Source organism: Bos indicus, chromosome 19 (assembly GCF_029378745.1).
Source record: "Bos indicus isolate NIAB-ARS_2022 breed Sahiwal x Tharparkar chromosome 19, NIAB-ARS_B.indTharparkar_mat_pri_1.0, whole genome shotgun sequence".
NCBI classification, from domain to species: Eukaryota; Metazoa; Chordata; class Mammalia; order Artiodactyla; family Bovidae; genus Bos; species Bos indicus.
In genome coordinates, this window is record NC_091778.1 from 1,702,812 (window position 1) to 2,856,244 (window position 1,153,433).

The 1,153,433-nt window shown below is 38.7% G+C and overlaps 1 protein-coding gene, 1 non-coding gene and 1 pseudogene across 3 annotated transcripts; 1 reads left to right on the top strand and 2 right to left on the bottom strand.

The window, feature by feature from the left end:
* Positions 1–58,694: 58,694 nt before the first annotated feature.
* Positions 58,695–58,801, bottom strand: LOC139177800 (U6 spliceosomal RNA). Its single transcript, XR_011562269.1, has one exon. It is a non-coding gene; the product is annotated as a U6 spliceosomal RNA (small nuclear RNA).
* Positions 58,802–68,937: 10,136 nt separating this feature from the next.
* On the bottom strand, positions 68,938–921,157 carry CA10 (carbonic anhydrase 10). Of its 2 annotated transcripts, XM_070772473.1 has the most exons (10): positions 920,574–921,157; positions 919,057–919,682; positions 783,675–783,749; positions 570,438–570,580; positions 220,449–220,634; positions 96,564–96,659; positions 81,378–81,450; positions 74,818–74,972; positions 72,085–72,259; positions 68,938–70,245 (listed from the first exon to the last, which is right to left on the bottom strand). In XM_070772473.1, the coding sequence occupies exons 2-10, from the start codon at positions 919,115–919,117 to the stop codon at positions 70,223–70,225; spliced, it is 987 nt and encodes a 328-aa protein (XP_070628574.1). In that variant the 5' UTR covers positions 919,118–919,682; positions 920,574–921,157; the 3' UTR covers positions 68,938–70,222. The 2 variants fall into 2 exon arrangements, with proteins under 2 accessions (XP_070628574.1, XP_070628575.1); XM_070772474.1 differs by lacking the exons at positions 220,449–220,634; positions 920,574–921,157 and having other exon boundaries at positions 919,057–920,299.
* On the top strand, positions 92,631–93,375 carry LOC139177745 (EEF1A lysine methyltransferase 1 pseudogene; annotated as a pseudogene).
* Positions 921,158–1,153,433: the final 232,276 nt, after the last annotated feature.

Genomic DNA, 1,153,433 nt, shown 5'->3' on the forward strand with positions numbered 1-1,153,433 from the left:
TTCAATACTTTTTCCACCTGATGCAAAGAGCTGACTCATTGGAAAAGACCTTGATGCTGGGAAAGACTGAAGTCAGAAGGAGAAGAGAGAGATAGAGGATGAGATGGTTGGATAGCATCACTAATTCAATGGACATGAACTTGCACAAACTCCAGGATATAGTGAGCTACACGGATGCCCGGTGTGCTTCAGTCCATAGGGTCACAGAGTCGGATGCTACTTGGCAATTGAACAACAACATGGTAGTTCTATTTTTCTTAAAACCTCCATAGCTTTTCCCTCACTGGCTGTACCAATTTACACTCTCACCAACAGTACATAAGAGTTCCCTTTTCTCTATTGGTGGCTTAGATGGTAAAGAGTTCACTTGCAATGCAGAAGACCCACGTTCGATCCCTGGATTGGGGATATCCCCTGGAGAAGGGAATGGCCACCCATTCCAGTATTCTTACCTGGGAAATCTCATGGACAGAGGAGCCTGGTAGACTACTGTCCATGGGGTCACAAAAGAGTAGGACACGACGGAGTGCCTAACACTTTCACTTTTTCACTTTTCTCTACATCCTCACCAACATTTGTTCTTTTTGATGACAGCCATTCTGACAGGTGTTGAGAAGACTCTTGAAAGTCCCTTCTAAATTGAGAATCAATTCTAAAGGAAATCAATGCTAAATATTTATGGGAAGGACTGATGCTGAAGCTGAAGCTCCAACACTTTGGCCGCTTGATGTGAAAAACTAACTCATTGAAACAGACCCTGATGCTTGAAAAGATTGAGGGCAGGAGGAGAAGGGGACGACACAGGATGAGATGGTTGGATGGCATCATCTACTCCACTGACATGAGTTTGAGCAAGCTCCAGTAGCTGGGGATGGACAGGGAGGCCTGGCATGCTGCAGTCCTTGGGGTTGCAAATAGTTGGACACCACTGTGTAACTGAACTGAACCGAACTGATTCTGACAGCTGTGAGGTGAAATCTCATTGCAGTTTTGATTTGCACTTCTCTGATGATTAACAATGTTGAGCATCTTTTTATGTGCCTGTTGGCCATCTGTATGGAAAAATACCTGTTCAAAGATAGATTTGGGAAAACATCTATTTAAAACTTCTCCCATTTTAAAAAATCAGATTTTTAAATTTCTATGAACTTTAATATAAATGTATATTAATCCATTATCAGTCATATCATTTGTAAATGTTTTCTTCCATTCAGTAGGTTCTCTTTTCACTTTATTAATGGTTTCCTTTGATGTGCAAAAGCTTTCAAGCCCCATTTTTAAAATTGGAGACTACTTGCTTTATAATGTTGTGCTAGTTTCTACTGTGCAGCAAAGTGAATATGTATATAAGTATTTCCTCCCTCTTGGATCTCCCTCCTACCCCACCCTCTCTCCCACCCAACTGGGTCACCTCAGAGTACTGAACTGAACTCCCTGTATTATACAGTATGTTCCTACTAGCTGTCTATTTAACACATGGTAGTGTCTATATGTCAGTCCCACTTCATCCTACTTCCCTTCTCCTCCCATGTCCACATGCCCATTCTCTGTTTCAGTGCCTAATCCTGCTCTGTATACAGAGTACAGGAATTCAGAAAGATAAAATCAATATTGTATATTAATGCATGTATATGAAATCTTCAAAATGATACAGATGAGCCTATTTTTATTTTTAATGTGTTTTAATTTGTTTTTTTTTTAATTCATTTCATTTGCTCTAAGAGAGATTGAAACTATATTTTCAAACTATATCAAAAAGAATTTTTGCTTATGTTTTCTTCTAGAAGTTTTATGATTTCCAGTTTTACATTTATTCCTTTGATCCATTTAGAGTTTATTTTTGTATATGGTTAAAGAATGGACTAATTTCATTTGATTGTGTGCAGCAGTCCTTTTTTTTTTTTTTTTTTTTTTCAGCACCACTTATTGAAGAGACTATTCCTCTTTGGTATTCTTGCCACCTTTGTCATAAATTAATTGACTATAGTGTTTAGGCTTATTTCTGGGCTCTCTATTCTGTTCCATTGCTCAGTATGTCTGTTTCTGTACCTGTTCCATATTGCTTTGATTACTGCAGTTTTGAAGGGAAGCCCAAGAATACTGGAGTGCGTAGCCTATCCCTTCTCCAGAGAATCTTCCTGATCAAGGAATTGAACTGGGTTCTCCTGGATTGCAGGCAGATTCCTTATCAACTGAGTTATCAGGGAAGCCCTATCTGAAAGCAAGGAGTGTTATTTATCCAGTTATTTTCTCTCTAGAGATTGTTTTGGCCATTTGAGGTGTTTTGTGCTTCCACACAAACTTTAAAATTATTTGTTCTCATTCAATGAAAGATGCCACAGGAATTTTTATAGGGATTGCCTTGAATCTGTAGATTACCTTGGATAGTACAGTCATTTTAACAATACTCTCTCAATCCATTAATTAGTGTCTTTTAGTTTTCTGAGTACAGGTCTTTTACCTCCTTAGGTAAATTATTCCTAGATGTTTCATTTTTATTTTTTGATGTGCTTGTAAAGACATTGTTTCCTTAATTTTTCATTCTGATAATTCATTGATAATTTATAGATTTCTATACATTAATTTTGTATCTTGCAAATTTACCAAATTCAATGACAAGCTCTGGTAGTTTTCTGGTGGCATCTTTAGGATTTTCTATATATAGTATCATGTCATGTGGAAATGGTGATAGTTTCACATCTTCCTTTCCAATTTATGCTATTTTTATTTCTTTTTCTTATCTGATGCTGTGACTAAGATTTCCAATGCTGTGTTGAACAAAAATGGTGAGCAATGGGCATGCATGTCTTGTTTCTGACTTTAGATAAAATGTTTTCAGTTTTCCATCATTGAGATGTTAGCTGTGAGCTTACATATGGTCTTTATTATGTTGAGCTTCTTCTATACCCTCTTTCTGGAGAATTTTTGTCATAAATGGATGTTAAATTTTTCAAAAGCTTTCTTTGCATCTATTGAGATTTTCATATGATTTATTCTTCAGTTTGCTAATGTGATGTATCACATTGATTAATTTGTAAATACTGATCTATTCTTGAATCCCTGGGATAAATCCCACTTGATCATAATGTATGATCCCTTTGATGTATTGCTGAATTCAATTTGCTATATTTTGTTGAGGATGTTAGCATGTATGTTAATCAGATACTGACTTTTTTTTTCTTGTTTTGGTATTAGAATGACACAGGATTCATAGAATGAGTTCAGGAGCATTCCTTCCTCTGTGATTTTTTGGGGTACTTTGAGAAGGATAGGTGCTAAGTCTTCTCTAAAAGTTTGGTAGAATTTACCTGTGAAACCATCTGGTCCTGTGCTTTTGATTGTTGAGAATTTTTTAAATTATAGCTCAAACTTCACTACTGGTGATAAGTCTGTTAATAATTTCTATTTCTTCCTTCAGCCTTGGGAAATTGTACATTTGTAAGAATTTGTTAATTTCTTCTTTTAGTGGCTTATAGTTGATTTTAGTAATCACTTACGATCTTTGCATTTCTTTGATGTTGGTTGTAACTTCTTTTTCAGTTCTGATTTTATTTATTTACACCCTTCTTGAGGTCTTTAATGTACTGGAACCTGGTGGTCCAGAGTTGACAATAAGAAAGTAAAAGAGAGAGAAAAAGGCTGATATTCCTTGGTTTACTCAGAAAACCAATGAAGCCCTTTGACACAGGGCTTGCACTGCTACACGTAGGCACCAGGTGCCCTCTCGAGGGTCTTAGAAGCCCAGGCAAGAAAGTGAGCTCAGTGGGCTTCTGCGCTCCCAAGAATTAGCCTGAGAGGGAGAGAGAGAAAGAAAAACATGGGGACCAAGCTCTGATGGAGCAAAGGTGTTTTATTCAACATAGTGCAGAAGCCCAGGCAAGAAAGTGAGCTCAGTGGGCTTCTGCGCTCCCAAGAATTAGCCTGAGAGGGAGAGAGAGAAAGAAAGACATGGGGACCAAGCTCTGATGGAGCAAAGGTGTTTTATTCAACATAGTGCAGGTATATATATATTGTCTGACAAGGTAGCTATTTTCAGCAAAGATAAAAATCAAAAGTCCACACTTACAAATTATCAAGAAAACATAAGGCCATCCATATCAAAGAGAGAGTGTTGTAAATAATCATTTTTACCATATGGTTCATAAAAAGGAAGAGGGTCATAAATAGTTACTTATCACCACATGGAAAAACTAAGAAATGGATGCATTCTTCAGCCCCGGGAATAGTTTGCTACTCTACTTAATTCCTGAATATTCAGGAATTAATAAAGGATAGAGGATTCATGACAGATCCAAAACAGCACAGAGGAAGCCTCCTGTTAAATGCTTCCTGACACACCCTTCCACCTTTTTCTTGTTGAGTCAGGCTAAATGTTTATCATTTTTATTTATATATCCAAATAATTAGCTCTTATTTTTATTGATGTTCTCTAACTTTTTAGTTTCTATTTAATTTATTTATGTTCTGATCCTTATCATTTCTTTCCTTCTACTAACTTTAGGTTTTATTTTTTTGCTTCCAGTTTCTTTAGGAGTAAATTTAGATGTTTATTTGAAACTTTTGTTTCCTGAGATAAGCTTGTACCATTATAAACTTCCTTCTTAGAACTGCTTTTTCTGCATTTCACAGATTTTGGACCTTTGCATTTTTGTTTTCATTTGTCCTCAGAATTTTTTTATTTCCTTTTTTAAACTTTTTTTAACTAATGCATTGCTTGTTTAGAAGTATATTGTTTAGTTTCCATGTGCTTGTGATTTTTTTGCAGTTCTTTCCTTATAGTTAATTTTTACTCATATGGTTGTGGTTGTAAATGATTTCAATTTTCTTAAATTTACTGAGATTCATTTTGTGGCCTAGCATGTTATCTCAGCTGGAAAATATTTCATGTGCTGTTGGAAAGAGTGTGCATTTAGTTGTTTTGGGGGTGGAATTCTCTCTATATATCTAATAAGTTTAACTGACTTAATGTATTGCTTAAGGTCAGTGCTTCCATATTGATTTTCTGTGTGGATGATATATCTATTGATGTAAGTTGGGTGTTAAATTATCCTGAAATTATTGTATTCCTGTTAATTTCTACCTTTATGTCTGCAAATTAATATTTCTTTATATTTAGGTGATCCTGTGTTGGATACATATAAATGAACTACTTTTATATCTTCTTCTTGGATTGATTCCTTGATATCCTTCTTAGTCTCTGTTACAAGGCCTATTTGGAGGGGAGTTTCAGGATGGCAAAGGAGTAAGAGAATATGGAATATATCTCTCTCCATGGATGCATCAGGAATACATCTGCAGATACAACAATTCTCACAGAACACTGGCTGAGCACTAGCAGAAAGTCTTGGTCACTGGAAAGGAATATAAAGATCCCTGCATAAATGGGTAGGATGAAACATAGAAGGGAGAAGCAGGAGGAAAGGAAGCAGTACATGATCTGGACCCCTGGGATGAGGAAATAAAACAGGGGAGAGATCCCCACACCTAGGGAAACCCCTTCACTGATAGGGGAATTGGTTGGTACAGAAGAGAAGCATTTGCAGCTATCAGAGGAGGGTGAAGTGGCTGATCTGAGACAGATAGAACAGAGTGATAACTGCACAAATCCAATGGCCCTGCATGCCCATACTGGGATGGTGTTCACTGGTTCATATGGGGGCTGGGAGGTGGAGTGTGGATATTAGAGAGAAAATTCAGGGTGAGGACTGCTGTTGGTTTTGGGGAGATAGCCTGAGAGGATGGGAGGGAAGAAATCCCAAATAGAGAAAGTCTATGGAGCAAAACCAGACTGCCAAGGAAGCAGAGTGCCACTGCTTAGTCACTCAGTTGGTGGAGCTGCCACTGTAGCCTCTCTCTCCTCACAAACCAGTGCCCACCATTGATCAATAGAAAAAGCATAGTCAGGACCTGCCCTTTCATACCTGCCACCAGGTGCTGGAAAAAGCATGGCCAGTGCTGGCCCTTTTGTGCCTGCCGCTGGGCCCAGAAGAGGCTCCCAATAGCCATATCCCTTGGGATTATGTCTGCCAGCTTCACTGTGCACCTGGCACTGCTGGGTTCCCAACAGTCTAACTCTGGCAGAAGTGGACTTTGAGAGGAAGCACAACTAGGAGTTGGATCAAATCAGAGACTGAGCTGTCCCCACAGTGGCCACAGCAAGTCGGGAGACCAGTCTAGAGGTACGAAAGGGTTCCCTTGGGAGGTGGAGGTTGGCTGTGGCTCATTATGGAGGCAAGGATACTGACAGCTAAGACTCAAGGAGAACATTATTATTACAACTATTTTGCTGTGTTTCCATTTTTTATGTTGTTGGTTCTGTTTTGTTTTGTTTTTTTTCTATGTCATTGCTGTTGTTTTTATTATTTAGCCTTTGGGGATTTGTTTTTTTAATATTTAAAAGTGTTTTTATACTTTTCTGTTGTTTTGTGGGTTTTGTTTGTTTCTTTTATGTTTTAATTTATTTTTGAAGTGGAGGATAATTACTTTACAATGTTGCATTGGTTTCTGCTGTAAAATGTAAATCAGCCATAATCATATATATGTGCCCTCCCTCTTGAGCTGCCTTCCTACCTCCTATCCCATCCCTCTAGGTCATCACAGAGCACCAGGCTGCACTCCTTGTGTTTGCAGCTGTTCCCACTAGCTATCTATTTTACACATGATAGTGTATATATGCCAATATTACTTTATCAATTCTTCCTACCCTTTCTTTTCCCTACTGTGTCCACAAATCTGTTCTCTACATCTGTGTCTCCAGTCTTTCCCTGCAAATAGGTCCATCAGCACTATTTTTTTTCCAAATTACATACATATGCATTAATATAGGGTATTCATTTTCCTGACTTCCCTCTGTAACGTGGGCTCTAGGTTCATCCACCTCACTACAATGGACTCAAATTCATTCTACGGTTGAGTAATATTCCATTGTGTGTGTGTACCACATTGTCTTTATCCATTCATATGTCAACGAATATTTAGGTTGATTCCATGTCCTGGATATTGCAAATATGTGCTGCTATGAACATTGGGGCACATGTGTCTTTTTGAATTGTGATTTTCTCAGGTTATATCCCCCCTGAAGGAAAAAATGGCAACCTACTCAAGTATTCTTTCCAGAATAATCCCATGGACAGAGAAGCCTGGTGGACTAGTCTTTGGGGTCACAAAAAGTTGGACACAACTGAGCACTCGTGCAGAGTATGTGCCCAGTAGTAGGACTGCTGAGTCATAGGGTAGTTCTATTCTTAGTTTCTTAAGGACTCTCCATACTGTTCTCCATAGTGACTGTATCAATTTATACTCCCACCAACAGAGCAGGAGTGTTCCCTTTTTGCCACATCCTCTCAACCAGATATTGCTTGTAGATTTTTTTTTTTTTTTTTTGGTGGTGGCCATTCTGATTGGTGTGAGGTAATGTATCACTGTAGTTTTGATGTGCATTTCTCTAATAATGAGCAGTGTTGAGTTTCCTTTCATGTGCTTAATGGCCATCTGTATGTCTGTTTTGAAAAAAATGCCTGTTTACTTCTTCTACTCATTTTCTGATTGTTTTTTATTTTATTATGAGTTGTATGAGCTGCATATATATTTTGGAAATGAATCCTTTGTCAATTGCTTCACTTGTAATTTTTTTTTTCCCCATTCTGTGTGCTGTGTGCTTAGTCATTCACATGTCTGAGTCTTTGTGACCCCATGGACTGTAGCCCACCAGGCTCCTCTGTTCATGGGGATTCTCCAGGCAAGAATACTAGGGTGGGTTGCCATGCCCTCCTTCAGGGGATCTTCCCAACCTGGAGATCCAACCCAAATCTCTTGCATTACAAGTGGATTCTTTACCATTTGAACCACAAGGAAAGTCGATTCTGAAAGTTCTCTTTTCATCTTGCCTTAGTTTCCTTTGCTGTGCAAAAGCTTTTAGGTTTCATTAGTTCCCATTTGTTTATTTTTGTTTTATTTCCATCATTCTAGAAGGTGTGTCATAGAGGATCTTGCTGTGATTTATGTCATCAAAGTGTGTACTGCCTATGTTTTACTCTGAAAGCTTTATATTTTCTGGCCTTACATTTAATTATTTAATCCATTTTGAGTTTATTTTTGTGAATGGCATTAGAAGTACGCTCATTTCATTCTTTTACACATAGCTGTCCAGTTTTCCCAACACTTCTTAGTGAAGAGGCTGTCTCTTCTCTCCATTGTGTATTCTTCCTTCTTTTATTTAAAAAAAATAAAAAAAAGGTGTTCATAGATGCATAAGATTGTCTCTGGGCTTTCTATTTCTTCCATTGGTCTATATTTCTGTTTTTTGAAAGTTCCATACTGTCTTGATGACTTAGCTTTGTATTATGGTCTGAAGTCAGGAAGACAGATTTCTCCAGCACTGGAGAAATTTTTCCCTTTCTCAAGGCTGATTTGGTTATTCCGGGTTAGAGGGACTGGTTCCTGTGCTCTGGTGAGTAGAACTGGATACTGCCTCCTTGAAAGGCAGTGCTGCATCCAGTGGTATGTTTTGGAGTATATGTGAGTATGGTGTGGCTCTGGGCAGCCTGTCTGCTAATGGGTAGAGTTCTGTTCCTATTTTGCTATTTGTTTGTCATGAAGTGCCTGGCACTGGAGCTTGTGGACCTTTGGGTGGGGCCACGTGTTAGTGTTGAGATGAAAGAAGTTAGAAAATCCATCATTGATTAATAATCCATGGCTTTAGGAGTTATTTGGTGGTCTAACCTCCTGGACTAATCTTTTTCACTTTGGTGCCTCAGATCTGACCACTGACTGGAGTACCAAGACTCCATAAGCCACATGGCATAAAATAGAAAGCGAAATAACACAATAGATTAAAAAAGTATGAAACAAACATACAAACAAAAAAGAATGAACAGACAAAACCCCAAGACAAATCATAAAAGCAAGACTAAACAGACAAGAGTACACAAAGAAACTCAAACACATTCACAGAAAGAAAAGAAAGGCAGTAAAATAATAATATAAAAAATAAAATAATAATAATAAAAAGAAGAGCCAAGAAAAGAGAGCAATCAAATCAATAAACAAATCCATAAAATGAAAACACACACTGAAAAGTTGACTGGCAAAAATTTTAAAAATTGGAATAAAATGCAATATAGTGAAAAAGTACTGTAGAAATAACAATAATATAAAATAAATTTATTTAATATTAAAAATATTAATAAAAGAATTTGGAAAAAGAAATGGTAAATAACAATAAAAATTAAAGTAACAATAAAAAACAAAACAAAACAAAAATTATATATATATATATATAGTATTTTTTCTTTTTTGTTTTGTTCTATTTTTTTTTAAGCTCGTCTTTTTTTTTTTTTTTAAACTTTACAATATTGTATTGGTTCTGCCATATTTTGAAATGAATCCACCACAGGCATACATGTGTTCCCCATCCTGAATCCTCCTCCCTCCTCCCTCCCCATACCATCCCTCTGGGTCGTCCCAGTGTACCAGCCCCAAGCATCCAGTATCGTGCATCGAACCTGGACTGGCGACTCGTTTCATATATGATATTATACATATTTCAATGCCATTCTCCCAAATCATCTCACCCTCTCCCTCTCCCACAGAGTCCAAAAGACTATTCTATACATCAGTGTCTCTTTTGCTGTCTCGTATACAGGGTTATTGTTACCATCTTTCTAAATTCCATATATATGCGTTAGTATACTATATTGGTATTGTTTTTTCTGGCTTTGTTTTTTATTGTTACTTTAATTTTTATTTTTATTTACCATTTCTTTTTCCAAATTATTTTATTAATATTTTAATATTAAATAAATTTATTTTGTCTTATTATTGTTATTTCTACAGTACTTTTTCATTATATTGCATTTTATTCCTTTTTTTTTCCTTTTTTAACAGTCAACTTTTCAGTGTGTGTTTTCATTTTATATTGAAAAGCAGAGACATTACTTTGCCAACAAAGGTCCATCTAGTCAAGGCTATGGTTTTTCCAGTGTTCATGTATGGATGTGAGAGTTGGACTGTGAAGAAAGCTGAGCACCGAAGGATTGATGCCTTTGAACTGTGGTGTTGGAGAAGACTCTTGAGAGTCCCTTGGACTGCAAGGAGACCCAACCAGTCCATTCTGAAGGTCAGCCCTGGGATTTCTTTGGAAGGAATGATGCTAAAGATGAAACTGCAGTACTTTGGCCACCCCATGCAAAGAGTTGACTCATTGGAAAAGACTCTGATGCTGGGAGGGATTAGGGGCAGGAGGAGAAGGGGACGACAGAGGATGAGATGGCTGGATGGCATCACTGACTCGATGGACGTGAGTCTGAGTGAACTCCGGGAGTTGGTGATGGACAGGGAGGCCTGGCGTGCTGCAATTCATGGGATCTCAAAGAGTCAGACACGACTGAGTAACTGAACTGAACTGAACTGAAATACATATACATACATATATATATATATATATATATATATATATATATACACACACACACACACACCCAATTGAATGCAGAGTTCCAAAACTTATCAAAAAGAGATAAGAAATTCTTAAGAGATAAGAAATTCTTAAGTGAATAGTGTAGAGAAATAGGGGAAAACAATACAATGGGAAAGACTTGTGATCTCTTCAAGAAAATTAGAGATACTAAAGGAACATATCCTGCAAAGATGGGTACAATAAAGGACAGAAATGGTAAGAACCTGAGAGAAGTAGAAAAGATTGAGAAGAGGTGGCAAGAATATACAGAATAATTGTACAAAAACGTCTTAATGACCGTGATAAGCACAATGCCGTGGTCATTCACCTAGAGCCAGACATCCTGAAGTGCAAAGTCAAGTGGGCCTTAGGAAGCATGACTATGAATAAAGCTAGCGGAGTTGATAGAATCCCAGCTGAGCTACTTCAAATTCTAAAAGATGAATTTAGAAAACTCAGCAGTGGAGACAGGACTGGAAAAATGTCTGTTTTTATTCCATTCCCAAGGAAGGGAAGAGCCAAAGTGTGCTCAAACTACCAAACAATGATGCTCATTCCACATGCTAGCGTGACTATCCTCAAAATTATTCAAGCTAGGCTTCAGAAGTACATGAACAAAGACCTTCCAGATGTACAAGCTAGATTCAGAAAAAGCAAAGGGAACAGAGATCAAATTGCCAACATCCATTGGATTACAGAAAAAACAAAAGAGTTCCAGAAAAACATCTTCTTCTGGTTCACTGACCACACTAAAATCTTTGAGTATGTGGATCACAACAACCTGCGGAAAAGTCTTAAAGAGTTGGGAATACCAGACCACCTTACCTGCCTCCTGGGAAACCAGTATTCAGGTCAAGAAGCAACAGTTAGAACCACACATTGGAAAATGAATTGGTTCAAAATTGGGAAAGGTGTACATCAAGGTTGTATATTGTCACCCTGCTTATTTAACTTACATGCAGAGTACATCATGAAAAATGCCAGGCTGGATGAATCACAAGCTAGAATCAAGATTTCCAGGAGAAATCAGATATACAGGTAATACCACCCTAATGGGAAAAAGTGAAGAGGAACTAAAGAGCCTCTTGATAGAGGTGAAAGAGGAGAGTGAAAAAGTTTCCTTAAAACTCAGCATTCAATACAGGAAGATCATGGCATCCAGTGCTGTCACTTCATGGAAAATAGATGTGGAAAAAATGATAACAAGAATCTGCCTGCAGTGTGAGAGACCTGGATTCAATCTCTGGGTTGGGAAGATCCCCTGGAGAAGGGAACGGCTATCCATTCCAGTATTCTGGCCTGGAGAATTCCATGGACTGTATAGTCCATGGAGTCACAGAGAGTCAGACACGACTGAGTGGCTTTCACTTTCAACAAACTTTATTTTCTTGGGCTTTAAAATCACTGCAGGTGGTGACAGCTGCCATGAAATTAAAAGACACTTGCTCCTTGGAGGAAAAGCTATGACAAACCTGTTTTTGTTCACTTGCTCAGACATATCTGACTGTTTGAAACCCCATGGACTTCAGCATGCTAGGCTTCCATGTCTTTCACCATCTTCTGGAGTTTATTCAAACTCATGTCCATTGAATCAGTGATGCCATCCAACCATCTCTTCCTCTGTCTTCCCCTTCTCTTGCCTTCAATCTTTCTTAATGAGAGAGTTAACTTAGGCAGGTTGATAAGGAGTCCAAGCCTAAGGCCCCTTTAAGTAAACATTCTTTCACATTTTTTTGCCTTAGACAATAGGCTTCATAGGCAGCAGTATCTCTTGTTCAATGACATAAGGACATGCTGGTTTTGTTTTGCTGTGTTTTGTTTTGAGCTTTGGATGTATGGTATGGGAGAAGTATTGGTGCGTCAGCATCAGTCCTTCCAATGAATATCCAGGGTTAATTTGCTTTAGAATTGATTGATTTGATCTCCTTGCTGTCCAAGGGTCTCTTAAGAGTCTTCTCGAGCACCAGTTTGAAAGTATCAATTCGGTGTTCAGTCTTCTTTATGGTCCAACTCTTACATCCATACATGACTACTGGAAAAACCATAGCCTTGACTAGACAGACCTTTGTTGGTGAAATAATGTCTCTGCTTTTTAATATCTTGTCTAAGTTGGTCATAACTTTGCTTCCAGGGAGTAAACATCTTTTAATTTCATGGCTGCAGTCACCACCTGCAGTGATTTTTGAAGCCCAGGAAAATAAAGTCTACCACTGTTTCCCCATATATTTCCCATGAAGTGATGGGACCAGATGCCATGATCTTAGTTTTCTGAATCTTGAGCTTTAAGCCAACATTTTAACTCCCTTTTCACTTTCATCAAGAGGCTCTTTAGTTCTTTGCTATCTGCCATAAGGGTGGTGTCATCTGCATATCTAAATTTATTGATATTTCTCCTAGCAATCTTGATTCCAGCTTGTGCTTCATCCAGCCCAAGGTTTCTCATGATGTACTTTGCATATAAGTTAAATAAGCAGGGTGACAATATACAGCCTTGACGTACCCCTTTCCCTATTTGGAACCAGTCTGCTGTCCCATGTCCAGTTCTAACTGTTGCTTCCTGGTCTGCATACATATTTCTCAAGAGGCAGATCAGCTGGTCTGGTGTCCCCATCTCTTAAAGAAATTTCCAGTTTGTGGTGATCCACATAGTCCAAGGCTTTGGCATAGTCAATAAAGCAGAAATAGATGTTTTCCTGGAATTCTCTTGCTTTTTTGATGATCCAGTGGATGTTGGCAATTTGATCTCTGGTTCTTCTGGCTTTCCTAAAACCAGCTTGAACATAGGTTCATGTATTTTTGAAGCCTGGCTTGGAGACTGTTGAGGGTTACTTTACTAGCATGTGAGATGAGTGCAATCATGCAGCAGTTTGAGCATTATTTGGCATTGCCTTTCTTTGGGATTGGAATGAAAACTAACCTTTTCCAGTCCTGTGGACACTGCTGAGTTTTCCAAATTTGCTGTTGTATTGAGTGTAGCACTTCCACAGCATCATCTTTTAGGATTTGGGATAGCTCAACTGGAATTCCACCACCTCCACTAGCTTTGTTCATAGTGATTCTTCCTATTTCTGGGTTTGTTATAGCGTTTTTCCAAGGAGCAAACTTTTTTTTTTTATTATTTTATGACTACAGTCACTGTCTGCAGTGATTTTGGAGCCAAGAAAATAAAGTATGTCCCTTGATAAATGTATACAGCATATTAAAAAGCAGAGATTAACTTTGCTGACAGAGGTCCATATAGTGAAATCTATGGTTTTTCCATTCAGCAGGTATGGAAATGACAGTTGGACCATAAAGAAGTCTGGGCGCAAAAGAACTGATACTTTTGGTTTGTGGTGCTTGAGAGGATTCTTGAGTGTCCCTTGGACTCCAAGGAGATCAATCCAGTAAATTCTAAAGGAAATCAACCCTGAATGTTCATTGGAAGCACTGATGCTGAGGCTGAAGCTCCTATTCTTTGGCCACTTGATGGAAAGAGCTGACTTATTGGAAAAGGCCCTAATGTTGGGATAGATTGAGGGCAAGAGGAGAAGGGGATGACAGAGGATGAGATGGTTGGATCACACCACTGGTTCAATGGGCATGAGTTTGAGCAAACTCTGAGAGGTAGTGAAGGACAAGGAAGCCAGGCATGCTGCATTCTGAGGGATGGTAAAGAGTGAACATGACTTAGCAACTGAGCAGTGAACACAGAGATAGAGAGAGAAAACAGTAGTATATATAATATTTGCCTGTGGCATCAGTTATCAGTTTTTTCAGCACACAGTGAATTCTAGTCCATCCACTTTGTCCAGATGAGTTCCAATATTTCTAGGAAGATCTCTGGGCCTGCTGTAGGCACTGTGGGCTTAACTCAGACACAGGTTTGGCCTTACTTCATCTTGTACTTTTTTCCAGAGTTCACAATTGCCCCCAAAGTCCACAACTTAAAGCCATTTGTGATGATTTTAACCCCTCTCCTGCTGTGAAAGTGTAAGTTGCTCGGTCATGCCCGACTCTTTGTGACCACATGGCTATACAGTCCATGGAATTATCCAGGCAAGAATACTGGAGTGGATAGCCTTTCCCCTCCCCAGGGGATCTTCCCAATGCAGGAATCAAATCCAGGTCTCCTGCATTGCAGGTGGATGCTTTACCAGCTGAGCCACAAGAGAAGTCCAAGAATACTGGAGTGGGTAGCCTATCCCTTCTCCAGTGCATCTTACTGACCCAGGAGTTGAACTGGGATCTCTTGCATTGCAGGTAGATTCTTTACCAATTGTGCTATCAGGGAAGCCTCCTGATGATGTAATAACAAGTTCTTTTCCTTTTCTTTTTGCCACACAACCTCTGGTGCTCAGCTTTGGTGTTGTCTTCGCCTCTGTGTGTAAGCTGCCCTCTGGTATCTGTGCCTTGGTCACATAAGAGGGAATAAACGTAGAAGCTGTGTAGAACTAAATTTTTCAATCAGGCTAGGAAAAAGGAGGGACAGAGAAGACATAATTGTGATGGGTGGGATGTGCCTGCACTGGCAGAGGCCTGTGAGAACCTGCTATAGCCTTAGGCAATTCCTGTGCTCTCCCAGGGAAACTGGCCCCTAGTTGTGTGTCTCTAGGCAGTGTCAGGCTGCACAGGCTCCTGGAAAGCTGCGGTCAGTAACCTGCACCTGCTCACAGCTTGGCAATACCTACAGTGGTATTCATGTACACCTATGGGATTACAGCCTGCAGCCTCATCTCACCTTCTACCTCTGATACTTACACCAGATTTGGCAGTGGCTAGCCAGCCTGTCCATCTCCAAGTTGCAGTCTACAGGCTTGTCTCATCCCTTATCTCTAGCACTTCTGAAGGTGGCGTCCTCTGGTCTGTGAGTGTGCAGTTAGAGAGTCCCCATGACAATAACTTCTTGCCTTTCTGACAGTCCCAGGCTTTTTTTTCTGGACTCCCTCAGCTGCCTTGTACTAACCTCTTCAGAATATCTTCCCAGTAGTCAGTTCCTGTATTCTGACACTTGAAACTTGAGCCTCAGCCCCCAGCCCCATTCCCCAAGGCAGGTGTGCAGACAAGCATCTCAGGTTGAGAAATGCTGATTGGCACCAATCTTTGTTCTGAATTTTCTCTGCTTTGCCTTCCATGCCCCTATTGTTGTGCTTCCCTCTGAGGTTTCAAAGTTTCTCTTTCTTCCCACCCATAAAGGTGTTTCTAATTGGTGGAAGATTTTTCCTCCTTCAAGCTCCCTCCTCAAGGTGCTGCAGGTCCCATCCCAATTCCTTTGTCTCCTTTTTTCCTCATTTATTTTGTCCTACCCCATTACATGAAGACTGCTGCTGCTGCTGCTGCTAAGTCGCTTCAGTCGTGTCTGACTCTGTGCGACCCATAGACGGAAGCCCACCAGATTCCCCTGTGCCTGGGACTCTCCAGGCAAGAACACTGGAGTGGGTTGCCATTTCCTTCTCCAATGCATGAAAGTGAAAAGTGAAAGGGAAGTCGTTCAGTCTTGTCCAACTCTTTGCAACCCCATAAACTGCAGCCTACCAGGCTCCTCCGTCCATGGAATTTTCCAGGCAAGAGTACTGGAGTGGGGTGCCATTGCCTTCCCAACATGAAGACTGGCTTGCCTTTATCAAAGTTTGAGGTCTTCTGCCAGTATTCAGTAGGTGTTCTGTACAAGTTGTTCCACATGAAGATGTACTTTTGATGTATTTTTGGGGAGGAAGGTGATCTTGATGACTTAATTCTCCACCATCTTCTCTTCTGTGTTTTCTCCCTTTTTTAAAAAAGAAAAAAAAAAATTAATTTGTCTGTTTGTTTTCTTTGCTTTGCTTTATTTTTCAATTGGTACTCTGCTCTGCTTTTGTGTTTTTTGTTAGTTTTGTTATTAATTGTTGGATTTGGCTTTTGGGTTCTTTTGTCTGGTTGTTTTCATTTTTTTGCTTTCTTTGGTTATTTTGTTTCTTTTGTGTGAATGTGTATGTTATATTGTTGTTTTTTTTTAATTTGCTTTTACCATTTCTCTGAGGTTTTGCCTTTATTATTCTTTTCTTTATCCCCTTTATTTCCATAACAAGCAGCTTTCAGGATCTTGGTTTCCCAATTGGAAGTTGGGCCAGAGCCTCTAGAGTGAGCACCAAGTCCAAGACACTGGACCATGATAAAATTCCTGGCCCTAGGGAATATTAATTGGCTAGAGGTATCACAGAGCCCTCCATCTGAATCCCAGATCTGATCCCATCCAACTGCCTACACTGCAGCACTGCCAAACAATAAGAAAGACAGAAACACAAACCCAACCATCAGCAGATGGGCTGCTCAATGTTATACTAAGTTCACATGAACCCCAAAACATATTACCTGAAATAGACCTGTGCATTAGAAGTAAAAGAGTCAAATGTACCCACCAGAATGCAGCTTTCCTGCCTACCACAAAGGCTACATGAACCATTGGACCAAACTCAACCACTGGGGGCAGAGAACAGAAACAAAAGGACCTATGACCCTGAAGCCTGGGGGGAAAAATACCTCAAACACAGTAATACAGACAAAATAAGAAGACAGAGAAATAATTTTCAGATGAAGGAGCTAAGTAAAAATCCACAAAACCAAACAAATGAAAAGAAAATAGTCAATCTACCTGAAAAGTAATTCAGAGTAATGAGAGTAAAGATGATCCAAAATCTCAGAAATAAAATGAAGAAAATGCAAGATGTTTAATAAGGACATAAAATAACTAAAGAACCAACAGTGATGAACAAAACAGTGACTGAAATTAAAAATACACTGGAAGGAATCAATACTAGAATAACTGAGTAACTATCAATATCAAATATCTGTTATTATGGATAGGTGTCCCAGAAGAAAAAGAGAAAGTAAAAGGGTCTGAGGAAATATTTGAAGAGATTATCTTAGAAAAATTCCCTAACATGGGAAAGGAAATAATCAATCAGAGTCAATAAGTTCAGGGAGTCCCATACAGGATACCCAAAGGGAAACCTGCTAAGAAACATTTTAATCAAACAAAAAAGAATTAAATGCAATGAAAAAAATATTAAAAGTACAAAGGGAAAAGCAACAAATAATATAGAAGGGAATGTCCATAAAGTTATCAGCTGATCTATCAGGAAACTCTCCAGGCCAGTAGTTAGTGCCAGGATATATTTAAAATAATGAAAGGGGAAAACCTATAACCAAGATTGTTCTGTGCAGCAAAGCTCTCATTCAGTTTCAATGGAGAGACCAAATCTTTACAAACAAAAGTTAAGAGAATTCAGCACCAAAAACCAGTTTTGAATAAAGTTCTAAAGGAACTTCTCTAATCAGGAAACACACGAGAAGAAAAAGACCTACAATAACAAATTCAAAACAATTAAGAAAATGGTAATAGAAACATACATATCAACAAATATCATAAGTGTAAATGGATTAAATGTTCCAACCAAAAGACAAAGCTAACTGAATGGATACAAAAATAATACCCTATATATGCTGTCTACATGAGACCAGCTTCAGACCTAGAGATACATACAGACTGAAAGTGAGCAGATTTCCATTCAAATGGAAATCAAATGATAGCTGCAATGGTGATACTCATATGAGAGAAAGCAGACTTTTAAATAAAGATTGTTACAAGAAACAAGGAAAGACACTACATAACAATCAAGAGTTTAATTTGAGAAGAAAATATAGCAGTTTTTTATGCATTCAACATAGGAGTACCCCAATATATAAGGCAAATGCTGCTGCTGCTGCTGCTGCTAGGTTGCTTCAGTCATGTCCCACTCTGTGCGACCCCATAGATGGCAGCCCACCAGGCTCTCCCGTCCCTGGGATTCTCCAGGCAAAAACACTGAAATAGGTTGCCATTTCCTTCTCCAGTGCATGAAAGTGAAAAGTAAAAGGGAAGTCGTTCAGTCTTGTCTGACTCCTAGCGACCCCACGGACTGCAGCCTACCAGGTTCCTCCATCCATGGGATTTTCCAGGCAAGAGAACAGCCATAAAAGAAGAAATCAACAGTAATAAAATAATAGTGGTTTAGTCACTAAGTCATGTCCGATTCTTGCAACCCCATGGACTGTAGCCAGCCAAGCTCTTCTGTCCATGGGATTCTCCTAGCAAGAATACTGGAGTGGATTGCTATTTCCTTCTCCAGGGGATCTTCTTGAACCAGGAATTGAACTTGGGTCTCCTGCATTGCAGGCAGATTTTTTACCGACTGAGTTACAAAGGAAGCCCAACATAATAATAGTGGCAGATTTTAGTAGACCATATACATCAATGGTGACATCATCTAGACAGAAAATTAATAAGGAAACACAAGTCTTAAGTGAAACAAATGACCAAGTAAACTTAACTGATATTTATAGGACATTTCATCCAAAAGCACCAGAAAACACTTAATTCTCAAATGCAACCAGAACATTCTCCAAGATAGATCACATCTTGGGTCACAAATCAAGCCTCAGTTAAAGAAAATTGAAAGTGTATCAAGGTTCTTTTCTGACCACAGCACTATGAGATTAGCTATCAATTACAGAAAGAAAAAAAAAAACTTTAAATACACAAACACAAGGAGGCTAAACAATATACTACTAAATCAGCAAGAGATAACTTAAATAATCAAAGAAATAAAAAAAAAATGACCAAGAAAACACTACAACCCAAAACCTATGGAATGCAGCAAAAGCAGTGCTAAGAGCAGTTTATAGTAATACAAGCCTATAGTGATACAAGTCTTGTCAAGAAACAAGACAAACCTCAAATAAACAATCTAACTGTAAAGCAACTAGACAAACAAGTAAAAAACTCCAGTTTGTAGAATGAACGAAAACATAAAGATCAGAGCAATACAAAGGATAATAAGAGACTACTACGAGCAACTATATGCCAATAAAATGGACAAACTGGAAAAATGGACATATTGTTATAAAAGTAAACCTATCAAGATTGAACAGGGAACAATAGAGAATATAAACAGACCAATCACAAGAGCTGGAATTAAATTTGTGATTTAAAAATCTTCCAACAAACAAAATCCTGGGGCCATATGGCTTTGAAGACAAATTGTATCAAACATTTAGAAAAGAATTAACATCTATCTTTCCCAAACTTTTTCAAAAAAACTGCAGAGAGAAACACTCCCAAACTAATTCTATGAGGTCACCATCACCCTGATACAAAAACAAAGTGTACCACAAAGAAATAAAATTACAGGCCAATGTCACTGATGAACATAGACACAAAAGACCTCAAAGAAATACTAGCCAAAAGAATCTAATAACTGATTAAAGGTTTCATACAGCATGATCAAATGGGGTTTATCCCAGGAAAACAATAATTCATCAATATATGGAAATCAACCAAGGTAATAAACCATATTAAGAAACTGAAGGATAAAAACCACATCATCATCTCATTAGATGCAGAAAAACTTTTGACAAAATTGCACATACATTTATGATAAAAAATGGGCATAGAGGGAACCTACCTCAATATAATAAAGGCCATATTTGATAAACCCACAGCAAACAAGGTGAAATGGTGGGAAAATGGGTATTTCCTCTAGGATCAGAAGCTTGCTTCAAGACAAGGGTGATGACTCTCTCTGCTATTATTCAACCTGGTTTTGAAGTTCTAGTCATGGCAATCACAGAAGAAAAAGGAAAAAAAAAAAAAAAAACCAAATCGGAAAAGAAGTAAAAATGGTTATTCTTTGGAGATGACATGATAGCATACATAGAAAATCCTAAAGAAGCCACCAAAAAAAAAAAAACTACTAGAGCTAATCAATGAATTTATTAAAGTCATATGATACCATATTAATATGTGGAAATGTCTTGTATTCCTAGCCTCTAACAATGAAAAATCAAAAGGAGAAACAATCTCATTTACCTTTGTAGCAAACTGAATAAACCTACTTAGGAATAAACCTCCCTAAGGAAGCAAAAGACCTGTAAGCAGACAACTGTAAGACACTGATAAAAGAAATTAAAGACAATACAAACAAACTGAGAGATGTACTATGTTCTTTTTTTCCAGTAGTCATGTATGGATGTGAGAGTTGGACTATAAAGAAAGCTGAGCACTGAAGAATTGATGCTTTTGAACTGTGCTGTTGGAGAAGACTGTTGAGAGTCCCTTGGACTGTGAGGAGATCCACCCAGTCCATCCTAAAGGAGATCAGTCCTGGGTGTTCATTGGAAGAACTGATGTTGAAGCTGAAACTCCAATACTTTGGTCAACTGATGTGAAGAGCTGACTCACTTGAAAAGATACTGATGCTGGGAAAGATTGAGGGCAGGAGGAGAAGGGGATGACGGTGGATGAGATGGTTGGATGGCATCACCAACTCAATGGACATGCGTTTGGGTGAACTCTGAGAGTTGGTGATGGACAGGGAAGCCTGGCGTGCTGCTGTTCATGGGGTCACAAAGAGCTGGACACGACTGAGTGACTGAATTGAACTGAGCTATGTTCTTTGATGGGAACAATCAATATTGTGAAAATGACTATACTACCCAAAGTAAACTACAGATTCCATGCAATCCCTATCAAATTACAAATGATATTTTTCACAGAATTAGAACAAAGAGTCATACATTTTTGTGGAAACACAGTAGACCCCCAAACAACCCAAGAAATCTTAAGAAAGAAAAACAGGTGGAGAAATCATGGTCCTTGACTTCAGACTAATAGTACAAAGCTACCACCACCTATACACTGTGCTACAAAGCTACATCCACCTCCTAGAGTAATGAAAATAAAAACAAAAATAAACAATTAGCACTTAATTAACCTTAAAAATTTTTGCACAGCAAAGGAAACCATAAATAAGATGACAAGACAAATCATAGAATGGGAGAAAATAATTGCAAATGAAAAATCTGACAAAAGATTAATCTCCAAATATACAAGTTGTTTATGCAGCTCAATATCAAAAAACAAAGAACAGTTTCAAGAAACTGGGTCAAAGACTTAAACAGACATGTCTTCAAAGAAGATATACAGATGGCCAGCAAACACATGGAAAGATGCTTAACATCACTAATTATTAGAGAAACACAAGTCAACAAAGATATTACCTCATACCAGTCAAAATGGCCATCATTAAAAGTCTATAAACAAGAAATTTTAGAAAGGATGTGGTGTAAAGGGAACCTTCTTAATTGGTTGGTGGTAATGTTAATTGATATACCCAATATGGAGAACAGTATACAGATTCCTTAAAAAAAATAAAAATAGAACTACCATATGACCCAGCAATACCATCCTGCAAACATATCCAGAGAAATCCATAATTCAAAAAGATGCATGTACCTCAATGTTCACTATAGCACTATTTACAATAATCGGAACATGGAAGCAATTTATATGTCTATTGTCAAATAAATGGATAAAGAAGATATGGTAGATATAAACAATGGAATTTTATTCAGCCATAAAAAGGAATGAAATTGAAGCATTTGTAGTAATGTGGGTGAACCTATACTGACTCCCCATAGGTCTCAGTGGTAAAGAATCCACCTGCCAATAAAAGAGACATGGGCTTGGTCTCTGGGTCAGGAAGATCTCCTGGAGGGGGAAATGGCAAACCACTCCAATATTCTTGCCTGGAGGAGCCGTGGGATCCTCAGTCCACGGGGTCACAAAGAATCGGATACAAGTGAGCAATTGACTATATACAGCACAGCACAGATTAAGCAAGCTGGAGTCTGTTATACATAGTGAAGCAAGTCAGAAGGAGAAAAAAAAAATATTGTGTGTGTGTGTGTGTGTGTGTGTGTGTGTATATATATATATATAAAATCTAGAAAAATGGTACTGATTTACTTATTTGCAGGGCAGGGATAGAGATGCAGACAGAGAATGGACTTATGCACACAAAGGAGAAATGAGACGGTGAGACAAATTGAGAGAGTAGTATTGACATATACACACTTCCATGTACAAAATAGATACCTAATAGGAAACTGCCATATAGCACAGGGAGCTCATCTCGGTACTCTATGATGACCTAGAAGAGCAGGAAGGAGGCTCAAGAGCAAGAGGATATATGTATATAGCAGACTCACTTTGTTGTACAGCTGAAACTAACACAACACAGTAAAGCAGTTATACTCCAATAAAAATTTAAAAACAACTATAATGTCTATTTTGTCTGATGTAAGTATTGCTACCCTGGCTTCCTTTTTATTTTCATTTGCATAGAGTATCTTTTTTTTAATCCTCTCACTTTCAGTCTGTATATGTCACTTTCAGTCTGTGTGTGTCTTTAGATGTGATGTGAGTCTATATATGCAGTATATATATGGGTCTTGTTATAGTATCCATTCAGCTCTTCTATGTCTTTTGATGGGAACATTTAGTCCTATTACTTTTAAAGTAATTTGAATAAATATATTCTTATTGCAATTTTCTTAATTGTTTTTTGACTTGTTTTGATAGTTTGTATTTTTTTTTGTTCCTTTTTTTTCCTTTTGTTCTCATCCCTTATGATTTGATAATTGTCTTTAATGTTATGTTTAAATTCCTTTCTCTTTTCTGTGTATTTATTACAGATTTTTAGTTTATGGCTACCATGAGGTTTATATGTGTCAATCTCCTTCTACATATGTATGTGCTTGTTTTAAATTGCTGATCTCTTCTTCTTTGTATATCTCTTAACTTCTTATTGTGGATATAGATGGCTTCACTACTTTTGTCTTTCAACCTTCCTAATAGTTATGTGTGTGTGGGTAATTTACTACCTTTACTGTGTATTTGCCTTTATTGATGAGCATTTTCCTTTCTTAATTCTCATGTTTTTAATTGCAGCATTTTCTTTTTCTCTTAGAAAAGCCCTTTATTGTATAGCTGGTTTGATACTGAGCTTTTAACTTTTACTTGTCTGTAAAACTTTTAGCTTCTCAATCAAGTCTGAATGTGAGCCTTGCTATGTAGAGTATTCTTGGTTGTCAGTTCAGTTCAGCTCAGTCACTCAGTCTTGTCTGACTCTTTGCAACCTCATGGACTGCAGCACTCCAGGCCTCCCCGTCCATCACCAACTCCCGGAGTTCACTCAAACTCATGTCCACTGAGTCAGTAATGCCATCCAACTATTTCATCCTCTGTCTTCTGCTTCTCCTCCTGCTTTCAATCTTTCCCAGCATCAGGATTTTTTCAAATGAGTCAGCACTTAGCATCAGTTGACCAAAGTATTGTAGTTTCAGCTTCAACATCAGTCCTTCCAATGAACACGCAGGACTGACCTCCTTTAGGATGGACTGGTTGGATCTCCTTGCAGTCCAAGGGACTCTCAACAGTCTTCTCCAACAGCACAGTTCAAAAGCATCAATTTTTCAGCACTCAGCATTCTTTATAGTCCAACTCTCATATCAGTACATGACTACTGGATAAACCATAGCTTTGACTAGATGGACCCTTGTTGGGAAAGTAAAGTCTCTGCTTTTTAATATGCTGTCTAGTTTGGTCATAGCTTTTCTTCCAAGGAGCAAGTGTCTTTTAGTTTCATGGCTGCAGTCACCATCTGCAGTGATTTTGGAGCCCAAGAAAATAAAGTCTGTCACTGTTGTCATTGTTCCCCCATCTACTTGCAGGAAGTGATGGGACCAGATGCCATGATCAGTTTTCTGAATATTGAGTTTTAAGCCAGTATTTTCACTCTCCTCTTTCACCTTCTTCAAGAGACTCTTTAGTTCATCTTTGCTTTCTGTCATAAGGGTGGTATCATCTGCATATCTGAGATATGCAGATTAGGCTTAGACACCCTGAATTTGACCCCCAGCTCAGACATCAACTGTTTTGCTTTAGATGTATTAATTAATCCTTCCTATCTTAAGGCTGTTCAGTCATAAAAATTAGGATGATATCACTTTATAAGGGTGATTGTGTGAAAATTAGATGACTGTATATCAAGTGCTCATCCCATATGTGCTAACTGCAGCTTGTTTTACTATTTTAATTACTCTAGCTCCAATATTCAAGGACTCTATGTACCTAGAATTCTTCTGGTATTTTTAGCTTAGGTTATTCAGAGACATAATCTGATAGCTTCTAGGATATATTTTGTCTGAGAAAAAATAAACACTTTGAGTGAATTACAAATATGAACTCATGTTACGTGGACAGATAGAGAAGCTTTAGGGACAGTGTCCTAAATGATTTGGAGAACTTTGCTTTCTAAAATATCCAACATGTGCCCTGCTCTTCAGCACATTTTCCCAGGCAGACGGTACCCCCATGCATCCTTCCCTCTTGTACCCTTCCTTAGCCTCAGCAGGGCTACTTAGTTCCTCCTATCCATCACCTTGGCCAAGGATCCTATCTTAGGCATTCTTTGCAGAGGCCTCTATCAGAGGGTCCCTAGTCTAGCCTTTGGGGCCACAGGAAACACAAACTTGGCAGGCCTCGTGTAGGGCATAGCTATAAGAGTTCAGGTAGCATCATGTTCCTCAAGTGTATGAAACTGAGTCTGGTCTTTTGGGACCTGGAGAATGATGAGGAACTGTTGGCCAAGTTGGGAGACTACTGTGTAAGTGTTGAGCATGTGACTCCGACGTCAAGATGCCTAGATATGCATCCTGACTCACCACTTATTAGCTATAAGACAAGCAAGTATTGGTTGCTAATATGTTAAATGGAGATTGCAATTATACCTATGAAACAGGAATACACTGAGGACTAACTATGCTATTTCCTTCCTCTAAGATGCAGCTTGATTTCCAGCAACTGCCAAGGGATTGTTGCATTTGCTCTCTCTCCAGAAAGGCATCCCCTTCATACCAATATGTGTGCACATGATTCCAGAGGCTTCTCTCAGGCCTGAAGTGTACATGATGGTTTCACTGAATGAATGAATATATTTGGTTGGATTTCTGAATTGTTTCTCTTAACATTCACTCTACTGTTATTTGATTCATTCCACATTAATTTGACATCTACTGTGTGCCAGGCATTCTGCTTGGTGCTTGGATTACAAATAAGACATTGCACTTGCCTTCAAAGAGGTGCTCATCTAGTGGGTGATGCTTGTCTAGACAGGAAAACAATTCTAGTACAGTGCAAAATGTTTGTCATATATGGAGAGGGGCAGAGGGCTCAGATGAGAAAGTGAGGGGGGTTTTATGGGGAAAAGTGGTATACTTAAAAGTAGTTTTTAATAAGTAAATGAGAGTTGGACAAGTTGGAGAAAGATATTCCAAGCAGAGAGAAAAGTATATACCACATCTTGGAATACATTTGACCCTTGACAAAATCTTTACTCTTCTGCAGTCAAAAATTCACCTGTAACTTTAGAGTTGGCCCATCCCTGGATTCAACAAATCATGGATCACACAATATGTAGTATTAACTGCTGAAAAGGCCCCACTTAAAAGTGGACCTGCTGCAGTTGAAATCCATGGGTCAACTGTATGGTGATTTGTTCAAAACCTTACAAGTAAATAATTGTGGACAGGAGCAGGGGTGAAAGGGAGAGGATCTAGCATACTGGGGTGAGGAGAGAAGTAGGTCAGATATTGAAAGGCCTCATGGACCAGATCAGTGGCCTAAATTTCATCTTTATTCTAGAGACAGTGAAGGACCTTTAAGGGTGAAAACTGGGAGTGGTGAGTCAGATGTAAGAAATGTGAGGGGTGAGGGAGGTGAGGCTATACTGGGCTGCAGGGAAGCCTTTAGTGACTTCTTCAACAAATTAACTGTTAGTTGGCAGTCAGAAGTCCAGAGTGTAAAGTATTGTTGTTTCCCTCTCCTTTCCTTTTTTTTGGCATTCTTTCCTATTTTTTGGACGAAACTATAAGAAAATGTCATTACACTCTGAAGAATGTTTTGCCCAGGGCAGAATTGGACATCAGGCTTCATCTTCTACACAGTGTCAGGTTGCTGTATGGAATGAATTCTTGGTGGGAATAGACATTTAAAAGTCCCAACCGTTTCATCAAAACCCCATAACTTCAGGACTATATTCTGTCAGGGGGTGTTTTTCCACTTCCCAGGTCCCATTAATTGCTCCCTGCACTGTGCTCCCTTGGCATTGTGTTCAGTCCTCTGGTTACAGCCTACTTCTATTGCAGGAAATGGGAATTCATTTGTCTTCCTTGTCAGAATCCTAACCCCTCTGTTAGCACACTCAGGAGCTCATATAACCTTATGGCATCCACTGCACTTTTAGAGTTGCATGCACAGTAGATGCTTAATTAAGGTTATTGTTTCAAATCTGAGTTTTCAAACATTTTTCCTTTATTTTATAGGTGAGGAATTTAAAAGGGAGGGAGCAAGAAAGGGACAGTGGAAGGAAAGTGACATATTATCAAGGCTCCACTTTCACTATGTTCCATTTACATTGCTCACTGAATCCACATGACAGGGATAGTATCACTTTAGTTTTACAGATAAGCAAAAAATGAAGTTTAGAGAAACTGAGAAACCTGCCTACTTTTGTGAAACAAATTATTGATGCAAATAGGTCTAAAACTTAGAGTTCTTTCTAGAGCATCCAAAGCCTCCTGTGCATAACTGCAGTGAAGGTCTCTTGTGTTTGGTCGTTCAGTCTTAGCGTCCAGATATGATTCCTTCAGCCTCTGGGGCTTTGATGGGAAACTACCAAGTATTTAGATCAGATGGACTCAGCAGACAGTATAAATGTTTTTCCAAAGGAACGTGGTGGAGACTGGCATTGTGGATGAGTAAACATGGGGAAAGGGGAGGGAGAGCTGCCCTTGGACACCTGTAGCTACAGGAAAGGGCTGACCACTGCAGCTGTGGCATTCAACAGAGCATCCAGACACTGTAGGCTGACTGCCCAAGAGAAAGTGTGATGGGAATAAATACTTCCACCTCGCTTTTTTCCCATCCTCCATTCTCCTGCCTGTGACAAGGTCTCATTGATGGACTAAAATGAAAGTGAGAGAGCCAGGGAATCTGCTAAGTGTGCACATGTGGGCCAGAGAGCAGTGTGAAGAAGAGAGGAGAATGGATCTGAAAAAGCAAGAGGAGACTTGATAGCACCCTGGGGAGTGAGGAACTTTTCTCTTGGGATGTGTGTATGCAGAGGTTCCAGGACACTGGTGTCTGAAGTCCTGTCCTTCCACTTCCACTCCTGTACTCCCATGAGGAGGAAAATCTTTGTTGTTATTATTGTTGGTCAATATTTTCCCTACAAACTGTCTTTCACATATTTGAATTTGTTTTAGTCTCCATTTTCCTAAAGGCCATAATGGCAAAAAAAAGTTGGGTTACCAAAAAAGGAAACATATCTGAAATAGTTTTAAATACAGATGGTCCCCAACTTATGATGGTTTGATTTAGAATTTTTAACTTTATGATGGATCAGCAGTGGTGCATTGAGGGGAAAATATACTTTGGAATTTAAAATTTTGCTCTTTACCTGGCTAGTGACGTGAAGGCCAACACTATTCTGTGATGCTGTATGGGGCAGCAGCTGCAGCTCCCAGTCAGCTACATGGTCAAACAACTGATACACTCACAACCATTGTGTACCAAGATAACCATTCTGTTTCTCACTTTCAGTATAGCATTCAATAAATTATGTGAGATATTTAACACTTTACTATAAAATAGGCTCTGATTAGATAATTTTTGCCCAACTGTAGGTTAATGGAATTGTCCTTAGAATGTTAAGGTAGACTGGGCTAAGTTGTGATGTTTGGTGGATTGGGTATACTAAATGTATTTTCAGCTTTTGATATTTTCAGTCTACAGTGGATTTATCAGCACATAACCCCATCATAAGTCAAGGACGATCTGTACGTTCTTTCTGTATTGGCATCCCTAATAAGTGCTTGTGTTCCTGCAAAGATTTTGCCTCTCATCAATACCTATCTCCTTGTGAGGTGAGTCAAGTCTCCATCCCAGGACTTGCACAGGTAGTACTGAGTGGGATCCTCACCTCCTGACCAGAAGGCTCAGCTTTCTCCCAGGACATGCCTCATTTGGACTAAGAACAGACAAACTTTTTAGGATCAGGGTGAGCCCTGGATAGGCTCATTGTAACAGGATACTGAGCTGTTGATGTTTCTTAAGTCAACAGGTGGAGTGGGATAGCAATCCTCCCTGCAGTGCCTTCCAGGTTGTGTTAGGGGAAACCAAATGCAGATCAAACAGTCTCCATGCTCCTCTGGTCACACAGAAGACTGTTTCCATTTTCCTTGCAGTTCAAATGGACCATATGACTGGGTTCTAGACAATAAGATGTGGGGAAACATTAAGTACAGTGCTTCCAAAATGGCCTGAGTAAAAGGAACCTGGATCTCTGAGTCATGTACTGCTTGGAGGAGAGCTACCAAGAAACACTGATGTTGGCACTGAACTGTGATGCAAAATCTATATAAAGTTAAACACCTAAGATTTGATTGCTATAGCAGCCAGCTTTAATTGACCTTACTAATATGTCCTCCTCCTCTTAGTCATTGGTTAGATACTCCCTTGCCTATACCTAGTGATTATGTCTAAGATATGTACTTAATATGATCTGAACTATTCAGAGGGAAAATGTTTACTAGTATGTGTGGAGAGATACCACATCTGTTCTGGGGTTCCTCTCTTAGGAAAAGATGAAAAGGATATTGGACAGGATTTTTACATGCTAGGCATCTTCACATGTGTTAGTTTACTTTGTCTTCTCAAAATCATGAGACTTAGATATCAATTATTATTCACTACCTCTTTTTTGCATAAGAAGTCACTGTGGCTCAAAAAAATTAAATAGCTCTTATCTAAAAAATTTTAAAAATTATTTTAAAAATTAATTTTTTTTTATTTAAAAAAATTAAATAGCTCTGTAGTTGGGGAGCCATGATTGGGAAGGACAGAAGTGACCCTCATATAAAACAGTATGAAACTTTCAAAATGGTTTATGAGGAAAAACAAGGTGATATGAAGAAAGGCATCATCTGATGATGCAGTGAGGATCTGTTAGTGAGCTGCTGTGCAAGTTCAGAAAGTTTTACCAACCATATGTGCTCTCAGTGAAAAGAAATTAAAAAAAAAATGATACTCCACTGTCTTAGATTAGAAAAGTGAAGGTTGTAGAGGGAAGTGCCATGACCAGATCATCTGGCCAGTAAGACAAAGCACTGGGGTCTGAATGCATGCAGAAAGTCCATATTCTTTTTATCCTATTGATAATTGAAGTTCTCTTAGAAAGTGGCCAGATGGTAAAGTGTCTGCAGCAATGGGGGATACCTGAGTTCGATCCCTGAATCGGAAAGATCCCCTGGAGAAAAAAATGGCAACCCACTCCAGTATTCGTGCCTGAAAAATTCCATGGACAGAGGAGCCTGGTAGGCTACAGTCCATGAGGTTGCAAAGAGTCAGACACGACTAAGCGACTTCACTTTCACTTTAGAAAGTGGCCAATCTGTAATCATAACTTCCAAAACGGTTCCTGCTCAATTTCCTAAGTAGCCTAGCATGAGGTCACATTTCTACATTAAGGGAACCAAGTTTGGGGGTTGGGTATGTACCTTTGATACATGGAGGAGCTGGCATGTAAAGAGTTCCTAGTTTTGACAAATTTCTTCACTCGAATCAAGACTTACCTTCACATTGCTTCTAATATTTTTCATTATAGATGTAGAATCGTCAATGACAAGCAGTGACCTTGAATTTTTCAGAAACAAAAATTGGAGCATGTTTTCAAAAGGTATCTATTTTATAAAACATGCTGAATGGAAGCTCAATTAGCTACATATCTTTCTTTGATCTCAAACATGAACTGAAGTGTGGGATTTTATGGGGAGGGGGATGGGGTAGGGAAGTAGTGCTAGTTATTTCTTGAGGCTTCTAGTGCCCAGGGTCATCAGATTTCTCCTCTTCTCAAATTTTACTCTCTTATTATACTTTCCTTAGTGTCATCAATTCTCTTCATTTCTGGATTTTCTGGGAGGTTTTGTTTTTTTGCCATTTGAGTGAGGGCTGAGCTATCAAATTCCTGGAATTGGTCCAGTTCTACTACTTTCTCCCAAGCACTGACCAATTTCCTCTTGAAAAGGTTTATTTGTTTATTTTTCCATCCTCTGCTTCAGCTTGGGTGTTTTATAGATCCTTTGTTATTTCCACGCTTTAGGACATTTCAAGAAGGAGTCTGGGTTCTCTTTGATGCTGGGCTTCTCACTATACTTGATTTGGCCCTTTTTCATGCAAGCTACTCTTCTGAATAATTCTATGGAAAGAGTACAGAAGATGGCCTCAAAGCTATAAAAGTGTTTTAATTCATTGGTAGCAAAGCACTTTATCTGAGTTCCAATGACTTCTGTCCATCCCTGAGTGGGAAAGAAAATTGGAAACAGCATGTCTAAGTTTACCATTCTTGGTTCAAACCACTTTAGTGCTGGGAGAATAAACTCATTTCTCTTTGCCTGAAGGATGGTAACAGGCTTGGGGAAGTGTTGCTAGATGTCTGCAGTAGTGATCTCCTCAGTGTCAGGAAACCCTGTGTGTGGAGTAATTCTGAAGTTTCAGGGTCGGAATATGAAAGAATGTAGTGTTCAGAAGTCTGAGGGACCAAGGTTTGAATTCTGGCTCTCTGGCACTTACTAAAAGTAGGTTACTGGGCAACTTTGAACCACCTTTGGCTCATTCATTGTGCTTAGGGACAATACATATTTTTATTACAAATGACTGTTGGAGGACTGGATAAGATAATGCTAGAAAAGTGCTTAGCACAATGCCTGCTGCTGCTGCTGCTAAGTTGCTTCAGTCGTGTCCGACTCTGTGTAACTCCATAGACGGCAGCCCACTAGGCTCCTCTGTCCCTGGGATTCTCCAGGAAAGAATACTGGAGTGGGTTGCCATTGCCTTCTCCAATACATGAAGATGAAAAGTGAAAGTGAAGTCACTCAGTCGTGCCCTACTCTTAGAGACCCCATGGACTGCAGCTTACCACACTCCTCTGTCCATGGGATTTTCCAGGCAAGAGTACTGGAGTGAGTGGCCATTGCCTTCTCACAATGCCTAGAACATGGGAAATATTTGATGACTAGCAGACATTACTATTCATTACATTTCCCATCAACCAAGTGATGTCACAAAGTTGGGTTTAAATAAGCCAGTGGTGCACAAGTCAGAGACTGAATATGTATTTCATACCTCTCTATAATTTCAACCCTTCCATCCAAGCAGGTGCCTCCCTCACTAGCTTTTTCCCCATCCTTAGATTTGGTTACTAATTATGGTTTTTTCCAAACTGAACTGAAATTCACATAACATAAAGTTAACCATTTAAAACTATACAATCCGTTTCCATTTAGTATTCACAATATACTATCTCCACTGTAAGGTAGAGTTCGGGCTGAGGCAGAAAAGAAGGAGAGACAACCTCAATGGAGGTAGATTACCTTTATTCAGGCAAGGAGGGGTAACAGTGAACCTAAGGACTAGGCTGAGCATGAGAGGGATCAGGGAGGCTTCATATTTAAAGGGAGGTTTGTGGAAATGATAAGGGAAATATTAGTCAGGGAGGACGTTCTGGGTATTCTTTAGTTGAGATAGCATTTGTAGTTGAACAGGGGGTTGGAGGTTTGGGGCAGGGAATGATAAGTCCTGGGCAGATGTAGGTGGTGGGAGGTTTCTAGGCAGGGGGTGATAAGTCCCAGGTAGATGTAACAAACCCAGAGCATCAAGGTGGGACTTAAAGTTCCGTTTTGTTTTCTCCGAAGTTAGATGATTCAGCAAGAGCCTTTGAGACCATTGTTTTCTTTTCTAGGCCCAAGGACTCCTTCATTCATCACCTCTATCTAGTTACAAAGCCTTTTGATCACCTGGAAAGAATACCTTACCTGTTAAACAATTGCTTCCTATTTGTCCGAGCCTCAGCCCCTGATAATCTGTCTATGGATTAATTTAATCTGGATATTTGTATTCTGTCTATGGATTTACTTAATCTGGACACTTTCTATAGTGTCCAGAAATCATATAATGTGTAACTTTTGTGTAACTTTTTTCACTTAGCATACTTTTTTTTAAGGTTCATTCACAGGGTAGCATATAGCTACCTTCCTTGATAGGAAGGTAGCTATATGATAGCATATAGCTATCATTCCTTTTGATAAATAATATTCTAATATTCCATTGTACAGATATACCACGTTCTCTTTATTCATTCATTCACTGATGGACAATTGGTCTATATCTGCCTTTTAGCAATTGTAAATGGTATTGCTATGAACATGTGTGTACATGTTTGAATTTCTGTTTTCAATTATTTGCATTATAAATTGGTTACTTATTTTAACTCATCTCTGCTGGTGTTTCTTACTTGTAGGTTGTCTGAAAGGTATCATGACAGAGCAGTAAGAAATGAGGGCTCTGGTACCAGGCTCTCTCCTTTGTTACTTACTAGTTGAGCAATACTGGGCAAGGGGCTTGACCTCTCTATATCTGTTTTCTTGGTAGAATGGAATTTATAGCATTTTCTACTTTATAGGAGGATTGTGATGATTAAATGGGTTGATACACATAGCCTGTGTTTTAATGAACATTAGCAATCACTGTCACCCTCTCCTTCAGTAACACCTTCCCACTATACTTCCTTCCTGGAATTTCCGTTTTAAACCCCATTTGTTTCAGGGTCTCTCATCTACTTCCTAGAGCAGCCAAGCAGCAGCCAAGCTGAAGTTTCTTCTTGGCTAGGGTAGTTGAAATTCTGAGCTCTCCCTTTAACACAGGGAGTCTTGGGACCCTGGAGGACCAGGATCTCTGAAAGTAGAAGCTTTAGAAGAACTGGAATATGAGCCTATTCCTACCTGACCAATAGAAATCCAAATCTGATGCTGCTTTCCTCCTCTCTTTCACAGACCCCCTGGATCTAAGGCCCAGATCTCTTACTGCTATCTACTTTCCAGGGGAGGGGCTCTGTCTAAAAACTGCCAATTGACTCATGTGTCCCCTTCTTGTCATATTTTTGCTCAAGACATACAACAAACCCATCTATAACTTTGTGAGGTAGGTAGCTCTTTCCCATTCTATTTCTGTGCATTTGCTTACAAAGGAAATTTATTTCTTTCTTCCTTTAATAAATGAGGGATCTTAGACTGGAAGGCATAAGATAATTGCCAGTGTCATTGATGAGCAAATTGTAAGACTCAGATTTGGACATGTTAGCAAGACCCAAGAGTACCTGTTCCCTATGGTTTGCACACTGCCATTCACTCTGACCTCCTGAACACAAACGCAGTTGACTTTTCCATGGCCTATTTTCATCTGATCTGTACTAAGTAAGTGAAGTCTCATTATGCCTTGAGTACCAGCCAGACTTCTTCTAGTCCCACATCTTAGACCCAGCTGTTCTACTTATCTGGAACACCATTCTCCTGCCTCCCACTATTCCAATACTGCCACCTGGCAGATCCAATTCAAATTTCCTTCACTAAAGCTCTCCATTGAGCTTTTCAATTAAACTGTTGTTCCTCATTTTTTATTATCTCTTATAATTCTTTAAGTTGCTTCCCTCAGGGCCTCAGCTAGCGTAAACACTGTCTTTGTGAGAATTACCTTTTCATTCATTCTCTCAACTGGGCACTTATGTGCAGTGTACAGGCTATAAAAACACATTTGGCCAAAACACCTGCTTATCTGACAGCTTCAAAAATAATCGTCTTCTGAGTGTAATGCATGCCTAAGTCATGTAGATTGCAAGAGCTACATACACATTCTATAAAGCCTCTTGGGGGCAGGAGCTACATCTTATCTTTCAGTTTTCTCCATCATGCTAGGCCTAGAGCCAGCTGTATAACTGGTGTTAGGACATTAGTATCCAGTCAGTCTAGGGACTTAGGCAAGTGTCAGCACTTGGTTCTTAAGGGACCCAGTAGAGCTCCTGTAGGTTAGATCTGACTGACATCCACAGGTGACCTCAAGGTTTTGGTTCCATTTAAGTCACAATGGCCATTTCACTGCCGGGAAATGGACTATTTCCTGCCATATAGGTAAACAAGAATGTCACAGTCATCAGCAACCCCAACCTTCTAAATGTGAATTCCTGAGCCCTAAGGGCACTCAGGAAAGAGAACACTTGTAATCTAACAGCTATCAGATTGCAGCCACTCCTTATTGTGAGCCCAAAGGAGCTCAGGATGTGAAAAGCACAGGATACTGGCCCCAGGATAGCTGAGATGCATATGAAAGGAATGATTTCAGTGAGTCTTGACTCTTGCTTCCCCCTATACATAGAAAATTGTTACATTCCTTAACTTGGGATATCTGGTGTCTTTTAATTAACAATAATTTTCTGATGCTCAGACTACCTGCTCTTTGTTACAAAACTTCCACATAACACGACTTTTCCCCCCATCTGCTCAGAGGAGTTCTCTCTGGGTTGTTGTCTCTCAGGCTTGAAGCCTGAAAGTGAAAGTTGCTCAGTCGTGTTGAACTCTTTGTGACCCCATGGTCTATACAGTTTATGGAATTCTCCATGCCAGAATACTGGAGTGAGTAGACTTTCCCTTCTCCAGGGGATCTTTCCAATCCAGGGATCAAACCCAGATATCCCTCATTGCAAGTGGATTCTTCCTTTGAGCTATTAGGGAAGCTCAAGTCCTAAAAATTCCTACTAAAAAAAAAAAAAAAAAAAAACTCTCAACTTTTAGGTTGTGAATTTTTTGTCAATGGTTTTGATGACCATAAGGGGGCCAGAACAGATTCCTTTCTTCTGCCTGAACTCTATAACGGTTGAGAGCCTTGGTACAAGCAGATGTCCCTTTTGCCCATCCATCTCCTCAGGGAGTCCAGACGAATTTGAGTTTCTCCTGATTCTGGGATCTCCCATTATTGGTTGATGATCTTAAGTTTTATTCGGTGGGGGAAGAGGTTATCCTTGAAACTTGGTTTCAGGAAGAGGTACCGGGATTACTCAGCTTAGACATTGAGTAGGTTATCCTCAGTTGAACAACTGGGAAGATTTTGCTCAGTTTAGGCACTGAGCAGGTGATCTTCAATGTAAAAGGCACTGGGAAGATTTTCCTTGGCCAGGTTATCCTCAGTGAAAAAGGAACTGGGAAAACTCAGTTTGGATGCTATATAGTTGGTTATCCTCAGTTTACGGACTGGGAGGATTTTGTTCAGTTAAATACTGAGCAAGGAGGGACTGAGTTATTGGGGGAAGACAAGTTTGTTGTTTTTCCTAGAATTGGCTACCTTAATAGAGTTTGTCTAAATAAAACTGAAATTTTATTAGAGCTTCTGAGCTCCAACAAAGGGACTCTCTCCTCTGGGCCAGCAATGACTTTCTCAGATTGAAGGAGGAAACAAAACAGGCTCTATCTTGAAAGCAGGACTCCATCTTGGGCCGGACTATGGACTTTGAGCTCAGTATCTATGGAAACGACATACCAGGAAATGACATTTCCAGGAAATCTATGGAAAACCAGGCCCTCAGAAGGAAGACCCCCAGGGCTCTCCATCGCCTAAAAGAATACCCTAATTATATGTGTACATTCTATTATGCTTATTGGGTATGACCACAAGCCTATTGATAATTGTCCACTGTTAACTACCTAGTCTTAAGGCTTATGAATCACGGGTTAACTTTGATTGTATCTTTCTTTTTCCTTTTGTTCAGACTGCTGCTGCTGCTGCTAAGTCACTTCAGTCGTGTCTGACTCTGTGTGACCCCATAGACAGAAGCCCACCAGACTCCCCCATCCCTGGGATTCTCCAGGCAAGAACAGTGGAGTGGGTTGCCATTTCCTTCTCCAATGCATGAAAGTGAAAAGTGAAAGGGAAGTCGCTCGGTCACGTCTGACTCTTAGCGACCTCATGGACTGCAGCCCACCAGGCTCCTCCGCCCATGGGATTTTCCAGTACTAGAGGCAAGAGTACTGGAGTGGGGTGCCATTGCCTAGTTTCAGGGAATTTGGGGGAGGCAGGTTTGGACATGAATGCTTAGGGTATATAAGGTTTTCACAAAAACTGGTCGGGGTCCGTGGCTAAGAGGAGACTCTGCCTTGTGCCCACTGGTGTAATAAACTGCACTCCACTATCTGCATTGTCCTTCTGAGTGAGTTTGTTTCCCAGAATGCGTGGCTAGAACATTTGGTGCATTGGCAGGGTAACTCCTCACTTTGAGGTGATAAGTCCCATTTGGGACTACTCTGGGGTCTTGTGGCTTGAATCTTCTAGAGGAGGGAAGGTGCCTTACCCTTTTGGAAGGATTCTGCTTCTCAACGCCTGGACCTTTCACGTTAGCAGGTAGTGGACGGCAGCAGGGGAACTGAGTGCTTAGTTGAGGAGGAACCCACCTAGCAGGGTGTAAGAGGGGGCCTGATCACACCCCTGGGATGGACTAGAAGGAGCAGGGACCCACTAGAGCCTGGAATAGGCAGGCAGCAATTGCTTGGTACACAGGTTGATGACCGTGTTAGGGCTTAGGAAGGAAATTTGTGAAGGTCATTTAGGAGGTGTGTCCACGCCATCTCAGGGAAAATTATTACCAAGCAATTACCAGGGTATTTTTAGGAAATACCAGGGTATTTTAGGAAACTGGTCCTTGTATGCTTGTATTCTGCTCTTCCCCAGGAGGTATCCCGTCTGCTGTGAAGTCCTTGACCCCCTTGGAATTGTCAGGCTAGAAGGAGGGGGATGCATAAGTGAGTATGAATTGGCTTTTCCGGAGACAGCCTGGGACATGGGATATTTAACCCATCTGTGTTTCCATCCACACCTGATTAACCCCACCAAGGCAGAATGGACATTAAGGGAGAAATAGTCTTGGACCACGTGGTGTTCTGGTTTGGCCATGCTGAGCGGCAGGTGGAGACATGTCGATCCCCTTTCTCCCTGCCCCTCCCCAATACTGGGTGATGATGCGCCCACCCCCCAGTGCTCCACCAGGACCTGAGGCCACCTTAATGCCCGATCCAGGGCCAGTGAAGTTCCTGCAGCAGCTTCTGCTCCTCCACCAGCTCTCCCAGGGGTCGTAGAGCCGCCACCTCAGCAGGCTCTGATCCCAGTGACAGAAGCCTCTGGCCAACACTTCCAGGTTCCAACTCCAGCTGAACTGCCCAAGCTATACCCACCTCTCCTGGTGAGTACTGACAGGAAGGGGAGGGAGGCGTTAGAATTAAGCAGAGACTGTGTTCTGCCAGAGAGCTGGAGGGAATGAAAGAGAACAGACAAGAGATTTACAATGCTAGCTGCTGCTCTGGGCAAGTTTATCTCAGGCCCTCCGGAAAACCTCCTCTGCCCCAGGGACAGGACAGTCCTTCAACCGGTCCTAACGGAAGCCCTGGGCCCCGTTACAGCCAAACCAGTGTACCTTGTGCCGAGGTTTTGGCCCCTGAATAAATGAATGCCCTAAGGCAAGGAAGGAAGAGGAAGCTCCCGCAGTTGTGGGGCTTGCTGACTTGGAAATTAAATAGGGCTGCCAGGGCTCAGAGATATTAGATCCCCAAGAGCCCATGGTAACCTTAAAAGTGGGGGACCAAACATTCTTGAGTTCCCAGTACCCCTGTTGGGAAGAGACTTGCTTTCCAAACTAGGAGCACAAGTGACTTTCTCTCCTGAGGAAAGGCCCACCTTCCAGATGGACACTATAACTTATTTGCTCTCTCTCTCAATACCCCCCAAGATGAGTGGTGGTTGCATGAGTCTCCGAAGGAAGAACCGGGTGGGCCAGAAGAGCATGAGAGAGAGCTAACTCAGTCATTGCCTGAGGTCTGGGCAGAAGACAACTCACCGTCCCCGCCCCGCCCAGGCTGGCTAAATAGAGGCCTGGGCCAGCATACTACCCCCATTTCAATAGATTGAAACAAGAGGGCATTCTGTTAGAGTGCCAGTTGGCTTGGAATATGCCAATCCTGCCAGTCAAAAAGGAAGGAGGACAGGACTATAGGCCTGTATAAGATCTCAGTCAATCAGGCTACTGTGACTTTACAACCCACTGTTCCAAACCCCTATACCTTACTTAGCTTCCTCCTGCAGACGACTAAAGTTTATACTTGCCTAAATCTCAAGGATGCCTTCTGCATATGCCTTGCCCCAGCGTCACAGCCCATCTTTGCCTTTCAATGGGAAGATCCAGTCGGGGGCACCAAACAACAGCTCATCTGGACTCCTCCACAAGGGTTTAAGAATTCCCCAACCATCTTTGGGAAAGCCTTGGCTTCTGACCTGGACTCATTCCAGCCAGAAAAAGTACAGATGTTGGCTCCTACAATATGTGGATGACCTGCTGCTGGCTGCTGAGACCAAGAAAAAATGCTGGAAAGGGGCAAAAACACTGTTCCAGCTGCTGATAGAAGCAGGTTACTGGGTGTCAAAGAAGAAGGCACAGATCTGCAAGGAGGAGGTAAGCCATCTGGGGTTTGTTTTAAAGAAGGGCACAAGGTTCCAGATCCTAATTGGGTCCTATATACTGATGGCACTAGCCTGATAAAACAAGGACAACTGCTGTCAGGTTAGCCAAAGCAGAAGGGGCCATCAAGACTGAAAAGAGATGGTGGAAATTGCCAAGTGGCAAATTATTGGTACCAGAAGAGCTGGCACACACTCTGGTAAGCCAAACACACCAAGCGACCCACCTAGGCCATGCAGCCTGCTCACAGGTTAATGCTGCCTCTCAGCACAGACAAAACCCTCCGGATATTCAGCTGAAAGGCACACTGCCCTTTGAACACCTGGAAGTGGACTTCACTGAAATGAAACCTCACTGACACTACCATTACCTGCTGATCATGGTATGTTCATTCTCAGGATGGGTAGAAGCTTTCCCTACCTGGACTGAAAGAGCATCAGAAGTAACCCAGTGCCTTCTTAGGGAAATAGTTCCCAGATTTGGATTTCCTACCAGCATTAGATCAGACAATGGTCTGGCTTTTGTAGCTGATTTAGTACAACAAGTAAGCAAAACTTTAAACATCAAATGGAAACTGCACACTGCATATAGGCCCAGAGTTCTGAGACGGTGAAATAAATCAACCAGACACTCAAAGAGACTCTCCAAGTGGATCATAGAGCCTGACTGCTCCTGGGTGGACTTGCTTCGGATGGCTCTGCTCAGACTCAGGATGACCCCATGGTCCCAAGGCTATTCTCCATACGAAAGTGTGTATGGGAGCCTCCTTCACATAATAAAACAGGTTTCAGCAAATTTTCTTCAGGTAGGGGGGTATAGGATTTCACAGCAGATAGAACTGGGTAAGATAATAAATCCGTTAACTAAGTTTGTACAAGAAAGGATGCCATTCCCCCTTGGGGAACAGATTCATAAATTTACGCTTGGTGACCAAGTATGTATTAAAGATTGGAAACATGATTTACTAGCCCCTTGGGGGAAGGACCCTTATATTATTCTAACTACCCCTACTGCAGTTAAAGTTGCAGGTATTGCCCTTTGGATCCATCATACGAGGGTGAAGACAGCATACCACACAGACCCAGAAAACGTTGAGTAGACTGCACAGAGGGACCCTGTACCCCAAGAAACTAAGACCATCCTTAAAAAGAAGGAAAAAAAGATCCAGGATGAGCCCCTTCAGGATGAAATCGCATGATCAGCTACTGCTGCTTGACCTCACCAACATGCACATTCCTATGCCAACTTCCACAATATCTCCAACTGTTGGGTATGTGGGGCTATGTCTCTGTCTATAATGGATAGACTTCCCTGGTGGCTGTCACCGCTCCACCAAGGAGATTTTAAACCACTCTGCTCTTTTCTGGGACACAGTCATAATCTCTCCCTGCTCCTTTGATGTAAGCCAACCTACATTCAATAGACTTGTGTCATGGGGTTACATATTATGTAAACACCAGTCTCATAAAAGTAACAGAAGTGGTAATTCAAAATAGAATGATTTTGGACATGTTCACAGTTGCCCAAAGAGGGACTTGTGCTATAATTAAAGTTGAATGTTGTGTATATATTCTTGATTTATCTGACAATGTATCAGCTGCTTTAGATGTCATGAAAAACCAGGTAAAAGCAATGTCAAATAAAAACATTCCTTTCTGTACTTTGGTACTATCTTGGGTGAAGGGTGATCGGTGGAAAACTATATTTACCATTGTTATAGTTGCCTTGATAGTTCTGTTTTGTGGATCCTGCATTTAGCAATGTATTATGAACTTTGTAAACCAAAGGTTGGTGTCGTTCTCCCAGATTGGTGGTTGGAGAGCCAGGTTGCAATATGTCCTTATGAATGATGCTCATACTGAAAGGTTGTTGTTGAATGAAAACATGCCGGGATTCTTGGCCCCCAGAGGAGAAGAATCAATCCAAGGCCAGAGATGAGGCTTGGTTGCTCAGAGCTTTTGTGTAATAAAGTTTTATTAAAGTATAAAGGAGATAGAGAAAGCTTCTGACATAGGCATCAGAAGGGGGCTGAAGGAGTACCCCCCTGCTGGTCTTCAGCTGGATGTTATGTAGACACTAGCAGTCTGTTAATGAAAGAAAGGAATGTCTTAAAACTCAGAATGGCACCAAGCTCCTCACCCATAAGATGCATTTTGGGATAATCTTGGCACCAAATGGTTCATACTGGGCCATAAAATGATTAACTTGAATCTTGTCGAAGGACAGATTACCATACAAATAGTTTTGTTTACATAGATTAGGGGAACAATATCTGAGTATAACATACTGGTTTGTCAAGTCGGTTCTGAGCCATTAGGGGAATCTGACTTGAAGACAGAGTTTGGGGTAAATGTATAGTACATTAGCATGGCTTAAGACAAACATTTCCATAAGAAAACTGCATTGGTTATCTCAAGGTTTGAGAATAATTAACTTCAGGTGAAACCAGGTGTCATTATGGCAACACAGTATTTTAAGAGAGACTTCTTTTTAAATTTGTATAGAGAAGAAAAAAATATCGCTAGTTTGTTTCCTCCTGCCACTTAAGAGGGATAAAAATGTCTGGCACTTGCAGGCTATTTCCTCCATTTGGAGACCCCTGGCCTTCCTGCCTGTTACCCTCCCAATACTATGAGTTAAGAGCATCAAGAGAGGGGAATGAAGGAGGAAACAGAACAGGCTCTATCTTGAAAGCAGGACTCCATCTTGGGCCCAGCTGTGGACTTTGAGCTATATGCCCAGTATCTATGGAAATGACATACGACTGTGGACTTTAAGCTATATGCCCAGTGTCTATGGAAACGACATACCAACTGGAAAACCAGAGCCATGGAAGAAAGACCCCCAGGTCTCTCCATCACCTAAAAGAATACCCTAATTATCTGTGTAACCAAATAGAATCATACATTCTATTATGATTATTGGGATATGACCACAAACCTATTGATAATTGTCCACTGTTAACTACCTAGGCTTAAGGCCTATGAATCACGGGTTAACTTTGATTGTACCTTTCTTTTTCCTTTTGTTCAGACTAGTTTCAGGGAAATTTGGGGAAGTGGGTCTGGGCACATACACTTGGGATATATAAGGTTTTCACAAAAACTGGTCGGGGTCCTTGGCTAAGAGGAGACTCTGCCGTGGGCCCACTGGTGTAATAAACTGCACTCCATTATCTGCATTGTCCTTCTGAGTGAATTTGTTTCCCGGAGCTCGTGGCTACAACAAGGTGACTGAGAAACTTGCAGGAGTGAAAGAGGCAGCATCTCATGATTCAAAATTGTCCCTATAGGATGTTAACCACAAATTGGCACTTGCCATGGGTGGCTTACCATCTAAACCTCTGCAAGGATTAAATCATGTGCTGCTGCACCTGCTGGCTTCCAATACCCCTGAAGGAGCTCAGGATGGAGAGAAGAAATGAGGCACTCTGTGCTCCGGGAGAACTGTCAGGACAGATCTATAGATAGTTAGATATTCTAACGAGCTGATTTTATGAGCCCAATTCTTGTACCTCCTCAAATCTAGAAAAGCACTAAAATATTTCATGGTGGTTACTGTTTCTCATGACTTTACAAAACCAGCAGAAACTTTCTAAAAAATAAATGTACTTGATTGCATGTACTCCCACTTTACCAAAATTGCATATATTTCCCTTTCCCCCTACTGCAGGGGTTAATAGACAGCCGCCTGTTGCTCTGGCTAAGCCATGAGAAGAACATGGGAATAGAATAAAAGTGAAATATAACAGTTAAGTATAATCTAAACAAAAAGTACATCAGGCTGATTAGTTGGGGTCATCATGCCCTGCTGATCTGAAGAGGAACATAGTGTGGACCTTGGAAGGCTGGGTTGGTGCAAGTTCAGAACGCTGCTTGTGCAGGCACTGATTGTTCTTCCGATGTTCATGCGAGAATTGCTGCCTCTGGCTGTTGGGTGATGCTGATGGTACTAGGAGATAATATAAAAAAACACAGAAGAACATTAACTCTGGGACATGACTGGGGCATGAGAACTTTATGCTATCTAAAAATCCAGATACTTTCTACATACCAAGAGCTCAAAAAAAAAAAAAAAAAAAATGATGTGGAATCGGTCAGCAGGGCTCTTGGTCCTAGAGGTCTTGGGTCCCCCTGTCCCATATTTAAAACTAATTCTGTCTCCAGTTTCCTTTTTCCAAACTGTGCATCGACCACTTTTGATCCCTACCTGCTGCACTAGCCACAGCACCCTACATCTTTGGAAAAGTTTCTCAGAGCTATCTTAGGTGCTGTCTCTGAGGCTGCAGGCTTCATATTGCCCTTGATGAAACTTAACTCACAGCTCTAACATTGTGCCTTTTTTTTTCTTTTTTTAAGTCACCAAGGCAAACCCACTTATATAATTAACAAACTGTTCAACTGGGGACGTTTATAAGAATTGGCCATTCTGCAATCTGAACACCCATGGATGTCTTATGCTCCACTGGGAGACCCAGGACACATAAGAAAAGGCTAAAACAACTCTGGGGCAAAACCAGAGAAGCTAAACTCCCAAGCAGCACACACTGGCTCACCACAACTGTCACTAGCAATTTTATCTCAACAAACTGACTTCAAAATTGGAAATAAAGGTTTCAAAATAAAAGAAAAAGGAACAACAGATTGCCAATAACCCAGCTGAATAAATGTATATACAAAATGTGAAAATATTTACTTAATTGGAATTTAAAGTAAATTTTGAAATAAAATTGAGGAAGCTCTTTCATTGTCTGTTGGAAGATCCACCAGAGAAGGGATAAGCTACCCACACCAGTGTTCTTTTTTTTTTTTTTTAGAGATATGCCTGATATCAGTTAGACTTCACTGCATCCCAGGGCAGCCCTCCCATCACCTCAGCTTTGCCTAGACTAACTGGAGGGCTATGGATTATTAATATTTCCCTCTCTCAAAAATCCAGTAATGTTTTTTAGGGCAGTGGTTCCTAAGGTAACTGTAAATCAAAAGACTGAAAGTTTTCTTTTTGCTTTTTTTTTCTTTTTTTTATTTTATTTTTTTATTTTTTTTTTACTTTTTTTTTACCCTCCTCCCTCCTCCCTCCCCATACCATCCCTCTGGGTCGTCCCAGTACACCAGCCCCAAGCATCCAGCATCGTGCATTGAACCTGGACTGGCATCTCGTTTCATACATGACATTTCACATGTTTCAATGCCAACACACCAGTGTTCTTAGGCTTCCCTTGTGGCTCAGCTGGTAAAAAATCTGCCTGCAATGTGGGAGACCTGTGTTCCATCCCTACGTTGGGACGATCCCCTGGAGATACCCACTCCAGTATTCTGGCCTGAAGAATTCCATGGACTATATAGTCCATGGAGTTGCAAAGAGTCCAACACAACTGAGCGACTGTCACTTTCTTTTTCATTGTCTATGTAGCTGAGTTATATTAAGGTTATAAGCTGGCTTAGTATATTTTTAGACTTTAAACAAATGCATTCTAGAGGGAAATTTGCATTTCTTTGTGTCTTTGAGATGTAGATACTCTACCTGATCTTCCTAGGACATTCTGTGTTTGTATATTTTGTTTGTTCATTTTTTTGAAAACTTGGCCTTTGCCATACTATTTTTGAGACAAACTCAGTGAATTTAGGTTACATACTCTTCCAATCTCTTATGGGTAGGCCTCTCATGTCTTATATTAAATATATATATTTAATGTCATTATTATATATATTTTCAGTTCAGTTCAGTCGCTCAGTCATGTGACACCATGGGCTGCAGCACACCAGGCCTCCCTGTCCATCACTCTCAAGTTAATTCAGGGAGCTCATCTCTTTTGCAGTAGAGGGTCTCCTTTCTATGCATGATGTCTTATTGGATTCCTGTCTACATTTGGTGGGGGAAACATCTTCAGTTTTGGTGGGGGCTCCATCTTGGGAAGTTAGCCCAAGTTCATGTCTATTGCACTGGTAATGCCATCCAGCCCTCTCATCCTCTGATGCCATCTTCTCTGCCCTCATCTGCCTTCCCAGCATCAAGGGCTTTTCCATTAAGTTGGCTGTTCTCATCAGATGACTGAAATACTGGAGCTTCAGCTTCAGCATCAATCCTTCCAATGAGTATTCAGAGTTGATTTCCCTGAAGATTGACTGTTTTGACCTCCTTGCTGTCCAGGGGACTCTGAGGAGTCATCTCTAGCACCACAGTTTGAAGGCATAAATTATTTGATGTTCTGCCTTCTTTATGGTCCAGCTCTCACAACCATACATGACCACTGGGAAGACCATAGATTGACTATATGGACCTTTGTTAGCAGAGTAATGCCTCTGATTTTCAGCACACTGTCTAGGTTTGTCATAGCTTTCCTGACAAGAAGCAATCTTCTGATTTCAAGGCTGTAGTCACAACCTGCAGTGATTTTAGAGCCCAAGAAGAGGAAATCTGTCACTGCTTCCAAATTTTTCCCTTCTATTTTCCAGGAAGTAATGGGGCCAGATGCCATGACCTATTTTTAATATTTAGCTATAAGCCAACTCTTTCACTCTCCTCCTTCACTCTCATTAAGAGGCTCTTTAGTTCCTCTTCGCTTTCTGTCATTAGAGAGAATAAAAACCCCACAACTGATCTGATCTGATCTCATCTGTTTAATCCTTGGCAACAGTTCACTTCAGTTCAGTCACTCAGTCGTGTCCGACTCTTTGCGACCCCATGAATCACAGCACGCCAGGCCTCCCTGTCTATCACCAACTCCTGGAGTTCACTCAGACTCACGTCCATCGAGTCAGTGATGCCATCCAACCATCTCATCCTCTGCCGTCCCCTTCTCCTCCTGCCCCCAATCCCTCCCAGCAACAGAGTCTTTTCCAATGAGTTAACTCTTTGCATGAGGTGGCCAAAGTACTGCAGTTTCAGCTTTAGCATCATTCCTTCCAAAGAAATCCCAGGGCTGATCTCCTTCAGAATGGACTGGTTGGATCTCCTTGCAGTCCAAGGGACTTTCAAGAGTCTTCTCCAACACCACAGTTCAAAAGCATCAATTCTTCGGCGCTCAGCCTTCTTCACAGTCCAACTCTCACAGCCATACATGACCACTGGAAAAACCATAGCCTTGACTAGATGGACTTTTGTTGGCAAAGTAATGTCTTTGATTTTCAATATGCTGCTTATCAGGTAAGGATAATTTGAGGTAAGAATTGCATAGTTAAGGGAAAGAACTTGAGACAATAATGTTGCAATTGGGAGGTGTTCTGAATATGGCTTGTGATGTCCTTGGGTTTCTTACAGTTCAAAGTAAGTTCAACTTCTCATTGCTGCAGTGATATGTCTGAGAAAGTAGCTACCTGACTCCATCTCTGAATACCTCAATTGTGATTACTCAATTATAATTTAAGCTTGTCATAACTATATAAAATAAAGTCAAGAACTACTTGGCAGAATTGCTACAAGCATGATAAAATTATATATATATATATATATATACACACACACACATATACATATACATATACATATATATTATATATTTTGGAGAAGGCAATGGCAACCCACTCAAGTGTTCTTGCCTGGAGGATCCCAGGGATGGGGGAGCCTGGTGGGCTGCCGTCTGTGGGGTCACACAGAGTCGGACACAAATGAAGTGACTTAGCAATATATATATATATATATATATATATATATATATATATATATATTTCTAAAACTCAGCATTGTGCCTGGTATACACATGTTACAAAGAAGGACCTCAGCAATTATAAGTTGAAAATAATCAAAGATTATCCTCCCTTCCATAGGGAAAGTCTATATATCAACAAACATTTTTAAGTATCCTTTATTTGCTAAGCATTGTAATATGAAATTAAAAGATGCTTACTCCTTGGAAGAAAAGTTATGACCAGCCTAGATAGCATATTGAAAAGCAGAGACATTACTTTGCCAACAAAGGTCCATCTAGTCAAGGCTATGGTTTTTCCAGTGGTCATGTATGGATGTGAGTATTGGACTGTGAAGAAAGCTAAGCGCTGAAGAATTGATGCTTTTGAACTGTGGTGTTGGAGAAGACTCTTGAGAGTCCCTTGGACTGCAAGGAGACACAACCAGTCCATTCTGAACGAGATCAGCCCTGGGTGTTCTTTGGAAGGAATGATGCTAAAGCTGAAACTGCAGTACTTTGGCCACCTCATGCGAAGAGTTGACTCCTTGGGAAAGACTCTGATGCTGGGAGGGATAGGGGGCACGAGGAGAAGGGGATGACAGAGGATGAGATGGCTGGATGGCATCACTGACTCGATGGACGTGAGTCTCAGTGAACTCTGGGAGTTGATTATGGACAGGGAGGCCTGGCATGCTGTGATTCATGGGGTCACAAAGAGTCCGACACGACTGAGTGACTGAACCGAACTAACTGATAATGTGATGTCTGCCTCTTTTTTCTTCCTGTATATATGACAACAATAGAGATGACTGAAGAGAATCTATTTGTTCAGGAGATTTAAAATTGGTAAATACAGGTAAGAAAACAAAGAAACCAATGGATTCCATATATAACGTTCATATATTTTTATATGTATCTACATTTATAATATAAACCCAAGTGTAGTAAATGTTAACTGGAGATAAAATCAATATGTTGTTCAAGCTCAGAGAAAGGAAGAAGTAATTTTCCTTGAGGGTAACAGGGAAGCCTGGAGTGGATTTGTGTTGTTTTTTTTTTAAATATGTTGCATTTCCACAGGTGAGGAAGAACTGGAAAAAAGCATTCTAAGCTGAGGGATGATATAACTGAGACTGAGAGTTTGAGATATGAGTTTGCAAATCTCTGCTAAAAGTTCATCAAGGGAGGCTTTGCCTGCTTTGTCAAAGGATTTGAATCTTCAACCTGAAAACAACTGGTTATCAATGGAAATTTGTGTCCTGGGACATATGCTCCATTTAAGATTTTGGTTCACTGATTCTAGTGACAGGATGGGAGTGTGTTGGAAATCTCTGGTTAGGATATGACTCCCCATCTCTTCCTCCTCACCTTGGCCCATGACCAAAGCCTCAGATATCTTATGAAGATCAGCTCAGGAAATGTCCTTGGGTTCTGCATCCCAGTCTGCATTTCAGTTACAGTATAGAGGTTTTGTCCTCTCGCATTGCATCTGGAGTCTATTTCTTTACCAATCAATTTGGAGTGCTGCCCTTTGGATGATCTGCTTAGTTTTCCATTTCATTATCTCCCCTAGAAAGTATCTCAGGTCATTATCCATACCCTCACCATTCTAGCCTAAATTTCATACACCTTCTCCTCAGTGTGGACTCAAATTTCATTTATTTGATAGAAAAGGCAGGGTAGTTTTTGCTCTTGGCCCAGGACCTTTCACTTTTCTGGAGACTGGAGGCAAAGGACATATTGGATAGCTATTACTATAGTCTGGCCTAAACTAATGAAGGCAGAGCTAGGGCTTGTCACAGGGCTTCTGTGCTGGAGAAGGGAGCACTGTGTGGAAGAGACACTATGACAGTGGAAGTGACAGGTTGTAGTTTGCATGTGACTTTTAATTATGGACCCAGTTTAAGTTTTCAAACTTTTGGTTTCCTGACTCATAGCTTCTTTTCATTTGTTCGTAGTATTCTGAAGTCTTGGAAATATTACAATTTGAGTAATCAGGAATGGTGACTTGGGGTGGGCTTTGGAAGATTGTAACCAAGTTATTATTTAAAATACTACTGCTTCTTTTATTTAAAAGAGTTCAGTTCAGTCGCTCAGTCGTGTCCAACTCTGCAACCCCATGAATGGCAGCATGCCAGGAGATATGTTATTCAAATTCTAGACTTGTTGATTGGGAAGGATAAGGCTGCTGGGGAACATTCTGAACATTCAGAATCATGGGGGTTAGAATATGATTCTGAAAAGGAAAGCCTTGCTAGCTAACACTGGCCTCTAGGCTCCCATGAACCCACCTTACAGGAGAGCACACTTCTTAGCAAGTCCTTCAGACAAGAATGTGGTTCCCAACTTTGCAGCATGTTGGAATCATCTGGAGAACTTTATAAAACTCTGACACCTTCAGATATTCCGATACTGATATCACTGGAATACAGGTTGGCCATTGAAATTTTTAAAACATACCAGGAGAATCTAATGAATAGCAAAGTTTGAGAGGAGTTAGTGGGTGGATATTTGATTTACAGTGCTTTTCACGCTTAAGCGTGCATCAGAGTTACCTGCAGAGTTTGCTCAAATACAAATGACTAGGCCCCACTTTCTGAGTGTCAGAGTTCTGGAGTGCTGTCTAAGAATTTGTATTTCTATCCAGTTTTCCAGTAATGCTGATGATCGTGCTATCAGTTGCTTAAGTTCTGCTTATGAAGTCATGCTGTTTAAGAGCTATGTGACCCTGAGAATGTCCCCAATCTTTATGAAGTAGTTTCTGCATTTCAGTTCAGTTGAGTCACTCAGTCATGTCTGACTCTTTGTGACCCCATGGACTGTAGCACGCCAGGCTTCCCTGTCCATCACCAACTCCTAGAGCTTGCTAAAACTCATGTCCATCGATTTGGTGATGCCATCCAATGATCTCATCTTCTGTCATCCCCTTCACCTTCTACCCTCAATCTCTCCCTGCATCAGGATCTGTTTCAGTGAGTCAGTTCTTCATATCAGGTGGCCAAAGTATTGAAGCTTCACTTCAGCATTAGTCCTTTCAATGAATATTCAGGACTGATTTCCTTTAGAATTGATTGGTTGGATCTCCTTGCAATTCAAGGGACTCTCAAGAGTCTTCTCAAACACCAAATTCAAAAGCATCAATTCTTAGGTGCTTAGTTTTCTTTATGGTCTAACACTCACATCCATATATGACTACTGGAAAAACTCAGTTTTGACTACACGGACCTTTGTCAGCAATGTCACTGCTTTTTAATATACTGTCTACTCTGGTCATAACTTTTCTTCCAAGGAGCAAGTGTCTTTTAATTTCATGACTGCAGTCACTACCTGCAGCGATTTTGGAGCCCAAGAAAATAGTTTCTCGTTGTTTCTATTGTTTCCCTATCTATTTGCCATGAAATGATGGGACTGGATGCCATGATCTTGGGTTTTTGAATGTTGAGCTTTAAGCCAGCTTTCTCACTTTCCTCTTTCACTTTCATCAAGAAGCTCTTTAGTTCCTCTTCACTTTACGCCATAAGGGTGGTATCATCTGCATATCTGAGATTATTAATATTTCTCCCTGCAATCTTGATTCCAGCTTGTGTTTCATACAGCCTGGCATTTCACATGATGTACTCTGCGAATAAGTTAAATAAGCAGGGTGACAATATACAGTCTTGATGTACTCCTTTCCCAAATTGGGACCAGCTTGTTTTTCCATGTCCGATTCTAACTGTGGCTTCTTGACCTGAATACAGGTATCTCAGAAGGAGATAAGGTGGTATGGTTTTCCCACCTCTTTAAGAATTTTCCGGGGGGCAGTCCTAGGATGGCAGAGGAATAGAACAGGGAGACCACTTTCTCCCCCACAAATTCATGAAAAGAACATTTGAATGCTGAGTAAATTCCACAAAACAACTTCTGAATGCTGGAAGAGGACATCAGGCACCCAGAAAAGCAGCCCATTGTCTTCAAAAGGAGGTAGCAAAAAATATAAAAGATTAAAAGAGAGACAAAATAGGTAGGGACTGAGATCCGTCATGGGAAGGGAGTCTTAAAAGAGAGAGAAGTTTCCAAACACCAGGAAACACTCTCACTGGCGAGTTTGCAGCGAGCCTTGGAACCTCAGAGGGCAACATAACCTGGAGGAAAAATAAATTAATTAAGCCCACAGATTATGTGCTCAGCGGTAACTCCCACCAGAGAAGCAGTCCCCATCTGCCACTAGCAAGCAGGGGGCTGGGCACGGAGGCGTGGGCTACATTGCTTAGAGTAAGGACACGGCCTGAATGTCCCAAGGGCAATCTGAGAGAACGAACTTGAGATAGCAAACCAGATTGTGGGATAGCTATACAATCTCAAAAAACAAGAGAATAACCTCTGTTCATTTCTAAGGCAAACCATTCAATATCACAGTAATTCAAGCCTATGCCCCAACCAGTAATGCTGAAGAAGCTGATGTTGAATGGTTCTATGAAGACTTACAAGATCTTTTAGAACTAACACCCAAAAAACGATGTCCTTTTCATTATAGGGGACCGGAATGCAAAAGTAGGAAGTCAAGAAACACCTGAGGTAACAGGCAAATTTGGCCTTCAAGTACAGAATGAAGCAGGGAAAAGGCTAATAGAGTTTTGCCAAGAGAATGCACTGGTCATAGCAAACACCCTCTTCCAACAGCACAAGAGAAGACTCTACACATGGACATCACCAGGTGGTCAACACCAAAATCAGATTGATTATATTCTTTGCAGCCAAAGATGGAGACGCTCTATACAGTCAGCAAAAACAAGACCAGGAGCTGACTGTGGCTCAGATCATGAGCTCCTTATTGCTAAACTGAGATTTAAATTGAAGAAAGTAGGGAAAACCACTAGACAATTAATGTATGACCTAAATCAAATATCTTATGATTATACAGTAAAAGTGAGAAATAGATGTAAAGGATTAGATCTGATAGAGTGCCTGATGAACTATGGTGGGAGATTTGTGACATTGCAGAGGAGACGGGGATCAAGACTATCCCCATGGAAAAGAAATGCAAAAAAGCAAAATGGCTGTCTGAGGAGGCCTTACAAATAGCTGTGAAAAGAAGAGAAGGGAAAAGCAAAGGAGAAAAGGAAAAATACAAGCATCTGAATGCAGAGTTCCAAAACATAGCAAGAAGAGATAAGAAAGCCTTCTTCAGTGATCAATGTAAAGAAATAGAGGAAAACAACAGAATGGGAAAGACTAGAGATCTCTTAAAAAAGTTAGAGACACCAACGGAATATTTCATGCAAAGATGGTCTTGATAAAGGGCAGAAATTGTATGGAGCAATGGCACCCCACTCCAGTACTTTTGCCTGGAAAATCCCATGGACGGAGGAGCTTGGTAGGCTGCAGTCCATGGGGTCACTAAGAGTCGGACATGACTGAGCAACTTCACTTTCACTTTTCACTTTCATGCATTGAAGTAGGAAATGGCAACCCACTTCAGTGTTCTTACCTCTAGAATCCCAGGGACAGGGGAGCCTCGTGGGCTGCTGTCTATGGGGTCACACAGAGTTGGACACGACTGAAGCAACTTAGCAGTAGCAGCAGCAACAGAAGCAGAAGATATTAAGAAGAGATGGCAAGAATACACAGAAGAACTGTACAAAAAAGAGCTTCGTCATGTCTGACTCCTTGCAACGCCATGAACTGTAGCCTATCAGGGTCCTCTGTTCATGGGATTCTCCAGGCAAGAATACTGGAATGGGTTGCCATTTCCTCAGACAACACAGAAATACAAAGGATCATAAGAGACTACTATATGCAATTATATGCCAATAAAATGGACAACTTGGAAGAAATGGACAAATTTTCTTAGAAAAGTACAACTTTCCAAAAATGAACCAGGAAGAAATAGAAAATCTTAACAGACCCATCACAAGCACAAAAATTGAAACTGCAATCAGAAATATCCCAACAAACAAAAGCCCAGGTCCAGACAACTTCACAGCTGAATTCTATCAAAAATTTAGAGAAGAGCTAACACTTATCCTACTCAAACTCTTCCAGAAAATTGCAGAGGAAGGTAAACTTCCAAACTCATTCTATGAGGCCACCATCACCCTAATACCAAAACCTGACAAAGATGCCACAAAAAAAGAGAAAACTACAGGCCAATATCACTGATGAACATAGGTGCAAAAATCCTTAACAAAATTCTAGCAATCAGAATCCAACAACACATTAAAAAGATCATACACCATGACCAAATGGGCTTTATCCCAGGGATGCAAAGATTCTTCAACATTTGCAAATCAATCAATGTGATACACCACATTAACAAATTGAAAAATAAAAGCGATATGATTATCTCAATAGATGCAGAGAAAGCCTTTGACAAAATTCAACATCCGTTTATGATAAAAACTCTCCAGAAAGCAGGAATAGAAGGAACATACCTCAACATAATAAAAGCTATATATGACAAGTCCACAGCAAACATTTTCCTCAATGGTGAAAAATTGAAAGCATTTCCCCTAAAGTCAGGAACAAGACAAGGGTGCCCACTTTCACCACTACTATTCAACATAGTTTTGGAAGTTTTGGCCACAGCAATCAGAACAGAAAAAGAAATAAAAGGAATCCATATTGGAAAGAAGAAGTAAAACTCTCACTGTTTGCAGATGACATGATCCTCTACATAGGAAACCCTAAAGACTCCACCAGAAAATTACTAGAGCTAATCAATGAATATAGTAAAATTGCAGGATATAAAACCAACACACAGAAACCCCTTGCATTCCTATACACTTATGAGAAAATAGAAAGAGAAATTAAGGAAACAATTCCATTCACCATTGCAATGAAAAGAATAAAATACTTAGGAATATATCTACCTAAAGAAACTAAAGACCTATATATAGAAAACTATAAACCACTGGTGAAAGAAATCAAAGAGGACACTAATAGATGGAGAAATATACCATGTTCATGGATCAGCAGAATCAATATAGTGAAAATGAGTTAGCTATTTTATTGGCATCAAATTGCTGATAGTAATCTCTTATGATCCTTTGTATTTCTGTGTTGTCTGTTGTGTTCTCTCCATTTTCACTTCTAATTTTATTGATTTGATTTTTCTCCCTTTGTTTCTTGATGAGTGTGGCTAATGGTTTGTCAATTTTATCCTCTCAAAGATTCAGCTTTTGGCTTTGTTGATTTTTGCTATGGTCTCTTTTGTTTCTTTTGCATTTATTTCTGCCCAAATTTTTAAGATTTCTTTCCTTCTACTAACACTGGGGTTCTTCATTTCTTCTTTTTTTAGTTGATTTAGATCTAGAGTTAGGTTATTTATTTGACTTTTTTCTTGTTTCTTGAGGTATGCCTGTATTGCTATGAACCTTCCCCTTAGCACTGCTTTACAGTGTCCCACAGGTTTAGGTTTGCTATTTTTCATTTTCATTTGTTTCTATGCATATTTTGATTTTTTTTTTTATTTCTTCTGTGGTTTATTGGTTATTCAGCAGAGTGTTGTTCAGCCTCCATATGTTGGAATTTTTAACAGTTTTTCTCCTGTAATTGAGATCTAATCTTACTGCATTGTGGCCAGAAAAGATGCTTGGAATGATTTCAATTCTTTTGAATTTACCAAGGCTATATTTATGGCCCAGGATGTGATCTATCCTGGAAAAGGTTTTGTGTGTGCTTGAGAAAAAGGTGAAATTCATTTTTTGGGGGGTGAAATGTCCTATAGATATCAATTAGGTCTAACTGGTCTATTGTATCATTTAAAGTTTGTGTTTCATTGTTAATTTTCTGTTTAGTTGATCTATCCATAGGTGTGAGTGGGGTATTAAAGTCTCCCACTATTGATGTGTTATTGTTAATTTCCCCTTTCATACTTGTTAGCATTTGTCTTACATATTGTGGTGCTCCTATGTTGGGTGTGTATATATTTATAATTGTTATATCTTCTTCTTGGATTGATCCTTTGATCATTATATAGTGTGCTTCTTTGTCTCTTTTCATAGCCTTTGTTTTAAAGTCTATTTTATCTGATATGAGTATTGCTACTCCTGCTTATTTTTGGTCTCTATTTGTGTGGAATATCTTTTTCCAGCCCTTCACTTTCAGTCTGTATGTGTCCCTTTTTTCTAGGTGGGTCTCTAGTAGACAACATATATAGGGGTCTTGTTTTTGTATCCATTCAGGCAGTCTTTGTCTTTTGGTTGAGGCGTTCAACCCATTTACATTTAAGATAATTATTGATAAGTATGATCCCGTTGCCATTTACTTTATTGTTTTGGGTTCAAGTTTAAACACGCTTTCTGTGTTTCCTGTCTAGAGAAGATCCTTTAGCATTTGTTGGAGAGCTGGTTTGGTGATGCTGAATTCTCTCAGCTTTTGCTTGTCTGTAAAGCTTTTGATTTCTCCTTCATATTTGAATGAGATCCTTGCTGGGTACAATAATCTGGGCTGTTGTTTATTTATTTATTTTTTTCCATCACTTTAAGTATGTCCTGCCATTCCCTCCTGGCATGAAGAGTTTCTATTGAAAGTTGCTGCCTTTAATATTTGTTCTTTGTGTTTGATCTTTGTTATTTTGATTAATATTTGTCTTGGGGTGTTTCACCTTGGGTTTATCCTGTTTGGGACTCTCTGGGTTTCTTGGACTTGGGTGATGATTTCCTTCCCCATTTTAGGGAAGTTTTCAACTATTATCTCCTCAAGTATTTTCTCATGGTCTTTCTTTTTGTCTTCTTCTTCCGGAACTCCTATGATTCGAATGTTAGAGTGTTTAACATTGTCCCAGAGGTCTCCGAGATTGTCCTCATTTCTTTTAATTTGTTTTTCTTTTTTCATCTCTGATTGATTTATTTCTACCATTCTATCCTCTACCTCACTTATCCTATCTTCTGCCTCTGTTATTCTACTGTTGTTTTCCTCCAGAGTGTTTTTGATCTCATTTATTGCATTATTCATTATATATTGACCCTTTTTTATTTCTTCTAGGTCCTTGTTAAACCTTTCTTGCATCTTCTCAATCCTTGTCTCCAGGCTATTATCTGTAGCTCTATTTTGTTTTCAAGATTTTGGATCATTTTCACTATTATTATTTGGAATTCTTTATCAGGTAGATTCTCTATCTCCTCTCTTTTATTTGGTTTGGTGGGCATTTATCCTGTTCCTTTACCTGCTGGGTATTCCTCTGCCTCTTCATCTTGGTTATATTGCTGTGTTTGGGGTGTCCTTTCTGTATTCTGGCAGTTTGTGGAGTTCTCTTTATTGTGGAGTTTCCTCACTGTGGGTTGGGTTGAACAGGTGGCTTGTCAAGGTTTCCTGGTTAGGGAAGTTTGTGCCGAAGTTCTGGTGGGTGGAACTGGATTTCTTCTCTCTGGAGTGCAATGAAGTGTCCAGTAATGAGTTATGAGATGTCAATGGGTTTGGAGTGACTTTGGGCAGCCTGTATATTGAAGCTCAGGGCTTCCTCTGTTGCTGGAGAATTTATGTGGTATGTCTTGCTTTGGAACTTGTTGGCCCTTGGGTGGTGCTTGGTTTCAGTGTAGGTATGAAGGTGTTTGATGAGCTCCTATCAATTAATGTTCCATGGAGTCAGGAGTTCTCCGGTGTTCTCAGGATTTGGAGTTAAGCCTCCTGCCTCTGGTTTTCAGTCTTATTCTTACAGTAGCCTCAAGACTTCTCCATCTATGCATTGCTGATGATAAAACATATACTTTAACAAAGTAGACTTTGTTGCTAACCAAGACTTCTTGGGATTCTGGATGGTAAACATCTGCCTGAGAAGGTGTGCCAGTTGTACACCCAGAAAATGGAGCAGCAGGGATAGGGGAGGTGATAAGTTGCAGTGACCTATCTACTAGGTCACTAGTAGATAACATCTATAGGTTAAAGATGAATAGTTCTCCACAGTGAGGGACACCCAGAGAGGTTCACAGAGTTACATGAAGAAGAGAAGAGAGAGGAGGGAGATAGAGGTGACCAGGATGAGACAAGAGGGAATCAAAAGGGGAGAGAGCAAGCTAGCCAGTAATCACTTCCTTATGTGCGCTCCACAGTCTGGACCACTCAGAGATGTTCACAGAGTTAGTTATACAGAGAAGAGAAGAGGGAGGAAGGAGACAGAGGTGTTCAGGAAGATAAATGGGGGAATCAAAAGGAGAGAGACAGATCCAGCCAGTAATCAGTTCCTTAAGTGTTCTCCATAGTCTGGAACACACAAAGAGATTCACAGAGTTGGGTAGAGAAGAGAAGGGGGAGGGAGAAGATAGAGGCGACCTGGTGGAGAAAAAGGAGAGTCCAAAGAGGGAGAGAGCAGTCAAGCCAGTAATTTCGCTCCAAAGTAAAAATGGGTACTGAAGATTGGGTTCTTAAAGATACAAAATTGATAACAAATACCAAAAAGCAAAGATTAAAAATCTAGAGTAGAGTTTGCAGTCTCAAAAATACAATATTAAAGAAAAAAAGGTCACAAAAATTATAATATATATATATATATATATATATATATATATATATATGAAGTTTGCTTTAAAAAATAGGGTCTCTCTCTCTCTCTTTTTTTTTTTTTTTTTGCAAAGTAATAGGAGATTATGAGAATGAGAATTAAAGGAGTAATAGAGGACTTAAAAAAATTTTTTTTTAAATTAAAGTATGATAATAGTAAAAATATATCTAGGACTTTCTCTGGTGTTGTGGACAGTGTGGGGTCAGTTCATTTTCAGATAGTTCTTTGATCCGGCTTATAATTCTCAAGATCTATAGACCCCTTCTTATATAGTTGGTGCTAACTATAGGGTTTTAATCTATTGCACCTGTCACTTCCAACGCGGTTCCCTGTTTTAGCTTCTTCTGTTTGCTGGTCTCTTCCGTGTCTAATTTCCACCCTGCCACAAGGGGGCGGTGGTGGATACTTTTTAGGCTCACTTGATCAGTCGTGCTGTGGGGAGGGAGGGACGCTGCCAACAAATAACACTGGCGTGTGCTCACAGTGTCTTGGCACACTGGGTTTGCCCCCGCTTATGGCGTGTGTGCTTTCCCTGTCTACACTGCTTAGACTCTAGGTTGCTCTGCAGGGAACTGTCTGAGGCCAGCCCTGGGTTGTATGCACTTCCCATGTCTAAGCTGCTTAGGTTCAGGTATTCGGGTACTCCTCAGAGGTGCAGACTTGGTTGGCCCTGCGTTTTGTGCCCTTCCAGGTCCAAGCAGCTCAGGTGACCAGGTCCTTGGTGAGCATGGTCATTGCGACTTATCACCTCCCCCATCCCTGCTGCTCCATTTTCTGGGTGTACAACTGGCACACCTTCTCAGGCAGATGTTTACCACCCAGAATCCCAAGAAGTCTTGGATAGCAACAAAGTCTACTTGCAGTTTGGTAGATGATGCCTTTCTGGGGCCGTGATTGCCCCCTTCCGGCTCTGGCTGCATTCGCCTACCTGTCTCTGGAGGGGGATGGGCCAGTCCACAGCCAGCTAGCTCTGCTCAGTCGTTTGTTCTGTGAGCGGGCCTGGAGGTGTCTTATGTTAGGGCTTTTTGCGGAGTAGCTATCCCACAGTCTGATTTGCTATCTCAAGTTAGTTCCCTCAGATTGTCCTTGGGGAATTCTGGCCCAGTCCTTACTCTAAGCAATGCAGCCCTCACTTCCCTGCCTAGCCCCTGCTTGCTAGTAGCGGATGTGGGCATCTGCACTGCTCTCCGCTGGGAGTTACTGTTGGGCATGTAATCTGTGGGTTTTAATTATTTAATTATTTTTCCTCTGGGCTATGTTCTCCTTTGTGGTTCCAAGGCTTGCCATAGACTTGCCAGTGAGAGTGTTTCCTGGTGTTTGGAAACCTCTCTTTTGTAAGACTCCCTTCCCAGGACAGATCTCCATCCCTACATCTTTTGTCTTTCTTTTTATCTTTTATATTTTTCCTACCTCCTTTTGAAAACAATGGGCTACTTTTCTGGATGCCTGATGTCCTCTGCCAGCATTCAGAAGTTGTTTTGTGGAATTTACTCAGCGTTCAAATGTTCTTTTGATGAATTTGTGGGGGATAAAATAGTCTCCCTGTCCTATTCCTCCACCGTCTTCTGTAGTTTTCTTTTTTTGTGGCATCTTTGTCTGGTTGAAATTAGGGTGATGTTGGCCTTATAGAAGGAGTTTTGAAGTTTACCTTCCTCTGGAATTTTCTGGAAAACTTTGAGTAGAATAGGTGTTAGCTCTTTGCTAAATTTTTGGTAGAATTTACCTGTGAAGCCATGTGGCCCTGGGTTTATGTTTGTCGGAAGATTTTTTTACTACCATTTCGATTTCTGTGCTTGTGATGGGTCTGTTAAGATGTTCTATTTCTTCCTGGTTCCGTTTTTTTTTTTTTTTTTTTATATGGAACGCTTGACAAATTTGCGTGTCATCCTTGCGCAGGGGCCATGCTAATCTTCTCTGTATCATTCCAATTTTAGTATATGTGCTGCCGAAGCGAGCACCCTGGTTCAGTTTTGAACCAGGAAGCTTATACTTTTCTAAGAAATTCTCCATTTTTCCAAGTTGTCCATTTTATTGGCATATAATTGCTGTTATAGTTTTCTAAGAATTTGTCCATGTCTTCCAAGTTGTCCATTTCTTCCAGGTTGTCAATTTTATTGGCATATGATTGCTCATAGTAGTCTTTTATGATCTTTTGTATTTCTGTGTTGTCTATTGTGATTTCTCATTCTCATTTCTAATTTTATTGATTTGACTCCTCTCCTTTTTTTTTTTTTTTTTTCCTTGATGAATCTGGCTAACAGTTTGACTGTTTATCTTCTCAAAGAACCAGTTTTTAGTTTTGTTGATCTTTGCTTTGTTTCCTCCTCTTTTTTTTTTTTTTTCCATTTATTTCTGCTCTGGTGTTAATGATTACTTGCCTTCTACTAACTTTGGAGTTCTTTTGTTCTTCTTTTTCTAGTTGCTGTAGGTGTAAACTTAGGTTGTTTATTTGATGTTTCTCTTGTTTCCTGAGGTAGGCTTGTATTGCTATGAAGCTCATTCTTTGCCCTGCTTTTACTGAATCCCATATGTTTGGGGTTTTTGTGTTTTCATTTCCATTTGTTTCTATCCCTTGAGGCTCAGACAGTATATTTACCATCTGCCTGCAATATGAGAGACCTGGGTTCAATCCCTGAGTTGGGCAGATCCCCTGGAGAAGGGAATGGCAACACACTTCAGTATTCTGGCCTGAAGAATTCCATGGACAGAGGAGCCTGGCAGGCCCCAGTCCTTGAGGGTCACAAAGAGTCAGACATGACTGAGAATCTTTCACTCGCTCACTCACTCACACATATTTTGATTTCCTTTTTGATTTCTTCCGTGTGTTGTTTAGCCTCCATATGCTTGAGTTTTTAATAGCTATTTTCCCCTGTAGTTGAAAACATGCTTGAATTGATGTTGATTTTTAAAAATTTACCAAGTCTATATCTGTGGCCCAGGATGTGATCTATCCTGGAGAATGTTCCATGAGCACTTGAGAAATAGGTGAAATTTATTGTTTGGGGGGTGAAATGTCCTATAGATATCAATTAGGTCTAACTGGTCCATTGTATCATTTAAAGCTGTGTTTCCTTGCTAATTTTCTGTTTGGTAGATCTGTCCATAGGTGTGAGTGAGATATTAAAGTCCCCCACTATTATTGTGTGTTAGTGTTAATTTTCCTTTTCACACCTGTTAGCATTTGCCTTATGTATTGAGGTGCTCTTATGTTGGATACATATATATTTATAATTGTTATATCTTCTTCTTGACTTGATCCTATGATCATTATGTAGTGTTCTTCTTTGTCTCTTACCATGGTCTTTATTTCAAAGTCTATTTTATCTGATATGAGTATTGCTACTCCTGCTCTCTTTTGGTCTTCATTTGCATGAAATATGTTTTTCCAGCCCCTCACTTTCAGTCTGTATGTGTCCCTAAGGTTTCAGGTGGGTCTCTTGTAGACAGCATATATAGGGGTCTTATTTTTGTATCCATTTGGCCAGTCTTTGTCTTTTGGTTGGGGCATTTAACCCATTTAAATTTAAGGCAATTATTCATAAGTATGATCCCATTACCATTTACTTTTTCATTTTTGGTTTATTTTATAAACCTTTTCTGTGTTTCCTGTCTAGAGAAAATACTTTAGCATTCGTTGAGGAGCTGGTTTGGTGGTGCTGAATTCTCTCAGCTTTTGCTTGTCTATAAAGCTTTTGATTTCTCCCTCATGTGAATGAGATCCTTGCTGGGTAGAGTAATCTTGGTTGTAGTTTTTTTCTCTTCCATCACTTTATTCATGTCCTGCCATTCCCTTCAGGACTGAAGAGTTTTTATTGAAAGATCAGCTTTTATCTTTATAGGAATCCCATTGTATTTATTTATTGCTTTTCCCTTGCTGCTCTTAATATTTTCTCTTTGTGTTTAATTTTTTTAAGTTTGATTAATATGTGCCTTGGGTTGTTTCACCTTGGATTTATCCTATTCAGGATTCTCTGTGATTCTTGCACTTAGGTGGCTATTTCTTTTCCCATTTTAGGGAAGTTTTTAACTATTACCTCTTACACTATTTTCTCATGCCTTTTCTTTTTGTCTGCTTCTTCTATGACACCTATGATTCAAATGTCAGAGTGTTCAACATTGTCCCAGAGATCTCTGAAGTTGTCCCCATTTCTTTTAATTCTTTTTATGTTTTTCCTCTCTGCTTCATTTATTTCCATCATTCTATCTTCCACCTCATTTATCCTCTCTTCTGCCTCAGTTATTCTACTGTTGGTTCCCTCCAAAGTGCTTTTAATTGGTTATTACATTGTTCATTCTCTTTATTTCTTCTATGTCCTTGTTAAACATTTCTTACATTTTCTCAATCCTTATCTCTAGTCTATTTATCTGTAACTCCATTTGTTTTCAAGATTTTAGATAATTTTTTTAAATTTTATTTTATTTTTAAACTTTACATAATTGTATTTGTTTTGCCAAATATCAAAATGAATCCATCACAGGTATACATGTGCTCCCCATCCTGAACCCTCCTCCCTCCTCCCTCCCCATACCATCCCTCTGGGTCGTCCCAGTGCACTAGCCCCAAGCATCCAGTATTGTGCATTGAACCTGGACTGGCATCTCATTTCATACATGATATTTTACATGTTTTAATGCCATTCTCCCAAATCTTCCCACCTTCTCCCTCTCCCACAGAGTCCATAAGACTGTTCCATACATCAGTGTCTCTTTTGCTGTCTCATACACTGGGTTATTGTTATCATCTTTCTAAATTCCATATATATGCGTTAGTATACTGTATTGGCGTTTTTCCTTCTGGCTTACTTCACTCTGTATAACAGGCTCCAGTTTCATCCACCTCATTAGAACTGATTCAAATGTATTCTTTTTAGTGGCTGAGTAATACTCCATTGTGTATATGTACCACAGCTTTCTTATCCATTCATCTGCTGATGGACATCTAGGAGGTACCATTTCACACCAGTCAGAATGGCTGTGATCCAAAAGTCTACAAATAATAAATGTTGGAGATGGTGTGGAGAAAAGGGAACCCTCTTACACTGTTGGTGGGAATGCAAACTAGTACAGCCACTATGGAGATCAGTGTGGAGATTCCTTAAAAAACTGGAAATAGAACTGCCTTATGATCCAGCAATCCCACTGCTGGGCATACACACTGAGGAAACCAGAAGGGAAAGAGACAAGTGTACCCCAATGTTCATCGCAGCACTGTTTATAATAGCCAGGACATGGAAGCAACCTAGATAATTTTTACTATCATTATTCTGAATTATTTTCCAGGTAGACTCCCTATTTCCTCCTCTGTTGTTTGGTTTGGAGGGTTTTTTTCATGTTTTTTAACCTGCTGAATATTTCTCTTCCTTTTCATTTTGTTTAGATTGCTGTGTTTGTGGTGTGTTTTCTGCAGGCTGGAAGTTCGGGCTTACTCTTAATTGTGGAGTCTGTTCCCTGTGGATGGAGTTGGACTAGTGAACTTGTCAAGATTTCCTGGTTGCGGGAGCTTTCATCTGTATTCTGGTGGGTGGACCTGTATCTCTTCTCTCTGAAGTGCAGTGAAGTGTCCAGTAGTGAGTTCTGGGGTGTCTATAGGTTTGGCACAGCTTTGGGCAGCCTGTCTTTTAATGTTCAAAGTTGTGTTCCTGTTTTGCTGGAGAATTAGCATGGCGTGTCTTCCACTGGAACTTATTGGCTCTTGAGTGGAGCCTGGTTTCAATGCTGGTATGGAGACTCTTGGGTGTACGCTTGTCTATTAATGTTCCCTTGAGCTAGGATTTCCCTGATCTTCTAAAGTTCTGGAGTTAAGCCTCCTGTCTCTGGCTTTTGGTACTTTCCTTACAGTAGCCTCAAGACTTCTCCATCCATATAGCACAGAATATAAAAACACTAGGTTAATTGTGAAAGAATTCTCCACAGCTAGCAGCACCCAGAGAGATTCACAGCGTTATATTTAGAAGAGAAGAGGGAGGAAAGAGATAGAGGTGACCTGGAAGAGAAAAGGGAAAGTCAAAAGGTCAGAGTAATCAAGCCAGTAACCAAATCCCTAAGTGAAAATGGATACTGAATATTAGATTCTTAAAGGCACAAAATTTATAACAAATACCAAAAAGCAAAGATTAAAAATCTATAATAGATGTTAAAATCTCAAAAATGCAATATAAAAAATACAAAACAAAATCGATCACAAAAATAAAAAAATATGTATATGGAATTGTTTTTAATAGTATTTTTGAAAGGTAGGTTATAAAAATGAAAGTTAATGGAGGAATAAAGAACTCATTAAAATTAAAAAGTAATAATAGTAAAAATATATCTGGAAATTTCTCTAGATCTGTTGTGCCCAGTGTGGGGTCAGTTCAGTGACACACAGTCCCTTATTCGTGTTACTACTTGTTCTCAAGGTCTATGGTTGCCCCTCAAATGCACAATCTCAGCATTAACTGAAGGATTTTAATCTCTTGTACCTGTCACTTCCAGAGCAGTTCCCCCATCTTTGTTTATTTTGGCTTCCTCTGTTTTCAGGTCTCTTCAGTGTCTAATTTCCACCCGGACACAATGGGGCAAATGTGGCCATTCATTTAAGATCACTCATTCAGTTGTGCTGTGGGGGAGAGACACTACAAACAAATATCACTGGCATGTGTGAGGAATGCTCACCATGCATGGGCCACACTGGGTTTACCACAGACCAAGGTGGCATGTACTTCCCAGGTCCACACTTCTCAGGCTCCAGGGTGCTCTGAAAGTACACAGTGTCATGTGGACCCTGAATTTCATGCACTCTCCAGGTCTGTGCTGCTCAGGTTCTCAGGTGCTTGGTAAGGGCGCAAACCCTGAAGGGCTGTGTGTTTTGTGCCCTTCACAGGTCCAAGCACCTCAGGCAACCAGGTGCTAGGTGAGTATTATCCCAGGTAAAGCTTGCATTTTATGATCTCCCTGGTCCCAACTGCTTGGTTTCCCAGGTGTGCCATGTGTCTCCTCTAGGGAGCTGATCTCAGGCTGTGACACTCCTGGCAATGTGAACCGTCCAGGATCCCAGAGGGACATGGTTAGCAACTGGGAACCTGCTGACAATTTAGTGGTAGATGTAGTCTCTGGGGATGAGATTGCAGCAGCCCCTTGCCTTGTGGCTCTGGCTGTTGAACACCTGCCTCTCTGCCATTGAGGAGGGAGGGTCCTATATGGCAGTGGGCTTATACTCCTTTGGTATCACTCAATCCTTTGTTCCATTTGCAGCAGAAGTTTTGTTTGTTTGTTTGGTCTTTCTGGCATCCCATGGTTTGGATTGCTATCTCACATTAGCTCCCTCAGATTGTCCTCAGGGCATTCAATCCAAGTTCTTACTCTAAGGGCCAATGACACAGCCCATGCCTCCCTGCCCAGCTCCCACTCACTGCTGGCAGACACGAGCATCTGTGACACTTCTCTGCTAGTAGTTGCAGTTAGGAACATAGTCTTTGGTGTTTTTTTCTTTCTTTCTCCCAGTTATGTTGCCCTCTGAGATTTCAAAGCTCCCCAGAGACACGCCTATGACAGGGTTTCCTACTGTGTGGGAACTTCTCCTCCTTCACAACTCCCTATTCAGGACGGGTCTCCATACCTAAATTTGTCTCTGTTTTCATATATAATATTTTGCCCTACCTCCTTTCAAAGGGATTGGGTTGCCTTTCTGGTGTCCTCTAGCAGTGCTCAGAAGTTGTTTTGTGGGTGTTGCTCAGCATTCAAATGATCTTTTGATGAATTTGTGGGGGAGAAAGTGGTCTCCCAGTCCTAATCCTCTGCCTTTTATAAAGCCAGATTGAACATCTGGAAGTTCTTAAATCACATACTATTGAAGTCTATCTTGGAGAATTCTGAGCATTACTCAGCTAACATATGAGATAAGTGCAACTGAACAGTTGTTTGAACATTCTCTGGCATTGCCTTTCTTTGGGATTGGAACAAAAACTGACCTTTTCCAGTCCTGTGGCCACTGCTGAGTTTTCCATATTTTCTGGCATATTGAGTGCAGCACTTTCACAGCATTATCTTTTAGGACTTGAAGTAGCTCAGCTGGAATTCCATCACCTCTACTAGCTTTGCTAATAGTGATGCTTCCTAAGGCCCACTTGACTTCACATTCCAAGATGTCTGGCTTTAGGTGAGTGATCACATCATCATGGTTATTTGGGTCATTAAGATCTTTTGTGTATAGTTCTTCCATGTATTCTTGTCATCTCTTCTTAATATCTTCTGCTTATATTAGGTTCATACCATTATGTCCTTTATTGTGCCCATCTTTGAAAGAAACGTTCCCTTGGTATCTCTAATTTTCTTGAAGAGATCTTTAGTCTTTCCCATTCTATTGTTTTTCTATATTTCTTTGCACTGATCACTGAGGAAGGCTTTCTTAACTCTGCTTGCTATTCTTTGGAACTCTGCATACAGATGGATTTATCTTTCCTTTTTCCTTTGTCTTTAATGTCTCTTCTTTTCTCAGCTATATGTAAGGCCTCCTCAGACAACCATTTTCCATTTTTGCATTTCTTTTTCTTGGGAGTGGTTTTTATCACCACTTCCTGTGCAATGTCATGAACTTCCATCCACAATTCTTCAGGCACTTTGTCTATCACATCTAGTTCCTTGAATATATTTGTCATTTCCACTGTATAATCATTAAGGGGTTTGATTTAGGTTGTACCTGAATGGTCTAGTGGTTTTCCCTACTTTCTTCAATTTAAGTCTGGATTTGTCAATAAGGAGTTCATGATCTGAGCCACAGTCAGATCCTAGTCTTATTTTTACTGACTGTATAAAGCTTCTCCATTTTTGACTGCAAAGAATATAATCAATCTGATTTCAGTATTGATCATCTGGTGACGTCCATGTGTACAGTCATGTCTTCTGTTATTGGAAGAGGGTGTTTGCTATAACCAGTGCATTGTCTTGGCAACACTCTGTTAGCCTTTGACCTGCTTCATTTTGTACTCCTAGCCAAATTTGCCTGTTACTCCAGATATCTATTGATCTTTGCATTCCAGTCCCCTATGATGAAGAGGACATCATTTTTTTTTTTTATGTTAGTTGTAGAAGGTCTTGTAGGTCATCACAGAATCATTCAACTTCAGCTTCTTTAGCATTAGTAGTTGGGACATAGCCCTGGATTACTGTGTTATTGAATGGTTTGCTTTGAAATGAACAGAAATAATTCTGGCGTCTTTCAGACTGCAATCTAGTGCTGCATTTTGGACTCTTGTTGACTATGAGTGCTAGTCCATTTATTCTAAGGGATTCTTAGTCACAGTAGTAGATACAATGGTCATTTGAATTAAATTCCCCTATTTCAGTCCATTTTAGATCGCTGATTCCTAAAATGTTGATGTTCACTCTTGTCATCTCCTGTTTGACCATTTCCAATTTGCCTTGATTCATGGACCTAACATTCCAGGCTCCTATGTAATATTGTTCTTTCAGCATTGGACTTTACTTCCATCACCAGTCACATTCACACGGATCACAGCTTTGTCTAGCTCAATGAAACTATGAGCCATGACATGTAGGGCCACCCAAGACAGACAGGTCATGGTGGAGAGTTCTGACAAAACATGGTCCACTGGAGAAGGGAATGGAAAACCACTTCAGTATTTTTGCTTTGAGAACCCCATGAACAGTATGAAAAGTTTCTGCATTTGCAAAGTAACAATGGTGATTACCTTGCAGATTGCTGTGTGAAATGAGATGATATTTTTAAATTGCTAAGCATTAAGATTTAACCCACAGGAAATGTGTGATCCATGGTAGATTTTATTAATATGTTTCCTTGGCTGGGTCTTGGTAGTTCTTGACTTATGGTCAATTGTGCTAACTGGTGAATGATGGGAATGTGAGTTTCTGCTTCTAGCAATCCTTCTCTTAGGCTTTCTGGAACAAAAGAACTGGGATACTTTTGTGAACTATCACAGTTCCCCAGTTTTCACGTTCCAGAGAGCCTAAAACTGCTCTGGGGTCCTGTAGGGTGAATAAGGACTCCCCTAAAGGTGTTTTCATGTTAATTGATTTTCCTCAATCAGACATTTTAGCGTGGTGCAGGTGGCTATGGACCATGCCTGAGGACTGAACTCCTGTCCAAACACCAAATGACCGTTACATTTCAAAACATATTGTGCAGTGAGTTGTGGTTGTTCTGACATCACCATGGAAACCAAACTGCTACTGACGGAAGTGGGAACAAGTCCTTAAATGGTCTTGGAAACTGCAAAAAATGTTCTTGAGAGGGGAACTGTGGATCTCCACACTAACAATTATTTTTCTCCTACATTTTGCCCAGAGTTCTCTTCTGTGTATATTTACCTCCCTCTGCTATTTGTTAAGGAGGGAATTGGGTTTCAACATTTATTTTCCTGAAGTGTTTAATTATCTTCCTCAGAAGGAGTGAAGGTGAAAATGTTAGTTGCTCAGTTGTGTCCAACTTCTGAGGTGAAAGGAATGTCCCTGTAAGCCTGTGGCTTACTGGGAAAAACCAGCTGGCCTTCACACCCGAAGAGCACAGCAGCATCACTGCCTGACCTTCCTAAGCACCATGGACTGAAAATGAAAAATGCATTTTTATTCCTTGATGACTTTATCAAGCCAACTGTCGGGGGCTTTTGGTGCTTTTTAAAATTCTTCATCTTTTTCAGTTTTTAAAGTGGTATAAATCTAGCTAATCTTTATTACTTCTATCTGGTTTGAAGGCAAAGTACTCCAATTTTCATTTTATAGTTTGGAAAATCCAGTGAGTGGGAGAAAGGGCATTTTTGGATGGGCTTAAGATGTGGGAGACAGGCTAGTTCACTCCATTTTGAGTTCTGTTTGGCCAGAGTGAAACTCTGCTTGTGCCAAGGGACCCCCAAGGGATGACAACCTGATTTCCCTTTTTCCTCTTTGTACTGATAACTGAATAAGAGACAAGAGTGAAGGAATAATAGAAAGTCTGTGAGAGATCACTGTATCCAAATCACTTATGTACAAGAACATTCTTCCAGGGAGGGCAGTTGACTTGTTCAAAGTCACAGAAGATGCTGGTAACAGAACAAGGCCTAGAAACTCAGCCTCTTATCTTCCTTTCTCACTGATACTCTTTCCTTTTTGCCCCAACAGATTATATGTACTTACCTATGTGCTGAATGCTGGGTATCTATTGCTGTCATTTGGTATTAACTTGGTGTCCTTTTGTGATTGGTGCTAACCCCTCCCTGGGGAAAGTATGGTACAGAAAAACCTATAATTGGTAGGCCACACACATGCTCTATAGGCACTATTTATATAACAATCATTGCAGGTATTTTATGAGTTGCTTTAATCAGCTATGTAGCATTTAAGGCCTCTTAATTCATAGAAGCAATTATTGGGATCTCCAATTAACAGATCAGAGAAGTAGCAACCTGCCTAGGATCACACATAGCAAGTAGGCAAATGGTACACTAAAGATTTGAAGTTAGGCCTGGCTGATACAATATATCACTCCTTTTCATTGCAGTTTAAAGAATATTTTGACTCAGAGGGAAGGCAGCAAGCCATACAGAGAAAGACTACCATTTGCCCACCCTAAATATTTTCAGGAAGATCTGGTTTTATGCAAAAAGTGATGCTTAGATATAGGGTCACATGCCATCATGGTTAAATCCATCATCATTTTGGTGTAAAATGTTTAAAAAATCCAATTAAGTGTATTATTTTAAATATGAAATATATGACAGATTTTTTTTTTTTTCCCTCATCAATGAACCTAGCTACCTGGCTGAAGTTTTTGACATATTTGTAAATGTTCCCATGTACACAGACTATGCATGCTTGTGTTTTCCCACTTTCTGGAGGCTATAACAGAAATAAGAGATGAAAGTTATTTTTAATTTGGCCTCTGGATGAACATCCAAGTCTTCCTTTCCAGCAGCTAAACCTATATGCTTTCTCAACAGGGTATTAATTATCTGGCTCTAGGAATATAAACAGATGGGCTGTTCTGGCAGCTTCAGCTGCCCTGCTGGCCATAATACAATTGCTTGTGGACCCAGCAGGACTCAGAGGCTTCAGCAAAGAACGTTGTCCTCTTCAATAAACTCAGACAGGGGTACTGAGCAACTTGTTAAACACATTTATTGATTTCTTGACAGTAACCAAACACAGTGAGTGACCATTATAAACAAGAAAAGAAAGGCATTCATTTGTACTTTGTGAGATCCAGTTGCACCTGGAGAGAAAAGACACCCCTTACCCAAGAATTTACAAGGCAAAGTGCATTCCTTCAAGGGGGCATCATTGGCATGGGGGTAGAAGTTTTGAAATGCAGGAAATCTGTTGCCTGCTATCTCAGGATGAAGCTCACCTCCTATGCATGATCAAGCCATGGAGTGGAATTAAAATTATGCTTAGCTTATCAAATGCATTCCTGATTGCCACAAATTCAGTAAAAAAACTGTCTGCAAATTAATAAAACATAGATGAAGGAACAAGTAAAAGCAAGAATGCAGTTGTATGAAGACAGAGCTTAGCCTGTAAGGAAGGAGAATAGATCAAAGCAAGAAAAATGAAATTAACTTGTTAAACACATTTATTGAGCTTTTAACAATAACCAAACACAATGTATGACCTTTGGAAAACAAGAAACAGCAATGGATCAATCTGAACTTGGCAAATCCTAGTATAGATATATGACAAAAAGGAGCAATAATTCAATTTTTTAATAGTCTGTGGTGAAATATATATATATATATATATATATACACACACACACACACACACACACATACACAATGTGTATCTCTTCAATATCTGTCCTTTTTCTTTTTGAGTTGCTGAGTAAATGGAAGAATCATAATCTAGAAATGCATCGTTGGCTAACTTTATCCTGGCTCACCTGTTACCAGCACCCTTAAAGGATCTTAGGACACTATCCAAGATCATTTGATGCAAAGAACAAAGTCCACTTGATGCTGTCAGAGCTGTGTTTTCTCCTCTCTCTCAGAAGAATTTTGTATGTACAAAGACTGAAAAGTCTCATTGGGTAGATTTACTTGTTCCAGAAAACAGTATCAAAATTGTACTCAGGTTAGTTGGTTATTTTCTTCTAAAACCTTTAATGAATGAGGCTTTTGTTTCTGAAACTTAACTTCCCATCTTGGGTGCTGTGTGAGTGTGTTTGTATGTAGATATATTTGCATGTGTGTGTGTTTATGAGTGTGTGTAAGAGATGTACTCCTCTGCCAAGGTTTTGCAGACACTTTTCATGAAGGAAGGGCCAATCCAAAGAGTGAATGAAGCTTGAAGGAGGGAAGGAGAGAGAAGAAAGAAGAGGGACATTTCAGGTTACATCAATTCACAGTCGTAGCATTTCACTGAGGTGGAATTCTTCTTGGCTTGGTTCCCTACTTGAGGAGCCATTCATTTACTGGAAAGAGAGAGAAAGAAAGAAATAAAACAAAATGAACGACACAAAACAAGGCATAATTGGATGAATTTGCACACGGGTTGGGCAGTTTACTCCAAAGGGGAAGGGACAGTTTTTAAATGTCTGCTTACTTGTATGTATCCCAACTATCCTCTCCACCTTCTTATGAGCCTCTGAGCCTGAGATATCTAATAGTATTGTCATTAGCTACATGTGGCTGATATATATCTAAATTAATTAAAACTATTGGTTGCATTGTCATACTAGCCACACTTCAAATGTTCAATAGCCACATGTGGCCAGTAGCTACCATATTGGTCAATGCAGACACAGAACATTTCCATTGTGTCAAGAAGCTATAGCGGATGGTGTTGCTTTAGACCAGAGGTGGGCAAATGACAGCCTGCAAATGAAATCCAGCTGTGAACTGATTTTGTGAATATAGTTTTATTAGAACACAGTCACACCCATTTATTTACATATTGTCTGTGGCTGCTTTCACATTACATCAGAGTACAGCAGAGCACAAAATCTATATTTCTCATCTGGCCCTTTGCAGAAAATGTTAGCTGATCCAACTCTTAGACTATAAGTTCTGTAGGGATAAGGTCATATCTTCATCACCTAGCTAACTGCCTGGCACATAAGTGAAAGTCAAAGTCAAAGTTGCTCAGTCGTGTCCGACTCTTTGCTATCCCATGGACTGTGTAGCCCATGGAATTCTCTAGGCCAGAATACTGGTGAATATTTGTCATTCCCTTCTCCAGGGGATTTTCCCAACCCAGGGATCAAGCCCAGGTCTCCCATATTGCAGGCAGATTCTTTACCAGCTGAGCCACCAGGGAAGCCTAGCACATAATAGGTACATAATAAATAGATGTTGAATAAAGGGAAGGCTCAATGAATGAATTAGTTGAGTATTTCTGGATGGAAGGAAACAGAAATTATAGTTTTAGTACTCTGGGTATGTCTGAAAGAGAGAGAAAATTAAAGAAATTTGGGGGAATTTCGAGTGATACGGTGGAGGCTAGTAGTGGTAGTTGCTTCTAAAAGTTGTATGGTAACATCCACAGTCCCCATATTCAAGTAACATATTATCAGTACAAAAGACTTCCCTATCCAGCCTCTCATTTTCTCCTCACAACAAATCATGATGTAGCTGGTATAAAGACTGTCATGGGAGCCAGGGCTAGAGAGGTAAATGATTTGACTTATTAGTGTCAGAACCAGGCCTGGAACTCTGATGTCCTATCTCCTGGTTGAAGACATCTCCATGACTAATCTCCACTTTCCTTTCCATATTGGGGTTTTACAAAAATGTTCAATAGGTACTTAGTGTGTAGAAAGGAAGAGAGTGGGTTGGATGTGAGTTACAGAAGGTGGGAGGCACCCTGAATACCCTCTTTAGTAGGAATTCTAATCACTTCTAGACACAAAGCACTGGAAAAAGATGTGTTCAGACACATATCTCATTGGGCCCTAACCACCTGGTATGTAGAGTTATTTGCTCACCTTCTAGGGGAAAAGGAATCTATTTGTATATAACTAAAAGTTTCAGTGCTTCTAGTTGTCCTATTTAACACATAACTTTAGGGAAATCAGCTTCTCTGGGTTCTTCTGTAAAATGGTGATAAAAATGCTATCTTGTCTGTACTAGACAAGGTTTAAAGATTTGATCTGTGTTTCTGATTATGACATAAAAACTTTTTCAATAGAAAAGCACCATGAAAATATCATTTACAATCATGATTCCTATTAAGAGAGATAGTTCAAAGCCTTTCAGAGTAGGTTTAAGTAAGAAGACTAGAGTGACTTGTGTCTACTGCCCTCTGAACCCACCTCTATACTGAAGCTTCTGGGCCCGGTTGTTTGGACAGTCCTTCCCCTGTAAACTGAAGTTGATGTTGGTGCGGATGCAGCGGTTGTTGAGTGACTGGACAGGCCTGAAATTGTCACTCATGCTCAGAAAGATCTGAGATGGTTGATTCTGGCTGAGCAGGCGTAAGGAATGCATCTGAGGGGAGAGAAACAACTGTGAGATCCACCCATCCTCTTACATGTAGTACGGAAGAAGTAAGACTACATAGACCATGGCCAGCCTGGGTAGTGCCAGCTGTGTGGGAAAGTGTACTTGAACCTTCCACAGACCCTGATCCATGGGTTCAGTGGGTACAACCCACTGATGCCTCCATGCTTGGAGAGAGCCTTACTTTTAGCTCACTTGTTCCTGGTATGCCTCTGGACAAGTCAGTGATTATTTTCTGTCCTATGACACATCGTCAAAGGAGAAAACCCAAATGGGTATTCTCCAGAGACTCTTCTCACTCTCAGACACTGAAGCTGAGTAATTAAGGGAATTATTTTCTGATATGAGTATTATCAAAACTATAGTGACTGGTACAGGAGTCAAAGCTAAACTAAGTTGGATTAATTATTTTTCTGTGACTATCAGGACCAAGAGCTGGATTAAAATGCTTTCAGCCATGTTCCACCCAGGACTGTGAAACTAAAGAAAACTCTCTAGCATAGAGGAGGATGAACCATGGTGCAGGAGGTAGCAGGAGAGTGCAGAGTGAAAGGGCTTCTGCAGTTTTGATTCCAGTGAATTCTTGACATCAATTTCTGATCTTAAATTCCATAAGATGACCCAGGATGTCATGAATAAATCCTTTTTCTAAGTTCAAGTTATCCCAAAGGGTTTGCTTGTCACTAAAATATCCCAATAAATAGAGATAGCATCAAGCACTTCAAATTGTTCAAAGAGTTGTCAGGTTGTGAGTACATGTCCTATAAAAGAGTTTGGTTTTGCTTCCTTTGCTTGTGTTTCCTCTGAGCTTTTATAGACCCTCACAACCACAGGATAGACTAATGTAATTTACCCCCTCATTATAAAGAAGAGAATTCACTTCACAGAAGTGGGGCCACAGGCTTAGAAGTACATAATGATCCATTAACAAAGCTGATCTCAGAAGCCAGGTTTCCTGATTCCCATCCAGTTCTGAGAAATGCTAGCTAGCCCAACAAGGAATATTGTGGGAAGCTCTAAAAAATCCTACATTCAAATATACTTATGAAATGCTACACATCATATTGCCTCCTCTTGGAGATAGACATATATTACCATTCTAAAAACCCTAAGAAGTCTCCCAGCAATGAAACTAATTTGGCTCTTTTTAGGTACAGTTTTTTCAAACATATTCAACAATATCATCCATTTTGCTCATCTGCTTTTTGAATGCTAGAGTTGGTAGAGCACACTTTGGGAATTAACCCTTATTCCTTTCTCACTCAGGCAGGTAGGGCACATCTATAATTATTTCAAGTTCAGTCTTTCCAGATACTAATTCCTTAAACATAGGTGTGATGAGCTGAATTGTCTACCCCACAGATGCAAATGTTAGAGCCCTAACCCTCAGTACCTCAGAATATGACCTGATTGGGAAATAGGGTCCTTATGCTATTCAATCACTCAGTTGTATTCAACTATTCACAACCCTATAGACTGCAGCACACCAGACTTCTCTGTCCTTTACCATCTCTCAGAGACTGCTCAAATTCATGTCCATTGAGTTGGTGATGCCATTCAACCATCTCATCCTCTGTCGTCCCCTTCTCCTGCCTTCAATCTTTCCCAGCATCAGGGTCTGTTCCAATGAGTCAGTTCTTTGCATCAGGTGGCCAAAGTATTGGAGCTTCAGCTTCAGCATCAGTCCTTCTAATAAATATTCAGGATTGATTTCCTTTAGGATTGACTGGTTTGATCTCCTCGCAGTAAAAGGGACTCTCAAGAGTCTTCTTAAACACCACAGTCAAAAGCATCAATTATTCGACACTCAGCCTTCTTTATGGTCCAACTCTCACATCCATGCTGACTGCTGGAAAAACCATAGCTTTGACTATATGGTCCTTTGTCAGCAAAGTAATATCTCTGCTTTTTAATATGCTGTCTAGATTTGCCATAGCTTTTCTCCCAAGGAGCAAACATCTTTTAATTTCACAGGTGCAGTCACCATCTACAGTGATTTTGAAGCCCAAGAATATAAAGTCTTTCACTGTTTCCCCATGAAGTGATGGGATGGGATGCTATGATCTTTGTTTTTTGAATTTTGAGGATCATTATAGATGTAATTAAATGAGGTTATTGAAGTGGGCCCTAATCTAATATGACTAATTGGGGTAGACCCTAATCCTGTTTGACTGATGTTCTTATTAAGGGGGATTTGGACAAAGAGACACAGACATTGGGAGAATCCATGTAAAGATAAAGGGAGATTGAGGTGATGCTTCTATAAGCTAAGGAATACCAAAGCTTTTCAGAAAATTGCCAGAAACCAGGGGATAAGTATAGACCAAACTCTTCCTTACTTCATCTGAAGGAAATGTCTCTGCAGACAGCATGACCTTGGACTTAGAGCTTCCAGAACTGTGAGGTAATATGTTTCAGTTTAAGCCATCAAATTTGTGGTATTTTGTTAAAGCAGTCGAAGCAAATAATTACAATAAGCACTCCAAAAACCCAGCCAGTCTTCACATCATCTTCCCCACTAGCTAAAAGACCACAGAGAAACTCACCTGCATCCTGGTTATATAGACAGGTTTGTTCATTATTATCCAGTTTGCCGTCTCATAGCAGGGTGGGATAGTCATGGACCCATCATAAGTAATGAAACTAGAGGTCTCTGGATATAGTTCCTCTATATTAAGTCCTTGTAGTAAATATGCATCATCTGAAGAATAAAATAAGACTTAAGAATTAGGACTCTTGAGAAAGTGTTGGTTATTACTGATAACATTTTTTTTTTTTTTTTGTCCTTTTCAGATTCCAGTAGACTGTCAGGATAGGCTGCAGGAACAAACAGTCCCCCAAATATAATCATTTTAAATAAAAAGTATGTTTATTTTTCGCTCTAGTACTAGTCATGGCAATATGTAGCCACCAAAATGTTTTAGGCAGAGGAATGGCATGATAAGATTTGCACTTAATGATGCTTCCTCTGATGGTGTCTTGTCCATACAATATGAAGTTGAATGTAATGAGTAAGAAAAGGATGCATTCAGCACATCCTTATTAAAGGTTATTGTAATTTGTTTAACCAAGCTTGCACTTTGACCATATTGGGTACTTTAGCGTGCTGCTATTATTGTATTTTATTTTATTAAGGGTGATGGGGAGGAGGGACTGAAGGAGACTGCAGAATGAGGGCATTACAGGCATGGTTCTAGAGTAAAGAAAAAAAAATTAAGGTTTTTCTGAAACTATAATCAGCCTCTGTGTTGCATACACATTTGAGGACAGGGGTTGGGTGTGTGTGTGTGTGTGTGTGTGTGTGTGTGTGTGTGTTGGGGTAGAAAGGGAAGGCCAGAATCAAGAGGCTATGTTTATGGATTTAACCCATGTAGAAGAGTAACAATCTGCTTCCAAAACACTGTTATGCTGATATCCCAGATTCTGCTGCTGTGTAGATTTTCTTTGAAAGACTTTCCAAAGTCAGCCTGAAATTAATTTAGGCTATTTTTTTTTCCATTGTCAGTCTGGTTTAGTGAGAGTGTGCTATAAGATTTGGTCAGACATATGAAATCCAAACTTTCAAAGAAAGTAGAAGCTCACTAGACTATTACCATGCATTGGATGGATCCCACACAGAAGCTCTAGTTCATTTAAGTAAACAAGCTATGTTGCTTAAGTGCCCTGTGTTGCATTCACCTTGAAGATAATTGTATTTAGTATTATATTGACCTTTCTCTCACCTCCCAAGAAGCTAGATTTGACCAAAGCATACCTAGGGATAATAGAGAAACACATGTTATTAAGCACCTTGTTTATATCAGTCTTTCTCCAGGCACCGGACTCACTACCTTATTTAACTCTCATCTCAACTCTCTCAATATCAGTATTAGTATCCTCATTTTATTGATGAGGAAATTACCTCAAAGAGGTTAAGAAACTTGCCGAAGTTATACAGTAAAGATATGGTAGAGCTAGGTGCCGAGGTCTGCTTAGTTCTATATCTCTTCACCAGAACATATAGAGTCCTATAAGTATAATGTAGCAGTATAGTCCTATATAGTATAGCATTTACTAGTATATTGGCTTCCAAAATTCACAGTCTTTTTGGCAATATTCTTCTGTTTCCTCCTTTTATGGATTACTGGCATTGATTTTCTCAACTGGCTCAACAGAATGATTTTGCACAATTCCTTTTTTCTCCCTAGTCATCTAATTTATGTTCAAATCAAGCAAATGGACAGTGTGACTACTGGCTGCCATTTTGTGGTGATTTTACCCCATGATTCCATGCTAACTCCTCCCTCTTTACACCTCTTGAACCAGTTGATGAGACAGATATGCAAAAGCCTCTTCCAGGGTAGAATTTTTTTTTTTTTAATTTTATTTTTAAACTTTACATAATTGTATTAGTTTTGACAAATATAAAAATGAATCCACCACAGGTATACATGTGTTCCCCATCCTGAACCCTCCTCCCTCCTCCCTCCCCATACCATCCCTCTGGGTCGTCCCAGTGCACCAGCCCCAAGCATCCAGTATCGTGGATCGAACCTGGACTGGCAACTCGTTTCTTACATGATATTTTACATGTTACAATGTCATTCTCCCAAATCTTCCCACCCTCTCCCTCTCCCACAGAGTCCATAAGACTGTTCTATACATCAGTGTCTCTTTTGCTGTCTCGTACACAGGGTTATTGTTATCATCTTTCTAAATTCCATATATATGCGTTAGAATACTGTATTTATGTTTTTCCTTCTGGCTTACTTCACTCTGTATAATAGGCTCCAGTTTCATCCACCTCATTAGAACTGATTCAAATGTATTCTTTTTAATGGCTGAGTAATACTCCATTGTGCAGGGTAGAATTTAAAAACTATCTTTAGAAATGATTCACAATGTTAGATCATGGGGATATGAGCTGTTCTTTAAAAAATGGGGATATCAACATGAATCCGCCACAGGTGTACACGAGTTCACCATCCTGAAACTCCCTCCCACCTCCCTCCCTGTACCATCCCTCTGGGTCATCCCAGTGCACCAGCCCCAAGCATCTTGTATCCTGCATGGAACCTGGACTGGCGATTTGTTTCATATATGATATTATACATGTTTCAATGCCATTCTCCCAAATCATCCCACCCTCACCCTCTCCCACAGAGTCCAAAAACCAATACAATATTGTAAAGTAATTAGCCTCCAATTAAAATAAATAAATTTATATTTTTAAAAAAGCAAAAAAAAAAAAAAAAAAAAAGAGGATATGTTTCTCTCTTCTCTATTTATTCTCTGCCATGATCTCACCCAGGTTTAAATGCTATCTGGATCCAAGTGACTTCCACATTTATATCTGTAGTTATCTCTCCTGAAATCCACACTCATATATACAGCTGCCTACTCTATACTTCTTCTTTGAGGCCCATCTCAAGCTTAACATATTTGAAATTTCCGATTCCCTTCTCACCCATGAATATGCTTTATCCAAGCAAATGGAGTGATCCTTTTGTCAGGAGATCACATCACTCTCTGCTCAGAGTCTTAGATTGACTTTTCATTATGAAACATCCCCAAAGGAAGGACTAATGGGGAAGATTGACCCCATTTAGCATTAATCTCTATGTCTCCTCTGGTTTCAGTATGTACCCAATAATGGTGATGCCACTGTCTTCCTTTGAATGACAATGATTTCACCAGTAGTCCCATGCCAAAGGAGAAGCAGGAGTTGCAGGGAGCCTAGGATGCTATGAGCCTGAAATTTCAAATTACCCACAAGTTCTGTGCTTAGTTTATGACCCTTCCAAAGTGGAAACATTGGCAAAAGCAAAAAAAGAATTATCTTCAGACTGAACTAAATTTGGGATTAAGAGAAGAAGATGAAAAGCTTCATGTAATGTGAGAGTATTAGCGATACAACTAGTTTTAAGATCTCAGAGTTAAGCTTTCCTTGCCCATTAGGGAGGAAGACAATAGGACAGAAAGAGCCTACGAACATCCCTGGGACGACCTATGCTAAAATCCTTGCTATCCCACTATGGATGAGTAAACTATTGTTCAGGAAATGTTCATCCCCTTCCCAGACCCAAATCCATGGGAGCATTTTGATGTTGGGCTTGGCCGTGTGACTTGCTTTGAACAATGAACAGTGGATAGAAGTGACAGTGTGTGAGTTTCAAGACTAGACCTTAAACAACATCATGCATTTCTGATCCCCAACATGAGAAGTACTTGATCCTAGACAAAAGAAAGCCATGTTATCTGACCTTATCTGACCTGCAGATTTACTGAGTCACCAACCAACCCACAGATGCAGCAGTGAGAAATCAATGCCTATTGTTGAATGCTTGTTCATTACGCAGAATTTGCTGACTAATAGAGCCACTCACTAAATGTGTATCATTGACAGAGGGCTTCACTTCTCAGAGCTTTGCTTTCCTCATCCGTAAACTGGGATAGCTATTAATACCTATTTTGGGAATAGGACTATGTAAGCACCAGGTGAGATGCTGCATGTGAAGCTCTAGCAGAGAGCCTGGAGTGTGGAAAATACTTAGCTAGCATTACTTCCATGTTCCTGATGCTGATGCAGTTAGCAGAGTGTGTACACATATGAGTGAGTGTGGCAGATTGAAGCTACACTGGAGTCTAATTCTGGGTAGCAGCAGAAGAATGGGTTGGTTGTGGGGGTGGTCAGGGGCCAAGGTCAGGTGTTCCTAAGTATTGTGGTTGGATAGTAGCTGGGGGGATTCATTTTTTTTCTTGCTTGCTTAAAAGAATGAAAGCAGAGGACTCTGGTAGGTGCCCCTGAGCAGGAGGTATTGTCTACGAGAGTTCATGGGAAAATGCCAGCATAACCTGGTGTCTCCTGCAAAGACCCTGGAGGGACTTCTCAGGCTTATGTTTCCCACCCACTGGCTATGTTCTCAGGCATGACTCCTGTTTCAGAAACTTCCTTGTTGCTCCCTTGTTTGGACAAATTTCCACAGGCTGGCTGCCTCTAGGTGATTAGCTAGAAAGAAGAGTGTTGGCACTTTCCTGCTGAGAAAATTCATCCCTTTCAGCCACATGTCCTAGGCATTGCAGTGTCTGGGTTATTCTCACTTGTCCATGCAGAGGAAGAGCTGATGAAGGCAAATTTCCTGCCTTTGAACTTTTCAGAGTCCTTTAAGTCCTCTCCTTGCATTTGTGTATGCTGTTTGGAATGTCCTTCACTCTCTCCTTCCCTCCTTCTTTCCTTCCTTTCCCTCTCCTTCTTTCTCTCCCTCCCTTCTTCCCTCCCTCCCCTTTCCTCTCCCTTCTTTCCTCTATTCCTCCCTCCCTTTCTTCCCTTATTTCTTTCCTCACAATGGTTGTTCATATATTTAGTACTTATTTGAATAGCAATCCCTATTTAAAAATCTGCCATGAATTTTAGGAAGATTTTCTATGATCCCAAGAGTTCCGTTCCTATTTTTAATACATTGTGCTTATTACACAAATCTTTAAGAAACACCATTATATGTTTGTCTCCCTGACTAAAGAGTGAGAGACTCATCGTTCACGTGAAAGGCCACCTTCCCATAGAGCAAACCCGTATGACTGGTTTTATCTTTGGAAGCAGCCACATCACTTAACATTAATCAGCCTAGAGCTGTGAGGTGGGGTGGGGGGCAAAGTTTGACTAATGGTTGACTGCAGCTGGCAATCTCTTAGATGGTGTGTTGGGCTTTAAAATGTAATTTGATGGCTTTTCATGGTCTCTAAACTGCAAGTTCAAGATATTTGAAAGCATTTTATTTAATTTTATGCTCTTTTAGCAAAAAAGTTAAAAAACTAATAATCTTTATGAGCAGTTATAAAATGTATTTGCAACCCAACACAGAAATGTCTCCCTTTGCTAAGCAATCTGAGTTTGAGCTTAAAGAACTCTATGGGTACTTATGAGGAAGACTGGGATGGTTTTGGAGATAATTCTTCTGGCTGATTCTCCAGGTTTCCCAGAATTCCCAAACTTCATAGGGGAGTGTTCTGTGTGGAGGGCTGGTGTCTGGCCCATCTTTATATCCCAAGAGCTTCACTTGGTGCTGTCATGTGGCAGGCATGAAAGAAATAGAAATACTTGCTGAATTGATGAGTAATTGAAAAAGAGAAGGATTCTCCACACTTCCTCCAGCAGTCCTAGGTGAGATCTGTAAGGCATTCATTTTGTCTTTCCACATCACCATCCATAGCAGTGTTCTACACCAAGTGAGGACATGCCAAAGGGATGTGGGGTGTCAGAATGTTTGTGTACTGATTTTTACTTTTGCAAAAATCAGATTTAAAATCCTAGATTTAGAAGGACCTTAGAAACTGAATTTCAACTTCTTTACAAAGGAGGGAACAAAGTGAGGAAGCTCTTTGCTTAAGGACAAAATCCCACTTTCTTGCTCACTTCTAATTAGTTAAACTTTTTCCTGTTATTTTCTTTAATCCCTTTATGTGTACTATTTCCATAACTTTCACCAAGTCCTGCAACCTCTAAGATTGCTACAGAAGATAGTGGCATCCTTTCCACTCTACTCTTTTCAACTTTGCACCATTACCTCTTTTCTGCTTACAGATTCAGGGAATTATACACTCTAGAAACCCAAGGAAATTGGGCAGAATTCTATAGCTCATTGTGTCACACATGGAAATGAAGAAAAATGCCACCTTGTCTAACCTGAAAGGGAGACCCAGTGACACAGAGGGGGAGATGTGGTCCAGCTGAGGGCCTTGGAATGTGTTGAAGTTGGATCAAACCACCTGGTGAATGCTTTCTCAATCACATAATTGGCAAAGCCCTAAATGTGGCCAGCTGATATGTTGGAGTCTGTCAGCTAGTAGGATCTCCCAGCTCATTACCAATCCATAGGATAATGATGACCATCATCATAATAACCATTATTGCTTTAGACAGGCATGGATGAAAAAGGCACTCTGGGGGTTTCTGCTTGAAATGAGTTGTTTCTTAGCCAATCCTGACTCTCCAGAGTGATTTTCTACAGAATTGAATGATCATGAAGCTGAAAGAGGCCCTTGGAGATCATTAGTTCTGGCTTTCTGCCTTCAAACAGGACTAACCTTTAGAGAATAGTTGCTATATAGAAAATTCAGCCAAACTTACTTTTATATGTTATTCTTGTGATAGTATCTCTGTTGAGCATTCGATTAAGAAATGGGTTTGATGAATCAGAAACCTAGGGGGGAAAAGAAAATATTAGTAAAAGGTAGGCAGAAGTTAACTTCGGTGGAAAAGGAGAAAAGGTGAGGAAAAACATATTGTGCACACATAGACATGGGAGAACTAGTCATTCTTAGGGAAGCATTTCAGGGTAGGTGAAAATGAGAGTATGGAGGAAGGATGGGAGGTAAAGATAGAGAGGCAGGGGATAGCTCATGCCAGGTTTTGAATGTCATATTAGGGCATTTAAAGTTTATTTTCTAGGAATAGGGAACCATCAGAGGATTTTAAGTAGAGTAGGGAGTGACATATTAGGAAGGGGATAGTTATCCAAGTACAAAGAGAAACAGAAAGAGTGCCAAGAGTATTTGTGCTGATGCAACCCATGAAAGGAGAGTCAAAAACAGATTGTCCTGTTAGGTAAGGAACCTGCCATGTCCTTTAATTGAGTGTCTTGGGTCCCTGGTACCTGGTGAGTCTGGGCAGAGCTAACATTAGGACTAGACCCTTTTGAGCTGATTGAAAATAATTGAAAATTTTCCAAAATGCACACAGACAATTTGTGGACTTTAGCGTGTTGACTATGTGGGTGAGAGGATAAAATATGTACTTGGTATATATGCACTTAAATTGGAAGTTAATGGTGTGTGACTGAGAAGCAATCATAGCTAAATCTCTGCTCCCTGTGGTTATAGGAAAGGTGGGGGACTAGGAGGAGACAGAGATAAGTGAAACCTACAGATAAACAAATCTTTTATTTTAACAAACAATTCCAACCCTTTTATGACTCAGAGTTTGGTTGGTTGACATCTCAAGGGTTCAGCTGACCTAGATATGGGGCTTCTCAATTTCTGTTACTGCTTACCTTGCAGGGAATTGGGAAGGGGAGGTAGAAAGATCAGAAGGAGGGGAAGAGTGCCAGAGGCTTTGTTCATGTCATTTCTAGGTATCAGTGCCCAGAAAAGTCTGGCCTGTGTCCCATGCATAATCAGTTTGGGAATGAGTGAATGGCAAGTCACAGCTTGGATGATTCACTGTGGAGCATCTTGGAGTTGATTATGTTGGACAAAGATAGAAATGCTGTAGCTTATTTTGAGATCCAGCCTGAAAGTTTCAGGTTTGCTCAGGGAAAGACTGGAAGCATCCCTAAGAGCCAAACTGTCCTGAGAAGATGCAGGAGCTAGGGACAATCTTTTTACTGATCTCAGGATCTGGGGCATAAGTTCCTCTCAGTAACCCACAGGGCAACAATCAGGACCTGTGTCAGTAATCTAAGTGGAATGAGTGCTTCTACAGAAGCCTGTGAAACATTTCATTAGTTTTCAGTTAGAAGGCTCAGTTCTGGCAAATCAATCACCCTGTAAGCTGTAATGTGCCCACATTGCCAGGATGACATTCACTGACTCAGAAACTTTGAGCAAAGTGAGGAAATGTCAGTGGCCGAGGCTGAGGCACTCACCAAAGGTCAAGAGCTGTTGGGCAGTCCATGTTGGTCATGAGAGTTACTCACAGAAGGCCTAGATTTGGGAAATTTACAGGAGATGTGAGCCCTTGGATATGCATTGCCTAATACTGTGAAATGCCTTCAGGCTGCATAAGAGTAAGTATGTCCCAGGTTGAACACAACAAGAAGTTATCAATGTCATAACTGGGGCTGGTTGAGGGATATAGATATTTGTCCTATGTTTGTGGGCAGCAAGGGAATGTAGGGGGAAAATTTTTAATGTTGTTTTCTCTTTTCTCCCTTCCAGCTCTATGTGAACAAGGTCATCAGTGTCAATATTAAAGTCAAGCAAGACCTGGGATCCTTTCCTGAATGTACTATTATGAGCTACATGAACGAGGATGTAATGTCAAAAATTATTTGTACCATTTTCCTCATTTTCCTTAGGGACACTGATGTCCACTCCACAGGTTTATTATTAGGGTTAAATGATAAAATATGTATGTAAAGTACATGTCTCAGTGCCTTGCATTTAGTAATCTACTATTTATTATAACAGGGTCTGTGATGATGCCAAGAGGTATAGAACAGGGATTGGAAGGATCTGTCTGTACCAAGACCAATTCCTTTGGGAAGTTTTATTGGGGATTAAGAAAGCCTAAAATCATACTTACCTGATCAAAAGCCCTTTTCTATATTTGCCAGTGACAAGCTAAATGAGGTGGGATTGGAGGTCAGTGGCAGCAGTATATCCAGGGTTCAGCTCTCCTGGGACCACAAAAAGGCTTAATCTGACCCAGGTGAGGGAGAGGAAGTTAGGAGGCTGCGTGACCAGACAGAGCAAAGTGACTGTTGTAAAAGATGATGCTCATGAGGAAGGAGAGGGAGTGGTGTCTGGGGCTGCCCCTGTGCCCATTCTGTGTGATGATAATGTCTTCATGAGAGCTGTGTTAAAACTCCCTAGTGCCAAATGCTGAATTTCTATTGACTGTCATTAGATTCGAAGTTCTGACTGGGGCACTTCCTCTAATGGTTTGGCTAAAAATTCCCAAGGAGCTACACAATGACTGCCAACTTTTAGAACTGCCACACTGTAACACTCCCCCCCCTTTTTTGGAGGGAAGACAGTTTTTTTTTAAGAAGTTAGAAATATTTATTGTTTAAAACAAATATTAAAACAGCAAAAGCTAATTGATGTAAAAACTGGTATCTGAAAGCGGGTGTTGCCCATTTTAGGTTTTGTTTTCATAATAATTTGTACATACTTAATATTGGCTTTGAATTCAGGCTATAGATGGAGGTTGGAAAATAATGAGGCAACTGTTAGTAGAGACTGAAAAAAATGGTGAACCAAGTTATGACATAGAACATTTGGCAAAATTTTCATCTATAGGAACTTGTACAGAAGACCCTTTGTAATACCTCTAAAAGTTCTAAGCTAAATATGAGTCCTCAGCAAGACAAATAGGCTGTTAATAATCCTAAGGACATTATTTTTTTCCCTACAGGAATTTGCTGCAACCAGAGTAGAGAAAGCCCTGTCCTGGGGGGTGGGGGGGAATTGGATGCAATTCATTACTTCAGAAGCAGTGAATTTTAGGATGTATATAGAGTAGATATGCATCAGATTCATAGAAAATTCATCAAGTTTTAAAGTCCATTATACCAATAAAATAACTACCTGCTTGGACAAAAAGAATTGCAATAGTTAAAATAGAAGTAAGATTTCTGGACTTCTAACATTCTATGGATAGAAATCAGAATGAGAATAACAGATATTTCTTACCCAAAGAGGTGAAAACCCTACAGGAAGAGCTGAGGTATTCAGAAGATTGTGAACAAGTTAATTATCTCAGGGAGCAGAAATGAAATTTAATCAAGGAACATCCCCAGCCCAAGAGTAGGAGAACATTTTTAAAATTAATTTTTATTGGAGTATATCTGTTTTATAATATTGTGTTAGTTTCTACTGTATAGAAAAGTGAAGTAGCTATACATATGCATATATCCCCTCTTTTTTGGATTTCTTTCCCATTTAGGTCAAGAAGCAAGAGTTAGAACTGGACATGGAACAACAGACTGGTTCCAAATAGGAAAAGGAGTTTGTCAAGGCTGTATATTGTCACCCTGCTTATTTAACTTATACGCAGAGTACATCATGAGAAACGCTGGACTGGAAGAAACACAAACTGGAATCAAGATTGCCGGGAGAAATATCAATAACCTCAGATATGCAGATGACACCACCCTTATGGCAGAAAGTGAAGAGGAACTCAAAAGCCTCTTGATGAAAGTGAAAGAGGAGAGTGAAAAAGCTGGCTTAAAGCTCAACATTCAGAAAGTGAAGATCACGGCATCTGGTCCCACCACTTCATGGGAAATAGATGGGGAAACAGTGGAAATAGTGTCAGACTTTATTTTTCTGGGCTCCAAAATCACTACAGATGGTGACTGCAGCCATGAAATTAAAAGACGCTTACTCCTTGGAAGGAAAGTTATGACCAACCTAGATAGCATATTCAAAAGCAGAGACATTACTTTGCCAACAAAAGTTCGTCTAGTCAAGGCTATGGTTTTTCCTGTGGTCATGTATGGATGTGAGAGTTGGACTGTGAAGAAGGCTGAGCGCCGAAGAATTGATGCTTTTGAACTGTGGTGTTGGAGAAGACTCTTGAGAGTCCCTTGGACTGCAAGGAGATCCAACCAGTCCATTCTGAAGGAGATCAGCCCTGGGATTTCTTTGGAAGGAATGATGCTAAAGCTGAAACTCCAGTACTTTGGCCACCTCATTGAAGAGTTGACTTATTGGAAAAGACTCTGATGCTGGGAGGGATTGGGGGCAAGAGGAGAAGGGGACGACAGAGGATGAGATGGTTGGATGGCATCACTGAATCGATGGACGTGAGTCTCAGTGAACTCCGGGAGTTGGTGATGGACAGGGAGGCCTGGCGTGCTGCAATTCATGGGGTAGCAAAGAGTCGGACACGACTGAGCGACTGATCTGATCTGACCCCATTTAGGTCACAACAGAGCACTCACTAAGTAACATTCCCTGAGCTACACAGTAGGTCCTCATTAGTTATCTATTTTATATATAGTAACAATGGTGTTATATGTCAATTCCAATTTCTCAAATCACCCAACCCCTCCTTCTCACCTTGGTGTCCATATATTTGTATACTATATCTGTGTCTCTATTTCTGTTTTGCAAATAAGATCATGTATACCATTTTTCTAGATACCACATATATGTGTTAATACATGATATTTGGTTTTTCTCTTTCCGTCTTACTGTACTCTGTATGATAGTTTCTAGGTCCATTATCTAGGTCAACTATTTAGGTATGATAGTCTCTACAAATGACCCAGTATTGTTCCTTTTAATGGCTAAGTAATATCCCATTGTGTGTGTGTGTGTGTGTATATATATATATATATATATATATATGTATCTCATATATTCTTTATCTATTCCTCTGTTGATGGATATTTAGATTGATTTCATGCCATGGCTATTGTAAATAGTGTTACAATGAACATTGGGGTGCATGTGTCCTTTTGAATTATGGCTTTGGGTATAAGAACAGTAGTAGTGTTGCTGGGTCATACGGTAGTTTTATTTTTAGTTTTTTTAAGGAACCTCCATATGGTTTTCCATTGTGGCTGTATCAATTTACATTCACACCAACAGCAAAAGGGTTTACTTTTCTCCACACTCTCTCCAGCATTTATTGTTTGTATAATTTAAAAAAATTATTTTTAATTGGAGGATAATTGCTTTACAATTTTTTGTAGATTTTTTTAATGACAGGCTAGCTGGTGTGAGGTGATACATCATTTTAGTTTTGATTTACATTTCTCTAGGAATTAGTGATGTTAAGCATCTTTTCATGGCTTTGTGGGCCATCTGTATGTATTTTTTGGATAAATATCTGTTTAGGTCTTCAGACCAATTTTTAATTGAGTGTTTTTACATTGAATGTATAAATTATATTTTAGAGATTAATCTTTTGTCAGTTGTTCCATTTGCAAATATTTTCTCCAATTCTGAGAGTTGCCTTTTCATCTTGTTTATGGTTTCCTTTGCTATGCAAAAGCTTTTAAGTTTAATTAGGTCCCATTTGTTAATTTTTGTTTTATTTTTATTACTCTAGGAGGTGGCTCAAAAAAGATCATCCTGCAATTTATGTCATAGACTATTCTGCCTATGTTTTCCTCTAAGAATTTATATTATCCTACCTTACCTTTAGGTCTTTAAATCATTTTGAGTTTATTTTTGTACATGGTGTTAGAGTGTTCTGATTTTATTATTTCACATGTACCTGTCCAGTTTTCCTGGCACCATTTCTTAAGAGGTTATCTTTTCTCCATTGTATACTTCTGTCTCGTTTGTCAAAGATAAGGTGTGTGACAAGGTCCATAGGTGTGTGAGTTTATCTCTGGTTTTCTTATACTCTTCTATTGATCTGCATTTCTGTTTTTTTATGCCAGTACCATACTGTCTTGATGACTGTACCTTTGTCTATAATCTGAAGTCAGGGAGCCTGATTGCCCATCTTTTTTTTTTTCCTCAACATTGATTTGGCTTTTCAGGACCTTTTGTATTTCTATACAAATTGTATAGTTTTCTGTTCTAAGTTCTGTGAAAAATGCCATCAGTGATTTGATGGAGTTTCATTGAATCTGTAGATTGCTTTGGGTAATATAGTCATTTTCACAATATTGATTCTTTGAATCCGAGGATATGACCTATCTTTCTACTTGTTTGTGTCATCTTTGATTTTTTTTTAATCTTATTTTATAGTTTTCTGCATAGAGATCTTCTGCCTCCTTCAGTTCAGTTGCTCAGTCGTGTCCGACTCTTAGTGACCCCATGAATTGCAGCACACCAGGCCTCATTGTCCATCACCAACTCCCGGAGTTCACTCAGACTCATGTCCATCAAGTCAGTGATGCCATCCAGCTATCTCATCCTCTGTCATCCCCTTCTCCTCCTACTCCCAATCCCTCCCAGCATCAGAGTATTTTCCAATAAGTCAACTCTTCGCATGAGGTAGCCAATCAGCTTTAGCATCATGTCTTCCAAAGAAATCCCAGGGCTGATCTCCTTCAGAATGGACTGCTTGTTATTTCTGCTCTGACCTTATAACTTTTTTTCCTCCTAACTTTTTCTTTCTCTAGTTGCTTTAGTTGTAAGGTTAAGTTGTATATTTGAGATCATTCTTTTTTTTTTTTTTTTCCCCTTAAGGAAAAAGTGAGATCATTCTTGAATCTTCAGAATGGACTGCTTGGATCTCCTTGCAGTCCAAGGGACTCTCAAGAGTCTTCTCCAACACCACAGTTCAAAAGCATCAATTCTTCAGCGCTCAGCTTTCTTCACAGTACAACTCTCACATCCATACATGACCACTGGAAAAACCATAGCCTTGACTAGACGAACCTTTGTTGGCAAAGTAATGTCTCTGCTTTTCAATATGCTATCTAGGTTGGTTATAACTTTTCTTCCAAGGAGTAAGCATCTTTTAATTTCATGGCTGCAGTTATCATCTGTAGTGATTTTGGAGCCCAAAAATATAAAGTCTGACACTGTTTCCACTGTTTCCCCATCTATTTGCCAGGAAGTGATGGGACCAGATGCCATGATCTTAGTATTCTGAATGTTTAGCTTTAAGCCAACCTTTTCACTCTCCTCTTTCACCTTCATCAAGAGGCTTTTTAGTTCCTCTTCACTTTCTGCCATAAGGGTGGTATCATCTGCATATCTGAGGTTATTGATATTTCTCCCAGCAATCTTGATTCCAGCTTGTGCTTCTTCCAGCCCAGCATTTCTCATGATGTACTCTGTATATCAGTTAAATAAGCAGGGTGACAATATACAGCCTTGACGTACTCCTTTTCCTATTTGCAACCAGTCTGGTTTATCCCTAGGTATTTTACTATTTTTGTTGCAATGGTAAATGAGATTATTTTCTTGATTTATCTTTCTGATGGTCCATTGTTGGCATATAGGGGTTCAGATTTCTGTGTATTAATTCTGTCTCTTGTGACTTTACGAAATTCATTGATTAGCTCTAGAAGTTTTCTGGTGGCATCTTTAGGTTTTCTATCAATAGTATCATGTAATCTGCAAACAATGACAGTTTTACTTTTTTTTTTTTTCAATCTGGATTCCTTTTATTTCTTTTTCTTCTCTGATTGCTGTGACTAGTATACTTCCAAGATTATGTTGAATAATAATGGTGAGAGAGGACAATCCCTTGTCTGGTTCCTGATCTTAGAGGAAATGCTTTCAAATTTTCACCATTGAGGAGTTTGTTTGCAGGAGCTTTGTCATATATAGCCTTTATTGTGTTGAAGTATGTTCCCTCTATATCCATTTTATGCAGACATTTTTTTTTTAATCCTAAATGGGTGTTGAATTTTGCCAAAAGTTTTTTTTTCTGCATCTACTGAGATGATCACGTGGCATATGGTTTTTATTTTACAGTTTGTTAATATGTTTTAGCACATTGATCAATTTGCATATACTGATGAATCCTTACATGCCTTGGATAAACCCTGTTTGATCATGATGTATAATTCTCTTAATGTATTGTTGGATTCCGATTTCTAGTATTTTGTTGAGGAATAGCACATCTATATTTATTGGCAATATTGGGCTGTTTTTTGGCATATCTTTGTCTGGTTTTGGTATCAGGGTGATAGTGGCCTTGTAGAATGAGTGTGGGAGTGTTCCTCTCTCTGTAATATTTTTGGAAAAGTTTGAGAACAATAGGTACTAGCTCATTTCTAAGTGCTTGATAGGATTTATCTGTGAAGCCATCTGGTTCTGGACTTTTGTCTATTGAAAGATTTTTAATCCGAGTTTCATTTTTATTACTTGTGATTGGTCTGTTAATATTTTCTGATTCTTTCTGGTCCAACCTTGGGAGGTTTTCCCTTTTTTGAAATTTGTTAATTTCTTCCAGATTTCCCATTTTATTGGCATATAGTTGTTTGTAGTACTCCCTTATGATCTTTTATATTTCTGCAGTGTCAGTTATATTAATTTGATTGAATTTTATTTAATAATCTCTCCTTTTTCATTTATAATTTTATTGATTTGAGTCTCTTCCCTTTTTTTTCCCCTTGGGGAATCTGGCTGAGGTTGATCAATTTATTAAAAAAAAATCTTCTCAAACAATGAACTTTTAGTTTCATTGATATTTGCTATTGTTTTCTTAATTTCTATTTCATTTATTTCTGCTCTGACCTTATAACTTTTTTTCTCCTACTAACTTTTTCTTCTTTCTCTAGTTGCTTTAGTTGTAAGGTTAAGTTGTATATTTGAGATTATTCTTGAATCTTGAGGTAGGATTGCATTTCTATTAACTTCCCTCTTAGAATTGCTTTTGCTGCATCATATAGGTTTCAGGTTTTTGTGTTTTCATTGTCATTTATTTCTAAGTATTTTTAAATTTCTCTTTGATTTCCCCAGTAATCTTTTGGCTACTTCAGATCAGATCAGATCAGTCGCTCAGTCATGTCCGACTCTTTGAGACCCCATGAATCGCAGCACACCAGGCCTCCCTGTCCATCACCAACTCCCGGAGTTCACTCAGATTCACATCCATCGAGTCAGTGATGCCATCCAGCCATCTCATCCTCTGTCGTCCCCTTTAGTAGCATAGTATTTAGTCTCCATGTGTTTGTGGTTTTTACTGTTTTTTTTCCCCCCCCCTGTAATTGAATCCTAATTTTATAGTGCTGTAGCTGGAAAAGATACTTTATGCAATTTCAATATTCTTAAATTTACCAAGACTTGAAGGAGATCAGCCCTGAGATTTCTTTGGAAGGAATGATGCTAAAGTTGAAACTCCAGTACTTTGGCCACCTCATGTGAAGAGTTGACTCATTGGAAAAGACTCTGATACTGGGACGGATTGGGGGCAGGAGGAGAAGGGGACGACGGAGGATGTGATGGCTGGATGGAATCGCTGACTCGATGGATGTGAGTCTGAGTGAACTCTGGGAGTTGGTGATGGACAGGGAGGCCTGGCGTGCTGCAATTCATGGGGTCGCAAAGAGTTGGACACGACTGAGAGACTGAACTGAACTGGACTGTTTTGTTACTTAATATATGACCTATCCTGGAGAAAGTTTTGTGTGCACTTGAGAAAAAAAAAAAGTGTATTCTGCTGCTTTTACATGTAATGTCCTAAAAATATCGATTAAGTCTCTGTTTTAATGTGTCATTTAAGGTCTTTGTTTTCTTTTTAAATTTTTTGTCTGGATGATCAGTCCATTGGTATGCTTGGGATGTTAAAGTACCCCACTATTATTGTGTTATTATTGATTTCCCTTTTTATGGCTGTTAGCATTTGCTTTATGTATTAAGGTGATCCTATATTAGGTGCATAAATAGTTACAGGTGTTATATCTTCTTCTTGGGTTGATCTCATGATCATTATGTAGTGTCCTTCCTTGTCTCTTGTAACAGTTGTTAAAGTCTTTTTTTTTTTTTTTCTGATATGACTATTGGTATTCCCCCTCTCTTTTTATTTACATTTGCATGGAATATATTTTTTCTTCTCCTTATTTTCTGTCTGTATGTGTCCCTATGTCTGAGGTAGACTTCTTGTGGACAGTACATATGAACTCTTTTTAGAATCCATTCAGCAATCTGTGTCTTTTTGCTGACACATTTAATCCTCTTACATTTAAGGTAATTATCAGTATATATGTTTCTCTTGCCATTTACTTAATTGTGTTTGGTTTGTTTTTTTTTAGTTCTTTTTTCTTTTCTTGTGTTTAGCATCTAGAGAAGTTTTTTTCAGCAATTTTTATAAAGCTAGTTTGTTAGTACTGAATTCTCTCAGCTTTTGCTTATCTGTGAAGCTTTTGATTTCTCTTTTGAATATTAATGAGATCCTTGCTAGATAGAGTAATTTTGGTTGTAGGTTTCCCCCTTTCATTACTTTAAATATATCCTGTCACTCCCTTCTGGGTTGCAGAGTTTCTGCTGAAACATTAACTGATACCTTAGGACTCCCTGATATGTTATTTCTTGTTTTTCCCTTGCTGCTTTTATTATTTTTCTTTTAATTTTTGTTAGTTTAGTATATGTCTTGGTGTGTTTCTTCTTGGGTTGTACCCTGTATGAGATTCTCTTTGCTTCCCAGACTTGGGCGACTATTTCTTTTCCCATGTTAGGGAAATTTTCAACTATAAATCTTTTGAAATATTTTCTAGGACATTTTCTCTATCTCTTTTTCTTCTGAGACCCCTATTACTTGTATGTTATTGTGTTTAGTGTTGTTACAGAGGTCTCTGAGGCAGTCTTCATTTCTTTTCATTCTTTTTTCTGTATTCTGATTTGCAGAAGTTATTTCCACCTTTCTATCTTGTCACTTATCCTTTCTTCTGCCTCAGTTATTCTGCTATTGATTCCTTCAGAGAAGGCAATGGCACCCCACTCCAGTACTCTTGCCTGGAAAATCCCATGGAAGGAGGAGCCTGGAAGGTGCAGTCCATGGGGTCGCTGAGGGCCGGACACAACTGAGCGACTTTACTTTGACTTTTCACTTTCCAGCATTGGAGAAGGAAATGGCAACCCACTCCAGTATTCTTGTCTGGAGAATCCCAGGGATGGGGGAGCCTGGTGTGCTGCTGTCTATGGGGTTGCACAGAGTCTGACATGACTGAAGCGACTTATCAGCAGCAGCCGTGATTCCTTCTAGTGTGCACGTGCAGACGCAGCTGGCTGCCCGACCAGGCCCCAGGCTACGGAGCATGCGTGGAGTCAAGCAGCAAGTGGAGTGAGGAGCTTGCCCCTACTCTTCTCGTCCGCATCTCCCGACACAGTCAGGGTGTGAAATGAGTGATTGTGAAGACGAGGCCCCCTGCTCCCAGCTTTCTTCATACACCCTTGCAGCTCTGCAGGAATTTTATGCTGAGCAGCAGCAGCACCACTCTCACCTCCGTGGTGATGACAAGTACAACATCGGGATAATAGAAGAGAACTGGCGGGTGAGCCAGTTCTGGTACAGCCCGGAGACGGCCCTGTACCTTGCTGAGGACGGCTTGGCAGCTGCCGGGGAGGGTGGCAGAATAGCGTGTGTGAGCGCCCCCAGCGTCTACCAGAAGCTGAGAGAGCGGCACAGAGACGATGTCTTCCTCTGCATATTTGAGTACAACCGGAGGTTTGCCGTATACGGAAAGGACTTTGTCTACTATGACTACAAGAACCCTGTGGACTTACCCGAGAGGATCACCACACACAGCTTTGCCATCGTCGTGGCAGATCACCCCTATCACTTGGAGGAATGTCTTAGGAAAATGTCAGAAACCATCAAGCTCCTGACCCGGGGAAAGATTCTGCTGTGCACAGGTGCTGTCGTGGAGGCGGTGGCAGCAAAGCTGCTTGGAGTGAAGATGTGCAAGTTTATTCCAGAACACACTCACCCTGGGAAACGAGTTTCACTGTTTCGTGAATTACGACTCCAGGCTGGACCGTGATCTGTCAGTGCAGCTCCCAGTGCAGGAAGGACCCAAGTGACATTTCCTTTCTGAAAAACTACCACCTCCTCGTCCTCATTTTCGAGGTTAAGGCATTATGATTTCCTTAGGATGTCCCTGGACCGCAGGGTGCTTTTGCCGACTTGAGTCTGTGGAATTAATATCTGGAGGAACTTTTAGACCCCATCTAGTGGAGAAGGCAATGACACCCCACTCCAGTACTCTTGCCTGGAAAAATCCCATGGATGGAGGAGCCTGGTAGGCTGCAGTCCATGGGGTTGCTAAGAGTCAGACAGGACCGAGAGACTTCACTTTCACTTTTCACTTTCATGCATTGGAGAAGGAAATGGCAACCAACTCCAGTGTTCTTGCCTGGAGAATCCCTGGGACAGGGCAGCATGGTGGGCTGCCCTCTATGGGGTCGCACAGAGTTGGACACAACTGAAGCAACTTAGCAGCAGCAGCAGCAGTGTTTTCAATTCCAGTTATTGTGTTGTTCATTACTGTTTTTTCTTTAGTTCATCTAAGTCTTTGTTAAACACTTCATCCATGTTCTGTGCATGCCTCCAAGTTTATTTCTGTGAGTTGGATCATCTTTACTATCACTACTCTGAATTATTTTTCAGACAGATTGCCTATTTCCTCTTCATTTATTTGATCTTACATTTTTACTAGCTTCGCCATATTTATTATTCTTCTCATTGTATTTAACCTACTGTCTTTGAAGTTTTCTTTCTGCAGGTTGTAGGACCATTGCTCCTGTTGCTTATGGTATCTGCCGCCAGCAGATGAGGTTGACCCAATGGCTTGTGTAGGTTTCCTGTTGGAAAGGACTGGTGCCTGTGCTCTGGTGGGTAGAGCTGAGTCTCATCCCTCCAATGGGCAGGCCCACATCATGTAGTGTGTTTTGGTATATCTGTGTGCTTAGCACTTTAGACAGCCTGTCTGCTAATAGGTGGGTTTGTGTTCAAGTTATGATTGTTTTTTAGTGTGACGTATTAAGTATCTTGGAGTCAAGGTAGAGACTTTCTGTTGAGATCTTGCCAATTAATATTCCCCAGGTCTCAGAATTCTCTGGGATTTCCCAGGTGGTGCAGTGGTAAAGAATATGCTTGATAACAGCATTGACTCAATGGGCGTGAATTTGAGCAAAGTCTACGAGATAATGAAACGCAGAGGAGCCTGGGGTGTTGCAGCCCATGGGGTTGCAAAGAGCCAGACGTGATTTAGTGACTGAACATCAACAAGGAATTCTCCAGTGGTCCAATGTCCTGGCCTTGGCACTCCCACTTCAGAGGCTCAGGCCTAAACCCTGGTTAGGGAACCATGATCTTGCAAGCCACACAGTGCAATGAAAAAAGGGTCAGGAAAGAAAATAAACAAACAAAACCCAAGACAAATGGCAAAGACAAAAACAAAGAATGATAGTTTTTAAAAAAGGAAAACAAACGAAGAAACAAAACCCAAGATAGATGGTAAAAGAAAAATGAAACAAAGAAAAATAAAAACTAAAACACACACACACATACAAAAAAAGAAACAAAAACAATGAAAATAAAAAAAAAAAAACAGAAAGCAACCAGACAAATAAAAGAACCTAAAAACAAAATCAGAACAATTAAAAACAAAACTAAGAAAAATAAGAAAGAAAACCAAAGTAGAATACAAACTAAAAATAAAGTAAAATAAATGTTAAAAACAAAACAAGGAAAGAACACAAAACAATGGAAAGGTAAAGTAAAAATAGAAAAATACAAATTGCATTAAAAATAATGAAAGCAGCAACAGAACATATAAACAGCAATAAGAATATTTTCCTGGTGTCTCATTTGTCAGTGTTTTTACCCCCACTATGATCCCCAGCCAAATTCTGCTTTCCCTAGTATTCTCTAGGTAGGCTTCTGGACTTGCTATGGACAAGGTGTGGGCAGCTCAGACTCTGAGCTGGCCCAACCATAATATGTACTTGACCCCATTGACTGGTCTCAGTTGTGGGAAAATTCATTGTCCATTCATATATTCCACAGATGCACAGTTTATCAAGATGATCATGGGGATTTAACTTGTGGCTTGTGCAATTACATGAGAAGATTTTCATTCCTCTTCCTTAGTCACTCTATTCTTGGGCTTTAGCTAAGGCCTTAGCCCCACCTCTGCATGTGGGCCTCCCACAGAGGTCTGCTCCTGAGGCTTCCCCAAAGCAATTAGATCTGACCTGGTGAGGACAGGGCATGGAGGTGGCCTGGCTGCTGGGTCACAGGAGCCCTGGCAAATACAGATGTATGGGGGATCAGTGGCTGCAAGAGATATAGTCCAGCCAGTGAGAAAGTACACAGGGAAGCCAATGGCCAGGAGTTCAAGAGATCCAGCTATAGTGGTAGCCTTTCCCATAATCCACTGGCTATAGTGAAAGGATCAGTCCTGTTGGTGACCTTTCCTAGCGCCTGATGACAGGTGCTTCTTCTTCTTCTTCTTCTTTTTTTTTTTTTTTTTTTAATTTGCAAACCTGTTTCACCCAACAATGGTCAAAAGGTTGTGTAATTTTTTAACAACTTAAACTTTTATTTGTTGGAAGTTTGTTGTTGATGATGACTATAAGGAGATGTGGAGCTACCCTAGAATGTCATAAAGCCAGCATTGGTGAATTTTCTTAATTATTCACAGGGATGTTTACATGAGAGAGGTAAACTGGGAGGGAAAGATGATACTCAGAGCAATTCCTGAAAGCTGGAGGGAACTGTTTAGTGCAGTGCCTGGAGGGAAGGGACATCTCACATTTTCTTTTTATTCCTTTTTCCAAGGGTCATCTGATTGACAGCCCTTTAATCCTGTTGGGTATCAGTGAGAAACCATCTCCCCTTCTATTTATTCCTTCTGATTCTTCTGCATGAGTGGAACCTAGAACCTGCCCCTGGATCCAGCATCATTTTTCTCTGTAGGATAGAAGCTACCTGGATCCTCAGGCCCCAGTGCTCTAAACTCATTGTTTTTGCATCTCACTGAAAGAGTCTTTATTTTTCATAAACCTCATGGACATAAATATTGGACATAGATATTTCGCTTTGGTAATATCTATGCAGCTTGGGTTATTTTGCTATTTTTCTAAGATTCAATAGGACTATAAACTGATATTCTGATTGGGATGGAAATGGTAAGAAGAGAAGAATGAAGGAATGCAACACACTTACTTTAATAAATATAGAAACTACCACCAATCCGTTTGGGCTCTTTGCAGCTTCTGTGACATTGGTATATAGCTCGTGGTTATAGTGGATGAGCTGCACCTGGAAGAAGGAAAAAGCAATAATGCAATAATGAGAACAAAATGTAACATTAAAAGATATGAGGCACCCCATAGCCACCCTACATAAGGCTAAACTATAAAGTAAATTGTAAACAAAAAAAAAATTGGAAAGATAGTTCTATAATTGAGATTTCAGGGATATGGCATGTGTCATAAAATACATGCACATGCACACACACATACAAAAATACCCATACATATTTGCAGTTATTTTCTGGTAACAATCATGGCTTTAATAAGATCAGTGCCCATCTGGCTCTGGCTTCAATTAAAGGGTATGTAAAGTTACATTCCCTTGTTAGAAGCAGAATTGCCCCACAGAGGTGGGCCAGCTTTCCAGGATGCACCTACAGTTGCCAAGTAAATATTCCTCATGGCCATGGGCAAGAAGAGAATTGCTAAATCCTTTCAGTCAAGTGACTTTGGAGGAGACTGGCTAACCTGCAAGATGAAGTGCTCCTAAGGGAGAGGAAGTTGATGGCTTAGGTTTCTGATGCATCAGCCTGCCCAGGTTATCTGTGCCAGACTTAACTTGTTCCTTATTGAATGAAGATCAGTAATATGCCTGTTGAGCCTTTATGCATTCATTTCAGGCTGTGGTTTTAAAATATGTTTTAACAGTATGGTGGTATAATTTTGTAAATTTTGTAATAAACTAAACGATAGAGAAATTGAAACAAAAGCCCCCCCCCATCTTTCTAATTGTAGTCCAAGCAATATAATTATTAAGAGTTTACTACATATCCTTCCAGATATTTTTGTGTTTATAACTCACACACACACACTCACAGAGAGAGAGTTTAAAAAATATTAAATGAGTAAATTACCAGAAACATACAACCTACCAATATTGCATCAAGAGAACATAGAAACATGAACAAATGAGTACAAATAAAGTGATTGAAGTAGCAATCAAAACCCTCTCAGCTAAAAAAATCCCTGGACCAGATGGCTTTGTGGGTGAGTTCCACCAATCTTTCAAATAGAATGCATATCAATCCTTCTTAAACTCTTCAAAAACACAGAAGAAGAAAGAACATTTCCAAATTCATTTTATTAGGCCAGAGTCATCCTGACACAAAGCCAGACAAAGACACTGCAAGAAAACAACTAAAAAGGCCAATATCTCTAACAGAACAATGCACTTCCCAGGTGGCACGCTAGTGGTAAAGAACCTGCCTGACAATGCAGGAGACATACGAGATGAGATGAAGGTTAGATCCCTGGTTCTGGAAGATCCCCTGGAGGACGGCATGGCAAACCACAATGTAACAGAACTGAGGACCCTGAGATAAATCCTCACACTTATGGTCAATTGATCTTCAACAAGGGTGTCAAGAACACATAATGATACAGGATAGACTATTTAGTAAATTATTTTGGGAAAACTAGCTATTACATGCAGAATAATGAAATTGGACTCTGCTTCATACCACATATAGAAGTCAACTAAAAGTGGATTAAAGACTTATGTATTAGACCTGAAGCTGTAAAACTAGTAGATGAAAGAAAACATAGGAAAAGGTTTTTTGACATTGGTCTTAGCAATGTTTTTTTGATTATGACAGCAAGAAGCACAGGCAATAAGCAAAAATAGAAAAGTGGAATTGTGTCAAACTAGAAAGCTTCTGCAAAGTAAAATGTGCGTGTGCTCAGTCACTCAGTCATGTCTGATTCCTTGTAACCCATGGACTGTAGCCCTGCCAGGTTCCTCTGCCCATGGAATTTTCCATTTCCTACAATTTGCATTTATTGCCATTTCCTACTCCAGGGGATTTTCCCGAGCCAGGGATCTAATCTGAATCATTTGCATCTCCTACATTACCAGGTGGATACTTTATCACAACAGCCACCTAAGAAGGTCAAAGGAAGCAAACAAAACAGTAAAAGGGCAACCTACAGAAAAGGAGAAAATATGTGCAAACCAAGTATCTTTTAAGGATTAATATCCAAAATAAACAGGTAGCTCATACAACTCAACAGCAAAAACAAAAACAGAAACCTGATTTAAAAAATGCACAAATAATTTAAATTGACGTTTATCAAAACAAAACACACAAATGTCCAATAGGTACATGAAAAAGTGCACAATATCACAAATCATTGATGAAATACAAATCAAACCCATGATGCGATACAACCTGACACTTGTTATCAGTCAGTTCAGTTCAGTTCAGTTGCTCAGTCCTGTCCGACTCTTTGTGACCCCATGAATCACAGCACACCAGGCCTCCCTGTCCATCACCAACACTCGGAGTGCACTCAGACTCACATCCATTGAATGGGTGATGCCATTCAGCCATCTCATCCTCTGTCATCCCCTTCTCCTCTTGCCCCCAATCCCTCCCAGCATCAGAGTCTTTTCCAATAAGTCAACTCTTTAATGAGGTGGTCAAAGTACTGGAGTTTCAGCTTCAGCATCATTCCCTCCAAAGAACACCCAGAGCTGATCTCCTTTAGAATGGACTGGTTGGATCTCCTTGCAGTCCAAGGGACTCTCAAGAGTCTTCTCCAACACCACTGTTCAAAAGCATCAATTTGGTGCTCAGTTTTCTTCACAGTCCTACTCTCACATCCATACATGACCACTGGAAAAACCATAGCCTCGACTAGACGGACCTCTGTTGGCAAAGTAATATCTCTGCTTTTCAATATGCTATCTAGGTTGGTCATAACTTTTCTTCCAAGAAGTAAGCGTCTTTTAATTTCATGGTTGCAATCACCATCTGCAGTGATTTTGGAGCCCAATAAAATATAAAGTCTGACACTATTTCCGCTGTTTCCCCATCTATTTCCCATGAAGTGATGGGACCAGATGCCATGATCTTCATTTTCTGAATGTTGAGCTTTAAGCCAACTTTTTCACTCTCCTCTTTCACATTCATCAAGAGGCTTTTTAGTTCCTCTTCACTTTCTGCCATAAGGGTGGTGTCATCTGCATATCTGAGGTTACTGATATTTCTCCTGGCAATCTTGATTCCAGTTTGTGACTCTTCCAGACCAGCATTTCTCATGATGTACTCTGCATATAAGTTAAATAAGCAGGGTGACAATTACAGCCTTGATGTACTCCTTTTCCTATTTGGAACCAGTCTGTTGTACCATGTCCAGTTCTTATTGTTGCTTCCTGACCTGCATATAGGTTTCTCAAGAGGAAGGTCAGGTGGTCATATAATGGCTATTAAAAAAAAAAAAAAAAAAAGACAAGGGATAACAAGTGTTGATGATGATGTGGAGAAAAGGGGACACCTGCACACTGTTGGTAGAAGTGTAAACTGGTGCTGCCACAATGGAAAACAGTGTAGAAGTTCCTCAGAAAATGAAAAAGAGAACTACTACATGATCCAGCAACACCACTCTGCATATATGTCTTAAAGAAATAAGATCTAACTCTTAAAGAGGTATCTGCATTCCCATGTTCATTGTGTCATTATTCACAATAGCTAAAATATGTAAGCAACATGAGTGTCCACAGATGGATGAATGGATAAGGCAAATGTGATACATGCCCCTCCCTCCCTAGACACCTGAAGATTATTCAATAATAATAGTGACTGAAATCCTATTATTTGTGACAACACCAATCAACTAGATGAGTCAAAAGTACATTTTGCTATGTGAAATATGCCAGAAACAGAAAGACATATACTTAATAAACTCACTCATATGTAGAAAATAAAGTAGTAAAACTCATAAAAAGAGAGTTTAGAATAAATGATCCAAAATCTTGAAAACAAAATGGAGTTACAGCTAAAGATCCTGGAGACAAGAATTGAGAAGATGCAAGAAATGTTTAAGAAGGACCTAGAAGAAATAAAAAAGAGTCAATCAATAATGAATAATGCAATAAATGAGGTCAAAAACACTCTGGAGGGAACCAAGAGTCGAATAACAGAGGCAGAAGATAGGATAAGTGAGGTAGAAGTTAGAATGGTAGAAATAAATGAAGCAGAGAGGAAAAAGAAAAAAAGAACTAAAAGAAATGAGGACAATGCAGAGGCCTTTGGGACAATGTTCAACACCCCAACATTTGAATCATAGGAGTCCCAGAAGAAGACAGAAAGAAAGGCCATGAAAAAATACTTGATGAAATAATAGTTGAAAACTTCCTTAAAATGGGGAAGGAAATAGTCACCCAACTCCAAGAAATCCAGAGAGTCCCAAACAGGATAAACTCAATTCAAAACATACCAAGACACATATTAACCAAATTAAGAAAGATCAAACACAAAGAAAAAATTTAAAAGCAGCAAGGGAAAAACAACAAATAACACACAAGGGGATTCTCATAAGGATAACAGCTGAACTTTCAATAGAAACTCTTCAGTCCAGAAGGAAATAGCAAGACATACTTAGTGATGAAAGAGAAAAACCTACAACCAAGATTACTATACCCAGCAAGGATCTTATTCAAATATGAAGGAGAAATCAAAAGTTTACAAACAAGCAAAAGCTGAGAGAATTCAGCATCACCAAATCAGCTCTTCAACAAATGCTAAAGGATATTCTCTAGACAGAAAACACAGAAAGGGTGTATAAAGTTGAAGCCAAAACAACAAAGTAAATGGCAACAGGATCATACTTATCAATAATTACCTTAAACGTAAATGGGTTGAATGCCTCAACCAAAAGACAAAGAGTGCCTGAAAGGATACAAAAACAAGACCCTTGTATATGCTATCTACAAGAGAACACTTCAAAACAATGGACACAAACAGAATGAAAGTGAAGGGCTGGAAAAGATATTTCACAAAAATGGAGACCAAAAGAAAGCAGGAATAGCAATACTCATATCACATAAGAAGAGACAAAGAAGGACACTACACAATGATCAAAGGATCAATACAAGAATAAGATATAACAATTATAGATATATATGCACCAAACATAGGAGCCCCATAATATGTAAGGCAAGTGCTAGCAAGTATGAAAGGGGAAATTAACAATAACAGAATAATAGTGGGAGACCTGCATACCCCACTCACACCTATGGATAGATCAACTAAACAGAAAATTAACAAGGAAACACAAATTTTAAATGATACAATGGACCAGTTAGACCTAATTGATATATATAGGACATTTCACCTCAAAATAATGAATTTCACCTTTTTCTCAAGGGCACGTGGAATTTCTCCAAGATAGATCACATCCTGGGCCATAAATCTAGCCTTGGAAATCTTTTCTGACCACAATGCAGTAAAATTAGATGTCAATTACAGGAGAAAAACTGTTAAAATTTTCAACATATGGAAGCTAAAAAACATGCTTCTGAATCACCAACAAATTACAGAAGAAATCAAAAAAGAAATCAAAATATGCATAAAAATGAATGAAAATGAAAACACAACAACCCAAAAGCTATGGGACACTGTAAAAGCAGTGCTAAGGGGAAGATTCATAGCAATACAGGCTTACTTCAAGGAACAAGAAAAAAGTCAAATAAATAACTTAATTCTACACCTAAAGCAAGTAGAAAAAGAAGAAATGAAGCACCCGAGGGTTAGTAGAAGGAAAGAAATCTTAAAAATCAGAGCAGAAATAAATGAAAAACAAACAAAGAGACCACAGCAAAAAAAAAAAACAAAAACAAAAACAAAAACAAAAACGCAAAGCTAGAAGCTGGTTCTTTGAGAAGATAAATAAAATTGACAAATCATTAGCCAGACTCATCAAGAAACAAAGGAAGACTAATCAAATCAGCAACATTAGAAATGAAAATGGGGAAATCAAACAGACAACCCAGAAATAAAAAGGATCATAGGAGACTACTGTCAGCAACTATCAGCCAATAAAATGGACAACTTGGAAGAAATGGACAAATGCTTAGAAAAGTATGACTTTCCAAAACTGAACCAGGAGGAAATAGAAAATCTTACCAGACCCATCACAAGCATGGAAATTTAAACTGTAATCAGAAATCTTCCAGCAAACAAAAGCCCAAAGGCAATGGCACCCCACTCCATTACTCTTGCTGGAAAATCCCATGGAAGGAGGAGCCTGGAAGGCTTCAGTCCATGGGGTCGCTGAGGGTCGGACACAACAGCGACTTCACTTTCACTTTTCACTTTCATGCATTGGAGAAGGAAATGGCAACTCACTCCACTGTCCTTGCCTGGAGAATCCCAGGGACGGGGGAGCCTGGTGGGCTACCATCTATGGGAATCGCACGGAGTCGGACACGACTGAAGCGACTTAGCAGCAGCAGATGGCTTCACAGCTGAATTCTACCAAAAATTTAGAGAAGAGCTAACATCTATCCTACTCAAACTCTTACAGAAAATTGCAGAGGAAGGTAAACTTTCAAACTCATTCTATGAGGCCACCATCACCTTAATTCCAAAACCAGACAAAGATGCCACAAAAAAAGAAAACTACAGGCCAATATCACTGATGAACATAGATGCAAAAATCCTTAAAAAAAATTCTAGCCAACAGAATCCAACAACATATTAAAAAGATCATACATCATCACCAAGTGGGCTTTATCCCAGGGATGCAAGGATTCTTCAATATCCACAAATCAATCAATGTAATACACCACATTAACAAATTGAAAGATAAAACCTTATGATTATCTCAATAAATGCAGAGAAAGCCTTTGACAAAATTCAACATCCATTTATGATAAAATCTCCCAGAAAGTTAGAATAGAAGGAACATACCTCAAAATAGTAAAAGCTATATATGGCAAACCCACAGCAAACATTATCCTCAATGGTGAAAAATTGAAAGCATTTCCCCTAAAGTCAGGAACAAGACAAGGGTGCCCACTCTCACCATTACTATTCAACATAGTTTTGGAAGTTTTAGCCACAGCAATCAGAGGAGAAAAAGAAATAAAGGGAATCCAGATTGGAAAAGTATAAATAAAATGCTCACTGTTTGCAGATGACATGATCTTCTACATAGAAAACCCTAAAGACTCCACCAGAAAATTACTAGAGCTAATCAATGAATACAGTAAAGTTTCAGGATATAAAATTAACACACAGGAATTCCTTGCATTCCTACACACTAACAATGAGAAAACAGAAAGAGAAATTAAGGAAACAATTCCATTCACCATTGCAATGGAAAGAATAAAATATTTAGGAATATATCTACCTAAAGAAACAGAAGACCTATATATAAAAAACTATAAAACACTGATGAAAGAAATAAAAAGGACACAAATAGATGGAGAAATATACCATGTTCATGGATTGGAAGAATCAATATAGTGAAAAAGAGTATACTACCCAAAGCAAAGTATAGATTCAATGCAATCAATCCCTATCAAGCTACAAATGGTATTTTTCAGATAACTGGAACAAATAATTTCACAATTTGTATGGAAATACAAAAAGAAACTCCAATAGCCAAAGCAATCTTGAGAAAGAAGAATGGAACTGGAGGAATCAACCTGCCTGACTTCAGGCTCTACTACAAAGCCACAGTCATCAAGACAGTATGGTACTGGCACAAAGACAGAAATTTAGATCAATGGAACAAAATAGAAAGCCCAGAGATAAATCCACACACCTATGGACATCTTATCTTTGAAAAAGGAGGCAAGAATATACAATGGAGAAAAGACAATCTTGTTAAAGAGATTTCTTTAACAAGTGGTGCTGAGAAAACTGGTCAACCACTTGTAAAGGAATGAAACTAAAGCACTTTCTAACACCATACACAAAAATAAACTCTAAATGGATTAAAGATCTAAACATAAGATGAGAAACTATAAAACTCCTAGAGGAAAACATAGGCAAAACACTCTCCAACATAAATCACAGCAGGATCCTCTATGACCCACCTCCCAGAGTAATGGAAATAAAAGCAAAAATAAACAAATGGGACCTAACTAAACTTAAAAACTTTTTCACAACGAAGGAAACTTTAAGCAAGGTTAAAAGACAGCCTTCAGAATGGGAGAAAAGTATAGCAAAGGAAGTAACTGACAAAGAATTAATCTCAAAAATATACAAGCAACTCTTGCAGCTCTATTCCAGAAAAATAAACTACCCAATCAAAAAATAGGCCAAGGCACTAAACAGACATTTCCCCAAGAAGACATACAGATAGCTAACAAACACATGAAAAGATGTTCAACGTTCCTCATTATCAGAGAAATGAAAATCAAAACCACAATGAGGTACCATCTAATGCTGGTCAGAATGGCTACTATCCAAAAGTCTACAAACAATAAATGTTAGAGAGGTTGTGGAGAAAAGGGAACCCTCTTACACTGTTGATGGGAATGCAAACTAGTACAACCACTATGGAAAACAGTGTGGATATTCCTTAAAAAACTGGAAATAGAACTGCCATATGACCCAGCAATCCCAATGCTGGGCATACACACTGAGGAAACCTGAATTGAAAGAGACAGATGTACCCCAGTGGTCATTGCAGCACTGTTTATAATAGCCAGGACATGGAAGCAACCTAGATGTCCATCTGCAGATGAATGGATAAGAAAGCTGTGGTAGGTGTACACAATGAAATATTATTCAGCCATTAAAAATAATACATTTGAATCAGTTTTAATGAGGTGGATGAAACTGGAGCCTATTATTCAGAGTGAAGTAAGTCAGAAAGAAAAATACCAATATAGTATACTAACGCATATATATGGAATTTAGAAAGATGGTAACAATAACCCTGTGTACGAGACAGCAAAAGACATACTGATGTATAGAACTGTCTTTTGGACTCTGTGGGAGGTGGGGAGTGTGGATGACTTGAGAGAAGAGCATTGAAACATGTATATTATCATATGTGAAACAGATCACCAGTCCAGGTTCGATGCATGAGACAGGGTGCTCAGGGCTGGTGCACTGGGATGACCGAGAGGGATGGGATGGGTGGGTTGTGGATAGGGGGTTCAGGATTGGTAACACATGTACACCCATGGCTGATTCATGTCAATGTATGGCAGAAACCACTACAGTATTGTAAAATAATTAGCCTCTAATTAAAATAAATAAATTTAAAAAATTGGTGGTTGTCAGGGGTTGAGTGGAAAGGGAAATGAGATTATTGTACTCTTGTACAAAGTTTCAGTCATGAAAGTGAATGACTTCTGGAGCTCTGAAGCACCAGAATGGTGGTGATAACTAACAATATTTTATTGTACACTTGGGATTTTCTGAAAGTATAGATTCTAAGTTAAATCTTATCACACATACTCACACACTGGTAACTATGTTGGGGTGATGGATAGGTTATTTAGTTTGATTCTGGTGGTCTTTCACAATGTATACATGTATCAAAATATCAAAGTGTACACCTTAAATGTGTACAATTTTTATACATCAAATATATATCAATAAAAATAAAAAGTGAAAGAAAAACAGTGGAAATGGAAAAAACTGGAATAATACTCAGCCATAAAAAGGAACACATTTGAGTCTGTTCTAAGCAGGTGGATGAACTTAGAGCCTATTATACAGAGTGAAGTAAATCAGAAAGAGAAAGATAAATACCGTATTCTAATGCATATATACAGAATATAGAAAAATGTTACTGAATAATTTATTTAAACGGAAGCAATGGAGAAAGCAGACATAGAGAATAGACTTATGGACATGGAGAGAGAGGAGGAGACGGTGAGATGCATTTTAAAAACTAAAAAAAGAAAAAGGACTTCTGAAAACAGGTAAAGAGTTAGTCCAGATCAAAGTCCTTTTTGGAAAGTTGGTGTAGGATGATCCTGGGAGGGGCTTTTTAGGATGATGTCTCATTGGCACCCCACTCCAGTACTCTTGCCTGGAAAATCCCATGGATGGAGGAGCCTGGTGAGCTGCAGTCCATGGGGTAGCGAAGAGCTGGACACGACTGAGCAACTTCACTTTCACTTTTCACTTTCACTTTTCACTTTCATGCACTGGAGAAGGAAACGGCAACCCACTCCAGTGTTCTTGCCTGGAGAATCCCAGGGACGGGGTAGCCTGGTGGGCTGCTGTCTATGGGGTCACACAGAGTCGGACACGACTGAAGCAACTTAGCAGCAGTAGCAGCAGCATTGTCAGAGTATTAATGGACTTAATGATAATTCTAGTATTGAATTAAAATCCTATGATGATGTCAGGTGTTGTTAGGGCTTGGAGGAGCTCTTGTAATGGATCAGGGACTAGGATTTACTCTGTGATGTGCAGGGATTTGCTGGGTCATTGTCTGTGATCATGTAAGTAGAGACTTACAGGAATTCCCCTACATATGAACCTTGAAGTAGTTAAGTTTCAAAGGTGCGAATATGCATTCCTTGTCCAATCATATAAGTTAGTTCATGTCTTATGTACATTGTCACATACATGCCTCCTATTTGTGTATTTCACTGTACAGTACTGTATAGTGTTCAGTAGTACAGTATCTTTATTTCAAGTTCAAGATGTCCCAGAGCAAGAGGGTAGATAGAATTGAATCCAGCAAGGAACCAGAACCTGTGCTATCATCATCAGATGTAAGTGAAATCACAGTTTGCCATCCATCTCCTATTGCTGATGATCCTTCAGTTCTACCATTTTCCACCTCCTCTCCCTCCTCTAGTCAGTCTGTAACTCTTCTTGCCTGTTGACTCAATGCCAGCCCCTGTATGCAAGCAGTTGCACTGTATTAAAAGATTAAAAATGTTTTCTTTATTTTTTTATATATTATTTGTATAAAACGTCCTATAATCTATCATAGAACCAATTGTGTAAAAAGAAAAGAAAATAAACAATGGACAACGGAAATTGAATCATTTGTAAGTAATTATGAACTTGATTTTTAAAACTTTTTTAAAAATTTAAAATGTTGGTAGATATCTTGCTAAGTCCATGTAAATGAATCTACCTAAATCTTTCTAATAGTTGTAGAATTCTCCATCATATAAATGCATTGCAACACGTTTACCATCCTTTCAATAGTTTTCAGGTCATTTCCATTTTTTGTCTCTTGTAAATAATGTCACAACAAGATTAGCATACATCCTTCTATAATGATATAAGCATTTTCCACAGGTTGATGTGAGTATATAACCAGTTAAGTTCAGTCACTCAGTCATGTTTGACTTTCTGTGACCCCATGGGCTGAAGCAAGCCAAGCTTCCCTGTCCATCACCAACTTCTGGAGTTTGCTCAGACTCATGTCCATCAGGGCAGTGATGCCATAGAACCATCTCATTCTCCGTCATCCCGTTCTCCTCCTGCCTTCAGTCTTTCCCAGAATCAAGGTCTTTTCCAATGAATCAGTTATTTGCATCAGGTGGCCAGAGTATTGAAACTTCAGCTTCATCATCAGTCCTTCCAATGAATATTCAGTATTGACCAGTTTGATCTCCTTGCAGTCCAAGGGACTCTCAAGAGTCTTCTCCAGCACCACAGTTCAAAAGCATCAGTATTTCAGTGTTCAGCTTTCTTTATGGTCAACTCTTACATCCATACATGACTACTGGAAAAAACAGAGCTTTGACTAGATGGACCTTTGTCAGCAAAGTAATGTCTCTGCTTTTTAATATGCTGTCTAGGTTTGTCATAGCTTTTCTTCCAAGGAGAAAGTGTCTTAATTTTGTGGCTGCAATCACAATCTGCAATGATTTTAGAGCCCCCAAAATAAAATCTCTCAATTTTTTCTACCGTTTCCCCCTTCTATTTACCATGAAGTGATGGAACCAGATGCCATGACCTTAGTTTTTTGAATGTTGAGTGTTTTTTTTTTTTTTTTCCACTCTCCTTTTTCACTTTCATCAAGATGCTCTTTAGTTTTTCTTCACTTTCTGCCATAAGGGTGGTGTCATCTGCATATCTGAGGTTATTGCTATTTCTCCCGACAATCTTGATTCCAGCTTGTGCTTCTCACAAGCCAAGCATTTCTAATGATGTACTCTGCATATAAGTTAAATAAGCAGGGTGACAGTATACAGCCTTGATGTATTCCTTTCTCAATTTGGAGCCAGTTTGTTTTTCCATGTCTGGTTCTAGCTGTTGCTTCTTTACCTGCATACAGATATCTCCGGAGGCAGGTAAGGTGGTGTGGTATTCCCATCTCTTGAAGAATTTTCCACAGTTTGTTGTGATCTGCACAGTCAAAGTTTTGGTATAGTCAATAAAGCAGGAGTAGATGTTTTTCTGGAACTGTCTTGCTTTTTCAGTGATCCAATGTCAAGAATACTGAAGTGGTTTGCCATTCCTTTCTCCAGTGGACGACATTTATTCAGAACTCTACACCATCTTGGGTGGCCCTACAGGGGGCCACTCATTGTTTCATTGAGTTAGACAAGGTGGTGGTCCATGTGATCAGTTTAGTTTTCTGTGATTGTGGTTTTCATTCTGTCTGCCCTCTGATGAATAAGGATAAGATGCTTATGGAATCTTCCTGATTGGAGAGACTGACTGTGGGGAAAGCTGGGTCTTTTTCTGATGGGCTGGACCATGCCCAGTGAATCTTTAATCCAAATTTCTTTTGACGGACGTGGCTGTGTTCCTTCCCTATTGTTTGGCGTGAGGCCAAACTGTCCACCCAAAACTCCACTGGAGACTCCTGAACACTCACAGGCAAGTCTGACTTAGTCTCTTATGGGGACACTGCTCTCTTCTTCTGGTTCCTGGTGCACACAAAGTTTCATTTATGCCATCCAAGAGTCTGTTTCCTCATTCCTGTGGAAGTTCTGCAATTAAATCTCACTGGCCTCCAAAGTCCAATTTGCTGCATGTTCTCAGTCCTTTTGCCAGATTCCCAGATTGGGAAATCTACTGTGGGTCTTAGAACTTTCTTAACAGGGTGAGAATTTCTTTGCTATAATTGTTCTGCATTTTTTGGTTCATCTGCTCGGTGACTATATGGTGGGGTTAATGGTGACCTCCTCCAAGAGGGCTTATGCTACACGCTGCATGACTCAGGTCTGCTGCAACCAGAGTCTCTGTCTCTGTGACAGGCCACTGTTGACCCGTACCTCCACAGGAGACACTCAAACATTCAAAGGCAGGTCTGGCTCAGTCTCTGTGAGGCCCCTGGGACCTGGTGCCCACAAGGTTTTGTTTGAGCCCTCCAAACTTCTCTGGCAGGTATAGGGTTTGATTTTAAATGCGAGTTCTCCCCTCCTACCCTCTTGTTGGAGTTTCTCCTTTTCCCTTAGATGTGGGGTATCTTTTTTTGTGGGATCCAACATTCTCCTGTCTATGGTTGTTCACCAGCAAGTTGAAGTTTTGGAATTCTTTCAGAAGAAGACAAGTACACGTCCTTCTACTTCCCCATCTTTTTTTTTTTTTTTTTTAATTTTATTTTATTTTTAAACTTTACATAATTGTATTAGTTTTGCCAAATATCGAAATGAATCTGCCACAGGTATACCTGTGTTCCCCATCCTGAACCCTCCTCCCTCCTCCCTCCCCATACCCTCCCTCTGGGTCATCCCAGTGCACCAGCCCCAAGCATCCAGTATCGTGCATCGAAGCTGGACTGGCGACTCGTTTCATACATGATATTATACATGTTTCAATGCCATTCTCCCAAATCTCCCCACCCTCTCCCTCTCCCACAGAGTCCATAAGACTGATCTATACATCAGTGTCTCTTTTGCTGTCTTGTACACAGGGTTATTGTTACCATCTTTCTAAATTTCATATATATGCGTTAGTATACTGTATTGGTGTTTTTCTTTCTGGCTTACTTCACTCTGTATAATAGGTTCCAGTTTCATCCATCTCTTTAGAACTGATTCAAATGTATTCCTTTTAATGGCTGAATAATACTCCATTGTGTATAGGTACCACAGCTTTCTTATCCATTCATCTGCTAATGGGCATCTAGGTTGCTTCCATGTCCTGGCTATTATAAACAGTGCTGTGATGAACATTGGGGTACACGTGTCTCTTTCCCTTTTGGTTTCCTCAGTGTGTATACCCAGCAGTGGGATTGCTGGATCATAAGGCAGTTCTATTTCCAGTTTTTTAAGGAATCTCCACACTGTTCTCCATAGTGGCTGTACTAGTTTGCATTCCCACCAACAGTGTAAGAGGGTTCCCTTTTCTCCACACCCTCTCCACCACCCATCTTTTTTTAAATTTAAATTTATTTATTTTAATTGGAGGCTAATTACTTTACAATATTGTATTGGTTTTGCCATACATCAATCCACCACGGGTGTACATGTGTTCCCAATCTCGAACCCCCCTCCCACCTCCCTCCCCATAGAATCCCTCTGGGTCCCCATCTTGTCTTAAGTGATAAGACACTTATTGGACTACTCTAATATGTAGCACTACTTATTGGAGTATCTAATAAAATGGTGCGTATAAAAGTGATTTATGACTCTGAAACTATAAAGAGTATTCATTATTCCCAATATCATATAGTGAATTTTAAAAGGAGGTATTTTTTTTAGAAATTGTGAAAGTCAATGACCAGAAAAAGGTATTTTTCCTTGCTCTTTGCAAAAACACTTCTAAACCAGTGAACTGTAACCTTCACTGTGCATCCAGTTCACCTGGGTGCTTTTAAAATCCACCTATGCCAAATTCTGATTCATTTATGGTGGAAACAAGGCACTGGTACTTTTTAAAACTCTCTAATTAGAGGGTAGCTGGAGTGGAGGACCAATGCAACACAGTCAATAAACATCAATATCCGTATCCCATCAGTGTGTACTCAGAAGGATGGTACTTTTATTCTAAAAATATCTTGATCATTTTGAGTCCATAGAGCTTCTCTTGGTGGGAGCACATATTATTGCTGCTCTTGAAATATCCTATTTGTTTATCACTTCTTTACTTCTTGTGAGTTTTGCCAATGATGGCAAATGGTTATACAGCAGTTATTCTGTTATCAAAAAGTCAACCTCAGGCAGGAAGTGGTGAATCTGTCATGCCTGTACAGAAATCAGGCCAGGCAAACTTACACGCCTGTGCTCATCAGTCTCCCCCCACCTTTTCCCTCCCACCACACAGTCAAGATTTTACGTAGATGGAGAAACAGGAGCTATGGAGAGGCCTGTTACACTTCCTTTTAATGTTGAGTAAGCTTCTTAATGAGAATCAAAGCACATTCTGCCATCTATTAAGACCTTCAGATCATGTGACCTAGAAAATATTCCTTGAAATTTCAGCATGTGCTGAAGAATAGTGAGGAGAGATAAAAAAGCCTTCCTCAGCAATCAATGCAAAGAAATAGAGGAAAACAACAGAATGGGAAAGACTAGAGATCTCTTCAAGAAAATTAGAGAAACAAAGGGAACATTTCATGCAAAGATGGGCACAATAAAGGACAGAAGTGATAGGGACCTAACAGAAGCAGAGGATATTTAGAAGAGCTGACAAGAATACACAGAAGAACTGCACAAAAAAACATCTTCATGACCAAGATAATCATGATGGTGTGATCACTCACCTAGAGCCAGACATCCTGGATGTGAAGTCAAGTGGGCCATAGAAAGCATCACTACGAACAAAGTTAGTGGAGGTGATGGAATTCCAGTTGAGTTATTTCAAATCCTGAAAGATGATGCTGTGAAAGTGTTGCACTCAATATGCTAGCAAATTTGGAAAACTCAGCAGTGGCCACAGGACTGGAAAAGTCAGTTTTCATTCCAGTCCCAAAGAATGCTCAAACTACTGCATAATTGCACTCATCTTACACACTAGTAAAGTAATGCTCAAAATTCTCCAAGCCAGGCTTCAGCAATACGTGAACCGCGAACTTCCAGATGTTCAAGTTGGTTTTAGAAAAGGCAGAAGAAGCAGAGATCAAATTGCCAACATCTGCTGGATCATGGAAAAAGCAAGAAAGTTCCAGAAAAACATCTATTTCTGCTTTATTGACTATTCCAAAGCCTTTGACTGTGTGAACCAAAATAAACTGTGGAAAATTCTTAAGGAGATGGGAATACCTGATCAGCTGACCTGCCTCTTGAGAAACCTATATGCAGGTCAGGAAGCAACAGTTAGAACTGGACATGGAACAACAGACTGGTTCCAAATAGGAAAAGGAGTACGTCAATGCTGTATATTGTCACTCTGCTTATTTAAATTATATGCAGAGTACATCATGAGAAATGCTGGGCTGGAAGAAGCACAAGCTGGAATCAAGATTGCTGGGAGAAATATCAATAACTTCAGATATGCAGATGACACCACCCTTATGCCAGAAAGTGAAGAGAAACTAAATAGCCTCTTGATGAAAGTGAAAGAGGAAAGTGAAAAAGTTGGCTTAAAGCTCAACATTCAGAAAATGAAGATCATGGCGTCTGGTCCCATCACTTCATGGGAAATAGATGGGGAAACAGTGGAAACAGTATCAGACTTTATTTTGGGGGGCTCCAAAATCACTGAAGATGGTGATTGCAGCCATGAAATTAAAAGGCACTTACTCCTTGGAAGGAAAGTTATGACCAACCTAGATAGCATATTAAAAAGCTGAGTCATTACATTGCCAACAAAGGTCCATCTAGTAAAGGGTATGGTTTTTCCCGTGGTCACGTATGGATGTGAGATTTGGTCTGTGAAGAAAGCTAAGTGCTGAATTGATGCTTTTGAACAGTGGTGTTGAAGAAGACTCTTGAGAGTCTTGGACTCTCAAGATCTCCTTCGACTGCAAGGAGATCCAACCAGTCCATCCTAAAGGAGATCAGTCCTGGGTGTTCACTGAAAGGACTGATGCTGAAGGTGAAACTCCAATACTTTGGCCACCTCATGAGAAGAGTTGACTCATTGTAAAAGACCCTGATGCTGGGAAGGATTGGGGGCAGGAGGAGAAGGGGACGACAGAGGATGAGATGGCTGGATGACATCACTGACTCGATGGACATGAGTTTGGGTAAACTCTGGGAGTTGGTGATGGACAGGGAGGCCTGCCATGCTGTGATTCATGGGGTCGCAAAGAGTCGGACGTGACTAAGTGACTGAACTCAACTGAACTGAAGACCTTCCCACCATGTGACCTAGAAAACATTCTTTGAAATTTCAACATGTTCTGAGAACTAGGCTTTGGAGAACAGTAAAATAGATGGCAATCTAGTGGAGTGATTCTCTCCAATGTATAAGACTAAAAAAGGCAGGAAGATGTCTCTTGGGTATCCCATAGAGTGAGGTTCCATGGTGCCAGGGACTGTGAGAAAGGGACTGGCAATTTAGAAGTGAGGCTGTGCTCTCTCTACACTCAAGTTAACACATTTAGAATTTTGATCCAAAGTCTTGCTTCCTCTGTGTTTCAAGGTAAGTTGGCTAAGATTGAGATCAGATTGAACCATATGAAATTGACCTTTTAATTCACGAAAATGGTGATTTTTTAGAGTTAGCATCAACTTAAAATAAATCTATTTTGAATATATTTCCTCCTACTCCTCTCACAAATTAGATATTTTTAAAAGATTACATAGTACTTTGCTACTCACTGTGCAGTGCAGGGACCAGCCACAGATCTGGAAACTGGTTAGAAAAATGCAGAATCTTATTCCCTACTCTATACCTCTTGAATCATAATCTGTATTTTCACGAATTCCCAGTGATTTGAATGTACATTATTAGTACTTAAGAAGTACTGGTTTAACAGATACTGTTGACTACTAAGCAGGGCCCTATTTTGTCTGGCTGTTCACCCATCTCTGATTCATTTTGAATGAGTTTAAGGGTGCATGTGTTATGCATGTTGGAAGGCAGTGAGAAATGGAGTATTTCCTGCCATATCAGTGTTGACATAAAAAGTAGTCACAACATAAATGTTGAAAGTTACGTTGTACGTGGTGGAAACTTTTATGACTTCAAGCTTGGGAGGAAGCGTCTCAAGTAACCCTGAGAGAACTGCACTGAGGAGGCGAGGGGAGAAGTCAGGTTATGTAGAAGTCTTACAACAAAGGTCAGGTAACCTGAACATCAAAAGATTATTAACTAAAGAAAATCAGATATCTAAAATTAAGGAATTTAGCACTTTTCTATGTATGGGAAGATTCAAGAGGCTAGGCTCACTGAAATCATTCCTCTCATATGTATCTCAGCTATCTTGGGCTGGTATCCTGTATTTTTCAAATCCTGAGTTCCCTTTGGGCTCACTGTAGTGCGTGTCTGCAGTTCTGGTGGCTGCCAGGTCACAGACATTCTTCTTTCCTGGGTGCCTTTAGGGCTTACCTTGGAGAGCTGGAATCACTGATGACTCTGGTATAATTGTTTATTGATGAGAAATGGAATACTTTCTGCTATATCAGTAAGCAAGAATGTCACAATCATCAGTGATTCCAACTCTCAAATGCCTAAAGGCATTTAGGAAGGAAAATAATAACTATGATCTAACAGCCATCACACTGCAGCCATTACCTAAGTTGAGCTCCAAGGAGCTCAGGATGTGAAAAATACGGGATACTGGCCCCAGATAGTTGAGGTGCATATGAAAGGAATGCTTTCATTTAACCCAGACTCTTTCAGCTTCACATTTATAGAAAAGCACTATATTCCTTAACTTTATATATCTGGTTTTCTTTAATTAACAATAATCTTTTGATGTTCAGATTACCTTCCCTCTGTTGTAAGACTTCTATATAACCTAACTCCTCTGTCTACTTCTTCAGAGCAGTTATTTCAGGGTTACTTCAGATGCTGTTTCCTGGGCTTGAAGTCCTAAAGATTCTCACCAAATAAAAGATAACTATCAACTTTAGGTTAGTATTTTTATATCGACAGTTATGATGACCATGAGAAAGCCAGAGAAGATTCCTCTCCTCCACCTGAACTCTTTGAGGATCTGGACCCTTGGTACCAGCAGGGTCACGTGTGTCTATCTATCTCCTTGGAATGTTAGACAAATTTGAGTAAGTCTCTCCTGTTTCTAGGATATCCTGTTATTGGATGATGAACTGAAGTTTTACTCAGTGGGAGAAGAGGTTATCCTTGAAATTTGGTTTCAAGAAGAGGTACCTGGGTTGCTGTTTAAACACTGAGTGTGTTATCTTCAGTTGAAGGACTGGGAAGATTTTGCTCAGTTTAGGCACTGAGAAGGTTATCCTGGGTGTAAATGCACTGGGAAGACTCAGTTTGGATACTGAGTAGTTATTCTCAGTTTAAAAATTGGGAAGACTTGCTCAATTACATACTGCATAAAATGGAACTGAATGGTTAGGGGGAAGACTGGCCTGTCATCTTCCTTGAATTTGCTACCTTACTAAAGTTTGTTAAGATAAAATTGAAAATTTATAAGAGGTTCTGAGCACTTAAGAAAGGATTCTCTCTTCCTGGTCGGCAACAGCATTCTCAAGTAACTGAAAAGCTTGCAGGAGTGGTGGAGACAAGACTTCACACCACGAAGCTGTCCCTATAGGGAAACCCACTCATGTAGTTAACAAACTGCTCAACCAGGGACATGCTTAAAAATTGGTCATCCCATGACCTGAGCACCACATCGTGGAAGATCGAAGAACACCGGGAGACCTGCAATATTGTTACAGGAAGGGGGACCCCTTCCAAGGCCCGAAACTGGGCTCATGTCTAACACTCAGAAATGAATTATCCGAGGAGACACATGTGCTGACAAAGCAAGAGATTTTATTGGGAAAGGGCACCCGGGTGGAGAGCAGTAGGGTAAGGGAACCCAGGAGAACTGCTCTGCGGCGTGGCTCACAGGTTTTATGGTGATGGGATTAGTTTCCGGGTGGTCTTTGGTGAATCATTCTAATTCAGAGTCTTTCCTGGTGGCGCATGCATCACTCAGCCAAGATGGATGCTAGAAAGAGGGATTCTGGGAAGTAGATGGACACACGGTGTCTCCTTTTGACCTTTCCTTAACTCTTCCAGTTGGTGGTGGCTTATTAGTTCCATATTCCTTATCAGGATCTCCTGTCATAAAACAATTCATGTAAATGGCTACTATGGTGCCTGTCCAGGGTGGGCGGTTTCAATCAGTGTGCTTCCCCTAACAATATGATAGAAGGGGTTAAAACAACTCTGGAGCAAAATCAGAGAAATTAAGCTCCCAAGCAGCACACACTGGCCCACCACACAATCGTTACTAGCAACTTTTTCTTGACAAACTGACTTCAAAATAGGAAATAAAGGTTTCAAAATAAAATAAAAGGAAATGACAGACTGCCAGCCTCTAGCCAGTACACCAGCTAGGTAAATATATGTACAAAACTTACCTGGGAATTAAAAGAAATCTCATTCTGAAAATTAAGTGGTCTCTTTCATTGCACACATAGTTAAATAAGCTAACTAATCAATCTAATCACACGGACCACAGCCTGATCTAACTCAATGAAACCAAGCCATGCCCTGTGGGGCCACCCAAGACAGATGGGTCATGATGGAGAGGTCTGACAGAATGTGGTCCACTGGAGAAGGGAATGGCAAACCACTTCAGTATTCTTGCCTTGAGAACCCCATGAACCGTATGAAAAAGCAAAATGATAGGATACTGAAAGAGGAACTCCCCAGGAACCCTACCTATCGGTAGGTGCCCAATATGCTACTGGAGATCAGTGGAGAAATAACTCCAGAAAGAATGAAGGAATGGAGACAAAGCAAAAGCAATACCCAGTTGTTGATGTGACTGGTGATAAAAGCAAGGTCCAATGCTGTAAAGAGCAATATTGCATAGGAACCTGGAATGTTAGGTCCATGAATCAAGGCAAGTTGGAAGTGGTCAAACAGGAGATGGCAAGAGTGAATGTCGACATTCTAGGAATCAGCGAACTAAAGTGGACTGGAATGGGTGAATTTAACTCAGATGATCATTATATCTACTACTGTGGGCAGGAATCCCTTAGAAGAAATGGAGTAGTCATCATAGTCAACAAAAGCGTTGAAAATGAAGTACTTGGATGCAATCTCAAAAATGACAGAATGATCTCTGTTCATTTCCAAGGCAAACCATTCAATATCACAGTAATCCAAGTCTGTGCCCCAACCAGTAACACTGAAGAAGCTGAAGTTGAATGGTTCTATGAAGACCTACAAGACCTTTTAGAACTAACACGCAAAAAAGATGTCCTTTTCATTATAGGGGACTGGAATACAAAAGTAGGAAGTCAAGAAACACCTGGAGTAATAGGCAAATTTGGCCTTGGAATGCAGAATGAATCAGGGAAAAGGCTAATAGAGTTTTGCCAAGGGAACACACTGGTCATAGAAAACACCCTCTTCCAACAACACAAGAGAAGACTCTACACATGGACATCACCAGATGGTCAACACTGAAATCAGATTGATTATATTATTTGCAGCCAAAGATGGAGAAGTTCTATACAGTCAACAGAAACAAGACCAGAAGCTGACTGTGGCTCAGATCATCAACTTGTTATTGCCAAATTCAGACTTAAATTGAAGAACGTAGGAAAAACTACTAGACCATTCAGGTATGACCTAAATAAAATCCCTTATGATTATACAGTGGAAGTGAGAAACAGATTTAAGGGACTAGATCTGATAGATAGAGTGCCTGATGAACTATGGACAGAGGTTCGTGACATTGTACAGGAGACAGGGATCAAGACCATCCCCATGGAAAAGAAATGCAAAAAAGCAAAATGGCTGTCTGGGGAGGCCTTACAAATAGCTGTGAAAAGAAGAGAAGTGAAAAGCAAAGGAGAAAAGAAAAAAATATAAGCATCTGAATGCAGAGTTCCAAAGAATAGCAAGAAGAGATAAGAAAGCCTTCCTCAGCAATCAATGCAAAGAAATAGAGGAAAACAACAGAATGGGAAAGACTAGAGATCTCTTCAAGAAAACTAGACATACCAAGGGAACATTTCATGCAAATATGGGATTGATAAAGGACAGTAATGGTACCTAACAGAAGCAGTAGTTATTAAGAAGAGGTGGCAGGAATACACAGAAGAACTGTACAAAAAAGATCTTTATGACTGAGATAATCACGATGGTGTGATCACTCACCTAGAGCCAGACATCCTGAAATGTCAAGTCAAGAGGGCCTTAGGAAGCATCACTATGAGCAAAGCTAATGGAGGCAATGGAATTCCGGTTGAGCTATTTCAAATCCTGAAAGATGATGCTGTGAAAGTGCTGCACTCAATTGGCCAGCAAATTTGGAAAACTCAGCAGTGGCCACAGGACTGAAAAAGGTCAGTTTTCATTCTAATCCCAAAGAAAAGCAATGCCAAAGAATGAAACTACTGCACAATTGCTCTCATCTCACATGCTAGTAAAGTAATGCTCAAAATTCTCCAAGCCAGGCTTCAGCAATATGTGAACCGTGAACGTCTTGATGTTCAAGCTGGTTTTAGAAAAGGTAGAGGAAGCAGAGATCAAATTGCCAACATCTGCTGGATCATGGAAAAAGCAAGAGAGTTCCAGAAAAACATCTATTTCTGCTTTATTGACTATGCCAACGCCTTTGACTGTGTGAATCAAAATAAACTGTGGAAAATTCTGAAAGAGATGGGAATACCAGACCACCTGACCGGCCTCTTGAGAAACTTATATGCAGGTCAGGAAGCAACACTTAGAATTGTACATGGAACAACAGACTGGTTCCAAATAGGAAAAAGAGTGAGTCAAGGCTGTATATTGTCACCCTGCTTATTTAACTTATATGCAGAGTACATCATGAGAAACGCTGGGTGGAAGAAGCACAAGCTGGAATCAAGATTTCTGGGAGAAATATCAATAACCTCAGATATTTAGATGACACCACCCTTATGGCAGAAAGGGAAGAGGAACTAAAAAGCCTCTTGATGAAAGTGAAAGAGGAGAGTGAAAAAGACGAAGATCATGGCATCTGGTCCCATCACTTCATGGGAAACAGATGCGGAAACGGTGGACACAATGTCAGACTTTATTTTTTGGCTCCAAAATCACTGCAGATGGTGATTGCAGCCATGGAATTAAAAGATGCTTACTCCTTGGAAGGAAAGTTATGACCAACCTAGATAGCACATTAAAAAGCAGAGACTACTTTTCCAACAAAGGTCCATCTAGTCAAGGCTATGGTTTTTACTGTGGTCACGTATGAATGTGAGAGTTGGACTATGAAGAAGGTTGAGCGCTGAAGAATTGATGCTTTTGAACTCTGGTGTTGGAGAAGACTCTTGAGAGTCCCTTGGACTGCAAGGAGATCGAACCAGTCCATTCTGAAGGAGATCAGTCCTGGGCGTTCTTTGGAAGGCATGATGCTAAAGCTGAAACTCCAGCACTTTGGCCACCTCATGTGAAGAGCTGACTCATTGGAAAAGACTCTGATGCTGGGAGGGATTGGGGGCAGGAGGAGAAGGGGATGACAGAGGATGAGATGGCTGAATGGCATCGCCGACTCGATGGACGTGAGTTTGAGTGAACTCTGGGAGTTGGTGATGGACAGGAAGGCCTGGCGTGCTGCAGTTCATGGAGTCGCTAAGAGTCGGACACGACTGAGCAACTGAACTGAACTGAACGTTATAAACTGGATTAGAAAAAAATATCTTTTCAGGCTTTAAACAAAGGCATTCTAGGGGTAAATCTGCATTTCTCTGTGTCTTTGAGATGTAAATGTACCACGTGATTTTCTAGGACATTCTGTGTTTGTGCGTTTTGTTTGTTCATGTTTTTGAAAACTTGGCCTTTGTCTTACTATTTTTGAGAGTAAACTCTCTGAATTTAGGTAATATCCTCCCGTTACATCTTAGTGGTTTGAAGCACTATTGAGATAATGCTATTGATGGATCCTTTTAAAATTGGTGAAGGTGAAGTCTTTCATTTATGTCTGACTCTTTGCGACCCCGAGGACTGTAGCCTACCAGGCTCCTCGGTCCATGGGTTTCTCCGGGCAAGAATTCTGGAGTGGGTTGCCATTTCCTTCTCCAGGGGATCTTGCCGACCCAGGTCTCCCACATTGGAGGCCGACGGTTTAACCACTGAGCAACCAGGGAAGCAAATCTAGAGTGCTCTCATTATAAACAGTTATTTTATTCGTACCTATAAAACAAAAATTAAAGTTGAAAAATGATGTCTAACGTTTTACACAAGAACTTCTGTTGTTTAAAGCAAGTAAGACAAACTTGAGAGGCTTCATATGTGATCTTTGCTTCCCCTCAGTGGGTCTTAGATATGCTATTAAGAGCATTCAAATAATTGCTAACAGAAAAACTTAAATATCATGTAAGAAACGAGTTGCCAGTCCAGGTTCGATACACGATACTGGATGCTTGGGGCTAGTGCACTGGGACAACCCAGAGGGATGGTATGGGGAGGGAGGAGGGAGGAGGGTTCAGGATGGGGAACACATGTATACCTGTGGTGGATTCATTTTGATATTTGGCAAAACTAATACAATTATGTAAAGTTTAAAAATAAAATAAAATTAAAAAAAAAAAGAAAAGTATAGCTATTATTTACAGCAAGGTAAATTTTAAAAGGAATTATCTCAAATAAATAAAGAAGTGTTTGGCTACTTAAAATGGGATAATTAAAATGGACATCTATGTGATTAAAACAAGATTTGATATTATTACATTACCTAAGGTCCTCCGTGGTAGCTCAGCTGGTAAAGAATCTGCCTGCACTGTGAGAAACCCTAGTTGATTCCTGGGTCAGGAGAATCCTTTGGAAAATGGATAAGCTACCCATTCCAGTATTCTTGGGGTTCCCTGGTGCCTCAAATGGTAAAGCATCTGCCTGCAATGCAAGAGATCCACTTGCAATGCAGGAGATCTGGGTTTGATCCCTGGGTTGGGAAGATTCCCTGGAGGTGGGCATGGCAACCCACTCCAGTATTCTTGCCCGGAGAATCCCCATGGACAGAGGACCCTGGCAGGCTACAGTCCGTGGGGTTACAAAGAGTCAGATATGACTAAGCAACTAAGCACAGCACACTACCTAAGGTTAAATGGGCCAAAAGGGACCACTTGCAATAAAAACAAAACAAATTTGTTCTTTTCATTCCAGTTTTAAAATATGTATTTAAGAGGCTGAAAGCATTTGCACTGAGATATCTGGCCAGCAATTATTTGGGACAAAATTAGGCCAAAGGCCTGACATCCTTGGCTCAACCTCACTCTAGGGCTCCCAGAACTTTTATATAAAAGTAGATAAAATGGACAGGGAATAGAATAAAAAAGAAAAACTTCTGAAATTCCTCCTCTAAGATTCTATCCTAATTTAAAAGCTAAAGTTTAAAGGCATAAAACTTGATCAAATTTAGATGAAAGTATATAAAATTGGTATAGTTGATAGGGGAAGCACATTGACTGAAACCGTCCACCATAGATGGTGTCTCTAGTAACCATTTGAATGAGTTGTTTTATGACAGGAGGTCCTGGGAAGAAACATGGAACTAGTAAGCTACCACCAACAGGAAGAGTTTGGGAAAGGCCAAAAGGAGACACCGTATGTCAGACCACCTCCCCAAATCCTTCTCTCTGGCAACCATCTTGGCTGAGCAATGTGTACACCACCAGGAAAGACTCTGAGTTAGAATGATTGGTTAAAGACAACCCAGAAACTAATCCCATCAACATAAAACCCGAGACTGTGAACCATGTGGCAGCGCAGTTCTCCTGGGTTCCCTTACCCTAATGCTTTCCACTCAAGTTCCCTTTCCCAATAAAGTCTCTTGCTTTGTCAGCACGTGTCTCCTCAGACAATTATTTTCCAAGTGTTAGACAAGAGCCCACTCTTATGGCCCTGGAGTGGGGCCCCCTCCTACAACATATTTACATGGGACTTATATAAGATGGCTACATCTCTTGTATAATTATATTATGTGATAGATACATTTCACTGGTAATAATCCCCCTGTGTGGTATTATAACACAAGACATATAGCTTGTCACTAAGGAAATATTAACTAAACACACTTAACCAATAAGTTTGCCTGAGACATACAAGTAAGTAAAACTGGGAGCTAACATACAAGTGCTAATAAAAATAAAAACAGTGATTTTGTTTTGGATTCAATTTGTAAATTCAGAAAAGTCTTTACAAACAAGCCTTTTCAAAAAGGCATGATAAATTAAACTGTAAAAGTTATACAATGTAGAACTCATAAAATAAATTTCAGTTTAGTTCAAAATGTTGTCACTGATTTAAGTATCTTTATGTGGCAAAACGAAGAAGGCAATGGTACCCCACTCCAGTATTCTTGCCTGGGAAATCCCATGGACAGAGGAGCCTGGTAGGCTACAGTCCATGGGTTCGCTAATAGTCGGACACGACTGAGCGACTTTACTTTCACTTTTCACTTTCATGCATTGGAGAAGTAAATGGCAACCCACTCCAGTGTTCTTGCCTGGAGAATCCCAGGGACAGAGGAGCCTGGTGGGCTGCCATCTATGGAGTCCCACAGAGTCTGACATGACTGGCACAACTTAGCAGCAGCAGTAGCAGCAGGTGGCAAAACTGTTCTTTAGGAAACTAAAACAAATGTCTTTCTCTTACAAATCTCACAAACCAAATATAAATACTGGCCACAAGGACCTGAGACTAAGCTAATTAGGTCAATCAGACAAGACTTGAAATCAAGGGGGGGAAATAGAGACTTAAAAATTCAAACCACTGGGAATGCTCCCTCAGCCAAACTTTACAGATAGTAAGCCTTAATCATATGAACAAGCAACCTTAATATACTCTCCAACTGTCTGTAACTTGCTAAGTTTAAGTCACAATTGTAAGTAACTTACTAATTGTAAGTTAATTGTAACTTACTAATTGTAAGTTTATATTATAATACCTGGTTCATAACTAAGCTTTTAGTGAAGCATGAGACTCTAAATTTGTCTGTTTATATCTGTGTACACATTATAAATATGAGATATCACTACCTCTGGAAAGTATTGTCAATATTAAATTTATAAAGAATTCTATTTAATTTAAAATGAAAGCAATTACCTTTAAAGAAACTGGCCAAAGTGACTTTCAAGTTCACATGACATGGGAAACATTCAATATTTAGTTGAATATTAAGTTGATACCTGGTATTAATGAGTATTATTGAGACCTGGTATTAATTAAAATTAATTAATATTTAATTTTGCTAACCTAATTAATATAGCCATGTCATTAAGAGTCATCAAAATTAAATACTTTACTGTAGCAAGGTTTAATAAATAAGACCTTATTATATCTATTGCTCAGTCATGTCTGACTCTTTGCAACCCTTTGGATGGTAGCCCACCAGGCTCCTCTGTTTTTTGAATTCTCCAGGCAAGAATAATGGAGTGGGTAGCTGTTCCCTTCTTCAGGGGATCTTCCCAATCCAGGGATTGAGCCCAGGTCTCTCGCATTGCAGGCAGGTTCTTTACCCTCTGAGCCACCAGGGAAGCCTGCAACCATTATAATAAGGGATTCCCTGGTGGCTCAGAGGGTAAAGAATCTGCCTGCAATGCGGGAGGCCTGGGCTTGATCCCTGGGTTGGGAAGATCCCCTGAAGGAGAGCATGGTAAACCATTCCAGTATACTTGCCTGGAGAAACCCCATGGACAGAGGAGCCTGGTGGGCTACAGTCCATGGGGCTACAAACAGGTGGGCATAACTGAGTGACACTGCACAGCACAGCATATCTGTTGCAAGGAAAATAACTTGATATGATGAAACTTTAAAGAAAGTGTAAATGAGATCAGAGCTTTGGGGTAGTCTCTTTTACATTTTAGGAATGTCTTCTTAAAATGTTCTTTCCAGATAGTTGGTAACTTAATCTAGAGCTGTGCTAATTTAAGTTTATTAAATAGTAGAAGATACTGAGATATCAATTACTGAATAGAGAAACTGAAGGTATTTAGGACTATTAATGAAAAATATTTGGTGTCAACCTGAGATGTCCTCTATAAGAAAACAAAAGTTTTTAGAAATTATCGCTGGTGTTTATACTCACAGAACGATAAAATGCCAATGTAAAAGCTCATAATTGCTTACTTCTTAGCTTTTACTAAAAATTAAGGTTTTAAGATTTGAGGATTCTAATTTAAACATGTAATTAAAGCTTTTAAGAATGATACAGTAACATTTCAATATATGGTAAGAAGTAGAATGCGTGTTTTCAACAAAGAAGGTATGAGGAATGGAATTACATTTTACTGAGCAAAGAGAAAGAATGAGCTGGTTGATTTTATTTGGATAGAAAATGAGAGACAGGTGGATACAAAAAACGATGAGATACTGTGAAAAGGAACCCTGAGGAGGAAAAACTTATATGCCTAGTCAGGATTAACTAAACTTAGATTGAAGTTATTTAAATGCATTTTGTTGAGTAAGCTAATGCGAGACTGTAGTTTGATTCCTCTTTCTGTTAAAAGTGTTCCTTTATGATAACAAATTGTGTGAGTTTCTGTGCCTGTAAGTGATCTGTATTTTTTTTAATAGGTATTGTGAATTTGGTTAAATGAATAATTTTTTTCAGTGACCTATGATCCTGTTGTCTTTTAAAACTTTTTTTGATATTTCTAACAAACTTCCCAAATTGAAAATCTAAGTAAAGCTCTTTTAGCCTCCAGCTGACTCATATGCTTCAAAGAAACATCTCTGAGGCAACTCAGAGAGGTATGTTAAACTAAGTTTATTTGGTATTTTTAATTCAGAAATGTTGTCAAGTGATTGAAGGTGAACCTTAAGTTGTAATGTATGAATAAATGTTATTCATATATTCCAGAATTTATACGGAATTACTAATCTGATATGTCAATATAATATTATCAGTCATATTTCTACTGATTATTCTAAACTTTTATGTGTTGCAGAAATATCAAGATTTCCTGCTAATTGCATTGTACTCAAACTTTCAACCCCAGGACATGACTGAGTGTAGCATAGCATGTACCACATATAAGGCATATATGGCATAATGATAATTTTGCTTGATCTGGGATGAGCATCCTAGTGCTGGGAAACAAAAAAATAGTCATGAAATATCTCTCAAATACTGGTTAAATTTTTTTACCATGGTGAGGGACTGAGGAATGGAGCATTTCCTGCCATATCCGTAAACAAAGATGTCACAGTCATCAGTGATTCCAGCCCTCTAATGCTTAAAGGCACTCAAGAAGGAGAATGCCTGTGTTCTGGCAGCCATTAGTTGAGTCCTGAGGAACTCGATTGTGAAAAACACAGGATACTGACCCCAGATAGTTGAGATGCATATGAAAGGAGTGATTTCAGTGAGCCTAGAATCCTGGATCTTCCCATACATAGAAAAGTGCTAAATTCCTTAACCTGAGATATTTGGTTTTCTTTAATTAACAATAATCTTTTTGATGTTCTGGCTACCTGCCCTTTGTTGTTGGACTTCTATTTAACTTGGCTCCTCCCCTTGCCTCCTCAAAACTTTCTTTCAAGGTTACTTCAGTTGCTGTCTCTTGGGCTTGAAGTCCTAAAAATTCCTACTGAATAAAACATAACTTCTATTTTTTAGGTTGTGACTATTTTCTTTAATGCTGATAATAGGCTGAATTCTGATCATAGGAGGTATAGACTAGGAACCAGGGAAAAGTGTGAAGAGGAGATAGTATAATCACTATGGACTGTAAGAGGGAGACAAGCAGGGAGGGACTGGAAATAGCTAGGATGTAATTTCTCGTGGCGGCTGTTAAGGCAGAGAATGTTCCATAAGGCTTTTCAGTTTATAGGATGTGCATGTGTGTGGGCACCAAGTGAGCCCCCAGGCCTCAGAGCAGTCAGGACCACCAGAAGACTTCAGGAGGCAAGTTGACAATGGCCAGTCTTCTTGTTTCCACCCATCAGAACACAATTTTGGCATCAAAGGCAAGAGGGATATTCATGCATCAAAAGCAGGGCTTAACTTTGAAAAAGTACTGCTTCCCCTTCACCTGCCTCCTAAGTCCTTGTCAGCAGCAATTATAATTCCTGTGGCTATTGATTTTGTTGTACCTTAGGCAGGCACAGTAAAGCCAATCCAATTCACACTAACTGCACACAACATATATAAGTGTGGGTAGAACTAGGGGAAAGGGGTCTGCTTCTGGTCCTTCTATTAATTTGGGATTGGGAGTTGAGAAATGAAATATTTCCTGCCATGTCAATAAACAAGGATGTCACAGTCGTCAGTAATTCCAGACCTCCAACGTGAGTTCTAAATGCACTCAGGAAGGGGAATACCTGAGATTTGGTTACTCTCTACAGTGAGCCCCAAGGGAGCTCAAGATGTGAAAATCAAGTGATACTGGCCCCAGAGAGGTGAGATGCATATAAAAGGAACAATTTCAGTGAACCCAAACTCTCTCATCTTCCCATACATAGAAAATCACTACATTTCTTAACTTGAGATATCTGGCTTCCTTTATTTAACAATAATCTTTTGATGTTCAGACTACCTGCCCTTTGTTGTAAAACTTCCATGTAACCTGTTTCTTCCCCTCGCTTCTTCAAAACAATTCTCTCAAGGTTACTTGAGATGCTGTCTTCCAGGCTTCAAGTCCTAAAAATTCCTGTCAAATAAAACATAACTCAAATTTTATGTTGTGAATATTTTAAGTTGACAGAAGCAGCTGTGTGCAAATCTTAGGCCTCTAGGAAAAGAGTATAAGATTGCTGAGTGAATCCTGAAAGTGATGTATGTGGATACTTTCTGTCATTTATGGGTAATATTTTATTTTATTTTTTTTAATGGGTAATATTTTAAAATCCAATCCTACAAAGTCAGAATTTTGAATCATCTGGATGACCAGTTAAGCTGTGGTTTGAACACCAACTATGGAGCTTACTCAAGGTTATCAAAATGTCTGACATGAAATGGGAGATTAATAAGTGAATGCTTGACCTTCTGAGCAAGAGTGCGAGGCAACTAGAACTTCAGGCACAATGCTAAAACTGCTTACAAGAGCAAACTCTTTGTGGGCTAATGATGACATGCTAATTAAACACTACATTTAGCTATTCATTAAAGAAACACCCCAAAGGCTTCTGTTAGCCTAGTTGGAATTACCATGCGAAAGAGCTAAACCTTGATTACTGGAAATTATTTCATAATCATGACTTTTTAATTAGTTTAGACAGGTATCCTCTTCAGTCTTGGAAATGCAAGATTGAGAAATAGCTGTCTTAGAGAAAGAAATAAGATGGTGGATTTTTCATGATACTCAGACATGGCACACACTGTGTTTCAGAGAACTTTCTGTATATAAGTTCTCTGAGATCTGATGTGATTCATCATTGTGTGGCATTCTAATATGCTGTCTCACCTCAAATCTTTACAAGCACCTAGAACTTGTTCATTAAAAAAAAATTTTTTTTGAGTGTCATCTATGTGCTGAAGCCAAATGAAGTGAGACAGATAAAATCCTTATTCTCCTAGAGATCATTTCGGATGATAGTAATAAATCTTTAAAATTTGTTTGAAGGAAACAAAATAAAGTTTTGGTTTGCAAAGTGAATTACAGTAATGAAAATATTGGAGGGTGGTATACAGGAGTGGGGACAATGACAGGTAGTATAGCTAGTGCAGGTCTCTCTACAGAAATGACACTGAAACTGAGTTCTGCTGATGAAAAGGATCCAGGTATGGGAGGGCTAAAGGGAGGTGTATATTTGGCAAACAGTGGAGTCAACACAAGGAGCCCGAGGTAGGGATAAATAGCAGACTGTCATTGGAAAGTATAAAGGTGCCTCAAGATAGATCTAGCCCCTACAAGGCTTTGTAGACCCTATTGAAGAGTTTTGATTTTATTCCAAGTGCAACAGATGGTCACTGGCTTTAGGGAAGAAATCAAAATCAATTGGTCTGTTATGCATTGCTTTGTTTGATTTTTCTGATGTGCACTTTTGAAAAATTTCTCCGTTGACTGTTAGAGGGCAAAGTTAAAAGAAGCTTTGTCTACTCTTCTTTACCTTACAGTTCAGCTTTGGTTCCATCTTCCTCCAGACACATTCCATGAACCACTGACCATGAGCATTAAGTGTAGCTCCTCTCTGCTATCACTTGCTTTCATTCAGTGGGCAAGTTCAAAATATCTTACAACCAGGATGGCATGAGTAGTTAGGTAATCAGAATAGATAAAAGCCATTGACAACTGGTATAGTCACATAGTATAGTGACTATACAGTATATATGTTGAATATCCTGTTGATGCTAGCAGTCATCATCATTTGTTGATAATCATCACCAACATTTGTTGAGTACTGCTTTGTGCCAGAGACAATGTCAGTAGTAACATCATCTCATTTAAATCTTACAAAACTGCACGAGTTAGTGGCATTATCTCCATTTAAGTTATGGGGGGCACTAGGGCACTGAGAGACGATTTTCTCAGGGAAGTGGTAGACTTAGGATTGTGCCTAGTTCCTATGACTATAGAGCACACACGCATGCCTCGTGTGATTTTGAAACTGCTTTTTTTATGTTTGTATCTACTTTTGAAAAAGCATCTCAAGAGCAGGGATCATCCTGCTGCCTGTCATGGGACTTGGCTTAGAGGAAATATTGGCAAGTGGCTGCTGAATGACTTCGAATTCTGCATTTCATAGAGTTGGGCCTTAAAGAAAACCCAGGCCAGCCCATTTTTCAAAATGAAGAAACTGAGATAAGAAAAGGGCTCTGCCTTGTCCAAGATTATGTAGTCATTTGTATATCCACCTGTTCAAGAAGTATTTACTAGAAATTTGTAAGTGAAGAAGAATCATATGAGGAGAAATTAACTAGGGAAGCAGAACCAGACTGTGGAGAGGCTGGCAGACCTAGGGTTTGGATTCCATTCTAAGGGTGACATAAAATTAAGTTTATGTCCTAGAATTCTCTCAGGACCAAAAGGAAAGCTTTTCCTCTGCCCCATAACTGAAGTGAGGAGCAAGGCAAACACTGGCCTTTGGTGACAAGTAACCCAGCTTTCAAGCTAATTGACAAGTACTTATATTTACTAAATGAGTAGACCTACTGCAAGCAGGCTTCCAACTTGACAGTAAGTTGTCCTTGTTATTGGTTAGATTCTGCACAATCTTTGGTATAAAGGTCTCCAATCACATCTTCACTTTGCACACCAGGCTGCAGCTCACTTGTTCCTCAGGCCTCAGCAAATAGACCAGCTGTGTTTTCAGACTGATGTATATACTTTATTTTGTCTTCCTCAGCATAAAGTTGCATTAGCAGAAGCCCCTTATTGAATTCAGGAAAGATACGCCTTGCTCAGAGGACCATACTTGACATTTGGAGTGATAACACCACACCTGAATACCACTGCTCAAACACCTCAGTGGCTTGCTATTGCTTTTAAGACAAAGATGCAAATCTGAGCACAGGCCTTGTGGCTCCTGACTTTTCCAATAATGTCTCCTTGTTTAATGTGCTCGGGCCAGAGAGACCTTCTTATTGTCTCCCTTATGCACGATGCTTCCTCCTTCCTTAGAATCTGTGCATGCACTATCTTTCTTCTTAGAACACATTTCCTTCCCTTCTGTGCCTGACTCCCATTTATGAGCAATTTGACTCTCATTATGAGCACTATGACTCCCATTTAGTTCTCAAGTTAAGGGTCATCAGTTGAGGGAGATCCCTATAAACCAGTCTTATGGCATCTTTTGCCTTTCTCCTTTGAAACGCATATGAGAGCTTTATTTAAATATTTTTTGTGTGATTGAGTAATGCCCATCACTTTCACTGGAACATAAGCTTCATCCAGGCAAAGACTGTATCCAGTTGCCTCTTGGGATCCTTCCATTACCCAGCATAGTATCTGCCACATATGAGAAGTATCAACATATAAATAATTGTTAAATGAATAAAGAAAAGCTTGCAGGATGAAAATAATGCAACAAAATGTGATGTTCTGAGGAACAAGGAGAGAAAGGTGCTTGGCTGAGTCACTAGTGGAACAGTCCAGAATCATAAAGTGTATCTCTAATGGCAACCCAGAAACTAAATATCATATTAGGCTATGTGGATTGTGAAGCCTGGCTTTGCTACTGGGTTCAGTTCAGCTCAGTTCAGTTGCTCACTCTTGTCTGACTCTTTGTGACCCCATGGAGTGCAGCAAGCCATACTTCCCTGTCCATCACCAACTTTTGGGGCTTGCTCAAACTCAGGTCCATCAATTCAGTGATGCCATCCAAATATCTCATCCTCTGTCCTCCCCTTCTCCTCCTGCCTTCAATCTTTCCAAGCATCAGGGCCTTTTACAGTGAGCTATGTCTTCCCATCATGTGGCTAAGGTATTGGAGCTTTCGCTTCAGCATCAGTTCTTCCAATGAATTTTCAGGATTGGTTTTCTTTAAGGTTGACAGGTTAGATTTCCTTCCAGGTGAAGAGATTCTCAAGAATATTCTCCAACATCATAGTTCAAAAGCATTAATTCTTCAACAATCGGCTTTCTTTATAGCCCAACTCTCACATCCACACATGACTACTGAAAAACCACAGCTTTGACTAGATAGACTCTGTTGGCAAAATAATGTCTCTGCTTTTGAATACGTTGTCTAAGTTGATCCTAGCTTTTCTTCCAAGGAGCAAGCCTTTTTGAATTTCATGGCTGCAGTCACCATCAGCAGTGATTTTGGAGCCCAAGAAAATAAAGTCTCTCACTGTTTCCATTATTTCCCCATCTATTTGCCATGAAGTGATGACACCTGGAATCCTGATCTTAATTTTTTTAATGTTGAATTTAAGGAAACTTTTTCACTCTCCTATTTCACTTTCCTCAAGAGGTTCTTTAGTTCTTCACTTTCTGCCATAACGGTGGTATCATCTGTGTATCTAAGGTTATTGATATTGCTCCCAGCAATCTTGACTCCAGCTTGTGCTTCATCCAGCCTTGCATTTCACATGATGCACTCTGTATATAATTTAAATTAGCAGGTTGACAATATACAGCCTTGATGTGCTCCTTTCTTGATTTGGAACTAGTCTGTTGTTCCACCTTCAGTTCTAAATGTTGCTTCTTGACCTGCATACAGATTTCTCAGGAGGCAGGTAAAGTGGTCTGGTATTGCCATTTCTTGAAGAATTTTCCACAGTTTGTTGTAATCCACAGAGTCAAAGGCTTTGGTGTAGTCAATAAAGCAGAAGCAGATGTTTTTCTGGAACTATCTTGCTTTTTCAATGATCCAATGGATGTTGGCAATTTGATCTCTGGTTCCTCTGCCTTTTCTAAATATAGTTTTAACATCTGGGGTTCAAGTGTGATTCATGTACTGTTGAAGCCTGGCTTGGCAAATTTTGAGCATTACTTTGCTAGCGTGTGAGATGAGTGCAATTGTGCAGTAGTTTGAACATTCTTTGGCATTGACTTTCTTTGGGATTGGAATGAAAACTGATCTTTTCCAGTCCTGTGGTCATTGCTGGGTTTTCCAAATTTGCTGGCAAATTAAGTTCAACACTTTAACGGCATCATCTTTTAAAACTTGAAATAGCTCAACTGGAATTCTATCACCTCCACTAGCTTTGTTCACAGTGATGCTTCCTAAGGCCCTCTTGACTTCACATTTCAGGATGTCTGGCTTTAAGTGAGTGATCACGCCATTGTGGTTATGAAGTCCACATATGAGTCATGAAGATCTTTTTTTGTGTACTTCTTCTGTGTATTCTTGTGACCTTTTCTTAATATCTTCGGCTTCTGTTGGGTCCATACCATTTCTTTCCTTTATTGTGCCCATCTTTGCATGAAATATTCCCTAGGTATCTCTAATTTTATTGAAGAGATCTTTAGTCTTTCCCATTCTATTGTTTTCCTCTATTTCTTTGCATTGATCACTGAGGAAGGCTTTCTTTTGTCTTCTTGCTATTCTTTGGAACTCTGCATTCAGGTGGGTATATCTTTCCTTTTCACCTTTGCCTCTCTCTTCTCTTCTTTTCACAGCTATTTGTAAGGCCTTCTCAGACAACCGTTTTGCCTTTTGCATTTCTTTTTCTTGGGGATGGTCTTGATCACTGCCTCCTTGTAGAATGTCATGAACTTCTGCCCATAGTTCTTCAGGCACTGTGTCTATCATGTCTAATCTCTTGAATCTATTTGTCACTTCCACTGTATAATCATAAGGGTTTTGATTTAGATTGTACCTGAATGGTCTAGTGGTTTTCCCTACTTTCTTCAAGTTTAGTATGAATTTGGCATTAAGGATTTCAGGATCTGAGCCAGAGTCAGCTCCCGGTCCTGTTTTTGCTGACTGTATAGTGCTTCTCCATCTTTGGCTGCAAATAATATAATCAGTCTGATTTCAGTATTGACCATCTGGTGATGTCCATGTGTAGAGTCATCTCTTGTGTTGTTGGAAGAGGGTGTTTGCTATGACCAGTGCTCTCTCTCAGCAAAACCCTGTTAGCCTTTGCCCTGCTTCATTCTGTACTCCAAGGCCAAATTTGCCTGTTACTCCAGGTATCTCTAGACTTCCTACTTTTGCATTCCAGTCCCCTATAATGAAAATGACATCTTTTGGGTGTACTAGTTCTAGAACGTATTGTAGGTCTTCAGAAAACCATTCAACTTCAGCTCCTTCAACATTAGTGGTTGGGGCATAGACTTTGGATTACTGTGATACTGAGTGGTTTGCCTTGGAAACGAACAGAAATCATTCTGTTGTTTTGAGATTGTACCCAAGTACTTCATTTTGGACTCTTTTGTTGACTATGAGCTACTCCATTTCTTCTAAGGGATTCTTGTGCACAGTAGTAGATATAATGGTCATCTGAGTTATTTTCACCCATTCCAGTGCATTTTAGTTCACTGATTCCTAAAATGTCAATGCTCACTCTTGCCATCTCCTGTTTGACCACTTCCAATTTGCCTTTATTCATGGACCTAACATTCCAGGTTTCTATGCAGTATTGTTCTTTATAACATCAGCCTTTATTTCCATCACCAGTCACATCCATAACTGGGGATGTTTTTGCTTTGGGTCTGTCTCTTCATTCTTTCTGGAGTTATTTCTCCACTCTTCTCCAATAGCATGTTGGGCAACTACCAACCTTGGGAGTTCATCTTTCAGTATCATATTTTTTTACCTTTTCATACTGTTCATGTGGTTCTCAAGGCAAGATTACTGAAGCAGTTTGCCATTCCCTTCTCCAGTGGGCCACGTTTTGTGAGAACTCTCCACTGCTGTACCCCTGGACAAGGCAGGCCTCTCATCTAAAAACAGGGATGCATTGAAACATGTAAATTGTCATATGGGAAACAAATCACCAGTCCAGGTTTGATGCATGATACAGGTTGCTTGGAGTTGATGCATTGTGATGACCTAGAGGGATGGTATAGGGAGGGAGATGGGAGCAGGGTTCAGGTTAGGGAACACATGTACACCCATGGCAGATTCAAGTCAATGTATGGCAAATTCAATACAATATTGTAAATAAATAAATTCATTAATTAAAAAATAAAAATAAAAACAGGGATGATGCAGATGGCCAACAGGCATAGAAAAGATGCCCAACACCACTACAGGGAAATGAAAATCAAAACCACAATGATTTTTTTTTTCCATTTTCCTAAAACCGCAAATCCCCTCACACATATCAGAATGGCTATCATCAAAAAGAACTCAAATAATTTTTGGTGAAGATGTGGAAAAAAGAGAACCCTCCTACACTGTTGGTGGAAATGTAAATTGGCATGGTCACTGTTGAAAACAGTATGGATGTTTCTCAAAAAAACTAAAAACAGAATTACCAAAAAGTGAAAGAAAGTGAAGGTCACTCAGTAGTGTTGGACTTTGCCACTTCTGGCTCGAATTTCCCAGCCAGAATAGTGGAGTGGGTAGCCTTTCCCTTCTCCAGGGGACCTTCCCAACCCAGGGATCAAACCCAGGTCTCCCACATTGCAGGTGGAATCTTTACCAGCTGAGTACAAGGGAAGCCCAAGACTACTGGAGTGGGTGTCCTATGCCTTTTCCAGTGGATCTTCCTGACCCAGGAATCAAACCAGAGTCTCCTGCATTGCAGGCCAATTATTTACCAACTGAACTATGAAGCAAGCCGCATGAGGGAAGCCCCATGAGTGAAGCCCCACAGGGTAACCCCATAGAGTCACCATATGATCCAACAATTCCACTCTTTTGTATGTATCCCCCCTAAAAAAAAGGACACTCATTTGAAAAGATGAACACATTATCAGTGTTCATAGCGGTATTATTTGGGAAACATCCTAAGTGTCGATCAACAGATGAATGGTTAAGGAAGGTGTGGTATATATATGGAAGGTGTTCCATTCTCCAATGGAACACTCATTAAAAAAAATGATTTGTTTTTCCATTTGCATGAACATGGATAGACTTGGAGAGCATTATGCTAAGTGAAATTCATCAGACAGAGAAATACAAATCCTGCATGATATCATTTTATGTGGATCTAAAAAATACAACGAGGTAACAAATATAACAAAATAAGCAGGTTCACAGATGTAGAGAACAAACTAGTGTCTATCAGTGAAGGTGGGAACAGGGTGCAAAATAGGGGAAGAGGAATAAGAGGTACAAACTTTTAGGTATAAAATAAGCTACCAGGATATATTGTGCTTCCCATTGATGCTAGCAGTAAATAACTTGCCTGCTAATGCAGGAAAGATGAGGGTTCAGTCCTTGGGTCAGGAAGATCCCCTGGAGAAGGGCATGGTAACCCACTAGTATTCTTGCTTGGAGAATCCTATGGACAGAGGAGCCTGGCAGGCTACAGTCCATAGAGTTGCACAGAGTCAGACATGACTGAAGTGACTTAGCACACATGTACGAGGAATATAGTCAATATTTTATAATAACAATAAATGAAATATAATCTTTAAAAATTATGACTCACTATATTGTATCTGTCACATACATCATATTGTACAGCAACTATACTTCAGTAAAAGAGACATCATAATACTAATTAATTCATAAAAGTGTAGTGATGATTTTATGACACTGAATATAGAAATCTGATACTTGTAGAAATTGTTCAGTCGTGTCTGATCTTTGTGACCCCATGGGATGTAGCCTGTGAGGCTCTGTCCACGGAATTCATCAGGGAAGAATACTGGCTTGGGTAGCCTTTCCCTTCGCCAGGGGATCTTCCCAACCCAGGGACTGAACCCAGGTCTCCTGAATTGCAGGCCAATTCTTTACCAGCTGAGACACCAAGGAATCTAGTAAGCACTCAATGATTAGTTACTTTTGTTTTCACACTATATTTGTTATATAAAGCATATATAATAGAATTTTCAACTCCTGAAGGGGTAGATGTGTGAAGCCCCATCTTCTGGATTCTCACTTTGAGGTGTTAACTATTCACAAACTATATTATTCTCCAATATATCCTGTTTCATCTAGACATGCATGGAGCACCTACTGTGTTCCAAGTACTGGATGAGGTGAGAACTTTTAAAGAGAAATGCATTCCCAGCAGCTCATACTATAATTCAGGTAGCGGGAGACTTTGTCTGTAAAGAGTCATTTAGCAAATATGATCATATTAGCTATATAGTCTCCATTATAGCCATACAATGCTGCTTTTACATGAAAGCAGCTATAGACAAAATATAAAATAGTGGGCATGGCTGGGTTCCAACAAACTTTTGTTTATAAAAATGGTGGCAAACTATACTTTGCTACTAGTTTAAATTTGAGAAATGAATACAATACTTTATGGACATATATTTTCCATAAATTATTCTATAGAGACCCTGGAGGAGGGCATGGCAACCCACTCCAGTATTCTTGCCTGGAGAATCCCCATGGACAGAGGAACAGAGGGCTACAGTCCATTGGGTCACAAATAGTTGGACATAACTGAATGACTTAGCACAGCACAGCACAGCATTCTGTAAAGATAGGAAGAAAATGCATATTTAAAGAATCTAAGTATTATACTTTCCCTTTCCTTTAAATTATAATGATTACTATTTCATATTTCTATAGCCCTCTAAACCTTTCAAGGCATATATATCTCAAGTGAATTTAATAGTAGTCAGTGCACAAGTCTCAAGTGACCATCCAATGTCAGATTCCAGAAATCCAGAGGCAAATGCCATATATTTCCAAATCCTTGAGGAGCTCGCCCATGTTACCCCATTTGTTCCTAAAATAGACAAAAGATATAAGGAAGGTACAGAGAGAAGTTAAGCAACTCTTCCAAGGTCACGCAGTCAAATTGTGATCTTGGTCCACTTTCCTTTTTGAGTGTACAACATTTTTTTCCACAGAAATGAAAGATGTTTAATATTTGAAGGTAGATTACATTTCAACAGCTGCTGCTGGTTATAAGCTAGAATTTATTTATGGAAAGTCATTAATAAGTTTTTCTCTCTGTGTAAGTACACACACAGTCTGCAGAGAAGAACAGTTTGAGATTTACCAACTGTCACATTCTCACTCTCAGTTTGGCAATTATCATTGGTCTGCCTGGTGACTGATGGTATCCTGCATTTTAAAATGCAATTACAGCTAAGAATAAAAAGAGGTGCTTAAGTTTCATTGAGTGAAGACCTCCAAATGCGGTTCAGGTATCACACTGCAACCTGTAACATCAGAGTGATATATGGTGTTTCCACCACCAACACCCCCCACCCCAAGAAGATAGCAAAATTTGGATTTTAAAGCATGGTGTTTTTCACAGAGTTCTGCAGTTTGCAGAAGTGTGGAATGATATGTTTGGGTGCAGGGTGATGATAGAAAAGGCAATCCTTTGGGCCTCCTCAGATACCTTTCTGTCCAATAACCTCAGGGTAGTGACTTAGCTCCTCTGTGCCTTAGTTTCTTCATATATAATATGGGGATGCATCTAAGGATTGTCATGAGAATAAAACAAGATAGTCTACTACTACTACTACTACTACTGCCTATTATACTAGGCAGAGTATAATCAAATAAGCAAAATAAATGAGGTGACACATACAAAGAACCACACATATAAAGCAGTTATCAAACATTGCTTTTTCATTCCATGACACAAAGATCAAACATGCTTTCCTTCTTATTGCTTTCCTGACTTCAAATTTATTGTCACAAAAGAAATTGAATGCCGAGAATCTTCCAGAGAGTTTTCACAACCTTCTCACATTTTTATAGAATCATTGAATTAGGATGTTTCCTGATACTTTTTTCCTTGAAATATCCTGAAAAAAATTAATAGCTGTTTCTAGAAGCTGATCTTTGCTCTTACAATCCTATTTCTGAAGCAGCCATACCCTTTCCACTTCTCATGAAAGAAAGTGCTGAAAGCTGGAGCAGGATGGACCTTCTGTAATGAGGTCCAGATGATCCCAGAATAGACCTACATGGACTGTTTGTTACCTGTCAGTATCTAAAGGTGGGGCCTGAAGGTACTTTTAGATCTTCACCTAATTTTAATTAAGGCTTTGCCTCACTGTTTCCTGTAACCCAGACTTCATTGTTTCCATCTCATTTCTCTTCAACTGCCTACTTCCCACCTATGCTTTCTCTACCTTAAAAGCATCCCAGCAGAGAACATGAATGAGGATCACTTATTTGTCCTGGAGTCTAACATCCTAGGTTCAAGTCCTGGGTTATTTAGTCTTTTTTGAGTCTCAATTTCTTCACAAGAAACACAAGAGAAAGAAAAGACCTACAGAAAATAAGCCTAAAACAAGACAATGGTAATAGGATCATACATATCAAAAATTACCTTTAATGTAAATGCACTAGCCAAAAGACATATAGACTGGCTGGGTGGATGAAAACATGTACATGTATGGCTTTCCACTTACCACATCACTCTGCTTGACCCCCCAGTTTGTATGCAATCATTTTATATTGTTAAGGTAATCATCTTCCCATTATGGCTTGCAATTGTAATTATCTTTTTTATTTTTTTCCGGCTATTAATTGTGAAAACTGATAAACATCTTTTACTATTGTGATTATGTAACTCTAATAGTTAATACTATAATTACTTAATACCATTGTTTCATGATTGATCAAAAGAAAAATAATAGAGTTCTATATCACCAAAACTAGAATCTAGTAGAAAAACCTGTAATCACTTTTTTAAAATTCAGTTGCATTCAGAATTGTCTTGAATTTTTTTTTTTTAATACAAATGCTCAGGTATTGCTTTTTTTAAAAAATTTTCTCCAGAGTTCCAGATATGTTTTTAATGAGTGTTCTTGTTTAAAAACAACTGGACTATATAATTCTTTTATCTAGCTTTTTTTCACATTTTCTATTTCATATTCAATGTTCCCATTTCATTTTGTTTATGTTCTCCAATTTCTGCATCTCTTTTTTTTAATATTCTTTCTCAAGCCTTTATCATGTGTTGCACAAAGGCTTTTATATACATATATATTAATATGTATAATATATATATTTTAGAAAACTTATGAATTTTTGCCTAACAACATTATGACATTTTGATTCCATTTGTTTGACCTAGTATGAATAGAATGCTAGCTTTCTAATTAAAAAATAGACGTTTGCTAGAAAACTATAGTGAATATCTTATAATAACCTATGATGGAAAATATTTCTAAAACAATACATGTGTATTTGTATAATCGAATCACCTTGCTGTACAAACATCAAAAGTCAACTATACTTCAATTATATATATATATATATATAATTAAAAAGAGTAAGAAAAAACATATTAATCCATATTATAGGAAAAGGAAGGCTATCAAAGAGTTTTTGAAAAATCAGGAAAAAATATACAAGAATATTATGAAAGATGAATATAATGAGTACAAAAGAACTTTGGGCAAATACAGAGAATATTAGTTTATTCTAAAAATTAAGATGCAGGTCATCCAATTATTAGAAAATAATTGACAAAAATACCAAGAAAGCCCCAGTAAGTAGGTAGAAAAATATAACAGTGATAATTCAGGAACTAATTTGCACATTGGTTTTGGCCTTTTATTGTAATTCAAAATTAAGCCAAAAGCCAGAGGATAGTGGAATCTGTTTTCCGAGTACTTAAATGCCTTATAGGAGAGGGGGAGCCACAAAAACAGTCCACACTGAAGAAGGAGGGGACTGTGATGACTGCAGAAGAATGGGCTTATTGTCAACCTAATATAGTCTTAGAATCCAGCCCTCATTCTTCAATCCAAGCAGTGTTTTATAATCACAGAGTGGTGGACATTTGGGTCTGGACAAGACTTGATTGTATGTAACTGTCCCATGCATTGCAGAGCCTTTACAACCTTTGTTCGCCTCCCACTAATTGCTTCTTTACTCCTCTGCTTTGATCATGGTGAAAATCCTAAAATACTAAAGGCCTCCCATATATTTTCAAGCAACCTCTCCAGTATAAACAGTTGGAGTATGGTGGGGATGATGGTGATGTCTCTGCTTTTTAATATGCTGACTAGATTTGTCATAACTTTTCTTCCAAGGAGCAAGCATCTTTTAATTTCATGGCTGCAGTCACCATCTACAGTGACTTTGGAGCCCAAGAAAATAAAGTCTGTCACTGTTTCTATTTTTTTTTTTCCCATTTATTCACCATGAAGTGATGGGACAGGATGCCGTGATCTTAGTTTTTTGAATGTTGAGCCAAACTCAACATTTTTTGAAAGCAAACCAGCTTGTAACATTCTGCATTTCACAAAGAAGTTCACAATCTGATAACCCCGATAAACTTGGAGACTCCAGACCTGGTTACCGAGCCACCTAACTCCATCTTTAGCTGAAAATTTTGCAGAAGAAAATAATACAAGACCTCCACTACTCTGATCCTTTTAACCTACCCCAGACCAAAAGAGCCCTGACTACAAGTCCTTTTTCTATTCCCCAGGGAAGGAGTGGCACAGTTCTTGAGTTGCTAGCCTGCTGTGTTCCTTCCCTGACAAAGAAATAAAGCTACTTTTTCTGTTTCCCTCAAAACTCGGCCCCTTGATTGCATGCTTGGGGATTTCTCTCCATGTCATCCTCCTCCAGGAGAGAAGAGGGTTGGAAGACTTCTCTCAGACCAGTTTGCCAGGGACTCCCTGCCATAGAGCCATGTCCCAATCACATCTGACCCACTGACTGGGTTGCAGAACTTCAAGACCGTGGTGGAGAACAGGGAACAGTTTGAAGTAGCAGTGGCTGAGGCTTATTTTGCCTTGAGGACACTGTCTTTTCTCTTGTCTGTGATGGCTTGAACTTCCACTCCGAGGAGAACACTGACTACTGGAGGATCAGAAATAGGGGATTTGGAACTCACAGTGTACCCAACAGACTAACTTTGGTGAGTCACCCAGACTGGGCCTTTGACCTTGCCCATAGGGGAACCTCAGTTTCAAACTTGCGGATTTCCCTGAAAAGGAAAATCTTGATGTGAAATTTTCCCTGAAGAGGGAAATTCTGATGTAAGGTGCTGCTTTGGGTAACGGTCGAGGTCTAGTGGGACTCAAAAGTCATGTTGGGCAGTTTTCTGCCATATGTCTTTCTCTTTTTTAGCATATCTTTGCTGTTTTCTTTACTTGTGATTACCAGATGGTGAGGTAAAAATTTAATTCTGTTTTGAGTGTGCAAACATTTAAAGTTTATTGTCAGCTGATTTAGCCAAAATGGGACACTATTCCTATAAGGTTCCACCTCCACTTTATAGGAATCCCTTGGGGAAAGTTTTGAATGACTGGCTGATGTACAGCTATGATCCAATGACCAAAAAAAAAAAAAAAAAAGGACTGAGACTTCTTTTGTTCAGGACTTTATCATAATCCTGTTCTTTGTGCTTCTACAATCAAAAGCCTGAGGAATCAAGAAATCTCTCTGAACATTCTAAATGATGTCCTTCTAACTTCTCTCAACTCTCAGGCGGGGAGAACCAAGCTTCCCCTACTCCTGCAAGTTCCCTTACTCCTTTTGATCAAACTATTCTGATCAAACCAAGACCCCAACTCCCTAGAGGAAAAAAATCCCTGCTAGGACAACATTTTATCAGCCAGTCTGCCTCTGATATTAAGGCCAATTTGAGCAGTATTTGGTGTATATGTTAGCTGTGAAACCATGACTACAGAAAGGAGAGATGACATTTTGATGCTGGATAGCCATGATATTCCTTAGGCTCCAGACAAAACTGGTTAAAATGAAACTGTTTTGGAATTGCAAAACTGTTTATGCATTTGCAACAAGGCTTCCCTGGTGGCTCAGATGCTAAAGAATCCCCCTGCAATGTAGGAGGATTCGACCCCTCAGTTGGGAACAATTCTTGGAGAAGTAAATGACTACCCACTCCAGTCTTCTTGCCTGGAGAGTTCCAGGGACAGAGGAACATGGCAGGCTACAGTTCATGGGGTTGCAAAGAATAGGACATGACTGAGTGATGAATAACTTTCACTTAGAAAAAGATAGCTTCTTTAAATAGTTTCTTTTTTTCTTCTTCATAATTTTGTCCTTGGGAGAACAAAAATATGCCTAGGAGAAAGCTTGACGTTAACTCTTATCATGTCCTTGAGATACACAGTCCACCTTGCCTAAGCCTTCACCCTTGGGTGAAAGGAGGGTGGGGAGCAGAAGGCATTTTACATCTCAAGTGGAAACTATGAGATCTCTATTTGTTTGGCAATATGTATATGTATCAGTATGTGTCTTTGTCTTTGGATAATATTGCTAAGGCTAATTTGTGAATGAGCTTAAAAGAAAAGTGCTAAGTCACTCAGTTGTGTCCAACTCTTTGCGACGCCATGGACTATAGCCCACCAGGTTCCTCTGTCCATGAAATTCTTCAGGCAAGAATATTGGAGTGGGTTGCCATTTCTGTCTCCAAAAGAAAAGTAAGTGCTTACAAACCAAATGACTTTAAATACAAGAGAAACACTAAAGATGTTTGGGTTTATTAGTCATGGGTTTTGTATTGCATAGAAAAAAGAAACTGTGCCTTGGGAAAATACATGTTTTTAGAGGTTACAGAATATGTTCTCAAGTTTGCTAATTTAAAAATTGCCAATAGAACAAACAGTTCACAATTGCTTTCTTATTGGTTTTCACTAAAAGTCCAAGTTTTTTAAGGGTTTTAAAAGTATAATATGTAACCAGAGCTATTAAAGTGACAAGGGAAGTATTTCAACATGTAAAGCAAGTAGTTTATAGGTTGTTGGCAAAAGAAGAAATAAATACTGGAGATATTATTTTGAAGAAAATGAGGAGATTAATGGTGTATAGGTGGGAAGTAATGGAACAAGGTAATAGGTACCCAGAAAATGATAAAAGGCCTGTAAAAAAGAAACACTGGGAAAATAATTTTGTATATCATTGGGACTTTCTAAAATTGATCAGGACTAGATTAAATTTAATTAGGCAAATAAGTTTTGTGATTAACAGTAAGCTAGTACCAGACGAATCTGGTTCCCCTTGTTAAGAGCAAATTTTCATAGAGTGCCAGGCTGGGCTCCCTGTACTATACAGCAACTTCCCACTAACTATCTATTTTACACATAATAGTGAATATATGTCAAGGCTACCTTCTCAATTCATCCCATCCTCTCTTTCTCCCACTGTGTCCACAGGTCTATTCTCTACATGTGTGTCTCCATTCCTTCCTTGCAAATAGGCTCATCGATATAATTTTTGTAGATTCCATATATAAGTGTTAATATACAATATTTTTTTCTCTTTCAGATGGGGGAGGGGAGGGAGGCTCAAGAGGAAAGGAATATATATGATTATATATATACATATATATAAAGGAATATATGATTATGACTGATTCTCATTGTTGTATGGTAGAAGCCAACACAATATTGTAAAGCAATTTTCCTCCAATTAAAAAAAGGTAAAAAAAAAACCAAAACACTAGTTATAATGCTAAAAAATGAAAGACAGAGAACAATTCTGCTGCTTTTGATAACAGGCTGTGTGAATTTCATTGCATTTTGCTAACAAAGGTCTGTGTAATCAAAGTTTTGGTTTTTCCAGTAGTCATGTATGGATGTGAGAGTTGGATTATAAAGAAAGCTGAACACCAAAGAATTGATGCTTTTGAACTGTGGTGTTGGAGAGGACGCTTCAGAGTCCCTTGGACTGCAAGGAGATCCAACCCGTCCATCCTAAAGGAAATAGGTCCTAAATATTCACTGGAAGGACTGATGTTGAAGCTGAAACTCCAATACTTTGGCCACCTGATGTGAAGAACTGACTTATTGGAAAAACCCTGATGCTGGGAAAGATTGAAGGTGGGAGGAGAAGGGAACAGAGGATGAGATGGTTAGATAGCATCACCGACTCAATGAACATGAGCTTGGGTAAACTCTGGAAGTTGGTGATGGCCAGGGAAGACTGGAGTGCTGCAGTCTATTGGGTCGCAAAGAGTTGGACATGACTGAAAGACTGAACTGAACTGAAGTGATTTACATTCATCTTTAAAGTCATTTGTCATTTTGGTAAAGTAAATAATCATTATTTTACTATGATTTATGAAGATTATGGACTTCCCTTGTGGCTCAGCTGGTAAAGAATCTGCCTGCAATGCTGGTGACCTGGGTTCAATCCCTAGGTTGGGAAGATCCCCTGAAGAAGGGAAAGGTTACCCACTCCAGCATTTTGGCCTAGAAAGTTCCATGGACTGTACCTACCTGCCAAAGCAGAGAGAGGCAGTTGGATCCCTGGGTCAGGAAGATCCCCTAGATAAGGGATGGCAAGCCATTCCAGTATCCTTGCCTGGAGAATCCCATGGACAGAGGAGCCTGGCAGGCTACAATCCACAGAGTCGCGGAGTCAGACACAACTGAAGCGACTTAGCACTCACACAACAACTATTTAATTTACAGCTGTAAATTAAACAGTCAGGACTATGGCAAATCCAAGATGGTCACCTGGCTCTTCCCAGGTCCTGGACAAACCTTATATTTTTTTTTTTTTTTAATTTGATAGACAAGTCATACAAGCCTTAATAAAAACTTCACAAACTTCTTAAAATCATCACTGTCACTGTCATCCTTAATCATCAGGGAAGGGCAACAAAACTAATGGGAAAACTGGGTTCAAACAGAAAAAAGATTATTTATATAGTGCTTAATATGATTATAAATTTTATGACTTTTTGTATTTGGTTTTTTAATCTTTGCTTCTCAGATTAAAAAAAAGAGAGAGAGAAAGAGAGAGAGAGAGAGAGAGAAAAACTTCTTTTCCTCAAACTACTTATGATTTACCACAATTAAGTAATTTAAATTTAAAACATTTTTCTTGTCTCTCTGGCTTGTCCCTTTAGAGATTAGAGATGCTTGAGTTCTAAGCATTCTTATCAGGTAAGTTTAAAAAAAAAAAAAATTAGAGTGCCTCTGGACATGTACAGGAAATCTCAAAGTATTTTGAAAATCCCTTGAGAGAAATCCTCCAAGAATGGAAAGCCCTTGGTTTGGCTTTCTTGGCCTTGAAAGGCCCTTGGGAATTTAGTCTGAAACTCCTGAGAAATTATGTGAGTCAATGTAAAGGAAACCCATGTGGTCAATGGACCAAACTTATTTAAAAAACAACAACAACAAATTAGTCTTGACTGTGTTTAATTAAAATGGGGGTAATTTTGGAAAAAAAAATATGTTTCACTGAATATTAAGTTTTAGTTTTGTTAATTAAAGTCTGTTTACCAAGACTTATTTCCCAGATAATTCTTTGCTGTAGTTTTATATTGCTGAAAACCTTAATTAAATTATTAAAGGGTACTCTATATTTATTTCTAAAGCTTATCTTAGCAATCTATCTTTGAATGAGGATCAGATGCCCCATAACCTGCACCAGGGGATTATGCATACTGGAAAAGACATAATTTAAAGGACTTTCTTCTACCTGGGTGCAAGGACTCTTATCAGGCACTTTTAACTAGCTCATGCACAGGGAAGCTGAAGGGAGTTGACTCTTGGATTAGTTTCCACTCACAAAGGGCCCCTGCACTGGACTGGTCTATAGAGAGGGTTGCTGACTTCAAAATCACCTTAAAACAGTGCTCAAGCAGAGGAGAAATTACACTCACACCAGGACAAGAAGTAGATGACATCAGAAGAAAAGACTTTGCCCAAGATCCTCAGCTGGAAACATATGATCATTTATAATGTTTTCTTGACTTCTTGGACCTTTGCTTATGATCCTATGCTAGTTTAACACAATCAATAAAATTGCTGAGGGTGTGTCAAATTACCTGTGTCTAGTACTTCTGGGTTACCTGAGTGGATTTCTCCACTCTAAGGTTCTAACTGGTTGGCTGTTAAGAAATTTATTTTAAAAGAAAAATTAGAGTCATGTTTAGGCTATTATCGATATTGTTAGATGAGGATACCCTCATCTGCCAGTAAATAATACCTGCTCTGACCCTGACCATAAATGTAAACTTTCCTCTATTACTCAAGTTCAATAAGAGCAACAAGCATAATTTCAGCCAAGGAATAAAACATCCCACAAATATGGGATGAATTTATGTAATTAATCACCAGGCTACGGTAATTTAAGTTTAAAGGCTTTTCTATGGTGGGGACAATTAAATCGTACTTGGAGACCCTGGTTTGATCCCTGGGTCAGGAAGCTCCCCTGGAGGAGGGCAACCCACTCCAGTATTCTTGCCTGGAGAATCCCATGGACAGAGGAACCTGTTGAGTTACAGTCCACAGGGGTCACAAAGAGTCAGACACAACTGAAGCAACTGAGCATGCAGTGAACAGACTAAGTCAGACAACCTGGGATGTACTAAGCTGTACCTAATGGAAGTTCTTGGCTGAATTCTTATGACTTTACTAATACTACTAGATATATTATTTGCATTTTGCCTGTTTTACAAGATTGTTGTTTCTTGCATTACCAAAGAAAGTGTGAATGAGCCTCAAATAAAACTCTGTAGTTCCATATGAGATCAATGTTTGCTATAATGTAACTCTTGCTATGGGAAGAAGCAGTAAGAGGGAATATTTTCCTGGTCCATAAGAGACTAGTAAGATAGGGGAAGCAGAGACTTTTTGCTCCTGCTGCTGCTGCTGTCACATCAGCCGTGTCCGACTCTGTGTGACCTCATAGATGGCAGCCCACCAGGCTCCCCCATCCCTGGGATTCTCCAGGCAAGAACACTGGAGTGTGTTTCCATTTCCTTCTCCAATGCATGAAAGTGAAAAGTGAAAGTGAAGTCGCTCAGTCGTGTCTGACTCTTAGCGACCCCATGGACTGCAGCCTACCAGGCTCCTCCATCCACCGGATTTTCCAGGCAAGAGTACTACAGTGGGTCGCCAGTGCCTTCTCCATTTTTGCTACTATTCTGGACTAATCCAATAATAGCAATTTGAGCAGCCCATCAGCAAAATCTTTGCCAGACCTAGGAATGAGCATTCTTTCACCATGGATGGAAATGATCATAAAATGCCCTTCCCAACTATGGTTGAATTTATGATCATGACAAGATCCTACTGATTGGAAATTGGAACTTGCGGTTTATCTCTACAAAGATTAAACCGTAGCCACTACAGTTGTTGACCTTCAACACTCCCTAAAAGGAGTTCAAAATGAAGATCAGAAATGAAGCACTCATCCTGTGCTCTAGGAAAAAGTGACAAAACAGGCCTTCAGATAGATATTTTCAGGTAAGGATTTTCATGAACCCTGACTCTTAAATCATCTCATACCTAAAAAACACTAAAGTTATCAATGGTGACAATTGCTTTGGTTTATGTATTACTATCACATCAAAGGTTGAAGCTTACTGAGATAAAATTAGACAAGTGACTACTGGCTACAAGTCTCCTTGAAGTGCCAGGTTTACATTAGTATTCAGGGACTAAATAAGATCTATTTTTTCTATTAATATTCAGGTTGTCACTCCTCCAACTATTTCTGTATCTGCTATAACAACATCAGTCATACTGAGTAAATTTAAAAAAGACATCAAAAATAGGTATGACCATGCCAAATGTCTCCATGCCTTTGGACAAGATAACAAAAGGGCTGACTCTATCTGGACCACAATAAAAATCGTTATCAAATGTAACTTGGTCCTTTCTTCTGCTTTGGCTCCTGGTTACAATGGTTTTGCTGTTGTTGTTTTCCTGATCTTTGGCTTCTGCCTTTTTTAAAACCACTTGTTAAGTTTGTCTCCTTCAAGTTACAACATTTTCACATCAAGATGATGGTGTTGCAGAGAATCCAGCCACTCCTCAGAACAGATCCTGCTGAAATAACAACAGAAGTCACTGTGGGGGTGAGTGACACAGGGAGAGAGCTCTGTGATCCAACTAAATAGGGTCTATTAGACCTTTGCCTGTCTAAAGAAGCTACAGAAGATAGACCATCATTCCTCACCCTCAAAATAAAGATCTCTTGGGGTTCTCATCTTTTGGGGTGGGAGAGGATTTGATTCCAATCCCAAAGAAAGGCAATGCCAAAGAATGCTCAAACTACCACACAATTGCACTCATTTGACATGCTAGTAAAGTAATGCTCAACATTCTCCAAGCCAGGGTTCAACAGTACGTGAACCATGGACTTTCAGGTGTTCAATCTGGTTTTAGAAAAGGCAGAGGAACCAGAGATCAAATTGCCAACATCCGTTGGATTATCAAAAAAGCAAGTGAGTTTCAGAAAAACATCTATTTGTGCTTTATTGACTATGCCAAAGACTATGACTGTGCGGATCACAACAAACTGTGGAAAATTCTTAAGAGATGGGAATACCAGACCAGCTGACCTGCCTCTTGAGAAACCTGTATGCAGGTCAGGAAGCAACTGTTAGAACTGGACATGGAACAACAGACTGGTTCCAAATAGGAAAAGGAGTACGTCAAGGCTGTACATTGCCACCCTACTTATTTAACTTATATGCAGAGTACATCATGAGAAACACTAGGCTAGATGAAGCACAAGCTGGAATCAGGATTGCCCGGAGAAATATCAATAACCTCAGATATGCAGATGACACCACCCTTATGGCAGAAAGTGAAGAAGAATGAAAGAGCCTCTTGATGAAATTGAAAGAGGGGAGTGAAAATGTTGGCTTTAAGCTCAACATTCAGAAAACGAAGATCATGGCATCTGGTCCCATCACTTCATGGGAAATAGATGGGGAAACAGTGGAAACAGTGGCAGAATGTATTTTTTGGGGTGCTCCAAAATCACTGCAGATGGTGACTGCAGCCATGAAATTAAAAGACACTTGCTCCTTGGAAGAAAAGTTATGTTCAACCTAGACAGCATATTAAAAAGCAGAGACATTACTTTGTGAACAAAAGTCCGTCCAGTTAAAGCTATGGTTTTTCCAGTAGTCATGTATGGATGTGAGAGTTGGAGTATAAAGAAAGCTGAGGGAACATGTGTACACCTGTGGAGGATTCATGTTGATGTATGGAAAAACCAATACAATATTGTAAAGTTAAAAAATATATAAAATAAAAATAAAAAAGACCTGGAAAAAAAAATAAAGAAAGCTGAGCACAGAAGAATTGATACTTTTGAACTGTGATGTTGAAGAAGACTCTTGAGAGGCCCTTGGACTGCAAGGAGTTCCAACTAGTCCATCCTAAAGGAAATTAGTCCTGAATATTCATTGGAAGGACTGATGTTGAACTGAAACTCCAATACTCTGGCCACCTGATGTGAAGAACTGTCTCATTTGAAAAGACCCTGATGCTGGGAAAGATTGAAGGTGGGAGGATAAGGGGATGACAGAGGATGAGATGGTTGGATGGTATGACCAACTCAATTGACATGAGTTTGAGTAAACTCCAGGAGTTGGAGGCAGACAGGGAGGCCTGCCATGCTGCAGTCCATGAGGTCACTAAGAGTTGGACCCAACTGAGCGACTGAACTGAACTGAACTGATGCCCTCCATAGGGTTGGACAGCTGATGGTTGTCAAGAGAAGTAAAACTGAAGTTTTGTCCTCAATAAGATGAGAAGGATGCCCTTTTCCTTTCTCCATTGAAATGGTGGGAATGAACTAGCAATGAGTAATTTGTTGCAGCAAAAATAGAATTGAGTCAACAGCCTTAGGCACTAACCAACCAAATAGGCTGCAAGAGTAAGCAATCTTGGTTATTCTTTAGCTGTTACTTCACTAACAAACGACTTGTCTTTCATAAAGCTAATTACTATGAATCCATATGAATTATACTCTGCACCTTGCATTCTTCTCCCTGTACACTCCCTTGTAGTATTCTGCATTTCAGAAATAAATTCGATAGCTGATAACCTCAGAGACACCAGACCCAACTACTGAGCTGCCTGGCTCTCTTTCATCCAAAACTCTTTCTGTATTTCTACTTGACAGAAAGCCAAGATTTTTTGGCAACACCTTGCCTAATCTTCAATTTCAAAAATATTAAGGGAACTATTATATAGTCTTTCTATGAGCCAGCAGGGTCCTGAATGCCTCTCATTTAATTCTTGTAACAACTACACCAGCAGCAATTTCCCCCCAGTTAACAGATGAGGAGACTGAGGTCAGAGAGGTGCAATGACTTGCCTGAAGTCCTCCATCTAGTGGAATGTGGGGCTATGAATCAAACCTGCTCTTTGGCCTTAGGTGCAGCCTCTGCTTCTACATGATTCTTGTGACTGTCCTGCCTGCTTAGAGCCTCCCTGATCATTCTGGTCTGCATTCCTTTTTCTTCCCTGAACCTAGGGGATACCAACTCATGTGTGAACATGAGAGACTGAATGATACCTGAAACCCCCTCCATCTCTGCCTTTCTCTGGCTGTATCTGGACTGTTCATTCTACTTCCAAATTTCCACGTGTTTATCTCATATCCTCAATGAATAATGACAGGAACACTTGTGAACATTATTACTGAGCCTATAGTTGAGCCAGGACTGTGTTAGCTCGTTCACATACTTTGTCTAATTTAATCTTCACAAAAACTTCATGCATGAGAAAATTATCATTACCTCCAATTTACAGAAAAGGAAACTAAAGCATAGAGATGTTAAGTAATATGTTCAAGTCGCACAGTTATTAATGGATCAAACAAGATGCCAAAGACAAGATGTTAACTGTGAAGTCATGTGGCCTCCAAATGGATGTAAACTCTTCGGGACTGGGAATGACCATTCAGGTTTGAGGGGCTGGTTAAATAAATTACTCATTACGGAGTGAAGGCCAGATACTGTGTGCTATTTAGTGTTAGTTGTGGAGAAAAGGACCAGAGGTCCATTCTCTTTACTCATCCTCCAGCCTCGGCTCCAGCTGCCTGGGATCCTATCTCTAAGGTTGGGAGGAGAGGTTCTGTGTGTCTATCTGTTGTGTCTCAGGTTCTGTCTCTCCTGGGCAGGAGATACTCCAGACACACTGCCAATCACTCCCCTGTAAGTTCTGGCCTGGGATCAGCCTCTTGGCTTTTCCCTACTGCTAATGCTGTCTCATTCTTCCTACCTTCAGGTCTCTCTGCCCTTTGTCGGTCCTCAGAGCCTCCACAGCCCCATCAACTCCAGTATTCTCTCACACTCTTCTCTACCCCTTCCCCCACCCCAACTAGTCATGCAAGGGGCTCCTGGCTGCTCCCTCCATGTGCTGAATAGCTTCACACAGCTTGGCCTTTGCCTGTGCTGTTGGTCTTCACTTGGAATGGCCATTTTCGTAAGCCATCTTTTCTGCCAATTGAAAGACCCTCCTAACTGCCATGTTCTGCATAGTAGCTTTCTTGATTTCCCTGTCTGAATTTGTTCTCTTGCTTTTTTTTGAATTCTTATAGCACTAAAAGTTGGCTTTTACTGTTTTAAATGATAACTTTTGTATGTTTGTAAAAATCCCCCCAAAATCTCTAAGTAGTGGAAAAAATTGTAAATTTGACCCTGGCCTGGCTTTATCTCTTGTGACTTAGAGCCAGTGAGTTAACTTCTATGAACTTGAGGTTCTTTATTTTTAAGGTAGGGATTGTTGTTCTTGTTCAGTTGCTAAGTTATGTCCAACTCTTTGCAACCCCATGGACTTCAGCATTCCAGGCTTCCTTGTCCTTCACTGTGTCCTGAAGTTTGCTCAAACTCATGTCCACTGAGTCAGTGATGCCATGCAACCATCTCATCTTCTCCTGCCCCCTTCTCTTTCTGCCCTCAATCTTTCCCAGCATCAAGGTCTTTTCCAGTGAGTCAGCTCTTCACATCAGATGGTCCAATTATTGGAACTTCAGCTTCAGTCCTTCCAATGTATATTCAGAGTTCATTTCCTGTAGGATTGACTGATTTGATCTCCTTGCTTTACAAGGGAATCTCAAGAGTCTCCTCCAGCACTACAATTGGAAAGCATCAATTCTTTGGCACTCCTCCTTCTTTATGGTTCAACTCTCATATCCATACATGACTACTTGAAAAAACATAGCTTTGATGAGATGGAACTTGGTTGGCAAAGTGACTTATCTGCTTTCTAATATGCTGTCTAGGTTTGCCATAGTTTTTCTTCTAAGGAGTAAGTGTCTATTAATTTTGTGGCTGTAGTCACCACAGTCATTTTGGAGCCCAAGAAAAAAAAAATTTTGCTTTTCTTTCCACTTTTCCCATCTATTTGCCATGAAGTGATGAGAACAGATGCTATGATCTTATTTTTTTGAATGCTGAGTTTTAAGCCAGCTTTTTCACTCTTCTCTTTCATTCTTATCAAGAGACTCTTTAGTTCCTCTTTGCTTTATGCCATTAAATTGGTGTCATCTGCATATCTGAGGTTATTGATATTTCTCCCAGTAATCTTTATTCCAGCTTGTAATTCATCCAGTCCAGCATTTTGCATGATGTTCTCCACATATGCTAAATAAGCAGGATGACACTATACAACCTTGATGTACTGTTTTCCCAATTTTGAACCAGTCCATTGTTCCATGTCTGGTTCTAATTGTTGCTTCTTCACCTGCATGCATATTTCTCAGGAGACAGGTAAGGTGGTCTGATAAAACTTATTTCTCTAGTTTTTCAACTTTTTAGCAAGTGATTATATAAATTAATGCATATAAAATACACAGCACATGCCAGGCATATACTAGGCATTCAACAATCTTAATTTCCCCTTCAACCCAACTTTTTTTATTACCTCTTCCCCAAAGTACAAATATACCTACATACCACTTCCGTCACCACCACTACTGCAATCATGAAGATGGCTGCAATGTACATGGGATCACAGCATGTCTGAGCTGTAAGTTTCATTAGCAGTTCATTGTTTTACATATAAGTTACTAATACATGGGTTGGAGGTCAGTTGCCCTAAGTTAGTATAGTAATATAACTGACACTTATTGGTTTCCTAATATATACTGGGTGTTGTACTTGGTGATTCACAAATATTATCTTATTTAATCCTCTCAATGAATCCCCTGTGAGGTCATGTAATAATAATTTCATCATCGCCCTTTTACAGAGGTAGGGTGGAACTAGGGCTTCTGTGGTGGCTCAGTGGGAAGAATCCATTTTCAATGCATTAAAGGCAGAAGACACGGGTTTGATCCCTGAGTCAGAAAGATCTCCTGGAGGATGGCATGACAACCCACTCCAGTATTCTTGCCTGGAGAATCCCTGGACAGAAGAGCCTCATGGGTTACAGTCAATAGAGTCGCAAATAGACAAACATGACTTAAGTGACTGAGCATGCATGTATGCACACATTCAAGGAACTAAGACTTAAAGAAGTTAAGTAGCTTTTCCAATATTCCATTTTGCTAATGCATTTAAGAGCTAGATTTTTAATCCCAGAGCCTAATTCCATTCCCGGCTCTTAACCAGAGCCAAAATAAAACTGGACTCCAGAGATCTTGCTTTCTTTCCTGAACCCTCTCCAGTGCTTCAGCTAGGGTTGCAGGAATTCAGGAAAAGCTCATGTCCCAGTACCTCTGCCAGAGCTATTATCCCAGCTCTGTGCAGTAGATCTGAATTGAACAGAAATAAATTTTGAATTAAACAGAAATAAATGGAATTTATTTCAGATCTCTTGCCCTTCTGTCACTTCCTTCAACAGATAAAATGAGTTCCCTCAGGGATTGGTTGCTTTCTGTTGGGAGTTCCAATAAGCTTTGCAAGAGAGGAAGCCTGAAAGGAGAACTCCAATAACTTAGGTTTTTCTGTGGTACACCCTTAGGCCTGCCCAGGAGACAAGAATGTTAACTCTGTCTTGGACTGACACAAAAGCACATACCTCTCTTGCTGGTAATTGTATTAAACATGCTTCATGCTTTATGGCCTGTTGAATTGAATGGGTTCCAGCAAGGACTATTCTTTGCTTTCTAGGTCAGTGAATTTAAAGAGAGGTAGAGCCGCGATAAGCAAACACAGCCTCCCAATAACAGTCCTGACGCTTCTTATGAGCTTCTTATGCTCATTCTAATTTTTCAGCATTTGGAAAGCAGAACGCCTAAAACCCCAGATGGGAAAGATACAGGGCCAACCCAAGGCAATCCCATATGGCTTCCCCAACTGGCTGTGGTAAATTGTTGCATCTAGGCAGGGGAAACTTTTGAGCTCTTGCAGGAAATTTTATGTTCCAAGCTGCAGCTTATACTAAACCATGCTCACAGCCCCACCACTTGGACTTCTCTTGGATCTGCTCCTCTTGCAAGCCCTCTAACAAGGCTATCATCCACCCAGCACTGCACTGATACACTTGCAACAGGTCTACTTAGGAAGACTCTTGTTTTCCTTATTCTGAGCAGTCACAAAGTCCTCTAGAATATCAGGAATATTTCTAATAGTTCTTTTAATTATCCCTGTCCTCTTTATTCCCAACACCACTACTTTAGTTCAGGGCCATGCCTAACCTTACCAGGATTATTTCATAACTTCCTAACTAGCGTTGCTGCTTCCAACCTTATGTCGCTCTAATCCAGTCTAGGCACAGTGGGCATTATGGTGACTTAAGCCTAAACACTTTACTCTCCTGCTTAGGGAATTCTTCTAACACCTCATTCTCCTTAGGGAAACATCTAGACTCTTTTACATCACTGAAAATCCCTTCACAATTTCGAAAACTTTCCCTCTTTCTGCAAACCATATATGCTAACCCTATGCAGTTCCCTAGACAGACCCCACTGCACATCTGCACCTTTGAAGATGCTTTTCCCCCAACCTGACCAGCTTCCTGAGAACTGTGTATGCAGGTCAAGAAGCAACAGTTAGAACAGGACATGGAACCACAGACTGGTTCCAAATCGGGAAAGGAGTACATCAAGGCTGTATATTGTCACGTGCTTATTTAACTTATATGCAGAGTACATCATGAGGAACACTGGGCTGGTTGAAGCACAAGCTGGAATCAAGAATGCCAGGAGAAAGATCAATAATCTCAGATATGCAGATGACACCACTCTTATGACAGAAAGTGAAGAAGAACTAAAGAGCCTCTTGATGAAAGTGAAAGAGGAGAGTGAAAAAGTTGGCTTTAAGCTCAACATTCAGGAAACTAAGATCATGGCATCTGGTCCCATTATTTCATGGCAAATAGATGGGGAAACAATGGAAACAGTGAGAGTCTTAATTTATTTTATTGGGCTCCAAAATCACTGCATATGGTGACTGCGGGCATGAAATTAAAAGACACTTGCTCCTTGGAAGAAAAACTATAACCAACCTAGACACCGTATTAAAAAGCAGAGACATTACTTTGCCAACACAAGTCCATCTAGTCAAAGCTATGGTTTTTCCAGTAGTCATGTATGGATGTGAGAGTTGGATTATAAACAAAGCTGAGCACTGAAGAATTGATGCTTTTGAACTGTGGTGTTGGAGAAGACTCTTGACAGTCCCTTGGACTGCAAGGAGATCCAACTAGTTCATCCTAAAGGAAATGAGTCCTGAATATTCATTGGAAGGACTGATGTTGAAGCTGAAACTCCAATACTTTGGCCATCTGATGTGAAGAACTGTCTCACTTGAAAAGATCCTGATGCTGGGAAAGATTGAAAGTGGGAGGAGAAGGGGACAGCAGAGGATGAGATGGTTGGATGGCATCACCAACTCAATGGACATGAGTTTGGGTGGACTCCGGGGGTTGGTGATGGACAGGGAGGCCTGGTGTGCTTCAGTCCATGGAGTTGCAAAGAGTCAGACACGACTGAGCAACTGAACTGGACTGAACTTCCCTCCACCAGGTATATCCGTCACTACTATGTCCATCTGGCAAACGCTTATTCTTTGAAACCCTGCCCAGGCTTCACCTTCCAGGTGGAAATGTTCTCCTGTGCCTCTGTGTTACCTTTATTCCTACAACATAGTTTATTTACAACATAAACTAAGACATTTACCACTCCAAGTTACAATTACTGTTTATAGAAATATCTCTCCAGAATGATGAGAATTACTAGAAGGCAGAATGTGGTTTACAGAAAGTTTCTCTCCAGGACCTAACATAGCCCCTCTTGCATCACTGGTTACTAAATGTACTTTGTTGATATGGATGATTTTCCTGAATTATCAAGCTGATTCTTCTTACAAAGTACAATGATCACAGGGAAGAATTGTCCTCTTACTTAGGAAAAAATTACTTGATATGTCTTAAAACTATAAAATCTTTGAACAAGTATTTTGTTCTTTTGCAATTATATATTTTTTCTTTTCTATTGTGTGGATGTGGTCTGCATAAGTTGCCTGAGTTTTATTCATTTTCTAATCTCCAATCATTATCTTGGGGGTGGGGTGGAGTGAAACAACAAATGATACATTGTAGCTTTCTTATTCTCAGAAACATACAGAGCAGCTTCTGAGGAAGTCATTATATTGGGAAAGATGCTGTTATATGCATTTAATTAATTAATCCATATATCTACCTGTCATTATTTCTTTTCTATGGCCTTCCTCACAACAGTGGTGCACACTTCTGCTGTTGGTAAATTGGCACAATAAATCTATTGGGCCCACGTCTATTTCCAGCAGTTAATTTAGCATTTTATCACATGGTTATGATCTCAGGATTGAAGTCAGTTTTAAAGATTAATACCATTTAATCATCTACCTAGAAGGAGGATGCCAGAAATCTGTTTAAAGTCTTGGTATTCATGCCTTCATTTCCTTTGTGCTCATATTGTGATAAGCATAAACATCCATTTAGGCTGCTGCTAATAACTACTTAAAATGATTAAGGTAACTAGTTATTTCCTGTAAGAAAATTGCTCTGCTGTTATTAACATGAAATTAACACAGCTTTCATTTCATTTTCTTTGAGCTTCAGCTCACAGACTTTTGCCTCCCAGTTGCCTTGAATAAACTTTAGAACCATCTCAAGGAAGATGTTCCATCATAAAAGATGAGCTCTAAAGAGGTATGAAGGTCAGAAATCGTAGCTTTGCAGAGGACACTATGATAGAGGCAGCTGCTGGGAGGGAACACCTGGCTTACTTCTGCCTCATAAGCAAATCCCCCTAACCTGCCAAGGAGTTTCAGGAGTAAAACTGACATATTAGCATAATTGTCATTGTTCTTGTAGTCTTAGCAATATGAATGGGATCTGTGACTCTTTAAATCTCCCAAATCTCTGGGCTAATGGTTTTAAAATTTTATCTTATCTGAACACATACATGACATTCGTGTGATACAGATTCCCATGGGAATATGCTGCTTTTGAGAAAAACCCACAGATACCTTGTAGAGCCATAAAGTGGTGTCGGTAATGGCTGGTTATTGGAAGTTTCAGCACAATTAAGATTGCTCAGTTCTACTTCAAGTGCAGTCTATAAATATGTGTGTCCTAGGGCTTCTCAGGTGCCTCAGTGGACTTGAAGTGGTATTTATGAACTTGTGTATACACGTTTTGAAGCACCTATTTTCAATTATTTTGGATATATACCTAGGAGTAGAATTGCTGGGTCATATGGTAACATTATGTTTAATCTTTTGAGGAACTGCCAAACTATTTCCTTACATTTAAAAACTGACCATTACCTGTGCCAGGTACAGAGTTTAAAAGTTTACAATGTAGAGCACTTATCTAGAGACAGGAGGGGACGAAAGGATAGAGGTTCTGCAAGCAGATCTCTAGGATCCTTTCCCATTATCCTTCTCACTTGCCTACTCTGAACTGTCTTGTGAGTGGCACATCCAGGCTGAGCATCACCTAGGGGCTTGTTAGAAATGTAGCACTGAGTGCCCTATCCAGACCTACTGCATCAGCATCTCTGGCAGTTAGGCCCAGGAATGTGTTTTCAAGCAATTCATGTGATTTGGATGATTTCTCAATTTCCACAAGCTCTGAGATAGATTTTGGGCTAACTTTACAGCTACCTTCTTTCCTCTTGTATTAAAAAACCTACCTACAAGCAAAGTGAATGACAGAGATACTGCTTTAGGGGTAGATTTGAATTTTCTCTACTTTATATAAAATAAATCATTTGCAACACTCCTCACTTTGAGAAAACTGTGTGCACCTTACTTTACTTCAGTGGCAATACCAGACCATTCTGGGCAGTTATGCATGGAGAGTCACCTCATGCCCATGTCATGCCATTGAGCTCTCAACTGGTCCCTATAGAAATGATCTAGGGTCTTTTTCCAGATTTCTTTTTTATTGAAATATAACTGACATAAAATATCCTATTACTTTCAGGTTTACATCATGCTGATCCGATACTAATATACATTAGGAGGTAATCACCATGATAAATCTAATTACCATCTAGCACCATACAAAGTTATTACAGTATTATTGACTATACTCACTAGGTTATATGTTATACCCCAATGGCATTTATTTTATATCTGAAAGTTTGTACCTTTTAATCCCTTTCACCTATTTCACCTGCTCCTTCTCCTAACTTCTCCCCACTCTGGTGACCACCAATTTGTATCTTGTATCTATGAATCTATTTTGTTTTATTTGTATTTTACATTCCATATATGAGTAAAAATATGCAACATTTGTCTTTGTCTGACTTATTTAGTTTAACATAATACCTTCTAACTGGAGAAGGAAATGGAAACCCACTCCAGTGTTCTTGCCTGGAGAATCCCAGGGATGGGGGAGCCTGGTGCGCTGCCATCTATGGCGTCGCACAGAATCGGACACGACTGAAGCGACTTAGCAGCAGCAGTAGCAGCAGCAATACCTTCTAGGTCCACCCATATTTCACAAATGCCAAGGTTTCATTTGTTTTGTGGTTAATATTCCATGATATAACTTCTTTATCCATTCATTCATTGATGGACACAGCTGCTGCTGCTGCTAAGTCACTTCAGTTGTGTCTGACTCTGTGTGACCCCATAGATGGCAGCCCACCAGGCTCCCCTGTCCATGGGATTCTCCAGGCAAGAGTACTGGAGTGGGGTGCCATTGCCTTCTCCTGATGGACACAGATTGCCTCCATATCTTCTCTATTGTAAATAATGCCAAAATTAATGGAATGCAGATATCTCTTTGAATTAGTTTTCTTGTTTCCTTCAGATAAATATCCAGAAGTAGAATTGCTGGATTACATGGTAGTTATACTCTATGATCTTCATAGATATTACTGAGACTGTACTCTTCCTTAGCACCTAGGTCAAACTACAAGTATGATGATTTTTCTACAGTGGAGTCGACTGGCGTAAATTAACCCTCTGTGACTCCCTGATAGCCAAGGGCAGCCTTGACATGTGATTTTTGATGTTTGTGTTGAGATTTTTTGGTTACTACTGGTCAAGAAATGGCAACGTGGTAGTGTTTTGAAAGACTATACATTTTGTTGTTATACAGACCAAATTCTGGTTCTGACACTCAAACCTAAATATGCTTCTTAATTCTCCAAGTCTTCAATCCCTTCCTGAAAATATCAGTTGTGCATTCCTCAACAGAGCCGTGCATAAAGGAAATATGGTACATATATACAATGGAATATTATTTGGCCATTAAAAATGAAATAATGCCATTTGCAGCAATATGTATGGATGCAGAGAGCGCCATTCTGAGTGAGGTAAGTCAGACAGAGGAGAAATATTGTATAACATCCCTTATATGCAGGATCTATAAATAAATGGTACAAATGAACTAATTTATGAAACAGAAACAAACTCACAGACTTAGAGAATGAATTTATGCTTGTCAGGAGGTAAGGATGAGCAGAAGAGATAGTTATGGAGTTTGGGATCAACATGTACACTCTGCTATATTTAAAATGGATAACTAGCAAGGTCCTTCTGCATAGCCCAGATAAATTTATTCATTGTTATATGGCAGCCTGGATGACAGGGGAGTTTGGGAGAGAATGGATGTATATGCCCGAGTCCCTTTGCTATCCATCTGAAACTATCACAACATTGCTAACTGGCTATACTCCAAAATAAAACTTAAAAGTTTTTAAAATAAACAAATAAAACAAAATCTCATTACAAATCAACATTAAATATGAACATTCATAGTCAATTCTAATGATAAGAAACAGTAACTTTAAACTCCAATTAAATAAAATGTTATTCTTCTCATTAGCAAACTTTTACTATTTAAAAAATGATCTTATTCATTTTTGACATTGTATTTTTAATTTCATCAAGAAAAAACTGTGAAAATGTTTTAAAAAGTGTTGATAATGCCTACTACATGGCATAATATTTGTCCAATAAATAGTGGTTATTATTGTTATTAATCCTTGCTGATGGTAACTCTCCATGGTGCTTCTGCCCTCCCCTCCTTCTTGGTACATTTAATAATAATAATAAAGAGAAAATACATGGAAAGAGAAAGATAATTAAGGCAGAGGAGAAAGAACAAGAGAGGCACAACTGTCATGGATTACTAAAGACTGCTTAGACTACTTCAGTCCTCTGGTTTCATCCTGTCTCTAGATTTTTTTTTTTTTTTTTTTTGGTCAAAGTGCTCTGTGAACTTGAGCTCAATGCTTGGCATAAGATAAATGCCCTGCAAAAAATACAGTAAAACAATTTGCCAATTCCTCAAAAAGTGAAACATAATTATCATATAACCCAGCAATTCCACTCTTAGGTGTATATCCAAAAGAATTAAAAGTAGGTACTCAAACAAAAACCTGTACATGCATATTTATAGCCATACTATTCATAATAGACTAAAGGTGTAAACAATCCAAAGGTCTGTTAATAGGCAAATGGATAAACAATCTGTGGACTGTTCATATCATGGAATATCATTCAGTTATAAAGAGAAATAAAATACTGATACATGCTACAACAGAGATGAAACTTGGGAATATTGTGCTAAGTGAAAGAAGCTGGCAGACCCAAAAGTCATGTGTTGTATGATTCCATTTATATGAAATATTCAGTATAGTTAAATCCACATCAGAAAGCAGATTTGTAGCAGTCAGGGGTTGAGGGAGGGGGAAAATGGGGAGTAACTATTTAGTAAGAACAAGCTTTCTTTTTGGGGTGATGGAATTGTTTTGGGACTAAATAAAGGTGGTGTTTGCACAACATTATCAATGTTCTAAGAGCCATGGAATTGCTCACTTTAACATGGTCAATTTAATGTTGTTATAAATTAAAGAATATTTATGTATGTATATTTAAAGAACAAAAAGAGATGAAAGGTTGAGCCTGCATGATTTATGTAGTTATTCCTGAAAAACACAACCATTTAAAAAGATTCTGTTGCTTCCTGCTACAACTAAAAATCCCTTGATCCATGTGGGGATCTGAGTGAAGGATGAGTGGCTTCCAGCATGTGTTCATGGTTACAAATTTGACCTTGCTAGTCCAGGAATTTCATGTAGAAATCAGGAGCTATGAAATTTGTTAACAATTCAGCTGCTTCTAAAAGAGGCGAACATCTAATATAGGGTCAGAAAAATGGTTTAATGCGGCCAAGAGAAAAATATGAAGGCAAAGCATTACAGGCAAGCCCTTCTGAGAGCATAAAATTGGCAGTTCTCCAACCACAATTAGGGAGGATCTGAAATCTCCAAGATTCTGCCTCTCTCTTTATCTTAATTAACAAAGAAAAGACTTGATCTTTTTCCCTAATGGGTTATCCAGAAAATAGAAAATCAAGCTTTGGGGAGAGACAGATAATAAAAAGAGTGAAGGGAAAGAGAGAAAAGGGCAGCTTGAAGACCAAAAGGTATATTAATTAAGCTTTCATAACCCATTAATTAATTCACTCTCACAAGCAATCATATTCCTTTTTTTGTGAAGTGTAAGGAATCAAAGATATATATGACAGGCATATTTGCCATCAAAGAGTTTACTGTCTACTGTGGGGAGGTGGGAGGTGAGTGTGTGGACACAAACAATTAATAAGCAAGCCTTATCAGTGTATATAGACTGTATTGAGTAAATAAATCACTTAGAGATCTCATTAAAATGAGGATTCTGATTCATTATACATGAGATTCTGAATTTCTCAAAGGACTGAAGTGAAATCTATGATGCTGGCCTGAGGACCCCACTTGACATGTCAAGGAGCTAGAATGTGATAAACACAAAAAGAAAGTGATGATATAAAGCAAGTTTCAGCAAATGATGGCCTGTGGGTCAAATATGGCTTCCGACCTGTTTTTGTATGACCTGTGAACTAAGTATGGTTATATACTTTTAAATGGCTATCTCATGGCAACTAAATATATATATATATATATATATATATATATATATATATATATATATATTTCCAATTTTAATGTCATAAGTAATACTTCAGTGGAACATGGATACACCCATTCCTTTACATATAGGCTTGTGACTGCTTTCCTACTACAGAGGAAGCATTGAGCAGTTACAACTGAAACCATATGGCATGCAAAACCTAAAATATTTATTCTTTGGCCTTTTACAGGAAGATTTTATTTTTCACTGGTGTAATATATTAAAGGATTTCAGGGGAGAAAGAGAGACCAGATTCTGCTTGATTAATTAGGGGAAACCTCAAGGAGAAAGTGCATCTGAGTGGTAAGTGCATCTGATTTGGAAGTACATTTGAGTAGTTAGGAATAGATAGACAGGTGGGGAGGACCTGAACAGCTGTGTTTAGGGAAGAAAGAATTCTAGTAGGTACAAAGTCTTGGGAATGGGAAAAGCAGGGGGTGTGACTGCAGATCTCAGTGTCAAAAACATAACCAAACCAGGCAACTGACCAGAATGCCAATGCGAAAGCATCCTTAAAACTTCCCTTTGAATAAGAAAGAGAAATGATCTGACACAATGAAACCCCATTCCCAACTCTGGGAAGATAAAAACAGCTGAATTACACATGTATCTGTGAGCAACAAAAAAGCACAGGCATAATATTGGAGTAAGAACTTGGGACCCAGTATTCTCAAAGTTGGGTAGTGACACTGGCCCTAAGAGAGTGTTGGGGTATGTGTGTTTCAGGCTGTCACAGTAACTGGAGAATATCTGTTGACATTTACTGCCCAGGTGCCAGAGATGCTAAAAACAACTGCAATGAAAAACAGAGGACTGTAATTCTGGGCAACATCAATTTTTTTTTTTTTTTTTAATCAATAGCACTCCCACTAACAATTTCAGGCTCGGACTCTGCTATGGTGCAGAAAGGCCATGGGTTGAGGAATAAAAAGACTGGATGAAGGGAATGCCACTCACATGGATACTGATGCTGATGCTTGGCTGAAGGGCTTTTATTTTTCCCCTCAGATTCCAAGGAAAGCCAAAATGCCAGATAATGTACAAATTCAAAGGGAACCTATGTTTTAGGTGATAATTACAGTGCCCATGAAAGATAAGATTTGGGTAGAGATAAAGGTCTATGGCTACCATTTACCCATGATCACTGTGTACAGTGGCTAGATTGCTGGCCTTAAAATTAGAAATAGCTTGGTATGATTTCAGTTTTGTCTTTTCTGAGCTGAGTAATCCTTAGTCAATTATTTAAATATTCTTAACCTTATTTTCCTGGCCTGTAAAATGGGTATGGTGAAGGATTGTTAAAAAGATTTACTGAGGCCAAAACTTCCAAAACTATGTTGAATAGTAATGGTGAAAGTGGGCACCCTTGTCTTGTTCCTGACTTTAGAGGAAATGCTTTCAATTTTTCACCATTGAGGATAATGTTTGCTGTGGGTTTGTCATATATAGCTTTTATTATGTTGAGGTATGTTCCTTCTATTCCTGCTTTCTGGAGAGTTTTTATCATAAATGGATGTTGAATTTTGTCAAAGGCTTTCTCTGCATCTATTGAGATAATCATATGGTTTTTATTTTTCAATTTGTTAATGTGGTGTATTACATTGATTGATTTGCGGATATTGAAGAATCCTTGCATCCCTGGGATAAAGCCCACTTGATCATGGTGTATGATCTTTTTAATGTGTTGTTGGATTCTGATTGCTAGAATTTTGTTAAGGATTTTTGCATCTATGTTCATCAGTGATATTGGCCTGTAGTTTTCTTTTTTTGTGGGATCTTTGTCAGGTTTTGGTATTAGGGTGATGGTGGCCTCATAGAATGAGTTTGGAAGTTTACCTTCCTTTGCAATTTTCTGGAAGAGTTTGAGCAGGATAGGTGTCAGCTCTTCTCTAAATTTTTGGTAGAATTCAGCTGTGAAGCCGTCTGGACCGGGGCTTTTGTTTGCTGGAAGATTTTTGATTACAGTTTCAATTTCCGTGCTTGTGATGGGTCTGTTAAGATTTTCTATTTCTTCCTGGTCCAGTTTTGGAAAGTTGTACTTTTCTAAGAATTTGTCCATTTCTTCCACGTTGTCCATTTTATTGGCATATAATTGTTGATAGTAGTCTCTTATGATCCTTTGTATTTCTGTGTTGTCTGTTGTGATCTCTCCATTTTTGTTTCTAATTTTGTTGATTTGATTTTTCTCCCTTTGTTTCTTGATGAGTCTGGCTAATGGTTTGTCAATTTTATTTATCCTTTCAAAGAACCAGCTTTGGGTTTTGTTGATTTTTGCTATGGTCTCTTTTGTTTCTTTTGATTTATTTCTGCTCTAATTTTTAAGATTTCTTTCCTTCTACTAACCCTGGGGTTCTTCATTTCTTCCTTTTCTAGTTGCTTTAGGTGTAGAGTTAGGTTATTTATTTGACTTTTTTCTTGTTTCTTGAGGTGTGCCTGTATTGCTATGAACTTTCCCCTTAGGACTGCTTTTACCATAGTTTTGGAAGTTTTGGCCACAGCAATCAGAGCAGAAAAAGAAATAAAAGGAATCCAAATTGGAAAAGAAGAAGTAAAACTCTCACTATTTGCAGATGACATGATCCTCTACATAGAAAACCCTAAAGAATCCACCAGAAAATTACTAGAAATAATCAATGACTACAGTAAAGTTGCAGGATATAAAATCAACACACAGAAATCCCTTGCATTCCTATACACTAATAATGAGAAAACAGAAAGAGAAATTAAGGAAACAATTCCATTCACCATTGCAACGGAAAGAATAAAATACTTAGGAATATATCTACCTAAAGAAACTAAAGACCTATATATAGAAAACTATAAAACACTGGTGAAAGAAATCAAAGAGGACACTAATAGATGGAGAAATATACCATGTTCATGGATTGGAAGAATCAATATAGTGAAAATGAGTATACTACCCAAAGCAATTTATAGATTCAACGCAATCCCTATCAAGCTACCAACAGTATTCTTCACAGAGCTAGAACAAATAATTTCACAATTTGTATGGAAATACAAAAACCTCGAATAGCCAAAGCGATCTTGAGAAAGAAGAATGGAACTGGAGGAATCAACCTACCTGACTTCAGGCTCTACTACAAAGCCACAGTTATCAAGACAGTATGGTACTGGCACAAAGACAGAAATATTGATCAATGGAATAAAATAGAAAGCCCAGAGATAAATCCACGCACATATGGACACCTTATCTTCGACAAAGGAGGCAAGAATATACAATGGATTAAAGACAATCTCTTTAACAAGTGGTGCTGGGAAATCTGGTCAACCACTTGTAAAAGAATGAAACTGGACCACTTTCTAACACCATACACAAAAATAAACTCAAAATGGATTAAAGATCTAAACGTAAGACCAGAAACTATAAAACTCCTAGAGGAGAACATAGGCAAAACACTCTCCGACATACATCACAGCAGGATCCTCTATGACCCACCTCCCAGAATATTGGAAATAAAAGCAAAAATAAACAAATGGGACCTAATTAACCTTAAAAGCTTCTGCACATCAAAGGAAACTATTAGCAAGGTGAAAAGACAGCCTTCAGAATGGGAGAAAATAATAGCAAATGAAGCAACGGACAAACAACTAATCTCAAAAATATACAAGCAACTCCTACAGCTCAACTCCAGAAAAATAAACGACCCAATCAAAAAATGGGCCAAAGAACTAAATAGACATTTCTCCAAAAAAGACATACAGATGGCTAACAAACACATGAAAAGATGCTCAACACCACTCATTATCAGAGAAATGCAAATCAAAACCACTATGAGGTACCATTTCACACCAGTCAGAATGGCTGCGATCCAAAAGTCTACAAATAATAAATGCTGGAGAGGGTGTGGAGAAAAGGGAACCCTTTTACACTGTTGGTGGGAATGCAAACTAGTACAGCCACTATGGAGAACAGTGTGGAGATTCCTTAAAAAACTGGAAATAGAACTGCCTTATGATCCAGCAACCCCACTGCTGGGCATACACACTGAGGAAACCAGAAGGGAAAGAGACACGTGTACCCCAATGTTCATCGCAGCACTGTTTATAATAGCCAAGACATGGAAGCAACCTAGATGTCCATCAGCAGATGAATGGATAAGAAAGCTGTGGTACATATACACAATGGAGTATTACTCAGCCATTAAAAAGAATACATTTGAATCAGTTCTAATGAGGTGGATGAAACTGGAGCCTATTATACAGAGTGAAGTAAGCCAGAAGGAAAAACATAAATACAGTATACTAACGCATATATATGGAATTTAGAAAGATGGTAACAATAACCCGGTGTACGAGACAGCAAAAGAGACACTGATGTATAGAACAGTCTTATGGACTCTGTGGGAGAGGGAGAGGGTGGGAAGATTTGGGAGAATGGCAATGAAACATGTAAAATATCATGTAGGAAACGAGTTGCCAGTCCAGGTTCGATGCATGATGCTGGATGCTGGGGGCTGGTGCACTGGGACGACCCAGAGGGATGGTATGGGGAGGGAGGAGGGAGGAGGGTTCGGGATGGGGAGCACATGTATACCTGTGGCGGATTCATTTTGATATTTGGCAAAACTAATACAATTATGTAAAGTTTAAAAATAAAATAAAATTAGAGAAAAAAAAAAAAAAAAAAAGATTTACTGAGATAAACTTTGGGACAGGCTTAGCACAATATTTGGGCCCATAGTGGTACCCAGTAAATGTGTTTCCTCTTTCTCTGCTTTGATGATCGCATATGGGTTTTTTCTGTCAAAAGAGCTGCTGTTATAGGCTGGTTGGCAAAATTAGACGGGAATCAATTTTAGCCAAGCATGATAATTGGTGTAAGGCAGTGTTTCCTTATCTTAGTACTATTAACTTTAGTTAACTTAGTACTATTAATTTTGGGCTCGACAATTATTTGTTGTGATGCTGTCCTGTGCATTGGGGGATTTTTAGAAGCATCCCTGGCATCTACCCTTCTCTGGGGGAGCAAAATTGTGCATGGTTGAAAACCATTGGTTAGGGTGAGTGAAATAAAGTTATAGTTGTTTTGAATGAAAGAAGAAACACGGATTGCCTTTTTTTAATCAAAATTTTGACTGCAGATCTCAAAACTCTGTGGCCTGTAAATACCACGACATACCCCATTTTCATTCAGTGCCAGCTACTGTACTTGGTCCTGGGGACAAGTCATGTCTGTTGTACTTTAGGTGAAGATAACCTGCTTCTCAGAGTCTAAGATCATGGCATCTGATTCCATCACTTCATGGCAAATAGAAGGGGAAAACTGAAAGCAGTGACAGATTTTCTTTTCTTGGTCTCTAAAATTCTAAAGTCATTGTGGATGGTAACTGAAGCCATGAAACTAGAAAATGTTTGCTTCTTGGAAGGAAAACTATGACAAAGCTAGACAGTGTATTAAAAAGCAAAGACATCACTTTGCCTACAAAGGTCCATGTAGTTGAAGCTATGGTTTTTCCAGTAGTCATGTACAAATGTGAAAATTGGATGATAAAGAAGGCAGAGTACCAAATAATTGATGCTTTTGAACTATGGTGCTGGAGAAGACTCTCTAGAGTCCATTGGACAGCAAGGAGATCAATCCAGTCAATACTGAAAGAAATCAGCCCTGAATATTCACAGGAAGGACTGATACTAAAGCTGAAGTCCCTTAACTTCAGCTATCTGATGCAAAGAGCCGACTCATTGAAAAAGACCCTGATGCTGAGAAAGATTGACAGCAAGAGGAGAAGGGGATGACAGAGAATGAGATGGTTGGATGGCATCACCAATTCAATGGATGTGAACTTGGGCAAACTCTGGGAGATAGTGAGGGACAGGGAGGCCTGGCATGTTGCACTCCATGGGGTCGCAAAGAATTGGACATGACTTAGCAACTAAACAACAGGAAAGAAAGTTCTCCAACTCTGACCACCAAGCAGCTATTCATTTTCCAGGTAAAGCCTGTCACTATGTCTCTGGGAAACATTTGGTTGGGCATCTGAACCGATAAGATGGGAGAGTAGGTAGATTTATGTTCATGTTTTATCTGAAAGGGAATGGCTACTCACTCCAGTATTCTTTCCTGGAGAATTCCATGGACAGAGGAGTCTGGTGGGTTACTGTCCATGAGGTCACAAAGAGTCAGACATGACTCAGCAGCTAACATTTGTTCACATTCACTTTTTAATCTGAATGCTGGAACCAGGCATAAGGCCAAACCCTCTGGCAAAATGGAAGTGAGGATAGATTTATCTTAGAGGATGTAGTTTGTTTGATAGGAGAGATTATGTGGTGGTGTATTGTTTATATAGGTGCAAAACACTCAGAGCTCAAGGCAGAAGGTAGGTTTTTTGTTTTTTTTTTTTTTGGTTTTTTTTTTTCTTTTTTTTTCTTTTTTAATTTTATTTTATTTTTAAACTTTACATAATTGTATTAGTTTTGCCAAACATCAAAATGAATCCACCACAGGTATACATGTGTTCCCCATCCTGAACCCTCCTCCCTCCTCCCTCCCCATACCATCCCTCTGGGTCGTCCCAGTGCACTAGCCCCAAGCATCCAGTATCGTACATCGAACCTGGACTGGCAACTCGTTTCTTACATGATATTTTACATGTTACAATGTCATTCTCCCAAATCTTCCCACCCTCTCCCTCTCCCACAGAGTCCATAAGACTGTTCTATACATCAGTGTCTCTTTTGCTGTCTCATACACAGGGTTATTGTTACCATCTTTCTAAATTCCATATATATGCGTTAGAATACTGTATTTATGTTTTTCCTTCTGGCTTACTTCACTCTGTATAATAGGCTCCAGTTTCATCCACCTCATTAGAACTGATTCAAATGTATTCTTTTTAATGGCTGAGTAATACTCCATTGTGTATATGTACCACAGCTTTCTTATCCATTCATCTGCTGATGGACATCTAGGTTGCTTCCATGTCTTGGCTATTATAAACAGTGCTGCGATGAACATTGGGGTACACGTGTCTCTTTCCCTTCTGGTTTCCTCAGTGTGTATGCCCAGCAGTGGGGTTGCTGGATCATAAGGCAGTTCTATTTCCAGTTTTTTAAGGAATCTCCACACTGTTCTCCATAGTGGCTGTACTAGTTTGCATTCCCACCAGAAGGTAGGTTTTATAAATCAGTAGACAAGTAAAATAAATTCATTATCTAGATATTCCTGCTCCTTGAATAAGGGTGAAATGGAATGGTGCAATAAATTTATTTAAGAGAATTATAGAAAATTAATGGATTCTTCATCAAACTACCCAAAGGCTTAACTTCCACCCTGACCCACCCAAGGCCATGTTCCCTATGAGAAAGTTCCAAAACTCTGGCATTGGAAGCTGAAACTTGTCTTCTTAATACCAATAATGAAAGGTAAAGAAATGGAAAAACAGAATACGACTTTGATGAAGGCAGGGAGAAGAAACCTAAGGTTTAGAAAAGGCTGCTCTGTGCCAAGTGCTTGATGCATACACCATCTTATTATATTTAATTCAAACAAAAACCCTGTGGGCCAATCATTTCTAAACTTGTCTGCTAATAAGAACTATCATATACACTTATTACAAATCCATATTTGAGTTTTACCCTCAGACCTTCTGAATCTTTCTGGGGGAAAAGGAAAATGTGCATTTTTAACTAACACCTCAGGAGTTTTTAACTGCAAACTGTAATTTATCATCCCTAGCTATAGATGTGGAAACTGTGTATTGCCTGACTTCTAATTCTAAATCCTTTCTGTGGCCTCACACTGCTTGCTTAGAAATGACAGGTCCAATTAAGACAACAGAGAAAGTGTTATTGTTTAGTCACTCAGTGCTGTCCAACTCTTTGCGACCCCATGGACTGCAACACCCCAGGCTTCCCTGTCCATCTTCTAGAACTTGCTCAAACTCATGTCCATTGAATCAGTGATTCCATTCAACCATCTCATCCTCTGTTGTCCCCTTTTCCTCTTGCTTTCAGTCTTTCCCAGCATCAGAGTCTTTTCCAATGAGTCAGCTCTTTGCATCAGGTGGCCAAGTATGGGAGCTTCAGCTTCAGCATCAGTCCCTTCAGTAAATGTTCAGCATTGATTTCCTTTAGGATTGACTGGTTTGATCTCCTTGCTGTCCAAGGGACTCTCAAGAGTCTTCTCCAACACCACAGGTTGAAGGCATCAGTTCTCCAGTGCTCATCCTTCTTTATGGTCCAGCTCTCACAACTGTACAAGACTACTGGAAAAACCATAGCCTTGACTATATGGATCTTGGGGCTTCCCCTTGTGGCTCAGCTGGTAAAGAATCCACCCACAATGCAGGACACCTGGATTCAATTCCTGGATTTGGAAGATCCACTGGAAGAGGTAACAGCTACCCACTCCAATATTCTGGCCTGGAGAATTCCATGGACTTTCACTTTCATATGGACCATGGTTGTCAAAGTAATGTATCTACTTTGTAATATGCTGTCTAGATTTCTCATAGCTTTTATTCCAAGAAGCAAGTGCATTTTAATTTCATGGCTGCAGTCACTATCTGCAGTGATTTTGGAGCTCAAGAAAATAGTCTGTCACTCTTTCCTTTGTTTTCCCTTCTATTTGCCAGAAAGTGATGGGACCAGATGCCATGATCTTAGTTTTTAAAATATTAAGTTTTAAGCCAGCTTTTTCACTCTCCTCTTTCACTTTCATCATAAAAGGCTCCTTAGTTCCTCTTTGCTTTATTCTGTAAGTGTAGTGTCAATTGGCATACATGAAGTTATTGGTATTTCTCCCCATAATCTTGATTCCAGCTTGTGCTTCATCCAGCCCAGCATTTTCCATGATGTAGTCTGCATATAAGTTAAACAAGCAGGGTGACAATATACAGCCTTGATGTACTCCTTTACCAATTTGGAACTAGTCCATTATTTCCTGTCTGATTCTAACTGTTGCTTCTTGACCTGTATACAGGTTTCTCAGGAGGCAGGTAAGATGGTCTTGTATTCCTATCTCTTTAAGAATTTTGCACAATTTATTGTGATCTACACAGTCAAAGGCTTTAGTGTAGTCAATGAAGCAGAAGTAGATGTTTTTCTGGAATTCCCTTGCTTTTTTTTTATGATCCAACAAATGTTGGCAATTTGATCTCTGGTTCCTCTGCATTTTCTAAATGCAGCTTGAACATCTGGGCATTCTCAGTTCATGTACTGAGAATCCTAGCTTGGAGAATTTTGAGTGCTATTTTGTTAGCATTACTTTATTCAAAGAAGATGGCCTTGAAATTTGTTACTGCTTTGCATATAAGCTCCTTAGAGCTTTGAGATCTCATGTGGTGGAGAAGACAGCACCTGTGACTCCTAAGACTGAAACTCCAACCTTGCACATTATTTATTCTGTGACCTTGGACAAGTTACTAAAGTTCTCCTGGTTACAGCTTTTTCATTTTTGCTGCTAAGTCACTTCAGTCATGTCCGACTCTGTGCGACCCCATAGACGCCATCCCACCAGGCTCCCCCGTCTCTGGGCTTCTCCAGGCAAGAACACAGGAGTGGGTTGCCATTTCCTTCTCCAATGCATGAAAGTGAAAAGTGAAGTCGCTCAGTCGTGTCCGACTCTTAGCGACCCCATGGACTGTAGCCCACCAGGCTCCTCCGCCCATGGGATTTTCCAGGCAAGAGTACTGGAGTGGGGTGCCACTGAAAGGTGATAAAAAATAATACTTGCTCCAACTGCCTGCGGATTCATTGTGTAGACTGAATGAGATAATGTATATGAAAGAGTTTTGCAAATGGCAAACTCTGTGAGGCCTTAACATTAGAGAGTTCTGATTAGATTGATTCCCAGTTATCCACAAAACCAGTTTTTATTTTGTGCAAAGGTTTTTTAAAAATTGAACTTTCCTTTTCACCTTTGAGTCACTTTCCATTGTCTGGTCAGTGTGAGAAAATGAAATTCATACTTCATTTCAGTCACTCAGTCATGTCCAGCTCTTTGTGACCTAATGGGCTGCAGCATGCCAGGCTTCCCTGTCCATCACCAACTCCTGGAGCTTATTCAAACTCATCTACATCGAGTCAGTGATGCCATCCAATCACTTCTCCTCCCACCTTCAATCTTTCCCAGCATCAGGGTCTGTTCCAATGAGTCAGTCCATCACATCAGGTGGCCAAAGTATTGGAGTTTCAGTTTCAGCATCATTCCTTCCAAAGAATACCCAGGGCTGACTTCCTTTAGGATGGACTGGTTGGATCTCCATGCAGTCCAAGGGACTCTCAAGAATCTTCTCCAACACCACAGTTCCAAAGCATCAATTCTTTGGCACTCAGCTTTCTTTATAGTCCAACTCTCAAATCCATACATGACTACTGGAAAAACCATAGCTTTGACTAGACAGACCTTTGTTGGCAAAGTAATGTCTCTGCTTTTTAATACGCTGTCTATGTTGGTCATAGCTTTTCTTCCAAGGAGCAAGAGTCTTTTAATTTCATGGCTGCAGTCACCATCCTCAGTGATTTTGGAGCTCCCCCCCTCCCCACCACCTCCACCTCCAAAATAAAGTCTCTTACTGGTTCCATTTTTTCCTCATCTATTTGCCATGAAGTGATGGGACCAGACGCCATCATCTTAGTTTCCTGAATGTTGAGTTTTAAGCCTACTTTTTCACTCTCCTCTTTCACTTACATCAAGAGGCTCTTTAGTTCTTCTTCACTTTCTGCCATAAGGGTGGTACCATCTGCACATCTGAGGTTATTGATGTTTCTCTTGGCAATCTTGATTAAAGCTTGTTACTGACAGATACAAGAAACATGAATAGTATTCCCATTGAAGCCTGTTACTCAACATAGGAAACCTAGGGTAGCCATTTGCTGCAACATGGATAGGCCTAGCGATTATCGTATTGAGTGAAGTAAGTCAGATAGAGAAAGACAAATATCATGTGGAATATAGAAAAATGCTACAAATGAACTTATCTACAAAACAAAATTAGAGTCACAGATGTAGAAAACAAATTTATGCTTACTAGGGCTTAAGGGGGAGGGAAGGGGAAAATTGGAAAATCAGGATTGACGTATACACAATAGATAGTTATCTACTGTATAGCATAGGGAACTCTACTAGGTACTCTGTAATGGAAAATATGGGGAAATAATCTAAAAAAAGAGTGGATATATGTATATGCATAGCTAATTTACTTTGCTGTACACCTGAAACCAACACAACATTGTAAATCAACTATATGCCAATTAAAAAAAATAATAGGGTCAGCCACCCTCCAATGCCATCTGTGCCTAGTTCTGAATCTCCTGACATGTGGCAGCACATTTTCTAGTGGATTAATCTGGATACTGAATATTAACCAAGTTTAGGAGGAATACTTGAGTGTTGTCTGCATCCTCTAGTGGATAAGGTTGTCAATGCACCTTCAGACACGTAAACTTTCATCCCTCCTGTTTCAGGCAGAATAATGTCCCCCCCTCCCCACCGCTGCCATCTCTGAAATCTGACCTGTTACTCTACATAGAAAAAAGGACTTGGCAGATGTGATTAAATTAAGGATCCTGAGATGGAGAGATTATCTTGGATTATCCCAGTGAACTCATTTATCACAAAGGTCTTTGTAAGTGAAAGAGGGAGGGAGGGGAATAGAGAAGGAGATGTGCTATTGGGGGCACAAAGTATAGTGATCCAGTATGAGAAAGACTCAACAGACCACTGCTGGCTTTGAAGATGAATCCTTCCCTAAAGCCTCCAGAGAGAACGCAGCCCTATCAACATCTGAATTTTAGCCCAGGGAAGTTCATTTTAGACTTCTGATCTCCAGAATGGTAAATAATACATCTATGTTATTTAGAAGCACTAAGTTTGTGGTCATGTGTTAGAGCAGCCATAGGAAACTAATGCACGCTCTCTCTGAGTGTTTATCAGTAGGCAGGTTAGTGCAGGTTGGTCCTGAGCATTGCAAGACATCTACAGTCCTGCAGGATGTTAATGTCAGCTTCCCTCCCAAGTCACTGTGATCACCCCAAACATACCCATATATGCCCAAATGCTTCATGGCATTGGCCCAGTTGAGAATAGCAACTTGTACAGCTGAGACATCTGGAGAGGAAAGGTGCATGTGGGAGCAGGCTTTGGAAAAGTAGAATTAGAAGCATATACACTTAAAGCTCAACAATTTTCATTAGCATTATTGGGACAGCAGTCTACTGGAAACTCCTTCATGCTTCTATGACCTCTGCACAGCAGGGCACACCACTTGGCTGAGAGTACTGCTTTTTAAGTGTTTGTGAAGAAAATAAATAAACTATTTCATTAATTATTTCTCAGGCCTCCAAGAAGTTTTTATTGTGTCTTAAAATACTAAAAAGTATAAGCCAGAAATAATGAAATAAAACCTCATTAAAAGGAGCAGAGGAAGAGATGTCCTGGTGCCTGGGGTGGGAGGGAGGAAGGATGGGGTTTGAGGTCCTGTTTCTGAGCACCACTTTTGGCCCTGTATTCCTGACTGCAAAAGTTAGACAGGCAACAGCCACTTAAATTTCCTTGTAGGCCTTATGTGAGTGTCAGAGTTGAATCATAGGGTATGTCAGTAGTGACATATCATTTATCAGCTATGGTGTATGAAGACTCAAATGCTGGAAATGCAAATATATGTTTGATGTCCAGAAATGTTCCTTAAAATTAAGTGAGAGATGGTTGGAAAATGGACCTAGCTTGATAAGAAATAGCCAGAGGCATGCTGGTGTGAGTGATTTACACAGCAGGGGAAGGAGAGGGTGGGATGAATTGAGAGAGTAATATTGACATGTATACACTACATGCATGTGTGCTAAGTTGCTTCAGACTTGCCCAACTCTTTGCGACCCTAGGGACTGTAGCCCACCAGTCTCCTCTGTCTCTGGAATTCTCCAGGCAAGAATACTGGAGTGGGTTGCCACGCCCTCCTTCAGAGGATCTTCTCAACTCAGGGATCAAACCGGTATCTCTTATGTCTCCTGCTTTGGCAGGGAGGTTCTTCACCACTGAGCCACCTGGGAAACCCATATATACACCACCACGTGCAAAATAGATAACTAGTAGGAAAGTGCTGTATAGCACAAGGAGCTCAGCTCAGTGCTCTGTGATGACCTATAGAGAAGGGATGGAGTGTCGGGGGGAGGGTGGCTCAAGAGGGAGGAAATATATGTATGCTGCTGCTAAGTCACTTCAGTCATGTCCGAATCTGTGCAACCCCATAGTCAGCAGCCCACCAGGCTCCCCTATCCCCGGGATTCTCTAGGCAAGAACACTGGAGTGGGTTGCCATTTCCTTCTCCAATGCACGAAAGTGAAAAGTAAAAGTGAAGTCACTGAGTCGTGTCTGACCCTCAGCCACCCCATGGACTGCAGCCTACCAGGCTACTCCATCCATGGGATTTTCCAGGCAAGAGTACTGGAGTGGGGTGCCATTGCCTTCTTTGAAATATATGTATACATATAGCTGATTCACATGGTTGTACAGCAGAAACTAACACAGCAATGTAAAGCAATTATACCTCACTTTAAAAAAAAAAAGATAGATTGAAAAAAAGAAAAAAAAATTATTAAGATTTCTGAAGGCTATGGATGCCAGGGAGGATGGCATGAAGAATCAGAGTTGAAGCCTGTGAACTGTTAGAGACACTCTGAGTGTCGGTACACGCCAGGAAGGAAGCCCTGTAAGAGGTGGGTTAGAGGAGGGTTTGGGTGTCACTGTATTTTCCAGAAAACGAACCGACCCATGTTTAACGTGTTTCTTCCTGCCTCTACAAAGCTGCCTTTGTGTTACTGATACTAATGACTCACATAATGGCCCTGCTAGAAGAATTTTAAATCTGCAAATGACAGCTTTTGCAGGCACAGCAAATCACCAAACCTTATAATCAAACACAGAGGGCCCAGATCATTGAAGGACTTGGCATATTGGGTGATAAAATGCAGTTTAATGTGGACATATGTGGAATAATATGTCTTGGAACAAACAATCAAAAGGAGGAACATCTGCTAAATGAATTGTTTTGCATTACACTGACCAGGGAATAGAAATGGACCTGAGCAGCAGCCAAAGAGATAACAGAGAGGAAGGCTGGAGAAGCCAGTCTCCTTTGCTGAAAAAGAGCCCCAGAAAAGTCAGAGGGAGAAGGATGATCAGATTAATGCCTGCCTTACAGGTACCCTATGCTCCACAAAGACAAACGACAAATGAAAATCGCCTGCTGACCATTCTGTGAGTTAAATCCTGGCTGCCGCTTCTCATGCTCTTTCATAAGCTCCTTTGGTCTATCTCTACACATTGATGTGCCCCATGCTTTGGTGCCACCTGAGGGCTTGGACCTTGATCTTCTCCAGTCTCACTACCTTTGCAAAGAATCTCAATCAGTTCCTTGACTTTAAGTATCATCTATAATCTGTCAACATTTAAAATTAAATCTTTAATTAGCCTTTCTAGCCTTTCTTTGACGGAGAAGGCAATGGCACACCACTCCAGTACTCTTGCCTGAAAAATCCCATGGATGGAGGAGCCTGGTAGGCTGTAGTCCATGGGGTCACTGGGAGTCGGACACGACTGAGTGACTTCACTTTCACTTTTCACTTTCCTGCATTGGAGAAGGCAATGGCAACCCACTCCAGTGTTCTTGCCTGGAGAGTCCCAGGGATGGGGGAGCTTGGTGGTCTATGGGGTCACACAGAGTCGGACACGACTGAAGTGACTTAGCAGCAGCAGCAGCCTTTCTCTGAAGCTCTAGGTCAGTGGGTCTCAAAGTTATCTAAATACTGGAATCACCTGACAGTGATATTTTCAAAAATCTCAACATTCAGACCACACTCTAGACCAATTAGTCAGAATCTTTGGGGGTGGAACCCAGGCATCAATGAGTTCAATGTGCAGGTGATTCCAATGTTCAACCAAGTTTGAAAACCTCTGCTTTAGACTTCTTTACTCAATTCAGTTAAGTTCAGTCATTCAGTCATGTCTGACTCTTTGCAACCCCATGGACTACAGCACATCAGGCCTCCCTGTCCGTCACCAACTCCTGAAGTCTACTCAAACTCATGTCCACCGCATTGGTGATCCCATCCAACCATTTCATCCTTTGTCATCCCCCTCTCCTCCCACTTTTTCAGCATCAGGGTCTTTTCCAATGAGTCCATTCTTCACATCAGGAGGCCAAAGTACTGGAGTTTCAGTTTCAACATCAGTTCTTCCAATGAATATTCATGACTGATTTCCTTTAAGATTGACTATAATATAATTGGTATCTCAAACTTAACAGGGTCAAACACAATTATATCCCCACTCTGTGCCTGGTTCTGTCCAGGCCTCCCCATCCACTAAACTTTATTCTTATTCTTGCTCTTTTGCTCTTTCTCTGAGTATCTATATCCAAGCTACCAACAAATTCTTCAAATCTAACTTGAAAATAACAACAATCTCCAACCATCCAGCCTAAACTGGATCATTTAATATCTGCTTTTTTTTTTTTAATGTCTATTTATTTATTTTTGGTTGTGCTGGGTCTTCATTGCTGCATGTGGGCTTTCTCTAGTTTTGGCAGGCTGGGGCCACTCTCAAGTCATGATGTGTGGGCTTCTCATTGCAGTGGCTTTTGTTGTTGTGGAGCACATGCTTTAGAGTGCAGGTTCAGTAGCTATGGTGTCTGCAGCATGTGGGAACTTCCTGGACCAAGGATCGAAGCCGGTGTCCCCTGCATTGGCAGGCAGACTCTTAACCACTGGACCACCAGGTTCTGTCTGCTTATATTTGGTTTCTCCCTCATCTGTTCTCCTTTTGATATCCAAAGTGGTCTTACAGTTAAAACCAGGCCATGTCATACTCTGCGTAGAAACCTCTGATGGCTTCCATTCCATATAGAATAAAATCCAAGTTAATTATCCTGAATTTCAAAGCCCTCCATGACCTTTTGCATCTCATCTTTATAATTTCATTTTATATCGTTCCTCTCTTATCCATGAGGCCTAGACATTCTGACCTCCAACATCAAGTTCATTCCCATGTTTGGAATCTTGCACCAACTGTTTCATCCACACAGAATGTAATTTTCTTGATCTTCACTTGGTTCATGCGGTCTCATGATTTGTAGAGGCTGAGCACTATGGCCTATACCAGTGGATTTCAATGTCTATTTCAATTTTTATTCTGAGGATTAAATGTGTCAAATGTCCTACACAACCTAGACCTCCCATTCCTTTCTGAACTTATTGTGGAGTCCTATCCCAAGGTCACAGGTGCAAAGCCTTGCACCAAGGCCACAGAAGCAGAGCCTAGAACAAGTTGTAAAAAGTCACCCTGATCATCACCAACAGGGTTTTTGACCTCAAATTAGGTAAAAATGTCCACACCAGTAGTCACCCTATAGCACTCTAACCTAATAACAACTTTCAGCAGAAATTTTCTTTGTCTTGAGTCTATAAAAATTGACTGCTAACCCATGAAAAGCATCAACTCAGTATATAGGGGCAGCAGCCGGGAGGAGCTACCCCATGCCCCCATGCAAGAGGCCAGGGGTGGCGGCCAGGAGGAGCAACCCACGCCCGAGGCCAGGGGCGGTGACGAGAGGAGTTACCCCATGTCCGAGGTCAGAGGTGGCGGCTGGGAGGAGATACCCCATGCCCCAAGCCCAAGGTCAGGGGCGGCGGCCGGGAGGAGATACCTCATGCCCCAAGCCCGAGGCTAGGGGCTGCGGCGGGGAGAAGCAACCTCATGACCGAGGCCAGGGGTGGTGGCCGGGAGGACCAACCCAACGCCCAAGGAGCCATGGCTGCACGGGCGCAGGAGGGCCTAGAGCAGCTATCCCGCATTGAAGGTCAGGAGGGGTGGCAGTGAGGAGATACCCCCTCGTGCAAGGTAAGGAACAATGTCTGTGCTTTGCTGGAGCAGCCGTGAAGAGATACCCCACACCCAAGGTAAGAGAAACCCAAGTAAGATGGTAGGTATTGCAAGAGAGCATCAGAGGACAAACACACTGAAACCATACTCACAGAAAACTAGTCAATCTAATCACACTAGGACCATAGCCTTGTCTAACTCAATGAAACTAAGCCATGCCCATGGGGCCACCCAAGATGGGCGGTTCATGGTGGAGAGATTTGACAAAATGTGGTCCACTGGAGAAGGGAATGGCAAACCACCTCAGTATTCTTGCCTTGAGAACCCCATGAACAGTATGAAAAGGCAAAATGATAAGATACTGAAAGAGGAACTCCCCAGGTCAGTAGGTGCCCAATATGCTACTGGAGATCACAACAGTTAGAACTGGACATGGAACAACAGACTGGTTCCAAATAGGAAAAGGAGTACGTCAAGGCTGTATATTGTCACTCTGCTTTTTTAAATTACATGCAGAGTACATCATGAGAAACGCTGGGCTAGAAGAAACAAAAGCTGGAATCAAGATTGCTGGGAGAAATATCAATAACCTCAGATATGCAGATGACACCACCCTTATGGCAGAAAGTGAAGAGGAACTGAAAAGCCTCTTGATGAAAGTGAAAGTGGAGAGTGAAAAAGTTGGCTTAAAGCTCAACATTCAGAAAACGAAGATCATGGCATCTGGTCCCCCCACTTCATGGGAAATAGATTGGGAAACAGTGGAAACAGTGTCAGACTTTATTTTTTTGGGCTCCAAAATCACTGCAGATGGTGACTGAAGTCATGAAATTAAAACACACTTACTCCTTGGAAGGAAAGTTATGACCAATCTAGATAGCATATTGAAAAGCAGAGACATTACTTTGCCAACAAAGGTTTGTCTAGTCAAGGCTATGGTTTTTCCTGTGGTCATGTATAGATGTGAGAGTTGGACTGTGAAGAAGGCTGAGCACCGAAGAATTGATTCTTTTGAACTGTGGTGTTGGACAAGACTCTTGAGAGTCCCTTGGACTGCAAGGAGATCCAACCAGTCCATTCTGAAGATCAGCCCTGGGATTTCTTTGGAAGGAACGATGCTAAAGCTGAAACTCCAGTACTTTGGCCACCTCATGCAAAGAGTTGACTCATTGGAAAAGACTCTGATGCTGGGAGGGATTAGGGGCAAGAGGAGAAGGGGACGACAGAGGATGAGATGGCTGGATGGCATCACTGACTCGATGGACATGAGTCTGGGTAAACTCTGGGAGTTTGTGATGGACAGGGAGGCCTGGCGTGCTGCGATTCACGGGGTCGCAAAGAGTCGGACATGACTGAGCAACTGAACTGGTCTGAACTGATAAAACACTGATGAAAGAAATCAAAGATGACACAAATAGATGGAGAAATATACCATGTTCATGGATCAGAAGAATCAATATAGTGAAAATGAGTATACTACCCAAAGCAATCTACAGATTCAATGCAATCCCTATCAAGCAAACAAGGTGTTTTTCAGAGAACTAGACCAAATAATTTCACAATTTGTATGGAAATACAAAAAACCTCTAATAGCCAAAGCAATCTTGAGAAAGAAGAATGGAACTGGAGGAATCAACCTGCGTGACTTCAGACTATACTACAAAGCTGCAGTCATCAAGACAGTATGGTACTGGCACACAGACAGAAAGATAGAGCTATGGAACAAAATAGAAAACCCGGAGATAAATTCACACATCTATAGACACCTTATCTATCACACATCTATGGACACCTCAAAGGAGGCAAGAATATACAATGGAAGAAAGACAATCTCTTCATCAAGTGGTGCTGGGGAAACTGGTCAACCATTTGTAAAAGAATGAAACTAGAACACTTTTTAACACCATACACAAAAATAAACTCAAAATAGATTAAATATTTAAATGTAAGACCAGAAACTATAAAACTCTTAGGGGAAAATGCAGGCAAAACACTCTCTGACTTAAATCACATCAGGATCCTCTATGACCCACCTCCCAGAGTAATGGAAATAAAAGCAAAAATAAATAAATGGAACCTAATTAAACTTAAAAACTTTTTCACAATGAAGAAAACTTTAAGCAAGATGAAAAAACAGCCTTCAGAATGGGAGAAAAGAATAGCAAATGAAGTAATTGACAAAGAATTAATCTCAAAAATATACAAGCAGCTCATGCAGCTCAATACCAGAAAAGCAAATGACCCAATCAAAAAATGGGCCAAAAAACAAAACAGACATTTATCTACAGAAAACATACAGATGGCTAACAAACACATGAAAAGATGTTTCATCACTCATTATCAAAGAAATGCAAATAAAAACCACAGTGAGGTACCATCTCATGCCAGTCAGAATGGATGCTATCAAAAAATCCACAAACAATAAATGCTGGAGAGGGTGTGGAATAAAGGGAACCCTCTTACACTGTTGGTGGGAATGCAAACTAATACGGCCACTATGGAGAACAGTGTAGAGATTCCTTAAAAAAAACTGGAAATAGAATTGCCATATGACCCAGCTAATCCCCTGCTGGGCATATACACTGAGGAAACCAGAATTGAAAGAGACAGGTATACCCCAATGTTCTTTGCAGCACTGTTTACAATTGCGAGGACATGGAAGCAACCTAGATGTCCACTGGCAGATGAATGGATAAGAAAGCTGTGGTACATATACACAATGGAATATTATTCAGCTATTGAAAAGAATACATTTGAATCAGTTCTAATGAGGTGAATGAAACTGGAGCCTTTTATACAGAGTGAAGTAACTAAGAAAGAAAAACACCAATACAGTGTATTAATGCACATATACAGAGTTTAGAAAAATGGTAATTATGACCCAAAATGTGAGGCAGCAAAAGAGACACAGAGTAAGGAACAGACTTTTGGACTCTGTGGGAGAAGGCGAGGGTGGGATAATTTGAGAGGAAAGCTTTGCATCATGTATATTGCCATATGTGAAATAGATTGCCAGGTAGATTTGATGCATGAGACGGGGAGCTCAGGACCATTGCACTGGGATCAGTGAGGGATCAGATGGGGAGGGAGTTGGGAAAGACGTTCAAGATGGGAGATACATGTACAACCCTGGCTGATTCATGTCATTGTATGGCAAAAATCACTATAATATTGTAAAGTAATTAGCCTCCAATTAAAATAAGTAATTAATTTAAAAAAATACTGACAATGGACCCCTATCTTTAGAGGTTCTTACTTAATTGATCTAATGATGGGGCATAAAGCAATTCTAATATCTAGCCAGGGTTGCAATCCATGTATCTAGACCAGAAGAAAAATTCACTAGAGTATCATGTGCAAAAGTCCTGAGGTAAGGAAAATCTTGGAATGTTCCCAAAGCAGAAAAAAGGAGGCTGTATCTGGAGGGAGGGACAGAATTGTAGAAAGAAGCAGGCTAGGGTGAACTGCTGATCTTGCCATAGACCTGCACCTGGTAGTGTAGTGAAAGTCGCCCAGATGAGTCCAACCTTTTGTGACCCTATGGACTATACAGTCCATGGAGTTCTCCAGGCCAGAATACTTGGACAGGTAGCCTTTTCCTTCTCCAGGAGATCTTCCCAACTCAGGGATCGAATTCGGGTCTCTTGCATTGCAGGCAGATTCTTTACCAGCTAAACCACAAGGGAAGTCCCTGCACCCGTTAAGTCCATTAAAAAAAAAAAAAAAATAAAGAAAGAAAAGAAAAGGCTCCTGGCTACATAGAGATGAGAACACTGTCTTAGAGGCAGTCAGGGAGCCAGTATGAATGGTAGGGAGAAAACCTCCCATATTTTACTTCTTCAGTGTCATCACATAGCAAACTAATTTTAACTAAAGACTTTCTCTGGTGATCAGCTGGTGGTTTCCCTGGGGTGATAAATCTATGACAAATTTCCAAATTTTGTTAAAACTGTCAGTTTCTCACAAATAGTACAGAGATTACTTTCCAGAGAAAGAAGTTCAATAATTAAAGTGAATCAGCACTGAAGAACTGGAGGGTGGTTTGATCTAGTTTTACAGTAGATATTTTCTTAGCAGAGAAATGCAATGTCCATAATACATTATTTTGTGCTGAACAGAAGTTAACTAGAACAGAATTCTCTCAGGAGAGACCAATGACAATTTGGTAAAAATAAAATCTTTTTGAAGGCAACAGGAAACCTAGGTTTCAAAAGTTGAAGTTGAGAAATGGTCTTAGGATCACATCTCAGGTGCCTGCAGTTTGAAGGCACCCCCAAGAGCTGTTCTGACACACCTATCCCCTCTGCTTGGTGGAACTCTAAAGGGAAGATAAACACAATTCCTGTGCTGTCTGAAAACCTGAAGTTCAGAAGTCTGGCCTCCATCCTCACAATCAATAGAAAGACCGCATCAATGTTGGGAAGTTCTTATCCTAAGAATTAGGTTTGCATTTGCCTGGGGTCATACTACAGGAGGTGGGAGGTTGGGGTGACTTTTTATTCATTTTTCTAAGAAAAGAAGAAGTGTTAAAAGAAGAAAATCACTTTCTCTGGGTGGCAAGTGTCCCAGTAAAGCATCCTCCACTGAGTTTAATGAAGAATTAAATCTGCCAAACTTGAAAATGCCTTGGATCGACGTCCAAGTCCTGGTGAAAAGTTGTAAGAGTTCCCTCTCTGTGCTTGCTGCACAGTCTCTCTTCTTGAGGCTGACTTTCCAGCTTCAAAGGACATAAATTGGCTCCATTCTGTCCTCCTAATTTTATACAATTTGTGTTAGATTATGCTAAGGATGCACACAGTCAAAGGCTTTGGCATAGGGAATAAAGCAGAAATAGATGTTTTTCTGGAACTCCCTTGCTTTTTCAGTGATCCAGTGGATGTTGGTAATTTGATCTCTGGTTCCTCTGCCTTTTCTAAAACCAGCTTGAACATCTGGAAGCTCATGGTTCACGTTCTGCTGAAGCCTGGCTTGGAGAATTTTGAGCATTACTTTACTAACGTGTGACATGAGTGCAATTGTGTGATAGTTTGAGCATTCTTTGACATTGCCTTTCTTCCGGATTGGAATGAAAACTGACCTTTTCCAGTCCTGTGGCCACTGCTGAGTTTTCCAAATATGCTGGCATATGGAGTGCAGCACTTTCACAGCATCATTTTTCAGGATTTGAAATAGCTCCACTGGAATTCCATCACCTCTACTAGCTTTGTAGTAAATAAACTTTTACCATCATGAAAAGAGTAGGGTCATAAAGAATATAAAAATGCTGTATATGGTTCCTAGCCGTCATTCAAGCCTAGAAGCTAGGACTAGATTCCTTGACCCCTAGGTTTACTTAGACCAGAGCAAAGAATAGAGTATGGGTAATGAATATTTTTTTGTTATTCTGCCCAGAATCTATCTATTCTCCCCACCTGTCTTGATAATAGCATCCTCCCTTTCCTTTGGAGAACTGCCCCTGTCTTATTGTATATGATAGGTGGGAAAATGCCAGTCCTGGTTCATGACCTCATAAGTTAGGCTAGATTCAATCTCCCAGGAATTTTAATTATAAGTGGAGTGAAATATGCCTGGAACATGATTAAGATAAGACAATTTGATGGCAATACTCAAAAAGACTAAGTCTGAGATCCTTGGTGCTGACCTTATGTTCCTGATCATCTTGTGGCCTTTGATCATCATTTTTAAAAAGTTAATTTAACCCTTAAGTTTTCAAGGGTGGCTTTCTGCTGCTTATAACCAAGGAAAAATTAGGGCTTCAGTATAGAGGGCAGGAGCATACCAAAAGAGACAAATGTCAGTCTCTCTCCATCTCTCTTAGCTCTTTCTGTATATGCATGCACTTGTGCTGGTGTAGGCATTGACAAGCTTCTTACACCTCCAGGAAGTTTACTTCAGACTTTGTGTCAGTTTGAAAGGTAAGGTGTGGTATTATGTGCTGTCATCCATTTCTGTCTCAAAGAGGCACAGTGCTGTAATGGATTGAGTACAGATTTTGAAATAAAAAAACTGGGTTTGACTTCCAGTTCTATCATCGTAATTTGTGCAACTCTGGGAAAGTTATGCATCCTTTTACTTTCCCTACCTGTACAAGTGGGACAATAACAGCTATCTTCTCATTGAGTGATGTGAGAGATAAATAAGTCAATGCTTATAAAGGACCAAGTATTGTCACTTTCACTAGAACAAATAATTCCCTTCCTCCCTTTTGAGCTCTCTAGGAAGTGGAGTGGAATCTTCATCATCGTCATTATTTCACAGTGTTTGAACCTTGTCAGGATACTAGATGAGGTCACACTCAGGTGGATGAGCAGAGACTGTCTGTGGTTTCAAACATTGGAGATATGATTGGAAAGGTGATACATACTTTCACTAAGATAATGCACTTAAATGGTGATGGGAGAAGCTTAGTTTAGATGTAAGCAATAGTGTGCTCAGATGGAGAGAGTAAAAGGAGTCTACAGACAGAAACATATGCAGAAAATACATTTCATCTCTATTTATGTGAGAGTTTCAATTAGTAGCCTGACAAAAGAGTGGGCAAGCAGGAATGAGAATTAACAGATCCCTTTCTGCTCTTGATCCTGGCTATATAGCTGCTAATTATTCAGAGAATGGAAAAGCAGCATAGTCTGTTAGCACAAGAACACTTCTTTCAAATTCTCACTATTTTAGAAGAATTATAGCTTGTCAGAAATCATATTTCTTTTAGCTTTACATTATCTTATTATCAATTTGTCATAGAGAAAGGAACAAAATTAATGGGGTGGGGAAACAGTTTAGGAGGACAGTTTCCAAGTAAGCTCCTCTGATAGCTCAGTTGGTAAAGAACCTGTCTGTAACGCAGGAGTTGCTGCTGCTGCTGCTAAGTCACTTCAGTCGTGTCCGACTCTGTGCTTCCCCATAGATGGAAGCCCACCAGGCTCCCCCATCCATAGGATTCTCTAGGCAAGAACACTGGAGTGGGTTGCCATTTCCTTCTCCAATGCATTAAAGGAAAAGTGAAATTGAAGTCGCTCAGTCTTGTGTGACTCTTAGAGACCCCATGGACTGCAGCCTACCAGGCTCCTCCATCTATGGGATTTTACAGGCGAGAGTACTGGAGTGGGTTACCATTGCCTTTTCCAGCAATGCAGGAGACCTCAGTTCAATTCCTGGGCCGGAATTGGTCTGCTGGAGAAAGGATAGACTACCCACTCCAGTATTCCTGGGCTTCCCTTGTGGCTCAGCTGGTAAAGAATCCGCCTGCAATGTGGAAGATTTGGGTTTGATCCCTGGGTTGGGAAGACCCTCTGGAGAAGGGAAAGGCTACTCACTCCAGTATTCTGGCCTGGAAATCCATGGGGTTGCAAAGAGTTGGACAGGACTGAGCAACTTTCAATTTCCAAGAAATTTCATTCAGAATTTTGTGTTATTATTTCTTGACTTAATAAATGCTCTTCAAAACAATGTAAAAAATGGCTCTGCTTTATTTCTCTTACTCCTCACCTGAGGACAGTCCCTTGGGCCACCTCACTGAGGGATTTTTCCCTCTAGATTTGGCATAGCAAATGAGGTTTACACATGACAGCTCCTTGAGTCATTTTTAGAGGAATTTGGTTGGAGTGGGGAGAGTCTGGGGCCTGAAGGTGATAAGATTAAGGAAATATTTTTTGGGAAAAGAAACGTACCTGGGTACGAAACTATATCCGAAGAAAAGATGTCTAAAATATTCACAATTCCCTCTTTTGCATCAAAAAAGTCACACTTATTCAGAGGAAAAAAGAGAGAAAAAAGAAAAAATGCCAATGTTATTCCTTTGGGTCCTTTCTCCTTCTCCTCTTCTCCCTTCAGGATTGAACCCTCACTGGTGAAAGTAACAGAGCTACCCTTTCAGGTGATGTCAGTACCATGGTTTAAGTAATACCTTACCATTTGCTAAATGTATAAACTTGGGAACCTCATTTTGCCCCATTAGCTGCAATTCCTTTCACATTATTTGTAGAGGGGTATTTTAAGCATATGCTACCTCCCCTACTAAATTATAAGCCTCAATAAATGTTGAACTGAATATAAAATCTGTTCCTTTATACACCCTTCAGGATTGCTGCTGAAAAATTGCTTTTACCTTTGACAAAAAGTCCAAGATTCACCAGGCCCAGCTTATCAAGTGTTGTTCTTTCAAGGTTTGACAATGCAGGCACGAGGATCTTAAGTGGGATGTGGACATGGAAAATTAATTACAGTGTTATGGGAATAATCTATGAAATCTAAGCTGCCATTTTTGGAAACTTACTTCAGTAAGGAAGGCTTTTGTACCTCTTTTTTTTTTTTTTTTTTTTTTAGCACAGCATTGTAAACTGGAAGCAGTAGGCAGTCCCCAGAAAGGTCACACCTTTCCTCTGATCTCACTCTAGTCTCTTTTTTCCTTCTGAGAGCTCATCTAAGGATACCGCATGTCAGCATGCATACAAAACTACATTATGGAGAAGAGGAACTTGATGAATTATAAAATATCACACAGCACTGGAGAGAGTCCAGGATAAATGGGCTTTCAATAAATAAATGCCACCAAAACCCCCACATAAATGATGCATGACATTGCAAATTGAAGCATGAAATTTTAAACTCCCAGATGGCTCCCCTCTTTTTTCTTTTTAACTTGTCCTCACAAAAACTTGTGCAATAATTATATCACTCATCACTGAACTTAGATGACACCTGAACTCAGCCTACTGTTGAAAACAAGACTGGGAAGTTGAGTCACTGGGGATTTAAAGGCAAGATCTATGTTGTCTTTCTCCCTGTTTTCTCAAAACCTAATATAGGATAGGGATACAGTAGGTGTCAGTAATTGTTTTTCTTGAATGTTTCTGAATGGGAAGGAGAGCTGTCTCTGTCTTAGAGAGGTTAAAACCCTTTTGCAGATGTCTATCCTTCATGATTTAAGAGGTTAAGTATATGTGATGGAGATGAACCTGCATTTTCCATCCTTTTAAAGAAGTGATGAGGTGGGTATTGAGACTAGATAGACTGCAATTTGGTTCTGAATAGTATGTGGAATAGTATGTGATTTTTGAGCTCTAGTTTTCCACCATTGAGATGAATGTAGCAGAAGTAATAGTAATAATAATAACAATCAAGTATATCTTCACAATATTATTCCAAAGAATGAGCTAATAATAATGTGCCAAGAATGACAGATCACAACAGACACTATGCAAATGTTTGTTCATGCTCAGGTTTCCTCAACTCTTTCAGTGATTTGGCCAGATTCCACTAGACCAACTTTTTACTCCAACTTCAAGGTCAATTTCAATTTTGTGGTTTTGTGACATTTTCTCCTTTACAAGTACCTTCCATCAGGGCAGATATGGGTGTTCTTTTAATCCAGGTCTATTTTGTATGATTTGAAAGTTTAATTGAAGAAATGAGGAAGAAGGATGCATATCCACCATCTCAGTTCATGTAAGTAACTCTGCTAAATCTTAGGCTGTGGGATGGTGTCAGACTTTATGCCCACATATCAAAATTTAAAGTATATTGTGGTCTTTCATCCACTTTCTTTTTTTTTAATCATATATGTATATATTTATTTATTTATTTTTACTTTACAATATTGTATTGGTTTTGCCATACATCAACATGCATCCACCATGGGTGTACACATGTTCCCATCCACTTTCTTATTTGACACTCACAGTAGCCCTGGAAGGAAGTTTGGACTAGGTATTAATACTATTTTCCAAATGAGAAAATGGAATCTCATAAAGACACATTGGTAATGAAAGAATCAAAGCATATTGAACCTGGAAGGTGTCTTGGAGATCATGTGGCACAACTCCTTCATTTTATGATTGGAAGATCAGAAGTGAGGGACTTGCCCAATGCCTCATGGTCTTTGATAGATTGAAACCCATCTGTCTTGATCCTTATTTTGGTACATCTCTCCCTTGGTTACATCAGTTATGTCTCTCTCTCTTTTTTAATAACAAATGGTTTATCCCCCTTATACCACAGTCTATGAGTAAAGACTGCTCGTGAAATTAGGTCCCCACTTGATGAAATAAAGAGTGAATAGCTGATTGACAAAAAATTAGACCAACAACAATAATTCAGCTTTATCAACGAGCCTTCAAAGATGGTTTCCAGTTCCTAATTATAAGATTGGGCCAAATGAGTAAGTTGCCATCTACATAGGTTAGTGGAAGGATGAATGCCAGGATGAATCAAACCTGGGTATGTATTTATTCAGGCTATCTCAGGATATATCTTTTACTGGAGTACTTGAATTGTGATAAGCAAGATCAGGGTTGTAGCTAGAAGATAAGTGCCAAATGTCAAGTTCAAAGAGGGAAGCTAGGGATGAAAGTGTAGGATGAACCATGCAGGTGATACCAAGAGGCTCAGGAGTAGAATGAAGAACAATGTCCAGAACCAAGGATGTGAATGGCCACTAAGTGCCATCAATGCCTGGAATATGGTGTGGGGACAAGCATGCTGCCTTTCAGTAGCACACAGGACTGGACATGATGTCCACTGAATGATCCTATGAGTGTCATCTATAGGAAAGACATCACTTTAGGGAAGTAAATAGTCATAATTTCCAAAAAATTACATTTTTCAGGTCGCTGGGGAAGTTTTCTTTATAGTTCAACTCTCACATTCATATATGACTACTGGAAAAACAATAGCTTTCATGAGACAAACCTTTTTTGGCAAAGTAATGTTTCTTCTTTTTACTATGATTTCTAGGTTGGTCATAACTTTTCTTCCAAGGAGCAAGTGTCTTTTAATTTCATGGCTGCAGTCACAATCTACAGTAATTTTAGAGCACCCCAAAATAAAGTCTGTCACTGTTTCCCTTATTTCCCCATCTATTTGCCATGAAGTGATGGAAACAGATGCCATGACCCTAGTTCTTTGAATGTTGAGTTTTAAGCCAGCTTTTTCACTCTCCTGTTTCACTTTCATCAAGAGGATCATTAGTTCTTTACTTTCTGCCATAAGGGTGGTGTCATTTGCATATCTGAGGTTATTGATATTTCTCCTGGCAATCTTGATTCCAGCTTGTGCTTCATCCATTCTAGCATCTCTCACGATGTACTATGCATGTAAGTTAAATAAGCAGGGTGACAATACACAGCCTTGACTTACTCCTTTCCTGATTTGGAACCAGTGTGTTGTTCCATGTCCAGCTCTAACTGTTGCTTCCTGACCTGCATATAGATTTCTCATGAGGCAGGTCATGTGTCCATCTCTTGAAGAATTTTCCACAGTTTGTTTTGATCCACACAGTCAAAGGCTTTGGCATAGTCAATAAAGCAGAAGTAGATGCTTTCCTGGAACTCTCTTGCTTTTTCAAAGATATAACAAGTGTTGGCAATTTGATCTCTGGTTCCTCTGCCTTTTCTAAATCCAGTTTGAACATCTGGAAATTCAAGTGTGGTTTGTGTACACATGTGTAAGCCTGGCATGGAGAATGTTAAGCATCACTTTGCTTGTGTGTGAGATGAATGCAATTGTGTGGTAGTTTGAGCATTCTTTAGCATTGCCTTTCTTTTCGATTGTAATTAAAACTGATATTTTCCAGTCCTATGGCCACTGCTGCATTTTCCATATTTGCTGGCATACTGAATGCAGTACTTCCACAGCAGCATCTTTTAGGATTTGAAATAGCTCAACTGGAATTCCATCACCTCTACTAGCTTTGTTTGAAGTGATTCTTCCTAAGGACCACTTGACTTTGCATTCCAGGATGTCTGGCTCTAGATGAGTGATCACACCATCGTGATTATCTGGACTGTGGAAAATCTTTTTTATATAGTTCTTCTGTGTATTCTTGCCACCTCTTCTTAATATCTTCTGCTTCTGTTAGGTCCATGCCATTTCTGTCCTTTATTGTATTCATCTTTGCATGAAAGATTAAAAGATTTTTGATAAATACATTTAATAAATAAACTTAATAATTTAAAGATTTATTGAGCATGACACCCCCATCAGAACAAGACCCACTTTTCCCCTAGGTCAGGCTCTCCCATCAGGAAGCTTCCATAACCCTCTTATCCTTTTCCAGCAGAGGGCAGATAGACTGAAAACCACAATCACAGAAAACTAATCAATCTGATCACATGGACTACAGCCTTGTCTAACTCAATGAAACTATGAGCCATGCCATGTAAGTCCACCTAAGATGGACGGGTCAAGGTGGAGAGTTCTGACAAAATGTGACCCACTGGAGAAGGGAGTGGCAAACCACTTCTGTGGTTTGAGAACCATAGCATTGAGAACCCTATGAACAGTATGAAAAGGCAAAAAAATAGGACACTGTAAGATGAACCCCTGAGGTTGATATCCTACTGGAGGTCAGAGGAGAAATAACTCTAGAAAGAATGAAGAGACAGAGCCAAAGCAAAAACAACATCCAGTTGTGGATGTGACTGGTCATGCCAGTAAACTCTGATTCTGGAAACAGCAATATTGCATAGGAACCTGGAATGTTAGGTCCATGAATCAAGGCAAATTGGAAGTGCTCAAACAGGAGATAGCAAGAGTGAGCATCGTCGTTTTAGGAATCAGTGAACTAAAATGGACTGGAATGGGTGAATTTAACTCAGATGACCATTATATCTACTACTGTGGGCAAGAATTTCTTAGAAGAAATGGAGTAGCCATCATAGTCAACAAAACAGTCCAAAATGAAGCACTTGGATGAAATCTCAAAAAACAGAATGATCTCTGTTAGTTTCCAAGGAAAACCATTCAGTATCACAGTAATCCAAGTCTAAACCATTACCAGTAATGGTGAATAAGTTGAAATTCAATGGTTCTATGAAGTTCTACAACAACTTCTAGAACTAACACCCCAAAAAGATGTCTTTTTCATTATAGAGGACTGGAATGCAAAAGTAGGAAGTCAAGAAATACCTGAAGTAACAGTCAAATTTGACCTTGGAATACAGAATGAAGCAGGGCAAAGGCCAATATAGTTTTGCCAAGAAAACGAACTGGTCATAGCAAACACCCTCTTCCAACAACACAAGAGAAGACTCTACCCATGGACATCACCAGATGTTCAATTCCAAAATCAGATTGATTATTTTCTTTGCAGCCAAAGATGGAGAAGCTCTTTACAGTTAGCAAAAACAAGACTGGGAGGTGACTGTGGCTCAGATTATGAATGCCTTATTGCCAAATTCAGACTCAATTTGAAGAAAGGAGGGAAAACCACTAGACCATTCAGGCATGACCTAAATCAAATCCCTTAGTATTATACAAAGGAAATGAAAAATAGATTCAAGGGGTTAGATCTAATGGATAGAATGCCTGAAGTACTATGGATGGAAATTCATGACATTATACAGGAGGCAGGTATCAAGACCATTTCCAAGAAAAAGAAATGCAAAAAGGCAAAATGGTTGTCTGAAGAAGCATTACAAATACCTGTGAAAAGAAGCAAAGTGAAAGGCAAAGGAGAGAAGGAAAGATATACCCATTTGAATGCAGAGTTCCAAAGAATAGCAAGGAGAGATAAGAAAGCCTTCCTCAATGATCAGTCAGAGGAAATAGAGGAAAATAAGAGAATGGGAAAGCCTAGAGATTTCTTCAAGAAAATTAGAGGTACCAAGAGAATATTTCATGCAAAGGTGGGCACAATAAAGGACAGAAATGGTATGGACCTAACAGAAGCAGAAGATATTAAGAAGATGTGGCAAGAATACACAGAGGAAATATACAAAAAAGATCTTCATGAGCCAGATAACTATGATGGTGTGATCACTCACTTAGAGACAGACATCCTGGAATGCAAGGTCAAGTGGGCCTTAGGAAACATCACTATGCACGAAGCTAGTGGAGGTGATGGAATTCCAGTTGGGCTATTTCAAATCCTGAAACATGATGCTGTGAAAGTGCTGCAATCAATCTGCCAGCAAATTTGGAAATGCAGTGGTTGCCATGGGAATTGAAAAGGTCAGTTTTCATTCCAATCCCAAAGAAAGGCAATGCCAAAGAATGTTCAAACTACCACACAATTGCAATCCTCTCACATACTAGCAAAGTAATGCTCAAAATTCTCCATGCCAGGCTTCAGCCCTACGTGAGCCATGGACTTTCAGATGTTCAAGCTGGATTTAGAAAAGGTGGAAGAACCAGAGATCAAATTGCCAACATGTTGGATCATCAAAAAAGCTAGAGAGTTCCAGAAAAACATTTCTGCTTTATTGACTATGCCAAAGCCTTTGACTGTGGATTACAATAAACTGTGGAAAATTCTTAAAGAGATGGGAATACCAAACTGCCTTACCTGCCTCCTGAGAAATCTGTATTCAGGTCAAGAAGCAACAGTTAGAACTGGACATGGAATAACACACTGGTTCCAAATTGGGAAAGGAGTACGTCAAGGCTGTATATTGTCACCCTGCTAATTTAACTTATATGCAGAGTACATCATGAGAAATGCTGGACTGGAAGAAGCACAAGCTGGAATCAAGATTGCTGGTAGAAATATCAATAACCTCAGGTATGCAGATGACACCACCCTTACAGCAGAAAGCAAAGAACTAAAGAGCCTCTCGGTGAAAGTTAAAGAGGAGAGTGAAAGAGGAGACTTGACTTAAAACTCAACATTCAGAAAACTAAGGTCATAGCCTCTGGTTCCATCACTTCATGGAAAATAAATGGGAAAACAATGGAAACAGTGACAGACTTTATTTGGGGGGGGAGGGGCTCTAAAATCACTGCAGATGGTGACTGCAGCCATGAAATTAAAAGACGCTTGCTCCTTGGAAGAAGAGCTATGATCAACTTAGACAACATATTAAAAAGCAAAGACATTACTTTGCCAACAAAGGTCCATCTAGTCAAAACTATGGTTTTTCCAATAGTCATGTATGGATGTGAGAGTTGGACTATAAAGAAAGCTGAGCACCAAAGAATTGATGCCTTTGAACTGTGGTGTTGGAGAAGACTCTTGAGAGTCCCTTGGACTGCACGAAGAACCAACCAGTCCATCCTAAAGAAAATCAGCCCTGAATATTCATTGGAAGGACTGATGCTGAAGCTGAAACTCCAATGGCATGGATGCTGATGCCATTTAACCTAACTGAAGACCAGAGGAGAGGAAACTTGCCACCCTGAGGGCTGCATGCTTTTGCATACAGATCAACCCATTGGTCACATGAATAATAGCTGCTAGCTGGGCAGCCCCTTGGAGGCTGACAGCACCTTGAGAGCAGGTCTGAATGGACCCACTTGTAATCTTTTATGAAAAACCATTTGTCTATGTGCTTCTTTTTTTTAACTGTGGAAATAAAATTAAAGGGAAAAAAATGAGTTGATTCTAAAAAAAAAAAAAAAAAATGTGGTCTGTTCCCATTTGAAAAGATCCTGATGCTGGGAATGATTTAAGGTAGGAGGAGAAGGGTCTGACAGTGGATGAGATGGTTGGATGGCATCAGTGATTCAATGGACATGAGTTTGAGTAAGCTCTGGGAGTATGTGATGGACAGGGAAGCCTGGCGTAGTGCAGTCCATGGGGTTGCAAGGAGTGGTACATGACTGAGTGATTGAACTAAACTAAACTTGCATGACATGTTTGCATGAAATAGAATGGATATCTTCCACCTTTCTAGAATGTTTGACTGTCAAGATTTTCTTTTCCCAAGCCATGTGTCTCAGGACAAATGTGCTCAGCTGCCCAGCATGTCACCAGGTTGAGGGGACTTTCCTAGTAACCCTCTCAATGGCAAGGCTAGTAGTGAGCCATCCTGGGTGTCCCCGGTCCTTTGTAGCAAGTAGAAGTGGCACAAGAAAGGTAACCTATAGCCACTCTCTGGCTGATAGGGGAAGGTTGATTTTTTTCTATCTCCTTCTCTAGCATCAAAGAAGGTATGTTTGCTCATTGAGAGGGGTCTCTTTTCTCTTACAACTTCTCTGTGTTTTTTTCTGTATTCATCCTGATCCCTGTCCCACAGGTTTAATTAGGTGGTAGATACTAATGGTCAGCTGTATTTGGTTCAGAGTTTGTTTCTACAGTCTCATTCATTCATCCACTCATCTACATAGTGTCTATCCTCTGATGGGCCTCACATCTTTTACTGGAGATAGATAGGTAAGAAAGACAGAGACCTTGAAAAATCTTGGATATGTAAAGACCTTCTGAGTGTAAAACAACTGTAGTATGCAATGAGGACATATATCCAGATCCTGTGGGACCCTGAGGAGAGTAAGCCTGTCTGGGAGTGGAAATAGTGATGCTGGCAAGGCAAAGGCACAAAAAGGACTTCAGAGATGTGGTGGACATCTGAATTGAATCTTGAAGGAGAAGTAGGACTTGACAAGCCTATAAGCAGGGCAAGAGGGTTGAGTGTCCTGTGCAGAGGAACTGCCTACTCAAAGGCCTGGAAATGCAAAAGAACATTGTTGTCAGAGAAATGACTGAAAAACTACTCTTTTGTTTTCTGTTTATGTAAATGTGATGCATCCTTTCAAGACCCTCTAACTCTCACTTTTTGTAAGAAGTGGACCTAGACCACCTAAGGAACACTCTGAATATTCATCTGCAGGACTGATGTTAAAGCTGAAGCTCCAATATTTTGGCCACTGATGTGAAGAGCTAACTCATTGGAAAAGACCCTGATTCTGGGAAAGATTGAAGATAAAAAGAGAAGAGAGCTGCAGAGGATAAAGTGGTTAAACAGCATCATCGTCTCAATGGACATGAACTTGAGAAACTCGGAGATAGCAGAGGACAGGGAAGCCTGGCGTGCTGCAGTCCATGGAGTCACAAAGAGTCAGACATGACTTAGTGACTGATCAACAACAACAAGGGAATATTTGGCCTCCTTTTAAAAGAATCTGATAGAATTATTTGTCAACACTTATTCATCTAATGCCTTCTATTGTTACTTAACTTTTCAAGGTATGTCTCTTTTTTTCCTGACTATACTGCTGGTAGCTTTTGGAAAGCATGGAGAATATTCTATGCATATTCTGTTGCCTTACTATGACAAGCATAGTACAGAACTCCTAGAAATATTTAATATGAACTTTGGATACCAGACAAGGACTTACTAGCTTTTCCAGAGATCTGTCCTCATTTGACAGATAAGAGGACCAGAGACAAGAAATTAATTTCCTACATTTATGAAACCATTTGATGTGATCAGACCCAGGTCTTCCTGTTCTCAGGTATCAGTCTGTCTGTTCTATCATCTGCTTCTTTAGTTACTGAATAGTTGGGTGGATATATGGATGGTGGATACTATGGTGCTTGATGTATGTCAACTGCACCTTTGTCTTGATGTGGCTCTCTCTTCAGACACTTGCTAGGCCCCTTTACCCTTCATCCTAGTGCCCCCAACTATCACGGCTGAGGGGAGCTTACATTTCCAGAAGCTGAGATTCTTCATCAATGGACAATCTTCGACCTGAGCCCTCTGAGGATAATTTTCACAGAGCAGCTTGCATTTAGAGGTTGAAAGAGGAAGGAAGAGGAAATAATCTCCTGCTTTCACTTTTATATCTCATAAAAAACACTCTTCCCCTTGTGTTTGGCAAGTGTTTTCAGGGTAACAATCAACTATAGAGTAGTAGTATCCCACATACTTCTTAATAAACTCAGACTAATAAGATGTCAACAAGATGATGACTTAAAAAATTAACTTAAGTTCTCTTTTCTCAAAGTTTCTGAGTTGGAGAATCTTTATGAACAGAGTTGGCTGCAGGTCTGTGATGCCCAGTAGTGTCTTGATCCCATATAGTTGCTTTTAGTGGTCCTGGACTAAGCTATCTCTTTTAGCAGCTCTGCCCTCAGGAGATGGGCAGTCTTTCCCTCATTTCAACATGAAAATGGAATAATAATGATATTCCCTTATGTTTGTAAAGAGCTGACTGCAAAATATTTTGCATTTGGCAGAACATTTTGTTTTCTTCATTTTTTAAACACTATCATTAATGAGTTGAGTATCCATCCTAATTATTTATTGAATATTTATTGAGGTCCTAGTACCACTCTAAACATTAGAGACAAAGCAGTGAAAAAAAGACAGTGCTTCTAATACTGCAGAGCTGGCTTTTTAAAATATGTTTTATTTGGAAATAATTTTGTATTTTATGAAGAGTTGCAAAGATAGTAGGGAGAGTTTGCATATACCTTTCATCTGTCTTCCCTTAGTGTTACATAACTGTAGTAATTTTATTAATACTATGAAATTAACATTGGCACAAAACTACAAACAAAACCAGAGACTGCATTCAGATTCTACCAGCTTTTCTGCTACTGACCTTTTTCTGTTCCAGGTCCAATGCAGGATCCCACATTCATTTAGCAGCAATCTCTCCTCAGTCTTCTCCAATCTGACATAGCTCTAGTTTTGGTTTTTCACCATATTTTATACACTATTTCTCAATTTGGATTTGTCTGAAGTTTTCCCATGATTATACCGGGATTATGGATTTTTGTTTGCAAAAATGACAAAGATAAAGTGCCTTCCTCATCATGTCTCAGGAGTACCTGATACCCACATGACTTTTCTGCTGATGTTATGATGATCACTTGTTTTGGATTTTCCTTCTGTGAAATTACTATTTTTCCCTTTCAGCTCTCTATTATTTGGAAGCAAGTCTCCAAGTTCTGTCTTCACTCAAGAGGTAGGGAATTAGATTGGAGCTTCCCTTTTTAAAAGTATTTCATTTATTTATTTGTCTGCACTGGGTTCTAGTTGCAGCACTTGGGATCTTTAATATTTGCTGCAGCATGCAGGATCTTTAGCTGCTATATGCAAACTCTTAGTTGTGGCATATGGGATCTAGTTCCCTGACCAGGGATCAAACTCAGGCCCCCTGCATTGGGACTATGTAGTCTTAGCCACTAGACCACCATGGAAGTCCCAGGTGGATTGTGCTTTTTAATGAAAAGATATAGGAAACTTCAAGTAAATGAACAAACAAAAACAAACAAAATTATCATCGGTAACTCAAAACAATGATCTCAGAGTTAAAACAGTCACTGTGTCACTGTGAGTGACTGGGCAACTGCAGCTGAGATCTGAATAAGAAAAAGAAGTGAAAAAGTTGGGGGACGGGAATCTAAGGAGAGGGAAGCTTCTAATGCAGGAACAAGGGCAGCACCATTCTACATTTCACTCTCTTCCAATTCTTTTCCACCCAGAGGGCATGCCAAACCCCTTCCACTGGCCCACAAATTTCCACTCTCTGTCCTTCCCACCACTATCTCTCTGACCTCGTGCCTCTTCTACTAGACCCCACTGACTGCATTAATGTCCTTCAAAGGCACCAAGCATACTAAGGCACCATACTCAGGTCTTGGCACTGGCCATTTCCTCCAGGGAAATTCTCCTCCCCCTCACCACTCACAGCCAGCCTCCTGACTTCCTTTAAGGTTTGGCTGAAATGTCATCTTTTTAGTGATGCCTACCTTAACCTTCTTATCAAAAATAGCAGCATGAGCCTTCACTGCTGATAACTTCAAGATGCCTCATCTGCTTTCTTTTTCTGTATCAGTTTTAAATTGCAACACATACACACAACACATCCAAGACCCAGTGAGTGAGTAAGTCCCCCTGTTACTTGGGACATCAGCACTGAGTCAGAGGGAAGTCTCACATAAAATCATGTATTGGGCACTTTCTTTAGTTGACTGCGCCTGCCGGCACCTCACTCCAGTACTCTTACTGGAAAATCTTACTCTTACATGGAAAATCTTACTCTTACTCTTACATGGAAAATCCCATGGATGGAGGAGCCTGGTAGGCTGCAGTCCGTGGGGTCGCTAGAGTCGGACACGACTGAGCGACTTCACTTTCACTTTTCACTTTCATGCATTGGAGAAGGAAATGGCAACCCACTCCAGTGTTCTTGCCTGGAGAATCCCAGGGACGGGGAAGCCTGGTGGGCTGGCGTCTATGGGGTCTCACAGAGTCGGACACGACTGAAGCGACTTAGCAGCAGCAGCAGCATGGCAAGCCAATAGACAACCGTGACTGTTTAATTTCCACCTTCTTTGCTGCTTTTTATTTTTGAGAGTTATCATTGCCAGGTTTACAGGTTTGCTCTTTCCTTGCTTTAGACACTGATACAGTTCTAAATGCACACTGGTATTTAAATTATCGCACACAGGCATTAATGCATTCTGTTGCTCTCTCTTAATTTGCTAAAGGGGCATCTGCATCACGTTTCTTACTAACCTATGCATGAAAAATATATTTTGAGGAGAAATTGACATTTTGAGTGAAAGTTTCCAGTATTTCTAATGGAGACAGAATCCAGGATTTCTAAAGCTTCATTTATAGTCATCATTTTGGTCCAATTTTTGCCCACCCAATAAACACCTAATCCTTGTAGCCCTCAGTAGAGGCATTCCAGAAGGATAGACAAAGCTGGCCTTTTAGTAGCTATGCTGTGATGGTAGAGAAAGGATAACTGGAAAGACCAGGAAAGTACCCTGAAAACTTCAGCTGGCATGTGTTGTACTGTATCATTTCATTCCTGCTAACTCTCACAAAACTGTTTTCTCTAATTATGTTGATATTGAGATGACATTTATTTTAAGAAAACATAAAAGTCAACTCAACCCACATGGTCAGTAAGGGGATATGTCTTGAATAGACCTCTTTCTCAAATGACCAATGAATCAGTACAGACGAATCCGTAAGGCATAAGTTAGCACCATTATCATTCCCATTTTATAGATGAGAAAAGTAAGGTAAGGACTGATAAATAACTCCCCCAAGGCTAGTACCAGCACAGGAGGCTAGAATCAAGTTCGAGGAATCTGGATGTGTTCCTAACCCCATCTCAGTGGCTTTAGTACAGATAATAGCAATCTCTGTTTTCCTACTACAGGCAGTGCTTTATCCTAGCACAAAATTAACTTGTCAAGAAGGACTGTAATTATCTCCTTACTAGAATGGAAGCTCCTGGAGGGCATGGATTGTGCATTATCCATATTTTAACTTAGAGGTTGGCAAAAAAGTTCACGAAGGAGAAACTCAAATGTGTGTCTATGAGGAATACATGTAATCCATTACAGAGAGTTTTTGGAGTATTCATTATTTTGGATTAGTCATTCTAGCTCCTTGATGAAGAAGTTATTAGGCACATCAATCAAGAACATATTCTCCTTAGATTCTTTTTCTGAACTTGTTGGTCATTATTTCCTAGTATAAATGTTTTGTAAATCTGGCCTTGAAACCGAGACTTAAGCGAGGTTAAAGCAACCAATGTGAATTTGCAGTGAAGAAAATCATACTATAGCTTGCAAAACCAGTTTTGCAAATTTAACGCAGATCCCCAGCTCTTAACTTGAACAAACTCTTTTTTCTTTTGAAGAAGAAATTGAATACATGCCAGTATTAAAACAAAAAAAAAAATGCATTTTCAATATTAAAGTTCCATTGGAACTGAACTTTTTATTTAATAGAATACTGAATCACTATGCTAGGTACCTGAAACTAGAACAATACTGTAAATCAAAATACTTCAATAAAAACTTTTTAAGAGCTACAATTAAGATCATATGTAAAAAACAACATTATACATTATAATAAACCAAAATGAAAATGGGATTAAAGATAAGTGTATTGATATACTGACACAAAAACAAAGCATCAAGATTAAATAAGATAACCTGCAATGTTGATCAAACTCAACATTGAGTCTGATTAACATTGGAAACTGTGTATTTCTAAACTGTTGGAATTTTTAAAAACATTAATAATGAGAAAACTTTCAATGTGGATATCCTGGACTTCAATATTCAAACAAGTTTTGGAGAAGATCCTACATCTGAGACTCAGAGTTAAGTCAGTGCAAGGGATTTAATAAGTTGTGGGGTTGTCACAGTGCCTTGGAAGGGACAGATACTACATAATAGTGAAACAAGAGGTGAGAATATGTCTCAAGGCACATTGATTATGTTGATAAACTTCCTGCTTTTTTTGGGGGGCGGGGGGGGAGTGGGTCTTATTTTAAATATTCTGTTCCAATTTAGCCCACATATCCATCCCCAAGTCTGCATTTTTAAAACTTCAAGGCACTCATCAGTCCACTAAAGGAGAAGAAAAGAAGATAGAGAGGGAAGGGGCTGAAGATATTCTTGACATCCTGTCTCTGCGAGACACAGTACTAAGATTCTTTACCTTGCACTTTCTTTTTTATCCAAACAACCCTCTGAGACTGACATTATTATTACCTTTTTTTTTTCTCATTTAGGAGGAATCTACATAAATTGTTAAAGGACACACAATTAAGAGGCAGAACTGCCACTTGAATGCTATCCCCTAGATAATTTATTTGAGCTCAACTTGTGACTTGTGATTTGGCAGAAGCAAAGAAGGAGAAGAACAGTGTTAGCAACCAGGAAGGTGAGTGACACTGTTGTGATGTGCTTCTAATGTCCCTGTGATGTATAAGGTTGCCATGGCTCTCAATTACAAGGTGCAGAACCCTTTGAATGTACAATATGGATTGACTACAGTTATTCTTTCCATTTATAAGTGATATTCCTATTTGCCTGGGATGCTTGCATCCTATTCCTGACATATTCATACTATTCTTTTAAGATAGTGTTCACGTGAGAAAGCCTTATCCAAACTCTAGATTTGAATCAAATGTGTCCATAGGACTTTAACACTTTAGCATTTTGTTAGGCTGAACAGAAAAGAACTATTTTTGTCTTTTTTCCCCATCACAGTAGACATTTTAGGGGATGTGTACATAGCATACAATGCCTGTATTCTCCATATAATTGCTATCCCCAATATAGGGGCAAGTCTTCTAAGACCTGTTTATCTACATGACCTCACCCTACCCACATAGCTGACACAATTAGAGAGAACTTCAGGTCTAGGTTGGGAAAATAAAATCTCTTCTTTAGAGATTTTGAAATTGGGATGAAGAGTCTGCCAGCCATCCAGTCCAGGATGATTTTCATATAAAGTTTAAGGGAGTTTAAGGGGGTAGAGCATTTAAAGATCTCCATGTGCACAGTAAATCAGAAAAAAGTAATGCTTATGGAGAAAATGAGAATAAAGCAACCAATGCAGAGATATGAAATGGGATAGGAGTAGTTTCTGGGGTCGTGGCCTTGTTTCATTTCTGGATGCCCGTCTCTTTACTGGGTCAATGGCTCTTGGGGCTTGTGATACATCCTAGAGGACTTCCAGTAAATTTCCCTGGTACCTTAACCCAGCTTGAGTGAGTTTGTTATTTGTACACCAAGGCACCATAGCTAAGAGTCTCTTGGAAATTTCAACTCTATGTGGCCAGGTTTGTTCATTTGTGTACACTTAGGCTAGCACAGTTCTTGGCTTAACTCCACGAATATTTGTCAAGTTGTGCTTACTGAATACAGCTTTTTAAATCTAAAACATAGAGATAATACTACTCATCCTTCCCTAAATTGTCATATGCTCTAGGAAACTAAATTAATTGAAATCAAGGAAAAGTAGTTTCCATTGAAAGGCAGGCCTTGCCTTGCTGTTGCTCCACCTTGTTTCCAGTTGGAGGAGGCAGGTACAATGAAAGCTGAAAAGCACTCAGAGAGAGAACATTAGAAGAGAGAGACAAGTGAGGCAGGGTATGAAAGGGGATTCTTTTTGTTGTTGTTCCTATGTGCTTTGAAGTTAACTTATTCTTTAATTAAGGAGAAAAAGTCACCCTCCAGCTAATAAAGACAGCCTTAAGAAAATTAAAACAATGTAAATCAGGTTAAATGAATACTGCAGAAGCAGTATTAGAGGATGTTGGGATGAAGTGTTTGGATGCCCCTGAGATTTCAAAACCAAAGCCTGCATCTACTTTTTGGAGCAGAAACACTCTCCATTTTGTATGTTGGTAAAGGAGGCTAAACGCTGACATGAATAGGGATTTATGAAAGAGTTTAATGTGATAGAATCTTCTTGCTGTTCTGACTCTCTAAAGACCACAATTGAAACAAAGTCTAAATGGATGTTGATGACAATTCCTGGGATTTCTTCCCAGGAGTTCTCAGTATAGAGAAATAACTGGAATTGCAATTAAAATATACAAAGAAAATGGTTCAAGGATAACTGCTAGTTTTAGTAAAATACCTTATTAACCTGAGGAATATTTAAATTTAGAAGCAGTTGAATGATTGATGTGTGACAATGTGTGTGTGTGTGTGTGTGTGTGTGTGTGTGTGTGTGTGTGCTGGTAGCCTGGTGATGGCAGGGGCATGAATAGGAAGTTCAATATTTCAAGCATCATAACAAGTAAAGGTGACATATCCAAGAGAGCAGAACAATCTGAGTTTTAATTTTTGGTATTGTATCAAATGACTGAATTTCCAAAGCTTTCACCTTAAAGGATGTATGATGGTGGCTATTTTTAAAGTATATATTTAATCTTTGGGTGAAGTTATCAAATATAATATAAAGTTTTTATTACAGATCAATGTTTCTGACTCTCCAGACAGCACAATGATCCATTCAGTCATTGTTTATAGGTGATGACAAAATTATGGAGTAGTATTTTTCTTCCCTGGGTCTCTTGGTGTTGGGAGGGCCCTGGTTGAGCAACTCTAATCCTTAAAGGCATAGGGATAGCAGACCACCTGACCTGCCTCTTGAGAAATCTGTATGCAGGTCAGGAAGCAACAGTTAGAACTGGACATGGAACAACAGACTGGTTCCAAATCGGGAAAGGAGTAGGTCAAGGCTGTGTGTTGTCACCCTGCTTATTTAACTTATATGCAAGAGTACATCATGAGAGATGCTAGAATGGATGAAGCACAAGCTGGAATCAAAATTGCCAGGAGAAATATCAATAACCTCAGATATGCAGATGATACCACCTTTATGGCAGAAAGCAAAGAAGAACTAAAGAGCCTCTTGATGAAAATTAAAGAGAAGAGTGAAAAAGCTGGCTTAAAACTCAACATTCAGCAAACTAAGATCATGGCATTCAGTCCCATCACTTCATGGCAAATAGATGGGGAAATAAGGGAAACAGTGGCAGACTTTATTTTTTGAGGCTCCAAAATCATTGCAGATGGTGACTGCAGCCATGAAACTAAAAGATGCTTACTCCTTGGAAGAAAATTTATGACCAACCTAGATAGCATATTGAAAAGCAGAGACATTACTTTGCCAACAAAGGTCCATCTAGTCAAGGTTATGGTTTATCCAGTAGTCATGTATAGATATGAGAGTTGGACTATAAGGAATGCTGAGCACCAAAACATTGATGTTTTTGAACTGTGGTATTGGAGAAGACTCTTGTGAGCCCCTTGGACCGCAAGGAGATCCAACCAGTCTATCCTAAAGGAAATTAGTCCTGAATATTCATTGGAAGGACTGATGTTGAAGCTGAAACTCCAATACTTTGCCACCTGATATGAAAACCTGACTCATCTGAAAAGACCTGGATGCTGGGATAGATTGAAGGCGGGAGGAGAAGGGGAAAACAGAGGATGAGATGTTTGGATGGCATCACTGACTCAATGGACATGAGTTTGAGTGAACTTCAGGAGTTGGTGATGGACAGGGAGGCCTGGGGTGCTTCGGTTCATGGGGTCACAAGAGTCGGACATGACTGAGAGACTGAACTGAACTGAATCCTTTCATTTTCTGGATGAGAAAAAGGAGAGTCAGAGAGGTTAATTGCTTACTTAACTAAGGTTATCTAGACAGAGGGTAACCATATGATCGATACTGTGCAAACTGCAGCACTATTGAGAATAAAAGGAGGTGCTGTTATGATGACACCAGGACCAACTGGAATCAAGCTGGACTGTCCCAGGCAAACCAGGGCATGTGATCATCCTGTGTAAACAGCTCAAAATTTCCCCTTCTACTCACAGGGAATGAGAAAACATGCCATTTGCTGATACCCTTTGTAAGAATGAGTTATTATCTGGGGGTGGCAAAGGTGCTCCTAGCAGCCCAGGATGGGGGTAAACTTCCTTGTACTCGTTCAGTCTGATGAATTTCCCCTGTAAATCTAAGCTGGTGTTATTAGGGGTTTGATTGGCCTATGCAGAGCCTGTGTGAGTATCAGAAGAAGGTGCAAATATGCTAAGGACAAATACAGAAAGGAGGGGATGGTGACTTGTGCAGTATATGTTTTGTTAATGTTCCAAGGAGTATTAAAACTGGTAAGAAAATGGCAATCAGAAAGGGCCTCAGACCCATCTTCTTAGAGTAAGAGTTTTTGGAATCAATTCCCAATGGCTGATGGAATTTTTAGAAATCTTACCTCCTACACAGATGCCATTCTGGATTCTTGTTAAATGTTGATGGAGGATGGAAAATAACTCTATATCATGAGCATTACTGTTAGTCTCATTAACAAGGGAACTGAGACACAAGGAGGTTGAATAACTTGTCTAAGGCCACAACTGATAAGTGACAGATGAAGATTCAAAAACCAGAATGAAAAATTGCATCAATCTTAACTTCTGCAACTAACAGCTGCTCACACAAGTAGGTCTCTGCTGCCCACCCGGACAGGAAACACAACAGTCCTAGGGAGACAGGCACAGCAGGGAGGAAATGTGTCCTCCACAAAGGCCCTTATGGAGACAGCAGTTGCTCTGAGGTGGCCACATGGGCCTACCATAGTGATTCTTTTTTTTTTTTTTTTGCAACGTTTTCTGCTTGGCTTTTGTTTATTTATTTTTTAATATAAATTTATTTGTTTTAATTGGAGGTTAATTACTTTACAATACTGTATTGATTTTTGCCATACATCAACAGTGATTCTTGAATCAGAGAATTATTTGCTTTGAAAAACTAGTATATTGCACTGAGTCCTGAGGCAGGAATCCGGCCCCTTGGTCTCTCTCTTCCTCTGGTTGGTAAAGTGATTTAAAACCTCCTGGCTATTCTCATTTTGTCAAATAGCTCCTATAGGATTCAGTTTCAAGGCTCAATCCAGAAATTTCTGGCTCAGCAAATAGATCCAAAGCAAGAAATTGTATTCATTCAAGCTGCTTGTGAGTAAGGAATATGGTTTCTCGTGTTTTGTAGAGGGAAACAGATGTGTTTATATACAACCAAATTCACAGATATATAATATCTTGCTTATCATATTTCAAAGAAGTGAGAGAGAAATATATGTATCTGTATGAAACTTTCCAGTTGCTTTCCATTTGAGAAGGCAAATGAAGCTATTATTGTTCTCAGAAGGCATTCAAAATGATTCTGTGTCATATTTTGCATAGCAATTCTGCCACTTGGAGAAATAGGCTCCTGCCTCACTTTACAGTCAGAAAAAATACAGGTTAATCTTAAGGCTGGTATAGAACTGGGAGAGGCCAAAAGATCATTTCAGGTAACAGACATAATAATTTATGATTAGAGAGAACAGACAGTATGATCAAGAAGCTACTTAAAGGCATAACTAGAGAGGTGATCTGACTTATATCTAAGGTCATTCAGTGCATTGCTGGGTTCAAATCCTAGCTCTTCTCCATACCAACCAACTGACTGAAGGCAGGCTGTTTGATCTTTCCAATTTTCCTTCCTTCTTTGTAAAATGGTGCTGATAAGTGTTACTTCACAAATTTCTTGTGAGGATTGGGTGCAATAAGGCCCTGAGCAAAAGCTGGAACATAGTGCATGCTCGATAAATGAAATCTGATGGTAGTTTTACATCAGTACATTGTATCTTTATATGTTTTATCTGCAAGAATATTGGACTATATGAGCTCTACTGCCTAACAACTGACTTGCACAGCACTTTTTAAAGCCCTTTCTCAGGTTGTTCTTTTCTTTTCTTTTTTTTTTTTTGACATCACACAATCACTCTATAGTGTTTATAGAACTGGCATTATTACCTCTTGTCACAGCTTAAAAGGTTAGGGAAGTCCAAAGACTTACCCAGTTCTGCCTTTACAAAGTTCATACAACTAGTAAATGACAGAATAGGGTCTCAAAGTCAGATCTACTTCAAAATGTTGCCCTCTGACCCATGGTCCCAGTGTCTGTCTCCAGTGTTCTTCCCTCATGATGCATTTGTCTCTGCTTTCCTGCAGCTCTCTTCCAGACCAAGGCAATGACTGCTCTTGGAGACTGCCTCTAACAAGCTGATCAAGTGAATAATCATGAGAACAATCCTATTTTTGCCCTTTTACTACTGAGATGGGGACAGATTTATAGAGGATGAGTCTGGCTGGTATTTGGGAATAGATAGTTACCATCACTTACTATATCCTTGGCTGCTTTGGCTAAATAATAACTGCCCGGAATTCTGTCCTTTCCAATCAATTCTGAATGTGAGCACACCACAGGCAACTAAGTGGCATAATTCATTTGAGGTGACCATAAATCTAAGACTTCTGCCAGAAATGATGCAAAGAATTAATGGAACATGAAATCAAGTAAATGGAATTGAGTAGAGTAATTAGTTCATATTTTAATCTTCAGGTCTGTTTATTATCTATCACCTGGTGAGCAATTAAGTTGGCACCTCTGAAATGATTAGCTTTGTTTCAGCAAAAGTTTATTGATATGTCAGAGAAAACGAATCTGGAGGTTTTAAATGGCTTTATTTTGAATTGTGTAGCAGCACATCCATGGATCAGCTAGACATCTAATTATTTAATTTTGCAATATTATTAATTAGATTACTTATATTTAATATTACTGAATCTATAATATTCTAGATGTTTATTGAGGAGAGTGGGTGAGAGGAATGATTCAAACTGTAGAAAAGCACGGCTTGTATCCTTGGGTTCTTAATGTAATAGTAAGGTTGCATCTTCCTATTGAGACAAAAATGAAGGGTCTTTAAGGCATTTCATTTTCTATTTTGGTCTTCTAAACTTTTATTTCCATACTTCTTGCAATCAGGGACTAAAAAGGTTCTCAGATTGATTGTGTTTTGGTTGGACACTCATCATTGCTCATGTTTGTAAAATAATCTGTCAATATATTTGCTTTTATGAGTTGGATTGTATAAGTGCCCTTGTGATGGGGTTCTGATCACTAAAGCAGGAAATCTGAATATCACACTACACTTGCCTTTCTGGGCGACTAAACCAGCTGACCTAAAAGGGACTTTTGAATCTTAGGATTTTATATAACTGAATTTTTATTTGGGATTCCTCTGTGGCTCAACTGGTAAAGAATCTTCCTGGAATGTGGGAGACCTAGGTTCAATCCCTGGGTTGGGAAGATCTCCTAGAGAAGGGAAAGGCTACCCACTCCAGTATTCTGGCCAGGAGAACTCCGTGGAATAGTCCATGGAGTCTCAATGAGTCAGTTGCAAAAGGATCTTTTGAATCTTAAGATTTTATATAATTGAGTTTTTATTTAGAATATTTAAAATTTCAAACTAAGAGCCAGGAAACTTGGATTCTGGTCCCAAATCTTGGTGATTTGGGGCAGGTATCTTGCCCTCCCTGACTCTAATTTTCTCTGTGTAAGTAAGAAGGTTGAAAGAAATGATCTCAGTGGGACCTCTAACACTGATACTTTAGGTTGAGGCTTTGTGGAGACTTCTTTATAAAATATAATGCATGCATTTTGAAGAGGAGATATGGTCTTTGGTGAAAATTTTACAAATTTTAATGAACATTGACATTGGTCAGATTAGTAGTGAACAAGTAAGTCATTTTAGCTTGCATTTTCTTTTCCAGTTGATTTTATTCCTGTGTCTTTGGAAACTGATAAAAACATACCAATAAGAAGAGGTGGCAAGAATACACAGAACTAAAAAACAAAAACAAAACAAACAAACAAACAAAAGATCTTAATGATCCAGATAACCACGGTGGTGTGATTACTCACCTAGACATCCTGAAGAGTGAAGTCAAGTGGACCTTAAGAAGAATCACTACAAAAAAAGCTAGTGGAGGTGATGAAATTCCAGCTGAGCTATTTCAAATCCTAAGAGATGCTGCTGTTAAAATGCTGTACTTAATATGCCAGTAAATTTGGAAAACTCAGCAGTGGCCACAGGACTGGAAAAAATCAGTTTGCATTCCAATCCCAAAGAAGGGAAATGCCAAAGAATGTTCAAACTACTGCACAATTGCACTCATTTCACATGCTAGCAAGGTACTACCCAAAATCCTTCAAGCTAGGTTTCAGCAGTATGTGAACTGAGAACTTCCAGATGTACAAGCTGGATTTAGAAAAGGCAGAGATCAAATTGCCAAAATCTGTTGGATCATAGACAAAGCTAGTAGTAGTACTGTTAGTCACTCAGTTGTGTCTGACTTTTTGTTATCCCACGGACTGTAGCTTTCCAGGCTCTTCTGTCCATAGGATTCTCCGGGCAAGAATACTGGAGTGGACTGCCATTCCCTTATCCAGAGGATCTTTCTGACCCAGGGATCTAACCTGGGTGTTCTGCATTGCAGGCAGATTCTTTACCATTTGAACTACAGAATTCCAGGAAAAGCATTAATTTCTGCTTCATTGACTATGCTAAAGACTTTGTGTAGATCGCAACAAACTGTGGGAAATTGTTGGGTCTTCCAGTTCAAGGTGATGAAGTAGAAGGATGTGTGCTCATCTCCTGCAAGAGCAGCAATATTGCAACTAGCTGTTGAACAACCATCAACAGAAGAATGCTGAAATTCATCAGGAAAAGATACCTCCATCCAAAGACAAAGAAGAAGCTGCAGTGAGATGGTAGGAGGGGCACAATCACTACCAAACCAAATCTCATACCGTCTGGCTGGGTGACCCACAGACTGGAGAACAATAACACCAAAGAAGTTCTCATGCTATTGTGAAGGTTCTGAATCCCACATCAGTCTTCCCAGACCGGGACCTGACAGAGGAGCTGGGGACACCCAGGGAATATGGCCTTTGGGGCCAGTGGGATTTGATTATAAGCCTTCCAGTGGACTGAGGGAAACAAAGACTCCAGTCTTGGAGGGCAAAAACAACTTTTTTTTTTTTTTTTTTGCTCCTATAGGAGAGGAGCAGTGACCTCACAAGAGATTGAACCAAAGTTACCAGCTGGTGTTGGAGGGCCCCCCATGGAGGCATGGGTCAGCAGGGGCTCACCACAGGGACGGGGCACTGGAAGGTACCCCTTGGAGTAAACCCTTTTGGAGTCCCCTATTAAACCTACCATAGATCCATTAAGCCATAGACCCCATTAAGCCCATAGACCCCAGTATTGGGTCATGTCAGGTCAAACAACTACCAGGAAGGGAGTGCAACCCCATCCATCAGCAGATAATTGGATTAAGACTTTTCTGAGCAAAGCCCTGTACATCAGAGCAAGACCCAGTTTTCCCATCACCAGTACTTCCATCAGGAAGCTTACACAAGCCTCTCTGGTTCAGACATCAGAGGGCAGACAGAAGAAGCAAGAAGAAGCACACCCTCACAGTAGGCAAAACAAAGTTTTGCAAAAGAAAGTTAATCATGATGATAAAGCTGAAAGTTATGTCTCAGTTGAAGGGAAAATATAAAATCCCAGAAAAACAACAAAATGAAATGGATATAAAAAACTTCTAGAAAAATAATCCATAATAATGATAGTGAAGATGATCCAGGATCTTTGGAAAATAATGGAGGCAAAGATTGAGAAGATGCAAGAAATGTTTACCGAAGATGTAGAAGAACTAAAGAACAAACAAACAGAGATGAATAATACACTAGAAAGAATCAAGAGCAGAATAACTGTGGACAGAATGATGAAATCCTTGGCACAGAACAGAATATAGAAAAAAGAATGAGAAGAAATGAAGACAGCCTAAGAGACCTCTGGCACACCAACTTTTGCATTATTGGGGTCCCAGAAGGAGAGGAAAAAAAGGACCTGAGATAATATTTGAAGAGATAATAGCTGAAAACTTCCCAAACATAGGTAGCCAAGTCGAGGAAGCACAGGGAGTCCAGGAAGGATAAACCCAAGGAAGAACACAGTGAGACATACAGTAATCAAACTGACAAAAATTAAAGACAGAGTTAAAATATTAAAAGGAACAAGGGAAAATGACAAATAACATACAAGGAACTCCCATTAGGCTATCAACTGATTTCTCAACAGAAATATTATAAGCCAGAAAGGAATGGCATGATATATTTAGTGATGAAAGGGAAGAACCTACAACAAAAAATACTCTACCCAGCAAGACTCTCTTTCAGATTTGGTGGAAAAAATAAAAGTTTTACAGACAAGTAAAAGCTAAGAGAATTCAACACCACCAACCAGCTTTACAGCAAATGCTAAAGGAACTTCTCTAGGCAGGAAACACAAGAGAAGGAAAAGAAACAGAAAATAAACCCCCCAAAATCATGAAAATGGTAATAGGATCATTCACACCAAGTACCTTTAACATAAAAGGATTAAATGCACCAACAAACATAGACTGGTTAGGTGGATGAAAATATGTGCATGTGTGCACTTCCACTTACTACAGCAGTCTGCTTGATCCCCCCAAATTTTATGTACTTATTTTATATTGTTAAGTTAATCATGTTCCCATTATGTCTTGCAATTGTAATTATCATTTATTTTTTTGTCTGGCTAGTGACTGTGAAAACTGATAAACATATTTTACTATTATGATTATGTAACTATTGTTCTCTTAATACAACTGTATTATGATTGATCAACAGAAAAATAATAGAACTCTATATCACCAAATCTAGGATCTAATAGAAAAACCTGTAATCACTTTTTAAAAATCCAAATGTATATCAGAATTGTCTTGAAATTTTTTGAAAAATACAAATGTTAAAAAAAAAAAAAAAATTCAGGTATTGCCTTTTTCTCCAGAGTTCCAGACATGTTTCTAATGAGCAGTCATGTTTAAAAATAACTGGACTATATCATGATCTTTTACTTTTATTTAGTTTGTTTCAATGTTTGTATTTTATATTCAGTGCTCCCATTTCATTCAGTTTATGTTCTCCAATTTCTCCATTTCTTCATTTTTTGATGTTCTTTAAGAAACCTTTATCAACTGTAGTAAAAAAAAACTTTTGTATATACATATATAAATATATAAAGTATGTATTATATATATATATATATATTAGATAACATGAATTTTTGCCTAACTAAAAATATTATATTTTGATTCCACTTGTTTGACTTAGTATGAATAGAGTGCTAGATTTCTAATGAAAAAATAGATATTCAACAAACAATAAAGGTTACTGTATAGCACAGGGAACTATAGTTTATATATTAACATAATTTATGATGGAAAATATTTTCAAAAATAATATAAGTGCATTTGTATAACGAGTCACCTTGATGTGCACCAGTACACTGTCACCATGCTTATTTAATGTATATGCAGATTATATCAGGCAAAACACTGGGCTGGATGAAGCACAGACTGGAATCAAGATTGCAGGAAGAAATGTCAATAACCTCAGATATGCAGATGATGCCACTCTTATGTCCAAAAGCAAAGAGGAACTAAAGAGCCTCTTGATGAAGGTGAAAGAGGATATTGAAAAAGCTGGCTTAAAACTCAACATTCAGAAATGAAGATCATGGGATCCAGTCCCATCACTTCAAGGCAAATAGATGGGGAAACAGTGGAGACAGTGACAGACTTTATTTTCTTGGGCTTCAAATTCACTGTGGACAGTGACTGCAGCCATGAAATTAAAAGAAGTTTGCTCCTTGGAAGAAAAGCTATGACCAACCTAGACAGTGTATTAAAAAACAGAGACATCACTTTACCTACAATGGTCTGTATAGTCAAAGTTATGGTTTTTCCAGTAGTCATGTATGAAATGAGAGCTGGACAGTGAAGAAGGCTGAGCACCAAAGCACTGATGCTTTTGATCTGTGGTGCTGGATAAGATTCTTGAGAGTCCCTTGGACTGCAAGATCAAACCAGTCAATCCTAAGGAAATCAGTCCTGAATATTCATTGGAAGGACTGCTGCTGAAGCTGAAGCTCCAATACTTGGCCACCTGATGTGAAGAACTGACTCATTGGAAAAGATACTGATGCTGGGAAAGATTGAAGGCAGGGGGAGGAGGGGATGACAGAGGATGAGATGATTTGATGGCATCACCAACTCATTGGACATGAGTTTGAGCAAATTCCAGGAGATGGTGAAAGACAGGAAGCCTGGAGTGCTGCAGTCCATGGGGTCACAAAGAGCTAGACATGAGTGAGTGACTGAACAAAATAACACTAATTATTTCAATGGTGTCAACTTAAGTGCTTGCCAGTAGATGGTTCATGGAAGTGTTAAAAACAGTTGTTGTTTGTTGTTTAGTCATTCAGTCATGTATGCTTCTTTTGAGATCATCATAAAGAGGAAAGATACAGGAAGTACATCAAGTACAGGAAGATGTTGGCTGTCATAATGCCATCCTGGCAGGACCAGGTATGCTGCAGGTTAGGATAGAATCAATGGGATAATGAGTTGATCTCAGCAATTTGTCTTCAGATGCAGTGTCTTCTCTTTTAGGCAGCCATAAAGTGTCCATCTAAAATTGTAATCTAAGAAGCTGCTAGTTGGACTGGGCTGTCCATTCCCTGAAGTAATTATAAAAATGTTCAAAGGGAAAAGTGCCTATACTTAAATCAGCATCATCACCTGCTTGCTGATACCATCATAATTAGCTTTACCACTGGGCTTCTAATCTCTGTTTGCTTTGCTTCTTAAAGGCCAGTTTGCTTGCTGGGTAGAAATGGTTCCTGGAATCCAGAGCTTTGGCATCTAACACTGGCAAAGGCAAGTTCCCTTGTCTAATCTTACCAGTAATTCCAAGGCTAAAATGAGGAATATAAATGAATTTTTCTAGCACACCAGCTATCAATTTTCCATTGCTTCTTATAGGTATATAAAAAATTCATTTACCTTATATTTGTAAATAATTTGATATAAACACCAAGAACTTCTATATTAATAATGCCATTGATTTTATTAGGTTTGCCTTTAAGACAGCAGAATGTATTTTATGACATAATGGGCATAATTTATACCTTCTGAAAATTACAATCATGGATAACAACAAATTGAAAATTCTTTAAGAGGTGAGAATACCAGAAGACCTAATCTGTCTCCTGAGAAGCCTGTATGCAGGACAAGAAGCAAAAGTTAGAACTGGAGATGGAATGACAAGTTAATTCAAAATTGAGAAAGGAGTACATCAAGGCTGTATATTGTCACTCTACTTATTTGACTTCTATGCAGTGTACCTCATGTGAAATCCTGACTGGATGAATCATAAGCTGGAATCAAGACTGCTGGGAGAAATATTAGCAACCTCAGATATGCAGATGATACCACTGTAATGTCAGAAAGTGAAGAGGAAGTTAAAACCCTCTTGATGAAGGTGAAAGAGAAGAGTGAAAAAACTGGCTTAAAAGTCAACAGTCAGAAAACTAAGGTCATGGCATCTGTCCCATCAATTCATGGTAAACAGAAGGGGAAAAAGTGGAAACAGTGATAGGTTTTATTTTCTTGGGCTCCAAAATCACTGTGGATAGTGACTTGCAGCCATGAAATTAAAAGATGCTTGCTCTTTGGAAGAAAAGCTATGACAAACCTAGACAAAGTATTAAAAAGCAGAGACATCATTTTGCTGACAAAAGTCCATACAGTCAAAGCTATGATTTTTTCCAGTAGTCCTGTACAGATGTTAGAAGAGGACTGTAAAGAAGCCTGAAAGTGAAGTGATAGTGTTAGTCGATTAGTCATGTCTGACTCTTTGTGACCCCATGGACTGTAGCCCTGCAGGCTCCTCTGTCTATGGGATTCTCCAGGCAAGACTACTGGAGTGAGTTGCCATTCCCTTCTCCAGGAGATCTTCTCAACTCAGGGACTGAACCCAGGTCTCCTGCATTGCTAGCAGATTCTTTACCACTGAGCCACAATTAGGCAGGAAAGAAGGCTGAGCATTGAGGAATTGATGCTTTCAAACTGTGGTGCTGGAGAAGACTCTTGAGAGTTCCTTGGACTGCAAGGATATCAAATCATTCGATCCTAAAGGCAATCAACCCTGAATATTCATTGGAAGCACTGATGCTGGAGCTGAAGCTCTAATACTTTGGCCACCTAATGCAACGAGCTGACTCACTGGAAAAGACCCTGATGCAGGGAAAGATTAAGGGTAAGAGGAGAAGGGGGAGACAGAAGATGATATGGTTGGATGGTATCTCTGACTCAATGGATGAGTTTGAGCAAACTCCAGGAGATAGTGAAATACAGGGAAACCTGGCATGCTGCAATTCATGGGGTCACAAAAGTTGGACATGACTTAGTGACTGTACAACAACAATCTTTTAAATAACATTCATTTACTCATTCAATCTACTAAGTTCCTGTCACATGTATGGGAAGATATTACAAAGTACAACCTACTCTATGGCTGAAGGGATTTAACAGTCTGTGGGAAAGTGGGATTTTCCAGTAGATTAAATACTCCTTAAAGGCAGGTGCATAGGGTTACAAAACAGTCGGACATTAGTTAGTGACTAAACAACAACACCCAGGCCTAATCACCTTATAGGCAGGATTTTTACCTATTTTATTTATGGTAGCACATGGTAGGCTCTCAATCATTATTTGTTAACTAAGAGAATAAGTGAAAGTAAATCACAACACATATATAATAATGACTAGATGTTAGAGTGAGAATCTGTAGTCACCTACGGACGTGACTGAATAAGTTCTGGGTTGCACTGCACAATAATTGATTTATGTTTGTGGCTTGTCTTTCCGATGGATACAAAATTCCTACAAGGTGACACAATTGTTCAATCCCTTTCTGTTCTTTACCATATTTGGAATAGGATTAGGTTCAGTTCAGTTCAGTTCAGTTCAGTCGCTCAGTCGTGTCCGACTCTTTGCGACACCATGAATCGCAGCACGCCAGGCCTCCCTGTCCATCACCAACTCCTGGAGTTCACTCAAACTCATGTCTATCGAGTCAGTGATGCCATCCAGCTATCTTATCTGCTGTCGTCCCCTTCTCCTCCTGCCCCCAATCCCTCCCAGCATCAGAGTCTTTTCCAATGAGTCAACTCTTCACATGAGGTGGCTAAAGTACTGGAGTTTCAGCTTTAGCATCATTCCTTCCAAAGAAATCCCGGGGCTGATCTCCTTCAGAATGGACTGGTTGGGTCTCCTTGCAGTCCAAGGGACTCTCAAGAGTCTTCTCCAACATCACAGTTCAAAAGCATCAATTCTTGGGCGCTTAGCTTTCTTCACAGTCCAACTTGCACATCCATACATGACCACTGGAAAAACTACAGCCTTGACTAGACAGACCTTTGTTGTCAAAGTAATGTCTCTGCTTTTCAATATGCTATCTAGGTTCGTCATAACTTTTTCTTCCAAGGAGTAAGTGTCTTTTAATTTCATGGCTGCAGTGATTTTGGAGCCCCCCAAAATAAAGTCTGACACTGTTTCCACTGTTTCCCTATCTATTTCCTATGAAGTGATGGGACCAGATACCATGATCTTCATTTTCTGAATGCTGAGCTTTAAGCCAACTTTTCACTCTCCTCTTTCACCTTCATCAAGAGGCTTTTCAGTTCCTCTTCACTGTCTGCCATAAGGGTGGTGCCATCTGCATATCTGAGGTTACTGATATTTCTCCCAGCAATCTTGATTCCAACTTGTGCTTCTTCCAGCCCAGTGTTTCTCATGATGTACTCTGCATATAAGTTAAATAAGCAGGGTGACAATGCACAGCCTTGACGTACTCCTTTTCCTATTTGGAACCAGTCTGTTGTTCCATGTCCAGTTCTAGGTGCATGGCATACAAAGACAAATAGCAAAAACAACAAAAATCTGTCCTTGTGGGAATTACCAAGATTATTTTTTCCTTAATTCAGCAAACCTTTATTGATTCTGCTGTCATGTGAGAGTTTAAGGTTCTGGGAATACAGTCATGATTAAGATTAAATTACTATTAACAAAGAACCATATTTCCAGAAATGAGAATAAACAGCTATAAAATTTATAGTGATGGGTAATTTAGTAGAATTAGGATCAACAAATTTTTTCTCTAAATGGTCAGGTAGTAAATATTTTGGCTTTTGCAAGCCACACATGATCTCTGTTGCATATTCTTCTTTTTCAAAAAAGCCATCCTTTAAAAGGGTAAACCATTCTTAGCTCCCTGGCTATACTTGTCCCATGGTCTACAGTTTGTGGACTTTTACAATAGATGAATACAGGATTTTATGGAAGTCAAAAGGAGACGACAACACTTTACAGACTGGGAGGAGGGAAGAGGGCTTGGAAGGCAAACGGATGGGCTGTGCTGGATATAGGGGGAGGGAGACAGCTGGTAATCAGAGTAGAGGGAAGAGTTTTACCATGGCACTCAAGTAGCTCTTTCATGTTTATTACTTGCATATCTGTTATTTTTAAATATTCCAATTTTCATTCCCCCTCAAATCTCCAATCGTGCTAATGGATCATCCCTATCAGGAAGTCCCAGGCTCCCATAGAGTGCTAGTTAGATTTCTCTACTACCTCCACCAAGAAATATTCAGTATCTCACCAGGCTCTGGTGCTCAGGCATGTATACTTCAGCACTTTCATACCCTTGCACACTTCAGGAAAATTTGATTTTAGTTGTTTATTCTTACAAATTTGTGTTACTTTAATGAAATGAATCTCTGAAAGATGCGATAACTGGTTTTAAGAGGACAAGGCCTGCATTATCTGTTGTTTAGTCTCAGTTGTTTGTTCTGAGATACTTGTTTCTCTGATTCAAAGTCACAAAAATACATATTTTACATGGGACTTTTATTTCTCTTTTTAATTAGACAGATCTTATCTACATAGCAACAGTTATAGACTTTTTCCATCTTCAAATGTGTTTGAACAGAATCAAGATTCAAGAAACTGGATCTGGCCAGGAAGTGGCCACAGGAATCCCATGAAGTGGCTGGTACAATTCTCAGTGTACCCCCTTAACCCTTTGAAATGAAGAACTTAAGGAAGGTTTTCAAAATGATTATTACAGTTCCCCAATAATATAAAGATTCTTCTTATTTAGCCTCACTACTGCAACTTAATCCATAGAAATGATTATTTTCAAATATTATCTTTTTTCTGGTTAATGTATTTTTACTTTTCACTAATACCTTACTATATGCTGCTGCTAAGTCACTTCAGTCGTGTCCGACTCTGTGTGACCCCATAGACGCCAGCCCACCAGGCTCCCCAGTCCCTGGGATTCTCCAGGCAAGAGTACTGGAGTGGGTTGCCATTTCCTTCTCCAATGCATGAAAGTGAAAAGTGAAAGTGAAGTCGCTCAGTCATGTCCAACTCTTAGCAACCCCATGGACTGCAGCCTACCAGGCTCCTCTGTCCATGGGATTTTCCAGGCAAGAGTACTGGAGTGGGGTGCCATTGCCTTCTCCTCCTTACTATATACTGGGCATTAATTTAACTACTGAGACTTGATTAGCAAGCTAAAGTTCTTACTTATTAAAAATGGTTAATTTTCCTATCTTAAAAAATCTAGATATTTGAATATCTGAATATGCTCATTTATCACCAACCCCCAACAAAGCATCTAGGACTTATTGTGTAGGACATGAATAATTTTTATAAAAACACAGTTGCTGACTGTGTCATACATCCATGCAGCTTTATAAAACAAAGCAAATGATTGCCATCAATTACAATAACCTCTCTAGACAAGATTGCAATTAATCTACAGCTCTTCAGATAAATGACTGTTCCACTGTGCTGAGGAAAATGCCTGACATTAATTGACTTATCACGATCTGTAATGACAGATGGGGCAGATGGCAATGTGATTATTCACTATCAACAAAAGAAACACATGCTTTGTTGCTGAGGTGTCTACTTGGGTCCTCTCAGAGGATAGCCCCAAACAGAAACCAAAGGAGGCTCTGAAAATAGCTCAAAATAAAAATAAAATGTTAACATGCAGGATAGAATATAGTTACTTCACTGAGGCTAACCCTCAGCAGAATCCAAATGGAAAACAATTCCCCTAAGGAAATCATAGGTTAGGTAGGATTTTGTCATTAGAAGGTGCAGTAAAGCCTATATCCTTTTGGAAGACAACCCAAATCATTCCTAGAATTGTTTCCTACAGATATAGGAAGGAGAGTCATAGTCCTGCTCAGCCTGGTCCTCCAGGCAGCCCTTACTAATAGATCACAGATGAAATCCATGTGTAGCTACCCCCATGCACAATGCCTTGACACAACGTAAGCCCTTTGCTGTCCCTCATTTCCTGCTTTATCTTTACTGTCTATCAACTACTGAGTATTTTTGGTGTTCCTTACATCTTTAATCCCACTTAATTTTCTAAACAACCTAGAGAGGTGTCTAAACTCAGCTTTAGAAGGATCAAGTAACCATATAAAGGTCACACAATTAGTATGTACCTTTGACTCCCAAACTTAAAATTGTTTTGCATTGCTTCTCTTCTCAGCCCAGTTCAAAGGGCACCTCCTTTGTGAAGCTTACTCTGAACCCTTCAATAAAAATTTGTCATTTCTTCCTTAAGATTAGGCAGGGCCTTGTTACATCTCCATTACAGCAGAGTGTGGGCATGTTCAGTTGTGCAGTTGTGTCCAACTCCTGTGAGCCCATGGTCTGTAGCCCACCAGGTTCCTCTGTCCATGGAATTTTCCAGGCAAGAATACTGAAGTGGGTTGCCACTTCCTACTCCAAGAGATCTTCCCAATCTAGGAGACAACCCATGTCTCTTGCACTGGCAAACAAATTCTTCACCACTGCACCATCTGGAAGACCCTACAGCATGGCATTATACTTTACTGATTTGAAGATAACATTTCCTTGAGCTCCTCTGTGGTAGGAGCTCTGTCTTTATTTTATTTTTAACGTCCATGTCCCTAGTAACTAGCACAGTACGTAGTTAGGTCCTCAGTTGATATATTTTGAATGATCATGAAAATCCAGCCACTGTCCTCATTAAGCTTGCGGATCTCTTTCTCAGTATATGAACTTACTATACTAAAAACAATGCCAAGTTTAAACATGATCTTGATTAAAATATTAATCAATATTAGTCAAGACCAAATCAATAGTGAGATACATACTTCTGTTATTTCAATACCCTCTTGACATCAGTTATTGAGAACTCTTAAACAGAAACCTAGTTACAGGGTACTTAGCATATAAGGATGCCTGACCTCTAATGATAACCACCCTCAAGTGTAAGGAGGGCAAAACAGGTCAAATTAACTACATCCTGCTTGTCAAGTGTCATAACACATATGATATTCATTTAAATTGTAGCTCTTGTCTATAACTGAAGGAGTAATTGGCTCACTGATGTGGTCTGAATTCTGTCTGGGTTAATGAACATGATACTCACCATTAATGGTGGCACACAATGACTTTTCCATTCTATGGAAACTCAGGCTATTTAGCTCCTTGACATTTACTTTGCTATAAGTTATAGTTTTGTACAAATAAGACCCATTCTACCAGAAGGGAGAATTATGGAATTTATGTGAACATATGTGACATATAGAAGACTGATTGCCCAGATAGTGTGAATGTTAGTGAAGACATACATAGAAGGTGAGGGTTTAGGGTTGAAATAATGTTCTGGTGATATCTTAGGTCATTAGTCACAAAGGAGCTTTACCAATGTCTCAGGAGGAACTTTCAAGTATCACTGTGGTCTTCCCTGGAGAACACTGGAAGCTCAATATAAACATCTATATCAACTTGTAAAAGACAGATGGAGAAGGGAGGCACAGATCTTATTTCATAGATTCAAGAGCAGTCTTTCAATCTGTCATCCCACCTTGGATATAAATAGGCATCAAATTTTATTAATTGGCACTTACTCATACTACTTCAATAACCCCACATACCTCCCCAGAGAAGGCTTGTCCATTGAGGAGGTGCTCTGACCCTTGGCTATCCTCACTCCCAAAGTGTAGCCGGATCTCCTCCAGCCGATGGCTGTATGTCATTGGCCCTCCTGATATGTTGACCAAGTGCTCCTTGTCCAGACGCAAGGACACATGTCTTCCAGTGTTGTACATTGTTCCACTGACCTGCAAGACAATGGGAAACAGGTCAAAAAAGGCTCTTCTTCCATTTCTCAGTTTCTCACTCAACCCAGCATGGTGTTTAGACCAATCCCTTTTGTTTCTTTTTGATAGTAAGACACTAAGCTAAGTCCACATACGGAGTAGGAAGTGACAGGCTTCCTAGAGGGCATTCCTGTCTTATATGGCCTCTATGGTACTTTCTGTGAGGCACAAGCCACATTGCCAATTAGGAATCTGAGGTAGAAATTCAAAGGAGACCTCATCAATTGTGACTAATACTTTGGGCACTGCACCTTATAAACAATTAACTTGGCTTCTTACCATAAATATTTGGAATGTAAAGATGCTGCAAAAGTTAAAATCTCTGTATGAAATGAGTCGCCAGTCCAGGTTCGATGCACGATACTGGATGCTTGGGGCTGGTGCACTGGGACGACCCAGAGGGAGGGTATGGGGAGGGAGAAGGGAGGAGGGTTCAGGATGGGGAACACATGTATACCTGTGGTGGATTCATTTCGATATTTGGCAAAACTAATACAATTTTGTAAAGTTTAAAAAAAAAAAAACAAATAGAAACACACACAAAAAAAATAAAAATTAAATTAAATTTAAAAAAAAGTTTAAAAATAAAATAAAATTGAAAAAAAAAAAAAAAAAAAAAAAGAGGGAGAGAAATTGAAGAAAGCAATTAGAAAGGATGAGATGTTACCAGGAGAGAGATGAGGAAGATAAAATGAGTGAACAGGAGCAAACTCTAGGGGGATACTGAGGCTTAGGTCTGAAGTCTCAAGCATCTGGTCTGGAGTATCTTGTTTTAGGTCCTTCTCTTACCCTGTACAGAGTCAGAATTTTGATCTGTCCTTGCAACTCATGGCCTCAATATTGAGCTAAAGAGTTTCATACAAGTTTTTCATTTCACAGATTCTTATTCCCTGTTGCTTCAGCCCATGCAAGCTGCTAACCTTACTACTTAAGGTTTCTTTTCCTTCTTTCCTCTTTAACTTGATGCTTACTTTCATTTTCCTGACTATGACCTTAGTGCCTCTCAACACTTGATTCTAAAACACTGAATCCTACCTGGAGCTGCATTGCCTTTGCCTCCTGGGTCAACCTAGCTCTAGAAGCAGATTGAAAGCTTAAAGGAAACTTTGACTGGGTCTGGATGATATGCTTCTGGGCTAGTGGTTGCTGAGCTTCTTGGATTTTCTACCTATTTACTCTGACTTCTTTGGGTTCAGCCCTAGGGACTTTTTAAGGGATTCACATAACTTCTGATAACTTCATTAGATAGGTTTTTCATATACTTGCTCTATAGCATTAGCCTTACCTGCCCCTACAGTTTCCTAACACCAGTCCTGTGAATGATTAGTTATTTTAGTTCTATAGATTTCTCACTGTGGCAGAGACAGCAGTGCTCATTAAATACTTCACTGACTTATTATTACATCATCTTGCTATAAGGTAGAGCTCATGTGGCTGATGTTGGCCATGGTCTGTGAGGGCCCATGACAAGTGTAATTTCCAGGCTGAAACAGTGAAAAGCTTATGCACAATTCTCCAGTCTCTTTCTTCACCTGATATATCAATCAAGGGGGCAATATGGAAATATGTAAATGTGGTACAGCTACAAGATGGAACCTGTGTCAGCCTGGGTCCTTGGCAGATTATTGGCAAATTGCAAAAATGGTTAGAATTCTTCCTCTCCCTGTAATTACACTACTTACAATGTGACCTTGTAGCTACTCACATTAAGACAGGAAGAGCTTTCTCCTTCACCCCTTGAATTTGGACAGTTCTTGTCACTTGTTGGATACAATATTCTAAGAGCAGGCTTTCAGAGACCTTGCATATGTCTTTCTCCTCTTCAGAAACTTGAGACCAACATGCAGACAAGCCTGGAGTAGCCTGCTAGAGCATGATACCAGAGTGAGGAGAACCATCCCAGTAGAAGCCATTTTAGACTAGGCCATTCTATGATGGATCCACCAATTGCCTGGTTTCAGATCAGATCAGATCAGTCGCTCAGTCATGTCCGACTCTTTGCGACCCCATGAATTGCAGCACGCCAGGCCTCCCTGTCCATCACCAACTCCCAGAGTTCACTGAGACTCACGTCCATCGAGTCAGTGATGCCATCCAGCCATCTCATCCTCTGTCGTCACCTTCTCCTCCTGCCCCCAATCCCTCCCAGCATCAGAGTCTTTTCCAATGAGTCAACTCTTAGCATGAGGTGGCCAAAGTACTGGAGTTTCAGCTTTAGCATCATTCCTTCCAAAGAAATCCCAGGGCTGATCTTCAGAATGGACTGGTTGGATCTCCTTGCAGTCCAAGGGACTCTCAAGAGTCTTTTCCAACACCAGAGTTCAAAAGCATCAATTCTTTGGTACTCAGCCTTCTTCACCGTCCAACTCTCACATCCATACATGACCACAGGAAAAACCATAGCCTTGACTAGACGAACCTTTGTTGTCAAAGTAATGTTTCTGCTTTTCAATATGCTATCTAGGTTGGTCATAACTTTCCTTCCAAGCAGTAAGCATCTTTTGATTTCATGGCTGCAGTCACCATCTGTAGTGATTTTGGAGCCCAGAAAAATAAAGTCTGACACTGTTTCCACTGTTTCCCCATCCACAGACCATAGCTTTCCACACTCTGTGGAGCTAAAACAATTGGCTGTTCTCAGTACCTAAGCTTTGAGATTTGTTATACAGCAAAATACAACTGATATATTAAGTCAATCATCTTCTCTGTCCTGTGAGTCTGAAAATATCAACAAAAACTCTGGACAGTATAGAGTAGCTGAACTAGAAAGTCCCTTGGGGCTCAGATAGTCAGTCTGCTGATCAGCTTGAAAGTCTTACCAGAGCAGGAAAAGAAGGAAATAGATATGCCAACAGTGGCAGAGGAAACTATGCAAAGAGAGAGAATTGGAGACAATATCTACTTTACCTTCAGAAATCCTTTGCACATCCTTCCAGTTCCTTCATGAGGCCCAGGCTGCACTTCTTCTGATACTTTGTATCTTACAAAGGGATTTATATTTTGTAAGTTATCTATTCTTTGAACCAAATGATGCATATCAAAGACTCTACTTCTTTTTCCAATCTCAAATAAATGTATATTTAGTCAGTGTTACATAACGAGAGCTTGTCTTCTTTTCTTGTCTCAGTTCAAGTCTTTCTTTGCAATGAAATGGTAGAGATAGATTTGTGTTTGGCACTGTTTTCATCTTTCAGCAAAATTTATTTTTTCTACTTATTAAGATAATACATAGGCATTATACATGAGTAGGAAGATACAGAACAGCTCAAGGAAATAAAAATCAGTCACAATTCCACAGCTAACCCATAATCAACAGTAATATTTTGGTATATACCTCTTCACACTCATAACCATATATGCCTATATTTTAATGAGATCATTTTATATATGTAACAAATTATTTTCACATGGATTGTCTATATATGTAAATATATTATATAAAATTCATATATATATTACATACAACTATCATGTATAATAATTTAATATATTTATTACATATCACTTTATACTAATATATAGTAAACATACATTAGTTTTAGTCACTTGAATATTTCGAGGTTATTAACCATTCTGCTATAATATCACTTTGAAATGGTTTCATAATATTCCATTGTAAAAATATATAACTTACTGTTGAATCTTTACATTTTCACTTTACACTTTTCCTTTTCACTATTGCTAAAAATATTGCAGTGTGGTTACCAGTGGAGCAAGGGAAGGAGGGAGAAGCAACATAGGAGTAGAAGAAAAAAGGGATTAATATGGGATTATTTGAAATCATTTGTATGAAAATTGTATAGCACTACAACTGGATCTTTGATTCAACAACAACAGAATACTGCAATGAGCATCCTTATGGAAAAACATGTTTACTAGTTCAGAGATATTTCATTATGCAAACTCTGGGTTAAATGGTGTATGCATTATTGCAGTGCTTATTTTCTATTGTCAAAGCCATCTGTTGCCTAGAGTCGATCCCACAAAGCAGAACTGGATCTCACATTCTCTTCAAATGACCTTAATTCAACTAGTAACATTCACGAGGTACCTATAGTATGCAAGCTGCATACAGGAGCTACTTCAAATTCTTATAGGATATGTGCTCTAGTCAAATAAACAAGTATATTTGATTTCCCTGCACTTCTAAAAATCATCTCAGTGTATTTGTTGAACTTTCCTAAGAAACTTATTGCCCATTGAAACAAAGCAGAGACCATGTCCTATGTTTGTCTGCACTTTCCAAGTACTTAGAAAACACCCTGACACAAAGTAGAGACAAGAATAAAGGGCTCTTGAGTCAAAGGATTCCCAATATGCCTCTTGGTTACTTCAGTAGTTCAGTTAATTTCCTGAAGCTTCAGTTTCCTTAATAGTAAAATAGAGACAAGAGAATTTCTCTTATGAAAATGTAGGATTAAAAAAAAGTATAAGATATATAGAATAAATACCAAAATGATAGAAATAAGCTCTTCAGTAATTACTTCAAATGTAAGTGGATTCCACTTATATGAGGTACCTAGAATAGTCAAAATCATGGAAATAGAAAGCAGAATTATGGTTACCAGAGGTTGGGGAGGAGGGGCAGAGAAGAATGGAAGTTATTGCTTAATGGGCATAGAGTTATGCCCATTGAGATGGGCAAGACGAAAAGAGTTCTGGAGATGGATGGAGGTTGTACTTAATACTGCTGAATGTAAAAGTTAAGGTTAAGATGTGGTTTTAAGATGTGTGTTAAGATGTGGTTAAGATGTGATTTTTACACAGATAAAAATTGGGAAAAATTCCTTCATGAGTTTGTTGTGAGATTTAATACATGTAATGATCAAATATTTTAATTATTTTCCTTCCTTACTTTTGACAATGGGCACTTAGCTGATGTGAAGCGACCTGATGTTAAGAGACTATAGCCCAATGGAATATAGTGCCACTTTCTAAAAGTCACAATGAAGAACTTTTACTGACTTCTGCCTTGTGATGATTCAGTTGCCTCTCATTTCGTATTTTAAAGCTTTGGATATGGGGAATATCCAAGATCATTTTGAAGGCCATGAAGCAAACTTGAAACCAGGATAACCAGGAATAAAGTACCGTGCCTTCTAGTTCTCCCACTGCATACTTCCAGACTTCTACTTCCAAGGCTCTATCTTTATTAATTCCTCTGGCTGTGTGCTAGGATCTGGGGACAGTGTGGTGAGTGAAAGCAGGAATGGTCCCTGCCTCAAGGAGCTCACAATCTCTATTATTATAGAGACCAGAGTGAGGGAAGGAAGTTATGGGGAATCCATCTGAAATTCTACCATTTGCTTATGTATTTTAACAATTAAAGACAATACCCCTATTCCCCTACCCTTCCCCCAGACATTGATTTAAAAAAAAAAAAATGTGTATCCAAGGTAATGGTGTGTTGCAATTTAATTTAAAAATAAAGGCTTGACAACATTATATATGATATCTAATGGTACATCTGCACTGTAGTAATTAACATTGCAGCAGTGTCATCTTACCTGTAATGCTAATTTATAGTGTTCTACTTTGTGAACTACTTTGATGCACAGCATGTTGGAAAAAGTTATATTATGTAGACCAGGAAACTGAGTTCAGACCATTCAGGATATAAGTTGAAGCTGAAGGAGATATCCAGGTTGCCTCTGGATGCCTCACAGTTCTCCTTTTTGTTTTATTTTAATTCACTACAAAATGAGATGAAAGATGTCATGCCCATTTTGTAAGTGAGAGAAGTAAGTGTAGTTGGTGAATGCTCAATGCCTTGCCTCCTGATTCCAAGTCTAATGATCTTGATTTGAGCAAATGCTCACATTGTAAAGTTGGCTGTTCTAATATGGCAGATACAGTGTTTTTTGGCAGCTCACAATTAGCCAGGACCTCTTACTAATGGACTCAATTCCTCTTTCATTCTGCTGACATTGCTGCTTTAGAAGGAAAAAAATTGAGCCAATATTAAGGGGATTTTTCATTCTTTGAAAATGAGCGACAATCCTATTTATAACACTTGACATCTTGGTTTGAATCCTTAATTGGTGTCAGATATGGTGCTAAGTACAGGCTTCCTGGATGGCTCAATGGTAAAGAATCCACCTGCAATGCAAGAGATGCAGGAGACTGGAGTTTGATCCCTGGGTCAGGAAGATCCCCTGGAAGAGGAAATGGAACCCCACTACACAACTCTTGCAAGGCAAATCCCATGAACAGAGGAGCCTGGTAAGCTACAGTCCATGGGGTTGTAAAGAGTTGGACATGACTGAGCAGGCATGTACACACACATGGTGCTAAGTACTGAATCTGAAATTAATTAATCTTCACAATTTCTCCATCACCAAATCCAGTGTGGTACTTAGATCTGTGCTGTTTGCTTCTTCTTGGATGCGAAGCTTTGGTGCCAAGCCTGCATAGAGTGGAGGCCTTCCACAGGCATACCTTTTCTCCTTGATCTCTGTGGCTTCTTCGCATCTTGAGGCAAAGAGAACAAGGGAGACAGAGCTTGATCCCACATGTCTCTTGCTCTAAAGCGTATACTTTTAACCACTGGGAACTATTAGATCACACACTGATTACCTACCGATGCATTCTTCAAATATGGATTGATAGCATAGGAAACCCTCAGTGGTTCAGAGTTCATAAGGTCTGGGGTTATTTATTATATTAGGGTTCTCCAGAGAAACAGAATCAATACAATGTGGAAAGAGATTTATTTTAAAGAATTGGCTCACGTGATTATGGAGGCTGGTGAGTCCAAAATCTGAAGGGTGTCCTGGCAGGCTAGAGATCCCAAAAGTAACTGATGATGTAGTTCAGGTCCTAAGTCCAATTACTGCGGCATTACTTCTTACCTGAGGAGGCCAGTCTTTTTGTTCTACTCAGATTTTCAACTGATGCAATGAGTCCCAGACAAATTATGAGGGGAAGTTTGTGTTATTCAAAGCCCACTGACTTAAAAATTTATATCATACAAAACTACCCTCACAGTCATTCAGTCAATCAGTTCAGTCGCTCAGTCCTATCCAACTCTTTGTGACCCCATGAATTGCAGCATGCCAGGCCTCCCTGTCCATCACCAACTCCCAGAGTTTACTTAAACTACCCACACAGAAACATCCAAAATAGTGTTTGGCCAAATACCCAGGCACCATAACTCAGACAACTTAACGCATAAAATTAACCATCATATTTATCTTCAAATCCCATTTACTTTCTTTACTATATTTTCCTTAAACAGCTCTTAAGCAGCTGTGCTAATACCACACATAACAGGCTGATATATGTAATATAATAGTATGTATTTTCTGTGAGCTTCCCTGGTGGCTCAGCAGTAAAGAATCAACCTGCAATGCAGGGGCTACAGGAGATACAGATTTGATCCCTGGGTTGGAAAGATCCCCTGAAGGAGGGCATGGCAACCCACTCCATATTCTTGCCTGGAGAATCCCATGGGCAGAGGAGCCTGGTGGGCTACAGCCCTTAAGGTCACAAAGAGTCTGAAGTGACTTAGCATGCATGCACACATAATTTCTATATTATATAGTTTATAAAGTCAACTATACTAAAGTTGTTCTCCAAACATTAGTCATATTGGAGTAGAGCCAGTTTGTAATAATGTATGTTTGAATTATAGAACAATTAAAAAGAAACAATTTATTAATAACTTTTAAAATAAATTGCTTTTAATAAATTGGTTATACACACAACAAGATAGCTTTATCTTTGAGTTTGCATGGGATATTAGAGATGATTCTGTTCAAGTCCTTCAGGTTGTCAAACTCCCTATTATCGGATTGTGGAAAAAAAGAGGAAGTGCATCTTTTTTAAAAGACCTAATTCACAAAATAAATATACTGAAAATCTTTTGGCTTAATGGAGATAGCACTTGTATGGTTGATGTCTACTGTGGACAGCTAAGCTTGAGTGAATCTCACCTTCAGAAATTACAAAACATTCAATAAATAGTTATTTGTTTGATGTGTTACAAAGCTTATGTGACATTTCTATTCTATTCTGTTTCTATTTTCTCTCAAAGCAGTCTGACTGAAATCTCCTCTAAATACCCAGAAAAAATTCCCCACAGCATTCATGTATAGAACAGGAAACAGATTTCCAGCTGTGTAAAAGGGAAAGACTGTCATCTGATGAACAAAAGTTGATTCTTAGCACAGATGGATGGGAGTCAGGATAGAAAACACACAAGAATTTTGAGAACTTATGTGTCACAAGCCATGTCACATTTTGGATCATAAAACTAGGTACAAATAAAAGCTAAAGACTATTCAAGGTTATGTGAGGAGCAAGAGAGGGTGCTACCACTCAAAAGACTTTGAGCAAAAGCTCATGGTCTTCCTGCTGTCTTAGACAACAGATTCAAAGCTGCCATACAGATGCTGCACTCCATTTTTCAATGACCCTATAAATTTTCAGTTGCTCAGTCATGTCCTACTCTGCTACCCCATGGACTGCAGCACTTCAGACTTCCCTGTCCTTCACCATCTCCTACAGCTTGCTCAAACTAATGTCCTTTGAGTCAGTGATGACATCCAACCATCTCATCCTCTGTTGTCTCATTCTCCTCCTGCCTTCAATCTTTCCCAGTATCAGGTCTTTTCTACTGAGTCAGCTCTTCGCATCAGGTGACCAATATTAAAGCTTCAGCTTCAGCATCAGTCCTTCTGATGAATATTCAGGGATCATTTCCTTTAGGATGGACTGGTTGGATCTCCTTGCAGTCCAAGGGACTCTCAAGAGTCTTTTCTAGAACCACAGTTCAAAAGCATCAATTCTTTGGAGATCAGCCCTCAGTCCAACTCTCACATCCACACATGCTTACTGGAAAAAACATAGCTTTGACTAGACAGACATTTTTGGCAAAGTAATGTCTCTGATTTTTAATATACTGTCTAGGTTTGTCATAGCTTTTCTTCCCAGGAGCAAACATCTTTTAATTTGATGTCTACAGTCAACATCTGCAGTGATTTTGGAGCCCCCAAAAATAAAGTCTTTCACTGTTTTCCTTGTTTCCCAATCTATTTGCCATGAAGTGATGGAACCAGATGACATTATCTTCGTCTTTTGAATGTTGAATTTTAAACTAGCTTTTTCACTCTCCTCTTTCACCTTCATCAAGAGGCTCTTTACTACCTCTTCACTTTCTGCCATAAGGCTTGTGTCATTTGCATGTCTGTGGTTATTGATATTTCTCCTGGAAATTGTGATTACAGCTTGTGCTTTATCCACCCCAGCATTTCGCATGATGTACTCTGCATATATGTTAAATAAGTAGGGTGACCATATACAGCCTTGTCATAATCCTTTCCCAATTTTGAACTAGTCCATTGTTCCATGCATGGTTCTAACTATTGTTTCTTGATCTGCATACAGGTTTCTCATGAGGTAGGTAACTTGGTCTAGTATTCCCATCTCTTTCAGAATTTTCCACAGGTTGTTGCGATCCACACAGTCAAAGCTTTAGCATAGCCAATGAAGCAGATTTAGATGTTTTCCTGCAATTCTCTTCTATTTCTAATAGTCAACTGAAGTTGGCAATTTAATCTCGGGTTCCTCTGCCTTTTCTAAATCCAGCTTGAACATCTGGAAGTTCTTGGTTCACATGGTTGAAGCCTAACTTGGAGAATTTTGAGCATTACTTTACTAGAGTGTGAAATAAGTGCCTTTGTGTGGTAGTTTGATCATTCTTTGGCTTTGCCTTTCCTTGGGATTGGAATGAAATTTGACCTTTAACAGTCCTATGGCCACTGTTGAGTTTTCAAAATTTGCTGGCATATTGAGTGTAACATTTAACAACATCATCTTTTAGGATTTGAAATAGCTCAACTGGAATTCCATCATCTCCACTAGCTTTGTTCATAGTGATGCTTCCTAAGGCCCACTTGACTTTGCACTCCAGGATGTTTGGCTCTAGGTGGGTAATCACACCATCATGGTTATCTGGGTCATTAAGATTTTTTTTTTTTTTTGTATAGTTCTTCTCGGTATTCTTGCCACCTCTTCTTAATATCTTCTGCTTCTCTCTGGTCCATACCATTTCTGTCCTTTATCGTGCCCATCTTTTCATGATATGTTCACTTGGTATCTTCAGTATTCTTGAAGTGACCTCTAGTCTTTCCCATTCTATTGTGTATCTCTAGTACTTTGCAGTGATCACTGAGGAGGGCTTTCTTATTTCTCCTTGTTATTTTTTGGAACTCTGTGTTCAGATAGGTATATTTTTCCTTTTCTCGTTCACCTTTAACTTCTCTTCTTTTCTCAGCTATTTGTAAGGCCTCCTCAGACAATCTTTTTGCATTTCTTTTTCTTGGGAATCGTTTCGATCACCGCGTCCTGTACAATGTTATGAACCTCCATCCATAGTTCTTGCAGGCATTCTGTGTATCAGGTCTAATCCCTTGAATCTATTTGTCACTTACATTATAGAATTTTAATAATAGTCCCAACTTATTTCCCACATAGAACTGGCAGAAACCCGTCTCATTCCTAACAGAAGTGGTGGTACTCTTTCCTTTAGGATTCAGTCTTCTCTAGCAGGTTATTTTTTACACTAATTTGACTGAACACACTGGGCTGGTGACTGTAACCCTAACATCCACGACAGTATCAATGATTATGTTGTGTGCTAGGGCTTGAGTTACTGTCTCCACTTAATCCTGTGCTGCCCATGTGAAGAAGACCTTAAGATCCATGTTATAAAAGGAGGAGATGGAGGCTCAAGGGGCTACATGACTCTATCTAAAGCTGTAAGTTTAGAAACTGGCAGAGTCAGAATGCATCCCTGGCTTGTCTGATTCCAAATTATATAGCTCTTAAAAGAGAAAAGGGCAGGAATTAGCAGAAAGAGTGTTTGGAAAATCATTTAGCTTATAAGTAGCTGCTGGGATTGGAGATAAACTCTTAAAATCCAAATATGATTCCCCACAGATGTGAGAGGTTGGGTTTAATTTTTTTGACCAGGCCTGGCCTAAATATCCTTGGGGATTTCTTAACCATCCAGGCATCAGGAGAAACCCCAGTATACACTTGCTGGTTGTTGAGATATGGATTCATACCTGATTATCCTAGTGTTGGATTTATCAACTGAGTGGTCAAACTCATAATGTTAGCTCAGTGCCTAGAGGGATTAGTGAAGAAGTTCCAACAATCATGTCATGTAATCAGGTGTCATTTCTTTGCAACTGAGGTTTCCTATGATGTGTCTCTGACTGCTCTGATGAGGTATGTAATGGGCCTTTGAATGTAATTAGTGGGCCCAAGAAATTTAAGAACATCACTTAGTCTGGTTTCCTACAGAGTAGCTCAAGATGCCGAAGGGTTGACTTCTAAAGGCTGAATTCATGAAGCCAGTAGGCTTATTGTTCATAGAGACACTCTGAAGGCATCCATGGAAGAAAAACGATGTGGCAGAAACAACTGGAGTCAAATTATTGGCCTCACTACAGTGTACATATACATAGATTGGCAAAATTGAGGTGGATTTTAGAGTGAGAGGGACTACAGAGATAAGCCCAACTTTTCACTCAATAAACCTGGAAACTGGGACACAGAGAGGTTGAGAGACTTATCTAAGATTGTATAACAACTAAGTTGCAGACCCAAGACTAGAAATCAACCAGTTAACTCTGCTTTTTGCTCTGTGAAGCACATCATCCCTTCCTCTTATTCTTTTATTTGCCTTTCAAATTGTTTTACACTGAGGGTACACCAGAAGACAGACTCAGAAATGTCAGAGCACTGAGAGGTGTATACACAACTACTACAGATGTATACACAGTCAATAAAAAAATAGAAAAAAAAATCAGCCTGACACCTGGACATATCATTTACATGATATCACTCATCTGGATATAGAGCTCCTCTTAGTGGTTGTTCAAATGTTTTGTGCCATGACTTTACAGCACTGAGTACAAATGAAGCGGGTTAGATGCTGAGAGGGGAGATGAAGGTAAATGATATGGAGTATTAGAAGCAGGCATTTCTGCAATGTACCTTTGAAAGAGAGAGAAGATAAATATTTGGAGCTTGCGAGTTGGAGTAGTTAGAAAGGGACTTACTAAGATGTGGGTAAAAAGAAAAAGGAGCTGGACAGGCAGGTTAAAGTACAATCTCACCTACCACTCTTAACCCTGCAGGGAGGATAGAGGTTTTATTCCCTAGGAATACTAGTTTACTTATCTCTCTGTAACCCATCCATCTAAGTCACTCTGCTCTTCCTATATGAAGAGACTGGGAGTTTGGAGTCAATATTGAAAAACTAGATGCAATGATCAAATGTGCTTCTTATAAATATACTAATCCTATTATTATTATTAAGATAAAAATTTAACCTATGTATGGTAATACTGACTCATCAAATCACAGATGATATCTTTCAATTTGAATACTTCAGGGCTGCTTGGCTGCAGTAAAGTATCCCTTAACATGATTGGTGCTAGTGGTAATGACAAGAAGAATTAGGAATATTGTGAAAGATGCTGCCTGATCTGCAAAGGTATAGGCTATGTAAAGAGAATGTTCTTTATCTTCCATCTCTCTTAAGGGGACCATAGGCAGGTAGCTGGCATTAGGCTTGGCATGTTCTTGCCTTCCATAGTTGTTGGCACTGAAGTCCTTCACCTATGCCCTAGGTTTGCCCAGTATCTGACCAGGAAGAGGGAAGCAGAAAGATGTGTCTGGAATGAGTTTTTCCACTATAACCCTGGTATATAGATTTCCAGGCATGAGTCCCATATATTTCTTGTTTATTGCTGCCAACTAATGATTTTATTAATTTAATGTTATTTGAATGATTTAATCTTATGAATAAAATTTAATTTTGATAATTTTACTTCTGTATCTTATGAACATTTTAAACCCTTTCACAAAATCTGGAGGTAGGTGTGACATTCCCATTTTCCAGATGAGGAAATTAAAACACAGAAGGTTGTGTAACTTGCTCAGTGACATTACAGCTAGTAGGCTAAAGACTCAGAGATTGGATGCAAACTGTCTGTTTCAATATTGGTCTCTTTCTCCTCCACTGTGCTTCTCCTAGCCCTTAAAAAGCCAGCCTCATCTGTATCACTGTGGTTCAGTTTTAGGTGAAGGATTAGTTCTCCAATTCTCTTAGTTGGACTAGAACTCTAAATCGGCATGCTAGGCATTTGAATGTCTAGAGAATTCTTGCCAAGCATCTCATTTGTATCTAAATTTTTGGATTCTCTAGAGAGTGACCAACTGTAGAGAGTAATCAGAATCAAGGTGGTATCAACTGATTGACCAGCAGTGCTATCCTCTTGGAAATATTTGCTCTTCTATTCCTTTAGATGAAGGTGAAAGAGGAGACTTTAAAAGCTGGTTTAAAATTGAACATTCAAAAACTAAGATGATCATGGCATCCAGTCCCATCTCTTCATGGCAAATAGATGGGGAAACAATGGAAACAATGATAGATTTTATTTTCTTTGGCTCTAAAATAACTGCAGCTGGTGACTGCAGCCACAATTGAAAGATTCTTGCCCCTTGGAAGAAAAGTTATGACAAAACTAGATAGTGTATTAAAAGGCAGAGACATCATTTTGCTGACAAAGGTCCATATAACCAAAGCTGTGGTTTTTCCAATAGTCATGTAAAAGTGTGAGAGTTGGACCATAAAGAAGGCTGAACACTGAAGAATGGTTGCTTTTAAATTGTGGTGTTGGAGAAGACTCTTGAGAGTCCCTTGGACTGAGGAGATCAAACTAGTTAATCCTAAAAGAATCAGCCCGGAATATTCATTGCAAGGACTGATGCTGAAGCTGAAATTCCAGTTCTTTGGCCACCTGATGCGAAGAACTGACTTATTTGAAAACACCCTGATGTTGAGAAAGATTGAAAGCAGTGGGAAAAGGGGACAACAGAGGATGAGATGGTTGAATGGCATCACTGACTCAAAGGATATGAGTTTGAGCAAACTCCAAGATATAGTAAAGGACAGGGAAGCCTGACATGCTGCAGTTCATGGGGTCTCAAAGAGTCAGACATGACCTAATGTCTGAACAACAAGTACTCCTTTTGGGGGTTGTGTGATAGCTCAAATTAAGCTTAGGTTGAGTACATGCCTATAAATGGAAATAATTTTTGGTAGAGAGGGGAATAATAACATGTTTCTCTGTATTTACCTTTCATACATCCCGTTGTATCCCTAGTACCTCAATACTGCTTGCTTTTTATTTATTGAGAAGTGGACAAGATGATATTCTGAGCATATCTGGATGCTGCTCCAGGTCCACCCTCAGACTGACTCAAAATGTCTGCGGTGGGACTCAGGAAACTGCCATCTTCTTCTTCCAGATTGCCCTTAATGTTCATTTTAAGCAAGCCAGACATATTCAGTACTGGTGGGGGTGCACAGTAGTACAGTATAATTTTCTTTATCTTTTCCCTATTCTTTATGTTTCAAAGAGTTTCTTTGATAATTATAAAGATGATAGCAAATTCAACATCCATGTATGATAAAAAAAAAAAAAAATTCTCCAGAAAATGGGCATAGAAGGAGCCTACTGCAACATAATAAAGATCATATACATAAACCCACAGCAAACATTATTCTCAACAGTGAAAAATTGAAAGCATTTCCTCTAAGATCAGGAACAAGACAAGAGCACCACTCTTGCCACTATTGTTCAATATAGTTTTGGAAGTCTTAGCCATGACAATGAGAGAAGAAAAAGAAATAAAAGGAATCCAGATTGGAAAAGAAGTAAGACTCCCACTGTTTGCAGATAACATGATATGATACACAGAAAAATCTAAAGATGGCACCAGAAAATTAATAGAGCTATTCAGAGAACTTAGTAAAGTCACAGGATATAAAATTAATACATAGAAATCCTTTGGATTCCTATACAATAATAACAAAATGTCAGAAAGAGAAATTAAGGAAAGGATCCCATTCACCTGCAAGAAAAAGAATAAAATACTTAGGAATAAACCTACCCAAGGAAACAGATGTCTGTATGCAGACATCTCCAACACTGACGAAAGAAATCAAAGACAGCCCAAACAGATGGGGACATATACCATGTTCTTGGATGGGGAGAACCAGTACTGTGACAATGACTATACTACCCAAAGCAATCTGTAGGTTCAATGAAATCCCTATCAAATTTCCAATGGCATTTTTCACAGAACTAGAACAACAACAAAAATTTACAATTTGTATGGAAACATAAAGTACCTTGAATAGTCAAAGCAAATTTGAGAAAGAAAAACAGCTGGAAGAGTCAACCTTCCTGACTTCAGACTATACCAAAAAGCTACAATAATCAAGACAGTATAATACTGTCACAAAACCATACATATAGATCAATGGAACAAGATAGACCAGAGATAAACCATGCACTTATTGGCACCTTATCTTTGACAAAGGAGGTAAGAAAGTACAATGGAGAAAAGACAAGTTCTTCAATAAATGATGATGGGAAACTGGACTTAAATTAGAACACTTCCTGACAGTATCATTGCTGCTGCTAAATTGCTTCAGTCGTGTCTGACTCTGTGAAACCCCATAGATGGCAGCCTACCAGGTTCCCCCGTCCCTGGGATTCTCCTGGCAAGAACACTGGAGTGGGTTGCCATTGTCTTCTCCAATGCATGCATGTATGCTAAGTCGCTTCAGTCATGTCTGACTCTGTGTGACCTTATGGACAGCAGCCCACCAGGCTCCTCTGTTCACAGGATTCTCTAGGCAAGAGTACTGGACTGGGTTGCCATTTCCTTCTCTGTCCTAATGGTATAAACAGAAATAAACTCAAAATGGATTAAATACATAAATATAAGAACAGAAACTATAAAACTCTTAAAGAAAAATATAGGCTTAACAAATTTTGACATAAATCACAGCAAGATCTTCTTTGGCCCACATTATAGATTAATGGAAATAATAATAAGTAAATGGGACTTAATTAAACTTAAAAGCTTTTTCAAAGCAAAAGGAACTATGAACAAGATGAAAAGAAAGCCTTTAGAATGGGAGACAATAATTTCAAACAAAGCAACTTATAAAAGATTAATTTTCAAAATATGCAAACAGCTCATGCAGCTTAATATCAGAAAACAAAACCCAATCAAAATACGGGCAGAAAACCTAAACAGACATTTCTCTAAAGAAGACATCTGTAATGGCCAACAAGCATATCACAAGATGTGCAACATTACTCATTACTGGAGAAATGCAAATCAAAACTACAATGAGGTATCACTTCATACCTGTCAGAATGTTCATTAACAAAATATCTAAAAGCAATAAATGCTGGAGAGGGTGTGGAGCAAAGGGAAGCCTCTTGCACTGTTGATGGGAATGTAAATTGATACATCTGCTATGGAAGAAAAAACTAGAGATAAAACAACAGTGCCATGATGTATTGAGTCACTTCAGCCATGTCTGACTCTGTGTGACCCTATGGGTTATAGCCTGGTAGGCTCCTCTGCCCATGGGATTCTCCAGGTAAGAATACTGGAGTGGGTTGCCATGCTTTTCTACAGGGGATCTTCCCGACCCAGGGACTGAACCCACGTCCCTTAAGTCTTCTGCACTGGAAGGCCGGTTCTTTACCACTATTGCCAGTATGACCCAACAATCCCACTACAGGGCATATACCTTGAGAAAACCATAATTAAGAAAAAAACATAATTGAAAAAATATGAAAAAGAATATATATATATATTATGTATATGTAAATGAATCACTCTGATATACATCAGAAACTAACATAACATTGTCAATCATTTATACTTCAAAATTAATTAAGCAATTAAACATACATTATATTAAAAAAAGACATATGCACCCAAATATTCATTGCAGCACTATTTACAATAGCCAGGATGTGGAAGCAACATAGATGTCCATTGTCAAATGAATGGATAAAGAAGTGGTACATATATACTATGGAATACTACTCAGCCACAAAAAGAATGAATTTGAGTCCGTTGAACTGAGGTGGCCAAGCCTAGAGCCCATTATACACAGTGAAGTAAGTCAGAAAGAGAAAAACAAATATCATATATTAATGCATATATATGGAATATAAAAAAAAATGGTACTGATAAACCTATTTGCAGGGCAGGAATAGAGACATAGACATAGAGAATGGACTTGAGGACACAGTAGTGGAAGAATAAGGTGAGATGAATTCCAAGAGTAGCTTTGAAATATATACATTACCATGTGTAAAATAGATTGCTGGTGAGAAGTTGCTATATAATAACATAGGGAGCCCAGCCTTATGTACTGTGATGACCTAGAGAGGTGAGATGAGGGGATGGGAGGGAGGCTCATGAGGGAGGGAATATATATATATACTTGTAGCTGATTCACATTGTTGTATAGCAGAAAGCAACCCAACGTTATAAAGACTTTACTCTCCAATTAAAAATAAAAATTAAAAAAGATAATTCCAAGAAAGACAGTAGTATAAAATCTCTTTCTAAACATATATTGACTCATTTTCAGGACACCATTTATCCTTACTCTGTGAAAATTCAAGGTTAGTCCACCTAATTAATATACTAAAACTTATCTTAGAAAAGTATTTCTAGCTTAATGTCACTTAATCCAATCTCTGATGCACAGGCTTTAGCCAAGTAACTCTCCACCTCCAGTTATTTGATGTCCAAAGAGAAAAATGTCTCCTAAGAAGAGCTTGGTGGGACACAAGGGCACATAGGCACCAAAAGAGAAGACAGATCACCTCCTTAACATTCTTCCACATGGGTGTCCTGGGTCCCACTTGTTGGGCTAGAATCCTTGATGTCAGTTTTTCAAAGAAATTAAAAATAGCAAATGTTTGGAGAGTATTTAGAGAATAAGTCCTTTGGTTCATTCCTCATGCCATTGTATGCAAGGTAATTATTTAACATTTATCTCTCACCATGTTCTTGACCCTATGGACTCTTGTTTATCAAGAGCTGCTACCCTCTAGAACATACTCAAATGTCCACAGTGATCAGTGGGCAACATAAATAAGTGAGGTAGGTGAGGTGTGATGGAAATGGTGGGGGCAATTGGGGGCAGTGTCCTGGGCATCTCGCGAAGGGTGTACAAGATAAATCGGGTGATGCTTGCCTCGGGGGGAGAAAACAATGGGAATCAGGGAAAGGAGAGGCAGAGGATACAAAATTTACTTTGCACTCTTGTGCTTTTTGGTATTGTTTTAAATTTAAAAGTAAACAAAATGATTTTTAAATTGAAATAAGATACACTTTGGACAATCACATCAAATGCTAAATCTTGAATGAGGTACAATGGCTATGATGTGGGCCCAGGAGCTAGTCTAGAGTAGCTGCCCATAGAAATAGAAAGCAAAGTTACATTTGCAATCTTAAATTTTCTAGTAATGAAAAGTTACACGTAAAAAAAAAAAAAAGAAAAAAATTAAGAACATATTTTGTTTAATTCTATATATCCAAAATATTACTTCACCATGCAACCTATACAAAACTATTAATGTTTGACTTTACTTTTTCATAAAGTCTTTGAAATTCGATATGTATTTTACACTCAAAGAACATATCAATTCAGACTTGCCACATTTCAGGTATGCAATAGCCACATGTGACTGCCTTTCTGGACAGGGTAGCCTAGTCAGTCTTCTTTTCCAACCTGTTCTTTCTCATAGTTTCATATTAAGGACTAAGCAAACTGGGCAGCTGTTGGAGATGCTAGACTCAGGAGCACTAAACACCACAGGAATATATGAGCATGGTATTAGTAAGTTGTATGCTAATAAGCAGTAAGTGTCTGCTTCCCACCTGCATACACAGTTCACTACCTGTTCAGATTTTTCTTTTCTTCTCCTATTATTTTTCAGTGATTCATATAGTAAAATTTATGGAGCAACCATGCATGAAAGTAGACAAATGACAGTCACCTGGGCTGGTGTTTAGAATCTACTGTCCTTGAAACTCAGATACGCATTGCCTACCACTATTCACTAAGGTCCTGTTATCTAAATTATAAACCTTTTAATATTCCTCCTAAGAAGTTGGCTGAATCTGAAAATCATGAAATAAAATGAGAAGATAAATTACATAAAAGTGGGAAACCTTTTTCTCACAGGTGTATTGGTAAATACAAATGGGAGAATTCCCAAGTGCTGCTATCCCACTGTTTCTTCTCCTCCCAGGAATAGATAGCCTTTGTCTCATACATGAAAGTCACTTATTTTGTATTAATTAAAGCATTAATTAAACTGTCTTGTCAGTTAACAACTATGTAGATGGGATTTCATATTGTCCAGTTTTTATGTGCTTTGCAATTTTCAGTGGCTCTGCAACCATAATGAACCTTTCCTGTGAAGGAAGACTTAAGGTCTTTGACTGATAAGTAAATATAATCCACAAGTGAAATTCAAGGACGACTGACACAATCCAATATTTTATTGGGTTCATACTGCTGTCATTGACAGCTGTAGCCCCTAAAAAGTGAGGGGTGACAGTGAGAAAAAAAAAGACACCAATTTCTAGAAATAGAATATGTCTTTTCTAGAAACAGGCAGTCAAGACAGTTACATTTTCTGACTAGAGGTCACATCTAGATCTACGGTGATGAATATATCAGCATCACTCTCATCTGTCAAGCCTGTGTGTCTGTTGCTGTGCATGCATTAACAACTTGATCCTTGCTGCTGCCCTGAGAGACAAATTTTTTTTTATTATCACCATTTTGATGAAGAAACTGAGGCTCAGTAAGGGCAAATATGTCACAGAACTGTGAGTGTCAGAAATGGTAAATGTGAAATAGTCCATGTGGACTGCATACACTGGCTTTGAGAAGGGAGAGATGACTTCTATTCAGGAGTGCCAGTGATGTTTCCTAGAGGAGCTGTCACTGAAATGAGCCTTGGGGATTGGCTTTGGGAATGTCCAGACATACTTAGGATAGCAGAGACCTGGGGATGGGAAAATATAAAAGGTGCAAAAGGGAATGGAAGAAAGAACTAGTATTCCTAGAGTAACTGAGACAGGAGCAAGCATGGGATGACATGGGGAACTTGTGACTGGGGTGTGACAGACTCCTAGCTAACGCTTTACACAGATCATCTCCTTTTATTGTTTGCAAAATCTGTGAGGTTCTCTCTGTTATAGATAAAGAAAAACTGGGCTCGGAGATGTTCAGGGATTTGTTGAGGCTGCACAGTCAGCGAGCAAAGAAGGAAGGATTTGAGTGCATATCTGTCCCACTCTTTCCACTATACTGTGAAATTATGTTAGAAAAGTACACTTTTCTTTAAAAATAATTTCCTGCTGGCATGCCCTGCTCTACTATATTGATTCTTCTGATTTGCCACATTTCTGTATCTCTCTCTCCTCTGTAGTGCTTATCATTATACCAACCACCATTGCCACCCCGTCAACACTCTTCTCCCTCTTCCCCAGTCTTTGACTAATAGAAATAAATCTAAAAATCACCAATGAGTAAAAGCCCAAAATAAATGGTTAAGTGGTTGACAGTACCTGCTAGAATTTCACCTTAGGGATGAGATGATAAATACTGCAATAATAATATCTCAGAAATACATGGCTCAATTTTATGCAACTGATACTCTATTTCATGGCTCCAAAGCATCATTTACATGAGCCAATTTGTATCCTTAATATAGTAAAATGCCTACTGAAAGAAGACTGTGAAGTGTGTGTGCTGTGAGGGTGAAGATTCTTTGTAATGGATCCTAAAATTATCTCTCTGGGTATTCAGGATGGGGAAGCAAATAGTACCTCTCAATTTCATCCATGGCAAAAATAGTGAATGGCTCCAAAGTTATTTGTACAATTGATGTACCTGATATTAGAAGAGCATATTCACAGATGAGTTTGAGCAAATTAAAGGTAGTGCTATGTTCCTGTTTTCTATAGGGAAAAGGCCATCTTAAACCCAGAGGGCCAAAAAGAAATCATCCAATTCTTTCCCACATGCCTTCCCTGTTCTGCTTCTATCATCTTACCCATTGAAAACTTACGCAGATTTCTTTTTAATGAGGTGATCTCAGAGCACCTTTCTGTTTATGCAACCCCCTACTGGTGGCTCAGAAGGTAAAGGATCTGCCTATAATGAGGGAGACTGGGGTTTGATCAATCTCTGGGTTAGGAAGATCCCCTGGAGAGGGGAATGGCTACCCACTCCAGTATTCTTACCTAAAGAAATCCATGGACAGAGGAGCCTATCAAGCTACAGTCCATGGGATTGCACAGAGTCAGACACGACTGAGTAACTAATATACCTCTTTTAAAAAGAACCTGTAATAGGTCAAAACCTCTTTTTACTAGTTTCTTCTAACTGTTGCCCCCCCCCCCCCCACACACACACAAGAGGAACTCTCCTCATCTTTGTCTCTGACATACAATTATTCAACAATTATTTAAAAATCTCACCTCCCCAAAGTCTCTATAACCTGTCCCCTTCTCTCTGCCCACTAGGGTATATAGTTCTGTTACTATATCCCTATATTTTATGCTGTTCTTTCCTTTCTACCCCTCACTCACTGCCTAATTTAAACCTTTATTTTACTCTATTTTCTCAAATCTTAGTTGTCATAGATTTTTAAAATGCACCATGATTTTATGTCTCACGATGAAAAGAAAAAATACTACAAATAAATTGACAAGCACCATCATTATAGAACACATCCCAAACAGATATTAAAATATGAAAAGAAAATGTGTATCTTTAAAATTGACACACAGTTTCTCAACTAAACACTTACAATTGTCTCCTAATCTCTCATACGATTTTATAGGGGGAGAGCAGCCCCTACACAATCAGACCTTGAGTTACATCTCCTTTCCCTCAGACTGGAGGTGGTAATGAATCAGGTGTAATGTAAACAATGGGAGTTGCAGATGAAGTTTTGCTCAGTCATCCATAGCTCACCTCTGCTGTGGGTGCCTGATTCCTAACAGGCCACAGACATAGTTGTCCATGGCCTGGGGTTTGGGGACTCCTGCTTTATAGACATGGTGATAAAGCTGTCTTGTCCAGAATTCCCATGGCATCCTGTGTAAAAATACATACGTGCTGCTTTGTAATTATCAGCCTATGAATTCCCCTCCAAGGACTATGAGGAATTTTAGGACAGGCTTCATGTCTTATTGACCTCAATATTCCAGGTCCTTGGCACAGGGCAGGTCCTGGGCTAGATACTACTGAATGCAGATGAAGACTGCATGATGCTCATAGCTTCTGGTAACAGCAACCTAGAGGGCAGTGTGGAACCATTCAGTTCAATCATTTGCTCAGCCATGTCTGACTCTCTGTAACCTCATGGACTGCAACATGCCAGGTCTGCCTGTCCATCCACAACTCCTGTAGCTTACTCAAATTCATGTCCATTGAGTTGGTGATGCCGTTCAACCATCTCATCCTCTGTCGTCCCCTTTTCCTCCCACCTTCAATCTTTCCCAGCACCAGGATCTTTTCAAATGAGTCAGATCTTCACATCAGATGGCCAAAGTATTAGATCTTCAGCTTCAGCATCAGTTCTTCCAATCAATATTCAGTACTGATTTTCTTTAGGATAGACTGATTGGATCTTCTGCAGTCCAAGGGACTCTCAAGAGTCTTCTCCAACACCACAGTTTAAAAGCAACAATTCTTCGGTGTTCAGCTTTCTTTATAGTCCAACTCTCACATCCATACATGACTACTGGAAAAACCATTGCTTTGACTAGATGGACCTTTGTTGGCAAAGTAATGCCTCTGCTTTTTAATATGCTAAGTTGGTCAATGGCTTTTCTTCCAAGAACCAAGCATCTTTTAATTTCATGGCTTCAGTCACCATCTGCAGTGATTTTGGAGCCCCAAAATACAAAGTCTGCCACTGTTTCCATTGCTTCCCCATCTATTTGCCATGAAGTGATGGGACTGGATGCCATGATCTTAGTTTTCTGAATGTTGAGTTTTAAGCCAACTTTTTCACTCTTCTCTTTTATTTTCATCAATAAGCTCTTTAGTTCTTCTTTACTTTCTGCCATAAGGGTGGTATCATCTGCATATCTGAGGTTATTGATAGTTCTCCTGGCAATCTTGATTCCAGCTTGTGCTTTATCCAGCCCATTAGAAATTGCTGTTCTCCAGGAATGTAGGTTGCAGAGATTAAAGGAAGCCAACCTCCTGTGGGCAAACTGGCTGAGAGCCTCACAGGCTATAAAGCTCCACGGGCGCCTCACTGTTCTCCAGGACCTCCTTTGGGGATGCTTCTCACATCTCCCTGTCCCTGGTAAGCCCGCCCACTAGTTGTTTCCAGGTGGCTGCCTCAGCACTTTAAGAGGAGCCAAATGCTCTTCCCAGCTTTCCATCCAGGGCCAGAAGGGGGAGGCCATGGAGAGGGAAAAAAAAATTCCTCCTTAACATCTCCATTCTCATTTCTAATAAAAATAGCCTTGCCATGAAGTGCCTGGAGTATAATTGCTTCACTTTGAAATACAACATGTAGCAGCATCAATATTTGATTTTTTTAAAAAAGGCTGTGTGAACACTTTTAAATATTAAAGGTAAAGGCAAAGACTCAGATTGCCTTTTCATCTTAGCAGTTGAAGCATTTTAAATGAAAAAAATGGTGCTAATGAGCAGAATAAGACTGCCCAGCAAATGGTATCAGGTTACAATAAACCAAAATCATTTTGAGGTGGGAGAGGGGAGCAAGGGGTGACGAGCAGTATCTGCACTAGGAAAGTTTTCTGTTCATTATCTCTTTAATGAGATATATACAGTGCAACCCTGCCAGAGTAACTTACTTCTAGATCATTGTGGGCTGTTTAGCTCCATCAATGAGTTGTCTGGGACAGGATCTGAGGAAACTTCATAAATTAACTATACAACTGCCTAGATAATGAGCCTGAGTTAATGAGTTAATGAGTTAATAAAGGCATGGAGTTAATAACTATCTGGAGATATCCCATGGGGTTTGTGTGGCAGAGAGTATCTTCCAAGGACAATAAATTCCTTCATTACATTTCCATTACTGCATCAGTGCAGTAATCTCTGATTTACTTGTAACAAGGAGGCTGGTTATTCCTAAAACTTGGTATTTAATGCTAATAAGTGCTTGCAAGTCAGATAGCTTTGACTGTGTGTGTGTGTGTCTTGGGCTCAGGCAATCCAGCAGGAAAGTCAGGAAACTGTGAGGGCTCTAGGAAAGGTTTTGGAGAGCTGAGATGACTCAAGCCAGACAGACAAATACATACCTGGGAAAGTCAAGAATATATAGTCTGTGAGCCCTGAAATCATACTTGAATAAAGAAGCTGAGGTTACTACTAGGTAGGTAGTATCAAGTGTGAAATCTGAACTGAAGATGCATGGGCTCTTTAGGTAATAAGTGAGATTCAGTCAAAAAACAGGAGTGCTAGACAGGAAAAGAGTGCAGGATCTAGGCTGGGAAGCAAGAAAATATGCTTGAAATTCATACTGATTTGGAGTTGCCCATACAGTGTATGAAGGACCAGGCACTTAGTGGTGATGGGGGCAAGGGCAACCCAGCCCAATGGGTATCTTTTTAAGAAGTTCCACATTCAGTAGCTCCTTTAAGAGCAAAGGCTTCATGGTCAGGCTTGCTTGATTCTATAATCTACATTCAAGAGTGAAAAGATAACTATTTGATTTTAAATATAGAAGTAGATGGAATAAATTTTTCACAAGTCTCTATGCAGGAGTAGATGATCCTCTGACATGCTGCCCATTCATGTTGGGAAGCTCTGATTTGGAGGGAAAACCCAGATAGAAGAGATGAGTTCACTAGCATCCTTCAGCTTGACTCTAGGGAAGAGGACAGGTAACATAGAGGAAAGAGAACAGCTCTTAGAGTCAAGTTTAAGCTGATTTCTCTGCTCTTAGCTGGGTGGTATTGGGCAGGTTGCTCAACTTATCTGAGCTGTAGTTTCCTTAAATTACATTTAATTTGTTTGGCAGTCTATCCATTTCAAAGGCGATGGGAAGATAAATAAATGCCAGTTTGATTATTTTTGCTTGTTTTCTATTTATTTCTCTAAAACCAAAGAGAAGAAAAAATAAAAATCAGGATTCTTTCCCTTGAAGCAATTCTTACCTAGAGAGGAACTTACTTAGAAAGTAAAGAAAGTGAAAGAGAAAGTGAAGTCACTCAGTTGTGTCTGACTCTATGTGACCCCATGGACTATAGCCTACCAGGCTTCTCTGTCCATGGGATTTTCCAGACAAGAGTACTGGAGTGGGTTGCCATTTCCTTATCCAGGGGATCTTCCCCACCCAGGGACTGAACCCAGGTCTCCCACATTGCAGACAGATGCTTTACCATTTGAGCTGCCAGGGAAGCCCCAATTAAGATTGCTGTTAATTCAAATAACTTGGAAATAAATTTGTGGAAAAAGAATATTTCCATAAGTCAAAGGGCTGCAATAATAACACACTAATTGGGGTGTTTATTTAAGGTGAGAAATGGATTGTGCCAAACTAAAATTATTGCCAGAGGTCCCTGATGGGCAACACTGGCAATGTCTATAAATTTTTCTTGTCCTTGAAATGAGATTTTCCTGGTTGTCTAGAAGTTATGGGAGGTGGCTTGACAAAGATTTCCCAGATTTAATTAAAAAAAAAAAAAATCTCTTTTTCAGTTTTTGATACTTATCTTGGTCTTTACTAAATTCAAGTAATGTACACTGGATATTTACTATCTATAAGTTTGTTTTATATGTTATGTCATTTAATCATCATAATGATTAGATGAAGATTGGTTAATTATGACTCTATGTTTTTAAAGATGAAAAAAACTGAGGCTCAGGTAGGTTAAGAACTTAAGCAGAGGGACAGCAAATAACAGGAGAGGGGAGCACTATATTCATGCCTTTGGATGGATTCCATGTCTCACTTTCTTTATTGTATTTCATTTCTCTTCCTCAGTGATTTCTGGATTTGATCCTCTTAGATTTTTAAAATAATCTTTAAATTTGGGAATAAGTTCAGGTTTAGGGAAAAGTTGCAAAGAGAGTATAGAGAGTTCTTGTATATCCCCACCCAAATTTCTTTAATGTTAACACCTTATATAACCACTGTACACTTGTCACAGCTAAGAAATTAACATTGGTACATCACTACTAACTAAACTATAGGTTTTATTTGGATTTCATCAGATTTTCCACTTGTGCCATTTTTCTGTTACAGAACACAATCCAGGATCAGTGCAGTTCAGTTGCACAGTTCTGTCCGACACTTTGCAAACCCATTGACTGCAGCATGCCGGGCTACCTTATTCATCACCAACTTCCAAAGCTTGCTAATTTTGCATGTCTATCAAGTCGGTGATGCCATGCAACCTTCTCACCCTCTGTCATCCCCTTCTACTTCTGCCTTCAGTCTTTTTCCAGCATCAGAGTCTTTGCAATGAGTCAGATCTTCGCATCAGGTGGCCAAAGTATCAGAGCTTCAGCTTCAGCATCAGTCCTTCCTGTGAATGTTCAGAGCTGATTTCCTTTGGGATTGACTGGTTTGATCTCATTGTTGTCCAAGGGACTCTCAGGAGTCTTCCCCAACACCACAGTTAAAAAGCATCAATTCTTTGGCTCTCAGCTTTCTTTATGATCCTACTTTCACATACATACATGACTACTGGAAAAACCATAGCTTTGACTAGGTGGACCATTGGCAGCAAAGTAATGCCTCTGCTTTTTAATATGTTGTCTAAGATTGTCATAGCTTTTCATCCAGGAGCAAAAGACTTTTAATTTCATGGCTGCAGTCAACATCTGTAGTGATTTTGGACCCCAAGAAAATAAAAGTGTCAAAGTTTCCATTGTTTTCCTGCCTATTTGCCATGAAGGGACAGGACAAGATTCCATGATCTTCATTTTTTGATTGTTGAGTTTTAAGCCAGCTTTTTCACTCTCCTCTTTTACTTTCATCCAGAGGCTCTTTAGTTCCTCTTCACTTTCTGTCATAAGGGTGGTGTCATTTGTGTACCTGAGATTATTGATATTTCTCTGTGAAATCTTAATTTCAGCTTATGGTTCATCCAGTCTGGCATTTCACATGATGTACTATGCACATAAGTTAAATAAGCAAGGTGACAATACACAGCCTTAACATACTTGTTTCTCAATTTTGAACCAGTCCTTTGTTGCATGTCAAGTTCTAACTGTTGCTTCCTGACCTGCATACAGGTTTCTCAGGAGGCAGGTATGGTGCACTGGCATTCCCATATCTTTCAGGATTTTCCAGTTTATTGTGATCCACAGAGTCAAAGGTTTAAGCGTAGTCAATGAAGCAGAAATAGATATGTTTTTGGAATTATCTTGCTTTTTCTATGATGAAATGGATGTTGGTAATTTGATCTCTGGTTCCTCTGCCTTTTCTAAATCCAGCTTGAACATCTGGTTCATGTACTGTTGAAGCTTAACTTGGAGAATTTTGAGCATTACTTTACCAGTGTGTGAGATGGGGGGAAATTGTGCAGTAGTTTGAACATTCTTTGGCATTGCCTTTCTTTGGGATTGTAATAAAAATTGTCATTTTCCAGTCTTGTGGCCACTGCTGAGTTTTCCAAATTTGCTGGCATATTGACTGCAGCACTTTCACAGCATCATCTTTTAGTATTTGAAATAGCTCTAATTCCATCACTTCTACTAGCTTTGTTTATAGTGATGCTTCATAAGGCTTAATGGACTTTGCACTCCAAGATGTCTGTTTCTAGGTGAGTGATCATACCATTGTGGTTATCTGGGTCAGGAAGATCTTTTTTTTGTATAATTCTTCTGTGTATTCTTGCCACCTCTTCTTAACAGCTTCTGCTTCTGTTAGGTCCATAGCATTTCTGTCCTTATTGAGCCCATCTTTGCATGAAATATTCCCTTGGTATCTCTAATTTTCTTGAAGAGATCTCTAGGCTTTCTCATTCTATTGTTTTCCTCTATTTCTTTGCATTGGTCACTGAGGAAGGCTTTCTTATCTCTCCTTGCTATTTGAAACTCTGCATTCAGATTGATATGTCTTTCTTTTTCTCCTTTGTCTTTAGCTTCTCTTCATTTATCAGCTATTGCAACACCTCCTCAGATAACCATTTTGTCTCTTTGCATTTCTTTTTCTTGGGAATGGTTTTGATCACTGCCTCCTGTACAATGTTACAAACCCCTATCCATAGTTCATCAGGCACTCTATCTATCAGATCTAATCTCTTGAATCTATTTGTCACTTCCACTGTATAATTGTAAGGGATATGATTTAGGTCATACCTGAATGATCTAGTGGCTTTCCCTACTTTCTTCAATTTAAGTCTGAATTTTACAATAAGGAGTTCATGATCTGAGCCACAGTCAACTTCTGGTCTTGCTTTTGCTGACTATATCGAGCTTCTCCATCTTTGGTTACAAATATATAATCAGTCTCATTTTGGTATTGATTATCTGGTGATGTCCATGTGTAAAGTCATCTCTTATATTGTTGGAAGAGGGTTTTACTACGACCAATGCATTCTCTTGGCAAAACATTTTTAGCCTTACTCTGTTTCATTTTGTACTCCAAGGTCAAACTTACCTGTTACTCCAGGTATCTCTTGACTTCCTACTTTTTCATTCAAGTTCCCTATGATGTAAAGGACATCTTTTTTGGTGTTAGTTCTAGGAGGTCTTGTAAGTCTTCATAGAACCATTCAACATCAGCTTCTTCAGCACTAGTGGTTGATTAGCATCACTGTTTTTGAGATTGCACCAAAGTACTGCGCTTTGGACTCTTTGTTGACTATGAGGACTACTTCATTTCTTCTAAGGGATTCTTGCCCACAGTAGTAGAAATAATGGTCATCTGAATTAAATTTACCCATTCCATTTCATTTTAGTTCACTGATTCCTAAAATATTGATGTTCACTCTTTCTGTCTCCTGTTTGATCACTTCCAATTTACCTTGATTGATGGACCTAACGTTTCAGGTTCCTATGCAATATTGTTTTTTATAACCTTGGGCTTTACTTCCATTAACAGTCACATCCACAACTGGGCATTGTTTTCACTTTGACTCAGCCTTTTCAGCCCTTCTGGAGCTATTTCTCCACTCTTCTCCAGTGGCATAATGGACACCTACCGACCTGGGGAATTCATCTTTCAGTGTCATGTCTTTTTGCCTTTTCATACTGTTCATGGGGTTCTAAAGGCAAGACTACTGAAGTGGTTTGCCATTCCCTTCCCTTATGGTCCCTTCCCAGTGGACCATGTTTTGTCAGAACTCTCTACCATGACCTGTCCATCTTGGGTGACCCTACATGACATGGCTCATAGTTTTACTGAGTCAGACAAGGCTGTGGTCTAAGTGACTATGAGTTTTAATTTGTTTCAAATTCATTTGGGAGATGGTTGGCATAGGGAGAAATTTAAAAGCTAATATTTTTGTATGCGATACTCACTTGTAAAGATAAACTAGATTTTTGCTTGTTTTTTTTTTTTTTTTTGATTTTGGTAGAAGCAATTCTGAAAACTTATTGCAAATGATAGTTTCATTTTGTCTAGGAATGTTGGCTTGCTTTTACCGTGGCAATGCGGGTTTGAAATTTGGATTCAGCTTTCAAAAGTAACTCTCCATCACTATCTTCTTTCAAGAATGGAAAATTTCAAGTCAATTTTGGGCGTTTGTGTTCACTGCACCAAACATTTCTGAAGTTTCCACACTTGCCTATAAATAAGACATTCCATCATCTTTAAAATGTCAAATCTTCTGATAAATTGAATTTCATAAAATATTGCTCTATTGATCTTAGTGCATAACTTTCTATTGAAAACTTGTGACTGGGACTTTTCTTTTGTGTACTTACACAGATAGAGACATTTATGATGTCAGGTCCCTAACTCTAAATTCAGAGCCTGGCACTACATCAAATCCAAACTGATCATAGGGACCTTTTCCTCATTGTTGCCACATTAACTTTGTAGTCAAATTTCTTTAATGTTTTCAAAATAATGTAGAGATGAGCCCTGTGAATCTACAGTGTGGCTAGTACATAGTACATAGTGGGTATGCAATTTGTGTTTCCTTTTGTCCTAGAACAAAAGAAAGTCAAACCTGTCTCAGAACTCAATTTTGAGAGATCATTGCATTTACAAAAAGGTTATTGAGGAAAACTGATGACAGGACCAGACTGAACAGGGAAAATTCAAAGCAAACTGTTTCTCTCCACACCGACTTTCCCAGGGCTGCTCTTAAAATAGTCTGCAGTTATGTGCAGGTTCTTTAAAAAAATTTTTAAAGGCAAATAACATTTTCATATCTTTATAATGCATTTCATCTGTTCTTGACATTTTTTAGAGCAACTCAATGAGAAAACATTATTTTATTGTTGTTGTTGTTCAGTCACTCAGTCATATCCAACTCTTTGTGACCTGATGGACTGTAGCACACCAGGCTTCCATCCCTGTCCTTCACTATTTCTCGGAGTTTGCTCAAACTCAGGTCTGTTGAGTCAATGATCCCATCCAACATATCATCCTCTGTTGCCCTCTTCTCCTCCTGCCCTCAATCTTTCCCTGCATCAAGTTCTTTTCCAGTGAGCTGGCTCTTTGCATTGGGTGGCCAAAGTATAGGAGCTTCAGCTTCAGCATCCGTCTACCAATGAATATTCAGAGTTGATTTCCTTTAGGATTGACTGGTTTGATCTCCTAGCTGTCCAAGAGATTCTCAAGAGTCTTCTCCAATACCACAGTAAGAAAGCATCAATTCTTCAGTGCTCAGCCTTCTTTATGGCCCAAATCTCACATCTGTACATGACTGCTGGAAAAGCCATAGCTTTGACTTTATGGACCTTGTCAGCAAAGTGATGTCTATGCTTTTAATATGTTTTCTAGTTTTGTCACAGCTTTTCTTCCAAGGAACAAGTGTTTTTGTTTGTTTGTTTTGTTTTGATTTGTTTTTTAATTTCATGGCTGCAGTCACTGTCCACAGTGATTTTGGAGTCTAAGAAGATAAAGTCTGTCACTGTTTCCATTTTTCCCCATCTATTTGCCCTGAAGTTATGGGACCAAATATCATGATCTTCATTTTTGTCTGTTGAAGTTTAAGCCAGATTTTTCACTCTCCTCTTTCACTTTCATCAAGAGGCCCTTTAGTTTTTCTTCAGAAAGTGATATCACTTTTTTAGAGTGATATCATCTGCATATCTGAGGTTATTGATATTTCTCCCAGTAGTCTTGATTCTAGCTTGTGCTTCATCTAGCCCAGCATTTTGCATGATGTACTCTGCATATAAGTTAAGTAAGCAGGGTGACAATATACAGCTTTAACATATTCATTTCCTAATTTTGAACCAATCCATTGTTCCATGTTCTGTTCTAACTGTTGCTTCTTGGCCCGCATACAGGTTTCTCAGGAGGCAGGTACGGTGGTCTGGTATTCCAATCTATTTCAGAATTTTCCACAGTTTTTTTGTGATGCACATAGTCAAAGGCTTTACGTAGTCAATGAAACAGAAGTCAATGTTTTTCTGGAATTCCTTTGCTTTTTCTATGATCCAATAGATGTTGCCAATTTGATATCTGGTTCCTCTGCCTTTTCTAAGTCCAGCTGTACATCTGGAAGTTTTGTTTCACATACTGTTGAAGCCTAGTTTGAAGTATTTTGAGCATTACCTTGGTAGCATGTGAAATGAGTGCAATTGTGCAGTAGTTTGAACATTCTTTGGCATTGCTTTATTTGGTATTGGAATGAAAACTGACCTTTTCCAGTCCTTTGGCCACAGCATCATCTTTTAGGATTTGAAATAGCTCAACTGACTAGTATTACTATTTAGCTTGTTCATAATATTTTAAAAGGGTGAATGGCTTTCTTTGGAATACTACCCCAGGATCCATGGGATGCTAGAGGGATGGGAGCACTAAAAGGGGAGCTTTGCCACCGTTAGCCAAATGGTGTCCTTCATCCAACATACTATGCTGTCTCCATGCTCTTTCTTCACTGGGGTGGACTGATGTGCTTCAGGGCAACCTCAAGAGCAAACTCCTGTGGGTGGCCCACACATAGGTGTGGGGTTGAAACCACAGCTGTACTCCAGGGGGCATGCAGCTAAGGAAGAAAAGCTGAAATCACTTCTCACAGTTGTCCAAGTAATGAAGTGACACCCCTGTGACTGGCCTTGTAAACTCATTGCCTATAGAAGATCTGAATGGACAATGAATGCTCTTGCAACCAAGATGCAAATAGCTTTAAGCTTTAGCATTTGTGGACTGTGTGGGCACATACACATGGGGGTTGGGCCAGGACAGAGTCAGAGTTGCCCCCATAACACCAACAGCAGGTCCAGATCCATGATTGTTGCAATCCTGAGACTTGACTTCAATGGAATCTATGCTGGTGGCCTGGTGAAAATAACACCTACAGTCAATTGCTGGTAAACCATAGTTAAGGTGGGACTGAGAGAAGTCCCAACAATAGTATAATCTGAGAGCTCACACAACAAGTGAAAGGTGACAAGAGAATATACCCACAGTTGAGCAGCTCCACAGAAGGAATACTCAGCACCTTCCCTCCCAGCTGGAGCCCCGGTTTCACCTACCTATCACTGCAGATCAGAAACACAAAGAAACTGTTATGAAGGCTTATACTCCAACAACTAGGGAGCAGAACCCACCTCTGACAGGGAAGTGACAACCACATAGTGAAAGAAGAGGCCCTGCTCAATACCCAGAGCAGGCTTGGGTCAGCACAATATGTCACACCTTCTACAAAGGAGATAATGGCCAGCATAGACTGAGTAAAGAGGTGACAGACATCAATACCATAAAAAAAACCTCGCACCAAAAAATGTTAAACCTGTGTAGGCTACACAGATATGTTCCCACATAAAATAGTCTTCCAAGGCAGTCTGAAGATCTGATATCAGGCAGGACAACCCCAGAGCATTTAACGTTGAAGACTAACAGATCTTGAGTGCACGAACTCCACAGGTCTGGGTGAAAAAGAAACTCCTCTCTTGGAGGATGCACACAAGTTCTCATGTACACTGGAACCCAGCACAAAGCAGTATCTGCATAGGAACCTGGGCTAAGGGTCTTAGGGGTTCTCCTCGTGAGGTGAAAGGCAACTATCACTTACTGTGAGGACAAGGACTTTGGTAGCAGAAGCTCCAGAGAATATTGATCAGAGTGAGATCTCCTAGAGGTCCACATTTCAGTATCAAAACCAAGCCACCCCTAAACCTGCAGGCTCAAGAGCTAGAAAGCCTCAGACCAAAAAACCACCAAGACAGGAACACAGCCCCACCCATCAGAAGACAGGCTGTCTAAAGTCATACAGAGTTCACAGCCACCTCAAAACACACCATTTGACACTTCCCTGCCTATCAGAGGGACAAGATCCAGTTTCACCAATGAAAGGGCAGGAACCAAGAAGCCTACACAAGCCCCTGGATCAACCTCACCTAGCAGGAAGCAGACATCAGAAGCAAGAGGAATTATGATGCTGCAGTCCATGGAAAGTAGACCACAAACACCAAAATTCAGACAAATGAGTCAACAGAGAAATATGCTGCAAAGGAACAAGGTAAATATGCGTAAGAATAACCAAATGAAGCAGAGATAGGCAATGTATCTGAAAACAAATTCAAAGAAATAATAATAAAGATGATCCAAAATCTCAGAAAAAGTGTGAAAGCCCAGAGAATTAAGATACAAGAAAAGTTTAACAAGAAGTTAGAAAATTTAAAGAACAAACCAACAGAGATAAACAATACAATAACTGACATGAAAAACATACTAGAAGAAGTTAATCGCAGAATAACTGAGACAAAAGAATAAGTGAACTGGAGACAGTAGTGGAAATCACTGCCACAGAATAGGATACAAAAAGAAGAATGAAAAGAAATGAGGACAGATTCACTCAGAGATTTCTGGGACAATATCAAATGCATTAATATTTGCATTATATTGGCCCCAGAAGGACAGAGCAAGAGAAAGGGTCTGAAGTGGTTATAATCAAAAACTTCCCTAATGTGAGAAAGAAAATAATCAGTCAAGTCCAGGAAGTGCAGAGTCCCATACAGAACAAACCCAAACAAAAACAAGTTAAGACACATATTAATCAAGCTAACAAAAATTAAACACAAAGAAAAAATATTAAAAGCAGCAAGGGAAAAATCAGCTAATAACATACAAGGGAATCCCCATAAGGTTAACATCTGATCTTTCAACAGAAATTCTGTAGGCCAGAGTGGAGTGGCAGAATATATTTAAAGTGATGAAAGAGAAAAACCTACAACCAAGAAAACTCGGTACCCCCAGACAAGCTTTCGGAGAAGGCAATGGCACCCCACTCCAGTACTCTTGCCTGGAAAATCTCAGGGATGGGGGAGCCTTGTGGGCTGCCGTCTATGGGGTCGCACAGAGTCAGACACAACTGAAGCGACTTAGCAGCAGCAGTAGCAGCAGCAGAGCAGCTTTGCAACAAATGCTAAAGGAACTTCTCTCATCAGGAAATACAAGAGAAGGAAAAGACTTAAAAAACAGTTTAAAATGGTAATAGGAATATAAATATTGATAATACCTTAGATGTAAATGGATTAAATATTCCAACCAAAAGACACAGAATGGCTCAAGGGATACAAAAATAAGATCTGTATATATGCTATCTGTGAGACCCATTTCAGACCCAGGGACACATACGGATTGAAAATGAGGGGATGGAAAAAGATATTCCATGCAAATGGAAATCAAAAGAAAGCTGGAGTAGCAATACTTTTATCAGATTAAATAGACTTTAAAATAAAGACTGTTAAAATAGACAAAGAAGATATAAAAATTCTATATAGGAGCACCTCAAAACATAAGGCAAACATTAATATGTAATAATAACATGTATAATAATAATGTATATAATGTATACATATATAAATGTATATAATAATAATGTATATAATTACAGTAATAATAATAAAGCAAATCCGTAAAAGGGGAAACCAACAGCAACACAATAGTGGATGAGTTTAACACCAACTTAGGCCAATGGAAATGTCCTCCAGACAGAAAATTATTAAGGAAACACAGATTGCAAATAATACATTAGACTTAATGTATAGACTTAATTGATATTTAAGTAGACTTAATTGATATTTACAGGATATTTCATATAGAAGTAGCAAAACTCACTTTCTTCTTGAGAGCACGTAAAACTTTCCTCAGGACAGATTACATCATGGGTCACAAAAAAATCCTTGAAGTTTAAGATAATTGAAATCATCTCAGGGATCTTTTCTGGCCACAAGGGTATGAGGTTAGATATCAGTTATTGGGGGAAAAATAAACCTTAATAAACACAAACACATGGAGGCTAAACAGTGTGCTACCAAAATAACCAAGAGATCACTGAAGAAATCAAAGAGGAAATAAAAAATCCCTAGAGACAAATCACAGTGAAAACATGATGAACCAAAATGCATGGGATGCAGTAAAAGCAGCTCTAAGAGGAAAGTTTATAGCAATACAATCCTACTTCAAGAGGCAAGAAAAATCTCAAATAAATAACCTAACCTTATAGCTAAAGCAATTAGAGAAAGAAAAACAAAAACCCAGTTAGAAGAAGGAACAAAATCCTAAAGATCAGATCAGAAATAAATGAAAAGAAATGAAGGAAACAATAGCGAAGATCAATACAACTAACAGCTGGTTCTTTGAGAAGATAAGCAAAATTTATGAATTGTTACCAGGCTCATCAAGAAAACAAGAGAGAAAATTCAAATCAATCAAATTAGCAATAAAAAAAGGAAAATTTACAACTAATACTACAGAAATGCAAAGGATCATAAGAGACTACTAGAAGCCACTATATGCCAATAAAATGGACAACTTGGAAGACATGGACAAATTCTTAGAAAGGTATAACTTTCCAAGACTGAACCAGAAGAAAATAGAACCTATGAATAGATAAACCATAAGTACTAAAATTGAAATGGGGATCAAAGATCTTCCAACAAGCAAAAGTTCAGGGCCATGTGGGTTCAAAGTTAAATTCTATCAAATATATAGAAAAGAACTAGCACCTATTGTTCTCAAACTCAACCAAAAAATTTCAGAAGACAGAACACTCCCAAACTTATTCTACAAGTCCACAATCACCTTGACATTAAAATGAGACAGTTCAGTTCAGTCACTCAGCTGTGTCCAACTCTTTGCGACCCCATGAATCACAGCACGCCAGGCCTGCTTGTCCATCACCAACTCCCAGAGTTCACTCAAACTTCCATCCATCGAGTCAGTGATGCAGTCCAGCCATCTCATCCGCTGTTTTCCCCTTCTCCTCCTGCCCCCAATCCCTTCCAGCATCAGTCTTTTCCAATGAGTCAACTCTTAGCATGAGGTGGCCAAAGTACTGGAGTTTCAGCTTCAGCATCATTCCCTCCAAAGAAATCCCAGGGCTGATATCCTTCAGAATGGACTGGTTGGATCTCCTTGCAGTCCAAGGGACTCTCAAGAGTCTTCTCCATCACCACAGTTCAAAAGCATCAATTCTTCAGCACTCAGTCCAACTTCACAGTCCAACTCTCACATCCACACATGACCACTGGAAAACCATAGTCTTGACTAGAGGGACCTTTGTTGGCAAAGTAATGTCTCTGCTTTTGAATATGCTATCTAGGTTGGTCATAACTTTCCTTCCAAGGAGTAAGCGTCTTTTAATTTCATGGCTGCAGTCACCATCTGCAGTGATTTTGGAGCCCCCCAAAAATAAAGTCTGACAAAGACATCACAAAAAGAAATAAAATTATAGGACAATATTACTGATGAAAATAAATTTAAAAATCCTCAACAAAATTGTAGCAAGCATAGTCCAAAAACACACAAAAAAAGGATCATGCATGATCATCAAGTTGTCTTTATCCCAGGGATGCAGGCATTCTTCAAAATCCACAAATCAGTCAATGTGATATACCATGTTAACAAACTGAAGGATAAAATCCATATGACCATCTCAGTAGATGCAGACAAAGCTTTTGACAAAATTCCATACCCATTTATAATAAAAACTTTCTGGAAGTGGACATCGAGGGAACCTACCTCAACATAATAAATGCCATAAATGACAAACTCACAATCAACATTATTCTCAGTGGTGAAAACCTGAAAGCATTTTCTTTAAGATCAGGAATAAGACAAGGGTGTTCACTCTTGCTACTATTGTTCAATGTAGTGTTGCATGTCCTAGCCATGACAATAAGAGAAGAAAAAGAAACAAAATGGATCCAAATTTGTAAAGAAGTAAAACTCTCAGTTTACAGATGTCATGATCCTATACTTAGAAAAGCCTTGAAGTGTCACCAGAAAATTTATAGAGCTAATCAATGAATTTAGTAAAGCTGCAGGATACAAGAGTAATGAACAAGAATCTCTTGCATTCCTATACACTAACAAAGAAAAATCATCAAGTGAAATTAAGTAAACAATCCTACATAGCATTGCAACCAAAAGAATAAAATACCTTTGAATAAACTTACCTAAAGAGACAAAAGACCTGTATGCTGATAACTATAAGACACTAATGAAAGAAATCAAGGATGACACACACAGGTGGAGAGATATATTATGCTTTTGGATTGGAACAATCAATATTGTGAAATGACTATTACTGAAAGCAATCTGCAGATTTAATGCAATCTGTATCAGATAACCAAAGGCATTTTTCACAGAACTAGAACAAAATTTTTACAATTTGTGTGGAAATATTAAAGATTCCCAATAGACACAGCTATCTTGAGAAAAAATTAAAAAAAAAAAAAAAAAAAAAAAGCAGAGCTGAAGAATTCAGGTTCTCTGACTTAAGATTATACTACAAAGACAGTCATTAAGACATGGTACTAGCACAATACCAGAAATAGAGATTAATGAAACAGGAAAGAAATACCAGAGACAAACTGACACACCTAATGGGCACCTGATATTTGCCAAAGGAGGCAAAAATGTACAACGAATAAAAGGTAGTCTCTTCAATAAATAGTGCTCAGAAAACTGGACAGCTACATGTAAAAGAATGATATTAAAACACTTCTTAACTGCAAGTAGGAAAATGAACTAAAAATGCATTAAATACCTAAATATAATGCCAGAGAATGAAACTCTTAGAGGAAAACATAGAACAGTCTTTGACATACAAATATTTAACATAATCACAGCAAGATCCTCTTTGACCCCCCTCCGCCTTCTAGAGTAATGGAAATAAAGATAAAATAAACAAAGGTGTCCTAATTAAATTTAAAAGCTTCAGCACTGAAAAGTAAGCCATAAATAAAACAAAACAAAACAACAAAAAAAAAAACAGCCCTCAGAATGGGAGAAAATATTTGCAAATGAAGCAACTGACAAAACATTAAATATACTAAAAAACTCACGTAGTTCAATATCAAATAAACAACCCAATAAAAAATGAGTGAGTGACCTAAATAGATATTTCTCCAAAGAAGACATACAGATGACCAACAAATACACAAAAAGGTGCTCAACATCACTAATTACTAGAGAAATGCATATCAAAAGGACAATGAGCTATCACCTCACATTGGTTAGAACGGCCATCATTAAAAAATCTACAAACAATAAATGCTGGAGACAGTGTGGAGATAAGGGAAGCTCCTACACTGTTGGTGGCAATATAAATTAGTTTAAAAAACTAAAAATAGAGCTACCATATGATCTAGCAATCTCATTCCTGGGGATTTATCCAGAGAAAACCATAATTTGAGAAGATACATGCACCCAACGTAAATGTTCATCAACAGAGGAATAGATGAAGAAGATGTAATACATATATACAGTGCAACACTTCTCAAGCATAAAAAAAGAATGAAATAATGCCACTTGCAGCAACTTGAATGGACTTGAAGATTGTGGTATTGAATGAAGTAAGTCAGACAGAAAGAAAAAAGTCATATGATATTGCTTATATATGAAATCTTAAAGGTACAAATGAACTTATTTACAAAATGGAAATAGAGTACCAAATTTAGAAAACAAACTTATGGTTACCAGGGGGCAACTGGGGGAGGGATAACTTGGGAGACTGGCATTGACATATACACACTACTATATATAAAATAGATAACTAATAAGAACCTACTTAATAGCACAGGGAATTTTTCAATACTTTGTAATGACCTAAATGGGAATATAATCTAAACAAGAGTGGATATACGTGTATATATAACTAACCCACTTTGCTGTATAGTAGAAACTGACAAAACATTGTAAATCAACTATATTCCAATAAAAAAATTAATTTAAAAAGAACACATATTGTCTAACCTAAGTAAATCTCAAGGATTTCACATGTAGTCAAAGAAAATATTAATTGGATATCTTACATATGTTTTTAAATCCATGTGTACTTACTGTATAGTTACAGGACATCTCATTTTGAAATATCAACTTATATTTGGAAATACTTGATATGAGTTTATATTTCATAAAAGTTATAGTTGAGAAAGTAGATTCATACTCCTAAATTGTAAGCATACTTAGAAATTTCCCAATAACTGAATTGAGTGTAAGGTTTTACTTGAATCTCCCCAGGACCCATCAATTGTATGTGTCTTGTCAATATATGTCAAGTTCAGTGTGAAGTTCACAGGCGACTCTCCCAGGACTCCACTGACATCAGAGGAGGCCCAGTGGCACAATCTGCAAGTCCTCAGATTCAGTGTTTTCTGGAAGTCAGGCATAGCTGGCTGGCTTGTGGGCTTGGCAGTTGATTGGGTAACAGGACCAAATCTATTTTAGAACAGGACCACTCAAGATGACACAGACAGTGAAGTCTTACAGGATTTCGCACTTTGTTAGAAGGTTTTATTCCATCATTAGATGATATTAGATGATATCATTTAGATGATATTGCAGAAAACACACCTTGGCCACATAGTAATGGTCGTGATAGCTGTAAAATCACATCTAACATCTTTATACAAAGGAAATAGTCCAGTGCTTAATCATTTGTTCATGTTGAAGCTTTGAAGCATTGCCATTTTCCCAAGGCCTTGTACTAAGGAATGGGAGCCCAAGGCTGAGCTGCTTTTGCTTCTGCTCCAGAGGCAGAATCAATAAACAGACAATCATGGTAGAATGTGCTAGAAGGTTTGATGGAGGGAATCACAGAAGTGAGGCTTCCAGCTCCAGCTGTGTAGAGAGGAAAATATGGGGAAGTTTTCCGGAGAAAGTAACCTATGATGAGACTGTTGATGAAACAGAAGCTCTGAAGTCTCATGTTGTCAGGTCAAAGAGTTGAGGAGAGGTGGGTCCTGGGAGTCATGAACTCCATTTCCCACCTCCTGCAAGCTGCAGTCATACATCAGTTGTTTGAACTGGGTACTTTTTGATTCACAAAATCAAAAACGTAGATAAAGAGTTTGTGGCAGGAAGTGCTGAATCTGGAGTTATAAGGAAACTGAAAACCACTAAGTGGTCAGAGCCAGGGAGGGTTAAAAATGGAGAGACATACCTTGCTTTCCATTTTCCAAAACTGGGGGAAATATTAGTAGTGGCTGGATTGAGAGCCCTGCTGAGGGTTTGGCATCTCAGGTTTCCTGCCTATCTAGCAGCCTCCTCTGTCCTCTACCCTCCAAGACAGGATTCTGGCCTTCAGATGAACACTGAATGGTTTTATAATTTAAAAAATTAAATTACTCTATAAATAATTCATTACAAATTCTGTGTCCATGAGTTGTATTAATAGTGATTAAGAAACCAGTGCTCTCAGATTCAATTAGCAAAACTGCAAGGATTCACAGAGCGTTATACTGGAAAACTGAGGAAAATATGCGGGTGTGCAAATGCGACCTATCTGAAAGTGCTGCAGAAGAGCTTGAAAAATGCCTCCCTTTCAGCAAGTGCTTTCTTTGTACTGCCATTTTCTTTTTGGGTGACAAATGTAGCTGATGATGAAGCCAGTGGAACTTTAGGCTTGGACTCAGACTCTTAAGTCAGGATTCTCCGACTTGCCTGTTGAATTACTGCTTGTGAATTTATAGATTCCTCAGCCCCACTTCTGGTGATTAGGTTCAAGGAGTTCAGATATGGGGCTTAGAAATCTATAGCTTAAAAAGTAACTCATATGACTCTTGTCATAAGACAAGTTTGGGGAATGTGCTCCAAGTAGAAACTGGAGCTGATCATGGCTATGAAATGCCATCCTATGGGGATGGATGATGATGGGACATGAGGATGCCATTTACTAGTCCTTTCTGGTTTTTCTTTGCAATAGATAATGTAGAAGACTATCTCTCTCTGTGGATTCTGAATGAGTAGTAGTTTAATCCAGTAAACATGAAAACAAGAAGAAGGCATCATGACTTGCTAATTAATTCTCTTTTATATAAATGAGAGAAAACAAATAGCTTTGGGAATATAATCATAGAAATCCAACCTGGATTTCTGAAACAGTCTTGGTATTCTTGCCAATAAAACCTTCTTTGACAAAGGGGAGAGTTTGTGACTTAAATGTCTTCCTGGCTCATAGAATTTTTAGTACAAAAAAAAAAAAAAAAAGACATTGGAGAGAGTGGAGTCTAATATCTTCATAGTGTGGATGAAAGTCTGCTGACTCAGAGAGATGAGGCATCTGCCCAAGATCACTCAAGTGATGAAATGAGCTATCTAAAGACAGGAGAAGTGACACCATGTTTCCTGAATCTTGGCTTCTGGCTTCCAGTGTCTCCTTCTGGCACAACTATAGCCTCTAAGATACTCTCATATATGGCTACAATATGCTAGAGAGCAGGGAAGGAAGGAAGAGCTGCAATTTGTTTAAATAAATACTAAATAAGAACCTAATATATTACAGGAATTTGGTGGCATGATAGGTATATTGTTGTTGTTTAGTCAGTAGGTCATCTCCTAATCTTTGTGACCCCATGAATTGCAACACAACAGGCTCCCCCATCCTTCACAATCTCCTGGAGTTTGCTCAAATTCATGTCCATTGAGTTGGTGATGCTATCTAACCATCTCATTCTCTGCCACCACCTTCTACTTTTGCCTTCAATCTTTCCCAGCATCAGGGTCTTCATCTGTTCACATCAGGTGGCCAAAGGATGGGAGCTTCAGCTTCAGCATCAGTCCTTCCAATGAATGCAAAAGGGCAAGTCTCCAGTCGTGTCTGACTCTTTGTGACCCCATAGACTATACAGTCCATGAAACTCACCAGGCCAGAATACTGGAGTGAGTAGTCATTTCCTTCTCCAGGGGATCTTCCCAACCCAGGGATCAAACCCAGGACTCCTGCATTGGAGGCAGATTCTTTACCAGATGAGCCACCAGGAAAGTCCTTCCAATGAATATTCAGTGTTGATTTCCTTCAGAATTGATTGGTTTGATCTCCTTACAGTCCAAGGGACTCTCAAGAGTCATCCCCAGCACCACAATTTGAAAGCATCAATTCTTCAGCACTCAGCCTTCTTTATGATTCAACTCTCACATCTGTATATGACTACTGGAAAAACCATAGATTTGACTATATGGGAATTTGTCATCAAAATGATGTATTTTCTTTTTAATGTGCTTTCTAGGCATGACAAGTATACAGATGCATAAAATAAGACTGCTGTCCTTTAGATCACAAAGGCATGTAAATGAATAACTGAAATATTGTGGGACAGACGCTAAGCAGAAATGTATGTAGAACAGTGGTAACTCCAGAGAGGAAAAAACAAACTTCTTGAGAAATCAGAAAGTCTCAGAGGGCTTTGAGTCAGAAGTTAAAATTCATCATCCTGATGAAAGAAATAGCACATCTGGCAGAAAGCAAATGTTCAAGAGGCTGGAGGAGAGAAAACTCTAGAGTAGGTGTCATAAACATTTTCTGTGAAGAGCAAGGAAATAAAAATTTTAGACTTCATAGGTCATAGGTTTTCTGCTGCAACTGCTCTAATCTTTCATCCACAGAAAATGTGCAAGCAAATGGGCACATCCATGCTTTAGGCTGTGCTTAGTTACTCAGTTTTGTCTGACACTTTGTGACTCATTTAAAACAAAAATACTGAAGTGGGTTGCCATTTCTTCCACCAAGAGATATTCCCAACCCATGGGTTGAATCTGCATACCCTGTGTCTCCTGCTTTACAGGCGGGTTCTTTACCTGCTGCATCATCAGGGAAGCCCATAAAATTAGGCAGTTAGCCAGATTTGGCCAGTGGGATATAGTTTGCATGCCACTGTAAAGTATGTAAGTAGTTAACAATGAATAGTATGACAAAAGAGGAATCCATTTAGCTTCAGTTCAGTTCGGTTCAGTTGCTCAGTCATAGCCAACTCTTTGAGACCCCATGGACTGCAGTACACCAGGTTTCCCTGTCCATCACCAACAACCAGAGCTTGCTCAAACTCATGCCCATTGAGTCGGTGATGCCATCCAACCATCTCATCCTCCATCATTCCCTTCTTCTCCTGCATTCAATCTTACCCATCACCAGGGTCTTCTCCAATGAGTCAGTTCTTCACATCAGGTGGCCAATGTATTGGGGCTACAGGTTCAGCATCAATCCTTCCAATGAATATTCAGGACAGATTTCCTTTAGGGTTGATTGGTTTGGTCTCCTGGCAGTCCAAGGGATTCTTAAGAGTCTTCTCCAGCACCACAATTCAAAAGCATCATTTTTTTGGTGCTCAGCTTTCTTTATTATCCAACTCTCACATCCATACATGATGACTGGAAAAGCCATAGCTTTGACTGGATGGACCTTTGTTGGCAAAGTAAAGTCTCTGCTTTTTAATACATTGTCTAGTCTGGTCATAGCTTTTATTCCAAGGAGCAAGTGTCTTTTAATTTCATGGCTGCATTCAATATCTGCAGTGATTTTGGAGCCCAAGAAAATAAAGTCTGACACTGTTCCCACTGTCTCCCCACCTATTTGCCATGGAGTGATGGGACCATCTGCCATGATCTTAGTTTTTTGAATATTGAATTTTAAACCCGCTTTTTTCATTCTCATCTTTCATTTTCATCAAGAGTCTCTTTAACTTCTCTTCAGCTTGTGTCATAAGGGTGGTGTCTGGATATCTGAGGTTATTGATATTTCCCCTGGCAATCTTGATTCCAGCTTGTGCTTCATCTAGCCTGGCATTTTGCATGATGTACTCTGCATATAAGTTAGATGAACAGGGCAATATACAGACTTGACATACTCCTTTCCTAATTTGGAACCAGGCTGTTATTCCATGTCTGTCTCTAACTGTTGCTTCTTGACCTGTATACAGATATCTCAGGAGGCAGGTATGGTAGTCTGGTATTCCCATCTCTTTAACTATTTTCCAGTTTGCTGTAATCCACACAGTTATAGGCTTTGACATAGTCAATAAAGCAGAAGTGAACTCTCTTGGTTTTTCTATGATCTTAGCTTGGTAAGGATCAAGTTAAGAAGGGATTTGAATGGTAAAGACTTGCTTGCATGAGTCACTTATCTTCTCTGAGTCTTAGTGTATTCACCTGTGAAATAGCGATTAAAGTAACTCCCTAAGAAAGACTGCTGTGAATATTATCTCAGATAAATCTAGCACAATTCCTGGCACTTTGCTATAAAATAATAGTTGCTAATGCTCTACAAATAGGACATATTTAGAGATAGGAATGTTGATTTGCCATGGTTTCAGAATTGCCTCAAGAAACGAAGTACTTGTTTTCAATAGCAGGTTAATAAGGAGAGAGGCTGTTTAGCTATAAGTTCAGAGGGGAATTCTTCAATGGAATATTTTTCCATTGAGGCTCAAGGTCGAATGGCCTCTTATTATCCGAATTTACTTAGACTTCCATGAGAAATATCAGTAACCTCAGATATGCAGATGGCACCATCCTAATGACCAAAAGAGAAGAATAACTAAAGAGCCTCTGAATGAAAGTGAAAGAGGAGAGTGAAAAAGTTGACTTAAAGTTCAACATTCAGAAAACTGATATCATGGCATCCATTCACATCATTTCATGGCAAATAGATGGGGAAACAGTGGAAACAGTGTCAGACTTTATTTTTGGGAGTTCCAAAACCACTGCAGACGATGACTGAAGGCTTGAAATTAAAAGAAGCTTGCTCCTTGGAAGAAAAGGTGTGACAAACCTAGACAGTGTATTAAAAAGCAGAGACATTACTTTGCTGACAAAAGTCTGTCTAGTTCAAAAATACGATTTTTTTCCAGTAGTCATATATTGATATGAAAGTTGGACCATAAAGACTCTTGAGAGTCCCTTGGACAGCTAGGAGGTTAAGCCAGTCAATCGTATAGGAAATTAACACTGTATGTTCATTGGAAGGACTGATGATGAAGCTCCAATACTTTGGCCACCTGATGTGAAGAGACAACTCATTGGAAAAGACCCTGATGCTGGGAAAGATTGAGGGCAGGATGAGAAAGGGGTAACAGAGGAAGAGATGGTTGGATGGCATCACCAACTCAATGGACATGAGTTTGAGCAAACTCCATGAGATAACGAAGGAGAAGGAAGCCTGTGGTCACAGAGTCAACCATGACTGAGCGACTGGACAACACCTTATATTAAGCCCAATGGAAAGCTATTAATATCCTTCCAGCAAATTTTCTCTTTGCTTTATTCATTTCTTCCACTTGATGTGAGCATCTTGAAAGTGGAACATTCATCTTTGTATCCATGGCATCTTGCAACCAATAGAACTCAGTGTTTGATAGAGATGCCTAATATCCATCATTCCATCTGTGTGCCTTCTTTCTTTTCTCCTCTTTAAGTCCTACTTTCATTCCTGTGCCATGTAGACTTTTGATCTTATAGCAGTAATGGTATATAACATTTTGACTTCTTACTGTATGCAAGGCATTATCCTCAACAATTTCTGTACTTCAGTTCCGTATCTTCTATTACATGAGGTAGATACTATATAATGATTGTGGTTATATAACAGTGATGTAACTATTGTTATTACTCCTATTTTGCAGGTGAGAAAATTGGGCATAGAATACATTCTCCAAATTTTATAGCTACCAAGTGAGAGGACTGGGATTTGAGTGAGATTTTCCTGATTTCAAAGCATATAATTGTGCCCTGGAAGGATACTTATTTGTGCACTATCTTTTGATGTTCCAAATTATTCATTGTAAGTCAGTCTCTTTCCTCAACCAGACTGTGTTTCTGAATATTTTTTTTCCTCAGTACCCAATTTAAGATGGGAAAGTTAACATTTATTAAATTTCTTAAGACTTAATTTGAAAAGTCTTTTGTCCCACGGTCACTTGGATTGTTCCAAAGAATGCATTACTAACTCATTCTTGGCCTTTGTAAATTACCACTCTTTTGACATATGGCAAGAGTGGAAATAATTTTCTGTTTATATGCTAAACAGCATTATAACAGCTGCTTGAAAATATTGGCCTACCAATCATAACACAAGCACCTGGATGTTTTAATTACAGATGACAAGTCCACCCAGAAGTGAAGTCTCTCTGTTGAGGAGGCCTGATACTCAGCATCTTCTAGGCGAAAATACCTTCTCAGTTAAATTCAAAACATGGGGTGGGGGGTCCTAAGATGGTGGAGGAATAGGACAGGGAGACCACTTTCTCTCCCACAAATTCATTGAAAAAACACTTCAACGCTGAGCAAATTCCACAAAACAACTTCTGAGTGCTGGCAGAGGACATCAGGCATCCAGAAAGGCAGACCACTGTATTTGAAAGGAGGTAGGACAAAATATAAAAGATGAAAAGAGAGACAAAAGAGGTAGGGATGGAGATCCATCCCAGGAAGGGAGTCTTAATAGAGGATAGTTTTCAAACACCAGGAAACACTCTCATCAGCAGATCTGTGGGGAGTTTTGGAATCTCAGAGGGCAACATAACCAGGAGGAAAAATAAATAAATAAAACCCACAGATTATTCGCCTAATGGCAACTCCCAGCAGAGAAGTAGCCCAGATGCTTGTATCCGTCACCATTAAATGAGGGCTAACAGGGAGGTGCAGGCTGCATTGCTTAGGGTAAGGATTGGGCCTGAATGCCTTGAGGGCAATCTGAGAGAACTAATGTGAGATAGAAACCCAAACTGTGGGACAGCCAGAAAGAGGAAAAAAAAAAAAAGAAAGAGAGAACTATCCCACAAAAAGCCCTAACCTGGGGCACTGCCAGGCCTGCTCACAGAACAAAGGACTGAGTGGATACCAGAGGAGAGCTAGCCGGCTGCGGACTGGCCCACCCCCCACCGGAGGCAGGGAGGCAGGCGGGCCACAGTCAGAGCTGGAAGGCAAGGGGCAAGCTCAGCCCCAGAGATGGCATTCCCTACCAAACTGCTAACGGCCTTCCAGTTGCTAATCAAAATTTCTTGGGATTCTGGATGGTTGACATTCACTGGGAGGGTTGCAGCCAGAGATCAGCTCCCCAGAAGAGACACAAGGGCACACCTAAGATGGGCACACCTGCGGCCACCCAGGAAACTGAGCGACTGGGACCGAGGAAGTGATACGACTCACTCCCCACCTGAGGAGACTGTGCTTGCCAAGCAGCTGGTCACCTGAGCTGCTCGGACCTGAGAAGGGCACAAAGCGCAGGCCCAACTGAGCCTGGGCCTTTGTGGAGTACCCAAGAACTTGAACCTGAACCTGAGCAATTTAGAGCTGGGAAGTGTACATAACCCAGGGCTCACCTAGGACAGTTCCCCGGCAGAGCAACCTAAAGCCTGAGAAGTGTAGACTGGGAAAGCACACGCGCTGTGAGCGAGGGCAAACCCAGTGTGGCAGAGACATTGAGAGCACTCCCCACATTTGCCAGTGATATTTGTTTGCAGTGTTCCTCCCTCCCCACAGGACGATTGAACAAGTGAGCCTAAATAAGTGACCACCTACGCCCCCTTGTGCCAGAGCAGAAATTAGACACTGATCAGATCAGATCAGATCAGTCGCTCACGAAGAGACCAGCAAACAGAAGAAACTAAAATAAACAGAGGGAACCACTTCGGAAGTGACAGGTGCAGCAGATTAAAACTCTGTAGTTAGCACCAACTACATTGGAAGGGGCCTGTAGTAGAAGTATACGCCAGATCAAGGAACTATCTGAAACTGAACTGAACTGACACTGCCTGCTACAGCTTCAGAGAAATTCTTAAAATTATTTTTACTATTATCATTTTTCAAATTAATTCGTATTAATTTTAAGTCCTCTATTACTCCTTTAATTTTCAGTTTTATAACCTACTGTTACCTTGCAAAATAAAGACCCTATTTTAAAAGTAAACTTCATATATATATTTTATAATTTTTGTGACTTTGTTTTTTTTTTTTTTTTTTTAATATTGTAGTTTTGAGAGTCTAACCTCTACTCTAGATTTTTAATCTTTGCTTTTTAGTATTTGTTATCAGGTTTGTACCTTTAAGAACCCAATCTTTAGTACCCATTTTTACTTGGGAATGTGATTACTGGCTTGATTGCTCTCTCCCCCTTTTGACTTTCTATTTTCTCCACTAGGTCACCTCTATCTTCTCCCTCCCCCTTCTCTTCTCTACCCAACTCTGTGAATCTCTTCAGTGTTCTGGGCTGTGGAGAACGGGTCAGTGGGAACTGAACGCTGGCTGGATCTGTCTCTCTCCTTTTGATTCCTCCTTTTTTCCTCCTGGACACCTCTGTCTCCTTCCTCCCTCTTCTCTTCTCCATGTAACTCTGTGTACTTCTCTGGGTGTCGCTCACTGTAGAGAAGCTTTTCATCATTAAACTATATGCTTTATCATTGGTGCTGGATAGATGGAGAAGTCTTGAGGCTACTATAAGAATAAAACTGAAAACCAGAGGCAGGAGGCTTAAGTCCAAAACCTGAGAACACCAGAGAATTACTGATTCCAGGGAACATTAATTGATAAGAGCTCATCCAAAAGCCTTCATACCTACACTGAAACCAAGCACCACCCAAGAGCCAACAAGTTCCAACCAAGACATACCACACAAATTCTCCAGCAATGCAGGAACATAGCCCTGAGCTTCAATATACAGGCTGCCCAAATCATACCAAACCTACAGACATCTGAAAACTCACTACTGGACACTTCATTGCACTCTAGAGAAAAGAAATCCATCTTTACCCACAAAAACACTGACACAAGCTTCCCTAACCAAGAAACTTTGACAAGCCACCTGTCCAACCCCAACCACTGCAAGGAACCTCCTCAATAAAGAGGAACCACAAACTGCCAGAATACAGAAAGGCTACCAAAAACACAGCAATCTAAACAAGATGAAAAGGCAGAGAAATACCTATCATGTAAAAGAACATGATAAATGCCCACGAAACCAAACAAAAGAGGAGGAGATAGGTAGTCTATCTGAAAAATAATTCAGAATGATAGAAACAATGATCAAAAATCTTGAAAACAAAATGGGGTTACAGATAAATAGCCTGGAGACAAGGTTTGAGAAGAGGCAAGAAATGTTTAACAAGGACCTAGAAGAAATATAAAAGAGTCAATCAATAATGAATGATGCAATAAATGAGATAAAAACACTCTGGAGGGAACCGACAGTAGAATAATGGAGGTAGAAGATACTATAAGTGAAGTAGAAGGTAGAACGGTAGAAATAAATGAAGCAGAGAGGAAAAAAGAAAAAAAGAATGAAAATAAATTAGGACAACCTCAGAGACCTCTGGGACAATGTTAAACGCCCCAACATTCAAATCATAGGAGTCCCAGAAGAAGAAGACAAAAAGAAAGGCCATGAGAAAATACTTGAGGAGATAATAGTTGAAAACATCCCTAAAATGAGGAAGGAAATAGTCATCCAAGTCCAAGAAACCCAGAGTCCCAAACAGGATAAACCCAAGGTGAAACACCCCAAGGCACATATTAATCAAATTAACAAAGATCAAGCACAAAGAACAAATATTAAAAGCAGCAAGGGAAAAAAACAACAAATAACACACAAGGGGATTCCCATAAGGATAACAGCTGATCTTTCAATAGAAACTCTTCAAGCCAGGAGGAAATGGCAGGACATACTTAAAGTGATGAAAGAGGAAAACCTACAGCCCAGATTACTGTAACCAGCAAGGATCTCATTCAAATATGAAGGAGAAATCAAAAGCTTTACAGACAAGCAAAAGCTGAGAGAATTCAGCACCACCAAACCAGCTCTTTAGCAATTGCTAAATGATCTTCCTTAGACAGGAAACACAGAAAGGGTGTAAAAACTTGAAGCCAAAACAACAAAGTAAATGGCAACAGGATCATACTTACCATTAATTACCTTAACTGTAAATGGGTTCAATGCCCAAAGCAAAAGACAAAGATTGGCTGAATGGATACAAAAACAAGACCCCTATATATGCTGTCTACAAGAGACCCACCTCAAAACAATGGACACATACAGACTGAAAGTGAAGGGCTGGTAAAGATATTCCACGCAAATAGAGACCAAAAGAAAGCAGGAGTAGCAATATTCATATCAGAAAAAAATAAACTTTAAAATAAAGGCTGTAAAAAGAGACAAAGAAGGGCACTATATAATGATCAAAGGATCAATTCAAGAAGAAGATATAAAAATTGTAAATATGTATGCACCCAACATAGGAGCCCCATAATATGTAAGGCAAATGCTAACAGGTATGAAAGGGGAAATTAACAATAACACACTAATAGTGGGAGACTTGAATACCCCACTCACACCTATGGATAGATCAACTAAACAGAAAATTAACAATGAAACACAAACTTTAAATTATACAATAGACCAGTTAGACCTGATTGATATCTATAGGACATTTCACACCCAAAAATGAATTTCACCTTTTTCAAGTGTACATGGAACCTTTTCCAAGATAGACCACATCATGGGTCATAAATCTAGCCTTGGTAAATTAAAAAAAAAAAAAAAAAAATGAAATCATTCCAAGCATCTTTTCTGACCACAATGCAATAAAATTAGATGTCAATTACAGGAGAAAAACTATTAAAAATTCCAACATATGGAGGCTAAAAAACACGCTTCTGAATAATCAACAAATCACAGGAGAAATCAAAAAAGAAATCAAAATATGCATAGAAACGAATGAAAATGAAAACACAAAACCCAAAAACACTGTAAAAGCACTGCTGAGGGGAAGGTTCATAGCAATACAGGCCTATCTCAAGAAACAAACAAATACATTACCTAACTCTACACCTAAAGCAACTAGAAAAGGAAGAAATGAAGCACACCAGGGTTAGTAGAAGGAGAGAAATCTTTAAAATTATGTCAGAAATAAACGCAAAAGAAACAAAAGAGAGCATAGCAAAAATCAACAAAGCTAAGAGCTGGTTCTTTGAGAAGATTAATAAAATTGACAAACCATTAGACAGACTCATCAAAAACAAAGGGAGATGAATCAAATCAACTAAATTAGAAATGAAAATGGAGAAATCACAACAGACAACACACAAATACAAAGGATGATGAGAGGCTACTATCAGCAACTATATGTCAGTAAAATGGACAACTTGGAAGAAATGGACAAATTCTTAGAAAAGTATGTCTTTCCAAAGCTGAACCAGAAAGAAATAGAAAATGTTCACCGACCCATCACAAGCATGGAAATCGAAACTATATTCAGAAATCTTCCAGCAAACAAAAACCCAGGACCAGACGGCTTCACAGCTAAATTCTACCAAAAATGTAGAGAAGCGCTAACACCTATCCTACTCAAACTCTTCCAGAAAATTGCAGACGAAGGTAAACTTCCAAACTCATTCTATGAGGCCACCATCACCCTAATACCAAAACCTGACAAAGAGGCCACAAAAAAAGAAAACTACAGGCCAATATCACTGATGAATATAGATGCAAAAATCCTTAACAAAATTCTAGCAAACAGAATCCCACAACATATTAAAAAGATCATACATCATGACCAAGTTGCCTTTATCCCAGGGATGCAAGTATTCTTCAATATCCGCACATCAATCAATGTAACACACCACATTAACAAATTAAAAGATAAAAACCATATGATTATCTCAATAGATGTAGAGAAAGCCTTTGACAAAATTCAACATCCATTTATGATAAAAATCCTCCAGAAATCAGGAATAGAAGGAACATACCTCAACATAATGAAAGCTATATATGACAAATCCACAGCAAACATTATCCTCAATGGTGAAAAATTGAAAGCATTTCCCCTAAAGTCAGGAACAAGACAAGGGTGGCAACTTTCACCACTACTATTTAAAATAGTTTTGGATGTTTTGACCACAGCAATCAGAGCAGAAAAAGAAATAAAAAGAATTCATATTGGAAAAGAAGAAATAAAATTCTATTTGCAGATGACATGATCCTCTACATAGAAATCCCCTAGACACACCACCAGAAAATTACTAGAGCTAATCAGCAATCCCACTGCTGGGCATACACACTGAGGAAAACAGAAGGGAAAGAGACACGTGTACTCCAATGTTCATTGCAGCACTATTTATAATAGCCAGGACATGGAAGCAACCTAGATGCCCATCAGCAGATGAATGGATAAGAAAGCTATGGTACATATACACAATGGAGTATTACTCAGCCATTAAAAAGAATACATTTGAATCAGTTCTAATGAGATGGATAAAACTGGAACCTATTATACAGAGTGAAGTAAATCAGAAAGAAAAACACCAATACAGTATACTAACACATATATATGGAATTTAGAAAGATGGTAACAATAACCCTGTGTACGAGACAGCAAAAGAGACACCGATATATAGATCAGTCTTATGGACTCTGTGGGAGAGGGAGAGGGTGGGGAGATTTGGGAGAATAGCATTGAAACATGTATAATATCATGTATGAAACGAGTCGCCAGTCCAGGTTCGATGCACGGTACTGGATGCTTGGGGCTGGTGCACTGGGACGACCCAGAGGGAGGGTAGGGGAGGGAGGAGGGAGGTGGGTTCAGGATGGGGAATGCGGGTATACCTGTGGCGGATTCATTTCGATATTTGGCAAAACTAATACAATATTGTAAAGTTTAAAAATAAAATAAAATTAAAAAAAAAGAAAATTACTAGAGCTAATCAGTGAATATAGTAAAGTTGCAGGATATAAAATAAACACACAGTAATCCCTTGCATTCCTATACACTAACAATGAGAAAACAGAAAGAGAAATTAAAGAAACAATTCCATTCACCATTGCAATGAAAAGAATAAAATACTTAGGAATATATCAACGTAAGAAACAAAAGACATATATATAGAAAACTATAAAATACCAGTGAAAGAATCAAAGAGGACACAAAAAGATGGAGAAATGTACCATGTTCATGGATTGGAAGAATCAATATAGTGAAAATGAATGTACTACCCAAAGCAATCTATAGATTCAAGGCAATCCTTATCAAGCTACTGACAGTATTTTTCAGAGAACTAGAACAAATAATTTCACAATTTGTATGGAAATACAAAAAAAAAAACCTCTAATAGCCAAAGCAATCTTGAGGAAGAAGAATGGAACTGGAGGAATCAACCTGCCTGACTTCAGGCTATTCTACAAAGCTATAGTCATCAAGACATTATGGTACTGGCACAAAGACATAAATATAGATCAATGGAACAAAATAGAAACCCCAGAGATAAATCCACACACCTACAGACACATTATCTTTGACAAAGGAAGCAAGAATATACAATGGAGAAAAGACAATCCCTTTAACAAGTGGTGCTGGGAAAACTGGTCCACCACTTGTAAAAGAATGAAACTAGAACACTTTCTAACACCATACACAAAAATAAACTCAAAATGGATTAAAGATCTAAATGTAAGACCAGAAACTATTGAACTCTTAGAGGAAAACATAGGCAAAACACTCTCTGACTTAAATCACAGCAGGATCCTCTATGACTCACCTCCCAGAGTACTGAAAATAAAAGCAAAAATAAACAAATGGGACCTAATTAAAGTTAAAAGTTTTTTCATGACCAAGGAAACTATAAGCAAGGTGAAAAGACAGCCTTCAGAATGGGAGAAAAGAACAGCCAACGAAGCAACTGACAAAGAATTTACCTCAAAAATATACAAGCATCTGCTGCAGCTCAATTCTAGAAAAATAAATGACCCAATCAAAAAATGGGCCAAAGAACTAAACAGACATTTCCCCAAAGAAGACATACAGATGGCTAACAAAAAGATGCTCAACATCACTCATTATAAGAGAAATGCAAATCAAAACCACAATGAGGTACCATTTCACGCCAGTCAGAATGGCTGCTATCCAAAAATCTACAAAAAATAAATGCTGGAGAGGGTGTGGAAAAAAGGGAACCCTCTTACACTGTTGGTGGGAATGTAAACTAGTACAGCTACTATGGAGAACAGTGTGGAGATTTCTGAAAAAACTGGAATAAAAATGCCATATGACCCAGCAATCCCACTGCTGGGCATACACACTGAGGAAACCAGAACTGAAAGAGACACGTGTACCCCAATGTTCATCACAGCACTGTGTAATAGCCAGGACATAGAAGCAACCTAGATGTCCATCAGCAGACAAATGGGTAAGAAAACTGTTGTACATATGCACAATGGAATATTACTCAGCCATTAAAAAGAATATATTTGAATCAGTTGCAATGATGTGGATGAAATTGGAGCCTATTATGCTGAGTGAAGTAAGACAGAAAGAAAAATGCCATTTCAGGATACTAACGCATATATATATATATATATATATATATATATATATGGAATTTAGAAGGATGGTAATGATAACCCTATATGCGAGACAGCAAAAGAGACACAGATGTATAGAACAGTCTTTTGGACTCTGTGGGAGAAGGTGAGGGTGGGATGATTTGAGAGAATAGCACTGAAACATGTATATTGTCATATGTGAAACAGATTGCCAGTCCAGGTCCGATGCATGAGACAGGGTGCTCGGGGCTGGTGCACTGGGATGATCCTGAGGGATGGGATGTGGAGGGAAGTTGGAAGGGGGTTCAAGATAGGGAGCACATGTACACACATGGCTGATTCATGTCAATGTATGGCAAAACCACTACAATATTGTAAAGTAATTAGCCTCCAATTAAAATAAATAACTTAAAAAAACTCAAATCATGGTCCATTGGACTGTAATTCTTTTTTTAATAGTGGTGATTGATGTCAAGCATTGATCCATTCTTTTCTGATAAGAAAAGACCATGGTTACTTTTTTCACTTCTCCATTCTCCATGGAAACAGGATGCACGATACACATAGGATGGTTTTCTGATTATTTAAAACCCAAGTCCTCTAAGAGGGAATCTCTCTCTTCTCCTGTGTATATGGTCTTGGCAGGAGACCAGTTCCCAGTGCCTGTCTTTCTCTCTAGAAGTCTGAGGCTCAGATCCTTGCAATATTCCATACAGCCAGGAAATAGGAGAGTGCATTTCACAATAGTAAATGGTGACCTGACAGAGGTCAACTTGTCCTAGTGATGGTGCAACAGTGATGGCAACAATGATGTTTCAGAGTCTTTGGTGACCTCCTGACAAGAGGTGGTTGTTCTAATGTTTGATATCTCTTGTTCCATGTCTTCTCCTCTAGCCTGCCCTTAATATCCTTCCAACAAATATCCTTTTTGCTAAGATGGCCAGTTATTTCTATTTTTGCAACCAAGAATCCTGGGTGACATAGTTTGGAAAATACAGTTTTACTGAAAATCTCCCAGTTATTTGTCTAAAATATTTTTTTTTTCCCCCAGGGCTCCTTCATTGGCTGATGGGAAACTCTTATTTCCTTCTGTCCTTCTGAATTCAGAGACGCTGATGAGCAGGAAGATGTCCGCAGAGCAAGAACTTATTTGGAAATGAGTACTTATTCAAGTGGCCCATTAGAGAAGTATGAAAGATAGTGTTTTCTTCTCTCAGTGCCCCATGCCTGAAATGTAAAAGTGTCTTGAACACACTTGGTACTCAGCCAATACATATTTGATCACTTAATGAATTAATTGCATGTGTGCTAAGTCACTTCAGTCATGTCCTACTCTTTGCAACCCTATGAAGTGCAGCCTCCCAGGCTCCTCTGTCTATGGGATTCTCCAGGCAAGAATACTGGAGAAGGTTGCCATGCCCTTCTCCAGGGGCTCTTCCCAACTCAGGGATTGAACCCACATCTCTTACATCTCCTGTATGGGCAGGAATTTCTTTATCACTAGTGACACCTGGGAAGCCCATTGAATTAATTAATCGGTCCTTATTAACAGACCAAAACAGGTCTTTATTAATAGATAAAAACCTCGGTATTTTCACATTTGGTCCTTTTTTGTTGTTGTTACTATATGATTCTATTCATGTTAAGTTTCAGGACAAGCAACACTAATTTAGACTGGTGGTTCTCAACCAGGGTGAATCCCCACCCTTCATTGAGGGACATTTGGCAATGTCTGAAGATATTTTTTGCTTTCACAGCTGGTAGGAGGAGGTGGTTTACTACTGGAGTCAAGTGGCTAGAGCCTAGGGACACTGCCAAATACCCTATAGTGCATGGGACAGCTCCTGCAATAAAGAATTTTTTTAAATTTATTTTATTTTTAAACTTTACATAATTGTATTAGTTTTGCCAAATATCAAAATGATTCCGCCACAGGTATACATGTGCTCCCCATCCTGAACCCTCCTCCCTCCTCCCTCCCCATACCATCCCTCTGGGTCGTCCCAGTCCTCTAGCCCCAAGCATCCAGTATCGTGCATCGAACCTGGACTGGCATCTCATTTCATACATGATATTTTACATGTTTCAATGTCATTCTCCCAAATCTTCCCACCCTCTCCCTCTCCCACAGAGTCCATAAGACTGTTCTATACATCAGTGTCTCTTTTGCTGTCTCGTACACAGGGTTATTGTTACCATCTTTCTAAATTCCATATATATGCGTTAGTATACTGTATTGGTGTTTTTCCTTCTGGCTTACTTCACTCTGTATAATAGGCTCCAGTTTCATCCACCTCATTAGAACTGCTTCAAATGTATTCTTTTTAATGGCTGAGTAATACTCCATTGTGTATATGTACCATAGCTTTCTTATCCATTCATCTGCTGATTATCTTGTCTCAAATGTATTTGTGCCAAGGTGAACTCATTCTATGAAAATATAGAAGTCAGAAAATACAGAAGTCACTTATTGGGAGACGCTGACTGGAAGGACTACAAAGGAACTTTTCAGAATGGTAGTAATGCTCTATACCTGTGTTGTCTCAAAGAGTAATGACCAGGCACATCACATTCAGTCTTCATAAACAATACCCAAACACTGTATTATCTACATTAGACAGAAAAACTTGAACTCGGCAAGGTTAAGTCATATTTTCAATGTCTAATAGAGAAGCTGAAATTCACAGTAAAAGTTACTACTTAAGTCCATCTAGTTCATGCGGTTCCACTCTCCATCCTGAAGCAAGGAAGAAGAAGACAAGATGCAAAGGAGGAGAAGACTAAAAAGAAGAGAGAAGAAAAGAGAAGGTAATAAAGTGAATAAAAGCCCTGGTAGATTTCAGAATGAGTCACCTTACTGGGACAATTGAGAATTTCCTGAGGTATCTTTTCTATTTGCAAACAGAGGGCAAGGGTAGTTTGTGCTGGGTGCTGATGTTGGTGTAAGAGAATACAGGAGGCTATGTCTGGTTATGGGAATTAGATAGGTTTTCATTTAAAATATTTTGGTTTTAAAAGATTCCCATCAAAATCTACTATGAAGAATCTCCACGGAACCCCATTTCTCCTCCTCCTGGAAGATTTTCCCTGACCACTCTACTGAGGCTTAAAAAATGAACAGATCCAGGTCCAGTTCCAGGCTCTATTGCTAATTATCTGTGTGATTCTGGGCAAGTTACTTACCTGCCTGAGGCTCAGTTTCCTCTTCTGAAACACTTCGATGAAAGAAAAACCTACCTATATAGAATATACAACTGAAGAATGACTAAATAAATCTAGTTTTCCCGCTTCTTTTCCCCTTTCCTCTGACATTCAGTGGCATTTGCAGTATTTGTCATATAATTTAGTTTTCAATTATCCAGTTTTCTAATAAAAGACATTTATCTTATTGTAACACTATAATGCTGTATTTATTTGTAATTCACCTTTTTTCTATCAGATTAGAGCCTGTAGCTTAAAAGAACAGGTTCAGTACATTTGCCATTAGCTTCTTCAATGCACCGGAGACAAATCTTGCTCTGATTCTGCCCTTGTAGGAAACACTCCAATATATGTTGCATGGTTTCTGGCTCCCAGCTGTAATGCTCTGCCAGTGTGTGCACATGGTATTTCCCCTGCTGGGAAACCAGCAGCTGCTCTGCCTATTCTCACCTCCCTTGACTTCCACCTGGCTGAAAATTTCTTAGGGAGGTGGTCCCTTAGCCCCAACTTGCAATGGCTGCCTAAGCCTGTTTCACATGCTAGGCATCCATACACAGGTAGTGGTTACACCCCCATTCACAGACTCATTTGTCACTTTCTATTATAAGTGCCTAGAATGATAGATCCTCTCATGTTCTACCTGTGAATCCCAGCAAATGGCTCTGGTTCTAGTCTTAGGTGAAACTGGGGAGATGACTCTTTGAAAGATGAAAATAGGTGGCTTCTCTAGACACAACTCTTCTCATAATAAGGTATATGTCTCACCTCCCCATCACTTTCCAGACCCTTTGATGGGCCCACAGTCTGCACCAGCAGCAGCCAGCTCCATCCCTGCCCTGTTAAGTAAAGCCTGGTCAGTGGTTTACTTAGCTGCTTCCTTACTTGCTGGCCATGGGAGGAGCCATTGTAAATCACATGCTTGTACAGACCAATGAGTGAGGAACAAGGGTTCATTCTTGGTGGGTGCCTGGGACCTATCTTAATGTGATGCTCCACTAGAGCCCTGACATCTGACTTCCCTTGCTTGCCTGGGCTCTTGATGACTGTGCCACAATGAAGAGAATAAAGGAGAACTCAGTAAGAAGGTGACAGTCAAATGTGCTTGCAGCTGGGCCTACTTCTATCTCCAATAGGATGGTGTTCCTGTTGTGACAACTGTCCTCTGAGTTGCAAGTAATAAATCTCTGCCTTAAGTGACAGGTAACTGAGATTGTTCTTCTTGCATATGACAAACCCATATTGATTTGTCATTTCTCCTGCCATTTTCCTAGCTCAGGTAAGCACTCTCTCCCCTTTGGCTTCTTGTCTGCCCTGGACACAATTCTCTTCCTAAATTTACCAAAAATAGATTTTAATTTTTTTGCTTAAAAATGTGTCTTCTCAATGAAGTTGTGAAAAACTTGATTTCAAATTCATTCTGTTACTATGAAAGGGTTAGATGAATAGGTAGATCAATTTTAAATATTCTACTAGCTCTGTGAAAATGATGCTGTGAAAGTGCTGCACTCAATATGTCAGCAAAACTCAGCGGTGGCCACAGGACCAGAAAAGCTAAGTTTTCATTCTAATCCCAAAGAAAGGCAAAGCCAAAGAATGATAAAACTACTGCAAAATTGCACTCATCTCACAAGCTAGCAAAGTAATATTCAAAATTCTCCAAGCCAGGCTTCAACAATATGTGAGCCATGAAATTCCAGATATGCAAGCCAGATTTAGAAAAGGCAGAGGAACCAGAGATAAAATTGCCAACATCCGTCAGATCATTGAAAACACAAGAGAGTTCCAGAAAAGCATCTATTTCTGCTTTATTGACTATGACAAAGCCTTTGACTGTGTGGATCACAACTAACTGTGGCAAATTCAGAAAGATATGGGAATACCCAACCACCTGATCTGCCTGTTGAAAAATCTGTATGCAGGTCAGGAAGCAACAGTTAGAACTGGACATGGAACAATAGACTGGCCCCCAACCCATATAGGAAAAGAAGTTGTCAAGGTTGTATATTGTCAACCTATTATTTAAATTATACACAGAGTACATCATGAGAAATGCTGAGCTGGATGAAGCTCAAGCTGGAATCAAGATTTCCAGGAGGAATATCAAAAACTTCAGCTATGCAGATGACACTAACCTTATGGCAGAAAGCAAAGAAGAACTGAAGAACCTCTTAATGAAAGTGAAAGCAGAGAGTGAAGAGTTTGGCTTAAAACTCAACATTAAGAAAACTAAGATCATGGCATCCAGTCCTATCACTTCATGGGAAATAGTGGGGGAAACCATGGAAACAGTGGCAGACTTTACTTTTAGGGGCTCCAAAATCACTGCAGATGTTGATTGCAGCCATGAAATTAAAAGATGATTACCGCATGGAAGAAAACTTATGACCAACCTAGACAGCATATTAAAAAGCAGAGACATGTATACCTGTGGCGGATTCATTTTGATATATGGCAAAACCAATACAATATTGTAAAGTTAAAAAATAAAATTAAATTAAATAAAAAAAAATAAGAAAGTAAAAAGCAGAGACATTACTTGGCCAACAAAGGTCCGTCTAGTCAAGGATATGGTTTTTCCAATAGTCATGTATGGATGTGAGAGTTGGACTATAAAGAAAGCTGAATGCCAAAGAATTGATGCTTTTGAACTGTGGTGTTGGAGAAAACTATTGAGAGTCCCTTGGACTGCAAGGAGAACAAACCAGTCCATCCTAAAGGAAATCAGTCCTGAATATTCATTGGAAGGACTGATTTTGAAGCTACAACTCCAATACTTAGGCCACCTGCTGCAAAGAAGTGACTCATTTGAAAAGACCCTGATGCTGGGAAAGGTTGAAGGCAGGAGGAGAAGGGGACGACAGAGGATGAGATGGTTGGATGGCATCACCGACTCAATGGACATGAGTTTGAGTAAACTTCGGGAGTTGGTGATGGACAGGGAGGCCTGCCGTGTTGCTAGCATAGGGGTCACATAGAGTAGGACAGGACTGAGTGATTGAATTGAGCTAGCTTTGTATCTTGGTAATATTGATGTTAACAATGTACTAAATGATATTTGTAATAATTATCTCTATACAGTTTTCCAACACATCATCACTTTCATAGATATTATCTCCACTTCTAGGGAAAGGGGTAGTATCCACTTCCCATGGAAGCAACATAACATGTTGGTCAGGAGGACAAACTATGTTTTGAGGTTTAAGTCCAGGCTCTCTCAGCTATGTAGCATGTGTCTTTAGGCAAGTTACTTGTCTTTATATAGCTTTAGTTTCTATATCTGGAAAATGATAACCAAGATACATACCTTGAAGAACTTTAGGAAGAATACTGTTGATTATGTAATTATTGAGAATATAGTTTCTCTCTGTACACTGTAATAGTATAGTGGATCACATACATAGTAAATAGTAGAGGTAGACTAAGTCCTATATACTCCATTCATGATTTGCTTACTGTACTAGTCTAATGCTGCTAATAGAAGTGTATGTCATTTTGAATTTCCACCCAAAATAGTTCATGTGATCAAATGACAATATTACAATGAATTCTTAAAATTCGATCTTTAGATACAAAGGTACAATTAATATCTCATCTATATATTTTTGATTGAAATGTACAGTGCCTGTACACAATAGGTATTCAACTAATGTTTGTTAAACATCCTGTGGATTCTTAGCTCGTTTCCTTGCAACTGCTAAACTTTCTCACTGACTACACCAGGAGGATATTGATATGACTCTTTGGATTGCCTGATCCAATCTCACTTTCTCTGGCTCATGCATATGTGCTCAGTTACTAAGTCATGTCTGAGTCTTTGGGACTCCATGGACTGTATCCCTCCAGGCTCCTCTGTGCATGGGATTCCCCAGGCCTGCTGGAGTGGGTTGCCATTTCCTTCTCCAAGGGATCTTCCCAGTCTAGGAATCGAACCCATGTTTCCTTCATTGGCAGGAAGATTATTTACCACTGAGCCACCAGGTAAGTGCTTCTCTCATATTAAGGCAAGTGTCTGTGATCAAGAACCTAAAGAAATTATTCCATATACCATAAGTAGATGGAGGCCTGTGTCTGGGAATTATCAACACTGAGGTGTCACCACCTCAGATGACTAGACACAAATGGATTCTTAATGGTGCTCTGGTAGAATCAGCTCTTCTGGGTTAACTATGTAAGTGAATATTCTCACCTTGCCACTTGTTGGAATCCTGGTAGCCTTTGAAGGGAATTTAGTCTTTTCATTTCAGGTATTAATACACTTCAACTGTAATGATATAGAGCTTGGTTTTAACCTCTCTTTTATAACCCATTCAATTTTGAATTGCATGAAAATTACTTGGGTATATTTCTATATTTTCTACTAGATGGTAAATTCTTGAAAATAAGCACTATTCCTATCTACACAGAGAAACATCACGCATGATGCATAGAGAGAGAACTTGAAGGATGAACAAGTAGAAAAATATGACAGTGTACCTGCTCTTAGTTTAGGTATTGTGACAGGTACTTTACATATGGGCTTCCCAAGTGGTGCTAGTGGTAAAGAACCTGCCTGCCAATGCATGAGACAGAAGAGATGTGGGTTCAATCCCTGGGTCAGTAAGATCCCCTGAAGGAGGGCATGACAACCTACTTCAGTATTCTTGCCTGGAGAATCCCATGGACAGAGGAGCCTGGTAAGCTATAGTCTACAGGATTGCAAAGTGTCAGACACAACTGAAGCAACTTAGGATGTACTCACATACTTAATATATATTATGGATAGTTCTCACCTGAGAGATAGATATTACTTCTCCAGTTTTACCAAAGAGAAAACAGGCACAGAGAGGTTAAGCAACTTTCTCTAAGTAATGACAACTACAAATGATGGAGTTAGAAATAGAGCCCAATTTTGTTTGATTTCAAACCCTGTTCTTCCATTTTATGAGCTATCTCCTCATGTTTTGCTTAAAAGCTTAGTAATTGTTGAATTGTGACTTGATAAACCCAATAACAGATAGAGGGTATGTAATCATAGCTAAACATAATCAAATCCTATTTAACAGCTTCAAAGTACTTGAGCAGTGGAAGATGGGTGACAGCATATGTTTATCAAAGTAACTACATTATGAAAAGCTAATTCATTAAAATAGGAAGCAAAGATTGAACTAATGAATGAAGCCTAGTATGGAAGCTCAGCCTCAATTGCCAGATATATGTAAAGCCATCATGATAGCATTCTGTTAATTATGTTTAAATTAAAAAAAAAACAAAAACAAAAACAAATTGACCAGTAGCTATTTTATGTCTTAATCCACCTAGGAAAAAAAAATAATAAAAGGAAAATGAGCACCAGGACCAAAATATCTAATGGAGAGGCTGGTCTGTATGATGCAAATAAGAGTCATAAATCATGTGCGAGTAAACTTTAGGGATAATTAATGTCTTTCCTAAAAGTTACTATTACAACTACAATAATATCTTATGTTTATGCAGCTACTTGTAGCTTAAATGTAATGCCAAACCCCTAATCTATTTTAATCTTCAAACAACACTATACTTCACAGGTGAGGAACAGAGGTTCAGAAATTCTTGTCCAAGACTGTCAATAGTTAATTGAAAAGCAACAGTGAGAATGCAGACCTTCAAGGTACAGCTTTTTTTTCAGTTTTTTTCTCCCTAGTAATGTTCATGGAGAGAATTGATCATCTAGTCACTTTATTTCCATCTTCTATCCTTTCTGCATGGCCCATGATACTGAGGAACCAGAATGTCTTGTATTTGAGTCCATCTACATTGAAGGAATAGCAAATGATGATTCGTAGAGGAAGGGGCAGAGAGAATTATGTGCCATGAACTGAATTACTGACAAATTCCTTTGGATCAGAGGCCATTTGGGGAAAAATTCAGAAAAACAAAAACCAAGATGCCTCTTTTGACAGCTATCTGTCTGTAGATTTATGTGATAAGATGGTTTAAGATTATTTGCCTGCTCCATTAGTCATGTGACATATATTAAAGTCCAGAAGTCATTAAAGTCCAGAAGTCATTACTGGCTGAAAAATGAAGAAAAAATATAGATTATGTCAATTCTGCCCTGTGTCAAAACAGCTTGGTCAAGACAGAAAGATAAAACAAATAGTTTTTGACTAGAGGTTAGGTTTAGACAAATTTACTGAAACATTTCTCTTACATGATGAAACAGTGGAAACACCAAAGAACTCCTCTGTAAATTAGTACACAGACCTACGTGGTACATATGTTCAGTTCAGGTGAGTTGCTCAGTCGTGCCCGACTCTTTGCGACCCCATGGACTGCAGCACGTTCGCCTTCCCTGTCTTTCAACAACTCCAAGTGCTTTCTCAAAATCATGTCCATTGAGTTGGTGGTGCCATCCAACCACCTCATCCTGTGTGATCACCTTCTCTGCCTTTACTGTTTCCAAGCTTCAGGGTCTTTTCCAATGAGTCAAATTTTCACTTGTGGTGGCCAAAGTCCTGGAGTTTCAGCATCAGTCTTTCCAATGAATACTCAGGACTGATTTACTTTACAATTGACTGGTTTGATCTCCTTGTAGTCTAAGGAACTCTCAACAGTCTTTTCCAACACCACAGTTCAAAAGCAACATTTCAGATTTCTTTATAGGCCAACTCTCACAATCATACATGACTACTGGAAAAATCATAGCCTTGACTAGATGAAACTTTGCCATCTAGGTTGGTTATACTTTTCTTTCAAGGAGCAAGGATCTTTTCATTTCATGGCTGCAGTCACCACCTGCAGTGATTTTGGAGCCCCCCAAAATAAAGTCTCTCACTGTTTCCATTATTTCCCTATCCATTTGCCATGAAATGATGTGACTGGAGTCAATGAACTTAGTCTTCTGAATGTTGAGTTTTAAGCCAACTTTTTCCCTCTCTTCTTTCACTTTTACCAAGAGGCTCTTTAATTCTTCTTCACTTTCTGCCATAAGCGTGGAAGTGAAGTGAAGTGAAGTCGCTCAGTCATGTCTGACTCTTTGCGATTTCATGAACTGTAGCCTAACAGGCTCATTCATCCCTGGGATTCACCTGGTAAGAATACTGGAGTGGGTTGCCATTTCCTTCTCCAGGAGATCTTCCCAACCCAGGGATTGAACCCAGGTCTCCCGCATTGCAGGCAGACACTTTACCATCTGAGCCATCAGGGAAGCTCTAAGCGTGGTGTCATTTGCATATTTGAGGTTGTTGATATTTTCCCCAGCAATCTTGATTCTAATTTGGGCTTCATCCAGACTGGTGTTTTGATGGATGTTCTCTGGATAAAATTTAAATAAGCAGAGTGACAAGACAGAGCCTTGACATACTCCTTTCCTGATTTGCAACCAGTCTGCTGTTTCATGTCCAGTTCTAACTATTGATTCCTGAACTGCATACAAATTTTTCAGGAGGCATGTAAGGTGGTCTGGTATTCCCATCTCTTGTAGAATTTTCCACAGTTTGTTGTGATCCATGCAGTTAAAAGCTTTGGTGTAGTCAAGAAAGCAGAAGTAGACGTTTTTCTGGAACTCTTGCTTTTTCTATGATCCAGCGGTTGTTGGCAATTTGATCTCTGGTTCCTCTGAATTTTCTAAATCCAGCTTGAACATCTGGAAGTTCACAGTTCACATATTGTTGAAGCCTGACTTGGAGAATTTTGGGCCTTACTTTGCTAGTATGTGAGATGAGTGCAATTGTGAGGTTATTTTGAACATTTTTTTGGTATTGCCTTTCTTTGGGATTGGAATGAAAACTGACGTTTTCCAGTCCTGTGGCCACTGCTGAGATTTCCAAATTTGCTGGTATATAGAGTACAGGACTTTCACAGCATTATGCTTTAGGATTTGAAATAGTTCATCTGGAATTCCATCACCTCCACTAGCTTTGTTCATAATGATGCTTCCTAAGGCCCACTTGACTTCGCATTTCAGGATGTCTGGCTCTAGGTGGATGGTCACACCATTGTGGTTATATGGGTCATGAAGTTTTTTTTTTTTTTTTTTGTATAGTTCTCCTGTGTATTCTTGCCACCTTTTCTTGATATCTTCTGCTTCTGTTAGGTCCATAAAATTTCTGTCCTTTATTGTGCCCATCTTTTCTTGAAGAGATCTTTAGTCTTTCCCATTTTACTGGGAAATACTATTTCTATTCCCTTTCTTCTATTTCTAACCCCAGAGAGCATGAAGAGACAGAGCCAAAGCAAAAACAATACCCAGTTGTGGATGTAACTGGTGATAGAAGCAAAGTTCAATGCTGTAAATAACAATCTTGCATAGGAACCTGGAATGTTAGGTCCATGATTCAAAGCAAATTGGAAATGGTAAACAGAGGATAGCAAGAGTGAACATTGACATTTTAGGAATCAGTGAAATAAAATGGACTGGAATGGGTGAATTTAACTCAGATCAGCATTATATCTACTACTGTAGGATAGAATCCCTTAGAAAAAAAATGGAGTATCCCTTATAGTCAACAAAAGAGTCCAAAATGCATTTTTGGAATTCAGTATCAAAAACTACAGAATGATCTCTGTTGGTTTCCAAGGCAAACCTTTCAGTATCCCAGTAATCCAAGTCTATGCCCCAACCACTAATGCTGAAAAAGCTGAAATTGAATGGTTCTATGAAGACCTACAAGATCTTCTAAGACTAAACTCCCCAAAATATGTCCTTTTCATTACAGGGGACTGGAATGCAAAAGTAGGAAGTCAACATATACCTGGAGTAACAGCCAAATTTGGCCTTGAAGTACAGAATGAAGCAGGGCAAAGGCTAACAGAATGTTGCCAAGACAACGTACTGGTCATAGAAAGCACCCTTTCCCAACAACGCAAGAGATGACTACACATGGATATCACCAGGTGGTCAATATCAAAATCAGGCTGATTATATTCTTTGCAGCCAAAGATGTAAAAGCTCTATACAGTCAGCAAAAATGACTGGGAGCTGACTGCATCTCAGATCATGAAATTCTTATTGAAAAATTCAGACTTAAATTGAAGAAAGTGGGGAAAATCATTAGATCTTTCAGGTATGAACTAAATAAAATCCTTTACTATTATACAGTGGAAGTGACAAATAGATTCAAGGGATTAGATCTGATAGACAGAGTGCCTGAAGAACTATGGACAGGGGTTCATGAAATTGTAAAGAGGCAGGGATCCCCCAAGAAAAAGAAATGCAAAAATGCAAAATGGCTGTCTGAGGAGGCCTTACAAATAGCTGAGAAAAGAAGAAAATGAAAGGCAAAGGAGAGAAGGAAACTATACCCATTTGAATGCAGAGTTCCAAAGAATAGCAAGGAGAGATAAGAAAGCCTTCCTCAGTATCAATGCAAAGAAATAAAGGAAAACAATAGAATGGGAATGCCTAGAGATCTCTTCAAGAAAGTTAGAGATAGATATCAAAGGAACATTTCATGCAAAGATGAATATATATGTAGGAAAGTCAATCTTTTTTTTTTTCCCCCTCCCGTCATATTTTAGACATGCTTTGCATTCCTCGTGCTTTCTTTCCTGACCACTTCATTTCTGACCTTCCTTTGCAGACTCTTCATTCAGGATAGTTCAGTTCAGTTCAGTTCTGTTGCTCAGTTGTGTCCGACTCTTTGTGACCCTGCTGCGTTTCCATCTGCCCTAGAATATTTGTGTACACCAAGATTCTTCACATCAAATACAATCTGATGAGGATTTGCTTTTGAGAGTCTTTTTCTCTTTGTACAGATTAAGTCAAACACCAAATGGTGACTGCTGGACCCATCTCTGAAAAGTCAACAGATGCTGGTAGTTGTTTGGAAGAAAGCTGGATTGAACTACTCAATACAGATATTTGAAAATTAAAACAGCCACTTTTTGGCCAGAGTTTTTTGTTGTGTCTCACAAGGCTCAAATAGAGAAATTAATTACACCAGTCACCTGGAATTTCTTGAGTATCCCAAGAGGGAAAGGTGCATTTTAGTTTGTTTCTGGTTCCATTGCTAACCAAAATGAGTATGTAAACAGGGAATTATGCTTCCTGGGCACCTACAAGTATAGATATGGTATAGAGCTGGAAGAAAAGTGCTGGAGGACCACCTCCATTTCACCAGGAGAAAACTGAAGTCAGAAAGGTTACATTGTTGTTTCAAGTTCATACAGGTAACTGGTGGCAGAGATGAAAGTGGAGACTAGCTCTTTTTATCCCAGATCAGCAGGTGTCATCTAATTATATTGTATTCATTTTAATTTCTAGGCACTGGGCTCTAACACACCTTCTCTTACTAAGGCAGTGTTCTTTTTTATATACAATTTAAATTCAATTGTATGATATTTAAAATTTGATATCAAATAGAAACAAACATCATGTATAATATATATATATATATATATATATATATACACTAAATGTAATATGCATTTTCATAAATATCTTCATTATTTCAATCAATATTTACTTAGGGCCTTTCTGTAAACTCTGGCATATAGTCAGAATTTCAATATGAGCAGCCATGAAGAGATACCCCACGCCCAAGGTAAGAGAAACCCAAGTAAGACGGTGGGTGCTGCAAGAGGGCATCAGAGGGCAAACACACTGAAACCATACTCACAGAAAACTAGTCAATCTAATCACACTAGGACCACAGCCTTGTCTAACTAAGTGAAACTAAGCCATTCCCGTGGGGCAACCCAAGATGGGCGGGTCATGGTGGAGAGATCTGACAGAATGTGGTCCACTGGAGAAGGGAATGGCAAACCACTTCAGTATTCTTGCCTTGAGAACCCCATGAACAGTATGAAAAGGCAAAATGATAGGATACTGAAAGAGAAACTCCCCAGGTCAGTAGGTGCCCAATATGCTACTGGAGATCAGTGGAGAAATAATTCCAGAAAGAATGAAGGGATGGAGCCAAAGCAAAATGAATACCCAGCTGTGGATGTGACTGGTGATACAAGCAAGGTCCGATGCTGTAAAGAGCAATATTGCACAGGAACCTGGAAAGTCAGGTTCATGAATCAAGAAAAATTGGAAGTGGTCAAACAGAGATGGCAAGAGGGAATGTCAACATTCTAGGAATCAGCAAACTCAAATGGACTGGAATGGGTGAATTTAACTCAGATGACCATTATATCTACTACTGCCGGCAAGAATCCCTCAGAAGAAATGGAGTAGCCATCATGGTCAACAAAAAAGTCTGAAATGCAGTACTTGGATGCAATCTCAAAAACGACAGAATGATCTCTGTTTGTTTCCAAGGCAAACCATTCAATATCACAGTAATCCAAGCCTATGTCCCAACCAGTAACACTGAAGAAGCTGAAGTAGAATGGTTCTATGAAGACCTACAAGACCTTTTAGAACTAATATCCAAAAAAGATGTCCTTTTCATTATAGGGGACTGGAATGCAAAAGTAGGAAGTCAAGAAACACCTGGAGTAACAGGCAAATACTGGCCTTGGAATATGGAATTAAGCAGGACAAAGACTAATAGAGTTTTGCCAAGAAAATCCACTGGTCATAACAAGCACCATCTTTGAACAACACAAGAGAAGACTCTCCACATGGACATCACCAGATGGTCAACACCGAAATCAGATTGATTATATTCTTTGCAGCCAAAAATGGAAAAGCTCTATACAGTCAGCAAAAACAAGACTAGGAGCTGACTGTGGCTCAGACCATGAACTCCTTATTGCCAAATTCAGACTTAAATTGAAGAAAATAGGGAAAATCACTAGACCATTCAGGTATGACCTAAATCAAATCCCTTATGATTATACAGTGGAAGTGAGAAATAGATTTAAGGGCCTAGATCTGATAGATAGAGTGCCTGATGAACTATGGAATGAAGTTCGTGACATTGTACAGGAGACATGGATCAAGATCATCCCCATGGAAAAGAAATGCAAAAAAGCAAAATGGCTGTCTGGGGAGGCCCTACAAATAGCTGTGAAAAGAAAATAAGTGAAAAGCAAAGGAGAAAGGGGAATTCCAAAGAATAGCAAGAAGAGATAAGAAAGCCTTCTTCAGAGATCAATGCAAAGAAATAGAGGAAAACAACAGAATGGGAAAGACTAGGGATCTCTTCAAGAAAATCAGAGATACCATAGGAACGTTTCATGCAAAGATGGGCTCAATAAAGGACAGAATGGTATGGACCTAACAGAAGCAGAATATATTAAGAAGAGATGGCAAGAATACACAGAAGAACTGTACAAATAAGATCTTCACGACCCAGATAATCACGATGGTGTGATCACTTACCTAGAGGCAGACATACTGGAATGTGAAGTCAAGTGGGCCTTAGAAAGCATCACTACGACAAAGCTAGTGGAGGTGATGGAATTCCAGTGGAGCTATTTCAAATCCTGAAAGATGATGCTGTGAAAGTGCTGCACTCAATATGCCAGCAAATTTGGAAAACTCAGCAGTGGCCACAGGACTGGAGAAGGTCAGTTTTCATTCCCATCCCAAAGAAAGGCAATGCCAAAGAATGCTCAAACTACCGCACAATTGCAGTCATCTCACACGCTAGTAAAGTAATGCTCAACTTTCTCCAAGCCAGGCTTCAGCAATATGTGAACCGTGAACTTTTGATGTTCAAGCTGGTTTTAAAAACGGCAGAAGAACCAGAGATCAAATTGCCAACATCCGCTGGATCATGGAAAAAGCAAAAGAGTTCCAGAAAAACATCTATTTCTGCTTTATTCACTATGCCAATACTTTTGACTATGTGGATCACAATCAACTGTGGAAAATTCTGAAAGAGATGGGAATACCACACAACCTGATCTGCCTCTTGAGAAATTTGTATGCAGGTCAGGAAGCAACAGTTAGAACTGGACATGGAACAACAGACTGGTACCAGATAGGAAAAAGAGTGAGTCAAGGCTGTACATTGTCACCCTGCTTATTTAACTTCTATGCAGAGTACATCATGAGAAATGCTGGACTGGAAGAAACATAAGCTGGAATCAAGATTGCTGGGAGAAATATCAATAACCTCAGATATGCAGATGACACCACCCTTATGGCAGAAAGTGAAGAGGAACTCAAAAGCCTCTTGATGAAAGTGAAAGTGGAGAGTGAAAACGTTGGCTTAAAGCTCAACATTCAGAAAACGAAGATCATGGCATCCGGTCCCATCACTTCATGGGAAATAGATGGGGAAACAGTGGAAACAGTGTCAGACTTCATTTTTCTGGGCTCCAAAATCACTACAGATGGTGACTGCAGCCATGAAATTAAAAGACGCTTACTCCTTGGAAGGAAGGTTATGACCAACCTAGATAGCATATTCAAAAGCAGAGACATTACTTTGCCAACAAAGGTTCATCTAGTCAAGGCTATGGTTTTTCCTGTGGTCATGTATGGATGTGAGAGTTGGACGGTGAAGAAGGCTGAGCGCCAAAGAATTGATTCTTTTGAACTGTGGTGTTGGAGAAGACTCTTTAGAGTCCCTTGGACTGCAAGGAGTTTCAACCAGTCTATTCTGAAGGAGATCAGCCCTGGGATTTCTTTGGAAGGAATTGTGCTAAAGCTGAAACTCCAGTACTATGGCCACCTCATGCGAAGAGTTGACTCATTGGAAAAGACTCTGATGCCGGGAGGGATTGGGAGCAAGAGGAGAAGGGGAGGACAGAGGATGAGATGGCTGGATGGCATCATTGACTCGATGGACGTGAGTCTGAGTGAACTCCGGGAGTTGGTGATGGACAGGGAGGCCTGGTGTGCTGCGATTCAGGGGGTCGCAAAGAGTCGGACACGACTTAGCGACTGATGTGATCTGATAATATAAATATTATGATAAATTTATAATAATAGAGTGAAAAAGTAGAGAAGAAAGTAAGTAAAGAAAAAAGTAGGGAGTGCAACCCCCAAAATATATTGATTACAACAAAATCAATAATATTTCTACAAATATAAAACAAGATACTTGAAACTTTAAAAAAAATCTAAAAAATGCTCAGTTTAAGTAGGATTTATGATCAAATTTCATTTAACTAGAAGAGAATTATCCAGGACTCTCAGTTAATCACAACTGAGTTGCTAGTTCTCCTCTGGAAGAAAGAGACAAACCATAAAGAATATAGGATGTACCAGGCAGGATGGCATCTAGAAAGGACATGGATTCAGATCAAGATTTTCCAGAAGCTTTAACTCTTCTTCTCTGTTTCATTGTTTGTAAAAGTTCAATGCAAGGCTTAATTGTCAGATTGGGATGACACAATGTATGCAGAATACCCAGCCTAGAGGCTGACACACAGCATACGCTCTGTAAGTCTTCTTGCTTTTCCTCACTTCTAAAACTGAACTTCCAGAAGGCTTTCTTGGATTTGATTCATACTCAGAATTGTGTCTGGCATCATTTTCCTCATAAGATGAAACAGAACCAACATTCAGAATTATGTGACAAGGTTCCAGGGGAGCCACAGCCATCTAATAAAGATTCCATTCTCACTGGTGTTTTCTACTTAACAAAAGAGAATATTTTTTATTAAGAAAGACTTTTAGCCATTGAAAAGTCAATCAGAAGATTCAACTAACATGGTTTCTATAAGAATTGAGGGTGAGTGAGGTTTTGTTTTGTACTAACCTAATATAAGCGTCTTTGGATGAAGGTCGGTTTCTTGGCCTCAGCTTCCTCTGGGAGGTAAAGGACCTGAGTGTCCTTCCTAAAAATAGTTGCTCCAGGATGGGACCAGTGCTGATAGAGCTCAGGGCTGATCCCAGTATGGCACAAAGTGTCCTCTGCAAGTGACCACTACACTCATTGTGGTCAGAGGGCAACATTGTGCTGGGCACTTGTAAGGAAGAACTGGTAAGCATATATGTTAATGCTTCTGAATGTGTAAAATACTCTCTGAGTGAGTAAGTGAAAGTTGCTCAGTTGTGTCAAACTCTTTGCAACCCCATGAACTATACAGGCCATGGAATTCTCCAGGCTAGAATTGTGGAATGGGTAGCCTTTCCCTTCTCCAGGGGATCTTCAATTCAGGGATTGAACCCAGTTCTCCCACATTGCAAGTGGATTCTTTACCAGCTGAGCCACAAGGGAAGCCCAAGAATAATGGAATGGATAGCCTATCCCTTCTCCAGTGGATTTTCCCAATCCAGGAATTGAACCAGGGTCTCCTGCTTTGCAGGTGGATTCTTTACTGAGTTATCAAGGAAGCCCACTTTTCAAAAATTTGATTTGGAGAGTTGAGGCCAGAATCCAAAGAACCAAAAAAATATGTGATAAAAAGGTTGTAGAAAGGAACCAATCTGAAAAGGCTACATTCTATATGATTACAAATTATATATATATACATATACATACATATACATACATATATATATATATATATATATATATACACACACATATATATATATACACACACACACACACACACATACATGTATGTGTGTTTGCTCAGTCTATATGTACACATGCTTGTTCAGTTGTGTATGACTCTTTGTGGCCCCATGGACTCTAGTCCATCAGGCTCCTCTGTCAAGGGGATTTTCCAGGCAAGAATACTGGAGTGAGTTCCATTTCTTCCTCTGCAAGATCTTCCTGATCCAGGGATAGAACCTGTGTCTCCTGCATCTCCTGCATTGGCAGGTAAATTCTTCACCACTGAGTCAACTAATAAGCCCAATTATAACTATATGACATTCTGAAAAAGGCAAATTTTGGCAGAAGTAATAAGGTTGTGGTTACCAGAGGTCGAGTCGAGAGAGACGCACAGGCAGAGCACAGAGGATGCTTAGACTAGTGAACATATTTTATGATATTGCAATGATGGATACCTATCATTATACATACATCGTAACATAGAATATGCAACACAAAGAGTAAACCCTAATTAATGTAAACTATGGACTCTATGATGTATCATCATAGGTTCATTATAGGTTCGTAACAAATATACTACTTTAGTGGGGAATGTTGATAAAGACATATATGGGTAGTGGCAGAGGGTCTACAGGAAATTCTGTACCTTCCTCTCAATTTTTCTGTGAACCTAAAACTGCTCTAAAAAACAAAATATTTTTTTGTAAAGTCCTAGAACTCAGAGCAACTTATCTAGATACTTTATTTTATGGAATATGGAAAGAGACAGAGGTTTCTAGTAATGGCAGCAATGGGATCAGAATCTAAAGTGCTATTCTTCATCCAAGTTTTTATTGCCATCTCTGACAACCTGGCTATTGATTTTCTTTCCTTGACCATTAACATGAAGTTGAATGCTACAGAGGGGATATATCCCACAGGTTTCTTGTTCCAGTTCTGTTCTTTTTCAGAGAATGGCACTGAGGCCCACAAAGACAATGGGGCTTGCCCAGGATCTCATCAAAATTAGTAAAAGAGCCTGACCAGAGCTTACCTCCCCTATCACAGGCCCACTGTCATTCTAATTCCATGTGCAGTCTATGGCTATCTAGTCTTCAAAGAGGACCAACATGCTTCTATCACTCTCAGAAGTGTAAGTTCACGGACCATGTATGAGGACATGCTGGGGCTCTATTCAGAGAAACCTTCTCCCTTTGTGATAAAGGAGATAAGGAGTAGGTTAAGTCAACAGACTATATGAGAAGACCTATAATCATGTGCTTTAAATCTTTTTGGGTGGGTAATTCAAGTAAAATTCATGAGGTCTGGACCACTCTAGCTTGGGATTAAAGTAAATCCACAATAGTCATAAGAGTGGGTTACTGTGGGTTTTTCTCTACCTAGAGTTCGGTTGCCTGAAGCGCTTCAAATCAGGGAAGCCATCTCCTAATTACAGTGTAGTATCTGTTTTTTTTGTCCCTTCCCCTCCAACCCCCCCAAACTTATGTTTGTTGCCAAGTCCTTTAGCATCCATGCCAAGAGCACTGCTGCTTTCCCTAAAGCTATCAAGGCTTGGGAAGGTCATTGCAAAGCCACTTCCCACAGGTGTTGGCATTTTTTAATCTATAAAGCACAGAATAAGTGTCTTTAAAATTGAGGATGATGATCTTGTTAACAATTATTCAGTCATTATCCTCACCTTTAAAGACATGTCTTTTATTCTTTTCCCCAGAAGCATCCTAGAAGCATCTTAGAAGATACATTTCTTACCTACAGACCATCTGCCAGCTGTGTCTGCCAGAACAGCTGCCCATCAGCTGGAAGCAGAACCTAGAGAGCCTTTGCACAGCTCTGGCATCAGGGAGCCAAGCAGACCTATCACAGACAGCCCCAGCTATTGGTGGCTGGCAGCCAATTTGGGCATGGAATAGCTACTGAGGGCAGACAGCATGAAATTGGACCTGCATTTGACTGTACTATGTATAACGATGATGTTTTTGTGGATCTTCCAAGTGCATGCAAAAACACATTATGACTACTGACTTGTGGAGTGATGGTTCTAGAGCTGGCCTTCGCTTCAGTTCAGTTGCTCAGTTGTGTACGACTCTTTGCGACACCAGGACCTCCTTGTTCATCACCAACTCCTGGAGTTCACTCAAACTCACATCCATTGAGTCGGTGATGCCATCCAGCTATCTCAGCCTCTGTCGTCCCCTTCTCCTCTTGCCCCTAATTCCTCCCAGCACCAGAGTCTTTTCCAATGAGTCAACTCTTCACATGACCTGGCCAAAGTACTGGAGTTTCAGCTTTAGCATCATTCCTTCCAAAGAAATCCCAGGACTGATCTCCTTTAGAATAGACTGGTTGGATCTCCTTGCAGTCCAAGGGACTCTCAAGAGTCTTCTCCAACACAACAGTTCAAAAGAATCAATTCTTCGGTACTCAGCTTTCTTCACAGTCCAACTCTCACATCCATACATGACCACAGGAAAAACCAAAGCCTTGACTAGACAGACCTTTGTTGGCAAAGTATTGCCTCTGCTTTTGAATATGCTATCTAGGTTAGTCATAACTTTCCTTCCAAGGAGTAAGCGTCTTTTAATTTCATGGCTGCAGTCACCATCTGCAGTGATTTTGGAGCCCCCAAAAATAAAGTCTGACACTGTTTCCACTGTTTCCCCATCTATTTCCTACGAAGTGATGGAACCAGATGCCATGATCTTCGTTTTCTGAATGTTGAGCTTTAAGCCAACTTTTTCACTCTCCACTTTCACTTTCATCAAGAGGCTTTTGAGTTCCTCTTCACTTTCTGCCATAAGGGTGGTGTCATCTGCATATCTGAGGTTATTGATATTTCTCCCAGCAATCTTGATTCCATCTTGTGCTTCCTCCAGCCCAGCGTTTCTCATGATGTACTCTGCATATAAGTTAAATAAGCAGGGTGACAATATACAGCCTTGACGTACTCCTTTTCCTATTTGGAACCAGTCTGTTGTTCAATGTCCGGTTCTAACTGTTGCTTCCTGGATAATTTAATCCAATGGTTCTTACACTTGACCATGCTTACTGACCAAACTAACCATCTGGGAGCTTTTAGAAATTACAGATTACTGGATCCCACCCTCTGACCTAGTAAATCAAAATATCTAAAGATAAAGAAAAAACAATCTATATATGAACACCTTTCCAAATGATTTGGATATAGTCAGCTCATCATGCATCCATGGATTAGAATTTTGTAACCAATGATTATAGTTCACATGCCTCCTTTTCACCAGAGTAATTCTTATTGAAGAAGATGCCACAGCCTTGGGAATAGAGCTGTGTTGGACCCATGGCAAAGCCCTGATAGACATGGATCTAGAAGCAAATCAGTGACTTCTTATGACTTTGCTTCTTCTTACAATATATATTACAGCTTTCTCTGGTGACTCAGTGATAAAGAATCCACCTGCCAATGTAGGAGACATGGATTTGATCTCTGGGTCAGGAAGATTCCCCAGGAAAGGAAAAGGCAACCCACTCAAGTATTCTTGCTTGGGAAATCCGATGGACAGAGGAGCCTGGTGGACTTCAGTTCATGGAATCATAAAAGAGTAAGACATGACTTAGCAACTAACCAACAATACCAACCTACACTGCCCCGTCCCCTGTTAATGGCCAAACTAGTTTACCTATTTTGTCCTATTCACAACATATGTGCACATGACTAGGCAAACACATTTATTGATCAAAAGATATTTAATCTAACTTGACCTCCCTTTGGAAGCTCATCTTTCTACAACATGAGTCCCTTAGGTAAGAGGCTGAAAAGCTTTAGAGCAACTCTGGGTCTTTAGAAATTAGCCTCTGAAAATGTATAAATATTTCTGTATACACACATCTCTGCTTATTTTTTGAAGAAGGTTCATAGCTTTCACCAGATGTTCAAAAAGATCTACCTTCTACCTAAAGTGACTTGAACCTCTAACATATAATATCCATGATAAGAGGCTGCTTTTCTACTGTTATGAAGGGGATGGCTTAGAACTTAATTAAAAAAAAAAAAAAAAAGAAAGAAAGAAAGAAGAAAAAAAAAATCTACTTTAGGAAGTTAGCTTAACCTACTGGTTTTTGACACATCTAGCTATGCTAAGCATAATGAAAGTGTTTGATAAAGTGTCAACATAGAGGACATGAACATAAAAGCTAATGCAACTTGAGAGAAAAAGTTAGGTTGGCTTAAAATTGCACTGTCACTAATATGAAGCAAAAGTATGGCCAAGCCAAAAAGTCTCAAGGAAAAGGCAAGTAAAGCCAGAGAAAGCTTAAGACACAGACTTAAAAGGATAATAAAATTTTATCAGGGCAGAACTTGGGAGAAATATGAAGCAGTAATTTTTAAATTAAGTTATGCTAGTACACTAATTTGAGTAACCAAGATTTATAATTAAAATTTTGTGCAACTCTTCACATTGCCAAACATTTTTAATGACTCCAGGAAGAACATGATGAATGTATAGGATACATTGCACTGAACATCAAGGAAGAGTCAAATGCACAAGGAGGAGAAAATGGTGGGAAGTTTTGTCACTCAAACTCTTAAAACCTCTTATGCAAAATGGACGTTGATGGCTATTTGGTTAAAAGAGTGTTCATATGTCTTTGATAGCACAGATTGAACTATATTATTACTCTATGGCATTCAGAATTATGAATTACTCTATGGCCTTTCCAAATTGATTCAATATGGTTTTGTAAGGGCAAGAACTGTGTCTTTCATTTTCTATTTCTATTCTCAGTACTTAGGATACTGTCTTGTATTAATTATCTGGTCTCATAATAATGCTGCAAAATAGTCACAAACCCTCAGTGGCAGGTGACATTAAACATTTATCTAGCTCATGAGTCTTAGGGGTTCAATGATCTGAGCTGAATTTGTTCATATATCTGTAGTTAGTTCTAAGTCAATTAGACAGCTCTGACAAATTTACTGGGTTCATTCACATATCAGGGAGTTACCTGGCTATTGGATGTAACAATAGTCTTGGTTGGGATGACTCAGCCCTTCACCCCATATCTGGTGCTTCAACAAGCTAGATTGGGTAAGAATCTCCTAATATCTCACTGGACAAAGCAAGACATATGGTTAAGTTCTGAGTCCAAATGATAGGGTACTTCCAAATTGGTACTACCAAGTACTAAATTAATTGGCAAAGAGTATGAATACAGAAAGAAGTAAAGAATTGAGGCCATTAATATCATCACATGCCTAGAATATGGTAAAAGCTCAATAAAAAAAGTTTGTTAAAACAAAACTGGTCAACCACTTGTAAAAAACTGAAACTAGAAGACTTTCTACACCATACATAAAAATAAACCCAAAATGGATTAAAGATCTAAATGTAAGGCCAGAAACTATAAAACTCCTAGACGGAAACATAGGCAAAACACTCCTTGACCTAAATTACAGCAGGATCCTCTATGACCCACCTCCCAGAGTAATGGAAATAAAAGCAAAAATAAACAAGTAGGATTTAATTAAACTTAAAAGCTTTCACACAATGAAGGAAACTATAAGCAAGGTGAAAAGACAGCCTTAAGAATGGGAGAAAATAATAGCAAATGAAGCAACTGACAAAGAACTAATCTTAAAAATATACAAGCAGCTGAGGCAGAGCTGCTCAATACCAGAAAAAAAAAACCATAAAATCAAAAAATGGGCCAAAGAACTAAATAGACATTCCTTCAAAGAAGATGTACAGATGGCTAACAAATACATGAAAAGATGCTCAACATCACTCATTATCAGAGAAATGCAAATCAAAACCACAATGAGGTACCATTTCATGCCGGTCAGAATGGCTGCGATCCAAAAGTCTACAAGCAATAAATGCTGGAGAGGGTGTGGAGAAAAGGGAACCCTCTTACACTGTTGGTGGGAATGCAAACTAGTACAGCCACTATGGAGAACAGTGTGAAGATTCCTTAAAAAAACTGGAAATAGAACTACCATATGACCCAGCAATCCCACTGCTTGGCATACACACAGAGGAAACCAGAAATGAAAGAGACACGTGTACTCTAATGTTCATCGCAGCACTGTTCACAATAGCTAGGACATGGAAGCAACCTAGATGTCCATCAGCAGATGAATGGATAAGAAAACTGTGGTACATATACACAATGGGATATTACTCAGCCATTACAAAGAATGCATTTGAATCAGTTTTAATGAGGTGGATGAAACCGGAGCCTATTATACACAGTGAAGTAAGTCAGAAAGAAAAACATCAATACAGCATATTAATGCATATATATGGAATTTAGAAAGACGGTAACGATGACCCTCTATGTGAGCAGCAAAAGAGACACAGAAATAAAGAACAGACTTTTGGACTCTATGGGAGAAGGCGAGCGTGGAATGATTTGAGAGAATAGCATTGAAACATGTATATTACCATATGTGAAATACATCACCAGTCCAGGTTCAATGCATGAGACAGGGCACTCACGGCTGGTGCACTGTAATGACCCTGAGGGATGGGACGGGGAGGGAGGTGGGAAGGGCATTCAGGATGGGGGGCACATGTACACCCATTGTTGATTCATGTCAATGTATGGCAAAAGCCACTACAATGTTTTAAAGTAATTAGCCTCCAATTAAAATAAATAAATTGATTATAAAAAAGAAAGTTTGTCACAAAAAATGAATTGAATGTTCTCTAAAGAAGACACACATATGGCCAATAAGCATGGGGAAAAAGTGCTTGACCTCATTATTCATTGTTGTTTAGTCACTCAGTTGTGTCTGACTCTTTGTGACCCCATGGACTGTAGCCTGACAGGATCCTCTATCCATGGGGATTTCTAGGCAAGAATACAGGAGTGGGTTGCCATTTCCTTCTCCAAGGGATCTCCCTGATCCAGGGATCAAACTCTTGTCTCCTGCAAGTCTCCTTCATTGCAGGAGATTCTTTATCAGTGAACCACCTGGAAAGCCAAATCAAAACCTCAGTGAGATGTTATTTCATGTGTATTATGGTGACTAGCACCAAAACGTCAGATATTTACAAGTATTGGCAAGGACGTGGAGAAATTGGAGCACTTATACATTGTTTATAGGAACATCTATTTCTGCTTTATTGACTATGCCAATGCCTTTGACTGTGTGGATCACAATAAACTGTGGGAAATTCTGAAAGAGATGGGAATACCAGACCACCTGATCTGCCTCTTGAGAAATCTGTATGCAGGTCAGGAAGCAATAGTTAGAAATGGACATGGAACAACAGACTGGTTCCAAATAGGAAAAGGAGTACGTCAAGGCTGTGCATTGTCACCCTGCTTATTTAACTTATATGCAGAGTACATCATGAGGAACGCTGGGCTGGAAGAAACACAAGCTGGAATCAAGAATGCTGGGAGAAATATCAATAACCTCAGATATGCAGATGACACCACCCTTATGGCAGAAAGTGAAGAGGAACTCAAAAGCCTCTTGATGAAAGTGAAAGTGGAGAGTGAAAAAGTTGGCTTAAAGCTCAACATTCAGAAAACGAAGATCATGGCATCCGGTCCCATCACTTCATGGGAAATAGATGGGGAAACAGTGGAAACAGTGTCAGACTTTATTTTTGGGGGCTCCAAAATCACTGCAGATGGTGACTGCAGCCATGAAATTAAAAGGCGCTTACTCCTTGGAAGGAAAGTTATGACCAACCTAGACAGCATATTCAAAAGCAGAGATATTACTTTGCCAATAAAGGTCCATCTAGTCAAGGCTATGGTTTTTCCTGTGGTCATGTATGGATGTGAGAGTTGGACTGTGAAGAAAGCTGAGCGCCGAAGAATTGATGCTTTTGAAGTGTGGTGTTGAAGACTCTTGAGAGTCCCTTGGACTGCAAGGAGATCCAACCAGTCCATTCTGAAGGAGATCAGGCCTGGGATTTCTTTGGAAGGAATGGTGCTAAAGCAGAAACTCCAGTACTATGGCCACCTCATGCGAAGAGTTGACTCACTGGAAAAGACTCTGATGCTGGGAGGGTTTGGGGGCAGGAGGAGAAGGGGAGGACAGAGGATGAGATGGCTGGATGGCATCACTGACTCAATGGACGTGAGTCTGAGTGAACTCCGGGAGTTGGTGATGGACAGGGAGGCCTGGCATGCTGCGATTTATGGGGTCGCAAAGAGTCAGACACGACTGAGCAACTGAACTGAACTGAAATTAGAGAAATCACTTCGAAAAACAGTCTGGCTGTCCTGCAACAAGTTAAACATTGATTTGCCATTTGACCTAGCATTTCCAGTTCATGAATATACCCAAGACAAATGAAAACATAAGTTCACACAAAAACTCATGCACAAATGTTTGTAGCCTCATTATTCATAAGAGCCAAAGGGTGGAAACAATCCCAACGTCCATCAATTGATGAACAGATAAATTGTAGCATACTCATGCAATAGAATAACTTGTCCAGAAAAATGAATTAATTAGTACACATACTACAACATGTATAAGCCTTGAAAACATCATGTTAAATGAGAAAAGCCAAACACAAAGGGCCACATATGATAAGATTCCATTTATATGAAATATTCAGAATAGGCAAATCTATAGAGTTGGAAAGCAAATTTGTTGCCTAGGGTTGGGTGAAATGGAAGGGACTTCTACATGGTAAATTTTTTCTTTATGATATGATAAAAAATTATATAAAATTGTGGTGATGCAGCACAACTCTGTAAGTATAAACAACAACAACATTGAATTATAAACTAGTTGGGTGAATTGTATGGTATCTCAATAAAGCTTCTACTAGAAAACATAAATTAAATAAGTTAATTCCTATGAAGGTACCAGTATAGTACTTGGCCATGTAACCATACTTCATGAAAACTCTGATGCTCTAGATTGTAATATGCACCATTATTTTATGTATCACCAAGAAAGAAAAAATACTGACAAATTAACTACAACAGATAATTATAATGTGTATTCTGATTTCAGAGATGTGCTTAGATGCTCAGTCACATATGACTCTTTGTGACCCCGTAGACTGTAGCTCGCCCGGCTCCTTTGTCCATGGGGATTCTGTAGGCAAGAATACTGGAGTGGGTTGCCACGCCCTCCTCCAGGGGATCTTCCCAACCCAAGGATTGAACCCACATCTCCTGCATTGGAGATGGATTGTTTACCAGCTGAGCCACAAATGAAGCCCTCAGAGATGTTAACTGTAGAAAAATATGTGTCTTAGAATCAATAAAACACAATGCATGTTAGAGAAATGTTTGTAACATCTGAAATTAAATCTATTCAACAAAAACAGAGATCTTTCATTCTTACAAATTCAAATTTTATGCTCACACACAATGCTTAGATTAATGGTCTTTAGGTATTCAATTCATGACTCCCAGTCTCCATCAACATCAACAAGTATGACTAGGTGAAGTACCTGTCCTCATTAGTCCAACCTGCCCTGCCATTTCACTGTATCCCTGTCCTAGGAGTCCCTGGACTTTCTGAGTATCTCTTGACTCTTTACAGGGAGGGGGGCCTGGTCATAGAATAAGCCTACCTTTACCTCAGTGACTGGTGGTCATTTCTGCCTTTGAAGTCCTTCAGGCATCTTTTATTTCCCCCATGACAGGATGTGACTGGATGTGTTGTGGTGACAGACACCTTGCTCCTTGTGGCAGATTCCACTAAGGAGAGAGTGAAAAACCACATACATATTCATTCTGGATAGTCAGAGCTATTGACTGACAGACAATGGAATGAATAAAAGCACTACCTATCCATCTTTTGATTGTCAGTAATCTGCAGTGCCCCTTGGGAACTGGCAAGACATCTTTTCTCTCTCTTAAAATTCACCAGTCTCTTTTAGGACAGATAAGAGAATAAATTCATCATAGGCAGGCTCTCTGGCACTTTCTTAACAGTATAAATATTCTTTATTTCTAATTTTAACACAAGAGGAGAAAAAAGCTCTTAAATTCTATCTTCCTTATATAAACACTTTGTGTGAATTATAGAATGTTCTTGTGAGGAAAGGCAATTAAGAAAAAATAGTGACAAGAAACAATCTTTCTCAGAAACAAAATCTAGAAAGAGCAGTGAGCAAATCCAGAAGAGAATTGTGGATGCCATGTCTACTTTATGTTAGTTCTCTTGGGTCTGACATTTTGTTTTGAATGATTCCAGATTTAGGTTATAAGTTAACAAAAATTAGGGTGACCTAAAAGAAAGGCATTCTAGTGCAAGACAACCCATGTTTTACAAAAAGTATCTAACTCAATGACATCAGCAAGCTTTGATCTTGGTGTTTGAAGTATATAATTGAGAGTTCCTTGGTTGCAAGGAGATCCAACCAATCAATCCTAAAGGAATTCAGTCCAGAATGTTCTTTGAAAGGACTGATGTTGAAGGTGAAACTCTAATACTTTAGCCACCTGATGTGAAAAACTGACTCATTTGAAAAGACCCTGATGTTGGGAAAGATTGAAGGCAGGAGGATAAGGGGACAACAGAGTATGAGATGGTTGGATGGCATAGTATGAAATGGTTGGATGGCATCATCGACTCAATGGACATGAGTTTGAGTAAACTCCGGGAGATGGTGATGAATAGGGAGGCCTGGCGAGCTGCAGTTCATGGGGTCACAAAGAGTCAGACACAACTGATTGGACTGCACTGAGCTGAACTGATTCTCATAACAGTATTTATGCTTGAAGGATGTGAGACTGTCATTCTGAACTCTTTTTAACTCTTAATTATAGCCTTACTAGAGATATTCCTCAGAGAACAAGCTGAAAAGATCACAATCGATTAAGCTTCAGGGAAGGGTTACAACGTATGGTCCACAGGATCTACATAGTTGTTATCACCTATCCTCATAGTTGGGTATCACAACTCAGAGGTGGCAAATAGCTTCATTTTTTAACAGAATTCTAAATGATGGGAAGTGGCTGAATGGCATTCCATGTTGAGAAGCATTCAGAAGCTGCTTCAGAACTTTAATTGGAAAAAGTGCACTATTATTGATTATGCCTACCTAGGCTTTTAGCAGGGGCTGGGAGTAAGACTGGTCTTATGGTATGGCCAATAGGTCTGCTGTTTATGTTTCTTATTAGTTATCCTAAGGGAGATAGCATTCTAGAAGGAAAGGATTTGGAATCAATCACACATGTTCTCAATCCTGGTTTTGTATTTAATCTCCCTGAGGCTTCATTTTTTTTAGTTTACAAGTAGGGGTAATAATAATTGTGATCTGTTATACATTACTTACTTAGTGCCATGGGCTTTGCCTGGGCTTTACTTAATGACATGGGCTTAGTTCAAAAGGGATTTGAATATTTCAACTCATGTGGTTCTCACAAGTGCCCAGCACAATCAATCCCTGGTATTGTAGAAGAAAGATAATTTCCACTTTGGAAAAAAGGTCCTCCTCAGTCCAGTGTATTTGAACTCCACCTAATGTACTAGTCAGGATGTGCTTGAAGGGAGGACTTGTACATGAAATTTGGAAAACCAAAAGAGCTTCACATGATCCAAAGGACATCTGAGGATTAATTTTAAGTTGAGAGGGGATTGATGAGTCTGGATTCAGTCTGAGGGATAGATGGCTGCTGCTGCTGTTGCTGCTGCTACTAAGTTGCTTCAGTCGTGTCTGACTGTGCGAACCCAAAGACAGCAGCCCACCAGGCTTCTCCATCCCTGGGATTTTCTAGGCAAGGACACTGGAGTGGGTTGCCATTTCCTTCTCTAATGCACAAAAGTGAAAAATGAAAGTGAAGTCGTTCAGTTGTATCTGACTCTTTGCGACCACATGGGCTGCAGCCTACCAGGCTCCTCCATCCATGGGATTTTCCAGGCAAGAGTACTGGAGTGGGGTGCCATTGCCTTCTCTGAATAGATGACTGGGGCATCCATAGCATGTCCCCACAACCAGTTAATGTGCAGATGATACTAGAAACTAATGTGATGAAGGACCTAGATACCTCCATTCCATGCCCATTATTTCACTGGGACATGATACTAGAAGCTTGCAATCTTTGCCTGATTTCAGCAGGTTCTGTAACCTTCTTTCAAGTAACCAAGTTATATTCACTTTCAGATTCTGCTAAATCCCATATTTACGTGCCACTATCCCTTCACCAATAACAGTGGAACTGCTATCTTATTGTTTTTTTTTTTTTTTTTTATGAAAAGATTATATTTTATTATTTTTTTTTTTTTAGGTTAGATGCTGGAAGGGATTGGGGGCAGGAGGAGAAGGGGACAACAGAGGATGAGATGGCTGGATGGCATCACCAATTCGATGGACATAAGTTTGGGTGAACTCCGGGAATTGGTGATGAACAGGAAGTCCTGGTGTGCTGCAATTCATGGGGTCGCAAAGAGTCGAACATGACTGAGCAACTGAACTGAACTGAACTGAGTGGTAAACAAAAATGTTGGATTTGGCTGGGTGAACATACTAAGTTCTTCAGAGTATTTGAAAACACTGGAGAGGTAAAGCAACCGATTAAACATACTCTTTTGAGATTTCAGATTTCTGTTCAATGTAACACTTCAGTCTAATCAAAACTCTTGATTGACAAGTACTCCTACCACGGCATGTTCAATCACTAAAAATCATCTATCTCTGTTGAGAGATTGACAGTAGAACTTCTATCTTATTGACACTAAATTTAGAGTAACAGACAGTGAGACTCATAGCCTAATATCTCAGGACCCTGACAGTCATGACCAGACACCCTTCTGAATAAGGGACTGACATGCTACTCCAAGTTTAAATGGGGAATAAACCTGTCACAGTACAAGCCAGTTTTTCTCTTACTTTCCCTGACATCTCTTGAAATTGTACCAGAAATGAATAATGCTCAAACCTCTGGATTGGTAGGAAACTAATACAGTCTAGCCAAAAGGGCTCTGAAGCTGATGAGGATGGAGAACCCTGTCCAAGTTTTCCTGAAGAAGAAGTAGCCCTATCTTCCATCCTCCTGAGATTGAGTCTTCCCCCTCTGAGCCTTTGCTGTTCCAAAATGGCAGGCAGAAATGGTCAGCTTCCCAAATGCTTCTTCCTTCTCAGCCTTCCTGTATTCTAGGCCTTCACTAGAGACCTCATTTCCTTTTCACTCATTCTTTCCCTCTAATCATGATTTCTGTATCTCTTTCTCTACTATAAACTCTAACCTAACAATGAAAAATTTATGGAGACTTCAAGTCTTGGAAAATTTTTTATTTATTTCTACCTTTTCTATTTTTTTCTATTCATTTATTGGCTGGGGGTGGTGAGATTGGGATGGAGGAATAAACAAAAACTACTACAATTTAGGAAAAGCAGAGATCTACACAGTGTTTATTTTTAAGCACCAATTTTAGTCTAATTAAGAGCATATGGCTACTCTACAACTCAGTTTGCTAATTAAGTGGTGATTGGTATATTAAATTTTAAAGTACAATTTAGTCAGACAATAATTACCAGTGAACTAATTAAATTTACTTTTCAGTGTTTTCCATTTTCAGCACAAATGGAGTTTTAAGTTACTAAGTTGTAATGATTCTAGCATCTTTCTTTTTGTCAATGAATAAAAAGCAGGCAAGACAAAGATAATAAAAGAGATTTCCTTCCCATGTTGCATTTTATAGGAAACCTGTAGTGTTACAGGGAAGAGCAAATTCTGACTCAATGCTGGATCTGTTCCTTAAACCTTTGCTTTCCCTTGCTTTTGTTCACTAAAAGGATGTTTTTTATACATAATGGCCTGCCTTGGGGAACCCTGCCCCTCTACTTAATGTTAAATTAAAGAGTCTTTGTTCAGGACCCTGTCTACCTATAGGTAGCTACAGGAAGGAAGAAATTAACACAACTCCTCCCCAAGGCTTGCCATTCTAGGAGATAATGGCAAGATTAATGGCTTTTTTTACTTCATTTCCTCACCTCGCCCCATGTCTGTTGTTACATAAAAGAATCTAGCATCCATACCATCCATCCATGGTTATTTTGAGACATTAGTCTGCCATCTTCTTGGTCAGCAGGCTTCCCAAATAAATTCATATTCCATTCCTCAACACCCCATCTCTTGGATTTATTGGCTTGTTGTGCAGCAGGCAGAGTGAGCTTGGACTCAGTAGGTTGGTGAAAATGTAATTGCAGCTTCAGACTGTGAATTTTAAATCACTGTAACTAGGCTCAAACACACCTTTATTAATCAAAATAGGAACCATTACAATTAACCCACTTTTGCTAACAAGGAATAAGTTTGTTTTTTCCTGTAGTGTAAAATTTCATGCTTTGAGATTCAACAAACTATTGGAAAGCACTTTCTGCATCCTCCTGGCCGTGGAAACATTTTCCCTGCAAAAAGTCAAGATGTTGAAGAAGTGGTAGTCAGTTGATGAGAGGTCCAGCAAATATGGCAGATGAGGCAAAACTTCACTGCCCAATTTGTTCAACTTTTGAAGTGATGGTTGTGTGATGTGTTGTCACGGAGAAGAATTGGGCCCTTTCAGTTGACCAATACTGGCTGCAAGCATTGAAGTTTTTCAGTGCATTTAATCACTTTACTGAGTATGTTTCTCAGTTGTAATGGGTTTGCCAGGATTCAGAAAGCTGTAGCAGATCAGACCCGCAGCAAAACACCAAACAGTGACCTTGACCTTTTTTTGGTGCAAATTTGACTTTGGGGAGTGCTTTAGACCATCCTCTCAGTCCAACCACTGAGCTGGTCATCATCTTGTCACATAAAATCCACTTTTCATTACATGTCACAATCAAGAAATGTTTCTTTATTCTTGTGTAGAATAAGAGAAAATGACACTTCAACGATTTTTTTTCTGATTTTCAGTCAGCTCAAGAGGCACCCACTTATTGAGATTTTTCACCTTTCTAATTTGCTTCAAATGTCAAATGATTGTAGAATGGTCAATGTTGAATTCTTTCACAACTTCTCATGTAGTTGTAAGAAGATCAGGTTTGATGATTGGCTTAATTGTTTGTTGTCAACTTCTGATGGCCAGCCACTATGTTCCTCATCTTCAAGTCTCTTGTCTCCTTTGCAAAACTTCTTGAACTTCTTGCTGTACTGAACATTCATTAGCAGTTCCTTTGCCAAATGTGTTGTTGATGTTATGAGTTGATTTCACTGCTTTATGACCAATTTTGAACTCAAATAAAAAAATTGCTTAGATTTGCTTTTTGTCTAACATCATTTCCATAGTCAAAAATAAATACAAAAACAAAACAAAACAAAACAAGTAATGTCATTAGCAAAAAACTCCAAGGCTAGAGATGTTCATTAAAATGATGTGCAAGATAACGACAATAGCCACATTTATTTAAGAATATATTCCAATATCAAAAAGCAAATTTCAAAAATGCAAAAACCACAGTTACTTTTGCACCAACCTAAATAGTTAAGTGTAGAGATCTAGGAGCTATGTTGTTTGGCTCAAAGCTTGATTTAGACACTGTGTGATCTCGACCAAGTTACTGAACTTCTTTGTGTTTCAGTTTCTTCATATTAATCCATGCCTATCTCACTGGGTTATCATGAGGGTTATCATGATAAACAAATAAATTAAATCTTAAAAAAAATAAATGTTGCCTGGCACATATTAACTGCTAAGTTAGTGTTATCTATAAAGATTTTGAAATGATTCTTACTCTTTCTGAACTTATCTCTTCCAATGTCAAGCCTATTCAAAAATACAAATTTCTAGAAATGAATCTGGGGAAAAAGAGTAAGAGCATAAATTCATTGATGATAGCATCTGCCACACATGATTAGCCAATTATTCTTAATTTGTGACATATCACTGTCCATATTTCTCCTTCCTATGTTCTCCTCTTGTCTCCTTCATAGATTCTCACAACTGAAATTTTGCAAGTGACTACAGTTGATGGTTCATTTCTTGATTTGGGTTAGTAGTCACTTGCAAAATTTGAGTTGTGGGAATCTATGAAGGAGACAAAAGGAGAACATAGGAAGGATAAATATGGACAATGATATGTCACAAATTAAGAATAATTTAAGACATTAAATTATAATGTAATTAAGACATTACTTTGCCAACAAAGGTCCATCTAGTCAAGGCTATGGTTTTTCCAGTGGTCAAGTATGGATGTGAGAGTTGGACTGTGAAGAAAGCTGAGCGCCGAAGAATTGATGCTTTTGAACTGTGGTGTTGGAGAAGACTCTTGAGAGTCCCTTGGACTGCAAGGAGATCCAACCAGTCCATTCTGAAGGAGATCAGCCCTGGTATTTCTTTGGAAGAAATGATGCTAAAGCTGAAACTCCAGTACTTTGGCCACCTCATGCTAAGAGTTGACTCATTGGAAAAGACTCTGATGCTGGGAGGGATTGGGGGAAGGAGGAGAAGAGGACGACAGAGGATGAGATGGCTGGATGGCAACACTGACTCGATGGACGTGAGTCTGAGTGAACTCCGGGAGTTGGTGATGGACAGGGAGGCCTGGTGTGCTGCAATTCATGGGGTTGCAAAGAGTCGGACATGACTGAGTGACTGAACAGAACTGAACTGAACTGAAAGATCTTCTTGTGAACAGTTGCAGAGGTCATGAGAAAACAGAGCAGTAAAATCTAAAATACTTGAGTTACCTCCACAATGGAGAAAGCAATGGCACCCCACTCCAGTACTCTTGCCTGGAAAATCCCATGGACGGAGGAGCCTGGTAGGCTGCCGTCCATGGGGTCGCTAGGAGTCAGATACAATTGAGCGACTTCACTTTGACTTTTCACTTTAATGCATTGGAGGAGGAAATGGCAACCCACTGCAGTGTTCTTGCCTGGAGAATCCCATGGACAGAGGAGCCTGGTGGGCTGCCGTCTATGGGGTCACACAGAATTGGACACGACTAAAGCGACTTAGCAGCAGCAGCACCTCCACAATAGATCAGTTTCTTCCATAAGCCTTCAGAATAGGGAGGAATGCAACGTTGGCAGGAGACGGGAGAGAAAAGAAGAAAAGGCCTTGGCCACCTTGCTCTAGAAAGATTTAATGAGAGTCACAGTTTGCATTTATGGCTGCATTCTTAGTCATGCACTGGGGGGTATCTTCCCAGAATCAGGTGTAAATATGCTACTCGCTTGTTAATTCACATATCACAATTTGATTAATAAACTGTTAGCATAATTTAATTAAGGTATAAAGACTCCGTGGCCCCAGGAAGAGTTAAAGTCCTTTCTGACAGGCAGACTTGACCCTTGCAAACATGTTTACCCTTATAATTATCATGGCATTATTGCACCTGAATTATTGCACCAAATATACAATTTACTCATCTTTGTAGAGAAAATGATTTTATTCCTACAAAAATTTGGTTGGGTATCACATATGCATAAATCTTGGATATATACAAAGAAATACATATACATTTCTTCCTTAACATATGGGTCAGGGTTTCTATGGACTTTTTTATAGGCAAAGTTAATCTGCTATTGACAGCTCTTATACTCATTAACATTTGTGAAAAACCTTTCAAGAATTAATACAAAATCTTTGCAGCTTTCATTGACCTCTTCTTGGCCTTTAATATGACCTGGTATGAATCTTAATTGTCAATACTTAGTTACTGATGTAGACAAAAGTTGCCTCACAATTCTATTAGGAGACCTAAGGTCAGTTTCTTCTCTTGAGAAATCAGATAATTATGTTTAGTCACAAAAGGAAACCTCTTCTTCTTAGCTTACATGTTGTTGATCTTAAATAGCTTTACAATCACCTGCACGCAAACTACTCAGGCATAGAAATTAGAATTGTCTTCTATGATACCACATACTGGGAGCTGCTGAAACTGATCAATGGTTTTGCTAAATATCTCTTCACAGATATTTGCTTGGCTATCAACTGTACTAAAAGTTAAAATCCCTATTGGTCACAGATATCCTCCAAATCATAACTGGATTGTTTTCACTAACTCTGTTCAATAGATCAATTTGTTGTTAGCTATCTTTCTTTTATTCCTGGGTCTTAATTTTAAGCACAAGTGGTCTGCAGTAACATGGACTAGCACAAAATACTTGTTTTAAGTCAGGGAATTGGGATAAGGAGCACCAATGACAATCACATATGCAGAAAAAAAAAAAAAAAAAAAGATAGCTTGCTTAGGTCTGGACAAGTCCTATTCCAACTTGTTCTATCCAACTATGCTCTTTACCCAAGATTTCTCCAGTTCTAGACTCCCATTACTATTTATTGGTCCTCTCCTATGAAACTTGCAACTTCAGCCTGTTGAGAGTCAACTTTTGACCGCAGTTTGGACATTGTGGTTTCTTCTCATTGAAATAAACCTCTGTTTCTATTTATACTCTCAGTCCTCACCAAGTTTTGGGTGAAGTTCCATCTGCAATCTTCTAACTTGGATGGAACACCAAAGAGAAAAAATAAATTTGCTTTCCTAGGAGAAAATTACCTGCAACAATGCAAAATGAAGTTACATCTAATTGAAATGGAAGGAGAAGAGCCTGAAAACTTTCTTGACTATTTTTACTATTTAAATATATATGTACTGTCTTTTGTTTTATATTTTATTATTTAGTTATCTGTCTGATGCTCTATATCAGTGAATGTAAAATACCCATTGGATTTCCACAGGTTTACAGATAAGACCTTTTTCCTTAACCTTCTTTTTGCAATAATGTTGTTTTTCCCGTTTTACTGAGATATCAGTTCAGTTCAGTCACTCAGTCGTGTCCGACACTTTGAAACCCCATGCACTGGAGCAGGCCAGGCTTGCCTGTCCACCATGAACTCTAAGAGATTGCTACTCGTTCATTGAGTCAATGATGCCACCCAACTATCTCATCCTCAAAGGGACTTTCAAGAGTGTTCTCCAACACCAGTTCAAAAGCATCAATTCTTTGGTGCTCAGCTTCCTTTATAGTCCAATTCTCACATCATAACCATAGCTTTGACTAGACAGAGATTTGTTGGCAAAATATTGTCTCTGCTTTTTAATACACTGTCTAGATTGGTCATAGCTTTTCTTCCAAGGAGCAAGACTCTTTTGATTTCATAGCTGCCATCACCACCTGCAATGATTGTGGAGCCCCTCAAAATAAAGTCTCTCACTGTTCCCATTGTTTCTCCATCCATTTGCCATGATGTGATGGGACCAGATGCCATGATCTTAGTTTTCTGAATGTTGAGCTTTAAGCCAACATTTTCACTCTCCTCTTTCACTTTCATTGAAAGGCTCTTTAGTTCTTCTTCGCTATTTGTCATAAGTGTGGTGTCATCTGCATATATGAGGTTATTGATATTTCCCCTGACAATCTTGATTCCAGCTTGTGCTTCATCCACCCCAGCATTTCACATGATGTACTCTGTATATAAGTTAAATAAGCAGGGTGACAATACACAGCCTTGACATTGTCCTTTCCCGATTTGGAATCAGTCTGTTGCTCCATGTCCAGTTCTGACTGATGATTACTGAACTGCATACAGATTTCTCAAGAGGCAGGTAGGGTGGTCTGGTATTCCCATCTCTTGAAGAATTTTCCACAGTTTATAGTGATCCACACAGTCAAAGGTTTTGGCAAAGTCAATAAAGCAGAAGTAGGTGTTCTTCTGGAACTCTCTTGCTGTTTTGATGATCCAACGGATGTTGGCAATTTGATCTCTGGTTCCTCTGCCTTTTCTAAATCCAGACTGAACATCTGCAAGTTCATGGTTCATATACTGTTGAAGCCTGGCTTGGAGAATTTTGAGCCTTACTTTGCTAGCATGTGAGATGAGTGCAATTGTGAGGGTAGTTTGAACATTCTTTGGCATTGCCTTTCTTTGGGGTTGGAATGAAAACTGACCTTTTCCAGTCCTGTGGCCACTATTGAGTTTTTCAAATTTGTTGGCATATTAAGTGCAGCCCTTTCACAGCATCATATATTAGGATTTGAAATAGCTCAACTGGAATTCCATCACTTCCACTAGCTTTGTTCCTGGTGATACTTCCTAAGGCCCATTTGTCTTCACATTTTAGGATGTCTGGCTCTAGGTGAGTGGTCACACCATTGTGATTATCTGGGTCATGAAGATCTTTTTTGTATACTTCTCTGTGCATTCTTTCTACCTCTTCTTAATATCTTCTGCTACTGTTAGATCCATACCATTTCAGTTCTTTATTTTGTTCTTTATTATTTTGAGATGTAATTGACATATAACATTGTGTAAGTTTAAGGTGTGCAACATACTGACTTTATATATGTGTATATTGCAAAATGATCACCATAAGATTAGTTAACACATCCAACACCTCATATAGTTTCAGTTTTGTGTGTAGTGGGGATTTTTATAATACAATACTTAATGACTTACTAATGTACAATATGGTGTCATAACTATAGCCATCATGCTGTATGGTACATCTCCAGAATTTTTTCATCTTTTAATTGGAAGTTTGTACCCTTTGACCACCTTCACCCATTTCCCTCACTCCCTGCCCCTGAGAAATGGAATATTCCCAGCCATGTCAGTAAATAAGGATGCCACAGTCATCAGCAATTACAGCCCTTCAATGTGAGCCAGTGAGCCTAGAGAATACTCAGAAAGGAGAAGAAAATCTGCCATTTAGCAGCCATAAGACTGCATCCACTCCCTATGATGAGCCCTGAGAAACTCAGGATGTGAAAAAGGGATACTGGCCCCAAAGAGTTGAGGTGCATGTCAAAAGAATGATTTCAGTGCCCAGACTCTTACATCTTACCATAAATAGAAAAATACTAAATTTCTTACCTTGAGATGGCTGGTTTTCTTTAATTTACCAAAAAATATTTAGATGTTCAGACTACCTGGCCTTTGTTGCAAAACTTCTGTATAACTTGGCTCCTTCTCTCACCTTCTTGGAGCAATTGTCTCAGAGTTACTTAAGATGCAGTCTCCCAGGCTTCAAGTCCTAAAAAATTCCCACCAAATAAACACAACTCTGAACTTTAAAGTTGTGAATATTTTTCAGCTTGACACCCTTGACAACCAGCAAACTGTTTTCTGTTTTTAGTTTGTTTGTTTGTTTGTTTTTAGATTTCACATAAAAGTGAGATTATACAGTATCTGTCTTTCTCTGTCTGATTAATTTAATTTAGCATAATGTTTTCAAGGTCTACACAGTTTGTCAAAAATGGCAGTGTTTTCATCTTTTTATGGCTGAATAATATTCCATTGAACCTGTATTTCACATTTTCTTTACCCATTCACCTATTGATGGATACTTAGTTTGTTTAAAAATCTCCATATCTCAAATGTAGGAACATAGTAGTGAAGATATCTCTCGAGATAGTGATGACAGGCCTTGAAATCCTCAAATATAAAATCTCCTACACTGAGGGTGTTAGTAAGGGGAAAGACAGTGCTTTGCCTGAACTCTCCATTCCCATATTTCTGGGATCCTTTACTGAACATTTCCATTTCCTGTGTTTGAAGTCTTCCCATACTGCTTTGCAGGGCTATGAGACCACTGGATCTGTGGTTTCACCAGTCCCTTTCAGCACTGACTGAATGAATCTTATATACATATAGTTCCAGTTCTACGTTTGCCAATCTGGGGATAGGCTGCCATGTTACAGCACCATGTTATTTGTGTTTCTGTGCCTTAGAGGCTTTCCCTCTGTTTTCCAATTTTCTATTCATTTACTTAATAAACATATATTAAGAAGTTACTGTATGTTTAGATGCTGGAGATTCAGAAGTTGGTCCAGTAAAAGACTCTTCATTAGGGAATTTTTACTTTGTGTGGTCAGGATTACTCAATCAAGTAAACAACTGAGTAAATAATATAATTACAGTGCTATTAAGGTAATAATCAGGGTGATAAGACAGAATAGTGGTTCTCAGTTATGTCCAAACATTAGAATCAACTGGAGAGCTTTAAAAATTTACACGTGCTTAGGCCTCATCTCCAGAATTTCTAGGAATGAGACACCTGTATTTTTTTAAAACTGCCTGAATAAATTTTAAAAACAGCTTTATTGAAATATAATTTATACTACCCATTGTATAAAACATAGTTTGATGATTTTTAGTAAACAACAAGGTTGTGCAACTATCCTTAGAGTTCAGTTTTAAAATATTTCCATTTATGGCAAATGGAGAAAAAATGGAAACAATGACAGACTTTATTTCCTTGGGCTCCAAAATCACTGTGGATGGTGACTGCAGCCATGAAATTAAAAAAATGCTTGCTCCTTGGAAGAAAAGTTATGACAAACCTAGATAGCATATTAAAAAGCGGAGTCATCACTTTGCTGACAAAGGTCTGTCTAGTCAAAGCTATGGTTTTTCCAATAGTCACATATGGATGTGTGAGTTGGAACATAAAGAAGGCTGACTGCCAAAAAATTAATGCTTTCCCACTATGGTGTTGGAGAAGACTCTTGAGATTCCTGTGGAGAGCAAGCTCAGACCAATCAATACTAAAGGAAATCAACCCTGAATATTAATTGGAAAGACTAATGCTGAAGCTGAAGCTTAAATACTTTGGCCACTTGATCCAAAGAACTGACTCATTTCCCAGAGGCTGGGAAAGATTGAGGGCAGGAGGAGAAGGCAGTGACAAAGGATGAGATGGTTGGATGGCATCATTGACTTAATGGACATTAATTGAATTTGAGCAAACTCCAGGAGACAGTGAAGGACAGGGCAGCCTGGCATGCTGGTGCTTCAGTTCATAGGGTCACAAAGATTTGGACACAACTGAGCTACTGAGAAACAAGAAGATTCCTTCTGCTCCTTTGTAGTACTCCTCATTCTCACCCCCAGCCTTAAGCAACCCTTGATCTACTTTCTACAGATTTTCCTTTTCTAGACATTTCATTTGCCAGATAGTTTTAATGTGCATGATGGACTGAGAAACACTAGGCAGAGTAAATAAGGGGAGGGAACAGCTATGCTAAATTGTAAGGATGAAAATAAACCATTTTTACAAGGAATGTGGATAATAGCTCTCTTGATTGAGAGAAGTGCACAAACTGGTCCTCCTTGGAGGAGGGAAAGAGTTTTGCATGGTTCAGGAGCAAAATGGAGGCCACTGTGCAAAATGAACAAGGGTGAGAACAGAGCAGGAGGCAGGATCCACAATGTTCCAGGCTTTGTTGCATGGTGAGGAGCTTGGATTTCTCTCTGAGAACATGGGAGATCACTGAGGGTTTTATGTAGAAGTGCAACATGCTATGATTCTCCTTTTCAAAGATTCCTAGCAGCTTTGCAGAGCTGAGTTCAGAGAGCGGCCAAAGAAAAAAGCAGAGAGATAGAAACCTATGTCTATATGGCTGATTTCTACTCATCCTTTAAGATTTGATTAAATGTAACCTACTTTGGTTGGCTTTATCTGTGCCCTCACTTTTGTTCCCATAGAGCTCTATCCACATTTTCACTAAAAACCAATTATAAGGGATTATTAATAATCTACTTGTCTATCTCCTCTATACGTTATGCATGACTTTGGTGGATTACTTGGTAGGGGAAAACTCACCAAATAAGTATACTAATGGAAAAATAACAAACAACAATGAGATAGCAAAAAGAATTACATGTTATTTATCTTTTTATTATGAGCACCTGGCACTATGCCTGATCCAGTAACAGGTGCTCAGGAAATAAATATTTGTTGAATTGAATAATGCATTTCTTCAAGGGCTGAGGCCATGCCTCATGTTTTGAATCCTCTCAGCAAGTAACATATTTAATGCACAAGAGAAGCAATGTATAATTTCAATTGCATAAATTAATCTAACTTGAGATTTTATTCCATTAGCACATGGAATACAACGTGAGATAATAATGGAAGTCAACATTTGTGAAACAATGTATAGTTTTCAAAGGACTTTCATTCATTCAGGAAATTCTTTCTGAGTACCTGCCTTGTACCAGGCACTGTACATGGGTGGTATACGATTTGACAAGATAGTAAAAGTCTCTCTGCATGGAGCCGTCATGTTGGAGGAAGCTGAAAATCACAATATCATACAATAGGCTTGAGAGGGGCATAAGTCAGACTTAATTATCTTCATTTTACAGGTGGGGGGAAAAAAAACAAGGAATTTTGAGGTGCATGCCTAAAATATGAGCTGAGACTCAAATCTGACTTTTGCCTCCAAATCCCTTTGCTGAATGGTGGATCTTGGAAAGAATTGCTATACCCATGACACTAAGATGTGTTCCTGTGGCATGTAATGATTATCTCTGGAATGCAGACAATATCAGATTCTTTTTAAACATGGAATTACAGATAGAAGGGACCTTAGGAAGCATTTGGTTCACCTACTTTATTTTACAGATAAGGAAACCAAGACCTATGGAAATGAAATGACTTTCCTTCATGTTACAAAAGTATTTAGTCAGAAAGTCATGAACTCTCAGAGTGAAAAGTCCTTATCCATTTTACTGTTGAGCAAATTTGGATCCAGAGATGTGAAGTGATTTGCATAAAATTATATACCTAGAAAATGGCAGAACTCTCAAAGGAGTCTGGGTCCCTTAGCTTTTGATCCACTGTTCTCACCACTAGCTTGGAAACACTTAAAAGCTTATGCCTGTTGTTCACCAAAAGACTTGTAAAAATGTCCACAGTGCCTTTAAGCATAATGGTCAAAAAGTAGATATAGCAAAAATGTCCATTGTGGTAGAATGGATATAGTCACATAATAGAATAGAAATGAAAAAGAGTGAGCTACTGTTTCACAAAACAACGTCAGAAATCTTAACATATAATCAGTAAAAGAGGTCAGGACAAAAAAAAATAGTTTATATTGTACAATTTTACTCAAATGAAGTTTAAAAACAGGCAAAATAATAACAGAGGTTAAGTTAAATAGGGAGCTGCTGGTTGAGAGGGGGCATGAAGGAATTTTCCAGGGTGCTGGACATGTTCTTTGTTTTGATCTTAATGGAGGTAACACAGGTGTAAACATATAAGTCCTCAAATTGTCCTTTTAAGATCTGTGCATGTATCTGAATGCAAGTTACTTCTCAACAGATTCGATGAATGAAAAAAATAATGAAAGGTTCTAATTGTCATCTCTTGTTCTCTTATAACAGCTCTGAAAAGTAAGACCAGGCTTGGGAGTATTAGGCTCAGGGAGTTCTGTGACCAACCGCACTGTTCATGGAACATGCTGCACAGCCACAGCTCTGCTTGAAAGGCTGTCGATTTCAAGACTTCAGTCCATAAACATCTTTAAGCTTACTATTGACCAGGCGTCTCCAACCCCTGGATCTTGGGGCTTGGTAATGGTCTGTGGCCAATTAGGAACCAGGCCCCACAGCAGGAGGTGAGCAGTGGGCAAGCAAACAAAGCTTCATCTGTATTTACAGCGGTTCCCCATCTATTGCATTCTCACCTGAGTTCCGCCTCCTGTCAGACAAGCGGCAGCATCAGATTCTCACAGGAGCATGAACCCTGCTGTGAACTGTGCACATAAGGGATCTAGGTTGCCCATTCCTAATGAGATTCATCCCCAAACCATCCTTCCCCCAACACACACTCCCTTTCTGAACCCTGGAAAAACTGTCTTCCACAAAACTGATTCCTGGTGCCAAGAAGGTAGGGACCACTGCTATAGACTATACATGTGTCAAGATTTTGTATTGCAATAAATGCTTATCTAATGGGTTTAGATTAGACAATATACTCAACTTGTTATTTCCCAATTATCTCCTGAATTTTTTTTTTTCTTATTTCTCAACCCGTATCAATGAAGACAACAGAGTTTGGATCTAAGAGATTGTTTTTTGGAAAAGTACTTCACATAGTTTGCTTTACAGAAAATAATTCTAGAGGCAATTTCAGATTTACATCTGCATCACAATTTCTTGAACTTATTATTTTGTTTTGTTTCTGAGGTAGAACGTCCACACAAACACCAGTTGCAGTATTATTTAGAATAGAAACTAATAGGAAACAAATAAATATTCAATGATAGGGAATATCTATGTGAACTGTGGTGTATCTTTTAAATGGAATATAATGCAGACATTAAAATTTAGACAATAGCTTGAAAAGTTCTTTTGGTATGCTAAGGAGAAAACATAAATGAAATTGCATGTACAGTATGTTTCAACTACTCAACAGTACACATTTATTAAAATGCATATATACTCAATTGTCATCATGAACTGATTATGTTTAGATGGGATAACTAGAATATTGCTTTTCTTTCTACTCTTCTATAGTTCTTAAATTTTCTTTAATGAGTGTGCACTATATTTATAACTTAAAGAATGACATCTTAAGACAAAACAGATCAGTTTCCAATATCTTTGATGCATATTTTTAGATGTTGTATATTTTTCAGAGCTATCAAATGTCTCTAACAACATCACATTCTTAAACGAGTAAACTGAGGTTTATTAAGCCCTAACTTTGTGTCAAAGACTTATCATAGCACTATGAGGAATAAAATGAAAATATAACAGTGTAAATAAAAGGAACAAAAAACATATGGGAAAAAAAAGACTGATGTAAGTGTGAAGACTTAGAGTTTATTTTGACCTATTTCCTATTAGACATTTGATATCAATTATGTCAAAAACATTCCTTGATGAAAGTGGTTATGATCATTCCCATCCATTTATTCCACAAACATTTATAAACATCTAATGTGTGTCATACTGTTCTTGTGGTTTTCAAGGCAAGAATACTGAAGTGGTTTGTGATGGACAGGGAGGCCTGGTGTGCTTCAGTCCATGAGGTCACAAAGAGTCAGGCATGATTGAACAACTGAACTGAACTGAATGTGTGTCAGGCATTGTGTTCAGTGCTAGTGATAGAGTTAGGGTAAAGGGACAAAATAAGTGATTAAACAGTTAATCCCACTAGAGAATTGTAAATAGAAAAAATATATGGGAGACCCTTGTGAGTGTGTGTGTGTATGTGCTCATTCACTTCAGTTGTGTCTGACTCTTTGTGACCCCATTGAGCAAAGCCCACCAGGCTCCACTTTCCATGGGATTCTCCAGGCAAGAATACTGGTGAGCATTGCCATGCCCTCCTCCAGGGGATCTTCCTGATCCAGAGATTGAACCCACATCTCTTGCATCTCCTGCATTGCAGGAGGATTTTTTACTGCTGAGACACTTAGGAAACACTTGGGAGACCATTGTAATTAATGATTACTTGCTTAGCAATAAAACCCTGCAACAGAAGCACAAGACATGCCCCGAAAGAATAAAATAATGGTGACATGAGACCCATATCCTTCTCAGTGAGCTCAGTAAGTTAATGATCCCTAGGACATCCTCTCTGCACACATAAAAAACAAAGATTTCTGGACCTAGTTTGACCACGTAGGGACAAGAAAACTCCCCTGCTCAACCTGGAGGAGAAGCTGATGATGAAATCATGACATCTGCTCAAGAAAGGCAAAGAAGTACTTCTTCCCCTCCTAACTTTTTCTTTGATTATAAAACTATAGCTCAGTGAGGTCTCAGGGAGTGGCACACCCTTGCCCACCCACTTGTAAGCCTCACAATCATCCTATTCTAATAAGTCACTCCTTAACTATTAGGTCAATCATGCCCTACTCTTTGTGACCCCACTGACTATGCAGTCCATGGAATTCTCTGGGCCAGAATACTGGAGTGGGTAGCCTTTCCCTTCTCCAGGGGATCTTCCCAACTCAGGTATTGAACCCAGGTCTCCCATATTGCAGGTGGATTCTTTACATGCTGAGCTACAAGGCAAGCCCAAGAATACTGAAGTGGGTAGCGTATCCCTTCTCCAGCAGATCTTCCTGACCCAGGAATCGAACCAGGGTCTCTTGCCTTGCAGGCAGATTCTTTACCAACTGAGCTATCAGAGAAGCCCCACAAGACTAGTAAATCACTTCTCAACTATCAGTTTGTCTCTCACTGAATTCTTTCTGCACTAAGACCTAAAGTACTATGGTACTGGAGCTCTTCAGAGCCCCAGGAAACAACACCCATCTGTTTCACTGAGGATACAAAGATAAATAAGATACAGTTCTTACAGCTCTATGTAAATTATATGTAAAGAAAAATATATCACAAGGGAACTCATCCACTGAACAAATGTAAAAAGCACTGAGAAGTCAAATGACTTGTCCAATGTCCTACAGACAGTGCTGGGGCCAGGAGTCAAGTTGCTCATCTGCAACATCCTGATTTTGAAGATCATTGTGTGATGCGGGTTACGGATGCTGCAGGACTGCCAAAGTCTTCAGCAGCCAGCAAAACATTCAGGGAAGGGACAACCTCACTAGGCTTCACCATGGATGAGATTTGGGTACCTGGAGGTGACAGGGGGAGATCCCAGCAGCTCAAAAGCCCAGGAGGTAAGAATGATCCCATGCTCTTTTAGTATTGTAAGGAAATGGGTCCCCAATAGGGTAATAAGGCTAGAATATGCTTCAGGCTATTTAGTCACTTGGATTTCAACCTTGGATTGTCACCTCTGCAGTAAGGCCCAATCTCAGCCAGTCTTTTCCTAGAACCCAATTATAAATCTAGAATTATATAGATCTATTTAATATCTATATATTATATATATAGATATTTATATTTATAAATATATAAATATATACTTTATAAATTTATAAAATATTTATATTTATAAATTATAATTTATAAATATATAAATATATATAAATATATACTTATTATATATAATTATATATAATAAATATATATAATATATATTAAATATATATATTATATAGATCTATTTAATATCTGTATATTAAATATATATATAATCTATATTATAGATTTATAACCCAATTATAAATCTATAAATTAGTATTGGTGTGTCTCTTATTTTGTAGCTTTTAAAAGAGATTGACTATTTCTGTCCATCAGAATGTGAAATCCAAGAGAACACAGACAATGTCTGCCTTATTCCTAGCTGAATTCTTAGAGCCTAGAACAAAGCCTGGAAAATAAACTTTCATGAAATATTTGTTGAATTACTTAAGTGATGTTATGGGCGCACCAAGGAAGTTTTCCAGCTTGGATAGAAATAGGGGTGGATGTCAAAATGGCTTTCTGTAGGAGGTGGCAATTGAGATAGGCCTCAAAGGATGAATAGATTGTCTGCAGTGTCTGAACAGAAGTGGGAGGGCTGAGGGAAGTGAGAGAAGACATTGTTAAATATGGGAATATGACAGGAATGACATAGTGGAGAAAAGCCACTGGAGAGGAGCTGGAAAGTGTCAAACTGGTACCTAAAGATGATGGTCAAAATGAGGCAGGGACTAGATTCCACCAGGACTTGTAAGCTTCCATTTTAGTAGGATTCAATTTAAAAGAAACCAAGCAGATTGTTTTAAGTGGGGATGGTCACAATTGGATCTTTGTTTTAGAAAGTCTGACAGTATGGAAAGACACTTTTTGGTGACACAAGACTGGGGTGAGGATTTCAGCTGGCAAAGGGAAAAGTAGTTCCTGACCTCTAGGACCTGGCTGGGACTGTCAGTCAGAACTTGGTGTTCCCCTGATGAACATAAATGCCTTCACAGACCACAAGAGAGAAGGCCACTCTGCCCATGATGCTGCTACCGCTGCTGCTAAGTCACTTCAGTCATGTCCGACTCTGTGCGACCCCATAGATGGCAGCCCACCAGGCTCCCCAGTCCCTGGGATTCTCCAGGCCGGAGTACTGGAGTGGGTTGCCATTTCCTTCTCCAATGCATGAAAGTGAAAAGTGAAAGTGAAGTCGCTCAGTCATGTCTGACTCCTTGTGACCCCATGGACTGCAGCCTACCAGGCTCCTCTGCCCATGGTATTTTCCAGGCAAGAGTACTGAAGTGGGTTGCCATTACCTTCTCCGCTGCCATGATGGGTCAAGCCAAAAACAAGACCACTTCACAATCCTATCACACAGACACAAAGCACAAACATTGTCCTAACTATAAAAATGACCAAACATCCCCCTTTCCTGTTAATGTCAGCCACTGATGCTGCTTTACCAATTACACTTTTCACCCTGTTTCATTCTTCCAGTATTATAGGTAAGATATACAGTCTCAGAATTATCTGCATTTCTTGCCAACACACAGTTCAGAGCTGTTTCCTCTTCCTTGAACCCTTCTCCAAAGCACCTAACACAAGTTTAAATCTTATAATAAATCCTCACTAGCACCTGCTATTGAGAAGCCCGATGATACCCATTCTGCCTCATTTGTAAGAGCGATAGACTAGATTTGTTCAACTGAATATGTGTTCCTGGTGGCCTTTGGCTGGAAGGCAATGACATAGCTAAAAGATTGCTACAATTAAAGTGCTACAGTCCACCTGTACCAGCTTGCAAGAGCCTATTGTTATATTTTAGGAATTTTGCAAGTTGTTAAATACATCATTATTGATAATTAAAATCTATAAACTTTCCATTAAATTTAATTATATTGAAACAATAGCAATGCATCCTCAAAACTCATTACTTCCGAATTATTTTATTACATTTTATGATTTTCTCTGCTCTGGAGATTATTAAAATCATATATATTTTTTTATCTTTTATGGTAGAAATGGTGTAAAATGATGTGCCACTGTGCCTCTCTTTCTTACTCCATGTTTAATGATATCTTTCATTTTGTCAGCTGGAGATTTGCCATAACAGAAGTAGTTATAACATGGAAATTGATAAACACTAAAGTCAAAGCTTCTCTCTATATCCAGCTGTTGGTAAACCAACACCCCACTGTTAGGCTAATCCACAAATGTTGAGGCCTTGCACTGAGGCACTAAAATCAGGGCAGGGGATCATTGAGGGGATTCAAGAGCTATATATAGTTGACAAGAGAGCTGACAGAGAAGGGAATTAATTATATGCATTTTCCTTCCACTCTCTGGTATGAAACCTATGACACTTGGCTTTCCTTGGCTTAAAGAATCCTGTTTTTAGTTACCAAGATATGCTTTCCTGATTCTCCTTCTACTTCCCTGAGCCCTACCTGCTCCCAGGCTGATTTCTGGCCTTTGGTTTGAAAGGCAAGAAAAAGCTCAGGGAAGTTCTGCTGCCCTCAGAGCACTGACAGGAAGCTGCCAGGTTGAGGGCATCATGCTTAGTAATCTTCCAAACTGTTCATTATAACCTAAGAGGACAAGCACAACTTTGTGTCTTAAATTATTCACTTTGGGTATGGCTTAGAAATAAAGATGCATTGAAATATGTATATTACCATATGTAAAATAGATGACCAGTGCAAGTTTGATGCATGAAGCAGGGCACTCAAAACCAGTGCTCTGTGACAACCCAGAGGGATGGGGTGGGGAGGTGGGAGAAGGGTTCAGGATGGAGGGACACATGTGTACCCATGTCTAATTCATGTTGATGTATGGCAAAAACCATTAAATATTGTAATTATCCTCCAATTAAATAAATGTAAAACAAAACAAACAAACAAAAAAAAAGATGCTTAACTTTTATTTACTTCTTAAAACTTGTAATTGGCATTAAAATTTCACTTATACAAGCCAGATAATAGAAAAGTACAGAGCAGATAGAAAATATTAAAAAGAGAGTCATATATAACAGATTAAAATTTTACCAACTGGGGAGGGACAAGAGTTCTGTACTCTGAAGGAAGGGGCTTCCTAAAATGATTGTCTCTGGCAGAACAACAGTACATGTAATTAATGGATATAAAATACTTTAAAGGCCTAAAGTACTTCATCAATGCTGAGATGTAATTGTGCCATTTCATCAGGACATGTTTTATTACCCGTGTTCACACTGGAATTCTCAAATAGGTTTCAGTGCTGTAGTCTTGGCATCAATACATTGGTTTGTTCCATACCCAGATTGCTCATCTGGGCAGCTGTGGTGAGGGCAAGAGGTGTGAGGAAGACAAAGCCTACACTTACATGTGAAGAGGGAAGGGTCAGTACGAGTACCACCTCCTGCAGGGAGCCCTTTTAGATAGTCCAGTAAGCTCTCTTCAGAACCCCAGCAACTCTCACTCTATCCCTTGAGTTTCCCTCAGGTCAATGTTCTTTTGCATAATCATTCACATGTTTCACCTGGAGTTCTGGAATTGTGCCCCTTGCCTCTGTTGCATCCTCTGCATAGGGTCTGTCCATTATAGAGTTGTAGCCTTTAGAGGATTCTCCAAAAAGTTGCATGCAATTTCAAGGTAAGAATGAAAGCTTTCTCTTACAAATAGTCTCCACTCCCCACACTATAACCCACTACACCAATCCTGATACCCCATGGATATTCCAGTGCTTGCAAGCACTCTGGAAGGTGAAAGCACTCTGGAAGGTGAAAGAAAATGAAAGTGAAAGTCCCTCAGTCATGTCCAACTCTTTGCGATCCCATAGATATACAGTCAACGGAATTCTCCAGGCCAAAATACTGGCGTGGGTTGCTGATCCCTTCTCCAGGGGATCTTCTCAACCCAGGTTTTGAACCCAGGTCTCCCACATTGCAGGCACATTCTGTAACAGCTGAGCCACCAGGGAAGCCCAAGAATACTGGAGTGGGTAGCCTATCCCTTCTCCAGAGTATCTTCCTGACACAGGAAGTAGGTGTCATTTAAATAAGCAAACAAACAAAAACATGTTACTTTGTAGATTGGAGAACAGAGGTCAAATAGCTTACAGAAGAGCTCATGCCATGTTCTGACTCAGTCTACTGCCCTTTACTCATTAATTCCAAATTTCTGGATGTCTTTCATCACTATCTGATTTCCTAATGCCTTTTTTACCACTACAGTCAAAATAATAACCACCCCAACAACAAAAGCAACTGACACTGCAGAGAGTACTTTCCTCAGCTCAGAGCACATCCGTATAGTGACCTTAACTTATATGCGCTGTAGCTCCATTTATAGCTACACAACCTTGGGCAAGACCTTAACCTCTTGGGATCTCTGCTGCTTCAATTATCACATATAACAACTCAACATCTAATTGAGGCAGGGAAAGTTTTATTACTAGTAAATTATTAATAAATATGCAGTAATACTGACCTCTTAAACTCTTTAGAGTTTACAAAGCACTTTGTCAAGTGTTTTCTCATATTTTTCTCCCAATAGCTCTGTAAGGTCAGCATGGCACACAGTCTTACCCCATTGTAAGAGTGAAGAAACTGAGACCTAGAGAGATGCCAGCAGCATTTTATAAAGTATATTTTGGGAGCATATTAATCCCTGGAGATACTCTATGAAAAAAAAAAAAAAAAGATGAGTGGGAAATACTGTATGCTCTATCTTTGCTTAGAAAGTTAAAAGTGCAAGGCACAGTAAAGGCTCTGGTAAGTTCTACAGCAAGAAAACAAAATTATCTTACCTAAATAGTTGTTAAAATGTATATGTATATATGTACATATAATATATATGTATATACATACAATATATATATACACACACACACACACATGCGTTCATGTACACTAAGTCACTTCAGTCAGTCGTGTACTACTCTTTTAGACTCTATGGACTGTCCCCAGGCTCCTCTGTCCATGGGATTCTCCAGGCAAAATTATTCAAATGGGTTGCCATGCGCTTTTCCAGGGGATCTTCCTGACCCAGAGACTGAACCTGTGTCTCTTAGCTTTCCTGCATTACCAGGGTCATCTGGGAAGTCCATATATATATATATACACATACACATACACACACATATATGAACATGAAAGATAGACTTCCTCTCTGAAGACCTATTAATATTTTGTGAAACTAGGTTTCTGTGGAGCTCATGATCTGTGGAATTAACTAATCTTTAGGAGAATCTATGCAAAAAAGCAAAATGGCTGTCTGGGGAGGCCTTACAAATAGCTGTGAAAAGAAGAGAAGCGAAAAGCAAAGGAGCAAAGGAAAGATATAAGCATCTGAATGCAGAGTTCCAAAGAATAGCAAGAGGAGATAAGAAAACCTTCTTCACCAATGAATGCAAAGAATTAGAGGAAAACAAAAGAATGGGAAAGACTAGAGATCTCTTCAAGAAAATTAGAGACAACAAAGGAACATTTCATGCAAAGATGGGCTCGATAAAGAACAGAAGTCGTATGGACCTAACAGAAGCAGAAGATATTAAGAAGAGGTGGCAAGAATACACAGAAGAACTGTACAAAAAAGATCTTCACGACCCAGATAATCACGATGGTTGTGATCACTGACCTAGAGCCAGACATCCTGGAATGTGAAGTCAATTGGGCCTTAGAAAGCATCACTATGAACAAAGCTAGTGGAGGTGATGGAATTGCAGTTGAGCTCTTTCAAATCCTGAAAGATGATGCTGTGAAAGTGCTGCACTAAATATGCCAGCAAATTTGGACAACTCAGCAGTGGCCACAGGACTGGAAAATGTCAGTTTTCTTTCCAATCCCAAAGAAAGGCAATGCCAGATCAGATCAGATTAGATCAGTCGGTCAGTCGTGTCTGACTCTTTGCGACCCCATGAATCGCAGCACGCCAGGCCTCCCTGTCCATCACCAACTCCCAGAGCTCACTCAGACTCACGTCCATTGAGTCAGTGATGCCATCCAGCCATCTCATCCTCTGTTGTCCCCTTCTCCTCCTGCCCCCAATCGCTCCCAGCATCAGAGTCTTTTCCAATGAGTCAGCTCTTTGCATGAGGTGGCCAAAGTACTGGAGTTTCAGCTTTAGCATCATTCCTTCCAAATAAATCCCAGGGCTGATCTCCTTCGGAATGACTGGTTGGATCTCCTTGCAGTCCAAGGGACTCTCAAGAGTCTTCTCCAACACCACAGTTCAAAAGCATCAATTTTTCAATGCCAAAGAATGCTCAAACTACCGCACAATTGCACTCATCTCACACTCCAGTAAAGTAATGCTCAAAATTCTCCAAGCTAGGCTTCAGCAATATGTGAACCGTGAATTTCCAGATGTTCAAGCTGGTTTTAGAAAAGGCAGAGGAACCAGAGATCAAATTGCCAACATCCGCTGGATCATAGAAAAAGCAAGAGAGTTCCAGAAAAACATCTATTTCTGCTTTATTGACTATGCCAAAGCCTTTGACTGTGTGGATCACAATAAACTGTGGAAAATTCTGAAAGAGATGGGAATACCAGACCACCTGATCTGCCTCTTGAGAAATCTGTATGCAGGTCAGGAAGCAACAGTTAGAAATGGACATGGAACAACAGACTGGTTCCAAATAGGAAAAGGAGTACGTCAAGGCTGTATATTGTCACACTGCTTATTTAACTTATATGCAGAGTACATCATGAGAAATGCTGGACTGGAAGAAACACAAGCTGGAATCAAGATTGCCAGGAGAAATATCAATAACCTCAGATATAGAGATAACACCACCCTTATGGCAGAAAGTGAAGAGGAACTAAAATGCCTCTTGATGAAAGTGAAAGTGGAGAGTAAAAAAGTTGGCTTAAAGCTCAACATTCAGAAAATGAAGATCATGGCATCTGGTCCCATCACTTCATGGGAAATAGATTGGGAAACAGTGGAAACAGTGTCAGACTTTATTTTTTTAGGCTCCCAAATCACTGCAGATGGTGACTGCAGCCATGAAATTAAAAGACGCTTACTCCTTGGAAGGAAAGTTATGACCAACCTAGATAGCATATTGAAAAGCAGAGACACTACTTTGCCAACAAAGGTCCGTCTAGTCAAGGCTATGGTTTTTCCTGTGGTCACGTATGAATGTGAGAGTTGGACTGTGAAGAAGGTTGAGCGCTGAAGAATTGATGCTTTTGAACTGTGGTGTTGGAGAAGACTCTTGAGAGTCCCTTGGACTGCAAGGAGATCCAACCAGTCATTCTGAAGGAGATCAATCCTGGGATTTCTTTAAAAGGAATGATGCTAAAGCTGAAACTCCAGTACTTTGGCCACCTCATGCGAAGAGTTGACTCATTGGAAAAGACTCTGATGCTGGGAGGGATTGGGGGCAGGAGGAGAAGGGGACAACAGAGGATGAGATGGTTGGATGGCATCACTGACTTGATGGACATCAGTCTGGGTGAACTCAGGGAGTTGGTGATGGGCAGGGAGGCCTGGTGTGCTGCAATTCATGGGGTCTCAAAGAGTTAGACACGACTGAGCGATTGAACTGAACTGAACTGAATCAAGATAGTGTGACTAGGAGAGCTGATATTCTGTCTCTGAGTCAGTACACAGTGGTGGGGTCATTAGCAGAAATATATTTCAGCCTTCTATTCACAATAAATTTAAACTACCCATATTGGTCAGTTTCCTGTTTGCTTTGATCCAGTAGGGTTGGGCAGTCACTGCATTCCCTATTGACTTTAACTTCTTGCCCATGAAATGCTGAGTTGCTAGTGTACTAAGCTAACTTCACATCACTGCATGGCTGGTCCAGACTTAAACATCCAGCAAAAATACGGGAGAGGGAGTTTGTGAAAAGTTGTACAGAGGCTTCTGTGCCCTAGTCTAAAAGGATCATGCATTGTAAATATGACTTCGGGGGTCTCATTGCTTTTTCTTTTCAAGCAATTCTGAACATTCCAGAGATATACTCCAGATACTGAAGAGGGAGGATTGGGTAAGGGGAGTAAAGCAGCAGTTTCCAACCAGGAGCGATCCACCCAAAGCTCCCCCTGCTAAGAGACACTTGGTGATACTTGGAGACACTTTAGGAGGTGCTACTAAATCTAGTGGGTAAAGGCCAGAATTGCTACTACATTGTCCTGTCCTTTGACGCACAGGACATCCCCCATAAGTAATTCAAAGTGTCAGTAGTGCTGAAGTAGAGAAACCCTGGACTAAGGAAGTGAGATAGTTTGGGCATGTGTCACATTACTGAGGCAGTGTAGAGTAGTGGAAAGAACTCTGGCCATTTGCCTGAAAGCCAGAGTCCAATCATAGTTCTGCTAATGTGAAAGAGCCTTTCTCGGGCTCACAGTTACGTGGTTCTCCTCTGCTTCGTGTTATACAGGAAAAGTTCATACAGCAAGTCTCTCCCTGCTCCTTGCCACAGAATGGTAAATCCTATGCCTTAGTACATGATCGGAGAAGGCAATGCCAAGCCACTCCAGTACTCTTGCCTACAAAATCCCATGGATGGAGGAGCCTGGTAGGCTGCAGTCCATGGGGTCGCTACGAGTCGGACGCGACTGAGCGACTTCACTTTCACTTTTCACTTTCACACAATGGAGAAGGCAATGGTGACCCACTCCAGTGTTCTTGCCTGGAGAATCCCAGGGACTGCGGAGCCTGGGGGGCTGCCGTCTATGGGGTCACACAGAGTCGGACACGACTGAAGTGACTTAGCAGCAGCAGCAGCAGTATATGATAGTGGACAGAGATGAAGTTATGTGACCCCTTATGTTATCCTGGCCCCTAAGCTGCCCATGAAACCTTCCAACTCTGCTCCCATCTACCTTCCAGCAGAGAATCCAGTGGAGAATGCTGAGGCCTGATCTAGACATTGGATTAAGGAATTCCTAAACTTAGACCTTTGGGTGCCCAAGAGGTCCAAAAATGCTGGAACTTGGGAAGGGAAACACTACTTTATTTTTGCTAACCTCTGAAATTTAGCAGTTTCTCAATTTGAGTGTAAGCACAAAACTATTGTAATGCTAATAGTACTTGTGACTCCTTCTCTAATAGAAATCAAGATGGTTTCATATCACATTATAGTTATTACATCAATATCTCAAAGTATCATTTTTGCTAAAGGTAATGCTCAAAATCCTTCAAGTTAGGCTTCAACAGTAGGTTAACCAAGAAATTCCAGATGTACAAGCTGAATTTAGAAAAGGCAGAGGAATCAGAGCTTAAATTGCCAACATCTGCTGGATCATAGAAAAAGAGGGAATTTCAGAAAAAAAAAATTACTTCTGCTTCACTGACTGTGCTAAAACCTTTGACTACATGGATCACAGCAAACTGTGGAAAATTCTTAAAGAGACTGGAATATCAGACGACCTTTCCTGCCTCCTGATAAATCTGTATGCAGGTCAGGAAGCAACAGTTAGAATGGGACATGGAACAACAGACTGGTTCCAAATTGGGAAAGGAGTATGTCAAGGCTGTATATTGTCATCCTGCTTGTTTAACTTCTATGCAGAGTACATCATGCAAAATGCTGGCCTGGATGAAGCTCAAGCTGGAATCAAGACTGCCAGGAGAAATAACAATAATCTCAAATATGCAGATGATACCGTCCTAATGGCAGAAAGCAAAGAGGAACTAAAGAGCCACGTGATGAATGTGAAAGAGGGAGAGTGAAAAAGCTGGCTTAAAACTTGACATTAAAAAATGAAGATCATGGCATCTGGTCTCATCACTTCATGGCAAATAGATGGGTAAAAACTGGAAACACTTACAGACTTCATTTTCTTATGCTCCAAAATCACTGCAGATGATGACTGCAGCCATGAAATCAAAGGACACTTGCATCTTGGAAGAAAAGCTATGATCAACCTTAACAACATATTAAAAAGCAGAGGCATCACTTTATCAACAAAGTTCATATAGTCAAAGCTATGGTTTTTCCAGTAGTCATGTATGGATGTGAGTTGGGCCATAAAGAAAGCTAAGCACAGAAGAATTGATGCTTTTGAAATATGGTGCTGGAGAGGACTCTTGAGAGTCCCTGGGACCTCAAGGAGATCAAACCAGTCAATCGTAAGGGAAATCAACCCTGAATATTCACTGGAAGAACTGATGATGAAGCTGAAACTCCAATACTTTGGCCACCTGATGTGAAGAGCTGACTCACTGGAAAAGACCTGATGCTGGGAAAAATCGAGGGCAAGAGGAGAAGGGGTGACAGAAAATGAAATGGTGCGATGGAATCATTGACTCAATGGACATGAGTTTGAGCAAACTCTGGGAGATTGTGAAGGACAGGGAAGCCTGGTTTGCTGCAGTTCATGGGGTCACAAAGAGTTGGACACTACTGAGTGACTGAACAACAACCTTTTGATTATAGTAGTTATCAGTTAAAAATTGTTAGTCACTCATTCTTTTCAATCTCTTTGTGACCCCATGGACTGTACCTCCATCCATGGAATTCTCCAGGCAAGCATAATGTAGTGAATGGTTATTCCTTTTTCCAGGGGATGTTCCCAACCTAGAGATTGAAGTCAGATCAAACCAATAGAATTGCAGGCAGCTTCTTTACTGTTTGAGTTACCAAGGAAGCCCCAAGAGCGGCTGCTTAATCTGTCTAATAATGCACTAATAAAGAACACACATTACTATATTACATTTTTTCTTTTAACTTTAATATTTATTTTGATACCTATTTCCAATTTGATTTTCTATATAATCCTATGTTATTTTATCCTATTTTATGTTATTCATTTACAAAAATTTTTCAGAGAAGGTTCATAGGCGGCAGCAGTCTGACAAAGGGATTTGTGGCACAAAAAGGTTCAGAGCTCCTGCTCTCTGAGTGGACTGCATGGATCAGAGCTCTTCTTCCCGCCATGGCACCATCCCATCCCCAGGGATGCCCTGCCAACCCACATTGGGCCATACTATGAGCAAGGAAGAAAACTTTGTGCTGTTAAGCCACTGAGATTCGAGGAGTTTTTTTGCCACAGCCACACTGATTAAGCCTGCCAAGCTTCTTAATTGCTCTCAGCCTAGCTTCTAAACTTCTTCTTGAAAATAATCATATCATCTATTCACAGGGTAGTTGGGGAGAGTAAAGAGGAGAACATGAATGTCATGTGCTGTTGATGAAGAGATTATTATGAATTACCAAGAAAGGCTACTTTTCCCTAAATCAAGAAAAAGCAAACAATGACTTACCTGTTTTTGTAAGTCACATTTTATTGGAACACAGGTCTATCATTTGTTTACATATTGTCTGAGCTGCTTTCCTGGCAGAAGTGAGGCAAAGACCAGAAGGCCTGCAAACCTAAAATATTTGCCATCTGGCTCTTAAGGAAAAGTTTGCTACTCTTTGCCCTGGGCCCTGCTTTTTTCACTTAGATGGTAGTGGGAGGGAAAAGTAGCAGCATCTTTGTATGGATGGAAAACCTGGGGAGATGCTATCTTCAAATCCAATTAGGAGGTTCCAAGGGCACACACAGCAGTTCCTGTCACCTAAGGGCATTGACTAAATTCTAAGCCAGAATTGGCAGCCCCTTTGGCATCTGCTTGAACTGGTTCAATATACTGATGCTTCCTTTGGGTTATTTCTTCTGATCAAGTGGACAAATATCCTCATATATGCAGGAATGCATGAAGTAGATTAACAAGGCCAGTTTGTTCCATATCCTTCCAGTGGTATTGAAGGAGGAAACAGAATAGGCTCTATCTTGAAAGCAGGACTCCATCTTGGGCAGGACTGTGGACTTTGAGCTATATGCCCAGTATCTATGGAAATGACATACCAACTGGAAAAACAGGCCCTCACCCTGCTCCCAACCACCCCCCCCCCCCCCCCCCCCCGCCACCCAAGGAAGAGCCCTAGGGCTCTCCACTGCTAAAAGAATACCCTAATTATCTGTGTAACCGAATAGAATCTTACATTCTATTTTGGTTATTGGGGTATGACCACAGGCCTAGGCCTATTGATAATTGTCCACTGTTAACTATCTAGGCTTAAGGCATATGATCATGGGTTAACTTTGACTGTATCTTTATTTTTCCTTTATTCAGACTAGTTTCCGGGAACCTTATACACTTAGAGTATATAAGGTTTTCACAAAAACTTTTTGGGGTCCTTGGCTAAGAGGAGACTCTGCCTTGGGCCTGCTGGTGTAATAAACTGCACTGCACTATCTACATTGTCCTTCTGAGTGAGTTTGTTTTCCGGAAAGTGTGGCTACAACAGTATATCTGCAAGTAGCAATGAAGATATGATAACAACCTGTTTACAGTTAAGGAAACTGAGTCATAAGAAGTTAAGGGAATGTGAGACAGGAACTACCATCATGCAATCATCATATATATTTCTTAAAACCCTACTATGTGGAATGCAGGAATTGGGTAGTGGGAAGTGGGAGAAATGGTAAGATTTGCCCAAGTTAGTATAAATAGTAAATTGCAGAACTGGGCTTTTAACTCAGCTTGGTTCCATGTTTGCTACAGTGTATACTGCCCAGTATTGCTCTCTGCCACCATGTTCACTGCCAGCAGCATTATTATCAAAGACTTTCATGTTATGGATGTGGTTACTCAGTGACAAAGTCTCTGACATTTGCCAATTCAGAGTGGTCTTTCAAATGATACATGGTGAATGCTTATTTGTCCTCTGCTGTTGAATTGCTATGTGATCCTAATTAATTCATTAACCAAAATGAGCCTCAGTTTATTCAACTGTAAAAACAAAATGATAATTTAATCCTACTTGATGGGTAATTTAAAACTCACTGAAAGAAGAAAGGAAATAAATATTTGAGTTGATTTTTCCTTTTTTAATCTTGCACTGAAAAAACATATTTTTCTTTGAAAGACTCACAAACCTGAGAGCTGCCAAAATTAGCATCTGACTTTTCCTTTTTAAAAATATATATCTTATTTGATTCCATTATTTCACACATCATATAATGGTAGAATGCCAGAGCTAGAAGGGAGTTAAGAGATCTTTCTAAGCTAATTCTTCTTTTAGCTATTGAGGAAACATGGGTGCCAGGAGGCAGTTATTTGTTTTGTGTGTCCCAGGAACTATGGGTTGAGACTGCAATTCTAGTCCATGATTCCCAGAGACTATGTTCTCCACAATACTTCCTTGCCTCCTAAAGGAGGGTCCTGTTCAGAGCACCCGACTTGGGGGATGATTGTTTAAGCTTAAAAGACATAATCATCAATGTGTCTATTTCCTAAGGGGGTAAGTGTGCAATGCTAAATCTGCCAGCTTTGGTTTGAAGATGGTCTAGCTTTGAATGCCACTAACAAATGAGACCTTGAGCTTGCTGCTTCCTTTTTCTGTAGAGTCTTTCTTTTCTTGCCTGTAAAAGAGAGATAGTAATACAGACAGTACTCAACTTACAATTTTTTGACTTTATGATGGAGCAAAAATGATCTGCATTCAGGATAAACTATACTTGGAACTTTGATTTTTGCTCTTTTCCAGGCTAATGATATGGGGGATGACACTCTCATGATGCTGAGCAGGGCAGCAGCCACAGCTCCCAATCAGCCATTTGGTCACCAGGGCAAACAACCAATATACTGATTGTGTACCCAGACAACCATTCTGTTTCTCACTTTCAGTACAGTATTCAACAAACTACATGAGATATTCAACACTTTATTATAAAATAGGCTTTGTCTTAGATTATTTTGCCCAAATATAAGCTAATGTAAGTGTTCTGAGCACGTTAAAGGTAGGCTGGGCTAAGCTACAATATTTGGTAGGTTAGGTGTATTAAATGCATTTTCGACTTATGATACTTCCAACTTACAATGTGTTTATCAGAATATAATCCCCTTGTTGAGGAAGACCTGTAGTACCTACCTCATAGTGTATTGGGGGTTAAAATCCATGGAATATAATAAGACTTGATAAATGCTAGCTAAATTACTTCTATTGTTCTAGCAACCTAAAGTAAGGATCCTATGTCTAGTATCTCCTAGTGGACTCTATGTGATGTGCCATCTGGAGATCTAGAAAAAGAATGCTAAGAAACAAGGTATTAGTAGCCATGGCTATCTGCCCACTTTTATTATTGAGAAAAGCTGCATTCAAGAAAATCACTGTAAATTTAGGTCTCTTACTTGATATCACTAAATAAGATTTTAAATATATATATTTTTTTCACATTTTTATGTCAGCATGTATGAGTACTGAAGTAATCACCCATAAACAAATTAAACTTCCTGAGGTAAATCTTCTGCCACTGTTTTCTCTCCAGCCACATGTTGCCCCTTGACATCTGATTGACATCAGAGGCAGCCTCCTTCTGGCCACAGGATTGGTCTTCAGTGCTTGATGGCTTCCTTGGATCCAAGGCCACAGCAAACCCTTACTAACTGTGAAATGTCTTTAGCATTAAGCTCTGATAAGATTGATGCCCAGAAAGCAGGCTTCTTAGCCATAGACAGAGGTCCCAGGCTCATTGTTTTATAAACAACCAAGCTTTCCATGGAGCACTGGGAGAATTTGCTGTTTGGGGGTAATTAGCCTCATTAAGAAACCCTTGATGAGCAAATGGAACTGAAAAGCAGTCACCCTCTGAAACAACTTAGCAGATGTATAACCTGAACACAATTTCCAACAGTTTCCCAAGGGCTCAAAGTCCCACATTCATATTTCTTCGAGGAAGAAGTGATACAGGTGTAGTCTTCCTCTAGAGCCTGGAGCCTAGGGCTGCGGGTGCCCCTTTGAACTTTCTTTTAGATTGAGAACTCTGTCCAGTGGAATTTCATCCTCTCTCTTCTTCATGAATTTAGATCCAACCTCCAGAGTTCCACTCAAATCCTATTTGTTGCCAGAAGTGTGCACTCTCACTGTCTTTCTGTCCTTGTTTGACAATTTACCCTAGGATGAGTTCTCATATCCATCTTCTCATTTAACCATTATAAGGATTTTATAAAGTGGTCACTGCCATCATTCTTGTTTTATAGATGACACTCAGAGTTGTTAATTGGATTTTCTCAAGTTCCATAGCTAGCCAGTGACACGGCCAGAATTTAAAACCTAAAAATCTGACTCTAGAACCTGAAACTTGCATGTAACACTAACCTCAACTGTAAACCCTTAGATTGTCCTCAGACTGAGTCCACACCATCCCCACTTCAGTGTGTCCTTGTTTTTGTATGGCACATAGAATGCACTCAAAAAAGGCACTCCCAACTGACTCATAGTAGGCACTCAATAAATATTTGTTCCATGACTCCATGGGTTATAAACTCTTTGAAGATAAGAATCTTGCTTGATACATCTCAGTACAATTTAGTTCATTCACTCAGTGGTGTTGGATTCTTTGGGACCCCATGGACACAAGGTTTCCCTGTCCATCACCAACTCTCACAGCTTGTCAAACTCATGTCCATCGAGTTGGTGATGCCATCCAACCATCTCACCCATTGTCTTCATTTCCTCCTGCCTTCAATCGTTCCCAGGATCAGAGTCTATAAAAATGAGGCAGCTTTTCGCTTGAGGTAATCAAAGTTATGGAGTTTCAGCTTGAGCATCAATCCTTCCAATGAATATTCAGGACTGATTTCCTTTAGGATTGACCGGTTTGATCTCCTTGAAGTCCAAGGCACTCTTAAGAGTCTTTTCCAACATCACAGTTCAAAAGCATCAATTCTTTGGTGCTCAGCTTTCTTTATAGTCCAACTCTCAGATCCATACATGACTACAGGAAAAACCATAGCTTTGACTAGATGGATATTTGTCAGCAATTTCATCAAGAGGCTCTTTAGTTCTTTGATTTCTGCTATAAGGGTGGTTTCATCTATGTATCTGAGGTTATTGATATTTCTCCTGGCAATCTTGATTCCAGCTTGAGCTTCATCCAGCTTGGCATTTTGCAAGATATACTCTGCATATACACTGAATAAGCAGGGTGACAATATGCAATCTTGATGTACTTCTTTCCCAATTTGGAACCAATCTGTTGTTCCATGTCCAGTTGTAACTGTTGCTTCTTGACCTGCATGCAGATTTCTCAGGAGGCAGGTAGGGTGGTCTGGTATTCCCATCTCTTGAAGAATTTACACAGTTTGTTGTGATCCACACAGTCAAAGGTTTTGGTGTAGTCAATAAAGCAGAAGTAGATGTTTTTTCTGGAACTCTCTTGCCTTTTGGATGATCCAGCAGATGTTGGCAATTTGATCTCTGATTCTTCTGCCTTTTCTAAATCAGACTTGAACATCTGGAAGTTCATAGTTCATGTACCATGAACCTGGCTTGGAGAATTTTGAGACTTACTTTGCTAATGTGTGAGATGAGTGCAGTTATGCAGTAGTTTAAACATTCTTTGGCATTGCCTTTCTTGGGGATTGGAATGAAAATTGACCTTTTCCAGTCCTGTGGCCACTGCTGAGTTTTCCAAATTGCTAGCATATTGCATGCAGCACTTTCACAGCAAAATCTTTTAGGATTTGAAATAGCTCAACTGGAATTACATCACCTACACTAGCTTTGTTTGTAGTGGTACTTCCTAAGACACATCCACTTGACTTTGCATTCCAGGATGTCTGGCTCTAGGTGAGTGATCACTCCATCATGGTTATCTGGGTCATTAAGCTCTCTTTGTACAGTTCTTCTGTGTATTCTTGCCACCTCTTCTTAATATCTTCTGCTTCTGTTAGGTCCATACCATTTCTGTCCTTTTTCGAGCCCATCTTTGCATGAAATGTTCCCTTCATATTATTAATTTTCTTGAAGAGATCTTTGTTTTTTCCAAGTCTATTGTTTTCCTCTCTTTCTTTGCATTGATCCCTGAGGAAGGCTTTCTTATTTCTCCTTGCTATTCTTTGGAACTCTGCATCCAAATGGGTATATCTTTTCTTTTTTCCTTTGCCTTTCACTTCTCTTCTTTTCTCAGATGTTTGTAAGGCCTCCTCAGACAACAATTTTGCCTTTTTGCACTTTTTTTTTTCTTGGGGATGGTCTTAATCATTGCCTTCTGTACAATGTCACGAACCTCTGTCCATAGTTCTTCAGACACTTTGTCTATCAGATCTAATCCCGTGAAACTATTTGTCACATCCACTGTATAATTGTAAGGCATTTGATTTATGTCATACCTGAATGGTCTAGTGGTTTTCCCTACTGTCTTCAAATTAAATCTGAATTTAGCAATAAGAATTTCATAATCTGAGATGCAGTCAGCTCCCAGTCTTGTTTTTGCTGACTGTATAGTGCTTCTCCTTCTTTGGCTGCAAAGAATATAATTAATCTGATTTCAGTATTGACCACCTGATGATGTTCAAGTGTAGACTCTTCTTTTGTGTTGTTGGAAGAGGGTGTTTGCTATGACCAGGAGTTTCAGTTTCAGCATCAGTCCTTCCAATTAATATTCAGGGTTGATTTCCTATAGGATTGATTGGTTTAATTTCCTCGACATCCAAGGGATTCTCAAGAACCTTCTTCAGCATAAAAATTCAAACACATCAGTTTTTTAGCACTTAGCCTTCTATATGGTCTAACTCACACATCCATACATGATCACTGGAAAAATCATAGCTTTGACTAGACAGATCTTTCTTAGCAAAGCGAAGTCTCTGCTTTTTAATATGCTATCTGCATTTGTCATTGCTTTCCTTCTGAGGAGCAATGCTCTTTTAAATTCATGGCTGCAGTCACTGCCCACAGTGATTTTGGAGCCCAGGAAAATAAGATCTGTCACTGTTTCCACTTTGCCCCAGTCTGTTTGCCATGAAGTGATGGAACCAGATGTCATGATATTAGTTCTTTGAATGTTGAGTTTTAATCCAGCCTTTTCACTCACCTCTTTTACCCTCATCAAGAGGCTATTTAGCTCCTCTTCACTTTCTGCCATTACAGTGGTATCATCTGCATACCTAAGGTTGCTGATATTTCTGTCAGCAATCTTGACTCTAGATTGTCATTCATCCAGCCCAGCATTTCCATAAAAGTTAAATAAGCAGGGTGACAATATACAGCCTTGTACTCCTTTCCCAATTTTGAACCTGTCAGTTGTTTTATGTTCAGTTCTAACTGTTTCTTCTTGAGCCACATACAGGTTTCTCATGAGGCCTCAAGGTGGTTTGGTATTCACATCTCTTTATGAATTTTCCACAGGTTTTTTTTTTTTTTTTTTTTTTTTTTGATGCACACAGTCAAAGGCATTCACATAGTCAATGTAGCAGAAGATTTTTCTCTGGAATTTCCTTGCTTTCTCTATGATCCCACAAATTTTGGCAATTTGATCTCTGGTTCCTCAGCCTTTTCTAAACCCAGCTTGCACATGTGGAATGTCTTGGTTAATTTACTGCTGATGCCTAGTGAAGGATTTTGAGCTTACTAGCTTATGAAATGAGTGCAATTGTCTGGTGGTTTGAACATTCTTAGGCACTGTCTTTCTTTTGGCTTGGAATGAAAACTGATCTTTTTCAGTCCTGTGGCCACTGCCATGTTTTCCAAATTTGCTGGCATATCGAGGGCAGCACTTTATCAGCATCATCTTTTAGGGCTCAAAATAACTCAGCTGGAATTCCATCAATTTTATTAACTTTGTTCTTAGTAATGCTTCTTAAGGCCCACTTTACTTCACACTCCAGGATGTCTGGCTCTAGGTGAGTGACCATAACATCATGGCTATCCAGGTCATTTTGACTCTTTTTTGTGTAGTTCTTCTGTCCATTCTTGTCACCTCTTCATAATGTCTTGTGCCTCTGTTAGGTCCTTACTGTTTCTGTCCTTACTCGTCTCCATCCTTGCATGAAATATTCCCTTGATAACTCCAATTTTCTAGAAGAAATCTCTAATCTTTCCCATTCTATTATTTCCCTCTACTTCTTTGCCCTGCCCATTGAAGAAGACCTTCTCATCTCCTTGCTATTCTCTGGAACTCTGCATTCAGTTGGATATATGTTTCACTTTCTCCCTTGTTTTTTGTTTTTCCTCTTTCCTCAGCTATTTGTAAAGCCTCCTTAGACAACCACTTTTCCCTTTTGCATTTCCTTTTATTTGCAATGCTGGTCATGGCCTCCTGCACAATTTTATAAACCTCTGTCCGCAGTTCTTCAGGTACTCTGTATACCAGATCGAATCCCTTGACTCTATTCATTACCTCTACTGTAGAATCATAAGGGATTTGATTTAGGTCATACCTGAATGGCCTAGAAGTTTTCTACATTTTCTTCAATTTAAGCCTGAGTTTTGCAATAAAAATCTCATGATCTGAGCCACAGTTATAGTTCTTGTTTTTGTTGACTATATAGAGCTCCTCTACTTTTTGCTGCAAAAATATAATCAATCTGATCTCAGTATTGATCATTTGGCGATGTCTGTGTGTAGAACCATCTCTTGTGTTGTTGGTAAATGGTGTTTGCTATGACCAGTGTTCTCTTGACAAAACTCTGTAAGACTTTCCCCCACTTCATTTTGTACTCCAAGACAAAACTTGCCCGTTACTCCGGGTATGTCTTGACTTCCTACTTTTGCATCCAAAATCCTATGATGAAAAGGACATCTTTTTTTGGTGTTAGTTCTAAAAGGTCTTATAGGTCTTCATAGAACCAGTCAACTTCAGCTTCTTCATCATCAGTGTTTGGGGGGGCAGCTTTGGATTACTGTGATGTTAAATGGCTTGCCTTTTGAATGAACTGAGATCATTCAGTTGTTTTGAAATACCCAAGTACAGCATTTCAAACTATGCAGGGCTACTGCATAGGGAAGTATGTATTTTGTTGACTATGATGGCTACTCCATTTATTCTAACGGATTCTCGGCCACAGTAGAAAATATAATGGTCCTCTGAGTTAAATTGACCCATTCCCATCCATTTTAGTTCACTGACTCCTAAGATGCTTATGTTCAGTATTGCCATCTCCTGCTCAAGCAACTCTAATTTACCTTGATTCATAGATTGAACACTCCAGGTTCCTGTGCAATGGTTTTTTCACAGTATCAGACTTTACTTTCAATACCAGACACATCCATAACTGAGTGTTGTTTCTGCTTTGACCCAGTCACTTCATTCTTACTGGAGCCATTAGTAATTCCCCTACATTTTCCCCAGTAGCATATTGGATATCTTCCAACATGGGGGCTCATCTTTTGGTGTCATATCTTTTTGCCTTTTCATACTGTTCTTGTTAATGGAGTTCTCATTGGAAGAATACTAGAGTGGCTTGCCACTCCCTCTTCCAGTAGACCACATTTGGTCAGATATCTCCACTATGACCAATCTGTCTTATGGCCCTGCATGTCATGGCTTATAGCTTCATTGAATTATGCAAGCCCTTCTGTTAATTTTTCTTTTAAGGACAATGTAGTTGGACATATATCTAATTGTTCAGGGGTTTCCTATCTTCTTCCTCATGAAATGGAAGCTCTGTGATGCCTGTCTGGATCCCTGATGTTTTCCTAGTATGTAAAAGTGTGCCTGGCTCACTGTAAGTACTCAGCGAATGTAGACAGATAGAATGTAAAGGGTGGTGAGCCAGAAACTCAGAGAGGGGGCAGCCTGCAGGACTTGGTGAGGCAGAGGGAGAAGTCATAAGTCCCTTTTGGAAAATGTGCCATCTGTTCTGAGTTTTGAAAAATTAAAAGGTAATATTAGCCAGACAGAAAATGGAGAAACTATGCAGTAGCCCTGCATAGTTTGAAATTCAATGGAGAATACAAATATTATGTGCAAAGATTCTAAAGAAGAAAAAACATGATGTATTTGGGGAACTTTAAGTGATTCTAGATGAAAAGAAGGACAGAATCCTTCTGCCACAGTCTAAGGAAGACATGTAGATTTATTCTCATCATCCTCATCTTCTTTTCATCCCTAATAATTTACTAGAGAGATTTTATCAACCAAGAGATTTTTAAAATATTTTTTTGTGAGCCCTGCTTTTCCTAAACTAGGTAGCACTTTGCTTTCTTTACTTTTGTTTTGTCTCGTTTGTTTTTAAAAGTCAAAAAAATATAAAAATTCCAGGTTGAGAAAAGAAAATGTTTACTTCTTTCTTTACATGCTATTTTACCAGAACCCAAACACCATAAAATAAGTTGGTGAAATGCCAGATACCCACATCCAGAGTATTGGCAAAGGGCCATGTGGGCCAGACCAGGCCAGATCAGCCAACCCACAGGAAGTCAGGGGTTAGGGAAAAGGGCTCCAGCTCTAATGAAGTGCAGTGTCTTTACTGATGTTTTCTGCCATGGTTGGCTGCTTCTCTGGAAAGGACTTATTTTCACTCTGGTACACCCAGTTACCAAAGAGCTGATTTGTGATTCTTCTCATCTCTTTTACTTCTTCAACATAAATGGATATATGGTCTTTCTCCTCCATTTGCTGCAAGGAATAAGGATGAAGCCCAAGTGTTCTCACTATGGAGGAAGAGAAGGGTGAAGCTTTTTTCAGATAACTGAATTTTCTGGGCCTTAAGGTCAGAGACTCCCATCTGAACTAAGTGATGAAGATAGCTGTTAACACTTTAATGCTATATCAGTACATTTTATGGTAGAATTGTCCAGAATCCTGGAGTTTCAGCTTTAAAGGCATGTCCATTGATCCCCGCCATTCCAAACTTATCTTTCCCTGCTTCATCAAGATAAACAATAATCATTTACTAGGGTATTAAGATGTGTTATACATTATGATAAACACAGAGAGAATTATCTCCTTTGTTCCTCTCAATAACCTTTCTCTAAACTAGTCCCATCTCTTTCTTTACCTCTGTTGTCAACACTCTCAGTCACTCTACCCTGATTCATTTTTCTTTTAAGAAAATGTCATAACTATGCTACATAATATTATGTATTTATTTTTATGGAGCATTACTCCCCAAGCTAAAATAAAAACACTTTAAGCACTTTGTTTTGTTTCTGATAAGTGCTACATCTCTAACATATAATAGGTGCTTAATAAATATTTACTAATAGATAAATGAAAAATTCCATGTATTAGTTTTTTTTTTTTCCTTTTAAAAAATAATTTATTTATTCTAATTGGAGGCTAATTACTTAACAATATTGTAGTGGTTTTTGCCATATACTGACATGAATCAGCCATGGGGGTACATGTGTCCCTCATCCTGAACCTCCCTTCCTCTTCCCTCCCCATCCCACCCCTCAGAGTGATCCCAGTGCACTGGCTCTGAGCACCCTGTCTCATGCATTGAATCTGGACTGGCGATCTGTTTCACATATGATAATATACATGTTTCAATGCTATTCTCTCAAATCATCCCACCCTCGCCTTCTCCCACAGAGTCCAAAAGCAGGTCAGAATGGCTGCTATCAAAATGTCTGCAAACAATAAATGCTGGAGAAGGTGCAGAGAAAAGGGAACCCTCTTACATTATTGGTGGGAATGCAAACTAGTACAGCCACTAAGGAGAACAGTGTGGAGATTCCTTAAAAAACTGGAAATAGAATTCCCATGCTACTGCTGCTAAGTCGCTTCAGTCGTGTCCAACTTTGCAACCCCCATAGAAGGCAGCCCACCAGGCTCCTCTGTCCCTGGGATTCTCCAAGCAAGAACATTGGAGTGGGTTACCATTTCCTTCTCCAATGCATGAAAGTGAAAAGTGAAAGTGAAGTCACTCAGTCGTGTCTGACTCTTCACGATCCCATGGACTGCAGCCTACCAGGCTCCTTCGTACATGGGATTTTCCAGGCAAGAGTACTGGAGTGGGGTGCCATTGCCTTCTCCGAACTCCCACACAACCCAGCAATCCCACTGCAGAGCATACACACTGAGGAAACCAGAATTGAAAGAGACACGTGTAACCCAATGTTCATCACTGCACTGTTACAATAGCTAGGAAATGGAAGCAACCTAGATGTCCATCAGCAGATGAATGGATAAGAAAGGTGTGGTACATATACACAATGGAATATTACTCAGCTATTAAAATAATGCATTTGAATCAGTTCTAATGAGGTCGATGAAACTGGAGCCTATTATACACAGTGAAGTAAGTGAGAAAGAAAAACACCAATATAGTAGGTTTTATTGCTTTTAAGGAATAAACCAATCAAAGGGGAAGATAACATACTCAGGATAAGGCTGAGAGTAGAGTTGAGCCAAGATTTGATCCCAGGCCATCTGACTTCTAAGATACCTTTCTTAATGTGTCCTTTTACACACCCTACATTCTAGCAGAACCAGTGTTAGGGTGAGACAAGTGAGGCAATCATTTCTGCACAATTTAAGGAGGCAACAAATAATCCAGTAATCAAAATAAATGTTTTACTGCCCTATTAAAAAAAATTAAAAAAAAAAATTCATGCTGAAAAACGCATGGTAAACAAAACTTCAAAATTATAAATAAAGGAACAGTATTACTGATTTTTCCTTTTGTCTCAAGCTCCAGTGTGGTTCAATCCATCACTGACCCATATTTATTTATTTATTTTAATATTTATTTTTATTTATTTGGCTGCATAGAGTCTTAGTTGTGGCACGTTGGAACTAGTTCCCTGACCAGGGATCGAACCCAGCCCCTCTGTATTGGAAGCACAGAGTCTTAGCCACTGGACCACCAGGGAATTCCCTGACCCATCTTTATTTAAAACGTTGACCTTACCCTGACTCCTACCCTACCTTCTAGTCAGAGTGGTATGTTAAATCTCTTATTCTCCAGGTACTTCTGCTCTCCAGGTCTCGTTCAAATCCTCATGGACTTTGAGATATGTGCCTCTTGAACCACTGGCAGTTTAGTGTGTTTAATAAATCTCTCTAAACCACGGTGGATTGGTCACATAGTACCATGTGATATCTCTTATACAATGTTGCCTCCACAAATTTTGATCCCTTCACCTTACTAACCAATGGCCGCTAGAAAGCATTTGTTGACTTCATTTATCAGCTACTAGTTCAGCTTGTCAGAACTGTTGTCTGTACTGCCAGCTTGTTCAATTACTGGATTATTTCTTTGCATTTCCCTTATTATTTTGTGAATATGAGTGAAACACAGAAAATTGAAAGAGCTGAATGTAGTGAAATGAAATGTAAGTCTTATAAACTAACCTAATTAAAAAAAAAAAAAAAAAAGGAAGTCAGTAAGCATGCTAAAAGCAACACTTTCTGAGTTTCTGAGTGTCAATCAGAGTCTTGCTGCATTTGCCTATTGACCATGTGTCCACAAGTGGAAAGAAAGGATTAAAGGATGCATAAAAGTGTTAAAGCTACATTATCAAAGATTCTCTCAAAAGGTGAGGTTTAATCAGAGATGATGCTCTTTTTTTTTTTTTTTTAGTCTTTTTGGGAATATCTTTATATATCATTATAATGGTTAACCTAGAATGTATTCTATGCCAGGCAATTTACATGTGTTTAATTGTTACAGATAAGGAAACAAGCTCAGAGAAGCTAAGTAATTTGCCCAAGGCCTTACAGTTAATGAGTGTCAGAGATAGGATGTGAACCTAGAATCCCAGCCTAAAAGACATCAAACCTCTTAAGTTACATGTAGTTACTGGAATTCATATATTTTGCATGAATTTACTTTTGTTCTTAATTCCATAAGCTTTACATATAGAAGCAGTGCCCTGCCCAAGATGATTTTTGATGGTCCTGATCCAAGGCTCAAAAAAAAAAAAAAAAAAAAAAGCTACCTTTTCATGTTGCATTCCTTGACAAGCTATTAATAGAAGTAATCTATCCTTCTCAGAACAATTAACAGTACTTAGTTTGCCTATCCCTCAAAATTTATTGTTCTTTTACTCAACACACATGTGATCTCTCTTAATTTATTGGGATTTCATCTTTTCATTGTGCAAAATAGCACAGTAATAAATACATGTAGGAGAAGGAAAAGAGGAATGATTATGCCCAGTAGCTCTAGCTCCTGGGCAGTCAGAGGATTCTGTAGATTTTCCATGACCTTTCTATGCAATCGACAGGAACTGTGTGTGCATGTGTGTGTGTTATTCGCTTAGTCATGTCAGACTCATTGAAATCCATGGACTGTAACTCAACATCCTCCTCAGTCTATGGAATTCTCCAGGCAAGAATACTGGAGTGGGTTTCCATTGCCTTCTCCAAGGGATCTTCCTGATCCAGGGATTGAAGCTGGGTCTGCCACATTGCAGGCAGATTCTTTACTGTCTGAGCCACCAGGGAAGCCCCAGAAAGTATGAAACCCCATATAAATATAGAGGAAGTGAAGGGTTCCAACTACAGAAAAATGTAGCAGTAAGTGATTAATAACATCCTTTCATGGAGATGACCTTGCTGGGATACCATCAGTAAAGTACATCATATACATGGTAAAATTTGCATCAGGGCAGGGTGCAGGAGGGTGGGGGCAGGGGTTGGTTCCAGGAAATTCCACCTACAAGTTCCAACCAGACCTTTGAAGCCCAGGTGTGGGAAAGATGTTTTCATCATGTGTAAAATATGAATAATTACTCTTATTTGTACCTCATGGGGTTGTTGTGACAGCAAATGAAATAAGATGTAAAAGGGTTTTATAAGCTATGAAGCAATATAGTGATTTTATCATAGCTTTGCATAGCTCATTGTATTTTCCCTGGACAGACTTAATTATGACCACTCCATGTTGGAAATGGCAACCCACTCCAATACTCTTTCCTGGAAAATCCTATGGACAGAGGAGCGTGGTGGGCTACAGTTCATAGGGTCATAAAGAATAGGACACAATTTAGCGATTAAACCAAACCATCAATCCATGTTCTCATGCCCTCTAAATTTCTTCTTGTGCTGGATACTCTGCATTATCCCTCTTGATCCTGCCTCTACCCTTTCCCAATGTCTCTGCTGTGGGACAATGAGCCTTATGGTCATTATCAGCTTCCATTACATACTGGCATCTGCTTTGATTTGGCCAATGAAAAACCTGAAAGGATACTGGGTCAAAAAAGGAGGCCAGAGGACTTATTCCATCATCTATTCCTCACTCTCAGGGTCCCAGTAGGGCTGGCTATGTCCTTCAATTGTCACTGTCTCTTTTAAGGCAGCCCTCTCTGCCTGGCCCTCTCCTTCATTTTTTCCTTCCAGTCAAAGGGCAGTGAATGCCAATTCTGGGCACTGCATTCTCCCTATAATGTATGTATACCAGGCACATACCAAACCTTTCTCAAGTTATTTTCATTTATGTTATAGTTTCTTACTGGGACCCTCATTGATTCATCTACTTCTCAAGGTATTACCTTCTTCATGAGGCTGTCCTTTGTTGTTTTGTTGTTCAGTTGCTAAGTAATGTCCATCCTGACATTTTGAAAACCCATGGACTGTAGCACACCAGGCTCCTCTGTCCTCCACTATTTCTCACAGTTTCTTCAAATTCATGTCCAATGAGTTGATGATGCCATCCAACCTTCTCATCCTCTGTTGCTCCCTTTGCCCCCTGCCCCCAATCTTTCCCAGCATCAAGGTCTTCTACAATGAGTCAGCTTTTCACAAGTTGCCAAAGTATTGGAGCTTCAGCTTCAGCATCAGTACTTCCAATGAATAGTCAGAGTTTATTTCCTTTAATATGGTTTAATCTCCTTGCAGTCCAAGAGACTCTCAAGAGTCTTCACCAGAACAACAACTTGAAAGAATCAATTCTTCAGCACTCCACCTTCTTTGTGGTACAACTCTCACATTTGTACATGACTACTGGAAAAAAAAAAAAAAAAAAACACACACACAGCTTTGACTATACAGAGTTTGTTGGAAGAGTGATGTCTCTGCTTTTGAATATACTGTCTAGGTTTCTCATAGCTTTTCTTCCAAGGAGCAAGCATTAAAATTTCATGGCTGCAGTCACCATCTGCAGTGATTTTGGAGCACAGGAAAATAAAATCTGCCACTCTTTCCATTTTGTTCAATTCTATTTGTCTTGAAATGATGGGACCATATGCCATCATCTTAGTTCTTTGAATACTGAGTTTTAATTCAGCGCTCTCTCTCTCTCTCTCCCTCTCTCTCTCTCTCTCTATATATATATATATGTTATTTATTTATTTTTACTTTAAGTTTATTTATTTTAATTGGAGGCTAATTACTTTACAATGTTGTATTGGTTCTGCCACACATCAACCTGAATCCACCACGGGCATACATGTGTTCCCCATCCTGAACACCCCTCCAACCTCCCTCCCCATACCATCCCTTCGGGTCATCCCAGTGCACCAGCCCCAAGGATCCTGTTTCGAACCTGGACTGGTGATTCACTTCTTATATGATATTATACATGTTTCAATGCCATTCTCCCAAATCATCCCACCAACTTCCTCTCCCACAGAGTCCAGAAGACTGTTCTATACATCTGTGTCTCTTTGGCTGTCTCGCATACAGCAGTTATTGTTACCATCTTTCTAAATTCCATATATATGCGTTAGTATACTGTATTGGTACTTTTCTTTCTGGCTTAGTTCACTCTGTATAATAGGCTCCAGTTTCATCCACCTCATTAGAACTGATTCAAATGTATTCTTTTTAATGGCTGAGTAATACTCCATTGTGTATATGTACCACAGCTTTCTTATCCATTCATCTGCTGATGGACATCTAGGTTGCTTCCATGCCCTGGCTATTATAAACAGTGCTGTGATGAACATTGGGGTACACGTGTCTCTTTCAATTCTGGTTTCCTCGGTGTGTATGCCCAGCAGTGGGATTGCTGGGTCATATGGCAGTTCTATTTCCAGTTTTTTAAGGAGTCTCCACACTGTTCTCCATAGTGGCTGTACTAGTTTGTATTTCCACCAACAGTGTAAGAGGGTTCCCTTTCTCCACACCCTCTCCAGCATTTATTGCTTGTAGACTTTTGGATCACAGCCATTTTGACTGGTGTGAAATGATACCTCATTGTGGTTTTGATTTGCATTTCTCTGATAATGAGTGATGCTGAGCATCTTTTCATGTGTTTGTTAGCCATCTGTATGTCTTCTTTGGAGAAATGTCTATTTAGTTCTTTGGCCCATTTTTTGATTGGGTCATTTATTTTTCTGGAACTGAGCTGCAGGAGTTGCTTGTATACTTTTGAGATTAGTTATTGGTCAGCTGATTCATTTTTAAATTTCATGACTGCAGTTACCATCTGCATTGATTTTGGAGCACAGTAAAATAAAATCCGCTACTGTTTCCAATCACTTTGTCATCTATTTGCCATGAAGTGATGGTCCCAAATCCCATGATCCTCGCTTTTTGAATGTAGTGTTTTAAGCCAGCTTTTTCACTCTTATCTTTCACCTTCATCAAGTGCCTCTTTAGTTCCTCTTCATTTTCTGCCATAAGGGTCGTGTCCTATGCACATCTGAGATTACTGATATTTTCCTGGCAATCTTGATTCCAGCTTATCAGTCATACAGCCCAGCATTTCACATGACACTCTATGCATAGAAGTTAAATAAGCAGGGTGACAATATACAGCCTTGACGTACTCCTTTCCCAATTTGGAATGAGTCTGCAGTGCCATGTTCCATTCCAATTCTTGCTTCTTGATTTGCACACAGGTTTCTAAGGATGCAGGTAAGGTGGTCCGGTATTCCCATTTCTTGAAGAATTTCCCATAGCTTGTTGTGATTTACACAAATGCTTTAGTATAGTCAATGAAGCAGAAATAGATGTTTTCCTGGAATTCTCTTGCTTTTTATATGATCCAACAGATGTTGGCAATTTGAGCTCTGGTTTCTCTGCCTTTTCTAAATCCAGCCTGAACATCTGGAAATTCTCAGTTCACATATTGTTGAAGCCTAGCTTAGAGGATTTTGAGCATTACCTTGCTAGCATGTGAAATGAGTGCAATTGTGTCATAGTTTGAATATTCTTTGGCATTGCCTTTCTTTGGGATTGGAATGAAAAATGACCTAGTTTTTAATGCATTGTGTAACTTTGTGAAACTACATGTAAAGTGCTGAAAATAGTGCATAGCATACAGTAAGTAATCATTAAATGTTAGCTATTTTTATTATTTCATGGGCTAGGGGTTTTATTCACTGATTTAATTAAGATGTCTAATTCTCACCTGGGTCCGCAAACTAAGTTCCATTATTCAGGTCCAGTTCACTGCCTGTGTTTGCATATCCGCATAAGCTAAGAATAGTTGTTATCATTTTAAGGTATACAACAAAGACATAGATAAAGCAGAATGTGCATTGGGCCATATGTTTACAGCACTGTCTAAAATATTTACTCTCTGGTCCATTATAGAAAACATTGTTAATCTCTGCTTCAGAGTAACAGCTATTTACTTGTGGAAGTGGCAGTGTTATATCTTCTTAGAAGATAGTTGTGAAAAGCTCTATGGATATTGGATTCAAACACCTGATTCTAGTTATATAAGCTTGGAAAAATGGTGTAATTTTTCTGAACCACATTTTCTTCACTATAGATATGCAAAATATAATTTTATCCTTGTAAATAGGGGTGGTTTGGTGGTCATGCCTAACCATACCCTTTAATAGGGGATTATTTTAAGAATTAACCATGAGAACGTTTGTCTACATGCCTAGTTGAAGGTCTCACTAAGAATAGAATATTATTTTATTTTCCCCTCATATCAGCACTGTTCCATTGGGCCAGGTATCTAAAAATTATTTTTAACCAGCAAAATTGTTGATTCAGAGCACAATACAAGCCCTGTGCAAATATCATTGCTCGTGGTGAAGGTGAAGATCTAAGCAACTACAGAAGCTCCATGTCAGAGACCTCTGATGTTATAGGACCTAGGAGGACAACAGGAGTCCCAATATCATGGTCCAGCAAATCCCCTTCTGAGAATTGATTTCCAGCTCTTTTTGGTTCTTTCTCATTTTCTTGATACACATAATCCTTCTTGAAAGTCTAAGTGAATTTACAGGAATGAAAGCTGTAGGCAGCAGAGATTTGTGTTATTAAAAGACTATCTCTCCATGTCTTCTGAATCCTCTGAAGAGCCCATTACAACCTCTCTGAAGTTGCCCCCTTTAATTTTTAAAGTGTTTTAAATCTTTACTAAGTTAATAGCTTCAGTGATTATAAACATTTATTATATACATGGATTGCGGAAGTTTCAATTCCTGCTCCCATCAAACTCAAGCACTGTATGCCTGGAGCTGACTGTGAGGGGCTGGGCTGAGGCAGGACATGGGAGCAGTGAAGTCCAGGTTCAATGGGGGATCAAAGACCGATCCACACAAATAAAGGCAGCAGCAAGAAGTGACAGTTGAATGTTTCATGCTAATACTTAGGACAACGAGTCACAAGGGACATATATGCAATTGAAAACCAGTACAATGTCAGAAAGGTGAACTTACCTGGTGGCTTATTTGGTAAAGAATCTGCCTGTAAATGCGGGACTCCCAGGTTCGATCCCTGGGTCAGGAAGATCCCCTGGAGAAGAAAATGGCAAACCACTCCAGTATTCTTGCCTGGGAATCCCAAATACAGAGGAGGCTAGTGGACTGTAATCCGTGGGGTTACAAAGAGTCAGATACAAGTTAGTGAGTATACCACAATCACCACCGCAATGCCAGAAGAACTACAGAGGGAGAGGAAAGGAGAATATAAACTAGCATTTGTTTAGGTGCTTACTATGTGCCAGGCATCATTCTAGAGGTCTTCATTACCAGGTTAGCTTTTTAACTTTCATAGTGGTCCAATGAGGTAGTTTTAATTGTCACTTCAACTTTACAAACTAAGAAACTGATTTAGAGACAAGTGGCTTGCTCAAGATCATTCAGATAGAAAAAGCGTCCAAGCTAAGTTGATTTCCAAGCTTTTGTTTATTTTGAAAACATAAGATGATTGAGACACCATCATGAAATTCAGGAATGACCCTCGCAATAAGGGAGAAAGGGTCTTTGTACATATAAATGTCAAGAAGATACACACAGGCAATTCCAAAATGCATGCAATTCACTTCATGTATAGTAGAATGGGGATGTCTTTCTCTCCCCACAGAAATTGTTTACATTTCTATACAATAAATATGAATTATCAGAAAGAGATATTAAGAAAACAATTCCATCCACCATTGCATCAAAAAAGATTAAAATATCTAGGAATAAACCTACCTAAGGAGGCAAAAGATCTATACTCAAGAAAACTATAAGATACTGATGAAAAAAAGCAAAGATGACAGAAACACATGTACAGATATTCCATGTCCCTGGATTGGAACATTGTCAACATGATTATATTACCCAAAGCAATCTACAGATTCAACTCAATCTCTATCAAATTAGTAAAGACATTTTTCACAGGTTTAGAACAAAACTGTTTTATAATTTGTATGGAAGTATGGAAAAAGAAATGACTCTGAATACCCAAAGCAATCTCGAGAAAGAGCAATGGAGCTGGGGGAATTTGGCTCTGACTTCAGACTCTACTATGAAGCTACAGTAATCAGAACAGTATGGTACTGGCACAAAACCATAAATAGAGATAAATGGAACAGGGCAGAGATCCCAGAAATAAACCCAGGCACCTGTGGTCAACGTATCTTTGACAAAGAAGAGAAGAATATACAGTGGAGAAAAGACAATCTCTTCAATAAGTGGTACTGGGAAAACTGGACAGCTACAGGTAAAAGAATGAAATTAGAATACTCCCTAACACCATATACAAAAATTAATTGAAATGGATAAAAGATCTAAATATAATGCTGGAGAATGTAATGTTTTTAGAGGAAAACAGGCAGAATGCTTTCTGACATAAATCAGAGCAATATCTTTTTTAACCCACTTCCTAGAGTTTTGAAAATAAAAACAAAAATAAGCAAATAGAGCCTAATTAAATTTAAAAGCTTTTGCACAGCAAAGGAAATTATCAAAAAAAAAAAAAAAAAACTCAAAATGGGAGAAAATATTTGCAAGTGAAGTGACTGACAAGAGATTAATCTCCAAAACATACAAATAGTTTATGCAGATCAATATAAAAAAATCAAAAAATGGGTCGAAGATCTAGATAGATATTTCTCCAAAGAAAACATAGATATGGTTAAAAAGCACATGAAAGCATGTATAACATCACTAATTACTAGAGAAATGAAAATCAAAAAGTACGTGAGGTATCACCTCACACATGTCAGAGCGCCATCATTAAAAAATTTACAAACAATAAATGCTGGGGAGGATATGGAGAAAAGAGCACCCTCCTACACTGTTGGTGGGAATATAAATTGGCACTGCCATTACGCAGAATAGTATGGAGGTTCTTTTACAAAAAGAAAAACTAAAAATTCAGATATCATATGATTCAGTAATCCCATTCCTGTGTGTATATCCAGAGAAAACCAAAATTCAAAAATCTGCACACACTCAATGTTCACTGTAGCAGTATTTACAATAGCTAGGGCATGAAAGCAACCTAAATGTTCATCAACAGAGGAATAGATGAAGAAGATGTGTTACATATATAATGGAATATCACTCAGCCATAAAAAAAATGAAATAATGCCAGTTGTACCAACATGTATAGATCCAGAGATTGTCATACTGAATGAAGTAAGTCATACAGAAAGACAAACACCATGTGATATTGCTTATATGTGGAATCTAAAAAACTTGTACAAATAAACTTGTACAGAACAAAAAGAGAGTCACAAATGTAGAAAATGAACTTATGGTTATGGATACTGGGGTTAAGTGGGGGGAATAGGCTTCTCAATGCAGGAGATGTAGGAGACACAGGAGATGCTTCTTCAGTCCTGGATCTGGAAAATACCCTGGAGAAGGAAATGGCAACCCACTATAGTATTCTTGCCTGGAAAACTCCCTGGACAGAGGAGTCTGGTGGGCTACAGTCCATAGGGTCACAAAGAGTTTGACACAACTGAGCAACTGAGCACACATATGCAAACACAAGTGGTGTGTAGGAATACACTGGGAGACTGGTATTGACATATACACTACTACAGGTTAGGAAGATCCCCGAGAGAAGGGAATGGCTACCCACTACAGTATTCTTGCCTGGAGAATTTGAGGGGCAGAGGAGCCTGGCAGGCTATAGTTCATGAGGTTGTACAGAGTCAGACTTGATTGAGAAACTGACACCTTCACTTTCACAGTTATAGAATAGATAGCTAGTAAGGATGTACTGTATAGCACACAAAACTCTACTCAATACTCTGTAATGGGTTATATGGGAAAATAATCTAAAAAATAGAGGTTATGTGCATATACATACATAACTGATTTACATTGCTGTACACCTGAAATAACACAACATTTAAATCAGTTGTACTCCAATAAAAATAAAAAAAATAAAGTGCACCTGATATACAGATTATTATGCTTTTTAAGAAACCATTTCTGAGGTCTATTCCAGCCTTACAGTTCTATGTTTTTATGCTTTGTAGCTCCTGTTATCCTCATCTATGAAAAGTTTATGATCTGCTAATGCAAATGAGGTACAAATCTTGAAAAGTTTAGGAGTTGACCTCATTAAATGGCTTTTGCACAGGCTTGAGCAATTATGATTGCGCCCCAGGTGTTCCAGAGATAGAAAGATGATACTCTGCTTCAGGGAGGGACACCTTGCAACCTCTCTGCTTACTTTGCACTTGATGGAGAGAAGGAAGCCAAGAAATAGAATATTTTACTGATACTGCTTTAAGAAATGATGCCATGTGATTGTCTCACTCTACTGGCTATTTGTCTCTTATCATTGTCCCCTATCCTCTCTATATGTTGGTTGTATTTCATACTACAAGCACAAGGATAGGGACCATAAAACTTGTATTCCCAGACTCCCTTGCAGCTAGAGTCTAGGTCTGTGACTGGGCTTCTGCAAATTGGTTGTATCCATGTAAGACTTGGGTTCAAAAGTGGGCAATTTGAGGAAAGAACTAGGTGTTGGCTCTCACTATGCTGGTGATTATTGTGATGTAGGCTTCTACTTCTTCAGACCTTCTAGCATTCAGGCATGAGCAACATTGAAGATGAGGGATAATGACTATGACAGTGATGTCTTCACTAAAATAAAACAGTTCCCCTGACATGGTTAGTCATTATTTTTATCTCTATATTTTCAAAGCCCAGCTCTCTGGTTCTCCTTCAGAGTCTGTGAGCCAGCTAACATCTTTTAAAACTTACTGGTTTTTACTCAAACTAACTACAGTGCATGCTGTGATTTTGTAATTTAGAGCCCTGACAAGCACTGTCAAGTGATAAACAATAAGTTACTCTAGAATTAGAGCAACAGCTTAAAGTATGATTAAAAGTTCAGTCTCTATACTCCCAAGTTTTGTGTGCTCACTTTTTATCTTATGGTTGGTTCAATGGCTCCCAACATGTCTTCACACTTTGTTTTTCCAAGTTGAAAATAAATGAATGGGAAGAAAAGAAACTTTCTTTTGTTATTTTTTTATATAAAATATAAAATATTTTCTAGAAGCTTCTCCTTTTTTTTTTTTTCATCTACCAGAACTGGGTCATAAGAGTACCAAAGGGAGCATCTGACCAAAAGAAATATAATGGCAATTATAAGCTTAGACCAAACATGATTTAGTGCCAGGGGCTAGAAAATCCAGCTTCTAATATCAAGAAAGAAAAAAGAGGGTGGCTCCTGGATAAGCAACAGATGTGTACCACAATTACATCCCAAGCTTACCCTCCCTTTGACCAGAACTGGCAATAGGAATCTGCTCCTATAAGAGGAAGCTTTACTCCTAGATTCTGTTTCCATTTTCTCCAGGACAGCTTCTAGATGCTTCAGAACCTTTCAATGGACCCATTATCAGAGAGATTGGGGTTTGAGTCATGGCTGGGTCATTTGCCCAGTGTGACCTGGGCAAGAACTTTTTCACTTCTATTTCTTCATCCATAAAATAGAGGCAGCAATAGTGCTTCCTCATGGGTTAACGTGAAGCTGTGGTAACACATGATTCCATGCACATGATGAACAATAATTTAGAGGGAGGAGGAATATTAATGTGGGATGATCTGACATATAACCCTCCTAGGGAGAGTAGCTTGACAATGTATAACTTTGTGATTTTAGAACATATAGTTTCATACGAACCACAAGGTGAGATGTTTGCCAAATGTGTGTTTACAAGTGTGTTATAAAAAATGTTACACACATTATCTCCTTTGATTATCATACAATCCTTTTGAATAGCTGAGGCATTAGGCACTTAAAGATGCTCATGATGAACATGAGGGTACATTTGGTAAGCAGCAGGGGCAGAATTAGTCACCAGGTCTACGTGTCTCTTCATTTTACCTTGGCACATGCAAACTGAGCAGCAAGATCCACAGCAGATTGCTTGATAACCATTGAGGATTAATCTGAAGAACTCAGGAGCATTATGCTGGCTGCCTTTAAACATCAGCGGACTGGCTTATAAAATAGTGATTTTGCTTATAATTTTAGGTTCCACAGATTGAAGTCAAGAATCATACTGCTAAAGAGAAAGTATGGACAACATAAGAAAGAATATGCAGTATGAGCTAAGCAACAGGGTAATGAATGATGTTGGTGAGAAGTGAGTTTCCTGTAATGGGAGGTAATTAAGCAACCCTGGTCTCCTGTAGAGATAACTGGTCTTTGGATGGAGGCATGGAATTATGACTGGATGATTCTGAGAACCTTTTTAGCTCTGAGATCCATGATTTTGTGAGATAAAGGACAGGCAAATACCAACCTCATAAGAGGCTCTGGAATGGGTAGAATCTACCTTTTCAGCAGGATCAAAATTCAGAGTTGATTAACTTGCACAGGAGTCTTGGAGTCAGACAGGCTTGATCTCTCTGTCCTTTCACTCATTTCTCTGAGCCCTTGCTGGGAAGTGACAGTCAAGTCTTTTGGGCAACCAGGCCTCTACCTTGGGCATTAGTGAGAGAGGCTTGTTCTGAAAGGAAAGCAGGATGACTCCTGTTCTCACTGGTGGATCTCAGTAATGCCACCACCCAAGATGGCAACACAAGCCAAGGCATTCTGTCCTCCTGTCAGCACTTTTTTCTCCAACATGACACAGATTGAGAGTGTTCTTTTCAATAGGCTTTGATGCATTTTTAAGTGCTTACCCTGAGGATTATTTCTTTCTATCCCTGTTTTATTCTCCCAACTTCCAGCCAGCTGATCAAATTTCTAACTAAGTTCAAACACTCTTTCAAACTGCACCACTTAGAATAAAGCAAAATACACTGAATTTACTAAATGTCTAGCACTTTTAACTAATCTTTGAGTAATACTTCACTAATTTTCAATGCTACCTTTAAAACATGGAGCTATGTTCCAACTTCAGACCCATTATCTTATCTTTTTGAAAGGCAGGGCTGTCTGCAAAAGAATAAAAAAGAATGTGGTGTAGAAGTCTCTTCTTGGAAGTTGGCTTTGTAAAACCTGCATTGATAGACAGTGTTTCCAAAAAAAGAAAGAAAGAAAGAAAAGAAAAAAACTAAGAAGAATCATCTAGGAGAAAGTTATTATAATACAAGGTAAAATGATATTTGGCCATGTTGACATTAATTTATCTTTGTTCTTTATCCTAAAGGGCCTCTCTTGTGGCTCAGATGGAAAAGAATATTCAGATTCCATCTCTGGGTTGGGAAGATCCTCTAGAGGAGGGCATGGCAACCCACTCCAGTATTCTTGCCTGGAGAATCCCATGGACAGAGAAGCCTAGTGGACTGCAGTCCATAGGGTCACAGAGTCAGACATGACTGAAGTGAGTGAGCATGCATTTATCTTAATTATTTCATGGTTTTATTGGTGAGCCACCCTACCAAAACTGTGGTTTATAATTTAATATTCACTCTGTGAGTACAAGGAAGCCATTGGAGCCATCATAATGATGAAAGAACAGCGATAGTAAGACCATTGAAAAGGATACAAAGATGATTTACGTAATTTTCTTTCCCTATTTGCAACTCATTAAATCACTCTCTTCTCACAATGACCATGTGAAAATTATAGCACTTCCGAGAAGAGTTTGGAGTTCAGCATCATTAGTGGAAAAGAAAAGGGTGCCTTAATGAATTTGACTGTAGAAATCTACAGAACACAACTTAATCAGCTTCTACATTGATCTTGGATGCTCAGAGGCAGGTTTAAGATCGAACAAATCTTTTTAATGCATATTATTTTCCTTTGAAAAGCAATATGTAATACATGATAATAATTTAGAGATTATCTCAAACTTTAGTTTCATAAAGTAAAATTGCACATAGCACTTTCAAGGTTTTCATGGAAAATGGAAAGAGAATGGATACTCTTCAAGAAGATGTCTCCTTCCATGGATTCTCTGTCTATGTTTCCCAAAAGCATTATACATACAATGGCAATTCCTTAGAAGAAAGAAAAATTGCCTGTGATCATAATGAACTTAGGCCACCAGTGTTTCACTTCCTTTTAAACTACAGGTTCAGAGAGACCAACTGAGTATACATATATGAAATGGCAAGAATATCTTTTTCTCCCATAGTACATGATTTCTCATATTTGTGGAGAGTTCATTTCAGTTCAGTCACTTAGTTGTGTCAGACTCTTTGTGACCCCACGGACTGCAGCACAACAGGCTTCCCTGACCATCAACCAACACCTGCAGTTCACTCAAATTCATCTCCAAGTCAGTGATGTCACCCAAGCATTTCATCCTCTGTTGCCCCCTTCTCCTCCTGCCTTCAATCTTTTCCTGCATCAGGGTCTTTTCCATTAAGTCAGTTCTTTGCATCAAGTGGCCAATGTATTGGAGTTTCATCTTCAGCATCAGTCCTTCCAATGAACACCCAGGACTGATCTCCTTTAGGATGGACTGGTTGGATCTCCTTGCAGTCCAAGGGACTCTCAAGAGTCTTCTCCAACACCACAGTTCAAAAGCATCACTTCTTTGGTGCTCAGCTTTCTTTTTAGTCCAACTCTCACATCTATACATGACCACTGGAAAAACCATAGCCGTGACTAGATGGACTTTTGTTGGCAAAGTAATGTCTCTGTTTTTTAACATGCTGTCTAGGTTGGCCATAGCTTTCCTTCCGAGGAGCAAGCATCTTTTAATTTCATGGCTGCAGTCACCATCTACAGTGATTTTGGAGCCCTAGCAAATAAAGTCTCTCACTGTTTCTTTTATTTCCCCATCTCTTTGCCATGATGTGATAGGACTGGATGCCATGATATTAATTTTCTGAATGTTGAGTTTTAAGCTAACTTTTTGACTCTCCTCTTTCACTTTCATCAAGAGACTCTTTAGTTCTTCTTCACTTTCTGCCATAAGGGTGGTGTCATCTGCATATTTGAGGTTATTGATATTTCTCCCAGCAATCTTGAGGCCAGCTTGTGCTTCATCCAGCCTGTCATTTCACATGATGTGCTCTGTATATAAGTTAAATAAGCAGGGTGACAATATACAGTTTTGACAAACTCCTTTCCCAATTTGGAACCAGTCTGTTGTTCCATGTCCAGTTCTAACCATTGTTTCTTGACCTGCGTACATGTTTCTCAGGAGGCAGGTGAGGGGACACCTGCAATATGAGGCAGGGGGCAAAGGCACTAAGGCTTTGGTGCCTGACAAGCTTGGACTTGAACACTTGCTCCTCCATCTACTAGGGGTCCTTGAGAAAGTTGTTTAAATCAGTTGCACTCTAGTCAGCTCCTTAGCTGCTAAAAGGGGCTGATGAAACACTCTCATATGGTTATGGAAGGAATTAAAGGTAGCCAGTGATGGGGACTGGACATAATTGAAATCATTCCAATATCATGCAAAATCATATTTTATTGGGGAAATGTGCAAGCAGAGGATATGCAAGATTAGTCCCCATTCTTTCCTTTATGTGGAGAACTGTCCATGGGCCAAGCTGACTGGATATACTGTGAGGTTGTGCTTTGGGGGTAGGACACCCTGCTACTCTATTATTTTTAGGTAAAGTCTGAGAGTACTCTCAAAAGAATGACAAAAAGGATTTGCTCATGCATCTCAGTTATTCAAGAGGGCTGTAGAAAAATATCTTGCAGCTGGAAACCAGTTCTTCAGGGGAGTTGTTTATTCCTGGCATGTTATCACCTCTAACTTGTGGGAATGCTAAACCTCTTTCACTTTTAGATATAATAGCCAACAATGAAGGGTGATATGCGCTGGAAACAGAGTTGGGAAAAATTGTTGAGGAGTAGGTGATAAGGTTTGAATTGGAGCTGAAGCTGTGCCTTGGATTATATATTTGAGAAGAGAGACCACTTTGCTTGATACATGTATCAATATTATGAAAGTCAATATTTACATTAGGGTTCCTCAAAAGTGAAACCATGGTCTGCTGACAATACACTGTATTTAAACATCCCTGAAATGCCGGGCTGGAAGAAAGCACAAGCTAGAATCAAGATTGTCGAGAGAAATATCAATAACCTCAGATATGCAGATGATACTACCCTTATGGCAGAAAGTGAAGAGGAACTAAAAAGCCTCTTGATGAAAATGAAAGAGGAGAGTGAAAAGGTTGGCTTAAAGCTCAACATTCAGAAAACTAAGATCATGGCATTTGGTCCCATCACTTCATGGGAAATAGAAGGGGAAACAGTAGAAACAGTTTCAGACTTTATTTTTGGGGGGCTCCAAAATCACTGCAGCCATGAAATTAAAAGACACTTACTCCTTTGAAGGAAAGTTATGACCAACCGAGATAGCATATTCAAAAGCAGAGACAGTACTTTGTCAACAAGCGTCCGTCTAGTCAAGGCTATGGTTGTTCCAGTGGTCATGTATGGATGTGAGCGTTGGACTGTGAAGAAAGCTGAGTGCTGAAGAATTGATGCTTTTGAACTGTGGTGTTGGAGAAGACTCTTGAGAGTCCCTTGGGCTGAAAGGAGACCCAACCAGTCCATTCTAAAGATCAGCCCTGGGATTTCTTTGGAAGGAATGATGCTAAAGTTGAAACTCCAGTACTTTGGTCACCTCATGGGAAGAGTTGACTCATTGGAAAAGACTCTGATGCTGGGAGGGATTGGGAGCAGGAGTAGAAAGGGACAACAGAGAATGAGATAGCTGGATGGTATCACCGACTCAATGGACGTGAGTTTGACTGAACTCTGGGAGTTGGTGATGGACAGGGAGGCCTGGCATGCTGAGACTCATGGGTTGGCAAAGAGTAGGACGACTGAGTGAATGAACTGAACTGATCTGAACTGATAATTATACAGTGGAAGTGAGAAATAGATTTAGGGGACTAGATCTGATAGATACAGTGCCTGATGAACTATGGACGGAGTTTAGTGACATTGTACAGTAGATAGGAATCAAGACCATCCCCATTGAAAAGAAATGCAAAAAAGCCAAATGGCTGTCTGAGGAGACCTTAAAAATAGCTGTGAAGATAAGAGAAGTGAAAAGCAAAGGAGAAAAGGAGAGATATAAGCATCTGAATGCAGTTCCAAAGAACAGCAAGGAAAGATAAAAAAGCCATCCTCAGTGATCAATACAAAGAAATGGAGGAAAACAACAGAATGGTAAAGACTAGAGATCTCTTCAAGAAAATTACAGATACCAAGGGAACATTTCATGCAAACATGGGTTCAATAAAGGACAGAAATGGTATGGACTTAACAGAAGCAGAAGATATTAAGAAGAGGTGGCAAGAATACACAGAAGAACTGTACAAAAAAGATCTTCACGACCCAGATAATCACGAAGGTGTGATAACTCACCTAGAGCCAGACATTGTGGGATGTGAAGTCAAGTGGGCCTTAGAAAGCATCACTACGAACAAAGCTAGTGGAGATGACAAAATTCCAGTTGAGCTATTTCAAATCCTGAAAGATGATGTTGTGAAAGTGCTGCACTCAATATGCCAGAAAATTTGGAAAACTCAGCAGTGGCCACAGGACTGGAGAAGGTCAGTTTTCATTCCAATCCCAAAGAAAGGCAATGCCAAAGAATGCTCAAACTACCACACAATTGCACTCATTTCACAGGCTAGTAAACTAATGCTCAAAATTCTGCAAGCCAGGCTTCAACATTACATGAGCCGTGAACTTCCAGATGTTCAAGCTGGTTTTAGAAAAGGCAGAGGAACCAGAGATCAAATTGCCAACATCTGCTGGATCATGGAAAAAGCAAGAGAGTTCCAAAAAAACATCTATATCTGCTTTATTGACTATGTCAACACATTTGACTGTGTGGATCACAATAAGCTGTGGGAAATTCTGAAAGAGATGGGAATACCAGACCACCCGATCTGCCTCTTGAGAAATGTATATGCAGGTCAGGAAGCAACAGTTAGAACTGGACATGGAACAACAGACTGGTTCCAAATAGGAAAAGGAGTATGTCAAGGCTGTATATTGTCACCCTGATTATTTAACTTATATGCTGAGTACATAATAAGAAACTCTGGGCTGGAAGAAGAACAGATGGAATCAAGATTGCTGGGAGAAATATCAATAACCTCAGATATGCAGATGACATGACCATTGTGGTAGAAAGTGAAGAGGAACTAAAAAACCTCTTGATGTAAGTGAAAGAGGAGAGTGAAAAAGTTGGCTTAAAACTCAACATTCAGAAGACTAAGATCATGGCCTCTGGTCCAATCACTTCTCGGCAGATAGAGTAGGAAACAGTGGAAACAGTGTCAAACTTTATTTTTTGTGGCTCCATAATCACTGCAGATGGTGACTGCAGCCATGAAATTAAAAGGCGCTTAATCCTTGGAAGGAAAGTTATGACCAACCTAGATAGCATATTAAAAGCAGAGATATTACTTTTCCAACAATGGTTCATCTAGTCAAGGCTATGGTTTTTCCAGTGGTCATATACGGATGTGAGAGTTGGACTGTGAAGAAAGCTGAGTGCCAAAGAATTGATGCTTCTATACTGTGGTGTTGGAGAAGACTCTTGAGAGTCCCTTGGACTGCAAGGAGATCCAACAAGTCCATCCTAAAGGAGATCAGTCCTGGTTATTCATTGGAAGGACTGATGCTGAAGCTGAAACTCCAATACTTAGGCCACCTCATGCGAAGTGTTGACTTATTGGAAAAGACCCTGATACTGGGAGGGATTGGGGGCAGGAGGAGAAGGGGACAATGGAGGATGAGATGGCTGGATGGCATCACCGACTCGATGGACGTGAGTTTGCATGAACTCCAAGAGTTGGTGATGGACAGAGAGGCCTGGCGTGCTGTGATTCATGGGGTTGCAAAGAGTTGGACACGACTGGGCAACTGAGCTGAGTTGAACTGAAACATTCTAGCCATCTATGGCCTATTATTCACAATATGCTCCCAGGCTTTCCTCCTTGGGCTCACTATGTACTACCATGGGCACTGAGCAAACTAGCAAAAAGTAAGATGTAATTAGATTCATAAGAAAGACATTTTTGTTGTTGTTATCCTTTAATACAATAAAGTAAGCATTTACCATACTACTTTCTAGGCACCAGGGAATGCAGCAATGGTAGTCGGTTAACACTACCAACTCCAAACAGTTATTGAGTTTTACTGTTTGCAGACAACACTCTAAGCATTTTATGAGTTTTACTTTTTAATTAAATTATTTATTTTAATTGGGGGCTAATTACTTTACAATATTGTAGTGTATTTTTGCTGTACATTGACATGAATTAGCAACGGGTGTACATGTGTCCCCTCTCCTGAACCCCACTCCAACCTCCCTCCCCATCCCATCCCTCGGGGTCATCCCAGTGCACAAGCGCTGATCTTCCTGTTTCATGAAATGAACCTTGACTGGTGATCTATTTCATATATGATAATATACATGTTTCAATGCTATTCTCTCAAATCATCCCACCCTCCCCTTCTGCACAGAATCCAAAAGTCTGTTCTTTATCTCTGTGTCTCTTTTGTTGTCTTGTATATAGGGTCATCTTACCATCTTTCTAAATTCCATGCTGATGCTGCTGCTAAGTCGCTTCAGTCGTGTCTGACTCTGTGCAACCCCATAGACGGCAGCCCACCAGAATCCCCCATCCCTGGGATTCTCCAGGCAAGAGTACTGGAGTGGGTTGACATTTCCTTCTCCAATGCATGAAAGTGAAAAGTGAAAGTGAAGTCGTTCAGTCATGTCCCACTCTTCGTGACTCCATGGACTGCAGCCTACCAGGCTCCTCCGTCCATGGGATTTTCCAGGTAAGAGTACTGGAGTGGGGTGCCATTGCCTTTTCTGTCTAATTTCCATATATATGCATTAATATACTGTATTGGTGTTTTTCTTTCTGACTTACTTCACTCTGTATAATAGGCTCCAGTTTCATCCACCTCATTAGAACTGATTCAAATGCATTATTTTTAATAGCTGAATAATATTCCATTTTGTATATGTACCACAGCTTTCTTATCCAGTCATCTGCCAATGGATATCTAGGTTGCTTCCATGTCCTAGCTATTGTAAACAGTGCTGCGATGAAAATTGGAGTACACATGTCTCTTTAATTTCTGGTTTCCTCACTGCGTATGCTCAGCAGTGGGATTGCTGGGTCATATGGTAGTTCTATTTCCAGTTTTTAAAGGAATCTTCACACTGTATTCCATAGTGGCTGTACTAGTTTGCATTCCCACCAACATTGTAAGAGGGTTCTCTTTTCTCCACACTCTCTCCAGCATTTATTGCTTGTAGACTTTTGGATAGCAGCCATTCTGACTGGCGTGAGATAGTACCTCATTGTGCTTTTGATTTGCATTTCTCTGATAACGAGTGATGTTGAGCATCTTTTCATGTGTTTGTTAGCCATCTGTTTGTCTTCTTTGGAGAAATGTCTGCTTAGTTCTTTGGCCTATTTTATTATTGGGTCATTTATTTTTCTGGTATTGAGCAGCATGAGCTGCTTGTATATTTTTGAGATTAGTTCTTTGTCAGTTTCTTCATTTGATATTATTTTCTCCCATTCTGAATGATATCTTTTCACCTTGCTGATAGTTTCCTTCATTGTACGAAAGCTTTTAAGTTTAATTAGGTCCCATTTGTTTATTTTTGCCTTTATTTCCATTACTCTGGGAGGTGGGTCATAGAGGATCCTGCTTTGATTTATGTTGGAGTGTGTTTTGCCTATGTTTTCCTTTAGGAGCTTTATAGTTTCTGGTCTTACATTTAGATCTTTAATCCATTTTGAGTTTATTTTTATGTATGGTGTTAGAAAGTGTTCTAGTTTCATTCTTCTACAAGTGGTGGGCCAGTTTTCCCAGCATCACTTGTTAAAGAGATTGTCTTTCCTCCATTGTATATTCTTGCCTCCTTTGTCAAAGATAAGGTGTCCATAAGTGTGTGGATATATCTCTGGACTTTCTATTTTGTTCCATTGATCTATATTTCTGTCTTTGTGCCAGTACCATACTGTCTTGATGACTGTAGCTTTGTGAAGTCAGGCTGGTTTATTCTTGCAGTTCTATTCTTCTTTCTCAAGATTGCTTTGGCTATTAGAGTTGTTGTTGTTGTTGTTGTTTTTTCATACAAATTGTGAAATTATTTGTTCTAGTTCTGTAAAAAATTCCGTTGGTAGCTTGATAGGGATTGCATTGAATCTACAGATGGCTTTGTGTAGTATACTCATTTTCATTATATTGATTTATTTTAGCTGTATTGATTCATCCATGCACATGTTTTATTTCTCAATCTATTTGTGTCATCTTTGACTTCTTTCATCAGTATTTTGTAATTTCTATATATATATAGGTGTTTGGTTTATTTCAGTAGATTTATTCCTACGTATTTTATTCTTTTCATTGCAATGGTGAATGGAATTGTTTCCTAAATTTTTCTTTCTGTTTTCTCATTGTTAGTGTATATGAATGCAAGGGATTTCTATGGGTTAATTTTATATCCTGCACATTTACTATATTCACTGAATAGCTTAGTAATTTTCTGGTGGTGTTTCTAGCGGATTTCTATATAAAGGATCATGTCATCTGCAAACAGTGTGTTTTACTTCTTTTCCAATTTGGATTCCTTTTATTTCTTTTTCTGCTCTGATTGCTGTGACTAAAACTTCCAAAAGTATGTTGAATAGTAGTGGTGAGAATGGACACCCTTGTCTTTTTCCTGACTTTAGGGGAAATGCTTTCAATTTTTCACCATTGAGGATAATGTTTATTGTGGGTTTATCATATATGGCTTTTATTATGTTGAGCTTTGTTCCTTCTATGCCTGCTTTCTGGAGGGTTTTTTATAAAAAAATCGATGTTGAATTTTGACAAAGGCTTTTTCTGAATCTATAGAGATAATCATATGTTTTTTTTTTCTTTCAATTTGTTAATGTGGTATATCACATTGATTGATTTGTGAATACTGAAGAATCCTTGCATCCCTGGGATAAAGCCTACTTGGTCATGATGTATGACCTTTTTAATATGTTGTTGGATTCTGTTTGCTAGAATTTTGTTGAGGATTTTTGCATCTATGTTCATCAGTGATATTGGCCTGTAGTTTTGTTTTCTTTGCAGCATCTTTGTCTCATTTTGGTATAGGGTGATGGTGGCCTCACAGAACAAGTTTGGCAGTTTACCTTCCTCTGCAATTTTCTGGAAGAGTTTCAGTAGGATTGGTGTTAGCTCTTCTCTAAATTTCTGGTAGAATTCACCTGTGAAGCCATCTGGACTTTTGTTTGTTGGAAGATTTTTTATCACAGTTTTGACTTCCATGCTTGTGATGGGTCTGTTAATATTTTCTATTTCTTCCTGGTTCAGTTTTGAAAGGTTATAGTGTTTTTACAAAACAATAATACCTGTCTTTGAATTAAGTGTGCAGTCAGTCCACTATATAGGCAATACTAGCAGTAAGTACTATATGACTAACAAACAAATGCTATTGGAGCACAACAGAGGATATGAGGAAGGTAAGAGAAGGGACATTTGAGCTAGAAGAGTGAGTAAGTATTAGCTAGACAGGTCTGGAAGGAAGAGTACGAACAAAGTCATGTGGTGGTACTTATGATGGTGGCAATCCCAACGCAAGGGAGAAGAGGTAAAAGAAGAGGACGAGTAGAATGAGAAAAAAAAAAAAATTAAATGAGATTTAAGATATATAAACTTCCAGCTGCTATAAATATCATCAGTAGGGTAAAACTAACCTTTATGATGATGGTCTAAACCCAGCTCATGTTCTTTGTTAGTGGGTGAACCATGTCTCTCAGTGCAAGTTTTCAACACATATTTTCCACTCAGAAGACACCATGATAAACAAACATAAATAGGACTACTACAACCTTTATTGACTGTACCGAAAAGCAAGGCATTCTTTCTGTAGGCTGAAGGTTCGCTCTCAACCTCTCATCTGTTATTTTTGCTTGCCAAGGTAAACACACTATAGAGGAAATAATGCTATTATTTCTCCTGGGATTTTTTCTCTCCAAGATCCTATAACTCCTTTGTAAATTCAGTGACATTCTCTATGTAAAAGCACTTTGCATAAAAGCAGCAGCATCCGGTATGCAGGCAAAGCCAGTGTTGTAAAGAAGTCAAAGTCCTCTTATTCAGTCAGAGTTCCCAGTGTGGGGGCGGCCATGGGCAAGAAGTCTAAAAACAGAGATGAGGCAGCAAGAACACAGGGTATGTGGCATATGTAGAACCCAGGTCTTCGCCACACTAAACTGTAGGGAATCTAACTTAGTATCTTGCCAACATCCATTTCTACAAGATAGTAAAACAGAGTCAAGAAAAATAGATATGTTCGTTCATTCAATTGCAGCAATAATGTTTGTAGAATGCCTGTGCCAATTTCTGTAGACACCACAGTCAAAGATCTCTCAGTATGTGAGAAAAATGGACATATGAAAAATAACTGTATATTTATATGTGCCAAATGTTAAGAAACAGTGATAGCACAGAAACAGAGAATTGAAATAACTGTTGGGCTGGAATTTGCCAGGATGTGAAAAAAATCTACCTAAAAGTGAACATATGAGAGTATGAAGGAGGGAGGAGATTGTTTTTGTTTTAATTTTTATTGTATATATTTATTTCCTTTCACTGTAATGTTTTACTGAGGAAAAACAGAGTAAAGGGATAATAAAAGAGGGAAGGGGAATATAAGGCTGGGGATTAGGAAGCAAAATGTTGTGTGAACTTTTATATTGTCATAATAAATGGTGCATATATATACTGGTTTGAAGTCAAATCACACACACACACACACACACACACACACACACACACATAACTTTGGAAGTAAGTCAGTGAAAGGATTTTGTGTAAGATTCAACATTTCAGGAAAATTCTTCAAAAGAGCAGTACTGAAAGAATAGAAATAGCAAACTTTGTACACCCTTCTTTGCAAACTGAGTTTATAGACATTATGAGCCTCCTTTTACAGCATTATCATGGCAAATGATATGGAAGTAGGATCCTACTCTACCAAATACAGTAGGGTTGAAGAGGTGAGATCTCCTATTTCTGATGGTCCACCCTTTGACAAAGGCTAAAATATTTTTATTTAATTCTTAAAACACTGTATAACCATTAGGCATGAAAGGTTACATTCATTCCATCAATGGCTGGAAATTGTGGCTTGGAAAATAGAAATTCTCTTTCATATGTTATGCAGCTGGTATGTCAGGTCTCTTTTATGCCAAAGCATATGCTTTGTCCACTATACAACACTACTCTGAAAAAAGTGAACACCATTCTTTAAAGAAATAATCTTTCAAGTGTACATAACACAGTCAAAGGATTTGGCATAGTCAATAAAGCAGAAATACATGGTTTTCTAGAACACTCTTGCTTTTTTTGATGATCCAGAGGATGTTGGCAATTTGATCTCTGCTTCCTTTGCCTTTTCTAAACCAGCTTGAACATATGAAAGTTCACGGTTCACAGTTTGCTGAAGCCTGGCTTGGAGAATTTTGAACATTACTTTACTAGCATGTGAGATGAGTACAATTGTGCGGTACTTTGAGCATTCTTCAGCATTGACTTTCTTTGGGATTGGAATGAAAACTGACCTTTTCCAGTTCTGTGGCTACTGCTGAGTTTTCCAAATTTGCTGGCATATTGAGTGCAGCACTTTCACAGCATCGTCCTTCAGGATTTGAAAGAGTTCAACTGCAATTCCATCACCTCCACTAGCTTTATTCGTAGTGATGCTTTCTAAGGCCCACTTGACTTCACATTCCAGGATGTCTGGCTCTAGGTCAGTGATCACACCATCACGATTATCTGGGTCGTGAAGATCTTTTTTGTAAAGTTCTTCTTTGTATTCTTGCCACATCTTCTTAATAACTTCTGCTTCTGTTAGGTTCATACAATTTCTGTCCTTTATCGTGCCCATTTTGCATGAAATGTTCCCTTGGTATCTCTAATTTTCTTGAAGAGATCTCTAGCTTTCCCATTCTGTTGTTTTCCTCTATTTCTTTGCATTGATCACTGAGGAAGGCTTTCTTATCTCTCTTTGCTATTCTTTGGAACTTTGCATTCAGATCCTTATATCTTTCCTTTCCTCCTTTGCTTTTCATGTCTCTTCTTTTCACAGCTATTTGTAAGCCCTCCCCAGACAGCCATTTTGCTTGTTTGCATTTCTTTTCCATGGGGATGGTCTTGATCTCTGTCTCCTGTACAATGTGACGAACCTCCATCCATAGTTCATCGGGCACTGTAACTATCAGATCTAGTCCCCTAAAACTATTTCTCACTTCCACTGTATAATCATAAGGAATTTGATTTAGGCCAAACCTGAATGGTCTAGTGGTTTTCCTTACTTTCTTCAATTTAAGTCTGAATTTGGCAATAAGGAGTTCATGATCCAAGCCACAGTCAGCTCCTGGTCTTGTTTTTGGTGACTGTATAGAGCTTCTTCATCTTTGGCTGCGAAGAATATAATCAATCTGATTTCTATGTTGACCATCTGGTGATGTCCGTGTGGAGAGTCTTCTCTTCTGTTGTTGGAAGAGGGTGTTTGCTATGACCAGTGACCAGTGCGTTCTCTTGGCAAAACTCTATTAGCCTCCACCCTGCTTCATTCTGTATTCCAAGGCCAAATTTGCCTGTTACTCCAGGTGTTTCTTGACTTCCTACTTTTGCTTTCCAGTCCCCTATAATAAAAAGGACATCTTTTTTGAGTGTTAATTCTAAAAGGTCTTGTAGGTATTCATAGAACCGTTCAACTACAGCTTCTTCTTCATTACTGGTTGGGGTATAGACTTGGGTTACTTTTGTTTTGAATGGTTTGCCTTGGAAACGAACAGAAATCATTCTGTCGTTTTTAAGATTGCATCCAAGTACTGCCTTTCGGACTTTTTTGTTGACCATGATGGCTACTCCATTTCTTCTAAGGGATTCCTGCCCACAGTAGTAGATATAATGGTCACCTGAGTTAAATTAACCCATTCCAGTCCATTTTAATTTGCTGATTCCTAGAATGTCGAGGTTCACTCTTGCCATCTCCTGTTTGACCACTTCCAATTTTTATTGATTCACGGACCTAACATTCCAGGTTCCTATGCAATATTGCTCTTTACAGAATCGGGCCTTGCTTCTATCACCAGTCACATCTGCAACTGAGTATTGTTTTTGCTTTGGCTCCATCCCTTCATTCTTTCTGGAGTTATTTCTCCACTGATCTCCAGTAGCATATTGGGCACCTACCAACCTGGGGAGTTCCTCTTTTAGCATCCTATCATTTTGCCCTTTCATACTGTTCATGGGGTTCTCAAGGCAAAAATACTGAAGTGGTTGCCATTCTCTTCTCCAGTGGACCATTTTCTCTCAGACCTCTCCACCATGACCCACCGTCTTGGGTGTTCCCACAGGGCATGGTTTAGTTTCACTGAGTTAGACAAGGCTGTGGTCCTAGTGTGATTAGATTGAGTAGTTTTCTGTGATTACGATTTCACTGCTGTGACGGACTGCATGGCAGAAGAGTGCCGGCTGCAACCGACCTCGCAGAAGCGTGGCCAAGATGAGCTACCCTGTGTCCGAGGTCAGGGGCAGCAGCCGTGAGTGCCAGGCTGTGATGGCACAGAAGTGGCCGAGAGGAGCTACCACACGTCTGAGGTCAGGAGGGGCGGCGGTAGGCAGATACCCCTCGTCCCAGGTAAGAGAAAGCCAAGTAAGACAGTAGGTGTTGAAAAAGGACATCAGAGGGCAGACACACTGAAACCATCTAGTCAAGGCTATGGTTTTTCCAGTAGTCATGTATTAATGTGAGAGTTGGAGTATAAAGAAAGCTGAGTGCCGAAGAATTGATGCTTTTGAACTGTGGTGTTGGAGAAGACTCTTGAGAGTGCCTTGGACTGCAAGGAGATCCAACAAGTCCATCCTAAAAGAGGTCAGTCCTGGGTGTTCATTGGAAGCACTGATTTTGAAGCTGAAACTCCAATACTTTGGCCACCTGATGCGAAGAACTGACTCATTTGAAGAGACCTTGATCCTGGGAAAGATTGAGGGCAGGAGGAGAAGGGGACAACAGAGGATGAGATGGTTGGATGGCATCACTGACTCAATGAACATGGGTTTCCATGGACTCTGGGAGTTGGTGATGGACAGGGAGGCTTGTCATGCTGCTGTTCCTGAGGTTGCAAAGGGTCAGACATGACTGAACGATTGAACTAAGCTGAAATGAATCAAATGTGAGAATGAAATTTATTGAATATATATATATATATATATATATATATATATATATATATGGATGTCTACTTCATTGTCATTGAAAACTTTCCATTATTTACAACTTCTAAATACTGAATCTGGTTCATTGGGAAGCTAAATTATTGTAGTTCCTAATCAGCTAATTATTCAATAGAATTGTAGTATAACACCTATGGTTCCAGTTAATATTTCTTCTTCCCTGGTCAAGGACAATTTTGTATGATGGAAGAATCAGTATATTCCCAGACTCTGAAATCCTGCTTCACTAAAGCCTTTGACTGTGTAGATCACAACAAACTGTGGAAAATTCTTAAAGAGATGGGAATAACAGACCACCTTATTGCCTCATGAGAAACCTGTATGCAGCTCTAGAAGAAAGAGAACCAGACATGGAACAATGGACTGGTTCAAAATTGGGAAAGGAGTATGTCAAGACTGCACATTGCTGGCCTGCTTATTTAACTTACATGCGGAATAAATCATGTGAAATGCGGAGCTGGATGAATTACAAGCTGGAATCAAGATTGCCAGGAGAAAAACCTCAGGTATGCAGATGACACTACCCTAATGGCAGAAAGCGAAGAGGAACTAAAAAGCCTCTTGATGAAGGTGGATGAGAAGATTAAAAATGCTGGCTTAAATCTAAGCATTCATAATATGAAGATCATGGCATCCAGTCCCATCACTTTGTAGCAAGTAGATGGAAATGAAGTAATGACAAATGACAAAATGGAAACAGTGACAGACTTTATTTTATTTTCTTGGGCTCCAAAATAACTGCAGGTGATAACTATAGCCATGAAATTAAAATATGTTTGTTCCTTGGAAGAAATGCTATGACAAACTTACCTACACAGCATATTAAAAAGCAGAGATACAACTTTGCTGACAAATGTCCACCTAGTCAAAGCTATGGTTTTTCCAGTAGTCATGTATGGATGTGACAGCTGGACCATAAAGAAGGCTGAGCATTTAAGAATTGATGTTTTTGAAATGGGGTATTAGAAAGGACTCTTAAAAGTCTCCTGGACAGCAAGGAGATCAAACCAATCAATCCTGAAGGAAATCAACCCTGAATATTTATTGTAAAGACTAATTCTGAAGCTGAAGCTCCAATACTTTGGCCATCTGATGTGAAGATCCTCACTGGAAAAGACCTTGATGCTGAGAAAGATTGAGGGAAGGAGGAGAAGAGGACGATAGAAGATGAGATGGTTGGATGTAATAATCAACTCAATGAATATGTTTGAGCAGACTCCAGAAAGTGAAAGTGAAAGATAGGGAAGCCTGGTGTGCTGCAGTCCAAAGAGGAGCAAAGAGTTGGGCATGACGGAGTGACTGAACAATGAACAACAAAATCCTGACAGTGATATTTATCACTATGAATTTACAAATTGGAATACAAATGTCTTGAAACATTTTATCTTCTCAAATGTATAATTAATTACATTATTTAAAACTCTTGTGAAGTAGGTGGTGCAAGTATTACTATCCCTGTCTTACATTCATCCATTAATTCATTCACTTTACAAATATTTATTAACATAATTTAAAAATCTAAGCCCTCTAAGTCAACAGAAGAAGCAAATGACAGACTGGAGTCAGGGATCCTGGATCTGGATTCTTAATCTGGGGCATTTCTCACTAAACTATTTTGTCTGAGTTTTGGTTATTGTCTAGGACTTTTAGACATATATTCATTCTGTCTTAGTTAATTTACTATAGGAAAAATCCTGATGGAAATAGTACCTTCTAAATCATTTCCCATTTACCTCCAAACCCCCAAAGAAATATGTCTTTTGGAACTGCTCTAAGCTTCAGAAAATTCTAATAAATACATTAAGTAAGTTGTATTCATGAAACAACAGACTGGTTCCAAATAGGAAAAGGAGTACGTCAGGGCTGTATATTGTCACTTTGCTTATTTAACTTATATGCAGAGTACATCATGAGAAATGCTGGGCTGGAAGAAGAACAAGTTGGAATCAAGATTGCCAGGAGAAATATCAGTAACCTCAGGTATGCAGATGACACCACCTTTATGGGAGAAAGTGAAGAGGAACTAAAAAGCTTCTTGATGAAAGTGAAAGAGGAGAGTGAAAAAGTTGGCTTAAAGCTCAACGTTCAGAAAACGAAGATCATGGCATCTGGTCTCATCACTTCATGGGAAATAGATGGGGAAACAGTGAAAACAGTGTCAGACTTTATCTTTTGGGGCTCCAAAATCACTGCAGATGGTGATTGCAGCCATGAAATTAAAAGACACTTACTCCTTGGAAGGAAAGTTATGACCAACCTAGATAGCATATTCAAAAGCAGAGACATTACTTTGCCAATGAAGGTCTGTCTAGTCAAGGCTATGGTTTTTCCAGCAGCCATGTATGGATGTGAGAGTTGGACTTTGAAGAAAGCTGAGTGCCGAAGAATTGATGCTTTTGAACTGTGGTGTTGGAGAAGACTCTTGAGAGTCCCTTGGACTGCAAGGAGATCCAACCAGTCCATTCTAAAGGAGATCAGTCCTGGGTGTTCTTTGGAATGAATGATGCTAAAGCTAAAAGTCCAGTACTTTGGCCACCTCATTCAAAGGGTTGACTCATTGGAAAAGACTCTGATGATGGGAGGGATTAGGGGAAGGAGGATAAGGGGATGACAGAGGACAGATGGCTGGATGGCATCACCGACTTGATGGACGTGAGTCTGAGTAAACTCCGGGAGTTGGTGATGGACAGGGAGGCCTGGTGTGCTGTAATTCATGGGGTCGCAAAGAGTCGGATATGACTGAGCGACTGAACTGAACTGAACTGAAGTGGTATTCTAACTCAGTAAAAGGGTATGGAACTGCTTAATTACTGTGGGGGAGTGAATGCAGTTATTACTCAGCATGAAAGTGCCTTGTTTCTTATTTGGAGACTGACAATTTTTTTTTTTTTTTTCTGGAATGACGATGCATTATCAAAACTTCCACAGAAATTCAATGAGACATTCCACACCAGAGCAAGTGCCCCCGCCATTACATAGCAAACATCTCTACATACATACCCTGTACTTCTCAACAGTAAATGGTTGAGAATACACGATTTTCCTCAAGAGAGTCTTTAGATTAGTTCTCTAGCACCTTCTGTGACCCTGCTCTTGCCTGTCTCTTCTCCTTCCCATCCACCACCGCTGTGCCCTTTATAGAACTCTGAATAGTAGTTACTTTAATTTCTTATATTTTCCCTACAACATTGAGTACATACATCCTAATGGCAGATACCTTATTTTATTAACATTTGTAGCCTTGATACCTAACAGAGTACCCTACAAAACAGAAGGCCCTCAAAAATGTTAGAGGGAGACACAAGTGTGTGAAATCAGGGATTCATAGACCTTGGTTAATTATATATTCCTTATTGAGTAAAAAAAAGCAAGAAGCAGCAGGCTCTGAATATATCCTGTGCTTTCCTACCATGTACAGAATGATGCAGTTTAAAAAGCTCTGTCTTTTAGAAGAGGCAAGTTAATATGTAAATGACAAAAATCACTGATTTTTTTCATCAGATGTTAGGTAAATTGTTACTGTGGTCCAGACATGCAATAATGACTATGTATAAAAATGAAATGACAAGGTTAGGGAGGGTCTTATAGGCTGGACTATAATCAAGTAACTTAAATAAAGTAAACCAAAAGCCCAAATATAAAGGAAGAATTAAACAGAAAGAAAATTGGAAAACTTTGAAAGAGATACAAAATAGAGCTCTAACAAAGGAATTCAAATGAAAATCAATTACGAAAATCAGCAAAACACAGCCAAGCAATGAGCCATGGGGTCCCTACAATTGTTCCTCAGTGTCATACAGGGTGGTACCTTCCTTGTACAGTATAACTTATCCATTACACTAAACCTGGAAATAAGCACTTAGATTTATTTTATGGATAAAACTTGGGATCGTAGGGATAAAGTAAATACAATATAGTATTAAGAAGCCAGCTTTTTTGTCTGGCAGAACTGAGTTTGAATACTGAATTCAAAATTTAACTGTGTGGGCTTGGAAAAATCATGCTAATCCTCAGGATTTTTACCTGCAATATAGGGGCAAATGATAGTACCCATCTCACTGATAAGGCAGGTAAAGTACTTATATTAGTACAGTACCCTGTATAGAACTCATTACCTATTGACTGTTTCTTTAGTTCAAGACTGCAATCTAGCAAGGCAGAGTTACTACATCCAGCCCTCTTTATTCCAAACTGATATTCCTTCATGTTTGCTGTCTTTCTGGGTGATTTGACACACATTCTTTAGATGTCTGACATGAACCAAAAGGCAGAGCACAGCACGTCTGATCACATTATTAGGACCTTCTGTTCAACTTGAACTTTGAATTCTATCTCGATCTCTCACTGAGTTTAGATTCAGGTTAGGACAAAAATGCCCTAATAAAATTTCCTTGTGGCTTTAATGATACAGAGTTGGTAAATTACAGATAAAAAGAAGGATTCATTATAGCCCTTTCTTATGTTTTTTTAATTTGGAGAGTAAGTCTAAGCCTAAGGATAAGAAGGATGATTTTAGTTTTTGAGTTTTGGGTTTGAGATTCCTATGCATTATACCAGTACAGAGGAAAGTACAAATGAGAAAGACATCATAAAGGCATTGTCGAGAGCAACTGACTACATGAGGGAGAAAGCTAGGAGGCTTTGAGTATAGAGGTAAAACACCAGAACCACAGTCCAAGAATGTGTGCTATAAGTACAGATATCTTAAATGAAACAGATCAACCTTGAACTCAAAGCAGCAGCACAAGAAGATCTTGTGAGAATAAACTCACAGTTTATCAGTTAAGAAAGAGAAAGCAAAACAGAGCCAAGCCCATGGCAAAACAGGGCAGAATCCACTTCATGAGACCCTTGTGGTTGCTCAGAAGTAAAGGTAAATTAATATTCTGAAGGGCTAAGTGATAGTGGTAGAGAACAGATAGTACTGGCCTTCATTTCCATAAGCCAAACAGTCAGGCTTTCCTGGAGAGGACCAGATTCTTATATGATATACAATTCCTTTTGTTCACCCTCAGGAAGGATGTGTTCTTTTTGTTCCTCTTTAATTTCTTGTAGCTGCAAAAAGTCAAGGCTTAACCTTCCTTGTTGTTCAGTCACTAAGTTGGGTTCAACTCTCTGCAACCCCATGGAATACAACACGTCAGGATTCCCTGTCCTTCTCTATCTCCTAGAGTTTGCTCAAACTCATGTCCAATGAGTCAGTGATGCCATCCAACCATCTCATCCCCTATAGCCCCCTTCTCCCCCTGCCCTCAATCTTTCCCAGCATCAAGATCTTTACCAAGTCAGCTCCTCTCAGCAGGTGGTCAAAGTATTGAAGCATCAGCTTTAGCATCAGTCCTTCCAGTGAATATTCAGGGATGTTTTCCTTTAGGATTGATTGGTTTGATCTCCTTGCAGTCTATGAGAATCTCAGGAATTTTCTCCAGCACTACAATTTGAAAGAATCACTTCTTCAGTGCTCAGTCTTCTTTACAGCCAAACTCTCACATCCATACATTACTACTGGAAGAAAAATAGTTCAACTAGATGGACCTTTGTTGGAAGAGTAATGCCTCTCTTAAGCTGTCTAGGTTTCTCATAGCTTTTCTTCCATGGAGCAAGCATCTTTTAATTTTGTGGCTGCAGTCATCATCCCCATTGATTTTGGAGTCCAAGAAAATAAAATCTGTCACTCTTTCCATGTTTTCCCATTCTATTTGCCATAAATTGATGCAACTTTATGTGATTCTGTGATCTTAATACTTTGGATGCTGAATTTTAAGCCAGATTTTTCACTTTTTTTTTTTTTCCCCACCTTCATCAAGAGGCTCTTTAGTTCCTTTTTGTTTTCTTCCATTAGAATGGTATCATCTGCATATCTAAGTTTATTGATATTTTTCCTGACAATCTTGATTCCAGCTTGTGATTCATCCAAACTGGCATTTCTCATGACATGCTCTGCATACGGGCTTCCCTGGTACCTCAGCTGGTAAAGAATGTACCTGCAATGAAGAAGATCCTGGTTTGATTCCTGGGTCAGGAAGACCCCCTGGAGAAGTGATAGGCCACCCACTCCAGTATTCTTGGGCTTCCCTGCTGGCTCAGAAGGTAAAAAATATGCCTGCAATGCAGGAGACCTGGGTTTGATCCATGGGTTGGGAAGATCCCTTGGAGGAGGGCATGACAATCCACTCTAGTATTATCACCTGCAGGATCCCCATGGACAGAGGAGCCTGGCAGGCAACATTCCATAGTGTCAAAAAGAGTCAGATGAAACGGAGCAACTCAGCATGGCACAGGAATCTGCATTTAAGTTAAATAAGCAGGGTGACATTATACAGGCTTGACGTACTCCTTTCCCAATTTTGAACCAGTCCATTGTTCCGTGTCTTGTTCTGACTGTTGCTTCTTTCCCTGAATACAGGTTTCTCAGGAGACAGGTAAGGTGATTTGGTATTCCCATCTCTTTTCCGCAGTTTGTTGTGATCCAGAGCCAAAGGCTTTCATGTAGTCAGTGAAGTAGATTGCTTTTTGGAATCCCCTTCCTTTTTCTCTGATCCAACAGATGTTGGCAATTTGATCTCTGGTTCCTCTGCCTTTTTAAAATCCAACTTGTACATCTGAAGTTCTCAGTTCATGTACAGTTGAAGCTTAGCTTGAAGGATTTTGAGCATTACCTTGCTAGCTTGTGAACTGACTGCAATTGTACAGTAGTTTGAACATTCTTTGGCATTGACTTTCTTTGGTACTGGAATAAAACCTGACAGTTTCCAGTCCTGTGGCCACAGTTGGGTTTTCCAAATTTGCTGGAATACTGAGAGCAGTACTTTCACAGCATCATCATTTAGGATTTTAAACAGCTCAGCTGGATTTCATCACCTCCATTAGCTTTGTTCACAGCAATAATTCCTAAGGCCCACTTGACTTCATACTCCAGGATGTCTAGCACTAGGTGAGTAAAAACACCATCATGGTGTTAACAAGTCATTAAGATATTTTCTGTAGAGTTATTCTGTGTATTGTTGCCACCTCTTCTTAATTGCATCTGTTAGTTTCTTGTTGTTTCTGTCCTTTATTATGCCCATTTTTGCATGAAATATTCCCTTGGTATCATCACTTTTCTTGAAGAGCTCTCTCAGTTCAGTTCAGTCGCTCAGTCATGTCTGACTCTTTGCGACCCCATGAATCGCAGCACGCCAGGCCTCCCTGTCCAACACCAACACCTGGAGTTCACTCAGACTCACATCCATCGAGTCAATGATGCCATCCAGCAATCTCATTCTTTGTCATCCCCTTCTTTTCCTGCCCCCAAAGCCTCACAGCATCAGAGTCTTTTCCAATGAGTCAACTCTTAGCATGAGGTGGCCAACGTACTGCAGTTTTAGCTTTAGCATCATTCCTTCCAAAGAAATCCCAGGGCTGATCTCCTTCAGAATGGACTGGTTGAATCTCCTTGCAGTCCAAGGGACTCTCAAGAGTCTTCTCCAACACCACAGTTCAAAAGCATCAATTCTTCGGTGCTCAGCTTTCTTCACAGTCCAACTCTCACATCCATACATGACCAGAGGAAAAACCATAGCCTTCACTACACGGATCTTTGTTGGCAGAGTAATGTCTCTGCTTTTAAATATGTTATCTAGGTTGGTCATAACTTTCCGTCCAAGGAGTAAGCGTCTTTTAATTTCATGGTTGCAGTCACCATCTGCAGTGATTTGGGAGCCCCAAACAATAAAGTCTGACACTGTTTCCACTGTTTCCCCATCTATTTCCCATGAAGTGATGGGACCGGATGCCATGATCTTCGTTTTCTGAATGTTGAGTTATAAGCCAAATTTTTCACTCTCCACTTTCACTTTCATCAAGAGGCTTTTGAGTTCCTCTTCACTTTCTGCCATAAAGGTGGTGTCATCTGCATATCTGAGGTTATTGATATTTCTCCCAGCAATCTTGATTCCAGCTTTTGTTTCTTCCAGTCCAGGGTTTCTCATGATGTACTCTGCATATAAGTTAAATAAGGAGGGTGACAATATATAGGCTTGACGTACTCCTTTTCCTATTTGGAACCAGTCTGTTGTTCCATGTCCAGTTCTAACTGTTGCTTCCTGACCTGCATACAGATTTCTCAAGAGGCAGGTCAGGTGGTCTGGTATTCCCATCTCTTTCAGAATTTTCCACAGTTTATTGTGATCCACACAGTCAAAGGCTTTGGCATAGTCAATAAAGCAGAAATAGATGTTTTTCTGGAACTCTCTTGCTTTTTTGATGATCCAGAGGATGTTGGCAATTTGATCTCTGGTTCCTCTGCCTTTTCTAAAACCAGCTTGAATATCAGGAAGTTCACGGTTCATGTATTGCTGAAGCCTAGCTTGGAGAATTTTGAGCATTAGTTTTCTAGCATGTAAGGTGAGTGCAATTGTGTGGTAGTTTGAGCATTCTTTGGCATTGCCTTTCTTTGGGATTGGAATGAAAACTGACCTGTTCCAGTCCTGTGGCCACTGCTGAGTTTTCCAAATTTTCTGGCATATTGAGTGCAGCACTTTCACACCATCATCTTTCAGGATTTGAAATAGCTCAACTGGAATTCCATCACCTCCACTAGTTTTGTTCATAGTGATGCTTTCTAAGGCCCACTTGACTTCACATTCCAGGATGCCTGTCTTTAGATGAGTGATTACACCATCGTGATTATCTGGGTCGTGAAGATCTTTTTTGTACAGTTCTTCTGTGTATTCTTGCCACCTCTTTTTAATATCTTCTTCTTCTGTTAGGTCCATACCATTTCTGTCCTTTATCGATCCCATCTTTGCATGAAATGTTCCCTTGGTATCTCTAATTTCCTTGAAGAGATCTCTAGTCTTTCCCATTCTGTGGTTTTCCTCTATTTCTTTGCATTGATCACTGAGGAAGGCTTTCTTATCTCTCCTTGCTATACTTTGGAACTTTGCATTCAGATCCTTATATCTTTCCTTTCCTCCTTTGCTTTTCACGTCTCTTCTTTTCACAGCTATTTGTAAGGCCTCCCCAGACAGCCATTTTGCTTGTTTGCATTTCTTTTCCATGGGGATGGTCTTGATCCCTGTCTCCTGTACAATGTCACAAACCTCATTCCATAGTTCATCAGGCACTCTTATCTATCAGATCTAGGCCCTTAAATCTATTTCTCACTTCCACTGTATAATCATAAGGGATTTGATTTAGGTCATACCTGAATGGTCTAGTGGTTTTCCCTGCTTTCTTCATTTTAAGTTTGAATTTGGCAATAAAGAGTTCATGATCTGAGCCACAGTCAGCTCCTGGTCCTGTTTTTGCTAACTGTATAGAGCTTCTCCATCTTTGGCTGCAAAGAATATAATCAATCTGATTTCGGTGTTGACCATCTGGTGATGTCCATGTGGAGAGTCTTCTCTTCTGTTGTTGGAAGAGGGTGTTTGTTATGACCAGTGCATTGTCTTGGCAAAACTTTACTAGTCTTTGCCCTGCTTCACTCCATATTCCAAGGCCAAATTTTCCTGCTACTCCAGGTGTTTCTTGACATCCTACTTTCTCTTTCCAGTCCTCTATAATGAAAAAGACACCTTTTTTGGGTGTTAGTTCTATAAGGTCTTGTAAGTCTTCATAGAACCGTTCAACTTCAGCGTCTTCAGCATTACTCGTTGGGGCATAGACTTGGATTACTGTGATATTGAATGGTTTGCCTTGGAAACGAAAAGAAATCATTCTGTCGTTTTTGAGATTGCATCCAAGTACTGCATTTCAGACTCTTTTGTTGACCATAATGGCTACTCAATTTCTTCTGAGGGATTCCTGCCCACAGTAGTAGATATAATGGTCATCTGAGTTAAATTCACCCATTCCAGTCCATTTGCATTTGCTGATTCCTAGAATGTCGACATTCACTCTTGCCATCCCTTGTTTGACCACTTCCAATTTTTCTTGATTCATGGACCTGACATTCCAGGTTCCTATGCAATATTGCTCTTTACAGCATCAGATCTTGCTTCTATCACCAGTCACATCCACAGCTGAGTATTGTTTTTGCTTTGGCTCCATCCCTTCATTCTTCCTGAAGTTATTTCTCCAGTAGCATATTGGGCACCTACTGACCTGGGGAGTTCCTCTTTCAGTATCCTATCATTTTTGCCTTTTCATACTCTTCATTGGGTTCTTAAGGCAAGAAATCTGAAGTGGTTTGCCATTCCCTTCTCCAGTGGACCACATTCTGTCAAATCTCTGCATCATGACCTGCCCATCTTGGGTTGCCCCATGGGCATGGCTCGGTTTCATTGAGTTAGACAAGGCTGTGGTCCTAGTGTGATTAGATTGACTAGTTTTCTTGACCGGCACACTACGTGCGGCCGAGAGGAGGGGCAGAATCCGGGAGGACCCCATGTCCGAAGAACGGCGGCCAAGAGTAGTTACCCCACGTCCGAGGTCAGGGGCAGTGGCCAAGAGTGCCAGTGATGACGCAGGAACGGCCGAGAGGAGCTACCAAAGTCCGAGGTCAGGAGCAGCGGCCGGGAGGAGCTACCCCACCCTGAGGTCAGGGGCGGTGGCCAAGAGGAGCTACCCCACGTCTGAGGTCAGGGGCGGTGGCCAAGAGGAGCTACCCCACGTCTGAGGTCAGGGGCAGTGGCCAAGAGGAGCTACCCCACGTCTGAGGTCAGGGGCGGTGGCCAAGAGGAGCTACCCCGCGTCCGAGGTCAGGGGCGGTGACCAGGAAGAGCAACCCCACATCACGGAGTGGTAGCTGCATGGGCGCAGGAGGGCCTATAGGAGCTATCCCACATTGAAGGTCAGGAAGGGCGGCGGTGATGAGATACCCCTCGTCCAAGGTAAGGAGCAGTGGCTGAGCTTTGCTGGAACAGCTGTGAAGAGATACCCAATGCCCAAGGTAAGAGAAACCCAAGTAAGATGGTAGGTGTTGCAAGAGGGCATCAGAGGGCAGACACACTGAAGAGCTCTCTAGTCTTTCACATTCTATTACTTTCCTCTGTTTATGCATTGCATACTTAAGAAGGCTTTCTTATCTCTCCCTGATATACTCTGGAACTCTGCATTCAGTTGGGTATATCTTTCCTTGTCCCCTTTGCCTTTAGCATCTTTTCTTTTGTCAGCTATTTGTAAGTTCTCCTCAGACAACCACTTTTTCTTCTTCCAATTCTTTTTCTTGGGTAGGGTTTTGGTCACCAGCTCCTGTATAATGTTATGAACTTCCATCCATAGTTCTTCAGGCACTCTGTCTTCCAGATCTTATCCCTTGAAATCTATTCACCACTTCCATGTATAATCATAAGGGATTTTATTTAGGTCATACCTGAATAGTCTAGTGGTTTTCCCTACTTTCTTCAAGTTGAGCCAATATTTTGCTAAATAGTTCATGATATGAGCTACAGTCAGCTCCAGTTCTTGTTTTTACTTATTGTACAGAGCTTGCCCATCTTTGGCTGCAAATAATATAATCAATCTGATTTTAGTATTTATACCCTCTTACCCCAACATTGAATCTTCAGTTCTTGTGTCACTTATATTTGCCATCATATGTGACTTTAACTGTGTGTATGCACTGAGAGTTAGATTTTATAGTCTCTTTTGCTGGTTTCATAACATTCACACATATCCATTCTACTGTATTACCTCTAATTCTCACAGCATATTTTCTGATGTGTGCATAGGATTTCATCTTCTTTGCTGGTAAATATTTTACTGAGTCATGATCCTAGTACTATTTCTGGAACAGACCTGACTCTTCTGTAAGAAAACTTGTAATGTGAATTTGTCTGAAACCATAAGCAGGCAAATTCATAAAGATGTACCAGTAAATAGGAAAAATAGCAGGATATTTGCACAAAACGTTTCAAGAGAAATTGGGTGAGGCAATAGTTCATTCCACTGTGAAGACTAGGCACCTTGGCTTGTAGGACTAGGGACCTGTCCATGTAAACATGGAAAGAAGCTCCTCCAAGCAGACACAACATGCATTGGTTTATCCTTTTGGCTACATTGGCAGAAAACCTGTACCTGGTCAACTTAAATTTAAGGAGATTTATTATCTCACATTGCAAGCCATCTATATGTGGGGAAGGCTCAAGGCAGGGTGCATCAGGGCTCTGACCTCACTTCTCTGTGGCTGTGTCTTCCTTTGTGGGTTTTGCTTCATCAGCACTTCCAGGCAACATACTCAGGAATGTCAATGACTAGAGAAAGAAATAGTATCGTCTCCCCCTTATATCTCTTTTTAAGAGCAAGAGAACATTTCCTGTGAGTGCCTTCCATGAATTTCTCAACTCTTTAGCTTGAACAAGGTCGCACATCCACCTCTAAGTTGGTCACTTATAAGTGGTATGAGATTACAATGATGATCTTGGGCTTTGCCCATTGAGTAGTCGTATTTACTGAGAGAAACCACCTTAACAAAATAAGTACTCTGCCAATGAAGGTAGAAATGAGGACAGATTTAAAATGGGCAGCTGATAGGGTCTACTTTATAACCTATTCTCTGTATATAATATATTTTATTTTAAAAGAAAATAGAATTAAAAACAAAGAATGTTATTAGAATAGGACAAGGATCAATAGGATATACTAATTCTGGACAACTGATTCTGGTTTTGTAAACCTTGATGCCATTAGAAACAAAACCTAGAAATTTAAAGACCTGGATGTCATGATCAGCAGCTGCAAAAATACCAAAATATCTCATGTATCCATTAGACACAACTGTGATTGAGCACTGCAAAGTCAGATAACTCTGCACTTACTCTCAGAATGTGTGCAATGTTAGAGTTGACATTTACTATGATCTGTATTTTGTGTAAGTTTAAAGGGTTTGTAGTTATTAGATTTACCCCATTGGAAACATTTCCCTGTAAAGTGTAGTGCATCAAACATGCATTGGTGCAAAAGTCTCTCTTACATATAAACTTACACAGAGAAATTGTATATGTATTATAATATTATATAATATTCATATATATATATATAAAACTAATAACTTATTTTTCATACATATTAAATAATTGTCCTTTTAATAAAATTTGGATCAATAGGCTTCTAGTTCAAGATGGTGGAGAAGGATGTGCTCTCATCTCCTCTTGCAGGACCACCAAAATCGCATTTAGCTCTTGACCAACCATCCAGAGGAGGATGCTGTAACCCACCAAAAAAGATACTCCATATCTAAAGACAAAGAGGAAGCTGCGATAAGATAGTAGGAAGGGTGTAAACACAATAAAATCAAATTCAGTAACTGCTCTGTAGATGACCCACAAACTGGATAATAATAATATCAAAGAAGTTCTTACACTGTTGTCATGGTTCTCAGCTTCATATTAAGCTTCCTAGCCTGGGGATCAGGTAAAGGGTCTGGGAATCCCCAGGTATTCTGACTTTGAAAGCCAGCAGGATTTGATTACAAGATTTCCACAAGACTGGGTGAAACAGACTCCATTCTTGGAGGGCACAAACAAAATCTTGTATGCACAAAGACCCAGGAAAAGGAGCAGTGACTCCACAGGAGACTGAACCAGACATACCTTCTAGTATTGGAGGTTCTCCTGTGGAGGTGTAGGTTGGCAGTGTGTTGCCATGGGGACAGGGGCAATGGCAGAAGCAGTCCTGGAAGCTAAACTTTAGCTTAAGTCCTCTTGAGGATCACCATTAGCCCTCCACAGAGCTTATATATTCCAGATCTGGGTCACCTCAGGCCAAACAACTGACAGGTAGGGAGTGCCACCCCACCCATAAGCAGACAATTGGATTAAAATTTACTGAGCATGGCCCTGCCCACCAGAGCAAGACCCAGTTTTTCCCACACCAAACCCTCCAATCAGGAAACTTACACAAGCCTCTTAGAGTCATCCATTAGAGGATGGACAGAAGAAGCAAGAAGAACCATAATCCCACAGTGGCTAGAACCAAAATTGAATTACAGAAAGTTAATCAGAATGAAAAAGCAGAAATTATATCCCAGATGAAGGGACAAGATAAAACCACAGAAAACAACTAAATGGAGAAGGAAAACAATTCAGAACAATAACAGCGAAGGATTCAGGATCTTGGAAACAGAATGAAGAAGATCAAGAAATGTTTCCCAAAGACCTAGAAGAACTAAAGAACAAACAAACAGAGACAAACAATGCACTAGAAGGGATCAATGTCAGAATAACTGAAACAGAAGAGCCGATAAGTGAGCTGGAAGACAGAATGGTGGAAATTAGTACCACAAACAGAATATAGAAAAAAGAATGGGAAAAAAAAGAAAAGGAAAACAACTCTAAGAGACTTCTTGGACACTAAACACACCAAATCCACTTTGTAGGGATCCCAGAAGGAGAAGAGAGAAAAGACCTGAGAAAATGTTTGAAGAGATAATAGCTGAAAACTTCCCTAACATGGGAAAGGAAATAGTCAACCAAGTTCAGGAATCACAGAGTCTCAGGTAAGATAAAACCAAGGAGAAATACACTGAGACAAATAGTAATCAAACTGATGAAAATTAAAGACAAAGATAAAATATTAAAAGCAACAAGGGAAAAATGACAAATAATATACAAGAGAACTCCCATAAGGTTATAAGCTGTTTTCTCAACAGAAACGTTACAAGCCAGAAGGGAACTGCATGACATATTTTAAATGATGAAAGGGCAGAAAAGGCAAGAGCCCACAACCAAGAATATTCACTGAGCAAGACTCTCCTTCAGATTTGATGAAGAAATCAAAATATTTCTGGACAAGCAAAAGTTAAGAGAATTCAGCACCATCAAAACAGCTTTACAACAAAAGCTAAAGGAACTTCTCCAGCAGGAAACACAAGAGAAGGCAAAGACCTACCCAAAATAAACCCAAAACAATTAAGAAAATGGTAATATGATCATACATATCAATAATTACTTTAAATGTAAATAGATTGAATGCACCAACCAAAAGACATAGACTGGCTTAATTGATGAGAATGTGTGCATGTATGTACTTCCACTTAAAACATCACTCTACTTAACCCCTCAAGTTGTATGTCATAATTTTATATTGTTAGGCTAATCATGTTTTCATTATAGCTTGCAATTATAATTATCTTTTATCTTTTGTCTGGCTATTGATCATGAACACAAATAAATGTCTTTTACTACTGCAATTTAAAAAATGAAGTCACTCAGTCTTATCTGATTCTTCGTGACCCTATGGACTGTAGTCCACCAGGTTCTTCCAAATTTTGGATCTCCAGGCAAGAATACTGAATTGGGTTGCCATTTCCTTCTCCAGGGGATGTTCCCAACCCAGAGATCGAACTCAAGTCTTCCTTACTGCAGGCAGGCTCTTTACCAGCTTCCATGGTGGCTCAGCTGGTAAAGAATCCGCCTGCAATGTGGGATACCTGGGTTCAATCCCTGGGTTGGGAAAATCCCTTGGAGAAGGGAAAGGCTACCAACTGCAGTATTCTGGCCTGGAGTCCATAGGGTTTCAAAGAGTCGGACATAACTGAACGACTCTCACTTTACTACTGTGATTATGCAACTCTTAATATCATTGTACATCCGTCTAGTCAAGTCTATGGTTTTTCCAGTGGTCATGTATGGATGTGAGAGTTGGACTGTGAAGAAAGCTGAGTACCGAAGAATTGATGCTTTTGAACTGTGGTGTTGGAGAAGACTCTTGGGAGTCCCTTGGACTGCAAGGAGATCCAACCAGTCCATTCTGAAGGAGATCACCCCTGGAATTTCTTTGGAAGGAATGATGCTAAAGTTGAAACTTCAGTACTTTGGCCACCTCATGCGAAGAGTTGACTCATTGGAAAAGACTCTGATGCTGAGAGGGATTGGGGACAGGAGGAGAAGGGGACGACAGAGGATGAGATGGCATCACTGACTCAATGGATGTGAGTCTGAGTGAACTCCGGGAGTTGGTGATGGACAGGGAGGCCTGGCGTGCTGCGATTCATGGGGTCGCAAAGAGTTGGACACGGCTGAGCGACTGAACTGAACTGAACTGAATATCATTGTATCATGACTGTTCAACAGAAAATAGAATTGTCAATCAGTAAAAGTACCATTTAATAGAAAAACTTGTAATCACTTTTTAAGAATCAGATTTTTGTTTGAAAAATACAAATGCCCAAGTAGTGGTTCTTTTCACCAAAGCTCCAGATGTGTTTCTAATAAGCAGTTATGTTTAAAAACAATTGGACTATATGATCATTTTTTTATATTCACTCAAAACTTTGATATGGTTCTATGTATTTTAGATTCCAGTATTACTGCTAAAAATAAAAAAATGTTATTATTTTAGTGATTTTAAAAAATTGAATGAGACTTGGAAATTCTAATCAAATTCTGAGACTATAAAGAAATGCTATGTTGTAAAAAACAAAACAGTAAATTAACATGAGATACAGAACTAAAATACAGATTTTGATCAAATTTCAAAAAATTTTATGCTAGTGTCTATTGTTTGTTTTCATATCTTATGAAGGTTCCATATTGTATTTACTTGCATTCACCAGCTTTGACTTTATGCCTCAAATTCTGGTAAATTCTCTTTTATTTTTATTATGTTACAAATATTTTCTAATTTTACTTCTTTTGATTTTAACTTCATTTAACAGTGAACATTTAACTTCCAAATACATGGGAGTTTTAAAGTATCTTTGATATTAATTTCTCAATTAAATGCTTTCTTCTCTGCAATCACTTGCCATGTTTTTTCATGCCTCTAACTTTACTGAGACTGTCAATGGCTGAGTCAAAGATCTCTCTTGGTAAGCGTCACATTGCATTTGAAAAATGTGGGTTATCTTCAGATATCTTTTGATATTGATTTCTAAAATAATTCCACGGTAATGATAGAACAGACTTTCTATGATTTCAGTACCTTTAGACCATAAATTTTTGTACCTTGTTTTATGTCCCTGGATATGTTCTAGTGTCTCCTAATTCATAGTCTATGGAATTTTGGATAGAATTTGTATCCTACTGTTGTGTTCACCCTATTATGTGAACCATATGTAACCCTGTTCTGTATTTTTTAAGTCTCCTGTATATGTGCTATCATACTTTCATAACTTAAAAAAGAAGAAGAAAAAGTTACATCAATAAATCAATAAGTCATTAAAGTTTAAGCATTCTGTCTGGAATCATAAAACCTGGCTATCTACCTGAAGATAGGCTTTCAGTTTTTACAAACAAAGCTATAAAACAGAAGCAAAAACGTATTTCTGTTGCAGACAAATGAGCAGAGTAAGAACTGCAAATGCACTATTTCCAGAGGCTGAGCAAGAAGGATGCTTATAACAGAGCTTTGTTAAGTTACTTGTGAATAAGTACTATTATTGCATTCACTGCTGAATATATTGTGTATGCAAGAAAGATGGAATTGATGGAGACATAAAGTGTGCAGACAAATTTACCCAGAGTTAAGCAATAGTGAAAGTATAAAAACAGCTACAGAAGAAAGTAACCATGGGAATATCTGCAAGAGCAGATACAGTCTCTTCCTTGAAGGGAACTCCATGCACCTAGCACATTCCAAGTTGGCAGGTGGAGACTTGAGTGGGCTGCTTTGGAAAAGAGCCATTGTCTTTAGGGTGGTGGTGACTTATGATGTCTGGCTAACATCTGGCTCAAAAAAACTTCTCTAATTGACAGCCATCTAAACGCATTGCCTTTGAATAAATCATTGCATTTGTAAGATAAGACACATTTTCATTTGTTTTGTCACTTTTATTGCCTTGAACATTAGACCAAGACTTTGCCTGAAAGGAACTTTCAAAAAACAGTTTCAGACCTCTACTACAGGGAAGGGTAAACTAGAATCCTCTGATGCTGGTTGACTTTTTCTCCCACAGGAAGAATCTTTTAGACCCAAGGCATTGTACTACCTTCTGGTTATCTGAAATGATATAGGTCCATCTTCAGTAAATAAATTTCTGAGGTAATGAAACCCTACTAACAGTCTCTGGTTATATACACTATCCTTTTCTTACAATATTATACCAAAGTAATTCTAATTTTGTTTGTTTGTTTGTTTATTGTTTGTTTTTCACAGTATTGCTTTAAAGGAGACTGAAAGATCTTAATGATATATTTAGTGTGATGAGGAATGGAGTTGTAGAAAGAGGGTAAAAAGCTCAGAGAGTCTTTGTTGTTTGGGTTTTTGTGACTGAAGGATCTATTTAAAAGGTCTTAGAGAGAGACTTATACGCAGAGTACATCATGAGAAATGCTGGGCTGGAGGAAGCACAAGCTGGAATAAAGATTGCCTGGAGGAGTATCAATAACCTCAGATATGCAGATGACACCACCCTTATGGCAGAAAGTGAAGAAGAACTAAAGAGCCTCTTGATGAAAGTGAAAGAGGAGAGTGAAAAAGTTGACTTAAAGCTCAACATTCAGAAAACTAAGATCATGGCATCCAGTCCCATCATTTCATGGTAAATAGATGGGGAAACAGTGGAAACAGTGAGAGACTTTATTTTTTTTTTTTTTTTCGGGGGGGGGGGGGCTCCAAAATCACTGCAGATGGTGACTGCAGTCATGAAATTAAAAGACGCTTGCTCCTTGGAAGAAAACTTATGACCAACCTAGACAGCATATTAAAAAGCATAGAGATTCCTTTGCCAACAAAGGTCCATCTAGCCAAGGCTATGGTTTTTCCAGTAGTCATGTATGGATGTGAGAGTTGGAGTATAAAGAAAGCTGAGTGTCAAAGATTTGATGCTTTTGAACTGTGGTGTTGGAGAAGACTCTTGAGAGTCCCTTGGGCTGCAAGGAGATCCAACCAATCCATCCTAAAGGAAATCAGTCCTGAGTGTTCACTGGAAGGACTGATGTTGAAGCTGAAACTCCAATACTTTGGCCACCTGATGTGAAGATCTGACTCATTTGAAAAGACCTTGATGCTGGGAAAGATTGAAGGCAGGAGGGGAAGGATAAGATGGTTGGATGGCATCACTGACTCAATGGACATGGGTTTGGGTAGACTCCAGCAGTTGGTGATGGACAGGGAGGCCTGGCGTGCTGTGGTTCATGGGGTCACAAAGAATCAGACACGACTGAGTGACTGAACTGAACTGAGAGATAAATACTGTCACAATTATATGAACATATCTATTACCAAATTGACCACTTACAAACTACAATACCCATTCAAAATCAGTCTCTAAATTATAGCCTAAATCATTGTCATTATAAATACCTCATTGACTCCAAGAAAGTTTACAAATATACTTTGTAAACGATTATAAAGTAAATTTTAAAAATTTGCCTCAAATGAAATATTTCACGAAGTTAAAAATAAATAAATAAATAAGCACTGTTGAAGAACGGCTAGAAACACATGAAGTATTATTATTGAATGATGATTTGACAGAAACATAAGTAGGCATTATTCAAAGAAGAAGAAATGCTCAAGCATAATGATAGCCTTGCCATTATAGAAGAGAATGTGATTAATAACAAATAAATCAGGGAATAATGACAAAATCCTTGAATTTTTCAAAAACAATATTTTTATGACTTTGCTGAGAAAGTCAATCTAAAACTGAAGGATCTGTTGTGAAAATTGCATGGTTTTGTTGGAAAAATTAAAACAAAGTGAGAAACAATACCAGATCATTCTTTAAAAATTAATATAGCTATATTTTCACTTATTTTCTTTTTCAATTTAAGTAAAATACATGTATTCTAATTATTTTTCATTATAAAATCCAAAATATCTTTTCATTCATTTTTCAAAAGCAAATGTGTTCTCCATTAAAAAAATTCACTTTGAATGGTCATTTTCAAATATCAATTTTTCTTAAATAAGATGGAACTTCAGAAAGCATTCTCTTTATACTGGGCCACATTATTGCATATGAGACTAGAAAAGCCCAGTATAAAGGATATCTGGTACATAAGCACGACTTTGTCCTTGTGGTATTTTAAAAATATACCCACCGTTTTTCAGATACTTCTTTCTTTAAAAGGCATAGTCTAATTTCTCTGTTCTTGAGTGTGAGCTGATTAAAGACTTGCTTCTTTATTTTATTTTTTTATTTTTATTTTTTTATTATCTGAATTTCTTAACTTCTGTGGCTTCAGGGGGTGTAGTCTCCATTCTCTAACCCAGATCAGCCCAAGAAGAATGCAATTGCTCCTCACTTCTATTTTACTTTTTCTTTCTTTCTTTTTTTTTTTTTTTTAAACCCTCCTCCCTCCTCCCTCCCCATACCATCCCTCTTGGTCGTCCCAGTGCACCAGCCCCAAGCATCCAGCATCGTGCATTGAACCTGGACTGGCATCTCGTTTCATACATGACATTTCACATGTTTCAATACCATTCTCCCAAATCTTCCCACCCTCTCCCTCTCCCACAGAGTCCATAAGCCTGTTCTATACATCAGTGTCTCTTTTGCTGTCTCGTATACAGGGTTATCGTTACCATCTTTCTAAATTCCAAATATATGCGTTAGTATACTGTATTGGTGTTTTTCCTTCTGGCTTACTTCACTCTGTATAATAGGCTCCAGTTTCATCCACCTCATTAGAACTGATTCAAATGTATTCTTTGTAATGGCTGAGTAATACTCCATTGTGTATATGTACCACAGCTTTCTTATCCATTCATCTGCTGATGGACATCTAGGTTGCTTCCATGTCCTGGCTATTATAAACAGTGCTGTGATGAACAATGGGGTACACGTGTCTCTTTCCCTTCTGGTTTCCTCGGTGTGTATGCCCAGCAGTGGGATTGCTGGATCATAAGGCAGTTCTATTTCCAGTTTTTTAAGGAATCTCCACACTGTTCTCCATAGTGGCTGTACTAGTTTACATTCCCACCAACAGTGTAAGAGGGTTCCCTTTTCTCCACACCCTCTCCAGCATTTATTATTTGTAGACTTTTGGATCGCAGCCATTCTGACTGGTATGAAATGGTATCTCATAGTGGTTTTGATTTGCATTTCTCTGATAATGAGTGATGTTGAGCATCTTTTCATGTGTTTGTTAGCCATCTGTATGTCTTCTTTGGAGAAATGTCTATTTAGTTCTTTGGCCCATTTTTTGATTGGGTCATTTATTTTTCTGGAGTTGAGCTGTAGGAGTTGCTTGTATATTTTTGAGATTAGTTGTTTGTAGGTTGCTTCATTTGCTATTATTTTCTCCCATTCTGAAGACTGTCTTTTCACCTTGCTAATAGTTTCCTTTGATGTGCAGAAGCTTTTAAGTTTAATTAGGTCCCATTTGTTTATTTTTGCTTTTATTTCCAGTATTCTGGGACGTGGGTCATAGAGGATCCTGCTGTGATGTATGTCAGAGAGTGTTTTGCCTATGTTCTCCTCTAGGAGTTTTATAGTTTCTGGTCTTACGTTGAGATCTTTAATCCATTTTGAGTTTATTTTTGTATATGGTGTTAGAAAGTGTTCTAGTTTCATTCTTTTACAAGTGGTTGACCAGTTTTCCCAGCACCACTTGTTAAAGAGATTGTCTTTAATCCATTGTATATTCTTGCCTCCTTCGTCAAAGATAAGGTGTCCATATGTGCGTGGATTTATCTCTGGGCTTTCTATTTTGTTCCATTGATCTATATTTCTGTCTTTGTGCCAGTACCATGCTGTCTTGATAATTGTGGCTTTGTAGTAGAGCCTGAAGTCATGTAGGTTGATTCCTCCAGTTCCATTTTTCTTTCTCAAGATCGCTTTGGCTATTCGAGGTTTTTCGTATTTCCATACAAATTGTGAAATTATTTGTTCTAGCTCTGTGAAGAATACTGTTGGTAGCTTGATAGGGATTGCATTGAATCTATAAATTGCTTTGGGTAGTTTACTCATTTTCACTATATTGATTCTTCCAATCCATGAACATGGTATATTTCTCCATCTATTAGTGTCCTCTTTGATTTCTTTCACCAGTGTTTTATAGTTTTCTATATATAGGTCTTTAGTTTCTTTAGGTAGATATATTCCTAAGTATTTTATTCTTTTCGTTGCAATGGTGAATGGAATTGTTTCCTTAATTTCTCTTTTTGTTTTCTCATTATTAGTGTATAGTAATGCAAGGGATTTCTGTGTGTTGATTTTATATCCTGCAACTTTACTGTAATCATTAATTCGTTCTAGTAATTTTCTGGTGGAGTCTTTAGGGTTTTCTATGTAGAGGATCATGTCATCTGCAAATAGTGAGAGTTTTACTTCTTCTTTTCCAATTTGGATTCATTTTATTTCTTTTTCTGCTCTGATTGCTGTGGCCAAAACTTCCAAAACTATGTTGAATAGTAATGGTGAAAGTGGGCACCCTTGTCTTGTTCCTGACTTTAGAGGAAATGCTTTCAATTTTTCACCATTGAGGATAATGTTTGCTGTGGGTTTGTCATATATAGCTTTTATTATGTTGAGGTATGTTCCTTCTATTCCTGCTTTCTGGAGAGTTTTTATCATAAATGGGTGTTGAATTTTGTCAAAGGCTTTCTCTGCATCTATTGATATGATTATATGGTTTTTGTTTTTCAATTTGTTAATGTGGTGTATTACATTGATTGATTTGCGGATATTGAAGAATCCTTGCATCCCTGGGATAAAGCCCACTTGGTCATGGTGTATGATCTTTTTAATGTGTTGTTGGATTCTGATTGCTAGAATTTTGTTTAGGATTTTTGCATCTATATTCATCAGTGATATTGGCCTGTAGTTTTCTTTTTTTGTGGGATCTTTGTCACGTTTTGGTATTAGGGTGATGGTGGCCTCATAGAATGAGTTTGGAAGTTTACCTTCCTCTGCAATTTTCTGGAAGAGTTTGAGCAGGATAGGTGTTAGCTCTTCTCTAAATTTTTGGTAGAATTCAGCTGTGAAGACTTGCTTCTAACAAAGGGAATAAAACAGTAGTGATGATGGGTTGATACTGGGTTGAATAAATACTCCTCTTTACAATAGAAAATTTGTGTCCACCCAGAACCTCAAAATGTGACCTTATTTGCACATAAAATCTTTGCAGATATAATCCCATGTCCAAAATCAGTAGTGGCAGCTGTGCTTTGTGGGAACAGCCGTGAAGAGATACCCCACATCCAAGGTCAGGAGCAGTCATCGCACTTTGCTGGATTGGCTGTGAGGAGATACCCCAAGTCCAAGGTCAGAGAAACCCCAGTAAGATGGTAGGTGCTGAAGCATCTGTGAAGAGACACCCCACCTCCAAGGGCAAAGGAGAAACCCCAGCAAGATGGTAGGAGGGGCAAATTCACTTTTAAAATCAAACTCCATTCCTGCCAGAGACAGAGGGCTCAAACAAACCTTGTGCACACCAGGACCCAGGGACCCCACAGAGACTGAGACAGAACTGTGTTTGAGCATCTCCTGTGGAGATATGGGTCAGCAGTAGGCTGCCACAAGGACAGGAGCTCTGGGTGCAGCAGACATTGGTGTGGCATAAGCCCTCTTGGAGGAAGTTTCCATTAACCGCACCATAGAGCTGCCAGAACTTACACAGGACTGGGAAATAGAATCTTGGAAGGCACAAACTGAAACCTATGCACCAGGACCCAGTAGGAAGGAGCAATGACCCCACAAGAGACTGACTCAGTCTTGTCTGTGAGTGTCCAGGAGTCTCCAGTGGAGGCATGAGTTCGTGGTGGCCTGCTGCAGTGTTGGAGGCATTGAATGTAGCAGTACATACATGGGATATTTTGAAGGAGGTCACTATTATCTTCATTACTTCCACCACAATTTGGTCCCAGGCAAATATCAGGGAGGGAACACAGTTCCACCCATCAACAGAAAATTGGATTAAAGATTTACTGAGCATGGTCCCGTCCATCAGAACAAGACCCAGTTTACCTCTGAATCAGCCCACAATAACAGAAACTAACCAATCTGATCACATGGATGACAGCCTTGTCTAACTCAGCGAATTATGAGCCATGCCGTTTAGGACTACCCAAGATGGACTGATCATGGTAGAGAGTTCTGAAAAAAAAACCTGGCCTACTGGAGAAGGGTATGGCAACCACTTCAGTATTCTTGCCTTGAGAACCCCATGAACACTATGAAAAGGAAAAAAGACAGGACTCTGAAAGATGAACTCCTCGGGTCGGTAGGTGCCCAATATGCTACTAGAAATCAGTGAAGAAATAACCCCAGAAAGAATGAAGAGACAGAGCCAAAGCAAAAACAACACCCAGATGTGGATATGATGGAAGCAAGGCCCGATGCTATAAAGAACAATGTTGCATAGGAACCTGGAATGTAAGATAAATGAATCAAGGCAAACTGGAAGTGGTCAAACCCACAGGAGATGGCAAGAGTGAACATCAACATTTTAGGAATCAGCGAACTAAAATGAACTGGAATTGGGTGAATTTAACTCAGATGAGAGGAGCAACCCCATGTCTAAGGAGTGTTGGCTGTGCAGGTGCAGGAGGCCTAGAGGAGCTATTCCACGTTCAAGGTCAGGAGGGGTGGCTGGGAGGAGATACCCCTTGTCCAAGGTAAGAAGCAGTGGCTGTGCTTTGGTGGAGCATCCATGAAGAGATACCCAATGTCCAAGGTAGAGAAACCCAAGTAAGACAGTAGGTGTTGCAAGAGGCATCAGATGGCAGACACCCAAACCATAATCACAGAAAATTAGTCAATCTAATCACATGGACCACAGCCTGGTCTAACTCAATGAAACTAAGCCATGCCATGTGGGGACACCCAAGACCGGTGGATCATGGTGGAGAGGTCTGAGAGAAAATGGTCCACTGGAGAAGGGAATGGCAACCACTTCAGTATTCTTGCCTTGAGAACCCCATGAACAGTATGAAAAGGCAAAATGATGGGATGCTGAAAGAGGAACTCCCCAGGTTGGTAGGTACCCAATATGCTACTGGAGGTCAGTGGAGAAATAATTCCAGAAATAATGAAAGGAAGGAGCCAAAGCAAAAACAATACCCAGTTGTGGATGTGACTGGTGATAGAAGCAAGGCCCAATGCTGTACAGAGCAATATAGCACAGGAACCTGGAATGTTAGGTCCATGAACCAAGGCAAATTGAAAGGAGTCGAAAGGAGATGGCAAGAGTGAATGTTGATATTCTAGGAATCAGTGAACTAAAATGTACTGGAATGGGTGAATTTAACTCAGATTACCATTATATCTACTACTGCAGGCAGGAATCCCTCAAAAGAAATGGAGTAGCCATCATGGTCAACAGAAGAGTCCGAAATGCAGTACTTGGATGAAATCTCAAAAACCACCAAATGATCTCTGTTCGTTTCTAAGGCAAACCATTCAATATCACAGTAATCCAAGTCTATGCCCCAACCAGTAATGCTGAAGAAGCTGTAGTTGAATGGTTCTATGAAGACCTACAAGACCTTTTAGAACTAACACTCAATAAAGATGTCCTTTTCCTTATAGGGGACTGGAATTAAAAAGTAAGAAGTCAAGAAACACCTGGAGTAACAGGCAAATTTGGCCTTGGAATATGGAATGAAGCAGGGCAAAGGCTAATAGAGTTTTGCCAAGAGAACACACTGGTCATAGCAAACACCCTCTACCAAAAATATAAGAGAAGACTCTCCACATGGACATCACCAGATGGTCAACACCAAAATCAGATTGATTATATTCATTGCAGCCAAAGAAGGAGAAGCTCTATACAGTCAGCAAAAACAAGACTGGGAGCTGATTGTGGCTCATATCATTAACTCCTCATTGTCAAATTCAGACTCAAATTGAAGAAAGTGTTGAAAAACCACTTAACAATTCAGGAATGACCTAAATCAAATCCCTTATAATTATACAGTGCAAGTGACACATAGATTTAAGGGACTAGATCTGATACACAGAGTGCCTGAATAACTATGGATGGAAATTCTTACATGAGACAGGGAGCAAGACCATCCCCAAGAACAAAGAAATGCCAAAAAGCAAACTGGCTATCTGAGGAGGCCTTACAAATAGCTGAGAAATGAAGAGAAGCAAAAAACAAAGGAGAAAAGATATACCCATTTGAATGCAGAGTTATAAAGAATAGCAGGGAGAGATAAGAAAGTCTTCCTCAGTGATCAGTGCAAAGAAATAGAGGAAAACAATAGAATGGGAAAGACTATATATCTCTTCAAGAAAATTAAAGATACCAAGGGAAAGTTTCATGCAAATATGGTCTCAATAAAGGACAGAAATGGTATGGACCTAACAGAAGCAGAAGATATTAGGAAGAAGTGGCAATAATATACAGAAGAACTGTACAAAAAAGATCTTAATGACCCAGATAATCATGATGGTGTGATCACTCGCCCAGAGCCAGATATCCTGGAATGCAAAGTCAACTGGGCCTTAGGAAGCATCACTACAAACAAAGCCATTGGAGATAATGGAATTCCAGTTGAGCTCTTTCAAACCCTACAAATGATGCTGTGAAAGTGCTGCTCTCAATATGCCAGCAAATTTGGAAAACTCAGTGGTGGCCACAGGACTGGAAAATATCAGTTTTAATTCCATCCCAAAGAAACACAATGCCAAAGAATGCTCAAACGACTGCACAATTACACTCATCTCATCTGCTAGTAAAGTAATGCTCAAAATTCTCCAAGACAGGCTTCAACAATACGTGAACTGTGAAATTCCAGATGTTTAAGCTGGTTTTAGAAAAGAGAGACAAACCAGAGATCAAATTGCCAACATTTGCTAGATCATTGAAAAAGCAAGAGAATTCCAGAAAAGCATGTATTCCCACTTTATTGACTATGCGAAAGACTTTGACTGCATGGATCACAATGAAATTTGGAAAATTATTAAAGAGATGGGAATACCAGACCACCTGATCTGCCTCATGAGAAATTTTTATTCAGATCAGGACTGACAGAACTCAAAATGGAACAATAGACTGTTTCCAAATAGGGAAAGGAGTACATCAAGGCTGCATATTGTCACCCTGATTATTTAAGTACATCATGCGAGAGTACATTAAGTACATTAAGCAGAGTACATCATGTGAAACACTGGGCTGGATGAAGCACACCCTGGAATCAAGACTTCAGGGAGAAATACCAATAACTGCAGATATGCTGATGACACCACCCTTATGGCAGAAAATAAAAAACTAAAGAAGTCCTTTTTTTTTTTTTTAATTTTATTTTATTTTTAAACTTTACATAATTGTATTAGTTTTGCCAAATAGAAGAGTGAAAAAGTTGGCTTAATACTCAACACTGAGAAAACTAAGATCATGGTATCCATCATTTTATGGCAAATAGATGGGGAAACAGAGGAAACAGTGGCAGATTTTATTTTGGGGGGCTCCAAAATCACTGCAGATTGTGACTGCAGTCATGAAATTAAAAGACGCTTGCTCCTTGGAAGAAAACTTATGACCAACCTAGACAGCATATTAAAAAGCAGAGACATTACTTTGTCAACAAAGGTCCATCTAGTCAAGGCTATCGTTTTTCCAGTAGTCATGTATGGATGTGAGAATTGGAGTATAAAGAAAGCTGAGCACCAAAGAATTGATGCTTTTGAAGTGTGGTGTTGGAGAAGACTCTTGAGAGTCCCTTGGACTGCAAGGAGATCCAACCAGTCCATACCAAAGGAAATCAATCTTGAATATTCATTAGAAGGACTGATGTTGACAATGAAACTCCAATACTTTGGCCACCTGACGTGAAGATCTGACTCATTGGAATAGACCCCAATGCTGGGAAAGATTGAAGGCAGGAGGAAAAGGGGACGGCAGAGGATGAGATGGTTGGATGGCATCACTGACTCAATGGACATGAATTTGAGTAAGGTCCGGCAGTTGGTGATGGACAGGGAGGCCTCGTGTGGTGCAGTCCATGGGGTCGCAAAGAGTCGGACACGACTGAGCAAATGAATTGAACTGAACTGAACTGAAGATGAAGTCAGAATGGATTAGGATAGACCTTCTTCCAATATCTAGTGTCTTATAAGAAAACAGACATACAGAGAGAAGAGAGTCATGTTAAGATGAAGGCAGAGACTGGAATATTACCAATGGTCAATATTGAAATCAGACTGATTATATTATTTATAGCCAGAGATGGACAATCCTTATACAATCAGCAAAAACAAGACTGGGGGCTGACTGGATCAGATCCTTCTTTCAAAATTCAGACTTAAACTGAAGATTCAAAGGATTAGATCTGATAGAGTGCCTGAAGAACTATGGTCGGAGTTTCATAATATTGTATGGGAGGTGGTGATCAAAAGGATCCCCAAGAAAAAGAAAATCAAAAAGGCAAAATGGTTGTCTGAGAAGGCCTGACACATAGCTGAGAAAAAAAGAGAAGGGAAAGGCAGAGGGAAAAAGGAAATTACACTCATCCGAATGCATAGTTCCAGAGAATAGCAAAGAGAGATAAGAAAGCCCTCCCTCCAGAGAGAACAATGAGGGATGGGATGGGGAGGGAGGTAGAGGGGGTTCAGGATGGGGAACACATGTACACTCATGGCGGATTCAAGTTAATGTATGGCAAAACCATTATAATATTGGCGAGGGAGGAGGGTTCAGGATGGGGAACACATGTATGTCTGTGCGGATTCATTTCGATATATGGCAGAACCAATACAATATTGTAAAGTTTACAAATAAAATTAAATTAAAAAAGTAAAAATAAAAAAATTAAGTAAATATATGATTCTAACAAGAAAAAAAATATTGTAAAGTAAAATACATAAATTGATCAATTAAAAAATTAAAATAAAAAATAAAAAAAAAAAACCAAAGTGAACAATGCAAAGAAATAGAGGAAAATAATACAATGGGAAAGATTAGAGATCTCTTAAAAAACAAAAAACCTAGAGTTACCAAGAGAACATTTCATGCAAAGATGGGCTCAATAAAGGACAGAAACAATATGGACATAACATAAGCAGAAGATATTAAGAAGAAGGTGGCAAGAATACACAGAAAGAACTACATAGAAAAATATCTTAATGGCCCCAATAACCACAATGGTGTGATCACTCACCTAGAGCCAGACATCCTGGAGTGTGAAGTCAAGTGGGCCTTAGGTAGCATCACTAGAAACTAGGCTAGTGGAGGTTATGGCATTCCAGCTGAGCTATTTCAAATCCTAAAAGATGATATTAAAGTGCTGCACTCAATATGTAAGCAAATTTGTAAAACTCAGCAGTGGCCACAGGATTGGAAAAGGTCAGTTTTCATTCCAGTCCCAAAGAAAGCCAATGCCAAAGAATTCTCAAACTACTGCACAGTTGCACTGATTTTGCATGCTAGCAAGGCAATGCTCAAAATCCTACAAGCTAGACTCCAACAGTATGTGAACCGAGAGCTTCCACATGTACAAGCTAGATTTAGAAAAGGCAGAGGAATCAGAGATCAAATTGCCAACATTCATTGGATCATACAAAAGGCAAAAAAATCCCAGAAATAAATCTCTTGCTTCACTAACTATGCTAAAATCTTTGACTGTGTAAGTCATAACAAGCTGTGGAAAATTCTTAAAGAGATGAGAAGACCAGACCATCTCACCTGCCTCCTGAAAAACCCGTATACAGGTCAAGAAGCAATGATTAGAACCAGACATGGGACAACAGAATGGCTCAAAGTCGGAAACGAATCATGTCAAGACTATATTATCACCCTGCTTATTTAACTTACATGCAGTATGCATCATGCAAAATGCCAGGCTGGATGAATCACAACCTGGAATCAAGATTGCTGACAGAAAATATCAATAACCTCAGATAGGCAGATGATACCATCCTAATGGCATAAATAGAAGAGGAACTGAAGAACCTCTTGATGAAAATGAAAGAGAAAAGTGAAAAAGGCGGCTTAATACTCAACATTCAAAAGATTAAGATCACACCATCCAGTCCCATCACTTCATGGCAAATGGATGGGGAAACAGTGGAAACAGTGACAGCTTTTATTTTCGTGGCCTCTAAAATCACTCTGGATGGTGACTGCTGCCATGAAATTAAAAGACCCTTGTTCTTTGGAAGAAAAGCTATGACAGACCAAGACAGAATATTAAAAACCAGAGACATCAGTTTCCCAACATAGGTCCATCTAGTCAAAGCTATGGATTTTCCAGTAGTAACATACAGTTGTGAGATTTGGACCATAAATGAGGTTAATCACTGAAGAATTTATGCTTTCAAACTGTGGTGTTGGAGAAGTCTGTTGAGAGTGCCTTGGACTGCAAGGAGAACAAACCAGTCGATCCTAAAGGAAATCAACACTGAATATTCATTAAAAGAGCTGATGCTGAAGCTGAAGCGCCAATACTCTGGCGACCTGATACAAAGAACTGACTCATTATAAAATACCCTGATGGTATGAAAGAATGAAAGTAGGAGAAAGTGATGAGATGATGAGATGTTTGGATGGCATCACCGACTCAATGAACATGAGTTTGAACAAGCTCCAGGAGATGGTAAAGAACAGTGAAACCTCACGTGTAACAGCCCATGAAGCAGCACACACTCTGAGCAACTGAACAGCAAGAGACTTCAGGTGCATACTGAAGTCAAGAACTGCTAATGTTGTTGGCAGCTATAAGAAACTAGAAAGAGTCAAGAAAGGAATCCTCCCCTAGATTCTTTTAGATAGCATGTCCCTGCTGACAGCTTGACTGTGGAATTCTCACCTCCAGAAATGTGACAGAATAGGTTTCTATAGTTTTAAGCCACCCAGTCTGTGGTTCTTTCCAAAGGCAGCTCTAGGAAACTAGCATAGGATGCCTTTGGAAACTGAATCATAGAAGGCACTGAAGCATTCTCTTTGTTCACTATCTCTCTTGGACCTCTAACTCCAGGGCAAGTTAACTGCCGTGTCATGAAGACACTCAACCTACAGAGGGGTCCCTATGGTGAGGAGCCAAGGCCCCCTTTCAATGGCCATGTGGGCAATTTAACTTAAGAGTGAACCTTCCAGCCCCAGCCAAGCCTTCACATGACTGCCACCTCTGCCAGCATGCTGACTGCAGCTCCCTGAGAAACTCTCAGCCAGAATCTCAAGTAAGTGAATTCCAAATTTCTTATTCACAGAAACCGGTAATAAGTATTCATTGTTTCAAGCCACTGAGCCTTTGCATAATTTTTTATGAAGCAACAAACAACTAATACCTTTGCTCCCTCAGATCTATTTCCCTGCCTCCAAAGTTTCTGGGTTTCCCAGGTGGCACTTGTAAGAAGTGCCTACCAATATAGGAGATGCAGGTTTGATCCCTGGGTTGGGAAGATCCCCTGGAGGCAATCCACTCCAGTATTCTTGCCTAGAGAAGCCCATGGATAAAGAAGCCTGACAGGTTACAGTCCATACAGTCTCAAGAGTCAGAAGCAACTTAGCATGCATACAAAGTTCCTGAAGATGTAATTACAGTCACAATGCATTTAAAATTGAACAGAGATTTCTCCCCCTAAGGCCATCATAATTTTCTGTAACTTCATTTCCACTACTTATTCATCTCTTATTTCCAATAAATTAAAAAGTGGGCTTCTTTCTACCATAGAATTAACTAATAAAGCTCTATCATCTCTGAGATATAAAAATTCTAAATAAAGAGTGGCTGCCATATTCATAAAATAGATTTATTAGTTTTATTACCTCAGATATTCCAAAGATCATCTAAAATGTCTTACAATCTCCTTGGAAAATGCCCTTAAATGCAAATTCCAACACTGGCATTCTATTCAGTAAGCTTTAGAGGATTTTAAAGGGTTGTATGTATTTCATATTTGGTCTCTGGTCTCCTTTACTCCTCAGAAAGTTCCGTGAAGGTTGCTCTACTGCTCTGGTAGCCTGACCAGTGAATTTACAAAAGAAGGAGAGGTATACTTTGTATACCAGAGTATACAAAGGAGGGAGAGGATTCCTGAGAACTGAGCCCCCACAAGGATGTGACACAGGTATAGAGTCAGTCATTGGTCATTGCTTAATACACCAGACCCATCCAGTCCCTGGAGTGCACCAAGGACAGGTGCTCAGGTCCTGAGCAGACAAGGTAAAATAAGATAAAGACCTAAGATTATCCATCAAGGAGACGACTCCATAAAAAGATCATCACACGCAGTATGGCGAGGACAATAATGCAAACATGTGCACAGGTCAATAGGAAAAAAAAAGAAAAAAAAGAGATGAGCTGAGTCTGGCAAATGCTTTTTCACTCCAGAATATATTTGCCTGCAGGTTCATTCACCATTAGAATTTGGATGGGAACCCTCTTCAAGGTGATAACTGCACCCATCCCTGTTGAAGGAGGCGGAAAAACAAGAGAGAAGAAACAAATCCACTTACACTGCAAGCTCAGTACCATAGGCTCATACCCCTGGAATGAATGAAAACACTTGATCATCTATATGTAGTAATCCTGTGCTGGAGCTGCCTGTGATCAGAAATGCTAGCAAACACCAAGTACTATACAGTGTTCTAGGTGTTTTAGAGTATTAGCTCATTAAATCCTCCTAATAACTTGAAGAAGTAATTATTACTATCCCCGCTTCAGAAAGAAATTGAGATACAGTAAGGGGCAAAGCTGGATTTAAACCTGGACAATCTATCTTCAAACAATGCCCCTCCATATTAATCTCTCTTTAATTTGGAATTTTGATAAAATTTGGCACAAGGCAGAATTTTAGGACTTTTAAGCAAATCACACAGTTCTATCCGTGGTGAGCTTGCAGTTACAACATAAGGCTAGCTTGTGTCTGTGCTTGGTAGATATGTACAAACAAGAGTTAATGATGGGAAGGCAGACAGCTGTTTTGTGACTATTTTTGAAAATAGGAAGTCAATGCTTATTTGGATAAATGCATAATTGTGTATATTTTAAGTATAAGTAAACTTTAATGTAACACATTCACCTGCTAAGGAAAATAGATTTTGAGTCTCAAATCAGATGTAATGCATCTTTCCTTTCCTCTTTATTCTGTGGCCCCAAATAACTCTGTAGATAGATAAACTTCTTACAAATAGCTGAGAAAAGAAGAGAAGTGAAAAGCAAAGGAGAAAAGGAAAGATATACCTATCTGAATGCACAGTTCCAGAGAATAGCAAGGAGAGAAAAGAAAGCCTTCTTAAGTGAACAATGCAAAGAAACAGAGGAAAACAATAGAATGGGAAAGGCTAGAGATGTTTTCAAGAAAATTAGAGATACCAAGGGAACATTTCATGCAATGATGGGCTCAATAAAGGACAGAAATGGTGCAGACCTAAAAGAAGCAGAAGATATTAAGAAGGGATGGCAAGACCACACAGAAGAACTATACAAAAAAAAAAAAAAAAAGAAAACATCTTAAACGCCCAGATAACCATAATGTTGTGATCACTCACCTAGAGCCGGATATCTGGCGTGTGAAGTCAAGTGGTCCTTAGGAAGTATTACTAGAACAAAGTTAGTTGAGATGATGGAATTCCAGTTGAGCTATTTCAAATCCTAAAACATGATGCTGTGAAAGTGCTTCACTCAATATTCCAGCAAATTTGGAAAACTCAGCAGTGGCCACAGGACTGGAAAAGGTCAGTTTCCACTCCAGTCCCAAAGAAGAGTAATGCCAGTGTTCAAATTACCACACAATTGCACTCATTTTGCATGCTAGCAAGGTAATGCTCAAACTCCTTCAAGCTAGGCTTCAACAGTACATGAACTGAGAACCTCCAGATATTCAAACTGAATTTAGAAAAAGTAGAGGAACCAGAGTTCAAATTGCCAACATTTGTTGGATTATAGAAAAGGCAAGAGAATTCCAGAAAATCAACTACTCTTGCTTCAGTTGCTATGCTAAAGCCTTTGACTGTGTGGATCATAAAAAATTGTGGAAAATTCTTAAAAGAGATAGGAATACCAGACCACCATACCTGTGTTCTGAGAAACCTGAATGCAGGTTAAAAAGCAACAGTTAGAACATGACATGGAACAACTGACTGGTTGAGAATTGGAAAAAGAGTACATCAAGACTGTATATTGTCACCCTGCTTATTTAATTTATATGCAGAATACATCATGTGAAATGCCAGGCTGGATGAATTATAAGCTGTAGTCAAGATTGCCAGGAGAAATATCAATGAACTCTGATACACAGATGACACCACCCTAATGGCAGAAAGCAAAGAGGGACTGATGAAGAACTTCTTGATGAAGGTGAAGGAGGAGAGTGAAATAACTGGCTTAAAACTCAATATTTAAAAACAACTAAGATCATGACATCCAGTCTAATCACTCATAGAAATTAGATGAGGAAACAATGGAAACAGTTACAGACTTTATTTTCTTGGGCTCTCTAAAGTCACTGTGGAAAGTGACTACTGGCATGAAATTAAAAGACGCTTGCTCCTTGAAAAGAAAAGTTATGACAACCCTAGACAGAGTAGTAAAAAGCAGAGATATTACTTTGCCAACAAAGGTGCATATAGTCAAAGCTATGATTTTTACAGTAGTCATGTATGAACGTAAGTGTTGGATCATAAATAAAGATGAATGCTGAAGAATTGATGCTTTCAAACTGCGGTGTTGGAGAAGACTGTTGAGAGTGCCTTGGACTGCAAGGAGATCAAACCAGTCAAATCTAAAAGAAATCAACCCTGAATATTCATTGGAAGGACTGATATTAAGCTGAAGCTCCAATACTTTGGCCAGCTGTTACGAAGAGCTGACTCATTGGAAAAGACCCTGATGCAGGGAAAGACTGAACGCAGGAGAAGGTGATGACAGAGATCATGCTCTGACTGGGTGGCATCACTGATTTAATGGACATTAGGTTGAGCTAACTCCAAGAGATAGTGAAGGACAGGGAAGCCTGTTGTGCTGCAGTCTATGGGGTGGTAAAGATTCAGACACACCTAAATGAATGAATAACAAAAACTTCTTAACTCCTTGAAAAATAACATAATCAGAAGACTAATACTGCAATATCTTCTCTTTTGGAGAAATCTCTACAAAGCACAAATGAAGCGGTCTCCTTCCTAAGGATCCTCTACCTTTCTGGTAGATTAATCTAATTGCAGGAATGGCATCAACTTTCAATGAACTGAGCCTAATGCATGGATTTTTGAATGTTGAAATATACAAAATATCACAATCATTTTCATATGTCACTGCACTGTACCCTTGTGTAGAATCTCCCCAAACTTTTTCACAGCCACTTGGACTATGATAATATAATATTTCTATCCCATTCTAAGAGGCACTTATTTGGGACAGTATAAAATCTCTGAGGTTGGTATGTACTTTTCAGTTAATAGCACCTTCCAGCTGCTGTCATCTTGGGGGCAGCAGTGCCATGGTACATAAAATCATGCTGCTTCATATAATGGCAGGAATCTTGGTATTCAGTTGAATATGACATTTGTAAATCATGCTAAGGTAAATGCATGAAGCTGATTCAGGCTGGAGGCTGATAGGCTAGGGGCTCCTGTATTCAGGTTCTGGTTAGCACTCCTTGGGAGATAGGAGCTGAGAAAATGAGTATCTTAGTCAGAACTGATACATTTCTGAGACTACGAAAATAGTATTGCCTCCTCAAACATCAGTCATACAGTCTGTAAAAGACATCACAAAAATATCTTCCTGATAAGAAGCTTTTGTAGGTCTTCTGTATTTATGTATATAAAACATTATCCCTATAATGTGAAAGCATCTTTCTTACTGCTGTTCGTTTTCTGGGACCGGGGTTAGGGGGAGGTAATTGAGGCCTGGCCTTGGATGTAACACTTAAGTGGAGCCAAAGTCTCGGTTAACAAGATGAGTAATACTTTCATGCAATATATATCTTTTTAAAATTAAGACTAATAAAAAAATACAAGATGCACAATAAAAACAAAATTTTAAACAAAAGCAGAATCTGGGTCTTCACCTGGGTGACACACCTCATTGTCTTACCCTGCTCTATCCTCTGTTGGACCCTGTCAAGATTATTTAAAATGTTGTATGAAAATATTATATACCTTGATTTATAAATTTTTCAAAAAATTTTGCACCTGAGGCTAGTGCCTCACTTTGTTTATTCTAGACCCAACTTTGGTTACATTTCTGAGATTAGACTGATTGTTTCTAATTGTGCCTAAATTGGTTTGATGACAATTCTCTTTTCACTCACACCCTCATTCAGCAAGTCCCTGATCTCTGCCAGGTGCTGTGTCAGGCACTAGGGATACACAGAACCAGCCTGTGGCCACTGACACACACAGACATGAGAAATATATTCAACAGGGGTATTGTAAATGAATCCATTCATTGATTCATCCCACAGTGTTCAGTGAGAACATTCTCTGTATGTGCTAGGTACATAATATGTACCAGGCATAACAGTGAACTCAGGAAGTGAATAATTAGTTCTATGTGGGGTCAGTATTTTCTTGTGTCAATAAAAACACTCATTTATAGTGACATACCAAGACAATGAAACCACCCCAAAGATAAAGAAATTCAAGAAGGTAAAGTGATTGCCTGAGAAGGATTTATGAATAGGTGAGGAAAGAAGAGAAGCAACAAGCAAGGGAGAAAGGGAAAGATATACCCAACTGAATGCAGAGTTTCCAGGAATAGCAAAGAACGATGAGAAGGCCTTCTTAAATAAACAATGTAAACAAAAACAGTAAAATGGGAAAGACTAGAGATCTTTTCAAGAAAATTGGAGACATCAAAGGAACATTTCATGCAAGGATGGCCATGATAAAGGACAGAAATGGTAAGAACCTAACACAAGCATAAAATATTAAGAAGAGGTGTCAAGAATACACAGAAGATCTATACAAAAAATGTTTTAATGACTGGGATACCCATGAGGGTGTGGTCACTCACCTAGAGCCAGGCATCCTGGAGTGTGAAGTCAAGTGGGCCTTAGGAATTATTACTAACAACAAAGCGAGTAGAGGTGATGGAATTCCAGCTAAGCTATTTCAAATATTAAGAGATGATGCTGTTCAAGTGCTGCCTTCGATATGCCAGCAGATGTGGAAAATTCAGCAGTGGCCACAGGACTGGAAAAGGTCAGTTTTCACTCCAATCCCAAAGAAAGTCAATGCCAATTAATGCTCAAACTACCATACAATTACACTCACACCACATGCTAGTAAGGTTAAGCTCAAAATCCTTCGAGTGCTTCAGCAGGATGTGAAATGAGGACTTCCAAAGGTACAAGCTGGGTTTAGAAAAGGCTGAGGAACCAGAGATCAAATTGCCAACATTCACTGTGTCATGAAGAAAGCAAGGGAGTTCCAGAAATATATCTACTTCTGCATCATTGATTACACTAAAGCCTTTGACTGTGTGGATCACCACAAACTGTGGAAAATTCTTCAAAAGATGAGAATATCAGACCACCTTACCTGTCTCTTGGGAAACCTTATGAGGGTCAGAAGCAAAAGTTAGAACCAGACATGAAACAATGGACTGGTTCCAAATTAGGAAAGAACTACGACAATGCTGTATATTGTAACCCACTTATTTAATTTACAAGCAGAGTGCATCATGTGAAATGCTGGGTGGGCTGAATCACAAGCTGGAATCAAGATTGCTGGGAGAAATATCAACAACCTCAGATCTGCAGATCATACCACTCTAATGGCAGAAAGCAAAGGGGATCTAAGGAGCCTCTTAATAAGGGTGAAAGAATAAAGTGAAAAAAAGCTGGCTTAAGACTCAACATTAAAAAAAAAAAAAAGAAGATCAGGGCATCTGGTCCCATCACTTCATGGCAAACAGAAGGGGAAAAAGTGGAAACAATGACAGATTTTATTTCCTTGGGCTCCAAAACAGTGACTGCAGCCATGAAATTAAGAGACGCTTGCTCCATGGAAGGAAAGCTAAGGCAAAGCTAGACGATATATTAAAAAACAGAGACATGATTGCTGATCAAAAAAAAGTATAGTCAAAGCTATGGTTTTCCTAGGAGTAATGTATGGATGTGAGAGTTGGACCATAAAGAAGGCTCAGTGTGAGTGGTGAAGAATTAATTCTTTCAAATTGTGGTGCTGCGAAGACAGAAATATAGATCAATGGAACAAAATAGAAAGCCCAGAGATAAATCCACACACCTATGGACACCTTATCTTTGACAAAGGAGGCAAGAATATACAATGGATTAAAGACAATCTCTTTAACAAGTGGTGCTGGGAAAACTGGTCAACCACTTGCAAAATAATGAAACTAGAACACTTTCTAACATCATACACAAAAATAAACTCAAAACGGATTAAAGATCTAAACATAAGACCAGAAACTATAAAACTCCTAGAGGAGAACATAGGCAAAACACTCTCCGACATACATCACAGCAGAATCCTCTATGACTCACCTCCCAGAATATTGGAAATAAAAGCAAAAGTAAACAAATGGGACCTAATAAAACTTAAAAGCTTCTGCACAACAAAGGAAACTATAAGCAAGGTGAAAAGACAGCCTTCAGAATGGGAGAAAACAATAGCAAATGAAGCAACGGACAAACAACTAATCTCAAAAATATACAAGCAACTCCTGCAGCTCAATTCCAGAAAAATAAATGACCCAATCAAAAAATGGGCCAAAGAACTAAATAGACATTTCTCCAAAGAAGACATACAGATGGCTAACAAACACATGAAAAGATGCTCAACATCACTCATTATCAGAGAAATGCAAATCAAAACCACTATTTCACACCAGTCAGAATGGCTGAGATCCAAAAGTCTACAAGTAATAAATGCTGGAGAGGGTGTGGAGAAAAGGGAACCCTCTTACACTGTTGGTGGGAATGCAAACTGGTACAGCCACTATGGAGAACAGTGTGGAGATTCCTTAAAAAATTGGAAATAGAACTGCCTTATGACCCAGCAATACCACTGTGGGACATACATACTGAGGAAAACAGAATTGAAAGAGACATGTGTACCCCAATGTTCATCGCAGCACTGTTTCTAGTAGCCAGGACATGGAAGCAACCTAGATGTCCATCAGCAGATGAATGGATAAGAAAGCTGTGGTACATATATACAATGGAGTATTACTCAGCCATTAAAAAGAATACATTTGAAGCAGTTCTAATGAGGTGGATGAAACTGGAACCTATTATACAGAGTGAAGTAAGCCAGAAAGAAAAACACCAATACAGTATACTAACGCATATATATGGAATTTAGAAAGATGGTAACAATAACCCTGTATACGAGACAGCAAAAGAGACACTGATGTATAGAAAAGTATTTTGGACTCTGTGGGAGAGGGAGAGGGTGGGATCATTTGGGAGAATGGCATTGAAACATGTATAATATCATGTATGAAATGAGTCGGCAGTCCAGGTTTGATGCATGATACTGGATGCTTGGGGCTGGTGCACTGGGACGACCCAGAGGGATGGTACAGGGAGGGAGGAGGGAGGAGGGTTCAGCATGGGGAACACGTGTATACCTGTGGCAAATTCATGTTGATATATGGCAAAAACGATACAATATTGTAAAGTTAAAAAAATGAAATAAAACAAATTGTGGTGCTGGAGAATATTCGAGAGTCCCTAGGACAGCAAGGAGACTTGCTATCAATCCTGAAGTAAACCAACCCTCAATACTCATTCGCAAGTCTGATGCTAGTTGCTGGAGAATTGCCACTCTTCTTCTTTCTCTGTCTGCCCTCTGGTGGATGAGGCTAAGAATCTTGTAGAAGCTTCCTGATGAGAGGAACCCAGTTCACTTGTCACTCAGTTGTGTACAACTCTTTGTGACCCCATGTACTGCAGCACGCCAAGCTTCCCTGTCCATTACCAACTCCCAGAGCTTGCTCAAACTCATGTCCATCAGATCAGTGACGCCATTCAAACATCTCATCCTCTCCTCTCTTATCCCCTTCTACTCCTGCCTTCAGTATTTCCCAGCCTCAGGGTCTTTTCCAATGAGTCAGTACTTTGCAGAAGGTGGCCAAAGTATTAGAGCTTCAGCATCAGCATCAATCCTTCCAACGAATATTCAGGACTGACTTCCTTAGGATTGACTGGTTTGCTCTACTCGCAGTCCAAGGGACTTTCAAGAGTCTTCTCCAACACCACAGTTCAAAAGCATCAATTCTTTGGTGCTCAGCTCTCATTATAGTCCAATTCTCACATCCATACATGACTACTGGAAAAACCATAGCAATGACTAGACAGACCTATGTTGGCCAAGTAATATCTCTGCTTTTAAAAAAGCTGTCTAGGTTGGTTATAGCTTTTCTTCAAAGAGGCAAGCATCTTTTAATTTCATGGCTGCAGTCACCAACCTCAGTGATTTTGTAGCTGCCCCCAAAATAAAGTTTCTCACGGTTTCCATTGTTTCCCCATCTATTTACCATGAACTGATGGGATAGGATGCCATGATCTTAGTTTTCTGAATGTTGAGCTTTAAGCCAACTTTTTCACTCTCCTCTTTCACTTTCATCAAGAGGCTCTTTAGTTATTCACTTTCTGCCGTAAGAGTGGTGTCATCTGCATATCTGAGGTTATTGATATTTCTCCAGGCAATCCTGATTCTAGCTTGTGTTTCATCCAATCTGGCATTTCACATGATGTACTCTTCATATAATTTAAATAAGCAGGGTGACAATATACAGCCTTGACATACTCCTTTCCCAATTTGGAACCAGTCTGTTGTTCCGTGCCTGGTTCTAACTGTTGCTTCTGACCCTCATAAGGTTTCCCAAGAGACAGGTAAGGTGGTCTGGTACTCCCATCTCTTGAAGAATTTTCCACAGTTTGTGGTGATCCACACAGTCAAAGGCTGTGGCATAATCAATAAAGCAGAAGTAGATGTGTTTTGTTTTGTTTTCCTGAAACTCTCTTGCTTTTTCAATGATCCAATGAATTGTTGGCAATTTGACCTCCAGTTCCTCTGGGTTTTCTAAATTCAGCTTGAACATCTGGAAGTTCACAGTTCACGTACTGTTGAAGCCTGGCTTGGAAAATTTTGAGCATTCCTTTGCTAGTGTGTATGATGAATGCAATTGTGCGGTAGTTTGAATACTCTTTGGCATTGACATTCTTTGGGACTGGAATGAAAACTGACTTTTTCTAGTCCTGAGGCCACGGTTGAGCTTTCCAAATTTGCTGGTTTACTGAGAGTAGCACTTGAACAGCATAATCTTTTAGGGTTTGAAATAGCTAAACTGGAATTCCACTAGCTTCGTTCACGGTAATGCTTCTTAAGGCCCACTTGACTTTGCATTCCAGTGTGTCTGGCTCTAGCTGAGTGATCACATCATCATAATTAGCTGGTCATGAAGATCTTTTTTGTATAGTTCTTCTGTATATTCTTGCCACCTCTTCTTAACATCTTCTGCTATGAGAGGAACTGGTGGTCAGAAAAACTGTGTTTTGCTCTGGTTGGCAGGGCTGTGCTCGGTAAAACTTCAATTCAATTATCTGCTGATGGATGGGGTTGCATTCCCTTTTTGTTAGTTGTTTGGCCTGAGACATTCAAGTTCTGGGGTTTAGGGCCTCTATGGTAGGGTTAATGGTGACCTCCAAGAGGACTTAGGCCAAGAAGTCCCTTCCAGGACCGCAGCTGCCTGTGCCCTTGTCCCCATAGCAAGCCACTTCTGACACACACTTTCACAGGAGACCCCCTCCAACACTAGCAGGTAGTTCTGGTTCAGTTTGTCAAGAAGCTATTTATAAAGACCCCAGTTTGGCATCTTTCCTAGAGAGGTCAGTCCATTTGTTGCTGTCTTGTAGAAATGGATTTGCATTAGTCATGTTCCATATCCAGAGTGTTTATGGGGTATTAGTGCAAAGAGACTGATTCCAGTCTTTGTGTGGTTAGACCCCTTGATATTATAGCTGTCATAAAACCTCACTGTGCTGTGCTTACTCACTCAGTTGTATCCAACTCTTTGCAACCCCATGGACTATAGCCCACCAGGCTCCTCCATTCATTTCTATTCTTCAGGCAAGAATACTGGAGTGGGTGGCCATGACCTCCTTCAGGGGATCTTCCCATCCCAGGCATGGAACACAGGTCTCCCACATTGCAGGTCGATTCTTTAATGTCTGATCCACCAGGGAAGCCCCCAAAACCTCACTGCACTCTGCTTAGTTGCTCAGTCATGTCCGACTCTTTGGGACCCCATGGACTAGACTGCCAGGCTCCTTTGTCCATGGGGATTCTCCAGGCAAGAATATTGGAGTGGGTTGTCATGCCTTCCTCCAGTGTATCTTCCCAAACCAGGGATGGAACCCAGGTCGCTTGCACTGCAGGCAGATTCTTTACCATCTGAGCCACCAGGGAAACCCAAAACCTCACTACCTCTTCTCCAAATTATTTTCTTTGCCTGAGGTAGACTCAGGCTTTTTGACTTGCACTTTCCATAAAATTCTGAAACAAAATGGAAAAGAAAGAAATGTACATCTATTGAGCATCTCCTATGAGCTAGACTCAAAACACTTTGAAGAGCTGTAATCTTCCTAAGGACTTGAAAATTTGGTGGTATTAACCTTATAGAGGAAATTATTTCAGAAAGATTAATTAAACTGATGTAGGTCACACCAAGTTCCACCAATAGCTGGTAAGTTGTGAAGTCAAGCTTCAGATTCAGATCTGTTAATTGCAAAGTCTGATTCTCTCCATTGTACCAAACCTGTAAGCATCCAAGGCAAAAAAAGGAATTCCAGGTGGGCAGAGCATAACTAATTATTATCTTCATCTACTTAGACAAATACATTAGTTTGAGTAGTCATTTTTCAAATATTTATTTACTGAGTGTGTCTTATGTGGTAGGCACTGTAGTAGTTGCTGCATTTGAAGTAGTCATAGCAATTTTTGATTTCCAAAAGAATTTCTCTCAACATTCTCCTGGTTGTTGTTATTGTTCAGTCACTAAGCCACGTCCAATTCTGTGACCCCATGGACTACAGCATGATATGCACCCCTGTCCTTTACTAACTCCTGGAGTTTGCTCAGATTCATGTCCATTGAGTCAGTGATGCTATTTAATCATCTCAGCCTCTGCTGCTGTGTTCTCCATTTGCCTTCAACCTTTCCCAGCATTAGGGTATTTTCTAATGTGTGACTTTTTGCATCAGGTGGCCAAAGCATTGGAGCTTCAGCTTCAGCATCAGTCCTGCCAATGAATATTCAAGGTTGATTTCCTTTAGGATTGACCGGTTTCATCTCCTTGCATTCCAAGGGACCCTCAAGGATTCTCCAATAACACAATTTGAAAGAATCAATTCTTTAGCATTCTGCTTTCTTTATGGTCCAATTCTCACATCCATACATAACTACAGGGAAAACCATAGGTTTGACTATCCTTTTTTTATTGTTGTTCAGCAGTGATGTCTCCGCTTTTTAATATGCTGTCTAGGTTTGTCATAGCTTTCCTTCCAAGGGGCAAACATCTTTTAATTTAATAGCTGCAGTCACTGTCTGCAGTGATTTTGGAGCCCAAGAAAATAAATAAAATCTGTCATTGTTGCCACTTTTTACCCTTCTATTTGCCACCGACCAGATGCCATGATATTTTTTTTTTTTTTTTTTTTAATAATGTTGAGTTTTAAGCCAGCTGTTTTTGCTCTCCTCTTTTACCTTCATCAAGAGGTTCTTTAGTTTCTCTTCAATTTCTGCCATTAGGGTGGTGCCATAGCATATTTGAGGTGATTTATATCTCTCCTGGCAATCTTGATTCCAGCTTGTAATTCATCCAACCCAACATATCACATGATGTACTCTGTATAGATGTTAAATAAGCAGGGTGACACTATACAGCCTGGATGTATTCCTTCTCAATTTTTAATCATTCCACTGTTCCATGTCTGGTACTAACTTGCTTCTTGACCTGCATACAGGCTTCTCAGGAGGCAGGTAATGCAGTCTAGTATTCCCATATCATAAAGAATTTCCCACAGTTTGTTGTGGTTCACACAGTTTATTCAGTTTATTAACTTTTTACAAACCTCCAAAAATACACTACAATGAATCAATAGCAGAATAACTTATGCAGAAGAATGGTTAAGTGATGTAGAGGGTAGAAAGGTATAAATCACTGCCACAAAACAGAATACAGAAAAAGAATGGAAAAAAAAAAAAATAATGAAGACAGGCTGAGACTTCTGGGACATTAAACACACCAAATTCTGCATTAAAGGGTCCCAGAAGTTCACCTTCTGGGAGAGAGAGAAAGGACCCTCCAAAATTGGAAGAAATAATAGCTGAAAACTTTCCTAACTTGGGAAATAGTCAACCAAGTTCAGGAAACACAAAGTCCCAGTCAGGGTAAACCCAAGCAGGAACACAACAAGACACATAGGAATCAAATGGATAAAAATTAAAGATAAATTATTAAGAGCAACAAGGAAAAACTGACAATGTATGAGGGATTTCCCATAAGGTTATAAGCTGATTTCTCAACAGAAACTCTGCATACCAGAAGTGAATGGCACACTATATTTAAAGTATGAAAGAGAGGAATTCACAAACAAGAATACTCTACCCAGAAAAGGGAATTCTCTAGCAGGAAACACAAAAGAAGGAAAAGATCTACACAAAATAAAACCAAAACAATTAAGTAAATGGTAATAGGATCATACATATTAATTACCTTAACTTTAAATGGATTAAATGCATTAACCAAAAGACATAGACAGGCTGGGCTGATGAGAATATGTGCATCTGTATATTTCCAACTACCACATCACTCTACTTAACCCCTAAATTGTATGTAATTAGTTTATATTGTTAGGTTAATCTTGTTTCCATTATGGCTTGCAATTGTAATTATCTTCTATTTTTTGTCTAGCTATTGATTGTGAAAACTGGTAAGTATCTTTTACTGTTGTGATTAGGTTTATTCTCTTAATATCATTGCATCATGATTGGTCAACAAAAAATAACAGAATTCTATATCACTAAAACTACCATTTAATAGAAAAACTTGCAGTCACATTTTAAAATACAGATTCAAAGCAGAATTATCTTAGGAGCTTTTGAAAAATACAAATGCCCAGGTATTGTTATTAAAAAAAAAAAAAAAAACAACCTTCAGCAATAGTTTTTGTTTGACTACCAGATAGCTAAATGATCATTGATTGCATTGGCCATGGTAAAATTAAGATACACTCTCTTGAAAATGTAATATTCAAACATAAAAGACTTAATTTTATACACAAATGATGAATAATTGGCTATTGGGTTGGCGGGGGTGGTTTGCTTGGTTTTGCTTTTTCTAAGTTGTCATAGAAGTAGAAAATCTCACTTTTTTCAAGGAATTATGGCATGTAGCTTACACACAGGTTGCTCCAAAGAACTCAAGAACTCTTTACCACCTTTAGAAAAATTTTCTCTAACCAAAACGAAAATTTTCTATTCATTCTATACTTGACTACACTTTACTATGCTTAGATGTACAATCTTTTTGTTGTCTATTTCTCTATGCCTATATCTGTCCCTTTTCTTGGAGTACTGAAAGAATTTTAAACTATACTAGGCAATAGGTAGCATGCTTTTTCCCTACAGGGATCAGTTCCTGACATTTTACCTGAATTAAGGTCATTCTCTTCAGTTAGTTGAGGAGACAGGGACACTCATATTTACTCCTCATCATTAAAATTAATAATAATAATAATCTTAATAGGAAAAATAATTTGCTTTACATAATATGAAAAGAATATTAAAGGTTCCTCTTTGGGAAAGGGAAATACAAAATTAGACAAAGAAAATTAGGTATAATAAAACAGAAACTGTTTTTGCAAACTATTACATATAGGATGGATAAACAACAAGGTCTTACTATAATACAGGGAACTATATTCAATATCCTGTAGTAAGTCATAATGGAAAATAATATGAACATATGTATGTATTACTGAGTCATTTTGTTATATAACAGAAATTAAACACAACAGTTTAAATCAACTATATTCAATAAAATATTTTTAACGAATAAAAATAGCTTTTTGATGAAATGTGGGGCTGAAAAACTACTTCAGGAGAAACATATGAGCTATAAGCAGAGAAGTCTTGAGTGCTAGAGCAAAGATGTAAATTGGGGCTATGTCATGAAAACAAAAGTTAAACCATAAAATGTGACTTCCGATGCAATTTAAGAGAGATCTATGAGAAATAAACTTCAGAAAACTGCTCACATATATCAGTGTATTACAGGTGCCTGGCAAAACATTTCTGTGAAAATACACAATATGTCATATGGATAAACCTGTCCTGAGCTTTACAGTCCCATATATAAAGTCATAATGTATACAAAGTAGAGCAACATGGAGCAGCAGTTCATTGCTCTAATCCATATTGATTGAATGAACTTGAAATAATCTATCAACTTTGTGTAGGAGCAACAAGTACAATCACCATCTCAGAAGGATTCAAATGAGTGGCAAATGCAGGTCTCGTCATATTCATGTTATAGGGGTAGGTGGATGGAGAATAGACCAAGATTTCTTGACAACATGCAATGGGCCTGGTGTCTGCAAAGCACACTACATTATCTCATTTCAACTTCTCAATAATTCTGAGTCAGACACCACTGTCCTCATTTCACATGTGAGAGAATTAACACCGAGAGAGATTGAGTTACATAAGCAAGGACACATAGGAAGCAGATACTGCACTGGAATAGAAGCCTCATGAAAGCAAGTGTCTTGGATATCACTGTACTCTCAGCTCTTAAAACACTGCATGACACCGACCCCACCACTTGCCCAGACCATTTTTCCAGACTAGCCTGTACTGAATGCCCCTTCCTTGTGCTCTGAAAGTGGTTTATGAGGAGCAAAGTAGAGGCAGCCTGGCATCTAGAAATCCTGGCATTGTGCTCAGAGGCAAGAGGCTCAGTTCTAGGCCCAATCACTTTCTACAGTTATGACTTTGGAGATGTCATTAGGCCCCTCAAATCTCAATCTTCTGATCCTTTGTATTTCTGTGTTGTCTGTTGTGATCTCTCCATTTTCGTTTCTAATTTTGTTGATTTGATTTTTCTCCCTTTGTTTCTTGATGAGTCTGGCTAATGGTTTGTCAATTTTATTTATCCTTTCAAAGAACCAGCTTTTGGTTTTGTTGATTTTTGCTATGGTCTCTTTTGTTTCTTTTGCATTTATTTCTGCTCTAATTTTTAAGATTTCTTTCCTTCTACTAACCCTGGGGTTCTTCATTTCTTCCTTTTCTAGTTGCTTTAGGTGTAGAGTTAGGTTATTTATTTGACTTTTTTCTTGTTTCTTGAGGTGTGCCTGTATTGCTATGAACTTTCCCCTTAGGACTGCTTTTACCGTGTCCCACAGGTTTTGGGTTGTTGTGTTTTCATTTTCATTCGTTTCTATGCAAATTTTGATTTCTTTTTTGATTTCTTCTGTGATTTGTTGGTTATTCAGCAGCGTGTTGTTCAGCCTCCATATGTTGGAATTTTTAATAGTTTTTCTCCTGTAATTGAGATCTAATCTTACTGCATTGTGGTCAGAAAAAATGCTTGGAATGATTTCTATTTTTTTGAATTTACCAAGGCTAGCTTTATGGCCCAGCATGTGATCTATCCTGGAGAAGGTTCCATGTGCGCTTGAGAAAAAGGTGAAATTCATTGTTTTGGGATGAAATGACCTATAGATATCAATTAGGTCTAACTGGTCTATTGTATCGTTTAAAGTTTGTGTTTCCTTGTTAATTTTCTGTTTAGTTGATCTATCCATAGGTGTAAGTGGGGTATTAAAGTCTCCCACTATTATTGTGTTATTGTTAATTTCTCCTTTCATACTTGTTAGCATTTGTCTTACGTACTGTGGTGCTCCCGTGTTGGGTGCATATATATTTATAATTGTTATATCTTCTTCTTGGATTGATCCTTTGATCATTATGTAGTGACCTTCTTTGTCTCTTTTCACAGCCTTTGTTTTAAAGTCTATTTTATCTGATATGAGTATTGCTACTCCTGCTTTCTTTTGGTCCCTATTTGCATGGAAAATCTTTTTCCAGCCCTTCACTTTCAGTCTGTATGTGTCCCCTGTTTTGAGGTGGGTCTCTTGTAGACAACATATGTAGGGGTCTTGTTTTTGTATCCATTCAGCCAGTCTTTGTCTTTTGGTTGGGGCATTCAACCCATTTACGTTTAAGGTAATTACTGATAAGTATGTTCCCGTTGCCATTTACTTTATTGTTTTGGGTTCGAGTTTAAACACCGTTTTTGTGTTTCCTGTCTAGAGAATATCCTTTAGTATTTGTTGGAGAGCTGGTTTGGTGGTGCAGAACATCACAGCAGGATCCTCTATGACCCACCTCCCAGAATATTGGAAATAAAAGCAAAAATAAACAAATGGGACCTAATTAACCTTAAAAGCTTCTGCACATCAAAGGAAACTATTAGCAAGGTGAAAAGACAGCCTTCAGAATGGGAGAAAATAATAGCAAATGAAGCAACGGACAAACAACTAATCTCAAAAATATACAAGCAACTCCTACAGCTCAACTCCAGAAAAATAAACGACCCAATCAAAAAATGGGCCAAAGAACTAAATAGACATTTCTCCAAAAAAGACACACAGATGGCTAACAAACACATGAAAAGATGCTCAACATCACTCATTATCAGAGAAATGCAAATCAAAACCACTATGAGGTACCATTTCACACCAGTCAGAATGGCTGCGATCCAAAAGTCTACAAATAATAAATGCTGGAGAGGGTGTGGAGAAAAGGGAACCCTCTTACACTGTTGGTGGGAATGCAAACTAGTACAGCCACTATGGAGAACAGTGTGGAGATTCCTTAAAAAACTGGAAATAGAACTGCCTTATGATCCAGCAACCCCACTGCTGGGCATACACACTGAGGAAACCAGAAGGGAAAGAGACACGTGTACCCCAATGTTCATCGCAGCACTGTTTATAATAGCCAAGACATGGAAGCAACCTAGATGTCCATCAGCAGATGAATGGATAAGAAAGCTGTGGTACATATACACAATGGAGTATTACTCAGCCATTAAAAAGAATACATTTGAATCAGTTCTAATTAGGTGGATGAAACTGGAGCCTATTATACAGAGTGAAGTAAGCCAGAAGGAAAAACATAAATACAGTATACTAACGCATATATTTGGAATTTAGAAAGATGGTAACAATAACCCGGTGTACGAGACAGCAAAAGAGACACTGATGTATAGAACAGTCTTATGGACTCTGTGGGAGAGGGAGAGGGTGGGAAGATTTGGGAGAATGGCAATGAAACATGTAAAATATCATGTAGGAAACGAGTTGCCAGTCCAGGTTCGATGCATGATGCTGGATGCTTGGGGCTGGTGCACTGGGACGGCCCAGAGGGATGGTATGGGGAGGGAGGAGGGAGGAGGGTTCGGGATGGGGAGCACATGTATACCTGTGGTGGATTCATTTTGATATTTGGCAAAACTAATACAATTATGTAAAGTTTAAAAAATAAAATAAAATTAGAGAAAAAAAAAAAAAAAGAAAAAAAAAAAAAAGAAAAACTTATCAAGACAGAAAAAAAAAAAAAAAAATCTCAATCTTCTTATCTCTGAAAAGAATATAATACCCATCTTATTATCTTTATACAGCTTCATAGGCTATATGCTGCACAACTTCATACTCTGTAATCTGTGATTTAAACTGTGCTGTGAAGCTGTATTACACAGTAGCCCTGCTTCCGGATGAAGGAACTTGGGCACAGGAGAAAGAAGCCACAAATGGAGCCAAACAAACCTGAATTCAAGTCAGCATTACCACTCTCAAGCTGTGCAGGCTGTTCCAACTTCCTCACTTGTAAATAGTAATAGAAGTGTGTACCTCATAGGGTTGTTCTGAGGAATACACAGAAAGCACTTGGAGCTTGTAGTCAGTGCTTCAATACTTTGGCCACCTGCTGCAAACAGCCAACTCATTGGAAAAGATCCTGATTCTGGGAAAGATTGAAGGCAGAAGGAGAAGAGCGTGACAGAGGATGAAATGGTTGGATGGCATTACCAATTCATCGGACATGAACTGAGGCAAATTCCAAGAGATGGTAAGGGACAGGGAGGCCTGGCATGCTGCAGTCCATGAGGTCGTGAAGGGTCAAACATGACTTGGTGATAGAACAACAGTGACAGTCAGAGTTTTAGAGATAGCCAATCATTATTCTTTATTATGCTATCTAACTATTTTTTAATTCTGTATTAAACCTATTTTAGGGTCAGTTTTCCTGACTAGATTGGTATAGAAGGTAAGTCTGGTATAGAAGGTAACTCTGTGACCACTTATCCTTCTATCATCATTTTCAAAGTGCTGAGCATAAACTGGGCTCTTGATAAATATTTGTTGCACAAACTGAACAAAAGTGAAAGTGAATGTGAAGTCGCTCAGTCGTGTCCGACTCTTTGCGATCCCGTGGACTGTATAGCCCATGAGGCTCCTCCGTCCATGGGATTCTCCAGGCAAGAATACTGGAGTGGGTTGCCATTTCTTTCTCCAGGGGATTTTCCTGACCCAGGGATCGAACCCAGGTCTCCCGCATTGCAGGCAGATGCTTTAACCTCTGAGCCATTGAACAAGTTGTTAGCAAATAGTAAAACTGAGTCATTTTCACCATATCTGATTATTAATTGTCCTCTTCAGAATGGGAAATTCTAGCCAAATACCTCTTATCTCAGTTAAAAGGATTATGTTTCACTAAACTTTTTCCCCACCCTTAGTTATAACTCAAATCTTTTTGTTTTGAGAGATATTAAGAGTTTTATATGTGACTGCCAGCCAGAAATCCACACTCAACAATGGAATTTTTTATGTATTCTTCTTCTTTGGATTATATAATTAAGTGGAAGAAATATATAGGCAATCCATGCTATCCAGGACCTAGCATAATGGAGTCTTTAAAATTTAAGGGGCCAGAGATGGAGTCAAGATCACATAGCAGTGAGCTTGTCCACGTTTGCTGACAGCATAGAAATGGATGGACCCTCAACCATGACCACAGCCTGGTTCCAGTTGAGAAGATGCCAGGTTCGCTGATTTGCAGGGGAGAAGATCAGGTTTGTTCTTGGTCTGCACACTAATGTGATGAATGGAGGTAACTGACTTCCAGGGACACTTAAGGCAATATATATATATATATATATATATATATATATATATATATAGTTTCTTTTTTCTCAATTATAGTTGACCCTTGAACAATTGGGGGATTAGACGTGCCAACCCTCTGTGCAGTCAAAAATCCTGTAAGAAGATATGGGCCGGACCTGTAACACCTGATGTGCTGGGTCCTTGATAACTTAGAGTAGGCCTTCCCTACTTGAGAGTCCTCTCTATCCAAGGTTCCACTGAATCTGTAATTCCTCATATATGGATACTATTTACTATTGAAAAATTCCCATGAATAAGTGAGAAAGTCAATTCCTAGGCAGGTTGATAGAAGTCCAGGGTCGCCGAGGAGGAGAAAGGAGTCTGGGGCTCTCAAGGAGGAGACAGGGGTCTGGAATTCTCGAGGAAGAGGAATGAACAAATGTTTTTTTTCTACATTCCTTAGTAAGAATTATATAACAATAATGTATCCTTCTTGAGGACATGTTTCTCCTTCCTGAACACCTTCTGACTAATCCTGTCATCTTAAAATATATATTATGGGAGTGGGTCTAGTAAGATCTTTACAACTTTGAGACATTCTTTTGATTTATTGTAATTAATTAAAAACATATATAACTCCCTTGCTAACACTAGTGAGCGGGCACTCTCCACTCCCTTCTGATGTCCATGTTAGAAGCTTTCTCTGTCCCTTTTTTGCTTTAATAAAACTCTGCCACACAAAAGTTCTTGACTGATCAAGCCTGGGCCCTGGTCCCAAAGCTAAATCTCCTTCTTTGGAGATCATGAATCTGAAATCTTCCACTGCAAGCTATCATAAGTGTGCCTGTTTAGTTTAAACCTATTTTGTTAAAGGGTCAACTGTATCTAGGAATGTGGGAACCCCCCCCCTTTTTTTTAAGTGGTAAATTCATGCCAATTATAGGTAATTATAGTACTGGGCACTTGCTTGTATATTATTTAATTTAGTCACCACAGAAACTGAGGTAGTAATAATGAACCTCCAGACTGCAGACCCAGAGTGGTTAAGTAACTTGCCTAAAATCACACAGCTGAAATTATAATACTGGTTTGAATATAAATACTCTGACCAGGAGTAAGTATTTGGGCTCTGGAATCAGAAGGATCTAAACTTAAATTCTAGGCAAACCTCTCAAGAGACATTATGTATTATGGAACCTACTAAAAATGTGTTTAAGTCTTTGTTCCACATTATGTAAAATGAGAATAGCTGTATTCATCTTACAGAGCTGTACTAAAGGTTAAATGAGATATGCCATCTGATTCATTTAGATTCATCTGATTTGTGTCTACCACAAAGAAAGTATTCCATCAAGTATATTTATCACTACTTTTTAAATTTAATACTCCTGCATCAAGCTGTTTATGTAATACAGATGTTCCTCATGCCCCTCATTCTTAAGAGAATAATGGCTTTACAAGTTCTTTTAAATTTATAAAATCTAATTTCCCTCACGTGTTTTATTTAACTGAGAATATAACCTAATTAGAAATATGGGGGCTTTATTGCTTGCCTTTAGAAAAACTGAAAAGAGGAAAATGGATCCTTGGGCTTACCTGGTGGCTCAAAAAAAAAAAAAAAAAAACACTCAAACTACCACACAATTGCACTCATTTCATATGCTAGCAAAATAATGTTAAAAATTCTTCAAGCTAGTCTTCAACAGTACATAAACCAAGAACTTCTAGATGTACAATCTGGATTCAGAAAAAGCAGAGGAACAGAGATTAAATTGCCAATATCCATTGGATCACAGAAAATGCAAGATAATTCCAGAAAAGCATCTATTTCTGCTTCATTGACTACGCTAAAGTCTTTGACTGTGTGGATCACAACAAACTGTGGGGAATTCTTAAAGAGATGGGAATACCAGAACACCTTACCTACCTCCTACAAAGCCTGTATTTAGGTCAAGAAGCAACAGTTAGAACCAAACATGAAACAACAGATTGGTTCAAAATTGGAAAAGGGGAACATAAAGGCTGTACAATGTCTCCCTGCCTATGTAACATATGCAGAGTACATCAAGTAAAATACCGGGCTGGATGAATCATAAACTGGTATCAAGATTGTCAGGAGAAAATATCAATAACCTCAGATATGCAGACGACAATACCCTAATGGCAGAAAGTAAAGAGGAACTAAAGAGCTTCTTGATGAAGGTGAAAGAGGAGAATAAAAAAGTTGGCTTAAAATTCAACATTCAAAGAACTAAGATCATGGCATCCATGTTAGGAAAATTAAATAAATAGTCTTGTTTAGGCTTCAAATACAAAGCAGAGCAGGCCTCTTTTTAGGGGAACACACTGACTGAAAGCACCCACCCTGGCCAGGCACCATAGTAATCACTTGCATGAGTTGTTTTATGAGCGGAGGTCCTGGTAAGGAACACAGAATAAGCCACTACCAACCAGAAGAGTTCAGGAAAGGTCAAAAGGAGACACATGTCCAACCACCTCCCCCAATCCTTCTTGCTGGCATCCATTTGGCTGAAAAAGGCATGTATCACCAGGAAGGACTGTGAGTCAACTGATTGGCTAAAAACGGTTCAGTTCAGTTGCTCAGTTGTGTCAGATTCTTTGCGACCCCAAGGACTGAAGCACGCCAGGCCTCCCTCCCCATCCTAAACTCCCAGAGTTTACTCAAACCCAAGTCCGTTGAGTCGGTGATACCATCCAACCATCTCAACCATTGTCATCCCTATCTCCTCTCGGCTTCAATCTTTCCCAGCATGAGGGTCTTTTCAAATGAGTCAGTTCTTCACATCAGGTGGCCAAAGAACTGCAGTTTCAGCTTCAACATCAGTCCTTTCAATGAATCTTAAGGAATTATTTCCTTTACGATGGACTGGTTGGATCTCCTTGCAGTCCAAGGGCCTCTCAAGGGTCTTCTCTAAAAGCATAGTTCAAAAGCATCAAAATTCATTGCTCAGCTTTCTTTATAGTCCAAATCTCACATCCATACATGACTACTGGAAAAGCCATAGTTTTGACTAGATGGACCTTTGTTGTCAAAGTAATGTCTCTGGTTTTCAATATCCTGTCTAGTTTGGTCTAGTTTGTCTAGCTTATTTTCTGGGGCTCCAAAGTCATTGCAGATGGTGATTGCAGCCATGAAATTAAAAAAAAAAAAATGCTTACTCCTTGGAAGGAAAGTTATGACCAACCTAGATAGCATATTAAAAAGTAGAGACCTTACTTTGTCAACAAAGGTCCATCTAGTCAAAGCTATGGTTTTTCCAGTAGTCATGTATGGATGTGAGAGTAGGACTATAAAGAAAGCTGAGCACTGAAGAATTGATGCTTTTAAACTGTGGTGTTGCAGAAGACTCTTGAGAGTCCCTTGGACTGAAAGGAGATCCAACCATTCCATCCTAAAGGAGATGAGTCCTTGGTGTTCATTGGAAGGAGTGATGTTGAAGCTGAATCTCCAATACTTTGGCCACATGATGTGAAGAGTTGACTCATTTGAGAAGACCCTGATGCTGGGAAAGATTGAGGGCAGGAGGAGAAGGGGACAGCAGAGGATGAGATGGTTGGATGACATCACCGACTCAGTGAACATGGGTTTGGGTAGATTCTGGCAGTTGGCAATGGATAGGGCAGCCTGGCATGCTGCAGTTCATGGGGTCACAAATAATTGGACACGACTGAGCTACTGAACTGAACTGAACTGGTTTGTTCATAACTTTTCTTCCACGGAGTAAGCGTCTTTTAATTTCATGGCTGCAATCACCATCTGCAGTGATTTTGGAGTCCCCAAAAATAAAGTTTCTCACTGTTCCCACTGTTTTCCCATCTCTTTTCCATGAAGTGATGAGACCGGATGCCATGATCTTAGTTTTCTTAATGTTGACCTTAAAGCCAGTCTTTTCACTCTCCTCTTTAACTTTCATCAAGAGGCTCTTTATTCGATGCATGATACTGGATGCTTGGGGCTAGTGCACTGGGACGACCCAGAGGGATGGTATGCGGAGGGAGGAGGGAAGAGGGTTCAGGATGGGGAACACATGTATACCTGTGGTGGATTCATTTTGATATTTGGCAAAACTAATACACTTATGTAAAGTTTAAAAAAAGAAAAAAAAAAAGAGGCTCTTTAGTTCTTCTTCACTTTCTGCCATAAGGGTGATGTCATCTGCATCTGAGGTTATTGATATTTCTCCCAGCAATCTTGATGCCATCTTGTGCTTCATTCAGCCCAGCGTTTTCATGATGTACTCTGCATATAAGTTAAATAAGCAGGGTGACATTATACAGCCTTGATGCACTCTTTTTCCTATTTGGAACCAGTTTGTTGTTCAATGTCCAGTTCTAACTGTTGTTTCCTGACCTACATACGGATTGAAAGATTTCTCAAGAGGCAGGTCAGGTGGTCTGGTATTCCCATGTCTTTCAGAATTTTCCACAGTTTATTGTGATCCACACAGTCAAAGGCTCTGGTACAGTCAATAAAGCAGGAATAGATGTTTTTCTGGAACTCTCTTGTACTTACAATGATCCATCAGATGTTGGCAATTTTGATTCCTCTGGCTTTTGTAAAACCAGCTTGAAGATCTGAAAGTTCATGGTTCACGTATTGCTGAAGCCTGGCTTGGATAATTTTGAGAATTTACTAGCTTCTGAGATGAGTGCATTTGTGTGGTGGTTTGCTCATTCTTGGCATTGCCCCTATTTGGGTTGGAAATGAAAACTGACCTTTTCCAGTCCTGTGGCCACTGCTGAGTTTTCCAAATTTGCTGCCATGTTGAGTGCAACACTTTCACAGAATCATCTTTTAGGATTTGAAATAGCTCAACTGGAATTCCGTCACCTCCACTAGCTTTGTTTGTAGTGATGCTTTCTAAGGCCCACTTGACTTCACCTTCCAGGATGTCTGGCTCTGGGCGAGTGATCACACCATGGTGATTATCTGGGTGGTGAAGATCTTTTTTGTAGTTTTTCTGTGTATTTTTGCCATCTCTTTTTAATGTCTTCTGCTCTGTTAGTTCCATACCACTTCTCTCCTTTATTGAGCCCATCTTTGCATGAAATGTTCCCTTGGTATCTCTAATTTTCTTGAAGAGGTCTTTAGTCTTTTGCATTCTATTGTTTTCCTCTATTTCTTTGCACTGATCACTTTTTTTTTTTTTTTAATCTCCTGTTGCTATTCTTTATAACTCTGCATTCATATAGGTATGTCTTTCCTTTTCTCTTTTGCTTTTTGCTTTTCTTTTCACAGCTATTTGTAAGGCCTCCTCAGACAGCCATTTTGCTTCTTTGTGTTTCTTTATCTTGGGGATGATCCTGATCCCTGTCTTCTCTACAATGTCACGGACTTCCATCCATAGTTCATCAGGCACTCTGTCTATCAGATCTAGTCCTTTACATCTATTTTTCACTTCCACTGTATAACCATAATGAATTTGATTTAGGTCAATCTAAATGGCCCAGTAGGTTTTCCTAGTTTATTTATTTTAAGTCTGAATTTGGCAATAAGGAGTTCATGATCTGAGCCACAGTCAGCTCCCAGTTAAAGACAATTCAGAAACTAATCCCATCGAGCCATGTGGCAGAACAGTTCTCCTGGTCCTACTGCTCTCTGACCCAGCACCCTTTCCCAATAAAACCTCTTGCTTAATCAGCACATGTGTCTCTTCAGACAATTTATTTCCGAGTGTTAGACAAGAGCTCAGTTTTGGGCCTTGGAAGGGTGCCTTTCCTGCAACACTCTGACCTTGCTTCTAACCTGCCTGGACACTGTCCTGATTGGAAATGACTTTGCGTGACTGCCTGCTGTGAGTGCAAGACTTGCAGCACCATAGATAATATGAGTGAGGAATCTTGAGATTGAGAGGAATCTTGAGAGGAATCTTGAGACTTAGGAATCTTGAGTCCCTGGAGAGGGCGTGACCAACCAAGCTCCAGGATTACCAACATTTCATATTTCACATGACAAAACCAACAGCATTAACATGAAACCAGGTTGGCAATTTGGTCACAAATTGATGATCATATCAGTTTGAGTCCATCCTGGGATTATAAGTGGGAATCCCCAAACTGTATCTTTGAAGTCTCACCCACTGAGCAGACATGCTAACTGGGACCTTTTCCCAACTGGAACTCTGGACTGCTGTCACATGGGACTTCCCAGCACTGTTTAAGTCTGGGGGCCATTTGGTCATGTATGTACTGTTGCTCTCCTCTGCTGTTTCTATGTCTTTTGTTTCCCTTCTAATGTTAGTACATTGCAAGTATAGTAGATAGTTCTCTAATAAGTACTTGTATTGTTTATCTGCATATAACAAGTGACTTGTTTTGTTAACAAATCCTTTGAACCTGAGTCGAAAGTGAAAACTTTTGGCAAAACATTCAGTCCCATCACTTCACTGCAAATAGATGGGGAAACAATGGAAAGGGTGACAGACTTTATTTTCTTGGGCTTCAAAATCACTGTGGATTGTTGAATGCTGACATGAAATTAAAAGATGCTTGCTTCTTGGAAGAAAAGCTACGAGAAACCTAGGCAGTGTATTGAAAAGCAGAGGCATCACTTTGCTGACAAAGGCCTGTATAGCCAAAGCTATGGTTTTTCCAGAAGTCATGTACAGATGTGAGAGCTGGACCATAAAAAAGGCTGAGCACTGAAAAAATAGTGCTTTTGAACTGGGGTGCTGGAGAAGACTATTGAGAGTCCTGTCAACTACAAATTGGCACTAACCAAGAGCATTGCCAATGACTGAACAATAATGGCATTTGCCATCTGCCTCTGCAGAGATTGAACCTGGTGCTGCTATAGCTGTTGACCTTCAACAGCCTCTGAGGGAGTTGGATGAGGCACTTTGTGCTCCAGGGAATCCGAAGGGACAGGTCTCTAGATAGTTGGATGTTTTCAGGAACAGATTTTGTGATCTCAACCCTAGCATCTTCCCATATCTAGATAAGCACTAAGTCCTTTCGTGGTGACATCAGATCCTTATGACTAACAAAAACCTTTTGTAAAATGAGTGTGTAATGGTATTGAACTCTGTCTTCACACAAACCTTATATATTGACCTTCCCCCACTGCCACTTTGGGGAAGTCTCTCAGAGCTGTCTGAGATGCTGCCTCCCGGGCTGCAGCCTTAATTTTGCTCCAAATAAAACTTAACTCAAATCTCTCAAGTTGTGCATATATTTTAGTCAACAGTCCCTTGGACTACAAGGAGATCAAATCAGTCAATGCTAAAGGAAATCAACCCGAATATTCATTGGAAGGACTGATGCTGAAGCTGAAGCTCCAACACTTTGGCCACCTGATTTGACGAGTTTACTCACTGGAAAAGACTCTGATACTGGGAGAGATTGAGGGTGATAGAGAAGGGAACAACAGAGGATGACATGGTTGGATGGCATCATCTACGCAGTGGACACGCGTTTGAGCGAACTCCAGAAGATAGTGAAGGATAGGAAAGCCTGGTGTGCTTCAGTCCATGGTGTTTCAGAGTCAGACATGACTCTACAACAACAACATATGGTAAAGAATCTGCCTGCAATGCAAGAAACCCGAGTTTGATCCTTGGGTTTGGAAGATCACCTGGAGAACAGAATGGCTACCCACTCCAGTATTCTTGCTTGGAGAATTCCATGGACAGAGGAGCCTGTGGACTATAGTCTGATGGGTTATCAAAGAGTCAGACATGACTGAGCAACAAAACACACACATATATAAGTGGATACTCAATAGAGCTTGAGTCTACTTTACTGTAAGACATTAGCCTGAATAATAATATATTATTTTTAATAAAAAAGAGAATATTAAAAAAGGTCCAAATGATATTTAACTATATAATAAAACTCACAGAAACAACTGGATAGAGCATGGGGTGATGAAATACATCTGCAATCTAATACTGTAATGTTGTAGGCCATTATATTGCCTCCAAGACTCTGTTTTTAAGTCCACGGTTCCCCTCCAGCTCTCTTGGAAGGGTGCACACAGCACAGGACATCTCAGAGGCTTATGCAAATATGGCTGATAGAAAGAGCTGGCAGTCATTTCTAAGCTGAGGATGATACCCACAAGGGACACAGAAAACCAAGGAGTGGCATTATCACTGGGGACATATTTCATATCATTAAAAAATAAAAATAGAGGAACTATGATTCGGGTATCCAAAGTGGAGCAAGGTGGCCATTGTGAATGTGGTTTCAGACACATTCCTGTATTACTGAGAACTTGAGTTTTCTGAACTGTATCAAATTCAAGGCCATTACCAGTCATTTTCAAAACAATATCTGCTAGCAGTTGCCAGCTGAAAACTTGTAGTTTCAAAAATGCCCCCTACTTTACAACTATGTAATAATTTTGAACCCCGAAGAACCCTTGCTTAAAAAAAATACCCCTAGGTCCTGTCAGCTCGTCATACTTCTTGACAAACAATTTGGAGTTCTTTGCCTTTAAAAACCTCTCCCAGTCCACTGGAACACAATTCAAGTGTTATTTGAATCTGTGTCTTCCAGGCTGCAATCCTAATAGACCACAGATAGATGTTTCTTTATTTCAAGCAGGTCTCCATTTCCAAAATGTTGGTTAATATCACTCACATTTACTTAACCCATGGTGTGTAACTCCACCCCTATCCCAGGATCACTGTTTTATATAGTTCATCTCCCTGAATCCTCACCACTGACTATAGGAAGTTTCTATTTTCATCCTCATTTTACAGATGAGGCACAAAATGGTTGAGTAACTTGTACAAGGTCACTTGAGAGTTGTGCTGTTATGCTGTTCATCTTGCCAGCCATTTGACTCTAGGATAGATTGAGAGCAAAACTCAGTAGGAGGAGAAGAGGAGAGAATTTCAGCTTTGTATTAAAACTGTCTTGGGTGTGGTTATAGCTCTGTATCCTACTACTTTTGTGAGTTTGACAAAATTATTTTATCATTTTCCTCTTCTATGAAATGGGGGATAATGCCAGTTGGAAGCCATTATGAGGAGGGGATAAATTAATTAGTATGACACATCAAGCCCACAGTGCCTGACACACACTGAGCATTCTATATGTGTTAGCTCTTATTATTTTATGGGAAAGCACTTTATACAATTTGAACTATGATATATTTTTAATTCCACAATGGCAAGACAGTAACATGGATCATCATTTAAGAAAATATATTGACAAGCTGTCACATGATTGACTATAAGAAACATCTCAGCTTCAGTGATGCTAAATACAGTGTAGTATACCTATGGACAAACAACCTAAAAGAATCTAGGATCCCAGCCCCCTCCCATCACCCACAACAAGGAAAGAAAGCAATACAAACAGAGTGTCAATTTTATGAGGAACCAGGACCACAAAGGAACCAAAGAACAAAACACAGGTGCTCACTGGCAAGCTCTCTGCTGGTAGGAGGTGATTTCAGGCAATTAGACCACACCAGTCTCTTCATCTGCAGAGACATAGAGTTCAATCATGCCAAAGTCTGGCCCTACCTCTCAAAGTAAAAATAGGTGATGATAAAGACAGTGAATAATTCCTTAGGTGAACCTTGAAAATAATACAGTTTGGATTGTGTGAGTAATCCGTGAACTGGAAGCGACTACTGTGTGGATCACAGCAAACTGGAAAATTCTAAAAGAGATGGGAATGTTAAGCCACCTTACCTGCCTCCTGTGAAACCTGTATGCAGGTTAAGCAGTAACAGTTAGAACCCGATATGAAACAGCAGACTGTTTCCAAATTGGGAAAGGAGTATGTCAAGGCTGTATATTGTCACCCTGCTTATTTAACTTATATGCAGAGTATGACATATGACATCCAGCCCAGCATTTCATATGAAAATGCCAGGAGAAAATATCAATAATCTCAGAAATGCAGAGGAGACCACTGTCATGGCAGAAAATGAGGAGCAATAAAAGAGCCTCTTGAGGAAGGTGAAAGAGGAGAGTGAAAAAGCTGGATTAAAACTCAACATTCAAAAAAATGAAGATCATGGCATTTGTTCCCATCACTTCATGGCAAATAGATAGGGAAACAATGGAAACAATGACAGACTTTATTTTCTTGGGCTCCAAAATCACTGAGGATGGTGACTGTGCCACGAAATTAAAAGACACTTGCTTCTTCAATATAAAAGCTACGACAAACCTAGAACACATATTAAAAAGTAGACATTACTTTGCCTAACGTATTAAAAAGCAGACATTACTTTGCCTACTAAGGTCCATACAGTCAAAGCTATGGTTTTTCCAGTAGTCATGTATGGATGTGAGAGCTGGACAACAAAAAAAGGCTGAGAACCGAAGAATTGATACCTTCGAACTGTGGTACTGGAGAAGACTCTCGAGAGTCTTTTGGAAAGCAAGGAGATCAAACCTTTCAATACTAAAATAAATCAACCCTGAATATTCATTGGAAGGATTAATGCTGAAGCTGAATCTCCTATACTTCAGCCATCTGATGCGAAGAGTTGACTTCATTGGAAAAGACCCTGATGCTGGGAATGATTGAAGGCAGGAGAAGAAGGGGATGACAGAGGATGAGATGGTTGGATGGCATCACTGACTCAATGGATGTGAATTTGAGTAAACTCTGGGCGACAGTAAAGGACAGGGAAGCCTGGCATGCTTCAGTCCATGGGGTAGCAAAGAGTCAGACATGAGTGAACAACAGCAACATTAACTATAACAGGATGTAGGAGAAGAAAAAGCAGTGGACTCAGAACCTGGAGACTCTTGTCCTAGCCTCCAGCTTTCTCCCTAATTTCCTATGGGACTTGGGTTGGTTGGTTTACCTTTCAACCTCACTTACCTGGCTACCACTATGGGGCTGAAGAATGAAACAATGAGCTATTTGGGGGCTCTGAACAAGTATGTGTCTTCACCTAAATGCTACTGTAAAACAGCTAAACTGAAGACGGTATTAGGAAACTGGAATTTCCAACACTTCAAGCATTTCTGACCTGTCCCCTGGACAATCCTGTCCTTTTGCTGCCTGAGCCTTCCACTTGAAAATAAACTAACAAACCAAAGCAAAAATTCTTCCTAAAGTAGATCCAATCCTAATACATCTGAGATCCTTCTTTCATCCATAAAGTAGCACTAGAAGAGATGCTGCATTCCAAACTCTTGTTTTAGTTTGTGTCCTATTGTTAATGCTGGTTATTTAAAGAGTCACTCACAAGGAAACAGATGAGAGACACATTTCAGCAAAACAACAAAAATAACAATTTATAAATTCCTGAATGAGCCCACAAATTGTCTAGAAGTGACTTATATAAAAGGACTGATATTCGTAAAGTAAGTGGCTGCCAAGGAGCAAGAAATAATAAGACACAAATTACAAATAAAGTACTGAAAAATTCAGAACAGAGATAGGAGCTTCATAAACACTAAACTTCAACTCAAATTTATATCCATTTACTTGGTCCATTGCTGGGAGGAATGCAAAGATGAATATGCCACAATTCTTGGGATGGTGGACTCTCACATTCTTGTGAAGCAGAGAAAAAGCAGAAAGAATCCTTTACTACATAGCTGCCGGTGTAGAGCACTAAGGTAGAGTTATTAATACAACAAAGATTACTTGAAGAAGCAGAAAGCCTTAATTTGAGCTGAAGGCCTTGTGAAAAGACCTGTGGAGAAGAATACAAAAGTGGAATAGTTTTTTTAACAGTTCAACAGGATGAGAGAAGAGGAATTGACATTCTAGGTGACTGAGCAAAGTGAAAAGTGAAATGGCTCAGTCATGTCCGACTCTTTGCAACCCCATGGACTGCATGCAGCCTATCAGGCTCCGCTGTCCATGGGATTTTCCAGGCAAGAGTGCTGGAGTGGATTGCCATTTCCTTCTTCAGAGGATCTTCCTGACCCAGGAATCAAACCCAGGTCTCCCTCATTACAGGCAAACGCTTTACCATCTGAGCCATCAGGGAAGCCCAGGTGACTGAGGAAGCAGGAACCAAATCCCTGATTCAGGACAATAATCCAGAGGATGATGACTCCAAAATGGATTTCATGTGTATCAGTGTGTTGTAAAAGAGAGAGACAGGTGCAGAGAGACAAGAGAGACAGAGACAGAGAGAGAGAGACACAGACAGATGGATATACACACACACAGAAAATGACTGTATTGTATATGCAGTGAAAAGCAATGAATTTGTTTTGAGGAGGGAAGTAACATGACAAAATTAAAAGCTATTGTCTTCCAAATGAACCAAAGCCACTGCTTTTCTCCAAAAAAACTACCCTTGATAATAATACTAAAGCACTATTTACTGAGAATCTACTGTTGCCAGTATTTTACAATTGTGTCCCATTTATTCATCACCACAACCATCTTAAATATATTATTATGCCCATTTTTTAGATGAGGCCACTGAGGTTCTGAGAAAGGACATAATCTGTCTATCATGGCAGAGCAAGAACTAAAGAAAAGGCTACAAGAGTCTAAAGACTGCTTTATCCCACCTGCAGTATACACTTTTTACCATATGCTACTGATTTTATCAGGGAAAAAAAAAAAAAAAACTCCTATTTTAACAAAGAGCCTTGGATGAGAAGTACCATTATTAGCATAGCTCTTCATGGTTCAGTCATAATCCTGAGCACAAAACAGTAAGGTTTAAGGTAACAAATTGTTCCAGGTAAGGATACTCACCTATTTACCTGCCATGATATGGCACAATCACTCATGACTTTTTTTGTTTTTTTTTTTCTATTCCAGCAACAAACTATTGTTGGGTTTGGGGGAAGTACAACAATCTCACATTCTGACCGTTCTCACAGTCATTCTTACAGGCTGCTGCTGCTGCTAAGTCGCGTCAGTTGCGTCTGACTCTGTGCGACCCCATAGATGGCAGCCCACCAGGCTCCCCCGTCCCTGGGATTCTCCAGGCAAGAATACTGGAGTGGGTTGCCATTTCCTTCTCCAATGCGTGAAAGTGAAGTCGCTCTGTCGTGTCCGACTCTTCGAGACCCCATGGACTGTAGCCTACCAGGCTCCCCTGACCATAGGATTTTCCGGGCAAAAGTACTGGTCAAGTTGCCATTACCTTCTCCCATTCTTATATAAAAGGGCGAAAAATGGAGTGGTCTGTATTTGTGATCTGCCTGTTATTAAAGACAGCAAACAGACAGGCATATTATTCTGCTCCCATAATTTATGATTTTCGGTCTAGTCTGCAGGAATAAGTATAATAACAATCTTCTGATTTTGTGATAGGCTCTAACCTTAGAAAACACTCATTTTTAACACAGTGAACCCCAAGAGTTGGTGATGGACAGGGAGGCCTGGCGTGCTGTGATTCATGGGGTCGCAGAGTCGGACACGACTGAGCGACTGATCTGATCTGATCTGAAGGTTAAGATTGAATGGGAAAATCAGGACTTACTCATTAGCTGGCATCACTGACTTAGGTGTGAGGCCTACTTTCTGAAACTCAGGGAAAAGGGGCTCAGTAAGCTCATATTATCCTTTTCTGAATATTCATCACTGTGACCTGCAAATATAGATATTATTATGTAAAGCATGAAACAGAGGAGGAAAAAAACTACTCACCAAAGACCTCTCTGGGAATCTCCATTACAAATGCAAATCATGTAAGTTTCTGAATTCTAGGTGGGCACATGGAATCTTATAGTTCTGTAGCTTGTAGTTTTCTTTAGGGGAAGATTAAAAATAAAACTATACATGGTCTCTTTTGCTGTCTTGCATACAGGGTCACTGTTACTGTCTTTCTAAACTCCATATATATGTGTTAATATACTGTATTGGTGTTTCTCTTTCTGACTTACTTCACTTTGTATAATAGGCTCTGGCTTCATCCACCTCATTAGAGAACAAAATTGAAACACATATATTACCATACATAAAACAGATGACCAGTGCAAGTTTGATGCATGAGGCAGGACACTCAAAGCTGGTGCTTTGGGACAACCCAGAGGGATGGGGTGGGGAGGGAGATGGGAGGGGGGTTCAGGATGGGAGGACACATGTACACCTGTGGCTGATTCTTGTTGAAGTATGTTGAAAACCACCACAATATTGTAAAATAATTGATCTCCAATTAAAATAAATTAATTTAAAAAAATAAAATAAAACTGTATTCTCCACTTTGGTCTTCCCTGATGGCTCAGCTTGTAAATCTGCCTGCAATACGGGAGACCTGGGTTCAATCCCTGGGTTAGAAAGATCCCCTGAAGAAGGGAAAGGCTATCCACTCCAGTATTCTGGCTTGGAGAACTCCATGGATTGTATAGTTGACACAATTGAGTGACTTTCACTTTTACTTTTTCACTATATTCTCCATTTTAGTGAGCAAGAGAGATGGTCCAATGACATTAAAATCAGAAGTGAAACATGCAGATAAGAGCTTCATTTTATGCTGAGAAGGCACGGTGTGATTTACCTGGTATTCTTACCTTGTTTGCTTTATGCAGGCCATTCCCACTGGGAGTAGACAAACTGTGTCCTTGCAGAGGCAAGGAATCCCCACAGCTCACCCTTTCCACCAATTTTCACCTTTCCAGCTACAAAACCCTCAAATCCTGTGCTCCAGTTATAGCTGAAAATGTTAGTCATTTCATTATACACAGTCCAAAAGTGGAATATAAAAGTTGTTTACAAAGGCCAGCCAAGACATAATCCTGAAAGTTGACTTTGAGAGCTCCTTCTACCTTCACACATTTCATTCTTTGAACCTGAAGCACAGTTCTATTTTTATAACAGCTAGCACAGGAAGGTATTAAAACACTTTGCTCCAATGTACCTTGGTTCCCATCTCAGCTAGAATATTGTAAATGTTGTGGCCAGCTCGTTTGTGCAGTCCCCATTTCATAATGAAATGATTTTTGTGGCTAGTAAGGGGAAGGTGAAGACATATTTCAAATCTATGCCATGTGACGTAGTAATGGAGAGGATAAGTGCTGAAGTCAAAGCAAGCTTGACTCCTAGAGCTGCCTTGTAACTCCTGTGTGAATGAGTTAGCCTCTCAAAAGTCTCAGAGTTCCCCTGTATAAAATGGGAACAACAATGGTACCTGCCAGATAGGATGTGGTGTGGATTAAATAAGACAGGTAAAGAAAATAGTAAGTGACCAATAAAAGTTAGGTATTAATATTAACTCTTCTGCATCAGGGCTGGGTTTTGGAATCTATAGCAGATTGCAATTTTGTAACCATATCTTCCTGTTATAATCACTTACATCTTAAAACAACTTTCTTGAGACATCATTGACACATAAAAGTTATATTTGATGTATATATATATATATATATATATATATATATATATGTGGTAAAAAGATCACCAGAATCAAGCTAAATAATTTATTCATTATCATGTTATCATAGTTATCATGTTGTATGCTTATGTATACATTTTGAGAAGATTAAAGTTTTATTACCCTCTTAGCAAAATATATAATAAAATACTAAACTCTGCTAACCATGCTATACATTAGTTTTCCAGAATTCATTCATCTGCATAAATGAAACTTTGTACCATTTTACCAACATCGACATCCTCATTTCCCCCCTCCTCCTCTGGCAACAACCAGTCTGCTTCTACCAGTTTGCCTATCTTAGATTCCACATATAAATGAAATAAAGCAGTATTTGTCTTTCTGTGTCTATCTTATTTCACTTAGCATAATGCCTTCCAGGTTTATCCTTGTTATCTCAAATGAGAGAATTTCCTTCTTCTTTAAGGTTGAATGATATTCCTTTGTGTGTGTGTGTGTGTGTGTGTGTGTGTGTGTGTGAGAGAGAGACATTTTCTTTATATATTTATCCATCAACACCAAGGTAGTTTCCATATCTTGGTTTTTGTGAATAAAGCCACAATGTACATGGGGATACAGATATCTCTTTAAGATCTTGTTTTCATTTCCTTGGGATATATATTCCAGAAGTGGGATTGAAGAATCAAGTGGTAGTTCTAGTTTCAATATTTTGAGGAACTTCCATTTTCTTAATATAACTCAGAATTAATAATGATTAATTCCAGCTTATTCTTCTTTTATTGAAGGATTCTAGGCTATGTAAGATTACATTCCTTCTTAGCCTTGTCTGTGAGTGAGTGAAATCAGGACCTGGCACACTGTCCACATCCTGTGCTATTTTAGGACCTCTCTGGTCTCCATGTTTGTTATTCTTTTCCCTCATACCGGAATTACTTGACCTAGAAGAGTGTCTGGAATTATACTTTTGGCTGGGTTTGGAAATAACCTTGGAGGACCCACCCAACTAGTGAGGCACATGATTTTTTTTTTGCCACAGATCACAAAGGTCACTGAAAATACTAGTTACGAGAGTTGGGTTCAAGTCCTGCTCCACTCCCTGTTGACATTCTGTTTAGTGCTCAGTCTTGTCTGACTCTTAGCGACCCCATGATCTCTCCATGGAATCCTCTAGCCAAGAATACTGGAGTGGGTTGCCATTCCCTTCTCCACAGGATCTTCCCAACCCAGAGATCAAACCCCAGTTTCCTGCATTGCAGGCAGACTCCTTACCATCTTTGTTACAAGGGAAATTGCCTATTGACATAATCTTGGACAAATTACATAATCTCTCTGAGCTTTGATTTTCTTATCCAAAAATTGAAATGATATTGTTATTCATTTCACAGAGTTTTTTTTAAGACTAAAAGACATAACACAAAAGAACATTATCAACTGTAAAGAACTACATAAATGTTACTTATTACTTTTGTTAGCAAGACCATCACTTTCTGATCAGTTTCCTATATTGACTATTCTGAGGGTTTCTGTGATTGAAGATTGCCTACATAAAATGAAATGTTTTTCTTATCCAAAGTCAGAGCAGTAAGGTTGAATGAGGAAAGGATACACTGGTGAGAGGCAAGAGACTGCTGTACTAGGTCATGCCAGGCCACACAACTATGGAACATGGATTGTGCAAGGAGAGAATAAGTTCACTTCTGATTTATTAGAATTGAACTTCTTCACAGTTTTTCTTCTTCATGTGAATTTATCCCACTTCATTCTTATACTCTTTTCAAATCCAAATTCTTGAAAGACTTCCTTTTCTGGTCTATTGAAATACCTTGGACTTATCACTCATCGAATATTAATTTTTAAATGGTATACACTTTTAGGGGACCCAGCACCAGCCCCATGAAATTAGTCCTTTCCATTTGGAACCATCCAATTATGGAGAGGTTCAGGCAAACCAGATTTGCAGTTCTCTTTGCCAGTCCAAGAGGCCTCATTTGCAGCCTTCTCTCTCACTCTGTTTTTTTTTTTTTTTTTTTCCCTTCCTTGAATCTCTTTTCAACTTAAGTGGCTGAAAGTCGGACTACAAGCAGTGATTGGGAAACTGGGCCAATTGTGGAATATATATTTTGATGCCATGGAGGAGGTGGGCCTGCCATTTCATGCAGAAGGTCTGCAAGGATAAATATCTGAGGCAAAGAACTGACTGGTGCAGGATAGTTGGCTACTATCCACACTTACTGCTCTGAGAAAGTCTGGGGTCACATAGAATTGAGTATGACTGAGCACACACACAAAAATATTGGTGGTGGTTTTTTAGTTGCTAAGTTGTGTCTGACTCTTTGTGACCCTATAAACCCTAGCCCATGGGAATTCCCAGGTAGGAATACTGGAGTGGATTGCCATTTCCTTCTCTAATGGATATTCCCAATTAAGAAATTGAACCTGCCTCTGCTGCAGTGGCAGAAGGATTCTTTATTGCTGAGTCACTGGGAGAAGTCACTGCCCCTAGTGTTTGCAGTCCCAAATAGTTATCAGTAATGCCAAACTTGGAGGACCAGCAGCAAGTGTGTTTTTTTTATACCTCCTAGACTTTAGCCATGTAGCAGAAACACATTATAAAATTGGTAAACATACAATGATATATATGCCAACGTCAGCATAGCAGCTATTGATTTTTCTCCTCCATTAAAATACTGGGAGCATTCAGTCACCCTCTGTGAAGCTTACACAAACCACTGGACCAGTCTTAGGAGGGAAGAAACCAAAAGGAAGAAATAATTCAACCTTCTTCAAAGAAAGAATCCAGGTTTCCTTGAATAATGGGAAAAGGAGACATCAAACACAATAAGTTAAAAAATAACAATGAAAAGGCAGAGAAATACTACACAAATGAAGGAACAAACTAGAAACACAGAAGTCAAAAAAAAATTAAGAATAAATAGGCAAACTACCTAAAAAATAATTCAGAATAATGATAGTAAAGATGATCAAAACATTGAAAACGAAATGGACAAAATGCAAGAATCAATTAACAACGACCTAGAAGAATTAAAGATTAAACAGACCAAGACACACAACACAATTACTGAAATAAAAAAATACTCTAGATGGAATAAAAATCAGAATATCTGAAGCAGAAGAACAAATCAGTGAGCTGGAAGATAAAATGGTAGAGATAACTTCTGAAAAGCAGAATAAAATTTAAAAAAAAAAAATGAAAAGAACTGAGAATAATCTCAGAGATCTCTGGGCCAATATCAAACACTACAACATTCAAATTATCGGGGTTCCAGAAGAAGAGAAAAAGAAAGGTTGTGAAAAAAATTTTGAAGACACTAGAGTTAAAATTTTCCCCAACATGGAAAAGGAAATAGTCAATCAAGTCCAAGAGGCACAAGGAGTCTCATACAGGTTAAATCTAAGGAGAAACATGTAAAGACACATACTAATCAAACTAACAAAGACTAAACACAAGGAAAGAATATTAAAATCAGCAAGGGAGAAGCATCAAGTAAAATACAAAGGAAACCCCTATGCTTAACAGCTGATCTTTCAGTAGAAACTCTATAGGCCAGAGGGAATGGCAGGATATATTTAAATTATTGAAAGGGAAAAATCTACAACCAAGATTACTGTAACTGTCAAGTATCTCATTCAAAATTGATGGAGAAATAAAAAGTTTTTCAGATAAGCAAAAGTTGAAAGAATTCAGTACCACCAAACCAGCTTTACAACAAATGATAAAGGGACTTACATAGTCAAGAAATAGAAGAATAGAGATCTACAAAATCAACCCCAAACAATTAATACAATAGCAATAGGAACATATCTAAAAATAATTACTTTAAATGTAAATGAATTAAATGCTACAACCAAAAGACACAGACTAACTGAATGGATATAAAAAGAAGACCCACATATATTCTGTCTACAAGAAACCCACTTCAGACTTAAAGATACATACAGACTGAAAGTGAGAGGATGGAAGAATATATTCCATGCAAATAGCAAGTAAAAGAAAGCTGGAGTAGCAATTCCCATATTAGACGAAATAGACCTTAAAATAAATAATATTACAAGAGATAAGGAAGGACACTACTTAATGATCAAGGGATCAATCCAGGAGGAAGACAGAGTAATAGTAAATATCTATGTACCCAACATAGGAGCACCTCAATGCATAAGACAGACACTAACACACATAAAAGGAGAAATTGACAGTAACACAATAATAGTAAGAGACTTTAACACACCACTTACACTGATGGACAGATCATCAAAGCATAAAATAAGGAAACACAAGACTTAAATGATACATTATATGAGATGGATCTCATTGATATCTTCAAGACATTGCATCCAAATGCAGAATACACCTTCTTCTTGAGTGCACATGGAACTCTCTCTGGGATAGACCAAATCTCGGGTCACAAATCAAACCTCAGTAAATTTAAGAAAATTGAAATCATATCAACCATCTTCTCCGACCATAATACTGTGAGACTAGATATCAAGTACAAGAGGAGAAAAAAAATGTAAAAAACAAAAACACAAGGAGATTAAACAACATGTTTCTAAATAACCAACAGGTAATTGAAGAAACCAAAAGGGGAATCAAAAAATTTCTAGAAACAAATGACAATGAAAACATGACAACTCAAAACCTGTAGGGTGCATTAAAAGCACTTCTAAGAGGGAAGTTTATAGCAATACAATCCTACCTCAAGAAACAAGAAAAAACATCAAATAGACAACCTAATTTTACACCTAAAACAACTGGAAAAAGAAGAACAGAAAACCCCAAAATTAGTAGAAAGAAAGAAATCATAAAGATCCAACCAGAAATAAATGAAAACAAAATGAAAGAAACAATAGTAAAGATTGATAAAACTACAAGCTGGTTCTTTGAGAAGATACACAAAATTGACTGGCTTTTAGCTAGACTCTTCAAGGAAAAAAAAAAGAGAGAGTGAGAGAGAGAGAGAGAGAAAGAAGAGTTAAATCAACAAATTTAGAAATGAGAAAGGAGATACGACAACAGACAATGCAGAAATACAAAGGACTATAAGAGCCTACTATGAAAAACTATATGGCAATAAAATAGATAGCATGGAAGAAGTGTACAGATTCTTTAAAAAAGTTCAATCTTCCATGACTGAAAAACGAAGAAATAAAAATTATGAACAACCCAATCACAAGCACTGAAATTGAAGCTGTGATCAAAAATTTCCCATACAACAAAAGCCCAGGACCAGATGGCTTCACCGGAGAATTCTATCAAACATTTAGAGAAGAGTTAAAATAAAGTGAAAGTGAAAGTGAAGTTGCTCAGTCGTGTCCGACTCTTTGCGACCCCATGGACACCAGGCTCCTCCGTCCATGGGATTTTCTAGGCAAGAGTACTGGAGTGGGTTGCCTTTTCCTTCTCCAGGGAACTTTCTGACCCAGGGATTGAACCCATGTCTCCTTCTAAAACTTTTTCAAAAAATTGCAGAGGACGGAAACTTCAAACTCATTCTATGAGGCCACCATCACCCTGATACTAAAACCAGAAAAAGACAACACACAAAAAGAAAACTACAGGCCAATATCACTGATGAACATAGATGATAAATACTAAACAAAATTTTAGCAAACATAATTCAGCAACACATCAAAAAGCTCATACACCACGATCAAATTGGGTTTATTCCAGGGATGCAAGGATTCTTCAATATATCAAATCAATCAGTGTGATACACCATATCAACAAATTGAAAGATAAAAACCATATGATCATCTCAATAGAGATGAAAAACTCTTTGACAAAATTCAGCACCCATTTATGATTAAAACTCTTTAAAAAAATGAGTACAGAAGGAACCTACCTCAACATAGTAAAGGCCATATATGATAAGCCTATGGTAAATATTATTATCAATGGTGAAAAATTGAAAGCATTCCCCCTAAGACCAGGAACAGGACAAGGGTATCCACTTTCACCACTATTATTCAACATAATTCTGGAACTCCTAACTAAAGCAATCAGAGAAGAAAAATAAAATGAATCCAGATCGGAAAAGAAGTAAAGCTCTCACTGTTTGCAGATGACATGATACTCTACAAAGAAAACCCTAAAGATACTGAAAGAAAGTTACTAGAGCTAATCAGCGAATTTATCAAAGTTACAGGATACAAAATCAATACAGAGAAAACACTTGCACTTCTATACTAACAATGAAAAATCAGAAAGAGAAATTAAGGAATCTGTACACTTCATGATTGCAACAAAAATAATTAAATATCTAGGAATAAACTTACCTAAGGAGACAAAAGAACTGTACATGGAAAATTATAAGAAACTAATGAAAGAAATCAAAGATGGCATAAACAGATGGAGAGATATTCCATGTTCATGGGTAGGAAGAATCAATATTGTGAAAATGACCATACTAACAAACACAATCTACAGATTCAATGCAATCCCTATCAAATTACCAATGGCATTTTTCACAGAACTAGAACAAAGAATTTCACAACTCATGTGGAAACATGAAAGATCCTGAATAGCCAAAACAGTCTTGAGAAAGAAGAATGGAGCTGGAGGAATCAACCATCTTAACTTCAGGTTATACTACTGAGAGGGTAACAGGCAGGAAGACCAAATGGAGGAAATGGGCTGCAAGTTTCAGACATTTTTTTAAATCTCTCTGTTAAGTGGCAGGAGGAAATCAACTAGTGTTATTTTTTTCTCCCCTTCTCTATACAAATTTAAAAAGAGGCTTCTCTTAAAATTCTGTGTTTCCATAATGACACGTGGTTTCACCTGAACTTAACTTTTCTCAAACCTTGAGCTGTTTAACGCATTTTTCTTATGGAAATGTTTGTCTTAAGCTATGTTAATGTACTATGCATTTACCCTAGACTCTGTCTTCAGGTTGGTTCTGCCTAAAGGCTCAGAACCGACTTGACAAACCAGTATGTTATATATTGTTCTCCTAATCTATGTTAATGAAACTATATATTTGTACAGAAATCTGCATTTCTTCAAGTTTCATGTCAATCGCTTTATGGCCAGGGATGACTCACCTGGTGCCAATGTTTTCTCAAAATGCATGTTGTGGGTGGGGGGCTTGGTGTCATTCTCTGAGGTTTGAGACATTTCCTTTCTTTAATCAGAAGACTGCTAGTAGCTATATAACATCCGGCTTGGGAGAAAGATATGGCCAACCTAGACAGCATATTAAAAAGCAGAGACATTACTTCATCAACAAAGGTCCGTCTAGTCAAAGCTATGGTTTTTCCAGTAGTCATGTATGGATGTGAGAGTTGGACTGTGAAGAAGGCTGAGCACTGAAGAATTGATGCTTTTGAACTGTGGTGTTGGAGAAGACTCTTGAGAGTCCCTTGGACTGCAAGGAAATCCAACGAGTCCATTCTAAATGAAATCAGTCCCGAATATTCATTAGAAGGACTGATGTTAATTGATATTTGGCAAAACTAATACAATATTGTAAAGTTTAAAAAAAAAAAAAAGCTGAAACTCCAATACTTTGGCCACCTGATGCGAAGAGCTCACTCATTTGAAAAGGCCCTGATGACAGGAAAGAATGAAGGCAGGAGGAGAAAGGGACAACAGAGGATGAGATGGTTGGATGGCATCACTGACTCAATGAACATGACTTTGAGTAAACTCTGGGAGTTGGTGATGGACAGGGAGGCCCGGTGTGCTGCAGTCCATGGTGTTGCAAAGAGTCGGACATGACTGAGTGACTGAACTGACTGACTAAGACTAGCAGGAAGGCACTCTTTCTGTCCCCTTCTGATGTCAGTGTCAGAAGCTTTCTCTATCCCTTTTATACTTTAATAAAACTTTATTACACAAAAGCCCTGCACAATCAAGCCTCGTCTCTGGCCCTGGATTGAATTCTTCTCCTCTGGAGGCCAAGAATCCTGGTGTCTTTCATGGCTCAACAACTACTTTTCACTGCAAAGCTACAGTCCTCAAGACAGTATGATACTGGCATAAAAACAGAAATATAGACCAGTGGAACAAGATAGTAAGCCTATAAATAAACCCATGTATCTATGAGTACCTTATTTTTGACAAAGGAGGCAATACTATATATAAAATGGGGCAAAAACAGCCTCTTCAATAAATGGTGCTTAGAAAATCTACATGTAAAAGAATGAAATTAGAATACTTCCTAACGCCATACACAAAGATAAACTCAAAATGGATTAAAGACCTACATCTAAGACCAGAAACTATAAAACTCTTAGAGGAAAACATAGGCAGAACTTGATGACATAAATCAAAGCAAGATCCTCCATGACCCACCTCCTACAGTAACAGAAATAAAAACAAAAGTAAACAAGTGGGACCTGATTAAACTTAAAAGCTTTTGTATAGAAAAGGAAACTAGAAGCAAGGTGAAAAAAGAACCCTCAGAATGGGAGAAAATTATAGCAATTGAAAAAACTGACAAAGGATTAATTTCCCAAATATACAAGCAGCTCATACAACTCAATACCAGAAAAACAAACAACCCAATCAAAAAGTAGGAAAAAGACCTAAACAGACATTTCTCCAAAGAAGACATACAGATGGCTAACAAACAGGTGAAAAGATGCTCAACATTATTCATTATTAGAGAAATGCAAATCAAAACTACAATGAGATATCACCTCATACCAGTCAGAATGAATATCATCAAAAACTCTACAAGCGATAAATTCTGGAGAGGGTATGGAGAAAAGGGAATGCTATTGCACTGTTGGTGGGAATGTAAATTGATACAGCCACTAAAGAAGACGGTATAGAGACTCCTTAAAAACCTAGGAATAAAACCACTATATGACCCAGCAATCCCACTCCTAGGCATATACCCTGTTGCTGCCGCTAAGTCACATCAGTCATGTCCAACTCTGTGTGACCCCATAGATGGCAGTCAACCAGGCTCCTGTCCCTGGGATTCTCCAGGCAGAAATACTGGAGTGGGTTGCCATTTCCTTCTCCAGTACATGAAAGTGAGAAGTGAAAATGAAGTCACTCAGTTATGTTGGACTCTTCACGACCCCATGAACTGTAGCCTACCAGGCTCCTCCGTTCATGGGATTTCCCAGGCAAGAGTACTGCAGTGGGTTGCCTTGCCTTCTCCAAGGCATATACCCTGAGGAAACCAAAATTGAGAAAGAAACACGTACCCCATTGTTCATTGCAGCATTATTTACAATAGCTACAACACGGAAGCAGCCTAGATGTCTATGGAGAGATGAATGGATAAAGATGTTGTGGTACATATGCACAATGGAATATTACTCAAGCATAAAAAGGAACACCTCTGAGTCAGTTCTAATGAGGTGGATGAACCTAGAACCTTTTATACAGAGTGGAGTAAGTCCGAAAGATAAAGATAAATATCATATTCTAAAGCATATACACAGAATCTAGAAAAATGGTACTGAATAATTTATTTTCAGGGCAACAATGGAGAAACAGACCTAGTGAATAGACTTATGGACATGGGGAGAGGGGAAGAGAGGGTGAGATGTATGGAAAGAGTAACATGGAAACTTACATTACCATATGTAAAACAGATAGCAAACTGGAATTTGCTGTATGACTCAGGAAACTCAAAGAGGGGCTCTGTGTCAACCTAGAGGAGTGGGATGGGGAGGAAGATGGGATGGAGGTTCAAAAGGGAAGGGATGCATATATACATATGGCTGTTTTGACAGAAAGCAACAAAATTCTGTACAGCAATTATCCTTCAATAAAGTATAAATTAATTAAAAAATAATGACAGTATTCAGAATATAAACACTAGTAATAGCTAACTTAATACGTGGAAATTAGGGGGGAAAGAGACTAAGAATAGTATTAAGAGATATTGCACTGAACACTTGATTCATTCCTCTTCTTCACTACTCATGAGCTATCTGTGATCTCTTATTAAATCAAGGATAGACACTGTACTTATTGAAATTTTAACATAAAACAACTCTCATGCCATATGTGTGTGTGTGATACTTTTTATAGTAGAACAGTGACTATGTAGTTTCCTGCAAAGTTGTTATATAAACCAATATCATTAAACTTGGAGATTTAGGAAAACAAAACTAGTGGCTGTATCTTTCTCTTGTTTTGCCATTTAAAATTAGCAGGAATAAAAAGGAGACTACTTACATTCCTTTTAGGATAGAGAAAAAAGGACTTGGAAAGAGCAAAGGGGACTTAAGTCTTAAGTCTCTTCATCTTCAGAACTCTGAAGTAGATGAGGAATATGACATGATTTTAGTGATCCAAGATAGGAGAAAAGGAGTAATTTTGCATAGGAGAAACAGTGATTTTATAAAAGTGAGAAATACAAAGGCTTACTGCTTAGGGAAAATGTGAATTCCCTATCAGGTGGGAAGGTGGGAGATGGGAGGTGGGAACAGTCAGAGGTAGGTGTCTGCTAAACTACAAAGACTGGGTGTTTTTTCTTTCAAATCCAGTGCTATTTAATCTTCTGATTTTAGTCTAAGTTTAATAAATTCACAGGTTAAAATTGCAAAGGTGGAAAAATGAGGATACAAGAGAAAATGTTGGACAGATGCAAAGCACAAGGTTAGAAACGCAGTAGAAAAGAATTACACCTGTGAAAAAGGCACCACCACCACCCCCACGTCCACCCTCCACGGCTCTTTTCCCCTCCTTGTTATATTTTAAACTTGCTGAACTGGAAAACTGAGAAACAGGTCACAATGTGTGTGGGTTTTTTGAGATGATTTGGGTCAACTTTCTAAATACCAACTTTACAAGGCAACTCTTTGCATAGCAAAGGGAGAGCATAATTAAAAATTCAAGGAAGAAAAAAACAGCTATAATCAATGTAGAATAAACCTTTGAAAATTAGCCAATTAAACTGGATTTATTTTTTGTTTGTTTCTTCATATCTAGGAACTTGATTTACATAAAAGGAGTCTAATGTGAACAATGAACACATATACAGAAAATAAGAGTTGAATAAAGATTATTTATGCATATTACTAGACAATTCAAAGACATATTGAAGGAGGAATAACTAAAAGCTACATCTGAAAAGCACTCCAGAACTATGACCTTCTTAATGGATAGCCTGTGAGAATTTGCTGCTTGATGCAGAGAGCTTGAAAACCCAGGACTGTGACAACAGATTAGATGGGATGGGGTGGGAGGCAGGAGGTTGGTTCATGAGGGAGGGCAGGTGTGTATACTGTATGGCAGAAACCAACACAATATTATAAAGCAATTGTCTTCCAATTAAAATATGTATAAAAAATAAATAAATAAATTTTAAAAACATGCTGAATGGACTCTGAAAGGCTAGTGTGAAATGGAGTATTTTCTACCATATCAATAAACAAGGATTTCACAGCCATCATCTTTGCTGACCATTTAGATATGAATTTCTTAGCCTGGAGAATGCCCAGGAAAAACAATGTTTGTTATCTGGCAGCTATTGAGCTGCCTTGCCAACACTCCCTAGAACAAGCACTGAGGAGTTTCAGGAGGGAAAAGATAGAATGCTGACTCCAGATAGCTGAGATGCATATGAAATGAATGATTTCAGTAGGCCCAGATTCTTGTATCTTCCCATAAATACAAAAAAAAAAAAAACAAAAAAACACTAAATTCCTTAATTTGAAATATCTGGTTTTACTTAATTAACAGTAATCTTTTAATATTCAGACTACCAATCCCTTGCTGCAAACTTCTGTATAACCTGACTCTTTCCTCTTTCTTCCTCTCCCCTAATCGGACCACCCCCTCCTCAGAACAGTTCTATCAGGTAATTTGAGAAGCTATCTCCTGGGCTTGAAGTCTGAAAAATTCAGTTCAGTTCAGTCGCTCAGTCGCGTCTGACTCTTTGCGCCCCCATGAATTGCAGCACGCCAGGCCTCCCTGTCCATCACCAACTCCCGGAGTTTACCCAAACTCAAGACCATCGAGTAGGTGATGCCATCCAGACATCTTATTCTCTGTCGTCTCCTTCTCCTCCTGCCCCCAATCCCTCCCAGCATCAGGAACTTTTCCAATGAGTCAACTTTTCGCATGAGGTGGCCAAAGTTTTGGAGTTTCAGCTTCAGCATCAGTCCTTCCAATGTACACCTAGGATTGACCTCCTTTAGGATGGACTGGTTGGATCTCCTTGCAGTCCAAGGGACTCACAAGAGTCTTCTCCAGTATCACAGTTCAAAATCAGTTCTTCAGCGCTCAGCTTTCTTCACAGTCCAACTCTCACATACATATGTGACCACTGGAAAAACCATAGCCTTGAGGGATTGGACTTTGTTGGCAAAGTAACGTCTCTGCTTTTGAATAGGCTATCTGCTGCTGCTGCTGCTGCTAAGTCATTTCAGTTGTGCCTGACTCTGTGTAACCCCACAGATGGCAGCCCACCAGGCTCCCCCATCCCTGGGATTCTCCAGGCAAGAACACTAGAGTGGGTTGCCATTTCCTTCTCCAATGCATGAAAGTGAAAAGTGAAAGGGAAGTCGCTCACTCGTGTCAGACCCTCAGCGACCCCATGGACTGCAGCCCACCAGGCTCCTCTGTCCATGGGATTTTCCAGGCAAGAGTACTGGAATGGGGAGCCATTGCCTTCTCCTGAATATGCTATCTAGGTTGGTCATAACTTTCCTTTCAAGGAGTAAGCATCTTTTAATTTCATGGCTGCAATCACCATCTGCAGTGATTTTGGAGCCCCCCAAAATAAAGTCTGACACTGTTTCCACTGTTTCCCCATCTATTTCCCATGAAGTGATGGGACCAGATGCCATGATCTTTGTTTTCTGAATGTTGAGCTTTAAGCCAACTTTTTCACTTTCCTCTTTCACTTTCATCAAGTGGCTCCTTAGTTCCTTTTCACTTTCTGCCATATGGGTGGTGTCATCTGCTTATCTGAGGTTATTGATATTTCTCCCGGCAATCTTGATTTAAGCCTGTGCTTCTTGCAGCCCAGCGTTTCTCATGATGTACTCTGCATATAAGTTAAATAAGGAGGGTGAAAATATACAGGCTTGACGTACTCCTTTTCCTATTTGGAAACAGTCCGTTGTTCCATGTCTAGTTCTAACTGTTACTTCCTGACCTGCATATAGGTTTCTCAAGAGGCAGGTCAGGTAGTCTGGTATTCCCATATCTTTAAGAAGTTTCCATAGTTTGTGGTGATGCACACAGTCAAAGGTATTGGCATAGTCAATGAAACAGAAATATATATTTTTCTGGAACTCTTGCCTTTCTGATGATCTAGCGGATGTTGGCAATTTGATCTCTGGGTTCCTCTGCCTTTTCTACAACCAGTTTGAACATCTGGAAGCTCACGGTTCACATATTGCTGAAGCCTGGCTTGGAGAATTTTGAGCATTACTTTACTAGTGTGTGAAATGAGTACAATTGTACAGTAGTTTGAGCATTCTTTGGCACTGCCTTTCTTTGGGGTTGGAATGAAAACTGACCTTTTCCAGTCCTGTGGCCACTGCTGAGTTTTCCAAACTTGCTGACATATTGAGTGCAGCACTTTCACAACATCATCTTTTAGGATTTGAAATAGCTCAACTGGAATTCCATCACCTCCACTAGCTTTGTTTGTAGCAATGCTTCCTAAGGCCCACTTGACCTCATCTTCCAGGATGTCTGGCTCTAGGTGAGTGATCACACCATCATAATTAACTGCATCATGAAGATCTTTTTTATACAGTTCTGTGTATTCTTGCCACCTCTTCTTAATATCTTCTGCTTCTGTTAGGTCCATACCATTTCTGTCCTTTATTGAGCCAATCTTTTCATGAAATGTTCCCTTGATATCTCTGTTTTTCCTTTTATTTTTTAACTTTACAATATTGTATTGGTTTTGCCATATATCAACATGAATCTGCCACAGGCATACACGTGTTCCCCATCCTGAGCCCTCCTCCCTCCTCCCTCCCTGTACCATCCCTCTGTGTCGTCCCAGTATGCCAGCCCCAAGCATCCAGTATCGTGCATCGAACCTGGACTGGTGACTCATTTCTAATATTCTTGAAGAGATCTCTAGTATTTCCCATTCTATTGTTTTCCTCTATTTCTTTGCATTGATCGCTGAGAAAGGCTTTCTTATTTCTCCTTGCTATTATTTGGAACTCTGCTTTCAAATGGGTATATCTTTCCTTTTCTCCTTTGATTTCACAACTATTTGTAATGCCTCCTCAGACAGCCAATTTTCATTTTTTCCATTTTTCCCCCCCTTTGGGATGGTCTTCATTCTTGTCTCCGTACAGTGTCATGAACCTCTGTCCATAGTTCACAAAGCACTCTATCAGATCTAGTTCCTTAAACCTATTTGTCACCTCCACTGTATAATTATTAGGGTTTTGATTTAGGTCATACCTGAATTGTCTAGTGATTTTCCCCACTTTCTTCAATTTAAGTCTGAATTTGGCAAATAGGAGTTCATGATCTGAGCCACAGTTGGCTCCCAGTCTTGTTTTTGTTTACTGCATAGAGCTTCTCCATCTTTGGTGCAAAGAACATCATCAATCTGATTTTGGTGTTGGCCATATGGTGATGTCCATCTGTAGAGTCTTCTCTTGTGTTGTTGGAAGCGGGTGTTTGCTATGACCAGTGTGTTCTCTTGGAAAAACTCTATTAGCCTTTGCCCTGTTTCATTCTGTACTCCAAGGCCAAATTTGCCTGTTATTTCAGGTATTTCCTGACTTCCTACTTGCATTCCAGTCCCCTATAATGAAAAGGTCATCTTTTTTGGGTGTTAGTTCTAAAAGGTCTTGTAGGTCTTCATAGAACCATTCAACTTCAGCTTTTTCAGTGTTACTGGTCAGGGCATAGACTTGGAGTTTTATTTGGTGGGGGTGGAGGTGGGGAAGTTATCCTTGAAAGTTGGTTTCAAGAAGAGGTACCTGTGTTGCTCAGTTTAAACACTGTGTCTGGACACTTAGTGTAGAAGGCACTAGAATGATTTTGCTTGAGCAGGTGTAGAGAAATAGCAATTATCCAAGATGGCCTGGTCAGGCTCTCTTGTCACATGTTCTGTAAACAATGACTTTACATTGTTATATAACAGCTGAGATCATTTATAACAATGCACATGCACACCATGAGATAAGCCCTTGGCCATGTGCCCCCTTTTGTTCTGTGTATGTATACAAACACCACCTGAAAATCCCTTGTGGCTGTATTAGCCACTGTGAATAATGCATGCCTGCCTTCCTTCTGTGTCAATCATTAGTGAGTAAAGCATGTCTGCAGTTCCTACAGCTTCCTATATTTTCTTCCAGCCTCCCTGCTTGAGCCTTGTCTCCCCTATATTCAGTGATCAGCAAGACAACCAGCATAGTCAGCAATGTCCATCAGGTAGGGGAGTCTGATGATCCAATGGATAGAGGAACCCAGTGGTCACCGCATAACATGTGGTACCTGGTGGCCACGGGCCTCTCGGCGTGGGCCTTGGTGGAAGACTGGGAGTCAATGGTTAGCCTTGAAAAGGTGTTTCAGGTCGTAAGCTCCTGTTTGCCCAACAAAGTAGCACGTACTCCTGCTGGCACCATGGGGTGGATTTTCCTGACTGGCCTGAAGGCTAACATGGATAATACCCTCCATGATTCTGTGCAAGTGCATAAACTTCAGATAAGGGAGGAAGTACTAGAAGAGCATATGTGTTTGCTGGAGCAAGAAATGCATAGCCTTGATGAACCCAGTGCCTAAGACAATGAGGTAATAAGGGATCATGACAATGAACATTATGAGACCATGGGTCCCTGCTTATTAGCAAGGCCTGTTGTGCAACAGAAGATGAAATATTAGCAACCTTTGGCCTGGGGTGGGGGGCATTCCCAAGAAGCCTCCAGTGTGACTGAGTATATAAATTATTGACCATATTCCGAGGTGGAGTTGGTTGATTTGGGTAAGCAATTTCAGCAGCAGGAAGAGGAACCCTTGGAAGCTTGGTTTTTGCAACCCTGGGACACAGGGTTGATGGTATTATTTGTTCCAGGGATAAAATAGAACAGTTGGCATCCATAACCACTAACCTCACTGAGACAAAGATTACAGAACTCTAGGTGACTCAGGTAGAGGGCACCTAACCAAACACATACCCTGATGGAATGGATTAACACTGCCATCCACTCTGTGTGGACAAATGTGGGAGAAATCTCAGACACTGTGAGTAAGTGGCATACCTTTTGCCAAGTTTACCAAAGGTGAGAGAGAATTATGCATGAAACAGGCTATGTTTAACCTAAATATTCAAGGCCCTGATAATGAGCATTTTACATGTGGTATGTGAGATGCCATTTTGAACAACGCCCTGTCTACCTCTTTCAGGTCCTTAACTGCTATTCTTAAGCTCTATGTGGGCTGCCCCACCTACAAAGTGACCTCGATGTTGGCAAGCTTGAGAAAAGTAGAGGGATGGTGGCAGGCAAAGGGGATTAGAAGCATGAACACCCTGAAGGAGGCCCGAGCTGGTAAAGGCCCCATCTGGGTGATGCAAATGTGGGCCAATTTGCCAGCAGGGGGTGTTGACAGAAATAAAATTGATCAACAGCCCAATACTATGCTTCTAGAGCTATGGAGGCAACTGAGACCAGAGCAGCAGTTTACCAAGTGTGGGAAGCATCCACAAAAAGAGATACATGTGGTTTATTTAGAAGAGTACATGGTGTCCATGGATGTTGCTTCACATGTCCTTTTCCACTTTGAATGGGGCTCAGGCCAATGTGCCAACCTGAAGAGCCCAAGGAGGACCAAAGGCCCCATGTAGAGCTTGCAATTCTCTGTCACAGGCTAATGCACAGAGAGTAATGGCTCTGGTGGACTCTGTTGTTGAATGCAGTCTTATATGCTATGCTAAGTCACTTCAGTTGTGTCCAACTCTGTGCGACCCCATAGACGGCAGCCCACCAGGCTCCCCCGTCCCTGGGATTCTCGAGGCAAGAACACAGGTTGCCATTTCCTTCTCCAATGCATGAAAGTGAAAAGTCAAAGTGAAGTTGCTCAGTCGTGTCCAACTCTTAGCGACCCCATGGATTGCAGCCTAACAGGCTCCTCCATCCATGGGATTTTCCAAGCAAGAGTACTGGAGTGGGGTGCCATTGCAGTCTTATATACAGCAAGCTAAAGCAGTTTCCCAGTCCTAGTGCACAAATTGAAAGCTATGGCAGCCAAAGAGTTCAGGTAAAGGCTGTGTCCTTATCTTTGGAAATTGGACAACTCCCTGTTCAGGTGTATGCTGTGTATGTATTATCCAAACCTGGAATATATCTTGGGTATAGACATTCTTCAAGGCCTAATGATGCAAATCTCTGTGGGGGGATTTTGCCTCCGAGTACGTGGGTAAAGGCTGCTGTGAGAGGATACACGAAGCATACCCCAGTTGCTGCCAGAACCATTGAGGTTAACAGCTATGAGACAGTATTGTCTACCAGTTGGCCATGAAGAAATAGGGGCCACCATTGTGCTTGAAAAAGTGGGCATTGTATGGCCTTCTCATAGTCTGTTTAACTCCTCCGTGTAGCCTATTCAGAAACCTGATGGATCATGGTGAATGACCGTCAACTACAGATAATAAGGTGCTGCCACCTATGCATGCTGCCGTGCCATTGATTTCTGATTTGATGGATCTATTTGTGGATGTATTGACCACAGTGTTGGGCACTTATTACTACGTGGTGGCCTTAGCTAATGCTTTTTTCTCTATAACTATAGATGATGAGAGCCAATGTGAATTTAAATTCACTTGGTAGGGAAGCCGATGGACATTCCAGGTCCTTTCCCAAAGATATTTGCACAGCCCAACAATATGTTACAGCCTGGTTTTAGAAGACTTGGTGAAATTGAAGCATCCAACATCAGTGAAATTATTCTATTATATTGATGATGTGCTCCTAACCTCTGATTCCCTGGCAGATTTAGAACAGTGTGCACCAGAGCTTATAGAACATTTGGAATCATGTGAGTGTGCTGTGAAAGCAACAGAAATCCCCTCTTTGAAGGGATGGGTCCAGTGCTGAGAGGTAGTTTTTTGGGTCCTTAATGAGAAGCCCTGCAGGTGTGCAGTTGTCCCTGTGGAGGCTCTCCTGCATCCCACTACTGGCTCCAACTGGTCAAGGACAGATGGTGGGTTGGACTGGGCCATGGAAGATAAAGGCACTGCACATGCAGTAGGTGACTCTTCTAGCCTTGTGGGGCCTAGCACTGCAACATGAATTCCAGATTGTACATTAGGTAAAGAGTACCTGATCCCTTGTGAGCAAGTCAAGTTTCCAGTACTTGGCATTGGGTTTTCCTCTGTATTGGAGGTGTAACTTGCACCCTAGTAGTTTGTTGCTGTGGTATGTGGGTCCAAGGGTCAGCGTTACATGTCAAGTGGGCATTGTGGAAGATGGACTGCACAGAGATTGCAAAGAGAGAGACCCTGAAGGGTAGAATATAGAGAAATAGCAATTAGCCAAGATTGCGGTGGTCAGGCTCCCTCGACCCCATGTTCTGTAAACAGTGCCTTGAGGCTGCATTAGCCACTGTGAATAAAGCATGTCTGCCTTGCTGCTGCATCAGCCATTAGCAAATAAAGCATATTTGTGGTTCCTAAGGCTCCTCATATTTCCTTCCAGCTTCCTGGCTCATGCCTTGACAGCAGGGGACCCTCAGTGTAAAAGCACTAGGAAGACTCAGTTTGGATACTGGGTGGTTAGTCTCAGTTAGCAACTGAGAAGTCTTGCTCAGCTCAATGCTGAGTAAGGTGGGTTGCTAAGAGGGAAGACTGGCCTATTGTTTTTCCTTGAATCCGTTACCTTAAGAGAGTTTTTTGAAATAAAACTGAAATCTTATATGAGAGCTTCTGAGCACCAAAGAAGGGACTCTCTCCTCCTGGGTTGCAACAGTTTTCTTAGGTGACTGAAAATTTTGTGGGAGTGGTGGAGGCTAGATCTTATGCTGCATAGCTTGTCCATGTAGGGAAATCCACTCATATAATTAGCAGACTGATTAACCAGGGACACACATTAGAATTGGCCATTTCATGATCCAAGCACCCGTGGAAGTCTTATACTCCCCTGGAAGACCCAAAGAACATAAGATGGGGCTAAAGTAACTCTGGAGCCAAACTAGAGAAGTTAAGCTGCCAAGCATCACACACTGGCCCACCACAAAATCATTAGCAATTTTATTTCAACAAACTGACATCAAAAATGGGAAATAAATATTTCAAAGTAAAAGAAAAAGGAATGACAGATTGCCAATACTCCAGCTGTGTTAATGTACATGCAAAATTTACAAGTGTTTGCTTGACTGGAAATTGGAGAAAATCTTGTCCTGGAAATTAAGGTGTTTTTTTTTTGTTTGTTTGTTTGTTTTATTTATTTTTTTTTTTTCATTGTGCATGCTGTTAAACTTAAAAGCTGGTTTGGTAAAACAGTAAATAAAGGTCTTCTAGGGGAATGCACACATTCAGAAAACAAAGATCATGGCATCTGGTCCCATCACTTCATAGGAAATAGATGGGGAAACTGGAAACACTGGCTGACTTGATTTTTTGGGGCTCCAAAATCACTGCAGATGGTGACTGCAGCCATGAAATTAAAAGACACTTACTCCTTGGAAGGAAAGTTATGACCAACCTAGATAGCATATTCAAAAGCAGAGACATTACTTTGCCGACAAAGGTCTGTCTAGTCAAGGCTATGGTTTTTCCAGCAGTCATGTATGGATGTGAGAGTTGGACTCTGAAGAAGGCTGAGCACCGAAGAATTGATGCTTTTGAACTGTGGTGTTGGAGAAGACTCTTGAGAGTCCCTTGGACTGCAAGGAGATCCAACCAGTCCATTCTGAAGGAGATCAGCCCTGGGTGTTCTTAGGAAGGAATGATGCTAAAGCTGAAACTCCAGTACTTTGGCCACTTCATGCGAAGAGATGACTCACTGGAAAAGTCCCTGATTCTGGGAGGGACTGGGGGCAGGAGGAGAAGGGGACGACATAGGATGAGGTGGATGGATGGCATCACTGACTCAATGGACATGAGTTTGAGTGAACTCCGGGAGTTGGTGACGGACAGGGAGGCCTGGTGTGCTGCAATTCATGGGGTCGCAGAGTCGGACATGACTGAGTAACTGAACTGAATTGAACTGAGGGGAATGCACACATTTCTCTGTGTCACTGAGATGTAATTTTTTTTTTTTTTTTCCCAATCTGATCTTCCTAGGCCATTCTATGTTTGTGTGTTTTGTTTGTTCAGGTTTTTCAAAATTTGGCCTTGAAAGTAAGACCCCCTAAATTTAGGTTAAATCCTCCTCGACTCTCTTATGGGGAGGACTTTTGCGTCTTAAGGGATTCCCTTGTGGCTCAGCTGGTAAAGCGTCTACCTGCAAAGCCGGAGACTTAGGTTCAGTCCCTGGGTTGGAAAGATCCCCTGGAGAAGGGAAAGACTACCCACTTCAATAAGAATACTTAGTCCATGAGGCTGCAAAGAGCTGGATATGACTGAGCAACTTTCACTTCACTTTGCATCTTAATAGTTTGAATCTCTGTTGAGATATATTTTGTGTGCTGCTGCTGCTGCTGCTAAATCACTTCAGTCGTGTCCAACTCTGTGGGACCCCATAGATGCCAGCCCACTAGGCTCAACTGCCCATGGAATTCTCCAGGCAAGAATACTGGAGTGGGTTGCCATTTCCTTCTCCAATGCATGAAAGTGAAAAGTGAAAGTGAAGTCGCTCAGTCATGCCTGACTCTTAGCGACACCATGGACTGGAGCCTACCAGGCTCCTCTGTCCGTGGGATTTTCCAGGCAAGACTACTGGAGTGGGGTGCCATTTTGTGTACTAAGTCACTTCAAAGGTGATAAGTCATGTCCAACTCTTTGCAAACCTATGGACTGTAGCCCATCAGGCCCCTCTGTCCATGGGATTCTCCAGGCAAGAGGACTGGAGTGGATGGCAATGCCCTTCTCTAGAGATATATTTTACTGGTGGCCAAATGATGGATCCTTTTTAAAATTGGAGAGACTAACAAATTGGTCAATCTTGAGCACTCTCATTGTAAACAACTGTTTAATTGGTACATATAAAACAAAAGTCAAATTAAAGGTGTGAAAATTATAATAATTAACTGGAAAACTTACACAGTTTTAAAACAACAAAGGAAAAACTGGTTTGAGAAGCTTTATCTGTGGTCTTTGCTTCCCCTCACTGGCTCTTACAGATGCTAATAAGAACATTAGAATAATTATAATGTCAATAGGAAAACTTGAAAGGAAAATCTGGCTATAATTTCCAACAAGGTACATTTTAAAAGGAGTTATCTCAAATGAATAAAGAAATTTTTGAACAGTTATTTAGAATGGGATAAATAGACATTTATGTAATTAAAGCAAGATTTGATATTACTACACTACCTAAGGTTAAATGGACCAAAAAGACCTCTTACTAGTCCCCAACAATAAAAACCAAAAGAGACTGTTTTATTTATCCCAGTTTAAAATATATATATATATATATATGTATATTTAAGAAGCATGAAAAATTTACACTGAAATATTTGACCAGCATTATTAGGGACAATTGAGCCAAAGGGCCTGACCTTCTTGGCTCAACTCCAACTGGGGATTACAGAGCTTTTTATATAAAGTAGGTGAATGGACAGTGAAAAACAACAAACTTCTAAAACCCCTCTTCTTCTATTTTATTTATTTAAAAAATTTTTTAAATTTTTATTATTATTATTATTTTTTTACTTTACATATTGTATTGGTTTTGCCATACATCAACATGCATCCGCCACGGGTGTACACGTGTTCACCATCCTGAACCCCCCTCCCACCTCCCTCCCCATACCACCCCTCTGGGTCATCCCAGTGCACCAGCCCCAAGCTTCCTAAAACCCCGCTTCTAAGACCAACACTTGTGGATAGGATCCTAATGAAATCCTAATCCTCAAGTTAAAGGTTTGAAAGTTAAGTCAATTTAGGAAGAACTATTATGACCAACCTCGACAGCATATTAAAAAGCAGAGACATTACTTTGCCAACAAAGGTCCATCTAGTCAAGGCTATGGTTTTTCCAGTAGTCATGTATCGATGTAAGAATTGGAGTGTAAAGAAAGCTGAGCACTGAAGAAATGATGCTTTTGAAGTGTGGTGTTGGAGAATAAGGAGGTCCAACCAATCTATCCTAAAGGAGATCAGTCCTGGGTATTCATTGGAAGGACTGATGTTGAAGTTGAAACTCCAATACTTTGGCCACCTCATGCAAAGAGAAGACTCATTGCAAAAGACCCTGATGATGGGAAAGATTGAGGGCAGGAAGATGGGGATGACAGAGGATGAGATGGTTGGATGGCATCACGGACTCAATGGACATCAGTTTGGGTAGACTCTGGCAGTTGGTGATGGACAGGGAGCCCTGGTATGTTGCAGTCCATGGCATTGCAAAGAGTACGCCATGACTGAGTGACTGAACTGAACTGAACTGATTCAACAATATAATTAAACAAGAGCAGCAACCATCTTATATAAAGCCCATTTTAAATATACCAATTTTATATCAGTCCAGTTCAGTTCAGTTGCTCAGTCGTGTCCGACTCTTTGCAACCCCATGGGCTGCAGCATCAGTCCTTCAAATGAATATTCAGGACTGATTTCCTTTAGGATTGACTGACTTGATTTCCTTGTTGTCCAAGGACTCTCAAGGGTCTTCTCCAATACCACAGTTCAAAAGCATCAGTTCTTCGGTGCTCAGCTTTCCTTATAGTCCAACTCTCACATCCATATATGACTACTAGAAAAACCATAGCTTGACTAGACAGACATTTTTTGGTAAAGTAATGCCTCTGCTTTTTAATATGCTGTTTAGTTTGGTCATAGCTTTTCTTCCAAGGAGCAAACATCTTTTAATTTTTTTGGCTGCAGTCACCATCTGCAGTGATTTTGGCACCCAAAATAATAAAGTCTCTCACTGTTTCCATTGTTTCCCCATCTATTTGCCATGAAGTGCTGGGACCAGATGCCATGATCTTAGTTTTCCGAATGTTGAGTTTTAAGCCAACTTTTTCACTCTACTCTTTCACTTTCATCAAGAGGCTCTTTAGTTCTTTCTTTCTTTCTTTTTTATTTAGTTAATATTTATTTATTTATTTTTATTTAGTTATTTTTAATTTTTTTATTGTGACAAGACATATAGATTTCCACCAATAAAAAATCCCATGGAGAGAGGAGATTGGCAGGCTACAGTCCATGTGGTTTCAAAGAGTTGGACACAACTTAGTGACTGAGCAAACATATGAAATATTAACTAAACGTACTGAGGAAGCAAATACGTTACTTTAGCCATACAAATACGTAAAAACTGAGAACTAAATATGCAAGGGCCAATAAAAATAAAAATAGTGATTTTGCTTTTATTTAATTTGTAAATTGAGAAAGATCTTTGCTGAATGCCTCAAGTAAACCTTTAAAGGTGTGATAAATTAAATTTTTAGAACCTACAATTCATATAAGTTTCAGTTTAGTTAGAAATCTTGTCACTGATTTTAGTAACTTTAGGCAACAGAACTAGAACTGTTCTTTGGGAAACTAAAAGCAATTGTCTTTGTCTTGCAAGTGTCTAAAAACCAGAAATATAAATGCTGGTCACAAGGACCTGAATTAGCTAAAAGAGGCAAAATCTAAAGCCAAGGGGAAAACAAAGGCAGTGTTAAAAATTCAAACCACTGGAAATGGTCATTAGCCAAAATTATAGATACTAAGTTTTAGTCATCCTTGCAAGCAACTTTAATGCACTCTGTTTGTAAACTAGTAGATTTATATTATAATCTATGATTCATATATAATCTTTAATTAAGCCATGCGATCTCTAGTTTGCCTGTTTATGTCTATATACATGTAGGGCTTCCCTGATAGCTCAGTTGGTAAAGAATCCGCCTACAATACAGGAGATCCCAGGTTAATTCCTGGGTCGGGACGATCTGCTGGAGAAGGGATAGGCTACCCACTCCAGTATTGTTGGGCTTCCCTTGTGGCTCAGTTGGTAAATAATCCACCCACAATGTGGGAGACATGGATTCAATCCCTGGGTTGGGAAGATCCCCTAGAGAAGGGAAAGGCTACTCACTCCAGTATTCTGGCCTGGAGAATTCCCTGGACTAGACTTGGACATGACTGAGCAACTTTCACTTTCACACATTATACACATGAGATATCTGTACTTCTAAAAAGTACTATCAAAATTAAGTTTATAAAGAGCTTTATTCAATTTTAATAAAAAGTGCCTGCATTTACAGAAACTGGCCAAAATGACTTTCAGATTCATGTGAACTGGGAAATATTCAATATTAAGTTGATACCTGTCAAGAATATTTAAGTTTGTTGATCTTATTAATGTGACATGTTGTTAAGATTATTATACAAGGTTTAATACATAAGACCTTATTAGATAACTTGCAATAAAAATAACATGGTGAAATTTTAAAGTAGATGTACATGAAATAACTTTGGAATAAAATCTTTAAAGTAATTATATTTTAGAAAAGTGTACTTAAAATGCTATTTCCAGATATTTGGTAATTTAAAATTCTAGAGCTGTGTTAATTTAAGTTATTAAAATTTATTAAATAGCTAAAAGATACTGAGGCATCAATTGCTAATTAGAAAAACTAAAGATACTTGGGAATACTAATGAAAATATTTGCTATCACCTGAGATGTTCTCTATAAGAAAACATATGCTTTTAGATATTATCACTGCTGTTTATGCTCACTAATCAATGTCAATGATTAGTCAATCAAAGCTAGCTCATAATTGCTTACTTCTTAGCTTTACTAAAAATTAAGGTTTTAAGAGTTGAGGATTCTAATTTAAACATGTAATTAAAATGATTAGGAATAATACAGTACATTTCAGTATACAGTAAAAAGTAGAAGATATGTTTTCAATAAACAAGGTATGAAGAATGGAATTACAGTTTATTTAGGAAACACAAAGAACTGAGGAAACAGAAAGAAAATGACTAACCTACCAAGTGCAATCTACAGATTCAATGCAATCCCTATAAAATTACCAAGAGCATTTTTCACAGAACTAGGCAAAAAATTTCACAATTTATATAGAAACAAAAAAGATCCCAGAGAGCCAATAAAATGTTGAGAAAGAAGAATGGAGCTGGAGGAATCAACCGTCTTGATTTTAGACTATAATACAAAACTACTGTCATTAAGACAGTTATGGTACTGGCAAAAAAAAAAAAAAAACAAACAAACAAAAAAAAACAGAAATATAGACCAATGAAAGAAGATAGAAAGCCCAGATATAAGGCCACACAACTATGGACACCTTATCTCTGGCAAAGGAGGCAATAATATAGAATGGGGAAAAGATAGTCTCTAAAATAAGTGATGCTGGGAAAACATGACAAGTGCATGTAAAAGAGTGAAATTAGAATACTTCCTAACCCGATACACAAAGATAAACTCAAAATGGATTAAAGACTTAAATGTAAGACCAGAAACTATTAAAATCTTAGAGGAAAACATAGGCAGAACACACTATGATATAAATTACCATAAAATTCTCTATGACTCACCTCCTAGAGAAATGGAAATAAAGAGAAACAAACAAGAAAAAAAAAATGGAATGTAATTAAACTTAGAAACTTTTGCAAAGCAAAGGAAACTATAAACAAGGTGAAAAGACAACATGCAGCATGGGAGAAAACAATAGCAAATGAAAAAATGATAAAGGATTAATTTCCAAAATATATGAGCAGCTCATGAAACTCAATATCAGAAAAACAACTAGCCCAAACAAAAAGTGGTCAGAAGACCTAAACATACATTTCTCAGAAGAAGACATACAGATGGGTAATGAACAATGAAAAGATGCACAGTATTGCTCATTATTAGAGAAATGCAAATGAAAAATACAATAGGATATCACCTTAAACTAGTCAGAATGGTCATCATCAAAAGACCTCTAAACAATAAATGCTGAAGAGGGTGTACATAAGGGGAACCATCTTGCACTGTTGGTGGAAATGTAAATTGATACAGCCATATGGAAGACAGTATTCTGTTGTCATTCAGTTGCTCAGTCATGTCCAAATCTTTGCCACCCTACAGACTGCAGCACGCCAGGCTTCCCTGTCCTTCACTATCTCCAATTTGTTCACATTCATGTACAATGGGTCAGTGATTCCATTCAACAACCCCATCCTCTGTTGTCCCATTCTCCTACTGCTCTCAATCTTTTCCAGCATCAGGGTCTTTTCCAGTGAGTTGGCTCCTAGCTTCAGGTGGCTGAAGTACTGAAGCTTCAGCTTCAGCATCAGTCCTTCCAATGAATATTCAGGCTTAATTTCCTGTAGGATTGACTGGTTTGATCTCCTTACTGTCCAAGAGACCAGCAAGAGTCTTTTCCAGCACCGCAGGTTGAAAACATGAATTTTTCTGCACTCAGCCTTTTTTAAAGTTCAGCTCTTACATCCATACAAGACTATTGAAAAAATCAGCTTTGACTATACAGACCTTTAAAGGTGGGCTTCCCAAGTGGGGCTAGTGGTAAAGAACCTGCCTGAGAATGAAGAAGATGTAAAAGACGTGGGTTTGATCTCTGGGTTGGGAAGAGCCCCTGGAGAAGGTAATGCAACCCACTCCAGTGTTCTTGCGTGGAGAATCCCATGGAGAGAGGAGCCTGGCAGGCTATAGTCCACGGAGTTGCACAGAGTTGGACATGACTGAAGTGACTTAGCATGCACACACACCTTTGAAGGCAAAGTAATGTCTCTGCTTTTTAATACGCTCTCTAGGTTTATCATTGCTTTTCTTTCAAAGATCAAACATCTTTTAATTTCATGGCTGCAGTCACTGTCTTCAGTGATTTTGGAGCCCAAGAAAATAAAGTCTGTCACTGTTTCCATTGTTTCCCCAGTTGCTTGGCCTGAAGCGATGGGACTGGATGTCTTCTTAGATTTTTTGAATGTTGAGTTTTAACAGCTTTTTGCTTCTCCTCTTTCACCTTCATCAAGGGGTTCTTTTATTCCTCTTCACTTTCTGCCATAAGGATGGTTGTCATCTGCCTATCTGAGGTTATTGATATTTCTCCCAGCAAGCTTGATTCCAGCTTGTGCTTCATCCAATCCAGAATTTCACATGATGTACTCTGCATATGAGTTAAATAAGCAGGGTGACAATGTACTTCTAACTGTAGCTTCTTGACCTGCATACAGATTTCTCAAGAGGCAGATAAGGTGGTTATATTTCCATCTCTTTAAGAATTTTCTGCTGTATACGAGACAGCAAAAGAGACACTGATAAAAAAAAAAAAAAAAAAAAGAATTTTCTGGTTTGTTGTGCTCTACACAGTCAAAGGCTTTCATGTAGTCAACGAAGTATAAGTAGATGTTTTTTCTGGAATTCTCTAGCTTTTTCTACAATCCAACAATGGTTTGCAATTTGTTCTCTGGTTTCTGTGTCTTTTCTAAATCCAGTTTACACATCTGAAAGTTCTTGGTTCAGATACTGTTGAAGCCTAGCTTGAAGAAATAAAGTATGGAGATTCCTTAAAAAACTAGTAACAAAACAACCATATGATCCAACAATCCCATTACTGGGCATATACCTTTAGAAAATCATAATTGAAAAAGACACATGTAGCCCATCATTGATTGTAAAACTATTTACAACAATTAAGACACAGTAGCAACCTAGGTGTTCATCAATAGATGAAAGGATACAGAAGCTGTGGTACATATATACAATGGAATGTTGTTGTTGTTCAGTCCCTCACTTGTGTCAGACTCTATGACTCCATGGAGTGTAGCATGTCAACCTTCCCTGTCCTGCACTTCTTCCCTCAATTTGCTGAAACTCATGTCCACTGAGTCAATGATGCCATACAACCATCTCATCCTCTGTTACCTGCCTCTGATCCTGCCCTCAATCTTTGCCAGCATCAGGGTCTTTTTCAAAGAGTCAGCACTTCACATCAGGAGGCCAAAAGACTGGCAGTTCAGTTTCAGCCTGAGTCCTTCCAGTGACTATTCAGGGTTGATTTAGGATTGACTAGTTAGATATCCTTGGTCTCCAAGAGTCTTTTCCAGCACCACAGTTTGAAAGCATTAATTTTTCAGTGCTCAACCTTCTTTACGGACTACTGGAAAAACAATAGTTTGACTATACAAATCTTTGTTGGCAAAGTGATGTCTCTGTTTTTTAATAACTAGTCTAGATTTGTCATGTTTTCCCCCATCTACTTGCTATGAAGTGATGGGACCAGATGTCATGATCTTTGTTTTTTGAATGTTGAATTTTAAGCCTGTTTTTTTCACTCTTCTATTTCACCTTCATCAAGAAGCTCTTTAGTTCCTCTTTGCTTTCTGCCATTAGGGTGGTGTCATCTGCATATCTGTGGTTATTGATATTTCTCCTGAAAATCTTGATTCCAGCTTGTGATTCATCCAGCCTTGTAGTCTGCATAACATACTCTAAATAAAAATGAGCGGGGTGACAATATACAGCCTTAACGTACTCCTTTCCCAATTTTTTAACCAGTCTTTCCATGTCCTGTTCTAGCTGTTGCTTCTTTACAGGCATACAGTTTTCCCAGAAGGCAGGTAAAGTAGTCTGATATTCCCATCTCTTTAAGAATTTTCCACAGTTTGTTGTGATCCACACCATCAAAGGCTTTAGCATAGTCAATGAAGCAGAGGTATATGTTTTTCTGGAATTCCTTTGCTTTATCTATGATCCAATGGATGTTGGAAATTTCATCTCTGGTTCCTCTGCATTTTCTATATCCAGCTTGTACATCTGGTCAGTCTCAGTTCATGTCCTGTTGAAGCCTAGCTCGAATGATTTTGAGTATTACCTTGCTATCATGTGAAATGAATGCATTTGTGCAATAGTTTGAACCATCTTTAGTGTTTCTTTTCTTTGGGATTGGAAATGAAAATTCACCTTTTCCAGTCTTACGGCAGTTGATGAATTTTCCCAATTTGCTGGCATATTAAGTGCAGCATTTTAACAGCATATTTTAGGATTTGAAATAATTCAGCTGGAATTCCATGAGCTTTGTTTGTTGTAATGCTTCTTAAGGCCCACTGAGTTCACACTCCAGGATGTCTGGCTCTAGGTGAGTGACCACACCATCATGGTTATCTTGGTCATTTGTATAGTTCTTCCGTTTATCTTGCCACCTCTTAATCTCTTCTGCTGCTGCTATGTCCTTGTTGTTTCAGCCCTTTTGTGTGCCTATCTTGCATGAAATTTTCCTGTGGAATCTCTAAATTTTTTGAATATATCTCTGGTCTTTCCCATTGTATTGTTTTTCTCTATTTGTCTGCATTTTTCACTTAAGAAGGCTTTCTTATCTCTCTTTGCTATTCTCTGGAACTCTGCATTCATTGGGGCATATCTCTCCCTATTTCCTTTGCTTTTAGTATCTCAGCTATTTGTAAGGGTTTGTCAGACACCCACTTTGCCTACTGTGTGTGTGTGCATGTGTGTGTATTTGCGTGTGTGTGTATGTGTGTTATTGTAGGCCATTTCACTTTGCCCTCTTGAATTTCTTTTGCTTGGGCATTGTTTGGGTCACTGGTTCCTGTAAAATGTCATGAATCTCTGTTTATAGTTATTCAGGCATTCTGTCTATTAGATCTAATCCCTTGAATCTATTCCTCACCTCCACTATAAGGGGTTTGGTTTAGGTTATATATGAATGGCCTATTAGTTTTCTTTACTTTCTTTATTTTCCTTACTTTCTTTGAGCCTGAATTTTCCAATAGCTGATGGTCTGAGCCACAGTCAGCTCTAGGTCTTGTTTTTGTTGTCTGTATAGAGCTCCTCCATCTTTAGCTGCCAAGAATATAATGAATCTGCTCTCAGGATTGATCTTCTGGTGATGTTTCCATGTACAGTCATCTCTTGTACTTTGGAAGAGGGTTTTGCCATGACCAGTGTATTCTCTTGGGAAAACTCTGTTAGCCTTTGCCCTGCTTAATTTTCTACTCCAAGGTCAAACTTGCCTGTTACTTCAGGTATCTCTTGACTTTCTACTTTTTCATTCCAGTCCTTTATGATGAAAAGGACATCTTTTTTGGTGTTAGTTGTAGATGGTCTTGAAGCTTTTCCTAGAATCATTCAACTTCAGCTTCTTCTGCTTTAGTGGTTGGGGCATAGAGTTGGATTACTGTGATGTTGAATGGTTTGCCTTGGAAACGAACTGAGATCATTCTTTCATTTTTGAGACTTCACCTAAGTACTGCATTTTGAACTCTTTCTTGGACTATGACGGTTACTCCATTTCTTCTAAGAGATTCTTGCCCACAGTAGTAGATATAATGGTCATTTGGATTAAATTTGCCCATTCCTATCCATTTTATCTCACTGATTTCTAAAATATTAAGGTTCACTCTTACCATCTCCTGTTTGACCACTTGCAACTTACCTTGATTCATGGACCTAACATTCCAGATTTCTATGGAATATTGTTCTTTACAACATTGGAGTTTACTTTCACTACCAGATACACCCACAACTGGATTTCCTTTCCACTTTGGCTCAGCTTCTTCATTCTTTATGTAGCTATTTTCTACTCTTCCCCAGTAGCATACTGGATATCTACTGACCTAGAGGCCTCTTCTTTTAGTGTCATATCTTTTTGTCTTTCTATACTTTTCATGGAGTTTTCAAGAAAACTGAAGTGGTTTGCCATTCCATTCTCCAGTGGATCATGTTTTGTCAGGCCCTGACTATCAGGGACATGCACTTTAGCTGCCCCACACAGCCATAGGACATGCATGAGCCTTGGCTAGAACTCTAGAGTTTGCAAAGCTTCACTGGCCACCGGGTGCTGGCCAAGGTGCCACCCGAGGGCCTGGGCAAAGGCCCTGTTGTAGTTGTTGCCTGGAGTCAATTGATACTGGAGGATTCCCAGGAGCAGAGGGCTCCTTGGCCTCTCTGCTGTTGGTGGCTACCCCTGGGGCTCATCTGCAGTCCAGGAGCTGTGGGGAATGGAGGGCTCCACAGCATCATCACTGCTGCTGGCCACCATGGGGCCAATCCACAATGGGGTTTTCTTTTTATAGGGACCCATCTGAGTCAGTGCTAATGAGGTGGGTGAAGCTAGAGTTTATTATACAGAGTAAAGTAAGTCAGAAAGAGAAAAAAAAATCTATTTTAACACATATATATGGAATCTAGAAAGATGATGCTGATGAACCTATTTGCAGAGAATCAGTGGAGACACAAATATAGAGAACATACTTGTGGACTCAGAGAGGGGAAGGAAAGGGTGGGATAAATGGAATGAATAGCACAAAAACATATACACTATTATATGTAAAATAGCCAGTGGGAATTTGCTCTATGACTCAGGGAGCTCAAACTTGTGTTCTATGACAACCTAAAGGAATGGGATAGGGTGGGAGGTGAGAGGGAGTTTCAAGAGGGAGGGGGCATACATATACCTATGACTGATTCACGCTGATGCATGGCAGAAAGCAACACTATACTGTAAAGTAATTATCCTTCAATTAAAAATAAATTAATCAATTAAGAAAAAAAAAACATGATGATGTGTAAGGTTGGGGTTACATGCCCCTTTGCACCATTCACAGAATGCCTAGGGCAGATGTAAAAATGCTGGGGTGAATGAGCTATTGGCTTCCCTCATATTGACTGTGCCCCTGGACACATACTGTCATGAAAGATCAAAGGAACAAAACTCCCACTTTCCAGATCTGAGCTAAGAAAGCCCCAGTAAGGCACTAGATTAGGCCCCTGAGGCACTTCTCTTACAGGGAGAGGGCTCTGAAATTAGTATGCTGTCTCCATGCCTTGCTTAAAGGTAGACTGGAGTTCATGTAATGTCCTCTCCACATAACTATTCTTCTTCCTCCTGGCAGCTTATTTTTACTGTAGTTCTCTCCTGTATACACTTTATCTGGCTTTTTCTAAGATTGGACCATATTTCTAGCATATCCCCAGCTACCAGGTTTCTCTGGACCTAGAGCAGAATCAGAATCTTATCTCATTCTGCACCCTGAAAATCATATGACTGGCACTCAGAATACCCCCTGGACTTTATGACTATCAGAGTCTCCTTTATAGGTAACAGGAAGACGTCTTTTTTGATTCATTTATTTTCCAGCCGGTATCAAACCAACTTGAGGAGGGCCAGCCAGAGAGCATGAAATTCATCCCAGAATGTCTTCTAACATAGTCACATAATCATATGTCATGTGACATATGATGTTTACTTTTTGAATTTTAGTAGAAATGTAGCCTCATTTAATGGTTTTTAAATCCTATGAATAAACACTGAAAATATTTTTAATGCAAGTTAAATTATTAATAGAACTATTAGTAGAAAAATTAAAAAATTAAAAAAAATAAAAATTAAAGGGAAAATTTGAAAATAATGGTAAGACACATAGTTCCTCAAATAGTCCCCTTGATTAAAAAGTTAAAACTCAGAAATACCTGGAATCCCCAACTGATGAATATGACACAATGATTTATTTCCATTTGGTTGGCAATAAGGATGACATTTCTTTGGCTTCCCTATGCTACTAGAAAAAGTCATGTAAAACTGAGACTACTGACCATTTTGGTAAGAAATGAGTCCACATGTCTACATAGAATGTAAGTAAGCATTGATACAGAATTGATTAGCAACTGTAGTTGCAGCAGGATCCTCTGTGCTGCTGAGAATGATGATTTGTGGCATATTGAGAGTGAAAAGTATGATTTGCAGGGACAGGGGATTCCCAATATTAAGGCTGGATCTATAAGTACCCAAATTGAATAGCAAGTAACCTAACCTAATTATTGAATGAGATTGTAAAGTGTAATAGTTAAGAGCATGGGCTTTAGAAGGAGACATATCTGACTTCTAAGGTAAATTTTAATATGTGTTCATTTGCTGACATGTAACAAGTTCTTCAAATTCTGTCTCTGTCTCTTCTACAATAAAGTGGGAATGCTAATAGTATTTACTTCTTTAGGTGATTGTGAGGATTAAAAGAGACAGTGCAAGTAAAGCAAAGCTTGTGTCTCTGATATTGCAGGTGCTCAAAAAAAAAAAAAAAAAAAAAAAATCTGGTTCTATAAGTTTACCAGAAACTCTAGTTACTGGAAGACAACCATTCAATGGTCCACTGAAGCAAAGTCAGCCTATGAATGAGATGCACTTTTGTGACTGATCAGATTCAGATTTAGAGGCAACTGGCAATTTGTGGTTCACCAGTGCATATTCTGAGGTTCTGCCCTGTGAACTCAAGCTGGAAATAGTAGGGGAAATCTTCCCAGAATGGGACATGTAAAAGTGAAATGCCAAGGTTGCCTAATTATTTCCACCATATTCTTAAAGCCTTTCAATGTGAATGATGGATGCATAAGTGTTTGATAATGACCCACAGTTTCTATATTACTCAGTCTTTTAAATACAAATAAATTTGAGTTTTCCTTAAACAATTGTATCAAGATTCAAATAAAACAGGTGTAAGATGAGATGTGAAAAAAAAAAAGTTATGGAAGGATACTTTATTTTTGATTTCTGCTGCATCTGGGAAAACATTCATATTATCTGCTGCTCTTTCTCTCTCTTTCTTTTTTATTATACATTAATCTGCTCAGATGGTGAATCATGGTATTCTCTGCTACTAGCTGCAGAGAGGAATTTTTAATGAAATGAGGATTTAAAGGTTTTTACATGAAGCATTAGGATCTTTTCTACCTTTTCTCATAATGCTCAAATTATTTTTACTGTTGTGAGTTACAAATGCATGATTGTGGTACTGCTCCTGGAAGAAAATGACCTACTCTCTAAAAAGGTGCTTATGACCTAAAGCAGCTATCTCTTGCCCCACCCAGTATGAGGGTGCCAAGTCCCCAGTAAAAGGCACTAAAGTGGCTAAGATATAAGATTTACCCCTAAACTGACCTTATTCCACACTATGAGCCCTAACCAATCTTTTTCTAACTTTTGTTGATATACCTCCTGATCATCTAGCCTCCCTTTTAATAAATTCAACAGGGTTGTGGCCTTGATTTAGCTGCATCTCTAATATCCAACTACAATATTTATTCCCTTTTCTTTTTTCCTGGCCCAGCACCACTCAGCCTAACCACCTGGTGTCTTGCCATCTCCTGTTTGACCTTAAGACACCCCTCCCCCTCCCAAACAACACTCATAAGCAGGTCTGTTGGACACAGCTCAGTGTTTATATAATCACTCATCCTCCTCAGGTCTTGCCCAAGAAGGTTGATGTTGGACATTAAAGATCATTCTCAAAGAAATCTTATAGGAAGAAAATTACAAGTTAGCTATGAAGCCTAAGACTTTTTATTAAAAATTATACATACAGAAACACAAACATATATACATATATACAAAATTGAAAGTCAAATAATGTCTAATTTGTTCTAATCACATTTAATAGGAGCACACTACTTTATAAAAAGACTTATACCCCTCTAATGACATTCAAAATATAGTGACACAGAATGATGCTAATGCTTATAATACATTAGTTTTTAAACCTAAAATGCAATAGTGAAAAAAGTTAAAAAGAAACTCTATACAAAAGGAAAACTATTAATAATTAGTCAATATTAATAGTTAATAATAAGGATACTATTAATAAGTAAGGCCAGGTACAAACAATTAATACAATCTTAAGGTTAAGAAGTTCATCTCTATTGAAGTTAAACTGTAAAATCTCAGTCTTGAACAATGAATTCTGATGTACACCCTTTTGATGACCACAAATCACTTAAAATGTACAAGCAGAATCTTTGATGGCAAATAAAGGAAATCAGAGGGAACCCACTGTCATAGGAAGACTAAGTGCTTTAAGATCAGGAAGCCTGGAATCTGGTCTAAGCCCTGCCATGAACTCTTTATGATCTTTTTGGGCCTCAGTTTATACTTATAAACTGTATAAGCCACACAGCATTCAAGTTTGGTTAATAAAAGAGATTATAAGGAAACAGTGAAAAACTCACCTGGAACTTAAACAGGAGTGTCTTTTCCAGATCCTTGGTATTATTTCATATGATGACCATGTAGAAGGTAGGTTTCAGGATCCTGGACAACTATTATGACTCAGGATGTGGAAAAGAGTGAAAGGAGTTTATCTGATAGAGTAGGGAAAAAAAATCAAGGGATGAGAAAGAGTCTGGATGTCAAATCTTTGGGAAACTGGCCTCAACTACCTCAGATGAAGTTTGTCATTGCACTGTTTGGGCTCCCCTATCACTTTAGAGAGATGTCTATGAGAATCCATTTAGCATCTCTGGAAAGATCAGAAGCTTCATAAAGCAAGCCCCTTGAGGTTTAGTGCCCATTTGAGCCCTCTCTCTAGAGATTCCCATATTTTATAATCACTCACAGGTGAGTCTGACATGCACTGGTGTTAAAGAAGTTTTAGAAAGAGAGTACATGTCTTATCAAGTGTCTGGCACCTACTAGACCACTGAAAAAGAATGCTAAAACATGTAGTGAATGAATTAATGTGTTTCAGATACTGCAATCTAGCACAAACATAGACAGACAAGTTCCTCTGGGAATCAGGCAAACTTCCAAAGGCTATCATTACACCAAATATGTTTTTTTTTTTTTTCTTTTAATTTATTTATTTTAATTGGAGGATAGTTACTTTACAATATTGTGATGGCTTTTGCTATACATCGACATGAGTCAGCCATGGGTGTACATGTCCCCCCACCCTGAACCCCCTCCCTCCTCCTTCCTCACCCCTTCCCTCTGGGTTGTCCGTCAGATAAGATAATCTGAGGTAACACCATGGGGAGAAGGATGGGTGGTTATACTACTACAAATAAATATGCTTTGTCTTAGGGTACAAGGTCATTCCCCTTAACCAGTTAAAAATTAGGGCACCAAAAAATAAGAATGTAAAACTTTGGAGTTTAGGAGTGGTTTCCCCAAAACTGAGAGTGAAGAAGAGTTCAGGTGTTATCCAAAATGAAGCCTCAGACCTTCCTACCCATATCACTCCTTTAATTAGCATTTATTTAGACCATTCCACTGGTGTATGAACTTTTAGGATTCTAGGATCTTACCTACCATCACTGTGCTCTGTCCTTCACTATCTCTATAAGGAAGTTGAAATTCAGAAGAAAAGAATCACTTAGAATTGAACCCAGAGACACAGTTATGTTAATGACTGACTATATTTATACAATTAGCAGTCTCTTCAAGAGATTGACCTGCTGATTCAGGAATCACCACTAGCTTCTCTTAAGCCATAGCTTTACAGTCCATGCTATGCTATTTTGCCCATCATGAAAGGGCTGGCAGTTTACCAATCATCTGAGGGCAAGATCACACTCTGAAGTGACTTGAATAAATTACTTTTTGTAAGTTAATATGCTCTTCCTATAGCCATGATGTCATTAAAACACTGCTGCTGCTTAGTCTCTTCAGTTGTGTCTGACTCTGTGCAACCCTATGGACTGCAGCCTGCCAGTCTCTGTCCATGGGATTCTCTCGGCAAGAGACCTAGAGTGGTTTGCTATGCCCTTCTCCAGTCATTAAAACACTAGGTCAAATCAAATACATCCATCAAGCTGCTATAAAATATGCATGCAAAGAGAATGGATGTGATGTTGAGAATAATAAAATAGTCCATGCATGTTAACTCGTTTCAGTGTGTCCACTCTTTGTGACCCTGTGGACTATAACTCAGCAGGCTCTTCTATTCAAGGGATTCCAGGCAAGAATACTGGAGTGGGTTGTCATGCCCTCCTACAGGGGATCTTCCTGACCAAGGGATCAAACACACATCTCTTAAGTCTCCTGCATTGGCAGGTGGGTTCAATGCCACCTGGGATGCCCAAAATAGTCCATAAAAGTTATGAAATAAATCAGCTGTTCTTTCAGGCATGGGAAACAAACCATATACATCCAACATATTATAAATACTGTAAGCACACATATATTATATAATGAGCACTTATTGATGTACTGAGAGAAACACAAAGTGATGAAGGTGTTTGCATCATAGAAGCATTTTCTATCAAGGAGGCATTGGCACATTGACTGAAACAATGCTTTAGCCTCTAGTCAAGGGCTTTTTCAAGGACAATCGCTCTGGTGAATAATTTTCATGGAGAACATGTATATCACTAGAAAGATGATTCACAAATAGGAGATACAGAAGGATACACATATGATGAAAGAAGCTTATCAGGTAGGTAGCCCTAAGATGTTCTAAATGGATTTTTTGCTTTCCTCTAAAACCATGTTTTTAATCTCAGATCATGGGGAAAAATGTACCCCCAACTGTGAGCCAAATAATGAATGAGTTGGGAGGTAAACATCCTTCCCTCTTTTTTTCCTATCCTCTTGTCCTCTCTCCCTTCTTTCCTTCCCTCCTTAATTTCCTCCCCTTTAGCTTCATCCCAGATTGTTGTTTGGAAAGTGCATTAGATGCTCCTATTCACACTATCGGAGAAGGCAATGGCATCCCACTCCAGTACTCTTGCCTGGACAACCCCATGGATGGAGGAGCCTCGTAGGCTGCAGTCCATGGGGTCGCTAAGAGTCAGACATGACTGAGCGACTTCACTTTCACTTTTCACTTTTACGCATTGGAGAAGGAAATGGCAACCCACTCCAGTGTTCTTGCCTGGAGAATCCCAGGGACAAAGGAGCCTGGTGGGCTTCTGTCTATGGGGTCGCACAGAGTTGGACACGACTGATGCGACTTAGCAGCAGCAGCAGCATTCACACTTTATTAGCAATGCCAGCATTCTTGGCGAGCACTTGCTTATGTAAGCAGAGTTGCAGATACAAATGAGCTACCACCCCTGCTATTAGAGAGTTCACCAACTATTATAAAAAATCACATGTAGGAAGATAATAAAAATGCCAGTAAGAACAAAACATGTCATTTAATAAAGAATATAAGCAAAGGAAAGAATGACTAATTTCAACTATAAAGACTTCGAGAAAGTATACTTTACAAGATGGCATTTGAACTTTGACTGAGAGATAGAATTTTCGCCAGTAAGGAAATAGGAAAAAAAAAAAAAGCTAAGAAATACCATGTTAAAGACCTGGAGAAGAGAAAGGCAGTGGTTCTACTCAGTCTTCTCTGTGAACCACTGTGGCATTGCTGGTGCTCACATGAGTTTCTGGAATGGAACTACCTCCTCCTCCTTCTAGCAAAAAGGATAGAAGCTAGTCCAAACAGTGATGTGGAACCTTAGTCATAGAGTTTTGTCAGCTTCATCACTTATTTACTCCCTTAGAAAGGTGTCTTGAAAACTTTAAAAATCCATTTATTTCCTTTCTAGTGCTTGTTAAACCAAGAGAATTAAACCAGAGAAATTAAAAAAATAGCACCTAATCATGGTTCCCTCAGATATTATCAAGTCCATCCTGATAGGCTCATGCTTAATTTAGTGTTTTTCTCCTCAGAGATCTCTTATTCTCTCCTTGCTATCTTGCTATCTGCCATCTATCAGAACATCTTCAGCATTTAAGATGTCTCAATATATGTCAGAAATTCAAATGTAGAAAAGGATGTAAGTTTTCTTGCAAGGGTACCCTGAGTTCTGAATAATAAAGCCTATTTGTGGTGCTATCTGAATCTGGCTCATTCTGGATTTGCCAGGTCCAACTACTAAATAGTCAGAAATTTTGTGAGCTTGTTAATATTATATTGGTAACTGCAAATTGATCAGAGTGGGAGTATTTATAGTATGGAAACTAGAAAAGGCTCCAAGCTTTTGAATCTTATTTTCAGAGAGTAATTTATTAAATTTTTACCATACCATACTGAATATTTTGCTTTTTAAGAGTCCCCAAATATTCCACATCAGTTAGCTATGAGCACACAAAGACTTTCAGAGGATTATCTCCATATTCTATGATGAATGGAATGTTGATGTCCAAAGAAGTTCCTTGGTAAATGGATATGAACAGTGGTGCTAGTCAAAAGCCTACTGTACTAGTCAAGACTATGCATGCTGCAGTGGAAAGAGTAGAAGCACTGAACTACAGCATCTAAGAATACTAGCTCTATTCCTAATTGACTGTGTGCTTTATGGAAGTTTATTTATGTCTGTTTATCTGTCTCTGTACTGTGTCGTTCTCATCTGAAAAATAGGGATCTTGATATTTATGTAACAGAGATATAAAGATTAAATAGGATGATATGTGAAGGCACTCAGAATAATGTATAGAATAGAATGAAGTAAAAGTAAAAGTGCCAGCCTCTCAGTTGTGTCCAACTCCTTGCGACCCCATGGACTGCAGCCAGCCAGATTCCTCTGCCCATCGAATTCTCCAGGCAAGAATACTGGAGTGGGATTTTATTTCCTTCTCCAGGGGATCTTCCTGAACCAGGGATTGAACTTGGGTCTCCTACATTGCAGGCAGATTCTTTACCATCTGAGCCACGAGGGAAGCCCATATAGAATAGAATAAGCACCCAATAAATAACTTTGGTAACAGACTAATGTAAGTTCAAATGTTAGTACTACTGCTTCCCAGCTTGTAAAATCTTGTTGCTGTTGTTGTTCAGTCATTCAGTACTCTCCGACTCTTTGTGACCTCATGGATTGCAGCACCCCAGGCTTCCCTGTCCATTATCAAATCCCAGAGCTTGCTCAAACTCATGTCCATTGAGTCAGTGATGCCATCCAACCAACTCATCTTCTGTTATCCCCTTCTCCTCCTGCCTTCAATCTTTCCCACCATCAGAGTCTTTTCCAATGAGTCAGTTCTTTTTATCAGGTGTCCAAAGTATTGGCCATCACTTTCTGGCATAAGGGTGGTATCATCTGCATATCTGAGCAATGATGTTGGCAATTGATCTCTTGTTCCTAAATCCAGCTTGTACATCTGGAAGTTCTTGGTTCACAGACTGTTGAAGCTTAGTTTGAAGGATTTGGAGGATTATCTTTGCTAGCATATAAAATGAGTGCAATTTTGTGGCAGTTTGAACATTCTTCCATAATGTCCTTCTTTGAGATTGAAATTAAAACTGACTTTTGCAGTCCTGTGGCTATTGCTAAGTTTTCCAAATTTGCTGGCATATTGAGTTCAGCACTTTATCAGCATCATCTTTTAGGATTTGAAATAGTTTAGCTGGAATTTCATCACGTCCATGAGCTTTATTTGTAGTAATGCTTCCTAAGGTCCATTTGACTTCATACTTCAAGATTTCTGACTCTAGATGAGTGATCACACCATCGTGATTATCAGGGTTATTAAGACATTTTTTGTACAGTTCTTTTGTGTATTCTTTCCACCTCTTTTTAATATTTTCTGCTTCTGTCCACACTGCTTCTGTCCTTTATTTTGACCATATTTTAATGAAATGTTCCCTTGGAATCTCTAGTTTTCTTAAAGATATCTCTAGTGTTTCCTATTCTGTTCTTTTCCTCTATTCCCTTGCATTGTTCACATAAGAAGGCTTTTTCATCTCTTCTTGCTATTCTTTAGAACTCTGCATTCAGATGGGTATTTTTTTTGGAAGAGATGTTTGAAAGAAGGTGTTTGCTATAATAGTGAGTTCTCTTGGCAAAACTCTGTTGGCATTCGCCCTGCTTAATTTTGTAATCCAAGGTCAAACTTGCCTGTTACTCCAAGTATCTCTTGATTTCTTACTTTGCATTCCAATCCACTATGATGAAAAGGACATCTTTGTGTGTGTGTGTGTGTGTGTGTGTGTGTGTGTGTTCTAGAAGGTCTTGGTCTTCATAGAACCATTCAACTTCAGTTTCTTCTGTATTAATGGTTGGGGCATAGGCTTGGATTACTGTGATATTGAATGGTTTGCCTTGACATCTAACCAAGACCATGCTGTCATTTTTGAGGTTGCATCCAAGTACTGTATTTCATTCTCTTTTGCTGACATTGAGGGCCAGTCCACTTATTCTAAGGGATTCTTACCCACATTAGTAAATATAATACTCATTTGAATTAAATTTGCCCATTTACATCCATTTTAGTTCACTGATACCATTGTGTCAATGATTTATTGATGTTAATGTTCATTTTTGCCATCTCCTGTTTGAACACTTCCAATTTACCTGGTTTCACGAACCTAACATTCAAGCTTCCTATGCAATATCATTCTTCACAGCATCAGAGTTAATCTTCACCACTAGACATACCACTGGGCATTTTATCTATTTTGGCCTCACCATCTTCATTCTTTCTGGAGCTATATCTTGTTAAAATTATCTAACTTCTCTGATCTTTTTCTTCATCTAGTAGCACTGATACTTCACAGCATGTAGTGAGTTAGGTAGCAGGAACTCCAAATCATTCTGCTCTCAGTATTGCACAGGCTAAAAGGCAAAAATTATACTTACCAGACATTCCTGCAGCTAGCATTCAGATGTGAATTATATTCTACCACTAAGATGCACCTGTGTAGGACTTGGAAGGCAGATGCAAGACAGGGCCAATTTTTCATTTCTTGGCTCATGTTGTTAAGTATGGTTGTGGAGACACTGGGCTTTTCTGAAGCAGAGTTCCAGTGTTCATGATTGGCTGTGGGGGGTGGGGGTGTTGAGAGGCAATTGTGCTGGATGCAGTGGACCTCTGATTCCATTCTTTCTGTCTGTGCAGCAGGAGCATCTCCCCTGGTGTTCACAATGTTGTTCCTGAAACCCCAGCCTATAGTCCTCCTCCAGCCCTTCTAGGGATGTTTCAAGTTGTGTTAAACAACTTCAAGTGACCAAGCAGTTGTTTGTGTTCTGCAACTGCACCATGACTAATACACATGGTTTGGGGAAGAATTTACAGGAACATAGTACAGTGAATCTAAAACATCTAGTATTGTGTCTGGCCTGAAATACTTAGTAAATGTGAATCTCTTTTTTATTTTCTTTTCATATTCATCAACCCTCCTTTCTCTGTGGAAGAAAAAGACCCAGCTCACAATGGCTTGCAATTAGAATACTTTGTTTTATGATTTTTCTGAGCATACTGTGAGAGAAAGGTATATTTATTCCTGAAAAGCCAGAACACTTTTCTAAGTCTGTTTTCATATATGTAAATCCTCAAAGGATGTTAAACAATTTTACAGGACTGTGGCTTTCATGGACAGAATAACACAGTAGCTGCTGAACTTGGAAGATAAGGCCATTCCTTGTATAAACTGAGAGAAGATGGAATTGCTTGGAAAGGTTTTATTTGAACTCCAAGATTCAGTTTTGTGTTCATTTATTATTAGTCCTAGTGGAGGTAGCATCGAACCCCAACATTTATTTACTAATTCCATTTTAAAACTGCCACCTTAGCACCTACTCTAGAAGTACTTATTTTCAAATATCCAAAAATCCATTTTCCTTTCTGTGTTCTTTTACTCAAGTCATTTCCAAGTTATTTCCTAAGCAATAATACTTGTTTCAACAATCAAAATATCAGGAGGTTAACAGAGTTGATTAGAATAGCCTCTGATCGCATGCACCAAAAAAGTCAAATGAGACAGAGAGCTGGGTTCTGGAATATCACTTCATTATTAGCAAGGTGTATTACATTAACCTTGCTCCAAAAGTAAAATATGCTGAAAACATTGTCATTCAGCTCTTCCTTGCTTTGTTTATAGCACCTCAGGCAACTGTTCACTATTAGAGCTAAAAGTTGTAAGAGTATTATAATACAAACCAAAGGCCTGACAAATAAAATGTAGATGTGAGTTGAAATAACACTAAAACATGAAGTTTGGTGCTTCTATCAGTCCTACAGCCTATCTACTATACCTAAGGATACTGCATCTTGAACTGGATCACTCCCTTGTAGGCATGTCTCCACACTTACCCTTGGGCATCCTGTATGAGTCGGGCGAGCGATAGAATAAGGAGCGTTGTTTTAATCTGTGTCTGGATTTTAGACAGAGCCATGGTATTACTACAAAAGTATACAATTTACTATGAATAAACTTGATACTCACAACAGTAAATACAATCGAACAACAAATATCTTTGATCCTAAAAGTCATTTAAGCTCTGTTCATAGTTCACTGTCCTTGTGAGACAACTTCATGTAATAGAGAAGAATGCTGAATGGATCTACATTCTACTGCTTACTTAACCACTCCCATTTATGGATCATAACCTTGTCATGGCTAAAGAGTTTATGTAACTCAACGAAACTATGACCATGCCATGCAAGGCTACCCAAGATAGATGGGCCATATTGAAGAGTTCTGACAAAATGTAGCCCACTGGAGGAATTGATGGCAAACCACTTCAGTATTCTTACCATGAGAAGCCCATGAACAGTATGAAAAGGCAAAAAGATACGACAGTGTAAGATGAGCTCCCCAGGTCAGAAAGTGTCCAATATGCTATTGGGAAAGAGTGGAGGGCAGATATGAATAGTTCCAGAAAAAATGAAGCAGCTGGGCCAAAACGGAAATGATATACAGTTGTGGATATGTCTGGTGGTGAAAGTAAAGTCTGACACTATACAGAATAATATTGCATAGGAACCTGGAATGTCAGGTCCATGAATCAAGGTAAAAAACATGGTCAAGCAGGAGATGGCAAGAATGAACATCAATAAGTTAGAATTCAGTGAACTAAAATGGAAGAAAATTGATAAATTTATAATAATTCAGATGACCATTATATCTACTATTGTGGCTAAGAATCCTTTAGATTAAATGGAGTAGTCCTCATAGTAAACAGAAGAGTCCAAAATGCAGTATTTGGGTGCAATCTCAAAAGCAACAGAATGATCTTGGTTAGTTTCCAAAGCAAACCATTTAACATTACAGTAATCCAAGTATATGCCCTAACCACTGATGCCTAAGAAGTTGAAGTTGACCCTTTCTATGAAGACCTTCTAGAACTACACCAAAAAAAAAAAAAAAAAAAGATGTCCTTTTCATCCTAGAGGATTGGAAGGTAAAAGTAGGAAGTCAAGAGATACCTGGAGAAACAGGAAAGTTTGGCCTTGGAATACAAAATGAAGTGGTGAGACAAAGGTTAACAGAGTTTTGCCAAGAGAACACACTGGTCATAGAAAATACCTTTTTCCAAAAACAGAAGAGACAACTCTACACATTAATGTCAACAAATGATAAATACCAAATCAGACTGATTATATGTTTTGCAGCCAAAAATGGAGAAGGCTCTATATAGTCAGCAAAAACAAGAATGGGAGCTGACTGTAATTCAAATCATGAGTTCCTTATTGCAAAATTCAGACTTAAAATGAAAAAAATAGGGAAAATCACCAGGCCATTTAAGTATGACCTAAATCAAATCCCTTATTTTATTATTTATTTATAATTTTTATTATTAATTTATTATTTATTTTATTATTTATTTATTATATGGAGATGATGAATAGAGTCAAGGGATTAGATCTGGTAGACCGAGTGGATGAAAAACTATGTACAGAGGTTCATAAAACTGTACAGGAGGCCATGACCAAAATCATTCAAAATAAAAAGAAATGAAGGAAGGCAAAGTGGTTGTCTGAGGAGACTTTACAAATAGCTGAGAAAAGAATAGAAGTGAAAAGCAAAGGATAAAGGGAAAAATATACCCAAACTGAATGCAGAGTTCCAAAGAATAGCAAGGAGAGATGAGAAGGTCTTTCAGTGATCAATGCAAAGAAGTAGAGGAAAATAAAAGAATGAGAAAGACTAGAGATCTCTTCAAGAAAACTGGAGATATCAAGGAAATATGTCATGCAAGGAAGGGCATGATAAAGGACAGAAATAGTAAGGACCTATCAGAGGCAGAAGAGGTTAAGAAGAGATGACATGAAAGCACAGAAGAACTATTCAAAAAACCTCTAAGTGACCAGGATAACCACGACGGTGTGGCCACTCCCCTAGAGTCAGACATCCTGGAGTGCAAAGTCAAGTGGGCCTTAGGAAGCATTACTACAAAGCAAGCTAGTAGTGGAGTGGTGATGAAATTCCAGCTGACCTATTTCAAATCCTAAAGGGTGATGATGTTAAAGTGTTCTACTTAATATATCACCAAATTTGGAAAACTCAGCAGTGACCACAGGACTAGGAAAGGTGTTTTCACTACAATTCCAAAGAATGGCAATGCCAAAGAATGTTCAAACTATTGCTCATTTCACACACCAGTAAGGTTATTCTCAAAGTCCCTCAAGCTGGGCTTCAGCAGTACATGAACCAAGAACTTCTAGATGTATAAGGTGGATTTAGAAAATGCAGAGGAACCCAACATCAAATTGCCAACACTCACTATGTCATGAAGAAAGGAAGGGATTTCCAGAGAACATCTACTTCTGCTAGATTGACTATATTAAAGTCTTTGACTATGTAGACCATAATCAACTATGGAAAATTCTGAAAGAGGTGGGAATACCAGAAAACCTTACTGTTTTGTTTCTGGAATACCAGAAACTTACACGTTTCTCCTGAGAAACCTGTATGAAGGTCAGGGAGCAACAGTAAGAAGCAGACATAGAACAAAAGACTGGTTCAAAATTGGGAAAGGAACATGACAAAGCTGTATATTGTCACCATGCTTATTAAACTTATATTCAGAGAACCTCATGCAAAATGATGGGCTAGATGAATCACAAGGTGGAATCAAGTTGGCCAGGAAAAATATCAACAACCTCAGATATCCAGATGATACCACTCTAAAGGCAAAATAAAGAGGAGTTAAAGAACCTCTTGATGAGGGAGAAAGAGGGGAATGAAAAAGTTGGCTTATAACTAAGCATTCAAAAAACAAAGATCATGACATCCAGCCCCAACAGCCCATGGAAAATAGAAGGGGATAAACTGAAGCAGTTTATACATTTTAATTTCTTGGGTTCTGAAATATCTGTGGATGATGAATGCACCCATGAAATTAAAAGAGACTTGCTCCTTGCAAGGAGAACTATGATAAACCTAGACAGCATATTAAAAAGTAGAGACATCTCTTTTCCAACAAAAGTCTGTCTAGTCAAAGCTAGTTTTCCCAGTACTCATGTATGAATATGTGAGTCGGACCACAAGGAAAGCTGAGCACTGAAGAATTGATGTTCTCAAATTGTGGTGCTAGAAGTGAGTCTTGAGAGTCCCTTGGATGGCAGAGAGATTAAACTAGTCAATCCTAGAGGAAATCAACCCTGAATATTCACTGGAAGGCCTGATGCTGAAGCTGAAACTCCAATACTTTGGCCACCTGAAGCAAAAGCTGACTCACTGGAAAAGACCCTGATGCTGGGAAGATTGATGGAAGAAGGAGAAGGGGCGACAAAGGATGAAATGGTTAGACAGCATCACTGATTCAATGGAATTGAATCTGAGAAAGCTTTACATTCAGGTATGACCTAAATCAAATGTCTTATGATTATACAGTGGAAGTGAGAAATAGATTTAAGAGCCTAGATCTGATAGATAGAGTGCCTGATGAACTATGGAATGATGTTCATGACATTGTACAGGAGACAGGGATCAAGACCATCCCCATGGGAAATAAATGCAAAAAAGAAAATGGCTGTCTAGAGAGGCCTTACAAATAGCTGTGAGAAGAAGAGAAGCGAAAAGCAAAGGAGAAAAGGAAAGATATAAGCATCTGAATGCAGAGTTCCAAAGAATAGCAAGAAGACATAAGAAAGCCTTCCTCAGTGATCAATGTAAAGAAATAGAGGAAAACAACACAATGGGAAAGACTCGAGATCTCTTCAAGAAAATTACAGATACCAAGGGAACATTTCATGCAAAGATGGGCTCGATAAAGGACAGAAATGGTATGGACCTAACAGAAGCAGATGATATTAAGAAGAGGTGGCAACAATACAGAGAAGAACTGTACAAAAAAGATCTTCACGACCCAGATAATCACGATTATGTGATCACTCACCTAGAGCCAGACATCCTGGAATGTGAAATCAAGTGGGCCTTCAAAAGCATCACTATGAACAAAGCTAGTGGAAGTGATGGAATTCCAGCTAAGCTTTTTCAAATCCTGAAAGATGATGCTGTGAAAGTGCTGCACTCAATATGCCAGCAAATTTGGAAAACTCAGCAGTGGCCACAGGACTGGAAAAGGTCAGTTTTCATTCCAATCCCAAAGAAAGGCAATGGCAAAGAGTGCTCAAACTACTGCACAATTGCACTCAACTCACATGCTAGTAAAGCAATGCTCAAAATTCTCCAAGCCAGGCTTCAGCAATACATGAACCGTGAACTTCAAGATGTTCAAGCTGGTTTTAGAAAAGGCAGAGGAACCAGAGATCAAATTGGCAACATCCGCTGGATCATGGAAAAATCAAGAGAGTTCCAGAAAAACATCTATTTCTGCTTTATTGACTATGCCAAAGCCTTTGAGTGTGTGGATCACAATAAACTATGGAAAATTCTGAAAGAGATGGGAATACCAGACCACCTGACCTGCCTCTTGAGAAATCTGTATGCAGGTCAGGAAACAACAGTTAGAACTGGACATGGAAGAACAGACTGGTTCCAAATAGGAAAAGGAGTACGTCAATCCTGTATATTGTCACCCTGCTTATTTAAGTTAAATGCTGAGTACATCATGAGAAACGCTGGACTGGAAGGAGCACAAGCTGGAATCAAGATTGCCGGGAGAAATATCAATAACCTCAGATATGAAGATGACACCACCCTTGTGGCAGAAAGTGAAGAGGAACTAAAAAGCCTCTTGATGAAGATGAAAGTGGAGAGTGAAAAAGTTGGCTTACAGCTCAACATTCAGAAAATGAAGATCATGGCATCCGGTCCCATCACTTCATGGGAAATAGGTGGGGAAACAGTGGAAACAGTGTCAGACTTTTTTTGGGGGGGCTCCCAAATCACTGCAGATGGTGACTGCAGCCATGAAATTAAAAGACGCTTACTCCTTGGAAGGAAAGTTATGACCAACCTAGATAGCATATTCAAAAGCAGAGACATTACTTTGCCAACAAAGGACCATCTAATCAAGGCTATGGTCATGTATGGATGTGAGAGTTGGACTGTAAAGAAGGCTGAGCACCGAAGAATTGATGCTTCTATGCTGTGGTGTTGGAGAAGACTCTTGAGAGTCCCTTGGACTGCAAGGAGATCCAACCAGTCCATTCTGAAGGAGATCAGCCCTGGGATTTCTTTGGAAGGAATGATGCTAAAGCTGAAACTCCAGTACTTTGGCCACCTCATGCGAAAAGTTGATTCATTGGAAAAGACTCTGATGCTGGGAAGCATTGGGGGCAGGAGGAGAAGGGGACAACAGAGGATGAGATGGCTGGATGGCATCACTGACTCGATGAACGTGAGTGTGAGTGAACTCCGGGAGTTGGTGATGGACAGGGAGTCCTGGCGTGCTGCAATTCATGGGGTCGCAACGAGTCGGACACAACTGAGTGCCTGAACTGAACTGAACTGAAAGACAGGGGAGTCTGATATGCTTCAGTCTGTGGGGTCACAAGGAGTCAGACATGACTCAGTGACTGAACAACACCATCACCTCAAGGTTTATGCCACAGACAAATCTCTGTGTCTTGCTTCATGTTTTTTACTTTTCAAAAATTTTTTTTAATTTAATAATTTATTTTAATTGGAGGATAATTACTTTACAGTATTGTGATGGTTTTTGCCATACATCAACATGAGTTAGCCACAGGTGCACATGTGTCCCCCCATCCTGAACCCCCTCCCATCTCTCTCCCCACCTCATCCCTCTGAGTTGTCCTAGAGCACCAGCTTTGAGTGCCCTGCCTCATGCATCAAACTTGCACTGGTTATCTGTTTTACATATGGTAATATACATGTTTCAGTGCTATTCTTTCAAATAATCCCACCCTCGCCTTCTCCCAGAGTCCAAAAGTCTGTTCTTTACATCTGTGTCTCTTTTGCTGCCTTGCATTTAAGACCATTGTTACTGTCTTTCTAAATTCCATATATATGCATTAATATACAGTATTGGTGTTTCTCTTTGTGATTTACTTCACTCTGTATAAAAGGCTCCAGTTTCATCCACCTCATTAGAACTGACTCAAATTTATGTTCCTTTTCATAGCTGAGTATTATTCCATTGTGTATCTGTAGCACAACTTCCTTTTTTTTTTTTTTTAAACTTTACAATATTGTATTAGTTTTGCCAAACATCGAAATGAATCCACCACAGGTATACATGTGTTCCCCATCCTGAACCCTCCTCCCTCCTCCCTCCCCATACCACCCCTCTGGGTCGTCCCAGTTCACCAGCCCCAAGCATCCAGTATTGTGCATCGATGTTTTCCATTTGAAAAGTAATTTATGAACAATAAAACTCCATTTTGGGGGGTGTATAAAGTACACTGAATTTTAGCACATGTATGAATTTGTGTACCCACCACCAATACAGATACATTAACAATTCCATCGTCTCCAATACTTTTCTCATATAGCCCCTTCGTACTGACACTCACCTGCTTAGTGTCAGCCAGTTTTTACCTTGGCAACTATTGCTCTCTATCCTTATAGTCTTGTCTTTTCCATAATGTCATATAAATGAAATACAATAAGCAACTTTCTGATACTGGTTTCTTCTGCTTAGTAGAACATATTTGAGATGTCCATGTTGCTGAAAGAGTCAGCAGTTCATTTATTTTTATTTCCAAGTAGCATTCCATTTTATGGATGTAGCAGTTTGTTTATCCATTTATCCACTGAAGGACATTAGGTTGTTTTCCATTATTATGGATAATGCTCTGATAAGCACTCATTTACAGCTTTTTATGTGAATATAAGTTTTTATTTCTTTAGTGCAGAAATTTTCAACCACCATACTATTAATAAGTAAGTGTATTTTTAAGTGAGGTAATTTAAGAGGCTTTTATTAAGAGGTTAAATATAAGAAGTGACCTGCTCATTGCAGATATTTAGCAGCTGGATTTACCTAGTAGATACTAGTAGTGCCCATTTACCTAGTGTGACAGGCTAAATAAAAAAAAAAAAAAAAAATTATCTTTACATTGGCAGATGCTTCTTGGGGCAATATCACCTCCAGTTGAAAAACAAAGCTCTAGGGTAAAATCTCATAAAAATGATTTCTGGTCAATATGGTAAGCATATGTTTAACTGTAAAAGAAACTATAATATTTTTTCAAGGTTATTTTTCTGCACCAGTTTGCATTTCTACCAGGAATGGATAAAAGTTCTAATTGCTCCACATCTTTGTCAGCACTTGGTATTAGCAGGTTTCTGAAATTTTAACTGTTCTAGTAGTTGGGTTCTTCCTTCATTTTAAAATAAATATGACAATACAATACTATGGCAGATATTAGTACAGCTCACAAATATTTCCATTTCTGCGATTCTTAGCACTTGAGAAAATTTCATTTCCTGCTCCCATTAAGTTGCATTTGTCTATGTTAATTGCCTTAACCAAAAGGTAGAAATGGGGAGGATCTCTTCAAGGTGGGCACAAAGAATAGGTAATGCACTCTTCTCTGTCTTCCCTTCTTTAAGTTTAGGCAACCTGTTACATTCCAAATAGTGAGGACTTCATCAGCCAGTGCCTTTGAGTGAGAATGACATGGAAGAGTCCCCTGCCAAACTTCAAGTGAACATGAAGTATTAGCAAGAAACTAACCTTTGTCATTGTGAAGTGAAAGTTACTCAGTCATGTCCGACTCTTTGCAACCCCATGGACTATACAGTCCATGGAATTCTTCAGGCCAGAATACTGGAGTGGGTAGCCTTTCCCTTTTCCAGGGGATCTTCCTAACACAGGAATCATTCATCACTGCTATTTTGGGATTGTTTTCTACTCATCATATCCAGCCTAGCTTGACTAAAACCAATTCTTATGGGTTCATTGTAAGCATTTATGAAATATATGTGGTCAATGCACTTAAGCACAGTCCTTGGCTCAAAATAAGTGCTCAATGTGTGTGTGTGTGTGTGTGTGTGTGTGTGTGTGTGTGTGTGTGTGTGTAGTCGCTCAGTCATGTCCAACTCTGCAATCCCATCCTCCATCCATGGGGTTTTCCAGGCAATAGTACTGGAGTGGGCTGCCATTTCCTTCTCCAGGGGATCTTCCCAACCCAGGGATCGAACCTGGGTCTCCCACATTGTACACATACGCTTTACCGTCTGAGCCACCAAGGAAGTCCAGTAAGTGTGCTCAGTAAATGACTCCTATTATTATAACTATTTACTTTTCCTTGACCATATACTGCATAGTGATTCTTCTATTTATAAAATCACAGCTTTCATTCTCTGTAATGACTTAGCAGAACTACTTCAGCTTCTTCAAGGTACCCTGAGAATAGAATGCTGTCATAGAGTCAGACTGAAGCAAGCACATATCTCATTGGACACCTATCCCTCAGATGTGGTGATACATCATCCAGGGTTCAAGACACAGCATTAACTGTGATGCTACAAATACATTGTTTTGAATGACAATGATATTGGGTCATTTAAAAACCTGCCTCGTATAAGTCATTGTCTGTTGAGAAGGTCTTTAATTAGTCAGCTAAACTTTTCACATTTACTGTCCAGTACTTGTCCATTTCCCAAGAATGCAGAGAGGTAACGAGGTGTAAAAACACAGTGGTTCCCAAAGTTGATGGTACATCAGAATTATCTGAAGAAATTTGAAAATTATGATTACAAGACCTAATGCCACTGAGATTTAAAAGCCATAGATTCAGGGTAAGGCTTCAGATTTAGTGTGAGTTGGGCTTCTACTTACAAAAGTCTATGATCCGATATCTTCTATAATTCAAAGATTTCTTTGATTATCCAACAAGATCATTGCATGAGTTGAGGAACTTCTGCTTTTACCAGCGTTTTAGTGCATGATATGGACCCAATTGTCACCCTGTTTATTTAACTTATATGCAGAGTACATCATGAGAAACGCTGGACTGGAAGAAACACAAGCTGGAATCAAGATTGCCGGGAGAAATATCAATAACCTCAGATATGCAGATGACACCACCCTTATGGCAGAAAGTGAAGACGAACTAAAAAGCCTCTTGATGAAAGTGAAAGTGGAGAGTGAAAAAGTTGGCTTAAAGCTCAACATTCAGAAAACGAAGATCATGGCATCCAGTCCCATCACTTCATGGGAAATAGATGGGGAAATAGTGGAGAAGCAGTGTCAGACTTTATTTTTCTGGGCTCCAAAATCACTGCAGATGGTGATTTCAGCCATGAAATTAAAAGAAACTTACTGCTTGGAAGGAAAGTTATGACCAACCTAGATAGCATATTCAAAAGCAGAGACATTACTTTGCCAACAAAGGTTCGTCTAGTCAAGGCTATGGTTTTTCCTGTGGCCATGTATGGATGTGAGAGTTGGACTGTGAAGAAGGCTGAGCGCCGAAGAATTGATGCTTTTGAACTGTGGTGTTGGAGAAGACTCTTGAGAGTCCCTTGGACTGCAAGGAGATCCAACCAGCCCATTCTGAAGGAGATCAGCCCTGGGATTTCTTTGGAAGGAATGATGCTAAAGCTGAAACTCCAGTACTTTGGCCATGTCATGAGAAGAGTTGACTCATTGGAAAAGACTCTGATGCTGGGAGGGTTTGGGGGCAAGAGTAGAAGGGGATGGCAGAGGATGAGATGGCTGGATGGCATCACTGACTCCATGGACGTGAGTGTGAGTGAACTCCAGGAGTTGGTGATGGACAGGGAGGCCTGGCGTGCTGTGATTCATGGGGTCGCAAAGAGTTGGACATGACTGAGTGACTGATCTGATCTGATCTGATCTGATGGGCCCAATAAATGTTTTTCAAATTTCTTCATTCACTGACAAACATTCTGCCTGAGTGAGAATCTCATTCAGTTTTTAACTTCATGCTATGAGAAATATTGTTTATATATATATATTCTTACTTGTAGCTCTGCTTTTTTTTTTTTTTTTCAGGATAGACCATTAGAATTGGAATCATTATGAACTCAAATATTACAAATAGTTGCACAAGTGCAACTTCTAAATGATCTTCATTCTCCTTTCCCTCTATTCATCTTTCTTACTTCTGCCAATACTATCTTCCTAACACATCGATTTCACCCCTTCCCTCTTCCATTTGTCTAAACTTATGGTGGGATCCCTGTATAAGATCACGCATGTTCAAGAGCACATCTTTACTTATCCCAATATCCTAATATTATTAAAATGAACAAAGGGGTATAAAGCAAAGAATTAAATCCATTAAAACTCTGGAATATTGTAATGAACAGAAACCTTGAGGAATTTCTGAATAATAAAAAACAAATAAGATAGGTTCAGCAGGAAGTAAAGACTAGAGAACGAGGAGGCCTAAAGGAGACCAAAGAAAATGTCCCTGCATAGAGGAGAGCCAATTGCTTCCAGCACAATCCTAGAGGAATTCCACATGGACATCAAGTATGACCAGCAGGAATGGAATACAGTGAATCTCCCAAACTTCATATTAGATAGATTAATTCTTTTAAAAGAGAAAGGCAGTGAAACATGTACAGGAATGAAATTCACTGAGGTTGGCATTCCTTGAGTAATGGGCACTAACTATGTTGTTTATATTTTGTATTCTGATACTTTGATATCTGGGCCCTTGTTGATCTTCCAGGCTTAATCAATTCCTAGGTAGTGAACACCTTGCCTGTGAGTGTGCTTTTCATATGCAACTCAACTACTCCAGAGTTTATATCTCTACTACCTCTCTTATTAGACTCTCACAATCAGGGTCACTATCCATCTGCTCTAATCACCCATGGCCAGATAGCAGACAACTAGGAATAACCGTTATGCCCAAGAGCCTACTGATTTTATTCAAACTAGCCCAACTTCAGTCTTATCCTGACTCCCTAGTTTTTTCCTGGAAACCATAATAAGGGCTTTTGCCCACAATTCCCTCCTTCCTATTGGTCTCCTTGTCAACTACAAATTGGCATTTACCATGGGAGCTTGCCATCTACCTCTACAAGGATTAAATCATGTGCTGTTGCAGTTGCTGATTTTCAATGTCCCACTCCCTCTGCCCCCCACCCCACAGAAAGGAGTTTAGGGTGGAGAAGAAATGAGACACTCTGTGCTCAGGGAAAAACTGGCAGAACAGGTCTTAAGATAGTTAGATATTATCAGAAACTGATTTTATGAGCCCAATTCTTATATTTCCTCATATCTAGAAAAGCACTAAAATCCTCCATGGTGCCGACTATGCCTCATGACTAGTAAAAGCTTCACAAGACTTGCAGAAGCCTTCTTTAAAATATGTGCTTGATTGCATGTATTTCCTCTTCACCTAAATCACATATACTGGCATTCCCTCCTGCCTCTTTGGATCAATTTCTCAGAGGTATCTGAGGTGCTGTCTCCCAGACTGAAGTCTTCCACTTGCCCCAATAAAACTTAACTCAAAACTCATAACTTATGTGTTTTCTAAGTTCCTGATAGACCTTGGTGCTCCCCAATGTGGCTCCCTATTATGTGGCATGCCCACTTCCCTTGAGAACTGTGAATAACAAATTATCTTTTCAATGGCATTTGACTTCTGATCAGTTGGTTTTATTGTAATTTTCTATTAATATATCATATTTTAGGTCAAAAAACTTTCTTACTGTGGTACTCCTGGTTATCTGAAATTGACTGCCACATTTCTGCAGAAAATTGGACTGTCAAACTCCTATAGAAAGCCCTTCTTGACATATCCGGTAGGTTTAGGTAATAAAAAATAAATAAGTAGGTAAAATACCTATGTAGAAGCAAGATTTTTTAGAAGTTAGAGGTGAAAACATATCAAATGATAAGACAGCAACAATTAACCCTGTGACATTGGTGAATGAATAGATGAAGAGAGAAACTAAAAGAGAAAGCATAGTACACAGTACATAGTACATAGATCCACCTACATAGAGGAACTTAGTTGCATTTCAAATTAGTGGTGATGCATAATTCATTCAATAAACTAAGTAACTGGAAAATGTTAGGCAGATTACTTCACCATGAAATAGACTAATTCTGAGATGTAAAAAAACAAAACAAAACAAAACAAAACAAAAAAAAAAAACAAAGAAACAAAAAAAACACAATGACTAAATTAATAGAATAATGCTCTTATGCTAAAGAAGGCTTTCCAAGCCAGGACGAAACCAGAAACCACAAAGGAAAAGAATTACAGATTCTGTATCTTAAAAGTGGAAGTTTCTGTATGCCAGCAAAGGTTACTAAAAATATATTTTTTAAAAAGTTGATGAAATAGAAAAAAAAGCAACATCTAAAACAGAAAAATGGTTAATATTCATAATGTATAACAAACTGATAAACAATCAATATGAGAGGCTTTAGAAAAATAGAGCAAGGTATAAGAATAGACAAGTCACTGAAAATACAAAAAGCAAATAAACATGAAAAGGTGATGAACCTCACTAGCAATCAAGAAAAGGCAAATTCAGTCAACAATGAGAGCATTTTTTACATACCAGATTAGCCAAAAATTTTAAAACTGATAATATCCAGGCTGGCAAGGCTAAAGGCCAAAAGGAACCTCTTACACAGTTCTGATAAACAGGTCAGGGAAGAACAATTCAGCAGAATCCATCACAATTACAAGTTTGTGACTTCTTGGCTCTGTTGGGATGCTTGCTCAAATGCAAAATGTTAGAAGAAATATTTTTGTATTAATAAAGCAGATGTATTCTAAAGGTTCATTAATAGGAACACGTTGAATACTGTGGAATACATTCACAGTTGCTGAAAAGGAAGAATAGACATACATGATGTGACTTTAAAAAAGGTACCTATCTTATGCTTTTGGCTAAAAGGAAAAGAAAAAACAGAATGAAAGAAAGTTGCAAAATAAAATGACACATACAGTATTAACTATGTTATAAATGTGCATATATATATTTACATATGTAAATATATTTATATATGCATAAAGATGTCTGTATTTTATGTATACAAACATAAAAATATAAATAAATGAATAAAAAGCTTTCATAAATTCATAGTATTATATCATCATACCTCTGTTTTCCCCAGCTGATCATTAAAAAAAAAAAAAAAATTCCCAGCTTATATATCTTAGTGCAAGGAAATCCACGATCTCTCACTTTTGGTTGCCCATCCCCCAAGTTGTCCTAAAACCTTAGAGCCTCATGAATGCCAAATATGAATTGTGCATGTATGTATTGTGTGATTTGTGTGTGTGTGTGTAAATACATGTTGGGAGACGATATCAATCTAGCTTCCAGCTTCAAATGATACAACTAAACGTGGCTAACTTTCATAAGATGTGACTGTTAAGACTGACTTTTCACAGTTATGTTTATGATGGTGATACATGTCTATAATGATGTCCCTGAACTAGATATCTATACTTGGTACTCAATGAAGGATATTCCCCATCCCTTTCTAACTCAGATCTGCTAAGACTGTGGTTATCCATGGGAAAGAGCAGAGTCAAGACTGGAATCGACTAGCTCAGACATCCAGCGTTGCCACCTTCTTCCATTTCTAGGTAATCTGCAAAGTGGTTCCAGCAAAATTTCCTTTAAAAACCTCAGATATCATTATTTATTCTCCTTTCATGGAACAAAATATTAGTTTGGCACTTCTCTTAGAGGAGAGTTGTACTCCCTACAAGTGTAATTCTTCTCAGGCCATCTTAATAACAGTTAAGGTACTGGGAACACTTCATTGATGGGACAAATTTTATGTGCATACTACAGATCTGGAAGGATTCACATCAAACTATTATGGGAAGGTGAGGAATGGAAGTTTAAAAAAGTACTGTCATTTTTATGACATGGCTTTTTGGAATAACTAAAATTTGATTTGATTTTGTTTGGGGAAGATAAATGAACTTGTATGAATGAATGTATGTATGAATGAACGGGGTGCTTACAAGATGGTAGAGGAATAGGATGGGGAGGCCACTTTCTCCCCTACAAATACATCAAATGATCATCAGCATGAGGACCAACTTCCACAAAACAAATTCTGAACCTAGCAGAGGACCCTAGATACCCAGAGGTATACCAATCTCTTCAAAATGAGGTAAGACAAAAGATGAAGATGAAAAGAGATACAAAGGATTAAGGGATGAAAACCTGCCCTGGAGAGGAAGTCATGAAGGAAAACTTTCCATACAGTGCTCCAAAATCACTCCAGATGGTGACTGCATCCATGAAATTAAAAGATGCTTACTCCTTGGAAGGAAAGTTATGACCAACCTAGACAGCATATTAAAAAGCAGAAACATTACTTTGTCAACAAAGGTCCGTCTAGCCAAGGCTATAATTTTTCCAGTGTCATGTATGGATGTGAGAGTTGGACTACAAAGAAAGCTGAGCACTGAAGAACTGATGTTTTTGAACTGTGGTGTTGAAGACTTTTGAGAGTTCCTTGGACTGCAAGGAGATCCAACCAGTCATCCTAAAGGAGATCACTTCTGAGTGTTCATTGGAAGGACTGATGTTGAAGCTGAAACTACAGTACTTTGGCCACCTGATGCGAAGAGCTGACTCATTGGAAAGGACCCTGATGCTGGGAAAGACTGAAGGTGGGAGGAGAAGGGGACGACAGAGGATGAAATGGTTGGATGGCATCACCGACTCAATGGACATGAGTTTGGGTAGAACAGAATTGAATTGAACTAAGGAAACGTTCTCACAGGCAGGGTCAGTGGGGAGCTTTGCAATCTCAGACGGTAGCATAACTGAAAAAAAAAAAAAAATCACCACAGAATTTGCACTGAAAAATTACCAGTCAAAAAGTGGCTGACATGCTTGCATTCACTCACAGCAAGTGGGGACTGGGTGTGGAGGCATGAACTTCATAGTCGGTCCTTAAGGAAAGGACAAGAGTTGAATGCCCTGAGGACACTCTGAGGGGACTAATGTGACCCAAATAGCAACTCAACAGCAATCCAAACTGAGGGAATTCCAGGGAGACAAAGGAAAACAAAAGACCTTTCCCATGGGAAGGCTCTAATGCCACAATGTGACCCCTGGCACACTCACAGAACAAAGGATTTCACCCTAGTGAATATCAAAGAACAAGCCAGCTGCCATTTACAGCCTCTCTGGAGGCAGAGAGGGAGGTGTGTGACAGCCAGAAGAGGAAGGCAAGGAGCAACTGCAATCTCAGCCCCAGAGGCTTCATCTCCCACTAAGCTGCGAGCAGGTTGCCAGTCACTAACCACCTCTTCCTGGGATGCTGGATGGTTCATATCTGCCAGAATGTCATAGCCTGAGACCAGCTCCCATGGGGAGATACACAGCCCACCTGAAATCATGCTTTTGGGGTGCACCCAGTTTGGACCTGGGAAGGGCATTAGACACGTGGCCCACATGGGACTGTGCCCTCATGAAGCACACAGAAGCTCGAATGGCATAGGCCTGGGAAGTGCACACTGCCTTGGACCACAAAAATCCCCATGTTGTCCATCCACTGCAAGCGCTCCTCACACATCTTAGTTCAGTTAGGTCGCTCATTCCTGTCTGACTCTTTGTGACCCCATGGACTGCAGCATACAAGGTTTCCCTGTCCATCACCAACTCATAGAGTTTGCTCAAACTTATATCCATTGAGTCAGTGATGCCATCTAACCATGTCATGTTCTGTCATCCCCTTCTCCTGCCTTCAATCTTTCCCAACATCAGGGTCTTTTACAGTGAGTCCGTTCTTTGCATCAGGTGGCCACAGTATTGGAGTTTCAGCTTCAGCATCAATCCTTCCAATGAATATTCAGGGTTGATTTCCTTTAGGATTGACTGGCTTGATTTCCTTACTGTCCAAGGGACTCTCAAGAGTCTTCTCCAACACCACAGTTAAAAAACATGTTTCTCAGTGCTCAGCCTTCTTTAGGGCCCAACTCTCACATCCATGCAAGACTACTGGAAAAACCATAGTTTTGACTATATGGACCTCTGTCGGTAAAGTAATGTCTCTGCTTTTTTTTTTTTTTTTTTTTTAATTAATTAATTTTAATTGGAGGCTAATTACTTTACAATATTGTAGTGGTTTTGGCCATACATTGACATGAATTGGCCATAGGTGTACATGTGTTCCCCATCCTGAACCCCCCTCCCACATCCTTCCCCATCCCATCCCTCAGGGTAATCCCAGTGCACCAGCCCTGAGCACCCTGTCTCATGCATGCTGTCTAGGTCTGTTATAGCTTTTCTTCCAAGGAGCAAGCACCACATATCTCAACAGAGTTTGTTTGCAGTGCCCCTCCCTCTCCACAGCACAACTGAGCAAGTGACCCTGAATAAGCAGGAACTTTCACTCCCTCATGCAAGGACAGAGATTAGAAATTTAAGAGACTGAAGAAGAGGCAGCCAACTTGAGCAAAGAAAAGAAAGGGATCAATCCAGAAGTGGCAGGAGTAACATATTAAAATCCTGCAGTTAAGCTGAGACTGTGCATTTGAGGGGCAACTGTAGACATTGAGAACAAGTACGAGCCAGAACAAGACATTATCTGATATTGAAATGAGCACCACACTGCCCTTAAAAGCTCCAGAGAAATTCTTAGATATATTTCTCTATATTATTATTTTTAATTTTAAATAATTTTATTTCTTTAATGTCTTTTAATTCTTCATTCTTTTTGTTCTCATTTTTTAAAAACTTCCTCCCTGTCCTCTTTTTCCCTTTTCCCTCCTCCCCTCCTAATAAGGTTCTTTATTTTTTATTTTGTTTTCTTATATATTGTACTTTTGAGAGTCTAATTTTTATTCTAGGTTTTTGATCTTTTGTTATTAATTTTGTATTTTAAGAGTTTAATTTTTAATATCCATTTTCACTTAGGGCTACGCTTACTGGCTTGATTACTGTCTTCCCTTTGACTCTCCCTTTTCTCCTCCTGGTCACCGCTATCTTCTCCCTCTCTCTTCTCTTCTCTATATAACTGTGAATCTCTTTGGGTGTTCCTGGCTATGGACAGTTGTTCCACCATTAACCTAGGGGTTTTGTCTTCTTTCTATGTGGACAGAGAAGTCTTGATGCTATTGTAAGTGGTTGGGGCCAAAGTTGAGAGACAAGAGGCTCATTTTCAGAACTTTGGATCATTATAGAACTCCTGACGCCAAGGAATATTAATAGATGAGAGCCCACCTCAAAATTTCCATACATGCACTGAGATCAAGCTCCAACCAAAAGTCAGAAATCACAATCAAAAAGTGGATAGACATTTCTCCAAAGAAGACATACACATGGCTAATAAACACATGAAAAGATGCTCTACATCACTCATTATTAGAGAAATGCAAATCAAAACCATACTGAGTTATGATTTCATGCCAGTCAGAATGGCCATCATCAAAAAGTCTACAAACAATAAATGCTAGAGAGGGTGTGGAGAAAAGCCAACTCTCTTACACTGTTGGTGGGAATGCAAACTGGTTTAGCCACTATGGAGAACAGTGTGAAGATTCCTTTAAAAACTGGGAATAGAACTGCCATCAGTTCAGTTCAGTTCACTTGCTCAGTCATGTCCGACTCTTTGCAACCCCATGGATCGTAGCACGCCAGGCCTCCCTGTCCATCACCAACTCCCGGAGTTTACTCTCGCATCTCCGTCTCACGTCCATCGAGTCGGTGATGCCATCCAGCCATCTCATCGTCTGTCATCCCCTTCTCCTCCTGCCCGCAATCCCTCCCAGCATCAGGGTCTTTTTCAATGAGTCAACTCTTCTCATGAGGTGGCCAAAGTCTTGGAGTTTCAGCTTTAGCATCAGTACTTCCAATGAACACTCAGGACCGATCTCCTTCAGGATGGTCTGGGTGGATCTCCGTGCAGTCCAAGGGACTCTCAAGAGTCTTCTCCAACACCACAGTTCAAAAGCATCAATTCTTTGGCGCTCAGCTTTCTTCACAGTCCAACTCTCACATCCATACGTGACCATAGGAAAAACCATAGCCTTGACTAGACGAACCTTTGTTGGCAAAGTAATGTCTCTGCTTTTGAATATGCTATCTAGGTTGATTATCACTTTCCTTCAAAGGAGTAAGCGTCTTTTAATTTCACGGCTGTAATCACCATCTGCAGTAATTTCGGAGCCCAAAAAAATAAAGTCTGATACTGTTTCTACTGTTTCTCCATCTATTTCCCATGAAGTGATGGGACCAGATGCCATGATCTTAGTTTTCTGAATGTTGAGTTTTAAGCCAACTTTTTCACTCTCTTCTTTCACTTTCATCAAGAGGCTTTTGAGTTCCTCTTCACTTTCTGCCATAAGGATGGTGTCATTTGCATATCTGAGGTTATTGATATTTCTCCCGGCAGTCTTGACTCCAGCTTGTGCTTCTTCCAGCCCAGCATTTCTCATGATGTACTCTGCATATAAGTTAAATAAGCAGGGTGACAATATACAGCCTTGACGTACTCCTTTTCCTATTTGGAACCAGTCTGTTGTTCCATGTCCAGTTCTAACTGTTGCTTCCTGACCTACACACAAATTTCTCAAGAGGCAAATACTGTATATTACTGCATATATATATATATATATATATATATATATATATATATATGGAATTTAGAAAGACATTAATGATGATCGCATATGCAAAGCAGCAAAAGAGACACAGAGGTAATGAACACACATTTGGAGTCTGTGGGAGAAGATGAGGGTGGGATGATTTGAGAGAATAGCATTGAAATATGTATATTACCATATGTAAAATAGATGATCAGTGCAAGTTTGATGCATGAAGCAGAGCACCCAAAACTGGTACTCCAGGACAACCCAGAGCAATGGGGTGGGGAAGGAGGAGGTAGAGGGGTTTCAGGATGGAGGGGACACGTGTATACCCATGGCTGATTCATGTCTATGTATGGCAAAAACTGTCACAGTATTGTAAAGTAATTATTCTACAATTAAATTAAACTATTTTTTTTCAAAGTCACTAAGCTCCAGTGCAAGACACACCACACTAATCCTCCAGCAAAATAGGAACACAACCTTGAACACTGAAGACAGAATGCCCAAAGCCATACCAAACCCAAAGACACTGCAAAACTCATTACCAGACACTGCACTGCTCTCCAGAGAGATGAGATCCAGCTCCATCCGTCACAACACAGATACAAGTTCCCCCAACCAGAAAACCTTTAAAAGACACTGCTCCAACTCCACCCCCAGGAATCAGATTCCAAAGTTTAGAGGAATTATGATCCTTCAGCCTCCAGAAAGGAGACCCCAAACACAGCTAATTAAACAAAATGAAAAGGCAAAGAAATAGCCAACAGGTGAAGAAACATGATCAAAATCCACCAAACCAAAGAAAAGAGGAGAAGATAGGGAGTCTACTTGAAAAATATTTCAGAAAAGTGACAGTAAATATGATCAAAAATCTTGAAAACAAAATGGAGATATAGATAAATAGACTAGAGACATGTATTGAGAAGATGCAAGAAATGTTTAAGAAGGACCTAGAAGAAATAAAGAATAGTCAATAAATAATTAACAGTGCAATAACTGAGATTAAAAACACTGGAGGGAGCCAACAGCAGAGTAACTGAAGCAGAGAAAGGATAACTGAGCTGGAAGATAGAATGTTGGAAATAAATGAAGCAAAGCAGGAAAAAAAAAAAAAAAAACAGAATGAAAAGAAATGAGGAGAGCCTCAAAGACCTCTGGGACAATGTTAAATACCTCCACATTCGAATCCAAGAAGACAAAAGAAAAGGGCATGATAAAATATTTGAGGAGATAATAGCAAAAAAACGTCCTTAAAGTGGGAAAGGAAACAGCCAACCAAGTCCAAGAAGCCCAGAGAGTCTCATACAGGATAAACCCAAGGAGAAACATGCCAAGACACATATAAATCAAACAAACAAAAACTAAACATGAAGAACAATTATTAAACGCAGCAAGGGAAAAGCAACAAATTCCATACAACGGAATTCCCATAAGGATAACAGCTGATTTTTCAACAGAAACGCTGCAGGACAGAAGGGCATGGCAAGGTATCCTTAACGTGTTGAAGAGGAGAAAGCTACAGCCAAGATTACTCTATCCCTCAAGAATCTCATTCCGATTGGAAGCAGAAATCAAAAGTTTCACAGACAAGCAAAAGCTAAGAAAATTCAGCACCACAAAACCAGCTCTTCAACAAATGCTAAAGGTTCTTCTCTAGACAGGAAACATGGTAAAGGTTTATAAAAATGAACCCAAAACAATAAAGTAAATGGTAACAGGATCATAGGGCTTCCCTAGTGGCTCAGTTGGTAAAGAATCTGCATTCAATTTGGGAGACCTGGGTTTGGCCCCTGGGTGTGAAAGATCCCCTGGAGAAGGGAACAGTTACCCACTCCAGTATTCTGGCCTGGAGAATTCCATGGACTATATAGTCCATTATGTCACAAAGTGTCGGACACGACTGAGTGACATTCACAAATGGGTTAAATGCTCCAACCAAGACAAAGACTGCCCGAGTGCATACAAAACCAAAATCCCTATACATGCTGTCTAAAAGAGAGCCACCTCAAACCTAGGGAGACATACAGACTGAAAGTGAGGGGCTGGAAAAAGCTATTTCAAGCAAATGGAGACAAAAAGAAAGAGGGAGTAGCAATACTCATATCAGACAAAATAGACTTTAAAATAAAGATTGTTATAAGAAAAAAAAAAAGAACACTACATAATGATCAAGGGATCAATCCAAGAAAGAGATATAGCAATTATAAATATATATACACCAACCATAAGAGCGCCTAAATACATAAGGCAAATTCTAAAAGCTATTAAAGGGGAAATTAATAGTAACCCAATAACAGTGGTGGACTTTAATACCCTACTCACACCAATGGACAGATCACCCAGACAGAAAATTAACAACAAAACACAAGCTTTAAATGATACATTGGATCAGTTAGACGTAATTGATATCTACAGAGCATATCACCCAAAACAATGGGTTTCACCTTTCCCTCAAGTGCAAATGGAACATCCTCCAGGATAGATCACATCCTGAGCCACAAATTTAGCCTCAGAGCATTAAAAAAATTAAATCAGTTCAGCATTTTTTCTGATCACAATGCCGTAAGATTAGATATCAACTACCGGAAAAAACAAACAAACAAACAAACTATATATATATATATATATATATATACACACACACAAACATATGAAGGCTAAACAACACACTTCTAAATAACCAACAGAGCACTGAGGAAATAAAAAAAAAATAATCAAAATATGCACAGAAATAAATGATAATGAAAACATGGGAGCCCAAAACCTGGGGGAATCCGTAAAAGCAGTGCTAAAAGGAAACTTCAGAGCAATACAAGCCTACCTCAAAAATCAAGAAAAACATGAAATAAAAACCTGACCTTACACCTAAATCAACTAGAAAAGAACAAAAAACACTCCATAGTTAGTAAAAAGAAAGAAATCCTAAAGACCAGAGCAGAAATAAATGAAAAAGATGAAGGAAACTATAGCAAAGATTAATAAAACTAAAAAATAGTTCTTTGAGAAGATAAACAAAATTGACAATTTGTAGACTCATTAAGAAAAAAAAGAAGATTCAAATCAATAAAATTATAAATGAAAAAGGGGAATTATGTAAGACAATGCAGAATACAAAGGATCATAAGACACTATTATGAGCAACTCTATGCCAATAAAATGGGAAACCTTGAAGAAATAGATGAATTCTTAGAAAAGTATAACCTTCAAAAATTGAACCAGTAAGAAATAGAAAATATGAACAGACCAATCAGAAACATGGAAATTGAAACTGTAATCAAAAACCTTCCAATTAAAAAAAGCTCATGTCCAGATTGCTTCATAGGCGAATTCTACCAAAAATTTAGAGAAAAGTTAAAATCTATCCTGTTTAAACTCTTCTAGAAAATTGCAGAGGAGAGAAAACTCCCAAACTCATTTTATGAGGCTAGCATTAATTGGATACCAAAATGGGATGAAGATACCACAAAAAGAAAATTAGAGGCCAATACAAAAAAGATCTTCACAATGCAGATAATCACGATGGTGTGATCACTGACCTACAGCCAGACTTTCTGGAATGTGAAATCAAGTGGGCCTTAGAAAGCATCACTACGAACAAAGCTAGTGGAGGTGATGGAATTCCAGTTGAGCTATTCCAAATCCTGAAAGATGATGGTGTGAAAGTGCTGCACTCAATATGCCAGCAAATGTGGAAAACTCAGCAGTGGCCACAGGACTGGAAAAGGTCAGTTTTCATTCCAATCTCAAAGAAAGGCAATGCCAAAGAGTGCTCAAACTACTGCACAATTGCACTCATCTCATACGCTAGTAAAGTAATGCTCAAAATTCTCCAAGCCACGCTTCAGCAATATGTGAACCGTGAATTTCCAGATGTTCAAGCTGGTTTTAGAAAAGGCAGAGGAACCAGAGATCAAATTGCCAACATCCGCCGGATCAAGGAAAAAGCAAGAGAGTTCCAAGAAAGGATCTATTTTTGCTTTATTGACTATGCCAAAGCTTTTGAGTGTGTGGATCACAATAAAATGTGGAAAATTCTGAAAGAGATGGGAATACCAGACCACCTGACCTGCCTCTTGAGAAATCTGTATGCAGGTCAGGAAGCAACAGTTAGAACTGGACATGGAAGAACAGACTGGTTCCAAATAGGAAAAGGAGTACGTCAAGGCTGTATATTGTCACTCTGTTTATTTAACTTATATGCAGAGTACATCATGAGAAACCCTGGACTGGAAGAAATAAAAGCTGGAATCAGGATTGCTGGGAGAAATATCAATAACCTCAGATATGCAGATGACACCACCCTTATGGCAGAAAGTGAAGAGGAACTCAAAAGCCTCTTGATGAAAGTGAAAGTGGAGAGTGAAAAAGTTGGCTTACAGCTCAACATTCAGAAAACGAAGATCATGGCATCTGGTCCCATCACTTCATGGGAAATAGGTGGGGAAACAGTGGAAACAGTGTCAGACTTTGTTTTTCTGGGCTCCAAAATCACTACAGATGGTGACTGCAGCCATGAAATTAAAAGACGCTTACTCCGTGGAAGGAAAGTTATGACCAATCTAGATAGCATATTCAAAAGCAGAGACATTACTTTGCCAACAAAGGACCATCTAATCAAGGCTATGATTTTTCCTGTGGTCATGTATGGATGTGAGAGTTGGACTGTAAAGAAGGATGAGCACCGAAGGATTGATGCTTCTATGCTGTGGTGTTGGAGAAGACTCTTGAGAGTCCCTTGGACTGCAAGGAGATCCAACCAGTCCATTCTGAAGGAGATCAGCCCTGGGATTTCTTTGGAAGGAATGATGCTAAAACTGAAACTCCAGTACTTTGGCCACCTCATGCGAAGAGTTGACTCATTGGAAAAGACTCTGATGCTGGGAGGGATTGGGGGCAAGAGGAGAAGGGGACGACATAGGGTGAGATGGCTAGATGGCATCACTGACTTGATGGACGTGAGTCTGAGTGAACTCTGGGAGTTGGTGATGGACAGGGAAGCCTGGCGTGCTGCGATTCATGGGGTCGCAAAGAGTCGGATACGACTGAGTGACTGATCTGATCTGATCACTGAAGAACATAGCGATATTGAGCAAAAATCCTCAACAAAATTCTAGTGAACAGAATTCAGCATAAAAGGATAATACATCATGATCAAGTGGGCTTTATCCCAGGGATGCAAGGATTCTTCAATACATGGAAATCAATCAGTTCACAAATATTAACAACAATTAGCAACATATTAACAAATTGAAAGACAAAAAAACATATGATCACCTCAATAGATGCAGAGAAAGCTTTCCACAGAATTCAACACTGATTTATGATAAAAATTCTCCAGAAAATCAGCATAGAAGGAACATGCTGCTGCTGCTAAATTGCTACAGTCATGTCCGACTCTGTGCAACCCCATAGACTGCAGTCCACCAGGCTGCCCCGTCCCTGGGTTTCTCCAGGCCAAGAGTACTGGAGTGGAGTGTCATTGCCTTCTCTGTATAAAGAACATACTTCAAACAATAAAGGCCATACAAGACAACCCCACAGCAAACATTATTCTCAGTAGTGAAAATCTGATGCCCCACAACACTCATTATCAGAGAAACACAAATCAAAACCACAATGAGGTACCATTTCATGCCAGTCAGAATGGCTGCTATCCAAAAGTCTACAAGCAATAAATGCTGGAGAGGGTGTGGAGAAAAGGGAACTCTCTTACACTGTTGGTGGGAATGCAAACTAGAACAGCCACTATGGAGAACAGTGTGGAGATTCCTTAATAAACTGGAAATAGAACTGTCATATGACCCAGCAATCCCACAGCTGAGCATACACACTGAAGAAACCAGAATTGAAAGAGACATGTGTACCCCAATGTTCATCACAGCACTGTTTATAATAGCCAGGACATGGAAGCAACCTAGATATCCATCAGCAGATGAATGGATAAGAAAGCGGTGGAACATATATACAATGGAATATTACTCAGCCATTAAAGAGAATGCATTTGAATCAGTTCTAATGAGGTGGATGAAACTGGAGCATATTATACAGAGTGAAGTAAGCCAGAAAGAAAAACACCAATACAGTATACTAATGCATATGTATGGAATTTAGAAAGATGGTAATTATAACCCTATATGTGAGACAGCAAAAGAGATACAGATGTATAGAACAGTCTTTGGGACTCGGTGGGAAAGGGCGAGGGCAGGATGATATGGGAGAATGGCATTGAAATATGTCACATGTGAAATGAATCGCCATTCCAGGTTTGATGCGTTATACAGGGTGCTTGGGACTGGTGCATTGGGATGACCCAGATGTATGGGATGGGGAGGGAGGTGGGAGGGGGGTTCAGGATGAGGAACACATGTACACCCATGGTGGATTGATGTCAATGCATGGCAAAACCAATACAATATTGTAAAGTAAAAAAAAAAATAATTAATAAAACTAGAAAAAAAAGAAAATCTGAAAGCATTTCCTTTAAGATCAGCAACCACACTGCATGCCCACTCTTGCCACTAGTATTCAACATAGTTTTGGAAGCTTTAACAACAACAATCAGAGAAGAAAAATAAAAGGAATCTAGATTGGATAAGAGGGAGTAAAATTCTCACTATTTGCAGGTGACATTATACTATACATAGAAAACCCCGAGGAAGCCACCAGAAAATTACTAGAGCTAATCAATGAATATAGTTAAGTCACAGTGTATAAAATTAATACACAGAAATCCCTTGCATTCCTATACATTAACAATGGAAATTCTGAGATAAATTAAGGAAAGTATTTCATTCATCATTGCAAGAGAAAGAATAAACTATTCAGGTGTAACCTTACCTAGAGAGACAAAAAACGTGTATGCAGACAACTATAAGAAACTGATGAAAGAAATGAAAAAAGATCCAAACATATGGAGAGACACCTCATGTTCTTGAATTCTTTGCAGACAAAGGTCTGTATAGTCAATGCTATAGTTTTTCTAGTAGTCATGTGAGAGTTAGACTATAAAGAAGGCTGAGCTTCAAAGAATTGATGCTTTTGAAACGTGGTGTTGGAGAAGATTCTTGTGAGTCTCTTGGACTGTAAGGAGATCAAATTAGTCCATCCTAAAGGAAATCAGTCTTGAATATTCCTTGGAAGGACTGATGCTAAAGCTGAAGCTCCAATATTTTGGCTACCTGATGCAAAGAACCAACTCATTAGAAAAAAACCCTGATGCTAGGAAGGATTGAAGGCAGGAGAAGAAGGGGACAACAGAGGACAAGACGATGGCATGCCATCACTGATTCAATGGACCTGAGTTTGAGCAAGCTCTGAGAGATAGTGAAGGACAGGGAAACCTGGTGTGCTGCAGTCCATGGGGCCGCAAAGAGTCAGACACGACTGAGCAACTGAATAACAACAGCAAAGGACATGGAAGCAACCTAGATGTCCATCCACAGATGAATAGATAAAGAAGATGTGGTACATATATACAATGGACTATTATTAAGCCATAAAATGATCATATTTGAGTCAGTTCTAGTCAGGTGGATGAATCAAGAATCTTTATATAGAGTTAAGTAAGGCAGAAGCAGAAAAATATATATCACCTATTAATGTGTGTGTGTGTATATATATATATATGGAATCTATAAAAAGTGATATTGATGAACCTATTTGTAGGGAAGAAATAGAAACACAGATATAAAGAATGGACTTGTGGACTCAGTGGGGGAAGAGAGTGGAATGAATGGAGAAAGTAGCATTGGCATATATATACTACCATATGTAAAACAGGCAGCTCCTAAGAAGCTGCTATATAACACACAGGAGCCCGGATTGCACTCTATGATGACCTTGAGGGGTAGGCTAGGGGGAAAGGAGGGAAGCTCAAAAGAGAGGTTGTATATGTATAATTATGGCTGATTTGCACTGTTGTGCAGCAGAAACTGACACAATATTGTAAAGCAATTTTCCTCCAATAAAAACAAATTAAAAAGTTGGGCAAAACTAATACAATATTGTAAAGTTTTACTGGATGCTTGGGGCTAGTGCACTGGGATGACCCAGAGGGATGGTATGGGGAGGGAGGAGGGAGGAGGGTTCAGGATGGGGAACACATGTATGCCTGTGGCGGATTCATTTTGATATTTGGCAAAACTAATACAATTATGTAAAGTTTAAAAATAAAATTAAATTAAAAAAATAAATAAAAATAAAATTAAATTTAAAAAAATTCTGAGTTAATCTGAAGATGAGTTATACATTCAGTATAATATGACAATATTGAGAGTTTATAATAAAGGGAATAAATGAAAAAAATAAGATATAAAAAATTATCATTTGTAAGACAATTTCTTGAAAAAATTGGAGAGAAACATGATATATTAATAATATTAAAAGGTGGCTGATACCCAAAGATGGAACTCTACTTTTTTCTTACTTGTTTTAATTTATTTTTGATTGTATTTTACAAACACTTGTTAATTTTACTATGAAAAACACAAAATTTTATTTAAAATAAACCAAGACAATATTGTAAATTAATTAGCCTCCAATTAAAATTTTAAAAAATAAAATTAAAATAAGAAATATGGATATTCTTTTCTGGAAATGACTAGGCAATGTTTATTCTCAAAAGGTCTTTTAGGAGCAACAGGAAACATAGGTTAGGTTTTGATCTTCATCAGGTAAAGTCATTTCCTAAAAGTTCATTCTTAGAGTCCCTACTTCATTATTCACAAAAAAAGGAACAGACTTCTCAGAAACAGAAAGATGCCTCTGGTGAATCCAAAAATTGAGGAATAAGTCATCTTTGGTATCCATAGTTATTTATTCACTCCTCAGTAACTGTATTTTCAACGTTTTTCACTTGTTCCTCACAAGAGTCTTAAGATATTAGGATACCGAACATTATTAATGCCCATGAAAATCAGGGACAATGAGAACAGTGACCTACAAATATCACACCATAAGCTAGTTAATATGTGACAATGGACTCTAATCTCAGCTCTTCATTCGGTGCTGTCTTCAATGACAGTAGCTCTCTATGTAGAATTCTGATTACTCCTGGAAAGGAAGAAAAGCTTATGGGGCTATCAGCTACCTGAAATATTAATGGGTGGAGGTCCTGTATAATGCCTACTCTAAATCTGGTATATTACAACTCTCAGCAATATCACATGAATACCAATTATATCACATTCTTTTATTCAGCTATTCATGCAAACTCATTCATTATATACCAAGTATTAATACTATGAAAGTCTTGGGGATTTGGTGGTAGTGGCCTTCAGGAAGCCTATATGGAGAAACAGAGAATTAAATCTAGAAGTATAATACAGTGGGAAGAGTAGTGTGAAACAGACATAATGAGGTGTCATAGACTCTTAGAAGAGGGACATGTTGCTCCTCACTCATCCACTGTTCCTTCAACAAATAATCACCAAGTGCCTTCTTGTTGCTTGCTTTGTGTTAGATCCTAGTGATACAGAGTAAAGAACACTTATCTTTATCTCCAAGGACTATCATCTACTGGAGACGACAGAATGAATCAAACAGACTTAAAACAGACTTATACTAAAACAGAAATGCAATAAATGTGATAAAGCATAGTTAATTAGTGTTGTAAAAAGCACATGATTTATACTTTTTATTCAAAGGAGAGTTTCTTTGCAGCACTCTAACAGAAATTGTGAAATTTCCTCAAAGGCTTGGACATTCAAAGGATAGTTTTCAGATGCTGATTGGAAGTAGTCTGATTTGTAGTGTTTTTACCTTTATTATAATAATTTGATAGATTCACTATTACTTATCATTCTGTGACTTTATTCTCTCCTTCCCCATCATTTAGTATAGTAGATGATTATCCTCTTGTCCTCAGTTTATGAAAGGAGGATAAATTTGGATTGTTCCTCTTTTCTCAACAAGTCACAAATACACTCCTAAAGAGAAAATGGCAATTATACCCATATTATTCATTATTAAGCATTATACCTAACCTGAAGCATCTTTCCCTGAAGGAAACAGATGACACTGGGATATTTACATTAGAATAAATGAAAAACCGACTATACTCTCTTCTTTGACGATTGTAGAGGAAGAGGCTAACTATTCATAGGAACATCAGAGATAGTTCTTATTATAAAGTGGCTCATTAGTGCAAATTCCCTACTTTTCTTTTACCATCTTTCTTCTGCTCTGACCCTGATCCTCATTACATCTTAGGTACCATGCTTACATCCTCACTGCTTCTGAGGTGAATGCAGTCAATTGTTCACTTTAGCAGAGAAGAGTCTTTTTGGCTCATCCATTCTCTGTTCATGAAGCAGGCCCAGAGCTCCTTTTACATATTCTAGGGCATTTTTAACCAGAGGACAGAGAAAAAATGAGATAATTTTTTTAATTGAAATATAGTTGATTTACAATATTACATTAGTTTCAGGTGTACAACATAGTGATTCAATATTTTTATGGGTTATAAACTTTCAAAGTGTTAAAAAAGACTTCAAAAATCTCACAATATAAATGTATGTTTGGAGCAATGAAAGGAGCAGTCAAGATAGTGGAGGAGTAGGAGGTCATGAAATTCATCTCTTCACACAAACACATCAAGAATGCACCTACAAATGGAAAATTTCCACAGAGGACCTGCTAAACATGAACAGAGGACCTCAGCCACCTAAAAGTACAAGAAAGATCCCATGCAATCAAGCAGGATGAAGGAAAGAGGAAAGGAAAAAGAAGTGGAGTGGAAGTAATGGGCATGGAACCCCTGGGTCGGGGGAGCTGAAAGTGAGGAGTAGTTCCCACTTATGGGAAAGCCCTCTCATTGGCAGGGAAATGAGTTGAGACAAAAGAAGAGCTTCAGGGCTATCAGAAGAGTGTATCAACTGGCCTGTGGCAGGCAGGACAGAGTGAGACCTACACAGATGGTCCATGCACAGCCCTGCATTCCCTCAACCTGAGATGTGTGGTCATGGGTGCACATGGGGGCTTGGTGCTGGAATGTGGGTTTGGACAGCAGACCCAGGGAGAAGACTGCTATTGGTTGTGAGGTGACAGCCTGGGGATGGGAGTGCAGATCTCTGCAACTGAGAATTCTTGGGGAGGAAGTCTGGTTCTCCACAGAAGAAAAGTGCCTTTATTGAGTGACACACAAAGGACAGGGCCACCATTGCAGATTCTCATTTAATCATAGGCCAGTATCTCCAAGGGCACCAGACAGGGCTCATGATGGAGTGGCTTGTAAGCCCCTGGTCAGCATCTCCTCTGCCCCCTTTGCCTGGGTGGCCCACTTGCCCCAGTTACCATCTTGGCTCCCTCCTGTGTGATGGGGTTGCACATACTAACAGCCATCCTGGCACTGTCCCACCTAGACAACCCAGGCACCCTGATTGCTGCCTTCACCTCCTCCTACCTGACATACTTGTATGCTCCAGCAGTCTTGGGAGCAGATGCCAGTGGGTGACCCACATACAGAGGAGGATCTTAAAAAAAAAAAAAAAATAGCTGAGGCCTAGGGGCCATGTGACTAAGGAAGAAGAGTAGAAATCTCTCCTCATGGCTGCACAAAACATGGAGGGACACCTCCACTGATGGCTTCTTAAACTTAGCACATGACGAACATCTGAATGGATAACAAGTGCTACTGCAGCTGAGACAGGGCTAGCTTTAGCAACTGTAGGCTCTGTGGGCATGTACACATGGGAGTTGTGTCAGGCCAGAGTCTGAGCTGCCTCCACAGCTTCCACAGTGGGTACAGGTACAAGACTACTGCCATCCTGGGACCTGATTTCAATGGATCTGAACTGGTGACATGGTGAAAACAAGGCCTGCGAGTCATCAGGGTCAGTTGCTGGCATACCTATGGTTAAGGTGGGACTGAGAGTGAGCCTGGAAAACAGGTGAAAGGTGACACACAAAGCATATTCACAGGTAAGCAGCTCAAGAAGAGGAGTACTCAGTGTCTGTCTTCTCTCCAATTAGGAGTGTACCAATCCCACCTACCACCTATGGCAGATCAGAAACAGCTAAGAAACATATCTGGGAGCATCTACTGTAAGAACTAGGGAGTAGACACCCAAAGAGCAAAGGGGAAGCCCTGCTCAATATCCAGAACAGTTTCTGGTCATCACAACACCAGTCAAATCACCTATCAATGGGATAATGGCCATACATTGAGGAAAGCAGTGGCAAGCATCCATAATAAAACAGCCCTCACAACAAAAATGAACAAACACAGGGCTACACAGGGATATCCCTACATAAAAATAGCCCCGCAAGACAGCCCTGAAAGAAGGCTGGCATTGGGAGAAAGAACTCCCAGAGCATTTAGCCTGGAAGGCCAGAAGGACTTCAGCTCAGCAGCCCCACAGGGCTTGGGAAAACAGAGATTCCACACTTGGACGGTGCACACAAACTTTCCCATGCACTGGGACCCAGTACAAAGCAGCAATGGAACACTTGCCTGGACATACCGAGGGATCTTGAAGCATCTCCTGAGTAGGTGAAGGTCAACTGCATCTCAGTGGGGGAAAGGACTCTGGCAGCAGATGCCCAAGGATATATCGGTTGGAGTGAACTCTCTCAGTGGTCCCCATTTTGGCACCTATACCCAGCCCCACCCAGCAACCTGTAGGATCCAGTGGTGGAAATGGGATCCTGCTCAAGCCAAATAGTAGCAAGATAGGAAGACAGCCTCATCCATCAGAGGACAGGCTGTTTAAAGTTTTCTTGAGCTTGCAGTCATCTCAAAACTCAACCCTTGTCATAGGCCTTCCAACCAGAAGGATAAGACTCAGTGCCACCCACCAAAACCAGGCACCAGTTCCAACCACGAAGAAGCCTGAAAAAGGCTGAGGGCCACCCTGACCCACCAGGAAACAGACACCAGAAGCAAGAGGAGATACGATCCTGCAGCCAGTGGAAAGGAGACCACAAACACAAAAATTTATAGACAAAACAGAAACATCAAAGAAATTTGTTGCAGACAAAGGAGCAATATTAAAACCTATTAGATCAGATCAATCGCTCAGTCGTGTCCGACTCTTTGCGACCCCATGAATCGCAGCACGCCAGGCCTCCCTGTCCATCACCAACTCCTGGAGTTCACCCAGACTCACATCCATCGAGACAGTGATGCCATCCAGCCATCTCATCCTATGTCGTCCCCTTCTTCTCCTGCCCCCAATCCCTCCCAGCATCAGAGTCTTTTCCAATGAGTGAACTCTTCGCATGAGGTGGCCAAAGTACTGGAGTTTCAGCTTTAGCATCATTCCTTCCAAAGAAATCCCAGGGCTGATCTCCTTCAGAATGGACTGGTTGGATCTCCTTGCAGTCCAAGGGACTCTCAAGAGTCTTCTCCAACACCACAGTTCAAAAGCATCGATTCTTCGGCGCTCAGCCTTCTTCACAGTCCAACTCTCACATCCATACATGACCACAGGAAAAACTATAGTCTTGACTAGACGAACCTTTTTTGGCAAAGTAATGTCTCTGCTTTTAAATATGCTATCTAGGTTGGTCATAACTTTCCTTCCAAGGAGTAGGCGTCTTTTAATTTCATGGCTGCAGTCACCATCTGCAGTGATTTTGGAGCCCAGAAAAATAAAGTCTGACACTGTTTCCACTGTTTCCCCATCTATTTCCCATGAAGTGATGGGATAAGAACAACTAAATGAAGAAGAAACAGGCAGTCTACTTAAAAAAGAATTGTGTAATGATAGTAAGAAAGAAAGATAGCACTAAGTCATGTCCGACTGTTGCAATCCCATGATTGGAGGCATGAGCCCGGCAGGCTCTTCTGACCATGGGATTTTCTAGGCAAGAACACTGGAGTGGGTTGTCATTTATGGCTCAAAATCTCAGAAAAATAATGAAGTTTCACATTGAGAAGATATAACAAATGTTTAACAAAGAACTAGAAGAACTAACGGAAAAGGCAATGGCACCGCACTCCAGTACTCTTGCCTGGAAAATCCCATGGACGGAGGAGCCTGGTGGGCTGCCGTCTATGGGGTTGCACAGAGTCAGACACGACTGAAGCGACGTAGCAGCAGTAGCAGAAGAAGAACTAAAGAACAAGCAAAGGAAGATAAATAATACAATAACTGAAATGAAAAATATGGTAGAAGTAATCAATAGCAGAATAATTGAGGCGGAAGAACAGATAAGGGAACTGGAAGATAGAAACATAAAAATAACTGCCATGGAAGAGAATAAAGGGAAGAGAATGAAACAATGAGGACAGGAATTAATAAGGAAACTAAACCTTAAATGACATATTAGACCAGATAAACTTAACTGATATTCATAGGATGTTTCATCCAAAAGTAACAGAATAATAGTTGTCTTTAGGTGCAAATGGAACATTCTCAAGGATGGACCACATCTTGATCAGAAATCAAGCCTCCATGAATTTAAGAAAATTGAAATAATATCGAGCACATTCTCCAACCATATCATTATGAGATTAGAAATAAATTGAGAGAAAGAAACTGTAAAACCCAAAAACACAAGGAGTCTAAACAATACATTACTAAACAACTAATGTATCACTGAAGAAATCAAAGAGGAAACATTAAAAAAAAAAAAAAAAAAAAAAACACTAGAGAGATACAACAATCAAAACACAGTGATCCAAAACCTATGGAACACAACAAGAGAAGTTCTAAGTAGGAACTTAGAACTTTTCAGGAAACCAGAAAAATCTCAAATAAAGAACCTAACCTTAGACCTAAAGCAACTAGCAAAAGAAGAACAAAGAAAACCCAAAATTGATAGAAAGAACAGAATCATAAAGATCAGAGCAGAAATAAAATAAAGAGAGATGAAGAAAATAATAGCAAAATCAAGGAAACTAAATTCTGTTCTTTTGAGAAGATAAATTGATATACTTTTAACCTGACTCATCAAGGGGAAAAAAAAAAAAAGTACTCAAATAAATAAAATTAGAAACAAAAAAAAGAGAAAAATTACAACTGACACAACCGGAATACAAAGAATAATAAGAGACTACCATATGCAATAAAATGTACAACCTAGAAGAAATGGAAAAAATTCTTAGAAAAGTACAACCTTTCAAAACTGAATGAGGAAGAAATAGAAAATATGAACAGACGTATCACAAGTACTAAAATTGAAACTGTGTGATTTTAAAACTTCCAGGAACTAGAAGTCTAAGACCAGATGGCTTCCCAGGCAAATTCTATAAAACATTTAGAGAAAAGTTAACATCCTTCTTTCTGAAACTCTTACAAAAAATTGCAAAGGAAGGAACACTCCCATGCTCATTCTATGAGGCCACAATCACCCTGATACCAAAACCAGACAAAGATGTCAAAAACAAGAAAATTACAGGCCAATATCACTGATGAACACACATCCAAAACATGATCCAGTGGGATTTATCCCAGGGATGAAAGTATTCAATATATGCAAATCAATCAATGTGATACACGATGCTAACAAACTGAAGAATAATAATCATATAATCATCTCAGTAGATGCAGAAAAAGTTTTTGACAAAATTCAGTATATTTTTATGACAAAAACAGCAACAGAACTCTCCAGAAAGTGGGCATAGAGAACCTACCTTAATATAATAAAAGCCATATGTGACAAACACATGGTAAACATCATTCTCAGTGGTAAAAAAAAAATGACAGCATTTCCCCCCAAGGTCAGGAACAAAACAAGGATGTCTACTTTCATCATTTTTATTCAATATAGTTTGAAAGTCCTAGCCATAGCAATCAGAGAAGAAAAAGAAATAAAAGGAATTCAAATTGGAAAAGAAATAAAACTGTCCCTGTTTGCAGGTGACATGATACTATACATAGGCAATTCTAATGAAGTTACCAGAAAACTTAGAGTTCATCAATGAACTCAGTAAAGTTGCAGGATACAAAATTAATACACATAAATTTTCTTGCATTCTTATATACTAACAATGAAAGGTCAGAACAAGAAATTAAAGAAATAATTTCATTTACAATCATATGAAAAATAGCAAAATACCCAGGAAAAAATCTAGTTAGTGACTAAAGATCTGCACTCAGAAAACTATAAGATGCTGATGAAAGAAATTTAAGATGACATAAACAGTTGAAGAGATATAACATGTTTTTGGATTGGAAAAATCAATACTGTGGAAATGACTACACTACCCAAAGCAATTTACAGATTTAATGCAATCTGCATCAAATTACCAATGTCATTTTTCACAGAATGAGAACAAAACTTTACAATTTGTGTGGAAATACAAAAGACTACCAATAGACAAAGCACTGGAGAAAGAAAAATGAAGCTGGAGAAATTAGACTCCCTTACTTCAGACAATACTATAAAACTATAGTAAAAAGAAACAAACAAAAAAAACCTGTTTGAAATTGGCAAAAAAAAAAAAAATATATATATATATATATAGATATAGATATAGATATAGATATATATAGATATAGATATAGATCACAAAAACAGGATAGAAAATCCAGAGATAAACCAACACATCTACAGATATGATATCTTTGACAAGGAGGTAAGAATATAGCAATGGAGAAAAGATAGCCTCTTTAATAAACAAGGCTGGGAAAACTGGACAAACATGAAAATCACAGACTATACACTCTCTGACATAATCACGCAAGAAAAAAATTTGACCCATCTTTTAGGGTAATAAAGATAAAACCAAAAATAAACAGTTCAGTTCAGTCGCTCAGTCATGTCCGACTCTTTGTGACCCCATGAATTGCAGCATGCCAGGCCTCACTGTCCATCATCAACTTCCGGAGTTCACTCAAACTCACGTCCATCGAGTCGGTGATGCCATCCAGCCATCTCATTCTCTGTTGTCCCCTTCTCCTCCTGTCCCCAATCCCTCCCAGCATCAGGGTCTTTTCCAATGAGTCAACTCTTCGCATGATGTGGTCAAAGTATTGGAGTTTCCGCTTTAGCATCAGTCCTTCCAAAGAACACACAGGACTGATCTCCTTTAAAATGGACTGGCTGGATCTCCTTGCAGTCCAAGGGACTCTCAAGAGTCTTCTCCAACACCACATTTCAAAAGCATCAATACTTCGGTGCTCAACTTTCTTCACAGTCCAACTCTCACATCCATACATGACCACAGGAAAAACCATAGCCTTGACTAGATTGACCTTTGTCAGCAAAGTAATGTCTCTGATTTGAATATGCTATCTAGGTTGGTCATAACTTTCCTTCCAAGGAGTAAGCGTCTTTTAATTTCATGGCTGCAGTCACCATCTGCAGTGATTTTGGAGCCCAGAAAAATAAAGTCTGACACTGTTTCCACTGTTTCCCCATCTATTTCCAATGAAGTGATGGGATCAGATGACATGATATTCGTTTTCTGAATGTTGAGCTTTAAGCCAACTTTTTCATTCTCCTCTTTCACTTTCATTAAGAGGCTTTTTAGTGTTTTATAGATTTCTATATACAGGTCTTTAGTTTCTTTAGATAGATATATTCCTAAGTATTTTATTCTTTCCGTTGCAATGGTGAATGGAATTGTTTCCTTAATTTCTCTTTTTGTTTTCTCATTATTAGTGTATAGGAATGCAAGGGATTTCTGTGTGTTGATTTTATATCCTGCAACTTTACTATAATCATTGATTAGTTCTAGTAATTTTCTGGTGGAGTCTTTAGGGTTTTCGATGTAGAGGATCATGTCATCTGCAAATAGTGAGAGTTTTACTTCTTCTTTTCCAATTTGGATTCCTTTTATTTCTTTTTCTGCTCATTGCTGTGGCCAAAACTTACAAAACTATGTTGAATAGTAATGGTGAAAGTGGGCACCCTTGTCTTGTTCCTGACTTTAGAGGAAATGCTTTCAATTTTTCACCATTGAGGATAACGTTTGCTGTGGGTTTGTCATATATAGCTTTTATTATGTTGAGGTATGTTCCTTCTATTCCTGTTTTCTGGAGAGTTTTTATCATAAATGGGTGTTGAATTTTGTCAAAGGCTTTCTCTGCATCTATTGAGATTATCATATGGCTTTTATTTTTCAATTTGTTAATAGGCAAAACACTCTCTGACATACATCACAGCAGGATCCTCTATGACTCACCTCCCAGAATATTAGAAATAAAAGCAAAAATAAACAAATGGGACCTAATTAACCTTAAAAGCTTCTGCACATCAAAGGAAACTATTAGCAAGGTGAAAAGACAGCCTTCAGAATGGGAGAAAATAATAGCAAATGAAGCAACAGACAAACAACTCATCTCAAAAATATACAAGCAACTCCTACAGCTCAACTCCAGAAAAATAAATGACCCAATCAAAAAATGGGCCAAAGAACTAAATAGACATTTCTCCAAAGAAGACATACAGATGGCTAACAAACACATGAAAAGATGCTCAACATCACTCATTATCAGAGAAATGCAAATCAAAACCACTATGAGGTACCATTTCACACCAGTCAGAATGGCTGCAATCCAAAAGTCTACAAATAATAAATGCTGGAGAGGGTGTGGAGAAAAGGGAACCCTCTTACACTGTTGGTGGGAATGCAAACTAGTACAGCCACTATGGAGAACAGTGTGGAGATTCCTTAAAAAACTGGAAATAGAACTGCCTTATGATCCAGCAATCCCACTGCTGGGCATATACACTGAGGAAACCAGAAGGGAAAGAGACACGTGTACCCCAATGTTCATCGCAGCACTGTTTATAATAGCCAGGACATGGAAGCAACCTAGATGTCCATCAGCAGATGAATGGATAAGCAAGCTGTGGTACATATACACAATGGAGTATTACTCAGCCATTAAAAAGAAAACATTTGAATCAGTTCTAATGAGGTGGATGAAACTGGAGCCTATTATACAGAGTGAAGTAAGCCAGAAAGAAAAACACCAATACAGTATACTAACGCATATATATGGAATTTAGAAAGATGGTAACAATAACCCTGTGTACAAGACAGCAAAAGAGACACTGATGTACGGATCAGTCTTATGGACTCTGTGGGAGAGGGAGAGGGTGGGAAGATTTGGGAGAATGGCATTGAAACATGTAAAACATCATGTATGAAACGAGATACCAGTCCAGGTTCGATGCACGATACTGGATGCTTGGGGCTAGTGCACTGGGACGACCCAGAGGGATGGTATGGGGAGTGAGCAGGGAAGAGGGTTCAGGATGGGGAACACATGTATACCTGTGGCGGATTCATTTTGATATTTGACAAAACTAATACAATTATGTAAAGTTTAAAAATAAAATAAAATTTTTAAAAAAAGGAAAAAAAAGAGGCTCCTTAGTTCTTTTTCACTTTCTGCCATAAGGGTGGTGTCATCTGCATATCTGAGGTTATTGATATTTCTCCCAGCAATCTTGATTCCAGCTTGTGTTTCTTCCAGTCCAGCGTTCCTCATGATGTTCTCTGCATATAAGTTAAATAAGCAGGGTGACAATATACAGCCTTGACGTACTCCTTTTCCTATTTGGAACCAGTCTGTTGTTCCATGTCCAGTTGCTTCCTGACCTGCCTATAGGTTTCTCAAGAGGCAGGTCAGGTGGTCTGGTATTCCCATCTCTTTCAGAATTTTCCACAGTTTATTGTGATCCATACAGTCAAAGGCTTTGGCATAGTCAATGAAGTAGAAATAGATGTTTTTCTGGAACTCTCTTGCTTTTTTGATGATCCAACAGATGTTTGCAATTTGACCTCTGGTTCCTCCGCCTTTTCTAAAACTAGCTTGAACATCTGGAAATTCACGGTTCATGTATTGCTGAAGCCTGGCTTGGAGAATTTTGAGCATTACTTTATTAGCGTGTGAGATGAGTGCGGTAGTTTGAGCATTCTTTGGCCTTCCCTTTGCCTTGAGAACCTCATGAACAGTATGAAAAGGCAAAATCATAGGATACTGAAAGAGGAACTCCCCAGGTCTGTAGGTGCCCAATACGCTACTGGAGATCAATGGAGAAATAACTCTAGAAAGAATGAAGGGATGGAGCCAAAGCAAAAACAATACCCAGTTGTGGATTTGACTGGTGATAGAAGCAAGGTCTGATGCTGTAAAGAGCAATATTGCATAGCAACCTGAAATGTTAGGTCCATGAATCAAGTCAAATTGGAAGAGGTCAAACAGGAAAATGCAAGAGTGAATGTCGTCATTCTAGGAATCAGTCAACTAAAATGGACTAGAATGGGTGCATTTAACTCAGATGGCCATTATACCTACTACTGCAGGCAGGAATCCCTTAGAAGAAATGGAGTAGCCATCATGGTCAACAAAAGAGTCCTGAAATGCAGTACTTGGATGCAATATCAAAATATACAAGTAGGACCTAATTAAACTTGAAAGCTTTTGCATAGCAAAGGAAACCATAAACCAAATGAAAATACAACCCTCAGAATGGGAGAAAATATTTGTCAATGAAGAAACTGACAGGATATTAATCTTCAAAATACACAAACAGCTCATGCCACTCAAAATGAAAAAAAAAAAAAAAAAAAAAAAAACAAAAAAAAACAAAACACCCAATCAACAAAATGGTATGGTGAACTAAAAGATATTTCTCCAAAAACGGTATACAGATGGCCAATAGGCACGTGAAGATATGCTCAACATCACTAATAGAGAAATGCAAAAAAAGGAGGTAACACTGCACACCAGTCAGAATGGTCATAATCAAAATGTTTACAAACAATAAATCCTGGAGATAAGAAAAGAGAACCCTCCCACACTGTTGGTGGGAATGTAAATTGTTACAACCACTATGGACAGCAGTATGGAGGTTTCTTAAAAAAGCTAAAAATAGGCTACCATGAGATCCATCAATTCCATTCTTGGGCATATATCTAGATAAATCCATAATTTGAAGTTGCATGCACCCAAATATCGGCAAAGGCAATGGCATCCCACTCCAATACTCTTCCCTGGAAAATCCTACGGGCGGAGGAGCCTGGTAAGCGGCAGTCCATGGGGTGGCTAAGAGTCGGACACGACTGAGCAACTTCACTTTCACTTTCATGCATTGGAGAAGGAAATGGCAACCCACTCCAGTATTCTTGCCTGGAGAATCGCAGGGACTGCGGAGCCTGGTAGGCTGCCGTCTATGGGGTCGCACAGAGTAGGACACAATTGACGTGACTTAGCAGCAGCAGCAGCACCCAAATATTCATTGAAAATAACCGATTAATAGAGGAATGGATGGAAAACATGTAGTACACATATACAACCGAATATTGCTCAGCCATAAAAAATAATGAAATAAGTTTTTGATCCAGCAACATGGATCGACATAGAGATTGTCATACTGAGTGAAACAAATCAGAGAGAGAAAGATAAATATAATATGGTATAGCTTATATGAGGAGTCTAAAACATAGTACAAATAAACTTACTTACAAAACAGAAGTAAAATCACAAGCATAGAAAACAAATTTATGGTTACTGGGGGAAAAGGAGGGAAAATAAATTGAGAGTTTAGGAATGATATATAAACACAATTACATATTAAATAATTAATGATGACACGGCATTGCATAGGACACTCTGCTTAATACTTGGAAATAACCTATATTAGAAAGGGAATAACCTATATTAGGGAATGAAATCTAAAAAAGGGTAGATATATGTATATGTATAGTTGATTAACTTTGCTATTCACATGAAATTAACAACATTGTTAAAAAACTATAAGCCAACTAGCTTTTCTAGAGAAAAAAAAGTACTGAAGGAAAAAAAATGTACTTTAGGAATTCTCAAATAATGAGACAACCTGAACCAATCTTTTGCCCAACCCAACATATGCAGCAAGTTCTATCTCAGTTCAGTTCAGATCTGCTCAATTCAGTCACTCAGTCATGTCCAATTCTTTGTGACCATATGGACTGCAGCATTCCAGGCTTCCCTGTCCACCACCAGCTCCTGGAGCCTGCTCAAACTCATGTCTTTTGAGTCAGTGATGCCATCCAATCATCTCATCCTCTGTTCTCCCCTTCTCCTCCTACCTTCAATCTTTCCCAGCATCAAGGTCTTTTCCAATGAGTCAGTTCTTCACATCAGGTGGCCAAAATATTGGAGTTTCAGCTTCAGAATCAGACCTTCCAATGAATATTCAGAACTGATTTCCTTTAGGATGGACTGGTTGGATCTCCTTGCAGTCGAAGGAACTCTCAAGCGTCTTCTCCAGCACCACAGTTCAAAAGCATCAAATCTTCAGCACTCAGCTTTCTTTATAGTCCAACTCTCACATCCATACATGCTGCTGCTAAGTCACTTCAGTTGTGTCCGACTCTGTGCGACCCCATAGACTGTAGCCTACCAGGCTCCGCCATTCCTGGGATTCTCCAGGGAAGAACACTGGAGTGAGTTGCCATTTCCTTTTCCAATGCATGAGAGTGAAAAGTCAAAGTGAAGTCACTCAGTCATGTCCGACTCTTAGCAGCCCCATGGACTGCAGCCTACCAGGCTCCTCCATTCATGGGATTTTCCAGGCAAGAGTACTAGAGTGGATCATCCATACATGACTACTGGAAAAACCATAGTTCTGACTAGATCATCCTTTATTGGAAAAGTAATGGCTCTGCTTTTTAACATGCTAAGTTGGTCATAGCTTTTCTTCCAAGGAGCAAGCATCTTTTAATGTCATGGCTGCAGTCAACATCTGCAGTGATTTTGGAGCCCAAGAAAATAAACTCTGTCACTGTTTTCATTGTGTCTCCATCTATTTGCCATTGAGTGATGGGACGGGATGCCGTGATCTTAGTTTTCTGAATATTGAGTTTCAAGCCAGCTTTTTCACTCTCCTCTTTCACTTTCATCAAGAGGCTCTTTTATTCCTCTTCACTTTCTTCCATAAGGATGGTGTCATCTGCATGTCTGAGGTTTTTGATGTTTCTCCCAGCAATCTTGATTCCAGTTTGTGCTTCATCCAGCCTGGCATTTCGCATGATGTACTCTGCATATAAGTTCAATAAGCAGGGTGACAATAAACAGCCTCCATGTACTCTTGTCTCAATTTGGAAACAGTCTGTTGCTCCATGTCCCATTCTAACTGTTGCTTCTCATCCTGCATACAGATTTCTCAGGAGGCAGGTAAGGTGGTTGATATTCCCATCTCTTTAAGAATTTTCCACAGCTTCTTGTAATCTACCCAGTCAAAGTCTTTCACTTAGTCAATAAAGCAGAAGTAGATATTTTTCTGGAACTCTCTCGCTGCTTCTATGATCCAATTAATGTTGGTAATTTGATTTCTGGTTCCTCTGTTTTTTTTTTTTTTTAAATCCAGCTTGAACATCTGGAAGTTCATGGCTCATGTACTGTGAAGCCTTGCTTGGAGAATTTTGATCATTACTTTGCTAGTATGTGAGATGAATGCAGTTGTGCAGTAGTTTTATCATTCTTTGGTATTGTCCTTCTTTGGAATTGGAATGAAACTGAGCTTTTCCAGTCCTGTGGCCACTGCTGAATTTTCCAAATTTGCTAACATATTGAGTGCAACACTTAAACAGCATCATCTTTAGGATTTGAAATAGCTCAACTGGAATTCCACCACTAGCTTTTTTGTAGTGATACTCCCCTCGGCCCACTTGATTTCTCATTCGAGGATGTCTGGCTCTAGATGAGTAATCACACCATTGTGGTTATCTGGGTCATGAAGATCTTTTTGTATAGTTCTTTGTTTTCATGCCACCTCTTCTTAATATCTTCTGTTTTTGTTAGGTCCATGCCATTTCTGTCCTTTATTGTGCCCATCTTTGCATGATATATTCCCTTGGCATTTCTAATTTTCTTGAAGGGATCACGTCTTTCCCATTCAATTGTTTTCCTTCATTTCTTTGCATTTATCATGGAGGCAGGCTTTCTTATCTCTCCTTCCTATTCTTTGGAATTTGGCATTCAGGTGGGTATATCTTTCTTTTTCTCCTTTGCCCTTCACTTCTCTTCTTTTCCCAGCTATTTGTAAGGCCTCCTCAGGCCACAGATATTCCTTTTTGCATTTCTTTTTCTTGGGGATTGTCTATTTGTCACTTCCACTGTATAATAGTAAGGGATCTGATTTAGGTCATACCTGAACAGTTTAGTAGTTTCCCTATTTTTTTCAATTAAAGTCTGAATTTGGAAATAAGTTCATGATCTGAGCCACAGTCAGCTCCTGGTCTTGTTTTTACTGGCTGTATAGAGTCCTCCATCTTTGACTGCAAAGAATATAATGAATTTTATTTCAGTCATGACCATCTAGTGATGTCCATGTGTAGAGTCTTCTCTTGTTTTGTTGTACAAGGGTTTTCAGTTTCCTTATTTTCTAATTGCATATCTAACAGCGTTAATCCCTTCTCTAACCAATCCCCCACCCCTCTTTGCCTTGTTATTTTCAGGCTTAATGAAGATGCCTCTCTTCTAGGCTCCTTCCACTTCTCATGGCTATAGGAGGCAATGAATGTAATATAAACCACATGGATTTGGTGCTGTCTCCCTGTTCAGAACTTGTTTCAGATCCTGGTTCTTCTGCTTTCTAGTTTAATATGCTTGGATTAAATACTTCATCTCTCTAAATGTTATGTTACTCATAGAGACTTAAAAACATTAAAAAGTAATATTTACCTGTTCCAAACCACTCCAGTATTCTTGCCTGAAAAATTCCATGGACAGTGAAGCCTGGTGGAATACATTCCTGGGGTCAAAAAAGAGTCAGACTCAAGTCATCGATTAACACTTTCACTTTCAACCTTCCAAGAAGACTGCTTGGTTTGCTTCTGTTTTCACCATGAGAGATAATTATGAGAAACCCAAGAACTGCAACAATTAAAGATACAAGAAAGTTCTTTATATTTTCTTCATTAAAGGTTGAAGATTATCCCTAAGGTTGGAAACAAAAAAGTTATTCATCAGTGCCCCCAGCAATTACAGTTGACTTTCCCCTATGGCACTGAGACAACAGCAGAATTGGAAAATGGAGCTTACATATGGAGTCAGAAATATCTGGGCAAATATCAGGTCTCAAATGAGGATAATTTCTCTCAACCTCTCAGGCTTATGAGAATTAAGACTGGATCTAAAAGCATGGGACTCAGAGAAAATACTTAATCCCTCTTAAGTTTGGCAGACTTCATTCTCCCTTTTAGCAAAAGGAATCAAACTTACATGGTTAAAATGTAGCATTTCTATTACTCCTTGGCTTCTCTTCTTACTTGCTTAGGATCCAATGTATCACCATAATCAGTGCATTTCCCATAACTTAATTCCTTTGTTTCTCTCTCCTTTCATCACACTCATCTGGCACACCCTATAGTTGTTTGGATTTAGCATTATGCTTACATTGTTCCTGCCCCAACTTGAATGAATTTGGATTCATACAAATATAACTATACAACTATATTTTCTTTTGTACCATAAATGTTCGCTCAGCACTGAGGGGATTTTCACATTGCTTTGGTCAGTTCATTGTTGCTGTTGTTCAGTCACTCAGTCATGTCTGACTCTTTGCAACTCCATGGACTGAAGCACACCAGGGTTCCCCATACTTCACCATCTCCCAGAGCTTGCTCAAACTCATGTCCTTTGAGTTAGTAATGTCATCCAACCATCTCATCCTCTGTTATCCTCTTCTCTTCCTGCCTTCAATCTTCCCCAGTATCAGGATCTTTTCTAATGAGTTGGCTCTGTGCATCAGGTGGGCAAAGTATTGGCCATTACCAACTCAGGTAATGGCCAATTCAGGGTTGATTTCCTTTAGGATTGACTGGTTTGATCTCTTTGAGGTCCAAGGGTCTCTCAAGAGTCTTCGCCAGCACCACAATTCAAAAGCTTCAGTTCTTCAGAACTCAGCCTTCTTCACGGCCCAATAAAGCTATGGTTTTTCAAGTAGTCATGTATAGATGTGAGAATTGGACAATAAAGAAAGCTCAGCACCGAAGAATTGATGCTTTTGAAGTTTGGTATTGGAGAAGACTCTTGAGAGTACCTTGGACTGAAAGGAGATCCAACCAGTCCATCCTAAAGGAAATCAGGACTGATGTTGAAGCTGAAACTTCAATATTTTGGCCACCTGATGTGAAGAACTGACTCATTGGAAGAGACCCTGATGCTGGGAAAGACTGAAGGCAGGAGGAGAAGAGGAGAACAGAGGATGAGATGGTTGGATAGCATCACCGACTCAATGGACATGAGTTTGAGTAAACTCTGGTAGTTGGTGATGGACAGGGAGGCCTGGAGCATGGCAGTCCATGGGGCTGCAAAGAGTTGGACACGACTGAGTGACTGAACTGAACTGAACTCTCACATCCATCCATGACCACTATAAAAACCATAGCTTTGATTTGACAGACTTCTGTCGCAAAGCAATGTCTCTGCTTTTTAATATGCTGTCTCGGTTGGTCATAACTTTTCTTCCAAGGAGCAAGCATCTTTTAATTTCATGGCTGCAGTCACCATCTGAAGTGATTTTGGGGCCCTCAAAAATAACGTCTGCCACTGTTTCCCTTATTTCCCCATCTATTTGCCATGAAGTAATGGCACCAGGTGCTATCATCTTAGTTTTCTGAATGTTGAGTTTTCAGCCAGCTTTTTCACTCTCCTCTATCACTTTCATCAAGAGGCTCTATAATTCCTCTTCACTTTCTGCCATAATGGTTGTGTCTTCTGCATATGTGAGGTTATTGATATTTCTCCCGGCAGTCTTGATTCCCGCTTATGCTTCATCCAGCCTGGCATTTTTCATGATGTAGTCTGCACTTATAAGTTAAATAGCAGGGTGACAATATATGGCCTTGACATACTCCTTTCCCAATTTGGAACCAGTCCATTGTTCCATGTCTGGTTCTAAATGTTTCTTCTTGACTTGCATACAAGTTTCTGCATGTAAGGTGGTCTGGTGTATTCAGGAATACCTATTTTATATCCTTTCCTCACCCTCGTCAAATTATCCTTCCCATTTTCACTCTCAATTTATGCCCTTGATTATTTTTTAAATTTTAATTGGAGGATAATTACTTTACAGTATCATGATGGTTTGCCATGCATCAATATGAATTGTCTGCCCATAGATGTGTCCTCTGCATCCTGAACCCCCCACCCTCGGCCCTCCCCAGGGCATCTCTCCAGGTTTTCACAGAGCACTGGCTTTGGATGCCTTGCTTCATATATCAAACTCACAATGCTTATATATTTTATATATGGTAATGTAATGCTCTTCTCTCAAATCACCCCACCTTCTCTTTCTCCCACTGGCATATATAGTGAATCTAGAATGGTACCAATGATTCTATGTACAGGACAGAAAAGGAGACGCAGATGTAAAGCCCTTGAATATTTGACTCATAACATAAAACAATTGTATATAAAGCTTCTTTATTTTCCCATAACCCTGCATTCTCCCTCAACTGCATCCACACCTAGACCTTTCTCATCCCTCCAACCATGGGAGTGATTTATTCCTTCACCTACTGATGGCTGCTGCTGCTGCTGCTAAGTCTCTTCAGTTGTGTCCAACTCTGTGCGACCCCATAGACGGCAGCCCATCAGGCTCCACCGTCCCTGGGATTTTCCAGGCAAGAACACTGGAGTGGGTTGCCATTTCCTTCTCCAATGCATGAAAGTGAAAAGTCAAAGTGAAGTCGCTCAGTCGTGTCCAACTTTTAGCGACCCCATGGACTTCAGCCTACCAGGCTCCTCCATCCATGGGATTTTCCATGCAAGAGTACTGGAGTGGGGTGCCATTGCCTAGTACCTCATTTTTCACACTGGTTCCCACCTGCTTTTGCTTACAGGACAACTTGAAACCTACAGGTAACTTTTCTTTCCTTAGCATTACAAGTGAATTTGATTATTCCCATCAACATATAAATATGTTTCCTGTATGGAAAACAAACAAAGCTTAATTTGATCCCCATTCCTCTCTAACTCCCCTTCTCTCATACATATACATTTTTACATCTACAACTGCTATGAGAACAGCGTTGGGAGTCCTCAGCTGCCAGAATTGCTTTTAGCAGGTAAAAGCTCCTGTCCAAGGCCATGCTGCCTTCCTAGATAACCCTCAGTCATGTACTGAAACAACGGTGAGAGTCCCTCACTTTAGTGGGGTACCATTCTGAAAGGCCTCTCAGCTTCAGAGCTCACTATAGGTTTGCCTTCAACCTTTGTTGAGATAGTATCACAGTCCATCTTCTCCCTCCACTCAGTCTTTCTTCCTTCCTTTCCCATATAAGAGTTAAACTTGCAATCTCTCTTGAATAAACTTCTTGCACACAAATGCCAATCTCAGACTCTTTTCTTGGAGAATCTGACCTGCAACACCTCCATTAAAAGATAAGCTCCACCAGTGATGGGACTTTATCTGTCCAGTTTTCAGCTATATATAGAGCCTAGAACAGTGTCTGGAACACAGTAGGTGTTCAACAGATAGTTGCCAAACAAATGAATAAAGTGGCAGAACTGGTAATAGGTCCAGTTCTGTAAGATTTTAAAGCCAGTGCTCTCTGCCTCACAAACACTACTGGGAAGGCATTTACCAATGAGTAACCTTGAAATTCAGTCAAATTTGAAACACTGCCTTTGTTTCTGCATGTGCTTGGTGCTAGATGAGACTTTGAAAGAACTCATCATTACAAATGGCAAACCTGGGACACCTCATGTATGGTAGTATAATTACTTAGATGGCATCAATACACCAGAAAGCCCCTGAAGAATCTAGACCCAGGCTCAGCCTGACAGATTTCTATCTTAATTTTGAATTTCCTTGGGCCTCTGTCACTTGAAGTCAAACAACATCATTTTAACAAATTTTGAGTATGTGAATAATTTTTCCCTTTCTTCTGCTCTGGAAGATATTTAAACCAATATTAAAGACTAGAATATTTATCATGTTGACAACTCCTGCCCGCTAGATTAGATTTTATCAGGAAAGTGAATTTTCCTCTGAAAGCATTCAACTCTGTGTCTTCTCTATTCTTGACTTCCACTTAAGATACTTTTCATATTAGCTAGCTCTATGACAAAATAAAATGGGAGTCAGCCAATAGAAATAGTTGAGTATATTCAATATCATCATTACAAACTATCTGACAAATACAAAATCAGTTACTAAATAAAAAGCCTGTTTGTTTAAGGAATGATGCTGTATCTTCCAAATGACTCCTGTAGCATCTTCTGGATTAAAACTCACAGCATCACAGATCATATTCCAGTGATGTGTTTAGAACCCTACTTTACCAAATCACTAGAAAAGCTATGTGCTGTGACATCTGTCCAAATGCAGACAGAATCAAACTCTGATTATGCTAATCTGATATTGATGCAAGGACATTAGTGAAATAGGTTAAAATGCCCTTGGATTTCATAACGACTTTGTTGACATGACTTCATTTGGTTCTCTGAAAAAGCAAGAGATACAGCGTCCTTTGTATTTCAGGGAAGACCATAACTCAAGTGAATGCATCATACACACACTTTTTTTTTTTTTTTTAAGAGCAGCTATGCTGTCCTTTCTACAGTCAGTATATATTTATAGTCATTTCCCAGTAACATAAAAGGTGTACCGAGATAGCTCTTTCCTGGCCTGTATATATATATATAACAACAACAATAAAAAAAAAAAAAAGACAAAACTGACTTTCCAGTTAAAGCAACACTAAATAAGACTGGATGCCATCTCTGTTTTGCAAAATTACAGTGTAGGGACTTCAAGTTTCTCTGAAACTAGAGGTCAGGTTTTCAGAATTAGTTACTACTTATCTCCAAACTGAGCATAGAGCTCCTTACCATGATTTCAGGAAATGAAAGCCACACAAGGCAGGTGAAATTCAGAGATAAACTCTATCAGTTTGAAAAGATAAAAATATTCTGTCCTCTGCTCTTTCTATTGAGCTATTTTGAGACATGGGAAGACACTTCAGAAGCATGGAAAACACTAGAAATTGGAACGAGACTGAACCTATCAATTTCCAATCATCCACTCAAAGGACAAGAAGCCCATTTCAGGAAATCTTCTACAGATTTTTTTTTTTTTTTTTTTTGATAGCTTTTACTTCAAAAGTCACCTGGAGGCTCAGATTACTATAATTTGATTTCCCAGAAAAAAAACAAACAAACATATTCTTCTCTTAGAAGGCTATTTAGTACCCCTGAAATTTGCAGAATTCATTCTTGTGCAATGTGCTCACCTCATTGATGCTAACCACATTAGTTAACTAATAGTGATAAGAAATATCTCTCTCCTCAACAGCCAGCAGGCCAACTCATAGCCCCCTCCTCCATTTTCATTGCACTGGGTCTTTGAAACTATTGCACTCTTTTCCACTCCATATGCAACTGGGAATATTTTCCACTTTAAATTTTGAAATGGTAGACATGAATAAAATGTTGCAGTGCTTTGCTTAATCTGCTCCACTTATATCTGTTATGCTTTCTTTTCAAATTCTGGTGACTGAATCCATTTAAACTAGATCCAGCAGTCAGAAGCAGAGTGACAAGTATTAACAGGAGAAAGAAAAGCTCACATCTTTTTGTGGGTTTGGGCTGGAAGGAGGGGAGAAGGGAGGCTTATAGAGGGGAGAGTGTCATATGGGAGCCTTAGAGAAAATGCACAGAAACCCCTTTGATCTTACCCTTCAGCTCTTCTGGAAAGCTTAACACCAAAGATCTAGTTTAATTTTTATTATAAACAAAATATTTTCCTATCAATGGTAAGTAATAAAAGTAGAAAAACAGACTAGCTGGTTTCCCTCTTCTTAATTAGGTACTCTTGATAATGCATAGCTTTATTTATTTGCTTTGTTCTTCTTTCTGTCTTTCCTCATTCCACAAAAGACTTAATATAGTTTATAGAAAAAAATGTATATAACATTACAAGTAGCAAAAGAATCAAATAAAGCAAAAAATTAGAGTAGAACAACAGGATCTAGAGAGGAACTCAGCAGGTTATAAAGTCCCACTGATTTTATAACAGGTAAAAACTTGGTTCTGAAAATCTTGACCCTCAAAGGGAAATGAACAACACAATCACACAATTTTCATGGCGGAAAAAAGAACATCAATTGTACAGAGGAAGCAAAGTTTTCCCAAGCACTTAGTATTAAAGAAATTTCTTACCTAGAGTTTCCTTCAGGAAGACCCAATGACACAATGTTGTTTACAAAATACCAGAAGCAATTTAAGGGTAGATATTTCCCCTAAATTGCTTATAAATTTGAGTTTTATAGAGCAAAATAAATCAAAGATGTTTGTGACTGGGGCAAGGGGGAAATTTTGGTAAGTTGTAGTCCTTCAATTTATCACCTTGTTAACTTTGGATTGTTTTATGTGAAATTTTTTCACAAAAAGGCACCCAGTAGAGAGAATGTATTGGAAACTATGGATGGGCATCCAGCATGGCCAGTGGAATATTAGTGGAAGTCACAGTAGGCCCGTTTTGCATTTAAGGCTTATGTGACATTATATACTTTATTTTCCTGACTGAAAATGTTTGATCTCAGTCAAAAGAACAGACTCTAGGTAGTTGCTGCCACTTCAGCTTGGGTCATAGAACATATCTGATCTTTACTTGGAGCATCAATGAGTCCTGTTTCAGGAGACCTGAAGGCCCATGTGCAAGAAATACATGTATGTTTTATACCACTGCAATTTTATAGTTTTTTGTTAAATGGCATTGTAGTTTTTGCTAAATAGCATTATTGTGCCAAAAGCCTTCCAATATCCTACCTTGACTACTTCAAAAAGTTGTTCTGAAGATTAAATGAAAGAAATGATCAGGGATGTTATTTATATATTCACAGTTAATGAGTAAATTATAATAGATGTGATGTTTATTCCAATACATGGGCTTATAGAATTTTCAGGAGATTGACCCGATGCTTGGTGGAGAATGAACTGATCCTGGGACAGTCAGGGATCCAGGAAAATATTGTGAAAAAATTGGAGCAAGAGAATAGTAGAGGATGTGATTCATTATGCCAAGCAGAGTATTGCAAAAGATGCTGCATATATATCATGTATGAATAGGGGAGTGAACTGAGACTACTGGTTTGAATGATACAAACTGACAATCCAGAAGGAGCTCAAAGAACTGTGATAAAATAGCAATGAGACACTTTGGAGTTTGAAAACTCAAGTGGAAGGCTGGCTGGTCTACTAAGTACTAATCATTTGATGTGATTGATATTACTTTATTCAATCAGTAAAATTCTGAATTACCCCCTTGTCTTTTTCCGGAGGTATGTCTTTTTCATTGGAGTTATGATAACAACCACATTTGTGGATATTCTTACTTTACCTACTTTGGTCACACTGCTGCTGCTGCTGCTGCTAAATCCTAGCCCAAATTAAATACAATAAACATTAATCAAGCACCAACCAAAAATCTCAGTGTATACTTACTGGGCACCTTCTATGACCCAAATAAAATATGGCCTCAGGGGCAAGTAAGCAGACTACCAGACATGGTTACATTATATGCTATATTATACAATATATGAGAAATGTACTTCATAAATACTATGAAGTATAGATATCATTCATGGCAATCAAATCATGCCAACACAAAGAATGCCACTTTGCATAAAAATTATTTTAGGCTGAATGCATTTGAGTTCCCAAAACCTCTTATCTGCCAAAAAGCATAGTCTTCCAAGAGAACTCAATTGTTATAACCCCCTATCAGTTCCAGTCTTCTCTTTGCGACAGTACCACACTCATAGGCAGACTATTGTCACAAACTAATATCTCCCATCTATTCTCCCAAGGGCCCATTTATCCTTCCAAAAGTCATTTTCTTTTCTATATGTGCCCTTTCTCCTCCTCTCTTTCCGCTATTAGGCTAGTTATATAGACCCCAAATTCTAAAACCCACTTTGAGTTATTCAGTTCTGGGTATTACAAAGTGATAAAAGTCTCCAAGCACATTTGAATAAGCTTCTGTTTGTTTTTCTCTTGTTAATCTGTCTTTTGTCAATATAATTTATAAGGCCCTTGCTGGAGAACCTAGGAAGACAGGAGAAAAAAGATATACATTTCTCTCCCCTCTTGGTGGCTCAGATGGTAAAGAATCTGCCTGCAATTCAGGAGACCCAGGTTCGATCCCTGGGTCAGGAAGATCCCTGGAGAAAGGAATGGCAACCCACTCCAGTATTCTTGCCTGGAGAATTCCATAGACAGAAAACCATGGCTAAAGTCCATGGAGTCTCAAAGAGTTGGACAGCACTGAGCAAGTAACACATTACAAAACTTGTAATCTATCATATATTTCTCCGTATTATAGGTAGCATTTTTTACCTCTCTTGTGAATTAAAGGTATGGCATAAATAAAATTTACTTTAAATTATGAACATATTATTACATGGGTATCACTTTAATAGCATCATCTTTAAGATTTGAAATAGATCAGCTAGAATTCCATCAACTCCATTAACTTTGTTCGTTGTAATGCTTCTCAAAGCCCACCTGACTTCACACTCCAGGATGTCTGGCTCTAGGTGACTGACCACATTGTCTTGTTTAACTGGGTCATTAAGAGCTTTTCTGTGCAGTGCTTCTGTGTATTCTTGCACCTTTTCCTAATCTCTTCTGCTTCTGTTAGGTTCTTGATATTTTTGTCCTTTATTGTGCCTATCTTTGTATGAAACTTTCCTTGGGTAACTCCAATTTTCTTAAAGAGTTTTTCCCATTCTATTGTTTTCCTCTGTTTCTTTGCATTGTTCACTTAAGAAGGTTTTCTTATCTCTCCTTGCTACTCTCTGGAACTCTGCATTCAGTTGGTTATATCTTTCCCTTTATCCGTTGTCTCTCACTTCTTTTCTAAGCTATTTGTAAGGCCTCCTCAGACACCATTTTGACTTCTTGCATTTCTTTTTCTTGGAGATGGTTTTGGTCATCACCTCCTTTACAACGTTATTAACCTCCATCCATAGTTTTTCAGGCACTCTGTTTACCAGATCTAGTCCCTTTAGATTGGTCATCAGCACTATATAATTATAAGGGATTTGATTTAGGTCATAACTGAAAAGCCTAGTGGTTTTTCCCTGTTTTCTTCAATTTGAGACTGAATTTGACAATAAGGAGCTGATGATCTGAGCCACAGTCAATCCCAGGTCTTATTTTTGCTGACTGTATAAAGCTTCTCCATTTTTGGCTGCAAAGAATATAATCATTCAGATTGCCAACATATGCTGGATCATAGAAAAACCAAGGGAATTCCATAAAGACATCTACTTGTGCTTCATTTTTACTGTGTGGATCACAATAAACTGTGTAATATTCTTAAAGAGATGGGAATACCAGAGCACCTTACCTTCCTCCTGAGAAACCTGTATGCAGGTCAAGAAACAACAGTTAAAACAGGACATGGAACAAAGGACTGGTTCAAAATTGGGAAAGGAGTACTTCAACTCTATATATTGTCACCGTGCTTACTTAACTTCAATGCAGAGTGTCTCATGCAAAATGCTGGGCTAGGTGAATCACAAGCTGTGATAAAGACTGCTGAGAGAAATATCAACAACCTCAGTTATGCAGACGATACCACTTTAATGGCGGAAAGTGAAAAGGAACTAAAGAGCCTCTTGATGAAGGTGAAAGAGGAGAGTGAAAAATCTGGTTTAAAACTTAACATGCAAAAACCCAAGAACATGGCAAGTGGTCCTATCACTTCTGGGCAAATAGATGGAAAAAATGTGGAAACAGTGTCATTTCATTTCCTTGGGCTCCAAAATCAATGCAGATAGTGATTGCAGTCATGAAATTAAAAGATGCTTGCTCCTTGGAAGAATAGCTATGTCAAACCTAGACAGTGTTTTAAAAAGCCATGCTGACAATGGTCTGTAGAGTCAAAGCTATGTTGTTGTTGTTGTTGTTGTTGTTTTCCATTAGTTATGTATGGATGTGAGAGCTGGACCTTGAAGAAGGCTGAACACCAACGAACTCATGCCTTTGAACTGTGGTGTTAGAGAAGACTCTTGAGAGTCCCTTGGACAGCAAGGAGATCAAACCAGTCAATACTATAGGAAATCAACTCTGACTATTCATTGGAAGGACCGAAGCTGAAGCTCTAATACTTTGGCCACCTGATGTGAAGAGCTGATTCATTGAAAAAAACCCTGATGGTGGGAAAAATTGAGGGCAAGAGGAGAAGAGGACAACAGAGGATGAGATGATTGGACGGCATCACTGACTCAATAGACACGAGTTTGAGGAAACTCAGGGAGATAGTGATGGATAGAGAAGCCTGGCATGCTGAAGTTCACGGGGTCACAACAAGTCGGACATGACTTAGTGACTGAATAACAACAACAGTGCTCTGCCGTTTATGACTCTTTCTGGCCCCATGGACTCTTTCTGGCCCACCAGGCTCCACTCTCCATGGAATTTTCCAGGAAAGAATAGTGGAGTAGGTTGTCATTTCCTACTGCAAGAGATATTCCAAACCTAAGGACTGAACGAATGTCTCTTGTATTTCCTGAGTTGGCAGGTGGATTCTTCACTACTGTGGCACCTGGGTGTGTTTGTGTGTGCCTAATCACTCAGTCATGTCCAACTCTTTGTGACTCCATGACCTGTAGCCCATCAGGCTCCTCTGTCCATGGGGATTCTCCAAGCAGCAATACTGGAGTGGGTTGCCACGCCCTCCTCCAGGGGATCTTCCCAACCCAGGGATTGAATCCAGGTCTCCCGTGTTGCAGGTGGATTCTTTACCACTGCACCACCAAGGTAGAAAATGCTGAAATAATTTCTCTGTTAAATCACAAATAAATTATGGAAACATGATGTATTCAGCACAATAACAGGACCATCTCAATAAATTACGACCGTCATCAAAATTGTTTTTTTTTTTTTTAATGTGAAGTATAGTTAATTTATAAATTTACATTTGATTCATGTGTACAACATATTCCCTGTGTTGTATATTATACATTCGAATCTCATTTAATAAAATGAGTAGTAGTTTGGAGCTCTTAATCTCCATCCACTACTGTTATCTTCTCTCTTCTCTCTCCCCTTTGGTAACCACAACTTTGTTCTTTGTATTTATGAATCTGTTTCTGTTTTGTTATGTTCATTCATTTTTTTAATTTTTCAGATTCCACATATAAGTGAGAACATACATTATTTGTCTTTCTCTGTCTGAGTTACTTCATGAAGTATAATATACTCCAATACTCAAAGTTATCTATCTATCTATCTATCTATCTATCTATCTATATATATATGTATAATATACAAAGTTTTTTATATATATAAAACCACATGGTATATATACCATGTGGTATATATGATATATCCCTTATGTATCATGTCTTCCTTATCAATTCATCTGTTAATGGACACTTCAGCTGCTATGCTGTCTATTGTAAATTATGCTACTCTGAACATTGGACTGCATATATTTTTTGAATTAGAGTTTTCATTTATTTCACACATTATATCCAGGGGTAGAATTGTTTAATAATGTTCTTTTTATTTTTTATTTTTTTTAGGAATCCCATAGTGTTTTTCATAGTCAATGTACCAACTCATATTCCCACCACAGTGAATTAAGGTTCCCTTTTCTCTACATCCTAACCAACATTTATTCTTTGTAGTATTTTTCTCAACAGCCATTCTGACAGGTGTGAGGTGATATCTCTCTTTTTTTTTAATTTGCATTTCCATGATGATTAGGGATGTTGAGCATCTTTTCCTGTGCCTCTTAGCCAACTGTATGTCATTCTTATTACTATTGCTTTGAACTCTATTGGAAAATTACTTATCTTTGTTTAATAAGGGCCTTTTTTCTTGTTCTTTATTTGAAACATAGTCTCTGTCTTCTCACTTTACTTTCTCTTTCTATGAAATTATGTGAACTAGATACTTATTCTAGTCTTGAAGGCATGTTCTTGTGTGGAAATGGCCCTGTGTGTGCCCAGTGGTTTTGATAGAAGAGCTTGATTTGAAATGAGCATCTTCTCCCTTAAGGTGTGCTGAAAAGTAACTCCTTCGTGGAAAAAATGGCTAGAGTTGGAGAGGCTAAAATCAGAGTAATATGCAAGCCAAGGTTTCTCCTTTGCTCAGCGGCTATCACCACCTTATAGGGAGTGGGTGGCAAAGTCTGTAGAGATGGAGTAGGGAGGTAATTGGGTTTCACCTGGGTGTGAGGGCAACCACTGCCTTTATTTGGGATGTGTTCAGGGCTTGAGGGCTTGGGCTTATACTTTTGTGTTGTCTTTACTCTACCCACACTCAAGTGTGTGAGCCTTGGTTAGAAGCTACATGGGGACCAGAGGGTTTGGTGTCATACCACTGAGCTGGCTCTGTCCTCACCCAGATGTACATGGATGTGGTCTCCAATCTGAAGTTAGCCTTTCTCCCTCCTACAGTGCACAACGACATGGTTCCCTGATTATAGTGGTCTCTGCCAAGGAGCTAGTCTCGGTCTCTTCTGAGTGTGTGTACCAATGCATGCACATGCAATGTCTGCCCCCACTCTGTCCAGAGGCAGGGCTAGGGTCCAAGCAGGCTCTGTTACCTCACGTGTGAACACTCTCGTTGATAATTACAGCTTCCTCTTTAGTGAGGAGCAACATTTGAAAAAGAGGGGCTACAGCAGGGACCTGGAGCAGACTGGCCCCATTGGGGCAGCACTTCCAAGCTAGCCTCAGCCCCTGGCTGTTTAAAATCTGCTGTCTCTGCTCTGTGACAAAGAGTAGGCAAGTATGTCTTCACTTTTTATGAGTAGAGTCTCAGTTTCTTAAAACCCTCTAGTAAGCCCCATGGGTTTTCACACCAGTTAAGGGGTTTGAATCCCAGGGATGAGATGCTTAATATGTAATTAAACTCCTTGCTCCCCAGACAGGATCTCAAACCTGGATAACTCCCTCCTCTTCTGTGTTGCCTCCTAGGGGCATGGTTCTCAAACAGATTGCTTTTCCTCCCCTTCTACCTGACTCCATGTAGATTTTTCTCTATGGCCTTGATTGTAGAAAACTTGTTCATCTAGTCCCCATATCAATTTCAGTGAGAGTCATTCTATATGTAGCTGTAGCTTTGATATGTTCATGAGGGGATATGAGTTCAGCATCTTCCTACTTCACCACCTTGATCTTAAGTCCTTGCCTCAATTATTTAATATTAACTCTACCTTATTGATTAGAAAACAGACTCAAGGAGATAAAGTAACTTTTTTCTATGCATCCTGCTACCTTCATAGTTTATTTATTCTGCTCCATATGGTGTAATCATTAAAAAGCAACGGCAAATGGGGAAGAAAAAAAAAAAAAACTTTGTCTGCTGTATCTTTTCTTTATAGCTAGAGAAAGAGTTTACTAAAATCACTGTCAATGACCATAAAGCAAAAATGTCTGAAGACTTAAATTTGCTTTTCAAATAACACTATTTGAAAGGGTGATTACATGACTCCAATGATATGCTTCAAAACTGGCACTGTGCCTACAATGAGAGGGAATATTTTCATCCATTATAAGAGAGTGTTAGGAAAACATCTTACTGGTATCATACCCATGTGAAGCAACATTATCATATTTTACTGAACTTTCAAATACTCCAAAAAGTATAAAGTGTATTTTATTGCTTTAAAAGCCTTGGTAACAAAAGAATAAAATATCCATCTAAAACTCAAAATATATTCTAATAATGTTACACTCACATTAATAACATTAAAAAATTCACTAGCTCACCACTCTGTTCTAGGAATGAATATCCTTCATTTACGGAAGGAAAAGCTTAACGCTGTGACTCTGCACTCTTTATAGCAGGGGAAATGTGGAAGTTTAAGGCAGAGTTCAGTTCAGTTCAGTTCAGTCAATCAGTTGTGTCCGACTCTTTGTGACCCCATGAATCACAGCACGCCAGGCCTCCCTGTCCATCACCAACTCCCGGACTTCACTCAGACTCACGTCCATAGAGTCAGTGATGCCATCCAGCCGTCTCATCCTCTGTCGTCCCCTTCTCCTCTTGCCCCCAATCCCTCCCAGCATCAGAGTCTTTTCCAATGAGTCAACTCTTCGCATGAGGTGGCCAAAGTACTGGAGTTTCAGCTTCAGCATCATTCCCTCCAAAGAAATCCCAAGGCTGATCTCCTTCAGAATGGACTGGTTGGATCTCCTTGCAATCCAAGGGCAGAGTAGAGGCCACTTATTTATAAAGGCTTCCTTTCAATTAGCAAGATGGTGGGGTGGAGTGGATTTCTTGTGCACAGTGAGTTAAACACAGTTGGCCTTTTACATTGGTTCCAGGAATCCCCATGAATAACAAAATCTCCTCAAGCCTCATATATAAAATGGCACAGTGCGATGAACATAACCATCCACAGCTATGAAACCCAATAATACCAAGGGCCAACCATACAAGATTGGCTTAATTTGTCTATTACTCTAGAATCACAGGGGTATTGATCCTAGTTTCTAAGAACCCATCTACATAAAGCTTTCAGGGCATTCTCAAGAAATCAGCAAAGAGAACTTTGAAACTGACAGTAAGAATCTCAAGTAAAACAAGGAGACAAAATGTACTAATTTTTGGTAGTTGGGGAACTGCAGGCTGGGTGAATCACTGTGAGGCAGAAGAGATTCTTAAAAAATGCCCTCAGCAAGACATCTTTTTGTTGGTAATTGAGAACAGTGCTTCTAATTTCCACCAGGCATGGCCACTCAAAGAGTTTACAGACAAGTCCCCAGGCTCTTCTTTTAAACTTTTTGTCAGAGACTCTTATGAAATTGGAATATTGATATATAGTCTGAGAAATTAAAAAAAGGATGAAGTCCCTTCCAGGTCAGACCATTTTAGCTTGAGAAAAACTCTGTTTGCTTTGCAGAAATCCACTGAGAGGGTGAGAATAATAGTACCATTTTTCAGCAGCATTTGTGAGAGAAGGATAGAGAACTAGCGGGTGAGAGAAGCAGAAGTGACCCCCATCTCCATATGCATTCCACTCCGAGGAAGCATATGTCACCCCAGCACATGCAGAAAGAGGGAGTAGGAAGCTGGGGTAAGCTCTAGAAATGCTCCTGAGTGCAAATACTGGGCTAACTAACATTGGAATTGCATGCCTTTGATTTAATTGCTTTATTTCTGGTGCAGTTTGAGAACTGAGGGCCACCTTTGAATTCTTTTCAGTCTTAACACTGGATATGAAGAAGAATAACCTAAAATTTCCATCCACTATCATCATTATCCACAGAGAACTATGGGCAGTCTGAGGAATGAATGATAGCAATATGCCAGGTTCCTTTTTAAATTATAAATGTCATAGTGCTGAAAGGATGGCTGCCTAGGAAAAGCAGGGAGAGCATTTACACTAGCCAGTCTTTTGAGGCTCATAACTTTAAACCCTTTTTCTTTCTTTCTTTTTTTTTTTTAATGTGTTCTGAGCTGTGCAGAACTTGGAAATAAGCCAACCAGGATTTCCACAGTACAATTCATGTTCTTTAGGGGAATAGTCCAGCAGCAGAAACACCAAAGCATGTCCTCAGCACAATGTAAGAGACAACAGAAGTGAGAGAAGACATAGAAAACACTTCCACCCTCTATACAGAGAGAAAGTACCCATGTTTGTATTGTAGAAATGAGAACTGTAGACATTTCCCCTTAGGCTATAGCTGCCAGATCTAGCATGGTGATGACAGTAACTATCTTGGGCATTGCACTTTTTGTTTGAAGGATGTAGGAAAATTACCTATACAGAAGTGAAGTGAAGTTGCTCAGTCGTGTCTGACTCTTTGTGACCCATGGACTGTAGCCTACTGGGCTCCTCTGTCCATGGGATTTTCCAGGCAAGAATACTGGAGTGGGTTGCCATTTCCTTCTCCAGCGGAACTTCCCAACCCAGGGATAGAATTCTGGATCCCCCACACTGTAGGCAGACGCTTTACCGTCTGAGCCACAAGGGAAGCCAACCTATACAGAAGCAACAGTCAACGCGTGCTTTGCCCACTTGCCGAGGAAAAGAGTGGCAGCCAGATAACAAAGGCAACATATAGCACCACCTCTAAGAATAAAATATGTATCAAGATAGAGCCAAAACAAACAGGCCTCAGAGATGAGTTAACAGGCTGAACGTGGTGAGAACCTGGTGCAGGGCACCACTTTCCCTCATTCTTTTAAATTATGAAAAAGAGAAGGAAACTGACTGAAGGTCAGTGTTCTTCTAATCCTATGCCCTCTTCTTCCTAAATCCTTAATGGAAATGGAAAATATTCTCCTTTGTCTTTAGCTTTTAGTGCAACATTCTGAAAAGGAACACTGCGTTGGAGTCAGACAACCTAAAGGTTGAAACTCAGCTCTTTTTCTTGTTGTCCTTGTGACTCTAGGTAAACTATGCAACAAACATAGATTTCAATTTCTTAGTCTGTAAAACTAACTATTTCAAGTCGTTCAGAGAATTAAACACAACACACACACACACACACACACATATAAATGGATGTGGGCGTTACTTAATATATTTATTATGTGGGAGTTACTTAATGTATTTATTTCCTTTCTCTTTTCCATCTATTTTTGTAATTCCAGGATCTGGGGCTTTTTTTTTTTTTTTTTTCCCCCACTCATCTATCATTTCATTCAATAAACATTTATCAGGTGCTTTCTTTGTGCCATATACTTGGCTACTAACCAGAAGCTGTAAACCATGGCCATAAAAAATTAGTGGACCAAAGGAACCCAGACTGTAGGTTGGAAAATGTCACTCTTATTCAAGACCCTGTGCCTCTTCCTTGGGGTAAATGCCACACCACATAGTAACTGGCAAGGACAGTATGTTCATCCAAAGAGATCTTGTTGCTCCCTCTTGAATCTGGATCAGAGGACTCTGACTGTTGTTAGTTCATCCTGAAAGGTGATTAGCACATACACTTTCCCTTTCCGCTATATAGGTCCCAGTCTATGAAAAGGCAAATTAAAGGCTTTACTAAATGTGTAATAATAAGAGTTGGGGAACATCTGTTCTTCCCGACTTTTCACAATCTTGTTAATTTTTATTTCTAGTCATAGAGGCTAGCAATATGGAATGCACAAAATGGTTTAACTATGTTAGTAAAGTCACATACTTATATATTATCTGCACTTAGTTACTTTCACCCTTTACAGTCTTCTAAGTGGGTAACATACAGTTATTATCTTTCAGGAAGCCCCTATATATCATAGCATCATACCATTAAACTTTTTAGAAATTCATCACCAATAAGTATACAGATGACATTGATGTCTTATTCATTCCTTCTGGGCCGTTTTCAGCAGGTCATTTTTCATATCTCTGTAGTGCTGAAATATGGCTCACTCTAGTATCTGTCCACTTCATAATCACAAAAGGAAAGCTTGGCAGTTATCATATATTACACTCGAGAAAAATGCTAGTAATACTTTGAACTGATTGAACAGTGTGGTCTCAAAACTGCCTGGCACAAGGCTATTTTCTCACTCCTAATTAGATGTAAAAAAAAATCTTACCTTTTGGATTCAGAAACTGAAATAATCATTAAAAGGCAAAGTGTTGAAAAATACTAATAATCTCTTACTTGGAAAAGCCTATAAGCTTCTCCCTCTCTCTTTCTGTTGGACTTTCCAGCTTGCTTCATACGGGTTTAAAGTGTTGTATGCAATGCCTGCAGTGTTGCTAGAAACATAATTTCAGTTCAGTAGCTCAGTGGTATCCGACTCTTTGCAACCCCATGGACTGAAGCATACCAGGCATCAGTGTCCATCACCAACTCCCGGAACATGCTCAAACTCATGTCCATCCAGTCGGTGATGTCATCCAACCACCTCATTTTCTGTCATCCCCTTCTCAGTCTTCAAACTTTCCCAGCATCAGGGTTTTTTCCAGTGAGGCAGTTCTTCACATCAGGTGGCCAAAGTATTGAAGGTTCAGCTTCAGCATGAGTCCTTCTGATGAATATTCAGGACTGATTTCCTTTAGGATTGACTGGTTTGATTTCCTTGTTGTTCAAGGAACTCTCAAGAGTCTTCTCCAACACCACAGTTCAAAAGCACCATTCTTCAGTGCTCAGCTTTCTTTATGGTCCAACTCTCACATCCATACATGGCTACTGGAAAAACCATAGCATTGTCAGCAAAGTAATGTCCCTGCTTTTTAATATGCTGTCTAGGTTGGTCATAGCCTTTCTTCCAAGGAGCAAGTGTCTTTTAATTTCATGGTATCAGTCATGTCACCATCTTGAGTGATTTTGGAGCACAAGAAAATAAAGTCTGTCACCGTTTCCATTGTTTTCCCATAGAATGATGGGACTGGATGCCATGATCTTTTCTTTTTGAATGCTGAGTTTTAAGCCAGCTTTTTTACCCTCCTCTTTCAATTTCATCAAGAGGCTCTTTTATTCCTCTTCACTTTCTGCCATAAGGGTGGTGTCATCCACATATCTGAGGTTATTGATAGTTCTCCTGGCAATCTTAATTCAATCTTGTGCTTCATCCAGTCTGGCATTTCACATCATATACTTTGCATGTAAGTTGAATAAGCAGGGTGACAGTACACAGCCCTGACATACTCCTTTCCCAATTCTGAACCAGTCTGTTGTTCCATGTCCAGTTCTGTTGTTTCTTGACCTGCATACAGATTTCTCAGGAAGCAGGTCAGGTGGTCTGGTATTCCCATCTCTTGAAGAATTTCCCGCAGGTTGTTGTGATCCACACAGTCAAAGGCATTAGTGAGTCAATGAAGCAGATGTACATGTTTTTCTGGAATTATCTTGCTTTTTCGATGATCCAACAGATGTTGGCAATTTGATTTCTGGTTCTTCTGCCTTTTCTAAATCTACCTTGAACACCTGGAAGTTCACAGCACATGTACTGTTTAAGCCTGGCTTGGAGAATTTTGAGTATTACTTTGCTAGCATATGAGATGACTGCAATTGTGTGGTAGTTTGAACATTCTTTGCCATTGCCTTTCTTTGGGATGAGAATGAAAACTGATCTTTTCCAGTCCTGTGGTCACTACTGAGTTTGCCAAATTTGCTGACATATTGAGTGCAGCACTTTCATAGCATCATCTTTTAGGATTTGAAATAGCTCAGCTGGAATTTCATCACCTCCACTAACTTTGTTCATAGTGATGCTTCTTCTAAGGCCCACTTGACTTCACACTCCAGGATATCTGGTTCTAGGTGAGTGACCACACCATGGTGGTTATCTGTGTCATTGAGAATTTTTGTACAGTTCTGTGTATTCTTGCCACCTCTTGTTAATATCTTCTGCTTCTGTTAGGTTCATATCTTTTCTGTTCTTTATTCTGTCCATCTTTGCATGAAATGTTCCCTTGGTATCTCTAACTTTCTTGACAAGATCTCTAGTCTTTCCCATTCTATTGTTTTCCTCTATTTCTTTGCTAGAAACATGGTATCACTAGAAGGTAAGTGACTGGTTTTGTGAAATAACCTAGGACATCTCTTGTTGTGGAATAGTGGTGGCTAAAACTGCAAAATAAGTTGAGTGAATTGCTTTGTGATTTCCAAAGATTGAGGCACATTTATATTCCAAGCTTACCTCTTGCAAAAATGTGATTAGGAGGAATATAGCCATGGAGGAGGCAAGCAAATACAGATGATGTATTAAGACAGGAAAAAAGATGACTGTATGGAAAGTCAGAATCCACATAATTACTTCCATGCTTCAAATCCATTCCCCAGTTAGTGGCAACTGTGTTTGGGAAGGGCAGGAAACAGGGCATAGGCAGCTCAGTTTGAATGATGCTTCAGGAGGGCATAAGATGGTCACTGTGGAGCCCTATATCAAGGTCACAGGTGTGAATCCTTACCCAAGGGCACAGAACAAAAATCTCTAGAACTGACAAAGTCTCTTGTCCTGTGAAAAAAATCACAGGACAAAAATCTCTGGAATTCCCCATAGCAACTGTTACCATGAGCTTCTGAATCTAAACCAGCCAGTTTCCTGACCCCATATTAAATAAAATGCTACTCTATTACCCACCCTAAGGGATTCCTCGGAGAAGGCAATGGCACCCCATTCCAGTACTCTTGCCTGGAAAATCCCATGGACGGAGGAGCCTGGTAGGCTGCAGTCCATGGGGTCGCTGGGAGTCAGACAGAGTCAGACACGACTGAAGTGACTTAGCAGCAGCAGCAGCAGCAGCAGCAGCAAGGGATTCCTTGGTGGCTCAGATGGTAAAGAGTCTGCTTGCAATGTGGGAGACCTGAATTCAATCTCTGGGTCTGGAAGATGTCCTGGAGATGGAAATGACAACCCAGTTGCAAGAATACTCTTGCCTGGAAACTCCCATGGATGGAGGAGTCTGGTGGGCTGTAGCCCATAGTGTCACAAAGAGTTGGACATGACTGAGCAATTTCACTCACGTACCCTATAGCATCCTAACCAATCACCTAATGCCACCATTCTAGTAGGAATTTTCTCTGTTTTGAGGCTATAAAACTTGGCTACTAGACAGAGGATTTTTCTCTGTCTTGAGGCTATAAAATTGGTCTAGCAGCCAAAAATTGACTACTAGGGCCTCTTTGGTGACTCAGATGGTAAAGAATCCATCTGCAATGTGGGAGACCTGGGTTCAAGCCCTGGGTTGGGAAGATCCCCTGGAGTAGGGCATGGCAACCCACTCCAGTATTTTTGCCTGGAGAGTTCCCATGGACAGAGGAGCCTGGTAGGCTACAGTTCATGGGGTTGCAAAGGGCTGGACATTACTAAGCACAAAGCCAGCAAAAGGGTTTGGTTCTCCCTTGAGCTGGCCCACTGTTCTAACATTGTCTTCTGCTCTAATAAACTTTGTTGTCTTTTCATTCTGCCTCACATCTGGAAATTCTTTTCCAACCCTCACACAGACCATGACAGTCACTGAAAGTGTTTCCAATATGGATACTTGTAATAAATGAAAGACTTTTTTTAAACACGAGGTATAATAGATGCTGTTGTCAATTCACCCCAATCTCCTTTTCTAGGTCAGTGGAAAGGCCTCCCAATTTCTTTGAATGTTGGCTGCAATCAGCTTACCCTCCTCCTAGGAATTGCTGCTGCCCTGTAAGAATAGTAATGTTCTAATAAGTGTTTATCAACCAGCTCTCTTGATTGATAAACCAAGATCCTGGTGTGTAACATGTCCAGATTTCTGTAGTATAAACATTCCTACCACAGTGGATTTTAAGTTATCAACTTTAAGTCACTGAGTGCAAATGAAGGAAGAGATCCACAAGATGGGCTCTTGAAAGTTAATGTGAATCTTTCTCAAGCCCAGCATTGTGAAAAGCTGTCTTGCCTGGGGATTCCAGGGAGGTTAGATTCAGTTAAGGCTGCCTCCTTAGCTCCAGGGATAGGTGGGAGACAGACAGCACTGTGATGGCATTCAAGCTGAAGAACTCCCTGTGAGATCATGCTCCAGTTGGATTCTAGTTGGACCCATATCTTTGCTGAATTTCTTCCCTTGCCCTGCCTCCCCCATTCCACTGAAGCTTTCACTTGAAAATACTTCCTTTGCAAATCATTTGCATGAGAATCTCTATCTCAGGCTCTAAATCTGGCCTTGGAGAACATCAGACTACAAAAAGGTGATGCAACACTTATTTTGAATAATAATTTTGCTAAAATCTTATTATATCAGAGTTTCTCAAGCTCAGAATAAGTAATTTAGGAGTCACTGAACACTGAGCTGATTTCTACATTCAATCCTACCTAACAAATGAGCACGAAGCAGCAATGTACTCTCCATAATATCCCCTCTCTCCATCACAGCACATGGAATGTCTTTTTCTTATACCGAAAAATTAGTAAAACTAATTGTTTATAAATTGAAACAAAAGTACCTTTCTTTAAATAAAAAATGAATATTTTCTGAATTTTTAGACAAAAATTCAGACTAGAAAAAAAAAATCTCTGTTCCTTGTGTTGTGGTGTGAAGCATATTTGTGTATTAAAGATGGGAGAAAACAGTTTCAGGCAGGTGAGATGCTGCTAGTTTGATAGGATTGCATTCAGTATGATACAACAAACTGTGAGTGTGTATGTGTTCACTTACTGGTAAAAATGAGATCATATGTACTATGTTTGTTTATGGTCAGAAAATGGGTGTTTCAAGGATAAGGGCCAGATATGATTAAATGTCATATTAAATATCACATCTGATGAAGATCTGAGGAAAAAATAGGAAAAGAATCTGTTCAGTACTTTAAGTGGGTGCAAAATGAAACACATTACTAAATTGAACTGAACTGAGCAACTGAACCGACTGATGAGATACTGAAAATAAATGGATTGGTTATTTATTCTTAATCATTCATGCAACATTAATAAATTTGCAACTATATCACAATAAATTTTCATAAAAATTGTCTGATAGTTGCTCAAATGTTCAATTGTTTATGATGTACAGTTCATTTCAGTTACTCAGTCGTGTCCGACTCTTTGTGACCCCATGGACTGCAGAATGCCAGACCTCCCTGTCCATCACCAGCTCCCAGAGCACGCTCAAACTCATGTCCATCAAGTCAGTGATGCCATCCAACCATCGTATCCTCTGTCGTCCCCTTCTCCTCCTGCCTTCACTCTTTCCCGACATCAGGGTCTTTCCAGTGAGTCAGTTCTTTGCATCAGGTGACCAAAGTATTGGAGTTTCATCTTCAGCACCAGCCATTCCAATGAATGTTCAGGACTGATTTCCTCTAGGATTGACTGCTTGGATCTCCTAGCAGTTCAAGGGAATCTCAACAGTCTTCTCTAACACCACAGTTCAAAAGCATCAATTATTTGGCACTCCGCTTTTTTTATAGTCCAACTCTCACATCCATACATGACTACTGGAAAAACCATAGCTTTGACTAGATAGACCTTTGTCGGCAAAGTACTATCTCTGCTTTTTAATATGTTGTCTAGGTTGGCCTTACCTTTTCTTCCAAGGAGCAAGTGCTTCTTAATTTCATGGCTGCAGTCACCAACTGCAGTTTATGAGGCTGAAACTCCCCAAATCATACTTTTTATTTTATATTTTCAGTTTTAATCTAGTTCTTTTGTTTTAGAAAAACAGAACTTATAAGAAAATTAGCATTTTCTTAAGTCCTTCAAAGAGAATATACTTTTTTTTTTTTCCTGAAGTGATAAGAAAATGCATTTGGTTTCTATATTCAGACCAAAGTTTTCTAGGTTGTGATAGCCCTTAAACAGGATTCAAAGTCTAATGTTCGTGTAGGGAGAGCTTTGCTGATTTATCCAGCAAAATGATCAGTCTTATGAGGAGTAGGCTGCCCAATTTGAGATCATTCTTTAAGAAAACGCAACTGATAACCAGATTTTTAACATTAAAATTCAGAATTTCGCTGTGTGTGTGACTGTTTCTATGCCACTCAGTTCCTCTGTCAGTTTTATCTTCTTGATTGTGATGGAGACACTTTTTCTGAAATGCTTGAGAGATAAGTCTATCTGGGAAGAAATCTGTAAAAATTAGGTCATCTCCCCCTCCTTTGCTCTTTTTCTCCCTCATATTTAGATGGATGGAAAGAAATTGTATGTGAATCAGATGCTTTATTATCTATTTTTGAAAGAACAGTTAATTTGTAAAATGCTTTGCTATTTAGTTAATCTTTCATACAACACTAATAAAGTTGCAAATATATCACATTAAATTTTCATAAGAAAAATTAAAAGTCTAATAATTGTTCAAGTATTCAATTGTTTATGTTGTTGAAACTCCCCAAATCATATTTTTTTATTCTAGATTTTCAGTTTTAATTTAGTTCTTTTGTATTATCTGTGGAATCATGTAACCAAAAAACTGCATGTAACAGATACTTAATTTGTGAGATTACTAAAGGAAAAATTTCCTTCTAGAAATTCATCTGCCTAAATTTCATTAAACACCTGCAGTTAATTCTCCCTGTATCCTTTTATAAAAGTTGTGTTTGGTTCTCAGACAACTAGAGTTTTGTGTAATTTATGTATTGGCACCAAAATCATACAATTACAATCCCTCTAAAATGTATGAAAGAGGAAAACCTATTCCACTTTGATGCAGAAGAGAGAGGCACAGTTTCCTTAGTCAAATGTACTCAGGAAGAGAAAGGAGGGAAGAAAGGAAGGGGAGGACAGATATTTAGGAAAAGGTGAAGAGGAGAAAGAAAATTGAAGAGTATTGTAGAGGGGAAGAAAGGATAAGAGAGCAAAAAGGAATAAGAGATGGAGACGAATGAGAGAGATGAGTAGAGAGAAAGAGAGGAAAAGAACAGGAGAAGCAGGAGAAGAAAGCAAACTCTATCAAAAAAAAAAAAAAAAAAACCTCACCAGAATAGTAAAGAATGAGATCTAGATATATTTATAAAAAAAATTAAAGCCAGTATCCAGGTGTTTCTTTGGGAGACTTGCGTAAAGACTCTGCATTTATTTACTTACTGGGAGATGTCAAGAAGTACATATTTCCATGAAACTACCAAGACAGTGTGCAGTAATCCTCAGCCCAGATCTAAGCTAAGCAACCATGTACCAGAACCTGGTATCAACAACAGGACACCTTCACTCTAAACCTGTTTCCCAACTTAGAATACAGCATCTTAGCCTTTCTCATTTGGCTTAACTTTTATCACTTTTCAATACTATGCTCTGAAACCTTCCACTGCTTTCCAGAAGCTCTGCACTTAAACATAATTATTTTGGCCCTATCTTTAAACCATTAATCAAAATCCTTTTATTTGTTTTATCCTGAATTCTCCATTCTAGCTACTCAGAGAAAAATATCTTAGAGGAGAAAGAGTCCTGCATTCAAAATTTTGAAGAATAATTTTGATAGAGGAGAAGAAGAGAAGAATGCAAGTTTCTTCCAAAACAATGCTAGAGCTTTAAAGGGAGGTTTCATTTAAACTAGAGGGTTTAAATCCTAGTTAGTTCATCATTTCAGGGTCAGCTTCAAAGAAATATATTCTTTGTCTCCTGTCTAACAACTATTCATATAAAATCAAAGAGTTTCTAGATTGGAAGTGGATTCCCAGGACAAGAGTCTAATTTGATGCTTAAGCTTCTTCTACAGTCTCAAGTGGCTTTGTTCCTTGCAATAACACTTTTTGGAATAGAATCCACAATGAAATACATGTAGGTCATTCATTTTTCACACATCTGGAGCCAGAATATCTAATATTTAAAAGATTCTCCTCCAAGTAATATTTCATTCTGCTTGATGTTTCATGCTAGGTCATATTCTAGCAACCCCATAAAGCCTGATTTAAAAATTCAATTTTTTGACCCTATAAAAATGAATGCTATCCCTCTGTCTCTTCCACTCTTTCTTCTGGTTTCCTGATGGTGCTGTTGCTAATTAGGCCACTTTTTCAAAAAGGATGAGGTGTCTTCTTTTGCCAGAAATTTTGCTTGTATGAAGAAGCCTTCAAGGAGATTAGAGAAATCAGATGATGAAGTAAAAGAGTGGTCTCACTTCCTCTTAAAAAAAAAAAAAATCACAACTGCTAAATGACCATCAACAAAAGACAGGATCCTATCAAAAAGATCTGCTACATCCAAAATAAAGAAGCAGCCAAAATGAGATGGTAGGAGAAGCACTTCTGCAATATAGTCACATATTGAAAAATAACTTTTATCAGAAACATTCCCACAAGGAGTGAGAGTTCTGAGTCTCATGTCAAGCATCCCAGTCTGGGAGTCTAATATCAGGAGGAGAAGCCCTTATATAATTTGACTTTGAATGTGAGCAGGGAGTGAAGGAGCTGCAGAGGACCAGGGGAACAGAGATTCCACTCTTAAACTTCACACACAAGGTTTCACATGCACTGGGACTCAAGGCAAAGCAGTGATGCCATAGGAAACTGTGCCAGACCTACTTGTGATTTTGGTGGTTCTCTTGGGGAGGTGGAGGTTGAATGTTGCTCACTGAGGGGGAAAGAACCCTGGTGGTGGATGCCCGAGAGAATATTCATCCATGTGAGCTCTCCTGGAGTTTGTCATTTTGGCACTCAAGACCTGGGCATACCTAACAGCCTGAAGCTTCCTGTGCTGGGACACCTCAGGCCAAATAATCAACAGGGTGAAAAGATAGCTCCAATTTTCATCAGGAAAACTGCCCAAAGTCATCCTGAAAAAACAGATGTTTCTAAATACACCCATTGATACAGCCCTGCCCACCAGAGGATAAGACCCAGCTCAACTCCACTGGGCATGCACCAGTCCCTCCCGCCAGTAAGCCTGCATAAATCCCTGGACCAACCTCACTCAGCAAGGGAAAGACACCAGAATCAAGAACTACACACCTGTAGCCTGAGAAAAAGAGGCTAAAAACACAAAAAGTTATAAAAAATGAGATGTCAGAGAAATGTATTCCACATGAAGGACAACTAGAAGAAATGTATTCCATCAGAAGAACAATCAGGTGAAAACCAAAAAAATGGAGATTAAAAACAAAAAATTAAATGAAAAATACTATAGAAGGTATCAATAGTAGAGTAAAACATGCAGAATGAATAATGAATAAAAAGAATGATGGGAATCATTATTGTGGAACAAAATAAATGAAAGAAAAATGAAAAAAAAAAAAAGTACAATCTCAGGGACCTCTGGAAAAATCTTAAATGTACCAACATTTCCATTATAGGGGTTCCTGAAAATGAAGACAGAGAGAAAGAGCTAGGGGAAAAAATGGAAAAGATAACAACCATCAACTTCCCTAACATGGGAAAAATAAAAATAAAAACACTCATTCAAGTCCAGAAAGCTCACAAAGTCCCATACAGGATAAATCCAAGGAGGACAACAAAACACATATTAATCAAATTGACAAAAATTCAAGAAAAAGATAAAATATTAAAAGCAACAAGCAAAAATCAGCATGTAACATACAATGGAATCCCCATATGGTTAACAGCTGATTTTTTTAGCAGAAACCTGTAGGTCAGAAGGGAGTGGCACAATATATTTACAGTGATGATAGGGAAAAATCTACAACCAAGAAGGGTCTATAGCAAGACACTCATTCAGATTTGATGAAGAAATCAAAAGCTTTACAGACAAGCAAAAAACTAAGAGAATTCAGCATCATCAAACTGGGTTTATAACAATTGCTAAAAGTTCATTGTTGTCAGAAAAAGTCACAACTAGAAACAAAAGAAATTATGAATGGGAAAGCTCATCAGTAAAGGCAACATATAATAAAGGTAAGAAACCATCCACACACAAATATAATATCAAAACCAGCAATCATGAGGACAGTACAAATACTGGATATTGGAAAAGCATTTGAAATTAAGATACCAGCAACCAGCAACTTAAAACAATCATATATATATATGCAATATTATATATTAAAATATATTAAATTATATATATAATATATTATATATAATATATAAATATTATGTATAATTATATATTTAATATTTACATTAAATTTTATATTAAAATTATATAAAATATATTAAATTAAAATATTATATATATATATAATATAACATATATAAATTAAGATACCAGCAACCAGCAACTTAAAACAATCATATATATATATATATATATATATATATATGCAATATACATATCCATAACTGCATTAAATGTAAATGGATTAAGTGTTCCAACCAAAAGTCATACACTGTCTGAATAGAAACAGAAAGTAAGAACAGAACAGAAACAGAAAGTCTACAAGAAACCCACTTCAGATCTAGGGACACATACATACTGAAAGTGAGGTGATATAAGAAGGTATTCCATGCAAATGGAAATCTAAGAAAGGTGGACTAACAGTACTCAGATCAGACAAATTGGGTTTAAAATGAAGGCTATTACAATAGGCAAAGAAGAAAACTACATAATGATCCAGGGATCAACCCAAGAAGATATAACTATTATAAATATAAATGCACACAACATAGGAGCACATCAATATATAAGGCAAATTCTACTAGCCATAAAAGAAGAAATTTATAATAATACAATAATGGGAAACTTTAACACTCCACTTATGTCAATGGAAAGACCATCCGGACAGAAAATCAATAAGGAAACACAGGCCTTAAGTGGCACATTAGACCAGAGGGACTTAATTTATATGCACAGAGCATTCCATCTGAAAGCAGCGGAATACGCATGTTCTTTTCAAGTACACATGGAACATCCTCCAGCATAGACCAACATGCTGGCCACTATGCAAATTTCAATAAATTTAATAACATTTAAATGATATCAATCATCTTTTTCAAACACAATATTGTGAGATTAGAAATACATTTAAAGAAAAAAAAAAAAAAACCTGTCAAAAATAAACAATATGTTCCTAAACAACCAAAGGAGTACTGAAAAAATACTAAGAGGAAATTAAAAAGCATCTAGAGACAAATAAAAATGAAAACATAACATTGAAACCTATGGAACACAACAAAATCAGTTTCAAGAGGGAAGTTTCTAGCAATACAACCTTAACTTGGGAAATAAGAAAAATCTCAAATAAACAGCCTAAACTTATACCTAAAGCAACTAGAGAAATTAAGAACAACAACAACAACAAAAAATCCTGGGCTAGTAGAAGAAAAGAAATCTTAAAGACCAGAGCAGAAATAAATGAAATAGAGAAAAAGAAAGCAATAGCAAAGATCATGGAAACTAAAAGCTGGTTCTCTGAGGAGATAAATAAAACTGATAAATGTTTAGCCAAATTCATCAAGAAAAAAAGGGAGAAGACTCAAATCAATAAACTTAGAAATGAAAAGGATGTTACAATTAATACCACAGAAATACAAAAGATCTTAAGTGACTACTACCAGCAATTATATACCAATAAAATGGACAGCCTAGAAGAAATGATCAAATTGTTAGAAACATAAAACCTACTAAGATTAAAAAAGGAAGAGCTATTAAATATGAACAGATGAATAACAAGTACTAAAATTGAAACTCTGATTTAAAATTTTCGAATAAACCAGATGACTTCACAGGCTAATTCTACTGAACATTTAAAGAAGAGCTAAAATTATGCTTTTGAAACTATTCCAAAAAGCTGCAGAGGATTAAATACTTTCAAACTCATTTTATGAAGTCACTGTCATTTTGATATCAAAACCAATGATACCAAAAATATAGAAAAGTACAGGTCAATATCATTGATAAATAGATGCAAAAATCCACAACAAAATCCTAATAATATAAAGCCAACAATTCATTAGCAGAATCACACAGCAAGATCAACTGAGGTCTTTCCCAGGTATGCAAGATTTTTTCAATATCTTGTAATCAATCAGTGTGATATATCACATCAATAAACTGAAGAATATAAATCTATGGTCATGTCAACAAATGTAGGAAAAAGGTTTTTACCTAATTCAACAACCATTTATGGTTAAAAATTTTAAAAACAAACAAAACACACACACACAAAACAAAGCTCTTCAGAAAGTGGGCATAGAGGGACCTATCTCAACATAATAAATGTCCATATGACAAACCTACAGCTAACATCATTCTCAGTGGTAAAAAGTTGAAAGCATCTCAACTAAGATCAGAAACATAAAAGGATGTTCATTCATGAGTTTATTCAATATAATTTTGATAGTCCTAGCTATGGTAATCAGAGGGAAAAAATGAAATGAATCCAAATTGGAAGAAAAAAAAAAAAAGTAAAGCTGTCACTGTTTGCAGATGCCAAGATGTTGTGCAAAGTTAATTCTCAAGATGCTACCAGAAAACTACTAGAGTCCATCAATGAATTTGGTAAAGTTGCAGGATAAAAAATTAATACACAAAAAATCTCTTGCATTTCTATACACTAACAAAAAGGGAGTAGAAGGAGAAATTAAAGAAATAATCCATTTTAACATCACTTCAAAAAGGATAAACTATCTAGGAATAAACCTACCTAAAGAGACAAAATAACTGTACAAAATAACTGGAAACTATAAGACTGATGAAACAAATCAAATATGACAAAATAACTGGAAACTATAAGACTGATGAAACAAATCAAATATGACACAAGCAGATGGGGAGATGTTTTCTTTGACTGGAAGAATCAATATTGTCAAAATTACTATATTACCCAAAATAATCTACAGATTCAATGTAACCTCTATCAAATTACCAATGGCATTTTTCAGAGAACTAGACAAAAAAATAAAATCTTAAATTTGTATGGAAACACAAAAGATCCAGAAAAGTGAAATCATCATAAGAAAGAAAAACGGAGGTGGAGGAATCATTCTCCCTGACTTCAGGCTATACTACAAAGCTACAGTAATCAAAACAGTTTGATACCTGCTGCATGGTGCAGAATAAAGGGGAAAAAAAATGGCACTGGTAATGGAACAATATAGAAAGTCCAGAGATAAAGCCATGCACTAACAGTCACCTAATCCATGACAAAGGAGGCAAGAATTTATAATGGAGAAAAGTCTCTTCAGTAAGCGGTGCTGGGAAAACTTGATGGCTACATGTTAAAGAATGAAATTAGAACATTCTCTAACACCATACACAAAAATAAACTCAAAACGGATTAAAGACCTACATGTAAGACCAGATACTACAAAACTCTTGCTGCTGCTGCTGCTAAGTCGCTTCAGTCATGTCCAACTCTGTGCGACCCCAGAGACGGCAGCCCACTAGACCCCACCTTACCTGGGATTCTCCAGGCAAGAACACTGGAGTGGGTTCCCATTTCCTCCTCCAATGCATGAAAGTGAAAAGTGAAAGTGAAGTCACTCAGTCGTGTTTGACTCTTAGCGACCCCATGGACTGCAGCCTACCAGGCTCCTCTGTCCGTGGCAAGAGGAGCATTTTCATTTCCTCCATTCATTTTCTAGGCAGGAATACTGGAGTGGGTTGCCATTGCCTTCTCCGACAAAACTCTTAGAGGAAGACATAGGCAGAACACTTTGACATAAATAGCAGCAATATCTTTTTTGATCTAACTTTAAATTAATTAAAGTAATTACACTTTCATTAAATAAACAAATGAGACCTAATTAAACTTAAAAGCTTTTGTGCAGGAAAAGGAATAATCCATTTTACCATCACTTCAAAAAGCATAAAATATCTAGAAATAAACCTACCTGAGGAGACAAAATAACAGTACTCAGGACTAAACAAAATGAAAAGACAACCTACAGAATGGGAGAAAATATTTACAAATTAAATGACCTACAAGGGATTAATCTCCAAAATATACAAACAGCTCATGAAGCTCTATATTAGAAAACAAACAAACAAACAAAAACAGACCAATCAAAAGATGGAGAGAAGACCTAAATAAACAGTTCTCCAAAGAAGACACTCAGATGGCCAAGAAGCACATGAAAATATGACTCAGCACCACCAATTATTAGAGTAATGCAAATCGAAACTACAATGAGTTATCACCTCACACCAGTCAGAACAGCCATTATTAAAATTTTTGCAAAGTATAAACGCTGGTTAGGGTGTGGAGAAAAGCAAATGCTCCTATAATTTTGATGTGAATGTAAATTGGTGCAACCACTGTGGAGAACAGTATGGAGATTACTTAAAAATTAAAGTTACCATTCTTGTTCAGTTGCTAAGTCACATCCAACTCTTTGTGACCCCATGGAATGCGGCACACCAGGCTTCCCTGTCCTTCACTATTTCCCAGAGTTTTTTCACACTCGTGTCATACTGATGTCATCGAGTCGGTGATGCCACCCAACCATCTCATCCTCTTTCACCCCCTTACCATATCCTTCAGCAATCCCACTCCTGGGCACTTATCCAGAGAAAGGCATAATTCAAAAAGATATATGCACTCCAAAGTTCATAACAGCACTATAAACAATAACTAAGATATAGAAGCAAACTAAATAGTCATTGACAATTGACTGGATAAAGAAGATGGTGCATGCATATATAGTAGAATATTACCCAGCTATAAAAAAAATAATGAAATAATGTCCTTTGCAGAAACATGGAATGAACTAGAGATTACCCATACTAAGTGAAGTAAGTCAGATAGAGAAAAATAAATATCACTTATATATGGCATGTAAAAAAATGGTACAAATTAATTATTTATGAAATATAACCAGATTAATGGGCTTCCAGCACAAACTTACAGTTACCAAAGTGGAAAAGCAGACAGAGGAGGAATAAATTTGGAGTTTGGAATTAACATATACACACCATTATATATAAACTAACCAACAAGGATCTATTGTGAAGCACAGGGAACTTTACTCAATATTCTCTTATAATCAATTGATACATGGGAAAAGAATCTGAGAAAGATTGGGTATATGTATATGAATACCCAAATTACTTTGCTATACACCTGAAACTAACACCACAGTGTAAATCAAACATACCCCAGTATAAAATAAAAATCAAATTGGAAAAATTGTCAATATGACTGATTTTACAGTTAATGATTTCCATAAATATGGCAAAATAGTTATTTAATTATAGTAACCTCCATGGGGCTTTCCTAATAGCTTAGTTGGTAAAGAATCTGCCTGCAATTCAGGAGACCCTGGTTCGATTCTTGGGTTGGGAAGATCCCCTGGATAAAGAAAAGGCCATCAACTTCAGTATTCTGGCCTGGAGAATTCCATGGATTGTACAGTCCATGGGGTTGCAAAGAGTCAGACACGACTGAGCAACTTTCACTTCACTTCACTTCACCTCACTTCTTCACTTCAACCTCCATTTAACTTCTATATATCTATGTTCACTTTTAATCTTTGATGATGTTTATTGTTTTATTTATAATCTTACAAGAAATACATTTTCATTGAAGGTAACAACATACATAAGAAAACAAGGCAAAAACAAATTATCACTTATAATCCCCATCTCTGCAGAGACAAACATCATTAGCATTTTGATGCATGTCCTTCAAGTGTCTACATACTATTTTTCTAATTGATGTAAAATAAACATATTATGTTAGTTACAAGTGACAAAATATGATTTGATGTTTCAGTACATTAAAAATTATCCTCATGATATGTCTAGTTATCATCAGTCACTATACAAAGATATTAAAATATAATTGACTATATTTCCCATACTATACATTTCATTGTATGACTAATTTTGTAACTGGAATTTTGTACATTGAATCACCCTCAGCTATTTCACTCATCCCTCAACCAATTTGTTCTCTGGTAACTATCAATTTGTTCTCTTGTATCTATTCATCTGATCTGTTTTTCTTTTTCTTTTTTTTAACGTTTGTTCATTTGTTTGTTCATTGTATTTTAGATTCCAGGTATAAGTGGAATCACATGGTATTTTTCTTTCTGTGACTTATTTCATTTAGCATAGTGCACTCTAGGTCGAAAATACCACTCCCCTTTATGGCTTTCCATTGTACAGATACACCTTATCTTCTTCATGTATCTATAGATGAACACTTAGGTTGCTTCAACTATCTTGATTATTGTAAACAATTCTACTATAAACATAGAGATGCACATATCTTTTCAAATTAGTATTTTGGTTGTCTTTTTAAAAATACTCAGAAGTAGAATTGTGGGTTTAATTTGCATATCTCTGATGATTAGTGATGTTTAGCATCTTTTCATGTATCTGTTGGCCATCTACAATGGCACCCCACTCCAGTACTCTTGCCTGGAGAATCCCATGGACGGAGGAGCCTGGTAGGCTACAGTCCATGGGGTCCCTAAGAGTCAGACATAACTGAGCGACTTCACTTTCACTTTTCACTTTCATGCACTGGAGAAGGAAATGGCAACCCACTCCAGTATTCTTGCCTGGAAAATCCCAGGGACAGAGGAGCCTGTTGGGCTGCCGTCTCTGGGGTCGCACAGAGTCGGACACGACTGATGACTTAGCAGCAGCAGCAGCATGTGTCTTCTTGAGGTAAATGTCTATTCAGGTTCTCTGCCTTTTTAAAAAATTGGATTGCTGGGTTTTTTTAATGTTGAGTTATAAAAGTACTTTGTATATTGTGAATACTAACCCTCATCAGATACATCATTTGCAAATATAGTCTCCTATTAAGCCAGTGGCTTTTTAATTTTGTTGAGAGTTTTGTTCTCTATGCAATAGCTTTTTAGTTTCAATAATCAAATTTGTTTAATTTTTCAGTTTCCCTTGCCTAAGGAGACATATGCAAAAAAAAATATACATATATATATATATATATATATATTGCTCAGGCCAATGTCAAAGAATATATTACCTATGCTTTCTTCTAGTTTTGTGCTTTATGATTCTACATTTAGGTCTTTAATCCACTTTGGATTTATTTTTGTGTTTGGTGTAAGAAAACAGTTTCCTTTGACTCTTTAGTATGGAGCTGCTCAATTTTCCCAATGTTATTTACTGAAGAGGCTGTCTTAATCCATAGTTTATTCTTGTTTCCTTTTTCACAGATTAATTAACCACAGGTGCATGGATTTATTTCTGGACTTTCTATTCTGTCCCATTGATCTATGCTTCTGTTTTTGTGCCAGTACCATACTATTCTGATTACTACAGCTTCATAGAATGGGTGAAAATCAGGTGCATGAAACCTCCTGATTTGTCCTTTTTGTCAAGATTATTTCGTTGTTTGAGATCTTTTGTGTTTGCATACAAATTTAGCAATAATTATTTGTTCTGGTTCTAGGAAAAATGCCATTTGTATCTTTGATAGGGATTGTATTGAATCTGTGGATTGATTAGGTAGTATGCTCATTATAACAATATTAATTCCAATCCATAAATATGGTATACCTTCCCAATTGTTTTTGTCATGTTCAATTGGTTTAGTAAATGTCTTCCAGCATTTTGAGTATAGATCTTGTACCTTTTGGATTAGATTTATTCTTAAGTATATTATTTTTTCAAGCAGTTGTAAATGGGGTTCTTTTTTAAATTTCTGTTTCTGATAGTCTGTTGTTAGTTTACAGAAATGCAAAAAAAAAAAAAAGAAAAGAAATGCAACACAGTTCTGTTTATTGACAATATATCTTGGATCCTTAATGAATTTGTTTTTTAGTTCTCACTTTTTGTTTGTGTCTTTAAGATTGTCTCTATATACTATCATGTCACCTGCAAATAGTGACAGTTTTACTTCTTCTTTTCCAATTTGAACTCATTATTTTTCTTCTCTGATTGCTGTGGCTAGAACTTCTAACAATGTGGTGATAGAGGGCATCCTTATCTTCTTCCTTACAGGAAATGCTTTCAGCTTTTTACCACCGAGCATATTAGCTGTGGGCTCATCATATATGGCCCTTATTGTGCTGTGGTATCTTACCACTGTACACACATTGTTGGCAGTGTTTAGCATAAATCGTTGTTGAATTTTGTTAAAGGCTTTTCCTGCATCTATTAAGATAGTCATATGATTTTTCATTCTTTGTTTTGTTAATGTGATATATCATGTTGATCAATTTGTAGATATTGGGCCATGCTTGAATCCCTGCAACAGAGTCCACTTGATCATGGTGCATGATCCTTTCAATATATTGTTGAATTTGGTTTGCTAATATTTTGTTGAGAAAATTTCCACCTATTTTCATCAGGGTGATATTTGATACTAACTTTCTTTTTTCATGGAGTCTTCCTCTGCTTTTGGTATCAGGGTGATGTTGACCTCATAGAGTAAGTTCAAAGGTCTTCCTTTCACTTCAAATATTTTCTAATAGTTTGAAAAAATAGTTGTTAACTCTCCTTTAAATGTTTGGTAGAATTGAGCTGTGAAGCCCCCTGGTTCATCTGTGAAGCCATTTTGTTTTTTGGGGAATTGTTTAATTACTGATTCAATTTTATTACTGATAATCAGTCTGCTCATATTTCCAATTTCTTCCTAATTCAGTTTAGGAGATTGTTCATTTCTAGAAATGAATCCATTTCTTCTAGGTTATCCATTTTGTTGGCATATAATTTTTCATAAGGTTTTTTTACATCTTTGTATTTCTGTGGTGTCAGTTTGACTTCCCTCTTTTATTTTTGTTTTTATTGCTTTGGTTCATCTCTCTTTTTTGATGATTCTTGCCAAAGTTTATCAGTTTTGCTTGTCTTTTCAAAGAAAACCATTGTGTTTCTCTATTTTATTTCTGCTCTAATCTTTGTTATTTCTTTCTTTCTACTACCTTCATTTTTTTTCTTCTTTTTCAAGTTTCATTACATGTACAGATGGACTGTTTATTTGAGGGATTTTGTTTGTTTCCTGAAGAAGGCTGCATCACTACAAACTTCCCTCTTAGAACTGCTTTATTTGGGTCCCATAGATTCTGGACTGTGTATTTCTATCTTTATATGTCTTCAATCTTTTTTCTTTTTTTTTACATTTCCTTTTGATTTTTTTTCAGTAACCAATTGGTTGGTTTAGTATCATATTGTTTAGACTCCTTGTGTTTGTGACTTTTGCAGTTTTTCCTTCCCCTTTTAGTTGATCTGTAGTTTCAAACTTTTTTGGTCAGAAATAATGCTTGATGTGATTTAAAACTCAATATTTAAAAAAAAAAATTTTGTTCATTTTGATATTTGGCAAAACTAATACAATTATGTAAAGTTTAAAAATAAAATAAAATTAGAAAAAAATAAAAATAAAAAAAATAAAAAATAAAATTTTTTGTGGCCTAACATATGATCTATTCTCAATAATGTTCCATATGAGTTTGAAGATAATGTGTATTATGCTACTTTCAGATGAAATGTTCTATATATATCTTTTAATACTATCTTATACAGCATATTATTTATGGCCAGTGTTACTGATTTACCATCTGGATGATCTGTCCACTTACGTAAGTGAGATATTACTGTCTCCTATTATCATTGAGTTACTGTAAATTCCTCCTTTTAATATATATTTATATTTGTTTTATGAGTTTATGTGCTCCTATTTATGTTAGGAGCATCTACCTATTTTAGAAAATTGTTATATTTTCTTCTTTGATTTAAGTCTTGATCATTATATAATGTCCTTCTTTGTCTCCAGTTACAATCTTTGTTTCAAACTCTATTTTTTTTCTGATGGAACTATAAGCATGCCTGTTTTTCTTTCCTTTTCATTTGCAAGGAATACTTTTTTCCATCCCTCATTTTTAGTTTGTGTGTGTCTTTAGATCTGAGGTAGGTGTCTTGCAGGCAGAAAATATATGGGACTTGTTTTTTATCTGTTTACCCACTGTATGATTTCTGATTGAGACATTTAGTGCATTTAACTTTAAGGTAATAATTGTTAAGTATGCAAGCATCACCATTTTAAAAATTATTTTGGGATTGCCTTTTGTGGTTCTTATTTGTTCCTTTCTTCTTTTGATCTCTTCTCTTGAGATTTGATGACAATATTTAGCACTATGCTTGGATTCCTCTATTGTGTGTGTGTGTGTGCATGTATCTGCTATCAGTTTTTGGTTTGTGGTTACTATGAAGTTTTTATATAGCAATATATGATTATTTTAAGATGATGAGTTCTTCACTTCAAATGCATTGTAATAACCTTTATTTTTTACTCCTCATACTTAATTTTTTACCTCATATTTTATATCTTTCTGGTTTGTGTATTTCTTAACTATTTATTATGGATATAGATAATTTTACTACTTTTGCCTTTTAACTTTCTTACTAACTTTCTAGAAGTAACACCAAAAAAAAAAAAAAAAAGTGAATTTCATCATTGAGGATTGGAATGAAAAAGTAGGAAGTCAAGAGATACCTGGAGTAACAGGCAACTTTGGCCTTAGAGTACAAAATGAAGCATGGCAAAGGCTAACAGTTTTGGCAAGAGAACACCTGGTCATTGCAAACATCCACTTCCAGCAACACAAAAAATAAGTCTACACTTGGATATCACCAGATGGTCAATACCAAAATCAGATAGATTATATTCCTTGCCAGCAGAGATGTAGAAGCTCTATATAGACAGCAAAATCAAGACTGGGAGCTGACTGTGTCTCAGATGATGAACTTATTGCAGAATTGAGATGTAAATTGAAGAAAGTAGGGAACACCACTAGGCCATTCAGGTACGACCTAAACCAAATCCCTTACGATTATACAATGGAAGTGACAAATAGATTCAAGGGATTAGATCTGATAGACAGAGTGCCTGAAGAACTATGGATGGAGGTATGTAACATTGTACATGAAGCAGTGATCAAAACCATCCCCAAGAAAAAGAAATTCAAAAAAGCAAAATGGTTTTCTGAGGAGGCCTTAAAAATAGCTGAGAAAAGAGAATATGTGAAAGGCAAAGGAAAAAACGAAAGATATATACCCACCTGAATTCCAAAGAATTCAGAGTTCCAAAGAATAGCAAGGAGAGATAAGAAGGCCTTCCTATGTGAACAGTGCAAAGAAATACAAGAAAACAATAAAATGGGAAAGACTAGAATCCTCCTCAAGAAAATTAGAGATACCAATGGAACATTTCATGCAAAGATGTGCACGAGAAAGAACAGAAACTGTATGAACCTAAAAGAAGCAGAAGATATTAAGAAAAGGTGGGATGCACACAGAAGAACTATACCAAAAAAAAAAAAAAAAAAGATCTTAATGACTCAGATAACCATGATAGTGTGATCACTCACCTAGAGCGAGTCATCTTGACGTATGAAGTCAAGTGGGCTATAGGAAGCATCACAGTGAACAAAGGTAGTGGAGATGATGGAATTCTAGCAGAACTACTTCAATCCTAAAAGGTGATGCTGTTAAAGTGCTGCACACAATATGCCAGCAAGTTTGAAAAACTGAGCAGTGGCCCTAGGACTAGAAAAGATCAGTTTTCATTTCAATTCCAAAAAAAGGCAATGCCAAAGTATATTGAAACTACCACAAAATTGCACTCACTTCACATACTAGCAAAGTAATGCTCAAAGTTCTCCAACTAGATGTTCAAGCTGGATTTTGAAAAGACAGAGGAACCAGAGATCAGATTGCCAACATCCATTGGATCACAGAAAAAGCAAGAGAATTAAAGAAAACCATCTACATTTGTTTCATTGACTATGCTAAAGCCTTTGACTATGTGGATCACAACAAACTGTGGAAAATTATTAAAAAGATGGGAATACCAGACAACCTTAATTGCCTCCTGTGAAACCTGTATTTAGATCAAGAAGCAACAGTTAGAACTGGACATGGAACAACAGACTGGTTCCAAATCAGGAATGGAGTATGTCAGGCTGTATATTGTCACCATGCTTACTTAATTTCTATGCAGATGTACATGAAGTGAAATGCTGGGCTGGATGAAGCACAAGTTCAAATCAAGATTGCCAGGAGAAATAATAATAACCTCAGATATGCAGATGACACTACCCTTATGGCAGAAAGTAAAGAAGAACTAAAAAGCCTCTTGATGAAAGTGAAAGAGGAGAATGAAAAATCTGGCTTAAAACTCAACATTAAAAAAACTAAGATCGTGGCATCCAGTCCCATTACTTTATGACAAATAGATGGGAAAACATTGGAAATAGTAACAGACTTTATTTTCTTGGCTCAAAAATCACTGGAGATGGTGACTGCAACCATGAAATTAAAAGAAGCTTGCTCCTTGGAAGAAAAGCTATGACCAATCTAGGCAGCATATTAAAAAACAGAAAGATTACTTCACTGACAAACATCCATCTAGTCAAAGCTATGATTTTTCCAGTAGTCATGTATGGATGTGAAAGTTGAACCATAAAGAAGTCTGAGTGCAAAATAAGACATGATGCTTTTGAAATGTGATGTTAAAGAAGACTCAAGAGTCCCTTGGACTGCAAGGAGATCAAACCAGTCAATCTGAAAGGAAATCAGACCTGAATATTCCCTGGAAAGCCTGATGCTGAAGGTTCAAATTTTGGTTATCTGATACATAGAGCCAATTTGTTCCAAAAGGCCCTGATGCTTGGAAAGTTTGAAGGCATGAGAAGAAGGGGACAACAGAGGCTGAAATGGTTGGATCATATCACGGACTTGAGTTTGAGCAAGCTCTGGAAGATGAAGACAGGGATGCCTAGTGTGCTGCAGTCCATGGGGTCACAAAAAGTCAGACACGATTGAGTGACTGAAAAACAACAAAAATAGGTAGTTTTATTAATGGGTGATCTCTTTTCTTTATAGTATATTTTCCTTTGCCAATGAGATTTTTCCTTTTGCAATGTTCATATTTTTAGTTGTCATCTTACGTGCTTAGATAAGTCCCTCTAACATATCTTGTAAAGACAGTTAGTAGTGCTGAACTCTTTTTTGTTTTTCTTGTCTCTAAAATTCTTTCTGTCATCTTCAAATTTGAATGATAGTCTTGCTGGGTAGAATATTCTTGTTTGTAGGGTTTTTCCTCTCATCACTTTGAATATATTGTGACACTCCCTTCTGGCCTATGCAGTTTCTGTTGAAAAATCAGTTGATAGACTTACGAGAAGTCCTTTATATGTAACTAGTTGCTTTTATCTCGTTACTTTTAATATTCTATCTTTATCTTTATATTTTGCTATTTTAATTACAGTGTTTTATTGTGGTCTTCTTTCATTTTATCTTCTTTGGAACTCCTTTGCTACGTGGACCTGAATCTGTTTCCTTTCACAGGTTAGGGAAGTTTTCAGCTATTATGTCTTCAAATAAGTTCTCTGCCCCTTCTCTCTCTCTTCTCCTTCAGCCCCCTATACTAGTGGTCTTGAGACCACTAGAGTGCTTGATGTTGTTTCAGAGGTATCTTAAACTACCTTCATTTTATAAATATTTTAAAAACTTTTTTTTGGTTCAGTTAGGGTGATTCCCACTACTCTTTTCCAGTTAACTGATCCATTCCTTTGTATCATTTCATCTAATGTGATTCCTTTCACTGTACACTTATTTTTTAATATATTTTTTAATTGGAGGTTAATTACTTTACAATATTGTATTGGTTTTGCCATACATCAACATGAATCCCCCACAAGTATACACTTGTTCCCCATCCCGAACCCCGCTCCCTCTTCCCACCCCGTACCATCCCTCTGGGTCACCCCAGTGCACCAGCCCCAAGCAACCAGTATCAGGCATTGAACTTGGACTGGCAATTCATTTCATATATGATATTATACATGTTTCAATACCATTCTCCCAAATCATCCCACCCTCTCCCTCTCCCCCAGAGTCCAAAAGACTGTTCTATAAATCTGTGTCTCTTTTGCTGTCTCGCATACAAGGTTATAGTTACCATCTTTCCAAATTCCATATATATGCGTTAGTATACTGTATTGGTGTTTTTCTTTCTGGCTTACCGCACTCATTTTTAAGTTTAAGTTGATTTTTAAATTTAATCGTTTTTAAATTGTATTTTTAAATTAAATTTTAGTTCTATTTGGTTCTTTATATTTTCTAATTCTGTTACATTTCTCACTGTATTCTTCCTTTCTTCTCCTGAGTTCACTGAGTATCTCCATGGCTGTAGACTGCTTATCTCCATTTTGTAAACATTTTTCCTGAGATTTTGTCTTGTTCCCTCTTTGATACATATTTCTATTTCCTCATATTGCCTATTTTCTGTATTTATTTCTAGTGTTAGACAATTTGGTTACTTTACCTGATTTTGGAGAAGTGGACTCATGTAGGAGATATTCTATGGAGCCTATGAACACATTCTCTTCTGGTCAGCAGAGCTATATGCTCTAAGAGTGCCCTCTATGTGGCACTGTCTGTTGTGTCAGGGCCAACTACTCTGTTGACCTTCACAGCCAGACATTCTTGGAGTTCATCTTCTTGGTACAGGACACCTTAGTTGGTGAGCTTAATGTGTGGCTTGGACCTCTTTCTCCTTGGAGAGAAGCTCTGCATTTGTTATTGTTCTCCTGTTTATGGCTTGCCTAGAAAGGGGTATGGGTCTTGACTATATTATGTCTCCACTTCTCATACCCATTTCATTGTAGCTCTTTCTTTATATCTTCAGTTATGGAAAATCTTTCAGCTAGTCTTGAGGTTCTTGTTGATAGTTGCTCTGTAATTGTAACTTTGGTGTGCCCATGAGAAGAGGTAAGCTCAGGGTCTTCCTATTCCTCCATCTTGGCAACATTTCTCCCCAAAATAGGATTATTATATGCATATGCAATGCAAACATGTGTGAGTATTGTTTGAAAGCATGCTTATTTTGGATTTTGTCCATAAGAGTCCTATGTGTCAGATATGAACAACTGGAATAAAAAGTACCTTTGCTTAAAAACTACCATTGTAAATAAGCAACTTGAAAGGTAAAAGCAATCATTTTTCACATATCATAAATACCTTTATTGTATCAAGGCATGATTATACCTTGATTTTCATCTATTATTACTCTTTGCATTCCTGTGTTCACATTGAATTTCAGCCCTAACAAAAAACAAAATGAAAACAAAAAGCAGAAAAACAAACAAATAAAACCTGTAATTCATCATCTGAGCCTTATGCCAGGTAAAATATGTTCAAACAAATATAGTAACACAGTCAGGTACTGCATCAAAGCGGCTTCATGGCTTTGTAAATCCAGTTCATTTAAACATGAAAAAGAATGATGCTTGTGGATAAAAGTGTCAAATAAAACACATGATGACTGGGATGGATTTTCCACGTTGATACCCAGCTGATCTTAGACTTCAAAATGTTGCAGCCTTCCCAAATTCTACGACACCTTCCAATCTTGCAGGGAGGTTTTTAAACCTTTTGAGTTAGATACACGTTTCTTTGAGGAAAATCTAAATTCAGAGCCACTGATTTGAAACTTCACTTCCAAAATAAGCCCCAATTCAGTAAGTAGCATCTCTTAAAAGACTACAAGCATGATTTAACTATTGTCTATCAAGTTCAGGTATTTTATTACCCATTAGTATATCCAACTACCATTTATATTTTATTTTTGTCCTTTCACAAATGCAAAGGATATCATCAGACAGTTCTCAGCTCTTCTAATAGCTGACAACACAAATCATGTCAGATATAAAATTAACACCATCAAAAGTAAATATTTCAAAAATTCCAAACTCTAATGCATTTAAAAGTTAACTTGGATCAGGAACACTTCACTAAATTGAAAATGTATTTTAAAAATCACATAATAACAAAAAACACTGAAAAGCAACATAATTTATGAATGATTTTCAACTCCAGCTATCTCTCATTCTCTTTTTCTCCAATACATTTTAGAGAGAAGTTGTCTTAATTTTGTTTTGTTTTTTAATTTCTCTCACATTAAGGTTTTCCTCTAAGATGGTATGATGAAAAATGAAACTTACATATTCAGTATTTGTGTTAGCTTAATTCCTATTCTATTCCTCTCCCTATGTACCATCTACCCAATAATGCTTTAAATCCTTGCATACCCTTACGAAAAAATCCATTTATTTAACATGGCATGAGGATCTCACCTCACATTACTCTTTTTTTTTTTTTTAATTTAATTTTATTTTTAAACTTTACAATATTGTATTAGTTTTGCCAAATATCAAAATGAATCCACCACAGGTATACCCACGTTCCCCATCCTGAACCCTCCTCCCTCCTCCCTCCCCTACCCTCCCTCTGGGTCGTCCCAGTGCACTAGCCCCAAGCATCCAGTACCGTGCATCGAACCTGGACTGGCAACTCGTTTCATACATGATATTATACATGTTTCAATGCTATTCTCCCAAATCTCCCCACCCTCTCCTTCTCCCACAGAGTCCATAAGACTGATCTATACATCGGTATCTCTTTTGCAGTCTCATACACAGGGTTATTGTTACCATCTTTCTAAATTCCATATATATGCGTTAGTATACTGTATTGGTGTTTTTCTTTCTGGCTTACTTCACTCTGTATAATAGGTTCCAGTTTCAACCATCTCATTAGAACTGATTCAAATGTATTCTTTTTAATGGCTGAGTAATACTCCATTGTGTATATGTACCACAGCTTTCTTATCCATTCATTTCATACTTATCTCCTCATTAACTCCTCTTCAGTCTCTGTTCTTCAGCCTCTCTCACCATCTTTCAGGTAATCCTGGAATTCAGGTACCAACCTTCTGTCTACTTTGTGTGTGTGTTTGGTTACATTTTTAAAATTTTCACTTTGCCTGGGGTACAGTTATTCCCTCAATCACCCTCTTCAAGAAAGAAAGAATGATTGAATACTCAAAATTGCCTTTTTTAATATACTGGTCAGGGAACCTATACATGGTTACAATGACTTGAATGATCAACTTTTTAGAGAAAGGTATATATTGCACCCAATTCAAGTTCCCCTTAGGGTTTGCAAAAATGAAACTGTGAATGGAAGAATAACTAAGGCAGGTTAGTTTTTTAAAGAATCAGAACAATAAACTACATGAAATAAGGTCCTTTTTATAGGACCTTTTTATAAAAATGCTTCCTAAGTCATATTTAAAACAGCGTACAAACTCTACTTAGCTAAATAGTATCAATCACAAGAAGATCTTTTAAAACTTGCTTTGTGACCTGAATCAAAGTTGCTAACAGCATTTTGATGGGCCATTTGACTTTTCTGTATATGTGTGAAAACTACATGACAAGAAAAAAAAAAAAATGTCAGAAAGCAAAAAGATTGCTTACAAACTTGTGGTAATCAAGGTGAACCGACTGCATAAGGGTGTAGAAATCAGACCCCAAGGAGCCCAAACCCTGGAAAATCAGTTACTAGCAATAGCAAAAGTTATCCATAATTTTAACCTCAGTTTCTTATACATAAATGATTTTCCATTTTTCTTGAGTTCACAACAGCTAAGTCACCTTCAAACATAATTTTCTGTAGTTTTTTTTTTTTTTTCCACCTTCAGCAACCTATTCAACAGTAAAAGGTAACAAAAGAAATGCTAGATTCCTGTGATGAAAAGACTCCATGGACATTATACTCTTCTACAAACAAAGGTGAAGCTTATCATGGAGGGGGGGAGGTAGGGGGGAGGAAAGGAGGGATGTTGGTATGAGAATGGGAATCATAGTTCAGCATTTCTATGCACAAGCTAGGATTCTTAGCCAGGAAGCCCCAGTAAGATTAATTATTGATTTTCTCATAAACCACCTAAGGTGGTGGTTGTTTGTTTTTCCTTACAGGATGATAAATGTATGATTTTACTTTTGATAAAAAGATTTTCACTTTGTTGAGGTTAAAAGAAGCCCCAGTAAAGAGGTTTCTGAGTGGAAGAATTTCCCAGCATGATATTTAGTGGCAGCAAATACTGTTTTCTGACTTTCCTTCATGGGCTTCCAAGGGATAGGACTTCAGGAAATATCCAGGGAGTACAAAGAAGTAATAAGAAACATGGAAATTGACTGTGTAGAGAGAAAAGGCATGATTAAGACATATTTGTTAGCAATAGACCTGAAGTCTGTGATATTACTCCTGGGTGGAAAGACAGACTCATCACAGAGATCAAGGACTAGAAGTTTGGCTTTCAGAATCAGCATCTCCCCTATCCTCAACTTCACAATGGAAGCAACATGGCTACTTACCTTCCTGCCCCCAGTGTTGATGCGAAGGGGTGTTAGAAAGGGATCGAAGATCATATGACTAGTCTCTATGTTGACTGGTGACTGCCGTTTCCCCACAGAGCAAAGATTCCAAGCTGAGTTCACCAATCCCCAGAAAGAAGGAACTAGAAACAGGAAAAAAAAAAAAAAAGTAGAATCAAGCTGGGTGGAAGGCTGGGGAAACAATGTAATAAGAACTATGGCACGAAAGTCATAAAATCAGAGAGCCGTACAATGTTCCCCACCCATAGACATCCTTGGGTGTCATTATGGCAGTTTCCTAGCCTGAATCTTGGTCAACTTCTCTAAGTCTTACCTTAATGATATCTTAAGATCAGAGATTCTTATTTCAGACCCATTTATCCTGTGGCCTCTTTGATGGGTACAGTCAAAATTAATACCTTAATAAGAAGATGGCATAGACCAGCCACATCACCTGTTCATAGATATATGTTTTTTTTCCTAAGTCGCTTCAGTCATGTCCGACTCTGTGCGACCCCATAGACGGCAGCCCACCAGGCTCCGTCGTCCCTGGGATTCTCCAGGCAAGAACACTGGAGTGAGTTGCCATTTCCTTCTCCACTGGTCATATTGAGGTGTACTAAATATTTAGCAACTCCTAGCTGATACTTTGCTTCTTTGTTTGACAGGAATGATATAGGAATCAACCTTGTCCTAGAAAGCATTCAACATATACAAGGCATTATTCTATATGTTGTCAAGACCAAACTGAGGGAGTGATTATTTTATGAACCCCCCAATATCAGGGGGCTTCCCAGGTAGCTCAGTGGTAAAGAATCCACTTGCCAATGCAGGGACTCAGGTTCAACTCCTGGATGAGGAAGATCCCCTGGAGAAGAAGATGGCAACCCACTCCAGTATTCTTGCCTGGAGGATCCCATGGAGGGAGGAGACTGGCAGGGTCCAGTCCATAGGGTCGAAAAGAATCAGCTACAACTAAGCAACTGAGCATGCATGCATGCAATCAATGCCAAACAACAGCTTGGCAACTTGACTTAATGTAACAGCAGCTGAAGGATGTGTTCATTGATAAGCAGATAAGGATGGAATTGAGTACTGAATGGAAATATCTGAAAGGAAACCATCCACTTATTTTCAGTGTCATATTAAAGAATCTATTAAATAAATTTCTGTCCTATTTCCAGTCATATTTTACTCTCTTTAAGAAAGTTAGCAGAATAGTAGTGTAGCTAGCCTACTAATTTTATATCAGTGACGATCAGAAGCTGTTACTTCAACCTTTCCCTGCCCCCTTAGTATCTCTTTGGATCCATGCGTCATGCCTCTGACATTATATGGTCATCATTCATTCATCCATCTATCACATCCATCAGCAGTACAGTGAACTATTATTGCATGTCCATTGCTGGGTTAGGTTGAATTTTGAAGGCAGATACATGTAAGAACAATTACTGCACTGTGGGTAGGGAACAGTATGCAATTAAGTCACGTGTGTATAAAACTCTAGAAGAGGAGCACCAAAGCCTGCAGCAGAGGAAGTAAAGAACATGAGCCTAACAATATAGAGCCACAACCCTCTCAAAAATACCTACTTTCTCAGGAACTCAAACTAAATACAGCTTTTAATTTACAGCAGTCATCATTCCTTCCCATGCCATGGGTGAAGAAAACAGGCAAGAGAGGAATATGGCAAATATCTGCCAAAGATACTGTGAAAGAGACAAGTATTGGGCTGGACAATATGTCTAATCTCATCTAAATTCAAAATTCTATAACCCTTTTAACTGTTACAGCAATTATTGTGTAGAAGTGGGAGAAGAGATAAAAACAATTTCCTTAGAGCCTTAGAAGAATGCGTCAACATCAAAATTAGGTGGACTTTATTGTGAAATATGGCAAATAACTTAATTTGTATAAACCCATGGTAATAAGCCTCTGGTAGCTCCATTCCCTTCAGTTTAAAAAGTTTGAATTAACTTTCCAGTTATAACAGATTTTCAAAATGGCAGCAATGACCAGTTTCAGAAGGAGAAAGAGAAGGACAAGGAGGAGAAGAAGTAGATAGGAGAATATGTACATGTTGTTCCTTAGAACTTTCATTTCCCATCATTATTTAAGTTATGTTATCACTGCAAGTCATTTTATTATTAGAAGGTACCATGACCCAGCAAAATTAAAATTTTAAGGAAGCTCTTGCATTAAAAATATGTTTGAAAAAATATAAACTATCATCTCTAAAATGCTCTTTTAAATTCACTGAATTTTATATTTATTTCTCAATCATTTCAAGATTATTATAAAAATAAAGCCTCCATCAATGCATATTCCTACCTGTTTTCATCAGTGATGTACATAAACAGGGCCAATGTGAGGATCCTGGGGATATATTCATGGCACTGCCACAAGTTAGCTGTGTTACCTTAGATAGTCATTTACTCGGGCTTTTGTTGGTATCTCTGGCCTCAGACATAGGCTGAATAATAGACTCCTCCAAAGATGTCCACATCCAAACCCCAGAACCTGTGAATGTGTCACCTTATGTTGTAAAATATACTGGGAAGAAATTACTAAAACTAATTAATCAATTATGAATTATTACTAATAAGCATCTTGAGATGCATAGCTTACATGGATTATCTGGGCCCAACAAAATAACAACAGTCTATTTTCAGAGAGAGGTGTAGAAAGGTCACAGATACAGAGAAAATATTTAAGGATGGAAAGAGAGGTCAGAGAGGTCAGGAGAGGACTAAGAAACATGAGCCAATGAACACAGTTGGCCTCTACAAGCTGGAATGGGCAAAGCAACAGATTCTTCATCTAGAGACTCCAAAAGGAATGCTGACTAGCCTGATGACACTGAGACTCATTTCACACTTCTCACCTCCAGAACTTTAAGATAATACATTTGTGTTGTTTTATGTCACTAAGTTGCTATAATTTGTCAGAACCACAACAGGAAACTAATACAATTCCCTTTCCTATGATGTCTTAGGAATCTTCCTTGGAAGGCAGATGTGTGTGATCAACATAGTAACAGCTGGTACATATTGCATTTTCAATACTCTCATGAAAATTATTAACAAAAAGAATCCAACCCCATAAACGCATTGTGCTGCTTTTTTATGGCAGTGTGGGTGGGCAGATGTTACTGTGTTTCTTTTTTTTTTTTTTTTAATAATTTATTTTAATTGGAGGCTAATTATTTTACAATATTGTATTGGTTTTGCCATACATCAACATGAATCCTCCACAGGTACACACGTGTTCCCCATCCTGAACCCCTCTACCACCTCCCTCCCCATCCCATCCCTCTGGGTCATCCCAGGGCACCAGCCCTGAGCACCCTGTATAACGCATTGGACCTGGACTGGAGATTCATTTCACATATGATATTATACATGTTTCAATGTCATTCTCCCAAATTATCCCATCCTCGCCTTCTCCCACAGAGTACAAAAGACTGTTCTACACATCTGTGTCTCTTTTGCTGCCTCGGCATACAGGGTTATCATTATCGTCTTTCTAAATTCCATACATATGTGTTAGTATACTGTATTGGTATTTTTCTTTCCGGCTTACTTCACTCTGTATAACAGGCCCCAGTTTTATCTACCTCATTAGAACTGATTCAAATGTATTCTTTTTAATGGCTGAGTAATACTCCATTGTGTATATGTACCATTGCTTTCTTATCCATTCATCTGCTGATGGGCATCTAGGTTGCTTCCATGTCCTGGCTATTATAAACAGTACTGCGATGAACATTCGGGTACACATGTCTCTTTCAATTCTGGTTTCCTCGGTGTGTATACCCAGCAGTGGGATTGCTGGGTCATAAGGCAGTTCTATTTCCAGTTCTTTAAGGAATCTCCAAACTGTTCTCCATAGTGGCTGTACTAGTTTGCATATCCACCAACAGTCTAAGGGGGTTCCCTTTTCTCCACACCCTCTCCAACATTTATTGCTTGTAGACTTTTGGATAGCAGCCATTCTGACTGGCATGAAATGGTAACTCATTGTGGTTTTGATTTGCATTTCTTTGATATTGAGTGATGTTGAGCCTCTTTTCATGTGTTTGTTAGCCATCTGTATGTCTTCTTTGGAAAAATATCTGTTTAGTTCTTTGGCCCATGTTTTGTTTGGGTGGTTTATTTTTCTGGAATTGAGCTGCAGGGGTTGCTTGTATATTTTTGAGATTAATTCTTTGTCCATTGCTTCAGTTGCTATTATTTTCTACCATTCTGAAGGCTGTCTTTTCACCTTGCTTATAGTTTCCTTTGTTGTGTAGAAGCTTTTAAGTTTAATTAGGTCCAATTTGTTTATTTTTGCTTTTATTTGCTATATTCTGGGAGGTAGGTCATAGAGGATTATGCTGTGATTTATGTCGGAGAGTGTTTTGCCTATGTTCTCCTCTAGGAGTTGTACAGTTTCTGGTCTTATGTTTAGATCTTTAATCCATTTTGAGTTTATTTTTGTATATGGTTTTAGAAAGTGTTCTAGTTTAATTCTTTTACAAGTGGCTGACCAATTTTACCACTTGTTAAAGAGATTGTCTTTTCTCCATTGTATATACTTGCCTCCTTTGTCAAAGACAAGGTGTCCATAGGTGTGAGGATTTATCTCTGGGATTTCTATTTTGTTCCATTGATCTATATTTGTGTCTTTGTGCCAGTACCATACTGTCTTGATGACTGTGGCTTTGTAGTAGAGCCTGAAGTCACGTAGGTTGATTCCTCCAGTTCCATTCTTCTTTCTCAAGATTGCTTTGACTATCAGAGGTTTTCTTTGTATTTCCATACAAATTGTGAAATTATTTGTTCTAGCTCTGTGAAAAATACCGTTGGTAACTTGATAGGGATTGCATTGAATCTATAGATTGCTTTGGGTAATATACTCATTTTCACCATATTGATTCTTCTGCTCCATGAACACGGTATATTTCTCCACTGGTGAAGGAAATCAAAGAGGGCACTAATATATGGAGAAATATACCATGCTACTGTGTTTCATTAATAAACTTCACACCCCAAAAGTACCCCTATAAAAACACAAACAGTGGAAGTTTTATACGAACATCTGATTTGCTTTTAAATTGGGCATGGCATTCTTTATGACAAAAAGTTTCAGGGTTTTATACATCCACTGAACTGCTAAAGCCTGTTTGTCTTGTTCTAACTACATCACTCTGTTTTGTTCAAGTGTACCATTAGCTTCATTTCTGAAAGGGTATCAAAGTTTATTCACCATTGGATTACTCATTTTAAGTTAGCCAGAAATTAATGATCTTTCAGAAACCAAAGCCGCCTTAGAGGTCATCTAATCTAAATGGCTACAATGGAATGAAAGCCATAAGGGGAGAGAATGTCCTCAGCTCAAAACCAAACAGCCAGGAAGAGGTAGGGAAGGACAGAGTAAGCATCAGTACTCAGGTCTCAAGACTCAAACTGCTTGAAATCCCTTGGTACCTAGCAGTTTTCATACATGAGCAGATTATCAGAATCAGGGTTTCAGTGTTAAGTTGTTGTTGTGGCCATTGTAAAACTTTTGCTGCCATTTCTTTTTTGGTAAAGCAAGAGGAACATTAATGTCTAGACTCCAGTTGAAATAAATTTAAAGTGCAAAAGTTCAAATCAGTTGCTTTACATATCAATCATTCCAAAAAAGTTTAGGACTTTAGAAAACCATTCTACTGTAGGTGGGTAGAATAAGCTTTTGTTTCATGTAAGAAAAGATGTGTTTAATCTTCAGGGCCCCAAGAAGACCTAATGGGGATGACTGCTCATGAAGAGCTGGACTGATGAAAGAAGTCAGTGCTCTTAGAATCACTGTATGTGTTGAGACATAATTAATGGGTCAAACCAGTCCAGGGACCTCAGGTGAAAAAAGGACCTAGAATAGGTCTACAAATGTGGTGTTAATCTAGGTTCTAGGGAAATGCTATAAGAGGAAGGCTGTGAAAACAGAACAAGGGGTGCCCATACTTATTCAGTCCAGTTGCTCAGTAGTGTCCGACTCTTTGCTACCCCATGAACCATAGCAAGCCAGGCCTCCCTGTCCATCACCAACTGCCAGAGTCCACCCAAACTCATGTGCAATGAGTCGGTGATGCCATCCAACTATCTCATCCTCTTTTGTCCCCTTCTCCTCCTGTCCTCAATCTTTCTTTTCAAATGAGTCAGCTCTTTGCATCAGGTGGCCACAGTATTGGAGTTTCAGCTTCAATATCAGTCCTTCCAATGAACACCGAGGACTGATCTCCTTTAGGAAGGACTGGTTGGATCTCTTTACAGTCCAAGGGACTCTCAAGAGGCTTCTCCAAAACCACAGTTCAAAAGCATCAATTCTTCAGTGCTCAGCTTTCTTTATAGTCCAACTCTCACATCCATACAAAACTACTGGATAAACTATAGCCTTGACTAGATGGATCTTTGTTGACAAAGTAATGTCTCAGCTTTTTTGTATGCTGTCTAGGTTGGTCATAACTTTTCTTCCAAGGAGTAAACGTCTTTTAATTTCATGGCTGCAATCACCATCTGCAGTGATTTTGGAGTCCAGAAAAATAAAGTCAGCCACTGTTTCCACTGCTTCCCCATCTATTTGCCATGAAGTGATGGGACTGGATGCCATGATCTTAGTTTTCTGAATGTTGAGCTTTAAGCCAACTTTTTCACTCTCCTCTTGCACTTTCATCAAGAGGCTCTTTAGTTCTTCTTCACTTTCTGCCATGGAATGAGCCTGTGGATTTTACCTGCAGAGCAAATCTGGGCAAATGAACTAAGGCTTCAAGATTCAGAGTAAGAAACTCTCCCTCTATGGATTTGTGCAGAGCTCTCAGTTATCCCCAGACTTTTAATACTTAACTATGCTCCATATTTTTGATCCTTCAGGTTTATAAACACCTGATATTACCCTTGGAAAGAGAAGTGTCTTTGTAGAATGCTAGGAGAGTTTCTATTCCCAAATTTAAATAATCACTGCTGAATTATTTTTCTAACTCCCATAGTTGTCCCAGTAAAAATTTTAATTTTCTGCCATTTTTTATTTTGTTAGTTATTTTAAAATTAATTTTATTTTACAATATTGTATTGGTTTTGCCATACGTTGACTTGAATCTGCCATGAGTGCACACGTGTTCCCCATCCTGAACCCCCCTCCCACCTCCCTCCCTATCCCATCCCTCTGGACCATCCCAGTGCACCAGTCCCAAGCACTCTGTATCATGCATCAAACCTGGATTGGAGATTTGTTTCACATATGCTATTTTACATGTTTCAATGTCATTCTCCCAAATCATCCCATCCTTGCCCTCTCCCACAGAGTCCAAAAGACTGTTCTATACATCTGTGTCTCTTTTGCTTCCTCGCATTCAGGGTTATTGTTACCTTCTTTCTAAATTCCATATATATGCGTTAGTATACTGTATTGGTGTTTTTCTTTCCAGCTTACTTCACTCTGTATAATAGGCTCCAGTTTCATCCACCTCATTAGAACTGATTCAAATGTATTCTTTTTAATGGCTAATACTCCATTGTGTATATGTACCACAGCTTGCTTATCCATTCATCTGCTGATGGACATCTAGGTTGCTTCCATGTCCTGGCTATTATAAACAGTGTTGTGATAAACATTGGGGTACATGTGTCTCTTTCGATTCTGGTTTCCTCAGTGTGTATGCCCAGCAGTGGGATTGCTCGGTCATAAGGCAGTTCTATTTCCAGTTTTTTAAGGAATCTCCACACTGTCATGCATTGGAGAAGGAAATAGCAACCCACTCCAGTGTTCTTGCCTGGAGAATCCCAGGGATAGGGGAGCCTGGTGGGCTGCCGTCTATGGTGTTGCACAGAGTTGGACACGACTGAAGTGACTTAGCAGCAACACTGTTCTCCATAGTGGCTATACTAGTTTGCATTCCCACCAACAGTCTAAGAGGGTTCCCTTTTCTCCACACCCTCTCCAGAATTTATTGCTTGTAGACTTTTTTTTTTTTTTAATTTTATTTTTAAACTTTACATAATTGTATTAGGTAGACTTTTGGATAGCAGCCATTCTGACTGGCGTGAAATGGTACCTCATTGTGGTTTTGATTTGCATTTATTTGATATTGATCGATGTTGAGCATCTTTTCATGTGTTTGTTAGACATCTGTATGTCTTCTGCCCTTTTTAAAAAAGCATCAGTCATTATGGCTTGTTGGCTATGGAGGTGTCATTTTCTAGCCTGACTGATACAACTTACTTTTGAGGAAAACGTGAATGTAAATAAAGTAAAATAGAGTGAAAATTAATTAGTGGACAACTTGTCTGAAATGTCTGAATGGCATCATCTCTAGAATCCTTTTCACACAATCTTTTAATTTACATATAAACTAGAACACACACCAGACTTAGAAAGCTTTGCAAATTAATTTTCACAGAGCCTAAACAAATGGAACTTAACTGCTTCATCACAGCTATTTGTTATCTTGCCAAAACATTTCCCTGTGTTAATGCTGTCGTTGTATCATAAACTACAAATTCCAATAGTCTCTTGGCTCTGGATCTAGTGAGCTATACAGGATGTGCAGTGACTGTGATCTCAGCTGCTTAAAGCATGAGTCTTGGAATACTCAAAGTGAAACCTATCAGCTGCTTTTTCAAAAACAAGTAAAACAAAAAGCTCAAGTTAGTTTATTAACACATCATGGTAACTCCCAGATAAAACCAAAAGTCTCCCACTAGAAAGAAATAGTTTGAGAGAACAATGAACTAGAGGGATTAATTCTGATAGAGTTAAAATTTATCTTGGTGGCATTTTTATCCTAGAAAAGAATCTCTAAACTCAGATTGAGCTTTTAGGCATCCTCCTTATTCATCTGTCCTGAATTGTCATTTGTCATTTCAGCAGAATTTCCAGAGACCCTGCTGTTATGGTAGGGAGTTTGGCAGTTGGAATTAATTTATGGAATTTATGGGACTCACTAAATTCTATGGAAACAAAACAGACTCAATTGAAAAGTGTTTATTGGCAACCTATTATGTGCCAAGCATTAGGCTTGATACTGAGAATTCCTGCAGCAAATATTTACTGAGGACCTATGCTATATGCCAGGCAATGTCATAATTTCTGGGTAGTCAGCAATAAATAAAACAGATATGGTTCCTGCTCTCATGATCCTGACATCTAGTGAGGAATATGGGAGATATTGTTCATCTTATTGTTTATCTCCAAGTTTATATATGCATATACATGTAATAAGAACTACTTGTAAGTATGTTCTAGAAACAAAACAGTTATGAATTATAGAATATAGTATGGATGGGTAGATAACCTAGATAGAATGGTAAGAAATAATTTCTTTGGAAGTGACATCTAACAGACTCTCAAAGGACTGAGAGCAGTTACTCTTGGAAGAATGGCAGGGGAGAGGGTGTTCAAGGCAGAGGAGAGGTACAGGTCTTAGCAGAGAAGAGACTCATGTGTTCAAGCAGTGGAGAGGAAGTCAGTTAATCTGAACTTTATGAGCCAGATGAGAAGAAAAATAAGATGAGATGAGTTTTGCCGGGGAGACTGGGGACAGGGATTTGCATTTTACCAGGGACAGGGATTTGTATTAGAAAGCAACCAGGAATTTGGGCCAAGGGAGTGTTATGGTCTGATTTATGAAGTAAACACATGTATCTACCTTGGTTGGAATACAACCAAGAGTGAGCTTGATGACCCTTGGAGTAGTTTCGAACAGGAAAATAATTGGTTTCTAAGCAACAGTTGGGTTTTTATGAGAATTTAATCCTATCACTTTTTTTTTTTTAATTTTAACTTGAAGGCACACTAATTGAATGTTTTAAAAACACTTTTCTTCAACATATGTGCCCATAAAGCAGCATTTTCCCATAAGCCAAATAGAGCATTACAAGTAATCATTTGAAGCAAGGGATGAAGAGATTCAACTAAGAAAACCTTCTTCTGCTTTCAGGCAATAAACTAAGTCCTCAACTTTTCAGCCAAAGGAAAGCAAATGAAATTTGGAAAAATGAATACTGGCATAAAACATTTTCAGTGAATTCAATCTTACAAATAAAGGCTCCATTTCAATACAGCAATCTCCATTTTAGGATTATAAAGCATATGCATATATTTTAAATAAGAATTTTTCTTTGCTTTTTCCTCACCAGAGCTGATTTATGGTCCCTCTCTTTATTCTTAACTGTAGTAAATCTCCATTTTGAGCCATTATTAATAAGCATGTTTGAAATGCTCACTGCTGCAGGTGTTGGCTGCTTCATATTTTAGATTTATATAATGAGGGGAACTGGCTTTGAATAATTCCGTTGCTATTGGACTCTTCTCCACTGTTGGGATGCTGATGCAAATTACATGGAGGGCTTCTAACTAGGGCTTCCCTTTCTCTCATTTGGGAGTCTCTAAAGTGTTGGAAATATTCTACTCAATACCATTCATTTAAAATGGCATTCATCTAAAAATTATGGAACATCTCCAATGAGCCAGTTTTTGTTTTTTTTGTGTGTGTGTGTTTGTTTGTTTTTTGTTTTTTTTAATGCCCCTACTCTAATGGAGACCTTTAATGGTGGGAAGACAGGCAAGCTAACAAATCATGTTATAATAAAATATGTTATAATTAGGCATGTGAATATTAAAATCTAAATAGAGACAGGGGAGTAAACTGACTCTGCTCCTTCCCTAAAGTTCGGCATTAGCCTTTCTAGCAGAAGAGACATTTGGATTCATCCAAATGTATGAATAGAAGCTGCAAGCCATGCAAGTCTTATACTAGTTAAAAGATGAAAGTTTTCTTAGAAACTGAGAGAAATTATTGCTGGAATTTGAATAACTATTATGCAGGGAGATTTTAAGCCATTGAATCATCTGACTTCTCCAACTTGGAGAGTTTTTTTATTGTATAGGAGAAAGACCATGAACTACCATATCCTTAACAGCTGGTGGGGAAGAGAAGAAGCTTTCAGGCCCCCACACAACCCAACCTGAATTCAGAGAAGGAACCAGTGTAGGTCATAGGATTGGTCACTTAATTTCATACTTTTGATGGGCCATATGAAATTAATTATTACAACTCTTAATGTCTAGATGAATGAAGGGAGTGAACAGTGATATAGGTTATCCTAAATGGTTTTATCACCAAAGAAAATAATTTTAATTTAGCTTTAGCATTTGTTGAATAATTTGTTTGCACAGTGGCTTCAACAATTCATTGAAATTAGTTATAATATGGTAACTGGCTTGCATCCCTGAAAACACATCAACAGAGAGTTAAGTAAAAGGAAGAGGGGAGTTTTCCTAGCTCTGTGCTAGGAATTAGGTATATCTTATTTTCCTTAATCCTCCCCACAGAAAAATCTTATTTTGCTTAATCCTCCCCACAATTCTATGAGATAATATGATTGCTATTTTTCAGATGAGAAAAAATAAGACTTAAAGTGGTTATGTGACTTTCCAAGACCATTTAGCCAGAAAGTAGATGCTGCTGTTATTTAATTCTGTCCAACTCTTTTGTGATCCCATGGACTGTAGCCAACCAGGCTCCTCTGCCCATGGGATTTCCCAGGCAAGAATACTGGAGTGGGTTGTCATTCCCTTTTGCAATCCAGTAAGCAGAGGGACTAGACTTTGAGATTAGTTCTTTTGTCTAAGATAAAGAAATAACCAGACAGACAAAGGAACCAAAGTAATGCTTGTGTAGTAACATGTGAAACAATACACAGGTGTATAAAACAGGTAATCATCTCCCTCTTCTTTCTTCCAATGTCAACCCTGAGGTAATTAGTGTGAATAATTTAACATCTTTCACCATGCTCATACAAACACATTCAAATACATATACATATGGAGAATTTCCACTTATAAAAAAACATTTTGCTTCAAGCAACAGTATACATGTCCTCCATGTGTAAGAGCTACAGAGTTACTCATCCATGTGTAAAGCTACAGGTTGAGTGTACCTTACTTTTCTAAACCCATTTCATAGATGAAAGACAGTAAGATTAGTTCAATTTTATTTTACTACGAAAATTAATGCTGCAATAAATACCTTCAAATATACTTTTCATATTAGTAGTATTTTTTAGTCAAAGTATGTTGTTGTTATTCAGTTGCTAAGTCATGTCTGACTCCTTGTGACTCCATGGACTGCAGCACACCAGGCTCCTGTGTCCTCCATATCTCCTGGAGTCAGCTCAAATTCACGTCCAATGAGACAGTGATGCTATCGAACCATCTCATGTTGTGTCACTCCCTTCTTCTTTTGCCTTCAATATTTTCCTAAAGTATGCACATGCTTTATTTTAATAGATGCTACCTCATAACTTTAAAAAATACTGGCAGTGTCTATGAATACTTGTGTTCCTATCATCTACATTTCCCCATAATCTCCATGACCCTAAATGCTATTTGCTTGTTTATTTATTTTTTTTTTTTGGGGGGGGGGGAGTTGCATTTTTTTCTTCTTTAAAAACAAAAACAAAAACAAAACAAAACTTTAACTAGAGGAAAATTACTTTATAATATTGTGATGATTTTTGTCATACATTAACATGAATTGGCCATAGGTATACATATGTCCCCTCCCTCTTAAACCTCCATCCCAAGTCGCTCCCAATGTCAACCCTCTAGGTTGTCACCGAGCACCTACTTTGGGTTCCCTGCATCATACATCCAACTCCCACTGGCTATCTATTTTACATATGGTAATGTGTATGTTTAACTACTGTCTCTCAAATCATCGCACCCTCTCCTCGCCCCTCTCCTTTGCTGCGCTTTAAGTAAGATCCCAGATGACACCACCCTTATGGCAGAAAGTGAAGAGGAACTAAAAAGCCTCTTGATGAAAATGAAAGAGGAGACTGAAAAAGTTGGCTTAAAGCTCAACATTCAGAAAATGAAGATCATGGCATCTGGTCCTATCACTTCATGGCAAATAGATGGGGAAAAGGTGGAAACAGTGTCAGACTTTATTTTAGGGGGCTCCAAAATCACTGCAGATGGTGATTGCAGCCATTAAATTAAAAGACACTTACTCCTTGGAAGGAAAGTTATGACCAACCTAGACAGCATACTAAAAAGCTGAGACATTACTTTGCAAGCAAAGGTCCATCTAGTAAAGGCTATGGTTTTTCCAGTAGTCATGTATGGATGTGAGAGTTGGACTGTTGAAGAAAGCTGAGTGCCAAATAATTGATGCTTTTGAACTGTGGTGTTGGAGAAGACTCTTGAGAGTCCCTTGGGCTGCAAGGAGATCCAACCAGTCAATTCTGAAGGAGATCAGTCCTGAGTGTTCTTTGGAAGGAATGATGCTAAAGCTGAAACTCCAATACTTTGGCCACCTCATGTGAAGAGTTGACCCATTGCAGAAAACCCTGATGCTGGGAGGGATTGGGGGCAGGAGGAGAAAGGGACAACAGAGAATTAGATGGCTGGGTTGCATCACCGACTCGGTGGACATGAGTTTGAGGGAACTCCGGGAGTTGGTGATGGACAGGGAGGCCTGGTGTGCTGCAATGAATGAGGTCGCAAAGAGTCGGACACGACTGAGCTACTGAACTGAACTGAGGTAAGATCCTCAGTACTATTTTTCTAGATTCCATATATGTGTGTTAATATACCATGATATTTGTCTTTCTCTTTCTGATTTACTTCACTTTGTATGCTGCTGCTGCTGCTAAGTCGCTTCAGTCGTGTCCAACTCTGTGCGACCCCAGAGATGGCAGCCCACCAGGCTCCCCTGTCCCTGGGATTCTCCAGGCAAGAACACTGGAGTAGGTTGCCATTTCCTTCTCCAGTGCATGAAAGTGAAAAGTGAAAGTGAAATCGCTCAGCCGTGTCTGACTCATAGCGACCCCATGGAGTGCAGCCTACCAGGCTCCTCCATCCATGGGATTTTCCAGGCAAGAGTACTGGAGTGGGGTGCCATTTCCTTCTCCATCACTCGGTATAATAGGCTCTATTTGTTTGTTTATTTTGTTGTGGCAATCTAACAGGAAGCATGGAATTTCACTGATTTAATTTGCTTTCCTTAACTACTGCCCAGGATGAGTATCTTGTCATATGCTCATTAACTATTTTCATTTCTCTTTTGATCATATTCTTCATGTATTTTTCTCTGGACTATTTATGCTTTTATGTGATTTTTACCTATCATTTGGATTGTAGAAATAATAGACCTCTATCACATGCTATAAATATTTTCTCCTAGCCTATTCCTAATTTGGTTATCTAGGGATTTTTAAAATTTTATATGGTTGGATTATCCATCTATTTGTGAATAAGATTCTGTGTTTTCTGTATTATTTCATATTGCATAATCAACTAGAGTATATAAGCATTTTTCTTTTTTGTTTTTGATTGATTCTTATTTATTTTTTTGTTTTATTTTTATTTTTTAATATAAATTTATGTATTTAAATGGAGGTTAATTACTTTACAATATTGTATTGGTTTTACCATACATCAACATGATTCCGCCACAGGTATACACGTGTTCCCCATCCCGAACCCCGCTCTTTCCTCCCTCCCTTTACCATCCCTCTGGGTCATCCCAGTGCACCAGCCACAAGCCACCAGTATCATGCATCGAACTTGGACTGGTGATTCATTTCATATATGATATTACACATGTTTCAATGCCATTCTCCCAAATCATCCCACCCTCTCCCTCTCCCACAGAGTCCAAAAGACTGTTCTATATATCTGTATCTCTTTTGCTCTCTCGCATATAGGGTTATCGTTACCATCTTTCTAAATTCCATCTATATATGCGTTAGTATACTGTATTGGTGTTTTTCTTTCTGGCTTACTTCACTCTGTATAATAGGCTCCAGTTTCATCCACCTCATTAGAACTGATTCAAATGTATTCTTTTTAATGGCTGAGTAATACTCCATTGTGTATATATACCACAGCTTTCTTATCCATTCATCTGCTGATGGACATCTAGGTTGTTTCCATGTCCTGGCTATTATAAACAGTGCTGCAACGAACACTGAGGTAAAGATGCTCAACATCACTCATTATCAGAGAAATGCAAATCAAAACCACAATTAGGTACCATTTCACACCAGTCAGAATGGCTGTGATCCAAAAGTATACAAGCAATAAACGCTGGAGAGGGTGTGGGGAAAAGGAAACCCTCTTACACTTAGTGGGAATGCAAACTAGCATAAGCATTTTTCTAAATGTTAAAAATATTTTATTGTATCGCAGCCATTCTGACTGGTGTGAAATGGTACCTCATAGTGGTTTTGATTTGCATTTCTCTGATAATGAGTGATGTTGAGCATCTTTTCATGTGTTTGTTAGCCATCTGTATGTCTTTTTTGGAGAAATGTCTATTTAGTTCTTTGGCCCATTTTTTGATTGGGTCGTTTATTTTTCTGGAGTTGAGCTGTAGGAGTTGCTTGTATATTTTTGAGATTAGTTGTTTGTCGGTTGCTTCATTTGCTATTATTTTCTCCCATTCTGAAGGCTGTCTTTTCCAATTATGTAAAGTTTAAAAATAAAATTAAAACCAAAAAAAAAAAAAAAAAAAAGAAATGCAAAAAAAAAAAAAAAAATATTTTATTGTTATAATTTCTACAATTTTATCTTATACTATGACACAGGGGTTTAAGATTTTTCCCAGATATAAAGTGAATAAGCCATTATTATTAATTAAATAAATGATCATTTGTGACCAAATTGAGTGTTACTTTTATCACATATTAAGTTTCCATATACATTACATTAGATTTTTCCAATTTTTCTGGATTATCCAAACTATATTTATATTCATATGTTAGTGCCATATTGTTTTAAGCATAGTAAAATTTAAGACCATTTATGAGATCAGGCTTTCTGCTCCCTTTTCCCCTGCTACCTTTAAAGGACCATAAATGTTCCAGGGAAACTTGCTATAATTAGTGATTCTAGATACTTAACTACTCTAAATTCTGAAAAATTTACCAACATACTGTTGGACAACTATTCCATATAAATTCAAACATCTGGTGAAACACTTAAAATCCTGCAAAACATGTGGATATCTCAGAATACAGTGTCCTTTACCTGTATCTAGTTGAGTGCCCTATATCCATATCCATATCCATTTCTCTCCTTCTAATTCTCACTCTGTCTTTATGTATGCATAAAGTTACCTATTATACACATGTCAAAAGTTGGCAAATTGTGAGAGCTCTGCTGCCCAGATGCGTGTGAAGATGAGTAGTCATTTGCAATTCAGTGTGTTCACATTTACGTAATCTTACAGAAATCTCAAGCATTTTCAGTCTGTCTTGACTTTGGCAGGTATTTAAGGCATTTTCTTTACCATTTGCAAAAGTAAGGGCTTTATTATCTTCATAATGCATCAGGAAAATTAATCTTCATGCCACCACTGAATCCTGGGACCCAAATACAGTAGAATCAGTCACTAAACAGGGAACAGAAACACACAAATGATCTGTCGGTCTTTTCCCAGTTCTGCACTGGGATGGATTGTTCAATAAGCCTGCATGTATTTTCTGTTGAGATTCTATATTTAGCTTCTATAACATGGTGACTTCTACCAACACGTTTAACTTCTCTTCTTAACATTCCTATTTGACTCTTGATCACCATGCTTCTTATTAGCAAGCAAGAAAACATGCAGGCATTTCACTAGCTATAGATCTCTATCATCCCCAACAATCTTATCAAAGATCAAATCTGGGTGAGTTCTCCGCTTTGGAATGATTCTTGTCCAACCTAGGTACCACTAGCCTAATCCAGATTCCCAATGCCATGTACTTTACTTTTTGCAATAATTCCTTATAAATTCCCCAAGTCCAGGGAATGTTCCACATCACAAATGGCATGAGAGCTGAGCATACAAGGAAGAACCATGACTGGAAAATGGGCTAAATCTGTGATTCACAACAGAATTTAGTACACAATAAGATTAATATAATATTACTGTTGCCTTTAGCTCTAGAACTCTGATTCTGTGCCATCATTACACTCTCAGTTCCCATTCCAATGCTTGGCACACACAACAATTCAACAACTACTACAACTACTTAATAGGGCAGAGAGAATGAAAACCACAATCACAAAAAAAAAAAAAAAAAAAAATCACATGGTTCACAGCTATATGTAACTTAATGAAACTATGAGCCATGCTGTGTAGGGTCACCCAAGATAGATGGGTCATGATAGAGAGTTCTGACAAAATGTGGCATATTGGATAAGAGAATGGCAAGCAAATTCCACATTCTTGCCTTGAGGACCCAATGAACAGCATAAAAAGGTAAAGATACGACACTAAAAGACAAACCTCCAGGTCAATATGTGTCTTACATGCTACTAGAGAAGAGCAGACAAATATCTCAAGAAGGAATGAAGAGGCTGAGCCAAAGCAGAAACAGCCAGTTGTGGATGCATCTGGTGGTGAAAGTAAACTCTGAGGATGTAAGGAACAATATTACAAAGAACCTGGAATGTTAGGTTCATGAATCAAGGTAAATTGGAAGTGGTCAAATAGATGGCAAGAGTGAATTTTGACATTAGTCATCAGTGAATGAAAGTGGATGTGAATGGGCAAATTTAAAGCATATGAACATTATGTCCAATACTGTGAGCAAGAATCACTTAGACAAATTGGAGTACCCCTCATAGTCAGCAAAAGAGCCTGAAATTCAGAACTTGGGTACAATCTCAAAAAAAAAAAAAAGACAAAATGATCTTGGTTCATTTCAAAGGCAAACATTCAGCATCACAGTAATCCAAGTTTATGACCCAACCACTAGTGCCAAGGAATAGGAAGTTGAATAGTTCTAAGCAGACCTAGAAGATATTCTAGAACTAACACCAAAAAAATTGTCCTTTTCATCATAGGGGACTGGAATTCAAAAGCAGGAAGTCAAGGAAGGCAAGTTTGGCCTTGGAGTACAGAATGATGCAGGGCAAAAGCTAATAGAGCGTTACCAAGAGAATGCCCTGGTCATATCAAACACTCTCTTCCAATAACACAAGAGATGACTCTACACATGGACATCACCAGATGGTCAACACTGAAATCAGATTATATTTTTTGAAGCTTAAAATGGAAAAGCTCTATACAGTCAGCAAAAACAAGACTGAGAGCTTACTGTCACTCAGATCATGAACTTATTGCCAAATTCAGACTTAAATAAAGTAGGGAAAAACACTGGGCCATTTAGGTTGACTTAAATCAAATTCCTTATGGTTATACAGTGGAAGTGACAAGTAGATTCAAGGGAATAGATATGATAGACAGAGTGCCAGAAGAAATATGGATGGAGGTTTGCAACATTGTACAGAAAGTGGTGATCAAAACCAGCCCCAAGAAAACGAAATGCAGAAAGACTCAATGGTTGTCTGAGTAGGTCTTACTATAGCTGAGAAAATAAGAGATGTGAAAGGCAAAGGAAGAAAAAAAAAAAAAAAAAAAAGGAAAGATAAACCGATCTGAATGCAGAGCTCCAAAGAACAGCAAAGAGAGATAAGAAAGGCTTCTGAAGTGAAAAGTGCAAAGAAATAGAGAAAAGGAATAGAATGGAACAGACAAGATCTCTTGAAGAAAATTAGAAAGATACCAAGGTATCATTTCATGCAAAAAATGGACACAATAAAGGACAGAAATGATATGGATGCAACAGAAACAGAAGATATTAAGAAGAGGTGGCAAGAATACAGAAAAGAACTATACAGAGAACATCTTAATGACCCAGATAGCCTCAGTGTGATCACTCACCTAGGGCTGGACATCCTGGAATGTGAAGTCAAGTGGACCTTAGTGGAGGTGATGGAATTCCAGCTGAGCTACTTCAGATCCTAATGATGATGCTGTTGAAGTACTGCATTCAGGAAATTTGTAGGAAATTTGAAAAACCCAGCAGTGGCCACAGGACTAGAAAAGGTCAGTTTTCATTCCAATTCCAAAGAAAGGCAATGCCAAAGAATGTTTAAACCACCACAGAATTGCACTCATTTCACATGGTAGCAAGGCAATGGTCAAAAACCTTCAAGCTAGGCTTCAACGATATGTGAGACAAGAACTTCTAGATGTACAAGTTAGATTTAGAAAAGGCAGAGGAACCCGAGGTCAAATTCCCAATATCTGTTGCAGCATAGAAAAAGCACTGGAATTCAAGAAAACATCTACCTCTGTTTCAATGACTATACTAAAGCCTTTAACCATGTGGATCACAACAAACTGTGGAAAATAATTAAAGAGATGGGAATACTGGACCACTTTACCTGTCACCTGAGAAACCTGTATGTAGGTACAGAAGCAATAGTTAGAACTGTATGTGGAACTATGGACTGGTTCACAACTGGGAAAGGAGGGTGCCAAAGCTGTGTACTGTCATCCTACTTATTTAACTTATAAGGAAAGTACACCATGCAAAGTCCAGGATGGATGTAGCTCAAGCTGGAATCAAAATTTCTAAGAGAAATATCAAAACCCTCAGATATGCCAATGACACCACCTCTCTGGCAGAAAGTGAAGAACTAAAGAGGTGAAGGTGAAAGAGAAGAGTGAAAAAGCTGGCTTAAAACTCAATATTCAAAAAGCTAAGATTATGGACTCTTGTCCCATCACTTAAAGGCAAACAGATGGTAAAAGAATGAAAACAGTGACATACTTTATTTTCTTGGGCACCAAAATCACTGTGGACACTGCCATGAAATTAAAAGATGCTTCCTCCTTCAAATAAATGTTATGGCAAACCTAGACAGCATATTAAAAAGCAGAGATATCATTTTGCTGACAAATGTCCATATAGACAAAGGTTTTTCCAGTAATCATGTACAGATGTGAAACCTGGACAAGAAAGAAAGCTTTGCACTGAAAAACTGATGCCTTCCAACTGTGGTGTTGGATAAGACTTTTGAGAGTCCTTTGAACAGCAAGGATATTAAATCAATCAATCCTAGAGGAAATCATCCCTGAATATTCATTGGAAGGACTGATACTAAAGCTGAAACTCCAGTATTTTGGCAATCTGATGCAAAGAGCCAACTCATTGGAAAAGATCCTGATGCTTGGAAAGATTGAAGGCAGAAGGAGAAGGGGATGACAAAGAATGAGATGGTTGGATGGCATCACTGATTCAATGAACATGAGTTTGAGTGAACTCTGGGAGATAGTGAAGGACAGGGAAGCCTGGCATGCTGCAGGCCATTGGGCCGCAAATAGCCAGACATGTCCCCATTCTTCAGCTGCTGTTCTGTTCTACAGGTCTATAAGTTTGAATCTTTAGGTTTCACATTTTTATTCTTTGTCTCTTGAGCTTCTCTGATCAAATCATATACATTCTACAATTGCTAATTTGAATTCTAGTTCTTCCATAAATCATCCTTTACTGGTTAAGTCATCACTCTAGAGTGAGAGTGGTAAGATGATCACTCTAGAGAAGCTGGTAAGATGCCACATAATTTCACATTTAATTATACATGGTTATATTGTTCAATGTTTTGTAAATTTATTAATATAATTTACTAAGTAGAAGTAAGCACCTCAAGATCAGAGACTTAGACATGGCACAGCACCTGATTACAGGGCCTAGGCCTATAAAATATAATTCATGAAGTGATCAAGATTAAATCTCTCTAGAATTTTTTTTAATAATTTTATTGGAGTAAACTTGATTTATATTATTATGTTAGTTTCAGGTATACAACAAAGTGAATCAATTATACATATAACTCTGTTTTTTAGATTCTTTTCCCATACAGGTCATTAGAGTATTGAATAGAGTTCCTTGTACTATACAGTATGCTATTATTTTTTTTATCTATTTTAGATATAGTACTCTGTATATATCAATCCCAATATCCCAAATCATCCCTCCTCTCTTTTCCCCCTGGTAACCATAAGTTTGTTTTGTGTCCCACTGTTTTGCAAATAAGTTCATTTGTACATTTATTTTAAAAAATCTGTATTTCATTCTTTTTTATGGCTGAGTAATAAATAGTCCATTGCATACATGTACCACAGCTTCTTTTTCTCTGTATTTTGAGTAAATTTATTTATTTTTTATTGAAGGAAAGTTGTTTTATAATATTGTGTTGGTTTCTGCCAAACATCAATATGAATCATCTATAGGTGTATATATATCCCCTCCTTCTTGAACTTCTGTCCCATGTCCCACCCCTTTAGGTGGTCACAGAGCACAGGCTTGAGCTCGCTACATCATATAGCAAATCCCCAGTGGCTATACATTTTATATATGGTAATGTATATGTTTCAATGTTACACTTTCAATTTGTCCCTTCTCTCCTTCCTCCACTGTGTTCACAAGTCTGTTCTCTATGTCTGCGTCTCATCCCATTGCTTCCTTGCAAATAGATTCATCAGTACAGTCTTTCTAGATTCTATATATGTGTATTGAAATACATTTGTTTTTCTCTTTCTGACTTACTTCACTCTGTATAATAGGGTCTAGGTTCATCCATTTCATTGAAACTGATCCAAATGTGTACCTTTATATGACTGAGTAATATTCCATTGAATATTTATACTACATCTTCTTTATCCATTCATCTGTTGATGGACAGAAAGGTTGCTTCCATATCCTAGCTACAGTAAATAGTGCTGCAATGAAAATTGGGTTACATGCATCTTTTTCAATAATGATTTCCCCAGGGTGTATGCCAAGTAGTGGAACTGTTGGGTCATACGGCAGTTTTATTCCTAGCTTTTTAAGGAATCTCCATACTGTTTTCCATAGTGGCTGTATCAGTTTACATTCCCACGAAAAGGGTAACAGCATTCAGTTTTCACCACACACTCTCCAACATTTACTGTCTCCAGATTTATTGATCATGGCCATTCTGACTGGTGTGAGGTAATACCTCATAGAAATCTTGACTTGTATTTCTCTAATACTGACAATATTGAGCATATTTTCATGTGTGTTTTAGCCATATGTATGACTTCTTTGGAGAAATGTCTGTTTAGGTCTTCTATTGATTTTTTTAACTGGGTTGTTTGTCTGGTATTGAGCTGCATGAGCTGCTTATGTATTTTGGAGATTAACCCTTTATCAGATGTTTCATTTGCTATTATATTCTCCCATTCTGCCACAGCCTATGGCAGAAAGTGAAGAACTAAAGAGCCTATTGATGAAGGTGAAAGAGGGGAGTAAAACAGTTGGCTTAAAATTCAACATTCAGAAAACTAAGATCATGGCATCGAGTCCCATCACTTCATGGGAAATAGATGGGGAAGCAATGGAAACAGTGACAGATTTTATTTTTTTCAGCTCCAAATCACTGCGGATGGTGACTGCAGCCATGAAATTAAAAGACGCTTGCTCCTTGAAAGAAAAGCTAGGACCAACTTAGACAGCATATTAAAAACCAGAGGCATTACTTTGGCAACAAAGGTCCATCTAGTCAAAGCTATGTTTTTTCCAGTAGTCACGTATGGATGTGAGAGTTGGACAATAATGAAAACTGAGCACCGAAGAATTGATGCTTTTGAACTGTGGTGTTGGAGAAGACTCTTGAGAGTCCTTTGGACAGAAAGGAGATCCAAAGGAGATCAGTCCTGGGTGTTCATTAGAAGGACTGATGCTGAAGCTGAAACTCCAATACTCTGGCCACCTCATGTGAAGAGCTGACTCATTTGAAAAGACCCTGATGCTGGGAGGGATTGGGGGCAGGAGGAGAAGGGGACGACAGATGAGATGGTTGGATGGCATCACCGCCTCAATGGACACGAGTTTGAGTAAACTCTGGGAGTTGGTGATGGACAGGAAGGCCTGGCGTGCTGCAGTCCATGGGGTCACAAAGAGTCGGATATGACTGGGCGACTGAACTGAACTGATTCTGAGGGTTGTCTATTCACATTGTTTATAGTTTCATTTGTGGTGCAAAACCTTTTATGTTTAATTTGGTCCCACTTGTTTATTCGCTTTTTGTGTTTTTGTTTATTTTCATTTCCATTATTCTAGGAAGTGGGTCATGGAGGATCTTTCTGTGATTTACATAAAGGAGTGTGCTGCCTATATTCTAGGAGTTTTACAGTATCTAGCCTTATATTTAATCTTTAATCCATTTTGAGTTTATTTTTGTGTATGGTATTAGGAGGTGTTCTAGTTTCATTCTTTTACATGTAGCTTCTATTTTTCCCAGCATCACTTAAGGAAGAGTTTGTCTTATCTCCATTGTGTATTCTTCAATATTTTGTCAAATGTTAAGTTGTCCATAGTAGCATGGGTTTATCTCTGCACTTTCTATCTTGTTGCATTGGTCTATATTCCTTTTTTTGTGCCAGTATCATACTATCTTGGTGATAGGAGCTTTACAGTATTTATCTGAAGTCAGTAAGATTGATTCCTCCAGCTCCATTTTCCTTTATCAAGATTGCTTTGGCTATTTGAGTTCTTTCATGTTTCCAGAAAAATTGTGATTTTTTTTTTTTTTTTTTGCTCTAGTTATGGGAAAAATACCATTGGTGGTTTGAAAAGCATTGCATTGAATCTGTAGATTGCTTTGGGTAATACAGTCATTTCACAATATAGATTCTTCCAATCCAAGAAGATGGTGTTTCTCTCCATCTGTTTGTGTTGTCTTTGATTTTTATTTATTTATTTTCCATCAGTGTCTTATGGTTTCTACATACAGGTCTTTTGGTTTTTTTAGGTAGGTTTATTCCCAGGTATTTTTTGGTTGCAATGGTGAAAGATATTGTTCTTTCTCTTTCTGATTTTCATTGTTGCATGTGTTCTAAGTAGCTTCAGTTGTGTCCAGCTGTCTGTGATCAACCGGATTGAAGCCCGCCAGGCTCTTCTGTCTATGGGATTCTGCAGGCAAGAGTACGGGAATGGGTTCCTGTGCCCTCATCCAGGGGATCTTCCCAACCCCTGGGATTAAACTTGCATCTCTGAGGTCACCTGCATTGGCCGGCAGGTTCTTTAACATTAGTGTCACCTGGGAAGCCAGTTTTTATTGTTAGTGTACAGGAATGCAAGGGATTTCTATGTACTAATTTTGTATTGTGCAACTTTACTATATTCATTTATTAGATCTAATAACTTTCAGGTGGCATCTTTAAGGTGTTCTATGTTCTATGTATAGTATCATGTCATCTGCAATCTTCAAACAGTGAGGGTTTTATTTCTTCTTTTCTAATCTGGATTCCTTTACTTTCTTTTTATTATTTTTTTCTTTTTTTGTTCTCTGATTGCTGTGGCTAGGACTTCCAAAACTATGTTGAATAACAGTGGTGAGAGTGGGCACCCTTGTCTTGTTGCTGATCTTAGAGCAAATACTTTAGTTTTTCACGTTAAGAATAATATTTGCTGGGGGTTTGTTGTATATGGCCTTTTCCCAGGCTGTTGTTCAGTTGATTAGTCATGTTCCATTGTTTGCAACCCCGTGGACTGAAGCACGCCAGGCCTCTCTGTCCTACACCATCTCCTGGAGCCAGCTCAGACATATCTTTATTGAGTTGGTGATGCCATCCAACCATCTTGTCCTCTACTGTCCCCTTTTCCTCCTGCCTTCAATGTTTCCCAGCATCAAGGTCTTTTCTAATGAGTCAGCTCTTCGCATCAGGTGGCCAAAGTATTGTGGCTTCAGCTTCAGTATCAGCCCTTCCAATGAATATTCAGGATTGAATTCCCAGGTGGCACTAGTTGTGAAGAACCCACCTACAAATGCAGACATGTAAGAGATATAGGTTTGATCTCTGAGTCAAAGATCCCCTGGAAGAGGGCACGACAATCCAATTCCAGTATTCTTGTCTGGAGAATGCTGTGGAGAGAGGAGCCTGGCAGGCTGCAGTCCACGAGGTTACAAAAGAGTTGGTCATGACTGAAGCAAGTAGGCATGCACACACATGTTCCTTTTATGCCTACTTTCTGGAGAATTTTTGTCATAAATGGGTGTTGAATTCTGTGGAAAGCTTTCTCTGCATCTGTTGAGATGATCACATGGATTTTATCTTTCAAATTGTTAACATGGTGTATTACATTGATTGATTTGCATATATTGAAGAATCCTTGCATACATGGGACACAGCCCACTTGATCATGATATATGATCCTTATAATGTGTTTTTGGATTCTCTTTGCTATAATTTTGTTGAGGGTTTTTGCATCTACTTTCACCAGTGATATTTTCTTTATTGTTGCAGTTTTGTTTGGTTTTGGTATCAGAGTGATAGTGGCCTTGTAGAACAAGTTTGGGAGTTTTCCTCCCTCTTTAATTTTCTGAAGGATTTTGAGCAGGATAGGTTTTAGCTCTTCTCTAAACCTTTGGTAGAATTCACCTGCTAAACCATCTGGCCGTGGACTTTTGTTTTTGGAAAATCTTTGATTAGAATTCTGATTTCTATGCTTGTGATACATCTGCTTTTATTTTCTATTTTTTCTTGGTTCAGTTTTGGAAGATTATATATATATATTTTTTTTTTCCCCTAAGAATTTGCCCATTTATTTGAGTTTGTTCATTTTATTGGCATATAATTGCTTATAGTACTTTCATGATTATTTTTATTTCTGTGTTGTCTATTATATCTACTTTTTCTTTTCTAATTATATTCATTTTGTTATTATTATTATTTTGATGAGTCCAGCTAATGGTTTTTCAATTTTATTTTCTCCAAAAATCATCTTTTAGTTTAATTGATGTTTGCTACAGTCTCCTTAATTTCTTTTTCATTTATTTCTGCTCTGATATTTAGGATTTATTTTCTTTTACTAACTTTAAGGTTACTTTGGTATTCTTTTTCTAGTTGCTTTACTTGTAAGGTTAGATTGCTTATTTGAAGTTTTTCTTGTTTTGAGAGGTACGGTTATATTGCTATAAACTTCCCTCTTAGCATTGCTTTTGGTGTATTCTGTAAGTTTTGAGCTGTCATGCTTTGTCATTTGTTTCTAAGGTATTTTTGATTTCCACTTTGATCACTTCAATGACCTCTCATTTATTCAGAAGTGTGTTGTCTAGCCTCCACGTGTGTGTGTTTTATAGTTTTTTTCCTTGTAGTTGATTTCTAATCTCATAGCATTGTGATTTAAAAAAAATGCTTGAAATGATATATATTTTTCAAAAAATTGCCAAGGATTGATTTGTGACACAACATGTGACATAAGATGTGCTAGACAATGTTGCATGTGCACTTGAGAAAAAAAATGAAATCTACTCTTTTTGGATGAAATATCCTATAGATATCAATTAGGTCCAACAAGTGCAATGTATCATTTAAAGCTTCTTTTCCCTTATTAATTTCTGTCTGGATGATCTGTCCACTAGTGTGAACGGGGGATTAAAGTGTCCCACTATTGTTGAGTTACTGTTGATTTCCCATCTAATGGTTGTTAGCATTTGCTCTGGGGCTTTTTGGGTGGTGCTAGTGGTAAAGAACTTGCCTGCCAATGCAGAAGACAAAAGAGACACGGGTTCAAACCCAGGGTCAGGAAGATCCTCTGGAGGAGGTCATGGCAACCCACTCCAGTATACTGGCCAGAGAATCCCATGGACAGAGGAGCCTGGTGGGCTACAGTCCATAGGGTCACAAAGAGTCAGACATGACTGAAGCGACTTGGTACGCACAGCACAGCACAGCACACAGCACAGCATTTGCCTTATGCATTGAGGTGCCAGTATGTTGGGGATATGTATATTTATAATTGTCTTATCTTCTTGGATTGATCCCTTGATCATTACATAGTGTCCTTTCTTGTCTCTTGTAACGGTCTTTATTTTAAAGTATGTTTTATCTGATATAAGTATTGCTAACTTTGCTTTCAATTTCAATTTGTATGAATATCTTTTTAAGGCCCCTCACTTTCAGTCTGTATGCATGTCTAGGTCTGAGGTTGGTCTTTTATAGACAGTATATATAGGGGTCTTGTTTTGTATCCATTCTGCCAATCTGTGACTTTTGGTTGGAGTATTTAATCCATGTACATTTAGGGTAATTATTGATGTGTATGATTGTATTATTATTTATTTCATTTTGGGGGGTTTTTAGGCCTTTTCTATCACTCGTGTATCATGTCTAGAGAATTTCCCTTGTCATTTGTTGTTGGTGGTGTGTACTTCTCTTAAATTTGGTTTGTCTGTCAAGTTTTTGGTTTCTCCTTTGAATCTCAATAAGTTCCTTGGTGGAACTCACTGTAAAGCAATCATTGTAGGTTTTTCTCTTCCATCACTTTAACTATATCCTTCCACTCCCTTCTGGCCTGCAGAGATTCCATTGAAAGATCAGCCATTAGCTTTATGGGGATCCCCTTGTAAGTTCTTGTTGCTTTTCCATTGCTGCTTTTAATTTTTTTTTTTTTTCCCTTTGTGTTGAAGTTTTGTTAGTTTCATTAATAGGTGTCTTGGCATGTTTCTCCTTGATTTTACCCTGTATGGGACTCTCTGGGCTTCCTAGACCTGGGTGACTATTTCCTTTCCCATGTTCAGGAATTTTTCAACTATAATCTCCTCACATATTTTCTCATATTCTTTTTTTACTTCTTTTGTTACCCCATAATTTGATTGTTGGTGCCTTTATTATTGTCCCCTAGGTCTCTGAGACTGTTCTCATTTCTTTTTATTCTCTTGTTCATTCTGTTCTGCTTCAGTTATTTCCATCATCCTATCTTCCAGCTCACTTATCCATTTTTCTGCCTTAATTATTCTATTGGTTCACTCTAGCGTAGTTTTAATTTCAGTGCTTTTTGTTGTTCATTGCTGATTACCTATTGTTTATTTCATCTAGGTCCTTGTGGAACATTTCTTGTTTCTTCTTGCTTCATGCCTCTAGTCTATTTATCTGTGCCTCCATGTTATTTTCAAGATTTTGGATGATCTTTATCGTCATTACTATGTATTTTTATTTTTTTAGGTAAACAGACTTTTCCTTTTCATTTGCTTGGTCTTGTGGGTTTTATAGTGTTCTTTTCTCTTCTGCATATTTGTCTGTCTTTTCATTTTGTTTAGTTTGGTATGTTTGGGGTCTCTTTCTGTATGCTGGGAGTTCATAGTTCTCTTAATTATGGAGGCTTCCTCCTGTGGGTCAGGTTGGACCAGTGCCTTTTGAAGTTTTTCTGGTTGGTAGGACTTGTGTCTGTGTTCTGGTGGATGGAACTGGGTCTTGTCTATCAGAAGTGCAGTGCTATGTCCAGTAGTGTTTTGGGGTTTGGTATGACTTTGGGCAGCCTGTCCACTAATGTGGAGGGTTGTATTCCTGTTTTGCTAAAGTACTGGCATGGTGCATATGGCAGTGGAGCTTGCTGGCCTTCAGGTGAGGTTTGATCTTAGTGTTGAGATGGAGGCCTTTGAGAGAGCTCTCACTGATTAATGTTTCATGGGGTCAGGGATTCTTTGGTGGCCTAATGTACTGGACTTGGTTCTCCCATCTCCGTGGTTCAGGCCCAATCAATTACTGTTGCACCAAGAATTCACAGTCTACACAGTACAGAAGACAAAATCCTAAGACTAGTGGTGAATGCAACACTTACCAGCCCAGTATACACAAAGAAACTCACACTCTTACTAAGAGAAAATAAGAGGAAAAAAGAGAACAACAACAACAACAACAACAAATGATAAAAACAAGAGTCAAAAATGAAGAGACTAATGAAGTCAATAAAGGAACTTATAACTGAGAATGAATACGAAAAATTAGACTGGCAAGAATACAAAATCAATACCATGTAAAATGCAATATAAATAAAGGTCATTGTAAAACCAATGGAATGAAATAAAGTGAATTTATTTGAAAATAAGATGTTCTTGAAAAGGAAATAGGTTATAAAAGATAAAAAAGGGAATAATACAGAAAACAATATTAGAACAATATTAAAAAGAAAAAAGTGAGAAAATCATATATTGAGTAGTAGTAAGAGGACTGCTCTTGCGATTCATCTGTTTTTCCAATACACATAGTGTATTCCAGTCAATCTCCCTATTCAGAAAATCCTCCAATATTTCTAGAAAGGTCTCTGGACCTGTTGTGGGCAGTATTAGATCAGCTTAGTTTCAGATCTGAACTTATTCCAGCTTATCAGATCAGATCAGATCAGATCAGTCGCTCAGTCGTGTCTGACTCTTTGGGACCCCATGAATCGCAGCACGCCAGGCCTCCCTGTCCCTCACCAACTCCCGGAGTTCAATCAGACTCACGTCCATCGAGTCAGTGATGCCATCCAGCCATTGCATCCTCTGTCATCACTTTCTCCTTCTGCACCAAATCCCTCCCAGCAAAAGAGTCTTTTCCAATGAGTCAACTCTTCGCATGAGGTGGCCAAAGTACTGGAGTTTCAGCTTTAGCATCATTCCTTCCAAAGAAATTCCAGGGCTGATCTCCTTCAGAATGGACTGGTTGGATCTCCTTGCAGTCCAAGGGACTCTCAAGAGTCTTCTCCAACACCACAGTTCAAAAGCATCAATTCTTCGGCGCACACCCTTCTTCACAGTCCAACTCTCACATCCATACATGACCACAGGAAAAACCATAGCCTTGACTAGACGAACCTTTGTTGGCAAAGCAATGTCTCTGCTTTGGAATATGCTATCTAGGTTGGTCATAACTTTCCTTCCAAGGAGTAGGCGTCTTTTAATTTCATGGCTGCAGTCACCATCCGTAGTGATTTTGGAGCCCCCCAAAATAAAGTCTGACACTGTTTCCACTGTTTCTCCATCTATTTCCCATGAAGTGGTGGGACCGGACGCCATGATCTTCGTTTTCTGAATGTTGAGCTTTAAGCCAACTTTTTCACTCTCCACCTTCACTTTCATCAAGAGGCTTTTGAGTTCCTCTTCACTTTCTGCCATAACGGTGGTGTCATTTGCATATCTGAGGTTATTGATATTTCTCCCAGCAATCTTGATTCCAGCTTGTGTTTCTTCCAGTCCAGCGTTTTTCATGATGTACTCTGCATATAAGTTAAATAAACAGGCTGACAATATACAGCCTTGACAAACTCCTTTTCCTATTTGGAACCAGTCTGTTGTTCCATGTCCAGTTCTAACTGTTGCTTCCTGACCTGCATACAAATTTCTCAAGAGGCAGATCAGGTGGTCTGGTATTCCCATCTCTTTCAGAATTTTCCACAGTTTATTGTGATCCACACAGTCAAAGGCTTTGGCATAGTCAATAAAGCAGAAATAGATGTTTTTTCTCAAACTCTCTTGCTTTTTTTAGTGGATCCAGAGGATGTTGGCAATTTGATCTCTGGTTCCTCTGCCTTTTCTAAAACCAGCTTGAACATTAGGAAGTTCACGGTTCACATATTGCTGAAGCCTGGTTTGCAGATTTTGAGCATTACTTTACTAGCGTGTGAGATGAGTGCAATTGTGCAGTAGTTTGAGCATTCTTTGACATTGCCTTTCTTTGGGATTGGAATGAAAACTGACATTTTCCAGTCCTGTGCCCACTGCTGAGTTTTCCAAATTTGCTGGCATATTGAGTGCAGCACTTTCACAGCATCATCTTTCAGGATTTGGAATAACTCAACTGGAGTTCCATCACCTCCACTAGCTTTGTTCGTAGTGATGCTTTCTAAGGCCCACTTGACTTCACATTCCAGGATGTCTGGCTTTAGGTCAGTGATCACACCATCGTGATTATCTGGGTCCTGAAGATCTTTTTTGTACAGTTCTTCTGTGTATTCTTGCCATCTCTTCTTAATATCTTCTGCTTCTGTTAGGTCCATACCATTTCTCTCCTTTATCGAGCTCATCTTTGCATGAAATGTTCCTTTGGTATCTCTGATTTTCTTGAAGAGATCCCTAGTCTTTCCCATTCTGTTGTTTTCCTCTATTTCTTTGCATTGATCGCTGAAGAAGCCTTTCTTATCTCTTCTTGCTATTCTTTGGAACTCTGCATTCAGATGTTTATATCTTTCCTTTTCGCTTCTCTTCTTTTCACAGCTATTTGTAAGGCCTCCCTAGACAGCCATTTTGCTTTCTTGCATTTCTTTTCTATGGGAATGGTCTTGATCCCTGTGTCCTGCAAAATGTCATGACCCTCAGTCCATAGATCATCAGGCACTCTATCTATCAGATCTAGGCTCTTAAATCGATTTCTCACTTCCACTGTATAATCATAAGGGATTTGACTTAGGTCGTACCTGAATGGTCTAGTGGTTTTCCCTACTTTCTTCAATTTAAGTCTGAATTTGGCAATAAGGAGTTCATGGTCTGAGCCACAGTCAGCTCCTTGTCTTGTTTTTGCTGACTGTATAGAGCTTCTCCATCTTTGGCTGCAAAGAATATAATGAATCTGATTTTGGTGTTGACCATCTGGTGATGTCCATGTGTAGAGTCTTCTCTTGTGTTGTTGGAATAGGGTGTTTGTTATGACCAGTGCATTTTCTTGGCAAAACTCTATTGCTCCCAAAGTCCACATTTGCCCCTAAAGACCAGTTTCAGGTTAATTTTAAGGATTTAACCCATTGCTACAGGAGCTAATTCTCTTCCTCTTCTGTCATTCAGCCCATGGAGTTCCTCTTTGGTTGTGGGTACAGCTCTGCTTGTGGGCCACCTTCTGTTGTTTCTTCACCGCCTAGGCAAGAGGGGGCCAGGGCCAAAGCTTATTTGGGCTCACTTGCTAACTTGAGGTGGGGAGAGGGAGGGGTATGACAGCCACAACTGGGATTATGGGGAGTGCCTGCAGTGGCAGAGACCTACTAGATGTTATTACAGTCTGAGGCAGGTCATGTGCCCTCCCAAAGGAACTGGCCCCAGTTCATGGAACCCTAAGTACAGCCAAGTTGCTCAGGCTCCTAGCAATGTGTGGGCAGTAACACTTGCCTGCTCACAGCCTGGTTGTAGCTACTTTGGTAGTGGCTAGGGGCTTATGTTTCACCCTCTGGGATCATAAACTGCAGTCATATCTAGTCCTGCTGCTAGTGCTCATACCGGTTTTGCTGATTTTGGTGGCCAACAGTGAATTTAGAGTGTTCTTGCTTCTCCGAGACACCCAGCTGTATTGGACTAGCCCCTTCAGAGTATCCTTGCAGCAGCCAACCACAGTCCTTTCCCTGGGACCTGACACCCAGGACTGAGCCTCAGCACTCTGCTTCCACTTTCTGCTGTGGGCACAGCCCTGTGAGCCACTTTTAGGCTGGAAAGTCCTTTTTGGCAACAAACTCTGTAGTGGAGTCTCTCCGTTTTGCCGTCTGAGCACCCACTGCCATAGGCCCCTGTGAGGTTCTGAAAATCCCTCCCACCTGTGAGGGGGTTTCTGAGCATGCAGAAAAATTTTCTCCTTCATAACTAGCTCTGTGAGGTGCATGTCTTCATCCTCAAATCCTTTATCATTTTTTACCTTTTTCTTTTGCCTTACCCAATTCTAGGGAGATTGGACTGCTATTTTGGAAGTCTGGGATTTTCTGTCAGTGCTTAGAAGGAGTTTTGTAGGAGTTGTTCCATATGCAGATGGATTTTTTACATATTTGTGGGGAAGGAGGTCATCTCCCATCTTATTCCTCTGCTATCTTGGACGTCCTCCCCACTCCCTTCACACTTTCTTAATCCATTCCCTTGTCAACGGATATTAGGGTTGCTTCTATGTCTTGGTTATTATAAATAATGCTGTAATGAACATTGGTGTTCAAATATTTTTTTCAAATTATGTTTCATATAACAATTAGGTGTTGAAATTTGTCAAAAGGTTTCTCTGCATCTATTGAGATGATTATAAAGGTTTTATTTTTCAGTTTGTTAATGCAGTGTATCACATTGATTAATTTGCGTATACTGAAGGATTTTTGCATCTGAGGGATAAATTTCATTTGATTATGGTGTATGACCCTTTTAATCTGTTTTTAGATTTAGTTTGCTAGCATTGTGATGAAGAATTTTGCATCTCTGTTCATCATTGATATTGGCCTGTAATTTTCCTTTACTTATTTATTTATTTTTTGTGATACCTTTGCTTTTGGTATCAGGATGATGGTAACTTCATAGAATGAGTTTGGGAATATTCCTTCTTCTGCAATGTTTTAAAAGAGTTTTCAAAGGATAAGTGCTAACTCTTCTATGAATGTTTGACAGAATTCATCTGTGAAACCATCTGATACAGGACATTTGTTTGTTGGAACTTTTTTAATCACAGTTTTATCACAGTTTCAATTTCAGTACTTGTAGTTGATCCGTTCATACTTTATATTTCTCCCTGGTTCAGTCTTAGGAAGGTTTGTCTTCTAAGAATTCATTCATTTCTTCTCTGTCATCTATTTCATTGGCATATGGACTTTCCAGGTGACACCAGTGGTAAGGAACCTGCCTGCCAAAGCAGGAGATGTAAGACATGAGTTCAGTCCCTAGGTGTGAAAGATCCCCTGGAGGAGGGCATGGCAACTCACTCCATTATTCTTGCCTGGAGAAACCCATGGACAGAGGAACCTGGCAGGCTACAGTCCATAGGGTCGCACAGAATAGGGCACAATTAAAGCGACTTTAGCATGCTTGGCAGGTATTACTGGCATATAGTTGCTTCTGGTAGTCTCTTATCATCTTTTTTTATTTCTTGGTGGTAGTTGTAACTTTTCCTTTTTCATTTCTAATTTTATTGATTTGAGCCTTTTTGCTTTTTCCTGATGAGTCTAGCTAAAGATTTATCAATTTTGTTTATCATCTTAAATGACCAGCTTTTACAGTCACTGATTTTTTTGTTTGTTTCTATTTGTTCTGTTTGTTTCTATTTCATTTATTTCTGCTCTTATTTTTATGATTTCTTTCCTTCTACTAATATTTATTTCTTACAAGTATAGGTTTTGTTTGTTCCTGTTTCTCTAGTTGCTTTAGATGTAAGGTTAAGTTGTTTATTTGAGGTTTTTCTCTTCAGGAACCTTTTAAAGAAAAAATTTCTGCTTGAAAAGACATCAGCAGTGAAATAGATTTAGTGCTACTTTGACTCATCTCACCACTTGGCTCCCTAAAATATGTTCAGCCCAAATAAGCTCTTTGTGGTTCCACTAACCTGTACTGCCCACAATGGTACCACTGTCTAGAATGACCTTCCCGATAAAGTCCATGCAAAGAGAACTTTCTCATCATTAAAAATTAAAGTCAAAGAGGCCCCACTAGGAATATTTCCAAATCTGTTACTTCTTCCACTTTCTACACTTTTGATGGATCTCATGCCCCACATTTGTACAACTACGGCAGTCTTTAATATTAATAAAACTTCTTGTATTTATTATTAATATTTGATATTAATACAACTTGTAGTTTTGCACATGTCTGTTTCCATTAAAAATTAGAAATTTTTTTGAACACAGACTTCTACTCAGTCATTGTTGTAACACTTAGTGCCTGCTGTATAATAAATTCATAAGTAATATAGTTTCATTTTAAAACAAGAATAAAAAGTAGTCAAAACTTGATATACACTAGTGCACGAAGAGACAAAAGATAAGGAATAGGGAAGATTGCATTTTACAGAGTATTATTTTATGATAGACCAGGTATCTGGCATTTATTCAGAATGTCTATTTAATGTCTGATCACTCTTCCCAGATGAAATGGGAAGGGAAGATCCAAATCTATGGATACGGTCTTATTTATCAGGATTGTGAAGTCTGAACACAAGAAGAAATAAGAATTTGATAGCATTATCATCGATGCAAAAGTTCAAAGTTGGGTTACCAAATGAAATAAAGAAAAAATAATTATTTGAGATGCAAAATCAAAGGAAGAAAGTAGATGAGGGAGGAGACATGCAATCAGTTCAATCCTTCAGTCGAGATGGACTCTTTGTGATCCAAAGGATGGCAGTATGCCAAACTTCCCAGTCCATCATGAACTCCCAGAGCTTGCTCAAACTCATGTCCATTGAGTCAGTGATGCCATCCAATCATTTCGTCCTCTATTGTCCCCTTCTTCTACTGCCTTCAATCTTTCCCAGCATCAGGGCCTTTTCCAATGAGTCAGTACTTCGCATCAGGTGGCCAAAGTATTGGAGTTTCAGTTTCAGCAACTGTCCTTCCAATGAATATTCAGGACTGATTTCCTTTAGGATTGACTGGCTGGATCTCCTTGCACTCCAAGGGACTCTCAAGAGTCTTCTCCAACACCACAGTTCAGAAGCATCAATTCTCTGGCACTCAGCTTTTTTATGGTCCAACTCTCATACATGACTACTGGAAAAACCATACCTTTGACTAGATGGCTCTTTGTTGAGAAAGTAATGACTGTGCTTATTAATACACTGTCTACCTTGGTCATAGCTAGCTTTTCTTCCTCTTCCAAGGAGCAAGGGTCTTTTCATTTCATGGCTGCAGTCACCATCTGCAGTGACTTTGGAACCTAAGAAAATATTCTGTCACTGGTTCCACTGATTCCCCACCTATATGTCTTGAGAGTCCCTTGGACTGCAAGGAGATCCAACTAGTCCATTCTGAAGGAGATAAGCTTTGGGATTTCTTTGGAAGGAATGATACTAAAGAAGAAACTCCAGTACTTTGGCCACTTCATGCGAAGAGTTGACTCATTGGAAAAGACTCTGATGCTGGGAGGGATTGGGGGGCAGGAGGAGAAGAGGACAACAGAAGATGAGATGGATGGATGGCATCACTGACTCGATGGACGTGAGTCTGAGTGAACTCCGGGAGTTGGTGATGGACAGCGAGGCCTGGCGTTCTGCGATTCATGGGGTCCCAAAGAGTCAGACATAACCGAGCGACTGAACTGTACTGAACTGATGCCATGAAGGGATGGGACCAGATGCCATGATCTTATTTTTCTGAATGGTGAGTTTTAAGCCAACTTTTTCACTCTTCTCTTTCACTTCATTAAGAGGCATTTTAGTTCTTCACTTTCTGCAATAAGGGCAGTGTCATCTGTGTATCTGAGGTTATTGGTATTTCTCCCAGCAATCTTGATTCCAGCCTGTTCTCCATCTAGTCCAGTATTTTGCATGAGGTACTCTGCATATAAGTTAAATAAGCAGGGCAATAATATGCAGCCTTGATGCACTCCTTTCTCAGTTTTTCCAGAAAAGCATCTACTTCTGCTTTATTGAGTACGCCAAAGCCTTTGACTGTGTGGATCACAATAAACTGTGGAAAATTCTGAAAGAGATGAGAATATCACACCATCTGACCTGCCTCTTGAGTAATATGTATGCAGGTCAGGAAGCAACAGTTAGAACTGGACATGATTGATAATATTATGTGTAGCCAAAGATGGAGAACCACTATAGAGTCACCAAAAACAAGACCAGGAGCTGACTGTGGCTCAGATCATGAACAGGAGGAAAAACCACTAGATCATTCAGTCATGACCTAAATCAAATCCCTTATTTTTATACAGGGGAAATGACAAGTAGATTCAAAGGATTAGATCTGATAGACAGAGCACCTGAAGAACTATGGATGGAGGTTTGTGACATTGTACAGGAGGCAGGGATCAAGACCATCCCCAAGAAAAAGAAATGCAAGAAGTCAAAGTGGTTGTAGGAGGAGGCTTTACAAATAGCTGAGAAAACAAGAGAGGCTAAAGGCAAAGGAGAAAAGGAAAGGTATACCCATTTGAATGCAGCGTTCCAAAGAATAGCAAGGAGAGATATGAAAGCCTTCCTCAGAGATCAATGCAAAAAATATAGGAAAAGAGTAGACTGGGAAAGACTAGAGATTTCTTCAAGAAAATCAGAAATACCAAGGGGACATTTCATGCAAAAATAGGTATGTTGGGGGAATGTGTCATTTTCTTGGTTCTGTCTTGCCTTAGCAAAAATTTGAAGCTGTGGTCCAGTGTTACAGCTCGGTTGTGTGTGTGTGTGTGTGTGTGTGTGTGTGTGTGTGTGTGTGTGTGTGTGTGTGTGTATGTGTGAGAAAGTCTCTCAGTCATGTCCAGCTCTTTGCGACCCCATGGACTGTATATTCCATGAAATTCTCCAGGCCAGAATACTGGAGTGGGTAGCCTTTCCCTTCTCAAGGGGATCTTCCCAACCCACGGATCAAACCCAGGTGTCCCACATTGTGGGCAGAATCTTTACCAGCTGAGCCACAAGGGAAGTGCCTACAGCTCAGTTTTATTCAGCAAGCAAAGGATAGTACACCCTAGAGGTGTGAGGGTGGGCTGACCCCAAAAGAGAGGCATCAATCTGTCTTGGCTTTCTCCTTCTATACATTTGTATCCTCCACCCCCTAAGCCTGCCACATGCAAATTTGGCTAGCCAAGAAGGGGATGTGTTTGCTTCCCCTGAAGTTCTCACTCTGGTCCATGGATTTTCTTGTGTTCCATTTTCACAGGCTTTTCCCTTTGTCTTTTAGCCACTGCTATTTTGACCTCCTTTTTCCCATTCTAACTACCTAACATTCCTCGCTCAAGAGATGGGAGTCCCAATTCATTTGGAATAGGGTTGTCGATGTCTCTCTGGCTACTTCCTGCTGAGCTGGATGGTCACGGGCATTGGGCCTCCCCATCTTGCTAGTCTCAAGCCTCAGAGTCCTTATACTGGTGTCCATCTAAGGGTGAGTGATATTTTCCATGGTTGGGTGTAGTTTTATATACCCTTGTTGAACTGGCATTGCATGTTGTGGTTTGTTGACAGGTATATTGAGTGTCCTCTTCTGTTTTCTTCCATGGCTTGACTCATGAGTAGTGAATCCAGGAGTCATGTCCTGGTCCTTTGACTGCTGTGGGGTAGAAAATATTACAGGGTAGGGGCCCTTCCATGTGGGCTGGAGTTGAGCCTTTGGAGACCCATCTTTCCAGACTTTAATTAGGACTTGAGTCCTTGGAGCATATAGTGGTGGCTCTTTAGAATCTTTTGGGTCCTGATTGACACCCCACAAGTGTATATCTTTTTGGGAGTGCCCAATGGCCATGGCATAAGACCAGAGTGTCTGCGCCTCTGGATCTATGAAGAAGTCATTGACATAAAAAAAAGGTCTCCCATATAGCATCTCATAAAGACTAACAGGAACCTGTTCCTTAGGGGCAATACAGATGCAGGGGAGAGTTATTTGTACAGCCTCCTTCCAACCCAGGGAGGTCTCTTGGGTTTTATGTGTATATATATATATATATATATATATATATATATATAATCACTGATTTTAAAAATTGGTTGGCTCTTTCTACTTTTCCTCAAGACTGAGGCCTCCAGGCACAATGGAGGTAAGTAATACTCAACGTTTTAGAGACCCCTTAAGTGATTTTAGAAGTAAATGATGTCCCATTGTCAGTTTGTAATGACCTGGGCAGACCAAATCTTGAAAGGATTTCACTGAGCAGTTTTTTTTTTTTTTTTTTTTTTGCCCCTCCTCAACTTTCTCAGTCCAGTTGGGAAAGACTTCACTCCATCACATGAATATATCTATCATGGTTAGTAGGTATTTATACCCTTGAGAAATTGGCATTTGGGTGAAGTTTATCTTCCAGTCCTCTCCTGAGTAGGACACACACCATTGGATGGGCTGGGCCAGCTGGGATCATAGAGCTCCTTGGAGGTTGTTTAACTGGCATGTGGGACAAAAGGAGACCATTGCCTTATAGTCCTTTGGAGGCCTGTTACTCTGATGCAACTTTCTAGTAATTTTTGGAGGGCTTTCTCCACTAAATGAGTGATGGCATGTAAGGAATTAACCAACTTCCATTGGAGGTTCCTAGGCAGAAATAGGAGTCCCTCCTTTTGAAAACACCTCAAATAATCTTCTTAAAAGCCCTCACTCTTAGGTTTAAGAGTCTCATCTAGTGGGAAAAACACTAGACCATTCAGGTATGACCTAAATCAAATCCCTTATGATTATACAGTGGGAGTAAGAAATAGATTTAAGGGATTAGATCTGATAGACAGAGTGCCTGAAGAACAGTGGATGGAGGCAGGGATCAAGACCACGTCAAGAAAAAGAAATGCAAAAAGGCAAAATGGTTCTCTGCAGAGGCCTTACAAATAGCTGTGAAAAGAAGAGAAGTGAAAGGAAAGAAGAAAAGGAAAGATATAGCCATTTGAATGCAGAGTTCTAAAGAATAGCAAGGAAGGATAAGAAAGCGTTTCTCAGTGATCAATGCAAAGAAACAGAGGAAAACAATAGAATGGGAAAGATGAGAGATCTTCTCAAGAAAATTAGAGATATCAAGGGCATTTCATGCAAAGATGGGCACAATAAAGGACAGAAATGGCATGGACCTAAGAGAAGCAGAAGATATTAAGGAGAGGTGGCAAGAATACATAGAAGAACTATACATAAAAGGTCTTCACGACCCAGATAACCATGATGGTGTGATCACTCACCCAGACCCAGACATCCTGGAATGTGAAGTCAAATGGTCCTTAGGAAGCGTCACTATGAACAAAGCTAGTGGAGATGATTGAATTCCAGTTGAGCTATTTCAAATCCTGAAAGATGATGCTGTGAAAGTGCTGCACTCAATATGCCAGCAAATTTGGAAAACTCAGCAGTGGCCACAGGACTGGAAAGGTCAGTTTTCATTCCAATCCCAAAGAAAGGAAATGCCAAAGAATGCTCAAACTACCACACAATCACACTCACCTCACATGCTAGTAAAGTAATGCTCAAAATTCTCCAAGCTAAGCTTCAATAGTACACGAACCACAAACTTTCAGATGTTCAAGATGGATTCTGAAAATGCAGAGGAACCAGAAATCAAATTGCCGACATCCACTGGATCGTCCAAAAAGGAAGAGAATCCAGAAAAGCATCTACTTCTGCTTTATTGAGTATGCCAAAGCCTTTGACTGTGTGGATCACAACAAACTATGGAAAATTCTGAAAGAGAAGGGAATACCAGACCACCTGACCTGTCTCTTGAGTAATATGTATGCAGGTCAGGAAGCAACAGTTAGAACTTGAAATCAAACAACAGACTGGTTAAAAATTGAGAAAGGAATGCGTGAAGGCTGTATATTGTCACCCTGCTTATTTAAATTATATGCAGAGTACATCATGATAATTGCTGGGCTAGATGAAGCACAAGCTGGAATCAAGATTTCAGGGAGAAATATCAACAGCCTCAGATATGCCCATGACACCACCCTTATGGCAGAAAGTGAAGAACTAAAGAACATCTTGATGAAACTGAAAGAGGAGAGTGAAAAAGTTGGTTAAAACTCAAGATTCAGAAAACTAAGATCATGGCATCTGGTCCCATAACTTCATTGCAAATAAATGGACAAGCAATGGAAACAGTGAAAGAAGTTATTTTCTTGAGTTCCAAAATCACTGCAGAAGGTGACTGCAGTCATGAAATTAAAAGACGTTTGCTCCTTGGAAGAAATGTGGACAGCATATTAAAAAGCAGAGACATTACTTTGCCACCAAAGCTCTGTCTATTCAAAGCTATGGTTTTTCCAGTAGTCATGTACAGATGTGAGAGTTGGACTATAAAGAAAGCTGAGCACTGAAAAACTGATGCTTTTGAACTGGGATATTGGAGAAGGCTCTTCAGAATCCCTTGAACTGCAAGGAGATCCAACTAGTCCATCCTAAAGGAAATCAGTCCTGAATATTCATTGCAAGGACTGGTGTTGAAGCTGAAACTCCAATATTTGGCCACCTGATGTGAAGAACTGAGTCATTTGAAAAGACCCTAATTTGAAAAGAAAGATTGCAGGCGGGAGGAGAAGGTGATGACAGGATGAGATGTTTGGATGGCCTCACCGACTCAATGGACATGAGTCTGAGTAAACTCTGGGTGTTGATTATGGTCAGGGAGCCCTGGCGTGCTGCAGTCCATGGGGTTGCAAAGAGTTGGACACGACTGAGCAACTGAACTGAATTTCAGTATATGAAGGAGTTTCTGGCAAATTAGTCTGTTGATCTAAGGTGCAACTCTTATTAGGTCATTGTTCTGTAATTTTCCTCTCTTAGCAGTCTGAGCAGCTGCTTGTTTCCCTCGTGCCACTTCCATGCTCCCTTTTTGGTGTCATTTACAATCGGAGACTGAAACCTTAGTGGGCACATGTGTTGCTTCCAAGAGCCTAAGGATTTAATCACCATATTTGATTGTGAGCCCCTGGGTGGTCAAGTGACCTCTTTCTTTCCAAATAGCAGCATGTGCATGTAGCACCAGAAAGGCATATTTGGAGTCAGTGTAAATGTCTACTTTTTCCTTTTCCCAACTCTAAAGCTTCAAACCAGGGCAATGACTCAGCTTATTGGGCTGAAGTACCTGGTGGCAAAGGTTTAGCCTCTATGGTCTCAAATTTGGAGACTACTGCATACCCAGCTCTTCTTTTTCCATCCAAGACAAAACTGCTTCCATCAGTGTACGAGATTTTCTCAGGATTCGTCAGAGGGTCTTCTGACCATCACTTTCTGGGTTTTGTCCAAAGTTTCTAGGCAAGAGTGAAAGGGGAGAGAGCTCTTGGGGGTAGGCAGGGGAGTGGCTGTGTTAAGAACCTCACAAGGGGATACAGTCAGGCCTGGATTTTCCATCAGCACTACTTGATATCTGAGGATTCTTTGATCAGACATCCATAAGTGGCCTTTCCCATTCAGGAGCTGTTTCTCTTGGTAGCTGGTAAAAATAGCTATTTTACTCCCAAAAGAGAATTTTAAAGCATCTTCTATCAGGACTGCAATAGCTGCAATATTTCAAATGCAGGGAAAGATCTCTTCCCAATACGGGAGTAGGACACTCAGGGACTATCTGCAATTGGTGGGAAACTGTCCATCCCAGCAATAAAGAAGTGTTCAGGTGAATCTTTTTGCAGTTGTTTTTCCTGTAGCACCCAAAATGATCAAGTTTGGGAGGAGAAGGCTCCAGAGTAGGAGGTCCAGAGTTGGAGGTCAGGACAGAATAGGTAGCCCCTCTGTCAACCAAGAAATTTTTGGACCTACCTGCCACATCCTGGTGCGCCCTTGGCTCCAGCTCTGTGATGGTTATCTGTGAGAGGTGGGCTGGCTGGAGTGAACCGCTTCAGTCCTTTTGAACCATCATGAGGGAAGGTTTCATGCTTAACCTTGAGGCTCTTGTGTCCCCAGGGCAGAATGCCACCCAATGTCCCAATTGATGGCATTCGAAGCAATCCATTTTAGGAGACCTGTCACAGTTTGGACACTCTTTGGACCAATGTCCTGCCTGTCTACAGATTAGGCACTTGCTTCCTGCCTTGTCCTTCAAGGACTTAGGGTTTGCCATAGGGCTTCCCTGGAAAGCAGCCAGGGAAGCCCTGTCTGGGCATGCTTTGTCTCTTTCCTTATGTCTCTTTCCTGGGCCTTGACCTCCCTCTCCTGTTCTCTGTTATAAAAGGTATTGGTGGGTGTCTGGACCATCTCATCAAAAGAGGCAGCAGGGGTCCTGCTGCTGTAGCTGCCGTAACTTTATCCTGATTTCCGATGCGCATTGGGGAATAAATTTGTCCTCTAAAATCACCTGTGCCTAGTAAGAGTATAAGTCCAGATTGGTAAACTTTTGGAGGCCTCTTTCCAAAAAGGCAATGGGGTTCTCACTGGAGTCCTGAGTTATTGCTGAGACCGGGCACAGTCCCACAACTAATAGGCTTCCTTCTATTTCCATGGGTGGTAAGTCTTTCTGAGGCTTATCCTACCCAGTACTGTTGCAACCTGAGAGCCAGGCCTCCCTGGAGCAGGGTGAAGATCCCCAGACAGCCTGAGGTGTGACATCCTCCTGGAGATTGAATCCCTGGGCAGGTTGAGGCATGTTGACCTCCTGTGACCCCTGAACTGGCAGATCCCTGAGAAGGTTGGGGTGTGGCAACCTTCTGAGGACCAGATCCCTATGCAAGTCAAGGCAGGTCGACCTCCTGGTACCCCCAGACTGGAGTTGGGCATCCCCAAGTTCTCCAGCATGACCAGTGCTGGGTAGGATTAAGGGGTTATAATCTTAACTCATTGCAGGTTTGTCCATCACAGATGGGAATAGATACCATGTTGTAAAGCAATCAAAGCCTGTGCCCTGAGACTGCAAACCTGGCAAAACAGCCATAAGCCTTATCCTCTTATTGCTCTGAGGTAATGTAAGTCACTGATTTTTTTCCCCTAGTCCTCCATAAGAGCAGTTTATGGTGTTTCCAATGGTAAACATTTCATTGTCATAGACCCACTTTAGGTAGTAACAGAAGTAATGACAAAGGAGTGGGTTATCTGGTCCTGTTAAGGGCATTAAGAATATTTTAATAATAAGTGGGGTGGAGAGATGTTGCTTACAGGGGGACAGGGTCCTGGTTGAAGGGGTTAGTAAGTTGCCTAAGGACAAATTGATAAGAGGCAACAGACCAGATGTTCCATAAAAGTGGAGTAGAGATTTGACTGAGGGGTATGTTTGTAACTTTAGGAGAAGGGTGGTATAAGGGTTTGGGCCCAAACAGCCTGCAGGGTTAACTCCTAAAGTGGCAAACATTATCCCTGGAAGCCCAGTTGCCTTTGAAGGGATGCCAGCAGATGGACTTCTATCAGGCATTGTGTGCCTGTCACCTGCCCTAGCGGGTTCACTGAGAGATGCTATTGTTGCACGTGTTGTAGAAACACGGAAGATGAAGGCCTGTATCTCTAGAGGGGTTGGATATTATACAGTATTTCCCTCCCAAGGGCCAGCTATTTTCTGGTTGTCCCTCCAGAAGACTGTAGAGCCAACATTGTGGGACCAGTGCTCATGAAAAGAGCATAAAATAGGATGGAAGGGGGAAGGGCACAACTTTTGAAAGAATGAAATAGCCCAAGGGCATAATATAAACTGATTAAAATCAAATGGGTCCAAGATGACAGACAATTCAAATTCAACTAAACCTTGATCATCAGTCTGCAAGCTAAATGACACACCCAGAGGTGTCTTGAGAGTTCCAAGGTGTTATCAAAAGACCAAGTAGTGGGTGGTTCCCCAATTTTTGGAATGATCTTCCCACTCATTATCATATGAAATTACCCAGCCCATAAAAAAACTAATCACACCACATTTCATGGCTGTCACATTCACTCTTTGAGATGGCCCACTGCCTGTGCAGTATGCTTCTCTCTGAATCCTAACAAATCTACCTCCTACTTATCTCTGAGTCTCTCACTGAATTCCTTTTGTAATAAGATATTATGAACCTGAGCTTCATTAGGTCCTGAAACCAGGCACCATGGGCTTGACCGGGTTCAAATCCCTGCCAGAAATGACTGAGTGACTAAGCATAGCACAGAGTCCCTGCCACGTGAGTTTGAGTCCCAATCTTAGGCAAACAGTTTCAAATACAACTTTTCCCCTTTTGGAAAGATGATGACCTGCCCAATACTTTGTAAGCAGTGGCCCAGATGGAGAGAAGAGCTGAAGGATGGGAGTAAGATGCAGTGGGAAAAACATGCCAAGGAACCCCTTTCATAACTTGCCAGAAAAACTGCTAAATACCTGACCAGTGCCAATAATTTTCGCTGGCTTGATGACACAAAGAAGATTAAGGACAGAAGAACCCTCACCCATTTGGTCAATAGCTACTAAGGCACAGCAGATAGAAAAGCCTTCAGGACACACTGGGGAGTAGCCCCTGCCAGAGTCCCTCAATTGCACCCACTGCTGCTCGACTGTTCCCAGGGGATTCGAGACAAGAAACAAGAGATTGTAAAGGATTAAGATTTTGTTAGCCATATGTCCCTCCAGCCATAGGGGCAAGGACCTCCTAACTTAACCAGAGGTCTTCTGGAATCTGAGACTGAGCCATGTGCGCTTTCTGCCGAGTTCGTTTTTGTTGTCCCAGTTTCTAGCACACTAGGCTTCTTGTCACTTCCACTGCACTGAATTTCTTTCCCGTCTAGCTTCTACCATGTGAGCTTTTGCAAGTTGGGCTTTAGCTGTGCTTGGCTTCTGCCTCACAGGGGCTGAGCCGAGATTGTTTCAGACGGCTAAATCCAAGAAATAGTACCAGATGTGTTGGTGAAGTGTGCAACTTCCTCAGTTCTGTCTCACCCCAGCAAAACTTTGAAGTGGCAGACCAGTGTTACAGCTCAGTTTCATTCAGCAAGCAAAGGATAGTACATCCTCGAGGCATGAGGGTGGGCCGACCCTAAAGGAGAAGCCTCCATACATCTTGACTTCCTCTTTTTATACGTTTGTCTCCTTCACCCCCTAAGCCTACCCCATGCAAATTTGGCTAGCCAAGAAGGGGATGTATTTGTTTCACCTGAAGCTCTCACTATGGGTACAAGGATTTTCTTTTGTCCCATTTTCACGGGCTTATCCCTTTCTTTGTCTTTTAGCCACCGCTATTTTGGACTCCTTGTTTTGTTTTGTTTTGTTTTGTTTTCTGTTCTAACTACCTAACAGGCACAATAAAGGACAGAAATGTTGTAGACTCACAATAGGCAGTAGAAAAAGGAATAAAGGAATTTCATGAGTCAGGCACTAAGGATACAGAGAAGCATTTTACTTATTTCTGTCTCTGTGGTCATGGTATGCTCTGAGCTTTTGAAAATATAGCCATAGCATACATTTGATCCATCCTTGTACTAATCACAGAAGGTAGACTGAAGGTTGCATCAAATGATAATATTGAAAAAAGAAGTAGTGGCACCACCACAGAAGACCACTGGCCAATATGGCTTTAGAACATAAAAGAATGCCTACTCAAGCTGGTACTTATGTTTCCATTTTTAAAAACATTTCTCATTTTCACAGAGCACTGTACAAAGATTCAATTATAATTAAAATAAAGGTGCTTTTTAAACTATTATACTATCCTGATTTCTTAATTATTCATGTTTAAGTTGCAACATACTTACAATGACTAGTACGTTCTTAGTCAGTATGATCTCTGCAATTCAGTACAATTTTGTTCTCCTGGCAGTACGACTCAGGTTTGAGTAGTAAGTACAAGTAACAGATTACGCTGTGATGCTTGCTCAAATAGGTGGCATGAAGGCTGGCCTTTTTATCATGGTTTAAGAAAAAGTGAGGTGCTTAATAAACCATACTCCAACTTAGGCCTCTCCAGGGATCCATGGCAATACAGCAAAAGAAATTCACACTGATCTAAGTGAAACATTCTTTTAGAAACTGATCTAGCTTAGAAGACTCTCTCAAGTCAATGGCTCAGGACATTAAATTCCAAAATCTTTTTGAAACAGTGAGAACCTGAACTTTCCTCATTATTGTTGGCAACTCCCTAGTCTTTTCTGAGAAGAACTTGAAGTGCCTGGAGAAAACAGGAGTTCAGAGTGAGATAAGATTAAAAGAGCATTTTCACTTAAAAGTCTAGATGCAACTGGCACTGTAGGTTGGAATGTAAACTGATACAGCCACTATGGAAGACAGTATAGAGAGTCCTTAAAAAACTAGGGATAAAACTACCATATGACCCAATAATCCCACTACTGGGCATATACCCTGAGAAAACCACAATTGAAAAAGACACATGTACCTCAAATTTCACTGAAGCAATATTTAAAATAGCTAGGACATGGAAGCAACCTAGATGTCCACTGACAGATGAATGGATAAAAATGCTGTGATACATATATACAATGAAATATTATTCAGCTATGAAAAGGAGCACATTTGAGCCAGTGTTAATGAGGTGGATGAACCTAGAGCCTATTATACAGAATGAAGTCAGTCAAAAAGAAAAAAACAAGTATCATATATTAATATATATATATACACACACACACACACACACACACACACACACACACACACACACATATATATATATATATATATATATATATATATATATATAAAATCTAGAAAGATGGTACTGATGAAACCATTTGCAGGGCAGCAGTGGAGATGTAGACATAGAACAGAGTTATGGACCCAGGCATCATGGAGTGGAGCGGGAGATGGCAGCAGGGAAGTAGAGAGTGGGATGAATGGAGAGAGTAATGTGGAAATATATATATATATATACACACACACGCACTACCATATTTAAAATAGATAACCAGTGGGAATTTGCTATATGACTCAGGGAACTCAAACCAGGGATCTGTGACAACCTACAGTGGTGAGATGGGTGGGAAGTGGGAGAAAGGTACAAGAGGGAGGGGACATATGTATAAACTATGGCTGATTCATGCTGATGTATGGCAGAAACCAACACAATACTGTAAAGTGATTATCCTTCAGTGAAAACTAAATAGATTAAAAAAAAAAAAAAAAAAGCTGAGATGCCTAGGAAAGTCAGCAAGGAGTGATTAGAAATATAATCAACAATGACTAGATTCTTAAAAGCTTCCTCTGTAAACACCCTGAGCCTCAGCTCCAAGTTCTAACCACCACCTCCTGCTTTTGCTTATGCATTGGAAAATCAGCAAAATCCTCACTTTTGTAACACTTTGAGGGTTCTAAAACATTTTCTCAAAACACTCAGTTCCATTACTCTCTGATATAAATGTATACAAGTTCATCAACAATTTGGCAGTTTAACAAAAAAACTCCTGTGCAAACTCTGGGTCACTAAACATAAAAATGCACAACCTATTCTCTTCAGGACTGATTTCCTTTAGGATAGACTGGTTGGATCTCCTTGCAGTCCAAAGGACTCTCGAGAGTCTTCTCCAACACCACAGTTCAAAAGCATCAATTCTTCGGTGCTCATCTTTCTTTACAGTCCAACTCTCATATTCATACCTGCCAATTGGAAAAACCACAACTTTGACTAGATGGACATTTGTTGGCAAAGTAAGGTCTCTGCCTTTTAATATGCTGTCTAAATTGGTCATAACTTTTCTTCCAAGGAGCAAGTGTCTTAATTTCATGGCTGCAGTCTCCATCAGCAGTGATCAGCAATCACCATCAGAGCCCAAGAAAATAGTCTGTCACTGTTTGCACTGTTTCCCCATCTATTTGACATGAAGTGATGGAACCAGATGCCATGATCTTAGTTTTCTGAATGTTGAGTTTTAAGCCAACTTTTTCATTCTCCTCTTTCACTTTCTTTAAGAGTCTCATTAGTTCTTCTTCACTTTCTGTCATAAGGGTGGTGTTATCTACATATCTGAGGTTATTGATATTTCCCCATGCAATCTTGTTTCCAGCTTGCGATTCATTCAGTTCAGCATTTCTCATGATGTACTCTGCATATAAGTTAAATAAGCAGGGTGATAATATACAGCCTTGACATGTTCCTTTCCCTATTTGGAACCAGTCCTGAATATTCATTGGAAGGACTGATGCTAAAGCTGAAACTCCAATACTTTGGGCACCTTATGGGAAGAACTGACTCATTTGAAAAGACCCCATTGCTGGAAAAGATTGACGACAGGAGGAGAAGGGGATGACAGAGGATGAGATGGTTGGATGGCATCACCGACTCAATGGACATGAGTTTGAGTAAACTCCAGGAGTTAGTGATGGACAGGGAGGCCTGGCGTGCTGCAGTCCATGGGGTCGCAAAAAGTCAGACACGACTGAGGAACTGAACTGAACTGAACCTATTCTCTTGGAAGGAGGCAACTCTTTACATTTTTTGATCTACTAGAAAGTTGGAAGAAAACCCAAATCAGAAGTAATCAGAGGTGATGAACTACTGATAGCTATGAACATAAACCAGTGCTTCCTGGTAGCTCAGACAGTTAGGAATCTGCCTGCAATGCAGGAGACCCAGATTAGATCCCTAGGTTGGGAAGATCCCTGGAGAACAGAATGACAACCCACTCCATTATTCTTGCCTAGAGATTTCCAGGGTCAGACCATGGGGTCAAAAAGAGTTGGACACAATAGAGTAACTAACACACACACACACACATATGAACATATACCAACAGACCCTTAGTGTAATGACGAAGTGTTAATATTATGGAATAAGAAGAAGTTATGAGCATAAGAGGCACTCGATATTGGTTCAGAAAGTAAATAAGGGAGTATATTAATGTTTGGGGAAAAAAAGAAGGAATCAGGGTAAAATGTTAAAGGGTCAAAGGTCTTTATATGCTGTTATAAATGGAGACTTGGCCTAATGGTTCATTGTTAACTGCTAACTCAATTCTAGGCCCTGTTTCAGTTTAATCCTCAAAACAGTCCTATAATGTGAATTATTTAACAGGTGAGGAAACAAGCTCAGGGAGATTGTTTCACAGCTAGTATGAAGTAAGGCCTGGATTCAATGCCAGGCAATCTGGCTCTGTAACCTGCATCTCTTAAACTTAAATTCCATGTGATATCACTCACCTTGATTCTTGACCTTTACATAAACACACAAACCAAATGTTGTCCAAAGAACCGGTTAGGGACCTCACACCAGAGATTTGGGTTAAATAAAGCTATGTGGGATCCAGCAATTTGCATTATCAACAAGCAGCCCAGGTGCTTACAATGCAGGTTGTTCATAGACCATAAAAATTGCAAACAAACAAACAAATCAGCTGATAAAATTAACATATAATGGGGGAAAATTGGTCTTCTAAATTCACAGCAATGCAATCTGAATAATGATAGCTTAATGGGTTGGTTGATAAGGAGGAATAAATCAAAGAAACTAACATTCAGATTTTGCTTCCTGTCCTGTCACATGAGAGAAGCACAGAGGGGTATTTCTCAGTGGAGGTAGCAATATTTCACCAGAACTTGTAGCCCTTAAGTTTAGTCATCTTCTTTTGTTCTAATTACTTTTCCATCAAGGAAACCTCAGATAAACATTCCCAAATTTCAGAATCTCAAAAAAGAAAAGTAGTTCAGCTATTGGGGACAGGGTTTGGGGAGTGGGTTTCCCAATTTTCCCATTATAAAGTAGACTACCAAGATGACTTATTCATCATCCTGTGCTATTTTCATGAGAAACAGCAAGTCCCAAAGGCCAGATGAGCTGTGGATATACCAGGAATATTATGCTTCCTGATTTGAGAATCTGTGCATCAGCCTTGAGGGTTTGACCAATATGTGGACTCTGACATGCATTGCCAGCAACCAGGTCCCACCTCAACTTTACCAGAAGAGAGTCTATACTTATTAATATTATTAGTTTAGAAACCACAAACTATATTTAAAAATCAAACATAATCTGTGAATAGGTCTTCACCAGAACATAATGCATAATAATGAAGCACTAAAAAAAACCTAAATGCACAACAATAGTAGGGAAAAATTTTAATAAATAAGGTGCATCCACATAAAGAATATTTGTGTAGTCTTTAACATAAATTTTATATAGAATATTGTTTGAAATACATAAAAAATTTGCAATGAAGTGGAAGACAAACCAAAATCTGAATAGAACTTACCTCTGGATAGTCCAATTATAGGTGAATATTACCGTATATGCAAATATGTCCATATGTCCCAAGCTTTTCACAATGAGCAGGTTGTACTTTCACAATTGAAAAAAAAAAAAAATAAAGACTGCTTGTTTGGGCCAAATTTTAATCCTTCCAAGAATTATCTGTTAAACTGTTTTATAACATCTATTTTCAATGTGGCAAGATAAAGAAAGACTGCCTGCCTGGACTCACTTTCCAAATTTCTTGGCTGACTGAAAAGATCTGAGTATAGCCAGGAATATAATGTAAATGATAGTCTTCCCTTTGTGTAAGAATGGAGAGAAACAACAGTCATACTTAGCAATTGCCAAACAGGAGACATGAGAAACCTCAATATATTGAGCAAGATTTCTTTCCTTTTATCTCTGCCCTTAGGCATAAGAAGTTAATAGGGACTTAGCTAATTGGCTGGTTTTCATCATAATTGGCTAACAAATCTTTTCCAATCTCAAGAAAAACCAAAGAGGAGGAAATAATAACAGGAGGTTTCAGAAAAGCCTGCATTTTATCTTTCAGAAGGTGTGAAGTCCTTAGGCTCAGAGTATTAGCACCCCAGAAAGTGGAGGTTCCATTAAGGAAGGGATAAATGTCACTGCCATACACACCAGACCTTCTAGCCCCCTTAAAGAAAAACTGAAACTTATGGCACACAGTTGATTTTGTTCTACTACTAAATTCAGCTTAGGCAAACATGGACTCGTTCTGGACTGAGAATAGAAAATTCAGGATAGCTGAGGCACTTGTACCTTGTGAGTACCAGGGACTTCCAGAAGATGCAAGCTCATCTCAACTAAATTTACTCTTTATTTCCCCAAACCACTTACTTAGCAATTTAATGTAGAGATTATCATCTCATTTCCTGGTCTATCATCCAACTCTCAGTATCAACTCACTTTGTGTGGCCAGCATTCCACACAATTTTGAGGTAGGATAAATTGGCTTTCCACACCTTTTCACCAATCTTTTAAACTTCATTCTGTCCTGTATTTGTGTTTTCCTTCCTCACTTCCTTTCAGACTACTTCTCTTGCTTCCAGTAACAAGTATTACAAACAGTCTGAACACTTATGATCAGAAATGCACAAATACCCTCCTAGAAGGGGTGGCAGAATGCTTCAAAATGGTGCTAGATCAGAAATCCAGGCCAGATAAGGACTGTATTCCACTATCCAAAAATTATGACAGGAAAAGTAAAAATAATAAAACTAGGCAAAGTAGAAGAGAATAAGGAAAGAAAGACCATATGGTAAAAAGATATGAAAAAGCATATGGTAAAAAGACTACCAACAGTGACCTCCAGACCAGCTGACAAAGGCTTTAAGCCTCAGGCCATATGCCATTATTGCAAGTGAAAGGACTCCAAGGACAGCAGGAAGAATCCCAGGATTTGTACAAAATGAAGAGTGAAGTCTTTTCTATGTTATCCATTTCTGTTGCTTCTATAAATCTTTTTAACCTCCTGAAACTCTAAAGTAACCATCCATTGAGAAGTCTCATAATATTCATTCTCCCTGCTTTCCTTTCCCTGCATTTGGATCTAAATGCTTCATTGCCTATGGTACACTGCTGCTGCTGCTGCTAAGTAGCTTCAGTAGTGTCCGACTCTGTGAGACCCCATATATGGCAGACCACCAGGCTCCTCCATCCCTGGGATTCTCCAGGCAAGAACACTGGAATGGGTTGCCATTTCCTTCTCCAATGCATGAAAGTGAAAAGTGAAAGTGAAGCCTCTCAGTCATGTCTGACTCATTGCGACCCCATGGACTACAGCCTACCAGGCTCCTCCATCCATGGGATTTTCCAGGCAAGGGTACTGGAGTGGGTTGCCATTACCTTCTCCGTTATGGTACACTAGGGCCTTGTTAATGCAGATTTCAAGACCCTCCACTCTCGGGAAGCAGCCTTATCTCCCACTGCTCTTCTTCATGCAGCTTGACCTCCAACTAAACAAGAACTCTGTCATTCTCTGTGTGTCCTGGGGATTTCCTTTCTTCATTGTACTGTGCTCTTTGCCTATATGCCTACTTACTAAAAATATACTCATTCTCCAAGGAATTACCCTTAATATTTCTTTCTGCCTTGTGAAATTGTATTATCTTCTTTCTCTGACATTCTATCAGAGCTGTTATCCAACACCTCTCCTATGCCCCCTTCTTATAATGTCCCATAAAAGTGGCAGAAACCTTTTTTATGTCCTAATATCTTTTTAGCTTATATGGCAACCCACTCCAGTATTTTTGCCTCTAAAATCCCATGGGCAGAGGAGCCTGGTGGGCTGCGGTCCATGGGGTCACCATGAGTCAGGCACGACTGAGTGACTTCCCTTTCACTTTTCACTTTCCTGCACTGGAGAAGGAAATGGCGACCCGCTCCAGTGTTCTTGCCTGGAGAATCCCAGGGACAGGGAAGCCTGGTGGGCTGCCGTCTACGGGATTGCAGAGAGTCGGACACGACTGAAGCGACTTAGCAGCAGCAGCAGTGATAACAAAATATTAATTGATTGATGAATGAATGAGGAATCCTGACCACAGATGCTGAGTAAATGCTACCATACCACACTGATGGCTCTCTTTTCTTATTTTTGCTCTCATATGCACACTAATGGGTTGCCAGGCAGTGCTAGTGGTAAAGAACCCATCTGCCAATGCTCAGGACATAAGAGACAAGGGTTCAATCCGTAGGTTGGGAAGATCCTCTGGAGGAGGGTTGGCAACCCACTCCGGAATTCTTGCTTGGAGAATCCCATGAACACAGGAGCCTGGCAGGCTACAGTTCATAAGGTTGCAAAGAGTTGGACATGACTGAAGCAACATAGCATGCACACACATGCATGCACACTTATATATACTCATGCATATCTGCCAGTGAGAATAATTTGGATATCTTAGTCAAAAAATAAAAGATTAATAAGAACAAGGTAAAACATTAAGAAAAAAAAAAAAATTAATGCTTCCATTGTCTCAAATAGAATAGATTTTTTTCTACCTAGGCTTTAAAATATTAATTACTCATGAATTTCTGTATATTACATCCACTTTATTCCACACAAAGCTTTGGGCACTTTTTACAATGCAAAATCTTGATTTTAAGATGTATCTTCACATGACAAAAAATAAGTCAAAGACTTTGTCTAGACTTTCTGAACCACCTTTTTCTGTGGATGGTAAGAGATATTTCAGGAAAAAGCATCCCTGATTTCTGTAGAGTGGTAACTAGGAGGACCTCAGTAAACATAATGGAGGTTCACCTGCCTAAGTTTTGTAAACAGAGCATATATTATTGCTGGTGTAGACATGACCTTGTGGATCTCTTTGCAGACTATATCCATGCTGTACAAATATCCCTATACATTTGTAAAGTCACATTAAAGCAGGGAAATTTTTCTCCCAGGAAATAGACAGATGCTTAACTTCACTTCATATGACACCATAGTCTGAATTCTTAATATTAGGACAGGGATCCTTTTTCAAACTAGATTAAAATTGTGTATGCATACTTTTAACAACACAGCACTTTGTAGCATAAAGTCATTTACCCCTTTCCTACTAAAAACTTCCTGCTCTTTCTTTCAAGCCCCTCTTGACAATGCCACTTGTGGAGGCCATGGTACACCTATTAGAGCTTGGTAATCATGAGATGATGCAGCAAGTGTCTGTGATGATATACTTCAGCTTCTCTGAGAACTTTTTAACATTTTGGTTGCAAATTCCTAAAAAGTAACATAGCATACTTATTTTTAATTGCACAAGAGTCTGTTTCCGGGAAAATATCAAACATGTCTTTTCCAAAGATACTAGGAAGGCTTAAGAAATTCAAGGAAAAGGAAAAGGTGAGTGGGCTTTAGACCAAGCATGCACATCTATAATTATTCTCAGGGGCTTTGGCACACAATAAACAGATCCATCTCTCTGCTAACAGGGATAACTGTCCTTCAGAAATTCAAATAGAAGGGACTCTGGAAACTAAGCTAGACCTGACTTTAGGCACAGTAGAATTTCTTTTAATGTGGGGATTGAGCAACAACCCCAATACCGCTGGGACTTGACATGAGACACTCACATGTGTGAAGGCCTTGCAGCTTCGATTCTGCTTTTTCACACTCTGCCTGTGGCACTGCTGCTGGGCTCCAATAGCACCTTCTGTGATTTACCAGCTCACTTCTGTAGACAATGCTTATAGGGAGATTTAAAAGGAAATGTGAAGGGCCCTCTCCTGGTTTTCATCCTGTTCCAGTTACCATTACCTCAGGGATGTGGCTTTGCTCTATAAGGAGGCATTTGGTTCCACGTTGCAGGCCTTCTCTTACACACTCCTAGACCCAGCTTCATCACATTCCCCTAGAGATACAAACACCAACAAGCCAGCAGCACTCCCCAGAGGTCTGGAGTACCATTTCACCAGAACCTCTTCTGAGCTTGAAAGTCCTCAACAGTAAGCCCTACCTACTCAGAGCTCCCAGTTTGGTTACCTCCTCTGTTAGGCTTCTAATTTCTCATCCCATCTTTCTCTCTGTTCTCCCAGTCCTGGATCATTAGTTTGTTTGTTTGTTTGTTTGTTTGTTTGTTTTTTCTGTTATTATGACTCTTATGAAACACCAGGGTATCTTTTTCCCCTTTCCAACTCTCTGATTAAACAATTATTTCATATTAAATTTTCTATGTTGATGTTATTATGTGGTTTGTATTTTCTTGACTGTGCCTTAATAGATATTTATTATTTATAATTGAGTTGCACAGATTTTTACTATATTTCTGATAATTTATTTATATTGTAGATGGTATATTCATGTGCTAAAACTGTACAGTAAATCTGCATTTGTTAAACACACACACACACATTATTGATCAATATCACTGTCCTGAAAGATGTCCATGATATACTGAGTGATAAAAGAATTTTTTTTTTTTTTTACAATTGGCAAGTATATGTTATATAGCTAGAGAAAAATAAAATAAATAATTTTAAAAGATACTGTCAACTCTAAGAGAATATTTTATTATTCCTGTTAAATCCCTTTAACATATGTAATCATGACAGTATAATATATATTTTTGCCCCTACTTAGCTGAAATTGCAATAACTATAAAGCACTTAAGGACAGAATAAATGAAAAAGAGTCAATATATAATGAACAATGCAATAAATGATACGAAAAACACTCTGGAGGGAATAAATAGTAGAATAACGGAGGCAGAAGATAGGATTAGTGAGGTAGAAGATAGAATGGTAGAAATAAATGAATCAGAGAGGGAAAAACAAATTAAAAGAAATGAGGACAATCTCAGAGACCTCCAGGACAATGTTAAACGCCCCAACATTCAAATCATAGGACTCCCAGTAGAAGAAGACAAAAAGAAAGACCATGAGAAAATACTTGAGGAGATAATAGTTGAAAACTTCCCTAAAATGGTGAAGAAAATCATCACCCATGTCCAAGAAACCCAGAGAGTCCCAAACAGGATAAGTTCAAGGCGAAACACGGCAAGGCACATGTTAATCAAATTAACAAAGATCAAACACAAAGAACAAACATTAAAAGCTATTCTTTCAATAGAAACTCTTCAGACCAGGAGGGAATGGCAGGACATACTTAAAGTGACGAAAGAAAATAACCTACAGCCCAGATTACTGTACCCAGCAAGGATCTCATTCAAATATGAAGGAGAAATCAAAAGCTTTACAGACAAGTAAAAGCTGAGAGAATTCAGCACCACTAAACCAGCTCTCCAACAAATGCTAAAGAATCTTCTCTAGACAGGAAACACAAAAAGGGTGTATAAACTCAAACCCAAAACAATAAAGTAAATAGCAACGGGATGATACTTATCAGTAATTATCTTAAATGTAAATGGTTTGAATGCCCCAACCAAAAGACAAAGACTGGATGAATGGATACAAAACCAAGACCCCTATATATGCTGTCTACAAGAGACCCACCTCAAAACAAGGGACACATACAGACTGAAAGTGAAGGGCTGGAAAAAGATATTCCACTCAAATAGACCAAAAGAAAGCAGGAGAAGCAATACTCATATCCGATAAAATAGACAAAGCCTGTGCAAAGAGACAAAGAAGGACACTACATAATGATCAAAGCATCAATCCAAGAAGAAGATATAACAATTATAAATATATATGCACCCAATAGAGGAGCACCACAACATGTAAGACAAATGCTAACAAGTATGAAAGGGGAAATTAACAATAACACAATAATAATGGGAGACTTTAATACCCCACTCACACCTATGGACAGATCAACTAAACAGAAAATTAACAAAGAAACACAAACTTTAAATGATATAATACACCAGTTACACCTAGTTGATATCTATAGGACATTTCATCCCAAAACAATGAATTTCACCTTTTTCTCAAATGCACACGGAACTTTCTCCAGGATAGATCACATCCTGGGCCATAAATCTAGCCTTGGTAAAATAAAAAAAAAAAAAAAAAAAGAATTCCAAGCATCTTTTCTGACCACAATGCAGTAAGATTAGATCTCAATTACAGGAGAAAAACTATTAAAAATTCCAACATATGGAGGCTGAACAACACGCTGCTGAATAACCAACAAATCACAGAAGAAATCAAAAAAGAAATCAAAACTTGCATAGAAACGAATGAAAATGAAAACACAACAACCCAAAACCTGTGGGACACTGTAAAAGCAGTGCTAAGGGGAAGGTTCAAAGCAATATAGGCATACCTCAAGAAACAAGAAAAAAGTCAAATAAATAACCTAACTCTATTCCTAAAGCAACTAGAAAAGGAAGAAATGAAGAACCCCAGGGTTAGTAGAAGGAAAGAAATCTTAAAAATTAGGGCAGAAATAAATGCAAAAGAAATGAAAGAGACCATAGCAAAATCAAAAAAGCCAAAAGCTGGGTCTTTGAGAGGATAAATAAAATTGACAAACCATTAGCCAAACTCATTAAAGAAACAAAGGGAGAAAAATCAAATCAATAAAATTATAAATGAAAATGGAGAGATCACAACAGACAACACAGAAATACAAAGGATCATAAGAGACTACTATCAACAATTATATACCAATAAAATGGACAACTTGGAAGAAATGGACAAATTCTTAGAAAAGTACAACTTTGCAAAACTCGACCAGGAAGAAATAGAAAATCTTAACAGACCCATCACAAGCACAGAAATTAAAACTGCAATCAGAAATCTTCCAGCAAACAAAAGCCCAGGTCCAGACGGATTCACAGCTGAATTCTACCAAAAATTTAGAAAAGAGCTAACACCCATCCTACTTAAACTCTTCCAGAAAATTGCAGAGGAAGGTAAACTTCCAAACTCATTCTATGAGGCCACCATCACCCTAATACCAAAACCTGAAAAAGAGACCACAAAAAAAGAAAACCACAGGCCAATATCACTGATGAACATAGATGCAAAAATCCTTAACAAAATTCTACCAAGCAGAATCCCACAACATATTAAAAGGATCATACATCATGACCAAGTGGGCTTTATCCCAGGGATGCAAGGATTCTTCAATATCCACAAATCAATCAATGTAACATACCACATTAACAACTTAAAAAATAAAAGCCATATTATTATCTCAATAGATGCAGAGAAAGCCTTTGACAAAATTCAACATCCATTTATGATTAAAAACTCTCCAGAAATCAGGAATAGAAGGAACATGCCTCAACATGATAAAAGCTATATATGACAAATCCACAGCAAACATTATCCTCAATGGTGGAAAGTTGAAAGCATTTCCCCTAAAGTCAGGAACAAGACAAGGGTGCCCACTTTCACCATTACTATTCAACATAGTTTTGGAAGTTTTGGCCACAGCAATCAGAGCAGAAAAAGAAATAAAAGGAATCCAAATTGGAAAAGAAGAAGTAAAACTCTTACTATTTGCAGATGACATGATCCTCTACATAGAAAACCCTAAAGACTCCACCAGAAAATTACTAGAGCTAATCAATGAATATAGTAAAGTTGCAGGATATAAAATCAACACACAGAAATCCCTTGCATTTCTATACACTAATAATGAGAAAATAGAAAGAGAAATTAAGGAAACAATTCCATTCACCACTGCAATGAAAAGAATAAAATACTTAGGAACATATCTACCTAAAGAAACTAAAGACCTATATATATAAAACTATAAGACACTGGTGAAAGAAATCAAAGAGGACACAAATAGATGGAGAAATATACCATGTTCATGGATTGGAAGAATCAATATAGTGAAAATGAGTATACTACCCAAAGCAATCTATAGATTCAATGCAATCCCTATCAAGCTACCAACGGTATTTTTCACAGAGCTAGAACAAATAATTTCACAATTTGTATGGAAAAAAAAAAAAAAAAACTCGAATAGCCAAAGTGATCTTGAGAAACAAGAATGGAACTGGAGGAATCAATCTACCTGACTTCAGGCTCTACAAAGCCAAAGTCATTAAGACAATATGGTACCGGCACAAAGACAGAAATATAGATCAAAGGAACACACTAGAAAGCCCACCGATAAATCCACGCACCTATGAACACCTTAGTTTTGACAAAGGAGGCAAGAATATACAATGGAGAAAAGACAACCTCTTTAACAAGTGGTGCTGGGAAAACTGGTTAACCACTTGTCAAAGAATAAAACTAGAACACTTTCTAACACCATACACTAAAATAAACTCAAAATGAATTAAAGATCTAAATGTAAGACCAGAAACTATACAATTCCTAGAGGAGAACACAGGCAAAACACGCTCTGACATAAATTACAGCAGGATCCTCTATGACCCACCTCCCAGAATATTGGAAATAAAGCAAAAATAAACAAATGGGACCTAATTAAACTTAAAAGCTTCTGCACAACAAAGGAAACTATTAGCAAGGTGAAAAGGCAGCCTTCAGAATGGGAGAAAATAATAGCAAATGAAGCAATGGACAAAGAATTAATCTCAAAAATATACAAGCAACTCCTGCAGCTCAATTCCAGAAAAATAAACCACCCAAACAAAACATGGGCCAAAGAACTAGACAGACATTTCTCCAAAGAAGACATACAGATGGCTAACAAACACATGAAAAGATGCTCAACATCACTCATTATCAGAGAAATGCAAATCAAAACCACAATGAGGTACCATTTCACGCCAGTCAGAATGGCTGCTATCCAAAAGTCTACAAACTATAAATGCTGGAGAGGGTGTGGAGAAAAGGGAACCCTCTTAGACTGTTGGTAGGAATGCAAACTAGTACAGCCACTATGGAGAACAGTGTGGAGATTCCTTACAAAACTGGAAATAGAACTGCCTTATAACCAAGCAATCCCACTGCTGGGCATACACACCGAGGAAACCATAATTGAAAGAGACACATGTACCCCAATGTTCACCGCAGCAGTGTTTATAATAGCCAGGACATGGAAGCAACCTAGATGTCCATCAGCAGACGAATGGATAAGAAAGTTATGGTACATATACACAATGGAATATTACTCAGCCATTAAAAAAAAAGAAAACATTTGAATCAGTTCTAACAAGGTGGATGAAACTGGAGCCTATTATACAGAGTGAAGTAAGCCAGAAAGAAAAACACCAATACAGTATACTAACACATATATATGCAATTTAGAAAGATGGTAATGGTAACCCTGTATGCAAGACAGCAAAACAGACGCATGTATAGAACAGTCTTTTGGAATCTGGGAGAGGGCGAGGGTGGGATGATTTGGGAGAATGGCATTGAAACATGTATAATATCATATATGAAATGAATCATCAGTCCAGGTTCGATGCATGATACAGGATGCTCGGGGCTGGTGCACAGGGATTACCCAGAGGGATGGTATGTTCAGGGAGGTGGTTGGGAGGGGGTTCAGGATGGAGAATACATGTACACCCGTGGTGGATTCATGTTGATGTATGGAAAAACCAATACAATATTGTAAAGTAATTAGCCTCCAATTAAAATAAATATATTTTTTTAAAAAGCAGTTAAAGTGCATTTTTTGGATGTTTTTGCCACAATTTGAAACTCTAAACATTTATACATGTGTGATTGAAAGGCATGCATGCTACTACTAAAATTTAACTTTTTTGCTAAATATAGCTAAAAATAATCCATACTAGAGTTCATAGCTGAGAAGAATTTGCAAAAACTTTGATTATAGTGTCACTTAAATGTCTATTTTCAAGCACATTCATGAATTAATTTTTAACTCTGAGCATCTGCCTTCAATCAAGCTGTGAGTTCCTGACAGAAAATGACAATGTTTAAATATTTTCATTATGTTTAAAATTTCTACATCTTGATTCCTTTGTCAAAATATCAACTTAGAGCTATGTGGATGAGGCTCTCAGGCAGATGTGGCAAGGTTATCTGTGAATGTGGACAAGATCCCACATTAAAATATGTTGATTTAGTGTGCAAGCCAAAATAGAACTCCTTATTAAGACACCTGACCTTCAACACATGATAAAGCAGGAGGAAAGCAGGAGGTAGGAAAGCCAAGCTCTGAACAGGAACTTTAGGAGACTTGAGTTCAAGGTCATGTTCTTTGGTGTAACATTGGGCTAATCTTAATCTGTGAAAATGGTGTTGGACTAGTAGAGCACTGTTACGCCTTTGAAATTTTATGTAAGCTATTTTAATAATAAGTTTATTTACCTGCAATATCTTAAAGCAACTCAGTGGTTGCCAAAATTTTGGGTAGTGTTGCCCTATCAGTGAAAAAACAACATTCAGCATGCAAACCCATTATAAATCAGTTCATTTCAGTTCAGTCGCTAAATCATATCCGACTCTGTGATTCCATGGCTGCAGCACGCCAGGCCTCCCTGTCCATTCCCAACTCTCGGAGTTTACTCAAAATCACATCCATTATAAATACTTATTCATAAATTAAATTGATATACTATTATACTAATTATTACAGGCACTGGGTATCTTCTAAGACACAAGTTACTAACCAACATTCTCTCTCGTTCATCTGTACCAATATCAACCTCGTGAGTGACCCCTGAGCCTGCCAAACATGTTTTTACATCATAGTCTCTAACCTTGATCCCTCTCCTACAGTTAGCCACTCAGTTCACATGCTCATCTACTTGATATCTTTCCTGAAATACCACTTTCTCCTGACCACTGGTGTTAAAATTTAAAACCTTTCCCCATGCCCTCCTTGCCCTACTTCTCCCCGTTTTCCTCCTTGGCTTATTAATCTCCTGAGTACTTTGCTGTGTGTATTCTTCATTTACCTTAACATTACCTCCTCCCCCTCCTCTGCCTTTTTCCATGCCCTGGGAAGCTGTCCTGCATTTACCAGGCTCCTTTGCACTCTGGCTTCCAGTTGAGTCTTGCCAGTGGAAGGCACTAGTAGGTACAAGAAGGCAAGAGTGGAGAGAAGACAAGACATTTATCCCTTCAGCGTTTATCTCTGCAGGGTCACGATTTGGAAAATGGCTGTTTTCCTCTCCCAAGGCCACACCTCTTGTTGGGTGTCCTTCTATGTCCTCATCTGTTGGGATGACTTGGGACATTACCTGCTCCCATGAGGGAGGTAGCTTCCTACTCTTGGTAGCCTCTAGGGAGGCTCACCATTTCCTTTTACTTTCTCTTAAACCTTGATCTTCCTGACCCAGGGGTGGATCTTGCATCTCCTGCATCTCCTTCATAGGCAGGTGCCTACAGTACCACTGAGACACCTGGGAAGCCTCAAACTCTGCCTAGCTCTCCATACATAGCTCTTCATTAAACTCTCCGTAATTACTTACATTTGAGTGTGCCAACTGTTTCTTTCCAGGAACCTGACAACCAGTATTTATATTGATAATCTGTTTTCTCTCATTAGAATTCAACATTCCTGAGGGAAGAGATATTTTCATCTACTTTTATTGTTGCTATTTGTTGCCTCATCCTTGGTCCCTCGCTCATCATAGGCATTTAAGTAGTTGACAAATAAATGAATAATAGTCTCCTCCTGGATTCCTATGGTTTGTCTTGCACATTCCATTTTTGAAATTACTAGATTAAGATTCAAATATATATTTTTATTTGCCTGATTTACCAACTGAATTAATTTAGCATAAACCCATCTAATACAAAATTCTATTTTTAAACCATAAAACAAACATAATTTAGTATCTAATCCCTCTGGAAGAAAATACTTGCTTCCCACAATATTCCTATAATAAGGGCTTCAACAGATACTAAGTCAGTCATGAGAAAGATTTTATTAGTTCACCTTTCTGGTATGTCTATGAGTTAACAGATTAGTTTTCTCCATCCTGATTTCTGCTTTAAGATCTTGTCTTTCTTTGTTCCAAAAATGAAGGTAAAACCTGCTTCAGGAAGTAAAGATTTGACTGACACACTTTATCTCTATTCACAGCAGAAGTAATTACCTCAGTATCCCCAACTAAGCTACTTAATTTGCATAATATGCTCAATTATTTAATTAATTTAGAAGATCTAGGGCATAGTTGCCTGGATCAGATGTAACAATAGTCTTCAGGAGCAATACCCCTTAAAGCAGAATGGTTAATTAAACAGATGTTTAAAAAAAAATCAGAAAATCATATAAATCCATTTTTGAACTTCATTATGAACAAATTTAGGTCTTCATAGAACCGTTCAATTTCAGCTTCTTCAGCATTACTGCTTGGGGCATAGACTTGGATTACCATGATATTTGGGCTTCCTTGGTGGATATTAAATGGTTTGCCTTAGAAACGAACAGACATCATTCTGTTGTTTTTGAGATTGCATACAAGTACTGCATTTCAAACTATTTTGTTGACTATGATGGCTACTCTATTTCTTCTAAGGGATTCTTGCCCACAGTAGTAGATATAATGGTCGTCTGACTTAAATTTACCACTACCAGTCCATTTTAGTTCGCTGATTCCTAGAATGCCAACGTTCACTCTTGCCATTTCCTGTTTGACCACTCCCAATTTGCCTTGATTCATGGACCTGACATTCCAGGTTCCTATGCAATATTGCTCTTTACAGCATCGGACCTAGCTTTCATCACCAGTCACATCCACACTGGGTGTTGTTTTTGCTTTGGCTCCATTCCTTCATTCTTTCTGGAGTTATTTCTCCACTGATCTCCAGTAGCATATTGGATACCTACTGACCAGGGAAGTTCATCTTTCAGTGTACGAACTTATTGTCTTTCCATACTATTCATGGAGTTCTCAAGGCAAGAATACTGAAGTGGTTTGCCATTCCTTTCTCCAGCAGACCACATTCTGTCACACCTCTACACCATGACCCGTCCATCTTAGGTGGCTCCACACAGCATGGCTTAGTTTCATTGAGTTAGACAAGGCTGTGGTCCATGTGATCAGATTGGCTACTTGTCTGTGACTGTGCCTGTGATGGTTCTATGAAGACCTGCTGCTGCTGCTAAGTCGCTTCAGTCGTGTCCGACTCTCTGCGACCTCTTGGGCAACCCACCAGGCTCCCCCATCCCTGGGATTCTCCAGGCAAGAACACTGGAGTGACTTTCCATTTCCGTCTCTAATGCATGAAAGTGAAAAGTGAAAGTGAAGTCGCGCAGTCGTGTCCGTCTCTTTGCGACCCCATGGACTGAAGCCCACCAGGCTCCTCCGTCCATGGGATCTTCCAGGCAAGAGTACTGGAGTGGGGTGCCATTGCCTTTTCCTATGAGACTTTTTAGAACTAACACTCAAAAAAGATGTCCTTTTCATTATATGGGACTGGAATGCAAAACGAGGAAGTCAAGAAACACCTGGAGTTACAGGCAAATTTGGCCTTGGAGTACAGAATGAAGCAGGGCAAAGGCTAATAGAGTTTTTCCAAGAGAACACACTGGCCACAGCAAACACCCTCTTCCAACAACACAAGAGAAGACTCTACACATGGACATCATCAGATGGCCAACACCAAAATCAGATTTATTATATTCTTTGCAGCCAAAGATGGAGAAGCTCTATACAGTCAGCAAAAAAAAAAAAAAAACTGGGAGCTGACAGTGGCTCAGATCATGAACTCCTTATTGCCAAATTCAGACTTAAATTGAATACAGTGTGGAAAACCACTAGACCATTCAGGTATGACCTAAAATCAAATCCTTTATGATTATACAGTGGAAGTGAGATAGATTTAAGGGACTAGATCTGATGCTTGATGATCTATGGACTGAGGTTAATGACACTGTACAGGAGACAGGTATCAAGATCATCCCCAAGAAGAAGAAATGCAAAAAAGTAAAATGGCTGTCTGCAGAGGCCTTATAAATAGCTGTGAAAAGAAGAGAAGTGAAAAGAAAAGGAGAAAAGGAAAGTTATACCCATTTGAATGCAGAGTTCCAAAGAATAGCAAGGAGAGATAAGAAAGCCTTCCTCAGTTATCAATGCAAAGAAATAGAGGAAAACAACAGAATGGGGAAAACTAGATATCTCTTTGAGAAAATTAGAAATACTAAGAGAATATTTCATGCAAAGATGGGCTCAATAAAGGACAGAAATGGTATGGACCTAACAGAATCAGAAGACATTAAGAAGAGGTGGCAAGAATACACAGAAGATCTGTACAAAAAAGATCTTCAGGACCCAGATAATCAAGATGGTGTGATCACTCACCTAGAGCCAGACATCTTGGAATGTGAAGTCAAGTGAGCCTTTGGAAAGTGTACTCATATGCCAACAAATTTGGAAAACTCAGCAGTGGCCACAGGACTGGAAAAAGTCGGTTTTCATTCCAATCCCCAAGAAAGGCAATACCAAAGAATGCTCAAACTACCTCACAATTGCACCCATGTCACACGCTAGTAAAGGAATCCTCAAAATTCTCCAAGCCAGGCTTCAACAATATGTGAACTGTGAAATTCCAGATGTTCAGGCTGCACTTAGAACAGGCAGAGGAACCACAGATCAAATTGCTAACATCCGTTGCATCATTGAAAAAGAAAGACAGTTCCAGGAAAATATCTATTTATGCTTTATTGACGATGCCAAAGCCTGTGACTATGTGACTCACCACAAACTGTGAAAATTTTGCAAGAGATGGGACTACCAGACCACCTGACCTGCCTCTTGAGAAATCTGTGTGCAGGTCAGGAAGAAAAAGTTAGAATTGGACATGGAACAACAGACTGGTTCAAAAAGGAAAAGGAGTACGTCAAGGCTGTATATTGTCACCTGCTTATTTAACTTACATGCAGAGTATATCATGAGAAACGCTGTGCTGGATGAAGCACAAACTGGAATAAAGATTGCCGGGAGAAATACCAATGACCTCAGATATGCAGATATACAACACCCTTATGGCAGAATGTGAAGAAGAACTAAATAGCCTGTGGTTGAAAGTGAAAGAGGAGAGTGAAAAAGTTGGCTTAAAGCTCAACATTCAGAAAACTAGAATTATGACATCTGGTCTCATAACTTCATGAAAAATAGATGGGAAAACAGTGGGAACTGTGGCTGACTTTATCTTTTTTGGGCTCCAAAGTCACTGAAGATGATAACTGCAGCCATGAAATAAAAGGACGTTTAAACCTTGGAAGAAAAGTTATGACCAACCTAGACAGCATATTAAAAAGCACAGACACTACTTTGCCAACAAAGGTCCATCTAATTAAGGCTACTGTTTCCCCAGTACACATGTATGGATGTGAGAGTTGGACTGTGAAGAAAGTTGAGCACCAAAGATTTGATATTAAAAAAAAAACAGAGACATTACTTTGCCAACAAAGGTCTGTCTAGTCAAGGCTATGGTTTTTCCAGTGGTCATATATAGATGTGAGAGTTAGACTATAAAGAAAGCTGAGCACTGAAGAATTGATGTTTTTGAACTGTGGTGTTGGAGAAGACCACAAGGAGATCCAAACAGTCCATCCTAAAGGAGATCAGTCCTGGGTGTTCATTGGAAGAACTGATGCTGAAGCTGAAACTCCAATACTTTGGCCACCTGATGTGAAGAGCTGACTCATTTGAAAAGACCCTGATGCTGGGAAAGATTGAAGGCAGGAGGAGAAGGGGATGACAGAGGATGAGATGGTTGGATGGCTTCACCAATTCAATAGACATGAGTTGGAGTAAACTCTGAGAGTTGGTGATGGATAGGGAGGTCTGGCGTTTTGCAGTCCATGGGGTCCCAAGGAGTCGGACACAACTGAGTGACTGAGCAGAACCGAAGTGAAGTGAATGAGCCAAAACTGTGCTTCCCAGGTGGCACTAACAGTAAAGAACCTTCCTGCTAGTGCAGAAGACATAAGAGATGCAGATTCAATTCCTGGGTCAGGAAGATCCCCTGTAGAAGGGCACAGCAATCCCTTCAGTATTCTTGTCTGAAGCATCCCATGGACAGAGGAGCCTGTCGGCCAATCGTCCATGCTGCTGCTAAGTCGCTTCTGTCGTGTCCAAAGCTGTGCGACCCCACAGATGGCACTCAATAGGCTCCCTTGTTCCTAGGATTCTCCAGGAAAGAACACTGGAGTGGGGTGCCATTGCCTTCTCCGCCTATGGTCCATAGGGTCTCGTAAAGTCCATAGGGTCTCATAAAGTCTGACATGGCTGAAGGTGCTTTGCATGCACATATGTTGTACAACATGATGAAAAGTCAAAACAACTGTACTCAGAAAACCATAAGATACTGTTGAGTGGAGTCAGGAATGACCTAAACACTGGAGGTATACACTATGCTCTTGAATTGGAAGAATCAGTATTGTCAAAGTGACTGCTGCTAAGTCGCTTCAGTCGTGTCCGACCATGTGTGACCTCATGGACTGTAGCCTACCAGGCTCCTCCATCCATCGGATTTTCCAGGCAAGAGTACTGGAGTCGGGTGTCATTGCCTTCTCCAGTCAAAATGACTATACCACCCTAAAAAATTTACAGATTCAATGCAATCCCTATCCCTATCAAATTGTCAATGGCATTTTTCACAGCATTCAAACAAACAAACAAAAAAAAAAAACTTACACTTTGTATGGAAACACAAAAATCCCTAAATAACCAAAGCTATGATCAGTGCATTTTCTTGGCAAAACTCTATTAGTCTTTGCCCTGCTTCATTCCATATTCCAAGGCCAAATTTGCCTGTTGCTCCAGGTGTTTCTTGACTTCCTACTTTTGCATTCCAGTCCCCTATAATGAAAAGGACATCTTTTGTGGGTGTTAGTTCTAAAAGGTCTTGTAGGTCTTCATAGAATCGTTGAAGTTCAGCTTCTTCACCGTTACCGGTTGGGGCATAGACTTGGATTACTGTGATATTGAATGGTTTGCCTTGGAAACAAACAGAGATCATTCTATCATTTTTGAGATTGCATCCAAGTACTGCATTTCGAAATCTTTTGTTGACCAAGATGGCTACTCCATTTCTTCTGAGGGACTCCTGCCCACAGTAGTAGATATAGTGGTCATCTGAGTTAAATCCACCTGTTCCAGTTCATTTTAGTTCGCTGATTCCTAGAATGTCGACGTTCACTCTTGCCATCTCTTCCAAACAATAGCAAGAAGAGGTAAGAAAGACTTCTTCAGAGATCAATGCAAAAAAAAAAAAAAAAAAAAGAGGAAAAGAACAGAATGGGAAAGACTAGAGATCACTTCAAGAAAATTAGAGATACCAAGGGAACATTTCATACACAGATGGGCTTGATAAAGGACAGAAATGGTATGGACCTAACAGAAGCAGAAGATATTAAGAAGAGATGGCAAGAATACACAGAAGAACTGTACAAAAAAGATCTATAGGACCCAGATAATCACGATGGTGTGATCACTCATCTAGAGCCAGACATCCTGGAATGTGAAGTCAAGTGGTCCTTAGGAAGCATCACTGTGAACAAAGCAAGTGGAGGTGATGGAATCCCAGTTGAGCTATTCCAAATCCTGAAAGATGATGCTGTGAAAGTGCTGCACTCAATATGCCAGCAAATTTGGAAAACTCAGCAGTGGCCACAGGACTGGAAAGGTCAGTTTTCATTCCAATCCCAAAGAAAGGCAATGACAAACAATGTTCAAACTACCATACAATTGCACTCATCTCACATGCTAGTACAGTAATGCTCAAAATTCTTCAAGCCAGGCTTCAGCAATACGTGAATTGTGAACTTTCAGATGTTCAAGCTGGTTTTAGAAAAGGCAGAGGAACCAGATACCAAATTGCCAACATCCGCTGGATCATGGAAAAAGAGAGTTCCAGAAAGACATCTATTTCTGCTTTACTGACTATGCCAAAGCCTTTGACTGTGTGGATCACAATAAACTGTGGAAAATTCTGAACGAAATGGGAGTTCAAGACCACCTGACCTGCCTCTTGAGAAATCTGTATGCAGGTCAGGAAGCAACAGTTAGAACTGGACATGGAACAACAGACTGGTTCCAAATACGAAAAGGAGTACATCAAGGCTGTATATTGTCATCCTGCTAATTTAACTTATATGCAGAGTACATCATGAGAAATACTGGACTGGAAGAAGCACAAGCTGGAATCAAGATTGCCGGGTGATATATCAATAACATCAGATACGCAGATGACACCACCATTATGGCAGAAAGTGAAGAGGAACTAAAAATCCTCTTGATGAAGGTGAAAGAGGAGAGTGAAAAACTTAGCTTAAAACTCAACATTCAGAAAACAAAGATCATAGCATCTGGTCCCATCACTTCATGGGAAATAGATGGGGAAACAGTGGAAACAGTGTCAGACTTTATTTTTTGGGGGCTCCAAAATCACTGCAGATGGTGATTTCAACCATGAAATTAAAAGAAGCTTACTCCTTGGAAGAAAAGTTATGACCAACCTAGATAGCATATTCAAAAGCAGAGACATTACTTTGCCAACAAAGGACCATCTAGTCAAGGCTATGGTTTTTCCAGCGGTCAGGTATGGATGTGAGAGTTGGACTGTGAAGAAAGCCGAGCACCGAAGAACTGATGCTTTTGAACTGTGGTGTTGGAGAAGACTCTTGAGAGTCCCTTGGACTGCAAGGAGATCCAACCAGTCCATTCTGAAGGAGATCAGCCTTGGGATTTCTTTGGAAGGAATGATGCTAAAGCTGAAACTCCAGTATTTTGGCCACCTCATGTGAAGAGTTGACTCATTGGAAAAGACTCTGATGCTGGGAGGGATTGTGGGCAGGATGAGAAAGGGACTACAGAGAATGAGATGGCTGGATTGCATCACTGACTCAATGGATGTGAGTCTTCGTGAACTCTGGGAGTTGGTGATGTACAGGGAGGCCTGGCATGATGCAATTCACGGGGTCGCAAAGAATCGGACACGACTGAGCGACTGAACTGAACTTAACTGATTCAAAACTATCTTGGGAAAGAAAAATGGAGCTGAAGGAATCAGGCTTCTTGACTTCAGACTCTATCTTAAAGCTAAATTCACTTAACAATTTGGTAATAGTATAAAAACAGAGATATAGATCAATAGAACAGGGTACAAAATCCAGAGATAAACTGATGCACTGGTGCTCACCTAATCCAAGACCAAAGAGGTAAGAATATACCATCAAAAAAAGACAGTCTCTTCAATAATGGTGCTCCCATGGTGAACCAAGTCAAATGAAGTGTGAAATGACATATGCAAGCATGACTAATTGCTTCAATTGTGTCTAATTTTTTGAGACCCTGTAGACTGTAGCCCCGGAGAAGGCAATGGCAACCCACTCCAGTACTCTTGCCTGGAAAATCCCATGGACGGAGGAGCCTCGTAGCCCGCAGTCCATGGGGTCGCTAAGATTCAGGCATGACTGAGCGACTTAACTTTCATGCATTGAAGAAGGAAATGACAACCAACTCCAGTATTCTTGCCTGGAGAATCCCAGGGACAGAGGAGCCTAGTGGGCTGCTGTCTATGGGGTCGCACAGAGTCGGACACGAGTGAAGCGACTTAGCAGCAGCAGCAGCAGCAGCAGACTGTAGCCCACCAAGCTTCTCTGCCCATGGGATTCTCCATGGCAAGAAAACTGGAGTGGGTTGCCATGTCCTCTCCCAGGAGATCTTCCTGACCCAGGGATTGAACCCAGGTCTCCTGCTGCTCCTGCATTACAGGCCGTTTCTTTACCACTGAGCTACGAGGGACGCCCTGTGAAATAGAACAGCAAACCTAAAATCCTGATTTTAAAGTCAGAAGACCTGCGAGAGGAGCCCCTGGAAACTTGAGAGAGAACAGGAGTCATGTAGAGGAATGTGACAGAGAAGGAAAGGAAAGGAAGGAAAGTCACTCAGTTGTGTCCGACTCTTTGCAACCCTGTGGACTGTAGCCTACCAGGCTCCTCCCTCCATGGGATTCTCCAGGCAAGAGTTCGGGAGTCGGTTACCATTTCCTTCTCCAGGGGATCTTCCCAATCCAGGGATCGAGCCTGGGTCTCCTGCATTCCAGGCAGACGCTTTAACCTCTGAGCCACCAGGGAAGCCCCAAAGGGGAATGTGATAGAGAAAATGAGCCCCAAATCTGTGTATAATGTTCTAGGCTCACTATTGACCTGCACATGTATTGAATCAAGAGCTGAATTATGATACAAAACAAAGCACTGGTTGACCACTGGTTGCATACATGTGGAAAAGACAGAAAAGTTCTACAAATGCTTTTAAAACTAAACTGATATATATCTTCTTTAATCAGTGCTTTTATTTTCTTTGGGTAAATATCCAAGAGTATATGTCATATGGATCATATGGCAGTTGTGTTTTTAATATTTTGTGAAATTGCTATCTGTTTTCCACAGTGGTTGCACCAATTTACATCCCCCCCTCAACAGCGCACAATGGTTCCTTTTTCCCCAAATCCTCACCAATATTTGTTACTTGCTATCTTTTTGATAATAGCCATTCTGACATTGGAGGTGATATATCATTGTGGTTTTGATTTGCATTTCCCTGATGTAATATTAATGATGTTGAATGTCTTTTCATATGCCTGTTGGCCATTTGTATATCTTATTGAGAAAAAGCCTATTCAGATCCTCTGCCTGTATTTTAATTGCTTTTTTTTTTTTTTTTTTTTAAGTTGAAAGTGAAAATGAAAGTCGCTCAGTCATGTCCGACTCTTTGTGACCCCTGGACTAAATAGTCCATGGAATTCTCCAGGCCAGAATACTGGAGTAGTTAGTCTTTCCCTTCTCCAGGGGATCTTCCCAACACAAGGATCAAACTCAGATCTCTCACACTGCAGGCAGATTCTTTACCAACTGAGCTATCAGGGAAGCCCTTTTAAGTTGAAGTTTATGAATTCTTTGCATATTTTGGATGTTAACCCCTTATGACATATTATTTGCAAATATCTTCTCCCATTCAATAGGAAGTATTTTCATTTTTTTGTACTTTCTATCCCTTACTGTGCACAAGCTTTTTAATTTGATGTATTCTTAATAGTTTATTTATTGCTTTTGTTTCCCTTGCCTGAGGAGATATAGCCAAAAACATTAATTAAAAAAAAAAAAAAAAAACAATGTTTAAAATCATGCTGTCTATATTTTTTTTTCCAGAAGCTTTATGGGTTTAAGTCTTACATTTGAGTCTTTAACACATTTTGAATTTATTTTTTATGTATGGTGTGAGAGATTAGCTCAATTTGATTTTTTTGCATGTAGCTGTCCAGTTTTTCCAACGCCATTTTTAAAGAGACTGTCTTTTCTCCATTGCCTATTCTTGTTCTGTTGGCATAGATTAACTGCCCTTGTAAATGTGAGCTCATTCTCTTCTGTTCATATGAGCTATGTGTCTGCTTTTACGCTAGTACCATACTTGATTTCTGTAGCTTTGTAGTATAGTTTAAAGGAGGTATAATATATTCAGCTTTGTTCTTCTTCCTCAAGATTGTTTTACTTATTCAGAATCTTTTGTGTTTCCACACAAATTTTCAGATTATTTGTTCTAGCTTATGAAAAATGTAATTTGAATTTTGATAGGGATTGTACTGAGTCTGTAGCTTGCATTGTTGTAGTATGGTCATTTTAACAATATTATTTTTTTTCCCCAAACCATGAGTATGGCATCTCTTTCCATCTGTTTGTGTCATTGCAACATGACTTACAATAGACAATACATAGAAACAACCTAAGTGCCCATCAGTCAATAAGTGCATAAAGAAGATCTGCTATACATATACAGTGTAATTCACAAAAAGAATGAAATCTTGCCATTTGCAACAACATGGATGGACCTAGAGGGTACTATGCTAAGGGAAATAAATCAGATAAAGAAAGACAAATACTTTATAATTTTACTTATATATGGCATCTTAAAAAATAAGAATAAATGAACCAATATAAAAAAAAACCAGAAACACAGTTATAGATACAGAGAATAAGCAGGTGGTTACTAGAGGGGATAGATTGGAAGGGAGAAAGAAATAGGTGAGTAAGATCAAAAGTTACAGATTTCCAGCTACAAAATAAATGAGTCATGGACATGACATTTAAAGTTAAATTTAAGATTAAAGTTAAAAAATATGTAATATCTTTGTTGACATATCATAACAGGACTTATCAAGGTGGTAACTTTGAGAGGTATTGAAATATCAAATCACCGTGTTGTGTAAAAGAAACTAAGAAAGTGCTGGAAATTAATTATACTTCAAAAACAAACAAACTCAGAAAGAGAGATCAGGTTTGTGATGACCAGAGGTAAGAGGAGGGGAAATGGACAGAGGCAGTGAAAAGATACAAACTTCTACATATAAAGTAAGTGACTATAAAGAAAGCTGAGCTCTGAAGAACTGATGCTTTTGAACTGTGGTGTTGGAGAAGACTCCTCAGAGTCCCTTGGACTGCAAGGAGATCCAGCCAATCCATTCTAAAGGAGATCAGTCCTGAATATTCATTGGAAGGACTGATGCTGAAGCTGAAACTCCAACACTTTGGCCACCTGATGTGAAGAACTGTCTCATTTGAAAAGATCCTGCTGCTGGGAAAGATTGAAGGCAGGAGGAGAAGGGGGCGACAGAGGATGAGATGGTTGGATGGCATCACTGACTCAATGAACATGAATTTGAGTAAACCCTGGGAGTTGGTGATGGACATGGAGGCCTGGCGTGCTGCAGTCCATGGGGTCACAAAGAGTCAGACATGACTGAGCAACTGAACTGAATTGAGGGATATAATGTAAAATGTATATAATAATGCTATGTGTTACAAATGAAAGTTATTAAGAAAGTAAATCTTAAGAGAGTTAAGAATTTTCATCATGAGGGAAATGTTTTTTCTATTTCTTTAATTTTGTATGTATATGAGATGATGGGATTTCACCATATTGTGATAAGTATTTCACAATGTATGTAAGTCAAATCATTATACTGTAGAAAGGGAGATCACAAAGACAGAATAAGGGGATGTGGAGCTTATCTCCCTTCCTGAACACATCAAAAATTTAGATGTATAAATATGAAACAATTTTTACTAAAAACCAACTGGAAACTGGCAGGATTCCAGATAAACCAAGCCTGTAAGAAAGATACACACATAAATCGATAGGAAGGGAAGAAAAGTTATTGGGTTAGTATCTGCATATATTCTTGGGAGGAGACTCAGAAGAAAAAGCAGATTACACAAAAGCACTCTTCTCTGAGGTAAAGATCCTCATGCAGGAAGAGGCAAAACAACACACATTTAAAGGCCACAATGCTGCAAACTTGATCCTGACTGTCAGTGCTTCTGCTACAGAACTTAAGATTGTGCCCATGACAGTATGATAATAGCCAATGAGAAAAAAGAGAGTTCTGCCTAACAGTGTGCACCAGCTCTTCTCCTTCTATCTCCAGTCCCATCTCCTGCCATGGTGATACCTGCTTGCACACTCTGAGGAAAGATGCAACTGGCATCTGTGCCAACACCAGCTCTCCCACCTAAGATATCAGACACGTGCAGTCTGCATAAGGACATTTCTACATAAAAAACACCCCTTCAACATCAAATAGGTAATAGTTTCATTTAAATTCATAGAAGCAGAGAAAGTTAAGCAAAATGAAAAGTGAGAGGGGCTACTTATAATTGAAATAGCAAGACGAAACACTTGGGGGAAAAATGAAGCAGAAATGAACAATTTAACAGATAAAGAATTCAAAAAAAAGTAATAACAATATTAACTGAATCATGAAAAAAATTGATATAATCACTGAATATTGTAACAAGGAAATAGAAAATATAAAAAAGGCCCAATTAGACATGAGGATTTCAATAGCTTAAAAAAAAGTCTAGAAGAAATGAATAGTAGACTAAGAGATACATAAGAACACACAAGTCATCCAAAAGCTAGAGTAATGGAAATTACCCAATCAATCAGAGCAGTGGCCAAAAATAAATAAACAGTGAAAGCAAGTTAAGTGATCTCTGATATAACATTGGGCTGGTGCTCAGTGGTAAAAAACCAACCTGCTAATGCAGGAGATATGTGTTCACCCTCTGGGTCAGGAAAATCCCCTGGAAAAGGAAATGGCAACCCACTCCAGTATTTTTGCCTGGGAAATCCCATGCACAGAAGAGTCTGGCAGACTACAGTCTATGGGGTTGCAAAGAGTTAGATACAGTTTAGCAACTAAATAACACAGCAACTGGGATAACATTAATTATTCCAAATTCTCATTATAGGGGTTCCAGAAGAAAAAGAGAGAAGATGATTCAAAATGTATTTGAGAAAATTATTGCTAAAAACATCCAAAATGTGAAGAAGGAAACAGATACCCAGGTATAAGAAGAACAAAGGGTCCCAAACAAGATGAACCAAAATGGAGAGACATCAAGATATATCATAATTAAAATGGCAAAATTAAAGATATAAAGAGATTTATAATGTCTGCAAAAGAAAAACAAAGAGTCATATACAAGCAATTTCCACACGGCTATCAATCGATTTATTTGCAGAAATGTTTCAGGTCAAAAAGGTTGGGCATGATATATTCAAAGTGTTGAGAATGAAAAACCTGTGATTGAGAATACTCTATTCATCAAGATTATAATTTAGAATAGAAAGAGAGATAAAGACTTTCTCAGAGAAGCAAAAACTAACAGAATTCATCAATACTAAATCTATCCCAAAAGGAATGTTTAAAGGTCTTTTCTAAATTGAAATGAAGTAAAAAAACTATACAAAATGAAAAATCCCTCTAAGAAAGGCAAATATATAGGATAGAGTCCCAAAATACTGTAAGAATTGAAGATTAAACACTTAGGTAAACCAGTATGCAGAATACAAAAAAAAAAAAAAAAAAAAGGTAAAAGCAAATATAACCACAATAAACAATTAAGGCATAAGCATAAAGGTGTAAAATATGACACTAAAACCATAAAATGTGGTGAGAAGAATAAAAAAATGTAGATGTCTTAGAATGTGTCTGAACTTAAATGACCATCAGTTTAAAACAAGTAGATATAGTTATAGGTCAACATATAAAAATCCCATGGTAAACACAAATCAAAAACCTACAATAGCTATACAAAACCCAAAAACAAACTACTAAAAAAATAATCAAACAAAAGAAGAAACCAAGACAGTAATTGAAAAGAGAGCTACCAAAACAACCAGAAAACTAGTAATACAATGGCAATAAGCACATCTGTCAATAATTACTCTAAATGTCAATGAGCTAAACACAAGCTGTTTCATTACATAAAAAAAAAAAAAAATTAAAACATGTATAAGATCATATAAGAAATGAATCACCAGTCCAGGTTCGATGCAGGATACAGGAAGGTTGGGCCTGGTGCACTGGAATGACCCAGAGGGATGGTATGGGGAGGGAGGAGGTAGGGGGGTGTTCAGGATGGGGAACATGTGTACACCCGTGGTGGATGCATGTTGCTGTATGGGAAAACCAATACAAAATTGTAAAGTAAATAATAAAAATAATTTAAAAATAAAACAAACAAAAACACCCAGAAAATTTCAATATGTTGCTTACAAGAGACTTACTTCAGGGTAAAAGACAAACACAGACTGAAAATGAGGAAACACAAAAAGAAATATTTCATACAAATGAAAATGGTAAGAAAGCAGAGGTAGCAAAATTCTTAACAGACAAAATAAACTTTAAAGTGAAGGCCACAGCAAAGGACAAAGTGAACGTGAAAGTCACTCAGCATGTCTGACTCTGTGACCCAATGGATGTGACCCAATGGACTATATATTTCATGGAATTCTCCAGGCCAGAATACTGGACTGTGTAGCTTTTCTCTTCTCCAGGAAATCTTCCCTACCAAGGGATTAAACCCAGGTCTTTCACATTGCAGGCAGATTCTTTACAAGGTGAGCCACAAGGGAAGCCCAATAACACTGGAGTGGGTAGCCTATCCCTTCTCCAAGGGATCTTCCTGACCCAGGAATTGAACCAGGGTCTCCTGTACTGCAATTGGATTCTTTACCAACTGAGCTATCAGGGAAGCCATTATATAATGAAAAAGAGACCAATACATAAGAGGACATTACACCAAATATATATGAGGACCAATACATAAGAGGACATTACCCCAAATACAGGAACACCTAAATATATAAAGCTAATACTAATGCTGCTGCTGCTGCTAAGTCCCTTCAGTCATGCCGGACTCTGTGCCACCCCAAAGACGGCAGCACCCCAGGCTCCGCTATCCCTGGGATTCTCCAGGCAAGAACACTGGAGTGGGTTGCCATTTCCTTCTCTGATGCATGAAAGTGAAAAGTGAAAGTGAAGTCACTCAGTCGTGTCCAACTCTTCACGACTCCATGGACTGCAGCCTATCAGGCTCCTCCATCCATGGTATTTTCCAGGCAAGAGTACTGGAGTGGGTTGCCATTGCCTTCTCCATAATACTAATGAAGAAGAACTAAAGAACCTCTTGATGAAAGCTAAACAGGAGAGTGAAAAAGTTGGCTTAAAACTCAACATTCAGAAAACTAAGATCATGGCATCCGGTCCCATCGCTTCCTGGGAAATAGATGGGAAAACAGTGGAAACAGTGGCTGACTTTATTTTTCTGGGCTCCTGAATCACTGCAGATGGTGATTGCAGCCATGAAATTAAAACATGCTTACTCCTTGGAAGAAAAGTTATCATCAACCTAGACAGCATTTTGAAAAGCAGAGACATTACTTTGTCAACAAAGGTCCGTCTAGTCAAGGCTATGGTTTTTCCCGTGGTCATGTATGGATGTGAGAATTGGACTATAAAGAAAGTTGAGCTTGGAAGAATTAATGCTTCTGAACTGCTGTTTTGGAGAAGACGCTTGAGAGTCCCTTGGACTGCAAGGAGATCCAACCAGTCCAGCCTAAAGAAATCAGTCCTGAATATTCATCCAATACTTTGGCCACCTGATGCGAAGAGCTGACTCATTTGAAAAGACCCTGATTCTGGGAAAGATTGAAGGCAGGAACAGAAGGGGATGGCCAAGGATGAGAAGGTTGGATGGCATCACCGACTCAATGGACATGGGTTTGGGTGGACTCTGGGAGCTGGTGATAGGAAGGCCTGGTGTGCTGTGGTTGGACATGACTGAGCAACTGAACTGAACTGAATAAAGATAAAAGGATAAATTGACAAGTATACAATAATAGTAGAGGAATTTAACAATCTGCTTATCAGTGGACAGATCATCCAGAAAGAAAATACGTAAAGCAGCAATGGTCTTAAGTGACACAATTGATACCACATATAAGAAACCACATCCCCCAAAAGCAGAATAAACATTGTTTTAAAGTGCACATGAAATGTTCTACTGTACAGATAACACAGTAGGCCACAAAATGAGTCTCAGGAAATTATTTCAGAAGATAGAAATTATACCAAGAATTTATTCCAACCACAAAAGCATGAAACAAAAAATCAAAGACAGAAAGAAAATTTGTAAAAGAAAAATGTGGACACTACACATCATGCTACTACCAAAAAAAAAAAAAAAAACAAGTGAATAAATTAAAGAGAAAATCAGAAAACATCTAGAGACAAATGAAAATAAACTAATACAATTATGTAAAGTTTAAAAATAAAATTAAAATTAAAATAAAGATGCTACCAGAAAACTAAAAAAAAAAAAAGAAATGCAACACTCCATAACCTATGCGATGCAGCAAAAATAATTCTAAGGTGAATTTTTGTAGCAGTATAGGCTTTCATCAACAAATAAACAAAACCCTCAAATCTAACCAACCAGCTAAAAGATTTAAAAGAAAACAAACAAAGCTCAAAGTTAGCAGAGTGAAGAAAATAATTAAGATCATAGAGAAAATAAAAATGGAGACCTTTTTATTTAAAAGTCTTAGTAAAATAAATAATAAAGGTCCAAATAAAATAGTAGAAAGGATCAGTAAATCCAAGAGCTGTTTTTCTGAAAAGATAAACAAAATTGATAAACTTTTAGCCAAGCTCACCAAGAAGAAAAGAGAGGATCCAAATAAACAAAATAAGAAATGAAAGAGGAAAAGCAAAAACAACCAATGCCACAGATATATGAAATATCATAGGGAAGTACTATGAACAATTATATGTCAAAGTTGGGAAATCTAGAAGAAATGGACAAATTTCTAGAAAGATATAAGCTACCAGTACCGAATCAAGGAGAAAAAGACAAGTTGAATGGTCCAATCACTAATAGTGAAATTGAATTTATAATAAAATAAATTTCCTGAAAACAAAGTCGCAGGACCAAATGCCTTCTGGGGGATTATATCAAACATATAAATATATAATATGCCTATCCTTCTCTCACTATCTCCCTAAACTGAAGAGGATAAAGTGAAGTGAAGTGGTTCAGTGTCTGACTCTTTGCAACCCCATGGACTGTAACCTACCAGGCTCCTCTGTCCATGGGATTTTCCAGGCAAGAACGCTTGAGTGGGCTGCCATTTCCTTCTCCAGGGGATCTTCCCGACCCAGGGATCGAACCCAGGACTCCAAAACTGTAGGCAGACGCTTTACCATCCGAGCCACCAGGGAAAGACGATAAAACCAGAGGACAGAACACTCCCAAATCTGTTCTACTAGTCAGGCATTGCATAGATTCAAAAAGAAGACAAAGAAAAAAATTACAGGCCAATATCTTTGAGGAAGATACATATAAAAATCCTCAACAAAATATTAGCAAACTGAATCCAACAATATATAAAAAGTATTACATACCATGATCAAGTTGGATTTATTTCAAGGACACAAGACTGGTCCAACTGCTGCAAATCAATCAATGTGATGCAATCCTCATTCCCTGATGGCTCAGATGGTAAGGTGTCTGCCTACAATGTGGGAGACCTGGCTTTAATCCCTGCGTTGGGAACATGCCCTGGAGAAGCAAATGGCTGCCCACTCCAGCACTCTTGCCAGGAAAATCCCATGGACAGAGGAGCCTGGTAGGCCACAGTCCATGGGTTTGCAAAGAGTCAGACACGACTGAGCCACTTTACTTCACTTCAATGTGACACAATACCTCCAAAAATAAAGAATAAAAATAACACATCTATTTCAGAAAAAAAACATCTGATATTCAACATCCAAAAACTCTCATGACAAAAACTCTCATCAAAGTGGGTAGACAGGGAACACATCTCAACATAATAAAGGTCATTTATGATAAACCCACAGCTAACATTATACTCAAAGGTGAAAAGCTGAAAATCTTTTAAATTAAGAGAAAAAAAAAAAAAAAAAGTGAAGGGTGGACAGTCTTACCACTTCTATTTAACATATTATTTGAAGACCTAATTACAGCAATCAGTCAAGAAAAAGAAATAAAAGGCATCCAAATTGGAAGGGAAGAAATAAAACTGTCACTATTTGCAGATAGCAGATATATAGAGAACCCTGAAGTCTCTACTCCAAAACTATTAGAACAACTGAATGAATTCAGTAAACTTACAGAATACAAGATTAATATACAGAAATCTGTTGCTTTTCTATATATTAATAACATCAAAAAAAGAAAGTGGGGGGAAGCTCATTTAAAGTCTCATCAAAAAGAATAAAATACCTAGAAATAAACTTAAATCAAGGAGGTGAAAACCCTGTACTCTGAAAACTATAAAATACTGATGAAGGAAACTAAAGATGATACAAAGAAATGGAAAATATATCCTGTTCTCTCACATTGAAATAATTAATATTGTTTAAATCCCCATACCATCTAGAGTAATCTCCATATTCAATCCTATCAAAACACTCTTACATTTTTCAAAGAACTAAAAAAAAAAAAAAAAAAAACCTTAAAGTACATATGAAACTACAGAAGATCCTGGTTTGCCGAAACAATCTTCAGAAAGAAGAACAAAGCTGTAGGTATCACGCTTCCTGACTTCAGACTATACTACCAAGCTATGATAATCAAGACAGCATGATACTGACACAAAAATAGACCCATAGATCTATGGAACAGAATGTAAAACTTAGGAAAAAATACACATACTTATGGTCAATTAATCTTAACAAAGGAGGCAAGAGAAAAGATAATAAAGAAACGATACCCTCTTCAGTAAGTGGTGCTGGGAAAACTGAACAACCACATGTAAAACAATGAGGATAGAACCTTTCTTCATACAATATACAAAAAAAAAAAAAAAAATTTGATTAAAGATCTGAAACCATTAAAGCTCCTAGAAGACAACACAGGCAGAATACTCTACCATACAAATATTAGCAAAATTTCTTTGAGTTTGTCTCCCAAGGCAAAAAAAAAAAAAAAAGTACCTAATTAAACTTAGAAGCTTTTGAACAGCCAAGGAGATCACTGACAAAATGAGAAGAGACCTATGAAGTGGGAGACACTATTTGCAAATGATATGACTGACAATAGGATTAATATCCAAAATATATAAAAAGTTCATACAACTCAATATTTAAAAAATAAAAACAAAAAACTAGGCAGAAGTACTGAATATTTTTCCTAAGAAGACATACAGATGGCATGCAAAAATATGCTTGATATCACTTTTAGAGAAATGTGAATCAAAACCCTATGAGATATCACCTCACATCTGTCACAATGGCTATCATCAAAATGTCTACAAGTGACAAATGTTGGAGAGAATATAGAGAAAAGGCAACTCTTGCACACTTTGATGGGGATGTAAGTAGGAGCAGCCACTGTGGAAAACATTATGGATATTACATAATAGTATAGATTTTAATCAAAAAGTTACAAACAGAACTACCATATGATCCAACAGCTCCACTCTTGGGTATAAATCCAGAAACAAAACAAAACAAAAGCACTGAAACAAAAAGATACATACAGTTCAATGTCCGTAGAAGCTCTACTTACATTTGCCAAAATATTGAAGCTAGCCAGGTGCCCATCAGCAGATAAATGTAAAAAGAAGATGTGATGAGTGTATATATAAAAGAGTATTACACAGCCATAAAAGAATAAAATGATGCCATTTTCAGCAATGCGGATGGCCCTAGAAAATACTACACTCAGTGAAGTAAGTCAGACAGACAAAAATACTGTATATCATTTACATATAGAATTTTTTAAATAATACAAAAAAATGTATGTGTAAAACACAAGCAGACCCACAGATATAGAAGACAAGGGGCAGAGGATGAGAGAAGGGACAAATTAGGAGTATGGTAGTAAGAGATACAAACAATTATATATATAGTGGATAGCAGAAGATTATATTGTATAGCACAGGAATTATTCCCATTGTGTGTGTGTGTGTGTGTGTGTGTGTGCATGCTCTGTCGTGTCCGTCTCTTTACCACCCCATGGATCATAGCCCACCAGCTTCTTCTGTCCATGGGGCTTTTCCAGGCAAGAATACTGGAGTGGGATACCAATCTTGTAATAAATTTTAATGAAATATAATCTTTAAAATACTGAATCACTATGTTCTACATCTGAAAACAATATTATAACTCAAATATATTTCAATAAAACAAATACTTATTAAAAATCATTGTACTGTACATACTAAACTTTACAATGCTGTTGTTAATTTTGTTTCAGTGAAACTTGAAAAAAAAAAAACAAACAAAGCAAACAAACAGAAATATAATAAAATTATAGGCCTAAATCTATCAATTGCAGTCGGAAATGGCAACTCACCCCAGTATACTTGCTTGGAGAATTCCATGGACAGAGGACGCTGGTGGACTACAGTCCATGGGGTCACAAAGTGTCAGATGTGACTGAATGGCTGAGCATGAAAATCTATCCATATCAATAATTACATAAAAGTAAATGTTCTAAGCAAAATGAAAACACAGAAGATTAGATTTAAATATATATATATATATATATATATATATATATATATATATATATATATATGAAAAAGTAAGACTCAACTATTATATGTACTACTGTGGGTAGGATTCCCTTAGGAGAAAAGGAGTAGCCATCATGGTCAACAAAAGAGTTCGAAATGGAGTACTTGGATGCAATCTCAAAAATGACAGAATGATCTCTGTTTGTTTCCAAGGAAGACTATTCAATATCATGGTAATCCAAGCCTATGCCCAAAAGACTAACGCTGAAAAAGCTGAAGTCGAATGGTTCTATGAAGACCTACAAGACCTCTTAAAACTAACATCCAAAAATGATGCCCTTTTCATCATAGGTGACTGGAATGCAAAAGTAGGAGGTCAAGAAACACCTGGCACAACAGGCAAATTTGGCCTTGGAGCACAGAATGAAGCAGGGCAAAGGCTAACAGAGTTTTGCCCAGACAACACACTGGTCATAACAAACACTCTCTTCCAACAATGCAAAAGAAGACTCTACACATGTACATCACCAGATGCTCAACACTGAAATCAGATTGATTATATTCTTTGCAGCCAAAGATGGAGAAGCTCTATACAGTCAGCAAAAATAAGACTGGGAGCTCACTGTGGCTCAGATCATGAACTCCTTATTACCAAATTCAGAATGAAATAGAATAAAGTGTGAAAAGCCACTAGATCATTCAGGTATGACCTAAATCAAATCCCTTATGATTATACAGTGGAAGTGAGAAATAGATTTAAGGGACTAGATCTAATAGAGTGCCTGATGAACTATACATGGAGGTTCGTGACATTGTACAGGAGACAGGGATTAAGACTATCCCCATGGAAAAGAAATGCAAAAAAGCAAAATGGCTGTCTAGGGAGGCCTTACAAATAGCTGTGAAAAGAAGAGAAGCGAAAAGCAAAGGAGAAAAGGAAAGACATTCCCATCTGAATGCAGAGTTCCAAAGAATAGCAAGGAGAGATAAGAAAGGCTTCCTCAACGATCAATGCAAAGAAATAGAGGAAAAGAACAGAATGGGAAAGACTAGAGATCTCTTCAAGAAAATTAGAGATACCATGGGAACATTTCATGCAAAGATGGGCTCGATAAAGGACAGGAATGGTATAAACCTAACAGAAGCAGAAGATATTAAGAAGAGGTGGCAAGAATACACAGAAGAACTGTACAAAAAAGATCTTCATGACCCAGATAATCACGATGGTTTGGTTACTCACCTAGAGCCAGACATCCTGGAATGTGAAGTCAAGTGGGCCTTAGAAAGCAATACTATGAACAAAGCTAGTGGAGGTGATGGAATTTCAGTTGAGGTATTTCAAATCCTGAAAGATGATGCTGTAAATGCTGCATTCAATATGCCAGCAAATTCGGACTCAGCAGTGGCCAAAGGACTGTGAAAGGTCAGTTTTCATTCCAATCCCAAAGAAAGGCAATGCCAAAGAATGCTCAAACTACCACACAACTGCACTCATCTCACACTCTAGTAAAGTAATATTTAAAATTCTCCAAGCCAGGCTTCAGCAATACATGAACCATGAACTTCCAGATGTTCAAGCTGGTTTTAGAAAAGTCAGAGGAACCGGAGACCAAATGCCAATATCCTTTGGATCATTGAAAAAACAAGAGAGTTCCACAAAGACATCTATTTCTGCTTTATTGACTATGCCAAAGCCTTTGACTGTGTGGATCACAATAAACTGTGGAAAATTCTGAAAGAGATGGGAATACCAGACCACATGACCTGCCTCTTGAGAAATCCGTATGCAGGTCAGGAAGCAACAATTAGAACTGCACATGGAACAAGAGACTGGTTCCAAATAGGAAAAGGAGTACATCAAGGCTGTACATTGTCACCCTGCTTATTTAACTTATATGCAGAGTACATCAAGAGAAATGCTGGGCTGGAAGAAGCACAAGCTGGAATCAAGTTTGCCAAGAGAAGTATCAATAACCTCAGCTATGCAGATGACACCACCCTTATGGCAGAAAGTGAATAGGAACTAAAAATCCTCTTGATGAAAGTGAAGAGAAGAGTGTATAAGTTGGCTTAAAGCTCAACATTTAGAAAATTAAGATCATGGCAGCTGTTCCCATCACTTCATGGGAAATAGATGGGGAAACAGAAACAGTGTCAGACTTTATTTTTTGGTGTTCCAAAATCACTGCAGATGATGACTGCAGCCATGAAATTAAAAGACGTTTACTTCTTGGAAGAAAAGTTATGACCAACCTAGATAGCATATTCAAAAGCAGAGACATTACTTTGCCAACAAAGGTCCATCTAGTCAAGGCTATGGTTTTTCCAGTGGTCATGTATGGATGTGAGAGTTGGACTGTGAAGAAAGCTGAGCACCAAAGAATTGATGCTTTTGAACTGTGGTGTTGGAGAAGACTCTTGAGAGTCCCTTGGACTGCAAGGAGATCCAGCCAATCCATTCTAAAGGAGATCAGTCCTGGGTGTTCATTGGAAGGACTGATGCTAAAGCTGAAACTCCAATACTTTGGTCACCTCATGCGAAGAGTTGACTCATTGGAAAAGACTCTGATGCTGGGAGGATTTGGGGCAGGTGGAGAAGGGGACGACAGAGGAAGAGATGGTTGGATGGCATCACATGACTTTGAATGAACTCTGGGTGTTGGTGATAGACAGGGAGGCCTGGCGTGCTGCGATTCATGGGGTCGCAGAGTCAGACATGACTGAGTGACTGAACTGAACTAAATGAAACACTAGTTAAAATAAAACTGGAGTGACTATGTTAATATCAAATAAAGTCGACATAAGAACAAGAAAATTACTGGGTACAAAGAATATTACATAATGATGACAGTGTCATTTCACCCTTTGATAGCTCAGCTGGTAGGGCGGAGAACTGTAATGAAGACATAGTCCATTTACCAAGAAGACAAAACAAAGTTATGTGTATGAACCAAACAACAGATCTTTAAAATGTACAAAGCAAAAACTGAAGCTGAAATCAAAAACCACTACAATATTGTACAAAGTAATTATTCTCCAATTAAATAAGTTAATTTAAAAAATTTAGTTAGACTGTAAACACTCATTTTAATTATTAATGGAACAAGTAAACACAAAATCAGCAAGGATCTAAAATCTGAACAAGACTCAAATTACTTGACATGTATAGAACATTCAACACAACAGAAGAATATACACTGTTTTTAAGTGTATTTGGAACATTCACCAAGATAGACAAGATCTTGGGACATAAAACAGACCCCAACAAATTTTACGTGACTGAAAAAACACACTATACATTCTCTGACCATAATGAAATTAAACTAGTATCCAATAACAGAAAAATGTTGAAAAAGCCCAAATCTTTTAAAATTAAATATTTCTAAGGGATACATTGGTCACAGAGAGTATAAAGAACATTTTAAAATATTTTGAACTAAATGAAAATGAAAATAATACATTTTTCAGTCAATTTTATGTAGTTTGCTTCACTATTGTCATTATTTAATCAAACATGAATCTAAATATTGCTGTGAGATAGAAATGATAAACTCTATTGTCATTTTATTATTAGAAGGAAAGATAATTATTTGAAAGGCTAAAATAAAGATATTTTAGAAAGTCCCTCTAAAATATCTTCCCTGAAATTCTCTGAGCATAATGAATGAAAAAATATATTTTAAACATGAGAAACAATCCAGTTCTTGCTTGAATTGAACTACCTATTTATTCTTCCAACTAGATGGGTATTTATTGAATATCCACTGTGTGCCAGAGACAGACTCAGTTCTTTCCTACCATGTCTTTATTCCCAAATTCTCATCAAGCAATTCTCAGTGACACCAGTAAGCATACCTCAATTTAACTCCATTATGACATTATCCTGACATTCTGTCAGAGTCTTTGATTTAAGTGCTCAGACCCATAAGATTGCTCCCCCCTCCTACTTCATATGCCAGTCACAGATAGTTAGTTGCTTAATTATCCATAACTTCTGTCTGATGTGGCTACAAATTGAAGGGTCTCAAGATTTCCAGAGCAGCTCACAGAATTCAGGGAAATGCCATGTTTACCAATTTATTAGAAGATAAAGGATATAGATGAACAGTCAGATGAAGAGATACATAGGGCAAGATCTGGGAAGATCCCAAGCACAGGAGCTTCTGTTTCTGTGGACAGGATCAAAGGCCAATATTATAATAAGAAATACTTCTGGTACCCTTATTAGTTAAAAATTTATAAGGGTTTTAAGAGCTCTGTGCTAGGAATGGTGTATACACATACACACACACACACATACACACATATATTTATATACTAAAATATTATAGAATATTAGAATATATATACATATATTCTATTCTATATAAATGTAATATATATGTATATGCATATATATACATTCTAGAATGTAATGTATATACAATATACCCTATTATATTAGAGCCAGACACTGTTACGTAAAGAAGATTAGACCAAAAATTAAAATGAATGAATGAATGAATCTTTAAGGAATTTATATGTGCATCTTAGAGAATGAGAGAGGATGAGCAGAAAATCCCATTCCAGGCAGAGGGAAAAAGTGCAAAGAAATAGACACAGAACAAGCAAAATTTGCTCTGAGAAGATACTCTTTCTTCTTCTTAAATTCTCTAGTGGGGACTGGATGCACTATCTGCAGTGCAACAGCTAAATCATGGAGTCACAGAGTGGGCTGTTGGTAGAATAATAAAAGTACATGGAATAGTTAGATAGCCCCAGGGAAGAGATAGAGCACACATTTCAGGCCAATGCAGATTTTATACTCCAAATGAAATTTCTCTAGCATCTTTAATTAAAAAAAAAAAAAAAATACTATGCAAGGCTGGGCAAAAGTTGTCCAATTCTGAGCTACCTAGACTGTTTTCACTTCACTTAATTCCTATTAAAGCATAATCTTCTCAAATATCCTTTCATGGTATCTGGAAAACATAATCCTTCAATCTAATTTTTATGAGTGTGGATTAACAATTAATACGAAAAACAGAAGGGATTTTCCAAAGAAAGTAATTTCTTTGAGGAGAAAATAAAAATCCCTCCACAAACTACAAGAAGACTTTTGGTTTTATTATTTTTATTATTTTCCCCTCTAAGGCAATGATACCCCACTCCAGTACTCTTGCCTGGAAAATCCCATGGATGGAGAAGCCTGGTAAGCTGCAGTCCATGAGGTCACTAAGAGTCGGACACGACTGAGCAACTTCACTTTCACTTTTCACTTTCAGGCATTGGAGAAGGAAATGGCCATCCACTCCAGTGTTCTTGCCTGGAGAATCCCAGGGATGGGGGGCCTGGTGGGAGGCCGTCTATGTGGTCGCACAGAGTCAGACATGACTGAAGTGACTTGGCAGCAGCAGCAGCAGCATGATAAGTCAGGAATGAGAATCTAAAAATCTTAAAGTGATCATGGCAGAATTTTTTAAATTTTATGCTGCATGGCTTTAACAGGAGAAAAGTGATTCTACTATCACCCTGAATATTTTTTTGTAGTGAATGCACAGATACATTGCACTGCTTAAATGCTGAAATGCCTATTTTGCTTATTCAAAATTATTTTAATTATTAGCTCTTATATGATAAGCATGATAAGCATTAATCTTTTAGTAATCTAACACATCAGCCTTTCCAAAGTTATTAAGGTAAATTCTATTCTAAATTTTATCCTAAAAGGTTCCATTATTTTGTTTATTTCCATTTATCAAAAGTCACAAATATGTTTCATTTTCTCTGCCATACTTTGAGAAATAAAGTAATACTTGTATTGGTAGGTAAACTATCTACATTTAGGGAGTGAAACAAAATAGAGAGGAGTGTAAAAGTAACCACCAACAATAGGTGGGTTTGAGGCTGGGAAGAGAAGCTGCAGAGAAAACAGACAAGATATAATGAAATTGTACTTGAATATGTCATGAATTTGCATGAAAAATATTGCTCTAAACATTCCATATTTGAACAGATGTTACACGGTAATTTGAGTTAATTTGTTAATGATTATTACCTGAATATACATTTCAAATGTATATAAAATAAATTTCTAGATAACAATGTTTTACTTGTTTGGAAAATTGTCATAAATGACTTGGTAACTAAGGATCTAGAGATGTCTATTTGGCTTCAACCAATAATTTTGGAGTCTCAGACCAATAATGAAGAAGTAAAGTAAAGTGAAAGTCACTCAGTCATGTCTGACTCTTTGTCACCCCTTGGAATGTCTATGGAATTTTCCAGGCCAGAATAGGGGAGTGAGTAGCCTTTTCCTTCTCCAGGGGATCCTCCCAACCCAGGAATCAAACCCAGGTCTCTCACATGCAGGATGTTCTTCACCAGCTGAGCTACAAGTGAAGCCCAAGAACACTGGAGTGGGTAGCCTATCCCTTCTCCAGGGTGTCTTCCCAACCCAGGAATTGAACCCTTTACCAACTGAGCTATCAGGGCAGTAATGAGGAGAGTTTAAAAATGAATATAGACTATAACATGCATATTTTTAGGCAGTCAGGATTTCAGTTTCCTATGCACAAATGGCAACATCATGGTTATCTACACAAGCTCAGGAATAGAAAGAGAAAATAACCATACTTCTCTCTAACAAACAATTTCTTCTCTAAGAAGCACAAATACTTAGGTTATATTTAAATCTGCTTTGGAGATGCCTAAACATGCAAAAGGCTAGACTTCATGGAATCTTGCAGATAATAACTTCTGGGAAACTGGAATTCAATAGAGTTTCTGAAGGTTGCATAATGTGAGGAAATATTGGAATTCTGGTCATTCAGAGTGGGAAGGTTTCACTAGCTTTCCCAAGCATTCAGTTAAAATTTTACACAAATCACAAATAAGAGTAGGGATACACTCTCCCTAAATTATCTTTTCAATCCATCCTAACAAAGCCCAAACAGGCTTGACAGTTAAGTATAAAGCTGATTCTCCAGTAAATTAACTATTAATACTTTCCAGAAAAAAAGAGTCAATGCACTTTAAAGAAAGATGATAACATTTAGACTCTAAACATGAGGCACTCAACAATGTACAACATACAATAATAATTTACTAAAATGTGTAGCAGGGAAATATGATACATAACTAAGAACAAAAATGTAAATAGGAATACATTCAGACACGACAACAATGTTGTAATTAGCTGATGAGGGCTTTAAAAGTACCTATTATGACTAAGCTAATTTTTAAAGGATTGAGTAAATAGACAAAAAAAAAAAAAAAAAAAAATCTCAGCAATGAATTAGAAACTACAAAGAAGAACTGAATGAAAAGTATACAATTGAAAGTTACAATAGCTGAAATTTTAAAAAATGAGTAGACTTAACAGTTGATGGATGCTGAAAAAGATTATTGAACTTGAAGACAGGATGAAAGAATCTTTATGAGCTAAATCTGAAAAAGAAAAATAAGCTTGATAAAAACAACAGAGCCTCACTGACCTACTGGAAAATATGAAGTGTCTACATTTATAACTTAAGTTCTACAGGGGAAGAGGGAGAAACTGGACAAAAGCATGTTTGAAGAACTAAAGGTTAAAATTTTTCAAATTTGATAAAAAATTACAAATCACAAGCACAACCACATATCCACTGAAGAAACAGTTATAAGTAAAATTTTGGGAGAGAATTTTGAAGATGGCTGAGCAAAAGGAACATAAGCTCACCTCCTCTCACATGCACATGAAAATCACAATTCACAGAAAAACTATCCTTTCAGTCTTGAAAAAGGTTGAAATCTACCAGAAAGGAGGTAGGTAGGAGGGGTGGATCATGATATAATCAAATCACACAACCCCTGGGAGTGGGTAGCCCACAAACTGGAGCATGATTGTTGCAGAGGTTCTCCCACAGGAGTCAGAATTCTGACCCCCACATCAGGCCCCTGGCCCAGGGGTCTGGTGCTAGGAAGGGGCTCCCAGAACATCAAGCCTTAAAGGCCAGTAGAGTTTGGCTGCTAGACCTCCACAGGACTGGGGTAATAGAGTCTTCACTCTTAAAAGGCACACACAAATTTTTTGTGCACAAGGACCAAGGGCAAAGCAGTAACTTGATATCTGCTAGTCTTGGAGAATCTTTGGAGGAGGTGGGGGAGGAGTGGCTGTGACTTACCTTGGGAACATAGACACTTGTGGCAGATATATTGGGGAGCATTCATCTATGTGAGTTCTACTGGAGGATAAAAGTTTTTGTACCAAGATCTGACCCCATTTCATCCCACTACTGGTAAACCTCAGGCCAAACAGACTGGGCGGGGACACAGCCCCATCCTTAGCAGATAGGTTGCCTAAAGAATTCTTGAGCCCATAGCTACCTCTAGATATGCCCCTAGAAGTGGTCATGCTCAACAGAGGATGTTTAGGGAGTTCCACATAGGATTAACCCACAGAGGATTACACCACAGCAAGTGATCAAAAGGACAAAAATTTAAGAGACATTATTAAGAGCAACAAGGGAAAAGCAACAAATCACATACATGGAAACTCCCATAAGGCTATCAGCTGATTTTTTCAGCAGAAACACTGCAAGCCGAAAGGGAGTGACATGATATACTTAATACAATGAAAGAGGAAAATCTACAACCCAAAATACCCTACTCAGCAAGGCTCTCATTCTTATTTGGTGAAGAAAACAAATGCTTTCCAGAGAAGCAAATGCTAAAAGAACTCAGCCCAACCAAACTAACTTTACTAGGAATGCTAAAGGAATTTCTCTAGGCAGAAAAGAAAAGGCCACATTTAGAAACAAGAAAACTACAAAATGGAAATTTTCACTGTTAAAGACAGACAATAAAAGTAGGAAATCATCCATACACAAAGCTAGTAGGGACGTTAAAAGACAAAAGCAGTAAAATAATTTGCATCCTCAACAGGCAGTGAAAAGATATGCAAAATAATTAGATGCAAAATATAAAATCATCAACAGTAATTGTGAGAGGAGGAGAATACAGAGTATTCAAATTGTGTTTGAAATATAGACTTAAAAAAAGAGAGAAAAGATCATTGAGAGAAAAACTGTTTTTTTTTTTTTTTTTTAATAAATAAAATCAGTAACCCTGTGTCAGACTTATCAAGAAAATAAAAAGGAAGAGGGCCTAAATCAATAAAATTAGAAATGAAAAAGAAGTTAAAACTGACCCCCTGAACTACAAAGAACCATGAAACTACTATGAGCAACTATATGTAAATAAAATGGACAATCTAGAAGAACTGGACAAGTTCTTACAAAGGTACCATCTTCCAAGACTGAATCAGAAAAAAAAGAAAAAAAAAGACAATTTGAATAGACCCATTATCATTACTGAAACTAAGTAAGTCATTAACCCACCCCCCCACACCCCACCGACAAGTAAAAGTCCAAGACAGTCCAATATTCTTGCCTAGGAAGTTCCAAGGACAGAGGCTACAGTTCATGGCTCACTAAAAGAGTCAACCACAGCTTAGCAAAAAAACAACAACAGATGGCTTCACACGTGAATTCTACAAAATATTATGGAAGACTTAACATCTATCCTTCTGAAACTATTCCAAAGAAGGCCAGAGGAAGGAATATCCCTAAACTCACTCTATGAGGCCACCATCACCCTGATACTAAAACCAAAGGTACCACTGAAAAAGAAAATTACAAACCAGTTTATCACCAATGAACATAGATGCAAAAATCCTCAACAAACACTAGCAAACCAACCCCAACAATACATTAAAGAGATTATACACCATAATGATATGGGCTGTATCCCAAGGATGCAAGGATTTTTCAATATCATCAAATCAATTGATATGATATACCACATTAACAAATTGAAGAAGAAAAAACAGATTATCATCTCAATCAATGCAGAAAAAACTTTTGACAAAATTCATCACCCATTTATGACAAAAAGAAAAACCTCTTCAAAAAGTGGGCATAAAAAAAAAAAAAAAGTGGGCATAAAGGGAAGCTAACTCAACATATGAAGGACCATATAAAGCAAACTCATAGCAAACATCATACTCAACACTGAAAAGCTGAAAGCATTTCCTCTAAGATCAGAAATAAGACAAGGATGCCTACTCTCAGTACTTTTATTCACCAGAGTTCTGGAAATTCTAGTCACAGCAATCAGAGAAAAAAAGAAATAAAAGGAATCCAAATTGGAGAAGAAGTAAAAGTGTCACTCTTTGCAGGTGACATGACAAAAAAATCCTAAAAACATTACCAGAAAAGCACTAGAGGTTACTAATAAATTTAGTAAAGTTACTGTATATAAAATTAATATAGAGAAATCTGTTTAGTTTCTATATTTTAACAGTGAAATAAGAAAGAGAAATTAAGGAAACAATCTCATTTGCCACTGCACCAAAAATTATAAAATATCTAGAAATAAACCTAACTAAGTAGGCCAAAGACCTGTACTCTGAAAACTATAAGACACCGATGAAAAAAATCAGAGATGACACAGATAGATGAAGAGATATAACATGTTTTGGGATTGTAAGAATCAATATTGTGAAAAGGACTATACTATCCAAGGCAATATAGATTAAACGTAATCCTTATCAAATTATCAATGTCATTTTAAAAAGAACTAGAGCAAAAGTTTTATGATTTGTATGAAAACACAAAAAACTCCAAATGGCCAAAATAATGTTGATAAAGTAGAATGGAGCTGGACAAATCATGCTCCCTGACTGAGGAATATACTCGAAAGCTACAGTCATCAAACCAGTATGGTACTGGCACAAAAAAAGTCATATCGATTAATGGAACAGGACAGAAGGCTCAGAAATAAACCCTTGCATTTATGGTCAATTAATCTATGACACAGCGACTTGATGGAAGTGAGTCTCAGTGAACTCCGGGAGTTGGTGATGGACAGGGAGGCCTGGAGTGCTGCGATTCATGGGGTCACAAAGAGTTGGACACGACTGAGCGACTGATCTGATCTGATCTGATCTGAATCTATGACAAAGTGAAAGTGAAAACTGAAGTCGCTCAGTCGTGTCTGACTCTTTGCGACCCCATGGACTGTAGCCTACCAGGATTCTCAGTCCATGGGATTTTCCAGGCAACAGTACTGGAGTGGGTTGCCATTGCCTTCTCCAGGGGATCTTCCCAACCCAGGAACTGAACCCGGGTCTCCCGCATTGTAGGCAGACGCTTTACCCTCTAAGCCACCAGGGAAGCCCAATCTATGACAAAGGAGGTGAAAATATACAATGGAGAAAAGACAGTCCCTTCAACCAATGTGCTGAAATAAACTGGATGGCTACATGTATAAGAATGAAATTAGATCACTCTTTAACACCACATAATACAAAATAAACTCAAAATGAACTAAAGACCTATACTGACAAAACATTGCTGAAAGAATTGAAGAAGGCCTGAATAAATGAAAAGATATACCATGCTGTGGGGTAGATGGCTCAATATTATTAGAAAATCTTTTCTTCCCAAACAGATCTAAAGATTCAATGCATTTCTAAGCAAATTCCCAGCAAGGCTCATCTGTAATAGAAACAAAACAAGTTGACTCTAAAATTTATATAGATATACAAAGAATCTAGAACAGAGCAATCTTGAGAAAGAACAAACTGAGAGAACTTCAACTTTTAGTATAAAGCAAAAATAACAATAATGATGAGGTTTTGACATAATATCAACAACAAACAGTTTGATAAAACAGTATTGAGATTTAAACACACACACACACACACACTTTTATGTTCAGCTGAGTTTTTGCAAAAGTACTAAAGCAATACAATGGAGAAAAGAAACTATTTTCAACAAGTAGTACTTATACAATTAGATATACATGGGGGGGGGGGGCAGTAAACCTCAGCTTTTACTTCATGAATCAGAAACTAGCTAAAACTATAAAAATTAGAGAAGAAAAAGTGGTAAAATATCTTCCTGAACTTAAAGGAGTAAACAATACACATTAGTCCTGAAATAAATAAATAAATAAATAAATTACACTGCATCTAAATAAAAATATTCTTCTCGTCAAAAGGCAGAAAATAAACAGGCAATTAGCCTGTAGTTTTCTTTTTTTGTGGGATCTTTGTCAGGTTTTGGTATTAGGGTGATGGTGGCCTCATAGAATGAGTTTGGAAGTTTACCTTCCTCTGCAATTTTCTGGAAGAGTTTGAGCAGGATAGGTGTTAGCTCTTCTCTAAATTTTTGGTAGAATTCAGCTGTGAAGCTGTCTGGACCTGGGGTTTTGTTTGCTGGAAGATTTTTGATTACAGTTTCAATTTCCGTGCTTGTGATGGGTCTGTTAAGATTTTCTATTTCTTCCTGGTCGAGTTTTGGAAAGTTGTACTTTTCTAAGAATTTGTCCATTTCTTCCACGTTGTCCATTTTATTGGCATATAATTGTTGATAGTAGTCTCTTATGATCCTTTGTATTTCTATGTTGTCTGTTGTGATCTCTCCATTTTCATTTCTAATTTTATTGATTTGATTTTTCTCCCTTTGTTTCTTGATGAGTCTGGCTAATGGTTTGTCAATTTTATTTATCCTTTCAAAGAACCAGCTTTTGGCTTTGTTGATTTTTGCTATGGTCTCTTCTGTTTCTTTTGCATTTATTTCTGCCCTAATTTTTAAGATTTCTTTCCTTCTACTAACCATGGGGTTCTTCATTTCTTCCTTTTCTAGTTGCTTTAGGTGTAGAGTTAGGTTATTTATTTGACTTTTTTCTTGTTTCTTGAGGTATGCCTGTATTGCTATGAATTTTCCCCTTAGGACTGCTTTTAAAGTGTCCCACAGGTTTTGGGTTGTTGTGTTTTCATTTTCATTAGTTTCTATGCAAATTTTGAATTCTTTTTTGATTTCTTCTGTGATTTGTTGGTTATTCAGCAGCGTGTTGTTCAGCCTCCATATGTTGGAATTTTTAATAGTTTTTCTCCTGTAATTGAGATCTAATCTTACTGCATTGTGGTCAGAAAAGATGCTTGGAATGATTTCTATTTTTTTGAATCTACCAAGGCTAGATTTATGGCCCAGGGTGTGATCTATCCTGGAGAAGGTTCCATGTGCGCTTGAGAAAAAGGTGAAATTCATTGTTTTGGGATGAAATGTCCTATAGATATCCATTAGGTATAACTGGTCTATTGTATTGTTTAACGTTTGTGTTTCCTTGTTAATTTTCTGTTTAGTTGATATATCCATAGGTGTGAGTGGGGTATTAAAGTCTCCCACTATTATTGTGTTATTGTTAATTTCTCCTTTCATACTTGTTAGCATTTGTCTTACATATTGCAGCGCTCCCGTGTTGGGTGCATATATATTTATAATTGTTATATCTTCTTCTTGGATTGATCCTTTTATCATTATGAGTGTCCATCTTTGTCTCTTTTCACAGCCTTTGTTTTAAAGTCTATTTTGTCTGCTATAAGTATTGCTACTCATGCTTTCTTTTGGTCCCTATTTGCATGGAAAATCTTTTTCCAGCCCTTCAATTTCAGTCTGTATGTGTCCCCTGTTTTGAGGTGGGTCTCTTGTAGACTACAGGCCAATATCACTGATGAACATAGATGCAAAAATCCTTAACAAAATTCTAGCAATCAGAATCCAACAACACATTAAAAAGATCATACACAACGACCAAGTGGGCTTTATCCCAGGGATGCAAGGATTCTTCAATATCTGCAAATCAATCAATGTAATACACCACATTAACAAATTGAAAAATAAAAACCATATGATTATCTCAATAGATGCAGAGAAAGCCTTTGACAAAATTCAACATCCATTTATGATAAAAACTCTCCAGAAAGCAGGAATAGAAGGAATATACCTCAACATAATAAAAGCTATATATGACAAACCCACAGCACACGTTATCATCAATGGTGAAAAATTGAAAGCATTTCCCCTAAAGTCAGGAACAAGACAAGGGTGCCCACTTTCACCATTACTATTCAACATAGGTTTAGAAGTTTTGGCCACAGCCATCAGAGCAGAAAAAGAAATAAAAGGAATCCAAATTGGAAAAGAAGAAGTAAAACTCTCACTATTTGCAGATGACATGATCCTCTACATAGAAAACCCTAAAGACTCCACCAGAACATTACTAGAACTAATCAATGATTATAGTAAAGTTGCAGGATATAAAATCAAAACACAGAAATCCCTTACATTCCTATACACTAATAATGAGAAAACTGAAAAAGAAATTAAGGAAACAATTCCATTCACCATTGCAATGGAAAGAATAAAATACTTAGGAATATATCTACCTAAAGCAACTAAAGACCTAGATATAGAAAACTATAAAACACTGGTGAAAGAAATCAAAGAGGACACTAATAGATGGAGAAATATACAATGTTCATGGATTGTAAGAATCAATATAGTGAAAATGAGTATGCTACCCAAAGCAATTTATAGATTCAATGCAATCCCTATCAAGCTACCAACGGTATTCTTCACAGAGTTAGAACAAATAATTTCACAATTTGTATGGAAATACAAAAAACCTCGAATAGCCAAAGCTATCTTGAGAAAGAAGAATGGAACTGGAGGAATCAACCTACCTGACTTCAGGCTCTATTACAAAGCCAGTTATCAAGACAGTATGGTACTGGCGCAAAGACAGAAATACAGATCAATGGAACAAAATAGAAAGCCCAGAGATAAATCCATGCACATATGGACACCTTATCTTTGACAAAGGAGGCAAGAATATACAATGGATTAAAGACAATCTCTTTAACAAGTGGTGCTGGGAAAACTGGTCAACCACTTGTAAAAGAATGAAACTAGACCACTTTCTAACACCATACACAAAAATAAACTCAAAATGGATTAAAGATCTCAATGTAAGACCAGAAACTATAAAACTCCTAGAGGAGAACATAGGCAAAACACTCTAGTGCACTGGGATGACCCAGAGGGAGGGTATGGGGAGGGACGAGGGAGGAGGGTTCAGGATGGGGAACACAGGTATACCTGTGGCGGATTTATTTCGATATTTGGCAAAACTAATACAATATTGTAAAATTTAAAAATAAAATAAAATTTAAAAAAATAGGCAATTAATGGGCTGGAAAATATCTTTGCAAAACATATATTATGGCAAAGAACTTTTTGTTGTGATAAACTAAAAATTGAGTTTATCAATATCACAGATAAAACCAATATAGAAAGCTCAATTTGGTTCTTATTTAATGGCAATAAGTTTTGAAAAATAAAAACAATTTTGCTATTTAGAATATCAATAAAAGCACAAATTATTTAGGTTTAGTTCAATGAAATATTTAGGAATTCAACTAGAAATTCCATATCAGTTAAATATACAGAATTCTATTGATGTAATTCAATTAATGTATCCATGACAGGTAAATAACTCATTGGTATAAAACAAGTAACCCTTTTAGAAGCTATGCAAAAGATCTGCAGTCACTTCCCAAAAGGTGATATACAAATGGACAATAAGAATATGAAAGTGTTCAGAATCATAATGATGCTGACTATCATAAGACAAACATCACTAGTCATCAGGGAAATGTAAGTAAAAAACACAATGGACTGGATAGTATTTGATAGAATAGATAAAATTAAAATCCTTGACAACACCAAATGCTGGTGAGGAGACAGACCAACTCTAATACCCATACATTGCTGGTGTAAGTATAATACAAAATGTTGTAACCACGTTGGAAGAAGTTCTGAAAGTTTCCTAAAATATCAAATATATACCCACCAGATGATTCAGATTCTTTACTCTTCACTCAAGAAAAATGATAATATATATTCATATAAAGATTTACACACAAATGTTGAGACTGTGTTGAAACTGTGACAGAGTCAAAAATAGGATATTTCAGGTGTCAGAAAAGCTACTGATACAGGCAACAATATGGATGAATCTCAAACATTATAAACAGAAGAGAATACCTGCTAAATAACTCCATTGTATGAAGTTCTAGAAGAGATTAAAACTAGCCTATGATGAAAGGATTTGAATCAAATGAATGGATATGACAAATAGAAAGGGACACAAAGAAACTTTTTGGAGTGGTGAAAATGTTCTATACACTGATGGAGATTGTGTTACAGAGGTTAAACTCATCAAAACTCAGTGAATTTTACAGGTAAGGTATATGCATTTTACATGAAGTAGATTATATCAGTTTTTTGTTTTGTTTTAAAGGCTACACATGGGATTAGTAATAGAAGCTGGCATTTGCTTCTGCCTGACTCGAGGACAGAATTTAGTTTCTTTCTCTCTCTCTTTTTTCTTTTTTTCCTTTTACTGAGATATACATCAAATGACAATAAAAATAGAAGATTGTGACAATACTGAAATTGGTGTGGACAATTAGGGATTTATCTCTTTAGTCAAAACAACTCCTTTGAATGTTAAGAAAGAATGGGCTGAATTCAGAAAATACGCTGAATCTATCATCTCTTTTCCCCTAACATATTCCACAGATAGGCAGACTATAACATGTAAAGATATTAAGAATTTAGGGCATGCTTGGAAAAGTACCATTTAGCTTTACAAGCAATTAAACAAACACCAGATGTAAAGCTAGACTCCCAATCATGAATTTTAACTTATAATTCACTGACAGGCTATAAAAATTCCTTTGAACTTCTCCTCTCTTACCTGAAATACTGAATCTGGTGGTTTAGATAAACATCAAGGAAAAAAATCATGCATAAACAGTACAGGCAATGTGTCTTGCAGTGAATATTTTTCTTGGTATTTAACCAGCATTCTTGATATTTAACATTTCATGTAATGATGAGCATAATAAAAGACAGAAATGGCAAGGACCTAACAGAAGCAGAAAAGATATTTAGAAGACATGGCAACAATACCAGATAATTACTTAAAAAAAAAAAAAAAAAAAAGCCTTAATGACCCAGATAACCATCATGGTGTTGTCAATCACCTAGAGCCAGACATTCTGGAGTGCGAAGTCAAGTGGGCCTTAGGAAGCATTACTACAAAGCAAGCTAAGAGTGGTGATGGAATCCCAGCTGAGGTATTTCAAATCCTAAAAGATGATGTGTTAAAGTGCTGCACTCAATATGATAGCAAATTTGGATAACTCAACAATGGCCACAGGACTGGAAAAGGTTAGTTTTCATTTTAATTCCAAAGAAAGGTACTGTCAAAGAATGTTCAAACTATCATAAAGTTGCATTCATTTCATATGCTAGCAAGATTATGCTCAAAATCCTTCAAGCTTGGCTTCAATGGTTTGTGAACTGAGAAACTTCCAGATATACAAGCTGGATTTAGAAAAGGAAGAGGAACCAGAGATCAAATTGCTAATGTTCCTTGGGTCAGAGAAAAAGCAAAGGAATTTATATATATATAAATTCCGCTTCGTTGTCTACACTAAAGGTATTGATTCTGTGGATCACAATAAACTGTAGAAAATTCTTAAAGAGATGTAAATACCAAACCTCCTTACTTGTTTCCTGAGAAGCCTATGCAGGGAAAGAAGCAACAGCATTCACACATGGGACAACAGACTGATTCAAAACTGAAAGGAGTATATTAAGGCTGTATATCGTCACCCTGCTTATTTAATTTATATGCAGAGTACATTATGTGAAATGCTGGGCTGGATAAAGCACAACTTGGAATCAAGATTGCTGGGAGAAATACTAACAACTTCAGATATGCAGATGATACCACTCTAATGACAGAAAACAAAGATGGGTTAAAGAGACTCTTGATGAAAGTGAAAGAGTGAAAAGCTGGCTTAAAACTTAACATTCAAAAAACTTAGGTCATAGCATCCGGTCCCATCACTTTATGGCAAATAGATGAGGCAAAAGTGGAAAAAGTGATAGCTTTTATTTCCTTGGGCTCCAAAATCACTGCAGACAGTGAATGCAGCCATGAAGTTACGATATACACTCTCCTTGGAAGAAAAGCTATGAAAAACCAAGATAGCATATTAAAAAGCAGAGACAGAACCTTGCTGACAAAGGTCCATGTAGTCAGGCTATGGCTTTTCCAGTAGTCATGTAAGGATAAGAGAGTTGGACCATAAAGAAGGCTGAACTCTGAAGAATTGATGCTTTGAAATTGTGGTTCTGGAGAAGACTCTTGAGAGTCCCTTGGACTGCAAGGAGGTCAAATGAGTTGTTTCTAAAGGAAATCAACCCAGAATATTCATTGGAAAGACTGATGCTACAGCTGAACTTTCGATACTTTGGCCACCTGATGTGAAGAGTTGTCTCATTGGAAAAGACCCTGATGCTGGGAAGGATTAAGAACAAGAGAAGTGGGCAACAGAGGATGAGATGGTTGGATGTCATCACCAACTCAATGGACATGAGTTTGAGCAAACTCCTTGAGATAGTGAAGACAGGGAAACCTGGCATGCTGCAGTCATCTGGTGTTTCAAAGAGTCAGATATGACTTAGTGAATGAAAAACAACAACCAGCATGTCAGTTGTGTAGCAACCTCCCTTGGGTAGCACAGAATGCAAGTAAGCAGGAGATTCTAATCACTGTTATCAACAACATACAGAATCTCTACATTTTCGGCTAATACTATCAAATATTATGGAGCACTGGATTTCCCCGGTGGCTCAGTTGGTAAAGAATCCTCCTGCAATGCAGAAGACTCAGGTTCAATCCCTGGGTGGAAAAGATCCCCTGGAGAAGAAAATGGCAACTCCAGTATTCTTGCCTGGAGAATTTCATTGGCAGAGGAACCTGGGGAGCTACAGTCCATGGGGCTGCAAAAGAGTCAGACATGTCTGAGCATCTGAGCAAGGACAATGACTCTTCCTCACTAGAGCTTCTCTGGAAATTGCTCAGAACTTACCTAGAGAGGGAAATGGCAACCCACTCCAGTGCCTTGAAAATCCCAGGGACGGTGGAGCCTGGTGGGCTGTTGTCTATGGGGTTGCACAGGGTCAGACACAACTGAAGTGACTTAGCACTTAGCAGTACCTAGTGAAAGATCTGATGCCCTTACATCTGTGAATTAAAGGTCTTCAAGAAAAGAAATTAATGCACTAATTCATTCCAATCTTCAAAGATAAAGTATAAATAAAAGAATATATTAAAGGAGATTCCAGTTTCATATTTTCAACCCTAACTTGGCCTAATTTTTAACTCTAAAGCCATTCTAAACTATCAATAGTACTCAAGACTCACTGTGCTGTTTTCTCTCTTTCCCTACTTGAAATATTCCCCTTTTCTCTGCTGTTTAAATCCTACTCTTCACTCAGGACTATGCAAATATCACAGCCTCTCTCCAAAAAACTATATCCCACCAACCTTAGGCATTTTCAATCTATGTTCTCACATCTCTAGCTTTTCGAGGGAATGTGGAAGGTCATTGAGGAAATGTACTTTGAAATATTAATCTTTGTGTCCTTGTGGTCTAGCTAACTGTAGGTGCTAAAACACTGTTCAATTAAAGACAAAATGGTTGATATGAAACAGAGATTTTGGAACACCATCACTCTTACAGTTTGCTTAGGTGTCAACTTCATGAAGACACCTGTTTCAGCTGTTTTGGATTTTTTATTTTTTTTAAACATGAGTCTTCCTCCAGTAATAGTGCTTTTTATTTCCAGCCTAATTCAGTTGCACATGTTTGAGCTGACTTTCACTTTCCCTATAGTAAATGATATTTTCTCCCTATTTTCTTGATTCCAAACTCTTTTCTGTTTTATATCTGATCACCCTTAATAGATTATGTCATTTATCCACCATGAAGTGAACTCTCTCCAGATTACCCACTGTTTAACATACCCTATCAACTTCCTGGGTATCAGGAAACCTGAGCATTTTTCAAGCTGAATTCATATCCAGAACAATCATAAGACAGAGTGCTTTCTATCATCATGAACAACTTTTCTTTCTCTCCTAAAAACAAATTGGGGATTAGTGTACATAATCTTTCTCAAATCAGGTTTTCAGATTTGTTTGATTGATTTCTTACACAATACTGTGCAATGCCAAAAGTACCATTGAAATCTCAATAACTTATCTGCAATTAGAGTACCTCTTTGCCTCTCTAATTCAATAATATACTCTATTTAACTTCAAAAGAAACAATGAACTCCTCTGGTGCCAGATGACTGCATTTGTATTTTATCTTTTAATTGTTTATTTTACTGATTTAAAGTCTTATGCAAAAGCAAAACAAAATAAGACTGTGCCTTTGGCTGTAAACTAAACATGAAAGGATATTATAATTACATAAAATTTCAGCACGTAAAGCTGCAGCAACAAGATGGCCTAGTTATGCAATAATGGAAACAGAAGCTAATGACTGTTTGTTTTTCACTTGTAACTTCATAATTGAAGATAGCATCGGGTAGATACATATATGTATGTACACATTGTATGTTTTTTTTTTTTTTCAATGCTCTGAAAAGTCTATGGAGCTCTGGGAGTATCTGGTGTTTGAAGATTTAGGAATTTCTCTATGAAACCTTTTGGATATGGTATGTTTTAATACATTTACTTTTTGTTGAGTAATTTTGTTTCATCAGTGTAAATTGTTCTGTTTAAACTTTGTTTCTATTGGAGTCAGTTTTTTTTTTTTTTTAATTTTATTTTATTTTTAAACTTCACAATATTGTATTAGTTTTGCCAAATATCGAAATGAATCTGCCACAAGTATACCCGCGTTCCCCATCCTGATATGTTATACTCTGAAATTGTATGTACACAGAAGTGTAGATGGATAGGAATTCATGTGTGTGTGTGTGTCTGTGTGTGTGTATCATTTCAGTTCAGTTCATTCGCTCAGTCCTGTGCAACTCTTTGTGACCCCATGGACTGCAGTAAGCCAGGCCTCCCTGTCCATTGCCAACTCCTGGAGTTTACTCAAACTCACTTCCATTGAGTCAGTGATGCCATCCAATCATCTCATCCTCTGTTGTCCCCTTCTCCTCCTGCCTTCAGTTTTTCCCAGCATCATGGTCTTTTCAAATGAGTCAGATCTTCGCATCAGGTGGCCAAAGTATTGGAGTTTCAGCTTCAGCGTCAGTCCTTCCAATGAATACTCAGGACTGATTTCCTTTAGGATGGATTGGCTGGATCTCCTTGCAGTCCAAGGGACACTCAAGAGTCTTCTCCAACACCACAGTTCAAAAGCATCAATTCTTAGGTGCTCAGTTTTCTTCATAGTCCAACTCTCACATCCATACAAGACTACTGGAAAAAACACAGTTTTGACTAGATGGACCTTTGCTGGAAAAGTAATGGCTCTGATTTTTAATATGCTGTCTAGGTTGGTCATAACTTTTCTTCCAAAGAGGAAGCATCTTTTAATCTCATGGCTACAATCACAACCTGCAGTGATTTTGGAGCCCCCCAAAATAAAGTCTGCCACTGTATCCAATGTTTCTCCATCTATTTGCAATGAAGTGATGGGACCAAATGCCATGATTTTTGTTTTCTGAATGTTGAGCTTTAAGACAACTTTTTCACTCTCCTCTTTCACTTTCATCAAGAGGCTCTTTAGTTGTTCTTCACTTTCTGTCATAAGTGTGGTGTCATCAGTAAATGTGAGGTTATTGATATTTCTCCCTGCAATCTTGATTCCAGCTTGTGCTTCATCCAGCCCAGGGTTTTTCATGATATACTTGTCATATAAGTTTAATATGAAGGGTGACAATATACAGCTTTGACATACATTTTTCTCAATTTTGAATCAGTCTGTTGTCCCATGTCCTGTTCTAACTGTTGCTTCCTGACCTGCATACAGATTTCTCAAAAGTCAGGTCAGGTGGTCTGGTATTCCCATCTCTTTCAGAATTTTCCAGAGTTTGTTGTGGGCCACAAAATCAAAGGCTTTAGCATAGTCAATAAAGCAGAAGTAGATATGTTTCTAGAACTCTCTTGCTTTATCAATGATCTAACGGATGTTGGCAATTTGATCTCTGGTTCCTTTGCCTTTTCTAAAGCCAGCTTGAACATTTGGAAGTTCATGGTTCATGTACTGTTGAAACCTGGCTTGGATAATTTTGAGCATTACTTTACTAGCATGTGAGGTGAGTGCAATTGTGTGGTAGTTTTAGCATTCTTTGTCATTGCCTTTCTTTGGGACTGGAATGAAAACTGACCTTTTCCAGACCTGTGAACCCTGCCGAGTTTTCCAAATTTGCTGGTATATTGAGTGCAGCGCTTTCACAGCATCATTTTTTAGGATTTGAAATAGCTCAACTGGAATTCCATCACTGCCAACAGCTTTGTTTGTAGTGATACTTCCTAAGGCCCACTTGACTTCTCATTCCAGAATGTCTGGCTCTAGGTTGGTGATCACATCATTGTGATTATCTGAGTCATAAAGATCTTGTTTGTATAGTTTTGTGTATTCTTGCCACTTCTTAATATCTTCTCCTTCTGTTAGGGCCATACAATTTCTGTCTTTTATTGTTCTCATCTTTGCATTAAATTTTCCCTTGATATCTCTAATTTTATTGAAGAGATCTCTAGTCTTTCCCATTTTTTTGTTTTCCTCTATTTCTTTGCACTGATCATTGAGGAAGGCTTTCTTATCTCTCCTTGCTATTCTTTGAATTCTGCTTTCAAATGGTTATATCTTTTCTTTTCATATATATATTAAGTTATGCCAACAAATAAAGAACATTTAACTGTAGGGTTATTGCCTGTGTGCTTTCCCTTCTGTAAGGTCAAAAGAATATCTGGAGGGACAATTTTCAGGTGAACCTATGCTGGCACGTCCTCCTGGATTATTGCACATGTACATAGTTAGAATATGGTGAAATATGATTAAGGAAAAAAGAGAATGTACAGATGAAGTAAAATATCACCTACAGCAAAAGAAACTAGACTGAAGGGAAGGGCAAAGATGAAATCAACTATACCAAAAGCAAAATCAGTCCATTATTAAACTCCAGGGCTCAGAAAAGGAAGGGACATTTGCCATATGTCAGGGTCAAACAATTTTCTCAGCCACTTTGGTAGGAGAACTTTAACTTCTGTTCTCCTTGGCCAATATGCTCAATGTAAAGTTTCTAAGTGAGAATTGACTATGGATAACACGACTATCATATTTCTCTTCCTACAATTAGCTTTCCCCAAATTAGTCCTATTCTGGCAACTCACAATCTGTAATCGATTCTAGATTCATTAGATGACTAATTTAATTAAAAGCACTGCACCTTTTCACATAAAAATGAACACCTACCCATCTACAATTCTGTATACATACAATTTCAGAGTATACCATAATGGACAAAAAAACAAAGGTGAAATGGAAACAAAAGAAAAATCAATGCCACAATAAAAAAAAAGCAAATCAAATAGAATTCTAGACAGAAAAGCATGAAGCTGAGAAGAGAAGATGATTTCATGGGTAAAACATAAATTGAAACTTGACTGTTCTGAATTTTACATATCAAATAATATTGCATTGAAATGCATAAGATAAAATGACAGAATATAGGGAAATTATAGGGAGAAAGCTGAGGAAACAACGTAGTGAAGACTTTTACATTTCTTTCCCTGTTTTTGACTGACTAATAAGGCAAAGCAAAGGAAGAAAATTAAACATCAAAATAACATAATTTTAAAACTTGATCTAATACGTGCTTGTATTTGTGCATGTGTATGTCGTTCGGTACTCTACAAATACCTTCTGAGTACCCATGAAAAATTTGCAAAAATTTACCATCTATTTTTATGGTACAGACAACCTTCAATAAGATTTTTTTAATGCAAAAAAATGGTTAAAAGATAAACAATAAGCTATTTAGAATTAAATCTCTCAAATAGCTCTTGTGTGAAAAAGGAAATTAAACTCATTAATAATGACACTATAAAGACACTATAAAAAAAGACACTATGGAGAAAATGGCACAACAAAGTTATCTATAAAACGGCTGATATACACTTAAAGTTTAGATAATTAACAAATTGTAACTTAAGAAGTTATACAAAAGAACCAAGGGTATGTAGTATGAAGAAAGATTAACTTAATCCATTTAATAAATGTTTATTAAAAGCTATGTTCCAGGACAAAAGAATAAAATAAGTAAATAAAACAGAAATAGTGGATATTTGAGGGTTAAATATGAGACTTTTGTTCAAAGGGGTAAAAAATAACAACAGTGAAAACATAAAAATAGATGAACTATTCACCAAGGTAAATAAGAAAGGAAAGAAGTAAAGCACAAATACATAAAAATTGAAATTCAAGAGGAAAATAAAAATTGAAGGGATGTGTAACCCACAGATCTGCCTTGCAAAAATATTAAAATAAATTATTAGAGAAAATAATAACTTACATCATGTAAGTCAGAAACGCAGATCTACTCATGTAAAGAAAGGATGAGAATCAAAGAGAAACAAATGAAGGCAAACTAAAATCTTTATTTTTCTGAATTACTCTAACAATTAAGAATGTGGTTAAGATAATAAGAAAAATGTATTCAATTATTACAACTTATAGATACTAAAAAATGTTTTTAAAATTAAAGCATCTGGGTAAAAGACAAGTTAAGAGTTGGATTTCAGATGCATTAACTTAGAAAGTTTTAAACATACAAATTCAGCAGATGGGGAAGATGAAATCAGGAAAGAAAATTAAAAATAGCAATCAGTGAGGCAGAAAAACAATGAGAAGATGGTTCCAAAGATGCTAATGAAATAATATTCTCATAAAAAAGTAAAGTATATATTTTAAAATGCATACAAAATGTTGAATATGTATAAAACAGAATGTTAACAGTAGTTGCTTTAATGCAGTAGGTGTGTCAGTGATTTAATTTTGTTTTTTTTGTTTCTATTTTCCAAAAATGTTCTGCAATAAATTCACACTATTGTAATATGAAATGAGAAATATAAAAGTAGTTTTGTAAAGATCAGACTCTTTATTGATCTTTTTTAAAATCGATGCATGATACAGGATGCTCAGGGCTGGTGCACTGGGATGACCCAGAGAGATGGTATGGGGAGGGAGGTGGGGGGGGGGGGTTCAGGATGGGGAACACGTGTACACCCGTGGCAGATTCATGTTGATGTATGGCAAAACCAATACAATATTGTAAAGTTATTGGCCTCCAATTAAAATAAATAAATGAATATATATATATATATTTTTTTAAAGATCAGAATCTTTACTCTTACATAAGAATATACATGTTTATATCTAGCTTTATAGTAATGTTAGCTACAAATATTACAGAGAAACCTGCTGATAAAAATATCTGGAGCAACAAAAATACAATGGAATACAACATAAATAATTTTTGGTTTCCAAGTAGTAGACACATTGAAAATCATTACAAGGGACAGAGGAAATCAGACTTAATAACATTTTATTTAACTCATGTAATAAAACTATTGCTTAAATACATAACCAATATAAAAATATAAATGAGCTAGTTCATTTTTTTTCCTTTAGTCTTTGAATCTAGTGTACATTTCACAAATATATCATATCACAACTCATTTCCATATTAGATAGTGTAATTCTAGATCTTTTGCTATGCAAAGTGAAAAAAAGTGAAATCACTCAGTCATGTCCGACTCTTTGCAACCCCATGGACTGTAGCCTGCCAGGCTCCTCAACCCATGGGATTTTCCAGGCAAGAATGATGGAATGGGTTGCTATTTCCTTCTGCAGAGGATTTTCCTGACCCAGGGATTGAACCTGGGTATCCCACACTGAAGGCAGACTCTTTACCTTCTGAGCCACCAGGGAGCAAAGTATAGTCTAAAGATCAACAGCACTGGCCTCACTGAGGAACTTGCAGGAAATGCACAAATTCAGTCCACACCCTGGACCTACTGAATCAGAATTTACATTTCTAACAAGTCATCAAATGATGCTGGTACATAGATCACATACTGAGTAACAAAACTATATATGTTTAACTCAAACTTCCTCCAGATTTTCTGCAATGCTTCCCTCATTATTTCTTAACACTATTATCTTCATCCCTATCACTTCTCCACAGGACTGGAAAAAGTCAATTTTCATTCCAATTCCAAAGAGAGGCATCGCCAAAGAATTTTCAAACTATCATACAGTGGTGCTCTTTTTATATGCTAGCAAGGTAATGTTCAAAATCCTTCAAGCTAGGCTTCAACAGTACATGAACTGAGAAACTTCCAGATGTAGAGCTGGATTTACCAAGGCAGAGGAACCAGAGATCAAATTGCCAATGTTCCTTGGATTAGAGAAAAAAACAAGGGAATTAAAAAAAAAAAAATCTGCTTCTACTGCACTATGTTAAAGTCTTTGAATGTGTGGATCACAGTTTAAGAACTGTGGAAAATTTTTAAAGAGATGGGGATGCCAGACACCTTACCTGTCTCCTGAGAATCTGTATGCAACTCAGGAAGCAACAGTTAGAACCAGACATCTAACAACAGACTGTTTCAAAATCAAGAAAGGAGAAAGTCAAGGCTGTATATTATCACCCTTCTTATTTAACTTCATCATGTGAAATGCCAGGTTTGATGAATCAAAATCTAGAATCAAAATTGCCAGGGGAAATATCAACAATTTCTAGGGGAAACACCAACCAGGTATACAGATATCACTTCAATAGCAGAAAGTGAAAAGGAACTAAAGAACCTATTGATGAAGGTGAAGGAGGAGAGTGAAAACGCTGGCTTAAGACTTAGCATTCAAAAACTGAAGATCATGGCATCCAGTCCCATCACTTCATGAAAATAAATGGGGAAAAAAATAGAAACAGTGGTAGACTTAATTTTCTTGGGCTCTAAAATCACTGCCTACAGTGACTGAAGCTATGAAATTAAAAGACATTTGTTCCTTGGAAGAAAAAGTATGACAAATCTAGACAGCATACTAAAAAGCAGAGACATTACTTTGCCATTAAAGGTTTGTACAGTCAAAGCTATGGTTTTTCCAGTAGTCATGCTTGGATGTGAGAGTTGGACTCTAAAGAAGGCCGAGTGCTGGATAATTTTTTTTTTTTTTGATAGGTGAGGAATTTATTAGAATAGGAATTGAGAGTCCCTTTATTAGAATAGAACTGAGTCACTGCAAGGAGATCAAGCCAGTCATTCCTAAAGGAAATCAACACTGAATATTCATTGGAAGAACTGATACTTTTGAACTGTGGTGATGGAAAAGACTCTTGAGAGTCCCTTGGACAGTAAGGAGATCAAACCAATCTATCCTACAGGAAATAAGCTCTGAATATTTATTGAAAAGACTGATGCTGAAGATGAAGCTCCAGAACTTTGGCTACCTGATGCAAAGAGATGATTCATTCGAAAGGACCCTGATGTGGAAAGACTGGATACAGGAAGAGAGGGGGATGATGCAGGATGAGATGGTTGGATGGCATCACTGACTCAATAGACATGAGTTTGGGCAAACTCCTGGAGACAGTGAAGGAGAGGGAAGGCTGCTGTGCTGCAGTCCATGGGGTCACAAAGAGTCGGAAATGACTTAGTGACTGAACACCAACAGATATTCAAAATATGGTTGTTTGGATTTGGAATATCTAAGCTTCTCAATTTCTTCCTTAAATATTTTTACATATTATGGTCATTTAATTAGTTTGCAAAACTTCCTCTAGAACTCTGACCTGTTAAATTATTGGTTAAGTACAATTTTTCTTTTAAATACATAGGAAGATACCTTTTTTGTTTTGGCCATGCCATGCAGCTTCTGGGATCTTAGTCCCCCAGTCAGGGTTTTTAACATGAGCTTTTGTCCCTGAAAGTGTGGAATCCTAACCATTGGATTACCAAGGAATTCTCAGGAAGAAATTTTGCTTTTAGAAGAAAAAATGGGTTTGAATATTATCTATTAATATAACTTTCATAAATATCTGCATAAAATTACTGCAAAATAATAGAAACACAACTGGTTCCTAGGAGATGATTTGACCGGAGCCTGCCAACCCATAATCATATCTACTTGCATCTATAAAATGAGGGCTATGCATTATACTCCAGGACATAGGGTCCTAAAAGATAGTCCTAGTAGGAGCACAGATGAGCCTTCCATTCCTTCCTTCACAAATCATTTTTATATTATATAGGGGTTACGGAAAAAAAGTACATTGGGTATAGTACATGCCCTTGAAGTATATCAGATGGGAAAGCCAGATATGCAAATAGAAATCTGTGGATTAAGACTCAGAATTCTGGAGGCACTTGGCTTCAAATTTCAATTTCACTGATTACTAGGTGTTTGTGGGCACCTAGACCAAGGTGGGTCTTAGGATGGGTGATCTTGCATACGTTACATAACCTTTCAGTGTCTCTGTTTTCTCCTCTGTAAAACAGCCACGGTAGGACTTGTATTGTACATGGTAATAAGCACATAGTGCTATTTGGAGAAACGATCTGTTGTTGTTCAATCACAAAGTCATTTCCAACTTTGACTGTTGGAAGTGACTCATGGACTGCAGCACGCCAGGCTTCCCTTTCCTTCACTACCTCCTTGAGCTTGCTCAAACTTATGGCCATCGAGTTGGTGATGCCATCCAAATATCTCATCCTCTGTCACCCACTTCTCCTTTCAATCTTTCCCAGCATCAGAGTCTTTTGCAATGAGTCAGTTCTTCACATCAGGTGGCCAAAGTATTGGAGCTTCAGCTTCGGTATCAGTCCTTCCAAAGAATATTCAGGACTAATTTCCTTTAGGATGGATTGGTTTGATCTCTTTACAGTCCAAGGCACTCTCAAGAGTCTTTTCCAACACCACAGTTCAAAAGCACCAGTTCTTCAGTGCTCAGCTTTCTTTATGGTCCAATTCTCATATCCATGCATGACCACTGGAAAAACCATAGCTTTGACTGTATAGAACTTTATTGACAAAGTGATGTCTCTGCTTTTTAATGCATTGTCTAGGTTTGGGGTATTTTTTCTTCCAAGGAGCAAGCATCTTTTATTTTCATGGTTGCAGTCACCATCAGCAGTGATTTTGGAGCTCAAGAAAATAAAGTCTGCCACTGTTTCTGTTTTGTCCCCATTTGCCTTGAAGTTATGGGACCAGATGCCATGAGCTTTGTTTTTGAATGTTGAGTTTTAAGCCAGTTTTTTTTTTTTTTTTTTTTCACTCTCCTCTTTCATCTTCATAAAGAGCTTCTTTAGTTTCACTTCACTTTCTGCCATTAGGCTGGTATCATTTGCATACCTGAGGTGGTTTTTTTAATATTTTCCCTTGCAATCTTGATTTGAGCTTGTGATTCATCCAACCCAGCATTTCACATGCATATAAGTGAAATAAGCAGAGTGACAATATACAGCCTTGATGTACTCTTTCCCAACTTTGAGCCAATTCTTTGTTCCAAGTCTAGTTCTCACTGTTGCATTTTGACTTGCATACAGGTTTCTCAGGAGACAGGTAAAGTGGTCTGGTATACCCATCTCTTTAGTAATTTTCTACATGCTGTCATCCACACAGTCAAAGACTTTAGAGTAGTCAATGAAGCAGAAGTAGATGTTTTTCTCTGGAATTCTGTATGATCCAGCAGATGTTGGCATTTTTTTCTCTGGTTACTCTGCTTTTTCTAAATTCAGCTTGTATGTGTGGAAGTTCTCAGTTCATGTTCTGTTGAAGCCTAGCTTGAAGGATTTTAAGCATTACCTTGCTAGCCCTTGAAATGAGCACAATTGCATGACAGTTCAAACATTCTTTGGCATTGCTCTTCTTTGGTATTGAAATGAAAACTGACCTTTTCCAGTCCTGTGCCCATTTCTGAGTTTTTTAAATTTGCTGTCATATTGAGTGCAGCGTTTTAACAGCAGTCATCTTTTAGGATTTTAAATACCTCAGCTGGAATTCTGACACTTCCACTAGCTTTGTTCTTAGTAATTCTTCCTTAGGTGCACTTGACTTCACATTCCAGGATATCTGGTTCTAGGTGAGTGACTACACCATCATGCTTATCTGGGCCATTAACACCTTTTTGTACAATTCTTCTGTGTATTCTTGCCACCTCTTCTTAATCTATTGTGCTTCTCTTAGGTCCTTGCCATTTCTTTCCTGTATTATGCCCATTTTTGCATGAAATGTACCCTAGGTATCTCTAACTTTGCAGATTGTAATGTAAGTACTCTTGTAGGAGGGCATCATTAGCCTTACCATAGAGCCTGTAGTCCTGCATAGAGTACTTGGTGGGCAGCCCATAAACTAGAGAACAATTTTACCAAAGAATTTTTCATGCTGTTGTGATGATTCTCGGTCCCACATCAGACTTCCCAATCTGAGGATCTGGCAAAGGGACTGGGAATCCCCAAGAAATCTGACTTTGAAGGTCAGTGGGATTAGATTACAGTACTTCCACCACACTGGGGGAAAGAGAGACACTTGGTGGCACAAACAAAACCTTGTGTGCCACAAGACCCAGGGGAAAGGAGTAGTGGCCTCACAAGAGACTGAGCCAGACCTGCCTGTGAGTGTTTGTGGGTTTCCTACAGAGGGCTGGGCTTACAGAGACTGCTCCAAAGTCAGGGTTCACTGGCAGTAGCAGTCCTGTGAGGCACAGTGTGTTGGCATAAGTCCTTTTGGAGGAGGTCACTATTAGCCCTACCATAGAGCCTATAGCCCTGCCATAGAGACTGTAGACTCCAGGACTGGGCCACCTTAGGGCAAATAACTAACAGCTTGAGGTACCACAGCCCCACCCATCAGCAGCAAATTGGATTAAAGATTTACTAAGAATGGCCCTGCCCACCAGAGCAGGACCCCGTTTTTCCCACAGCCTCCTTTCAAGAAGCTTGCACAAGCCTCTTATCTCATCCATCTAAGGGCACAGAGAAGAAGCAAGAATTATAATCCCATGGCCTCCAGAATGAAATCCACAACCATGGAAAATTAATCAAAATGATGACATGGATCCAAGCCTTGGATAACTCAATGAAACTAACAGCCTTGCCGTGTAGGGCCACCCAAGAAGGATGGGTCTTGGTGGAGACTTCTGACAAAATATGGTCCACTGGAGAAGGGAATTGGCAAGCTACTTCAGCATTCTTGCCTTGAAAATCTGATGAACAGTATGAAAAGGTAAAAATATTTTAATACCTAGGTAATAACTTTTATTGCATATTAATTAATCATCTTTTCAGATTATCTTGTGCTTTGCACTAACTGAATCAATCTAATCCAATATATTTTCCCTCAGTCAACATCCATAAACTTTGGGGGTGTTCAATTCTTATTCCTTCTTCCTTTGACATGACCAACTTTCTGTTTCTCAACTGATCACACTGAAGTAGTTGAAATGTTCTCAAAGACTTGGAGTCCTGGGTAAGGAAACACCTTGTGTCTTTTGTTAGATTCTCAAACTTTCTGCTAACATCCTGCTGCTTTTCTAAAGTGTCATCAACTCAGAAATACCACCTGCCTCATAGATGGCCCCAGGATCTGCCCCTGTAAAAGCAGACTCCACAAAGAGTTTGTTTTTATGATAAGATGTAGAGGTGTCTATATGTGAATATACTTTCCACCACTTAAAAGCTGTGTTCCCACAGTTACATTTTTCTTAACTGGATGAGGTACTTAACCACTATGAACCTCAGGTTTCACCTACAATAATGTGGTATTTTTACCTACCTCCTAAACTGTCTGATCCCTGGGTTAGGAAGATCCCTTGGAGAAGGAAATGGAACACATTCCAGTATTCTTGCCTGGAAAATACCAAGGACAGTGGAGCCTGGCAGGCTACAGTACATGGGGTCAGTCGCAAAAGAGTTGGACAGAAATTAGCAACTAAATAACACAACAACAACAACAAAAGGTTTCTAATAGTTTTAACTGGCTCTAATATATATGAGAAATACAGTATAAATAATACACTGATAAATAACATCTCATACTCATTCTCTTCTTATCCTTAACCACAGGAGTTTTGAGACCTCAAATTTTTAGAGCTTCCAATTGCCAGCACAAACATTTCCACATCACCCACCTCCAAGATGCATATGTCCTTCAGATACAATTCATGTTAAATAATATGTGTATGCAATATTTTATCTACTTACTAACAACTATACTGTGAAATCTCATGGATGGAGTCTAGGATAGTTTTATTTCCTTTCTCAAGCATCTAATACAATGCCAGGAATCAATAGTCACTTAATAAAGCTCCTCTGTTGATAACAAGTGTCACCAGAGTCTTTAGAAAACTCTCCATGAATCTCTCAGTTTGGTCCCCTACTCCAGTTATACCCTCTCATCTTACAGGTCCTCTGTCACCGACTGCCACTTGCTTTCTGCAAAATGATCATTATTAGAAAACACTTCAAATATACAGAGAAGCAAAATATCCATCTTTCTACAACTCAGATTTCATAAGTTATTTCCCTTTGTCATATCTTATTCAAGTCCTGGTTTTTAAGATGTATAAATATTTCAGATATAGTTGTTAACTTTTCAATCCAATTTTTCTTCCGTCTTCCTCTGAGGCCACCACTATCCTATTATGAGTTTAATTTTTATCTCACACGCTAGTAAAGTAATGCTCAAAATTCTCCAAGTCAGGCTTCCACAATATGTGAACCATGTACTTCCAGATGTTCAAGCTGGTTTTAGAAAAGGCAGAGGAACCAGAGATCAAATTGCCATCTGCTGGATCATCAAAAAAGCAAGAGAGTTCCAGAAAAACATCTATCTCTGCTTTACTGACTATGACAAAGCCTTTGACTGTGTGAGTCACAATAAACAGTGGAAAATTCTGAAAGAGATGGGAATACCATAACACCTGACCGGCCTCTTGAGAAACCTATATGCAGGTCAGGAAGCAACAGTTAGAACTGGACCTGGAACAACAGACTGGTTCCAAATAGGAAAAGGAGTACGTCAAGGCTGTATATTGTCACCTTGTTTATTTAATTTATATGCAGAGTACATCATGAGAAATGCTGGGCTGGAGGAAGCACAAGCTGAAATCAAGATTGCTGGTAGAAATATCAATAACCTCAGATATGCAGATGACAGCACCCTTATGGCAAAAAGTGAAGAAGAAGTGTCTCAATGAAAGTGAAAGAGGAGAGTGAAAAAGTTGGCTTAAAGCTCAGTATTCAGAAAACAAAGATCATGGCAGCCAGTCCCATCACTTCATGGCAAATAGATGAGGAAACAGTGGCTGACTTTTTTGGGGGGGCTCCAAAATCACTGCAGATGGTGATTACAGCCATGAAATTAAAAGACACTTACTCCTTGGAAGGAAAGTTATTGACCAACATAGATAGCATATTGAAAAGCAGAGACATTACTCTGTCAACAAAGCTCCATCTAGTCAAGGCTACGGTTTTTCCAGTGGTCATGTATGGATATGAGAGTTGGACTGTGAAGAAAGCTGAGCACAGAAGAATTAATGCTTTTGAACTGTGATGTTGGAGAAGACTCTTGAGAGTCCCTTGGACTGCAAGGAGAACCAGCCAGTCCATCCTAAAGGAGATCAGTCCTGGGTGTTCATTGGAGGGACTGATGTTGAAGCTGAAACTCCAATACTTTGGCCATCTGATGTGAAAAGCTGACTCATTTGAAAAGACCCTGACGCTGGGAAAGATTGAGAGCAGGAGGAGAAGGGAACGACAGAGGATGATATGGATAGATGGCATCACTAACTCAATGGACATGGGTTTGGGTGGACTCTGGGAGCTGGTGATGGACAGGGAGGCCTGGCGTGCTGTGGTTCATGGGGTCGCAAATAGTCTGACACTACTGAGTAACTGAACTGAACTGACCTTACTTTCTGTAAAAGTGGAGTTATAGTATCTATCTCATAGGGTTATGAGAATTAAATAAAATACATAATAGGGTTGACAATGAGTTAATTGTACAATAGTTGGATCTATCATCCTCATAATCACCATCATTGCTGTCATCATTATTGTCACTATCATGTTTATCTGTCTACTCCAGCCAGTAGAGTTTTGCTTTTCTGAGATCTGGAACTCTCTTTCAAAATGCTCTATATATACCCACAGCGTAGCTAAGTTCTTGATACATAGCCATATGTATACATAGCCGTATGGCATATGTATATGAGCCATGCTGCTGCTCCTGCTGCTAAGTCGCTTCAGTCATGTCCAACTCTGTGCGACCCCATATACGGAAGCCCACCAGATTCCCCCATCCCTGGGATTCTCCAGGCAAGAACACTGGAGTGGGTTGCCATTTCCTTCTCCAATGCATGAAAGTGAAAAGTGAAAGTGAAGTCGCTCAGTCATGTCTGACTCTTAGCGACCCCATGGACTGCAGCCTACCAGGCTCCTCCGTCCATGGGATTTTCCAGGCAAGAGTACTGGAGTGGGGTGCTATTGCCTTCTCCGATATGAGCCATAGTGCACATATTTATACGTTAAATGAATCTTATAAAGACTGGACCAATGGCCATACATTCTCTGATTTCAGGCATAGTCATAAAACACATTAGACATTGTCCTTTACCAGTTCTCTAATAATATTAAGGCTACTATTCATTCATCTTGAAAAAAATCCAGAATAATGATAATCTCTTAATTATCTCAAGTGGCCCTGATTACTTGTTTGTTAGCATCTTTATTTTTCTCTAATACCTGACTTCAGAGTAGAATGAGACAAAATTAAGTTTCTTGAAGTTCAAAAGCTGAGCTATAACCTGACAAGTATTCTGAATATTTAAAAATCCTCTCAAAGTAAAAGCAACTTTTCAGTTTGTTATAACCCAACTTGCTATCTCTAATTAAAAACAATATGTGTGGCAGAACCAATACAATATTGTAAAGTAAAAATAATAATAATAATAAATAAATGCAACTAAAAAAAAAGAAAAAGACAAGTAACAAGTGTTGCCAAAGATGTGAAGAGAAAGAGAACTCTTGTGTACCGTTTAGTGGGATCATAAATTGGTAGAAACATTATGGAAAACAATATGGCGTTTCCTTAGAAATTAAAAATCGAACCACCATACGATTCAGCAATTTCATTTCTGAGTATTTACCCAAAGAAATCAAAAACACTAATTCAAAAAGATATATGCACCCCTACATTTACTGCAGAAGTATTTACAGCAGCCAAGATACTGAAGCAATCCAAGGGTCCATTCCATGGATAGATAAATGGTTAAAAAATACATATATTACTCAGACATAAAAAAAGAATGAAATATTTTCACCTGTGACAACACAGATGGATCTAGAGGGTATTATGTTAAGTGAAATAAGTCAGACAGGGAAAGATGGATATATACCATATGATTACACTTATATGTGGAACCTAAAAAAAACAAGCAAGCAAAGAAAAATGTAAAGAGACTCATAGATACAGAGAACAAATTAATAGTTGCCAGAGTGAAAGAGGTGGAGATATGGGTAAAATCGGTAAAGGGAATTAAGATGTACAAGCTTTCAGTTACAAAATAAATTAGTCACAAGAATGTAATATACATTGATAATGCTCTAATAATTTTGTATGGTGGCAGATGGTTACTAGACTTATCATGGTGATCATTCTGTAATGTTTAAATGTTGAATCACTATGTAGTACACCTGAAACTAATATTATACATCAACTACATTTCAAATTTAAAAAAGAAATAAAAGTTTGCTATGATTAAAAAATAAATAAGTAAATCTCACAATGACCTTAAGAGAAAAAAAAATAACAAAAACAGAATTTGCCATTTAATACTATTTGCAATAAAATTCTCCTTTGTTTACTTAATAGCAACAATTAAGGAAGCAACCGCTCTTACTTGCTTTCCCCATACACTAATTAAATACTTTAGTGTGAAAATCAGCATAATTAAAGAATTAGAAAACAATGAGAATTATTCAGGATAATTTGTAATATCAGTGCCCTGATGGATTGGGTTCAGATTTCAGAATTTAATTGGCAGGACTTTATTAAGTTTTGGCAGCACTGAGGTAGGTTGGGAGCTCCTTTATGAGGCACTTGCACATTAATCCAGGCTCTCTTTCTCATTAATACTGACGAGTGAAGACAGTTAATTGAATTATGTATGAAGCACTACTGATTAAATAATATTTCACTCCCCAGTATAAAATTAGCTCTGCTAGTTTAACATCCACTGTTGTCTCTGACACAATGTCATAAAAACCTCTTCTCAAGCATACACTTTGATACTTTTCCATCTGTTCAACTGATGTAAACATCTCGTTTCCAGTGGACTCAACCACTCTTCAACTCTGACATGAGGTCACTTTAGAGAACTGATATTAATAGGTATTTATTAGCATCTGTGTAATTACGAGCAAAAATTCTCTTGGTGCCCCACTCCCTGTATTCTGAGGACATTATTATTTAAATCCACTGTGGAATGTGAAGAAAAATTCTAATAATTTATAATTTTATTCTATAATAAGGAAGAAAATAACTCAAGATCTTACAAATTAGCCTGGAAAAATTACTTTTTGAGCTTCATTTGTGGTTCTGCCTACATTTTCTACACCTTCTTCTTCTCATGCAATCCCAGTGATATCTGTTGAGAAAACAAAATCTCTCCCTGTCAAGAATACACTCAAGTCTTTCCTCTCTCCTGCCTTCTCTCCCTTTCTTCTTTCTTTTGATTTGTCTCTTTTTTATTATGACATATACTAGGTACAAGATGCTGTAATGGGTGCTGTTATACAGAGATAGTAAAGCTGTCATTACGCTTTTCGAGGAGCTCACATCTTAATAGACAGTAAAATAGGAATTTGGATATTTCACATATATGATGTAGAGAGATGAACAGTGCAGAGGAGGGAGTGATCAATCCTACTAGGAGAAGTTGAGAAGGCTTTGAAATTGGAAGTAACAAATAGAGTGAGTCTTGAAAGATTAGTTGGCATTTTCTAGATCCTGACCCCAATAGAAGGAAGAAATTACAGTACAGGGTGAATTAAATGGCATTTAGATCCATCATCAACTGAGGTACTGGAATAAAGATTAGACTAATAAATAATCCAGGAGTTTCATTTCTCTCTATGATTTAGACAAGCTTTGCTGAATACGATCAGTTCTCCAAGGATTATAGTGTATTACTAGGTGACGTGGTGTAATAGAAGGAAAACATCAACAGGCCAAAATTGTATGTGACCTCAATCAAGTTAAATCACCTGGTCTGGGTTTTAGTTTCTTCAACTCTAATGTAAGGAGTTTGGGCAGAACATATCCTACTGAAAGTCTGCAAACATCTGACTGATAGTAGAGAATGAGGTTGGCCTGTCTCCAGGAGAAGTAAGCTAGAAGGCTATCTTGATGTATTTAGTAGACATCAGTGTTTGGCATCTCACTTTGAAGGTTCCAGAGCTTCATTTTATCAGGCTACAGTGATCTGGACTTGAGTACCTGATTTACATAGACTAAATTTATGAGATTAAAGTTTATGAATCAAGCTATTGATTTATAATACACATTCTTATCCTATTCTGAAATTCTCTTCTTAAAGGGAAAGCCATATTTTAATCAAGGATTACTTAAGCATGGAATCAAACCATAGGGAATTGAATATTTTCAATGTTTATGACACACATATCCTGAAAGCATCTGCCTCCGTTCATCAACAGAAACTACTTCATAGTAGGCTGGACCAGGAAACCCTTTCTAAGACAGAGTTAAATAGTCACTTTGAACTTTCAACTCTCAGACTGATCTTTTCCTCTAAACTTTCTTAGGTCACCGATTTTTCTTTCCATAGATGTCAGTAACTATATATTGCCTACATATATTGATCACTAAATAAATTCTCAATAAATTTATGGGGCATCCCTTCTTAAGATGACTATCTATTTCTAATGCCCCATGGGTTGATTTAATAATTCAAACTGGAGAGAACAGTCTTACGTTTCATATAGCTAAGTTCTTAGATGGAGAAGGCAATGGCACCCCACTCCAGCACTCTTGCCTGGAAAATCCCATGGACACAGGAGCTTGGTGGGTTGCAGTCCATGGCGTCGCTAAGAGTCGGACACGACTGAGCGACTTCCTTTCACTTTTCACTTTCATGCATTGGAGAAGGAAATGGCAACCCACTCCAGTATTTTTGCCTGGAGAATCCCAGGGATAGGGGAGCCTGGTGGGCTGACGTCTATGGGGTCACACAGAGTCGGACACGACTGAAGCGACTTAGTAGTAGTAGCAGTAAGTTCTTAGAAGTTCCTTGTTTATACCTTCCAACCTATATCTTCTGACTCTAAAGATTCTAAGACTTATAATACATTATCTTTTCAAGGTTTGCAAAATATTAGACCTAGAGAAGATGCTTGAATGGAACTGAATGTGACAACCTAGCAATCAATAAATAAGCATAGTCATATAAACAGAAAAGGGAAAAGATGTCAAGATCATGACTGATATACAAAGCTATCTTTCAGGAAGACAGCCATGTAAAGCATCTTACCTGTCAAATCTCAAGTTCATTAAATACTTATTACAAACAAAGCAACCAAGGGAAGAGAATAAAGCCTAACACTTAGCATTTGGATTATTAGAAAAATGTCATTCTTTAATTACAGTTAATTGCTTCTATGCTGTGTTTTGTTTGTTGCAAATAAGTAAAAATATTCAGGAAATTAAATGCCCAAAACACAATTGCTGAATTTTCAACTAAGAATTTTGCTTATATCTCAGCATGACTTCGGGGGGCGGGGGGGGGGGTGTGGAACTTAGGCCAATAGGGGTTTGATCAAATAACTGAAGCTTGATCATTCAACCATTCAAAAAAAAATAAACCTTCAGCAGACCAAATAAACATTTTAATTAAAGTTATATTCAGTCCTTACATTCCATGACATTCTCTAACTGAAATAACTGGGTCTAACAAAAATAGAATGTAAATGGAAAAAAGTGTAACTGAGGTTAATGTCTACATTTCTATAATATCTGATAAAGTTGTGTGTTCTTTGTGCAAAGGTTCTTTGTCTATCCAGGGCTAAGGATGACCCAACTGAGACAGTTAGATTTTCAGAAGTAATTGCTTGTATTATTTTTGCTTGAAACCCTTTCTCATGGCTTCCTTTTAGAAATAAAATGAATCTAGTTTGGCTAATATGTTCCTTCACATATCACATATTCTTCTTACCTTAGGAGTATTCACTGTTCCTCTTGAAATAAAATAATCAAAGCTACTTCTCTCAATCAACTTCTCAACATTCTCAAAATACACAGTAGTCTATAGAATACACAATAACACTGTCAAAATGTCACATATTCAGTAAAACAAACAATTGAAAGCCAAATAATATTAGTACTTATTATTTATTGAATTCCTCAAATATATCTTGCCAGCTGTGCTGGGGAATCAGTGATAAATAAAGCATTTTTTGCCTCTGAGGAGTTCCCAGTCAACCAAGAGAAGTAAACATGTAAGCAGATGGTCAATATAGAGGAAGATATGTATTATAAGAGCACAGATGAGGAAGAAGCTCTTTCCAATAGGAGTGATGTGGCTCTCCCATTTTATTCACGGTGTCATTATCCAGTCTGCATTTTGAAGTCATATTCCCTCTTCTCTTCCGTCCTTTCATATCAAATGGAAATTTCTACTCTGGAAATATCTGAGCCATCTCATTTCAATTCTAAAGGATTAGGCCCTCAGCATCTCTTGCCTGGACAACTACAACAACATCATTGCCACTATTTTCCTCCCTTCAAAAATCATTACAACCAATTTTGACCAGCGTTAATACACATATTGCCATTGGCTCTGATTTTCCCACAAGATCAAGTTCAATCTCTTTAACATGGTTGAAGTAACTTTTCATAAGCTCCACCCTCAAGTCCCACATCATTATTCAGGTTATACCAAACTTCTCTTGATTCTCTCAATTTACTATGTTCTTTCTATTATTTGTAGCTTCGAACATTTCCCTCTTCTATGCTTGGCATATCTTTCTTCCTGATTCGATCTTCCTGGCAAAATTCTAATCCATAGACCAAAAAACCATTCCCATTGGCTTTTCATCATCCACCTTGCAAAGGGGTACCAGATGGCCCTTCACTCAACAACCGTACACTATGAGGGCAAAACCTTGACTTTTAAATAACAGCTGAGGACTCACTACAACGAAGTGCAACACATCCACATGTGGTAAAATGTCACCAAGAGAGCTGTCATAATGTGCTCAACTATTTTTTATGTATTTAATACATTTCTCTAAATAGCTAACTTACTCACAGCCAATAGGAGCATCATGAGATTTCAGAGCTGTTAGGTGACAAAGACTGAACTATACTCTAAACTCCCTGACTTCCAATTACTCTGCATGATGAGTTCCTGCTTATTCTTCAAATTTTGTTTCATCATTAGACTCTTCAAGAAATCTTTCTAGATGTACTTCTCAGGTTATCCCTTGCTCTCAACTCTATCATAGAATCTAATCCCTTTATACCACTTACCCCAATTTATCATTATATACTTATTGTTTATTTGTTGTCTTTTCTGTACAAGTTTGTAAAGTCCATAATGATAGAAAACATCTTTATTTTATTTACCCATACCCACCAAGCACTAGCCTGGAACAAAGTGAGTCTCAAAAAATATGTTTTGAAGAGTACACTTTCATGTTGCATCATGCCAGATGACATGCCTTAAGACAATAAAAAGGTAGATTACACGTCTAATATATTTGTAGTCTGGCTGCTCGAGAAATCAATAATCTATGTACATCTATTCACATCATGATAGTTACGTGATTTTCAAGACTTGTTTATATGAAGGCCTCAAGGAAGTCCTAAGAAAAAGAGAGACAAAAGAACTTTGAAACTTGCAATCAAGCTCAGCAAAATACTTCCTAAGTTTTCAAATTTTCAGTTACTAAATTCATCCTGTGGTAGAAGAGAGTTAGGCTGCCTAAGCTTTTTCCACAAAATGTGCAAAGTTGGGGTGATGAACAAATATATCTAGATGTATCTATACTGAAACAATTGAATGGTATTTGACACAACCTGGGAGAAACTCTCTCATATTCATAATAGCATTCTCCAAGAAACTCAAAGCACAGAACAGTATTTAGGAATTCCAAAACAAAACTGATTTGATTCAAGGGATGAGATCTGGTAGAGTAACTGAAAAAATACAGATGGAGCTCATAACATTTAACAAGAGGAAGTGAGCAAAAATCATCCCCAAGAAAAAGAAATGTAAGAAGGCAAAGTGTTTTTTTGAGGAGGCCTTACAAGTAGCTGAGAAAAGAAGAGAAGCAAATGGCAAAGGAGAAAAGGAAAGATATACCTATCTGAATGCAGAGTTCCAAAGAGAGCAAGGAGAGATAAGAAAGCCTTCTTAAGTGAACAATGCAAAGAACTACAGGAAAATAATAGAATGGGAAAGACTAGAGATCTTTTCAAGAAAATTGGAAATACCAAAGGAACATTTCTTGCAAAGATAGGCACACTAAAGGACAGAAACCACAAGACCCTAACAGAAGCAGAAGAGATTCAGAAGATGTGGCAAGATACACAGAAGAACTCTACAAAAAAAAAAAAAAATGTCTTAATGACACAGATAATCACCATGATGTGGTCACCCACCCAGAGCCAGACATCCTGGAGTGTGAAGTCAGGTGGGCCTTAGAAAGCAACACTATGAATAAAGCTAGTGGAGGTGATGGAATTCCAGCTGAACTATTTAAAACCCTAAAAGATGTTGCTATTAAAGTGCTACACTCAATATGCCAGCAAATTTGAAAAACTCAGCAGTGGCCACAGGACAGGAAAAGGGTGAGTTTTCATTCCAATCCTCAAAAAAGACAATGCCAAAGAATATTCAAATTATCATACACTTACACTCATTTCACATGCTAGCAAGGTTATGCACAAAATTCTTCAAGTTAAGATTCAGCAGCACATGAACCAAGAACTCCCAGGTATGCAACCTGGATTTAGAAAAGGCAGAGGAACCAGAGATCAAATTGCCAACAGTTTCTGGATCACAGAAAAAGCAAGGGGATAACAAAAAACATCTACTTCTACTTCATTGACTGTGCTAAAGCCTTTGACTGTGTGGATTACAACAAATTGTGGAAATTTTTTAAAGAGATGGGGATACCAGAACAATATTACCTGTCTCCTGAGAAACCTGCATGCAAGACAAGAAGCAATAGTTAGAACAGGACATGGAACAGCAGACTGGTTGAAAATTGGCAAAGGAGTGAGTCAAGGTATATTATTCACCCTGCTTAATTAACTTCTATGCAGAATACATCACGTGAAATTCTGGGCTAGATAAATCACAAGTTGAAATTAGACTGCCTTAAGAAATATCAACAATCACAGATACGCAGATGATACCCACTGAATGGCAGAAAGCAAAGAGGAAATAAAGGGCCACTTGATGAATATTAAAGAGAAGAGTGAAAATCCTAGCTTAAAATTCAACATTCAAAAACTTTAAGATCATGGCATCTGGCCCCATCACTTCATGACAAATAGACAACAGTGACAGGTTTTATTTATGTGGGCTCCAAAATCACTGCAGATGGTAGCTGCAGCAACATAATTAAAAGATGATTGTTTCTTGGAAGAAAAGCTATGGCAAACCTAGACAGTGTTGTTGTTTTTTTTTTTTTTTTTAACTTTACAATATTGTATTAGTTTTGCCAAATATCAAAATGAGTCCGCCACAGGTATACCCACGTTCCCCATTCTGAACCCTCCTCCCTCCTCCCTCCCCTACCCTCCCTCTGGGTTGTCCCAGTGCACCAGCCCCAAGCATCCAGTACCGTGCATCGAACCTGGACTGGCGACTCGTTTCATACATGATATACATTGGCGACTCGTTTCATACACGATATACATGTTTCAATGCTATTCTCCCAAATCTCCCCACCCTCTCCCTCTCCCACAGAGTCCATAAGACTGATCTATACATCGCTGTCTCTTTTGCTGTCTCGTACACAGGGTTATTGTTACCATCTTTCTAAATTCCATATATATGCGTTAGTATACTGTATTGGCGTTTTTCTTTCTGGCTTACTTCAGTCTATATAATAGGTTCCAGTTTCATCCATCTCATTAGAACTGATTCAAATGTATTCTTTTTAATGGCTGAGTAATACTCCATTGTGTATATGTACCACAGCTTGCTTATCCATTCATCTGCTGATGGGCATCTAGGTTGCTTCCATGTCCTGGCTATTATAAACAGTGCTGCGATGAACATTGGGGTACACGTGTCTCTTTCCCTTCTGGTTTCCTCAGTGTGTATGCCCAGCAGTGGGATTGCTGGATCATAAGGCAGTTCTATTTCCAGTTTTTTAAGGAATCTCCACACTGTTCTCCACAGTGGCGGTACTAGTTTGCATTCCCACCAACAGTGTAAGAGAGTTCCCTTTTCTCCACACCCTCTCCAGCATTTATTGCTTGTAGACTTATGGATCACAGCCATTCTGACTGGCGTGAAATGGTACCTCATAGTGGTTTTGATTTGCATTTCTCTGATAATGAGTGATGTTGAGCATCTTTTCATGTGTTTGTTAGCCATCTGTATGTCTTCTTTGGAGAAATGTCTATTTAGTTCTTTGGCTCATTTTTTGATTGGGTCATTTATTTTTCTGGAGTTGAGCTGTAGGAGTTGCTGGTATATTTTTGAGATTAGTTGTTTGTCCGTTGCTTCATTTGCTATTATTTTCTCCCATTCTGAAGGCTGCCTTTTCACCTTGCTAATAGTTTCCTTTGTTGTGCAGAAGCTTTTAAGTTTAATTAGGCCCCATTTGTTTATTTTTGCTTTTATTTCCAATATTCTGGGAGGTGGGTCATAGAGGATCCTGCTGTGATGTGTGTTTTAAGATGCCGAAACATCACCTTGCTGACGAAGATCCATCTAGTCAAAGCTATGGCTTTTCCAGTAGTCATATACAGATGTAGAGTTGGACCATAAAGAAGGCTGAGAGCCAAAGAACTAGTGCTTTCAAATTGTGGTGCTGGAGAAGACTGTTGAGAGTCCATTGGACAGCAAGGAGATCAAACTGGTCAATCCTAAAGAAAATGAATTCTGAATATTCATTGGAAGGACAGATGCTGAAACTTAAACTCCAATACTTTGGCCAGCTGATGTGAAGAGCTGACTCATTGGAAAAAACCCTGATTCTAGGAAAGATTGAGGGCAGAAAGAGAAGGGGACAACAGAGTATAAGATGGTTGGATAGCATCACTGAGAGTGGACATGAGTTTGAGCAAACTGAGGGGGATAGTGAAGGTCAGGGAAGCCTTGGATGTTGCAGCTCATGGGATTGCAAAGATTCAGACATGACTTAGCAACAGAAAAACAACAACAACAACAAAAAAAAAAACTGACACCATAAGGAAATATCTCATCTAAGTCTTTATAAGTACTCAGAGAAACAGAAGGGAATCAAAATAATCTTTAGTAACAATGTCAGTCTTCAATGACAAATCCAAGGTCACTTTACCAGTGTGAACTACAGGGACAGAAGAATCTGGGGATTATGGTCACTGAAACTGGAGAGCAGCATGTTGTTGACAAAAGACAAAGGAGGTATTTGGGGACTCAGTTGTTCCTCCTGGTGGGGACCCAGGCCAGAGCCTATGTACTTTCCAAGAGTATTGCTACCTATGTTGTTTGATTATACACCCAAATGTCTGCATCCTGGAGAACAAATATAAAGATATGCCATTAGAGAAATGAATGAACAAGAAAAGAAGTGAACTATCTGTTCACTCAATTACATGGGCAGATGTTTCTCAGGTGGTGCTAATGTTAAAGAATCTGTCTGATAATGCAAGAGGCATGAGAGATGCAGGTTTCATTCCTGGGTTCAGAAGATCCCCTGGAGGAGAAAATTGCAATCCAGTCTAGTATTCTAGAACCAATTAATCTAGTATGTGAATAAGGAACTTCCAGATGTCCAAGCTGGGTTTAGAAAAGGAAGAGAAACTAGAGATCAAATTGCCAACATTTATTGGATTATACAGAAAGCACAAACTACTGCACAATTGTACTCATCTCACATGCTAGCAAAATAATGCTCAAAATTCTCCAAGCCAGGCTTCAGCAGTATCTGAACTGTGAACTTCCAGATGTCCAAGCTGGATTTAGAAAAGGCAGAGGAAGCAGAGATCAAATTGCCAATATTTGTGGATCATCAAAAAGACAAGAAAGTTCCAGAAAAAATCTACTTTTGCTTTACCGACTACCCCAAAGTCTTTGACTGTGTGATCATAACAAATTGTGGAAAATTCTTAAAGAGATAAGAGTACCAGACCACCTTACCTGCCTCCTGAGAAATCGGTATGCAGGTCAAGAAGCAACAGTTAGAACTGGACATGGAACAACAGACTGGTTTCAAATCATGAAAGGACTACATCAAGGCTGTATATTGTCACCCTGCTTATTTAACTTATATGCAGAGTAGTACATCATGCAAAATGCTAGGCTGGATGAAGCACAGCTAGAAGCAAAATTCCCGGGAGAAATATCAGTTACTTCAGATATGCAGATGACTCCACCCTAATGGCAGAAAGCAAAGAACTGAAAAGCCTTTTGATGAAAATGAAAGAGGAGAGTGAAAAAGTTGGATTAAAACTCAACATTCAGAAAACTAAGATCATGGCATCCAGTCCCATCACTTCATGGCAAATAATGGGAAAACAATGGAAACAGTGAGCGACCTTAACTTGGGGACTCCAAAATCACTGCAGATGGTGACTGCAGCCATGAAATTCAAAGAGGCTTGCTCCTTGGAAGAAAAGCTATGACCAACCTAGACAGCATATTAAAGTGCAGAGATGTTACTTTGCCAACAAATGTCTGTTTAGTCAAAGCTATGGTTTTTCCACTTGTCATCTATGAATGTGAGAGTTGGACAATAAAGAAAGTTGAAGGCCAAAGAATTGATGCTTTTGAACTGTGGTGTTGAAGAAGACTCTTGAGAGACCCTCGTACTGAAGGGAGATCAAACCAATCCATCCTAAAGGAAATCAGTCCTGAATATTCATTGGAAGGACTAATGCTGAAGCTGAAACTCCAATATTTTGGTAATCTGATACTAAGAACTGGCTCATTTGAAAATATCTTGGTGCTGGGAAAGATTGAAGGTGGGAGGAGAAGGGGACAACAGAGAATGAGATGGTTGGACGGCATCAACGACTTGATGGACATGAGTTTGAGTAAGCTCCAGGAGTTGGTGATGGACAGAGAAACCTGGTTTGCTACAGTCCATGGAGTCACAAAGAGTCGAACACGACTGAGCGACCAAACTGAACTGAGAGAAAGCAAGGAAATTTCAGGGGAAAAAAAAAAAAAATGTATCTCTGTTTCATTGACTACGCTAAAGCCTTTGACAGTGTGAAAGTGAAAATCGCTAAGTTGTGTCCAACTCGTGCAACCCCATGGAAGTCTCCAAGCCAAAATACTGGAGTGGGTAGCCACTGCCTTCTCTAGGGGACCTTCCCAAGCCAGGGATTGAAGCCAAGTCTTCCACATTGCAGGCAGATTCTTTAGCAGCTGAGCCACCAGGGAAGCCCAAGAATACTGGAGTGGGTAGCTTATCCCTTCTCCAGTGTATCATCCTGACAGGGAATCTAACCAGGGTCTCCATCGAGGTAGATTCTTTACTAGCTGAGCTACCAGTGTGGATAATGGCAAAATGTCAAAAGCTCTTAGAGAGATGGGAATACCAGACAATCTTATCTGTCTCCTGAAAAATATGTATGTGGGTCAAGAAGCAAGAGTTATAACCCTGTATGGAACAACCGATTGTTTCAAGATTGAGAAAGGAGCACAACAGGGCTGTCTGCTGTCATCATTTGTTTAACCTATACACTGAGCATATCATGAGAAATGCCAGGTTGGATGTGATACAAGTTGGAATCAAGACAGGTAGGAGAAACATCAACGACCTCAAATATGCAGATGATGCCACTCTAATGGCAGAAAGCAAAGAGGAACTAAAGAGCCTCTTGATGAGGGAGAGTGAAGGATGAGAGTGAAGCAGCCAACTTAAGAGTAAATATTAAAAACAAAAACAAAAAACAAAACTAAGATCATGGCACCCATCCCCATTACTTCATTCCAAATAGAAGGGGAAAAGTGGAGGTAGTGACAGATGTCCTCTTCTTAAGCTCCAAAATCATGGCAGATGGTGACTGAAGCCATGAAATCAGAAGATGATGGCTTCTTGGCAGGAAATTGATGAAAAAACTAGACAGTGTGTTGAAAAGCAGAGACATTACTGTGCTGACAAAGGTCCGTATAGTTAAAGTTATGGTCTTCCCAGTGGTCATGGACGATTGTGAGAGCTGGACCATAAAGAAGGCAGAATGCCAAAAAATGTATGCCTTTAAACTGTGGTGCTGGAGAAGACTCCTGAAAGTCCCCTGGACTGCAAGGAGATCAAACCAGTCAATCTTAAGGGAGATCAACCCTGAATATTCACTGGAAAGACTGATGCTGAAGCTGAAGCTCCAGTATTTTGGTCATCTGATGTGAACAGATGACCCATTGGAAAAGTCTCTGATGCTGGGAAAGATTGTGGGCAGAAAGAGAAGAGGGCATCAGAGGATGAGAAGGCTGGATGGCATCACTGATGCCATGAACATGAACTTGGGCAGACTCCAGGAGATGGTGAGGGACAGGGAGCCCTGGTATGCTGCAGTCCATGGAATCACAAAGAGTCAGACATGACTGGGTGATTGAACAACAATAACAACTAGTATTCTTGACAGGAATATCCCATGGACAGAGGAACCTAGCAGGACAAGGTCCGTGATGTCACAAGAGTAGAATAGGACTGAGCATTCTGTCTGCACCAGGACACGGAAATGGTATAGAGATGAGAGAAAGGCTATCCAGAAAAAGATGTGATATAAATATTTGTTCTTCTGCATTTCTTCATGTAGTGAGTCAGCCAAGTATAAATTTAACTTTCCTTTCTTTTAATGATTGTCCCTGGGAATTCCTCATTCCACAAAACACCAACTTCATTGAATTATAGCAATACCCATGTTTTCACTGATGTAGCTTTCTTTATTTCCATTTTCCTTTTATTAACTAAAAGACATGGCTCTCAACTCTGAAAATACCAACTTTCACTGTGGTCTCCCCAAGACTGCTTTCTGCAGAGTGCATCAATTTGTTTACATTTATCAGATAAGATCAGATCAGTCGCTCAGTCGTGTCTGACTCTTTGCGACCCCATGAACCGCAGCACACCAGGCCTCCCTGTCCATCACCAATTCCTGGAGTTCACACAGACCCATGTCCATAGAGTCAGTGATGCCATCCAGCCATCTCATCCTCTGTCGTCCCCTTCTCCTGCCCCCAATCCCTCCCAGCATCAGACTCTTTTCCAGTGAGTCAACTCTTCGCATGAGGTGGCCAAAGTACTGGAGTTTCAGCTTTAGCATCATTCCCTCCAAAGAAATCCCAGGGCCGATCTCCTTCAGAATAGACTGGTTGGATCTCCTTGCAGTCCAAGGGACTCTCAAGAGTCTTCTCCAACTCCACAGTTCAAAAGCATCAATTCTTTGGCGCTCAGCCTTCTTCACAGTCCAACTCTCACATCCATACATGACCAGAGGAAAAACCATAGCTTTGACTAGACGAACCTTTGTTGGCAAAGTAATGTCTCTGCTTTTGAATATGCTATCTGGGTTGGTCATAACTTTCCTTCCAAGGAGTAAGCGTCTTTTAATTTCATGGCTGCAGTCACCATCTGCAGTGATTTTGGAGCCCAAAAAAATAAAGTCTGACACTGTTTCCACTGTTTCTCCATCTATTTCCCATGAAGTGATGGGACCGGACGCCATGATCTTCGTTTTCTGAATGTTGAGCTTTAAGCCCACTTTTTCACTCTCCACCTTCACTTTCATCAAGAGGCTTTTGAGTTCCTCTTCACTTTCTGCCATAAGGGTGGTGTCATCTGCATATCTGAGGTAATTGAGATTTCTCCCGGCAATCTTGATTCCAGTTTGTGTTTCTTCCAGTCCAGCGTTTCTCATGATGTACTCTGCATATAAGTTAAATAAACAGGGTGACAATATACAGCCTTGACGAACTCCTTTTCCTATTTGGAACCAGTCTGTTGTTCCATGTCCAGTTCTAACTGTTGCTTCCTGACCTGCATATAAATTTCTCAAGAGGCAGATCAAGTGGTCTGGTATTCCCATCTCTTTCAGAATTTTCCACAATTTATTGTGATCCACACAGTCAAAGGCTTTGGCATAGTCAATAGAGCAGAAATAGATGTTTTTCTGGAACTCTCTTGCTTTTTCTATGATCCAGCAGATGTTGGCAATTTGATCTCTGGTTCCTCTGCCTTTTCTAAAACCAGCTTGTACAAGGTTTACATTTATAAGACCTAATAAATATTTTTCAATTACTTTCTACTATACAACATACCATAAGGAAAGAGCATGGTATTAAAATCATTCATTGTGGCTTAATTTTACCTCAGCAGCAGGACTGTAGTTTTCATCAACATATTTTGGCCCCAGAATAATTGTGTAATCAACCAGTAGTGTCAGGTAGGCAATAATCAGAGAGTAACCAAATGACACTCTCCTCCTCTTTCTTCCCTCTTCCATATGAAATAGCACATTTATTCTACTCTACTCAAACAGGAGTGAAAGCCAGGTTTTAAACTGAAATTGTTACTTGACTCTCCACTATCTCTACCATTTAATGGGCATCAGTGGAGTGAATGGAGAAGGCAATGGCACACCGCTCCAGTACTCTTGCTTGGAAAATCCCATGGATGGAGGAGCCTGGTAGGTCGCAGTCCAAGGGGTCGCTAGGAGTCGGACATGACTGAGCTTTTGACTTCACTTTCACTTTTCACTTTCATGCACTGGAGAAGGAAATGGCAACCCACTCCAGTGTTCTTGCCTGGAGAATCCCAGGGATGGGGGAGCCTGGTGGGCTGCCATCTATGGGGTCGCACAGAGTCGGACACGACTGAAGTGACTGAGCAGCAGCAGCAGCAGCAGTGGAGTGAATAATCTTAAAAAAAAAAAATGCCTTGTTTCAAATCAATCATTTTTCTTGAGTAATACAATAAATACCTTTTCCCCTGAAAAGAATTATCTCTCTTAATTGTGTCTTCTTGGCCCCCAAGTAGGCATTACGAGAAAGGAGATATTTTTAGCATGTGAAGCATTTTCTTGTGTAAGCACTCTGTGAGGATGTCATTATGACTTCCAGTTTATACAGAAGGGAATTCAGACAGCAGAGCATTGTGAGAAAAGTCTCAAGGTTAAGAGTTAGAAGAAACAGAGTTCAGGTTCTGTGTCATCACATACTTACTGAAACGGGTGGATATATACTGGGCTAATTTAGCTATACTGAATTGTTTCCCAAAATTACTTTTGCTGCACAGTTCTAAGTTAGCATGGGTCAAAAGAGACATTTTGGGTGGGATATGGAAGATTGAAGTGAAGTAGCAGCAAATTTCTTTTATGTGGACAAGGTTAGTGCAAGGTCTGAGGCACTAGTTGTAGATCAAACACTTGCATGCTTATTGCTAGCTTGAGTTGTTGGTATGACACAGTAGCCAGACATGAAGCAATTTTAGTTCATGCTGGACACTGTATGTGTGCTTAGCTCCTTGAAGTAGAATGTCAACTTTCCTTACAGATAATTCCATCATCAAAATTGAAAGCTTCATGGTCATGAGAGACTAATATGCATTCAGGTTATCCTCATGTGTCCTAGCTCACCCATTTCATCTTTGCTTTCCCCTCTTCATACTCATTATTTCTTCTCCACTCTTTTAAATGTGGACTTCAGGCTCCAGTGCTAGACACAGTAGCAGCAGCCTCACATAGACTGTTTGACCAGCACTCACATTGCATAATGTCCAATCCCTCTAACAATGCCTTCTTTTCTACAGCTCCTATTTGGTCTGTTTCTTTGATCAAATTGACCCATACACTGAACAATTCCAGGAAATCACTTCCTTTCTTCAGATCACTGTTTCTTAATCAGTAAATATTCCTTTCTGGCTCTATGGTGAAAGTGAAGAGTAACTTAGAATTGTGCTGAGGCTCACTTTTTGTTCACAGACATCACAAAATAGGTAATTTATATATGGATAATCACAAACTAAATTCAAAGATGGTGTTGTTGTGAAGATAAGAGTCATTATTAGGAATTAGGTCTTGAAATGTGTAAAATATTCCAAGGGAGTCCTCATGCCCTGAGCCACCTGTGTGAAAAAGTGTGTGATGACAACGAAGCTTAACAGCAAGATTTGTGGTTGTTGAATGTCCTCATTTCATGTAGGTCCAGTGAAAGCATTAAATCCACACATGTATCCAATATTTCTTTTCTTTCAAGTATTTTTAAAACTAGTCTCCCATTTGTCAAAATGTCTGCTATGCTGCTACTGCTGCCAAGTCACTTCAGTAATGTCGACTCTGTGCAACCCCACAGACGGCAGCACACCAGGCTCCCCTGTTCCTGGGATTCTCCAGGCAAGAACGCTGGAGTGGATTGCCATTTCCTTCTCCAATGCATGAAAGTGAAAAGTGAAAGTGAAGTCACTCACTTGTACCCGAATCTTCACAACTCCATGGACTGCAGCCTACCAGGCTCCTCTGTCCATGGGATTTTCCAGGCAAGAGTACTGGAGTGGGGTGCCATTGCCTTCTCCAATGCCTGCTATAGGGTTACCGTAATAAATACATTTATAATAGATATGGAGACCTTGGGTGAAGATAGGTAAATGGTAATTATTATTTCTTAAATTTGTATGTTTATTTTTTTTTTGCTAGATCTCTTAACTGGATCCTCAAGGTAGTCCTGAAATGCTACTATCACCTACTTTATTAACAGAAAATAAGTATTAAGTATATAAATGACTGATCAAGGATATGGCTTGATCATATGGCTTGATCAAGTGCTCAAAGGAGCAACAGCAAGTGACAGAACAAGGAGCAATAACCTGATCCACAAGTAATAATGATAAAGTTGATATTTATGTAGCATATATGATGTATCAGACACTGCCTACACATATTAGATTATTTAATCCTCATCAAGAAACACATAAACAAATAAACAAAACCTATAAAGGTAATAATTTTTGTTCCTTGTTAACAGAATAAGAAACTGAAATTTAAAGATTAAGAGATGCTAAATTATATACTTTATAAACTAAATCTAAACAGTAGATGTCCAAAGGGCTAAGAGTTGGGTGAGGACAATTTACCCAGCTTCAATGTGTTAATAGTGTATCTATGTACTTCTTGTTGTTTTTTAGTCACTAATTGTGTCCAACATTTTTGCAACCCCATGGACTGTGGCCTGTGAGGCTCTTCTGTCCATGAGATTTTCCAGGCAAGAATACTGGAGTGGGTTGCCATTTTCTTCTCCAGGGGATCTTCCTGACCCAAGGATAGTACCTGTCTCATAATATTGTTCTATACCATATCTAACATGTACTGAGAACTCCTTTTTTGTTAGCGATCTCATATAGTAGTCCATGTTCAGTCTAAGTGCTAGTGGTTCTTTTATTGTTTATACCAGGGATTAGGAAGCTATGTCATTTTGCCCTAATCCAGTCTGAGGCCTGCTTCTGTATGACTCATAAAAATGATTTTTATGGTTTAAAAGCTTTGCAATCTCCCCAGTGACTCAGTGGTAAAGAATCTGCCTGCAATGCAGGAGACACGGGTTTGATCCCTGGGTTGGGAAGATCTCCTGGAGAAGGAAATGGCAACCCACTCCAGTATTCTTGCCTGGATAATTCCATGGACAGAGGAGCTTGGTGGGCTCCATGCAGTCACAAAGAGTCAGGCACAACTGAGTGACTAATGCACACAAAGCCTTGCAGAAATATGCAAAGATGAATATGCAACAAAGACCTATATGCCTCACAAATCCTAAAATATTTACTATCCAATTCTGTACAGAAAAGTTTGCCAAAAGATGGTCTGTTTTCTTTTTTTAAGAGGTTATTTTTTTTTCTTTTGGATACTAGTTATTTTTAATATAATTTATTTATTTATGGCTGTGCTGGGTCTTTGCTGTTGGATCAGCTTTTCTCTGGTTGAGGCAGGTGGAACTGGGACTACTCTTTAGTTGCAGTGTTCAGGCTTCTCATTGCACTGGCTTCTCTTGTTGTGGAGCACAGGCTCTAGGGCATGTGGGCTTCAGTAGTTTTGGTGTGAGGTCTCAGTAGTTGTGGCTCCCAGGATCTAGAGCACAGGTTCAACAGTTGTGGTGTACTGGGCCTAGTAGCTCCGTGACATGTGGCATTTTCCTGGATCAAGGATCAAACTTGTTTCTCCTGCATCAGCAGGAGCCACAAGGGAACCCTAATCTGTGGTCTTATGTTTATTTTTTTTTCTTTTTTTTAATTAATTTATTTTAATTGGAGGATAAGTACCTTAAAATATTTTGATGATTTTTGCCATACATCAACAAATGCTGCTTCTCTGATCTTGAAATAAAGAAGTGAATAAGCCAGAAAGGCTACATTGATATACTTTAGAAAGACAGATCTTTGGCCTAAAGAATCAGTAGATACTGACAGCGAGAAAGAAAGAGCTTGAACAAGATAGTAGAAAGCTCTGGTGTTTTTCAGTGAAATGAATAAAAATGAATGAGAAACCACATGTTTTATCTTCTTAACTGCTGTCCCACCTTGCTGTAAGTGATTAGAGAATAAATAACTGTAAAGGAGTCCTTATATAGAGGTCTTTATAGGGACATTCTACCAATAATGCTCTAAATCTATTCTCACACACAGAAATAAATAATGAGCATGAAATATATATAAGTTCATTTATTTGTGTTTTTCCATGAATAATTATATTTGATTCTCAATATCCAGTTATGGAGGAAAGAATCAAGTTCTCCATTTTAGAAATTAGGAAACAAAAATAAAAGGAAACTAACATACATTAAAAATTCTGATATGTCATGCACTCTATAGACACTTTCATGTTTTCTCATATGAGTACCACAACAACTCTATATGTGTTATCTTCATGTCTTTAGTTATCATTATTGTTGTTAACTAACATACGAGAAAGCTGAGGCTGAGAAGATAAGGTAAGGTTTTACAAGGAGCAGGCTTTAAAGGTGGAATTTGAACTCCAAGTCTGGCTAGAACCTTAGTGTCTTACCATTATATAACATTTTTTCCCCTGTGTACAAAATAAGCAGATGATATAGAATTACACTAATTTCAAAAAATACCAAGATGCTTCCACTATTCTCTTCAGGTTACATTCTAGACCATTCAACACACTGATCTCTTCTTGATCCCTAAATTTACTCTTTTTAATCTACAGATAGTGGCACAGGCCACTCTTCTTGCAGGGATATGACTAACTGCTCTTTACATCTTTCAAGGTTCAATTTGAACATCATCTCCTCCTGGAAGTCTTTTCGGTTCAGTTCAGTTCAGTTGCTCCGTCATGTCCGACTCGTTGTGACCCCATGAATCACAGCATGCCAGGCCTCCCTGTCCATTACCAACTCCCAGAGTTCAATCAGACTCACGTCCATCGAGTCAGTGATGCCATCCAGCCATCTCATCCTCTGTCGTCTCCTTCTCCTCTGTCTCCAATCCCTCTCAGCATCAGAGTCTTTTCCAATGAGTCAACTCTTCGCATGAGGTGGCCAAAGAACTGGAGTTTCAGCTTTAGCATCATTCCTTCCAAAGAAATCCCAGGGCTGATCTCCTTCAGAATGGACTGGTTAGATCTCTTTGCAGTCCAAGAGACTCTCAAGAGTCTTCTCCAACACCACAGTTCAAAAGCATCAATTCTTCGGCGCTCAGCCTTTTTCACAGTCCAACTCTCACATCCATACATGACCACAGGAAAAACCATAGCCTTGACTAGACGAACCTTTGTTGGCAAAGTGATGTCTCTGCTTTTCAATATGCTATCTAGGTTGGTCATAACTTTTCTTCCAAGGAGTAGGTGTCTTTTAATTTCATGGCTGCAATCACCATCTGCAGTGATTTTGGAGCCCTGAAAAATAAAGTCTGACACTGTTTCCACTGTTTCCCCATCTATTTCCCATGAAGTGATGGGACCAGATGCCATGATCTTCGTTTTCTGAATGTTGAGTTGTAAGCCAACTTTTTCACTCTCCCCTTTCACTTTCATCAAGAGGCTTTTTAGTTCCTCTTCACTTTCTGCCATAAGGGTGGTGTCATCTGCATATCTGAGGTTATTGAGATTTCTCCCGGCAATCTTGATTCCAGCTTCTGCTTCTTCCAGCCCAGGGTTTCTCATGATGTACTCTGCATAGAAGTTAAATAAACAGGGTGAAAATATACAGCCTTGACGTATTCCTTTTCCTATTTGGAACCAGTCTGTTGTTCCATGTCCAGTTCTACCTGTTGCTTCCTGACCTACATACACATTTCTCAGAGGCAGGTCATGTGGTCTGGTATTCCCATCTCTTTCAGAATTTTCCACAGTTTATTGTGATCCACATAGTGAAAGGCTTTGGCATAGTCAATAAAGCAGAAATAGATGTCTTTCTGGAACTCTTTCTTTTTCCATGATCCAGCAGATGTTGGCAATTTGGTCTCTGGTTCCTCTGCCTTTTCTAAAACCAGCTTGAACATCTGGAAGTTCACAGTTCATGTATTGCTGAAGCCTGGCTTGGAGAATTTTGAGCATTAGTTTTACTAGAGTGTGAGATGAGTGCCATTGTGTGGCAGTTTGAGCATTCTTTAGCATTGCCTTTCTTTGGGATTGGAATGAAAACTGACCTTTTCCCGTCCTGTGGCCACTGCTGAGTTTTCCAAATTTGCTGGCATACTGAGCGCAGCAAAGTCTTTTATCATCACTTTTTGTACTGTGGCAAACATTTCAACTCCTCAAGGATGCTCTCCAGTTTACACATCTATTCCATGGTACCTTGTCCTTGTTATAATCAAGCACAAACCAGACTTACAATAGTCAACTTAGATATTTATTTCTCTCTCTTTACTGTCACTTCCAGGAAGGCAGAGGTTGCATCGTGTTCATTCTTTTTCTCCAAGCTCTAGCATAATCCCTCATCTATAAGGAGAGAGTTGTTACTTATTAAAGGAATGAGTAGATGAAACATTTTGTTTTCTGTTCAATAATTTTTAAGTTACAGTTTTATTTTTTTTAAGTTACCATTTTAGATTGCAGTTGATGGAAACACACATGAATGCTTATTAATATTCTAATTATATTGAGGTATAAGCTTAAGAGAAGGATATGGGACTTTGCAACTCTTGTAGAAAATAAAATGCCCAGAGTTTGCTCATTAGGGAAATAGGTACATTTAGATGCAATGACTTTATTTAAGTAAAAGGTAGAGAAAGAGACCTCACAACTGCCCTGCTTAATTTGATCAAATTTGAACTCTGTATGTTGGCACGGAGATAATCAGATTACCATCCATTCTCTCTTCATGTGCAAGGAAACGTATTCCTAAGGGAATAAACTCTTCCCTCAAAATATTTAGAGAAGTTACTTATAGAAAAAAACAACACAACACATAAATAAGTTACCTGTCTCTTACCAGGACAACCACTGAAAATAACATGCACATCCCAAAGGGCTGTTTCCCAGTTATATTAACGAAAGGTTGTTTCTGAATCACGCAAAGACACCGGGATTCTTGGCCTCCGGAGGTGAAGAAGTCAATCCGGGGACAGAGATGAGGCTTGATCACTCAGAGGTCTGTGTAATAAAGTTTTACTAAAGTATACAGGAGATAGAGAAAGCTTCTGACATAGGCATCAGAAGGGGGCAGAAAGAGTACCCCCCTGCTAATCTTAAGCTGGATATTATATAGTCACTAGCAGTCTGTTAATAAAAGAAAGGAATGTCTTAAAACTCAGAATGGCACCAGGCCCCTCACCCATAATATGCATTTTGGGATAATCTTGGCACCAAATTGCTCATCCTGGGCCATAAAATGATTAAGTTGAATCTTGTAGAAGGGCAGATCACCATACAAATACGGTGATCTTTCCTTTACACAGATTAGGGGAACAATATCTGAGTATAACATACTGGCTTGTCAAGTAGGTTCTGAGCCAAGAGGAGGAACCAACTTGAAGACAGAGTTTGGGGTAAATGCGTAATACATTAGCATAGCTTAAAACAAACATTTCCATAAGAAAAAGGCATTGGTTATCTCAAGGTTTGAGAATAGTTAACTTCAGGTGAAACCATGTGTCATTATGGCAACACAGTATTTTAAGAGACACCTCCTTTTAAATTTGTATAGAGAAGGAAAAAAATATGGCTAGTTTGTTTCCTCTTCTGCTTAAGAGAGATAAAAATGTCTGATACTTGCAGGCTATTTCCTCTGTTTGGAGACCCCTGGCCTTCCTGCTGTTACCCTCTCATTAATAAACCAAAATATCCACTGGTGATGATTTATTTGTGGATCTTCATGCCGAAAACTCATTTATCATGTGCAATTCAATTTGCCAATCTCTATAGATCATAAAAATTCACTGTATTATGCTTCTTATGGTATAATTTAACATTTCATTTTTCAGCACCAGAATAAATCCCCATGATTAGTATATAATTTTCCTATGTTATTCCTTAGCAGTCAATTGCAAATGATGTATTTGTATACATTCACATGTGTTACAAGAGTTAATGAAACAAATTTCTCACACCATAATTTCTTCAATCAAGAGAATCAGATTCAGAAAAACAAAACTGCCCAGTTAACAACAACTGTACATTTCCAGAATAAGTGCAATATCTTGCTAATTCCACCAAAATTGTGATTTATATCCAATAACATGGGAAAGAAATGTATGTTTTTGTCTTAGAAATCGACAGTAGAGATTTTTGGGTATAATCATTCTGGGCCTTAGACATTAACAAGAGAGTTGATGCTACTGAAATAAGTGACATCAAGAGCTCTGTTTCACTGGTTTGGAGCAACTGTCTAAGCCATTTCATGGATTCTTTCTTTATCAGACTTTCATGGTCCAGAGTAGCTGTGTTGGGGGCTAGTGGGCATTTGACCAGCAATGTTGACGTAATATAAGATTTTGAAGAACATTTTTTTATATCCTCACAAATTAATGATTTCAGAAAATTTTCTCTAAAATATATTGGTTGCTTGGCTCTATTAACCCGTACCAACTAGTCACAAAAGAAACAATCAGGGGCTGGAAAATTGTGGTCCATAAAACAGGTTAACTTTCAACATCTGGATATGAAAGAAGAGTGACAAATGAAAAGATAGGAAAGATGAGGGGAAACTGACTTAAGGGTTCAAGGAGAAAAAAGGAATGAAAAAAAAAAACAGTCCAAAAGTATAAAATTTTATCCCAGACAGAGCTTCTATCGGTCTTAGAGGTAATGTCAGATTTCAGCTTTCATTACCTGATGAGAGAAAAGATGCAAGAGGCACTACTCCCAAATCCCTGATCAACAGGGAAATGATAAGAGATCTTTTTCTTATATCTAGAAGGAAGTAGCACCTAATGTGATTTCTGCCTCTCTCTAAATCCAAAACCCCATGATAGAGATTAAATGATACAGTGATAAACCAGTATGTTTCTATGATGGAAAGGATGAAGTGAAGTCATGATGTACAACTTATTTTATTCTCTGCCCCCTAGTTCCCAACTAGATTAAAAAAAAAAAAAAGGTGGGGGGGCGGAAATGGGGCACACTTGTGCCTAAAATTATGAAATATTGCAATTAAAACATTACAGAAAATATAGAGAATAATATAAAAATGCTACATCACCCCACACCCAGATTTAATAAATGTTAACAATGGTAATTTTTTCCACAGTTATCGCTTTGTGAGAAAAAAAAATGCAAATTCAGTGGAAGATACATTTTCATAATTTTTAAGCCCATGTTTCCTCTATTATACTGGTGAGCTGCTTTATGCTTTATGTCCTTTACAATGCTTGTTCTTGAATGTTTACTACATATATGTGTATCCATACAACAGATGCTACTTACATTTTTTAAAAGCATTCAGTTCAGTTCAGTTCAGTTCAGTCACTCAGTCGTGTCCGACTCTTTACAGTTAGTCATATCTGACCCCATGAATTGCAGCACGCCAGGCCTCCCTATCCATCACCAACTCCCAGAGTTCACTCAGACTCAAGTCCATCCAGTCAGTGATGTCATCCAGCCATCTTATCCTCTGTCATCCCCTTCTCCTCCTGCCCCCAATCCCTCCCAGCATCAGAGTCTTTTCCAATGAGTCAACTCTTTGCATGAGGTGGCCAAAGTACTGGAGTTTCAGCTTTAGCATCATTCCTTCCAAAGAAATCCCAGGGCTGATCAAAGCATTACATAAGTGTAAAACTTGTTCATTCTGCAATTTGCTTTTTCACACAAGATGGATTTAGATTTATGTGCAGACATGGGCATGTCTAGTTCATATAAGTGTAGTAAAGTATTCCTGAAAAGATATATCTTTTCTAAAAATGTCATGGCAATTCCTGTACCCTCTTAGAATTTTGATTAAAATGTATTGAATTAATTCATCTGGGAAAAATTAACCTCTTTATAATATTACCTCTTATCATTCATGTACATTGTGATTCTTTCCCTTTCATCCAATTTATTTTTAATCATATGTTGTTTCTGTCTTTGTTTTTTGTTGTTGTTGTTGGTAAAGGTCTTCCACATGTCATATGTGTAGTAATAGGTTCCTTATGGTCATTACTGTGAGTGGTACTATTTTCCCTTATTATATTCTCCATTTTGCTATGGCTGAAGAATAAATACACTTTCAATTTTTGCATATTCATAAGAAAATTTATTAAATACTCTTCTAAGAGTTTGGCTATATCACAATAAAATATTTTTTTCCCTTCTTCTCTGAACCTTCTATTTTTATTTATTTTATTTATTTATTTATTTATTTATTTTTGTGGCTGAGACTTCTAGTAATAATTTAAATGTCAGAAGTGGCACCACTATTACTGCAAATATTTTAACATATTATCCAATAATTAAGATATTTGTTATAGGGCCTTGGTAGATGCCTTCCAATAGATTAAGTAAATTTTATTTGATCTCTATTTCAAAAATAATTTTTTCTCACCCACAATATTTGTTAAATGTTAAAATTTAAAAGATTTTTCTTGTTTGTAATGAGAAATCAATGTAATTTTTTTTTTAATTCAATGGAGGTTAGTTTTATTCCTTAGTTTTTGAAGGAATCTCCATATTGTTCTCCATACTGGCTATATCAGTCTACAGTCCCACCAACAGTGCAAGAGGGTTCCCTTTACTCTAAATCCTCTCCAGCATTTATTGCTTGTACATTTTTGATGATGGCCATTCTGACCACTGTGAGGTGATACCTCATTGTAGTTTTGATATGCATTTATCTAATAATAAGAGATGCACTAAAGATGACAGAAAATTTGGAAAATACTGCACTCAATGTGCCAGCAAAATTAGAAAAGTCAGCAGTGGCCACAGGACTGGAAAAGGTCAGTTTTCATTCCAATCCCAAAGAAAAGCAATGAAAAAATGTTCAAAACACCACACAATTGCACTCATCTTATGTGCTAGCAGGTAATGCTCAAAATTCTCCAAGTCAGGCTTCAACAGTATCTGAACCATGAACTTACAGGTATTCAAGCTGGATTTAGAAAAGGTAGAGGAACCAGAGATCAAATTGCCAGCATCTGTTGCATCATCAAAAAAGCAAGACAGCTGCAGCAAAATATCTACTTCTGCTTTATTAAAAGTGCCAAAGCCTTTGACTGTGTGAATCACAAGAAACTAGAAAATTCTCAAAGAGATTGGAATACCAGACCACATTATCTGCCTCCTGGAAAATCTGTATGCAGGTCCAGAACAGTTAGAACCAGACATGGAACAACAGACTGGTTCCAAATTGGGAAAGAAGAAGCTTAAGGTTTTATATTGTTACCCTGCTTATTTACCTTATATGCAGAGTACATCATGTGAAGTGCTGGGCTGGATGAAGCACAGGCAGAATCAAGATTCCCAGGAGAAATATCAATAACCTCAGATACATGGATGACACCACCATTATGGCAGAAAATGAAGAAGAACTAAAGAGCCTTTTGATGAAATTGAAAGATGAGAGTGAAAAAGTTGTCTTAAACTTAACATTCAGAAAACTAAGATCATGGCATCTGGTCCCATCACTTCAGGGCAAATATATGGAGAAACAATGGAAATGATGAGAGATTTTATATTCTTGGGCTCCAAAATTACTCCAGATGGTGACTGCAGCCATGAAATTCAGAGGCTTGCTCCTTGGAAGAAAAGTTGTGATCAACCTAGACAGCACATTAAAAAGCAGAGATTTTACTTTGCCTACAAAGGTCCATCTAGTCAAAACCATCTAGTCTTGTTTTTTCCAATGGTCATGTATGGATGTGAGAGTTGGACTATAAAGAAAGCTGAGCACCAAAGAATTGATGCTTTTGAACTGTGGTGTTGGAGAAGACTCTTGAAAGTCCCTCGGACAGCAAGGAAATCAAACCACTCCATCTTAAAGGAAATCAGTCCTGAATATTCATTGGAAGGACCGATGCTGGAGCTGAAACTCCAATACTTTGGCCCCCTGATGTGAAGAACCAACTCACTGGAAAAGACCTTGATGCTGGGAAAGATTGAAGGCAGGAGGAGAACGGGATGATGGAGGATGAGATGGTTGGATGGCATCACCGACTTGATGAGTTTGAGCAAGCTCTGGGAGTTGGTGATGGACAGGGAAGCCTCTTGTGCTGCAGTCCATGGGGTCACAAAGAATCGGACATGACTAATTGACTGAACTGAATTGAACTGAACTAAATAATGATAGATGTTGAGATTGCTTTCACGTGTTTGTTGGCCATCTGTACATCTTCTTTAGAGAAATGTCTCTTTAGGTCTTCTGCCTATTTTTGGATTGGGTTGTTTATTTTTCCTATATTGAGCTTCATGAACTACTTGTGTATTTTGGAGATTAATCCTTGATCAGTTGCTTCTTTTGCAATTATTTTCTCCCAGTTTGAGGGTTGTCTTTTCATCTTGTTTGTAGTTTCCAGATGATCCACCAATCCCACTACTGGGCATATACTCTAAGAACAACATAATTCAAAATGACCTTTGTTCCTCAAAGTTCACTGCATTAATATTTACAGCAGCCAGGACATGGAAACAACCTAGATGTCCATCAACAGATGAATGGATAAAGAAGATTTGATACATATATACAATGGAATATTGCTAAGTCACTTCAGTCGTGTCCGACTCTGTGCAACCCCATAGACGGCAGCCTACCAGGCTCCCCCATCCCTGGGATTCTCCAGGCAAGAACACTGGAGTGGGTTGCCATTTCCTTCTCCACTGCATGAAAGCGAAAAGTAAAAGTGAAGTCGTTCAGTCATATCCGACTCTTAGCTACCCATGGACTGCAGCCTACCAGGCTCCTCTGGTAGGGTCCGTGGGATTTTCCAGGCAAGAGTACTGGAGTGGGTTGCCATTGCCTTCTCTGACAATGGAATATTACTCAGCCATAAAAGGAAACGAATTTGAATCAACTGAACTGAGGCGGATGAACATAAAGCCAGAGTAAAGTAAGTCAGAGAGAGAAAAATAAATATCATTTATTAATGAACATATATGGAATCTAGAAAAATGGTGAAAGTCACTCAATCATGTTTGACTCTTTGCATTCCCATATATGGTAAAGTCCATGGAATTCTCTATCCCAGAATACTGGAGTGGAGAGCTGTTACCTTCTCCAGGCACTGATGAACCACTTTTCAGGGTAGGAATAGAGACAAATAGAGAATGGACGTGTAGGCACAGCAGAGGAAGGAAAGGTGGAATGAATTGAGGGAGTAGCATTGAAATATACACATTCAGTTCAGTTCAGTTGAGTTGCTTAGTCGTGTCTGACTCTTTGCGACCCCTTGAATCGCAGCACGTCAGGCCTCCCTGTCCATCATCAACTCCCGGAGTTCACTCAGACTCAAGTCCAACCAGTCAGTGATGCCATCGAGCCATCTCATCCTCTGTCGTCCCCTTCTTCTCCTGCCCCCAGTCCTCCTCAGTATCAGAGCCTTTTCCAATGAGTCAACTCTTCCCATGAGGTGGCCAAAGTATTGGAGTTTCAGCTTTAGCATCATTCCTTCCAAAGAAATCCCAGGGCTGATCTCCTTCAGAATGGACTGGCTGGATTTCCTTGCAGGCCAAGGGACTCTCAAGAGTCTTCTCCAACACCACAGTTCAATAGCATCAATTCTTTGGCGCTCAGCTTTCTTCACAGTCCAACACTCACATCCATACATGACCACAGGAAAAACCATAGCCTTGACTAGATGAACCTTTGTTAGCAAAGTACTGTCTCTGCTTTTAAATATACTATCTAGGTTGGTCATAACTTTCCTTCCAAGGAGTAAGCGTCTTTTAATTGCATGGCTGCAGTCACCATCTGCAGTGACTTTGGAGCCCAAAAAATAAAGTCTGACACTGTTTCCATTGTTTCCCCATCTATTTCCCATGAAGTGATGGGACCGGCTGCCATGATCTTCGTTTTCTGAATGTTGAGCTCTAAGCCAACTTTTTCACTCTCCATATACACATTACCACATGTAAAACTGATAGCTAGTGGGGAATTGCATTTAACACAGAGAACTCAGCCTGGTGCTCTGTGACAACCTAGAGGGGTTAGATGGGGTGGGGAGGAAGGTTTAAGAGGGAGGGGTTATATGTATACTTATAACTGATACATAATGTACAGAAGAAGCCAACACAATACCATAAAGCAACTATCCTCCAATAAAAAATTTAAAAAATAAATAAATAAGTGGAGAGAAGTACACTGAGGTGACTTTTATAACATTGGCCCACCATCATTTTTCTGGACAAAAATGACTTTTAATATAATACAATGTATTTTAAATATTATGTTGGATTTAATATGCTAATTTTAAGATTTTGCATATGTGATCATACCTGAGAAGAGCATATATTCTCTTTTCTGTTTTTATCTGATTTGGGTGTTGATATTTATTATCCTCACATGAGTTGCAGTTTTCCTTATTTTTCTATTTTCTGGTACAGTTTGTATCATATGGGAATTATTTATAGTCATAAATCCATTTATCTCCATAATTTTCTATGAAAACATTTCTGTAATGGTTACTGGTTCATTTTTAAGTATATTTAACTATTTCTATTTTTCTAGAAAGCTATCCAGTTCCTAAAATTTTAAGTAACTGACTGAAATAGTATCAAATTCTCTCTTATGTCTCCTCTATATCTACAGTTACATTACTTCTTCATTATTCATAATATATATTTGTAGTCTCTCACTTTTTAATCATTCTTGCTTCTTTATGTGGTAATACAATCTGGTTTGTTTATTTTTTCAAAGGGCCAGTTTTGATTTTGCTGATTCTCTGTTGTTTTTTTTTTTTCCTATTTCATTACTGCTTGTTTCCAGAGGATTCCTTTACAAGACTGTAAATACTTGAGGTATGAGAATGCAAGGGAAGTAAGTAAAATCAATAAAGATGTGCATACATTCAATGTGCATTGAAAATAACAGAGAAAACTAAAAAAAAAAAAAAATTGATGAGAATACTGCAAATCCTTGACTAGATAAAAATACAATGTTTTTTGTTTAGTCACTAAGTCATGACCAACTCTTGCATTCCAATGGACTGTAGCCCACCAGGCTCTTCTGTCCATGGGATTTCCCAGTTGCCATTTCCTTCTCAAACAAGGACAATAAGAACTACTTTTATTAAAAAGATAAAGCTTTAAACAAAAATCACTAGGAAGTTGGTAGTGCAAAAAGTGTCTAAAGCATGACTGTATTCTGTAGGTAACATCGTGTGTGTGAGTGTGAGATCAGCCACTCAGTAGTATCTGACTGTTTGGGACCCCATGGACTGTAGTCTGCCAGGCTCCTCAATCCATGGAGTTTTCCAGGCAAGAATACTAGAGTGGGTCACCATTTCCTTCTCCAGGGGATCTTCCTGACCCAGAGATTGAATCCACATCTCTTGTGTCTCCTGAATTGGCAGGAGCATTCTTTACCACTGTGCCACCTGGGAAGCCCTTTTACATTTTATATATGTTAAAAATTTAAGGGATGATTTTGTGTAAACCTTTCTAATTTCTACTTTTATATTTTTTGTTACTAATAGGTGTTTGAAGCAGAAAGAGGTGCTCAAAAATATGAAATTACAATGTAATCTTAACTAGAAATCAAGTAGCAGACATTCTTTGAAGTTTCAAATCTTCCATATTTCCTTCCTACTTAAAGAAACTATGAAAGATACTCTCATTAGAATTTGTTTCTTGTAACTTACTAAATTAAAAATTACTAAATTAAATTTAAATATGAATGTGGTGGCATTCCTGAGTTTATTTCTTACTCATGCTTTTGCATAGCCTTCTCTAAATAGACGAGTTGATGCCCCTTTCTACTTTGGTCCACACTCTTTCACTTTTCCCCAGCTTCCCACCTGAACATTAAACTGAGGGCTCCTATAAGACAGAAAGTGCTTTTATATTTTCTTATTCTAGGACCTAGTATAGTTATTAGCACAGAGTACTAAATGAATGTTTCTTGTACAGATAAAAGTGTGTCATTTTGCCATTAATGTTAGTCTACTTCTTCTCTAGAAGTCTGAATAGTAGACCATAAAACACTACAAGTCTAAATCCTACTCCTTCATGAGTCAGTCATTTGCTATTACATAGATTTCCTCTATACTCCCAATTGTGAATTATTTCTTTCCTCTTTTGATTTGTAATGTGGTTTAACATGGAGAAGGAAATGGCAACCCACTTCAGTGTTCTTGCCTGGAGAATCCCAGGGACGGGGGAGCCTGGTGGGCTGCCGTCTATAGGGTCGCACAGAGTCGGACACGACTGAAGTGACTTAGCAGTAGCAGTGGTTTAACATCTCTCTTTTGTGCCATATTATTTTCTATGTTATAGGTCAGTGATTTACATAGGACTGTAAAAGCTCTCTTATCCCAGGATCTAATTTGTGTTTTATATGTAGCTAAGCAAATTATAAATATTTACTGAATAAACAGTTTAAAATATAAATTTTAAACACTGAATTTTCCACTTCACTATTTAATCACTATCTTTACTAGGCCTGCATTAAGTTTCCTGAGCTATGCTTTTGACATATTACTTGGTGATAAGACATCCTGTGGGTATTAAAAGTTATTTTTCTTCTCTAATTGACTTCTCAATACTGGTTGTAGCAAGGATACACACACAATTCCCTAGCTTTTAGAGGATCTCTAAAGCAATGGTGGAATGTAATCTATAAAAATATTTCTGAATTTATAATTTTGAGGTGTTTAATTTTAGAGGGGCAAGAATGGTTTATAATTCAAAACATATTTTAAAGCAAAATATTAAACCACTTATATAATTTTTATGTATTATTCAAGGGGTATTTATTAATACTTTTAGTTCAGAAAAATGTAAGTTGTCTCATTTCAATTAGATTTAATAAAGCTTACATCACCAAATGAAGTCCTAAATTTATTCTACCATTAGACACATAAAGTTTAAGTTCTAAGATCAGAAAATTAAGTCACTTTTCAGTAAATTTGTTGTAGAAAATAATGAGATGTGGCATGCCAAGTGAAATGATACAAATGCATGAGCAGTAGGGCCAGGAAGACTAAGGTTTCTGTCCTCTGGTGGTCAACTACCCACCTGGGAAAGGTGCATAAATTTAAATCTCACAAATTGAATATGTGGGTTACAAAAGAATATGTATGGCTCCTAATACTTAGTATGCACCTACTATTTATATTATAATCTGTAGTCATTTATCATGATCATTTATCATTATATTTATCATGACAATGATGGGAATTTTCCACTAAGTCAGCTGGAATAAAGGTCATAGGATCAAGCCTCAAAATTTAGACTTGAGTTTCTGCTGTAAGTGGAAGTAAGTAGTTTGTTTCTAGGATCATGAAAAATGCTCTAGTTCAAGTACTTTGGGTAATTTTAAAAATTACATTGTCAATGACTTACTTTGGCATTAGTTCATTATAGCCGATCATGATAAGGTAGAATAGTTAATCATAACAAAAAGCCAAAATTTTTATTTAGTTATATTAACCAATATATAAAACATGAGGTAATTTATTAAAGCAAATGAGAAAAAAAAATGTCTATTTTGCAAAAGTACATTTAGATTTTTCTGCTTTTCTTCCCCCCCTTCTCTCTCTCCATCTTCCTTTCTCTTCCCTCTCCTCCCTCTTAGTCATCTTCTTTTCTCCTCCTCTTTCTTTTCCCCACTCCTCTCCCTTCCCAGGTGGCACAATGGTAAAGAATTTTCCTTCCTATGCAAGAGACTCAAGAGACTCAGGTTTGATCCTTGGGTTGGGAGATGTCCTGGAAGAGGAAATGGCACTCATTCCAGTGTTCCTGCCTAAAAAATTCCATGGACAGATGAGCCTAGTGGGCTACAGTCCTTGGGGTCACAAAGAACCAAACATGACTGAGCGTGCACCCACAACCCTCCCCACTCCTCCTCCTAACCATTTGCCCTTCTCCTCCACTATATTTCAAATGTCTATAACATGGGATAGCTGTTTTCACACTTTATAATGGAAAGGTAGTAAAATGCATGTCCTACTACAAGGACTACGCATATTGTAAGTGACATGACCCAACAAAATCTACAAGGGATCAGAATACAGAAAAAGGAATAGATTTGTAGGTAAGGCAGTCTTCAAGGGAGCAGAGACCAGAAGCACATGCTAATAGAGAAATGACTTAGCAATAATGGAAGAGCAAAGTGGAAATTCAAAAAGTAGTCAGCATCATTTTCCCAGTAACTAGCCCCAAGGGTACAGCTGTGAACACAGTTTCAGTGTCGTCCATGGCCAAAAACACACAAATGCCTGTGAGGACTGACAAGACAGAAAGCAAGCTCACAGCCAGGAAGAGCGATGGGGCTACATTAGGGAGAATGTACCTGGGGTTATGAAGAAGCCTGGCCAGAAAGACCCTCCACCTCTCTGTTTCAATATGCCATGAATTAAGTTAGTAACAGTAGTGTGACATTTATTAAAACACAATGCTAATCAATTTATTATAATTTATCTTGTAATTCTTATAAATTCTTATAATTCTGTAATAATTATTATTTTAAATTTATAGATGAGAAAAATGGAAGACACAGAGGAACTTACCCTGATTCTCTCAAAATCCTAAATTCTCATAATAATCCTACAAGTTAAGTATTATTAATCTTATTTATAATGAGATGAGAATATCATAAATAGTAAATGATTCTCAATTAAAATATTAAATGAGAACATTTGGAGAGACTGAGTAACTTAACAGTGGCCTCATAGATAATAAATAAAAGCCAAAATTTAAATATAAATCCATGAATCCAAGGAGAGAGCACAGAATCATATAAATGTGTATATGAAAACTTTGGGTACCATATTGCTTCCTATGATACCAGAAGCTCCTAAATGGTAATGGCTATGTAAACTGAAATGCCCATTGAGTTCTACTTTGTACAGACCCCAAATTTTATGAAATTTTAGAGCTGAAAAAGAACTTAGCTATCATTTATTCCAATGTAATTACTTTACACTTAGTTTTTACTTATTTAATGCAAAATACAAAAAAGTGAATGGTTCAAAGTCAAAATGTATTCAATATGCTTAATAATTATTTGTTAAAGGAGCAGATGGGAGTCACACACAAAGAAGTCTATTCTGCCCTACCCACATGTGTAGTTTCATGATACTGAATTTAACGATTTCTAATTAATAGTCTAATAATTCTTCAATATCAAGTGAATCTTCTTTGTAAAACTGGAAGATTGAACAAGGGTAAGTGTGAATATAAAAGAGAAAATGGGAATGTGTGAGTTACCAAAATAATCTGCTTTAAAATTAAGCAGATATTAGTGCCTTTTCTGCTCTGGATTGATGCTACAGGGAATTCCTCTGCTATAGACAGGCAATTAGGGGAACTAGAAAAATCTCAGTGTAGTTTGTTTACTGGCTAGAAATGTAGACAGACATCAGTGCCATATGATGTCATATATTGGAATTTATATAATCTGTAGACAACTAGCCCAAGGTGGCAGAAAAAAAATTCCACAATTACCTTTGTACATATTTCAAGTTGGAATATGATGGAAGTGGCATTAAAGATGGGTATACAGGAAAGGATAGACTACTTAATAGGGTTTTCCAGGTGACACTAGCAACCCGCCTACCAATGTAGGAGACATAAGAGATGCCAGTTCCATCCCTGGGTCTGGAAGATCCCATGGAGAAGGGAATGGCACCCACTCCAGTATTCTTGCCTGGAGAATTCCATGGATAGAGGAGCCTGGCAGGCTACAGGGCATAGGGTTGCAGAGAGTCAGACACAACTGAAGTAACTTACCACGCATGCAGACTACTTAATAACTTGAAGGGTATCAACTGCTTTTGGGGAAAAACTTGATTCCTATTTCATGCCATATAGATAAAATACAAAAATGTGAAAAGCAAAATTATAAACTTAAGAGAGAAATATAGAAGGATATTTGTACAAAATAGGAGAGGATTAATAAACTATATAAAATCCATAAGCTATAAAGAAAAAGTTTGATGAATGAATAAATGTTACATATTGACACTTTGGGCTTCCCTAGGGGCTCAGAAGGTAAAGAATACTCCTGCAATGTGGGAAATTTGGGTTCAGTCCGGGAGTTGGGAAGATGCCCTGTCCATCACCAATTCCCGGAGTTCACCCAGACTCACGTCCATCGAGTCAGTGATGCCATCCAGCCATCTCATCCTCTGTTGTCCCCTTCCCTTCTTGCCCCCAATCCCTCCCAGCATCAGAGTCTTTTCCAATGAGTCAACTCTTCGCATGAGGTGGCCAAAGTACTGGAGTTTCAGCTTTAGCATCAGTCCTTCCAAAGAAATCCCAGGGCTGTTCTCCTTCAGAATGGAATGGTTGGATCTCCTTTCAGTCCAAGGGACTCTCAAGAGTCTTCTCCAACACCACAGTTCAAAAGCATCAATTCTTCAGTGCTCAGCCTTCTTCACAGTCCAACTCTCACATCCATACATGACCACAGAAAAAACCATAGCCTTGACTAGACATAACATGAATTTAAAAGGCAGGTTGCAAAAGGACATGATCTAATGTTTATGAACAGATATATGTAACAAGAATAAAAATGATGCCCAACTTTTCCTCTGGTGGCAAAGGGAGAGAAAATTGAATTAAGAAGTTTTAAACTGTATAATGGCTTTTTATGTTTTTAAAAAAAGTCTCCAAAAACATGTAAGAAAAATACTTTTTCACTTTTTTGCTGCCGACATTTTTCTTTGGTAGGTGGCATCATGCCAAGGTTGGGTCAGAAAGCAGGTGACATGTAGATTTCAACTGCAAAAGAGGAATAATAATTTTGAGGAAGGACCACTCCCATCATTTTATTATCCTATATTTCCAGTGCACAACAGGGTGTCTGGTATTTCAACTGCCACCCATGTAAAGTCACATTGATTGGGAAGAGCTAATTCTAGTTTTGTCTTGTTTTTAAACAGATTCCAACATTTGTGCATTTTAGTTGTTTAAAAATGGGGTCATTTTCTTATTGCCTTTATTCTCTTTAATAACAAAGGCAATCTTAGTTGTAAAATTACAAGCTTTTTATGAAATTCAGTATAGCTTTTTGTTTTAATGTTATAATTCATTAAATTAAAAAAAAAAATTTTCTTGATTGAGTCTCATGTTGAAAAGCAACGGCAACCTACTCCAGTACTCTTGCCTGGAAAATCCCATGGACGGAGAAGCCTGGTGGGCTGCCATCCATGGGGTCCATGCAGTCCACGGGGTCGCGAAGAGTCAGATACGACTGAGCGTCTTCGCTTTCACTTTCCACTTTCATGCATTGGAGAAGGAAATGGCAACCCACTCCAGTGTTCATGCCTGGAGAATCCCAGGGACGGGGGAGCCTGGTGGGCTGCCATCTATGGGGTCGCACAGAGTCGGACACAACTGAAGTGACTTAGCAGCAGCAGCAGCATGTCGAAAAGATTACCTGTACTGCTTCAGTCATTCCAAATACTTGAAGAAAAGGGTTAATTTTGCTTCATTTAACCAATTACCACTAACAGCTTTCAACAACTGAAATCTATTTGACTTTTTTTTTACAAGGAATAATCTAAACATATACCTTATATTTTTATATAACTTTAAATTTATTCTTTAAACTGATAAATATCATGCATGTAGATAAGTGCACAGACCACAGGTGTATAGCCTGATGAATTTTCATGAAGTGAACAACTTTGTATCTACTAGCTAAAGTTCCTTACAATGGAATGTTCTCCTCCTCGCTGTACCGGCTCTTGGCTTCTTAAGGCCAGGAAACCTAACCTCCTAACAATCTAAAGTCACTCTATAATTCTCAAATATTTTAAAATATTTTTCCATGTTATATAGTTTTCAGAAAGAGAATCAATCTGGTATAGGCTAATCTTCAATAACCAGAAGGACAACAATCTCTTTTGAGGTGATACTCCTTATATTGTACTAATTCCAATCACAGACTAAGCACAGAATCTGCTTATTCTTACTTAGACATACACAGCTATGTGAAATAGGAGCCAAATGAAATCTATTCAGAAGTAATAGTGTAAAGTCTAATGAAATAAAATGTAGATCTTTTGCTGTCTTGGAAGGCACAGGTGTCCCTCTAAAAGCAGGTAGTTTCTTGTATCTAAGCTTCGGGTTTCTTAAAATGATAATAGTCATGAATAACTACATTACAGGCTTGTAATGACTGGAAAAGGTCAGTTTGCATTCCAATCCTAAAGAAAGGCAATGTCAAAGAATGTTCAAACTACAGCACAATTGGACTCATCTCAAACGCTTGCAAAGTAATGCTCAAAATTCTCCAAGCTAGGCTTCAATAGTACATAAACCGAAAACATCCAGATATTTAAACTGGATTTAGATAAAGCAGAAGAACTAGAGATAAAATTGCCAACATCTGCTGTATCATAGTAAAAGCAAGGGAATTCCAAGAAAACATTTACTTATGCTTCATTGACTAGGTTAAAGCACTGGACTGTATGGAACACAACAAACTGTGGGAAATACTTAAAGAGATGGGAATACCAGACCACCTTACCTGTCTCTTGTGAAACCTGTGTACAGGTCAAGAAGAAACAGTAAAAACCAGATATGGAACAACAGATTGGTTCAAAATTGGGAAATGAGTATGTCAAGGCTGTATATTGTTACCCTGCTTATTTAACTTTTCCAGAATACAATATCGCAAAATGCTAGTCTTCCAGCTGGAAGACTCACCAGCCAGAATCAAGATTGCCAGGAGAAATATCTGTAACCTCAGATATGCAGATGACACCACCCTTATGGCAGAAAGTGAAGAGGAACTAAAGAGCCTCTTGATGGAGGTGAAAGTGGAGCGTGAAACAGTTGGCTTAAAACTCAGCATTCAAAAAACTAAGATCATGGCATCTGGTCCCATCACTTCATGGCAAATAGATGGGGAAGCAATGGAAACTGTGAAGGAATTTCTTCTCTTGGGCTCCAAAATCACTGCAGATGGTGACTGCAGCCATGAAATTAAAAGATGCTTGCTCCTTGGAAGAAAACACATGACCAACCTAGACAGCACATTAAAAATTAGAGACATTACTTTGCCAACAGAGGTCCATCTAGTCAAAGCTATGGTTTTTCCAGTAGTCATGTATGGATATAAGAGTTGGACCTTAAAGAAGGCTGAGTGCTGAAGAATTGGTGCTTTTTTTTTTGTTTGTTTGTTTGTTTGTTTTTAATTTTATTTTTAAACTTTACTTAATTGTATTAGTTTTGCCAAATATCAAAATGAATCCACCACAGGTATACATGTGTTCCCCATCCTGAACCCTCCTCCCTCCTCCCTCCCCATACCATCCCTCTGGGTCGTCCCAGTGCACTAGCCCCAAGTAGAATTGGTGCTTTTGAAATAGGGTGTTGGAGTAGACTCTTGAGAATTCCTTGGACAGCAAGGTGATCAAACCAGTCAATCCTGAAGGAAATCAATCCTGAATATTCATTGGAAGGACTGATGCTGAAACTGAAGCTTCCAGTACGTTGGTCACTTGATGTGAAGATATGACTCATTAGAAAAGACCCTGATGCTGGGAAAGATTGAAGACAGGAGGAGAAGCAGATGACAGAGGATGAGATGGTTGGATGTCATCACTGACTCAATGGACATGAGTTTGAACAAGCTCTAGGAGTTAGTTGAAGGACAGGGAAGCCTAGCATGCTGCAGTCCATGGGGTCGCAAACAGCTGGACATGACTAAGTGACTGAACATCAACAACACAATGACTGGAAATAGTAAATATGCTGAGTACATAGAACCGTGTCTCCTTCATAAAAATTGCTTAATAATTCAGGATCATGATGATGGTGATAATGATAACTGTGAAGAAGATGTTCATGATTGTGGTGATGATCATAAAATGAAGACCTTTACCATTATTATCAGAAACAAGTCAGAGGATATCAGAGTATATTGTCCTGAAATTTTATAGCTGATTTTTTAAGATAAAAAGGATAATACATATTGTTTTTAAAATATTTTTCTACCTTAAAGTAGCCATGCTCTTGGTACCCCAAACAGTCTCTAGTATTCCAAGGGACACATGGAATGCTACAAACACGGTCTTTCCCAATTGGGTCTTATAAGTAAAAGTAACAGGGAGGGAATACCTCAAAGAACTCAATGTTAAGTTACATGGTTCAGTATTTCACAATGATTAACAAGCAAGATCTCAAAGAAAGAATAGCACATATTTCAGAATAGACACATAACCTCATTGTAGCTCTGGCTGAAAAATATTGATCATATCAAACAATTTCCCTAAGGTTCATAGACTCAAGACTAAATGGTCTTTTGCTTTGAATACACTGCATTTTTTAAATGTGAAAGAAAAAAACTAACTGCCACTTAAACAAAATAGATTAGGTGACAAGTTGGGAATTGATAAAATCAAAATACTGCCATTTCTATTCATAAACACATTTCCTATCCCCATTTGTCTTAAAATATTTTTGATTGTAGAGAAATGAAGCATGCATAACATACCAGTCTTTTCAGAATTCTTGACAAATGGATGGCTTTTGCTGTTCAAACTATGGGTTAAGAGGGATATGATAGTAACAGTGAAGGAGTGAGACACACACAGGTGGCTGGGGAAATATATAACAGAAAGAGAAACCAAACCTTCACCAGACTGTACATTTCAAACTTTTTATTTTATATTGGAATATAGTTGGTTATTCCCAGGTGGTGCTGGTGGTAAAGAACCTGGCTGCAAATGCAGGAGATGTAAGAGACACAGGTTCAATTCCTGGGTAGGCAAGATCCCCTGGAGGAGAGCACAGCAACCCACTCCAGTATTCTTGCCTGGAGAATTTCATGGACAGAGGAGCCTGGCAGGCTATGATCCATAGGGTGGCAAAGAGTTGGACACGCATGAAGTGATTTAGCATGCAAATAGTTGGTTAACAATGTTGTCGCAGCTTCAAGAAATACAGCAAAGTGATTCAGTTACACATATCCATTCATTTATTATGCCTTTTTTCAACAATCATATAGAAGGTAAAAACCATACAGTGGAAATGACAAATTCAAGGAATTAGATTTGATAAACAGAGTGAATGAAGAACTATGGACAGAGGTTCATACCATTGTACGGGAGGTGGTGATGAAAACCATTCGCAAGGAAAACAAATGCAAAAGGCAAAATGTTTGTCTGAGGAGGCCTCACAAATAGCTGAGAAAAAAAGAGAAATGGAAGGTAAAGAAGAAAAAGAAAGATACACCCATCTGAATGCAGAGTTCCAGAGAATAGCAAAGAGAGATAAGAAAACCTGCTTAAGTGAACAATGCAAAGAAATAGAAGAAAACAATAGAATGGGAAAGACTAGAGCTCTCTTTAAGAAAACTAGATAGACCAAGGGAACATTTCATACAAAGATAGGCCCAATAAAGGACAGAAATGGCAAGGAACTAACAGAAGCAGATGATGTTAATAAGAGGTGGCAGAAATACACATAAGAGTGATACCAAAAAAAAAAAAAAAATATATATATATATATATATATATATATATATATATATATATATATATAATAATCACATGGATGACCAAAATGGTGTGATCACTCACCTAAAGCCAGATATCCTGGAGTGTGAAGCGAAGTGCATCTTAGGAAATATTACTATGAACAAAGTTGGTGCAGGCAATGGAATTCCAGCTGAGCTATATCAAATCCTGAAAGATGATGCTGTTAAAGTGCAGCCCTCAATATTCCAGTCAATTTGGAAAACGCAGCAGTGGCCACAGGACTAGAAAAGATGAATTTTCACTCCAATCTCAAAGAAGAACAATGCCAAAGAATATTCAAACTACCATACAATTGCCTTTATTTCACATGCTATCAAGGTTGTAGTTAAAATCCTTCAAGCTAGGCTTCAACACTCTGTGAACCGAGAATTTTCAGATATACAAGATGGATTTAGAAAAGACAAAGGAACCAGAGATCAAATGGCCAACATCCACTAGATCATAGATAAAGCAAAGGAATTCACGGATATTGTAAAGGACAAGGAAGCCTGGCATGTTACTCTCCATGGGGTTACAAAGATTCAGTCACAAGTGAGTGACTAAACAACAAAATAATATAATATAATATATACAAATAAATATTTAATATTATACACAAAGTATAGATTTAAAGTGTGTATGTATATACTAAATATCTTTTGAGGCAATACTTCTAATACTGTACCAGTCTAAATCTTAGAGTGAACGTCAGATCAGATCAGTCACTCAGTCGTGTCCGACTCTTTGCAACCCCATGAATTGCAGCACGCCAGGCCTCCCTATCCATCACCAACTCCCAGAGTTCAATCAGACTCACGTCCATTGAGTCAGTGATGCCATCCAGCCATCTCATCCTCTGTCGTCCTCTTCTCCTCCTGCCCCCAATCCCTCCCAGCATCAGAGTCTTTTCCAATGAGTCAACTCTTCGCATGAGGTGGCCAAAGTACTGGAGTTTCAGCTTTACCGTCAGTCCTTCCAAAGAAATCCCAGGGCTGATCTCCTTCAGAATGGAATGGTTGTATCTCCTTGCAGTCCAAGGGACTCTCAAGAGTCTTCTCCAACACCACAGTTCAAAAGCATCAACTCTTCGGTGCTCAGCCTTCTTCACAGTCCAACTCTCACATCCATACATGACCACAGGAAAAACCATAGCCTTGACTAGACGAGAACATACAACCTGTGTATTCTTACTTAGACACACACATATATGTGAAATAACAGCCAAATATAAATATAGTTATTATAAGTGTATTATATAAATATATTAAAAGTGAAGGAATATATCTTTTAAACCAAGGGGAAAATGACAGTTCCCTCCCCCCCCAATTTGGCCAAGTTTAAGATTTTGGCAGATATGGGCTCCCATTCATGAGTAAACCTATCTCAATGAAGACTGAGGAAATAGTCTAAGAAATCTAAATGATCTCCCACTGAAGTAAATCAGAGTGATGCAGGTGGGGTGTGTAATAAATGTGCAGTTAAGTAAAATTAAATAATCTCTGAGTCTCTTTCAAACCACCACTGTCTTTCCAAACTTAGGGAATATTAACCCCCTTCACACAACTCCCATGGTTCTCTACTCAATAGATACCTACTACTGTCCCTCTTTCTATAGTTTAATTTTTCCAATTACCTCAATTTTTCATAAATAAAAGCAGGTGACAAGAGAAAACATCTTTGAGGAAATACAACTAACCAGCTTTCTTCTGAGAATCTCCTCACTGGATCTCAATTTTTCCCATCTGTAAAAGGAAGAGTCTGGATTAAATTCTCTGAAGTCTATCCTAGTTGGGTATGCTGGGAGTCTAGGATCCTGTGTTTCCTCTGACTCTTTCTGTTAAATATAAAAGCTGAAAATCATTCCAACCTTCTTAAATCAGCATACACTTTCAAAGTACTGTTGTTATAGGTTCTAAAATGGGATACTGAGAAAGATGAAACACTTGAAAAAAAATTGGGGAGAGAAGACACTCACATAAAAAACTATTTAGGCAGGAAGAAACCCTAAGGTAGCAAAGGAGTGACCTTGCCATGGTGTGCAGAAAGAGCAAGCCACAACCCCCACCCTTTTTTCTCCTGATTCTCACTCAGAGTTAGTGCTAGTATTTCTTAGAAAAGAATCTCTTTCTGGAATTGAGGTAGGTATTCTACGTGGTTTTCTAATAACATAGCTGTGAGTCAGAGAAGTTGAGTAATTTGTCTCAGATCACAGTGTCTCTAGTAAGTGGCAGGGCAGAAAAAGAAGAAGACAAGGGCAATAGATAGAACTTCGTTTTCCTCAGATCCCTGTGCCAAGGGCCTCTAGGATCAACAAACACTAGTGGGCTGGGTTGATTTTGGACCTGCATTCTCCCTGGAGTCCTCTTGCTGACCATCACTTAATGTTGGCTAAATTTTCAGAATTTCCCCTCTATAAATAATATAATAACATCTGACTCCATGCCTCCCAGGGGTGGAAATATAAATGAAGTAATCAAGGTGAGAACCAGATAAGCCCATTTTAATTATGGTACTGAAAACCCCATGGAGTACTATGGTATAACTAGCAAAATACAGAGGCTGCAGAGTTGTATGTGGCCAAAGCTTACACTCCCAATTTTTAAGGAAGGAAATGTAGATGTGAAGTCAGTATTTACTATTAAGAAATAGTGAAACTGAGAACCAGTGTGTACTTGCTTTCAAGAAAATCTATTATATGAAAACTATTAATAGAAAAAAGTATAGCAATAGGTGATTTTATCTTTATCTTTTACAGAATTATTCTGGATTATATTAAAAAGACTCTTCTTCAATATGTTTCATGATGTGTAGCATTTCAGTAAAAATTGGAACAGAAAAAAAATGATGATTTACACAGTCTTTTAAGGGTACATCTTTGGTATTTTATAAGATAGAACTGAAGTTACCATTTGAGATTTCAGTTGCCTTACCTTGAAAATAATTCTATCAAGACTGAAGTAGTGGTACAATAATGAAGCATAGGACTTGGGAGTTGAAAGACCTAAATCCCATAGCTGTGGCCAAGGTATCAATCTCTCAAGGCCTTCTCTGTTTCTAGTCTATGAAATACCATATATTACTACCCTATCATGTCATTATTCATGTCATTATTGTGAGAGAGTGAGATACCTGGCATGGTATCTGGCTAACAGTGGGCACTTCAGTCACCTTGAATCTAAATCTACGAAGGGAAGCAAAAACATTGAGAATGAACCATTGAAATATGATCACAAATAGTTCTAAGAAACTTCTAACTCCTTATCCATGTATTCAATTTTATATTTAAATATGAAAAAGCCATATAGCTGAACAGAAAAGTGGATTTATTCTTTAATTTATTGTTTTACAATGTTACATGTCTATTTTGTCCCATACTTTATATGTATACTCTTATAGAGCAGACATTTTGTAAAGTCAAAAATTTTATGTCAAGCAAAGGCACCTGTTCAGTTCTGTAGAGTACATACCACTTTGCTGCAGAGTATACAGCCATGACTTATCCTTTACACCCTAAAACAGAGTCCACCAAGGACAGAGAATAGGGTTTTGGTGGCAGAGACTACATCCAGTTAAGCAATAAATCCTAGCTGGCCCTCATGATTATAGGGACTGGCTCTTGGTAATAATTTTGATGTTATTATCCTCTCCCAGAAATGCAAGAATCATTGTGGCCTTTAAAAACAGATTTAAGAGAACATATTTATCTTGACATTATCAGCTTTTAAAGATCATGCAGTAGGGCCTATTGACCTTTCTCTCTTAATGATGAGTTGCAAAAGTGTTGAATAACATTAATGGAATGAAGTGAAAAAGAGTGTGTACTACAGAGCAGTCTCTGTGGAAGGGAAGAGGTGAGAAAGGGATGTTCAGAATGACAAAGAAAATTTGCTTTTTTTCCTATGGAAACTGAAGACAGATGGAAGCAAAGGGGTACAGACTGATACCATTTCTGTCTCTACTCCACATACACAGTTCTCAGATATACATCTAGCAAAGAAAAATAAAATATTTGGCTTATAATTAGGTGTCTGACAATGACTCCAACTCTTGGAGATGCAAAGCAAATTACATTTGTTTAATTGTCCCCAATAATGTAAATTTCTATACTTCTAAAAAGTACCTAAATTTTTTACCAGTTACCATCATATTTTGGAAATGGTAATGGACTTTGTCACTAATATTATGAAGTACTGTGTGCAAATTAACTCCATTCTCTGGTATTCTGTTTTAAAAAATGTTTTTCTAAAAAAATCAAAGGTTTCTAATATCTTAAGGATTAAACACAAAAATAATTGTAAAGTTCTTCACACAGTTCCTTGGTAACACCATGGATTCAATCATTGTTAGCATCTTTCCTCTCAGCCCCAACATCCCAATTTGCACTAACTTGCTCAATCCATAAAATAAATGGTAGAACAAACTGATTAAAGTTGAAAATATTAGAAATTAAGAATGTGAAATACTTTTGGAATCTTTGCAATATAACTGCTGTGAACACACTTTCAGTAAATACAAAGTTTTAACAGAAGGGCAGGGATTTAAAATTGTAAGCACTCTGAAAAATACAGGAGTTCTCATGGGCACATTAAACATCTCCCATTTTATACATGCAAATAAAATGGATTAAGTTAAAAGCACTGAGCATTTTGCCTTCAAAGCCAACAGAGAGGTCATATCAATGCACAAAATGAAATGCATAATTCTATGCCTACCGACTACCATTCAGTTCAATTCAGTCGCTCAGTCGTGTCCAGCTCTTTGCAACCCCATGAATCGCAGCACGCCAGGCCTCCCTGTCCATCACCAGCTCCCGGAGTTCACTCAGACTCACGTCCATAAAGTCAGTGATGTCATCCAGCCATCTCATCCTCTGTCATCCCCTTCTCCTCCTGCCCCCAATCCCTCCCAGCATCAGAGTCTTTTCCAATGAGTCAACTCTTCGCATGAGGTGGCCGAAGTACTGGAGTTTCAGCTTTAGCATCATTCCTTCCAAAGAACACCCAGGACTGATCTCCTTCAGAATGGACTGGTTGGATCTCCTTGTAGTCCAAGTGACTCTCAAGAGTCTTCTCCAACACCACAGTTCAAAAGCATCAATTCTTCAGTGCTCAGCTTTCTTCACAGTCCAATTCTCACATCCATACATGACTACTGGAAAAACCATAGCTTTGGCCAGACGGACCTTTGTTGGCAAAGTAATGTCTCTGCTTTTGAATATGCTATCTAGGTTGGTCATAACTTTCCTTCAAAGGAGTAAGCATCTTTTAATTTCATGGCTGCAGTCACCATCTGCAATGATTTTGGAGCCCAAAAAAATAAAGTCGGACACAGTTTCCACTGTTTCTCCATCTATTTCCCATGAATTGATGGGACCGGATGCCATGATCTTCGTTTTCTGAATGTTGAGCTTTAAGCCTACTTTTTCACTCTCCACTTTCACTTACATAAAGAGGCTTTCTAGTTCCTCTTCACTTTCTGCCATAAGGGTGGTGTCATCTGCATATATGATGTTATTGATATTTCTCCTGACAATCTTGATTCCAGCTTGTGTTTCTTCCACTCCAGCGTTTCTCTTGACGTACTCTGCATATAAGTTAAATAAGCAGGGTGACAATATATAGCCTTGACCTACTTCTACCATTACAGCCCATGAAAAAATAAAAGTGGATATGTGATTGTCTACTGCACCTAATATATTGAAATGAACTGCAATAACTAGAAGGAGCAGGGGAACTAGCATTTCCATGGCAAGCAAAGGCTATCAAAATCATTGTATTTTTATTATTGTCATTTTGCCGGTCACGTTCTTGGAAGAGAAATTCCCTTTCATTATCAGTCTGCTTGATAGCTCCCTGAAGAATTCTAATGCATAAGCTGTTACATATTTTTTAACATGTTAGAAACGCAATTTGTTGCTGTTGTTAAGTTGCTGTCATGTCCAGTGCTTGCGACCCCATGAACTGCAGCACGCCAGACTTCCTTGACCTTCACTGTCTCCCTGAGTTTGCTCAAACTCATGTTCATTGAGTCTGTGATGCCTTCCAACCATCTCAGCCTCTGTCACCCCCTTTTCCTCTTGCCCTCAATCTTTCCCACCATCAGGGTCTTTCCGATGAGTTGGCACTTCGCATAAGGTGGCCAAAGTATTGCGGTTTCAGCTTTAGCATCAGTTCTTTCAATGAATATTCAAGGTTGATTTCCTTTAGGACTGACTGGTTTGATCTCCTTGTTGTCCAAGGGACTCTCAATAGTCTTCTCCAGCACAATTGTTTAAAAACATCAATTCTTTTTGGTACTCAGCCTTCTTTATATTCCAACTCTCACATCCGTATGTACCTACTGGAAAAACCATAGCATTGACTATACAAACCTTTATTGGCAAAGTGATGTCTCTGCTTTTTAATATGCTGTCTAAGTTTGTCATACTTTTTCTTTCAAGGAGCAAGCATCTTTTAATTTCATGGCTCAGTTACCATCTGCAGTAATTTTTGAGCCCAAGGAAATGAAATCTGCCACTGGGCTTCCCTGGTGGCTCAGATGATAAAGAATCAGTCTGCAATTTGGGAGACCCAGGTTCAATCCCTGGGTCAGGAAGATTCCCCTGGAGAAGGGAATGGCAACCCATTCCAGTATTCTTGCCTGGAGAATTCCATGGACAGAAGAGTCTGGTGAGCTATAGTCCATAGAGTCTCAAAGAATCAGACACGACTGAAGTGACCTAGTACACACAAGTATCAGAAACACAATAGCTTATTTTAAGTATCTTAAGGAATTCAACTCAAGTAAAATTTGAAGTAAAAACAAAAAGCAACTTTTTCTTTTACTTTAGCTATTGGCTTCATATTGGCCTCCTCTTGGCAGAGTCCTAATAAGAAAATGGAATAAACCTGCCACAGAAAAACAGTTCTTCACATTCTGTCTTGTAAGAAGATGTGTTTGGGCCAAGTTAGATCCCATCAAAAGAGAGTAAAACATGAGTGGCTAAAAACTTTTCTTCTAGATGGAAAAGAAGTGGTTTAGGAGACCTCAGGTTTGCAAAGGGAGAGAGGGGGAATGGACAAATACCTGATGTCAAAAAACTACAATATAAGCCATAAAGGAGTTAATATGAAGGAACTCACTATTGATTCATTGTCTAAACTGAGTCACTTTTGAAGAAAAAAGGGGCACTGTTAATAATTATTCAGGGACAACTGATAAAAACATTAACTTTTGGTAAGATTAAAGTTCTGTGAAACAAAAAAAGAGAAAACTGCAAAATGTATTTGGAAAACCAAGGATCACTAGGGGGTGTAAGAGGGGTTTTTGAGTGAGGTTAATGAAAGAAAGACTTCCTAAGTGATCAGTGCAAAGAAATAGAGGAAAACAGCAGAATGGGAAAGACTAGAGATCACTTCAAGTAAATTAGAGATAATAAGGAAATATTTCATGTAAAGATGGGCACAATAAAAGACAGAAACGGTATGGATTTAACAAAAGCAGAGGATATTAAGAAGAGGTAGCAAGAATACACAGAAGAACATATACAAAAAAAGATTTTAATAACTCAGATAATGACAATGGTATGATCACTCACCTACAGCCAGATATCCTATTGTGCCAAGTAAAGTAGGCCTTAGGAAGCATCACTTACAAACAAAGCTAGTGCAGGTGATGGAATGCCAGCTGAGCTAAATCAAATCCTAAAAGATGATGCTGTTGAAGTGCTGCACTCAATATTCCAGCAAATTTGGAAAACTCAGCAGTGGCAACAGAACTGGAAAAGGTCAATTTTTATTCCAATGCCAAAGAATGTTCAAACTACCGCACAGCTCCAGGCATATCATATGCTAGCAAAGTAATGCTCAAAATTCTCCCACCTAGGCTTCAACAATACATGAACCAGAATGTCCAGATGTTCAAGCTGGATTTAGAAAAGGCAGAGGAACTGGAGATCAAATTGCCAATATCCACTGGATTATAGAAAAAGCAAGATAATTCCAGAAAAAAACATCTACTTCTGCTTCACTGACTACACTAAAGCCTTTGACTGCATGGATCACAACAAATTGAGGAAAATTCTTAAATAGATGGGAATACCAGACCATCTCACCTGCCTCCTGAAAAAACCTGTATGCACATCAAGAAGCAACAGTTAGCACCAGACAGGGAACAATCAACTGGTTATAAATTGGAAAAGGAGCAGGTCTAAGCTGTATATTGTCACCCTGATTATTTAACTTATATGCAGAGTACATCATGTGGAATGCTGGGCTGGATGAAGCACAAGCTGGAATCAAGATTGCTGGGAGAAATATCAATAACCTCAGATATGCAGATGACACCACCCTTATGGGAGAAAGTGGAGAGGAAATAAAGAACCTCTTGATGAAGGTGAAAGAGAATGAAAACCTGATTTAAAACTCAACATTATAAAAGGAAGCTCGTGGCATCTGGTCCCACCAATTCATGCCACATAGTTAGGGAAACAATGGAAATAATGACAGACATAATTTTCTTGGGCTCCAAAATCACTGCTGATGGTGACTGCAGCCATGAAATTAAAAGATGCTTGCTCCTTGGAAGAAAAGCCATGACAAAACTAGATAGCGTATTATAAGGCAGAGACATTACTTTGCCAACAAAGATCCATCTAGTCAAAGCTATGATTTTTCCAATTGTGTATGGCTATGAGAGTTGGACAATAAAGAAGGACAAGTGTGGAAGAATTGATGCTTTCAAACTGTGGTGCTGGAGAAGACTCTTGAGAGACTCTTTGGACTGCAAGGCGATAAAACCAGTCAATCATAAAGGAAATCAATCCTGAATATTCATTGGAAGGACTAATGCTGAAACTGAAGCTCCAATACTTTGGCCACCTGATGTGAAGAGCTGACTCATTAGAAAAGACCCTGATGCTGGGAAAGATTGAAAACACGAAGAGAAGGGGATGACAGAGGATGATATAACTGGATGAGATCACTGACTCAGTGGACAGAGTTTGAGTGAATTCCTGGAGATGGTGAAGGACAGGAAAGCCTGGCATGCTTCAGACCATGGGATCGCAAAGAGTTGGACACGATTTATGTGACTTAACAAGAACAGCAGTGAAGGAAAAATATATGTGAAGAAACAGGAAAACACTCCAAGAAAAATAGCAAGCACAAAGTTGTGAAGCAGTAAAATTGCATTGCATGGTTCATATTTTTTTGAACTCAAAGAAAACAAACAGGAGATGTTATTTCAGCCTCCACCACAGTAAGAAAATGCAAAAGCATGATAAGGATATGTATTAATTCCTCATATGAGTGCAACCAATTTGGAAAGCACTATGAAATTATCTAATAAAACTGAAAACGTGTATACTCTATAATACAGGCTTCCTGGTGACTCAGACGGTAAGAATCTGCACGTGATGAAGGAGACCCTGTTCAAGCCATGGGTAGGGAATATTTGCTGGAGAAGGAAATGGCTACCCTCTCCAGTATTATTGCCTGGAGAATCCCATAGACAGAGAAGCCTGGAAGGCTATGGCCTATGGGGTCACAAACAACTGGACACAAGTAAGTGACTAACACTATAATCAAGAAATAATACACACATGTGTGCCCAAGAAGTAATATAGAAATTTTACTGTATATTGTTTGTAATACTGAAAAATTAGAAATAATTTAAATATTTATCAATAGTAAAATGGAAAATAAATTGTAGCAAATCCATATAATGGACCACTATTCAGCAGTTAAATGAACTAAATCCTAATACATCTACCAAATATAAATAAGTATATAAATATAAATAAATCTTAGAAAATGCTGAATAAAAATAAAAGAAACAAGCTATAGAAGGATATGTATTATATTATATCCTATAAATACCAATATGTCCCATCATACCAATACAGATTAGGAGCATGCAAATGTTGCTTTAAATTGTTTAATGTAAATATATATGAAAATACAGTAAAAGTGGGAGAAGGCAATGGCACCCCACTCCAGTACTCTTGCCTGGAAAATCCCATGGACGGAGGAGCCTGGTAGGCTGTACTCCATGGGGTTGCGAAGAGTCGGACACGACTGAGCGACTTCATTTTCACTTTTCACTTTTATGCTTTGGAGAAGGAAATGGCAACCCACTCCAGTGTTCTTGCCTGGAGAATCCTAGGGACGGGAGCCTGGTGGGTTGCTGTCTATGGGGTCACACAGAGTCGGACACGACTGAAGCGACTTAGCAGCAGCAGCAACAGTAAAAGTATATAATAAAAAGCTTGCATGGAAATATGAAATTTTGGGTAGTGTCTTGCTCTAGGTTGGAATGAAAAATGATTAAGGAGAAGTACACAGATGGTTCTAACTATAATTGCAGCTTTATTTCTTAAGAGAGAGAGAGAGAGGTGAAATAAATATGGCAGCATTTTCAGATGAATTTCCCCCTTTCTATTCTCTGTTCTGCAGTGCTGGGACTTGAACTCTATATGTTGCATTTCCTGTCTGCTTTCTGCTGTCCTCATGTCAGGTTCTGCCAATGCAAAGCACTGGTGGGAAACTGGAATTTGAGAGGAAGGATGAAGGGGCCCCCTTCAAGCTTTGGTACTTGTCAACTTTACTGCAGCAGTAAAAAGTAATTATGACTCTACTCTTCAGCCTTGCCACCAGTCCCAGGACTGACCTTGCAATTCCTCACCCTCTCAGTGGACTATCACCCCACCTCCATATCCAGTTGCAGAACTACAACCCCTTACCCTGCTGTCCCTGCCATACTATCCTAGTATCTGCTGGGCCACAGCTCCCTTGATCTTTTCAAGTACTTATTGGGTCAAACACTTATATTAATCGAAGAAACTATAAAGCTGTGTATTCCCAAGGATCAGCAAGAGGAAATAACCTTCTTAGGAGTATGAGCACTACCTTGTCATGTTATTACCTTAGAGGTTTAAGTTGAAGTCGCTCAGGGCCCATTTTCCAATTCCAAAAATCTTTGTGGCCTCTTCCTTCCTGATCCCAAAGTTGTAATAGACGGAGATGCCTTGTTTTTATTCCTGTAAAGTTGCCTCCAATTTCAAAAAAACCGTGTACCCCAATTACCCATACTGGTTTCCTTTACTTTGAGATGCTGGCATGGTTTCTCTTTTTCTAACTGGACTCTGGCTGACTCAGCAAATTTAACCTAATGTCATTTTTCAGGATAAAAAAATTGAGTTTGAAGGGCAGAAATAACTTAAATTCTGCAAAAAGAAGGCATTGGTCATAGAAAGCACACTCTTCCAACAATAAAAATACAACTATACACACGGACGTCACTGAAACCAGACTGATTATATTCTAGAAGCCAAAGATAGAGGAGCTTTATACAGTCAGCACAATGAGACCTGCAGTTGACTGTGGCTGAAATCATGAGCTTCTTACTGCTCAGATTTAAATTGAAGAAAATAGAGAAAGCCACTAAGCCATTCAGGTATGACCTAAAAATATTCCATATGATTAAACAGTACAAGGAACAAATTTCAAGGGATTAGATATGATAGAGTGACTGAAGAACTATGCACAGAGGTTTGTAACACTGTATAGGAGGTGGTGATCAAGACCATTCCCAAGAAAAAGAAATGCAAAAAGGTGAAATAGTTGTCTGAGAAGGCCTTACAAATATTGGAGAAAAGAAGGGAAGCAAAAACAAAGGAGAAAGGGAAAGATATACCCAACTGAATGCAGAGTTCCAGAGAATAACAAGGAAAGATAAGAAGCCCTTCTTAAATGATCAATGAAAATAAATAGAGGAAAACAAAAGAATGGGAAAGACTAGAAGCTCTCTTCAGGAAAATTAGATACACCAAGGGAACCTTTCATGCAAAGATGGCACATTGAAGGACAGAAACCGTAGGGACATAACAAAAGCAGAAGAGATTAAGAAGAGGTGGCAAAAATACATAGAACTGTACAAAAAAAGGTCTTAATAATGCAGATAATCATGATCGTTTGATCATTCACCTACAGCCAAACATCCTGGAGTGTGAAGTCGAGTGGCCTTAAGAAATACTACTATAAACAAAGCTAATGCAGGTGATAGAATTCCAGCTGAGCTATTTTAAATTTTAAAAGATGATGCTATTAAAGCGTTGCACTCAATATTCCAGCAAATTTCGAAAATACAGCCTTGGCCACAGGACTGGAAAATGTCACTTTTCCTTCCAATCCCAAAGAAGGAAAATTCGAAAGATTTCTCAAACTACTATATAATTTCACTCATTTCACATGCTAGCAATGTGAATGCTCAAAATCCTTCAAGCTAGGCTTCAACAGAACATAAACTGAGAGCATCCAGAAGTACAAGATGGACTTAGAAAATGCAGAGGAATCAGAGCTCAAAATGCCAACCTCCATTGGATCATAGGGAAAGCAACAAAATTCCAGAAAAATACCATCTACTTCTACTTCAAAGTCTATACTTAAAGGCTTTGAGTGTGTGGATCACAACAAATTGTGGAAAATTCTTAAAGAGATGGGAACACCAGACCACCTTACTTGCCTCCTGAGAAACCTGTACACTGGTCAAGAAGCAACAGTTACAACTGGATATGGAACAATGGACTGGTTCAAAATTGGGAGAGGAGTACATCAAGGCTGAATATTGTCATCCTACTTATTTAATTTTTGTGCAGAATACATCACGTGAAATGCTGGGCTGGAAGACTCACAAGCTGGAATCAAGATTGCTGGGAGAAATATCAATAACCTCAGATATGCAAACACGATACTCTAATGGCAGAAACTGAAGAAGAACTAAAGAGTCTGTTGATGAAAATGAAAGATGAGAGTGAAAATTTTGGATTAAAACTCAATATTCAAAAAACTAAGGTCATGGCACCTGGTCCCATCATGGCAAATAGATGGAGAAAAAATGGAAACAGTGACACGCTTCATTTTCTTGGGCTCTAAAATCCCTGTGGATGATGACTGAAGTCATGAAATTAAAAACACTTGCCCTTGGAAGAAAAGCTATGACAAACCTAGACAGTGTGTTAAAAAAAACAGAGACATCACTTTGTTGACAAGGTTCATTAGTCAAATCTACTGTTTTTCAGTAGTCATGTACAGATGTGAGATATGGACCATAAAGAAGACTGAGCACTGAAGAACTGATGCTTTCAAACTGTGGTTTGGATAAGAATCTTGAGAGTCCCTTGGACAGCAAGATCAAATCCATCAATCCTGAATATTCGTTGGAAGAACTGATGCTGAAACTGAAGCTCCAATACTTCAGCCACATGATGTGAAGAGCTGACTCATTAGAAAAGACCCTGATGCTTGGAAAGATTGAGGGCAACAGGAAAAGGGGGTGATGAGAGAGTGGATGGGATCATCAACTCAATGGTCATGAGTTTGAGCAAATTCAGGGAGATAGTGAAGGACAGGTAAGCCTGGCCTGTTACAGTCCATGAGATCGCAAAGAGTGGGACATGACTGAAAGACAGAACAGCAACAACAAGGTAGAAACAGATGGTGTAGAACCCAGAACTCCTGATTGGCTATCCATCATCAATCGAGGTTGAAACACTCTACTCATGATCAAGGTATCACAGAACTGGAAAGGTCCTCAGTGATCATATCACTTAGTGCAGGGATTGGCAGAACCTTACACTACAGAAACAGGTCTTGGTTGGGATCTGGCCTGTGGGCCCTCAGGCCATAGTTTGACAATCCCACCCTAGCAGTTCTCAAATGATGTTATGCATCAGCATCACCAGTTATTATTGTTCAGTCACTCAGTCATGGCTGACGCTCTGTGACGCCATGGACAGCAGCACACCAGGCTTCCTTGTCCCTCACTGTCTTCCTGAAATTGCTCAAACTCATGTCCATTGAACAGGTGATACCATCCAAACATCTAATACTCTGGTGACCCCTTCTCCTCCTGCCCTTAATTTTTCTCAGCATCAGGGTCTTTTCCAATGACTCAGCTCTTTGCATCAGGTGGCCAAAGATCTGGAGCTTCAGCTTCAGCATCTGTCCTTCCAATTAATATTCAGGGTTGACTTCCTTTAGGATTGACTGGTTGGGTCTCCTTCCAGTCCAAGGGATTCTCAAGAGTCTTCTTCAGCATCCCAGTTCAAAAGCATCCATTCTTTGGCGCTCAGCCTGCCTTATACTGCAACTTTCGCATCCATACATGACTATTGGAAAAGCCATACCTTTGATTAGATGGGCCTTTGCTGGCAAAGTGATGTCTGTGCTTATTAATATGCTGTCTAGGTTTGTCATACCTTTTCTTCCAAGCAGTAAGTGACTTTTAATTTCATCCTGCAGTCACCATCTGAAGTGATTTTGGAGGCCAAGAAAAAGCCTGTCACTATTTGAACTGTTTCCCCATTAGCCATGAAATGATGGCACCAGATGTCATGATTAAAGTTGTTGTTCCTTTTTAATCTTTATTAAAATTTTAATTGGAGGCTAATTACAATATTGTGGTGGATATTTTCCATACATTCACAGAAGTCAGCCATGGGTGTACACGTGTCCCCTATCATGAACATCCCTCCTACCTCCCTCCCCAATCCCATCCCTCAGGGTCATCCCAGTGCACCAGCCCTCAGCAACCTGTTTCATTCATTGAACCTGGACTGGCGATCTATTTCACATATGATAATATATGTCTTTCAATGCTATTCTCTCAAATCATCCCACCCTTGCCTTCTCCCACAGAGTCCAAAAGTCTGTTCTTTACATCTGTGTTTCTATTGCTGTCTCGCATATAGGGTCATCGTTACCATCTTTCTAAATACCATATATATGCATTAATATACTGTAATGGTGTTTTTCTTCCTGACTTACTTCACTCTGTATAATAGGCTCCAGTTTCATGCACCTCATTAGAAATGAATCGAATGCATTCTTTTTAATAGCTGAGTAATATTGCATTGTGTAAGTGTACCACAGCTTTCCTATCCATTCATCTGTTGATGGACATCTAGGTTGCTTCCATGTCCTGGTTATTATAAACAGTGCTGCGATGAACATTGGGGTACACGTGTCTCCTTCAATTCTGGTTTACTCGGTGTGTATGCCCAGCAGTGGGACTGCTGGGTCGTATGGCAGTTCTATTCCCAGTTTTTTTAAAGAATCTCCACACTGTTCTCCATAGTAGCTGTACTAGTTTGCATTACCACCAACAGTGTAAGAGGGTTCCTTTTTGTCCACACCCTCTCCAGCATTGTTTGTAGGCTTTTGGATAGCAGCCATTCTGATCAGTGTGAGATGGTACCTCATTTACATTTCTCTGATAATGATGGAATCACTGACTTGATGGACGTGAGTCTGAGTGAACTTCAAGAGTTGGTGATGGACAGGGAGGCCTGGCGTGCTGTGATCCATGGGGTCGGACACGACTGAGTGACTGAACTGAACTGATAATGACTGATGTTGAGCATTTTTCATGTGTATGTTAGCCATTTGTATGTCTTCTTTGGAGAAATGTCTGTTTAGTTCTTGGGCCCATTTTTGTATTGGGTCACTTATTTTTTTGGAATTGAGCTGCAGAAGCTGCTTTTACATTTTTGAGATTAATTCTTTACCAGTTGCTTCATTTGCTATTGTTTTCTTCCATTCTGAAGGCTGTATTTTCACCTTGCTTATAGTTTCCTTTGTTGTGCAAAAGCTTTTAAGTTTAATGAGGTCCCATTTGATTATTTTTGCTTTTATTCCATTACTCTGGGAGGTGGTTCATAGAGGATCCTGCTATGATTTACGTCAGAGAGTGTTTTGCCTATGTTTTACTCTAGAAGTTTTATAGGTTCTGGTCTTACATTTAGATCATTAATCCATTTTGAGTTTATCTTTGTTTATGGTGCTAGAAAATGTTCTAGTTTCATTCATTCACAAGTCGTTGACCAGTTTTCCCAGCACCACTTGTTAAAGAGATTGTCATTTTTCCATTGAATATTCTTGCCTCCTTTGTCAAAAATAAGGTGTCCATAGGTGCGTGGATTTATCTCTGGGCTTTTTATTTTGTTCCATTGATCTATTTTTCTGTCTTTGTGCCAGTACCATACTGTCTTGATAACTGTAGCTTTGTACTATAGCCTGAAGTCAGGCAGGTTGATTCCTCTGGTTCCATTCTTCTTTCTCAACACTGCTTTGGCAATTTGAGGGTTTTTGTATTTCCATACAAACTGTAAATTTATTTGTTTTAGTTCTGTGAAAAATACAGTTGGTAGCTTGATAGGGATTGCATTGAATCTATAGATTGTTTGGGGTAGTATATTCATTTTCATTATATTGATTCTTCTGATCCATGAACACGGTATATGTCTCCATCACTTTGTGTCATCTTTGATTTCTTTCATTAGTGTTTTATACTTTCTTATATATAGGTCTTTTGTTTCTTTGAAGTGAAGTAACTCAGTCGTGTGCAACTATTTGCAACCCCATGGACTGTAGCTCACCAGGCTCTTTGGCCCATGGGATTTTCCAAGAATGAATATTGGAGTGGGTTGCCATTCCCTTCTCCAGGGGGTCGTCCAGACCCAGGGATCAAACCCAGGTCTCCTGCATTGTAAGCAGATGCTTTACCGTCTGAGCTACCAGGGAAGCCCCTCAGTTCAGTTCAGTTCAGTCGCTCAGTCCTGTCCGACTCTTTGCGACCCCATGAATTGCAGCACGCCAGGCCTCCCTGTCCATCACTGACTCCCGGAGTTCACTCAGACTCATGTCCATCGAGTCAGTGATGCCATCCAGCCATCTCATCCTCTGTCGTCCCCTTCTCCTCCTGCCCCCAATCGCTTACACCATCAGGGTCTTTTCCAATGAGTCAACTCTTCGCATGAGGTGGCCAAAGTACTGGAGTTTCAGCTTTAGCATCAGTCCTTCCAAAGAAATCCCAGGGCTGATCTCCTTCAGAATGGACTGGTTGGATCTCCTTGAAGTCCAAGGGACTCTCAAGAGTCTTCTCCAATACCACAGTTCAAAAGCATCAATTTTTCGGCACTCAGCTTTCTTCACAGTCCAACTCTCACATCCATACATGACCACAGGAAAAACCATAGCCTTGACTAGACGGACCTTTGTTGGCAAAGTGATGTCTCTGCTTTTCAATATGCTATCTAGGTTGGTCATAACTTTTCTTCCAAGGAGTAACCGTCTTTAAATTTCATGGCTGCAATCACCATCTGCAGTGATTTTGGAGCCCAGAAAAATAAAGTCTGACACTGTTTCCCCATCTATTTCCAATGAAGTGATGGGACCAGATGCCATGATCTTCGTTTTCTGAATGTTGAGTTTTAAGCCAACTTTTTCACTCTCCTCTTTCACCTTCATCAACAGGCTTTTTAGGTCTTCTTCACTTTTTGCCATAAGGGTGGTGTCATCTGCATATCTGAGGTTATTAATATTTCTCCCGGCAATCTTGATTCCAGCTTGTGCTTCTTCCAGTCCAGCGTTTCTCATGATGTACTCTGCATATAAGTTAAATAAGCAGGGTGACAATATACAGCCTTGACGTACTCCTTTTCCTATTTGGAACCAGTCTATTGTTTCATGTCCAGTTTAACTGTTGCTTCCTGACCTGCATACAAATTTCTCAAGAGGCAAGTCAGGTGGTCTGGTATTCCCGTCTCTTGAAGAATTTTCCAGTTTATTGTGATCCTCACAGTCAAAGGCTTTGGCATAGTCAATAAAGCAGAAATAGATGTTTTTTCTTGAACTCTCTTGCTCCTACCCCACGCCTGAGGCCAGGGGTGGCGGCCGGGAGGACCTATCCCACACCCGAGGCCAGGGGCTGCGGCAGGGAGGAGCAACCCCACCTCCAAGGAGCAGTGGCTGCACAGGCGCAGGAGGGCCTAGAGGAGCTATTCCAACTTCAAGGTCAGAAGGGGCGATGGTGAGGAGATACCAATCGTCCAAGGTAAGGAGCAGCAGCTGTGCTTTGCTGGAGCAGCTGTGAAGAGATGCCCCATGTCCAAGGTAAGAGAAACCCAAGTAAGATGGTAGGTGTTGCAGGAGGGCATCAGAGGGCAGACACACTGAAACCATACTCACAGAAAACTGGTCATTCTAATCACACTAGGAACACAGCCTTGTCTAACTCAGTGAAACTAAGCCATGCCCATGGGCCCACCCAAGATGGGTGGGTCATGGTGGAGAGGTCTGACAGAATGTGGTCCACTGGAGAAGGGAATGGCAAACCACTTCAGTATTCTTGCCTTGAGAACCCCATGAACAGTATGAAAAAGCAAAATGATAGGATACTGAAAGAGGAACTCCCCACATCAGTAGGTGCCCAATATGCTATTGGAGATCAGTGGAGAAATAACTCCAGAAAGAATGAAGGGATGTAGCCAAAGCAAAAACAATATCCAGTTGTGGATGTGACTGGTGATAGAAGCAAGGTCTGATGCTGTAAAGAGCAATATTGCATAGGAACCTGGAATGTCAGGTCCATGAATCAAGGCAAATTGGGAAGCCCCTAGGTAGCCTTATTTCTATTTTTATTTTTTTTATTTTTATGGCAATGGTGAATGAATTGTTTCCTGATTTCTCTTTCTGTTTTCTCATTGTTAGTGTATAGGAATGCAAGGGATTTCTGTATGCTAATTTTATATTCTGCAACTTTACTATAATCATTGATTAGCTCTAGTAATTTTCTGGTGGAGTCTTTAGTGTTTTCTACATAAAGGATCATGTCATCTGCAAACAGTGATAGTTTTAATTCTTCTTTTCCAATCTGGATTCCTTTTATTTCTTTTTCCTCTGTGATTGCTGTGGCTAAAACTTCCAAAACTATGTTGAATAGCCGTGGTGAGAGTGGGCATCCTTGTCTTTTCCTGACTTTAGGGGAAATGCTTTCAATTTTTCACCATTGAGGATAATGTTTGCTGTTGGTTTATCATATATGGCTTTTATTATGTTGAGGTATGTTCCTTCTATGCCTGCTTTCTGAAGGGTTTTTATCATAAATTGATGTTGAATTTTGTCACAGGCTTTCTCTATCTCAGTTTTTTTAATGTTGAGTCTTAAGCCAGCTTTTTCACTCTCATCTTTCACCTCCACCAAGAGGCTCTTTAGTTCCTCTTCACTTTTTGCCATTGAAATGGTATCATCTCCATCTGAGGTTGCTGATATTTCTCTCAGCCATCTTTATTCCAGCTTGTGAGTCTTCCAGTCTGGCAAGTTAAATAAGCAAGTTGACAATATACAGCCTTGACGTACTCCTTTCCCAATGCTGAAGCAGTCCATTTTTCCATGTCCAGTTCTAACTGCTGTTTCTTGACCTGCATACAAGTGTCTTAGAATTACCAGAGAGTTTTCTATAAACACAAGTTTCAGGGCCCAAATCCTAGACATTGTGATTCCTCAGGTTTGGAAGCAGGAGAGTTTGTATTACCAACAAAATTCCTAGGTAATCATAATGCTGCTGGTTAAGGGCTTATACTTGGGGAACCACTGCTGTGATTCAACTTCTTTATTTTATACATGAGGAGAATAATGCCAGATATATTGTTTCAACTTCCTACATAAGGTCATAAAGCCAGGACATGAGGGAATTAGGGCTTCTATGAAAATGTTATTTATACTAAAAGTTTTTATGACATTCTAACCATATCCTAGGCGCTGTGTTTGATTGTAGATATTGTCGAGAGCCGCGTTAGGCATTACTGAAAAAATGGAGGCATGGCCCAAACCCCCACCCTTTGTTCCATAGGCACGGACCCGGAATGAAGGAGTTAGGCTTTGTGATTCTGTCTTGTTTTTTCCTTTCCTCGGCTGAGTTGACTGAAGAGAATATTAAGGTTATTGCTTATTGTTTTTGAGAGGAGCATGAGAAGGCATAAAACCTTCTGCAGCTGTGCTCAAAGAATAATTCATAAAGTTAATCACTGGCATTTGTTCAAGAACTTTTACAAAAAAGTCTTCCAGGGTGAGCACACAACCTGCAGCTTGAGGCCATGGGAGGGATTGTTATCTGAAGCCCATTTGTGAGAAAAGTGTTTATGGCAAAGGAGTTTGCTGAATTTAGGGCTTAGGAATAATTAAAACAGTTAGAAGCTAAAGATTTAAGGATTGCTGTAATATTCTACTATAGCTTACATAAATTAGGGACTTTAGAGATATTATTAGCTAGAAGCCCTTTCTAAGAAATAGTGAGCTTAGGATACTAGGGGCAAACAGGACTTAGAAAGATAAGAAATAAACTGAGGAATGTTGTATGCAGCCCATACATTAGCATGAGTTACAGTGTATTCACATGGACACATGAGAAAAAGTAGATGAGAATCGCTGAGAACGGAACTCCTTTCGAGGGGCAACAATGATTTTTGGAGAAAAATAAATCTGGGTCATTGGGAACTAAAAATATCAAACCTCTGACCTAATGCTTTTGTAAAAGTATAAAAGAGAATCATAAGCTTGAAATAAACAGGCAGTCCAAGAAAAATGAGAGGCTGCCTCAGTTTCTCGCCAACACCACTCACCCCTTCAGGTTGAATCCCTGGCTCCTGGAGCTGGACTCCAGCAAGATATTGACAGATGAATGTTACATGGGTTAGAAATGAGGTAACAGCTGATATGGTGTCTATGACTGTTGGGGAATGTAAGAAGCAATGGGACCACAGTAAAAATACCTGCTTCTTGAAGCATCGGGAAGGATAAATTGTAGTCAACCAGTTATAATAAGCAGGTGGGAGAAGAAAATTCCTGACAGATGGAACACTTGTGTGAGACTTATGAGAAGCAACATCTTATGTGTGAGAGTTAGGAGACTTATGAGAAGCATCACATACTTAACAGTAGCATTTTTGGCGCTGTCTCTTATTAACTGTGAGCCTGGGTACATTATTTATCTTCTAAACCTCAGTATCCTCTTCAAAAAATGGCACAGAAGACAATCTACAGCATATAGTTGATGTGTGGATTACATAAGATAATGAATTTAAAGTGGTTTGGCATAGTGCTTGAAACACAATTCGCCCTTAACAAACAATTGTTACTACCATTATTACCACAGTGCAGCAGCGTGTCAGCACAATACATTCACAGTCATGAACAGACCTGGAGAATCAAGTGTAGATGAAGTTACAGAGTCTGGCAAGCCTGGGCCATGAAGGACTACCTGCAACAGTATCTTTTTATGTGAAGGCAATGGGCAGCCAGTGAAGAAGTTAGGCAGAAGAATGACATGCTATAGTAAGCATTATAACTGGAAGAAGGGAGAATGATATTGATGGGTGACGTGGTAATCCAAAAGGCAGGGGCAGATTTTGAAGAAAGGATGATAAGCTCAGTTTTGGAAATAGGCAGAATATGTAAAGGGATCTGTCTAGAACACAAAAGGAACATCTCAGCTATGCAAATTTGGGGTTCCTCAGTTGGCAGTTGAGGTCACAGAAGTGAATTCAATGATCCAGTGATATTGTGTGGAGAGAAAAGGGTCCACACCAACATGTATAGTGTCAGCACTGAGAATTGGGAGACAAGATTCATGAGATATCATCCTTGTAGTTAAGACAAGGAGAAACAATACAGAATCCTCCAGAGACCACGCAAAATAAGGAACAATGTGTGACACCTGGATTTAGAACCAGGAGATACAATTGTATACTCTGCTTTATGGTTGGTGAATTACATCACAAACATTCCATAAAAGGCTACAGATTTGCCTGTTAAAAGGTAAAGAGGGTATACAATAATTATTCAAAGAGCTATGTTTTTCCATAAACAAATAAAAACTCTCCTTCTGAAACCTCAAGACTAATGATTTAAGTAATTAACTTCCAGTTTCTGCCCAAGGACCTCTGTGACATTCCAGGCCTTCTGTGATCTGACCTTAGATGACACCAGTCCAGCCTTGCCGCACCACCCCCCTCCCAACCCCAACACCCTGTCATAAAGATGGTCCTAGCAACATGGACAGTTTCTGCATTTTCCTCATATACACCATGAGTTTTCAAGCCTCTGGGTCTTTGTTTATTCTGTTCCCTTACCCCAGAGTTATTCTGTCTTCTCAAGGTGATGAAAAAATATATGTCAGAAAATTATAATCATATTTTAAGCTTGATTTCTGTGTCATGCCACACCCTCTCACTTTACTCACCCACCAGTATCCTCTGCCCAATACAGCACTTTTTCCCAAACTTTATTTCATTTGTTTATTTACCTATTTGATCTCTGTCTCTCCTGTGAATATAAGCACCGCAAGGTGAAGGATCACACTGGCCTAGGTCTATATTCCCATCCAGTTGTATCTACTGTATTCAAGTATCTGGTCTATAGAAAGCACTCAAAATCTATTTATTTAATGGATGAAGGAAAGAATGTATCATGCTTAGAAAGTATTTTTAAAATAATTTGGAAAAAGCATATGAAAACTCATAAAGACATAATACCTGTATACTAGAGTGAGATAAACAGAACTGAAGTTTGGGGAGGACAAGTGAGAGAAGAGAAAGCTTATGAAAAGGACAAGTAACTAGGTACCTACCAGACACATTCATCACCTGTATTTTTTTTTTCCACATGAACATTATGAAGTAGGTGTTAATACTGCCATTTCATGAATGAGAGCACAGAAGCTTGGACAGGCTACCAATTTGCTGTCCAAATCACATAGCTTATAAGTGGTGGTGGTTTAGTCACCAAGTCATGTCTGACTCTTTGTGACCCCATGGTCACCAGACTCCTCTGTCCATGGGATTCTCCAGGCAAGAATACTCGAGTGGGTTGCCATTTCCTTCTCCAGGGGATCTTCCTAACACAGGGATGAAACCTGGGTCTCCTGCATTGTGGGCAGATTCTTTACCAACTAAGCTATGTAGGAAGCCAGGTTATAAGTGGCAGCACTGAGTTAAGTCTTATTCTACAATACTATGGCCTTGTATGATACCATATTGCTTTCATGAATTACAGTGCACAAGAAGAGACTGAATTAAACATTAAACAAGGTGTGACTAGAGATTTAGTGTCTCTTGTTTGATCCAGTAAAAGGTAAGAGTACTGCCAATATAAGAGCAGTTAACTTATAATTAAAAGATGAATTAATCATTGTGTGGACAAAATGTGCAGCAAAAACAACCATGAGCAAGGTTTAATAGCCTACACTTTTGTCATGTCTCTGATACTTAGATATGAGTTACTTTGTTCAAGTCACTAACCCACTTTGAGCCTCATCAAGGAAAGAATTCTACCTCATAGAGATGTGACATGGAGCACAAAAAAAAAAAAAAAAAAAAAAAAAACATATTTTGCAAGCATTCTGAAAACTGAAACAAGTTAGATGTATCTAACAGATAATTTATTCTAGGCTTCCGGAATTTTCTCTACCCTACACTCTTTGAAACATGTCTCTCACAAAGTTTTTGTTTATCCTTCTCTTTTTGTCTTAAGCACTATAATTTGATTACAATTAAGCCCATGTGTGTTTGTTTCCTGATCCCTGTTTAGAAATAATGCAATGATATGGTCTCTTTCAAGAAACACCCTAAATAGTAGAGTAGAAATTTTAACTGGGGTCAAGATGGTCAGAAAGACTATTCTGCCACAAACCCACTATGTGACCATTTAAAAATAATTTCCCTCCTCATAGTCTCACTTTCTTTACCTGTAAAATGAATTGAATTAAATGATTTCTAAAATCTTTCCTAAATCTTGCATTTTAAGATTACTTACTCTTCTGAAATTAATTTGAAGTATGAAACATGATTTAATCATCCCCCATCTTTTCAACTTGGTTCCTAGGAATCTGGATAAATCTTTATTTTCTTGCCCTTAAAATGATTATGGGGAAAAGAAATGCATGTTACATAACTTTCTCTGTCTATGAGTTATCCTTACAAATTTAGGAGGAATATCTTTCTGCTCTAAATATTAGATTGACTCCACTTATTCACTGTTGACAGGGATTTTAAAAAATACGTCATAGCCCCTTTTGTCAGCTGGCAGCTAATAGGAAATTTCAGAGAAGTGATCGTCTTAAATAGAAGGGGTTTTTGTTTGTTTGTTTTTTGTTTTGTTTTTTTCCAGTCAGGGAATGAAACTCATCTTGATTTAAAAAAAAAGAAAAAAAAGATTGGGAAACCAGCATAAATCTTCAAAGTTTAGAGAGATGGAAGAACCAATGGGCTTCTTATGATCACCGCTTCTAGCCATCCATCAATGGAGTAGAAAATAAATGTGTTTTAAACTATGTGTGGCTTCAGATAGACTCCATATTAAATAATAATAATAATGCCACCTTTAACTGCATTAATAAAAGTCTAGTGTCCTTGCCATGTGAAATAATTGATCCATTTACTCTTCATTTAGAGTATTATTTCTGACAATCACCTAAATATAAAAAATGTACTTAAATGTAAAATCAACATATTAGAGTGTCCAAAGAATAATAATGAAGAGGGAGATGGGATCTGAAATTCAGGCTCTTTATAAGAAACAAAAGGATTTTAATCCAGATAAAAAAGATTTAAGGAAGACCTCATAATGGTAATTAATTATTGATCATATTTTATGTTATTAAGTAAAAACAAATAAATAAATAGGAGGAAGATAAAAGAAGAAATATTTGACTGAATGGTACAGAGAAGGTTCCAAATAATCAAACATTCCTATGTTAGAACAGGTCTTACCAGAGGTGGCACTGACAAGACATAGAACTTGTGTGAGCAGAGGTGATGGATATCTATCACATAGGTTGGAAAATAAAAGGTTGCTTTAGCATTATATTCCCGCCCCCTCACCCACTTTTTCTTTTTTGAGTTATTCTCAAGTGACCTTCAAAATCAACAGGTCAAAAAAATTACCACCTCTATTGGAGATGAAGCATGGGCTTCATTGTTCATTTGTAAACATGAAACTTTAACTCCAAATTAATGTCAAGTACCTGGTCTATTTATGAGTATTTTGTTTTGCTTTAGTCACACCTTTTGTATTAGAGTTACTTGAGCCCTCAGATCCTCTTCCATCACAGTAATTTCCTTCTAATTTTGTTTTTAAAGGCTTCTCTGCATTCTGCAAATGTGAAACATAGGTCTCAAAGTAGATAACTAATGTAGAAACTTTCATTTCAGTCTATGATGGAATGGCAGGGATCAGATTACCTTCTTGCCTTAATAAGAAAAATGGAATAAACATACTAAAAATATTTTAGACATTGGGAAAACAGTTTGCACAAGATAATGATCCCTGAAAGAAGGAAAATAAATCAGTCATGTGAGTCTGCCAGGTCACCGGCTGAAAAATACTTCCAGGCCAAAGACAGGAGGAGAAAACTCAGAACCTGGTGATTGCACTAAGGTGAGAATATGGAATTTAGGGATAGAGAGGCTGAAGGGAGATAGACATTGTGGAGCAGTTTACTGAGAGGAGGAACTTAAACTAAGAACGAGTTCCAAAAATATTTAGACGGGGTCCTGGAGTCCTTGACTTTGTATAAATCCTAGCAAATATGGAGGGGAAACTACACAAGACTTAATGGAAAATAGACAGGGAAATAATTTAAACAGTGACAGACTATTTTCTTGGGCTCCAAAATCACTGCAGATGTTGACTGAAGCCATGAAATTAAAAGATACTTGCTCCTTGGAAGAAAAGCTATGACAAACCTAGACAGCATATTAAAAAGCAGAGACATTACTTTGCCGAGAAAGTTAAAGCTATGCTTTTTCCAGTAGTTATGTGTGGATGTGAAAATTGGACCATAAAGAAAGCTGAGTGCCAAAGAATTGAACTGTGGTGTTGGGGAAACTCTTGAGAGTCCCTTGAACTGCAAGGAGATCCAACCAGTGAATCCTAAAGGAAATCAGACCTGAATATTCATTGGAAGGACTGATGCTGAAGCTGAAACTCCAATACTTTGGCGACCTGATGCAAAGAACTGACTCACTGGGAAGACCCTGATGCTGGGAAAGATTGAAGGCAGGAGGAGAAGGGGAGGACAAAGGACTAGACAGTTGGGTGACACCACCAACTTAATCGACATAAGTTTGCGAAGACTCTGGAAGTTAGCTGTGGACAGGGAAGCCTGGTGTGCTGCAGTACAAGTGGTCACAAACAGTCAGACATGACTGCACGACTGAATGGATCTGAAACAAAAGTGGAGAAAAACATTGGAAGGTAGGAGTCACAACAACTTCTGGTATTGTATTCTCAACATCCAAAGTGGAAATAAGCAAGTGCATACAGAGAGTACACAGATAATCAGGTAGAACTTATAGAAGGGTACAGTCTTGTTAGTAGAGCTAAATTAGCCCTTCAGTAAAGAGGAACTAAAAAGCCTCTTGATGAAAGTGAAAGTGGAGAGTGAAAAGTTGGCTTAAAACTCAACATTCAGAAAACGAAGATCATGGCATCCAGTCCCATCACTTCATGACAAATAGATGGGGAAACAGTGGAAACAGTGTCAGACTTTATTTTTCTGGTCTCCAAAATCACTGCAGATGGTGACTACAGCCATGAAATTAAAAGATGCTTACTCCGTGGAAGGAAAGTTATGACCAACCTAGATAGCATATTCAAAAGCAGAGACACTACTTTGCCAACAAAGGTCTGTCTAGTCAAGACTATAGTTTTTCCAGTGGTCACGTATGGATGTGCAAGTTGGACTGTGAAGAAAGCTGAGCGCCGAAGATTTGATGCTTTTGAACTGTGGTGTTGGAAAAGACTCTTGAGAGTCCCTTGGACTGCAAGGAGATTCACCCAATCCATTCTGAAGGAGATCAGCCCTGGGATTTCTTTGGAAGAAATGATGCGAAAGCTGAAACTCCAGTATTTTGGCCACCTCATGCGAAGAGTTGACTCACTGGAAAAGACTCTGATGCTGGGAGGGATTGGGGGCAGGAGGAGAAGGGGATGACAGAGGATGAGATGGCTGGATGGCATCACTGACTCTATCTATGGACGTGAGTCTGGGTGAACTCTGGGAGTTGGTGATGGACAGGGAGGCCTGGCGTGCTGCGGTTCATGGGGTCGCAAAGAGTTGGACATGACTGAGTGACTGAACTGAGCTGAAAGGCTATACCAACAAAATTCTGTATTGTCAAAGCTATGGTTTTTCCAGAAGTCATATATTTGATCCATAAAGAAAGCTGAGCACCAAAGAATTGATGCTTTTGAATTTTGGTGCTGGAGTAGACTCTTGAGAGTCCTTTGGACTGAAAGATAAAACCAGTCAATCCTAAGAAATCAACTCTGAATATTCACTGGAAGGACTGTTGCTGAAGTTGAACCTCCAATAATTTGGCCATCTGATGCAAAGTGCTGACTCACTGGAAAAGAACTTAATGCTTGGAAAAACTGAAAGCAGAAGGAGAAGGGAGCAGTAGAGAATGAGACAGACAAGATTGACCAGCTCAATGGACATGATTTTGAGAAATCTCTGGGAGACAGTACAGGACAGAGGAGCCTGGTTTACAACAGTCTACGGAGCTGCAAAAAGTCAGACATGACTTAGTGACTGAACAAAAAAAAAAAAAAAAAAAAACTTCTAGGGCAAGGATGCAAATGAACAAAAGACTGAAAGTAACAAAATGCATGCTGGAATAAAATCCAGCACTAGAAAGAGAATATTACAAAATCCAGAAACCAAAACTGTAAAAACTGTGGTTATTTGCCACCCATTCAAAATGGCAAGTCATAAAAAAGTTAAAAAAAAAAAAAAAGACAACCTATGGCCTTGAGAAAAATCAGTCAATTAAATCTAGAAATAAACAGATAGTGGAATTGGCAAGCAAAAAAAAAAAAAAAAAATTAAAGCAGCTATTATAATTATTTTCCATGTGCTCAAGGAAGTAGAAGTAAACAGGAGCCTGATGAAAAATGAAAGCTTTAAAAATACACAAAAGGAGTTAAGTAATTCAGAAAAAGAAAATATATATGTATCAGTTCAGTTCAGTTGCTGAACTGAAATACAGAAAATATAGAACCCGAGGCTCCCCTCTCTTTCACTATCTTCCTGAGTTTGCTCAAAGTCATATCCATGGAATCAGTGATGCCATCTAACCATCTCACCTTCTGTTGCTCCCTTCTCCTCCTGCCCTCAGTCTTTCCCAGAATCAGGGTCTTTCCCAATGACTCAGCTCTTTACATCAGGTGGCCAAAGTATTGGAGCTTCAACTTAAGCATCAGTCCTTCCAATGAATATTCATCTTTGAGTTCCTTTAGGATTGACTGGTTTGATTTCCTTGCAGTCCAAGGGTCTCTCAAGAGTCTCCAGCACCACAATTTGAAAGCATTAATTCTTCAGGGCTCAGCCTTCTTTATGGTCCAACTCCCACGTATGTATGGTCCATACATAACTACTGGTAGTACAGCAATATCAAGTGGAGCGAAATCAAGTGCTAAAAGGAAAATATAAACAAACAAACCTGCAAACTTGTAATTTGTAACCTACTTAAAATATATTTTGTAAATAAATGATAAATACTGTTTATTTCTTTTTTATTAAATATAAGTAAGAAAACAATATATGAAAACATTCATTGCCAGGAGATAAGCAATAAAAGAAATATGAAATGAAGTTATTTGATCAGAGAGTAACTGACAGTGGATAGAAATTTGAATCAATGCAGGAGTAAATGACATCAGAAAAGGTAAATAAGTGGATATATATGAAATACATTTTTCTCATTTTTAATCTCTTTAAAAGATATCTGACCACTTAAAGCAAAAATAAAAATTTGTAACAGGATGTACAATATACATTAGAGAAAATTGTCTAACATCAATAGTATAGCTCAGGAGAAGGGAAACAGATATACACTGTTTTCAGGTTCCCATATTTTAATAAGTGTTTTAAAATACATGATGCAAAAGTGATTAGAACTAAAATAAGAAATCTGCAGTTATAGTTGAAGAGTTCAATAATCTGTATTCAAAATTGATGAAGAATTAATGATAAAATCAATTAATATATGGAAAACTTGAACAATAATTTCAACAGGGGGAATCAAGATGGGGCAGTGAAAGAATGTTCATCTCTTCCCACAAATGCAACTAGAATACATCTACAAATTGAGCAATTATCATAAAGCAAATGCTGAACACATGTAGAGGACATCGGACACCAAAAAGGACAAGAAAGACCCTGCATAAACAGGAAAGATGAAAGCAAGAAGAAGGGGAAAGGAAGAGTAAGGCAGTGAGAAAAGTCCACTGCCCCTAGAGAGGGAACTGAAGGAGAAGAAAAGTTACTGTATCCTGGGAAAACTCTTAGGAGCAGGGAGATCACTTGGGGCATAAGGGGAGCTGCAGGGGCTTGGGAGTGCTCCAATCACTTACTTCATACCACAGATCAGAAATACAGCTGAAAAAACAGACCTAGGGACCTCTACTCTGACAATTATAGAATCAGTTTAGTTCAGTTTAGTCGCTCAGTCATGTCCACCATGGACTGCATCATCAAGGCCTCCCTGTCCATCACCACCTCCCGGAGTTTACTCAAATTAATATCCATTGAGTTGGTGATGCCATCCAACCAACTCATCCTTTGTTGTCCCCTTCTCCTCCTGCCTTCAATCTTTCCCTGCATCAGGGTCTTTTCAAATGAGTCAGCTCTTCATATCAGGTGGCCAAAGTATTGGAGTTTCAGCTTCAACATTAATCCTTTCAATGAATATTAAGGACTGATTTCCTTTAGGATGGACTGGTTGGATCTCCTTGCAGTCCAAGGGACTCTCAAGAGTCTTCTCCAACACCACAGTTCAAAAGCATCAATTCTTCAGGGCTCAGCTTTCTTTATAGTCCAATTCTCATATCCATACATGATTACTGGAAAAACCACAGCTTTGACTAGATGGACCTTCATTGGAAAAGTAATGTCTCTGCTTTTTTTTTTTTTTTTTTGAAATCCCGAGTCCAAAAAACCCGCGCCGGTGCACCGATAGCGGCCTCTCCAACACGCTGGCCAGTGCCATGTCTAGTAAGGGCAAGGGAACTGCTTGCCAGAACGCCTAGCAAAGAACGACCGGGCAAATGTCTCTGCTTTTTAATACACTGTCTAGGTTGCTCATAACTTTCCTTCCAAAGAGTAAGCGTCTTTTAATTTCATGGTGACAGTCACCATCTGCAGTGATTTTGGAGCCCCCAAAAATAAAGCCAGCCACTGTTTCCACGGTTTTCTCATCTATTTGCCATGAAGTGATGGGACCAGATGCCATAATCTTAGTTTTCTGAATGTTAAGCTTTAAGCCAACTTTTTCACTCTGTTCTTTCACTTTCATCAAGAGGCTCTTTAGTTACTCTTTGTTTTTTGCCATAAGGGTGGTGTCATCTGCATATCTGAGGTTACTGATATTTCTCCCAGCAATCTTTATTCTAGCTTGTGATTCATCCAGCCCAGTGTTTCTCATGATGTACTCTGCATATAAGTTAAATAAGCAGGGTGACAATACAGAGCCTTGACATACTCCTTTTCCTATTTGGAACCAGTGTGTTTGTTGTTCCATGTCTGGTTCTAACTGTTGCTTCCTGACCTGCATACAGATTTCTCAGGAAGCAGGTCAGGTGGTCTGGAATTCCCAACTCTTTCAGAATTTTCCACAGTTTATTGTGATCAACACTGTCAAAGGCTTTAGCATAGTCAATAAAGCAGAAATATATGTTTCTTTCTGGAACTCTCTTGCTTTTTCTATGATCCAGTGGATGTTGACAATTTGATCTCTGGTTCCTCTGCCTTTTCTAAAACCAGCTTGAACATCTGGAAGTTCACAGTTCATGTATTACTGAAGCCTTGCTTGGAGAATGTTGAGCATTACTTTACTAGCATATGAGATGAATGCAATTGTGTGGTAGTTTGAGCAGTCTTGGCATTGTCTTTCTTTGGGATTGGAATGAAATGGTAAACTAATTTGAATACAGTGTTCCAAAGAATAGCAAGGAGAGACAAGAAAGCCTTCCTCAGTGATGAGTGCAAAGAAATAGAGGAAAACAATAGAATGGGAAAGACCAGAGATCTCTTCAAGAGAATTAGAGATACCAAGGTATCATTTCATGCAAAGGTGGGCACAACAAAGAACAGAAATGGTATGGACCTAACAGAAGCATACACAGAAGATCTGTACAAAAAAGATCTGCATGACCTAGTTAATCATGATGGTGTGATCACTCACCTAGAGCCAGACATCCTGGAATGTGAAGTCAAGTGGGCCTTAGGAAGCATCACTATGAACAACACCAGTGGAGTTGATGGAATTCCAGTTGAGCTATTTCAAATCCTAAAAGATGATGCTGTGAAAATGTTGCATTCAATATGCCAGCAAATTTGGAAAACTCAGCAGTGGCCACCGGACTGGAATAGGTCAGTTTTCATTCCAATACCAAAGAAAGGCAATGACAAATAATACTCAAACTACCACACAATTATGGAATAAATCTAACCTACAACAGGGCAGTGACATCCATAGAGCAAAGGTAAGGTTGTGATCAACATGCAGGGCAAGTTCTGGTTACCACAACATCAGTCAAACTTCCTATCAATAATGGCCAGCATACATTGAGGAATGAGGTGGAAGACATCCACACTAAAACCAGCCTTTACTATTTCTTTAAAAAAAAAAAATCTGTTTAAAAAAGAAATTTGCTATTTAAAATCTCTTTAAAACAGAAATTTACTATTTCTTTAAAAAAGAAATAGTAAACCCACATGGGCTATGCAGAGATGATCCAACAGAAAAATGGCCCTCAATGACAGTCTGAGGGTCTAGAATCAGGAGGAAGAACTCCCAGAGCATTTAGCCTTGAAAACCAGTAGGGCTGGAGTGCAGGAGCTCCACAGAACTGGGAGAAAAAGAAACTCTACTCTCAGGGTGCACACAAGATGTCATGTACACTGGGACGCAGCACAAAGCAGTAGCTCCATAGGAACCTGGGCTAGACCTAACTGTGGGTTTTGGAGTCCCAAAGAGGTGGGGGTTGGCTGTTGCTCACTGTGAAGGCAATGACACCCACAGCAGAGGGCCAAAGAATGTTAATTGATATGAGCTCTCCTGGAAATCCCATTTCTGTACCAAGATCTGGCCCCACACAACAGTCTGTAGGTTCCAGCACTGGAAATCCTCAAGCCAAACAACCAGCAAGGTAACACAATCCCACACATCAGTATGCAGGCTGCCAAAAATCATACTAAGCTCACAGCCACACAAACCATACACCTGACATGGCCCAGCCACCAGAGGGACAAAACTCTTTTCTTCCTACCAGAAAGTCTCTTCTTCCTACCAGAAAGCCTCACTCACCGAGGGACAGACACCAGAAGCAAAAGAAGCTACAGTCTTGCATCGTGCAGAAAGGAGACCACAAACAGAGTTAAACAAAATGAAACAAATGAGAAATATGCTGTAGACAAAGGAGCCAGGTAAATAGATACAAGAATAACGAAATAAAGATGAGAAAGATAATTTATGGGAAAAAAGACTTAGAGTAAAGATAATAAAGACAGTCCAAAATCTCAGAAAAAGAATGGAGATCTTAGACTGAAAAGATAAAAGAAATCTTTAACAAAGATTTAAACAACAGAGATGAAAAAACAGAACTGAAATTAAAAATACATTAGAAGGAATCAAGAGCAGACTAACACTGGCAGGAAAACGAGTAAATGAGCTGGAAGACAGAGTAATGGAAATTACTGCCACAGAACAGATTTTTTTTTTTTTTAAAGAATGAAATTATAATAGTTTCAGCGACCTCTGGGACAGCATTAAATGCACCAAAATTCACATGATAGAGGTTCCAGAAAAAGAAGAGAAAGATAAAGGGCTTGAGAAAATATTCAAAAAGACCCATATAACTGATCACCCATATACCCTTTCTATAGAAAACAAAAAATAAAATAAAATAAGCAAAACTTGAATATTTGGAGTTCAGGAAATTATAAAGTGAATTCAAAATTATAACACAATTTCTGTATGAAAAAGTAGAAAACTGACATAGTATGACATATTATATAATGCATATAACAATATGACATGTTACTTATATACTTTCACATTGATGAGATACAGGTATAATCTTCTAAAACTACATATAAAGTAATATTTTCCCAGGAAAAACAAATCCAAAAAAGGTATGGTCTCATTATAAAACATTTTAAAATGAGGCATGATTCTGGGAAACTGCAATAGTGTTAGAAAGATCATTCTGGAGAAAAATATTCAAAAGGAAAAGGTAAGGCAGACAGCCTGAAATAAAACATACTAATGTTTATAACTGATACTAGCTGTATCCTGTGAATTACCTGTGCTGAAAAGATGAGGAGGCAAATTTGTTCAAAAGCTTAGAAAGTGAGTCCATAACGGAGAAGAACCTGGAACCAGTGTTACAGATTTTTGGAGTTGTTCACATAAAACACGTAGCTGCTGGGGCTGTGAGAAAACCTGAGATGACAAAGAAAGAGGATCTGAAGCACAATTCATGGAAGTGATATGAGGAAGATATGGCACAAAAGGCTACAAAGCCCTTAGATCTAGAAACTGTACGTCTATAAATGTGTACTTTTCTAGAAGGAAGAGGTGTCTGAAAGGAGAATCACTGGTGATCAGACTTTGATACTTGGCACAAACTGGTGACCCAATTTTGTTAATGATGTCAGAAGACAGTTTGTGGGGAAACTTGGAGTTGTAATGAAAGGAAGTGTCACAGCTGCCATGGTGGCCAGTCCATGGAGTGGATTGTGAGGAGAGAGCCTTTGCCATCACATAGAGATCCTGCAACACAGGTTGGGGTCCAAGGGGGAGAGTTGACTCTTTTCTATTACCAAAGTTTCCAAGTAAGAACATCCTTTGCTGGATACTTACTACATAAACACTTTTGTCTTTTTTTTAAAATGCTATAGAATATGTTGGAGAGTGTTTTGCCTATATTGTCCTCTAAAAGTTTTATAGTTTCTGGTCTTATGTTTAGATCTTTAATCCATTTTGAGTTTATTTTTGTGTATGGTGTTAGAAAGTGTTCTAGTTTCATTGTTTTACAAGTGGTTGACCAGTTTTCCCAGCACCACTTGTTAAAGAGATTGTCTTTTCTCCATTGTATATCCTTGCCTCCTTTGTCAAATATAAGGTGTCCATAGGTGCATGGGTTTATCTCTGGGCTTTCTATTTTGTTCTGTTGTTCTTTATTTCTGTCTTTGTGGAAACAACCTAGATGTCCATCAGCAGATGAATGGATAAGAAAGCTGTGGTACATATACACAATGGAGTATTACTCAGCCATTAAAAAGAATACATTTGAATCAGTTCTAATGAGGTGGATGAACCTGGAGCCGATTATACAGAGTGAAGTAAGCCAGAAAGAAAAACACCAATACAGTATACTAATGCATATATATGGAATTTAGAAAGATGGTAACGATAACCCTGTATGCGAGACAGCAATAGAGACACAGATGTATAGAAGAGTCTTTTGGACTCTGTGGGAGGGGGGAGGGATGATTTGGGAGAATGGCATTGAAACATGTATAATATCATATAAGAAACGAATTCCCAGTCCAGGTTTGATGCAGGATACAGGATGCTTGGGGCTGGTGCACTAGGATGACCCAGAGGGATGGTATGGGGAAGGAAGTGGGAGGGGGCTTCAGGACTGGGAACACGTGTACACCCGTGGTGGATTCATGTTGACGTATGGCAAAACCAGTACAATATTGTAAAGTAATTAGCCTCTAATTAAAATAAATAAATTTAAAAAATAAAAAAAAATAAAATGCTATAGAATATTGCATTTTATAACAGTCCATATTTTATAACAGTCCCTGTCATTTTTGCCAGTATAAGAAGTAGGGTTCCTGGTTGAAAGTTATGGTCTTGCTGCTTTTGATTACCTTCCATCTGACAAAAGATATAAACTGAAGGTAAAAAAAAAAACCTGCTGTGGACTCTGAAAACAATCATATTATCACATAACAACTCAATGAACAGTTTTTACTCTTACAAGTACTTCACCAAGCCACTTTTCAATAAAGCTCTATTTTGTGAAGGCAAAGTAGGCATGTCTTTCACATGGGAGGTTTTGCCAGGAGGAGAAAAGAATGAATGTTCAGCTAGCCAGGAAGCCAGGGAATAATGAGGACAGTGCTATGAACGTTAAGGAAATTATTTTCACTCAGAAGTTGTGTGTTTCATGGCCAAAAGGCAGCGTTGAGTTCTGCTTCCGGGTTGCCCACCCCTGCTTTAGGATTATTCAGTGAATGTTAAGTTCTTGAACTTAAGGCTGTATACAGAGGCATACCTAAAGTTTTTGACTCTAGGGTAGATCATTTTTTAATACCCATTCCAACAGTGATTTTTAGTAGTAACCACACAACAATCAATAATCATTTTCTTTAAAATTTAAAATTTCAGTGGTTCAGGCATTATTCAGATTCAATAAAATATTTTATGGATGAACTGAAAATTTCACTTAACAAACAAAAATATTACACCTTGCAATTCACATTTTGCCTATGTGTTTTAAATTTTTTAAGTACAAACAAAAACTCCAAATAATCACATAGAATGACTAACTGAGGTAATTCAAGTCTTGCTTATTTGTGCTTACAAAAACAGTGTTATTGTTTATTTTCAATTAACTGTTTAAACTTAAGAATATGCAGTACTACACATTGGACTATGGGACTGTTCTACAGTTAATTCTATCAATCATGAGCACTTAAGACATCCTCATAGAACAAATACATATAGCTAAGTCCATGTGTATTTGAGGCTAACTGAATAACTGAGAGTTCCCCCAGTTAACTTCTGTGTAGAATACAGTGCTAATTAAAGGATAAGTAGCAAAAACAAAAGGTGCTAATTTGAAGTTTACATGTATTTTCTTTAAACACAACAACAAACATAGGAATTATTTGGTTCTTAGAGCAATTAAACACTTTTGACAGGGGAGAGTTATTTCATGGCTGGCATTTTTAGGATTTCCAGCATATGAGGATAATAAAAGGCAGATCAAAATTTTTGTGGGTTTCTTCATTATTATTAAATTCTCCACAGACAGTGTACTTCCTGACTGCCTGCACTCACTGTGGACCATCGCCAGTGTGCTTTCCTTTATATACCTCTGACTGAATAGGTTCTGAAGCTCCCAAAGTATTTCCCAAGAGGTCGATTGGTAGGGACAGCTGTGTTGACTGGAATTAGTGTAGCACCAGGAAAGCCATGTACCTCTGAGAAGACATGGTGCAGAAGCCAATCCAATAGGAGTAGTCAATATTGGATGACTGCAACCTGACCCCAACAAACTCTCTTACAGCTTTTATGGATACTTGTACTCAAGTTGCATCCTTGTGTACAATGTGCTATTGTTAACATATCTTAAAAAGACTTACAGTTCTTCTTTGGATTTGGATTATTAGGAACTCAGAGTAGTAGTACAACTGAGAAGACTCCTTCCTTGCAGTCATAAATAACAACACAAAATTATGACAATGAAAATACTAATGCTATTGTTTCATCGCTAAGTCACGTCCAACTCTTTGCAACCCCATGGACTGTAGCCCACCAGGCTCCTCTGTCCAAGGGATTTCCCAGGCAAGAATACTGGAGTGGGTTGAGATTTCCTTCTCCAGAGGACCTTTCAGACCCAGGGATCCAACCTTCATCTCCTACTTGGCAGGCAGATTCTTCACCATTGAGCCACTGGAAAGCCCCAAACTACTAATACCTTTGCAGATTTTTCAGAGTATATAAAGCATATCTATGTCTAATGCACAATTTTATTTTTATAAAAATATTTGAAGACCTAAGTTTTATTGTCCTTATTTTACAAGTGTGTAAACAGAGGTGCTGAGAAATTACGTGATTTCCAAACATTGCAAAGTTGGTACATGAAGGAGTGAGACACAAAACAATCTTCTGTGTGAAGTGTACTTTCTACTACACAGTTTTGAAGTATAGTGATAATAGGGAATGTCATAGATGAAATGATAAAGAGAAGTGATTATTGCTTCAAGAAGTTTACAATCTGTTGTTTCCTAATAGGTCAGATTCAATTATGTTTAATTCAGCAGCAATGCCCTTTTCCATCTTGTTAACATATCAGATTCCCACATATCTGTGGGGAGAGAGCAAATTAGCCAAGATGGCGTATTCAGCCTCTCTCACTCCACATTTTGTAAATAATGATCATGTAGCAAAGGAGAAAAGGAAAGATATAAGCATCTGAATGCAGAGTTCCAAAGAATAGCAAGAAGAGATAAGAAAGCCTTCTTCAGCGATCAATGCAAAGAAATAGAGGAAAGCAATAGAATGGGAAAGACTAGAGATCTCTTCAAGAAAATTAGAGATACCAAGGGAACATTTCATACAAAGATGGGCTTGATAAAGGACAGAAATGGTATGGACCTAACAGAAGCAGAAGATATTAAGAAGAGATGGCAAGAATACACAGAAGAACTGTACAAAAAAGATCTTCACGAGCCAGATAATCACCATGGTGTGACCTAGAGCCAGACATCCTGGAATGTGAAGTCAAGTGGGCCTTAGAAAGCATCACTACGAACAAAGCAAGTGGGGGTGATGGAATTCCAGTTGAGCTATTTCAAATCCTCAAAGATGATGCTAAGAAAGTACTGCACTCAATATGCCAGCAAATGTGGAAAACTCAGCAGTGGCCACAGGACTGGAAAAGGTCAGTTTTCATTCCAATCCCAAAGAAAGGCAATGCCAAAGAATGCTCAAACTACCACACAATTGCACTCATCTCACACGCTAGTAAAATAATGCTCAAAATTCTCCAAGCCAGTCTTCAGCAATATGTGAACCGAGAACTTCCTGATGTTCAAGCTGGTTTTAGAAAAGGCAGAGGAACCAGAGATCAAATTGTCAACAGCCACTGGGTCATCGAAAAAGCAAGAGAGTTCCAGAAAAACATCTATTTCTGCTTTATTGACTATGCCAAAACCTTTGACTGTGTGCATCACAATAAACTGTGGAAAATTCTGAAAGAGATGGGGAAACCAGACCACCTCACCTGCCTCTTGAGAAATTTGCATGCAGGTCAGGAAGCAAGAGTTAGAACTGGACATGGAACAACAGACTGGTTTCAAATAGGAAAAGGAGTACATCAAGGCTGTATATTGTCACCCTGCTTATTTAACTTCTATGCAGAGTACATCATGACAAACGCTGGACTGGAAGAAGCACAAGCTGGAATCAAGATTGCCGGGAGAAATATCAATAACCTCAGATATGCAGATGACACCGCCCTTATGGAAGAAAGTGAAGAGGAACTCAAAAGCCTCTTGATGAAGATGAAAGTGGAGAGTGAAAAAGTAGGCTTAAAGCTCAACATTCAGAAAATGAAGATCATGGCATCCGGTCCCACCACTTCATGGGAAACAGATGGGGAAACAGTGGAAACAGTGTCAGACTTTATTTTTTGGGGCTCCAAAATCACTGCAGATGGTGACTGCAGCCATGAAATTAAAAGAAGCTTACTCCTTTGAAGGAAAGTTATGACCAACCTAGATAGCATATTCAAAAGCAGAGACATTACTTTGCCAACAAAGGTCCGTCTAGTCAAGGCTATGGTTTTTCCAGTAGTCATGTATGGATGTGAGAGTTGGACTGTGAAGAAGGCTGAGCGCCGAAGAATTGATGCTTTTGAACTGTGGTGTTGGAGAAGACTCTTGAGAGTCCCTTGGACTGCAAGGAGATCCAACCAGTCCATTCTGAAGGAGATCAGCCCTGGGATTTCTTTGGAAGGAATGATGCTAAAGCTGAAACTCCAGTACTTTGGCCACTTCATGCGAAGAATTGATTCACTGGAAAAGATTCTGATGCTGGGAGGGATTGGGGGCAGGATGAGAAGGGGATGACAGAGGATGAGATGGCTGGATGGCATCACTGACACTATGGACGTGAGTCTGAGTGAACTCTGGGATTTGGTGATGGACAGGGAGGCTTGGCATGCTGCAATTCTTGGGGTCGCAAAGAGTCGGACACGACTGAGTGACTGAACTGAACTGAACAACTGGGATCATTTATAGCACTCTACATGCATGTCATGAGGTACTTGCTTGGTCATGGGATACTGTGTGCAGTACATCTCTGTGAGCCCCACCTAGAAAGCAGCAGCATTTACTCCTGTGTCAAGACTGTGTCCACTGGGTCAACCATGAGAAAAGAGAATATAGTGTGTCTGCTGCTATGGCTGCTGCATCAGCCAGGAAATAATAAATCCTTCTGCATTTCCTATAGCTACTCGAGTCTTCTTCCAGACTGTTAGCTCCTGCCTTTCCTACCCTGGATTCAATGAACAGTGTGAACAAGAAGACAACTGGTGTCACGAACAGAATCAATGATACAACATATTTTTAAGATCTACTTCAAAGGAAGTCTTCATCTGCAAAGCCTTTTCTGACCCCAAAGGCAGAGATAGTTGCTTTCTCCTTTGTCTCACCACTCTAGTCTCACATTCCCTACCAGGCTAAACTGTAACCCTTAATTGGTATGTCTGACCCTAAACTTGTCTCTGAGCTCCTCAAGATCAGGAGTATTAGTTTGTTCTTATTTGTATCTCCAGTGTCCAGTAAGGTGTATGTTGCCTATTAGGCTCAGCATAAATTTTAATCTCTACACATTCCAATTTTGGGGAAAAACATAACCACAGGTATTTATAATTGAGGTTTAGTCAGTGTAACTTCACCCTCTTAAACTGAGGAGAATGTACCCATTAAATTCTATTTGCTTTGTTTAAAGACTAGGGATCAGAAATCTAGAGAAACACTTATATCATTGGTTCCATGTCCAAACACTGATTTTGAAAATATAATAGAAGTATCCTGTGAATTAGATCAGTATTCTATTTTTCAATGCTGCTAAGATTTTTTGTTTTTGTTTTAATGCTGCTAAGTTTTATTGTCCTTATTTTATAAGTGACTCTGAGAAATGAGGTGATTTCCAAACATCATACTGTTGTTACATGATGGAGTGAGACACAAAACCATATACCTCCAAACCAATCTTATATTACATTAGCAAACTCTCAGAGACAAAGCTAGAATGGGTCCTTGAAAATCATGCAGCTCAATACTCTGATTTTACACATAGAAAAATAAAGATTATGAAATAATAAGTGACTTGCCTAAGATTTCATGTTTGGTTAGTGGATGAATCAAGCCAGTGAGAACTTTATAATACTCCTTGCTGTTTCTAAAACACAAAGAAGGAAGAAGATTGGTAATAACAGAAGCAAACTCCACAGACAATACACAGGTGTACTGACCCACAACAATGCTCAAAGAAATTCAACAGATAATATAAGAACCTACACAGTAAAGATTGAGGTCATCCAGTAGCAGAGGGTTATTCCCTTGACCAAGCAATATGCAAGAGAATTTAAAACGAAATTCTATACTCAAACAAAAAGGTTTGCATACACTTTTCTAGCAAAGAAATTGATATCACAAAGTGAGTCATTAGGAAGGGTTTGATTTTAGAACATCCAATTTTCAGAATTATAAGATAATAAACTTGTTTTGTGTTAGTGTTTGTGTTAATTTGTTGCAGCAGTCACATGAAACTAATACAGTGATTTTATGTAGCACTCAGTTATCCTGCTCTGAGGGATGCTGGAGAGTAGGTAAGCTGAGGGGCTGTGGGATCCTCTTCTCTTCAAAGGGAGACTGAATGAGGATTGAGGGGACATGCAGTGAATTCCTTGAGGAGAGAAAACCTATGTCCTGAGTGAAATGTGACACCAACATCAGTAGAGCCTATCAACTGAAAGTGGACCAGGAGTTACAGAGGAGAGAGTAAAGCAAACACTGAGCCTGAGCTGTCTGACAAAAGACAATGTACCAAACAGGACAGCAAAGAACTTGGAGGGGAGAGGCATCAGAAGCCAGAGTCTGAGATCAGAGGATAAAAGGACCAGGGAGATAAGGCAAAGGAAATGATTGGAAGAGGAATTTGAAGAGAGATGTGGTGAGTCCCCTAGAGCTGTCGTCAAGATGGAGCCTCTGTGTATCCTCTCCCACCTACCTCACTTCTTCTTTCCTCTCTCTCCACAGTGGAGAACAGCTCCACTCTCCAACAGGTTGCCCAAGTCAGAAATGTGGGAACTTTTCCTCTCACTTTACATTTGTAAGAAATCTTGGAATGCTGGCTGAGAAATTTGAGGTGGCGTCAGGGAAGCTAGCTTTGGTTTTCTTCTGAGAATATGCTTCACACTTACTCCTTGGAAGGAAAGTTATAACCAACCTAGACAGTACAATAAAAAGCAGAGACATTACTTTGTCAACAAAGATCTGTCTAGTCAAGGCTATGGTTTTTCCAGTGGTCAGGTATGGATCTGAGAGCTGGACCATAAAGAAAGCTGAGAGCCAAAGAATTGATGCTTTTGAACTGTGGTGTTGAAGACTCTTGAGAGTCCCTTGGACTGCAAGGAGATCCAAGCAGTCCATCCTAAAGGAAATCGGTCCTGAGTATTCATTGGAAGGACTGATGCTGAAGCTGAAACTCCAATACTTTGATCACCTGATGCAAAGAGCTGACTCATTTGAGAAGACCTTGATGCTGGGAAAGATTGAGGGCAGGAGGAGAAGGGGATGGCAGAAGATGAGACGGTTGGATGGCATCATTGACTCAATGGACATGGGTTTGGGTAAACTCTGGCAGTTGGTGATGGATAGGGAGGCCTGGCGTGTTATGGTTCATGGGGTTGCAAAGTCGGACACGACTGAGAGACTGAACTGAACTTCGTGTAAAGGAAAAAAAAAAAACAATATCCAATCCAAAGACTATTATTTCCCTCTTATCAATTTAAAGATATTAGCTTAGAACAACGTCTATGCATCTTCAAATGCTATACTGGGAGTGATTTGGGTTGAACATTTTAGCAGCCTTCCATAATTTTCTACTGTATGAAGGAATGAGGGGAAGAGTTCACTATACTGAGGTACTTGGGGCACTGGTTCCCATAACTCGGAATGAGTGTCACTGTGGTAGGCCAAATTCTAAGATGGCCCCAAGACTTGCCTCCTGTACACATAACTTGATTAATCCCTCCAGCCCGAGCATGGAAGGGATTTGTGTGTAAGATGAAATTTCACCCCTCTGATTACATTATATGTGAAAGAAGGAAGGAATTTTTTCAGATGTGAATGAGGTCCTCAATCTTTTGACTTTGAGTTGATCAAAAGAGATATTATCCTGAGTAGGCCTAAATTTTAAAAGAGAATCCAAGCCTTCTCAGAAGAGAAAGGAGAGATTCAAAAAAAGACACTTTCCTTTTGGCCTTGAGACAATCAGCCATATAGTGAATTCCTACAGACAAGGGTAACTTATAGGAGTTGAGTCATATAACTTTAACAGACTTTTACCAAGAATATGCATTAGCTTGCTCCAAATGACAATGCAGCTGGTCTGACACCTTTTCATGAGATCCTAAGTAGACCCAGCTAAACCATGACCAAATTCTTGACCCAAGGAAAAACAGTGAGACAATAAATGTGCACTGATTTACACCACTAAATGTTTGGTAATTTTTACACAGACATAGAAAACTAATATAGGCATCATTTACTACATGGAAAAAATGAAGGTCATGCATGACCCCAGGCAAGCCATTCTAGATCAGCAAGGATCTTTACCAATGAGTGTGATTCCCTTCCTAAGAGGACTGCTAAAAGAAAAGAGAGTTCAAGTTCCTTACCAATGTCTAATAGGAGCCTTTCTTAAGTAAAGAAAACTGGCCATTTCAGCAACACAGTCATCAAGGCTAAATCACAAGCGGTTGCCAATAGATTATAATTAACCTCATCTTTCAACAATCTTGAGGTTTTTTTTAAAAAATTATCCAACAAGCCAGGGGTGAACACTGCATGTTGGGAAAATGTATTGGTCTGGGAGAACAATTTTTACTTAATTTTAGAGAAGGCACTGGTATAATGAGCCAAAGCAACCTCCTAATGCAATCCTGATCAAAAACAAAGACTTAAACTTCTCTATTAACCATTCAGATGGTTAGAAACTCAGTCTCATGATCCCTTCTTGACTGCCAGATCTCTGAGAAAGAGTAAATTGATTATAACTGTTTACTGACTTCCCATAATTCCTAAGATCTCTTTTATTTATTTATTTTTTGATTGAAGGCTAAATGCTTTACAAAATTTTATTAGTTTCTGCCAAACATCAATTGTGGCCCACATTAAGTGTGATCTGGCTCCTGACCACCTCCAGTTTCAAACCACTTTGCTTCCGTCACTGTGCACTCTGGCCACAGTGAATTTTGTTCTTTTTCCTATATCTGTCATGTTCATATATTCAGGCTCACTCCTCTGCCTGGAACACTTTTCCAGGCACACTCTTCAGTGCTGCTGCCCATCCTACACTTCCAGTCTCACCTTCCCATGGTTTTACAGGAAGGTCTTCCATTATTTCCAGACTATTCTTGCTGTACTTCTCAAAACCCTTTATAGCATGTACAGCAGTTTGTAATGATGTATTTATTTTGCTTGTGATTATTTTTCTTTATATCTGGCAACAATTCTCCTGCTCTAATCCAAATTGATTTAGCAAACACTGAGCCCCTGCTGTACACAACATTTGCACAATGACCTGGAGAAGTAGGGATAGAAGGAAATGAGGTTCCTGCTTCTAGAAGCTGGACCCACTGCAGGGTCCTTGCTGCCACTATATTGTAATAGCTCATGTCTCCTGCATCTCTCACTCTGAATCCTCTACTGGTTTCAATACCTCCCTTGGTGCCCCAGTGCCCTGGGGATAAAATCCAAACTCCCGACTGGTAAGGCCTTCTCCATCATCAGGCTCCTGCTGCCCTCTTGGCCTTGATTCCCCTGAGCCTTCTTATTCCAGTGATCCTCTCTCTTCCCAGCCTTCAGAACTTTGCCCATCTGGAATACCCTCTGTGCTCTCTCAGACCAGGAAGCCCCAGACACCCTTCATGGCAATCCTCAAAAAAATTATAAGGTTATAGACATTTAGATATCCCTCTCCCACTATGCTCAGTTCACTGAGGTCATAGTGGGCCTTTTTTGTGTCTTTACCCACCAAGAATCAAGGACGGTGATGCTGAAATCAGGTGTCCAAAGATAGCTTGCTTGACAAGTGAGCTCAAGAATTCACATCCAGTTACCTGGGAGTGATCTTTTGGAGGTGGTAAAATGGAAACATTTTGTTTGTTTGTTTGTTTGTTTTTGCCTGCTCTAGGTTCCATAAAGTTGGGAAAATATATACCACATCCTACCCAAACACTGCTATGTGAAGAAGGTGCAAAGGGTGAGAGACTACTTATTATTATTAGATACTATCTCTCTCACTACACTGTAAGGTCCACGAAGCTAGAAGCCATGCCTTTTTAAATTTTCAATTTCTGGCACAGAATCTCCTCTATAAGTACGCTCAGTTTTTCTACGGCTTTGGATAAATGGATTGTGAACAGATAGTATTCTGCGCAAATTTTCTGAAATGTGTTAAATGTGTATATATTTATTCTAAATTTTAAACATGTTACCTGTATGTCATAAGATAAATTTCATGCTGAATCTTTCAATAATATAATTAATTTAAAAATTGTGGGTTTTTTGTTTGTTTGTTTTTTTTTTGTTTTGTTTTGTTTTTGGTTTTCATAGTCAACATAGGTGCATGTCATCTCTTGCTTGGATGATTTAAAAAATCACCTCATGGATGTTTATGCCTTTGATATTCTTATTGAAATACAGTACATCTCCATTACTGTCACCATAGCTGAATTTTTATTCATTTTTTCTTCCAGTTTTATAGAGATATAATTGACATACAGCAGTGTATAAGTTTATGTATACTACACAGTGATTTGATTTACACACACTGCAAAATGGTTATCACAATAAGTATGGTGACTATACATCATTTCATATAGATACAAAATTAAAGAAATTGAAAAAATATTTCTCAGACATCTATAATGTGAATGTCAGTATCCTTAATGTTGCTTCCAAAGTCTTTTAAATTGACCTCATTTCTTTTTATGTTTTTTCCTTTTTGTTCAATTCCAGTGATTTCCCCTTTCCTGTTTCCCAACTCTGAATTGTTCCTCTGTACCATCTAGTCTTCTGTTGATTTCTTCTAGTACACTTTTATTTCAGCTCTGTTTCATTCTTTTTTTACATTTTCCAACTTATTTACATTTTAACATTTGTTAAAATTTCTAACTTCTCACTTTATCCATTCTTCTGCCAAGTTTTTCGAACAGCTTTATGATCATCACCTTGAGCTCTATTAGGTTATCTTTATTTCACTTAATTCCTCTTTGGTCTTATTTTGTTCTTTCATTTGGAATATATTGCTGTGTTGACTAATTTTGCTTAATCTGCTGTTTTTATTTCTATGTATTTGGAAAGTTGTTTATATTTCCCAGCTATGGAGAAACAGCCTTTTGTAGGAGACATCTTAGGTATCCCAGCAGCACACTCACCTCTAGTCAAAGAACTATATGCTCTAGGTGTGCCCTGTATGGGTTGAATGTTGCTAGTCCTGCCTTGTGAGGAGGTTGCCAGTCACTGGTGGTCAGGGCTTGGTCATGAAGTAGCCAGCTGAAGAATCCTAGAGTTCCTGGGGTTAGTGCAGGCCCACCGGTAGCTGGATCCATGTCCCAAGGTTGCAGAGCCCAGGGAGCCTTGGACATGGTGCTTGTCCACTGGTTGGTGAGACTTGTCCTACAGCTAATAATGTCAGTGAACTGATGTGCAAGACAGGGTCCTGGGCCCTCTGGTATAAGGGCTGGCTCTTTGGATGGCTGTAGGCTCACAGAGTCTTTAGGGCAGCCATCCTACTGATGGGCAGGGACAGTCATAGTACTAACAGGCTACAGAGAGGATTCAAAAATAGCACTTGTAAGAATCAGTGTAATTGTGGTAGAATGAGCTTCTGAAAATGACTGCTGCCAGTCTCCATGTTCCCAGGGTGGGCTCCAGTTGCTCCTGCCTCTCTGGGAGACTCTCCAGGATAAGCAGGTGTATTTGACCCAGATTCTTTTAAATTACTCTTTCTTCCCTGGGCCTGGAGTATGTGAGATTTTGTGTGGGCCCTTTAATAGTGGACTCTATTTCCCAGTCCATTGACACTTCCAAAAATAAGCCCTATTGGTTTTCAAAGTAAAATATTCTAGGGGCTCATCTTCATGGTGCAGAAACCCCAGGCTGGGGAGTCCAAAGTGGGATTGGATTCCTTGCTCCTTGAGGAACACTTCTGCAACTGTAATTATTCTCCTATCTGTGAAATGTCTACCTGGGGATATAGGTCTCAACTATACTGAGTCTCTGCCCGTTCCCTTCCCTCCCCCGCAAATCTGTCTTGTCATTCTTTCTTTATATCTTTAGTTATATATCTTTTATGCTAGTCTTCTAGTCTGTTTTCATTAATAGCTGCACTATAAATAGTTATAATTCTGTCATGCCTATGGCCATTTGACACATAGTTGGCTTTTAAAATACGTATTTGATTATGTCTCTTCAGAGCTTAAAAATGTCTTATAATTCTTCTATTAAACAAAATAAGTTTTGTTCTTTTAATAGAATTTTAAGACCTTTTTAAAGCTTTGAAGAGACATAATATATAGCCAATGGGAATTTGCTGTATGGCTCAGGAAACTAAAACAGGGGCTCTGTATCAACCTAGAGGCGTGGGATGGGGAGGGAGATAGGAGGGAGTTTCACAAGTGAGGGGATATTTGTATACCTATGGCTGATTTATGTTGAGGTTTGACAGAAAACAGCAAAATTCTGTAAAGCAATTATCTTTCAGTAAAAAACAAATTAATTTAAAAAAACAAACAAAAAAAAAAACTGTGTCTAAGCTCTTGAACATGGAACATAAAGTTTCACAGTATGACCCCTGGTAACACTGCTAACCCCCTCACTCATTATTTTCCATAGCATACCCTGCCTTTTAGAGACTTAGAGGTTCCCACCACTCCCCAAACCCAAGTAAGTTTTCACTCTTCTTTGCCAATGCTGTGTACTCTGATAATCCTCACATTCTCCTCTTTATTCACTTTGGATAATCCTGAAGATTGTCAACACCCAGTTCAAACTTACTTCCTTTCTTTCCCCGTTACCGAGAAATGTGAATCTCAAAGAATGCTTTGGGCTGCAAGTAAAAGAAAAACTAACTCAAAGTGGCTCCTATGATAAGATGCCTTGTTATCTTACCAAAAAAAAAAAAAAGCTGAGGCCTTCCAATGGTAATTCAATGCTCAAGAGGGCCATAAAAGATCTGGATTATTTCCAACTTTCTGTTCTGGCATCTTTAGTGTAGTTTTTGCTCCCAAGTTATTCAGCAGACTTTCCCTTTCAAGCAATGAATAGAAATATTTATCATATGTTCATATTTGTGTTAGTGTATTAGGGTGTCCCAGAGAATAAGGAAATGGCAACCCACTCCAGTTTTCTTGCCTGGAGAATCCCAGGGACGAGGGAGCTTGGTGGGCTGCTGTCTATGGGGTCACAAACTCGGACATGACTGAAGTGACTTAGCAGCAGCAGCAGCAGCAGCAGAAGCAGAGAAACAGAAAAAACAGAGTGTTGATGTTTGTGTGTGTGTGTGTGCATGTGTCCACAGAGAGAGATATTTCAAGGAACTGGTTCACATGATTAAGCATAAGCACATATCCAAAATTTTAGGCCATCCTAAATTGATAGGTCATCAGTGTTGGGCAGCTGATGTTGTAACCGAAGGCCAAAAACTTCTTCAAGCACAATTTCCCTCAGCCTTTTTCTCTTAAAGTCTGCAACTGATTGGATGAAGCCCACTAACATTATGGAGAGTAATACACTTTACTCAGGGTCTACCAATGAAAATGTTAATCTCATTTTTAAAATATATTCACAGAAACATCTAGAATAACGTTTGACCAAATACCTGGGTATTTGACTGTAGACCAACCAATTTGACACATAAAATTGGCCTTCATGACATCTAAATCAATTACTGTCAATAAAGAGGCTGAAAGCACCATGACTGGTGTAGATATCAGCCAAGAAAAACCTTTTTGGGACTGAGAAGGTTTCCTTCCCTGAGTTCACAACCATGGGGAGGTGAACACTCAAATAAAACAGGGCTCTGTCTGTAAGGCAAAACGAGTAATGCTGGATGAAGCATAGATTTAAGCAAGTAAACAACAAAGTCTGTTGAACACCAGGCAGACTGAATTCCAACTCTTTATGACCTCCTTTACATGTCCTGTAAGTCCTGTTAGAACCCTTATACTAAGTCGTGGTTTTATGGCTTATCTTCCTCTTTAGGGTGTGGGTTTACCCTTGTATAAGAGCCAGGTACAGTTACATTTTTAACAACAGTCCCACACATGTGCTCAGTATCAGCTGGCTACTTCTTAAATACTGTTGAACTGGGAAAGATGGGATATTCCAATGCTAAATCAACCTTATTTTGGCCATTGCCGCAGAAATCAAGTATTTTTATCTACCACAAGCTTCATTAAAGTCACAGATTTACACTATTATGTCAACTGATAATTATTTCTGGACATTTGTAAAAATTCATGGGACAATAAAATTTTTTTCAAACAATCCAGTCATATGAGTGTCTATTTTCTTTTACACATTGATAACCTAAAAAAAAAAAAAAAAGTCCCAGCAGCAAAGTAAAGAACACTCTTAAGCTTGTATTCAATAATGATAATAAGAGAAAAAGGGACCATGGACCAAAGCACCAATTCAGATAAAGTGGGTAGTCCGGAGTCTGTCAAATGTTAGAGCCTCAAGTCCAATTACTTAATTCATAAATTCTCATAACTCTTATCTTTTTAAAGAGATTTGAAGTTCCCAAAAGTTTAAAATATTTTAAACAGAAGAACTATATACATATATGTATGTATGTATGTATGTATGTGTATATATATATATATATATATATATATAAATCTTATGATGCAAACAACCATCATAGCATCCAGTCCCATCATTTCATGGCAAAAAGATGGGAAACAATGGAAACAGTGACAGACTCTATATTCTCTGGCTCCAAAATCACTGCAGATGGTGAAGGCAGCCATGAAACTAAAATATGCTTGCTCCTTGGAAGAAAAGCTATGCCCAACCTAGACAGCATATTAAAAAGCAGAGACATTACTTTGCCGACAAAGGTCCATCTAATCAAAGCTATGGTTTTCCCAGTAGTCATGTATAGATGTGACAGTTGGACTATAAAGAAAGCTGAGCACTGAAGAATTGGTGCTTTTGAACTGTGGTTTTGGAGAAGGCTCTTGAGAATCCTTTAGGCTACAAAAAGATGAAAAGACTCAATCCTAAGGGAAACCAGTCCTGAATATTCACTGGAAGGACTGATGCTCAAGCTGAAACTCCAATACTTTGGCCACCTGATGCAAAAGACCTGTTACTGGGAAAGACTGAAGGCAGGAGAAGAAGGGGGCGACAGAGGATGAGATGGTTGAAGGTATTGTCAACTCAATTGACATGAGTTTGAGCAAACTCCATGAGCTGGTAATGGGACAGGGAAACCTAGCGTGCTGCACTCAATGAGGTTGCAAAGAGTCAGACACGATTGAGCATCTGAACTGAACTGAAAAGTTTAGAAAATGAGGTCATTGGATACCAGTCTAACAAGAAGCCAAAGCACTTTGGGACTCTTAAATCTAGAGGATGATGAAGTTACCTCTTCGATGACCACTGTCATCAAAGACACTTTGAGCTTACAAATTCAAGGAATATTTACTAAGCACCTTACATGTTCTAACATCACAAGAGACCCTCACTTGCACGATTACATTTTTCAGCATATTTTTCAGCATATACTTTCTCAAACAGAGAAGTATTAAATATCCAATTATGTTGTTAGGTAAAATAATGATAATAAGGCCAACAGTAACTGACTGGTACTGACTCACTGCATGCACCAGACATTTTACCTACATTATATAATTTAATCCTCACAAAACACTGTGAGAATGATTTGGCCCTTATTTCTATTATAACAGATGAAGAACCCAGGGGACTGAGAGTTGGTAGGCAACTTGCTGACACTTCTTCCAGAAAGAAGACATAGAACCCAGATTAAACTCCAGGTCTGTCCAATTCCAGAGTCCATGCTTATAACTCCACATCTTACTGCTTCCTACGTAGCAGGTTTTATATATATTAACTCATTTTAAAACTGGAAATGAGGGAACCTTAGTTCTTTTAAATCAATGCATGAAGAAAAGATAAAACTTCTCCTGTGGTCCTCTAAAAAGCATCAACTCAAAACAGGGACTTATGTACATGTAAAGAAAGAATGTGTAAACAGAAGGAAAAAAAAAAGACTGGGGCAGGGGGTCTACCTTGGTATACAATGGTTAAGAATCTGCCTTGCAATGCAGGAGACATAGTTTTGATCCCTGGTCACAAAGCTGAGATCCCACATGCCACACAACAACTAAGTCTGTGTGTTGCAATTATGAGCCCATGCACTCTGAAGCCGGTTTGCCAGAACTACATAGCCCCTATGCCCATGCCACAATTAATGAACCTGAGTGCCACAGCTAGAGTCCGTGTGCCACAATTAAAGATCCCACATGATACAATGAAGATCTCAAGTGTTGCAACTAAGACCCAATGCAGACAAATAAGTAGTTTTATTTATTTTTTAAATATGGAGCATAGGGGTGTGGTTCAAGATGGTGGAGTAGAAGGATGCACATTCAACTTCTTCTGAGAGAGCAACAAAATTGAAACTAGCTTTTGAGGAACCATCGACAGTGTGATGCTGAAACCCACCAAAAAAATATATCCCGTATCCAAAGACAAAGAAGAAGCTGCAGCAAGATGGTAGGAGAAGTACAATCATGATAAAATCAAACCCCATACCTGCCAGGTAGGTGACTCACAAACTGGAGAACAATAATACCAATGAAGTTCTCCCACTGTTTTGAAAGTTGAGAACCCCACATCAGGCTCCCCAGCCTGGGGATCTGACAAAGAGTCTGGGAATCTGACCTTGAAGACCAGGGGAATCTGATTATAGGACTTCCACAGGACTGAGTAAACAGAGACTCCACTCTTGGAGGACACAAATAAAATCTTGCATGCACCAAGAATCAGAGGAAAGAAGCAATGACTCCCCAGCAGACTGAACCAAAACTACCTGCTGGTATTGGAGGGTCTCTTGTTGGGATGTGGGTAGGCAGGGACTCACCATAGGGACAGAGGCACTGGCAGCAGCAGGCTGGGAAGCTCCCCCTTGGTGTAAGCCCTCTTGGGAGTTGCAACTAACACTACCATAAAGCCATTAGACCTCAGGGCTAAAAGATCTCAAGCCAAACAACTAGCAGGGAGGGAGAACAATCCCACCTATCAACAGATAGTTGGATTTACTGAGCATCGCCCTGGCCACCAGAGTAAGATCCAGTTTTTCCCACTGCCAGTCCCTCCCATCAGGAAGCTTACACAAGGCTCTTAGCCTCCTTGATCAGAGGGGAGACAGATAAAGCAAGGAGAACCACAGTCCCACAGTGGTTAAAATAAAAACCATATTACAGAAAGTCAGTTATTATGAAAAAGGAGAAAGTTATGTCCCAATTGAAGGGACAAGATAAAACTCCAGAAAAACAACTAAATGAAGTGGAGATAGGCAACCTTCCAAAAAAAAGTAATTCAGAATAATGATGGTGAAGATAATCCAGGATCTCAGGGAAACAATGGAGAAGGTGCAAGAAATGTTTACCAAAGACCTAGAAAAACTAAAGAACAAATAAACAGAGATGAATAGGACATTAGAAGGAATCCATAGCAGAATGTCAGAGGCAGAAGGTTGAATAAGTGACCTGGAGGACAGAATGGTGGAAATCACTACCACAGAACAGAATATAGAAAAAAAGAATGAAAAAAAAATGAAGACATCATAAGAGAACATCTGGAACAACATTAAACACAACAACATTTGCATTTTAGGGGTCTCAAGAGGAGAAGAGAGAGAGATAGGACCTGAGAAAATATTTGAGGAGATAACAGCTGAACTCTTCCCTAACATGGAAAAGGAAATAATTAATCAAGTCCAGGAAGCATAGGAGTCCCAGGCTGGATAAACCAGAAGAAGAATAAACCAAGACCACGGCAGTCAAACTGATGAAAATTAGAGACAAATATAAAATATTAAAAGCACAAAGGGAAAAAGGACAAAAAATATACAAGGGAACCCCATCAGGCTATCAGCTGATTTCTTAGCAGAAACTCTACAAGCCAGAAGGGAATGGCACGACATATTTAAAGTGATGAAAGGGAAGAACCTACAACTAAGAAGATGCTACCCAGCAAGACTCTTATTCAGATTTGATGGAGAAATCAAAAGCTTTCTAGACAAGCAAAAGTTAAGAGAGTTCAGCACCAACAAACCAACTTTACAACAAATGCTAAAAGAATTTCTCTAGGCAGGAAACACAAGAGAAGGAAAATATCTACACAAAAGAAATCCAAAAAAATAAAGAAAATGGTAATAGGATCATACATATGGAAAACTGCCTTAACTGTAAATGGATTAAATGCACCAACCAAAAGACATAGACTGGCTGGGCAGATGAAAATATGTGCATGTATGCATTTCCACTTACCATGTCACTCAGCTTGACTCCCCAAATTGTAAGTAATTATCTTATAGTTAGGTTAATCATGTTTCCATTATTACTTGCAATTGTAATTATCTATTTTTCCTTCTATTGATTGTGAAACCTCATAAACATCTCTTACTATTTTGACTATGTAACTATTACTCACTTATCACCATTGTATCATGATTGGTCAACAGAAAAATAAATTAATCTATATCACCAAAACTAAGATTTAATAGAAAAACCTGTAATCACTTTTTAAAATCCAGATGCATATCAGAATTATCATGAACATTTTTTTTAATTTTATTTTATTTTTAAACTTTACAAATTGTATTAGTTTTGCCAAATATCAAAATGAATCCGCCACAAGTATACATGTGTTCCCCCATCCTAAACCCTCCTCCCTCCTCCCTCCCCATACCATCCCTCTGGGTCGTCCCAGTGCACTAGCCCCAAGCATCCAGTATCGTGCATTGAACCTGGACTGGCAACTCGTTTCATACATATTATACATGTTTCAATGCCATTCTCCCAAATCTTCCCACCCTCTCCCTCTGCAACAGAGTCCATAAGACTGTTCTATACATTAGTGTCTCTTCAGAAGGATTTTCAAGTCTAGACAGATATAGGTTCAAATTTTAGGTCAACCACTTGTCATGTTACTTTTAGTTGAATTCTATGTTTTTCTGAAACTCATTTTTTTTATAGGTAATGTGCGGATAATATGTGTGCTGGCATGCTTCCTCCCTACCTTCCAGGTATTTATTAATTTTCTATCCTTTTCTGACATATTCTGTGCTGCATGAATATTTTTTTAAAATAAAAATGCCCAGGTATTTTATTTTCTCTAGAGCTCCAGATACATTTCTAATGAGCAGCCATGTTTAAAAACAACTGAAATACATGATAATATTTTACTTTTAACTAGTTTGTTTCACTTTTTTTATTTATTATTCAGTACTCCCATTTCATTTAGTTTATGTTTTCCAATTTCTCCATCTCTTCTTTTTATTTTTTTGATGTTCCTTCTCAAAACTTCATCAAGCATAGTAGAAAAGCTTTTGTTTATATATTATATATGTATAATATTTATATACACATGAACATGAAATCCATGTGTATATATATATTTTAGAAAACATATGAATTTTTGCCTAACTAAAACATTTATGACATTTTGACTCCCCTTGTTTGACTTACTATGAATACAATTCTAGATTTCTAATTAAAATAGATATGCAACAAACAACAAGGGTTTACTGTATAGCATAGGGAAACGTAGCCAATATCTTGCAATAACCTATAATGGAAAATAATTTCAATATTAATATATGTGTATTATGTATAAATGAATCACCTTGCTGTGCACATGAAACATTGTAAGTCAACTATACTTCAATAAAACATATATATTAAAAAATAAAAGTAAATAATTTCAAAAATATGGGGCAGAAAAGTAAAATTTTTCAGACCCTACCCAGGATTATCTATGAGTATTTCCATCAGTAGGGAAGATATTACTAGTTTAGCAAGACTTCCTATAGCCTGGCCGAGTACCCTTTGTTGCTCTAATTTAATATTACAAAGCATAAAGAATATCAGTATAAATGTAATTTTCTAGATACCCTGAATATCAGAAGCAGATTCCTCAAAAAAAAAAAAAATATATATATATATACATATATATGTGTGTGTATATATATATATATATATATACATGCAAGCCTTCTAGCCATTGGAAAGGGATGCCCCCAATCATAAGTATAAAATGTCATATATCTCTGTCATGTCATATGAACACAATTGTGTCAATCAAGTTATTTTAAGACTGTTATTAGAAACATGATCATTTTCAGGTGAATTATTCAAGCCTAGTTTCTATGCCCACTGTACCAAGACATAAATGTACCCTAGTAAATTTATCAATAATACTAATTTATGAAACTAACTGGCAGTCTAACTAACTAACTAATGGCCCTTTTCCCTGGGCCATTCACTCTTCCTCACCATGCCTGGTTTCCTCTTATTGAAATTTATGTCCCACAATACTAATGAGAAAAGTGAGGTTCAGAGGAGTTTAACCACTCTCTTAGCTCTGTGCAGCTGATATAATGAAAGTCTACAGAAGTGTTAGGGGAAGCATGCTGATTGAAACCGCCCACCCTGGCCAGGGACCATAGTAACCATTTGCATGAGTTGTTTTACGACAGGAGGTCCTGGTAAGGAACAGGCAACTAATAAGCCTCCACCAACCAGAAGAGTTCGGGAAAGGTCAAAAAGAGACACCACCTATCTGACCACGTCCCAGAATCCTTCTCTCTGGCATCCATCTTGGCTGAACAAGGCGTGCACCACCAGGAAGGACTCTGAGTCAGAATGATTGGCTAAAGACCACCCAGAAACTAATCCCATCATCATAAAACCTGCAAGCCATGTGACAGAGCAGTTCTCCTAGGTTCCCTTACCCTACTGCTCTCCACCTGGGTGCCCTTTCCCAATAAAATCTCTTGCTTTGTCAGCACATGTCTCCTCAGACAATTCTTTTCTGAGTTTGGACAACAGCCCAGTTTTGGGCCCTAGAAGGGGTCCCCTTTCCTGAAACAGAAGGACAGGGAAAGAAGACATAGCAGCCAAGAATGAACCAGGTCGCCTGGGGGCTCCACTCTTCCCACCTGCCACCAACTGCAAAAACCTTAACTGACACTTGAGGTCCTCTGTTTTCCATGCCTGACTTGGAACCCCATACTGACTCCATTTGAGAGTTTTATTTCTTATCCTCTCATATATAAGCAGTTAGAAATACTTTGAAATATCTCACGTGCCTTCCCTTCCATCCTTCTCTTTAACATTCTTGCCCTTTTTTCTTGCTTCTTTCCCTATGAAAGTCTTGAAGCAGGAGACTGAGGATTGTGAAGAGGATAAGAGTAGCAAGGGAAGACAAGGACCGTCCATCTTGTTTCAAAACTTCAGTTATGTCATGCTTCTGGCTCTAACCTGTCTTCAGTTCTCTCCCCTCATGCTGACAACATCCACTTAGTATTATTTTTTATCTGATATTTGGCCCAACTAAGTCCTGACCATGAATGTTACTAAAGTAACATCAGAGATAGTGTGCATCACAATAAGCCCCACTACTATGATCAGCCTTGCCAGACTTCCTGTTTCCTTAACATTAAAAAAAAAAAAAAAAAAAAGCTCTTTCTCAACCAAATTTCAGCATACAGAACCTCAACCCTGACTCTTGCATTGCCCTCTCATTGACAGAGCCATCTGTAGATAGAAGAACCTTAAGATATAAGCTCAGATGAAAAAACACAGTCTTGGTTAAATTGGCACTCATTTAATAAACTTTTTCTTAAGGCAGTATTGATCTAGCACCTAAATCAGACTATGGTGACTTATACAATAGATTCCATGCCATATAGCAAATGCAAAATCCTGGAAATAATAGATTTCACTCATTACTTTCCTAAAAATAAAGTAAGAAGAATAAATGTGCATTTACCTGGGACAAAGCTTCCCTGGACCACCTCCTTGTATGCCCACCAGCCTTCGTGGATTTTTGGTGAATTCTGTTGAGCTAAAGGAAAAAACAAAGGAGAAAGGAGACTAAGATGATAGCAGAGAAGTACTGTATCCTGGTTGTCCAATAAAGAAGAGTGACTATACATAAAATAATCATTTTCTATCCAAAAGTCAAACTATAGAATGTAACAGCAACGTTCCACCTCCTTATTTTCAAATTGTTAACCTGTAAAGATACTGTCATAAAGTTTTATTAAAAAAAAAAAAAAACACTCAGAATATTTCTACTGAAGAGAAATAGTAAGGATGTATTTAAGCTTATTTGAATTTCCCGTCACTTATCTCTAACTCACCTCTTTTTTTTTTTTTTTTAACCTGCCCCCTACACATATGTACACACACGCATCTATATAAGACCTATCAGTCTGACTGAAGAATCAATTCAAGAAATGTCATTTAAAAGTAAGCAAAAGGAAGCCCCTGGATAATTAAAAATGTTGTAACAGACAAAAGCAATACTGAAAGACTCTGTTACATCAACAGAATTGCAAAACACTTTGCTCTCTGTCCATTTCCATTCATTGTTTCTTCAGCAACTCATCCATTAAGATGTGTCATTATATAAGATTTTAGCAGGCAGCAAGACAGACCATCTGAATCAAGTCTCTTATGATGGAACTGCAGAGTTTTTGTTAGCTTTCTTTGACATGCATTGAGAATGATCCAAATTCACCCTGCAAAAATCAGTCAGCCTGAGCAGGGCCCATTGGATGACATCAATTACAAAACATGATAGGTACAGATTAGAATTGAATAAAATAAAGGCTTTCACATAATATGTTCTTAAATTCCCATTTAAATGGGCAATTTGGAAAGACAGGGCAGTACATTTAAAAGGCAACTCATTTAAAATTCTCCTGTAGTGCCAAGGGAAACAAGAGAAGTACCGCATTTCCATTTTAATGCTTCCCTGGTGGCTCAGGTGGTAAAGAATCTGCCCTCAAGGCAGGAGATCTGGGTTCAATCCCTGGGTTGGGAAGGTCCCCTGGAGAAGGGAAAGGCTACCCACTCCAGTATTCTGGCCCAGAGAATTCCATGGACTGTATAGTCCATGGGGTTGCAAAGAGTCAGACATGACCGAGTGCCTTTCACAAGAATATCCTCAATAATCATCTTGTGGTTGCTTCCATCTGACTTCCAGTGGGTAAAGAGCTGATTAAGAATTTCTCAGAGCAAACATGTGAACAGAAAGCAGTTTTAGCTTCTGCTGTGTTCTTCACTTCTCTTTAGCTATGGGTTGGGATCTTTACTTGATGTGCAACAAGCCCCTGGGAAAAATCAAGGTAATTAGTCAAAAAAATTATGTTGACAATGAAAGCTGTCATCACTACCAGATAAGGAAATACACATAGCCAAGGTACTTCTTTTTATAGTAAGGAAAACCTATTTCATTCTCTTTCTTGTGGCAGTTCCAACCACAGAAGATATAATTTAAAATAACCTTATATTTTGGCCCAGACTCAAGCAGGGCTGAAATCAAACTTTGCATTAAGAAATGAAGAATTTTGTTTAAAAAAAGTGGTGGAGCAGCCTATATCACTTTTACACAAAAGGCTTAAAATAAGATCATGGTTAAAATGCTCAAAGGTACCTGGAGTTGAAAATGAAGAAAAGGAAAGTCCTTAACATCACTGATTCTGAACCTGATATTCTAGAATCATTACAATTGGGATTGGCCACTCATTCTGATCTTATAATCATTACAAAATTTCTGTCTACCTGCTGTTCCCAATATACCACAAATATCATATTTATTTTTTTCTCCACATCGTTGATGTACCTTCCCCCTGCCCCAGCCCCTCTGACTATAATCCCTCATCTTCCTGAATTTCAGAACATTCAGTTCAGTTTAGTTCAGTTCAGTTCAGTTGCTCAGTCATGTCTCATTCTTTACAATCCCATGGACTGCTGCATGTCAGGGGTCCCTGTCCATTACCAACTCCCCGAGTTTACCCAAACTCATGTCCATTGAGTGGGTGATACCATCCAATCATCTCATCCTCTGTCATTCCCTTCTCCTCCTGCCTTCAATCTTTCCCAGCATCAGGGTCTTTTCAAATGAGTCAGTTCTTCACATTATATGGACAAAGAATTGGAGTTTCAGCATCAGCATTAGTCCTTGCAATGAATATTCAGGACGGATTTCCTTTAGGAGGGACTGGTTGGATCTCCTTGCAGTCCAAGGGACATTCAAGAGTCTTCTCCAACACCACAGTTCAAAAGCATCAATTCTTCAGTGCTAAACTTTCTTTATAGTCCAACTCTCACATCCATACATGACTACTGGAAAAAACCATAGCTTTGACTAGATGAACCTTTGTTGGCAAAGTACTGTCTCTGCATTATAATATGCTGTCTGGGTTGGTCATAACTTTTCTTCCAAGGAGCAAGTGTTTTTTAAATTCATGGCTGCAGTCACCATCTCCAGTGATTTTGAAGCTCAAAAAAATAAAGTCTTTCATTGTTTCCACTGTTTCTCCATCTATTTGTCATGAAGTGATGGGACCAGATGCCATGATCTTAAGTTTCCTGAATGTTGAGTTTTAAGCCAACTTTTTTCATTCTCCTCTTTCAGTTTCATCAATAGGCTCTTTAGTTACTCTTTGTTTTCTGCCATAAGGGTGGTATCATCTGCATATCTGAGGTTATTGATATTTCTCCCAGCAATCTTGATTCCAGCTTTTGCTTCATCCAGCCCAGTATGTCTCATGATGTACTCTGCATATACGTTAAATAAGCAGGGTGAAAATATACAGCCTTGAGGTACTGCTTTACCGATTTGGAACCAGTCTGATGCTCCATGTCCAGATCTAACTGTTGCTTCCTGACCTGAATACATTTTTCTCAGGAGGCAGGTCAGGTGGTCTGTTATTTCCATCTCTTTCAGAATTTTCCAGTTTATTGTGATCCACACAGTCAAAGGCTTTAGCATAGTCAATAAAGCAGAAGTAGATATTTTTCTGGAACTCTCTTTCTTTTTTGATGATCCAACACATGTTTGATTTTGATCTCTAGTTCCTCTGTTTTCTAAATCCAGCTTGAACATCTCAAAGTTAACGGTTCACATACTGTTGAAGCCTGGCTTGGAGAATTTTGAGTATTACATTGCTAAAACGTGAGATGAGTTGCAATTGTGTGGTAGTTTGAGCATTCTTTGGCATTGTCATTCTTTGGGATTGGAATGAAAACTGACCTTTTCCAGTCCTGTGGCCACTGTTGTTTTCTAAATTTGCTGGCATATTGAGTGCAGCACTTTCTCAGCATCATCCTTTAGGGTTTGAAATATCTCAACTGGAATTCCATCACCTCCACTAGCTTTGTTCATAGTGATGCTTCCTAAGGCCCACTTGACTTTGAATTCTAGGATGTCTGGGTCGAGGTGAATGACTACGCCATCATAATTATCAGGGTCATGAAAATCTTTTTTGTATAGTTCTATTTATTCTTGACACCTCTTCTTAATATATTCTGCTTCTGTTGGGTCATACCATTTCTGTTCTTTATTTTGCCTATCTTTTCATGAAATATTCCCTTGGTATCTCTAATTTTCTTGAAGAGATCTCTAGTCTTTCCCATTCTATTGTTTTCCTGTCTCTTTGCATTGATCACTGACGAAGGCTTTCTTATCTCTCCTTGCTATTCTTTGGAATTCTGCTTTCAGATCGGTATATCTTTACTTTTCTCATTTGCCTTTCACTTCTCTTTTTTTCACAGCTATTTGTGAGGCCTCCTCAGACAACCATTTTACCTTTTTGCATTTGTTTTTCTTGGGGATGGTCTTGATCCCTGCCACCTGTACAATGTCACAAACCTCCGTCCATAGTTCTTCAGGCACTCTATCAGAACTAATCCTTTGAGTCTATTTCTCACTTCCATTGTATAATTGTTAGGGATTTGATTTAGGTCATACCCAAATGGTCTAGTGGTTTTCCCTTCTTTCTTCAATTTAAGGCTGAATTTGGCAATAAGGTGTTCATAATCTGAGCTATAGTCAGCTCCTGGTCTTTTCTTTTTCTTTTTCTTTTTTTTTTTCTGACTTCTTAGAATTTCTCCATCTTTGGCTGCAAAGACTATAATCAATCTGATTTTGGTATTGACCATCTGGTGATGTACATGTGTAGAGTCTTCACTAGTGTTGTTGGAAGATGGTGTTTGCTATGACCAGTGCATTCTCTTGGCAAAACTCGGTTACCCTTTGCCCTGCTTCATTCTGTATTCCAAGGCCAAATTTGCCTGTTACTCCAGGTAGTTCTTGACTTCCTACTTTTTCATTCCAGTCCTGTATAATGAAAAGGACATCTTTTTTGGGTGTTAGTTCTAGAAGGTCTTGTAGGTCTTCGTATAACCATTCATCTTCAGCTTCTTCAGCATTATTTGTCACTTTCATTAATTCGGTAAACATTTGGTGAGTACCTTTGACTATCAGGCAGAATTATAAGCATCAAGAATACAAAGTGTCTATTTTCCAAGAACTTATGTTCTACTGGAAGGAGACAGATAAAAGCAAACAAATTGAATTTAACTATAATAAAAATACTAATAGAGGAAAGTACTTTTTGGTACAACTAAAGAAGGTGAGAATGGCTTCCCAGGTGGCACTAGTGGTAAAGAATCTGCCTGCCAATGCAGGAGACTCAGGAGATGCAGGTTCAATCCGTGGGTTGGGAAGATCCACCAGATGAAGAAATGGCAACCCACTCCAGTATTTTGACTGGAGAATCCCAGGGACAAGAGGAGTGTGGTGGGCTACAGTTCATAGGGTCGCAAAGTGTCAGACATGACTGAAGTTACTTAGCATGCAAAAAGACACATTAGATGGTATAATAATGATGGCTTTTGAGATTTTGATAGTTAATCTAACATTTAAATAACAAAAAAGGATCTGGACTCCGGAAAAGCATTTTCTATAGCATTTTAGGGGGATTAAAAGATCCTGAGAAAGCAAGTAGGTATAGCTTTTCCCAGAAACATAAACATAAAAGGGGTCATTGTTTTTCAACCATAGTCGACATATGGGGAAAAAGGGTCCAGATGAGTCCTAATGATTTAAGTGGTAGTCCAGGAGAAAGAAGATGGTGATTTTAACTAGCATGTGCGTATGTGTGTGTTTGTGTGTGTGCATGCCCACTCAGTTGTACTCGACTCTTTGCAACTGTAGCCCATCAGTCTCCTCTGTCCATTGAATTTTCCAGACAAGAATACTGGAGTAGGTTGGCATTTCCTACAAGAGTCAACTAGCTTAATATTAGTGAAAATAGAAGTGAATGGACTACACACACACACTCCTATATATATATACATACATTATATAAAATACATACATATTTTATTTCTCTGTATATTTTAGAGGAAGAGTGATAAGACTTGCTGATGAGTTGAATGAAGGAAGTTAAAGACCATAGATCAAGGATAGCTTCTAGCATTTTTGGCCTGAGTGATTAGATGTTGATAGTTATTGAGATTACAAGGGATACTAAGGGAAGAGTAGCTTTGAAACATGGAGTAAAGACCTCTGTTTGAGAAGGCTAGTGAGAAATTATGGGGAGATGTTAAGTAGGCAGTTGGATATAAAAGGTGTTCTGAGATCAAGACAAGACATACATTTATGATTCTTTGACATATAAATGATATTTAAAACCATAGGTTTAGAAGAGGTCACCAAGGAGAAAGTGGAAATATGTAGAGAGAGACCAAAGGGACGCAGAATAGAGTTCTAAGATGTTCAATATTTAGAAGTTAAACCAAGGAGGGAAATACAAAATGAAATTAAGAAAGGCAACTTAAGTTGGTAAAAACAAAGAAATAGAGAAAATAGTGGCCGCATGCCATTCTTTTAACTATTTTACTTCTCTCTCTTCTTCCTTCTTCTCTTCTTCCCCTCTCTCTCTCCTTGTTTTTGAACTTTCAGAACTATAGAAATATTACAAAGATAGTACAGAGTTCCCATATACTATATATTGCATTCCCATCTCCGTTATTACTAACATACTTCATTACTGCATTTATCAAAATTAATAAACTAGTGTTGAAAAATTATTATTAGCTGAAGTCCACACTTTATTTGGGTTTTCCAGGTGGTGCTAGTAGTAAAGAACCCGCCTGCCGATGCATGAAACGTAAAAGATGTGGGTTCGATTCCTGGGTCAGGAAGATTCCCTGGAGGGGACCATGGCAATCCACTTCAGTATGGACAGTGGAATCCCATGGACAGTGGAGCCTGGTGGGCTATGGTTCATAGGGTTGCAAAGAGTTGGACACGACTGAAGTGACTTGGCATGCACACACACTTTATTCAGATTCCCTGTAGTTTCAGTCTGTCACCCTTCTTCTGTTCAAGGATGGCATCTAGGATTCAGGTCTTCCTAGTCTTCTCATGGCTGCAACAATTTCTTCACATTTTTCTAATCTGTGATTTCCCTATATCCCTGTCTCCTTAAGCAAATTAAAACTATCTCAAGTGCAAATGTTGTGCCTTGTCTACTATAATGCAACTCATATAACAGGTTCATTGGGCACAGTTTTAGTGAGTATTTGTTTAATAAATCTAGGAAGAGAGAAAGATGTAAAGCACCATTCAGAAATGCTATTCACAAGTTTGTTAGGAATACACACTCCTCAGACTCCTCCTCACATTTGTTGTTGTTTAGTCACTAAATTGTGTCCAACTATTTTGTGACCCCATGTAGTGCAGCCTGCCAGGCTCTTCTGTCCATGAGATTTCCTGGGCAAGAATAAAGGAGTGGGTTGCCATTTTCTTACTTTAAAATAAGTTTAATGTTAAATAGTTTCTAGATTTTAAAAACCATGTAACTAAAATAGTAACAATAGTAAAATACAAATGAAAGGGGAGAAAAAGATCAGCTCTAATCTGTGTAAGTGTAGCTATAATTTTGTTTTCTGCTTCTTTCACCAAACATTGTGTCATGAGTTATTTTCTCTATTCTTATTTTTAATGTGCATATAATATTTATTTTAGTAAACATGCCATAATTTCCCAGTGAGTTCCTATCTATTGACTATTTTGTTGTTTGAATACTGCAATTATCTTTTTTCAGTTCCAGAGTGTCCACTGATCTCCCTCTTTAAGAACTTTTCTTTGAGACACTATACCAAAATCAGGGTCAAAATAAGTGCACTTGTTAAGTTACTTTATAAAAAACATTTAGCAATTTGCATTGCCATGGTAATGCCAGTGATTATTTTTTAAGGCAATATTGAAGAAAGTTCAGACAATGATAAAACAATACTAATCCATTTAAACATAATTTGACTTCTGAAAAATAGGCAAGAGGTATTGTATCAAGAAATATTGTAACTCTATCTAATGAATGATTCTTTTCTTTCATAAATTAATGAGATGAATGTTTCATCAAACTGAAGACACATTTTGTATTTTACTTTATTACTCTTATTTATCATCTTGAAATCAGGTATAGATGTATTATCTATAAATATTATACATCAATTTGGTAGTAAAATCTATTCATGCTTTAAAACAGATAGATGAAACTTCAGATGCAAAAGTTTCAAGTCCATGCCCAGATTCACCTGGCCTCCCACAAGTCACAGGGATAAGGAGAATGTATGTGCTGTAATCAGAATACTAAAAGAGTACTGACATAATAAATCAATTTTTAAACCACAGTTGATAAACTACTGACAATTTTTAAAATAAATGAATTAGTTAATTATGGGATTAATCTCATTTCACACATAATTTCCAATCACAACCAATAGCTTTGAATGAAACTAAAATCTCCTATATCTTTCTTAAGCTTGAATTTAGCCGTCTATGGGTTGCACAGAGTCGGACACAACTGAAGCGACTTAGCAGCAGCAGTAGCAGTCAAATGAAAAGAAAGGAAATAAGCAGACTTTTCAGTATCTTTTGAGAAGCAGGGTGAAATAATGGAAAATACAAAGCAACCTGTAACTGAATTTAAATTTACTACCAAATTTTGTGTTACTTCGAGCAAATAATTTCATATTTCAAATTCTCAAAAAAAAAAAAAAAAAAAACAGAACATCCAGTGTTCTTATCTAAAATTGTTAACAGCTATCTTGAAAGGCTGTCAAAAGAACATCAATATGATTCTCTGTGCTTACAATATAATACCTACTGCTTTTATTATTTGATGTTAATGGTTGGTGGTATGGCATGGGAGAAAGAGGGGAAGGTCTGGGGCACTGCAACCAAAAGGCAGGAAAGGAATCTGACAAATGACACAAAGTAGAAAGTTGTTCAGAAAACAGAAACTAGAACACAATTTTACTTGAATCAGGTTGAAATTAAAGAAGAAGAAATTATATGATAGCTTGAAGAAGCAGTAATTGCACATTTCATTCTCCAGATCCTGAGTCAATTCACAAAAGGAAAAAATAGCCCTTCCTGACCCAAGGAGAGTTCAAAGGCCCCTGAAAACACTCATGACACTTTCAAGTCAAAGTATTGTCACCAAGAAACCTGTGAAAATAGAACAGAAGTCAAAGCAGGAAAACAAATGATTCAGGAAACTTATGAAGAGAACTTGTGTTATTTGCTGGGACAAAGCCCAAGTTCCAATGGGGCTGCAGGTAGAGCAGACAAACTGACCCATTGGAATCAATTAGTGTGGTGGGAAATAAGATCAGATGTAATTCTTAGGAACTGGCCAAATGGTTTTAAGAATTTTTTTTTTTTTCATATACCATCAGCTCAACATCTCACCCTTCTTTCAGATTCTGACCTACTCAGTATTAATTGATCATGTACTACATGACTGGTGCTGTCACATACTGTATAAATGGTAGAAACGGTGAATTATGAGCATATTTGAGTTGTGAAGATGAACCAAACTAGAGTTCCATTACTTAAAGACAAGAGAAAAAAAGACATAACAAAGACAAAAGAGAAAAAAAAAAGTTTAAAACTTGAATTATCTGGAGAGCTGGAAAGATCTGCTCATCCTACATATCTCAGCTTATTGTTTAGTCATTAAGTTGTAGCCAACTTTTTTGTGACCCCATGAACCGTAGCCCACCAGGCTCCTCTGTTCATGTGATTTCCCTGTCAAGAATAATAGGGTGGGTTCTCATTTCTTTCTGCAGAAGATCTTCCCAATCCAGGGATTAAACTGGTATCTACTGCATTGGCAGGCAGATTCCTTACCACTGAGCCACCAGAGAAGCCCACCTCTCAGCCACTATTTCAATAAAGATAACAAATATTTATATTCCTCACCAGGATTTTTCATTCCAGTTCTATCCAACTTTTCTAGCAGTCCATTAGGTAAAGGCATTGCTATTTTCCAGAAGTTCACAATTATAAGTCTTTTGCCTCTGTGACAGAAGCAGTGCTAATAATTCATCTTCCTTAACAAGAGAAGTCTTGGTATTTAGTAAGGCATACTGATTCTCAGAATAAAGACTACACTTTCTTAGCTTCCTTGTAGCTAGGTGTGGACATGAGACTAAGCTATGGCCAATGAGATGTTAGTGTGCAGGACATCCAGGAAATGTTACAGGAAGATGTATGCCTCTTCACATCCCTTTCAGGATGCTAGAATGTGGGCATGTTACGAAGAGCTAAAATAGCCATTCTGAACTATGAAGCTTAAGCCTCATCTCCAATAACAAGACAGACGGAACTGGAAGGACTACCCTTAGAAAAGAGAAATAAACCTTATTGGTATTTTCTGTTACTCACTGCTGACACTAACCCATATTGATATATGTTCACCTCCAATACACAAGGAATTAAGACATCAATTCTACTTCTGCTGTAGCTCTGATCCACTTTCCTACACGTTTATACTACCTAGTCAGAGGCCCTCAGCAGTGGCTTAATGGACAGTTACAGATGCCTAATCACAGGACTTTTTGTCCCCATGCTCCCTTATGCTGCCCCCACAGCTGGCCCACTATTAAGGCACCTCTTCCTAAAGCGGCACTCTACTTGTGTCTTTCATTGCCCCTGTAAAATTATTTGATGACTGCCAACTATTTATAACAGAGAAGGCAATGGCACTCCACTCCAGTACTCTTGCCTGGAAAATCCATGGAAGCAGGAGCCTGGTAGGCTGCAGTCCATGGGGTCGCTAAGAGTCAGACATGACTGAGCGACTTCACTTTCACTTTTCACTTTCACTCACTGGAGAAGGAAATGGCAACCCACTCCGGTATTCTTGCCTGGAGAATCCCAGAGACAGGGGAGCCTGGTGGGCTGCCATCTGTGGGGTCGCACAAAGTCAGATTTGACTGAAGTGACTTAGCAGCAGCCTTATTGTATATAGTATTTTTTTTTAATTACTTCTTCATGGGTTTGTCATAGTGAGAGAACAGGTGTTCAATAAATATTTCTATACTGAAATAAATTAAAACATTTTTTTCACTGACTGACCTTATGTCCTAGTTAGACTAAACTGTCTTGTTTATGTGTCATTTGTTCATGCTATTTATTCTTCCTATAACATCACTTTCATCATTGCAAAGTACTTAAATTCTTCAGGTATTAATATCAGCTTAAAGGCCACTTTTTCCTTGAAAACTTTCATGTTCCTTCCAGCAGGAATAAAGCTTTGTCATCTCTGAAGTTTCTTACCATTTTATGTATAATTTATTTCATTTAAATCCAATTCAACATGATTCAATCCAATCCACTCCATTTCAAAAATACTATTTAGAATGTACTCACTGTACTTGAATACATATTCTAGGTTTCTATTTTGGACGGGCCCAAAGTTCAACAAGAAATTGAAAGGAAGTTTTTAACATATTTGAGGTTAATGTTTATGCAATATATTAGTTAAGATAACGCAAGTGATTAAAATGCTAGTTTATCTGCTGTAAAAAAAATTAACTCTAAAATCTCAATGGCATAGTACAAGTTTATTTCTCACATATGTAAAATCCAAAATTAGTTTTACTGACTGTTGCGCAACTCTCCAAAACAGAGCCCAGGCTTTCTGTCTTGTGGCTCTATTTTCTGCAATATATGAATTCAAACAACCATGGTGTGTATGTACATCACAGGCCAAAAGCAGAAAGTTGTTTTCATGGCATAAGATTAGACTTGCTCATAATGCTCATTACTCCTTCCTATATTTTACTGACTGAAATTTAGTTTTTCGAATATATTTAAACGTAAAGGAAGCTAGAGAAATGTTGTCCAGCTATAGATTACACGATAGTTTTGAACTGGATAGAATGAAGGTAAGTCTTATACAATCCTCCATATTTCACAGTGATGAAAAAGAACCCAGACCATGGGCCCTCAGAGGTACACATCCTTTCTGTGTCCCCATTTTTTATTTATAGGACATAGGCTTCATTCAGATTCCTTGATCATCCTGCATTCCAAAGGGCAGACTCAAATAGTTGCTTAATGTAGAAGGGAGGAAATGCAGAAACAAAGGCTGAACAGTCAAGAAACCATACTGCAACTGTGGGGCAGGGTCCTGGTTCCTCCTTAAGGAATATGCAAAGCAATCAGCTCAGTTCTGTTGCTCAGTCTTTGCCACTCTTTGCGACAACACCTTTGAGTTTTTCTATAGGAGCTAAGGTCCCTGCCCAGGTGGAAGAGGGTAATCTCAGGCTGAACATGAGATTTCTGGAGCACTGCACTGCTACTTCACCATCAGCCAATCAGAAGACAGTCTGCACACAAGTGTTGTTGTTTGTTTGTTCTGATCCCATCCCCAAATGATTTTCCTTTTAAAAACTCATTGTCAGGCACAATTTTCAGAGTTGGTTTTTGGACAAGAGTCCACCTTCCCAGGTTGTTGGCTTGTTGAATAAAACAAGCTTTACTTTCCAACCAACACTTGTCTATTGAGTATTAGCTTTCCAGTGGTGAGCAGTCAGTCTTGAGTTCAATAACACTGATACTGAAGAAAGTTTGAAAGCTTCTCATTCTTCTAAGATGGACCAAAAAGAGGAGGAAATATGTCTAGGAGAACATGTAGCTAGGGCGACTGTAACTTCTGACTTGCCTCTTGTGTACAGTCACTCAGTCACGTCTGACCCTTTGTGACTCCATGGACACCTGGAGTCCCTGTCCTTCACCATCTCTGAGAGTTTGCTCAAACTCAAGTTCGTTAAGTTGGTGATGCCATCCAACCATCTCAGCCTCTGTTATCCCTTTCACCTGCCTTAAACCTTTCCCAGTATCAGGGTCTTTTCTAATGAGTCAGCTCTTCGCATCAGGGGGCCAAGTACTGGAGCTTCAGCTTCATCATCAGTCCTTCCAATGAATATTCAGGGTTGATTTACTTTAGGATTGAATGGCTTGATCTCCTAAGAATCCAAAGGACTCTCAAAAGTCTTATCCAACACCATCGTTCCAAAAAATCAATTATTTGGTGATCAGCTTTCTTTATGGTCCAATTCTCACATCCTGCATGACTATTGGGAAATTCATAGATTTGATTATATGGATCTTTGTTGGCAAAGCAATGTCTCTGCTTTTTAACGCGCTGTCTAGGTTTGTCATAACTTTTCTTTCAAAGAGCAAACATCTTTTAATCTCGTGGCTGGAGTCACCATCAGCAGTGATTTTGAAGCCCAAGAAAAGAAAGTCTGTCACTGTTTTCATGGTTTCCCCATCTATTTGCCATGGAGTGATGAGACAAGATGCCATGATCTTAGTTTCTTGAATGATGAGTTTTAAGTCAGGTTTTTCACTCTCTTCTTTCACCCTCAACAAGAGGTTATTTAGTTCCTCTTCACTTTCTGTCATAAGGGTGGTATTATCTGCATATCTGAGGTTATTGATATTTCTTCTGGCAAACTTGATTCCAGCTTGTGCTGCTTCATCCAGCCCAGCATTTCACATGATGCACTCTGCATATAAGTTAAATAAGCAGGACAACAATATACAGCTTTAACAAATTATTTTCCCAAATTGGAACACATCCATTGTTCCATGTCCAGTTCTAACTGTTTCTTCTTGACCTGCACAGAGGGCAGGTAAGGTGGTCTGGCATTCCCATTTCTGGAAGAATTTTCCACAGATTGCTGAGATCCACACAGTCAAAGGATTTAGGATATTCAATGAAGCAGAATTAGATGCTCATCTGGAATTCTCTTGCTTTTCTTATGATTCTACAGATATTGGCAATTTGATGTCTGATTCCTTTGCTTTATCTAAACCCAGCTTGTACATCTGGAATTTCTTGGTTCATATACTGTTGAAGCCTAGCTTGAAGGGTTTTGAGCATTACCCTGTTACCATGTGAAATGAGTACAATTGTGTGATAGTTTGAACATTCATTGGCATTGTCTTTTTGTGAGATTGGAATGAAAACTGACCTTTTCCATTCCTGAAGTAACTGCTGAGTTTTCCAATTTTGCTGACATATTGAGTGCAGCACTTTCACAGCATCATCTTTTAGGATTTGAAATAACTCATCTGGAATTCTATCACCTCCATTAGCTTTGTTCATAGTAAAGTTTCTTAAGGCCCACTTGACTTCGCACTCCAGGATGTCTGGCTCTAGGTGAGTGATCACACTATGGTGTTTATCCAGGTCGTGAAGATCTTTTTTTATGGTTCTTCTGTGTATTCTTACCACTTCTTCTTAATATCTTCTGTTTCTGTTAGGTCCATACCGTTTCTGTCCTTTATTGTGCCCATCTTTGCATGAAATGTTCCCTTGGTATCTCTAATTTTCTTGAAGGGATCTCTAGTCTTTCCCATTCTATTGTCTTCCTCTATTTCTTTGCACTGTTCACTTAGGAAGGCTTTCTTTTCTGTTCTTGCTATTCTTTGGAACTCTGCTCAATTGGGTATATCTTCCCTTTCTCCTTTGCCTTTCATTCCCCTTCTTTTTTCAGCCATTTTTAAGGCCTCCTTGGACAATCTATTTGCCTTCCCCCCCGCCCCTTTGGGATGGTTTTAATCACTGCCTCCGGTACAATGTTACGAACCTCAATCCACAGTTCTGCAGGCACTCTGTCTATCAGATCTTATCCTTTGAATCTATTTGACTTGCCTAGGATATTCCTAATTTACCCTGTCTCAATATATTTATAAATAGGGCTCTCTTTGGCTCTCAAAAAGTTGTGGTTTAGATGATAAATTATATGGTCATTTTTGCACATGGCAGTTTTTGCCATGTCACTTTAGCCATTTTGAAGACAGCCTGCAGGGCACTTATATACATATCAGATTAGTCACATATTGCTGAAAATTTCATCATGTATGTGTGTTATCTAACCTAAATCAAGAATTGCACCTTTTCCCTCCCTTCCTGTACTCTTTCTCCTCTGCTCTGGATAAAGAATGTCACCTGTCATTTCAGTAAACAAAGATGCCATAAAGCCATCAGCCACTGTAGCTGTTCCACTGGTGTTCTCTGAGGGTAATTCAGGACAGAGTAAAAACCAAGAGAGTGATCCTAGATAGTTAACATGTAGACCAAAGGACTGATTCCAATAAACTCAGATTCTTGCATCTTCCCAAAAATAATATAACACTAAAATTATTAACTTGAGATGTCTATTTTTGTGATTAGCAGTAATCTTTTTGATGTTTGACTACATTTTCTTTCAACAAAAATTTCTATATATTCTGGTTACTCCCTTAATTCTTTGGAGCAATTTCTCAGAACTACATAAAGTGATGCCTTCTTGTGCAATAGTCTTCTGTAATGCCCTGAAAAAATATAATTCTCAACTTTTAGGCTATGCATTTTTTTTTCAGTCAACACTACTAACTTCATCACCATTTACCAGGTGATAAATCAGGAAAACCAACTCATTTGAACCCAGAGCCAATTACTAGAAACCTGAGGACCCAGATACATTTCCTCTTATTTAAATGTTAGATGAAAAGAGACAAATTTCAAGGAAATAAGCTTACTGAGGTTATTAAATGTGTTAAAGGCTGGGTGGTGATGGAATTGAGTGGAAGGAGGGGTTTCCTTCTGTAAGTTACCTTTCTCTATTAATGACCCTGAAGGATGGGGTGGGGAGGGAGGTGGGAGGGGGTTCAGGATGGGGAACACATGTACACCTGTGGCGGATTCATGTCAATGTATGGCAAAAACCACTACAGTATTGTAAAGTAATTAGCCTCCAATTAAAATAAATTAATATTTAAAAAAGTGAATCTGTAATAAAAAAAAAAAACTGGAGATGCACTTTGCAGCAAAAAAAGTAAAATAAAATAAATAAATATTCAACATAACCCCTAAAACATTTCTTTAACTCCAATACAGTGAGAATCACTGCTGGAATGAGATGTAGTATAAGAGACTGAATATATTAAAGTATAATTACCTTATAAACAAATTATCTAAATATATTTCATTTCCTTCTAAAGGTGGGCTAACTTATTCAGAAAAATATAAATACAACATTGAATTGTAGATGTAGAAGAGAAGCAGGAAATCCTATTTGATGTTCCCCTCATTTAGCAGAGGGAGAAACTGAGACTTAGAAGAGTAAAAGCCTTCAGAAGAATTAACAACAGGTAGCCAACCAATACTGTGACTTAAGGTCTCTGGTGATCAAACTGCTGCTCTTCCAATTACATATAAAAGGATTTTAAATGAGTAGTAAAAGAAAAGTTTAGTCATCATTTAAACAGAACATCCAATTTCAGTAATTTAGGATTATCAGTACAGTAGCCAGCAAATTCCAGGATTTTCTGATAGTATTTGTACTAATTCCACCAAACAAATCTCTGATAATGAGATTTGGTATTCTTGACATGTGCAAAGGGCCCTGGAACAGAATGTGTACTTCCACTAAGAAAACCAAGTGCAAGTAGACTTTGATAAGTTCCAGAGTTATAAGTTACAGAAAATTCCTTCTGTTCTTTAATCATTTACTTTCAGAACTATGTGCAATGTCTTCTTAAGGTCTACTCACTTGTAAATCAAAGACAAATCATTATGAGTGAAAAGAAAGCATTATGAGAGGCTGCTTTCTCTGAGATCTGCTCTAAAAGTTCATCCCTAATGGAAACAGAGGAAAGTGTACTTCAAAATTACTTTTTTTCTTCAAACAAAAGATTTTCTCAAATTTCTGGGAATGCCAAGAACAGCCTTTCTGTTATAAATGTTGCATGCAGTCATACCAAAACCAAGAAATGAAAAGAAAGGAACACCCTTACAAATATTCTTTTATCACAGGAGTAAGGAAGAAGTTATTCCTGAGAGCCACACCACCCTTAGTTTACAGGGAAAAAAAAATCACCAGGCACAAAAGTGGAAAATATATTAAAGATTATTAATAACTCAGCCAATAAAATGTTTTCATCATCCTAGGAGATTTCCCCAGTCAATACTTTATCTATAAAGTAAGCAAATTCTCTATCATCATTAGGTTAATTAGCTTCCACTTGCTTATTTTTTAAATTTTAATCATTTAATTGGAGGATAGTTACTTTACAATATTTTGATGGCTTTTGCCATACATAAACATTAATCGGCCACAGGCGTACATGTATCCCACCTATCCTGAACCCCCCTCCCACCACCGTCCAGGTTGTCACAGAGCACTCTATGAGACAAGTCCAAAAATATATTGCTGTGATTTATGTCCAAGAATGTCCTTCCTAGGTTTTCCTCTAATAATTTTACAGTGTTTAGCCTTATGTTTAGGTCTTTGATCCTTTATTTAATATGTAATTATATTTATTTATTTTTGGCTGAACTGGGTCTTTGTTGCTGCACGGCCTCTTCTCTAGTTGCAGTGAGTGAAGCTACTCTCTAGTTGCAATGCACGAGCTTCTCATTGCAGTGGCTTCTCTTGTTGTGGAGCATAGGCTCTAGGACATGCGGAGCTTCAGCAGTTGCAGCTCCTGGGCTCTAGAGCACAAGATCGGGAACTGTGGTGCACAGGCATAGTTGCTCCCCAGCATGTGTATCTTCCTGGATCAGGGATCAAAACTGTGTCTTCTGCATTGGCAGGCAGATTCTTTGCACTGAGCCACCAGGGAAGTCCTTTGATCCATTTTGAGTTTATTTTTATGGATGGTATCAGAGAGTGTTTGAGTTTCATTCTTTTAAATGTAGCTGCCCAAATTTCCTAGCTTATTGAAGAGACTGTCCTCTCTGCATTGTATAGTCTTGCCTCTTTTGTCATAGACTAATTGGATATAGGTATATCTGGGCTTTCTATCCTGTCCTGCTGAATATATCTGATTTTTGCCAGTACCATACTGTTTTGACTATGGTAGCTTTGCAGTACAGTGTGAAGTCAGTGAGCCTGATTCCTCCAGCTCCATTTTTCTTTCTTAGGATTGCTTTGGCTATTCAAGGTTTATTGTGTCTTAAAATTGCTCTGGTTATTCAAGGTGTTTTGTTTCCATTCAAACTGTAATTTTGTTGTTGTTGTTGTTCTAGCTCTTTGAAAAAATGCCACTGGTAATTTGATAAAAAATCACACTGAATCTGTAGATACCCTTGGGTAATACAGTCATTTTGACAAAATCAGATCAGATAAGATCAGTCGCTCAGTCGTGTCCGACTCTTTATGACCCCGTGAATCGCACCACGCCAGGCCTCCCTGTCCATCACCAACTCCCAGAGTTCACCCAGACTCATGTCCACTGAGTCAGTGATGCCATCCAGCCATCTCATCCTCTGTCATCCCCTTCTCCTCCTGCACCCAATCCCTCCCAGCATCAGAGTCTTTTCCAATGAGTCAACTCTTCACATAAGGTGGCCAAAGTACTGGAGTTTCAGCTTTAGCATCATTCCTTCCAAAGTAATCCCAGGGCTGATCTTCAGAATGGACTGGTTGGATTTCCTTGCAGTCCAAGGGACTCTCAAGAGTTTTCTCCAACACCACAGTTCAAAAGCATCAATTCTTCGGTGCTCAGCCTTCTTCACAGTCCAACTCTCACATCCATACATGACCACAGGAAAAACCAGAGCCTTGACTAGACGAACCTTTGTTGGCAAAGTAATGTCTCTGCTTTTGAATATACTATCTAGGTTGGTCATAACTTTCCTTCCAAGGAGTAAGCGTCTTTTAATTTCATGGCTGCAGTCACCATCTGTAGTGATTTTGGAGCCCCCAAAAATAAAGTCTGACACTGTTTCCCCATCTATTTCCCATGAAGTGATGGGACCGGATTCTCCCAAACAAATAACATCTGTTTGTGCCATCCTCAACGTCTTTCATCAGCATGTTATAGTTTTCAGAGTACACATTTTTGCCTCCTTAGATAGACTTATTCCTCTTAGATGCAATAGCAAATGGGAATGTTTTCTTAATTTCTCTTTCTGATTTTTCATTGTTAGCATACAGAAATGTAAGAGATTTCTATGTAATAATTTTATATTCCACAAGTTTACAGATTATGTGGAGCTTAAACACTATGCTACTAAACAGCCAATGGATCACTGAAGCAATCAAGGAGGAAATAAAAAATACCTAGAGAAGAGTGACAATAAAAACACAACAAACTAAAACCTATGGGATGCAACAAAAGAAATCCTAAGAGGGAAGTTTACAGCAATACAATCTTACCTCAGAAAATAACAAAAATATCCAATAAATGACCTTACCTTACACCTAAAGCAACTTAGAGAAATAAGAACAAATAAAACCTAAAGTTGGTAGAAGGAAAGAAATCTTAAAGACCAAAACAGAAAACAAAGACATAAGGACTAAAAAAGCAATAGAAAAGACACATGAAACTAAGGCCTGGTTCTTTGAAAAGATAAACAAAATTAATAAACTTTTAGCTAGACTCATCAAGAAAACAAAAGAAAGGACTCACAACAATGAAATTAGAAATGAAGGATCATAAGCAATTGCCACAAACAATTTTATGCCAATAAAATGAACTCCAGAAGAAATGGACAAATTCTTAAAAAAGGTACAACTTTCCAAGGCTGAACCAGAAAGAAATAGAAAATATGACTAAACCAATCACAAGTACTGAAATTGAAACTGTGATTTAAAAACTTCCAACAAACAGAAGTCCAGAACCAGATGTCTTCACAGGTGAATTCTACCAAACATTTAGAGAAGAGTTAACCTATCTTAGGAAGAACTGCAGATGAAGAAACAATCCCAACCTCATCCTATGATGCCACAATCACCCTGATTCTATCATTATGTTAATATCTTGCAATTCTAAAATTCCACTTTCTTTGAGTCATGCAATTCTGAATTTCAAAGTTAGCCAAAAGCAGACACAGAAGGAGTATATGTACTCTGAAGCAAATGCTGTGCTCTGACTCTCAAGCTCAAAAACTTCATACTGGAAGATTATATAGAAGTTCATATGAAATATATCAGTATTGACCTTAACTCAGTTTTTCTGTCACTTTTGTACCTTTTTTTTTTTGTCATTAGGGTTCTCATGAATGGCTGCTAAATGGAAAGATTCTGACTTTGGTGAACGTATGATACACGACGATGCCATCACTGGGTCTAGGACTGGCTGGCATCAGGTTTTAGGCTTTAGTTGGAGCCGAAGGTCTTCTCGGTAGCCAAGAGTCAACAAAGAGAAGAAATAATAACGGTAACATTTAAATAGTTTTTATTCTGAGGCATTATCCTAAGCACTTAATGTATACTGACTCATTAAAGTCACATAAACTCTTTTTAATGAACTTTGTTAATTTTACCCTTTTTTAATTGGAGGAGAGTTACTTTACAGTGTTGTGTTTTTCCTCTTCAACAACATGAAATCAGCTATATGTATACATCTATTCCCTCCCTCTTAGCCTTCCTTTCACTCCCTCACCATTCCAACCTTCTAGGTCATCATAGAGCACTGAGTTGGGCTGCCTGTGTTATACAGCAGCTCCCCACTAGCTATATTTTATCCATGATAGTGTATCTATGTCAATGTCACTCTTCCAATTCATTCCATTCAATCTTTCACACCCTTTATCCACAAGCCCATTCTCTATGCCAAAATCTGTATTCTTGTTCTGCAAATAGGTTAATCAGTACCATTTGTCTGGATTCAATATATGTGCATTAATATGTAATATTTCTTTCCTCTTTCTGACTTACTTCACTCTGTATGACAGATGCTAGGTTTATCCACATCACTACAAATGACCCAATTTGCTCCTTTTTATGGCTGAGTAATATTCCACTGTACACATATTCTATATCATCTTTATCCACTCATCTGTTGATGGACATTTGGTTATTTCTATATCTTGGTTATTGTAAACAGTGCTGTAATGAATATCAGAAATGAAGTGAAGTCTCTCAGTCGTGTCCGACTCTTTGCGACCCCATGCACTGTAGCCTACCAGGCTCCTTAGTCCATGGAATTTTCCAGGCAAGAGTACTGGAGTGGGTTGCCATTTCCTTCTCCAGGGGATCTTCCCAACCCAGGGAATGAACCCAGGTCTCCCACACTGCAGGCAGACACGTTACTGTCTGAGCCAGCAGAGAAGCCCCTGCAATGCGGTGGGGTTGGGGGGGGTGTCTCTCAAAGGAGTCAGCTCCTCGCATCAGGTGGCCAAAATATTGGAGTTTCATCTTCAACATCAGTTCTTCCAAAGAACACCCAGGACTGATATCCTTTTAGATGGACTGGTTGGATCTCCTTGCAGTCCAAGGGACTCTCAACAGTCTTCTCCAATACCACAGTTCAAAAGCATCAATTCTTTGGCACTCAGCTTTCTTTATAGTCAAACTCTCACATCCATACAGTGACTACTGGAAAAACCATTGCCTTGACTAGACAGACCATTGTTGACAAAGTAATGTCTCTGCTCTTTAATATGCTGTCTAGGGTGCTCATAACTTTCCTTCCAAGAGGTAAGTTTCTTTTAATTTTATGGCTGCAGTCACTATCTGCAGTAATTTTGGAGCCCAGAAAAATAAAGTCAGCCACTGTTTCCCCATCTATTTGCCATGAAGGGATGGGACCAGAGCCATAATCTTAGTTTTCTGAATGTTGAGCTTTAAGCCAACTTTTTCACTCTCCTCCTTCACTTTCATCAAGAGGCTTTAGTTCCTCTTCATTTTCTGCCATAAGAGTGGTGTCATCTGCATATCTGAGGTTATTGATATTTCACCCAGCAATCTGGATTCCAGCTTGTGCTTCTTCCAGCCCAGCGTTTCTCATGATGTCCTCTGCATATAAGTTAAATAAGCAGAGTGACAATATACAGCCTTAACGTACTCCTTTCCTAATTTGGAACCAGTCTGTTGTTCCATGTCCAGTTCTAACTGTTGCTTCCTGACCTGCATTCAGGTTTCTCAAGAGGCAGGTCAGGTGTCCTGGTATTCCCATGTCCTTCAGAATTTTCCACAGTTTATTGTGATCCACACAGTCAAAGGCTTTGGCATAGTCAATAAAGTAGAAACAGATTTTTCTTTTTTTCTGGAACTCTCTTGCTTTTTCAATCATCCAACAGATATTGGCTATTTGATCTTTGGTTCCTCTGCCTTTTCTAAAACCAGCTTGAATATCTAGAAGTACATGGTTCACATATTGCTGAAGCCTGACTTGGAGCATTTTGAGCATTACTTTACTAGCATGTGAGATGAGTGCAATTGTGCAGTAGTTTGAGCATTCTTTGGCATTGCCTTTCTTTGGGACTGGAATGAAAACTGACCTTTTCCCATCCTGTGGCCACTGCAGAGTTTTCCAAATTTGTTGACATGTTGAGTGCAGCAGTTTCACAGCATCATCTTCTAGGATTCGAAACAGCTCAAAGGAATTCCATCACCTCCATTAGCTTTGTTCGTAGTGATGAATGCTTTCTAAAGCCCTCTTGACTTCGTATTCCAGGATGTCTGGCTCTAGGTGAGGGTGAGTGATCACACCATCGTGATTATTTGGATCGTGAAGATCTTTTTTGTACAGTTCTCCTGTGTATTCTTGCCACCTGTTCTTAATATCTTCTGCTTCTATTAGATCCCTACCATTTCTGTGTTTTATTGAGCCCTTCTTTGCATGAAATGTTCCTTTGGTATCTCTAATTTTCTTGATGAGATCTCTAGTCTTTCTCATTCTATTGTTTTCCTCTATTTCTTTGCACTGATTCCTGAGGAAGGCTTTCTTATCTCTCCTTGCTCTTCTTTGGAACTCTGCATTCAAAAGGGTATAACTTTCCTCTTCCCCTTTGCTTTTAACTTCTCTTCTCACTTCTCTTCTTCTCACAGCTATTTGTAAGACCTCCTCAGAAAGCCATTTTCCTTTTTTGCATTTTTCTTGGGGATGGTCTTGCTCCCTGTCTCCTGTACAATGTCACAAACCTTTGCACTCTATCTATCAGATCTAGGCCCTTAAATCTATTTCTCACTTTCACTGTATAATCATAAGGGATTTGATTTAGGTCATACCTGGATGGTCTAGTGGTTTTCCCCACTTTCTTCAATTTCTGTCTGAATTTGGCAATATGAAGTTCATGATCTGAGCCACAGTCTGCTCTTGGTCTTGTTTTTGCTGACTGTATAGAGCTTCTCCATCTTTGGCTGCAAAGGATATAATCAATCTGATTTCAGTGTTGACCATCTGGTGATGTCCATGTATAGAGTCTTCTCTTGTGTTGTTGGAAGAAGATGTTTGCTATAACCAGTGTGTTCTTTTGGCAGAACTCTATTAGTCTTTGCCCTGCTTCATTCTGTACTCCAAGGCCAAATTTGCCTGTTACACCAGGTGTTTCTTGACTTCCTCCTTTTTCATTCCAGTCCCATATAATGAAAAGGGCATCTTTTGGGGGTGTTAGTTGTAGGAGGTCTTGTAGGTCTTCATAGAACCATTCAACTTCAGCTTCTTCAGCATTACTGGTTGGGCCATAGACTTGGGTTACCATGATATTGAATGGTTTGCCTTGGAAATGAATAGAGATCATTGTGTCATTTTTGAGACTGCATCCAAGTACTGCGTTTCAGACTCTTTTGTTGACTATCATGGATACTCCATTTCTTCTAAGGGATTCTTGCCCACAGTAGTAGATATTACTTTTGAATATTTGATTATTGTCTAAATAATGTTAATATTAAATAATCTAAAGGTAGATTAGATTATTACTAATGATTAGAAATGCTAAGTAATTTGCCTAAGGTCTCATTGATAGTAAGTGTTTGAGCTAAGACTTACAGTCAGGTAGTACAACTCCAGAATCTATGCTCTTAACCACTATGTTTATTTCCTCTCAAAAACTTTTTTTTTTTTTCCTCTCAGTTCAGTTCAGTCGCTCAGTCATGTCCAACTCTGTGACCCCATGAATTGCAGCACACCAGGCCTCCTTGTCCATCATCAACTCCCAGAGTTCACTCAAACTCATGTTCATTGAGTTGGTGATGCCATCCAGCCATCTCATCCTCTGTCGTCCCCTTCTCTTCCTGCCCCCAAACCGTCTCAGCATCAGAGTCTTTTCCAATGAGTCAACTCTTCACATGAGGTGGCCAAAGTACTGGAGTTTCAGCTTTAGCATCATTCCTTCCAAAGAAATCCCAGGGCTGATCTCCTTCAGAATGGACTGGTTGGATCTCCTTGCAGTCCAAGGGACTCTCAGGAGTCTTCTCCAATACCACAATTCAAAAGCATCAATTCTTCAGGGCTCAGCTTTCTTCACAGTCCAACTCTCACATCCATACATGACTACTGGAAAAAACATAGCCTTGACTAGATGGACCTTTGTTGGCAAAGTAATGTCTCTGCTTTTGAATATGCTATCTAGGTTGGTCATAACTGTCCTTCCACGGAGGAAAACGTCTTTTTATTTCATGGCTGCAGTCACCATCTGCAGTGATTTTGGAGCCCAAAAAAATAAAGTCTGACACTGTTTCCATTGTTTCCTCAATAATTTCCCATGAAGTGATGGGACCAGATGCCATGATCTTCGTTTTCTGAATGTTGAGCTTTAAGCCAACTTTTTCACTCTCCACTTTCACTTTCATAAAGAGGCTTTTTAGTTCCTCTTCACTTTCTGCCATAAGGGTGGTGTCTTCTGCATATCTGAGGTTATTGATATTTCTCCCGGCAATCTTGATTCCAGCTTGTGTTTCTTCCAGTCCAGCATTTCTCATGATGTACTCTGCATATAAGTTAAATAAACAGGGTGACAATATACAGCCTTGACATACTCATTTTCCTATTTAGAAGCAGTCTGTTGTTCCATGTCTGTTTCTACCTGTTGCTCCCTGACCTGCATACAAATTTCTCAAGAGGCAGATCAGGTGGTCTGGTATTCCCATCTCTTTCAGAATTTTCCACAGTTTATTGTGATCCACATAGTCAAAGGTTTTGGCATAGTCAATAAAGTGAAAATAGATATTTTTCTGTTACTCTCTTGGTTTGTCAATGATCCAGTGGATGTTGGCAATTTGATCTCTGGTTCCTCTGCTTTTTCTAAAACCAGCTTGAACATCTGGAAGTTCATGGTTCACGTATTGCTGCTGCTGCTGCTAAATCACATCAGTCGTGTCCAACTCTGTGCGACCCCACAGATGGCAGCCCACCAGGCTCCTCTATCCCTGGGATTCTCCAGGCAAGAACACTGGAGTGGGTTGCCATTTCCTTCTCCACACATATTGCTAGAGAACTATAATTAAAACAGAAATAAATGTAGTCAAGTGCTTAGAGTTAAAGATGACTGTTGACCTTAAATGTCTCCAATCCTGGAGAAACAGAGTTAGGGGGAAAAAAAAAAAAAAAAAAAACAGGTAGGATTCAAGAAGACTCTAGAAAACAGATTCAGATGGACATTCAAAGACCAAATCAGTCCTACAACACCACCACTCTCCTTCTGCTGGAATATTCCATCACAGCTACTCACCCTTGATAATGAACCTTTTCTGCATCTATGGTTAATTTATTAGGATACATATTAGAAGTGGAATTATTTGAGTCCACGGGGAGCAATAAATCAATGAGAATTATAATTCTAATCAGAAATGACAAGGACGCTTACAGCAATAATGAAAAAGTAAAACTACCATTTCTTCAATGATGTTACATTGCAGATACCCTTCTTGGGATTTCAAATATGCTACTCATTCAGAACAAATATACAAAACAAAATGTTGTGGAGATTAAGATTCAGAAACATTGTATACCTTGTCCAAGCTCACAAATTAATAACTGGCAGATGCAGAATTTAAAGGAAGTCACATTTTTATTCATTTTTTATGGCTGGAAACATTTTGTTGTATTTCCTTCTGATATTTTTAAATAAATAAAATGGCACAAAAGGTTGTAAGTAAATATGGAAACAATTTAAATATTCATCAATATAAGAATATGTCAATTGTCAAATTCATATGCAGAAAATGCTCTACAGTAGTTAAATCAATTAGGTCTACAACTATTAAGACATGCTAAAAATTATATTAAATAAACAACTTGTAAAAGATACTGATAATTCAAAATATATATAGTGTAAACTAATACTATGACATTTATAATATTCTTAAAACTCATAAAATACAAACTAAAATTTTATGCATGCATGCATATAAAGTTATATAGATACATATTAACTTCAACAAAGTTATTAGCTCCAGAGGAGGAGAACAAGTGAGGAATAAAACTGAGGAGTGATTTTGTAGATTACTGAAAATTTTATTTATTTAAAGTATCAGAAGCAAATAAAACAAAATGTTAATATTTGCTATTTTAGAATACAAGTATTAATACATTATTGCTTGACATATTAGTTTTCTGGTATACCCAAAATAATTCACAATTTTAAAATAGGAAAGGAGAAATAGGTATGAATGTAAGTAAACATGTTTATTAGATAAACAATTACCTGGTTTTGAAAATTAGCTGGGAAATCAACAATCTTAGAAGAGTAAGGTAGTCAAGTCAGTAAGATAGAGATCAATAAGATCCTTTCATGTGGTAGACTGAATAAATGTCCATTTTTCCTAAATGGATGAACAGTTTTAATGATAATCTAACTCAGTATAAAAGATTTTTTTTTAATAACATATTTATTTTTTTAAATAACATATTTTTCAAACTTTGCATGGAAGAATAAACAAATAAGACTAAAAAGAATATTGTTAGGGCCTTACTATTCAGATATCAAAACTTTATAAAGCTACAACCAAATGTTACACAACGTTATTTCTAGGTTCCACATTATGAAGTGGAGTTAATTTTCTAAGTTTAATTTTTCTGTATTTTACAATAGTTTTTGTAACATGTATTTATTTTTTATGATTAGCATTAAAAAGTTATAAAACATTTAAAAGGTAAAACCTCTCACTGTATGCTGAGCTTCCCCCAAACCAATGACCCAGATTTCAGTTAAAACTCTAACAAGTCTCTTCTTATGGTTAAAATAATAAGTCTCCTCATGAAATCTAGAAGGAGCTACAACCAAATGTTACAGCAGTTTATTTCCAGGTTCCCTATTATGAACTGGAGTTAATTTTCTAAGTTTAATATTTTCTGTATTTTAGAACAGCTTTTGTAACATGTATTTATTTTTTATGATTAGCATTTAAAAGTTATAAAATATTTAAAAGGCAAAATCTCTCACTGTATGCTAAACTTCCCCAAACCAATGACCCAGATTTCAGCTAAAACCATAACAAGTCTCGTCTTATGGTTAAAATAATGAGTTTCCTCAACACTAACATTTAACTTTCAGACCTATAGAAGACAGCAAGAAAACCCAAAGGATAATCATTCCTGAGCATAACTTCTTATTCACACATTGGCCACCATGCTGCTGGGTAAAAACCATTGCTCCTAATTCTTATTCATTTTGACTCATGCATATAAGACACATGGCAAACCAGAGAAAGCTTTTTAAGGGAAATTTTTAAGGAAAGGAGCACAGACTATTACTTAAGGAAATGTGATAACATTTAGGACTCAATTTCACTTTGTTGCTATAAATGACAGAGAACCTCACTTTAGGGAATCTCGTTACTTAGGTCAGCATTCAATTTATTAGGAAATCTTGAATACTGTTAGCAAACTCAAAGACTAGCTCCATGACAAGAGGTCTTCCTAAAGTGACATCAGGTGCTCAATGAAATGTACCCTAGAAGGACCTGCTCTCTTCACAACTAATTAAGTTTCATGAGGCTTCCAGAATAAACAGTGCAGAAGAGAACTGAATGAGGAATGAGATAAATGTTACCTGAGAAATGCGAAGGCTGCCTATGCTCTTCCCATTTTCTGGTGCTTCTCAAATGTGAAGCCCTAAGCCAAGATCAGCAGGACAAAACTCTCCAGAGTTAACAGAGTGCCACAGCAACTGTTGCCGTGAGCCCTCCCGACAAGCTCCCAACTCCATATTAGGTAAAACATCCACCCTGTAGCATCCTGATGAGACAGTTAAAGCTTAGGGCCCTTTAAGGAGATGAACATTCTCAGGCATGCTTTCCTTAAGCCTTGTGCAACAATGTATCTTGCCAGAGAACTGGCCTTTCTTTAGGTCCCAAACTAATGACTACCCAACAGGATGTCTTCCTCATGGAAACGCTTTTCTTAGACTCTATGTTAATAACTATAATTGTAACAAATCTTGCCTAGGAACATGTTTCTCAACAACAGTATGTATGTCTTGCCCAGAAACACGTTGCCCTGAACTCATTCCTTCTGGTTAATCTTGTACTGAATTTATCTCAGGATGCATGCTTTGGGAAAGGGTCTAATGGAACTCTCACAACCTTAAAGTATTCTTTTTATCTATTCTCAGCCGCCAATTTGAAAAGTACATAATGTTTAAACTAGCGAGGTGGGTACTCTTTTACCTCCTTAGCAACTTAGCAGCAGCAGCAGCAGCAGTGCCTTTTGCTGGAGAAGGAAATGACACCCCACACCAGTACTCTTGCCTGGAGAATCCCAGGGAAAGGGGAGCCTGGTGGGCTGCCGTCTATGGGGTCGCACAGAGTCGGACACGACTGAAGCGACATAGCAGCAGCAGCAGTGCCTTTTGCTGGAGGCTTTCTTTATCCTTTTCATTCTAATAAAACTGTTACACAAAGCTCTGGGTGACTAAGACGGTCTTTGGTCCCGGAATGAAGTTTTCTCCTTCGGAGACCACGGATCCGGTTGGCACCATTCACCAAACACTGTAAGCTATCACTGACCAATCACCTAGCACCACCCTTCCTACAATTGGCTTGTAGCCTATGAAAGGGTCAACTCTCCCTTGAGATGCCCCACTATTCTAACAATGTCTCCCACTCTAATAAACTCTATTCTCCTTTCATTCTGCCTCATGTCTGTAAATTCTTTTCCAACCCACACATCAAACACTGCACAAACCACTATATGTCAACAGATCTCTATGGAAGCCAAGAGTTGAAACAACTTCACTGTCTCTGATCTCTGTCTTCTCTCTTTGATTCTGTCTTTTTATTTCTGTTTTGTTTTTTTCTCAATGTTTCTTTCTGTCTCTTTTTCTGTACAACATTACTTCTTCTTGCATGTGGAATTGAAACAAAAAAGATTGATGGTGGGATACTAAATAGCTCCTACTTTGCCTGGGATGATGTCTGTTACTAATTATACATTATTTCATTCAAGCCACTCTAACAGAAGCTTTAATTTAAGCAACACACACACACACACACACAGAAGTCGCTCAATCATGTCTGACTCCTTGCGACCCCATGGATTGTAGCCCACCAGGCTCCTCGGTCCATGGGATTTTCCAGGCATGAATACTGGAGTGGGTTACCGCAACATAAGAGGATAAAACTGAAGTTCAAAGAAGGATTTTTGTCCAAAATCTCAGGTATGTGATAGGGATTGGTCTCAGGTAGCAGTGAGCCCCAAAGGTCACCCTTTGGAGTAACACAATTCTTAGTCTGTGACTACACTTGCAAGGGGCTTCCCTGGTGGCTCAAATGGTAAAAAGAATCTTCTTGCAATGCTGGAGACCCGGGTTTGATATCTGGGTCAGGAAACCCTTGAGAAAGGAATGGCTACCTACTTCAGTATTATCACCTGGAGAAATCTATGGACAGAGGATCCTGAAATGGGCTATAATCCATGGGCTCGCTTGATGCGCAAGCTCACTTAGACATGTCTGACTCTTTGTGGCCCCATGGACTGTACCTGGCCAGGCTCCTCTCTCCAGAATTTTCCAGGCAAGAATACTGGAGCATGCTGCTGATTCCTACTCCAGGGATCTTCCCAATTCATGGATCAAACCTGCATCTCTTGTGTTTCCTGCCTTGGCAAACAGATTCTTTACCACTGTACCACCTGATAAACAATATTTAATATATACATAGTATATAATGTATATGCATTATTCTCTTGTCCTTTTTAAAGATATATATTTTTTCATTTTAAAAGATACATATATAATATGCATATATCTGAGGTATACATGAAGATATATACACACACATTAGATAGGTAAATAGATAGATAATACACACATGCACAAACATATCAGTTAATTAAATGAGAGCACATAGTAGAGAAACTCAAGTATCAGCAAGCTGGGCACAAGGTAGATGCTCAATAACTATCTGTTGCATTTTGAATGAACCAGTTCATAGTGTTATTTCTCAGTCCTCAGCTCAACATATATCCCACTTTAGCCAACTAGAAAATATATATGCCATGTATTTTCTTGCTTAAATCAGTAGACTCCATCTGAGATATTTCACCATCCTTTACAAATACTGTTCATATACTGGCTCAAATCATCACAATCAAATCATTGAAAGCCTCCTTTGCTTCTGCAGACAGAAACAATTGGTTCTTTTCAAATATCTATGGCAATTTTTACCTGTTTAGCAGTTTACCCTGCATTCTTCTGTAAATAATCTTTAATTAGTGTTCTTAATTATTATTTAATCTTTGTATTGTTTTATATTTCCCTTGTAACAGTCTCTTCAACCAAGTGAGCCTCCGTTTTTGTCTTTACTGTGCTCCTTTACAGTACAAACTCAGTAAATATTTAATTTCTGAATATTTTGAGTGCAGGAGAGAAATATTCCTGTGGCAGAACAAGGAAAGGTGATAACTAGGTTCGCCAAGCTTCACTTGTGTAGTAAATGCTTTACATGTATGGCTTGTTTAATTCTCACAATAAATTTATTAGATAGGTTTTATTTCATTTACATATGAGAGAACTGAAGCTCCAAATTATTTGAGCAGGGTTATGAACCTGTTAAGTAGGGAAATAGGGACTTAAGCCAAGATTTGACTAGAAAATTCATATGCTTAAAATTCTCTCACACTAAACAATAAAGCTTCCAGAAAAATACACAGAAAGATATCCTTAGGACCTTGGGGCAAGCTAAAGTTTCTTTAACAGGTCACAAATAGCCCTAAGCACTCAGGGAAAAAAGACTAATAAATTGGACTTCATTAAAAACCAGAACTTCTATTTACCTAAAGATATAATTAAAAGGGCAAAATCACAAGTCACTAATTGAGCGAAGATACACCCAAGCAAAAGATCTTTATCCAGGATATATTAAATAGTCTTATAAATCATGTTGATGTATGGTAAAAAACCATCACAATATTGTAAAGTAATTATCCTCCAATTAAAATAAATTAATTAATTGAAAAAATAGGTAAGATACAATGAATTTTTTTTATAAAATGGGGAAAAGACTTCAATAAGCCCTTCAAAAAAGAGGACATACAAATGGCCAGCATGGCATGAAAACCTGCTCAATGTCATTACTTATCAATCAAATTAAAAGCACAATGAGAGACCACTAACACCCACCAGCACAGCTAAAACTAAAACAACTGACAATTCCAAGTACTGACAAGAACATGAAGCATCTGGAATTTTCATTTGGTGCTGATAAGAGTACTGATTGCCACAATCATTCAGGAAAATTGTTTGGCTGTATCTCCTAAAGTTAAAACTGCAAACTCAATCTACTTTATAACCCAGCAACTTCACTCCTAGGCACATATACAAAAGAAACTGGAGTTTCTGTATACCAACAGACTTGCATAAAATTATTACAGCAGCCTTACCCATTATAGTGAAAAACCATCAACAACCAACATGTCAGTGACAGTAGAATAAAAGCAAAACAAAACAAAAAAACAATATATTTGTATATTCATACAATAGTATACTACACATCAATTTAAAAGAATGAAAAAGTGATATGGTAACAACTTTGGTGAGTTTCACAAACTGTTGAATTAAAGAAGCAAGATACAAAGAGTATACTCTGTATGATACTAATATTATATATGTGCAAGGAAAAGCAAAATAAGTCAATGTTTATGAAAGTCATAACAATTTTTCTTTAACTTTATGGAGTCAAAGCTATTGTTTATCCAGTAGTCATGTATGCATGTGAGAGTTGGACCATAAAGAAAGCTAAGCACCAAAGAATTTATTCTTTTGAACTGTGGTGTTGGAGAAGACTCTTGAGAGTTCCTTGGACTGCAAGGAGATCCAACCAGTCCATCCTAAAGGAGATCAGTCCTGGGTATTCATTGGAAGGACTGATGTTGAAGCTGAAACTCTAATACTTTGGCCACCTGATGTGAAAAACTAACTCATTAGAAAAGACCCTGAAGCTGGGAAAGATTGAGGGCAGGAGGAGAAGGGGACAACAGAGGATGGGATGGTTGGATGGCATCACTGACTCAATGGACATGAGTTTGAGTAAACTCCAGGAGTTGGTGATGGGCACGGAGGCCTGGCATGCTGCAGTCCATGGGGTCGCAAAGAGTTGGACACAACTGAGTGACTGAAATGAACTGAATGGGGTGAATGGATCAGTTACTAACTGACTAAAAAGGAGTAAGGGAGAACATCTGTGGGGAGCTGGAAAAGTTTTATATTTTGATGTGAGTGGTTCTTAATATATATATATATATATGTATATATGTAATTGTGTGTGAATTTCACATGCTGTATCTCAATTAAAAAAGGAATAGAAAACAAATAAAACAACACTGTTTCTCAATGAGTTAGTTAGTAACTAGAAATACAAATGTGTCTATCAATACAACAATCTCCTCCTGTATAAAAACTTATGTGATCTCTGCTTCTTATAATTAAAAACATATAACTCTCATCATACTGAAAAGCTTTCCTTTATCAGACATTAAAACTACATATGCAAGGAGGAAAAGTGGTTATCTGAGGAGGCTTTTAAATAGCTGAGGAAAGAAGAGAGGCAAAAGGCTTCAATGCCTTGAAGGAAGGCAAAGATGTCAACTGAATGAAGAGTTCCAAAGAATAACAAAGAGAGATAGTCTCTGTACGTGAAAAAGAAAAAAAAAAAGAAAGAAAGAAATAGAGGAAAACAACAGAATGGGAGAGGCTGGAGGTTTATTCAAGAAAATGGGGACATCAAGGGAACATTTCATGCAAAATGGACACAAGGAAGGATAGAAAAGAACAAAGTTAGTTCAGGTGACAGAATTGCAGCTGAGCTATTTCAAATCCTAAAAAATGATACTGTTAAAGTGCTGTACTCAATATGACAGCTAATTTGGAAAATTCAGCAGTGCCCACAGGACTGGAAAAGGTCAGTTTTCATTCCAATCTCAAAGAAGGGCAATGCCAAAGAATGTGCAAATTACCTTACAATTGTGTTCATTTCACATCCTTAAGGTTATGCTCAAAATTCTTCAAGCTAGGCTTCAGTAGTATGTGAACCAAGAACTTCCAGATGTACAAGCTGGGTTTAGAAAAGGCAGAGGAATCTGACATCAAATAGTCAACATTCATTGGATCAAAAAGAAAGCAAGAGAATTCCAAGAAAAAGATCTACTTTTGCTTCATTAATTACACTAAAGCCTTTGACTGTGTGGATCACAACAAACTGTGGAAAATTCTTCAGGAGATGTGAATACCAGACCACCTTACCTGTCTCTTGAGAAATCTCTATGTGGGTCAAGAAGCAATATTTAGAATCTTACATGGAACAACTGACTATCTCAAAATTGGGAAAGGAGTACAACAAGGCTGTACATTGTCATCCTGTTTATTAAACTTATATGCAGAGTACATCATGTGAAATGCTGGGCTGGATGAATCACAAGCTGGAATCAAGATTGCCAGGAGAAATATTAATAACCTCAGGTATGCAGATGACAACACCCTAATGGCAGAAAGTGAAAAGAAACTAAAGAGCCTCTTGATGAAGGTGAAAGAGGAGATTGAAATATCTGGCTTAAAACTCAACATTCAAAGAACTAAGATCGTGGCATTCTGTCCCATCAATTCATGGCAAACAGATGGGGGAAAAGTAGAAGCAATGACAGATTCTACTTTCTTGGGCCCCAAAATCTCTGCAGTTGATAGCTGCAGCCATGAATTTAAAAGACGTTTGCTCCTTGGCAGAAAAGCTATAATAGACCTAGACAGAATTTTTAAATGCAGAGACCTCACTTTGCCGACAAAGATCCATATAGTCAAAGTTATGGTTTCTCCAGTAGTCATGTATGGATTGAGAGTTGGACTATAAAGAAGGCCAAGCACCAAATAATTGATGTTTTTGAACTGTGGTGTTGGAGAAGACTCTTGCTATTCCCTTGGACAGAAAGGAGATCAAACTAGTCAATTGTAAAGGAAATCAACCCTGCGTATTCATTGGAAGGACTGTTGCTGAAGCTGAAGTGCCAATATTTTGGCCACCTGATTGATGCAAAGAGCCAGCTCATGGGAATAGAACATGATGCTGGGAAAGACTGAAGGCAAAAGGAGAAGGGGGTGGCATATCACATTTCAGTGGAGATGAACTTTAGGAAACTCCAGGAGACAGTGAAGGACAGGGGAGTCTGGCATGCTGTAGTCCTCAGGTCACAAAGAGTCAGACATCACTTAGTAACTGAACAACAATAAACCTAATATTTCCTTTGTCCTAGGAAGTGCACACTAATTAAGTACTAAAAATTATTTACTCTCCTGGGCTGAGTTTTGGTATATTTAATTTCATTCCCTCTTTTTGCTCCCCAGTCACCAAATCGGACCCCATTTGACAAGCATCTTTTATGTATGCCTTTTGCCATTTCATAACCATGTTTGATGCAGGTAAGAGTATAATACAAATAATGTATCAATTGAATAAGGTGCTAATGACAGAAGTTGGAAAGTGGTAGAAAGACAGTAATATGCAGAGTCATAAAACAGTGGTGTGAATCTGTACTCCCTTCTGATAACTCCCTGATCCTGAGCAAACCACTTAATTTGTTGAATCTTTGGCTCCTCACCTATAAAACCAAGATGGTTTTGTTGTTTTACAGGCATTGTGAATATCTGAGAGAATAATGCTTGTGAAAAATATCATGCAGGCATATATATATATATGCACACACACAAAGATAAACATGTATAACATAGATGAGGGGCTTCCTAGGTGGCTCAGTGGTAAAGAACCTGCCTGAGGAGATGCAGGAGATGAGAGCGTGATCCCAGGGTCAGGAAGATCCCCTGGTGTAGGAATGGCAACCCACCCCAGTATTCTTGCCTGGAAAATTCCAGGGTCAGGAGAGCCTGGCTGGCTACAGTCCATGGGGTTGCAAAGAGTCTGACATGACTGAGCACACACATGCATAAAATAGATAATGAGAACCTACTGTATAGCACAGGGAATTCTACCCAATGCTCTGTGGTAACCTAAATGGCAAGGAAATCCAAAAAAGAGGGGATACGCATATATTTATAGACTTCCAAGGTGGCACTAGTGGTAAAGAACCCGCCTGTCCATGCATCTTAGATTGTAAGAGAAATGGGTTCAATCCCAGGGTTGGGAAGATCTCCTGGAGAAGGGTATAGCACCCCAGCAACCCACACCAGTATTCTTGATTGGAGAATCCCACAGAGGAGTCTGGCAAGCTGCAGTCCATAGGGTTGCACAGAGTCGGACACAACTGAAGTGATTCAGTACGCATGCACGCATACATATATATATAGCTGATTCACTTTGCTATACAGTAGAAACTGACACAACATTGTAAGGCAACTATACTCTAATGAAATTTTTTACAAATAAAAATAAAATTAAGAATCAAAAAAAAAAAAAATGTATAAGGAAGCATGGTGATAAGGTTCACCTGGCTGCCAATATAGGCACACAGGAGCTGAGGTAAATGAAGAAGGTCTCAGGGTCCCCAACAGAGCTTGAGGACCTCACTAATATCTATCCATCATATTTTCTCTGACCTATAATTCCTTATTTTAACTTGGTGGGTATTCCCCCTGATGAAAGAAGAACTCCTGCTGGCAGGAACTAAGGACTCAGCAAGAAGCCTGTGAAAGTATCATAAAGGGCTAGGATGGGTAATGACCAGGGGACTTGAAACCCCAGGTCTACAATTTTTTTGTCCACTCCTAGAGAAAAAGTTCCTGGCCATCCCAGTGAACAAGCTTCCAAAGGAATCTAATTGATGCTCCTGTCCTTCATCCCCTCAACTTCCATGACAATTAGTTCCCTTTAACTTTTAAAATTTATTATATGTTGTAAAATATCAAAAACAACAAGCAATAATGTAACAGACATCAATTGCTCCTCCACCCTTTTGGAAGAGAAGGTGACATGTTAAATGTGTGAGTGAGAGGGTAACAGGCAGGAAGGCCAGGGGTCTCCAAATAGAGGAAATAGCCTGCAAGTGTCAGACATTTTTATCTCTCTTAAGCGGCAGGAGGAAACAAACTAGCAATATTTTTTCCTTCTCTATACAAATTTAAAGGGAGGTTTCTCTTAAAATATTGTGTTGCCATAATGACACCCGGCTTCGCCTGAAGTTAGCTATTCTCGAGTCTAGAGATAACCAATGCCTTTTTCTTATGGAAATGTTTGTCTTAAGCTATCCTAATGTACTATGCCTTTACCCCAAACTCTGTCTTCCAAGTCGGTTCCACCTCTTGGCCCAGAACCTACTTGACAAACCAGTATGGATATTGTTCCCCTAATCTATGTAAATGAAACTATTTGTATGGTGGTCTGCCCTTCTTCAAGATTCAAGTTAATCATTTTATGGCCCAGGATAAACCATTTGGTGCCAAGATTATCCCAAAATGCATCTTATGGGTGAGGGGCCTGGTGCCATTCTGAATTTTAAGACATTCCTTTCTTTCATTAACAGACTGCTAGTGACTATATAACATCCAGCTGAAGACTAGCAGGGGGGTACTCTTTCTGCCCCCTTCTGATGCCTAGGTCAGAAGCTTTCTCTATCTCCTTTATACTTTAATAAAACTTTATTACACAAAAGCTCTGAGCGATCAAGCCTCGTCTCTGGCCCCGGATTGAATTCTTCTCCTCCGGGGGCCAAGAATCCTGGTGTATTCGCGTGATTCAACAACCTTTCATGAGGATCCCTTTCATAGGTAGAGCTGAATTTCCATTCCCCATCCTTCTCCTTACCTCCACCACCTTGAGGTACTTCACTTCTAGAGTTGATATAAATCATTGGTTTATATCATTTTGGTTTTCTACCCATAACTCCCATAAACTATTGTTTAGAGTGTGGTTAAAAGTATGTAAAATGTACCTAGTCATATCCATTCTTTTGAACTTGCTTTTCTCAATTCATTCTAACTGCTGTTACAAATTATCATTGATTCATTTATTTCTCTACTAATAAATAGTTGGGAGTCAACTTCCCATTTTTAGCCATTTCAAATTGTGCTACAGTGAACACTCTCATTGTTTATACACTAGGATATGGCATTAAAAAAAAAAAAAAAATCTAGAACGGATGCCTAAAAGTTTATGTGTTCAGTTGCTGTCATGTCTGACTCTTTGTGACCCCATGGATGGTAGCCAACTGGGCTCCTCTGTCCATGGGACTTTCCAGGCAAGAATACTGGAGTGGGTTGCCAGTTCCTTCTTCAGGGAGTCTTCCCAGCCCAGAGATCAAATTCACATCTCTTGCGTCTCTTGCACTGGCAGGTGGATTCTTTACCGCTGAGCCACCTGGAAAGCCTACCTAAAGGTAGAACTGCTGAATTATAGAATATGCTGATCTATATTTTGACCATTTCCTCTGGGAAGGGACTACCTTTGCTTGTAACCTGTTTCAGGTATTTTCAACATCCTACTTACTCTCAGGCTTGTATTTTCTTTTTTTTTTTTAATTGAGGTATAGTTTATTTAAAACATTATATTAGTTTCAGGTGTACAGTACGGTGAATTTGATTATTTGTAGATTATGTTCGATTATAGGTTATTGCAAGATATTGGGTATAATCCCGTCTTATTCAGTAAATCCTTGCTGCTTATCTATTTTATGCATAATAGTTTGTATCTGTCAATTCCATTTGTTTCTCCCACTCCATCGTTCTTTTTGGTAATCATAAGTTTGTTTTGTCTATAAATCGGTTTCCATTTTTAATATAGATTCATTTGTATTATTTTTTAAATTCCACATGTAAGTGACATCATATAGTATTTGTCTTTCTCTATCTGACTTATTTCACTAGGCACAATATTCTCTAGGTCCATCCATGTTGCTGAAAATGGAAATATTTCATTCATTTTTATAGCTGGATAATATTAATACATATATTCACATCTTATTAAGCTAATATCTGTTGTTGGGCATCAGACTTGTCTTTAATCCTCATAAATTATACCACCCAAAATGATACTTACACTTGTGAGGAAATGGTCTAAGTATTTTACTGTGTCAAATTTTACTGTGTGTATGAAACACCTAAGGAACTTTTAAAATGTCGATTATGATTCAGAAGGTCTGGGGCAGGGCCTAAGATTCTGTATTCCAAACAACTTGCTAAATGATACTCATGCTCCTGGTCTGAGGACCATATTTTAAGTAGCTAGGGTCTTAACAACTTGGGATACATGGGACACTGTTCAGTTCAGCTCAGTTGTGTCCGACTCTCTGCGACTCCACGGACTGCAGCACACCAGGCTTCCCTGTCCATCATCAACTCCCGGAGCTTGCTCAAACTCCCGGAGCTTGCTCAAACTCGTGTCCATCAAGTTGGTAATGCCATAATGGGACTAACACTATCCTAATTTTTACATAACACTAACCCAGCCCAATATCACATCAGCTTTTTGCCAGTGTTATACTAAGGACAAATATTGTCCTAAGTCCTCTAAGTCTTTTTAGGAAGAGTTGAGGTTGAAGTCAAGTCCTCCTCTTCTCTCACTTGTATAAGTATGTGTTGTACACATATGACTTTGCATCCACACTAATTTAGAGGCTAGTGATGTTGCATTCCAGTGCTCACCTGGCCAAGTCAGTTTATAGAGAAGATACATCCAAAGTTGCTTCCAACAATGCACCTGAGCTTCTGCTACCTTGTTTAAAGGTCCATTGCCAAATTAAAGCAATGCTCCAGTGAAATAAGATTCTTAAACAAACCATTATAATGTTTCTTTCATTATTTTAACAAAGAGTTTTGAGCACTCATACCTAATAGTCACTGTTTTAGGTACTGAGACCAAGTCTCTTTTCTCATGGAGCTTATATTTTTCTGGGGCTATATATACAGCTTGCATGGCACTTACATTTTTATGGAGCTTACATTTTTCTGCTGGTTACATTTTTCTGGGGATATATATGAATAAATAAACAAGAAGAACTTCAGATGCCAAGGATAATGGCAAGAGGTGACAGAGTAGCAAGGTGGTTGCCATGGATTGGTTGGTGAGAAAAGACCACTTAAAGATCATATCATTTAGATTGAGATTTGGATTAGAAGGAAAAAATCATAAACTGATGACAAGGAAAACATGAAGGTAGAGAAAATAGATGGTATTGGATGGAAGCAGGAAAGTACTTAATATGTTCATAGTTCAAAATGGCTGGTGAGCTGCCTAGAGCATAATGGGTGGGGGTAGAGGATGGTGTACACTTACATTGAGGAAGGAGGAAGGAGCAAGGTCCCATTGGCTACATATGTCAGGGTAAGGAGTTTAAATTTTATTTTAAGTGTGATTTGCAGCCATTAGACATCCTTGATATCTTGGATTTGTTTTGGAGGTAGTCTGGAAAGCTTACCTTTATATGAATTACAAGATATTATTTTGGATTTTTGGTCTTAGTAATCAGTTGGGTGTTCAGGCTACATACTTTGTTGGGGAAAGTTGTAGTCTGGAGTATGTTTGAGGGTAAAAGGCAAGAGTTTCATTTAACCCTGGTAAATTGGAGAGACTGGCTAGAACTCTATGTGTAGATGCCAAGTCAGTTGCAGAAAACACTCCTAGAGAGCTGGCAAGCTATTGGAGCTAAATAACATAGATGATTACTAGGGCAGACCCACATGACATGCCACACTTACTGATTGATGAGAAAAGGCAAGCCAAGGAATTTGAAGAGTATCCAACTAAAGAAGAGGAAGAATAAAGATAAGACATGGAGTCTTAGAGGTGGTTCAAGGAGGCAGGAGATGGCCATATCTGATACTACTGTAAGATAATGGTAGATAAGAATAGAGCATCCATCAACTGCCAAATTTGGCAATACAGAGATTACTGGTGACCCTGACAATGGTCACTGTAGAGTAGTGATGGAGAAGGAAGTCTGTCAGGTAAGTTGCAAAGAGAATGCTAGTGAAGAAGTGAGAACAGTGACTTTAGACAAATATCTCAAGATTTTATGTGAAAGGAGAAAGAGCAATAGCTAGAAGGAAACAATAGATCATTTTTATTCATAGGAGACCACAGAGCATATTTGTATGATAATGGGAATGGAGAGGGATAATGTGATGATTCAGGATTAAAGGAAGATACAATTGCAGGAGCAAAAACTGAGAAGGTAAATGAATTGGAATCTAGATCAAATGCATTAGGATTGGTTTTTGATAGTTGACAGACACTATCTTCATAGAAATAGGATGGGAAGAAAAGAGATGTGTATAGACAAGAACACAAGATGAAGTGTTCCTATCCTTCTCCATATTTTTGATATTTGAGGTGAAAAATGTACAACGTATTTTCAAATGCAATAGCACTCTCAAATAAAACAGAGAAACCAACATCTGGCAAGACCCTACCATAATTCCAAAGGAAAACTAACAACTCTTTATGAAAATGAGCAAGAGAGAGGTAAGCAGTTTCTAAATAATCAGGGAGAGGAAATGAAATATAATATTCCCTTCAGCATTTAAACCTCTTAAATTTCTTGAAATATGTCTTGTCATATCCCACTTCCCCCATTACCATCCCTGGCACTTGAAATATTCCCTTCCTGACAGCCTTCTCCCTATATCCTCTCATTTGGTATTTTGACATCCTCTCTCATCTTCAAAAATATATCCTCCAACAAGCCTTTCCCGATATTCACCCAATGCCTGCCCCCAATCATTGGTACTTGTCTTTCCCTCCTCTGATTTCTCAGTCTTATTATATCAGTTAGCAAAGTCTTTCCTATATTACAGTTACAGTTTTGTACCCTTTGAAGGAAATAACTGTCCTGATTGTCCTATGAAATAACTGTTCTATGCCTTGTAAATTGTTTTTTACTACTCTGATTCATGGTCTCAATATCAACAGCTCCCTCTCCCACAGAGTTGCCAACTCAGATCTTTAATAGACTCCCATAAGAAATCTAGTTTCAGCTAGCCTGAGCCAGGCTACTATTCAGTTGGTAGGATTTTGATGTGCATATCAATGTCTTTCAGTAATGAGATACTGGTGAGGGATACTAGATCTCTTCCCCCATAACTGGTCACGATATGGAGTGGTTCAATATAAACATGTCTCCATCTGATTTTTAAAACACATACACACGTGTATTCACCAGAATATGCACAAAAGTTTTTACTTTGTTTGTGAGATGCTAAAGCACCATCTCTCTGTTATTTCCCTTCCCTTGTGGCTTAGCTGGTAAAGAAACCGCCTGCAATGTGGGAGACCTTGGTTAGATCCGTGGGTCAGGAAGATTCCTTGGAGAAGGGAAAAGCTACCCACTCCAGTATCCTGGTCTGAAAAATTCCATGGACTGTATAGTCCATGGGGTCACAAAGAGTCAGACACGACTGAGTGACTTTTACTTTCTATCACTTTAGCTTTTCAGAAGGATCCTTATGTGAAAGGGTTACTTAAACCAAATGTGACAGTATGTCAGCAGAAAGAATCTAACCAATCTTCTAGTTGGAATCAGACAACCAAAATCTCTATTGAGTAGCTGGACCTAGGACTTAACTAAAGCCCTAAGCTAAGGGCACCACTAGAAAAGAATGCAAGGTTTGGGGGCTTGCTAAACCCCCTCACCTCATTCACTCAAAGGCAGAGTCACCACATGTACTTCTAGTTGATCTACACGTTTTTAATACTATCCATTACGCCAATTAAAAAAAAGCATTTCTAACATTTGTGCTAATCCACGAAGTCTCTAGGTGTATGAATAGATTTAGATATGGACTGTTGATTAGCTGCCTTTGAACTGTTGACTCCTAGTCACTGTCTATCAAATGCTACCCTCTGGAGTATGTATTTTTCTCCAAGGCACTTCAAGTGCTAGCTATTCCCAGGGTATGGATAAAATTAAGCTGAACACATATAGAATGAGATTTAAATAGTAATGTTCTAAATTCACCTGTAGACATGCTAGTTAATGAACTCCTTCCTTCCTCCTTTTCTCCCTCTCTCTCTTCTGCTCTTCCTTTGTCAATAGTCTTTACTGAAGAGTGAAGGTGTCATAAGGAATGATCATATTTCCGAATTCATGACATTTCATTCAAAATTAAATTTCACAGACAATTCTGTTCTCCCAAACACCAAGATTTTCAGGGAAACCAAGGCACTTAAACACACTCCACCACTTACTAAACAATTTTACTGAGCATTTCTCCAAAACAAACAGTGTTCTCAAGAAAAATGTTGGTAAATAAAATTTTCTCAATTGAATTAAAGATTTAAGAATAAGAAATGATTCTTAGTTAAAATCCAAAATGTGTCTTATCCCAGATATGCAATCACTTACCTTTCAAACTATATGGAAGATAGTTACTATTGACATGAATATAAATATTCCAGAGACTGCATTTATTAGACTTTTAAACTGCCATATACATGCCCTCATCACTTATTTTTTAAAAATTATTTCAGCTTTATTGAGATTTAATTGATAAATTGTAAGATATTTAACATGTCAGTTCAGTTCAGTTCAGTCATTCAGTCATTTCAATTCTTTGCAACACCATGGACTGCAGCACGCCAGGCTTCCCTGTGTATCACCAACTCCCAGAGCTTGCTCAAACTCATGTACTTTGAGTCAGTGATGCCATCCAGCCATCTCACCCTCTGTCGTCCCCTTCTCCTTCCACCTTCAATCTTTCCCAGCATCAGGGTCTTTTCAAATGAGTCAGTTCTTCCCATCAGGTAGACAAAGTATTGGAGTTTCAGCTTCAGCATTGGTCCTTGTAATGAATATTCAGGACTGATTTCCTTTAGGATTGACTGGTTTGATTTCCTTGGTGCCCAAGGGACTCTCAAGAGTCTTCCACACCACAGTTCAAAGGCATCAATTCTTTGGCACTCAGATTTCTTTATGGTCCAACATTCACATCCATACATGACTATTGGAAAACCATAGCTTTGGCTAGATGGACCTTTGCTGCAATGTAATATCTCTGCTTTTTAATATGCTGTCCAGGTTGATCATAGTTTTTATTCCAAGGAGAAAGTGTCTTTTAATTTCATGCCTGCCTTCACCATCTGCAGTGATTTTGCAGCCCAAGAAAATAAAGTCTATTACTGTTTTCATTGTTCCTCATCTGTTCACCATGTAGTGATAGGATAGGATGCCATAATCTTTGTGTTATGAATGTTGAGTTTTAAGCCAGTTTTTCACTCTCCTCTTTCACCTTCATCAAGAGGCTCTTTGGTTACTATTCACTTTCTGCCATAAGGGTGATGTCGTCTGCATATCTGAGCTTATTGATATTTCTCCCAGAAATCTTGATTCCAGCTTGTGCTGCTTCATCCAGCCCAGCGTTTCTCATGATGTACTCTGCATATAAGTTAAATAAGTAGGGTGAAAATATACAGCCTTGCCATACTCCTTTCCCAATTTGAAACCAGTCCATTGTACCATGTCCGGGTTTAACTGTTGCTTCCTGACCTGCATACAGATTTCTCAGGAGGCAGGTCAGGTGGTCTGGTATTCCCAGATCTTTCAGAATTTTCCACAGTTTATTGTGATCCACACAGTCAAAGGCTTTGGCATAGTCAATAAAGTAAAAGTAGATATTTTTCTGGAATTCTCTTCCTTTTTCTATTATGCAACCCATGTAGGCAGTTTGATCTCTGGTTCCTGTACCTTTTCTGAATCCAGGTTGAACATCTCAAAGTTCTCAGTTCACGTACTATTGAAGCCTCTCTTGGAGAATTTTGAGCATTACTTTACTTGTGTATGAGATGAGTACAATTGTACAGTAGTTTGAATATTCTTTGGGATTGGAATGGAAACTGACCTTTTCCGGTCCTGTGATCATTGCTGAGTTTTCCAATTTTGCTGGCATATTGAGTGCAGCACTTTCACAGCATCATCTCTTAGGATATGAAATAGTTCAACTGGAATTCCATCACTTCCACTAGTTTTTTTCATAGTTCGTAGTGTACATTTAAAGTGTACATCATCATGATTTGATGTGCAAATATATTATGAAAGGATTCCCCCGTCTAGCTAATTAACATATATATGCATCACCCCACACAGTTTTTTTTTCCTGTTTTTGTTGAAAACACTTAAGTCCTACTTTCTTAGCAAAATACAGTATTATCAAGAATAGTCATGGTTTATGCTAGAATCTCAGATAGTATTCATCTTATAGCTGAAAGTTTGTACCCTTTTATCAACCTTTCCCTATTTTCTTCAATTCCCAGCCCTTGGCAACCACTCTTCTACTCTGTTTCTATGAATCCTTTTTTAGATTCTACCTATAAGTAATACCAAGCAGTATTTGTGTTTGTATTGCTTTTTTCACTTAGCATAAATATGCAAGGTCCATTCATGTTGTCAAATAGGAGGATTTACTTCTTTCTTATACCTTTCTTATAATGATACTCCATATATATGTGTGTGTGTGTATATATATAAAATCACCTTTATTCATTCATCTGTTAGTGGATGATGAAGTTGCTTCCATACCTTGGCTATTGTGAACAATGCCTCAGTGAACATGTGGATGCAGATATCTCTTTTATATTCTGTTTTCATTGCTTTTGTATATATACCAGAAGATGGATTGTTGAATCAGGGTCTTCACTTCTTTTTGTTATCTTTGACGTTAAGCTTTTAAAATTAAAAGGCTCAGCCTAAGGTGATACAAATAACTTGGAGAGATTTTCAAACTACCTAAAAATTGTCTGATTTTCTAAATCAGCATCTGAGAGGTGACACCAAAAATCTGTGTTTTATAAAATATAGCTTGAGTAGTTTTGGCATCTGTCCCTGATTAAGCTACTCAGTACAGGAGCAAAGGTTTATAATTGTCTTTCTTTGGGTGCCAGTATACTGCCTCCTGTGATCAGGTAGAGACTTAGGACTTTTCAGTTCCTATAAGAGTAACTCTATCACTTGCTCCTTTATCAACTTCCTTCTAATTCCTCTCCTAGGTGTCCACAGTGTAATCCACAGTGACAGCCAGGCTTGCACTCATCTGCACATTTGTCATTTATTAGGTGCTACCCTATCTCATCATTGTTCCCCCTCAGGAGCTGGTCAGCCATGCTCAAGAGTTAGTTCCCTTCCTACTCAGAGGGACTCAGTTAACCTGCCTGTACCTGAGACTCTGACCCTAAATTAGGGAAGATCAGCCTTTCAAGCTCCCCAATGGGATGAACAAATGGATGATGCCCCATGACTCTTTGGATAGTGAGGTGCTATCTGCCTAGGCTGTGGTGACTTCATCGTTGGAGTTTTTCTTCTGCCACAGACCTGAGGATTACTGCTTGGAGAGTGATTCATGCGAAATGAGGAATCCAGTTCAGTACACTTCTTCTTTCATGGTTGTCTCATTTGTTCCATGGTCTCAGTTTCTCTTTACCACACAAAGTGGTCCCCTCACTTGATTAGTTAGTTTGATATGACTTCACATTGGTATGGGTGCTCAGTCACACATTAAATGCTTCCAACTGTACAAGGAGCCAGCCTGAAGCAGTGTAACTATCTCAGACTTACAGCCAGCTTGATCTGGGTTCAAATCCCAGCTCTGCCTCTTAAAGCATTTTAGCCTTGGGCTAGCGACCACCTTTGATTGAGATTTCACTTGGTATCTACAAAATGGAGATAATAAAATGCCAGTTGCAAAAGGAGTCTAATGGAATTATAATAAATAAAATTATGTTAGGCACATATGTTAGACACAGGCTCATTCCACTTTTCTGCTGATGTGTGGGGCTAGAAGAAATTAGCCCTGAATATTTATTGGAAGGATTGATGCTGAAGCTGAAGTTCCAATACTTTTGCCATCTGAACCAAAGAGCCAACTCATTAGAAAAGACCCCGATGCTAGGAAAGATTGAAGTCAGGACGAGAAGGGGATGAAAGAAGATGAGATGGTTGGATGGCATCACTGACTCAACAGACATGAGTTTGGGCAAGCTCTGGGAGATAATGAAGGACAGGGAAGCCTGACATGCTTCAGTCCATGGGGTCACAATTAGCTGGACATGACTGAACTGAACTGAGACTCTACCTTCAGGGATTTGCGTTCAGTTGATCTAGAGTGAAGCCAAATAAGTTTTCAAACCTTTCAAGATAATTTTTATAGATGATTAGAGTCAAGTCACTAAACTTAGATCAAGGAATCTTCTCCCAGGTGATTCTTACACTAACGGAATTAAATATTTTTTATAAAAATCCAATGGCTTTCTGTTATGCTCCCAGCCCTGGAATCAGGCTCAGGTTCAAGTCCTTACATGTACAATGCTTACACATATAATAATTTATATATATAATTTATATAGGGCTTCCCAGGCAGCATAGTGGTAAAGAATCGGCCTGCCAAGAGAAGCAGGAGAAATGGGTTTGACTCCTGCATTGGGAAGATCCATTGGAGTAGGAAATGGCAACCCACTCCAGGATTCTTGCCTGGGAAATCCCATGGACAGAGGAGTCTGACAGGCTACAGGCCACGAGGCTGCAAAGAGTCCGACATGACTGAGCACACAAATACGGCATTATTTCTACACACATATATGGTATAGTCTCTGATTTCCAGTTGCATGGCCTTGGACTAGTTACTAAACAAAGCAAAATAGCTTACTGGCATTTGTTTCTCCAGCTTTTAGCACAGTGGCAGGCACACATCAGTTCAATGAATGTTTCCTAAGTAAGTGAATGAATGAATTACCAGAGAATCTGTATTTGCCTTCACTCTCAAACGAATCTTGCCCATGTCTCGAGACTGTAAACACCTCACTGACCATGGGGCCATTCATTCCATCTCCAAATGCTGCCAACCTGCCCATGGCTCTAATCAAGAGGAGACCTGATTTATGTTGCCAATGGAATGAGCCAGGGAGATGGAATCCTCCACCACTAATTTATCACTGAGTCCCTGAAAATTGAATACAGAGGGAGAGGGAGGTATGAAGAATGACTTAAGAACTGCCATCACATTTGTTATGAGGTCCTTGCACTCTGGCAGAATACTACTGTCTGTTGCTGCTAATACAAAAATTCTAAAATGCTTACAAAAATACATGGCAAGTTCTATGCCTGTGTCTTCTACCTGACTTTCATCATAGCCCTGACAGTGATGAAGGAACAAGCAAACTGGATTTCATTATTGCTGTTCAGTCACTCAGTCGTGTCAGACTCTTTGTGACCCCATGTACTGCAGCATGCCAGGTTTCCCTATTTTTCACTATCTCCCAGGGTTTGATCAAACTCACGTCCATTGAGTCAGTGACACCATCCAACCATCTCATTCTCTGTCTGCCCCTTTTCCTGCCCTCAATCTTTCCCAGCATCAAGGTCTTTTCCAATGAGTCAACTCTTTGTATCAGGTGGCCAAAGTACTGGAGCTTCAACTTCAGCATCTGTCCTTATAATGAATATTCAGGGTTGATTTCCTTTTCAATTGACTGGTTTGATCTCCTGGATTTCAGAGGCTTAATTAATTTATTCTTACAGGCTATGCTATAAATGCAATACTCCTTGGTGAATGACTATAGTATATTAAAGCAAAATGTTTCCTCCATATAGTGAATATTGATTAAAGAGTTTGTTTTAAAACACTGATGCTAATTTGGTTCTTTGTTTAATTTATTCAAATACATACTTAATTGAAAGCCTAACAGCTCAAAAAGATTATTAACTTGATCGCCCTCTATTGGTCATAAGATGAAGTACTACCTGTTTTTGACAGGTTAAAAACTAAAGCTACTTTTACAAAGTGCTGGCCTTTTGAACTCCAAACTACTTTTATAGTTCAACTATATGTGCGTAGAGAGACTCATCTCAACTAAACCCTAAATCATCTGCCTTATTTTTGCATATTTCAGTTGCTGAAAGATCATCTGACTTAAATACAGCTGATGATTTATAAAGAAACATGGCCAGGAGCCAGGAGTGTATATAAGGCCTGTCCCTGATAGCCCAGTTGTTAAAGAATCCGCCTGCAATGCAGGAGACCCAAAATCAGTTCCTTGGTTGGGGAGATCCACTGGAGAAGGGATAGGCTACCCACTCCAGTATTCTTGGGCTTCCCTTGTGGCTCAGCTGGTAAAGTATCCGCCTGCAATGTGGGAGACCTGGGTTAAATCCCTGGGTTGGGAAGATCCCCAGGAGAAAGGAAAGGCTACCCACTCTAGTATTTTGGTCTGGAGAATTCCATGGACTGTATAGTTCATGAGGTCGCAAAGAGTCAGACATGACTGAGCGACTTTCACTTTCAATTCACTTTCTCATCTGTGAAAGAAAGATTTCCATAAGACAAGCCCATGGCTCCGTTTTATTCTTTCCAACTGTTGTGGTATACACCCCAGGTTAGCCCAATGCCCTGATTTCTAGTCCTGATTATAACTTTTGCTATACAGAAAAGAAAGATAGGATGGAATCTCTAGAGCTTCTTTGAATTTTGACGCTATTTATGTACTACGTCATAGGTAAGCGCAAGCACATATAAATGACAAGGAGAAATTCTCAAGAGGGTAATTCCAGTTAAAATCCTTTCAATTTTTCATTTTTTTTTCTATGAACATTCTCTAGAAAACACAGGGCTTGTCCCTTTTATAGCCACTTATATTTATATCTAAAACTATTGTTTCCACATGATCAGTCTGAATAAACCCTAATATTTTTATTCTCCAGAATATAGGGGAGGAAATAAATCTAACATCAGACTCTAGATGCAGGCTATTATATTTTTTAAAAAATGAAGTGCCAAAGCCCTCCAAGTATGAAAAACAACAGATGCCTCTGAGTACCTAAACTGAAACACTTAGAACAAAGCAGAGCTGCTTCCCTCTACAAAGTAGACTTACAATATGAACAGCATCCTTTTCCTTCCATCAGTTTGTGTTGGACTCCCCAATCTCTGGTCACAGTGCATAGGACATATTAGCTTAGACAGGGTGAGCACAAATGCTGAGAGTATTTAAGAAAGGCAGAGCAAGACAATCCTGGAAGAATATCTTTTTCTACCACAAGTGAAATATAACATCACATAATCACATAAATCAACATAAATCATTCACTGACTTAGCAATGGCCTGATCTAGTGTAAATTCACCAAGTTACAACAATAAAAAACAAAACCATAATTTTCCTACATTTAATTAGTCATTTATTTTACCAGTCACTTGCATTGCATACTTGTTAAAATAACACTGGGAAGGGGTTGCTAGGAGCATTATTAGGCCCATTTTGTAGATGAACCTACAGAGATTAGGTACCTTGCCAACAAAGACCAAAGTAAGCACTATTTCCAGGTATTTAAAATCATACTGTAATGGGGGGAGAACAAGATGGCAGAGGAGTAGGTGGGCATGGAGTCCATCTCTCTCCACAGACACATCAGGAATATACCTTCAGACACAGATCTTGCAGAATGCCAGCTAAGAGCAAGCAGGAGTATCTGACCACCAGAAAACAATATATAGAACTACACAAAACTTGATAGGATGAAGGAAGTAAGGGGAAAAAGAGGAGAGTTAGCAGGACTGAACGTGCCCTTGGTGGGTCGGGGAACTGAAGCAGAGGTCTGATTCCCATATTGGGGCAATTGTTTGGGACACAGGAGAAACATTTGAGGCTGAGAGTAAAGCAGCTGATCTGTGACATCCCAAATGGAATGAGAATCAGACAATCTTGCCGCACCCATACCTACCCTGCACAGGGATATGGATCCCTTAAAAAGCACAGCAGCTGGGAGCTGGAAGCCAAGGGATAGCAGCACAATCCCTGGGCGAGGGCTGTTGTTGACTGCTGAGAGATGGCCCAATGGGACATGAGGGAGGCTATCATGGTGGGAAAGGCCTGCAGAGGAAAACCTGGCAGCCATGGAGGTAAGGCGATACTCGTGAGTCACGCATAGGGGTGGAGCCATCACTGTAGCCTCTCTCCCCACTCACCAGCTCTGGCAGCTGAACAATAGAGAAAAATGCTAGAGAGGCTGGTTCTTTAAGCACCTGATGCGCTGAACAACTGAGTAGGACCCCAGCCAGTGGTGCCCTTTAAGTGCCTGAATGGGCAGAGCAACAGAGACAGACAAGCCAAAGAGGCCCTCTGATCGCCAGGCTGCCTGAGGCTAGAAAAATACTCTGATAAGACCATAATCCCTGCAGCTAAGGTGGGCGGGTGTCCCTACACACTTGGTGCTGCCAGAATCCCTGTGACCCAAGAAGCTACTCCACCTTCATGCTCAATCCTCACTGAGCACAGCTGCCACAGGCTAGAAAAACCCCTAATAGCTCCATATCCCCTGTGACAATAGCCAACAGCAGTCCTGCAAAGCCAGCATTGCCAGGGTCCTGTGATCCAAGCAACCATGCTATCTCCAATGCACAATCTCCACTGGGACAGAGCTGCTAGAGGTGAAGAAAAACCGCTAAGAGCGCCATATTTCCTGCTGCCCCAGCCACCAGCTCAGTGCTGGTCAGTACTCAGTGCTGCCAGGGCCCCTGCGACCCACTCAGCTGCACAACCTCTGCACTTGGTTTTCACTAGGGCAGACACAAGTACTCCAAGGGCAGGCCCAGGAGCAAACCCTGTGGATGATTCACATGCAGAGGGGGAGATAAAACTACAACTGAAACCCATGGACACTGTGGCTAAGGAAGAGGACTCAAAACCTTCCCACCAGCTGTATAAGCTGCAGATTAAATCCACACGATCAACTAGACAGACTCTGTGTCTATGGAATATATAAAAGAACAATGAGAGTTCCCACAAAAGAACACACTAGCTCTGACTGCTGTGGATACTGGATGCAAGAACACACAGGAGTAGGATGAGATTAGTCTGAGCTGCCCCTACAGTAGGTTCAGAGACCAGCCCAGTATTGGAAGGCATCCTAGGTGTGTGAGGTGGAAAATGACTGCCAGCAAGGGAAAGGACGTTGATAGCCAAGATTCAAGAAAAACATTTATTATTCTTATATTTTGACTTGTTCTGTAGTTGCTTCTGGATCTTTTTCCTTTTTCTCCCCTTTCCTCTCTCGTTGTAGTTGTTGACTTTATTAGTACTAATAAATCTATTTAAGCTTTAGAGAATTTTTTTTAATCACAGTTTTACTTTCTTTTAAATATTTCTGCCTCTACGCTGGTCTTTTTTGGTTCTGTGGGGCTGTCCTTTTTATTATTTTTCTAACTTTTTTATTTTATTTTAATTGGAGGCTAATTACTTTACAATATTGTGGTGTTTTTGTTTTTTTTTTTCCATACATTCACATGAATCAGCCATGGGTGTACATATGTTCCCCATCCTGACCCTCCCTCCCCATCCCATCCCTCAGGGTCTTCCCAGTGCACCAGCCCTGAGCACCCTGTCTCATGCATGGTACCTGGACTGGAGATGTATTTCACATAAGGTAATATGCTTGTTCCAGTGTTATTCTCTCAAATCATCCCAACCTCGCCTTCTCCCACATAGTCCAAAAGACTGTTCTTTACATCTGTGTCTCTTTGCTGTCTTGCATATAGGGTCACTGCTACCATTTTTTCTAAATTCCATATATACGCATTAATATACTGTATTGGTGCTTTTCTTTCTGACTAATAGGCTTCTGAATAATAGGCTCCAGTTTTATCCACCTCATTAGAACTGATTCAAATGCATTCTTTTCAACAGCTCAGTAATATTCCATTATGTATATGTACCATAACTTTCTTATCCATTCATCTGCCTATGGACATCTAGGTTGCTTCCATGTCCTAACTATTGTAAACAGTGCTGCAATGAACATTGGGGTACACATGTCTCTTTCAATTTTGGTTTCCTCAGTGTGTATGCTCAGCAGTGGGATTGCTGGGTTGTATGGAAGTTCTATTTCCAGTTTTTTAAGGAATCTCCACACTGTTCTCCATAGTGTCTGAACTAGTTTGCATTCCCACCAACAGTGTATGAGGGTTCCTTTTTCTCCACACCCTCTCCAGCATTTATTGTTTATAGACTTTTTGATAGCAGCCATTCTGACCAGTGTGAGATGTTACCTCACTGTGGTTTTGATTTGCATTTCTCTGATAATGAGTGATGTTGAGCATTTTTTTTTTTTTTCATTTGTTAGCCATTTGTATGTCTTCTTTGGAGAAACGTCTGTTTAGTTTAGAGATTCTTTGTCAGTTGCTTCGTTGGCTATTCTCTTCTCCCATTCTGAAGGCTGTCTTTTCACCTTGCTTATAGTTTCCTTCATTGTGCAAATGCTTTTAACTTTAATTAGGTCCCATTTGTTTATTTTTGTTTTTATTTCCATTACTCTGGGAGGTTGATCATAGAGAAGTCTGCTATGATTTATGTCAGAGAGAGTTTTGCCTATGTTTTCCTCTAGGAGTTTTATAGTTTCTGGCCTTACATTTAGATCTTTAATTCACTTTGAGTTTATTTTTGTGTACGGTGTTAGAAAGTGTTCTAGATTCATTATTTTACAAGTAGTTGACCAGTTTTCCCAGCACAACTTGTTAAAGATATTGTCTTTTCTCCATTGTATATTTTTGCCTCCTTTGTCACAGATGAGGTGTCCATAGGAGCATGGATTTATCTCTAGGCTTTCTATTTTGTTCCATTGATCTATGTTTCTGTCTTTATGTCAGTACCATACTGTCTTGATGACTGTAGCTTTGTAGTATAGCCTGAAGTCAGGCAGGTTGATTCCTCCAGTTCCATTCTTCTTTCTCAAGATTGCTTCGATTGCAAGTCGAAGTTTTTTGTATTTCCATACAAATTGTGAAATTATTTGTTGTAATTCTCTGAAAAATACCATTGGTAGTTTGAGAGGAATTGCACTGAATTTATAGATTGCTTTGGGTAATATACTCATTTTCACTATATTAATTATTCTGATCCATGAACATGGTGTATTTCTCCATCTATTTGTGTCATCTTTGATTTCTTTCATCAGTGTTTTATAGTCTTCTATACAGGTCTTTTGTTACTTTAGGTAGATTTATTCCTTAGTATTTTATTCTTTTCTTTGGAACAGTGAATGGAATTGTTTCCTTAATTTCTCTTTATGTTTTGTCATTGTTAGTATATAGGAATGCAAGGGATTTCTGTGTGTTAATTTTATATCGTTCAACTTTACTGTATTCATCGATTAACTTTAGTAATTGTCTGGTGCAGTCCTTACGATTTTCTATGTAGAGGATCATGTCATTTGCAAATAATGAGAGTTTTACTTCTTCTTTTCCAATCTGGATTCCTTTTATTTCTTTTTCTGCTCTGATTGCTGTGGCCAAAACTTCCAAAACTATGTTGAATAGCAGTTCAACATAGTTGAACAAGTCAACAAGACAATGGCACCCTTGTCTTGTTCCTGACTTTAGGGGAAATGCTTTCAATTTTTCACCATTGAGGATAATGTTTGCTGTGGGTTTGTCATATATAGCTTTTATTATGTTGAGGTATGTTCCTTCTATGTCTGCTTTCTGGAGGGTTTTTATCATAAATGGATGTTGAATTTTTTCAAAAGCTTTCTCTGCATTTGTTGAGATAATCATGTGTTTTTTTATTTTTTGTTAATGTGGTGTACCACATTGACTGATTTACGAATATTGAAGAATCCTTGTATCCCTGGGATAAAGCCTATTTGGTCATGATGTATGATCTTTTTAATACATTGTTGGATTGTTTGCTAGAATTTAGTTAAGGATTTTTGCATCTATGTTCATCAGTGATATTGGCCTGTAGTTTTCTTTTTTTGTGGCATCTTTGTCTAGTTTTGGTATTAGGGTGATGGTGGTCTCATAGAATGAGTTTGGAAGTTTACCTTCCTCTGCAGTTTTCTGGAAGAGTTTGAGTAGGATAGGTTTTAGCTCTTCTCTAAATTTTTGGTAGAATTCAGCTGTGAAGCCGCCTGGTCCTGGGCTTTTATTTGTTGGAAGATTTCTGATTAAAGTTTCAATTTCTGTGCTTGTGACGGCTTTGTTAAGATTTTCTATTTCTTCCTGGTTCAGTTTTGGAAAGTTATACTTTTCTAAGAATTTGTCCATTTCTTCCAAGTTGTACATTTTATTGGCATATTGTTACTGATAGTAGTCTCTTATGATCCTTTGTATTTCTGTGTTGTCTGTTTTGATTTCTCCATTTTCATTTCTAATTTTGTTGATTTGATTCTTCTCCCTGTGTTTCTTGATGACTCTGGCTAATGGTTTATCTATTTTATTTATCTTTTCGAAGAACCAGCTTTTAGCTTTGCTGATTTTTTGCTATAGTCTCTTTTGTTTCTTTTGCATTTAAATTTATTATTTTTTCTAGATTTAGTCTTTCGTTTGTTTTTCCTATTTTCCTTATACCATTGTAGCTATTCTTTAATATATAGAAATCTTCATGTAAGTCAATTTAACTTTGCATTTCTATTGTTTCTATCTTTTCTTTCTTTTCTTTCTTTTTCTCATCATGTTTGCTATTTTCTTTCACTTTTATTGCTTTAATCCCCAGTTGACACCCTGGTTTAGCTTCATTTTCTAGTTTGTGCCTTGGAAGTTCTCTTTTTAACTAGTTTATTGTTGGTTTCCTTTGTTCACTGAGTCAACCTATTGTACTTTACTTATTTATTGTTTGGGCTGTTTTGGTTTTATTTATGGATATATATGTGTGTGTGTGTGTGTGTGTGTGTGTGTGTGTGTGTGTGTTACATTTTTTTAGTTATTATTAGCCCAATCTTGTACTTGCCATCTTGGGGATGAGTCTTTTGTTTCTTGTTTTTCTGTGTTGGTTTTAATCCCATTTAATGCCATAAAAAACCATTTACAGAGTCCCCATTCCTTTACCAGAAATCAGGCCCTAAGCCTTTGGAATGGGAGCACTGACTCCAAGACTCTAGACTATCAGAGAATTCCTAACCCTTGGGAGTATTAACTAGTGAGAACTCCCACAAAGGGAACCACCTGTATACAAAACTCAGCATCATCCAACTGCCAGCAGCACCCTGTGCAGGACACCTCATCAAAAATTTGGGTAAGAGTTAAAGCCTAATCTTCTAAAATTCTTTCAAAAAATTGTAGAGGAAGGAACACTTCCAAACTCATTCTATGAGACCACCATCACCCTGACACCAAAACCAGACAAAGACAACACCAAAAAAAAAAAAAAAAAGAAATTGTAGGCCAATATCACTGATTAAGATATATGCAAAAATTCTCAACAAAATTCTAACAAACAGAATTCAACAACATGTTAAGAAGCTCACACGCCATGATCATTTTTGGTTTATCCCAAGGATGCAAAGATTCTTCAATATATGCTAATCAATCAATGTGATACACCATATTAACAAATTCAAAGAGTAAAACCCATATGATAATCTCAAAAGATTCAGAATAAGCCTTTGACAAAATTCAGCACCCATTTATGATTAAAAAAAAAAAAAAAAAAACCTCTCCAAAAAACAGGCATGCAAGGAACCTCCTTTAACATAGTAAAGGGCATATATAATAAACCCTCAGCAAACCTTACTCTCAATGGTGAAAAACTGAAAGCACTCCCTCTAAGATAATGAACAAGACAAGGGTGTGCACTCTCACCACTATTGTTCAATACAGTTTTCGAAGTCCTAGCTACAGCAATCAGAGAAGAAAAAGAAATAAAAGGAATCCAGATCAGATAAGAAGTAAAATTTTCACTGTTTGCAGATGACACGATACTATACATAGAAAACCCTAAAGATACTATCAGAAAATTACTAAAGCTAATCAGTGAATTTACCAAAGTTGCAGGATGCAAAATCAATATAGAGAAATCACTTTCATTCTTATATACTAACCATGAAAAATCAGAAAGAGAAACTAAGAAATCAATCCCATTCACCATCACAACATAAAGAATAAAATATCTAGGAATAAACTGACCTAAGGAGACAAAACAGTGGTACACAAAAACCTATAAAACACTGATGAAGGAAATCAAAGACGACATAAACAGATGGAGAGATATTCCATGTTTCTTGGTTGGAAGAATGAATACCATGAAAATAACTATATTACCAAATGCATTCTACAGATTCACTGTGATCCTTATCAAATTACCAACGGCATTTTTCACAAAACTAGAACAAAATACTTCACAATGCATATGGAAACACAAAAGACCCAAAATAGCCAAAGGAATCTTGAGAAATAAGAATGCAGCTGGAGGAACCAACTTTCCTGCCTTCAGACTATACTACAAAGCTACAGTCATCAAGATAGTATGGTACTGGCACAAAAACAGAAACATAGAAAATGGAACAAGATAGAAAGCCCAAAGATAAACCCAGCACCTATGGGTAACTTATTTTTGACAAAGGAGGCAAGAATATACAATGGGGTAAAGACAGCCTCGTCAATAACTGGTGCTGGAAAACTGGACAACAACATGTAAAAGAATGAAATTAGAACACTTATTAGCACCACATAAAGATAAATTCAAAATGGATTAAAGACCTAAATATAAGACCTGAAACTATAAAACTCTTAGAGGAAAAAGAAGGCAGAACACTATGACATAAATCACAGCAAAATCCTTTATGAACAACCTACTAGAGTAATGGAAATAGAAACAAAAACAAACAAGTGGGACCTCATAAAACTTAAAAACTTTTGCACAGCAAAGGAAACTATAAACAAGGTGAAAACATAATCTTCAGAAGGGAAGAAAATAGCAAATCAAACAGCTGGCAAATGATTAATTTTCAAAATATACAAGCAGTTAACATAATTCAATACCAGAAAAACAAAAAAACCAATAAAAAAGAGGGCAAAAACCTAAACAGACATTTCTCCAAAGAAGACATCAGATCAGATCAGTTGCTAAGTCATTTCCGACTCTTTGCGACCCCATGAATTGCAGCATGCCAGGCCTCCCTGTCCATCACCAACTCCCGGAGTTCACTCAGACTCATGTCCATCGAGTCAGTGATGCCATCCAGCCATCTCATCCTCTGTCGTCCGCTTCTCCTCTTGCCCCCAATCCCTCCCAGCATCAGAGTCTTTTCCAATGAGTCAACTCTTCACATGAGGTGGCCAAAGTACTGGAGTTTCAGCTTTAGCATCATTCCTTCCAAAGAAATCCCAAGGCTGATCTCCTTCAGAATAGACTGGTTGGATCTTCTTGCAGTCCAAAGGACTCTCAAGAGTCTTCTCCTACATCATATTTCAAAAGCATCAATTCTTCAGCGCTCAGCCTTCTTCACAGTCCAACTCTCACATCCATACATGACCACAGGAAAAACCAGAGCCTTGACTAGACGAACCTTTGTTGGCAAAGTAATGTCTCTGCTTTTCAATATGCTATCTAGGTTGGTCATCACTTTCCTTCCAAGGAGTAAGCATCTTTTAATTTCATGGATGCAGTCACCATTTGCAGTAATTTTGGAGCTCAGAAAAATTAAGTCTGACACTGTTTCTACAGTTTCCCCATCTATTTCCCATGAAGTGGTGGGACCGGATGCCATGATCTTCGTTTTCTGAATGTTGAGCTTTAAGCCCACTTTTTCACTCTCCACTTTCACTTTCATCAAGAGGCTTTTGAGTTCCTCTTCACTTTCTGCCATAAGGGTGGTGTCATCTGCATATCTGAGGTAATTGAGATTTCTCCCAGCAATCTTGATTCCAGCTTCTGCTTCTTCCTGCCCAGCATTTCTCATGATGTACTCTGCATATAAGTTAAATAAACAGGGTGACAATATACAGCCTTGATGCACTCCTTTTCCTATTTGGAAGCAGTCTGTTGTTCCATGTCCAGTTCTAACTGTTGCTTCCTGACCTGCATACAAATTTCTCAAGAGGCAGATCAGGTGGTCTGGTATTCCCATCTCTTTCAGAATTTTCCACAGTTTATTGTGATCCACACAGTCAAAGGCATTAGCATAGTCAATAAAGCAGAAATAGATGTTTTTCTGGAACTCTCTTGCTTTTTCCATGATCCAGCAGATGTTGGCAATTTGATCTCTGGTTCCTCCACCTTTTCTAAAACCAGCTTGAACATCAGGAAGTTCACAGTTCACATATTGCTGAAGCCTGGCTTGGAGAATTTTGAGCATTACTTTACTAGCGTGTGAGATGAATGCAATTGTGCAGTAGTTTGAGCATTCTTTGGCATTGCCTTTCTTTGGGATTGGAATGAAAACTGACCTTTTCCAGTCCTGTGGCCACTGCTGAGTTTTCCAAATTTGCTGGCGTATTGAGTGCAGCACTTTCACAACATCATCTTTCAGGATTTGGAATAGCTCAATTGGAATTCTATCACCTCCACTAGCTTTGTTCGTAGCGATGCTTTCTAAGGCCCACTTGACTTCACATTCCAGGATGTCTGGCTCTAGGTCAGTGATCACATCACCGCGATTATCTGGGTTGTGAAGATCTTTTTTGTACAGTTCTTCTGTGTATTCTTGCCATCTCTTCCTAATATCTTCTGCTCTGTTAGGTCCATACCATTTCTGTCTTTTATCGAGCCCATCTTTGCATGAAATGTTCCTTTGGTATCTCTGATTTTCTTGAAGAGATCTCTAATCTTTCCCATTCTGTTGTTTTCCTCTATTTCTTTGCACTGATCGCTGAAGACATAGAAATGGCTAACAAACACATGAAAAGATGCTCAATATCACTCATTATTCGGTCAGTTCAGTTCAGTTGCTTAGTCATGTACAACTCATGTGATCCCATGGACTGCAGCATGCTAGGCTTCCCTGTCCATCAACAATTCCCAGAGCTTACTCAAACTCTTGTACATTGAGACAGTGATGCCATCCAACCATTTCATCCTCTGTCATCCCCTTCTCCTCCCACCTTTTATCTTTCCCAGCATCAGGGTCTTTTCAAATGAGTCAGTTCCTCACATCAGGTGGCCAAAATACTGGAGTTTTACCTTTAGCATCAGTCCTTCCAAGGGGTATTCAGGACTAATTTCATTGAGGATGGACTGGCTGGATCTCCTTGCAGTCCAAGGGACTCTCAAGAGTCTTTTCGAACACCACAGTTCAAAAGCATCAATTCTTCGGCCCTCAGCTTTCTTTATAGTCCAACTCTCACATCCATACATGACTAAAGGAAAAACCACGGCTTTAACTACAGGAAAAAACATAGATGTGCCCTTGTTGCCAAAGTAATGTCTCTGTTTTTTAATATACAGACTAGGTTAAAGCGCCTGGGATAGATTTATGCTCATTATTAGAGAAATGCAAATCACAACTACAATGAATTTCATTGTTGTTTAAACTACAACAGCATAGTGGTGTAGATAAGACAGAGACCGTATTGATTGACAAGGTCAAAAATATTTACTATCTGGCTCTTTACAAGGAGTGTTTGCTGATCCCTGTTCTACAGTCAAACTTCTTAGGATTAAATACTGGCTTTATCACTTATTTATTTTTTTCCACTGCTCATGTACTAAACTAGTAGTAGTATATATACAAAACAAAATTGCTAAACAGCTCTTCCATAAATCACTCTATGAAGCTTAGATATGTGGAACTATAAACTTATTCCATGATTTTCACTAGAAAGAGAATTTCACTGAAAAATAAAAGAGAGTTGTGGGCTCTTACTGGACATCCTCCAGCAATCACTTAAAAGAGGAAAACATTGAGGGCACTTTTGGCTCTCTTACACACACACACACACACACACACACACACCACATGTACAACAGGAAAAATAAAATGCTGGATATTAATGTCCAATCACTGTTAAGAAGGCACCAGTTCTATCATACTTGCAACTCAGAACACACAGCATAAGTTGTGTTGCAAAATGCAAATCTGTATCCCAAACAAAGCTCCTGCTCTTGCCATATGTTTGTGCTCCTCTCCCATTCAAGAGCCTTCAGAAGCCTAAAGGCAAGAAGCTAGTCATTAAAAGCCATGACCTACTCACTCCTCCCCCTTCCCTAGTACATCTTCCAGAATATAACCATAATTATCCTGGGTATAAAGAAACCAACATATCTTCAACAAATATACTTCTTACTGACTTTTTATTCTATATCAAATATCCCTTTATACATCCCTTAATCAAAGGGATTAAAAGAGTTAACAACCAAAACAGTTAACAAACCCAAAACAGTTAATGAATTGGAGATGCATAAGACAAAGTTTTTTTAGGAAAGAAAAAGAGCTGCAGAATCAAATTTGTATAAAGAACCACAGGAGCTGGGGACTAAGGTGATGAGGATAAAGCAGATGAGGCAAAATTTAATTTATGTCAAAACACTCAGCAACCAAGGAAATCGATATTCTAACAAGTATTTTGAAGAAACAAAGTTAATACAAAAAATCTGCATGAAAAATATCCAAAATTTAAATAAGAAATAAATTCAAAACAAATAGCAACGTGGCAATAACTACATCCCTATCAATAATTACTTTAAATGGTAATGGACTAAATGATCCAATCAAAAGACATAGAGTGGTTGAATGAACACAAAAACTAGACCCAAGTATACCCTGCCTAAAATAAAATAACTTCAGACCTAAAGACACACACACAATGAAGGGGAGGAGATGCACAAAAGTATTTCATGCAAATTGTTGTTGTTGCTATTCAGTAATGTCTGACTCTTAGAAACTCCATAAACTACAGCATGCAAGGCTTCCCTGTCCCATACCATCTGCCAGAGCTTGCTCAAACTCATGTCCATAGAGTCAATGATGCCATCCAACCATCTCATCCTCCATCATCCCCTTCTCCTCCCACCTTCAATCTTTCCCAGCACCAGCGTCTTTTCTAATGAGTCAGCTCTTTGCATCAGGTGGCCAAAATATTGGAGCTTCAGCTTCAGCATCAGTCCCTCTAATGAATATTTAGGATTGATTTCCTTTAGGATTGACTGAATTGATCTCCTTGCTGTCCAAGGGACTCACAAGAGTCTTCTTCAAAACTACAATTCAAAAGCATCAGTTCTTTGGTGCTCAGCCTTCTTTATGGTCCAACTCTGATATCCACAACTTCCAAGGAGCAAGCATCTTTTATTTATTTTTTTTTTTTTTGGTTTTAATTTTATTTTATTTTTAAACTTTACATAATTGTATAAGTTTTGCCAAACATCAAAATGAATCCACCACAGGTATACATGTGTTCCCCATCCTGAACCCTCCTCCCTCCTCCCTCCCCATACCATCCCTCTGGGTCGTCCCAGTGCACCAGCCCCAAGCATCCAGTATCGTGCATCGAACCTGGACTGGCAACTCGTTTCTTACATGATATTTTACATGTTACAATGTCATTCTCCCAAATCTTCCCACCCTCTCCCTCTCCCACAGAGTCCATAAGACTGTTCTATACATCAGTGTCTCTTTTGCTGTCTCGTACACCGGGTTATTGTTACCATCTTTCTAAATTCCATATATATGCATTAGTATACTGTATTTATGTTTTTCCTTCTGGCTTACTTCACTCTGTATAATAGGCTCCAGTTTCATCCACCTAATTAGAACTGATTCAAATGTATTCTTTTTAATGGCTGAGTAATACTCCATTGTGTATATGTACCACAGCTTTCTTATCCATTCATCTGCTGATGGACATCTAGGTTGCTTCCATGTCTTGGCTATTATAAACAGTGCTGCGATGAACATTGGGGTACACGTGTCTCTTTCCCTTCTGGTTTCCTCAGTGTGTATGCCCAGCAGTGGGGTTGCTGGATCATAAGGCAGTTCTATTTCCAGTTTTTTAAGGAATCTCCACACTGTTCTCCATAGTGGCTGTACTAGTTTGCATTCCCACCAACAGTGTAAGAGGGTTCCCTTTTCTCCACACCCTCTCCAGCATTTATTATTTGTAGACTTTTGGATCGCAGCCATTCTGACTGGTGTGAAATGGTACCTCATAGTGGTTTTGATTTGCATTTCTCTGATAATGAGTGATGTTGAGCATCTTTTCATGTGTTTGTTAGCCATCTGTATGTCTTTTTTGGAGAAATGTCTATTTAGTTCTTTGGCCCATTTTTTGATTGGGTCGTTTATTTTTCTGGAGTTGGATTAAAGATCTAAACGTAAGACCAGAAACTATAAAACTCCTAGAGGAGAACATAGGCAAAACACTCTCCGACATACATCACAGCAGGATCCTCTATGACCCACCTCCCAGAATATTGGAAATAAAAGCAAAAATAAACAAATGGGACCTAATTAACCTTAAAAGCTTCTGCACATCAAAGGAAACTATTAGCAAGGTGAAAAGACAGCCTTCAGAATGGGAGAAAATAATAGCAAATGAAGCAACCGACAAACAACTAATCTCAAAAATATACAAGCATCTTTTAATTTCATGGCTGCAGTCACCATCTGGAGTGATTTTGGAGCCCAAGAAAATAAAGTCTGTCACTGTTTCCATTGTTTCCCCATCTATTTGCCATGAAGTGATGGGAACAGATGCCATGATCTTAGTTGTTTGAATGTTGAGTTTTAAGTCAGCTTTTTCACTCTCCTTTTCCACCATCATTGAGAGGCTCTTTAGTTCCTCTTTGCTCTCTGCCATAAGGGTGGTGTCATCTGTGTCTGAGCTTATTGATATTTCTCCCTGCAATCTTGATTTCAGCATGTGTTTCCTCCAGTCTGGCATTTCGCATGATGTACTCTGCATAGAAGTTAAATAAGGAAGGTGACAATATACATCCTTGATGTATTCTTTTCCCAATTTGGAACCAGTCTACTCTTCCATGGCCTGTTCTAACTGTTGCTTCTTGACCTGCATACAGTTTTCTTAGGAGGCAGGTAAGGTGGTCTGGTATTCCCATGTCTTTAAGAATTTTCCACAGTGTTGTGATTCACACAGTAAAAGGTTTAGCATAGTCAATGAAGCAGAAGTAGATGTTTTCCTGGAATTCTCTTGCTTTTTCTATGATCCGATGGACACTGGCAATTTGATTCCTCTGATTTTTCTAAATCCAGCTTGAACATCTGAAAGTTCTCATTCATGTACTGTTGATGGCTAGCTTGGAGAATTTTGAGCATTAGCTTGGTAGCATGTGAAATGAGTGCAATTCTGCAGTAGTTTGAACGTTCTTTGGCATTGCCCTTCTTTGGGGTTGGAATGAAAACTGACCTTTTCCAGTTCTGTGGCCACTACTGAGTTTCCCAAATTTCCTGGCACATTGAGTGTGGTACTTTAAAAACATCCTGTTTTATGGTTTGAATTGGCTCATCTGGAATTCCATCACCTCCACTAGCTTTGTTCGTAGTAATGCTTCCTAAGGCCCACTTGACTTCACACTCCAAGATGTCTGGCTTTAGGTGAGTGAGAATACAAATGGAGATGTAAAAACAGCCAGGGTAGCACTACTTATAAAAGACAAAATAGACTGTAACCAAAGACAAAGAAGAATATTACATAATGATGAAGGGATAAATCCTATTAGAAGATATAGTAATTATAAATATATATGCTCCAAATGTAGGTGTACCTAAATATATAAAGCAAATATTGACAAACATAAAAGGAGAAATTTATTATAACACAGTAATAGTAGTGGACTTTAACATCCCACTTACATCAATAAACATCAACAAGAAAAAAAAAATTAGTAAGGGAACACTGGCATCATACAACACATTAGGCCAGATGGGCTTAATCTATACTGCATCCAAAACTGCATAATAAACTGCATAAATGCATAACTGAGATAACACTGCATTCAAAAGCAGCAGAACAAACATTTCTTTCATGTGCACATGGAAAACTCTGAAGGACAAATTACATGCTAGGCCACAAAACAAGTCTCAGTAAATTTAAGAAGACTGAAAACATATCAATCACAACTCTATGAGACTAGAAGTCAAATACAAGGAAAAACTTCAAAAAACACAACACATTGAAGCTAAACAATACACTACTACACAACAAATGAGTTGCTGAAGAAATCAAAGAGACAACAACAACAACAAATAATACCTGAACATATATAAAACCAATGATACAAAATCTATGGGCCAGCGCAAAAACTGTGTTCTAAGTTTTAAGAGGGAAATTTATGGAAATACAAGCCTCCCTCAGGAAAAGAGAAAAATCTGAAACAACCTAACCTTATATTTATAGAAACTAGAAAAAGAAGAAGAAGAAGAAAAAAAAAACTTAACAGAAGGCAAGAAATGATAAATATTAGAGGAGAAATAAATTAAAGACTTTTAAAAAGAATAGAAAAAAAAATCAATGAAACTAAGAGCTGGGTCTTCAAAAAAAAAAACCACACAATTAATAAACCTTTAGTCACACTTACCAAGAATAAAAGAGAGGAGACCCAAATCAATAAAGTCAGAAATGAAAAATAAAGAAGTTACAACTAACAAATAAAAATACAGAGTATCATCAGATTGCAATGAACACATATACACCAATTCAATAGAATACCTAAAAGAAATGGATAAAATTCCTAAAAACGTACAATCTCCTAATACTGAATCAGGAAGATATAGAAAATATGAACCAATTACCAGTAGTGAAACCGAACCAGTAATCAAAAAAGTCCCAATACACAAATGCCTTCACATGTAAATTATCTCAAATACTTAAAGATGAGTTAACACCTATCCTTCTCAAACTACTCCAAAAAACTGAAGAGAAAGGAGCACTTTTGAACTCATTCTGGAAAGTCAGCATCAAATAACTGACATCAAAATCAAACAAAGTCACTACACACACACACACACACACACACACACACACACACACACACACAAACAAAACTTAACAGACCAATATCACTGATAAACATAAGTCTAAAAATCCTCAGCAAAGTATTAGCAAATTAAATTCAGCAATGCATTAAAGGATACTACACCATAACCAAATGATTTATCCCAGGGATGCAAGGAGAGTTCAATACCCACAAATCAATCAATATGATACACCATATTAACAAACTGAAGAAGAAAAATCATATGATCAACTGTCACTCCTGGCATGCTGCGATTCGTGGGGTCACAAAGAGTCAGACACGACTGAGCGACTGAACTGACTGACTGACTGAACTGAACTGATACACACACACACACACACACACACACACACACATATATATATATATGTATATGTGTATACACACACACACACACACACACACATATATATAAGATTCTATAAAAAAAAAACAAAACTGAGAATTAATAAATTCAGTAAAGTTCCAGGATACAAAGTTAACACACAGAAGTCAGTTGCAATTTTATACATCACCAATCTATCAGAGAAAGAAATTAAGAAAACAATTTACAATGTCATCAAAAAATAAAATACCTAGGAATATATCTAACCAAGGATGTAAAAGATCTATACTGAGAACACTATAAAAAACCCTGACTGAACTGACAAAAGATGGCACATATGGAAAGATATACCATGCTCAAGGACTGTAAAAATTAATAGAGTTATAACAATCATATTACTTGAGGCAACTTACAGACTCAATGCAATCCCTATAAAAATACCAGTTTTTCACAGAACTGGAGCAAATAATTCTAAAATTTGTATGGAAACACAAAAGACCTCAAGTAGCCAAAAAACATCTTGAGAAAGAAACAAATCTGGAGGTATCATGTTCACTGATTTCAAGCTGTACTACAAAGCAACAATAATCAAAGCAGTGTGGTATCAAAACAGACACAAAGATCAGGGGAATGGAATAGAGAGCCAGAAATAAACCCATGTTTATATGGTCAATTAATCTATGGCAAAGGAGGCAAGATTACACAAAGACAGTCTCTTCAATAAATGATGTTGGGAAAACTCGATAGCTCAACAGAAAAAAATCAAACTCATCTTTTCACACCATGTACAAAAACAAACTCAAAATGGATTAAAGACTTAAATGTAAGACCTGAAACCAAAAAAATACCTACAAAAAAACATAGGTAGTACTCTAATGCGACGTAAGTCTTATCAGTATTTTTTGGATATGTCACCTCAGGCAAAAAAACAACAGCAAAAATAAATGGAACTATCAAATAGAACATATAGACAAATAGAACATATAAAACAAGTAGAGCATATCAAACTAAAAAAAAACAATAAGACAAAAACTGCCGGGGTCCTGCCCCGGCAGGTGGCACCCGAGACAGGGACTTCAAAGGTAGGTTCCCCAGAACAATTTGGGTCATTAGCCCTGTTGTTCCTCCTCGGAACAGTTTGGGTCATCAGCCCTACTGCTCCTCCCTCGGAACGATTAGGGTCATCAGCCCCATTGTTCCCCCAGTGTTAGGGACGGCTAGGACCCCACTCAGGGTGCCGCGGAACCCCCTGTAGGATAGACAGGGCGAGTAGGAGTGGGAAGTGTTGAAAGTATTAAAGAGTTAGAGTTAGAGAGAAAAAATGGTTTCTGAAGTTAAAAGGCCAAAGAAAACCCAGATCTTTTGAAAGCTAAAAGCTTTATCTTCTATTATATTTAACTTTCTGACATGGATAACACTGAAACTAAGAATGGCAACTCTTTATACAAGTAATCTTGAAACTGTTAAAGAGGCTACTGTTAATTTAGATACTTGGGTGAAGGTAAAAAAACAACTGAACACTTATCCTATAAATATGATTAAAAATGTTCTGTTCATCCAACAGCCTCGTTCTCATCACGAGGCTGTGGGATGACCTATGGGAGAGGCTATAGCGGTGGATGGTAGTGGGTCTCCACCTTCTGCGCAGATCATATTTTCTGCCATTGACGAGGAAAAGGAGGGACACTGTGCTCCACCTCCTGAGGAGTGAGAGGGCTTACAGGACGCTGCAGCCAGGCGCCCTGGCGAGCCCCCTCTCCCTCTACACAAACCTTTAAAAATTTGTCCAACAATTTCTGATTTAAGGCGACTATCCCACCTCCGCTTGCACCTCTCAGGGCCTAAGAATTCCCCAGTTTACATCCAAAGCCTCCCAGAGCATTGCCTAAGGTTGAAAAAGATAAAAAAGTTTTCTTTTTAAAGAAAGGAGCTTTTAAAAAATACACAATATATAGAGCCTGCTCCTTGCAGAAAAACCCCATCACTGGGATAAAGCCCACTTGGTCATGGTGTATGATCTTTTTCAATATCCGCAAATCAATCAATGTAATACACCACATTAACAAATTGAAAAATAAAAACCATATGATTATCTCAATAGATGCAGAGAAAGCCTTTGACAAAATTCAACACCCATTTATGATAAAAACTCTCCAGAAAGCAGGAATAGAAGGAACATACCTACATAATAAAAGCTATATATGACAAACCCACAGGAAACATTATCCTCAATGGTGAAAAATTGAAAGCATTTCCTCTAAAGTCAGGAACAAGACAAGGGTGCCCACTTTCACCATTACTATTCAACATAGTTTTGGAAGTTTTGGCCACAGCAATCAGAGCAGAAAAAGAAATAAAAGGAATCCAAATTGGAAAAGAAGAAGTAAAACTCTCACTATTTGCAGATGACATGATCCTCTACATAGAAAACCCTAAAGACTCCACCAGAAAATTACTAGAACTAATCAATGATTATAGTAAAGTTGCAGGATATAAAATCAACACACAGAAATCCCTTGCATTCCTATACACTAATAATGAGAAAACAGAAAGAGAAATTAAGGAAACAATTCCATTCACCATTGCAACGAAAAGAATAAAATACTTAGGAATATATCTACCTAAAGAAACTAAAGACCTATATATAGAAAACTATAAAACACTGGTGAAAGAAATCAGAGAGGACACTAATAGATGGAGAAATATACCATGTTCATGGATTGGAAGAATCAATATTGTGAAAATGATAAACTACCCAAAGCAATTTATAGATTCAATGCAATCCCTATCAAGCTACCAACAGTATTCTTCACAGAGCTAGAACAAATAATTTCACAATTTGTATGGAAATACAAAAAACCTCAAATAGCCAAAGCGATCTTGAGAAAGAAAAATGGAACTGGAGGAATCAACCTACCTGACTTCAGGCTCTACTACAAAGCCACAGTTATCAAGACAGTATGGTACTGGCACAAAGACAGAAATATAGATCAATGGAACAAAATAGAAAGCCCAGAGATAAATCCACGCACATATGGGCACCTTATCTTTGACAAAGGAGGCAAGAATATACAATGGATTAAAGACAATCTCTTTAACAAGTGGTGCTGGGAAATCTGGTCAACCACTTGTAAAAGAATGAAACTAGAACACTTTCTAACACCATATACAAAAATAACTCAAAATGGATTAAAGATCTCAACGTAAGACCAGAAACTATAAAACTCCTAGAGGAGAACATAGGCAAAACACTCTCTGACATACATCACAGCAGGATCCTCTATGACCCACCTCCCAGAATATTGGAAATAAAAGCAAAAATAAACAAATGGGACCTAATTAAACTTAAAAGCTTCTACACATCAAAGGAAACTATTAGCAAGGTGAAAAACAGCCTTCAGAATGGGAGAAAATAATAGCAAATGAAGCAACCGACAAACAACTAATCTCAAAAATATACAAGCAACTCCTACAGCTCAACTCCAGAAAAATAAATGACCCAATCAAAAAATGGGCCAAAGATCTAAATAGACATTTCTCCAAAGAAGACATACAGATGGCTAACAAACACATGAAAAGATGCTCAACATCACTCATTATCAGAGAAATGCAAATCAAAACCACTATGAGGTACCATTTCACACCAGTCAGAATGGCTGCGATCCAAAAGTCTACAAGCAATAAATGCTGGAGAGGGTGTGGAGAAAAGGGAACCCTCTTACACTGTTGGTGGGAATGCAAACTAGTACCGCCACTATGGAGAACAGTGTGGAGATTCCTTAAAAAACTGGAAATAGAACTGCCTTATGATCCAGCAATCCCACTGCTGGGCATACACACTGAGGAAACCAGAAGGGAAAGAGACATGTGTACCCCAGTGTTCATCGCAGCACTGTTTATAATAGCCAGGACATGGAAGCAACCTAGATGTCCATCAGCAGATGAATAGATAAGAAAGCTGTGGTACATATACACAATGGAGTATTACTCAGCCATTACAAAGAATACATTTGAATCAGTTCTAATGAGGTGGATGAAACTGGAACCTATTATACAGAGTGAAGTAAGCCAGAAGGAAAAACACCAATACAGTATACTAAGGCATATATATGGAATTTAGAAAGATGGTAACGATAACCCTGTATACGAGACAGCAAAAGAGACACTGATGTATAGAACAGTCTCATGGACTCTGTGGGAGAGGGAGAGGGTGGGAAGATTTGGGAGAATGGCATTGAAACATGTAAAATATCATGTATGAAACGAGATGCCAGTCCAGGTTCAATGCACGATACTGGATGCTTGGGGCTGGTGCACTGGGACGACCCAGAGGGATGGTATGGGGAGGGAGGAGGGAGGAGGGTTCAGGATGGGGAACACATGTATACCTGTGGTGGATTCATTTTGATATTTGGCAAAACTAATACAATTATGTAAAGTTTAAAAATAAAATAAAATTAATTTAAAAAAAAAAAAGAAAAACCCCATCAGCGGGGCTTCACCCAAGCAAAAAAAAGAAAAAGAAAAAAAAAGTGAAAAAGAAAAAAGGAAAGAAAATAGAGAAAGATCTAAAGATAGAAAAAGAACTAAAGAATGAAAAGGAGAGAGGAAAGGAGAAGGAAGGAATCAGGGAACGCAGCAAGATAGAGAAAGGAAAAAAGGAAGTTAGAAAAAGAGATACAGAGAGAAAGAGAGGGAGGAGGAAAGAAAAAGTTAGAGAGAAAGAGGGTAAAGGAAAAGAAATGAAAGAAAGAGAAGACAGTACGAAGGAAGAAGGGAGAATGAAAGAGGGAAACAAGAAGGAAATGATAGAAAGTAAAAGAGAAGAGAAGAGGAAGGAAAAAAGAGTGAGGGAAAGAAAACTTGAGAAAGATTTAAAGAGAAGAAGGAAGAAAAAATCAGCAGAGGAGAGGACTTACAGGACACTGTGGCCAGACGACCTGGCGAGCTACCTCCCCCTCTGCGCAAACTTTAAAAAAAAAAAAAACTTATCCACCACTTTCTGATTTGGGGCGATAGCCGCCGCCTCCGTTTGCACCTTCCAGGGCCCAAAAGTTCCCCACTTTGCCCCCAAAGCCTCTCAAAGTGTTGCCTAAGCCTGAGGAAAATAAAAAGTTTTTTAAATAGTGGAGCTTTTAAAACAGACTGCATGCACAATATGCAGAGCATGCTGCTTGGAGAAAACCCCCTCAGGGGGGGTCTCACCCAGGCTAAGAGAAAAGCCAAATGGTAAGGGGATTTAGCAACAATATTAACCCTTGACGAGGTTACTCCAATTCCAACGGGAGTGGCTGGCCCCCTACCTGAGGGCATTGTAGGACTTGTGCTAGGGCGTAGCTTGCTTTCTTAAAAAAAAAGAAAAAAGAAAAGAAAAATTTCGGTGGTGCATGGTGTAGTAGATTCTGATTATATTGAGAAATTAAAGTTTAGTTCTTACCGCTTACTAAAACTGTGCAAATTAATAAAGGTCAAAGAGTAACACAGCTATCAGACAGGAAAAAACCTTGACTTCTCAGGCTAGGAGCCACAGAACATTTGGATTTAGTGATCTAGCCTTTTGGGTGCAGGAAATTACAGCTCCAAGGCCTTTAAAAGATCTTTTAATTCAAGAAAATAAACTGTCAGGGCTATTAGACACAAGAACAGACGTCTCTTAACATTGCTGGGAAACACTGGCCCAGTTCCTGGCCCACGCATAATACTGAGAATGAGTTGGTGGGATTAGAGAAAGTGATATGCGGGGTGAGAATGCTGTAGAAAAGAAAAAAAAAAAGTGAGGGAAAGTTTAAAACCTTGAAGAGTAGTGAGTTCCCCGTTGCTGGAAGTATTCGAGCAAATATTAGATGGTTGCTTGTCATCTAAAAAGCTATAGACCAGATTTAGTTTACAAAACGATAACTGGAGAAGCTTATAAAGATGTTGTGCAACACCTGTTTACTTACTTCTCATATTTAGGTGCCAAAGGTTTTGAAAACTGATAGTGCCCCCTTTGAAGCTGCGGAGAGATTGTTTACTAACTTTAAATGATTTCCAAAAATTATTAGGGAACATTAATTGGATATGCCCACATTTAAAACTGACTACTACAGATTTAAAGCCTTTGTTTGATTGCTTAAAAATTGATCCTAATTCCAGTTTTAAGAGAAAGTTGACTAATGAGACAGAGTTAGCTCTTGTTAAAGTAGATGAGACTTTAAATGATCAGTTAATTAAGATTAATATTACCAAAAGATGAGATTAAATTATTTTTGCCACGAAACATACACCTACAGGGTGCTTGTGACAGAAAGGCCCATTGGTTCCATCTACCAGTGACCCCAAGAAAAATAGTTTTATCTTATCCCAGCTTGGTGGCACAATTAATTATAAAAGGAGGAAAAAAGAAGTGTAGAACTTTTTAGAAAAAAAGTAACAAATATAGTAATTCCATTCAATAAGATCAACTGCAAGTCTTTTACAAAATAGTGATTGGCAAGTTGCCCTGATAGATTTCAGGGGTCAAATTTTGTTTCATTTGCTCTCAAGCCCCCACAGTAGTTAAAAGTTCAAAAATGTTAGATTGGCAGTTTGAAGATACCTGTGGAACTTTCCAACCCTATGTAGTTCCTACGCTCCCCTTTACCCTATGGGGGAGGGACGTGCTGTCTCAAATAGGAGATACTCAGAGAAGGGTTTTCTCAATTTCTTAGTTATCAACAGGCGGTACAATTAATAATACTATATATATTATTATAAATACATAATATAAATATATTTGCCTAATTGCAGTTCACCTAATTAGGTATGGGTATAAATAAAATATAATAAAGGTATACCTAATTCTATTTATGGATCTATACTTAATGTGTATATAAATTAGTATGTATACTGTATATGCATATTATATATATACTGTATAATCAAATATATATTGCAGTAATATAATGTGTGTGGCTGATATTAATTGGTATGGTTTGATGTGCTGTGATGATATATGTTCTATATACTGTATAATTATATATGTGTGACATGTATTATTGCAGTACATTGGTTTGTGTTGGTTGGTATTGGCTGTGTACGTGTTGTATTGCTGTAATATATATTAATATATTAATTATAAAGATTTATTCAAGTATATTGATTTATATATATTATATGTCAATAAGTTTATACTTGTTGCCATATATAAATACATATATAAGTACATTTTGCATTTAGGTATATTTGTTTACCAAAATGAGATAAGGAGGTTATACATTTATTATTTAAATTTATACAGAGACCTAAACTAAACATTAGACCTAAATTAACATATCCCTAAATTTATGTTGTTAAAATGTAAATTTTAAAAATTTAAAAAATTAAATTGACAACTGCTTGACAATTCTTTTACCATAAAACCCCCATAGGTGTAATTGGGGTAGCCAGACAAAAAATTGGTTTTATGGCAAAACAGCCCCCCATAAATATTGAGGATAAAAATACTGAGGATAAAAAGCGATCTGCCTTTAGTCTTCCATCAGAAAATCTTAAACAGCCTTATTTATGGTTTCAATGGAAGGAATGAAAAATAGCCCCACCCTATGTCAAAAGTTTGTTAGTGCTGCTTTAGAAGATGTTAGAAGTAAATATGAACAAGTCTATATGATCCATTATATGGATGACATCTTAATTGCCCACCCTGATAGGGCTCATTTACAAACCGTCCTCCAGGATTTGACCCAGGCATTAACAGACAGAGGCTAAAAAATTGCCCCAGAGAAAATTCAAGTCAATCTGCCCATAACCTACTTAGGACGGGTTATCAGTTCAGAAACTGTAACTCATGTCCCATTAAAATTGAGAAAAGATCACCTTGTTACTTTAAATGATTATCAAAAACTTTTAGGAGATATTAACTGGATCAGACCTTATTTAAAATTAACCACTGCTGAATTAAAGCCTCTTTTTAAAATTTTACGTGGGGATCCTGACCCAACTTCTAAAAGACAATTAACTGCTGAAGCTCAGGAAGCTTTAGACAAAGTAGAAGCAGCCCTATCTGATAGCTATGTAAAAAGAGTTAATTTACAGACAAACTGGTAATTCCTCTGCTTAACTACTCCAACTGCGCCTACGGGAGTTTTATGGCAAAACGGCCCCCTAGAATGGGTCCATCTTCCTGCTCAAACTAAAAAAGTAGCAGCTTCTTATCCAGGATTGATAACTACTTTGTTGGTAAAGAGCCATCAGAAATTGTAATTCTATATAATAAGGAACAACTTGATGCTCTTCTGTTTGATGAGGATTGGCAGATTGCTATAGGAAGCTATTTTGGTCAAATTTTTACATCATTTACCTTCACATGTTTTGCTAAATTTTATATCCAGACATCCAGTTATTTTTCCTGTCAGATGTAAACAATCTCCTATTCCAAATGCTCAGATAGCCTTTACTGACAGGTCAACAAATGGTAAAGCCTCCATAGTTACTAAAAATCACCGAAAGGTTTTAGAAACACAGGAAACTTCAGCTCAAAGAGCTGAAATAACAGCAGTCATAGAGGCTTTTGCTATGTTTGGAGATGAGGAATTTAACCTTTATTCTGATTCTCAGTATATTGTCAGGTTGTTTCCACACATTGAAACTGCGTTTTTTGTCTAAAAATAAAACTACCATATTTCATTTGTTAACTAAATTACAGCAACAAATTTGGAAAAGAAATAAAACATTTTTCACTGGACACATTCAGGCTCATTCCGGATTGCCCGGCCCTTTAAATGCCTTTAATGATTTGGCTGACTTGTTAACCAGGAATACAGTGGCTACTGCGATTGAGGAGGCCAGAGCCTCTCACTTACTTCATCATCAAAATGCTACTGCTTTAAGATATCAATTCCAAATTCCCAGAGAAACTACTCGAGAGATTGTGCGCTCTTGCTTACACTGACCCACTGTTTATAATATAGTCTACCTATGGGAGTTAACCCTCGTGGTCTCAAACCTAACATACTCTGGCAAATGGATGTAACTCATATCTCTTCATTTGGAAAACTTTTCTTTGTTCATGTAACTGCAGATATATTTTCTCATGTCATTATTGCAACGTCTCGTACCGGAGAGGCAGTTAAAGATGTTATACAACATCTCTTTACTTGTTTTTCATATTTGAGCCTACCAAAAGCTCTGAAAACTGACAATGCTCCTGCTTACACTTTTAAGTCTTTTCAGGAATTTTGTTTACAGTTTCAAATTAAACACAATACAGGCATCCCTTATAATCCCCGGGGACAAGCCATTGTGGAAAGAGTACATCAAACATTAAAGCTTCAAATTCAAAAATTAAAAGAAGGGGAGTTTAAGTATAGCTCTCCCCATCAAATCTTGCAACATGCTCTTTTTGTAATAAATATTTTAAATGCCGATTCCGCTGGAACTACTGCAATGCTTCGCCATTGGTGCCCAGAGCAATTGAATGCAAAGCCATTAGTCAAATGGAAGGACCTCCTCTCCGGACAATGGAAGGGTCCTGACCCATTATTAACTAGCGGTCGAGGATGTGCTTGTATTTTTCCACAGGACGCAGATTCACCAATTTGGGTTCCAGACAGGCCAGGTTCACAGCGCGCACTCGCTCGCCCCACCCACCAGGCAGCCCTCGCCTCTGCGCCTCCAGCCTCGCCCCGCACCCTCCTCGCTGCACCCCGCGACCTAGAGCAAAGAAGTTTGTGCAGCGAGTGAGGGCCAGAGAGGAAAGCGCACCCGCAAAGTGCCGACCAGACCAGCGCGACGCCCGCCAGCAGGGGAGACAAGATAAACATCGAGATCCCAGCAAGACTGACAGGGCTGCTGCAGCGTGAACTCCAACCAGAAAATAATTCTACTTATTCTGTTTTAGCTTGTCCACCCTCGCCTTATGTTTTCCTTTTTACTAATGACTCCAACAAACTTAATGTAGGCATGAATTATTCAGGTGGACCTAACGTAGTGACTTGTGAACAATGTATGCTTTCATCTTGTTTAAACCCTCAATGTAATGTTTGTTCCTTTGTGGTGTTACAATGCCCATCCTATCTTATGGTGCCTATATGATAGCTATGGTCTTACTGTGTTACAACAACTGCAGGATTTAATGTGATTGCGACGGTTTGTGGTCTTGCTTATCCTAGGAATATCAGCTTTGATAGCAACAATTACTTCTGTTACTGCAGCAGCAATATCATTGACTCAACAAGTGCATACTGCCCAATATGTTGATACCATGTCTCAAATGTTTCTTTAACTCTAGCAACTCAGGAAGCTATAGATAGAAAATTGGAGATGAGAGTAGATGCCTTAGAAGAAGCAATTATGCATATTGCGACTGAGTTACAGGCTTTAAAGGTGAAGATGGCGTTGACATGCCACGCTGATTACAGGTGGATATGCGTGACATCTTTGAAGGTAAACGAGACAGATTATGAATGGGAAAAAATTAAAAATCATATCTCAGGTGTTTGGAACAGTTCTGATATTGGCCTGGACTTAGGGAAACTTCATAATCAAATACAGACCTTGGAACACTTTGAACTGGATTTTACCGCCGCTGGAACAGCTAATGACTTTTTTCACACCTTCTCTAACTTTATTTCTGGAAAAAATATTCTGTCTAATATCCCTAGTCTCTAATCCTACTTCTCATAATCATTCTTCCTTGTATTGTCAGGATTCTCCGGCAGAGCATTTGGAAGCTCGCGACTGAGCTGCATCTGGTTGTTTTGAGAAATAAAAAAGGGGGAGATGTTGGGGGCCAGAGTGAGGTACTCCGCCCGTGACAAAGGTCATGAGGAAGGAGGCTCGACATACGCAAAGGTGGGATCAAGCCTCAGGAGTCCCCCTGGAACTCCTTGAGCATCTACCCCCATAACCAGAGCCTGCCTACTTTACTACTTTGTGCTCTCACCTACATCTCTGACTTTACGGGGGGCTGTCCCCCACCACCTCTTTCGGAGAAGGAGTTAACCTAGAGCTCCAGTTAATAATAATTCCTGGGCATGATAAGAGTGTTTTAACCTACAAACTCCTCTGAAGGTTCTCTAGCCTGCCTGACAGGCTCGTCCGGCCACATGTGATTGCTCACAGCCTCCCAACCGTGAGAGGCATGAGATGCTTTAAACCCTCTAAAAACAGGTTCTTTAGAGAAGTTAGAAAACTGTAAGTATAGTGGGCTGATTAGAAATTGTGTTGGTGAAGGGTTTTTCATTTGTTGAGCCAATGTTTGTTGCTAAGTCTCCACATCCCCTGCCCTTACACACATTAATGAATATATAGAAGAAATAAGTATTAACCTTTGATATTAATCACGTTAGACCTTAGGCTAAGTAAATTCTTTCCTTAACTAAAACCCACTACACCCTCACCCTATAGGAATGTAACTTTATTTGGGTGGTGTCTGTTTTAAGAATAATCACCCCTGGAGAAATAAGTGTCCTGGTTGACTGACCGTTGTCACAAGGAGAGGGTCATAAATTGTCAGCAGGCCCCCCTGGCCAGAAGATGATGTAACACCCCTAAGACCTCTGTATACATTTGTATGAAGCACCTGACTTTGATAAAAGTCAGGACTGCTGACCCCGCGTGACTTTTGCATAACATCTCAGTGTATAAAAGTAGACCATGGAAAATAAAGAATTGGGATCAGTTTCTCGAAATACTGGTCTCCCCATATCGCTCTCTCTCTCACTCTGGTTGAGTCTCCATCTGGAGCGCGGAACCCGCCATGCTTACTAATTATGCCTGGGCTTCTAAGATCCGACTGGGGAGGCCTCAGTGTCTCCTCTCCTTCGGGAGAATGGAAGGACGCCTGTGGCCTACGTAAGTGGTGCAAACTTCTTGTCTTGAAGTTTTATTGGTCTCCTGCGTAAACCAAGCTACTCAGCCTCTTTTCTCCACTGAATTTTCCTACTGAGCTATCCTTATTCTATTACTCTTTATATCTTTAATTACTATCTAATTGAAGCTATTGTATCCTGACCCTCGCCGACGGCGTCCCCGCTTCGAATACCCTGGATCAGCCAGGGCAGGACCCCGGCAAAAAACAAAAAAAACTTTTGCTCAGAGAAGGAAACTATCAAAAAAAGAAAAAGCAGCCTTCTGAATAGAAGGTATTTGCAAGCATATATCTGATAAGAGGATACTATCCAAAATATACAAATACGTCATACAACTAAACATCAATAACAATCTGAAAAAAATAAATGAACATAAGACTTTAATAGACATTTTTCCAAAGACATAAAGAAGGCCACCAGACACATGAAAAGTTGCTCAACGTCACTGCTCATAAGGGAAACGCAAATCAAAAAGCACAATGAGATATCATCTGACACCTGTCAGAATGAGTACTATCAAAAAGATGATAAACAATAATAGGTGTTGGTGAGGCTGTGGATAAAAGGCAACCCTCATACTTGTTGTTGGGAATATAAACTGATGCAGTCACTACTGAAAACAATAGTGGAAGTTCCTCAAATAATCACAAAAAAAGAACTACCATACAAACCAGTATTCCATTTTTGAGTATTTTTCTGAAGAAAATGAAAATACTGATTCAAATAGATACATTAATCCCTAAGTTCATTTCAGTATTATTTACAATAGTCAAGATTGCAATTGTCCGTTGATAAATGAATGTATAAAGAGGATGTGGAATATATATACAATAAAATATTCAGCCAAAAAAGAATGAAATCTTACCATTTGCAACAACATGGGTTGACCTAGACACTATGAAGTGAAGTAAGTCAGACAGAGAAAGACAAACACCATAAGATTTTAATTAAATATAGAGCCTAAAAAGTAAATAAAAAAAGATAACAAAGCAGAAAAAAATTCAGAGATACAGAGAATAAATAAGTGTTTGCCAGAGGGAAGGTGGATGTCAGGATTAAAGAGATGAGGGAAACTAAAAAGTGCAAACTTCCAGCCAAGTGGATGAAATGTACATGGGGAATGTAGGGAATGAAATCACAACAATTTTGTATTAACAGATGTTAACTAGATTTACTGTGGTGATTCTGTAATGTATAAATATATTGAATCACCACGCTGTACACCTGAAAGTATTAATAACATAACATTGTAGGTCAATTATTATTCAGTTTTTAAAAGTAAAAATAAAAGAATAAAAAATCAACAGTACTGTGACAGAACATATCGAAGCCTAAGACAAAGGAAAAATCAGTGATAAGACTCTATCTGTATTAAAAACTTGGATATTTTGTTCATCATGGGGTTTTTTCACACCAATTTTGGTTTCTTAAAAAAAATATTTTGCTAAAATATTACTTTCTTGATTTCCAAGTTTTTGGCAGCCCCTTAAATTTGCACCCAAGGAAAATACCTCATTTATCTTACCCTCATTCTGCCCTTCTCCAAATTATTGCGAATTCTCATCACAAGGGTGCTGGTTTCCAATATAGTCTTCCAGATTAAAAAAATAGAGTAAAATACAAACAGAGGTCTTAGAATATTACAGCACAATGAAGGCCCATTTCTACTTAAATCACTATTAAAAAGCTTAAACATTCTCCTTGGGTTCAAATGCGATGGCTTTAATTCAGGAAAGATTATTATTGGAAAGCCCCAGACTTAGCACAGTCTTGTTCTGCAAACAAAATCCTTTTTAATCAGTAATTCCCAGTCTTTGTACCATCAGACTAATTTTTTTCTCCCTACCTCTAAACAGGCCCTGGGTTTTGAAAAAAAAAAAAAAAATTGCCAAACATATATTAATGAAATTCTATCATTTTAATAAGCCACAATATCTATATTTTCTTCATTTTCTATCCATATTTAATAAATAAATGAGCATGTGAGTTCTGAGTTTATTTCACCATCATTGTTTTAACATGTGACTGCATTCTAAAAGGTATCAGGATTGGATATGTGTGCCATTAAGATAGATACAGGCATCCATGGGAGTAAGGCCTTCTGACCTTTTTAAAGAACAATCATTAAAAAGTATTATGGAGCACCTTTATTCATTCATACCTATTGACCAACAAAACCAACAAACTAATGATCGGTCCCACAGATCCTGTCTCTTACATTTGCTTCACTTGAACTCTCCAGCCTCTCCCTGACAATCTTATTTTCTCCATTTTGACTATGGGGCTCTTTCTGTATGTACTTCCTGCACTCTGATACTCTAGCTTACCACCTCTAATTCTGCATATGTCTTCTTCTCCTTCAACTTACACCCTGCTCACACAATTTAGTCCATCCTGGACAATTTCTTACATACATTTTTCAGCTGGTCCTCAAAACAATCTTATAAAGTTGGCAAGGCAAGAGTTATCATTGGTCCCATTCCATGGACAGTGAAACTGAAGGTCAGAGAAGTTGTGTTTTGACCCCAGACCTCAGTAAGTAGTAAATCCAGGATTCAGGACCAGGCCTTCTTTTCGCAAGGCAAGCACTTCACCACTACATTCATATGAGTAAATAATTATGTTATATAATGAGGGACCTCAGCCTGATATGCAGAGAAGGCGATGGCACCCCACTCCAGTATTCTTGCCTGGAAAATCCCATGGACAGAGGACCCTGGTAGGCTGCAGTCCATGGGGTCATGAAGAGTCATACATGACTGAGCGACTTCACTTTCACTTTTCACTTTCATGAATTGGAGAAGGAAATGGCAACTCACTCCAGTGTTCTTGCCTGGAGAATCCCAGGGACAGAGGACCCTGGTAGGCTGCAGTCCATGGGGTCGCGGCAGTCCATGGGGTCGCGAAGAGTCATACATGACTGAGCGACTTCACTTTCACTTTTCACTTTCATGAATTGGAGAAGGAAATGGCCACTCACTCCAGTGTTCTTGCCTGGAGAATCCCAGGGACGGGGGAGCCTGGTGGGCTGCCATTCATGGGGTCTAACTTTAGCAGCAGCAGCAGCAGCCTGATATGTAACATGTAGTCAGTTTAAGCCTGGCATAATAAGTGACATATGAAATTCATATAAAAAGGTTCAGAAAGTGTTGGAGAATATAGTACTTCTTTAGCATGATATGCAAGATTCTCATAATCGTGCTCATCTGACTTTCCAGCTTCTGTTCTACCATTCACTGTTACTGTCACAGTGTCCCAGCCATGGTGACCTTGCAAGATCCCTCACCCTCTATCTTCATTACTCCAAGCCTTTATGTGTGCTATTTCATCTGCAATGCCCCTCCAACTTCATTTACCTGGCACACTCATATTAATCTTTTTAAACCCTTCTTTAATAAAATTTATGAAATTTTCTGAGTAATACTTGTTCTCTTCTGTGCCCAGAATACTATTTATTAGGTGGCTTCCCATAGCTCTCAGCATAAAGATCATTCTAAATTCATGACTTGCCAAGGGCCTTCCAGACCTGGTTTTTACTTATATCTTTAAGCCTTGTCTCTTCCTGCATTTATTAAGTCCTCTCACACTATTCTTTATTCACCCTGAACAAACTTCAATTTTCACATACACCCCACTGGCTCTTTCTTTTCTAAGCCTTTCATATGTAGTACTCTCTGCCTCCTCGTCCTACTCAGTCTCCCAGAAGGTGTCAGCTGAGATGTCACTTTCTCTTGGAAGCCCCCTTGAGTCATGGTCGGTGGCAATTTCTCTTGGATCATGGCCCCAGCTCACCATAATTACTTTGTGACTGACTCTTTCAATGTCACCCCTGATTATTTTCTTTTCGATACAGTCCCTGTCTTTCCCAGAAGGAAGATCATGTTCAGATTCTCCTTGATTTTTCTTATTGGAGATCCCTCCTCATCTTTGTAATCATCACTCTATAAGATAGGTGATGACATGTGGTGGAAAGAATGCTGACATATGTGCTAGCTCAGGATCAGATCCTAGTCATTCATTCAACAGTCATTTATGGAGATTTTCCTATCCATGTGCTCAATATGATTCTAGGCAATGAAAACAACAGGCAAAGCTCCTGCATTCATAAAGTTTTCATTCTATTGAGAGATCACAATAAAAAATACAGCACTGTGATCAGAAAAACGCTTGAAATGATTTCAGTTTGTTTTTATAAAGAATGAAACTGGAGGAATCAACCTTCCTGACTTCAGACTATAGTACAAGGACACAGTCATCAGGATAGTGTGGTACAGAAATGTAAATCAATGGAACAAAATACAGAGTCCAGAGATAAATTCATACCCCTGTGGACACCTTATCTTTGACAAAGGAGGCAAAAACATACAATGGAAAAAAGATAGTCTCTTTAACAAGTGGTATTGGAAAAACTGGTCAGTTCAGAGTCAGTTCAGTCGCTCAGTCGTGTCCAACTCTTTGCAACCCCATGAACTGCAGCACACCAGGCCTCCCTGTCCATCACCATCTCCTGGAGTTTACTCAAACTCAAGTCCATGGAGTCAGTGATGCCATCCAGCTATCTCATCCTCTGTCGTCCCCTTCTTCTCCTTCCCTCAATCCCTCCAAGCATCAGGGTCTTTTCCAATCAGTCAACTCTTCACATGAGGTGGCCAAAGTATTAGAGTTTCACTTCAGCATCAGTCCATCCGATGAACACCCAGGACTGATATCCTTTAGGATGGACTGGTTGGATCTCCTTGCAGTTCAAGTGACTCTCAAGAATCTTCTCCAACACCACAGTTTCAAAGCATCAATTCTTCAGCGCTCAGCTTTCTTCAAAGTCCAAATCTCACATCCATACATGACCATTGGGAAAACCATAGCCTTGACTAGACGGACCTTTGTTGGCAAAGTAATATCTCTGCTTTTGAATATGCTATCTAGGTTGATCATAACTTTTCTTCCAAGGAGTAAGCGCCTTTTAGTTTCATGGCTGCAATCACTATCTGCAGTGATTTTGGAGCCCAAAAAAATAATGTCTGACACTGTTTCCCCATCTATTTCCCATGAAGTGATGGGACCAGATGCCATGATCTTCGTTTTCTGAATGATGAGCTTTAAGCCAACTTTTTCACTCACCTCTTTCACTTTCATCAAGAGGCTTTTTACTTCCTCTTCACTTTCTGCCATAAGGGTGGTGTCATCTGCATATCTGAGGTAATTGATATTTCTCCTGGCAATCTTGATTACAGCTTGTGCTTCTTCTAGCCCAGTATTTCTCAAAATGTACTCTGCATAGAAGTTAAATAAGCAGGGTGACAATATACAGCCTTGACGTACTCCTTTTCCTATTTGGAAGCAGTCTGTTATTCCATGTCCAGTTGTAACTGCTGCTTCCTGACCTGCATATAGGTTTCTCAAGAGGCAGGTCAGGTGGTCTGGTATTCCCATCTCTTTCAGAATTTTCCACAGTTTATTGTGATCCACACAGTCAAAGGCTTTGACATACTCAATAAAGCAGAAATAGATGTTTTTCTGGAACTCTCTTGCTTTTTCCATGATCCAGCAAATGTTGGCAATTTGATCTCTGGTTCCTCTGCCTTTTCTAAAACCAGCTTGAACATCTGAAAGTTATGGTTCACATATTGCTGAAGCCTGGCTTGGAGAATTTTGAGCATTACTTTACTAGCATGTGAGATGAGTGCAATTGTGTGGTAGTTTGAGCATTCTTTGGCATTGCGTTTCTTTGGGATTGGAATGAAAGCTGACCTTTTCCAGTCCTGTGGCCACTGCTGAGTTTTCCAAATTTGCTGGCATATTGAGTGCAGCACTTTCTCAGCATCATCTTTTAGGATTTGAAATAGCTCAACTGGAATTCCATCACCTCCACTAGCTTTGTTCCTAGTGATGCTTCCTAAGGCCCACTTGACTTCACATTCCAAGATGTCTGGCTCTAGGTGAATGATCACACCATCGTGATTATCTGGGTCATGAAGATCTTTTCTGTACAGTTCTTCTGTGTATTCTTGCTACTTCTTCTTAATATCTTCTGCTTCTGTTAAGTCCATACCATTTCTGTCCTTTATCGAGCCCATCTTTGCATGAAATGTTCCCTTGGTAGCTCTAATTTTCTTGAAGAGATCTCTAGTCTTTCCCATTCTGCTGTTGTCCTCTATTTCTTTGCATTGATCGCTAGGAAGGCTTTCTTATCTCTCCTTGCTATTCTTTGGAACTCTGCATTCAGATGCTTATATCTTTCATTTTGTCCTTTGCTTTTCATTTCTCTTCTTTTCACAGCTATTTGTAAGGCCTCCTCAGACAGCCATTTTGATTTTTTGCATTTCTTTTCCATGGCAATGGTCTTGATCCCTGTCTCCTGTATAATGTCACAAACCTCCGTCCATAGTTCATCAGGCACTCTGTCTATCAGATCTGGTCCCTTAAATCTATTTCTCACTTCCACTATATAATCATAAGGGATTTGATATAGGTCATACATTAATGGTCAAAAAAATGAAACTAGAACCATACACAAAAATGAACTCAAAATGGATTAAAGACCTAATAAGACCAGAGACTATAAAACACCTAGGGGAAAACATAGCCAGAACATTCTCTGACATAAATCACATCAATATCCTCTATGATCTACCTCCCCAAGTAATGGAAATAAAAACAAAAATAAACAAATTGGACCTAATTAAACTTTTTGCCCAACAAAGGAAGGTATAAGCAAGGTGAAAAGAGAGCCCTCAGAATATTTGTTTGCTATTATTAGCAAACAAAGTAACTGACAAAGAATTAATCTCCAAAATATACAAGCAGCTCATGCACTTCAATAACAGAAAAACAAACAACCCAATCAAAAAGTAGGCAGAAGACCTAGATAGACATTTTTCTAAAGAAAACATAAGATCGCCAAAAACACATGACAAGATGCTCAACATCACTCATTCACTTCAGTTGCTCAGTCATGTCCGACTCTGCAACACCATGGACTGTAGCACACCAGGCTTTTCTGTCCAACACCAATACCCCAAGCTTGCTCATACTAGGGTCCATCGGGTCAGTGATGCCATCCAACCATCTAATTCTCTGTCATCCCTTTCTCTTTCGCCTTCAATCTTTCCCAGCATCAGGGTATTTTCTAAGGAGATAGCTCTTTGCATCAGGTGGCCCAAGTATTGGAGTTTCAGCTTCAACATCAGTCCTTCTAATGAATATTCAGGACTGATTTCTTTTAGTATTGACTGGTTTGCAGTCCAAGGGACTCTCAAGAGTCTTCCCCAATACCACAGTTCAAAAGCATCAATTCTTTGGTGCTCAGCTTTCTTTATAGTCCAACTCACATTGATACATGACTACTGGAAAAACCATAGCTTTGTCTATATGGACATTTGTTAGCAAACTAATGTCTGTGCTTTTTAATATGCTGTCTAGGTTTGTCATAGCTTTTCTTCTAAGAAGCAAGCCTCTTTTAATTTAATGGCTGCAGTCACCACCTGCAGTAATTTTGGAGCCCAAGAAAATAAAATTTGCCACTCTTTCTATTGTTTCCACTTCTACATGCCATGAAGTGATGGGACTGGATGCCATGGTCTTCGTTTTTTGAATTTTGAGTTCTAAGCCAGGTTCTTCACTCTCCTCTTTCACTTTCATCAAGAGGCTCTTTAGTTCCTCTTCTCTTTCTGCTACAAGCGTGGTGTCATCTGTGTATCTGAGGTTATTGATATTTCTCCGGCAATCTTGATTCTTGTTTGTGCTTCATCTAGTTCAACATTTTGCATGATTTTGCTCATTATTAGAGTAATGTAAATCAAAACCACAGTAAGATATCATCTCACACTGGTCAGAATGGCCATTATCACAAAAGTCCACAAACAATAAATGCTGGTAAGGGTGTGGAAGAAGAGGGAACCCTTTTAACACTGTTGGTGAGAATGCAAGCTGGTACAGCTACTATGGAGAACAGTATGGAGATTCTTTAAAAACCCAGAATAGAACAGCCATATGACATAGCAATTCCACTGCTGGGCATACACCCCTAGGAAACCAGAACTGAATAAGACACATGTACCCCAATGTTCATTGCAGTGGTATTTACAATAGCTAGGACATGGAAGCAACCTAGATGTCCATTGGCAGATGAATAGATAAGGAAGCTGTAGTACATATACACAATGGATTATTACTCAGCTATAAAAAAGAATGCATTTGAGTCAGTTATAATGAGGTAGATGAACCTGGAGCCTATTGTACAGAATGAAGTAAGTCAGAAGGAGTAAGACAAATACTGTATATTAATGTATATATATGGAATTTAGAAAGATGGTACCAATGATTTTACATGCAGAGCAACAAAAGAGACACAGATGTAAAGAACAGACTTTTGGACTCAGTGGGAGAAGGCAAGGGTGGGATGATTTGAGAGAACAGCATTGAAACATGTATATTACCATATGTAAAACAGTCGACCAGTGCAAGTTTGGTGCATGAAGCAGGGCACCCAAAACCAGTGCTCTGGGACAACCCAGAGGGATAGGATGGAGGGAGGAGGGAGGGGGGCGAGGATTGGGAGGACACATGTGTACTTGTGGCTGCTTCATGTTGGTGTATGGCAAAACCATCACAATATCGTAATTATCCTCCAATCAAAACAAATTAATTAATTGTAGAAAAAATAATAAAAATAAACATACAATATACTTTACTGCTAAGTGCTGTGAGGGAAAATGTGCCTATGATATTGCACATGCTATCCTGGGCCAGGAGAAGGCAATGGCACTCCACTCCAGTACTCTTGCCTGGAAAATCCCATGGATGGAGGAGCCTGGTAGGCGGCAGTCCATGGGGTCACACAGAGTCAGACACGACTGAGTGATTTCACTTTCACTTTTCACTTTCATGCATTGGAGAAGGAAATGGCAACACACTCAGTGTTCTTGCCTGAAGAATCCCAGGGACGGGGAAGCCTGGTAAGCTGCCGTCTATGGGGTCCCATAGAGTCGGACATGACTGAAGTGACTTAGCAGCAGCAGCAGCAGCATCCTGGGCCAACCTATTAAATCTCTCTGAAACTAAATGGTACAGTTGTTGTTGTTGTTGTTGTAGTTGTTTTTTCTTTAGGATCTAATATCTTCTCTAAATAACTGTTATTTTTTAGTCTCTAAGTCATGTCCAACTCTTTGTGACTCCATGGACTGTAGCCCGCCAGGCTCCTTCTGTCCAAGTGATTTACCAGGCAAATTACTGGAGTGGGTTGCCATTTCCTTCTCTGGGGTATCTTCCTGACCCAGGGATCAAACCTGCATCTCCTGCCTTGGCAGGCCGATTTTTTACTTCTAAGCCACCAGTGAAGTCCCAGATAACTAGTAACATTTCCATAAGGTTCAGGTATGTAGGGAAATTAATACACTATTGAAAACATACCAAGTATACGTTATTATTATTATGTGCTATTATTATTTTATGTACTATTGTCAACAAAGGTCCATCTAATCAAGGCTGTGGTTTTTCCAGTTGTCATGTATGGATGTGAGAGTTGGACTATAAAGAAGGCTGAGCACCAAATTGATGCTTTTGAACTGTGGTGTTGGAGAAGACTCAAGAGTCCCTTGGACTATAAGGAAATCCAACCAGTCCATCCTAAAGGAGATCAGTCCTGGTTGTTCATTGGAAGGACATATGTTGAAGCTGAAACTCCAATACTTTGGCCACCCAATGCAAAGAGCTGACTCATTTGAAAAGATCCTGATGCTTGGAAAGATTGAGGGCAGAAGAAGAAGAGGACGACAGAGGATGAGATGATTGGGTGACGTCACTGACTTGATGGACATGAGTTTGAGTGAACTCCGGGAGTTGGTGATGGACAGGGAGGCCTGGCGTGCTGTGGTTCGTGGGGTTGCACTCAGACACGACTGAGCAACTGAACTGAACTGAACATCTCTATTAAGCCATTATTCATTCAGATATTTGAAAATGAACCAATGTCTGTCTAACAGCTTTATTCCTCATCTAAATATTTGGCTATTGTATCTGCACGGTTGGAAAAGTCATGAGTTTACTGTTGTGCACTTGAAAGCATTAGAAAGCATCAACCTCTAGGATTATTTTTCCTTTACTATTGAGATAATGGGAATTTTCCTGTCTAAACTTGACATGGACATTTTTATGTCCCTCTGGGAGAACAAAGCTAAATAACACTGTCCATCTCACATCAATGTTTCTATTTCTATTGTAGTTCACTTTTATTTAGGACATATATCTGCATGCCAGAAGTGTATGGGAAAACACTAAATCATTCTCCATAAAACTTAGGAACAAAATTTAATTTGTCAACTGTTTGCAAAAAAAAAAAAAAAATTAATGGCAACACACTTTATTCTTAACTAGCTCTAAAGGAGTTAGTACATGAAAATAAACTAAGACGTTTTTTCTATACCACATTTGCTAAAGAAGAATCTGATATTTTCCATTTTGAAAGGAGCCTGGGAGTGAAGATACGGCAAATAGGGGTAAACATTAGGGGTTTATTTAGTATTTTATTTATATACTTGTTTATCTGCAATTTTACAATAAAATCTGAAGACATCTGCACAATAATTCTGACAGTATTTTTACAGGCTTCCCAGGTGGTGCTAGTCATAAAGAACCCATCTGCCAATGCAGGAGACATGAGAGATGTAGGTTTAATCCCTGGATTGGGAAGATCCTAGAGAAAGAAATGCAACTCGTTCCAGTATTCCTGACCAAGAAATCCCATGGACAGAGAAGGCTTGTGAGCTACACAGTCCGTAGGATCACAGAGTCAGACAAGACTGAGCTATTGAACATTCATAGGATCAAGTTCCTCTGATCTCATCTCTCCCATCATAACTTCCCTCCACTTGTGAAGTAATCACTATTATTAATTTACTGTGTATCCTTCTAGACTTTTTAATATATGATTACACATATATACATGTATTTTTACCTAAATAGCACACTATGCATACTATCCAGAAAATTTGTTTATTAAGATATGTTCTGGAGTCCCTGCCACAGACAACCAAAGAGCTCTGGAGCACTATCACAACCTTTTTTGCTGCTGTATAGTATTATAGGGACCTACCATAGTTTATCTTAGTCTATCCCATTCCTTGTGCATGTTACTTAGGCTATTTCCAATGTCTTTACATTCAAACCATACAACACTGAATATATTCTATGCACGTCCTAGTATATATATGTACATATTTCTCCAGGGTGTACACTAGGTGTAAGTACTATCACTGTGGCTTCAGGACATTCATACTTTTCTTCATTTACATTTTAATAGGTACTGAGGACTTGTTCACCAATAACAGAATACCAATTTACACTTTCACCACCAGGATCCACTGTAGTTAGGAGACATCACTGTGTTAACATTTAGGGAGGAAGTGAATAAGGAAGGAGAAACTGGTGACTTCTAAGTCTCTGGGGTCATATACATACTTTAAGCAAGTAAATCCTGAAGGATTGGAAGAGATTCAGGATAGTGATACTTCTCCGCTACATCTCTAGAGTTAATGCCTCCCTTTTACTACTTTGCCCTGGTTATTCAATCTTCAGTTGATCCTCATTTCAATTCAGTTCAGTAGCTCACCTATGTCTGATTCTTTGAGACCCCATGGATAGCAGCACACCAGGCCTCCCTGTCCATCACCAACTCCAAGAACTTGCTCAAACTCATGTCCATTGAGTCAGTGATGCCATTCAACCATCTCATCCTCTGTCCTCCCCTTCTCCTCCTGCCTTTAATCTTTCCCAGCATCAGGGTCTTTTCCAGTGAGCCACTTCTGTGCATCAGGTGTCCAAAGTGTTGGAGCTTCAGCTTCAGCATCAGTCCTTCCAATGAATATTCAGGACTGATTTCCTTTAGGATTGACTGGCTTGATCTCCTTGCAGTCCAAGGACCTCTCAAGAGTCTTCTCCAACACCATAGTTCAAAAGCATCAATTCTTCAGTGCTCAGCTTTCTTTATGGTCCAACTCTCACATCCATACATGACTACTGGGAAAACCGTAGCTTTAACTAGATGGACCTTTGTCAGCAAAGTAATGTCTCTGCTTTATGCTGTCTAGCTTGGTCATAGCTTTTCTTCTGAGGAGCAAGTGGCTTAATTTCATGGCTGCAGTCACCATCTGCAGTGATTTTGGAGCCCAAGAAAATAAAGTCTGCTACTGTTGTTTCCCCATCTATCAGCCATGAAGTGATGGGACTGGACACCATGATCTTCATTTTTTTAATGTTGAGTTGTAAGCCAGGGTTTTCACTCTCTTCTTCCACTTTCAAAGAGGCTCTTCAGTTCCTCTTTGCTTTCTTCCATAAGGGTAGTGCCATCTGCATATCTGAGGTTACTGATATTTCTCCCGGCAATCTTGACTCCAGCTAGTGCTTCATCCAACCCGGTATTTCATATGAGGTACTCTGCATATAAGTTAAATAAGCAAGGTGACAATATACAGCCTTGACGTACTCCTTTCCAAATTTGGAACCAGTCCATTGTTCCATTTCCAGTTCTAAGTGTTGCTTCTTAAACTTCATCAGGAGGCAGGTAAGGTGGTCTGGTATTCCCATTCCCTGAAGAATCTTCCACAGTTTCTTGTGATCCACATAGTCAAAGGCTTTGGCATAGTCAGTAAAGCCGAAGTAGATGTTTTTCTGGAACTCTCTTGCTTTTTTCAATAATCCAACAGATGTTGGCAATTTGATTCCCCTGCCTTTTCTAAATCCAGCTGGAACATTTGGAATTTCTCAGTTCACATTCCGTTTAAGTCTGGCTTGGAGAATTTTGAGCATTACTTTGCTAGCTTTTGATATGAGTGCAATTTTGCAGTAGTTTGAACATGCTTTGGCATTGCCTTTCTTTGGGATTGGAATGAAAACTGACCTTTTCCAGTCCTGTGGCTACTGCTGAGTTTTCCAAATTTGCTGACATACTTAGTGCAGCACTTTAACAGCATCATCTTTTAGGATTGAAATAGCTCAGCTGGAATTCCATCACCTCCACTAGCTTTGTTCATAGTGATGCTTCCTAAGGCCCACCTGACTTAGGACTCCAGGATGTCTGGCTCTAGGTGAATGATCACACCATCATGGTTATCTGGGTCATTTTGATTTTTTTTTTTTTTTTTTTTTTTGTATAGTTCTGGGTATTCTTGCCACCTCTTCTGAAAATCTTCTGCTTCTGTTAGGTCCATATCATTTCTGTCCTTTATTGTGCCCATCTTTGTATGAAAAGTTCCCTTGGTATCTCTAATGTTCTTAAAGAGATCTCTAGTCTTACCCATTCTATTGTTTGATCCTAGATACCTTATATCAGATTCTTCTGGACCCACACTTTCCTTGGATATGATCCTAATGCAATAGTACACTGGAATTAATAGCAATTATCATTTATTAAGTGACACACAGCATACACCATCTATCTGCACTATCCTATTTTCAAAATAGCTGTTTTAGAAAGGAAACATTTTGATCCATATTTTACAGATGAAGATATAGCCAAAGAAGTTGCATGTACCTATTCAGGGTGTCAACATCCTCTAAGTTGTGTAGCAGAAATCTAGACCCAGGCTTCATGATTCCAATGCTTACTCTGTGACAATGACCCACCAGGCTCCACTGCAAGCAATCATTCCATCCTCTGCCTTCCCAAGGCTCTTTATTTTTGCCTTGTTTATATCAGGTGCTGATTTCTACCATGAATTAGCTATTTGTGAATAAGATTTACCTTATCTTTTGGACTTCAAGTTTCTCAGTGGAAAGATGCATGGCTGAGCCACTGTGTCTATCACTGTTTCAAAAAATAAAGCACCTTAAACACAGTAGAAAGCTAATAAATATATTTTGAAAGAAAGACATACTCACTATTCAATCTCATAAAATTTCTTCCCCTATGATCCAAAATCATGAGTGTCCTCGAATCTGAACCTGACAATGGCTTCCTGGGTCACCTAATATGGCATCTGTCCTGGGGCTGGTTCCTCAATTATTTCATCTCTATCATTATGAATGAATTGTATTATGACCAATTCCCTTAGGATTCCATTCATTCAGCATCTGATGATATAACTTAATGTATCTATGCCTTATTAGAATTTATTGGTCTTAATTTGTCAATTGAATTCCATTGAAGCTTGCCTCTTCCCTTTCATACCAAGGCCTCAGTTTCCAATATTTTGGGTCATGCCTTTAGTCTGACTCCCAGTTCAACTACTGAGTGGGAACTTAGTTTGATAGTCCAGCTTCCAGGTCATCTCCACCCCTGAACACTATCTTTTGAATCAACTTTCAATCATTGTTCTGCTTAACAAGGAAGAATCATACTCTATCCCCATGATTAATATAAGTCCCCAAGATTTCAGATTAGACTCAGAATCCTGGGCTCTTGTTTATTTGGATGGAAACTTGGCTAACAGGTAATAATAAACACTGTAACAAGGGTCATCAGTGCTCCACTGAAGGAGACAGCCCTAATGTCAAGACTAAATCATCACTCCCTCTCTGCCTTTTTCCAGTCAACTAATCCTCAAAGCCATGGTCAAGTACCTCATCCATGTTGCCTTTCCCAACTTGCTCTGCAAAATTATTGTGGTGGCTTAGTCGCTAAGTGGAATATATCCCACCAGGATCCTCCGTCCATGGAATTTCCCATGCCAGGAAACTGGACTGGGTTGCCATTTCCTTCTCCAGGGGGATATTCCCAATCCAGGAATCGAATCTATGTCTCCTGCATTGCAGGTGGATTCTTTATTGCTGAGCTACCAGATAAGCCATATTCATCACCCAAGGGGCTTCCCACGTTGCTCAGTGGTAAAGAATCTGTGTGTCAGTGCAGGAGATTGCCTGCAATGCAGGATACACAGGTTCGATCCCTAGGTAGGGATGATCCCCTGGAGTAGGAAATGGCTACCCACTCCAGTATTCTTGTCTGGAAAATTCAATGGAGAGAGGACTGCAGTTCACCAGGAGGTGAACTCCACAGAGGAGCCTGGGGGACTGCAGTCCAAGGAGTCACAAAGAGTCAGACACAGTTGAGCAACTGAGAAAACATGCATTCATTACCCAAACTAAAATTTAATTATGCTGCTGCTAAGTTGTTTCAGTCATGTCGGACTCTTTGTGATCCCCATAGACTGCAGTCCACCAGGCTCCTCTGTCCACGGGATTCTCCAGGCAAGAATACCAGAGTGGATTTCACTCCAATGGACTTTGGAGCAAGTCTCCCTGAGCTGGAATCTCAGTGCCATGAAATGCCTTTTTCATAGAGCAGTTGTTAAGCCATTAAGTTAATTCTTTTCAAGCATCTAGCACAAAAATGGGAAGGGTAAGTGCACTTATGTGTTAACTTATATTTTGTGTATGACCCAAGGACTGTAGCTCACCAGGTTCCTCCATCTGTGGGAATTTACAGGCAAGAATACTGGAGTGGATTGTTGTTTTCTACTCTAGGGAATCTTCCCCATCAATGGGTCAAACCCGTGTCTCCCATGTCTCCTGCATTGGCAGGCGGGTTCTTTACCACTAGCACCACCTAAGAAGCCCAACTGCCACATTATACATAGTGATTAGAATAAATAATAATTTCCGATAAATGGGGTCTTGACTTCCTAAAAGATTATGCTATGAAAGTTCTGTGCTCAATATGCCAGTAAATTTGGAAAATTCAGCAGTGGCTACAGGACTGGAAAAGTCAGTTTTCATTCCAATCCCAAAGAAAGGCAAATCCAAAAAATGTTCAAACTATGGCAAAGTTCCATTCATCCCACACACTAGCAAAGCAATGCTCAAAATTTTCCAAGCTAGGCTTCAATAGTATGTGAACCATGAACTTCCAGGTGTACAAGCTGTATTTAGAAAATGAAGAGAAAGCAGCAATCAATTGTCAACATCCTTTGGATCACAGAAAAACAAGAGAATTCCAGAAAAACATCTACTTCTACTTTATTGACAATGCCAAATCCTTTGACTATGTGGATCACAAAACACTGTGGAAATTTCGTAAAGAGATGGGAATACCAGACCACCTGACCTGCTTCCTGAGAAATGTGTATGAAGGTCAAGAAGCAATACTTAGAACAAGATATGGAACAAAGGACTGGTTCCAAATTTGGAAAGGAGTATAACAAGGCTGTATATTATCACCCTGCTTATTTAAATTATATGCTGAGTACATCATGTGAAATGCCAGGCTGGATGAAGCACAAACTGGAATCAAGATTGCAGGGAGAAATATCAATAACCTCAGATATGCAAATGACACCACGCTTACAGCAGCAAGCAAAGAGGAACTAAAGAGTCTCTTGGTGAAAGTGAAAGAGGAGAGTGAAAAACCTGGCTTAAAACTCAACATTCAAAAAACGAAGATCATGGTAGCCGGTGCCATCACCTCATGGCAAATAGATGGGAAAACAAGGGAAACAGTGAGTCTTTATTTACTTGGGCTCCAAAATCACTGCAGATGGTGACTGCAGCCATGAAATTAAAAGACACTTACTCCTTGGAAGAAAAGCTATGACTAAGCTAGACAGCATAATTAAAAGCACAGACATTGCTTTGCCAACAAAGGTCCATCTAGTTAAAGCTATGGTTTTCCCAGTAGTCATGTATGGATGTGAGAGTTGGACTATAAAGAAAGCTGAGCACTGAAGAATTGATGCTTTTGAAATATGATGTAGGAGAAGATCTTGAGAGTCCCTTGGACTGCAAGGAGTTCCAACCAGTCCATTCTGAAGGAGATCAGCCCTGGGATTTCTTTGGAAGGAATGATGCTAAAGCTGAAACTCCAGTACTTTGGCCACCTCATGCGAAGAGTTGACTCATTGGAAAAGACTCTGATGCTGGGAGGGATTGGGGACAGGAGGAGAAGGGGACGACAGAGGATAAGATGGCTGGATGGCATCACTGACTCGATGGACGTGGGTCTCAGTGAACTCTGGGAGTTGGTGATGGACAGGGAGGCCTGGCTGCGATTCATGGGGTCGCAAAGAGTCGGACACGACTGAGCGACTGATCTGATCTGATTCATTGGAAGGACTGATGCTGAAGCTGAAACTCCGATACTTTGGCCATCTGATGTGAAGAACTGACTCATTTGAAAAGACCCTGATGCTGGGAAAGATTGAAGGCAAGAGGAGAAGGGGACGACAGAGGATGAGATGGTTGGATGGCATCACTGACTCGATGGACATGAGTCTGAGCAGGCTCTGGGATTTGGTGATGGACATGGAAGCCTGGCGTCCTGCAGTCTATGGGGTCACAAAGATTGGGACATGACTGTGCAACTGAACTGATCTGACTTGTATATGGGGACAGCAATGGGGAATGAAGGCTTGATGCATATTCAGAATTAAGCATCTTTTCCTGGGTCTCTGGCAACCTGAGTCCAGTGGGGTTTAGTGAGGCTAGCCCATGAGTAGTGGAACAAATTTAGGAAGAGCCCTGGGCCATTAACCTAAAAGTCCCTGTGTATACCTTTAAAAATGAAGCCACTAGGTACAGGGAGAGTGGAATTTAGCCTCATTAAAACCAAGTTCCGCTACCTAGTTTATGATTAATTTCTCTATCTAAAACTGTATACTCTTGCTTCTCTCCTCTGAGCTCAATCCTGTGCTGACTAAGTACTAATCAACCAGAGTCAGATGATTAAGTTTGCTGCTGTTTATAACATTGTTACCATACTGAAATTGCTGTTGTAAATATTATCATTAATACACAAGCCCAGGCTGTCTTTCTAGGACAAGGTAAATTAGTAGACCCCTAAGCCATGGGCCACCCTGCTGGAAACATCCTGACTCCTTGAGACTACAATTTAAAAATGTCACAGAAATGTCACAAGATGATGATTAATCCCAGATTCTTGGTCCTCCCCCTTTAAAAACACTCCCAATTCAAAGATCAAAAAGTAGTAGATCTGTGATTTGTCTGACACTACCTTGCTTGGTGCTTTGCAAACCATTACTTTGCTGCAAACACCTGCTGTCAGAGTTTGGTTTTCTGTACCTCCATACCAAGGGCAGGCAAACAAGCCCTTGCTTGGTTACAAGTGGAGTCCCTATCAAATCCAAGTGGCAAACTGAGGGTTCAGTTCAGACACAGGTGAAATCTCATGGCTCAGCTGAGGCAAAGTCCAGAGCAAGACAGCAGCATAGCTGTTTTAGACCAGAGCCCAATATACGAGGTGAGGCAGATTAAATCAGCCCTACCTCCACTCTGGAGCAGCCCAGAGAACCTCAGGAAGGCCGAGTATGTAGATAAGGATGATTCAGCATTGAAGATCAGAGAAAGCTGGGAATCATGCTAGACCGGATCTATGTTGATTTGGGCTACCTCACTGCCCTGTCCAGGCCTCATTCTGTTGATAAGCAAGCAATCTGGTGCTGTGCTCTTTTTTGAAGGCAGGCATGTGGCAGATGACTGATTTCAGGGAGCCAAAGCCAAGCTCTCAGTCAGCAAAGCCTGTGGTGCAAACCTTACCAGCAAGTTCACAGCTGCCAGAGCCCCAGTGGTGGCGCACACATCCTCTGGGCAGGGAGCACGAATTCACACAGCACAAGAGCCATGACTTAGTAGGAGGCCACAGAGGCTCTTAAATGTCTATTTTTTAAGCTGGTTAGCAAAGCAGAGGAGAAACTGTCAGAGATCTGAAACGTAAAGTTTAATACAGAGAGTCAGCAAAGAGGTAAAAGAAAGCAGAAAAAAGAAACCAGTGGAACAAGAGGCCTTGGAATTTTGAAAGAGAAATGAAAAGGAAGGTAAAAGGGAAAAAACAACGGTCACATCTCAAAATCCGTTCAAATCTACATTTGTTGAACACTGTTTACATTCTCTGAGTACTTGCTGCTTATTTTTTTAAAGGCACATGTAATTTTCTTTCAGCAAAGCTCAACTCCTCTACATATTTGGCCAATTTCTATGTGCTCCTACATCAAAGTTTACATCCTTTAGAGAAGTCTGTTTTCATATAACTCAATGTTTGTAATAGTGTATTTCAAAGTACAAATATGATGAACTCTGTGTTTTATAGCTGCCCATGATCTCCTTGAGGATATCCCAAGACTCTCAAGACTCAGTAGAGTTCCTAGCACTGTATGCAATGGGTGCTCAATTTATGACCACTGAGTAAGTGAAAAAAAAGAATAAAAGAATGAATAAAGGAAAGAGTGAAGAAAGGAAGCACAGAAAGAAGGGAGGAGGGAAGAAGGGAGAAAAGAAAAAAAATGAGAAATCTTTTATGGTTGAAACATAGGAGGCACAGAGGGGAGGCAGGAAGTGAGTCTATAAATGTATTAATACCTTAACATGTCATGAGAGTCATGTGGGCCAAGCTAAATATTTGAGCCTTATCACACTGACAAAGTAGCATCATCAAAATGTATAAAACAGAATAATGTTTCAAAAACATCCTTCTCCAATGCCCCCTTCACCCTATGTGTTATTAGTCTCATTTAATTACTCTTGCTTCAAACTAATGCACCAAGAGATTTAGCCTGTATACTAGAAACAAGCAGACCTCAAATCTCCAAGAAATATCCCTAAAATAACCTCTTATCAGACACTTCGTTATCTCAATACTTTATCCTTAACAACATTGTAACCCTGAACTTTTTAACTGTCCCTTGTGGCATCAGTTTTCCCTAAATGTTTGAGTATATTCTTCAGAACCAAGCAAATTTGCATTTAAATTATAGCTTGGCCATTTGTGAGCTTTCTAACTCCAGTTAAATTACCCCTGAGCCTCAGTCTGTTCAGCTATATAGGCGGTGATGAATGATATTGATGAACGTGCTTTTTGTTAAAACTGAAACCTACTGAAGGTTTCAATTCAGTTCAGTTCAGTTCAGTCGCTCAGTCATGTCCGACTCTTTGCGACCCCATGAATTGCATCACGCCAGGCCTCCCTGTCCATCACCAACTCCCAGAGTTCACTGAGACTTACATCCATAAGTCAGTAATGCCATCCAGCCATCTCATCCTCTGTCATCCCCTTCTCCTCCTGCTCCCAATCCCTCCCAGCATCAGAGTCTTTTCCAATGAGTCAACTCTTCGCATGAGGTGGCCAAAGTACTGGAGTTTCAGCTTTAGCATCATTCCTTCCAAAGAAATCCCAAGGCTGATCTCCTTCAGAATGGACTGATTGGATCTCCTTGCAGTCCAAGGGACTCTCAAGAGTCTTCTCCAACACCACAGTTCAAAGGCATCAATTCTTCGGTGCTCAGCTTTCTTCACAGTCCAACTCTCACATCCATACATGACCACAGGAAAAACCAGAGCCCTGACTAGACAAACCTTTGTTGGCAAAGTAATGTCTCTGCTTTTGAATATGCTATCTAGGTTGGTCATAACTCTCCTTCCAAGGAGTAAGCGTCTTTTAATTTCATGGCTGCAGTCACCATCTGCAGTGATTTTGGAGCCCAAAAAAATAAAGTCTGAAAGTTTAGACATATACTAAGCAATCAATAACATCTAGTAATACAGGTGTTGCCAATACAAGTTAAAAATTGTAGTAATAGGAGGTTTTGGTGTTCTTATGCCCTGGAATAGTCTCTGGTAGATGACACTGTCTTTTCTTTCCTTCATTATTATTTCCTTTTCTCCCCGTCCCCAAACTCTGCAACTGTCTCTCCCCTCTTCAAGTTGTCTTTCAATGACTCAATGCAGAGGCAAGCTAAGTACGATGGTTCCCCTCTGCCATTGTTACCTTGATCTGTGAGTCTAACATCCACCAACTCATGAACCAGAAATCTGGGTCTCACTCTAACCCACCATTCTCCGTCACCCCACCACATGCAGTTCATTAAGCTCCATTGATCCATGTCCTAAACAGTTCTGGATTTTCTCCACTGCTGTCACATCCACCGCCGTCTTCAGTAGATGACCTCTAACTCAGACTGCCACCATAGTCTCCTGACTGTCCCTCTCAAGGTTGTCTGTCCCTCTCACCGCAGTTAATTCTGTCCTCTGTAGCTGGAAAAATCTTAAAACTCAAACATGACCAGGTGAACCATACCCCCACCTAGCTTAAGGCCCTCTCAAAGTTGCCTATTTATCTTAGGATAAATACACAGCTTGTTAACATGGTTGTTCTCTAATCTCACTTATCTGTGATGAAGCTACATGGGTTCATAACCAGACCCCCTTCTTTGCCTAGGCCATTGTCTCTTCCTCTAACAATCTCTCTGAAGAAATAGGTCTGAACAATGCTGTTTTAAAAACAAATAGGAAGGCCTCTTAATGGTTCAAAATATCAGTCATGTCTGACTCTTTACAAACCAATGGACTGCAAAAACGCCAAGCTTCCCTGTCCATCACCAACTCCTGGAGCTTGCTCAAACTTATGTCCATCCAGTCAGTGATGCCATCCCAACCACCTCCTCGTCTGTCATCCCCTTCTCCTCCTGCCCTCAATCTTTCCCAGCATCAGGGTCTTTTCAAATGAGTCAGTTCTTCACATCAGGCGGCTAAAGTATTGGAGTTTCAGCTTCAGCATCCGTCTTTCCAATGAATTTTCAAGGACTGATTTCCTTTAGGATTCACTGGTTGGATATCCTTGCAGTCCAAGGGACTCTCACGAGTCTTCTCAAATACCACATTTCAAAGGCATCAATTTTTCAGTGCTCAACTTTCTTTATAGTCCAACTCTTAAATCCATACATGACTACTGGAAAAACCATAGCTTTGACTATATGGACATTTGGCGGTAAAGTAATGTCTCTGCTTTTTAAGATGCTATCTAGGTTGGTCATAGCTTTTCTTCCAAGAAGCGAGTGTCTTTTAATTTCATGACTGCAGTCACCATCTGCAGCGATTTTGGAGGCCCCCCCTCAAAAAAAAATTAAAGTCTCTGTTTCCATTGTTTCCTCATCTATTTGCTGCGAGTGATGTGACCAGATGCCCTGATCTTAGTTTTCTGGATGTTGAGTTTTAAGGTTTTTCACTTTCTTTTTCACTTTCTTCTTTCACTTTCATCAAGAGGCCCTTTAGTTCTTCTTCACTTTCAGCCATAAGGATGGTGTTATCTGCATATCTGAGATTATTGATATTTCCCCCTGCAACTTTGAATCCAGCTTGTGCTTCATCCAGCCCAGCATTTCTCATGATGCACTCTGCATAGAAGTTAAATAAGCAGGGTGACAATATACAGCCTTGATGTACTCTGTTTCTGATTTGCAACCAGTTTGCTGCTCCATGTCCAGTTCTAACTGTTGCTTCTTGACCAGCATACAGATTTCTCAGGAGGCAGGTAAGGTGGTCTGGTATTCCATCTCTTTAAGAATCTTCCACACTTTCTGGTGATCCACACAATCAAAGGTTTTTGTGTAGTCAATTAAACAGAAGAAGACATTTTTCAGGAACTCTCTTCCTTTTTCGATGATCCAACAGATGTTGGCAATTTGATCTCTGATTCCACTGATGTTCATAGTTCATGTATTGTTGAAGCCTGGCTTGAAGAATTGTGAGCAGTATTTTGATAGCGTGTGAGATGACTGAAATTGTATGGTAATTTAAACATTCTTTGACATTGCCTTTCTTTGGGATTGGGATGAAAACTGACCTTTTCCAGTCCTGTGGCCACTGCTACGTTTTCCAAATTTGCTGGCATATTGAGTGCAGTGCTTTCACAGCATCATCTTTCAGGATTTGATATAGCTCAACTGGAATTCCATCACCTCCACTCACTTTGTTTGTAGTGATGCTTCCTAAGGCCCACTTGACTTCACATTCCAGGATGTCTGATTCTAGGTGACTGATCACACTACCATGGTTATCTGGGTCAACTTTTTTGTAAAGTTCTGTGTATTCTTGCCTCCTCTTCTTAATATCTTCTGCTTCTGTTAGGTCTATACCATTTCTGTCCTTTATTGAGCCCATCTTTCCATGAAATATTCACTTGGTATCTCTAATTTTCTTGAAGAGATCTCTATTCTTTCCCATTTTATTGTTTTCCTCTGTTTCTTTTCATTTATCACTGAGGAAGGCTTTCTTATCTCTCCTTGCTATTCTTTGGAACTCTGCATTCAAATAGGTCAATCTTTCCTTTCTCCTTTGCCTTCAGTTTCTCTTCTTTTCTCTGCCATTTGTAAGGCATCCTCAAACTGCCATTTTGCTTTTTTGCATTTGATTTTCTTGGGGATGATCTTGATCCCTGCTTCCTGTACAACGCCATGAATCTCATCCATAGTTCCTCAGGCACTCTATCAGATCTAATTCCTTGAATCTATTTGTCACTTCCACTGTATAATCATAAGGGATTTGATTTAGGTCATACCTGAATGGTCTAGTGGTTTTCCTTACTGTCTTCAACTTAAATTGAACTTGACAATAAGGAATTCATGATCTGAGCCACAGTCAGCTCCTGGTCTTGTTTTTGCTGACTGTATAGAGCTTCTCCATCTTTGGCTGCAAATAATATAATCAATCTGGTTTCAGTAATGACCATCTGGTGATGTCCATGTGTAGAGTCTTCTGTTGTGTTGTTGGAAGAAGATGTTTGCTATGACCAGCATGTTCTCTTGGCAAAATTCTGTTAGCCTTTGCCCTGCTTCATTCTGTACTGCAAGGCCAAATTTGCCTGTTACTCCAGGTAGTTCTTGACTTCCTATTATAAAAAGGACATCTTTTAGGGAGTGGTAATTCTAGAAGGTCTTGTAGGTCTTTAAAGAACCATTCAACTTCTGCTTCTTTAGCATTACTGGTTGGGGCATAGGCTTGAATTACTGTTATATTGAATGGTTTGCCTTGGAAACAAACAGAGATCATTCTGTTGTTTTTGAGATTGCACCCAAGTACTGCATTTTGGACTCACATTGATATTGATGGCTACTCCATTTCTCCTTCTTGCCCATAGTGTTGATATAATGGTCATATTGATTAAATTAGCCCATTCAAATCCATTTTAGTTCACTGATCCCTAAAATGTGGATGTTCACTCTTGCCATCTCCTGTTTGACCACTTCCAATTTACCTTGATTCATGGACCTAACAGCCCAGGTTCCTATGCAATATTGTTCTTTACAGCAATGGACTTTACTTCCACTACCAGTCACATCCACAACTGGGTTTTGTTTTTGCTTTTTTGTAGTTCCTTCTCTTCATTCTTTCCAGAGTTATTTCTCCACTTTTCTTCAGTAGCGTATTGGGCACCTATCCACCTGGGGAGTTCATCTTTCAGTGTCATATCTTTTTGCCTCTTCATACTATCCATGGGTTTCTCAAGGCAAGAATACTGAAATGGTTTGCCATTCCCTTCTCCAATGGACCACGTTTTGTCAGAACTCTCCACCACAACCCATCCATCTTGGGTGGCCCTACACGGCATGGCTCAGAGTTTCATTGAGTTAGACAAGGCTATGGTCCATGTGATCAGATTGGTTAGTTTTCTATGACTCTCGTTTTCATTCTGTCTTCCCTCTGATAAATAATCATAAGAGGCTTACAGAAGCTTCTTGATGGGAGACACTGACTGTGGGGGAAATTGGGTCTTGTTCTGATGGGTGGGGCCATGCTCAGTAAATTTTTAATCTTTATACCAGTAAATCTTTAATCAGTTATAATCAGTGGATAACTGATATAAAAGATTATATGAAGACAAGTCTTAAAAAGGGTCTAGCTAACACAGTGTAAGAGAAAGTGATGGGATGATGGACCTAGTAAGTGCCTGAAAGTACTTCAGTTCACTTTTCTAAATGTGCCCTGTCAAAGTATAGGGAGTAAACTCAAAAAGGCTTAAGTTAGTAGATACACAATGAAGTAGAATATTTGTCTTCACATTCTTGAGCTGCAGATCATTCAGCCTTATGAAACACCACCAAGTCTGTCTCCCAACATGCCTCGGGCCTCAGAGTGGAGATTCCATCTTAATAAGCAAGGGCACATCATCTGTCAACAGGATTGCTAAGTGGTAACATGGTAACATACTCTCCCAGAACCCAAGGAGCAGAACACTCTGGTGCCATTTGGGTAAGATGTATCACTTGGCTCAGAGGTCAAGAGATTTTACACACTACTCAACCTGAGAGGAATAAATGATATCTGTGGGCAAAAAAAAAAAAAAAAGTCACCTGTCACTTCAATAAACAAAGAATATTGTCCACCATCAAGCCATCAGCCACTGCAGCCACCCTAGCCAGTGTACCCTGAGGGGAATTTGGGATGCAGAAAAACAGGATACTGACTCTCAGTAGTGAAGATGCATATCCAGGAACTATTTCAATGAGCCCAGACCCTTGTATATTCCTGTACATAGAGAAGCACTGAATTCACTAACTTGAGATGTCTGCTTTTCACGATTACCAGTAATCTTCTGACATTCAACTACACATTCAAGGGGTTTTCTTGATTGTTTGTTTTGTTTGTTTTTTCCTGCAAAAAAATATGCTATATATCCTGGTTTCTCCCTTACCTCTTCAGAACAGTTCTTCATACACACCTGAAAGGCTGTCTCCTAGGCTATGGTCTTCAGTAAGGACCCCAAATAAAATAGCACACAACTTTTAGATTGTGTGCTTTTCTTCAGTTGAAAGATCTGTGTATCCTTGCTCCCAGTCCAATTCAGCCTCAACATTTCCTGTTTGGGTGCTTGATGAGCCACTGCAGAAGGGAGGCACCTGGCTTAGAGCAGGGTGCTAGAGGGTTGCATCCCCAACCTTTACACTTTCTGGAAAGAGGATTCAAGGGGCATTAATCTAAATAATACTGTTGATCAAAGCATTGACCTTGTTATTTAGTCACAAAGTCATGTCCAACTCTTTTGTGACCCTGTGGATGTAGCCCACCAGGCTCCTCTGTCTGTGGGATTTTCCAGGTAAGAATACTGGAGTGGGTTGCCATTTCCTTCCAGGGTATCTTCCTGACCCATTAGCTTATAGCTAAATGTAGAAAGGAGGAGGAGAAAGGGGAAAGTATGATTCATATATACTCCTTATGGAATGTGATTTTAAAACTAAAATATCTAGACTATATTTTATACTTAAATTAGCGAAAGCAACATAGAGTTTGCTCCTACTTCAGTTGCAGTACCATCTTTCATCAAAGGAATCAGAAATCATATATTCTAATGAGGATATATAAATCAGTTACCTTAGAAAGCTAGGTAGTACTTTGCTGCATTTCTTAGTTTATTTTACCTACTAAATTTTGAGATTCATTTCTCTGGAGATTTTTTTCTCTTATACATGTGAATCCTTAGTCTCTAACTCAGGGCTTAATACACAAGTAGGCAGGGTGGCAAAACATTCGTACTCAAGAGTCAGATGTTCAAATTCTGATGTTAAAATCAAGTTCAAATCCAAGATCTGTAACCCAGCAAAGTGAATTTGGTCATATTTCCTATAGTCTTTTCATCTGTAAAATGGGGATAATAACTGTCCATACCTCATGTACTTGATATAAATATATAAAAATAAAGCATATAAAATACTAAACATTACCTTTAACACATAAAATATTCAATAAGTATTGACTGCTGCTATAATAGGGGCTAAATTTATATACATATTTATACACACACACACACACACACCAGTTATAATTTCTTTGTTAAGGCATTATTGGGTCTCTTTCTAGGACAATCTGGATATCCTAACTCCCATTCTTCCAAACCACCTCAATGTGGATTTTTGGTGGGATTTAATACATAGAGACAACTAAAAATCAGTGACTGTAATTAACTCTAATTATATTTCTTTATAGTCATAATATCTTTCACAGTGCTTGGCACTTAACTCCAGTAAATATTTTATTAATGAGTAGTATATTTGTTGAATAAATCATGTAATATAAATAAAGTAGGTGAAGAAGCAATTTAGGGTTAGGGTTACCCAACTTAGCTTCAGGACTCTATTAGAATGCTCTCAAAGGGTGAAGAGATGTAACCCTATAAAGTGCATGTAGAAACAATTCCTCAAGCTCTCCTTAAGTGCTTCTAGGCTAGACATTTTTCATGCTTTCTGGTTTCCCATCACATTTTGGATGCTTTTCCATGTATATTGGTTTCTCATTGCTTCTGTAACAAATTATTACAACCTTGGTGGCTTTAAACCATACAAATTAATTATCTTAATAGTTTTGGAGCTCAGGAGTCTGAAATGTGTCTTTGGGGGCTAAAATCAAGGTGCCAGTAGACTGATGTCCCTTTTTCAGGCTTCAAGAGCAGATTTGTTTTCTTGCTTTTTCAGCTACTTAGAGACCTTTAGCATTGATTTAGTAATAGCTCACAGTTCTCTTCCTCCATCTCCAAAGTGTACCATTCCAACCTCAGTTTCAGTCAATCTCCTTTTTCTCACTCTGATCTTCCTGCCTCCTTCTTTTAAGTACCCTTATGATTACACTAGGCTCACATGGATAATCCAGGGTAATCTTCCCATCTCAAGATTCATAGCTTATCACATCTTCAAAGTCCCTTTTACCATGTAAGATAACATATTCACAGGATCCCAAGATTAGCATGTAAATACCTTTGAGAGGGGCCATTATTCAGCCAACCCACTATGTTTGTAGTACTTATTACCTCTTGGGTTCAATTCCACCCAGGTAGAATCCTGGACTTTACTTTTGATAGGACATTGGGCTTCCCTGGTAGGTCAGCTGGTAAAGAATCTTCCTGCAATGCAGAAGACCGGGTTCAATTGCTGGGTCAGGAAGTTCCCCTTGAAGAGGGATAGGCTACCCACTCCAGTATTCTTGGGCTTCCCTGGTGGCTCAGATGGTAAAGAATCTGCCTGCAATGAGGGAGACCTGGGTTCAATTCCTGGGTTGGAAAGATCTCCTGGAGAAGGGAAAAGCTACCCACTCCAGTATTCTGGCCTGGAAAATTCTATGGACAGAGGAGCCTGGCAGGCCACAATCCACGGGGTCGCAAAGAGTTGGACATGACTGAGCAACCTTTTGGAGAAGGCAATGGCACCCCACTCCAGTACTCTTGCCTGGAAAATCCTATGGACGGAGGAGCCAGGTAGGCTGCAGTCCATGGGGTTGCTAAGAGTCGGACATGACTGAGCGAATTCCCTTGAGGAAATGGCAACCCACTCCAGTGTTCTTGCCTGGAGAATCACAGGGATGGGTGGGCTGCCGTCTCTGGGGTCGCACAGAGTCGGACACAACTGAAGCGACTTAGCAGCAGCAGCAGCAGAGCAACTTTTACTTCCACAGGCATGTGACATATTCTGGCCAATCTCAGATGCCTGAGATTTCAGTTCTGAAGCGAACAACAATGAGAAAGTAGATCTTAAGTGAAATTCATTTTCTGGTGAGACTGGCAGCAGACCTGTCCAGCTTTCTGAACACCAGTGGTGTCTAGTGACTAGTTCACATGAGTGCTGGGATCTAGCTGTCTCTGCCCAGCAGTGGCAGGACCAGGGGTCTTTTCTAGAATAATTCCAAAGCACAGTCTTGTAAATGTAGCTTCCAATTCCAATTATTTGGCCCTCCCAAAGTTTCAGTGAATATCTGCTTTAACAAATCTTTCTGCTTATACTAATTTTGAAAGGATTATTTATAACTAAGGATCCCAATGGACAAAATCTCCTGTCCTGGGTTGTAACAAGAGCCTGCAGTGAGGCTGATGGAAGTGCACCTAAAGAATATAATAATAAATGATATTTTGGTGTATCTCTTAGATGCCAAGCTCTGAGTAAAATGTCTCTGAAGAAATGCAGTGCAGTCATTCTAACTAAGGGTCAGTAACACCATCCGTTGTAATAGGTGTGAGGAAGAGGAGGATGGAAAGAGAATAGTCTATGTGGCCCTACTCCTAGACTTCATCAATCTAAACAGATGGATACTAATGCTGTTTGTGAAGGGATGGGAAAAGAGATTCTGACTATTGATACTGGTCAGCATGGATGCGTCCTTCGGTGATTTTCAACACACTTTATCCTGTTAGATGTTTATATTAAATTAAATAGTCTGGGCACATTCATTACTTTAGAAAGCAAAAGTATACCTGACTTAAGACTTCTTTTCACCTATGCCATTCTCACCCCTTCATTATTTATACCTTACTCACCCAGGCCCTTGATTCATCTCTTTGTAGGACAGGGTGATTTTCATTTTTCAAAATAATGTTTGTTTTGTTTGTTTGTTTTCATTTGCTCTGTGTCTGGGCCTTCTATCGACTCTAGCAATTAGTAGCTGAGTGACTTGGACCAGTCACTTAATCTCTCTGAATTTAAAACGCCAATATTATATCCCCAAGCAGGTTTGTAGAGAAGACTGAATAAGTGTGTGGTGTGGTGTGGTGTGGTGTAATTCAAGAACTGAATAAGTGTGGTGTGTGGTGTGGCATGGTTCAAGGTCTGAATTCAGAAAAATGGTGATTACATCTTATCAACAGTATGTCCGTCCTCAGCAAGTCAACCTGGGTGCCTCTGTCTCCTCTCAATAAAAGGGGAGACAGATAAGAACTTCATATAATGTTAAACGATTAAATGAGATAACAGATGCAGAGCTCTGCACAGTGTCTATTAGCTACTAATACTATAAACAGGTAAGTGGATGTTTGGACTAGGTGTTTGGAGAGAATTAAAGAGTTATCAAATGAGAGAATGAAATCAACCTAATGTTTTCACACACCCTCCCCCACCACCCTCCTTAACACAGTCTCTAGTGATACAAAATGCTCTGGAAACAAACATTTAAAAGCTGCTAAGATTGACAGAAAATTAGAGATACCAAGGGAATATTTCATGCAAAGATGGGCACAATAAAGGACAGAAATGGTATGGACCTAACAGAAGCAGAAGACATTAAGAAGAGGTGGCAAGAATACACAGAAGAACTGTACAAAAAAGATCTTCACAACCCAGATAATCACGATGGTGTGATCACTCACCTAGAGCCAGACATCCTGGAATGTGAAGTCAAGTGGGCCTTAGAAAGCATCACTATGAACAAAACTAGTGGTGGTGATGGAATTCCAGTTGAGCTATTTCAGATCCTGAAAGATGATGCTGTGAAAGCACTGCACTCAATATGCCAGCAAATTTGGAAAACTCAGTAGTGGTCACAGGACTGGAAAAGGTCAGTTTTCATTCCAATCCCAACGAAAGGCAATGCCAAAGAATGCTCAAACTACCGCACAATTGCACTCATCTCACACGCTAGTAAAGTAATGCTCAAAATTCTCCAAGCCAGGCTTCAGCAATATGTGAACCGGGAACTTCCTGATGTTCAAGCTGGTTTTAGAAAAGGCAGAGGAACCAGAGATCAAATTGCAAACATCCGCTGGATCATCGAAAAAGCAAAACATCCAGAAAAACATCTATTTCAGCTTTATTGACTATGCCAAAGCCTTTGACTGTGTGGATCACAATAAACTGTGGAAAATTCTGAAAGAGATGGGAATTCCACACCACCTGACCTCCTTCTTGAGAAATTTGTATGCAGGTCAGGAAGCAACAGTTAGAATTGGACATGGAACAACAGACTGCTTCCAAATAGGAAAAGGAGTACGTCAAGGCTGTATATTGTCACCCTGCTAATTTAACTTATACGCAGAGTACATCATGAGAAACGCTGGGCAGGAAGAAGCACAAGCTGGAATCAAGATTGTTGGGAGAAATATCAATAACCTCAGATATGCAGATGACACCACCCTTATGGAAGAAAGTGAAGAGGAACCAAAAAGCCTCTTGATGAAAGTGAAAGTAGAGAGTGAAAAAGTTGGCTTAAAACTCAACATTCAGAAAAAGAAGATCATGGCACCTGGTCCCATCACTTCATGGGAAACAGATGGGGAAACAGTGGGAACAGTGTCAGACTTTATTTTTGGGGGCTCCAAAATCACTGTAGATGGTGACTGCAGCCATGAAATTAAAAGCCACTTACTCCTTGGAAGGAAAGTTATGACCAACCTAGATAGCATATTCAAAAGCAAAGACATTACTTTGCCAACAAAGGTCTGTCTAGTCAAGGCTTTGGTTTTTCCTGTGGTCATGTATGGATGTGAGAGTTGGACTGTGAAGAAAGCTGAGTGCCGAAGAATTGATGCTTTTGAACTGTGGTATTGGAGAAGGCTCTTGAGAGTCCCTTGGACTGCAAGGAGATCCAACCAGTCCATTCTGAAGGAGATCAGCCCTGGGATTTCTTTGGAAGGAATGATGCTAAAGCTGAAACTCCAGTACTTTGGCCACCTCATGTGAAGAGTTGACTCATTGGAAAAGACTCTGATGCTGGGAGGGATTGGGGGTAAGAGGAGAAGGGGACGACAGAGGATGAGATGGCTGGATAGCATCACTGACTCAATGGACATGGACGTGAGTCTGAGTGAACTCCGGGAGTTGGTGATGGACAGGGAGGCCTGGTGTGCTGCGATTCATGGGGTCGCAAAGAGTCGCACACGACTGAGCGACTGAACTGAATTGAAGATTGACAGAGGTCAGATCCATGGCTGTCTGAGTTCATAAATAGGAGAGAGAGTGACTGCTTAGGAGAACAGGGAAATCTGGGGGATATTGGAAGTGTTCTATCTTTATTGTTGCAGTTGCTATACGACTGTCTTCTTTTTCTAAATTCATCAAACAGTACATTTAAAATGAGTGCATTTTATACATTACACTCCAATAAAGTTGATTTTAATTATTATATTAAATGTACTCTATAGAGTAGAGGTTGGGAAAGGTTTTTTTTGTTTTGTTTTGTTCCCCGCCCTGTGAAGGGACAGATGGCAAATACTTTAGACTTTGCCAGCCACAGGCTTTGCCAGCCATAGGCACTACTCCACTCTGCTGTTATAGTTCCAAAGCAGTTATAGATGAAAGACAATAAATAAATGTGTGGCTGTGTTTCAATAAAATTTTATTTATGGTCTGAAATTTGTTTTCATATAATTTTATGTATTACAAAACATTACTCTTCTTTTGATTTTCCTCCCAACCATTTAAAAATGTAAAAACCATCCTTAGCTCTGGGCCTTGTAAAAGCAGACAACAGAGTGGATTTGGCCCATGGGCTATTGGTTTGCCAAGCCCTGTTCAATAGCTCAAGAGTCTCTGTCAAGCAGTATCTTGACATCCTTTTTAGGGTCTTATCAGTGCAAATGCTATTGTCTAAGAGAGTGGGAATCTAGCTCCTGTGAGTTCTGTGGGTTCCCTCCCAGAACCCATGTCCTTTGTGGTTAGGCTAAGCCACTGTTTCCTTTGACTTCAATTTCCCCATATGTCCAAGGAGGACAACAACTTTCTCCCAGAGGCCTACAAAGCTCAATCAGCTTTTTCCTTTGGAGAAAATGCTTTATCCAAGTACAGCAACTGATCATGACTCAGGTTATATGTCTGGCCTGGCTCAATTATCAGGAGGAAAGGTTTGATTTTTCAGGTTGTCATTCCTAAAATTGCTTATCTTTTCAGCTGATGTTCTTATTTTGAATGTGCTCTGACATTCACATTCCCAAAAGAAGAGCACTATTATTTCAAACAACTGGCAGAAGAACAGTAGTCTCAAAGCTTCCTCCTTCTCTGCCAAGCTGACATCCCTAGCACAAACCATCCCTTAGGGGAGGCTTCCCCTGAGAATATTACCCTGGGCAGGGCTAGAACTACTCCAAGTTCCTCTGACAGCAAAGGGAGGTTTAAAAATCGAAAGCAGCACAAGCTGAGATTTCTTTTTTGGTTACTGACATTCGCACAAGCTTAAGGAACCTCTCTGGGTAGTAAAAACTGCCAATACATCCACAAAATTCAAGATGATTTTGGAGTTTCTAAAGTCTCAAGGTTTCAAGAAACTATTTTTTAATATTTCATCTAAAATTTAGAGACAATAGAGTAAGATGGCAGAGTAGAAAGCCGTGAGTTCACCCCTTCTTACAAAAACACCAAAATCCTAACTGCTGAACAACCATAAACAGGAAAAAACAAACAAACTTTTTAAATAGGAGGGGCACAATCACAATAAAATCACACCCTCTCATACCTGCTGGGAGGGTGACCCACAAATTGGAAAATAATTATACCACAGACATTATCCCACAAGAGTAAAAATCCTGAGCCTCATGTGAGGCTTCCTAGCCTGCGTCTCTGGCAATGGGAGCAGGAGCCCCCAGAGAATCTGGCTTTGAAGGCCAGAGACATTTTATCACAGGAATTCCACAGGACTGGAGGAAATAGAAACTCCACCCTCTGAGGGTGCACACAAGGTCTAGTGCACACCAGGACCCAGGGAAAAAAGAAGTGACCTCCTTACAGACTGGGCCAGAGTTACCTGCCAGGATTGGAGGGTCTCCTACAGAGGTAGAGGGTGGCTGTGGCTCAGCATGGGGACAAAGACACTGCAGCAGCAATTTTGGTGAGTACTCACTGGCATGAGCCCTCCTAGAGAACAACATTTCATCCACAAGACCTGGCCCCACACAACAGCCTGTAGGCTTCAGGCTGAGACACAAGGCAAATAACAAACAGTGTAGGAACACAGCCCCACTCACTCAGTAGGTATGTGGCTTAAAGTCTTTCTGAACACAGCCCTGCCCACCAGAGGGACAAGACCCAGTTCCACCTATCAGAAAGCCTATACTAGCCTTTTAGACAGCCTCAGCCACCAGAGGACAGACAGCAGAAGCAAGATGAACTACAATTCTGCAGCCTGTGGAACATAAATTGCAACCACAGAAAGTCAGACAAAATGAGATGCCAGAGGAATATGTCTCAGGTGAAGGAACAAGATAAAACCCCAGAAAAACAACTAAGTAAAGTGGACATACACAATCTACTGGAAAAACAGTTGAGAGTAATGATAGCAAAGATGATCCAAGATCTTGAAAAAAAGAATGGGACACAGAGAAGATGCAGAAATGTTTAACAAAGACCTAGAAGAACTAAAGAACAAACAGAGATGCACAATACAACAGCAGAAATAACAAATACACTACAAGAAATCGATAGCAGACTAAGTGAGGTGAAAGAATGAATAAGGGAGCTGGAATAAGGAGTGGCAGATATCACAGCTGCAGAACAGATTAAAAGGAAAAAAAATGAAAAGAAACAAAGACAATCTCAAAGGCCTCCAGACAACATTTCAAACACACCAACATTCATATATAGGCATCTCAGAAGAAGGAGAGAGAAAGGACCTAAGAAAATATATAAAGGGATAATAGCTGAAAACTTCCCTAACATGGGAAAGGAAATAGTCATCCAAATTCAGGAAGTGCAGAGAGTCCCAGGCAGGATAAACCCAACAAGGAATACATCAAAACACAGAGTAATCAAATTGACAAAAGTTAAAGACAAAGAAAAGATATTAAAAGAAACAGGGGAAAAGCAACAAATATAAAAGGGAACTCCCATAATGTTATTGGCTGATTTCTCAGCAGAAACTCTGCAACTCAGAAGGGTGTGGTACAACATACTTAAGTGATGAAAAGGAAGAACCTACAATCCAGAATACTTGAAGATGGCCCCAAAATGGTGGAGGAATAGGATGGTGAGACCACTTTCTCCCCAACAAATTCATCAAAAGATCATTTGAATGCTGAGCAACTTCCACAAAACAACTTCTGAACACTGGCTGAGGACACCAGGCTCCAAGAAAGGCAACCCAATCTCTTCAAAAGGAGGCAGGACAAAATATAAAAGACAAAAACTGACACAAAAGATTTAGGGATGGAGACTCATCCTGGGGAAGGAGTTGTGATGGAGGAGAAGTCTTCACACAGAAGGAAACCCTCTCACATGCATGTCTGTGGGGAGTTTCAGAATCTCAGAGGGCAACAAAACAGGGAGGGGAAAAACACACACAGAGACAGAATACATGCCTAACCATAACTGCTAGCAAATAAATGACCCAGATGCTTGCATCTGCCACCAGCAAGTGAGGGCTGGGCAGAGAGGTGTGGGCTACATCATCAGTCCTTAGCATAAGGACTGGGCCTGAATGCTCTGGGAGCAATCTGAGGGAGCTAATGTGAGATAATTCATGGGATCACCAGAGAGACAAAAAAAAAAAAAAAAGACTTTTCTGCGAAAGGCTCTACAGCCTCACCATGACCCCTGGTGTGCTCACAGAACAAAGGACTGAGTGAATACCAAAGGACAGAAAGCCAGTTGCCATATAGGGCCCTCCCCGCCTGGAGGCAGAGAGGGAGGCATGTAACAGTCAAGCCGAAAGACAAGGGGCTGCTGCAATCTTGGCCCCAGAGACCGCATCTTCCACCAAACTGTGACCAGGCTCTCAGTTGCTAACCATGTCTTCCTGGGATGCTGGATGGTTGACATCTGCCAAGAATGTCACAGCTTGAGATCAACTTCCCAGAAGAGACACGGAGCACACCAGGGGCTGTGCTCTCACAGCACACCCAGGCAACTGAGAGGCCGGGACCAGGCAAGTGAATAAAGTGCACGACCCACCTGGGACAGTGCACTCAACAAGCACCTGGTTGTCTGAGCTGCTTGGACCTGGGAAGGGCACAAAATGCACAGCCCATCTGGGTCTGCCCTTGCAAAGCACCCGAGAACATGAGTGGCTGAGACCGGGGAAGTACACGAAATACAGAGCCCACTTAGTACAGTGCCCTTAAAGAGCACCCTGGAGCCTGAGCAGTGTAGACTCAGGAAGTACATACTGCCTTGGGCAGTGACAAACCCATTGTAATCCATCTACTGCAAACACTCCCCACACATGCCAGCGGTATTTGTTTGGAGTATCCCTACCTCCCCACAACACAACTGAATAAGTGAGCCTAAATAAATGGCTACTTTTGCTCCCTTGTGTCAGGGAAGAAATTAGACACTGAAGAGAATTAAAAACAGAGGAAACCAAAATAAAGACAGAAGGGGGAACCACTTTGGAAGTAACACAGGCAAAAGATTAAAACACCCTGTATTTAATGCTGGAGTCATTTGAGGGGAAACTGCAGACCTTGAGAGAACAAGTAAAAGCTGAAACAAGAGACTATCTGACATTGAAATGACCCCGCCGATGCCTACAACAGTTCCAGTGAAATTCCTAGATATATTTATACTATTATCACTTTTTAATTTAAAAAAATGTTCTTTATTACTCCTTTAACTTTCATTTTTATAGTCAATTATTACTTTTCAAAAAAAAAAAAACCTACTTTTTTAGAAAACAAATTCCAAATATTTTTTTCATTATTGCGATTAATTATATTCTCTATTTTTATATTGTATTTTTGAGAGTCTAACCTCTAGGTTTTTAATCTTTGACATTTGATACTTGTTATCAATTTTGTACTTTGAAGAATCTAATCTTCAGTATCTATTTTCACTTAGGGATTTAATTACTGGCTTGATTCCTCTCTCCCCTTTTGACTCTCCCTGTTCTCCTCCAGGTAACCTCTATCTCCTTTCTCCCTCTTCTCTTCTCTATATAACTCTGTGAATCTCTCTGGGTGTTCCAGGCAATGGAGAACACTTAGGGATTAGATTACTGACTAGATTGCTCTCTCCCCATTTGACTCCCCCTTTTCTCCTCCTGATCACCTCTATCTTCCTCCTCCCTTTTCTCTTCTGTATATATAACTGTGTGAATCTCTCTGGGTGATCCTGGCCCCTATTCTCTATATAGGTCTGTGACTCTCTCTAGGTCTTCCTGGCTGTGGAGAATTGTTTCACCAATAAACCTAGGGGTTTTATCTTCTATGCTGTATGGATGGAGAAGTCTTGAGGTTACTGTAAGAGAAGGACTGAAAGCCAGAGGCAGGAGGCTTAACTCCAAAACTTTAGAACACCAGAGAACTCCTGACCAGGGAACATTAATAGACAAGAGCTCACCCAAAAGTCTACACACCTACACTGAAACCAAACTCGACCTGTGAAAACACACCACACTAATTCTCTAGCAAAACAGGAACACAACCATGAACATTAAAAGATAGCCTGTCCAAATCCATGTTAAACTCAAGGGTACCCCAAAATTCACTACTGGATATTTCATTGCACTCTGGAGAGAAGAGATCCAGTTCCACACACCAGAAAACAGGCACAAGCTCCCTCAACCAGGAAACCTTGACAAGCCATTAGTCAAACTCCAACCACAGGGAGCAGACTCCACAATTAAGAAGAACCACAAACTTCAAGACTGCATAAGGGCACCCCAAACACAGCAATCTAAACAAAATGAAAAGGCAGAGAAATATTCAGCAGGTGAAGGAACATGATAAAAACACACCAAACCAAACCAAAGACGAGGAGATATGGAGTCTACCTGAAAAAGAATTCAGAATAATGATAGTAAAGATGACACAAAATCTTAAAAAAAAAAAAAAAATGGAGTTACAGATAAATAGCCTAGAGACAAAGATTGAGAAGATGCAAGAAATACTTAACAAGGACCTAGAAGAAATAAAGAAGAGTCAAATCAGTAATGAATAATGCAATAACTGAGAACAAAAGCACTCTGGAGAGAACCAAGAGTAGAATAACTCAGGCAGAAGAGAGGATAAGCGAAATGGAATATAGAAAGATGGAAATAAATGAAGCAGAGAGAAAAAAGAACACAAATAAGGACAACCTCAGAGACCTCTGGGATAATGTTAAATGCCCCAACATTCAAATCCTAAGTGTCCCAGAGAAGACAAAAAGAAAGGGCATGAGAAAATACTGGAGGAGATAACAGTTGAAAATTTACCTAATATGGGAAAGGAAATAGGCACCCAAGTCCAAGAAACCCAGAAAGTCCCAAACAGGATCAATCCAAGGCAAAACACCCCAATACACATATTAATCAAACTAACAAAGATCAAACACAAAGAGCAAATATTAAAAGCAGCAAAGGAAAAGCAACAAATAACACACAAGGGGATCCCCATAAGGAAAAACGCTGATCATTCCATAGAAACTCTTCAGGCCAGAGGGAATGGCAGGATATACTTAAAGTGATGAAAGAGAAAAACCTACAACCAAGATTACTCTACCCAGCAAGGATCTCATTCAGATATGAAGGAAAAATCAAAAGTTTTACAGACAAGCAAAAGCTGAGAGAATTCAGCACTGCCAAATCAGATTTTCAATAAATGCTAAATGATGTTCTCTAGACAGGAAACACAGGAAAGGTTTTTAAAAATGAACCCAAAATAATAAAGTAAATGGTAATGGGATCACACTTATCAATAATTACCTTAAATCTAAATGGGTTAAATGTGCCAACCAAAAGACAAAGACTGGCTGATTAGATACAAAAACAAGACTTCTGTATATGCTGTCTACAAGAGACCCACTTCAAACCTAGGAACACATACAGGCTGAAAATGAAGGGCTGGAAAATATATAATCCATGCAAGTGAAGTGAAAGTCTCATGGGGACTCTTTGCGACCCCATGCACTATACAGTCCATGGAATTCTCCAGGCCAGAATACTGGAGTGGGTAGCCTTTCCCTTCTCCAGGGGATCTTCCCAAGCCAGGGATTAAAACAAGGTCTCCCGCATTGCAGGAAGATTCTTTGCCACCTGAGACACAAGACAGCCCAAGAATACTGGAATGGGTAGCCTATCCCTTCTCTAGCAGATCTTCCTGACTCAGAAATCAAACCGGGGTCTCCTTCATTTCAGGTGGATTCTTTACCAACTGAGCTATGAGGGAAGCCCATGAAAAGGGGAGATCAAAAGAAAGCAGGAGTAGCAATACTCATATCAGACAAAATGACTTTGAAATAAAGACTGTGATAAGAGAAAAAGAAGGACATGACATAATGATCAAAGGATCAATCCAAGAAGAAGATATAACAATAAATATTTATGAACCCAACGTAAGAGCACTGAACATAAAAGCATGACATAATGATCAAAGAATTAATCCAAAAAGAAGATATAACAATTATAAATATTTATACATCCAACATAAGAGCACCTCAATATGTAAGGCAAATTCTAACAAGTATGAAAGGGGAAATTAACAGTAACACAATAATAGTGGGAGATGTTAATACCCCACTCACATCTATGGATAGATAAACTAAACAGAATATTAACAAGGAAACACAAACTTTAAATGATACAATGGACCAGTTAGCCCTAACTAATATATGTATAGGGCATTTCACTCAAAAACAATGGAATTCACCTTTTTTCAAAGTGCACATGGGACATTCTCCAGGATAGATTACATCCTAGGCCATAAATCTAGCCTTGGTAAATTTTTAAAAGTTGAAACCATTTAAAGCATCTTTTCTGATCACAATGCAGAGAGATTAGATGTCAACTAGAGCAAAAAAACTATTAAAAATACAAACATATGGAGGCTAAACAACATGCTCCTGAATAACCAACAGATCATGGAAGAAATTACAAAGCAAATAAAAATATGCACAGAAACTAATGAAAATGAAAACATCACAACCCACAACCCATGGGATCCAGCAAAAGCATTGCTAAGATGGAGATTCACAACAATACATGCCTATCTCAAGACACAAGAGAAACATCAAATAACAACCTAACTTTACACCTAAACCAACTAGAAAAAGAAGAAAAGAGGAAACCCAAAGTTAGCAGAAGGAAAGAAATCATAAAAATCGAGCAGAAATAAACAAAAAAGAAACTAAGGAGACTATAGCAAAAATCAACAAGTTAAAAGCTGGCTCTTTGAGAAGATATATAAACTAGACAAACCATTATCTGGCTCATCAAGAAAAAAAGTGATAAGAATCAAGTCAATAAAATTAGAAATAAAAATGGAGAAATTACAATACACAACACAGAACTACAAAAGACCATAAGAGACTACTATGAGTACTTATATGCCAATAAAATGGACAACTTAGAAGAAATAGACAAATTCTTAGAAAAGTATAACCTTCCAGAAACGAGCCAGGAAGAAAGAAAATCTTAACAGACACATCACAAGCACAGAAATCAAAGCTTCTGATTTAATTTCAGCAATCAAAGCTTGCTGATCACAAGCACAGAAATCAAAGTAATAAAAAAGCTTCCAACAAACAAAAGTCCAGGTCCAGATGGCTTCATAGGTGAATTCTACCAAAAATTTAGAGAAGAGTTAACACCTATCCTACTCAAACTCTTCCAAGAAATTGAAGAGGAAGGTAAACACCCAAACACATTCTACGAGATCAACATATTCCTAATACCAAAACCAGACAAAGATGCCACACACAAAAAAAAAAGAAAACTACAGGCCAGTATCACTGATAAACATAGATGCAAAAATCTGCAACAAAATTCTAGCAAACAGAATACAAAAACACATTAAAAAGATCATACACCATGACCAAGTGGGCTTTATCCCAAGGATGGAAGGATTCTTCAATATTCACAAATCAATCAATGTGATACCATATTAACAAATTGAGAAATAAAAACCATATAATTATCTCAATAAAGGCAGGGAAAGCCTTTGACAAAATTCAACACCCATTTCTGATAAAAATGCAGGCATAAAAGAAACATAACTAAACATAATGAAAGCCATATACAACAAACCCACAGCAAATATCCTCAATGGCAAAAAATTGAAAGCATTTCCTCTAAAATCAGAAACAAGAAAAAGGTGCCCACTCTCACCACTACTGTTCAACATAGTTTTGGAAGTCCTAGTCACAGCAATCAGAGAACAAAAAGAAATAAAAGGAATCCAGACTGGAAAAGAAGAATTAAAACTCTCACTTGACATGATCCTCTACATAGACCCTAAAGACACCAACAGAAAATTACTAGAGCTAATCAATGAATATAGTAAATTTGCAGTATACAAAATTGACACACAGAAATCCCTTGCATTCTTATACACTAACAATGAGAACACAGAAAGAGAAAGTAAGGAAACAATCCCATTCACTATTGCAATGAAAATAATAAAATACTTAAGAATAAATTTACATAAAGAAACAAAAGACCTATATATATAAAACTATAAAACACTGATGAAAGAAATCAAAGATGACACAAATAGATGGAGAAATATACCATGTTTGTGGATTGGAAGAATCAATATAGTGCAAATGAGTATACTACCTAATCAATCTATAGATTCAACACAATCCCTATCAAGCTACCAATGTGTATTTTTCACAGAACTAGAACAAATAATTTCAAAATTTGCATGGAAACACAAAAAGCCTTGAATAGCCAAAGCAATCTTGAGAAAGAGGAATAAACTGGAAGAATCAACCTTCCTGACTTCAGACTATACTACAAAGTTACAGTCATCAAGATAGTATGGTACTGGCACAAACACAGAAATACAGATCAATGGAACAAAATAGGAAGCCCAGCGATAAATCCACACACCTATGGACACCTTAACTTTGACAAAGGAGACTAAAATATACAATGGAGAAAAGACAATATCTTTAATAGTGGTGCTGGGAAAACTGATCAACAACCCGTAAAGGAATGAAACTGAAACACTTTCTAACACCATACACAAAAATAAACTCAAAATGGATTAAAGATCTAAATGTAATATCAGAAACTATGAAACTCTTAGAGGAAAACATAGGCAGAACACTCTCTGACATAAATTACAGCAAGATCCTCTATGACCCACCTCCCAGAATATTGGAAATAAAAGCAAAAATAAACAAATGGGACCTAATTAAACTTAAAAGCTTCTGCACAACAAAGGAAACTATAAGCAATGTGAAAAGGCAGCCTTCAGAATGGGAGAAAATAATAGCAAATGAACCAACTGACAAATAATTAATCTCAAAAATATACAAGCTGCTCATATAGCTCAATACCAGAAAAAATAAATGCCCCAATTAAAAAATGGGCCAAAGAACTAAATAGACATTTCTCCAAAGAAGACATATAAATGGCTAACAAACACATGAAAAGATGCTCAGCATCACTCATTATCAGAGAAATGCAAATCAAAACCACAGTGAGGTACAATCCCATGCCTGGGTCAGAATGGCTGCCACCAAAGAGTGTACAAACAATAAATGCTGAAGAGGGTGTGGAGAAAAGGGAACCCTCTTACACTCTTGGTGGGAATGCAAATTAGTACAGCTACTATGGAGAACAATGTGGAGATTCCTTAAAAAACTGGAAATAGAACTGCCATATGACCCAGCAATCCCACTTCTGGGCATATAAACAGAGGAAACCAGAATTGAAAGATACACACGTACCCCAATGTTCATCATAGCACTGTTTATAATAGCTAGGACATGGAAGCAACCTAGATGTCCACTGGCAGACAAATGGATAAGGAATTTGTGGTAAATATACACAATGGAATATTACTCAGGTATAAAAAAGAACACATTTGACTCAGTTACAATGAAGTGGATGAAACTGAAGCCTATTACACAGAGTGAAGTAAGCCAGAAAAAGAAATGCCAATACAGTATATTAATGCAAATATATGGAATTTAGAAAGACGGTAATGACGATCCTATATGCAAGACTGCAAAAGAGACACAGATGTAAAGAAGAGACTTTTGGATTACCTGGGAGAATGTGAAGGCGGGACGATAGGAGAGGATAACATTGAAACATGTATATTACCATATGTACAATAGATTACAAGTGCAAGTTTGATGCATGAAGCAGGGCACTCAAACCTGGTGCTCTGGGACAGCCCAGAGGGATGACGTGGGGAAAATGTGGGAGTGGATTCAGGATGATGGAACATATGTATACCAATGGCTGATTCATGGTGATGTATGGCAAAAACCACTACAATACTGGGAACTCATTGGCCTCCAATTAAAATAAATTAATTTTTAAAAGAGGATACTCTACCCAGCAAGGCTCTCATTCAAATTCAACCGAGAAATCAAAAGCTTTACAGACAAACCAAAATTAAGAGGATTCAACAACACCTGACAAGCTTTGCAACAAATGCTAAAGGCACTTTTCAAAGCAGAAAAGAAAAGGCTACTAGTAGAAACAAAAAAAATTAGGAATGGAAAAGCTCACCAGCAAAGGCAAACATTCAAAAAGGTAGAAAATTATCTGCATGCAAATATATCAAAACCGGCAACTGTGAGAAGAGGAGAGCACAAATAGAAGATATTGGATATGTACTGAAAAGTAAAAGACCAGCAACCTGAAACAATACTGTTCACATATGGACTGCCAAACCAAAACATCATGGTAATTGCAAACTGAAAATCTACAACTGATACATGCAACAAACAGAAAATGAAATCTGAACACAACACGTAAGTTAGTCATAAAATCACAAGAGAAGAGAATGAAAGAACGGGAGAAAAAGCCCTACAAAAACGAAGCTAAAACAATTAAGAAAATGGCAAAAAGACCATACATATTGATAATTACCTTAAGTGTAAATGGATTTTGATATATGGCAAAACCAATACAATATTGTAAAGTTAAAAAATAAAATAAAATAAAAATTAAAAAAATAATAAATAAATGTTCCAACCAAAAGATGTAGACTGGCTGAATATATATAAAAACAAGACCAGTATACATGCTGCCTACAAGAGACCTACTTCAGGTCTACAGACACATATAGACTGAAAGTGAAGTAAGTCAAACTGAGAAAAACAAATATTATATGATTGTTCATATATGAAATTTTTTAAAATGACACAAAAGAAATTATTTACAAAACAGAAAGAGACTCACAGATTTAAGGGATGAATTTATGGTTACCAGGGAGGAAGGGTGGGAAGAGGGACAGATTGGGAGTTTGGGAATTACACACTACTATATTTAAAATAGATAACCAAGAAGTATCTACTGTATAGCACTGGGAACTCTGCTCTATAGTCTATAATGACCTAAATAGGAAAATAATTTGAAAAAGAATAGATACATGCTGTGTGTAACTGAATAACTTTGTTGTACACCCAAAACCAATACAACATTGTTAATCAAGTATGTTCCAATATAAAATAAAAATTTAAAAATAAAATTGAGCCCATCTTTCATTGAGGAAAATTGTTTCATTGAAGAAAAGCCTTAATTGTTTGCATTAGAAGTTGCAGACTTTTTCTGTAAAGGGCCACATAGTAAATATTTTAGGCATTTCAGGCAATGCACTCTGTTGCAACTACTCAACTCTGCTGGCTATGGTATAAAAGCAGCCACAGACAATGTACAAATGAATGAGCATGGTTATGTTCCAAGAAAACTTCGCTTACAAAATTAGATGGTGGGCCAGATTTGGTCTACTGGCTACTGTTTGATGAGCCCTGTCCTGAACTGGGACTAGGTAGGCTGGGAAAGAAAAAATAAAACTTAGATCAACAGATATTACTTGGAATATCTACAGACAATCTCATAACCATCATTACAGATTAGAGAGTAAAACCCAGCCAATCGCTAGAATTAGGAATAGGATATATAAGCAGACCAGATGAAACTAGATCACAATGAGTTTTCCATTTGAAACTGATGAGGAAGAAAAGTTAGTGACAAGCAGCACTAGAATCGATAAAAGCTGATGCAGTGTAGAGATCCAAGAGACCACTGCCAACTGGACTGACCACAACAGCATTCACAGAAAAGGAGACTTCTTGTGAGGTGGGTATGTTTAAGGTGAGTAAAAATCAGGTAGAGAAACAGAACAAAGAACAAAGTCATGGGCAAGTATGCATAAAATGTATTCACAGAATAGTGAGCTAGCAGACTGGAGCAAAGTTGGAAAGGGTTTATGGAGTATCACACGTCCAATTTTAACAGTGTGAACTCTTTTGTAGAGTTAATGGGACGTATTGAGGATCCCTTAGCTCTTAGTACAAGGTTCCCTTCAAAGCAGGCAACTCAAAGAATCCTCTTCCTTTAGAAAGACAATGAGACTGGCTGAATGTTACATATTATGAATGTCATGCTACTAATGAGTCAGACTTACTAAGCCATTGTTATGTGATAACATAACAATGATATATTATAAACTGATAGTAATAAATTGTGCTTTACTATCATATATCACTTAGTACTTAGAAAAGGTCACAAAGGTGGTTACTTTTATCCCAATTTTACAGATTAGAAAATTGAGATGCAGAAGAATTTAATTTACACAAAGCCATCCAGCTTAGAAGAAGCAGACTATGGGTTTAAATATAAGTCTATCTGTCTGTAAGCTTTTAATTATTCTTCTAAATGGCTTCTCAGCGCATTTAAACATATTGTTGTATTAAAACAAAATATTTTTAAAATCTTATTTTTAAACTGTCTCTTCAGAATGTTTCTCCTACTCAAAATCCCCAATACTGTATTACCTTCTTCATCTTTTTGTCTTCCTACTAAATATTTTTTCCAAAAGCAACAGATTCAAATGAAAGATGTAGAAATTTAAAGTAATTAGCCTCCAATTAAAATAAATTTATATTTAAAAATAAATAAATAAAAATTAAATAATTAAATAAAGAAATTCTATTCAAATTTCATCCAATCTGAGCTCACTAATTTAGCAAAAGTTTGTGATTTTTAAATCAATGTCATATCTATCTATCTCACTACATAATTATTTTCACATTGTTTTTGTCTACATTTTAGGTGTACCTTGCTTCAGTGCACACAAACAATAAATTTATCTCACATGACTTTTTATTCAAGTATAACAGTTTACTTTTTACTCAAGTATACAATTTCAAATAAGTAAAAATGCTTCTAAATAAAACCTAAAGAGGAATAAACTGTTAAAAACAGTTGCATTCAATTTATGTGATTTCAGGTGATCTGTTTCATTTCTCATTCTCTAAATTAATTAAAATTGAATTATTTTAAATTCAATCATGTAAAAAACGTTCTCTTATTAAAAAAAAAAAGATTATGAAATAACACATTGGGATCTACTCTACTAAACAAATAATTGAGTTTTCTAATGCAAAAGTGACTACATGAAGGTGCCATGAATCTTGGTTATATGTACTTACAGTTATTAAGACCCATTAATTCACTGGAATCTAATATCAGGGTAGCTGGTATGGGCCTATCTTTGGCTTCTCTAAATTCAATCAACTTAATAGAAATAAGTGTAGAGGCTTAATGGATTAGTCAAAACAGGCCATTAATCTCTGCATTCTCAATTGTAATCCAGCCTCTACGAAAGTGATTGGGAAAAAAATCCTAGAAAAAATCCAAACACTCAAAAATGCTCCAAAGCCAGCTCGGTAGAGACTGGCACACTTGGGTCATAGTTTGCTTGCTTTTACTTAACGTCATTATAGCATTTGTCATCTGTCCTATTTCTTTTTGGTTTTTCTTTTATGCCTTTTGCTTAAATTCTCAGGACAGATACATTTGAAAAGGAACCATGATGCAATCTGACAAATGGTCTAGCATTTAATTAAAAAATAAAAAAATAGATAAATAAAAATCATTCTTTTATGTGAATACAAAACATAAATCAAAATGATCTTTTCATGTTGAAAATCTATTGAAAAAACTACCATGTGTGTATTAAGGCTACCATGTGTGTATTAATGCCTGAAGAAGCTGGCAAGACAAAATAATGAAAAGAAAAGAGAGCAAGGAGATTCTAGTAAAAGCAAATGAGTGACAGTTTTAGAACATATAAATATTATATATTTTATCATAAATGGATTGGATCATAATGCCTCATATCTTTATTGCTCTGGTGAAAAAACATATAAATAAAAACTATGAGCACATTTCTGAATCAGGATTTTGTTTATTTCATTGTTGTAAAGGTTGAGTATTTACTGAGTCACATAAGACCATATGCTTATATTAGAGGCCTTGATAAGTCTAAGCTCTAGTTGTAAAATGAAAATGCATCATTAATTTTTGTAATTATTAAAGAAAAATGAGGGTCAGAGTCAGCAAATTATCTCTGAAGATAATTTTATGAAAAAGTCATGATAGTCTTCTCTCTTATAATCTCTAAAATATTCTCCAAACATCCTAGCTTCCCCTAGAGAATCAGATTCAACCAACCTTAACTGAATATGTGTTATGGCCAGGCATTGAGCTAAACACTTTCACATGAATTGGCTCATTTAATCCTCATGTTTTACATGATATTGCCAAATTCCTTTCTAATTTTGCCCAACATATCTTTCTTCTTTTAGCTTCAGCTACAACAATACAAAACCCACCATTTATCAAGTACATATGTCAAGCACTATGCTGCATTTTAAATTTGTCTCCCTTAACTCCAAAGACAGCTGTTATTATCTCCCGTTAACCAAAAAGGACACTAAGGATTAGTTATGAAAGGTTGCTGCTGCGAGCCATGTGTTATGCCGGGAATCGTGACCTCTGGAGGAGAGGATTTCGATCCGGCGTCAGAGACAAGGCTTGACCACTTGGAGCTTTTTGTGCAGCAAAGTTTTATTAAAGTATAATAGAGATAGGGAAAGCTTCTGATACAGACATCAGAAGGGGACAGAAAGAGCGCCTTCTTGCTAGTTTTTAGCAAGGTGTTTTACGTCTCTTAGAAAGCTATTAATCAGGTAAGACACCTCAAGGCTGAGGGAGTTTCATCAGGCCCCTCTCCCACAATATGCACTTTTGAGATAGGATGGCACAAGGTGTGTTATCCCACAGCAATAAAACAATTGACAAGAATACTGGCTTGTTGAGCCATTATCAGTTCAAGGTTTGAGAAAAGAAAAATGTTAATCTTAGGTGGTACCATTTTGAAGAAAGGCAAATTCCAAAGCAAATATACAGTTTCATTAACGTTAAGAAAAACTCATTGGTTAACTCAAGCCAGAACCAGGTGTGGTCAACACAGTTAAATAAGTCTCTCTTAATTTTGTGTAGAGAAGGAAAAAAAAAAAAAATCTGCCACTTACAGTTTATCTCCTCCTGCTGCTTGGGGACCTCTGGCCTTCCTGCCTGTTACCCTCTCAGTTAGAGACTTTAAGATATTTCTTAATGTCACACAATGAGCAACAGCAGAGTTGAGATTAAATTCTAAAGACTTTAATATATAAGACCCTCCCCCAAGGTTTTCAGTAAATGCTTTTATGAAGCAGTCAATGGCGACCCCTTAACTCTTTCTCAGGGTCTTACTAGAGAGGTACAAGGTCAGCATTCTACAAATATAGTTTGGGTTAGTCTTTTATTATATGTTATCCTTACACTTGCCCATCTCAAAAGTCATTTCCCACTTTTCTGCTTATCCACAACCTCCAAAATTCTTCCTATAATTTAATCTTGCTGTCGTGACATTTCAAAAACTAGAAAAATTTAGCATCAATAGCAAACTTTGATAATTTTCTTAAAAGTTTCATAACAGTAAAAAATTTCCAAGTTAGAAAGGGACCTAGAAATTACCCAGTTCAATATCCTTGTTTAAAAAGAGAAAACTGGGATTCAGACAATTAAACTACTTCTTTTACAACACAACACAGTGGAAAAACAAATACTAACCAAAACATCTTCTAACTTCCATCCCAATAATCTTTTTTGAAAATCAACTGAGTCATTCTTACCAATCATTTATTAAAACATGCTCTAGGAACAATACTCAAGAAGACTCAAATTTCTGGACTCAGACGAGATATTTGCTTGTCCTTAACCCTGGTTTCCTGTCTGATCTGACATTAAGCAAAAATATCATCTTGAATGCCATGGCTATTCACAGCTTTTGCTTAAAACTTTCTGGAGATGGACCACTATCGAAAGCACCTGTCAAAAAAGAAACAAGAGGCTCAAAATGGAGTCATTTATGCTAAGGCTCGTGTCACCAAATTAAGACTTAATACCTAACCTAACTCCAGTTACAGCCTCTCCTAGAAATATTATGTTAACCAGTCACTCTGGAATTTCCTGTGTGATCAGTCGCTCAGTCGTGTCTGAGTCTTTGTGACCCTATGGGCTGTAGCCTGCCAGGCTCCTCTGTCCAAGGGATTCTCCAAGCAAGAATACTGGAGTGGGTTGCCATTTCCTTCTCCACTGGAATTTCCTAGTCAGTACTAAAGAGGTAACCTGCCAGGTAGATTCCTGCTGTCCTCCAAAGGAAGGTAACCTTGCCTGAAACAATTAAAGTCTTTGCAACTAACTTCCTTCTTCCAACTTCTGCCTATTGTATGGTAAAATCACAAAAAACTTTGTATTCTTTTACCCAGTAATCTCAATACTGTGATTATTTAAGGAAACAGTTCAATAGAAATATCTATAGACATAAAAACATATGCCCAGAATATTAAAACTGGAAACAACATAGGTCCTCAGAAATAGGGGAAAAGATAAATATAAACAATGCTATTTTAGATGATTAAATTATTTCAAAACTATTACAAAGAAAATCATAAATGTTAAAGTGGCAAATGTTAGCCAGTTGTTCACCAAATATTTATCTTTATTCCTGGACCTCAGACTAGCCTGCAATTTCTAGTTTCTTTTGCAATAAGATATTGTCATGTGATTGACCAGACATGAGATATACAGTTTTTCTGTCAGGCTCATAAACACCTCCCCCATGATCCTCCTCCTCACTCTTTTTCCAATTATTAATGTTGATGCTGGGAACACTGGAAGCCATGTCTTGAAGATTGCAGAGACTATCAGCCTTGAGACTCCCAAGTCACTACACAAACAGGATGTCTTCTGTTTTATCTTTTCCCCCTCACCAAAGCCCTATTCTCTCTCTCTTTCTCTTTCTCTCTCTCTCTCTCTCTCTCATTCTCTCTCTCTCACACACACACACACACCAATTAGATAATTAACATGAGCAGGAGGTGAGCTTCTGCTATGTTATGTTTCTGAGATTGTTGGGCTTACTGAACACAAAACCCTGAATTTCCTGAACTAACACAACTAGAATAGCAACACAGGGAAATACTTAGATATAATGCAAACTTGTGTGTGTGTGTGTGTGTGTGTGTTTTAAGTACAAAGCTTTAAAGGAAAAAATTTATAACTGCAAACTTTAGGAAATTAAAAATTTAGCCTATGAAGAAACAGTTTGTTTTTGTAAACTTTGTTGGATACTACTGTTGTGTCATATTTAGCATTAAAATTACCTCAATGACTTCTAGTATCATTCATGTTTGCAACACTAAAACACTTGCATATACAGTCCCTTGCTCATAAGGGGCAATGATCAAGAAGGAGCATTTCAACTTGAACACACAATTAACCTAAACAGCAAATGCATAAATAAAAGTCTCATTTTTAAATTGTTCAACACATTTTACCTTTAGATATGGCACATTAAAAAACTTTACCTAGCTCAGTCAGACTCTTAATTTCAGCAGTTCTAACAGCAAGAGGAAGAAAAAAAAAGCTGCACCAATTTACGCAGTATTTTAATTGCAAAGAATGCTCATTTAGCTAGGCTTCCCTGGTGGCTCAAATAGCAAAATATCCGCCTGCAAAGCGGGATACATGGGTTCGATCCCTGGGTTGGGAAGATCCACTGGAGGAGGGCTTGGCAACCCACTCCAGTATTCTTGCCTGCAGCATTCCCATGGACAGAGAAGCCTGGCAGGCTGCAGTCAATGGGGTCACAAAGAGTTGGACACGACTGACTGACTAAGCACGCACTCATTTAGCCACTACGACACAGAACTTCAAAGACACAGATTAAAACCACAAGAACATCTTCAACAAGTGGAAAATGGGAAAGGACCCTGGTTAGACATAACACAAAATAATGACCTTACTACTTCGTATTTCATTCTGTAAGATGTGAGTTACTTAGAGCTGGTATCATTACTGGGTACTGCAAGACAGAAAGACAGTGACATATTTTTATGCACACCCAGGCCACACAACAGACATTTATTATTCATAGATGTCTGTTTCTAACTCTCAGTATAATTTTATTATATCTACTGAAAGATTAACAGTAGGAGCCTTTTTTTTCTATATCCTCCAATGTTTTCTATAATCAAATTAACAAGCAAACAAACAACAAACCATCCAACTGACCATTTCCTCATAGTTATGAAGAGCAACTAGGAGATCATAGGCAGAATGATCAGCCAAAAACAGCAAATCAATCATGTTCTTTCAATTTCTAGGCTCCTGGCTCCCTAACAGTGTTAAGAACCATTGGGCACCACAATTCTGTTACAAAAGGAAACGGAGGAAGTAAAGTTTTCTGACAGAAGATCGAAAACACCGTAGAAACCAGTTTCCTGTGTTGATCTGCGTGAAGACTAAAGAATGGGTAGGCTTTTCACCTAAAGCACTCTACTTCATTGCTAACAGTGAGCCTTCTCAAGTGCTGGCGTCTTCTAAGCTGGAACCAAGTGAGAAAACAACCGTATTTTTAGCTATCTTTAGTGGTTTGGGCTTCCCAATCAGTAAAGAATCTGCCTGCAATCCAGGAGACCTGGGTTTAATCCCTGGGTTGGAAAGATCCCCTGGAGAAGGGAACATCTACCCCCTCCAGTATTCTGGCCTGGAGAATTCCATAGACTGTATGGTCCATGGGGTCTCAGAGAGCTGGACACAACTGAGCGACCTTCACTTTACTTTACAGAGGCAGAAAAGCATGGAGGAAGAACAACAATGTACCCATGGATCCTTAGTTCAAGTCTTATAGAGTGGAATCTCAGAACACAAAGGAGCAGAAAGACATTTTAAACAACAGTTAAGTGCCCCAACTAACACTGGTGTCTTTAATGCAGATAAAAGTTGAGTCTGAGAAGGAAATAAAAAACTATTCAATAAGTTGCTCCCTGAAAAAGTTCCAGTTCTGACTGCATACAGTAAGAAGCAAGAGGGCCGCTAACAGAGATGACTTCTTCATTTTCCCTCACTCTTAACCTCCATACAAGATCTCCATTGTGTTCCCCAGTGTCTGTGAAGCAAGGAAAGTCATTCTAAGTCAATCCTTGTTATTCATTTATATACCAATTCAAACATTCATTATTGAGTATCTACTAAAATGTCAAGCCCCAGGTTGAGCAAAGGGGAAAACATGCATCACTAAATATACGTTCTATGAGAGAAAAGCTGTTTAGCTTACTATATTTTTGTCTGGCCCAGTGCCTCACTCATAGGAAGCATTTATTAACATTTGCGAGATTAATGAACCAGCACATTAAATTTCTTCAGGGTGGGAGAAAATCCTCCCACAGACATGTACCTGTACTTGTCCTTTTTAAGAATCCTATGAGGTATTTATATTATTCTAATATCATGGAGCAGGAATGCCCTGTATTCACTCAATAAGTCTGCCATTAAAACTGTTTGCCTTGAGGCTGAAAGCTTGCTTGTGTGTATGGCAGGAAGAGGGAGCAGCAAAAGAGGAATATGTTGATTCATATCCTTCAGTTAACATGCTTATTCCAACTGTAGCATTCCTGTCAAATGTGTTGTGAAGCCAGCAGGATTTGGGTCAGGAAAATTCACCTGAAAGTCACAGGCTTCATTGTCTATTCTCAGCCCCTTCAGCCTCTGGGCGTGATGTATTAGATGAAGTTAAAGATTAATTCTCCATTTACTATGAAAAAGACCCCACCTCTCCCAGATCAGGAGGAAAAGGCATTTGTAGGCTGTCTCCTTTACAACACTGATGATCTTTCCACTTCTATCCCGAAGGCACCTTAATGCAAATAAAATCAAACCCAAATAATGGCTACCTCATTACCAGCTCAATCTTGCTTTTATCATGAAGGCAATCCCAGACCATTTCTTAACATTCACAGCTCCCCACACCACCTTCACATGCTAGAAGTCTTTTAGTCTTGCTTAAGATTACACAAGATGAAAACAAAAAAGTAACAGGAAAGATTCAATTGTCAAAGGGAATAAGACGAAATTGCCACACTGCAAAATCTAGGGTTAGCCAATAGCATCCTGGCTCTTTTTCCTAGGGCAGAATTATGTGAATACAAACTAAGTGAGGAAATAAATTCTGTAGTCTAAATCTGAGATATCAAGATTCTCAGAAGCTACTTGGAACTAGAGACAATACTGGAAAATAATTTGTGATTTCATAAAAATAGAGCATGGCTGGACTAAACCCAAAAGCTTTAACCCTGACTTGTCTCTTCCTAAATAAGAGAAAGGTATAAACTAGATCTAGCTTCCTGAGGATGGACCCTCCTTTTAAAGTTGCTCTCCTTGCACAGAGAGGCACAAGGGTGATTTCTACTACTATCATGTGTAAAGTATTATTATTATTAGAATCATATTTCCTAAATGCTCTTCTATCTCAGCCTCATCCATCATACTTCACCGTCTACTTATTGCCCTACTTACGTCTTCACAGTCCCCTGAATTCATCATGTCTTATCTGATTACCCTGTCTTTGCTAATGTTGTTTCCTATGAGGATTCCTCCCCTATCACACTCCTGGTCAATCAATAAAAGTCTTCCAAGTCAACACTTAGGCTTCCTTTAGGACTCACCCCTGATTCCTTTCTGGCACTACTTACTCTCCTTCCTCTCTCTCTCCCAAATCTTAACCAAGTTCAATCCATTGAATCCATGTAAAGATCCAAAAGAGAAAATAAAAATCACCAAGAAATTAAATATATTAGAACACTCCATATTCTCTCAATTCAACAGCTTCCAAAGTGGACTCCTCCCAACTTTTGAGTATCTCCTGAAGTGAATCTTTTTATTCCAATTGAGACATCCTCCACTGTGTATCTTATTCATTCCTATTCATCTCCTTTGGATGATATAGTGCCCTCTAACTTTTCTATCCAAACCTCTAACACCTATTTAATATTCTCTTTTGCCTTCAAGCCTGGCCTTCTCACATAGGCAGCATTTATATACTCCAGCAAATAATTAGGCATTATTCATACTGCTTTATATCACAATACATTTTGTGCATTACAACACTGCTTTCATAAGTATTCTTCATATTTTTTATATCACTCTACATTATATGTGTATATCTCTACTTTTATAACTATATTTTAAGCATAATATGGTAAAGACATAGATACTTTACCTATATGTATAACACAAAGAACATTCAAGATCATTCTTTGATGTTTCCCTCAACAGTTCTTTGAAATAGGCAAACAAGACAGAACTTCTCATTTCACAAATGAGGAAACAGAGACTCTAAGAGGTTAAGAGAATTGCCCAAAGTCATATAGGTAACTAAGGCAGAGTTTGATTGCAGGGTGGGTCTTCAAACTCCCATATTCTTTATAAAATGGCCTGCTACCATATACATGTATGGGCCTAGATCTCTTCCTGACCTACACCTCAGGCTCAAATACATACTGTCTAGGATGGCAATAAAACTCCCTCTCCCCACCCAACAAAATGTTTTTTGACATTGACAATTCTTCACCCTCCCCCAACACACCAAGGATGTATTACTTAGGAAATCTCTCATGTCACTGCCAAGAGAGTCATATCTATTGTATCTGCCATTTATGGTATCTGTGACTGTAAGACATCACAATGGGAAACTGAATTTAAAGAAAACATATCACCAAGAAGGTCATCCGATTCTTTATTCTTTATCTTTTTCATATTTGATGGGATTTTCTATTACAAATCATATTGACAGCATATACAGTTTGCCATTTTGGAAGCACTTTAAAATTGAGTCTATATTGAGTTATAATTTACAAGCAAAAAAAAGAAAAATGCTGCTGCTCCCCTGGGAATAAGCACTACATTGCTCCCAGTGATTTCCAAGCCTCATCTCAATATTGGGCTCACACGGATAAAGTGGGTCACACTCATAACTATGTACCAAAGCCCAATGTTACCAGTTTCATTTATATGAGAAAGACAATTAAGAGACATTTCAAGCCAACACCTCACTGAAAGTAGGATTTGTACTCAATATTACAAAATGCACTAGCTAATGTTTGCTTTTGGAGTTTTTGTTTGTTTGCTTGCTTGCTTTTAAACAACTGGTTATGGGATGAAGGCAAATATTCTATTTATTCCTCACAAACCCATGCAAATTTTGCAGGCAAAATTATATTATTGCAAACAATATGTCTAAGGCACTGTGCTAAGTGAAAATCACTGACCATATTATCTTATTTAATCTATATGACAAACATGGGATATGTAGATATATCATGTAGAAAGTATATACTACTATATACATGTAGATATATCATGTAGAAAGTATATACATGTAGATATATACTACTATATACATGTAGTTATATCATGTAGAAAGTATATACTACTATATACATGTAGAAAGAAGTATACTACTATCCCTTTCTACATGTAAGCCATTGATGCGAAACCATTTAACTTTCAGATTAGGAGAAAATGTATGAAATATCATTTCTTTCAGGTATTGCTAATCATGAAACACTGGAGGCAAATGGGCAACAGTTTGTCACTCTGTTTGAATGACAGAGTCACATACAACGCAAACACTATTTTAATTCCAGATCTAGACTGCAATCGCCCTAAAATTCCAGTTCGAAACTCTCTAAGCCTTATCTCCATTTAACACAATTTACTCATTCAATTGGAGATATCAAAATAAAAAAATAACAAAACTTTAAAAGAAATCTTATACCAAAACATAAATGATATACTGAATTTTGACTCAGAACTGAGTGTGAATCCTTCAAGCTGAACTTTTGTGGGCTTTGGTTGCCTCATTTATAAAATCACCCTACACATTTTGATACTAGATGAGTTAAAATATGTGCAATATTGCATAATACATGTGAAAGTATCACATAATTCTAATTACTATTGCAGTTATTATGAATAAACTGACAAGGAACTAAAGTTATATACAGTTATATATAGAAAAGTAGGATGTTCAATACAAATTAAATCAGACAGCTCTCTTTGGACCAGAAAATTCTCTCCTGGTGCTGCTAAGTATTCATTCTTGCTGATCTGAGCTGCATTTGTAAGAAGGAAATAGTGTTCTTGCTAGCAAGAGGAAATATTCTCTCTCTCTCTCTCTTTCTCTCTCATCTCCACAAATCTTGGCCGCCTGACATTTTCAGTAAAATGAGATGTCAGCCAAACATACAGACCCAAGAACTCCCAGATCATGACATTTCCTCACAGACTAGCTATGCTGTCCTGAAGTAACCAAATTTTCTCAAATGGAAGGCACACATGCTATGGTCCCCAGCAGCTAACTAAAGCTGGTTAAGCTAGCTAGCAGACCCCTCAGCCAATTTACTCACTTTCAATTTACTCAGTTTCATTGTAACAAAATGATTAATACAAAGCCATGAAACATACAAACCCAGGTGTCTGTATTTTAAACAATACAGACACATAGACCCAGGGAGAAAATTCCTTTGGGTGTACTTTTAATTTAGGCGGTGGGGTAGGATGAGGGTAGGAAAAAGGAAGTGTTAGCCACCCAGTCAGGTCTGACTCTTTGTGACCCCATGGATGTTAGCTTGCCAAGGTTCTCTGTCCATGGAATTCTTCAAGCAAGAATAACTCATTTGGGTAGCCGTTCCCTTCTCCAGGGGATCTTCTCCACCCAGGGATGGATCAAACCCTCCTGCATTACAGGCATTTTCTTTATCCTCTGAGGCACCAGGGAAACCCCTGAGGGTAGGAACCTTTGGTAAAGGAAACACTAAGTTACAAAATTCCAGAGTCTTCCTGAAAGCCAACTGAAATTCAGTCAATATACTTTCTATAGGCCAAACTTACTTCCAAAATTTCCCTTTTGCAGAATGTTTACACTGCAGACTTTTGCTGGCCTCTTCTACTCTGGTATTGCTCAGTAAGGAAGCCAACCCTACAAATGTAACAAACATAGACTCCTGGTAACTCAGTAACAAATAGTACCCATTTACTAGCAGGGCAATTGATCCAAAGATGGTAGAGAGGTGCTTTTTAAAAAACTGTTTTCAAATTTAAGATTTAGTAGGTTCTATGAATACACGCTTACATTCCTTTCAGTAAAGCTCATTCATGATTAAATTAAGACTGCAAATCACAGAAACAGAAATGATAAGCCCACTAAACCCTCCCTGAGCCAATTATTTAACCTTAGTGCATTACATTCCTCTTAGGGCTGCCAGATGGGAAACAAAGTCTCCCAAACTGTGGCAAATATGAGTCATAAATTATTAATGAGAATTGTGACATACATGGACATCACCGAAGAGCCTCTCTATTCTTCTTATAGAGGGAGGAGGCCACCTTGATTTTAGAGAAAGAATGATCTTTTAAAGTTAAGTTTATGAGCGTGTAAATAATGAGTCCATAATGTTCTATCTCTGCCTAAATGTCTTCATAAAAAGTAAACTAATGCTGATCATAACAAGGCATTCCAGTTAGCCTTAGAAATGCTAACCTAATAGTTAGCAATTTTGCTTATACTTTTATTTTCTCGTTACATAACAATGATAATTTAATAAATACATGTGAAAGGCCACATACTACACAGCAACTATCCTGGGTTGGAAATAGCTTCTATTTATATAATTTAGCTGCTGATACACCAAATCTAGTATAGCTGTGACAAACATTTCACTATGCCTCTTTTGGAAGCTAAGAACAGACCGGACTCGTTCTCAGCTGGTTCTCCTCTGTGCTGGCCCACCCAAATGCAGAGTAGAGGTTAGGGACAAAAGATGGGGAGGTCCAGAGCATTAATGTTAACCTTTTGTAAATCTTAAAGGAACTCAGTTTGTCTGATTTGAAAATCATTTATGATGTGAGGAAAGAGGCAGGAAAAGGCTATTTTATAACAAGTGAAATAACATGGAGAAAAGAGAGAAAACTTCAAAGAGATGTGGAAGAGAAAGATGTAAAATGTGGCCTTGTAAGATGCCACCTAGTCTATCCCTGGACATATGACTGATATAAACCTTTACAGGTCACCTGGGATTTTTTTTCTCATACATGTAGGATGTATAAAAGAGTAGAGGATTGGGAGTGACCCCAGGGCACTTTTGTCTTCTAGGTATACAACATATCTCTAAAGTTTATAGAGGCAAATTTCTAACAACGGTAGCCAAGCCTCAAACAGAATGATTTAAAATAAAAGATCCCTCATTCCTGTCCTGAATAATGATATTTGGAACTGGATCCAGAATAAGGGCAGACAAGGGTTTTTTAACATCCAGAATCAGGTCTGGTTTAAAGGGTGGGGACTGGCTCAGCTAAACAAAGAGGAAACATGTCCCTCCATCCTAATCCTGCTCAAATAGGCCTGCTCACAAAGGCAAGGTTTCTGTTCTCTTCTGTTGACTTCATGGGAAGTTGGCTGAGTCCCCAATTCTGCAGAGGGATGCAGGCAGAGGGGAGTACTGCAAACAGGCTTTACCCTAGGTGTTTAAATGATAAATGTGAAAGAAATGGTGTGGACACTGTCAGTGGGAGGAGGCACTGAACTGAACGCGGAAATATTGCTTAGCCTGGAGCTTTTTCTGGTATCTCTACTACATACCCTCAACTTCCTGCACTGACAAGAACACTATTTGGAAATCAAAATCCTTCCTAACACACACACACACAAACTCGGCCTTATTCATTTCAATATCCTGGCTTCCCACATGCTCCTAAATCCACACATTGGCACCAGTAGCCTGAAGTCTGTAAGTCTGAGCCATTAAGTACATCCTTACCCCTGGAAATTAGGAAAGATCATGATTTAAAGGGGTATTTATGATACTGTGTTGTTCCAGATAGATTTTGCTTTTTTGGGGGGTGGTTCTGATGTATTTGGGGAAGGCATGGAGTATATCTACATCCCTTTGGTCCCTGCTGGTACTCTCCAGTCCCCATACCCTCCTGCAGTCTCCTGCAAGTGCATAGATATTAGGGCAGGGCTCTGCATCTATTTTTACAACCAGGAACCATCTAGTTTGGGAACTTTGAAAGCCAGAAGAAGGCAGCAGGGGTTGCCAAGGCTCAGATTTCCTTGTCACAGTTCTCAACCAGGAGAACAGTTGACAATCAACACCAGTTTGCCTCTTCTTTCTTATCTCTCCACCCCTACAATGTTCCAGGACTCCATACAGATATTACCTCCAACACACACACACACACACACACCCCCACACACACACACCCACACCCACCCCCCTGGGTTTAGAAGCTTTTTAATTCTTAAGGCAGCAAACCCACAAAGCTGAACTCCATACAGATATTACCTCCAACACACACACACACACACACACACACACACACACACACACACACACACACACACACACACACACACCTGGGTTTAGAAGCTTTTTAATTCTTAAGGCAGCAAACCCACAAAGCTGAAAGGGTCTCTGCCACCATCCCTCTTCCGTCCCACGCCGCAAGGCTACACACAATAAAACCCCATACATTCCAAAGACCACAACATAACCCGGACCCGCCCGTGACTCCAGCACGCGTCCCATACCTGATATGCAGACGATGAAATTGGCTTGAAGAAGAAAAAGCACCTCCCAGACTATTTCCATCCTCTGATTCTCATTCCAAGTGCATCACTCGACGTGAAAACAGGGGGGGAAGGGGAAGCCCCACAAGGAACACACACATGCACACACGCACACTTCCTAGCGAGTGCACACTCGCACTTCCACCGGATAGTCGGCCGGGGACAGTCACCCCAAGATCAATATCGCAGTTTGAACTGTTCCAGCAAATTTCCCCTCGGGCTCGACGGACGTGCGCCCCAGACGTGCTGACACATGACCGATGCCTCGCTGCCCAGGAGGTCTCCTTGCTCACCGGTCTCTGCTCCTTGCACAGGCGGTGGAAATAGCACTAGCAGTGGCGGCAGCAGCCACCCGAACGCACCAGTTCTGGGCTCTTCCTGCAAAAACGAGACCGCGATCCGCCTGGCTCCCCAAGAAGACATAGACGATAGCCCCCCGCCGGGCCGGGCCGTGCAGTTTTAGGTCCCTGGCCGCTCGCAGTTTGCAGGCTAAGCCTCGGCAGTCCGCGACGAGTTGCCCTCGAAGTCCGCCCCCCTCACCGGGGCATGGTCAGAGGGTGGCTGCTCCGCGCCGCGCCGTTCTCCTCCTGCTCCCGGGTGCCAGAGGGACGCAGACACAGCATACAGAGAGACAGAAAGAGAGGCAGGGGTTACTGCCCGAGACTGCCGTCCTCCTGCCGCCTCCGCAGACCCTTCCTGCCGCCCCAGTCTGCGCGCAGCCTGCCGCCTCGGAGCCCGGCTCGAGCGACACTCCAGGGCGTGGAGCAGGGGCCGTGCGGGGTCGGCTCCCCGCTGGCCTCGCGAGCTCACGGGCTTCCCACGGCGCGCGCGCCTGCTGTCCCTCTCCTATTTTTCTGGTCTCCCCAGAACCTCCAGTTCCCTCGCTTCCATGGTCCGCGACTAGTGCCGCCGCTGCCGCCGCCGCGGCGATTTTCCGCAATGCAACTGCAGGGGTCGTTATTTCCTCGTCTACAGATCCCGGCGCCTCCCGATTCCGAAGGGAGGCGGGGGCGGGGAGGCTGGAGAGGGGCTCGGCCAGGTGAGCAGTCTCGCCAAGCCCGGGCCCAGCGTCAACCCGGCCGCCCGCCGCTCGGGGCGGAGGCAGGAGGGCGCGGCGGGGAGGCGAGGCCTAACGCGGCCATGAGGACGGGAAGCGGGACGTCGGGCTTCGGGGCAGCACGGCCGCCCAGGCCCAGCGCCGAGCCGCAGCCCCTCACTCTGCCCCGCCCTGGCGGCTGCTGTCACTACAGGATTTGGGGAGAATTTCCCTCTCCTTAAAAAGAACTTTGCGCCAACGGGTTAGGAGTGGGAGACCCGGACGGACTCATCTTGCGAGTGCTGCGCTGCGCTCCCTCCGCTGTGGAGTATTGGGGATTTTTTTTTTTTCTTTGCATAATTCATTCCGTTCCCTCTCTCCTGTCCCTCTCCTGCCCCCTCCTCCTGCCCCCTTTCCGCTCCGGTGCCAGAACAGTACTTACCCCAGAGTTCTCTCTGCAGGCTTCTAGACCAGGTCCTGCAAGTCCCTCACCTCCATCCTCCTGAAACGGGGAAAACCCGTCTTTCCAAGCCCGGGTGCGAGCAGTGGCCACTGCCAAACACGCTTCTGCCTAGCTCCAGGAAGATCCAGGCCTATTGGAAACCCGGGCTCTAGGAGAACGGGCTTCGCTTCTTTTCTTTCGTTTATTCTGTTTTTCTTTCGGAAAGCTCAAGTGCTTTACAGTTTTTTGCTGGGCTTCAGATCACTGCCAGCAATACTCAGCAGCTTCTTCAGATTTTCCCGCACCAACCGCGCGAGCGCGCACACACACAAGCCTAGAGCTCGGCTCCTCTAAGGCCTCGGGGAAGGTGGGGGCGGCCGGAGCGCCAACAGCCACCCAGGCGGAGGCTGTGGCCGGAGCCTCACGCTGTTCCGCAGAAGGTCCCCTCCGCGACCAGGAAAGGGCTTGCTTCCGGTCAACAGCTCGCGGTGTAGATGCAAAGGAGTCGGAAGGAGACCCTGGGCTCGGAACTGTTTCCTTGAGAAGGCTGGCAACGAAAGGAAAAAAAAAAAAAATTTGCAGAGTTGTATTGCCTCTATAGCTGCTATAGAGGTCTGAGAAAACCCCAGACTCACCACTTTGGGAGTGCTGAAGAAAAGGACCGTGAAGGGGAAATCCCTGAAATGATCTCGGATTGCTCTGAGTTCTTGTTCAGATTGCAAATTATGACGTTTGGAAATTTTTCACGAGCGCGGATGGACACACAACAAAGACACGTAACCCACAAGGGTTGTTGTTGTTGTTTGTACTTTTTATTTTGGGGGGTTTAGAAACCATTTCAGTGTGAGGTTTGGGGTTCGGTCTAATAACTGCATAAAGGATGGAGAAGAAGGGAAATGGTTACCATTCATCTGCACAGTAAAGTTAGTGAGTCTTCCAGGCAGTGTGGCTTGTGAGAGTGCGGGATTGGAACCAAAGGAGTTTCAGTGCAGCGTTCCCAGGATTCTTGAACTTACTGTTCGGGAAGAAGTGCAGCCGCCTTTTTGCAGAGTGGCTGTCCGGTGCGGGGTTGGGGTGGAGGGCAGGGAGAGTGAGCAGTGCGAATAGCATGAGCTTTCCCAAAGCCGGGCAGACTTTGGGAGCCACAGCTGCTTAGTTCTGCTGCCTTCAGGGATTCGAAAAAAGAACCACAAGCAGACGACTGCTTTTTAAGACAGACGTGCGACTGAGCTATCTGTTTTCTGAGATGAAGGCCAGGGTCTCCAGGTGGTCAGCATATTAAAAATCTAGGCCCAGATGACGGAAATCCAGGATTCTTATGCAGAGAGCTTAGAGGTTCAGCAGGAAAGACACTGAGATCTCGAAATATTAAAAGAATCGAGATAGTGAGAACTAGTCAGTCATTTTAGGATACATGGGAGAGGGAGGAAGCTCCGCCCAAAAGAGAGTTTTGAAGAGAGAGAGAAAGCTGTTTGTTTGCTAAAGATGAACAGATTCCACCCAGGTAGCTTTTGAAACCATAGACAGTGACCTACCTTCTGCACTTGGGAGTAGAATCTGCTTGCCAGCAGGAGAGCTCTCTCTGGAAGCAGAACAGTGCCTGGATTTTTATACCAGGATTCATTTATTAGCTGGGCTTTCAAGGTGGCAGTGGTAAAGAATCCTGCCAATGCAGAAGAAGTGAGAGACTCGGGTTGGATCCCTGGGTGGGGAGGATCCGGTGGAGTAGGAAATGGTAACCCACTCTAGTATTCTTGCCTAGAAAATTCAATGGACAGAGGAGCCTGGTAGGGTACATGGGGTTGCAAAGAGTCAGACAGGACTGAGCACTGAGGGACTGAATACAGCGCACCCATTTGTTTACTAATAAATTATGCAATTATTAACTGAATGCCAGATACGAGTCAAGCACACTGGCAAGTCGTTGGAGTTTTGTTACTAAAAATTCATAACCCTTGTTTTCAAGACGCTTATAAACTATATTACCTTCTACATTTTGCCTTAAAAGGCAATGCCAGTAAAATAATACTTTTCTTTTTTCAGTCTGTATATTCACCTTCAGCCCTATCAAGGAATATTTAATCAGTTCTCTGCCACCAAGTCCTTTTGATTAAAAACCCAAAAAACATCAATTCATAGAATAGTATTTAACTAAAACTAGTAACATGTATGTATCAATTGTTTGCTATGTGGTAGGCATTGCCAAATCCCTTCCATGAATAATCTTATTTAATCATATATATGAGGGAAATACTGTTATTACCTACATTTTACAGATGATAATACAAAGCCCTAGAGTGGTTATTTGTCCAAGGTCTCACAACTACTAATTGACAGTGTAGAGATCAGAGCTAAGCATTTCAGATTCAGATTCTGTGACAGACCATCTCCCTTCACTCTAGAAAATAAAATGGATCATCTTGTCATCTTGAGGAGGTAGAGGCCACAAGAAAAAATTTAAGGCATATTGAAATGTAATGGTAGATTATGCAGTTTAGAACTTAACTTATCTAGAATTGGGAGAAAGAAAAGATCACTGGAAATTGAATAATGAAAGGTGTTTTTGTTTGTTTGTTTGTTTTTTATTGCTGCATTGCACAGCTTTTGGAATCCTAGTTCCTAGTTCCCTGAGCAGGGATTGAACCTGGGCCCTTGGAAATGAAAGTCCCAACCACTGAACTGCCAAAGAATTTCCTCTAAGGCATTTCTAATGAAAGAATGTGAGTGCCTGCTAAGTGCCAACTCAGTTCTTGGCACTTGGAAGACAATAGTGAATTCAAAGTCACTCAAAATTTAGTTTCCGTGTTAGCATTTTCTAGAAGGAAAAAAAACAATATTTTCTTGAGTTACTTCTAGGCTCAACCCATGTTTTCTAAGAAATTTTTCATCTTAATCCACAAAATAACTCAGGAAAAGAGTGTATTAATTTTAAAATATCTGTCTTCACTCTTTACTTGTGTTTATTTTTTAGCCCATGAAACTAACAAAAGAAGTTTAAAAAACACTATGAAGCTAGAAAATATTTATTCTTATCCTTTTTTTTCATATTTTTAATTTTTTTAACTTTTTACAATATTGTGTTGGTTTTTGCTGTAAAACAACATGAATCCCCCATAATTGTCCCATAATTGTCTGTACATCCCCTCCCTCTGGGGCCCCCCAAGCCATCCCTCCAGGTTGTCACAGAGTCCAAGACTGGACTCCCTGTACTACAGAGCAGCTTCTTACCGGCTGTCCATCTTACACTTGTACCCAAGTCTTAATAACTACAAAGAATCTCTCTCCGCTATATCTGTCTTTGTCTTTTTCCTACTTTACAATTCTCTACTACAAATTCAGCACAAAGTATGTTACACATACAATAGAAAGTCTTGGCTGAGTCCAAGTGTGAGAGTCAGTTCCAGTTTTCCCAAAGAAAGGAAGGGACTCTTCCATTCCCTAGAAGAGAACAACATTGAAATTCTTTGGATTATTTTTCCACCTTCTCTTTTACTCAGCCCCACTGAAAAAGGAATGACTCATCTGGTTGATAAAATTTTTTGAGAATTTGACATCCATCACGGCACATTTCTCTGAGGCAGATCCTCTATACATTAGAAGACAAAGCAGATCCATCTCTCTTCCCTACTGCTCTCTTGGTCAACTTATATTCAGGCAAAATAGGTTCACAATCTCACTATGTGTTTCTGGTCTCCATGCCATATTTAACTCAAGAATCATAGTGATTATCTGGGAAGGGAGACAGGGGAATGAAGAGGGACAGGAGGGAGGTGTTACAAAGGAGTAAAAGGAAGCTTTTTAAAAGTAATGGATATATTCAATATCTTAATTGCGTTGATGGCTTATGGATACATACATATGTCAAAAGTTGTCAAATTGTGCACTTTAAACATGTGAAGTTTATTTTATATCAATTATGTCTCAAGGTTATCCATCAAAATAGATCACTAGCTTATGCAAATAGAGGCAGACTATAATCATAAATAGTCAGAAGTGGATATATTTAATAAACTGTGGCCCAACTGGGCTTAGAGAAGCTCAACTTTAGCACACTGTTGCTGATCTATGTGAAATGTTACTCAGATTTTGAGAAGCATCAAAAATTATAGGAGTTATTCTTTGAGCTATTTCAAATCCTAAAAGATGATGCTGTGAAAGTGCTGCACTCAATATACCAGCAAATTTGGAAAACTCAGCAGTGGCCACAGGACTGGAAAAGGTCAGTTTTCATTCCAATCCCAAAGAAATGCAATGCCAAAGAATGCTCAAACTACCGCACAATTGCACTCATCTCACATGCTAATAAAGTAATGCTCAAAATTCTCCAAGCCAGGCTTCAGTAATATGTGAACCGTGAAATTCTAGATGTTCAAGCTGGTTTTAGAAAAGGCAGAGGAACCAGAGATAAAATTGCCAACATCCGCTGGATCATGGAAAAAGCAAGAGAGTTCCGAAAAACATCTATTTCTGCTTTATTGACTATGCCAAAGCCTTTGACTGTGAATCACAATAAACTGTGGAAAATTCTGAAAAAGATGGGACTACCTGACCTGCCTGACCTGAGGCAGGTCAAGAGGCAGACCACCTGACCTGCCTCTTGAGAAATCTGTATGCAGGTCAGGAAGCAACAGTTAGAACTGGACATGGAAGAACATACTGGTTCCAAATAGGAAAAGGAGTACATCAAGGCTGTATATTGTCACCCTGCTTATTTAACTTGTATGCAGAGTACATCATGAGAAACAATGGGCTGGATGAAGCACAAGCTGGAATCAAGATTGCCAGGAGAAATATCAATAACCTCAGATATGCAGATGACACCACCCTTATGGAAGAAAGTGAAGAGGAACTAAAAAGCCTTTTGATGAAGGTGAAAGAGAAGAGTGAAAAGGTTGGCTTAAAGCTCAACATTCAGAAAATAAAGATCATGACATCCGGTCCCATCACTTCATGGGAAATAGACGGGGAAACTGTGGAAACAGTGTCAGACTATTTTGGGGGGCTCCAAAATCACTACAGATGGTGACTGCAGCCATGAAATTAAAAGACGCTTACTCCTTGGAAGGAAAGTAATGACCAACCTAGATAGCATATTCAAAAGCAGAGACATTACTTTGCCAGCAAAGGTTCGTCTAGTCAAGGTTATGGTTTTTCCTGTGGTCATGTATGGATGTGAGAGTTGGACTGTGAAGAAGGCTGAGTGCCAAAGAATTGATACTTTTGAACTGTGGCGTTGGAGAAGACTCTTGAGAGTCCCTTGGACTGCAAGGAGATCCAACCAGTCCATTCTGAAGGAGATCAGCCCTGGGATTTCTTTGGAAGGAATGATGCTGAAGCTGAAACTCCAGTACTTTGGCCACCTCATGTGAAGAGTTGACTCATTGGAAAAGACTCTGATGCTGGGAGGGATTGGGGGCAGGAGGAGAAGGGGACAACAGAGGATGAGATGGCTGGATGGCATCACTGAGTCGATGGATGTGAACTCCAGGAGTTGGTGATGGACAGGGAGACCTGGCGTGCTGCAATTCATGGGATCCCAAAGAGTAGGACAGGACTGAGTGACTGAACTGAACTGACTGTTTCTTTAATTTGGAAGTTATCACTCAAAGAAGTAGCTCTGATGTTGTCTCTGTATCTTTATATATTTTATCAGTATTGGACTATTAAGTTACAATGTAACTACCTTCTTGGGGACATATGATAAGCTTCCCTAGTATTAGATAGGGAGAGTTTCCTTGAAGTTTGTGAAAATTGTCCAGTCAGTCATTCCTGGAGAGAGGCAATTCTTGGGGCAAAAATTAAAACTTGGAAGATGAGCTTTTAGTGTGGAGCCAAGCAAAAATACTTCCATCTCTCTGAGTTAGGATGAGAGACAAAGGAGTCTGTATATTCAGGAGCATGCTTAATGGTGATGGCTGGATTCTGCCACTTGGATGTGGGCTATGAGCTAGGCAGGGAGGAAGCCTTATAGTACAGCAGGAACAAACCCCAAGGGAAACCAGTAAAATCGGCATGTAATTCTGTAATTTGAGAGCAATCATATATAGTAACCACTTAAAAAGTATCTTTGAATGTTCTTCTTTTCTACTGTGTCTTCAGATGACTATTGATAAACACTATAACACTGTGAGAAAATTTGTGTACCAACACTTAGGCTACAATGATAAGGGGTCTTGCAGCAGATCAAAAGCTAATGTAGAGGTGGTAGCAGAAGGAAACACATGTTTGTACACCAAACTGCAGAGTGTGATGGAAAGTGACACAGCAGGTAAACCATAGGTGAAACTGAGAACTATACTAAAGAAAGGATCAGATGAAGACTCAGATGATGACATGGATTGTGAGCACTGATATCCTCAGGAGTTAGTAGGTGGGAGAGAAGAACCTCAAAAGCAATCTACAATTGTACAATTCAGCATGCAAGCTGAGGCCACCAAGCAGTGTCTTAGTTTCCTGTTGCTTCTGTGATAGATTATTACACATCGAGTGGCTTAAAATGACAGAAAATTTTAATCTTTCAGTTCTGGAGGCCAGAATTCTGAAATAAGTCTGAAGTGTAGCTTTGTTTCTGGAGTCTCAAGGTGAGAATTCATTCCTTGCCTTTTTCAGTTTCTAAGAGGTTGTCCTCATTCCTTTGCTCATGGCTCACATTCAGCACTGCCTTCTCTTCAACCTCTGCTTCAATCATCATATCTTCTTTTACTCCCTGATTCCCTGCCCCCTTTTTTTTAAATAAAGATCCTTGTGATTACATTGAGTTCCCTGGATAATCCAGGATAATCTCTTCCCTCTCAAAATCTTTAAATTAATCACATTGCAGAATTCCCTTTGCCACAGAAGGTAAGATATTTACAAATTCTAGGGATTAAGATGTTGACATATTTTTGAAAAAGGACATGTCTTTTGCTTTTTAAATCTATTTTAAATTAACTACACTTACAGAAATACACTCATATTGGTTAATAGAATGCAGTTTTACTTATCCTATACAATTTAAACCAAAAAAGGTGGTACATGGTTTACTTTTAAAAAGAAAGAAAAAGGACTGGCAATCTGGTTTATTTTATCTATTACAATATATATAAAAGATCCTCCATCAAACACTGCAAAAGCAACAGCATGAACCTTGAGAAATTAAATTTTGGTTTGTCTCTGAGGATGTATTTTTGAAATAGGATTCTTCTCATCCATTCTATAATTTGTAACCAACATAAGAAGGTTCAATTTTTAGTGGAGACAATGGATATTTTATTTCTGTAAATTACTATTCCTTATTTGTTATTTAAATTAGGACAGAAGAATAATTGCTAAGAAAAGGTACATGCTAACTCTATAGAGTTTTGGTCAATAACTTAAAATTCAGTTTGGAAATTAGCAATACCCATACTATACTTTTCTTCTTTTCATTACAATTGATCTCTCTCTCTCAAGTATCCAGGCTTCTGCATGCAAGATTTTAAAAGTGAAAGACTTATTTAGAATGAATAAATAGCAGGAATTCTGTAAACTATTTCTGAAATTTTTAATTAGTCTATTTGTTTATTTAAATAACTTCAGTCTTTCTTACATTTGTGTCCTTGATTTGATGGTAGATTTGATGGTACATTGCAGTTCAAGTCAGTTCAGTTGCTCAATTGTGTCCAACTCTTTTCGACCCCATAGACTGCAGCATGCCAGGCTTCCCTGTCCTTCACCAACTCCTGGAGCTTCCTCAAATTCATGTTCATGGAGTCAGCAATGCCATCCAACCATCTCATCCTCTGTTGTTCCCTTCTGCTCCTGCCTTCGATCTTTCTCAGCATCAGGGTCTTTTCCAATGAGTCAGTTCTGAGTATCAGGTGGTCAAAATATTGGAATCTCAGCTTCAGCATCCATTCTTCCAATGAATATTCAGGACTGATTTCCTTTAGGATTGACTGGTTTGATCTACTTGCAGTCCAAGGGACTCTCAAGAGTCTTCTCCAACACCGCACTTCAAAAACATTAATTCTTCAACACTCAGCTTTCTTCACAGTCCAACTCTCACATTCATACCTAACTACTGTAAAAACCATAGCTTTGACTAGATGGACCTTTGTCTAGGACCTTTGTCTCTGCTTTTTAATATGCTGTCTAGGTTGGTCATAGCTTTTCTTCCAAGGAGCAAGCGTCTTTTAATTTCATGGCTGCAGTCACCATCTGAAGTGATTTTGGAGTTTAAAAAAAAAAAAAAAAAGGATCTCACTGTTTCCATTGTTGCCCATCTATTTGCCGTGAAGTAATGGGACCAGATGCCATGATCTTAGTTTTCTGAATGTTGAGTTTTAAGCCAGCGTTTTCACTCTTCTCTTTCATTTTCATCAGGAGGCTCTTTAGTTCTTTGCTTTCTGCCATAGGGTGTTGTCATCTGCATATCTGAGGTTATTGATATTTCTCCCAGCAATCTTGATTCCAGCTTCTGCTTCATACAACCTGGCATTTTGCACAATGTACTCTGCATACAAGTTAAATAAGCAGGCTGACAATATACAGCCTTGTTGTACTCTTTTCTCATTTTGGAATCAGTCTATTGTTCCACGTCCAGTTCTAACTGTTGCTTCTTGACTTGCATACAGATTTCTCAGGAGATAAGTCGGGTGGGCTGGTATTCCCATCTCTTTAAGAATTTTCCAGTTTGTTGTGATCCACACAGTCAAAGGCTTTGGGGTAGTCAATAAAACAGAAGTAGGTGTCTTTCTGAAATTCTTTTGCTTTTTTAATGATCCAGCAGATGTTGGCAATTTGATCTCTGGTTCCTTTGTCTTTTCTAAATCCAGCTTGGACATCTGGAAGTTCACTGTTCACGTATTGCTGAAGCCTGGCTTAGAGAATTTTGAGCATTATTTTATAGCGTGTGAGATGAATGCAATTGTGCGGTAGTTTGTGAATTCTTTAGCATTGACTTTCTTGGGGATTGAAATGAAAACTGACCTTTTCCAGTCCTGTGGCCACTGCTTAGTTTTCCAAATTTGCTGCCATATTGTGTTCAGCACTTTCACAGCATAATCTTTTAGAATTTGAAATAGCTCAACTGGAATTCCATCACCTCCACTAGCTTTGTTCATAGTGATGCTTTCTAAGGCCCACTTGACTTCACATTCCATTGATGTCTGGCTCTAGGTGAGTGATCACACCATTGTGATTATCTGGGTTATGAAGATCTTTTTTGTACAGTTCTTCTGTGTATTCGTGCCACCTCTTCTTAATATCTTCTGCTTCTGTTAGGTCCATACCATTTCTGTCCTTTATTGAGCCCATCTTTTTATGAAATATTCCCTTGGTATCTCTAATTTTCTTGAAGACATCTCTAGTCTTTCCCATTCTCTTGTTTTCCTCTATTTCTTTGCTTTGATCACTGAGGATGGCTTTCATATCTCTCCTTGCTAATTTTTGGAACTCTGCATTCAAATGGGTATATCTTTCCTTTCTCCTTTGCTTTTCACTTATCTTCTTTTCACAAATATTTGTAAGCCCTCTTCAGACAGCCATTTTGCTTTTTTGCATTTCTTTTCCATAGGGATGGTCTTGATCCCTGTCTCCTGTACAGTGTCATGGACCTCCGTCCATAGTTCATCAGACACTCTGTCTATCAGATCAAGTACCTTAAATCTATTTGTCACTTCCACTGTATAATCATTAGGGATTTAATTTATGTCATACCTGAAAGGTCTAGTGGTTTCCCCCACTTTTTTCAATTTAAGTCTGAACTTGGCAATAAGGAGTTCTTGATCTGAGCCACTGTCAGCTCCCAGTCTTGTTTTTGCTGACTGTATAGAGCTTCTCCATCTTTGGCTGCAAAGAATATAATCAATCTGATATTGGTGTTGACCATCTGGTGATGTCCATGTGTAGAGTCTTCTCTTGTGTTGTTGGAAGAGGGTATTTGCTATGACCAGTGCGTTGTCTTGACAAAACTCTATTAGCCTTTGCCCTGCTTCATTCTGTACTCCAAGGCCAAATTTGCCTGTTACTCCAGGTGTTTCTTGACTTCCTACTTTTGCATTCCAGTCCCCTATAGTGAAAAGGACATCTTTTTTAGGTGTTAATTCTAAAAGGTCTTGTAAGTCTTCATAGAACCATTCAACTTCAATTTCTTCAGTGCTTGGTTGGAGCATAGACTTGGATTACCATGATATTGAATAGTGTGCCTTGGAAATGAACAGAGATCATTCTGTCGTTTTTGAGATTGCATCCAAGTACTGTATTTCAGACTCTTTTGTTGACTATGATTGTTACTCCATTTCTTCTAAGGGATTGCTGCCCACAGTAGCAGATATAATGGTCATCTAAGTTAAATTCACCCCTTCCAGTCCATTTTAGTTTGCTGATTCCTAGAAAGCCGACGTTCACTCTTGCCATCTCCTATTTGACCACTTCCAGTTTCCTTGATTTATGGAGGACCTAACATTTCAGGTTCCTATGCAATATTGCTCTTTACAGCATCAGACCTTGCTTCTATCACCAATCCCATCCACAACTGGGTGTTGCTTTTGCTTTGGGTCTGTCTCTTCATTCTTTCTGGTGTTATTTCACCACTGACCTCCAGTAGCATATTGGGCGCCTACCCACCTGGGGAGTTCATCTTTCAGTATCCTATCTTTTTGCCTTTTCATACTGTTCATGGGGTTCTCAAGGCAAGAATACTGAAGTGGTTTGCCATTCTTTTCTCCAGTGGACCACATTTTGTTAGAACTCTCCACCAAGACCCATCCATCTTGGGTGGCCCTACACAACATGGCTTAATTTCATTGAGTTAGACAAGGCTGTTATCCATGTGATTAGATTGTCTAGTTTGTTTGTCAAAGCATTATTTACAAAAAATCAAGATATGTGTGTCCACTGATGGATAAATACTTTTTTAAAGTGATATATATACACTCAGCCATAAAAAAATAACCGAATTTTGCTATAGTGACAACATTGATATTTCTAGAGGGAGTTACCCTAACCAAAATAAGTCAGAGAAAGACAAAATAATGTGTGATTTCACTTATGTGTGCTATATATAAAACAAGACAAGTAAACAGGAATAACAAAACAGCTTCATAGATACAGAGAACAAGCATGGACTTTCTAGAGGGGAGGAGTATGGGGTGGGGTGGGGTGGAATAACAACAAAAAAAGGCAATTTTCTTGATTCTCATGATCATTTTACAATGTACATTTCTATAAAACAATCATATTATATATCTCAAATGCATATAATTTTTACCAACAAGACCTCAATAAAACTTTGGAAAAGGTATTAAAATTTTAAAGAAAAACAAATTAAAATAAAGTAGTTCCAAATATCTGAAATAATCTGAAGATTAAGATAATCATCCTTTAAAGAGAAAAAGATATATATATATATATATATGTTTGAATATATATTTAAACAAATATATATATGTATATATGCATATATAGTGCATGTGTGCTAAATTGCTTCATCATGTCCAACTCTTTGTGACTCTATGGACTATAGCCCACCAAGCTTCTATATTCATGGAATTCTTCAGACAAGAATACTGGAGTGGGTTGCCATGCCTTCTCCAGAGCACCTTCCCAACCCAGGGATCGAACCCTCATATTCTGTATCTGCTATGTTGCAGATGGATTCTTTAGTGCTGAGCCATAAGGGAAGCCTATATATATATATATAGATATATGCCTGTAAGTTGTATTTACAGTATGATCGCCATTGCTAGTGTTGTCCAATACAGTTTCTAATTTTAGCCATTCAGAGTGTCAAGATCAATTGCTGTTGTTTGTGAGAAAGAATAGTAAATGTGGGCAGTAGCACAGAGCAGCCTAATTCCTATGTTCCACTCATTCTCAGTCAAATGCTGCTCAATGCCCAAACCTTACAATTAAACCTCTCTAGAGTGCTGGTATCATCTGTTCATTTAAAGTCCAAAATTAGAAATGGTTGTGTTTTTAACTATATCAAGTTCTTAAAGCAGTTCCCGATCAATTTATTTATTGTTACATCAGATATTTTCAAGCACATCTGCAAGCTTCCTTGGATGATAGCAACAATAACGAAGGAGAAAGTTTAAGGTACATAAACCTTGATTAAGAAGCATGGCCCTGTATCAGAAGGAAGGGTTCATTCCCAGTCATAAGTCCATTTTACCCAAATAACGCTGCTTGATGTGATCTTCTGGATGAGAAACAGATGTGTCACTGAAACATCACAATATTCTGTGCCTTGCACAGATCACCTTCATCCATGGTATCTACATTAAACTTTTCATTTATCTTCAAATCTCCTAATGGTGTTTAAGCTCAGGAGATGTTGGTGTAAGAAACTATGGACACTCATTACCAGGAGAAAAGAGAGGCACTGGGTTGGTATAGCACCTAGATGAATGAATTAACTAAAATGGAGGATAAGTGCCTGATGGTGGTGACTCACAGTCCAAGCACAATATTAAAAAGGATGTGGAAATTTTGAGTTTATTCTGAGCCTGTGCTCCACATTTGTAATACATAGCAATCTATACTTTGTGGAAATAGTCTGGTTACAGGTGAATCATCTACACGAAGTAAGACCCCAGTAACCATTAAGATCTCCAAGTAACAGTGATTATCTCTGCAAGAGATGGTTGTCCAGGATGAGGCAGGGTGTCAGGGTCTCTATTAGAGAATCAAAATTCGTTTAAGACCATATAACTTGAGCTACATTCTAATGAGATATGTTTGAAAAGGATGATTCATTTTGTATCACTTTGATGTATTTTTATTTTTAGAAGTTTTAATACAACCAGTTAAACATTAGCTCTTTTATGAACTTGGGTTTGAATGCACCCTCAATATTTCAAAAATCTTTCATATTGAAAAGTAGAATGAATACAGATCAGAAAAAATATATGAGATTCCATGCCAATGATTTATGGTACCATGGGAAGTTTTTCATTTGCCTGGTAAAGTTTCCTCACTTGTAAAAAGGGAGTAAAATCTTTGGGGATGTGGAGAGGGTTGAAACTCAGATGGTAAAGACTCTTCTAACTCTCCTAGCTTTAAGAGCATATTCAATCTTTAGAGCACATTTTCATTATATATTTTCAAAATTACTTTTTGCAAAGTGTCCATAAAAAGCAATATAATTTCAAAGTTATTTGTTTTACATTTTATTGGAGTATCATTGATTTAAAAAAAAGCAGAAGAACCAGAGATCAAATTGCCAACATTAGATGGGAACACCAGACCACCTGATCTGCCTCTTGAGAAATTTGTATGCAGATCAGGAAGCAACAGTCAGAACTGGACATGGAACAACAGACTGGTTCCAAATAGGAAAAGGAGTACGTCAAGGCTGTATATTGTCACCATGCTTATTTAACTTATACGCAGAGCACATCATGAGAAACGCTGGACTGGAAGAAACACAAACTGGAATCAAGATTGCGGGGAGAAATCTCAATAACCTCAGATATGCAGATGACACCACCCTTATGGCAGAAAGTGAAGAGGAACTAAAAAGCCTCTTGATGAAAGTGAAAGTGGAGAGTGAAAAAGTTGGCTTAAAGCTCAACATTCAGAAAACCAAGATCATGGCATCCGGTCCCATCACTTCATGGGAAATAGATGGGGAAACAGTGGAAACAGTGTCAGACTTTATTTTGGGGGGCTCCAAAATCACTACAGATGGTGACTGCAGCCATGAAATTAAAAGACCCTTACTCCTTGGAAGGAAAGTTATGACCAACCTAGATAGCATATTCAAAAGCAGAGACATTACTTTGCCGACAAAGGTCTGTCTAGTCAAGGCTATGGTTTTTCCAGTGGTCATGTATGGATGTGAGAGTTGGACTGTGAAGAAGGCTGAGCGCCGAAGAATTGATGCTTTTGAACTGTGGTGTTGGAGAAGACTCTTGAGAGTCCCTTGGACTGCAAGGAGATCCAACCAGTCCATTCTGAAGGAGATCAGCCCTGGGATTTCTTTGGAAGGAATGATGCTAAAGCTGAAACTCCAGTACCTTGGCCACCTCATGCGAAGAGTTGACTCACTGGAAAAGACTCTGTTGCTGGGAGGGATTGGCGGCAGGAGGAGAAGGGGATGTCAGAGGATGAGATGGCTGGATGGCATCACTGACTCGATGGACGTGAGTCTGAGTGAACTCCGGGAGTTGGTGATGGTCAGGGAGGCCTGGTGTGCTGAGATTCATGGGGTCACAAAGAGTCGGATATGACTGAGCGACTGATCTGATCTGGTCTGATCTGGTTCCTAGGTATTTAATTCTTTTTTGTTATGATTGTAAATGGGATTGTTTTCATAACTTCTCTTTCTCATCTTTTATTGTTAGTGCATAGGAATACAAGGGATTTCTGTGTTATTTATTTTGTATCCTGCAAGTTTACAAAATTCATTCTAGCAGTTTTCTGGTAGCGTCTTCATGGTTTTCTATGTGTAGAAAACTCTGGGAAATAGTGAAGGACAGGAAAGCCTGCTCTGCCGCAGTCCATGGGGTCACAAAGTCAGACATTACTGAGTGACTGAGCAACAAATGTACAATGTGACATAAGCGGCACACAGTGAGAGTTTCACTTCTTTTCTAATTTGGATTCCTTTTATTTATTTTTCTTTTCTGATTGCTGTGGCTAACATTTTTTAAGGTAAGATTATATCGCTATAAACTTCCCTCTTAGAACTTCTTTTGTTGTGACCCATAGGTTTCGGTTTGTCATGTTTTCATTGTCACTCTTCTCTAGGTATTTTTTAAATTCCTCTTTGATTTCTTCATTGATCCATTGGTTATTTAGTAACACAATGTTTAGCTACATGTGATTGTGTTTTTTATAATTTTCCCCCTGTAGTTTATTTTAAATTTCATAGCACTGTGGTTGGAAAAGTTGTTTGATATGGCATCTAAAATAAATTTTCTTCCACTCCCTGTGGCTTGATTTGTGACCCAAGGTGTGATCTATCCTGGAGAAAGCTCCATGTGTACTTCAGAAAAAAATGTTGCTTTCAGATGAAATATCAATTAGGTCTCTCTCGTCTAAAGTGTCACTTAAGGTTTATGTTCCCTTTTTAATATTCTGCCTGGGTGATGTGTCCATTAGTGTAAATTTGGTATTAAAGTCCCCCACTATTATTGTGCTACTCTCAATTTCCCCTTTTATGACTGTTAGTTTTTACCTTATATATTGAGATGGTTTTACCTTGGGTGCATAAATAGTTACAATTTTTACATCTTTTTCTTGGATTAATCCTTTGATCATTATGTAGTGTCCTCCTTTTCTCTTTTAACAGTCTTTATTTTAAGGTCTATATTATTTGATATGAATATTGCTACTCCAGTTCTCTTTTGATTTTCATTTGTGTGGAATATCTTTTTCCATCCTTTGACTTTCAGTCTGTATGTGTGTCTAGGTCTGAAGTCATTCTCTTATAGGCATCATATATGAGTCTTATTTTTGTATCCATTCAGCTAATCTATGTCTTTTTGTTGGAACATTTAATCCATTTGCATTAAGGAGGTCATTGATATATATATTCCTACTGCCATTTTCATAATTGTTTTGGGGGATATTTGTAGGTCTGTTTTCCTTCCTCTTTTGTTCTCTTCTCTCACTTTTCTTGCCTAGAGAATTTCCTTTGGTATTTGTTGTAAAAGTGGTTTTGTGATGCTGAATTCTCTTAGCTTTTGTTTGTCTGTAAAGCTTTTGATTTCTCCTTCAAATATGAATGACAGCCTTGCTAGGTAGAGTATTCTTGCTTGTAGACTTTTCCCTTTCTTTACTTTAAGTATTATCCTGCCACTCCGTTCTGGCTTGCAGTGTGTCTGCTGAAAATCAACTGATAACCTTATGGGGATTCCCTTGTATATTAGTTGTTGCTTTTAAAGTTTTTATTTGTATTTTATTTTTGTTCATTTGAATGATATGTGTTTCAGAGTGTTCCTCCTTGGGTTTATCTTATGTGCTTCCTTGACTTGGGTAATTATTTTCTTTCCTATGTTAGGGAAGTTTTTGACTATAATCTTTTCAAACCTTTTCTCAGGCACTTGCACTTCTTTTTCTGGGAATCCCTCTAACTCTAATGTTGATGAATTTATTGTTTCAGAAGTCTCTTAGACTGTCTTCATTTCTTTTCATTCTCTTTTCTTTTTTCTGTCTGTGGCAGAAATTTTCAGCATCCTATCTTCCAGGTTACTTTTCTGTTCTTCTGTGCCAGTTATTCTGCTATTGATTCCCTCTAGTGTACTTTTCATTTCAGCCATTGTCTTGTTCATCTCTTTGCTTGTTCTTTAGTTCTTCAAGATCTGTGTTAAAGTTTTCTTGTAACTTCTTGATCTATGCCTCCATTCTTTTTCTGAGGTCTTGGATCATCTTTAGTATCATTATTCTGAATTCTTTTTCAGATATATTGCTTATCTCCTCTTTATTTAATTGTTCTTATAGGTTTTTGCCTGCCTCCTTCACCTGCAGCACATTTCTTAGTCATCTCATTTTGTCAAAATTATTGTGCTCATTCCACAGGATGCACGCTTATAGTTCCTCTTGCTTCTGTTATCTTCCTCCTTGGTTATCTTCCTCCTTGTTATCTATCTCCTTGGGTGAGATTTTTCCAGAGGCCGTGGCCAGCAGGGTCTTCTCTTTGCTCTGTGGTTGTCACTGCCCTATCAGGGGCTGGGTTTCCTCCCTAGTTGTTGAAGTAGAGACCCTTAGATCTGTTTCTTGGCTGTGATTCTGATTTGTGGTTTGAGGTAAGCAAGATTGGAGGAGCCTTGCTGAGAGACAAGCCACTAAGCATTCCTCCTCTGGAGATTTTCATCTGTGAATGTGCTCTTTTGTGTCCCCTTTCACTCATTGTGCAGGCTCACAAAGTATACAGCTGTTGATACTACTCTTTGTTCTGTCTTAACTGGTATGCTGGCAACTCGCTGTAGTGATTATCAGGTGTTTTTACCCGGCCTCTGGTGAAGATCCACTGAGTTCAGGTCCCAGGACTACAATAGTATCTGGACTCGTGGTGGGAGCTATAGAAGCAGCTCAGACTCTGGTCTGGTCTAAACCTTGTTCTTACATGCCCACAGAGATAATCATTACTAAAGCCAGACCTGGATCAGCTGCAAGAACACTTGTTCTTTTGGATGTTTCCCAGGTGCTGAATTTAGGAAGCCATCGGTGGAGATACAACTTCAAAGTTCATGCACCCATGAGGAGAGATTTCAGCTCTTCTTCCTTAGTCATACACCCCTGGGATTCAGTTGTGGTTTCAGCCCCTCCCCTGGGTCCCAGAACCCACCGGTAAGTTTCCTAGTAGCAAGAGCTATCAGCGTGCTCCTGGGACAGCATGGAGGGTCCCTGCACCCACTTGCGTATTTCTTAGAAGTGGGAGATTTGTGTACAGTCCTGGTACAGTAAGGCAAGCTCTGGCATCCACTGGTGAATTTCCAGTGGTTGGGAAAGTTATCCACAACCTTCTGGATCAGCAAGAGCAGGTCCTGAGGCCTGCTGGCAGCATTGATAGTAGCTAGAACTGTCCATACATTTAAGGTCAATTGGGGCAGGTCGTATGGCCCAATGGCAGAATTCCTAGTGGGGAAATCTGTCTTTGCCCTTCTAAGTTAGTGGGTATGGGACCTGGTGGCTGCGCATGGATCTAGAAGATGTGGTCAGTGTCTGCCTATGGAGCCCAAGATGGCGGCAGTGACTTATACTCACACTGGAGCTCCTGAATGCAGTGTCCTATTGCCTGGGAGTGTTCACAGGGAAATAAATTATGATGGTGATCTTGCACCTCTCCTCAGGCACCTCCCAATAATGGTGCTTTGCCTCTTTGGTGTATCAGGCTTCTTTTTGGTATACTGACATTTGCCATGGCCCAATCTAACCCTGGCTGCTTCTACATCTAACATAGGCTGTTTCCACTCCTAACCCTAGTCCTCTCCCTGAGCCTGAGCTTTGGAGTTTGAGCTTTAGCACCTGACTCCCACCCTCACTATCAGAGGGGTATCTCACGTTGGGGAACTCAGTGTGGTGGTTCTGACCCTCTGTGTAGGCTACTCTCCATATTGCTTTCCACAAACCAGTTACTGCTCTCTCTTCTTTCAGTTCAGTTCAGTCACTCAGTCGTGTCCGACTCTTCACAACCCCATGAATCGCAGCACACCAGGCCTCCCTGTCCATCACCACCTCCTGGAGTTCACCCAAAGTAATGTGCATCAAGTCGGTGATGCCATCAGCCATCTCATTCTCTGTCACCCTTTCTCCTCCCGCCTCCATCTGTCCCAGCATTAGGGTCTCCCTTCTTTAGGTGCTGAAATTCTCCCTCTGTCCAGTCTAATCTCTCCACGGTGAGGAGTCTTCCCAAGGTGCATGAAACTTTCTTCCTTCACAGCTCCCTCCCCCTGATTTCTTTTTTTTTCCTTTTGTTCTGCCTTGTCCTGTGGAGGTTTTCTTATCTTTCTGGACATCTGAGTTCTTCTGTAGGTATTCAGTAGCAGTTTTGTGTGAATTACTCCAACTGTAGATGCATTTTCAATGTTTCTGTGAAGGGAGGTGAACTCTGCTTCTTACTCCTCTGCCTTTTTTATCTCGCACCTGAATTTATTGTTTAAAGAAAAAAAAACGTTGACTTTTTGTATATTAGTCAATTTCTTTCATGTCTATGCAATTTAAGAGATTAATAGCTACAACATTTAAAGCTGACAACTGAATTTTTCTGAAGGCTTGTTGACCAATGAAAATAAATAAATACACATAGCAAACTAGAAATGGATTTGGTGTCTTAGTGTTAGACTGGAAAATGTTGTCAGATGATTTGAATCAGAAAATAGAGACTGAATGTAGTTATGTCCATCACAAAAGCCTAGCATCTGCAACATTGGTAGATAGCATTGCCTATAAAAGCAACTATAGACCTTAAATTAAGGAAGCCATGAATAGTTTCTAGCAGAGAGCTTTTACAAAATCATCTACCTCACTACCTTTGTATCTTAAGTTAAGGACTACATAAAATATCAGAAAAAAGGCATAGAGGGTGGAGATGGGAAAAGCTATAAAGAAATACATAATAGACAGCTTCTATTAAGTGTTTTTTTTCACATGATGGTGGAAGCAGGTGGTTACTGTGATTTTGTATTCTGGTCTCAGATTTATCATTGGAATTAATGTCTTCATTTTTGTGAATGGAATTATATATTTCAATTCTACTATTTTTAAGTAGTTGTAATGCAATTTGCTTTAGCTTAAATGAGAAACATAAAAAGGGATTGATAGGTTCTGAATTTTTAGAACACCTTTCAATATGATCAAAAGCAAAAGGTATCCCAAGTCCACTCTTCAAAAAACAGAAATTGGCCATCTGCTGCAGAATTATTCTACTGTAAAATGCTCTGTAAACAACAAGAATTTGCTGTATAGCAAGGGAAACATATTCAATATCTTGTAATAAACTATAATGGAAAATACTTGAAAAAACAAATATATATGCAGATATGTTTTTAAATAAATGACTTTGGTGTATACCTGAAACTAACACGCTATAGTAAATCAATTATATTTCAATAAGAAAAAAGCATAATGCAGTGTGTTCAATAGAGTAGTCACAGCCCAAAATATACTCCTTGACTAAATTGATACTTGAACTGAGTCATGACACTTTGTGCTTCCAAAAAATACCTTTACAATGCTTATTTAAGATGCTATTCATCTCTCTTTAACAGAACTAGTGAAAACAAAGATTATTCTTAATTTCTCCATACCTGAAAAATGTAAATACCTCTACCAAATTCACTAGTAATCTTAAAAAATTGTTGCATAGCATCCAGGAGAGACCAGGGAGGAAGACTACCTTGCTCTTTATAAAGTAAATGCTATGTTGGGATTTATGCAGAAAGGCAATTAAAACTATTTTAACTTTGTTCATCTTGTTTTGTCTTGTCTTTGAAGTTTTGCTTTCTTCCATTACTTTTTTTTCTAAATCTTCTCCTGTTTATATTCTTTTTGTGTTCATCTTTCTACACTGTACTTGCAAGTAGAATCTAAATTGAAAGCCTACTTGTGCAGGTTCTTGTCTCCAATGTCCACAATTGCCAGACCTAGAGCATTTTCTTTTGTGGGAATACTCATTGTCCTTTTAATATTCCATAGACAAAAATAATTACCTAGTTGATCATGTGGATTTAATCTGCAGGTTGGATAGCTCATAGAAATGTTTTTGATTCTCTTCCTTGGTTTCTCCACCTCTGAAGCAAAAGTGTGGTTTTATTCCAAGTTCTTTTTTTTTTTTTTTTAATTTTATTTTATTTTTAAACTTTACAATATTGTATTAGTTTTGCCAAATACCAAAATGAATCCGCCACAGGTATACCCGCGTTCCCCATCCTGAACCCACCTCCCTCCTCCCTCCCCTACCCTCCCTCTGGGTCATCCCAGTGCACCAGCCCCAAGCATCCAGTACCATGCATCGAACCTGGACTGGTGACTCGTTTCATACATGATATTATGCATGTTTCAATGCTATTCTCCAAAATCTCCCCACCCTCTCCCTCTCCCACAGAGTCCATAAGACTGATCTATACATCAGTGTCTCTTTTGCTGTCTCGTACACAGGGTTATCGTTACCATCTTTCTAAATTCCATATATATGTGTTAGTATATTGTATTGGTGTTTTTCTTTCTGGCTTACTTCACTCTGTATAATAGGTTCCAGTTTCATCCATCTCATTAGAACTGATTCAAATGTATTCTTTTTAATGGCTGAGTAATACTCCATTGTGTATATGTACCACCGCTTTCTTATCCATTCATCTGCTGATGGGCATCTAGGTTGCTTCCATGTCCTGGCTATTATAAACAGTGCTGTGATGAACATTGGGGTACATGTGTCTCTTTCCCTTCTGGTTTCCTCAGTGTGTATGCCCAGCAGTGGGATTGCTGGATCATAAGGCAGTTCTATTTCCAGTTTTTTAAGGAATCTCCACACTGTTCTCCATAGTGGCTGTACTAGTTTGCATTCCCACCAACAGTGTAAGAGAGTTCCCTTTTATCCACACCCTCTCCAGCATTTATTATTTGTAGACTTTTGGATTGCAGCCATTCTGACTGGCGTGAAATGGTACCTCATAGTGGTTTTGATTTGCATTTCTCTGATAATGAGTGATGTTGAGCATCTTTTCATGTGTTTGTTAGCCATCTGTATGTCTTCTTTGGAGAAGTGTCTATTTAGTTCTTTGGCCCATTTTTTGATTGGGTCATTTATTTTTCTGGAGTTGAGCTGTAGGAGTTGCTTGTATATTTCTGAGATTAGTTGTTTGTCCATTGCTTCACTTGCTATTATTTTCTCCCATTCTGAAGGCTGCCTTTTCACCTTGCTAATAGTTTCCTTTGTTGTGCAGAAGCTTTTACGTTTAATTAGGTCCCATTTGTTTATTTTTGTTTATTTCCAATATTCTGGGAGGTGGGTCATAGAGGATCCTGCTGTGATGTATGTCGGAGAGTGTTTTGCCTATGTTCTCCTCTAGGAGTTTTATAGTTTCTGGTCTTACGTTGAGATCTGTAATCCATTTTTTTTAATTTTATTTTATTTTTAAACTTTACGTAATTGTATTAGTTTTGCCAAATATCAAAATGAATCCGCCACAGGTATACATGTGTTCCCCATCCTGAACCCTCCTCCCTCCCCATACCATCCCTCTGGGTCGTCCCAGTGCACTAGCCCCAGGCATCCAATATCCTGCATCGAACCTGGACTGGCAACTCGTTTCCTACATGATATTTTACATGTTTCAATGTCATTCTCCCAAATCTTCCCACCCTCTCCCTCTCCCACAGAGTCCATAAGACTGTTCTATACATCAGTGTCTCTTTTGCTGTCTCGTACACTGGGTTATTGTTACCATCTTTCTAAATTCCATATATTTGCGTTAGTATACTGTATTTATGTTTTTCCTTCTGGCTTACTTCACTCTGTATAAGTTTATTTTTGTGTATGGTGTTAGAAAGTGTTCTAGTTTCATTCTTTTACAAGTGGTTGACCAGTTTTCCCAGCACCACTTGTTAAAGAGATTGTCTTTAATCTATTGTATATTCTTGCCTCCTTTGTCAAAGATAAGGTGTCCATATGTGCATGGATTTATCTCTGGGCTTTCTATTTTGTTCCATTGATCAATATTTCTGTCTTTGTGCCAGTACCATACTGTCTTGATAACTGTGGCTGTGTAATAGAGTCTGAAGTCAGGTAGGTTGATTCCTCCAGTTCCATTCTTCTTTCTCAAGATAGCTTTGGCTGTTTGAGGTTTTTTGTATTTCCATACAAATTGTGAAATTATTTGTTCTAGTTCTGTGAAGAATACCGTTGGTAGCTTGATAGGGATTGCATTGAATCTATAAATTGCTTTGGGTAGTATACTCATTTTCACTATATTGATTCTTCCAATCCATGAACATGGTATATTTCTCCATCTATTAGTATTCCAAGTTCTACACGTGGGTCATCCTTAGCAGTTTGCTCCTGAGGCTGTGCTGGAGGACTTGGGTCTGACCCAGTGAGTACTAGGCATAAAGCTGGCATGGCTGCTTGGATCATGAGGACCCCAGCAGTGCCAGGCTCACAGGAGATATGGCTCTATTAGGATTCTTTTCTAGATTCTGGCAGGTGGAGCTCAAAGCGCCTTCCTGGCTGGTTCTTCTCTAATGCTCAGTACATTGCATGCTCAAAGGGCCACCCTCACTGGGTCTTTCTTTATTGCCTAACTGCTGTCACCAGTGTGTGGGGAGAAAGGCTATAGTAATGACTCCACACTGGCATGTAACTCAGCAGTAGCATCCTGCCTCTATGGCTGACTACCCTTCCTCCAGAGGCATTTCCTGCCACAGATTTCCTCCTTCTAATCCCCTTGGGCCATCTCCCAGCAGTCAACAGCAGCCTTTGCCCTGAATTGCTCTCCAATTTCCATGCCCCAGCTACCAGTCGCCATGCATTCTGGTGGACTTGTGTCTCTGTCTGGAGTACGTAGGACCGCACCAAGGATCATCTCTGTGGTTCTCACTCCATTCAGACTGTCATACATCAGATGTCTCACTCTCTGACAGCCTCTGATTGTTCCCTTCTGTCCTAATCGATTCCCCTAGATATGGAGATCTCTCCCTTGATTCAGCTCTCCCATACCCAGGTGTAATTCTGGTTCTCCTCACTCTCCTCTTCTTTTTTGCTTCTTTCCTTCATCCTATGGATGTATGTATTCTTTTCCCATGACCAGGGACTCCTGCTAGCACTCAGCTGGTGCTCTGTGAGATCTTCTGCATCTGAATATGTATTCCTGATACACTGGAGATACACTCCATGTCCACCTACTCCTTCACCATCTTTTCAACTACCAGGATCTTTGATCTTTGTTGTGACATCCAGGATCTTTAGTTGCAGCATGTGAACTCTTAGTTGTGGCACATGGAATCTAGTTCCTTGATCAAGGATCAAACCCAGGCCCACTGCATTGGGAGTATGGAGTCTAGTCTTAGTCACTGGACCACCAGGGAAGTCCTGGCTTCTGTTTCTTAAGCCAATGTTCTTTTTGCTTTGTTTTTTCAATTGAAATTATTTCAAATTATAGAGAAATTATATTTTCAACATCTGATAAACTATATTTTATGATAATCATAATATCTTGCTTTTGAAAGCACTTTTAAATTTATAAACTTGTTTTGTCATATATGATTTCATTTAATCTGCACAGTAAAATGGCAGGTCATGAATTGTTATCCTAACTTTAATGATGAACAAATTTAAACTCAGAGTTTAAATATCTTGCTTAAACTCACAGAAAGAAAATATGGTATAATCCAGGAAATTGAACCCTTATCCTCTGACTCTAATTACTAACTGAATAAAGTTTGCTTGTGTTGGAAGCCAAATTTATTATCTTCACATATTTATTACATTCTTTAAAAACCCTAAAGAGTTTCAGGGTATCAGCCTTTAGAAGGTAATAAAAATTCAATAATAATTGTTGAACTCATAGTCTGCAGTGTATTAAGACACTTTGTTATTAGCCCTGTGGTTTTGAAGATCAGTAATATAAAATATCCTATTCTGAGGATTTCACAGACCACCAGGGAATGCAAATATGAAAATAAGTTATTCTAAATATGATATAGACTGGGTCATAAATGGATATCTGTTCATTATAGAAGGAAGACACTAACTCTTACTTTGAGGGAAGTAGGTATGAGGTCAGAGAAGGCAATGGCACCCCATTCCAGTACTCTTGCCTGGAAAATCCCATGGATGGAGGAGCCTGGTGGGCTGCAGTCCATGGGGTCGCTAGGAGTCGGACACGACTGAGCGACTTCACATTCACTTTTCACTTTCATGCATTGGAGAAGGAAATGGCAACCCACTCCATTGTTCTTGCCTGGAGAATCCAAGGGACAGGGGAACCTGGTGGGCTGCCGTCTCTGGGGTCACACAGAGTTGGACACGACTGAAGTGACTTAGCAGGTATGAGGATGGGTGGGTGAGAGTGCCAAGGTAACATAAGACTGCATCAGCTGTTTTGTATGATTATAAATTTTGGAGAGTTAAGATTTATGGGATTTCAAAGCTAACCATATCTAAATCATAAAACATTCTTGTTAGTCCTGATGTTTTGTATTCATGTTGATTATTAAAATCAACAGATTTCAAACATGGTAATATTATAGATAGAATAATATTGGATATATATTATTGGATATATATGTATATGTATATATGTATATATATCCAATTAATATTGGATATATATATGAAGAATAATATTGGATATATATTCAAATATTAACATCTACAGAATATGTGATTGGATGTGTGAGAGGGAAGAAAATATGGTTAAAAGCAGAATCCTGTCTCCAACTTCTAAGGAGGTGATAGTGCCATTCATGAAAGGAAATACCAAAGGAGCTGAAGGGTAGAAGGGCATAACAAAGTAATGTAAAAATTCCTCCCTGCATGTGTTGATTTCTGTAGCCCTTTAGAACATCTAAGATGGAGATGGTCATTAAAGAATCAGAAATAAAAACCTATACAGGTGACTCTCAACTTAAAATGGTTCATTTTATGATTTTTCAACTTTCTGATTCTGGTATGTATGTGTGTATGTGTGTTTGTGGACATGTGTGTGTGTGTATGCAGTAATGGTCACAAAATTTATTGTCCAGTCCTTAAACTCTAGATGGAAAGGGTTCATTTTTTTCATGTTGAAAATAGGACAAGTGCAACCTAGGCCTATTTTGGGTTAACCTGATCTCATGCTTTCATGATAAGTCCAACAAAAGAAATGAAGGATGAGGATAGAAGGCACTCAGAACAGTGTCTTTTAGTTCTAGGGAGAGAGAAAAGTGAAGAAAGGAGAGGAGGGACTGACTATGAAAATAGATATATAATTATTTTCACCTATCAGAAGTAACAAGATACCTCTTCCAGTTTATACAATTAAAAGAAACCAGAATCAATCTAGTACAACTTACTTGATTTATGATTTTTCCACTTGAAATCATATTTCCTTCTATATCTGTACACTGTTTTGTCTTCCATCAAACATTCACCAGTTTTGTGAACAAACAAATCAAGAAGTAGCTGTGGAGAGCTTACTGTGTCAGGTACTGGGCTGCCAAAATGTTCATTTGGGTAAACCCAAATGAATGTTTTGGCCAACCCAATACATTGCTAAATGTTAAAAATACAGAAATGATTAAGATACAATCTCTATCTCAAATAGTTATAATTTGATATGGCAGAGGTGTAAGGAAACTACAATGCCTAATAAGTGCACAAATGCAAGCATATGCAACAGATGAAAATAACTTTGAGGAGGAAATGATTACATGGACAATAAGACAAAGAAGGCTTTCAAAAAGAGATGATTATTGAAATGAGATTTTTAAGAATGAATAGAACTTCCCCAGTCGTGACATTAAGAAGAAGAAGAATTCCAGTCAGAGATATAGAAGGCTTGCAAACTATGGAAAAGCATAACAGTGGGTGGAAATAGAGAACTACGATGAATTTCATTATAAACAGTTTGGATTTGATCAATAGGCAACAGGAAGCCATAGAAGTTTAAACAGGAGAAAAATATAATGGACATGTATTTTTGAAAGGTCATTTTGACAACTATGTGGAAAATAGTATGCATCATTTTTTGATGAAAGAAGTAAAAATTGGAGACAGCAAGACTAGTTAAGATGTTATGCTAAAATATCTCATCTCTGGGATATATCTAGCCGCCATTTTTGGGTGAGGTGGTGATGGTTGAGGAAGGAATGGGAAAATGGAGCAAGGAAGTAATGTTCACAACACAGCCCTAAGGTAGGTTGAGCAAACACAAGTACTCCAGGCTAGTAAGGATTCAGGATTAAGCTCAAGGAGACATTTTTGCAGATGGATCGCAGATTTTACAAGCAGACTTTGGACAAAAATAAAGCCTAAACATAATGCTTATAAATACGTAAGAATCCAAACAGTCTTTCTGAGTCAGCTCAAATTAAGTACACCTCTGAAAGATTCTCAAACTAGACTTTTGCGGAAGCGTTCCTTCTCCACACTTTAGTATTGCACTGACAAACTGCCTTCACTTTGAGGATTTAGCTCCCTCTAGATGTAGTTTACTGAACATTATTGTAAAGTCACGCACTTCATAGGGGTGATTAGTGACAAAGGGCAGAGGGTGAGGAATTGGGAGAAAGATTGTGTGCTGTACTGTGTCAAATAACGGAAGCTTCCCAACCTCAGATACAAGTGAAAATATATTCAACCCAGATTTTCAAAGTATTATCACCCCCCCCCACACACACACTATTTAGCTCTCTAGTATGCCACTAAGTGAAATCCTGCACTTGTGAAAAGACTGGGTAATCACAGTGCAATAGTCTCTCCTCAGAGCTTGTTCAAGAGTGATCCTCTAATGAGCCTATTATACAGAGTAAAGTAAGTCAGAAAGAAAAACACCAATACAGTATACTAACACATATATATGGAATTTAGGAAGATCATAACAATGACCCTATATGTGAGACAGCAAAAGAGACACAGATGTAAAGAACAGTTTTTTGGACTCTGTGGGAGAAGGTGAGGGTGGGATGATTTGAGAGGGTAGCGTTGAAATGTGTATATTATCATATGTGACAGGGCTGGTGCACTGGGATGACCCTGGGGAATGGGATGGGGAGGGAGGTGGGAGGCGGGGTTCAGGATCGGGAAACACATGAGCACCCTTGGCTGGTTCATGTCAATGTATGGCAAAAACCACTACAATATTGCAAAGTATTTAGCCTCCATTGAAAAAAAAAAAGAGTGATCTTCAGAGAGTATTGATTCAGTTAGAATCTAGGAAGGGAAAGCTGCCTTCTAATTCAGCTCTGGGCTCCCAAGGACCTTTTCTTGACAGCCCCTAGGCTCCTGTCACTGAAAAATGAACAAAGCATCTTTAATGCCAAACAGTTCCTTGAATAGTCAGTCTCTAGGAAAAAATACCTGCCCCACTTTGATCTCTGGTCCTAAACTTGCCTGACAGCAAAGTTTTCAAGGTATTTCTGTACTCTCATCTGGCACAGGTCTTTCCAAATTCATTGAGAAAGAAGCCTGAAAAAAAAAAAAAATCAGGCTTTGTTGTTAGGATACAGAGGAAGAGCTGGTGAAGGGCTTAGCAAGAGGGCAGTATGAATAAGCCTTTAATTAATATTTATTGTTTTTACAGGAGTGGTGGTGTTTCCTCCTCAGTGGGAGGGAGGGTAAGTTGAATCTATTAACATAAAAAGAAGATTCTATTAGGGAGACATGAATTCATAGAGGCCAGATGTGGAGCAAAATGTCCCTTTACTTTTCTAATTAAATCATCTATCAGATTATATAATGGGTATCCTGGTGTCCCTTTTATCATGGGCCTCTCATTCCTTCTCCTTACCATCCTTTGTTATTTCTCCTCCTCCACTCTCTCCCAATGGTCAGAGATCCATCCTGGAGAGGGGATAGCAGACCTTCTTTCTGACTTAACACTCTGGATAGTGACAGTAGTCTTCTGCTAAAGAGGGAATCTTATTCAAGAAAACAAACTCTCTACACTGCATTGTCTTCCTCTCAGAGTAAAAATTTAGAGTATTATCATTATCCAAATATTGTACCTGTTGCATCATTTTTCTTACAGAACACCTTCAATCCTATAATAAATAAGAGAGCAGAAAAGACGAGTGGAAAAGAGAAAATGTGTTCTGATACATACCTGTTTCTGCCATGGTTTTTATTATTACTGCTATATAATTATTATAGCTGGAGAGATTAGTTCACTCAGCTCCAAGCTCCAGATATTGAAAAGTGCTTGTGTTTTTATGTAATAAATATTCATGTTCTCATTTTTTTCAGTGAATAATTCAAAACCATTATAGAAATAATTTTTAATGAAAAGAAAAAACTATAATTTTGTAGTGGAGTAGCCAGAATCAGAAAAATGGCAGGAACAATCTAAATAAGGTGAGATGAATTGGTTTAAAACACTTTAAATTCAAGCATTAAGAGAGATGAAAAATCAAATTAGAAACCAGATGCTTGGGAAGCTTATTCCAAAGCTGAGTTAGAATGAAAGCAATATATACTCAAAGCTGATACAAAAAGTAAAAGACATGGAGCTCCTGTCATCCCTGCCAGGAGGCAGGATTGATTCTGGAGTCCAGAGTGTCCTGGAGTTCCAGGGTAGGATTAAAGAGAAATAGTTACCCCAGTCACAGGCTGCAGGAAGAGAGCCACTGTTCCTATCAATTCATTACTAACAATTTGTTATTCATATTTGATTACAGAAAGAAATCTCTCAAAACAAGAAACAAGATTTTAAACTCTGAATATTGCACTAGTGTTACCAATTAAATTGTATGGACCCTCGTCAGGCCTTAGCCTGGCCCAGGCTCTCTGCCTAGATGGTGGGGGAGGGTTCTTTTTCCATTTGTGTTCCAGTAGGTGAATAAGGCTTCCCTGGTGGCTCAGACGGTAAAGCGTCTGCCTGAAATGCGGGAGACCTGGGTTTGATTTCTGGGTCAGGAAGATCCCTTGGAGAAGGAAATGGCAATCCACTCCAGCACTCTTTCCTGGAAAATCCCATGGACGAAGGAACCTGATAGGCTACAGTCCATGCGTCGCAAAGAGTTGGACACGACTGAGCGGACTTCAGTTTCACTTTTCAGGTGCATAAGGGAACCAAGCTGAGATTGTCACCGCACAAGCTTTATTCAATGGCAAAGAATGCAGAAGCAGAATAGAACTAAGTTCACAGATTAAGTTCACTCTCTCATCTAGGGAGAATGATTTGAATTTCAAAAGTAAAGACAAACGGAGAAGGAGTGAGGCTAATGGTGAGGAGGCACATGCATTTGTCTTCTGGGGAAAGGGGAGGGCTTTTTGGACAAGTAGGGTGCCAGTTCTCTTTTATTCCTTTCTGGTCCTGGTTATCAGTAGTTGTGTCATTTAATATGCTAATATAATAAAATCAACATATTTGTGAATTTAGACTCAGAGTCTGTTGGAGGTCAGATCTTGGTGGTAGCTGGTTCTATATGGTTGCGTGTGTGTATGGCTTCCTTTCTTATATCTGGGCCCTCAAACTTAAGGATTGGAGTAAGAGAGATGGTGGGTATGTTTGCACAAAAATTTATTTTCTTTGTTTTTATAGTCTGTCTTTTCTCCACATAGCAGTCTGGAAGATTCTTCAAGACAATGATTCTCAAAAGGGGTCAGGTTTGCCCATCAAGAGACATTTGACAATATCTGGGGACATTTTGGATTGTTACAATAGAGATGGAGGTGTACTGGCACCTGGTAGGTAGAAGCCACAAGCATCGTGCAATGCACAGGAATACACCTTGTAACAAAAAATTATCTGACTTTAAATGCCAATAGTGCTGAAGTTGAGAAACTCTGCTATAATCATTAGTTGGATCATGCCACTTTTCACCTTAAATAAATCAAATTGCTTTCTTACAATATTCATAATGAAATTCAACTTATTTTTGAAAGTACATTTTATAAATAAGTAAAATAAAACAAATTTAATTAATTAATTAATTTGTAATAAATAGCAGGATTTGTTTGCAATCTTCAATAATCTTGTTGAAAATATATTAACTTTTGAACCAAAAGGGACTATGGGGATAAGCATCATATGATTTAGATAAAGAGTTCAGACTTAATATCATGTAAGAAACGAGATGCCAGTCCAGGTTCGATGCACAATACTGAATGCTTGGGGCTAGTGCACTGGGATGACCCAGAGGGATGGTAGGGGAGGGAGGAGGGAGGAGGGTTCAGGATGGGAAATACATGTATACCTGTGGCGGATTCATTTTGATATTTGGCAAAACTAATACAATTATGTAAAGTTTAAAAATAAAATTAAATTAAATTAAAAAAAAATAAAGTATACTGGATGAATAGACATGTTAGTTATGGAGGAAGAGCCTTTTAGGTAGTGACTAATATGCCTGAAGCAGTAAAACTGGGAAAATGAAAGACATAAGAAGATATAGGCTAGCTACAAGTAATGGTTTCAGATACAGGAGGAAATATTAAGGGAAATGAATGAAAAGTCAGATGAATTTAAAGTGTTAGTCATAGTGAAAATCACAATAAACTTTTTCAGTTAGTGAAACCACTGAAGATATTTTAGGGCAGATAAGTGGTTGAAATCTGTATTTTAAGTAGATTTTTCTGGCAGCATAATACAATATGGAGTACAAAAGAATGATCTTAGATAAAAATTATGAAAAGATTTAAATAATATGAAAGTGATTTAATTCTACCTGGACAAGAATGAAAGCAATGAGAACAGACAGAAAGGGAGCAAAATATTCATAAAGGTAAGGACTTAAAAAGCTCATCCAAAAACAATTAATGTGCCTAATAGGCCAGAAAAAGAACTTAGTGCTGAAAAAAATTGGATTCCTTACTCAAAACTAGCTTAGGTCAGGGAATGTCATACATTCCCTCACCTTTTCATCATTAAATATTTAATGACTGCCCAAACATATCAGATGGGGTTCTAGGCCTTTGTAATTCAACAAAGAACGATACAAAAAATGTCTCCTCGTGGAATTGATATTCTGGTGGGAAAAACAGACGGTAACGTGTATGGAATGAGAGATCATAATTATTTAGTTCCATAATTTTAGTAAGTACTTGCTGAGGGCCTAGCATTTATTCACTATTCTTGGAGGAGAAACAAAAATATACCTGAAGCAGATACTCAAAGTTTTAGTCTTGTTGTCAAGACAAGACTAATGCATAGGACACAGTAAATAATGAAAGATAATAACATAAGATGACACTACAGTTTGTAACATTTATAACAATTAAATTATTTGAGACAACTCTTGGAGGCAAATATGTTGATGTCTCTATTGCAGAAGAAGAAAAGACACCTCCAATGATTTAGAAATCTAAAGCCCTAGAACTAAAAAGTGGTAGAGGTGGAAAGTGCACCTACTTCTCTAACCATGGAGCCACTGCCTTGCTTACACAGCAGGAATAGATGCCAAGTACAGTTTCCACAGTGCCAGGTTATAAAAAGAGAGTCAACTGCTGGGGTCCTGTGTGTAACTTAAGTTTGGGTAGAGAGGCAGAGAAGTAACCAGCACATAGAGGAGTCAGGATTTACTAATTGCCTTGTTTATCATCCCTCCATCAGTGTCCATTTATGAAGTTGCCATTTGAGATAGGATTTCCAGGAACTTATTTTAAAAGCTCAACATTCCTTTAAGAACTGTCATCCATTGATAGAAAGGTTAGAGTAAAATAGCAGGGATTAGTGTGTGTGTATGTAATACTGTGTAATGGAACAGCCCAGAATTAGGAATCAGAAGATCTTTATTCAAACTGTTTCATAGAACATGATCTTGGGACCCAAATAACCTTATCTGAAAATGAGGATTATGACCATGACAAACATTAAAATAATTTAAATAACAATAAAGGTATAAACCTTCAGCATTAACTTTGGCTACTTCATTTTTTCTTACATCATCTGCATTCTATTTAGAATAAAAAATGACTTATCCAGATTGTTATGAGGAGAAAATGAGACAAGATTCATAAATTATAAAGATATATATGTTGTAGTCATGGTCAATATTCTCTGAGAATTATTACCAAAAATTCTGCTTCACAAAGCAGTGACACTTCTTGGGATTTTCTCTTTCCAAATACAATGCATTTTCTCAACACCAAGAGTGGATATTATCAACAAGCTTTATGCTTGTGAGAACAGAGAGTTGAATTCTGCCTTTACCCCTTTTCAAGTATTTAAATTGGGATTCATTTCTGGAAATCTCATTAGAATTACACACTGGTGTTTCATTTTTTTCATCCAAATTTATTTTATGTTTTTTCATCTCTTTTATAATCTGGAGGATTTACTTATCATTTTTTTCTATTTTGTAAATTTTTACATAGTTCCTTTCTAAAAACATATTTTTAAAATAACTGTCTCATTTATTAAGCTTTGTATTCATTTAAAAAATTTTACAAAGTATATTAAAGATTAAATGAGTTAATATACATGAAGTGCCTAGAACAGAGCTTGGCAGCTATAAACCATCAACAGATGTTAACTAACTTATTTAACTTATATGCAGAGTACATCATGAGAAACAATGGGCTGGATGAAGCACAAGCTAGAATCAAGATTGCCGGAAGAAATATCAATAACCTCAGATATGCAGATGACACCACCCTTATGGCAGAAAGTGAAGAAGAATTAAAAAGCCTCTTGATGAGAGTGAAAGAGAAGAGTGAAAAAGTTGGCTTAAAACTCAACATTCAGAAAACGAAGATCATGGCATCTGGTCCCATCACTTCATGGGAAATAGATGGGGAAACAGTGGAAACAGTGTCCGACTTTATTTTTGGGGGCTCCAAAATCACTGCAGATGGTGACTGCAGCCATGAAATTAAAAGACCCTTACTCCTTGGAAGAAAAGTGATAACCAATCTAGATAGCATATTCAAAAGCAGAGACATTACTTTGTCGACAAAGGTCTGTCTAGTCAAGGCTATGGTTTTTCCTGTGGTCATGTATGGATGTGAGAGTTGGACTGTGAAGAAAGCTGAGCGCCGAAAAATTGATGCTTTTGAACTGTGGTGTTGGAGAAGACTCTTGAGAGTCCCTTGGACTGCAAAGAGGTCCAACCAGTCCATCCTAAAGGAGATCAGTCCTGAGTATTCTTTGGAAGGACTGATGCTAAAGCTGAAATTCCAATACTTTAGCCACCTCATGCGAAGAGTTGACTCATTGGAAAAGACTCTGAAGTTAGGAGGGATTGGATGCAGGAGGAGAAGGGGATGGCAGAGGATGAGATGGCTTGATGGCATTACCGAATCGATGGGCATGAGTTTGAGTAAACTCCAGGAGTTGGTGATGGACAGGGAGGCATGGCGTGCTGCGATTCATGGGGTAGCAAAGAGTCGGACACAACTGAGCAACTGAACTGACTGAACTGAACTGAACACAATTAATATTGCTTCACAATTATTTTCTTTTTTATTAAAGTATAACTGATTTATAATATTATATTAGTTTCAGGTATATAATATAGTCATTTCATATCTTTATAGATAAGACTCCATTTGAAGTTATTACAAAATGTAGGTTGTATTCCCTGAGGTATACATTATATCTTATAGTTTATTTCTTACCTAGTGGTCTGTACATTTGAATCTCTTTTTGCTATCATTTCTGTCCCTCCTAGTCTTTCCCAGTTGGGAGTAACCAAGAATTTGTTTTCTGTATCTGTGAGTCTGTTTCTGTTTGTTATATTCATTCATTTTACTTTTTAGCTTCTACATATAAGTGTAAAATACAGTATTTATCATTCTCTGACTTACTTAAGTAGCCATAATACCTTCCAGGTTCATACATGTACATGTTGTTCTGAATGGAAAAATAATAAAAATTATTTTTATGAGTAATATCCCCTTATATATGTATTTGGAGATGGCAATGGCACCCCACTCCAGTACTCTTGCCTGGAAAATCCCATGGATGGAGGAGCCTGGTAGGCTGCCTTCCATGGGGTCGCCAAGAGTCGGTCACGACCGAGCAACTTCACTTTCACTTTTCACTTTCATGCATTGGAGAAGGAAATGGCAACCCACTCCTGTGTTCTTGCCTTGAGAATCCCAGGGACGGGAGAGCCTGGTGGGCTGCCATCTATGGGGTCGCACAGAGTCGGACATGACTGAAGTGACTTAGCACTAGTAGCAGTATATATGTATGTATGTATATATATATATATATATATATATCATATCATACTCTTCATCCGGATAAGGCAATGGCACCCCACTCCAGTACTCTTGCCTGGAAAATCCCATGGAAGGAGGAGCCTGGTGGGCTGCAATCCACGGGGTCACGAAGAATCGGACACGACTGAGCGACTTCACTTTTCACTTTCATGCATTGGAGAAGGAAATGGCAACTCATTCCAATGTTCTTGCCTGGAGAATCCCAGAGACAGGGGAGCCTGGTGGGCTGCCATCTATGGGATCATACAGAGTCTGACATGACTAAAGCAACTTAGCAGCAGCAGCATACTCTTCATCAATGCATCTGTTGAGAGATAAATAAGTTGCTTCCATTTTTTGGTTGGTAAATAATGCTACTGTTAGGGGAAGCACACTGACTGAAACCATCCACCTTGGCCAAGCACCATAGTAACTATTTGCATAAACTGTTTTACAGTAAGGAACATGAAACTAATAAGCCACCACCAACCAGAAGAGTTCAGGAAAGGTCAAAAGGAGACACCACATGTCCGACCACCTCCTGGAATCCTTCTCTCTGGCATCCACCTTGGCTGAACAAGGTGTGCACCACCAGGAAGGATTCCGAGTCAGAATAATTAGCTAAAGACAACCTGGAAACTAATCCCATCACCATAAACCCTGAGACTCTGAGTCAAGTGGCAGAGCTGTTCTCCTGGTTTCCCTTACTCTATTGCTCTCCACCCAGGTGCCCATTCCCAATAAAATCTCTTGCTTTGTCAGCACATGTGTCTCCTCAGACAATTCATTTCTGATCGTTAGACACAAGCCCAGTTTCAGGCCCTGGAAGGGGTCCCCCTTCCTGCAACACTGCTATGAACATTGGGATGCATATATCTTTTCTATATATTGTTTTCATTTTTTCCAGATATATACCCAGGAGTGAAATTGCTGTATCACATGGTAGTTCATTTTTAATATTTTGAGGACTATCTGTACTGTTTTCCATAATACTGTGACAATTTACATTCCAACTGTGTACTAGGGTTCCATTTTCTACACATCCTCATGAATGTTAATTATTTATTGTATTTTTGACAATAACCATTCCAATAGGATGGGGTGGCAAAGAATCAGACACAACTGAGTGACTGAACTGAACTGAATTGCAATAGGTGTGAGGATATGGCTCATGATTTTGATTTGAATTTCCCTGGTAATTATGTTGAGCATCTTTCTTGTGCATATTGGTAATCTGTATGTCTTCTTTGGATAAATGCCTATTTGGATCTTCTGTTGATTTTTAATCAGACTTTTGTTTTCCTTGCTGTTGTGTTGTATGAGATGTTTGTGAATTTTAAATACTTATCCCTTATCATATACATGTTTTGCAAAAGTATTCTCCCATTCAGGAATAGACCTTTTACATTTTGATGATGGTTCCCTTAACTGTGCAAAAGCTTTTAATTTGATTAGGTCATATCTGTTTATCTTTGCTGTTGTATCCATTGCCTGAGGAGACACATACAAATAAATATTGCAAAGATCCATGTCAGTGAGCATATTGCCTATGTTTCCTTTTGGAGTATTATTGTGTCAACAATTAAATTTAGTTTTGTTTTTTTTTTTTTTAACCCATTTTGAAACTGTTTCTGTATATGGTGTAAGAAAATATTCTAATTGTATTTTTGGTATATATCTGTCCAATATTCCCAATATTACTTATTGAAAATACTGTCTTTTCCCCATCATGCACTCTTGTATCCTTTATTATAGATTACTTGAAGATATATGTGTGGCTTACCTCTAGATTCTCTAACCTCTGTTATATGGATCTATGTGGCTTTTTTGTACCAGTACCATACTCTTTGATTACTTTACATGTGTATTGATAGTATAGTCTGAAATCGGGGAGTGTGATACTTCCAGCTTTGTTCTTAGTCACTCATGATTTTTAGCTATTCAGGTTTTTTGCAGTTCCATACAAATTGTAGGATTATTTGATCTAGGTCTGTGGAAATGTCATCGGTATTTTGATAGGGATTGCATTATATCTGTATTTGTATCATCTTCAGTTTAATTAATTAATGTCATATGTTTCACAGCATAAGTCTTTCATATCCTTTATTAAAGATATTCCTAGGTATTTATATTTTTTATTCAATTGAAAATGGAATTTATTTTTGTTTTCTATTTTTGGCCATTCATTATTATTGTATAGAAGAGAAACAGATTTCTGTACATCAATTTTGTATCCTGAAACTTTATTCAATTCATTTAGTAATGCTAACAACGTTTTGGTGGAGACATCAGGGTTTACTATAAATAGCATTATATAATCTGCAAATAGTGACATTTTTACTTCTCTTCTAGTTTGGATGCCATTAATTTTTGTTTCTTGTTTAATTGCTGTGTCTATGATTTTCAATGTCATGGTAATAAAAATGGCAAGAGTGAAAATCTTTATCTTGTTCCTGATATGGCAGGGGTAGGGGGAAGTTTTCATCTTTTCACTATTGGGTAAAATATTAGTTGTGGGTTTGTCATAAATGGCCTTTTTTTATGTTGAGATAGGTTCCCTTGTACCAACTCTGTTGAGATTTTTGTCATGATTCAGTGTTGAATTTTGTCAAATAATTTTTCTCTGTTGAAATAATCATTTGCTTTATTATTTTCCATTCTGCTAATGCTGTTCTTGTTGTTTGGTCATTCAATTTTGTCCCAATTTTGTGACCCCATGTACTGCAGTGTGCCAGGCTTCCCTGTCCTTCACTATCTCCCCAAGTTTGCTCAAATTCATGTCCATTGAATCAGTGATACTATCCAGTCATCTCATACTCTGTCATTCCTTTCTCCTGCTGGGGCATCAGGGTGTTTTCCAATGAACCGACTCTTCTCATCAGGTTTTCAAGTACTGGAGCTTCAGCATCAGTCCTTCCAATGAACATTCAGGGTTGATTTCCTTTAGGAATGACTGGTTGCTCTTCTTGCTGTCCAAGGTATTATCAAAAGTCTTCTCTAGCACCACAGCTCCAAAGCATCAGTTCTTCAGCACTCAGACTTCTCCATGGTCTAACTCTCACATCTGTGCATGACTACCACAGAAACCATAGCATTGACCGGATGGAACTTTGTCAGCAAAATGATGTCTCTGCTTTTTAATACACTAAGTTTGTCATAGCTTTTCTTCCAAGGGGCAGGCATCTTTTAATTTCATGGATGCAGTCACCATCTGCAGAGATTTTGGAGTCCAAGAAAATAAATTGGGTCACTCTTCCCAATTTTTCACTATGTATTTGCTATAAAGTCATGGGACCAGATGCCATGATCTTAGTTTTTTAAATGTTGAGATTTAAGCCAGATTTTTGCTCCCGTCTTTTACCTTCATCAAGAGGCTCTTTAGTTCCTCTTCACTTTCCGTCATTAGAGTGGTATCAACTGCATATCTGAGTTTATTTATATTTCTCCTGGCGATTTTGATTCCAATTTGAGCTTCACTCAGCCTGGCATTTTGCATGATGTATTCTGCCTATAAATTGAATAAATCACCTGTTAATGCAGGAGACATAAGAGACATGTGTTTGATCCCTGGGTGGGAAAGATCCCCTTGCGGAGGGCATGGCAATCCACACCAGTATGCTTGCCTGGAGAATCCCATGGACAGAAGAGACTGGTAGACTACAGTCCATGGAGCCACGAATAGTCGAACATGACTAAGTGACTAACACTTTAACACTTTCACTTTATTGCTTTGGATGAAGTATTGTTATTCTTGATTATAATCTTAGATTATAAGATTTTAATACTCTAGTTAAAAGATAAAAATGAAACTGATGAAACTATCAGTAGTAATGATCTCAATGACTTATCTTTGTGATGTTACAAACCAGAATTGCCACTAGTTTATTAATTTGATAGCAAGAGAAAGAAACAACACACAGTATCTTAAGAAACATTTGATTTACAGATACTGGTAATGATCACTGAGATCAAGAATGACAGACTTGATCTTAATAGGATACTAACAGGAAACATGCTGAGTTACTTTCCACTCACTTTTCTTAAGAAACAAGACAAACTAGTCTGCCACTATTTGCAAGTAATTTATCACATGTTTTAAACATATATATCAAGGAAAGGACAAAATTCAGTGTTTGAGTAAGACCCAAATATCCTCTAGCCCTCATTCTGTAGCAGGCATTTTAGTTTGTGTAGTTTCCCCATAAAGACTGGAAATCTATGTGTTTTGTTTTTTTTTTTTTTAATGAGAACAATTAGAATATATCTGTAGTCAACTAGCCTGATCCTCAAATATCCTTATTGCATAAATTCAATTTTTAGTTTTTTTTTTCATTTATTTAAGTATTTTTTTTTAATTTTTAAACTTTTTATATTGGAGTGTAGCCAATTAAAAATGTTGTGGTAATTTCAGGTGCACGAAGCATACATATACATTTATCCATTCTCCTACAAACTCCCCTCCCATACAGGCTACCACATAACACTGAGAAGTCTTCCGTGCACTATACAGTAGCTAATTTAGTCTTTGGTACATGTCTCAGATTTCCAGTTCTGCCAATATAATAGACTAGATAATCAGAAAATGTCTTCACTAAAAACTCCTAGAAAATCTATTAAAAATATATTGAAAGTCCTATAAACTAATAGCTAAATTCTAAGAAAATGAGGAAAATTTTTCAGAAATTACATATAAAGAGAATACTATAAACTACAAATGTAAGTAGGTGAGCAGAAATTGAAACTTCCTTAGGAGGCAAGTCTCAAGAATCTGTGTTTTACTCACATTTTATTACCAAAATAGATTAAACCTTGGACCAATGGGAAACAGGTCCCTATGACTCCTATATAAAGCTGAGACTCTTGACATTTGGATTAGTAGAATTACCAAAAACACTTTGTATCTGCTTGGTATTTGAATGAAAAAAAAAAAAAAAGAAAGAAACTGGTTTCCTTTAAACTTCATGATTGTGAAACGATGACACATGAATTTTAAGTTCAAATGTATACACCTGAAAGGTGTGTGAACTTTTTATTTATTTATTTTAAATTTTATTTTTTTAACTTTACAATATTGTATTGGTTTTGCCATATATCAACATGAATCCGCCACAGGTATACACGTGTTCCCCATCCTGAACCCTCCTCCCTCCTCCCTCCTCCCTCCCTGTACCATCCCTCTGGGTCATCCCAGTGCACCAGCCCCAAGCATCCAGTATCCTGCATCAAACCTGGACTGGTGACTCATTTCATATATGATATTATACATGTTTCAATGCCATTCTCCCAAATCATCCCACACTCTCCCTCTCCCACAGAGTCCAAAAGACTGTTCCATACATCAGTGTCTCTTTTGCTGTCTCATATACAGGGTTATTGTTACCATCTTTCTAAAATCCATATATATGTGTTAGTATACTGCTTTGGTGTTTTTCTTTCTGGCTTACTTCACTCTGTATAATAGGCTCCAGTTTCATCCACCTCATTAGAACTGATTCAAATGTATTCTTTTTAATGGCTGAGTAATACTCCATTGTGTATATGTACCACAGCTTTCTTATCCATTCATCTGCTGATGGGCATCTAGGTTTCTTCCACTGTTAAAATCAATTCCAGTTTTAATCTTTCAAACCTCTGTCAGTTCAGGAGTTCAGGGTAGCCCTATTTAGCAGGATATGGCAGGCCTAATGTGATTTTCAAAGAAATATAAAAACTATCATTTTCTTATTAAGCTTTGTCATAATTTGTTTACTTGATCTGTATCAAAGACAGGTACATTATTATTTAATTTATTAAAATCCAAAGCCATCTACAAAATTAATAAAAATCAATGGTCCTGAGGATTGAGGGAACAGAGTTCTAATTTCTATTTTGCACAACACAAAATGTTGCCCTTAGATGTGTCACTTTACTCCATGGGATTTTCATTCAAGAATGGAAAAGCTGGAATAAAGTAATTTCATTTTCAATGAAGTCATTTCCAGTTATGTAAATCTATATATAGTAATGATATTAAATGTGAATCCAGACAGAGACCTTTGAAATTCCTCTCTTTTACTGAATCTTTTAAAACAATCAGTACCTATGGAAAAAATCATATTGAAGCATCATAGAGAAGAGTTCTGACAAAATGTGGTTCACTGAAGGAGGGAATGGCAAACTACTTAAGTGCTGTTGCTGTGAAAAGCCTATGAACAGTATGGAAAGGCAGTAAGCTGTGACACTGGAAGATGAACCCCCCCCCCACCCCAGGTCAGAAGGTGTTCAATACAAATTTGGCCATTACAAATTGTTTCAGAAAGAATGAAGAGGCTGGGCCAAATCAGAAACAATGCTCAGTTGTGGATGTGTCTGGTGGTGAAATGGCAACCCACTCTAGTACTCGTGCCTGGAAAATCCCATGTACAGAGGAGCCTGGTGGGCTGCAGTCCATGGGCTCACTACTTGACACGTGTCTTGTAGTCACGTGTCAAGAATCGGACACGACTGAGCGACTTCCCTTTCACTTTTTACTTTCATGCATTGGAGAAGGAAATGGCAACCCACTCCAGTATTCTTGCCTGGAAAATCCCAGGGATAGGGGAGCCTGGTGGGCTGCCGTTTATGCATCGCACAGAGTCAGACACGACTAAAGCGACTTAGCAGCAGCAGCAGGTGTAAAGAATAATATTGCTTAGAAACCTGGAATATTAGATCCATTAATCAACATAATTTGGAAGTGATCTAGCAGGAGATAGCAAGAGAGAATACTGACATTTTAGAAATCAGTGAACCAAAATGGACGAGAATGGGCAAATTTAATTCAGATGACCATTATATCTACTAGAGTAGGCTACAGCTTCTAGAACTGACACCAAAAAAAAAAAAAAAAAAAAAAAGTCCTTTTCATCTTAGGGGATGGGAGTTCAAAATTAGGAACTCAAGAGGTACCTAGAGAAACAGGCAAATTTGGCCTTGGAGTACAAAATAAAGCAGGGGAAAGGCTAACAGAGTTTTGTCAAGAGAACACACTGGTCACAGAAAACACTCTCTTTCAATGACACAAGAGATGACTCTACACATGAACATCACCAGATGGTCAATACTGAAGTCATATTGACTATATTTTTTGCGACCATAGATGGAGAAGCTCTACACAATCAGAAAAAAAAAAAAAAAAAAACAAACAAAACCAGGAGTTGACTGTGGCTCAAAGCATGAACCAGAGAAGGCAATGGCACCCCACTCCAGTACTCTTGCCTGGAAAATCCCATGGATGGAGGAGCCTGGTAGGCTGCCATCTACGGGGTCGCACAGAGTCGGACATGACTGAAGCGACTTAGCAGCAGCAGCAGCAAAGCATGAACTCCTTACTGCAGAATTCAGACTTAAACTTAAGAAAGTAGAGAAAACCAAAGGCCATTCAGGTATAATCTAAATCAAATCCCTTATGATTCTACAAAGGAGGTGGTGAATAGATTCAAGAGATTAGATCTGGTAGACAGAATACCTGATGAACTATGGACATAGGTTTTTATGGACATTGTACAGGAGGTGGTGACCAAAACCATCCCAAAGAAAAAGAAATGCAAGAAGGTAAAGTGGTTGTCTGAGTAGGCTTTACTAATAGCTGTGAAAAGAAGAGAAGCAAAAGGAAATAGAGAAGGGAAGTGAAAGTCTCTCAGTTGTATCCAACTCTTTGCAACCCCATGGACCGTAGTCTGCTAGGCTCTTCTGTCCATGAAATTCTCCAGGCCAGAACACTAAAGTGGGTATTTGTTCCCTTCTCCAGGGGATCTTTCCAACCCAGATACTGAACCCAGGTCTCCTTCATTGAGGGAAGATTTTTACCATCTGAGCCACCAGGGAAGCTGGTGAAAGAAAGGGAAAGCCATAACCAACTGGATGCAGAGTTCCAGAGAATAGCAAGAAGATAACAAAGGCTTCTTAAGTAAAAAATACAAAAAAAAAAAAAAAAGGAAAGCTATAGAATGGGAAAGACTAGAGATCTTTTCAAGAAAATTAGAGATATCAGGGGAATATTTCATTTAAGGATGGGAACTAAGATAGAAACAGTAAGGACCTAAAAGAAGCAGAAAAGATTGAGATGAAGTGACAAGAATACACAGAAGAACTATACAAAAAAGGTCTTAGTGACTGGGATAACCATGATGTTGTGGTCACTCACCCAGAATCAGACATCCTGGAGTGTGAAGTCAAATGGGCTTTAAGAAGCATAACTATGAACAAAGCTGGTGGAGGTGATGGAATGCCAGCTGAACTATTCAAAACCCTAAAAGATGATGCGGTTAAAGTGCTGCACTCTGTATGTTACAAAATTTGGAAAACTCAACAGTGGCCACAGGACTCAAAAAGCTCAGATTTCATTCCAATTTCAAAGGAGGGCAATATAAAGAATGTTTGATTTACTGCTCAACTACACTCATTTCACATGCTAGTAAGGTCATGCTCAAAATTCTTCAAGCTAGGCTTTGGCAATCTGTAAATCATGCAAAGATGGGCTCGATAAAGAACAGAAATGGTATGGACCTAACAGAAGCAGAAGATACTAAGAAGTGGCAAAAATCACAGAAGAATTCTACAGAAAAGATCTTCACGACCCAGATAATCATGATGGTGTGATCACTGACCTAGAGCCAGACATCCTGGAATGTGAAGTCAAGCGGGCCTTAGGAAGCATCACTATGAACAAAGCTAGTGGAGGTGATGGAATTCCAATGGAGCTATTTCAAATCCTGAAAGATGATGCTGTGAAAGTGATGTACTCAATATGCCAGCAAATTTGGAAAACTCAGCAGTGGCCACAGGACTGGAAATGACAAAGAATGCTCAAACTACCGCACAATTGCACTCATCTCACATGCTAGTAAAGTCATGCTCAAAATTCTTCAAGCAAGGCTTCAGCAATACGTGGACTGTGAACTTCCAGATGTTCAAGCTTGTTTTAGAAAAGGCAGAGGAACCAGAGACCAAATTGCCAACATCCACTGGATCATGGAAAAAGAAAGAGAGTTCCAGAAAGACATCTATTTCTGCTTTATTGACTATGCCAAAGCCTTTGACTGTGTGGATCACAATAAACTGTGGAAAATTCTTCAAGAGATGGGAATACCAGAGCATCTGACCTGCCTCTTGAGAAATTTGTATGCAGGTCAGGAAGCAACAGTTAGAACTGGACATGGAACAATAGACTGGTTCCAAATAGGAAAAGGAGTATGTCAAGGCTGTATATTGTCACCCTGTTTATTTAGCTTATATGCAGAGTACATCATGACAAACGCTGGGCTGGAAGAAGCACAAGCTGGAATCAAGATTGCCAGGAGAAATAGCAATAACCTCAGATATGCAGATGACACCACCCTTATGGCAGAAAGTGAAGAGGAACTAAAAAGCCTCTTGATGAAAGTGAAAGAGGAGAGTGAAAAAGTTGGCTTAAAGCTCAGCATTCAGAAAACGAAGATCATGGCATCTGGTCCCATCACTTCATGGGAAATAGACGGGGAAACAATGGAAACAGTGTCAGACTTTATTTTAGGGGGCTCCAAAATCACTGCAGATGGTGATTGCAGCCATGAAATTAAAAGACGCTTACTTCTTGGAAGGAAAGTTATGACCAACCTAGATAGCATATTCCAAAGCAGAGACATTACTTTGCCAACTAAGGTCCGTCTAGTCAAGGCTATGGTTTTTCCAGTGGTCATGTATGGATGTGAGAGTTGGACTGTGAAGAAAGCTGAGCGTCGAAGAATTGATGTTTTTGAACTGTGGTGTTGGAGAAGACTCTTGAGAGTCCCTTGGGCAGCAAGGAGATCCAACCCGTCCATTCTGAAGGAGATCAGCCCTGGGGTTTCTTTGGAAGGAATGATGCTAAAGCTGAAACTCCAGTACTTTGGCCACCTCATGTGAAGAGTTGACTCATTGGAAAAGACTCTGATGCTGGGAGGGATTGGGGGCAGGAGGAGAAGGGGACGACAGAGGATGAGATGGTTGGATGACATCACTGACTCGATGGATGTGAGTCTGAGTGAACTCTGGGTGTTGGTGATGGACAGGGAGGCCTGGTGTGCTGTGATTCATGGGGTCGCAAAGAATCAGACCCGACTGAGCGACTGAACTGAAGTGAACTGAAACCAAGAACTTCCAGATGTACAAGCTTATCTGTCTCCTGAGAAACCTATGTGCAGATTAAGAAGCAATAGTTAGGATCAGACTTGGAACAACTGACTGGTTCAAATTGGGAAAGAGTAACAAAGCTGTATATTGTCACCCTGCTTATTTAACTTATATGTAGAGTACATCATGCAAAATGATGTTTGGATGAAGCTCAAGCTGAAATTTAGATTTCCAGCAGAAATATCAACAACCTCAGATATGCAGATGATACCACTCTAATGGCAGAAACTGAAAAGTAACAAAAGAACTTCATGATAAAGGTGATAAAGGAGAGTGAAAAAACTGGCTTAAAACTCCACGTTCAAAAAACTAATGTAATGGCATCTGGTCCCATCACTTCATGGCAAATAGTAGGGGAAGAAGTGGAAACAGTGACAGATTTTATTTTCTTTGGTTCCAAAATCACTGCTGACAGTGAGTGAGTCATAAATTTAAGAACAGATTATAGGTTTTTCTATTAAATCCTAGTTTTTGTGATATAGACAAATCAATTTTTTTGTTGAGCAATCATGATACAATGGTATTGAGTAATAGTTACACAATCACAGCAGTAAAAGATGCTTATCTTTTAAAAAGAGTTTTCACAATGAATAGCCAGACAAAAAATAAAAGATAATTACAATTGCAAGTCATAATTGGAGCATGATTTACTTAACAATATAAAATAACTACATACAATTTGTGGGCTCAAGCAGATTGATGTGGGAAGTGGAAATGCATACATGCACATGTTTTCATCTGCCCAACCAGTCTATGTCTTTTGCTCAGTACATTTAATCCATTTACATTTAAGGTAATTATTAATATGGAGATCTCCTGCAGAAGGGAATGACAATCCGCTCCAGTATTCTTGCCTGGAAAAGTCCATGGACAGAGGAGCCTGGTGGGCTATAGTTCATCGGTTCGCAAAGAGTTGGACACAAGAGAGTAACTAACAACAACCACAACCACATCAATATGCATGATCCCATTACCATTTTCTTAATTGTTTTGGGTTGATTTTCTGTAGATCTTTTCCTTGTCTTGTGTTTCCTGAGAGAAAAGTTCCTTTAGCATTTTTTGCAAGGCTGGTTTGTTGGTGCTGTATTCTCTTAACTTTTGCTTGTCTGGAAATCTTTTGATTTCTCTATCAAATCTGAATGAGAGTCTTGCTGGGTAGAGTATTCTTGCCTGTAGGTTCTTCCTTTAATCACTTTAATATTTTATCTTTGTCTTTAATTTTTGTCAGTTTGATTACTATGTGTCTCAGTGTGTTCTTCCTTAGGTTTATTATGACTGGAGCTCTCTGTGCTTCCTGGACTTGGTTGACTATTTCCTTTTCCATGTTAGGGAAGATTTCAGCTATTACCTCTTCTTATATTTACTCATGTCCTTTATCCCTCGTCTTCTTCTTCTGGGACTCCTATAATGCAAATGTTGGCACACTTAATGTTGTCCCAGTGGTCTCTTAGTCTGTCTTCACTTCCTTTCATTCTTTTTCTCTATTCTGTTCTACAGCAGATATTTCCACCATTTTGTCTTCCAGGTCATTTATCTGTTCTGTTTCAGTTATTCTGCTCTTGTTTCCTTCTAGTGTATTATTCACCTCTGTTTGTTCTTTAGTTCTTACAGGTCTTTGGTAAACATTTCTTTCATCTTCTCCATTGTTTTCCTGAGTTCTGGATCATTTTCACTTTGTAATTCTGAGTTATTTTTCTGGAAGTTTGCCTATCTCAACTTCATTTAGCTGTTTTTCTGGGGATTTATCTTGACCCTTAATCTGGGACATAATTTTCTTCTTTTTCATCATGACTAACTTTCAGTAATATGATCTTTGTTTTAGCCACTGTGAGACTGTGCTTTTTTTTTTTTTTTTTAACTTATTCTGTCTGCTGTCTGATAAACAAGGCTAAATGGCTTGTGTAAACTTCCTGATGGGAGGCAGTGGTGATGGGAACAACTAGGTATTGCTCTGGTGGTCAGGGCCTTGCTCAGTAAAGCTTTATTCCAACTATCTGCTGATGAGTGAGGTTGTACTCCATCACTGGTAATTGGCCTGAGGTGACCCAGCTCTGGGGTCTATGGTAGGCAGTAATGGTGAACTCCAAGAGGGTTTATGCCAAGGGGGGGACCCATCCCTGTGGTGAGCCCCTGCCAATTCAGGCCTCCACAGGAGACCCTCCAACACTTGGTAGTTGAAGATGAAGGCATTGATAATAAGAAGAAACATTTTTATGTTTATTAAGTACAGTCACTTTAGATACATTATGTAATTTGGTTCCTGTAACAAAACTGTAAAGTGGGAATATCATGTCTATTTTCTGTGGAAGAAAACCAAGGCACTGGTTCAAGGTCATGGCATGATTTTAACCTGTGTCTATTTGAGATCAAAGACTCTGATACTGACCACTTCACTGCCTCCCTAAAGACCTCAGAGAGGCACTCCTTCCACTGCTTTTCACCTGACACCTAAGGTTGTCTTTCTCTTATCTTATTATTCTTTAGCATCCAGGTTCACTATTGTGTTTACTATTGAAGGGTTTTGCTCTGGTGATTAAGGACCTAAAGCTGATAATTACCCTATGATTTACAAGCAGCGCAGTGGCTGATACTTCCCAAATATTGCTGTACAAATATTACCCGTATGCTGTGTCAGCTTTTTGCTCACCTTGAGAGCAATCTCCCCTTAGTTTTATGGCACAGTAAGTCTCATTTTGGAATGAATTGGGTTTGTAGGAGTGGAATTGGTTACATTAGAGTAAAAGAGGAAACAGCAGGGAGGGATGACTGGAAAGTTATACAATAGAAGCATTAGAAGAAAGGAAAGAAGAGGGTAGGAATGGGGTAGAGAGCTTTAAAGGAGAGTTTTAAAATAATAAACTAGTAGAAGTTTGGTGACACTCTGGGGGAAGAAGAGAAAAGTTAATGTTTATTATATGTCCACGTGTCTCCTTGTAACTTTAAACCAGATACTGCACTGAACTGGACTCCTCTTGAAATCTTTCAACTTGCCTTCCACATGCTTCACCATTATTCAATGCCATTAAGGCAAACAGCAAAGGGAAAATGATGAAGAGAGGCATAAGCATCATGTGCCAAGCACTTAACATACTTATATCAGTTTTAAGTGAGTGCTTTCTCTGCTAACTTTTTAGCCACTTAAGACTAGAAGACATCTTGTATGTCTTGGTATATCAAATTCTGGAATGGAACTCTAAACATTTGTTTATTCAAAGGAAAATGTAATTATATTGAGCAGAAAAATTCTATAGAAGAGCTGACAAAACTGTATTCTTGGTGAAAATTTCAGTAGCCGTTCAAACGTAGTTTCACTTACTAAGGGCACAGAATTTGGTCAGAGTCCTTTTCTTAATCTATTGATTTTTAGGTTGATTTGTGTTACAGGTTTGAAATTGCTTTATAATACTTAGTACAAGAAATACAGTATATCATCTATTTATTGTTATAAAGGGGTCTATGGTATATAATAAGTGAAAAATGCAAGATGGAGAAAAAGTGTTTGAAAAGAGAGTATACAAACAAATGTGCTGGATTTACATTTTTTTTTAAATTGATATGTTAAAAAACTAAAATGGTAACCTAATGGAAGGGAAAAAGTTATAGGGGACAGAGATTAAAGCTAGAAATCTTGCTTTATATGCTTGATCTTGGGGTCAAATTTTTAACATAATCAAAAAATAAAAATAAAATTTAAATAGCAATTACAAAAAATGACAATCACAATGAAATAAAGGAACCTGGCTGTGTATTGAGTGGGTAGCATAGCCAGCAAGGAAAAGAAGAATTATTTTGCAAAATTTAAAACATTTATTATGCCAAATAGATCTCTAAAGAGATTCATCTGAAGAGAGTAAGAGTAATAATTAAAAAAAAAAAAAATCTCAGTACATGACTTTGGGGTAGCATTGGTGTCTGTATTCTGAGATGACTATCAATTTTGGAATTTACATAATTAGAAATTAAATTAATGATACTAGGAATGAAGACTTTTGACATGAGAGAAAGATAAATGTATAGATGTAAGATTGATGAGATTAAGTTAAAACTTAATTGTCTACATTTTAATTGGAAATATAAACTTATAATGTGCTTTATCTTTAAATACAAACATGAAAAATTAATATGCATGTAAATCTGTAAAAAGACACATATGTACATATATAACATATATCAATGTACATATGATACACATACGAAGTATATTTCCACCATAATTCTATCCATTAAAAAGGCCTGGAAACAATGGCCAACCCATGAGCAATGAACAAACCTACTACACAGATTATTTTCTTAAATACCAAGTTCTTTGACAAATTCTTGATTCTAGCTCCTGGACACAATCTGTACAAGATGAGCTTGTAATATTGAGGTTGAGCAGGGACCTGTGGGGCTCTTTGACAAAAAAGTCTTTTTTTGTGCCCCATTTCTTAATTAGGAAATAGGCTTCATTCAGCCTCCATGATCTCTGAGTTCCAATGGGTAGGTTCAAACATTTTTTGCCTTTAAATATAGAGGAAAGGATAAAATTAGCTACTAGACTATTTCAAGACCACGATTTATAGCTGCAATAAAACTATAGACTTTAAAAAATGTTATTTTTAAAGAAGCTATATTTTAAAAATGTATTTGATATTTTATTAATAGGTGAATAAATGTTCATAATTATTGCATCTTTATTGCAGATTTTGCCTTTAGTAGTATAAAATAATCAGTTTGTTGCCATTTCATTTTTTTTTACCTTGAATTCTACCGAGCTGAAATAAAAATTTTCACCTATACTTTCATTTTCCTGGTGCACTTCCCTTAAGTAGCATAGGTTTGAATTTTGTATTTTATATAGTATGTGAGTTTGGTGATGGGAATAATACCCATTTGCTTGTAGAATTTCAGCAAGAGTAAATGACTCAAACAAGAAAAATTAATATTATCCGCTCAACTATGACACAGTGAAGGGGAAGGACCTGACTACATACATTGTTGCTTCTTAAGAGATGGATATTCAAATGTGATGTGTGACCATCTGCATCAGAATCACCTGGGATGCTTTATAAAAAAGTAAGCTAGGAGCTCCATTGTCGACGTCAAGTGTGAATCTCTGAGGGATGGAGTCTTGAAGTCTGCATGTTCAACAGGTTCCATACGTGATTCCTATAGTCATTACAGCTTGAGAATGATTAGCCAAGAGAACATAAAAGTGCCACAAAATACATTCACCTGTAATTTACTTGGTTGATTTTAGGCAGAAAGCTTCCAAATGAACATGTTTTTGTGTGTGTGCAGGAAGACTGAAAGTGTTAATAAGAGGAAGTTGACAAGATCCATGAAAGAAAATTTTTCCTCAATATTGGAAAAGAAAGGTTAGTGTTCAAATTTGCCCTCTCCCTGATCTAGATTTTTCTCTCACCTTGTATAAATGTTTCCCATTTCTACCTCCCTTCCATCTTTAGTTACTGCTGTTCTAATGTTTATATTCCATGATCGTGGATTGTAAAACCAAGATTCTTTCAGATTTTTTTCAAAAAGGAAAAAACATATTTGAAATGAAAACAGTATGTTAACATGCTCTGATTACACAATCAAGGTTTTCTCTTTTATTATTCCATGCAAGAGTTTCAGTTTACCAAGCCAAATATCTCAGTACTTTTGCCATCAATCAATGAAGCTATAACATGTAATTAAATCATTGTGTACTTCTTCTCCCACTGAACACACATTTACTGACTTTTTAGGTTAATCTTTTAACTTAAAAGACTCAAAACATGTCAAACATATAATATAGTTGATGTATAATAACTAAATTGAACCTCTTCTCTGTGCCCCAGGCATTAGTAAGGTAATTTATTATTTATTCACTTTGTTTTATAGGTCATATTATTAAAATGGGACTCCGTGCAAGCTTCAAATGATATCTCAATTCACTGGTTACATTTGTAATGGAAATCTACATTTTTAACTTAGGAAATACTTCCCTTATGAAACAAAGTCTCCTAATATTACCAGTGGGCTAAAAATATGTAGATAGGGTGTGTAATTTCCTCAGTTCTGTCTCACCACAACAAAGATTTGAAAAGGCAGACTAGTGTTACGGCTCGGTTACAGCCCAGAGTTTTATTTGGCAAACAAAGGATAGTGTCGGCCCCAACTAGTCTTAGATTCCTCTTTTTATATGTTTGTCTCCTTCTTCCTGATTCTGCCTTATGCAAATTAGGGCTAACCAAGAAGGGGGCATGTTGGTTTCACCTGAGTTTCTCACTCTGGTCTCTGGATTTTTCCTTTGTTCCCATTTCATGGGCTTTTCCTTTTCTTTGTCTTTTAGCCACCACTCTTTTGGACTCCTTTTCCACATTCTAATTGCCTAACATTCCCCCCTCAAGAGATGGGGGGTACCCAATTCTTTGGGGATAGGGTCTTTGAGATCTCTCTGGCTACTTCCTGCTGAGCTGGGACAATGAGTGGTGTTTGGCCTTCCCCTCTGCTAGCCTCAAGCTTCAGAATCCTTATAGCAGTGTCTGTCTAAGGGTGAGTGATAGGTATTTTCCATGGTCGACTGCAATTTTGTATACCCTTGTTGAAATAGCACTGCATTTTGTAGCATGTTGACCTGGGCAGAGACAAAATGAATTAAATAACTGGCAATGCATGGAACAATCATAAGCAGTATCAATATGGTAGATAACAATGGTTAATAGGGGCACTAGCCAACTTCAAATACCCTCTACTCAGGAGAATGATCCCCCAAAGAGAGATTGAAGCCACCCCAAGGACTCTTCAGCTTTGAGATCCTGTAGGATCTGAATGTTTCTCTTGAGTACTGTGAGACTTTCTTCAACTTGGTTGGAGGTGTTTATCCAGAAACAACACATCTTATTTAAGATGGCTAAAGTCCCTCATTGTTCAGTGGTCAGGAGATCTATCACCTGTCTCTTTTGGATTACAACCCTGTCAAGCTGAGTTGACTCTTTAGAGCTATCCTGAGAAAGCTTATACCCAGAAACTTAAATTTCGGGGTATTCATTAGGATGGCACGCCTCTGTAGTCCTGAATGGGTATCTGAGACCTCCCAGGGGCTCACAGGTATATTGAGTGTCTTCTTCTGTTTCCTTCCATGGCTTGACTTGGGAGTAGTGGATCCAGGATTCGTGCTCTGGTACCTTGACTGCTGTCGGGGTAGAAAGAATTACAGAGTAGGGACCCTTCCATGTGGGCTGGAGTTGAGCCCTTGGAGACCCATCTTTCCAGACTTTAATTAGGACTTGAATCCCTGGAGCATATAGTGATGACTCTTTAGAATCTTTTGGGTATGGGTTGACACCACATAAGGGTATTTCCTATTGGAATTGCCCAATAGCCATGGTGTAAGACCAGAGGGTCTGAGCCTCTGGATCTAGAATGAGGTCATTGACAGAAAAGGTCTCCCATATAGCATCTCATAGGGACTGAGACCCACCTGTTCCTTAGAAGCAATACAGCTATTGGCAAAGCCTCCTTCCATCTGAGGAAGTCTCCTGGGTTATCTTTTTTATCACTGATTAGAAAATGAACGTTCTGTTTAACCCTTCAAGACATTGCATAACTGAACTAAATGGACTTTTAGAGAGCATCTAGCTTACACTTTAATTTTTACATATAAAGAAACTGAGAAATTTCTCTGCTCAAGGTCAAATTACAAGTGACCAAGTGCTCAGAAAAGTGTGAGTTCTTAGTCCAGTGTTGTATATGTTATGCCATGTTGCCAATGAGATATGTCAGGATATTATTGCTCATCTGTTAATAAAACTTTTTGGACCTATTGGTTCTTTAATCTGCTTACAAAAATTGATATGCTTGTGTTCCACAGTAAATTTCTTAGCTCCTCTATTTCTTTCATTTCTCTAACCTTTGTGAATCCCTATGGATGTTACCCTTGAAATAGATCCAAAATCTAAAAACTTGGCCTACTTCTAGGCCTCAGGAACTCTTGCTCTGATATTGTGATTTATAAGAAATACATATTTGGTATCCCTCTCATTTCTGTCACAGAGTTCCTAAAACCCTTGGAATTATCCTAAGCAGTAAGAGTAATTAAAGTGGCTTTTGTTATATTAAAAAAAAAAAAAAAAACCACTTTTGGAAAACATTGTCATAGATAGGTTGGAACTTTCTGTTCACTCCTTCATTACTCAAGGTGTGCAAGCACAGCCTGGAAAATCATCAATGGACACAACTACAGAAAGAGATTTAGCATTGAATAAATAGCTGCAGGGGTGGTTTGAGTGTGAATTTTAAAAACATACAACAAAAGATACTAAAAATCATTAAATTGGAAGAAAAGCTATGACATAACTGAAGAGCATACTAAAAAGAAAACATCACTGCCAACAAACGTCTGTCTAGTCAAAGTTATGGTTTTTCCAGTAGGCTGAATGCCAAAAAACTGATGCTTTTGAACTGTGGTGCTGGAGAAGATTCTTGAGAGTTCCTTAAATAGCAAGGAGATCAACTAGTCAATCCTAAAGGAAATCAACCCTGAATATTCATTAGAAGGACTGATGCAAAGCTGAAACTCCAATAATTTGGCCACCTGATGTGAAGAACTGACTCACTGGAAAACACCCTGATGCTCGGAAAGACTGAAGCCAGGATAAGAAGGGGAGGATAGGGGATGAGATGGTTGGATGGCATCAGTGACTCAATGGACATGCTGCTGCTGCTGTTAAGTCACTTCAGTTGTGTCTGATTCTGTGCGACCCCATAGACGGCAGCCCACCAGGCTCCTCTTTCCCTGGGATTCTCCAGGCAAGAATACTGGAATGGGTTGCCATTTCCTTCTGAGTTTAAACAAACTCAGGGAGATAGGGAAGGACAGGAAGCCTGGCATGCTACAGTTCATGGGGTCTCAAAGAGCAGCAGCAACAACATTATATTTCACCTCTTATGTAAAATTCATTAACCTCCATCATATATACAAAGTGCTTAAACAAAAGATCTCATTTTAATTCCTCCTTAACAATAATATTAGTGCCCACTTTTCATATGTATAGAGTGAAGACCAGTGATGTTAACAGGCATTATTCATAGTTAGCCAACAAATAAAAGATAGTGTGCAGACCAGGCCCCAAAATTTTTGATGCCAATTTGTGGTCGTATTTTTCGCTCATGCTCCTCTAAAGTCAAGATTTTCACTGACACTGAAGAATTCCAGGCCCTACCAAACGTACTTGGAAAACATCATTCTGGGAGGTTTACCTTTTCATATCCCCTCAAGCCTTGCTCTATGAGAAGCCTTTTATTCAGCCTACTTGCTGGACTACTGAGGCTATAAAGTGCAATAAGATTGTTGACTATACTTTCCTTTCCTGTAATGTGTAACTTTTTTGTCAATGTGTTGAAGCAATTCTGGATTTTCCATACACTTTATAAATTGTCACACCCTTGTCATTTTGTTTTCCAAATCTATTTACACGCCATGACTTTATGTTAAGCTTAGGTTACCAGCTCACAAATTTATTCTAAACTTAAGTTGAATATTTATTACTTATGATAAAATTGATGTTTTGCATAGTATTTCTCTGTTGTGATATTTCATAAAGTACAATCATACCTGAGTCAGAACCTGGACCAATTAATTATTAATGAATAGAATAAAGATATTAATGTTTCTCTATAGCAAATGAGAGGCTACATTTTCTTCCCTCAATTATCACAGTAACTCCTGAATTTTTTGCATTAATCAGTAAATTCCTACCTCACGACTACCATAGATTACATAATATTGAATATTAAAAGACTTTTCAAAATCAAAGTCTATGTATATATGTGTGGATATATGTATATAAATGCATTATATATATATATATATATAAGAATACATGCAAAAATATGCATATATATACACATATACACTCACATATGCATGCGTATGCACACACACATATAATGTGTTTTGCACTGATTTTTTTCATCAGCTCCACTATCCAGGAACCCTGTGAAGTAGGAAGATTCAGTATTAATCTTTTAGTTTTTTAAGAAGTTAAGGCCTAGAGATTTTAAGTGACTTACCCGAGATCACAGAGCTGGTAAGCAGCAAAGCCAGGACTCAAATTCATATTTCACTGATGTGTCCACAAAAGCTGAATGCTCAGCAACTGACAATGATAGCCTCATGTATTTAGACCTTACTGTTGTACCAGGCACTTTGTGTGTATTATCTCATTTATTCCTCAAAACATCCTAGTGGAAGATACTAATCCACCTATTACATTAAAGACACAAACTATTACAGAGTAAAACAAAAAGAAAGAAAGAAATGAAAACAACAGTTAAACAATCCAGACTGGGAAAAGTAAATACCTCACCCACATGCTTTCTAAATTGCTTAGTGGTAATTTGAGCACATGTCTTCTGGTTCTCATTTCAGTTCTTCTTCAAATCTTATCTTCCTGATGTTCTTACTCCTTGATAAGAATAATAAAAGAAAAAAAAAAGGTTGGCAGATGTTAGTTAAGTAAATATTGGCTTAAAGTAGAGATATCTGATTGCATCCCCTTTAATTCACCTTCCCTAAATTCCAAGCCCAACCAGCTTAACAAAGACCATTATATTGGCTGTGAATGAGACGCATGTGAATGTAAGAGAAAGATGGATGAAAACTATAACTTGATACTCGAGTGCCTGGCATTTGATGTTTTAAAATTCCTGGTTGGCATGTTTCATGAGTCACATATTGTATTTTCAAGTCATAATTCTGTGTATATTTATATTAGTAATCATTAAGTACCACTCATGTATTAAATGTTTTTATTCTATTTATTGCTTCAACAATTCTATATGGAGGATATTTTATCCTGTTATTACAAAAGAAACTGTGGCTTTAAGGGTTCAAATATCTTTTGAAATCCCATAGCTGGGTGAAAAGTATATTTCAGATTCAAATGCCAGCCTTCTTATTCATGTCTCAGTGACTGTTTATTCAGTGTTTTCCACAGAATCTAAGATTAGTACAGTTTTGAATTTAGGATGACTTACCTCTGCCATTAAGCTTTGCTCAGTTATTATGGTTTATATTGTATATTCACTCTCTGAGTTCCTACAGATGTCTTTAAGTTTGGAGATCAGTTGTGTGGTTGCTGTTGTTCAGCTGCTAAGTCTTGTCAAAGTCTTTGCAACCCCATGGACAGCAGGATGACAGGCTTCTTTGTCCATCACCAACTCCTGGAGTTTGCTCAAACTCATGTCCATTGAGTCAATGGTGCCATCCAACCATCTCATCCTCTGTCATCCCTTTCTCCTCCTGCCCTCAATCTTTCCTAGGGTTAGGGGCTTTTCCAGTGTGTTGGCCCTTTGCATCAGATGACCTAAGTATTGGTGTTTCAGCCTCAGCATCAGTCCTTCCAATGAATATTCAGGGTTCCTTTAGGATTGATTAGTTTGATCTCCTTGATGTCCAAGGGACTCTCAAGAGTGTTCTCCAGCACCACAATTCAAAAACTTGAATTCTTCAGGTCTTAGCCTTCTTTATGGTCCACCTTTCACAGCCATACATGATTATCGGAAAAACCATAGTTTTGACTATAAACACTTCTGTCAGAAGTGATGTCTCTGCTTTTTAATATGCTGTCTAGGTTTGTCATGGTTATTCTCCCAAGGAGCAATCATTTTTAAAATTTTGTGGCTACAGTCAACATCTGCAGTGATATTGGAGCCCAACAAAATAAAAATCTGTGGAAAAATAGCTCCAGAAAGAATGATAAGGCTGGACCAAATTGGAAATGACACTCAGTTGTGCATGTGTCTGGAGGTGAAAGTAAAATCTGATGCTGTAAAGAACAATACTGCATAGAAACCTGGAATATTAGGCGTATGAATCAAGGTAAATTGGATGTGGTCAAGCCAGAGATAGCAAAAGTGAACATCAACATTTTAGGAATAAATGAGCTAAAATGGATGGGAATGGGAGAATTTAATTCAGATGACCATTATATCTACTACTGTGGGCAAGAATCCCTTAGAGGAAATGGAGTAGCCCTCATAGTCAACAAAAGAGTTCCAAATGCAGTACTCGGGTATAATCTCAAAAACTTCAGAATGATCTCACTTCATTTCCAAAGCAAACCATGCAATATCACGGCAATCTAAGTGTATGCTGCAACCACTAATGTCAAAGAAGCTGAATGGTTCTATGAAAACCTACAAGACCTCCAAAAACTAACACCAATAAAAATCATCTACATTTCTTCTTTAATTCAGATAATATCAGGGTCAAGTCTCCAGACTAGAAGATGTTTTTCTTTCTGTACATACATTTTTATCTGGCAGGTTCTAGGGAGATGTGAGAGGCACCAAGGATGGTGCTGGCTATTTGGGAAATTGATAAATCAATCGTGATTATGAGGAAGGCTCAGCCTTTGACTATGGTGAAACAAATGAAGACTAAGAACTGCCAAATTCAATGCTAGGAGAAGAAATTATAGAGTAACCTGCTTAGTTTCATATGGCAGTGAGAGATTAACACAAGAAAAGGCTTTGGGAAGTCAAATATTTATAAGGTTGTGGATAAAACAAAAGAACTGCTGGTGTATTAGAGAGAAGAGTATAGCTTAGATATCATTAAGCTCTGTGAAAATCAACTGAGAAGCAACACTTCATTTTCAAACCCTGGACTGTAATAACATTCAAACTACTGCACAATTGCACTCATCTCACATGCTAGCAAAGTAATGCTCAACATTTTCCAAGCCAGTCTTCAACAGTATATGAACTGTTAACTTTCAAATGTTCAAGCTGGATTTGGAAAAGGCAGAGGAACCAGAGATCAAATTGCCAACATTCGTTGGATCACTGAAAAAGCAAGAGAGTTCCAGAAAAATATCTACTTCTGCTTTATTGACTATGGCAAAGCCTTTGACTGTGTGGATCACCAAAAACCATGGAAAATTCTTAAAGAGATGGGAATACCAGACCACCTGACATGCTTCCTGAGAAATCTGTATATAGGTCAAGAAGCAACAGTTGGAACTGTACGTGGAACAACAGACTGGTTCCAAATTGGGAAAGGAGTACTTCAAGGCTGTATATTGTCATCCTGCTTATTTAATTTGCATGTAATTTATGTACATGCAGAGTACATAATGCGAAATGCTGGGCTGGATGAAGCAAACCTGGAATCAAGATTGGAGGTTGAAATATCGATAACCTCAGTTACACAGTTGACACCACCCTTATGGCAGAAAGCAAAGAAGAACTAAAGAGCCTCTTGATGAAAGAAGAGCGTGAAAAAGTTGATTTAAAATTCAACATTCAAAAAACTAAGATCATGGCATCTGGTCCCATCACTTCATGCCAATTAGATTGGGAACAATGGAAAAAGTGAGAGACTTTATTTTTATTATTATTATTTTTTTAACTCCAAAATCACTACAGATGGAGACTGCAGCCATGAAATTAAAAGACACTTGCTCCTTGGAAGAAAAGCTATAACAAATGTAGACAGCATGTTAAAAAGCAGAGACAGTACTTTGCCAACAAAAGTCCATGTAATCAAAGCTGTCATTTTTCCAGTAGTCAGGCATGGGTCTAAGAGTTGGACTATAAAGAAAGCTGAGCACTGAAGAGTTGATTCTTTTGTTGTGTTGTAGTGTTGGAGAAGACTCTTGAGAGTCCCTTGAAGGAGATCCAACTAGTTAAATCCTAAAGGAAATCAATCCTGAGAATTCATTGGCGGGACTGATGCTGAAGCTGAAACTCCAAAACTTTGGCTATCTGATGAGAAGAACTGACTCATTGGAAAAGACCGTGATGCTGGGAAAGATTGAAAGGACGAAGAGAAGGGGATGACAGAGGATGAGATGGTTGGATGGCATCACTGCCTCAATGGAAATGATTTTGAGCAATGAGATTTACTTTTAGCCTAGTCTTCCAAATATTTGGAGTGGCCAGAAATCACTTCCTCTCAGTGGGAAAAGGTTAGATTGAGGTTCTTGAATTCTCTTACCTATACTTACCTTCATTTTAAATTTGATCATTTCTTTGCCACATGGATAAAATATATCTATGCTACTTCAATGTTACACCCTGCTGATTTAAAGTATACAGTTGGTAGAAAGTGAAAGTAATAGAAGAGACACTCCTTGATAGCATTTAGTTGGCAAAACAATTTGGAAAAAAGTCACTCTTTGAATCATTATAGACCCAAGTTCTTTATGCCAGTGAACCTTATCTAACCTTTCCATTATTTATTTTTGTGACACTTTCTTAAGATTTCAAAAATATTAAAGTCAATTTTCTTAAAAATTTTAGGAAACTTCTGAAGAGAACTCTTTGGGCATGGCACTCATTCTGCTTTTTAAGGAGCATACTCCTCCTTTGGTTAAGGAGGACTATTGAAGAAAACTAGTTCAAGTAGTTATTTTTTAAAATTAATTTATTTATTTTAATTGGAGACTAATTACTTTACAATATTGTACTGGTTTTTGCCATACATTGACATGAATCAGCAATGGGTGTACATGTGTTCCCCATCCTGAGGTCCCCTCCCACCTCCCTGCTCATCCTATCCCTCGGGGTCATCCCAGTGCACCAGGCCTGAGCACCCTGTCTCACGCATCAAACCTGGACTGGCGATCTGTTTCACATATGATAATATACATGTTTCAACTAGTTATTGATTGAACTGAATTCAAAAATTATGGCAGCACACCCCAAATTATCACCTCCTTCTGAAATTCACTTTTACAAGAGGAAAAAACATATCTCATTCCATCCATTTTTTTTTATATCAAAAAATCTGAAGTGAAGAGGGCAGGATGCCAATCTGTTGTATATTTCATGGGAAGAATAGTAAGAAATAGCCACTAGAAAATGCTATTTTGAGGGAAGTTAGTGACTTGAAGAGAATTTTTTAAATAGTTGACCATTTAAATATTTGGTCCATATCCTTTTAATTCCTTTTCCTGTAAAAATAGTAACTTATTAAAGATTCAAAAGAAGCATATTTTCACAAGTATTATTAACATCCTTCTCCCTCTCAGGGAGAAAATAGACATAAGATAATTCAAGCTAATAAAGCTCTTCACAGACCCATTAAGATTCAAAGATTTGTTAGGAGAAAGTGTTTGAATTAGTGGGTTGAAAAGCATTACTTGGTTAGCAGTTTATGTGACTTTTACTGCTTCCTTGATATTTTATAGTATATGACAAGAGCATGTTTATGTTTCTGTAACAAAGCTCAAGTCTTATAACCCCTTGAGATCTCAAGAGTTGTTAACTCTGTCATAGAGTATGGCTACAGATACCTTTCCTATTCTGCTTGGCATTAAGTTATTTTTGATTTAATGAGTTTTCTCTGTTCCTTAGTATAGCAGCTATCATATTAGATCCAGAACTTCGTGGATTTCCTACCACAATAACTCAACTCTTGCTTTTTTAAATCTACAATGTAGTATCTGAAATAAAAATTCTTATTAAAGTTGGATAAAAATCTGAAAATCCCAATTTCAGGAAAAGAAAATAAGCTAGTCAGACATGATTGACTTTCACATGGTGATTTAGTTTTGTTTTTTATTTTTTAATTGAAGGATAATTGCTTTACAGAATTTTGTGGTTTTCTGTCATACATAAACAAAAATCAGTCATAGGTACACCCATGTTCCCTCTCTCCTGGACCTCCCTCCCATCTCCTTCCCCAACCTACCCTTCAGCCTGTCACAGAGCCCCTGTTTGAGTTCCCTGAGTCATACAGCAAATTCAAATTGACTACCTGTTTTATACATGGTATTGTAAATTTCTATGTTACTCTCTCCATACATCTCCCCTTTTCCCTTCTGTCCTCCCATCATGTCCCATAGGTCTGTTCCCCATGTTTGTTACTCCATTGCTGCCCTGAAAATAAATTCATCAGTGCCATCTTTTCAGATTCCATATATATTGCCAGTATATGATATTTATATTTCTTTCTGACTTACTTCACTCTGTATAATTGGCTCTAGTTTCATCCAGTTCATTAGAACACAATCAAATGTGTTCCTCTTTATGGCAAGTAGTATTCCATTGTGTATATGTACTACAGCTTCCTTGTGTATTGATCTGTCGATGGACATTTAGGTTGCTTCCAAGTTCTAGCTGTTGTAAATAGTGCTTCAGTGAACATTAGGGGTACATATGTCTCTTTCAGTTTTGATTTCTTAGGGTATATGCCTAGGAGTGGGATTGCTGGGTCAGATGGTGGTTTTATTCCTAGTTTTTTAAAGAGTCTCCATACCGTCTTCCATAATGGCTATATCAGTTTGCATTCCCACCAACAGTGTAAGAGGGTTCCCTTTTCTCCACACCCTCTCCAGCATTTATTGCTCATAGACTTTTTGATGATGGCTATTCTGACTGATATGAAGTAGTATCTCATTGTAGTTTTGATTTACACTTCTCTAATAATGAGTGATGTTGAGCATCTTTTCACATGCTGGTTAGCCATCTTTATGTCTTTGGAAAAATGTCTCTTCAGGTCCCTTTCCTAATTTTTGATTGGGCTATTTGTTTTTCTGCTATTGAGTTGTATAAGCTGCTTGTATATTTTGGAAATCAATTCTTTATCAGTTGTTTCCTTTGCTATTATTTTCTCCCATTCTGAGGGTTGTCTTTTCACCTTGTTTGTAGTTTCCTTTGCTGTGCAAAAGCTTTTAAGTTTAATTATGTCCCACTTGATTATTTTTATTTTTATTTCCATTATTCTAGGAGCTGGGTCATAGAAGATCTTGCTTTGATTTATGTCATTGAGTGTTCTGCCTATGTTCTCCTCTAAGAGTTTATAGTTTCTGCTCTTACATTTAGGTCTTTAATCCATTTTGAGTTTATCTTTGTGCATGGTGTTAGGTAGTGAACTAATTTCATTTTTTTGCATGTAACTGTCCAGTTTTCCCAGCACCACTAATTGAAGAGGTTGTCTTTGCCCCATTGTACATACTTGCCCTCCTTTGTAAAAAATAAGGTACCCATATGTGCCTTGGTTTATCTCTGGGTTCTCCAACTTGTTCCATTGGTCTATATTTCTGTTTTTGTGCCAGTATCATACTTTCTTGATGACTGTAGCTTTGTAGTAATGTGAAGTCAGGAAGGGTGATTTCTCCAGCTCTGTTCTTTCTCGAGACTGCTTTGGCTATTTGGTATCTTTTGTGGTTCCGTATGAATTGTGAAAATTTTTGTTCTAGTTCTGTGAAAAATTCCATTGGTAATTTGATAGCGGTTGCATTGAATCTGTAGATTGCATTTGGTAGTACAGTCATTTTCATAATATTGATTCTTCTTACCCAGGAGCATGGGATATCTCTCCATCTGTTTATATCATCCTTGATTTCTTTCATCAGTGTCTTATAGTTTTCCGTATACAGGTCTTTTGTCTCCTTAGGTAAATTTATTCCTAGATATTTATTCTTTTTGTTGCAATGGTGAATGGGATTGAGTCCTTAATTTCTCTTTCTGATTTTTCATTATTAGTATATAGAAATGCAAGTGATTTCTGTGTATTAATTTTGTATCCTGCGACTTTGCTAAATTCACTGATTAGCTCTAGTAATTTTCTGATAGTTTTGCTTGGGTTTTCTATGTATAGTATCATGCATCATGTCATCTGCAAACTGAGATTTTTACTTCTTCTTTTCCCATCTGGATTCTTTTATTTTTCTTCTCTAATTGCCATAGCTAGGATTTCCAAAACTGTGTTGAATAATAGCATTGGGAGTGGACACCCTTGTCTTGTTCCTGATCTTAGAGGGAAAGCTTTTAGTTTTTCACCACTGAGAATAATGTTTGCTATGGGCTTTTCATACATGGCCTTTACTATATTGATGTAGGTTCCTTCTATGTCCATTTTTCGAAGCGTTTTTATTGTAAACGGATGCCGAATTTGTCAAAGGCTTTTTCTGCACCTATTGAAATGATCATATGGTTTTTATCTTTCAATTTGTTGATATGGTGTATCACGTTGATTGATTTGCATATATTGAAGAATCCTAGCATCCCTGGAATAAACCCAACTTGATCATGGTGTATAAGCTTTTTAATGTGTTGCTGTTGTTCATTTCCTCTAGGTTATCCATTTTATTAGCATATAGTTTCTCATAATATTCTTTTATGATTCTTTGTATTTCTGTGTTCTCTGTTGTAACCTTTCCTTTTTCATTTCTAATTTTATTGAATTGATTTTTCTCCCTTGTTTTCTTGATGAGTCTGGCTACTGGTTTGTCAATTTTGTTTATCTTCTCAAAGAACTAGCTTTTAGTTTTATTAATCTTTGCTGTTGTTTCCTTCATTTCTTTTTCATGTATTTCTGCTCGGACTTTTATGATCTCCTTTCTCCTGCTGACTTTGGGGGTTTTTGGTTCTTCTTTTTCCAGCTGCTTTGGATACAGAGTTAGGCTGTCTATTTGATGCTTTTCTTGTTTCTTGAAGTTTGATTGTATTGCTCCCTCTTAGACCTGCTTTTACTGAATCCCATAGGTTTTGGGTTGTTGTCTTTTCATTTTCATTTGTTTATAGGAATATTTTAATTTCTTGTCTTATTTCTTCAGTAACCTCTTTGTTATTTAGTAATGCATTGTTTAATCTCCATGAATTTGTATTTTTTGCTGTTTTTTCCCTCTAGTCGATATCTAACCTCATAGTGTTGTGGTCAGAGAAGATAGCTGATACAATTATGATTTTCTTAAATTTACTGAGGTTTCATTTGAAGCCCAAGATGTGATATACCCTGGAGCATGTTCCATGTGCACTTGAGAAGAAAGTGTGTTCTTCTACATTTGGATGGAAAGTCCTGAAGATATCAATTAGATCTATTCGGCCTAACGTTTCCTTTAAGGTTTGTGTTTCCTTATTGATTCTCCTTTTTTGATGATTTGTCCATTGGTGAAAGTTGGGTGATGAAGTCCCCTACTATTATTGTGTTGCTGTTGATTTCTCCTCTTTTGCCTATTTGTGTTTGCCTTATGTAGTGAGGTGCTCTTATGTTGGGTGTATAGACGTTAACAATTGTTATGTCTCCTTGGATTGATCCCTTGATCATTATGTAGTAACCTTCTCTGTCTTTTATGATATTCTTTATTTTAAAGCCTTTTTTTTTTTTTCCCCCAGAAATAAGGATTGCCATTAAGCTTTCTTTTGGTTTCCGTTCACATGGGATATCTTTTTCCATCCTTTTACTTTCAGTCTCTATTTGTCTCTAGGTCTGAAGTGGGTCTCATGTAGGCAGCATATATGTGTGTCTTGTTTTTGTACTCATTCAGTCAGTCTGTATCTCTTGGTTGGTGCATTTAATCCACTTACATTTAAGGTAATTATTGATAATATGTTCCTTTTGGCATTTTCTTGATAATTTTGGGTTTGTTTTTGTAGGTTTTTCCTTTCTCTTGTGTTTACTGGCTGTGTGAGTCCCTTTAGTATTTGTTTCAAGGATGGTTTGGTGGTGCTGAATTATCTTAACTTCTGCTTCTCTGTAAAGTTTTTGATTTCTTCATCAATTTTGAATGAGATCTTTGCTGAGTATAGTAATGGTGGTTGTAGGTTTTTCTCTTTAAGTACTTTAAATATATCCTGCCATTTCCTTCTGGCCTGTAGAGTTTCTGCTGAAATATCCACTGCAGCCATGAAATTAAAAGCTTACTTCTTAGAAGGAAAGTTATGACCAACCTAGATAGCATATTCAAAGCAGAGACATTACTAACAAAGGTCCATCTAGTCAAGGCTATGGTTTTTCCAGTGGCCATGTATGGATGTGAGAATTGGACTGTGAAGAAAGCTGAGTGCTGAAGAATTTATGCTTTTGAACTGTGGTGTTGGAAAAGACTCTTGAGATTCCCCTGGACTGCAAGGAGATCCAGCCAGTCCATTCTAAAGGAGATCAGTCCTGGTGTTCTTTGAAAGGAATGATGCTAAAGCTGAAACTCCAGTACTTTGGCCACCTCATGCGAAGAGTTGACTCATTGGAAAAGGCTCTGATGCTGGAAGGGATTGGGTGCAGGAGGAGAAGGGGACAACAGAGGATGAGACAGCTGGATCGCATCACCGACTCGATGAGTTTGGGTGAACTCCAGGAGTTGGTGATGGACAGGGAGGCCTGGCATGCTGCAATTCATGGGGTCGCAAAGAGTCAGACACGACTGAGCAACTGAACTGAACTGAATCATATGGGTTTTCCTTTGTATGTTGCTTGTTGCTTCTCCCTTGCTGCTTTTAATGTTATTTCTTTGTTCTTAATCTCTTTGAGCTTGATTAATATGTGTCTTAATGTGTTTCTCCTTTGGTTTAACCTGCAAGGGACTCTGTGCTTCTTGGTCTTGAATGACTATTACCTTTCTCGTGTTGGTGAAGTTTTCAATTGTAATTTCTTCAAAAATTTTCTTATTGCCTTTCTTTTTTTCTTCTTCCTCTGGGATCCCTATAACTCAAATATCATTGTGTTTAATATTGTCCCAAAAGTATCTGAGGGTATCCTCTATTATTTTCATTTCTTTCCCTTTATTCTGCTCTTTAGCAGTTATTTCCACCATTCAATCCTTCAGCTCACTTATCCATTCTTCTGCCTCAGTTATTCTGCTATTGGTTCTTTCTAGAGTATTTTTAATTTAAGTAATTGTGTTATTCATCTCTGTTTGCTTATTCTTTATTTCTTCTATGTCCTTGGTGACTGTATTAACTGTGTTAAGTGCTTCTTGCATTTTCACCGTTCTATTTTCAAGTCTTTGGATCATCTCTGCTATCATTATTCTGAATTCTCTTTCAGGGAGATTACTTATTTCTCCTTTGATTATTTGGCTTTGGGAGTTTCTTCCTTGCTTTTTCATTTGTGCTGTATTTTTCTGTCTTTTCATCTTTTTTCTTTTCTTCTCTAACTTGATCTGCTTGAGGTCTCCTTTTCCCAGACTTTAGGGTTGTATTAATTCTTCCTTTTGATTTTCGCCCTTGGAGGGAAGTGTTGGTTGGGTGGTTTGTATTGATTTCTTGTTAGATGTGACTTGTGCCTATTTTCTAGTGGATGGAGATAAAGGAGGTACTTACAGAAATACTGGGACATATATATACATACTTTCACAAATACAGTTATAACCAAAGTGTTCTACAGAAAAGAGTACAGGAATCTGACTTGGTGAGCAAGGGAAACTAGAGATGATATCAACTAATTGAAAGCAGAGTTAGCTAATGCTTGATCTAGAAATCTGAGCATGAGCAGTGGTCCAACTAGGAATATAGCATAGAGAGCTCAACAATTTAACTTACCTGGTAAAAGAAGAAAAAGTGAAGGAAAAAGGGAAGAATAAAAAAGAGAGACAGAGAAAAGAAAAAAAATAGGAAAGATGAATAGATGTATAGCTACAGCCAGTAAAGAACTGTAGGAAAAACAGTTGAATATATCGAAAACAAAATCCAAAGAATTCATGAAGAAAAAAAAAAGTGAAAAAGATGTTTCCCTTTTCTCCACACCCTCTCCAGCATTTATTGTTTGTATTTTTATTTATTGTACTTTTTGATAGCAGGCATTCTGACTGGTATTGTTTGTATTTTTATTTATTGTACTTTTTTTTTTTTTTTCCAGGAGATGGTGAGTTTTATTTTGTCTTGTCTGGATAGAGGTTTGATTTGCTCTCGAATGTTCCAGGGTGGAGAGAGATTAGGAGAAAGCACAGAATGCAGAGGTCTATTCGGTGTAATCTCCCTCATTTTCATCTTCACCGTCAATGGCAAGAGCAGCGTATTTGCTTGCAGAACTGAACTTCGAGGCTGGATTTTCTTCAGCTTTCTTTGGCTCAGGTGCAGATCTGGAGTCATGATCCTTTTTGCCATCTTTCCTGTCTGCCTCCTTCCAGTGGTCTTTGTTCCCCCCATCTCCCGGACCACGGCTGGAGCTCCCACTTTGGCCTTTTGGGGCACTCACCCCATCTACTTTATTTTCATCTTTCCTTGCTGATCCTTCCTCAGATAGTTGAGCTGGAACTACTTTCCCTCCACCACTTGTAGGGGACTGCTGCTCTGTGTCTGAGCTCTGAGATCAAGCAGGAGGGTTAGAACTTCGCTTCATCCACGCATTCTCCTTTGGTGGAGGGGCTGGCATTACCTTTAGAGGCTGTTCAGGTTTGGGAGGCTTAGAAGTTGGAGACTGACAGTCTTCCTCTTTATTGGGGGTTTCATTTTCTAAAGACTTCTCACTCTCTCTTCTTCTTGCATTTCTTCCAGATGTGGCTGAGGTCCCAGTCTGTACTTTTTGATAGCAGGCATTCTGACTGATGTGAGATGGTACTTCATTGTGGTTTTGATTTTCATTTCTCTGTTAATGACTGATGTTGAACATTTTTTCATGTGTTTGTTAGTCATCTGTATGTCTTCTTTGGGGAAATGTCTGTTAGGTTCTTGGTACCATTTTTTTATTGCGTCATTTATTTTTCTTGAATTGAGATGAATGAGTTGTTTGTATATTTCAAGATTAATTCTTTGTCTGTTGCTTCATTTGCTATTGAGCTTCCCTGGTGACTCAGATGGTAAAGCGTCTGCCTGCAATGTGGAAGACCCGGGTTCAATCGCTGTGTTGGGAAGATCTCCTGGGGAAGGAAATGGCAACCCACTCCAGTATTTTTGCCCGGAGAATCCCATAGATGGAGGGAACCTGGTTGGCTACCGTCCATGGGGTCACAAAGAGTTGGAAATGACTGAGTGACTTTTCTCCCATTATAGAGGCTGTCTTTTCAACTTGCTTATAGCTTCCTTCATTGTGAAAAAGCTTTTAAGCTTAATTAGGTCCCATTTGTTTATTTTTGCTTTTATTTCATTACTCTGGGAGGTGCATCATAGAGGATCTTGCTGTGGTTTATGTCAGGGAGTGTTTTGCCTATGTTTTCCTATAGGAGTTTTTTAGTTTCTGGTCTTACATTTAGATCTTTAATCCATTTTGAATTTATTTTGGTGTATGATGTTAGAAAGAGTTCTAGTTTCATTTTTTTTTTTTTTTTACAAATCATTGACCAGTTTCCCCAGCACCACTTGTTAAAGAGATTGTCTTTTCTCCATTGTATATTTTTGCCTCCTTTGTCAAAAATAAGGTGTCTATAGGTGTGTGGATTTATCTCTGGGCTTTCTGTTTTGTTCCATTGATCTATATTTCTGTCTTTGTGCCAGTACCATACTGTCTTGATGACTGTAGCTTTATAGTATAGTCTGAAGTCAGGCAGGTTGATTCTTCCAGTTCCATTCTTCTTTCTCAAGATTGCTTTAGCTATTCGAGGTTTTTTGTATTTCCATTCATACTGTGAAATTACTTGTTCTAGTTCTGTGAAAAATGCTTAAACAGCTGAAAATAGATCTGTCATATGAACCAGAAATCCCACAGCTGGGCATACACGCTGAGAAAGCCAGAATTGACAGAGACACATGTACCCCAATATTCATCACAGCACTGTTTACAATAGCGAGGACCTGTAAGCAACCTAGATGTCCATTGGCAGATGAATGGATAAGAAAGTTTTGGTGCATATGGATAATAGAATATTACTCAGGTATTAAAAAGGACACATTTGAATCAATTCTAATGAGGTATATGAAACTGGATCTTTTTATACAGAGTGAAGTAAGTCACAAAGAAAATACCAGTACAGCATATTAACACATATATATGAAATTTAGAAAGATGGTAATGATGACTCTATATGTGAGACAGCAAAAGAGACACAGCTGTAAAAAACAGACTTTTGAATTATGTGGGAGAAGTAAGGGTGGGATAATTTGAAAGAATAGCATTGAAACATGTATATTACCTTATGTGAAATGGATCATCAGTCCAAGTTTGTTGCATGAACTAGGGAACTCAAAGCTGGTGCACTGGGACAACCCAGAGGGATGGAATGGGGAGGGAGGGAGGTAGGGGGTTCAGGATGGGGGACACATGTACACCCATGCCTGATTCATGTCAATGTATGGCAAAAACCACCATAATATTATAAAGTAGTTAGCCTCCAATTAAAATAAATTAATTTTTAAAAAGTGAAAGAGAAAAAAAAAATTTTTAATGAATTTTTTTTTCTTTTTTGACAAAAACACAAAGAGGATTGCTCCACAACAACACAAAAGGCTAATATGAAGATGGAAATATGTAGGGGGAATAAACCATGTAATTTATAAGAAAAAAGAAAAAATATATTAAAATGAATTTTTTTTTAAATGAGGAAAACTCCATAGCACCGCTAAAGGCTAGTATGATGGTGAAGATATGTTGGGGGAATAAAGTATGTTTATAAAAGAAGAAACAAACAAAGAAAACAGAAAAACAAATATTTTAAAAAGATTCTCCAGGTCGTAGCTCTTGGTTGTGGAGTCTGCCCCTGTGCATGGGGTTGGGTTAGTGTTCTGGGATGTTTTCATTGTTGGGGGAGCTTGTGCCTGTGTTCTGGTTGCTGGAGCTGGACCTCATCTCTCTGAAGGGCAGTGCAGTGTTCAGTAATAGGTTTTGGAGAGTTCAGTATGGGTTCAGTATGCCTTTGGGCAGTCCTTCTAGCTTTTGTGGTGTTGGCCGCATCTATATACAGAGCAGCTTCAAAGTGGCCCTCTCAGCATATCTGCAGTGCCAACAGCCCCCTGCTTGTCCTTGGGATCATTGCTGGTGCTTCTGTTTCCCTGTCCTGCCCTGTACTGCTGGCAGAAACTTGCTAGGTAGGTGCTTGTGTGTATCCTTCTGCGTCGTGGTCACTTGTGTGTGTCCCTCAGCCCTTGAGCTCACCCTCTGCATAATGGGGCTTGTATGCACTTGTCTCAGTTCCCGAGGTCCACCCTCTGCATCACGGGGCTTGTACACTTCTCTCAGTTCCCGAGGTCCGCCCTCTGTGTCGCGGTGCTTGTGTTGTTTCATCTTACTGCCTGCAATCTCTTTCACCGGGGTTATTTGTTCTTTCGGCTGTGTCAGGAGGGCTGTGTGCGCTGCCCAAGTTTGTCTACCTCCCCTCTATCAGAACCCCAGTCCCGCCCTTTCGTCAGCAGTTTGTCACACGCGGCTACCTGGGCCTGCCCTCTGTGCTGCAAGGGTTGTGCATGCTGGCTGGGTTTGTATGCTACCCCACTCTTGGTTCCCTGAGCCTGCCGTCTGTTTGAGGCCACAGTCCAGGAGCTCTTAAGGGGCTGAGAAGTGCAGCTTTCTATGTTTACTGCCCTCCAAGTCCCTGCTTTGCCTGGTCGTCTGAGACTTCACAGTTCCTCTTTGGTCCCGACTGTGAGGGAGTTTCCCTGTGCAGGGGAACTCCTCTTGTTTCCGGGCTCCCTTCCTCCTTTGGGGCTCCTGCCCAGAAATTCTCTGTCTTTTTATGTCTCCCTCCTCTCTATCTCATTTCAGGGAGCTTAGCCTGTCCCCTGGAGGCCTGGGATCTTCTGCTGTCGTTAAAGGTTGCCTTGTAGGAGTTGTTTCATATCTCGATGAGTTTTTGATGTATTTGTGGGGAGGTTGGCGATATCCCTATCTTACTTCTCCACCATCTTCTTGCCAGATTTCTGTTTCCATTTGTTTGGAACGTGTTTTTCTATCCCCTCACTATCATTTTGTGTGTATATTTATATCTGAAGTGAGTCTCAGCATAAATGTATATGTCATGTTTTTAAATCATTCAACAACTTTATGACTTTTGATTGAAGAATTTAGCCCATTACATTTAAAGTGATTATTAATAGGTACATACTAATTTTCATTCTGTTAATATTTTAGGGTTTCCTTTGTAGTTCTTTTTTTGTTCCTTTCTTCTTTTGGTCTCTTCCCTTATAATTTGGTCACTATCTTTATTGCTCTGTTTGAATTCCTTTCTCCTTTATGTTCATATATCTATCAAAGATTTTTAATTTGTGTTTACATATATATGTGTGTGTGTGTGTGTCCACCATGAGGTTTATATTTACATTCTTATTTCCTTCTCCACATTTAATGTTTCCTGACATCATGTTTATCATCTTTTTGTTTTGTGTATCTCTTAACTACTAATTGTGGATATAGACGATTTTACCACCTTTGTATTTTAATATTTTTAGTAGCTTTATAAACCTACATGTTTGCCTTTACCAAGGAGATTTTTTCTTTCTTAATATTTTTTTATTTTGAGCTGTGACCTTATCTTTTCTACTTTCAGAGTCCCTTTAAAAGTTCTTATTAAGCCAGTTCAGAGGTGCTGAACTCTTTTAGCTTTTGCTTCTCTGTAATAGTCTTTACCTCTCCTTTACATCTGAATGTTAATCTTGGTGGTTATAGTATCTTGGTTATAAGTGTTATTCATTAATCATATTGAATATATGAGTTTCTGGTGAAAAGTCAGTTGATTACCTTATGGAAGTTCCTTTGTACAGACTTTCTCCTCCCTTGCTGCTTTTAAGATCCTCTCTTTATATTTTATTATTTATTTCTCATTTTAAAAGCAAGATGTTTTGGTGTGGACCTCTTTGAATTCATCTTATCTTGGGACTCTGTGCTTCCTGACGTGATGAGTGAATGGTCTCTCAGGTTAAGGAAATTTTCAACTACTTTGTCTTCAAATAATTTTTCATTTTCTTCTCATTTTGAGATCCCTATGATGCAAGTGGTAGTATATTTGATGTTGTTCCATAGATCTCTTTAACTGTCCTTATTTTTAAATTTCTTTCCTGTTCAGTTTTGGTGATTTCCACTACTCTATCTACTAGTTCACTTATTTGTTTCCTTTGTATCATCTAACCACTGTTATTACTTCTAGTGTAGTTTTTACTTCAGTTAGTTTTTCAGTTCAAATTTGTTCTTTATATTTTCTAATGCTCTGTTAAACTTCTCAGTGTTTTCATTCATTCTTCTTTTGAGTTTATTAAGCACTCTTTGAGTCATTACCCAGAAGTCATTATCAGGTAGATTTCTTATCTTCACTCAGTTCTTCTTCTGGGGCTTTATCTTGTTTCTTCATTTGGAACAAATTCCTCTGTTGCCTCATTTTGGCTAATTTCCATTTTTACTCTATGCATTAGTTAGATTGCTTACATTTCCAATCTTGAATAAGTGGTCTTATGTAAGAGATATTCTGTGGTCCTAGCAGCACACTCTTCTCTAGTCACAAGAGTTATATGCCCTAGGCATGTCCCCTACATTGGATTCATGGGCTCTTCTGTAGTGGCATGGCTGTCAGCAGTGGGTGCTCTGGAAGTTGGGACCTGGCTCCTGACAAGGTTTGCTGTCAAGTCTTGCCTCATGTGGAGGGTAGTCTCTGCCTGTTGGATGCTCCTGGGCAATCCAAATCTTTCCCTGACACACCGGTGAGTGGGTCAGATATCACAGCAGCTGCTGTTGGGTCCAGGAATTCCAGGGATGGTTGTGGATCCTGTGGGTTCCAGGGCTTGTGCTTGACATCTGGTGGGACAAGGTCTTGGGGAAACTGGCTGTTTTTCTGAGAGGTACCAGGGCTGGTACTGGCCAATTGGTAGATGGACATAGGCCTAGGGTGGTTGACCTTGGAACTCAGGCAGATTTTGGGAAAGTGTCAACCCTTTCCAAAGGCCTGCCTGGTAAGGGTGTGCCCCAACATGGATGGCATTTTGGCTTGTAGTTTCCTGAACTGGTGTCAATTGGCTGTTGGGTATTTAAGCCCCCAAAGTTAATAGCATACAGAGAAGATTTCAAATGGTCCTTGTCAGTACCAGTGTCCTCATTGTAGAATGAGGTCCCCAAACCATCTACCTCTAGTGTCTGTATCTCCAGGAAGAATCTTAGTTGCCCCTGACTTTTCAGTAGGCTCTCCAAGATCAGCAATGCATCTAACTCAGGTAATTTTAAATTATTGCCTCTGTTCTGGGCATTCAGAGTGTGCTTTTTTGTGTGTCATTTACCTGTGATGTCTATTTTCTGGAGCCCTGTGGATCTCCTAAAAGCAAAACCTATTGATCTTCAAACCAAATGTCCTTCTCAATGCAGGATCTACATGTAGGTTTTCCTATCCTTTATTACTTGAAAAGAACCTCTGCATTTTTTATTATCTTCTCCATTGTGGATCACTAGTCAAAAGGTATGGGTATTCACTATCCTGCATCTCCTTTCCTCTAACCAATATTTGTATGGTTAGTTCTTTATATATTTAGTTTTGGAAAAACTTTTCTCCTATCCTTTAGGTAATTCTCACCAATAGTTGCTGTATAAATGGTTGTAATTTTGGTATCCACATGGGAGGAGGTGAGTTCAGTGTCTTCTTACTCTTCCATATTGGCCACTCTTTGCTATTGCTCTAATTATTTTATTAAATGATTCCACATATAGTAAATGTGCAGAATAAGCAAACCAATAGAGGCACAAAGTAGATTTGTGGCTGTCTAAGTCTGTGGATGGAGAAGGCAATGGCAACCCACTTCAGTACTCTTGCCCGGAAAATCTCATGGATGAAGGAGCCTGGTGGGCTGCAGTCCATGGGGTCGCTAAGAGTTGGACAGGACTGAGCGACTTCACTCCCACTTTTCACTTTCCTGCATTGGAGAAGGAAATGGCAACCCACTCCAGTGTTCTTGCCTGGAGAATCCCAGGGACGAGGGAGCCTCGTGGGCTGACGTCTATGGGGCCACACAGAGTCGGACACGACTGAAGTGACTTAGCAGTAGCAGCAAGTCTGTGGAGGTGTACAGTGACTGCTGACAGGTATGAGGTTTGTTTTGTTTTTTTTTTCAAATTGCTTTTTATTTGAGTATAGTTGCTTTAATTTTACATTAGATGTATGATCATCATACTGTAGACCCAACATGGATGAAATACATGCTTTCACTGTTATTCCAGAATTAATGGTAAAATCTATAGAAAGAGGAAATGGGAGACAAATTATAAACAGTACACATGGAAAAATGTCAAGATGAAGGACAAACCACCAGAAGATTAGGAAATAACATGAAAGATATTATTCAACACAATTCTCAGAAAGAACCAGTCCTGGTGACACCTTGACCGTGGATTTCTAGCCTTCAGATGTGAGACAATACATTTTTTTTTTTAATATTTAAGTAGCCCAGTTAGTAGTACTGTGTTACAGGAACTCTAGCAAACATAGAATTTTAACAAAATATGAAAAGGTGATGGTTATACACTCTTAAAAACACTATTTTAAGATGTAGGTGAGTCAAGATGGTAGAGTCTGAAGACTTTGAGTTCCTCTCCTGTCATGAATACATCACAACTATAATTATGTAGAGAGTAAATATTTCTAAGAATGACCTAAAAACTAGCAGAACAGTTCTACAAGTAAGGATGTAAAGTAAAAACCATACAGAGCCTGATAGGAAGGGAGAAGAGGTAACATACCTGGGAGTCACATCTTTAGGTGGTGACTCAGAAAAGGAGGAGGATGTCATATAGTTGTTCTCCTTAGGAAGCAAGGGGTACTTAAGAGACAACCCACCCAGGGTCCTGACACCAAAAAAGCAACCCCTATAAATGTTCTAAAAGCCAATGGGAAATAGCAGATAGCTGTAAGAAACTGAGACTACAGTCCTAAAGGATGTGCATATATACTTGCTTACTCTTAGTACTAGTGTGAAGGCAGCAGATTAAAATTTCCAGCTGTTCTGCATGGCCCTGCAATACTACCCTATCATGTATTGTCCTACAACCTGCACCAACCCTGGCTCCAGCACGTCCTCCTCTGGCACTGCTCCTCACTAAGATGGAGGGCACCATTACCAATGCATGTTATGGCACCTGAGAAGGATCAGAGATAGCTCGGTAGCATGGCTCCAACTCCTCCAGCCCAACCCCATCTCTAACCAAGACATGCACACTGAGGAAAAAGAACTAGCTAAGAAGTGCATTTCTAAGCACTCAGGCCCTCATCATACCACCAATCAAGTGGAGACTACCATCACAAAAGGGAAAAACCCAACTCCCCAAAGGTTCCTGCTACAGGCGTTGTGGCTCTAGCCCCACTCTGATAGGGTGATAACAATCATCGAGCATAAGCAAAACCCCAGCTTGCACCTGGCTCAGGCTTTAGGTTCTCCAACTCCAGCCCTATTCCCACCATAGCAGTGGTTGCCAGCACACCGCAGGAGAAGACACAGTTAACTCTCAGTTAAGATTTAGCTCTTCCACAAAAGACACTAGACACATGCAGATAGCATAGGGATGATACCACACAAGAATATTACTTCAAGACTGAGAAAGGTAACTTTAATCTAATTTCATAAAGACAAGGAGAGAAAGTTAATGAAGTGAGAAAACAAAGAAATATGTTTAAAATAAAAAGACAAAACCATAGAAAATATCTTAATACCCTATTAAAAAAAGAAAAAAGAACTTACCTGATAAAAAGTCCAAAGCAATAGCAACAAACATGCAAATTGAACTTGGAGAAAGATTAGATGAACATAGTGAGAACTAAAACAAAGGACTAGAAATATAGATAAGAACCAGTCAGAGCTGAAAAATACAATAATTAAAATGAAAAATACACTAGAAGGAGTTAAGAGCACATTAGCTGATACATAAGAATGAGCCACTTGGAAGACAGATTAGTAGAAATCACCAACGAGAATAGCTCCCCCTCCCTGACAAGAAGAAATGAATATGAGATGTGTAGAGGACCTCTTTAACTTATGAAGTGTACTAACATTCACATTATAGAGATTCCAGAAGGAGAAGAGAGAGAGAAATGGGTAGAAATTACATATGATAAAATTATGGCTAATACCTTTCCTAACTTGATGAAGGAAACAGATATGAAGGTACAGGAAACAGAATCTTGGTGGGCATGAGAAATGGTCCAGTGAAGGCTCTTGCTGGTCTGGCCTTGGAAGATGGTGTTCCCTAGTGCACAGGCAGTCCTGGACTAATAGAGTAAGAGTGGTGGGAGCCTGGTGAGTGGGCAACTCCAGTGGAGAATCATAAGAAAAGGGTTATGATAACTTCTTTGTCAACTTTAAATGAAATAGAAAACATCTGTGAAGGTGATCAAGTCTTGAGGCTCCTGTAAGAAAAGGACTGAAACCCAGAGGCAAGAGGCTTAGCTGCAGAACCTTAGAACATCAGAGAACTCCTGACTTCAGGGAACATTAATATACAAGAGATCACCCAAAAATCTCCATACCTACACTGAAACCAAGCTCCACTAAAGAGTCAACAAGTTCCAGTGAAAGACACACCATGCTAATTATCCAGCAGGAACATAACTCTGAACATTAAAAGATGGTCTGCCCAAAGCCGTGCCAAACTCACAGACACTCCAAACTCACTACTGGAATCTTCATTGCACTTCAGAGGAAAAGATGCAGCTCTATCTGCAAGAACACAAATACAAGTTCCCCCAAACAAGAAACCTTGACAGGCCACTGGTTCAACTCCACCCACAGGGAGCAGACTTCACAACTAAGAGGAACCACAAGCTTCCAGTCCAATTACAGAAATCTAAACAAAATGAAAAGGTAGAGTAATATTCAGCAGGTGAAGGAACATGATAAAAACTCACCAAACCAAAAAAAAGAGGAGGAGAGAGGGAGTCTACCTGAAATATAATTCAGAATAATGATAGTAAACATGGTCTAAAATCTTGAGAACAAAACAGAGTAATAGATAAACAGACTAGAGACAAGGATTGAGAAAATGCAAGAAATTTTTAACAGGGACCTAGAAGAAAGAAGAGTCAATCAATAATTAACAATGCAATAATTGAAATTAAAAGCACTCTGATGGGAACCAAGAGTAGAATGACTGAGGCAGAGGACAGGATAGGTGAAGTGAAACATAGAATATTGGAAATAAATGAAGCAGAGAGGAAAAAAATAAAAGAAAAGAAAAGAAAGAAATTAGGACAACCACAGAGACCTCTGGGACAATGTTAAATGCTCTGATATTCGAATCATACGTGTCCCAGAATAAGAAGACAAAAAGGAAGAGCATGAGAAAATATTAGAGGAGATAATAGTCAAAAACTTCCCTAATATGGGGAAGGAAATAGCCACCCAAGTCCAAGAAACCCAGAGAGTCCCAAACAGAATCAATCCAAGGCTAAACCCCCAGTTCAGATCAGTTCAGTCGCTCAGTCATGTCCGACTCTTTGCGACCCCATGAATCGCAGCACGCCAGGCCTCCCTGTCTATCACAAAGTCCTGGAGTACACTCAGACTCAAATTCATCGAGTCAGTGGTGCCATCCAGCCATCTCATCCTCTGCCGTCCCCTTCTCCTCCTGCCCCCAATCCCTCCCAGCATCAGAGTCTTTCCCAATGAGTCAGCTCTTTGCATGAGGTGGCCAAAGTACTAGAGTTTCAGCTTTAGCATCATTCCCTCCAAAGAAATCCCAGGGCTGATCTCCTTCAGAATGGACTGGTTGGATCTCCTTGCAGTCCAAGGGACTCTCAAGAGTCTTCTCCAACACCACAGTTCAAAAGCATCAATTCTTTGGCACTCAGCCTTCCTCCCAGTCCAACTCTCACATCCATACATGACCACTGGAAAAACCATAGACTTGACTAGACGAACTTTGTTGGCAAAGTAATGTCTCTGCTTTTGAATATGCTATCTAGGTTGGTCATAACTTTCCTTTCAAGGAGAAGCGTCTTTTAATTTCATCGCTGCAGTCACCATCTGCAGTGATTTTGGAGCCCAGAAAAATAAAGTCTGACACTGTTTCCACTGTTTCCCCATCTATTTCCCATGAAGTGATGGGACCGGATGCCATGATCTTCGTTTTCTGAATGTTGAGCTTTAAGCCCACTTTTTCACTCTCCACTTTCACTTTCATCAAGAGGCTTTTTAGTTTCTCTTCACTTTCTGCCATAAAGTGGTGTCATCTGCATATCTGAGGTTATTGATATTTCTCCCGGCAATCTTGATTCCAGCTTGTGTTTCTTCCAGCCCAGTGTTTCTCATGATGTACTCTGCATATAAGTTAAACAAGCAGGGTGACAATATACAGCCTTGACGTACTCCTTTTCCTATTTGGAACCAGTCTGTTGTTCCATGTTCAGTTCTAACTGTTGCTTCCTGACCTGCAACAGATTTCTCAAGAGGCAGATCAGGTGATCTGATATTCCCATCTCTTTCAGAATTTTCCACATTTTATTGTGATCTACACAGTCAAAGGCTTTGGCATAGTCAATAAAGCAGAAATAGATGTTTTTCTGGAACTCTCTTGCTTTTTCCATGATCCAGCGGATGTTGGCAATTTGATCTCTGGTTCCTCTGCCTTTTCTAAAACCAGCTTGAACATCTGAAAGTTCACGGTTCACATATTGCTGAAGCCTGGCTTGGAGAATTTTAAGCATTACTTTACTAGCATGTGAGATGAGTGCAATTGTGTGGTAGTTTGAGCATTCTTTGGCATTGCCTTTCTTTGGGATTGGAATGAAAACTGACCTGTTCCAGTCCTGTGGCCACTGCTGAGTTTTCCAAATTTGCTGGCGTATTGAGTGCAGCACTTTCACAGCATCATCTTTCAGGATTTGAAATAGCTCAACTGGAATTCCATCACCTCCACTAGCTTTGTTCGTAGTGATGCTTTCTAAGGCCCACTTGACTTCACATTCCAGGATGTCTGGCTCCAGGTGAATGATCACACCATAGTGATTATCTGGGTCATGAAGACTTTTTTGTACAGTTCTTCTGTGTATTCTTGCCACCTCTTCTTAATATCTTCTGCTTCTGTTAGGTCCACACCATTGCTGTCCTTTATCGAGCCCATCTTTGCATCAAATGTTCCCGTGGTATCTCTCATTTTCTTGAAGAGATCTCTAATCTTTCCCATTCTGTTGTTTTCCTCTATTTCTTTGCATTGATCACTGAGGAAGGCTTTCTTCTCTTCTTGCTATTCTTTGGAACTCTGCATTCAGGTGCTTATATTTTTCCTTTGCTCCTTTGCTTTTCACTTCTCTTCTTTTCACAGCTATTTGTAAGGCCTCCCCAGACAGCCATTTTGCTTTTCTGCATTTCTTTTCCATGGGGATGGTCTTGATCCCTGTCTCCTGTACGGTGTCATGAACCTCTGTCCATAGGTCATCAAGCACTCTAAGACACATCAAACTAACAAATCAAACTAACAAAGATCAAACCCAAATAGAAAATATTAAAAGCAGCAACGGAAAAGGAACAAATAACACATAAGGGGATCCCCATAAGGATAACAGCTGATATTTCAATAGAAACTCTTCAAGCCAGAAGGGAATGGCAAGATATACTTAAAGTGATGAAAGATAAAAACCTGCAACTAAGATTACTCTACCCAACAAGGATCTCATTCAGACATGAAGGAGAAATAAAAAATTCTACAGACAAGCAAATGTTGAGAGAATTCAGCACCACCAAATCAGCTCTTCAACAAATGCTAAAGGATCTTCTCTAGACAGGAAACACAGGGAAAGTTTATAAAAATGAACTCAAAACAAAAAATAAATGGTAACAGGATCATACTTGTCAATAATTACCTTAAATGTAAATGGATTAAATGATCAAACCAAAAGACAAACACTGGCTGAATGGATACAAAAACAAGACTGTGTATGTGCTGTCTACAAGAGACCCACCTCAAACCTAGGGGCACATGCAGACTGAAAAGGAGGGGCTGGGAAAAGATATTTTATACAAAGGGAGAGCAAAAGAAAGCAGGAGTGGCAGTATACATATCAGATAAAATTGACTTTGAAATAAAGACTGTTATAAGAGACAAAGGAGGACATTACATAATGATCAAAGGATCAATCCAAGAAGAAGATATAACAATTATAAATATATATGCATCCAACATAGGAGCACCTCAATACATAAGGCAAATGCTACAAGTATGAAAGGGGAAATTAACAGTAACCCAGTAATAGTGGGGACCATTACTACTCCATTCACACATATAGATAGATCAAGAAAAAGAGAAAAATTAGCAAGTAAACACAAGCTTTAAATGATACAATGGACAAGGCAGACCTAATTGATATTTACAAGGCATTTCACCCCAAACCAAAGAATTTCATCTTTTGCTCACATGCACAGGGAACATTCTGCAGGATTGATCACATCATGGATCATAAAACTAGCCTCAGAAAATTTTAAAAAGTTGAAATCATTTCAAGCATCTTTTCTGATCACAATGCAGTAAGATTAGATGTCAACTACATGAAAAAAAAAAAAAACTGCAAAAAATACAAATATATGGAGGCTAGAGACTAATGAATTACCAACAGATCGCAGAAGAAACAAAAAGGAAATAAAAATATGCATGGAGACAAATGAAAATTAAAACACAACAACCCAAAACATGATTTAGTAAAGGCAGTGCTAAGAGGGAGGTTCAGCACAAGAGGAGCCACCTCAAAAAACTAGAGAAACATAAAATAAAGAACCTAATTTACACCTAAAACAAATAGAAAAGAAGAAGAGAAGAATCTCAAAGTTAGTAGAAGGAAAGAAGTCATAAAAATCAGAGAGAAATAAGTGAGAAGAAACGTAGGAGACCCTAGCAAAGATTAAAAAAAAAAAAAAAAACCCTAAAAGCTGGTTATTTGTGAAGATAAATAAAATAGACAAACTTTTAGCTGATCAGCAAGAAAAAAAGGGAGAAAAATGAAATCAATAAAATTAGAAACAAAATATAGAAATCAGAACACACAAAACAGAAATTAAAAAAAAAAAAAAGACCATAAGAGACTACTATAAGCAATTATATGCCAATAAAATGAACAACTTGGAAGAAATGGACAAATTCTTAGGAAAGTATAACTTTCCAAAACTGAACCAGGAAGAAATAGAAATCTTAACAGACCCATCATGAGCATGGAAATTGAAACTGTAATCGAAAATCTTCCAACAAACAAAAGCCTAGGGCCAGATGGTTTCATAGGTGAATTCTACCAAAAGTTTAGACAAGAGGTAATGCCAATCCTACTCAAACTCTTCCAGAAAATTGCAGAGGAAGGTAAACTCCCAAATTCATTCAATGAAGCCATCATCACCCTAATACTAAAACCAGACTAAGATGGCACAAAAAAAGAAAGAAAGAAAGAAATCTACACACCAATAGCACTAATGAACATAGATATGAGAATCCTCAACAAAATGCTAGTGAACAGAATCCAATAGCATATTAAAAAGATCAGGCGTCATGACTACATACACTTTATCCCAGGGATGCAGGGATTCTTCAATATTCACATATCAACTAATGTAATACACCATATTAACAAACTGAAAGATGAAAACCAAATGATTATCTCAATAGATGCAGAGAAAGCCTTTGACAAAATTCAACACCATTTATGATAAAAACTCTCATGATAGCAGGCATAGAAGGAACATACCTCAACATAATTAAAATCATATATGACAAGCACGCAGCAAACATTATCCTCAATGATGAAAAATTGAAAACATTTCCTCTAAAATCAAAGGGCACCACTACTCACCACTACTATTCAACAGAGTTTTGGAAGTCATAGCCACAACAATCAGAGAAGCAAAAGAAATAAAAGGAATCCAGATTGGAAAAGAAGAAGTAAAACTCTCAATGTTTGCAGATGATATGATCCTCAGCATAGACAATTCTAAAGATACCCCCAGAAAATTACAATTGCTAGAGCTAATCAGTGAGTATAGCAAAATTTCAGGATATAAAATTAATACACAGAAATACCTTGCATTCCTATACACTGGCAATGAAAAAGCAGAAAGAGAAATTAAGGGGAAAAAATCCCATTCACTATTTCAACGAAAAGAATAAAATACTTAGGCATAAATTTACATAAAGAAACAAAAAACATGTATATACACACCTGTCAAATACTGATGAAAGAAATCTAAGATGACACAAGTGGAGAAATGTAACATGTTCATGGATTGGAAGAATCAATTTAGTGAAAATAAGTATACTACCCAAAGCAATCTATAGATTCAATGCAATCCCTATTAAGCTACCAATGATATTTTTCACAGAACTAGAATAAATAATTTCATAATTTGTATGGAAATACAAAAAACCTCAAATAGCCAAAGCAATCTTGAGAAAGAATAATGGAACTGGAGGAATCAACCTTCCTATTTCAGACTATACTACAAAGTTAGTATGGTACTGGCACAAAGACAGAACTATAGATCAGTGGAACAAAATAGAAAGCCCAGAGATAAATGCATGCACCTTTGGACACTGCCAGGGTCCAGCCCCGGTGGATCCAGGGAATTCAAAGGGGAGACAGTTTCAGCAATCAGGATATGATAGAATTAAAGATATAAAGAGTGGTTAAATAAGGATAGCTCAGTGAAGAAATTCAGTGAAGAAAAGAGGCTGAATAACTTGGTTTACGTGGAAAGCCAATAAAATTCCAAGACAAAGAATTTGCGTCACCTACGTAAGCTGCAGGCGTCCTCCCGTTCTCCCAAATGAGAGGCGACACTAAGGCCTCCCTGGCCAGATCTTAGAAGCCCTGGCAAAATTAGTAGTCTTGACGAGCCTCCATGCTCCAGATGGGAATTCAGCCAGAAGGTGAGAGAAAGAACGACATGTGGAGACCAAGCTTCGGTGAAGAAGAACCGCACTTTATTTTCCAAAGTAGTTTTTATACCTTAAGTTGTGCATAGAGGATAATGGGGGAAGGGGTAGAGTCAGCAGTAAGCCAGGCTTTCTTCCTGAAAACTTATCATATGCAAAAGTTTAGGTGATTTACATCATCTTCTGGCCAGGAGGCCTGTTAACATTTTAAGATCCTTTCTTCAGAAAACTTATTTTTCTCTAAAGGTGATTATTCTAAAGTCAGGCACCACCCTCTGAAAGCATCAGATAAAGTTGCATTCCTATAGGGCAAAGGTGTGGTGGGCTATAACAAGAAAATAATTAACTCAAGGGTCCAAGGTTACAAACATTAAAGCTATTACTTACATTCCTATACAACAATTATATTAATCAATACACTCCCAGGAACACAGTAGGTAAGGGATATGGAAACTTAGCAGCAAACGTTGGCCCAAGAAGTGAAAAACCCTTCACCAATACAATTTCTAATCAATCTTTTAACTGCTCAAAGGAATCTGTATTTAGACAGTTTAGAACATTTCATGCCTTTCACGATTGGGAGGCTCTGAACAATCACATGTGGTGGGAAGAATCTGTTCAGGCAGGCTAGAGGACTTCCAAAGGAGTTTGTAGGTTGAAACACTCTTGTCACACCCAGGAACTTTATTAATTGGAGCTGTAAGTTAACTCTTTTTCAGAGAGAGGTGGTGGGGGACAGGCCGTAAAGTCAGAGGTGTAGGTGAGAGCACAAAGCAGTAAAGTAGGCAGACTCTGGTTTTGGGGGTAGGTGCTCAAGAATTTCCAGGGGGACTCCTGAGGCTCAATCCTGCCTTTGTGTATGCCGAGCCTCCTTCCTCAGGACCTTTGCCACAGGCAGAGTTCCTCATGCTGGCTCCCAGCAGGACACCTTATCTTTGACAAAGGAGAAACAAAAGATACAGTGGAGAAAAGACAATCTCTTTAACAAGTGGTGCTGGGAAAACTGGTCAACTGTATGTAAAAGAAAGAAACTAAAACACTTTCTAACATCATACCCAAAAATAAACTCAAAAGGGATTAAAAATATAAATATAAGTTCAGAAACTATAAAAGCCTTAGAGGAAAACATAACCAGAACAAGTAAGATCCTCTTTGATGCACCTGCCAGATTATTGGAAATGCAAACAAAACTCACAGCAAGATCCTCTATGACCGATCTGCCAGAGTATTAGAAATACAAACAAAAATAAACAAGTGGGACCTTATTAAACTTAAAATCCTTTGCATAATGAAGGAATCTATAAGCAAGGTGAAAAACCAACTTTCTGAATGGGAGAAAATAATAGCAAATGAAGCAATTGACAAAGAATTAATCTTCAAAGTATGCAAGCAGCTCATGGAGCTCAAAGCCAGAAAAGCAAACAGCCCAATCAAAAAGTTGGCCAAAGACAGAGCAACCCCATTTCTCGGGATACACACTGAGGAAAGCAGAATTGAAAGAAACACATTGTACATAGTGCAGTGTTCATTGCAACACTTTACAATAGCTAGGACATTGAAGCAACCTAGATGCCCGTCAGCAGACGAATGGATAAAGAAGTCGTGTTACCTATACACAATGGAATATTCAGTTCAGTCAGTTCAGTTCAGTCGCTCAGTTGTGTCCGACTCTTTGCGACCCCATGACTCGCAGCACGCCAGGCCTCCCTGTCCATCACCAACTCCTGGAGTTCACTCAGACTCAAGTCCATGGAGTCAGTGATGTCATCCAGCCATCTCATCCTCTGGCGTCCCCTTCTCCTTCTGCCCCCAATCCCTCCCAGCATCAGAGTCTTTTCCAGTGAGTCAACTCTTCGCATGAGGTGGCCAAAGTACTGGAGTTTCAGCTTTAGTATCATTCCTTCCAAAGAAATCCCAGGGCTGATCTCCTTCATGGGTGATTTATGTCGATACATGGCAATAACCACCACAATATTTTAAAGAAATTATCTTCCAATTAAAAAAAATTACAAAAAAATTAATAAAAAATAAGGAAGTAGAGTCTCAATAAGATGATGTGAGTGCAACACATGAAAATATATCATAATTATTTTTCTGGTATTGAGTTGTTTCATTTGCTATTATTTTCTCCCATTCTGAGGGTTGTCTTTTGACCTAACTTATAGTTTCCTTTGCTGTACAAAAGCTTTTAAGTTTAGTGACGTCCCACTTATTTGATTTTGTTTTTATTTGCATTACTTTAGGAGGTGGATCATAGAGGGTCTTGTTTTGGGAAAAAGACCTAAACAGACATTTCTCCAAAGAAGACATATAGATTGTTAACAAAAACATGAAAAGATGCTCAACAATCACTCATTATTAGAGAAATCCAAATAAAAACTACAATGAGATATTACCTCACACTAGTTGGAATGGCTATCATCAAATGTCTACAAACAATAAATGCTGGAAAGGGTGTGGAGAAAAGGGAACACTCTTGTACTGTTGGTGGGAATGTAGGTTAATACAGCCCCTATGGAAGATGGTGTGGATATTCCTTAAAAAACTAGGAATAAAATTACCATATGCCCAGCAATCCAACTCCTAGGCATATACCCTGAGGAAAGAAAAATTGAAAAAGACACATGTATCCATTGTTCATTGCAGCATTATTCAAAATAGCTGGCACATGGAAGCAACCTGATGTCAATTGACAGATGAATAGATAAAGAAGTTGTAGTACATATACACGATAGAATATTACACAGCCATAAAAAGGAACACATTTGATTCAGTTATAATTAGGTGGGTGAACCTACAGCTTGTTACATAGAGTTTAGTAAGTCAGACAGAGAAAAATAAATATCGTATTCTAACGCATATATGTGGAATTTAGGAAAACAGTACTGAAGAATTTACTTACAGGGCAGCAATGGAGAAACAGATATAGAGAATAGACTTATGGACATGGGGAGAGGGGATGAGAGGGTGAGATGTATGGAGAGGGTAATGTGGTGGAAACTTACATTACCATATGTAAAATAGATAGTCAACAGGAATTTGCTGTAAGGCTCAGGAAACTCAAACAGGGGCTCTGTATCAACCTAGAGGAGTGGGATGGGGAGGGATATTGGAGGGAGGTTCAAACGGGAGGGCACATATGTATACTTAGTCCTCATTCATGTTGAGGTTTGACAGAAAACAGCAAAATTCTGTAAAGCAATTATCCTTAAATTAAAAAATATTGTAATTAAAATGACAAACGTTTAAAATAAAGAGAGAATTTTAAATGATTTTAAAAAGAAAGAATTTTAAAATTTCTTTAAATTTTAAAGAAAAAGAAAAAAAAATTACCACATACAAGGCATCCCCACCCATAAGGCTACAAGCTGAGTTTTCAGCAGAAACTTTTCAGGCACAAAGGAAGTGTTGTGATATTTTTTAAGGGCTGAAAGGGAATATCTACAATCTAAGATACTCTATCCAGCAAGGAAATCATTCAAAACTGAAGGAGAAATAAGTTTTTCCAGCAAGCAAAAAGTAACAGTTCATCACAACTACACTGACCTTATAAGAAATGTGAAATGGTCTTTAAGTTAAAAAAAAGTCTATAACAAGAAAGAACAAAATATAAGGAGGGGAAAATCCAATAAAAGGGCAAATATGTAGTAAACGCAGTAGATGAATCATTTAAATAAGCTAGTATGAGGCTCAGAGAAGGCAATGGCATCCCACTCCAGTATTCTTGACTGGAAAATCCCATGGATGGAGGAGCCTGGTAGGCTGCAGTACATGGGGTCGCTAAGAGTCGGACACGACTGAGCGACTTCACTTTCACTTTCATGCATTGGAGAAGGAAATGGCAACCCACTCCACTATTCTTGCCTGGAGAATCCCAGGGACGGTGGAGCCTGGTGGGCTGCCGTCTGTGGGGTCGCACGGAGTCAGACACGACTGAAGCGACATAGCAGCAGCAGCAGCAGCAGTATGAGACTAAAAGGAAAAAATATATATAAAATCATCTATAAGTACATTAAAAAGTTAAAGAATAGATATCAAAATATAAACCATGACATAAAATCCAAAATGTGTGGAAGTAAAAAATATAACTTTTAAATTATGTTTGCACTGAAATGATTATCAGTTTAAAACAAATAGTTAAAATTATACCAAAATTATTTGGTAACTACAAATCAGAGATCTACAGTAGACATCCAAAACTAGAAAGAAAAGAACATGAATGTAACACTAAACAAAATCATTAACCACAAGATAAAAGACTAAAATAAGAAAAGAACAAAGAAAAACTACAAAAGCAACTAGAAAACAAGTAACAAAATGGAAATAATTATATGTCTATCAATAACGATTTTAAATCTCAAGGGACTAAATGCTCCAATCAAAATACACAGAGTGACTGGATAAACAAAGATACATCTGTATGCTACAAAGAAGAGATTCACTTCAGAGCTAAATACACAAAACAGATAAAAGAAGAGGGAATGGAAAAAGATATTTCATGCAAATGGAAATTTTTAAAAAGTTTGCAACAACATTCACATCAGGCAAATTAGATTTTAAAACAAAGTCTATAAGAAAAGCAAATAAAGGCATTATATAGTGATAAATAAATCAATTAAAAGAACAGAATATAGCATTCATAAATTCAGATGCACCTAATACAGGAATATCTAAGTATATACAGCAAACTTTAACAATATAAAGGAAAAAAATTGAAAGTAATATAATAAGAGTAGGGGACTTTAACAACCACATACATCAATAGATAGTTCTGACAGTATAACAATAAGGAAACAGTGGTTTTAGATGACATATTAAACAAGCTTGACTTAGTAGACATCAACAGGACAGCTCCCAAACAGCAAAATACACTTTCTTTCAAGTGCACATGAAATATTCTCTGGATTAGATCATATTCTAGGCCACGAAACAAATCTCAGTTAATTTAAGAGGATAGAAGTTATATCCAACTTTCTTTTTCCAAACCCAGCAACAGGAAACTAGAAAACAATTACAAGAAAAAATGAAATAAAAAGAAAATAAGCATACTAAAAAAGCATACTACTAAAAAACCAATGGGTCAATGGATAAACCGAAGAAGAGACAAGAAAGCATCTTGAGACAAATGAAAATAGAAATACAACTTTTCAAAATCTTTGATTTCTAGCAAAAACAGCTCTAAGTGGATTTTTTTTAACCATACTAATCTCCCTCAAGAAATAAGAACAATCTCAATTAAACAACTTAATGTACCAACTAAAAAAGTTATATAAAGAACAAGCAAAGCCCAAAGTCAGCAGAAAGAAGGAAATCATAAAATTAGAGTTGAAATACATAATAGACTGAAAAAGAAACTGGTAGATAACATCAATGAAACAAAAAGCTGGTCTTTTGAAACAGTAACAGAAATTGATATGATAAGTCCGATAAATTTGATAAAAGAATAAGCAGAAATTGATAAGCCTTTGGCGGTGCTAAGAAAGAAAGAGAGAACAAACAAGTAAACAAAATAAGAAACGAAAGAAAAGTTTCCACATATAGAGAATACTATGAACTATATGCCCCTAAAAACTGGAAAACCTAAAAGAAGTGGTTGAATTCCTGGAAATACACAATCTTCTAAGACTAAACCAGGAATAAGCAGGTAATCTGAACAAATCAATTATTAGTATTGAAACTGAGTCAGCAATCAAAACTATCCCCAAAATCAAAGTCCAGGACTGGATACCTTCTCATGGAAGTTTGGCCAAATGTATACTAATGGAATGCTTAATGTCTATCTTTCTCAAACTAATCCCAAAGGTGGAGACGAGGGAATACTCCCAAATACTTTCTAAAATGTCACCACTACCCTGATTCCAAAACCATACAGCAACAACATACAAAAAAAAAAAAAAAAAAAATTATGGGTCAATGTCTCTGATGAATAAATCAAAAATTCTCAACAAAATTTCATAAACAAAATTCAATAATATTTTAAAAGGATAACACACCATGATCAACTGAGATTTATTCCAGAAGTATGATATAAATCAACAAATAAATCAATATGGTACACTGCATTATTAAAACAGAAGATAAACGTCACATGATTATTTCAATAGATGCAGTGAAAGCCTTTGAGAAAATTTATCTACATTCATATTAGAAACTCTGAACAAAATTGATAGATAAGTAACAAGTCTCAACAAATAAAGTCATTTATGACATACATGTGTAACATCACACTCAATGATAAAGAGCTTAAAGCCTTTCATCCAACATTAGGAACAAGACAAGCATGCCCACTCTCATCATTTCTATTTAACATAGCATTGGAAGCCCTAGACACAACAGACAAGAAAAGGAAATAAAGAACATCCAAATTGGAAGGTAGGAATGGAAACTGTCAGGATTTGTAAATGATATCTACTCTATACAGAAAACACTAGTCTCCACCAATAAATCTCTGAATGAATTCAAAAGAGTTGCAAGATATAAGATTAATGTACAAAAATCTATTGCTTTTCTACATAGCAATAATGTACTATCAGAAAGAGAAATCAAGAAAACCACCTCATTTAAAAACCACATCATAAAAAATAAAATACCTTGGAATATATTTATCTAAGGATATGGAGAAACTATACTCTGAAACCTAAAAGACTTAATGAAGGAAACAGGAGATGAAACAAATAAATGGGAATATATCTCATATTCTGGATTAAAATAATTAATATCATTAAACTCTCCATACTTCCCAAAGGCAATCTACAGACTTATGTAATTCCTATCAAAATATCTGTGACATTTTTTCATAGAATTAAAACAAATAATCCTAAAATATCAATGGATCCTGAAAAGATCTAAGGAGCATAAATTTTTGAAGAAGTCACGCACATGACCAACAAGCTTGTGAAAAGATGCTAAACATCATTAAACATCACAGAAAGGCAAATCAAAGCTACCATTAGAAACGACCTCCCACCTGTTACAATGGCTATCATCAAAAAGACAACAAATAGCAAGTGTTTCTGAGAAAGGTGAGAAAGGGAAACTTAGTACACTGTTAGTGAGAATATAAACTGGTACAGCTATCAAGAATAAAGTATGGAGGTTCCTCAGAAAAATAAAAAAAAAGGAACAAGCATATGACCCAGCAATTCCACTTCTGGATATATATCAAAAGAAAAAGAAAACAGGGATCCAAAAAGGTATAGGAACCTCCATTTAATTACAGCACTTTTACAACAGAGAAGATGTGGTGTACATGGAATATTCAGATCAGATCAGATAAGTCGCTCAGTCGTGTCCGACTCTTTGCGACCCCATGAATCGCACACCAGGCCTCCCTGTCCATCACCAACACCCGGAGTTCACTCAGACTCATGTCCATCGAGTCAGTGATGCCATCCAGCCATCTCATCCTCTGTCGTCCCCTTCTCCTCCTGCCCCCAATCCCTCCCAGCATCAGAGTCTTTTCCAATGAGTCCACCCTTCGCATGAGGTGGCCGAAGTACTGGAGTTTCAGCTTTAGCATCATCCCTTCAAAAGAAATCCCAGGGCTGATCTTCTTCAGAATGGACTGGTTGGATCTCCTTGCAGTCCAAGGGACTCTCAAGAGTCTTCTTCAACACCACAGTTCAAAGGCATCAATTCTTTGGCACTCAGCCTTCTTCCCAGTCCAACTCTAACATCCATACATGACCACTGGAAAAACCATAGCCTTGACTAGACGGACCTTCGTTGGCAAAGTAAAGTCTCTGCTTTTGAATATGCTATCTAGGTTGGTCATAACTTTCCTTCCAAGGAGTAAGCGTCTTTTAATTTCAAGGCTGCAGTCACCATCTGTAGTGATTTTGGAGTCCAGAAAAATAAAGTCTGACACTGTTTCCACTGTTTCTCCATCTATTTCCCATGAAGTGGTGGGACTGGATGCCATGATCTTCGTTTTCTGAATGTTGAGCTTTAAGCCCACTTTTTCACTCTCCACTTTCACTTTCATCAAGAGGCTTTTGAGTTCCTCTTCACTTTCTGCCATAAGGGTGGTGTCATCTGCATATCCGAGGTTATTGAGATTTCTCCTGGCAATCTTGATTCCAGCTTGTGTTTCTTCCAGTCCAGCATTTCTCATGATGTACTCTGCCTATAAATTAAATAAACAGGATGACAATATACAGCCTTGATGTACTCCTTTTCTATTTGGAATCAGTCTGTTGTTCCATGTCCAGTTCTATCTGTTGCTTCCTGACCTGCATACAAATATATCAAGAGGCAGATCAGGTGGTCTGGTATTCCCATCTCTTTAAGAATTTTCCACAGTTGATTGTGATCCACACAGTCAAAGGCTTTGGCATAGTCAACAAAGCAGAAATAGATGTTTTTCTGGAACTCTCTTGCTTTTTCGATGATCCAATGGATGTTGGCAATTTGATCTCTGGTTCCTCTTGCCTTTTCTAAAACCAGCTTGATTATCAGGAAGTTCCTGGTTCACATATTGCTGAAGCCTGGCTTGGAGAATTTTGAGCATTACTTTACTAGCGTGTGAGACGAGTGCAATTGTGCGGTAGTTTGAGCATTCTTTGGCATTGCCTTTCTTTGGGATTGGAATGAAAACTGACCTTTTCCAGTCCTGTGGCCACTGCTGAGTTTTCCAAATTTGCTGGCATATTGAGTGTAGCACTTTCACAGCATCATCTTTCAGGATTTGGAATAGCTCAGCTGGAAGTCCATCACAATTACCACAGAAAACATGTGGTGTACATGGAACATTGCTGCTGCTGCTAAGTCGCTTCAATCGTGTCTGACTTTGTGCTAGCCCATGGACTGCAGCCCACCAGGCTACTCTGTCCATTGGATTCTCCGGGCAAGAACATTGGAGTGGGTTGCCATTTCCTTCTCCAGTGCATGAAAGTGGAAAGTGAAAGTGAAGTCGCTCAGTCGTGTCCGATTACTCAGGCATAAAATACAATGGACTATTACTTCAATTCAATTCAGTCTCTCAGTTGTGTCCGACTCTTTGCGACCCCATGAACCACAGCATGCCAGGCCTCCCTGTCCATCACCAACTCCTGGAGTCCACCTAAACCCATGTCCATTGAATTGATGATGCCATCCAATCATCTCATCCTCTGTCATCCCCTTCTCCTCCTGCCCTCAATCTTTCCCACACCAGGGTCTTTTCAAATGAGTCAGCTCTTTGCATTGGGTGATCAAAGTATTGGAGTTTCAGCTTCAACATCAGTCTTTCCAGTGAACACCCAGGACTGATTTCCTTTAGGATGAACTGGTTGGATCTCCTCACAGTCCAAGGGACTCTCAAGAGTCTTCTGCAACACCACAGTTCAAAAGCATCAATTCTTCTGCACTCAGCTTTCTCTATAGTCCAACTCTCACATCCATACATGACCACTGGAAAAACCATATCCTTGACTAGACAGATCTTTGCTGACAAAGTGATATCTCTGCTTTTTAATATGCTGTCTAGGTTGGTCATAACTTTCCTTCCAACGAGTAAGTGTCTTTTAATTTCATGGCTGCAGTCACCATCTGCAGTGATTTTGGAGCCCCCCAAAATAAAGTCAGCCACTGCTTCCACTGTTTCCCCATCTATTTGCCATGAAGTGATGGGACTGGATGCCATGATCTTCGTTTTCTGAATGTTGAGCTTTAAGCCCACTTTTTCACTCTCCACTTTCACTTTCATCAAGAGGCTTTTGAGTTCCTCTTCACTTTCTGCCATAAAGGTGGTTTCAGTAGCCAGGGAATCAGCCTGAAGAGATGAGCAGTGTCGGCGGAGAATGATGCAGCCTCTGACTCAAGGTGCGGGACTGTATGTTTATTTCAAGCATCAGGTTTTCTCTTATACTTTGACAAAAGCATTAGGTCAGAGGTTTGACTTTTTCAGCTTCCCCTCACCCAGATTTAATGTTGCCATAAATCATTGTTGCCCTTCAACCAGAGTTACATTGTAACTCATTCTTATGTCTGGGCTGCATACCACATATCTCAGTTTATTTCTTATCTTTATAAATCTTACTTGCCCCTAGTATCCTAAGCTCATTATCTCCTAAAAAGGCTTCTAGCTATTCTTAATTTTTACTAAACCCTAAGCTCAGCAAACTTCCTTTGCCATAGACATTCCCCTTACAAACAGGTCCCAGATAATAATCCTTCCCAGGGCCTCAAGCTGTGGCCTATGTGCTCATCCTGGAACATTCTTTGTAAAGATCCTTGAACAAATGTCAATGGTTACTTTATAGAATTTTTTTCTGGGCACAACTGCAGAAGGTTTTGTGCTTTCTCATGCTTCTCTCAAGAACAATAAGCACCCTAACATTCTTTCCAGCCAGCTCAACCGAAGAAAGGAAAAAACAAGTCAGAATCACAAGACCTAACTCCTTCATTCTGGGACTGTGCCTGTAGGATGAGGAGAGAAGGTTGGGGTCGTGCCTCCATTTTGTCAGTAATGCCTAACACGGCTCCCGACAGGTGGTATCATCTGCATATCTAAGGTTATTGATATTTCTCCCGGTAGTCTTGATTCCAGCTTGTGCTTCATCCAGCCCAGGGTTTCTCATGATGTACCTTGTGTATAAGTTAAATAAGCAGGGTGACAATATACAGCCTTGACGAATGCCTTTTCCTAGTTGGAACGAGTCTGTTCTTCCATGTCCAGTTCTAACGGTTACTTCCTGACCTGCATCCAGATTTCTCAAGAGGCAGGTCAGGTGGTCTGGTATTCTCATCTCTTTCAGAATTTTCCACAGTTTACTGTGATCCACACAGTCAAAGGCTTTGGCATAGTCAATAAAGCAGAAATAGATGTTTTTCTGGAACTCTCTTGCTTTTCCGATGATCCAGCAGATGTTGGCAATTTGATCTCTGGTTCCTCTGCCTTTTCTAAAACCAGCTTGAACATCTGGAAGTTCATGGTTCACGTATTGCTGAAGCCTGACTTGAAGAATTTTAAACATCACTTTACTAGTGTGTGAGATGAGTAAAATTGTGTGGTAGTTTGAGCATTCTTTGGCATTGTGTTTCTTTGGGATTGGAATGAAAACTGACCTTTTCCAGTCCTGTGGCCACTGCTGAGTTTCCCAAATTTGCTGGCATATTGAGTGCAGTACTTTCACAGCATCATCTTTCAGGATTTGAAATAGCTCAACTGGAATTCCATCACCTCCACTAGCTTTGTTTGTAGTGATGCTTCCTCCAGTCCACTGGACTTCACATTCCAGGATGTCTGGCTCTAGGTCAGTGATCACACCATCATGATCATCTGGGTCATGAAGAAGATATCTTTTTTTGTACAGTTCTTCTGTGTATTCTTGCCACCTCTTCTTAATATCTTCTGCTTCTGTTAGGTCCCTACCATTTCTATCCTTTATTGTGCCCATATTTTCATGAAGTGTTCCCTTTGTATCTCTAATTTTCTTGAAGAGACCTCTAGTCTTTCCCATTCTATTGTTTTCCTCTATTTCTTTGCATTGATCAGTTAGGAGGGCTTTTCTAAAATCTCTCCTTGCTATTCTTTGGAACTCTGCATTCAAATGGGCGTGTCTTTCTTTTTCTCCTTTGCTTTTCTCTTCTTTTCTTTTCACAGCTATTTGTAAAGCCTCCTCAGACAACTTTTTTGCTTTTTTACATTTCTTTTTCTTGGTGATGGTCTTGATTCCTGTCTCCTGTACAATGTCATGAACCTCCATCCATAGTTCATCAGGCACTCTATCAGATCTAGTCCTTTAAATCTGTTTCTCATTTCCACTGTATAGTCATAAGGGATTTGATTTAGGTCATACCTGAATGGTCTAGTGGTTTTCTCCACTTTCTTCAATTTCAGTCTGAATTGGGCAATAAAGAGTTCATGATCTAACTTAAAATTAATAAAATGTTGCCATTTGCAACAACATGAATGGACTTGAAGGATACTTATACCTAGTCGAACACTTCAGACAGAGAAAACAAATATTGTATAATTTCACTTATATGTGGAATCTGAAAAATAAAAACAATAAACAGTTATAAGTAAACAGACACAGACTCACAGACAGATACAAAGATCAAACTAGTGATTATTACTGCAGAGTGTTGTAAGTGAGGGTTAAGAAAGGAAAGATAATATAGATATATGTAGAGAATTGGCCTGGTATTCTTGCACTTATGGAAATTTTCTGAAGTCAGTAGGTTCACCCACCTTATTATAACTGAAATCCAAACAGCTCACATATACTGACTAAGGTCATGCACACAATCTGTTACAGGTTCTTTGCAGAAAACACACAGCTTCAATCAGAAAAGGAGAAAGAATTAGATGATTGCTTCAAAATTTTTATACCTTAGTAAAATGAGTAGAGTGCTCACGGTGAAGAATGCTCATTTATGGGTATGGCTAGTTGTCAAAGACAGGTTAGCAAATAGTTGGAGGATATTTGCATCTAGGGCAAATAAATGAGGTAGGATATATGGAATCCGAAACATTCAAGAGCGGAGTTGTACCATTTGCTGTTGTTGGTCCATCTCTAAGTCATGTCCAACTCTTTGCGACCCTATGGACTGATGTAAGGCAGTCTTCATTGTCCTTCAGTATATCTCAGAGTTTGCTGAAATTCATGTTCATTGAGTCGGTGATGCCATGCAACCTTCTTATCCTCTATTATCCCCTTCTCTTACCCTCAGTCTTTCCCAGTATAAGTGTCTTTTCCAATGAATCAGATATTTGTATCAGGTCACTAAAGTATCGGATCTTCATCTTCAGCATCAGCCCTTCCAATGAACATTCAGTTGATTTCCTTTAGGATTGACTGGCTTGATCTCCTTGCTGTCTAAGGGACTCTCAAGAGTCTTCTCCATAACCACATTCAAAAGTGTCAATTCTCCTGTGTTCAGTCTTCTTTATGGTCCAACTCTCACATCCGTACATGATTACTGGAAAAACCATAGCATTGACTATATGGACCTTCATCAGCAAAGTGATGTCTCTGCTTTTTATATGCTATCTAGTTTTGTCATAGCATATCTTCCAAGGAGAAGCAACTTTTAATTTTGTGGTTGTGGTCACCTACTGAAGTGATTTTGGAGCCCAAGAAGATAAACTCTGTCACTGTTTCCATTTTCTCCCCATCTATTTGCTATGGAGTGCTGAGAATAGATGCCATGATATTAGTTTTTTTTTTTTTTTTTTTTAATGTTGTGTTTTAAGCCAGATTTTTCATTCTCCTCTTTAGCTTTCATCAAGAGATGATTTAATTTGTCTTCACTTTCTGTCATAGAGTTGTATCATATCCATATCTGAAGCTGTTGATATTTCTCCTGGCAATCTTGATTCCAACTTGTGATTCATTCATCCCAGCATTTGGCATGATGTTCTCTTCAAATAGGTTAAATAAGCAGGATGCCAGTATATGCCTTGACATACTCCTTTCCCAATTTTGAATCAGTCCATTGTCCCATGTCCGGTCCTGTTTCTTTTTTACTTGCATACAGGTTTCTCAGGATGAAGGTATGGTGTTTTGGTATTCTCATCTCCTTGAGAATTTTCCAGTTTGCTATGATCCACACAGTCAAAGGCTTTAGCACAGTCAATGAAGCAGAAGTAGATGTTTCTGTGGAATTCCCTTGGTTCTCCATGATCCAATAAATGTTGACAATTTGATCTCTGGCTCCTCTGCCTTTTCTAAATCCAACTTGGATATCTGGAAGTTCTCAGTTCACATATTGCTGAAGTCTAGCTTGAAGGATTTTGAACATTATCTTGCTAGTATGTGAAATGAATGTAATTGTGGGGTAGTTTGAACATTCTTTGGAATTTCCTTTCTTTAAGCTAGGAATGAAAACACATTTTCTAGTCCTGTGGCCACTGCTGATTTATCCAAATTTGCTGGCATATTGAGTGCAGCACTTTAACAGTACCATCTTTTAGGATTTGAAATAGCTTAGCTTGAATTCTTCACCTCCACTAGCCTTATTTGCAGTAATGCTTGCTAAGACCCACTTGACTTCCTCTAGGTGAGTGATAACACCTTTGTGGTTGTCTGGGTCATTGAAACCTTTTTTTGTATAGTTCTTCTGTGTATTCTTTCCATCTACTTATTTTTTGGAACTCTGCATTCAGTTGGGTGTATCTTTCCCTTTGTCCTTTGCCTTTCACATCTCTTCTCAGATATTTTTAAGGCCTCTTTAGACAACCATTTTGTCTTCTTACATTTCTTTTTGTTGGAAATTACTTTGTCCACTGACTCCTGTACACTATTATGAACCTCTGTCCACAGATCTTCAGGCACTCTGTCTATCATTCTAAACCCTTGAATCTATTTGTCACTTCCACTGTATAATCCGGAGAAGGCAATGTTTTTTGTTTATTTGTTTGTTTTGTTTTTTGAGATTGCAACCAAGTAGTTCATTTCAGTCTCTTTTGCTGACTATGAGGACTATTCCATTTCTTCTAAGGGATTCTTGCCCACAGTAGTAGATATAATGGTCCTCTGAATTAAATTTACCCATTCCCATCCACTTTAGTTCACTGATTCCTAATATGTCAATGTTCACTCTTGCCATTTCCTGCTTGACCACATCCAACTTACCTTGATTCATGGACCTAACATTTCAGGTTCCTATTCAACATTGTTCTTTAAAGCATAGAAATTTTCTTTCACCACAAAACACATCCACAACCAGGTATCATTTCCTAGCTTCTTTGTTCTTTCTGGACCTATTTCTCTCCTTTTCCCCAGTGACATTTTGGACACCTACTGACCTGTGGGGCTCATCTTCCAGTGTCATGTCTTTTTTTTTTTTTCGTACGGTTAATTAGGTTCTCATTGTAAGAAAGTTGAAGTAGTTTGCCATTCCCTTAACCAGTGGAATATGTTCTGTCAGAACTCTCCACCATGACCCATCTGTTTCATTTGGCCCTGCAAGGTACAAATGGTAGTTTGACTTTTATTATTCTCTTGAAAATACATTGCCAGGTTTTAACTATCCTGTTCATTTCCAAATATAAACTTCTGGGTTAAATTGAGAAACTTAGCCACCTTGCTGAAGGCAGAAAGAATGATCTAATTGGGAGCAAGGGGAGGTAATACACATTAAGAAAAAACTGTCCCTTACTTTTACCATGCACATAATCCAGATGTCTGGAATTTTTTTTTAATAGCTTTATTGAGGTATAATTTACACACCATTAAATTTACTCATTTTAAGACTACCATTCAATGATTTTTAAAAAGTGAGTGGAATTTTAATATTTAGAATTTAAATCAGAAAGGCATTTAAGAGTTGACAACAGGTGTTAAAACTGCAATTTAGAAGATTTATTGTCCTGTCCAAAATGAAAAGTTGCACCATTAAAATTGAGACATTCCATAATTTAAAATGAATTGGATATGACTCAGATTTTTATGGGTCCAAAGTGGGACCCTCTTTTCTTCATTCCTCCTTCATCCTAAACTACATACACTGAATGAATCCCCAATTATATCTGAATGGGTGACTATTCGTATAATTTATAAAGACAACACACTACATGTTACAGTAAAGCCAGTGTTTCCTTGAGGTTCCTATGGTCCTTTGATAAAGTGTTCAAAAATTAAGGTGTTCATTGATAGAATTTTAGGAAGGAAAATTATGGTTTAAGTTGTTCATTTGTTTAAATTTACTGAACAGTTACTATATGGCAGGCACTCTTAGACCTTATAGAGTTAGAAATTAACAAGACAGACATGTTCTTTCCCTTATTGAACATACAGTTTCCTTGGAAAAAGAAGACTCTTTGTTGTAAGAACGAGAAGGGTTGCTCATATACTGATAGATGTCTGTGTAAGATAAATCTGTATTCTAAAAAGAGTTTAAAGTTTTCCTTCAAAAATTGTGAAGGAATAGGATGGGGAGACCACATTCTCCCCCACAAATTCATTGCAAGAACATTTGAACATTGAGAAAATTCCACAAAGAAACTTCTGAATGCTGGCAGAGGACACCAGACACCCATATAGGCAGCCCATTGTCTTCAAAAGGAGGTAGGACAAAATATAAAAGATAAAAAGAGAGACAAAAGAGGTAGGGATGGAGATCCGTCCTGGGAAGGGAGTCTTAAAAGAGGAGAAGTTTCCAAACATCAGGAAACACTCACTGGTGGGTCTGTGGGGATTCTTGGAATCTCAGAGGGCAACATAACTGGGAGGAAAAATAAATAAATAAAAAAATAATTAAAACCCACAGATTATGTGCCTAACAGCAACTCGCAGCTGCCACCAGCAAGCAGGGGCTGAACAGGGAAGCACGGGCTGCATTGCTTCGGGTAAGGACTGGGCCCAAGGCGCTGAGTGGGGATAGCATCTAACTATCACTAACTAACGTGAGATAGCAACCCAAACTGTGGGATACCCAGAGAGAGAGAGAGAGGGAAAAAAAGAGAGAGAGAGAATTATCCTGTGAAAAGCCCTAACCTGAGGCACTGCCAGGCCTGCTCTCAGAACAAAGGACTGAGAAAACACCAGAGGAGAGCTAGCCAGATGCAGACCAGCCCATCCCCTGCTGGAGACAAGCAGTCAGGGGGTAGGCAGCCAGAGCCTGAAAGAGGCAATCACGGCCCCAGAGAGGCATCATCTACCAAGCTACAAGCAGATTCCATTGCTAACCAAGAGTTCTTGGGATTCTGGATGGTTGACATATGCCGGAAGGGTTGTAGCCAGAGATCAGCTCCCCAGAAGAGACACACGGCACACCTGAGAAGGCACACACTTTGTACATCCAGAAAACCAAGCGGCTGGCATGGGGGAGGCAATGACCTACCACCCATCTGGGGGTGACCGCTTTCGCCAAGCACCTGGCCACCTGAGCTGCTCGGACTTGAGAAGCACACAAAATGCAGGCCCAACTGAGTCTGCGCCTTTGGGGAGTACTCAGGAACCTGAACCTGAGTGGTTTAGACCTGGAAAGTGCATGCAACCCAGGGCCCACCTCAGGAAGTTCCTGGCAGAGAAACCTAGAGCCTGAGAAGCGTAGACCATGAAAGCATACACGTCATGAGCAGGGACAAACCCTGTGCGGCTGAAATACTGTGAGCACTCCCCACAAACACCAATGATATTTGTTTGCAGTGTTCCTCTCTCCCCACAGCACGAAGTGAGCCTAAATAAGTGACCACCTTCGCCCCCTTGTGTCAGGGCGGAAATTAAACACTGAAGAGAACAGCAAACAGAAGTTAAAATAAACAGAGGGAACTGCTTTGGAAGTGACAGTTGCAACAGATTAAAAACCTGTAGTTATCACCGACTACATTGGAAGGGGCCTATAGATCTTGAGAAGTATAAGCTGGATCAAGGAACTATCTGAAACTGAACTGACCCCACACTGTCCGCAAAAGCTCCAAATTCCTAGAAATATTTGTATTATTATCATTTTTTAAATTAAAAAATTATTTTAAGTCCTTTATTACTCCTTTAATGGTCATTAAAATTTTTTTTATTATTATTTTAATTTTTTTGTTTTACTTTACAATATTGTATAGGTTTTGCCATACAATAACATTTTTATAATGTACTATTACCTTGCAAAAAAGAAAAAGACCCTATTTTTAAAACAAACTACATATTATATTATATGTAGTTTATATTATTTATTATTAATATCTTATTAATTATAATTATATAATTATAATATCTTGTGACTTTGTTTTGTTTTTTAATATTGTATTTTTGAGAGTCTAACCTCTACTCTAGATTTTTAATCTTTGCCTTTTGGTATTTGGAATCAATTTTGTACTTTTAAGAACCCAATCTTCAGTACCCATTTTTACTTGAGAGTGTGATTACTGGCTTGATTGCTTTCTCCCCCTTTTGATTCTCCTTTTTCTCCACCAGGTTGCCTCTATTTCCTCCCTCCCCCTTTTCTTCTCTACCCAACTCTGGGAATCTCTTTGCATATTCCAAGGTATGGAGAACACTTGGGAAACTGATTACTGGCTAGATCTGTCTCACTCCTTTTGATTCCCCCTCTTCTCCTCCTGGTCACCTATATCTCCCTCCTCTCTCTTCTCTTCTCCATTCAACTCTGTGAACTTCTCTGGGTGTCCCTCACTATGGAGAAACTTTTCATCATCAACATAGATGTTTTATCACCAGTGCTGTATAGATGGAGAAGTCTTGAGGCTACTGTAAGAATAAGACTGAAATCCAGAGACAGTAGGCTTAACATCAAAACCTGGGAACACCAGAGAACTCCTGACTCCAGGGAATATTAATCTATAAAGGCTTATTCAAAAGCCTCCATACCTACACTGAAACCAAGCACCACCCAAGAGCAAGCAAGTTCCAGAGCAAGACATACCACACAAATTCTCCAGCAACACAGGAACATAGCCCTGAGCTTCAATATATAGGCTGGCCAAAGTCACAGCAAACCCATAGCCATCTCAAAACTCACTATTAGACACTTCATTGCACTCCAGAGAGAAGAAATCCAGCTCCATCCACCAGAACACCAACACAAGCCTCCCTAACCAGGAAACCTTGACAAGCCACCCATTGAACCCCACCCACAGTGAGGAACCTCCACAATAAAGAGGAATGACAAACTGCCAGAATACAGAAAAGCCACCCCAAACACAGCAATCTAAACAAGATGAAAAGGCAGAGAAATACCCAGCAGGTAAAAGAACAGGATAAATGACCATCAAACCGGAAAAAAAAAAAAAAAAAAAGAGGAAGAGATAGGTGAAAAGAATTCAGAGTAATGATATTGAAAATGATACAAAATCTTGAAAAAACAGAGAAGGCAATGGCACCCCACTCCAGTACTCTTGCCTGGAAAATCCCATGGACAGAGAAGCCTGGTAGGCTGCAGTCCATGGGGTCGCTAAGAGTTGGGCACGACTGAGCGACTTCACTTTCAATTTCCACTTTCATGCATTGGAGAAGTAAATGGCAACCCACTCCAGTATTCTTGCCTGGAGAATCCCAGGGACAGAGGAACCTAGTGGGCTGCCATCTATGGAGTTGCACAAAGTCAGGCATGACTGAAGTGACTTGGCAGCAGCAGCAGCAGCAGCTTGAAAACAAAATGGAGCTACAGATAAACAGCCTGGAGACAAGGATTGAGAAGATGCAAGAAATGTTTAACAAGGACCTAGAAAAATAAAAAAGAGTCAATATATAATTAATAATGCAATAAGTGAGATAAAAAACACTCTGGAGGGAACCGACAGTAGAATAACGGAGGCAGAAGATAGAATAAGTAAGGTAAAAGATAGAATGGTAGAGATAAATTAAACAGAGAGAAAAAAAAATAAAAGAAATGAGGACAACCTTAGAGACCTCTGGGACAATGTTAAACACCCCAACATTCAAATGATAGGAGTCCTAGAAGAAGAAGACAAAAATAAAGACCATGAGAACATACTTGAGGAGATAATAGTTGAAAACTTCCTTAAAATGGGAAAGGAAATAGTCACCCAAGTCCAAGAAACCCAGAGAGTCCTAAACAGGATAAACCCAAGGCAAAACACCCCAAGACACATATTAATCAAATTAACAAAGATCAAACACAAAGAACAAACATTAAAAATAGCAAAGGAAAAACAACAAATAACACACAAGAGCATTCCCATAAGGATAACAGCTGATCTTTCAATAGAAACTCTTCAGGCCAGAAGGGAATGGTAGGACATAAAGTGATAAAAGAGAAAAACCTACAACCCAGATTACTGTACCCAGCAAGCATCTCATTCAAATATGAAGGAGAAATCAAAAGCTTGATAGACAAGCAAAAGCTGAGGGAACTCAGCACCACCAAACCAGCTCTCCAACAAATGCTAAAGGATCTTCTCTAGATAGGAAACACAGAAAGACTGTATGAACTCAAATCCAAAATAACAAAGTAAATGGCAATGGGTCATACATATCAATAATTACCTTAAATGTAAATGCGTTGAATGCCTCACCCAAAAGACAAAGACTGGCTGAATGGATACAAAAACAAGACCCCTATATATGTTATCTACTAGAGACCCACCTCAAAACAAGGGATACAGACTGAAAGTGAAGGGCTGGAAAAAGATATTCCACACAAATAGAGACCAAAAGAAAGCAGGAGTAGCAATACTCATATCAGATAAAATAGACTTTAAAATTAAGGCGTGAAAAGAGATAAAGATGGACACTACATAATGATCAAAGCATCAATCCAAGAAGAATATATAACAATTATAAATATATGTGCACCCAACATAGGAGCACCACAATATGTAAGGCAAATGCTAACAAGTATAAAACAGGAAATTAAAAATAACACAACAGTGGGAGACTTTAATATTCTACTCATACCTATGGATATGATCAACAAAACAGAAAATTAACAAGGAAACACAAATTTTAAATGATACAATGGACCAGTTAGACCTAACTGATATGTATAGGGCATTTCATTCAAAACAATGGAATTCACCTTTTTTTCAAAGTGCACATGGGACATCCTCCAGGATAGATCACATCCTAGGCCATAAATCTAGCATTGGTAAATTTCTAAAAGTTGAAACCATTTAAAATATCTTTTCTGATCACAATGCAGAGAGATTAGATGTCAACTAGAGGAAAAAAAAAAACTATTAAAAATACAAACATATGGAGGCTGGACAGCAAGCTGCTGAATAACCAACAAATCACAGAAGAAAATTTTTTTAAAAATCAAAATATGCACAGACATGAATGGAACTGAAAAGAAACAAACTGAAACCTATGGGACACTGTAAAAGCAGTGCTAAGGGGAAGGTTCATAGGAATATATGCTTACCTCAAGAAATAAGAAAAAAGTCAAATAAATAACCTAACACTACATCTAAAGCAACTAGAAAAGGAATAAATGAAGAACCCCAGGGTTAGTAGAAGAAAAGAAATCTTAAAAATTAGGGCAGAAATAAATACAAAAGAAACAAAAAAGACCATAGCAAAAATCAACAAAGCTAAACACTGGTTCTTTGAGAAGATAAATAAAATTAACAAACCATTAGCCAGACTCATCAAGAAACAAAGTGAGAAGAATCAAATCAACAAAATTAGAAATGAAAATGGAGAAATAAAAAAAAAATGAAGAAATCACAACAGACAACACAGAAATACAAAGGATCATAAGAGACTACTATCAGCAACTATGCCGATAAAATGGACAACTTGGAAGAAATGGAAAAATTCTTAGAAAAGTATAACTTTGCAAAACTGAACCAGAAAGAAATAGAAAATCTCAACAGACCCATCAAAAGCATGGAAATTGAAACTTTAATCAAAAATCTTCCAGAAAACAAAAGCCCAGGATCAGAGAGCTTCACAGCTGAATTCTACCAAAAATTTAGAGAAGGGCTAACACCTATCCTACTCAAACTCTCCCAGAAAATTGCAGAGGAAAGTAAACTTCCAAACTCATTCTGTGAGACCACTATCGCCCTAATACCAAAGCCTGACAAAGATGTCACAAAAAAAGAAAACTACAGGCCAATATCACTGATGAACATAGATGCAAAAATCCTTAACAAAATTCTAGCAAACACAATCCAACAACATATTACAAAGATTATATTAAAAAGATCATCATGACCAAGTGAACTTATTCCAGGGATGCAAGGATTCTTCAATATCTGCAAAGCAATCAATGTAATATACCACATTAACAAATTTAAAGGTAAAAACCATATGAATATCTCAATAGACACAGAGAAAACCTTTGACAAAATGCAACATACATTTATGATAAAAACCATCCAGAAGCATGAATAGAAGGAACATACCTACATAATAAAAGCTATATATGACAAACCCACAGCAAACATTATCCTCAATGGTGACAAATTGAAAGCATTTTCCCTAAAGTCAGGAACAAGACAAGGGTGACCACTCTCACCACTACCATTCAACATAGTTTGGAAGTTTTGACCACAACAATCAGAGCAGAAAAAGAAATAAAAGGAATCCAGATTGGAAAAGAAGAAGTAAAACTTTCACTGTTTGCAGATGACATGATCCTCTGCATAGAAAACCCTAAAGACTCCACCAGAAAATTACTCAAGCTAATCAATGAATACAGTAAAGTTGCAAGGTATAAAATTAACACTCAGAAATCTCTTGCATTCCTAAACACTAACAATGAGAAAACAGAAAGGGAAATTAAGGAAACAATTCCATTCACCATTGCAACAAAAGAATAAAATACTTGGGAATACATCTACCTAAAGAAACTAAAGACCTATATATAGAAAACTATAAAGCACTGGTGAAAGAAATCAAAGAGGACACAAATAGATGGAGAAATATACCATGTTCATGGATTGGAGGAATTAATATAGTGAAAATGAGTATAATACCCAAAGCAATCTATAATTCAATGCAGTTCCTATCAAGCTGCCAATGGTATTTTTCACAGAGCTACAACAAATAATTTCAAAATTTGTATGGAAATACAAAAAATCTCGAATAGCCAAAGCAATCTTGAGAAAGAAGAATGGAACTGGAGGAATCAACCTACCTGACTTCAGGCTCTACTACAAAGCCACAGTCATCAAGACAGTATGGTGCTGGTACAAAGACAGATATATAGATCAATGGAACAAAATAGAAAGCCAAGAGATAAGTCCACACACCTGTGGACAGCTTACCTTTGACAAAGGAGGCAAGAATATACAAGGGAGAAAAGACAATCTCTTTAACAAGTGGTGCACCAATACAATATTGTAAAGTAAAAAAAAAAAAAAAGAAATAATAATAATAATAATAAAAAAATTAAAAAAAAAAAAAGAATCCACATTTAAAAAAAAAAAGTGGTGCTGGGAAAACTGGTCAACCACTTGTAAAAGAATGAAACTAGAACACTTTCTAACATCATACACAAAAATAAACTCAAAGTGGATTAATGATCTAAATGTAAGACCAGAAACTGTAAAACTCCTAGAAGAAAACATAGGCAAAACACTCTCTTACATAAATCACAGCAGGATACTCTATGACCCACCTCCCAGAATATTGGAAATAAAAGCAAAAATAAACAAATGGGACCTAATTAAACTTTGAAGCTTTTGCACAACAAAGGAAACTATAAGCAAGGTGAAAAGACAGCCTTCAGAATGGGAGAAAATAATAGCAAATGAAGCAACTGACAAAGAATTAATCTCAAAAATATACAAGCAACTCCTACAGCTCAATTCCAGAAAAATAAATGACCCAATCAAAAAATGGGCCAATGACCTAAACAGACATTTCTCCAAAGAAGGCATAAAGATGGCCAACAAACACGTGAAAAGATGCTCAACATCACTCATTATCAGAGAAATGCAAATCAAAACCACAGTGAGGTAGCATTTCATACCAGTCAGAATGGCTGCTATCCAAAAGTCTACATGCAGTAAATGCTGGAGAAGGTGTGAAGAAAAGGGAACCCTCTTACACTCTTGGTGGGAATGCAAACTAGTATAGCCACTGCCGGGGTCCAGCCCGGGTGGATCCAGGGAATTCGAAGCGGGGACGGCGTCGGCAAGGATCAGGAAACAACTGCTTAATTAAACGTTAATTAAGGATATAAAAAGTAATAGAATAAGGACAGCTCAGTAGGAAAATTCAGTGAAGAAAAGAGGCTGAATAATTCAGTCAGAAGGTGAGAGAAAGAACGACATGGGGAGACCAAGTTTTGGTGAACAAGGCCCGCACTTTATTTTCCAAAGTAGTTTTTATACCTTAAGTTATGCATAGAGGATAACAGGGGAAGGGGTAGAGTCATGCAGCAAGCCAGGCTTTCTTCCTGCAAACTTATCATATGCAAAAGCTTAGGTGATTTGCATCATCTTCTGGCCCGGAGGCCTGTTAAAATTTTAAGACCCTTTCTTCAGAAAACTTATTTTTCTCTAAAGGTGATAAGTCAAGCGCCACTCTTCAAAAGCATTAGATAAAGTTGCATTCTTACAGAGCAAAGGTGTGGTGGGCTATAACAAGAAAAAGAATTAACTCAAGGGTCCCAGGTTACAAGCATTAAAGCTACTATTTACACCAATTATATTAATCAATACACTGCCAGGGACACAGCAGGTAAGGGATATGGAAACTTAGCAGCAAACATTGGCCCAAAAAGTGAAAATCCTTCACCAATACAATTTCTAATCAATCTTTTAACTGCTCAAAGGAATCTGTATTTAGACAGTTTAGAACATTTCATGCCTCTCACAGTTGGGAGGCTCTGAGCAATCACATGTGGCCGGAAAAACCTATTCAGGCAGGCTAGAGGATTTCCAAAGGAGTTTGTAGGTTGAAACACTGTCACACCCAGGAATTATTAACTGGAGCTATAAGCTAACTCTTGTTTCAGAGAGAGGTAGTGGGGGACAGTCCCCCGTAAAGTCTGAGGTGTAGGTGAAAGCACAAAGCAGAAAGTAGGCAGACTCTGTTTTTGGGGGTAGATGCTCGAGAATTTCCAGGGAGACTCCTGAGGCTTGATCCCACCTTTGCGTATGCCAAGCCTCCTTCCTCATGACCTTTGTCATGGGTGGAGCTCCTCACGCTGGCTCCTGGCAGTGATAGAATTCCAGTTGAGCTGTTCCAGATCCTGAAAGATGATGCTGTGGAAAGTGCTGCACTCAATATGCAATATGCCAGCTCCTGGCAAGCCACTATGGAGAACAGTGTGGAGATTCATTAAAAATCTGGAAATAGAACTGCCATATAACACAGCAATCCCACTGCTGGGCATACACACCGAGGAAACCAGAATTGAAAGAGACACGTGTACCCTAATGTTCATCGCAGCACTGGTTATAATAGCCAGGACATGGAAGCAACCTAGGTGTCCATCAGCAGACCAGTGAATAAGAAAGCTCTGGTAACATATACCCAATGGAATATTCAGTTCAGTTCAGTCACTTAGTCGTGTCCAACTCTTTGCGACCCCATTAACCGCAGCACTCTAGCCCTCCCTGTGCATCACCAGTTCCCAAAGTTTACCCAAACCCATCGAGTTGGTGATGCCATCCAACCATCTTATCCTCTGTCGTCCCCTTCTCTTCCTGCCCTCAATCTTTCCCAGCATCAGGGTCTTTTCAAATGAGTTAGCTATTTGCAACAGGTGGCCAAAGTATTGGAATTTCAGCTTTAGCATCAGTCCTTCCAAAGAATACCCTGGACTGATCTCCTTTAGAATGGAATGGTTGGATCTCCTTGCAATGCCAGCTTTCTTCACAGTCCAACTTTCAAATCCATACATGACCACTGGAAAAACCATAGTCTTGACGAGACAGATCTTTGTTGGCAAAGTAATGTCTCTGCTTTTGAATATGATGTCAAGGTTGGTCATAACTTTCCTTCCAAGGAGTAAGTGTCTTTAATTTTCATGGCTGGAATCACCATCTGCAGTGATTTTGGAGCCCAGAAAAATAAAGTCTGACACTGTTTCCCCAGCTATTTGCCATGAAGTGATGGGACCGGATGCCATGATCTTAGTTTTCTGAATGTTGAGCTTGAAGCCAACTTTTCCACTCTACTCTTTCACTTTCATCAAGAGGCTCTTTAGTTCTTCTCCACTTTCTGCCATAAAGGTGGTGTCATCTGCATATCTGAGATTATTGATATTTCTCCCAGCAATCTTGATTCCAGCTTGTGCTTCCTCCAGCCCAGCATTTCTCATGATGTACTCTGCATATAATTTAAATAAGCAGGGTGACAATATACAGCCTTGATGTACTCCTTTTCCTATTTGGAACCAGTCTGTTATTCCATGTCCAGTTCTAACTGTTGCTTCCTGACCTGCATATAGGTTTCTCAAGAGGCAGGTCAGTTGCTCTGGTATTCCTATCTCTTTCAGAATTTTCCAGTTTATTGTGATACACACAGTCAAGGCTTTGGCATAGTCAATAAAGCAGAAATAGATGTTCTTCTGGAACTCTCTTGCTTTTTCGAGGATCCAGCAGATGTTGGCAACTTGATCTGTGGTTCCTCTGCCTTTTCTAAAACCAGCTTGAACATCAAGAAGTTCACCGTTCACATATTGCTGAAGCCTGGCTTGGAGAATTTTAAGCATTACTTTACTAGCATGTGAGATGAGTGCAATTGTGCGGTAGTTTGACCGTTTTTTGGCATTGCCTTTCTTTGGGACTGGAATGAAAACTGACCTTTTCCAGTCCTGTGGCCACTGCTGAGTTTTCCAAATTTGCTGGCATATTGAGTGCAGCACTTTCACAGCATCATCTTTCAGGATTTGAAATAGCTCAACTGGAGTTCTATCACCTCCACTAGCTTTGTTCGTAATGATGTTTCCTCAGGCCCACTTGACTTCACATTCCAGGATGTCTGGCTCTAGGTGAGTGATCACACCATCATGATTATCTGGGTCATGAACATCTTTTTTGTACAGTCTTCTGTGTATTCTTGCCACCTCTTTTTAACATCTTCTGTTTCTGTTAGGTCCCTACCATTTCTGTCCTTTATTGTGCCCATCTTTGCATGAAATGATCACTTGGCATCTCTAATTTTCTTGAAGATATCTCTAGTTTTTCCCATTCTATTATTTTCCTCTATTTCTTTGCATTGATCGCTGAAAAAGGCTTTCTTATCTCTCCTTGCTATTCTTTGAAACTCTGCATTCAAATGGGCATGTCTTTCCTTTTCACCTTTGGTTTTCACTTCCCTTCTTTTCACAGCTATTTGTAAGGCCTCCTCACACAGCAATTTTGCTTTTTTGCATTTCTTTTTTTGTGGATGGTCTATATTCCTGACTCCTGTACAATGTCACAAACCTACATCCATAGTTCATCCGGCATTCTGTCTATCACTCAGCCATTAAAAAAAATACATTTGAATCATTTCTAATGAGGTGGATGAAACTGGAACCTATTATACAGAGTGAAGTACTCCAGAAAAAAAAAAAAAATCACCAATACAGTATACTAATGCAGATATATTAAATTTTAAAAGATGGTAACGATAACCATATATGCGAGACAGCAAAAGGGACACAGATGTATAGAACAGTCTTTTGGCCTCTGTAGGAGAGGGCAAAGGTGGGATGATTTTGAAGAATTGTACCTGTGGCAGATTCATTTCGATATTTGGCAAAACTAATACAATATTGTAAAGTTTAAAAATAAAATCAAATTAAAAGCAAAAAAAAAAAAGTAAAAAAAAAAAAAAAAGAAATATGTATATTACCATATGTGAAATGAATTGCCAGTCCAGGTTCGATGCATGTGACAGGGTGCTCGGGGCTGGTGCACTGAGATGACCCAGAGGAATGGGATGGGGAGGGAGATGGGGTGGAGTTTCAGGATGGGGAACACATGTACATACATAGTGGATTCATGTCAATGTATGGCAAAACCACTACAATATTGTAAGGTAATTAGTTTCCAATTTAATGAATAAATTTATGAAAAGAATAATGTTTTCCAAGACAGTGTCAAGAGCCGGCTTCATATCATGAGTTGAGTTTTAAAAACAGAGATATGTAGAGTTGGGATAATTTTTATTTTATTTATTTATTTTTTAAAGTTTGTTTTATTATTATTATTATTTTTTTACTTTACAATATTGTATTGGTTTTGCCATACATCAACATGAATCTGCCATGGGTGTACATGTGAGATGTACGAACAAGATGCATTAAGTGATGTGCAGTGTGTGACTGAAGCATAGGATACAAGTTGGAGGTGCAGGACAGAGTTGGGACAGAAGAGATACGACTGAAGAACTAGGAAGGCCCAAGTCATGCCATGCTAAAGGCCAAGACATTACCCTTGGATGCTTTGGGGGGAGAGGCTTGAAAAAAAAATTTTATAGTCACATGACAATTAGCACTGACATTTAGAGAGATGACTCTGTTTGGGTTGTGATAAAATTTTGGAAGGTATAAGCCAAGTGGCAGGGGGATATTTTAGGACATATCTGGAGGAATCCAGCTTTTGTAATAAAGCTCTTTTATATATTTTTTTCCTAAAGTTTCTTCTAAGTTTCTCTCTTTTAGGATATTTGTGAGATTTCATGTTCCCTATCTCTTATTTTGTCTGAGCAAGCTGCTTTAGTAGGTGAGTAATGAACAGGAGGTATATTTTGTCTAAGCCAATGGAACTGAACGACTACATAGAGGCCCACTTCTAGCTCTTTTTATTCCCAGAGTCAAAGATCTAAAAATATACCAAGGAAGACTTTTGATATAAAGTTTTTCATTAGTAGGAATTCAGAGAAACAGCTGTGACTAGAGCTAAAGTTCTGTTGGTAAAGTAAATGAGGAACAGAGAAAAATTGACAAAAGAAATATCAGGAAATGTTGAGACATTATTTGTGGTGTGAATGAGGGCAAGATAGAAGAGGAGACGGGAATGGGGTTTAGAATCCACACTTTTATTTTTGGAAATGTAAAAGTGTGCTGTGAAAAACAGAAAAAATATTTTAAGTTCAATTGTTCCTCTGGAAAAAGCAGAAACACTCAAGTAGAACAAATTCACCCTGCCTCCCACTTCTTTATTTAGAAAAGAAAAGAAAAAAAAATATTACAGAGAGGGCATTTACTTTGATTATTCTGGGTGTCTTGCAAAATTAAGGGAGGGATAGTACAAGAAAATGAAAGAAAACAACAATATTTGAAACAATAAGACTTTGGAGTGTGCTTGAGATATTGTCACCCTGGAGGAGCATGTGGAGATGTGATGATGAGTAAATGTTTTGGAACAGACCCATTTTGAATACAGAGCCAGAGAGACATTTTCCCTGTGGATCACAGTGTGAGACTAGGATTTCCCATTTCTTTCCCCCATCATTTCCTCTACATATTTACATATTTTATAAAAAGTGGTTTTATAACATGCACACTGGGTAGCATCTAGACCAAAAGATATACTTACTGTACAAAGAAAGCACTTGAGAGCAAAATACCCCTTATAGATCTTGTAGCTATAATGCTGCCAAGTTCAATTAACCCTACTAAAAATAAACAAAAATGCAGAAGTATGTTTAACAATTCATTCAAAATGTAAAATTCAGTGTATTTCAAATAGAAATTGGAAAAATAAACTATCATCTGCTAAGTCGCTTCAGTCGTGTCCGACTCTGTGCGACCCCATAGACAGCAGCCCACCAAGGCTCCCCTGTCCCTGGGATTCTCCAGGCAAGAACACTGGAGTGAGTTGCCATTTCCTTCTCCAGAACTATCATCTAGGGCATTTCAAAGATTCTATGTTAAAATTATGTTCATTACCAATGAGGAAATGAATGAAAGAACATTTACTATTTAAAAGTCAATAACATTTTGCTTTGATTCTTCTTTATTTCTACAAATCATTAGGGACTTTGTCACTCAATTATCTCTATTACAATGCTAGTTGTGTTTTTCTTGTAAATCCTGGAATATTAGAACTGGAAAAGCTTCTAGGGACATTCTACAAAATCTCTATAAATGAAATAAAGGCTCAGAAAGACAAAATTTATTTTCAGAGTTTAAAGACTATCCTGGTAAGAGAATATTTAATGAATCTACACTCAAAATTATCTCAGAGTTGGACATTTGGAGACAATGAGCTAATATATTTTTTTTTTCCTGGCACCTCTTCTTAATTTAGTGAAGTGATAGCTCATGAATTCCTCTAAAGTAGGAAGTGAGAGGAAACTGTTGGGTTTCTTAAATTTCCCTGATTACTAGAATAAGAGATGGTGCCATATAGAAAAAAAAACAAAAACAAAAAACAAAACGCTGTGTGAGTCAAGTTACAGTTTGAATCGCTGGTATAGTTATTTTTCAAATTTAAAGAGAATGTTATCTTGCTCTTTTGCTGACATCCATGAAAAATATATAGGCAGCAGAAAATCACGCAGACAAAGGCCAGAAAAGTGCTTAGATGATAAGACTTTGTCTCTTATGATTTTAGAAATTAAGCAATGAAAACAAAATTCTGAACAAGAAATTTAAAGACAGGGAGGAAAATTAAATCTTTGAAGATCTTCTCTTTTGCTTTAGTTTTTGTAATAAAATACAAAGAAAGATAAATTATGCATTAATTTTTGCATCTAACTCATAGTATTTGTCACTTCTGTAATTGTTTCTAATCATTTCAACGTGATTTTTAAAAATGCTGAGACCATGGACAATGTCAGTATGTTCATGCTTACTGATATGCAACTTAATGAAATTCCATCTCTAGTCATTGATGAAATCCATTATCACCTTGATCAATATTGCCATTTTTGTTGTCATGTGACAATTTAGTTCTTACCTGAAGATGAAAATCTTGGCTGATTTATGCAGAGATCGGTATTGGTGATCATTTAAATGAATCATTCAGTTTCCATCATCAAAGTGTTATAGTTTTCAGAGTACAAGTCTTTCACCTCCTTGATTAATTTTATTTCTAAGAATGTTATTCTTTTTGATGAGATGGTAAATGGATTGGTTTCTTGATTTGTTTCGGTTAGAAGTTATTCAGTTCAGTTCAGTCGCTCAGTCGTGTCTGACTCTTTGCGACCCCATGAATCGCAGCATGCCAGGCCTCCCTGTCCATCATCAATTCCCAGAGTTCACTCAGACTCACGTCCATCGAGTCAGTGATGCCATCCAGCCATCTCATCCTGTGTCATCCCCTTCTCCTCCTGCCCCCAATCCCTCCCAGCATCAGAGTCTTTTCCAATGAGTCAACTCTTCTCATGGGGTGGCCAAAGTACTGGAGTTTCAGCTTTAGCATCATTCCTTCCAAAGAAATCCCAGGGCTGATCTCCTTCAGCAGGGACTGGTGGGATCTCCTTGCAGTCCAAGGGACTCTCAAGAGTCTTCTCTAACACCACAGTTCAAAAGCATAAGTTCTTCGGTGCTCAGCGTTCTTCACAGTCCAACTCTCACATCCATAAATGACCACAGGAAAAACCATAGCCTTGACTAGACGTTATTAGTGTACAGAAAAGCAACAGACTTCTCTACATTAATCTTATATCCTGAAACTGCTGAATTCATGTATTGATTATCGTAGTTTTCTGATGGAGACTTCAGCGTTTACTATGTATAGTATCCTATCATTTGCAAATAGTAACAATTTTACTTTTTCCTTTCCAATTTGGATGCCTTTTACTTCTTTTTCTTTTCTGATTGCTGTGTCCGGGACTTCCAATACTATGTTAAATAGAATGGTGAGATTGTGCATCCTTGTTTCTGATCTTGAAGGAAAAGTTTTGACATTTTCCCCATTGAGTGTGTTGTTAGCTATGGATTTGGTAACAACAGCCTTTAGTATGCTGAGTTATGCTCCCTCTATAACAACTTTGTTGAACTTTTTATCACAAACCAATATTGATTTTTTTCAAATAGTTTTCTAATTTATTAAGGTAATCATGTGAATTCTATCCTTTTGTGTATGTGTGTGTGTGTGTGATGAATCACATTGATTGTGAATATTGAAAAAATCTTGCATTCCTGGAATAGATCTCTCTTCTTCACAGTGCATGGTTTTATCTATTGCTGAATTTGGTTTGCTACTCTTTCATTGAACATTTTTGCATCTAGGAGCAGCAGGGATATTGGGCTGTCATTTTCATTGTTTTGTAGTATTTTTATCTAGTTTTGGTATCATGGTAATCTTCCATTTAGTCATGGAAGATTGTATGTTTCTAAACTTAATCTATTTATTCTAGGTTATCCAATTTCTGGGTGTATAACATTTCACAGCATTCTCTTATAATTATTTGTATTTTGTGGTATTGGTTGTAATTCTCTTACTTCTAGACTACTTTTGTTTATGTGAGCCCTTTATTTTTTTAATAATCAGTCTGGCTAAAGTTTTATCAGTATGATTTACTTTTTTATATAGAGTTTCATTGATTTTTTTTTTCTCTACTTTTTGGCTTTTGTTTTATTTATTTCTGCTCTGGTCTTTATTATTTCCTTCTTTCTGCTGAATTTGAGTTTTGTTTGTTCTTATTTTCTTGTACCTTAAGATGAAAAATTAGGTTGTTTGAGATTTTTTTCTTCTACCTCGAGGTAATATAATATTGTTTAAAACTTCCTTCTTATAATTATTTTTCTATGTCTCAAAGATTTTGGAAAATTATGTTTTAATTTTCTTTTGTTGCAATACAACATCTGATTTCCTATTTGAATTATTCATTGACCCATTGTTCTATTTAGTAGCATTTCTCCACATGTTTGAAGTTTTTTTTTTTTTTAAAGTTTTCTTCTATTAATTGATTTTTAGTATACAATAGTGGATGGAAACAATGATTGATATAATTTATATCTTCTTAAATTAATTGAGATTTGTTATTTGACATAGTATATGATCTATCCTGAAGAATATTCCATGTCCAATTTAAAAACATGTGATGTTGCTGTTTAGGATATAAAAGCTTGTAGATTTTAAATCTGTTAAATCCATTTGGTTGTATGTTTCATTAAAGGCCACTGGTTATTTATTTTCTGTCTAGATGTTCTATCTATTGATGCAAGTGTGGTAAAAAGTTCTCAATTACTATTGAAATACTGATTATTTCTGCTTTACATCTATTAGTATTTGCTTTATATATTTAGGTATTTCTACATTACGTGCACATATATTTATTATGTTATATCTTCTTCTTTGGTTGGCCTTTGTTGTAATTATATAATGCCCTAATTTGTCTTTATTATAAACTTTATTTCAAATTCTAATTTGTCTGATGAGAGTATTGCTACACAAGCTTCTTTTCATTTCCATTTTCATGAAATAACTTTTCAATCTCTGTTCTTTCAGTGTGTATATCGTTGGTTCTAAGTGAATCTCCTGTAGGCAGCATATAGATGTTTCTTTTTACTTATTCTAATCTCCAACATAGCTCTTCTGATTGGAGCATTTATTACATTGATACTTAAAGTCATAATTGATAAGCATTTGCTTATTTCTATTTTGTTACTTATGTTCTTGTTACTTTTGTAGCTCTTCTCTGTTCTTGTCTTCTGTTAGTCTCTGCCCTGTGGATTGATTTTTTTAGTGTTTGGTTATAAAAACCTTTTCTTTCTCTTTAATTTTTGTATATCTATTGTAGGTTTTTATTTTCATATCTACTTGATGATGGTCATTCAAATTAAAACACATTTTAAAGCTCAATATTTTTATTTCCCCCTACAGTGTGTTTTTACATATTGTATTTTACAGCTTTTATATTACAAGCTCTAAGTTTATCCACCTCAGTAGAACTGACTCAAATGTCTTCCTTTTCATGGCTGAGGAACATTCTATTGTGCATATGTACCACAACTACTTTATTCATTCACCTGTTGATGGACATCTAGGTTGCTTCCATGTCCTAGTTATTGCATACAGTGTTGCAGTGAGCACAGGGCTACACACATCTTTGTCAATTATGGATTTCTCAGGGTATATGCCCAGTGGTGGGATTGTTGGGTCAAATGGTAGTTTTAGGGCTTTCCTGGTGGCTCAGCACTAAAGAATCCCCCTGCATTACAGGAGACGCAGGAGTCACAGATTCAATCCTAGGGTTGGGAAATTCTCCTGGAAGAGGGCATGGCAACCCACTCCAGGCTTCTTGCTGGGAAAATCCCATGGACAGAGGAGCCTGGCATGCTGCAGTAGGTGGGGTCATGAATGGTTGGGCATGACTGAATAGACTGAGAATGCATGCACGTGGTAGATTCCTAGATTTTTAAGGTATCTCTATAATCTTCTCCATAGTGACTGTATCAATTACATTGCCTGCAACAGTGTAAGAAGATTCCTCTTTCTCCACACCCTCTCTGGCATTCTGACACCTCACTGTATTTGTGACTTGCATTCTCTAATGATGAATGATATTGAGTATCATCTCACGTGTTTGTTGGCCATTTGTATGTTTTCTTTGGAGAAATATATGTTTAGATCTTTCACCCATTTTTTATTGCATTGTTTGTGTTTCTGGTATGGAACTGCATGAGCTGCTGTACATTTTGGAGATTAATCCTTTATCAATTGTTTCATTTGCAATAATCTTCTCCCATTCTGAGGGTTGTCTTTTCATCTTGTTCATAGTTTCCTTTGCTGTGCAAATCTTTTAAGTTTAATTAAGTCCCACTTTTTAATTTTTGTTTTTATTTCCATTACTCTGAGAGGTGAATAAAAGAGGATACTGCTGTGATTTATATCAAAGAGTGCTCTACCTATGTTTTCCTCCAAAAGTTGTTATAGTTTCTCGCCTTATTTGAACTTAAATGAATATTTGTTTAAAATTTGTATGTATATTTATAGGTTACTATGTATACACAAACCTTATGATAGCTACAAATCAGGAAGCTATAATAGATATGCAAACAAAAGAAAGAAAGAAAAAGTCAACCCATAAAGAATTGACAAAAAGATGGATAAAAGAACAGAATAACCAAAAAATATCAGGAAAACAAAATGACAATTAAGAAAGTGGCAATAAGTTTGTGTCTATTAATAAAGACTGAGTGTAAATGGACTAAACGGTCTAATCAGAAAAAAAAGAAGACCTATATATTGGTTGCCTACAAGAGATTAACTACAAAACAGAACACACAGCCTGAAAGTAAAGAGACAGAAAAAGATAATCCATGTAAGTAAAAATGAAAAGACTATGGTAGCAAGACTTTTATAAACTTTAAAAGAAAGTCTGCAACAAAATGCAGAGGGGGCATTATATAATGATAAAAGAGTCAATCCAAGAAGATATAGCTTTCATAAAAATATATGCACCTAATTATAAATAAACCATTAGCAGACATAAAGGAAGAAATTGACAGTAATATAATAAGAGTAGAGGACTTTAATGCTTTTTTGCTTTTCTTTTTTGGGGATGTTTTTGTTTCTGCCTCCTGTACAATATTACAGACCTCTGTCCATAGTTCTTCAGGCACACTGTTAACTAAATCTAGTCCCTTGAGTGTAGTCCTAAGAAGGCAAAGTGGTTATCTGAGGAAGCTTTACAAATAGAGGAATAATGAAGAGAAGCAAAAAGCAAGGCAGAGAGGGAAAGGAACATCCAATTAAATGCATACTTTCAAAGAATAGCTAGAAGAGACAAGAAGGACTTCTTCAGTGAACACTGCTTAACAATAGAAGAAAGCAACAAAAGGATAAAGACTAGAGATCTCTTCAGGAAAACTCAAAACATCAAAGGAACATTCCACCCAAAGATGGGCACAATAAAGGATAAAAATTGTAGAGACCTAGGAGACACTGAGTGCAATTGTGCAATCGTTTGAGCATTCTTTGGCATTGCCTTTCTTTGGGATTGGAATGAAAACTGACCTTTTCCAGTCCTGTGGCCACTGCTGAGTTTTCCAAATTTGCTGGCATATTGAGTGCAGCACTTTCACAGCATCATCTTTCAGGATTTGGAATAGCTCAACTGGAATTCCATAACCTCCAGTAGCTTTGTTTGTAGTGATGCTTTCTAAGGCCCACTTGACTTCACAACCAGGATGTCTGGCTCTAGGTCAGTGATCACACCATCATGATAATCTGGGTCATGAAGCTCTTTTTTTGTACAGTTCTTCTGTGTATTCTTGCCATCTCTTCTTAATATCTTCTGCTTCTGTTAGGTCCATACCATTTCTGTCTTTTATCTAGCCCATTCCCTGGGTATCTCTAATTTTCTTGAAGAGATCTCTAGTCTTTCCCATTCTGTTGTTTTCCTCTATTTCTTTACATTGACCACTGATGAAGGCTTTCTTATCTCTTCTTGCTATTTTTTGGAACTCTGCATTCAGATGTTTATATCTTTCCTTTTCTCCTTTGATTTTCACTTCTCTTCTGTTCACAGCTATTTGTAAGGCATGACTGAGTGACTGAATTGAACTGAACTGAGGAGACACTCAAGAGATCATGATGAGATGGAAAGAATACACAGAAGAACTGTATTTAAAAGATCTTAATGAATCAGATTACTTTGACAGTGTAATTATTCACCTAGGGCCAGACATTGTAGAGTGTAAAGTCAAGTAGGCCTTAAGAAACACTGTTGTTAATAAAACTAGTGGATGTGGTGAAATTCCAGAAGACCTATTTAGATCCCCAAAGGATGATACCATCAAGGTTTTGCATTCGTTATGTCAGCAAATCTGGAAGACCCAGCAGTGACCTCAGGACTGGAAAAGATCAATTCTCATGCCAATTCCCAAGAAGGGCAGTGCCAAAGAGTATGCTAACCATAGGACAATTGCACTCATCCCCCATGCTAGTAAGGTCATGCTTAAAATCCTGCATGCTAGGCTTTGGCATTATGCAAACCAAGAAATTCCAGATGTCCAAGCTGGGTTTAGAAAAGGAAGAAGAATTAGAGATCAAATTGCCAACATTCCCTGGATTACAGAGAAATCAAGGGCATTTCAGAAAAACATCTATCTCTGTTTCATTGACTATGCTAAGGTCTTTGTTTGGATCATGAAAAACTGTGGAAAGCTCTTAGAAAGATGGGAATACCAGACCATCTTACCTGTCTCCTGAGAAACCTCTATGCAGGCCAAGAAGCAACAGTCAAAACCCTGTATGTAACAACTTATTTGTTCAAGGTCAAGAAAAGAGTGCGACAGGGCTGTGTGCTGTCATCCTGTTGTTTAACCTACATGCTGAGCACATCATGAGAAACATGGGGTTGGATGAGTTACAAGCTGTAATCAAGATAGATGGGAGAAACATGAACAGCCTCAGATATGCACATGATATCATTCTAACTTCCTTGGTGGCTCAGACGGTAAAGTATTTGTCTACAATGCAGGAGACCTGGGTTCAATCCCAGGGTTGGGAAGATCCCCTGGAGAAGGAAATGGCAATCCACTTCAGTACTATTGCCTAGAAAATCCCATGGACAGAGGAGCCTGGTAGGCTACAGTCCATGGGGTTGCAAAGAGTCAGACATGACTGAGTGACTTCACTTTCACTAATGGCTGAAAGTGAAGGGGAACTAAAGAGCCTCTTGATGAGAGTGAAGGAGGAGAGTGAAAGAACTGGCTTACGACTAAATATTAGAAAAACAAAAAAACAAGATTATGGCATCTGGTCCCATTACTGCAGGACAAATAGAAAGGCAAAATGTAGAAGACTTCCTCTTCTTGGGCTCCAAAATCACTGCAGATGGTATTTGCAGCCATTAAGTCAGAAGATGCTTGTTTCTTGGCAGGAAAGTGATGGCAAACGTAGACAGTGTGCCAAAAAATAGAGACTTTACTCTGCCAACAAAGGTCTGTATAGTCAAAGCTATGGTCTTCCCAGTGGTCATGTACAGTTGTGAAAGCTGAACCATAAAGAAGGCAGAATGCCAAAGAATTGGTCCCTTCAAACTGTGGTGCTGAAGAAGATTCTTGAAAGTCCTTTGGACAGCAAGATCAAACCAGTCAATCTTAAGGGAGATCAACCCTGAATATTCACTGGAAGGACTGATGCTGAAGCTGAAGCTCCAGTATTTTGGTCATCTAATCCAAACAGATGACTCATTGGAAAAGTCCGTGATGCTGGGACAGAAGGAGAAGAAGGTGTCAAAGGATGAGATAGCTGGACAGCATCATTGATGCAATGAACATGAACTTGGGCAAACTTTGGGAGATGGTGAGGGACAGGGAGGCCTGGTGTACTGCAGTTCACGGGATTGCAAAGAGTTGGACACAACTGCATGACTGAACAACAACAGAGAACGTTAATACTCGTACAAAAATGGATAAGTAATTCATACCAAAAAGATCAATAAACAGACAGTTGTCTTAAATAACACATTAGACCAGATGGATTTAACAGATATCTGCAAAACATTCCATCCAAAACCAGCAAAATGCACATTATTTTAAACTGTGCATGGAACATTCTCAAGCATAGATCACATGGTAGGCCACAACACAAGTCTTAATAAATTAAAGAAGCTTGAAATCAAGCCTCTTTTCTGGCTACAACAGAATAAGAAATAAATTCAAAGAAAAAAACCTAACAAAACTGCAGTCCCTTACCAAGTCAGGACTTGCCAGTATGCTGGGGGAAGCAGATCTTGCTCACAACTGTGTCCTAGACCCACAATTTCTGGTCCCGCACAGTCAATGTGGAGACAATGGGCCAATATTCCCAATGAATACATAAGCAAGATCTTCTATACAATAATAACAAATCAAATTTAAAATACAGAAAAAAGACCATATATCATAATCAGGTAGAATTTATTCCAGGGATGCAGATGCAAGAATGATTTAGTTTCCACAAAACAATCAGTGTGATATACCACAGTAACAAAAGGACTTAAAAAAATAACCTGATCATCTCAATAGATGCAGAAAAACATTTGATAAATTTTTTCCATTCATGATTTAAAAACGCAACAAAATTATTCTAGAGAAAGCATACCTCAATAGAATAAGGGGAATATATTACAAATCAACAGCCAACATCATTGGAGAAGGAAATGGTAACCCACTCCAGAATAAAAAATAAACACTCAAGGAGAAAGAAATCAATTATATTGATGATATTAAAGAACTATAGGAAAAAAAATAAAAAGGAGAGAACAGAATAAGATCTTACATAACTTTTTAAGTTCAACAATCCAAGCTTCCATTTTTTATACTTAGAAAGAATATTACTAAGATTGACTGGGAAAATACAGTATTATGTTAAGCTTATATAGTATTTTTGAAGCTCAGCTGTAATTTATCCACCTCATAGGTCACTATGTATGAATAGTTTTATGAAATAAAAATCTGAATTGCTCTTTTCTCCATCCCCATTCATAAATGCCTGTTCTGTGATTTATATTTAAACTACTGCAATACTTTCATTATTATTTTTAAATTTTTTCTTTGTTTTTTAAACTTTTTATTTTACATTGGAGTATAGTCGATTAACAATGTTGCTTAGTTTCAGGAGTACAGCAAAAGTGATTCAGTGATATATACATCTATTCTTTTTGAAATTCTTTTGCCAATTAGGTTGTTACATACTATTGACCAGATTTTCCTATGCTATATAAGAAGTACTTGTTGGCTATCCATTTTAAATAACAGTGTGTACATATTAATACTATACTCCCTAAAAATCCCTCCCCCTGTCCCTTTCCCTCTGATAACTACAAGTTTATTCCCTCAGATTTAAGTTTGTTTATGTTTTATAGATAGATTCATTTGGACCTTTTTCTTTTTTTGGTTCCACATATAAGCAATACCATAGGATATTTCTCTTTTAATGTCTGACTTACTTCATTCAGTATGACACTCTCTAGGTCCATCCATGTTGCTACAAATGGAATTCTTTCTTTCTGTTTAATGGCTGAGCAATATTCCATTGTACGTATGTACCACATCTTCTTTATCCATTCACCTGTTGTTGGACACTTAGGTCACTTCCAATTGTGGCTACTGGAAACTGTGTTGCAACAAACATTGGGATTCATACCCTTTCAGACTATGTATTTTTCCAGATATATGCCCAGGAATGAGACTGCAGGATCGCATGGTAGCTCTCTTTTTAGTCTTTTTTTTTTTTTTTTTTTAATGGAACCTCCATATTGTTCTCCACAGTGGCTATGCCAATTTACATTCCCACCAAGAGTATAGAAGGGTTCCCTTCTCTTCACACCTTCTCCAGAATTTAGGATTTTTTTTGAGGATAGCCATCCTGACTACTGTGAGGGTATATCTCACTGTAGTTTTAATGTGCATTTCTCTGATAAAAAGCAATATTGAACATCTTTCCAAGTGCTTCTTGGCCTCCTGTATGACTTCTTTGGAGAAATGTCTATTAGGATCTTCCAATTATTTTAATTGGGTTGTCTGTTTTGATGGCATTAAGCTGCATAAACTGTAAATTTTAGAGATTAATTTCTTGTCAGTCACATTATTTGCAAATATTTGCTCCCACTATGTGGATTGTCTTTTTGTTTTATGGTTTCCTTCACTGTGTAGAAGCTTTATAGTTTAATTAATTTCCATTTGTTTATTTTTGTTTTTATTTTCACTACTCTGGGAGATAGATCAAAAAAGATCTTGTTATGGTTTATGTCACAGAATATTCAACCTATGTTTCCTTCTTAGAGTTTTATAGTGTCCCATCTGACATTTAGAACTTTAATCCATTTTGGGTTTATTTTTGTGTATGGTCTTAAAGAATGATCTAATTTCACTTTTTTACATGTAGCTGTCCAATTTTCCCAGCACCATTTATTAAAAAGACTGTCTTTATTTCATTTTATAGTCATGCCTCTTTTGTTATATATTAATTGACTATAGGTTCATGGGTATATTTTTGGGCAGTCTGTCCTGTTCCACCATTCTATATTTCTATTTTTGTGCCAGTACCATACTGTTTTGATGACTTTAGTTTTATAATTTAATCTGAAGACAGGCACCCCGATTCTTTGAGCTCCATTTTTCTTTCTCAATATTGCTTTGGCTACTCAGGGTCTTTTGTGTCAAATTTTAAGTTTTTTTTTTTTTTCTTCTAGTTTTGTGAAAAATATCCTTTGTACTTTTCCATTGTACCAAGTGATTCCAATGTGTGATTGGAATAGTGATTCCATTGAATAGTGATTCCACTGAATCTGTAGATTACCTTGGGTAGTTTAGGTATTTTTACAGTACTGATTCTTCTGATACCCCCCAAATGATATATCTTTCTATTTGTTCATGTCATCTTTTATTTCTTCCATCAGTTTCTTATGATTTTCAGAGTATAAGTCTTTAAGTAAACTTATTCCTAGGCATTTTACTCTTTCAGATGTGATGGTAAATGGGATTGTTTATTGGACTTCTCTTTCTGGCCTTTTGTTTTAGTGTACAGAAATGCTACAGATTTCTGTGTATTAATTTTGTAACCTGCAACTTTATCAAATTCATTATTTAAGTCTAGTAGTTTTCTGGTAGCATCCTTAGGATTTTCTATTTATAGTAGCATGTCTTCAGCAGACTGTGATAGTTTAAACTCTTTTTTCCCAGCTTGGATTGCTCTTATCTCTATTTCTTTTCTGATTGCCATAGTTAAGGCTTCCTAAACTATGTTAAATAAAGGTAGTGAGCGTGAAAATCTTTGTCTCATTTCTAATCTTAGGGGAAATGCTTTTAGCAATTCACCATTAAGTATGATGTTATCTGTAGGTTTGTAATATATGACCTTTATCATGTTATGTTCCTTTTATGCTCACTTTCTTGAGAGATTTTATTTTTAGTAGGTGTTGAATACTGTTAAAAGCTTTCCTGCATCTATTGAGTTGATCATATAGTTTTTATTCTTCAGTGGGTTGATGTGGTGTATCACATTTATTGATTTTGTGGATATTAAAAAATCCTTGCATCCTTGGGAAAAACATCTCTTGATCTTTTTAATATATTGTTGGATTCAGATTACTAGCATTTTGTTGAGGACTTTTGTGTATATGTTCATCAATGGTGTTGCCTCAAAATTTTTATTTTTGTAAGCATCTTTGGTTTTGGTATCAGGGTGATGGTGCCCTTACAGTGTGAATTTGGCAAGTTCATTCCTCAATTCCACAATTTTTTGGAAGAGTTTCTAAAAGATAAAGGTTAGCCTTTCTCTAAATATTTGATAGAATTCCCCATGTGAAGCCCCCTGGTCCTGGAGTTTTCTTTTTGGAAGTTTTAAAATCGGAATTTAAATTTCAGTATTGTGATTGGTCTGTTCATATTTTATATTTCTTCCTGTTTCAGTCATGGAAATTGTACCTATGAATCTGTCCATTTTTTCCATGTTGTCCATTTCATTGGCATAAAGTACTTCATTGTGGTCTCTTGTGATCCTTTGTATTATCATGGTGTTACTTGTAACTTCTCCTTTTTCATTTCTGATTTTACTGATTTGAGTCCTCTGTCTTTTTTTTTTTTTTTCTTGATGAGTCTGGCTAAAAGTTTATCAATTTTATATTTTCAAAGAAGCAGATTTTAGTTTCATTGATCTTTGATATTGTCTTCCCCACTATTATAGTCAATTTCTCCCTTTATGACTGTTAGCATTTGCCTTATATATTGAGGTGCTCCTATGTTGGGTGCATATATATTTACAATTATCATGTCTTCTTCTTGAATTAATCCCTTGGTAATTATGTAGTATTCTTCTTTGTCTCTTATTTTAAAGTCTTTTTTTTTTTTTTTTGGATATGAGTATTGGTAACTCTAGCTTTCTTTTTGTTTTCCATTTGCATGGAGTACCTATTTTCAACCCCTCACTTCCAGTCTGTGACTCAAATTGTTTTGTTTCACTCTGTTAGGTCTGAAATGGGTCTCTTCTGGACAGCATATATATGGCTCTTGATTTTGTGTCCATTCAATCCATCTATGTCTGTTATTTGGAACATTTAATCCATTTACATTTAAAGTAATTATTAATATGTATGTTCCTATGGTTAATTTTTTAATTGTTTTTGGTCTATTTTTGTAAGTCTTTATCATTCCCTTCATCTTTTTTTCCTCTGCTCTTGGGTGTCTTGTTTAGATAAGTTCCTTTAGAAATTGTGGTAAACTGCTTTAGTGGTGCTGAATTCTCTTAGCTTGTGTGTCCTTTAACCTTACCCTTCTTTCTCAAAATTGTTTTGAGTTTCACTTTAAATTAAAGGAAGGTAGTCATCAAAATGGCAATACACTGAAGAGTTACTGACTTCAGTCTCCCTCACAAGAAGACTATACAGCAATTTTACATAAATAAGACATTATTATAAAAGTGCCAGAACCTAGGCTGGGTGTGGGGCATGGGCTGTAGCACTTCCATCGACATCTCTGATGTTCAAGATGAACTGTATTAGAAGGTAAAGAGGAGCAGCCACATTTTGACCACATTACCCTTCCCCATGCTTGCACAGGGAAGCATCAAGAGGATTCTCCTGAGATTGCTGCTTCTCTAGTGGGAAAATGCTAACCCAAGGTGAACATCTGTCTCCCTTCACATTGTCAAACACTTTCCAGGAAGCTCAATGGAGTCTGATACCACAAGGATCACTGGGGGAACCTGTGGATCTATAACACAGGATTTCAGATAGAGACTGAGAAGGGGAACAGGCTTATAGCAACCTGTGTCCATATCTTGACAGTCTTAATTTCTGCTTTCAGTGGTGACTGAACAGAGATTTAGGCCAGAAATCAGCAGCTTTGTCCATTTGTAGAGCCAAACTAGTGGTCCTCTATGGCCAACGAGTTTGTCTGGCAGTTATGCTTGATTTGGAAACACAGCCAATGGACTATACCAGCTTTAGAGCACATCCTAAGGCTTTACCCAGACAAGGGAGAAAATTTTCTCTCCTACCCAACTCCTAAGCATAATCTCCAGCGTTACTCTGTGGAGCATATCCTGCATCTCTGTTTAGTTCAGTGACCATACCCAGCAACAGAGCTCAGCATATATCTTTGTGTAATTGCCGAATATAGCCTGTGGAGGCAGGGAGCCCAGCCAGAGGCCCCAACCAATTAAGGGGGCATAGCCTATAATCGTACCCAACCAGGAAGTCTGGACAGAAGACTCCACTGTCACAAAGCATTATCTACAGCTCCAATCAACTTTGGGGTATAGCTAGGGGCCCTGCCCAACTAGGGCAGGAATCCACCAACATTACCCAACAGCTAAGCACAGCCAAAACTACCCAATTGCAAACCCTAAGCTGTGTCTTCAATCAACTTTGAGGCACAACCTATTGTTCTGTGCCCTGGCATTTGCAACAGCTTGGATGAATCACTTATGTTAAGTGAAATGTCAGACAGACAAAGGCAAACACTGTGTAATCTCACTTTTATGTGGAATTTTAAACTGAATTCATAGAAACAGAGATAGTAGGTTGGTGGTTGCCAAGGACAAGGTGTGCCTAAAATGAGTAACAATGGTCATAGGGTACAAACTCCCAGTTATAAGTTGAATATGTTACTAGGATCAAATACAGTATGGAGACTAGACCTAATAATGATTTATTATATACTGTACTGAATACAATATTATGTCATTTATGTTTCAACAAAGCTAGGAAAAATCAAGGTAAGGATCAAAATTAATTTTTCCTCACCAATGTCCAACAGATCCAGTATTATTTATTGTAAATACTACTCTTCTTCCCCCTCCACCCCTGAATTCCTACCTACTCAGTTTTGACACTGTTCAGTTTTGTGCACAGAAACAGTATTATCTTCTATTGATTTGTCTATTATTATACAATACCTAAATGATTATTTTAAAATGCTCTCTTTTTTACTAGATTGGTTTCTTTCATAGTTTTACATTTTGATACATTTATTTCATTTTTACTACTGACTCTCTGTTTCAACTAATAGAGTTATATCTGGAAGTAAGGTTGAGAGTGAAAGGGCAGATTATATGTACTTTTCTTCTATCAAGTTCTCCTTTTAATTAAAGAAGACATATTTTTCTGAACCTGAATCTGAATAATGGTACCTACATTTCTCACAAAAAGCTATATAGAAACTAAATGAAAATTTCCTGTTTATCAGTTCATCTCTACAACTCAGAATACCTGGCACACTTAGCCTCATTTATTTGTTAATGAAGTCTGGTAAATTCTGCCATAGAATTCTTTCAGATCTTAGGAAACAGACTTCTTTACTTCAGACAATATTAAAAGCCACAGTAATCAAAATAGTAGAGTACTGACACAAAAATACAAACATAGTTCAATAGAATGGATAGGAAGCCCAGAAATAAACCCACGTGCCAATGGTCAGCTTATGGACAAAGGAGACAAGAATATATAATGGAGAAAAGACAATCTTTTCAAGTAGTACTGGAAAATCTGGACAGGCACATGCAAAAGAATGAAATAATAACATTGTCTAGCATCATACACAAAAATAAACTCAAAATGGAGTGAAGACCTAAATGTAAATTTGAATACTATTAACTCTTGAGGAAAGCATATATAGAACACTCTTTGTATGGGGAAGGAGGAGGGAGGAGGGTTCAGGATGGGAGAAAAAAAAAAAAAGAACACTGTTTGACATAAATAGCACCAAGATCTTCTCTGATCCATCTCCCAGAGTATTGGAAATAAAACCAAAGGTAAACAAATAGGACATCAGTTCAGTTCAGTTCAGTTCAGTCACTCAGTCATATCTGACTCTTTGTGACCCCATGAATCACAGCATGCCAGGCCTCCCTGTCCATCACCAACTCCCAGAGTTCACTCAGACTCACGTCCATCGAGTCAGTGATGTCATCCAACCATCTCATCCTCTGTCGTCCCCTTCTCCTCCTGCCCCCAATCCCTCCCAGCATCAGTCTTTTCCAATGAGTCCACTCTTCATATGAGGTGGCCAAAGTACTGGAGTTTCAGCTTTAGCATCATTCCTTCCAAAGAAATCCCAGGGCTGATCTCCTTCAGAATGGAATGGTTGGATCTCCTTGAAGTCCAAGGGACTCTCAAGAGTCTTCTCCAACACCACAGTTCAAAAGCATCAATTCTTCAGTGCTCAGCCTTCTTCACAGTCCAACTCTCACATCCATACATGACCACAGGAAAAACCACAGCCTTGACTAGACAGACCTTAGTTGGCAAAGTAATGTCTCTGCTTTGGAATATACTATCTAGGTTGGTCATATCTTTCCTTCCAAGGAGTAAGCGTCTTTAATTGCATGGCTGCAGTCACCATGTGCAGTGATTTTGGAGCCCAGAAAAATAAAGTCTGACACTGTTTCCACTGTTTCCCAATCTGTTTCCCATGAAGTGATGGGACCAGATGCCATGATCTTCGTTTTCTGAATGTTGAGCTTTAAGCCAACTTTTTCAACTCTCCTCTTTCACTCTCATCAAGAGCCTTTTTAATTCTTCACTTTCTGCCATAAGGGTGGTGTCATCTGCATATCTGAGGTTATTGATATTTCTCCTGGCAATCTTGATTCCAGCTTGTGTTTCTTCCAGTCCAGCGTTGCTCATGATGTACTCTGCATATAAGTTAAATAAGCAGGGTGACAATACACAGCCTTGATGTACTTCTTTTCCTATTTGGAACCAGTCTGTTGTTCCATGTCAAATTCTAACTGTTGCTTCCTGACCTGCATACAGATTTCTCAAGTGGCAGGTCAGGTGGTCTGGTATTCCCATCTCTTTCAGAATTTTCCACAGTTCATTGTGATCCACATAGTCAAAGGCTTTGGCATAGTCAATAAAGCAGAAATAGATGTTTTTCTGGAACTCTCTTACTTTTTCGATGATCTAGCGGATGTTGGCAATTTGACCTCTGGTTCCTCTGCCTTTTCTAGTTTAAAAACTTCTGCACAACAAATGAGATCATAAACAAAATGAAAAGGCATTGTCTCCCACAGAATGTAAATTAAGCTACTGACAAGAGATTTTCAAAACACTCAAACAGTTCATGCAGCTCAATATTAAAAAATGTAAAAATCCAAGTACAAAATCTAAATATTAAAAACTGTAAAAATCCAAGTACAAAATCTAAATCAAAATCTAAATCTACAAAATCTAAAGATGTTTCTTCAAAGAAGACATACAGATGACTAAAAAGCAAAGATCAATGCAAAATATTACAAATTATTAGAGAAATGCAAATCAAAATTATAATGAGATATCACCTCACATCAGTCAGAATAGCTATCATCAAAAAGTCTGCAAACAATAAATGGTGGAGAAAAGGAGCCTTCCTACATTGTTCTTGAGAGTGTAAAGTGATATGCTATCATGCAGAACCATGCGGGGATTCCTTTAAAAACTAAATATGCAATTACCATATGACAAGGAGTACCACTTCTGGATATAAATTCAAAGAATACTATAACTCAAAAAGATATATCAACCCAGATGTTCATTGCTGCACTATTTACAATAGTTAAGATATAGAATCAAACTAAATGTCCATCAACAGAGGCATGGATAAAGAGCACAGGGAGCATATATACAATGGAATACTACTCAGCCATTAAAAAGAATGCAATCATGTCATTTACAGTAATACAGATGGACCTAGAGATTATCATACTAATTGAAGTCAGACAGAGAAAGACATATATCATATTATATCACTTATGTGTGAAATCTAAAAACTGATACAAATGAGTTTATTTAAAAGCAGAAATAGACTTATAGACTTTGAAAGCAAAGTTATGGTTACCAAAGGAGATAAGTTGGAGGGAGGGATAAGCTATGAGATTGGGATTAACATACAGACACTAGTGTATATAAAATAAATAATCAAAAGTATCTACTGTATAGCACAGGAAATTCTACTCACTATTATGTAATAATCTACATGGGAACAGAATTTTAAATAAATGGCTGTATGTATAACTAAATCACATTGTGGTACACCTGATACTAACAAAACATGGTAAATCAACTATTCTTCAGTATAAAATAAAAAGTAACACAAGAATTCTTCCAGTTGTCATAAGCAAACTAGGTAACTTTACACCATATGCTAGCAGTAATTTTTACTGTTGTTTAGTCACTTAGTCCTTTCTGACTTACTCTAACCCTATGGACTGCAGCAGGCCAAGCGTCCCTGTCCTTCACTATCTCCCAGAGTTTGCTCAAATTCATATCCATTGAGTCAGTGATGTTGACCATCTCATTTCCTGCCAATATTTTCTCCTTTTGTCCTCAAATCATTCCCATCATCAGGGTTTTTTTTTTTTTTTTTTTTCAGTGAGTCGACTCTTTGCATCAGGTGGCCAATCAATGCACTGGTGCCTCAGCTTCAGTATCACTACTTTCAATGAATATTAAAGGTTGATTTCCTTTAGGATTGACTGGTATTACCTCCTTGCAGTCCGAGGAGCTCTCAAGAGTCATCTCCAGAACCACAGTTCAAAAGCATCAGCTTTTGGGCACTCAGTCTTCTTTATGGTCCAACTCTCACATACTTACATGAAAACTCGGAAAACCATAGCTTTACTTAGATGGACCTTTGTTGGTAAAGTCTCTACTTTTTAATGTGCTATCTAGGTTTGTCATATAATTTCTTCCAGGGAACAAACATCTTTTGATTTCATGGCTGCAATCATTGTTCACAGTGATTTTTAAGCCCAAGAAAATGAAACTTGTCACTGTTTCCACTTTTTGCCCACATATTTGCCATGAAGTTATCGGACCATTTGCCTGGATCTTAGCTTTTTCTTAGTTCATTTCCAAGGCAAACCATTCAATATCACAGTAATCCAAGTCTATGTCCCAACCAGTAATGCTTAAGAAGCTGAATTGAACCATTCTATGAAGACCTACAAGACCTTTTAGAACTAACACCCAAAAAAGATGTCCTTTTCATTATAGGGGACTGGAATGCAAAAGTAGGAAGTCAAGAAACACCTGGAGTAACAGGCAAATTTGGCCTTGGAATATGGAATGAAGCAGGACAAAGACTAATAGAGTTTTGCCAAGAAAATGCACTGGTCATAGCAAACACTCTCTTCCAACAACACAAGAGAACACTCTACACATGGACATCACCAGATGGTAAATACCGAAATCAGATTGATTATGTTCTTTGCAGCCAAAGATGGAGAAGCTCTATACAGTCAACCAAAACAAGACCGGGAGCTGACTGTGGCTCAGATCAGGAACTCCTTATTGCCAAATACAGACTTAAATTGAAGAAGGTAGGGAAAATCACTAGACCATTCAGATATGACCAAAATCAAATCCCTTATGATTATACAGTGGAAGTAAGAAATAGATTTAAGGGCCTAGATCTGATAGATAGAGTACCTGATGAACTATGGAATGAGGTTCATAACATTGTACAGGAGACAGGGATCAAGACCATGCCCATGGAAAAGAAATGCAAAAAAGCAAAATGGCTGTCTGGGGAGGCCTTACAAATAGCTGTGAAAAGAAGAGAAGCGAAAGGCAAAGGAACAAAGGAAAAATATAAGCATCTGAATGCAGAGTTCCAAAGAATAGCAAGAAGAGATAAGAAAGCCTTCCTCAGTGATCAATGCAAAGAAATAGAGGAAAACAACAGATTGGGAAAGAGTAGAGATCTCTTAAAGAAAATTAGAGATAGCAAGGGAATATTTAATGCAAAGATGGGCTCGATAAAGGACAGAAATGGTATGGACGTAACAAAAGCAGAAGATATTAAGAAGAGGTGGCAAGAATACGCAGAAGAACTGTACAAAAAAGATTTTCACGACCCAGATAATCACGATGGTGTGATCACTGACCTAGACCCAGACATCCTGGAATGTGAAGACCAGTAGGCCTTAGAAAGCACCACTACGAACAAAGTTAGTGGAGGTGATGGAATTCCAGGGGAGCTTTTTCAAATCCTGAAAGATGATGCTGTGAAAGTGCTGCACTCAATATGCCAGCAAATTTGGAAAACTCAGCAGTGGCCACAGGACAGGAAAAGGTCAGTTTTCATTCCAATCCCAAAGAAACGCAATGCCAAAGAATGCTCAAACTACCGCACAATTGCACTCATATCACACACTAGTAAAGGAATGCTCAAAATTCTCCAAGCCAGGCTTCAGCAATACGTGAATCATGAACTTCCAGATGTTCAAGCTGGTTTTAGAAAACGCAGAGGAACCAGAGATCAAATTGCCAACATCTGCTGGATCGTCGAAAAAGCAAGAGAGTTCCAGAAAAACATCTATTTCTGCTTTATTGACTATGCCAAAGCGTTTGGCTGTGTGGATCACAATAAACTGTGGAAAATTCTGAAGGAGATGGGAATACCAGACCACCTGACCTGCCTCTTGAGAAATCTGTATGCAGGTCAGGAAGCAACAGTTAGAAACGGACATGGAACAACAGACTGGTTCCAATAGGAAAAGGAGTACACCAAGGCTGTATATGTCACCCTGCTTATTTAACTTATATGCAGAGTACATCATGAGCAACGCTGGACTGGAAGAAACACAAGCTGGAATCAAGACTGCTGGGAGAAATATCAATAACCTCAGATATGCAGATGACACCACTCTTATGGCAGAAAGTGAAGAGGAACTAAAAAGACTCTTGATGAAAAGGAAATTGGAGGGTGAAAAAGTTGGCTTAAAGCTCAACATTCAGAAAACGAAGATCATGGCATCCGGTCCCATCACTTCATGGGAAATAGATGGGGAAACAGTGGAAACAGTGTCAGACTTTATTCTTTTGGGCTCCAAAAATCACTGCACATTGTGACTGCAGCCATGCAATTAAAAGACACTTACTCCTTGGAAGGAAAGTTATGACCCACCTAGATAGCATATTCAAAAGCAGAGACATTACTTTGCCAACAAAGGTCCGTTTAGTCAAGGCTATGGTTTTTCCTGTGGTCATGTATGGATGTGAGAGTTGGACTGTGAAGAAGACTGAGTGCTGAAGAACTGATGCTTTTGAACTATGGTGTTGGAGATGACTCTTGAGAGTCCCTTCGACTGCAAGGAGATCCAACCATTCCATTCTGAAGGAGATCAGCCCTGGGATTTCTTTGGAGGGAATGATGCTGAAGCTGAAACTCCAGTACTTTGGCCACCTCATGTGAAGAGTGGACTCATTGGAAAAGACTGATGCTGGGAGGGATTGGGGGCAGGAGGAGAAGGGGACGATAGAGGATGAGATGGCTGGATGGCATCACCGACTCGATGGACGTGAGTCTGAGTGAACTCTGGGAGTTCATGATGGACAGGGAGGCCTGGAGTCAAGATTCGGACACGACTGAGCGACTGAACTGAACTGAACCAGCTTTTTGAATGTTGAGTTTTAAGCCAGCTTTTCCATTCTTCTATTTACCTTCATCAAGAGCTTCCTTAGTTCTTCATTTTTTGCCATTAGAGTATATCATCTGCATATCTGAGATTATTGATATTTCTCCTGGTAATCTTGATTCCAGCTTGTGCTTCATCCAGTCTGGCACTTCACATGATGTATTCTGCATAGAAGTTAAACAAGCAGAGTGAAAATATACAGCCTTGACATATTCCTTTTCAAATTTCGAACTGTTGTTCCATGTCCAGTACTAACTGTTGCTTTTTTGCTATGTACAGTTTTTTCAGGAACAAGTAAGATGGTATGGTGTTCCCCTCTCTTTAAGAATTTTCCGCATTTTATTGTGATCCACATAGTCAAAGGCTTTAACATAGTCAGTAGGGCAGAAGTAGATTTTTTTCTTTTTTTGGAATTCCTTTGCTTTTTTATAAGCCAATGGAGGTTGGCAATTTGATCTATGGTTTCTCTGCGTTTTCCAAATCCAACCAGCTTGTACATCTGAAAGTGTTCAGTTCATGTACTGTTGAAGCCTAACTTAAAGGATTTTGAGCACTTTCCTGCTAACCTGTGAAATTAGTGCAATTGTATGGCAGCTTGAACATTCTTTGGCATTGCCTTTCTTTTGAATTGTAATGAAAACTGACCTTTTCTAGTCCTGTGGCCACTATTGAATTTTCCAAATTTGCTGACATATTGAGTGCAGCACCATCTTTTAAGATTTTAAATAGCTCAGTTGAGGTTCCATCACCTCCACTTCAACAACACCACCTTTTACGATAATAAACAGCTAACCTAGATTTCCATTACCTCCACTAGCTTTGTTCAGAGTAATACTTTCTAAGGCCCTCTTGACTTTACATTCCAGGATATCTGGCTCTAGGGGAATGACCACATTATTGTGGTTGTCTGAGTTCTTGGGACCGTTTTTGTATAGTTCTTCTGTGTAGTCTTGCCATCTTTTAAAAAATCTCTTCTGCTTTGTTTGGCCCTTGCCGTTAGTGTCCTTTATTGTGCCCATCTTTGCCTGAATTTCTCCCTTGGTATGTGTGTGTGCTGTCACTTCAGTCATGTCTAATTCTCCATGACCTGGTGAACTGTATCCTGCCAGGCTCCTCTGTCAATGGGGATTCTCCAGGTGAGAATAATGGAGGGGGTTGCCATGGCCTCCTCCAGGGGATCTTCCCCACCCAGGGATTGAACCCATGATTCCTGTGGCTCCTGGATTGCAGGCAGATTCTTTACCAGTGAGCTACCAGGGAAGTTCCATCCCTTGGTATAGGATGACCCAACAAAGAAGGAAGTCTAAACCCTGCAAGGGATTGTTCTCACATTGCAGCGTGTATTCATGGATATTGTACAAAAACGTTTTTCTTAAATAAATTAAGCCATAAGTGTACAAATTCAAAAAAATACTATGTGATCAAATGGGCAGAGGGAGAACTGCTAAAGCATGACAGTCATAGAAGTTATAGAAGTTACAGTGAATTTCAAGATATAAAAATTAACACTACTGTAATCTAGGTAGAACAGAAATACCTAAAAAAAAAAAAAAAAATAGGCTTCACAGTTCTCAGCAACAATTCACCAGGAGAATATGTTAGAATAATATTTTCAGAATTGTGAGAAAAGTGAATACAGAGATTTCATACCCTGCTAAGTTATTGTACAATGGTGTAGAAAATAATGTCTGTAATTTAGTAATATAAAGACTGCATGTTGTCACCCTGCTTATTTAACTTACATGCAGAGTACATCATGAGATATGCCAGGTTAGAAGATTCACATGCTGGAATTAAAATTGCCAGGAGAAATGTCAACAACCTCAGATATGCAGATGATACCATTCTAATGGCAGAAAGTGTAGAGGAACTAAAGAGACTTTTGATGAAGGTAAAAAAGGAGAGTGAAGAAAAAGCTGGCTTAAAACTCAACAATCCATAAACAAAGATCATGGCATCTGGTCCCATCACTTCATGGCAAATAGATGGAGAAAAATTGGATAGTGTGAGAGATTTTATTTTCTTGCTCCTAAATCACTGCAGATTGTGACTAAAGCCATGAAATTAAAAGATGCTTGCTCTTTGGAAAGAAAGCAAACCTTTCAGAGTATATTACAATGCAGAGACATCATGTTGCAGACAAAGGTCCATATAGTCAAAGCTATGGTTTTTCCAGTTGTCATGTAGGATATGAGAGTTGGATCATAAAGAAAACTGGGCACCAAATAATTGATTCTTTCAAATTGTGATGCTGGAGAAGATGCTCAAGAGTACCTTGGACAGCAAAGATAGTAAACCAGTCAATTCTTTTTTTTTTTTTTTTAATTTTATTTTATTTTTAAACTTTACATAATTGTATTAGTTTTCCCATTTATCAAAATGAATCCACCACAGGTATACATGTGTTCAGTTCTAAAGGAAATCAACCCTGGATATCATTGGAAGGACTGATGCTGAAAATGAACTTCCAATACTTTGGATATGTGATGGACAGAACCAACTCATTGTAAAAAGACTCATGCTGAGAAAGATTGAGGGAAGTGGAAAAGGGGACGACAGAGGATGAGATGATTCGATGGTATCACCCACACAAAGGGCATGAATTTGAGCAAACTCTGGGAGATAGTGAAGTACAGGGAAGTCTGGCATGCTGCAGTCAATGGGGTCACAAAGAGCGAGACATAACTTAGCACCTGAACAACAACAACAAGTTAAGAACTTAGAGGAAAATTGTACTCAGGTGGATTGATTTAATCCTTTTTGAAAATCTAGCCAATCAGAAGAAGAGAAAATGGAAAATAAAATCAAAATGAATGTCAGTATTTTGGAAGATAAAAGAAATAGCAGTGATCATTGTATGTATGTAAATATAGAAAATAGATTTTACAATCCATACTAGATGGACTGTAATGCAAAAAGTATAAAACCTGACAATGTAAAATGTAATAACTAATCAAAATCAAGAATAGGAAAATACAATATATAGAAGGCATTTTAAGTTTAATTATGTACTCATTTTTCAGGTCATGGTATCAATAATACTATTGAAATTGCTAAATTATTAAATAGAATTTAGATACATTACTTTAAAGTTATAAGATATTACTAAATAATCTCTGGAGAGTCCACAATTTTAATTTAAAGCTTTAATATTAACAAAAATGAGACAAAGCAAAAGATCACACATATACACACAAAAAAAGACCTCACAAAATTTAAAACCAAAACCACATTAAGAACAAAATAAAAAGCAAGCATTTTACTAAATGTAAAAACAATTCTCATCAATAATTCTTGAAGTCAATACGTAAGTCCAAAGAAATAATTGAAACACTTAGAACTTCAGAGATTTACATTATGATAGGAGATTTTGTGTAATAAACCCAGATACATTTTGCTTTTTCTTTTTACTAGCAACTAGATTTTGCTTGGTGGCTACCACTCAGGCATGCAGTTCTGTTTTTCAGAATGGAATCAGCAATTGACCAGATTGATACAACGAATTCTCATGCTCTTTTCTAGGAACTAGTTGAGGAATACTCATATGAATCAACTACGATTACAATATGAAAGACGATGAGGAAACATAGAACTCTAATTGTTATGGAAACATGGGATTCATCTTATTTTCACAGAGAAGAGAGACATTAAAAAAAAAAAGAGAGAGAGACTTGAAAACATCATAGAGCTGCCAATAAATCAACCCATAAGTCTATTTTACTTGAAAACTCACTCTTATGTGAGTTAATACAACTCATTTTCAGTCAATTTGAGGTTGTTTTTGTTTGCTTTGTTTTACATATAGCATTATGCATCTGTATGCAATTAATAAATGCAAAAAAATAAAATATTTAATCAATTGTTCTGTAAACATTTTTTGAATGGTTAATTATGTACTATGCAAAGAAAGAGAGCTTAGTAAATACATATGCTGCCAATGAACATGTGCACACTCAGATACACCTTAAATGTATGCACACACACATATACAAAGAGAGTGTGGAGTAGAAAAGATGAGAGGAAAGAGGATATATAGAAAGATATATAATGAAACTGGACAGTGTTCTGAATATTTCACACTAATTGAATTCTTGGTTTTAAATATAAATTTATTTATTTTAATTGGAGGCTAATTACTTTACAATAATGTATTGGTTTTGCCATACATCAACATGAATCCATCACGGGTATACACGTGTTCCCCATCCTGAACCCCCCTCCCACCTCCCTCCCCATAACAGATGAATGGATAAGAAAGCTGTAGTCCATATACAAAATGGAGTATTACTCAGCCATTAAAACAAATACATTTGAATCAGTTCTAATGAGGTGGATGAAACTGGAGCCTATTATACAGAGTCAACTAATTGAATTCTTTACAAGTATATGTTACTTTGGGCTTCTCATATAGGTCTAGTGGTAAAGAAGCTGCCTGCCAACACAGGAGATGCAGGTTTGATCCTGGCTTTGGGAAGGTCCCCTGTGGGAGGGCATAGCAATCCAGTATTCTTGCCCGGAGAACCTCATGGGTGGAGGAGCACAGCAGACTACAGTACATGGGTTCACAAAGAGTTGGACAATAAGTGACTTCCTTATTGCCAAATTCAGACTTAAATTGAAGAAAGTAGGGAAAAACATTAGACCATTCAGTCATGACCTAAATCAAGTCTCTTAGGATTATACAGTGGAAGCAAGAAATAGACCTAAAGGATTAAATCTGATGGACAGAGTACCTGATGAACTATGGACAGAGGTTCATGACATTGTACAGGAGACAGGCATCAAGACTATCCTCAAGAAAAAGAAATGCAAAAAAGCGAAATGGCTGTCTGAGGAGGCCTTATAAATAGCTGTAGAAAGAAGAGAAGCAAAAAGCAAAGGGGAAAAGGAAAGATATACCCGTTTGAATGCAGAGTTCCAAAGATAACAAGGTGAGATAAGAAAACCTTCCTCAGTGATCAGTACAAAGAAATAGAGGAAAACAATACAATGGGAAACACTAGAGATCTCTTCAAGAAAATTAGAGATACCAAGGGAAGGTTTCATGCAAAGATGGGAACAATTAAGGACAGAAATGGTATGGACCTAACCGAAGCAGAAGATATTAAGAAGAGGTGGCAAGAATATGCAGAAGAACTGTGCAAAAAGATCTTCATGACCAAGATAATCACGATGGTGTGCTCACTCACCTAGAGCCAGACATCCTGGAAGGTGAAGTCAAGTGGGCCTTAGAAAGCATCACTACAAACAAAGCTAGTAGAGGTGGTGGAATTCCAGTTGAGCTAATTCAAATCCTAGAAGATGATGCTGGGAAAGTACTGAACTCAAAATGCCAGCAAATTTGGAAAACTCAGCAGTGGCCACAGGACTGGAAAAGATAGTTTTCATCTCAATCCCAAAGAAAGGCAATGACAAACAATGCTCAAACTACTGCACAGTTGCACTCATCTTACACACTAGAAAAGTAATGCTTAAAATTCTCCAAGAGAGGCTTCAGTAATACGTGAACCGTGAACTTTCAGATGTTCAAGCTGGTTTTAGTAAAGGCAGAGGAACCAGAAACCAAATTGCCAACATCTGCTGGATCATCAAAAAAGCAAGAGAATTCCAGAATATCATCTATTTCTGCTTTATTGACAAAGCCAAAGCCTTTGACTGTGTGGATCACAATGAACTGTGGAAAATTCTGAAAGATATGGGAATAACAAACCACCTGACCTACCTCCTGAGAAATGTGTATGTAGGTCAAGAAGCAACAGTTAGAACTGGACATGGAACAACAGACTGGTTCCAAATAGGAAAAAGAGTACGTCAAGGCTGTATATTGTCACCCTTCTTATTTACCTTATATGCAGAGTACATCATGAGAAATGCCAGGCTGGATGAAGCACAAGCTGGAATCAAGATTGCCAGGAGAAATATCAGTAACTTCAGATACGCAGATGACACCACCCTTAGGGCAGAAAGTGAAGAAGAACTAAAGAGCCTCTTGATGAAACTGACAGAGGAGAGTGGAAAACAAAGATCATTGCATCCAGTCCCACCACTTCATGGCAAATAGATGGAGAAATAGTGGAAACCGTGGCTGACTTTATTTTTTTGGTGTCCAAAATCACTGCAAATGGTGACTGCAGCCATGAAATTAAAAGACAGTTACACCTAGGAAAGAAAGTTATGGCCTACCTAGATAGCATAATAAAGAGCAGATACATTACTTTGTCAACAAAGGTCCATCTAGTCAAGGCTATGTTTTTTCCAATAGTCATATAGAATGTGAGAGTTGGACTATAAAAAAAGCTGAGTGCCAAATAGTTGATGCTTTTGTACTGTAATTTGGATAACACTCTTGAGAGTCCCTTGGACTGCAAGGAGAGCCAACCAGTCCATCGTAAAGGAGTTCAGTACTGAGTGTTCATTGGAAGGACTGATGTTGAAGCTTAAACTTCAATACTTTGACCACCTGATGCGAAAAGCTGTCTCATTTAATAAGACTCTGTTGCTGGGAAAGATGGAAGGCAGGAGGAAAAGGGGGTGACAGAAGATTAGATGGTTAGATAGCATCACCAACTCAATGGACACGAGTTTGGGTAAACTCCAGGAGTTGGTGTTGTACAGGGAGGCTTGGCACGCTGCCGTCCATGGGGTCTCAAAGAATTGGACACGACTGAGCAATAACTGAACAGAACTGAACTGAAGTGACTTAGCACACACATATTCATACATAACTTTAAAAACAAAATGCTCTTTAACTTTTTTTATAGATTTTTAAAATAAATCAACTGCTAAGAAGATCTCAACATGATTACAGCAGAATTCTGTAATCTGGCTGGGGTTTCATTAATAGTTCCTATTTCTTCATTTGAGAAAAATCTAGAAGAAAAATTAGAATAAAATGCCTCAGTAGTTCAATATTTTTGGAACATTCATATATACAGATGAAAGAGAGTAAACATAATTTTAAAAAGGAAAAGCTATTCAAAAAGCACATTCTGCTGAACTATAGCTGTATAGGCACATACATTTTACTGGTATATAATAAAATTCTTATATATTAAAGGCACCATATTTTAATGGCTTAGGAATTAAAATCTGGTTTCAGCAACTCATTTATCCCATTGCACTAAATTAAATTTAATGCTGATGAGAGTAATATACATTAGACTAGATCAATAAACTTAAGCATTAAATTAATGCAACTGGACTGAAATGAAGGCTCTAGGAAGAACATTATGAATAGCATAGACTCCTTTAATGATTCTTTAATTCATAATGGAGAAAAATATATCTAAGAAGTAAAAATGCAAAATCACCAGTCTCAATCAGAATCTCATCTATTCATTTCTCTACTGATTTCATAAATATCATGTTAGTACTTTTGGATATAACAACCTTACTCAAAGAGAAAAATGAAATGTGATTAATGGAAGGATAATAAGAGTGCATATTAAAAAGTTCAGGGAAAAATTGAAGGCAATATTTCCTTAATAAGATTAAAAATTTTCACTTTTTTTCCTGCATCAGTAATGTAAGACCCCCCCCCCCCAAAAAAAAAGCTTTAAATTTGTTTTTAAAACAATTTAATTTTCAAAACAGATGCAGGTCCTGGGTTTATAGGGATTGAGATATTCATCAAAGCTTCTATTGTTACCAGATTTGTTAAGACATACAACTGACATACATAACTGCATGAATTTCAGGCCTACAGCACAATGGTTTAATGTGAATATTTTGTTAAATGACTATTGCAATAAATTTAGTTAGCATTCATCATGTGGTGCAGCTACAATAAAAAGAGAAAGCAAGAAAAGAGAAAAACAAAACAAAACAAAACATGCTTTTCCTTTTGATGAGAACTCAGGATTTTTCTCTTAAAAACTTTCATAAATATTATATATATATATATATAATACATATATATATATATATATATATATATATATATATAAAACTAACATATACATATATATATATGTAATTGTTGTCTGACTTTTGTGACCTCATGGACTATCATCCATCAAGCTCCTCTGTCCATGGGCTTTCACAGGCAAGCATACTGGAATGGGTTGTTATTTCCTTCTCCATGGGATCATCCACACCCAGGGATCAAACCCAGGTTTCCTGTAATGGCAGACCGGTTTTTTACAACTGAGCCAGCAAAGAAGCCCACACCAGTAAGCAGCTCCCATACAAGGCAGGACCTGGGAATCAACCAGGCCAGGTCAGTCACCACTTCCTATGTTCCCACCACAACAGAAGGATTCATGCAGTTCACATAGAGGGTAGCTCTAGAGCACATAACTCTGGTGACCACAGGAAGTGAACTGCTGGGTCCTATAGGATGTCTATGACATAGAATCACTTTTCTAACATTGAGAAGTATAGCCAACCTACCAAGTATGTAGAAATAAAAACAGCAAGTTAGGCAAAATGAGATGACAGAGGAGTATGTTACAAAGGAACAAGATAAAATCCCAAAACAAAAGATAAGTGGAAAGGAGGTAGATACATAGGTCAATCTAAAAAGTTCTACACCAAGACATAATGTAATCAAAATGCATAAAAAAAAAAAAAAAGATATTGGGAAATTCTTAAAAGCAACAAGGGAAAAGAAGCAAGATGCATATAAAGGAATACCCACAATGCTATTAGCTGAATTTTCAACAGAAAACCTGTAGTCCAGAAGGGACTAGCATGATATATCTAGAGGGATGAAAGCAAACACAAGACAAACAAACAAAAACACCCCAAAACGAACAATGAAGAATATGTTACTCAGCAAGGCTATCATTCGAGTTTGAAGGAGAGATCAAGAATTTTACATAAAAGTAAAACTACAAAATTTCATGGCCATGAAACCAGATTTTTTTTTAAGACGTTTATAACTGGAAAAGAAAAGGTCACAAATAGAAACACAAAATTTTGAAAGGAAAATTCCATTCATAAAAGCAAATATACAGTAAAGGGTAGTATATCAACCACTTATAAGGTTACTAGGAAGATTAAAAGTCAAAAGTGGTAAAGATAATTGATGTCTATAATAATTAGGTAAAGGATACAGAAAATAAAATTGCAAAATATATCAAAAGAGTAAACATTCAGGAAGAGGTAAAATGTGATTGTTAAAATGTATAAGAACTTAAGAGATCAGAAAAATAAAAAATCATTATCCATCTATCTACCATCTACCTATTTTTGTTGTTCAGTCACTCACTCAGATAAAACTCTTTGAGACCCCATGGACTGCAGCATGCCAGGCTTTGCTATCCATCACCCAATTCCGAAACTTATGCAAACATGTTCATTGAGCCATTGATGCCATCCACCATATCATCGTCTGTCGTCCCTTTCTCCTCCCGCCTTCAATCTTTCCCACCATCAGGGTCTTTTCCAAAGAATCTGCTCTTCCCATCAGGTGGCCAAAGTACTGGAGTTTCAGCTTCAACATCAGTCCTTCCAATGAACACCCAGGACTGATCTCCTTTAGGACGGACTGGTCGGATCTCCTTGCAGTCCAATGGACTCTCAAGAGTCTTCTCCAACACCACATTTCAAAAGCATCAATTCTTCTGTGCTCAGCTTTCTTTATAGTCCAACTCTCACATCCATACATGACTACTGGAAAAATCATAGCTTTGATTAGATGGGTATTTGTTGGCAAAGCAATATCTCTGCTTTTTTCTATGATATCTAGATTGATCATAGCTTTCTTTCCAAGGAGAAGGTGTCTTTTAATTATATGGCAGCAGTCACCATCTGCAGTGATTTTTGGAGCCCCCCAAAATAAAGTTTCTCACTGTTTCCATTTTTTTCCCTATCTATTTCCCATGAAGTGATTGGACTGGTTGTCATGATCTTAGTTTTTTGAATGTTGAGGTTAAGTCAACTTTTTCACTCTCCTCTTTCACTTTCATCAAGAGGATCTTTAGTTTTTCTTTGCTTTCTGCCATAAGGCCATTTGCCTATCTGAGGTTATTGATATTTCAACATCATCTGCATATCTGAGGTTATTGATATTTCTCCCGGAAATCTTGATTCCAGATTGTGCTTCATCAAGCCTGGCATTTCTTATGATGTACTCTGCAGGGAAGTTAAATAAACAGGGTGACAGTACGCAGCCTTGACATACTCCTTTCCTGATTTGGAGCCAGCTTGTTGTTCCAAGTCCAGTTCTAACTGTTGCTTCTTGACCTGTACACAGATTTCTCAGGAGGCAGGTCAGGTGGTCTAGTATTCCTATCTCTTTCAAAATTTTCCACAGTTTATTGTGATCCACACAGTCAAAGGCTTTGGAATAGTCAATAAAGCAGAAGTAGATGTTTTTCTGGAACTTTCTTGCTTTTTCGATGATCCAGCAGATGTTGGCAATTTGATCTCTGGCTCCTCTGCCTTTTCTAAAACGAACTTGAACAGCTGAAAGTTCATAGCTCAGTACTGTTGAAGTTTGCCTTGGAGAATTTTTAGCATTACTTTGCTGGCGTGTATGATGTGTGCAATTGTGCAGTAGTTTGAGCACTCTTTGTCATTGCCTTTCTTTGGGATTGGAATGAAAACTGACTTTTTCCAGTCCTGTGGGCACTGCTGAGTGTTTCAAATTTGCTGGTGTATTGAGTGCAACACTTTCAGCATCATCTTTTAGGATTTGAAATAGCTCAAATGGAATTCCATCACCTTTTCTACCTTTGTTCCTAGAGATGCTTCCTAAGGCCCACTTCGAATTCCAGAATGTCTGGCTCTAGGTGAGTGATCACACCATTGTGATTATCTGTGTTATGAAGATCTTTTTTTGCATAGTTCTTCTATGTGTTCTTGCCACCTCTTCTTAATATCTTCTGCTTCTGTTAGGTCCATACAATTTCTGTCCTTAACTGTTGCCATCTTTGTATGAAATATTCCCTTTGTTTCTAACTTTCTTGAATAGATCTCTTGTCTTTCCCATTCTGTTGTTTTCCTCTATTTCTTTTCAATGATCACTGAGGAAGGCTTTCTTATCTCTCTCTGATATTCTTTGGAAATCTGCATTCAAATGGGAATATCTTTCCTTTTCTCCTTTGCTTTTTGCTTCTCTTCTTTCCTCAGCTATTTGTAAGACCTCCTCAGACAGCCATATTGCTTTTTTGCATTTCTTTTTCTTGCTGATGGTCTTGATACCTGTCTCCTGTACAATGTCACAAACCTCTGTCCTTAGTTCTTCAGGCACTCTCTATCAAATCTAATACCTTGAATCTTTTTGTAGCTTCCACTGTATAATCGTAAGGGATTTGATTCAGATTATAATTGAACAAGCAAGAGACTTTCAGAAAAACATCTATTTCTGCTTTATTGACTATCCCAAAGCCTTTGTGTGGATCGCAATAAACTGTGGAAAATTCTGAAAGAGATGGGAATACCAGACCACCTGACCTGCCTCTTGAGAAACCTGGATGCAGGTCAGGAAGCAACAGTTAGAACTGGACATGGAACAGACTGGTTCCAAATAGGAAAAGGAGTACGTCAAGGCTGTATATTGTCACCCTGCTTATTTAACTTTTATGCAGAGTACATCATGAGAAACGCTGGGCTGGAAAAAGCTCAAGCTGGAATCAAGATTGCCGGGAGAAATATCAATAACCTCAGATATGCAGATGACACCACCCTTATGGAAGAAAGTGAAGAGGAACTAAAAAGCCCCTTGATGAAAGTGAAAGAGGAGAGTGAAAAATTTGGCTTAAAGCTCAACATTCAGAAAACGAAGATCATGGTCCAATCACTTCATGGGAAACAGATGGGGAAACAGTGTAAGACTTTATTTTTCTGGGCTCCAAAATCACTGCAGATGGTGACTGGAGCCATGAAATTAAAAGACGCTTACTCCTTGGAAGGAAAGTTATGACCAACTTAGATAGCATATTCAAAAGCAGAGACATTACTTTGCCAACTAAGGTCTGTCTAGTAAAGGCTATGGTTTTTCCTGTGGTCATGTATGGATGTGAGAGTTGGACTATGAAGAAAGCTGAGCACCGAATAATTGATGCTTTTGAACTGTGGTGTTGGAGAAGACTCCTAGAGTCCCTTGGACTGCAAGGAGATCCAACCAGTCCATTCTGAAGGAAATCAGCCTTGGGTGTTCTTTGGAAGGAATGATGCTAAAGCTGAAACTCCAGTACTTTGGCCACCTCATGCGAAGAGTTGATTCATTGGAAACGATTCTGGTGCTGAGAGGGATTGGGGGCAGGAGGAGAAGGGGACGACAGAGGATGAGATGGCTGGATGGCATCACTGACGCAATGGATGTGAGCCTGATGGCTGGATGGCATCACTGATGCAATGGATGTGAGCCTGAGTGAACTCCAGGAGTTGGTGATGGACAGGGAGGCCTGGTGTGTTGCGATTCATGTGGGTGCAAAGAGTCGGACACGACTGAGCAACTGAACTGAACTGAATGGCCTAGTGATTTTTCTCATTTGTTCCACTTAAATTTGAATTTGGCAATAAGGAGTTCATGATCTGAGCCACAATCAGCTCCCTGTCTTATTTTTGCTGAATATATAGAGCTCTTCATGTTTAGCTGCAAAAAATATAATCATTTGTAGACTTTTGGATCGCAGCCATTCTGACTGGTGTGAAATGGTACCTCATAGTGGTTTTGATTTGCATTTCTCTGATAATGAGTGATGTTGAGCATCTTTTCATGTGTTTGTTAGCCATCTGTATGTCTTCTTTGGAGAAATGTCTATTTAGTTCTTTGGCCCGTTTTTTGATTGGGTCGTTTATTTTTCTAGAGTTGAGATGTAGGAGTTGCTTGTATATTTTTGAGATTAGTTGTTTGTCGGTTGCTTCATTTGCTATTATTTTCTCCCATTCTGAAGGCTGTCTTTTCACCTTGCTAATAGTTTCCTTTGATGTGCAGAAGCTTTTAAGGTTAATTAGGTCCCATTTGTTTATTTTTGCTTTTATTTCCAATATTCTGGGAGGTGGGTCATAGAGGATCCTGCTGTGATGTATGTCGGAGAGTGTTTTGCCTATGTTCTCCTCTAGGAGTTTTATAGTTTCTGGTCTTATGTTTAGATCTTTAATCCATTTTGAGTTTATTTTTGTGTATGGTGTTAGAAAGTGGTCCAGTTTCATTCTTTTACAAGTGGTTGACCAGATTTCCCAGCACCACTTGTTAAAGAGATTGTCTTTAATCCATTGTATATTCTTGCTTCCTTTGTCAAAGATAAGGTGTCCATATGTGCGTGGATTTATCTCTGGGCTTTCTATTTTGTTCCATTGATCTATATTTCTGTCTTTGTGCCAGTACCATACTGTCTTGATAACTGTGGCTTTGTAGTAGAGCCTGAAGTCAGGTAGGTTGATTCCTCCAGTTCCATTCTTCTTTCTCAAGATCGCTTTGGCTATTCGAGGTTTTTTGTATTTCCATACAAATTGTGAAATTATTTGTTCTAGCTCTGTGAAGAATACTGTTGGTAGCTTGATAGGGATTGTGTTGAATCTATAAATTGCTTTGGGTAGTATACTCATTTTCACTATATTGATTCTTCCAATCCATGAACATGGTATATTTCTCCATCTATTAGTGTCCTCTTTGATTTCTTTCACCAGTGTTTTATAGTTTTCTATATATAGGTCTTTAGTTTCTTTAGGTAGATATATTCCTAAGTATTTTATTCTTTCCGTTGCAATGGTGAATGGAATTGTTTCCTTAATTTCTCTTTCTGTTTTCTCATTATTAGTGTATAGGAATGCAAGGGATTTCTGTGTGTTGATTTTATATCCTGCAACTTTACTATAGTCATTGATTATCACAGCAGGATCCTCTATGACCCACCTCCCAGAATATTGGAAATAAAATAAAAAATAAGCAAATGGGACCTAATTAACCTTAAAAGCTTCTGCACATCAAAGGAAACTATTAGCAAGGTGAAAAGACAGCCTTCAGAATGGGAGAAAATAATAGCAAATGAAGCAACTGACAAACAACTAATCTCAAAAATATACAAGCAACTCCTACAGCTCAACTCCAGAAAAGTAAACGACCCAATCAAAAAATGGGCCAACGAACTAAATAGACATTTCTCCAAAGAAGACATACGGATGGCTAACAAACACATGAAAAGATGCTCAACATCACTCATTATCAGAGAAATGCAAATCAAAACCACTATGAGGTACCATTTCACACCAGTCAAAATGGCTGTGATCCAAAAGTCTACAAATAATAAATGCTGGAGAGGGTGTGGAGAAAAGGGAACCCTCTTACACTGTTGGTGGGAATGCAAACTAGTACAGCCACTATGGAGAACCGTGTGGAGATTCCTTAAAAAACTGGAAATAGAACTGCCTTATGATCCAGCAATCCCACTGCTGGGCATACACACTGAGGAAACCAGAAGGGAAAGAGACACGTGTACCCCAATGTTCATCGCAGCACTGTTTATAATAGCCAAGACATGGAAGCAACCTAGATGCCCATCAGCAGATGAATGGATAAGAAAGCTGTGGTACATATACACAATGGAGTATTACTCAGCCATTAAAAAGAATACATTTGAATCAGTTCTAATGAGGTGGATGAAACTGGAGCCTATTATACAGAGTGAAGTAAGCCAGAAGGAAAAACATAAATACAGTATACTAACGCATATATATGGATTTTAGAAAGATGGTAACAATAACCCGGTGTACGAGATAGCAAAAGAGACACTGATGTATAGAACAGTCCTATGGACTCTGTGGGAGAGGGAGAGGGTGGGGAGATTTGGGAGAATGGCAATGAAACATGTAAAATATCATGTAGGAAACGAGTTGCCAGTCCAGGTTCGATGCACGATGCTGGATGCTTGGGGCTGGTGCACTGGGACGGCCCAGAGGGATGGTATGGGGAGGGAGGAGGCAGGAGGGTTCGGGATGGGGAACACATGTATACCTGTGGTGGATTCATTTTGATATTTGGCAAAACTTATACAATTATGTAAAGTTTAAAAATAAAATAAAATTAGAAAAAAAAAAAAATAATCAGTCCGAGTTCTCTATTGACCATCTGGTGATGTCCTTATGTAGAGTCTTCTTTTGTGTCATTCAGAGAAGATGTTTGCTATGACCAATGCATTCTCTTGGCTTTCCTGCCCCTCATCATCTCCCAGAGCTTGCTCAAATTTATGTCCATTATGTCTGTGATGCCATCCAGTCATCTTATCCTCTGTTGTCCTGTTCTCCTCCTGCCTTCAATCTCTCCCAGTATCACGTCTTTTCTAATAAGTTAGGTCTTCCCATCAGGTAGCCAAACTATTGGATCTTCAGCTTCATTCAGCATCAGTTCTTCCAATGATTCAGGATTGATTTCCCTTAGGATTCACTGGTGTTATCTCCTGTAGTCCAAGGGACTCCCAAGAGTCCTCTCCCACACCACAGTTCAAAAGCGTCAGTTCTTTGGTGCTAAGCCTTCTTAATGGTTCAACTCTCAAATCTACACATGACTATTGGAAAAGCCATAGCTTTGACTATATGAAACTTTGTTGGCAATGTGTCTGCTTTTTAATATGCTGTTTAGGTTGACGATAGTTTTTTTTCCCAAGGAACAAGTATCTTTTAATTTCATGACTGCAGTCACCATCTGCTGTGATTTTGGAGCCCAAGAAAATAAAGTTTGTCACTGTTTCCATTTTTTCCCCATCTAGTTGCCATGAAGTGATGGGATTGGATGCCATGATCCTAGTTTTTTGAATGTTGAGTTTTAATCCAGCTTTTCTGCTCTTCTCTTTTACTTTCATCAAGTGGCTTTTTAGTTCCTCTTTTCTTTCTGCCGTAAGTGTGGCCTCATCTTTATTTCTGAGGTTAGTGATATTTCTCCTGGCAATCTTGATTCCAGCTTGTGCTTCAATCATCCTGGCATTTGGCATGGTGTACTCTGTATAGGAACTAAAAAGCCTCTTGAGAGTGAAAAAGAGTGAAAAAGTTGGCTTAAAGCTTAACATTCAGAAAATGAAGATCATGGCATCTGGTCTCATCACATCATGGGAAATAGATGGGGAGCATATTGAAAAGCAGAAACAGTACTTTGCCAACAAAGGTCTGTCTAGTCAAGGCTATGGTTTTTCCAGTGGTCATGTATGGATGTGAGAGTTGGACTGTGAAGAAAGGTGAGTGCCAAAAAATTAATGCTGTGTTGGAGAAGACTCTTGAGAGTCCCTTGAACTGCAAGGAGGTCCAACCAGTCCATTTTGAAGGAGATCAGCCCTGGGGTTTCTTTGGAAGGAATGATGCTAAAGCTGAAACTCCAGTACTTTGGCCACCTCATGCGAAGAGTTGACTCATTGGAAAAGACTCTGATGCTGGGAGGGATTGGGGGCAGGAAGAGAAGGGGACTACAGGGGATGAGATGGCTGGATGGCATCACTGACTCGATGGACTTGAGTCTGAGTGAACTCCAGAAGTTGGTGATGGACAGGGAGGCCTGGCATGCTGCAATTCATGGGGTCGCAAAGAGTCGGACACGACTGAATGACTGAACTGAACTGAACTGAACTGAACTCTGTATAGAGGTGAAATAAGCAGGGTATCAATACACAGTCTTGATGTACTCCTTTCCCAATTTGAAACCAGTTTATTGTTCCATGTCCAGTTCTAAGTGTTGCTTCTTGACCTGCATACATATTTCACATGAGGATTGTAAGGTGGTCTGATAATCCCATCTCTTGAAGAATTTTCCACGTTTTTTTTTTTTTTTTTTTTTTTTATGATCCACAGTCAAAGGATTTAGCATTGTCAATGAAGCGAAAGTAGATATTTTTCTGGAATTCTTTTGCTTTTTCTTTGATCCAATGGATGTTGACAATTTGATCTCTGCTTCCTCTGGCTTGTCTAAATCAAGCATGAACATCTGGAAGTTCTTGGTTCAAGTACTATTGAAGTCTAGCTTGGAGAATTTTGAGCATTATTTTAGTTGCATGTGAAATGAGCAGAACTAGGTGGTAGTTTGAATATCCTTTGGCAATGCCTTTCTTTGAGATTGGAATGAAAAGTGAAATTTTCCAGTCCTATGGCCTGTGCTGAGTTTTCCAAATTGTCTTTGCAATCCTAAGGACTGAAGTCCGCCAAGCTCCTCTGTCCATGGGGATTCTCTAGGCAAGAATACTGGAATGGGTTGTCATGCCCTTCTACAGGGAGTGTTCCCAGCCCAGAGATCAAAACCAGATCTCCCACATTAAAGGCAGATTCTTTACTGTCTGAGTTACCAGGGAAGCCCATCTATCTGTTTAATCTATATCTATATTTAAACCTCACGGTAACAACAACCCAAAATTTATAATAGATGCACATGCTAAAAAGATAAAGGAATTCAAACATAAAACTAGTCAGCAATGAAAAAGACAGGGAATTTCTTATGGTCCAGATCAATGGTTAGGGCTCCATGCTCTCACTGCTGGGGGCCAGGTTCTGTCCCTGCTTGGAACTAAGATCTCACAGTCACATGGTTTAACCAAAACTTAAAAATCGCAAGGGGAAGAGGACTACAAAAGGAGAAAGAGACAAAAAAGCAACTACAAAACAACCAGAAACCAATGAACAAAATGGAAATTAGTACATAGCTATAAATAGTTAATGTAGAGTCTAAATTCTCCAATCAAAAGACATAGAGTGGTTGAATGAGTAATTGGCCTCTGATTAAAATAAATAAATAAATTAAATAAAAAGCAATTGTGTATATGTATATATATATGTATACTGCCTACAAGAAATTCAGGTTTAAAGAATCACACAAATTGAAAGCAAGGGAATAGAAAAATGATATTACATACAAATGGAAAAGAAAAAAAAGCAAGGACAAAAATAGAAAGAAAAAAAAAAAAAAAAAAACCGAGGGTAAAAATACTTATGTCAGACAGGATAGAACTAAAACAAATTGTAACAAGAGACAAATAAGGACATTGAACAATGATAGAAGTATCAATTGAAAAATATATAATGGCTGTATATATATATATATATATATATATATATATATATATATATATATATATGTATATATATACCCATCATAGGAGCACCTAAGTGCATAAAGCAAATATTAAAATAAAAAAACATAAAGTGAGAAATTAACAAAAGTAATATGTAAAAAACAACTCAATTTAAACAATGAGAAGAGGATCTGAATAAACATTTTTCCCCAAATAAACACCTGCAGATACCCAATAAGCAAATGAAAAGATGAACAACATCACTTATTATCAAGGAAATGGAAACAAAAATCACATTGACGATATCATCTCACACCTGTCAGATGACTATTATTAAAAACTCAACAAATAATAGGCTTTGGTGAGGATGTGAAGAAAAGGGAATACTCATGCACTGTTGGTAAGAATTTAAATTGATGCAGTCACTTTGCAAAGCAGTATTGGAGAGTTCTCAAAAAATCAAAAAAAGAACTACCTTATGATCCAGCAATTTCACTGTTGGATATTTATACAAAGAAAATTAAAACACTAATTTTAAAAAATACATGCACTCCTGCGTTCATTGTAACTTTATTTACCATGTAAAGATTTGGAAGTAATCTAAGTAATCACAAGAGATAAATGGAAAAATAAGATAAAATATGTTAAATACTGATCTCCAGTAGAATATTGGGCACCTACTGAACTGGGGAGTTCCTCTTTCAGTATCTTATCATTTTGCCTTTTCATACAGTTCATGGGGTTCTCAAGGCAAGAACACTGAAGTGGTATGCCATTCCCTTCTCCAGTGGACCACATTCTGTTAGACCTCTCCACCATGACCTGACCATCTTGGGTGGCCCCACGGGCATGGCTTAGTTTCATTGAGTTAGACAAGGCTGTGGTACTAGTGTGATTAGATTGACTAGTTTTCTGTGAGTATGGTTTCAGTGTCTTTGCTCTCTGATGCCCTCTTGCAGCACCTACCATTTTACTTGGGTTTCTCTTACCTTGGGCCTGTGGTACCTCTTCACGGCTGCTCCAGCAAAAAGCAGCCACTACTCCTTACCTTGGAAAAGGGTTATCACCTCACCACTGCCCCTTCTGACCTTGAACGTGGAATAGCTCCAGTAGGCCCTCCGGCGCCCACACAGGTGCCACTCCTTGGAGATGGGGCTGCTCCTCCCGGCCGCAGCCTTGGGCATGGCATAGGCCCTCCTGGCTGCTGCCCCTGACCTCGGATGTGGGGTAACTCCTCTTGGCCGCCTCCCCTCGGGTATGGAGGGGAAAGAAAGAATGAAGGGATGGAGCCAAAGCAAAAACAATACCCAGATGTGGATGTGACTGGTGATAGAAGCAAGGTCCGATGCTGTAAAGAGCAATATTGCATAGGAATCTGGAATATCAGGCCCATGAATCAAGGCAAGTTGGAAGTGGTCAAACAGGAGATGGAGGAATAAGCAAACAAAAATGGACTGGAATGGGTGAATTTAATTCAGATGACCATTAGATATACTACTGTGGGCAGGAATTCCTCAGAAGAAATGGAGTAGTCATCATGGTCAACAAAAGAGTCTGAAATGCAGTACTTGGATACAATCTCAAAAACGACAGAATGATCTCTGTTTATTTCTAAGGCAAATCATTCAATATCACAGTAATCCAAGTCTATGCCCCAACCAGTAACGCTGAAGAAGCTGAAGTTGAATGGTTCTATGAAGACCTACAAGACCTTTTAGAACTAACACCGAAAAAAAAAAAAGATGTCCTTTTCATGATAGGGGACTGGAATGCAAAAGTAGGAAGTCAAGAAACACCTGGAGTAACAGGCAAATTTGTCTTGGAATACACAATGAAGCAGGGCAAAGACTAATACAGTTTTGCCAAGAAAGTGCACTGGTCATAGCAAACACCCTCTTCCAACAACACAAGAGAAGACTCTACACATGGACATCACCAGATGGTCAACACCAAAATCAGATTAATTATATTCTTTGCAGCCAAAGATGGAAAAGCTCTATACAGTGAACCAAAACAAGACCAGGAGCTGACTGTGGCTCAGATCATGAACTCCTTATTGCCAAATACAGACGTAAATTGAAGAACGTAGGGAAAACCACTAGATCATTCAGGTATGACCTAAATCAAATCCCTTATGATTATACAGTGGAAGTGGGAAATAGATTTAAGGGACTAGATCTGATACATAGAGTGCCTGATGAACTATGGACTGAGCTTCGTGACATTGTACAGGAGACAGGGATCAAGACCATTCCCATGGAAAAGAAATGCAAAAAGTAAAATGGCTGTCTGGGGAGGCCTTACAAATAGCTGTGAAAAGAAGAGAAGTGAAAATCAAAGGAGAAAAGGAAAGATATAAGCATCTGAATGCAGAGTTCCAAGAATAACAAGGAAAGATAAGAAAGCCTTCCTCAGTGACCAGTGCAAAGAAATAGAGGAGAACAACAGAATGGGAAAGACTAGAGATCTCTTCAAGAAAATTAGAGATACTAAGGTAAAGATGGGCTTGATAAAGGACAGAAATGGTATGGATCTAACAGAAGCAGAAGATATTAAGAAGAGGTGGCAAGAATGCACAGAAAAACTGTACAAAAAAGATCTTCATCACCAAGATAATCACAAAGGTGTGATCACTCCCACTCACCTAGAGCCAGACACCCTGGAATGTGAAGTCAAGTGGGCCTTAGAAAGCATCACTACCAACAAAGGTAGTGGAGGTGATGGAATTCCAGTTAAGCTATTTCAAATCCTGAAAGATGATGCTGTGAAAGTGCTGCACTCAATATGTCAGCAGATTTGGAAAACTTAGCAGTGGCCACAGGATTGGATGAGGTCAGTTTTCATTCCAATCCCAAAGAAAGGCAATGCTGAAGAATGCTCAAACTACCGCACAATTGCACTCATCTTACACGCTAGTAAAGTAATGCTCAAAATTCTCCAAGCCAGGCTTCAGCAATACATGAACCATGAACTTCCAGATGTTCAAGCTGGTTTCAGAAAAGACAGAGGAACCAGAAACCAAATTGCCAACACCCACTGGATCATGGAAAAAGCAAGAGAGTTTCAGAAAAACATCTATTTTTGCTTTATTGACTATACCAAAGCCTTTGACTGTGTGGATCACAATAAACTGTGGAAAATTCTGAAAGAGATGGAAATACCAGACCACCTGACCTGCCACTTGAGAAACTGTATGCAGGTCAGGAACCAACAGTTAGAACTGGACATGGAACAACAGACTGGTTCCAAATAGGAAAAGGAGTACGTCAAGGCTGTATATTGTCACCCTGCTTATTTAACTTATATGCAGAGTACATCATGAGAAACACTGGGTTGGAAGAAGCACAAGTTGGAATCAAGATTGCCGGGAGAAATATCATTAACCTCAGATATGCAGATGACACCACCCTTATGGCAGAGTGAAGAGGAACTAAAAAGCCTCCTGATGAATGTGAAAGAGGAGAGTGAAAATGTTGGCTTAAAACTCAACATTCAGAAAACGAAGTTCATGGCATCTGGTCCCATCACTTGATGGGGAACAGATGGGGAAACAGGGTCAGACTTTATTTTTTTGAGCTCCAAAATCACTGCAGATTGTGACTGCAGCCATGCAATTAAAAGACGCTTACTCCTTGGAAGGAAAGTTATGACCCACCTAGATAGCATATTCAAAAGCAGAGACATTACTTTGCCAACAAAGATCTGTCTAGGCAAGGCTATGGTTTTTCCAGTGCTCACGTATGGATGTGAGAGTTGGACTGTGAAGAAAGCTGAGCACGGAAGAATTAATGCTTTTGAACTGTGGTGTTGGAGAAGACTCTTGAGAGTCCCTTGGACTGCAAAGAGATCCAACCTGTCCATTCTGAAGGAGATCAGCCCTGGGATTTCTTTGGAAGGAATGATGCTAAAGCTGAAACTCCAGTACTTTGGCTATCTCATGCGAAGAGTTGACTCATTGGAAAAGACTCTGATGCTGGAATGGATTGGGGGCTTGAGGAGAAGGGGACGACAGAGGATGAGATGGTTGGATGACATCACTGACTCGATGGACGTGAGTCTGAGTGAACTCTGGGAGTTGGTGATGGACAGGGAGGCCTGGCGTGCTGCGATTCATGTGGTCGCAAAGAGTCAGACACAACTGAGCGACTGAACTGAACTGAACTGAACTAATGTTAAATACAATAGGGATATAAAACAGATTGAAATGTTGTCATTTGCAACAATATAGATGGACCTAGATGGTAATATGCTAAGTAAAATAGGTCAGATAGAGAAAGACAGTGATCATACCATATGTGGAATCTAAAAAACAAGACAAATGAACAAATACAGTTAAACAGAAATAGAGTCGTCAATACAGAGAACAAATGAATGATGCCAGAAAGGAGATGAGAGAAAAATATGAAGGAGATTAAGAGATACAAACTTTCACTCTCAAATAATTAACTTATGGGCATGATATATACTGTGTGGGGAACGTAGTTTTAAAGTACTTTTTATAGGGTCACATATATTTTTAATTAAATTATTTTCATGTTACCCCATAACTTAATTTTTTTAATTTTTAAAATTAAAATTATTTTTATTTATTTTATTGAAGTATGGTTGATTTACAATATTATACAGCAAACATAGTGTTTTTGCAGATTATTTTCCATTATATATTATTACATATAATTACTATACCTGTGCTATACAGTATATTCTACTTTCTTGTCTATTTTGTATATAGTGGCTTGTTTCTGTTAATCTCATATGGCTGATTTGTCCCTGCCTGGTTCCCTCTCCTCTTTGGTAACTACAATTATTTTTTTTTCATATCTGTGTTTGTTTCTGTTTTGCATGCACATTTGTTTGTATTAATTTTAGATTCAACATAGAGTTATATAGTATTTATGTTTTACTTCACTAAGGATGATATTCTCTAGGTCTATTCACGTTGCTTCAAATAGTATTTCCTTCTTTTGATGGCTGAGTAATATTTTTATGGTTGATATATATATATATATATATATATATGCTATACATATGTTATGTACATATATTTTGTATGTTATATATGTACATATCGGGCTTCCCAAGTGGTGGTAGTGGTAAAGAATGCACTTGCCAATGCAGGAGATGTAAGAAAGAGATGCAGTTTCCATACTTAGGTTGGGGAGATCCCCTGGAGAAGGGCAAGGCAACCTACTCCAGTATTCTTGCCTGGAGAATTCCATGGACAGAGGAGCCTGGTGAGCTACAGTCCATGGGATTGCAAAGAAACAGACAGAACTGAAGCAACTTAGCACATATGCATATATATATATATATATATATATATATATATATATATATATATAATATATTCTTAATATATATATATATTATATATATCTATATAATAATAATAAATATAAAAAATATATAATATATTATATATATTACTATATATATAAAGATAATATTCTTAATCTAATCATCTGTTGATGGGCACTTGGGTTGCTTCCATGTCTTGGCTATTGTAAATAGTGCTATAGTGAACATTGGGGTGCATGTATCTTTTCAATTTAGTGTTTTCACTTTTTTCTAGGTATATACCAAGGAGTGGAATGCTGGATCATATGGCAGTTCTATATTAAGTTTTTAAAGTAGACTCCATACTCTTTTCCATAATGGTTGCATCAGTTTACATTCTCATCCACAGTATAGAGTGTACAAGTGCCCTGTTTTCTCCACATTTTCTCTAACATTTGTTTTTTTATAGACTTTCTGATAAAAATTATGACAGATGTGAGGTGATACCTCATTATGATTTTGATTTGCATTTTCTTTATAAGCAGTGATGTTAAGCATCTTTTCATGTGTTTGTTAGCCACGTATATGTCTTCTTTGGGAAAATGTCCATTCAAGTCTTTTGTCCATATTTCTGAATTGCTATTGAGTTGTATGAGCTGTTTGTATGTTTGGAATATTAACTTCTTATCAGTGGCATCACTTGAAAATATTTTCTCCCATTCTGCAGGTTGCTATTTTCATTATATCCATGGTTTCCTTTGCTATCCAAAAGCTTTTAAATTTAATTAGGTCCCATTTAAAAAATTTTATTTCTTTTGCATTAGAAGATTGAATGGAAATGTGTCCCATGCTATTCAACTGGAAGAATTAATGTTATTAAAATAACTGTGCTCCCCAAATCAATTTTCATATTTAATGGAATCCCTAGCAAAATACCTAGGACATTTTCCACAGAACTAAAACTAATAATTCTAAATTTTATTTTATTTTATTTTTTTGCATTTTCTTTTTTAATTAAAAATATTTTAAAATTTTAATTAATTAATTAATTAAAATTAAAATTTACTTATTTTAATTAGAGGCTAATTACTTTACAATATTGTACTGGTTTTGTCACACTTTTGTTTTAATTGGAGACTATTTACTTTACCAGAAAAGACCCTGAATTTCAAAGCAACTCTGAGAAAAAAGGAACAAAGCTAGAGGTATGACTCTCCTGGACTTCAGATTATACTACAAAGCTGCAGTAATTCAACAGCATGGTATTGACACAAAACAGAAGTGTATATTGATGAAACAGCAAAAAAAAAAAAAAAAAAACCAGAAATAAAGTCACCCACTTACAATCAATTAGTTTATTACAAAGGAAGCAGTACACAATGGAGAAAAGAAAGTTTCTTCAAGTGGTGCTGAAGGTACTAGATAATCACATATACAATGAGATTTGAACATATCCACACACTGTATTATATAAAAAATAAACTCCAAATGTTTTAAAGACTTAAATGTAAGACCTGAATTTATAAAATTCTTGAAAAAGTACATAGGGGGAACACTCTGTGACACAAATTGTAGCAAAATATGTTTTTAAGTTAAACAAATTTTTTATCTATAAAAGATGAGGGATGTTCACTAAACTTATTGTGATAATCATTCATGATGTATGTAAGTCAAATTATTACATTGTATATCTTAAATAGTATTATATATAAACTGTATTTCAATAGAACTGGAAGAAAATTAAAAAAAAAACTGAAAACAAGTGTTCAGGGGTGTTATCATCATTCACTCTATGGTACTAACTTTTTTTTTTTTTTAACACTTCAGACACATGGTCTTACAAAAAGAATATAAATATTAATATTTTTCTTGTGATACCAGAGTATCAAACTCGACAAATACATTAAAAAAATTTTGTCCTGGTTCTTTCCCCAAAATGACTTTCTTAAATTATATATTCTAGGTCAATTTCTTTTTTTTTTTTAATTTTAAAATTTTTTTTTTATTTTGTGCTTATCAGGGGATTATTTTATTTATTTATTTATTTAATTGATTTTGTATACATGTGTTCCCCATCCTGAACCCTCCTCCCTCCTCCCTCCCCATACCATCCCTCTGGGCCGTTCCAGTGCACCAGCCCCAAGCATCCAGCATCGTGCATTGAACCTTGACTGGCATCTCGTTTCATACATGACATTTCATATGTTTCAATGCCATTCTCCCAAATCTTCCCACCCTCTCCCTCTCCCACAGAGTCCATAAGACTGTTCTATACATCAGTGTCTCTTTTGCTGTCTTGTATACAGGGTTATCGTTACCATTTTTCTAAATTCCATATATATGCATTAGTATACTGTATTGGTGTTTTTCTTTCTGGCTTACTTCACTCTGTATAATAGGCTCCAGTTTCATCCACCTCATTAGAACTGATTCAAATGTATTCTTTTTAATGGCTGAGTAATACTCCATTGTGTATATGTACCAAAGCTTTCTTATCCATTCATCTGCTGATGGACATCTAGGTTGCTTCCATGTCCTGGCTATTATAAACAGTGCTGCGATGAATATTGGGGTACACGTGTCTCTTTCCCTTCTGGTTTCCTCAGTGTGTATGCCCAGCAGTGGGATTGCTGGATCATAAGGCAGTTCTATTTCCAGTTTTTTAAGGAATCTCCACACTGTTCTCCATAGTGGCTGTACTAGTTTGCATTCCCACCAACAGTGTAAGAGGGTTCCCTTTTCTCCACACCCTCTCCAACATTTATTATTTGTAGACTTTTGGATCACAGCCATTCTGACTGGTGTGAAATGGTACCTCATAGTGGTTTTGATTTGCATTTCTCTGATAATGAGTGATGTTGAGCATCTTTTCATGTGTTTGTTAGCCATCTGTATGTCTTCTTTGGAGAAATGTCTATTTAGATCTTTGGCCCATTTTTTGATTGGGTCATTTATTTTTCTGGAGTTGAGCTGTAGGAGTTGCTTGTATATTTTTGAGATTAGTTGTTTGTCAGTTGCTTCATTTGCTATTATTTTCTCCCATTCTGAAGGCTGTCTTTTCACCTTGCTAATAGTTTCCTTTGATGTGCAGAAGCTTTTAAGTTTAATTAGGTCCCATTTGTTTATTTTTGCTTTTATTTCCAATATTCTGGGAGGTGGGTCATAGAGGATCCTGCTGTGATGTATGTCGGAGAGTGTTTTGCCTATGTTCTCCTCTAGGAGTTTTATAGTTTCTGGTCTTACGTTGAGATCTTTAGTCCATTTTGAGTTTATTTTTGTATATGGTGTTAGAAAGTGTTCTAGTTTCATTCTTTTACAAGTGGTTGACCAGATTTCCCAGCACCTTAACAGACCCATCACAAGCACGGAAATTGAAACTGTAATCAAAAATCTTCCAGCAAACAAAAGCCCAGGTCCAGACGGCTTCACAGCTGAATTCTACCAAAAATTTAGAGAAGAGCTAACACCTATCCTGCTCAAACTCTTCCAGAAAATTGCAGAGGAAGGTAAACTTCCAAACTCATTCTATGAGGCCACCATCACTCTAATACCAAAACCTGACAAAGATGCCACAAAAAAAGAAAACTACAGGCCAATATCACTGATGAACATAGATGCAAAAATCCTTATCAAAATTCTAGCAATCAGAATCCAACAACACATTAAAAAGATCATACACCATGACCAAGTGGGCTTTATCCCAGGGATGCAAGGATTCTTCAATATCCGCAAATCAATCAATGTAATACACCACATTAACAAATTGAAAAACAAAAACCATATGATTATCTCAATAGATGAAGAGAAAGCCTTTGACAAAGTCCAACACCCATTTATGATAAAAACTCTCCAGAAAGCAGGAATAGAAGGAACATACCTCAACATAATCAAAGCTATATATGACAAACCCACAGCAAACATTATCCTCAATGGTGAAAAATTGAAAGCATTTCCTCTAAAGTCAGGAACAAGACAAGGGTGCCCACTTTCACCATTACTATTCAACATAGTTTTGGAAGTTTTGGCCACAGCAATCAGAGCAGAAAAAGAAATAAAAGGAATCCAAATTGGAAAAGAAGAAGTAAAACTCTCACTATTTGCAGATGACATGATCCTCTACATAGAAAACCTTAAAGACTCCACCAGAAAATTACTAGAACTAATCAATGATTATAGTAAAGTTGCAGGATATAAAATCAACACAGAGAAATCCCTTGCATTCCTATACACTAATAATGAGAAAACAGAAAGAGAAATTAAGGAAACAATTCCATTCACCATTGCAACGGAAAGAATAAAATACTTAGGAATATATCTACCTAAAGAAACTAAAGACCTATATATAGAAAACTATAAAACACTGATGAAAGAAATCAAAGAGGACACTAATAGATGGAGAAATATACCATGTTCATGGATTGGAAGAATCAATATAGTGAAAATGAGTATACTACCCAAAGCAATTTATAGATTCAATGCAATCCCTATCAAGCTACCAACAGTATTCTTCACAGAGCTAGAACAAATAATTTCACAATTTGTATGGAAATACAAAAAACCTCGAATAGCCAAAGCGATCTTGAGAAAGAAGAATGGAACTGGAGGAATCAACCTACCTGACTTCAGGCTCTACTACAAAGCCACAGTTATCAAGACAGTATGGTACTGGCACAAAGACAGAAATATAGATCAATGGAACAAAATAGAAAGCCCAGAGATAAATCCACGCACATATGGACACCTTATCTTTGACAAAGGAGGCAAGAATATACAATGGATTAAAGACAATCTCTTTAACAAGTGGTACTAACTTTTTAACCTAAGAAATAAACTGTAAAATATACTTCATGAAAAACAAGAAAATAAACCACAAAGAAAAATATGATTAAAATTAAAGTCTAGGAAACAGAAGATGAAACCTAAGAGGTAGGAAAAAGGAATTCAGCTGTCTTCTGCAGGTACTTTCTAGGCCTGGAGAGCAATTATTACTGAATGCAAGTTCGTGTGCCTGACACAACAGTGAGGCCAAACAAACCAACACATTGGAATCTAAAACAAAGAAAGGCTTATTTTAGGGCTATGTCCGAATATCTGAACTTTCCAAAGAATTTCAGTAAAGTGTGTGTAAAGGCAAGATGGGGAAGGAGAGTTCCAGAGAATGTGATTATTTAGAAGTAATTATCAACATGAGGCTTGCAGGACCTCAGTTCCCCAAACAGGAATCGAACTCAAGCCCATTGTCCTAACCACTGTAGCACCAAGAAATTCCCGAGGCACTAAGAGACGATTTGTTAGTCTTAATTAAAGAGACAACGGATTTTTAAAGCACTTCTTTGGCTCTTGTTTTGGAAAATTACTTGGAGGAGACAAAGAGAACGCAGGTGTGATGGTTATGAAGATAATTCAGTAGTTAAGACAGAAGAATGCAATGAAAGGAAAAGCCACTCAATGTGAACATGCAGAGCCACATCTAAAACAAAGATGCAGGATTCAAAATTCAGTTCTAGTTTTAGCTTTAGCATGAACAAAATAAAAGTACTACTGCTATTGAAAAGTTTTATTAAAAGATGTGATTACTTTCAATGGGAACACTACAAAACAAGTCTGTTCCTCGATGCCTTTTATTATCTTGAACTCTTGGGCACCCTTATAGTATGTCTTAAGTTCAGTTCAATTCAGTTGTTCAGTTGTGTCCAACTCTTTGTGACACCATGGGCTGCAGCATGCCAGGCCTCCCTGTCCATCACCAACTCCCAGAGCTTGCTCAAACTCATGTCCATTGAGTCAGTAATGCTATCAAATCATCTCATCCTCTGTCATCCCTTTCTCCTGCCTTGAATCTTTCCCAGCATCAGAGTCTTTTCCAATGAATCAGTTCTTCCCATCAAGTGGCCAAAGTATTGGAGTTTCAGATTCAGCATCAGTCCTTCCACATAATCAGGACTGATTTCCTTTAGAATTGACTGGTTGGGTCTCCTTGTTGCCCAAGGGACTCTCAACAGTCTTCTCCAACACCACAATTCAAAAGTAGCAATTCTTCAGTGCTCATCTTTCTTAATGGTCCAACTCTTACATCTGTACATGACTACCAGGAAAAAAACATAGCTTTGACTATACAGACCTTTGTCAGCAAAGTAATGTCTCTGCTTTTTAATATGCTGTCTAGGTTTGCTATAGCTTTTCTTCCAAGGAGCAAGTGTCTTTAATTGCATGACTACAGTCACCAACTTCAGTGATTTTGGAGTCCAAGTAAATACAGTTTGTCACTGTTTCCATCATTTCCCCATCTATTTGCATGAAGTGATGGGGCTGGATGCCACGATCTTCATTTTTGGAATGTTGAGTTTTAATAAACTTCTTTCACTCTCCTCTTTCATCTTCATCAAGAGGCTCTTTAGTCCCTCTTCACTTTCTGCCATAAAGGTGGTGTCATTTGTATATCTGAGGTTGATATTTCTCCCAGTAATCTTGATTCCAGCTTGTGCTTCACCCAGTCTGGCATTTCGCATGGTGTACCCTGCATAGAAGTTAAATAAGCAGGGTGACAATATACAGCCTTGACGTACTCCTTTTCCAATTTGGAACCAGCCCATTATTCGATGTCTGGTTCTAACTGTTGCTTCTTAACCTACATACAGATTTCTCAGAAGGCAGATAAGGTGGTCTGGTATGTCCATCTCTTTAAGAATCTTCCACAGTTTTTTGTGATCCACATAGTCAAAGGCTTTAGCATAGTCAATGAAGAAGAAGTGGAAGTTTTTCTGAAATTCTTAAATGCCTTGGGGCTCATTATTTTTCTTCTATATGTTTGTTTCCTCCCCTTAAACCAGACTGTAGCCTCCTTGAGGTCAGAAAAGTCCTCTGCTACTTTCCAGTGACTATTGCTACTTTTCACAGTGTCTAGCATATGCAAGGAAATCTGTAAGTGCTGATCTAGTACAAATGGATTGAACTTGAATTCAATACATCTATTTCATGATTATAAAGAAAACTGAGTGTCAAAGAATTGATGCTTTTGAACTGTGGTGTTGGAGAAGACTCTTGAGAGTCCCTTGGCCTGCAAGCAGATCCAACCAGTCCATCCTAAAGGAGATCAGTCCTGGGTGTTCATTAGAAGGACTGATGCTGAAGCTGAAACTCCAATACTTTGGCCACCTGATGAGAAGAGCTGATTCATTTGAAAAGACCCTGATGCTGGTAAAGACTGAAAGTGAGAGAAGGGGACAACAGAAGATGAGATGGTTGGATGGCATCACCGACTCAATGGACATGAGTTTGAGTAAATTCTGGGAGTTGGTGATGGACAGGGAGTCCTGGCGTGCTGCAGTGCATGGGGTCACAAAGAGTCAGACATGACTGAGTGACTGAACTGAACTGAATAGATTTCATGATTACACATTATTAGATTCTTCTCAGAGCAAGTTCTCTTCACTATAGTTAACACTCAGTGGACTAACTGGGAATTGGAATTTAAAATCCTAATAAAGAATGTCTTTTGATTTGGACTGATATCTCATCTGCTGCTGCTGCTGCTAAGTCGCTTCAGTCGTGTCCGACTCTGTGCGACCCCATGGACTGCAGCCTACCAGGCTTCTCCATCCATGGGATTCTCCAGGTAAGAACACTGGAGTGGGTTGCCATTTTCTTCTCCAGTGCATGAAAGTGGAAAGTGAAAGTGAAGTCACTCAGTCTTGTCCGACTCTTAGCGACTCCATGGACTGCAGCCTACCACGCTCCTCCATCCAAGGGATTTTCCAGGCAACAGTACTGGAGTGGGGTGCCATTGCCTTCTCCCAATATCTCATCCACAATTCTATGAAATTTAAATGAACAAATCACCATTCATTAGAGTCCAAGTATTGAGTATATTAAAATTGAAAGAGTGTTTTCAATCTGAGTGATAATGCAATCAGAATGCAGCTGTTATGTTCAAATAAGTTATGAGAACTGGTGATGATGTAGATAATGTGTGTGTGTTAGTTACTCAGCCGTGTCTGACTCTTCACGATGCCATGGACTGTAGCCCACAGGCTCCTCTGTCCATGGAATTCTTCAGACAAGAATACTGGAGTGAGTAGCTATTTCCTTCTCTAGAGGATCTTCCCCACCCAGCAGTTGAACCAGAGTCTCTAGCATTGCAGACAGATTTTTTAAACCATCTTAGCTACCAGGGAAGCCCTGTAGATAGCATCCCATGAACTTTAAAGACTAGGGGCTTTAGCCTTAGGGAGTGTAAGTAGATTAATTAAATTGACAATTATTTGATAACAAAGCTGTATTTAGAAAACTGATCAACTGCTCTTATCCTACCCTTCATGTTATATTGCACAGCTTCCTCAGAAAGAACATTGCTAAGAAATATGATAAATCACACTTTTTTTTTTTTTTCCTGTTTTCAGTCATTGTCATTCTCTCCTATCAGTGATCACCTCCTGACAAAAAGGGAGCAGAACAGCCCAATGCACAAGAATTTTCCAATTTGCCAACAAATTGCTCTCATGATTTTGGGGAAAGAGTAACCTTAAAATGATGAATGTTTGTCCTAATAACAGTACCTTCAACACAGACATTACTCATAGTATGTAAAAGGTCATCCATTTTAGTGCAAATGAAAATTGAAATGGAGAGTGCATCATATCTTTTTTCATAATAAATGATGCTGGGTCAGGTGCAGTGTGGTTGGTGTAATTTGAAAGCCTCTGTCCAGATGCTTATGTCCTTGTGACCTTCACTTTCTTCCCACTGATGATCACAGGGACACATGATCAGAAAGGAAGCTAGCTTTCTAATATTTATATAATAATTTCTGCAACCTTTTCACAAGGCATTCAAGGACTCTCATGATCTGTATCAAGCTACTGTTTTTACTTGTATTCTATCACTTCCAATCCCAATATCAGCTTGCTAGTCACTTGAAATTATTATTGTTATTATTTATATATCACTCTTACAATCTCTTCTATACACTGTTTTCTCTGCCTTTTAATCTGTTTCCTTTTTTTTTTTTTTTTAACTCAGTAATTCTTTTCTTTCAGAGTCCAGCTCAGTGTTCCCACTGGGTCCATCTTTATCTCTTTCCTTCCTCAAGTTGCATCATCAGGACATCCACAATAATTTTAAAATTTATTAAGATTGTTCATATTAATGGCATTGTAGTCATGTGTATGTCTGTCTTCTTATCTATAGGTTGCACTTCCTGAAAGCAGAGACCTTCTGTATCATTGCAGAGCTAGTGTCCAGCACAGTGCTTAGAAAATAGCAGGAAATTAAATATTTCCCTAAAGAATGAAACGTCTGATGAGTGGTAGGTGAAGAAAAGCATCACACTTATTGATACTTCTTTAAGAAGACTTTCTCAACTACAGATTTAACCTCAGCCACAGTCAGTCTCAATGATCAAGAAGTGGGACCTTCCATTTTAGCAAAATCACAACTGCCAAGATTTATGCCATCTTTGTGAGAGAATTAAAGCTTAGGGCCCTTTAAGGAGGAGAAAACATTCTCACTCTTGTTTTCTTTAAGCTTTGTGCAATACTATATCTTGCACAAGAACTGGCCTTTCCTTGGGTCCTGAACTAATGAATACATAGCACAATGTCTTACTCATGGAAATGCTTTTCTTAGATTCTATGTTAATAAACAAAATTGTAACAAATCTTGCCTGTTTCTCAAGACTTGTACCCCTGATTACACATCAACAGTATATCTCACCCAGAGACATTGCCCAGAACCTGTTCTCTCTGGCTAATCTTGTGCCAAAGTTATCTCAGGATGTATGCCTTGGGAAAGGGTATGGTGGAACTCTTACAAACTTGAGATATTCTTTTTATTTACTCTCAGCAGCCAGTTGAGAAGTTTATAATGGGTCTCTTAAACTAGTGAGGTGAGTACACTCCTACCCCCTTCTGATGTCTATGTCAGAAGCTTTTTCTATCACCTTCGCTTTAAATAAAAGTAAACACAAAACTCTGAGTGACTGATACCTGTCTTAGTCCCAGGGTTAAATCTCCTTTGCAGACTATGAATCCGTTGGCACTGTTCCCTGTACGTATAAGGTATCATCTGTATCACCAAGGAATAACTTGCCTGAGGTAATATTTTTTCAGTTGACAAAGGACAGGGGCTCTGGCTGCAGCAGAACTGGAAGGTGTAATGTACAGCAAGAGTCCTCTTGGAGAAGGTTGCCATTTGCCCCACCATAGAGCCACTGAATAGACAACCCACAAACTGAAACAATTATGCCAAAGAAATTCTCATACTGTTGCAAAAGCTCTAGGGCCACAGCAGTTTTCCTAACCTGGGGATCTGGTAAAGGGACTGAGAACCCCCAAGGAATTTGACATTGAAGGCCAGTGGGACTTGATTACAGAATTCTGCAGGACAGAGGAAACACTCTTGGAGGGCACAACAAAACCTTGTGCATACCAGGACCCAGGGAAAAGAGCAGTGACCTAACAAGAGACTGAGCCAGACTTGCCTGTGAGTGTCTGGAGTCTCCAGTGGAGGTGTGGATCAACAGGGGCCTACTATGGGGCTGAGGCACTGAATACAGCAGTCCTGGGAGTTGTGGCATTCTGGCATAAGTCCTTTTGAAGAAGGTCAGCATTACAACCATTTCCACTACTATAGTTTGGCCTCAAGACCAACTACAGGGAAGGAGCACAGCCCCATTGATCAGCAGAAAACTGGATTACAGATTTACTGAGCATGGCCCCACCCACCAGAGCAAGACCTACTTTTCCACACAGCCAGCCCCTCCCATCAGGAAGCTTTCACAAGCCTCTTCTTCTCATCCATCAGAGAGTAGACAGAATGAAAACCACAGTCACAGAAAATGAACCAAGCTGATCACATGGATCACAGTCTTGCCTAACTCAGTGAAGCTGTGAGCCATGACATGAAGGACCACGCAAGATGGGTGAGTCATGGTGGAGAGTTCTGAAAAAAACATGGTTCACTGGAGAAGGGAATGACAAACTACTTCAGCATTTTCCCCTTGAAAACCCCATGAACAGTATGAAAAGGCAAAAATATATGACACTGAAAGATGAACTCCCAAGGTCAATGGGTGCCCAATATGCTACTGGAGAAGAGGTGAGAAATAGCTCCAGAAGGAATGAAGAGGTTGAGCCAAGTTGAAAATGACACCCAGTTTTGATGTGTCTGGTGGTGGAAGTAAAATCCGAAGCTGTAAACAACAATATTGCATAGAGACCTGGAACATTAGGTCCATGAAGCAAGGTAAATTGGAAGTGGTCAAACAGGAGATGGCAAGAGGAATCAATGAGTTAAAATGGACCAGAATGGGTGAACTTAATTCATATGATCATTATATCTACTACTCTGGGCAGGAATACCTTAGAAGAAATGGAATAACCTACATAGTCAATAGAAGAGTCCAAAATGCAGTACTTGGGTGCAATCTCAAAAACAAAAGAATGATCTCTGTTAATTTCCAAGGTAAACCATTCAATATCACAGTAATCCAAGTCTATGCCCAAACCACTAATGCTGAAGAAGCTGAAGCTGAATGTTTCTATGAAGACCTACAAGACCATCTAGAACTAACACCAAAAAAGATGTCCTTTTCATCACAGGGGATTGGAATGTCAAAGTAGGAGGAAGTCAAGAGACACCTGTAGTAACAGTCAAGTTTGGCCTTGGAGTACATAATGAAGCAGGGCAAATGCTAACAGAGTTTTGCCAAGAGAACACACTGATCATAGCAAACACCCTCTTCCACCAACAAAAGAGATGACTCTACACATAGTAGAGATGACACTACACATAGTAGATGCATAACAATCTATTTTTCTTCTCAACTTGGATCTTAGTTCTAATATATTTGTTTTCCCTAATAGACTATGGATTAGTAACGGTAAAATGTTACAGCTAAACAGGCCTCAGAATTTTAAAGTAATATTACATGGATCCCGAGGGTTTCTCAGAATTTTCCTCAGTGATACCTAAGGGATAGCAGTGTTAAATTTGTTAGTTTAAAAGAAATGGTGACACTATTAAGAAAGCAGGTATCAATAGAACAAAGTCTGCAAACCACTGTCACAACCACAAATGTCACAACCATTTGTCACAACGCCTCATTTTATATTTGAGCAAACTCAAGCCAATGAAATATACTAGGGATTGCTATAAATCATTCTGCCAGGGAGATAAATGATGGCATATCAGCTACTTACCATACAATTGGGACATGTTGGTCTAACATCCAAAATTCATGTACAATGAATGAGTATAAACTCTCATATGAGAATTTTACTCTCTCCTACCTATAGTAGCTATTTTCCCCTAAACCCCCTCTCTTCTCCACTCAAAATAACCTAATAATTTTGCCTCAAATTATCTCTGTTTACAAAGCAACTTGTATAATATATATTCAAATATTTTATCATATAAATAAAGAAAAGTAATGTGTATCATTGATATATCAGAAAGGGAGAAATTGGCATTCAGATCTGGAATTAGAGTAGAGAAATAATAAACTAGATGAACAATCTTTGTAGGACAATTAAATATGAGCAATGAAATATGGTTAAATCAGCTCTCTACAATAAGAAGTACATAAACATAAGAATAAATTATACTTGCATCCAGGTTTGGGCATCAGAGTTGAGTTCTAACCCTGGTTCTGCCATTCACTTGCAATGGACTTAGAGCAAGTCACTTCACTTCTTGTTCCTCCCTACATGCAAAATGTGACCTGTGGAAAGATATTTTGATGGTATTTCCAAAATCTATCATTCTCTGATTGTAGTAAAAATTAGTATCTATCTGCTTCCACTTCACACTTCTTGATATGCCAAAAGCAGAGATGAAAATTTGTAATAGCAAGCCTGAAGGTGAAGGTGAAGTCACTCAGTCGTGTCTGACTCTCTGTGACCCTGTGGACTGTAGCCTACAAGGCTTCTCCATCCATGGGATTCTCAAGGCAAGAATACTGGAGTGGTTTACCATTTCCTTCTCCAGGGTATCTTCCCAACCCAGGGAATAGCAAGCCTATCTTACATTTATTCACCCTCAAATCTTCTAATGTCACTCCTATTTAAGTACTTGACTTTGTTGGTGGCACATTGGTTCATTAGAGGATGCTGAATTTTGTTCATGATCCTGACCTGAATGGCAGTAACAGTAATAAAATGTGTTGATGAAATGGGCCTATGAAAAATATTTTTCTGAATTTGCTTTGGTCTTATACGGTTACAGCCTTCCCTGGTAGCTCAGCTGGTAAAGAATCTACCTGCAATGCAGGAGATCCTGGTTTGATTACTGGATTGGGAAGATCCACTGGAGAAGGGATAGGCTACCCACTCCAGTGTTCTTGGGCTTCCCTGGTGGCTCAGATGATAAAGTATCTGTCTGTAATGCAAGAGACCTGGGTTCAACCCCTGAGTTGGGAAGATGACATGGAGAAGGGAACAGCTACCTGCTCAAGTATTCTGCCATGGAGAATTCCAGGGACAGGGGTGCCTGGTAGGCTACAGTGTTTGGGGTCACAAAGAGTTGGACATGACTGAGAGACTTTCAAACTTTCATGTAGTTACAGCCTGTCTGTCAATTTCATTTTCTCCTCCTACAGCCACTGCTGCTGCTGCTGCTAAGTCACTTCACTCGTGTCCAACTCTGTGTGACCACATAGACCGCACCCCACCAGGCTCTCCCGTCCCTGGGATTCTCCAGTCAAGAACACTGGAGTGGGTTGCCATTTCCTTCTCCAGTGCATGAAAGTGAAAAGTGAAAGGGAATTCGGTCAGTCGTGTCCGACTCTTAGCGACCCCATGGACTGCAGCCCAACAGTCCGTCCATGGGATTAGTTCTTGCTAAAACAAACAAACAAAACAAAACAAAAACTCTTATCAGCAAAAGAAAGAAAGAAAGTCCAGTCTTCAGTCATGTCTGACTCTTTGTGACCCCATGGACTATAGCCTACCAGGCTCCTCTGTCCATGGTATTTTCCAGGCAAGAGTCCTGGAGTGTGTTGCCATATCCTTCTCCAGGGTATCTTCCCGACCCAGGGATTGAACCTGTTTCCCGCATTATAGGCAGACGCTTTACCATCTGAGCCACCAAGAAGTCTTGCTGCTGCTGCTGCTGCTGCTAAGTCTCTTCAGTCGTGTCTGACTCTGTGAGACCCCATAGACAGCAGCCCACCAGGCTCCTCCGTCTCTGGGATTCTCCAGGTAAGAGTACTGGAATGGGGTGCCATTGCCTTTTCCCAAGAAGTCTTATCAGGGATCAAATCTCATAAAAAGGCCATTCAGTGTAGAAATGAAGGACACTGAGTTTGTGACTTGCAATCTCCTTTAACAGAGCAATCCCTGAACCCTTTCACTTCAGTTCAGTTCGGTTCAGTCGCTCAGTCGTGTCCAACTCTTCGCGACCCCATGAAGTGCAGAACGGCAGGCCTCCCTGTCTGTCACCAACTCCTGGAGTTCACTCAAACTTTTTAATGAGATCTAAACGATTCTAAATTATCTGACGCTCTCTTCTTTCTTTATTTTGTCTGTAGTCTCTCTTTCTCCCTTTTGTAAACTTGGTTTCTCTCTTCCAGGCTGAAAGTCTGTACATGGACTGTACTTGTCTATGGGGGTGTGCAGTTTATCTTTCACCTACACCACCATGTCTCGCCAACATCTATCTTCAGCTGATGTGCCATTTTCTCAAAGAGAACCATGCATTTCCCAAATATAGATCCATTATCTCTATTTTCCTCGCACACATCACACATGTGCTTTGCCTTCGTAGCACTGCAGTTTTTAATGTGAATGTTAAAATGCATCCCATCTCTCTGAAAATGATAAAAACCATGAAGTCAGGGACCATACTTTGCTGTATTTTTTATGCACAGAACATAATGGAAACTCAATAAATATTTCCTTGTCAATAAGTATTTGCCCTTATACTGCTAATTTTTTCAACTCTGGGCTCAGCTTTGTACAACTATTGAATATCTTTTGGCCTGGTGGGTACCAACTTACTATAAAAATGGCAAATGATAATCATACTTAACATTGATCATATTCATTGACACTAATATGATCTTCTTAACTTATATTTCAAATAATATTACTGTATCTTATTTAAGAATTCTTCATAGCAAAGATAAGGAATGCACTTAATGAAATCAATATAAAGGCTATATTTTGCTATTTTTCAGTTGCTAAGTTATGTCTGACTCTGCAACTCTATGGAGTGTGAACACCAAGGTTTTCTGTCCTTCACTATTTCTTGGAGCTTGCTCAAACTCATGTTCATTGAGTCACTGATGCCATCCAATAATCCCATTCTCTGTTGGCCTCTTCTTCTCTTTTGCCCTCAATCTTTCTCTGCATCAGAGTCTTTTCCAATGAGTCAGTACTTTGCATCAGGTGGCCACAGTTTTGGAGCTTCATCTTCCACATTAGTCCTTCCAATGAATATTCAGGGCTGATTTCCTTTAGGATTGACTGGTTTGATCTCCTTGCTGTACAAGGGACTCTCAAGAGTCTTCTCCAGCACCACAATTTGAAAGCATCAATTTTGTCAGTGCTCAGCCTTCTTTATGGTCCAATTCTCACATCTGCACATGATTTCTGGATAAACCATAGCTTTGACTATATGTGCCTTTTGTCTCCAAAGTGATGTTACTGCTTTTAAATATGTTACCTAGGTTTGTCATGGCTTTTCTTTCAAGGAACAAGCATCTTTTAATTTCAGAGCTGCAGTCACCATCTGCAGTGATTTTGGAGCCCAAGAAAATAAAGTCTGCGACTGTTTCCATTTTTTCCCCTATCTATTTGCTATGAAGAGATGGGACCAGATGCAATGATCTTAGTTTTTTTAAATGTTGAGTTTTAAGCCAGCTTTTTCACCCTCCTCTTTCATCTTCATCAAGAGGCTCTTTAGTTCCTCTTTACTTTCTGCCATAAGGGTGGTGTCATGTGCATATCTGAGGTTATTGATATTTCCTCTGGCAATCTGGCATTTCACATGATGTACTCTGCATAGAATTTAAGTAAGCAGAGTGACAATATACAGCCTTGACATACTCCTTTCCCATTTGTTACAAGTCCATTTTTCCATGTCAAGTTCATGTACTGTTGAAACCTAGCTTGGTGAATTTTGAGCATTACTTTGCTAGCTTGTGAGATGAGTGCAATTGCTTGGTAGTTTGAACATTATTTGGCATTGTCTTTCTTTGGAATTGGAATGAAAATTGAGATTTTCCAGTCCTGGGGCCACTGCTGAGTTTTCCAAATTTGCTGGTATATTGAGTTTAGCATTTTCACAGCATCATCTTTTAGGATTTGAAATAGATCAGCTGGAATTCATTCACCTCCACTAACTTTGTTTGTACTAATGCTTCCTATGGCTTATCTGACTTTACACCCTAGGATGTCTGGCTCTAAGTGAATGAGCACACTATCATGGTTATCCCAATCATTAAGACCCTTTTTTTATAGTTCTTCTTTGTATTCTTACCACCTGTCTTTAATCTCTTGTACTTCTGTTAGGTCCTTGCTGTTTATGTCCTTTATTGTGCCCATCTTTGTATGACATGTTCTCTTTTTATCTCCATTATTTTCTTGAAAAGATCTCTTGGAAGGCCCCCCAAAATTCTGTGCACACCAGGACCCCAGGGTAAAGGGATAGTGACCCCACAAAAGAGTCAGCCAGAAGTGCCTATGTTAGTGTGTCTCCCACAGGGTTGGATTGGAAGTTGCCTGCCACAGGGACGGGGCACTTGCAGAAGCAGTCCTGGTGGCATGTGTTGGCATAAGTCCTTTTCGGAGTTTGCCAGTAGTCCTACCATAGAACCTATAAACTCTAGGACTGGGTTGCCTTGGCCAGAAATCCAACAGGGAGGGGAGCACAGGCTCACCCATCAGCAGATAATTAAAGTTTTATAAAAACCACCACAACAGAAAGCTAACTAAAATGATCATATAGTTCACAGCCTTGTGTAACTCAATGAAACTATAAGCTATGCTGTGCAGAGCCACCAAGATGAATGGGCCGTGGTGGAGAGTTCTGACAAAATGTGGTCCACTGGAGAAGGGGATGGAAAACCACTTCCATATTTTTGCCTCGAGAACCCCATGAAGAGTATGAAAAGGCTACATGGAGTCTAGTTAAGTCAATTGCAGAATTTAGAACTGCATGTCATGGAACTGAAAAGTCTTCAGGCAACCTATGAAATTACCTAGCCCTTAAAAACTATCACTCCACATTTCTTTTTTAAAGTCTTTATTGAATTTGTTACAATATTGCTTTTGTTCTATGTTTTGATTTTTTGGACATGAAGCACATGGAATCTCAGCTCCCCAACCAGGGATCAAACCCACAAAAACCGCATTGGGAGATGAAGTGTCAATCACTGGACCATCAGGGAAGTCCCATCACTCCATATTTCAAGGTCTCTCACCTTCTGAGATGGCCTGCATTCTGTGGAGGTTTTTCTCCCAGGGCCATTCTTACTTTTGAGATGGACCATATTTTGTCTTTGGAATGTGTATCTCTCTAAATAAATCCATTTCTTACCTATCACTTTGTCTCTCATTGAATTCTCTCTTCAATGAGACATAAAGAACCTGAATTTCATTAAGTCCTAAGAACAGGTGTGTGATTTCAATTGGGTTTTCGTTAGGTTTGAGTCTCAGTTCATGGGTTCAAGTCTCAATCTTAGTTGTTTGGTTTCAGAAGCTCTCATAATGATACCCATAGTTCAGGCTTCTGAATGTGAGTCATGAAAATAGAAACTTAAGTATTAGGGTTTTGGGTTGAGAATACTTATAAATGATATATCTATTCTCCCTTTCTGAGTTCTGAATCTATTGAGATACATAAAGATTAACGGAGAAGGAGAAATGGATACTTTCATTACATATTAAAGTCAAAGTAGGCAAAAGTATCGCTGAGAAGACTTTCAAGATGGCTGAGGAATAAGACAGGGAGATCACCTCCCCACACACAAATACACAAAAAGTTCATCTTCATACAGATCAGCTCCTACAGAACATCTTCTGAATGCTGGCAGAGGTGCTAGACTTCCAAAAATGCAAGCCAGGCTCCTCATAATGAGGGAGGGCAGAAGATAAAGGAAAAAAAGAGACAAAGGATTTGGGTATGGTGATTTGTACCCTGAGCAGGAGGTTGTGAAGGAGGAAAAGATTCCACACATTTGAAAACCCACTCATGGGTGGGAGGGGGAGTTTCAGAACATCAGAGAGGAATGCAGCAACAGGTGCTTGGAGGCAAAATGAAGAGGATTCACCACAGAGATTGTTGCTGAATAAAACTTCCTGTCAAGAAATGGCTTATGTGTCCAACACACCAGGTGGGGACTGGGTACATGGGTTCAGACTTTGGGAGTCAGACGCCAGGGAGATGACCAGAATTCACTGCTAAAAAGATACTCTGAGGTGTCTAGTACGACACAGCTGAGGGAGGCCAGGGAAAAGCCTGGTCCTGTCAGAGAGGCAAGAGCTCATTTCTGTGGGAACCTTCTCAGTCCATACTGTCATAGAATACAAGCCCATGCCTTTGTGTCTGCCATAGGTGGAACAAATCACCTCAGTCTCTGACTCAAGAAGTAGAAAAATCAGTATGAGATCCAGAGGTAGAGGACAGGAGGCCACTACAGTCCTGAACTGAGGGGTCACAGCTGCCACCAAACTGCAAGCAGGCACGAGTTGCTGCCCACATCTTGCTGGGAGCCTCAACAGCTTGGTTCTGCTGAGGGACCCATAACCCAGGATCAACCCCCCTGGGGAAACATATGACCTGCCTCAGACTGTGGCAACTTCTCACAGGTCTTGGCCACAGCAGGCACTCCCCACACAGCCCAACTGTGTCTGCAATACCCACCTCTTTTCCCAGTTCAACTGAACGAGTACTAATAAGCCGATACTTTCACTCCCTTATGTCTGGGTGGAGAACAGACACTGGAAGGTGACCTAAAAGCAGAGGCATGGCCAAAATCATAGTAGAGCACCACATGATGCATGAGCAAAGGAGAGAAGGGGAAACTGGTCCTGCAGCTGCAGATCCAGGGGATTAAATCTCCTCAATTAGCCTGAGACTGTGGGGATTAGGGGCAACTGTGGGCTTTGGGAACACGTACAAGCTGGAATAAGCTAAGAGCTGAGTCTGAGCTGACCCCGCACTGCTCAAAACAGGTCCTGAGATATTCCTAGAAATATTGGAGCATTTTTTTGAATAGACATATTGACTAGAACAAACTATTTGAAAAGGAAAATGCAGGAATCACAAGGACATTCTTCTTAAAACCATTCTATATATATTGTCCACATTTTTCCTCTCTCATATTGTTCCTAATGTTGTTCTTTCTTTATTATTCTTTTAATTTTTAGTTTTATAACCTACTTTTTCTCTTTTAAAACATCTCTGTGGGAGAGGGAGAGGGTGGGATGATTTGGGAGAATGGCATTGAAACATGTATAATATCATATATGAAACGAGTCGCCAGTCCAGGTTCGATGCATGATACTGGATGCTTGGGGCTGGTGCACTAGGACGACCCAGAGGGATGGTATGGGGAGGGAGGAGGAAGGAGGGTTCAGGATGGGGAACACATGTATACCTGAGGTGGATTCATTTTGATATATGGCCAAACCAATATAATATTGTAAAGTTAAAAAAATAAAATAAAAGACATTCTAAAAGAAAAAAAAATCTATTTTTTAAGTAAATTCATTTTATTTTTTCCTATTTTACAGCACTCTATATACTGCATTTTTTCCTATGTTTTTGATTTTGTATTTTTGCTAGCCTAGACTTACTCTTCATTTTCAGTTACTGGTTTTATTGGTTAGATTGTTCTCTTCTTTTTAAAATTCTGTTTATATCTTATTTTCTTTCTCTTTTTCTCTCTTCTCGTAGATGTGTGACTTTTTTGGGTGTTCTTAGCTCTTGAGTGTTGCTTTCACTTTTAGCCTTGGGGTTTTGTCTTTTGTGCTATGTGGCCTATGAAATCTTGGTGATACAGTTGGGGTCATGCTTGATCCCCAAGGTGGTAGACCTTTGTCCAGGACTTTGAAACACCAGAGAAATCCTGACACCATGGAATATTAACTGGCAAGTGCTCTCCTAAGGGCCTCCATCTCAACAATAAGACCACAACCAACTGAAAGGCCAGCAAGCTCTAGTGCTGGACACCAAAACTTTAGCAAAATAGGAACACAAAACTACCCATTATAGAAAGGCTCCCTAACGCAATACCAAGCCCACAGACACCCAAAACAGACTACAGGACATGACACTGTACTTCAGAGAGACAAGATCTAGTTCTATCCCCCGGAAAACAGACACAAGTTCCCTGAACCAAGAAGTCTTCACAAGGCACTGGTCTAACCCCACACATGGAGAGCAGACTCAAAAATTAAGAGGAACTAAACCTCCCAGCCTGCAGAAAGGAGGCGTCAAGCATAGTTAATTAAACAAAATGAAAAGACAGAGAAATATACAACAGATGAAGGAACATGGTAAAACCCCACAAGACCAAAACAATTAAGAGGAATTAAGCAATATATCTGAAAAAGAATTCAGAACAATAATAATAAGGATGATTCAAAACATTGAAAATAAAATGGAGGCATAGATAAATAGATTGGAAGAATGGATCAAGAAGATACAGGAAATGTTTAACAAGGACCTAGAAGAATTAAAGAATAGACAATCAGCAATGAACAGAACAATAACTGAGATAAAAATACACTAGAAGGAAACAATATCAGAATAACTGAGGCATAACAGATAAATGCAGAAGATAGAATGGTGAAAATAATTGAAGCAGAGCAGAGTAAAGAAGAAAGAATAAAAAGATATAAGGAGAGTCTAAGAGTGGGACAAATTAAGCACAAACCAACATTATAATTACAAGGGCGCAAGAAGAAGAAGAGAAAAAGAAAGCGTATGAGACAATATTTGAGGCCCCAAAGAAAGGCAATGTCAAAGAATGCTCAAACTACTGCACAATTGCACTCATCTCCCATTCTAGTAAAGGAATGCTCAAAATTCTCCAAGCCAGGCTTCAGCAATATGTGAACCGTGAACTTCCTGATGTTCAATCTGGTTTTAGAAAAGACAGAGGAACCAGAGATCAAATTGTCAACATCCGCTGGATCATGGAAAAAGCAAGAGAGTTCCAGAAAAACATCTATTTCTGCTTTATTGACTATGCCAAAGCCTTTGACTGTGTGGATCACAATCAACTGTGGACAATTCTGAAAGAGATGGGAATACCAGACCACCTGATCTGTCTTTGGAGAAATTTGTATGCAGGTCAGGAAGCAACAGTTAGAACTGGACATGGAACAACAGACTGGTTCCAAATAGGAAAAGGAGTACGTCAAGGCTGTATATTGTCACCCTGTTTACTTAACTTATATGCAGAGTACATCATGAGAAACGCTGGGCTGGAAGAAACATAAGAATCAAGATTGGAGGGAGAAATATCAATAACCTCAGATATGCAGATGACACCACCCTTCTGGCAGAAAGTGAAGAGGAACTCAAAAGCCTCTTGATGAAAGTGAAAGAGGAGAGTGAAAAAGTTGGGTTAAAGCTCAATATTTAGAAAACGAAGATCATGGCATCCGGTCCCATCACTTCATGGGAAATAGATGGGGAAACAGTGGAAACAGTGTCAGACTTTATTTTTCTGGGCTCCAAAATCACTGCAGATGGTGACTGCAGCCATGAAATTAAAAGACGCTTACTCCTTGGAAGGAAAGTTATGACCAACCTAGATAGTATATTCAAAAGCAGAGACATTACTTTGCCAACAAAGTTTTGTCTAGTCAAGGCTCTGGTTTTTCCTGTGGTCATGTATAGGTATGAGAGTTGGACTGTGAAGAAAGCTGAGTGCTGAAGAATTGATGCTTTTGAACTGTGGTGTTGGAGAAGACTCTTGAGAGTTCCTTGGACTGCAAGGAGATCCAACCAGTCCATTCTGAAGGACATCAGCCCTGGGATTTCTTTGGAAGGAATGATGCTGAGGCTGAAACTCCAGTACTTTGGTCACCTCATGCGAAGAGTTGACTCATTGGAAAAGACTCTGATGCTGGGAGGGATTGGGGGCAAGAGGAGAAGGGGATGGCAGAGGATGAGATGGCTGGATGGCATCACTGACTCAATGGACATGAGTCTGAGTGAACTCCAGGAGTTGTTGATGGACAGGGAGGCCTGGCGTGCTGCAATTCATGGGGTTGCAAAGAGTCGGACACTACTGAGCGACTGATCTGGTCTGATCTGATAGTCAACAACTTCCCTAACATAGGAAAAGAAATAGGCACCCAACTCAAGGAAGCCCAGAGAATTCCCATATATGAGCAACCAAAGAAGAAACACACCGAGACACATAGTAATCAAACTAAAAAAAAAGTTAAACACAAAGAACTAATATTAAATGCAGCAAGGGGAAGCAACAAATAATATATAATGGGATCACCATAAGGCTAACTCCTGAATTTTCAACAGAAACTGCAGGCCAGAGGCAGTTGCAGAACATACTTAAAGTGATGAAAGGGAAAAATCTACAACCAAATTACTCTGTCCTGGAAGGATCTCATTCAGATTTGAAGGAGAAATCAAAAGCTCTACAGACAAGCAAAAACTAAGAGCATCACCAAATCAGCTTTACAATAAATGCTAAAGGAACTTCCCTGAATATGAAATATTAGAGAAATAAAAGGCTTACAAAATCAAACCAAAAACAATCAATTAAATGATACTAGGATCATACAATATAATTATCTTAAATACAAATGGATTAAATGCTTCAACCAAAAGACACAGATTGGCTGAACAGATACAAAACCGCCATCCCTGTATATGCTGTCTACAACAGACCCAATTCATAATTGGGACATGTAAAGACTGAAAGTGAGGGACTGGAAAAAGATATTTCATGCAAATGGAAATCCAAAGAGCACAGAGTAGTAATGCTTATATAAAATAGATTTTAAAATAAAGACTTTTACAAGAGAAAGTATAGGACATTACATAATGATCAAAATATCAATCCAAGAATAAGGCATAATACTTACAAATATAAATAACCCAACATAGAAGCCCCTCAATACAGAAGGCAAATGCTAGCAACTATTAAATGGGAAATCCATAGTAACAGAATAATAGTGGAGAAATTTAATACTCCACTCACAACAATGGGCAAATTATCCAGACAGAAATTTAATAAGGAAACATGAGCTTTAAATGATACTTTGGACCAATTAGGCTTAATTGGTAGCTACAGGACATTTCATCCAAAAGCAATAGACTTCAGTTTCTTTTCAAATGCATAGGGAATATTCTCCAGGATAGATTATATCTGGGGTCACACATCAAGCTTTGGTAAATTATAAACTCTTTAGATTATTTCAAACATCCTTTCCGACCACAATGCTATAAGATTAGCTATCAACTACAGGAAGATATACTACTAAAAGACACAAACATATGCAGTCTAAACAATACACTTCTGAATAACCAAGAGGTCACTTAAGAAATAAAAGAGGACATCAAAAGATAACCTAGAAGTAAATGAGAATGAAAGCATGTTAACTCAAATCCTATGGGAAGCATTAAAAGCAATGCCAAGAGGGAAGTTTTCAGCAATACAAGTCTTTGTCAAGAAACAAGAGAACCATCAAATAAACAACCTAAACTTACACCTAAAGCAACTAGAAACAGAAGAAAAAAAAGTCCCCAAAGTTAGTAGAAGGACATAAATCCTAATGATCAGAGCAGAAATAAATGAAAACGAAATGAAGGAGACAATAGAAAATATCAATAAAACTGAAAGCTAGTTCTTTAAGAAGATAAACAAAATTGACAAGCCATTAGCCAGACTCATCAAGAAAAAGAAGGAGAATACTCAAATCAATTAAATCAGAAATGAAAAATAAGTTAAAACATATAACACAGAAATACAGAGGATAATAAGAGACTATTATAAGCAACTATTAATATATGCCCCAAAATGGACAACCTGGAACATATAGATTAATAACTAGACAAGTATAACCTTCCAAAACTGAACCAGGAAGAAACAGAAAATATGAACAGACCAAAAAAAGCACAGAAATCTAAATTGTTATAAAATATCTTCCAACAAAAAAGTACCCAGGGTCAGATAATTTCACAGATGAATTCTTCCACAAGTTAAGAGAAAAGCTAAAAGCTATCCTGTTTAAAGTCTACCAAAAGATTTCAGAGTAAGGAAAAAGCCTAAACTCATTTTATGAGGCCATCATCACCATGATACCAAAAACAGACTAAGATACCACACACACACAAACACACACAAAAATAAAATTATAGGCCAATATAACTGATGGACATAGATGTAAAAATTCTCAGCCAAATTCTAGCAAATTTGCAAATAGAATGCAGCAATACATTTAAAAACATTTAAAATGTATTAAAATAAATTTAAAAGAGCATACACTATGATCATGTAGGCTTAATCCCAGAGATGCAAAGATTATTCAATATATGCAAATCAGTCAATGTGATACACATTTCATTAACAAATTGAAAGATAAAAAGTACATGATCACCTCAATAGATGTGGAAAAAGATTTTGACAAAATTCAACACCCATTTATGGTTAAAACAAAACAAAACAAAAAAACAACTCCCCAGAAAGAAGGCATAAAAGGAACATACCTGAGCATAATAAAGGTCATATATGACAAACCAATGACAAATATCATTCTCAAGGGTGAAAAACTCAAAGCATTATTTCTAAGATCAGGAATAAGACAAAGGTGCCCACTGTCATCACAATTATTGAATATAGCTTTGGAAGTCCTAGCCACAGAAATCAGAGAAGAAAAAGAAATGAAAGGAATTCAGATTGGAAAAGAAGTAAAACTTTCATTGTTTGCAGATTACATGATACTACATATAGAGAATTGTAAAGATATCAACAGGAAGATAATAGAGTGAAACAATGAAAATAGGAAAGTCACAGTATATATTAATACACAGAAATCCCTGTCATATCTATACATTAACAATGGAAAATGAAAAAGATAAATTAAGAAAACAAGTCTATTCACCATTGCAAAAAAATAATAGAATACCGAGGGATAAACCTATAGAAGCAGAAGAGACTAAAAAAAGGTGGCAAGGATCCACAGAAGAACTATACAAAAAAGATAATGACCCAGATAAACATGATGGTGTGATCAATCACCTAGAGCCAGACATCCTGGAATGCAAAGTCAAGTGGGTCTTAGGAAGGATCACTAGGAACAAAGCTAGAGGAGGTGGTGAATTCCAGCTGAGCTATTTCAAATCCTCAAAGATGATGCTGTGAAATTACTGCACTCGATATGCCAGCAAATATGGAAAACTCAGCAGTAGCCACAGGAATGGAAATGGTCAGTTTTCATTCCAGTCCCAAAGAAAGGAGATCCAACCAGTCAATCCTAAAGGAAAACAGTCCTGAATATTGGTTGGAAGGATTGATGCTGAAGCTGAAACTCCAATACTTTGGCCACCTAATGTGAAGAACTGACTCATTGGAAAATACCCTGATGCTGGGAAAGATTGAAAGTGTGAAGAAAGCGACAACGGAGGGTGAGATGGTTGGATAGTATCACTGATGCAATGGACATGAGTTTGAGTAAATTCTGGGAGTTGGTGATGGACAGGGAAGCCTGGCATGCTGTAGTCCATGGGGTCACAAAGCATCTGACATGACTGAGTGACTGAACTGAACTGAACTGAAACCTATAGAGAAAAAAAAAAATACCTGTATGCAGAAAACTGTAAGAAACTGATGAAAAATCAAAGATGAAACAAACAGATGAAGAGAAATACCATGATTTTTAACTGGAAGAATCAATATTGTGAAAAATGACTATACTACTCTAACCAAGCAATGGATTCAATACAATCCTTAGTAAACTAGCAATGGTATTTTTCACAGTACTAGCCAATAAATTTCACAATTTATATGGGAACACAAGACCCTGAATAGCCAAAACAATGTTGAGAAAGAAGAATCAAGCTGGAGGAATCAAACTTCCCTAACCTCAGACTATGCTCCAGGTTACAGTCATTAATACAGTATGGTACTGGCACAAAAACAGAAATATAGATCAATAGAGCAAGATTGAAAGCCCAGAAATAAACCCAGGCACCTATGAGCACCCTATCATTGACAGAGGAGTCAAGATTATACAATAGAGAAAAAACACCCTCTTCAATAAATGGTGCTGGAAAAGCTAGACTGTTATGTTGTAAAAGAATGAAATTAGAACACTTCCTAACTCCATACACAAAGATAAACTCAATTCAGTTTGGTTCAGTCGCTCAGTCGTGTCCGACTCTTTGCAACCCCATGAATCGCAGAACGCCAGGCCTCTGTCCATTACCAACTCCCGGAGTTCACTCAGACTCATGTCCATCGAGTCAGTGATGCCATCCAGCCATCTCATCCTCTGTTGTCCCTTTCTCATCCTGCCCCCAATTCCTCCCAGCATCAGAGTCTTTTCCAAAAAGTCAACACTTCACATGAGGTGGCCAAAGTACTGGAGTTTCAGCTTTAGCATCATTCCTTCCAAAGAAATCCCAGGGCTGATCTCCTTCAGAATGGACTGGTTGGATCTCCTTGCAGTCCAAGGGACTCGCAAGAGTCTTCTCCAACACCACAGTTCAAAAGCATCAATTCTTCAGTGCTCAGTCTTCTTTACAGTCCAACTCTCACATCCATACCTGACCACTGGAAAAACCACAGCCTTGACTAGACAGACCTTTGTTGGCAAAGTAATGTCTCTGCTTTTGAATATGCTATCTAGGTTGGTCATGACTTTTCTTCCAAGGAGTAAGCATCTTTTAATTTCATGGCTGCAGTCACCATCTGCAGTGATTTTGAAGCATAAAAAAATCAAGTCTGTCACTCTTTCCACTGTTTCCCTAAGTATTTCCCGTGAAGTGATGGGACCGGATGCCATGATCTTCATTTTCTGAATGTTGAGCTTTAAGCCAACTTTTTCACTCTCCACTTTCACCTTCATCAAGAGGCTTTTTAGTTCCTCTTCACTGTCTGCCATAAGGCTGGTGTCATCCGCATGTCTGAGGTGATTGATATTTCTCCCAGTAATCTTAATTCTGGTTTGTGCTTTGTCCAGCCCAGCATTTCTCATGATGTTCTCTGCATATAAGTTAAATCAGCAGGGTGACAATATACAGCTTTGACGCACTCCTTTTCCTATTAGAAACCAGTCTGTTGTTCCATGTCCAGTTCTAACTGTTGCTTCCTGCCCTGCATATAGGTTTCTCAAGAGGAAGGTCAGGTGGTCTGGTATTCCCATCTCTTTCAAAATTTTCCACAGTTTATTGTGATCCACACAGTCAAAGGCTTTGGCATAGTCAATAAAGCCGAAACAGATGTATTTCTGGAACTCTCTTGCTTTTTCCATGATCCAGCGGATGTTGGCAGTTTGATCTCTGGTTCCTCTGCCTTTTCAAAAACCAGCTTGAACATCTGAAAGTTCACGGTTCACGTATTGCTGAAGCCTGGCTTGGAGAATTTTGAGCATTACTTTACTAGCATGTGAGACGAGTGCAATTGTGCGGTAGTTGGAGCATTCTTTGGCATTGCGTTTCTTTGGGCTTGGAATGAAAACTGACCTTTTCCAGTCCTGTGGCCACTGCTGAGTTTTCCAAATTTGCTGGCATATTGAGTGCAGCACTTTCACAGCATCATCTTTCAGGATTTGAAATAGCTCCACTGGAATTCCATCACCTCCACTAGCTTTGTGCGTAGTGATGCTTTCTAAGGCCCATTTGACTTCACATTCCAGGATGTCTGGCTCTAGGTGAGTGGGAGTGATCACACCTTTGTGATTATATTGGTCACAAAGATCTTTTTTGTACAGTTTTTCTGTGTATTCTTGCCACCTCTTCTTAATATCTTTTGCTTCTGTTAGGTCCATACCATTTCTGTCCTTTTTTGAGCCCATCTTTGCATGAAATGTTCCCTTGATATCTCTAATTTTCTTGAAGAGATCTCTAGTCTTTCCCATTCTGTTGTTTTCCTCTATTTCTTTACTTTGATCACTGAGGAAGGATTTCTTATCTCTCCTTGGTATTCTTTGGAACTCTGCATTCAGATGTTTATATCTTTCCTTCCTCCTTTGCTTTTTGCTTCTCTTCTTTTCACAGCTATTTGTAAGGCCTCCCCAGACAGCCATTTTGCTTTTTTGCATTTCTTTTCCATGGGGATGGTCTTGATTACTGTCTCCTGTACAATGTCATGAACCTCAGTCCATAGTTCATCAGGCACTCTATCTATCAGATCTAGGCCTTTAAATCTATTGCTCACTTCTACTGTATAATCATAAGGGATTTGATTTAGGTCATACCTGAATGGTCTAGTGGTTTTCCCTACTGTCTTCAATTTAAGTCTGAATTTGGCAATAGGGAGTTGATGATCTGAGCCACAGTCAGCTCCTGATCTTATTTTTGTTGACTGTATAGAGCTTCTCTATCACTGGCTGCAAAGAATATAATCAATATGATTTCAGTGTTGACCATCAGGTGATGTCCATGTATAGAGTCTTCTCTTGTTTTGTTGGAAGAGGGTGTTTGCTATGACCAGTGCATTTTCCTGGCAAAACTCTATTAGCTTTTGCCCTGCTTCATTCCGTATTCCAAGGCCAAATTTGCCTGTTATTCAAGGTGTTTCTTGACTTTCTACTTTTGCATTCCAGTCCCCTATAATGAAAAGGACGTCTTTTTTGGGTGTTAGTTCTAAAACGTCTTGTAAGTCTTCATAGAACCATTCAACTTCAGCTTCTTCAGCGTTACTGGTTGGGTCATAGACTTGGATTACTGTGATATTGAATGCTTTGCCTTGGAAATGAACAGAGGTCATTCGGTTGTTTTTGAAATTGCATCCGAGTACTGCATTTTGGACTCTTTTGTTGACCATGGTGGCTACCCCATTTCTTCTAAGTGTTTCCTGTGCACAGTAGTAGACATAATGGTCATCTGAGTTAAATTCACCTATTCCAGTCCATTTTAGTTCACTGATTCCTAGAACGTTGACTTTCACTCTTGCTATCTCCTGTGTGACCACTTCCAATTTGCCTTGATTCATGGACCTAACATTCCAGGTTCCTATACAATATTGCTCTTTACAGCATCGGACCTTGCTTCTATCACCAATCACATCCACAACTGGGTATTGTTTTCCCTTTGGCTCCATCCCTCATTCTTCCTGGTGTTATTTCTCCACTGATCTCCAGTAGCATATTGGGCACCTATTGACCTGGGGAGTTCCTCTTTCAGTATCCTATCATTTTGCCTTTTCATATGGTTCATGGGGTTCTCAAGGCAAGAAGACTGAAGTGGTTTGCCATTCCTTTCTCCAGTGGAACACATCATGTCAGATCCCTCCACCATGCCCACCCATCTTGGGTAGCCCCACAGGGCATGGCTTAGTTTCACTGAGTTAGACAAGGCTGTGGTCCTCATGTAATTAGATTGACTAGTTTTCTGTGATTATGATTTCAGTGTGTCTGCCCTCTGATGCCCTCTTGCCACACCTACCGTCTTACTTGGGTTTCTCTTATCTTGGATATGGGGTATCTCTTCACGGCTGAGATTTTAAGTTTAAGATAAACTTAAAATGGGTTAAAAACCTAAACCTAAGATCAGACACTCTAAAACTCTTAGAGGAAAAGATGTTCAACATTGAAAAGATGGAAATCCACATGAAAAGATGATCAACACTGCTTATTATTAGAGATATGAAAACCAAAACTACAGCAAGGTATCATCTCTTATTGCTCAGAATGGCCATCATCAAAATATCTACAAACAATAAATGCTGGAGGGGATGTGGGAAAAGAGAACCCTCTTCAATGTTGATGGGAATGTAAAAAGATAAAGGGATTATGGGGAATAGCATGGAGATTCCTTCAAAAACTAATAATAGAACTACCGTATGCAAGGAGACCCAACCAGTCCATTCTGAAGGAGATCAGCCCTGGGATTTCTTTGGAAGGAATGATGCTAAAGCTGAAACTCCAGTACTTTGGCCACCTCATGCAAAGAGTTGACTCATTGGAAAAGACTCTGATGCTGGGAGGGATTGGGGGCAAGAGGAGAAGGGGACGACAGAGGATGAGATAGCTGGATGGCATCACTGACTTATGGATGTAAGTCTCAGTGAACTCCGGGAGTTGGTGATGGACAGGGAGGCCTGGCGTGCTGCGATTCATGGGGTCGCAAAGAGTCGGACACGACTGAGCGACTGGTCTGATCTGATGACCCAACAATTTCACTATTGAACTTATACCCTAAGGAAACCATAACTGGAAGAGATCCATGTACTCCAGTGTTCATTGCAGTACTGTTTACAATAGCTAGAATATGGAAGCAACCAAAATGGCTATTGACAGATGAATAGATAAAGAAGTTGTGGTATATATATACAATTCAATGTTACTCAGCCACAAAATGGAACATATTTGAGTCAGTTATGATGAGGTCGATGAACCTAGAGCATAATGTATAAAGCGAATTAAGTCAGAAAGAGAAAAATAAATATCATACATTAATGCATACATGTGGAATCTAGAAAGATGGTACTGATGACCCTATTTTCAGGGAAACAATGGTGACATAGACATAGGGAAAAGGCTTGTGGACACTGTGGGGGAAGAAGGGGGTGGAATGAATAGAGAAAGTAGCATTGAAACATATATATTACCATGTGTAAAATATACAGGGAGAATTTACTGTATAACAGAAGGAGCTCAAACAGGGTGCTCTGTGACAATCTAGAGGGGTGGGATTTGGTGGGAGGGAGGTGTCAGAGTGACGGGCCATATCTATGACTGATTCATTGTGATGTATAGTAAAAACCCACACAATATTTTTAAGCAGTTATCCTTCAATGAAACATTTTTAAAAAATAAAATATGTATGGATGAATATTATAAAGGAATCTTGGATAATATTATGCTTATTTTGACTTGTTAATCTAATATATTTTATATTAAAAGGAGTACACCCTTAAAGTTTAAAAATAAGCAAAAACGAATCTAAAGTTTAGTATATTCCCACAGAAACTTATGTACATAAATGTCTATTGTAGCATTGATCATAAATGCCCCAAAATGAAGACAATCCAAATATCCATCAATAGATGAAAGAATAAACAAAATGTAGTATATCCATACAATGGAACATCATTCAGCCATAAAGAAAATTAAGTACTGATACATCCTGAACACTGAAAACGTTATTAAGTAAAATAATTCAGACACAATAGGCCACATATTATATAGTTACATTCATATGAAATATGCAGGATAGGGAAATCCATAGATACAAGTAAGTTAGTAGTTTCTAAGTGATGGGTGGAATGAGACATTGCTGCTTAATGGGTATGGGGTTTCTTTTGAATGATAAAATATTCTGGAAATAACAGTGATGTTTCTACAACATTGTGATTGTATTAAAAACCACTAAATTGTACACATTAAAATGGTTAAACTAGTGCAAAAAGTAAAGCCAAAGAATAATTCTTTGTTATGACACACAATAAGCTTCCTAATACTCTTGCTTTCCTCTCCCGTTTTTTTTTTTTTTTTCCCCTTGCCTTCTTTGAAATACAGATCGTTGGGGGAAAATAAAAATGACTCCACACTTCTAGGGTCTTCTAGCTGACTTAAGAACTTAATTTCCATGAGATAGATTAGCAGGAGAAAATCAAACAGAAGTCCAATAGCAAGCATACTAGGAAGAGACCAAGGAAAACTGACTAGCTTGCTTAAATGGTCCAAACTCTTACTTTAAATAAACTAAAAAATTTTTACTTTATTTAAATAAATAAATATTTTAGAATTTTATTGTATATATTATTTCTTAGGTAGGTAGAATAGAAAAAGGAGTCCAAAATGACAGTGGCTAAAAGACAGATAAAGGAAAAAAGCCCGTGAAAAGGGAACAAAGGAAAAATCTGCAGACCTGAGTGAGAACCTCAGGTGAAATAAATATTTTCCTGATCAAAGATGGGCGCTAGCCTTAATTTGCTTAGGGCAGGTTCTGTAGGATGAAAAAAAAAAAAAAAAAGTATATAAAGAGGGAGGCATGATGAATTAAGGCTTTTCCCTGAGAGTTGGCCCACCCTCAAGTCTCTCTATCCTCTTTTACTGAATAAAACTCTGAGCTGTAACTGAGCAGTAACACTGGTCCATTGTTTCAAATCTTTGTTGTGGCAGGACTGAACCAAGAAAATTATGCACTCTCCTGACATATTTGTTTATTAATTACTAATGATTTTATTTATTAACTGAATATTTTATTCAAATAAAAAAGAGGTAAACATCCTGTATTGTAGTGATTTGGGACTTCAAAGTGGAGGAAGGCAATTCACAAGGAGACAGACAAGAAAATGCTTGTTATGCAAATATATGCTGGGCCAGACAGAGACAAAGAGACACAGAATAAATTCTGATCTCTAGGCCCTACAGAATTTCCCCACCACACTCAGCCCATATTCTTTGGAATGAACTCTGGTGATAGTTCTATGCTGCAAAAAAGGCTCTTTATCTTTTTTTTTTTTTTTTTTTGGCAGTTAAGGGAAAGATAGCAAAAACTTTCTGAGTCTTCTGTTTCTTAAAAATAATCAGTCTAAATTAATCTTCATGCCAAGCAGAGTATTTTGGGGTGGCAAATTTTTCTCCCCAACAGAGTCAATTATCAAATTTTCACTAACAAAACAAAACAGAACAGCTCTAGACTAAAAGCTTTAAGAAATTGTTAACTCTAATCTTATTCAAATTGTTCTAAGATAAAAAATCATGAAAAGCTATCTGATATATTAAATGATGGTAGTATGATCTATACACTACATTTTCTTTTATTTTCTATATATACACTATATTTTCCAAAGGAAAAATATGAGTCAAGCAAATAAGATCATATAATTAAATCTATTTAAAAGTTCCATTTAGCAAACTGAATCTAGTTGTTCATATGTAGAAAGAGGTGTATTTGCCATGGAAATAATGAAATTTAAGTCTTATAATCCTTCAGTCAAAGCTATAGTTTTTCTACTAGTCATGTATGAATGTGAGAGTTGGACTATAAAGAACGCTGAACACTGAAGAATTGAAGGTTTTGACCTGGGGTGCTGGAGTAGACTCTTGAGAGTTCCCTGGGCTGCAAGGAGACCAAACCAAATATTCCTAAACGAAATCAGTAGTGAATATTCATTGGAAGGACTGATGCTGAAGCTGAAACTATAATATTTTGGTAACTGGTCCACTGGAGAAGGGAAAGGCAAACCACTTCACTATTCTTGCCTTGAGAGCCCCATGAACAGTATAAAAAGGCAAAATGATAGGATACTGAAAGAGGAAACCCCGGGTTGGTAGGTGCCCAATGTGCTACTGGAGATCAGTGGAGAAATAACTCCAGAAAGAATGAAGGGATGGAGCCAAAGCAAAAACAATACCCAGATGTGGATGTGACTGGTGATAGAAGCAAGGTCCGATGCTGTAAACAGCAATAATGCATAGGAACCAGGAATGTCAGGTCCATGAATCAAGGCAAATTGGAAGTGGTCAAACAGGAAATGGAGGAATCAGTGAACTAAAATGGACTGGAATGGGTGAATTTAACTCAGATGACCATTATATCGACTACTGTGGGCAGGAATCCCTTAGAAGAAATGGAGTAGCCATCATGGTCAGCAAAAGTGTCAGAAATGCAGTACTTGGATGCAATCTCAAAAATGACAGAATGATCTCTGTTCATTTCCAAGGCAAACCATCCAATATCACAGAAATCCAAGACTATTCCCCAACCAGTAACACTGAAGAAGCTGAAGTTGAATGGTTCTATGAAGACCTATAAGACCTTTTAGAACTAACACCAAAAGAGATGTCCTTTTCATTATAGGAGACTGGAATGCAAAAGGAGAAGTCAAGAAACACTTTGAATAGCAGGCAAATTTGGCCTTGGAATACGGAATGAAGCAGGGCAAAGGCTAATAGAGTTTTACCAAGAGAATGCACTGGTCGTAGCAAACACCTTCTTCCAACAAAACAAGAGAAGACTCTATACATGGACACCACCAGATGGTCAACACCGAAATCAGATTGATTATATTCTTTGCAGCTAAAGATGGAGAAGCTCTATACAATCAGCAAAAACAAGACCAGGAGCTGACTGTGGCTCAGATCATGAATTCCTTATTGCCAAATTCAGACTTAAATTGAAAAAATTAGGGGAAACCACTGGACCATTCAGGTATGACCTAAATCAAATCCCTTATGATTATACAGTGGAAGTGAGAAATAGATTTAAGAGCCTAGATCTGATAGAGTGCCTGATGAACTATGGATGGAGGTTCATGACACTGTACAGGAGACAGGGATCAAGACCATCCCCATGGAAAAGAAATGCAAAAAAGCAAAATGGCTGTCTGAGGAGGCCCTACAAATAGGTGTGAAAAGAAGAGAAGCAAAAATCAAAGGAGAAAAGGAAAGATATAAACATCTGAATGCAGAGTTCCAAAGAATAGCAAGGAGAGATAAGAAAGCCTTCCTCAGCAATCAATGCAAAGAAATAGAGGAAAACAACAGAATGGGAAAGACTAGAGATCTCTTCAAGAAAATTAGAGATACCAAGGGAATATTTCATGCAAAGATGGGCTCGATAAAGGACAGAAATGGTATGGACCTAACAGAAGCAGAAGATACTAAGAAGAGGTGGCAAGAATAGACAGGAGAACTGTACAAGAAATAGCTTCATGACCCAGATAATCAAGATGGTGTGATCACTCACCTAGAGCCAAACATCCTGGAATGTGAAGTCTAGTGGGCATTAGAGCATCACTATGAACAAAGCTAGTGGAGGTGATGGAATTCCAGTTGAGCTATTTCAAATCCTGAAAGATGATGCTGTGAAAGTGCTGCAGTCAATATGCCAGCAAATTTCGAAAACTCAGCAGTGGCCACAGGTCAGGAAAAGGTAAGTTTTCATCCCAATACTAAAGAAAGGCAATACCAAAGAATGCTCAAACTACTGCACAATTTCACTCATCTCACATGCTTGTAAAGTAATGCTCAAAATTCGCCAAGCCAGGCTTCAGCAATACGTGAACAGTGAACTTCCAGATGTTCAAGCTGGTTTTCGAAAAGGCAGAGCAACCAGAGATCAAGCTGCCAACATCTGCTGGATCATGGAAAAAGCAAGAGAGTTCCAGAAAAAACATCTATTTCTGCTTTATTGACTATGCCAAAGCCTTTGACTGTGTGGATCACAGTAAACTGTGGAAAATTTTGAAAGAGATGGGAATACCAGATCACTTGACCTGCCTCTTGAGAAACCTGTATGCAGGTCAGAAAGCAGCAATTAGAACTGGACATGGAGCAAACCGGTTCCAAATAGGAAAAGGAGTACATCAAGGCTGTATACTGTCACCCTGTTTATTTAATGTATATGCAGAGTACATCATGAGAAACGCTGGGCTGGAAGAAGCACAAGCTGGAATCAAGATTGCTGGGAGAAATATCAATAACCTCAGATATGCAGATGACACCACCCTTATGGCAGACAGTGAAGAGGAACTAAAAAGCCTCTTGATGAAAGTGAAAGAGGATAGGGAAAAAGTTGGCTCTAAGTCCAACATTCAGAAAATGAAGATCATGGCATCTGGTCTAATCACTTCATGGGAAATAGATGGGGAAACACTGGAAACAGCGTCAGACTTTATTTTTGGGGCTCCAAAATCACTGCAGATGGTGATTGCAGCCATGAAATTAAAAGATTCTTACTCCTTGGAAGGAAAGTTATGGCCAATCTAGAATGCATACTGAAAAGCAGAGATATTACTTTACCAACAAAGGTCCGTCTAGTCAGGGTCATGGTGTTTCCAGTGGTCATTTATGGATGTCAGAGTTGGACGGTGATGAAAACTGAGCACCAAAGAATTGATGCTTTTGAACTGTGATGCTGGAGAAGACTCTCCCTTGGACTGCAAGGAGTTCCAACCTGTCCATTCTAAAGGAGATCAGTACTGGTGTTCATTGGAAGGACTGATGCTTAAGCTGAAACCCCAATACTTTGGACACCTCTTGTGAAGTGTTGACTCATTGGAAAAGACCCTGATCCTGGGAGGGTTTGTGGGCAGGAGGAGAAGGGGACGACAGAGAATGAGATGGCTGGATGGCATCACCGACTCAATGGATGTGAGTTTGAGCAAGCTCTGGGAGTTGATGATGGACAGGGAAGCCTGGCATGCTGCAGTCCGTGGGGTCACAATGAATTGGACTCTACTGAGCAACTGAACTGAACCAAATCCTTCAGTTACAGGAGCTCCTTCAGAATCATTTTGCTTAATTCTGGACTTTTAAATTTAGACTTCGTTGTTTAAAGAAGGCCTTTGAATTAAGTTTTACATCCCACAGGACCTGGATTGTCTTCTGACATACTCACACAAATATACCACACAATATAAATATATCATGAACAATTAGAATTTAAGAATGCAAGACACTTAACATAATCATAATAATAGAAAAATAGAGAAACATATATGGTCATCCAAAAAGAGAAGAAAGCATTGGGCATATTTTAATATCCATTCTAGATAAAATGATATAACATGTTGAAGCTGATGAGGCTGCTCTTCATCAAGAACTGACCCAACTAAGTACTGCCACCAAACATTGTGCTTTATTATTTATAATCATTCCCTTGAAGGAATAGGGATACTTGATATTTATTTACTCTACCATCCTAAAGGTCATAGGCCCATCATACAAATAATATACGAGTAGATAAAAGAAGACACTAGGGAGATTTTATTTGAAGAGAAAATTACTCCAAAGAATCTAATGACAAGCAGAATTAACAAAAGATTTAACATATTTGTCTGATGCAAGTTTAATATTGCTGAAATCAGTGACATTCTGATGAACAAACAAAAACCAATTTTAATAAGAAAAATGATGTCATTTGCAAAATAAAGTATGTTGTAAATTAACACATTCAATACAGTTGCAGCAATAACCACAATCCCAGTTTGATAAAGTTGATGGAAAAAAAATAATATGGAAAGAGTAAGAACAACAAAAACGAGGGAAATAATAAGAATGTGGGAGTTACTTTGCAAAACGTTGACCAAAAGCCAGCCTCTAGTAATTAAAGCAACATGGTAGCAGTACAAAAATAGCCATGTAAATTATAATACAATGGAAAGTATGAAGACCTATTTATGTAAGGAATGCTGGTATGTGAGACAGATAGCAGCATAAATCATTGAGAAAATCAGGGACTATTCAATCAGTATTAGAACAACTGAGTAAATTTGGAGGGAATAGATCCAATATCTTTCTCCAATGAGACATGGAAGTCAATTCTGGATGCAATAAAGATACAAAGGTAAAAAATGAAACTTCTAGAAAATATGACTTTGACTGTCACAGAGAAAGATTTCATGAGTCACACAAAGCATAAGATTAAAACAAAAGATTGATAAATAGCACAATCAAAATGTAAAACTACTATACACTAAGATACAAAATAAAATAGTTTAAGATGAGCCACTGACAAGAAATAGGTATTTTTATCAAATGGTTAGTGAGGTGGACATTAACTATCATGCCTGGCATGTTTTGCATGCCCTTCCTGATACTTGGAGAATTCTGCCCAATATGTGAGTAGTGTGGCCTCCCCAAGCTGTTAGAACACAGGTGTCAGTGGTTAGATGCACAAGGTAAGACTTTGATTTGGAAAAAAGTCCCTGGCTTGAAGGGAAATCAAGCAGTGTTTCCAGACTTTGGTCTGCAAGTTTACTACTGGCACATGGAATGTTTGGGCCCAATTGTACAGCAGTGAGGACTTAGTTGTGACAATTCTGTAGCAATTTGGGCAATCATAGGACCTCCAAGTCTGACTCTCTGGTCTTTCCACAGATTCTATTAGTTGCCCAACATCTTTTGAATATGTAACCTTTCTGCTTACACTGGCCAGAGAGAATTCTTCTGCTTGCAAGTAAGAATAATCACTAATACAATTTGTATCCAGTATACAAAAGATTCTAAACAGCACTAACAATCAAGAAAATGAAAATTAAGCAATGAGGTAGGTAATCCTTCACACTGACTGCATAAGGAAACACTGAAAATCTGTCAACTGAAGAAGAGATGTTGTAAGAAAATCTATCATTATGGTCGATGGAATTGTGATGTAAATGAAATTATGATGTACCAGTTGCTGATTCAAATTTGTACAATCATGTGGAATAAAACACATTATAGCAAATGGAAGACATGCATATCTATGACAGAACTAGTATGTACTCTGGAGCAATCTTTTCTGTGTACACAAGGAATCAAGTACAAAGATGTTCACTGGAGTTGTTTGCAATACTGAAAGTTTGAAAACAGCCCATAAAGTAAATAGGAAAATAAATATAAAATTTATGCCATTTCATTCAGTGTAGTTCCATGTAGCTTTTAAAATGGATTAGCAAAACAAATATCCACCAGGAATAAATGACAAAGCAATGTTGAGAGGCCAAAAAATGTAATGAAATATTGAAAGATGTTATTCCATGTTCATTGCTTTTTCAAAAGTGTTCTATAAAAATTAGGGATGCATATAAATTTACCAAAAATATAAAGGCTATTCACCAATTTTGAGATGTTCATCTCTGCAGAGAAAGGTGTAATCAGTGGGATTCCGAAACATTTTAATTGTTATTTCCTTAAAAATATGTTCTGAAACAAAGGTGTCAAAATGATAAAATTTTAAATCAATTAGATGGTATATAAATCAAACGAGGACAGACAAGAAAGACTTCTTCAATAAAAAATGCAAAGAAATAGAGGAAAACAATAGAAGCAGAAAGACTAGAAATCTATTCAAAAAAAAAAAAAAATAATCTAGCTATCAGAGAAACATTTCATGCAAAAAGGGGGACAATAAATGACAGAAATGGTAAAGACCTAACAGAAGCAAAAGATATTAAGAAGAGGTGGCAAGAATACACATAAGAACTGTGCCAAATAGGTCTTAATGACCTGGATAACCACGATGGTGTGGTCACTACCCTGGATTCAGACATCCTGGAGTGTGAAGTCAAGTGGGCCTTAAGAAGCATTACTATGAACAAAACTAGTGGAGGTGATGGAATTCCAGCTGGGCTCTTTCAAATTCTAAAAGATGGTGTTAAAGTGCTTCATTAAATATGTCAGCAAATTTGGAAAATTCAGCAGTGGCCACAGGACTGGAAAAGTCAGTCTTCATCACAATTCTGAAGAAGGGCAGTACTAAAGAATGTTCAAACTACCAGGTAATTGCACTCGCTTCCCAAGTTAAAGTTATTCTCAAAATTCTTCAAGTTAGGCTTCAGCAATACTTGAATAGAGAACTTCCAGATGTACAAGCTGGATTAAGAAAAGGCACAGGAACCAGAGATCAAATTGCCAACATTTGCAAGATTATAGAGAAAGCAAGGGAATTCCAGAAAAACAGCTACTTCTGTTTCATTGACTATGCTAAAGCCTTTGACATTGTGGATCATGACAAACTGCAGAAAATTCTTAAAGAGATGGGAATACCAGATCATCTTTCCTGTCTCCTGAGAAACCTTTATGTGGTTATGAAATAACAGTTAGAACATTTATGGAACAACTGACAAGTTCAAAATTGACAAAGGAGTATGAGAATGCTGCATATTGTTACTGTGCTTATTTAACTTATATGAAGAGTACGTCATGTGAAATGTCAGGCCAGATGAAGCACAAGCTGGAATCAAGATTGCCAGGAAAAATATAAATAACCTCAGATATGCAGATAATACCACTCTAATGGGAGAAAGTGAAGAGATACTACAGAGCCTCTTGATGAGATTGAAAGAAGAGGGTAAAAAGGCCAGTTTAAAACTCAATACCCGTGGTGGATTCATGTTGATGTATGGCAAAACCAATACAATATTGTAAAGTAATTAGCCTCTAATTAAAATAAATAAGTTTAAATTAAAAAACAAACAAACAAACAAACAAACTAAGATCATGGCATCTGGTCCCATCACATCATGGCAAACAGAAGTGGGGAGAAAGGTAGAAGCAATCACAGGTTTTCTCTTCTTGGGCTCTAAAATCACTGAGAATGGTGACTGTAGCCATGAAATTAGAAGATGATTGCTTCTTAGAAAGAAAGCTATGACAAACGTAAACAGTGTATTAAAAAGCAAAGACATCACTTTGCCTATAAAGGTAGATGTAGTCAGAACTACGGCCTTTCCAGTAGTCAAGTATGGATGTGAGAGTGGGACCAGAAAGAAGACAGACACTGAATAATTGATGTTTTTTTAACTGTGGTGATGGAGAAGACTCTTGAGAGTCCCTTGGGCTGCACAAAGATCAAACCAGTCACTCTTAAAGGAAATCAATCCTGAATACTCATTGGAAGGACTGATTCTAAAGCTGAAGCTCCAGTATTTTTGTCCACCTGATATGAACAGCCAACTCACTGAAAAAGATCCTGATGCTGGGAAACAGTGAAGGCAGAAGAAGAAGAGGGCAACAGAGGGGGACATGGTTATATGGCATTACTGATTCACTGAACATGAACTTGGTAAGTCAGGGGGATGGTGAGGGACAGGGAGGCCTTGCATGCTGCAGTCCATGGGGCTGCAGAGAGTCAGTGAATGAACTGTTAGTGAGTGAACAATAACAACAGCAAGAGGGTATATGAGTACCCATAATATTATTCCAATTTCTGTATGTGTATTTGAAATATTTTACATTTAAATTTACAATTAAAACCACTACAATATTGCAAAGTATAAGCCTCCAATTATAATAAATTAATTAATTAAGAAAAAGAATTTTATAGATGTGTAAGTAAAAGGAAACAAAGAAAAGGAAATGATAGACTGACAATAACAATAGCATGATCATGTTCTCAGAATGTTTTAACTCAAAACAGCATAAACATGTACAATCACAAAGCTTTGTCATCTCTTATTTGTTTCTCCCAGACTTGAGTATATATCCTTCCTCTTATACTGCAAATCAATTGAACAGGCAGACAATGTGGGATTCCATTTAAGAAAACTGAGATCCTTGAGGCTGTATTTCCTGAATTAGCATAAGAAAAGTTAAAGTGAAATAGCAAACGTTAAAAATGTTGGTTCAATGACTCACTGAATCAATATATCAAGGTGATTAAATAACCAAAAGAGTACCAGCAAATGCATTGTACAGTGGGGTGACAAAAAAGTGTCATAATAGAAAATAACTTAAAATTAACAACAACAACAACAAAGACATTCAAAATTATCCTTGAAAATACTGTAGAAAATAGGCATGTTAGGTCTCATTGAGGTTAAATACAGCATCTCACCTACTGTCTTGAAACCACTTTCTTTAGTTAAACCATTATATAGTTAGTTCAATCGCTCAGTTGTTCGACTCTTTGCGACCCCGTGAATTGCAGCACTCCAGGCCTCCATCATGTTCATCACCAACTCCCAGAGTTTACCCAAACTCATGTCCATCAAGTTGGTCATGCCATCCAGCCATCTCATCCTTTGTCCTCCCCTTCTCCTCCTGCCCCAAATCCCTCCCAGCATCAGGGTCTTTTCCAATAAGTCAACTCTTCACATAACGTGGCCAAAGTATTGGGGTTTCAGCTTTAGCATCAGTCCTTCAAATGAGCACCCAGGACTGATGTCCTTTAGAAAGGAAACATTGGACCTCCTTGCAGTACAAGGGACTCTCACGAGTCTTCTCCAACACCACAGTTCAAAAGCATCAAATCTTTGGTGCTCAGACTTCTTCACAGTCCAACTCTCACATCCATACATGACCACAGGAAAAACCATAGCCTTGACTAGACAGACCTTTGCTGGGAAAGTAATATCTCTGCTTTTCAATATGCTATCTAGGTTGGTCATAACTTTCCTTCCAAGGAGTAAGCGTTTTTTAATTTCATGGCTACAATCACCATCTGCAGTGATTTTGGAGATTTTGGAGCCCCCCCAAAATAAAGTCTGACACTGTTTCCACTGTTTCCCCATCTATTTCGCATGAAGTGATGAGACCAGATGCCATGATCTTCGTTTTCTGAATGTTGAACTTTAAGCCAACTTTTTCACTCTCCACTTTCACTTTCATCAAGAGGTTTTTTAGTTCCTCTTCACTTTCTGCCATAAGGGTGGTGTCATCTGCATATCTGAAGTTATTGATATTTCTCCCAGCAATCTTGATTACAGCTTGTGCTTCTTCCAGCCCAGAGTTGCTCATGATGTACTCTGCATATAAGTTAAATAAGCAGGGTGACAAAATACAGACTTGATGTGCTTCTTTTCCTATTTAGAACCAGTCCATTGTTCCATGTCCAGTTCTAACTGTTGCTTCCTGACCTGCATATAGGTTTCTCAAGAGGCAGGTCAGGTGGTCTGGTATTCCCATCTCTTTCAGAATTTTCCACAGTTGCTTGTGATTCACATAGTCAAAGGCTTTGGCATAGTCAATAAAGCAGAAATAGATGTTTTTCTGGAACTCTCTTGCTTTTTTGATGATCCAGCGGATGTTGGCAATTTGATCTCTGGTTCCTCTGCCTTTTCTAAAACCAGCTTGAACATCTGAAAGTTCATGGTTCATGTATTGCTGAAGCCTGGCTTGGAGAATTTTGAGCATTACTTTACAAGCGTGTGAGATGAGGGCAATTGTGTGGTAATTTGAGCATTCTTTGGCATTGCCTTTCTTTGGGATTGGAATGAAAACTGACCTTTTCCAGTCCTGTGGCCACTGCTGAGTTTTCCAAATTTGCTGGCATATTGAGTGCAGCACTTTCACAACATCATCTTATAACCATTATATAAACAGTATAAATTGTAGTTGTGTTGTATTTATAAATGAAATTATAGTAAAACTATGTGTATCTTTAAATGTTATAATCACACTCAAGTACAAGTCTACACTATCAGAAGCAGCAGAACCTGAGCTTAAATTTCCTCCTCCTCAAGTGTATGTGTGTATGCTCAGTCATGTCTGACTCTTTGCAACCCCATGAACTGTAGCCTGCCATGTTCCTCTGTCCATGGAATTTTCCAGGGAAGAATACTGGAGTGTGTTGCCATTCCCTTCTCCAGGGTATCTTCCTGACCCAGGGATCGAACCTGGGTATCCCCCATTGCAGCAGATTCTTTATCATCTGAGTCGCCAGGGAGATCCCAAACTGAAGGTTATCCTGAGTCAATCTTTGTCTCCCAAGTCCAAGTAGATGTTGAAGTGTACATTCAGTTAGTGCAATACTGGATAAAATCATGTGATACTAAATTATAGTTTATCTCTCCTTTGTCCTTGTATATAAAGCAAGTAAAACTGAATTTACATGAATTAATAGAGAATACTATGTGACTCAACTTTAAATCAACTTGTTTCATTATTAAAAAATCATCACAACTTACTAAAACTTGCAGAAACCTGTAATTTTAGTTGCTGTTGTTCAGTCACTCAGTCATGTACAACTCTGTGACCCCATGGGCCACAGCATGCCAGGCTTCCCTGTCTCTCACCATCTCCTAGAGTTTGCCAAAGTTCATGTCCATTGCATCAGTGATGCCATCCAACCATCTAATCCTTTGATGCCCTCTTCTCCTTCTGCCTTCCATCTTTCCAAGCAGCAGAGTCTTTTCCAATGAGTCAGCTGTTTGCATCAGCTAACTAAAACACTGAGGCTTCAGCTTCAGCATCAGTCTTTCCAGTTGAATTCAGGGTTGACTTCAAGTATTTTTTGTTACATAATCACAATTGTGAAAGATGTTCTCAGTTTTCACAATGAATAGCCAGACAAAAATAAAAAATAATTACATTTGCAAACCATAATGGAAACATGATTAACCTAATAATATAAAATAATTACATGCAACTTTGGATATGTTTTTATCCACCCATCCAGTCTATTTCTTTTGATTGGTGTATTTAATCCATTTACTTTTAAGGTAATTACCAATATGTATGATCATATTATCATTTTCTTAATTTTTCTGGGTTTATTTTGTGTAGGTCTTTACCTTCTTTTGTGATTTTTGCCTGGATAAGTTCCTTTATCATGTGTTTTAATACTGGTTTGATGGTGCTGGATTCCCTTAACCTCTGTTTGTCTAGAAAGCTTTTGATTTCTCCATCAAATCTGAATAAGAGTCTTGTTGGGTAGATTTTTCTTGGCTGTAGGTTCGTCCCTTTAATCACTTTAAATATACATGCTATATCCTTCTGGTTTGTAGAGTTTCTATTGAGAAATCAGCTGATAATGTTATGGGAATTCCCTTGTATGCTATTTGTCATTTTCCCTTGATGATTTTAATATTTTGTCTTTGTCTGATTTCTGTCAGTTTGATTACTTTGTATCTCAGTATGTTCCTCCTTGAGTTTATAATGCTTGGGACCCTTTGCCCTTCCTGGACTTGGATGAGTATTTTCTTTCCCATATTAGGGGTGTTTTAAGCTATTATGTCTTCAAACGCTTCTCAGGTTCTTTCTTTCTCTCATCTCTTTCTGTTTTACAATAATGATTTCCTCTCATCTCCTATTTTGTTTTACAATAATGATTTCGATTATTCTATCTTCCTGGTCATTTAGTTGTTCTTCTGCCTCAGTTCCTGTGCTATAAATTGCTTTTAGTGTATTGTTAATCTCTGCTTATACTTTACTTCTTCCAGGTCTTGATAAACATTTGTTGCATCTTCTCCAGTCTTTTTTTCCAAGACACTGGATCATTTTCACTATCATTATTCTAAATTATTTTCTGTAAAATGTGTATCTACTCTTCATTTAGTTATTTTTCTGGAGTTTTGTCTTGTCTCATCTGGAACATAATTCTCTGCATTTTCATTTTAATTAACTTTCTGTGATGTGGTTTTTGTTCTGATGGCTGCAGGATTATATATTTTGTTGCTTCTTTTGTCCATCCTCTGATGGATGAAGCTATGATGAGGCTCTTATTTGTTTTAATACCATTGTATCATAATAGGTCAACAGAAAAAAAAAAAAAAAAGAATTCTATCACTGAAACTATAATTTAATAGAAAAATCTATAATCACTTTTTGAAATCCAGATACACATTAGAATTAGCTTGGAAATTTTTTTGAAAAATACAAATGTCCAGGTATTGTTTTTTTTTTTTTTTTTCTCCAAAATTCCATATGTGATTCTAATGAACAGTCATTTTGTAAGAACAAATGGATGATATAACAACGTTTTACTTTTATCTAGCTTGTTTCATTTTTTCTAATTCATATTCAGTGCTCCCATTTCATTTAGTTTTCCAATTTCTCTGGCTCTTTTTTGCTGTTGTTCTTCCTTGAGTCTTTTTCAGGTGTAGTAGAAAAGCTTTTGTGTGTGTGTGTATATATATATATATATATATATATATATATATATATATATATATACATACAAGTATATGTATATATGTATAGTATGTACAATATATATATTTTAGAAAACATGCATTTTTGCTTGGTTAAAGATTTGACAATTTGGTTCCACTCATTTGGCTAAGTATGAATAGATTGCTCAATTTCTAACTTATATTCACCCAAAACTTTGCTATATTTCCATTTATTCTAATGTATTATTGCCAAAAGTTTAGAAAACTTATTATTTTAGTGATTTTTGAAAAAAATTGAATGAGTTTTGAAATGTCTAATCAAATTCTGAGAATATATAAAAAATATTGTGTAACACAACAGGAAATTACCGTGTAATACACTATTATTAACTAAAGTTCAAATTTTGCACACATTTCACAAAATTTTATACTAGTGTTCATTTTTTTTCATATCTTATTCAAGCTTACAAATTATTTTGGTTGCACTGAGCAGCTTTAGCTGCATGCAGTGAATTCTGATAACTTCTCTTTTATCTTGATCCTGTTACAAACATTTTCTTATTTTCCTCATTATGGCTTCTGAGATACACCTGTAATTAAAAGTAGATGATTAATTTCCAAATACATGGGGTTTGTATAGTAACTTTTATATTAATCTCCCATTTTGATATACATTTCTCATTTAAATGCTTCTCTACAATCACCCTCTGTGTTTTCTTCAGTCTTTTAACTTTATTGGGGCTTTCAGTGGCTAAGTTAAAGATCTCTCTTTGTTAATGTCATGTTACACTTGAAATATAAAAGTTATTTTCAAATATCTTTTGATATTGATTTCTAACATAATTTCAGAGTGATAAGAAAACAGATTATGTATGATTTCAATATATTTAGACCATGAAATTCTTTCATCTTGTTTTATGTCCTTGGATATGTTCCAGTGTCTCATAATTTATAATTTATGGGAATTTGAATAAATTTGTACCCAGGAATTTGTATCCTGCTGTTGTGTGGACATTATATAAATCTTAAGTATGTTAAATTGGTTAATAGTGCTTCTTAGGTCTAAAATTCTTTCTATTTATCTGTTTATTTGTTCTATTAATTTTTTGATATTTGAAATTGAAACTCCAACTAAAATTTTCAATTTACTTCAAAAATTTATGCTTTTAAACTGTAGTGCTAGAGACTTTTGAGAGTACCTTGGATAGCGAGGAGATCAAACCAGTCAACCTTAAAGGAAATCAACCCTGAATACTCATTGGAAAGAATAATGCTGAAGCTGAAGCTCCAATACTTTAGCTACCTGATGTGAAGAGTTGACTCATTGAAAAAGACCATGAAGCTGTGAAAGATTGAAGAAAGAAGGAGCAGCAGACGACAGAGGATGAGATGGTTGGATGGCATCACTGATGACATGAACTTGGGGAAACTCCAGAAGATGGTGAGGGACAAGGAAGAATGTCATGCTGCAGTCCATGGGGTCGCAAAGAGTTGGACACGAGTTGGTGACTGAACAACACAATAACAACATAAAAAAGAAAAATCATAATATATAGTCGAACTATGGGTAACTTTGTTCTGCACTTTCCAAGTCTCCTCTAAATGTGTTACTATACTTTAGTAATTTTTTTTAAATTAAAAAAAAAAGAAAATTCAGTCATTTTATATTTTTTTTTCATTAGTAAAAATATGTTTTTATTATTTTTCTTTTTTTTTTTAATTTTTTATTCCTTTATTTCTCATGTGTTCCCCATCCTGAACCCTCCTCCCTCCTCCCTCCCCATACCATCCCTCTGGGTCGTCCCAGTGCACCAGCCCCAAGCATCCAGCATCGTGCATTGAACCTGGACTGGCATCTCGTTTCATACATGACATTTCACATGTTTCAATGCCATTCTCCCAAATCTTCCCACCCTCTCCCTCTCCCACAGAGTCCATAAGCCTGTTCTATACATCAGTGTCTCTTTTGCTGTCTCGTATACAGGGTTATCGTTACCATCTTTCTAAATTCCATATATATGCGTTAGTATACTGTATTGGTGTTTTTCCTTCTGGCTTACTTCACTCTGTATAATAGGCTCCAGTTTCACCCACCTCATTAGAACTGATTCAAATGTATTCTTTTTAATGGCTGAGTAATACTCCATTGTGTATATGTACCACGGCTTTCTTATCCATTCATCTGCTGATGGACATCTATGTTGCTTCCATGTCCTGGCTATTATAAACAGTGTTGCGATGAACATTGGGGTACACGTGTCTCTTTCCCTTCTGGTTTCCTCAGTGTGTATGCCCAGCAGTGGGATTGCTGGATCATAAGGCAGTTCTATTTCCAGTTTTTTAAGGAATCTCCACACTGTTCTCCATAGTGGCTGTACTAGTTTGCATTCCCACCAACAGTACACTGTTGGTGGAAATTCAGTCATTTTAAACCTAAGGCCCTTCTTTTAACTTCTGCCTTATACTGTTTCCAATATAGAGATAAATTAATATTTAAAAAACTAATATCTATATATATATATATATATATATATAAAAGAAACCTGTAATTTTATCAATTCAAGATCATCATAGCATGCTTATATTAATGATATCATGCGCATATGTTTATTTTGGGTTAATTCAAAAGAAGGCAACATCTTTCTAGAAACCTCACCACTAAATTTAATTTCTATAAGTTTCTGTACCTGTACCTAAAAAAAATTCATAGTTTATCATAATGTTCTATAATTTATGTGGCCACCACATGTTATGTTCCAAAATGTCAGCTCAGGAAACACACATTTTTAAGGGCATGAGTCAGTGTGGTTTACAGCCCTGATTCCTTCAGTGTTTATACACTAAACTGAAGGTCAGTTCAGTTCAGTTCAGTCACTCAGTTGTGTCCTTTGCGACCCCATGAATTGCAGCTCTCCAGGCCTCCCTGTCCATCACCAACTCCAGGAGTTCACTCAGACTCACATCCATCGAGTCGGTGATGCCATCCAGCCATCTCATCCTCTGTCATCCCCTTCTCCTCTGGCCCCCAATCCGTCCCAGCACCAGAGTCTTTTCCAATGAGTCAACTCTTCGCATGAGGTGGCCAAAGTACTGGAGTTTCAGCCTCAGCATCATTCCTTCCAAAGAACACCCAGGGCTGATCTCCTTTAGAATGGACTGGTTGGATCTCCTTGCAGTCCAAGGGACTCTCAAGAGTTTCATCCAACACCACAGTTCAAAAGCATCAATTCTTCAGCGTTCAGCTTTCTTCACAGTCCAACTCTCACATCCACACATGACTACTGGAAAAACCATAACCTTGACTAGACGGACCTTTGTTGGCAAAATAATGTCTCTGCTTTTGAATATGCTGTCTAGGTTGGTCATAACTTTCCTTCCAAGGAGTAAGCGTCTTTTAATTTCATGGCTGCAGTCACAATCTGCAGTGATTTTGGAGCCCCAAAAAACAAAGTCTGACACTGTTTCCACTGTTTCCCCATCTACTTTCCATGAAGTGATGGGACCAGATGGCATGATCTTAGTTTCAAATTTCAAATGATGCAGATCAGAGATATAGAGAATATTTTCATATAAAAAAGTTTGTAATGATATGATGAATAAAGCAACATGGGATTTAAAAGAACTAAATATAAGGTTTAGGGCTTAGTTGAAAAAATAAGCTGCTCAAATAGAAAGTAGGAGAGACCGTTGTCAAAAATATCATATTTGAAAAAGAATTAGAAATGTTATCAGCAAGAAATTCATCAGAGTAATGGAATTGCTTGTAACTTCATAGAGAAAACAAACATTTTGATGGGAATGAATGGACACAAATTTAGGAAAGTAGTATAAACTATACTGTTATTACCATTAACAATTTGAGTGTGTTAATATGTCACAATTTTTACAGTTACATTTGAATGTAAACACTATTTGACAAATAAGCAAATACATCCAAATATGGATAAAAAGATAGTATTTCTATTATCTACTGCTGTGTGATACAGCAGCCACAAATTTAATGGCTTATGTGTATTTTTTCCACAATTCTCTAGTATGGGAATTACTCATATTTCAGCTAGATGGTTATTCTGCTCCAAATTGTGTCAACTCTTGTCAGTTAGCTTTGAACTGCATTTAGCCTACATCTAGCCACAGTCTGAAGGACCATTAAATCTGATATCTTGGTCCTTCAACTCCCTTTTCTCTTTCCACATGTTTATTACCCTCTCATTTGCACTCTAAGTCAGGATTTCAAAGTTCTGCAATATTGATATATTGAGCTGATCAATTTTTGGGGGAGTCTGTTGTCTGCTTTGTAGGTTGTTTAACAGAATCTTTAGCCTTTATGTACTAGATATTAGGGGCAACCATTTCCTCTCTCCTTTCAAATGTGACAACTAAAAACATCTTGCAATATTGTCAAATACTCAAACACTTCCATTTCTATTTTTGATCTATTTGGTTCATCAACAGTTTGTACAGAAAAACCTAAGTAAACATTTTAGCCAATACTTTTCATATTACTGACTCTTAGTGTTGTTGCAGATATTGAGGTAATAAATGCAAAGCCCTGCATATGATGCCTGGTGTTTAATAAAAGTTCAATGTGTGTTTATTATTGCAATTATACTAGAATTGCATTCATTTTACATGCTACCAAATTTATTCTCAAAATCCTTCAAGCTGCGCTTTAGCAGTACATGAACCCAAAACTTCCAGACATGCACAGTTGATTTAGAAAAGGCAGAGGAACCAGATGTCAAAATGCCAATATTCATTGGATCATGGAGAAAGCAAGGGAATTCCAGGAAGACATGTACTTTTGCTTCACTGATTATGCTAGAGCCTTTGACTGTGTGGATCACAACAAACTGTGGTAATTTCTTAAAGAGATGGAAGTACCTGTCTCCTGAGAAAGCAACAGTTAGAATCAGATGTGGAATAACTGATGGGATCAAAATTGGGAGACAAGTATGACAAGGCTGTATAATGTCACCCTAATTATTTAACATCTATGCAGAATACATCATGCAAAAATGCCAAGGTGTGTGAATTGCAAGCTGGAATAAAGGTTTCCAGGAGAAAAATCTACAAACTCAGATATGCAGATGACAATACTCTAATGGCAGAAAGTGAACAGGGACAAAGGAGCCTCTTGATGAGACTGAAAGACGACAGTGAAAAAGCTGGCTTGAAACTCAACATTCAACAAGCTAAGATCATGGCATCCAGTCCCATCACTTCACTGCAAATAGATGAGGAAAAAGAGGTAGCAGTAACAGATTTTATTTTCTTGGAGTCCAAAATCACTATGGATGTTGACTGCACCCATGAAATTAAAAGATGCTTGCTTCTTTTAAGCAATGCTATGACAAAGCTATGACAAAGCTTTGACAGCATATTAAAGCTATGACAAAGCTTGACAGCATATTAAAAGGCATAGATATCACTTTGCCAACCAAGGTCCAAGTAGTCAAATCTATGGTTTTTCCAGTAGTCATATACAGATGTAAGAGTTGGACCATGAAGAAGGCTGAGCTTTTGAACTGAATCGATGCTTTTGAATTGTGATGCTGGAGAAGACTCCTGAGAGTCCTTTGGACTGCAGGGAGATCAAGCCAGTCAATTCTAAAGGAAATCGACCATGAATATTCATTGGAAGTCCTGGTGCTGAAGCTAAGCTCCAATATTATAGCCACTTGATGTGAAGAGCCAACTCATTAGAAAAGACCCTGATTCTGGGAGAGATTGAAGGCAAAAGAATAGGGTGGTAGAGGATGAGATTGTTAGATATCATTACTGACTCAATGGACATGAATTTTAGCAATCTCCAGGAGACAGTGGAGGACAAAAAAGTCTAGCGTGATGCAGTCCATGGAGTCACAAAGAGTTGAACATGACTTATCCACTGAACAGCAGCAAATCTTCACCTTCTACTTATGAGTTTGTACACGATTCATTTTAAGCACAGTGATTATTAAGAGATTTCCATTAGAAGTTTGAAGTGTCTAAGGCTCAGGCAATGGCAACCCACTCCAGTACTCTTGTCTGGAAAATCCCATGGACAGAGGAGCCTGCAGTCCATGGAACTGCAAAGAGTTGGACAAGACTGAACGACTTCTCTTTGACTTTTCACTTTCATGCATTGGAGAAGGAAATGGCAACCCACTCCAGTGTTCTTGCCTGGAGAACACCAAGGATGGCAGAGCCTGGTGGGCTGCCATCTGTGGGGTCGCACAGAGTTGGACACGACTGGAGCAACTTAGCAGCAGTAGCAGCAGCAACAAGGCTCTCTGCAAAATTCTTGCTCCCACTTATGTTAGTCTGAAAAAGCCTTGATTTTCTGCACAATCTTGCCATCTTTGTTTTCAAAATGGAGTGCATGGTGTCTTAAACTGTGGTATCTCATGGTGTTTTCCCTACTTTTGTGTTGAGAAGAAATTTTGGTGTAAAACATTGCTTCTTAATTTAAATCCAACCTGAAATCAGATATTTTTCTTTTGAGTATCAACATTGTAACCATATCATTATTCATAAAATTAATAACCATCATGTTTTGATACAGAAGTTCAGAATTTAATAAGTTATCTATGTGCTTCTACGTCCTACTACTTGTATAATTATTTTGAAGTAGATTTAATCTTAGATAAGTAGTCAGGTTAAATGAAATTTAAGTTGCTTAAAATATGATTGGCCATGATTTTACTTTAATCTGTTTGCATTTCTCAAGGTCTATTAAGTCATATAAATACCACTTTAAAATGAAGGAAAATTAATTATGTAAACATATAAAGCGTTAAAAATGTTGTAAATATAATTTAATGGCAATGTTCTTTGAGAGGCAGTACTTAATACACTTGAAGGACAGTCCTTAAAATTCACTTGAACGTGAATAATAAAATTCTTACAAAAATATAAAGTAATTATGGAGGTGAAATCAGTTTTTGGTTCTATTGGAAACTGCCACCTACACAGTAGGTTTTCAACCTTTTCTCAGGTGTGTGGGATAGAAGTCTTATCTGAAACAAAACAGGGAAGGGAAAGAGAGTTTAGTGCAGGGACTATGAGAGGAGTGCTGTCATAGTAGCAGTAGTAGCAGCTGCTGCTACTACTGCTAAGTCGCTCCAGTTGTGTCCGACTCTGTGTGACCCCACAGATGGCAGTCCACCAGGCTCTGCCATCCTTGGGGTTCTCCAGGCAAGAACATTGGAGTGGGTTGCCATTTCCTTCTCTGATGCATGAAAGTAAAAAGTCAAAGTGAAGTCGTTCAGTCTTGTCCAACTCTTTGCAACCCCATGCACTGCAGCCTACCAGGCTCCTCCTGTAGTGCTGCCCAGGTTTTGGAAACCTGATTTCCCCAGGAATGACATAAACAAAAACATGATTATAGTAAATCTCTCAAAGATATCTCAGATGTGCAAAGTTTGGGACTAAATGAGTGAATTTGTTTAGCTGCATCCAGCATAAGATAAGATGTCTTTCTACCTTGATGGAATTGGAAGATGCACAAAGACAGAAATATAGATCAATGGAACGAAATAGAAAGCCCAGAGATAAATCCACACACATATGGATACCTTATCTTTGACAAAGGAGGCAAAAATATACAATGGATTAAAGACAATCTCTTTAACAAGTGGTGCTGGGAAAACTGGTCAACCACTTGTAAAAGAATGAAACTACAGCACTTTCTAACACCATACACAAAAATAAACTCAAAATGGATTAAAGATCGAAACTTAAGACCAGAAACTATAAAATTTCTAGAGGAGAACATAGGCAAAACACTCTCCGACATACATCACAGCAGGATCCTCTATGACCCACATCCCAGAATATTGGAAATAAAAGCAAAAATAAACAAATGGGACCTAATTAAACTTAAAAACTTCTGCACAACAAAGGAAACTATAAGCAAGGTGAAAAGACAGCCTTCAGAATGGGAGAAAATAATAGTAAATGAAGCAACTGACAAACAACTAATCTCAAAAATATACAAGCAACTCCTACAGCTCAATTCCAGAAAAATAAATGACCCAATCAAAAAATAGGCCAAAGAACTAAATAGACATTTCTCCAAAGAAGACATACAGATGGCTAACAAACACATGAAAAGATGCTCAACATCACTCATTATCAGAGAAATGCAAATCAAAACCACTATGAGGTACCATTTCACGCCAGTCAGAATGGCTGCGATCCAAAAGTCTACAAGCAATAAATGCTGGAGAGGGTGTGCAGAAAAGGGAACCCTCTTACACTGTTGGTGGGAACTCAAACTAGTACAGCCACTATGGAGAACAGTGGAGATTCCTTTAAAAACTGGAAATAGAACTGCCCTATGATCCAGCAATCCCACTGCTGGGCATACACACTGAGGAAACCAGAAGGGAAAGAGACACGTGTACCCCAATGTTCATCACAGCACTGTTTATAATAGCCAGGACATGGAAGCAACCTAGATGTCCATTAGCAGATGAATGGATAAGAAAGCTGTGGTACATATACACAATAGAGTATTACTCAGACATTAAAAAGAATACATTTGAATCAGTTCTAATGAGGTGGATGAAACTGGAGCCTATTATACAGAGTGAAGTAAGCCAGAAAGAAAAACACCAATACAGTATACTAACGCATATATATGGAATTTAGAAAGACGGTAACAATAGCCCTGTATACGAGACAGCAAAAGAGACACTGATGTATAGAACAGTCTTTTGGACTCTGTGGCAGAGGGAGAGGGTGGGATGATTTGGGAGAATGGCATTGAAATGCGTATAATATCATATATGGAATGAGTCGCCAGTCCAGGTTCGATGCACGATACTGGATGCTTGGGGCTGGTGCACTGGGACGACGCAGAGGGATGGTATGGGGAGGGAGGAGGGAGGAGGGTTCAGGATGAAGAACACATGTATACCTGTGGCGGATTCATTTCTATATTTGGCAAAACCAATGCAATAGTGTAAAGTTTAAAAATTAAATAAAAAGAAAAAAGAAAAAAAATCACCAACCTACATTTGAATAAATAATAATACAATAACTATAAAACTTCTAACTTATTTTCATGTAATGTGTGCTCTAAAGAAATTTAACCAGCTATAGAAGAAGCTGGTTAATTTCAGAAGCTATAGTTAGAAAGCTATAGTTAGAAAATCACTTTTAATCAAAGTGATTAAAAGAAGATCTTGGCTTAAGTTTTTCTCTCAGAATGTTTTTATACACAAATTCCTTTCTTTACAGCTATTTAATAAATATATAGCACTAACTGGGAAGTTGGTATTTTTTAGAGTATTTGGGTAGACAAAACGTTCAGGTTTCTCTACTTTACTATAAATCAACAACCTTTCTTTTCTTCCTTACTGTTTCTCATTAGTATGACTTAAGAACACATCACTTTACTGAAATTGTCTTAAATATCACTGAGAAACTAATTTTTGGAAATATCAAATGGTCTTTCCTAACTTTGATTATCCTCAATACTTTTAAAGCACTAGATGCTTTTGCATTGTTTATTTAAACCTTCTGTCTGACAATTTTTGTTTTGTCATCTTCTCTGGATACTTATTTTGTTGTTGTTCATTCACTAAGTTTTGTTTGACTCTTTGTGACGCCATGGACTGCAGCACACCAGGCTTCTCTGTCCTCTACTATCTCCCAGAATTTTCTCAAATTCATGTCCATTAAGTTGATGATGCTATCTAACCATCTCATCCTCTGGTGCCCCCTTCTCCTTTTGTCTTCAATCTTTCCCAGCACCAGGATCTTTTCCAGTGAGTAGGCTCTTGGCCTCAGGTAGCTAAAGTAGTTGAGCTTCAGCTTTAGCATCAGTCTTTCCATGATTATTCAAGGTTGGTTTCCTGTAGGATTGACTGGTTTGATCTCCTTGCAGTCCAAGGCACTCTCAGGAGACTTCTTCAGCACCACAGTTTGAAAGCATCAGTTCTTCAGCACTGAGTCTTCTTCATGGTCCAACTCTCACAACCATACATGGCTACTATAAAAACCATGGCTTTGACTATATGGATCATTGTCAGCAAATTAATGTCTCTGCTTTTAAATATGTTGCATATGTTTGTCATAGTTTTCCCTCCAAGGAGCAAGCATCTTTTAATTTCAAGTCTGCAGTCATTGTCTGCAGTGATTTTGAACCCTAAGAAAATAAACTCTGTCACTGTTTTCAGTTTTTCCCCTTCTGGTTGCCATTAAGTGGTAGGACAGAATGCCATGGTCTTAGTTTTATTAATGTTAAGGTTTAAGTCAGATTTTCACTGTTCTCTTTCACCCTCATCAAGTGGCTTTTTAGTTCCTCTTCAATTTTTGCCATTAGAGCTCCTAGCAGTCTTGATTCCAGCTTGCGATTCTTGCAGGTGGGCGTTTCACATGACGTAATCTGCATATAAGTTAATAACAACAAAAACAGGTTGTCAGTCTATAGCAATCTCATACTCCTTCCCCAATTTTGAACCAGTCAGTTTGTCCACGTCCAGTTCTGTTGGTTCTTGGTCAACATACAAGTTTTTCAGGAGATAGGTAATAGGGTCTGGTACTCCCATCTCTTTAAGAATTTTCCACAGTTGTAATTGACACAGTCAAAGACTTAACATAGTCAATGAAGCAGATGTTTTCTGAAATTTCCTTCCTTTCTCATGATCCAATAAATGTTGGCAATTTGATCGCTGGTTCCTCTGCCTCTTCAAAACTCAGCTTGTACATCTGGAAGTTCTCAGTTCAAATATTACTAAAGCCCATCTTTAAGGATTTTTAAAATTTATTTATTTGAATTGTAGGATAATTCACAATATTGTGACAGTTTCTGCCATACGTCATCATGATTTGGCCATAGGAATATATGTGTTCCACCTCCCTCCTCACTCCATCCTTTCAGGTTGTCACAGAGCACAAGCTTTGGGTGCCCTGCATCATACACCACAATCCAACTGGCTATCTATTTTACATATGGTAATGTATGTTTCAATGTTATTTTCTCAAGTCATCCCACCCTCTCCTTCTCCCACTGGGTCCACATTTTTTTTTTTTTTCTTTATGTCTATGTCTCCTTTGCTGCCCTGCATGTAGTATCATAATACCATCTTCTGAGATACCGTATTTATGCATTGCATGCATGCATGCTTGCATGCTAAGTCACTTCAGTCATATCTGACTGTTTGCAACCCCAAGGGCTGTAGCCTTCCAGGCTTCTCTGTCCGTGGGGATTCTCCAGCAAGAATTCTGGATGGGTTGCCATTTCCTTCTACAATATTTATCCATTAATATACAATATTTTTCCTTCTCTTTCTGACTTACTTTACTCTGTATAATAGGCTCTAGGTTCATCTACCTCATTAGAACTGACTTCAAATGTGTTCTTTTTTATAGCTGTGTAGCATTCTGTTTTGTATATGTTCCACAATTTCTTGATCCATTCATCTGCTAATAGACACCTAGGTCACTTCCATGTTCTACTATTGTAAATAGTGCTGCAATGAACATTGTGGTACTTATGTCTTTTTCAGTTCTGGTTTCCTCAGGGTACATGCCCAGTAGTGGGATTGCTGAGTCATATGGTAGTTTTATTCTTAGCTTTTTAAGGAATCTCCACACTGTCATCCATAGTGGTTGTATCAATTTGCATTTCCACCAAAAGTATAAGAGAGTTCCTTTTCTCAACACCTTCTACAGCAGTTACTGCCTGTAGACTTTTTGATAAGGGCCATTCTGACTGGTTTTGGGTTGCCCCACGGGCATGGCTTAGTTTCATTGAGTTAGATAAGGCTGTTGTCCTAGTGTGATTAGATTGACTAGTTTTCTGTGAGTATGGTTTCAGTGTGTCTGCCCTCTGATGACTTTGCAACAACTACCATCTTACTTGGGTTTCTCTTACCTTGAGCGTGGGGTATCTCTTCACGGCTGCTCCAGCAAAGCATAGCCGCTGCTCCTTACCTTGGACAAGGGAAGAAAATGTACTGGAAATAGCAAACACACTCTTCCAACAACACAAGAGAAAACTCTACACATGGACATCATCAGATGGTCAACACCTAAATCAGAATTGATTATATTCTTTGCAGCCAAACATGAAGAAGCTCTATACAGTCAGCAAAAACAAGACCAGGAGCTGACTGTGGCTCAGATCATGAACACCTTATTGCCAAATTCAGACGTAAATTGAAGACAGTAGGGAAAACCACTAGACCATAAAGGTATGACCTAAATCAAATCCCTTATGATTATACAGTGGAAGTGAGAAATAGATTTAAAGGACTAGATCTTATAGATAGAGTGCTTGATGAACTATTGACGGAGGTGCATAACATTGTATAGGAGACAGGGATCAAGACCATCCCCAAGGAAAATAAATGCAAAACAACAAAACGGCTGTCTAGGGAGGCCTTACAAATAGCTGTGAAAAGAAGAGAAGCAAAAAGCAAAGGAGAAAAGGAAAGATATAAGCATCTGAATGCAGAGTTCCAAAGAATAGCAAGAGATAAGAAAGCCTTCCTCAGTAATTAATGCAAAGAAATAGAGGAAAACAACAGAATGGGAAAGACTAGAAATCTCTTCAAGAAAATTAGAGATGCCAAGGGAAGATTTCATGCAAAGATGGGCTCGATAAAGGACAGAAATGGTATGAACCTAACAGAAGCAGAAGATATTAAGAAGAGGTGGCAAGAATACACAGAAGAACTATACAAAAAACATCTTCATGACCAAGATAATCAAGATGGTGTGATCACTGACCTAGAGCCAGACATCCTGGAATGTGAAGTCAACTGGGTCTTAGAAAGCATCACTACGCACAAAGCTACTGGAGGTGATGGAAATCCAGTTGAGCTCTTTCAAATCCTGAAAGATGATGGTGTGAAAGTGCTGCACTCAATATGCCAGCAAATTTGGAAAACTCAGCAGTGGCCACAGGACTGGAAAATGTCAGTTTTCATTCCAATCCCAAAGAAAGGCAATGCCAAATAATGCTCGAACTACCACACAAATGCACTCATCTCACATGCTAGTAAAGTAATGCTCGAAATTCTCCAAGCCAGGCTTCAGCAATACGTGAACCATGAACTTCCAGATGTTCAAGCTGGTTTTAGAAAAGGCAGAGGAACCAGAGATCAAAATGCCAACATCCGCTGCATCATGGAAAAAGCAAGAGAGTTCCAGAAAAACATCTATTTCTGCTTTATTGACTATGCCAAAGCCTTTTACTCTGTGGATCACAATCAACTGTGGAAAATTCTGAAAGAGGTGGGAATACAAGACCACCTAACCTGCCTCTTGACAAACCTATATGCAGGTCAGGAAGCAACAGTTAGAACTGGACATGGAACAACAGACTGGTTCCAAATAGGAAAAGGAGTACGTCAAGTCTGTATATTGTCACCCTGCTTATTTAACTTCCATGCAGAGTACAACATGAGAAACGCTGGACTGGAAGAAACACAAGCTGGAATCAAGATTGCCAGGAGAAATAGCAATAACCTCAGATATGCAGATGACACCACCCTTCTGGCAGAAAGTGAAGAGGAACTAAAAAGTCTCTTGATGAAAGTGAAAGTGGAGAGTGAAAAAGTTGGCTTAAAGCTCAATATTCAGAAAACGAAGGTCATGGCATCCAGCCCCATCACTTCATGGGAAATAGATGGGGAAGCAATGGAAACAGTGACAGATTTTATTTTGGGGGGCTCCAAAATCACTGCAGATGGTGATTGGAGCCATGAAATTAAAAGACACTTACTCCTTGGAAGAAAAGTTTTGACCAATCTAGATAGCATATTCAAAAGCAGAGACATTAGTTTGCCAACAAAGGTCTGTCTAGTCAAGGCTATGGTTTTTCCTGTGGTCACGTATGGATATGAGAGTTGGACTGTGAAGAAGGCTGAGCGCCGAAGAATTGATGCCTTTGATCTGTGGTGTTGGATAAGACTCTTAAGATTCCCTTGGACTGCAAGAAGATACAACCAGTCCATTCTGAAGGAGATCAGCCCTGGGATTTCTTTGGAAGGAATGATGCTGAGGCTGAAACTCCAGTACTTTGGCCACCTCCTGCGAAGAGTTGACTCATTGGAAAAGACTGATGCTGGGAGGGATTGGGGGCAGGAGGAGAAAGGGACAACAGAGGATGAGATGGCTGGATGGCATCACTGACTCTATGGACGTGAGTCTGAGTGAACTCCTGGAGTTGGTGATGGACAGGGAGGCCTGGCGTGCTGCGATTCATGGGGTTGCAGAGAGTCGGACACGACTGAACAACTGAACTGAACTGAAGCCTTTTTTTGCATTGTTTTTCTGTGTATTCTTACCATCTCTTCTTAAGCCCTTCTGCTTCCGTTAGGTCCTTGCCTTTTCTGTACTTTATCATATGCCCATCATTGCGTGATATATTCCCTTGATATCTCATATTTTCTTGAAGAAATTTCTAGTCTTTCTCATTCTACTTTTTCCCCTCTATTTATTTGCAGGGTTCACTTAAGAAAGTCTTCTTCTCTCCCATTGCTATTCTCTGGATCTCTAGCTTTCAGTTGGGTACCTCTTTCCCTTTCTCCTTTGTATTTCACTTTTCTTCTTTCCTTAGCTATTTGTAAAGCCTCCTCAAAAAAAACACTTTATTTTCTTGCATTTTTTTTTCCCCTTCAGATGGTTTTGTTTACTGTCTCCTTTACAGTGGTCAAAACCTTCATCCATAGTTTTCAGCCACTCTTTCTACCAGATCTAATCCCTTAAATCTATTCATCACCTCCACTGTATAATCATAAGGGTTTTGACTTGAGTCATACCTGAATGGCTCATTTATTTTCTCTACTTTCTTCAATTTAAGCTTGAATTTTACAGTAAGGATCTCATGATCTGAGGCACAGTCAGCTCCCAGTCTTGTTTTTGTTGACTGTGTAGAGCCTACCATATTTGGCAGCAAAGAACAAAGTAAATTTTAATTTTGGTATTGACCATCTATTGTTATACTTGTATAAAGTCATCCCTTCTGTAGTTGGAAAAATATTTTTGCTATGACCAGTGCTCTCTTGACAAAATTCTGTTAGCCTTTACCCTGCTTCATTTTTTTAATTCAAGGCCAAATTCACCTATTATTCCAGGTATCGCTTGACCTTCAACTTTGGCATTCCAATCCTCTTTGATAAAAAGGACATTTTTTGGTGTTAGTTCTACCAGGTCTTGTAGGCCATCACAGAGCCATTCAACTTCAGCTCCTTCAGCATCAGTCGATGGTGCATAGACTTGGATTACTCAGGTGTTGAATGATTTGCTTTTGAAGGAAACAAGATCATTCTGTCATTTTTGAGGTTGTACCCAAGCACTGGATTTCAGACTCTTTGTTGACTATGGGGGCCATTCCATTTCTTTTAAGGGATTCTTGCACACAGTAATAGATATGGTGGATATGGTGGTCATCTGAATTAAACTTGACCCTTCCTGTCCATTTTAATTCACTGATTCCTAAGATGTTTATAGTCACTCTTTCCATCTCCAGCTTGAAAATGTTGAATACATTTGCTGCTCAGTCATGTCAGGCTCTTCTATCGATGAAATTATCCAGAAAAGAATACTAGAGTGGGTAGATATTCCCTTCTCCAGGAGGTCTTCCCGACCCAGGGATTGACCTGGGTCTATCTGTATTGTAGGCAGATCCTTTACCATCTGAGCAACCTGTGATATACTGCTTGACCATGTCGAATTTACCTTGATTCACTGACCTAACATTCCAGGATCCTATTCAATATTGTTCTTTATAGTATTGGACTTTAGTTTTATAACCTGACACATCCACAACTGTGCATCATTTCCATTTTGCCCCAGCTGCTTCATTCTTTTTGGAGCTTTTAGCAGTTGCTCTCTCCTCTTCCCTTAGAGCCTATTGGAAGGTTCCAACCTGGCGAGCTCATCTTCTTGTGTCATATCTTTTTACCTTTCACACTGTCCATGGGGTTCTCACACCCAGAGTACTGGAGTTGATCACTATTTCCACATTCAGTGGGCCACATTTTGTTAGAACACTTCACTGTGACCTGTTGGCCTTGGGTAGCCTTGCACAATATGTCTCATGGCCTCATTGAGTTCTGCAAGCTCCTTCATCTCAAAAAGGTTATAATCCATGAAGGGGGAATAGTTATTTTTGCTATTGTTTAATAGTAATAGCTGCTAATTTCCACTTATGCTCCATCCTTCATGCCTTTATTTTTCTCTATTCACTCCCTCAGAAAGTATATTCTCTATTGTTTCTTCAGCTACTACTCACAGGAAGATAAATTCCAAATCTAAATTCCAAAATATGAATTTAGTCATTAACATTTCTAAACTGCTTCTAAACTATGTGTGTTTGGATGGCTCATTTGTACTAACCAGGACAGGACAGACTCTGTTGCACAATAAATAGGCATTGAAGATTAGTAACAATAGAGAAAAAAAAAATATTGCTACTCGCTGTGCTGTGCTTAGTCGCTCAGTCATGTCCAACTATTTGCAACCCCATGGACTGTACCCTGCCAGGCTCCTCTGTCCATGGGGATTCTCCAGTCAAGAATACTGAAGTGTGTTGCCATGTCCTTCTCCAGAGGGTCTTCTCAGCCCAGGGATCGAACCTAGATCTTTCACATTGAAGGTGGATTGTTTAACATCTAAGCCCCCAGGGAAGCCCATGAATACTGGAGTGGGTAGCCTATCCCTTCTGCAGGGGATCTTCCCCACCCAGGAATCAAACCGGGATGTCCTGCATTGCAGGCAGATTCTTTACCAGCTGATCTACCAGGGAAGCCCTTATTGCTACTTCAGTTCAGTTCAGTTCAGTCACTCTGTCGTGTCTGATTCTTTGAGACCCCATGAATCGCAGCCCGCCAGGCCTCCCTGTCCATCACCAGCTCCCAGAGTTCACTCAAACTCACGTCCATCGAGTCAGTGATGCCATCTAGCCATCTCATCCTCTGTCGTCCCTTTTTCCTCCTGCCCCCAACCCCTCCCAGCATCAGAGTCTTTTCCAATGATTCAACTCTTCACATGAGGTGGCCAAAGTACTGGAGTTTCCACTTTAGCATCATTCCTTCCAAAGAACACCCAGGGCTGATCTTATGTGTGTGACATTGCTACTTATGTCACATGAAATATGGGCAGATTGCTCTCTTTTAAATAGTATCCTCAAGGATCCTGATCTTTTTCTCTAAATGTGTGGCATCCAGATCAGACACAGACCTGAAAGTGGCAAACATCCCTTCTTACCACATTTGATTAGCCAGAAACCTAGTCATATGATCACAGTCTACTTTAAGACTCACATCTTCATGAGAGCACAAAAGAAAAATATGATTTTACACGAAATATTTTCTCTACCACAACATTCTTACTCAGACTTAATTCAATGCAAATCTAACTCATTTTCCTCCACAAATTGTAATCAGCTATTTCAAACTATTTCTAATAGTCATTCACTCCTTTTTTTGAGTATCTGAATCTTAAAAAAGACATTACCTATAACAAATCTTTATACTTTATTCCATATATGAAAATTGACACCAAAACTTTGTTTCCTCTTTCAAAATAGCAGTCATACATTCTCAGTACTGATACCTTGGTGTAGATACTCATACACCTCTGCTTGTGTTAGTTTAGATAACTCATTATATTATCTCTTTTCCACTTTATTCTGTATGATCATCCTGTAAATATATTCTTTAAACAATGTTTCCTTCATGTCTCTCCCCTGCATAAGTGACTTATTTTTCTTAGCATCAAGCCCAAACTCTTGTGAACCTCATAGTTTTGCATAATCTGGACTCATAACACTCAGGTGACATGATCTTGCATTGCTTTGTTAGTCAGGACTCTCCAGAGAAATAGATCTAATAGAATATCTATATCTACATATACATCTACGTCTCTATTTCCAGCTCTATACTGTCATGAAAATTTGTGGTGCTTTTCAAAGTCCTGACAGCCAGTTAGCCTTTGTGTAGATTCCAGTCTGTTTCTGAAGGCCTAGAAATAAAGAGCACTGAGGGCAAAAGATTGATCTCTGAGCTTTAACAGTGATGAAGATAGTAAGTTCAACTTTCCTTTGCATTTTGTTCTATTCAGGTCTTCAACGGATTGGATGATGCCAATCCACATTGAGGAGGACCATCTATTTTACTCAGTCCACCGGTTCAAATGCTAACATTTTCCAGAAACACCCTCAGAAATAATGTTTAATAAGTAATATTGGCATCGTGAGGCCCACTCACGCTGACATGTAAGATTACCCAATTGCTTTCTAATATGTTCATGGTAGTCTGGATAGGGTATTTCTCTCATAATTCCCATCCTCCTCCTTCACTTTTCCATATATATAGGTCATGCTATTACTTGTCTCAGTGATCTTTTCCTAACCTAAAGCACTCCAGTTTTTTGTTTTTTATTTTAATCATCTACTCAACTCCTATTTATCTTTTAAAACTCACTTCTACTTCTTTTATGAAACATTTTTCTCTATTCTAGGCTGTGCTAATCTTTGTATTTCCTGTTCTCAGTTTACCACTTCATTGTTTTTTATTTCTTGTTAGATTTTTCTCCTAAGTTAGTAGATAAGCACTAATTCAGGACTCAGAGTTTTTTTCATGATTGCATATTTCTATTCTTATGTACTCATTTGTGCCCTAAATTACTCTTACAACACTTAGGAGAGTGATAATCATTTGTGTATGCATGCTAAGTCACTCAGTTGTGTCCAACTCTGTAACCCCATGGACTATAGCCTTCCAGGCTCCTCTCTTTATGGAATTTTCCAGGCAAGAATACTGTACTGGGTTGCCATTTCCTACTCCAGGGGATCTTATCAATGCAAGATTGAACCTGTGTGTCTTGTGTCTCCTGAATTGGCAAGTGGTGGGATTCTGTACCACTGGACCACCTTCTAAATAAAATAAAAATGTTGTGAGAATCAGAAAATTAAATAAGACACCAATAAGACTTATTTATTTTTATACCATAGGTTTCCATGGACATTTTTATGACTTCCATTAATACCAGGTTATTATTTTCCTCATAGGGTTGCACAAAGTTGAACATGACTGAAGTGACTTACCACAGATTGTTTTCCTGGAATATTGTCAGCAGCATATAAACGTTTAACAAGACTCCTAAAAAGCTTCAATACAGTGTAAGTATTCTTACCATGTGTTGACTTTTTGCAATCCCATGGACTGTAGCCCACCAGGCTCCTCTGTCTATGGGATTTTCCAGGCAAGAATTCTGGAGTGGGCTGCCATTTCCTCCTCCAGGGGATCTTCCTGACTGAGGAATCAAACTCACCTCTTTTAATTCCCCTGCATTGGTAAGCAAGTTCTTCACCACTAATACCACCTGGGAAGCCCCCATTCTCACCATAAACTTACGTTAAGACATTTAATTAACTCAAAATATCACAAAACACATTTATTCATTGGCAATTTCTGGGCAACTTCCATCTTCATTTCCAATTCACCTCACCTACTTGCAGAATTTGATGTTTGTCCATTAAAACTTTCCTGAAGATTTAGGTCTTCCTTGAACATACTCAGCTATTCTCCTGGGTATTTGTGTTTTGGTCAAATTCAGGTATGAGCTTTCAGGATTTGATGACTCATGCCATTATTTCTTCCTGCTTATATTGCTTTTCAACTGTGGCTGCATATCACTAAATTCTTAATTGTTCAGCAGGAGTGGCAAAAATCAAGCTCGCTTTGTGGACATATTTCTTTCTGCCTTTAAATCATTTTTGTCACTGCAAAATTATTTTCTCTGCCTGTATGTTTCTCTATGAACTCTGCCCCTTGATCCTCTCCTTTTTCTTTGGTACATTCTTATAAAAAGTTCTATAACTCTCATTTTACTCTTAAATAAATTCTTGAATATAAAATCTTAGATCACCCATGCCTGTATATACACATCTAAAATTAGTTGAGTCACACAAAAATTATTCAGGATATTTACAAACACCATTTTCTGTGCTATTTCAGTTTGCTCACTATATGTTAAACCACCAGGGCCTCTGGTTTCCCTATCATCTGCATTAACTTTCATATTTTCCAAGTAATCTGACAGTGATGTGGAGACATCTTAAAGGAATCTGTATCCTATAAAGATATTGCTATTTTGTGAATGTTAAACTGACAGAGACACTTGAGAAAAGTCCTGTTTATAGGGTCTGATTTAAGTATCTACAACTATCCAGGAAGGCAGGAAACCCAGGATCTATTCCTAGCCATAGACAAACTAATGAATCTCTCTACAGTTCAGGTTTCTTATTTGCAAAGAGACACAGTCAGATCAGATGATGTTTGAGGCCTGTTTGAGATTTTCTGTTTTATATTTTTCATCACTGATATTCATTTTTATTTGCAAAGAGATGAGTACTGAACAAAGCTCTTGCTTTAATTCTCAGAAGTCCTGCTTATTGTATTCAATGACTTCTAATGAGAAAAAGACATGACTTTGCCAACAAAGATCCATATGGTCAAAGCTATGCTATTTCCAGGAGTCATGTACAGATATAAGATTTAGACCATAAAGGAGGCTGAGCACCAAAGAATTGATGCTTTCAAATTTTGGTGCTGGAGGAGTCTCTTAAGAGTGACTTGGAAGCAAGGATTAATCCTAAAGGAAATTAGCCCTGAATATTAATTGCAAGGACTGTTGCTGAAGCTGAAGCTCCAATACTTTGACCACCTGATGCAGAGAACTGACTCACTGGAAAAGATGCTGATTGCTGGGAAATATTGAAGGCAAAAGGAGAAAAGGGTGGCAGAGGATGAGGTAATTAGATACCATGACCAACTCAATGGGCATGAATTTGAGCAAACTCCAGGAGATATTGAAGGACAGTGATGCCTTACATGCTGCAGTTCATTGGGTCACAAACAGTTGGACACTACTTAGTAACTGGGCAACAGTAGCAATAATTTAATAGATATTTCATAAGATGAACTCCAATGACCACAAAGATCTTCCTTCTCCTGAGTTGAAGATACAATAATATTTTTTTCCAATTTATAGCTCATTCTTCAGAGTGATCATGGATAACAAGAACCAAGAGCTTTTTCTTTTTTTCCAGAAAAGCCAAGGTAATATTTATAAACTAGCTTTGCAAACATGAACCACAGATTTATCAGCTCACCAGGAATGTTTTAAACCATCTTGCCACCAAGACCTGTCTGGAAAGGGAACAATATGATATATATCAAAGCACTTTCTAAAATGAAAAGTTGCATTTAAATGTATACCTGTGGCAGATTCATGTTGATATATGGCAAAACCAATACAATATTGTAAAGTTAAAAAATAAAATAAAATAAATGGAAAAAATAATAAAAAAAAGAAAAAAAATGAAATAGGCTAAAAAAAAAAAAGTGAAATGGTGGAAATTATAGTACTAGTGGTAATAGAACTCAATGAAAAATGATATTACTATGAATTGGGCTTTCTAACAGTGAGGTAAGTCCTAAATCCTGAACCAGGCTTTATTAGTTTGTATAGGTTAGCCTGGAAACTTACTACTATATACAAACAGGTACTATATTTCTATATATGGGCTTCCCTGGTGGCTCAGTTGGTAAAGAATCTGGATCTAGACCCAGATTCGATCCCTAGGAAGGTTCCCTAGAGAAGGAAATGGATACCCACTCCAATATTCTTGGCCTGGAGAATTCGATGGACAGAAGAGCCTGGTGGGCTACAGTCCATGAGGTCACAAAAAGTAGGACATGACTGAACAACTAACACACACACACACACACACACACATGATACATATAGCTTTGGCTGCTCTAGAGGCCTAGAAGCAGTGATCATTCAGTAGAAACAAATGCAGCTGGTACCTGGATCTTGTTTTTGACATACTATTATTCAATTAAAGAAACCAGAGCACATTGAAAAAAAATGACTGATACTACTGCTTATAGTGGGCTTCCCTTGTGGCTCAGTGCTAAAGAATTCACCTGCTAACCAGAATATGTGAGTTTGACCCCCGGGAAGATCCCATGGAGAAGAAATGGCAACAGTCTCTGGTGTTCTTGCATGGGAATTCCCATGGACAGACAAATGTAGTGGGCTACATCTCATGCGGTTTCAAAGAGTTGGACATAACCTAGCAACTGAGCATGCATACACTGCTTATGGCACATAAAATAAAGGATGAATCTGAAGCATGTTACAGTGCAAAACAGTAAGAAAATGTAAAAAAGAAAAACACAAAGGAAGAAAATGACACTATTGAGTTATAACTCAAAGGATAAAATGAGGAAAACTGAGAATAAATTTAACAGCAACAACAACAACAACAAAAACCTTATTTATTAACACCCTGAAAACCTCTGAAGATCACAGTGATACTTTCTATTTAATGTTATATGAGGAATAAAGAATCTGAAGTCCACAACCTTCATTTAAAATCTAACTTTGATTCTCATAGCATGTTCAGCAAGGTATTTAGCTGAAGCCTTGATTTCTCAGTTCAGTACCTGTTTTGTTTTTTTTTTCCTCCCTGGGTTGTTATGAGCACAACATGAAATAATACATACAGGAGTAACAAGAGTACTGTGAAACTATAAAGCAATATAAAAATACTAGATTTTATCAATTAGCTTAATTAGTCTGTTGCAGTAATTTTTCAGAGCATTATCTGGGGACTTCAAGGAATTTCTAAAGCTGTATTATGAAGCTCCAGAAAGCCAAATTACTTTCCTAGAATTCTAAGATATTATTTTTTACCCCCATTCTTTCAAGAACATAGAGTGGGGCTCCTCAGAGTCTACATGTTATGTGATGACATCATCATTCTAATGAATGTGTATTTTTTCTTGTGTTTAATGACTTCTCAGTTTTAATTTCTCCTATCAATAGACATAATTCATATAAACAAAAGGCTTTGAAGTTGTCAATTAATTTTAAGATTATGAAAGGTTTTTGAGACCAATAGGGGTGAGAAACTCTTTCATCTTTTTATTATATAATATAAAATGATAACAAAGGGAAATTTTAAAATTTAGATTAAAAAATTCAGTCATTCTAGGGCATGCTTTATTTGAATTACTTAACAGTAATTAGCACTGTTAATTAAATATTTAACAGTATTTGAATTACTGTTAAGCTACTCTGATCAAAACTGAGCAGAAGTCTATGAGCCCCTCCTCAGTATGAAAGCACTTCTATGACTCCTGCCTATTGCTTGTTGCTGAAGTCTCCCAGTTCTCCCTTGAGTCAAAAAAAGGAGGTTCAAAGAGTTAATAATTAGGATAATTAATAATCATGATAACCAGACAGTAGCTATGACACAAGCTGCTCCATCTTGAGGAGTACTGAATCTATAACTAACACAATTACAAGAGAAGGCCTCTAGAGAATGAAATTAACACTATTGCTTGTAATAATATGTATCTTTATGAACATAAAAATAATTGTGGCTTTTTCTGTTTATACATGTAAGTGGGCAACTAAATTGTCAGCAAAGATGTGCTACAGATTCATATTGTCATCTTCCATTCTAAGAATACCATGTCCTTTGTCAGCAAGAAGAAGTTACAGAAGCAGACCTTCACCTATAATCCCATAGAAATTAATTCACCTGTGACAGTGGGGTTATGTAAGCAACTCTTGGCAGGAAGCAGTTCTCTGCAGCAGATCTTTTGTCTTGTCACTCTCAGTTCAGTAGTTCAGTCGTGTCCGACTCTTTGCGACCCCAAGAATTGCAGCACGCCAGGCCTCCCTGTCCATCACCAGCTCCCAGAGTTCACCCAAACTCACGTCCATTGAGTCGGTGATGCCATCTAGCCATCCTATCCTCTGTCATCCCCTTCTTCTCCTGACCAATCCAATCCCTCCCAGCATCAGAGTCTTTTCCAATGAGTCAGCCCTTCGCATAGGTGGCCAAAGTAATGGAGTTTCTGCTTTAGCATCATTCCTTCCAAAGAACACCCAGGACTGATCTCCTTTAGAATGGACTGATTGGATCTCCTTGCAGTCCAAGGGACTCAGAAGAGTCTTCTCCAACATCACAGTTCAAAAGCATCAATTATTTGGTGTTCAGCTTTCTTCACAGTCCAACTCTCACATCCATACATGACCACTGGAAAAACCATATCCTTGACTAGATGGACCTTTGTTGGCAAAGTAATGTCTCTGCTTTTTAGTATGCTATCTAGGTTGGTCATAACTTTCCTTCCAAGGAGTAAGCATCTTTTAATTTCATGGCTGCAGTCATCATTGGCAGTGATTTTGGAGCCCCAAAAAATAAAGTCTGACACTATTTCTCATTTTTTCCCATGAAGTGATGGGACCAGATACCATGATCTTAGGTTTCTGAATGTTGAGCTTTAAGCCAACTTTTTCACTCTCTTCTTTCACTTTCATCAAGAGGCTTTTTAGTTCCTCTTCACTTTCTGCCAGAAGGGTGGTGTCATCTGCATATCTGAGGTTATTGCTATTTCTCCCAGAAATCTTGATTCCAGCTTGTGCTTCTTCCAGCCCAGCGTTTCTCATGATGTACTCTGCATGTAAGTTAAATAAGCAGGGTGACAATATACACCCTTGATGTACTCCTTTTCCTATTTGGAACCAGTCTGTTGTTCCATGTCCAGTTCTAACTGTTGCTTCCTGATCTGCATATAGGTCTTTCAAGAGGCAGGTCAGGTGATCTGGTATTCCCATCTCTTTCAGAATTGTCCACAGTTGATTGTGATCCACACAGTCAAAGGCTTTGGCATAGTCAATAAAGCAGAAATATATGTTTTTCTGGAACTCTCTTGCTTTTTCAATGATCCAGGGGATGTTGGCAGTTTGATCTCTGGTTCCTCTGCCTTTTCAAAAACCAGCTTGAACATCTGGAAGTTCACGGTTCACGTATTGCTGAAGCCTGGCTTGGAGAATCTTGAGCATTACTTTACTAGCGTGTGAGATGAGTGCAATTGTGCGGTAGTTTGAGCATTCTTTGGCATTACCTTTCTTTGGGATTGGAATGAAAACTGACCTTTTCCTGACCTGTAGCCACTGCTGAGTTTTCCAAATTTGCCTGCATATTGAGTGCAGCACTTTCACAGCATCATCTTTCAGGGTTTGAAATTGCTTAACTGGAATTCCATCACCTCCACTAGCTTTGTTCATAGTGATGCTTTCTAAGGCCCACTTGACTTCACATTCCAGGGTGTCTGGCTCTAGGTGAGTGATCACACCATCATGATTATCATCATGGTCGTGAAGATCTTTTTTGTATAGTTCTTCTGTGTATTCTTGCCACCTCTTCTTAATATCATCTGCTTCTGTTAGGTCCATACCATTTCTGTCCTTTATCGAGCCCATCTTTGCATGAAATGTTCCCTTGGTATCTCTAATTTTCTTGAAGAGATCTCTGCTGCTGCTGCTAAGTCGCTTCAGTCGTGTCTGACTCTGTGCGACCCCAGAGACGGCAGCCCACCGGGCTCCCCTGTCCCTGGGATTCTCCAGGCAAGAACACTGGAATGGGTTGCCATTTCCTTCTCGAATGCATGAAAGTGAAAAGTGAAAGTGAAGTTCCTCAGTCGTGTCCAACTCCTAGCGACCCTATGAACTACAGACTAGCAGGCTCTTCCATCCATGGGATTTTCCAGGCAAGAGTACTGGAGTGGGGTGCCATTGCCTTCTCTGGAAGAGATCTCTAGTCTTTCCCATTCTGTTGTTTTTCTCTATTTCTTTGCATTGATCACTGAGGAAGGCTTTCTTTTCTCTCCTTGCTATTCTTTGGAACTCTGCATTCAGATGCTTATGTCTTTCCTTTTCACTTTTGCTTTTCGCTTCTCTTCTTTTCACAGCTATTTTTAAGGCCTCCCCAGACAGCTATTTTGCTTTTTTGCATTTCTTTTCCATGGGGATGGTCTTGATCCCTATCTCCTGTACAATGTCATGCACCTCCATCCATAGTTCATCAGGCATTCTATCTATAAGATCTAGTCCCTTAAATTTATTTCTTACTTCCACTATATAATCATAAAGGATTTGACTTAGGTCATACCTGAATGGTCTAGTGGTTTTTTCCCTACTTTCTTCAATTTAAGTCTGAATTTGGCAATAAGGAGTTCATGATCTGATCCACAGTCAGCTCCCGGTCTTGTTTTTGCTCACTGTATAGAACTTCTCCATCTTTGGCTGCAAAGAATATAATCAATCTGATTTTGGTGTTGACCATCTGGTGATGTCCATGTGTAGAGTCTTCTCTTGTGTTGTTGGAAGAGGGTGTTTGCTACAACCAGTGCGTTCTCTTGGTAAAAGTCTTTTAGCCTTTGTCCTGCTTCATTCCATATTCCAAGGCTAAATTTGGCTGTTATTCCAGGTGTTTCTTGACTTCCTACTTTTGCATTCCAGTCCCCTATAATGAAAATGACATCTTTTTTGGATGTTATTTGTAAAAGGTCTTGTAGGTCTTCATAGAACCGTTCAACTTCAGCTTCTTCAACATTACTGGTTGGGGCATAGACTTGGATTTCTGTGATATTGAATGGTTTGCCTTGGAAATGAACAGAAATCATTCTGTTGTTTTTGAGATTGCATCCAAGTACTGCATTTCGGACTCTTGTTGACCATGATGGCTACTCCATTTCTTCTAAGGGATTCCTGCCCACAGTAGTAGATATAATGGTCACCTGAGTTAAATTCACGCATTCCAATCCATTTTAGTTCACTGATTCTTAGAATGTCGACATTCACTCTTGCCATCTCCTGTTTGACCACTTCCAATTTGCCTTGATTCATGGACCTGACATTCCAGGTGCCTATGATCTTTACAGTATCGGACCTTGCTCCTATCACCAGTCACATCCACAACTGGGTATAGTTTTTGCTTTGGCTCCATCCCTTCATTCTTTCTGGAGTTATTTCTCCACTGATCTCCAGTAGCATATTGGGCGCCTACTGACCTGGGGAGTTCCTCTTTCAGTATCCTATCATTTTTCCTTTTCATACTGTTCATGGGGTTCTCAAGGAAAGAATACTGAAGTGGTTTGCCATTCCCTCCTCCAGTGGACCACATTCTTTCAGACCTCTCCACCATGACCCACCTGTTTTGGGTGGCCTCACACAGCATGGCTTAATTTCATTGAGTTAGACAAGGCTGTGGTGTGTGTGATTAGATTGTCACTCTAGCAAAGCTATTTTTTAACTTAAGTTTTACACTAGGTACCCAACCCTATCCCCCAGACTCTATTCATGTCTGGCCCAAGAATTCTTTTCAAATCTTTTGATCACATAAAGTTGTGCTTCATCTGTTGATCCTTTCCTTGTGTTAAATAAGTAGAAATGAAGAATAAGTAGTTAGCAGATGACTAGATCATTTTCCCAGCTTCCCTTTAGTAATCTCATGAGAAAATCACGAAACAAGGTAGTATCAAAAGAAAGATCACAAGGAATCAATAAACCTGCATGCAGCAGAATATTGGAAATAATATGACCCCTTATTAAATACGATTGACTGAGATCACGTCCCCCCTTTCCCTTTAAAAGCTTTCATGGCTAATAAGAATCTTAGGAGATCTCAGGAGTTAGTTCTGAGACACATGTCCACCTTCCCCCCAGTAAAGCAACTTTTTATTTCTATAAGCACTTATCTTTCAAGTATTGACTTTCAAACATAGAGCAGTCAAATTTGAGCTTAGCAATATGAATTTGAGATATTATTTTATTAGGTGTACAGAAGTTAGGGCCTAATCTATCTGAGATACTAAAATGCAAATGTAATCTGAATTTCTAACCCTGAGCCAAATGATGTGATACAGCTGCTACTGCTGCTGCTGTTGCTAAGTCGCTTCAGTTGTGTCCGACTCTGTGCCACCCCAGAGACGGCAGCCCACCAGGTTCCCCCATCCCTGGGATTCTCCAGGCCAGAACACTGGAGTGGGTTGCCATTTCCATCTCCAATGTATGAAAATGAAAAGTGAAAGTGAAGTCGCTCAGTTGTGTCCGACTCGTAGCGACCCCATGGACTGCAGCCTACCAGGCTCCTCTGTCCATGGGATTTGCCAGGCAAGAGTACTGGAGTGGGTTGCCATTGCCTTCTCCAGTGATGCAGAGGACTGAAGAAATAATTCTAATACAAGTGCCTTGTGTTGAATATACCCAAATGAAGAGGCCTCCCCAAGGAGAAATTAGGGAGAATCATTGGAACAGGAAACATTTGAAAGTTAAACTTTAAGGAAGAGAAAAATTAAAAAAAATCCAGAAGTTGGATTTTCATTCCAGAATTCTAAACGTTCCAGACATTAGGAATAATAATAAACAAAAGAATGGCAGCATGGAAGACTGAGGTTTCCTTAAGAATGGCTAGATGATTGTTATGACTCTTTTTCTTACCAAAATGATTTTGTTTGCCTAATTTTACTATCATTCTTTAACAGATTCCTACTGATGGGAAAATTAAAGTGTCACAAATGATGTGTGAATTCAAAACAAGTATCTTTTTTTTTTTTAATGATTTTTAAAACAGGAAAATAAAGGAAGAAATAATAAATATACTGTGCTTGCTTTCATGTCAGGTATATAGTTTTCTGGTTTTTCATTGTATTAAAAGTTCCTTTCATGGTCAGTTCAAGTGAACCATACTCTAGTAATTTGTCTTATTTATATATCTCAAATCATATTTCACTGAAGCTTCAAAGCTCTGTTTCTATTATCTCTGTCTTAAGAACTAGCAAAAGACCAATGGGTTTACAGTACAGCAAAGTCTGATGCATATTTCACATAAATTATCCTGTGTTGAAAGAAAGAAGTGAAAAATCTTTTGATGGCCAACTGACTCCTTGCATATATAAAAAGAATGCTTCCCTCCTTTTCATACACTACCTAAGCCCAATTATTTTCTTTAAACACCAAATGTTTTATTTCCTGGGGTTTAATGAGGGTCTCCTGTGGCAGTGTGGGTCAGCAGTAGCCTGTGCAGGGACAAGAGCACCTGCAGCAGCAGTCCTGGGAGGCAGGGCATGTACTCTAAGTCTTCGTGTGGGATATTGCCATTAATCTTACCGTAGCGCCACCAAGTGGGCGACCCACGAACTGGAACAACTATATCAAAGAAGTTCTTGCACTGTTGTGAAGGTCTAGACCCCATAACAGACTTCTCAACTTGGGGATCCAGCAAAGGAGCTGGGAATCCCCAGGGAATCTGTCTTTCAAGATCAATGGATTTAGATTACAGAACTGCCACAGGACTGGGGAAACAGAGACTCTTCAAAGGCACAAACAAAAGCCTTGTGTTCACCAGGACCCAGGGGAAATGAGCAGTGATCCCACAAGAGACTGAGCCAGACTTGCCTGTGAATGTTTGGGAGTCTCCAGCAGAGGCATTGGTTGACAGTGGTCTTCTTGAGGTCAGGACCGCTGACAGCAGCAGTCCTGAGAGATGCAGTGAGTTGACATAAGTCCTCGAGTAGGAGGTCACCACTGGCCTTATCAGAGAGCCTGTAGCCCTAACATAGACACTGTAGACTCTAGGATTGGGTTGCTTCAGGCCAAAACACGGGGGCGGGGGGGAGCAGAGTTCTGTCAATCAGCAGAAAATTGGATTAAATATTTGTTGAGCATGGCCCTGAACTACAGCCAGTCCCTCTCATCAGGAAACTTGCACAAGTCTCTAACATTCATCCATCAAAGGGCAGACAGAAGAAGCAAAAAACTTCAATCCCATGGCCCCCAGAATGAAAACCACAATCACAGAAAATTAAACAAAATGATCACATGGATCATAGCCTTTTGTAACTCAGTGAAACTATGAGCCATGCTTTGCAGGGCAACCCAAGATAGAGGGGTCCTAGTGGAGAGTTCTGACAAAACACGGTGTACTGGAGAAGGGAAAAGCAAACCACTTCAGCATTCTTGCCTTGAGAACTTCATGAACAGTATGGAAAGGTAAAAATATATGCCACTGAATAGAAGCCTCCCAGGTTGGTAGGTGTCCAATATTCTTCTGGAGAAGAGCAGAGAAATAGCTTGAGAAAGAATGAAAAGTCTGAGTCAAAGCAGAAACAGTGCCCAGTTGTGGATGTTTCTGGCAGTGAAAGTAAAGTCTGATGCTGTAAGAAGAATGTTGCTTAGGAATCTGGAATGTTAAGTCCATGAATCAAAGTAAATTGGAAGTCATCAAACAGGAGATGGCAAGAGCAAACATCAACATTTTAGGAATCAGCGAACTAAAATGGACAGGAATAGGAGAATTTAATTCAGATGATCATTATATCTACAAATATGGGCAAGAATTCCTTAGAAGAAATGGAGTAACACTCATAATCAATAAGAGTCCAAAATGCAGTACTTGGGTGCAATCTCAAAAATGACAGAATGATCATGATTTGTTTCCAAGGCAAACCTTTCAAAGTCATAGTAACCAAGTCTATACCCCAACCACTCATGTTGAAGAAGGTGAAGTTGAACGGTTCTATGTAAGACTTACAGGACCTTTTAGAACTAACACCAAGAAAGATGTCCTTTTCATCATAGGAGAATGGAATGAAAACTCAGGAAGTTAAGAGATACCTGGAGTAATAGGCAAGTTAATGAAGCTTGCCAAGAGAAGACTTGGCAAGACACTGGTCATAGCAAACATCCTTTTGGACATTACCAGATGGTCAATGTTGAAATTTGATTGATTGTATTCTTTGCAGCCAAAGATGGAGTTCTATCAGCTCAGTTCAGTTAGGTCATGTCCGACTCTTTGCGACCCCATGGACTGCAGCACATCAGACCTCCCTGTCCATCACCACTCCATCCCTGTCCACTCCCAGAGCTTGCCCTAACTCATGTCCAATGAGCCGGTGATGCTATCCAATCATCTCATTCTTTGTTGTCCCCTTCTCCTCCTGCCCTCAATCTTTCCCAGTATCAAGGTCTTTTGCAATGAGTAAGTTCTTCACATTAGGTGACCAAAATATTGGAGTTTCAGCTTCAGAGTCAGTCGTTCCAATGAATATTCAGGACTAAACTCCTTTAGGATGGACAGGTTGGATCTCCTCTCAGTCCAAGGGACTCTCAAGGGTCTTCTCCAACACCACAGTGCAAAAACATTAATTCTTCGGCACTCAGCTTTCTTTATAGTCCAACTCACACACATACATGACTAGTGAAAAAAAAACAAACAAACATAGCTTTGACTAGAAGGACCTTTGTCAGCAAAGTAATATCTCTGTGTTTTAGTTCTACACAGTTAGCAAAAACAAGATCAGGATTTGACTGTGGCTCAGATCATGAGCTCTGTATTACAAAGTTCAGACTTAAATTGAAGAAAGTAGGGAAAACCATTTGGCCATTCAGGTATGATCTAAATCTTTTCCCTTATGATTATTCAGTAGAAGTGACAAATATATTCAATAGATTAGATCTGATAGACAGAGTGCCTAGGAGGTGGTGACCAAAACCTTCCCAAAGAAAATGAAATGCAACAAGGTCAAAAGTTTGTTTGAGGAGGCCTTACAGATAGGTTAGAAAACAAGAGGAGTGAAAGGCAAAGGAGAAAGGAAAAGATATGCCCATCTGAATGCAGAGTTCCAAGGAATAGCAAGGAGACATAAGAAAGTCTTCTTAAGTGAAAAATGAAAAGAAATTGAGGAAGACAACAGATTGGGAATAACTTGAAATTTCTTCAAGAATATTAGAGATACCAAGGGAACATTTCATGCAAAGATGGGCATATTAAAGGATAGATATAATACCTAACAGAAGCAGGAGGAATTAAAAAGGGGTGGTTATAATGCACAGAACCATAAAAATCATAAAAATAAAAAGTCTCAATGGCCCAGATAATCGTGATAGTATGGTCACTCATCTAGAGCCAGACAGTGAATTTAGAGTGTG

Bases quoted from the DNA above. Each gene is read 5' to 3' on its own strand.
- CA10 (XM_070772473.1), bottom strand. From the start codon at position 919,117: ATGGAAATAGTCTGGGAGGTGCTTTTTCTTCTTCAAGCCAATTTCATC. The intron at 81,451-96,563 runs GTAAGTGTGTTG...TTTCCCCCCTAG, and splicing joins TAGTTTCTATATTTATTAAA to GTTTCTGATTCATCAAACCC. The intron at 74,973-81,377 runs GTAAGTTTGGCT...TTTATTCTTCAG, and splicing joins CACAAGAATAACATATAAAA to ATGATGCATATTTACTACAA.